Genomic DNA, 1,089,945 nt, shown 5'->3' with positions numbered 1-1,089,945 from the left:
GCCGTGTGTCAGATATGTGTTCAATGTGACACAGTAGTGGCGTACACGTCTAACGTAATGGATGGCAATGGTGTACAACATAATTTTATGATCATTAACTCTAAAGTATGTACTATAGATTAGTCGGTGTGTTATTGAGTTAATGGTTTATAAATTAAAACGGTATGGTATAGTAATTTTGATTATATATAATGATAAAGTAATTACATTTTTTCTTTATGTGAAATTTATGTTTCAGTACTGAAATTTATGGCAAATTTTATTAAAAATTATATTATTTAAAAATAAATGTTTTGAGATGAAACTTTAAATTTTTGGTTTAATTTCTTAACCAAGATCGCCATTTTGTATTTAATTTAGTAGACAAACCTTAACGAAATTTTTATGTTTAAATACAATGAAATCACAAAACATACGTTTCTTGTTGTATGTATTTTCGCAAAGTGAATGATAAATATTGCTGTAAAAAAATAAACATTAATAGTTAAAAAAAATACATTTACATAAGTTAATTTGTATGTCATATTTATTATTTGTTTGCATAAAAGGGCACATTAGCATTATTAAAAAAAAATATTTGCCATAAACGATAATCAATTCTGTTCGGTACATACATATACATATATTGTATATATAATACATATTTATAAACTATATATAATAAAGTTATTTGTTGAGAGTTGTCATAAGTTGAACTACAGAAATATAATAAAAATTTTGTCTACAATCGAAATCGCAATTTCCTTTCAGGCTCCCGAAAAAACATAAGCACGTTGTAGTGTATGCGATTTTTGCTGACAAGCGGAAGACGAAGAAGACAAGGAGGCCCCTTTCCCTCGATCTCGGCTATGGTCGAAAAAGTCACCAAATACCATAGGGCTGATCTCCGTGGGGTCCCAAATCCTACATATATCACGACCGAAATCGGCAAGGGTCGGTTTGTTATGAAAACGCTGACAAAACATATATTCCCGAGCGTTTATTTGAAAAGGACATCAGCCCATGTGTGTACCAGTGACCGACGCTAGCCGGTAATCCTTTTCGCCGCTTTCATCCCATTGCATCGTATCCTTGTTTTGAATTTACCACAAATGGATGGCCGACATATTCTCTATATATTTTCACATTTACACGTATTTATGAGGTGTAATTTTGAAGTAGATTAAAAGTTATTTTATATTTAAATTAAAATTATAAATTTAATGTGAAAAAAAGTGTTTCGTAAAATATAAAATATGAGGTCTAGTGAAATGTTTTGAAAAAAATACGAACTGTGAATTTTAAATTTTTATAACTCACTTTTAATAAGGTTAGGTTATAAATTGGTTAGTTTTTCACTATTTTTTGCCATATTCTAACCGTTAGAGTATGACAAATGATTTTATTGTTAATTTTTACTATTAATCTGGTATTGTCAAATTATTTTTATTTTTAATGTATGTATAAAAATATTTGAGGTTAAGGTAAAAATATTATAAAATAAAATAAAGTGGAAGAGCTCCATTCCACATTTTTTTTAACACCTAATCACCTAAAACAACATTGTATTTGACAAGCTTGTATAGGTGGATGCGTAAAAAATCTTATCTAAATTTATTTATAACAAATTTGTTAAAAATTGCATCTACATGTGTTGTGTAATAATATATTTCTTATGATATTGCATCTTGTTATTTTAAATTAATCTTATAAGATTTAATAATTTATAAATGACGATTATATAACCTTAATTTCAAAATAATTTAATACGCAAATTTTTAATAAATAATAAAGTATATTTTCCGACTATTTCACGTTTATTTATTTGTACTATCGTTATTGCATTTATATGTAAATTTTACTGGGAAGAGTCGGAAGCTACTTTTCGAATTCGTTTTCATTATCCGTTTTAGTTACATAATTCACAGACGCGACACTGGAGAGTTTAAAACTGGTTCGATTTTTCGTACTCCATTCGAACATATTGAACGAACCAATAAAATTGGCAAAGTGTAATATTTCACCGGATGTGTGTGCGCAAAAACGGCCTGAGTTTTTAAATGTGACCCGAAAAAAATATGACAAATATATGTAGGTATGTACATATATATGATAAATCATTACCTAAAGTTAATTTAAATTTTATGATACATTGTGTAAATGTTAAAATATATAAAATTTATCTTATACTTATATTTTATTTTACAGTATTAATAAGAAAGAGTCATTACATTTATCTTTTAATAGCTTTGGTTCTTTAATTGAATCGTACTTTTTATAGTATATTCAAATTTTGAAGTCGTCTAGACTTGTACTTAATTCTACGACATTTCATAAGCTACTATTAAATCATAAGCTTATTTTATTTTATTACGATATGTTTTTTTGCTGGGATATACTTGTATTATACAAGACAATTTTTATTATTATATAGTCTTATAGTACCATAAATACGTATATTATCGTTTGAAATGAAAATAATATTATAGCTAGATAAAGCAGTTATAAAAGTCTCGTTACCGAGTGATTTATTGAAGATAAAAAGGCATAAATTTTAATATTGGCGTAATAGAAAACGGTCATAAAATGTAATATATACTACATACTTAATATTCATATCATACATTATCTATATCATTAAACTGTTGATAAACATACACATGTGCGTTTGGTATCATTAGATCATTATGCGTGCTCGTCGGGAAAGTTGTTAATGGCAAGTCCCAGTTGAGAAAATGCGACGATTTGGGTACAAACCGCGGGGTCATCGCGAAATAATTAGTATAATAAAATACCCTAAGGCCACGGACCCTTTTCAAACTCAATTTTGGACGTATTTTTACATGGCGGAGCGTTCATAGAGTGTCTGTAATAAAGTGGGGCCATAAAGGAGAATTAAGTAAGGACTGTGTGCCATTTAAAACTTGATTCATAGACAGTTGCCACTGCACAATCCCGGGCTGGATAACATTAGCATATGTGTGTAATATTTTGTGAAGATTTTTCGATAATAACTTTTGAAAGATGCTTATTGGAATATTTTTATTTGTAATGTTTTTTAAGTATATTATGGTTCAAAAAACGGTTCATTTTCGACTATCTGAGCTAATGCTAAAAAATATAAGGCCAATAAAAAAGGCCAATAAAGACCAATAATGATGATGCTAGATATCTTAGCGATTTAAAAATCACGCAAATGCATTAAATGTATCGTATATAATGAGTAGCTCTAAAAAAAATTATAATGAGTATCCAACGAAATATTTTTATGACATCGTATTTATTAAATAAACCTCGTATAAATAAAGTATGATATATGATGATTCGTTTTAAAATACTAATGAAAAAATAGATTGTTAATTTAATTTAAAATTATTTTTATATGCACTCTTTTTATAGTATACACAGTAAAAATACTCTAACCAAAGTTAAATAATCTAACCAATTAATGCGAGCAATTTTAACTATTCTACTCGCGTATATTGAAAAAAGTACTTTTATATATGTATATACACAGACTGTTCCGCGATTTGCATGCAAACGTGATTTGCAAAAATCGCAGCGGACTAAAAAAATTCGTAATTGAATTTCGCGTATTTCATAAATTGACATTATTAACGTGTAACTGTCAATTTCAAATACGAATCAAATTGTTTCACGAAACACACGCGTGATTGGTTTTAAAAATTTAACCAACATATTTTTCTGCTCAATCTACAGGATGTACCTAAATTGAATGCATTGTGTGTGATTTTTAATTGTTTTTATACAATAAAAATAAAACAATGCAACCGCGTCCCAGCACTACAGATTGATGGAATTTATAGGATAACAATTTTCCATACAATGCTCACAATACGGTTCAAAAAGCTTTGACGAATGCATTAATAACACCATGTTTTAAAACGCATAATGGCGATAAAATTTAATTACAGTAAATAATTACATATTTTTGGTAATTCGTTTAAACCTAAATTATAGCATATTGCGTGCTCAACTGGGTCAATTATATTAAATATAAAAGTTGAAATTTGTTAAATAAACATATTTTTGATATTCGAGCGAGTTTATTTCAGCCGACTCATTGAGAGCTTTCGGGGAAATTCCTTAAGAGTTTATTAGCTTTTAAGGGAGTGAACCAACAAACTTGACTGACGTAATTCAATGAGGAATTAGATTCGAAATAAAGTCAGGCGAAAAAAACGTAAAGTCCACAATTCTAATGAATGTTCAAACAGTGGGATTTCTTTGACCCAGTAAAAGCTCGCTTCGAATAGTAAACACCATAAGGTTCGATTCACACGCTTTTAAATTTCAATACATACACACTCAGACATCACAATCGATATGTATTCATACATAATGTATGTGTATCTACAGCCAATTTGATTCAATACATTACCTGTGGATTGATATCGTTGGACTAAATGGTAAATTATCCATGTCGTGATAATTTAACCTAATTCGTGTAAGTATGCTTCATTGAGAAAACATAGAGACGGTATGCTAATATATGAGCTTTGATGATCAATTGCATATATTACAACTATTGTATCGACGTAAGTTATGATTAATTACAGATGAACAGCCAGGTACTCAAGATCTTTAAACATCAATGTATTTAGACGCTTTTAGGTCGATTCATGTTTTTAATTGCAGGTCTTAACTTTTAATTTATTGTGTAATTATAAATGAAAAATTTAATGATTGAGATTTGACTGCTAATAAATTCTGGGAGACGTTAATTGCATTTAATTATATTTGTAAGCAGCATTAAAACTTGTTTTTGGAACGGTTGATGTATATTTAATTGTTCCAATAAAATTAAATTTGTCTATTGATTGATGTTAAATTGCTTTATATTCACATTAATTCACAATAGTATATTGTTTTAATTGCCATTCAAACAAAAGGCATATGCTAATCATAGCATAGATAATTATTATAATATAGTTTAGCTTTGCTAAATAATATTCTTAGGGTTAATTAATTCAACATTTATTTGCTTCCCATTTATATAAACATATGTATGAATATATGAAAATAATATCTTTATCAGCATTAATAAATAAATTATGGCTAGTTTATTAAAAAATAATTTAACTTTATATTTAAAATAAATTCATGTATATGTATATACATATTTATATATAATCTTAATAAATTATTATCACAGATTCGCTTTATCTAGATTTTCCTAATCTCATGGATGAATATATATTAATTAAAATCGAGTTTGATTGTGAGTATAAGGAAATGAAAATTCTTAAATAATGGGCTACTTCAGCTTATAGAGAATATCTATCATAAAACAAAAAACATGGAAAGCTTAGGTAGCGTCTTATATTAAAAACAGATTTTTTCTAAAGCTTGCTAGCACGTCCATAAATACCGCTGAAAAAAGTATTTTTGAATAAAAATATTACTGTTATTACACTCCTTGGTTACCAATAGATTAAGTGGCCATCTGAACCGCTTATTTTAGGCGTGAAAACATTAAAGGTATGTGTCCAAGAAGCGATGCAATTGGCTCGCAAACATTCTCATCTGCAATCCGCCAGAGCTGTCTTGAACCAGAATTGTAAAATATGTGACATTTGCTCACAAAGAAGCGGTAAAATACGCAGATAAGAAATGCTACGCAGTCACATCAGCAAAGATCAGCCAAAAACCGCATCCACACTAGAAAAATCAGCAGATCATCCAGAGAACATCGCGAGAAGACAACACGACAATCACAGCCGACAATAATAGAATTCGACACGCTCTGATTTTTTCATTTATACTGTCTGATATTCACAGTTATCTATATATGTAGTGATTTATGTATGCTTATAAAATAAACTAGCTTTTACGGCGTCTATTTGGCCCTTTCGCTTCAACCTCGAAATATTGTTACTGGGTTATTTGTAATTGTATATTATAAAATATAATTCAAGTGTAAAAACAGATTTTGTAGGTAATCTAAAATAATAGAATTTCTAAGATAGTTGTAAAAACTTACTGGATTTAATTTAAAAAAATTAAAAAGTATTTTTAATCTAAACAAAATTTAATTTAAATAATTTTATTTTTTATGTTGTATTTAATTTATTATTTTTGCTATAACTAATAATAAGTTATTGGCATACATAAATAAATATTTATATACATATTAAATCTTTCGTTGTAACCTGACAGGATGAATCAGTGAATAACTGAGTAAGTCAATCAGGCATAGAGAATACCAACAAATATTAACCACCGGACTAAAATACTGTAAATTAGTGACATATAAAATATAACTAGTTATAAATAAATATGTATATATTAATTAACATTTAGTACAAGGCATGTTTCAGCTGAAATCGATTTTTATTATTAGCGCATTTTTATAAATAGAAATTCAAGTCTGCTGCGTGGACCCGAGCCCATTGCCTCTGGGCTATCATTTTAGACCTTACAGCCTGCGCTATTCCGGCCCTTATATAAAGCTTGAGACACATTTATCATTAAATTTAAAGTAAAAAATGCCTTTCTGTTGTTTGATATACTTGCAACAAAACAAAAATATGAAAAAAGTGTTGCACTTTTTACATTAAAAAGTATGATTGGATTCACAAATTTATTTTTACAAATATCACAGATAAAACAAACAATGCGAGACACGAGGCATAAATAAATACACGTCAATGCAGCCAGAAAGCACAAAACGTTGGTTGGGTAAAAATTATTTCATCCCATTCCAACGGGTGTACCTGTTCGAGCATCGCTGTCCGGACAGAGAGCGAAACGATCCCCCGGCCCACGTGTGGAGTGTACACCTATAAAAATAGTACGTGACCGAATTATAATTTATACACGATCCATATCATTGGCCGGCTCTAAAATTATTGCCATTTCGAACGAGTTCCGCACCGGATGCACACGGAATTAACGTTTCGAAAGCGGAACCTGGACCATCGCCGTAAGTCAAACTGAGCAGAAATCAGATTTATGGCACGGACTCCATCCACAATGAGGGATTAAATATTAGCGTCCTGATTTTGATATATTAACTGCAGCAGCGTTGTGATCTCCGCTTGCTAGGGATAAACGTGTGACTAGGCCTAAATTTCCGATTGTCATCTGAATTTCCGGCATTCTGAGTTCTGTACAGCTTGCTTATGGCTTTGAATGAGTTTTTAATTCTAATATAATAGTGCCTTAAACTAAGATTTAATATAAATTTATTAACTTGTATTTAAAAACATTACTTACATTTTTCATAGGAATAAAAAAATATAATTATTTTCAAAGCATGTCAAAAGAAAACTATTTATTAAGAAAAACGCAAGAACCTAAATTAGAATCATGGTACTTACTATCTATCCTTACTCTTATAGCAACATAATTGAATTTTACAAAAAAGTCGATAGGTTATTTTTCGACAATTCTTCCGGCTACCTTAAAACATATTGAGGTATACCTCTTTCTTAGCCACTGACGTCTTTGGAGATTTTATTTTTATTTCTGTTTTTTTTTGTATCTTGCCTTAAACAATAAGATATAATGATTAATATTTTTTTGATGACACATCACGTGATTAATTAATTATTTTTTATTATTTTTTTTCTTTAATAGAATTTCTAAGACTAATAAAATAAGCTTATTATTTGACATAATTATTGAATCCGATAATATTAAATAAATTAAAAATCTTATAATGGATAAAAAAATATTGTTAATTTTGTGAAATATTAAATTATTGGTTCTACTAATTTTAAATTTAATTTCAAATTGAATTAGTCTGATGCTTAAGTGTATTAGACCCAACACTTATTCTTACAAGATTGTTCTAAACACTGCACGTACTTAAAACAATCTTCAAATTGTATTGATATAAACATTAGGTTTTTATTGATTTTTTGACAACCTTGTGTTTTTATATACATATGTATTAACTAGCTCGATAGACGAGTGCCATATGTCGCTGACTATTGACCTGATAGACTATGGTTCGATTCCCATATGAACGTTTTTTAATTCCAGAGGTCAGAATTAGTAATTAATATATAATAATAATTTAAATCAATCGTCACAGATTAAGCTAACATAGATCTTCTTAATCTCACGGACGAATATCGTGATATTTACTTAAAATGGAGCCAGGTAGTATAAATGAGCTAGGTAGTATTGAAAAAAATCATCCATGCCTATATATTTTTGAACTTCTTTTAATTGTTTCTTGAAGAAGCTGAAACACAATATGATATAACGCATTTTTTAATCGCATTAATTTTTCGATCTCAGATACATTCATCAGTATTATTGTAAACTTAGCAAACTCAATATTTTATTTTCTTTTGGTATAAAATAATAAAAATGTATGTATTTTATGTAGATAATTGAGATCATTTTCTTGTAACATAACATATTGATATTGATTTATTTAGTGTTTATACTACGTATCTTGAATGTAAATCAACTTTTTTTATATATAAGTTAAAGCAAAAAAATATGTATATTTATTGTATAATTATATGCATACGGTACAATAATTTTACATTTTCATTGTTTTTAATTATATTTTATTCACACGTTTAACAGTTTATCCCATATGCTGTTCAAGCACGTGACCAAATGCCCTAACAAAGTTGCACAATGTATGGGTCGCCAAGTATGCACAAACATATTCACTATAGTATGTATAATAGTATAAAACATACTACTTTGTATAATATAACCATATAACCTGTGCAATATATGGCACGTGTCATATACAGTTTTTATTGGATTATGGCCTCATAAATATGAACTAAAACAATGAAAAAGGCTTATCAAAGGTTGACATAATTGTTCAGCAATAAAAACATACATAAATTGCTCTTTAAATGAAAAGAAAATGGCAACTACATAATAAATGGCTTTTTGAAAACTTACAATGATTTAATGCAATTCATAAGCATGAATAAATAAATATTTACGTATAATAAACTTACTTTTCTTTTTGAAACGTGTGTTTGATTCACAGTTATTTATTATTTTAATTTGTGTCAATTCAAAGTTTATAGTGTCAAAGATAGTTGGTCGTGTCTTGTACGAATTCGAGGAAATTATGAATTGAATTAAGCTCGTCATGAGTTATTGTCATATAAATCGTTCAGATAGGCATTGCTTTTGATTATAATAATACATATTTTATCGTAATAAAATATTATATAGAAAATTTGTATCTTTGAAGACGTTTATGCGGCATTAACGTGACAAGTCTCACTAAACTTGAGAAGGCTTCGGGCGTTATCCTTGACAAAACTTTATTCGAGCCATTTTCGAAGCTTGAAAAGACACTAATAAATTGATAGGAAATACGACTGTGCCTTTAGAAACACAAGCAGCGCAATCCGTGTGTAATATATCACTGGCCTTGTAGTGTATCTTTAGATTAGTAATTTTATAAATATTTTAAAGATAACTAATATATAATTTTATTATTTTTAATTATTAATAATAAATATGTCTGCCTGTCTTATTTTATTAAATTAATTTACAAATTTATTTACAGCCTTTTATATTAATAAATTTCAAGCAATTTAACCACGATTTTATGTGCTTATATATTTTATTTGAAAATAAATGGAATTTTAATAAACGATAATTAAACTTTTATGAAAAAAATATATATGTATAATACATTCAAATTTATAATAAAGAGGGCTTTTCGTTTGCGAAAAAGCATTCAGAGAAACAAGTCTATGGGATTTTATTCCTTTGCCAACTTTTTGCGGAACCGAGAAATTTTGTCGAAAAACAAGTACGTGATCGGAAATTATATAAAAAAGGAGATCGAACACTTAAGTTACAAATTGAAAGGGAAGAAACTCGGCAGCACTTTAAAATATGCTAATATTCCCGTTACGGGACTGTTTTATGAATATAGGGCCTTGGTTGAGCACTTGGCAGCGTAGGTTTCTTTCTCGTTTAGGTTCGTGTTTTAATAGGCGTGTTCTCGGAATATTAAGACTTTTTTATTATAAATAAATTTTACATCTTTCAATCTCATACCATAATCAATTACTTTCAGGCAATTTATTTTATTTAATGAAAACAGAACTCAATATTTTAAATACAGGATGTGGCAGACATTTAAAAAAAAAAAAAAAAAAAAATATTTTCTACACAGCAAATTAATAGCAGACATCTTTATAAAAACAGGTATTATATTATATTTATTTATTAGAAGGTAAATCATAACAGGTGAATAGATAAATGTCACTTCACTGTTTTATAGACAGACTTGATTGATCTTATTCATCAAGTGCCATATAAGATATGTTATTATTTTAATAGGCACTCTTTTAGGAGAGCAGCAAAAAAATATTCATAAATCTTCCGCTCCATCTCGCGTCTTTCAATCTTCCGACATCATCCAGTTTATTATCTTTAGGCATACTACATAGATTTACCGGGCAATTTGTTTTGTTTCATCAGTACCGAGCCCCGGCGTATTGGATTATAGTCTATATACGTTTTTTCTTCGTCTTTTCGCTGAAATCCTCGGGTAAAGCGCCGAAATTACTTTGTGACTGGAGGCCGTGTGTATTCCCGTAGGGTGAAAAGGCAGAGCTTTCCGTCTCGCTTTAGCCTTTTAGATATATTTTTTTAAAAAAGAATAAGATTGGCTGTTTCGGAAAACGCTTGAGACGTGTTTTAGAAAGTTTTAGCCGCGCGGCGTTCGTTGTCACTTACCGGTTATCGAAGACTGTCGCTTATTTTACACGTATAACTTACAATATTTTATTCATAATATATCACCGGCAAACTACACTCACGATCCTCTTGAAACGTGATATGGCTAAACAAAAACCTAGGCGTTTAAAAATAAAACAACAACAACTTTAGTTTGTATTGGTAACATATATTAAACGTATTTTTTGTTGAATTATTAAAAATAGTTACAAATATAAAGCGTTATTTAAACACCACACCAAACAACATAAATTATTTAGTTTTCTGTCAGGAATGAAAAAAATATTTAGTGTATATGTTATAGTGAATGTGTATTACCATTAAAGTTATTTAAGTGAAATTATATTTGAATACATTATCACGGGTAGATACAATTTAAGCGTAGAAATTAGTACTTCGTTATAGGGATACTACGTTATAGGGGACTAGGAACCCATACAAAATTTAAGATTAGGTTCTTTCAACTGTATTTTGTGAATTTTACAAAATCAGCCAATTAAACTTTTTTCTTATTTTTATGTATTAAATAGTATTTATTCCTTACTTACAATACCTTAAACCAAATTATTGATTATAAATAATATTTAATTGTTTTAATATTATTTTTAATCTTTGAAGCAACGGTTTTTCCAAAATCGTATCAGTCATATTCAACGTCTTCGCGTCCCTCTTGGAAAAAAATCGACAATTCTTACATAAGCTTTTAAAAAATGTAAGCTACTTTATTTTATTTTATTCTATTTGTAATGCAAATTATTTTTATTCTCATTTTTTAAATAGTTCAGCGTAAAAAATACGTCTTAATTAATTGTACGTGTAATAGTATTACCGTGAAAAAAATATTTTAGCACAATTTGTATAAGTTGCATGTGTATGATATTTATTAATTATTATGCGTATTTAAAGCAAGTGTTATATAAAACTATATTAAGAAAGTCATTCTTGTACATGTACTGTTATTTATAGATATAAACATATAGAAGATACTTGAATGTTTGTTTACGTAATATAATCGTGAAAATGTGTTAAACATTGTTGGTTAAATGATGAAGGGAATCGATTCGGTACGGTTACAATTCCCGGTGGTACAATTTTGACTCGATTGTCTTCAGTAATCGGGTCAATTGGTTTTGTGCAAAGCTAAATTACGAAAAAAATTACACATCAATGCCGGGTGGGGAATTGCCAGATAATTGCGCTTTCGCAAATTTATCTTATGGATTATACAATTTATTACTCTAGAAACCGCCAGACTAAGTTTAAATGTGAATTGTTTTGTTCAAATAGCATTTTAAAAATAAATATAAAGCGAGAGAGAAATATCCTGAAAGTAAATGTTAATATTATTTTGTCAAAAAGAGATTTTTGGAATTTATTTATTAAAAATCTGATAATAATGATTAAACAGATTTCTTTAATTTATCATGATGGCCTTCACACAAAATAATTTAATAATATCAGGATATTATTATCGAGGGAATTTGTAACTGTCAAAAGGTTATTTACCGTAAAACGACGCTGACGAAACCCGTATTGCTGATCAACTAAGGCATGCACAGTATGGATTGACTTTTTAAGCTGTGCTTACTTAGCGGTTAATTTTTATATAAAAAAGTATTTTTTTAGATTTTCTATTTTTACCTATATAAGAAGTCAACAAGTGTAAAAGTTGTCTCATGAATTTAAACGAGATAAAAGTGGTGTTTAAGACGACGAAATTCTAAAAACTCTTATAATAATTTTTTTTTTTGCTCTTGATTAGTTAAATATACAGAATCAAATAGTTAATTTTACTTTTAGTTATCTTAAAGTTATCATAAACTTTCCAGGCTCACCAAATGCTTAAAATCAGTGTTAAGCAAGAAGTTTTTAAAAGATAATAAAAATCAATCCCAAAATAAATGCTTTCTAAGTATTTTCGTTTACTTATTTGTTTAATCTATTATACGCAATATTCAAAATTAAAAAACATTAACTTAATAATCTTACTGAGAACGCCGCCTTCTTTCATTATTCAATTAAACCAAACTGAAATCGCCATCCGGTTATTAAAGCGGTTCATTTTGCATTTTTACATCAAATCCACAACGAGCCGTTAACCGCTCGCGATCTGAACCAAGCTCAACAAATGCGCCGTTAATTAACAACATTAACTTTTATCTGCGTATTTCCATATTTTCACAGCCAAACCACCCCCTGCTCGGAACAGACTTTCCGGGTGAATCGGACCCGGGGTCTCGCGGACCCCCACCGAACACAACAGTTTTAGTTCGCGGAATAAGCAAATAAACGAAGGGGGTCGAGATTAAAGCGCCGCGGGTCTATACACCCCGGGACTGGTTAACTTTGAACCAACTACCCCCGGCGTCGGGGCAGTAAAAAGCGATTCCAACTTGCCTGCGCTGATATCAATTAACATTTACGAGTGTTGCTTATGCTCATAACTCGATAATGAAATCTGGCCGTCTTAACGTATTAATGGACGGGCGGGCAGAAGAGCAGCGGACCGTTTTTAGAGCTTAAACATAAATAAACTTTAATAATGATACTAGTATACTTAATTAACCTTTTTTTATAAATTATACACCCTTTCTTTTTCTTATAAGACAGCTTTTATATCGCATTTATTTATAACGACCTTTTTTAATTACGAGTATTTTTTTTAGTTATTAGGGCATATTATTAAATAGCTATTATTAAAAAATATAATTAAAAAAAGTTGTAGCTGATTGTTGTCAAACTTGGGACCTTAGTTTCACGCTTATTATTGGCATAAATACGGCAGTTACAAATTCTAAATATTTTTTGTATGCAGATGATTTTAAATGATTAAGATTCATTTAATCCGTTGCAGATTATTTCTCTTTACTAACGGGTTTTTATGCCCTATAAAGATGGGGCTTCGTCAACTGTCTGCTTTTTAGTTTAAGAAAGTGCAATATTGTCAGTTTGTCGATTTCGTTTGCTATCAGATAATTCCTATGACTACAGTGAGAGTGTTTTGGCTACAAAAACTTTTACTAAATATCTCGGAATTCTCTTATGTAAGCAAGTAAGGGTTCTCTATACACAAATACGACGTCTGCAAAAAATCTTTGCAGATTTTTGGTTTTGTTTTGAAGAACGTGTTTTCCTTTAACGATCTGTTAGTTATTTGAGTCTTTAGATCACGTCGGGGTCACCACTTTAGGGGGCGTAGCCCTAGGGGTTGACCTCGCGGCCAATGAGACTCTTCGGTGAATCCTGTTAGATTGCTTATTAAGTTATAATTACATTTTGACTATGGATGATTACTGCGTGACGTTTCTCGCGATGAAGGTGAACGTGGTTTTGTGGCTGCGTGCGGCGAGTGTCAGGTGTGATATTCAAATCTGTCAGTGAGGGCGCGTAGCTAGTTCCTCCGGATGGCTGCTGGTAGATCTTGGCTCTCTGGTCGTCTGTGTCGCTGGTTCTGCTGTCTGTGCCGTCTCTTGTGTCGTGCCTCAGCCGTCTCGTATCTCGGACCGTCTGCTTTCTCTTCGTCGGAGTCCGGGCTTATATTCTTTAGGGGAATGCATGCTAGCTGGCCAATTGCAATTTTGCATTGATCTCCTAGTCAATCGCTGCAGTGGCTTCTTAGAATTCGAGAAATCTGACGTGTATTTCCGAAAGCGAGTTTTTTGCTTGGCTCCAGACTTTCAAATTCTTCGGAAAGGGTTTGCATTGCGTCCGTACTGTTTTGTCACAAAAGGGATTCTCAACGACCCGTGTTGTGTGTGGTCAAAAGAAATCTCTCTTGTGCCATGATGCTTGTCTCACTGTTAATGAATGAACGTTTTTGGTCACGGTCAATAACAATGAGACAATCGCCCTTTTAAATGTGCCTATATGTGTGGCCGCCACAAGTCCTTTATAACACTTTAGTTCAGAGCATTCTTAATTTGTAATAAAAAATTAAATACCCCGATTCAAACTTAAAAATTAAGGAAATATTCTTGAAATAACTATTACATTTAGTTATTATTTGTTCTTGTATCACAGCGCCATTTTTTTAAAAGCATTGGGATACGATTTGCAAAGTTCTAACAAAATTTTTGCTAAGCATTTCTTAAAATTACTGAAGGATTCTGTTGACAATAAACAATAAATAAGGATTTCCAATTTTGGATTCTAGATCGTGTTCAAGATTCACAATCGCGTCCTCTTGTGATGCTTGTTAGAGCTAGAACGTTCGCACTAGCAAACTTGTCTATAGCTGTCGGCATCTGGCTCCTAAATGTTGATATTTTTAATGTCAGCTTTGAAGAGCTGGTCCGATTCGTATTATTTTATTTTAATATTTTGTAATTTATTTATTTTTTCTTACAAAGTATTATTTTTTCTATTGTAACAATTCAATAGAAAAAAAATTTACCATCGTGACGCATTGGGGTAATTGAAATAATTTTACAAATAAAATAATTCAAATAATAGTTTATATATACAATATACCATAAACGGTGTATAAATACAATTTTTGTAATTAATTTGCTATGAAAAAACACCCTTATATTTTTCGTAGGCAAAGATCGTTGTCTTATTTGAATCAAATGCTTTAAAGTATTGTATTATGCAATATTTAAGGTGATACAATTAAATTATTTTGCTACCAGCAAACTTTATTAGCGATATATCATTTTTATACTCTATGACACACAAATACAGCACCAGTGCTTGTAAATGTAAATAAATTAAAACACTTTTCGAAATATAAGTCTCACTTATTGTAAAATTAATATAAATCAACCACACGAAAAAAATACTTTGAGGGAAAACTTTAAATTAATATTGCAGATAAGATAAAGTTTTTTTATATTTATTAAATTTAGACAAATTAAATTAAAAAATCGACTAATTTATAGAAAACGAAATATTTAGATGCTTCTTGTATAGAGACACTCCTATTAAATAAAAATATTTTAATAAATAATATTAAAAAACATATAAGTATTATTGCAAAAAGTTTTATATTAAAAAAAATATAAAAGCAGTATTTTATCGATATTTAATCGCTTATATACACATAGTAGGATTAAATTGAAACTTTTAACTAAAACTAAATAGCAGTGCCACGGTTGGTTGGTTTCAACCAACAAATCGCGGCGTATTGTCTCGTGTGGATAATTATAATGTATATTCAGTTTCGGTGTTTTTGCCCCCTAATGCCGCGATTACAGCAGTTCCCCATAATATTGTATCCAACTATCTACACTGATACAGCAGCTTGGTTAAGCGAATGAACGCGCGGATTAACAAACATAGTTCAAGTATGGTTTTGTTGCCGTCGTTAATATACCGACAAAATAATACAATGTTAGTGATAAATGCACCCACCAGTGGGTTTGTTAAATTAAATTAATAGATTAAACAAAAATTATATCTACCTATACATTTATATATTGCATATTTTGTAAGTGATGCTTTGGATGATTAATGTAATACAATAACATACTTGATTCAAAAATGTTTTTTAATATTAGTCCATTAAATGATTTTAAAATTCTGACGTAGACATGGTTGGAAAACTTTCAATAGAAGTGGCTTTAATCATATGCAGGTGAATATTTTTTATATAATCTTATTTGTTTTGTTGAAATTTATATATTATTTGATTTTTATTTATTTCAGAATTTTGAATGACCGTTATTTATATACTGCTTTTTTGATTTTTAATATATTGTGCAGGATCATCAAAAGTGGCAAGAAACTGAGGACGTAATTCTACTGAATCTATAAATAAATCTGACTGTAAATTAACCACAAAAACATAAACCTGATAATTGTATAGCAAGATCCATTAAAAGGCAAAGATTTATTTAAATTACTTACAACTTGTTGAAAATTTGATTGAAAAATTCTACTTCATTTTAATTGTTTTGACGAATATTTATAAGTATAATAAAACAAATATTATAACTTAAAATTACATTTATTATTATAAAAAGCTTTAACGCTGTATGCATATTAAATCTCTACGCGTTTTCAACGACAATGATAGATTAATACCATCGATACATTTCGCGATACAGATAGATAGTAGGTACGTTGAATCCCCAGAATATAAAACATATTCTTTATACTTACAGACCGCGTGTAAAAATAAATAGACTTCGTGTTAAACGGTATTTAATTTTACATACAATCATTCTATAAATATACTGCGTTGCTATTATTGATCAAGATTGAATAGAACAGATTATGCCACTATTAGTTTGGGCCACGTTTACAATTTTACCTTGTATTTTCCTCAATTCTTCATAACCCATTCATTCAATTAAACCTGTATGTATTACGTGGGTACATAAATCTTGGACAATTTTTCCGTTCGCGTGGGCGCCATGGTGTTAAAGAGTCACTCGGGCCGGCTTGCGGGTGGGTGCTTAAAAGTTTGCCAATGGCCGTTAACACGCTAGCGGCGCGATGGCGTGAGGCCCGGCCGTTAACGGGTTATTCGCGGATTAAGGGGGCGCGATTTGAATAACACAGTTTCGGGCGCTTGTTTAACGCCAGGGAATACCGATGCCCATTAATGCCGATATTAACGACTGTTACCGCTTATAACCGACCGCCGAGTTGCAGATGGATTTTGTGAACTCAAAACCCTTTGATCGACCGCGGAACGCCCACCATTAAATTGTTTTCGCATTGAAAATACGATTTAAATAATTGTATTTTTGTCCATTAATAAAGATTTTTATATTATATTTCAAGTAAGTAATTTTATATCAGGTGTAATGGATTCGTCGTTTTTTTATATATTTATATTTTGGGTGAACGAAAAAGTAACGTTTATATTTACTTTGTTTACTGTTTTAATATGTTTACTCAAACAGGTCTTGGACAGAAAGCTCACATGACAAAAATATATTTTTACTCAAAGAAAACAACTTGTAATTCAACTTTAAAAAAATCAAAAATAGTTATTCAATGGCAAGCAGTAAAACCTACTTCAAAGCCTTGGTTCGCTGTAAAAAAAGTTATTTTGTGTAAGTAGTAGTGTTTCAATTAAATTGTGAATTACGAAACTATTAAAGCTGGCTAAACAATAACAGAAGGCTGAATCGTTTGCACGAGAAAAAAATTTAAAGGTCCGCACTTATCAACACTAGTCAAATATTTCTACAGCATGACAGTGCGCGTCTCTATGTGGCAAAATTTATGCTAGATAAAATCAAGGAAGTTGGCTTAAAGATTTTTATCGTTTTATCATCCACCTCATTTTTTAGACCTTGCTCCTCTTGACTACTTTTAATTTTAATTAATGTAACACTTCCTAGAAAGATGTCAAAAAAGGGCAATCGAAATATTTTAAAATCAAAATCATTTTATGCAAATGGAATTAAAAAATGACTCGAATTATATATTTAGAAGAAAATTAAAATTATTATATAAAATATCGTTTTTAAATGGTTACATTAAAAACTAAATTCATTACGGGATTACCTAATTTATAAAATTTAATTTTGTTAGCAGAATTTTGTGATAAAAATAGGCAACACCCACACTTAATGCTATCGATGTAACATATTCAAACATGATACGAGTATATATGGTTAATTTTTATCTTAAAAATGCTAACACTTATATTAATTAACTTTTAAACCATTATAAATAAGATTCATACAACTAAGATCCACCTTATATTATAAATACCGATGTTAAATTATTCCAGGTTAATTACTCCCGCGACCCAAACGTTGAAAATGGGATATCAATTCCATGAAACGAACTCTCCCATGCCTTAAAATTCATACACAATTGTGTATACCCATGTATTCGGAGGCACGCTTATTTAACAATTAGAAGGGTATAGTTTGCCGGTTGTCACCCGGGTCGGACGCTAATTGCGAGTCCATTGGACCGTCTCTAACAGTCTCCCCAGCGGTCTACCGCGGCTCTTTGTCGCCCATTGTGTGTTTATCTCTAATTACATAGAACGTGAACAAATAGCCATACGGAAAATCCATCTTTGGCCACGGACATATGTGCCATGCTCCTCGCACACTTTGTATGTGGCTTTTATATTAAGCCACTTATGGTGCTCGGGCACGCTTTTTAATTCGTCTGCGTCTGCCTGGTATGGTGATAAATTATATGGCATTAGAGGATATGTTAAATAGTATGTAATATATTTATAAAAATATAAAATAGTATAAATTTTAATCTGGAATAACTTGTTGATATTTGTCACACTACTGCTAGAAATCTTTGCTAAAAATTAATCATGCTTCAGTTATTATTACGTATTACATTACAACATCTTTTAAGGTTTCGTGAATTTACAGTTTATCTTAATGCTTTTAAGTTTTTCCGGTGTTATGAATTGATTTATAAAATCTAAACTTGTACTTTAATTATGTAAAAATATTTAAATATAAAAAAATGTGAAATTTCAAATAAATGTAAAGCGCATATTTCCTTTTATATAACAAATTAAATCATAAAATTATAAAAAAATAAATTGTACACGTACAGACATATATTATTGCATAATTATAACCGTTGAATGTAAAATTATGTAAATGAGACGTGACCTTTATCAAGATCAACAACCTTGACGTGAAATTAAGTACAGCTTATTCAGTTACTGTAAACGACGTCAGAATAATATGGCAGATTAAAAATACATCTCGCACATTTTTTGTAGATAAATGGTGTTAAAGTGACGTTAGATTACTGTTATATCGATAACAATATAAAGTTAAGCTTTTTGTAAACTAAATTCAATACAAAAAAAAAATAGAATGGTTCGGAGATTTTTCTATTTTCCAAATACAAGCGGATTTTTTTATAATTTACTAGTTATTGTTTCTTAAAAAAATATTATTTAAAATTATTTTTGTAGCACAAAATAATCACGATTATTTGTCTTTGTAATTTATACTCTAATTTATGAAACACTATGTTTATGCTTTAATAAAAATAAATTACAGCATTTTTATTTTTATTTTATCATAACATAACTTCTTCTGAAGAAAACTCGGTATTTAAAACCATAATTTAAATTATTGCTGCCCTAACTAATATTTCAGATATTTTTCCAACTATTAGTTAAAAACCAGTGAATTTATTATTATAAATTTAAAAAGCAAATTAAAAAATAATGTAATTTAATTTTGTAATGTTTATTTAAATAAATAAAAACTGATATATGAAAAAAGTATATTTAATACATAAAAATGTAAATACAGTGCAAGTGAAATGAGTTAAAAAATTCTACGTATAATATAATATTGTGTTATATGTATTTTAATGTGAGTATTTTATAATTACTCTTGCTGTGGTTGTTCTTCAGAACTATCTGGCTTTTCAAACTTCTGCATCTCTTCTGGAGTAAACCTATATTTTCCATGACTGTTGGGTATTTCTCCCGGGCTGAATTTGTACATTCCATGACTGTTAGGCAACATTTGTCCTCCAAATCCAGGAATCATATCAGCACCTGGTGCTTTTGGAATATTGCCTGGCACAGCTGGCACGTTGGGGGTTGCCGGAAGACCTCCTGGCATTTGGGGTATAGCCGGAGCTCCTGGCAACTGTGGCAAAGCTACAAAAACAATTTCAGTCGAATTATTTATGGGCTGACGCAATCAAATTCTAATAGATTTCAAAACTATGTAAAATGTTTGGAAAGTAAGGATAAGAACCACCTAACGTTGCAAAGCTTATAAGACATTAAAAACAGCAACTCTGTGCTTGTAGTATGTGTTTAAAATGGACGTGTTCAATATTAATTTTATTAAATGTTTATACCAATGGCATTATAAACAAGCATACGTTAAAGCATAATTTACTGAATTTAGAACAGAAATGAGTTAAGAAACATGTATATTAAAGACTTAGTGAAATGGCATAAATTGTTAATAGTATCAGTATTAAAAAATTTTTTTTTGTGAAATTTCTAGAAAAAATAAATATTATTAATTTTTATTTAATATTTAATTATATATAAAGTTCTTTGAATGTCGAAACTATACTATATAAAAACTAATCAACAATATTTATTCTTAGTTTCTGTAATGTGTGATGGTACTGCTGATTTACAAAGAAACCAAGAGACGTGTAGCAGCATATCAACAATTTTATTATTACCTAAATTTTTTCTTCATTAAAACATGAGAGAAATTAAATTGGTAAAATACTAAGACAGCGATGATACTTCTTCTGAAGATTTTAATAAAAAAACAAGCATTATGTTTTGATAGAATTAGAATATCAAATATGACTTTGATGTTGAAAAAAGAAAATAAATGGGACTAAGTATATATATTCTTTTTACTAAAAAATTGTGTACTATAAAAATATTTGGATTTCAAAAAATGCAGAAAATGATTTTGCGAATAAAAATAATCCATAAAAATATCCAAATATCGATTGAATGTTAAATAGTGAGTTTATTAAAAATGCTTTAATATTAATAACAGCGTTACAACCTGTTAAAATAACTTTTTTTTTAAATTTAAAAAAAATATATATAATGACTTACACTATACGAATAAGCAATAGTAAAAAAAATGTATAGCATATTATTTGAGAGCAAACAAAAAAAAATAATTTAAAAAACAGAAAGACTCATTTGTATATAAATAATACTTACCTTAAAATAAAAAGATACAATAAATAAAGATAGTAATTTACAAAACATAAATACACACTGAAATAAAATAAAAAACTTACTAATATAGGTTAAAAATACACTAATTTGTATAAAAAAATACGTCAAAATGTAAAAAAAGATTGAATTAGAAAAATGCTTTAGAAAATATAAGTATATATATATATGTACTTGATTAAAAATATAAAAACAACTACATTAAATTAAATAAATTATAATCTTATTTTTCTAAAAATTATAAGTAGAAAAATTATATGCAATATAATTAAGTCATTTAATTGTAGATTGAATTTTATTTATATAATAAAAATAGAATCATATTAATGTTTAATTAAAGATATGTATATCTAATAGAATAATGAAACAATACAAGAAAGTTAAAATGTTAAACCTTAAATACGAAACTGTTATTTTGGCAATAAAATATATTATTATCCTAATAGATTGAAAATTATTTCTAACCATCACAATAATACAGAGCGAAGCAAGCAATGGTGACGAACAATAAAACTTTAGCCATTATATATAAATCTGAATTATCGCACTTGAACTACTGCCTTATACAATTTTTATTTAGTACTAAAACTATGATGTGGCTTGACATATATTTATATGACTGCTAAATGGATCCTCGTTTATCTTTTAACCATAAAACATCTGATGGGGTTTATAATTTTTTTTATATAATAAATGTTTATTATTTATAATTCAAAATATATATTTTTTTATGGTATCCTTAAAATTATATTTATTAAATATTAACTATTTTATTTTACAGATGAATTGAAATTGCACTAAAAATGCAATATGCATTTTTATGGTTAATATGATTGACTCATGCAGTAATTAGACAAACACAAGTTGTATTTTACAACGCAATAACCATGATATTGTAAATGTACCTAATTATATGTTTTACACCAGCAACGTTTTTAATATAATTGCTCTTTGTTTATTGTTATCAATCGTTTGACGCATAAATGCTTTTATCTAAAGTGAAGCGTTGTAAGAGTTTCCCACGGATTGAAAACACGATTCTCTTTATAGCAAAAATAACAATATAATATAATATTTTGTCGTATTGGTTAAATTTCTCTGGTTCTGATTGCGAAGTAAGGAACTGCAGTTTCATATTTAACTTTATAATTGGATTGAAACCGCTGACTTAAATTGGCAGTCTGAGGCTTTGGTCGTCGCATCGTGGCGATGGAAATCCATTATTATTATTTTTTTAAATATAAAAAAATAAATCCGCCTTAAGAAATGTTGGTGGTTTTTATAATCGATTTATTGGTTTTATCGATTTTATGATGTTTAATTATAAGCCTCTAATTACTTTAGCATTGAGAGTTTTCCGTGATTCTCGCGCTGTGCAATTAAATGGTAATGTAGATGCAAATGCGCATATGTTAATCTGCGATAATAAAGAAAAAAAATGTACTCTAAAAAAATATATTTCAATTCATGTTTTCACGTGACATGATGATAATATAAAAAAATATATTGTTGAATTATTATAATTTTAAATACTTTAAAGCCGTTAATGTGCGGCAATTAATTAAAAAAATGTAATTTATTATTACGTATACATAAATCTGAATCCATAGGTTTAAAATTAATGTAAACATATTCATAGTTACATATATATTAGCATATATAATACATAATACTTGTGGGTAGTGCTGAGTTTAATTGTCAAAATAAAGATTAAAATTTATTATTTTATTTATTGATTTTATTCAAATAATTTCGATAGTATCTTTTTCATATCATTTGCATTTTTTTCGTAAAGGATGTTGCATCGATCAAAATATGTATCCTTAATGTTTCACCGACATTCAGGACTATCTTAATTTTTCGGTAATTTTTTTATAAACCATCTTTGCCATTTACGGATATCTAATCACTACTGTTCTTTCTTTTATAAACCATCTTTGCCATTTACGGATATCTAATCACTAAATCTTTTTAACGGGAATAGTTGGTATTTTTTTATAATAAATTTATATCATATGAAATTGCGTATAAATTATTTACTTGGTAAGAATTCTGCTAATGTAAATTTTAGGGCCCAATTTTTTTTAAATTTTGAAATGTAGAGTTTAGATATGCACCAATACAAATATAATAAATTACAACAATAGTTACTTAAATTAAAAAAATACATTGATTCCGGAATTACTGAATATGCTCTAATAAAAATAAAAATATTAAAATAAGTTATTTATTTTATTTTCATTATATAATTTAATATCATAGTACAAAATATAATAAAAACAGCTTTTAGATAAATTCTTTAATGTAAAAATATTTAAAGCTATTCTTTTTCTATGATTTTTTAATTAAATTTTGGTTTTATATAAAACATTTCAACTTATTTGTAGTAGTTTATTTGAATATCTGTAATAATCTTTTCAGAACTAAAACTATATAGCAATCACATGTTTCATTTGAATCTCATTATTTGGGTAATATAGAAAAGCAATAAAATAAAATTATTACAATTATATCGGAATACAATATTAATAATAATCCCATTTATATAATAACTATTTAATTATAACGTTGTATAACAAAAAAGTGTGTTCTAAGCACGATGAATTGCATAATTACTCTAATGTCAGATGATATTATATATCATGGATTGTTATAGATAATATAAGATAACTACGGATGTCTAATAATAAGCATAAAACCAATGTTTTACATTATTCTTATTTTATTTTTAGCGATTTAATTAAGAATTAAAAACATTAAAAAGTCCAAAATCTAGACGGCTTTATTCAATGTTGAAAGAATTGTTAATACAATCATTATAGTTAGGATTTATATATTGATAATAGATGTAAAGTAAAGTAAATTTAAATAATATTTGACAAGGCAAATAATTAGACAAATTATGGTCCGCCTGGTTTAAAGTTATAACGTAAAAAAAATATTAAAGGAATTTAAATACTAATCTAACAATAGTTTTATATTGCTTATTCTTATTTTGCTCTTCTTATTCGTTTCGATCGTTTCTAGGAGATGCGAATTAGTGATTATATTAAATAATTATTTTTCCTATTGTTCATTAGAGGTGAAGATCAAAGATTTTTATTAACTCATAATATATTATACACCGATAATAATTTAATGTTTTTAATTTTTCTGGAAAGATTGAATAATTAAAAAGATGTTGTGTGGAAGCAGTCTCTTAATTTTTATAGTAGTTCTGAGTGACACACTTTTTTAAAGCCAGTGTTAAGTCCAAAAATACAGCTGAGCATTATTTATTATATTCAAAGTCTTCATTGGTATATTTTGTCAGCCTATGCACTTGATTTATACATTAATAATAAATACAAATTCATGATTTATTAAGAGATAAAGTTTGTTTATCACAGCTTTGATTAAGTAATTTTCTAATATTTTTGTCATAACTAGTAAGTTTAAGTATTTTATCGGTCTGTAAAAAACCACATCGTCTACATTTTTTTCTGATTTTTTTAGAACTATAATTTGAGCATTTTTTATATGATTAAAAAGTAGTTTAATTTATTTACTGTGCTTTGTAGAGTGGCTGAGTACAATATTGTAAACAAATAAAAATTCGTAAAACAACTTTACGATCGAAAGTAAACATCAGTTTAATAGAACAGCTAACTTAATGCTTATTTAATATTTAAAGTTTATAGGTTATTTAGGTAATTGTACTTTAATATTTTTTTCACGTACAATGCAAGTTATATTTATAAACTTATATTTATAACTATGGTTTTGTATTGTTTATTTTACATTGTTATAGTTTATTTTTATCTTAAATAAGTTTAGTTTTTTATGATTTTTTGAACTGATTCTGTTATTTTCCAATCAAGCCAGGATATTAAAAAATGCCTAATTTGTCCCAAATACTAACCAACTGTAACATTAAATCTTTGAAAGCGTAATTATATGGACGAGGGAGGCCTAATAACGAATGTTAACACGGTCGTTAGAGCCGACGTCCACTATTAATCTCCAAATGCTCACTTTGGGGGGTTGGCGTTAATTATGATGGTGAAAAATGCGACCAGGCCAGTCAACACGTGGACCCTTAATAAATTTTTAATTTGGATTTAAAAAGGTCCGCGTGTAAAACGCGCACTGTAAACTCATACATTTAACGCTAAGGAGGTTTTAAAGCCAGTCACGTGGAGCTCGCGAATGCGTTTGACGTGCGGTTATATATTTATATATGCGCAAACATTAACGAGTTAATTGAAGATCCTTTTATCATGATTGTTAATAATGTCGATTATTTTTGTATCAAATATAACAATATAATCAATATGTTACAGGGACTGTTGTATATATTAGAGATAAACAAACTTTGGAGGAATGTAAAATATCGAGTAAAAAATACTCAGTGAAGAAACTTATTTTCTATTCTTAGTAAAAAAAAATATTTTTATAAAAGTTTTTTTTTTACAAAAAAATGTATTACAACCAACATTACCATTTACAATACAATATAAGCCCATAATTATTAAAGCGGTGTAAGTCAAGAAATCAAATAAAATAAAAAATGTAGAGAAAATAATGAATCGTCTGTTAATGAGTGGATTTACAAAAAATAAACTTTCATTCTCATTGTAAAAATATATGCCAAAAGTAAATTTAAGTACGTTCGGTTAACCTTGAATTTTCATGTTTCCTTATAAGCTACATGCAACATTTATGTGCCAAAGAATTATACATCTAGCAGAATGTTTAAATTTGGAAACATTGTACTGCGTATTAAAAAAATATTTTTTAATTAATTCAAACGCCTTTCAAAATCTTGAAAGAAAAGATACATGACTCACTCCAATTTAATAATTATGGGCTCACTTATAGTAGGTATACATGTAGTTAGTGAAGCTAGTAATTTGTACATACATATGAGCGCAAATGTAGTTAAACTTTAATTACAGAAAAAACAGGGTCATTTCTTTAGTATGTTATTTGCCTTAGCTGCCTTTTACAATAAAACGAATTTAAAAAAATAAATTGAATAATTCATTTATAAATTGCTTTTCCTTGAAAAAAATAGCGGCGTTTAATTTGGCGTTAAACTGAAAAATGTTTTAGTAATGAATTGTTTTTTCTTATAATAAAAGTATGCCTTAATTTAATACGTAGCGCTTAAGACAAGAATTTGATTTTACTAATAAACGGTTTTACTGTAAAAAAATGGCAAAGGCAATTGATAACAAAGATTGCGTATAAATTTTGTAATAAAGTGAATTTAGTCACTGAGAAAATTTTCTATACTTTGACTGACAATTGCTAATATATTTTACTCTAAACTAATATTAAAGCGATTACATCTTTCGCGAAAGACGAGAACAAGTTCTCAATTTTCTTTGTCAGTAGAGTCTGTTTTATTATACATTTACCCAATTTTTCTCGGCTTTCATTGCTCTTTATACATTTTGATTTTTGTTTTGGAATATCAAATAAATGTAATTAAAATTATTAAGGGAAAAGCATACACATATTATGTAGTAATTATTTTGCCCAATTAGTAAAAAAAAATATTTATTCAACATAAAAAACTATTTATCTTAACACGTACAAAAAAATAATTATTACCTAGATTTTTATAAATTGTCAAATCTTATGAATTAACTTTATGCACATCTCTATTTATTATTATAATCCTAGTTTTTAACTTATAAAAATATACGAAAAATAATTAATAATGTTTTTTAATATCCAGTCATTTGTACCTTTTAGGCATATTTTAACAATTAAATATTTTTTATTATTCTAGTCTCATCGCTCTATTTTTTGTGTAATCGAATATTATAAGTGTTTTATTGGACTATGCAATATCTTTATAATCTTATATATACAAATCCAGGAAATATTTTACATGTTTTTGACTAATCACAGTATAGTTTGCTTTTCTTTGATGTTGTTGACATACCTTAAAGTCAAAGCACGTTATAAACTACCTGTATTACAAAATTCAAGGTTAAACGCAATTAATAAGAAACATTGTACATAATGTTGTATACTTTATTGTAGTTACACTTACATATTTGATTGTACATAGTATATGTAATTTAAAAAAGTGTTTTTTACGATTAATTGCATAACGATTCCCATTGAAATTTTATATCCAAGTTACAACCACACAAGTTGCGTGTTAACCACTCGTTCTATCCGAGAGTTTTTTAAACGTATTTACGAGCACTACGCCAACAGCACACCTCTGAACTATGGTCAATTTTCCTCTCGATCGACCTTTATTTCGGCCATTCGGGGGCCCGTTTTGGTTTTACCGGGTAAGCCCCGGAATACTGCCGTCTCCTGCCCGGATCCTCCGGCGACATAATGGCGGACCTCATGCGGAATAAACAATTCGGATATGATCGAAATGTTAAATCAGTCGAGTTTTATTTACGAGCGGCCAGTACCTACTACCGATACGGGCCAATCCCGCGGGATTAGTTTTGATGCATGAACGGCGGGGTCAGGATCCAGCGCGATGGGGGCGCCGAGGGCCGAGCCCCCCGGGGGCGCAGTAAAAAGATACGCGGGTCCCTTTTATAACTGGGAGGGTCCCGCTAAAAGCCGCTTTTTTGGCCTCGGCAGCGAAACGACGCCCGTTAAACCGAATTGCCCGGGAATAACAATAGCCGTAAAATCGGGAGTACTCGCAAAATATGATTCGTTTTTATTATTCCGTTAACGAAAATTTGATGGCTCAATTTATTCCAGTATACTATATATAATGTACGATAAATCGTACGGATCGGTGGCGTCCGAAAGTTTGTATTTTGATAAAATGTAACCCTTGACTACTATCGGACGAAGAAAATTTTAAAAGAAAAGTTGAAACGTAGTTTGTTTGGGACACTTCTTTATTTATTTTTTACCAATATAAACTATAGCTTGCAATGTATGAATCTATACTCAAGTTCATTGATTTTACTGTTATATATTATATGGCTAGAGCTTGATTCTTTTTACTCAAACTGTATCATAGAATCATAAAAAAAATCGTCTAAGAAGAAGAAAATATTAAATGTCGGCCTATCGGTAAATTGAGAACTAAAAAAAAAACGTTTGAAATTTTTTTTAAGATATCAAATAAAACAGGGTTGCAGTGTCATCTCTTAATATTTAATTTAGTAATTGCAGGCTGTAAACAACATCTGTGATATTTTCAACTTATATTAAAAATTAAAATTTGCATATTTCATATTGCGTTATTTTCAAGGCTATTTAAATAACCGTTGAATTATTTTAAAGCTATGAATCGTGACCGCCAACTGATTTATTTACATTTTTAATACATTTTTTTTATTCTTTAAAAGTAAGTTTAAAATGGTAAATCAGTCCCAATTAAGTGAGCCAATCAGACGCAATAAATATATAAGTAAGTAATAAGCACTAAACTAATATTTTGAAAATCAGAGCCATATATATAAATAAACATTAACTATGATGTGTAATAGACGAGGCTGGTTCTTAATTTAAAAAAATTATAAATATAATTTTAAGTCCACTGCAGGGTCCCGAGCCCATTACTTTTGGGTTACTAGTCCAGGCCATACATACCTTGTTTTGCTTGCCAGACACTATAAAACTGACACATTATGTTTACAACTATTGTGAATTAAAAGGTACACTGATATAAAAAAATATTTTAAAAAAGGGAAGCAAATTGTAAATCTATAAACAGTAAAAAAAACTCTTGATAGAAATAGACATCGAATGAACTAATTCTGACGAAGCCTTCGATAAAGTTTATCCTGTGTTTTGTTAACCTATGGCGTGATTGTTAAAATACTTTTGCAAAAATTTCAAAAATGACTTACGTATAAATAAAATAAAATTCATTCAGTAAAATGACATATCTTTCACAAATAAATGCGTATTATTCAAATTAATAATGCAATACTTGTTGTCATGAAAATTTGAAACAAGATGTAAAAAAACAAATTTTTAAGCGCTCCCTGATAAATATAATTTACTAAAAAGTTTGTAATATTCAACTATTGCTTTTTATTTTACTTTGTTAATGCTTTATATTTTAGATGAAAAAATATTAAATAAATAATGTTTTTTGTTGTAATAAAAAAACATTAAGAATTGTTTTCATCGGATTATTATACACAAAATTTTGTTTTTAAATTCATGATACAAGCAAAAATCAAACTTTGTTTACCATATTCTCTAATGAATTAAACATATCACTAGCCTTTATTATTTATTTTACTTTTAATACAAATACTAGTGTAAACACCTTAAATTGAGTGTTAGATTAGTGTGCGGACCGTTCCCGGACGCTCCGTAGTGTTCCGCCGCCCTAGTGTTGGAGACAAGCCGATCTCGTGAGCTGCTGATGCCGGAAGTGCTAATCCAGTGCCAGCATACCAACGGAGATCGCTCATCCTGTGGAGACAGCGAGGGAGACAGAGGTAAGTCCCTATTTCATAACCCCAAAAGTGACAGCTCGCACCGCGCATCGGCGCCTGCGCAACGGTGCCCGCTACACACGATACCAATTTTGCGCCTCGGCCACCCGGGAGCCACCCGCGCCCCACCACACGATTACAACTTCGTGCCGCACAACACGATACCAACGTCGCGCCCTTGCTAACTGAAATCGCGGAGGAAAAATGACAGTTTGCGTCGCGATTGAACGGTATAATGGCTTACGCCGCGAAATCTTGAAACAGCGGCGCACATAAGGCCGAATTATCAGAAGTGCTTATGAGGAGACTACTTAATAAATATCTATCAAAAAAATACCTATTACTTTTGAGAGCAAGTAGAGGTTTTCTCTACACGTTTACGACGCGACTTTCACTTTAGTTTACATACCTTTAAAATCTGGATATAATTTTAAAACCTAAAATAACCAAATACTCAATCCCTATCGAAAAAGAAATGTATTTTTAAATACTTTGATAAGAAGATATTTAGTTATTATTCACTCTTGAATTTTAGCATCGTTCTTTTAGGAGCGTTGGGAGACGATTCACTGAGTTTAGGCATTTTAAGTATTTCTCCAAACAACTGAAGGGTTCTGTTGAAAAACAAACTCTTCTCGAGAAATTTTAGTTGTGTGTTCCGGAATGTCTTCGATAATTATGATCTAGTCCTTTTCTGATGACCGTTTAAACTAGGACATCCACAATAGCCGACTCGTATGTAACTGTAGACATTCAGCATAATACGCTGGCATTGAACATTGGTATATTTAATGTCAGCTACGAAGAGTTGGTCTTAAATTTTGCTAATAATTGATGTATTATTTTAAAAAATGTTTTTTTACATAGCAATACCTAGTATTTTTTCATTTGATCGTATTAAAATGCACAAAGACTAAGTCCTTATACATAAATGTGTAATTTAACCAGACAAACACAAATACAATCATTTTAGAACGCTTAATATAATATTTGTGAATATAACTTTGTCTTGAACTTATGGTTCGACTCAATATAATATATAACATACATATATGCTTTAGATGTAGCGTTATCTGATGCCGATATCCGGATAGAGAATAAAATGGTTTTCGATGCACACAGCAATTTTCAATTATGTACTTTGGAAAGATTTTACGACGCTATATATAGAATAGCGTACGTATGTTGAATTAATTTGTTTTTGTTTCTCCTCTCGTCTCCTTTTTCATATACATATAGATATAAATACATATAGAACAACAACATTTATATAAATAAAAACTGCTTTTAAACAATACATATTTTCTACATATATTATCAATGAATCATATTTATAGATTATCGTTATCGTCATATAAAGCGACTGACCTATTTTACTTTTTAACAATAAATATTCAATAGAGGTTTATATTAGACAATAGCAAAACTAATATGTTTATAATCGCATCAATTAAAAAAATATAAATGTTACTGTTTTTAATAATAATTACGTACGTAGTATTCAATTTCATTAGCTTATTTGTTAGATAAATTTAATTTTCTATGTGAAAAAAAATACAATAGATTATATATCTTAATAAAAAAATCGTGATTTAAAAATAACTTTTCTTATAATGAGTTTTACTATTTATTCAGAATATTTAACGCGTACCTATTATCTTGGTATTTTTCCAACACAAAAAAATAATAAATATCATACACAGTTTATAAAAGAAATTTCGTTACCAAATAATTGCGTTAATAATTGTAAATATTGCAAAAATCACCTAATAGCACATTGCCGCGACACTAATCTTCCATAAGTACAGACAAAAAATACTCTTTGTTTGGAATGGCGCGCGCTAGACAAAATATTATTTGGCCCTTTAGTTACCAATCATCTAAAAAGCCGTCTGAACTGTTTATATTTATGCGTAAATACATTTCGAGAGTGTGTACATGAAGCAATACCATTGTTTATCTGCGATTTGCCAGACCTGTTTCAAATGAGCATTATAAAAGCCAGAGAGACTCTGGGGAGACGAGGCAGGAGACTGCATTGAAATGAGATCTGTGATACGTTTGGAGAGCATCACGAGAGCACACCATGACGAATCATAGCTGTTCCACAGATATTACAGCTGAAAATAATTCAACTTTCTTTCACTTCCAAAGACCTGCCATTTAACCTTTATCGCCTGATAGCGACATCTACATATATTTATATTTAAGCTTATTTATATGTTTATTTAGCTGAAAAGTCACACCTCTTTGATCTCAAAACTCGAAATGATAATTTTCATCTTTATAAACAAGCGTTCTTCCAATATTTAAAATAGTTAATTTTTTTTCCTAATTCGAGTATTTATTATTTAATAATTAATTTATTTATTAATTATCATACTTAATTTTAAAAACCTCGATGCAATTTTATGAACAAACAAGCCGCATTTGTCGGAGCTGCATTTTGGTCTGTGTCGCGGTAAAGCTGGCTGTACAGTATAGTCCCGAGGCATAATTTTGCCAACGCCAACGCCAAGCGGCGATTAAGATAAACAAAAACGAATGAAAACAATAAAAATAATATACACTGGTGTATGAAAGAGCGGGAGTGGGAGAGAGAGGGCTTTCGCAAAATTCTTTTCAATTAAACGCGCTTTTGCGGCCTGCAATTTTTGTCCCATTCGCGCAGAGTTATGGTCTCTTTATTTTTCGATTACAATACGAACGCATAAAACGGAGCAAAGATACATTTTTCGACCATTTTGAATTTTCACGGTGCCACTGTTTCGTTTTACAGCCCTGCCATTCGACTTTTAGAACGCAGGGGAGGCAATGAATATGGTAATAAATTAATTAATTTTGACGACGAATACTTTAATATGAATAATAAATATTTATATTAAAATATGTTAATTCACGTAACCTCTTTTAAACAATATTTTATAAGCAAAATCAGGAGTAGTAAAATGTAACAAGTATCGATTTGGTGAGACTTTTGGATTTAAAAAGCTCATTGATTAACTTTTCTTAACAAGCTGTGGTTGTTTTAAATTTTTTTAGTACTAAAGCGTTTGTGCTTAGTTTTTTTAGTGTTATATTTTTATAAAATGCTTTATAATTATTTGCATATTTTTAATGTAAAAATCCATTAAGCAAAATATTTTTTGTTTGAGCACTGTTTATTTTACAGTGTCATGTATAAAAAAATAAGTAATAAATTTCTATTGCAGCGTTATTCACTTTTCAAAAAAAAAATTAAATTAAAAAAATATTTTTAATAACACATATTATTATAATTAAAATTAATAAATATAGATATATTTTTAAACAGCTTAAATATATTCGAATAAATATAAGTGCTAGATACCTAATTTTGATAAATTCACAATTTTAATTGTACATTACATGGTTGATTAAGTTGGATAGCATTAGTATTACAAAATGTAGTTACAAATGCTGAAATTATATTATGAAATCCGATTGCATTTGCTAAAGTTAGTGAATTATAACGTAGTTGAATCAAAGTGCAATTAGTTTACATGATGTAAATTACTACGCGAAATAGTAATTAAATTTTACATATATTATTAGATACTAAATTATGAATAGTCACTGATGTTAATTATTAAATGAGAAAATGCACCTTTCTAGTAAGTACAGTCAAAAGGGAATAGGAAGCTGGGATGATTCAGTTTATATAGTATTTCTAGTTGAGTAATATATTATTATGCAAAGACAGGTGTACTTTTAAATAAAATCGTACGAACGCAAGTTTCATTTTAAATTTATGATTAAAATATTTTCTTACGCGTGTACATATTTTATTTTACGAGACGTAAACACGTAAATATTTTACAGTTTATCGACCGTGAAATATCATATTTTTACACGCCAACGTGGGATTCGCGTCTGATACAAATTGAATATCGTTAAATTCCACGAAAAGCTCACAAATAAATTACAAAATTAATTGGACAGTGTCACGTATACGAAACGATATCATATTTCTACAATTTTTATTTTTTACAACATTGTTATTTCTTTGCTTTCCGAGATTTTTATTTTTTTGCGGTGAAAAGTAACTAACGCAATAAATCTGTCCAGTGACCTTAAGTAACTTCATAATGTAACACAATTATTAAGTTAAATATCTTAAGCATACATACCTAAATTTACATTTTAAACAAAAAAAAATACGTATAAAATACCAAAGGTCTCTGTATACGTTTAGATTGGTATCAAGGTTCCTGGGGTGACCCTTTATTCGTTAAAATGTCATATTTTCTTTGTCCTTGTTGTCATTTTTTATTATCTGTGAAACCGTTGGATTTATTCATTTAAAAAATTAACATATACTTTATATAAGCAGCAAAATTCGTTAATAACGAAGTTTAATTTGTATCAATTGTATCATAATGGTTAAACAGTTAATAAGTTTGAATTAACATAATCTACTGTAAAAAGCGAAAAATACATACATAATATCATATTTGAATTAAATTAGTTTTTATAATATCTTTTAGTATTTTTAATAGTTTTTATTTAAAATATTATTTTAAGAATCTTTCGAATTCAAAGAAAATGTATCTTAATCGTAGGCATTTTTTAGTGAATTTTGCTTTTACTTTTTAAACAAGGACCAAAAATCATTATTTTTATTTCCTTCTTTTATTCAACATCATTAATTTTAAATTTAATCTTTTATTAGATTTATAATTCAGATTACCTTACTATTTTGCCACATGAATATAAATAACATATTATTGTATAAATAACAACATAAACTAATGCAAAAATTAAACTTATATACATAATATACTATTTGATTTAAATTAGTTTTTATAATTTTTTTTTTTTTATAGTCTTCGTAAAAAAATAATATTTCAAAAAACTACTTTGATTTAAGGAAAACGTATCTTAATCGTAGGCATTTTTGTCAATTTTGTAATTGATTTTCGATTATTATTAAACGAGGACAAAAAACAAAATTTACATAATATATTTTAAAATAAATCTTTTTTTTTTATTTCTAATTTAGATTACTTTACTATTTTGACACAAGAAGGTAATATTATATTAGTTAAGTTGCAGTTTATTTCAGTTCTTGCTTATAATTATAATAAATTTAAAATTATTACCTTATTTATTTTAAACAAAATTTGATTTTGTAAAATCCTGAGGAAATATTTTTAATATTTTTTTCTTAATATGTGCGAAAATATTTTTATTTAAAACTTATATAAAAAACAATAGATAATAATACATTTTTTAATAGTTAATAAATTTTATTAATATTTATAATAATCAAATTTTTTACCTAAATGATATTATAATCTGACCTAAATGTTATTAATTTGTATAAGTCTTAACAATGAAATTCAAAAATTAAATTAAAATTGAAAATTATAATGGAAAACAATAACACTTAAACGACAATGGTTTAGCTTAACAAATAATATTTTAAATAAATTGAGCATCAAAAACTGCACAATAGCCACTAAAACTTTTTTATACTATACGATGATTTGTAGCATTCTTAAATACAGCTGTGATGTCTGGATTCCAAGTAAAACTGATACTCGGTCTTTCACACATAACTTATTAATTAAACTTAGGTTTTAAACTATTTTCAAACGATTTATTTTTATTGATTTAAGCTTTGAAATGTTTTGTCATGGGATAAAAAATGGTACAAGTGCTACTATTACGGCTGTTTATAAGCAAACTAAGAATATCAGTCATTTATGACGCGTTTGTTCCCAACTAAGTTTCTATAAATCATACACTACTATGCCTCAGATTTTGAAATAATAATTATATTCTTATAACTATAAACTAGTACATTTCTTTTGCTGCCGAACCTCAAACAAGTTCACGAGCTTTTCTACTGACTGCTAAGTCAAGGGAAAGGTTTCGCTGGTTATTAAAAAAATATTACATAAATCACAGAGTGGAAAAGCTCGTCGTCCACCCCTCCGGCAGCAAAGTGTTGCCATGCATTGTTTCGGGGTGGGGTGTAGTTAAATTGAATTTTTTTTTGAAAAAATGTAAATTCGCATTAAAGTGAAATTAAATTTTCTTTCGGGGGTTTTCCGCCCGAGCGGAATTATTCATGAATTATTCACGAGATACCTCTGAGACACCTGTGACGTGTGTTTTAACATAATATATACAAATTGTGGCGGAAAACGTGTCATTACGCCCTGAGGGCCCGACGTCAACCTTTACTTGTGAGATTCCAATTAGGCGAATTCCCCATGGGGCGGTTAATAAAAGTCTGGCCGATGTCGCATTACTTTGACCCACAGGGACCCTGAAGGAGTTTCATTATTAAAATTCAATTTTTAAGGCAACGAATCATTTTTACTATAGGGAATTACAAATGTTATTATTTATCAAAACATATCGAAATACAGGCCAGTTTACTTAATTATATCTGTGAGTGATCAAAAAGTAGACTGTCGAATTTTTAAATTTTACATCCTTTGAAAGCCAACAAATCTTTGTATGTATTTGGAAACATAGAAGAGGATTTATCATATTGTTAATCTAATAAATATGAAAGTATTTTTATAATTGATCATTAAGTGTCAGTTTTAGCTTGTAAATTTTCAAGCAAACGGTAACTAATCGAACCGTCACTATTGTCTAACGTTTAAAACGTAAATATTTTCTATTTTCTAAAGTGATATATTCTATACCTAACATATGTAAATAAATACCTGTTAAATACCTAAAATAATTTTCGTATGCGTCGTTTCACGGTCACTTACCTCTTGTGCCATTCGAAGGCGGTGACAAAATCCCTCGATTCTAAACTCAGCATAGTTTAAAATCGAGGGAATCAACTTTCAACAGAGACTACTTTGAGTAGTCCATGTTGATTTTCAAAAAGTATTCGACAGTTTATCATGAGCTATTTCTTCGAAAATAAAACAACTTTGTTTTTTTGAACGATCATATAGCAACGTCACACAGAGATGATCACATTCAAAAGGGTCATTGTCTCAAACCCTAAACTTGCGTTAATGACTGTGACCAAAAACGATTATTTATTAACAATGGAGACAAACAACATAATAGTGTAAATGATTTGCGGGACCACACAAAACACGAGTACACAGTAAATATTCTCCGTAAAATCCCTTTGTGGTGAAATGGTCACGGATATCCTATCATCCGTGACATTTCCTAAAATGCAATACGACCTTGGACGAGTGAACGTCACTTTCTAAAGGCGTAGACTTATTTCGCCGTTCTATGAAGCGACTGCAGCGATTGACTGGAAGATCTCTGCACATATGCGATTGGCCAATAAGCCTTATAGCCCTGGATATATACGCCCGGACTCCGATGAGGGGAGCCAGACAGTCAGAGAGTAAGACAGTCGGAGGGTGAGATAGTCACCACTCAAAGAGACCAGCAGACGCGTCTCTACCGACAGCCGCGAAGAGACGACCTGGAACTCCCGAACTCAAATATTTTAGGTGTGCATAATTACTATTTTTTCAAATGTTTATTTTTGTTTGTATAATCGGGCACGGTAAAATTTGTAACCAAATATTAGAAAAATATTTTTTTTACTATTATTGCTGATTTTTTTTCTGTACAAACCAACTCATAAATATATTTTCATTCCTATCGTTACTTCTTAAGCGTAAAAATTTGATTGTAAATGGTCTTGAGTTATTTGCAGCGATTCAGAAACAAATAGCACATAGGCGTGGTCAGTTAGTGGCGTGCAAGTCAGAAATGACCGTTTAACTGTTATAATTTAACCGTTTCTATATTTCACCCTAGTATTATTTATTACGTGTGTGCGTTTCGTTTTCAGGGATTTATCATAAAGGCCATAGCGTCCGAGTGAAATTTAAATTGACATTTTCATTGTGAAATATCGTGTCACAAAAAGGTCGAGCGGAATTCACCTTTTCAATGTTTCATGAACTTTTAAACGGCGCCAGTGCTTTCACGCTTTTTCACATTATTTTTATCCGATGTATAGTAAATTGTTTTAGAATTTATAGTGAGTTGTAAGCTGTATGTATGTTTGTGTGGAATGTGTCAGAAAATTTCAAACTTGAAACTGTGAGCAAAGTTTTAAACTTACTGCCTGCAGCTGACTCGGTGCAGGTTAATAACAAAATGTTTGTAAAATATAATTTAATGTCACCTGCACGAAAGTGTATGTATCTAAGATAAAATTTAGTTTAATCCCCGATACATTGTAATATATACTTTCGGTATATAAACCTAAATAATATAAAATGTTGATATACATAAAATATAAATTTAGACAAACTTTGTTCTTAAAGTGAATTAAAATATATATATAATTCATGAATTAAGGGTCAGATAAATATTATAAAAATAAAGGTTAAATCAAAATAGTATTATACTTAACATATGTATTTTTACAATTTCAATATATTTTTGTTTTTGTTTGTCTGCTGCCAAATGATTAATTTGCAACTTATAATTAGAGTTTTTCAATTACTAAAGTGCTGCAACAAAATATTTACATTTAATTTAATACTATTTTTATCAATGAAACTACGTAACTACATTAATTTATTTATTAAACATATATGTAAGTTTATTAAAGTACATCTAGAGCTATATGTTTTATGAAAAAACATATAAAAGTTTAAATTTGTTCAAGTCACTAAATTTAAAGAATAAATAGTTAATTCTTAGGCGTAATATTTTTATAGTTTTTTTTAGTATGATTATGGTGTGTTTTTAATTGTCCTTTTTAATATTGCCATTTCATAGTTTAAAGGGTTAAATACGAAAGTGTGGTTTATATTATTTTTATTGCTTTGTAAATACTTGGAGCTCATAAACATATTTATTACTAGTGCAATTTCACACTGGTCAAGGGTGTTTTATTAGTAGTATAATAAATAGTTTTATTTTTTTTGGCGACGCAATTGTTTTGTTAAATGATATTCTTAAAGCTGCACTGGTAAATATAAATTTGGATTTGACTTTTTAAATAAATATAAACTAGCACTCTATTTTATGCAACTGTAATATGTCTTGATTTATGAATAGTATAGCTTATATTAATTCCTTTTAAAAAACATATTTAAATTCTAAAGAGACCTTGTAGTTTAATTGCAATTAGTGTAGGGCGGTAATAACTTGCTGTGTCTTTCTAATTATATTTGAAAGCTTGACTAATGGGATTTTTGTATTTTTTTATGGAGAATATGAAAAGACATAAAATTTATCTAAGCCATTGAAATTTTATCGGTCACTAGGTTAATAGGTGAACCTGCTAGTAGACATAATTTATTCTCCTTGTTTTTAGCAGCATAAAATAATCTTATACCTTATGGCCATTATATTATATATGGATTCATTTTTTTAAATATTCAAATATAATAATTTCAAATATTTAGAGAACTCATCAATTATTAATTTATATTTGTAATACAGTATCTTAATTTTTTTAATTTTTGATAAATATTTTACTTTTAAAACAGATTAACAACGCAGATAATTAACCTTTTTTTGATGAGCTGCTTCTTTTTTCTTTACGAACATTATTTTATTTCATTATTATGTTAATAATGACGCATTGAAAAAGCTTTTTAATTGAAGGATTATAAAAAAAAATCGTTTAGAATAATTGCTTTTGAGAAATAAACGTGTTTCTGGTTTAAGAAAAAAGATCCTAAATGATGCAGTTAAAAAATACGTAGCATTTATAAAAAGCAAGTTTATTTATTAGTATTTATCAAGCTTTAAAGAAATCTTACCATAACAAGGGCGGAGCCCTGATGATAGATCAACTAAAGATGCCAAATAACAGTGAATTACTTAAGACATAATTGCTATCACAATTTTTAATAGGAAAATATAAAAAAATATTATGTAAGAACAGAATTTCTTATATATTAAAAAATAATAAATTAAATTAAACATTATTGTCTATCATTCATTCTTTTATTTTTTTTTAAATTCAAATAATTTTTTTTAGTGAGTGTTTTATTATATTATTCAAATGATTACATAAACATTGTAACGGTCAAGGATGCATTTAAATAGGTTCCGCTACTTGCTTCCTGGAAGCAATGACTGTATTGGGTTACAACTTTTTTTGTTTACGTTACTCTATAGCGACTGCTTATAATTTCGTTTATTTAAATGTGACAAATAAATATGCATTTTTTACTTATGAGTGCTTGACAAATATTTTTTTACTTTTAAACATATCCCTTTATTATTACTGTCAAACCAACATAGCTTAAACTATCTCGGAAAATAAATTTTAGCGTCATATCGCTAGTCATTATTATCAACATTTAAGTGTAGTAATCATAAATAAATACAATAAATAATCTCCAATAAGTTATCATAAATATTAATACATAATTAAATTATTTTCTGGCAGCACTATTTTTTCAATTAATTTTTAGGCGCATTTTGCCGGAAATTGCGCGATCAAATGTACAAATTGCCTCTGTCGTACTCATGTACACGTTCGATGAATTTACTAAAGAAATGTTTTGAAGTAGGGAGGTATAAAAATGTGCGAATTTTTTGTTTTTGAAAATAATTAATTCGGCTACAAAAACGAGTAATTGCGCCTGACCGGGTCACGACCTCATCCTTGCGCGCTCTTTTCTGACAAATGACAGGGTGGCGTGCTCGTCGTCGGTCACGATCACTATGACTATGCTATGTGCTAATGCTGGCTAAAAAATATAAATACGAAGTTTTTTTAAGCTTGGATTCTGTGGTTATTATAACAAACTAAGATACTTAAGATTTTAGTACTAGTAAGTATTCAAACATAGCTTATAAAGATGCCTGTTTATATAGTAGGCGAATTACTGTAAACAATCTGTAATAATTACACAGAAAGCTTACGAAAAAAAAGAATACCAGCGTAGTGGTCGCTTAAATATTTTTCATGAGAATAAAAATATTTATACTTATTAAAAAATTATATTTTTTTATTTATAAATATGTAATTATTGTGTCAGTGTCAGGTGGCGGTGCTGAGTGCGAAAGAGTCAATGCATATTATGCAGATATTTTTTTTATTAAAATATTTTCAAGTGATGTGACTTTTATTTTTAAATTAAAATATTTTCTGCCAAACCTAATAAATGTTTTTTTTTTATTATTTTGGTATTTAATTTTCTTTTTGCATTCGTGGTTTTGTTAGTTTTACAGTGCTTATATTATTTATCGTCTGTATATTGTGTTATTATATATTATATAAGATATTAAATAATGAATGTAACATAATCCCGAATTTATCGTACACTTATTTTAGATGTTAATGATGTAATGTTTTTAATGATGAATTTGTAAACGAATTAATTTTCACAAATTTTGGATACATATCAAATTCGACATTGCGGCACGCGCCGACAGTTTTGTAATATATTACGCTTAATCTCCCCATAGCATTCTACACACGACTTAGCATTTCGGAATAATGTCATATACGGCATGTCTGTGGCTTTGCGGGGGAAATGATTCAATTTTATTATGTAAATTAATTTTGAAATTTGTTAAAGTTAATTAATTTCAATTGGCACGAGAACCAGCCTCCGTACGGTCTTGATAAAATTTTAATCGGGATGTTTATTCATTAACTTAGATACGGTGTGTTGCTCATTTAATTTTCTCTTGAAAATTTTCAAGGCTTAGATTTAATAAATTAATGTTTAATAAATATTAACCAGATATGCATAACTTAGGTTACTTAAACTTTCAGCAAGCAAATTGAAAACCACTAGATAATAATTCATTCAAGATATTTATATTATCATAAAGTAAATGAAAAATAACGTCACAATAAAAAAAAAACAGATACAAATTTGATCTAAGATATATTTAAATTATTTTTGTCGTGATATTTTTGATTTAATATAAAATTACAGGTTGTAATACAAGATCGGATGATAACTAAATATTCTCTTGGTGTGGCACTTTCCGACAGATGGTAAACCGAATCCTACATTCATAGAAAAACTTGTAACGACCGTATTTTTATCTATAATTAATAACATGAAGAGCAGAGAGCTCAGGTTAATCCCTCGAGAAACCTTCGAAGGGATAAATATTATAACTGTCTAATAGAGTAGCTGACTTGTGTCAATCACTAAAAGTTTACCACAACAAAATATGATAGTATCGCATCTAAATATTAAGCATATTCAGAGGCGCCCAAAACCAAAGGTCAGATGTAAAAATACGTTTAAAAATGTATTTTAAGGTTCAGTTCACTCTTGTTTTGGAATTATTAAACGCTTGACCCACTATCTCGGATCCATTCCAAAACATTCCAGGTTCTGTATTTATATAACCGAGTATGTATTATACGTGTTTGAGTGCGACCAGAGCCGCGCCTCTGTATGTATATATATATATATATATATATTTCACACAAATTACACACGGGCGTCATAGTTTACGGGGCACATGTGATCCCTTTGAATTATGCATTTCATAAGGCTTTCATTTAAAAATGGCCTTACTCCCCCCAACACACACACACACACACACACAATATGCTAGCGTGCCAGTCGTTTTGACCCTTTTGTCTTCTGCCACTGTGAATTTTCATTTTACAACCCTTTCTGAACGTACATTACGCACACGGCAGTTGAAAAATATATACGTTATGTATATATGTGGACATTAAAAAAAATCACGCGACATAGCGTTAGCCAAAGTCGTAAAAAGCGCGGATGAAGGAAAGCATCGGTTCAAAGGTTATTAATTCCGCATAGGTTTAATAAGCCCTTAAATAGCTACGGGTGCAATAAAAACTAATATGGCAATTTATGCAGCAGCTACTATTTTACTGTTTAACTAATATTATTTGTTTGAATACATTATAAATGAGGGATATTTTAAAAGTAAAGATACAAGGTACCGAATTAGGTTACAGTTAAAACAATGTAGTGCTTAGTTTATTTTAAATGATCGAGGGTCTATAGTTTTTGGTAGTGCGCTCTCAGGTGCTTTATAAGGTTTAAATGTTTCGGCCTATTAGCAACTACAACTCTTGAGCTAAATCTGACTTTCTACTTGAGTTGTCACGAGTAACAGCAGCAGTCAGGTAAACCAGTGCCTCAGCATCACTAATCAATTTATAGAGATGGGTAAAATATATCAAATATAAGAAAAATGTGAATATTACTCTAATATTTTAATGAAAATTAAGAGAAGACGCACATAAAAGCATTTAGCAAGCAAAATCACTAAATAGTGCAATAACTGTATTTGCGAAAAATAATAATGCTAAAAAAATAAAAAAGGCACGTCTTCCTAGTCTCTTGTTTACCAAAAACGTTTTATACGTTTTTTAAAAATTAAAAAATCAACAAAAACTCAAAATATGAAAACTGATAATCGCCAACCCCTAAGAGTTACAAATAGAGATTTTAATCTAAATATTCGAATACCGAATATATTCGCCCGTTTTTAAGAAGTTATACTTTGTATTAGTATTTTTTCATATCTATAGTAAAATATCAACTAATAGTCGACAAACAAAATAATGACAAAAAATTACTTTAAATTTGCCGAAACTCTTGTTATATCATGAGTCATTATTATGCAGCTGTGGACTTGTTCAATAACTGGTATTGAATTTTTTATCTCTTTTAAATCAATACGAATTAGTCTCTATAAAGTAATTTCGAGAGCAGGAATAATTAATATAAGGCAATAGAAATCAAAACTGCGTATTTAAGATTGTGCAAATATATTTAGGACGCTCTTTAAGTCGAGCAACTTGTACGAAACGTATATTATCGGCCATCAAATGTCGGCTATAAATTTTTTGGTATGATGCATTTCTCTATATTTTTGATTATGATCATCTTTCTATACTTCTAGTAGTTTAAAAAGACTTAAGCGGAATACTTAAGACTTTAAAAGTTCACGGTCAACCAAACTTCCTATTAAGGACGTCTAAAATAAAATCAATAATAATAACCTTGCTCTCCCGAGATTCTAAAATAAAACTGAGTAGTTAAAAAGTAACTAGCCAAACCTTTTAATATGGCCTAGGTAAGTAAGTCCCCCAAAAACAGGTCTCTCGGCAAGAATACCTCCAAGATATCCATAGCCCTCGTTAGTCCCACTCTTATCTTTAATTACAGCTGCAACCCTTTTTGGCATACCATAAAGCGTCCGCCACAATATTTGACTTTGGGCACCACAAAATCAGCTAGATATCCTTCTTCGACTTTTCTACGCACAGAAACCGTGAGCGTTGGAATTTTAAAAAAGAGCAGGAGTGACATATATGACATTGGAATCAAGATCCCTGTACCTATGTTTATATTATATTAAGCACTAAAATCTAGATTATAAAATTCAATAAGGTGGAGTTTTTTTGTTAATCCAAAAATATATTTTTTCAGAAATATGTAGTATACATTTTTACTTTTTTAATATTCCTCCTATATATACCTGTTTATTTTTTTCGCTGATTTAAAAAATATATTTATAAGTAAAGTTATAAATTAATAAACTTTATCGGTGATTGACCGTATGCGTAACTTATCGGTCGCGATTTAGTATGCTTTCACGTGATTTAAAACGTAGAGTATTAAACGAACAATACGTGACATAAAACGTATATTTTCATCACGCGTGAGTATTAAACAAAAAAATATGTATACATTAAAAATGAAATCGCAACGAAAAGCAAAATAATAAAAAAAATCTCCTTTATTAGACACGCTATATTTCATGTTTTATGTATAATTTTACGTTCTCAAAAATTATTTTGATGGGACATAAATTCAAGAACGAATTTTGTACCTTTCGCACGCGGCAGCCGAGAAACGTTCTTGTACGAGAACGAACTGACGCCATTTTCACTATTCTTCATAAGCGCCAACGATAAGCTTAACTTTTTCGCGGCTAACCCGATATTGGATTTGGTCGATGGGTTAAATTCGAGTTATACCTTTAGAAAACACGAAATCATGGATTTTGACGGATATTTTACGGTTGCTGGATCGAATCCTTTCAATTGATACGTAGATTTTTCCACGTACAGTGAAACGGAGCACTTTGAGCGACTTTAAAAAATGTGTCTTATATGTATGTTAATTTCAGAAATTTAATTAAATCTGTATTTAAGACTCACATAAATATAATTTTAATAAACGTTGATTATTATAAAGAACAAAAAAAGTGCATTTTTAAAGTGTGATTCATTAATACACAGAGGGAAGGTAAAATTGAGTGTAGTAAGAGTAATTTAGGGAGTAAGTCTGTAAAAGAGAAAAGGGAATAGATAAGTTTTTTATATTTAATAAACAATAGTTTTATTACACATCTAAAAAGAAAAGATTCAAGAAGATTTAAAATGAATGCAATTTTAAATAGGTTAGTAACACTGACTATTTTAATAAGGTATGTGCGGAATATAATATATTTTTTAAACCCTAGTTAAATTAACGTTGTTCTTGCAGTGTATTTTTATTATAGACTTTGATTTGCCGTTTTATTTAATATTTATATATGTAATAATATCATCAAAGTAATGTCATGCTCAATATACGACATAACATGCACCGAAAATATCATCGTTGAAGTAGGGTCACTTATATTGAGCGGCAGATGTCAAAAAACGGATCCAGAACGACCCCGACTCCCGGATGAATATAAAACGGGTCACATGAGCTTTCATTGAATCTTTTATCGCCCCTTGGCCGTTCAATCTTTGGCCGTTCGATTTTTAATGGCATCCTTTTCCCCTAGGAGGTGCTAGAGTCCCTCACCTGAGCTCTTCGCATACAAGAAGGCACCATCTGCAATTGCTCTCCCATTACCTGCTTATTTGGTAGAAATGCAATTGCTCCAAATGCTGCTGCAGCTCCCTCTTTCTGCGACGGAATGTAATTCCAATGTATTTCCTTCTTCTTTTGCTTCTCATACGTCATTCTGATTGGAAAACTTCCGTCGGGTGCATCGTTGCATTCCGGCTTTATATGGCGTTCATTTTTCACCTGTTTCCAATTCCAGGCGCACCTTGACAATTCGATCTTGTTTTGCAGCTCTTCAAAAGCTGCAAACGTATGAGGCACTAAAGGATTGTGTTGATGCAGTGCTAAGCACATGTGTGCTACGTTAGATTATATATATATATATACATATAGAAAAGTATACTTGATCAGAATGTGAATTTATTTGATTGTGATTAATGTTTGCTTTTGTAAATATTCAGCAGAATATTACCGTTTTCTTATCTATGGTCGCGTGTACTTGTAATTTATTACAATTAATTGTTTAATTATTGATATATATATATATATTGATAAAAATATAGAAATTAAAGTATTCAACGTCTCATAAACATATTTTATATATTATATTTAAAATTTTTGACTTTGAAATAACATTTAGTGTAATTGGGTGGGGCTCATTTATTTTAGATGTGCACTATATTTTTTTAATATCAATGGTATAATTCATATTTGTTTAATGCTGTATAATTATTATCATAAGGGTTAGTTTGTATTAAAAAAAAATTTAATACAAAAGTGTATTAAAAATGATTTGACCAGTTCATTTTCTTCAATTTTTTACCGTAATCGGTTAATATTTTTTGCGATTTTAATCTATACATTGTCATGATTTAGCGACCCCAGAGAGTCGCTATCTTAAATAAAAAAGGTTTAGCCCTTAAATAACTATAATATAAAGTAGTTGAGAAACTCCAATATATATGTTTATAAGACACTTATAAAAGCTTAGTATATTTATATACATACATACTTTATTTGGTGTATCTACTTCAAGTTTATACATTTATTTAATTAGAATGTATTTTGGATGTAATCTCTGGGTAATACTCTTAATGAGCAAAGCTTTATGGTTTACTTAAGGGTTTTAATAGTGTTTTTATGTTCGAATTACGCAGTACGTAAACGCAACAGCGAATAGTTTTATTATACGCCTTTGGTAGTGTTTTTACGTCTGATGAAGTGTATCCTATATGTGTTATACATAAGTCTTTGGATGTTTTTTATGTCTTTATATATACATTTGCATGGTAAAGCAATGAAAAATCGTAACTCATGTCAAATAAAGACCCTTTCATAATGCGAACGCTTAAATTCCGTAAGGGTTTCTATTTAAAAATTAAATACCCTTTTAGACCTATACGAGTGTTCTGGGGTTGCTTAACAATGAATTTTAAATGAAAATAACTAAAAAAATGTATAAATGCATATGCAATGGAGTATAAAAAACATGTAAGTGGGCTTTATAGGCATTAAAAAAGCGTAAACATTTTTTTTATTTATTATGTTAATGAATAATATAACAGGTAAAAATAAAATACTTGTACAATAAGATTATATTTTTATTTATAAATTATTATCTTAAAATTTCACTATTTCTTTGAAATATTTTCAATAAAAGAGCCTTTTATATATAAGTTTTGAAGCTAGGTTTTTATTAGCATACTATTTAACAATTGTTTTATTACAAAAAACTTTAATTTTTAAGTGATTAAGTATCTCACCTAAGTTATTACCTTAATATAAATATGTTAATTTACATTTTTTAATTGCGCTTTTTTAATATTCTATTATTATATTTTAATTTATTAGGAATATTTAATTTTTATATTTCTATTATTATTGTATGTTTATTTTCATACTAGCCTCGACACTGATTAATAATATTTATATACAAAATTGATGTATTCATCCGAGAAAGTTTACTTAAATAAAAATGTATTTTTGTTACATATTCAATTTGGATGTAACATAAATACATTTTACTCATACAAAAGTAACATGCAAATCAGTGCCATCCTTATTTTTAAGAATTTTTATCTGAGGTACAAATTTGGTCAATTTTAATCATAATTTTTCCCGATTTGTGAAATTTAACGAATCATTTACAGCGTTAAAACCGCATTCAACTAATATGATGATGAGAATTGCAACAGTAATATTATTGCTAAATTGTTCATAATTAGGGACTACGTCTTAATCTCGATACAAAGCCACGCCATTGTATTTTTTATGTAAAAATTGTTTTTGATACTGTATGGCCACTTTAATTACATCCACAAACACATAATGTAACTAAAATCTCAATACGCGATATTAAAATCAAATTTTTAAGTCAGTTTGCAATATTAAAAAAATATTCTCGACAAATCCAATTTTTAACAGGAAATATTTAACACATATCAATGATTTGCGCATTGCCCCTCAATACGTTCAAATTTCGTTGAGAAACACTGGGCTAGTTAATTATAATTTCTAAATACATTTTACGTGTGAATGAACCAAAAAAAATCCATTACAAATTTATGAGTGGTATACGCGAGGTTAAAAGTTGGCAAGCTCCTATTTATAAAAGCTCCGGAATAAGAAATTATTTTAGTAAAAGCTCAAAACTTTTTTTAGGGAATCCTCGCGCGGGATTATTATAAAGTTTTCCTTGCTCACGCCCTACTGCCCTCTATTAAAAGCGATCTGCGTACAAGGGCGGCTCGTGTATTGGGAAATGAAATAATGAAAATTTGGTCGTCGGCCACAATGATGTAGCGAAATGTTGCGTGTTCGATTCGGTGGAATAATTGTGTGTATTTATTTATATTGAGCAAAACACGTGCACGTTATAACAATTTGAATACATTACAACGTAATAATCGAGCAATTATGCTCGGTCGTAAAAAATAAAATATTTATTATGGGAGTCATTGTCGTTTTTATATCTCAATCTCGTGCGTTTTCAAATCGCCCCCCCCCCAAATTAATAAAAAAAAGAACGTATTCATTTTGATTATCAAGTATTATATTATTTTTTTCTTGATTTAAAAAAAACTATTTATACTATTCTATTATTATAAAGGCCTTAATTTTCAATTGAAATTATATTTATTTATCTATATGCAATTATGCAAATATACAATTCTGTTTAATAAATATCGATAGCTTTACGTTATAATTAGCAAGCTCTGTAACTGTCAACAAACAACTTTTGAATCAGATTAAAATTAGTAGAATTGTGAAAAATAATGTATCTTTATTCTTCTTGTGCAGCTCGAGCTATTGAAACATGCTCCGAAAATATTGAATCATATTTACTTAACATTTTAATAAATCTAAGAAAATGAACGTTAAATTAACATTCAATGCATGCATCAGATTAAAAAGTATTGTGTCGTTATTTTTTCATTTAAAATTAGTTCTTTTAAATGTTTTTTTTTATAACACGTTATCTTTATGTGTAAGATAATTTTCGTAAGATAGTATAAATTATTTTGATCGTTTAAGCTTTGAGAACCCCAGGAGACGCATGATGGGATCTAGTTTGCGTTTTATTACATTATTTACTTATGTTGTGGCAGACGATAAATGGCGAGATGTTTTTCCGAGCGGTGGTGGACAAGCTGGCGCAGGGATGATGTCTGTGGGAGATTCTCAAAAGTCTAGTAGGTGGCGTGGCAGCGAGTGTACAGCAGAAGTTGCTCCCTCTCTGCTACGGTGGTGCTCGTAAGGAGGAGTTTCATTAAGGATGTGAGCGCCCATGACGGTATGTTGTCCATGGGCGGCGGGCATCTTCTGGTCATTTCGAGTAGCTGCTTGTGACTGCCTTCTTCTCATCGTAGTCCAAGCTTAAGTATCTAGAGCTGCAAAGCTTGTTGGTCAATCATAATCATTTAGACTTAATCGTTTCTTAGAACAGCGAAACAGTTATACGCCTTTAGAAAGTGACATTCACTTGACGGGCATTGTCAAAGGTCGGTACTAAAAGTCAGAAATTGTAAAGCCATAGATAAATAGGAAGTCTGGTGTATTGATTTAACCTGTCAGAGCAGCGTCTAAAACCGTTTGGAAGTAGCTAACAAATGCATTCGCTATCTTCCCGTAACTTTTATAATCAAATTCAATAAAATTTAGTCTATCTAATCTGTGTTTCGTTGTTCACCCGATTTTGACAAGGCTATAAAAAGTTTAAGAATCGTTCACTGTTCATTTTTAACATTTATAAAGATGTTTACATGTCTTATCTGGTCTTTGCTGTAATATGTATTTTTATTTATTTATTATTGCCTTCAGAGAGTATTACACTACTTCTCTTCCTATACGCCAAGATGCTACACAATCCAAGCACTAGTTAAGACATTGCATTTCCCACCAGATTTGGCTATGGCAGAAAATAAAAATCTAATAACGTCATAAAGGGTGTTTCCTTTCTTCCCAAGGTGCTACCGCAAACGTCCCTCAGCATTCGGTGAAAGCTGCCGTGGAGCTTTTATGCCGCAAGATGATGAAAAAAAACCGACGGCCAATTTCTTTATTGGCCATGCGTGATTTTTATATAAAACGGATAAACGCTGGGCCCGTCCATTCAATAAGGCCCATCTTCGGGGCCTAAAGGGTCTGTCAACAATAAAAGGGACACTTCGCTGAGCTCTTTACGAAAGAAGATTATATCCTAGTCGGGATATACGAGGTGCAACACGTTTCTTGAATGGGATCTATGTTGTTGTTGGTGGCGTAAGGCTAAACAAGTAGAGGGTTTACGTAATATTTTTCATATTTACTGTGAATAATGCTTAGAAATCTTATTTACAATAAATGTTACATACAATACTTTAAGGCAAGTTTACTTATGATTTTTTAAATATTAAATTTAAATTTTATACAATATTTATTTTAATATACTATATATTTACTTTTTTTAAATATTTTATTTTATACACATACATTTAAAATAAGATTAAAAACACACCTCCCTGAAACTTTTATTTGATTATGATTTGATATTAAGATGTAATATCTACTTAATATTTTTTTTGATGAGGTCTAGTTTCCTAAATCATCAAATCTCTTACAAAAAGTTAAATTAAATTTATGTGGTTTATTAGGCTTTAAAATTTAATTATTTATGTTGTATGTATTTAAACAAAATACACATTTTAACAAAAACATAATTATATTGTAATTAAGGAGCGCAGTATCCGAGTTGTGCAGGCTTTCTGGTGATACAAATAATTTAATTAGAAAAAATAATGTATTGAATAGGTATATAAATTCCGATAAATTTGATAACCTTAACTAACAATAAAAATATAAATGAAAAATATATAAAAATAAATAAAATTAAATTTAAAAAAAATAAAAATATATTAATAAAAAAAATATTTAACATAAATTATAAACCTTGCTAAAATTAAAATTTTGAATAAAAGTAATACATAAATGTAGGTGCAGTGTATACGTCAAATAAAACAACATAAAATAAACATACTGTCTGATAGAATGTAATATATAAGTTATTCCCACGTTTTTAAATTGATTGGTGAATTTTAATACTGTTTTACATAAAATACGACAATATATCTCATTTAATTATTATTATTTACGTCAAATTATTTAGTAGAAATTAATTTGATTTATTGGTTAATGATTAATACATAAAAATTCATTTTTAATTGAATACAATAATTTTTATATATTATATATAAAAACATTCGAACATACTAAAATTATTTAGTTTGTCATTATTATAGCAATAAAAAAAAATGATGTGTGGGATAAAAATAAATAAATACACAGAAGGTGTGTACTTATTAAACGCCGCTTTAAACGCTCAACCGCTAGAATAGTGAAGGTTCGTAACGACGAGGCGTTATAGTACTTTTGGAATTCGAAAGCTTTCTCAACTCTCAACTGTCGCCTTTGTGAATATGTATACCTGTTTAAAGGGTATGAACAAAACCAGAAAGGCCCTGAAATCCCTCGACTGGAATAATGCCTCCGCTGCTTATCTCTGTACACTTCGCACTGATGGAGGACAGAGAAAACTGCCTGGGGCAAAACTAAGATAACTCAAAGTTTCTAAACAAGGCATGAGTATTACATTGCTAACACATCATGCGTATATGTTTTAAACGCGTTACGAAATATACATACAGAAAAATATATACCTACAAAATATATTATACCCGCATATGGAAATATTTTATCATACCCATGCCATCTTTTTTCACAAAAAATAATTAGCGTTTATTATAGCTTGTTATTTTTCATTTATCCGTTATACTTCGTAAGGCTAAAAATATATTTGTAATAAATTTTAATATTTGCATATTACTTTTATATTTTTATTATACATATAATCAAAAAAATATAAAACCAATATACATTGCATGTTCTGCAAACTTCGTCAAAGTTTAGTCCGTTCATTAACGTCATTTTTTCATCGCTCTCCTTTGATTGGAATTTTTTTTCAACAAAATCCTCTTAAGTAATTCGCGTTTTTTTAATATTAAGCTAGCATAAAAAGCGTGGCCCTCTTTTACGTCCCACGTAAAATTTGATGTAAGTCTTTTAACGATCCAAAAATATTATTCGTACATCGAGGCCCTCCAGGGAGTTTCCTTTTTAGCGCGCTAAGGGATCGATAAAAAAATGATTTTTTCACAAAAAAAAACATAATAAAAAATTACAGGAGTCTTTCGCATACAAATTCAACATAGGACATAAATTTGAACACTTGTTAAAGAACCGCATTTCCCACCAGATTTGGCTACGAGGAAATGAAAATCTAATAAAGGCATAAAGAGTATCTTAAATTATAATATATTTAATTATTAAAACATAATATGTAAAAGTCATCATCAAAATAGCGTTTGATTTTACTTGCATATATAATTTGTAAACGTGTGATTTTCCTAATCGATAGCCCTTAGAAATTAACACATATAATTCTGTAAGAATTTTTTACTTAAAACGAAAAGTCAAAATAAAATAAAAATATACATATGCAAACAACCCACAGTTTTTCAAAATATCAATATTATGACCTTCAGATAAGGAGGTTTATTTTGTTAGGATGAAGTTTTTTATTTTTGTAATTATTTAAATTGTTATTAAGCAATTTAATTTTTTTCCGTGGGTGCGTCCGTAGTCTCAAGGCGTTATCAGTGCGGGTTGACAAAAAAAATATAGCATTTCGATAAATTATTGTCATATTACCCATTCCATCTTTGCTTAGTAAAATATTTAGAAAAAATGGTCTAGCATCGCCTTCAGTGTGTTTAATCTAGTTCAATTTTTGTGCAACTTCAAAATATACTTTTATAAAATGTTATATCATACGGGAAAAATTTTTTTAAAATCTTCACAATTTTTCTAATGTCGTTTATCGTTTCATGGATATTTGCGCAAGTTTTACGTTTATGATTTCATCGAAATCATCTGCATCTTCATCATATTCCTCCATTTATTAACTATTTATTTAAGATATAGCACTTTTAACACTTTAAAAAAGTCCGTGGTAACAGCATAGTTGCTGATCGGAAATAGTTCATCAAATTTTATTATCACAGCAGTACCATCAATAATGAAAGCTTTTACATTGATTTCAAATGAAGATAATTTTTTACTCGCTAACTTCAAAATATATTCTGCATTGCAACTTTTTTGTTTCTGTATCATTCCAAGACTTTTCGTCTTCTTGAAATAATAAATTTGCACATACATGTATCTTCTATTGTTTTTACCTGTACATACATTAAACTTTATATTTTTGATTTTTAGATCACTAATTTTGTTTATCACTTTTTGTTTTTATGTTATTGTAAAAGTCCATCAATAGTTTCATAAAATCTGTAGAATTTCAGGATAGTTTACTTACAGATAATGCTTGTTTAATTTATGGAGACTGACCGATTTTTTCGAATGTCAGTCGATAAATTTTCTTGAAAAATGAGAACTCTCGATTTGGCAATTTTCTTGAGAAATTCTCGAGAAGATTCACTAAAATAATTTATACGCGAGATCATATCAATCCATTATCTCTAGAATAGATAATAACAACAAGACCGTATTAAATTTAAGTATAAATCTATAATGCCTAACAATATTTCAAAATTAATAAATTATTTTTTTAGTATCTCTAGATTCCTAGTTAATTAAGTAAATATGAAAAGTCATTAGCCTTAAAATTTATATAGTTTTTTTATATATTTATTTTTCAGTTTGTAAAGGTTTGTGTATTTTTTCTTGATTTATCATATTTTACAGTTGGTATTATTTCCTATAATTAGCAATTCGTACTTAATTTTACGTATATGTTTGTTTTTATTCTTAATACTGTAAAAAACAATAATTGTACATATACATATATTTTTCGATATTTTATGGGTCGATTTTGAACTTCTGTCTGATTTTTAATCAAAGTTTAATATGTTTTACTGTCAGTTGAGGGTTTAAACCCACTTCGTACCTAGCCGTGTTCTTTGCCTCATTTCGCTGCCGACTAATTATGTTCAAACTAAATACGAGTTTAATATGCACGAACCGGGAAATGCGTGTTTTCCTCACGTGAACAGATTTAATAAGTGCCCTCTGCGCTACGTACACTTTCTTACCAACGTTTCATCTTTGAGGCTTTCTTATAATTAAAAAATCTAATTTAACGCAACTAATAATTTTTTTATAAGCATGCAATAAAAACATAAGTGATAATAAAGTACTGACTTTCCACGCTAAAACTCAAATAGACACCAATATAAATAAAATCAAGTAATAGCTTATATTTTTACTGTATTTTTTGTTATTTTCCTGTATATATTTTATTAAAAAGATTGCTAATAATATTATAATTAATAATAACACAATTTATTATTATTATTATTTATTTATACACTTTATAAAATTAAAACGTTTCAAGGTTGTACGACGTACCTAGCTTTTGCAATATGTTGTGCGGTTGTGAATAATACGTGTACTATATTTACACATGAAAAATTGTATATGTGCAAAATATTTTATACCATATATAAATAGAAAGCCCAGGAAAAAGTGTCACGGTCTTTTATTCGTGCAAGGATAAAACCAACACAGCCACGGCTTATTTTTATTTATTGACGCCATTTAGCGTCGTCCGGTGATGTATCGATTGTGGACGGCGTCCGACGCTGCAGGCCTGATCTTTTAAAACGGCCGATTAAATTTTATTGGCGAATTTATTTTATTGCCACATTGCGTGTATTGGGGTTTACAGTGTAAATTTATCGCTAACCTCACTCTAGGTGATAATACAGTTCGAGGGACAATTAAGATCACAGTTTCCATGAGATTTTTCAGAATTCGAGCTTAATACCATTTTATTTCTTTTATAGTTTTTTGCTGTGTTTATAAAAAAATGGTTATGTACTTGTAAAAATAGTTTTTTGTTCATTGCTTAATGTTTTAACACATCCTAAAAGCCTTTTATGAAAATTGAACGAACTTATGTATAATTTTTTATGGCTTAAAAATATCAAACTACCACAAAAAAAGCAAATAGAAGTATATTAAAGCGTAAATAATATTTCTAAAAAATATAACAAATTGGCTTGTCATTAAAAATTGGATTACTCAAAACTGTTTGGGAACGTACGGTTTTTCAATTTTTTCTGGAACTACTTACAGGTCGGAATAGTGTAGTCCGTAATATCTAGACTGATATACTCATAGGTCGCGAGTTCGAGCCACGACAGCAGACTCTATTTTTTATTTATAAAAGGATACGCTAATAATAAAAACTGTTCTCACCTTCAAAGTGACAAAAATTGATTTTGAAATAAAATACATATAATAATTTATAATTATTTTGAAAAAATCTGATAGGTAATACTTGTATGTATTTATTATGTCTGATTGACTTACCTAGTAAGTACAGATTTATCAAATTGCATCGCATTGGGCTTACATATATTAGGTTAAAACGGATGATTGACAAAACACTGTTTTTAAGGAAGTTTAATAAAACTTTTATAAAAAATATAAATCGTCTCCATATCACACGTGTTTCCGAGAAGCGCCAAACTGTTAATTTTGTGAGCACAAAGAGCAGGAAAGACAGTGAATTTTTTTTTTGCTCTGATAGCAGTGTTTTTTTGACCCTTAGCTTGTCGGGCTCAACATTAAATAGCTATTAGCATAAGAGGATTAAGTAATCGCTTATAAGAAATGTGATATTTTATAATATTAAAAAAAAATATATTTAGTTAAACTATAATTTATATTTCAAAATGATTTCGCTTAATTTTAATAGCTTTGTATTAATTGAAGGTAATATTACGTAGTTTACAAACTAAAAATAAATATTTTTTTGTTGTAAAATTTCTATGAAAAACTACTTTATAAAAAGTAGATAATCGTATTATAACTAGCACAGTCTCTTAGCCAAAACATATTAATAGTGAGTCAAACATAAATGAGAACTTTAAATATTGTTATTTAGTCGTTTTATTTTTTTAACTAAAATAATATTTTATGTATCATAATCATTTAATACATAGTATTAGGTAGATTAAAAATTATATAGTGCGACAAGATATGTTTAATAATATGTCTAAGTTCTGGCATTGTATATGCTTGAATTATTTATATTTATTTTGATATGTACTAAAATGCCTATAAGTTTGAACAGCATTTTAATATCATGTAAAATGAAAATTAAATATGTACTGCAGTGTCTATCAAATCGTTTTCAGGGCTAACTGTAACGAGCAAGCGCATACGCGAAACTTTGTCGAAAAAGCTCGAACGAGACAAAATTATGAGAGAGAGAAAGCTCCGATAGTTTGCAGCGATCGGATAATTGCAATTTGACCCAAATACTTCCGCCGGAAAACAATTTGCCTTTCATACATTCCCCAATTTTTCATTTACATCCGTTTTTGAACTGTAACTTTTTATTACAATATTTTTTAGGTAAAATCGATAGTTTGAATATTCAATTAATATTGCATATTCATTAAGAATAGTTACTCTTGAACTAATAAATAAGTGTTGAACATTACTTATTATTTAAAATATAACAGTTTTATGATATAATATATAAATAAAGGGTTTACACATTTTTTTTTAAATATGTTCAGTTAATATATTTACCAAAAAATAATGATAAAATCAAAAACACTATAAAAACATGTTGTAGTCTATACGTTAAAAATAGGAATACAAAGAAATTTTATACTTCATATCTTTGCAATGGTTGTTGTAAATCAATCGTTACATTTTCATAAATTAAAATCAACTTTATAGATAGTCTTCTGAATTTAATGAGTTATCAAAATGGGTCATGTTTTATGTTCTTAAAAATGTAATAATATACATTTGGTCATCGACAAAGAGATAAATAAATAGAAGCAGTCGAGTATAGTCTATTGAGACTATATTAAACTGAGTTTACGTAATACGAACCCACACGAGAAAAATCCGCAAGATTCGCTGTATTGTTTTTCGTTTGGCAAACAAACAAAAAAGTAAATTCGTTTAGCTTTCGCGCTTCGCCGCGAGCAAAAACCTACGTAGTTATGCAAGGATTTATTGCATATCTATATACATGAGGCACTATACTCTCTCACTTAGAGGTTAAGTATATTCAGATAGAAATAAAAAGTAGTCCCATACGATTTCCATAAGGTTTTCTCCCGAAGGAAAGCCGCTAACAGTCCCTAGACTCGGTGATAAATTCCCTAGGCGTCCCCGCGAGATAAAAGTATTAAAATTCAAATAGTCTAGACTATGACTCTTGGATAACTGCCATCCGAATGCAGAAAATGGAACAACGGCCCCGGCTGAACCGGCGAATCGGACACTTTTCGAAATTTTACTACGAAACCACCGGAAATTCCTTCCAATATTTAATGCAACTGCTCTAATTTATCGTCCGAGTCGGACCGAGCCAAATTGTTTCTTAGGAAAACTTTACGTCTTCAAGAAAAAAAATAATAAACATTTTTCCATTGAAAATTTTCACTTCCGCGAAAAAGAGGCTACGCTGAGAACAATTGCTATTCAGTGTAATTCCCCACTTTCGAGCTGAAACTATAGCGCGTTGTATAATTTAATTGAAGTTTAAACGCTTAACTTCTCCAAAAGTCGCAGAGATTTTCGTATTCGCTTATAATTTGATTTAAAATATCTGTGCAATATCTTTTGCAAGACGAAATCGTTCGGTGCAATTTTGCAAAATATATAGGGTATATAAAATTGTGCTGTAATTGAATTTAACTTAGCATAAAGATCAGAAACTATTATATTTCTTAAATATTGCATACGTATAAGCAAAAAAAAAAATCTTAAAATAATATATTGAAGTCAATACTAGACGTAGCTCTGGTTGGAGCAAGGGAAACTCTTATTCCTTATACAATTTTGTATATATTGTAATAATTTGGTAAAAATTTGACAAAAAATATACTTCTGAAAAAAACTAACCTAACTTAACTCACCTATAAGTACCCTATAATTATTATACAATAAAAAATGATACCAAAAATAATATATATAAACACCCTATAATTAATATTTGTACTCATATTCATAATTTTTTTTTTACTATAATTTTGTATGATAATTAATTTATTTAATGTTATTTTAATATATGAATATCTTCATAGACTTAATTACTCAAAGAACTAATTTACAATACTTGCTTTTCTTGTACACGCATATACATATAATATTTTTGATATGATATTAACAAAGAACTCATAAACATCCAAACTGGAAACATAAAAAAATTAGTACCTCTCAAAGCGGATATCCATATTTTTAAAAAAACCGTAACTGCTCCCTTGGAGTAATTTTCAAGTTCATAGTTCAAAGTAAAGCAGGCTCTCTGCGGAAAAGAAGGGTGTACTTCTTTATATTGGCGTCGTTTGCGGCGTCTGAGGGCCCAAGTTGGATTGAACGCCCTTTTTTTAGTTAAGGGCGGTTAAATCGGCGCGTGAAAAGTCTCATTTTCCCGCGGGGGTTGCGAAGAATTTTCGCATTAACCAGACGCTTAGCAAAACACAAACGCGCGCACGCCTATAGCGGTGGCGACCAGAACCTCTGGAAGATGCTATCTGCCCCGAGCTGTGATTTATTGCCGTGTTTAGTGGCAGTAACCCCGGCCGGACGAGGGTATTTCCCGTGGGGGGTGAACGCCAAGGACACCCATTGTGACCTGGGTGCATACGTTCGGGTTGACTGAAATGGAAAATAATCTGGAATTCCGGGAGAAATTTTCTTTTGGAATGTTGAAAATGTGGATATTTTTTTTAATTTTTGCACTATGATTCAAGTGCAGGGGAGATGAGATTAGTAATTCATTTTTTCAATTAAAAAATACAATATTGAGACGATGTTTACGCTTTGTAAAATTTAAAACAGTTGTTCCAAATAGGTTATTAAAAATCGGTAAACAAATTAATGTATTTTATACTACACGCAATTTTCGATGTTGGTAATAATTGTGCTTTACAAATAAATATTTTACGGGGCTACATTAAATTTGGTAAGATATTAGCTAATTGTAGAATTAAACAAAAAAATAAATTACCCAAAGAATCATCATCATTATTGGCCCGACAAAACTAGATAAGTCTTCTCTTTAAAGATTATAAACTAACTTTAAAATAACTTTATACGATACAAATATTAAGTAAGACCATATTCATCAGAATTACTAGTCCAAAAACCCAAGACGGGGCTTCGCCTCCTCCAATAATGTTTTCCATCTCCTCCGGTTCTGCGCCAGATTTATCCAGTTGTTAGCTCCAGCTGCACTGGCATCTTTTATCATATCGTCCAACCACCATAACTTTTATTTTCTGGCCGATCTTTGGTTATCAGACTTGTTATCCTGCAATTGCCAGCAGACTTGTTATTCAGTAAAGTCCATTCGTACAAAGTGACCTGCCCACCGAAGACAGCCTCTCATTGAAAGTGACTATAAAGTTGGTCCTGATACGCCAATCATTTCCTTCTCTCATCGTGCCCTATATCTTTTATAGCTTTTTTCTCTCGAATATGTCAGGTAGTCGTTCGTCGGCCCAATTAATTACCCAACTCTCTGAGCCATTTGTCAGCACAGATGTAATCAATGTTTTGTTCATGGGTAACTTCGTGCGACGAGATATTGTTCGCGATTTGATCTGATTTATTAGACTGAAATAATATTTATTTGCTGACACTATTCGTTTTTTGATTTCCTCACTGATATAGTTTCTTAATGTAACCATACTTTCTAGGTACATAAAACTGTTGACACACTTGAAATAAAAATAGCAGGATGCTGTCCCTGTTGAGTCATAACATGCATGTTGTTTGTGCTTCTATTAGTGCTTCTATTAACTTATAATAAATTGTGAAGACTTATTATATATTTATTATACTGCTCGATATGTTGACTTTCGCATCTCTGGATACTTTTTATGGTGCAATGTTAAATTTGGTACATGGCAGTGCATCACCTTGAAGCAGACTATTGCATGCAAATAAGCTCCTTGAGACGTTCAGTTTCTCTATGGATGTTTTAATAATCTTTTCTTTATATTCCGAGTCAAATGCAGTTTTAAAATCAATAAATATATTGTGCGTCTCGATGTTAAAATCTCTGGTCTTTTATAGAATTTGCCGAATTGAAAAAAATTGGTCTATTGTTATTCAATTTAGTCATTAAAAAGGTTTAAAATTACAAAAATAGCAATAAATATTGACTAAGTAAAACTTACGTTCCTTAAAAAAATAACAAATATTACCAATGGATAATATCAAAAACTATGATTTAGTAGATAATTTAGGAAAATGATGAAAAATCCTTATATAGTTATAGTTTAAGGAATATTATTGTGGTCTGAGATCTAGTAAGCATTTACTATTTTTAACCAAAAAAAATGGTGATGTCAAATAATATAATAAAATAAAAAAAGTACATATAAAACAATTTATATTATAGTTTTATGGAGAAAAACATGTTTTATTCTATTTTTTCTATAAAATATTACCTTTTGCAAACCACACTGTAGATTTGCGTTTCTATAAAAATTACAATAACAACTTTGTCATAAATGTTAAAATTTGTGTCAAAACTAAGCATTTAGATGCCACATAATAGTTCACAAAAAACTTTACAAATAAGCTTAATAAGTTAAAATCGATGCTCACTGTTTTTGGTTTGCATGGTGACAGGTAATTGGAAGTGGTAAATGAAAACTACACTGCTAAACCTTTCTAACCCTAAATGAGAATAGCACCATAAAAAAGTTAATGTTGTTTTCGTAGTGGGATATCAAAGGTGTAGTTTTCTATAAAGTTTTATAGTCGAACGAGCCAATGAAAGTCGATAAGTGCTGGCAATAATTGGATAATTTGTATTAGTCATTGATTGAAAAACGGCAGCTTTTATTGAACAAAAGTAACATTAATTTCTTGGCATTTATCACACAAGAAATGACTGACCTATAATAGAAAGGGTTACAATATCCTCTATATTTTTTAGACTAAATAGTAGCGAATAAAGTTTATTTTGATCGCTAGAAAATTAGTTTAACAGTATATATTTTATTTTATAAAAAAACTAAAAACACTTTTGGATAAGTTGTTTTCTATAAAACTTTAAAGAAATGTAGAGGTATTATAAATTATTTCATTAATATATGACAGATAAATACATACAAAATAATGTTAAATATATTTTGTTATTAAGCGTATAGTTATATTATCTATGGTTAAAAAATCGCATTATTAAATTACTATATAATATTTAATTTTAATTCATTAACAATATGTATACACATATATGACGTTTAATTATATTATCATACTTCCAAGCGAGTTGTAAGAGCAAATTTTGACCATGTAACCGCTGATTTCGCAGATTTATCTACTTCAATCTAGCAAATGTTTTGTCGCCGTCAAACTTTGAACTTTTCATTGTAATATGTTTTAGCTCTGGTGCCCTATGTCTTGCTCGTTGTCTCGTATACCCACGAGACTATTTTCAGTCGCCTTTCGTTGAGATTGACGATCATTCTAACGCTAAAGGCGAGATCGATACCATGCACCCGACACTAAAACTGTACACTACATTTTACACAAACTACAATTTACTTAAAATAAATATGTCTCAACAAAGACATCTAAGATAAACGATTTCATTTACAAAAGAGTTTCTGCATTGAAAATATAATCAACTGTTGTGACTGCTACTGTAAAATGACTACGATTTATATTGTTTTAAAAATCTTTTATTAAGAAATTTAATTTGATCGTTATATAATCTACAATATAATATAAGTACATAAAAACATGTACACACGATAAACTTCTTTAGTTTGTCCCCTGCCAACCGCTGCGTTGCAAAAAGCATTTTTTTAGTTGAAAAGTTGACGGCGAAAGTTTTGCTAAACTTTCCACCTTGGCCATTATTTAATCTCGATAGTATCGAAGTTGCAAAAGTAGCCCCTCTATGCGGGCGCGATCGCTTTTTTATTTTTTTGCCCCCTTTTGTTTCTTTAGTCTCGTACAGACGTTCCCTTACGAAAAATAAGAGTTAGGGTTGTCGCGAGTAGAGTTCCAAGCATCTTCTTTTGTACAAAACAACTTCTCTAATGGAGAGCCAAGGGGAAAAAACACAGAAAAAGTAAGTATCTAGAATAATAATGTTTTGATATCAACCGAAGAAAGAAAATTAAATGGGTTTGATTATGTTGTCCGATTATACAAAAGTAAGAAATTGCGAAGTAGTATATGTGAATCAGTTAAAATAATATTTATATTTAATTTATCAAATATTATTTTACGATTTCTTAGAACGATTTGATTTGTCTTTCGGTGAAATATTCTTAAGCTATTTCAGCGATCAACATTTTTTAAATATTTAGATTTACTGACTTTGTAGCTTATAAATAATTTTAAATAGAAAAAGAGTTATAAGCCTAAAATACATGTTTATTATATGTATAAAGTATTAAAATTATGAATATAATTGAAATAAATGAACCAAAAAAAATATAACGTCTGGAAAAACTGAATAATAGCAGAACACTAGATGACGGAAATTATTGTCTTCAAATGAAAAAAGGAGAATAAACTAACTACTAAGCATCCCTACTAAGAATCATATACAAAGTATTCTCAAACATCATATTTAGAAGGCTAGAAAGATATGCTAATGAATTAGTACGAGAATATTATTGTGGATTCTGAGCCAACAGGTCTACCATAGATCATATCCATACAATGAGACAGACACTGAAAAAAACCCACGAATATAATATAACATTGTACTACCTATTCATAGACCTTAAGCAGGCCTTCGATAGCATTCATATAAAATATGTTATATGTTCCGAAAATACTAGGTATATCGTTTGGTTTAAACAACACAAAACTGCTCTAAAGACGATAGTTAATATACATGATAAATATACAAAAAAATGAAATAAAATCAGGTGTCACAAAAGAGGATGCATTCCACACTCATCTTGAACCTGGTGATGGAAGTCATAATTATAAATCGAAGTATAAATGGATATATTGATTATGTTACATGTGTTTGCATATGCTGATGATGCGATTATAACAAGTAAATGTAAACGGAGCATTATGAGACATTGCGAAACAATAAAATATTTTTCACATCAATATAAGTTGAAGGTAAAATTCATGATTAGTCAACAAGAGACTTTTTTCAAAATATAAGCGCGTCTACTTGTTTATTTTTTACGTTCTATATCGACCGCCAGATCGTAAAACTTAACGATGACATTTCGTTAATGCGCTATCGTGAAGTGTGTCAGGGCGCTGGCTTGTTTTTATCGATAATTACACTCGTATCTACGTGACCACACATTAAGGCAATGTCACGTTTTGACAGTGTTTTGTTACGTTGTTATTACTCGCATTTTTTCACTCTGAAAAAAAATAGAAAGAACCGAAACAATGGTGGAGGGCAGGATACCACACCATTACATACGTGTATCCTGCCCGCTCGGATGTCATCGTTGCCGAGCGCATTTTTCAGTCACAAAAGCTCTGATATTAAATTTCTTTGGCAATTAATTTCAATTCTGAAACGTCGTGTCATACGATGTATTGCGGGCAGTCGACTAATATTGCAACGTGTCTCTTGTCGTTTTATTTTTGTAATTGTTCACAATAGTATCAGTGACATTAGTATTATTTAATGGTTGATGCTCCCAGAATTAATTAAAAATATTTATTATGGTTTGAGTTATTACTATTCTGAATTAACCTAATTGCATATTATATTTTACGTATCTAATAAATTCTTACCCGTCGTCTTTTTTATATAAAAGAAACCATAATAAATTATTAACTTATTAGGATTTCCTTTATTACAAAAAAAAAAAGGTTAACAAAAATCAGCATAGTTCTGTTATAATTTTTAAAATAAAAAACGTACCATTTATAAATTATATGATTTTTAAACCTTTAAAAAGCTATCGCTTTATTTAATAACAAAACTTCAATTTTATGGTGAAGGTGGTTGGTGGTTGGAGGCGTAAATAAAATTTAAAATATCTAAAAATTATTCTATATGTAGCAAATGACTGTAATTTCATAAAAAAAAGCCATTGTCATTGACAAATTAGCTAGGAATAAAATGTATACTAAGGTCCTTTATTGTCAAAATGAAACATAGGCCTTATATCAGATTCTGAACTTTTATGAAAATGCCATATATGTAAACAAAACAATCAATAGAATTAAGCTAGATATTCGAAATCATTATGAATCTAAAAAACCATTATATAAATTCAATGTAAAATAATAATACATTTAATTTTTAATGTACTAAACTAGGAAAAGACTTGTACTCTCATAAGTTTTTTTGGTTTTGGTAATACCTAATAAAACTTGAACCACAGTGAAATATGTTTCCTAAAATTTGCGTCTAATTTTTCTGTTTTAACCATAGCTCGAAATTACAGCGAAATGTACAAATACTTCTTCTCTCTATAATTTTAAATTCAAATTATAAAAAGACCAAATAAACAAATATATTATAACGTAAATGGATTTTTAATGTTTTTATTTTTAAATATATTTTATTATTTGATTTATTTATAAGGTAGTAAAGAAGAGTTGACATTGACAACTCGATTGCCAATCGTTCGTCTCAAGCCGCGACCGTTACTATACGTCAGTACACAAAGTGTCAGGGTCTCTCTAACCCTCGACGATGCATCCAGATTGTATCGCCGTAATTAGTTTTTAGCTTGATACAATTGCCTGGATATCGGGTCACGCTCGTTTATGGCCCGCTTGAGCAAACATCCACATTAGGATGGATGTAGGATGGAATGGCTGCTCGATGGTGTGGGGTAGTAGGTAAACAAGGAAGACAAACGCAATTAGCAACCCTGTATACTCACCCCGCCCATTGAAACACACCCACCAACACCACCTACCCAACACAATGTGTGTATGTATATGTATGCATTCATATAAATATATTGTATATTACGTGATGTTCGTATTAAGCAGTAGTGTGTAGTTAAAACGCAACTTAATTAGATAATTAGGTTTGAATATGTAACACGTGATTCCCTTTAACGTGGCATAGCTTAATTAAGAACTATGGGAAAAAATCCATTATAAAAGCTGTGATATTTTTCAGATATGACAGTAGTTTTAAATATGTATATACATTTATATAAGATATAATTAAATATCATAAAAATATAAATACAATATTTTACCATAAGAAAGACACAAGAATAAGTCCGAAAAATATTTTTCGAACACTTTATTTTTATAACAATACACACATATATATACATATACATTAATATTTTTTAACATTTAATACGCAATTAAATATTTATCTTAAAATGTAAATATTTAAAAACTGCTAAATTATTTTAAATTTACATAGAGTGCATAAAAATACATTAAATTAGTTTTGGTTTAATACAAAATATTGCCGTAAAAATAAAATCTTTGATGCAAAATTGCGTAGTCTTAAAGAAAAATCTAAAGAAACTCTAGAATGCTTTTAATTTATTGCGGCGTATTTATATAATATATTAGTAATTTTTAATATAGGTATGTACTATGTATGTATAAATATTGTGATAAGTACTGAATTTTTTTGTTTTAATAAAAACTATTATTTATAGTCGTCTAATTTAAAACATAATCGACAGCTTGCTAAGTGAAACATATTTAGCAAAAATACGGCAAGTTTATCATAGCACATTGTTTACAAAACAGTGTCGTTAAAATTTTAATCCTAAAATGGATTAACGCAGTTGCTTACCGTCAAGCAATACTTAGCAATTAGAAATATCCTATTAACAATAACACGCCATCTGATATTATAAAATACATCCACATTCGAAAAGTTTATGAATATTTAGGATTAGATAAATAATTTTTAAATATAATCAACATATACTATATAAATTATATATTTAATTAAAAATAAATATAAAAAACTTATTATCAAATTTTATTATTGGTATGTTGTTTTTAAACAGATATTTATTATCGCACATATATACAAATGGGTTGGAATTTTTTAATATCCAAGCTTCTGGATCTTACCCATCTCTTCTTTAATACTATTTCAAGATAATCCATCGATAACCAACGTTCGAAACGGATAAGGGACATTACGCGAAGAAGTAAACTAATTACGACAATACAATCCGGGATGCATCGGACTGGGGTTAAAGCAACCCCTGCACTCCGACAACCGTGCATAATGGCACAAGCTTGAGACAACCGATCCGGAATCGGGTCATTACCGGTTGGATGTCAATGGTTGGTTGCGAGTACTACGTCTGAGGATCCATTAGAAGCTCGATCACGATGTTGCGCATACAAATGTCGTAACTTGGACGTGCAACAATGGATGCGCAATCGTAGTAACTATATAATGGCTATTCATTCACAACCGTTATAAACACACGTTTAATTGTGTAATAACAATCGAAACAACGGCAAGCAACGTTGATGTTTGCTGTAAAACGTCGAATTTTGGTTTGGGGTTTATGTATATACATATGCGTGATTGTTGTATAAAAGGCGCTTAACCGTTATTGGTTTGTTTGCAGTAGTTAAAAGCTCCGCTTTATTTCTAATTAATACAACGAAATAGTTATTAAATCATACATATCTATTTCATTAATATAGAGCATAATGTGTCGAATGCTTTTTCGAATTCGAACAGAAGTGTATCACTGTTTTTTTTTACTGATTTATATATTAGAAACATTCAAGAATGTTAAATAAATGTATTTATTATGTTATCTAATAAATAAATTAAATATTAATTTGTCATTGACATGCTTACTTTCTTAGTATCTAAACATTTTTGTCACTTATTTATATAAAGTTCGTCAATCGCCAATCAAAATGACTTTAAATAATTTGGCTCAAACAATATAAATTATATCATAATGGAATGAGGTTCATTATTAATTATTCTCCATACAAAGTATGACATTGTATATTTGTACATTGTATAAATATAAATGCACATGTGAAATATAATTGTATGTTTACTTACGGTGGGGATTTAAACTGCGTCATAAGACAGTCAAGTTCAGTATCAAATAGTTATGTTAACAACAAGAGGGTGTTGCCGGAGCGGAATACTATGGGTGTTAAGCTTATTTTCTCTACATTACATTAGAGCGTGTGTGTGGAAATATTTCCTCTGCCAAAACCCGTGGGTGGTGGTGGTGGGCTTTAACTACCCACATATCTCGGCGCTATTATTATTGTTGTAGAAGATCATTTAAATGGTTTCGTTAATCTACGCGTGCCTTTAGGAGATACCGAGGAATTCTGTTTATCTATAACGTTATGTTAAAACAGATAGAGAAAGAGGGGAGGAGAAACGCTTCCAGTTTACGCAATCAAATACTAAGCGTTCAATTTAACATTACCATAAATTTCAGAATATTGTTTTCTAATTTTTAAAATTATGGGAGAGTAAAATCTGCGGCCTTCGTAGCCGAGATTGTATCTACTCTAGCCGACCGTCAAATGAGTTTTCCTTAACGGTTCGGTGGTTATCCAACACCCCTCACTCATACACCCTGGTTAAGTGTGTATCGATTGCCAATAAAGGTTAAGTGTGTGTGCTAACCAATTTAAAACGCGCTTATTAAAATCATATTTTTGTAATGTCGGTTATATAAAAAAATCAGAAAATTCTTATATATTAATATTTAATATAGAATTTCCGAAATGAGGGTGTTTGTAATCATTTTAAATATACAGGTTGATCCTAATATATTCTGCTGAACATGTTTAATATGTACATTTTTTCAAAATAATTCTATGGCTACCACTACTAAGTATTATTCAGTAAAAAAAATACAATAAACATTTAATTTATTAGTTGTTAGTAAAAAAGTTTGTCAAAAGTTTTAATTCTTTGAATCTAAGCTCCCATATAGTTTTCGACAAAAAAATAATATTTTACTAAAAAAGCACTTTTTCAATTAAAAAATATTTTTTAGTTTTTGATAATTTCACACAACTTTACAAGCTCAAAAAACAACTTAGAAAAACAATAAGAAAACATTTATAGCTTATAATAATAATAAGTTAAAACGATAAAAATCAATTTATTGCTAGATTTTAATATTTAATGTAACAGATTTTAGTTAAACTTAATGCAATGCGACACCTCAGTCAAAAGTATTCTCCTAGATTTTTCTTTTCAGGTCGGAATACCGGCCCGTAGGGTAAAGATGATAGATATCGAGGCCGGTAAATGAGCCGTATAGATTTCAGACAAATATGTGCAACATTTTCAGGCCGGTTTAGCAGCCTATGCAAATGGTTAAGCAGGAATAAACATTTTCAAGGAGTTTTATTAAAAATATTGAATTTTAATAAATGAATTCTGGACAATAAATACTTAATTTGATGAATATTTTGCAAACAAAAACTACAACCAGGAAAATCCCAAAAAAAATAATTATGGATACTAATTTAGTGGGAAAGTAACTTTCATTAGTTTCTTATTTTTTTTGTGTGTACTTCTATAGACATTGAGATGCTTATATTTGAGTTTAAGTCCTTCTTTTAAAGCAACTTCAAACTGAAAAACATAGAAATGCATACTTAATGTGAAAAATATTTCGGATTTTTAATAATTCAGGATTTTTTTCGGACAATTATTAATTACAGAGTATCTTACATATATAGACACATCTTATTGATCACAATTTATAAGTTACCATAATTACCACTCGAACAACAGAAAGATAAATCTTCCACACTAGGTAATTATCAAACCCAAAGACTTCAGACTTCAGTAGCACCAAAACCATTAGACTCTGTATCTATTACTATTGCTCTTATAACTCTATAGTTACCGATAAATAATACTCGACGCATTTCCACGGTATAATACATATTTATTTAATGCACAAATTTATTAAATCTAAGAATAAAATTTTGATTTAAATAATATACAATTTTAATTGAATAAAAATTATGATATTAAATGCGAATTAAATATAGAAAACAGACCAAAAGATAAGGGCAATGATTCACTAAATCTTAATTTATTGTATATATGTATAAACAAAAAATGCGACTTCTACGTTTATCGTAAACATGTATTTAACTATTATGTTTATCTTCTACATTTAAAACAGCACAACTATTTTTACTCAACATTTCGCTGTAAAGAATATTTTTTTAATGTTTTATTTATTGATATTATATTATTTTTTTTAAATTAGTAATGATATTTAAAATAAATATCAAATAACTCATGGTTTTATAATTTGATACAGTTCCATTTATTTTATTACGTTTAAAAATATGTAATTTACTAAATATAAGTGTAAAGGGTAATTCAATTTTTAATAATTTATCATACTTAGTCCGCATACTTTTGGATGTATTCGTATATATTAATCTTTAGAGAATTACCGCATTAAGGGTGCTTTATATGTATTCTGAATGTATATTAATGGTGATGAGTTGACGTCAAAAACGCAAACTTCTGAATGGTTTGTCATTATGAGATGGCAACTATGTGAGTAATGATGAAAGATTTGGTCGACTAATAAGTTTCGCAAGCGACGAAAAAACTTTCGGCAGCCTTTCAGAAAGTATTTCGATGAACAGCTATCAAGTCTTTAATATATAACTTATCATTATTTTCAGGCGAAACTTTTTTAAACTAAGACGAACTTTTAATAATAACCATGCTTCGTTTTTATCATTATTTTAAAATCGCTTTAACTATAAATAAAAGATCAAAGCAAAAATAAGTATACGGTATCATTTTTTATTGCTATTTACGTATAAAGTATTAAATATGTATACTATATTTATATTGAGATTCTGTGTTGCTTTTAAAAGGAAAGCAATTTCAGTTATAAGGCATTGCTCTTGTATAATAATTGCAATTTTTTCGCCGCCGTCTCAACTTTAAAGATTTTTTGAAAAATGTTAGTAGATCTCATGAAGATAGTGTAGTTTTTAGCGAAAACACGCCGAACAAAAGACAAACACATTGCAAAGGAATAGCACTATAATTTTAAAAGTAAAAATACGTTTTATGTTTACTTTTATGAATTGAAATTAAATTTAATTGTTCCTGTTAAAAAAAAGATTTGGAAAAGGCTAATGGTATTGTTTGAAATTGTATAATGTAATTTCGTCGCTTAAGCAAAAAACAAGGATTAAAAGTAACTGCATTATTTTATTATATTTTTTTCTGTTATTGCTTTTCTTTGTTAAGTTGTTAGGATTGTCGTCGAAGCTTGGCTCACTCCACTTAGTCTATTCGCGAGATATTTTTGTGGTGAATGCCACTAGTTTAAATATGCATGATGCAAAACACCATACAAGCTTTACTCAGCCGCGCCAGGATTACACTAAAGATGACTTATTATCCAACGGCTGAGCACTTCTGCCCTCAGGTAGCAGATGGGATTTCACTTGAAACAGTAAAGCAGATGAGTTTATAATAAAAACTAATTTATTATTATTTTAATGCCTTATTTATTCAAGAGACTTTTAATTTTAAATAAAACTATATAAGGGTTAATAACATTTTGTATTTACAATACATTACTATTTTTGAACGAAAGAAATTAATTTCTAGCCCGCTAAAGTCGCATGAATATTATACGAGAGATATAAGCAAAGCAAAAGCAAGCTTTTTATGCGGGCGAGCTTTTGACTTTTAGGCACTTTTTAAAGGAGGCCAAAAATTCGGGCTACTTAACAAAAAGTAGGTTCGCGCCCTCCGGCGTACCATATTTCACTCAGAACTTAAAAATTACCAAAAAAATAATCTTACCAGCCCGTTAATAATTCTGGCTCGCCATTGGGGACAAAATCTGAATGCGTGTAAGGCTTTTATTACATTATTTTTAAATAATATATAATTTACACATAAATAAATATATTTATTTATTTTATGCACATATATAAATATATATATATTTATTTAGTTTAGGCATATAAAAATTTATTCCACGCCTTATTTATGGGTTTAACAACCATTAAACTAAATATATATCTATAATTACATCTTACATATTCTAAGTGAAATGAAATTTGAAAACAAACATATTATAAATAAAACTGATTTCATTTATAGTATTTATTTTAATAATAATGAAAATATATTAAATTAAGGTTTTTCTTAAACAAGATATCTAATTAACCGTATCGATTTTCAAGCCGATGTCACTGAATGTGGAATCCATACTGTAATTGAAATTTTTAGTCTCAATATAAAATATTTTTTTTATTTAATATGTTATTTCAATATGTGATTCAGTGTATGTCAGTTCAATATATTATTTAGTATATTAAAAATGTAATCTACGAATTTATAAGGTTTTTAAATTATTTAGTGCAAAATAACTGAATATTGCTTTAAAATTATGCTTTTATCAACATATGTTAGGAATTAATTTTAAATTCATTCTAATAATTACAGATGTAAATAGATTTTTTTCACCCTATGAAAAGTTCTATAATATAGTAATTAAATAGTTTTTACTATAGATTATTTTTTGTGATAAAGTGTTTGACGTTTCCATGAGTTAACTACTTGTTATTTTCAAATAAGAACTATAAATAACACACATACCCTTAAAAAATTTAGTACACAAGTTTATGTATTTTATGTAATTCGTCTTCAAAGATAAAAAGTATCAGACTCTTAGATTTGTCAGGCACTCACTCACTATAATATTATTTTGTGTATAGTTTTGATTAATAAAAATTAGGGTTTTATTTCGTTTAACTAAAATAAATTTTCATTATTATTTTCTTAATGTTACTAAATCTCTTAAAATAACAGTAGATAGAACTGAGGTAAATAAAATATGTATATGAGTTTTTTGCAGTACAAAGTTTTGTTTTTGTATTTTTAGTAGAACATACTATCTTAAAATACACGTTTTAGGTATTATGAGATAAATTCTATTAAACAATTCTGCGTAAAAGAAAACCGAAACCATTACACCTTAATGGCTTACAAAATCTCTTAAGCTTTGACATTCGAGTCACTACTAATTTAAATCCTATTTTCTGGATAAGAAAATCTTTTTAATATCACACGCTATTATCATTATTTTTCTCTTCGCTTTCTAATTCTTCCTCTTTGTTTTTTTGACTCAAATTACACTTTGATTGCATTCAAATCACGTTCTCGTGGTTGATCGGATCAGTGCGTAACTCTGACCCGCGGCACGAGGGATTCATATTAAACGTCTACCTTTTAAGTCCTGGAGCCTTTGTGCATGAAACATAATAAACAATGACCTCTCCTATAGCGACTAAGGTCAAGAACAGTATTCGACTTTTGCAAAAAAAAACTTTTTCTATATTTTTAAAAACTTTTTTCTAAATACAGCATTGTAAATTGCAACAAGAAAGCGGAAAAAATATTTTTGGTGTTTCCTTTTTTTATGTTATCTCCTTTGTCAATGGTATTTTATTGATATTATGTGTCGCCGCACCCTGCAGGGATAAAATAACGGAAATACAAAGAAGGTCAGGGGTTGGAAATGGGACGTGGAGTACCCTTAAAATGATCGTAAATATTTAGTGATCGTGTGTGTGTTTTTATATGCTCTTTCTATTTTATACGCAAATGGATAAAATTGATTTTTTTGTATACGTTTGTGTATATATATTAATTAAATCCATTAATTCGTGCATAATTAAAAAATCAAAACAATGCATATAATAAAAATTTGCTTATAACATATTTAGCTCACAAAGTGTACAAATAATATTCCGATAGTAAAGATCAGTGAAGGTTCGCGTAATTTGTCAGACTTTAACAAGCTTCAGCTACTTTTTCCGGCATTCATACTTAAAAGCACTGGCTTTATAAATATTTTTGAAGTTGAATTACATCATGGTTCCCAACTTTAAGGTTTTGTGGCCAAAAGGGTGTGACTTTGCAGCAAACTTATTTTATAAACATATACATATAAATTACTTATAATATAAGTTAAAATGGCAGGTCTTATAAGTCGGTTGTGATTTCGGTAGAGCAGAGGAATTGTGCAGGTGGTTGAAACCCTCACACTAAAAATAATATATATATATTACAGCTGACTTCAAATACTTCAACGTACAATACTAACGTATCGAAAAACATAGGTTAATAGGTAAACTAGGTATAAGATACAAATTTAAAAAATAGAAAAATATGTAAAATTTCGACATAATTTTTTTTTATTTCTTTAGTGTGTTATGGATGGCTATTTATTAGAATATTTATAACACCCTTTATTAATTTCAAAAAATGCTTGGCAATGTAAAACTCTACTAAAACATAAAAATCATAACCATAAGCTGCTGAAAAGACACTAATACACAATATGGATAATACCGAACTTCTCTATGTAGTAGTATCTCAGAAAATTTCTGAGTAATAGAAATAATAGTAATTGAATACTGCGGAGTTTTAAATATGTCTAACACAACATACATTTGGAACTTTGTATTTTTAACTTTATAAATAACTTTGTATATTATATGTATAAACCAGATTACACATAATTTTGGTCATTGAGAAATTTACTTTATCACAAACAATTCAAATTCATATAATTTTATCCATTCATAATAATATAAATATAAGGCAAAATAATTATCAAATTACAATTAAATGTGAGTAATTTTACTGAAAATAAATATTAAAAATAATTTTGAATTCCTTCCTTCTACGTTATCTTTCATCTCAAGACTTAAAAGGTCCCCACGTTAAAGAATTCCAATCTGTAAAAGGGCGTAAAAAGATTTTGCACCGTCTACGGCAAGACGCAACCGCCTTCTACTATTTCGGCAACAGGAGTGTAAGGAATACGTGAACACTTGAAAATTTATTCACAAAGAGCAAAAAGGTTTCACATAAAGAGACTCGAACACATGCCTTATGAATAACGGGCACAAAAGGCAGGTTTCCATTCATAAGATATAAGATACTGAATACGTCCAGATATAAAAAACGGGCCTCCACTCAACATATATTTCTTATTAAAATCAAACCTCGTTTCACTGACGAAACGCTTCCGCTACGCCGACGAAACATTTGATATCATCAAAATCAAATGTTTCACGCTACATTAAGTCGAATGGATACTACCTATATTATATGTGTATTATATACATGGTGAGACTTAAATCTATAAAAAATAAAAATAAAATAAACTATATTTAAAAAAATCTTTTATTGTGTTCGTTTGTGTCTGTTATTTGTATTTATGATAAATTAAAAAGAAAATATATGTTATAATATACGCGACAGTCCTTGATTAATGTGCTGTATTACAATAATTATAATGTGGATAACCTCCCAAATATTTTTTTTAAATTGTATCAGGTATTGGTTTGTTCTAATTACTAATGAAAGTATAAACTTGGTTTTAAACAAATTAAAAACAAAATAACAATTTAATTTAGTGAATACAAATAGACGTTGCATATACGGATTTTGAGAAGGCCTTTAACAAGGTTTGTCATGGATTATTAGTAAAAACTTTGTTGGAGCTTGCTCGGATGACTTAATTCGATTATTCTCAAGTTATTTGAACGATCGTATAAAGTTTGTAATTTATAGCAGCCGTTTGTCGAAAGAATATTTCACCTATTCGGGGGTTCTTCAAAGATCCAACCTGGGCTCTTCCCGTTATTTATTAATGACATGAATACGCTAGTTACAAATTCAAGTGGTCCTCGGTATGCAAATTATTTAAGATTGTATAAACGCATTCGATATGTTGCGGACTCTATACAGAATGATTTAGATTCTCTTTGGAGATTGGCTTCCGTCAATCGCCAGACCTTTAGTTTCGAAAACTGTCATACAGTGTCAATTTCTCAAGTCCGTTTAGCATTAGATTATTCTTACGATCTATGTGGAAATGTTTTAGCTAGGGAAACTTTCATAAAAGATCTCAGAATCACTTTTAAGAGCATGTAGAAGTTTACTCTACTCGCAAACGCATTTTATGCTATAAGGAACGCATTTTTTTTTTGACGATCCGTCAGCTATTTGCATCCTCTATACTACTTTAGTTTGTAGCATTCTTAAATCAAGATCTATAATTTAGAATCCCCGAATAACATTATACTTCCTCCTTATGTTAAAAGTTTAAAAGACGTTCTTAAGATTTTATAAGAGGATTTTTAGTTATTGTATGTTCTTCTATACCAGCTAAAGATTGCAACAATACCAGAATTTCAAATACCGATATACCGACAGATAAAACAATCAATACTGGTATTGACATAATTATTTTTTAAGTTTGTAATGAAAAAGTCAAACTAAATGCTTCATTGCTATGTTTATGCTATATTGTTGAATGTTCATGCATGCTTACGAGTTTTTCTAAAAATTCAAAGATTCAAGAATTGCAACATTTTTTTAATATCGAATGCAAATGTAGTAACTATTGTTGTATTCATATTTTTTCTAAGCTCCAAATCATAATCTAGCACACCTTGAATTTAGAGTAAGTTTTAAATATTATTCTTTAAAGAAGAATTTCATATTTGTACATATCTAAAAATATTACGATAAACCACAATAACCAACTAATATCCAGAAATAGTGACTTAGCAAAAGCAAATTTTAATTTAAATATTTTATTAAAATGCCTTTACACATATTAAATTTAGTAAAAGAAAATACTATTTTTGTTATAAAAAAACTCACAAATATTAAGGTTAAATTATACTCTATATATAACACAATTTCTGTGTATAATTGGATTTCATAATTTCCACATACGTAGAAGAGATACTTCAAAGGTGATTTTCTCTGGTATTCCACCTCTGTTTAAACAATAGGTGCATTATAAAGGGTTCTCAAGGACCTTGTGTCGGAAACGCTACACAGGGATTACTTTCGAAACTAACCGGATATTGAGTGAGTGCTCTTGACATTCTGCGGCTTCGACTCCTGGTGAGGGCTTTTGAAAGCTCTCCTCTTCGATACCATACAAAAAGAGCGAGCGCGAATTTTTTCACTCTCCGACAAAGTTTGCGCATACACGACAAACATTCCATGACCGAGACATGAAATAGAAATGACGAGAAATTCAATATCCGCTTCGGTGGTATACATATGCTCGATGTTAAATCTCTGACCGCACGATATTTCATGTGAGTCTATGCTTTAACGTCAGATTCAGTCGAACGCTTTCAAAACATGAAAAGTACACATAATATAAAAATATTAATTAGATTGCGGCATCAAAGCAATAAAATTTCTAAGAATGCAAACGATTAGACGTAACTTTCCCGAACGAAGGGGGGCCTTTTTACATCCGTTTTAAATACAATTTCCGAGTTTTCCCTCTCTTGAATGTTTTTTTTTCTTATGACCCTACTTAAAAAGGGAGAAACCCTTGTTTACGCCACGAGGAATATATTTTCGGAGGTGTTTTTCCGCGTTGGGAAAGCATTTAATCATATTATTTTTATCACAGAATAGAAGCTGTAGGACAAAGTCTTACGCTCATAATATAAAGAAACAATTCGAGCAAATAGGCACAGTTAAAAATTTAATCAGTATTGCTGCCGTTACTTTAATAAAGCCATACTTTCAAAGAAACGTTTCGGATTAAATTAAAGCACACCTCAGGTTGAGATTTGTTTGAGTATACGTTTATTACTCATATTTTCATGTATGTATTCAAATGCAAATATACGTACAAATATAGAGGATCATGGTAACAGATCCGAGCAGTCGGTTATTAAATATTTCCCCAGAATACATCCATTCCCAAAAGTCATTTTCATGTAGTCTAAAGGGAATGCTTCGTTGGCTTTGAGCTTGAATGACTCTTCCGGGAGATATCAGTCATACCTGCGTCCAACTTTGGTCTTGTATGTGTATACACAGACGTAAAATACGCTCTCTTTTTGTTTGTAAATGGGTAAATGGACAAGTTATTTTCTCCCTTGCGTTGACACTAGATTTGTTTTAGCAAACAGCGTGTTTATGCATAGTAATATACGAGACACCAACTGGACATAGTTTTTCATGTTTATAAATAAAAAAATGATGTTTTATTAATTTATTCCATAAATATATGTAGATATATGTATTTATAACAGTTTAAGAGTAATGAGATATCCACATTAAAACCATTACTTAGTTATAAATAATACAATATATAGTAGTTAGCATATATTTAACCAACTAAATAATAGTAAAATATATATATGATATATTTTAAGGTACAAAAATTTCATATTTAGAGATGAAAATCATTAACGTACTGCTTAAAATGAATTTGTGGCAAGTATTCCGACAGTAAAATTTAAATTATAATAAGCATTTAATATAGTAATTGTCTCAATTTTATTATTTAAAAATAATTAAAGCATTTTTCTTTTTAGTACATATTTAAAGTTTTTTGAATAGTACAAAGCGCATTTTCAAACTTAAAAACAATTGGAAAAATCTAGTTTAAGCTAAGTGCAGGGATAAGTTGAAATTGAAAATATATCGAAGATACGAAGCGGTAATTTATTTTGAACGGGTTAAAGCTGAAATGTGGCTACGGTTTTCTATACACCCCCAGGTCAGAATTGTATGCTAGAAAATTTTATCGAATAAAAAGGCAATCGAAGTTTGTCTGCGCCGCTTTTCACTGCGCCGTTTATACTAGCGATTCTCAAATATTTTCATTTTGCAAACTACCTTGCGATATTGCATCCGTTCGCGTTCATCTTCCAATATGTGCTGAGATTACAATTTTGAAGAAATATATTATGTATAAACAACGTGTGAGATTGCAATACAAAAGCTTAGATATTATTTGTAAGGTTTGCTTTAAAATATAATACGAATATGTTTTCAATGAAGCCCATTGATCGGTCAAAAAGTTATATTGAAACGTTACAGAGACGCACCGACCACATAAACATATAAAATAAATCGCTTAACTTTTTCGCAAACAAGTGTGCGAAACTATTTCTTGTGGAAATAGTGTAAAAGTTCATAGCATGCGTTTGACAGCTTAAGCCAGAGGTAGAAGTTTTTTATATATACATTTATCGAGTTGCGAAATAGTATTTACCGGTCGAAAAAAGCAATTAAAACGCCTGAATAATTCACTTTATATGTTAGATAAAGTATAAACGTATTTATTTATATATACGTGTATATACAAACAACTTTAAATTTTATTTAAATAGTAATATAAATGTTCTAAATACGATATTTTTCAATATACATGCCACGTTCGTAATGTTTGACGAATTATTTTAAAATATAAAATACTAACTTTTCTATTTTTTTGCTTGCTTAAGACATAAGCCTTTTATATATGTTTTAAAAAAAATTATAACATATTATATAAATTTAAATGGATTTTTCTACACAAAATAACATTTTGTGAAAATAGGATCTAATTTATTTACAGCTTTAAATTTTTTGTAGTTTGTAAATTTCACGTAATATTTAATTTTATTAAAATAAAATGAAATTGCGATTTTTCGTAAATCTTTTTTTTAGTAAAAATGTACTTATTCTAAAACTACTTAAACTTAAATTAAATATTTAATATCATTTTATAAAATAATATCTGCATTAAAACAATATTCCTTCTTTATTTATTAGATATTTATATTTTACGAATCGAGTTAATAAATAATTTAATATAGTAAAAGTTTGTATAAGAACGTTCCAAATATCAAATGTCGACATCATCTGTTGAGTGCTTCATTTTCTTTTATATTCTTTCATCAAGCGAAAATGACAGATGCGCCCTTAGTTTTCATATTCTGAAATTCAATTAGGGAATTTATCTGTGAAAGGGTTTCAGGTGTAATTTTAGTATGATAAAATTACATTTTGAATAAAGCATTGCAAGAGCTTAAAATGTTTTTGAATAAGGAAATATGAATATGAAAGTAATGGATAATGTAACATATTCTAAATTAGATCAACTTAGGAAACATCGATATGTTATAATTTTAAAATGTATAACAATTGCATTTGCGAAACACTATCAACGTACTACGAAAGTATCTTTGCCTTATTTAATTACTAGACCCTCATTTAATTCGGCGACTCTGGCGACCCCGTGTTTAATCAGACCAAATCGAATTTTCACGTCGTCCCTTCTTAGCTTCGCCGTAGCAAGGGTCAGAATTGACCCCAGACCAATTTTCGCCCCTAACCAACTGCGAGGTTCTCCGTGTGTGAAAAGTTGCCGTCGTCGACAGAAGCTAAAAAGGGTAGTATTTAAAATTAGAAGTTCAAGTTTTTTGTACATGTGTACAAACTTTATTTATTTTTTTCTAACCTTATTAAAAGAATATATTTTATTATTTGAACCTCACTCAATTTTATTTAAAAAAATAGTTAGTAGACATTAAATAAATTTCCACTATATTTTTGTGAATTTATTTAAATGAATGGCAAATTAAAACATTAGGAAAATTAATTTGATATATAAATATATGTACACCATAATATATATAGATATTTGTATTGTTTATAATACATTAAATTTGATCAAAACCGATTATTTGTTTTAGGATATACCAAAATGTCATAAACAGATCGACTCAAGTTCATAAGTTTAAACTGTTTTGGACGTCTTAGATTTTAGGACGTTAGACTTTAATATTGAAGCTTTTGCTTGTTCTTGCATGGCAAAGTTTCTGTTCTACCATGACACGATAACGATGCTGTTTAACGGTGTGTTTTTGAATACGTACATCTTGTAGTTACAAGAATTAGGTGTATAGCAACAGCTCATAATAAAACTATACTATTACTTTCTGCCTTTCAGCTATTACGGCTTCTTATGAATATAATAGCAAAACCGGTGTTTATTTTAGTTGGTAAGATAATTATATCTAGGTTTACCATATTTATGAAACTCTAAAACAGGATCGCTAAAAGAAGGTTATTTCGGAAATCCCGATAAAACCAGGACCAATGTGTGAAACCGGGACAATATCCGGGACATTAGAAAAAAGAGCAGATTCATTGTTATGCTATTGTTATTCATTGACTAGTGAAAAAATAAGAGCAAAAGGTATTTTAATACCTGCTTATTTACTAACAATATTGCAAGAAGTAATTACTAAAAATAATTAATTTAACAAATTCTTAAATGTGGCCTAGTAATTTTTATTATTTATCACAAAGTTTGATCAAATTTTTTGATCCATAGTCCTGATCTAAGACCTAATGATCCGAACCTATCATATAAATTAAATTTTATAACAACCTCAACTGTATCGGAAAAGACACATTGAAATTCTTAACATTCATTGTCCGGGTCCGAAACGACACGAGTCCAATTTTCGCCTCTGGCCATCAGCGTACCGGTGGGGTTTCCTGCGTCCAGGTGAAAAGTTGCCGTCGTCGACAGAAACCCTTAGCGCGAAAAGGGCCATATTTAAAATTACGCCAACGCTTCGTCGGCTCCTGCATTTTTCACGTTATGTACCTATACGGTTTTGTGCGAAAACATATGGGGTCCGGCTCGCCGTGAAATATGGGTGCATATTATTTACTTTATACTGGCACTAGCCCGTATCGCATTTCGGGCACACGATGGGCGCTTTTATATGCAAAGCGCGCCGGACGTAAAGTGATACACGTATTAGGCCCCGTGATAGAAAATTATTATGCTCATATGGAAAATGTGTATAAATAACGCTTTTTACCCCTTTGGTGTTTGTTATTGTTGGCGTACGTGATGAAATTTACTATTAGAACTCGCTGCGCAAAAATTAAAAGAAGTTTTAACATTTTTAAGACGCAAACATTGTAAAATACGAGAATAACTCGCCCTTCAAAAGTGTAATTGTAGTATCAATATATAATAAATAAAAAAATAATTAATCTAAACACTGCTCAGCAAATATTGTGACAAATATATAAAATAATTTGATTTATTTATCAAATAGCTATAACATTTCATTTAAGTTTAAGTTCCGCATTGTTAATTCCTACACAAAAAAAAATTCACGTACGCACATATTGTATACTTTTAATGTGTAAAATTTCGTTATAAAAATTTCAGTATTTTTCACACACAATTTTGCATTAAAATATTTTATAACGTCATAAACAAACGTTTCGTGAATACAAAAGCGGTTTTTTGACGTTGTCAAAACGGTACTCTATGACACGTGTCAAACGTTCAAAATTTGAACTTTTCAGTTGACTATATATGTTTGTTTGTTAAATATAACTGCTACATTTTTGGTAATAAATTATACCAATGTGTACATTTAATAGAAAGAGCTCGACAATCTCTTATTTTTGATCAAAGTAGATAGATAGCTATATCGAATCTTTAATGCATCTTATAATTGTATACACGTCATTAAGCATTGAAGTTTATTGTTGGATAATAATAAATTGTTTATTTATTAACATGCATTTTAAAATTTGCATGAATAATGAAATAAGCCTTTTAAAGCCACGTGCAATTAATAACGATTTAGCCTCGTGAATGTTCTGATGCTACTAATTTATTGAAGTTATGCAGTTGAAATATTTTATCATACCGTGTGTTTTTTTATAATATAAACATTATTTAAATGCATAAATATTAAATTCATTAAACATTATCATATGCTGTCGCATATCACTAAATATTGGTGATTCCCTTTATAAAATAATTTGAATCAGTTTTAAAACAGTAGACAGGTGTATGTGTAATGTTAAAGTAAGACAATAAATACAATGAATTTATTTAAAATCGTTTTATAAATTTATATTTATTTCCAAGAGAAAATAATAACTCATAGTGTACCACAGAGGTCTAAATTAGTACCATTGTTGTTTTTAAAACAATATATAATAATAATATGAAAATAACGATATAATAAAGACAACCCTTTAATTATGTGTATGGGTAATACTACTAAAGAAGTAGTCTACAACTATAAAAAACGAATGTAAATGTATGATTATCAATAAAAAAAATATAATATAATTTACTACATAACGTCTTGCTCCAAATTTCTAGGTCAATGAAACTTATATGATTTTAATATGAGTGTGTATAGTTAGACTTAGTTACCAGGTTTTCAAACATATTTAATTTTTATTTTTACATTAAAATTTATATCTAAATACCTATAATAAATCTCCCTCTAATACAAAATAAACTCGACTATTCGTTAACTTAAGTTAATATATTTCCTATATTAAAATTGATTATAACAGTGCAAACCTACCCTGAATGTTAAGCTGAAAATTTACCAAAACTGTGTAATATTATATAACACACTCAATAAAGCTCAGTTAAATCCTTAATTATTATTTAAGTGTTAAAAGATTGAACTAAAAGCATTGATCCGAGAATGAAAATAGTATATTATATAATGATGATTTTTCTAGATATGAAACATTAAAAATAGATATTGAAATTGTTTCCTTATAATATATAGCTTATCCTTCTTTGCTCGCTTCTAATAACGTTACACTGCACATTATAAAACTTTTAATTTTTACAAAGTTTCATCAAGTTGGTAATAATTCTTCGCAAGTAGAACACAGCGCACAGTGTCACTCACAGAACAAATTAAAATTAATTTCCTTTACCTAAAATTACGTATAAAGTTTGAACTAACTCAACCGCAATTATATGCATGATATACATTCATGCATGTTATATGCAAAGGATATTAAAAAATAAATATATAAGGACAGTAGTGTACAATTCAGTTGAAAGCACTGCTGTTTCCACTAGGATCCGCGTGACGTGATAGATTAATATATTGATTATTAATTTATAACCTTGTGCTTAAATTCTTTAGGTTTGTTAAAGCAAAATAGTGACGTAAATGTATAATAACAATTTTGTTTTTCATACTTCTTGGTATCACAGAAATCAAAATTAATACATTTTTATATCTCGGACATTCCTGAGTTTTTTATTTATTAATCGATAATAACAATGTATGTCAGAAATTTTTTTTTATCAGTGTTAAAATTTAATTTAATGGGAGTTTATTTTTTAATTATATGAAAAATTGGAGCATTAGTTATTCGCACAAATTATGTTATTTCTAAAAAATCTCTAAAAAGAATGTCTTTGTTATATTTATAGTTTCACATAAAAAAACCCATGTGACTGTCTAAAAAAATTTTTTTATTTGTTTTAGGTTATGACTAATAATTAACAATTTATTATATTTAACTTTTTCAGATATTATTGTAGCTGTTTTTAAATATTCAACGTTAATTTTCATTAAACTTTAAAAAAAATCTTTGAATATCATTATTATCTTTTGCTAATTTATTACATAATCTATCAAGTCTTTACAAAAATCAAAGATCAATTTAATCTTCACAATAAAACAAAAACCACTTTAATTTTATAAACCATTTATAAAGCATCAGTTTCATTAAATTCTAACTTGTCCAAACATTGATAAGTATATTTTATTTAGTGATTTTTAATAAATTACAGTATCTACACCTAACTATTACAGTATTTTAATTTATTTGATTATTTCTAAAATTAAATAAAATAATTAACTGTTGCTTCCAAACAAAGTGTAATTTCTTAAAATCGTTTAATATCGCAACATTCAATATCAGTTTATTTTTTACATCCTGTCATCATTCTTAGCAATTAAGTTTTGTTTCTAAACTTATGAAGATTTTCTCAAACAATTTTGCACATCATTTTATTTTAATTTACTAAAGAATTACATAAATAAATTCCTACATAAAAGACTAATATGCTAAAGATCTTTCAATAGATATCAACAAAACTCGCCAATACTGATTGTTAAACTTTATGAACAATGTCTCTAATTGTCAAAATATATATTTTTATAAAATGTATTATGATGGCCGACATGTGGCACACAGAAACTGGGATTTTAGTGAACCCAGCGGTGAGCCGGCGAGATGACGTGAGATGAATTCTAATAAGTCATACAATCGGTCGAATTTCATTCCCTATCTCTAGAGGGCTTAAACTCCGCAAAGGCTACAGTCAATAGGAGGTGGATGTCAATTCATAAGAGAATATACGCCCTTATTTGTTAGCATCGTTGTGATTATTTTTTTATTAAATAAAACCCTTCTCCCTAATTAGGGGCAGTTATTTTTAAAGAGACATTTTTTTAACACATATTAAACGATATTAAAAAAATTAACGAAGCTGTCTTTTAATGATCTATATATAAGGCAATAAAACAATCTAAAAATGTAATTATTTAAATGTTTTTTTTGTAATCTGTAACTTCACAATTCGAATAACCTTCGTATTTATGCATACCAGTTTATCTATACGTAGAAAACAAAGTAGAACGAGTATAATATATTTTCTTTTTTCAACAACTTTTGTGTGGTGTCTCGCCTATTAATTCTAAATTTATGATCGAAATCAATTTTCAACACGTATAATGGCGTGTCTGGGTGTAATATATGTGCGGCGACCGGATCCGGATAGAGATCCGGATAAAGACTTTCGATAGCTGGTGGCCGAGGAGACATTTCCACAGTGTGGTGGTTAGATATTGCGGCGAACAAACACGGATTCGCGATTAATACTGCCGGATTGCGTGCTATATACACAGGAACCATAAATAAACCATCCTTTTAAGAGGCGGCTCGTTACGACGGAAGAAAACTCAACTATTACCCACTTTCTTGCAAGGTGGAACGGCGTGGTGGAGCGTGCGTGTTTTCGGCACTGCTTTTCTGATTGAATACCGAAATCACTTTTGATAGTCGGGTGCAAATTTATAAGTGATTATCTATGATGCAACCTAATTTTCGATAATGTTGTATTTTATGAAAATAAAACGCTCAACCCTTTCACATTTAAGAACGAGTGAGAGTTTGGCAGCTATCATTTGTTGTTCTTATATATTTGTGGGTAAAAGGGTAGCGCTCTTAGAGGCTGTAGGTGCTCCAACCAAGATAGTCTTTTTATTCCTGTTTCTCTTCTGTTATCGTCTTTTAAAATGTGCGATTAAAGAACACTGTATGTCCATAAGACCCTTGTTTTTTTTTGTTGCTTGAAAAGTATTTGTCTGGAGGCAGTTCCTTTTGCTGCGATGATCGTGTTCGGGAGTCTCAAGTCGTATCTTTGCGTCTGTTATCTGTCCATCTGTCTGTCTGCTAGTCTCTTCGAGTGTCTGCCAGAGTCTGCCAAGTGACTGCTGGAGTCTTCATTGACGATCAGCCTTATATATTCAGGGCTGCAAGCTTGCTGACCAATCACAATTATTCATCGATCATCCAGCCAATCGTTGAACTCGCTTCTTAGAACAACGAAATAATATACGCCTTTAGAAAGTGACATTTGCTAATCTCTAAGGTCGAATTGCGCAACTGTAATTTTGTGGCCTTAAGGTGCTATTTGTCTTCTGGTGATATATTGTTTCCCGTGACTGTTTCGTATCAAAGAAATATTCATACAATGCACCGGATAATCCTTGCGTGTTATTTTTGGGCCTTTTCATTTTAAGTTACAGTAATTAACGCGAGTTTTAATAATACGGTTTCCAACAAAATTATCTGCTGAATGCTTAACAACAAATTTTCATCACGATAAAAATATTTTTGTCGTAAAAGAAAAGTTAATTTTGCTGAATATTTTGTTAAAAAATTTGTTCTATGATTATTTTTTAAGTCTTTATAAGAGAAAGCTATATTTTAAAAACGGTTTACTTATTATTGCGAAAATAAAAACTGCGGACCAGAAGACGAACAGATAAAATTGCAAACACGAAAATCCCAAACTTTTAATTTATTTTAAAAATATTTTTTCTTTATGAGATAAATGTGTTAATTGAAATATTTAAATATCTAATAAAACTACATATAACTTAAACAATTAGATTCCATATAGTTAAATATAACGCAATAAAAACGATTTAAATATAAATAATTTTGATATAATAAAAAAAATCTATGCAATGTATCTGATAATACACAAGGTAGCATAAAAATAAAATATTGTATGTTAGGTAAAATACGTAGATATTTCCATTTGTTAGAAACCGCAAAATATAAAAAAAACGTGTAGTTTTTTACTACCTATTTTTCCATTCCAGTAAGCTAATGCATATTCACAATCTAAAATATAAATAGAACAGAAATAATATAAAATAGCGATAACCATATTATATTTTGCTATTTTATATACCCAATTGTAATCAATTAATTTAAAGTATTTTCAAATTTCTGTTGCAAACGCATTGACAAAAGATATTAGTGACAATCTATTTAAAAAAAACTTTAAGGAGTGTGAACGTTACACGTTTGAGAGAAAAGTACTTTATAGGATATGTGTCTCTAAAATGAGGCAGAAATATGCGCATTAGTAAGTTACGTTATCAAATGTAACGTACCAATATAAACACTGTACAACAGACCTTATAGTATTACACTAAATGTCGAATGACGTTTCTAGAGATATAACAGGAACCAAAATCTTTAGAGCTATGCGCTAAATAGGTTAAGACAAAAAAACCATGGATTTATTTTAATTCCATTCGGCGAAGTTGATTAGGCTTCTTTTTTTTAAGTAAAAATGTAGTTTTTGAACGGCAAATCTAATTTAAAATCTGGCTTAGACCCTTTATCTAAAAAGGTTGCAGACTCTGCGCTTAAGGATTTGCATTGTACGCAATTGAGATTATGAAATAAAACTAAACAGCTGTGTGCTATGTTTTATTAAAATATGAAAAAAAATGTTCATCTCTCGTGACTTGAGAGACAGATCTAAACAAATTCTTCCAAACAAAATTCAGTCTACATAATTATGGTGGAGTGCGTATCCGTTTACCAAGAACTTAACCGATGTCGGGTGAGCCACTAACGTAATAAATAATTGTTGGAAAGGCGTTTCAGACATACGACGTGTAAGTGGAAACTTGATTGTTGGTAAACAGCCACAGTTGAAGCGGATACAAAGGTGGATGTGGATTTGCGCTGCCCGCCCACCGTTTGTCTCCCGTTCAAAGAAAGGGTGGAATCGGTCACCTGGGACGCATTTACAATGTGTTACCTTTCCTGCGGATAAATTATGGTGGTGTATGAACAATCGACCGCCTCCACCTGTGTGTGCTCCCATGGCGAATTTTAAAAAACAAACAACTACGTACGTAATGGCCGCTTGTTTATTTATTTATTTATTCGTAGGAAACGGCAGGCGTGGCGCTCTCGTTTACATCTCATTTCGATCCACGGATAAATCTTTATGTAAACGCTCGCATGCATATAAACACGTGTGGATATTTTGCCTAATATATAGCCTTAGAAAAAATAAATAAAAAGCTTATATTGCATGGCCTTCTGTCAGTCTTTGATTAGATTAAATGATAAAATAAATATTTTTGTTGTATGCCTAACTAAAAAGGGGATAATCTGTATAGATTTTTTTGAAAAGATTTTTTGATCCAGTTTATCGAAATATATTTACTTAAGGTATTATTTTTTAATATAGCTAGCCAAAATTAAAAATTGTGTAATAATATCAATTTAAACTAGATTCTTAAAAAAAAAATCTGGTAAAAATAAAAATGCTGACATTTTAGCTTAAGATTTCATTTAAAACATAAATCTGTAATTATTTTTATTATTATTGTTATTTTGAACAGTAATTAATAATAAAAAGTCTAAATATAAATAAACAAAAGTTTTTAAATCTCAACAGTGACATAATAAAAGCAAAAACGTAATATTTAAGACTATTTAAGGATAAAGCATATCGTGACAAAGTATAAAGTGTTTGTATATTGCATCATGAATATATTTATGGTAATTCATCAGATGATATTATTATATGATTTATTCATTTAAGCAGTTGTGCCATTTCCATTTATAAGATTAAACTTATATTGTTTTCAAAAAGTTTCTAATTAAGGAATCGAAAGACAAAACTTTATATAGAAACAGAATTGAATATGTCGTGTCTGAGTTGCGACTTAAAGTTTGGATGCAACGCGCTTTTGTATAATAAAGCTGTGCAAAGTTGATGGCGGTTAAACTTTGTTACTGTTGAACAATTAAGCACACATATAAATATAAAACTCATTATTTACTTATTTAAATTGAATTTTGTATAGAAAAACGTATAGTATTTGTTAGCATATATTTATAAAACATTTTGTGCAATACCAAATTTATTTTAAATATATATAAATAAATATACTTAGTTACAGATTCATACTTCTGTATTTTTTATAATTTATTCCAATAACAACTTTTAATGCTTTATTAAAAATATTAAATAAAAGTATTTTAACTATTTTTTATCATTTAAATAATATTTAAATAAATAAAACAAAACTTTAACAAAGTAAAGGTCTTAAGTATACAATAGATGTTTCATAACTATCTGTTCAAATTTAAATTTTTTTTTTTTTTTTAGACATAACTATTCTGGTTACTTTTTGTCATTATAAAAACGATTGTAGTTTTACAATATTTATTAAATTATGTATGTTTTTTTAAAAGCTACGTTTCATTAATATTTCAAAGTCAACCAAAGTTAAACTTTAAATGCAACTCTACCATATACATATGTATGCACAATATAAATATACATAAATGTACTTTTTATATAAAATTGTATAAATATTCTAGGACCCTTTAGTATTTGCTAGCATTGAATATTTAAAGAAAAAATAGTCCTTAATGTAGTGCCCCGTATAGATAATTTTTTTTGTATATTTTACTTTGAGAAAACGACTTTTTATTCATGTATGTATTTACATATAAATTGTCATTTTCTTTAATCAGAATATTTAGCTTTAAGATAATTTTAATAACAAAGTGGTTTTCAAACCGCGAAATATTAGGTTTTAGAAGCGAAGGAAATTGCATTGAACGTGGCCATAAAAACGAGGCAAAAAAAGGATGAAACAATACATAGTTTTTAATGAATTTTATTGATAGCAATTCATTGAGTTAGTACCAAATCGTTTGATGTAAAGCGCAGTGAAATATGGCCGGGAAATAATGCTTTGTTTGTGACATTGCTTAAACTCACAGTAAATTTTAAGAATTCTAAAACTATAAATAAGATAAATAAATCTGCAAAGCAAGCTAAAGTTAGCTCAGAGGAAATTTTGAATATCAATAAACTTAAAAAATAAAAAGTCCTGGAATAGACAGATTAGATAACAAAATAATTAAAAACCTTTCTGGAAATTGCATTTATAACGCTTGCTTGTCTTTTAGATATTTTCCAAACACTTAGAAAACCAATATTTCAGTCTAGAGCTAATAATTTATTATAGTTATCCATTGCAGTAATTAAAAAAAATTAATAGTTATAAAAATATAAACAAACAATTCACAGACAACACATCAACGTAACAGTTTGAAGAAGCATATATGCGCTACTTTTTGTACAAAAAAATACAAAAAGCTTTCGAGACGGTATTTCCTTTCGTATTTTTCTACCATTCACTTTAACATATTGAGAGTAGATTTTCAACGCTTCTTAATTTTAAAACCAAAATAGGAAACAAATTGACTGTCGAGAATGACATGATATTGGCAATAGCGACAACTCAACCGCAAATTTTGAGGCTAATTAAAAAGTTATAATCTCAACCTTTGCACTAAATATGTTAAATTAATATGTTCAAGTATAAAGTCAATAAAACTTTATCCAATTAAAATTACCTATATAGCATGGTTATGAATCACTTGGTTTCTATAAAATAGGGTCGCGACTCGAAAGAAACCAGTGGCTTAAAACACATATTAATGGTTCTATTTATTCAACTAAAATTATCACTTAAACCATAGATTTGTTTCATATTTGTTTTTCTACTTAAATTGTAAAAGGTTTTTTGTTATTATAATATACTTAAAATATAACGAATAACGTTTTATCTATTCCTATTTTTTAACATACTGTAGCTAATAAAATAATTGCAAACATGCAAAGGTTATAAGCAAGGTTACGTATTGTTTATAATGGAATATTTGTAAAATTAAATATATTACTAAAAAAACACGTTTTATGAGAAAAAAGTTTATGTGTTTTATGTACATAAAACAACAATATTATTACAACGTCCGAGTAAGAGGTATATTAAAATATGTTTGAAACACTATGATAATAATACATAAATCACTGCTTTAAGCAATAAATTTGTTTTAAGCTATTTTTATTAAATTACAGAAAAACCTACGCAATAACCAATTATATGGAAAAGACATTTCACACGCTATAAATTTAAAAACACTAAAGATAATAGTGCGATTGTTATTAAAGCGATTACTTTCATACACGTTTGCAAATTAAACGTATTCGTCGGCAGGGAGCTCCTTTTGTGCCGAGGGCCATTATTCTTCTTCGTGCCGCATTATCTTTGGCACGAAATCTGAAATTTCCAAAAAGCAAAAACCAAAGAAAAGCTCATTTCTGTTCGTGTACCTCGCGTGAAGATAATTCAACTTAACGTGGGGGGGGGGGCATTTCTGGGTGGTCCGATGGAGGTCTTCAGCAATAATTCATTTAGATTTCTTACAAATTGCAGCAGCAACCGACCCCTTCCTTTTAATGCACGACCAAACTTATAACTCGTTCTTATCCGTTTGACAATGCTTTATTGCGGAACGCTTACGGATTTCGTGTCGGTGTGTTGCTGTTTTTTATTTTATATTTTTTTCTTCCTGATCCGAACGAACAAGTTTTTCAATCTTATAAGTAATTGAAAAAAAGTCGTATTTTATAACGCCAATATTACTGTAGACCACCACTGCCACTCTTGTTTTAATAGTATTATTTTATAGTAAAATAATAATTAAAAATTACCTTAAATCAATTATGCTGAATTATATACATAATATATTAGGTACAAAAAACTTAGTGAAAAGCAGAATTTATATTTCATGAACTAAATGTATTAGGTTCACAATTAAAAAAAATAATACGAATCAAATCAAGCAAAAAATATTGATTTACCTAAACGGAGTTTTTCGGATTCTAGACTGAGAACTTAGCTATAAATCAGGTAGCATATGCTCATACCTAAACTATACGCCATACAAATTATGTTAAAATTTCCACTATTCCAGTAAAAGGATAAACTAGTGACCATATATTGTAATTATTAGGAATTTAGTGCATCGCTGTTAAATATCTTGTCTCGGCCTTCTACCAGGCGCAATATTATGCATTCGATGTAAGAAGAGTCATCTTATCCTATTGCGATGCAATGCAATGGGATAAAACGAAACCTTTTTGGGGCATGTGAAATGTATGAACCATAATCATTTATTTTAAATAAAAATAAATATTTTATGTTATATTTCTTGGACAAAAAGACATTTTGGGGGCAAACTGTCTGGCTGGGTAGACATAAAACCAATCCAATCAAAATAAATCAAAACACCTCGGCTGATAGTATATCAATGAGCAAAGTTTTTCAAACTAAAATTTTTTATGTTATTGCAAAATTGAAAAGTAAAATCGTTACGATATATGAAGATAAATTAAATAACACAGTAATCAAAGAACTTCCAAAAATATTTTTCATTAACTTACAAACATTTTTATCGAGTGCTTATTTTTAGAAAAAATCACCATTTGAAAAACCGCACAGATTCACAGACTAAGAAACCAGAGGAAAAAAGCTACAACTCAGATAAATTACCGCCGTTTTAGTTGATTGTAAAATATTTGAAAAAAATAATAATATTGCACTTAAATGAATGTCTGAGGAATAATATTATGAACGAATAAATATGTATTTATCATTCCAAATATTTTGTGCAAATTATAAATGGTTACCATGGTTACAAACCAATTATTTATAATTAAATCATATGTGTCTTTAAATGCTTCTATACATTTTTGTATAAACGATTTATGAAAAATATCCGTTTGTAATATAATATAATTTGCACTCACCAAATTTTTCAGCATCCTTTTTCTGCTTACAACTGTCACGGACACAATTATTTTTATCATTACACTTTTAAACCACACTTTATCACTATTAATATTTATTTTTATTATTTACACTATTCACATTTTTTGATACGTATAAAAACACTCGTCAATATGAAGAGGAATTGCACAACTTCTGCACATGTATGCTGTATCTTTCCTTATTCCATGCAGAGCAAACACCACATTTTCTTCTCACATATTTCTCTCCACATTTTATTTTAATTGGCTAATGGTTTTTTAGCTTATCCGAAAGCCTTTCTGATGGATCGACAGCACGGGCACGGCAAGATGTGGTAGAATCTTGTGATCGATAGATTTCACTGAAAAAGAAAATCTTTGAATTTAATTTGGCTGTTACGATTCAAATTTTGATATACACTGAATGAATAAAACAATGCGCAATGAAATAAATGAAAAAAACAATTGAATAAACATTTTTTTTAAATATTGAAATAAATAAAAAAAAACAATGGAATAAACATGTTTGGCGATGATTCAAATTTGTTTCCGAAACTATTATTTCGAATAAATCATCGACAATAAATAAATTGGCCACTTCTTCGATGCTTTAATTATAATTGGGAAAACTTGTTTACCTGTAATACCTTCGAAATCTTGATTATCGCTTGTTGGATCAAATTCACTCCAGTCTTCTGGGATAATATCACTATCACTGAATGAAAGTAAATTCATAACACGCGGTCTATGTTTACGTATACTTGAATTATAATCAATTTCTCACATATCACTATATTCACAATCACTGGGGGCGTTGAACAACGCGTCTTAGAAATTTTCCAAAAAGGTTTCATCTCTTTCGTTCATTTTAAGGTGAATAAATATATATTTTTTTCAATTAAAATCACACTCACAAAAGTTCACTGAGAGAACAATTTTTGAGATACGTTTCAATCGATAGTTTAGAAGAGACTAAATATACTGCATTCCTTGGATTATAAAATACATTTTTTTATTTGTGTGGAATTCCTGAATTCGGGGTGCGTCATATACTCTAATTAATTAATTTTCAAAAGGTATGTCTATATATATTTATGCAAAAAATCATTAAGAAGCTTCATTAAATTTCAATAAAATATCTTTACAAGTTATAGGGAATTAAGTAAAAAATATAATTGTTTGTTATTATTCTGCCATCTCGCCCGGCCACCGAGAAAAGTTTGGCAAAAAAAATCCTTGATTTGTGTTATGAGTTTTACAAAACAACCATTACACCATACATTCTTAAACAGTATTGTAAACCCTAGGAGCGGTTATTGCAATATGTTTATTGTTATCGAAATCCACCTAAAAAAATATAGAAATCCAATTTTCTACGTAAAAATTCAGACTTTGTCTCACAAGCAAATCTCTGTATCGACTCTAAACAAGTCCATAAATACTTTAAACCGAAAATTTACTAGATTCAATTATGAAAGTGTCAAAGAATTCTACGTAACGTGGCTAACCTAAGCCACAAATCAATAAATCGAAATAAGCAACAACGCTACAACCATGAAAGTGGTTCTGAGCGAATTGCTTTTTATATTCTGCACAAAACGCAAGCGGATTTGGGGCGTGCACATTCGGCTAAATTGCACCGATGCAATTGCAATTCCCGCGCGGAGAATTCATAAGGAAACTTGCACCGTTAACTGGATAACTGATCGGAAAATTCAACAAATGATCCCAGCGGATATTTATCGCGTTGTATGTTATGTGGAATTGTAAAATTGCGGTTAAGATTTATAGCTATTAGCAAGCTAGTACATTATATGATTTAATATAATAGCAACCTTTAAAATTTTGATTTGTTGTATGAATCGGTACTTCTAACCAGTTATAGTTATAACTGATTTTACCAAAACATAGTAGAGCATACAAATAAGTTTTAAGAATCTAAAATATTATTTCAACAATTTAAGTTTTTAAAAGTATTTTTAAATTATACAGTAAAGCTTTTTTAAGTCATGATTTTTATCAAAGCTTGAAAGAATTTTTTATTTAGACTAATAATCGTCCTGGTAAACTCTGTCTATAACATACACCCATTTTTCAGGAAGCTAGGGTTCGTCTTCCAGGTGTCTTTTATGAGCAAAATTATTGCGATCCCTTCCTGACGATGACAAAAATAACGTATAACAATACAATTATCAATATTTTTGCTTGGTGAAAAAAGTTTTTTAAAAATATTCGTTGTAGGCATTTTGATTATTTTATAACATTTATAACTAGTTGACAATTAATATTAAATAAAAATTAATTATAACTTTTTAGCAGCGGCCTTTATAAAAATAAATGTCCAATTTCAGATGTGGTCAGCAAATAAAAACTGTACACAAATTCAATGTGAGCTATTTTTACTCACTAATTTGTGCATTGTTATTCACCGACAAAGTCATTCCCAAATATATACCTAAAGATAATATTTATTACTTGTGTTTTATATGCATATGGCAACCTTGATCGCGTATTAATTTTTTTTTTCATTATCTAAAGTCTCATTTTTTTCTAAATCCGTTGAGAAGTAACATTATAAAACATAATAGTAGTGACATATAATAAAATAAATGACTCACGTAGCTTCAAACATTTTCTTTCTATAGTCCATTACGTTACATTTGTGATAATTATTTTTTATGAAAGATTCCTAGTTCAACAGAATTTGGGTTTATGTGGTCACGCCCCAATCAACTGGTATCATATTTTTTTAGCATTTGGTCAATTTGTTAAAAAAATACGATCCATTGTTACGAAAATGTATGAAAATCAATCTGAAAAATAATTTTGCAAAATCATATATGCGGAGTCATTAGTTCTAAGTAGGATTATAATAATAAGAATACTACTTGATATATAAAGGGATTGTCGTATTCATCAACTGAACCATTAATCTATTTAATTGGAAGGAAGGATTAACGTATATCATCATAAAACGGACTAGTTCCACTCGCGATAAAAGCATTTTTTACCGTCAAGAAAAAAAATAAAAAAATACACTTAATAAATTATTTGATTATTACAAGTATTACAATACCATAATTTTGTTACTAGTGTAGTAATTTGCTTCATAACAGTTTCACATTTTCATTGATATATTGAAATACATCATAATCTGATAAAACTATTTATTTTATAATTCTACACTACAATTATGATATTTTACTTATAATAAAAAAATAATTTAAAAAAAGTAACCTAAAGCTATGTATGTACAATAGTAATTAAAATAGACCATTTAGGCAAGACAATAGAAAAAAATAATTGAAGTTAAGCAAAGGATTAATTTTATTACATAACACTACTGTTTTATAAAGATCTTTTTGAACGGTTTTAGACAAAAATTACGTTTTCTATAATGGAAAATAGTAATCAAGACGAACCCTTTTTTTACAAAGTATAAATATTAATTCATTAGATTTATTTCAAGTTGATTGCTACATTGAATTCAGTAGTTTAAAATTCAACAATCCAAATGATTACTTTATTTTTTTAAGAAAATATTAAACATATTTTTTTGTCCGGAATAATCGGTGTCCGCAAAAATCTGTTTTCAAAATTTAAAATTCGTGTCCGGAATAACATTGTCTGGAAAAATCATAAATGCACAATCCGAGCAGAATAAATGTTAAAAAGTCTGATTTAAATTTAAAAAGATGGTTTATTAATAATAAACCTCAACCAGCAGTGCTACAAGCCAGATTTTGATTGGCTAGCATACAAAATAATTTTACGCCGGCCGATAAGCAATATTTGACATTTAAATTCTGCTATATATGACAACGTCTTAATCGTAGTTCTTTGCGCAAAGTAATTGACAATTTGGGTTGTCTTTCTAAAAATTACTCGTTTGTTATATTCTAAATATAAATATTTAAATATAACATGACCTCAAGAGTCAATTAGGTCACCGAGTAGTTAAACTACCACAACAAGTACACGTATGTATTAAAAATATGGTTTTCTTACTATAATTAATAATAAATCCAATAAGGTTTTTAATTAATAAAAAGTCGTAAATACGTTATATTTTTTTTAATATGGTTATATTATATTTAAATGAAAATATAAATTTACTAAAAAACATACCTTAAATACAGTAATACACAACAAGAGACCACTTGTAAAATACAAATAAATAACGCTACTGGAAACTCGGTTTACGGAGCACATTACCCGGGGGCACAGACTCTTAAGAACACGCTATATATAGGTTTTTGTCGGCAGGGTTTGTTCTGGTGTTGCTTGTGTATGATGCTATAAACACTGCGATTTCTGAGGGCACCGTTGGTCTCATCTAAGGGTGTCTTAAATGTAGTCTCGATCAGTCAAAGTTAAAAGCTTAATGTAAAAGTCCAATGCTAAAAGCTTGGCAAAAGACCTAAGCCCCCATCATCAGACTTTTGTTTCAAGAAAGCTGCGCGCCGTATGCTTTTATCAACAACTTAAGATACAGGCATTCCTGGCGACTAGCATAGGAAAAGGGTTTTTTTAGAAACCACCAGAAACGTGTAAATAATTAAAAAATATTTTAATAATATAATAACTTTCTATGTTGCTCAAATGTTTATAAAATCAGTTTTAAAGTATTTATAAAACCATTGGAAAGCAATTTAAAATTTATGTGGTATAAAAAAATGTCGCTATTGTACTTTCGGGTTACATTCTTATTTCCACAACGACATTGAAATACAAAAAGGGCCATTCAATACCTGTTGATGTTTTGTTATTCTCGTTTTGTGTGAAAGTCAACTTTGAGTTATTGTTAACATTCTCTTAACCCATTTTTAGGGCTGAAACCTTAACCAAACAACGTTATTTGTCATTTGCTTTGAATCATTGATTATTTACAAAACTAATATATAATATAACAAAACATATTGCGTCAGAGTCTGCGCCGCCTTTCAAAAGCTGCATGTTTCTAATATATTTCTTAAAATACATAGCGCTTTTAAAGTTACTATATGATAAATTTATGTAATATTTAGTATGTGTATTTCATTTAAAGTTTTAGAAGCAGAAGTAAATGTTTAAAACGCATTTTATATAATTCAGAATAAAATATAAGTATTTTTAATTTTTTTTGTTTGAAAATAAATTAATTTTCGATTTTTGTTTAATTTTTCTATTTTACAGGTAAAGTAATTAAATAATACATTAAATAAAATTGATTTTTAATAGTTTATAAGATCTGATCCTTTAATATATTTTTAGCGTTTGTTTATATTTTTAGTATCTTTGGAGCATTACTGTGACATTTTTTTTCTGTATATTATAGTTACTTTCTGGGATGTATTATTTTACCATATTTAAATTTAAAAAAGTGTTTGTAATTGGCAGCCCAATTTATCGTTATATTATAATTTAAAATTAAATTCTAAAACAAAGGTCACATCTAATAATAAAAAATATATACTTTCACAATATAATAAAACTTCTAGAAATACATATTCTTGTAAAAAAAAATCCCCTATTACCTTTTGCTTATTATGTATTACCGTATTTTATAAGCCAAGTCACTCGAAAGCCGGATGATTCATATAACATATAATATTTTTACTCGTCCCTGCTTAAAAGCACTTGTTTAAGTCTTGTCAACGACGATAACAAGAACGTAAAGAGCCCGTGATGGATGAGAATGTGAAATATGACCGCTGGGGTCATTACGACCTAGTGCCGTGAGTGAAATGTCAAAATAATTTATCGTCCTTTTATGTGATCGAGTTCAAAATGTTACCAAGTAGCATATAACATTTGTATGTTTATATTATAATAATACTTCCGGAGTGATACAATAATAAAAATCGCACAATATTGTTCAATACCGAGTGATTTCCTTGCGGGTTCGGAAAAGTTAGGCGCGAAAACTCGTTCTAAAACGAGTTTTCCGATAAAAAACGCGAGACGTCAATACGATTTTGATTTTATAGTCGACAACAATTTTCGCATGAGAAAACATATATGTATATAGTTGCAGAAACTGTTTTCAATTCCCGTCAGATGTTAGTAAAATATTTGTGTACAAAGAAGTTATATCGACGATGCTGAATATATGTACAGTCCGGTTTAGAAATCTATAATTATTTATTATTAATTATTAATAAAATGGATCAGTTGTACCCATAAGTAAAAAATAGTAGTTTAAACTCTTGCATTAACATATATTATGAAACATAAAGTTATTTAATATGGTAATAGTTGAGTTTATAAGAAAATATAAAATGTATTTTTTTTATATACAAATAAATTTTGATAAAAAAATCATTGATACTTTGTCATAATATATTAACAATATCTTGTAATGAAGAAAGGTTTTTTTTCAATCCCTACGCGTGATCAAGTATTTTTTGCTCCAGCTTTAAAGAGATAAGACAAATCTGCAAAATATTATTGATTAAATATAATGTTCAAGTAAAGTAAAATACAATTATGCGTATACTCTTATAAATATTTCGCTAGTTTATATAAATAAAATAATACACAAATACTATTCAAGAAGTGTTAAATGTATGAGAAGCTATTTTATTTAATACTGTTACTAATTAATTTTTATTGACTAGCTACTATTATTATATTCATAGTTTATCTGTTTTTATGTTCATATATGTTCATATATATATATAAATATGTATTTTTTGAAACTCAATTTTGATTTAAACCGATCTCTTCTATATGTGCATATATAGGTAGGCTTATATTTAAATTTATTTAAAAATAAATATATGTATATATTTTTTCTTAACACACAAAACAATGGCGCCAGCTGAAGTATGACACTACATCAATCATATCCCTCCAGCTAAACAACAATGGAGGCATTTTAGTCCTTTCTCCTCTTAATGCAAAGTTGCTCTTAGTATTTGTCATTAAGTCACGAACAATGGGTATTTCGAGTCGTTTTATGACTTGATTAAAACTTATTTATAATTAATTTACGCTTCGTATTAGAGCTGAGCATTTGCTTTTGCACTACCGCATCTACAAAGGAGAATTGTACTAACAAACAAGCACTACATAAGCCGCTAAGTAATATGATGTTTAGCTTTTAAAAGCTCTAGTTCTAGAGAAATGCGAAACTAGTACAGGTACTCGTAAAAGAGGAAGAGAGAGAGGGTCAAAGGCCAACCTCTAATAATTTAATGGTAGACACGCTTGATACGGCCGCCGAAAAGCTCTCTCCTAATCAAAGTCAAACCGAATACCACTTAAAAGTTTAGCGAGATTCGGATTTAATGCCTAGACGAAAGCCTGTTTCCGCCTTCGACGGCTTTGGATCTGTCTAGTCTTTTTAACGGTGACACCCAGGCGAAAACTAGATGGTATTAGGTGCGCAAATAGGTTAAACCGGTATACGACGTTAAGTATATAACACGATTATGAAAATAGGCTGCAGACAAGAAGGGCAAACTGCTGGGGTGAAGATAAATACAGTTTAATTCGATTTAGGTCCATAAAAGTATTTTTAAATTAAACCTGAAAATTTACTGAATTTAAGTGAAACGCAGGAAAACAATTTATTAAATTTGCTTAATATTATCAAACACACAATGACTTGCCGCTATTGGGCACCAATGACCGATATTTTAAGAAGCGCTAATTTAATAAATATTATAGGTAAAATAACTAAAATATTCAATTAAAATAATAAATAAACATTTATAAAATAGCAAAACCTAATGTATAAGTCGGTCACTAATAAAAATCTAAGTTTGAATTACATATGAAAATTAGTGTTTTTTGATTATTAGATTTTGTGATAATTATAATATTGAAATTTTGATCGATCACACCAGCTTGGGTTTCTTGGATTTTCTTTATCTCACGTATAAATATTGTAATGAATAATTCAAATAAAATTGAGCTAGGTCATTAATATTTTTTTAAGTAAATACCTATTCACTAGCATTGGTATTTTTTTCCTTGTATTTACATATTTACAATTAGGTGCTAATTTAAATCTGTATTTAGCATTTTTTTGTAACACATAGATGCATGTTGCACAATTTTGATTAAATCTATTTTTACTTGGTTATAAAAGTTAGCGATACACAATTATTAAATATTTGTCTTTATATAGTATTATTATAATTTAAAAAATGATACAGTAAATATATGGAGATTGTGCCAAAACACAGAAATTGAAAAATCTAGAAAAACCTTATTTGTATGAATCGATCGAAATTAAAATTGTATATTAATCAGATATTTCGATTTCCTAAATACAATAGAAATTATAGTTTATACGTAAATACAGCATTTAATATTTATCACTGATCTATCGTGCTGCTTTTTTTTTTCGAATACTTATGTTCTTATCACATAATATTAAGATTCGTTTATAATGCATACAGCTATATTCATATTTTATTATTGACATTAAACTAAGCTAAATTTATAACTAACCTTTTTTTAAACATAGCATATATTATAAACTATGAATACGGTACGAATAATCTACCTATATTACATTCAAATACAGTATTTTATTATTGACAATATTTAATATATATATATATAATAGAGTAGTTTGGCATTGATAAATCCAGATTAAATTTTTGTCATAAGTTTGTTTTCAACTCATAAAACTATTAATCTCAAAATTTAACTCGGATTTATAGGTGCAAACAAAGTTTGGAATAGATCTCGTAACTAAACTATTATTTTGCAGTTTTCAAGCGCCCAAACATCGTCCATTTTCATGACATTATTAATGTAGGATGAATACTTTATAGCTTTAAGAAGAAATAACCATTGAAAACGTTCGGTTAATTTATACTATTTCTATTCACTCTTCATTGATTTTTCAGTAATTTAATATTACTTACATCTTATATATATTTATTGAGCCAACCTGTAAAATCACACCAAAAACAAACACAGCTAGAGCAATGATATAATTAAAATATTCATGCATGATGCACCCTTGCATATAAAGCACATACACGAATACATCTCATACATACGTCATAGAATAGCGCCTTCTCGCGGATCGTCACACTCCCAGATAATAATATATTCACAAGTAAACATCAGGTGTTTTCACCTAAGACAGTGCTTTTCAATTCGCGGCCCGCTGCACTTTGTGAAATGAAATCGTTCACCAGAATTCAGTGCCCCGTAAATAAAATTATAAATGGATTTCCGCTATATGCTTTAAGGGGTGTGTGTACGCTTGCACTCCTGGGGGATGAAGTAGCACGGCTGAGAGTACCAGACGCGAGTTTCACCCACCCCTAAGCGTATGAATGTGTTTGTATGTGTGTGTGTGTGTGTAAACCGCAGCCTACTAGGTAATAAAGTAGTATTCCTGTGAGACTACATCTGGTTGCTGGTGTTGGGTAGGCAGTTGTGGTACACTTCTCGCAGTTCTCAGAACTCATTTCAGCCCCTTCTTATATTTTCATGAAGTCTTTCATTCGCCGCCAGTAAAACTCGTCTAACACTACGTGTCGTTCATCATATAATAATGCGATGATAATTCCGAGGCCGCAAACTTCGCACATTGCACTTTGAGCGACGGGCGTGGAAGATGGTGAAATTAGACCGAGACACTTCTGAAGTTGTAGTTTTTTTTTTTTTTTTGCTAAATAAATACGCCTTTTTGATGCGTCGAAAAATCCACATACATGCTTGGTACATAAAATATTTTTCAATGAATATATAGGTAGGCTTGGTACGTAATAAAATAAAAAAATCAAATGCGAATTATTTACAAAAAGTAATATAATTAAATAAGATAATACTTGGTCGTAAAAGTATTGTTTAAATATATAAGATCTTTAGACTCGTATACTCAAAGATTATTTTTTTAAGTAAAATTTAAAAAAAAAAAAAAGAATAAATAGAATGTTTTAATTGATCATTTTAAAAGTTCGAAGAATGTACTTCTCAACTGTATTTTTACTTAAAACGTTAAAAACTGCAAAACAGGCTTCCGTAACTACGTAAACAACTACGTAATTCAATAAAATATTACTGCAGCGGCTTAATCTGTGTGTAATTGCCACCCGTCACCACCCCGTCGCCAATATTTATTTATTAAAAATTTACTTATTTAAAAAAAAAATATTTGAAAAAAAATTCAAATTTATTTAATTAAAATTAATAAAATTTAATTTATTTGAAATTTTATTATTTAAAATTTTTTTATTCAAAATTTATTTAATAAAAGTTTGAAATTAAAATTTAATTTATGTATTTAAAATTCATTTGATAAAAATTAATTTAAAATTTTATTTACTTTATATTATAATATTTATTCATTTGAAATTTTATAGGAGCTCAGATTTGTTATTACCAAAAATTTAGTGGAACTTGGGTAACACTTGCGTGACTGTTTTTATTTCGCCTGGCATCCCTCGCCCCGTTCACGCGCGTCGCGGGCTCCCGTAACCATGTAAACAACTTTGTAATTCAATAAAATATTATTGCAGCAGCTCAATCTGTGTGTAACTGCCACCCATCACAACCTCGTCGTTAATATTTATTTATTTAAAATTTACCTATTCAAAATTATTTTATTTGAAAAAACCAATTCAAATTTATTTATTAAAATTTAATTTATATAATTTTTTTTTAAATTTATTTATCCTAAACTTATTTAAAAAAATTTAAAAATTCAAATTTAATTTATTATTATTTAATTTAATATATGTATTTAAAATTCATTTGATAAAAATTCATTTAAAATTTTATAAACTTAGTATATTAAAATTTATTTATTTAAAATTTTATAGAAGCGTAGATTTGTTATGGCCCAAAATTAAGAGGTACTTAGGTAACACTTGACTTAGGTAACACGTGACTTTTTATTTCGCCTGGCATCCCTCGACCGGTTCGCGCTCGTCGCGGGCTCCCGTAACCATGTAAACAACTTAAACAACGACAATAGAATATTACTTTATCGATAAAACTTGCAATTTGCGAAAAATGGCAAATGTTTTAATGCAAAGTTGTGTATTAGATTGGGTCCTATAAAAAGTTTACAAAAAGTATTTATCTCAATTTAATATTTCGGAAGTTATTTGAGTCGTTAACTTCTGCCTAGAAGGTTTTAACTGGATCGATAAAACTTGTAATTTGCAAATAATGGCAAATGTTTTAATGCAAAATTGTGTATTAGATTGGGTTCTATAAAAAGTTTAAAGGAAATATATATCTCAATTTATTATTTCGGTAGTTATTTGAGACGTTAACTTCTGCCTAAGAGGTTTTAACTAGATCGATAAAACTTGCAATTTGCAAAAAGTGGCAAATGTTTTAATGCAAAGTTGTGTATTAGATTGGGTTCTATAAAAAGTTCAAGGTAAGTATTTATCTCAATTTATTATTTCGAAAGTTATTTGAGACGTTAACTTTTGCCTAGGAGGTTTAAACTGGATCGATAAAATTTGCAATTTGCGAATAATGGCAAATGTTTTATTGCAAAGTTGTGTAATAGATTGGGTTCTATAAAAAGTTCAAAGAAAGTATTTATCTCAATTTATTATTTCGGAAGTTATTTGGGACGTTAACTTCTGCCTAAGAGGTTTTAACTAGATCGATAAAGCTTGCAATTTGCAAAAAGTGGCAAATGTTTTAATGCAAAGTTGTGTATTAGATTGGGTTCTATAAAAAGTTCAAAAAAAGTATTTATCTCAATTTAATATTTTGGAAGTTATTTGAGACGTTAACTTTTGCCTAGGAGGTTTTAACTGGATCGATAAAACTTGCAATTTGCAAATAATATCAAATGTTTTAATACAAAGTTGTGTATTAGATTGGGTTCTATAAAAAGTTCTAAAAAAGTATTTATCTCAATTTAATATTTCGGAAGTTATTTGAGACGTTAACTTTTGCCTAGGAGGTTTTAACTAGATCGATATAACTTGCAATTTGCGAAAAATGGCAAATGTTTTAATGCAAAGTTGTGTATTTGATTGGGTTCTATAAAAAGTTCTAAGAAAGTATTTTTCTTAATTTAATATTTCGGAAGTTATTTGAGACGTTAACTTCTGCCTAGGAGGTTTTAACTAGATCGATAAAACTTGCAATTTGCAAAAAATGGCAAATGTTTTAATGCAAAGTAGTGTATTAGATTAGGTTCTATAAAAAGTTCTAAGAAAGTATTTTTCTCAATTTAATATTTTGGAAGTTATTTGAGACGTTAACTTTTGCCTAGGAGGTTTTAACTGGATCGATAAAACTTGCAATTTGCAAATAATGGCAAATGTTTTAATACAAAGTTGTGTATTAGATTGGGTTCTATAAAAAGTTAAAAAAAATATTTATCTCAATTTAATATTTCGGAAGTTATTTGAGACGTTAACTTTTGCCTAGGAGGTTTTAACTAGATCGATATAACTTGCAATTTGCGAAAAATGGCAAATGTTTTAATGCAAAGTTGTGTATTTGATTGGGTTCTATTAAAAGTTCTAAGAAAGTATTTTTCTTAATTTAATATTTCGGAAGTTATTTGAGACGTTAACTTCTGCCTAGTAGGTTTTAACTAGATCGATAAAACTTGCAATTTGCGAAAAATGGCAAATGTTTTAATGCAAAGTTGTGTATTTGATTGGGTTCTATAAAAAGTTCAAGGAAAGTATTTATCTCAATTTAATATTTCGAAAGTTATTTGAGACGTTAACTTTTGCCTAAGAGGTTTTAACTGGATCGATAAAACTTGCAATTTGAAAATAATGGCAAATGTTTTAATACAAAGTTGTGTATTAGATTGGGTTCTATAAAAAGTTCAAAAAAAGTATTTATCTCAATTTAATATTTCGGAAGTTATTTGAGACGTTAACTTCTGCCTAGGAGGTTTTAACTAGATCGATAAAACTTGCAATTTGCGAAAAATGGCAAATGTTTTAATGCAAAGTTGTGTATTAGATTGGGTCCTATAAAAAGTTTAAAGAAAGTATTAATCTCAATTTAATATTTCGGAAGTTATTTGAGTCGTTAACTTTTGCCTAGGAGGTTTTAACTGGATCGATTATACTTGCAATTTGCGAAAAATGGCAAATGTTTTAACGCAAAGTTGTATATTAGGTTTACTTCTATAAAAAGTTTAAATAACGTATTTATCTTATTATAATATTTTGGAAGTTATTTGAGACGTTAACTTCTGCCTAGGAGGTTTTAACTAGATCGATAAAACTTGCAATTTGCGAAAAATGGCAAATGTTTTAATGCAAAGTTGTGTATTTGATTGGGTTCTATAAAAAGTTCAAGGAAAGTATTTATCTCAATTTAATATTTCGAAAGTTATTTGAGACGTTAACTTTTGCCTAAGAGGTTTTAACTGGATCGATAAAACTTGCAATTTGAAAATAATGGCAAATGTTTTAATACAAAGTTGTGTATTAGATTGGGTTCTATAAAAAGTTCAAAAAAAGTATTTATCTCAATTTAATATTTCGGAAGTTATTTGAGACGTTAACTTCTGCCTAGGAGGTTTTAACTAGATCGATAAAACTTGCAATTTGCGAAAAATGGCAAATGTTTTAATGCAAAGTTGTGTATTAGATTGGGTCCTATAAAAAGTTTAAAGAAAGTATTAATCTCAATTTAATATTTCGGAAGTTATTTGAGTCGTTAACTTTTGCCTAGGAGGTTTTAACTGGATCGATTATACTTGCAATTTGCGAAAAATGGCAAATGTTTTAACGCAAAGTTGTATATTAGGTTTACTTCTATAAAAAGTTTAAATAACGTATTTATCTTATTATAATATTTCGGAAGTTATTTGAGACGTTAACTTCTGCCTAGGAGGTTTTAACTAGATCGATAAAACTTGCAATTTGCAAAAAATGCCAATTTTTTAAATGCAAAGTAGTGTATTAGATTGGGTTCTATAAAAAGTGCAAAGTAAGTATTTATCTCAATTTAATATTTTGGAAGTTATTTGAGACGTTAATTTTTGCCTAGGAGGTTTTACCTAAATCGATAAAACTTGAAATTTGCGAATAATGGCAAATGTTTTAATGCAAAGTTGTGTATTAGATTAGGTTCTATAAAAAGTTCTAAGAAAGTATTTTTCTCAATTTAATATTTTGGAAGTTATTTGAGACGTTAACTTCTGCCTAGGAGGTTTTAACTAGATCGATAAAACTTGCAATTTGCGAAAAATGGCAAATGTTTTAATGCAAAGTTGTGTATTTGATTGGGTTCTATAAAAAGTTCAAAGAAAGTATTAGTCTCAATTTAATATTTCGGAAGTTATTTGAGACGTTAGCTTCTGCCTAGAAGTTTTTAACTGGATTGATAAAACTTGCAATTTGCAAAAAATTGCAAATGTTTTAATGCAAAGTTGTGTATTAGATTACGTTCTATAAAAAGTTAAAAGTAAGTATTTATCTCTATTTAATATTTCGGAGGTAATTTAAGTCGTTAACTTCTGCCTAGGAGGTTTCAACTGGATCGATAAAACTTGCAATTTGCAAAAAATTGCAAAATATTTAATGCAAAGTTGTGTATTAGATTGGGTTCTATAAAAAGTTCAAAGTAAGTATTTATCTCAATTTAATATTTTGGAAGTTATTTGAGACGTTTACTTTTGCCTAGGAGGTTTTAACTGGATCGATAAAACTTGCAATTTGCGAAAAATGGCTAATGTTTTAATGCAAAGTTGTGTATTAGATTAGGTTCTATAAAAAGTTTAAAGAAAGTATTTATCTTAATTTTATATTTTGGAAGTTATTTGAGACGTTTACTTTTGCCTAGGAGGTTTTAACTGGATCGATAAAACTTGCAATTTGCGAAAAATGGCAAATGTTTTAATGCAAAGTTGTGTATTAGATTAGGTTCTATAAAAGTTCAAAAAAAGTATTTATCCTAATTTAATATTACGGAAGTTATTTGAGACGTTAACTTTTGCCTAGGAGGTTTTTACTAGATCGATAAAACTTGCAATTTGCGAATACTGGCAAATGTTTTATTGCAGATTTGTGTATTAGATTAGGTTCTATAAAAAGTTAAAAGAAAGTATTTCTCTTAATTGAATATTTCGAAAGTTATTTGAGACGTTAACTTTTGCCTAGGAGGTTTTAACTGGATCGATTATACTTGCAATTTGCGAAAAATGGCAAATGTTTTAACGCAAAGTTATATATTAGGTTTGGTTCTATAAAAAGTTTAAATTACGTATTTATCTTATTATAATATTTTGGAAGTTATTTGAGACGTTAACTTTTGCCTAGGAGGTTTTATCTAGATCGATAAAACTTGCAATTTGCAAAAAATGGCAAATGTTTTAATGAAAAGTAGTGTATTAGATTGGGTTCTATAAAAAGTGCAAAGTAAGTATTTATCTCAATTTAATATTTTGGAAGTTATTTGAGACGTTAACTTTTGCCTAGGAGGTTTTAACTAAATCGATAAAACTTGCAATTTGCGAATAATGGCAAATGTTTTAATGCAAAGTTGTGTATTAGATTAGGTTCTATAAAAAGTTTAAAGAAAGTATTTATCTTAATTTAATATTTCGAAAGTTATTTGAGACGTTAACTTTTGCCTAGGAGGTTTTAACTGGATCGATAAAACTTGCAATTTGCGAAAAATGGCAAATCTTTTAATGCAAAGTTGTGTATTTTATTGGGTTCTATAAAAAGTTTCAAGAAAGTATTAGTCTCAATTAAATATTTCGGAAGTTATTTGAGACGTTAGCTTCTGCCTAAAAGGTTTTAACTGGATCGATAAAACTTGCAATTTGCAAAAAATTGCAAATGTTTAAGTGCAAAGTTGTGTATTAGATTACGTTCTATAAAAAAGTAAAAGTGAGTATTTATCTCTATTTATTATTTCGGAGGTAATTTGAGTCGTTAACTTCTGCCTAGGAGGTTTCAACTGGATCGATAAAACTTGCAATTTGCGAAAAATTGCAAATTATTTAATGCAAAGTTGTGTATTAGATTGGGTTCTATAAAAAGTTCAAAGTAAGTATTTATCTCAATTTAATATTTTGGAAGTTATTTGAGACGTTTACTTTTGCCTAGGAGGTTTTAACTGGATCGATAAAACTTGCAATTTGCGAAAAATGGCTAATGTTTTAATGCAAAGTTGTGTATTAGATTAGGTTCTATAAAAAGTTTAAAGAAAGTATTTATCTTAATTTAATATTTCGGAAGTTATTTGAGACGTTAACTTGTGCCTAGGAGGTTTTAACTAGATCGATAAAACTTGCAATTTGCGAAAAATGGCAAATGTTTTAATACAAAGTTGTGTATTTTATTGGGTTCTATAAAAAGTTTAAAGAAAGTATTAGTCTCAATTAAATATTTCGGAAGTTATTTGAGACGTTAGCTTCTGCCTAGAAGGTTTTAACTGGATCGATAAAACTTGCAATTTGCAAAAAATTGCAAATGTTTTAATGCAAAGTTGTGTATTAGATTACGTTCTATAAAAAGTTAAAAGTAAGTATTTATCTCTATTTATTTTTTCGGAGGTAATTTGAGTCGTTAACTTCTGCCTAGGAGGTTTCAACTGGATCGATAAAACTTGCAATTTGCGAAAAATTGCAAATTAATTAATGCAAAGTTGTGTATTAGATTGGGTTTTATAAAAAGTTCAAAGTAAGTATTTATCTCAATGTAATATTTTGGAAGTTTTTTGAGACGTTTACTTTAGCCTAGGAGGAATTTAATAATTAAATAAATTAATATTTAAATCAAAAAATATTTTAATTTTTTTAAAAATTCAAATATTGAATTAATATTAATAATTAAGTAAATGAATTATTAATAACTAGTTAAATTGTAAATAAAGTAAAAAAAAAAAATAAATGTATATAAAAATACTGCTATCGTGAGTTTGCGGGCTTCCATTTTGTGCTTTCCTGTTCGGGCTTGCCGGGCCGGGCGAGTGACACGGCTACGTCGGTGACACGTGAACGCCGCAACTGGCCGAGTCGCTCACGACAGACTCACGCGGAAATTTTAAAACTGCGATCGTGATTTTTCGGGCTCTAGATTTGTGCTTTCCTGTTCGGGCCGGCCGGATGTTCGGTGCGCGCGTGACACGGGTACAGCGGTAACACGCGAGGCGCCGCAACTGGCCGAGGCGCTCAAGACCGACTCACGCAGAATTTTTAAAACGTTAAAATGTCACAACATGTGGTCCGATATGCCGTCTCTAAGCAAGTGCCGCCCGGGGCGGACCGCCCCCCTCGCTCCCCTCGCCCCCCATTGCTCCAGCACTGATTACACACTGCTAGCTATAACTAGTTTTGCATCCTAAATTACATTTTCTAGGGCAATGTTGAACAGATTGCACGCTAGAGCATCGCCCTGTCGTAGGCTGTTGAGTGTTCGCAAAGGTTTTGATAGATCATTTTGTACTCTCACTTGGCATTGACGTTTCTCATTGTGTCTTTTACCAAGGAGATCAATTTTTTGGTACACCCTACTGTGTACTCCTTAGATTAGTTCACGCGTAATAAATATCGCCGAAAAAACTACAATTTCTCAAATACTCACAATCGCAAAAAAAGTATCGTGTCAAAAATAATTTAAGACGTTTTTAAAATATATTCTGAGCTCATGTTATGAGTTATTAAAATATTATTAGGAGGGGGGGGGAGGTGCAAATTTAATAATATCCAGTGAAATAAATAAATTTTATATAATTAAATTTTTTATTTAATTATATAAAACTTATTTATTTCACTGAATCGCTAAGGAAGTATTAACAGGACCGATAAAATTTGTAATTTGTATAAAATTGCAAATGTTTGAATGCAAAGTTGTGTATTACATTGAGTTCTATAAAAAGTTTTAAGAAAGTATTTATCTAACTTTAATTTTACGGAAGTTATTTGAGACGTTAACTTCTGCCTAGGAGGTTTTAACTGGATCGATAAAACTTGCAATTTGTATAAAATGGCAAATGTTTCAATTCAAAGTTGTATATTAGATTGCGTTTTATAAAAAGCTCTAGGAAAGTGTTTCTTTAACTCTATGTTCACGAAAGTTATTTGAGTTGTTAAAAATTGCATAGAAGGTTTTAACTGGATCGATAAAATTTGCAATTTTTATTAAATGGCAAATGTTTGAATGTTGTGTATTAGATTTAGTTTAAGTAATGGTTTTTTTACATCTATTTTATAAGCGACGTTACTTTTTGCATAAGAAAGTTTAACTACTTTTTGTTTACAGCACTTTTTAAAAAATGTAAAAAAATATTTGGCACATTTTTCTTTTTTCTAAGTAGCGTTATAAAAAAAATATTTTTTTTTGTTGTATATAAATAAAAACATTCCTTAAAATAAAATTCTAGCAAAAAAGTTATGATAAATTTTACGAGAAATTAATTGAAATAACTCGGGCATGATCGGGAAGGGGTTATAAATTGGGTAAGAATGTATCACTTTTTAATTAGCACGGCGCAACGCGCAAAAATCACTAGTTTTATACCTGGCGCATATTAGACAGTAAACCCAAATCTAACCTAAATACTAGAATTTCTCGAGGTGGGGTTAAATCAAGTGTTTTTTTAAATGTTGAGCTGTTCTATTTAACAAATTCCAGAAACTTTTAATAGTGACAGTTGTATTTAAACTTGTAAACCGTGTTTGACTGTATAGATAAATTTGTCATAGTTGTACAAAAAAAAAATATTTATTTAAATCTGTATTATGTAAAACAAGTCATCATTATCCCTTGCTCCAAAATAAATTTCGTTCTGTTGTTTTATAATTTCAACGGTATAATTTTCATCCGCATCACAAGTTCCAACTTTAACGCCACAGGACACCTATCCTTTGTCCAGCTCCGTCGATAATTATCGTCCGACGGGAGAGCCAAGTCTATTTGGGGCGGGCGAATGCAAACGACTTCGCCCCCGAGTCATGAGTCATAAACTCGTAACTGGCGAAAACTTTGTTCAACTCTGAGGTCGCCGTTTATATTTATGCACATACATACCCATCAAGCCAGATTTCCTTCTAGATCCACAGTCGAACGACTCGTCCTCTCATTATTAGGCTCCTGGTCGAAACGTTGAAACTTTACGAGGGTTTGCGGTCGAAACCCGGATTGGCTTATTAGCCGACGATTCAAAGCACCTTTTTAATCAGGACACGCGTCTAGGTCACTTAATTACAAACATGTGTGTTACAATTGAATAAACAGTTATACGTGTGAAGGATCTAAAACTAGTATTAATTGGGCGTGGCCAAGACATCGAAATTAAAGACATTTAAGGTCCAACAAAGATACTAAATGAGGGTTGAAACATCAAAAACACAGCACTAGAAAAACAATAATCATTCATTATAAATACATTTTAATGCACTCTTTAACTTCAGATTTAATAAAAAAATATTATATTATCATTATTATTATAAATTGAAAGTTTTGCAAAAATATCCAAATATCATTTTTAATTATATGCACATCACCTTATCTATAATAGTTTTATAAATTTTTATCATGTTGTGTAAATTTAAAAACAAACCTGTGGCTTTCTTTTAGTTCTTAATTTAAATGACATATAAGTTAAGAAGGTTTCATAAGGTCATTTGACGAGTTTCATAACATACCACACATAGTGCACAGGTAGGGAAGATTATTTACTTTAGAGATTATAGCGAAACTAAAATGAAGTGTTTTTTATTGTATTGCCTACAAATGTCAATCTTTCTTTTTTTGTAGTTAAAGACTCACAGTTCTATGAATCAACTTATTTCATTTTTATGTTTCTTCTAAGTTTGATCTATTCGTTTTTGGAATTTTTTTGGTGTCTTCACTACTCTTCTCCTTACTTTTAGTATTGTTAAAAAAGGTTAAACGTTTTTTCTGTTTGTATTTTTTATTATTTCCATTCTAAATATTTTAAATGCAATCATAAAGAAAATAGTTATGAAATAAAACAAGACTGTATTAAAAAACGATATGCTTAGCCACATTCAGGTGCACGGGCTATAAAGATTTCCTTTAAATTTTCATCATAACATTGCAGACTACCGGTTGAGAAACACTGCCCTACACAATATTTCTGAGCTAAAACTCGAGAAGAATTTAAGAAAAAAACTATTTATTAGAATCCTATTTGAAACATTGCGCCATGAAATAAAAAATATGCGCTTAAGAAGTGTCTGCAAAAAAGTGGAAGTCACTTTCATAATGTCGTATCAATTTTTTTTCTGTACTTCTAGAAAGTTCTACAAAATTTGCATGTATTATAATTATTTGTTTTTTTATTATTTTTATATAGAGAAAGAGAGCTGAAATCTTGCCGTCAGTCCTAAAAAGTTTTTCCAACCATTATATTAACAGTATACTTTGTTTTTTTTTGAACTGTAGGTACATAGACTTATTTGACAAGAGACAATATTGCGGCTCATTGCATCGCTTTTGCTGTTGTATGTGAAAATCTCGTTTGGGTCGTATATGACGGTGGTTGTAGTCGTATTAATCTGTGTTTTCATCTCGGTGTTTTCAGCCAGTGTTGGGCTGAAAGTGACACGTTAAGCTCTCATTATAACTGGATTACCGATGCTAATATCACAGCCGCTTTTCGGGCAGGTTAAATCCAACGAAATGGAACAATAAAGAATGTATATTTTATGTCAACGGTGAGTTTGATGGAATATGTCATAAATGCTGAAAATGAAAAACTATTATAAATATTAAAAATGATGCATATAGCTTTGTCAAAAGAAATAAAGCTTTCAATAAATAGGCATTTTTTAAATATTCAGCTTAGGTTTAATTTATCTACGTATACATTTTTTCTGTGGCTCTTTTAGTATGATTATGCAAAGCACTTCAAAACTATAGCATCATAGACATAAAACCATATCTGATTTATATTATCATAAAAAGCGATGTCTGGTTGAATTTGAAAAAAATATTTTAAACACCGTCGACTATAAATGATGAAAAACTTACAAAACTGCAAATCTCGGTCAACTTAACAGCTCCGCAAAAAATCAATTGAAACTAAATATTTGCGCTGATTTACAATTGAAACAAATTGCTACTAAAATCTAGTTAACTGATTAAGCAAATGACAAGATCTGCTTCTGTTGCTAACGGTTTTATCAAATAAATTATTAGTTATAACCAGTGCTGTCTAGATAATCCAAAATCTAGGTAATCAATCTGCACTATATTTATTTAATAACTAATTCTAAGCTTCCAGACACGATATAAATAGAAAAATATAAAGAGCTACATGATATTCAAGCTCAAGTATTTAAAGTCCATAGGCAAAGACTCGTCTATCAAGCTTATTATTATTATTTAAAATAAATTGGCGCAAAAATGCCTATTATGAACTACGTCGCCAAGTAAATCCTTGTCTATAACTACTGTAAAAATTGACTTCAAGAAAATTTAAAAGCTACTGTCTGTATAACTCAGTTAACTAAACAGGATTGCAAAAAAATATCTAAACATCTTAAAATAATTGGCTTAGTATCAACTATCATTTTCGTAAATATATAAACATAATAAATTTGAATAACATAACTTATAAATAAGTTATGTACCATGTTAAAAATATTATAAAGAAATTAATAAAAAGTAGTATGAATTGCAACATATTCATTTTAAATCATTTTATTTTAGTGATTTAGTAACCTTATATAATGTTTATCTACTATAATTCCTAAAATTATAATATGTAAAAAAACACTTTTTCACGCATATTTAACATATTATAGTAAGTCATAAAATGTTAATTTATTAAGCTATTTAAAAATATATTAATTTAATTGAAGTAAACGTAAAATTAGCAAAAATTTAAGTTTATTTTACAATAAAGTTTCTGCAATAATTGCTGTATAAAGTATATGTATTTATTATTGTAGAGTATTATTTGCAAATGCACAAATCAGTAACAGATAAATAGTAAATTAACGTAGTAAGACAACTGGAAATTCTTGTTATGTTATGTGTAAAATTAATCAGGGAAAAAAGGCAAGAAAAAAATACAATTTACCTTATTGATTTTTTTAACTAATCTTAAACTATTTATGCATACTAATAATTTAATTTATTACACTATCTGAAAAACATCTAAAATTTATCCAAATAAATAACCTGAAAAAAAAGACAGCTTTTTTATAAATTATTGTTTCATTTGCCAATTATCTTCGCTTAGTAATATATTTAAAATAAATCTCTTATCCTACTTAAAAAAAATTTTTTTGAATTAAATTTAATAACTTACAATTTATAAAAAATACAACATTAGACACTGTTTTTCACGACAGCTTAACATATATATATATCTAAATATAAAGCTCCTGATTATCCTTTTTAGGCGCAATATTTTAAATAATTAATTTATGTAACCATGTAAAGGTATTTTTATTTTTTTACGTTTTTTTTATTACAATAATTCTTTTTTAATATTTTTAAATTCCTGTAAAATTTTAATTTTAAAATATGTATATTTAACATTCCTGATAAGATTATATACTAATATATATATGTTTTATTAAATATGAGAAACGCATAAACATTTTTATACACAAAGGTTATGTTTACAACAAAGGTTGATGGAAATCACTTGTTTAAATTACCAATTTCAATCTCGAGTGTACCAACTCACACAGAGGGTTATGTGTCACGATTCAAATAAAGCACTCTGCTAGCATCTTCGATGGTGGAAATAGCGGTTTCGGTAAAAACGGCAGGCATGCGGAGAAATAATGGCGTCATTACTTTTATGGTACAATTTATTTCCACGATTTGGTAGCGGCAGGTGGGCCAGGTATCACGGCACACTTTTTGCTCCACTTGCACCCCAAAAACAACAACAAAAACAAAAAATAAATAAATAGTACATACACACAAAACAGGGCACGTGATCCGAACATTTGATGATGATGATTGCTAACATTAACCTAATGAACCGTTTCGTCTTCCCCTTTGCCCGCAAGGAGTAGGAATTAAAAGGTCGAAAAATATGACAGAGGAGAAAATGTTACCCGGTGCCCCTTTTTAGTAGACCCTTGTACGTAGTAGGCTTTATCGTCGAACGGTTTGCCTTTACTCTTTCTAATTCCAGCGTAATTTCATTTGCATATTAAAAAGATTTTTTAACTCCCTTGTGTATTGTAAAAGTATAAAATAAACGTAATCACTCGCAATGTTGTAATGTAATGAGCATAATTGCAATGTTTCTATTGTAAAATAAAACAGATCAAAACAATACCTTACATACATTACCATCTGATTTGTGTTTAGTGCATTATTATTTTACATGTTCGTTTTGGACACTTTATGAAACCATTATTACATTTTCATAATTTTATGTTACTTTCTATATTTTCCGAGCAATCTGTATAGGTGCATGTATATACTCTAAAATCTGATTGGGAGTTGTCCCTTGTACATATTGAGTAAACAAGTTTTATAAGATGTATTCTGCTATACCAGCGCTTACGTCAATATAATATGTTATATAAATATTTCCTCTGGTACTTTAAGCGCTTACAGGTAAATTTTATCACAAATATAACTTAAGATAACCCTTGTCTTCTCTCTGCTTACGGACGAATATTGACACAATCTGTCCTTCCTCATCTACAAAAACAATATTTTTCAAACGTGCTTCGCAGATACAAGCTTTTCCTATCGAACCATAGTTTTCAAATTATAACTTTTTAATGGGTGATTTTTTTGCACAACGACAATATAATTTAATAAATTTATAAAGTTTCATAAAAGAACGTGTACCTACGTTGTGTTTAAGGCATTAACTATGCAAAAGTCAAGTTTCCGTACCAACTCTAACGCTGCACGTAACGGTACAATTACGGAAATAAACATAACCCAATTTCGAAAGATGATTATATTAAGCCAAATTGTATAAGGTTTGGATTGTGTATTAAGGGAGTTGCGTATACGTAAACGTATAATGTTAAGCATAAATATTAGCTGGTTTTAAATACATACTACATATAACCCTGACAAAAATAATGAGGCACTATAAAAAATATATCTTAATAATCTGAGAAAAAGCAAATACAAATTATGCAATGGTATATAATTTGTTTGTAGAAAATTTTGATTACTAAGCTTAACTTTAATTGTATTTTCAGCCCTATATACAATATAAACTTTTGACTAGTTTGTTTACTAGTGACTTTTGTCTTATTTTAAATGGTCCAGATGTGATGTTGTTGAAATGATTTTGCCACTATCTTATTATTGTTTATGACTTATGAGTCTTTTATTTCACAAATCAGTTTAAAGTATACCTTTTAATACTTTTAGAGACACGTAACGAAACACGTCATATTTTTGAAAATTATTGTCATATATTCACTGAGTTGTTTAAACAAAGTTTCTTATCTGATAAAATAATATAGACTCTATTTAACTATTTTTCGTATTAGTATTTACCATTATAATATTAAAAAAAGTTACAGACCTTTTACATTTTTAAAGAGTATAAGAAATCAACAAAACTTTCGCAAGAGAAAGATGAGTGAGTTTATCCCCTTTTGTCTCATACGGATTTGCTTGTACGCGTGCGAGCGAAATACATAATTGCGTGTGACAAAGCGAGAGAGCTAGGGCAAAGTATCTCATGCTCTGACTCGCTCTGGCGCACGCATCAGACAGCGTTTCAACGTGCGTCAGTATTAGTTTGCATGTTGTCAGAAGAGTTACGTCAAAGCGCAGAATCTTCCTGCGCTTCTCAATTATTTTTTGGCTTAACAAGTATATTTAATATTTTTAATTGTTTATATAAACTACCTTTTTTTTAAATAGTATTTACAGCGATGGCTGACAGATATAATGATTCTGATGAATCAGATCTCTAATTTGAAGGTGTAGAATTTTTCTTAGATAGCGAAGACGTAATTGAATTCTTCAAATTTGAATCAGACAAATATTTTTTCTTTTTTATAATGTAAGTATGATATAAAGATTTTTTTATGATAAAAAATATGACAAATATATATATTATTTTCAAGGAAATTTTTTTATGTATCAAAGTCAGAGCATGTTTGGAGCTAAGGTCCTTTATCTTCGCCTTTAAATAAATCACCTAGTAGTATTAGTAATAGTGGATGAAGACGTACATGTAACTTTTGTTCTGGTAATAAAATTACACGTGTATCGTGCATTGTTTGTCACAGAGCTGTGTGTCAAATGTATATTTTAATTATCTTTTACTAATACTAAATAGGTTGTTAAGTTTTGCACATACATAAAAGACTAAATGTTGTTTTAATTACAGTAGATGGATGAAGTTTTATACACATTCATTACTTGAAAGATCCAGTGCTAGTTTACACATTTCTTACATAGAATCCAAACATCAAAATGAAATTAAGATGTACAAACTTCAACGACTTATTCCGCGTAATGTGTGCAATTTTCCAAAATTAGAGGTCATATCCGAAAATTGCGGCACCATTGTCATCTCTTCGCCCCCGGTAATGGTCCATTGCCGCTAATGATCTGTCACACGCACACTTTTCACCCGACCGCGATCACACTTTTGGAATATTTTTTTTCGGGTTTTTTTCACAAAACCAAACATATAGAAAATGTGCGTTAAACCGAGAGGTGCAAAATTGACCGCGCTTGTTAGGGTCAAACCGTGTCGTAAACGTGACACATTACCTGAGACAAACAAAACTTGTATGCCAGACACATAAAACATAAGCCCCAATGTTCGTACGTGAATACGGTGGAACAATGCCGTGAAACAATTTGTTTTTGACGATAAATATGATAATGTATGTCGGACGGGTCGGACGGTTTGTCGTAAAATTATTGAAACAAACTTTATTAAAATCAACTTGATTTATGATAATAGTAACCGTTTCTTAGTATGTTTAATAATAAATATTATACATCCTATTAAAATTACCGAAATTAAACAAAAAATAAAGAAGAATACTGCATTTATTATATGAGAATTTTTTTAGTAATTAATTAATCTATTTTATTGCAAAATATATAAATTAATTACTAATTAATAATATATTTTTTTTATTCTGTATATGTCTTTATTATTTTGTGTATAAAAAATATTATATAATTTTAGTTATTTCAGCTTATTGCTAACGATACGAAGTTTTAATCAATTATCATTATTATTATTATTATATCTTTGCTTGGAAATAGAACAGTCGTTTCGCTCTTTTTACTTTACAAATACCCAACAGTTTCCCTGGCTGCACGAAGAGTCGGAGCCGCAGACAGAGCACGCTCCAGTAAACGCGGCACTTACAGTACAAACGTTGAATACTGAATCAGTCCTAGAAGCAAGGGAAACGGGGCAAATAAGTGCTGGGCCGAAATACAAAATTAATTAGCCGGAACCCTGTCAAAAGTGGCCCCTTTCGGCGGGTAATTGGATTCACAATTCGGATGAATGACGGATAATCGATCGTACGGATTCGATTTTATGTTCTACTGTCAAACGGAAGCTTTGGATCGAGTCGGAAATGTGTCATGTGAATATACAGTGTCGGGGTTTAACGTCATGTACACGTGTGGTATTACTGGATAAGTAATGCGGGTTCATAATGTCGAAATTGAGTTAGCTGAGGTCTCTTGTTTAAAAGTAGTTTGAGTATTATTGTATGAGTACGGCTTTCTACACGAGTATTTCTGTATCGCAAGTAATATACGTTATTAGAATATCTCACAAAGAATGTATTGAGACACATAATTGTAAATTTATTATAATAAACAAGTATCATATAGTAAATTGAATAAGAATACATATATTATTTTGATTTTTGATAACTATAGACATATTTTAAAAGGGATAATGTAAATTAATTCAACCGCCACTGTCTACAAAAATACCTTCATTCACAAACATAGCAATTTTGCAACTCTTGCTTTAGATTTTTTTTATCAATACACAAAACTATAATGAATAATAAATTCAAAATAAATACGACTATAAAAAATTGTTATTATTTGCCATACAACTTTAGGAAAATGTTTGAAAGATGTAACACGTGATTTAAAATATTACTATTTACCATATCGCTCTATAATTTTACATTAAAAAACTGCAATTTTCTCTTTGAGTAATCAGTGAGCATTAAAAAACTTTATAACTTTCATTGAAAGTTTAATGAGTTAGTTTCGAATAAAATTTTTTTTCTCCAACTTTAATGACAAAAAAAATCCTCGTAACAAAAAAATACAGAGACACGTAACGACTTTGTTGCTACCGAGTGTATTTGTAAAAAATAAATAGAATATAGAAAAAACATAGACAGTGTATCGAAGCAATTGAAGAGCTGATAGTACTATTAGAAGTTAGGATAACAGCTTTTGTTCCAATACAAACGGGCAAAACAACCTTTTTTCAGTAGGACTAGTAATCCATGTTATAATCTTACAAAATAAATTATTGTAAATAATAATATAAATTAAACGGATAGTTCTACAAAAATATTAAGTGTTACGATAAACAATGACTACAATTTAATTGCCAAGCTGTAATAAAAAACATGGCAAACTGCTGGTTGTGTATCACTTAAATACAAATACATAAATACAATATATCTATCAGTGACGTTGCGTATATAAAGACTGTAAAAGCACAACCTTTTCAGTTTTTTTTTATTTATTGATAATATTTTAAATATGTTGACTCTAATTGATTAACCAAGTGTATAAAACAAATCAATTCTCGTTACGTATTACATTATGATGTTTCGTGAATTTAACACTGTGGTTTTTACTTGCTTCTGCTACTTGGTATGAAAGTGTTTGATTATAAAAACATCTTTAAAATTATTATTACAGTATTTAATTTGCGTTTTAGCTTATACTATGCACTATTAGAGTGTCACTAGGTGTGATAAAAATAACGATAATTCATTAAAATGTTTTTATTTATTTGCAGTAATAATATTGTCCCTTTCAATATCGCCCCCTTCAAATTTAATACACACATGTTAGCGTATGTATATGTATAAACAATGTACATTTAATAAAAACAATGTTTGTTGAATATAATTTTTCTATACATTAAACATGCTCGCTGCTAGCAGTGATTTCACAAAGAGAAGCTAACTTAAACGGTTTCTGCGAGCTAACGAGCTGACTTGGGTGCACTAACATGATAAAATGGCGAAAAGTGCGCCAGAAAAAAAATCGTACGTTGCTCTTCTAATTTGCTATGCTCGCCAGACCATGAACCAGGTGACTTGATAATGTGCTTGAACACTTTTGAAAAAAATGCTCACGCCGAATAACCGTATATTCGTGAAATTTGATGGAGTCAAAGGTAAAGTTCATTTGAAAATAATGTAATAGGTATTCAAATAAATTGAAATTATTTAACCCAATAATAGCTATTGAAATATATATCATAATAAAAGTTTAAGCTAAATTATTGAAATAATAAAATAAGTTTAAAAAAAATAATTGTTTGATAAAATATGATTATTTATGTAGACATAAAACGTATAAATAGCGTAGTTCTTGAGCTCTTGATTGCAAACTTAAAAGACACGGGCTCGAGCCATGGCAGCAGACACCAATTTTTATTTATAAAAATGCACTATAATTATATCCAGCCCCAGCTGCAAAGTATTATTTATTGTAATACGCGTATTAATTTATAATTAATTATATAAATGTCATTGATTTTTTAACTGATAAATTTAGCTAGTTGGTACATATTTACTTCGCTGAAACGCATTGTGCTTACTCTTGTTAAGTTACAGCTGAAGATTAAAAATTAAAAAAATAAATTGCAAATTTTTATTATTTTGTTAATTTTTTTATAAATAGAACTTTGAATAACATATGTTTAATATTGATTTAAGACATATTTTGATAGTGCTGTATTTTAAAAAAATGCGTGTTTTTTCACTTGTGAGATCTTAGAATTCACGCTTTAGTTGTAGCAATAACATGCTTGAAATGTGTGTTTAAAATAGACGTTTCTAGGCAAAGCTCATTCCGTGGCAAAAAAAACTGTCGTGAAATTTACTGCAAACTCGCTTATGTTTAAAGCAATTGCGTTATAAACATGTCAAATGGTTTCTTGAATTTAAATAAGAAGTCTCCATTACTGTTTTTATTGAACAGTTCTGGTATGCGCACGCTGGGTGTCAAAAAACACGAAATCTCTAGACTTTTTTGTTGCTGCAATTATAAAATATATTTTTACTCTTATCAAATGCATTGAGATGTTAAAGAAAAACGGTATAAAATATTAATGATTTGAACTTTGTAAATAAATAACAGTCAGTTGTCATAATTTTGGAATAATACTAACTTACCTTTTTTTTGAATATTCATAATTTTAAATATCAATTGTTTTGAGGGATAGATGGAATGTTTTAAGAGACAGCTACCGGTCTTGTGCTAGGTATATTGCTTTTATTTAAACGTATAAAAACATACTTTCTCATTACGTGTTAAAAGCGCAATAAACATCATGCCAATTTAATGTCAATAAGCGCATTTCGTAAACACCGCGATGTTCAGAGATCTGAGAGATTAGATAAAATAACGGGGGACTTAACACATGCAATAACAATAGTATTATTATTATTTCTAGATTTCCACCATTTCAAAATTTAACTGGTATGTTATTATTTTAATAAAAAAGAGAACGGAAATAAATAAACTTCATTTTAACCCGAAATTTTTTTAGGCTTTATGTTTTTTTTTACTGTGTCGTCAACAATAAAATCAGTATAGTTAATATAATTATAATTAGTTTAAATATTAAAACTATCTTGTTTAGTAATATTTTATTTAACTGAATAAATGTCTTAGGATGCTTTTAACAATACACTCTTATACTATACTGTAATATTGATTTGAACATCTTTAAAGATGTTTTTTAGGTTTGTGTTTTAAATCATTTATTTGGTATATTGTCTTATTTTATGATGCCGTTTATTAGTTCTTACTAGTATAATAAAACGTAATAGAGAAATATTACGCTTTGAAACACAATAGAAGCACTTAAAATAGATATATGGCGGAAGCGAAGATCCGCAGAATTTATTGTAATAAATAATAAAAGCCATCTCGTCTTCAATGTTACTATACAATAACATTCTGTAGTATCTCTAAAGGTTAATGATTCTTATTTTCTGTGTATTTTAACTTTAACAGTAACTCAGTATGATGAAATATATTATATTTCCTAGTATGCTATTTGTTAAGAGGGAAGGATTTTAGAATAACAAACAAATATTTGCATATTGTGCATCATACTTTATTTGAAAATGTTGTGATAAAATTATAAAATTAATACACTACAGCATTCACTTACATTTAATTACGGAAAATATCTTTGTTGCACAAATTCTTTTTAGCGTGCAAAATGAGTTAAAATGATACGGAAAACGTGCACCTGGTTGCAGATTGCGCTATTTTTCATTGCTGAACTGCGCCGAGATAAAGCTTTACCAAGAACAAAGGAAGATATATAATATAAACAGGGCCGTTAACGCTCAAGATGCAGGCGATTCTGCGGCAACGGGGCGTCAACTAGAGAGGAGCACATAATAAGAAAATGCTAAAAAAAAAAAAAAAATGTATTTATTACACATTTCTGTAGTGGATTATTTCACACAAAAGCGTTAGCCCAAGTCAAAACTACCCCGTATATATCCACGTATAAACGAAGCCATACCCCCATCATGTGCGGGATAAATCCCCGGTGGAACGATATCTAACGACATTCCTCCGAGGTAACTTCTATCAAGCCTAGAAGACTAGGTTGTTTTGGGAATTTGTGGAACATCACATTATTTCATGATATGTGTACAAGTCTATGTTGGATTCTTTAATAGTTTTTCCTCAGCTTTTGGTTGGTTGTATTACATATAATAAATTATATTAAATAAGGGAATTGCTTACACATCGTAAAATGGAACTCCATGATAGTTCAAAGAAAGGCAGAGACAATAAACCTTACCACTTCAATCCTCAAATTGATTCAGTCCTCTCTAAGTCGCCATGATTTAACTTTACGATAAATGCAGAGTTACGATAAAAACGATCCATTACGTTTATAAATATGTCTATTTCAAAAAAACTTTATTGGATTAATTTCTGCTTATGTATGTATCTATGTATGGCAAGTAATTTATTTATGTATATACAAATATACTATGTAAATTCAGGTGGCAGTATCAGGTGTCAGTGACAAATAAATTAGAGTCGTAGACTCAAAGCTATAAAAATATAGTCGTTTTTTGTCTGTTTCTTAAGAAAAACTTGCGAATATTGCGATTACGCCGAGTGGTTGATTATCTAATCGGCGATTGAAATGTGGTAAAGGAAGCAAAATAAACGCCAATTGCGTTAGTGTTTAGCTTCAACTGCAAACACTTTATGAAAGATTGAGTATAATACAAGATATCCGTCTGATAATTACAAAGGTTAAATTAAACAACTTTTATTTATTGCAAGACTATGAGTGTTTTATATAGACGAGTTTTAAATCTTATAAAGTGGTTAAGATAATTTTTGTAATAATTGTTCGCTATAAACTGATTTCAAAAGTTTTTGTGGTTATTGTGCATATCTAGGTGCTCTAAAGTGGCAAGATTTAATGTTTTATTAAGCTAAACAATCGTCGTTTTACGTCGTTTCTTATATGAAGGCAAAATACTCATTATCTACGTTGTGAAGTTAATAGTTTTGAATGCTTTATACTAATAAATAACCTGCCAATTAAATAAAGTTAAGAGTTCAAAATAATATATTTTCCTATTTAAATTTTTACTAAGCAAAAAAATTAAAAAATATATATTTTTAAATTTATGTGATACTAAACTATGTCAATTTTTTGTTACTTTAATATTATATGAAACTATCAACATATTTCTAAAAAAACGTTAGAAATAAAAAAAAAGGTCACGAACCCGAAATATAAAAAGGATGAAATTTCACGTATTAGAATTACACAACAAAAATACTACACACCCAATAAATTTGCCACTTCAGTAATGAGAAAATGAAAAACTAAAAATATTTCAGACTAACTTAGTTCTGATAAAATTAACATATGTATTATATATGAAATTCTACTGATAAAGGTTAAAAATCTTGATATTTTGAATCAAATGCTACTCAATTTGATAAAAAGTTACTTTATTTGATAATTTGATAATAAATTCTGAGTTTGGAAAAAAATACACGTGGAAAAAATTACACACGCAATAAATTCCACAATAAAACTATATAGCAAAATTTAAACAAAATAAAAATTACACATCCAATAAATTTTACATTATCCAGTAATATTTAACCCTTTTAGAGTCAACCAAAAATGTGTACTTCTGGTGAAGTGTATACAATCAAAATGACTTAGAAAAAATTAAACTATTTTACAATTAAATTAGTATATTACATTAGTTGCATTTTATAAACTTTCTTATAATTGTTAAAAATAACCTAAAATATAGAAAAAATACAAAGGAGTTTCAAATAAATGTAAAATTAATTCTTAGTAAATTCAACCGAATATATAGATATTTCTTATTATTCATAACGGCTTAGTACAAGAAATTAAATTTAAACATAAAAATGTGATCCATACAAATGCTAATGCTAATTTGATTGTTTTTTTACGTATAATTTTTCTTGTATAATTTTGTGTAATTTTATCACATGTATTTTTTATGTGTAATTATTTTCAAGTATAATTTTTGCTGTGCTTTTTATCACATGGGTTTTTTCTGTGTAATTTATTCCTTAGACTAGAAATTAGAATCATTAACGTATTATAATATAATATATCTTAAAAATATAAATTTTCATCAACAATGGTAATATCATTTACAAGCGACTTAAATTTTTTCTTTGAGGTTCATAAACGTTTATTTTATAACTTGCGTTTATACAGACCAATAACCTTTTAGCCAATAAACCATGTTATAAGAAATCATATGTTTCTTAGTATTATAGTAAAACTCTGATTTATTAAATAATTTATTATTAATATTATTTCATACAGAAACAACTTGCTCTCTGTTTAGATATGTATGCACATTTTCTGCACAGTATGTGCTTATATAATATTTCTTGTGTTGTATATTTTACTCGTACAATTCGTGCAATTCGTTTGTCTGCTTCGAAATTATTAGATTAAAATATTGTACACAATGTATCAAGTTGATACGTGAGTCTGAGAGGAGGACTTACAACGAAACAGGATGACAAGTGTTTGTCATAAGTTACCTAGCGTAAAGACAACCGCAAGAAACGAGACATATTGCAACTCGAGATTCATATATGCCAGAGCTGCTCCTATTTTGGGGGCTGAAAACAAACATGTTATTCTAAGAACCCAATTCATTTTGACGCTGACAATTTATCTGGATTTCGTAAATTTCCATAACGGAGAGTTATGTTTTAATTAAAACTGACAATTGATCAACATCACTGCCCATTATATTTTATAATAATTAATATTAGTATAATGGTTAATAATTTGACATACCGATGGCTTAAAGTGTAAAATTTATAAATTTTTGACAATTTTACAGAAGAAACAAAAAAAAAAAACAGATACTAATACTATCTTAAGTGCGTGGTTTAATTTTTGTAGTGTATATTTGGAGATTTTTTGAGCATGTGTATGTTGCTTAAGGATACAAGATTACATTGTTAAGTCATTTTCACCCAAAAATGGAGTTAGCAAAATTGCACTTTATGTTATCGATATGGTATTCATGTTATTTCAATAATAAAATAATAGTTTAATGTAATAAATATAAGGTATTACAGATCAATTTAATGTAATTGGCTCACGATTTATTACATAAAAATATTACAAATATTTTTTAAAATTTAATTTTATATTACAATAGTCAATCCTGAACCTATTAATTAAAATTATTTATTTTAAATTAATCAAGAACATTGAAACCGCAAACAGTTTACACAAATGTGTCCCGATGATCAGAAAACAATAGTAATATTACTATAAAAAAAATTAAAATCGTAAAATTAATAATAAGATCTAAATTAGGTCTTCATAGCTGGCATTATGCAGATGTATGTGAAAAACATGTTAAGGAGCCGGATGGTGATAGCTATAGGTCGGCTAGTCTTGGCTCTAACGGTGTCAAAAGAGGACGCGATCGTGATTCTCACAAAACTTTAAAAAATAGTTTGATTGCTGACAGCACACTAGAGTAGATTAAGGAAATGTTTAGCGACATACAACTTTCTGCGAGAACTTGCGAATCGTTTCCCAATGCTTTCAAATGAAAGTCACTGATTCTACTCGTAAATTGCGTCATTGTTCAAGATAACATTTTCGTAAATATATCAAAAAATCAGAGCCTAGTACTTAATAACTTAAACTACAGATTGCACTGTTTTAAAATCATATAATTGCTAAAGGTTAGACGTTAAGTTGATTATTTAAAAAAATAGTAAGAATAACTAAAACAGGTTTTTTGATCTTTAAAAGCAATTAAAATAAATATGAATTTTATTGTACAACAAAAAATAAATTACCAAAAAAAAAAAATTGTTGTCACTTATAACTTTTTCAGGCCCATAAAAATAAAGTGCAGAATATATTCTGATATTAATATTTTTCAGCCTTAAGGTAATTATTAATTACGTCAATTTAATCACATTAACTTTATGATTTGCTTTTTAAATCGTTTAAATAATATTGTATTACCAATACTAACTAATTATTCTAATTAAAATACAACAGCACTTCACTTAAATTTAGCGAAAAACCCTAAATTAATTGTAAATAAATATTTACACATATAATAAATAAATATTAAAGAAAATGGTTTCTTTGCTTTGAGATGAATGTAATATTTTCATATTGTAATAAATTTAGCTTCCTTTCGTAAGAAAACTGATTATTAGCTTAAACTATGTATATTAAAAGCTTATTACTACTTATGGTTAAAAAACTTATATTTAAACAATTATATATGATATATGATGTAAGCCTTAACAAATATTATTCTCTTTATATATAAGTATATAAAACTGGTACAGTAAAAAGGTTTGTAGATGTGTATTACTTGTTTTTTTCTTAGCAATTAATAATTATAAAATCTTTTTAAATAAGTTGTTAACGTCCGACGTAAATATAATGATTATTAATAGCAATATTGCTGTTTTAGAGGCATCTGTATAAATTTAAAATACGCTTTATATGTATAGAACTAAAATAATTCATTTAGTCAAGTGTTGAACCGCTGCGGAAAATTATTTAATATTTTTCCAAAAACAAAAAACATATTTTATTTATTATTTAAACACAAAGATGGCACTGTACGAATTATATATTTTATCCAAATATTTACATTATTTTATTATTCGTCCCCGTCTTAACATATTTTATTCTATGCTAAAATTTATCACAAAATTTTATCACTTATATCTATTACAAAATTATTAAAATAGCAAACACACAATAATAAATCGACATTATAAATATTTATTACTAGCTGGAACTGACGCCAATGAAATATGCCGAAAACGCGTAACGGTGATACACTGACCGGTTTATCCAAAGGAATTTGCATTCATGGTTATGTTTTTTTATTCTGAAATTTATGGCACGAATAATTCGTCTAACGACACCGAGTTTAAGAATTTTTGAATCGTATTCCCGAATGCTTCTTTTAATATGTTGGCTATCGGCGGTCCTACTTCAGCGACAACATCCTTCCAAGATTCGTTGAGTATTCTTTGTGTGCTATCTCCTATAATACATAAATAAATCGTGAGACATCATCATCAAAATTTAGTAATATATTTAATAACTTGTAATAAAATATTTACCTAAAATTTTATCACCATTAAACAAATTTTCAAAAATAAACGATGCCTTGCCAATTTCATATTTCAACATTTGCGTATTTTGGATCATCTTCATATGCTCTTTTCCATTTTTGTCTTTCGCTATATCAAAATCAAACGTGTAGCTTAATTTTAAATCGCCTGCAACATAAAACGCATATGATATATTAAGCATTCAATGTCAACAACATACTTGCATAGTTTCGAGAATCTGTTACAATGACGAAATCCATCAATGTCGACTTGTGCGATAAATTAGTAATCGAATCATCTTTGGTTGTCACTAACTATAAAAATAAAATATGACTTACGTAGATCAACATGACAACGTCCGTTTCCATTAAGTGGAATGATGAGTATTCTTCCACTCATGTTATACATGGAGTCGATAACCAAATCGCCTACTGCTTTTCCTATTATTTTTCGTTTATTCAAGTCCACTCTAAAAGCAAGAAAAAAATCAACATACAAACACATAAATAAATAATCGCCGTGCGTCATCGGTTAATCGATTAAAAAATGTGCCAAAAGCTAATTAATAAAACATGTTGTGGTTTTTTGTATACTTATCCATATTCATATTCCACTTGAATAAAATAATATTGCTTTTTAAAATAATATTTTCCATTGAATTTCTCAAAAAATTTTCATTTAAGCGAAAACGAATTTATTTTTATAAATATTGAAAATAAACATTTTAATAATTTCTTAGAATATGTACATTCACATAATATAATTCAATATCAAGTATCAAAAATATCGATACAATGTATTTTTGTAACATACATATAATATAATTATCATGACCTAAAAACAAATCATTTATATGCAAAACCTATTGTCTATTGGTCTATTAATAAACTACATAATTAAAATAATGGTAACCAAACCAAGAAAATTGTTCAAAGAATATTTTCAGTCATTATTATAAAAGCATAATGGAATTAATGGTAATTTACTAGCTTCATAATAATAATTTTAATAAATTCGCAAGGAGGTGTTAGTAAACTTTTTTATAAATACAAATCATATACAGTAAACTAAATGTCTTCATATATTTTTATAGGTACAAACTAAGTTAATATCTTAGTTATTAGGTCTAAATCTGTTGAAAATCTTTTTGTGAAAGTATGTGAAATAAATTGTTAAATTATTTTTTTATAATAATAATTCTTACAGAAATAATAAAAACGATGACTTAATCTTTTGTAAATAGAGCTATTGACTTTATATGGTTATTTTCAATCGTATCTTATTTTTACTCATTTCAAATAAACATATTTTTTTCTATACAAAATAGTAGAGATATAAAACTATAATAAATGGCTCTTTTAAAATTATTTCATATTTTGGTGATATATTGTAAGATATTAATACTCTTTTTTTTGCATAGTAGGTACAAAGTGATTTCATAGAAATATTATTTTATGATAAAAATCCAAAATATAACTAAATTAACATTATTATGTACAATACATACATATAAAAAAACATCGTAGAAAATGAATTAGATAATTTTGTCAACAGTAAGTATTGGGTAATTCCGAGATAAATATATATTTTTTAAATTAAAGTATTAACAGTCAGTCGTACTTTGGTCGTTAATACCTAAATATTATTTCTTATATGTGTATTGGTGCACATCTGGAATCCAAATTCCAAAATTTACAAAAAAAGATGGCATTTTTTTTACCAAGTAAACAATCTATGCAAAATTACATGTTATATGAATATATTTAAAAAAAATTCTAACTAAGGCCACTTAAAACATTTGTGAAGTAGTAAGTGATTTCATTATCAAGTGGTAAGTGATTCAAAATGCAGACGATATGAAAAAGAGGCTGTTTAATATTTTGCATCAAAGCCAACATTTTATGTTAAAGTAATTAAAAAATGTGAAAAAATTTTATATTTTTAGAAAGAAATTATATTTTGGATTATTATAATTAAATAATTTTGAAATAAAAATATTATTAAATAAATATAATTTATAAATGGAAATATTATTTAATAAATATATTTATATTTATTGTAGTTGGTATAATGGCATTTGTATATTTACGTGCTAAATACTTTAATAATATTTTAAGTATTTTTTATGATACTTATTAAATTTGCAATTTAAGTACATACAAATTATTCATATTATTAAAAGTAATATATAAACTCTTGATTCATTAAAAAAAAAATACAAAAAGCTACATAATAAATCATTTTTGCAAGCTCATGGACACCAACATATTTTTTCAGCAGAAAATTATTTATTATTTAATAACATTTTTGCAAATTGTTTATATTTTATTGCTATTTCAAAATTTAACTTTATCATCTAAGATACTGAAATACAAACGAGCAATATTTTTTTAATACTATAAAATTATATTTCTACTCACTTGAATTTCTTCAAATCCAAATTACGCAATCCTGATAGTTTAGCATCTGATAATACAACACTAATTCCACCACCTTTAGAACCAAGAGCTCTCAATTCTTTGACGTATAGTGGCTCTAAAGGAGGTATTCCTTTTTCTTTATTTCCAGCAGTGAATTTTTTCATTGATGCTCGCGCTGTTTTATATGCGCATTCATTAAATTTAGGGTCAGACAGGGAGCATGGTGCTATATAGCCTAATATAACTAAAAAGTAAAAAGTATGTTATATAAAATATTATTTTAATACTTATCTACGGCTTTAAAGGTTAATTATATTTTTACTTACGTGAAGCTCCTTCGCATATATTTCCACACATTAACACTAAAACTGTGCAAAAAATCGATGCTGCGTATATATTCATGTTTATTGATTAATTTTTTACTGCCACTAAACTATGTTTATTATTTTAAACTACCAGTCGGTCAACCTCGGAACACAAGAGCAGTCTATCTAACACACCTGATCAAAATAATAATTTATTGATACTGTTAAGACAAACGAGCTAATGCTCGCGAGGCGTCCAGTCGGAGAATAGCCAGTACCAACTAAGATGCTGGTCTTTTAAAGTTTTTTCGAAAACGTTTCTGAACTGGATTCTATGTTGTCACTGTTAAGTTCAAGATTTACTCAAGGTTAACTGCAAAAAAACGAAGACGTTTCATGCCTTTTAATACGTGAGCTGATTACTTGAGCTCTTTTATTTTTTTTATGCTTCCTTATATTTAGATTGTTTTTTTTTTGTATTATTATTGTAATAACCAAACTAGTACGTCCTCTTAACAATATTCAATGCGAACGATTTCTGAAGGTTGTAATCAACTTTTTGTTACGTTAACGTTTTTTCGGATAATTATATTCGACGGTAAATATACAAATTTCATTAGTAATACACGATCGCCGTTAAAACGTACATTGTTATTCTAATGCTTTATTAAAAACATTAAATTCAATGATGCTTATTTTTTTAGGTTAATATAAATACATAGGTTATATGAATAAATCGTTAATTTTTTTTTGATATTTTAATAGACATTCTAAATATATTTTTTCATTTAAAATATGAATTTTAGTTAGCAAGATTTATTTTGAACCACTCTCTATATTATTAAAACCAATTATTGTCATTTTTATATTGATTAGGACAGAACTATTATAAATAAAATACATTATCTATTTTAAAGTGGGACAGAAAAGACATTACATATAACATTAATGGATTGCTAAGTATTATTCGTTTAAAGCCATAAGCAAAAACTATTAATGTTTTGAGTTATTTTGTAGTTTTAACTGCGTCAATAAACTACATTTTTTAAACTTACTTCAAAATATTTTTAAAATGAGTATAATATTAACACTAATAAAATATTCATTGTAAAATATAAAAGTATAAATTAGTATGCTTTACTTGAGATTAAAAACTGAATAACATATGTTTAAAAAATCACCTGAATGAGTTTTTAAATAATATTAAAGAAATATTATTAAAATAGCATGTCAAATATAGTCATAGTAAATTTTAAATTATTGGAAATTCCACATCACTTAGATTATTTCATCACGTTTATTTGAATATACATACATTTGATGATTGACATTTTTTTATACCTACTTTTATTTTTTGCATATTTATTATGCATAATAAACGTCATAAATTATATATCAAAACAATCATTAGCCTATCAGTAAAAAAATATTTTGTTATCGGATAGCTCAATAAAAGTCGAATAATAAAATTATGCAAAAAATGTATTAGTTTATAAAGCATGTAAAAAAAATTATACTTATATTTTTTTCTTTCTTATTTACTTTCAACTTCTTATGAGATTAAAGAGGGATCTGAATATTTTTTTAATGATCAAGTTTTTAGGAGTCTTGCATTCCTCCGACCATCAATGTTCCTCAATCTATTTTATATAATGGTTTGATGTTATCCTAAAAACGTAAATACGTTGTTCAATTAATTTATTTAAAAATGTAACAACCTGTAGATTTACAAAAATCTGATTTGAGACCATGAGCAAGATATTCATTATCTCGATGGTGTTTTCAATTTGTGTGCTAAGGTCACGGCTAATTGAATAGGTAAATGGATCCACTTTATGACGATATTGAATTGTTGTCCCTGCCTTAATTATGGCTTATCGATCGTATGTGCTCGTAAACAAAATCGAACAAGATACGTGACACGGGTCCAAATGTGTCCCAATTCCGAAAATGGGCTCGTTGGAAACCCCAAATCCTATTCGAGGGACCTTTGCATATTCCATACGCGTTATGCTGTGGCTATACCCTGTCATGGGGAATTTAGCCTCGACGGAGCTCCAAACAAATCTATTGTTTATAGTAAATGGATATATATTATATTGTTTTAATATCTGATTCTCGCATATTTATAAAACAATAAGTCAATTAATTCACTGGATTGTATTTATTTTTTAAGATGATTGCTAATTTTTATTTTTTTATAAATTATGTGCCTAATATGAGAGCCTTTTACACATACGTATAAAATATACTGCATAATTACAGCGTTTTATATATGTAATTATAATTATAATATAATGTTTAAAATATTTAAAAAATAAATTGAATATATAATACATATGCCTATCCTGGTATTTATTATAAGTAAAGCAACATGTATGTATATTGGCTTATAAGATTTTTGATAATTGTATTATATTAGATTTTTTGCGTATTGTAATAATAATGTGTATTTTTTTACCATCGTTACACCTTGGTGTAACTATTCATATGACAATAGTCTTATTTAGATTTAAATAAATTAATATAAAGCAGAGCATAATGAATTTCTAGGTAAATATTTCTAAAGTTGTTAGTTAGCACGGCGCCACGTTTAAATTTAATAATGACGAAAAATTTGTTTTTTAAACCTAAACCTAACTTAATTGAAAAGCGGTATAATGGTTAATTTGTTAGGGTTAGGTTTGGGTTTGAACAGCCTGAGAAACACAGTGTGAAGTAACAACCGTGCCAACTAACAAATACCAATATTTCTATGCAACAAATTTTCAAACAATCACTTTTTATTTAATTGCTTTTTCTGAAACATAAACTATTGTTATAATATTTTTTTACTACCAATATTTCAAGTATTGTATTCCTTTTTATGCAAATACATATTAGAAAACAATTTTTTTTTCGTTAAAGATCAGCTTGTTAATTTAACTACCTTTTTGAATGTATGTTTTTAACTTTTTGTATCTTAATGATTAAAAATTAAATTTTACTATTTTATTGAAAAATATAAATACACTTATATCAATAAAAATATAAATACTAAACAGGTGAAAACTTCTTAATTCATAAAATTCAATTTACATACAGTTCTTGCCTATACAAAATTTCATCATATATAAAAAAGAGCTACAGATTTAATATGCATTACCTGTATTAAATATTGTAGCCACAAATGATTTTTATTCAGGCATTGTGTATATAACAAAAAACTAAAAAAAATGTAATAATATATAAAATTTGCATTAAATATTTTCCTGATTGTAAGACAGGATAATTATGGGTCGTCTGTTTTTCCTATTTTATGTTTCCTGTTCCTTGGAAAATCTTGATTAATCTTATAATAGGTCAGCAATGTGAATTTTCCCTAATAGAATTTTAATGCTATTTAAAACTATGGTAATCGTCAGTTTGTTATAAATCTAAATAAATTAATTAATAAAACAATTCCCACTAGAGAATGCAGTTGTGTAGGTGACTTAATATGAATATATTGCGGTATTAGTTATTTTTATGTTTCGATATAAAAAATCTTTTTACTACCAATTAGTTATATATCATATAAATAATAAAAACTATTTAAGAATGATTTTTTAATGTATGTATGTATGTTAAGTTTAAAAAAGCAAAATTTGCTAAGAGTTTTCTAATAATTGTATAATTAATAATAAGTAATAAAATAATAATTATAAAAATAAATATGTATTTACAGATATATAAAAGTAATAAATAGTATAAATTTAATTAAAAAACTACAAAGCTTGAAAGTTACATAAGAAAAATAATATACAGGAAATTTAGTGCAGGAAAAGCTATCGATACAAATAATATATCAATACAGTTGTATAAGATATGACATGTCTAATGTATATGCATGTATTCATATTAATGTTTCATACAATATAAGACGTTTATGTATATTAAAGAAGTACAAAAAAATACCTTGTTATTTTCCTCAACCAAATTCACGAAATACAAAATAATAAAGTCATAAAAGCGTCGCAATTTCTTAAATAAAATGTAGCTAATTTTACAATGCGATAAATATTTGATTAATTTTCCTGTTGACTAATTAAATTATATTTTTAGTAAGTGAAAAAAATTAAAAAGTGTAACTAGTTATTGTAAAAAATCAAACCAGTAGACGTTAACGATGTACGTTAAACGAGTTTTTTGTAAATAAAAAATGAAATAATGCATATGTAAGATCGATTATCTGTTAGTTTTTATAATGTATTATATAATATATATTTGTATACATGCATGCTATTGATGCGCCGCATATCAGCGGTAAGTACATACATAAAATATGTTATTTTCTTAATAAAAAAAATGAACAATATTATTTAATTTTAATTTTAAAACACGAATTACGAAATGTTGTAAGACTGTGACAGATTCGACAATTTATTAACCGCATGGTTTCGAGCATGTTAATCAGTGACAGCTATCTAATTCAGCTCTAATTACAATGCTGTTAAGCTTCATGAAAAAATCATACAAATATAAATAATATAGGATGGTAATTTAAAATATTAATTAAAATTAACTATAAAAAAATATTAATGTATGAAATAATGGTAAATTATGTTTACTTATTTTAATTAGCAACTACATCATATTATATAATACTCATTTTATATTTTTAATTAATTAAAACTTATCTATTAAGTTACCTTTTATTAATGTTGTCACCTCTCTGTGTTTACGATCTTAGCAACTGTGTTTTTAGTTGTTTTATTTGTATTAGTCGTATCATTTTTATTTTAGTTTATTTAAATAAACATTTAAACAGAAAAACTACGGCTAAATCTATAAATTATCCTAATAAATATTTTATGCATATAAAATCATACATTAAAGGTCAAAGCTATGTTGTTTTAATAAATTATGAACACTTGATACCACGTAAAAATGCATGTTTGCTTGGACCGTTCCTACTCATGCTTTATACTAATAACATTACTATTTAAAAAATATTGCCTCATCGATATAAACTGACCACACAGCCGTTAATTAACCTAGTACTCACAGTTTATATTAATTAAAATGAAGTAAAAAATATATTTCATTAAATAAATAATTAAAATAAACTAAAATAAAACTGAAACATTAATTTGTACAACACGCGGACAACCTTTTCTTATTAAACATATTAAAAGTCAACAAGGAAACTGCTTTAGGTGATGGGCGAGCATGAAATATCTGGATTTACATCTAGAAGACTAAATTCACTGAATGTTGCAGAACTTTGCTCTAAAAAGCTTGCTGCGATTGCGGCTCTAAAATCAATATTTAACAGAAGAAGCGCAATAATTTTTTTTTTTAAATATTTTTTTTTATAAATAAAAAAAATTATTTACTGCCCTGACTCGAACCCACTGCCTCTAGTAAAATATCCAGTCTGTATAAATTAATATTCAGATTACTTGGATGAAATACATATATTTTAGTAAATAAGTTTAATAATATTTTTATTTTACTGTTCTGTAAAATTGATTATGACACTATGATTTTTTATACTACACATATATAAAATTAAGCCAAAAACATATAGCTACTTTTATAAACTAAAATCCGGAGAACATTCATTTAAATTTTAATTAAATATAACATCTTTTTTACATTTATATTTTTTCCATTATTTTGAAAAGCTTCATGATTTTGCTCATTTGTGATATTTTATAGTTTTGTTGATAGTTGAATAATATTTTCAATATAAGATAAAGTATTAAAAAAATGCTGGTATGAATCACATATATTTTAATTATTCATGATTTATACTTACTGGTAATTAGGGGTGAAAGATATTACAATTAATATAAAGCAACACATATACCTACATACATATTTTTCATTTGCATCATTTTTTATTTGATCTTGTTACATATCGATTCTTTCTATTTTATTTAACTGCAAAATGTACTGCTTTCGCAAATAAATTTATGTTACATATGCATAATTATAAAATACTACTACTATTTTAATTTACCATTACTTTTAATAAGTAAATAATTATTATTAAGTGATATAATTGGGCTTAAAAAGATTTTCTTCTTTAGATCGGAAGCCTTGCTAGTTACATGCCAAGGTTGGAAGGGAGCGGATATATGATTGAAGTGAATGTAAAAAAGTTGTGTTTAAATATTGAAAATTGTTTTTGGAACTAATTGTAGATTATTGTTGTTAAAATTAGAATAGGCTTCATAGTCGTTAGTGGAGAGAATAGCGATGTTTGATAAATGAGGTTTTCAATAAGATCGAACTAATGTATTATTTATGAATATAAATCTACGAATTGCGTCTGGAAGTTCTAAAATGTCAGCACTTCCAAATAATTTGTAGTATGTCGTGTTCTTGCTATTAAACATTAATCTTATGCGAACATAAAATAATCGTTAGTAACAATTTAAGAGCTATTTTGAATCAGTGTATATATAAATTAATAGTACCATAGTTAACATATGTTTTCTAATTCTGGGAGGATGGGCGAAGAAGTGCTTTAAATCTGAACCATAAGCATCAAATTTAAATCAAATCGAACTAATAAGTATGTATTTGATTTGCCACGAGGATATTACGTTATAAACATAATGTATATATAATAAAGCTACGGATATAATACGCTGTACACATAATAAAACAATAAGTCTAAGGAGATGATCCAGCATTTTTCCGTTTTGTTTTCAACGATTCTTTTTCTCGTTCCACTTCTTTTTGTACTTGGTTTTCTTCAGTATCAAATATTTTAAAAATTATGACAATTTAGCTTAGATCTATATGACTTTGGGAAGTTCTTCCGGGTCTGGTTCGGTTCCCGATTTAATTTTGATATGATGTTAAGTCAGCTTCGCTGCTCCTATAAAGCACATGTTTGAATTGATTCTAAAAACGTCATTATTTCCTGATCTTTAAATAGCACAAAAGTCACCCATATTCAAAAAAACGTTCGCTAACCATAAACTAGTCATAGTGTTACAAATCTGGCATATTTCTCCAATCGATGGTCTTAATTTTAATAAATAAATTTGCAGCGTTTCCGATGATCCATTGTAGTTCAACTTCAACACCTTTGGTTTTTATGACGTTGTGCGTCTGAATCGTGATTGAATCATCCTATAAATTTTTCAACGCCCTCTGTGAAACAGAAAAAAGCTTCTCTTAGATAATCTAAGAAGACAAATCATCTACATACCTTATTCGAGCTTCAACTATGGTCCAGTTTAATATATAGTGCAGTTTGGAACAAGTCTGATGTTTTTCTAAATAATTGGTTATTATTTTCGTGATTTTTAAAAAGATAGTTTAACAATTTTTATTCACATAATATGAATAATAAAATAGTTACGTAATGATCGATGATCGATGATCGGATCACAATAAGAATAAATTAAGCAATTCATACTTTATATTTTTTATATTTGATGAGATGCTTAAATAAAATATTAGTAGTATATGCGAGTTAGGATTAATATTATAATATATTTATTATATACGTAACCTATAACATAATTATTAATTATTTAATTATATTAGTCGTAGCTTTGAAAGGAAGTTTGGTTTACTTGTATATGATAATTCAAGCTTAGTCAAGAGTATTGACCAGTATTAAAACGCGCCACATCATTATATTTGCATAATGCTAATGATTATCACAAAAATTGACCATGTACTTGAAATGTATTATCGTTTCCTGATTCAGATGAACGATGTTGCTGTGTTTGTACAGTACACGATTTATTAAATATACTCACCTGTAATAAAATATAATCGTTTTTTTGGTTTTACACACTCAGAAGGCCGTTTTTTTAATACATATAATTTAATTGTAGTTCTGAAAGTAAACGCTTATATATTATTTTACCTCTAAATTTTAATATAAGAGTATAATACGCCGTATAAAACAGGAATAATAAGTTCTTTTAGCGTTTATTGTCTTATCTAATTAAATCGATAGTTTCTTAGAAAATCCATTAAAATAAACAATAAAAATCGACGTTTCAATTGACGTGTTTATATTTGTACAGCACTTCAATTGAAGATGATATACCTGAAAATATACGTCAATTTGTTTAACATACAGGGTAGCCAAAAATTGGCTTTAAATATTATACTAATAATGCAATTTAATTTTTGTGATTCATCAACGAAACCGTTTGTTTCCTTTCATTTTATTGATATTATTATTTTGTGTACGAGGTTTGTAAATAAATACTGTGGACCTTTTAATGGATATATGTTTGACCTTAAAACTCTTTATTAATTAAGGCTTATATACACTCACTATAACCTATTTTTATCTATGGTTTTTAATAGGTACAAGTTTAATAGATTAAGTAAAGATAAAAATCAGAAATTATTTCTAACGCTTTTTATAACACGTCTATACACTATTTAGTATCTCGATTTTATCGTCAGGTTATAGCCTAATCTTTTAGTAACCTTTTTAGGAAAATTAAACTTTTTTTGACAGTTTTTTTGAATAGCTATGCTAAATGCCTATAATACGTTTTTTTGTAAATTAAAATTAAAATTTATTAATGACAACAAAATGATCTTTCATCCATTTCTTCGTCACAATCGTTTCTTTTCTTTATTGGGAATTGACATGGCCTTTTTAAATACATACTCTCATCACGTGAAACTAATCGAGTAAAATATCACCTGCAATATAACTAACCTTGTATCTTTACTAACTGGAGATAGTACATATGTATATTTACAAAATGCAATGTTATTTTTAGGCCACCTGTATATTAAATACATTTTCAAGTCATGCGTTCTTCATGGACCCCAAGGTTTTCTGGTTGCATCTTGTTTTTTTTGCTACTGGTCCTGCAGATCGTTTTGAAGGTTACTTGAACCGGCTGTTTTGTTTGGTAAATGTACAGAAAATGCGTCAAAAAATAAAACCAATAGGATTCACGCACTTGAACTCGCTTTACATAGGTAGTTCCAGTAGAGTGATTGTTACGGAAGACGTTGGTCTTAACCTTTCCTGCATGCTAGCGTAATAAATTAAATTTTATTGTAGGATGAATAAATTATTAACATTTATTCTAATGAGAAATATATGTAAATACTTTTTGATGATGCGATGTTGGTTTATCCAATAGTCAGTTAATATGAATGCAAACAAAACTGGATAGGCTTAATAAAATGTGCGAATTTTTTTTACGAAACGGAATGACTAATTTGTTTTTGTTATTTTATGTCAACATATCTTAAATAAAATACTGTACAATAATATTTTTATAAGAAAAAATTAATTAAATTTATATGTATAAATTTTTTGTAAAAAATCATATTTACATTAATTTTGGAGCTGATTTTATGTAATATATTATTTTTAAAATATTTTTTATTTTATATTTACAATTCTTTTTGTTATACTAAAAGTAATTATTTTTGTGATATTTTTATCCTGTATAATATTATTTCCACATATAAGTGTGCTTGTTTGCTACCGATATTTAATTATTATAATATGAATATTGTATAATATTATATATAATATTAATACAAATTTGAGCTTATTTATTATTATTTATTTTATACTAAATAAAAACAAATCTATACCAAGTATGCTAAATTCAAAAAAATGTTATAATTACTTACATCAACTTAGGAACAATTGTATACTATTTTTAATATCACCTGACAATTTATTAAAAATAAATAAGTTGATTTATAATGTATTTTTTAACAAAAAATAATGATTTCAAAAAGCATTATAAGGTTAGGTTTTATTATAAATTATTTGTACCTAAAAATAATAATGGTTTATTTAGTAGCTCAACGAAAATTTTTACAAAATCCAATCAAAGCTTGATTTTTATTACAATAAAGTGTCGCAAGATTTTTTTGCCGTGCAGCAAGAAGTTCTATACAATTTCCTTAATAAAAAATCGTCAACACAAATAATGATCTGTATTGACAATTTTTTATAAAAAAATAGTCTAGAATTTCTCGCTTCAAGGCAAAACACTTACAACATTTTATTTTATTCAAAATCAAATTTAAACTTAATTTTGTAAAATTACTGTTAATACAATTTTTTTGTTAGTTGTCGCTCTCAGTAAAACACAATTAAATATATACATATAATTTTATATTTTTTTTATAATAACTTTATATTAGAAAACGGGAATTGCGTGATTAGAACTACACAGTTTTTTCATTTGCTATATGGATCATTTTTGTATTGTGGAATTTTTTATTAAAAAAAAGTAAATGAGGGACAACATTGTTGAACCCAGAACTGTCCTGCGTATTCCAAGATTACTTTTTATTTTAAATTAGGCATTTTTAAATCAAATGCGCCAATTTTATTTTTGCAACTGCACTACAATAACCTATTTATACAAGTTTACACGGACGAGATTTTTTCCTCATATATCAATTATAAGCAAAAATAATTTAATGTATCAAATAAAATATATTTTATACCATCCAAGTTAATTAAATATTATTTATTTTTTGCAATTTTCATTGTTTTCCTTAAGATAAAATAGGATCAATATCAGGCGCGTACGGTGAGATACATTCCCTTTTGACGAGAGTGAGTGAGAAGAAGTGGGCGTGCGGAACGCATGTAACGTACGCCCTATCTCTCACATCACTCATGTCACTTAATACGCGAGCGAGCGAAAGGGAATGTATTATATCGTACATGCCTGGTCAATATATCATTGATTATATATCTAATAAAGATATCAGTTATTTTGCAAAGAGCTTAGGCCGCAAACACATACCTTCTTTCAAAATAAAATTTTTACTTGTATAAAAAAATCATGATATTGATCTGCGAGATACAAAATTTTGAGTTTAGTAGTCCGTGATTTCTGAATGATTGGCGACCGCTGCTCTAACACACGGTGTTTTACTGCGAGCGAGAGAGCAGTTTTGTTCTAACACTCGATGAGGTCGGTGCGAGCGAAAGAGAACTTGTGCAAGTAAGCATATGACAAATGACGCAATGCAGTGTTTTGTTACCTACAGCTTGGCTGTAAAAAAATACGCATTAGCGTGGAGCTACGGAGTAAAAAACATCGTTACACCAAATTTTACATGTTTTGTTTTACTCTAATGACAGCCCAAATAGCGAATCAAGCATAGCTTCAGTATGTACACAGCGCCTCGATTAGACCAGTGTATATGTAGTTACTCATTGGCAAAACTTATGGAAGTATGGAAATAGCCGGTAAGAAGCTTTATGTACCCTCAGGCACAGTTAAGACAGCTAGTCTCTGAATCGCGCTTAAAGTGATGCTCAAAGAATGACAGGAGAAATAAAACTTCACACAAACGGAATTTTCTTTTAATTTTTAATCTTATGTTTATGACACCTGATTTATTACGGAGCTTTTATTTTATTTTTTGAGACCACAACTACCATTACTCCAAGCACCTCTAATATTTGCTCTGAAGCTAGGTATGTTTTGATTTAATTTGTTTTTATTTTGTAAACCAGACCATTTTAGAGCTAATAAAATACCTAGTGTATGATCAATAAATAAATAATTACTTGTTTAAGGTATTCGTATTAATAATTTATTTACCATGAAGAGTTGAAGCAAGCGGAACGCGACTAACCGCTGCTTCCCATTACTTTTTTGATTTTTTTATCCGTCTCTAAAAAAATACTTTTTCTAGAAGACCATTGATGAATTTAAGGCGAATTTTGCCAACCATAGTTGGTACCTCGATTTGTAACTCAGGCATTTACATATGTATTTGCTTATGAACGAAAATTATTGCGGCTTTTACAACTACATTTACAGTGTGATTTTAACAAGGCTGCTGCTTAGTACTCTCGTTGACATCACTTTATTGTTTATAAATAAAATTTTCAACCCCAAATAATAAATTAATGTTCTTGCTGCTAATAATCATCACCAAAACACTTTTTACAAAATTCTATATTATAGCATATGACACATCTGTGGCCGTTGTTTAATAAGATGCTGCCTTATATACATATGTTTTATGTTTATTATGAAATACCTATTTTCACAAGAGTTATCATAACTTTTCCTTTTGCAATACATATTACAAAATGACAGGAAAATCTAATTGTTAATTAAATATTGAATTATGATAAGGAAAATCTGGTACGAATTCCGGAATCAGTTCAAACGTACACACTATCCAGTCTAATTTCTATGGCATAACATTAAAATATAATTTTAGCCTTTGTAATATATTGCAATTATTTATATTCATAATTAAATTTATAATTAATTACAGTATTATGTCAGAATTTAAAAATAATTAATTTTGCTAATGAAGTAAAAAATCAAAATAACTATAAATAAAAAATAAACCTTATTTAAAAAAATAAAAATTTATCTAAAATCATGTTTTGCGTTTACATATAGATGGAGCTATCTTATCTTTGTTTTAATTTTTTGAACATTGTAATTATTCACAATTTTAATACTGTGTATTATGAATATAAATAATATAAAATATTTGATTTTTATATAATAATAAGAAGCAAAAAAATACTGTATTCTTTATTACATTTTAATAACTGTTTACCACGTTAATATCGTTCTTAAATGCATAAAAATATTTGACTGGTTTTTATAGTATAATTAACTTAACGAGCCGTTAGATTTGGCTTTAATCTTTCCGATTTGTATTTATGTATGTATGTGCATATGTTATCTTATATCATGTGTGTAAAAATAAAATATATTATTTGTATTAAATAATATATGGACATCTGTTGAGATCATAAATATTTATATTTTGGTTTGAGTCCGTACTAAATTAATAAAAAAAGAATATTCCTATCATTTGATATATTAATTTATTTTCATATAGTTATTTGCTTACATCTAATGTAAATTAACAGACATCACATCTTCTCTCTAACCACAATAAACCTAGTTTAGTCCAGGATATAAATCACTTAACCTATTCATTACAATATGCGTCCAAGTGTGCTTGATATATTCACAAATTGTATTTTTACTATTTCATATACATAAATAACGAAGGGAAATAATTAAATATTATTATTATACGTTAATCACAGATAAATTGTGTGTTCATTCAACAATACTAGTAATTTTATTACATAAATTGACATTTTGAACGATTTTTTTATGAATTATAACTACGAACAATGGGATTAACACAAATACTTAACTTATCCATTTGAGCAGTAATTAATATTTTGTCAAATTAGGTAAACTTCTTTGTACAAAGGCGAGTCAAAAAAAAAAGCCTAAAAAGTGCTAAGTAAGAATTATGCTGATTTTGTAATGCATATATTAATGACTTCAAGATTTTTTGCAGCTAACAGCATTGACCTGATAAATAGCGTCATATCGTTTGAGAGCAGTAAATAGGTACGAAACCTATTTAAAATTCATCAGCAAAGTTTGTAACAACTCACTTTGATTTGATATATTTACTGCTTAAACTATTTCTAGATCACCAAAGAGGTGATGGGAGAAATGATTAATGAATTCGTGATGCATGTAAGGCTTTGTAGCGACTAAAAAAATGTTTTAAGTGCAATTAGGATTTTTATCCGAGTCGCCTTCGTAGTATTATTTTGGATAAGTATATTGTGCGTTTATATCACATATTAAAAATAAATCACTTTGAATGATATTATCATTGGTTTTGCGTAAGATCCATTTCGCTCGAACTCTGCGAGCTCTCTCTGATCACTTCCAACTCCCTGACTGCAGGCGCAGGACCTTTGAAGTAGCTTTTTTGTGTGTCAAATTCATTCTCGTACTCAAAATTGTTATCTTGATTCGCCGAATTAACCCCATAGCACACATAGCTCTCATTTTTCTCGCAATCACCATTACATTTGATCATCTTATCTATATCTTCGTTTGATCCCGCTTTTTGACAGCTAAGTATTCGGTCAAAGTTTTGCTCGAGAACGCCTAAATCTTTACTATAAAACGGCTTATTGTCGTTATGACATGTTTGCTTGTCGCGCTTCGCATCGTCGAACCTCCACTTGAAGTTCTTATTAAAGTTCCTCTCCAAACTGTTCGTTTTGTAATATGCAGCTCTGTTCTCCAAGTCTCATGAATCGTTAAAGTGTCCATTGCATTTGCTAAAACTTATCTCGTCCAAGCTCAAGTTCGATCGCGCCTCCCCCAACTTTAATTCAGAATGATTCTCGAACAGTCTAAGGTCCGGACTTTTATATCTGTAATCAACAGGGTGTCCATAAACGTCTATTCTAAAATCAGAACCAGCGTTATAATGTCTGAAATCTGCCTGTTGAAAACACTCATAGTGTCTAGGATATTCGTGAATGGATTTGATTGATCCGGAATGATAATTTTTCAATGATCCGTTGCACTTCAACGACGAATCTCTCTTGGGACAGTGATAAACTTTTTGAAGTGCGTGAAGACTCGTCGATGAGACAGTCCGTTCGAGTATTTCACCCCAGTATTTTTCAGACAGGCCTTCCAAATCTGGTTTATGCGGTGGAGCCGGTGGTTCAGACGACAGTGAATTACAGCATCCCGATGATTTTTCCAGCGGCGGGTTTGAGTCGGATCTTCTACAGCAAAACTGAAAAAATAATGTACATAAATTAATTTACACGTACACATACGTAAATTCAGATGAAAGTTTCTAAAATTTTAATTTTCAGTAAAATCACATTACAAAGGCCATTAACGCCGGACATAGCGAGTTTGAAACTCTCAAAATTTTATTATACAATCAAAGTACAACATAAACTTCTAGATATAGGTTTTAATGTAGTATTTACTTAGACAACCTATTTAAATAGCTTTGAGCTTTTAAATATAGAAAAAAATTAAAGTGATATTTAATAAATATATAATATATTAATTTATTCATGTGATTTTTTTTAGTAATAAGTCTACAAATATAATAAAAAAAAACGTTGAACATTTATAATAACTTGATAATTAAAATGTAATTAGTTCAAACTCCACGTGAATCCCGACGTTATTTAATTTTGTATCGTGTATTTATAATTTCCGTCAGATAAGGTTAACTGCGTAATCCACGAAAGCAATTAATAAAATTAGAGGTAAATCAACCATCTGAATAAAAATTATATACATGATATTAAATTTAAGTACTTTAATTTAACTAACTTTTAAAAACTCAAAAAAATTATATTTATTTATTTTAATTAGTTTAAGACCATTGTAACCAAAGAGATTAACCCAATGCATCACGATTTCAATTTACAAAATATATATTACTATATTACAAGAAATAATAATAATAGAACTTAAATATATATATATATATATATATATATATATATATATATATATATATATATATATATATATATATATATATATATATATATATATATATATATATATATTACAAGAAATAATATTAATAGAACAATAACATTTTTATCGTGGTAAATATCAGAATTATATTATAATTTATAGTTTTACAATAATTAAATTTACTAAAAAATTCAGAAATTAATTAATACAGTGATACATACCCCTGATGATAATAATTCTGAACTAATTCTTCGAAAATGATTGTTCAATAGCCAATAAAGAAACGGATTCCAGAAGCTATTACTAAGTGCCAGCCAAGTTACTAAGAAGTCAAGCAACGGTGGTACCTGAAAAATTAATATAGTAATATTATAAAGTTGCAGTAACGTTTCTGAAAATGTATTTGTTTTGCTTAAAAACTGACATCAAGGTTCTTACAACGTGTATGTTTGTTTGTGTGAATTTTTAGTGTAGTTATATTTTCACTAGTATAAATATTATTTGACTAACTAGGACCGTTAATTTTTTTTATTTCACTAAAAATATATTATTAAAAGAAATATGGTATTTTTCTTATTGAAAGCAAGACATTTTAAAATTATTTAAGTTGTAGTTTGCTAACAGCTAGTGTTCTTATAAAAATTGATTTCAATGTAGTATATTAGAGATGAAAGGTCTAAAATATTTTTTAATTTCTATAATATATGTTAACATTTATGTATACTAATAAACTTAAAAAAAGTATAATACATAGGTTTGTGAACTCTGATATGACAAGCATACTACTGTTATCTCGTTATTTGGAAACCTTGTTTGTGTGAACTCATTTATAAGTTTAATCTGACATTTGCATTTAAAAATAGGGTTGGCGCTGTAACATAAAACTGTAGATTACATCAACCACTCTCGCCTGAGTAGCATTTCATAATTAAAACACTAGATTTAATACATCTGAATTCACACACATATTTTTTCTACAATGCCATCAACGGAAATTAAACAATACAATTTGTAAGGGACATAAGAATAAATTGAACTGATATTGAAGCTAGGCAAAAATTTTGCGCTAAAAATTTTGGACGGCTTCCAAAAATAATACAAAGCAAAATGAGGAGAAAATAAAAAAGGATAAAGTACAATGTTAAGCATAAGATTTGGTAAATTATTTATGACTCCAGGACTTTGTGCCATAAAAATTCTATCAGTGATATATGTAATTTAGTAGCTGTAAAAAAATTGACCAATTGGTTGAATTGATTTTCTACGAATGCTTTAATATATTATCGTGTATATTTTATTAGGATAATTTAATACCTTACAACCGGTACACGCTGCTACCACTTCTTGGATAGTGGCTGGTGTGACTACTACAATAAACCCTAACGACATGGCGGCCATGGTCCTAGATGCATTTGTGCTCAGCATCCTCTCTTGGGCATCCATCTATAAAAAAGAACAATGGATAAATAAATTTCTAACAAGAAACCAAAGCACTCGATCGGAAAACTTTAATAAACTTTAAAAACTTCGCTCGCTTTCGTTCCTCTCCATTTCTCTCCGATTATTATTAGGTAAATTTTATTGCGCGGAATCTTTCAGCTCGGTAACGACACGTTGAACTTGCGCTTATCTTTGAGAAATATTTTTTGTTTCTCTTACAAATCATTGATAAATTAAGCGCAAGAGATTCCATCAAAACGCTTTCGCACTAAGATTAATGGTTCGCCTTTTTTGCTCTCCCCCTTGAACACGTTGCGTATATTGTTTTGAGATTATACTATACATCATACTCTATAAGTATATGCATTCTCTCTTTGAGTTTCATCATGTTAGAAAATGAAATTATGGCCTCGGTTATTATAGGAACTCCGCTCACGAGCTCCCTGCTTACATTCAATTTACTTACTTATTACATCCTTCTTGATGTTTAAAAATATGCTACATTGGATTTGCAAATTTTATTCTTACAATTTTTGACGTTCGAATAATAAAACCTACTCCTATATAATATAATTAATTGTTGTTAAATATCCTAATTAATACAATTATTTCAATACTATACAAGGTAGCAATTTTACCATGAATAAAGTTTAATAAAAAATGTAAGTTTGCGGCAGAGGAACTAAATATTTTTAGAATAATTTTTTTTAGTTAATGAAGGAAATAGAGAAAGAATTCCCAGTAATCATCTGAGTAATCACAGTATTCGAAATAAATAAATATTATCTAAAGTAAAATAAATATAATTCAAAATTCTCATTGATGGCCCGACAAGTTTATTAAACAAAAATGCTAAAATCGTCTTAGTGTTTAACAAAGCTTTTGTTATAACAACAATTAGATTCATCTGCCTCGTTTATATTCACTTGAAGGAATAGGAATAGTAATCAGAGTCTGTATCGAATGCAACATATGTGTATGTCTTTTCGAAAACGTATTCACGAAATCTACGAATTATTTCCATTCATTAAGTTGCAGTTTCTAATTTCCACTTCAGTATTAAAACATATTCAAGCCAAATGTTTTTAAAAATAGTTTCAGAACGCCATTATAGTGTGTTTTATGATGATAAAAAACACTGGTTAAACTTATTGTTAATTAACAATGACAGGCATATGTATAGTAACCGTTTTATCAAATAGTATGAGCTTTAAATAAAAATGTATAACGTCTTATTTAGATATTTGGTTGTATTACACAGAAATAAACATTAAAAATATTATCGTTATACATTTATTCATATTTTATAATTAGTTATTATTAAATTTATATAAGGTATATATATATAATAATTTATTTGCATGGTGATAGACATGTCGCATGTATATAGCGTAATTTATTTATAAAAATAAGTTCATATATAAACAATATATTATGTGCTTTAGTTGCATCATCTTGCTATCTTGAATTATAGAAGTATTTTAATGTAATAGTGATTGATTACTTCAACTTATATTTTTTTTCGAATAAATAAATATTTTAATTGCATTCTGTTAAATTAAATTTAATTACAATTTTATTGAAATTCGACATATTTTAATTATTAAAATATTTGAGCGAAAGGTAATATTTGCGTTTTTATTTGATTTTGGTTAAGACCGATAACGTTCAAAGAAATGTAATTTTAATTTAAAAGCTAGAAATTTTACTCATTAAAAATATTTTTCTTCGCATTAATTCTTAAGATCAAATTCATGTGAATGCATAATTTTTTGTAGGTTTATTGTAGTAATATACTATTTCTCTTCGAAAATTGGAAAAAAAAAATTAATTAATCAAGATTAGCAAATTCTGTTACGGATAAAATATTTTTTAGTAATTAAATAATAATTTATTATTAATTACTAAATAAAAATGCACAGAATATAATCTTTTTACTTATTTTTTATTATTATTTAATGTTTATTATAAATAAATCATCAGCAATAATTTTGTCGTATTACCATTTATAATAAATATTTTTACATATAGTATATTACCATATTTTATTTTATTTTAATTAATTCTAGATAGCAGTTTTTATAATATTTTAAAGCAATATTATAAACAATAAGAGTAAATGAATATAATTTAATATATTTAAAAATTATTAATTAGCTTATTAAACTTTGTCGGTAATCAAATTTAATAGCAACATTAATCAACCGATCCAAATAGGCCATCCTTGATATTTATGTGTTTAGTAATTCGAATGTCACAATTTAACTACCGTTTTGGTTATGTAATACGTTTAGAATTGTAATCTCGTAATGAACACGATTCCGGATGACCGTTATTGGTATGCCCATTAAACATTGGCCAGGAAGTGACTTTTCCAACGTCTGGTTAACAGCAAATGGGTGCACATCCTATCCGTGCCCTTAGGGCCAACGAACCGAATTATTGATAATACGCTTTCGATTAAATCCTTCCGAGAGTTGATGCTCCTATACAATTATATTGTTTTTATGCTATTTTTTTCATCAATTGAAAGAAATCGATACTTAGATATAGCAAAAGTACAGAGATCAGTTTAAAATATATACTCATGTGAAATGACCGTTTTTTATTCGATATCTAGACCCAAATTTGAGACCGTTTACTTTTTGTCGTCGTCGCGGGACTCGTACAAAACGAGAATGGATTGTTTTAGAAAATTGTCTGGAAGAAAAAACAGGATAGAGTTTCACAAATTGAGTTTATAACGTATGGTCTAACAATAAATTAACCCCACAGCTCTATAATTTATATAAGCACACATCATTGTGCTTTATTGCGCGAAAGAGAAGAAAAACTAATTTTCTGAGTTCTGAAAGCGAAATTGAAAAATGGTACTTGTTCAACTTTTATTTTATTATAATTAACCCCGCATTATATTATTTTTCGTATAAACTCGAGAAAACTTTTCACTATAAATTTTCTCAAATATCTACAAAAGCATTGTTTTATTATCAAGTTAAAAATTAACTATAATAGTTTCTTATTGCGATCATAATTGTTTTTCATGGATGTTTATTGCTAAATAAATTACATACAAGTTTCTTGGATACCTCAAAGTTGGTCGTAAAGGGTTTTAACTTTTGCTTGAGTGGTTGCTTACTTCAACGTTGCTATTCGTTACGTACGAAAACTTTGCAACGAAATTAAGTCCGAATTGTAGTGTCTTGTATTGTCACTTGGGTCGATTATTATGATTTATCTCACTCAAATTGTTCCATAAATAAGTTTAGTAGAACTTTTGATGAAAGTTAATAACATATTTCAGTTAAAAAGTGGTTTTTAAACACAATACTGATTTTACAGTAAACTTAGACAATATTTAATAATAGCGCAGAGATCTTGAACCTTAAATAAAAAGTTCTAAAAATCTATTAATAATAAATGAAGCGAAAAGTAAAATAATTATGACATATATTTCCATAACGTGCCATTTTCATATATTTATTTATTTAGAATATAACCTTGTATATATCTTTCCAATTTATTTATAAATTATTATAAGCAATTTAAATGAAAAAAAAACACTATATGTCATTATATCATTTTAATATCAATGCTGAGGCAACTAAAGCTATAAAACATAATTTATATACATAAAAAAACCGACTTATATCATATTATTTAAATTAAAAACATTTATTGATAGTTATCGTGTAAAAATCCCTAGCAGAAATATGAATAAAAAAATGATAAAAACACTTAGAAATGGTCTCTTTTTTTTAAATTGATCCACCTGGCCAAATTTGTGTCACACACTATACTATAGTATATTATAAATCTAGAAAAATATTTTCTTATAAAACAGATGGATACATTTTAATATTCACCCTGTGGAAGGTCTAAACCTCCTGCACATTTTCTTATAATTTAAAGCTCATTTTAACAATCACTTCAAACAACGAAACGCCACACATACCTAGTATTTTTTACAACAATGAAAGAGAGATCTAGTGACCAAATAAATGATTGCGTTAATAATTTTCAATATCTCGATCTAAAAATTGTTAAATGAAATTAATTTATCATTTAATTAATGAACGATAGTTATTTCTATTATAACAATCAATAAGTTATTGTTAACAAGTTATAAGACATGGTCGATAAAATGCGTTTGATACCCGTCTTTTTCAATTTAAGATCAATGAAAAAAAAAAACAGAAAAGTTCATTGATGAGTAATATGAAGAAAGTTTTTTAATATATATTACCATAATAAATCGCTTTATTTTAGTTTTTATATGGCCTATTTTTCACAACTTGGGCTTAAGTGTCATACAATGATATTTTAATGTAAGTAAAGCATATCTCATTATATTAGATTAGACAGTTATTAGGCGTTTTAGTCGGTTTGAGAAATTCACTGTTATATTCTGAAGTTTCTTTTTATTTAACCACACTACTGTTTTAGCCATTTAGGCACATAAAATTGAATATAACACCGTACTTTAATGTATTAAAAATCACCTAGTTCTTCTGCCGTACTTATGATGATTAAATTTCAAATACCTTTAGGCTGTACCTAACCTGCTCGAACCAACCAAACATCCAAGATTACCTTTTTGTAAATACGTTCGCAGCTTTGAACGTCATTTTATGTATATTTATACTCGACGAGATAAGCTTTTATGGCGCGTCGAAAAATTGTCGTGAAGAGCTTTAGCCGCGACTTTCGCGAGATAATGATACATAAGGGTCTCTGGTTTTCCGGCGTCATGTTCAAATTAAAGATAACGCTCATTTATTGCGCAATAAAGCCTATGTTGTATTATAGTGGATGTAGGGTGAAAAATACTGCCTAACCCATTGATAACCCCAAGACGACAGCTTTACCGCAAGCTTCGACTAATATCTGCAGCCGATCCGCACGAAAATTAAACCGCAAAGAGTAATTGCGAAATTATAGTAGTGCTACAAAGCAATCTGAAAGCTCGACGTTTGCACTGTAAAGGAATTCTTGCTTGTGTGAATGTATATTATTTGATAATAAAACACGCCTGGATCTTAACCGCGTGCCGTTTAAGCATATTGCTATAGCGCGTTCAGTGCGCCAAACATACTTATTATCTAATAGAATATGTAGCATTTAATATAATTTTGAAGTAGTTAAATATATTGTAACATACTTAATAACATATATATTTATATATGTGATATCAATATATTAGGTATACTGTGAAATAAAAATATTAGGTAATACCGAAATGAATTCATTTTTCACAAGTTTTAACAGTGCTTTACTAAATTTGTTAAAAATATGTCCTGGCTTCAGAAATGAGAGCAAATCCAACTCAAGCTATCTATCAGCTGGCCGAGAAACAAAACCACTTCGATTTAACAGTATACAGATACATAGGTGTAAGACAATTGAGAAAACTTAGAGCCAAGGTGTATGAGTTTTACTAAAATTAAGCTCATAACCACATAGCCCAAGAGCTAATGGATATTGAATCTTAATAACTTTTTCTTGATCATTTGATAAGCAGAGATGTAAAATTCGTGTTGTATGAGAAAAATCGTAGTAAAAAACAGTGGTTGTCTAAATGTCAACTTACAAAACATCCCTCGAAGCCCGCGCTCAACTGTAAAAAGTTTTTTGTGTCTATGGTGGAATTGCATAACTTTCAAACCTAGTCAAATAATAACAGAAAGCTTGTGTTGTTTGCACGAAGAAGTAAAAAAAGACCTGCACTTGTTAACACAAATCGAATAGTTCAACAAAACAACAATGCGCGTCTCTGTGGTGAAATTGACTTGATAAATCAAGAAACTTGACTAAAAGATTTTATCTCATTCACCACATTATTATTCCGACTACCATTTATTTTGATCGATGCATTACTTCCAAAACGGAAAAAATGCAGACGATGTTAAAAGGGGGCTATCAGAATATTTTGAATCATAGCCTTCAATATTTTATGGTAATGGATAAAAAAATGACCGAGAGGTGAGGCAGGTTGTATCCTTAAAAGAAAATCATATTTTAAAATATTAAAATAAAAATAATTATTTATAAGTTTTTTTTTCGTTTCATTATAAAACTATATTACGGGATTACCTATAGTAGCACCGAACATGAATATGTATCACAAGAAGGTAAAATAAAACTTATTATGTACATAATGAATTGAATTCTATAAGTTATATTTTTACCTATAAGTTATTAAATTAGAATTATTAGGACTGTACTGCAAAAGTAAACTTATTATTTAATTTATATTTTAGCGACGGTGATAGTGACGGATGGCAATTAGACACAGATTGAGTTTTATTGTAGATTTATAAAGTTTACATGGTTATTTGTAAATATACGGGACTCGAACGCGAGACGCGCGCGAACGGGCCGGGAGTTGCCAGGCGAGTCCCACCGTCACGCCAATGTCACTCAAGTGCCGCCAAGTTTTGGCCATAACAAATCTAGGCTCCCACAATTTTTTATAATTTTTAATTTTTCTTCCTTGATAACTTTAGATAAATATGATAAATAATAACAGGCCACTTTTATTATGCTTTTTAATGCAAACTCATGTGTAATGTACATTGAAATGATAAAAAAATTAAATTATTATAAATTAAATTTAATTATATTTAAAATATTACTAAATAAAATGTTTTACCACTATAATACTATTTTAGTAAAATTTTAAGACATTATATACATATATTAAATAAAATCTGCTGAATTAAAAGTAGTTTATACAAAAATAATAATATTTTTAAATTTTTTATATAAGTGTATGTATCATTTGAACAAATACAAAAATTTTTGATTATATTTTTGTATAAATTTGAGGATTAAGTTAATAAATTTTCACATTTTAAATATTTATACAACACTAATTGTAATTGATCACAATTTAAAAAGTAAACTTTTTAATAAAAAAATAGTTGCATAGCACTGTAAAATTCATGTTAAATCATTATTTTAACTAAATGATAATCATAGCCATAAATTATTTATTTTATTTTTCCATATATTTTACAATAATAATAATCGAGACAAAAAATATCTTTAAATAAGTAGCAACATAAAACCTACCTAGTAAATGTCTACAACATATTTTTTAAATTATTTTTTAGATATTGCATTGATTGCATTGATCATAAGAAAGTACTTGTCACATATACGCGTTAAAAGCGCAATAAACAACATTTCTGCTACGACTCACCTACAAGGGAATTTGGACGTGTTACTCAAAAATTCTAAAAAATATTAGTTTTTTAATGCAATCACAACGGCCGTTTGTTGTTTTTATAAACATAAAAAAATAATATATTTCAACAAGTCCTACTTGGAAAAAAACGGTATTGATACTTTACAGTACTTTATTGAACTCCAACAGACAAGCAATGATATTTATAAGAATAATCACGGCAACAAATAAATCTTATTTTGCTTCTAAATCGTCACAATTTGTGCACGCGCCGAGAAGAGCCTAAACAAAAGAACCACCTCCATCTTGACAAATCGTATATAAACGTATACATAGCGTACATCATTTCCTTTCATTCGGAATTCACTTCTAACAAAAACCTTTATCAAGTACTTAAACCAGTTTTCTCTGAACACGCCTCAAGCGGAGTTACGCTAATCATCGACCGAGATCGGGAAAGTAATTGCTTCTCTCTTTACGTCAATCTTGGTCCAGCTACGACATATATTATTTTAAAGCAATCATACTAGGATCGTTAGACCATATACCTGACATTTATTAATGCAGATTTGGCACACCCGAATTATACATTTTAGAGATTAACTAAGTTGCCAAATGTACTGATTTTTTAATCTATTGTTATGTAGTAAAACACGCCAAAATATGTGATATGATTTTAAATGTTTTAAAACATACAGACAATTGACAAAATTGACAAAAATAATCTTTGGAATCCCAAAAAAACAGCTGCTTTCACTTACACAGCTTACAAAAAACCTTGAATTTAATAAAGTTTACAATTATTTAAATAAACGCGTTACGTACAAAACTTTTTTATAATTCCCAATATTTGTATTGCTTTCCCAAGAAATTAAAAAAATGTTTTTTTTGTAGCACAAGTGCATTTTTCTTTTATCTTTCATAATTCAAATGAATTTAAGATACTTTGTTTCAAGAAAAAATCAATTATTGTACACATGTAAAAAGCAAGAAGTCTGCTCTCATGAGAAACCTCAATAGTAGAAGAGACAAGTTTTGTCGAGTTGCTAATTTAAAATATTTGGTTCACCTTCTTACTCTTAATTTAATAATATACACTAATTTATGAAAGGTATTTAAAGCTGAACATTTTAAAGAAGTCATAAAAAATGATGTCATTTAGGCAACAGGTGATAAAACACAAAATATCTCTATACTGCTAGATACACTCAAAAATATCTCTATACTGCTAGATACAACAAAAAATATTTAAGAGCAATCTGTGTATCAGGATAAAAATGCAATATAGAAAATATTAAAAAAAATATATGAAAAATCATTGTTGTACATTTTTAATAATAATTTAATATAGTAAATAGAAATAAATTTCATTATAATTTAATAATTATTTTAATAATTTTACGAATAGTATCTGTAGATATTTTATATATATATATATACAATGCAAATAAGTCGAATAAATAAACGCAAACACGATTGAATCATCCAAATCCAATTTGCCATTCAGTTCGGTCGCGCTTGTTGAAAAAAAAATATTTTGAAATCCAATCGAATTTTTTCACTGGTGCGAAACACTTTTACACTTGGGATTAGGAGAAAATCGAATATGGACTATGTGGTAATTTTTATGTGGGAGACACGTGCCAAATTCCAAGGTGATATCCAATCTACGAAAATCATTTCACCGCATCCTGTATTCTCACATTCATGAACGTCGATTTAGATTTTCTCCGAAACGGGTGCGAAAGAGGCGAGTATTTTTACATCACACTTACGCATACATATGTGCTTTTTTTGTTGTTCGATAGTAGCTTTATACTTTTAGATCCCTCTTTTGGAATAAACAATGTGCGAAAGGGCCGGGTAGTAAATCAGTGACCTTTTAAATGTTTGTAAACACGGAGCATTATAATACAGGGTCTATGCGTGCGTCTAACTAACTAAACTGGGTATTGTTCGAAGTAGCTCAGAATTATATTGTTCCGACGTGAAATAGCTTAAAAATATTTTTTTTAATTCAACAATGGAAAAAATACGCTCGTCGTCGATTTACACCATTACAATAAAGGCTGGAAATTGCTGATGTCACAAAAAAGACGGTAAAAACTTAAGCTAGCGCTCCCGCGAGGGTTTCGTTTCGATAGTTATTGATTTTTGAATCTGTCTATTGGACAGATTTCCCATGAGGACTTCGGTAAAAAAAGAAATCTAATTCTGACGGATTAATACTTTCGTGAGATTGAATTATGCTATTAAAAGTTTCAAATTAAATAATATTAAAAAGTATTTAATACCATTGAAGACGAATTGAAATCTTGTCAAATGATTGTTAATGAAAAAAATTAATCTTTACATATACCGAAACAGTTACAAAAAACTTTTATTTAAATTTTTGTTTTTAACTTTTTATTGCAAACTTAGAGGCGTGAGCTTAATGAGATAAATCTATAGCAATTGGATGAATCAATCAGATACAATAAATACATACAAGTATTAAACACCAGACTTTTTAGTCTGGGAATCGATGACATCTATATTATTAATATGTATATACAAATTTATATGTAGTAAATTTATCTGACTAGAAGCAAGCATAATAGTAGATATAGTAGAATACTATAATGTAGACTACTTAGTTTATGAGATACATTTAATTATCAATTAACCTGTATAATTTTCTTTTTACTAATGAAAAATAAATTATTTTTTTTATTATTTATTTTAACAGGTTGAAAAACACAATTTATATGTTAATATTTAGTGTCCTTTATCATACATATTAATAAAAAAACAATAGTATATCTCATTAATATACTTTTAAAAATATGTTTGATATATGTATAAAGCCTTTAAATACAAATTAACAGGTGAAATTTATTTATTGCCAAAATAGACATACAATCATTTTCAGTAGAATTTTCCGATGAAACCAACGACTACTTTTTTATTTGAGATATCGCAAGACCGCAACGGATGGTCAGCGTGCACATTTCCTTGTATAAACTATGAACACCCTGTCCCGGATTATCTTTATGATTTATAGACCGGAACAAGAAAAAGGTTTTATTTTTGTATGCGACCTCTTTTTGGACACCATTCGACTGTCCTGATTCGTGGGCCAGTGGCCACAACCGTAATAAACATTCTATACTCCACATACAAGCTTTCACACATATTTATGTATGTATGTACCTGACGTAAGATATGATCGGTTCATTATTGTTTATAAATATAATGGAATCTATAAAGCGTTTCTTTCACAAACAATGGGGCGCGGCGGAGAACAAATAGTTGACAATATAAATTGCTTAAGTCAAGTGGTTGTTCGGCGGCTCACAACTGGGGCCTTCATTGTTGCGGTTTGATTTATTATGAGAGTGTTTTGATCCAGCTTTTGGGAATTGCCTTGGCCTTTTTGCCAAGCTCCTATATAGAATTTCTGTAATTAAGACATAGAAATACATTGGGTCTGTTCACTGTAACGAAATAATCGGTCCAGGGCTTGGTTGTTGAGCTGTAAATACATTTTAGTGAAATCTGATGTGCCATTATTGCTATTATTATTATAATCGGATGGTTACCCTACTGCAAGAATCCAACAATAAAGCTTTATATATACTTTTAATTTATTGTTTAAAGATTTTTTTATCATATATTTTTATATTATGTAAAGGCGAGTAAAGCCTCAAGTCCTGATTTAATTCAAGCTTGTGTGCGGTAAGAATTACAAAATCTGGTTGCATATCCAATGTTGTTTATTTAAACTTTCGTTTAAAACAAATCTTTTCTTAGATATAAAAAAAGTTTAAGAAATGATTCATATAAATAAATACATATACTATATAATAATAAATAAACATAAACTAGTATTGATTTTATTAGCCTTCGATATTATTAAACCCAAATATTTTTTACTTAAGTGTAAATCAGGAGCTAACTTTGTAACGAAAAATTTTATTACATGAAATTAAAGTGTGGCATTTTTTAATTAAAAAAATCAGGTAATATCTTATCTCTATTATCAAGGAAAATATATTAGCTCAAAATAATAATATCAAGACAGATATAAATTGAATTTTAGGACCTCTAATTTTCTTTGTAAAATAAATTCAACCCAGTAGTGTTTTCGATTTCAAGTTTTGATATTTTCAACACATAGAACAACATTTTGTAATTATTTTTACCTCTTGATCTAATCAAGTAAGACCTTTTACATAAGCACGAATGTTTGAAACACGTGACCTTATGGAGAAACCCTTGATCATGGTCATTGAGAGCAATGATTCCTAATGATGCTGCAGCACGACACAACAATACTATCATTTGCTACGATCAAGATTTAGCAATGAGCTCTTTTACTGATGTTATTAAAAGTTAGCTATAAAGTCAGTAAGAATAGCAGTAGGAAATGTATTTTGTTAATCGATTTGTCTATTTCGATATAAATTACTGTAATATTCATGCAATTTTAATCATGATTATTTGCAAATTGTTCAGTTAAAAGTTTGTTGAATTTTGGCTTTCTTTAGAAAGCAGCGATAAAAATACATATATAAATAATGCATTGATCGGGGAAAAGAATTGGTATTCTTAAATGTGCACCTTTTTCGGTTTTAAGTATTAAATGGGTAAAAAATCTAGTCATTGCTAGTGTCATAAATATGATTTATTTGTATAATAAATCATATTTATTGCATTTCAACCTTTTTATAAAAAAGGACGCTTGTAAAGTATGCGTATAGTATATTGTAGTATGCGTATTCGGACCAATGAAATTAATTTGTTAAATGCTGCTCGCTAACTGTGATTTCTAAACAAAAAAATATAGTACTATTTTTTCATATTTATGAACGGTTAGATTGTGTTCAGCTATTATTAACCATATACTTACAGCTATACGTGTTATGGTTTTAAAAAAAGTAAATAAACAGTACGCATCACAGTGCTTTGCATTTAACTTACTGTCATATTTAAGAAAGTACAATTTTAAAGAAAAATAAAGTTGATTGCAGATATCAAATAAGGTGGTAATCGTCGAAATTAAATATTCTTTGAATATATTGTTGATTATTAAATGGTCTCTAATATACTTTTTCCAAGAGATCTCTTTTTACTAAATTATAAAAAATGGACAGCCAAATAGATAGTATATTGCTTTAATGCATATGGTTCCATAGATTTTTTTAATTTAGTTTTGATATTATTTTATATTTTATATTCTTGCATATATACTCACAAAATTTATAAATTAAAATCTACGATGCATGTCAATAGTTGTCAAGAATGATTTTTAAAGTGTATTACGACGAGGATGTATTAGTCGACTAAGAATAAAAAATCAGCAAAGTGAATGTATCATTTTGACGAGATTTTTTTCTCCGTTCACGCGACGCCAAAGGGTATTTATAGGGCAAAAAATCTATAGCCAAACGCGATAGCTTTAGACAGAAAACCTTCGGAAAATAAAAAAAAGCTTCAAAAGAAGAGAGGAGTGATCTCTTATCTTTTTTTAAGACGCTGTACTGAGTACCAATTCATGGCTTAATAACGCAATCCTCTCCGTCGATTGGTACGTCGATAATGTAAACAAACACCACTCGGTTTTGTTGTTGCAAAGAAAGGACGATGAAGTTACGTAGATTTTCTTTGCTATCATAATGAGACACAGCGATTTTATCGTAAAAAGAGAACAGTATAAAAGGAGCGATAGCCAAAGATAAAAATACACGAAGAGAAATATTACAGTCTATTAATTTCGGCCCGCATAAACTTTCACGCAGATACACACGCAAATTCAAGTACAATACAAATTACAGATATTACACGAGAGCGTTTCATAACATATACATATGTACATACATATACTAGTATATGATAAGAATAATAAATTCCAGTTTAATATTTATATATATATATATATATATATATATATATATATATATATATATATATATATATATATATATATATATATATATATATATATATATATATATATATATATATATATATATATATATATATATATATATATATATATATATATATATATATATATATATATATATATATATATATATCCCTTTGTTTACTCAAAACTCGAAGCAATAGAAATTGAAATCGAAATAGAAAAAAATATATATATATCCCTTTGTTTCGCATTCAACCACATATATATATATATATATATATATATATATATATATATATATATATATATATATATATATATATATATATATATATATATATATCCCTTTGTTTACTCAAAACTCGAAGCAATAGAAATTGAAATCGATAAAAATATCGAATTAAATAAATGAGATAGCATAATGCTTTCAAAGTCCTGGCTTTCGGATTTGAAATCAATAAAAGCGACATAATCACATAAAATTATCACCGATCTAATCACTAAATAATTAAATAATCACATTAACACAGTTACAGACGACAATTAATGAACGTCATTATTCCTGACCCACCGCAAGTCCGTTAATATATGACAAGGTCAATGATGAGAGCGACAGTCGCTAAAAATTCGTGACCATGGCAGGAGTATCACTGTCGAAATATCTAACAGTAAGTTCTAATCGCTATAAATCTCTAAATTTAAATAAAATGTGTATATGCATGTCTGCATAATTATAAAAATAATAGCTTTGATACAACTGCTTTTTATTAAACATTAAAAAAAAAAAATCAGTTGCTATAAAATAGAGCAGACTCACATGATAAAAAGGGAAATTCAGTACTGAATGTTTTTATATATACCCCATGTATATATTCATTTTTATAAAACACCATTTGATATACAACATAAACTCTGAGGAAGATATTCTCAATGTACTCCTTTAATCTAGGGAATTTCTGTATCGTGTGACATAATTGATTAACATATTATACATTACGTTATAGTCTCTGGTTATGGCGTTCTTGACACACGGCAAATTGGTTGTAACTTGCTCAGACTCGCTTGGCTCCGTAGTTTTCATTCGTAGTTTGTTGACGTGAAATCCTGAGCCGTAGCAATACATCAGCGCCATTGTTGTGGGAAAATAATAAGCACAACAGGATAATATTCTGGAAATATATATAACACAAAAATATATTATTAGTATAAATAAATTCACATCACATGAGCACAATGAATAATATATTATTTCAGATAAAATGTATTTTACAAACAGTGTGATAAAACATAATACGTAAATAAATTATCTTTTATGGGCCAAAAAACCTGGCGTAACATTTCAATGATTTTTTTTATTATATAAAAAAACAAATAGCTTAAAAACAGTCTTAAATTATCTTATCTGTTATTGAGCTGCAAAATATTTGCTTAAAATAAATTTCAAAGTGAATATAACGTAGCTGGTAAATAAGCTTGACACGAGTGTGAAAAGACATATTTACGCTGAAATAAATCTAAATTTGAATGGTGTTATTGCTATAAAAAAATTAACGTTTAATTTTTAAGTCAAAGAACAATTAAAATGGACGCAAAAACTGTGTGTCGAAATATTCTGATACATAGATTTATGTCTTGAGCAAATACTTGCTCTGCGTTGGACGCTTATCAGTTACGAAGAATACATAAACAATGATACTGTAGTTATGTGCAAGATATAAAGCCTAAAGAACAATAACATGTAATGAAAGCCAGAAAGATATTATTTTAAAAATGTATATATATTTTATAAAAGAAACAACCTGGATTTTAAAGATGTTCTTTTAGTATTGATATTTTAAATATTAAAATAGTTTTTACAAATACATTGGGGTATTTTTTTTTTTGCTAAAAACTGATCTTAATTTTTTTTTTTTATGAATTTAAAATTTGGTATGTATGAAAGATAGATAGATCTAGTTTAAAATTGTAAATAAAACAGTTAAAATACCACACTAAGTGCATCGCAAAATGTTGACAAGTATTAAAAAGTTACCTATAAGCGATTCTGGTATGAAACGGGTCACAGGCGAGCAGTCCCGAAGAATTGAAGTAGTGTCCACCTCTAGGCAGTACCAGAACCGCAAACAAGGCTACCGATAGCACCCAAGTTACACTTATCACCAAAACACAACCCTGAAACAACAAAAAAAGTAGGTATACTCAGGGGAAATTCAATCGTTAATTGCTCCCACTAGAGAACTTCAACCAATGCTCCGGAATGACAGGATTCTTTTATTACGCATCAGGATATACAAGGTGCTCCTGAAACATTTTTACTTAACAATTTAACCATCTATACAAAGCCTAGAGCTTAACACAGAAGAGCACACTAACATTTTGCATTTGAAATGTGCCAACATTAAAGGCATATTTAATTAAGAGATTACGCGGCGTTAAACGTTAGAGAGCCGCCGCTGTTCCCCCGACGCTCTGGCCTAATGAACGAAATTACATTACGTTGAACATTTTCCGATTTCCTCATCGCCACCGTCAAAGACCGTAAAACCTCTTTCTAAATTGTACTACCGTTACTATAGGATAAGTAAAAAGTAAAAGTTTTTTTAATTCTGATATCCATAAAAAGCTTACATTCATATAAACACCTTTTATCCATCCCTCTTAAAAATTAAATGAAACGATAAACTCTTGTTGCTTCTGTATTTGTTTTGGGTTATTGCTTAATATCTTAAAATTTTATTTTAATAATTTATTACAATGCTTTAAAGTTAAAATTTTTTAAATGTATGTGAAAGTTAATTTTGGAAAATGTTTTTATTATTATTGTGTATTAATAATAATAATAAAATACAATAAAACTAATTTTAAAATATATTTTTACAGCAATATCAATTTTTTCTTTGTAGCCTTTACGTGAGAGTATCAGTCTTATGATTATTTATCAGTACCATTTTTTTACTACATAAAATATGCATCTATCCTAAAATCGGTGCGAACAATAGTGAGCATCAAGTTTTTTTGCTGTTTTTTTGTGGTTGGTTGCTTTATTTGCTGGCGTAATTCTCAACTCATTATTTATTTAGGTATATTTTGAGTAAACCTAATGTGTTTTGTAAAATCAGAAATATTTATAAAATTAAAATCACGATAAGAAAGAAACCAGATAAAATAAAATGTCAGGTATCATGTTTCGTATATTTAAAAAAAAAAATTTAATTTAATAAGCTTAAGCTGAACATTAGGTTATTTTTATATGTATTTCATATTAAAAAATCTTATTTAAGTATTATTAAAATATAGTTTTACGCTGATCTTAATTAGACTTAAAGAGTAACTATGATAGTTACTCCTTAGGAACCTGCTGATAAACTACTCTCTGTGTCGTTTTACTGTCACTAAAAATTAGTGCCTTTTGAAGGCAATGTAGGCAAATCCCTTGATTCTAAATTCAGATCGATGTAGTCAATACCGACTTTTCAAAAACATTCGAAAAAGTTTGTCATGAGCTACTTCTTCAAAAGTTAAACAGCTTTAATTTCTCAAACGGTTTCGTTAGCTATGTTCGAGTAGCTTAAGTCGCTGTAAATTGTTTAATTTAGTTTTGGTCGATGCTTGTTGTATTAAAAGATATTTATAGTTTTTAAGAAAGCTTGTGAAACCATAGACAGATATATCATTTTAAGAAAATACAACATTAAATAGTTTTAAAATATTTAAATAATTATTTTAAAGTACTATACAAATTTTATATTGAATTAAAATACACAGGAATATTAATTGAATTAAAATTAATGTAAATTAATGTTATGTACATCTGTTTGGAGTCATTAAATTATTGTTATCAATAATTTGCCAATAACTTAAATAATGTGGTTTAATGGTAATATATTGCAACTAAAAGAAAATCAAACTTAACTATATATGATTTTTTTTAAATAAATGGTAAATATAAATATATTTATAGTGGTATCAAAAAAAAATATAAAAAATAGGTTAATTGTAAATACATTACATTAAAAAAATTACATTCAATACTAATGACCCATTTAAGGCGATATTACACAATAGTCTTAAATAAAAATAAATTTACTAGTTGTAAAATTATGATTGAAAATTTTGTTTGGGAATATTAGTTTGTCCTTTTAATTTAATATTTAATATAGATCTCCAAATGTGTATTTTTATTATTTTTATATTCGATTTGTTGAATTTTTATGCAAATTAAATTTTATTAAATAAATTAAATATTTATTAAGCACACGTTCACATACATTGACTCGCAAATCCTTTATTTGTGTGAAAGCTTCAACTTCGATCGGTAAATGCTAATTCGAATCTGCTTCTAACTGTGCAAGATTTTATCTTATTCTCTACGTTGAAACGTTTCTTCGTCACTATACACAGTCGCGGTATATAGCTGCATACATTAAGCAACGTCGAATAATGGCCGAATTAACCCCCAGTCCCTCGATCAAACCCCTTTGGCGCTCGGCCATCGAAATTAAGCCGATACTCTTATGCCTGCAGACTTTCTTGAGATATTAACTACTATTAAGACCACAACGCCCCCCTAAAACCCACACCCGGAAAGCACTGAAAGGTTGGGTTATTGTTTGATTTGACGGCGAACGTTCTATCTGCGAAGATTCAATTAAATGGGATTGCTGCGGCTCAAAAAGCATTTCACTACAGCTATTAAGTTTTACAGTAGATTAAAATAAATTTGATTATGTTAGAAATATAATACTTGAGAATAGAGGCATATTTTTTTATAACATTATAACATTTTATAAAGTAAACTACCTCTGAAAGTGAAATTCCTTTTAATCTTGATATAAACTTGTGTTATTTAATATTATTATTTTTCTATTGAAAGTAACAATATAAGTTGAGTTAACCTTCTTAAACGACTTTTTATAGTATATCTAATTTTTTTTACCATTGCAAACAATTTTTTTTAATTTAAACCACATTTTTTTAAAAAGCGTTGTATAATCTATACAGTACTTTAATCTTCAAATATCAACAAATTAATCTAAGGTTTTTTAAAGCGTCATCTTTATATCCATATCACATATGAAAAAGATACGTTTTTTATATACGGTATTATTCCCGTATATTTATTTTTATTAAGGAAAATTTTATTTTTCAGAGGCAGAGTCTGCTTTACAGATATAAATATGTGACATCAAAATTATATGTTATAAATTTCATGTGCTTAATATGATATTGAATTATGCTAGTGTGCGTATCTATGTGACATATTTTTTTCATTTTCTCTATTTCTGATAGGATTCACTGAACTGGCAAAACTGGCGTGGCTTTGTACGCGACTCATAATAAATAGATTTGACGCTTGTGTAAATATCCATTTTTTCGCCTTTATTTCAGCGTCGGATATTACATTTTTTGAGTAAATATAATATTATTTATGGATTTTATGTGATGTGCGAGTCTAAGACATGTTACGAAGCACGCAAAATATAAAATTTAATGCACGAGAAACCTAATAATAAAATGTATTTACAATAATATATTAATTTAATATATTTGCAAACAACGATAAAATGTACTGTTGCAATCATTACTGATGACACTGCTAAAATTATATTTTATTTAAAAAATATTTAAATAATATTGTTGTGAATCTGGAAATTAAAATATATCCAAAAATCTTAAAAAGACATGTTTTACTGAATGAAAGCAATTTTACACGCAGATAATGCATGATTTTTAATGATTTACATACACTTACATATACAAAAGATTGATGAAATTAAAGCACGTTTAGGCTATTTACAGTAATAGCAAAACTATAAAATACTGATATTAATATAAATGGATAAGTATAAACTTATTATTAGAAAAGCAGGCAGTTTTAAAATAAAATAAATATTTAATCGTTTCAGCTTTTCTTCACAAATGGGAAAACTTATTTATAATATGTTCAACGGTTCTATTTTTGTTCTAACTTATACCAAAATTCGCTTCTTTAACCCATTATCTAAAACAAAGCACGTCTACTTTTTTTATGTTATATCTTTCCAATCGAACTTATAAGAGTTTAAGCAATTTAATTCGGCAATTTCACCGACCGGCGGCATCGCCTCCGGAAAATCGTGCGTTTTTCCACGAAGCCTTTGTGTTGAATTTTAAGCTTCTTTCACATCTGAAGTTTCACTTTATGGCCATCGAACAAGCCAGCTTTACGGCCTTTTGAAGAGTGCCAAGAAACTTTCGCTGATGAACGATCTCCTCACGGGCCAATCCCATTTTCCGGCCCACGGAACGCCAAACGGATGAGCCGCAAGCCGTTATTGGTAAATTCTGATGTGACAATGTGTATTTTAACCTATCTAAACCGCCACCTTTTTGCGGAACATCCACTTTTTCTTTATCTATCTGTGTGCGTAAGTTTTTTTGTAGTATTGATCAAAAGGCTTCTGCGGGTACGACAATGCTCGAGTGATGTTTGAAATGTAATATGCGACTCGAATAATAATGACGCGTATCATAAGATAGGCTGTCTGAACATGTTTGGTTCGGCGAAAGAAAAAAGATTAGCTTTCATCCCTTCGAAAATGTCTGGAGAGTGTTTTTTTTGATATTAATATCCACTGCTCCAAAGGTGAGAGCCTTTCTCATTTTTTCTCACGATTGAAATATCTGATTTTCATAACCATATAAAAAATAATAAAATTCGTAGTTTATATGTATATTATATACATATTAATGTATATATTTAAACAGTGTTTATTACTTTAAAATCAAAAAATTACAAAAGAAACTTATTTTAATTTATGTATTTTTACAGTATGTTTATATTTATTTTAGTTCCCTATTAAACGCACATTAATAAATATTTTATTCATACCTAAATGCAATATAAAAACAAATATTCTAATATAAAACAAAGCTTTGCATTTTTTCGTGTTTTCATATTTGATATTAATTTTAAATTCCTATTATTTTGTAAAATAGATAGTGAGTCAATATATAAATTATATTACGTACAAAAATACCTTTGCTTCAAAATCTTAATTTATATGCAAAATTAGCATGGGTTCCTAATTAATTTTTGTATAAAAATTAATGTTGTTTTACATATTAGCATTTAACAAACTGTATAACAGTGAACGCCAAAGCTTCCAATTTTTACACACACAGAACAGTCACAAGAAGAAAGTCATATACGTTGCACGAAAATACGATATATATATATATATATATATATATATATATATATATATATATATATATATATATATATATATATATATATATATCAGAGCTTCTGAATCTGAATCGCCTTTTCTTAAAAATGTTGATAACCGAAAACAACAAAAAAATTATGTTGTATGTCAAAAATCGTCGTAGAAGACAGTGCCCATTCAAATGTCAAGTAACAGAACCTACTTTAAAGCCCAGACTAATAATTTTATGTTTGTATGCTGCGTTTGCAATGTTATTGTGCATTACGAAACTCTTAAGTCTAGCAAGCTCTAATTTTTATCAGATAGATCGTTGTGCACCAAAAAGGTAAAAAGGCGTTGTACAAGTCCATTGTATAGTTTTACATCACGACAATGCGCATCTACATGTGGCAAAATTGCCTCTCGATAACATCAAGAAACTTGAGTGAAGGTTTTATTTTATTTACTTTATTCTTCAGACTATGCTCTATCAGATTATTTTGATCGACACAATACTCACTAAATGAATAAAAATGAAACTCATACGATATGGTAGGAGGGGTATCAGAATATTTTGCATTAAAGCCTCCAATATTTAATGATAATGAAATTGAATAATTGACACAGAGATTGAAGCAGTTTATATCTTTATAATAAATGTACAATTTAATTTTATAAAGTAAAAATAAACATTTAAAATTGATTTTTAGCTTAAATATAAACGAAATTCATATCATGATTACCAAATATAAGTATTTTATCAATGCAAAATTATCATGTTGTACAATATTATAAACAAAACATATCTTATGCACACACTATAATAACACAAACATGATAAGTGTCCCTCAACCCATTTACTTTGATAGTATTAACTAAGATATCTAACTAATATTTACATATTATGTATGTATATACATACACTATGCAATATGTTTATATTAAAAATTATGGAAATAATATTTTCGTTAACATTTAATATTTATTAACCAAATTAGTTTCATCAAAATCAAACCTCCTGAGCAGAAGTTCAAGACAGAAGTAATAGTTGTGAGAGTTTTAGGTGTAGTATATAATAATAATAAACTGACTTTTACTGAACATATTAAATACCTATAATATGTTTGCACTTCCCATATTACCCTTAGTGTTTTTTTTTCATTTTTTTAACGCATCTATGAGATCTGAATAAGTGATAATTATATAAGTATAATTTCGATCGAGTAGAAAATAAAGTTAATTGTTTTAATACTTATATCTAATTTACATAAATTGAGCAACATGGTTAATACCCACTAGAAACACACGTTAACAAATATTATTTTGTACTACCATAAAAAATTCACATTCCTGAGAGTATATCAACTTGAAATTCAATAATTTAAGAGACTTTGTTATATATATGTATTATATATGTTTTTCACTGAAAGTATTGTTTTATCGTTTCACTGATTTTATCATACTACACAAAAAATCTTCCATATACACTGGAATTGCCTTTAAATTTCAAATGGAATTACCTACATTATATATAGCATTATATTTGGCTAAGTCCACCGCATCACACCCTCGACACCGCCGACTCCAATTTTTACACTTTAATATGCAATAAAATTGCACTTTATTGATGGCGCATGGCCGTTATACATCGACACCCGCCCACTCTCCAACTTTGAAATCTTAGCCCAAAGCTATGGCCCGAAGCCAGTGGCCGTAAGTCTCGGCCTTAACGGCGGACTTAAATCACGCAGCGTAATAATAGCTTTTAGCCGTGGATATGAGGTGATGGTGGTAGCTTCGATCGCAAGTTCTTCAGGGGGCCGTTACGTTTACCACGCATTATGCGACTATCATAAATTATGGGATTACACCAAAACCCAGACTCAGGCCTTGGATTGCAGGCTTAATCCGAAGACTAGGGCGTCTACGAGTGCAACCGACCCGTGAACCATTAGGTAGTTTGCTCTAAAGGACAATTAAGGTTAATTGGGTGCAACGGAGGCTTAGTGCATGGGGATGCATTTTGGAACATATTAGGGTTGAATTTTAAATTAAAAATATTTATTTAAATATTCACAAGCAAAGGAGGACAATTAAAAAAATATTATAAATCCAAAACGACAACCGAACATTGAGTGACAAAACTTAAGTGACGGCAACGCCATGAACATAAAAAAGGAGGATCCATCTAACGATGTAGACATTTATCAGAAACAGAAGAAAATATTACTAACAAAAATAAGATGGAAATGATGTTGTGAGGATTTCAACCACCTGCGCAATTTGTTCTGATTTAGAAGTCATACAAACTTTTAGTTTAAATAAATTAAACGACAACATCAAACGGAAGACAACTACTGAAAGCTATGGAAACTTGCAACCTCACTTCCCTTTCTACTGGACAACCGACATATTGGCCGTACCTTATCAAAGGATTCTCAGAATAGTATCATGAAGCGGAATCTTCATTAAACTTATCATAAGATTCTTTGATTATAATTACTGGGTGTATAAAAGTAATGAGTAAGACGAAAACACGATATTTTTACAATAAGAGAACAAATTGAACAGCATTTAAGGAACCATTGAACGACTTGATATCATTTCATATATCATTAAAAATATAAAAAGATATAAAACTTTCAATCAAACACCTTATCGAAAATATACATAAAGCAGTCCTGCAGGCAACTCGCGAACTCAGTGATCATACATAAATAAAAAAATATAATAAAACTAATGATAATCGAAAAAAAAAATTTGGTAAATAATGGCAGATCACAAAAGCTTCGTGGGACAAACAAAAACGTAATCGAGCCATTAAACAAATCAAAATAACTTCTAAAGGATAAGCAAATTTTTCTATGGAAAAAAATTTTCTGCGACGAAAGTAACAGACTACTCCGGAAAGCGAAAAATACAAAGAAACCTCAAATATATCATAAACAGTGAGGACAATTGGACATAAATCATGGTCAATAAAGATAAGGACCGAAGATATTTAAGCATATTTAGTGAGACAGGGGCCCTGAAAGTCTCAAAGCTCTACCTTTTAAATTATATACGATATGAAAAACTCAGCCATTTCATTACAAAATCTGAGTCTGATTTTTATTACTAGTATAGTATGAAAATAATCAAAGCAGTGTTTTTTTTTTTTAAATTTTTGTATTTTTGCCTTTTTTGTTAACATAAAATGTTCTTACATATATTTCATAAAAATAAATTACATCCATTTACAATTTTAACACTGCTAAGAATTGTTTGCCGCAAAGTTAACTTCTAAAAAATAAAAATCTATGCGTAACCCATTTATAATAATTATAATTCACAGCAAAACTTAATATTTTAGAAAGAATTTATTAAACGCAATATTTTTACAAATAGTGGGATGTCAAACTATTTTTAAACGTCAAATCAAAATTGGATAACATTAACCAATTTTCCTTCAATGTTAAAGTTATCATAGCCTACACCTCAAGCTTCATTAATTAATCAGATTATATTAATTTTATTTATTACTTCACATAACTATTCTAATATAATCGTCCTTTATAAATAGCCTCTCTTTTAAAATAATCAAAAACTTGGTCAAAAGTTTATAAAAAAGTGCGAGCTTTGATAAAATAAATACAATTATTATAGCACGTATTTGACAGTTTGAATGTCATTTATATTACATTAAAAAGCTTTTAAAATAATATTACATTTTTTAAATAAATATTTTATAGTAAGAAAAGATAACTAAGGAAGCTGCTTAGCATTACTTATATTGCTAATATCTTAAACACTCTTTAAATCAACAAGAATAATTATTTTTTGTGTGTCTTACAAATGTTAAGACGATTTTGTCCTAGGCAAGCTCTGTACTCTGTATGATACATTAACGATATTTCTAAACTAAGATGAGATATCTTGCCATCTGCTTTTGTTTAAGGGTTGTAGGATTATTTTATTTAGATATTCTAAGATTACTTGATTCAAGTGCTCTATCATACAGTGTTTAAATTTATTAAATAATATTTTCTTACCATAAAAAAATATTTGTGGGTGGAGAAATCGAACCGGAAGAGGAAGCGTCGGAAGACAGCCAACCAGTTTTATTATGTGACAGATTTTATAGTATCAGCCATAATACGCCCACAAGCCTTATAAATAGCAAAACCGGGAATCACAAAACTATACATGCTTTACGAATACGAGAATAAAACTTAATGCATAATTTTAAATATAAATAAGATTATTACAACTTTGTTGCTTTGTATGTGTGGGTAATTAATGGGCAAAGATTATCATGTAGAAAAATATTTTAAAAACGATTTTTTACTATATAACAATATAAATTGGTTGAAAATGATTTTTAAGTATCATTAGAAAGCAATTAATAAAAGATTATCAGGTAATTATTTGATACAAAAATATGCAGTTTCTATTTTATTTTCTGTTTTTTTTTTACCTGGATAATTCTTTTTATATTTATAAATAAATATATCCTTATTAAATACTAATAACGGTTTATAAATTACATGCATTACAAATTAAGTTTTTGAGAGTAAGTATCTAGTGAAAAGCATTGCCTCAAAATAATTAAATATAAAGTTGGGTTTAAAATATGTATTAATTATTTTAAGCTTAAAGTGTGAATTGATATTCTTAGTAATGTGATACAAGTTTACGTTAAATACAATAAAATAACAAACATCCTAATAGAATAAAATCTTTCTTAGATATTAGCAGGACTATATATATGCCGAGGCACACGAAGGTTTAACCTAAATGTTATATAGTTCCCTTTATCTTTCCTTGTAACCTGACAGGAGTAAGCCCAATGCATTACGACGGGGTAAAAATGCTCTAATTAGATAAGTCACTTACAAGTACCACTAGACTTTTTGATTTTGGAATCGGTTATGAACAAATATAATTACTTATAATTTATTATGTGTACTAATATAATAATAAATTGATGTCACTTTGCAGCTAAGACCGGTTTTTAATATTTGCGCATTTTTTTAAAAAAAACAATGAAATCAGCTGCCGTGACTTGAACCCGTGGCCTCTATGTAACTTGTCTAGACTTTTCTATGCTATCCTGATCTTAATATTTAAAATCATAGCTTAATGAGTATTTTATAATACCTTATTAAAAAAAGGTGAACTACAAGTTTCAAAAGAGATAATCGAAATAATTTAAATGAAAATTCACGAGAATATATATTAATAATAAGAGAAAATTTTTATCTTTTTCAATTATAAATAAATATACCTATGAATCTTGTATACTTCAACCGTGAATATAAGAATTAGCTTTGTTTACATATATTTCGTTAAATAAATTATATTGGTATCATATAAGTATACTTTTAGTTCTAATTATTCTTCTTTTAATTAATTATTAAATATTTTTATTTATAATAAATTATTGTATAAGTTAATAGATTGCTCATAAATAATAGAAGAAATAAATTGTTTTAAAATATGCTAGAAAATTAATTTTTAATACAAATGAAAACATTTAAAAAATAATCACTTGAAGATGAACCGACAACCGAAAACCGTAAGAACCGATATTTATTTTTTAATTGAATCGGAACGAAAAAAATGACAATTCGATGCCCTGTTTTTTTACGACATATTGTTTAAATATGTATGTATAATAAAGAATTTTATATATATATTATTATTACAAAGGTGTGAATTTTCAATTGAGTTAAAAGAACAACGTTAGCACATAAAACATAACAAAATAAACACCGGTCTAGACGTACAAATCAAAAGCGAGAGTCACACGAAGTAAATAAATTGCTTTTACCTACAATTCACCTTCGATATAATATTTAAAATAAATATTGCTTATTTGTACTAAAAAAATAATATTTATATATAAACATACTTTATGAATTGCATACGATTATATGCAGTAAGGCGTTTATAATGGATATAGTCCGAAATATTCCCACAGGGTAAATCAATTTGCACAATCCCAAAGGGATGTAAGTTTGCATTGATCCTCTTAACCTGAGAGCATTTAGCATCCGGTGCGGTACCACTATGAGGCGTGCTTCAAATACTGCTAGGTATGACCTTATTGAAAAGCTTAAACTATATTTTAGAAAAACAGTTTTTTTCTATTTTAATATCTAAGTAAGTTTACTATTAAATACATATAAATTAGTGGTCAATATTTTCTCGCAGAATATTCAATTAGTGAATGAAAAAAATATTTTTTCCAAAGTAAAATTTATTTTGCTTTTGTCACAGCAATATTAGACTTGCAGTGGTATTTAGGTGTATAGTGACCATAGCTTTATAAAGAAAACAAAAAAATATGTTAAAAGCATCTGTTATTACTGATAAACTTTTTAATTAATGTTGAAAAGTGTACAGAACTCTTTACTTTGGGTGCCATAAACGAGAGCAGGCACAAGACTTCTACGTTGTTTGAATCGATAAACTCGTTCCTAGTACACTATATGTATTGAGGTCCATTGAGACATTGTTGATAAACAAATAAATGTATTAAAAATAATTCTGTATCTTTACGTTGCAAATATTTATCGTATAAGTGTGCATGTATCTTAGATATTTTAATTAATGAATAAATGTGGAAGTAATCAAGCGGCTAGCTGTAAGGGTTGGAAATCTAATATGAACGGCAGTGTAACGAAGTAAATTTCCTTCGTTAACGATACACGTGCATACAGATTTCAGCACAAGGATTTATCTTGTGCGTTTACATTTCATTTTCACTCGGTAGGCAGTTTGTGAGAATATTTTGTGTGAATTTTATTTATGCACGTCGTAGATCAAGCGTATTTTTCTCTCGCGCTTTCATGCGCAATAAATTACGAGCTTTAAGCTTTCAATGGTCAAGCATTTAAAAGTAATACAATCAGGGTGATTCAATTTGGAAAATAATGATTTATTTTACGATCACAGCGATATTAAATCGTTCCCTTTACAAACACTTCGTATCGTATTTCAGGATTATTTTATTTTATATATAAAAATCATATGGCTGCTTATAAACCGTCGTAAAATTTCAGTTTTATATTTGTAGATTTTAATAAAAGTTGTGCTCATTATCCTTAGTTGTAAGTTTGATGTAAGTTGAATAAGTAAATAATTATTTAAATTACATCAACATGTACATGTGGCATTAGACACATAGATTTTTTTGGTGGTAGTTAGTACAATTTATGTGAGAAAATAAAGATGTTTTAGTTTTCGCCTAGAGAGGTATATAAATCGTACTGATTTACAGATGCCAGTATGAGACGGCGATGTACAATAGAATGATAAAATATCGCAGTAATCAAGTTATTAAAATTGCGAGTCTTTTTGAGTCTTTTCGAGTCATTTTTCGCGTGCTCTCAGAGACTCAAATTTTATACGTTTCCTTGGCCAAAACTTGAACGGAAAAAAATACTTTTAGACCAATGACCGTACTATTAACCTCAACTTTTACAAGCTTTTTACTAAAGTAAAAATTGTCTTACAGGTGGATATTTGTAGATGATCTTTATGACCGCTTTCGATAATAATAAAAGTAAATAATTTTTGTTAATTAAATAAAATAAAATTGGACAAGCTGTGACAAATAAAATTCTAGTTAGCGATTTAAGTTATATTGTATAATTTATTTATTTATTTATATTAAATTACCATCGTAAGAGGTTACACCAATGCGTCACGATTGTCGAAAACAATAATTGTATGTATTATTTAATACAAAAAAATATATTAACATAATACACATAAAATAAAATGAAAAATCGTAAAATATAAAAATTAAATAAAACGTACTGGACCAGTTCCTTGTAGCTAACACGCATTAAGGAGCCGGATAGCTACAGCCATAGGCGAGTCGGCAAGTGCGAACGTCCTAGCACCATCGGCCATTAAGAGAGGACGCTCATGTTATAGATTATATTTTTATAGAGCACAGATTCACCCTAATAGCCATTTTAAGTTTCTGAGAATAGATTCACCAAAACAGTTGATTGAGAAGATATATTTACGGTAATTCATTTATCCCTAAAATTTTATATTTTAGTTTTATGCTTACATTAAGCAGTAATAATTTATAAGTTGCATTGCCTTCGCAATGATAAATCATAAATAAAAAGACTACCATTTAATGTGACAGTAATTAACGTAATAAATTAATGTTATTTTTGTGGTAAAACCTTATATTTTTATATTTTATTGTAACCTGGCAAACGTACTCCCAATGCATTACAATCACATACCATATATTCCAATTATTTTGTATTGATTAAAATATATCGGGAATTTTCAAGAAAATCGAGAAGTGAAAATCATAAAAGAGAAATAAACAACATCAAGGAACAAAAACGCCTATAACATATATATTAATAATAGTGAATTTATATAGAAGAGTATGAGGATTTTATGGTATACATTTTAATATTCTAGATATTTTCAGAAACACCGTATAAAGGCTTAAAAACGGTTAAAGTACGGTCTCTTTCCTTATTTTACTATACATATTTTAAAATGTACTTGCTCTTATATATTCTTTGCCATTACCAAATTTGTATTTAAAACTAACACAAATATTATACAAGCACTATATCTATGCGAATGTTTCTTTACTTGGATTTTCTAGTTAAGGTTCCTTTTATATATTATCCTTAATGGTTTCCTGTTAACGTTGTTGGCTAGAATTTATTAGCTTAAGGGTAACTCTTTTACATATTATCTAATTAATGGTAACAGTTTCATTCATCTATTGTTTTATTTTATCTTACTACAAATATTATAATTAGAGTATTTAATTCCTATAAAAGTATATATTATAAGCGGATTATTTATTAATAAAACAACATTAAGGCTTTAAGTATCATTACAAATTCTTAGCATTACTTAATTTGTAAGAATGACTTAGCTACTAAATCAGAAAATATGAAAAAAGAATAATACTTTATTGGTAAATAATAAGACTAATTGACAATGCTCGTCATTGGGGGGTTGCGCAAAATTAATTACGACATGAGGCGAATAATTATATCGACTATGAACCAATTTTCCGTTCATGAATATATCCAAAAACGGCGTACCAAGGATTAAAGTGTCTTTATAACTAAATTTGGGTTTGACGCGTAAGGATTATGAGGTTTTTGCACTGAGTGTTAAGTTGGTTTGTAACAGTGTTTATGCTGTTATGCTTCGCATCATAAAACACGGCTGAGATGGTGGTGTTAATATTCCCACCAAAGTTTATAGGCTTGGGGGTTTTATTCAAGCTTGTGATGATGTAAATAAATTATATGTATTACCAAAAAACTATAACTAAAGGTATATAAGTTAGTTTATAATAATGGTATAATGCCAAATTAGATGTGTCGCGATGGTACTATGTTCCTAGCGACAAGCGACTAAGACGATCGTTTTGTTATTTAATTTTATAAATATTTTAATTAAGAAAAATAAATTTAGTTTGTACTATGCAATTCAACGCAAATATAAGATTACCTATTGACAAATATCTATTAATATTTGTATGTGAATATATTTTTCGAGAAATAGAGCGTAGAGAATTACGATCGGATTATTACGACCCTAACCCGCAAAATATGTGTATCGTCAATTGACCCATGAAGGGTGACCATGACACTCAGAAATTCCGGGTCCTTCCAATAAATATATATTTTACGAGTCTTGCTCTCTGGCCTAAGAGTTCAGTCAGGTCAGCGCTTTCAACCGATTGGTTTGTCGGTTTTAGATTTATCTTCAAACACTTGTTTCTTATCTTTGCAATAAATAAATCACGCTAAACTTGTTTGATAATCTTCTCGGTATTTGAGACACTTTCTTCAAGTATTACCAAAAGAAAAAAAAGTCGAAAGCTGACTTTTACGAACTTTTTTTGCGGATTTAGTCAAGAATAAGTGGACAAAGTAAAAAGGGGGTCAATTAAAACTTTTTGCAGATTAAAATAGTGAAATCGGATTTTAACTTATAAGTAGCTTAAAGCTCGTCGGATTAAGTAGAATTGTTCGTTTTATTTTATAAATGTTAACCTTTATGTTTATATACATGCGAATGATTTGCCAAAGTTACCTCGTGATATTACACCCGACATTAAAGATGATAAATCACCATCACTGACCATCGCACACAAATTGCTCATCCTAAACGAGCTTCATCTCTAAAACTCTTCGTATATAATGTTATAAATTACCTTCATACATAGCGATACACTGCGTTTCATATTTTTTATTTATAATGAGTAATTTCGCAAATTTCGTCTCCGTTTTGACGCGCGGAAATTGGCATAGGTCGACCCGAAATAGTATATAATGAATATAAATTGCTTAATTAGGATTAACTGTTTTTTATAGGGGAGTTACAAAGAACGCCTATTTCCATTCAAAGGTCGTTTGTCTCCTTTTTAGGCTTTTGGGTCTGCCTTTCGCGAAACGCTTAATGTCCGTGAAATTATCTGGGTCTGGTTTGGGTTCAATGTTTTCGGTTTTTTCGCTCTGCAATTTGGCTTAATTATTTTTTTCAAGTTCAATGATCTTATAAGGGGTAATTTAATTACGTGCATTGTATATCCATCTCTTGCGTTTCTGTTCCTTTTGTGTAAGTAAGGTCTGGTAACAGATGCTAAATGAAAGATACTGTCGAACGTAATTTTTATTAAATTAAAAAAAAAAATATTAATTAATTTAAGAAGGTCTATGACAGACAATCATAAAATTATATTTTCCAAGTTGAAATGATTAATTAATTATTTATATACCTATACTAACATAGAAATAAAATAAAATATATTTGATTTTCCAAATCATTTTTATATAATATAATAATAACACTGCATTATCTTTTACAAAAATGCTTAAAATAAAATAATTTAATTAATATCAAATATATATATAATTCAGAAAATATTGTAAATTTGTTTTTAAATTTTATTCGACTTCCAATTAGTGTCGTTATTTATTTTTTAGGAAGACCGAAATTGTGGAAAATCCTACGTCGTGATAATTTTCGTGACAAAGGCAGTAAAACTAGGTACTGCTAATGAACCAAATATATCTTTAAGTGACGAAAAATACGTTTAACATTAAAAGTCAGCAATACTGTCCTAAATTTTACTTTAATTGAAAAGAAATATTTTTTATAATGGCATAGGGACTCATGGTCTACTTTTTTTGTAATTCTGTTAGCTTTGTAATTTCTTGCACATAATTAAAACAAACTAACTTTTTTTGATATAGATTTTAAAACATGATCGTATTTGCAAGCTCTAAGAGCTAATAAAAAGAAAATGTTAACATTCTTTATGTATTTTCCATTTTATAATTTTTTTTTAAATAAAAGAAATTTTTATTTCCACAAATATTTACGGCGGATATATTTTCTAAACTCGAACTGCAGATCTAACCACGTTTTTCGAATCTTGCTGCGATTTTTTAATTGAGTAATTAATAATCTCTTATAATACCTTCAATTAAAAAGAAATAATCTAGATGCTAAAAGGTAAATTCCAAGAAAATAAACTAACAAAATTCTCCAAATTTGTTTTTCTGGTAACAAATATAAAATTTGACATCAATTATGTGAAAAGACATTCTGAGAAAAAGTACATGAAACACAATTTATGTCAGTATTAACAGACGACATTTGCAATTAATTTTAAAAGATTGAAAGTAACGAGCTTCGAACCCTTGTTTGATGAAATGTTATCCCGAAAAAAGCAATTACTAGAAACACGTATTTTAAGAAATTTTTAAGGAATGCCAAAATTCATAATATATTAAAAATAATTAAATATATAGTATAACTAAACTTTAGAAAAAGTGTATTTTTTATTTTTTTAAGCTCACTTAAATTTTGCTTTTTGGCCCGCTAAGAGAGTATCGATCAGAAACTTGACGAAAAAATTGCTGACCCCTGATTTAGGGTACTCTGTAGCCCACAGCAACTTCAAAATGTACTTTATTTAATATATTGCTATGAATTGTAAATCAACGCTTCTAGCAAAGAGTAATTAGAAAATGAATACAGACCCATACTACTTTTCATAAGGATATCTGAAATTTCCTTTATAAATCCTCTTCAACAAAAAGTACTTCACTTCGCTCTAGTTCCAAACAATAAAGTTAATATGGAAAAAGCTACTAACTAGCGTATCTCACAGGATGCGAATCATATGCTCTGCATAACTATGGCGAGTATCGAAAACTTTGGCGAAGTGTATACAAAATCTATATCCCTGCTCAAACGTCACTCCCAAGTCATCAACAAAGGTATTTTTACTTGAAACACGTCTGCCTAAACTGTAAAATAATTCCGTCGGGCAAATGAATTTGCATAATTTAGGAAAGTGACACTTTAATTAAATCTACTTTTAAAGCACCAGAATATGACTCACTCGTTTATTGTGTCTTTAAAATATTTTTCTAAAATAATATTATTGCCGATTTTCAGACATTAATATGAATTATTCTCGGCAAGTTGCATAGCTTTCCAATCAGAATTTTTTACTTAATTATTTTAAATCTATTTATATTTTTTTAATATGAATATTAATAATTAATAAATAAATAAAGTGAGCAATGTGTGATTTATTTAATAGCACTTCATGGCGTTTAATATTGGACACAATTTACGATCCTCTGCAAGATTAATGGTTCACGGTGACAGAAGTGAAAGAGTCAACCAAAAGAGGGTTAGATGTTTTCATTTGGAATGAAAGTATTCTACGACGCTTTATTATTGACTCATTTATTATTCACTCTGCGGTAAAATTATTACAACCATAAATAAAGTGATAAATGTATGTTTTATCTACGTTATATGATTGTATTATGCAAAAGGGTGAATGTGTGTATTTTCGAAGGTTTTCCATCCGTCACGATCGCAAATAAAGTAGATATAAGCTCCCTCCGGGATGGTCTTAGGTTTTACGCCATTTTGTGATGTAAAAACCGGCTTGGGACTTAGAAGCGGTTGTCTATTTACTATGAGCGGAAATTTTCTATAAAATGATCCTTTTCAACTTTTCGGTTAATACATCAGGCTGACAGTTGGGCGCTGTGAAAAATATTCCCAGAGGAGCCCGTTGACACTGAAACATTATACTTGTGTGTTTCGGCGTAAACTAAAACCACGAAATATTTTGCGTACATTAAGTTGAACCGCATCATAACTGATTAATTAACGTTTTTCGCTTTGAAATTCCGTACACGCCGCGGCAGTGTCGTTTTTATTTAGTAATGAAGCGTGTTACACAGAGAAAATTATTAACTGGTCCGTTCGCTGTCTAATTAACTTGTTATTATTATAATAGACGTATTAATTAAAATTAATGATGCTATAATTCTAATGTTTAATTACGAAAATGTAATTAATTAAAATCTGGAAAATCTAAATATAATTTAAAGGTATAATGTTCATTGATTTTTTGTTAAAAGTGTCTATAATATGTATATTGAGGTATATAATTCAGAACCATACCAGAAATTACAGGGACGTCAAACAATTTAAAACAGTATTTTAAGCTTTGCAATTTGTAAAAGTGTGTATAACTTAAGCACACTACATAATACTGCAAGGATATTAATCTAGCATAATTGTATTGAAACATATGATGATTTTCAGTACGTATTTATATATAATAAATAAATAATTAAAAATTGCTGTGATAAAAAAAATGGAATTTATCTAGATGCAATTAATCAGCTTTGTCATAATCACGTGTTGCATTCAGCAGACACATACTGCTTTTATAAAAAAAAGAGTTACACAAGTTCAAGAAGAAGAAAGTAAATAAAATAAGATGATGAAAATATTTGATAAAAATATTTTGCTCCTTACCCAAAATATTTTTTAAAGTCGACTACGTAGTATTTATGCAAAATAATCTACGGTTTTTTTTATGCAAACTAGAATAATAATAAAAATGTTTAACAAATCACTATTCAAATATTCACTCTTATAAAAAAATATCATAATGGACGTAAAAACTAGATAAAATTATATAGTTACAATGATGAAACTAATTATAATAATAAAACATTTGGACAATATCTAAGTACAGTTTTTGATAAAGTACTTGCTATTTTCCAAAAAATAATCGATATTATTTTACAAAAAAAAGCTGGAGTTATAATTAAATAAAACTAATGCAGCTTTTTTTTATTAAAAATGGGATGACATGGGAACAGAAATTAGTAAACATATATTACGGATGCTAAAATAAGATGACTAAACGCATATGAAACAAAACTAAACTAATTATGTATTTTTAATAACAATTTTAAATAATTATTAAAAAAACACAGCTATATTTTGTGTGCAAAATATTTAAAAAAATCACCAAAAATTCTGAAATTTCTAGAAAGGGTTTTTCAAATAGTTGGTGTAATAAAAACTTAACTACAAAGCAATTTTAGATTTAGATTATTCTTTTTTTATATTGTATCTGTATATTTTTATTTCTAAAAACTATAGGATTAAATATTCAAGTATGATATAAGAATATTTCAATACCTTTGATATTCGAATAGTTTGTTATGTTTTTCACGAATAATTGGAATCTTTAATAGATAGGTGTGGTCGTTTATGTTTAACACAATAAAATTATTTTAATGCTAGAAAGTCAGGTTTATCATTTCGTCAAAACCTTAAATTTTGTCGTCTTTTTACATACATACATATGTAAGCAGCAGTACAGAAAAATCCGGTTAATAAATTACAAACGAAGTCAAGAGGGGCCGACGGCGCCTCGACGCTCTCTGGAAGTCTTTTAGTGGCGATGCAGCAATAAAAATGGCAAGAAAAAACTGCTAGAAAAACGAGTAATGGTTGGAAAACCGGCGACCGAAAATATTAATTTATGAACGACCGCCATGAAGATGGAGTGCTTCGGTCGAAAACATTCGACTGAGTTTCCTCAAGGGTTGCGAGATGATGATTATTTCGCTCCAAAAAATTAACAAACAGCTCCCAGTGATACTTTTGTTCAAGCACACTAATATTTTCTGGTGGAAAACACTCGAAAACACTGACGAAGCGCTTGAAAAATTGAATAATACAGTTGGATATGTATTTAAGCAACCTGTATATTAAAGGTTCTGTCTTAAGATATCTTGATCGAGACTTACATTTAAATATTTAATAAAATAAATATTTATTAAAAAAAATACGGAAGCTAATATTTAAATACAATTAGATTCCACTTTAATAAAATTGCTATTAAAAAACCATTTCATAGAGATACTACGAAAAGTCTGAAGGATTAATAATGAAAAAATTGAAAATATTTTATTAACAGCTTAATTTATCCATAGTTTGTTAATAACTTATATTATAATACGAAAACTAGTATAACAAAATATAACGTGTCTTTTTTGTTACAAAGAAATTGTTATTTATTTTGACTTTAAAAGTCAGATAAATAAATGGGTTCAATATTATAAAAATGATTTTCACACGTATAAGATTTTAGGCTATTGAATTCCAATAAAATTCCCTCTCATGTATTTTTATGTTTTTCCTTTATCCTACAAGATAAAGGAGCACAAGCATTTAGGATGCGTTAAGTACTCATAATTTCACTGTACGCTACATAAACCTACTATTACTATGAAAGCGATTGTTCGTCGCGCTCCAAATACGTAGAAGATTCCCATTTCCTATATAAATATGGCCTACTCCGTTTTCAGAATGCCTACACAAGGTCAATGTGTTAAGCCAGTATTTACACGCATAATTCATCGATATTTTTCACCATCGCGTCATGGCCAAGCTTTTATTTATTTCTCTTAGTCGACGTATTGTATTATAACTATTTATGCATACAACGATTTTTATATTCAAATACGTGGCAATATATTTGAAGTTTTTTTGGTGATTGTTAATGGTTTATAGGGTGATTTAAAATATTATATCAGTTAATAAATTTCTGAGTATTTTTTTAATATTCTATTCAATGATATTGGAGTTCAATTCTGACAATATATAAACATATTGGAGTTTATAATCGACTTTTATTATTAGTAACTTCTAAATGCATAATAACTTACGTGATAACAGTGTAATAAAGAATCTATCTATCTATCATAGTATCACTACATATACGAAGCTTACATAATTTTATTTTATTTATCTAAGAGTCGATAATTGTATAAGTAATTGTATTAAAAAATATATGTAGGTGATTATTAGCATATATATATATATATAAACAAAAATAGAATTGTCAGTAAAATAGTTTAAATTAAATTTGTAAGAAGTAATTCGATTCGATTTGCACCCGCGTGAGTTGACTTGCAAATATTTCAAAACAAAAGTCAAATGTTCAAAACTTTTGTGTCAGTTATCTTCAATTACGTTTTCTACGCTTTTCCACAACGTTTCAGTAAACACAAAATTGCACGTGCTTTCGTTCTTTAATTTTACATTATTGAGTATACAATTTACGTACGGCACAAACGGCTCAATTTGTCGTGAGAAATGTAATTTGAATATTTCTGGCATATGATTGATGTAAATATGTTTATTGAATTTCGATAATAAAAAAAGTTATCACCACGATTTGCACATAATGAAAAATTTAAACGAAAGTTTAAGAATAAAATATTTTAATTTGTCATAAACTTAAATAAAAAAATTACCATATGGGTTATTTTTTGTTATTTTTCTTTTAATATCAAACAAGTTATTAGATCTTTGATTTTAATCCAATACTCAAACTCTATTGAAAAAATTAAAAATAAATTTTCTTGGACCATCTTTATATAACAAATATACGGCTAATTACTTTTTATGGGGCTGTAAACAAATTTCATAGCTATAAATATTAACGTAAACATTTAATTATTTAATTAAAATACCTGCAAAAACACAAAAGGATCTCATCCTATTTTTACAACTCTTTATTTTCTATATTTAATAAATTTACCTAAATAATTATGAAATTTAATTATTAAACTGTCAGAAAGTAAAATGGTTAATTAAAAATGTGAAAATATTAAGGTTAAGTATTTTGCTTAACTTTTATTTACAATTAGGTTTTATTTTAAAATTAAAGTATTTGTGAAAAAAAGATTAACATATAAATGTGTTTATTTAGCTTGTGAGATTCAAATATATATACCACATATTTACATCATATAAAAATGAACAAATAAAATACCAATATAGTAAACAGAAAAATCTAGAGCACAAAATTTGTTGCGTCTTTTATATTTTATTTTATCCTAAATAATTTACTAATAAATGCATCAAGCATTAGAAGATATTTTTAAGATAATTTTTTTTAGAAAAAGATGTAATAATCATATTTAATATGATAAGTAAATTTTAATTAAAACAATCAGAAATAAAATTGTTGCAAAGATTAGAGATATCAAAAATATTTAGAAAAAATACATTATGGTAATACAAAAATTTAAAATGATACATTATATGGCATTAAACCAACTAATTTACTAATTTTATACAAGTGAAACAAATTATCTTATAAATGTAATCAATATTTATGAAATGTTAGTAATATGTTATTTTACAATCGACCATGTAGCATTTACTTCGTCAGTTAACTATTTAGAATCATTCTTAAACTACCGATATTTTCTTATATAAATTGTTTTAAATTATTATTTAAAGTAAAGCACATATATTTACGTATATGTTTTTTACGATGTTGTTACTATGTAATATTCAGAGAACCAATATTTAATACAATCATAAATTCATGTATATGTAAGTCACTTACTAATATTGTTATTGTTATAAATTTAGAATGGAATAATAAATAAATAGTATTATGGGACTAAGTGTGCTTACACTTTACTTTAATTTAATTGAATTTATTTATTAATATTTTACTTATTACATTTGTGACCCTTTTTGTCAAGTTTTTATAATATTTCTGGAGTTCATTCTATTTGGTTTAGAATATAGATTGTCAAATATTTATTACTTGTATATACTATTAGTTAATGTAAGGGTCAGTATGAGATATTACCTTTTTACTGGAATGTCGATGGTACCTAGCTGGATGCAGGAGACAGATGTAGCGATCAATCGCCATGCATACGAGAATCACTGCGCTTTGTTGGCTGAGAGCACCTCGCAGAAGAGCCTGCAAATTGACAACACACATATATTATATATGCACATAACAGTTTATATACCTGAAGACGAATGAAAATCAATTTAAAGCAACAAATAGTAGTGTCAAGAAGAGAAATCATTTCCGATTAGACCCAAAAGAAGCATCTGACCAAGATATACTTTTATCAACAACATTAATTTTATACACACACACAGTATATAGATGATATCTAAGCCCATTCAAAATAAGTGAACAGTGCTTTCATAATTTTCGGCTTATAACTGGACCGTTTGTCACGGACTGCACGGAAACTTTCGTCCGATATTCACGCAGACCAATAAAGCTGTCATATTTCTAGAATTATTGTTTCGGCCTCGCGAAAGCATTAAAATCTTCTCCTATGTACACTCAGTTTGGAAAATGTGTGTATGTAAACGTCCGACTGTTTTCCGGCTTAAAATAATGGTGCAATTTATCAGAAGATCTTTTTTCTTTTGTGTAAGACGGAAAAGCGTACCGCAAAATTCGTGGAAAAAATGTGAAATATACTCACATAAGAAAAGCGTATTAATTGATTTATCATCCCCTGATCCACCTATTTGTCAAACTTGTATCTGAACTTCGTATAGTGATGTTAGTTTGTAAACAGTTTGATATTACATTTTATTATGCATTGAAACGTTCTCTGAGATTTCTCTTTGGTTAATTTCAATCCTTTTAGGTATAAAGCAGAAATTCAAAGGGTAGAAACCCTCTAAAATATAAGTTCTCCGGATGCCATGGATTGTCAGACACACTAATGAGATAAGTCTGTTGAACCTCAAATACGAAAAGCTCGTTTTCTATCATTAAATTCAGGTCATAATAATTGACCGAATGACGTCTTTTTTATGTAGATTTTAAATTAAAAAATATAAATCACGAAAACAAGCATAGTATAGGTGTATGCAAATATAAAACATCAAGTAAAAATCTTGATTCTCCATATTTAAAAAAAGTTAACATACATACACTTTATAACACTATTTACTTTGTGTAAAAATAAACACTTTTAATATATTTTTGTATTTAACATTTCTGTTTATGTAACTATATTTATAAACCAGCTAAAAATGCTTAGCAATCGATACGTCATGATTTTAATATACGGAACAAAAACCGGGAAATTTCATAAAAGTAAAAATACATTTATATTTTCAGACTCGACAAATTTATTAAATAAATACGAGGGATATACAGAAGGTAAATATTCAAAGCTCATAAAGTATTGACTTTTTTAATAATTAAAACATCCTTTCGTTTATTTTTAAGATATTCAATATGAGCAGCTTAAGAATTTATTTCCAATGGTATATATTGCAGGATAATATAAGTATATAAATCTCGCAGTCTAATATACATATATTTGTAGCCCCCAAAATGTTGATAACCGTTTCATAGATATATATTTTTTGAGATTGTTCAATAGCTTTTTGAACAAGTTATTTAGTAACAACTGAGATCAGTTTATATTTTTTTTATAATGGACCTTTTTTCGCCACTAAGTTTATTTTCTTTTCAATAGTAACTTTTACTTTAGAATATTAAAAATTGCTTATGTGACTTAAGCTCGTTACTTCATAAAGAACTTAGCAAAAATAGTTACGTTAAAAATTGAACAAAATATTCGTTTTTAATTTTACTTGCATTGTATTTTTATTCTAAAATATCCCTCGTACTTTAGGTTTTTATTTAAATGGTGTTATTGCTTTGATGCGCAATCAATTAATTAATCAGATTTAATTATCAGAAACAGCTCTACTAATTATCACATAGAAAAACCACATTGAACAATACTAACTGTTTTTTAATCATAGCCCATCTTTACATTTCAATATGTTTATTTTTTAAAGCAGAAGTAATCTCTATAACTATTTAATTGCCAAGAGTTCTAAATATCTGCATATTTAATAATTAAAAATGTATGTTTGTAAACAAGCGTCATTTTCTTTGAGCAAATACCGTTTCTTTTAGATTTTTTCAATTATAAATTAAGATTTAGTAATGATAATTTGGAGCTCTGCAAATTTTGTAAAATTTAATTTCAAAAACTCCTGAGAATAGTACTATAGCTATGCAGAATCATCAATTACCACAAAACTCTTAAAAACTTTATTTTTATGTGCTTGTGAACACGCTTAAAAAATACTAGTGACCTTTCACCCAAAAATATTTTTTGTGAGTATCCTTTGTAATTATCAAACAGTCACCCACAAATGCCTAATATAACATAAGAGCTAAATAATAAAGCGATTGATTAAAAATTAGCATTCTCTATTTATTCAAGTCTTCTTAAAGGACAAGTAATTTTTTTAATATTTGCTTATATTAGAAAATTATTATAAATCACTATGCGAACTCTTAAACATGAAACTGATATATTACGAGAGACAAGTAGCTCTTCCGGCGTCTAACTGGCTGCAAAAGTCACACTACTAGACATCGAATCCCAAAGGCCAATATATCGAATGTCGACAACAAAGGGTTAAATCATATTTATTTTTCGCCATATTTAGGACTGTGCTTTAACTAAATATGTCTCTTAAATATATTTTTAGTAATAAAATGGAGTTTTTAATTATAGTAACAAAAAATATCTCAGTGTTGTACAGTCATCGGCTCTATAACTACCAAAATAGCACAAACTACAGTATACAAAGTACAAACTGATTATTTTAAATGATATCAGAGAAGATTTTTACCTCTACTTTGACTATTATTAGTAATTATTTAATACAGTTTTCAACCTTTTCGTTAGCGAAAGTTAAAATATCTTGACTCTGTAGCAAAACTTTAAATGTTTATTCCCTATTGTATTTATGTATGTATCATATTGTATAAGACTTCTTGAATCCTAACAAATCGTTAATAAATATAAATATTTGTTTCACATACTGTCAGTATTTTTTTTAGATTTATCGGCCATAAGTTAAGCTAAACTTTAATTAAATGTATTTGATATTAAAACGCGTAGTGATTTTTTTTATAAATTTTATGACATATTGAACATCATCATAGAGGTCAGGAAGTGTCCTTAATGAATTGTTTTAATTTGTATTAGGCTAAAATTAAATGAAAAACAAGAAGATTATTAGCATTTAGTATCTATGGTTTATTATTTAAAAAACTCCTTACTTGAAACTTTTTGATGCATTTATAAATATGGTATCTTAATTTTTACATAATTCTTTGTCTCTTACTTTAATATTTGTTAAATACAGATATTTTGAATATATACTAATGATTACTGGATACTTTTAAAGCGTCCAATGTAATTAAATATCTTATTAAGAGCATATCTTATTTATTTATATATTTTTATAAATAAATACATAACAATATTTTCATCTTGGTAACCCTTATATACTTTACGAATTCGTACTGAAAAATGTATATGCACAATTAATTGAATATTCAAAATGTACTAAAATTTCTTGGTTCCTTTGTCGCACCTGTACCTATCCTTTACGTGCGTACGATCAAGAGGTGACAGAAACAATTTCATATGTACATATGTAATATTCTCTGGCGTCTAAGAGCTTATAAATAACTTCTAGTCTTAAAACGAACGTCCCTTTTATTCGTGCTACATTTCAAAATTAAGATTAACTGTAAAAATTCTAACAGTACAACATGCCTGCAAACGCAATCTACCACGAATAACATTATTCTGTTATTGTATGACAGCCAAGATGGCATCGGGCCAACAGGCGCAGTTCAAGGCTCGAAATTTGGGTAACCCGAAAGCACACATGTATATATCTATGTATGCACATACATGCGTGGGTAAATGTCACACGCCGCACAGTAGGATAAAATCGACTAGAAAGTTAGATAAAATAATGAATTTAATTTTTATATTTAAAACCACATCCATAAAAATAATATATACTCATAAATAAATAATAATCATTAAAAATCAGAAAAAAATATTATTCAAGTACGATTTTTTTTTTTAATTTAATTTTATATTAATATTATATATATTATATTATATATAAAATATAAAAAATCACATTTTTCTCAATAAATTAAAAAGAACATTGAATTATCATGATATTATAAGAACAAATCTATAATATTAAATTATTGAATTTAAATAATAAAATTTAAAACTATCACCCTATAATTAAATTTGTAATGTTTTTATTAAAAATAGTTTATAATAGTGTTTTTTATCAAGTAAAATTTTATGCAATCTCACTATGCGTCGCGGCCGAAACGAAGGGAAGGGAGCGAACAATATCGAAAGCTCGGAAAAATCTGTTAAAATATTGCCGCAGTGGAAAATTCAAGCTTTTATTGGCGAAACTTTGCTAAGGGATGACAAAACGCCTGTTAAGCCGAATCCGGTTATAATTTATTGAGCAATATCGGACGCAATCGTGCGCTCACATATTAATGCGTCGACAATAATGGACACTCGATTTATGCGAGAGGATTTGCATCGATCTTTTAGAATTATTTTGGTAAAAGGTACGCTTTTATGGTTTGGTGACGTGCCATTGTAGGGCGTAAATGGCTTTCACTACTCCCAAAATGGAGACCCAAACGTTTTCAATGCTTGGAAGTAATCATTCGAGGAGACAAGAAATCAGAGAAAAACTGCTTGGGTACATTCGATGCTAGATAATCCTATATAATTTACTGAGATTGCTACCGTAGTATTTACCTAGTTTTTAATGGTAACACGCATTGTCCTCAATTCGTTTGTCAAACTACAAATAGTATGCAGTACAACAATACTGTGGCCACAATAACTAAATAATCTTATGTATAATGTGTATGTCATAGATCGAGGAAAATCAGTTCACAGTCAAACTTGATTATCTTATAGCACAACAATAAGAGACCGCTCGCAGCGAAAATTATACAGAAAAAAAATAAAGAACTGGTTCTGGAACATTTACCAGATCCGCCTAATTCTCCTAGCATATCACCGTCAGATTATCGTTTATCTGTAATACACTTGCTTTGAAATAAAGTTTCAATTTAAAATATGATGTCAGAAAACATTTAAATTCCATTTTTAAATCAAAACCGCAAAAATTTTACAGAAGAAGCACCAAAAAAATACAGATCCTTGATTCTGGTGAGTCAATTGCTTAGATTAAAATACGTGTAATATTAATTATTTCGCAGTCCAAATGAATATTCATATTTTTTGCTTTTACACATAATTAATACATTCTAAACATTTAATAAGTACAGTTTTTTAAGATATTTTTTTAGCTGGAATTATTTGTAAAAAATATATTGTCAAGTGGTCTAGTTTTTTTTTTAGTTGATGAAAATTTTTCACAATATATGCAATCAAGTCTTTTTTTAAATCAAATATCTATGGATTTCAAAGCTTATAAAATGCAATTTTTGTAGCCAAAAAGTTTGCATAACACTGCTTTAACATAGTATATTGCAGTTTTTACTATAAGATTTTTTTATGATAATATGTGTTCTTACTGCCTAACTAAATCAACTGCGTAATTGCTTTCTGTTTTAAATATATTCTTACATACACAAGCATATTATTAAAAAGCTTTACCTTTGCGTTTGACAGTGTTAAATATTATTGGAATAAAACTCCGAAATTTATTATGCTATTTTAAAAATAATCTTTTTTTTTTGCATGTGTATTTTATGTAGCAATAAATATCTTTAAGATTATTCTAAATGATATGATCGATTATAAGAATATTATTTTCGTTACTATTGAACTATATTCACAAAAAAAAAATTAAAAAAATTAAATTTTAATACAAAAGTAACCCGCTATTTTTTATTTTAAAAACATAGTAATTTAAAATATGTAACAAATATTATTTATTATTTTTTCATTCAATAAAAATAGATTAAATAGCAAATTAACCAGCACGATAGACGAGTTGTATATATCGCTGATTATTGATCTAAAAGATCTGGGTTTAAATCTCATATGTTCCTTCATGTTTTTAATTTCTAGGTGTCCGGGAGATAAATTGTTTACTTAGATGTTCCTTATCTCATGAATAAATATCATGATAATTTATTAAATTCTCTAATAAAAGGCAGAATATTTTAAATGTAAAAAATATTAAAAACTTGCAAAAAAAATCGACTGAATTAAAATTTTATACAGTAGCTATTTAATAGGTAACTAATAATTTAACGTCATTTTATTGTTAATTACATTACATTTGTATTGCTCAAATTTTAACCGGCAAAGGCAAATGACGCTTATCCAGCTAATTCCGTTTTGGCATATCCCCATTAACATCCTATTCACAAACTGAAGCGGGAGTCGATACGACCCAATCAACAACAAACCTATCGGAGCAATTAATATTGAATAAATGACCACCAGATCGAAACTAATTTGTTTTAATCGCCTTTCAATTTTTCCATGTTAAATATAAACTTGAATTATTGTGTTTTTAATTATATAAGTAATAAATTATCAGTTCCAATTACGAAAGCTCGCCGTATCACTGCAATGAATTATTACCGGCTACAATAAGATTATTTAACACGGCGTATAATTTAATTCTTTTGTGTGCGACCGAATAAAGAAATTTTAATTTACTGTTAATTTAACGGTACGCAAGCTTATAATTGCAGCGAATACGGACAATACAAAAATATTGAAAAGCTTTTTGGTAATTAAAAAAAAGAAAACCCGCATACGAATGTGTGTAGCGAACAAAGAAAAAGCGTCACGTTTTTAAGAATGAATTAGGGGTGGCCCTTTCCCCTATTTACAATGCAAAAATAGAGTATACTACCATTCTTGCTAAAGAAAAACATGTTCCATTAAATATGAAAGAAAAAATAAATAACGTCTATTTTGTATCGTATATATTCGATGGGTAAAATTTTTATCGATGAATGTCTATCATGACGTACACGCCATGACGTTGATGGTCTATTGTGGGCAGTAACGGTCTTATAAAGTTTGTATAATGTTGGCAAAACCCACTAGATAAGAAACTATATTTGAATAGATTCAGTTCTGTATAGTGAGTTCGAAGCATCATAATCCGCTTTTTTACGCTTCGCAGCACATGATCGTAAGAGAAAAGGGTCTTTCAATATGCGGTAGTAATTCACAGACTGGTTAAATTTTACCGGTTGTTAAATATTGTTATTTGAAAAAGTTGTTCATTTTATTCCGATTTAATTTTTTTAAGATAACTATTAAAACTATGTCTCTATATTTTAGTAATATAATATATATAATATATATATATGTTATGAAAAGAGCAATTTTATCGAACTTTCCCAGTTTCACAAAATTTTCGAGATTATCTTTTTTTAGCACTCACTAGCATACTGCATTCTAATTTAGCACATCTCAGCATTCCAAATTTTCCGATATGACATTTTTTTAGCTGTCCCGATTTAGAGTATCGTGAATATGGTAAGCCTAGTTATAACCAATAATCACTTCAAAGATATTTTAAAAAAATATTAAAATCGAATAAAAGATCTAGTAATACTATAAATGTTCTAACGTATATGTATGTGGTGTATACCTGCCAAAATCTTTATAGACCATAGAAATGCGTCACACATTTAAGAAAAATTAAATTGTTTTAGATTAAATACGTGACACTTTCTGATGAGAGTAAAATATATTTATTCTAATCATATAGGGTGCACTATGTTCATCGTCAATATGGTGAAAGTCATTTGGCAACTCTGTAAAATACAGAGTCGATATAAAAAGCACCCTCAAAGTAATTTAAGGGTGCTTCCTCTATTTCAGAATGGAAAGTATCCACTTTATCTACGAAAAAGTAAAAGTAGTGGATTATAAAATTGTGCTATAATTTTCACACTCTTATGAGAGCAAAATATTTTTATGTGGTGCACCGCGTTTATAGTTAAAATGGCAAAAAATGTACTAAGGCAACTGTGAAAAATACAGAGTCGATTTAAAAATCACCCCCAAAGGGTTTTGATGGTGCTTCATATATTTCGGAATAGAAAGTATCCACTTTATCGATGGGAAAGTGGTGGCGGTGGATTATAAAATCGTCTTTTTTTTATCCCTTCTAAAATAAATTGCAGGACAATTTTATAATCCACCGCTTCGATTTTACTGTCGATAATGTGGATACCTTCCACTCCGGAATATAAAATGCACTTGAAGAAAAGCACATTTATACTCCAACTTCGTTATTTTACCTATTTTTAATTTTTAATTTCTTTTGCCTCAATAAATTTGTTTAAATAGCAAATATGAGAGCAAAAAACTAAAAAAATACTTTATTAAAATGCTTCAGAATATAAGCAAAAAAGTTGATCTTGATCCTAAAATAAATTAATAAAATATTTAGGGTCATAATAAGAAAAATTAACGCATAACCTAACGAGCAAACAAAAACTTATATAGATGATCGAAAGAGTAAGAATTTTTTCACAAACTGATTGAATAGTTTATTCATTTTTGGGTTTTGAAGGGGGAGCAGGAAAATGCTACTTTTTTTACGTAATGGTGTTTTAGATTTCAATAATAAATTATAAACTTTTAATTAATCACTGACTCAATTTTTTTTACTACATTTTAATTTAATTTTCAACGTGTACTTATAATTTAAATATTATATATTACAGTGAATGTGTATTACCAGTGAAAATATATTTTCACAGACATTTAAATGACATCATATCGTATTACATTCTCACTGCATTACATTAACAAAACAGTGTTTCAATAAAAAAAAATATTCCTTTTAAAATATAATTTTTTTAAATTACAATATTTTACATATAACTAAATCTCATCATGTATGATACTTTAGCATACAAAAATGACGTAATAAAATGGATTTTCTACATCCGCTTCTAAGGAAATCGTATTGTGGAAATGTCAATGTGGTGGTTGAAATAAGATCTTATGAAGGCGAGCTTTCCATGGTCAGACGACGACGCCTATCCGGATTGCATTCTAAAGCACATGGGATGAATAGAAAACTGATAATTCAATAATGTTCAAAGGGAACAGGTGAAAACTTCGCTTTGGCGAGGGATTGAACAGAGAATCGAATTTAAATTTTTATCGGAAACTGCAAACACATGCATGGGTGTAAGAATAAAATAATGGGGAACAAACTGTTTTTAAAAAGCTCTATTCAACGTAGACAATATCCAGTAAACCTTAACTAATAAATTATACTGCACTGATATGTTTTAAAATGCTTCTTACTGCTTAACTTATGTACAATTATTAATGGTAAAAATAAGTGTCTGATTTTACAATAAATATTCGTATCCAAGAAATAATGTTTTTATAAACGTTTGACATGAAAACCGTTTGTAACATAACTCAGATACACTCAAACTTCAACATTTTACGATAGAGTACAGCATTTTTACTTCCAGGTCGAAATCTCAGCACATGACGACATCGAATCAAGACGCACTATGTCGCAAGCCGTAAATAAATATGGCGCTGTAAATTTTTACGAGAGAAGAGAGAGAGAGAGAGAAAAATGGCAGCATGGAAGCCGCGGATTCTCGGCACTCCATTCTCGATGGAATATCTACGAATTATCATCAGCGACGAACTGTCGATCAGGAATTTCATAGAGGAAATTTCTTCGCAAGGCGATAGATCACGGCCAGATAAAATGGTCGTTAAGCCGCAGACGCCCCGGGCGCGTCATTAAGGGGCGCCCGAGTTCTCTCGGATGAGCGGCTCCGTCGGAAAAGTGGCGCAAAACGGTATAAAACAACGGAATTTTCGACACATTTCTCTTTCTGCCAGATGAGGATTTTGGAATCGGGTGGAATTTCAATTAGAGATATGTTTTCCCGATTGATTGCGGTGGTATTGACATATCAGAGCTATATGAGATTTTATTGGCGTGACAATGACTATAGAAGAGGCTTGAGATTTGAATACAAATATTGGTAACCCCGAAATAAATGTCGTTTTTCTTAAACTTAAGTTTTAACAGTCAATCTTGAATATTTCGTTAATACATAAATACGTATTTTATTAATATCTGTGTTGGTACACATCTGAACTCCAATTTTTTTTTAAATAAAATATTGGAGTCCAGATAGAGTCTCAACATGTGATATGTGATGAATTGAAAATGCCAACTACGGTCACTAATAACATTTTTGAAGTTGTGAGTGATTCATTTGATATCCGCAAATAGCAAAGATGGCTTAAAAATGTTGAACGGGAAATTAAAATACAATCCTGGATGTGGAAGGTTAGCAAAGATACACGATAATGTCCTGGATGTTGCCGCAATTTTACGGTTAATTTATTAAGTCGTTTATTTTATGCAAAATGAAAAAAATCCCAACTTGTTTATGTTGATGCAAATAACATTTTCAGATTTTAAGGGTAAAAAAGTAAGATGATTAGCCGCCGGATAAGCTAGTAACTAAGCCGCTATTCGAACGTAAAGTAAAAAATAAGTCAAAGACCATCAATTGTCAATAATAATCTGCTTAACAATTTAAGTTTTGAATTGTTCTTAGTCATTAAATGTTTGATGATTTAATGAGTAATGTAAATTATGACTTGACTGCATAAGATAATTTTTCGATAGCCTATTATTTGGTGTATTTTATAAGTACACCAAATAATAGGCTATTAAAAACATTAAAAAGAGCTAGGACGTGAGATTTGAAGACATTCGAGTTAAAAAAACTATATCTATCTAAAATTGAATAATAAATAATAAAAATCAATCACAAGAAAATGTTGTCTAGGTGAAGTTATAAAACATTAGCAATTATCACAAAATTATTTTCAATAAATTCAACGAAAAGTAAATATAGATATATAATAAATAAAATTGATTTACTAAATCAATTTTGATTCAATTAGTAACAATAATGTGTTTTAAAATTAGCCTTTAATTTAAAACATTTCTGTAAACAGTCTTGGTATTTTCGTCATTAAATATAAATTTACTTAAAAAATATAAGCCATTAAATAAACAAGAAAGGTCCTAAAATCGATACCTAATTTAAAAAAGCACGTGCCAATTTGTTTTGTGCAAAATAAAGTCGTAAATCCAATTATGATTTAAATATACTTAATGGAAAAAGCGTCTTGAGATTATTTATCAAGAAAATCTAATATATTATAATAACATTAAATAAAATTTTCTTTTAAACAGAAATTTAAATATATACGTATATAAATATATTTCATTTAATATTAATAATTCGCTAATATATTATTATGCACTGTATAAAATATGTTATAATTCAGTCTTTCGTTGTAACATAACATTAGCCTAATTTGGTACAACGTGGTAAACACAATCAACAAGACACCACACTGAATTCAGTTTGTATTGTAATTACTATATACGTACTATTATTATTATAACTTACAATAAACAAATCGTTAAGTAGATAATTATATAATATTCACTAATTCTGATTTCTTAAGTATTATAAAAAAAAATTGGTATTGCTTCAAACTACTGGTGTTAATAATAATTATAATTGTATTTATTTTCTATTTGTTGTTTTCAAGCTTTTGCTCTATAAATGTTATAGATATTCATCGTTTAACATTTCTTATACTTTAACAAAATATTTATTATGTAATTTTATATTGTGAATAACTATATAGTATAAAGTATTAAAGAATAAAGAATAAGATATAATTTAGTATAAAAAATATTTATCATAATGCATCACGATAGCTATTTTTTTTGTCACGGTAGTTTAATAATCTAAATTGATTAAAATGTTATTCACTGGTATCTGTTATAAGACCTATTTTATTGCGTTTATAAGCTAAAAATCGTTTTTGTAATCATATTTTTTAATAGAACGCATATTATTATGTTCATATATTTTTCGCTATAAATCTAAATCTAATTTGGCAAAATCGTTGCGTTAAAAATAATAATATAAATGTTTAATTTTTAATTAACTAACTATAAATTAAGATTCATCTTATAACAAACTGTTTTATACAGCGTTTTCAGACTTTTTAACAGCCAATAGACTTTTTATCAATATTTTACGAATAACCCCAATATTATATGTTGCATACAAATATTTATTCTTCCCATTATTTTTTTATATAGCTCTTTATATATTTTGTAGAAGATTGTGGCATACTCTGACTTTTAAGGAATTATTCAAAGACGTATATCGAATTATATGTCAAAATGTAGAATCAATATTTCATTGTAATAATGTATAACCAATGAATAGCTAAATTGAATCATAAAATAAGGTTTCATTTTGCAATTACATTATTTTCGGGTTTTGGTCATGATTAAAAGAAGGGAACAAAGCAACTTTTTTTCCGGCACAATAACGCTTCAAACTAGTGAATATTAAACCATAATATTTCGCAACGACCAATTTCGCAAAACAGCCGCACATGGCATACACTCCGTTGGGTATTGTGTGTGTGTCTAGTATGAAAGTCAACCGCGCCACGCGCGAAAGCTTTCATTTAGAGCTTTCGCTTTACGGCGTATTTAATTAAATCAATTCACCAGTTTCACCACGATATAAAGCATACCCAGCTAATATAAATAAAAAAGGACGAACGAACCCCAAAAAAATTTTATTATCAATGAAAAAAAATTAAATTATTTTAAGAGTTTTTACATAAAAATATCCAGAATTTAATATAAATATTCTCTATAGTTATTCTTAGATAGGCATAACATAACCCTGGTTAAAGCTCATGTCCTTATCTCAATTCGCGCAGTGAACTTAATCAAATCCCGACTATGTAATAGTCGTAGCTGTTAATAATATTTAAGCAACTATAATATTTTCCAAGACTACATCCATACGTATGCAGCGGATTATCTGGTTTGTAGAGGAAATAATAACCTAGGGATATAATAATATCGAGTATGGTAAACTAACTCAATAAAAACGACAATAGTACATCGATAAAAGAGGCACTTTGAGCAGCAGAATCAAGGGAGAACTTAAAATAGTTGTTAGCAGAATAAGAATAAAGTTAGATCATGAATATAGTTTATCAATTTTTTGCTTAAAAGTAATAACACGTCAAGTGGCAAGCTATCTTTTTTTAATCAATTTGCGTCTTTAGCAAAATTAAGTTAATTTTCTACAATTTATAAAAAATAGTAATTAATTTAAAAAAATGATTTCATTTCCAGAAAGATACGTATATTAAAAATTCTGTTAAATGATATATGAGTTGTATATCTCTTGACTATTGACCTGAAATATGTACCTGGGCTCAAATTCCAAATAGTATTAAGTATTTTTTTTAATATCTATAGTGTCTGGAAGATCAAAATTAGTAATCAATATGTAATTAAAATTCTGATCGATCATAATATTATTTTGATAATAAGTATCACGGATGAATATCGCGATGATTAATTAAAATCAGACAAGGTCATACATACCAATTATAGAAAGCTCTCTAATATTGTCCTACTACAGCTCATAAAAAAATATATTCATAAGCAAATTTTGCCGGGCACTGACGCAAACTATGGCACAATAGCATTCACCGGTGAGCACTGTGCCAGTTTGCGTGTTAGTAAGAAGTCCTGTCGACAAGTACCACACCATTGCATTTTGTTATTGTTACATATTAAAGTGCAATAATAAATTTAATATTACATAATAATGGTGTTATAATAAGGTAAATATTAAATTTAACAATTCTTAAAAAATCTATTTGTATTAAATTTAAAAGAGCAATTTTTTTATGCTTTTCGATTTTAAATATTTTTTTTCATCCAACATTTATATTGTATAATAATTAATATACATTTTAAAGTCATTATGAAGATGAGGCTAATAAAGATTTAATTGTTTTTACTTCGGAAGCCCAATATTTTCTTGAGATATTTTAAAAATGCTGCAGCATAATAATTAAAAATTTTATTGCATAGTTGTTGTATGTTATAAGTTGTATAGCTAAGCATATAAGAGATAGATTTTATATTCATATGTATGACATACACATATAGTGTGAGCAAAAAATTATGCTATAGAGAATAAATCATAATAAATTAGATATGCTAAAACTGTGTATTTAAATATTAATTTTCTACTAACGTTTCATGCAAATTACCTACAAACGAGCTATATTTACTTTTGAAAAAGCCTAAAAAATATATACATATCGCTTAAACTAAATCTGGAAAAACATTCATACAAAAAATATGATTCGAAACCTCTTTTACTGATTGCTCAAATCCATTTTGTATATTACAAAAACTGAATAGCGTTGAAATTTTTGAGACGTTATTGTTACGATAAAAATAAACGAAAATATACTTTTCATTGATACGCATTTACAAAAATAGATTTTATTTCCTAATTAATAGTTTTTTTGAAATTGTAGCTATATTTGTACCATCTATTAAATTTTATAACTATCACTTTTATATAATAATTTTAAACAGATTTATTCTATGTATAGTGTCACGTAATTTTAATAAAACTACAAAAAAAAACAGGTTAATGTTTAGCTGTTCAAGTTACAAATACAATCAGCTTTTTATGGCGTATATAAGTTGTTGCAATATTTTTTTAAAGTTAGTTTATTAAGAATTAGTTATGTGATCATCCATAAACTGTACATATAAATTATGTTAACGCTACATTTATTGATAGACAGACATGAAGGCTTTTTCTATATATGTTTTAATATTCTCTAGCAGAGAATCTGGATGCTGCTTTTAAAGCATCCTGTTAACTATATTACACATGAGGTATCGAAAATTTTTTTCAATGGAAAAGATTCAATAAAAAAAAGCAAATCATAAATTTACTGATGTTAGGCCAAACTAATATGTTTGGTTATTAATTTATTTTATCTAATTTATTTTGTAGACTGAAACTTCGAGGTAACTTTTTGACTTTAAATCATGTCTAGAGATCGATCTAAGTTCCAAGATCCAGATAAACAAGTTTTTCTTTAAAAATATCTGTAAGAAAGGAATGCCTTTGCTTTTTATTCTTAAGTTAGATCTGTTTGATTTTATAAATCTCCAAAAAAATGTAGCTATATTTTTATTTAAATAAATTTATTAAACCAATATGAATCATAAAGAAAAATATAAAAAACTAAAAGTTGTTAAAAAATAAATTGACACTACTTCATATGCATTATAGGGTCCTGAAATATCCCAGGATAAAAGCCAGTTACATTTCAAAATTTTTGGATAAGCATGTGTCTAATATAGAAATCCTTAGTTGCCACTTTCACGAAAGCAAAATTATTTAAACCTAATCAAAGTATAGCAGATGATAGTGACTTTAGACTTATCAGCTTAATAAATCACGTTACAAAATATTTGCTAAAAATTATACGAAAAATAATTCACACACTTTGCGAAGGACACTACTAGCATGGAACGATTTTAAGTTAAGAAAATCTTAGGTACGTTAAAAACTTAAGAATTTGTATTGTTATCAATCAACAGTAATAAGCACAGAAACAAGGGCACTCAGACAGGGATGTGTTATTTCTCCTACTCTTTTTAATTTATACTCTGAAGCCATGTTCAAGGAAACGCTCTAGGGATAAAATGGAATAAAAATCGGCCAGTAGACAAATAACAATATTCGTTATGCTAGTAACACGGCAATATTTGCTAAAACCGTTGACGACCTTCCAAGATACCTGGATAGTGTACATAAATAATGTATGTATATAAAAGGACTTAGGAATATACATTGATAAAACAAAATGTATGATTAAAAGCAAGCTTCTCATGGGTCTGGTAAACTTATGCGTAGATAAAATTGATAGGATAAACATTTTAAATACCTAAGTAGTTGGGTTAATGACGAAATGGACGCCGACGAATAACTGTTATTAATTAATATATTAATTATAATTATGAATTATTTTTTTTAATTTAAATCTAGTCTCACTAACAATTACGTACTTCTTCAAACCAGATTTAAATTATTAACGTGCTTTATCTGGTCAGTGCTTTTATACAAATGCGAGACCTGAGCTTAAAAAAATAATAATAAAATCGATAGAAATGTGGTTTTGTGGACATATGCCAAAAATTTCATGGACTAAGAGTCTCCACATGATAAGGCGCGATCGTGAACTCCATTTAACCATCAAATGCAGTAAGATGGAGTACCTCAAACACATGATTGAAGGTCCGAAATCTTTTATAAGCTCCTTCATACCTCAATATTAGGAAAAATAATTAAATCTAAATAATGGTACTGAACAAAAAAAGATGTCAAGTTTACGTCCATGGTCGGAAATGACAGGCAAATAAATGTTTTGTGCAGCCAAAGACCGAGAGTTGTATTTGTGACTTATCAACAAGGTGTTCGCTAACGTCTGAATTTGGACCTAACACCAGAAAAAAATAAGTAATAAAACAATAATATTTGCGGCATGTCTATTTGTCCCAAATTCACCTCACACATTCATTGAACGCGTGTTAAAAGTCTGAAAATAAATTCAATCCCGCACACACATGTGCGGTGAATAGAATACTTTTATAACACGTTAGAGGGATGAAAAATCGATTATCGGGGGGTATTTGTTCCCGTTTGCGGCTGCAGATGGCTTACCAAGCTTTGCGCTTAAAATTTAAGACTAGGGACAGTCAGCGTTTTTTTGTGTGATACCCATGAATATATATTTTAATGACGATCATAAAAAGGACGAACGTACGACTCGCGAACGCTTCTCGCCAATAAAAACACACACCCACACATGCAGTAGATGGACCGAAAGCAAAACTTTCAATGCTTATCGGGACAATTTGCGAAAAAGTTTCACAATCGCGTTACGACGCTAGATATGAATCGAATGGTTCGCAATATAGATGAAGGTGGAAAATAAGGGTGTTAAATAAATTGTTTGCAGTTCAAGTTCAAAGTAAATCACTGTCATATCGCTATTCAATGTGTCGTTAAATCCTTCGCAGAAAACTACGTGCTGAAATTAAATAAAATTGAAACACGCTTGAAACTGATATTTAATTTTCACGGCACAGATTCGCGTAGTACTACGCGACTTACATAAATTTGGCTAATTCAATCCTTTGCTTTAGCTTAATTATTTTGGACACTCTTCTTGAGTTAAAACGTGTATTTGTTTAGCTAGATACGAGAGCGTTAGTAATCTAGATACGGATACAGTTTCAATTAAAAATAATTAATTTAATTAGTCAAAAATAAATGTTCTAAAAGAAAAGTAATTTTAAAATAAACAGAAATACTAAGTGATACGTTAAGAAAAAATCCTTTTAGACTTTACGCTTTTCCCTTTCACAACCTGAATTTTTTTCGTTACAAAGTTTTAACGACACCCTGAAATAAAACAGTGACAAAAAACTGCCTTTTTGCATAATACATCATAATATAGTCACGTACAATTAAGACGAAAATTTACAATAAACCTGATATTGTAATAAATTGAATTTGTGAGCAATTTTTAAAATTTCAAATACCTATTATATAATATTATGCGAATAACTAATTTATTTGTATTATGTACTTAAAAAATGTTAATGAACACAGTTGATATAATTTAAGACTTCGAAAGCCATAAAATTAGTTGAATGATTTATATATTTATTAGTAGTTTAATAAAATAAATCACATACACTTAGTGTAGTGCTAATTCTGAGACCAGTTTATAACTAACTACAATATGTTTGAATACTTTATATATTTCCCAGGTCCCTCATTTGAAGTATTGCATATTCATTAGATATGTATATGTTTCTGTTTACCATTTTTATACAATGCGCACCAAATTTTGAATCACGATCGTAATATGTAAATCTTCCAATGGTATAAAACAAACCCTTGACGTCCCGACAGACATCCATCAATTTTATGTATGACGTTCGTATATCACGATCCTATTGACAGGGGATTATCCACACCGTCAATGTGATCCGGCGACACAAAAATACGACTTTATACCTAAAGGCAAACTGTTTCATCTCCCACGTAAGAGGTTGATGACTCAATAAACTTATGAAGGATTTTGTTATAAATAAAATTAGTTCGTAAAAATATTTAAATGATAAATAAGAATCATTTTGTTTCCTATATCAAATATTTGTAACTATGAAAATGTATCAAAAGTATTTATATTACATAATCAAACTAGGAACTAGGCGTAATGATAAAAGGGTATGAATATCCCTTTCAGTTAGAAGTCGTTGATTAAATATCATGAAATTGTGTACATGTTAAGCTGTTTCTTTGATCATGATATTCAAAACAAAAACCCTTGTCATAAAATACTTAAAATGTCTAAAATGATATTAAAATATTTATTCAATTTATCTTATATAAACAATTAACAAGGATACTTAATCTTTTTTAATTAACTGCGAAGATTTGCTTTTATGAAAAAAAGTTAAATGTTACTAATTCATGTATTTATTAAAAATCTGTTTATATATGTGACAAAAAGTATTTTTTTTAATACGATATTTGCAGGTAAATAAATTATCCTATTGGATTCATATTTAATAATATAAAAACTTATGATTTTTTTTATAAACTAATTTATTTATTTTAACTAATTGACAATTTTCAATCAATTATTTGCTATATCGGTCAGTATGTCAGATATTCGTCTGGTGTCAGATCTACAGTCACGTATATTGTTTGTGTCGCAGGATTGTATGGTATGAATACCTTTTTCAAATGAGCTCCAAATGTATCGGCCATTTTATTATCACTTTTAGGGCATTTGTTGTTTCCGTTTCTGATTGGAGTATTTTTTTAGTTGCTTTAACTTCTTCGGGGCTTTCCACAGCGTATAATCTTTGGTTTTTAAGACCGACAGATTTTTCAAGTAATTTTAAATAAAATAATTTATTAAGTTATCTAATAAAGCCTTTAATTCTTTAACGGCTATATTTTTTTTGTCGCTTGGTAATCTTGAATGTTGCCACTTTTTGCGTAGCTTACGTTTTTTTATTATTTTTTGTGTTAATATTATGGGGTGGTTTTCTCTTTTTTCATTTGTATTTAGATTAGCTGTGTTTTAAATTGTCTTTGTTCAATGTTCAACTGCTTGTTCTACTTCTTCATTGCTTTTTAAGTGGATGTTCAATTCCATAATTTGGTCTAAGCTTTTCTGAATAAATCCCAATCAGTTTTAAAATTACATTCGTCTGTAATTTTTTAGTATCAACAATTGATTTGATGATGTTTGAAACATGATTCAGCTAGAATTCGATTTACATATTTTTCTTTGTCAATGTAAAAGTCAATCAAGTTTATGATTAATCGACAATATAATATGATACTAACATAGTTTTTTTGTATTGAAGTATTGAATTAAAAATTGTGCCGGCCTAAACAACGTTACAGCATCGAAAACGGTGCCAATTAACAGTTTCGGAGTAGAGTTGTAACGGTGGCAAACGACCCAGTTTATAGGTGTAATTCGAGCGTTTATGAGGCGGCTAATTATCAGAAAATTCGATCGCGGAAATTTAATTCGAAATATTTGCGGGGTTGTTATGCGGTGGTGTATCTGTGGATGTGTATTGTGTGAATGTTGAGAGCGGCAATAACGTTATTACGTAGAGGATACAGAATCTGGGACATCGGAGACGCATCCTCCCGTTTTGCATCCTGATTTACAACCGCGATAAGAAGCGAAGAACGAGAAAATTCGCCTTAAAACGATTTCCTGTTTTAGTGTTTTTCCTACGTCAAGAGCAATCGCCGGGAGGACGAGATGTAAATTTTTTGTTCCGGTTTGTAAATAAAAAATAAGAGAGAAGCATACCTAGTTTATATATTTTTAATAAATATAATTAACTTTAATGTTTCAATGTCGTAAAATATAACTTTGTTACGTTTAGTTTATTTTAAATTTATATTTTTTGTAACTAACTGAACGTTTAGTTAAGACTAGTTTGAAAAATCAAATTTTCGGTTTATGTTTTCTTTTTACCTCTACCTAAATATGTCTAACTTAAACCTCATTTAGTATGGTATATTATTATGAACATTTAAACTAAATTGACAAGTGGCATTTCTCTTTATTGTATTATATTAGTCAAACTGTATATACCTATTAAGATTAATAAAACTGCGATAAATTGTTTACCATTTTTTTTGTTCAACTTAAAAATGTCACAAAAACGCTTAACGTCATATTGCAAAATTTACAGATTTTTATTTATTAAATTATTTTCATAACAAATCTGACTATAATGATGTTTCTCTAATGCGTCATATTGACTATTTTACAAACAATTTTAATTTAACATTACCATAAAATACGTACCAATAATATACATCAACCTTTACATATCTATACACACTTTTTATACTACATATAGAAAAGTTAAAATCATATAATTCTACTAGCACCTGCCAGATCATTAATATTATCACTGGCAAAAATATATATCTACTGGTGAAAATCTATTCCGATATGATTTTACTAAAATGACATAATTTAAAAAATATTTTTGTGATAGTTTTTTCTACATTTTATTTTAAGAATAACCAGATAAAGCTGAATGTATTGTTTTTTTATTTTACATCTAGTTTTATTTTCCAGTGATAATAAAATCAATAAAATATTAAATTTATATAATTCAACTAGTATTGTTGTTGATTTTTCGTTATTTCTTTTATCGCTTCTTCCTTGGGTATTCGATTTGAATTTTCAGATCAAATAAATAAATTTACTGTTACTAATTTCTATTCATTGAATAATAATAATAATATTTTTTAAACGTTTAAAAAGCAATTAAGTCAACTATAATTTGCAAACAAATTTAAACACAAACGGAGCCGCGTCAAAAAATTACAATCTGTTCCTTTGAATGATAATGTTAATTGTGAAATTACTACCTAGAAAGTGTTAACACTATAGGTAATTTTATTAATTGCCCATTAAAATATGTCAATCAAACATAAGTACTTCACAAACAAACCATCAAAAAAGATCTTCATTATAAAGCACTCAAAAGTAAGATATAAATATTCACAACGATAAACTATATTTTATAATAGTTTGCTACCGTATTATAACCGTTAGTTTTAATAAAACAATAAGCAACATTTTACTCATCGAATAGTTTATATTCTTTGGTATTGTTTGTGTATAATAAAAAGTAACCACAATGGTTTTGTTTATAGAGAGCTACTGAAAAGGGCAAAGTTTGACAATACGGCCTGTGCTTATTTTACATTACATGTGAAAGATTTAACATTTGATCACCAAAGAGACTTAAAGCAGACACAAAAAATACTCACTTCTACACACATTCATGTATTTCAAGAAGCAGCTACTATTTTTTAATCTATATTTTTGATTAAGCTGACTCTTTTATATTTTACGCTGCCACCCGATACTGACAATAAAATTACATATGTATATTAGTATTCATAATAAAATGTCCAATACAAATATATAATCTTGTCACTAGTTGAACGAGTCACATTACATAATTTGTTAACTTCAGTGCTATGAGTTGTGTGGAACACACTATTTACCTAAAAATACCTAATGATGTTTTTTTTTTAATTAAGTCGATTATTAAATATATACAGAAAATTTATACGCAAGCAAAATTTTTTTTTTTTTTTTAATAACCCAACAACTAATATTTAATTTTAATATGTAGTGAGCGTTTATGTACAAAAACAATTCTGCTACAGTTTAACTCTAAGTTTGAACGGAATTGAGTAAATCCTTTTCAAAAAATCCATTAAAGTCTCCAGATCCTATCGTTCCATACTTTTAAGAACAATGAAGGTAAAAATAAATTTAATTTATAATAATCAATTTGGTAAAATATTTACAATTATTTATTAATTTTAATTGAATGACATTATTTTTTAAGAAAAATTAAAGAAATTAAACATTTATTTAAAAGAGTTTCATATATTATCAAGCTTACTTTTCTCATAACCTTTAACATACTAGTATTAAAGTAAATTTTCCTCCCAAGTGTATTCAGCTAACGAAGCATAAGTGTATATGTCTGATATTAATCAATTAGCATAATAAAATAGTTCTATATAAATATATTTATATACGAATGATATAAGATACCATACACACAACTAATTAAAATTATGTTACAGTAAATTAATGTTACATTCGTTGTTCAAAAACATTTATGTTATGTTATTATAATATATTTGTATTTTTAGCCAATGGATAATTAAAAAACATAAGCTATTTAACAGTGTTATAATAAAAAAATATTAAAAATCAGAGTGTACCTTATATCAATTTTTAATAATTTTTAATTAGAGCTATTACATATAATAGTTTAATAAATTTACAAGATAATGCTACACATACATATGCTTAAAGAATTGACCTAAATAATTCTGAATAAATGATTACCTCTACTAATAAGAGTAACATCCTGTTGTTTATTGTAAAAGCAAACCCTTGTTATAATGTTTCACTAGTGAAACTACTTGTTTGATCGCCCATTAAAATATTTATAAAAAAAAAAAATACTTTATAATAAAATGAATGACTACATAAACAAATTTTGTGTATAAAATCATAAAATATCAAAGCTAAAAACAACAAGCATATAAATCAAGTATCTATTTTAATGACGACAAAAAACAAGTATTTATCGTGTCGCTTTCGGTAACAAGCGTCTCGCCATAGAAACAAGAACAAAATGGAAACGGTTCCAGTCTTATTGTGCGATTTTCTTCGAATATTTTTAAGAGAACATCTTTGTCCCCTTCTCGGGGACTGTAAACCAAAAACTCGGAATAAGTTGCCAAAGTCGGCAGGGCGATACGAGAACACAGTATGTAGATTTCTCTTTATGTGGACACGTAAATAAAACGCCTGAATTATCCCAACGGCTACGCGAAATTTTGCGGAGAAGAAAGAAAAACTTTTTTTCTCATACACGTGTGAAAAATATCTACATTTTTATATACAAATAATATTTTTTAAATAAAGCAACAATTCAATGTCAAAGAATTATATTTTTTAAGTTGCTAAATAATAAAATCTACATAATATTTAAAATTCTTACTAAATTAAAAAAAATATATTGAATTTATTACTTAAAATAAGGCGAGCTTATGCTAAAATAGTAAGTACAATTATTTATTTTTTCATAAACTATGATTGCGAAAAGCCCTTAAAAGTAAATATAGTAATGTATTATTTTTAATTAGGCTCACAGTCCAAGTATACATCAAGGTATCGCTCGATTTCTCTTCAATACTATTGCCTTGTTCACTATAAAGAGACTTATTTATCAAATGTTTTGCTTAATTTTTCATACTAGTTAATAAATTTTTTTTATTATATATATTAGAACAGTATAAGTAAAAGATATTTATATATATTTTTTCTCATTCTTTACCTCGGAAATGTTCCAAATCTAATCGAAATAATTTGCTCACGTTATTTCAATTTTAATTCACAGTTACCCGCGATATGTTCTCAGTGGCCATTGCCGTGAGAAACACTTGTCGAAAGCACGTCGTGATCATTGTGACCAATGAACCTTAGCAAAGCTGCAGCAAGGCTCAGTCATGTAAGGCTATATGTTCAAACTTCCATTAATATAAATATAAATATACGTTAGGACCATTAAGTTAAAAGCATTTATTTCAAAAACGCAATAACTATGAAAATAAGATTTGCTGCATATACGCGTTAAAAGCGCAATAAACAAAAATGGGATATGTACGTGACGATATACAATTACAATAGCTTAGAATCCCCGAATAAAGTAACATCAGCCGTTTGCTGCCTTTGCACACATATAAATTAATCATATTATCAGGTGCCGACAGATAGCTGTAAAATGTGCTAAATGTGTTTTTCAATCTCCACCTGTTCAAAATTTAGCGATCATTCTATGATTTTTATAAGAAAAACAGCGGAAATATAATATTTCTCAATCAAGTGGCAGAGCAAAGAAACCTTCTTTATCTTAACCAAGCGCATATAATTCACTTCCAACAGAAACGTTGATCAAAAAACACACAAGAGCTTATCCAAAGTCACACGAAGCGGAGCTGCGCTTAGCATTGACCGAGAAAGCAGCCGCTTTTTTATATGTATTTTTTAGTAAACGTTTATTTTTATTAGTAAAAATATTTTTACTAAATGTTTCAGTAAAACCATTTTAAAATACATTTTTACTAGTAGATATATGTTTATATTTATACCAGTGAAAATATAATTTAATTGATAGGTGCTAATTATACTATATGTTGCTCTTTAATGTAAATGAAACTAAAGTTAACAGTTGCGAAACGTCTATTTGCTGTTCAAATCCATTCAAATAATCGAATTAAGCTAACCCAACTTTATCTGTTGAAAGTTTGAAAACAGTATTTTTAGAACTCACATTGTATCAAGTTAAATTTGATTAATTCGTTTAGGTTAGGTTTGGGTTTGCACAGTAAATGAACGTTTGTGTTATAGTTATGTATATTTTTCAGTAAAGTATATTTTCACTAGTATAACAAATAATTTATTTATAATTTCATCCAGCAAAATTAGTAAAACTGTACAAATTTCAATTAAAGACTACTATTTAGGTCGCTTTTATTAGATATTTTTTGCCTGTCAAATGAGATTATATAGCAGCATATATTTATGGCTAAAATATATGTCTACCAGTGAAAACATATTTCGATATGCTTTTACTGAAATTCTAATGAAAATATACTATGACTGGTAATACACATTTTCTACGAAAGTAAAAAGGTTAAATGTTTAAAAGATAACTATTAGTATATATGATAAAATAAAACGGGAGCTTTTTAAACGATCCTCGTATATGGAAAAATATTCGGAAAGAAACTCGTTATTGTTCCGATCGTGCATACGTTCGAGCCATTCGCGAGAAGTCATCCGGATTGAGAATGCCCCGAGAAAATTTTTCTTTCAATAACGGCGCAAAAATGTATTTTCAATTCGTGCAGAGCAAATAGAAAACTTGAGTTTTTCATTTTCGCGCAATACGTAGGTATAAGTAATGTATTTTTATGCGCGCACATAGTTTTCGACTGCGACTCGCGTGTGGGAAATGAACTCAAATTTCTGAAACTATCATTGGAATCGTTCGAATCCGAGCCAAAATTTTTATCTAATACGTATGAACGTTTGCCAAAACTTTTTCAATATGAGATGGCATCGATAATAAAGTAGATGTCTCGAATTTATGCACGAAGTTGAGCGTTTTTGTGTGATATGAAAGATGCGATAATTATAATACGACTTAATTGAAACGATTACTTTAGTACCATCATCATTTACCATGTTTTTTTCTATCGCGTATTAATATCTATATATTTATTAAAATATTTAGAAAAATCCAATTAGCTTTATAAAAAGCTAGTACATAAACTTATTTAAATTACAAAATACTTAAAAATAAACAAATATAAGCTTAGTAAAGAATTATAAAATATATGCAATATATAAAATAATTTTCTGAATTTTAGAAGAGCGGATAAATATTTTTAACAATATGTAAAAATCTTATATAGCAACTATTACATTTATAAAAAAGATAAAAAATATGCATTAGGCCTTAACTGCTTATCTTCTACATAAATTATCACAACGAGAATAATGTTATAATACATCATTAACGCGCAATTTAAAAATTCTAAATTTTGCATGGACCCACTAAAAAAGAGGTTAAGTGCGATTAACTGCTCTCAAATTTCGCGACCCAGAACTAAATGACGTGTATAAACGTTATGTATTATGTAAATTAACGATATCCCCTTAGTTTATTTTATTTTTTCGCCTGGAAAAATACGACATAAAAAGAAATGCCCACAAATATACTATTTATCTTTGTACATTACATTTTATATATACACACGTATTTATAATATATAAATTTTTAACGCTGATTTTCAATTTTACTTCGCCAAGTGATTGAATAAAGCGATTTGTGACTCGTCAAATTTAATTACTAAAGTTCACGCAGTTTGATTTTTAATATATTGGTAAACTTCAAATAAACCTTCAATCAACGCGCGTATATAAATTTGATTGAACAACAGACACTCTTGAAATTAATAGAATAATTTATTTATTTATATGTATGTACGTGTATAACTATTGTTCAATGATAATATAAATTATTATAACAATATATAATATAATCTATATAAACCGTCTTTGAATTAGGCTAATACAATAATTCAATCAAAATAGACTTTTATTTAAATACTGTATTGTTGTAGTTTTAACGATCTGCATAATTATTTTAGAGGTTATTCTAATGACTATGTTTAACTAATGAAAATATAAACCAACTCGTATCAAAACTGAGACTTGACAATAAAAATAAATATTGGGATTAAAAAACTGCGTTAATAATTATTGATTATTTTAATTAAAATAACGACAGTCAAAAAACAATACAGAGTATTATTTAAAAACACAAAAAAGAACAAATACAGCAACAGTTCTACATATCTGAAATTCAACAGATTCAACAGTGAAATATAAGTGTCAGTAAAATTTAAGTTTCAAACTGCATCTTTCAGTGCATGTATTAATAATATATTAGGAGCTCTAACTTGCCTTGAGGCGTAACTGGTTCATAAGATTTAATATTTAAATTAAAACATAAAGGTTATGAAATTATTATATTTTACTTAATTGTATTTAATTTAAATTTAATTTACCTTATATGCTTAGTATCAAAAATATAATATTTAATATTAAGCAATTTATAATTTAACATGACAAACAAGTACAGTATAAAGTAATAAAATTTACTTAAAACACTTTTGATATAATTCTACACTCTATCAAATATAACTATATATGATTATATAATGTATATAGTTATACACATAAATATGTTACGCTTTCGCATTATTTTTTCACCACATATAATTTTTTTCGCACACAAAAACGATAATGGTAACGCGTTTAATGGCACGAAAATTTTTACTGCTGTATTTTCTCTCGTGAAATTTTCGCTAAAGCCTTGTTTTGCAGTGCCAACTGTTACATTAAAGTAACTTTTTCGATTTTCTTTCGATTCGCTTTAATTAGCGTTATTTTATTCATACCAAGAGCGCTTCTTTACTATGAATAATCATATTATGATTTTTATAATAATTTTGAGTCGTGTTTATAATGTACAAAATTTTCGACAAAATCTGTTTATTACGTTATGGGATGAAACTCAATTACGAAATCAAATCTTGAAATCTTCATTGCAAAAAAGCTTTCAAATTGGTTTTATTAAACGCAAAGCGTGTTTTTAGGCCTTTACATTAATAATCAAATTTGTTCAATTCGCAATATAATTTATGCTTTATTTCTAGAATAGGACGCTCGTAATATATTGCACATACAAAGATATAAGCTTAGAAGTAATAAAAATGTATTAGGCACATTATTATGATAAAATATAAATTAAATATATAACTCGAGCATAAATAAAAAAAATATACAACAGCATTTTATAACATGAAAGAACTGGTTTTGTATTTGCCTGGACATGTAAGATCATAAGTAATATTATCATATTAAAACCACAAAAATCAGTGTATTTTTGATTATTAAATATTTTACAGTTTTAATTTGTTTTTCATTTATATTATTAGGTATTATTGGTACAATATTAATATAAATAAAAAGTTTTTTACGCCTAGTATTATATTTTTTTGTCGTCGTTTTTATAGTTTTTTTTTTACTTGTTAACCTAATTATTGTGATGTTCATTGATAATAGTAGAAAAGCTAAGATATGTTAACAGATAACACAAGAAACCCATATACTGATTATTTTGATTAAATGTAAAAACTGAATAAATTTATTAAGAGTATGTACTTTAAAATATGTTATGGTAAAATTACTATTTTGCATAGAATCGAAATCTTAAACAAAGCTTATGCCTGCACTACACTCTCTGGAAGTAGGCCAAGGTTGGCCAAGGACGAATAATATAGTGGGTTACTTCGGTCGAGCTCGGTTCTGCCCGCTCTAAAATCTCTCGGAAGTTGTCCGAGGCTACCGAGAACGGGAGGTAAAGTGGAGGTAATTCAGTCGACTTGGCCAGCTTCGAGCGCTTCCGAACATTGTCGGCAAACGGACCGAAATCAGAGCTGCTCTTTAGAACGCGAGCGGTGAGATATTTTCCCTTTCGCTCTCTTGCGTGTTAAATGACAAGAGTGAGAGAGATAATGATATGGTTTTTCGCAAACTGAGATAGAACGAGTAACTCGGTTCAATTTCAGTATGCGCGTAGGCGTCCTATGATTAACACGCACATCGAGCACTGCATCGTGGTCACGTGGTCAAGTTATAATACCACATGCTTATCGGGGACTTCAACAGACTCTTACTGATATCTTTGAATATTTTAGGGCACCAAAAGGGATTAATTATATTTTTGATAGTATATTCTTCTAACATATATTGTTATTGTATTTTTTTCATAAGAAATTAAATAATTAAAAAATAATAAGTGGTACTTGATTTTGTTAAAAAAAATCGTTTCAAATATTCTTATGTATTTTCCTAGATAGATTTATATAAATGTCACACCATAACGAATTCTTATTTAGAATTGATGGCGACAAATTCTAAGATAGTCACAGATGTGGTGTTCGTATTCTGAAGTATCATTTTTATGCCCTATGGCATTTTGCAAAAGCCGACAAATATTTTGCGTAAATTGAATATTTACGACCGAAAATTTTTCACTGATATTGTATTGGTGAGTGCCCACACAAATTCTTATGATTATCAGTAGCGTAATTTAAATAATATGACAATTTAAAAATTGTGATTATTTGGCACATTTTTCGATCGCGCACAAATATGCCAGCTGTACATGACAGCAGCCGCCGTGCAGACGTCATTCACGCCCGCCGTCCGGACGGCAGGGTGGCCGCTACTCGGAAGTCGGCAACCTCGGCTGACTTCAGTTGAACTTCGGTTCGGACAACTTCTAGAGAGTGTAGTGCAAGCATTAAAAGATATTTTTATGTATTTTTTTATCAAGATTGACTTGACCTTCAGAACAATTTACTCAAACGAATCATTGTGCCAGCTCTCTTTTTCAGCATCAAATACACGCAGTTTTTCCCATTATATATTATAAATATTTATTAAAATTTAGTATAAAATCAATCATTCATCAAACGATTTATTAAATTTTAATATTTTACAAATAATTTAATTAATAGATATTTAAGCAAAAATAATTATTTAAATATCCATAAATATAAAATGATCAGATTTTACTTGTAAAAAATTGTGAATAAATGTTAAACAAATATTCTACAGTCGTATCGTTAAATATACTTTTTGATATCAAACTGACTTAATAAACATTTTTTTTCTAAAAAAAAACTAAATTCGTAATACGTTATATTTTAAAATCAAAAATTAATTTACATAAAATACAAAAGACTCGTAGCTTAAGAATCACCACTGAAAAACTGTGAAAATAAGTGGATCAAAGATAACTAGTACAAAAATATTTACTGTAAATAAATCAGTATCAAACGAAGAACTTGCTAAAGAAATACTTTCTTAAGAAAATGGATATATGCACAACCGTTAGGAAAGCTTAAAAAATAATTAAGAATTAAATAAATTTGAACAAAGCTCCTAACTATAAATTTATCAAGAGACGCGAATTTAAAAAGCTGCTATGAAAAGCGAACCTCTTAAATAATACATATTATAAACACAGCCTTTCGTCTTAAGTTTGCAGAAGTGATCAAACTCTTGAATCCAGACAAACTTCTTGAAGTTTAACATCTTACAGACTAATTTCACTGCTATTAGTGTGTTCAAAGCTGTTTGAAAAACTTATCTTTAAAGTACTTAAAGAGAAAAAGATAATTTCCAGTCACCAGTTTTGGTTCTGTCTGAATCACTAGACTATTAAAAATGTACATAAGCTAACGAGCATGATTGAAATAGCAATAAAGAATAGAAAAATCTGCTTCACCATATTTTTAAGTGTTTTGCAGGTGTTTTACAGATTGTGGCATAATGGATATATGAAGACTCGTATATGTATATAAAATTTAATCAAATGTCACTTAGTAAATTAGCTAGAAATTCTATAAATTCCAACTAGCTATTTGTAGTAATATTTATAAATGAAATAAGCAATATTATAGGCAGCTTAGATTATATTTTTCTTATGTAACATAAAATATGTTCATTACAAATATTAAATTTATATTTCTTTGAAAATTTAGTTCACATAATACAGCACATTTTTTTTAATCGATAAACTTTTTCGTATAATTTGATAAAATCAGCTTAATGCCAAAAAAATAATAAGTAAAATAAATGTGTTATTAAAGCAACATATTAAATAATATATTACCTAAACTCAACGTTAACTTCTTAAATTTTAAGCCGAGGGATCAATATCCAGTTTACCGACAAACCAAATAAGGATAAACGGCGAGAGAGCCACCATTGCGAGTTACAACAAGAATAAAAAAAAACAAATAGAAAATCCTTACAGTTTCGCTTCATGACCTTTCGCCTCCCCTTATCCTGACTCATACCATAGCAACGACCGATTTAAAAAATATCAAGATATGTGTATTTTCAGATAATTTTCAATAATTCCCTCTCGCAGTTTTCGCTTTTTGCCGAAGCATCAAAAAATAAATTGTGCGCTTATCCGAAGTGACAAGGGGCGAATTTATTGGGGAAGTTTTGTTCATCACACCCTCCAAACACGCGGAGCATACGTTTAAACGTCTATGATATATGAGAAATTGCCGAAACTCGACGGTGTAGCTCGTAAAAAGTTTTATCGGTCAACACCACAAGTGGACCCGACAACGCTCCATTATGTTCGAATCTAGTACTGCTTGTTTATATTTTAATTATCCGACATAAAATAAATATGGGCCTGTTAACAACGAATGTGTTACTGCGAAACATATTATGATACTAAAATTATCTATATAATTTTAATGTACAAATTCGAAAAGATAAGATACAAGAATCGTCGTTTTTACACACTTGCAGCAGGTATAAAAATGCCATTAAAAATCGATTAATTATATAAATGATGATAGTACACAAAACTGATTTATGAAATCTATTGATTAATACTATGTTAAAAGTTAAATAATATGGTGTTTTAAATGAATGTATATTTTATTTTAAAGATATCTTACCATATTTTATTTAAATATATATTTGTTTTGATATGCATACAATAGTCTGACAAAAGATCAAGTTCAAGTCATAACAAGCCAAAAACATATTGCTAAATATTTAATGTTTTCTAGGAAGCAACATTGTGGAAAACATCAATCATATTGTATTTTATGTAGTTTCTGTCAAATCGAGGATGAAAAGAAACATATATTTTATAGAGCAACATGTAACACGTAAACAAATATTTTACAATTTACACAGATAATCGATTTTGATGTAGTTGCCTCACGCTTCTACATGGCATGAAAATTTATGTTTTTACTTTTTAATAAATTACTGACACTAAGCCTTCATTGCCACTAAGATGCAATCACTAAATTTATATGTTAAATTACACACTTAAATAAAAATTACTTAAGATTTTTTCCTTAGATTTTGTTCATTGATTATTTTCTTAGTATATGTCAACATTTTTTTTATTGTTTATAATATACTGTAATACATAATAAATTTATTTAGATCTGGGAATTATATTTATAAAGAACCAATTTTATTTAAATCATAATTTTTGTTATTGTATTAAAGTATAAGTTACAATAAGTCGTTAAATTTATATATAAATCAGGTTAATAAATTTAGCTAGAAAAAAATAATCTTTGCGAAAAAATGTATGTAGCCATATGTTACACTATACAACATTTGAACTTAAATAAAAAAATTCAGATGCAGAAAAAAAGTCTCTAAGTAAAGAGAATATATTGTGTATGGTTTCAACCTCTTGCACAATATGATACGAGTTAGATGTCGCTCTAATGACCATTCAAAGAAACCAAAAGAAAGATTAAAAGTCAGGCCACACAACGTATATTTATGCAACAATAAAAGATAGATAATATAACTGAATATTTGCGTTAATAATTGGAAATATATCACCTAATAACATATACGTTACGAGACGTACTGCTGAAAAAAGCTACTCTTTGTTTGGAAAAGATGCGTGCTTAACAATACATTTTACGTTGCGCACACTATTATTGATTTTTTACTAATTGCTCACCGATCCCCTAAGTGGCTATCTGGACCGTTTATGCAATGTAATTGGCTCGCAAACATCTTTATTCGTGATTCGCCTAAACTAGCTTAAACCAATATTATAAAAGCTGTGAGCTGAGAGCATCACGAGAACACAATACGACATTTCACAGCTGCTTCACCGTTATCACAGCCGACAACAATACAATTTGACACGCCACCAAAGACTCTCTGACTTCCAAGACCTGCCATTTGAACTCACGTATTTCAACTGTACGATAATAATTATAATATGTAAAACAACTGTAAATTTTATCAATATGTAGTTTAAAAAATCAGACGTTAAAATTCACTATTACATACTAAACATCAGTCTATTTGTAATTTAATTAAACCATCTCAATGGCGTCTTACGCGAATCATGTCTAACTTAAAGCAGAATAGTATCACGTAAATTTATCATTTGTATGTGTCTGTTTTGCGGGAGACGAACACTAAGGCAAGTGTCAAACGTGCCTGCTGTACATATTATTACTTTGTGCACCCGTACATTAGCGTGGGAAACGTACGTTTTTGAGTCAGAGACATTAGAGTTACTTTGGCATATTCATAAAGAAAGTGTCTTCTATAATTTAAGCGCAAATGGAGTTCTTAAACAATTTCACTTATGCATTTTAATGCACGCTTTTCGCCTTTAACATTTTACACTATACACTACGATGCGAAAAATGTATATTTATCTAGACGGTAAAAGGATAAGAAATACGTGTTTGGAGAGGGAACACTTTCATACATATGTGTGTATATAAAAGAGGTATCTTACCTGTATCTGACAAAAAATCTCTCCATAGGGCCAGCACTTGTAAAGGGCGGGCAAGAAAGCGACAGGTGCGACCAAGACACCAATAAAGAGATCGTTCAGGGCCAGCGATGTCAACAGGTAACGTGGCTAAAAAAACGTATTTTTTAGAAATTATTTACATTTATATATATATGATGTAGCCACAGTGTGATACAAAGCAAATAGACACATTTAAATTCGTATTAAAGGAGCTGCTAAATAACAAATTCTATAGGATTAAACAGTATGTATAATAAATATAACTAAATAGGGTTTTAAGATATAACTAATTTCATATATTTAAAGTTCTGGATTGTAACTGAAAAATTACTCCATTTATTTGTAAAAAAATATATAAGGGTTACCAATTAGCTAAGACCTTTACCAAAAAAGGCATCTGGATATCTGTGAAGCAAAGGAAAGCACAAATTCACTCATCAGGGACGTTTTAAAACTACCAACAACCAACTTTTTCAAGGCTTCTATACAGTTTTATATATTGAATGTAACATATAATAATCAATTCTGTATGTACCATTCTGATCGACGACCTTATTCCTCATATTTTTAAGATTCTTTCTTTAAGAACTCCCTGGATTTGTTCAGTTTTGACAGGAATTTAAATCTGGTTATTTTACACTAGTAAGATTATACTGAAAAGCACGACAAAAATGCACGTTTGAAGGTGTTCTTAACTATTGTAAAATGATGAATGCACAAAAACATCCATGCAAAAAAAAACTATGCAACACTGTTATCGAGTCTCCATGGAAATTTAGTCATGGATTATCATAAGAGATAACAATTTCCTCTCTATTAGAAAACTCTCACGTCTTGTCCTCGACTCTTTTATTTTAGTTAATTGTGAGTAGTATTTAGAGGAATTGATGGTTTTGTTCAGTGGCAGCATCTCACTAGATACATAACAGCTTCCTTCAGGTGTAATTCAACAATTATCATTTAACGTGTTTATTATCACAACAAAATTATACTAAAATGAACTCTGTATGAATTTTATAAAATTATTGATAATTTGAGTCATTATATTTTTTTGCAACAGTTTTTAAATCAAGTACAATTTATATTGTATTAATTTTTATACATTTTGTATAATCTAGTTGTTCGCAAAGATCAGTTTAACTTTGAATTTCAGTATTCGTAGTTTGACTAGGTTTTACGTAAAATCAAATGCAGCTGCTTTATCCGTATTTTAAGTCTCGGTTAAAACTCGGCGTAGCTCTACGTAGAATGAGTTCGAATAACTCGTATATCCAAAGTCTTTGTGACATAAAAATTTATTGCATAAGCAAAGTATATATAAAATCACATTATTTTCACTCTTATATACTGTGTTAAAAAATAGATAGACTCTTTTGCTCTTGAGTTACCTTTCTTATAAGTCACGGTTTTTAAACAGCTAGAGTTTTTATAGTACTTTTACTGAGGAACTTTTGTACTATCGTTTGAAAATATGTATGCTTTTTTAAAAGCTTTTAATAAAAATAGGAAGTATTTGAATAACATAAAAATGCTTACGATTTTTAAACCACTTAAATCGGCCTCATATTTCGTTAGTAATCTAAGAACTACAATAATATTGATATAAGAAGAAGCGCCATTAAATTTGCCTGTTAATAAAATCTTGTTTTTTTAATAATCCAAAGTAGATTTTAATCTTTATCTTGTTGTAATTTAGAAAAATATTGATTCAATTTGATTTTCACTGACAATTCTCAAAAAGTAATGAATATATATTTTTGTTATTTTTAGCATATTTACTAAAGTATGGTCTCGGGCTTTAAATCGAAGCTTTTTTCAAATGGTAATGCAATGAGTTATACTATATTACAAACGGTTTACTAGATCTCGCATAAAAAATCTTAACTAAACACAGATAGCTTTATTCGTATAATAAAAATAAAAATGTGAAGCTTTTTGAGTAAAAAAAATTCATGGGTCCTTATTTTTTTTATATTATTTTTGACTACAAAAATACACATGTTCTATTTTTTTTAATGGAGGGGTGAAGCAAGAGGCACTGTGAGATGCTTATGGTATATATTTAAATGTGTCTCTCAGCTTTACATCACACTGTAACACTTAATAAAAAACAACAAAGCAACCTGCATTACCTGGCTTCCGATGTATCTTGAGTACCTCCTGCTGTTTAATACGCAGATGACTAACAGGTTAGCGCCAATGATTCCCACAGACATAAACAGTATGACAATGGCCCTGACCACGTCGCCGAACGTCAAGGCGGACAGGAAGTCGGCACTAGTGAACCTTGGGTGCGAACAAGAGCTGTTCCAGAGCGGTGGCGCCGTCAGCCAAGTAGTTTTGGCGTCAAACATGTTACCGGAAATCGAAGGAGACATCGATGCGCGGTAATCACCATTTGAGACCTTACATTCGACAACGTGGAATGTCGAACAAGGCGAAGCAAACCACTGTTAACACTGTCACATTTTGTCCCCGGAGGTCAGATCCGATTTGATGCATGCCTGAAAAAAATAAAAGTTTTTTCATAAAATTATATTTTAGTATTTTATTTAATGATTAGATAAATTTTTACTTTCACAAATTTAATATGTTTAATAAAACATTATAAATAATACACATTGGATCGGTTATATTAAATCACAGAACCATATAATATGCCTTTCTAAGTGAACAGAAAAAAATATAAAGATATTTATGTTCAAAGGTAATTGGTTATTATCCCAGTTTATCTTTGGAGCACTCGAATATGACTTATTAACTTCCAGTAGAATATGTAATTATTTATCTCTACAATACAAGGTAGATGTGTATGTATCACTTCTTTTAATACTTGCTGAACTTTAGTGCTTTGACCGAAACGTCTCGCATACTGTGTTGACATAAATTTGCGAAATCTAACATATGTAAATTCGTATTTAACAAAAGTAATCTTATTACTTAATATTTTTTTCAGAGATAAACATATATTTTATTTAAAAAAATATAAAAAGTATTTTACCTGTTTTTGCTTTATTCATTAATAACAAAATAATTGTATATACTTAATGAATGATATATATTATAGTTATAAGGCATTGCCATTTGGCTGTCAAGCTTGCAAATATTATATGTGGTTTATAGTTTTGCTATACTCTGGTGTATCAGAAAACAATTGGAATAAAGTAAAATCTTATTCAATCGAAACCCAGGGGACATTCGGGAAATAAATCGAAAGAAGTTTTATAAAATGTATGCAACAGCTTTCTTTAATATTTGTAAGATATATATAAATGTTTATTTTAAATACAAAATACCATACTGAAACATAAAAATGACACAGCACTGTCACGAAACTGAAAGAACATCTAGATAAAACCACACTATAATTATTGTATAATAAATATCTAATAATGTCTAACTGATGTCCAATATGTGCGATAAATATAAATAATTTTACTAGCAAAATTTGTATATTTCTATTTTACATTGTTGCTTATAATAATTTTCGTTTTATCATTACATGAATAGAGGTGCATGTTAAAAAGAATCTACAATATTAACATTGTCTTTATGAATCTAATCATGTCTGTAATACTAATAAACAGCACTTAAGACAGTACTATCTATACAATGATTTGTTGTTGAAAAACTGACTGAAATATGGTTTAATCTTGAATTATTAATTTTGAAATATGGTTTAAATATGGATTTTTTTTAAAAGTAGCGCACAATTAAAGCTAAAGTATTTTTTTAATAATTTTTACATCTGATAAAATCATAACTAAAACTAAATAAATTTTCATATATTTATTAGCCCACTGGTTATTTTTTTAAAAAGCTTCAGTTTAATTAACGAAAAATTAAAAAATTATAAACAGAATTCTGGGAGAAAATTACATACCAGTTTAGCTTATTAGATAAAATAATTGTTACATCAATAAAATTTTGATATAGCAAACACCACTAAACTTCACCGTAATTCTATGGCAGTCATAAATCAAAATGACGACGTAGATTACTCCATTGAACATCTCGAGAGAAGAAATCCGATAAAGATTGAACCATTCTTATTAGTTATCGCCCCATTAGTTCTTTATCGTTATTTAGTAAAATATCAAAAATGTAATATTTATGATATTTAAAATAATCTTTGGGTAATAAAATTATTTACTAACAGTTCGGCTTCCGCGAAAATCACTCGATAACACATCAATTTAATGGTTTGACAGTGCATATATATAATACACTAAAAACAGTACATATCTTTTAATGTTTGATATAAAAAAATGTATGACTATATAAGTACAAAACTCTCGACCACCTGCTATGCTTAAATTGCACGTAATGTTGTTTCACTTAATAATGAACGCTCGACACCGCGTAAAATTCTAGCAGGGTTTCTTCACAAAAGTTTGCATGAGCCGTCTTTCTTTATTTTGTATACTAAAACATTATCGCAAAAATAAAAATACGCGTTTAACTATGTACGATGATGATACAAAAATATTTTAAAATCCTAATTAAATATTTTAAGAAGTAGAAAATTAAAATCAATCGAATTAAATCAGAAACAATTATTTTCAAAAAACGCAGACAAACTCTGCCACCACCTCTTTAAAATAAACAAGGCAGTTACGTAAAATAGAAAACAAGCGTTAAATACAGGCTTTAACATGGACTTTGAGCTTGAATTTATCAAATATATTTTAGAACTATTACCTAGAGAGCAAATAGGGCTAATATTATGAGCAAAAATTATTAGAAAGACCATGCACAATTTTAAATATTTTTTCTTATTATTAAAATTGATATGTCTTCTAATAATATTTTTTTTAATATTGTGTTATTTAGCTAAAATATATGATGTTATTCTTGTACCATAAATATCTCTTTTAGTTAAAAAAACATTTCGAAAAGATAAAATAATATCGTGAAAAATTTCACTAACAACTTAAAACACAATCAAACAAAACAAAGGCAGCATGGAACATACGAAATCAGTTAATTCAACGGGTCTTGTTGGTGTTTTGAGTTATCTCTTGTTTACGTTGGGTTTTCTCAGAGATGGTCTCGAATCTTGGAATAACAATTTGACTTGAATTCTGATATCGAAACACGAACGTCGGGAGAGACGCAAACTTTATCTCCCATACTCAAAAGTTAAGGGGATAGAATACTGTGGTATGTACATATATTTATCTATCCATCACAAACCTTGACCATGGAAAAGTTTTACAGACAGACTAATACGAAATTGTCAAAATTAAGATCTTCCACATCTCTGATTTTTGCGTTTTCGCCAAAGACATCAAACACAGTACCGTGAGTAATTTCATTATCTGCGATCAAAAGGCTCACGAGCTGGAACTGACTTTTTAAATTTATTACACGAGGTACTTAAGTGCGTTTTTTATTAAGAGAAAGAAAAATTGTCGTTTTTCATCATCATATTTTTTCCATTCGCGAATATAAGTTTTAAGATTTTATGAATGGTCTCTACATTTCAATCTTAATATATAATTAATATCAAGCTAAGTGAAAATTCAGTCGCTTCTTTTCTGATACCACGTAATCTATTTAAATGGTTAATGAATTTTATTATCTACTTAAAAAAGTATTACACTAATATTTTTTATATTTTTCAATAGCAATTTATCTTTTATTAAATTTAATTAAATTATATTTCAAATATAATACGATCCAGCTAAAACAATTTGACCTAAATATCGAAGAATATATAGTGGCAATAAATATAGATTAAAATAAAACATTCTATACAGATTCATATGGAAACTTTAGTTCACCTTTTTTTAATATTATCGGATGGGTAGATTAAAAAGAAAATTTAGAATCTCGTGCTCCATTAAAATCAATACTAAGCACTTATTTTAATGGTTATGTATCATATGTATATGTACATAAATTATTTAAATTCATGTTAAATAGACATTATGTATTATATAATATAATTATATATACAAGTTGTTTGTTCACAATTAAAAAAATAATTTATATTTTTTAGCAGTAAACAGACATATGAAAAATCAAGTAAATAATACCTAATAAATATAAGGTATTAACTAAGTTTTTATACAAGTAATAAAAATAATATTATTTGTATAATAAATTTTATGCATGTGCTTTTTTATGGCATAGTATATATACTTTAAGGATTTTCATACTATTATTAGTAAGAACTAATATAAACTATACAAAATAGAGCGATAAAAAAATTACAAGTCAAGAAAAAATTCTACTTTAATTGTCTAAAGTAAGCATGAAATATCAAATTTAATCAAAAAATAAATTTCATGTACTATATATACTTAACAAATTTGTATGAAATAAATAACTTAATACAATCTATAGTGGTTTACATTATTACTTTATTAATTACAGATTTAATATAAATATATCAAAATTTTAGTATTTTTTAAAAGAATATTCATATAAGTGTATTGTAAAATTATATTTTTAAACATTGTTTTTTTTTTAACACTTAAAAGGTTTTTTCTTAAATATTTTTTTTATAAATATAGTATATATTAAATATTCATATAAATTTATACATATGTATAATATACGTAAATGATATTTGTAAAAGCGATTTTTAATTTGATTATAACTTCATTAGTTAAAAATTAAACAATCTAATGCAAGCGTATTTAATATTTAACTAGAAACTAATTTTAAACTGATAACTACCTTTGAAATAAAAAAAAAATCAACTATAAAATGATATAATAATAGTTTAACCTAAGATATATGGTTAAATTTAATTTTAATTGTCAATGTTGCAACATGTAAAAAAATGCAAAATCGAAAATCTTTATTTCTCGATATTTTTTGGTATTTTTTTGTTGAGAATTAATTTGTAAGCATATTTTAAATGCTTACAAAAATGAAATATTTTACATAAAAGTATTATTTTAGTAGAAATCTGAATTTTATTTATAATAAAATTATTTTAGAAATAAAGTGTTATAGTATATATCAACGTTGCAGAGGTAAGATTTTTTAGTTGTGAAAAAGCATTTTTTGGGCCAATTTTATATAATAGGATTTTACTCAAAATCGAGAAAATATAATATTTTTTAATAATTGTTATAGTATTATGCTTTGAACACATCAGAGATAATTAAATAGTGTTTATATTAAACGAACTAATAATTTGTAAAACTTAAAACAATATAATTATTTAGGCTGATAATACGGTAGACCATATATGTATGTAATTAATCACTAACATAAAAATATAGGATCACACGGAAAATTAGCTAAATATATTACAAAAATATGCAATTATGATATTTCATTAGCAGTAATAATATATTATTTGCATTTTGTGGATATTTGTTTATTGTTATGTAAATCACGAAAATATTTTTGTTCGTAAAAAAACAATAGAACGCTTACCTATTTTCACGTTTTTTTCTTTGTTAAATACTAGAAATTCGCTTGATGATATTCTTAGCAGCTTATAGGTAATATATATATATAGACTTAAACAGTTATATTTAATTATAGAACTACAATTTTTTAAACCTTACTTAAACAATGAAACTTTTCAAAACAATAAATAATAGGAGTAGTATACATGTTATAAAAATCATATAAAAACAGATGACAATTAAATTACTCAATTGTTTTTTTTTAAATTAAAAAAATAATATTAAACTGATATTAAACTTATTAAAAACATTAAACAAATAATAAGCGAATACAAATTGCCAAAACTGTATTAATTAGTTTATTATTAATATTATCTCAAACATAATAAGACAATAGGTCTTTAAAATTATTGAATTAAATAAAACGTATCGGTTGGTTTAAATATTTATATAATAATATCTATTTATAAATAAATTATGTAGCTAATATATACAACAATAAAATAATTGATAATTAAATATACACAAACTAATCTTTGTGACAAACATCTTGTTGTATAAAATTTAAAATATTATCGTCAAGTTTATCTGTTTTGAAATAATATAAATTACTAAGGTAGCTTTAAAATATGTACTTTAATTAGTTGAGGCGCTTCAAAAAGATGAGAATATTAAATATTCTCTTTGAATGAATATACTTATTATTTTAATATGATACCAAACTTTGGTTCAAATAAACGTGTTTTTTTTTTGTATTTGTAAAGTGCTTAATTTAAAAAATGAGCTTTAAAATCGATAAATTTAAATAATTTATTGCTGAAAATTCAGTTTAATTTATTAAAATATAATATTTAACGATTTTTTGCCATAAATAGGTGCCCACTATACATTACCAAAGTACAAAATGGCGTGCACATTTTTTTGTTATAATTTGATACACATTATATTTGTTAGTTTAATGGAAAAGCTCTCAATTTTAATAATTTATAATAAGAAATTGAAAAAATATGGATAGAGCAAAAATAAATCTTTGGTCTCGATTCTAATGATTTTAAGACTCAATATTACATCATATATATATAGAACAGTATTTATTTTCAACAAAAACATTTTTATGAAACATTTAGTCTTAAAATATGTATGTTTTTTAAACGTATGTGCATCAGTAGGTGCAATTTGAAATTATTTACTGTTAGTAATAACAGCATGACCCAAAACGTTTTTAAAGCAACGGAGGTATTTTCTCACGTAATGGGTTTCTTTCATATTCAGGTCAAAACTCATTCGTAACTACTTCCTGGGACCTCTATATACCTGACACACATACATTCATACGTAAAAAATACATAAACACGTACACAGATATTATACGTAATATACACGATTTCCAGAAACTCGAAAGCACGCTTATGCGTATGTTAAATGACACTTTTTAAATTTGATTTTCTTCAAAGTTTTAATTAACAATTTTTAGGTAACGTCACTTGCAGAATGCCTCAAAAAATTATGTACTTGAGAAGGATACGGCATCAGTTGTCAGGTGTAATTCAACAGAAACTTGAGTAATAATGCGCGCAAACTTTATCCGCCATAGCTCAAGTTGTTAATTAAATTTTGCATCGTGAAATGTATGCGATTTTAAAATTTAATAAATTTCTGTGGTTTATTTTTGACTCTTGCCATTAATTATTTTCAGAAGATACTTTTCGGCTCAGACCGTAAATACTTGCAACAAGAAGCGGATTCTTTGATTTCAGCGCTAATAATTAATCTGTCCAGAGTGCCTGCAGAAGCAAACCAAATGTGTATTATATGAGTATTTTATAATACGTATATAAATTCTCGCCTGTGGCCTGGGGCAAATTGCTTTTCTGCGAGCTTCGAGATCCTAACAATTAATAAAATCCAATATTTCTCTTCATAAGCTATATCTCAAAGGATGTTTACTTTTACCGAACGTGCTCTCATATTGCGTACGTGGATGACACAGCATCTTCGCTTTGTACGTGAAAACGCGACCGTAATGGGTTATGAAAATAAATTCTCACGTAGTTGTTATTTAGAACTGTTATAATCATTTCTACCTCTTGCCTATGAATTTAAAACTTATAGCTTTTCAATTTAACGCGCATTACTTAGTATTATGTTAATAGTATTTTTCTAAAAAAGATATCACATCACATGTTTTTATTTTTGTGTTGATTATATATAGTCAATCGTACAAAACTATTAGACAAATAATTAAATACTTTTTTACTGATTTATTAAATAAATAAAATGACCTTTAAATTTTACTTGAATTTATATGTATTTAGTGCATTAAAAAAATATCAAGTGAACAATTGTAATTTTAAGTTATTCTTAAGATTTCCTTATATTGTTCCATAGAAAAAATATATGCCATATTTAATATAGTTCAGATGCAAATATATTGCAATAAAAAATAATATGTCATAAAAATATTTGTCGATATATACCAATCGAGTAGCAAACTTTGAAAATAGGATCGTGGACTAGAATTGCGTATAAAGTAACCCCATTCGAATTTAAGTAATAATGAAGTAAAAGTTAATATATTTAATTTACTATTAATAATTTATTTTTTGCGGTTTAATTTATTGGGACATCTAAATAAACCACCAAAAATATTATGTAGATGTAATATAATATTTAACAAATAGTTTAATCACTAAAAATATTGGGGCTCAAATGTACCCCGCTTAGGGGCGGAGAGGCTAAAAGGCATATTATACAGTGAATCACATTATGTTAGAATCATAAAGCTTAATTTCTAATTGAATAATAAAATATAAACCAATATTCTCTTCAAATATAATTTTAGCAAAGAAGTAGTTGTCTTTTTGGTGATTTTTTTTAAGGTCCATTTCGAGTAAATTATTTTCATTTTAATATTAAGTTTTTATTGAAAAGTTTAAATGTTTATAAATGTAATAATCTTTAGGGTAAATGTCAAGTAAATATAAAAAAAATAATTAATAAATATATAATAAAGTATCTCGCATTAGATTTTTTTATTTTATTTTTTTATTTATTTTTTATTGCATGGTTTCGATTTATACAATATCATTTAGAATCCAGTTAGCGTGAATTTGTTGCCGGAAACTTGCTTCTGGATTAACATTTCTCATGGTGTACGCCACATTGTGCTTTAGTTTGAACTGGTATAAAAAAAGTATACATACTGTTCTATGGACACTCTCATTAAATAAAGCTCATTATAAATAAATTAAACAGGATCCACAAATTTTTATTTTGCTGCTAATGCATAAAGATTGAAAATGATTAAGAGTCATTTAAATTTAAAATATGAGATACTAAACATGAATATGATCTATATCTCACATTTTATATGGTCATAATACAATAATTATAGTATAAACATATTTTTTAAAGACATCTGATATTTGATAATTCTACTTAAAAAAACTTACCTCGACTGAAAGCTTCTAAATTAATTAAAAGCAGCTTTAAAATAAGATTTGATGAACAATGGATAAAACAATAGTTTATCTTTATGCTATTATTTGATCATATAATAGCAAGCTTTTAATCGATTCAATATGTATAGTGCAAATATTCATATACACATACACTATGTTTAATATTGTTACATATTATCCTACACTTATCTAAACAAAAATCTTAAAATATAGATACCCTGCTAACTACTTTTAGTAAAAACCCTACAACCAACTTATGGATATAAATGTTTATTTTTAAAAGAAAAATTATGTATAGATCGTCCTTCTTTATTGCCTATGCAAAATTTACACGCCCCTTATCTAAACGTTTTTTTTTTATGCTTCCATGTAAAACAAATTCTGTTTTGAATCCCTTGTTATTTTTCGATGACGCTTTGACATTGAGTTAGGTTATATTAGTTAGTAAATTAAAATAGAAATTTACAAAATAAACACATGACTCCATCTACGAATTTTGCTTTGAAATATTTACATTGCTAATAAGGACAGTATTTGATAAGCAAATATTTTAATTATTTAATAATATATAAATATACAATAATAAATTATATTGTGAATAGTATTATTAATTTTTTCAAATTAATTTTAATTAAACAATTAAACAGTTGTGAATATATTTAAATTCTCATTCTTTAAAGTGCATAAAATGGACAACTAAAAAAAAATTATTTTATATATAATTGAAATAAAATTAATATTTTATAAATTTTTGTTATTATGTGTAGATTTGTATAGTAAAAAATACTTAGTCAATATTTCATATACATATGTTTAAAAAATATGTTAATTAATGTTATCAAACATCCCAGCAATAATTAAAGATTTTCATCGATTAAACTGACACGGGTCTACCGTCCATTAACCCTTTCGGTCAAGAAATAACTACAATATTATACAAGTAATCCAATATCCAAAGTATCAAAACGGCAGTGTGTACTTTACGGCGCGTTATTTATCTTCGATAATAGAGTTTTGAATATATTACGAATATTGGAACAATTTATGGGCGTGTAATATTAGTCATTTTCATAAATGGCTGCTTTTTAACGCGATATTTTATTTATATGGTAAGTTTAAAAGGATAATATATGATACATCAATCACACCATGACAGTTTATTAAAAGGTCTCATAAGTCCCTTTAAGCGTACCATACTTGATATATACAGCAGATAAAATGAGTTACTTAGTTAAGGTTATGAATAAAATATGATACAATTTTTATTGAAAAAAAACAAAAATATTTTTCGTCTTTTAAAAATAGATACTGTCAATGTAGTTAAAAATTTTAGTATGTAAATAATATTATTATGTGTTCCTTAAAATAATGTTTCAAACTTATATTTATGTTGAAAATTCATATATGCTTTAAATTCGTAACCTTTAAACTTATAAGTGCTACTGAATATTTTAATAAAATTATTAATCTGAGCTCAAAAATAATTCATTACTGTCTAGTAACCATATTTCATGTTTCCATTCATAACGAAACATTATATTGAAACACAAGCCGACTCAAAGACTTGAGTTTGCGTCGCACAACACTAATTGCGTTAGAATTTGAAGAGTTTGTACACAAATACACAAAAAATAAGATGAAAAACTAAACCAGCGTTGCTCTTTCCACTATAACCACAAGCGTTTTCGAATTAGAGATGCGAAATTAAATACTCCGTCATTCGTAGTTAAATGTTATTCAAAAAGTTTGTCGTCGTAAAAAGATATGGCAATCGCGTTAACAGCTTTCCACGGCCTCTCTTCTGTTTTTTTTTTTTTGTAACATCCTTGCAATCAAAGGGCCCCATTTTCGCAAGTGCCAAGGGGGCGGGTAGCTTTTTTTTATGTGTATTTAAAAAAAGAAAATATTTTCACCTTTACAACCCGAACCAACTGCGATTATCGTGTAATTTGTTCGGACGAAGTTTGCAAAAAGAACCCTTATTCGGAGCACCGTCGTAATTTTGGGGGTTGAGAGAGAAAGCCTGGCCCAAGGGTAAACTGTGATATGAATATAAATTAAAAACATTGCTGAATATTAAAAATAAAATTTTACTACCCATAAATTGCGTGTGTGGGACGTTATAATACTTTACAAGCCAAACGAACATTAAGCAGTTAAACCGATTTTATTGATAGGAAAAATATAGATTGACCATATAATAATATACTGTTACATATTCTGGTATACAACAAATAAATATCTCTAGATATATGCAATTTAACTAAAAAAAAAAAAAAAATATATAATACAATGTACAAAAGTATAATATTTCAATACAATGCAAGTAAAAAAGTTTTTGCGTCCTACATTTTTTTTAAAATATTACAAATATATTTATTATTTAAAAAAAATATTACATTAGGACCACATTAACAAAAATAAAATATTAAAAACAAAATATTGTATATTTTAAACGCAATTCTGAGAAAAGTATGAAATTTATAAAATTGTTCAAAATATATGAGTAAAAATTTATTTTTTAATGTCAGTAAATAGAATATTCTCAGACTTTAGTTATTCAGGGGTAGATTGAAAACTAAACAAGTTAATGTTGTTATAAGCGAACTTGTAAAAAAGTTAGATAAAGATTTCGTTTTCAACGAAAATAAGCAACCAAGTTTTATGCTACCTTAGGACCCAAGAAAATAACAAAATTAAAGCAAGAAATATGATCAAATATTTAAAAACGATTTGCAAATACGTCAAAAGTTATTGCATGTTATTACATGCTATATTTTAATTCATAAAGAAAATAAAAAAGCTAGAAGTCAAATACTGGGACACGTATACATTTAAATACAAACTATTATACATAATTTAATTAATAGTTCGTGCCTAAAAATATTTTTTTAATGTTTTTTTCAGTGTTTTTTAAGTGTATGTGTGAAAGACCTTTGTTCAAATTAAAGTTTTAATAGACTTAGGCGATTTTTTGATTTACACGAAAACTTTTGAAATTAATTAATCACGTCGATGATTTACTGTACTTATTAATTTAAAGAAAAACCGTGATGTAAATTCAAAGAAAAAAAGAGGGAACCTTAATTTTGCTGAAATATAAACGTGCTTAAAAGCGTTTAGGTTAAAAAATTTATCTGATAATATTTTAAAATGACTTAAGTTTCATTCACAGTTTTTTTTTAATATGCATTTATCTGTGGACAATACATTTATTAAAACTGCTTTTTAGAATAAAAATTGCAATTTTTTTGATATTTCTATGCTAATATTAGCTTTTTTTATGATAAGTATAAAAATGTGTATTAAATATTTATTTTATAGTTTTATTTTAACATCTAATAATACACATATTCATGCTGATTATTTGTATTAATGTGCTTATTACATAATTTTCTCATGAAAAAAAAAATATACATAGATACAAATTCAAGTGAAGTGATAAGTGAACGTAGTCACGTCTACAAAAGATTAATAATTTTCTAAACTTTGAATCTGTAAAATATACAAAATAATTATAAAGTTGGCATTTTGTATTAGTTAAAAAAAATATTTTGCTGGTAATATTTATAAAAGATAATATTACAAAGAAGAAAATTTGTATGAAGCAGCGAAATAACCAAATCTCGAAAATTTCATGCAGTAATTTTTAAAAGATATATCTAGATGTATATTTAAAAAAATTACTGCATGAAATTTCTCTAATTGAAGTAATTTATTAATAAAAAAATGTTATAAAAAGGTTATATATTTTTAATTTATAATAAAATATGATATGCATAAATGATATATTAATAAGATGATGTTTGATGGACATAAAAGACGATAATTCAAAAAAGCTAAAAAAAAATTTGTACAGGTATATTTTTAAATTAATAACCCAATACACTTTTATAGTTTTTATTGTACATATGTACAAATTAATTCATAGATTTTAAAATAAAAATATATTATTAAGATTTGAGTAACTTTACAAAACCTAATGTGCAGGTCCCTTAAAATTTATTAAAATAATATTCTATATTTATCTAGAAGTTTTCTCAAATCTGCAAATTATGGAGTTATTTTAACACTTTGCAGTGCTGTTTTTACAACTGTCACTTCTTTATGAGTACTTGTTATTTTGCACATATAATATTTTCATAGCATTTGTATGAGATTAGTGAAAGATACTCTTTTAAATTTTTTTTTACAAATATTATAAACCAATAAATTTAGAAAATAGTTCACATAAAAACAAAATTAGTAGTTAATAATAATTTTTTATATGTATAAGAATAGTTATCTTGTTAGCAAAAAATATTTGATACGATATTATTTTATCATATACATATAGTAATAAAATTAAGTTATTATAATACATATATAACTACGAGGTAATGCTCATACTTGTGAAATATAGTCCATTCAAAACCTTTGACCGCAACTATGATAGATAATAAGTAACCGCACGATTTATCAATCCATTTCATATTCGAATACCATAAATGAAGATAGCATTCTAACTCAAAAAACTCTAATTATTTTTACCACATTTTATAATAAACTTGAATAAATGCTTTTAACTAATATTTTTTGTCATATTTAAAACTTTATTTTTTGCTTCTTAACTACGCGAGTTATGCTTTAAATGAAACTGCATTACTACATTGTTTTAAAATATATGAACTATCATAACCACGACAATAAAAGCTCTCATTATCGCGGCGAGCTTTCGACTCATTTAGCACACCGCAACAACTAAGAGCAAGCAGCGTACTCGCATTATATTAAAACTAATTCAATGGTTTAATGGTTTTTAAACCTCGTGTTAAATTTATAAATGCATTTCGACGGTCATTAAGACGCCGACGCCGCGGCGCTGGCAATTTGTTTTAATTAATGCACATACGTAAGTGGCGTCGATTTACGGCTCAGGTTGTAAAAGCCGTTAACTTGGCGTCAGTCGGTTAAAGTTAACCGGCATCAGCCGGCGCGGCGTTAAGACAACAAAATGCTGATGGTTATAACCAAGAACGATCCACTTAATGGCTCTATCTTGTTACCTAGTGCCGTTTAACAATTTTGTTGCACATGCAGGTCAAACTTACGAAATTTCCACGCTGTAGTGCATACTAAATTTTGCGATAAGTAATTGTAATATGTGGTGTACACTAATTGGTGTAAAAATATTAATGTAAAAAAATTGTTATAGTCTTATAGTTATATTACTCAGCTTCATTCACATTTTTTTTTCAGTTAGATCGTGATTTTATACAGATTTTAAGTATCATGTTGAATATCTTATCATGACATGAATAAGCAAAACGATATAGTTTTTTCACTACGTAAGTCCTTGATGATAATACTTTAACGTATTTTTCGATAACCTTAACGTTTACACTAACATAATATCAAAAGCAGATTTTATTGAAAATATTGCGACGTAACATTGAAACTTTTTTTGAGCTTTTCATCGGGTTGAGTTATGGTTTAGAAAGAAGCACGAAGCGACTTCTTTCAGGGTATAAAACTGTATACACAGAAGCTCTTAGTGAGATTTATGTTACGTCCTTTTCACTTTATCGGACAATATCGAGATATAATAATAAAACCATGGCCGATTGGCTAAGTTGGATTTGTCCTAGAAAAAATACATAAATTTGTTTTAATGTCTCCAATGAAAATTTCGCATTGTGCGTCATAGAAATTTATGCAAGCGAGCGGTTTGCTGTTAATTACGACTGGTTAAATCAACATTTATTTTTTCTCCTATGATGTCAATGATACGAAGTTGTACGACGACAATAAAAGGGAAAATTCATTAAAACTGATACTATTGTAGATAGATCAAGATTTTTTATTAGTATTTAATACGTTTTAAATAGGCGCCTTATAAATCAATAATGAAATAATATATTGTAAAATATATTTCGTACAGCTCAATAATAAATTAAGCTTTCATAATACATGATGTTTTTACAGGCGTTATATTCTTTAAAAATTATTAATTCTTACAAATATATAATATATGCAGTTAGTATATAAATATACTTCTATTACTTATATTGAACCCATAATACTACAAAATAATTACTATTAGATCACGTTTTAAACCACCTTCTATGCATACACTTTATTAGAAAGTAAGAGTAAAATTATTTTATTTAATTTATTAGAACTGAAAAATACATAAAATATAAACATTTTATTTATAAGCTTCACCCTGTATTTGTGAAATTACTCGGTTCTCGGTGAAAAATGTTTCACGAAGCTCGTAATCAACGCTTACACGTGAAAGAATCTCCGTGACAAATCGTTGCTATATAACAGACCAGGAATTAGAACGAAGGGACAGTAGTTTTCCTGATATTTAAAAAATCGTAAAAGGTGCATATAAACTTTTAATTTCCACCCTTAGCAGAAAAATTAGTCTCTCCTCCAAATCCTTTCCTTAACATAAAAAATATTTTTTTTATCATTTGGATAATTATATTTTTTATATTTTTTATTTGTCTATATTTTATTTATTAGTGCAAAATTAACTAATAAAAACTTTTAAAATCAAATACTGTATAATACTTTATTCTAGTTAAACATTAGAAGTAAGTAAGAATATTTTTTTTAATTTTATTCAATAATATAAATTAAATACAGTTGTTGTCAAATGTCTCTTATAGCTTATTGCTAAGTCTGAGAAAGAGAAATTAATGAAATTGTCCAAAGTATATTATTCTTTTAAAGTATACATAATATTGACATTTACAGTCTAAACCTACTAAAAACTAATACAAAATACGCTTCAAGTTTTCCTTGATTGTCATTCAATGTTGAAAATGCATAAAATAAAAAAGCCTAAGATCATGTACTCTTGTACCGACTAATTTTTTGTTACTTAGATATTTAACTATAAAAGTAATTTCTTTTTAGGCGACTAAATAATTGGAGACAAACAGTTACCTTCTTTGAGGTACAATTTAAAAAGCACTTTACAATCAAGCATACATTTTATCAATTCAGTAATCACATTAGTTTTCGGCTCCACCTTAAGAATAATTTCAGAATATGAATAAAAACGTACGATTATTACAAAGACTATTTAAAGAATGATTATATAATGCGAGCCACATAATATATTTTTTCGACAAATTTCAAAGATTTAAGGAGTTTTTATGTTAATTGCTTACTTTTAAAAGTCTGCGTGTCTTTTGTGCAATTTTTTATAATCTGACGATTTTAAATCAATATTTATAAGCGAATTATTGTCGTATAATCATTTCCAATTTCTATGTTTTTTATTGTATATAAAAAACATTTATTTTAATACGATAATTAAACTTACATAATAATATAGTAATTTATTACAGTTTTTATTTTCCTCTTTAATGCATTTTTGTGCTTTATTTTTAAGCTCTGTATTAAACTGGGTTTTCAGATTTATTCGTGTCTTATTCATACAGGTTATCTAACAGGGTGATCTGTACTACCTCTAAAGATAAGCTTCATAATCGTAATTCTCGGAAGCGAGTCCGTCGTCTACGACACGATTGATATTCAGTTCACAGTAATTAAATAAGTTAGTCAGGGATGGGTCCTCGACCCATATTCGACCTCACGGGTCCTCGCGTAGACTTTTTTCCATTCCACGGTACCCCTAATGGAATTAAGCGTGTGTGTTCTTGCCTAGGGGCGCAAAATTTGAAGCGTGGTCTCCTACAACTTATGCAAATTCGGCCGCACGCAATTTGCATTTATCATTACGCCCCTGTCGTCGTTTTTTCATCGCCAATGAATCGCTGATTCGCACTCTAGGATGGGTACTAATGGCCCGCAATATATATCAGTTGAATTTTGCAAAGTGCCATTAAGTACGCGTCCAGATTCGGCCAGCCGCAAAACGTTTCAACCATTTTCTCTTTGCTCACTACTTGCAATATAATTAATTTTAATTTGCGTTAAATATCTGACTAGCCGCAGGAGAACGGGGAGGGGGAATAAAAATTAAATTAGCATTCTTTGATAGCAAACGACCCGACCGCGAGACCCCTACGCCCTATTAATTTTAAGGGGAAAAGTCATAAAGGGGCTTTAAACGTCACACTATATTACAATTCAACTATGACCCCCTACCGATATTTAACTAAATTTAGGATAATTTGTGATAAACAGCTGGACCTTCAACGCTCCGTTAATAAGATTTATTTTTATTACAATTGAAACTATTCAACCAAGATTTAAATTAAGTGAAAATTGAGGACAGAGGCAAAAAATAACGATAAAGATATAGACTAAAAACCATCAATCGTGCTTAGATAAATGTAAGGCGTTGCTCATTAGTTATTTTTATCGTTAAATTACAAGTGAAATATTTAATTTTTTTTTATAAATAATAAAAAAGTATATTTACAACTAATATAAAAAAGGTAAAAATTATTTTTTTATCCAAATATTACTAAAAAGTATACTTTGCAGATATTTTCTTTAATAGATTAAATTTCACCAACAGGAAAAATTTATAGCGTAACTCTGTGAAAAGCTCCCATATATTTTTGTAATCTGCTGATTTTCTCTAGAGTGATTTATTGTAATACGATTATTAATTTAGTTCTAATTTTACCAAAACAAAAATAAGACTGATTAAAGTAGTTCGGAAAATCGGAAAACTATTTGTTGCCATTCTAACACTTTTGATGTCTATTAAAAACCTCCATGAGAGCATTTAATTTATTTTTAAATATCTGACAAGGACATATCCTTTTGTATGCAACGGTATAAAAAAATTGCGCCTGTAAAAAACTCAATTTAATTTTCAGTAAAAAAGAGGCTTTATGAAAATTTTCGATAAATAATCTGATTAAAATGATAATTTTCGTTTTGTAGTTTTCCTCGAGACAATCTCAAGTAATAATGCTAGAAAAATACACTTGATTCAACCTTTATGCTAGTATGGCAAATGTAATATTTTATATATAATACAAAGATATTAGCAATAGAAATGGAATAAGAAAAGTAGGTACATAAAAACAAAACATTATATATAAAAACGATAAGAAAATTATACAAAATCCTGGAAAAACAGAGTGTTATTAAAATTAAGTTTCACTTTATTTCACTTTAAAAAGAATAAGGATAAGGACAAATAAAATATTATTAAAAATGCAGTTTTATATCGACGCGTTGGACTACTATTTTAAAAAAATAAAATAACATTGATAAAGAAGTAAAAAGCAATTACTGTTATGCCTTTGTAAAATATATATATATATATATATATATATATATATATATATATATATATATATATATATATATTTATATATATATATATATATATATATACTTATATTTTGCTACGAATATAAAATTACTTAAATTTTTATTCAAGTAGAAAAAGTCAAATATTTCGTATTAAAGTTGTTACAAATACAAATTTATAAATATTTTTTTTATTGCAGTATTATATAGTATTTTTTTTACTAAACTTGTATTGTGTATTTTTATAGCTAATTAAAAATTGAGGGCTATTTTTCAGTTGTTGTTAAAATATGTAAATTTCTCTAAGCCCTGAAAAGCACTGAAAAGCTTACTTTTTAAATTTGTATTTATATGTTTGCGCTTATTCTAAATACTTTATTAGTTTTTGTTTGGTTAATATAGTTTTTTTATTACAATGAAACGAGAATATGTATAGAACTATAAGCATCAACTTTAATTTTTGTCATATAAATAAAAAATTTATTGATTTTAATATAAACTATTCATGCTATTAAAACCAAAATAATTTTTAACCAATGCATGTAGTTAGTTTATTTAATATTTGTTGAAAAAAAGAACAAACTAAAGCACATTAAATATTATACCTAAAAAAATAAACATAAATTAAAACACCTCATTTAATATATGTTATGAAATATATAGGATATATAAATTATATATAAATCTTTAGATACTTGACCAAAGTTACTACCTTAGTTTATAATAAGGAAATATAAAAATATATTGGTTTTTATTTGATGAAAAATTTGGTATAAACCTTTATTTTACAAACGTTTTAATTTTTATTTTTTATTATATTATATTAAAAAATCACTATACACATAAATCTTTTATGTATATTTTATCTAAAATTATTTAATTAAACAGATTTATCATAAAAAAAATTATATTGCAGATATCCAAAAAACAGCACCTTATAATATATTTGGAAAACTAATAATATAATGTATATAAAATTAACATATAATTTTACATATATGCAAATTACAACACCTTGTCTTGTGAATATTCGTAAAGGTAAATCCGATATTTAAATATTTGTGAGATTTAAAAACACGAAAAATTATTTTTTTATATACATATGTATATGGGTAGAATTTTTATTAATTTAATTTAAATTATAATATGTTATACTTTTATTTTATTATATATAGAAAAAACAGCAAATATCTATAAAAATAATAAAAGTGAATAAAATATTGGATATACTTTGATTATTTTTTTATTATACGCCTAGTAGTTATCGTTGCAAATAAATTGTGGCTTTAATAAAATAATATATTGATAAATTATAATATAAAAAATATTTGCGAGCATGGCAAAAGTTGTAGTGGGTATATTTCTTATTTCATCAAAAAAATATAAATATAAATAGCTCGTTAGATAATAATATTATGGTAATTAATACAAAGAAAACATTATATTTTACACCCCAAAACAAATTAAAGCCCAGCGACAATTATTTAAAACTTGTTTAAAATTTAATCAACGCCTAGTAAAACTCTTCGCTGAGTACTTTTAAAAGCTCGTTTGCTTCAAAATACAAATCTTTCTGCCTTCGAAGCCGTATTATAATATATTCATTAGACAAGAAAACTTTTGGAGCGTGGAGCGTGCAGTGTCAAATATCGGAACGTTCCCACGCACACGCTAGATTTCGCCAAAGTGACTATTAATAAAATTGCTTTTAGCAAAAGTGGTGTCCGATAGCCAAAAAACGCCGAAATAACACCCCCGTAGTAGAAGGGGCTGGCGGTAAGTTCGGCTAACCGATAACTCGTGAGAAAGTATTCATTTTGTTTGCCTTTGCTTTCCCATTCTCGCAGGCGTATTTGTCGGCCAAGACTTTTTCCGCACTACCCCTTTGGGATTCTATTCCCAAGCTCTTACTTAATTTATTCCCGGCACAGCTTCGCTGAGGCTTGACGTGACGAAAGCTTAGGAATGGGTATCGTGGTCAATCCGATTTTATCCGAGCATGTAAGCCATTTGAGAAAAATAAGCTGTTATAGATCGAATGTTCGGAGTCAAATGGCGATTCAAATCATGATTAATGACATATCCCAATAATAAATCATAATATTATACGTGTTTATCTAATTTTAAAAATAAGAGTAATTTCAAAACATATTTACAATAATAATAAAGTTGAATATTTATCAATTCTACATCTAGCCTTCAAAAACAAGATTATATAGCCTGTAAAATTGAGACTAACAAATTAGGAGATAATAAATTTTTAATTATTATTAAATACATTATTAAAAGAAACATTTTTTTATTATAACACATTGTAATGTTACAGACAATTTAAAAAATAGTAATTTGTTATAATTTTAAACATTTTAGTGTATTCTACTGTAAAACTAATATTCTTAATTTTTGCTTTAGTGGTATCTAAATCTTATTTATTTAGTGGTCCGCATGTGTAAAAGTATTGAGAAACACTGTTTTAGGAATAATTATGGTTTATATAAATAAAAAAACAACATTTTAAAACAGGCGAAGAAAATTTATAAATCAAAACTTTCTCCGTTTTTTTTTTAATTATTATATCACTATTAAAAAAAATTAGTATATTAATAGGTAAATTTTAGGTTTTTTAACATATTAATTAAAATATTTGCTAACATTTCTTTAAATTTAGATGTTAATATTTGAAATAATTATCCAAATAGTTTAAGGAATTAAAACATTTAATATGTAAAATAATACAAAAGATCCATAATTTTCTTAGCTGTGTAATTAATTAAAAATTGGCATTTTTTTTAATAAATACTACCAAAAGATATACCGTTTTGTTTCTTCAATATAAGTTTCCCTTCGTTTGCAGCCCATTGTTTCAAAAAGTTACCAACTTGTATGCAATATTTTTAAAATTTATATTATAGATATATCTATGTTTAAAATTGTAAATACCTTTTAATTTTAATGAAATTTTTAGTACTCTTTTGTAAGTTCTTTAGTTATTTTCGATCTACAAGAACAAAATTAAAAAAGGTATTTTAAAAGTCATAAACATTTATTTTTTAAATCTTTTAATTTGTAGCTCATTAAATAACTTATTTCTGGCTTAAATATAATGTGTTGGTAATGTAAAATGTACCAAAATATATTATGTTTAAGGATTTTATAAGCTAGATGTTATATTTAATAAGCACAAGAATTAGCAATATCATTTAATTTGTGTCTTAATAACTCTTATAAATATATGTTTTTGTATAATTATTTTATTATTTCGAAAAATTTAAGCCAAAAACTAATGGTGCATATAATTCAAAAGAATTTGTGTCTCTTTGAAAGCAATATATACATATTATAGGGAATACAAATTACTCATTAAGGGATGCTTTACCGAATATTATAACTAACTTGTCGTGGTTAGAAGATTTTCTCCACATAGAACCCAAAGTTATTTCTATATTTGTGCATATATACATATATACATAAATGCTTACGATAATACATATACTATATGTTATATAGTAATAAATTTATATGTATATTGGGTAAATATCATTAGCCTAAAATGTATATTATTTTATCACAATAGCGGTAATTAATCATAAAGCAATAATAATTGAGGAAAACCAATTTAAATCTAATAAGCTTGTGTGTTATTAATTTAAATTTATATTTGAGTTACTGTCAACACAATTAAATAGTTCGTTTGATATATTGTATTGTGTTTCTATTAATAATATAGTAAAATATTTTTTAATATATTATATTAAAACTGTATAATGTGCACAAATAAAACCTGCATAAAAATTAATAACGTTCAATTCACAATATAAAATGTTAATTAAAACTGAATCATATTTATATATATTCGGAAAAATTGAAATATGAACTTGATTGGAAATGAAATAGTTACAGAAATAAATAATTAAAAAATGCTATTTCGTGTATTTTTTATGTATTCGTTTATCTTTTATGATTACAATAAAATATTTATACAAAAAGAAAACAAATAAAAAATTTTACGCGAAACACAAGAAATATTACGATTTATACCCAATGCCAAAGCATTTTTTTCTATATTATACAATCGCAATTATTTTTGGCTCAACTATAAAAATATTGATACTAATAAACTTAGTGTAATACAAACAAGCTTATAACATATAAAATGTAAGTCTTTTATTATAAAAAATACGATTTATATTTGTCATGTTTTTCTTCTATATATAAATATAAAGCTTAAAAGCTTTTATCCTATTAAAAAGTACCACAATTACTCGTTATTAAATTTACTTTTATGTCTATGTTATTTTAAAATATAATGCAGTATTTAAAATGATCTGTTGAAGCATCCTAAATTTTTTTGTGGTGTATTTTAGTATTCAAAATTAAAATGGTATTTGTTAAAAATGTAATACATATATGGTGATAATATCACAATAAAGTAACACTTTTTAAAATTTCCAATAAAAATTAAGATTGTCAAATAACATTTTTTTAATTATTTTTTTAAGATCAAATCAGATGCTATAAAATGCAGCACCTGTATATTACACATCGCAAAATAAAGTGTCTTTGAAAGTATGTCAATAGCACGCTTTAGATTTCGAAACGCCATTTGTGTCATACAAAATATAAAAATACTTATTCAAAAGAATAAACCTAGTAAATATATTTTGCATATTTGACCTTGAATCATGCAATGGTGACGTTTCCTCCGATCGGTCCCGCGGAACGTTGTGTTATTCGGTCGGCGAGAAAGCTCCGTGAAAGCTCTCTGCGAAAGCTCTCCCGTTTCGGCGTCCGACTGCGCCGGGTCGAGACGGCTTACTGAGCACCGAGACGCCCTCTCGGCTGAGGTCCGTTGGACCCTCGTGATTACGGAGTCTGTGTGTTTTAAGCTGTATTGCGGTTGTGCTATATCGCCTCGTGATCCACATCTAGCCCCGATTGCAAACAATCACTATTTAAATACACCTCACGTGAATACTCACGTGATTAAACGCGTTAAACACTTTCCTGATACAGTCTTAAATTACAATGAACTTAATTTAATTTTGAACTGATAATATTGTATTGACAATAACTGCATTACTGAATTCATTACTCTATGTTGTGTGGCACATACCCTTTAACTGGTAATTCGTGATAGTCCTCACAATATTCAACAAAGCACTTAACGCATTAGTAAGTTCACTGCAATATGTTTTGTGGCACATATGTATTCTCATTCTTTTTACTTGAGTAGAGATCATCTCAATTATAAAAGTATTGTTTTAGAGTATTTCGTACATATGAATACTCATTAAATTACTATATATACAAAGATAAACACAGTAATGGAGTAGTAAGTATCTTATAATAAATCTCTACATCTTGCAATATTAAACAAAGCTGCTAATATATGTAGCAGCAAGCGCATCACGTATCTTACTGCACTGGGTTGTGTGGCACATAGATTTCAGTTGGCGAAAGTATTTAGAATTAAATCTGTAAATATATATTTAAAATAATAAATACATATATTTTACTAAATTATTTTATAGCTCAATATATAATAAGAAAATAAATAAAACTACCCTTTTTAACGGTTAGTTTTCTGCCAGTTATGTGAAAAAGTTTAACAAACAAATTATTAAGAGTGACGAATCGTTACCAAAATAATCATATCAATAAACTGCAGTTGTGGTTATTAACTATAATTAAATAATTTTAGTAAAATACTCAGAAAAAATAAATAAAAAAATCATAAGCATTGAATTATTGACTTTTACATAATTTATATAATCACCTCAACCGTCTTAAATCCATGGTTTAAATAAAAAAATATTTATGCATGTAAAATTAAAACAGAACAGATAATATAGTGTTTTAACTTCTTGGTCTAACAATTGCCATACATCAACATTAACTACCACTTCTGAAAAAATCGAGAAAGTTATCTCAAATTTATGGAATTAATTTAACAGCTCTATAGCTACTAATACAGACGCGTTACTTAAATACTAATTTTTATTTAATACTGACATATATGTTATTAGCGTTTCAGTTTATTAATTTTAATAAATTTTAAATATAAAAATGAAATACAATTTTTTTTCTAAATATATATTCATGCTTAAATTTATATACACACAATGTTACAATTATTTTGTATATTAACAGAATTGCTTTCTATTTTTTTTATTAAAAAAAATTGATCTTGATCCTAAATTTATTTTCCTAAATGTCTCCAATTAGGTGTTTACTTATAAAATTACCTTCTACTATTTTCAACAGGATAACTTACGTACTTGCCAACAAATCAAATAGAAAAACCTAATCTCTTAAACTTTTGCATAGTAAAATAAATATACCAGAGCTACATAGATTCTGCAATAAATGTCATGATATACAGTTAAGTTATAGAACAAAACAACTCCATAAAACAACAAAAACCAACTGGGATGACTTCAGAAAAACAATAAACGAAATAATAAGTTTATTCCTAAAAATAAAGTATATGAGTATGAGCTACTTGTATCATAGTTTTGAAGAAAATGAATTGTTTCAATTCATTTAAAAGTCAGTCTGGTTAAAATACATGCTCGCGTGTGGTATTTGCGGTTTACCCAAGACGGTATATTGTATGTGCTTTACCTTATGACTCGTAATGGATTGATCGTTTCAGAATGGGTGGAGCTTTGGTCGTGACAAAGGTGGTATAATTTATGTCCTCTGTCAGTGCCGTAGAGATATCCGTCCATTTCAGCTTATACCCACTAAAGGCTATCGCTTTGACGAAAACGTTTGTCTCGCTCATCTTCGTCTATCCACTGACATACACACACAAAGTATTAATCGAGCTGACAAGACAGACGTGTGTTTTCGGACATTTGTCATGGTTAGGTGTGTCGGCATGAATTTCAAGTAGAAGAAAAACTGCTAAACATATTTTTTTTTATTATATAATAAAAAAAATACGCGCTGCACGTTTCACCCCACCCCTGCGAAGCAAATTATTATTTTCGAAATTAATACCACGTTATTGGAAATTTAATAATTTCGTTTCAAGCGAAATTACCTAATATACTAAACATACAAAAATGTAATTTGATTTACATTAAATTGCTTGTGGTTTAAAATCATGCATTATTTTTTGTAAAACTACAACTTTTTAATTTCAAAAAGCTATTATTTTTAATGTATAACACTAATAAAATACGAATACATAAAATATTTAAAATTTAAATACATTGATTATAAAAATACTATAATAATCTGGCTTGCTAATTTTTTATTTAAAGTAGCTATTTTGCTATAATTTTTTAGAATTTACAAAGAGTACGTAAACAATATTGTTTGTATTAATATAAATATTTAAAAATTATTTATTTTACAGTTCCATATGCTTTGTGGTTTAAGATTTATAAATTTATTTTTAATTTAATTATTTGGAACAAATAAATCAATGTTTTTAAATTGATAATTTGGGTGATTATTCGATAAATAATATTTTGTAATATATAATATATGTATATAATTAGATTCTTAATGATTTTGATTTAGATGAAAGACATTAGTTTGATTTTCGTCGCTATATGTATATATTATTTGTGTCGATAAATTTCACAGTTTTATGTTCGAATTCGTAAGATACATGCCTGACTCGTTTCTAAGTTTTATCGTTCATTTTTAGAATGTTCCTGTATTTCTGCATCCATGTCCGGCTAACGGAAGTTCAGCGGAATCTTTCAGACAGACTTCCTTTGATTCAAAACTTTTGCGCGTCGTAAAAGTTTTTTATGCGTTTTGCAAGTTTATTATATGGTTTTTATGGTTCGATAAGCACTTTTACTTTCAAGAGCTATCGCAGAAAAAAGTAATACATTTCAAAAGAAAAATACATAACGGTTCAATGTATCACTTTCAGTTTATAGTAACACTGTCAACAAAATAATGAATTATGTATAATACTTAAAAGTAAAGTTACCGGTATATTAAAATTTAAAATTACTTGGAATATGAAGATGGTACACTTTGTTCTATAAATAAATATTTTAATTCGTAGAATTTATTAATAACTTACACGTCTTATTTTGATTGAGCTTTTACAAAGCTCTAAGTGTTAATAATTTTTTTATAAATAGCATACATATTCAATTTTTTAATGGTTATATTGCTTAGCAGTTCATTATTAACATCACTACATTTTGCAATTGTCGATTTATATTGTTGTTTATTTATAAAAAAAATTGTTAATTATATACAATATAATGAACGGTTAAGTCGCTTAAACTAAACATTAATAATATATAAAAATAATTTCATCATTATCGCGCCTTTCACAATGACCTTCCAGCGGCGTTTAATAGCATCGTTATATCAAAGGGCCTTTTGCAAGCTGTTTTTTTCATATTCAAATTTAACCTGATAATTTCTTTACTGAAAATCAGTTTTCAAGCGAAAAGCTCTTTATGAAAATCGTTCCGCGCGAAATATTTTTATAAAACGGCACTCTATTTTAAGTTGAAAACGTGTCCTGTCTGCGCCGTTGGTAGTTTGCTGAACTGTATTCTATTGTGTTCGAGCAATTGTCTAGTATCCGGAACGATTTTCAGCGCGAAAATGGAGTTTTAATATTAAATGAACTTCATTTATACATTCGACGTTCTTAAATATTTATCGCGTTAAACGATTAAGGCAATATGTGAAGGATGTGACATTAAACTAGATATGCTTATAAATAGAATAACGTGTGTGTTGAGGTTCACAAAAGGGTTTGATAGTGATCTATTGCTGTATAAAATATGACACCCTCTAAAAGCTCACATTAGATAAAATAATAAAAAAACTTTGATAGAATCCATTAAAACTTCGTAGATAACGTATTTTTATATTTTGTTTTATGTCTTTTATCTGATTTGATATATTTTTTTTATACATTAGACAGAAAAATATACAGCTAAACACTTTAACGATTATTTATATAACTCACTGATCAAGATTAGTTACCTAGTTATAAAGATTAATACGGGTAATGAAAAAATATGAATAGCAACATAGCATACTCTCGATTATACGGAATAATGCTGAGAAGATCATAGATAATTTTAAAACATGGATGAACCTTATTTACAATTTTTAATTACTTATTGAATATATTTACCAAACAGATTATTATTATTTTCATTAATTAATAAAATCTGTGACTCTTGTTTACTTTTGAAAATCTCTTAATAGCTTTTGAATCTCAATTCGATTTTTTCTAAAAGCTACTATATCATTAAGGTCAATGTAGTCCAGTAAAATTTGGGTACAGTTTAAATGAGCAATATATCAAATAATTGTTTATGTATTATATATTATATTGTAAATAAACATTTCATTAAATAAATATTACTTATGCATAATTAAATCCATAGCCTACATATGATTTTGTTTACAAGTTTATAAGTTATGTTTACTACATTCAAATAAACTTTATATTAATTGAATTAAACGCCGTAACAGTAAATAATAAATGATAAATTACGTATATTCACCAGACTCAAGTTATAATATAAATAAAACAGATCACGTAATATTTAAAGCGCCGTGTTTTAACATGTCGTAAAATACGCAGGGACCATCGTCTCGAGAAACGTCATTATAATCCTAATTTGATAAATCGTCTCAGAGCAAACAGAAGTTTCCAAAATTTTTGACGAAAACAAATTATGCAGAAAAAATTATAACAAAATTGGGTCCTTGGCGCGACACTGATATGAATAATTCATAAAACGCGACGCGACTCTAGACAGATTTTAAACAATGAAAGTGAAATTTTCTCGTAAACTTTAACTAGGATAAATATACTATTCTTCGTTGTCCTTTTTTATTGACTAAACTTGTGACCTAGAAAAAAATATTTAATATTATTTTAAATGTCGTCATGAATTCGTCTTTTAACTGTATCATTTTTTATTCTTATAACTATTAAAATATTCAGTAAATCTGTGGAACTGAAATATTTTCTTTATACTTAACATGATCAACTTTTGGAATTTTGAATAATAAATTATAAAGTATTAAAATATTTTAATAATACTCGAATATTTTATCATACAGCTTTTAGGAAAGAAAAAACGTATACAACCTAAATTTCGGATACAGTACAAAAAACAATAAAAATATTTCAAGAACATTTTTTATGTTAAAAATACATATTATAAAAATAATAAGACATTGAATGTTTAAAATTATAAATTACTCCGAAGTTTAGTTTTTATAATACCAGCTGTTGAAATAACTCTTTCTACTGCCATCAATATAGGTTTTATCGTAAGTAATGTTTTATATAAAATGTCTAATCTCTCCGCTCGTTTCTGAAACGAATTAACTTATTTAAAATTGGTTTTGATTTTATAATTTGAGCTTGTGGGTTTTTCTTCAATTTGTAAAATTAAAATTTGGAATTTCTATTCAATTTATTAAAGTTGTCTCGTGTAAATTAAAATTTTAATGAAATAAGTAATTTTGAAATAAACTTGTAGCTGCACATTTTTAAGTGCAATATTTTGCACGAAAAAGACAGCTGCAGTTTTTGCTTAAAAAAAATAGCTTCAGTGACATTTTTATTTTGTATATAAATTATTAATGGTATCATTATTTTATTTCACAGTTTAACCTACTTTTAATAAGTATTTCTTATTATTTTTTTTGATTCCATATTACCCAATTTTTTAAATAAAAAAATTGTATCAACATAAACTGTATCTAGAGTAAATTCCTTTAGTGTTATATAAACAAAGTTGGCTATTTGGATAAAACTCTTTATCATTATAATCATAGAAGTCCACCTTGTTTTTCATGTCCACCAATAATTAAATATTTCACTTATCCTTTTTAATATTATTGTATTGTATAAGTGATTTTTTCGCTAGTGTAAATATATGTGTCGTGTATAATAATACACGTAAACAAAGGAAATATATTTAAATATAATTATTAAAAATAAAAATAGAGTTGGCACGATGATTTTTAAATCTCCGCTAATGTATTCTTTTGTTGTCGACCAATGAAAAATAAGCATTCATATATAAAACAAGATGGCCGACAGTAACGTGGCAACAGTTTAAAATAATTATTATTTAGTAATAAAATTTTGCTACGCGACAATAATCGTCATGTGCGTTGTTTGATTCGATTGAATAAAAATATTCGGATTGAAAATTAACTGGGTATGTTATAACTATGAAAATAAAATATATACATAATGTGTGTAAGGATTATAATATTACATTGATTAAACTAGATAAACAATCAAAAAACAAGCTCCGTGAAAAAATCTTCAAATTTTGAATTTCTGTCGACGGGCTCCGAGGCCGAAAAGTGAGTTTTTCCTTTTATAATACATAAACATTATCATTGCTCTCGATTTAATTACTATATACGTTAGATTTTAAACGTGAACATGTAATATATACTGAGTACGTATGATGATTAACCCTTAAATGCATGATTTTTCCAAATTCAAAAATAAAAATATTTTTATTCTATAATTAAGCTGAAAATGATGGCAAAAATAATTTTAAAAATATTTAGGCTGATTTGTAGATTATATTTATAAAAAAAATGTTTGTTGTAAATGTGCAAAATTATGCAGAATGCGATCAAAATACATGAAAATTTAAAACATACCAAAATATTTCAAATATTACTAGTGCAAGTTCTTAAAGCATTTTACTTCTTATTAAAATATAATACCACACCACATTTTTCACACATTGTTTCACATGTGAAATTCCATTGCATTTTTTCATTTTGCATATGTTCCTCTTGGTCAATATGGGCCAATGTCTACAACTGCATGTTATGTTTATTTTATGCAACTATTACAAAAAATAGAAATCAAAAATAAATTATTAATGGTAGACTAACCATTTTGGAGTATATAAATTAATTTTATTTCGTTTTATATCTACCAGCACCAATGAAAACAAATTTCAAATTCCTAAAAATGTGACACATCTGCACCCAACGATTTTTTTTTTAAAATGGCATATCACGCGTACAGAGACATCTGTCGGAATAATTTGAAAACACAATGGCTCGGTGTTTATTACATATATGTAATGCTTGCACTACACTCTCTTGAAGTTGTCCGAACCGAAGTTCAACTGAAGTCGGCCGAGGTCGCTAACTTTCGAGAAGCGGCCATACTGCCACAAATTTCATATGCCGTCCGGACGGCGGTCGTGAACGATGTCCGCGCGGCATATTTGCACGCGATCGAAAAATGTGCTAAATAATCGCAATTTTTAAATTGTCATATTATTAAAATTACGCTACTGATAATTATAAAAGTTTGTGTGGGCACTCACCAATACAATATCAGTGACTATCCTAGAATTTGTCGCCATCGATTCTAAATAAGAATTCGTTATGGTGTGACATTTATATAAACCGATCTAGGAAAATACATAAGGATATTCGAAATTATTTTTTTTAACAAAATCAAGTACCACTAATTATTTTTTAATAATTTAATTTTATATGAAAAAAAAATATAATAACGATATTTGTTAAAAGAATATACTATCAAAAATATGAAAATTCTCTTTTCGTGCCCTAAAATATTCAAAGATGTCAATAAGAGTCTGTTGAAGTCTGTTGCATACTGAAATTGAACCGAGTTACTCGTTCTATCTTAGTTTGCGAAAAACCATATTATTATCTCTCTCACTCTCGTCACTTAATACGCGAGAGAGCGAAAGGACAAGTATCTCACCGCTAGCGCTCGAAAGAGCAGCTCCGACTTCGGATCCTTTGACTTCTGTCCGTTTGCCGACAATGTTCGGAAGCGCTCGAAGCTGGTCAAGTCGACTGAATTATCCCCACTTCACCTCCCGTTCTCGGTAACCTCGGACAACTTCTGAGAGATTTTAGAGCGGGCAGAACCGAACTCAACCGAAGTAACTCACTATATTCTCCGTCCTTGGCCAACTTCGGCGAACTTCCAGAGAGTGTAGTGCAGGCTTAACACTATGCAATAGAGTTATTTTAATAAACGTTAACTAAGTTATAAGCGCTTAAATAAATTATTGCAGATTTGCAACACCATGCATTTAAGGTTAATGTCGATCAAACCTTATAATTGCTAATAAAACCTATTTTTTATCTATTGATATTTGGGGATACTATATTTTTCACGACCATCACGTGACAATGATTGTGATGCAATCGGTTATTTAGCTAAAGAAGTTTGGTTACAGCAAAATAAATAAAACCATTATTGCAGAAAAAAAATCACCTAGATCGTTCCGTTCCGAGCGACGACTCGCAATATACACATGTGTAGTTTCTTGGATGTTATCTAATAGACGACATTTCATAACTATGTGATTGCATAACTGGAATAATTGATAATTATTAATTATATAATTGTTTAGATTTTACGGACCACCCATTAGCAAATCCGTCCCAAGACGTTAATCGCTCATAAACTACTCTTTTGTACGTAAAGAATGTCTGATGTGTCTATCTTGAAAAATCAGCCTTTGTCATCTACCCCTTTATTATTGCATTCCAAAGTGGCGGACTTGCAGTTTCATTTTAGAGCATCGCATATTGGTCCCATTAACGTAAACGTATTACGTTTATGGGACCAAAATGCGATGCATTTGTTCCACCAACATCCACATCTGTGATTCGCCAGAGATGCGACAACAAAACGGACAGACCCTCTAGGAGTCTAGTCTTCGTAACGCAGTTCTGCAAATTTTTCTGATGTTTTGACCAATCAAAGGCGAAGCCCTAGTGGGGAGCACTTTGTTAAATTGTGTTATTTTCAGGCCCGTTAGAGACGCATTGGATTTTCTGTTTCTATGAAAGGGTTTAACTTGTCAAGGGTGTATCATTTTTCGTCGAAAGAAACTGTTTTATTTCTTTAATCAAAGTGTTTGAAAACATAATTAGCACGCTTAGATGACTCGTTGAAATTTTTGGAACCTTTAGTATTCCATTATTTACTCCCGTCTGTGTGACACATGTCGGCCGCCAAGTGTTTGTATGGCCGCTGTTAATTTTTTGAGAACTTTTATAAAACATATTTACACTTTTGGGTCCCACTGTATAAAACACACGCACAAAATATAAGGATATTAAATGTTATATGTATAATAACAGTAGACAGTATGGCATGCGAAAACAATTTCTCCGCTCGCTGCTTATAATTTCTTTAGACGGTGATAACGCTTCGATAAAACGAGAAAGTCGAATTTACTATACACACGAATCTGCGGCTTGGAACAATGAGCAAGTTTCCTTTTTTTTCCTCCACCTTCTCTTCCACTTCCGTTAAATTTCCGCACGAGTTTTGTTCGATTCATTTCGAGCGTACACGAGCCGAGCAACGTATTAAAATAAAATGTAATGTTTAAATTTCCGTAATTTACTGACAATCCTTTCATGTGTGCAATTTTTTGTGTGTTTTATAACGCGAATAATGCGCTCGACGGGAGATGAATGAAGATAATACGTTTAATGTTGATCCTTAGAATTTTTTGACATTTTTTAATCTCGGCCCTGAGATAATATTTTTTAGGATTACGCTTTGTTATTGGTATATGCACACTACCACTGAAAATTCCTTGCGTAACTAACAGGGCCAGCGAATACTTTTTTAAGAAGATTAAAATTTAACTATGCAATGTTGCAGATTTTAAACACACTGACAGTTTTAACCTAGTTACTGACTTTATCAAACAAGTCGACGCAAAGTTTTCCAGGATGTGACTCGCGTTGAAACGAACGAATTTTGCGAATCTATGTGAGCTTACACATTTGAGAGCTTATTAAATCACCAAACTGATTTTGATGATTTTATGATTTAATTTAAAAAAATTAAAAGTAACAAATTATTTACTTTTTAAAATAACAAAGTTTTTTTTAAATTATAGAAATACATATTTTTTTAATTAAATTAGGGGAAAATTAAAAACATAAGTTAACAAAGACGTAAAAACCGAACGAAATATTTTTAATATACAATATCTTTTCATGACAAAAAATATATATTTGTGCTGAATAATAATTATTAGTGTCTATCGAAACAAGATCATATATTACATATTTTTATTTTATAAATATAATATGATATATTTACTTACATATTTAACTTAAAATATTTGTATGTTTTGCCTTTTATTTAATTGCATTCTTGCCGTAGTGCTTACTCAATAAACCACTTTTTAAAGTTGCTAATGGGCATTGGACAATCCGTCAATGTTCGGCGAGCTTTAGAGTGTCCTAGAGAGTCGCGATCGCTTCCCTAATTTTGGCCGGTCGCGCCAAGGACCTCAACGTTTAAGAATGCTCTTTCTGTATTCAGCTTATAAACGAGCTTGTTAAACACACGGATATTTTAGTCGATAGCTATAAAGATCTGAAAAAATTTACATGTAGTAGTACTCAACTATTTTAGATGTGCATTATAATTGTATTTTTTTAATATTTTATTGTATTATGCCCATCAAACCGCATTAGAAAACCTGTTAGGTCATGATTGTCGGATTTGTAAAACAAAATAAAAAAATTAGGTTAAATAAAAACATTCAATTTATATACACAAATATAAATAAAATCATATTAAAATATTATAATTATGTATTTATTTGACCGATTATTATCAATATTACATATTTATAATATTATAAATATATCTTGTTATATGATTATGATATGACATAATACAATTTTATACTTAAGCTTTTTACTAACACAATATATTAAAATGTGTCACGATATTGAATTTAAACAATTACTTAATAGCACAATACATATTTTAATAAATTAAAAATCGTAGTAATAAATTATAAATATAATTTACTGCAGTAATAAGTTACAATTTTCAAGTTTAAATACTACCATAAATAAAAAAAAGTTAATTGAGTAAAGGTCAATTAGTTTAAATCAGTGGTCAGCCATCTTTTTGTAATGGATTATATCGTAAAAATTTTAAGTTTACTTTACCTGAAATCAAAATATGTGTTCTGCAAAGTATCCTATTTAAGTATACTATTTTTAAATTTAGTCTTAAGGTAAATTTGTTAATAAATCCCATTATATCTTCAGCAAAGTATATTCCCAAAGCCATTTAGTATTCGATATTATTAGCTTAGGACGGGTGTTTCATTTAAAATTTCAATTGCTCCTTTGAGTTTACAAATCACGATAAGATTTTACCATGATTGAGCCATCGAACTGCTGTATATTCGCCTCTTATTTCTAATAAAAAAGTCACGTAACTAAAGAAGTTCACGAGAGGAAATAAAATGTACCGATGATACAACTAGTTCAAAAACACTTAATATTATTATTATTATTTATTATTATTATTATTTATTTTATTAATTTATTTAGCTTAATAGCTAATCTTTACATCTAACAAATTTAGTAAACATATATAAAAATATATAAAAAATACATAACAGAAAGAAAAAATAAAAATATACAATAATAAAGTCTTAATATTATAATTTATTTCTATATGTACGAAGGTGTTTTTTTATTCCATTTATGAAACCCGTTATATTTTTGCTGTTTCGGATTTCTCTTAGAAGACTATTATATAAATCAAAACCTCCGTACATAATTCCCCTAGCCGTACTCGTTTTCTTATACTTAATTATCTTTAAATTTTCTTTATTTCTAGTATTATATTTATGTACATCTTTATTTCTTATTAAATACTTATTAAAATATTTTGGTAACATATTATTTTCTAACTTATATATAAATACTAAAACATTCATACTCAATATTTCTTGAACATTCAACCATTCTAATCTATCAATCATACTTTTACAATTGGTTAATCTATTTTTATTTAAGATTACTCTCATTGCCCTATTTTGTAATTTTTGCAACATTTGTTTATCTAATTTATTTAACATATTTAATAGTGTTGCACAATAATTAAAATGGGGCAATATTATACTATTGTAAATTATTTTTTTTGTATTTATACTTAATATATTTCTTAATCTAGATAATAAACCTATAGATATAGACTGAGATGTTTACCATAATTTACCTACTGTGAATATTACAATAAATAATCAAACGCCTTTAACACCAGGGCTGTGGAGTCATTAAAAAAAAACACGACTCCGACTCCGACTCCGATTCCGATATTTACCAACAACACGACTCCACTCCGACTCCGACTCCGACTTCGACTCCGACTCAAAAAAGTTTAATTTTATCAGGTATTTTTGGTGTTTTTCTCTACGTTTAATATTCATACGCTATACACATTCATTATTACGCAATTAAAAATTCATAAATTTCATAATTTAAAAAAATGCTCGGAGTCGCTCATTTTTCACGACTCCGACTCCAACTCCGGCCAAAACACCACGACTCCACGACTCCAACTCCGACTCCGACTCCGATTCCACAGCCCTGTTTAACACTTTAAGTTTTTACAAGCCTCATATTCTTAAAGTAAGCCTTAACCATGTATATTTTTACCACCATCATATGTGGCACATTTCAGCCAATTTCGCTTAAGAATATACTAACGCTTTTTAAAAAAAAATATTTTTATTATGGTAGAATTTTGATCTTTTCCAGATAGTAGTGAAGTAGTCAAATAATAAGCACATATATTTTCAGTATATATATTTGTACTATATTACTAACTTTTGGTATAATACAATGCATATACTACAATATATTAAAACTACGGTAGTAAAGCAGTGGACATTTATATAGTTAAAATTAAACTTTTTTGATTATAAACATAAATGTAGATAAATAACAAGTGGAGATAAAGAAATTTGTAACACAATAATGTGTTAAGATATATATATCTAAACACATTTATAATGCTTTACAAATCTTTGGCAATTATTAAACGAGCTGAAAGCATCCATAAACGCTGCTTTTGAAGCAGTACAACGGACGACATTTGTTTGAATGCCAGCTTCCATTATTGTATTCTTAAAATATTTCTGATTTATTAAGAAAATTAAAATAAAACAATTTTTTAATTTATATTTAAGAGCTTTTAACAAATATAAAAATTCATAATGAATATAATAATTTAAAATAAATTGAATTATTATATCGCCTTAAGTAAATTTTCTAGCATAAAAAATATTTTTTTAGTAGCAATACATACATTTTATTATTTTTGCTCAGCATACAAAAAATCCAATAATTTCAGGTAAATCCCACGTGCGTTTCAAGGGTGAGCATTCAGTATAATATGTATATTGGGGCTAGATACACTGCGTAACATATACAAAACACTACACGCCGTAAGCGTGTAGCACTTTTTTACATGCAAATTTATTGTGCGCCATTTTCTCGAAAGTTTTTTCACCCTTCTTCGCCAGGAAGTTTGCGAAGGAATATGAGTTTGCATTGATCTTGTGCGTGTATACGTCTTAAATGGAATATAAAATGGACCCGCGTATCGGCAAAACATTGAACACAGTCTATACACGCCGTAATTTACACGTAAACATCTTGAAGCGTGTTTGACTTGCGAACGTGGAATATTAGACGTTCTCTGGGCGAAAGCAAATATTTCGGGTTCCGGATTCGTGACTTTGATTGTGGTCGACAAAGCAAATGGACTTTTCCCGAGAGGAAGGTATCCCCCTTATTCTGGAATAGGGTACACACGTGATATCGACTAATTTCGCGTCTCTTGTGCTAGAATTGAATCCCCTCTAATGAAACTATGGGATATCTGTGCCATTTTAATTTAAATCTAGATGTGAAATGCTTATTAAAACAAACACTACCTATAATCAACACAAAGTCAATTTAACCCATGTGCAGAATAGCAAGTCGGAAAGCTTGTTAATTAAACACATTAAAATATACGAGGGACATTTGCAAATTAAATGTATAAAACTAGTGAAAAATTAAATCGATTTTATACTCTGCAACACTACTGTTACATTTAAGTTTTGCATGACGTTGTTTAATGTGTGATTCAAAAAGCAATATTGATTTCCAATCCCGCAAAGTGCGAAGTTTATACAGTGATCGGTTTCTTTCGGAAAAGACATCGATAACTTTATCTTTAACTTGTTTTCTATAAGAAAAATTATTGTAAATTAAGAGCAGACGTCCATATGAAAGAATTTAAATCCATCTGTTACTACTAAGATTTATTTGATCTATTTATAGTATATATTCATAAAATGACCGATAAACTTGACCGAAATAAAATGCCTCGAGAAACACTTTCTAATTTTATCAATAATAAATCATAAATAAGTTCGAGGATACAACACTATTTCTTGACATATACTATACTTTTATAATTTTGTCAAGTGACAATTTCTCTTTCGATGCGTGTGATGGTCTGTATCCTTCTTGTCTTGAATCTCTTATTCATCTGTTAATGTGACAAATTTAAAAAAAATTTATACCCTTGATCAAACTAATGTCTGGTGAATCAGAGATGTAGAAATTGGTTAGCCAATTGCATCGCTTGCATATTCGACCGACGAAATATGTTTACGCCTTGAATTTTAAATACAAGGAAAACTTTCTAAATCAGTAATTTTAGAGGTAGATTACATTCGCGGTTTTTACGCAGAATTGATGTATTGTATGCTGCATCCTTTACGCACAAAAGGGTAGTTGTTATGGTGCGTAACGAGTGATTATGCGCTAACAGAGAGGTGAAATTACTGATAATTATGGTATCTCTTAGCACATTTGTTGCAATTTATTGTAAGTTACGCAATTGTGGAATTAAGTATTCTCTTATTGTTATTAGATATTTGGTCAAAACGCTTTGCTATTTTCTTTTCATGGGTTCAAAATTATCGTATAATGCATCTCTAAGCATTAACTGCTCGGCTGAGTAGATCTCTCACAAATTTTAGTAACAAATTTAATAAATATGATTCTAAATAGTTGAAAAATAATTTGGTCTTTACAAAAATGGTATGATTTTTCAATTTTATTAAAATGATATATTTTTAATTTTGATAAAATATAAAAAAAATGTGTTTGCTGTTATTATATTTTAGATAAATTAGACATTTGGGTTTTTTACAGTTGCGTCGCATTTTTCTATACTATCAGACTCAACTTTATGAGATTCTATTTTAAACAATCGGTTAACCAAAAATGGTAAATTTGAATTATTACTACTTACTACAAAAAATATACAACGTTTTAAATTAATTTTTTAAATATTTTAAAAATCAGTTTAATTTTTACTACTCTTAATTTTTATATTTTAATAGAGATTTTCATACAGTTTAAAAGTCATACCTTGTTTTATTTTATTTGATTTTATGTAAACTAATTTTTTTTTATCATCCTGAAAAGAACACTTTCTACTAGTGCTAAGTTAGTTTTATTTTGTATTTAGTTGTGTAACAGCCTTAAATTACAAAATAATAACAACTAATAATGAAATTAATTTACTTCTAATAAAGGGAAAGGAAGTAGTGCCACTCCAGCGACAAAAAACATACATATGTTTAACTCTTTGCCTGCTACGGGGCTTTTCAAAATTATATCAAGTTACATATGCATTAGCTTATACTACACAAAAGTTAAATTGAATATGTAAAAAATCCTAATACTTTCATACGAGCAGTTCCTAAAATTAATTTGCTTGTCAACAACGATCGTCGTTAAAATTTAATTCAAAGAACAAAAACCGATATATCGCTGTGAACCATTCAAAGGGCTAAAAAAAACACGTAACTGTTCTCAAATCATTTTCTTTATCATCTAATTTAAGTCTCACTCCTATTCTAACTTAGTCTTGTCAACATATTGATTGGAATTTTAATCGCAATAATCCATTTTCGAATAAATATTTCTTTATAATTTTTTGTTATAAACTTTGTTGATTTAAATTATTTACAAAGCTACCGATTTTAATGGTTATTATGGAATTAAAATTAAATATGGATAAATTGGAAACCTTCTAATAATAAAAATGTTTAAAAAATCCGTCGAGTGTTAAAATGATAAAGTAGGTTCCTGCTTAAATAGTTAATATAAACGATGACAGATGGTCGTAGATAAATGAGTTCTCAACATTGTTGTATATAAAAAAGTTTGTTCTCGTGTCCCGCTTTTAACCGATAAGCGTCGCGAAACGAAGATTTTTATCTTCTGCATTTGTTATGTACACGACAAATTTGTGGTAAAAACCAAACGTTGTTTTTGGTTTCGGGAATTTTACCTCCGAAGATAGGCCCCGCGCTAGATATATCCATAAAAGTTTATTTCAAACATTTCAAAAGCGGGGCAGATGCAAATATTTTCAGCGGATGTTCTCAGGAAAATCCGCTGAAAAAATAATTATTTCCAAATTAAGGGGTAAGCTCAGCGATAGGATGCTATAGCATAATTTATTTTAAAAATTCAATTTAGAGCCATTCTTATATCACATTTTATTATGTAATGAGATGATGATTAAAAAACGACTGTATTGAATTGAGATCATAAGTATTATTTTTCACTAAATGTGATAAAAAATAATTTACTTGAAAAGAAAAGTTTTGAAAATTCCTTTATACTGAACGGACCGAGCTCTCATCAATTACTATTTATTTAAATCTTTGTATTATTTTAATGTTATTGCTAAAAAAATAATTATGTGAAAGTATTTAAAATATCGATAGTTTATATATTTCTTTTTAAACCTTTTAGGGATAGAAATTAACTATTTTCGCAATAATATATTAGTAAATTGTACAATATGCAGTTTGACTTTAAAATTAAATTGATTTTTCTAAGACATATTGAACATGTCGTTTTTTTATGTTATAAAGTATAATACTATGGTGCATAAGCGGATTTAACTGATTAAAGAGTCTGACACATTCAAAGATTCCTTTTTAACCGATAAACCTTTGTGATAAAACAATAACATTCCAGCCGTATATAAAAGTTTAATATGAGACCCAGAAATATCTGCTCATCGCCTTATATTAATTCCCTTGGCTAAATTAAAAATACAATTTAGGAGGTAGGAGAGAAGAAAATATTCGTGCTGAAATTTCGGGATTAGACAATAATACTCTATTAATTCAGAATACCACAAAAAGGGTTAAATTAACCTGCTAAAGAGCTCTTACGATAGAATTAGGTTGTTAATCAGGAGCATCAAATTATTTTTCATGTTTTTTGTAATAAAAACAATTTTTTTCTCAAAACATCGTGTTTTTTATGTTTGTTACTGCTATACATAAAAAGTATGTAAATAACAATAATAAATAAACCTTAATGAACAACTCAATTATTATTAAAAATTATACTATATAGATATTTTTTACTGTATATATTTAATATATACAGATTATGAAAAACGGCTATAAATTAAATAATTATTTTATTCCTAATCAACGAGTTGCTTAATCTAAGGGTTTCCAATACTAAAAAAATATTTTTGTAACTATTGTATTGATCGGCAACAATTAGTTAAAAAATTATATATTTATTAAATATTTTATTAATATAAATATTTATTGTTTCTTAACTTCTATATCATATGCTTATCAATAAGAATAACCCAGTTTACTCTAGCGTTTTTAGATGCTTGACAAAATTTTAGTAAATACTTGACCTTTTTGCTTTTAAGAAATACAATATATTCTAAAAATCTAGATTTTCTTAAAATCCTTGTCAAATTGTATAAGGATTTATAGTATTCCTATAAAATAACAGTTTAATAACCAATGATTTAAGGAGGCAAAGGTTTATTGACATTTTTCTATAAAAAACTGATTGAACTAGTTTCCGTATAATTATAAATTAAAAAAATCTATTAAACTATAATATATTTTCTTTTAATGAAAGAAGCTTGACTTCTGAACAAAGTATTTTCAGAAATACGCGTCTTTCATATTATATACAGAAAGGTTAGAAGCTTCCAAATTGGACATTGATTTTTAAAATATTATCTGTTTCTTATTATATTTAATATTATTATTCGATATTTAAATAATAATATTATAGTATACGTTTGTACAAATCATAATTATATTGTATTATAGTTATAAGTTATCTTTTTTATCTACCGCATTGGCGCAAGCTATTTGTCTTCGCATATATTGCTGAAATAAATAAATATATCCCATCCCTTAAAAACCTTTTTGAAATCTTTTGAATTATAAAATATAACTTTTTTTATCTTGTTTACTTTGATCGCACAAAATATTTACGTGTCTTGTTTGTATTATTTATCGGGAATGAAATAAGATATCAATATCAATTTGTCGCGTGTGTTTCAGCTCCACTTGGAAGTGGAATATTTATTTTTATGTACATACATATATATGTACATACCCTCGCAAGGGTTAGGTAAATAGGATGATTTTTGGATACAACTTTAACGCCTCGGGGCCACAGAAACCCGACAATTTGTCTTTCTGTTTTACCTTCGCTTCCGTTTTCATGTTATGATTACCCTTCGTGTGTTACCCAATCGCACTTTTTGCATCAAATCTCAAATTTCTGCAAACAATGGTGTATAATATTATATTATGTATACGGACCGCATGTCAATACAAAACGATCGATTGTGCAAAATCACAAAAGACAACCTTGAAATTAAGGTACCAAACAACTAACTACTAAAGTACGATATTTGGATAGATTACAAGTTCATCAATGAAACGCTGTAACCGCCCACTTGGTGGGTGATGAATGGTGGATCTTTTGTTAGCTGACATAATGAAGACGGTTCGTATCGTATAACAACACATTAGAACTTAATTGAAATCTGGATTCTTATTCATTGGAACAATGTTTGCATAGCGGTCCAGATCGCTGATTTTCAATCCTATTTAACAATATTATCTGGAAATTATTTTAGTCTAGACCAGGGGTCGGCAAAGTGCGGCTCCGGAGCCGCATGCGGCTCTTTGGCTCCTTGAGTGCGGCTCTGGCACAAATATCCACGGGCCCGGGCGCTAATTCTGGTCGAGTGTCCTTATGTCCTGATCTTCTGCTTCATATCATTCTGCTATTGCCAGAAATTGAAGCATTTCTCCTTGAGAAGGGTGTTCACTATCCAGAACTTACAGACAATCAGGATCCAAGACTTTCATTTCATGGTAGACGTTACGTCTCATCTAAATCAGCTTAACCGTAAACTACAGGGGAAAGGAAACACAATTTTTTGGATGCTAAAAGAAGTCATTTCATTCGAAAACAAATTATCCCTTTTTGCTCAAGATTTTGAAAGGGAAACATTGTTTCACTTTCCGAGCCTGCTGAAGCGTCGCCAAGAAAATAATTCCTCTATTGACAAACACCATTTCAAAACAACAATTTTAAATACGAGGGAAGCATTTCTCAGCAGGTTTCAGATGTTTAAAAACAGCAAAGCGACCTTAGCATTCGTCAAAAATCCTCTTAATGTTACAATAACTGAGTTGAAATTTTCTCCTTTTGGCATTGACATTGGTAACTTTGAAATATAATCGCAGGATTTAAAAAGCAAGGAAATATGGAGCTCTAAATTTCAACGTCTTTGTATTGATTTGGAAATATTGGAGAAGAACGAATGTGATCTTAGTTCACAACACAAGTGGTCTGCTTTGAAAGACCTGGAGAATGAAAACATGATCATTTTCAACGTCTGGAATAGTATTCCTGACTCTTACGATCAGCTGAAAAAACTTGCGTTTGCTGTTCTTTCCCTTTTTGGTTCTACATATTCATGCGAACAATCCTTTTCAAGCATGAACTTCATCAAGAGTAAGCTGAGAAGTCTTCTTACTGACGAAAACCTGGAATCATGCCTAAAATTAAAAACAACAACATATAAACCTGACATACTGAAACTTTCCAAGGAGATCCAAGGACCTTGTTCGCATTAAGTGTTTGTCAGTCATTGTCATGATTTAAATTTATGAATACCTTACTTTCATATTATTGTTTATCAACTAAAATTATAATAAAGGTTTACTAAATTAAAAAACAGATTTGGCTCTCATAACTTATTTAAATCATTGTAATGTACATATTTGGCTCTTCGGCCAATAAGTTTGCCGACCACTGGTCTAGACTATTGTTTTCAAACTGAAGGTTTAGTATCTAGATTGAAAAATCACAATCTATTTCAACTTATTTTGTTAAATTTCTCACAATAAAAAACACACAAAACCACTATTGAGAAACGATATGTAAAATTGACGCTAATTGATAAAGCAGAAACATACCGATTAATTTATTGTTTATACTTTAAAAATCTGGCATAACGATCTTTAAATTTAAACTTTGTAAGCTATTGCCTCAATTTCACATTTCGGACCGATGTTTTTAAGATTCAAAGTGCCTTTTCGAGCTTCAGGTAAAAATACTTATATTCCAATCTACCGGTCACGCAAAGCTATTTGTATTAATTATGATTAACTTTACAACAATTTTTATTTCCGAATTCTTGTAGAATCAGTGGACTCATAAAAATTGACTAAACTCTGGATGTCGTACTTTGTATCTAGATGGGAAGTGGGAAGCGGCTGCTCCCTAAGGCTTGACCGATGCTTGGCTTTTGTGTCTCAAATCGGGAGTACCTATAAGTATTTATCTTGAGTTCTAAATAACATTTTCTGACGGAAATGTATTCTGAGTGAGAGTGATGTACAATATGTATGCGCTTATATACGCTAGTCAATATGGAGGAGGTTCTTTTGATCTGCCGATTCTCAACGTCTAAGAGCAATGACAAGGATTTGGGGTCGACTCACATTAATTATACTTGCAGTTCTTTTTTCTATACAAATATTTTTACAAGTCGGGTTAAATAGTGTAATTATTGTTTTTTTTTTAAATATATGATTAAATATTTTAAAATCTAAAAAAAAACCACTGAAAGCCGACATTTTTAATACAGACTGAACTTTTTTTCAAAGTAATAAAAAATAATTTAAGGTCTGTCTAAAGCTTATGTTCTCAAAGTAGGCAATATCACCCAATATAATATTCTAACTCATTGCCTTTAATCAGAAAAATATCCTGAATTATGGAAATGCATTAAAATATATCATATAATATGACTTTTTCCGACGTACAAAAATATTTTAATATATTAAATATCGTACAGTAAATTGCAAAAAATTATATATAAAAACTTTTTAACAATCAAACAAACGTAACATGTTTTTATCTTTGCAAATATTATTTATACAAAAAATTTAAGTTGGATACATCATCACACACTTGATGCAAGTCTTTTTAAAATAATTTATTAATTTTTTAATAAATAAATTAAAATACGTTTTTATACAATTTATAATTTAAATGTGCTTTAATGGTTTTTAATATTTATATATCATATTTTTTTAAATGTCTTTGCCTGTATAAAATAATAATTCATATTTATTTTTCTTGTCAAAAAATTCAATATAATGTATTTTATTTTCAATTTTTCAATTTAATTTTTTTTTTCTTCATCTAACATGTAAAAAAATATAAAAGTTCTTAAATATAATATATATATTTTTTGTGCATTTCACTTACTAATTCTGCTTATTTTACCATGAATACTATATTCATAAGCAATGAAACTATATTTTTTTTATATAATTTTAAACAAATATTTACATTTTTATTTTTTTAAATAAAATTTCGCAACATAATTAACATCCTAATTTTTCAAGGACGGTTAAAACCGTTTTTTAATTTGTAAAAAACCGACGGTTTTTTGGAAGCCCTAGTTTAAGACGTCACACTGTGCGCTGGGCGGCATACTTAAATGAAGATTAACTACTAAGCCAAATGAAAAAATATACATATATCTATATACATCGGACTATAACTCTGTCTGGTTTAATATACGCAAAAAATAATATTATTATTATATTTAGAAATATGACACAGACTTTTTATAAATGAATGTCGATACATTATTTTCATCTACAGCATAACTGTTTTATATTATATCATTCTTTTTAAATGCATTTATTTTATTGCTCCAATCTGTGTTATATATGGTACATAAAACTACCCATAATAATAAAAATATCTTGAATTATTTTTTATATTAGATATATATATTTAGCTAATGCTGAAAACGTCGATGGTATCTATTATTTCCGTATATTACCAAGACATACTCCATAAGAATTTCACGAAAACCCTTAACCGCCTACCAGAAAAATTCAATCACCCTCCGGGATAGTTGAGAAGGACTAATCTAGCCAAAAGAGGGGGCGATCGATTTATATTACGAAATTACTGAAATAAAATGTATTCGTACAGTCGTCTTACAAGTAATTCAATGCCAACCAAAATAATAACAATACCGAGCCTAAGCTTGATGAAAAAAAAATAGTGGGCCGCATAAAAAGGCGCAAAATGTTTTTATCTGCAATTCTATGTTGTTATCTCAGTGAGATCGGGGCAAAGTTAGCCCGTGAAAAATAGGCTCATAACAGAAAAACAAGAATCTGACCTCGCCCTTTCCCATTGTTTGGTAGATCAATGCGAATACTTAAATGAATATTTTAACCACTGAGCACTCCCTTTCTTTCTTCTTTTCTCTCGTTTTCCACATAGTTCGCTAACAATGAAGCCTTAGTTTTCGGCGTGAAAATTGATATCTCTGTAAAGTGATATATAATTTTCGCAATAATAAACACGCGTTTGCATTTCAAAAAAAAAAGCAAAGCACTCGAGCATTATAAAGCTTCTTGATTCATATGATATACAGTGTGTCAAGTAATGTATAAGTATTTATTTAATAAAATTAAGACTATTGTTACATACATATAGACATACGCATACATACATATAATTAAAAACATGAAAAAAAGACAAACAAAAATAACCTCAACAGGTGTGGATTGTCCTATAATTTAAAAATAGCTTCATAAACAAACAGTAGTAAATAATTATATAAGCATATTTTTACACAATGCTGCATGTACTATATGTTGTTTAGAAAATACAAAAATATATTTATTGCAGAATTTTTAATCTTAATTGCGTTAAAAATTAACGTACACATATGTCAAAATTAATTTCAAACCACATTTGATAGATTTCTTATTACATCGTAGATAATATTTTTTGTTTTGTTTTTTACATTATATTTAAAAAATACAGTAAATGTATCACTTTTTAGTAAAGCGGATTACGAATGTCCATTTTCAATGCAATCCCAAATTTACGATTATATTTTCCCAAGGCGACGGATACTTGAAATTTTCATGATTTATGCCGAGTACCTTGTGACTTAAGCTGTTAAAATGTCTTACACGGTGGTGTCTCATTTTAACAAAGAATTTTTTTTTTCTTATATGGTTAAAACGCTTTATTACAAGTCAACCTGGACTTTTTAATGCTGTATTAACATGATTTAATCTATTCAATTGTAAATAGAACAGTGGTCTAATCAATGAAGCCATGAAGTATTAAATAATATGGATAACTTTCTCAAAAAATATACATTAAAAAAATTGCATAATAGTATTTACAAAAATATATTTTTTTGTTATCTTATTTATGTACACACATATACATTTATAATATTATAAGACTGTAATTATTGACTTTTAGCATAATTGGATATTTTTATAGATCGTGGTAAAATGTTACATCAGCGATTTAATTATTTAATTATTATATTATACATAGGTATGCGTTAATACTAAAAACACTTTCATATTATAAATAAAATACTTTTGCCAACTTAGTTTATTAAAAAACATATTGAAACTCAATTCAACTTAAAAGAATAAATATAAAATTAACTTAAACATATTCACATTTATATTTAGTTATTCAATTTCTGTGAATTTTTTTTATCAAGTTGTGAAAAAAAATAATGCAAATATCTAAAATTTACATTTGACCGTAAAAATGTAGTAAAATTTTTTCTTTGACAATTAATCTATACAGCAAATTAGTTTTTACCTTTGAGAAATTATAAGTATAGAACATAATGTCGAGCGCAACATTAAACTTTAAAATAATATAATATACTGCATTTTAAAGTATTTTATAAGCATTTTCAAAAAAGCAGAAAAACAAGGCATATTTCTAAAAAATAGTATAGGTATTTTTAACCAGTTCTTTTCATATATATTACTTTAGAAGAAAAGTAATTAATGCTTGCGATATTTTTGGTCCTGTCGGATGTGTTCATAGAAACGTGACCTAGAAACGTTTTACGTGTTTGGCACTCGCGACTAAAATACGTTATTTTTCACAAAAGTTCAACAACAATTGAAGCCTTTTTTCATAACGCGTCGCCTAGAATGGATAAAAGTAATGCCTTTCACTTTTTTACTTGGCACACTGTAGGTACATTTTCATTTTCATTACAATACGTATTCAAATTGCGGAATGAATTTTAATAAAGTGTTCTTAGCCATTTTTGCAATAGAATTTCACTCTGGTTTAATTCAAGGCACATTCTAACCATCTGCACGTGAATATAACCAACGATCCGATGCATTTCCTTTCTCCATTAGCCGCTAAGATACGGAACGATACAGATTGCCTTTTCCATCTGCCCTACGATAAATTGCGGCATATACTTCAACTACATATAATAAATTCCCCAAAGAGCCATATGTGTGCTTCGAAAGCTACCGTCGAGAAATTAACTCGTCGATTTCATATAGAGTTTTGATATTTACTGAAAATTCACAGTAGCGATTGAGGTTCAAATTTTCAACCCATTGAATTTATGCACTTGGCTTATATTTCTGCTCGTGAGCGAAACATCGTCGGCCATGGCGTTTCTTGTTCCTTTTGTCGTGTTGGAATAATATCAAGTTTTGCTGGAATGTGATAAATCTTGTGCAGGATTAATTGTACTTAGCAACGACCGCTTAATATAAATAGCAACATACAAAATAATATAAGTATATTAGAGTATATATATTCTATAAAAATGATATCTTTAATTTTATATAATGAAAATTCGTTGATAAATATCATTTAATTTAAGATTTATCTTGACCCTATTGAATAAGTTAAATTTAAGCAATTAAAAAAATAGTCGTAAAACTTGCTATTGATATATTTTTATTATCTCAAACACAGCTGCAACTGTGATTTTTAGTTATTTCACCCTTTTTTTATTAAAATACACTGAAATCTACAAATTACTCTTTTAATTATTCAAGTTTTTCATGGTTTAGCGATGTCAAACTCTATTTTCTTATGTAATATCCATTTTCATTTATATACGACCTTGTTTTAGCTGTAATAAAATATTTTAAACATACAGAGAAACCTAGCTTTAACTATCGAATATTAGAGATATATTAAAAATAAATGTTTTTGTAGAAACCACATATCCAAAGTAGATGTTTTTATCGCAGAGATCATCAAGCAATTTACTTGTGTTGTCAGTTATTATTTGCTGTAAAGCTTCTTACAAAAATTTGGCAATAATAACACCTTGATCGCCAACGCGTTGCGCGTGTTTTCGTAGTTGCCGGTGACTCACTAATTTTTGGAATTTTACAGTCGTGAATTCGTTGAGTTGAAATACGATCATATATCTATCGCAATTTGGTTTAATAATTTAAAATCATATTTATTATATACTTTATTTACTTTATATCATTTTAGCGACAAATATCAAATTTTACAACGTTAACGACGAACGAAAATCGATATATGATGCGGTTACGAGACGAACCGATGTAGATACAGCCTGACTAGATTTATGACACGTACAGAAAGGAGGCCAACCACCATGTAATAAATTTGGTCTATGTCTACACTGAATGTGTGTGCTGCCTGCCTCTCAAATCTGAAGCTTACTCACGAGTCGTATGATTTATTAATAAACGATACATGTGCACAAATATGTTTTTTTCAATCGAGAGAAGGATCTTCTACGATATGAAAATTTCAAATTGAAAGGATTTAAAGTGCTTTGAAACTTGTTCACAAACTGTGGTAATAAATTTACAATAAGTCATGAAGGAAGCTTGTAATTGAATACCATACAACGCAATACAATTTTATTCCTTTAGTGAAAGCTTAAAAATAAAAGTGATTGTAAAATCACAGATGGCAATATACAATTTTTTGCATCCTGAATATTGTATAATATTATGGTTTAATAAAAAGTAATATTTTTACAAGACGTGCCCCGAAAAATATATCTATCGAAAACCGGTTCAAACATCTCATTTTTATTTCAAGTCACATTTAAAATCTAATCTTTCGATCTTCATCCTTATACATAAAATATTACGAAATCCCATCATTCTGCTGCCGAAGACGCTATTTATACGCGAACATGTCGTATACCAGCAGCCCTCACCTTAGAGACTTATTAAGTAATAAATCTGGCGAAAGTCTCGGAATACTTTTGACCGGGTTCTCGTGCACCGTGTCGGGATATAAAATTGGGAAACTGGGAAATGCACATGGAAGTTCGTTGACTGCTGAAACTGCACTTGTTCACTTTATGGTCTTTGTCGCTAAGGAAAATCTTTTAGAATAAACATCTTAGGATATAAATAAGCCGTGTATCTCTTATCTCGGCTGCTCATATATAAATAAACACAGATGTATATTCATAAATGTGCATTAGGATAAATGTTCGTCGCATTACACTTCGCTGAAACTCGAATACAAAGAGCTAGATGTGTAATGTGTAATGTCATGTCACTTGAGAACAAATTTGTGCACGGTGTGAAAATACGCCATAAACAAGATCGTGTTAATATATCAAGAAAGTATCTTAGATGTACATTTATCATATTATAAATATATTACATTATATTTATGAGTATTAATAAAGACTTATACTCAGGTTTTATTTTATACTATTATTTTTTCATGTAATAAATCGTTAGTATGTTTCTAATATATTTTATTTAATAAATATATTATATATCACTAACAAATATGCTGTATAAAGTAAAATACATTAAATAATACAGAAAAAAATAGTTAATCATACAGTGAGAATGTGAATTGAATAAAAAAAATAATTAAACATAAGCTTATCTTACCTATTATTCAATATATTTATTCTATTGAAATTTGCAAGCTATTATGATCTCGCGTTATAGCTATTGTTAGAAGTCTTTAGAGCAATTATAAACATTTTTATCGCTTATAAAACTGAAGTTTCAGTTGCTTCCTTTTATTTCAAATATGAGTTCTTTAAGTCAAACCTCTGTCAATGTGAATCCCTAGATATTTTACACGGATTGATGTTATTCATTCAATAAAAAAGACTGGAGGACAAGTGTCCCTGTTTCACGTAAATGTTTTCATTAGCTTTGATCTTTGATTGTTGTATCGGTTGCAATAGTTTTTACTCTTGTGTTCTTCGCAGTTGGTATATTCGCTGCAAATAACATATACAGTACTGGTCCCAGAACACTTCCTTATGGCACACCTGAAAAAATCGGGTACAAGTCCGCGATAACTTGAATGTGGCGATCGCTCAGATACGATTTAAGTATTTCAAATAAGTCATGAGGAAGTTGTTGCTTACTTTTATAGATTAACCCCGGATGTCGCACTTTGTCAAATGCTTATGAAATATCCAAAAACACAGCACTATATTATTTTTGATTAGAAATGATTTTTCTTTTAGCAATTATAGGTTGCATTCTTTTAACATTATATTTTTTTTATATTTTTGACATTATCAGTAGCAACCTTATTGGTCTATATTATGTGACGACATCTGTCTCTTTTTCATGTTTTAGTAGTATAATTATTTGTGCTACCTTCCATTGGATTGAGAAGTAGTTAACTCTTTGGGTTTGTTAATTTGTTAGCATACACCTGGAAGTGAGTTAATTTTACGTATTTTTTCATAATTATTTTTGTTATTTATTTATTAATATTGCGTTAATAGTATATAATAAAAAATCAATGTTCCTCAACGTTTTATTTTTAAGGTTTAATTTAATTTTTTTTTGTTATAGTATGTTTTATTAATTTATTTTAACACTTTTCTATTATTAAATTTCGGAAATTTATGTGGATTTTTTTCACTCACTACAGAGGCTTTAATTTTTTTTTAATAAAATTATTATAAAATATTTTAATATATTTGTACTTTTTAATTTATTAGTAATAATTTCTTTAGAAATCATTTACAATAATTTATGTTTATAAAAATACTATACAATTATGTATTTCATTCATTAATTCTTCAGTAAATATAAAACAATTATATTATGTGTAAATATATAAATATCTGTGATGACCAAAACATTGAAAGATCGACCGCCGTACATGTACGGCGATACTCTTCAAATTGATAAGCCTGATTTTTGCATAATATTAAATGGTCATAATCCTAATAACCTTTGATGGTAGTTTCTTCATAATTATTTTATTTATCAAGTCAAGTCTTTTTAATGTTCAGTTTATTATTACTAATAGATTAAACCCTTTTAAGAGTGAGGTTTCTAATTGGCAAGTCTAGTTGAAGATGTGAGTTTAGGTAGTCCTCTATTTCTTCGCACCGAGGTTTGATGGTTTATTTTATATTATCAACGAATGCTTTAGCTTTTTTCTTGTTTTTACTAGCCCATTTTCCATTAACTATTTAAGGCTTTTTTTATCATATTTGTAACTTTCCAGAAAAAATAGTTCAAATAGTCAACTATTACTGGCGGTAAACCCTTATAAACATTCTTGCAGTGATTAATTTTTGTCTGTTCTTTAACAATGAATTTTAGTTTTTTATTGCGGCCAATTTCTATCTTTTATTTTGGCTTTAACTTTGAAGTTTTTGTTTGGGGTTGCCTTCCATGCTGCATCTTGAACATTTTTATTAAAATACGCTATTGCTTCCACCAATGGTTCTGATTTTTAACGGAATCATCTTTTAAATCATCTGACTAAACATTACCTAGTTTAATATTATACAGGGTTGGAACATTTTTTTTTGAACAGAATTGTAGAATGAAATGTAATTTCTTTTACAATTAAATCAGATTTTTTTGTGATCCGAAATCCAGGATGTAGGCTTCCCTGTTATTGGTTTCATGTTGTTTTCTTGGAGCGATAGGTATCATTGTCGGCCTTAAGGGATTTGTGTTTGTAATTATGAATCCCATCAGGGATGTTTGGCGTTGAAATCATATTAATATAATAGCTATAAAATATTATTTTTTTTAAATTTAAGCAATATATTATTGCTATATATAATAAATAAAACCTGGAGCAAGTTTGTTAGCATAAGTTGATAAATTCGTATTTTTTTAGTCGAAATAGGATTAACTCTAAAAAGAAAAGCAACGGTAACCAAAAAATGTGAAATATTGTAGCTTTTGAATTATTTTACATAGGCTCACTTTTTATTTTAATTCAAGGAGCTAAAATGTATATTTGTTTAAAACCCTAAGCTGCGAACATTGATAAGTTGATATTCTTAAAATAAAAATTGTATTGTTGTATAACGCACTGCCATTTTAAATTCAACAAAAATTTTACGCGATATCTAGAGATCATTATTTAGTGAAACGTTATACCGATTTTAAAGCTTTTTCAATATTTAATATACATTATTAAAATAAAAAATTAAATTTATGAATCATGAATTATAAACCATTGATACAACACTGTAAAAATATTTAGATAAAAGTTTTTTTTAGTAATCAAGAAATCATAATATAGACTCTTGTTCACTCGTATATGTTTACCAGAATATAATATTTCATTATCAGAACTCGGTAACAAAATTTCTCATTAGGTATATTATATATATACAATCATATTTAGTTTGTTATGGACATTTACTATATATATTATATTATATAAACAAAGAGCTATTTCTATCGCAATATGATTTTTCAACTTCACTAAACTAATATATATAAACATATTTAAAATAATATTAAAATTTTATTAACTTAAACATATTTTATATGGCTATTAAATGATAAATAAGCGGCGTTAAAAATGTCAAAAAAATAGCATCGAACAAAGCTAAAGAGTTTACTAAAAAAATGTTTAATTATTTTATGTGAAAATATTTAATAATTTAATATTTATTTAATGTTAAATAAAAACTATATATCGTAAGTTTACCACCAGTTAATTCATAAAATCTTTTAAACCGATTTCCGCAAACGCATGAACCGGACGTTATGCCAAGTATTAAAGTGCACTTTCAGCCAAACTTGTTTATAAAATTGTTCAAAAGCGGCGAGAGGCTTTGAAAGATTTTCTTTACCAGTCGCCAAAGCTTTGTGGATTAAACTTACTCAACTTGCATTTAATAAAAATCGACTAGGCAAGAAAAACTTGTTCGTTACCCTGAAATACAGATCGTACATTTTGGCCGTTGTGTAGACAGTTTGAGAAATGTCTCGTTCCAAAAGGATAAACATGGAAAATTATATTTTATTGTTTTTTCAAACTCAATTTAATATTAATAAGCTCTTCTTCTTAAAATATCTAATTATAAATTAAATTAAAATTCGGTTCTTTATAACAAATATATACATAAAAAATTAATATAATAATACTATCAATATAAAATCATAATAATCAGTATCTTACATTGATGACAATATTTTTTACTATTTTATACAGTTAAGATTATCTACGACATGTAAAAAAAAGCTTATTTAAAATATGTACCCTTTAGATTGAGATTTAAAGCGATTAACTATATAATATCAAGCTGTAGCTAAATACAGATTTAGGTAAAGATTTTAAGTTATTTTTATACGCATACAAATAATGAAAAGCCATAATAGGTAGAGAACATTTACGCATAATTGTATCCAGTCACAAGTGGGAGGGTAGCTCATTACTCCCCAATAACACCCCTTCATTGTTTTCCGTATTAATGTTTGAAATAATTTAATGTCACTTCGGCTGTGTAAGCCTGGCGCGGGTTCTTAACACAGCCATGCCCAATTATGTTTTATTTACTTTAACAAGTCTAAAGTAATCCCCCTTCTAATGCAAATTAAATTATTCACTCAACCGAAATTCCGTTGATAAAATATAATAGCAAAACTTTTATAGTTTTAATTACATATTCATTTTTCAGTATTATTTCCGTTACATTGTGTATTGGTATCCGCGTAACTGAGATTCGAAACAATGCAGTTTTAGTCAAAGTTATCTTATTACTCTGTGCTTGAATAATAATTTATTTGAGGCAATATATATAAATAAACATTTTTGTGTACGTTTATCATTTACATAGATCATTAACTATTCTAGAATAATTTTATTTATCATCCTAACTACACCATATATTATAACAAAATAAATTTTGGTTTATAATCACAATATGAAATATTATTTTTAATATACATTAATTTGTATAAATGATTCTCTATATTAATCTATTCAAAATAAGCTCAATTTATTACTATTTAATTTTTAATGGGTCGATCCGAACTATTTTATTAATAAATAAATATACAAAATTTTATAAAATTATTTTCTCACATCTTTTGCGATATCAGATGACATTAAACATACAATAATAACTTTTACTGTTTTACAAATAATATTATTGTTCGTGTATTTAATATACCTTGTAGAGAGTTTTTTACAATAAAGTTTTTAGGCATTTAATATTATTTAAAAAAATATTTGGCAATCGGTTTTTATGTAACGAACCGTTACATCAATTCATAATTTATTTATCTATTATTTTCTACACTTACGTTTGTCGCTAACTCGTATCTATCGAGTGCTTGTTAATGAAACATTTCGCGCAATATTCGCGAGATAATTAGATTCAGACGCGTCTCATCTAATTAGAAGTAGTTTTTCTTCAATTGAAACAGCGTCTAATGATTTTCGCGAAAGCGAGGAGTAATTTCGTCCTGCTTCAGCTTTAAGGCCACTAAGTGGGAAAACACTCTCAATCCCACTGCGGCACTTACCGTTTTAAGTTCTGAGAATGAAATAACACAATTGCAGTTGAAACTGGTTAATGGAGACGCTAATTGAGGCTTTGCAGACAATAAACGGCACCTTGAGCTTAACAGGGAGATCGAAAGGGAACTTGAAATAATTTCACATATAGACAATTTTAAATAATATTCTATATAAACCTTAAAATAAATATTATTGCTTATATGATTTTTCTGGTAAATTTGAATGGCTCTTAAAACAATCGGTCTGATTTTTGGAAGTTTATTTATATATTAAACGGTAGAAACGAACACGACTCAATATTTTATCGGACCCTGTAAAACAATGCTGCGTGCAAATAACGTGCAGATTTATTGCTGTAATAATTATGTCCTGCTAGGAAATAATCGCTGCAACTTTTGATGAATGGGTTTTTGTCCGTTGACCTCAATATCTTTCTCGTGCGTATTATATATTATATGATATGTTTAATATACGTATGCATATGTATGAGAATGTCTATAAATTTAAATAAAATAAGCAGAGCTAGTTCACTGCTTCAAAGATTTACATGTCACACATTAAGTTAGTCGTGAGTGAAATAATAAATATTTTATACGAATCATCACATTAACTTGATCAAAAAAGAAGACGTGTGCTAAGATTGTATTATATATATTATATATTATACATACATATATGTTTATTTCACCTATAATTATCTTGTGAGCCGTCAGGCGTAATCGCAAAGATCAATAAATTGTGCAAATGATATTAAAAAAATATATATATACTGTAAAAGTTTAATCTAAAACTAACTGCAATTTATCTAAAGGCGATCAGAAACACATTTATTTTATGTTAAGTTTTAATTTTTTATTTTGCCATAATATATCGATTTTAATATAAATATATAAAATAGATTTCAGACGCATTCACTTACAATAAGTGAATCGTTCAAACCAGGTCAATGTTACGGTTCAGCTTCCGGGTTGTTTTTCTCTATAAACCACATACATTATCTCTAATCCAATAAGCCGAATTAAACTATTATATGTTTACCCCTTTTGCGTGTCCACCTCACACGGAAAGCAATCGTAGAAATTGGCCCGTTTGACTTTTAGGCCGCAAGTGCGTGAACTCTCGGTAGCATTATTCCGTCCCAGGGGGCATCTGTGTCCACAAGTTTAGTCCGGGAAAATAATTTTTCTCCGGCCTCCCCGAAGAGTAGAACTTTTCCACTCCCGTGGGTCGAACGTAATTCGATTTCTGTTTTACAAACATCTCCTCCGAGTCGGCCATCGTCACCTTCGCGAGACGATGGAAAATTTCACAAAAGTTTTTCACGCTGTCAATGAAACGTCGCCGATATAATTGAGTTTGTTCCGATCTAATGGAAAAGTGGCGATATTATTAGGAATAATTTTAAAAATTAGTATATGCATCTATATCCCTAAACTAATTTGACTGCGTAGTGAAATTTTTTTGGTTATATAATATATTCCCCATTTTCGGAAAAAAAGTATGACCGCATGAACAACAATTTTTGGAACCCCTTAAAATGGCGTGCAACGTCTGATTGATATATTTTAGCAGGTAGTTTTAACCGTAATTTTGAAAACATAAACAAAGAAATTATTCTTTTTTTATTGCTCATTTTTTTTTAATCAGGCGCGTGTGATGAAATATCCTCACAAAGTAACGGGTACCCAAATAGCGCGTCCCCAATTTACCGTGTTATTGGGGGTCTACTGTATATATGTATGTATATAAAACATTATATATTTACATACGTATGAACGTTTGTTTTTCAATTGAATATATTTTTTGCTTACATTTATTGAACCTAAAGCTCATTAGTAGGACCAAATATATTTATAGATTCTTTGATGGTGTGTACTATGGATTCTGATTCTCGGCACTTCTTAGAATCCCTGTAATCGACTTTCACCTTAATTAATTCCGTGAACTGCCGTGATGTTTCAACATTTTCTTACAATCTCAGATTAAAAAATATTTTAAGATATTGAATTTTTTAGTGTATTTTGAAATATTTATAAAAAAAGATATGCCTTAATAATTATATAAAAAATATATTGCTAAATTTTGGAAACTCTAATATGTATATAATTATTCTACATGACCATTCATAATATGTGGATACTCATAATGCAGTAAAACATTAGCGTTAAATCAATACATCGTTCTTATTATTAAAAAATTATTAAATTAAGCAATTTTATTATGTTTTTTATAATACCTTTTATTAGTAACATAGTTGGGCTATTACAAAAAAATTATTATACCAATAAGCTGCTTATTTCATTTTTATATTTTTTTAATTTTAATTTTATTAATTCCTAGCAATCATTTCTATTGATAAAGTCGTATTAATTTTAGAGTTTTTTAATAGAAAATTTCTAACACAATGACATTAATATAAAAATTTGGTTACAAAAGCAAATTGCTTATAATATGTATATCTTATACAAAAAAGTAGATTTACTAATTGAACCTCTGAATATTATATTTATTATTTTTAATACAAAGTAGTAAAAAATCATTTTAATTTTTAAAATAAACGTGTACATAATGTGACATGTTTTTTATAAATATATATGTATGTAACATCTAAAACCCATATATGATAAATGAAATGCATTGAATTCGATAAAATGTTTGCTTGTTTTTATGGTTTGGTAAAAGAATATATTCTGATACTTGCAATATATGTAATATTGCAAGTATCAGGATATATTTTTTACCCAAAAAACAAACACAAGCAAACATTTTCTCGAATTCGATGCATTTGATTTATCATATGTGGGTTTAATATGTATGTATGTATATCCAGAAAATCCAATGTCTGATTTTTCATATAAACTTACTCGGGATGCCTTCCGAGAAAATGATCAGATATCGCCGTCCTTTCATAGTATATCATCGGTATCGACCTTGGGCAAAGATAAAGTACGAGAGGATACGTCTTCGGATGGAAATATTTTTTTTGGTCCACGGTCCTGGCGCAGCTCGGCGGCCATAAGGTATTCCCCAGACGCTTATGTGATATAACGATAGAGAATAAGTGCCGGAGCAACTGACCAACGGCCGTAATAAATTTGATTCGTTCTCTGTTATCGGGACAGAAATATATTAGATGGCAAAATAAACTCGCCGCCGCCCAGTTTCGAGAGTGCCTCTCCGTAATAGGCACTGTTAAACCTTATTATCTTCAGCGTTATTAGGCGATTTTCAGAAATGAACGCGCTTATTTGCAAAGGTCAAAAAAGTCGGTCGCAGATACTGGCGCACGCACAAAAGATAATTTCCACGATGTTGCTATTATATTTTGACGACAATTATGCACAAAATATAGGACGAACGCTTTGTGTATTTTTTGACTTGTTTTGAATATAGGTTAGCGTGAAAGTCGTGCGAAAATTTTGCTACAGGATTTTTAGCAGTTCAACGAAGGAAAATACATTTCCGCTACGTATGAATGCTTTCTCCCTATTATTATTACTAGGGCCGGCCCTTGGTGATTCAGAGCCTCAAGCAAGGTTTAAATTTCTCCCACACACCCTCCATTAACGAATAAATTGTATCCTATATCATAAGACTTATCGCCAAAGACTTTAATGCGTTTGGTGAGCCTAAGATGATCGATTATGCTTACTTACAAAAAATGTGTTAAGACACTTTACATTATTTATAAAATTTATTATTTTTTAAATAATAATAATAATAAAAAAACTAACAACCTTAAATTTCGTAGTGTCAGAAATAATAATGACAACTGTGTTTTCACTTAGTTCTGTATCATCTACGTGACATCTTCCTAGTATAAACACATTTGCATGTTAATTTTGTCGTTCCCATAAACACACATGGTAAACACAACGTGACTGTGACTAAGAAAATTTACGGTGACTTCACAAGGCTACTAGGGTAAGCAAGACACTGACAATCCAGAAAACTTTACGTCGCAATTAGAATAAAAAGGCGCCCCCAGTATAAATAACCAAGAGCTATACTGTCAACTGATTTTGTGCTCGTCCTTTATGTTTGTCCATTCTTAAAATAACTTTTGTGCTTAACTATATATTAGGCAGTTTGAAGTAATAAGAAATAGTATGCTTATTAAGATGTGCCCCCTTCTTGTAATAGTTGTTTTATCTGAAATCTTAAAAATATTGTTGAGAGCCGTTTATACGTGCAAGTCATGTCGAAAATCTATGCATAAATCATTCAATTTTTAGGGGGTGTAGCCCTAGGGGTGGTTGACCTCGCGGCCAATGAGACTCTTTGGTGAATCCTATTAGATTGTTTATTAAGTTATAATTACAATTTTGACCATGGACGATTACGGCGTGACGTTTCTCGCGATAAATGTGTTCGTGGTGCAGGTGGTGATGGCCGTAGATGATGCTCAGGGTTCTTAGGCTGCGTGCAGCGAGTGTGGGTGTGATCTTTAGGTATGTCGGTCTGTCTGTCGGTTGGTTCCTTCGGATGGCTGCTGGTAGATCTTGGCTATCTGGTCGTCTGCATCGCTGACTCTGCTTTCTGGTGACGTCTCTTGTCTCGTGCCTCAACCGTCTCGTATCTCGGACCGTCTGCCCTCTCCTCGTTGGAGTCCGGGCTTAAATCCTTTAGAGGGGTACACGCTAGCTGGCCAATCGCGATTGTGCAATCGCTGCAGTGGCTTCTTAGAATTCGAGAAATCGGATGTGTATTTCCGAAAGCGAGTTTTTTGCTTGGCTCCAGATTTTCGAACTTTTTGCATTGTGGTAATTGATTGCGTCCGTACCGTTTTGTCACAAAAGAAATTCTCATAACGACCCGTGTTGTGTGTGGTCAAAAGAAATCCCTCTTGTGCCATGATGTTTGTCTCATTGTTAATGAGTGAACGTTTTTGGTCACAGTCATTAACAATGAGACAATCGCTCCTCTAAATGTGCCTATATGTGTGGTCGCCTCAAATTCATCTAACACTAATATACGTTTTAGACCAAAAAGACGATGAATGTTAAACAGATGAGTATTCTAATGAAAAGGATGACGACAACTATGAACAAGATAATTAGGAAAGTACAGAAATTTTAATAAAAAAAAATGTTTAAAGCCAAGCCTCAATAATGCTTTAAATTCAACTCGTAAATTCACAAAATTATTTCGTAAAATTCACTGAAAAATGCATTTTGTTACTTACTGTTACCAACCTTCTGTGTGTTACTAAAACAGCGGCAATATTTATTGATGCTGGAATACGAGTATAGACTTTATATGCGGATTTTCAAAAGGCATTTGCCAAGGTTTGTCATTGGTTATCAGTTAAAAAAATGTCGGACCTTGAATTCTTAAATTATTTAATTTTATTCTCAAGTTATATGAGCGATCGTAAAAAGGTCGTAACCTCTGGTGACTGATTTTCAAAAGAATATTTCACACCTTCAGAGGTTACTCAAGGATTTTATTTTTTAATAATAATATAACTACAGCAGTAACAAATTCAAGTATTCTTATAGGCTATAGTATACAAAGAATTAAAAATATGGCAAAATATATTTTTTTTAATTAAATAAACTCTTATATATTTTTTACATCACCTACGCCTTATACTATACTACAAGCTTTCACCTATTTTTTGTCATAGAATGATATATTACTAGCGAAGCGATGCTATCTAACCTCTGATCTATATACCACATTATACATATAAGCAAAGCCAATTTGCCAGATGTGTCGATTCTAATTCAATTTACAATCTGATTACGAATAATACGTCGTATCGTATAATATCTATGAGTTTGTATTATATGTATACATGTAACACGTGTATACAGGTGTGTGCATTAAGTGTGTCAAAGTGCACCAGGACATTCGTTGCAATGGTTAACCTACTTTAATCGTTGATGATGGCGATGAGCTTAAAGCTCTCAAACGCTCCGCAAGCCAAGTCGTAGGGTAAACAGTGACTGTGTCGAGTGTGTGATAGAGGTGAGCTTTGGCTCGTACATCGCCATACATAGCACGCTCGGCAATTATGAGCTTTAGAATTGCAGCGTTTGTAAAAATTGTGCCACCATATAGTTTTAGTGTATTTTTCAATCTATTCAACACCTCGATGTAAACGATAAAAAAATATTTTAAAATAAACTTTCTTCTTTAAAATAAAAAACTTTTTTTGGTACATGTATTTTAAAAAAAATAACGTACAAGTAGGCAGTGAATTAATTCAACGCGATACTCAAACTACAATAAAAGGCATTTTATATGAAAAATAATGTTCGGATTCAACAGTGATATATATTTAAAACATACCGTTCTATGGCTTAAAAATATCATGATTCGAATAAATAATGTTTTGTATTTAATTTACGATATTAGTTTTCCAGTAGTTATTTAAAAGTCTAACAACTTTTGCAGCACATCCCATATAGCTATTTTTACAAATTAATAATTGGACATTTGAGATGTGCTAATACATCATTCTCAGAAAATCAATTAGGTGCGTCGCTTTATCCAAACACAATTACTGTTATTAGCTTTCATAAAAGCTTCAGATAATTAAATAAGACGCGTTGATGTCTTTTTCTTAGAATATAAACAGCTACGCATGTAATCATTCTAATTGTTAAAGCAGAAATGTCCTAATCTCAGAAGAGAAAATAAAGTATGCAATCTTGAACGCCCTTCGAAATAAAAGGATCGCCTAATTATTATAACTAAGAAACCCTTAAACACTGCAGATAATTGTCTCTAAGAGAGTTAGTTCGTGATCACTTAACGACACTCTTCTACAGAATTCATTGTGAATTTTCTAGGAGTTAAGTATCCTTTTCTATGGGATGGAAGAAAAGCTTTTCACCCAGTGATTACGCATTCTAATTATAAACAATTAATGAATATGTAATATATGAATAACTTTTATAGTTAAATGTTATTAGTTATAATATTTTTATTCAATACATGCAGTATAAAAATTTTGAAGCGATCTAAGACAATAAGGCGAAATAGGAAGGTAGATCATAATGGTTGGATAACAAGAACAGTAAAAGATCAATAGATACAGCCAAGTCTTATACTAAGATATGAATCTACATAGTCCTAGAATGATTAACATATAAATTATCTTATTATCTACTATATCACATTTCTTTATTTATTCAGTAAAATTCTGATTTTTATATAGCAGTTTATGTTTTAATCTTTATGCTACGTTTACAGTATGTGTTTTTTTTTCAATTTTGAAAGCACGGAATTATTTGTTGTGTCTATGAGGTCCACATCTGATACAGTAGTAGCGCAGGTATACTCGGCATTCACGTTATTAATGGGATTTTATCGCCGCGGGGCATAAAAATAATTACTCCGTTTGATAGAGGGTGGATAGTCGACAACACTCTCACAAGGGATGCTCGCCCTCTTTTTGCCCGTTAGCGATGTGTGACATACACAACTTTGAGGCAAAGAGATGAGCCAACACCACCAGTTCCTCTTTCGAGCCCCAAAGAGACGATTAACAAAAAATATGTTTGCATACCAAAGTAATAATAGATGTTTTTTAGTTCGATTTAACGGAAAATGTTTTTAGCATATTTTCTCTAGTAATTTGTACTCTTAACCTAAAAAACATATTTTAAAATATGTATTTATCAAAAAATTTAATTTCAAAATATATAACACAAACTGTTTTGCACTAAAATTCTATATAAAAATATTATTTTAATCTGAAAATAATATAATATGTTTATACAAAAAATCTTGAATCACTGGAATTCATTGAGTTTATTATTAAAAAGCCTGGATTTTTGCGATTCTCAAAAGTGTCCCAAGCTAGAATGTAGAACAAATAATGTTTTTTCTCTGTATATTCATACTTTAATATTTGTAATACTATTGTTTTATAATATTTAAGTGGCATGATAGCTTAATTCTAAGCAAATCTTTTTTTTCTGTTAAGAATACAAATGCCAAAAAATATATAATGCTGCATTTTAAAAATATTATTTACTATATGTACATAAAATACTTTTTATGGTTTCAATTATAATGATTATTTTCTTTAATTTTTATATATTTGAGGCAAAAAGTAGCAAACGATATCTGTACGTCCACATATATTTTTTTTAATAAATATCCCTGATTTTTTTTTTTACAAAAATTATTGTCGTAAGTTTTTCGGTTAGTTATCAGTTTTCTATAATTTTTTTATATATTACTCCTAAGCAAATATTTTATCCTACAACGATCAGTGTTATTTTTATTATTAATTGAATAATCGCTGTCAAAAGACATTTCTGTTTTTGATAAGAAAAGTAGCTAGAAAAAGTTTTTCTCCTTGAGGAATTTAATATATTTTAATAAATGCAAATTTTACTTAATAAATATAAAGGACATTAAAATTTTATTTATTTGTTATTAAACTTCTATTTTAAGCACTTTTTCAAATATTTTTCAATATATTATTTAAAGCAGGGCTCGCAACCTATGACCCGCGGGTCACCAAGTGACCCGTTTGATGATTTGAAGTGACCCATTTCAGTTCTGCAAATATCATTTTTTTAACGTGTTACGATGTCAGGACTAGAACACATATACGGTTGTTAGGACCAAAAATATTCACTGACCCGAATAGTATTTTTAATAGTCACATTTTAATTATTTTTACCCGCAGCCAAAAAAAGTTGCCGAGGCCTGATTTAAAGAGTTATTTACATCACTGTTACTTAGGTTTGTACCAGCAAATTTTAATTAAGCATAGCCTAACAATTGCTTTTATTAATTTATTTTTTATATACTTTGATTCAAACTATTTCAGAATGCTAGATTTTTTCCAAATATATTTATATAGATACAGGTAATTCCATAAGTCTTTGCATTTTTCAAGGTAAAAAGTAATAAAATAAAACATATATTACTTTCAATCAATTATATATTTTATATTCTCTTCTACAAATATTCTTCACACGTCGATCAAATTATTATACCTGATTTTTGGAAACAATAAATTCTTAAATGTCGAAGTTTTTTGTAAGATACCATTTCCTCCTAAAGACTGTTGCAAATTATTGTTTATTAACAAAAAGGTATACATTTTTGCAAAAATAATAAATTAAAGCTTAGACTATTGGAACAATTTGTATGTTTTTAAAAATCTAAACTTAAAAATTTTAATGAAAAATCGCTTTTCTGTGTTTACAACTAATTTTCTTTAACAGTAAAGCTAAACTAGTTGATATTTTGCAACCATAGGTAATAGCATTGATCAGGTTTTAAAATACCGTTTTTGGTTGCTTCTAGTTGTTTTTAAAAAATCATAACCTTTCATACTATATAATATTTGCTGTATGACGTTTTTTATTATTGCTCTGTATAGCTATTAAGTAAGTAAGAAAATATTTAATATTTTTAAGCTCTTATAAACAATAATAAAAAATATATTCTTCACAAAATTTATTTTTACATTAATTTATATGTTTGCATTGTTAAAGATTATTATACTTATTAACATATATATTATAAATTTTCTTTAACGCAAAACAATTAAAAATACTTGTCTCTTCTAATAATATACATATTATAGTTATATGATAGTTGGAATAATGATATTTAGTTTAAAAGCACTTAATCCTTCGTCCAACTTGAACATTAAGTGGGAGAATAATAATAATATAAACTCTCTGGATTGATGGTGTAAATTATATTTCGTTTAATTAATATTGCTTTATGGAAATGTCGAAGTTCTTGATCAGTTTATAGAAGCAATAACAAACGATTCTCGAAATTGTGAATCTCAATACTTGCGACCTTGATATGTTTAATGTAACGGATTAATACGATACATATATATCTATATATATTACCTAATTATTACAATAAAAATAATTTCATTAAAAAAAATTATAGTTTAGGCACTATATAAGTTATGGTGTCCTATCAAATTCTAATTATATTCTAATCACACAACTTATGACTTGAAACACCGCAAGTTTTGGTTGATATTCACCTTACTTTCAACCAACCTGGCACTTAAATGCAATATCAAGTTTAGAGAGTTGATAAACTGGTAAACCAATACTGAACGTGGTGGTCTAATTAATTGTAAATTTCATATGTAATATAAATATTTTTTTATATTTAAATTAAAATAAAAAAATAGATTCCTTTGAGAGCTCTAGAAATAATTCGTTTAATTTATTGTACATCTTGCGTATTTAATTTAACTTTTTTTAATATAATATTTTTGTATGAAACTAGATACTTGTGTTTAAAGCATACTATTATAAACAATACATGTTTTCGGTTCATAACCAATCCAATGTTTACAGTTTTATTTTTATCTAAAATATAATAAAAATACAAAATAAAACGTTGGTGGTTTTAGTTTCAGAAGAAAAAATAAAAAAAACTCTATATAATTTAATGTAATAAAAAACAGTCAATTGAGTGCAAATTCAGGTATAGTTCTTATCTGAAACAACTAAAAATTAGCTTTTAAATCAATATGTTAATTTTTTTTATCGTAGTCCGATTTATTAGATTAGTGAATGTTTTTAATGTTTTTAATAAAATTGAATGAATTTTTGTAGCTTTTAGTAATATGTTTACTTTTCAAGTATAAATTAATAATAAAGTTTAATTTATTTGGCAATCAAAATACTCAGATACAGTTACTCGTAATTAATTTCCAATTTCTCTTAGTTATAAAATATCCGCTTCTTGACTCTTAACGGCTTGGTCGAAAATGTACGGAATTATATTGTAAAAAATGAGAAAAAGCTCAAGACTCTGACCATCGAATAAATCCACCACAAGGTGGAGACAACCAGCTTAACGAGTATCCGCTGGGGGCAAAAGAAATTCATTTTCACCGGATCGTCTTATTTCTCACTGTTCGTTTTAAAATTCGAACTGAAAAAAAATATTTTACACAATCTCAGTCGACGAACGTTTTTTGTTAAATTCCTTTATGATAATTGCGGAGCGAGATCGTGAAACGATCGTACGATAATCGTCTTGTACATTACAATAATGGAGTAACTTGCGATTTTTAAAGCTTCTTTAAAATGAAATGTTAATAAAATATTGCCTTACACAATTGATTTTTTTCTTAATATTAAAAAAATATTTTATATGAACCGTATATTCCAGTTACGTTATTTAAAATATTAGTTAAATTATAAGCTTGTATAGGGGTTTCTACATAATTGCCTTGTGGAGTTACAATCGAACAAGATTGCTTTTTCAACCAAAACATAACATTAAAGAATTTTAAGAGCGACTAATAAATAGTCACGCAGACTTTCCAAAGCTGTTAGGGTTAATTAATGTAACAAAAACTGCTTAACTGCCTTTATTTATTCACGATTTTGATCACATTTATATAAAATACTTGGCATTGTCTTATAAACGAATAATTTAATCATCATATAAATAATCAAATAGCTACCCGAAAGACAGACACATATAATTTAAAAATATTATCGTGTAGTACAATAATAATTCGTATAAAAATAAAAAATAAAATAAAATCACAAAGCGGTATCAACATTTGTCATTGCCACCTAATATATTTGCATATATAGAAATTTTGATAAAATGTTTTATAAATAAATTATAAAATATTTTGTTTTATTTTTTGTATTTAAGCTTTAAGAAAATAAATTTAAAGTAAATTCTATCAGAAACATAAAAAAATTTTAAGCAGAATATATTCTGAATCTCAGGAAAAATAACAAAAAAATTAAGACAAATGACCGTTACCCAAACATACAAGATTTTTTACACCAAGCAGGTAGCGAAACCTAAAAATTATGTTCAACATACAAATACCAGATGCAATATATTATTATAATATTAAAACAGATGTTTTAATTACGTTTTTAATCATTTATGATTATATAACCTTAAATGCTGGAACTGCATTTGAGATTTTGTAAGATGGCTTGGTTTACTCGGCCGAGTGCTCACTCTTAAGTAACTGAGTAGCCAATAAATTATATACTTTATTATACAAACATACAATAGTTTTACAAAGGAAAACATATCTTTATCTTCGAGTTATTAATAACTGTATATTTAATATGATGTTGTAATGTATTATACTCATTAAAAGCGGTGTTAAAAATATACAAAAAATAATTTAGTATGTCACAAGAGCAGGAAATGAGTCTTAAGTGTCACGAATGTGGCCGGTGGCATTTTTGTCGACGTGGCGACCAGATTAAGGCTGTACCGTATTTTCTTATCGGCGGAGCCGAAGAAATTCTCACGTAAAAATAACAGGGATATACGCCAGAGGGTGCGGTGCCAAAGGGTGGATTTGTTTGAATTTTAGAGTCACGGGGTCGCGGCCGATCGCATACGAAAGTTTCCAATTACGACGGTGCAACTGTTACGTTTTGGCGTAGTCGTAAACTAGAACTTTACTACACTCTAAACATATACATATCATACATGTTTGAGTATCATACATACATGTTTTGTTTCTATAATAAAATTGTATTTGTATTATATTCGAAAGCTGGCTATTAAAAATATCTGGTCATATGGAGTGATATTAATAGTACGTTAACAAGATTAAAAAATATTTTTTTCATAAAACTATAATGTAATTTGTTATTCTTTATTTTTCTGTATTTGCAAAAAAATAGTATTTTTATTATTTTAATATTTAAATACAATCGATTTGCCTTAAATTTCAAAGTAGTATTTATGCAAAACTATTTTCACGTACTTTAAACAACATTACATAAAAAAACTAATTTTCTTACTTGCTTTGATTTAATTGAGTCAGACTTGACCTTTAACTTTTTTATTTCGCTATTTTTTTAACATTTAAAAAATGCTTATATAACATTTAAAACATATATTATGATATAATTAAATACCAGCATATGGAAATAAGAAAAAAACGCTTTCTACGAACCGAATAAAACCTTTTTTAATAAATCTATGAGCAAAAGAAATTTGTTTGCTACTTAGAATGCCAGTTAAAACAACATTAAATTGTAAATATATATATATATATATATATATATATATATATATATATATATATATATATATATATATATATATATATATATATTTATATATATATATATATATATATATATATATATATATATATATATATATAAATATATATTTATTTTTTTAAAGAGTGCCACACAATGGAAAAATATTTTTAAACAATTATAATGAAATAAATAATGTGTAAAATAAAACCCATAGTGTTTTTTCTATTGCAAAAATAAATTTGTTGTCTCTGGAGTATCGATATTAAGAACATTTAGTAGTACAGAAAAATGATTTAATATCTCTATATAAACGGAAAAAGGTATAGTAGTTGTATAATATTTCCCAACTTCAGGATATTCCAAATGTAATTTATTATAAGGTGTGTCTACATTTTTATGAAATTAATGCCTAGAAAACATCTGTTAAAATGCGTAATCTTGAGTATAATTTCAGTATTATACAAAATCTCTTAGCCTATTTAAAATATATAGTAAGTTATATCCTTCAGTGAATACAAATAACTACATGATTTTAATAAATTACTGTGTATAGATTATGACAGCTTTTTTCACTTTATTTTATTACCAGTTAATATAAGCCAATTTAAATATTCACTATTAATTTATTCAGTAATTAAATTGATACACTGTATATATTAAAAAATACATTTTGCTTAACTCACCTTTTATTATATGCAAACTAATACTAGTTATAGTTGTATAAATTCCATGTGACTTTAGTTTGCCAGCTTTTATCTCAGAATTAAATTACCACACAGTATATATTTAAAAACATATAGATTTACGATATTCCATACGTTTTTTTATAATAAGGTGTATCTACGTTTTCACGGAAATAATATAACTATTCAGGCATATTCGGAAATACGAACCGTGAGAAACTTGTACTAAATACGGAACCCGACAAACACTTGTTAACGAGTGATGATGATAAAGAACCCAAAAGTAATCCGTGATTTAACAGTAGAGTGACTTATCCTCTCCAGATCGAGTATCGCCTTTATTGGAAAATACTGAAGGATAAAATATTTCGGTTTGCAAAAATGCTACTGCTATATTTTCACCTGCCCATTTATTATATAACACAGCTTTAATATTACACACATCAGTACATTATTTCTTCATCATCATTAAAAAATAATGCTACTTAATATTTCAATCAAAATTATTTTTGTATATTTTTTAATAATTTCAATAAATATTGGTCTTATGTATTATAATATTTTTGTAAATATAATTAGATTAGAAAAAAAAAAAATTATATATAAATAATAAGTTTTTATAATTTTTAAATGTGACACATTATTAATTTATAATATTAAGTACCTAACCTAAATTATTACCTTTATCTTAAACGCTTTTTAGTTTCTTAAAATTATTATCTTAGTCTAGTTTAATAAGGCCATTATTTATATAACACGTATATTATTATTTATATAACAAACATATTAATTGTATATATAAAACTATACGTAGCACGTATATTATATATACAATTAATATGTTTGTAAATTAATTTATATTAATGAAATAAACATATTAAAAAATCAATTAAAATCATAAGAAATCCTGTGTTTGGCACTATAGAATGAGCAAAATACTTAACGAAGCGACGATGACTATAGCTCACATATTAATGGCGGCGTCGAAAAAAGCTAACAAGACCGTTTGAAAAACCGAAGTTGCTTAACTTTCGATCGAAGTATCGCATAACAAACTTTGTCAAATGCTTTGGGACTTAATCTAAGGACTAAAGCATTCTCTCATATTTTTTTTCATACTTATTAAGAATAAAGTATATATTTGAAGTGTGTAAAATATAAATTAAATCTGAATGATTTATACAATAATCACATTAGTGAAAACACGTATTAACATATGGTTATTAATTATTAGGAAATCTAGCATTTTCTTATTAAAATTTAATTTGTATGTAACATACACAATATTAAAATAATATTTCAGCTAAATACGTTCATTTAGGAATAAAGTAAAATATGGTAATATAAATAAGCATTTTATGTAATTTATGAACTGTCTTGCTAAACAAGCAGCCTCAAATAAAAATTACTCTCGATCTATCTTTAGCTTAGGAAATACCTAATGAGATCTCGCATAATAAATTATATTCGAAAGCCTATTTCGCTAGCAAAGTGAAGGATCTTTATTTTGTCATTTGAGCGGAAGCTTGATTTGTGCAAATTATTTTCACAGCAGACTTTCAACCTTAATTCGTTCGCTTGTGTTTGTCGCCATTTGAATAATAAACACTTTTCCGGTTCATTCTCCAGCTGAAAATTCGGCCACTGCTTCAATTAAATTTATCAATTTGGATAAAAGTTATAAAAGCGAGTCTTTTAGATGTATTCAATATTTGATTATCTAAATATAGAATTTTCAGTTATAAAAATCGATTTAATACATATGTATATGGAGACTAGCAATGAAATTTCATTAAGACACTGTCCCAGCCGCAGAAATTTGTGGGCACATCCCGAGATTATTTTCAGGTCTTGGTGCCTGCAATCGTTTTATTGCCTGTTAATTAAGAGACCGGCTGAATGGTTTGAGGCTTTTCGCTTCGGTCTCATTTAACGATTTTCCAAGTATTATTGTTCAAGGCTGATTAAAAACTGCATCATCTGAATCTTTACAAATTATTATATTTTATTATATTAGGCCCTTAAAAATAAATATGGTTATTGTTTAATACAATAAGACCAATATTACGGATTATTGCTTTATTTTTAGTAAAACAATGAATAAAATAAATCAATAAAACATGTTTATCATTCTGAAGAGATTAACGAACTCTGAACTTATTTTTAATAAATTAAATATTTTTACATAGAGTTTTAATACTAATACGTTAATTTCCATTCATTAAACGTTTAATAAATAGATTTTTTAATAATTTAGCATTATAGATTATGTATCTCCTATTAAGAACTTTATATATAACTTCTTGTAACGTTAACTTAGTCTTGTTGCATATAGTAATACATAGTAATGTAATCTTAGCCCTAACTTCAATATAATATAGTATAAGAAATTATAAAAACAGTAATATAAAATATGTTTTCAGTACCTTATATAAGTGTTAATCATATAATATTATAATATTTAATTTAAAAATTAATTGGAACCAAACTTATTAGTACCTCATTTTTCTTTTGTAATACGAAAGAAAGTACATACTTACTTTATGTCTTATTATAATTTGCATATTTTGTGTTTTCTCTTTTTGTAGAATAACTTTCTATTTGAATTTAACAAATTTTATGACACTTAATATTCATACTGTAGAATAAAATAAATAGTGCACTGAAGAAATTTTAATTAAAAAAAAGTTAAGCGAATACATTATTGTAAACGCTTTTAAATAATATATTATAGTTGAGTTGAATAGTTTTAATATAAAGCAAATGTTAAAAATATATTTTACTTGTACCAAATTATTATATAAATATATTTTAATAAAAATAATAAAATTGTATAATAAATAGAACAATTACCAATGTTGTCATAATGATATTGCTCAAATACGTCAGATTTTTTTTAAATAATAATTTCATTCAAGATTTGTAATAATTAATTAACTCTCATGATAATCTAGATTAAGAAATTTAATTACGCTTTTGTAATTAATATAATTTAATCTCTTCAACGATGAAAGAAAATTTAATTATATTAAAATAATACTGAACCGAAATAAGAACTTGATAAATTTGATGTGTTTTGATTTTATTATAACATAATATACTTTGTAGAATAGCTTAAGCGAAGCCATATAAGATGCGAAACCTATGCGTATTTAAAAACCGCAAAGTAATTACAATTTTATATTATTATGATTTAATATACATAATAATCAATAGTATACTATAAATAAAGGATATTTAGAAAGTGAATAAGTTAGGTTATTTCAATTAAAAGAAATTTTATTTTCGGTTAGGGCACATAACACTGCATTTTTGGTAGGGTCTGCATGACGTGTCAGTTTATTAATCCTCAATCTTGTTAAATTTTGTACTGGCAAAGTGTTTTAAATTACTGTGTTTAATTATAAACACGTTATTATTTTTTGTATATGAAAGACTACATATCAAATTCATCCTTTATATACACCATGGTAAAAAAATCAAAGTGGCGTTCCTGATGAAGAAATGCGTTGTAGATTATTTAATGTTGCTAATGAACTTATTTAAAAATGAAATTCAACAATGTCATTTAACAATGTCAAAAAACAACAACGAATACCTAAGTATTACACTAGACAGAAAATACAATATAATAGATGAAAACTTCTATAATATTGGAATCAGACTTTAAAGAAAGTTTTTTTTTAACAATGTAGTTCCCATCGAATACGTTTGATAGTTATTTTAAGTAAAAAATGTCGAGTTTTTTGAGTGGAATAAAGAAACATCTTTTAGCTTTTAACAACCCAAATTATAATTTTACATGTTTGTTTTTGGAATGCTTTAATTTTTTTTGTATATAACATATAGCTTATAGTATATCGAATCGAATATCCTTTGTACAAATATAATAATTTATTATTCTGTATATGTAACGTGATCTTAGAGAGACGGTTGTATTTTGTATTATGTAACTAATACAAACAACAATGATCTCCCTTAAGTTTAATGTGTTATAATACATTTCCAGTACATTAACGGATTTATACAGTTCCTTCACCCGCATATAGGGAGAGTACATATGTACACACACACATAATAACCCCGTGCTCAATTACTAATCCAACTAGCGTTCCGTAGCTAAGTAGTGAAACCTGAAAGCCAATTCAACGACCAGTGTTCGACGCTGTCAGTCCTAAGTGAGACCGATCGACCGAGAGCTGCCTTTTTATATATTTTATTCTAAACACGGACAATTAAATTTGTTAAAAAAATTAAATTCGGACAAATTTATCTTTCCGGTCGAGACATGAGAAATTGTGGGTGTCCCGCGGCGCGCGCGAATGCTCCACAATAGAAGAGAGGACATAAAACGGGTCCCCAGTGTGGCGAGAAGCCAGTGCAAATGTTACAATAAAAAACGCGAAGCGTCTAGCTGTGTGACCCGAAAGTTGAAATAAGGAGTTATGTCTTTGTTTTGGTTGTTTAACATTTTTTTATTGTTCACGCACTGCGCCGATTCTGCGCTTCCGCCGCATGAAGATTTTCAAGAGATAAATGCCAGTATTTTATCGGAGGAAGCTGAAAATGTTTCAGCCGGCGGTAATGGAAGCCTTTTGAGACACGCTGCGGACTCTCTCGGAAGACAATTAGTAGACATTACGGCCAAGGCATCTGCTGGCAGCCCGATGAAAAATGGCGCGCTGCAACGCGACGAGAAAATAAAAATCACAAAAGGAAGCTCAGTTTTTAATGGAAATATTAACTTTGAGAAAGACGTCGTTTCCAATAGAGCGGCTTCTGAAACTCTAATTGATAACACAACGCCGTGGCATGACCCTCCAGCTTTACTGGTATCGAACGATTGCGAAGAAATGAAAAATCACATAAAAGAGCGACTAGAGCGACACGAGGACAAAGACATGGAACTCAAAGAAAAAGATTCGAGTTTATACAAAAAAGTTACAGCTTTAGAATCAGACAAGTTTTTAAAACAAATTAAAGAAATATCACACAACAACGACAAATCTAGGCGAGCTGTTAATGAGAGATTAAATCTTAATTATGATTACAAAGACGTTGAAAGAGTAACAGATACAATTATTGATTTTAATATTTTAGACGGGGACAATAACAGATTGCAAATATTCAATGATAATTTTGCATTAGGCAAAAAGTCGTTGCTAAACTCAATTTTTATTGATAATCTAAATTTGGAGAAAGACATTACTAACAAAGCTACTTCTGATAGCACAGCACCATGGCATGAGCCTCCATCTTTGCTGGTATCTGACGATTGCGAAGAAATGAAAATCGATATAAAAGAGCCAATAGAGAGACACGAGGGCAAGGACATGGAGTTGAAAGAAAAAGATGCGAGTTTATACAGGAAAGTTATTGGTTTAGAATCAGACAAGTTTTTGCAACATGGTAAAGCCATATCCCATATACACAGCAATGACAAAGCGAGAAGAGCGGTGAAGGAGAGATTAAAACTAAATTATGATTACAAAGAGGCAGAAGGAGAAACGACAACAAGCGTTAATTTTGAGTTATTGGAGAGGAAGGTAAACAATAACAAAATGCACATATCTAATGAGCGTTTTGAAACAACACAAACGGAAGACGTCAAATATTCGCCGGACAAAGAAGAGGAGGTGGGTGAGAAAGACGAAAAATCTTACGCTTGGAAAGGCAGGCAGAGATCGAAAGATTCGACAATCAGATTCGGAGCTGGACCGCCTCGAGAGAAGTACATTGTTCCCTCGCTAAAAATCTCCGAGGGGACATTCATCTTCAGATTTTTATCCGGGTTCTTTGGCTTTCTGCACCCGTTCAATTTTCCCACCGGTGAGATTAAAAAAGTGGACACCCGATTGGCTTTACTAAGTCGGGTTTTTTTTATAATATTTTGTGAAAGTTTATGAAGGACATATGCATATGACAGTAAATATATGTGTTTATTTTTAAATTACAGAACTTCTAAGAGATGTCTTATGGAATACTGTGTCAGTGCCACAACTCATTCTGCAGGTTTCATTACGCTTTTAAACAGACATTCTTGCACAAAGCTTTGTTGTATAATACATGCAATATTGTGTATTTCTTAGTAAAATGTTGTGTTCGTGAAAGGTTGAACGCTAAAAAGTACCATTGCATATTTAATATTATTAATAAAAATATTTTATTAAATAAATTTAGTATCTTAAGTAAATATTTGTATTAAAATAATTTTATATAATGAATTCATTTTAATATTTATTTTGTAACATGACAGACCTTAGCCTTAAGCATTACTAGCGCCTATAGAAATACTTCAATGTCTGGTAATCCAAGACATGTGATTTTTATTAACTGTGAATTTTATAAGGTGTTTTTTTTATTAATATGTTTTTAAAGCGTGCAATCTCAGTGCCACTAACACATTTTTAAATATACATAATTTTTTACTATCGCTTTGATAAAAAAATTCACTAAGCCCTTATTTTAAATCAGTCTTTGTATTTGAGGTGGATATTTTTATTTTGGCTCATCTTATTTAACAATCTAAAACATGGGTGGCCAGACTTTTTGCAACAAGAGTCCTAGTTACTTACCTGAAAATATTAGGAGCCGCACCTAAAGTTCTTTGTATTTTTTCCAAATCATAATGTATTTATTTTGCCAATTTTCACAGATTTATTATAATTTTATTTTATTTATTTTTTGCTAGGTTTATGAATTTGTAATGTTAAAAAAAATATTATAATATGATAAATAATTGTTATATATAACAAGCGAGCATTTGGTGAACTCGCACGTGACAAGTGCAGGTGTATTAAACTGTAAAAACTTGTACAAAGAATATGTACAATGAAATTTTCAGGATTATGCTTACTAATACCGGAATTCAGTACCAAATTATTGATTACGTATATGAACGTATACAAAAAAAATAAGAAAGTTCAAGTAGAATGCGAAACGAAATTAAAAACATATTAATTAGCGAAAGCTTTTTAATACACAACATTATTAAAAAGCTCAAAAGCCAATAATCAAAATAATTAATTCAGCGAATCTCTTATACATTTTTCGCTGTATTAATATTATTTTTGTGTTTATTTTTCTACATCCGCTTAAACGTTATTTTATATTTTTGACTAGAACCTCGCTTTGTGCACACTTTTTAATTAACTAACCCCAATCTTACGTGTATTGTGTACTATATGTTGTGTATGTAAATACGAGCTATTCCGCGTAATAAACACGCACACGCATTCCAGTCGATACGCGTCGAAGTGGGTTTCATCATCGCCATAATATTGGGTCTGATGGCGTCTTTAGCAGTTCCAGCGTACGGATTCTGCGTATCTGTGCTGATGTTGTTCGGGAAGAAGAGGTCGAAATTCGATCAAGACACCCCAAGTCCTGGAGCCATGGAGGAGGAGGACTGTGGAGACGCCTGCGAACGCAGAATCCTAATGGTGCTGATGCAAATGTTGCTATTGATCTCCGTGTGAGTAACATGGAAACCGATTTTTATCTATAAATATTAGGAACGGGTTCTCGATACTCTTCTTACTTCCCTTTTCGATAAACTCATGATGTTATTATATCGAATATAGTAGCCACTTTGTGATGAACACAGATCGGTTTACATACATAATATCAACATAAAACTTGTAACTTATGCAAACCATGTACATATTTAGCAATATTTTTAATAAAAAAATAGACACAAATGTTGCTACAAAATTGATTTAAATATGATCATGACTTTTTCACAATAATTAGTAATATATAATGTTTATTCCATAACGATTTGCGGCGTTATTATTATCAAGAGCCAGCTTGTAAAGAAGTAGCCAACTTATAGCCATTTTTATTTTCACAATATGTAATATTTTATTAAAATAATGAATATAATAAAGTTAGACGAATAAACTAAAATATACAGAAAGAAAAACTATAATTTTATCCTAACCTTAGCAAATGAATAAAAGCATTAAAATATGTGCATGTTCTACATCTATTCATATTTAGTTTGTTTTTATCGTAGTCTTTGATACTTGAAATGAGTAAGTAAAGTAGTTACTCGAGTTGCTTTTTCTTGTGTAAAAATAAAACAAAGTTCTCGAGTCGTTATTATTTAATTGAGTTGAGTTCTTAGTATTTAATTGGCTGCTTAGCTTGATCTTGTCGGACAATCAAAGGAATCAGTTGCTTTCCTAAGTATTTTAAGAGTCGTCTCGGTCGATTCGGCGTAGCTTCATTTAATTTTGCGTTTATTTTAAGTCAAAAGTATTAGTTTTAGATGAAATGGCGAAAGTATGTGATATAGTGTAGCAGTTTTATGGCTTATATAATAAATTTAAAAACCCTTTCAGCCAATGTAGGCGATTAAGAGTGAAATCAGACTCTTTTTAATTTTCTTATAGCGATATAAATTCTTTGTTAAGCGACAATAATTTATTTATAAACGCTAATAAAAACAATGTCACCATTATATAAAATACGTGTATTTTTTCAAATAAAATGCATGTTTTTTGGCAAGTCTAAGGTTTGTTAATATACTTTTGGTCATTACTCCAACTTCGTGCAAAATATAATTTCTGAGAAAATCTATAGGACACAATTTAATTAATTTATTAAAAGATGCTTAAAAATCAATTAGTATTGTCAGTATTTAAATCATTTTAAATTTATTATTTATTTATTTTTTCGATTAAATTAAGACCATCGTGGCCTAACAGGTTACCCCAATGCGCCACGATGGTCGAAAGCAAATTATAAATTTATAAAACATAAAAAAACGTATATATATGAATAAATATAACAATACTTAAACATAACAAAAAAAATTATAAAATATTAAAATTAAAAGATATAAACCGGATCAGATCCTCGTAGCTAACATTAAATAAATCAATTTTCAATGCCAGCGTATTAAGGAGCCGTATGGCCACAGCCATAGGCGAGTCGGCAAGTGCGGATGTCCTAGCCCTAACTGCCATCAAAAGAGGTCTCGATCGTGATTCTCGAAAATGTTCCGGAACCCAAAACTGGAATTCCTCGAGAATAGCTGGATTGTCGACAGCACCTTTTAGTAGTTTGAAAAAATGCTTAGCGACATACAGCTTTCTGCGAGAATTCAGCGAATCATATCCCAACGCTCCTAAAAGAAAGGCGCTGGGATATAAGAACGGATAATAACCAAATGTCCTTTTGTAAAGGTATCTTAAATACCTTTTTTGAATTTTTTTTACTAAAAAAACTTATATTACATTCTACTTTCCCTTTTATTACCATTTACTCTCAGAAATGTTTTTTTAATTATTAAATATATGTATGTCAAATTCACAAAAATGAACCGCTGAATCTTAATCAGATTCGCAAACTCAAAAATAAATATTTGCCACTACTGCTAGTTTTTTTTTTGTTTATTTATGATATTGCAGTTGACATGTACTAATTATTTATGTTTTAAAGATAATTAAGATTTAATGTTTAGATTGGATTTATAAAATCGGTAAATTGATTGCATTGATATCGTTTTTAGGAAAATATATTTACATCGTTAATAGATAAAATGTAAGAAGTTCGTGATAATTAAAAAAAACTTATGTTGATTCCATTTTCTTTTTTTCTGACAATTACAATAATTTAATTTAGGAACATTTTTATTTAATTAAAAAATGTTTATGTTTTTAAGCAAATATCAATAACTTCCTTGGGCGAATATGTGAGGAGAACAATTAAAATTGAAAACTATATTGTTAAACTTCGCCTAATAATGTACAGCCCCTCAACGAAACAAGAGACTTCCGGGTCAACTTTTATAAGCGAAGCCATTGTGGTCCCTTAGCAATGAGTATTTTTTCTAGCCGTGTGTTTCATAACTAATAAATTACTAAAAGTACTTAATTTAGTATATATCGACCACAGTAATTAATGCTATTTTTTTTAATAGTGTCATAAATGACTTTGTGTTGTTGTTTGGCAAAACACCTTCGTTTGATTGTTAATTATTTTTAGTCAATTGTTAAGGTATTTTCTACACAGTGAAGAGTAAGTGTACAAATCTTAACTTAAAAATTATAAATGAGCATTACTGAACACGTTAAAAATAGTGAAAACTGATTTAATCAGACAAAAATAAATTACTATTATTTTTTTATTCTGAAAAATATTTACGGTTATTTTAATAAATTTATTTTCGATTCATCCTAAATTATATATTTTTATTTAAAATATTTAAAATAATATTTTAATTCTGCACAGTTTCGGAATCGGCGTAATGGTAATTGGTAACGAGTTTGCTAACAATGGAGCAGGATTAACTGGAAACGGTCTGAGGGCCGCGGGTCGTGATCTATCTGCCTACATCCATGCCACTCATAGAGATCTGGTTCACGTGCTTTTAGATTCAGCTGATCAGACTATAGCAGCTGCCGACCAAGACCTTGATCGTAAATTAATTTAATTAATATTATAGTATTATTTCAAGAAATAATATTATATATAAATATTTTTTCTATTAATTTATTTTAATATTGTGGCATTTTAGGTGTTGACTTTTTACTTGGTGAACCAATTCAAAAAGCCATTGCTGTCGAAACTGGAATCGATGTTGCTTTTGATGCTCTTGCTGATATTGCTGCAGGTATGTTTATCATTTATATTGAACTAAAACTAATATTCCTTTTTACAACGAATACTTTTGAAAGTACATCAAAATATGTTTCTTAAAAAATAAAAATAAATAAGATATGTTCTAAAGATACTAATAATCAATTTAATATTTTAATGATTGTGTATTCTTCTAATTTAAAATTAAATAAAATTAAAATATTTTTGTATAGGTTATTGTGAAATTTATATTGTTTAATTACATTAACAATTCACAGTACAGCAAAAAACGTTCATTTAACAATATCACAACAACTTTAAATTAACAAAAGTTTTATAACCAGCTGAAATACCATGCTCGTACGTACAACTCTATTATGTTTGATAAAGCGTCTCGTTTAATTACTAATAATAAATTCATATCCATTCGTTTTTCGAGCTACGACGTTGCTCGGTCCTCCGCCAGCTATTTTCAAGTTTTGTTCGCAGTCCAAATTGTATTATAAAGTCATCAAGAAAGTTTGGCGAACTTGGCTTTATTCGGCGCGTCTTTTTCAGGGGCGTGACGAAAACGAGATTGTCTGCAAAAACGCCGAAATTTTGATTTCTTTTTTAGAAACCTTTTAAAATAAAATTGTGTTTATATTATGTTTTATTTCAGTTAGTGCAGAAATCAGTACGAAAGTCTTGGCACTGGGGAGTGATGGTTCTAGAGCGGTATCCATGGCAATGTCGGCCAAGGAAAGATTGAGGGAATTAAGAAGACAATTGGATGCTGCAAGAGATAATTGTGCTAAGGCTGACAGACCTCTTTGCGACACAATCGATACGAATGGCTTGGATCTGGTTATCAAATTCGAAATGGTATTATTTATATTTTTTTATGTAATATATAATTCCAAACCTTGCAACGAATAATGAAAATTCTCATTCTCTACTTTAATTTAAAATATGAAAAAATTATTATAATACGTGATTTTTTTCATAATACTACATTATTTTTATTATTTGGTCAATATATTAGTCGAGTTTAATTTTAAAAATAAATAATTTTAATGGTTAATAATTTCAAAGTTTATTTTATCCCAAAGCGAAATACTTTTGTCACAACCAGCGATAAATTTTACTATTTTTCTTAAAACTAGCTAGTTTATTTTATTAAAATGTCGTTCTAGGGTCTCAAAGGCTAATAATGAATTTTATTAAAACGCTGTGTTATATTTTGCCACACAGAAATAAATTATATGTGGTTTTTCATTAAAAGTTTTATTTATATAAATAAAATTCTGTCGTTCATTGAGCCGTTACCCCTTGGCTACCAACCCTTTGGGACCGCAACTTCAACCATAGTTATTTACATTTAAATATCTACAAATTCAATAATATTTTTTACTAAAATAGAAGTTTTACATACAAGAGGATATTGAAAATTAAATTGTACGAAGTACTAGATACATATTTTTTATCTTCATATGTGAAATTTCATAAATGTCTCTGCAAAGTTTTACGTTACTCCGTCAGTTAGTGAATTTAAAAGAATATGAAGTAAAATTATTATCAACTTTTTTAAGAACATCATATAAAGCATAATTGTACAGATTTCAACGTATAAATATATACATATATACCCTTTTTATATGAATTTGTATCACAAAACAATAACATATAGATATAGTACACACTTAAGGAACACTTGTCTTTATAGTGTGAAAATTAAAAAAGCATTTAAGATAATCGCAGTTGAAAGTTAAGATCTGCTACCATTAAAGAAAATATAAATATAATTTATGATTTGGTATTAAAATTTAATACAACCCTGAATGAAAGTCGAAATATAATTTACTAAAATTTACTCGGAGAGTCCTTTAACATTTATTAATAATATAAAAAATAGCTTTTAGTAATCATTTAAACATTAACTGAATGCTTAATACAATATTATTATTGAATAAAGTAAGTTAGGTTAGTAAGATTTTACTATGCAGACTTCGATGTATATTCATATATTATCATTTATACAAGATTATATACTATGTTTGTATTGTAACAGTGACATTGCCTTTAGCATACACAATTCAATATTATATAATTTATATCTTACCGTAGCACGTCTTACCTTTGTTAGTTAAATCAATCCTTATATGAATTCAAACTTACTTATATGCTGCCGCATAAAAAGATCAGTATAAAATAAATTATTAGGTAGTATATTTTAATTTATCCTATACATAATTATTACATAATTTTTCCGTCCATCCATCTGCATGGCAACATATTATATCATACTACAAAATATTAATCCAATAAAAATATAAGCTTTTGTAAAAATCACGTACCTTGTTGCTAAGACCGTTTTTTTTATTTCAGCGGGTGTGTAATTATCTAGAATTATTATTTTAATAAAACATTGTAATAAATTATAATTAAAATAAATACAATTTTTAATAATTTAATTAAAATACCCAAGCGTTTATTTTAACGGTGGAATGGTAGTTTTTTACTTAGCTTTTATTGTATTAATCAAATTTTAAATGGGTGTGGGTGAATTATATTTTTTTTTGTTAAGCTGTATATAAATATACATATAAATTAAATTCATAAATATATTGGCAAATTCTAGAACTAATTTGTGCTTTAATAGTGACATAAAATATATAATATTTAAGAAAGACACATGCAGTAAAACCTTGGATTGTAAATAACTTACTTTAGGAGTGTTTCGAAATACTGGATTTTATTTTATTAAATCTCAATCTCTTGCAAAAAAATCAGTGCATATTGCGTAATTTTCTCCCATAGTTGACGGTTTTTTATGGAAAATAAATAAAAATATACCTTATGGAAAATAATTTGCCTTCTAAGTCATGGTTATGGATAATTTTTCTGCTCACTTTTCAGACCTTAAGAATGACTTACTGGAAGAATTCGAGTTCATTATCCAGCCCATTGATCAGCAAGTCATTTTGAATTTCAAAAAGCTTTACACCAAATCACTATTTCAGCGATGATATACAAACATATCGAAAAAGTCAATATTACTCTCAAAGACTTTGATATATGTGTATTGAAATACGAGTACGTTTTCCAAACGAATTATACTCATTAGTTGATACATGTTTTTCTTTTCTTAATTTTTATTGTCGTAGTATATATTATAAATAATAAGATATTAAGATAAACAATTACAAAGTAGTGGACAATGACACAATTTTTCCAATATAACAAACATTTTTTTTATTTTACCTATAGCATTGACTATAATTGTGCAAAAAAAAATCTATTTTTGTGATCAATATTTAAAACCAAAAAATATTGATTGTTATTTTTACATAAATTGTAAAGTTAAAAAGTTAATTACTATATTACAATTTCAATTTCAATTTATTTTTTATTAAAGTGTCACATAAGGTCCTAAATAATAGTGATACTATATTTTTTGTTTATAACATTTGCACCCTGCGTCACTGTTTGCATTGCTAAATCTATCGTTTTTTCACCCTCGTCCTCCTACGTGACTAACATTTCCATTATTCCCCGCAGTTAGGCTTTTGAGGTTTACGCGTCGCAATTTTACACCGGTTTGCCCCCTAAAACAGTAGTAACAAACTGGCGGCACGCGCGCCGCTTCTCTGCCGCTACATTGAGCAATCCTTTCGTTTTCGAGGGCCCATTGCGAATACAACACGCAATGAGCTGTAAGTCGAACCAATAAATTGTCCCTGAGACGATAGGAGAACAGCGAATTTGGCGATTTCGTACAGTGCCCAAACGAAGGGCCAAAGAATTGGGTAGAGCTTAATAATTAAACCTCTAACTTTCTACGTGGGTGTTATATGTATGTATGTACATATGTATGTGTATATGTATGCAGGTCTGCCAATATGGAGGGAGAGGGGACAAATTCCTGGGGCCCGTTCTGTTTTAGATGCCCAACTCTTATTAAGGATATATTTAAAAAAACAAATTTTTTTTTTAATGTTTATTACTAATATTATAAATATCTGTACATAATTCTACACAAATAGATATATTTATTAAATTCTACATATGTTTTAATGCTTACATCGTTTTAAATAAGTCTGTTTTTTAACTCGTACCTATTAATATTTACTCAAGAAATTATATTACGACATTAAAAAATATATAAAATGCCCGGATTCATTAAGCGGCCCTGTATATATGTGTATACTATGCATATGTATGTGAAAAATACATATATTATACACAAAATAACGCGGTAGCTTTTTGAAAATGTTTTAGGAACAATATTTAAGAGACACTTTAAAAGGTACATAATAAAATATTTCAAGCCTAAAACGCATTAATCCTTTCAAAAATAATTTATAATAATAACTGTTGCATAATAATAATTGAATGATTATTATGCAACAGTTTTGAGTCACGTTCAAGTATAGTTTTTATGTGCATTGTTATATATAAGTCCTCGTAGCCTTGTTTAAATTCTGGATATTGAAACTGAACCTGGTTGACGTGAAGAGGGAAGCAGATGTGTTTCCGATCTTTTTTGTCTATAATACTTGACGTTTCCCTACTTGGTTTAAAATATCGATAAACTTCCGTGTGTCCAAATGAAGTTTTAAATGTTTTAACGGAAGCGAGCTCCGGATAGAAGTGTAAGTTTGACGCTGTTTATTTGTTTATTTACAAGTTTTTTTTTCGCCGCAACGGGCAATTATGAAGGTTTGGACGTGTTATTGAAATTGTTATCACCCGTCTATTTTCTTACTGCACTTTTTATTTATTTATTTAAATTAAATTTAGACCATCGTGACTTAGCAGGTTACCAAAATGTGTCACGATGATCAATAAACAATATATCAATTTAGACAGAGGAGGCAAAAAACATTTCTCCTAAAGGGAATTTTGCCTCTGGGAGGAATTTTTTTGGAAACCTGATTTGCTGTCCATGGGTAATATACATACACAAAAACACGTGCAGAATCTTATAACAGCCGTTGTTATACATTTGAGCAACCCTCTCATTGTTACACATGGTATACATAACAAAAATTGTTTTGTAAAAACAAATGGATAAGTTTATGGTGCTTTTAACGCGTCAGAAGTTTTTCCTATGGTCCATTTCAATACCTCTTAACGGTCATGTTGATGAACGCTTAAAGACACATCAATGGAGTATATTTAGGAGCACAATTTTTTTAAATAAAAAGTAAATCGTTTCTAGAAAATCTTTTAAGTTTAATAGAGTCAGATTAAAATGCCAAAATATTTTTGAATGCCATCAAGATATTTTTTACAAATCAATGGTCGTGTTCTATTTTGCTTTTCAACATTAATAAAAAATGAAGAGTCACTTAGCAGTGTAGGGGAATATTTCGTATGTTTTCTGTGTAACCAAAAAAAATTTACAACGAGCCGAGATGATTAAATATTTTATTTTACGACGGTTTTTGCCACGAATTGACAACCCTTGATTTAAATTAAATTTATAATTAATACTAATAATTTGTGATTGAAGCTCAAGTAAATATTAATTGTGTGTGTGTGTAAGCGTGTTTTTTTGCCACAAAGTATATACCTATTGTATATAGGAAACCTACCCAGATGGAAAGCAATAAAGGATTCTCGGAAGGATAATCAACACCGAAATTAATATTGACAAATATATTAAAATTGTATGAGAAAGCAAATATCTGAATTTGAGTTCGGTTAAGTTTTAGCAAATATAAATTGTTTTAAAACATTGTTTTGGCACAATTGCAAAATTATTAAAGCTACAGAAATCAAAAAAACATGTATATATAATATTATATAAAATATATATGGAAGGTGTAAAGATTTAAATTATTATTAAGTATTTATTTATTCTTTAATATTGATATTGTAGTATTTAAAGTAGTTTCTATTAGATATAATTAACTTATGCCGGTTTTTTTTTTAATCTGCAGAAAAAAAATTGCTAAAATTCTCAATATCCTATTTAATTGCAAAACATTATTATTTTCTGTATTATTTTAACGATAAATAGCTGCAAGTGCAAATTTTTTACAAATATAATATTTGCGTCCTCACAATGTTGTCGTTTTTGGCCAAAAATTAGTAGTGAAGGGTGTATAATCGTTGTGTAAAAACCCAAAAGTTTTTAATGTACACTTCTAATCATTTTTTGGATAACCTTACGTAAATAATAATGTTTTAATGTATGTTGTTGTCTAAGACTTGTTCATTGTCAGCTTAAGTTAATGAAATAACACGACTACACAATTTATACATTCTATGTATCTTATATCCGTTTTAAAAGAATCGGTAAAACTTTTTCCGAATCATTCAGAATTTAACAGTACATCTAAACACATATGCTAGATATGTTACGGGACAGCGGAATAAATATCAACCCTAAAATCTATCTAAAAGTGTAGCATGAGTAATTAATTAAAATCTGTAAAATATTGCAATTATTAGCCTAAAATATATTTTTATTCTTTCATGAATTAAAATAATATTATAAGATTAAGTCTTCACGTTTATACTAATTTTCAATGAATTCACTTGCCAACTCAATAACGATAGCTTCATTCGAAAACTATATAATAAGTTTACAAGCAACGTCTTTAAACATAACGAAATTTTAAGGATGAATAAGAGAATTGCATCCACTCAAAATAATCAGAAACTTAAATAGCTCCGCTAATTTTTGCATAGCGCTCGCTAAGCGTCGTACTAAAACGCTTCCCGACAATATAGACAACAAATTCACTTGCAATTACATTACGTAAGGGCCTAAAGCCTTCGTTCACACTAATCTCATCTGCTTTCTACAATATCTACGGCATCGTAGCGCCGAAGCACTACGTAAAACCCGTCGCCGCGCTCCGTCTAATAACCTATGAGGGGTAAATTGAACCAAGTGCCGCTAGGGTTAAGACTACATTTTCTTGGCTTCGTATATCTTAAGCCGCAGCTTATTAGCATGCAGACAAGTCGGTCAACGACTTTAACTTAAATTCATTTCTTGTGTATGCTTTTCAGGTATCCGAGCAGCGTCTGGGACCTTTGATTGGAGCCTTGGGCGCCCAGAATTTAAGCAATGCCACTGAATTCGGCAGACTGCAGTTCAACGATATACCGAAAGCCGTTGCTAATCAAAGTAAAGCCATCATTAACGGTTAGTTTAATTTAAATAATATCATTAAGTTATTTATAACATTGATAATAGCCAAATGGATGCATAAATTAACTACTCATTTTTTTAATTACTATCTTTCGAAATCATTCTTGCTCAATAATGAATTTTATTAGGATTTTAGAGAGAAATATAATTTTTCAATTTAAATGAATTATGTGTAATTATGAATATATATTTCATAACTTTTAATTTAGTCAAAATATTAATCAAAAGTTTTTATCTTACATATTTTATTTTATTGCTGTATCTATATATTAATTTATCTATAATTTACATTATAAAAATCTATTTAAACATCATAGTAATAAAATAATAATAATGTTCAATCTAAATTATATATTAATTATTTTCTTTCTGAATATATACACCACAAGAAAATCAATAAAATCGACGTAAAATAATATAAATGGTCAATGACAAAAACATTTCGCAAGATTTATGATAAACGGAAAAACGGATTATAAAGTACGTTGTAAAAACCCGAAGCATATTTTTTTATGTATATTACATATAATATAAAACGTATTGTATCTCTGAAAAAAATATTTTAGCACTATTTCAAACACCATTAAATATTTTCCCTCCATTATCTTTCATACATAAATTCACTCTCATAACCACCAGCCGGCATGTCAACGTTCCTGTGACCCCATTTGCTTGACCTGACCTTTTTCTCTCTTTTTAAAGTCATCTATCATACATACCGTTCGCATAACGGAACGTGACTATATATTCAATACTTAAAAATACCAATCTTAAAACATATTAATATTACCTCTTTTGAAAAAGCAAAATATAATTTAATATTATTTAATATATTTGTATACAACTTCGATAGATGTCAGAGAAGCTCTGTTGGATAAAAGAGCAGAGATGCTGCGAGCTGAGAGATCGTTAGCGAAAGTCGTGAGACATCTATCGTCAGCTGTCTCAAGTACTACGAGACATATCAACCAAGTGATACGAACAATCGACGCCATTGAGTTCTGGCGCTGGTTTTTCTTTTTAAGTCGGTGATTTTTATATTGGGAAAATATTACATATTTTCATGTATTATATATTTTATTTTTTTAGTTGCTATAATATTGATGTCGATCGTTATCGTATTGATCTCAATCGCTTTATTTTTTGGATGCTGCGGTGCAGAATCTTACAGCAGTTGCTTATTAAAATCGTAGGTTCAGAATTTAATATTCAAATTAATTTATTACATTATTATTTTACTGTTTTTACAGGTCAGTTATAATAATGTGTTTATTGGCAATACCTATGTGGTTTTTGGTCATTGTTATATTCGCTGTGGGTGGACACGGAGAGGTATTAAATGTTACTAAAGCTTATGGCATATTTATATTGCACACAAAACATAATTCCACTTTCTTTGACTTTTAGGTATTTTTGTGTAGGCCTTTATATGAAGAACCAGATTTCAACATTTTAGGAAAACTTATTGACAATCCCGGTATGTTATACAAAGAAAATAATGGATTATTTAAACAAATTTTAAGCGACTTGGATGATATACACATAGATCAGTCATTCAGAAACATTTTAAGGTACGTATCATTTAAATCTATTTGTTTATATTATACTTATAAATCGATAAATAATTTTAGCATCTACAATTTATCAGAATATTTTTAATATAAGTATCAGTTAAATAAATATATTAAACCTATCCATAACAAAAAAAATATTTGATTTTATATATAGGGAGTGCAAAGAAAATCGACCAGCTTATCCTGTGTTTCATTTGAGCAACGTTTTGAACTTGAATGCTGAGACAGCTTATTTCAATTGGTCCAGATTAGAGTCTGCAAAAGACAAGCTGAAAAATCGTAACTTTTCGCTCAACCTGGCTACTCCCAACGTCCAAACTTCACTAAATGATATTATGAGTCAGACCAGCGTCAATATCACCGATTATAGGTTTAGATATTGCTATTTGAAATTACTAATCGACTCGCTGAGTGCTTCATCTAACGTCTAAACTCATTACTCGCAGGATGCAATTAAACGGACCAATTACCGGTAAAGATCTCACGTCCCTGGCTGACCAGCTGGAGAGTATAGCGAATCAAAACAGCGACCTTTCTACTTCGTCTCGGATAGAGACCTTAGGTAATGCCACGGCGAAACGGGCTATTACTAATAAATCATTACTGTTAATCTTTTTTTAGCTTCTAGAACGAGAAGGGTCGTCATAAACAACATTCAGCCTCTGGAACAATTGAGAACGGAACTTGTATATAAACTGACTGAGCTTGAACTGCAGCTTCAACCTTTCCAGCGACAGATGAATCAGTCTCTGAGTCATCTGAAGACCATACAGTATTATATAGACAATCAAGGGGGCGTGATTGCAGAAAAGGTTGGGTGATGTTACGTAAGCAACACGAATTGAATTACATTGTTGGTATTGGCTTGTTTATTAGAAGACGCAAGACTATGTCAAGAGACTCACTGGCTATTTGGAACAATATCGCGGACATGTTTTGGATCAGGTGGAAAAGCACGTGGGACTTTGTAGGCCTATTTGGGATGTGTTTGATGCTGGAAGAACGTTGGTGTGTCGTCATTACATAGACTCGCTGGTAAGATGGACATTATGAATATATAAAAAAAAACTCGATACGATAGGAACATTTTTTATAATAATGTTACACGCTGATTTTAAATGTCATTGCTTTTTCGTGGCTGTTGATATTTATTTTTAAGAAATAGACTTTCTTTACTAAAATAAGCAAAATACTACAGCGAGTAAATTATGGAAACAAGCACAGAAGTTCATAATACCGTAGGCTTTGACACATTTGAATAATATTTTGCAACTTCAAATTAATGAACTAATATAAACTAACCACATATCATCGTCGCGTTACAATTAGTTGTACAATACAAGGTTATAAAAACGCTAAAACAGAAACTATCTCTACCAACACAAATTATAAAATAATTTGTGTACGTGATTTTCCTAAAAATAAACAAATAAATCAAGAATATTTTGTATGAAATAGAGAAACAGTAAAGACGTTGATCTCCTCCCCTTTCCACGTCGCATATACCTTATAATACTAATATAGGATTTCACGTATTTCCAACAAAACTTCCGCTCAAAAAGTTACTTAAAATAAGCACCTTAAACCTCCAAGGTTTTAACTTAATCTTCTGTCTGATTTAGAAACTTAGCATATCATTAATTTACTATACCAATTATACGGCTAAATTTAAACAGTGGTTGTTTACTTGAAAATAATTTTTAATTTCATCCATTGAAATAAATCCGTTGTTTTTTGTGTGGCAAATATATTTTTAATGCTGCTCCAAATAGCCATTTAAAATAACAACAGCTAATTTGTACGTTTGTGATGATAGGGACAGATAGCATAACCCTGGTGTCAATTTTCAGGATCGTAAAAACTAGAAATCGTAACATTCATCAGGATTTTGCTATATTTTCTCGACCTTGTGCGAGCATGTGATTCATTATTACAAATGCGTTTTATGCTTACTCTCAGCGACAGAGAAATTTGTTTTGTCAATTAGACTTATACTGCACTTTTTCAGTTTGTGCAAATGAAATCGCTGAGGAATGCGCACTTGTTAATGCAAACGACCCAATCTCTCCAGCAACATATTCTGTCGATCTTATATCTACCTTTTGATACAATTTTTACGATGATACAAAGCTGCATAGCTGTTGTGTAATTAAACTTGTATATGCCAGAGGTAACGTAGAGAGGGAAGCGGCTGGCTTGTCAATATTCTTTGTATCTGGCGATAATTGACGCAGCTTTTATAGTTTTTAACTACTTTTCATGCGATTACGTTGAGGGAGTTTAGGTGGAAGTTTCTGATGCAGTGTTGGCGGAAGCGAATTCCGAATAGAATTGTATATTTAGGTGTTATGTATCTGCTTTATATACTTAGCAAGCCTGTGGGAGATTTCCTACTCACACATTTTTCGCTACAATGGCTAATGAATAAATTTGGGGGTGTTACTTTATTTGTTAATATTTAAATTTATTTTCTCGTTAGAACCTTTTTTGTTTTTGTGTTTAAGTATGCGATGCGGCAATCTGGGAACTTGTGATTTTGCACCCCTATGATAATTTTTTAATTCTTTGATAATTAATAAAAATATTTTTAGAATTTATAAAGAATAAATTATTGAATTGTATACATTTAGGTAATTTCTTAGTTTATGACTAACACTTAAACTATAGATAATGACAATAGTCGTACAAAGTTCTCTGTGGGTCGTATATACTGGTATTGGCTTGTGCCGCTTTTAACGCGTAAAAGTTTACAATTAGCAATTAATTCCACTATAATCATTCATAAAATTAATATTTTTTCTTACAAACATGAATTTAAATAATATTTAAATCAGTTTGCTATTTTAAACATACATTTAGTTTTTACAAATTAAAAAACAATTAAATACACAAATATTAATTTATATATTCCTGTATTTGGTTGAGTGTACTTATCATACGTGTAAGTAATACCATTTGTGACAAACCAATTATATATACGACTTGCCATTTAAAACAATGCAATTAAATTAAACTGTGCGTCGTTGGGTGTAGGTGGGGTTAAACATACAAAAACCCTAATAAATGTACACTATAATAATAATACTAGAAGTAATATAAGCACTACGTGCCATTTTTTTATTATTTTTAAGAATATTTTTATAGTTAAATAGAAAAAAAATTAACTACTTGCACAATTAATGCTCGTTTATATATGTTTCAGAACGGATATTGGCTTGGTTTAAGTGTATCACTATTTCTCTGGATAGGAATGGCACCATTGGCACTCAAATTAAGACGCTCTTTTAAAAGAGCCTGCTTACGTAAAAGTGGACTTTTATTAAGAACAATTTCACATCAGTAAGTCTAAATATAACTTAAAAAGATAATATTACATAATATAGTGAGTCTTATTTATGGTTTCAACAGAAATTCCTCGGAAAACGCGGTAATTTCGGAACAGAGCGCCTGGTCGACACCTGGGTATGTTATTATATAAATTATATATTTTAATAATAAATATTTATAATTTTTATAATTTTTGATTGCAGTGAACCTCCGCAAGATAATTGGTGATTTTTTTTTTATTAAATAGACGTAGATTTTTACTAACATTTAGAGTAATAAAATTGTTATTAAAATATGTTTTTTAATGAACGCAATTACATATTTTGGTTGAATAAATGAGTTCACTGGTGAACATATAAAAAATACTTAAAAGTCAATAACAATCCTTGAATTGTGCATTGGGCAATATCCATGTGTGTGAACCATTCGCTGTCTATTGAAACAGTTCAAAACGGTTCAAACTATTTTCCATTAATTCTTACAAGCTTTTAATGAATCACTTCTTTAAAAAAAAGTCAATTTCTTTGAAGGTTTATTTTTTACGCTCTATTATACCCGAAACTGGACCTGATTCTGCCTGTTTTCGTTGCCCAACTTTGCAGATAATTAACGCAAAAGAAAAGAGGCATTACCTGTCGCACGTAATAAATTTAACCGATGATGTCACATTGACCGATGATCCTAATTGTTTTTTTTTTAAATGACCACCTGATCTAGGCCGTTAAAAGAAACAACGAAGCAATGACCGGCAAATCGTGACTTATGTCTGCATGGAGAGAGACAGTCGATAGATTTACAGCGTCCGTCGATCTTTTAAAAGATCTGTATATAATAGGTCTGATGTAAATATTATTACATAGTTCTCGGGGATAATTTTCAAACTATAAATTGTATCAAACGATCGACATTTCGCTAAGGTATCGCGTGCATGCAAAAAAGACCTTCAGATAAAAGTCAGATATATGCAAAACGGTTCAATTTAAACTGATTGTAAATGAGATAACGTATACATACATTATGTGCCGAGATTATCGATCAACCATAAATTAAACATGTGCACAAAATTGGAATTGAAAGTGAACGTATGACCATAATATTTCCTATCACACTAATTTTTACGAACATATTTATTTTACAGACATATTTAGATCAAAATTATCCGACCATTAATTCATTACCAAAGTTAATATTAAAAGTTAATTGAGCATAAAGATGATTTATATTAAAGTTACTTTTCTAGCATGAAATAAGATAATACTAATAACAAATTACTATTACTGAAACTTTTTTTAGTGATAAAGCAAATGATAATAACAAAGTTTATCCAACCATTAAAAAGTATGTCTATACATTTTATAATAAGTAATAAATATTTACTCTATAAAAAGTTTTTTTCAGAAATTTGATTAAATTTTAAAAGTTGATAATCACTAAAATTTTTAAGGTCCAAGAAAGCGATTATTTATAAACCTTAAAATTGGTAATATCAATAATTTATAATAATATTAACATACACTACTTTTTAAAAATCTAATCAGCCAAGTTAATCGATAAGTAATATTGAAACCCAGTTTCTTTACTTTATTAGATAATTTTATATGATTAACCTAATCAATTTATCAACGTTTCTAAAATCAGCGTTTAAAATTTACGGAATTTTTGTTATTCAATGCCGTAATTAAAAAAAACGTAAATTATCTAACAACGTTGACCTACCAAATATAAACCAATCTGATTAGGATTTTTTTGTGAATAGAAGATTGTAAACAAAATTTAATTACATACGTTTTATTTGCCAGGCAATATTACATGAGAAATAAGACGTAGATTAAACTAATAATATAATTATTTGAAAATATAATACAGGACCTACAAACTTTTTAGTTATCAAATATCATAAATCAGGGTCAGAAGCTTTTTAGTTATCAAATATCATAAATCAGGGTCAGAAAAATACTTAATATTATAATATACTAATTTCAGCAATGCTTTTACTGCTAAATGCATTTTTCAAAACCTATTGTGCTATTATTAAACTTTTTGAATAACCTCTATACGTTTTCATCATAGTATATTTGATACAAATGAATTTATCAATACCGATCACAAATACTATAATATGGTTTTATGTCTTCCTCGTGTGATTAAATGGAATTTCCAAGAAATGCATAATAGTATCTAAACTTACGGAAACGAATATTTGTATAATGGCACAAAAGTTATTATTATTAATAACACTTAATATTGAATGCCAAAAATATGAAATTCAAACCTTCAACTGTCGCCATTATAATCTCAGTATCAAAAGATCACGGTTAAGCATAACAAAGAGTTATTGTACCATTTGTGGCCTTACTCAGTTTTTGCACAAAATAGTTTCCTACGTTCATGTTTTAAACTTTATGATTAATTACAATTTCTCATCACTAACGATTGTCTTAATTGGTACAATTACGATATGGACAACAGGTTTTCAATCTGTTTTGTAGGCCGAGCCTCTTTAATTCTATCAAACTTGTTTATTAAATGTCAACTTTGATCGAATGTGTATCATATTCTATTCGCAGATTAACCACTCGTGACACAATATTATTAAAAGTCAACAGTTGTGCAACCCAATTTTCGGCATATATGCAAATGTCACTTATTTATTTATGACTTGAGAAAAAACTTATAGATCATGTGTAATTACTCGCTTAACTAGTTTGAGGTTTTTCATGTGAATCGCCCTTAAAATTGACCTTCGCCTTTGTGAGTATAAAATATCACGCAAAAGCAACAGAGATTTTGTGTTGCACAATGAGAAAAGATCAACCTGTGTTTGCTTTGTAGTTAAAATGTTGCGTATAGATCAAATCACGAGATTTAATGCCAAAAGGTTAATGAAAATTACCAGTCGAAGATCGTTGTCTACGATACGTTATTTATTACGTTTAGGTTATAATTTTTTAAAATCACATTTTTGAACGTTTTGTATCACAATAAAAAATCACAGATTGCAAAAATATATTATACGCTCGTGAGCGAAGCATTAGTTTTCATTTTGATGAACAATATAAGATTATGAAATATTATATGGTATGCATTACCATTCTAATGCAGTTTGCTGATCTAATCTAAAACTATAAAATACCAAAAATAACTTACATAATAATTATAGATGTGCCATTAATTTAATAAATATATACATATTTGAATGTCTTTTGTAGTAAACTATTTTAAAATATTTATTAAAAAATAACATTACTTGATAAATATGAAAGTTAGAATAAATAATATTTATTTATTAAGCGCTTCCGCATTTTTTTTAATTAAAAAAATATATTGGTTAATTCACTGCTTTGACATTATAGCTAATTTAGTTCAAATTTTAAAAATCTGAATAAACAAACTAATTAAGTACTTAATCATAATTATCACAATTAAAAATTAATAAATAATATCTATTCAAGAAAAAAAAATGTAATATTACATTATTTAGGAAAAAAAATTGATACGTAAAAAACTAATAATATAAATATATTTAATAATAATATAATAATATGGAAAAGTGATGCAATATTTTTAGGATATACACGCTTTTTAATATAAAAACCATAGATTTATTTACTTAAAAATTTAGTTATTTTCAATATTATTTTTACATCAAGTTTTTTTGCTAATTTTTATATTATTTAATTATGTAACAAAAACCTTTGTTTTTAGTGGTAAATAATTTACGAATCATAAATAAATTCGTTTGTTGAATATATTGCTTAAAAAGTTCAGAGAATAAATAAGTACATATATATCATTATATAAAGTAAATAAAAAATATTTTGCATATATTATTTCCTTTGCCCTTTATAACGTATACATATGTTTTTATATGATTGAGTAAATAAAAAGGAAATATTTTTATTATATTTCCTAATTATGAATTCAAGATACTTATTTTTATTTTTAAAAAATATTATAGATACATTATAAGTTATTAATATATATCACTAAAAACCCCTAAATATATTAAAAATGCAGTTTATTATCTAAATAAAAATATTCAAGATGCAGCATGGAGAACACATCTCATATTTTGTAAAACAAAAAAAAAATAATCCGCCTAAAAATATAATTAAAACAATATCTTCCACTTAAAAAAAATTACAAAACCTAATTAAATAAATCAACATTAAAACTAAAAAACGAGGCAATTCAAGAATGTCTAAAAAGTCATACTGCTACATACAGTATCGACAAAAAGATAAGGTAAATCGATTAAAAAACTCTTAAAAATTCTCTTCCTTAATCAGACTTATTAACGAAAAATGAGTGAGAGACGATAGTTAAAAAGCTTTTGGCGTTCACTTACTTAATACATTTAAATCATTTCTCAAGATAGACGCCTGTTAAAATGATTAGAATAGTACTTATGTAATTTATAATTTTTTAATGCAGATGAGAAGACAGTTTATAAAATATTATTAAAATAAACAAACAACATAATAGAAAAATACATGAATGCCAAGAAGACACCGGGTTATCAGATTAATGACAATCCTATCTATCCTTATGAAAGGTTGCTCAATTTATAATTGTACTGAAACCAGAAGAATAATTTGTCTCCTACAGACCTATAACTATCTTACCAGTTATGTTAAAAATATTATAAAAATAATAATAAAAATAATCAAACCGGCAATAGAGAAACAATATATCTTACCAAATCATTGATTCAACTTTAGGAACAATTATTTTACAATAGAGCAAGTGCATAGGTTGTCAAAATAAATCAATGAAGACATATTTTAAATACTGCTCAGATATAAACATTAGCTTTTGACAAGGTGTGGCTTACAGGACTACTCTATAAAATTTAGAGACTGCTTTCATACAATATCTTCCTAATATTTGGACTGCTGCGGTATTTGTAATACACAATAAATCTCAGACGAACTCAAAAAGAATTACTACATTTACGGACGACACTGTAATAATGGACCAAAAATAGCATCGAAGAGACTGCAAGCTCATCGTTCAAAAGTCCAAGTTTGACTTTTTAAATGACGAATCAGATTATTTTACGGTATCCTTTAACGGAAAATGAATACCACATGGAAATTATCTCGACGAAAAACTGATATTAAAAACTTACATTTAGAAGAATTGAAAACATCTTTTCAGCGCCACAGGACCAAATTCAAGCGTCATCATTATGAAACTCGGAATTTGGGGGTAACCTTCATATCTAATATTAATATTCTTGAGATTTTCCAAATATATTTTTCAGGTTGATTACCGGTGCTTATATATTTTTTAACTGCAACTGTCAGTGTAAAAGAAACGATTGAAAAGCTAAGTAAACACGTTTTAAACAGATTAAAAACTTACATCAATATACCAGCAAGTAATCTACTTAAAGATAATAATATAATTAAGCGTAGACTTAAGCGTGTAAATATATTAAAACTAATTATCATAAACACTACCATGACAACCAACAAAAGTACTAAAATTTAACATTTAATAAGAAAGACAAATGACTATAATTTACATAATTTAAATATTTATTTAAAAGCCATTAATGGAAGACTTATATAGTAATATTAATAAAGAAAAGTAGAATATAAATTATTTTAGAAAAATATTTGCGCTTTATAATACAGTAATATTTTTTTAATGATTGTTAGAAAAATATATTAATTTTTATTAATTTATAGCTACAAATTTGGGATAATTAATATTATTAAATAATTTTTTGATACATATCATTTAAAGTATATAAATATTACTTATTTTTAAAATTTATATTAGCATAATTTTATTGTCCAAAGCATAATTGTTGAAAAGCGACAAATTTTACGGAAAGTAAAAAATCGTTTAACTTAACGCATAATCATATAAAAGTCTAAAAATGTGTTTTTATTGACAGTGATTTTTAACAAAAAAAAATAACATTAAAAATTGCGCATTTAAAAGTAGCCCGTATATAAATAAAGCACTGTAATAAACAAAATAATATAATAGGTTTTTCGCTTAACATATAAAAACGGAATAAAATTCTTTAAAATATTAAAAATATTATTAAAAAAATATTTTAAAATAGTTTTGTTGTAAATTCAAGTAGCACATTGCGATTTTATCAGTTAATTCGCGCAATTTACATGTATCAACGCTTGAGGCGTGCGTTAAAGCTCATACGTGAGTTTCTCCACTAATTGTTTTTTTTTTGTAGTATTAAATATATTTACTATTATTATTTACAACTATTTTATATAACACAAGGTTTAAAGTATTTTTTAATTATTTTTATAACACGTGAATAAGTTGCGTATGTAGGTCACGCAGATTCAAAGAACGCGCTGATTTTCGACGAATCGCACGCTAATCGAGGGTCAAATTTTACAAGATATGACTAATGTAGCAACTTGATAATTAAATTACTATTAACATTTCTTATGTTGTGTATATTTATTTTTTATATTACGTGGATTTTTCGCGAGCAAAAATTACGACGACCGCTGCACTGCGCACATTGCACAATATAATGTTAGCGTTGGCCAAATTTAGAGCAAAGCTTTTACGTACCGATACACAATAAATATAAAATAAATAAGAGTTTCTCGCGAAAACAGGTTCTTCGTTTGTGATCTCCTTAAGCGCTCTTATTGTTTATCAGTAAAGACCGGTTGGTCGTTGAAAGTAAAAGTGATACACATACTATTGTATATTTTTATAAATAAAAAAATAAAAATGGATAAAAAGTAACCATAATAATTGATATTTAAAAATTATTTCAATTTGATTCCCACGATATTTTTTTTGCAATAGTTCAATGCTACCACTGTATTTATTACGAAACGATTAAACTGATAAAAAACAACGTATTTATTATTTATTAAATATAATTCATCTTGAGAAAAAAATCATGACATTAAATAACACGATAGGGCTTTTTGAAGAATATGCTAAAATTGAGGTTGAGAAAAAAATTGTTACACACATTGTATTATAATAGGTCAATGTGAATATTATAATTAAAAAAAATAAACCACACACCGACCTTAACTTTATATTATCTAGTTAAAATGTAGCTTCTCAATGATCCAATAATATAAAAATATTTTATACACCTAACTTAAATTTAAATGTCAAAAGGTTATATTTAAATTAACCTAATATTCGATCCATTAAAAAACCACTAATCATTATATATAGCATATGCAATGTCGGTGACTTTCCTATGCTTTTAAATCATGTATCATAAAATGCATTAAGGCATTGCCGAATCATATAATAAAAAAACCCGTTTGGTTCTGAATGAATGCACTATTATATAACGATCAAATTAAATAGGACAATTGCCGGAGCAAGGTTAACCACTAATTATACTATTTGTATTTATATTTAATGATATTTTCACACAATAAATATAAAAGTTTGACTATATACGAACAAATCGCCGTATGATTGTTTCATTAACAGCGATCAAACTGTGAAAAGGTAATTACCATTGAGACTTTTCTCATGATGCGAGTTTTGCAACAACCGCGGGCGTTAACCGTTCAATGTTATATATAATACATATTGAATGCGAGCAATTATTGGACAAATAATATGACTGCGTCCTTAACTATTATGTCCAGTGCCACGAAATTGCATAGTTATATCAATTATTTATGGATGAATTTGTCTATAAACGTATTTAATGTTATTTATATATTATTTATTTTAATATATGTAATACCACTGATTTTAAATGACATTTATATTATAATAACCATAAATCTAAGTTAAATTGAATGTAATTATCTCTAGAACAAGTCGGGCAAACTTAACATATGTATGCCTTATTCTTTCTGCGGTAAAATTATGAAAATTCAATGAAAGTCTGGGCGCGGCTTTAGCCTACATCGCGTATAAGAGTATGAGTACAATTACAAAAGTATCGCCAAAGGCATTTGACAAATAAATTACTTGCGCATTTTCCTTAAACTTCAAGCTAAATTAATTACATGTCATTCGTAAGCTACCGCTGGTCTTCGAAAAATCAATTCTATAAGAATATACTTCACAATTTTACCACAAAAAATAGGTAAATTTAATTTTTTATGTTGATATAAGTATACATACCGTTCTTTAAAAAAGTATTTTTTAATAATATGTATTATTTGATTAAGATACTTATTAATATCATAATTGTCCGTAAAGTCCAAACCGATCACCCAAAAACCGTGGGATCGAGTCATGGCAGCAGACTCGAATTTTTATTTTTAAAAATGCACTCAAGTCGTATCAAAGATCTAGTTAGAATGATTATTTTAGCTGAACTAGAATGTACATTCGATAAAAAGTGACTGCGTTACTCGGTCTTTTGAGGTTTGTTTCGGTAGATTCAGCGTAACTCTGTTTGGTATGATTAGCTAAGATCTCGTTATCCATATCTTAATCAAAGTGGTAGTTTTGGATTAAGTGTCTGATATAATTGATTAACAAAAATAATTCAGTGTTCTAATTAATATACCCTCGAGAAAATGAAAGAAGTCTAACGTCCCTAATACTTTGATCAATGTCAATGATTTATAGTGAGACCAGACCCTCTGTTTTTTTATAATACAGAACTAATCAGACTAAAATTGTTGTTTAAAGCATATTGCCAGAAAAATAAATCCTAATGCTTTTTTTTATTATTTTATAATTAAAATAAAATCAATATAACAAATGTATTTATTTTTTGTAAAAAAATTGTTTTGCTTAAACTTTATTTAATATTTTCAAAATATTTGGTTTAAATTTGTTGAAAAATATATAAGAGTACTATACTATAATTAATTTTTAAAAATATGTTTTATTCTTAAGGAGCAAAAATATTTTTCACTAAAAATTTATATAAAAATAATTCATTTAATTCTATAAAATATTATAAATATAAATTTCGTTATTTTATTTTTAATGAAAATATTATGTTTTTGAGTAATTTTTTTTATTATCTTCCTTAACTGTAAAAAAATTTTTTTAAATCAATAACATTTTTTAAGGGTCAGTCTTTGAACTGCTTGTGTAGTCTTGTTCTCTATAAAAATATGTTCCTCATTTATTGTTTGTTTAGAGCACTTTATTAACATTCTTTAAGCAAATTTTATTTTATGCACGATCGTTACCCTAATAGGATTTTCGTTTTCCTATTAGGATTACACGCAGCGTTTACCTAATAGGATTTTCGTAAAACCCTGGATTTCCGTAAAATAAAATTCAGGATTCTTCGAATATTTTTAATCGAGATATTTTGCACTATTATTTATTGATTAAAATTAAATCAAGACCATCGTGACATAAATGGTTAATAATAATATAAATGGGGTAATCTTTTATGTCTCTATGGTCTTGAGATATTAAGAATAATCTGCTGGTGAACGAAATCGAGAAAATAAAACAATATGGCACTTTCTTCCACTAAAGGGCAGATGGTTAACGGAAGCTAATCGCCATAGCGAATCTAAATCATCATGTAAAGAGAAAGAATTCACAAAAGATCAAATGCATTTATACAATTTTAAATAACGGATATTAGTATTTTTTTATTAAAAACATATAGCATACTGAATACAAATTGAATTTTTAAGTGCCGTATTTATTTCAATAATATATAACGTGAAGAGCACAGGGCCTAGATTGAATCTTTGAGGAACACCCAAAGGGGTGAAATATTCTTTCGACAATTGGCCGCCATAGGTTTTAAACTTTCTACGACTGCTCGAAAATTATCGAGTTAAATTATCTAAGCATCCGAGGTCTGATATTTTTTTAATAATTACCGATGACAAACTTTGTCAAATACTGAACTAAGATCCGTATATACGACGTCTATATAATTGAATTCCCGCATTGTGAGATTTTGTCACCGTTTTTGTGAAAGACACAGGTAAGTAACAGTTCAACGTGTAGGATGAACTCCATGCTGTTGGTCCAACAAAACTTGCAGAAAGAGATGGAAGACATATCTATGAATATGTTTACTATATATTTTTAATAAAATAATTCTGATATCCGATATAAAATAATTCCAATAAAATATTTGTAGTATTATAACTAAAAAAACTCTGTTTGATATATATAGCTATATTTTTTAATTTAACTAATTAAAAATACACTATATATATTATATATAATTCGTGATAATAAAAACATTAAGTTAATATTACACATATATGATTTTATTTCCTTGGTTCTATTCTTCAAATTAAACATAGATCGATTACTAATAAAAATACCACGGTCTTCAAAGTTTCGGAACCATGTTTTTAGTTTTTATTATTTTTCCTAAAAATGTCATCGGTCCAAAGAAAAAAAAACCACACACAGTGCAGTTATTTGTATATGTGATCAATCAAATAGTTCAAAGATAAAAAGACCACACACAATGCACATATTTATATATGTGATAGGTTTTTTTATATCATATATCACGCTAAAATATTTTTACAAAATATAAAATTGTTCTATGACTCAATTTGCTGTTAAAACACTTCTATCATTTTTTTTAAATTTAATTTAAAATAAATAAATTAAATCAATTTTTTTTTAATGTAGAATAGATTCTGGAACAGGATAGGATAGTTCATTAATTATTTGCCAAAAAAATCATATTGATATTATAAATACCAAATATTTGTTTCTACACTCCTCTACGTAGGAGCAACGTATATCTTATTATAATATCTAAACGATTATTTCTCAACCTAGAGACGTATCAATTTGCTTCGTTCGGTTGTGCAAATGTGACAACGCCTTTGTGTAATTGACAGTTTCGTGAGATCGCTACAAAGTGCATAGACGAAAGGGCAGGCAAGATAAAAATTATATTACGACGGACTGGAGGCAAATGTTAATGCAAGTTAATAACCCGACACGTTCAACAAGCAACTCCAGTCGGACAATTTATGCCCGAGAAATATTAGACACGAAATGAAAGTAAAACCAAAGAATTTAGCGTATGAAAAATCTCGATCGAGTTTTCGCGCTTGACCGACCGCTTAGGTCTCTCGAAAAAAATCCATATATATTATTCACGATGATCGATCAAAAATTAGTTGCATAATCTTTTTTTTTTGTGTTATTTTTTGCATATTAAATAGTATAAGTTTCTAATTCAATTGAGTTACGTGTTAAATGGTAATGAATTAAATTCATTAAGGATGTACTATGTACAGATTTATTTAATTATTTTGTAAATAACCATATATAATAATATATGTATATACAATACATATATAACATATTGATTTTATAATAATCCCTTATTATTTTATGATATTTTTATCTTATTTAAAAAAATTGGGTGTTTCAAAATTTAAAGTATTAAAAATTTGTAATGCATTATTTATTATTTTTATAAGCAATAAAAAACCATTTTACTTAATTTTCATTTAACTTCTATTTTATATATATTTAAGGGTTTAGATCTAACCTCGCTATCATCTTGCATCTTACGCCTTAAACATTAGTCTTAATTCGACAAATATGGTATTACTCTTTAGTAACCAAATCAATACTTACTATCAATTATACTTAAACTTTAACTTAACCAAATATTAAACGGTTTAATTTCCTTAAAATTTATTTTTTAAATATTAAGTTAAATAGTAATAATCTTAAAATGATAAACTAAATTATTTTTGCTACTAAATATTTCATTATTCTTCTTATATGATTATTAATTATACTTTCATCTTATTATTTAATCGACAAATTATGTTTGTAATTTATTCCTGAAATACAATTTTTAAATTTTTTCAACAGTAAATTTATTTCAGCAAAGTCTTGTAATTGTTGCAATTATTAATTAAAATAAATTATATGTATATTTGTTTTTATAAAACGCTTAACAAACTATGCTATTTATTCATAATCTGTACTAAAATTATTGAGTTGCTTACATTCTTTCAATTTTACTACTGCTATTATCGACGCTATAAATGCAAAATTAATTGAGCACATATTTTTATACAAGAACTTGTTTGATTATTTAATTGAAGTCTATGTACAGATATTTTTTAATATATACTGATAGCTATTAAAGTACTGCTTTAAATATAACAAATCAATCAATGTTCAAAGTTCATTTAGCATTAGAATCGTGACTCAGTTGTGCATTTTTTGTCTAAACCTGGATCTAATTAAATTCTTATTGATCCATCGATATTTAACACTCGGCAACATGACGCAAGCATGTTTAGATCATACTTAATTAGCTGCATTCATTGACACTAGGCATGAAGAAGGGTCATGTTGAGCAAAAACTTGACCTGTTTTCATTTGTCGCTTTGCTGTAGAATAAATCTATCTTGATTTTTTTTCTGCCGTTATAGTTAGAAAAGTGGCACGAATGTGTAGTAACGTAATGAAAATACAAGTGATTCGTATGAATTTATAGTAAGAAATACGCCCGTACGGGAAAGATCTCTTTTGCGAAATCTCAGACACCACACCCGTGGCTATAACATCTGTCTGTACACTTGGGAAATCGCCGATTTTATTTCTGGTCAACACATAATCAATTCTAGCGATTATTCAAAGCTCGCTTGGTGACTATGTATAATGTATGTATGCTAGTAACCAATTCGCTGTAACGTATGACAAGTCGCTGTAACAATTTCTAAAAAGATATAAGTCACAGTTACATAAAACGTTTAAATAGTTATAAATATATTAAATGTAACATAATACGTTGCTCAATAATTTACTTTTTTTATTGTTTACTGTTCATTGCGTGTGAATTAATTGGGCGTAGTATAAAAAAATCAACATAGATCATCATCATCGATCAAAAAGCCATTTGGATCATAGTTGTTAATCTTATATGGTAGAAATGCAATATAATCAAGGTTGTACAATCGCTTCCATTTGCGAAAAAGATTTGATGAATTTATTTTTAATTTTTTAAGATATAACATACAAAAAATGGACGTTTGAACTAAATTAAATTTGATGTATTCGATATGTATTAGTCAATGACCTTAATACAATTAGCATCATGTGTATTTTTTGCTTAAAAATTATTTACATCAACAAATAGCATATTAGAGAAAAAATAACACAAATTATATTTAAACATAATTAAGTAAGTTAAATATAATAAAAACATATTTATAACACTTTGTGCTTACTTTTATATAATGTTAAAAAATTTAAAAGGTTATTCTAAATATACTGTACATCAAGAGTAGAAGGATGTGATGTTTATGATGAATCTTAAAAAATATTAGATGGGAATTTTACGACCATTGAACTTTATAAACAATGTCAAGAAGTATCCATAACTATTATTTATAAAATAGAAAATTCTGCGCACGTTGGGTGCTAAAAAGAAACCAGACATTATACTTCTATGAGTTGTGAATTAGGAAACTCATTAATCAACAATTGCATTAAGGTGAATTGTGAATGAGTTAAAAAAAAGTATTTTAATAGTACTATAAGTCAATCAAAATTTTTTTCATTTTTTTTTACTATATTACAGCATTGGGGTAACCTGTTATTACTAAATAAATGTTAATTAATAAATAATAAAACTTTTTTATGTTAGACTATATTAATGGTCTACTATGTTATTTTTCTAAAATTTTAAAATAATACATTACCATTTTTGTAATTCAAAATATTTGTTTATGTCTAAAAATAGTAATAACCTATGTATTACATTTAAGATTTATTTTCACTAGAACAGATATTGAATCGAAAGCTTAAAAAATAAATGTGACAATTTTAATATGCGCAAAAAAATTAATTACTCTGATATATTTATAAATATATCGGTGCAACTGCTATATTTATATAAAATCAATTACACAGATTCATCTTTGTACACAGTTAACTTAAAAATTAATAACAGTAGGTAAAATATAATATATGTTTATCCAAATACAATTATGAAACATATATAGTTTGCCACAATATTATATCGATACATACGAATAATCTAAACAATTTTCTTAATTATTTAACATTGCAAAAATGTACTATATTGTAAAAAATTACAAAAATAGGAAAATATATTATTTGGATATTTGTTAATATGCAGATTGGCTTTTAAATTTATTTATGACACAAATCCGTAAATAACACATAAAATTAATCGCAAGTGAAGTACATTTTTTATGTTTTTTTTTTTTTTTTTTTAAATAGATTATATATTATGGTCGAACTAAAATCAGCATTTATATAGTACATGCGGTAAGATTACTAATATCTGCTTTCCTGTGAAGTATACATGTCAAATTTTTGGACACTGTTTTCTACACACGCTCTGATAATGTATAACGAGTGTACATCACCGGAACGTGCGGATTATTTTTTTTGCATTGAAAGGCAAGGGTTAAAGGTCAACTCAACAATACATGTTTTGAGATAAACGACTAAATGGATTTTGAATTTTTGTTAAATATTAAGTGCAAATAAACTAAAATTTTACCATTCTTCTTACAACATTCTTCATTGTGTATATTTTTATATACAACCTGAGATGTTTTAGAAAGTCTAAAAATAATCCTTAAAACTAAAAATTATATAGTATACAATTACATATTTTTTTACTTATATACAAATATTTATAAACATAAACACATATAAAAGAAAATAATATATAACATAAAAAACACTAGACTTTAGAGTTTTGCCATTCGAAGCATATTATATTAAAAAAATAACTATAATACTCATTTCGTTTATTTATAAAATAAAACCACAATTTCAGAGCACATACGTTAAGGTTATTAAGGGGTAACTCAACAACTACATATATGTTTTGAAATAAACCAGCGAGTTGTTTATGCATGTTTAAGAATATTAAGGGCTGAATAAACTACGGCAATGTCGGGTTATTAAATGGTAGGGTAATTACATATTATATTCCTTAATTTTATAAAACTTATATAATTAAGAATGTTACAGTGTGAATAATATTATCATGAAATCAGAAAATCACATTGCTTAGTTTAATCTTAATATTCGTATTATATTATATTATAAATATAAAAATAATTAAATTACCATATTTTGTATTGAGTGTAGATATATTTTTAATCAAAAGGTGTTTGTTTTATTTAATAACAACAATATTATTCTCTATAAAGGAAGTATTTTTTTTTCCTATATTTTTGCCAACCCTGTCTGTCATCCATAGGCGTAATATGTCCCAGTTAGCGGGGCGTTCGGCTACAATATGTTATTATTTATTCACAGAGATATTACGTGCAGTTGCGCCACACCTGAGGTACCCGTTCTGACCAAGTGGGGGCAACATAACCAAGACCTTCGCCCGGGCGGGCCTTTTCGGCATCGAAAGAGAAAGTGCATATTGTTGCTATCTGTTTTAATATTGGACTACATGATGATTAAAAAATAATGTTTAATTTTTATTTTTCTCCCAATGCTTCATCACACTATAGTTTAACTAAATTCAAGCTAGATTTTTACAATCAATATCGTCTTTATTTGTATTCAACGTGCTCAAATTATTGGAGAATTGATTGCTTTTAGCTCTACTTTTTTAATGTAGCATTACATTTTTGTCTTGTAAATCTAATAGTTATTTGTATGTATTGTTAATGCTTTATCACCACATCTACAAAGTTGATTTATGTTAAGTAGAGTCTGTTATGAATTTAATATTCATAATAAATAACTTTTTATTTCAATACGATGGAGCATTGCGTGCTTTTTATATGATTTTGACTCTCAATAAGGATCTAGAATTTAAACTAGATTTAGAAACGCCTACATTAAATTTAATCATTCAAGTAATTTAACACAAAATGCGTTCTCGAGACAAATTTAATCATTAACTTGTTTATAATTGGATAGTTGATTGGCGATTTACTTCTGTGTATACTTTATTTTTAAATAATTTTATTTACATAAGTTAATATTTTTTTAACATTATATCTATCTCTCAGTAGCGTGTTGTCATTAGACTAGAAGGACTATACTAAAACATAATCTAACAAATTTATTTGATACATTAAAATATAAATTTTTCAAAAAAGCGATAGAAAGATTGCCCTCGCATTTAAATAAATGATTTTGGAAATTTACATAATTACTTTAAATTTAATAAATTGTAACATTATCAGTTTATTCAATCGTACTATTTATTCATGGTATGGTATAGGTTAATCAATTTTTTTATTGATTTTTTAATAAAAAATGCTTGTTCCAATATTTTTTCACAATTTTTCTTTGTCTGGTAGTTACCCCGTCACCCCGTTATAACGCATTGGACTTATGTCTGTCAGGTTATAACGGAAGATTTAAAATAAATAAATGTATGGTTGAAATAGATAAATATATAATATAAAAACATAATGTAAATGATAAATTCATCATATTTTATTTGCTGACTGTATTTTTTTATGTAGTATATATATTTTTTCCATACCATGTTTTCAAAATCACGGCACACCACTGCTATATTAAATACATAAATACAATTATATTTGTGAAATATTGATATTGAAGTAAATATTGCTTTTATTATTGGTTTTTTATAAGCCTAACATAATTGAAATTATTATAGAAAGTTTAAAGCATTATTTTTGTGTAGCTATTCTTTCGAACCATCCTATAGTTGAGACGCGCGCCCAAACTTGCTCTAGAAATTCGCCAATTCACAGCCTCCCAAAAGCCCCCATTCCTCTTTCATCCGCCCCTGATTGACCAAACCGGCTCGATATAAAAGGCCTGCAATTCGGATCAAAAATCATCATTCGCCTTTGATCTTCAATCAAACAACAATGGCATTCAAGGTACACCGCGCTTAGATAACCATTTCAAATGCCAAACTCTCACAATTATCTCAAGCTAGAGATCCGCATTTATAGTGTTTTGTGTAAAAATAATTAATCATTATATAAATTTCAGCTTTTCGTTCTGTGCGCCGTTTTGGCTACGGCCAACGCTGGCTACTTGGCTGCTGCTCCAGAAGTAGCTCACTACTCCACAGCTCACACTTATGCTGCTCCAGTGCAGACATATGCCGCTCCAGCCGTGCATACCTATGCTCCAGGACCAGTAGTAACCAAAACCATAGCCGCCCCAGTATACGCCAAGACCTATGCTGCTCCAGCTGTAGCCCACTACTCTTCAGCTCCTTCAGTGTCTTACTCTTCAATCTCCCAATCATCTCCAGTCGTAGCTAAAGCCGTCCACGCTTACGCTGCTCCAGCTGTCCACACCTATGCCGCCCCAGCTGTCCAGACTTATGCTGCTCCAGCTGTCCATACCTATGCTGCCCCAGCTGTCCACTCTTATGCTTCCCCAGCCGTCCACTCATACGCCGCTCCAGCCTTGGCTTACGCTCCTCATCATGATCATCATGCCATCGGAGCTTCTCACGAGAGCACCTACCGTTCCTTGGATGGAAACTCAGCCGTTTCCACTTACTCCAAAGCCGTAGACAGCGCATACTCCAGCGTACGCAAATACGATCAACGCATCACCAACGACGCTAAATTAGCTATTGCCGCTCCAGTCGTAGCTACCTATGCCCATGCTGCTCCAGTAGCCCATACCTACGCTCACGCTGCTCCAGTAGCCACCTACGCTCACGCCGCTCCAGTAGCTACCTACGCTCACGCCGCTCCAGTAGCCACCTACGCCCACGCCGCTCCAGTAGCCACCTACGCCCACGCTGCTCCAGTAGCCCATACCTACTCCCATTCCGCTCCAGTAGCCACATATGCCCATGCTGCTCCAGTAGCCACATACGCTCATGCTGCTCCAGTAGCCACCTATGCCCATGCCGCCCCAGTAGTCAAGGCTGCAGTGCATTATTCCCCAGCTTCCGCTGTATCCCATGTCAGCTACTCCTCCGTCGGAGCCACCTATGGATGGTAAATAATCTGATTTTCCTTAAATTATTAATTTTCCACCATGAAGCTCCAATCGTGAAAAAGTTTAGCACAGGACATTAGTATGAATGCGTTTTAAACAGTTTAACAGTGATCTGTTATGTATGTATATATATTTTTATGTATTTAATATTTATTACTAATTTTAAATAAATAAAAATATGTAAATAATAATATTTTTTATTTATTCTCTTTAACAATCGTCTGTTTGACCCATACATTTATTATTTAGACCAAGTAAATAAAATACACAGCTAAAGTATATATTGTATACTGTTCTTTAAAAGAGTTGGTTAAACAATAATATAAAATATAGGATATAATAACAATATCAATAAAACAACATTGAATATATTAATTTTTAATCAATAATTCAGCTAAGTAATTTAAACATGAAATTCACTTATATTTTATTAAAGTTAAAAAACAGTGAAATTTTAAAAAGCTTTAAATAAAATAAAGAAGATACTAATTTACTTTTAAATTTTGCTTTACTGTCATGAATAATATAATAATATATCATAAAACCATTAAAACAGATATACGATTATAAATATATATTACAAATATTTCAATTATCTTCATACATTATTAACAATCTAAAATAATACATTCACAATAAGTTTACAGTTCTATTTATTTAATCACACTCACATAGGTGTCTCTAAATATGTGTTATCATTTAATTCATTATTAAATTAGTCTAATTGTTATATTATTTATTAATGATGTAATTTTTAAATATTTTATTTCACATTATATTTCAACGGACATTAAAATGATTTTACTTAATAAAGGAAAAGTTTCCAATTTCGATACAAAAATCGTTAATATTACAATTTTTCTTAGCAGTCGACTATCTGTGAAATGTAAGAAAATGTATTGCATTTGATTAAAGATTTAACAGATTTAACTTAGCAATAGTGCTATTTTGGCAATTGCAACAAATATAACAATCCTAGTTTATCATTTTTATCAAAACTGCGTATTGACTTGAGTTTACTTAAGTAATAAAAATGCTTAAATATATTATTATAAAACATTTTGCATCCTTAATTCACAAGATCGCCCAGTTATAAATTTTTCTCATGATGGCTTTTGTTTTAAAAAAAATTGTTTAAAAAATTATATCTTAGTCTCTTAAAAATGTTAAGCAGTGTTATCAATTATTTGTTCAATTTATTAGTAGTCACAAAACTCTTGTATGAAAGCTTTAAAAAAAAAATCTGTTCGGTTATCTACATATTTAAAGTATTTTATATAATTTTAATATTCCTATTCTTCTTAAAGTACCTAATTCAAATCAACATAATGATTATCATTTGGTTCTTAATCGTTTTCCTAATTTTAATCGAGATTTTCATTTATTGAATAGGACATATATAACAAACAACAAAATTAGCTTCAAAAAGATGTAATGTACAAGTAATAAATACTAATTGATTTTTGTTGTGATGCAAACACAAAAATAACGGTGTTTTAGCAGCCTGCCCCATACATAGTATAAGATTCCACAGGTGGAGAAATGATATCCTTGGGTTGATTCGCTCTCGTATTTGTTGTTGCTGTTTGTTCTCGGTCTCGGTCTGGTTGTTTATCGGTTCGAATCGTGTGATCGTCTGCTCTAGATGCGGGTTACTGTCTTTGATCCTTTCAACTCGAATTGTTTAATCTTTTGTATCTATCAAATCACAGATACTGATGTTGGTTGACCAATTGCATCGCTTATATATTCGATCAAGAAGATATATTCACGCTTATAATAAGTGAAACTGCAAGATGAACACATTTTGAGGTCGTTAATTCAAGGGTTAAATTACAATAGCGGTTTTTACGCCGGTTAGACGTATTGTCTATTGCATTATTACGCACAAAAGGGAACGGGCGAGCTAATATGGTGTCTATTTAATTACACAATTGCAGTATTGAGTATTCTCTTATCGTTATCAAGCAATACGTCAAAACGCGTTGTTATTTACTTTGAATAAGTTAAAAATTGCCGTTTGAATGACTTAGGTGGACCTCTTAATAAGTTATTTTTTTTATTATTTTTGTTTAAAATACTTAATGACATATTTATTCATCTTAAATTAATCCGTATGGGTAATAAAATAATAACTTACTGAACAAAAAATATTTATTACCGATAATTGTGAAAGATAGACACTTACAATTAACATCAAAGAAGTAAACATAAATTTATTAAATATCATCAGGTGTGCTTTAGAACAGCGTTCTTCGACTGATACTGTATTTGTTATATACGATAGTTCTTTCTTAGACAAACTCAACTAGAATTGCTACATTTGCCGACGACACTACAAAAATGGCAACTTGAAACTGCAAGATCATCTTTCAAAAGTCCAAGCTTGGCGCTCTAAATGGCGAATTAGAGCTAATAAATCTAAATCAATGCATGTTACGTTTTTGCTGAGAGATACTTCTCCTTCGATATTCCTTAATAGGAAATTTATGCCACAAGGGAACTTCAGAAAATATCATTGAGTTCATCTCGACAGAAAAACTTATATTTGGAACAAAATGAAACATTTGTATCTTCTACTTCACAGGACAAAATTTTGGTTTATCATTGGAAAAAAGGATAATATATAACTTTATCATTAAACCGGCATAGTATTATGGAGCTCAGATTTGAGGTGTGACCTCCGTATCGTGTATCAATATTCTTGAGAGATTCCAGAATAAATTTCTTAGGATGATGACCGGTTCTCTTATGTGTGTGCCTTACAATTATATGGTAAGTGATTGCTAGTGTGTTAGTGTAAAAGAAACAATTAAGATTATACCACCACATATTGGCAAATAATTTGCTAAAAAACAAGATTAAAATTATTAAATAAATTTAATTAACATGAGCAATATCATAACATGAGCAATATCATGAGAAAAGTACTACCAATTAACCCATTATATAATATTATTAGTTGCTGTAAAAAAGGAGACAGAAGGAAATTTACGTATTATAAAAGATTTGCTTTAAATAAACAGATTGCATTTTATTAAAAAAATAAAAAATATTGCTTATACTAATTTTAATGACCGTAATAATTCCATAAGTGTTTTATTTACTTTAGTTCTATTTTAATTTCAATTTTCATTAGAGCATGTAAAATTTATTCATTAATTTTGGGGGAACTGGTAGATGAGAACTTTTCCTATTTAATGATATTTCAAACTAATTATTACATTAAAAATAGATAATAACATTTGTGGTCCAAATATTTCTTACCCATCTTTAATAATTATAATATTTACTATTATTGTTATATACTTAATCAATAAAATAAGCTATTACAGTAATATAACATATACATAGAGGTAACTGTTTTGACACATATAAAGACGTTTAGTGACATAATAATAAAAATACTTTGCAATTTAAAACTATACTATTTTTTAAACACATAATTGCACCCATTGCTATTTGTTTTTTTATGAATTATAACATCCTGTTGCATATGAAAAGTATTCACCGCTATGCCACACAAACAAGATGTGTGTTATCTGAAAAGAGCCCAGGGCGTGCAAAACTGAGATAGACAGATAGATGGAGGATAATGACTTCCAATAAGAATTTCACGCAACACAATTCCACATATATGGCAAAGGTGTCGTAATCGAAAGGACACTAACTGCATTGCGAACACACAATCGTTTGAAATTTCCCAATGGATTAAATATTGATTGTCGCACAATGGCACATTAATGACGAATCATCAAGCAGAGTTAAATCAACGAAATCGCACCATACATTTTGTAAATGTAGATATTGTACACTCGTGAATGTGTGGCATTGTCAACCGTTGTCACAGGCGACGTGTGGCTAATGACCGAAGATGATTTATTACCATAGACCATATAATTATTTTTTGTTTAGTATAAATGGAAAAAAACTTAAATTATGCAGATTTGGTAAATGACACAGAAGTTCACAAAATATATTATTTTAAATATAAAGGCTTTCTTTGATATTATTCAATAAAAGTAATAGTGAGTGCCTTAAAAATTATTACTTTGATATAGCAACAAAAAATATACAATCTGAATATTATATAGCAGGATTATATTATTGGTACATTCTATTTCATCCGATGAAGTATTTATTTGAAAGTGAGAGTTGTTATTTCAATGTAAATATGTAGATATTGAAAATAGTATATAACCAATTTAATGATAGTATTGCAGAATAGTCATTGTTAAAATTATATAGTACATTTTTATACGAAGCTTTGGTTGTGACCTAATTTTTTTGCGGTTTTTAAAACGATGAGACGCGACCTCGAAATTCGATCTCAAAAATTAAAAGTGTCCGCTAAAATGGTATATTAATTGCAAGTGCGCTTTTTTAACAAAAAAGTAAAAGTTTTGTACAGGTGTCGACACCTTATAGTCAGAAGGGCTCAATTATGTCGATTAATATGTTTAATGATATTAATATATATTTAATAAACTATATTGGTTTTAAGATAAATATATCAAAACCAATCTACTCCCAAAGTGAAACCAAGCAAAACATAATACTAGTTAATGTATGTATAAATAAAAGTTGCCTTAGAAAAACTTTTAATTTTACAGTATTTAAAAGAAATTACTTAAATTAATTTTACTATTTTACATATTTTATAAATGATGAGTACAGAACCTTAATTTTAAAAATAGTAATACTATTGTATTCGGTGAAAAATAAAGAGTGTAAGAATTAAAAGCCGCCCTTAAAAGACAATAACAAAATTAATTATTATTTTATGATTTTTTAACAAATCCACCATATTCTTCAGACCTTGCTCCGACTCTTACTTATTCAAGTTAAAATTTAATTAACGAATAAATAAATTTAGTAGTATTTTTAAATGCTTTTTTACTCTTACGTCACAGCTCCATACAACATAATATTATTTTTTAATCTTATCTCACTATTCCATATTTTTTTTTACACAACTGATAAATATACCCATTGTCTTTTTTTCTGTAATTATCGACACTATAATTTGATTGTTTTTTAATAGACCATACATCGCTACAATTTAGTTGGTCTTCAAACATCAATTACACATTTCTTCTTCAACAAAAGCGATTGTTTTAAAGTAAGCACATTTTATTGATTTAGTAAAGCTCAATATATTATATAAAAGAAAAGTTTTATAAACCTTAATGTCGGATGATTTAGGTGTTATGAATATTGCCTTCCTTTTTCATCGTTTTACTGCCGAATATATTTTTTTGAGTATCGTTTATATCGTTAAAATATGTATATGATTTAACACACAAATAGTGCTCTCTAAAAATAATTTCCTATTTACAATTAATACAATTGACTTAAAAAAATACCTAATTCACAGCCTTGAGATGTATTATTGTAATATTAGACTGTTTAAGCTTCTAGAACGTTTTCTCGTTACTTTTAATAAATCCGTTTACAACCTTCAATTTTACAACTTGATATATTGAACTAGAATAAATACAATATTTTATATCAGGGAAGGCTAATAAACAGTGAAATCCATAAACGTAATAAAAATCGTACACTGTTTACTCAATAGCGAAACTTAAAATGTGTTTTCTTCCATATGTTAAAAAAACAGGATTAATTAAGCCAAAAAATAATTGTTAATAGCAAGCAAAGACAAAACATCTATAATATATAATATAAGTACATAAATATGTTAATAATAATTTTTACCTCACATATAAAAGCGAAAGTATGTAACCAAAATTTATAAAAAAAATATAGTTTATTCTTAACATACAACATAAATTTTCCGCTATTTTATTGTCATTTTTTATGCAAAAAATATCGTATTTACAATAAATAACGCAGCATGGAAATTTTCTATAAAAACCAAAATATGTGATGACAATCACATATTTTTCTGTTCATGTAGCACATATCAGTTGCCACGGAGGAAATGAATTACTTTTATCTATTCAATTTAACTTTATCTTAAGCTGATGATTGACATTTACACGATAGTAATTTTCACTAGCGTTAATAATTAAATCTTATCATAAACACTTGAAATGTAAATTAAATGATAATAACGCTTTACAAATTGACATTGCTTGTCTGATATTTCCCATACATTATCTTCATTGCTTAAATACTTGCCAAATACATTTACATGTATTTAGTTCGATTTTTGTAAAATGTTTAATAATTTATTGACCAATGGCAAGTAGACGCAGAGTGTTTGTTATGAATAAGATCAGCGCATGAGGCGCCGCCGGCCATTGTAATCCCGTCGTGGTGCTGCCATTTTAGTGTTTCCAGAATGCATAAACCGGCTCTTATATTAAAAATAATGTAATTTAAAATAATAAATATGTGAATTTAATTTTTTTATAAAATATCTCCTATTTCCAGATTTCACTTTCAGCTTACTTGAATCTGTTGGTTATTACACCATTGAGCTAGCGCGTGTAAAGCTTCAATGATTGACTTACAACAATAGTATATAATATAATTTTAGTTTTTTTTTCTTCAAAATGCTTAGTTTACTCAATTCGCAAAAAGTTTAAGAACCCTGCCTGTCATTATTAACGAGAGCGTCTCATACGGCAAACAGCTTGGCTACTTCCTACGTGTGTTGCCAAGTCCATATGGTCCAGATCATTCTTTGCCCCCTTCCCCCCGTCACACAGCCGACATGTGAATGTTTGCAATGGACCACGAGGAGAGGGTAAAAAACACGTCCTCCTAGCGCGCTAGTTAGCCCTGTGAAATAGTATAAAAGCTTTGCGCCACGCTTGAGCTGCATCATTGTACCGTGATATACAAAATCGGAAAAATGGCATCAAAGGTAAATAGGCAAACGCGATTGTGCGGTGTGTGTTGTTCGGTGGGGCGTTCACAATTTTTCGGTTTGACAGACCGTGGATTCTGGTTCTAGTGGATTTTTTTCAATAGATTAAAAATAAATTTGCAATATAAAGATATTTTTTATTTAAAAATATATGCTTTACATAAAAAAAATAGTGTGGTGCATTTAAAAGTAGCCTCATATGTTGCAATTTTCTTGGTTAAAGAATTAAATGATTAGTGCATCTATAAAAAATATTGACTTATCTTGTATCTTCTTTATGATATTAAACTTTTTTTAGTAATTGATATTGTTTGCTGTTTTAATGTGCCATAAATCTGTGCCATAGATAATTGTAAAATAAAATAACGAAACAAATTAAAAACATGCATATAAGATTCAATACCTATTCATAAAACTGTTATAAATATAATTTGAAATATTATTGCAATTTCTTATATCTAGCTCTTTTAAATGTATCTGTATTTCTTGTTAAATATTAATAAATATAAAACGGTAGTAAAGTTTTATTCATAAACATTATCTTAAAAATTTCTTTATCACCCAAACAAATTATATAATACTAAATTGCTAATGGAAAGTGTGAATGCAATTTTTCAGTTTATGTAAAACGCTTTAATTATATTTACTATTTTATTTAATGAAATAATTATTATATTGAAAAATCAGTATATATAATTTAACTGTTGGAGAAAAAGTTGGTGATTCCATATAAACACTTTATACAAAACTGCAAGTAAAGTTACTTTTTAAAATAATAAGTAAAAATACATAGTCTAATAAAAATAAGGGTTATTTTTTAATATTTATAAACATACAACATTAAAAATATCGTACTGAATAATTCAGAAAAATATTTTTTTATTGCAATGTCTATTTTCCGTGTAAAATCGTGTTCCTTCTGTTTTAAGCTTCATTAACGAATAATTAATTTTCTTTACAATATTTGGTGTTTAATGTTTGAGTTTGTTTTTTACGGTTTTAGCCCTTTATTCCGGAAGTGAAATTATAGTATTTTTACAATATAATGACGATAAAAATACTATAATATTTATATTTCCATGTTTGCTTAATAGAGTCAGTACTTACTAAGTTTTGCTTAAAATATTTTTTTAATTTATTTAGAAGAATTATAACAATTATCGTAAGCTTAATTGGTTATATTTTCAGTTATGATTAAAAATTATTTATTACTGCCATTTTTCTACAAAAATCTTAAAAAATATGCATCTTACGAAAGTTGTTTTTAAAAATATCATTGTAAAATGTCTAAAAATAACCAATATTTTAATAAAAATAATATAAAGGCTAAAGAAATAAATATATACTATTTATATAATATTTTACCTGTAAAGATGAAAATTAATTAGTCAGAAAATTTACACTTATGTCTATTGATAAAATAATTTTATTATAAATTTAATGTAAAATCAAAAAAGAATCAATTTTTGATTCTTTCTTGATTTAATAAATTTAATTTAACTTTAATATAATTAAAGATTAAGTTAATATATAAAACATTCTCCTTTCATTAGAAAATGAAAAAGTATTATTGAAATCTTGTTAAAATATTCTAAAATGCTTTAAATTAAGTTAATTATACATAAAGCATGCTGCTGAATTTTGTTTATATCGTAGAATTATTAAAACCTTAACTAAATATAATGCCAACTCCAAAGACAATAAGTAAATATTATATAAAATATTTTTTTTTAATATAATATTGAATATTATTTATACTTGAACAACACATACAATATAGTTAAAATTATATTTTGTAATGTTTTCAGCTCATCGTTCTCTTCGCTGCCTTGGCTACAGCCCAAGCTGGATTAATAGCTGGACCGGCTTATGGTTCGTACGCAGCGACTGCTTACGCACCAGCTGCTCATTACGCGCAAGCTGCCCATTACGCGCCAGCTGCCCATTACGCGCAAGCTGCCCATTACGCGCCAGCAGCCCATTACGCGCAAGCTGCCCATTACGCACCAGCAGCCCACTACGCGACTTCCCACTATGCTGCACCAGCCGTGTCAGTAGCTGCCGCTCCCCTTGTTCACAAAGCCATCGCCGCTCCAGTCTATTCCTCATACTCTTCCTACCCATCTCACGCGTACGCAGCTCCAGCTCTCTCCTCGTACGCATCCCCTTACTACGCGAAGACAGCCATCGCTGCCCCAGTCTCTTATGCCGCTGCTCCAGTGATCGCTAAGTCTTATGCCGCTCCAGCTGTATACAGCCACTCTGCCTACGCAGCTCCAGTTGTCAAGAGCTACGCTTCTCCAATCTACTCCAGCTACGCTGCTCCAGCCATCCACGCCGGCCCAGCTCTCTCTTATGCCGCACCAGCCATAGCATCTTATGCCCATGCTGCTCCAATCACCAAATCTTTAGCTTATTCTCCAGCCGCCGTAGTGTCTCACGCTTCCTACTCAGGACTCGGCGCCAACTATGCTTGGTAATTCATACCCCGCATAACATCTAATTAAAAAAAATCAACAATACTGAAACCATGATGACGTTATCAGTCATCTTGAGTGCTGTTTTGTAAATATAAACATTTTTATGTAAATGAGAAATTATTGTAATAAATTTTTATATAAGAAGTTATCGCCTATTTATTCACTTACGTCGATTATATGTGCACATGTCAAATTAGCCATAATTCAAAACACGTACAATCTCATTACACGTTCCAGCGATCCAAATGTGGTAACGTTACGTGTTCATTGATATTCCATTGACACCTTAAATAAAGCATTTGCTACGATTCGCTTCAGCGTATTCATGTGTTTTAAGCATTTCTAATAGGGCATTGTGGCATGCAAGGAGAAAAATTCAGGCCAAGCCGGCAATTTTTCAGCAAATTAAGAGATACAAGGTCTGCTTCTGAAAAGTGTGAGAAAAAGATAAGTAATCGATGTATCGTATGAGACATAATATATCACAAGTTGCGAAATAATTCACGTGTGCATATTTGTTTTAAAATAATGCGCGTCTGAATTGTAACTGGTCTGAAGAAGTACAGTCCTACAAAACCGGTCGTTTATAAGACGGATTTGGCACGGTAACACTATTTACGAGATGCCCTCGCATATTATTGCTCAATTATTGTCCTAAAGGACTTTTACTTTCGTCTAATTAAAATAAACGCACTGGAAAAATAAAAGCAACGATAAACAGTACTTGTCAAGTACATATAACGAGCATTGCGAAGACAAAATATGGATAGAGTACTTCTTCACTCATAGATGCCATAACAGGAAACTGGTTGTTATAATTTATATATTATATAAAAGTATTAGTGTATAGTAGTTAGAATGAGATAAACATAAATAAAAATTTTATTTTTTTTCAATCAAAGTCGAAAGCAGAATTCCATTCCATTTTTTACTAAAAATGATACCACAATGGCCACATTCACTGGTGATTCATATTTACATTCATCACACTACGAATCTATTGTAGCATCAAAATATCTGCAGAAGAGCGTAAGTTATATTTATGATAGCAATTATACTATATTATTACGATTAATATTCACTACTAAGAGAGGAAGCTGCACATGTGTTAAAAGAAGAGAAACTAAGATAAGTATCTAAACAGCTGGGATCGCATTAAGTAACTGTTGCTATACATATTTAAAACCTATATGAAATTATGAAATAAAAATCTTGGGTATAGCTTATATCTCCAACAACTAAATAATCCAAATATTGCCCCACGATTCGTGGCAGATAATTAATAAAAATATATAGAAAATAGTTTGGAAAATTAAGGAAGAACATTCACTGAAAATCAATTATAAAATCATAGGGATCAAAAATGAGGTTTAAATTAATACAACGTGTATCATAAACAGCAATAAAAAATAGGATAAACAGAACTATCTGTTTCTAAGGATATTATATTTTAGTTACAGTTTCTTTACAAATGCTTCTACGTTATTTTGCTTTACTAGAACCAGGTTATTTACTTTATATATTTATGCATTGCTAAAGATTTCATTATTCAGTATTTATTTGCATTTATTTTTTGTTCTTAAATTAGTACTATTTTTAAAATAATAATATAAACAATTACTCTTCTTATAATATAATGATTGCAATATAAAACTAAGTAGTATTGTAATAAATTGAAATATAAATACAAAAACACTTATTTTTACTTATTCTCAAACTTGTCGTGACCATCCGTAAACGCTGAGTTTGAAAGACTTGTTAAAAAATCATAGAAGTAATTGATTTTTGTCTCAAATTTACTATAAATAAAAGCATAATATATATGACAATTAAGCAATCACCTATGTGTGATATTTTTGTTTGCGCAATAATCCAGTCACCCATTCAACATCTCTTCAATAAATAGAATCAGTAGATAGAATATCCATCTCATGCATTTTGATTTCATTCTGAACAGCAACTTATCTTGGTCAACATATTATTTTAACTGAATTTTCACAACTATTATTTAGTATTTTTTATTATAGTATTTATTTTAGTATTTTTCCACTGTGTTAATTAAGAAAAACAATTTTACATAAGAATCAATTTATCTTTTTAGTTAGGGAAAATAAATAAGAAATTAGTGAACAGTATAATTGATTTAAATTCGTAATTAGTTTCAGGAAAACATACACAAGTTACGGTTTTATATAACATATTTAAATGAATTTTCATCAGTGCTTCAAACCAATTAAAAATTTATTAAATTTTTAGCAGTGTTTCAAACCAATAAAAATTTATTAAAATTTTTTTATCTAAGTTATAAACCAAAATATATTTATACACGTACACTATTTTCGTATGAATTCAATAGATGTAGCTAATTATAACACACATTTTACACGAATTTATTAAATAAAATAATATGTTTATAAGTGTAATTTGAGCTCTTGAATTTATTTATAAAATATAGCAAATACACCGCTGCAACTTTACTGAAATCTGTTTATAATATGTAGCAAATACATTTTTGATGTATGATATTTATAATTGTTTTAAGATTTCAATTCCAAAGGAATCAAACCCGATCTTAATAGATACAAACAGTACAATAATATTATATTGATTTTTTTATTCACATTAGAATTGATGTAGACATACATTGGTGTGAAATCAAGTTCACATTGATAAATGTTATAAATTCACCAAATAAGGAACAGGAAATAAATAAAAGATTGTTTACAATACATAATATTTATTTATTTATTCAGGCACAAGCATGCATGCCCTACAAATAAAAATGTAATCATCGACATGAACATTTCAATACATACGTATCATTCATGCAGTCACACAAAATTATCTAATATATACAATTGATTTTAGAAAGTTTTTGAGCAATGTATGATAAAAAATAAGAAAGACAAAAGTATGAAAATATCACAAATAATGATTTTCTTCCGACAGTAAAGCTTAAGAGTATCAAGTAGGACAAAATATATTTTGTTTTAAATAATTAGAGCAAACAGACATATAGTCTATACTTATATTTCATTTGAAAATATCATCTTAATAAAATCATATTATTATTTACAATTTTAATTTATAAAATAGCATAAATATATTACTTACATATAGGAAAATCATAATTTAATTAAGTCGCACATACGATTTTGAAATAAAACCATATCATTGAAGGTACAATGCACTTTGAAATTCACAATCGATATTTACAATCCTTGACTGTCTCGAACTATACACAATACAAAGACTTTAACGAAAACGATAGCACTTAATACTACGATCTTAATTCAATGGATGCACAAAAACGCATTTAACAAAATAACTGACATTAATTTTCAATGATAAAAACTAAATCCAATAAAACGAGGATTGTTATGATAAAAAATATTTATAGAGTTCAAATTTTAGGTTAATGAAACAATTAATATAATAGTTACATTATTGTAGATCAAATTTAATAAATCTGATCACAAATCGTTTACAACGTATTAATTAAATAGTTTAACCTATTACTATCTGTAATTTGCAGACAGCTCAACGACACAAGCGATGCCCAAATTAGTAAAAATAAAATTGATAATCAATAGATAACAATCCTTAACAATCTTTTCAGAATATTCAAGAACTATACATAATCGAGTTTTAAAAATATTTTTATATTTTATACGACATGTCAATCGTATTAATTTTTAAAATATCTAAAAAAAATATGTAAAAAATGCATCAAATATAATTTTCTTCAGGTCCTAACAGTTTGTTCAATAAATAGATTTTTGTCTATATTTTTTATTTTATTTTTTTGAAGAGTTTTTCATTTAACATTAGCTAAACAAACTTAACCGTTCAAACCTAACCTTATCGTATGGAATTCATGTTTGTTTAAAACCTATTTATCGACCTGCGCTTCAAATCAATAATACGGGTCAAATATTGAGTTCAATTTCAACATCATCATTATCATCATCGCTAACAGGTAAAAGTTCACCATTATTTAATTACGTTCAATATAATATTTACACGAACGGGGAAAATACTGCACAACAATAAGTAAATTAGTAAAACATATTTATCATTCACATAGAGGTCGGCGACAAGAAGTTCATCTCTCGAAGTTCGGATGCTTTTGGCCGGTAAACTTGAGGCTTTTGATTTGTAGATTCCTGTCCGTTAGCAAACTGTTGAGATATTTTTGAGGCATCTGCGGTCAAGTTTTCAACTGAAGCGACAAGTGAACCTTAATAAAAAAAATTGTTAAGAAAACTCATAGATTGATCAATAGAAAATGAAAACAGAACTAAACTTACTTTGGCCTTCTTCGTTGATAGTTTCGCGCTGCTGACCAAGTAGACCAGCTAAAATCCAAGAGCGTGAACCTAAGTCTGCAGGTAATTCAAACGGACTTGTAAAGAATCTAAAGAAATAAAAAAATCAACATTTGTAGTTACATAAAAACAATAAACATTTTATGTTTTGTAGCAGGGCCAAGATAATTGTAAGAATGTGGTTAAGATAAACACTTTTTTAATAAATGATTACGCAGAAAAAAACAGAGCATGATCTGATTTTTAAAGCGCTGGAAAAAAAACGTCAAAATAATTCAGAATCGGCTGTCGCCGATATTCACAATATTAATTCATCTGTTCTTTAGACTTAAGATATATTACGGAGTAAAAGCTTATATTCACTGGGAACATTAAAAGAAAAAGTTAAACAACAGAAATCATCAAATCTGTTGTCGGAAGAGTTAAAGAAACCAGATGAGGAGTGATGGTCTTTAAGGGAACGATAAGAAAAAAATATACTTTATATAAAAATATCATTTGCCTCCACTGCATCATATTCTGAATATAGAAATAACTACACAAAAATTATTCAAAATGTATTACATACCTATTAATTGGATTTCGACTCTTCCTCTTCGAACCAGGACTGCCAGGTGGTGAGTTAAGAGGAGTCGCCGGTAGACTCTTGCTACCCCTTCTCATTGTATTATTATATCCTGCACCTGGCGATAGAAGATTATTATCCACTTCGGAATCCTTGGTCATTTGTATGATTTCAGTCTCTCCTACAGGTCCCAGAGACGTAATCCTCGAGCTGCCCGAGCGTCCTGAGATTATTTGTTGAGCAACGCGGACTATCGAAGAACCGCATGCGGCACCTTCGCCTTTAAATCCGTCGTCGGTTCCGGCCGGTTTTGGCTTCACAGTGGGAGGGCCTGAAATAATATCACAATAAGTCACCGTCATACATAAAGATGTAAAAGATATGGGGTTCTTTTAAACTTACATTTACTGAGAGCGCCTATTGGTACTCCGTTGATGAACTGCTGACACGGCTGGGTATGCTTGGACCAGTCGACACCATCTTTCTTGGCAGCTGCTGAGACAGTTTGGGCTATCTGTCCAGCGTTGCTGGATGTGTTTTGTTGCTTGTTGCCGCCCAAGATCGAATTGGGATATCTTATAAGGAAGAAGGAATCGTCGTGAGCTGGTGGCGATGCAAATTGAGTATCAAAGTCACTGTAAAGAAAAAAAATATAAATTAATCAATGTAAATTTTGGCAAAATAAATTTCACATTTCAAATTTTTTTCGTATATAATGGATGCAAAATTACACAATTCTTTTAAAGGAAAAAATAAGTATTAAATATTTTTTTTGAAACGGATACAATTGGCATTTAGAGTTTATGTATATTATATATAAGAATATAATAAAACTGATTAAAACAGTCTGAAACTGTAACAGGATTATAAAAATAAATATTTACAATTTAAATAAGTAGTAGTAAAATATTTTTTGCAGTATATTATACGTGTAGTTACGATGCATTTGACCTTACAACATTATTGTAGACTCATGCATGATTAATAATGAATCTTTTCTGAATATATTGATATTTTTATAAACATACAATTTCTAAAACAGTGTTTATATAAAATGTATCTCAACATTCATTAATTTTTATTGTTGTAGTACAATAAACTTAATTCCTCATACATTCATATCGCTTTCGTATCCATGAACAAACATACATTATTCATACAAATTTCGTATATCAAAATTCAAAAGTCAACATACAATAGAGCACACATTCACGTATGCCCGCTATAAAAACGATACTTACAAAGCAGACGCGTATCCCATTTTAAATTTTTCTAGTTTACAACTAAGTTATCACAGTTTACTATCACAAAAAAATCACTATATAACTCCCACCGACAAACGGCAGACCGCTAAATGAAGGGCAAATCAGAAAAATCTATATTCGAGCACAAATACAAGAACATTCCTACACAACAACGTAGAGAAACTGGCTGATGAAACGAACGTAGATTACTTATATAAACTACGGCGCGACTGTAGCGCCACCACACGACGAAACGGTCAACTGATATTTTTAAAACTAGTCGGTGATGCAAATGCACTCGACGTTTCGCGATCGTTAGTACATTTACATTTGACATTGGTACAACAACGGTACAAAATTAATTTTCGTGGTACTGAACATCATGTATTATTTTTTTGGGATAAAATATAATAAAATCATCGAAGTTATTAACCGTAGAGATGGCAGGAGTAATATGAAAAATTCTATACATAGTGTATACAAGCAGATATTTTTATAAGATTTAAAATTGATCAATAGCAGTTTTCAAAAAGACGTAGATACATATATTTAAGTACTTTGATATGCATGGGATTTTTTATAGATTTATCGCACTTTGTATTTTCCATGAACTGGTTCTATCTAAAATTCTAGAATATTTTCTATTTACGCGCATTGTATACGTTGAAAAATCATTAAAGCAGATTAAATCAAACAAAACAGTAATATTGGGGTCTGGTGGACTAATAAGTGCATTGAATAATGCCACTTTGCTCCGACCATTCCAACACCAGTGGCGTAGCTATGGTGGGGCGGAGGGGGCGGGTCGCCGGGCGGCACTTGCTTGGGGGCGGCATATTCGCGATGGAATCGTCTAGTGTTGTTCTTAACTCTGAATAGACAAAAAATTTAAGTAAATCTACGAATAGCAAGAGCTTAACAATAATCAATTTATTATTCTAAGAAATGCTGATTTTATGACCCTGCAAAAAAATGTATGGGGGGGGGGGCAGCAATTTCAAGTATTGCCCCGGGCGGCACATACCCTAGCTACGCCACTGTCCAACACATATGCTATAAAAATCTATAAGCACTAGCGAATGTGTCACTCTTGTTCAAAAATGCAATGACTTAGCGTGCGTCGTCCCCAAGCAATGCGAATAATTAAGACAGAATAACGTAATTCGTACATGGAATCTGATTTTGAATTACAAAAATACGCTATTATTAAAAATTCATCACCGATCACCAGATTTTAGTTTGTCTGGTGCGTCACAATACTTACTAGTAAATGTTGATTTTAACACCAAAAAATACATTTTGTATATTTATTGTAAATTTTCCATTACATCATTACAGACGTTAGCCCAATGCGTTACAACCGTGTAAACGCAATCAACGACCATAAAATAAGTAGCATGACATCAGACTGAAATCAAAGTCTGTAAATCCGAGACATTTATTTAACTATTATTACAGCTTTAAATCAATATATTTCAGAATGAACGACCTAGTTCAACTTTATTTAAATTCATACGCAATATTAGAAAAATCTAGGAAAACCTAATCCATGATTTTATATCAGAATCGGATATAATTATATAATAATCACTAATTTCGATCTTTCATAAAACACAGAAATTGAAAAACATTCCATATGGGAGCAAACCCAAGTCTTTCAGTTATTAGTCACCGACTTACACCACTACTCTATCGTGCTGGTTATACAATAAATTCAGAAATATGTTCAAAACCGCTTTTTATTAATTAAAATGTTTTATTTCAAAAAGATATTAAATTTCTATTTAAAAAAAAATATAAGTTTATAATTTGATAAATTAAAATACAACTCTTAAAACAAATTTGAGCATAATTTAACCTAAACCTCATCTAAATTAATTAATATCGAAAGACGGCAAAAATATTTCATTACGCAACCAACCAATTGGTTTTATTCGATATTTAAAATAAGTACTATTAAGCAAAGTAAATTGGCAGTTTACAACAATCGGCCTAAAGATTATTACATTTTCTTCATGTGATTGATCAGTAACCGGTAAGAATTAGTGCACAGGGCGGTTTTTATTTGTAATTTTTGAGGTACAGTTGACGAGATTAATATCTTATCGCCCCATTATACATGATGAACCAATTCATTTCCTATGTTAGCAGCACTGTAAATCAGACAGCTGTAAAACAGAAAATACATGTGTATGTATATCTGTCACAAGAACTCCTCTGAAGCGGAGAACAATAAGGACGTGACATTTGCACATATCATTCTGGCTGTATAAGATATATGATTATTTCTCATATGTTTTTTACTACTAAATTTTTGGCATAATTTATACTTATTACATTAATATTATCTAAATTTTAAAATGTTTTAAGATGGGATTAATAATATCAGATTTAAAGCGATATTTTTAGACCATTGTTATTATCGTTCAATCGGGTTTTCCCTCTTTACCTTAATGACTCAAAGCAAACATTGCGATAATTCCGTTAATAAACTATAATAAGCTCCAAATCTGAACAAACAGTAACAAACGTAAGTAAATGAAATTACCGCAATTTGCCCAAACGCTTTTATCTTTTTTAAAGGCACAGCGAGATAAGGAGTAATCAACAATCAGGCGTGTCGAATATACGTATCCAATCGCGGATTGATTACGATAATGATTCTCGGAAAAGAGTTAATACGTCACTAGGGAAAAACTGTTTACGCCTCCCATGATGTTCTGCCTAAAGTTACGCAAATTCACAAGGCCGAAAAACGCGTGTGCCAGAACTATCGTCATAGATAGCGACGTGCTGTGGGTACGACCAACACCACCTAGATAGAAGGCCGGACAGCAGCGCGCGTGACGTCATTGGGTGTAGGGATACTCGGCGCGGCAAACGTACTAGAGAATCTACGCGCTTTTACGATTTCGGTATTTTTAATAGCCTTTTTAGAATAAAAATAATTCTTAAATTTAATAAAATCAAGGTTTCATTTATGATTTTTATTACTAGTTTTGAAAATTATCAGAACATTTTTTAAAAATAGGTCAATAAAAAAAATATAATTAAAACAAAGTACATTTAAGGAATGTCCGAAAATTCTAGTTTATTTGTATGTTAATGAAAAAACTTTTTCACTGTTTATTTGATAAGAGTTTACATATTCAATTACATAAAACATATAACAAATTTTAGTACATGGTCTTAACATAAATTTCATTCTTATAGTTCAAGATAATTTGTTTATAAATATAACTTTTCTCCATTTCACTTATAAAACTTGAATTTTATTTGACATATAACAGCTTTCTCTCGAATCGCTACTTCAATCTATTGTTGTTTTGATCTGGAAAAGTGAATACATTAAGTCAATCATTGCCATATTTATACATACAAATTAATATTTGAATACATATCTTTTTTGCAGCTCAGCTGATCTCTTTTAAAGTAAGTTGACATATGTCTAATTAAAATTAATTGGTATGATACAAAACAAAACCCAACATATTTACAAAATAAAAAAATCTTAAAACTAACTACCCGAGGTGAGTGTTTCTAATTTTCTCCTTTTCTTTCCATCAGAATTAATCGATATTATGTTATTTTTCTTTTTCATATAATTGTTTAAAAATATATTTGTAGATGTTTTTATTAATAGCCTTAAAATATTAAAATCGGTATGCTTCAATGATGGACAATAAAATTCCGATAGAAAGAAATCATGTTCTTCGACTGTATTTAACGTTAAACATATTACTAATTCCCTCTGAGCTTTACATTTTAAAAACTTATTTTCATGATTAGTGCTAATTAATTTGTTTATTGTAATGTAATTTAGCATAATTACATTTACTAAATCAGAGTGCGGATACAATAAACCGCCTCTATCAACATTTTTAATAAAATTGAAATTTTCTTCTAAATTAGCAAAATTTAAATGTTTGTCTAAAACTAAAAACTTTTTACAAATATCACACTTAACTCTTTTTAGTACTACTCTTGCACAATAGCCTGCTAAATATGTAAATATAGGTAACTGTGGTTGAATCATATTAAAATCCTCTTCAGTATAAATTAAATCGAAGTCTGTTGTTTCTGACATAAAATTAGTTGATTCTACGTTAGGTTCATTATCAATTTCTATACTATTTTCTAAATTAATATTTCCAAATTTTTCAGACGTTAACGTTAATGGCAATAAATTTTGGATTCTAATTTTGGATTCAACTTCAAACACTTGTCTTATTGTAATTAAATATTGAGAACCTGCCATCGTCCTATATTTACCAAAACGGGCTTCAAGATTGTCTGTCTGAATTTTGCCTGGAAGCAAATACTTGAAATTTAATTCTGCCTTGCAATATTCACTTAATTGTAAAAGCCCGTGTGTCGTGTGGGAAATTGCATCGTGCGTTTCTCTGGTTAGTTTATTACATTTTACATTTAATCCTTTCCAAAAATCTAACCATATTAGAAATTTTTCTAAAAATTTTGAATTTTCTTCGGCAGGTACGAGAGGATTTTGAAGAGGATTTCTAAATCTGTCACCTTTGTGCAGTGTTTTTACATTTACTATTTCCCACCAAGTTTTTATTAATCTAATAAATTCAGCAGTAGATCGGTGGTTAGATAAATTATGCTGCTGACCTATTTCTAACAGTCCCTGTATAACATTGTCGTTAAATATATTTAATACTAATTTTACATTTTGTTTTTCAAAGCAACTAGGTGAGAGAGATTTTAAATTTAATGTGTGAGCATATTTGACAAGTTGATTATTTTCCATTTGATACAATTTTTTCACATTTAAAAAGGAAGCTACAGATAAAGTATCATCGTTTACATTTTCAAAAGATGGAAACTTAATCGACTGATCGGTATCTTTCTGATTAATCCAATTATTTCGTATACATTTCAATACGTGAACAGAATCTAAAATATAAAACAAAGGTGCATTATCTTTGCAAGGATGTTTGTAAACTATACTGACTTGAGGAGGTGAAGCAAAATAAGAGATCGCTTTACGATTTATAGAATTATTGTCACTTACGACACAGACTACATTAAATCCTATATTCTGTAGACCGACTACAATTCTCTTAATGAAGTTAAATAATTCCATTGCTTTCATCGTTTTTACAGGTAAAATATGCACAACTTCTTTAAACGAAGAAAGCAAACTTTGTAACATAAATACATGAGCAGATTTAGCTGCTTCTTCAGTGTTATAAGCCATACCTACAATATTTCCCCCTTTATAATCAAAATATGGCTTAATATAAATTTCGTCAATCATTAAACTAACAACTTTATCACTATCTTTTAAAAAATGAAACTTTTGTTTAATATAAGTTAAAAAATTTGCCTCATTTTGTTCAATCTGAGGATCGGTATTATATTTTAAACAAATTTTATGAACTGTAGTCGGATGAGGTAAAATCATATAATCAAAGCTTCTGATGTATCTATATGCGTGGGGAGATATTGAGAACAAAATGCTACAAAATATTACAAAATCAGGTGAATATCTATAACGATTTTTTTTACAATTGAAAAGTTTTACTTGCTCACTTAAAAAATCGATATATTTCCTCTTATCTTCATCTATTAATGTACGAGTCGATGCTAACGTATCGAGGATCAATTGAATATTGTCATCGACGGAACTCTCGTTTACATTTTGGTGAGAAGATTTAAAAGTATTTAATGTTTCAATTACATCATTAATATTTTGAAACGCTAATGGGATTTGTTTATTATTTAAGCGAGTTAGTTGGGTTTTGTTTTTATATAATGTTAATTTTAAGTCTTGGCTAAATACGGCAGAGAGCGTAATGACGGGGGCTGGAACGTCTTCTATTAAAATAAATTTTACCAGGCCGTTTTTCTTGACTATGGTCCACTCCTCGTCGACATTATGGCTATCTAGACAAACAATAAATTGATTAAAATTGGAAAATACTCTATTACTATCATATTTAGCTTTGGAACGATAGCTGTTGGCAATTGCAGCTTCTATATTGGAATTGTCGATACGCGTGCGTCTCTCTTCTGCACTCTCTCTGGTCGAAGTAGAAGCCGAAGCAGATAGATAATCTGGACAATTGGGTAGCTTCGTCGGAACTGCTGATTCTTTCAATGCTTTTTTGTCCAAGGGAACGCTCAGATGACGTCCGGTTCTTTCGTCATAATATTCACTATTTCGTCTGAAATCCGTTTCGGTAAAGTGGCGCTCGCATACCTATGTTATGTTATGATCCATTATATTGTAGGTTAGGTGTGTGTATCGATCAACATGCAAAATATAAACAAGCACTTATATGTGTAAAAACAATACGTACCCTAGAATGTCGAGTAGGAGCAAAATGTGCTCGATGAATCGCCCGGATCCATTTGTTTTTAGTCGCTTCATCTCGAGGAAATTTGTAGACGCTGACTTTGGGGCCGTTCTTGTAGTTTCCGTTGCAATTTGGGACACAACACGTATAAACCATGGTTGCAAATACACCAAATAACACTGAATAACACACGACGACACGGATAAATGGTTAACTGCGATATTTAACCGATTTTTGGTAAATAAACACGCGCACGTGAATCTGACGCGTCGCGCGCCAACGGACGGTTTAGTTCTGGCCGCCGCCGACCGTCGCGCTCTATACCGTTGGACCGTGACGTCACGGCTATGGGAAAATCCTACGCGACGGCCTTATAATACAGAATGGTGTTGGTACGACCCACTTTTCGCATTGGCGCGAAATTCGAACGTCAGTGACGTCAGCGCTCATGGCCAATAGTCATCGGTGATAGTGACGAAACTGTATGGCTGCGGCCAATGGCGAAGCCGAATGGCGACGGGCCCCCGATTGGAATGAAGACCGGTTGAGTTTTTTAATGGCGAATGGCACGGTGCATGCGAAGAGATTGAGATACGCGACCGGTCGTGCGACCGCAAGAGGTCCGGAATGCCAGGAACGCTCATGTACAAAGAGAAGAAGAATTGGGGTTATCCACCGCGAAAGGTTCTCAAGACAAATTTCGAAAAAATCTAATATTTAAAGAAAGATGTTTTAAGAAATAAGATAAATTATAAATTAACACAACTGTAGAACAATATAATTTTTCTCAAAACCAATAGGACCTTACCAACAGTCATTAAACATAAGATTTTCTTCGACCAATTTCTCCTTTCCGATTTCTACCGAACAATTCGCCCTTTCTCAAGACTAATATTAAAAAAACATTGAGTGAATTTTTGACATAGTGTCAAAACGATCCGTGTTTAAAGCAAGACATTCGTAGTAAATAACCATATATTTATTTTATGATTTTGTATTATTTATATTTTTTCATTTACAGTCTCATTTACTTGTTTTTTCCTATTTTTTTATGTTCATGTGAATTATAATTTCTACAAAAGATTTACGTATCCTTTTTTGTACGAGCTCAAACTGAAACACAACGCGGCGCAGGCCACGAGAAACGTCAATTTGGGATTTGACGAAGGTACTGTTAATTAAAGAAATGTATAGCGTTAGTTGGAAAAATTTCGTACCGTGCGATATTAACCTTATTAATAGGACCTCCGTCTGCTGTGGATGAAAAAAGATTGAGTAACAGTATTAAGGCTAATCTACAAGCAACTGTTGGGACACTTGCAGAAGACGTACATGTTTTTTCTTGTAACCGTTTCACTACATCTAGATGTCATAAGGTAAAAAAATGACAAATGAGTACCGCATGAACTGACCGAAAGGCAAATATAGCAACGTTTCGAAGTCTGTTCTTTATTATCATTAATTGTTCGTTTCCTAAGCCATGCGAAAATATTACAGCGGAATCATACTGTGGGTAAATTAATACCATGAATAGAAAATTAACGATACACATCCGATGTTGGTAAACTGGCTTTAAACGATATTGCTTCATGATACTTTACTAATTACTGTTGCAAAATAAAACTAATAAGAAATTCTTGCATCAATTTCCATATTCCCCTGACCTTTCCCATACAGATTGTCACGTCATTAACCATTTATTTTCGAAGTACGAAAATCAATAATCAGAATGATATTGTAAATAATGCCTTTAACGACTACACAACCTCTAAAAATAAATACTAACAAGGCATTCGTTTGTGGGCAAAATACAATTTTAGTAAATGGAACATATTTTAATCGATAAATGTATTTAAAAATATATAGCATTTTATATATCATTAAAAACATCGGCCAATTCACATAAAACAACAATATATAAAGGATGTTTTTTTCGAATTGGCAACACTTTTTCTAACGACAGCCAATTTGACAGCTGACAGCTGCTTTGTACTCGATTCGGTTTGCCATTTTACCATGAATAGACTTACGTCAGAACAACGCTTGCAAATTGTGAAAATTTATTTCGAAAATCGTGGTTTAGTTCGCGAAACTTACCGTGCGCTACGTCTATTTTACGGTCGACATAAACGTCCATCCAAGCAAGTAATTCGAATAACCATCGATTGTTTTTGGACCACGCATACTCTAATTGATAATACGCATCCGCAGAGACGTCGTACAGTGCAAACCGAAGAAGTTGTTTCTACTGGTGAACGTAGTATTGAGGGGTGCACAGCAATTGGCACTGTATCCATCCACTTTATGAAAAATTTACGGAAAGATCTTTACAAGATCCAGTTCGTTTAAAAATTGAAGCAGCTTGACTATCGTATGCGTCGTACGTTCGGTGAATTTGCTGAAAACGAGATTGCTCTTGATCCTCATCTTCACAACAAATTTTTGTTTAGCGATAAGGCTCATGGGCTCCGTGATATGTGAAGTCGCTAGTCTACCGATAAAGCAGAGACGATTGACGACATGGAAGCCAACATTCGCCGCGTTATTTCCGATATACGGCCCCAGCAGCTCGAAAAATTGGTCGAAATTTGGACTTTATTCGAGCCATCCGTTGTTTTAAGCACTAATGGCATAAACTTATCTTTCCAATAAAGCCATTTCATTTAATTTCAACGTTCTCCATTAAAAAAACATCTTTTATATTAAGACCCTAAGCCAAAAACATGTTAACTAAGTAAAGCCATATAATTTACGAAAATTGTACAGATATTGATATAAATATATAAATTATACAGACAGCGAATGCGGTTGATATTGTAATTGTAACGAAAGCAATTCAAACCATAACGGTATCTGGCCCAAGACTTATCACAATGGCATTCTTCGTACAAGTTTGGCTTCATTGTTTTTAAAACACGTATTACTCTTACATATATTAAATGAAATTAATTAGTAACGAGAAGGCTGCTTGTCAGAATATACGATGTATTGAATTCGTCGTATTTTGAACATCAATTGATTTCTGGGAAAATGTATCACGCATCATACCTAAACGACGGAATGATAGTCATAATGATATCCGTGAGGGCCGTGCGTCACAATTTTTTGTATTAAATTTTGGTTAAACTACAGTAAGATACATTAAAAAATCTAACAATGTTCTAAAAAAAAGTATGTAAAACATAGTACATACTTTTAAATCGTTGGTAAGTTTAATGTGTATATTTTTATTTCGCTTTTCCCGATAATATACCATTTTTAATAGTTGTAACTAACGATCTACAATTATTGTATTGTTTGTAAATATAGCAGAATAAGATGTATAATTAATTAAAATAAACAATAAATATAAAACGTCAATTTAAAAAAAAATATACCCGATTTTCATAGCTGACTTTGAACAGATCAAGATACAATGCCAGCATATTAAGAAGCTGGATGACTACTGCCATTTATGTATAACATGAATCTCAGAAAAAATATTTACATGAATTTATCAGGCAGTTTACAAAATAATTTATTAGAACGTAGAATAGTAAAAAAACCCCACTTAATTAACAAATCGCCTAACAGAAGTACGTGAAATGTATTTTAGTGATCAAATCAAACAATTGTGTAATGTGCTTATAATTATAAAAAAATACACATCAGAATGCGATTCATAATTAGACAGTAATGAAATCTAATTTAATTATAGATGTACACATAATATTACAAAAGCTTAGATTTACTTATGTATGCATGTAACAATCTCAAACAAGTCATTGCGTTCTTAAACCTGCGCGCGTCAGAGCGTTTTCCAGTGTTTCTATCAATCACTGTGTATCTCATATATTACTTTTCATATTATAAATCTGCCTGTTTTTAATGCATATATTACTTTCAATATTATTTTTTGTTAGTTAGGTCATTTGAACTGCTATGTTATATTACATCAACATATATATGGTTAAACCTTTGTTGTTGTTTTTCAATTTTGCAACGATGGAAATTATTATTTTTCCTAATGTTAGGCATTTACAATTTCCCTTTTTATTTTATACTAATGTTATATATTTGTGGGTACTCGATGAAAATCGATATTTAGGGGGGGTCGTCAGACGGACGACTGACCGTATGGTTTGAAGGTGAATGCTGACGAACAAAGGACATTCCCCTATTTATATAATTATGCTAATTAGATGTAAGAAAAGGGGTTTTTGCATCTTCTCAGTCCATAAACTGACTAGCTGGATCAAAACTCGTATGAGGGTTCGTTGATCTTACGAAAACAAAGAGTTATATAACAATATATAACACGAAACAAGATAATAATTGATAATATTCGTTAAACAAATACATATTTATTTGATTGTTAAATGTAACCGACTGTAGTTACTGAAAATACAAATGTAACGGTAGTACATTTATTATACATTATACAGTTGTGTACTTTTCGTACATACTGCTTTGAAACAAGATGGTAGATATGTATACGTTGGAAATTTAACGAAGGTTAACTCAAGTCTTTTGATATCCATATGCTGCTTTTATTTGTATATTTTAAGTTATATGAAGCAATAAATGAGCATATGTTTGTAAATGACTTGCATGACTTCCTAGAACAAATTCTAATTAAACTAAGCAGTAAAATCAAGGCTATCGAATTGTTTCGTTCGCCGAATACCTTGTATCTAAAATCTTATTTTGAAAAAATAACCATTTTGAGTTAAACTTAAGCCAGATGCATCTGTTTTCAGCAGCTTCGATTAAAGCCATGACATTAGTGATATGTGAGGGACAACTCAACAATTCGTTGATACGAAATCAACGTAAAATATACGATCCTTTTTTTCAAGTTTATCATATGCTTATTACATAAACAATAATAATAAAAAAAATGAAAATATGATATGACCGAAGACTCATGATTCAGAACCATATACAAATATATATTACATAACGTTAGTTAATTATGATAAACTTGTTTTGTCTGTAATACTATTCTAATGAATAGTTAAAATCGCAGTATATGGTATTGGTTGAAAATAAATGATAATCAAAAACGAGAAATCAACCAACCATACAAAATTCGACCGGTCACTTTGAAAGAGACACTCCAAGGTTGACAACAGCTTGCAGAATGCTAATCTTAGCTTTTGAAAAAAAAACACAAAGCATCAGTTTACCATCCGATGCATACGCAAATCCCTGTTCGCAGCTCCTTCTCACAGCGAGAGTAACGATCTCTCTCCAGAAGGAAAACTGGTTCCGGACACACCTCCAGTCTTCGAGGTCGTCTAGAGGTTTTTGGCGGTTACAAATTGGCTGTTTTGCACAAGGAAGCAATTATTGCAAGAAAAAGGCACGGCGACCGACCTTCGCTCCGTGCAATTATTGCCAAAAAAACACTTTGATATGATGTAATAAAAACATGACGTATACGGGAGAGAAAGAGAGAGACGCCAACGAACTCTTGGTTTCAAAGGTGAAAGGACGGTGATTCATTGGGTACTGCTGGAGAACGCGATATAATAAGAAGAAGCTCCAGAACATCTTAGAAGGTATGCACTATTGCTGACGCAACCACTTGTTACGTCAGCTAAGTATCTACATATCTCTTATATTAATAAGACAACGTATGAAGAGACTTGGTTTAAATCAAATTAATTATATTTTTGATAAATATTCTTATGATTTATCAGCTTGAACGTACTATCATATACATACATATAATCTGGATGGAGTGTGTGAGAGAGCACTGACGTCCTGATTGCAACGGATTATGAATAAGGGACGCAATTGCAACTCTAAACGGTACTCTACAGCCCGCGGATCAAAATCGTCGAGCATGCACGGATTGTCGACACCACCCTTCAGAAACTTAAAAAAATTATTCTTAAAAAAATGTTTTTTGCCTTTTTTTTGTTAAAAAATAAATTTGTATAAATATTTTTAAATATTTAACAACCACTGCACAAAATTGGTGGATCTGTGACAGATCTGTGTAAGAAATATAAAAAACTTAAAGTAGCAACAATTGTTATGGTCAATTATCTCTAGAATTCGGGTAGAAATTCTTACGTAACTGAAGCCTCTGTAATCAAAGTACGTCGATCTGTTTTGTACGTCCTTTATAACAATTCATCAATAATTTAAAGATATCTACAGTAATAAACTGTAATATTACAATTACATATATTTTTTATGTATCAAAATTTCTCGAGAACTTTCGAGATCATCGAGAAAGAAACCAGAATGCCTACAATGAAGCCATATTAGAAAAATTTAAACGCTTTACACTAAATCATTATCAAGTTTTCAACAAACGTTTATTACCACCTAAGCTATTAGGGAATAGCACCGAGCAATCAGATCTAAAAAATGCAAAAATGTGACACTTAGCAATGTTGAATGTTAGCAGGTTGTTGATCGAACACCCTCACAACGACTCTGTGTATGTATAACTTCATCATCAAATTGTTGTTCATGACAATGACAGAATGTCGTGAATTTAAAGTAGGAAGAAAAAATAAGTGAAGGGCCATTCATTTTCACTGATGAACTCACTCACAAAAAAAATAGTAAATTATAGATCAATAACTACAAATAAACTTCACATAAGAATTGTTCAGGATTTATTAAATTAAATCGCAAAATAAAAATTATTTCGATATGAAAAATTGTATATTATAAAAAATATATCATTTTATTGTATTTTTGGTTATCGTTGACTTAAACAATGAAAGAAATAGCCCTTATTTTTTAACGAATTAAATATGGAAAATATAATTCATGTAGTTTTTAATCACCTACTAAGAAATATAGTATTATTACGTGGATCATAATAAGTATTTAACATTTTGAAAGTTAAAACATAATGAATATGTTATATGTATTTTTCAATAAATTATATATTTTATAATACTTGCAAATATAGTCACAAACAGACAAACATGTTATGTTGTGGTCAATGTTTATTTATTTAATATATCATTTGCACATTTCTCTGTAAATCAGTTGCACATTATAAAAAGCAATACCACATTTTTCTTTGAAAAATGTTCTAATCATATCTTAAATTCTAATGCTAATAAAAATGATATTTATATTAATATTATTTAAGTGATATTTTTTAAGCGTTCTTGTTCCAGTTTATTTAACTGTATTTAATAACATACTCTCGTTTAAGGGTTTATTGTATTATGACAGATAATATTAGTTTTAGAAAAGTATGATCCGAACAAGAATTATAATATTTAATTTTAGTTCATTAAATCAGACTCGAGCTTCATTAATTGCTAATACATTAACCATTATTGTTGATATTAGAAAAATACATAAACATTAGTAAAACCATACCATACATATGAACATAAACAAATATTAAATAAATGCACATGCCAAAAGGTCAACATTTGATAACAGCGCTGCTTGAAAGTTTTTGAACAATTTTCGCAATGATAGAAATTGAAACTTACTTCATCGACACATATGTCCAACGACAAACCATCACCGTTGATGTCGGAATAAAACTGAGCTACTATTAGGATATTAACGCACAAATCGATATTGGAGGGTTGTTGGCGTAATATGATTTTATTTTAAGGTCAGCCGACCTAGACCATTTAAAAGCGGTGACCTTCACAGTGAACCTGCGGTAAAGTCGATACCTTTGCGCAAAGGAAAAAAAACAATCACGTCTTCCTACGTAAATATTATAATAATAATGTTAAAAAATCGTCTTGTGTGTTAGCGTTTTTTTTGGCGTTCTGCCATTCGCATGGACAATGTGAAAAATAAGTTGTTTTTTTATTCTTGGAATTCGACGTCAACGCACGAGCCCCCTATTCAAAATCACGCGCACTTTTTTTTTAGACTTAGTTATTTTTGCTTGTTGAGCACAGCGAGATTCTGGTGCTTGGCCTCATTGGATACTGTTTTATCTTTGAAGATTAATCGAAAATGTTATAGCGCATGAGTGTTGGCGCTTGTGGAATTTTAATTCGACGATGAAAGAAAGTGTCAACATGTGCGACCATCCAGATAAAATTCGATATGTAAACATATTTATTTAACAGTATTTTTAAAAATAGATTAGATAAAACAAGAAATGATAAATTAAATTGCGACCCTTAGATCAACATCCTAATACAAGGGAGGGATTCAAATTCACATTCTTCATTTCTGACGGACATTATATTTTGGAATTGATTCGTAATACATTCAGATTAATTTATTTTAAAATAGTAATCATGTAACTGCTGAGAGCATGAAAGTTTCAATGTCGGGCATCCTCTATTTGGGCACCCAACGCGCGCAGAATTTATCAGTAAAATGATAGCAATAAAAAACGGTAGTGTTGTCAACCAGGTAAAAACAAATTAGTTATATCTTTGATTTCCTAATAACATTAACATGTATGATGGTATAGAGCAGCGAACGCCAGTGTCCAAATATTATCTATCGATTTATTTGTGCGTTTGAAAACAGTATTTATACATATTACGATTACTGCCAATAAAAAGATTACTAATATAATTTTTACTAATGAATATAAATGTAAGTATCAACTAGTTCTTGTATATTTTTAATATGTATTTGCTTCATTATAATATTTTTTAATACGATGACAAAAAACAAGTTTTTTGCGTCACACTATGGTAAAATAATTTGCACCTGATGTGACGTACTACTTTTTAACATATTTTTGTTGTGTGTTCTTAGTAGTGTATTTTTAAATTGAATTTGTGGAATTTTAAATGCTATTATACAATATATTTTATACAAAATAAGGAGAAGAAAAAAATATTCATGAGTTAAAAATCAAATCTTAATTTATAATAATTTTTTGTTTTCTATTTTATTTTCTGAAACTGATTTATTATTTAAAGTTTGCATACTATTAAAGCGATTCCCAAACAAATATGGTAACGATACCTTCTTATATTTTGTACAGCATAACTTTTTAAATTATATAGATATCAATGTCTCCTTCCGAAACTATCTGACACGGTTTACGAGCTCAAGTAAATCGATATGCACAAAATCTTTTATTAAAAAACAGATAAACTACGCTACACTGTAGTTTCTAGTTTCCACAAAAATATTTAGACAAATTACCACCTCGAACTATTGTTACTTATACGTTATATAATATCGCATGAGGCATTTTTTTTAAACCACTATTAGTCACTATAGAAGTCACCATAAAGACCACTTAAACAACGAAAATAGAAATATTCCAAGTTACGAAATTCTAGACTGTGGCGACCACACAAATAGGTCCACATACAATTGTCCCATTGTTAAAGACCGTGACCAAAAACGATCATTCATTAACAATGAGACAAATATCATGGCACAAGAGGGATTTCTTTTGACCACACAACACGAATCGTTAAGAGAATTCCTTTTGTGACAAAACGGTACGGATGCAATCAATCACCACATTGCAAACCCTTTCCGAAGAATTCGAAAATCTGGACAAGCAAAAAACTCGCTTTCGAAAATGCAACATCCGATTTCTCGAGTTCTACGAAGCGACTGCAGCGATTGGCTAGGAGATCGATGCACAATCACGATTGGCCAGCAAGCGTGCAACCCCTAAAGGGGGGAGGGGAGGGCAGACGGTTTGAGGCAAGAGACCGCCGGAGACAGCAGAGCCAGCGACGCATCGGTCGGAGACAGCAGAGAGACGCAGACGAAACACCCAGCCAGAGAGAGATCTACCAGCAGCCATCCGGAGGAACCAGACACGCGCCCTCACCGACAGACCAGAAGATCACTCCTGGAACTCCCGAACCACTCGCCGCACGCAGCTACAAGAGCCCTGAGACATCACCACCTGCGCCACCTTCATCGCGAAAACCATCACGCCGTTAATCGTCTATAGTCGAATGTAAATATAACTTAATAAAAAGTCCATCTAAATTCACACATGAGTCTCATTGGCCGCGAGATCAACCACCCCTAGGGCAACGCCCCCTAAAAAAACACACCGAGATAGGTTTCGTTACACCTAATAGCACAAAACCACCCATTATCACCATCGAAGAAACTACCCTTTCATCGAAGAATGCATTAGACCCTGCGAATATTACAATATGGGCCATGTTTTATTTTAAGACGCGAACACATTTAAGAGGTGTGTTCAAGCGATGCAACTGGTTCATGAACATCTTCATCTGCGATTCGCAAGAGCTGTCTCGGACGTTCAATATAAAATGTGCCACTTGGTCACATCGGAGGAGATTGCAGCGACACGGAGAGCTACATGCAGACTTTGCAAAGGCTGCTCGACGCGAGAGACATTTGGATGCAAAGTCACACTCTTTCAGTCTCAAAATATGATATAATAATAAAACAGCTCTTGGTAATTGCGTTAAAAAAATATTATAATCGTAAGAATTCAGGTATGTAATCGGAAATAACCATAATGTAAGTTTCCAAAGAAATGCAATCAATATGATTATATCTAGATACCCTTCACAAATCAATCAAAACAACAGGAAACACGTCGTCAAAATTAAGAGACGTTTATCTATTGATCCCCAAATCTCATGACGATAAAATATCGCAACATTGACGTCACAGGCCATTGCACGGATCGTGCGAATCACGTGCAATAAGTAGCTCTGAAATTGTCCAAAAATAAAGCATGCAAAAGAAAATGTATATGCACATCTAAGATAAGATTGTACGGAGGAGGAAAGGTCGTTTGTGGTGAATTTTAGAAACACAAACTAATCTTCTCAGTAATTTTAAAAACTATTGCGCAAATCAGTAGGAAGAGGAAAATAACAAAAAAATAACGAATCTTAGATAAGTCTGAAAAAATTGTCATAATTGGATTTTCCGAATCACCCACGCCTTCCTATTGAATGGATAGTTGATTAGATTAGATAACGATCCAAGAGAATACTATAAAAAACCGAGCACGTACACGTTTCACCAAATTATCTCGCACTATCGATTGCTATAAGTTTGTACTACATACACCAAACAAACACTATGCCTCACACTGAGCCATAATATGCTCGCCTAATTGAGCTCCCGTGACTCACAATAGCGTTAGAGGAACATTGTAGAACAACACTCACTTGACACGCATGCAAATACGTAGATAGGATAAAGGAAAGTTCGAACGGAAACCTTGATGTCACAACAGTGTATATTATGGACAGGATTACAGATGGAATATTTAAGCCAGTCTAGATAATTTACTTTCACATGCTATTCGATTATCAAAATTGAGGAGCAAAGCAAAAATTATCGTCATCTTAGCTATTATTTCAAGAGCCAAAAAAATAAGATTATATTAAATTGTGAGATAATTTCCATGCACGTGTATCGCGCACATATAATCAAATAATTTGGATTGATTGCCAATTGCCAAGAGAGCTTCACGATCAATTGGGCTAAGCTCCAAATTACATTATAAATTATATGCACCTACTTAATTAGACATTTGATTTGTTGCATAAAATTAAACGTCGAGATTGAAAAATAACTTTTTATTAGCGAGCGGAGAAAGACTGTAGCAATGCGCACAAGATGCAAATGCATTTCGACATTTATATTTTTAATCATCATATACACAATTAAAATCTGGTATCCGTCTAGTTTCTTAGTAGTTGCTGATTGTGTTTATAACGTTGTAACGAAATAAACAAACTATGAAGCCGACACTACCGAAGTCATAATAAACAGTCTAGCAGCCTTTCCACTTCAATCATCCAATTTGGTTTAGCCCAGCAGTCACCAGGAGTTAACTCGAGCTTAAATATTAGACGCGAATACGCACCTTTTTACCTTAAACAAACACGCATTTAAATCGCACATTACATCAATTAAAACTACATGGAAAATTGGCGTATATCTGTAATATTGACATTAAATAATGTAAGCCAGTGGAATAATGAGCGTCTCGCAATTCCATGACGTGCGTTGATCAATCATTACGGTGAAATCTGCACAATGGCGGCAATGAACTAGTACAAGGAATAATGGGACCGCAACATGAGCAGCTAGCTAATCATTCCTACGTTTTTGTAACCGCGCACATGTGCTTGAGCACATGTACGTGCACAAAATACATGTTTTTCGAATCCATTATCATATTAATCGTACGGTCGTCCAATGAAAATGAGAAAAACACCGACGTATGAAGACGGGCCTCTAAAAACAAACACGTAGGCGATGATAACGAAAGCCACTTGAAAAAACAAACCGTTGATTGAGGAGACAACGGCAAAAAGTCACCTGTGCAATCGGGCGATCGCACGTATTTGACGACAAAAACTGTAAGAAGGCGTCGCTGTAAAAGTCGGAAAAGTCTAGAAGAGTAAAATTAATTGACCGCTTGAGGCTTCGAGGCGAAGATGAAAGTGAATCCATATAAGTGTGATTGATTTTTATGTCTATAAAATAATTGAGGCTATTGTGTTACAATCGATCACTTTCTTGTGCGCAAATAGACAATTTGATACATTTAACGAATATTGATTTAATAAAAGAAAACATATAATAAAAAGCGTCATAGTCACAATCAATTTACTAGAAAACGATCGTAAAAAATACGATATAAATGTATAGGTTTTATTGCATACGATTTTTATGGCATTATAAAATTGTTTGAAGTAGATGACACGTGTAGATGAATAAACGAGGGCGTTCAAATCTACTTATGCAAGATCGATAGGTGAAGAAAATTTGAATTAGTTGGATTTTTATAAAATGACAATCGTAATGGGCTGTATATATAATATATAATAAAAAAATAATAGTTTTGGCAACAATTCTGAAATGGAACATTAAGTCTGCAAAGACAAAACATTTCAAATGAGGCATAGATATACGTGAGAGCATAACTATAATTGTAATATTAAGCAACTGTCTCCAAAGGTGACTTATTTTAGCGAATATATTAGCGCCTACACACACAATAATTAAGATATATCTACAAATAAAAATGACAGACGTGGCGTACTTTTTTGGTTTCTAGCCACTGAAAAAGTTGGCAAACACTTACCATGCAAAATAAAATATTGTAAAAAAAAACACCAAACGTATAAGGAATATAAGCACCTGTACAAATTTAAAATATAACCTAGAGACAATAATTACCGTGTGAAAGAACATATTGTACATATGTTTTATATTCTTAAATATTACAAAACTAATGTTTCTAATTAATGAATTGAAATGTCAATAATTTTGTTTCTAAACCGTTGATAAAATAGTATGTACCAAACTTAATTTTTATACTTTATTAATTTATAAAACATTCCCATCTAACCGCAAATGTATGACTCGTGTTATATATTTGATATAAAACTGATTTAGTCAAGTAAAAAAACAATAAATAATATAATTTTATTAATTTATATAATACACTGTTCAAATCAAAATTTAAGACTAGGCTAGGGTGTTCTAGTCAATATATAGTGGTTACTAATCTATAACATATAACGATAAAACGAGCAAGGCTCGCGGGATATGAAGCCTACCATTGTAACAGCATTACGTGATAAGCATATTTTTTGGGACGTAAAAATGATAAAACTTGCATGAAACAAATATACTTCCTTTAACCCTTTAGATGCTGTGGTGTTTATAAAATTCAACCCAATCACATATTCATCATTCACTGACGCACCAATGCAGTAACTTTTATTTATTCACGAAATTCCGCATGAATAAAATATAACTCATTCTGCGGTTACAAATATATATAATACATTGGAAGTATGAATATATTAAGTATACATTTAGAAAAAGATAATAAGTACACTTAAAATATATTTCATTAAATTTTCAAAGAACCAGAAAGAGAAATACAAAGCATGGTAAAAGGAAAACAAAAATTACAATAGTATAATATGTTTTGCATATTTATTATTGACTTAATTTTTGTTGAATAAAGTTACATAAATTCATTAAAAAAAAATTTTTCTTTACAATTATTCCTAGTTAAGTTTGGTAAAATGTTAAAGGTTTTAAATGCATTATATGTTACAGAATTTGTGGCAAACATCACAAAAAATGCTTGAGGGATATGTTAACTATCAGCTGATCTGTATTCTGAATTTCAATTTAGTATTTATAATCGTTTTTCTCTGTAGGGTTTTTAAATTTATTTGTACATCCTCAAACGCAAGACATAAATGTTAGATGATTCTAGTCTTATATAGTAATATATAATATTTTGAAATCTTTATACAAATTTCGACATTGTTAATTTTTTTTAATACATAATCAATGAGTATAAAAATTTAATTTTGTATCTAAAAGTAGACCTAAGTATTTTAAAAGTAACAAGTTTCCCAATTTACCATTTAGGGCATTATGACGTCAACAACGATTGTCGTTGCTTTTTCTATTATCGCGAACAACGATACATCATTTACATACAGTTTAGCAGCCAAAGCTATTCTAACCCTTTTATTGCCAGAGGCCCCTCCATGCATATGCGAAAAGTGTAATTATCAGATTTAATCTAATGATAATGATACAACTGTTTAATTTTCGTCAAACAATATAGCCTGCCTATTTTATTTTATTCAAGTTTATTTAAGAAATATACATAGGTACAATAGCATACAGACACATTAAATGCACAATACTGGTTCATAACCATTTCCATTGTTTATAATTGGTTAAGTTATAAAATAACATAAAAATAATAATAAATTATTCGTAAGTATACTAAATTTAAGAAAAAATACATAATACCTTTTACAAATAACCTGCCTAAAATCAATCCCGTTATCTAAGAGAAAAAAATACTAATAAATGAGATTTATTGGAGTGGCGTGAATAAAAGCAGGTAGCAAAATGCACCAAGATTGACCAATGTAGAGGGCATGTTATGAAAAACATAAGTGTGTGAGTTTTAATAGGCAAAAATATATTTTTTTTCTAATTTTGATAAAATATATTAAAAATAAATGGTTTGAAAATATTTTATGCAATTTAGAATTTTTGTATTATTTTATATAACATTTTTAAAATAATAAAAAAATATTGTAGTATTCTAAATTGCATTAAGTTTATTTATTTCGTTCTAACAATCCACATAGGTCACAATAAAAGCACATATTAAAATATTTTAAAAATAAGAATTGCAAAAATATTATTATTGTATTTATATACACATGTTATATTTAATTGAAGAAAAAAAACAGGCGAATCTAACAGAGCCAACATCAAAAATGTGATTTAATCTAAGTAAATGAGAGCTTTTAAGAAATAGCTTAAATAAAATCTACCTTTTGGGTGACGGGCGGCATTTAAACACAGATTAGGCCGCTGTAGAATTATTAAGTTATTGAACATTATGAATGAAAACGGCGGATAAGGCGCCGCAGGTCGTCGTACCCTCGCGTGATCGTGAGAAGAAAAGTGTGGCTCTTGTCGCCGCCAAGTCAGTGTTGCCAGTGGCGCCTAATTTGTGGCAAAATAAATTAGCCCCCGCATATCATTGAATTTCTCATTTTAAATAAACATTTATGTAAATAAACTGACGCAGCTTTTTAAGGTTTTGTGAAAAAATCATAAATTTTTTACAGTATACAACAATATATAATTTTAAGTTAGCTACCACAAAATTCATATTACTTATTTCTGAAATTACGACATAACCATCCACTTATCTGATTTAAATTAAAAAAAATGTCTTTGACAAAACATTTCTTGATACTTTTGTATACCGCATAAAGGCTTTGAATATTTTGTCACCTTGTGAATTCTACGTAATATTTAGCACTCAAGACTATTATTTTCTAGCACTTAGCAACGACCGCCTTAGTAACTAAAATTTGCACAACAACACAAGAAACGAGTTTTACCACGACCATAAATTACATAATAGAAACATGTATTTCAATTACAAAATTTTTAATTACTTTTCAAAGAAGCATCAATTCCTAAACGTGATTTTTTTCTCAGCGGTCACGTTGAAGGTAAAACACCTACGTGACAAAAGACGTTTTAAGCGGTATTTTTATGGCTATAAATTAGCACAAGTCACGGTTGATCGAACGAGTGCTGAGCAAACTTGAGATTGGGATAATCAACGTGACAAAATGTCTTACTTAAACCATATACGTAAGTTTAAGTCGAGATAATGCATTTGAATAATGAAGAGTTTATTGAGGTTTATCATTGACACGATGATAATACACCAATACTGTTTATTTATTTCGAATATTTCATCACGCCTTTTGTTCGATAAGGAACCAAACAATGGACAAAAAATATACCATAATTGGTCCATAAATATATTGGCCCCCTCAAGATAAGGTCATGGGGTTCAAGTCTCTTGGGGGTCTTGACATTAGATAACACCGACGAACGACAGAGTGAGCAATTTCCAATTTGTATTGCAAATTATAATTTATTCTAATTAGACATGTAAAAATACTTCAATATCAGGTATCACGCTGACAATGTATGTTACTATAAACATTAGCAAATTGGAAAATGATGATGAAATATAAATGAGATGTTTACAAACTATTTACCTTCACATTTCAATGATTGTTTTACGAGTTATAATTAAAGGTAAACTGATAAAAAAAATATTAAATCATTTTATTTGATTATCATACATTTTTATATGTACAATACAATTTGCATATATGCAATTGTCACACTAAAAAGCAAATTTTCTAGCTATATGTAAACTAGTGCATTCAAGTAAACAATGACTAACTAATTATCGAGCTAATGTGCAGTTTAAAAAGTTTCTAATTTTACATTAAAATGTAACTAATATTACCATCGGTTCACTTCTCGATATAAATAGATTACATATTTACTCTGAAGCTAAATTTAAAACTGTATTTGCCTTTCGTTCATAATAATATATTTAGCACAATTATGCGAAAACGCAAACACATCGTAATAAAAACAAATATGTATGTAAAGTGACCCTTGAAGATTAACAAAAAAAAAACATTTTTCGAATGTAGAAATTCAAAAAGTGACGCAACGAATTAATCACTTAAATTTGACGTCAATGTGGGTCAAAGTTAACAGCACGAATATTTTCTCTAAATTGTAGATATATAAGAACAAATCAAAATTTTTACATAAGATCCTATAGAATATATTATCTATATATATATTAGTCCTCTCGAATTCCAATATGTATATGTAACTATTATTGTAAAATAATGATTAAATATTTTTATCACTATAAAATGTGTCAATTTAAACTGCAAATAGTGATTTAAAGCTGGAGCGCTACTAAAGTTCCGAGACCCATTTATGTCAAGGAAAATAAGTTACATTCGACGACCTAATAACCCCATGTGGTAATTATTACATGAAACATTTTATCTCTGAGAAATTGTAACATATTTCCTATTGCGTCAGCACAATAACAACAGCGAACAATACGAACTTTATTATCACAGCTGTCGAAAATTTAAAAAAATCATATTTTACAACATAATATAGAATGTAAACTACGATGTCCTTTTATACGAAAAGGAAATCTAATAACTTGATTTTATATATTTTTAATATAGTTTATTAGCTTTAAATATATTATTTTATAATCTGGTTCCAACTCCTCGTAGCTATCGGCGAAAACATCATTGTATTTGGAAAGCTAGATTTGTTTAATGCAAAGCAAAAGCTGCAAAGCTTGCTGACCAATCACAATCCACCCAATCATTGCACTAGCTTCTTAGCTGAACGAAATATGTATACGCCTTTAGAAAGTGACATTTGCTTGATGGACATCTCCGAGATCGAGTTGTACAACGGTAATATTGTGGCCTTACGGTGCTTTTTGTCTTCTGGTGATATATTGTTTCCCGTGACCATTTCTCAACAAAGAAATATTACGTCAAGGCACCGGAGAATCCTGGCGTGTTATTTATGTGATCCTTTTTTCAAGTCTTAACGAGGGCTTTTGTGTGGTCCCATTATTTACATTACTGTTTTCGACAGTGGTCTACTGTCGATCGACCACTTCCACAATTTTTTTTTTTTTTTGAAAGAGCAAAACCAAGATTTGAACAAATAACCTTATAAACAGTCATAATGTGAACTAGGATACTCGTCGGAACAAGACTGTTTAAAAAAGATAAGAAAACATGATCAACTTTTCTGGGAAAAAAAATCGTTTACCAAGCGTTTTTGGGTACTTGAATGAAAATTCCTTCCTTTCGCCAGACGCCAGGGATTAAAACAGTTTCAAGTTACGCCAGACAGTTGATCTTGGGTCGTCAAGCATAGCAAAAAGAACATTGTACTTAATTTTTCTTCACCTACCGCCATGTTTTTTTTAAGCCCTTGACTTGTCGGACCACCATTCGCCAAGCTCTCGTCCTTTTCGGCCGCCACCAATGAAGACACCTCCTTAATAAATACATTCTACAGAGAAAACCTCCAACGGCACCCTCCCACGAGACTGCAACCTTTCGAACTGCCTCCAAGGAGTGAGGCCCAGCCAACAGCCCAGTCCAGCGACATATATATATATTAATGTTTTTTCATATTGCAATGTAAATTTGGCAACACAAGATCTAGATCTATTTATATTTGATTTTTGCGGTTTGCATTGATGTTTTTTTTTCGTGATATTAATATTTTTATTATTATTATTTATATAAAATTAAACCAACTTTATGAGACAGGGGAGAAGGCAATATTTATTGTTCCGCCAATGGTTCAGTCTCTAAACTTTTCTGTATGAGTACCGCGAATTGACAGTAAAAACCTATGCAATTCTCATCATAATGTGACGTATTGTGCACATGACAAGCGCGTCACAACCAAACAAATCGTTTAATGGCTACCGAACCGAAATCGGTTGTAAATATTTTCGCAAAAAAAAAAGAAATGCTATACGTGCTTTTTAGCACGAATTTGGCAATATTTATTAAGACGATATGATAATATAATAAAAATATATATAATATTTTTTAGATATCAGAGACGTAAATATTGTTTTAAAAAGTCACACCATCATGAATTAATAACAAATTACAACAACGTGACGCTATGAAAATTATGTTTGACGATTATTTAAGTAATGTTTATTTACTGTGTTCATCAGCCCCAAGCAAATATGTGTCATCAGCAGAGCGTTAATAATTTAACATAAATACTTCTGATCAATATAAACATGTAAATGAGCATGGAAAATATTTTGTAAAAATCAATTAGTGTCATGAGCAAAACATTATTTGTGGCCGCATTGAAAAACAATAACTGATCGACCTAAATCATTCATTGTGTAACTACTAAATTATCTGTAAGGATATATTTGTATAACCTAATAAAATATTACGAAACCGGCATTATTAAATAAAAGTAGTCTGTTAAGCCCATTAATCAGATTTTACACAAAGGGAAGTATCTCACCTTTATATATGACAACACATTAAATCTGAATTAAATCCAACGAAAGCCAAACAACACGCAACCATCAAGGTTAATTAAGTTATCAATTTGTTCAAGTTCATGACTACATGTTTATATCCTCTGATAACTGATTTAGATATTTAATAAATTAAATCCACTGAGTACTAGGTCATAACTAGTTTATGCCGCTGTCTTTCGATAAAAACCAGACAAAGTGTCTAGACAAAACAATTTTCGTCAATTGCGAAACGGTACTCAGGTGATCAGAATGTCGATTTCTAGTAATACTAACGTCACTTTTTAGTACTATTCAAACGATTCAAATGTCCTTTAACAAAACTAACGTCCCAATTAGGATAACTAGAATCTAGGTCGAGAGTGAATGAAACTGATGCAACTAGATAAGCTGTTGCTAGATAGCAAACGGTTGCGACAGAGCTTAGAAGGTGTATAAATCCAAGTTTTATCTGAGGGCAAGTTCATTTAAATGCCTTTGATTAAACATGATAGTAGATTGTTGTTTTTAAATAATAATAAAATGGGGTTCATCATGTATAAACATATTAGGAATAATTAGAAGTGTTCGATGCACTTTACTCTCACATAAATATTGATGTACGAAAAGATAACATAACTGACCTGTGTTTTCAAAATATAACACCATGTGCATATTTGCATACGATGCGCTTGTGAACAAATATTTGACGTCAATGTCAACACCTAAATTAGGACTGCAGCATGCAATTACTGAAATATTATTGTTAAATCACACATAATGTTTTATCTGAGATTATTACAATCAACCGTTATATCCTCTCACAAATCATAACAAGTATGATTTACTTTGACTACGATGGTACAGAATTGAAATTTATAATTCACTGACTTGATGTTCTTACACCAACCATTCCTCAAATTTCATCTGATATAAATACATTTCCTCGTTATGCATTTGCAACGACATTTAATCATAGAGGCAATTCTTTAAAAAATATATTTAGATCTGCTAAAAGCTGATTTCTATCACGGGTATCTAAATGTTAGACTCTTGGGTCTTTCATCAAAAATACTATAGCAATTATGCACGTTGCAATTATTACAACAGGTAATAAGAATTGTGTAGCCAATCTTAAAGAATACGACGAAACGTCTATATAGACATCGCGTTTGTTTACATAACATAGGGTAAACCGGCATATAATTAACCTAATAATCAGTGTGATATACAATAATATAATATATTACAAGCCTAGACGGTTACATTAATATATATGCAGTTTAGTAGATTAGCCTCTAAATTAGTTAGTTATAAGTAAAACGCTTTAGGTCAAAAAATAAGTTTTTCGACCAACAAGCGCGCAGTCGGAATCGGCACTAATTATTTCAGACCGCCTAATAAATGTTTAAGCGACGCTTTTGAATTAATTTCGCTGCATTCGAAAGCCGGCCTAGTATATACTAAATATATTTATTATAATGTATATAATTCTTGCACACTGTTATGTCAGAGTGACAATATGCTCGAAATGAATTCATCGAAGGGCACTCATACTAAGCGTACTAAAATTGAACGATCCCAAAATCTCTCCCAGTCCGACAAAGTGAATAAAAACGGATACATAGCGCCTAAATTTACACTACTATTCAGATACATCAATAATTTCCAACTTGGGCACATCTGAACTAAAAACCAAGTGGAGGCGATGTCGACTATTATAAACGATGAAGACAAAGTAAGCAACCGCTTCCCTTTTCACGTCTACCCCGGTCATTAATTAGTTTTAAGCTAACAATTATTTAATAACTACTAATGCAAATACTTCCATCATACCATTATCTCACAAAAATAAAACAACCTTAGTGAATAATTACCTCAAAATGATATTTAAACGATCGCGGAAGAGAACAGTGTGTCTTATTTTCACGACACAGGGAACACTTGTTAGACTAATGACTTTTGATTGCAAAATTACGAATTAAGACAAGCAAACTTTAATATTTTATTATGAAAAATGATGACCATGTCTGCAAATCAATTCGAAGGTACTCGAACTCACGAGTTTCCTCTTCGTTTTTAGACTCGCCTAACATGTTATATTGAGCTTTAAATTGAAGCACGTGATGAAGTGATTATACTGCGAATCTGGGTAACCCATTTAGCTGTCACTTTCTTAGCCAGACCGAACCTAATCGTTCAAAACAGCTTAACTAATCGATGACATTGAGTATAAAACATAAAGGTTGGGTTATTCTTAGAAGGCTTCTCGACTCACGTTAAATACGCACGTGATACCAGGAAAGAAAGTAATACCATATTATGTTTTTGGTTAAAGAGTTGCGTATGGTAGCCGTGTCCTTTGTCGGTCAATGTCACTTTAAGTGCGATCACGAAGGTGAACAATGACCAGTATCAATTAGCGGATGTCATTCTGCAGTATGCAAGGCCACTTCCTATCGTTCACGTGAAATATTAAGTCAAATTAATCTACGTAGGAGTTTATATTGCTCATGGTTGTACTTACTATATTATAGCATATTTCGCAATTGATAATAATAATTGTCTTTGAGGTCGTAAAAAGTGCAAACGCGGTAATACATCCAAGGTGAATATTCTCGTGAAGTTGGTTTACGACATCAAAATTTTATATGAAATATCCGTAACTGGAGTCGTTCCAAGAACCGTTTCGATTGAGGAAAAGTCTTTATAATTATTCTTTCATACGTAAAATTCAATTGAAGCTAGTTTTTTAAACAATTCATTAATTTTAACAAAGCGCAGTAATTAGTCAGAGTTGACTAGCTGCCTCTTAATAAATTGCAATTGCAATTTATATTTTAGAAAATTTCACGCTTCATGAGCAAATTGATTTCGTTAAGATACCCAAAAAAATTTGGTGCATGTCCTTGGGTATTTTTTAGGTTAAGCATCATTACATTTTAGTGAAATTTAAGTATTATATGTACGGGAAAAATTCAAATTTTTATCGTGAGAAAATATCAAAAAATTCATATATGTATATGCGATTAAAAGTAAAAGTCAAATGTATGCCGCGAGGCTAAAAAGTTTGTCGACCCCTACTAGTGTAGAATTTAGTAACAAGGTTAAAACAGAGTTAATTTTTTTTGTTTAGAAATCACTCCACTGAGTTAATTTGTGACAGGATTTTCATTTATTTTATCAATATTTTTTATTTATATAATACACTTATCCCTCGTTTTACGAGGTTAAAAAACATATTTTTTTAAATACTCCAAATCTTACATATTTGGTTTCACGACAATGTATTTATACTGGCTTGCTTCCACTTGACCTACATCTGGAGCCTCTCCCACTGCCCATGCAGTGTGCCCTGAGTTGCCTTTCGAAGTGTCACTGAAGTATTTTCTAGTTTACTTTATTAATTAAAAAAAGTAAACGTTAATCAAATTCGATCGTTTTATTACAAATGTCGAACTATTTTTCGATTTATGCGATATTTTCTAAAACGTTTCTACCGCGTAAAAAAATAAACGGAAAGCAAACTCAAGACACAATCAATACTAAAGTATTAAAATTAAACCTAACCGATAAAACTGTAGCTATTTCCAAAATTACGGCTGAATCATGGTGTAAAGTACTGTTATGAAAACGACATATATCGTAAAAAATATCAGATGATATGTATTTTATTGGTCGGGACCACCCATAACCGTTGTGTCAAAGTTAGTTGATATAAGGACTGTGTGACGTACGTCATTTAAAAAAGTATTATTTTAAAAAATAATGCAATATCATGTTTTTATATTTAAAATATTAATTTAAAAAAAAAATTAAAACAAATACTCTTTCCACTAAAAAATCTTTCATTATTTTTAGTTCTATTAATTGTATACCATAAAAAAATGTTTATTTTAATACAACTCTTAAAGTTGGAGCTGGTAAATTTTGAAGCGACTCCACGGCCCTGGTTGTTAGATGTAAAGAGTGGTATAAACTGATACATTTGTGTCTGACGAACAGACAAAAAAATGCACGGATATCTTTTAATAATGGCGATACAATTTCATAAAAATCGTTGGACCCCACTTTAACAATAAAAACAAAATTGATGACAAGCAAACTGTACAATTGTAGCGATATTTTTATGAAGGGAATATCTGACAACCTCAAACGTTTTTATTATATTTCTTCAATAAAATAAGATTCAATGTATATACGTACATATATGCAATATCTAATTATATATTTTCTCTCCTGAAGTATTTTTTGATAACATAAAAAGAACCCACAGAGTACGTATTAACTACAGTTTAACACATTCGAACTACCTACATAAAAGTATCTATACAAAAGTATTTGATATTATTCTAGCTGGGTTTTGCTTTTTAAAAAAATGTGCTTAAAGCTCAATCTAATGAATTAATTTTTGACGAAAATGTGAATTAACATTAACAGGTAAAAACTTAAAACAAAATCGAATGTCATATTTTTTGTCAGTCAATGATGCATTAAAGCGTTAATTTACATTGAAAAATATATTTTTATTCATACTAAAAAATGACCGCAAAATTAAATTGCGCATAGATTCTTCTCATTCATTTTCGAATCAAATATACGTTTAAATTTCACCTGCGAGAGTTTGTAAGCAAAATTGGAGCACCGAATCGTGGCTATCTGACACACATTCACACACGTGAATGAAAACTATTTATAAACCGACTGATTCATACATTATATATGCAAAAAAATCACACAATAGTAACACCGCTAAAATTAGCAACGCGTCTTATCGACAATTCAAATGCAAATTCTTCATAGGAAGTTGAAAAGCTTTGAACAACGCGACTGACGTCTGAAACATTTAAGATGTTTTCTAATTAATAACAAAAAACCCGTGACTTCGACTCATTCACTTTTTTTGGGAGAATTCTGGAAATTTACCAAACATTTGAAAGCCGCCACTAGCTGGTCTAAAATAGAACAACATATTCAATATCTGCTCTATTATACATTTTCAATTTTGAGACAATCCTCTGGCAGAGTTGAACACAATAAGCTGACGCCTTGGTAACGACACTTGGCAGCCAGCGAAACCATAAAAAGCTCCATAAAACAAAGCTTTTATATCCGCTGATACATTTTAAGCACAACCACTTCTCATACATACTATACAGTATACACTAAACTAGAAAGACACTGAAACACTTCACTAAAACACTCACAGGTCCGCATACTCACACAAAAACTCTCCTGATCCGATCGAACACCCTCATTATGGACTATTATAGACTGATGGATAGACCGATCGATCCGATGCTTAGCACTAAAATTAACAACTGGCCAAACTGTGCCGATGCACTGTGACCGTTGTGCAAACCCAGCAGCGACAGGGTGTTCCTCGTGTGTCTGATTTATTAATAAATCGCTTTCTCGCAGCGTTAGCAACGCGCGCCCGCTCTCTTTGTGCTTTCGAACAGCAGTGACTATAAATACGAATAAAACGACCGCTATATATATAAACTCGCGAAAACGCATTTTATTATAAAAAAATCGAATATGTAGATTAAGCGGTGTAAATATCAAAAAACGAGAAAAAATGGATGAAAGCAAGCGGCACGAGGGCAATAGGAGCGATAAGCTTGAGACAATATGGAATTAACTTGATTTTTACGATTTAATAAAGATAACCGCGAAATTTACGATTCAATTACATGTTTGAAGATGGATTAACATTTTCCACATATTCAACATAAGCTAGTGTAATTATAATTTCGCTAAAAACTATTCGTCGTATTTTTACCTAAAATTTAACATCTAGAAATAATATCAGGCATGGATTTTTTTTAATCAGTGAAAAAAAATAATATAAAATCAAAACACATCAAATATTGTTCAATTTATAGTGTGCCTGGTATATCGGAATTAGTGTAAATTATAATTATAATTATTTTCCATTGTCTCAGATTAATTCCTTTAACTTCAACTCAAACAGAATATTACATACGTACAAGCAAAAATGATAATAAAATTCATATACTTCATCACTTATTTATATTAAGTTAGACATACTCTCCAATACGATCAGCTAATGCGTGACATGTTATATCACTTCAACAGTACCACTTCCACGTCCCGCAGACCAGTCGCAAACCGATCATCGTAGTCAAATACTACGTAAATAATTTGGCAGAGAAGCTTATTGAACTGACACATAAATTTGACTTTGAGTCAAAAAAATTTTGGAATTCAATAAACATCGCTATAAATTGCTAACTTCACTGCTATATGTTGTGCGGCTTCTACCCTTCAACTAGCGACACATACACATATTACAATATAATATATAACAATATTTTCGTTTAATAAAATATAAATACTACTATTTAAGAAGTTGTAGATAATTTAAATAATGAATTATGTATAATAGAAATATGTTTAAAATAAATGAGAATTAAAACAACTGCATGTTTATTAATATTAATATAAAAATAATTATAGATTACTCTATTATAAAAATAATTGATAATATACAATATTTAGAAATAGATAAAAAAATTAATTTTAAAAATTAAAAAAAAAATTACAAAGGTGTGAATATGTATAATATAATTCCTAGGACAATCCGCAAAAATAAAAAATATTGCGAGTTTCTTTAATGGAATAAAGAAACACCGTTATGTTTTGTATGTATGTTTAGATTAAATTTGTTTAGTGTATAAACAAATAGCTACATTAGCTAAATAAATTATTCAAAAAAATATAATAAATATTGAATATTGAAACTACTCTTTGTTTTAAAAGGATGCGTTCTGTACAATACATTCTACACTTCGCACATTACTATCGTTTTTCAACGCTTTGATTACCAATCGCCAAAGGGGCTATCTGGTACGTTTCTCCAATTGACTCACAAACATTCACATATGCGATTCAACAGTGCTGTCTCGAACCAGCATTATAAAAGATGTGACACTTTATCACGTTGACGCCACGGAGTCACAGTAGCAGAAACGTACCAAAAGACTGCATCTACACGACAGCGTATCTTTCAAAGAGCATCACGAGAACACATAATAACAATACAACTCGTCACGAATACTCCCTGACTTTACTCCACCGCTGATAGTGGCATCTACATTTCTCTATGTATGTAGTAATTTATATATGTTTATAAAACAAAATTGTTACCAGTTTTTTCGGCATCTATTTAGTTACAAAGTCAGCCTTAAAACCTGATCCTGCGCCATTAGTCTCAATTTAGAGGTCACCATAACGACCACTTGAAAAACGAAAAGAGAAATTTCCCACAATGCACAATTATCACAGCTATTATAAGTTAAAAATCACACATCACACAACTGTGTAAGAGAAGACGCGCGCCAGAGACAATACGTTCGACCCTGTGTCTATTACTATTGTTCATAGATTTAGATTATTTTGTATTTGCAACTTACACGGAAATGTTTCAGTTACAATTAGCATTATAAAACCATTTTAACCTCATATATGTAACATATGTATATATTGAGATTTAAAATAATGTGAAATTAAATAAAAATAAATTATAGAAGTGCTTAGCGATCTCGCTGAACATATTTCTACAAACACCGTACCATATTATTATTTTAATAAAATGAATAAAATTAGTATTACATTTTAATGTAGCAGGTTGTCGTAGTATTAAGTATCTAGATCAAGTATCTTAACAATTTATTGATATTTTAACTAATTAATACAATTATTAAATTCGTCAATGATCAGAAGTAAATCTATGATTAGTATCGACACAAAACACGGCATGTTGAGTATAATGTTTACATCGATATTTAATCTGCATACTGGTTATCTACTAAGTAACTAGCATTCACATAATTCACTGTTCTGAAATGCGCAATAATCGTATTTATCAAAATTAGATACTGCGCATTTTTATGTATTCTAACAAAGGAATTGCGTAGAATTTATAAATGGTCTAATTGGCCACATATTTAGAAGCTATCTATAGAAGTATAAGGCATATAATTGAATGTACAGGAGACATAGAAATAGCTTTTAAAGTAATTAATAATGTGGATTTTATCATAGCTAATAAATTTAGAGTAGAAAAGAAGAAAAAATTGATTAAATTAAGTAAACTGTTAAATTCTTTAACTACGTTCGTACTTTCGGAAAGAGGTAGTGGCGTTTCAAGAGTGACCGAATCAGAGGGATAATATGCATTTGCACATAGCAACTCCAATATGATATCATCGATAAACTTATCTAACCAAACTACCGCAAATCGCTTAAAACAGATAATTTCTCAGAACTCAAACTTAAACACTCATTTCCTCTTGGCTGCGCAGCAATAACCGTTCTTTAAAAATGTTTATAAACACCGACTCGTTTAGCAAACAGCGATCCGGAGCACCCACATACGCAGATATATTTGCAAAACGGATAAGGAATCGCAAAAAATGTTACGAAAAATATTTGATCAGCTTCGAGGTTAACGCGCTTCGCGATCACCCTGTAGATGGCAAGGAGTGTGTTCAGAACAACGGCCGTTAGATATGCGAGTTTATTATCCGAATGTCATATGGAACACGTTCACCCCGCTTAAGGTCAAGAAAGGAGGTGTGTCTTTATTTTTATTTGTAGTGGATTAAGTTCACTGAAATACATGAAATAAAAAAAACAACATACGGATAAAATTTGGTATATGAACTTATTACTGACAATATAATACAATGTAACAGGGTTTCGAATCGGAACTGAACCGAAAATCGAAAAAACCGTTATTTTTGTCGGAACGAAAACCAGAGCTGAACCGAAAAAATGTCGGTTTATTTCAGATCGGTCTATGTTCAAATACGTAGTCACAAAAAATGGAAGCTGTGCAACATTTTAAATATATTTAAAACAAATTATAATTTTTAGAAAAAATAATTTCAATCACAAATGAACAAGCACAATCATCTAGTGAAACATCTGATGAAAAGGTAGATGATTTAGAAGAGAGAGGAGCATCCAAGTTTTCATAAGATGTAGAAATGTCTAGGGTTAGAATCTGGAATTGTTGATAAAAATATTTTTTTCAAAGCAGTATTCATCAAAATAGTTTTAAGCCAGGAATTTTGGCATATAAAGTTAATTTGTAATTTCATAAAGCAAATGCAAAAATCTTGCGAAAAAAATAACTTTAAACTTGAAAGTTGGTCTTCAACATATTTGTACTCATTAATAAATGGTTTCGCGAAAATTTAGCACCAAGGTATTGTTACTGGTATACAAGTTAATGTCGAATATACTGATTTTGAAAAAGCCTTCGACATGTGTTTTTAAAATAAATTGTCGGAGCTTGGTTGTTAAAGTGATCTTATTTGATTATTTGATATTTGAGCGACCGCAGATACTTCGTTACCTTTGGCGGCCCATTGTCAAAAAAACCAACAGAATATTCCTACGACCTTGGTGGGAATATTCTGTCTAGAGAAACTTTTACTAAAGATTTCTAAATAACTTTTGAGAACAAGTAGAAGTTATTTTCTCTAAGCAACGCCCAAATTACGTCTACGAATGTTTTTCCAAGATGTTTAGTTATGAGTAACGCGTTTTTATGACACTTTAGTAAGGTTTTACTTTGTTAATGGGCCAAAACTTCTACACCTTACGCACATACTGAGGGAGAGCTAAACTACATTTTTAGCAAATAGCCAACAAAGAAAAACTCTATGTTTTAAAAGAATATAAGATAAGAGAATCGTGTTGGTGTAAAATAACTATAGAACGGTTTTGTGTGCACTCTAATGTTACCATTTTTTTTTTAGGAACGGAAATCAACAGTCGACACACGATATTTCCGAAATACTTATAAATATCAGGCGACAGTTCTCTATATGGACCGATGATCTGAAAAACACCACCAGATCATTATTCTGGATGAGACTAAGAACAAAACAAGTAGCACATATTGGGTGAAACTTTAACAACCCAACAGTGAAGAATTTAGAGTAGATGATCTTATATAAACCGCTTGTTTTGTTAAGCAAAAACATTAAAAAAAGTTTATTCAAGTAAATTTCCGATTTAGTTCTATACTCTACATATTGACACAAAACTTCACTTTTGTTCTACTTGCCCCCAACTCACTTTCTATTACGCTGTTACAAATCTGATGCAACATCGCAATATTGTCACTTCACTTTCTTCGTCACAAGTGTTGCCAGTGCAACCATAACCTTATTACAATTTTACTCGGAGACTGACCTGATATTATTTAAGACGAAACCATCTGGAATCCGCCGAGACCTCGAGACGTGTAAAGTCTGACTGGGAGTCTGAGCAGTCACAAGACCAGAAGATCCAAAATAGAACGGCCGCATTACCGACGACGGGAGAAAAGGCGGAAAGGCCGCTTTACTACTCATGTAAGAATTGGTCTTCCGAATAAATCCGGAAGCATTTCCGCGCGATTCGATTGATGATCTGGCGCATGATTAGCATTTGGAGAGTGGCGTTGAGTAATTACTGTCTATTGATATAGTTACGCAAGCGACCCCCATTCGTGTTGATCTCTTGATAGATAAGAAGTAAAATGCATACTGACAATGTACAAATACTGACGTAAGATTTTATTTTTGGATGTGATTGAAGGTTAATGTAGTATTTGAATATGATAATACAACCAGTACATCGATTAATGCATTTTTAATTTCAACACTTGATTTAAATTTTAAGGAAAAAATATTTTTTTAGTTTTAAGGAAAAATCTTATTTTTATTGGAAATACCAGTGAAAGTCAATAGCTTCCTAATATTATATTAAGTAAATATTTAAAAAATGGAATACAATATACTAAATGTATAAGTGTATTAAACTAGATTAATACTTACACTTTTTAATTTTAAGAGATTCAAGAAAACGCCTAATCATCATTACAATCAAGGTAACTAACGATTAAAAATACATACTTGCGTGCAAGTGTTCTAATAAAAGTAACACAAAAAATAATTAAAAGCGCACATATAAATGCATCATACATATGGGGTGACAAGTGTGACATTTTGAAGGTGACTGCCAAAGACAAAGCACTATCTATACTAATAAAAAGTAATATTAATCATAAAAATGTATTATAAAATTATTCATTAAAATAAAACAGTAAACGTTACATCAAATTTAGAATACATACTTTCTAAAAGTGTCTTATAAAACTATTAGATTAAAGATTTGTTATGATCAGTGTAAATAAACGCAATTGTGTATCTAAGCAGACGGAATCATTAACAGTTACAAAGCAACTAAAAACCGTGAACAAAAGCGAGTGTCAGTGCATATCTCCGCCGAATAGGTGTCAAGCGCAGAATCCCCGGATTACACATTCCATAGAATGACAACATTGCCAATTTTTACCGATTTTGTATATACCATTATAAAGATGCACGCCAACGAGTTTAAAAGGATATGCATTAGAAAATAACAAAGAGACTGGTCCAGCACCAAATCGTCAAAATTAATTGTCAAATGACCCCAAGGACTGGAAGGAACGTTTGACTTTCTCCTATTTCCTCAAAGCCAGAACACAACACACAGTGAGAAACCTACTTCTGCTACTTCATTCAGTACTACCACTTTTGACTAGAGATCAGCATAACTTGCACCTAGCGGAGCTACGCCTAATCGACCAAGAGTAATAAAAACAGCCACTTTCCACTTAAACCGACCGTCTGACCAGATCACCGGATTTCAAATCAACCAGATTCAACCTGATCTTCGATACTTGAAGACTGTGTGACGAAGTACTACTTCAAAAATATACACGAATATACTATTTATTGTGATTTACATAAACATAAATAATGTATATAAAAAATTGTAATTATAAAAATAAAATCTTAAACCATCAGATTCCGCACAAAGAAAAACTGTTTGGACTGGATTTTTTTCTTTCCATACAAAAAAACACAAATAATTCTGAATATCAATATAACAAACACCCAGATCCATGCATAAACGCATTAAGTTCAACTATTTGAATGTTGAATAAACTTGCATTTTAATATTTGATGTATTATATATAGACGCTATATTTTAATGCGGCATTTTGAAGGTGACTTAAAGACAAAGCACAATGTTGAATTAATAAAAAAATATTTTTAAATTGGTTTTAAAGTTGGCTAAATTTTATTTATTTATTTATTATTTATTGTACATAGATGTCAACATATATTTAAGTAAAATTAAAAAAATATTAAAATTTTACATTATTTTACATACATGTGTATATAACATTAACATACTGTTACATTAAAAAACAACAATATTATTCTCTAACTTCATAATCGATTAAGGAGAGTATAAAAAGTTTGATATAACGAACTAATGCAGGTGAGGGGGTGTCTGTTAAAGCCGAAAGCCCGTTATATAAAAGTAGGTTTTCCGAATGTTTTTTAGTAAAAAAATGAACGGCACAATACAATGTCAATGAAGTTTTTATCATTGGATTGAAATATTATGTGATTTTAAACAATAATGAAGTTTTTTTTAAAAAGAACTTTATTTCATAGAAAAATTTTCTATTATATTAAAATAAATCAACATTGAAAATACACTTTATTTGTATGTAGATGTAAATTTAGAGGTATGACGTGATTATCATGCGCAGAACATTGTTTATAAGTGGTGACACTTGGATTTAAACATGTACATATAACATTAACAGGATGTTTTTAACAATTTTCACATTTAACTGGATATTTTGTCCGTTATATTCAGTCTGTTTTATCGAGGTTTTACTGTACTGCTCGAAAATATTGTTGTATTTTATCAAATTTAACAGTATGTTACTATATATACATACATAGATCTGCTATAAATATGAAATTTAAAAGAAATATTAATGAGTAAAAAATACAAAAATAATTAATAAACAATTTAAGTTAACCATATCATATTTTAATCCACTAACATTCGAGCGTTTTAATTACTATCTAGGTGTTTAATTGGCTATGTGAAAACAATATAAAATATCTAAAAATGCACTTGATTAAAAATCAATATGAACTATCAAATATAGATGACATCTAGTGATAAAAAAGTTAGCTAGAAGAAAATATATATCTGATTCCCAGATTTTTCATTGTGTTGTTATAATACTCACAAATAGATATTGGTTATAATAGAATAATAATAGATTCTACATAATTTTCCAGTAGAACACCAACCAAAAACACAAATGAAATCATAATATTCAGAGCATCCAAGAATTTGAGCAGCAACTAAACTTGTAATAGCCAAACAGACTTTCAGAATCCACCAGTTTTAGTCACAGTAACCAAAACTATTAATACTATTGTTCAAATTGTCTGAATAAGTTACACCACTCAGGATCAAAACCCAAAAGATTTACAATAATAATAATAAAATTGTATTATTCCAGTAATCAGTGTTCTTAGGTTTACAAATATTTTCACCTTCTGGATAGAAATAAACATAAATGATCTGATGTATATGTATGATTCTGACATTAAATAAAATTTTAATTTTTATAGCAATGTGTATTATCAGTTGATTACTGTTAATATATTATTAATTTCCTTGGATTTTTCAATAGGTACTATGCTAGTTATAACAACAACATGTTAAACAAATATTTGATAACCCCAGCAGAGATAAACCTTAATCTTGTTGCTTGGTAAATTATTAAATTATTTAACAATACACCGAGATTAAGATTGCGGTGACATTAGTTGATCTTTCTGTATTTTTTATTGTTTTTCAAAAAAACTTGTACATGTATATGCATATGACGTCTATAATCAACATAATTTTTTTTCGTTTTTATTGTTAATTTACATTTTAATTGAAGTTTGTAATGTAATATTAAACATTTTTAAACAGCCTTAGCAACTTTTTTTACAGAAACATATAGTTAAATTGATTTGATTTATGTTGCCATGCTGTAAGTGTAAGCGAACATATATAATATAAATGTATGGAAGGTGTGATCCTGTGATTGTGAGTGAATACAAAATTGTATAAGTTGTTATGCTATAAATCTCGTGATTAACCTTTTCTTGTTGAGCATTACTGGTTTCTTTGTTTGGTTCTTGTTATTTCAAATAGATTAATAAAAAAATTGCAATCAATAAATCAGAATGTGAATAATATATATGTATAAATGTATGAGCTTGTGGAAAAAACATGTTGCGAGGTGTGTCCTCTCACTAGCCAATCGGAGGCTCGTTCTGAGGTCAAAAATACGTCGATAAGAGAATGTGTTTGGTATGCCACACTTTCTATCTTCGGACGAGACAGTCAACATTTAAAAAACGGCACACGTCCAAAACGCGACGATTCAAAGAAAACAGTGAAATCAGTAATACATAACTAATAAAATGGAGAAATCAGTGAAGTTATTCTATGCTTGCATAACAAACAAGGTCACCGAGACCTCAGCCTTAAAAACGCTTGTATGTAATGAACACAAGAATGATAAACACGTGTTTTTATGTGTTGCAATCTTAAAAAACAAGTCAATCTACAATATTATCTAATACTTATAAATAAGAGGGATATTTATAGTTTAAAGAATTTTGTTGCTATATAATCGATAAGTTGTTTGCTAGATATACCTCTAAAAAATTTTAAAGTAATGAAAAGCAATTAATTCACTAAGAAAATCATGTTAACTTGATGAAAAATGGGTTCAAGACATATGAAAGGTGAAATAGGCGTTCAAGACGCAGTGCTCAACCAAACGTTGCAAGTATTGCTGCTATAGAAAACTAGTGATGGATAATAGTTATGGGACAATTTTTGAGATTGATAATGAGTTGTATATTAGTTCCGAAAAAATTCTAGTTTATTCTAGCTTGGGAGTAAATCAAGTGCCACGATTTTTAGGACCAGATCAATAAATTTTTAAACATTGTTTTGACTTACTCGCACTATAGATGGCACATAGCAATAATTTTAGCATCTTCAATCCCGAAACAAAAAGTCAATTAAAGGAAAAGTAGGAAATAGAAGTGTGGTAAACAATTACCATCCAGTCGCTTAAGTCACCATAATGTTATATGGGTAATAATTTAAAGACATTCCTTCACAACCAATTGACAAAATACAATTTGAACCGAAATTCTCAAGCCAAAATGGAAAAATGATCCCAGTATCAATAAGTCACAGACTATGCCACTATGAAATTAAGATCTTACACCTACAGGGAAGCCAAAATCGTAAAAACAATGATGAGATTGTGTCGTATTATCGACAAAAATTTACTATTTAAGGGGCTGGATTTCCATTACAAAATCAGTTTATTCACTGCTGAGGCAAAAGCAACCAACTTGTCCTTGGATTCGAGAGCTATGAGCTACTTCATGTATTACATTCAGAAAATACGAAGAACTACGACTGGTTAGCCTACGAGTTATTTATCTTCATGCAAACATCCAGTCTTGACCTTATGGATCACAAAGTTGCTCACATGGACCTAATAACAATCAACTATGGCCAATTCAGCGATTGGCAATTAATTCATACGTTAGGCATTTATAAACTTTCAGCAATAAAAACAAATACACGTTTTACACTACATTTTAAGCAGGGATGTCATTTAGGAGGAGGGAACCCTAATCTAATGATATTTTTAAAATAATTATAGTTTTAAAACTTTCATTAGGTAAAGTCCAAAATACAAACTATGTCAACTCATCTCTCAGGGGGAAATAAGCGGAAGAAGTAATACAAACAGATCTCGCATATTGCTCCATAGTCTGTCTGCACTTGGATATTACACTATGTTTTACAAATATGATAGCTATCCTTACCGATATTACTACGGACTTCTAATATGAAAGTATCAGTCAAAGTATATTCAAACTGAATTTTGGTTAATAGGGGGACGCAAAAACAATTATCACTTCTCAGAAGTTGAAAATTCACGTCAAAAGCAATAAAATCGCAATGGGCCCACTGCGACGGCGCCGACACGATTTTATTGCTTTTGACATGGATTTTTGACTTCTGAGAAGGAATAATTTATTTTTTATGCTCTCTAATTGGGCAAAATTTGGTTTAGATGTGCTTTATTCGATTCTCACTTATTAAAAATCGTAATATTATTACAAAAAGACTGGATATAAACACTAGATAGCTAGACGTTCCTACTGCGATGTCGACAGCACAATTTTATTGCTTTTGACGTGAATTTTTAACTTCTGAGAAGGGATAGTTGTTTTTTCGCACTCTCCTATTGGTCAAAATTCGGTTTAGATGCGCTTCATTCGATTCCCACTTATAAGTCGTAATATTATAAAAAGACTTAAATAACCAAACGTTTCCACTGCAATGGCACGATTTTATTGCTTTTGACACGAATTTTAAACTGCGACCCCCTTGAATTTAACCAGAAAGATGCATATCATTTAATGAAATATTATGAATCATAATAAAATGAAAATATTATAAAAACGACTACTGACTGGCCAACTTTTACCTCCCGCCATGGAAAAAGCAGAAATGACGTCCCTGCTTTTAAGTACTTTAATTTGGTTCATGGTATTTTAAAGAGAGAATTATTGTAGTGACTTTCAAAACGAGCTTTAATAAACGCTAATTACTATTCTGATCCGTTTAGTAGACTACTATGACAATTTTTATCAATAAAGCTACCAGGGAACCTGCACTTTCGACTCCAATAAGAGCATGAAAATACAAAACTACGTACTGACTAACATGTGAAGTCTTGTAAAATCTGCAATAAAAATTATTCCCAAATCCTTCTTATTCCCTTGATTTATAGGTATGAAAAGCTTTATTCTCCTTGGAAAGTCTTAATGTGGATTACATTGAAAAATGTAGTATTCATTATGAAGAAATATAAGTAAAGACAAATACATAATATAAACAAAAAAAAACATACACATTAGAAATAGTAGCAAAGTAAAGCGTAATTGTACTTACCCAGTCAGAGATTCGTTAGCTTTGTTCTTCATCCATTGAGGTATAGATACTCCAGATGATGGGATCCCTTCTGGTTCGGCCATTTTTTATTAGGTAGAGCTTGTTCAATGACAATTTGCCTCTATCCGAAGTAACGTACGAAATGTGCAAGATCCGTGCGACTTTTGTGCGAAATAAAAATATCAAAACGTTTCGAAACACTTGGCACGATTACAGCAGGAGACACCGGTAAATATAAATAAAATATTCCCGCGTTCGACGACGCTCGCACAGGCAAACAATGATTTCGGTGATTGAGTCGTGCGTTCTTAGATAAGCGTAGTTTCCAATTTAAGATTGATGTTGATTGTAGTCGATATTGATAAGGTGTTGTATTGCATGCGTTTGCAAAATAAAAATATTCTTCTAAACAGTGCAAGCGAATGACATCAGAATGAGTTACGTAGCTGCCCTACTATATAACTCATCTGTAAAAGAAAAACGAAAAGAAAGATGTAAAAGTCTGATAGTTACACAAGGAATGTTGAGTGACAAATGTTAAATTTATAAAAACAATATAAAAATACAGCAAGCAAATATAAGTATTATTAAGTTAAACATTTACAGTGCGTACACAATATTCCTATTATAATTTAATGAACAATTTAAAACAATACAAACAACATGAAGTTTAAGTCACTTATATGAGCGAACTCTAAAAATGCACAGTTTAATTTAATCGACAAGGTTATTAAAGTTTTTAGAATATAAAGGATTTTTGAATGGTTAGAGTGTAAGAAACTATTCATTTTATGCTAATTTTACCATTTTTTTTACTATTGATTATTTTTTTATATCTAATTGGCACAGTGTGCGATTTATTTCCCATTATTCACAATGATTAAATTTTATTACAATGATTTAATAATCTGATTTCAAATCTATTATTAGATTTTTCTTATGGCATGAAGGTTTTTTATGGTCGACGATTTTAAAAAATGACAAAATTTTAATGACGCAACAATTAATAATAAACTGACTTGAAAGAAAAGAAAATGTATATTTGTATGTATTTTAAAAAGTTGTAATAAAATTATAAAAAATTAATGCACTAAAAGTGTAAATATATACAAAAATTAATTTAAAAATAATATATATAAAACAGATAATATAATTCAACCATAAAGCAATAATATAATATTATCAACTGTAATAACATTGATTACATTATTATATAATATATTGTTTATTATTACATCATTACCTACGAAGGTTTGAATAAACGCCTCTATGGTCAAATATTTTGCATTTTAATTGTATACTAAATTATTTTCATAAGAAGCATAAAAATAATTAACACTTCTTGATAAATAAAGTAATTGTGATAAAAAGAGATAACCTTTTCATCATGTTCACCAAAAAACTATGAGTTATATGTAAGAAAAATAAGATTTTTTACTTCATGTAGTTAATTTTGATAATTCTGGTGTATAATTTCTTATATTCAAGTTAAATGATACACATTTAGTTAAACATAAACGCTTTATTTGTACAAGTGGCAATAATTACTGATCATAAATGTAGTTTTATATTTATAAAAAAAATTACTTAAAATCATAACCACAGCGTTAAAATTAAGCATACTGCTGATAATTTATAATTAATTATATATGTAATTGCGTTAGTATTCAAAAGAAAGCTGACTAGATTTCGGATTTTCGAAAAATCTAACCTAAAAGTTCATGCCCTCTAAATAATTGAATCTAGAAGAAAATTATAGAATACGTATTATATTGTAACGTACCTTTCCATATATGTATATTACGATATAAAATGACGTCAAAATTATATTTAGGAAGGTTTAAAGGTAACCAAAACGTCACTAAACGTAAAAAGCTGGCAGATGCGCGAACACAAGACTGACACCCAAGCGAGGAACTGTCAAATCGTGACCTTGTTTTGGCCTAAAAGCATTTTTGGCCACACATTTCTTATATTTCTTAAGTAAGAAAGCATAAATGCGATAATGCAGTATTTTTATAATAAAAAAATTCAATTCACAGTAAAAAAAACAAAGCTAATTCTTTTATTTTGATATCCCAAGTAAAGGTTCAGGCACTTCCCCCTTATCCATTCGCAATCTAACTAATTTGAAAATATGACTTTATTTTAATGTTTGTTTATTTGAACACACATGTTTTACAATCTTGATATACATATATGTATTAGCAACAAATTAAATGGTCAAAAATTAAATCAACTTTGGGTCATGATAAAAATCAAATCTTTGTCTGAATTTTAATAACAGCCTGCTCATAATTACATTATTTAAGAACAGAATAAATATCAAATGGTTAAAATAAAAGTAGCATACAGGCAGAATAAGAATATAGATTGATAATGTGAATTAAAAAAATAATATTACACTTATAAACATAAATAAATTATTAATTTTAGAAATATCTAATAAAATATCTCGCTTGTAGCAAAACTGTTAGACAGGTTAGGTCTGAGTGAGCGAGCGTAGGGCAAAACATTAAGCACCCCATTAATAATTATCAGTGAATCTTCAACGACTCTATGTATGTAATTACATATAAAACGCGGTAGTATTCAAAGTGACGATAGAAGCATAAACATCGTTGTACTGATATTTGCCAATGTTATGAGCCCAAAGAAAGAAGTTGGCCCTAAAACACCTTGATAATTAGCATCTGTCAACATAAAACTAAGCTTGAGGTTGAAAATATAATATAAATACTAGCTATTCTTTATAAATACCAATGAACTGTAATAAATACTGAACTAAATAAACACTGACAGAAAAATGATTATCTGTCAAAATAAGTCGTATAGAAAAAACCTAGACTTGCTCTTAAAATATGACTATGAGAATTAATTAACATTAATTGAAATTATTAATTAAGTTAAAACAGCGAAAAATTTATCAAATTAGGAGAAAAAATGAAATGAAAGAAAGAATTAAATATCGAATTGATTTCAAGAACATATAGAACAATTCCTTAATTAAGTGATAAAAAATGTGCTGAACTATTTATGACAAAACAAATTGGAAAATGGTTTACTAATTTGTTTGTAGTTCTTCATATCTTTTTGACCTCACTGATAATAACAGTGGTAAATCGAATTGCGGATTTCCATTAGCTAAGAGAGATTCATAGGACTGGCCATAGTTTCAGTAGAAAAATAGACGATTTACCAGCTACAAATTTGAAATCTTATTATAGACTTTGCTAAAATAAAAGCAAGGAACTTGCCATTGGATCAAGAGAAAACATTTATTACACAATTGAATTTAGAAGTGAGGAATTTAAAAATGAAATAACATATCATGAACAGTGTTTGGTGCGTTTTATTTAATAATGTTCAATACAAGTTATTTTATATCTAATTTATTAATTCTTCTAGTGTGGATGACAGAGGGAGAAAATAATAATAGTTAGAGAGAGTGTCCGCATTTTATAACACCAAAGGTTGCATGGTAAAAATAATTATTTTATTTGTATGTGTGTTATAATTATATTTAAATAATAATTATTTATGTTTTTAAGATTGTGGTGAAATGTCGTGTAATATAATGTTATGTGGTGAAATATCTGGGTTCGAACATTTTAGAGCTTTTATTTTATAATAATTATTATTACTTACTATAGTTTTAAATCACTATTTTTCACCCATTTTCACATGTGCACTGATTATTTATCATTGGAGTGCCGCGGAAAATATTTTTCACTGTAAGAGAAGGGTGTTATTTAGAAACTGAAAAAATGAATATTTTTTGCCTATTTTATTTATATTTAAAAAAATAAATGTGAAGCATGAATATAAAAATAATTATTTTTTCCTAGAAGTGCTTACCAACATAATATTTATATGTGTTTTATCAATAAATTTAATTAGTGGTGTAGCGTGAATGGAACGTCGTTTCAGTAGATTTTTGCACAATCGGAACGCGTTATGGTACGATTCATTAGAAAATAAGTTATTTTTTTGAGTCTAATTTATTGGTTTTCAATTACATAACCTAACTAAATAGTCTTCGGGTTCACATAAACCCTAATATCATTGATCACCCTAAAGAAAAATAGCGTTTCGTTACTGTTTTTAGCACTAAACCACTGAGTATAATTATTATACTAACTTAATACATACTTGCAAAATAAATCGTTAAGTTTATTGTTCGGTATTACCCCACACATTGTAAATATATAAACTAACAATACTTTATTTTATTTAGTTCATTATATATTATATTTTTTAGTGTCTTTTTTTAAAATTAATGAAAAAAATAGAATAAATATGTGTTAAATTGTAATGGACACTTTTTCTGCTGTTAAGGTCAATTTTACCTATTGCGTTTGACGTTTAATATCCATCCTTCCGAAATGGACAGTTCTAGAGAAATGGAACTACAGAAATTAGAATGGGTTCAATTAAAGGCTGAAATGGATTTAATAAGTGGGGAAACATTTCGTGATAAAATTGCGAGAAAAACAAAAGAAAATCCATTTGTGCCCATAGGTTAGTTTATAAATATAGATTTTTTTTATTGATAACTTTCATGTACTTGATAGATTGATGAATAACCTTTAAGTTTTGAACACAGTTAAATTGATATTTATTATGTATTAGTTGATAATTAATAAGTATGATTTTTGTTTAGGTCTAATACATTAATGTATACTAAATAATACTTTTGTTCTATTGCAATTTGACCTTAAAAACTCACTTTAGTGACAATTTCTCCATATGTTAATGTATTAAACTTTTATTTTTGTTAGTTTTTTAGAATTACGATTTTAAAATATATAAATTAATTTAATTTTTTTCTTAAACATTTCAGGATGTTTTGCTACCGCTGGAGTGCTGGGAATAGGATTGTATGCAATGAATACTGGAAATACGCAACTTTCCCAAAGAATGATGAGAACTCGCGTAGCATTCCAAGGATTTACATTTGCTACTTTGATCGTCGGAATACTTTATGGAATTAAAAGTGGATAGATGTAATATAAATTTTTATTTCTTAAGTTTAGTAATAGATTTAGTAAACCTACGTATGTTAATAAATAAAGTTTGTTTTGATATATATTTTTTCAAAATTATTTGCTATATATGACACAAGTTAATAAACGATTGTATTGCAAAATCTTATTTTATTGCTGCCCTGCTTAGGTATTTTATTATTATATTATGTAATAAATGATCAGAATTTTATTTTGAGTGTCTAGTGCTTGCCAAGATATATTTTTTTAAGTGTCACATGCGATTCGCAATATAAAATATAAATAGAATTTACCACGTCGTCATAATAATGTATTTTTTTATATTACTTTGGTTACAATTTTCATTATAATATATTACTATTTAAGTGATGAGTAAAATTATTTCTACAAAAGTATAATTATCTTGCCATTACTATTTTAGTCATATCTCATTGCCATTGAGCCGGACATTTACTTGTAAACTTGCAAAGGCTTCCTTATGAAAAATTGCATTAACAAAGAATTGAATTTGAAGAGTTTCAATATATTAAAACAAATTTAGTTGAAGATGATTTTCATTTATTTATTATGCAAATTTTAACCTTCAAATGATCTTTCTGCAATATTAAGACCATAAAGCAAGAACATGGTAACTGATTAACATAATTTCGAAACATTTACAAATTGCCCTGTATTTTTATAATTTGTAACAAAATTTGATAATAAAGATTGTAAAAAATATGTATTTCTATCTTAGATTATATTTTTCTTGGTTTATGATAAAATACTAGTTAATGTCAATAATACGGTTGAATCATTATTTAAGGTATTCTGTAAGTATGTAAAAACATTGCAGTTTTTCATATTTAATTTTATTAAAAATGGTCAACAATATTTTTATGACATATGTACATAGAGTAAAGAATATCATATAAACATTCTTTACTCTATGCGTATGTATATAACATTTACTCATTCGTTTTTTTCGTAAAATAATACATAATTAAATACTGTATTCATTTTTCAAACTTAAGAGTTTAGAACTTGTTAATTATTGTATTTAGTTCAACATATTCTTGCCTCCCATATTAAAAGTACAGTTAATATGTTCTTTACTTACTGATGCTACATTTACTAATGCAAGTATAATGTTTTGAAACGGCGAAATTACTTAGTCTAGTGGATATTATAACTCATTTTCGACAAACATGTCTGTTAATCTGTTCTTTCCTTGGTGCTTCCACAATTTAGGTTAATATTATTCAATGTTATGTTATAAGTAACAAAATTCACTTATTCCCATTTTATATTCTATAAGTATGCAAGTCTTGCAAGTGTAAATGTTTATGTTATTTTTTCTTTTCATAAATTTAAGTAATTTAATAGAAATTGTTAACATTACAATATAAAATTTTGATTTAATAACTGATTATTGATATTTTTTTGTAATACAATTAATTGAGTAAATCTTTAAAGGATTATATCATGTTTAAAAATGTGGAATATAAAATAGTACATTTAATAAATTAGCATTTTTATAACATACAAATGATATAATCAATGAGTGATACGCATTATCAACACCGTAACCTAAGAGTTGATATTTTAAACTATTACATAACTTTAAAATGATCTATAATTATTCAGATGGAAAGGTCAATATATAAATAGCCTTGTATAAAAATATAAATCATATTTTATAATATCTTACCTTTTTATTGATAAATATAAAAATAAACTATTTTTCCAGTTAAGATAATATTATTTATGTTACAATTGAACTTCAAAATAGAATCATTTTTAGATAGGATAAAAATGGTAAAAGGTAATTTTGTAAATGAAAATGTGTAAAATCTTAATTAGATTTGAAAGAAGTTATTAATTATTATTTTTCTCAAAATAAAATTGTTATCATTTTAATTATAAAAATCATTACAAATATAGATTTTCTATTTTAAAAATAACCTGTGGAGTATTATTTAATACTAATATTCAAACAGTGTTTCATTAGATTTATTTATGTATTTTTAAAATTAAATTCAAAGATATTATGTATATAGTATAATGATAATTCTGTATGTAACTCTTTTAAAACAGACACAAAATATAATTTTTCTTTCAATCTTGCTTTTTATATGAATAAAATGGTATAATTTCAAGTGTTATATTATTATATTATTCTAATGCAGACTATAACTGATATACTGAATTTTAAAAAGTATGATTCACTTTGTTAAAAGCTTTATTTAGTATCACTATGAAATTATTTTCGATATTTATAGAAGTCTTTGTTATCAATACCTCACAATATTGACAATTCTTTAGCATTATTAATATGATAGAAATATTGATTCTGTGACATAATATCAGTGTAGTGTTCATAGCCATAGAATCGCGAGGTGACGCTATGTTCACAAATTATGATGACTCAGTTTTTTATGTTGTATTACACATGTTTCATATTAGTATCATTATGTGCTTATTGTGTCTATTTTCATTTTACTTCAAATTTAGAGATTGGTTGAATCTGTACTTTAATGTTTTAATGCTATTTATTTGATCTTGTTGCATTCATATAAATCAACTATAAACATTTTTACAATTAGGAATGTAGAAAAAAGTGCTTAACAATGCCACCAGTTAGTTACTTTATCCGCAACTATACCTGGCTTGTCTTTTTTACAGAACAAAAACATCAATAATACAGATGATTGGTTTACATTCATAATGAAGGTTTTAAAATTGACGTAAAATACGTATTGAAGTTCACCAAGGAATTACTTTTAAAAAGATAGCAGGTAATGCTAGTATATAACTTGATTTTGTACAGACCGGCATGATTGAGTTATCATATGTCATTCTAATCAAATTGTACGTCTTAAATTTGAATCCAATATGAACCCTCCACATAAAAATGTATCATTAACATAATTACAATCCTGATTGATAAGAGTTTTTATAGCTTAAAATGTAGCAATGAGTGTTTGCATAAAAAATATTAAAATATTTTTATAATAAAGATTCACTGCATTGCCGCAAGATGTCATATAATATAATTCCAGTGAACCAATACTTACCATGTTCAATTCTTTATTCCTATTTTTGTAGAAGACAACTGGAAAATTACTAAATTATTATTTTATCACCTAAAAAACACCATTTATTTGCGTTTATTATTTACTTTTAAAAGCAATACACCTCGCAAAGTATATAGTTTTCATCAATGCACAGTAAGATTTTAATCATAAACGGTTACGTGCAGCTCTTTACTTATTTCGGACAAACGATATTAAACAAATCGAATAAACCAATTCAAGTTAAAATAGTGAGTGCATACTGGATACATACATCCTTCTTGGAATATATAAAGACATACTAGTTAGTCAAAAAGGTCGTTCACACCGATATTTCGTGATTTGCTAATAGCCAGAATACTTGTATTAAAAACTTTATAATGCTGCTGAGAAATTTTGATTTAGACGAAGTGTAAAATGAAATGCGGTTGGTTAAATAAGCATTTAACACATGTGATTAAAGCATTAATTCTGACCGAGATGTTTAACAGAATACATGTGTTTATTACTGAAATACAACTTGTAAATATGATAATAAATCAATTAATCATAACAGTCGATCAATGTAACAGGAATGATTTCTCTTGTGGTCAATTTGATGTCGAAATATTAGGAGTGGAGCATATACAACTACGTGCGATAACAGCTGGAGATAAATAAATAAAACACATCAGCAAGTGTTGAAGGATTCGATGTAACTGGGAGTAAGAAATTAGTTATACATGATACGTAGATAGGTATTTGATTAACTCCACCTTCTCTTCTGGTTTTGAAACCCCAGTTAACCAGTAGACTACTTGAAGCAGTATTACCCCCTTGTTCAGTAGTCTTGACCGGAGTATTTAATTGGTCTCCTCCGTCGAGCATAAGTCACAAAAGTGGGCACGAGCTGAGCACGCGGGCACGTGCCGTGTCCGCTTTGCACGACCTCCCAAGCGTCACCGTCGTGCCCGAGCGCGCCCGACCCCTTCAAAACAGAATCATATACCACGAATGTGTCTTGTGCGTCGTTGGACAGACAATTATCCGCCATCACCGGAAACGTGAAAGTTTCATCTAGGTAACGAGCCTTATTATTGCGACACAGACCAAAAGTTTACAGAAGATAAAATAAAATAAAGTATCACAAGTCTTGTTTTTTGGAACATAAAAACATGAACATGAGTTAACAAATCGTAGAGAATAACTGTTGATAAATGAGGAGTCGTGTAACGAATTATTATATGAGCTTAACGCAATTATAAAGAAATTTGGAAAATAAAGATACAATGTCCAGATAATATGTTTTAGAAAATCCCCTTATTTATTTGTTAGCATAGTCTTACAGAATTTACTGTTTCATACACAATAGTGTTAGACACTTCTCGCTTTGTCCATAAAATTCATCAGTCGTTTCATGTGTGCTAAACAGTTCATCAGTGACAAGAATAGAGTCGATAAATTTTTTTCCTGTTTTTTATTCTTGATACTATTTTGATATTTTTTCTATTTTCGAATTTCGCACAAAGAAGCGAATCGTGCACAATCTTTGCATTTTTGGCGCCTACGTGGCTGTTAAAGAAATCTCAATATTTTTTTAAATCTTGAGCAGAAATCTCAAGAATTTTTCTTGAAAAATAATCATGATTTTTCATGACTCGAGAAATTTAAAGAATTTACAATAAATGTTTTTATGTTAGAATTTAAATTGATGTGAATATTTTTAAATGGATTTTAATCGCTGCAATTAATAAACATGGTAATTGTAATATGCAAAATTTACAGCTGTAATCAGAGCATGTAGTGAAAAAAGGGACAGGGATTTTTAAAAAACGCTTAAAATATATAATTTGGATGTGAGTTTTATGACCGGCTATTAGAAAACTGCGATAAAACATTGAGCATACAAATATCAACGACTTTAGGGTGATTATATATTTTAGTCGCAATTGTAATAATAAATCATATAAGAACTAAGAATTACATAAAAATGTAATTTTTGTTTTAAAAAATGAAAACATTAATGTTTAAAGAAAATTACAACCGTCGAGAATGACATTGAAAATGCCAAATCAAGAATTCAAATTTCTCGGCAATTTTTATTTTTTTTTAGTAAAAATTAAATTTGTACAAATATTTTAAAATATTTTATAACCACTACGTCTCTGCATAAGAAAGGATAGGTCCCTGCCAGATGTTTGAAAATATGCATGCTTTTTTTGAAGCGTTTAATTACATTACGATTTTTAAACTACCAATCAGTCTTATCTTCGATTTGATAATCTAAGATTTACTTTAGTAATCGAATAAAAAAACTGCTTCGCGTGGGAATCAGCAGATTATAAAAATATAGAGAACGTTTCACAGAGTTACACTATAAAATTTGCCTATCGGCAAATTTATTTTTTGTTTCGGCTCACAGTGCCCTCGTACTCTTTAATTAATGCGCGTGTCATAAGAAACTTCCAAACATCTCAGAGACTTCATTTTCTATGACTTTGTTTTCTATATGCTGATAAAATCTTTTCCCGGTTGAAATTGGACACCCAAATCCGTGAAACGGATCAGTGGACGAATTAAGTACTTGACTGGATTATAAATTGAGATGACTATTTTAAGCACACACTGCAAATAACCGTGTTAAATATTTGTATAAAGTTAGAACATGTTAAAATGTGTATAAAAAGTCGACTCAAAATGTATTTGATGTATGTATATTTTTTTGTTTTGAATAACATGATCTAGAATTCATATTTAAATCACTAATGCAGAAAGTGTATATAAAATACTCATTAGCAAGTTAAATCACTTAAAAACTAACTATGCGTTTGTTGCTGTGTTTCATATTATATTATTTTAACAAAGCAGTAGCATACAATAAAATAATAACAAAGAATATATTTGCACCTAATAAAATATTTTTTATCTGTTCATATTTATTTTTAATATAAATCAATCCAAAATATACTTTTATTCGTATTTTTGTTTCTATCCCGACTATCAGTGGATTATAACTTTTTTTTTACCTAATCATGCTTCTAAATATTTAATATATCAAAAGTAAATCACGTTTATCAAGATTTAGATTACAAAAAATGCAAATGTTTTTCCTAGTTGTACAAAGGTAAAAATATGGTGCTTTTATGGTTTAAAAAGCGTATTTCCTGTAGTTTAATCGTTTTGTGCAGGACCGAGCATATCTTGCACTATAAATCTATATAGTGTGATATTTTTTGCGTAAGCCACCTCGTAAGGTTCTGGTCAATTGTCATCATAATTGAAAACGGGTTTTACTTCAAATGGTTCCGATTAAGTGATTTTAACAGCGCTGGCATCAATTATGACAGCGGTTGAAATTTACATAAGTACATTTATGGCATATTATATAATTACTTTGAATCCTAGATGAGTTTTTAATTAATTACAGTACTCAAAATAAACATATTGTTTGTGAGGAAATCATTAAAAATATATTATCAATGGAAAGTTAATTACTTTCCATTTGACTGTTGACTTGTCATAGTAAAATAAATACAAGCCAAACTACTTTTTAATGTTACCAAGTATTTTTTTAGGTAGTGTTGTATAATACTGTTGCTGTAAGATATGCAATATTATTGTTACATATATTTATTAAGTATGTTCTTATCTTATGATATATTACTAATCTTAAACTCAATTAAAAGTTTTTGGCACAATTTTATTAACTTATGTGTTGATTTTAAATATGTCACATCACAATAACCAAAAAAATATGCATACAATTTAACACGAACTTTAATAGCTTCAATTAAATCAAATAAGTACTATCTTACATATATAGTTTATTATCAAATGTCTCATTAAAGTTATTTTTAAATGGTATTAGTATTTAATTTAATTATTTAGGTACATTTTTTCTTTCGCTAATAGCTTAAAAATATATAAATATATTTTTTTGTATGTATTCTGGTTGTACACATTTATGCAAAAAAATCTTTTTAGATATAGTTACTTAATGGATTGTTTGTGCCGTGGCTCTTCCTCGTGAAATCTAGAGAAACTCTTGGCGATTTAAGGTGATTAAATCAAATCTGACGATAGAAGTGACAAAGATGTGACTGAGTTCAGGGTTAGGTTCTTGTGTATTTTTAAGTTAGAGTCCGGTAAGAAGCACTTTACTGTGATAGTGTTCTGGCATATATATTATCATAAAAATGGGAGAAGATCAACAATTTTGCCATCAAGCTCAAGCGTTAATTTAATAATTTAAGATAAATATTAGAAAAGTTCGTATGAATATATAAATATGTACCTGCAAGAAAACATAATGTTAGAGACAATTTTTTAAATCAAGACATGAATTTATGCATAAACTTATTTTAACTAGTATTCATTGATTCAGTCAAGATTAAATAAAGCTGATTAAATTTAAATAACTTTCACAATTATTCATAATTTCTCAAAAAGCGACATATTTTGTCCTAGTTAGCTAATAATTAATTGCGTACGAGCTGCTCGCATTTCAATGCATTATTCATAATTTCATCAAGAAAGCGATAAGCGGCGAATTTTCTTTCTTACATTATATGTTTTTTTTTTACATTTTAATTGCTTTCAGTCATCGTCCTGTCACGGTACAAGAGTCAAATGCGCGCCTTTCGCAATTCGAGGCTGTTCAAAAGTTAAATATGTTTGAGCTATGGTATTATATATTTTAGTTTATTTTGTATTTGCGCCAGAAACTCTAAAAAACAAACAACAACCCGACACGCAATCTCACAATCAGCCGCGTTTAGTCGGAAAATTGTGCGACCCGACAGCACGCATGTATACATATATATTTTTTTTGGAAAATAAATAGTTCCTCGTTCACAATTCGACATCGAAATTGTTCTCATGAAAATATAAGTATCGATCGCGGCAATTCTCACGCGAGCGATAATCGGCGGTTCTTGTTTCAGGTTTCGATAATGTAAAAGTTTAATAGGTTTTTGCTGGTGATTCGAAAAACGATGTCGAAAAACATCATCAAGGGAATAGTGTATTACAATGACAAAATCTTAAGTAGAAACAAATACTAGCAGACCGTAGGAAGACAACTACTACGCTAGGAAAAGAGTAAATATTGTGTACGAAAGGGAAACTTATAATATTACATTTTTTTTTGATATATATGAATAATAAATCTAAGTTTACAATAAAAGAACGTACTTTTTTATATGCTGTACAAGCTTATACAAATATACATATATGTATATGTATGTATATACATATATGCCATTATAAGTGGCATTCAAATAAAGGGTTAGGTTTCGTCAAATATGCACATAAAAACCGTTTGAATTTACCACGAAAAATTGGGTTAAACTTCAAATATTCCATGATTAATGAATCTATAATATAATTAAACGTCTAATATTTTATTTTTATTACAAATCTTACCATCATAAATGGAAAGGTTTACCCAATGCGTCATGATGGAAATTATAAAAACAATAATAAACATTTGAAAAATGAAATAAAAAAATAGTTTTGGTGCAAACTAAAATATATAAGCACTATCCCACATTTTTTTCCAGCTCCTCATAGTTATCGCCGCAAACATTATTGTGTTTAGCAAACTCGTAGAGAAGTTGGATGGCTCGTGCAAGCGCTGACATCTTGGATGCAACGGGCAAGAATATAAAAACGGGATAAACGCTGGCTATAAACAGTGATTGTTAATATATCTGTAAATAATATTATTTTGAGCCATAAATTAAAAATGAATCAAATAGGAGCAAGGATTGTCTTCATTACGATCGGAAGCTGAATATGTTTCGTCATATACGAAATAAAAATACTTCGCGAAAGCATCAGCGATATCTTTATAGTCTTTAAAAGTTTTTCCATCGCGATGCATCTATGATACGGTAATTCAAATGTCAGAAAATGTACAGAATATGAGATTTTGTATTTTTTTCATGATATTAATATATTTATAAGTGTAACAATGCCAGTTACTTACTGAAAACAATACACGAATAAGAAGATTTGTGCTTTTAATTATTTGGGATATTTTTTAAGTATAATATATGTGTTGGTTATTTTTATATATCCTCTCATATAAACGTACTTTGAAAAATACATATTAAACATTTTTTAAATTTTAACTGAAACAATTTCTAAAGGCTTTGTGTAATCTTTGAAGTGCTTCAACCCTTTTCAAAAATGCTCACTTGCATCCGTCCTGAAGGATGGCAGGCTGAAATTGATTCTTTTGTGCTCCTATTATTAATCCCTCTGGCTTTTTATGTCAGTGAAACAATCATAGGAATAATGTAAGTACCGCATGTATTCATTGCTGTAACAACATTTATCAGTTTACCTCTTTGTAATATGTTTTAACATATAGCGTGATTATTTTAATACGGTTGTGTTATAAGAAGTTAATTATAATTAAATTTACTTAATAAGGCCGGTGTAGTAAATATTTTATTTTATTAAATAATGATTATATTTATATTCCATTTCAAAGATAATTTTGATAAGAAAACTTGAAAACATAATCTTATGTTACAACAATATACATATGTATATTACATATTTATTTATTTCAGGTTTATTGTGCTGGTTATTTTAAGAAAAAAATCAAAAATACACAAATTACCTATTGGAACATTAGACATATGTTTTCTGATAATGGAGAAAGTATGAGGTTTAATGACGTATATTTAACTTTTAAAAATTAGAATACTAGATAGCATCATGTAGATTAATTAAAACTATTTTAATGGTTAAACGAGAAGTTATCGCTTAAATGTTTATTGCTTTTAATCATAGTTTTCGTTGCTCTGTTTCGATAAATAATGTATAAGTTATTTTGTTTTCATAGTTTGTTCCTCATCCATTACATACTTTAAATGTTATCTTTAGAACATCACACATATACACTAAGGGTGCTTTCAAATGACACATCTCGAACAGTTGTTTGTAAATTTTTTTAGCGATCGACAAAATATAAGGTACATTTTTAGTACAGCTATATTTTTAAATTTGTTTAATTACTGGTTGGTTGGAATATTTTTTTAATATAAAACCAAAATAAATGACGTAAAATACAGTATATTTCCAATAAATATTTAAGATTGGTAAGAAAAACGAGAATAAGTCGTAGTACAGAGATCTTTTCAAGGAAGTATGCGGATTTTTTAAAGTACACAATTTATATTTGTAACAATACAACATTATCGGCGTAGCATTCACCTCAGTCGTAGTTAAAGTGTTCTCGTAGCACTCTACGTTTCTACGGCGCTCACCCCGCACACGCAATCGTAGCGAATTGCGCGCGCACCCAAAACCATCGTCCCTCTTCACCCTTCAACCCCAATTGGCAGCCTCTACAAATCACGAAAATACATACACACACAAACCATCATCTGCAACCGAAGCGCAAGGGCGAAAACCTTCGACTCTTCGATCACGACGGCCACGACCACTCCTTCGCCGACGACGGGCCTCCGCCCCTAGAACATGGTCTGAAAAAGACTTCCAGGCCATACGAGTCACGTCACCGCAAGCATAACCACAAAAAAAGTGACAGCTAAAACCATGGTGAGACCTTCAATCGGACCATCATAAACAATCGGACAGTGAATATCAACAGACCAGTGTCAATAACTCGCATATATGTATACACACAAGAGCGAATAGCTTGAAATGTCAAAGTGATACTAAATGTGACCGTGAACTATACAAATTGAACTAAAACATATCAATGTGACATTTAATTATAATAATCTTATCAATACATATCAAAAGGGTCGTAAGACTCAGCCTTAATTAAGTATCAATTAAAACATATCATACACTTAAGTATCTATAATATTAATAAAATATATTTAGATTATAAAATTTAAAAATAAGGTATAATATTATCTTATATAAAAAACAAAAGACTATTGCGTTTTGTTATCACGAATAACATAACCTCAAAATAGGCGGAGTGATATACTCGTACGTCCCGGAGCGAGGAGTGGAAGTGAGCTGAAAATTTCACATAAAATTGAATCTGACTATTAACGGCTCAATATTGTTCAAAAATAAAATTAAAAGTACATATCGTATAATATAAATGTGATTTAATCGATAAACATAAGCAACAAATACATATTAAATTTGTGATTATATATAAAAAATAATTTATTTAAACTACATAATAATATTTAAATATAAAAATATCGAACTTTTATTATAAAAATATACAAAATATACAAGCTGATTATTTACATTGAATATTTAATGAACTGTTCGTGTATGTGAATCGATTTTGCCGCAACAACGTTGGGTGAGTGTTTTATTTTAATTATATATTACTCTACTAGGTGTTAACAAAAGCTAGTACGATATTTTAGGGATAGAAAGTATTGATCAAAATAAAAAAAAAATTAAGCTTATATTTTTGTATGTTTTAAGAGTTAGCCACACCTTAAATTTGAACCATCTTTTACGATATATGTTCTATGACGTATTATTTGTTAGAAAGTTCTGTATATTTTAAATAATGAGATTTACTATTTTCTTGTAGTATCTAGATTTCAGGAAATATATCAATAATGTAATTTTTTTGTGATATATTTTTAAAAGTGATGTATTAATTAAAATTGATATACAATTTTGCAAAAGTATTTATTATTTCTTTAAATTTATATTTTACACTTATCAGATATAATGTAGTCGTTTTCTTTAGTGAAAAATTGCTTCTACGACCTTGTGGTACAAATTTATAGTAAACGTAACCGTTATGATCTAATAAAAATATTGACATTCGACCGGACTTGACGTGCTTTTTTTGGTCCTATTACTTATGGCACTTCCATTAAAATTATTTGATCTTTGTTTTAATGCTATAACCAAACGTATGGTTCGTCACCTATTATGGCGTTAAAGCTATTCTTTATTTTATACGATTTAATTAAACAATTGATCCGCAATATCTGTTTCTGTTGAAAGTTAAATAGTTTTAGATTAAATTTGGCTGCTACTCGATTTATGTCGAAAATATAAGTTAAAACTATAAACAGAGGTATTAATTTTTTTAATAAATACCTTGTTCAGCATTTTTTTAGCACAATCTTTATTTAAGGGTCGCGTCAAAACGGCGCAGGACAAAATAGCGCCGACAAAACAGCGTAACGCATATATAAGAAATATAAATATAAAAACATTTTGCATATAAAATCGTGTGATATTAACTCTTATAAAACTGTAATTTAATTACATTTTATATATTAAAAACAATGTAGAAGGATAAGTGAAAATGGGAATGTGCATTAATAAAAAAAATCTTCTTGGGAACGGTTTATATTTTATCAATTTTTTGTGTACATTATTCATGTTTTTATTGTTTTATATTTTTGTTTCCAGGTTGCTATTTTTTTATATATATATGTATGCGTTGCGCTGCTATTTTTGGAGTGTTTTGTACTTCTGCGTTTCGTTACTAAGCAGTTTATTTAATATCTTTGACGTTTTCAAAACTTAATTAAAAACATTTGTATAATTTATAAACCCTTAATTTAGCCAAAAACATTTTTTTTTCATTTGCCTTACTTCAACTGCTTTTCTTCCATTTTGAATGTAGTATTCAGGTATTCTCAAAACAAATAAATTGCCAAGCGTGATAAAATGCGAAATAAATACTTAGCTGCCAAACACAAACTACGCGTCTGTATGGGCTTAGCATTTTCATATGCATCACATACAATAATGAAAAAAAAGCTCGACCAAAAAGAAATAGCCTACAAAATCTATTCTATGATCACAATTTAACTAATTTTATGCTAGATTTTTTAGAACAGTTTTTAGGTATTGTAATATAGAATACAATATATCACTTATGATTTTACATATATATTTACGTAGTCGCGATCGCATCCCTTATTCTTGCCGTCGCAGCCAGGACATCAGCGCTTGAGAACGCTCTTCCTGCACGGGCCATCCAGTTTGTTTTTTCTAAGTACTCAACGATCTTGCCAAATATAATGATGTTATCGGCGATAACTATGAGGAGTCAGTGAATTAATGTAGGATGGCGCAAATTAATTTTATACGTGCATCATCATAACTGTTTTTTATTTATTTTTATTATAAATATTTAATAGTATATCTATTGTATTCATAATGACGATTATAACCTGTAAAGTGATGATTGTCATATTTTTTTTAATAAGAAAACAATATTAAAATGAAATACTAAGCAGAGGCCTATTTTTTGCTTTTTTAGCTAGAATTAATAAATAATATTTGTAAGCGTTTGAGAAGCACTGCTTTGGTAAACCACATTTAAAAAATCAATCGCACATTTCGCACCGCAATCGACAGCCAAATCCAAACACACCCACACCCACAGGTGATAACGAATCTTGGGTATTGAGTGATAAGGCATAATATAATGACGCGTGCGTGTCGCAATTTCCACCTGTACGCAGGTGAGTTCAAAGGCTGGTTTGGGGCGAGGCGGGGCAGGGGAGGGTCGGTGGAGGGGTTGTTACAGCACCGTTGCCATAGCAACGCGGTGACGCCAGTTACACCCCCTAGTCTGAGAAGGGGTAGAACCAGGTGGAAAATTCGAGGACGCAAACCTGCCGAACCATGGGAATGTAGTAATATAACTATTGTTTTATCGTGAAGCATTTGCTATCGCTATTTAACATTAGCGCAGAGCATATGATGTATCGATTTATTGTATTATTCAAGGGTAGTATAATTTAATAATTATTACCCGAGTTAGTATGCTTACAGCAACCAATCTTCTGTACTTTATAAAATGGGAAATTCACTAAATTATAAAATTTAAAATCTTTTCCAATCCAAAATTCATACTCTAATATTATCAATTGTATAGAAGCTTGTATCCTTACGTATTTTTTTAAAATACACATGAAAAAGACAATTTATTATATTATTAATTATAATTCCTATGCTCATACATAGGAATTAAAATGGCATTTAATTTCTATATTCATATAAAAACAAGCAATGCTTGTAATGATTTTTGCATTAACTAACAATTTTGTGACAGAGGTCCTATGAAATATAATTAAAGTTTATCAATAATTTTATATGCATATATAAAGATACAGTATTCGACACCATATTTTGGTAATGAACATAGCTTGCTACTATTTCTTTGGCTGTATCTGTTTTATATTATTTTTTACATCGAAAGATTTTAGTATCAATTTTTCTTCCAATTTAGTAGAACTGGATTTTTATTTTTTTATACTATTACTGACTTTATTAAAAAAAGTAACGCTATAGTATACAATTGATACTTTTAGACTACTATAGTTTTACACATTTTGTTCTAATTATTTTTATTATTTAAGAATTTATAACAAAATAATTCACAAATATTTAAAACTTAAATAAGTATTTATCCTTTCACTCTGTATATATACTACAATATATACTATAATATTTGTAACCGTTATGCGTGCTAAGAATTGAGTCCAACGTCCTTCAAATGATATTGGCGTGGCAGCAGTCTATTCCACATTTTCCCTATGACTTTTATTGCCTTTTCTACGAATGTGTACATACACACATTTTTCTTAACCATATAATGTACGTACATATTAATTCAATTGTAGTGGCACACGCGTATAGGAATAGATAAATAAAAAATTACAACGTAAAACTTATTCTCTTTCAGTCGGAAGTCGAAAATTTAACAATAATTGTGAACGAACTCCGTAATGCGAATTTAACCGCTGTTGGTTGCGTTGTGAAAATATCATAAATACAACACGATTACACCAGTCATTAATCAATCTTTGTGCTTTCGTCGAAAATTTAACCGTTTTTGGTAAATTCAGCAAATACATTATGAATCGCTGTTTCGCGTCGGGTTAATCGCGTCGTCACGCACCTGAACGTTTATGTCATTCATTTTATTTGGTTGTTAGGTAAAAGTAGAATAACTATAATTTTTGGTTAAAAAAATACAGCATGATCCAATATTCGTGCATAGATTTTATTTGATCAATGGACTACATCTAAAATGGGTTAAATATATACATAACACGAGAAAGAATGAGTATAGGTTTTTTCTGTATTTTATTTTTAATTTTGTCGATCTTTCTTATTGATTTCTTCTTATAGAAATTGGTGTAGGTACACAATCAAGTTATTTTAGTCCATTTTTGGTAAATTCTGTTCATAGAAATCAAACATAGTATAAATTAATTAATAAATAAATAAAAACATTGTTTATAAATTATTATAAAAAAAGTTTTTACTTCATCTTAAAAATTCAAAAATATTTTTATTTTTGCAGTACCTAAGTAGTAGTCCACTTCATCGCATTTTTGAGTATTCGACTAAGAGGAAAGATGTGTATTATATGTATATTTAGAAAGTTAAGTTCATTAAAGTTTTGCTGTTTTTATTAAATAACCACAACTACAATAAATGTGAGTCAGCAGGGGAAATACTTTGAGATAAATATGATTAAGTTATCAAAGATTATTAGATTTTTTAATTTCTGGCTTTCTTGGCGGACATTTTCACTTGAATACAAATTCTGAGGGATTCTCTTAATGTATTGATTTCGACTTTTGATGTAGTAGGGGTAAAACTTTCCAGCTAAAATAGACGCCAGAAAACCTTCTACAGTTTATTTTATCGGAATTTATAAATTACTATATATGTATATAAATTTAGATGCCACTATCAGGTAATAGAGTCGAAATGGCAGGTCTGTGAAATTAAAAAGTCGTCACCAAATTGTAGAGTTGAAATATTGTTGGCTGTGTTTTTGTGACGATGCTGGATAGTCCGCTGTTGTGTTTCGTGCGTTCTCTCCGAGGCGTATCTCCTATTGCGTCTCTCACCGCATCTTTCTAAATCTGCCCGTCTGATCTTCTGTGGCCACGTGTCACATATTTTATATTGCTGGTTTGAGACAGCTTTGGCGAATCGCAGATGAGGATCTTGGCGGGCCAATATCATTTCTTATCAAACACCCACGAAATATATCCATGCCTTAAAAATAATACGAGCCAGATGACCGTTTTGGTAACTGTTAACAAATTGGTAGAATAATAATAGTATTCTGCGCAGGTTAGATGGTCTATACCGCATCCTTTCCAAACAAAAAGTAATTTTATATTACTTATGAGTAATTAATTAAGAAATTATCGTCTTAGGACGGATGTTCTAATATGTGGTCCGCATAATAATTTTATTATTTATGCAATTTTTATTATATCCTAATATCTCTCTTTTCGTTGTTGTCTTTATTTTTAAGACGTGTTAATTTCTCTCTTCGTTGTTAAAAATTTAATGCATAGTTGACACTGTTAAATTTACAATTATATGGTTTTTCTGTTAAAATAATTTAATGTATGTTATTCCAGTTTTTAATATTTTTTTGATAATGAATTCATGTCTATTAAATCAAGCTAATTTTTTTCGTGTCAAACTCTTAACTTGTTAGAAAAACATTACGTTTTTATAAAATTTGATTGACAAACTAAAACAAATAAACCATTTTTGTTTACAGTTAAGATTTATTTTTGATTGACTTTTGAAATTTTTATTGTAATAGCTCATTTTATATTTGCATTTAATGCATTAAATTAAAAGTCATCACACAAATATATTATTAACATACATTACATTGAAATTTAATTTTATAAATCGCAAATATTTGTATAAATAAATGATTAGCAATATATTAAATTAGTGAACAATATCAAATTATGTTAGAAAAAGCACTTATTTAAAAAATACCTTTAAGTAACGATTGCTAATTTTAAGAAAAAACAAAATAATATACTAAAAGATAACGTCATATTCGACTAGAATAGAGACAACCGGGAATAAATATCTTTTAAATATATTTCTTAATATAATTGCGACTTATAAAAATCGCTCATTAATAAAATTGTATACCAAACATTGACTTAAAAATCTCGTAAAAATAAGACATTGCCACTAGTCTTCTCATAAATTATTCCTCGAGAATTTTTCGAGAAAAATTATAAATCGGGAATTTTATTTTCTCAAGAAATTTGCATATTTTTTGAGTATTGTCTTAGAGATTTTTTCAAGTTAAAATTTCCGTTTGTAAAGATCCATTCTTGTCCTTCGATTATCTGCGTTTATTATAAATAATTGTTATTCTCAATAATCTTCCAGTTCTCTGCCCATAAATAATACAAAGATATCTCTAATAATATACAATATTATTATAATCACATATTTTTTTTAAATTCTTGAGAAAATCGAGAAGTGAAATTAAGCATTCTTATTTAAAAAAGATAAAATGTTTTACGAGAAAATAATTTATTTTCAACATAAAACATTTTAAAGTGCATAATCATTGAACATATTTTTAGAATAAATAATAATATTTTTTATCTAAAAGGTTTGGGTATTATAGTAACGATCTGCTATTAAAATAAACATATAAAGTCTAGACGCCTATTGTTGGATATTGAAAGGTCTTCAGGATATCTAATCAATTTGATTTTAGTTTTGATTCATATTTTTCACAATACTTAACAAAACGCGAGCTTCAAAGCACCCTATACAATAAAACGTGTAATTTATAACTCCTTTCTTATTCAGCATGCCATTTTTCATGCGAATATAAATAAGAACTCGCTTATATAATCGCCTGATACATACTAGGTTGCTATATAAAACCCTATGATTTAATTCGATTTGAAACCTTCGAAATATTCAGCGGCACTTACACGCAACGTATTTTTTTGATATAATATAATATATGCGAGTTTTATTATAGCAGAAACGAGAAATTCACGTAACAATAAATAATAAGGTTGCGTGAATATGACAAATCGCTTTTTTGACCTTTTATTGGTAAAGTTTTACAACGAGTGTAGCATTGTTGTACAACCGCGTGTTTTCTGATTTTTTCATCGGTTCTAAAACAAAATTTTGAATGTTGTAAAAAATACATTAACATTGTGTTAAAGAACACCATAAAACATTTCTAACTATATGCGGTATCATCGCAAACGAGTTTTGTTAGTAATGTATGCACATGTGCATATTTAAGCGCTCATTGTAACTGAACCAGTTATAAATAATATAACATAGGAACGAACAAGTGGTGTATATGCATATTCATTATTTTGCGATATGTTATTAAATTTTGCATTTCCCTTCAATTATTTTAATATAATTTGTACTTGTTCCTACAATGACATGCATTTAAAATAATAATAAATATGTTATAGATTATAGCTGCATACTAGAAAACTTTGAAAAAGCTTAATTTCAAACAATGTGAATAAGCATATGATCAAATATTAGAATATAATTAAATATATTATTATCTGTAAAAATAAAAATGATTAAAAAAACATACAGTTGCATCGGAACACAACTGTAAAATTTTCTCATCAGAAAATGAGGGGTTCGTAAATGGTTAGATTTTGAAGATATTTTTTGTAAATATATTAGTAATTGCCAAAAATTAGGTTCTTTGATTTAATCCTAATAAATATTTTTATTTAACAATATTTTTTTCAACCATAGAAAAATTAAAATAGTTCAATACAAACAAAAAAATTCTTTCTTATCAAAGAAATATTTTTTATGTTACACATTAATTATGAATCTCAAAAGCAATATTCTATTTATCTTTATCTCTTGAAAATAACTATAATTTTCAAAATTGATTAATTAAATAGGATATTCTTATAAATATTTTAAAGGTAATAAAATAATTAAAAAGCAGTACTAGGATTAATAAAAATATTCTGGAAATATAATAATGTCTTTGTTAACTTCTTTAAATACTTAAACATTTTTTTGCTTATTTAAAATATAACAATAAAAGTAAACTACATGGTTGGATTTTTTAAACACAATGGAATGAAAGTGTTTGTAGAAATGTAGTAAAATTTTATTCGAAATATTATAGATAAGTTCTTTATTTTTCCAGCAACAATATTAACATATTTTCATTTAATTTTACCGGTAATAAAATTTCAAGTTATGTTAATGCGTTATTAGTTAAAGGTTCATTTTAAAATATTAAAAAATATATTTACAGATTGATGAGAAAATTTTAATATAAAATCGATTTTTACGTTAAATATAATATAGAAATTAAAATATAAACCTATAAGTAATTTTTTAGGTGGATTATTTTTTAAATTTTTTTTTGTTGAAAATCAGTATTAAAATAAATTCAACTACTACTCATTACCCATAAGAGATAGAAACAAAATCCTTGATAGCTTTTAGCACAATATCCTTATTTTTTCAATATTTTCATCGGTGGTTGATCTGCTAAATCGTTCTCTAAATCTCTTGACACAAAATTATTACTAGATCATTACTTATTATTATCACAAATTCACTGCACACTTTTTTTAACGCCAAATTTAATACAAAGTTTTTGTTCCGTCATTTTTAAAATAAATAAATCACCAAGCGTGACAAAAATGGTTTCCAATTCTTGCCTGTCAATCACAAACTACATGTACTACATAAACGTAAAAATAAACTCAACTGAAATTCACATATATAATGATTTTATATTACTATCGTGTGTCATAAACTGTGGTCAATCAGTAGCGTGATAGACCAGTGGAAATAGTATAAGTCGGTGACTAATATTTTTAAGATATTGCTTCAAATTCCATTAAGCCCTAGTGTTTTTTATCCTGTAAAAAAATCAAAATTAGTTCATTGCTAATTCTGATTTTTAAAAATTAGTGAATACATATTTTTTTACAGAAATATGATTTTGTTTAATTATTACAGATTAGGTTTTCCTAGATTTTTCCGATCTCACGGATTACACTTTTATCGTATTAAATAATTAAAATAAAATTTAGCTAGTTCATAGTAAATAATAGACAATGCTTTTTTACGTACCAATCTAATTTAAGTGTATGTTTTTAATGACAAAAATCTCCTTTTAAAAATACAGTTTATTTTTATTTAGTTTTTTTAGCAAGGTTACGATTGCTCTATTAGCTTATAATGATCTTTTAGTAAAATATTTAAGAAAAAATCATAAGAATAAAATTATTAAATAATGGTTTGGCTTCCGCGAAAATCATTTGATAACACATTAATCCTATCTTTTGATATACCATATATACGATAATAATTTATATAAAAAATATTATTAAATATTTTATTGTAATCTTTTGTACAGGCGTAAGCCCAATGCGTTATAATGGGACAAGCATAGACATAATGAATACATACAAGTAAATATTAACCTCCAGACTAAAAGTCTTGGAATTATTATTATTTAAAATATTTATTATTAGTCTGAGATGTTACTAACTGCCCTATTTCGTCCTTAATGGTATATTAATTATATATGATTATAATATAAATAAAAACAATATCCTGTAATGTTATTTCATAATAAACATCTACAAATCCGAATAGTTATCGCCCCATCAGCTTATTACCGTCATCAAGTATTAGAAAAAATAATTTTTATTAAGATAATCTTTAAGAAATAAAATTATTAACGAACAATCCGAAAAAATCACTCAAATTAGTAACATATATTGCACATGATGGTATGTTTTTAAATGATTAAAACAAACCTCTTATATTTATTAAAAAAAAAATGTAAACAATTAATTTCTGATAATTGGATAGTATAGCACCGAAATATTCATTAACAAGATATTTTTACAAGTTTCTGAAATGGAATAATTCTCCGGCAATTTAGTTTAATGGTTCCTCAAATCCTATTATAATAAATGAATGGTCTATTAGCGCAGTCGCGATGGGCCATAAACCTAATAGTTCATTTTTATTCAAATCGACGGTTACGTTTTATTATTGCGCGTACAGCAGTTCAGCCTTGCCATAAATAAGCTCACTTCCACGGGGAAGGATTCGAGTCGACTTTCGGCGTACCCTGTACAAGCCGGATAATAGAATTACCCGATGGCACGCGAATATTCGACGAAATATGGCCACAATTCGACGTTTCTCGTAATTACTTATAAGAAAATTCGTTTCTCCTGGCCTAATCGACGTCAATTATATGGTCGTTTACGATATCGACGCTTGCTATACATACTATATATTATTATTATGTAATTATGTAACATAGGAATTAAAAAAGGCAGTACTTAAAAGAATTCAATATAAGCTATAATTCGATGTTACTTCGGCTTCTTATAAATTATTGGAGTTTAAGGGGTAATAAAAAATGTTTCCTAAATCGTTTTATAATACGAAGTTGTCGTACATAGTACAACATGATATTTTTTATTGTTATTAATCTTTTATATTTCGATTAGTCTCGTAAAACTTTTATAAAGCCAATCTGAACATTTTAAAATTTGCGTTTTTAATGTCTATCCATCAAACGTATTCCAGGAATGTTAAAAAAATGCGCTTGATTTATTATTTTTTAGCGAGAAAAATAATAAACGTATACAGAAGCTTTTTGATATTTCTGAAGAAAATTTACAAGGTATATAGTTTTTTTTTATTGAAAGTACGCTAAAAAGCCATTAGCTTTAATGGGTAACTTGAAAAACTAAAATACATTTTTATTATTATGTACGAGTTACACTTTCGCTGTATTTTTCATGAAACATAAAAACGCAATACGTTTTCCATGACATACATATTGCGGTGTAGCTTATTCGTGTCAATTATTCGACTGATGTTAGAAAGAAAGGTTTATTGATATTAAGTTACCATAGAGACTGTTTATAGGTATACAAATACATATTTACAATATATTAATTGCCACTTAAATTAGATAAATATGCTTTAAAAGAACAGGTATTGTTTGTTAATTATTTGTACTTACATAGGTTTTATTATAAAAAATACTTATATAAATATTATGAAAATAATAAAAACACTATTGATTTAATCACGAAATTCATTGAATTTCTATCTATTAAACTGTGTATTTATGTTATTTGACGGAGAATTTTTAATAATTTTTTTGGCAATGGTTCGCATATGAGACGATAGAAAATATTCAGTTTAAGTATCAGGAAAGGATAATATATTCTTTATTTTGTAGATCATCAGTAAGAATTAAAAAACTTTATTTTAGATCATTATATTTAAACCATTAAATAATGTTAAATAGTAATCTCAATATTTTGAAGTAAATTGTTTTAAATTATAATGTTATAATAGTTTACTGCACTTAGATGGTTATTAAGAATCATGACCTGATTAATAAATATTACTAATCATATTTAAAAAACTTTAATCACAAATAGCATGGGTGCTTATTTTATTAGAAAATTGGGACGCTAAAGCTTTAACTCTTTGTGTATATTTCCTGGGAGTCAATGAAAATAAAAAAATAATATTATAATAATTCATAGTCTTAACAATAGTCTTGTGTTCATTGTGTTTTACGTTACAACGCTGGTATAGTAAATAAACAATTATAGTTTAAAATGATCACAGAAACAATCAATATTCTCTCAAGAAAATTCACAGTAAATCTTTCATATATAACCTCTTAAAGACAATTTTCAAACACGTTCTTTCAACGGCTATCTCATTACTCTTTTAAAGCTAATAAATATTATTTTTATGGTTAAATAAAATTTTGTTTTAATATTATTTTATACAAAATATAATATTTTAACATTATTTTATAAATAAATTCTCAATTTCAATATTTCGTAATAAGATCAAGCAAAAATCTTATAATGAAAATGAATACTAAAATGTACATGAAAAATTGGCAAATATATTCAAAATGAAAATAATCCAATTTCTTACAATATTTTTTGTAATAATGTAGATTCACTTTTTACATTGAATTTGTTAAAGTAATTTTTGCCATTGGCAAAGGTTATAATATTGTTCATTGAATTTAAAATGTATTCCAAAACCAAGATTCAATCTATTGCAAGAAATTGCAAAATGAAAGTAAGTGTATCACACTCTTAGGATTACTAGTTTGTACCAAAATGGAACACAATTTTAACGACCGATAAGAGACGTCACCCAAGATGAAACGTTCTCTTCGACGAACGTGTTTCAATGATGTTGAACCGTGTTGAAGTGCGGTCTTGTGTTGTAGTTGAGTGCACACGTGTAAATGATACGTGTAACATAAACCGATAGCTCTTTTGCAATAAAAGTGCAATAGTGTAATTTCCGTTACTACTATCGCGCATTTCTAGCAATGCATTTTTTGTAAAACATACACATATTGATGTTCTAAATAGTATCACATATAAAATATATAGATTAGTTGGTGTTGTAAAATATATAAACTACACTTTAATTCCTTGCTAGAGCTTTGGTGGTAACAGCTGATGGTCTGAAAAATGAGTTGTACGTGATATGCAATTCAATTTGTGTGCAAGCACGACAAGAATAATTTAAAGATATTGCCAAGTTTTGGCAAAGAAAATAAGGAAGCTGTGCAAGTGTACGGATAATGTTATTAAATGTGAATTTATTATAAAAGCTCCTTATTTTGTAATAAGTACAAATTCATGAAACTTCTGTCGTTGTTTCGTTTAAAATAATAAGTTTTAAGTCGATGTTACGTCCGGGTAATACTTTGTAATATACTATTATATATAAGATCGAAAAGATCAAGTGTATAATATACTATATACAAGAGCAAAAATAAAAATAATAAATAATAGTATTATTAAAATAAAAAATAGAATTCAAAACTTAAGTTAATTTTTTTCTGGAATTATATTAATCGATTGGCACAATTAAAAGTTCAATTTAGTAATTATATCTAGTTTTAAAAATACGCTAAATAATAATAATTTTATCGTGACTTTTCTCGATATGTAAAATATATTTTGCTTGTAAAAAAAGTAATTATGTTACGACTATCAAAAAATTTAATTTACTTATGAAGTGAAAAATCAGTTTTTAATATTTAATTTCTAAAAATTGCTTTCACTATATTGTAAATAAATCTGATGCTTTTTTAGTTGTGAATATAATAATACAGTCTATTATTGTAGATATCTTTATATTATTGATGAATAGGGAACTAGGTGATGTGTTATGATGGTCGCGGATAATCGAAGGACCAGAACGGATCGATCTGTTTCGATTAATGAAAGAGCGTCGAGTTACAAAGAAATTTTTTCCTTCTATATTTGTACATAAATCGTAAAGAAAATTGGCAATTTTTCATATTTTGAACAATAAAAAATTAAAAACCTCTTTAGATTATTAAAAATCGAGATTTAAGTTTGCTGACAGGCATATTTTAATGTAACTTTGTGGAAAGCCCCCATACATATTTGCAATCGGCCGATTCCGACGCGATGCGTTTTATTCCTAATTAAATATAAACGTTATTTTTAATTAATTATAAAATACCTCAGACCTCTTTTAGAAGCTTCCAAGAAAGCATGCATATTTTCAAACTTCTCGCACGGAGTAATCATTTAAAAAAAAATCAGCGGTTGTAAAACATTTAAAAAATATGCATACAAACTCAATTTTTACCAAAAAAGGCTTTATGAAAATTATCCAGAAATCACAAAATTTCTTGAGAAATGATTATTCTTGATTTGGAATTTTATTGAGGCACTCACGAGAGGAAACATTAATTGTAGTACTTCATTTTTTTATAATTGCTTGGAATGACAGTAGAGTGAAATTTCATACTTGAAGTAATCAATAAGTTATTTAAGTTGTATTGAAATATTAAAAAGGACAAGTGTACAATGTAAAAATATAAAAACTTTAACTCTTTGAAATCCATTGTCCACACATATTGGATATTAGTGTTTTACTGGCAGCTTCTATGTCCATAACAAATAAATAATAATTTTCTTTATAATTTATTAAAATAAGTTATTATTAAAACAATTATTATTATTAATAAACTGTTATAATCAAATAAGATTATTATAAGCACATTTCTTGAATTATTATCAATTAAATTCCATTCATTTATAAAAATTAAATTTCAATAAAAAATAAGATATTGCAATTAAAAAAATATTTTAGTATTAAATAAATAATATAACATTATATAAAAAATTAAATTCTATGTTTTTTAAATTAATATATTACTATTATTATTATGAACATATAATTTAATTTCTAAAGTTAATTCTGCCATAAAATAATTGCATATAATATAGAAAAAATAGTATTTTTTTTATTTAATGCTCATTGAATTATTTCATTCATATTTATTCAAAATGGCTTGGGCTTGTGGCAACACTTATTAAAAAAACTTTAGACTACAAAGGGTTAAGAAATGTGTAATATTCTTTATAGTTTTTGCGTTGCATATAAATTATAGGGAGAAGAAATACATCTAAGTATATCAAAGGAAACTCAAGGTGCCCATTATATTATATATACATACATATACACTCTGGTGCAAACATGATAAAACACAAGAGTTACACATCTTTGTAATGTTGTTTAATATTCTGAGAGTGTAAATGGGAATTAAGTCTTGAGGCGAAATGTAATATTTCCTCACACTTCGCCATTACATTAATGCAAAAGTTTTATGTATAAGATGAAGCATATAACTCGGTTTCACCAACACAAATAAGTAAAACTCAAAAATTTCCACGTACATTTTTTAATTTTGGTAGCCATAAATTCATCGACCTATATAAATCTTGAAACTTTAATGTCGGCAAGTACAAGCTCTGAGATTTTTTAAATTAATGGTTGGATTTAATCGTGTTCAGATAATAACGCGTATAATTAAAATTAGCCACCTTAATTTATTTATAGAGTAATTTATGAATTCAGTTTGTTTGCCGAACGTTCTGATAAATCCCGCGGGAACAATGGCAAAAATGCCCCACGGGTAAAAAGTAAACATTTGCCTCGGTAATAATAATTTGCTAGGGTACAAATCCACCGGAAGCGGCGGTCAACGCGCACGGCTCGGTCACTTCCGGTCAGACCGGAACATCCTCCCTCGAAAAGCTCTCGGTGAAAGCTTTCAGATACGGCTGTAACGCGATAAGTTAACGTTACGGTTTTCATTTTATTGAATCGAACGTATACTATGCTTATTTTTACTTATCTCCATTATACCAATGGAACTTTTAGCAACATACTGTGTTATGTAAGCATATTTTTTTTCAAATAATAATATTTAAATATATGTTATGTTATTATTGCTAGACACATATATTATATTAAGGACGGAATCGTGTAGTCTATTACGTCTCAGACTAGTAATTTTGAAGTTGCGGGTTCAAGCTCCGGCAGTGGCACTCGAATTTTTATTCATAAAAAATGCGCTATTATTAAAAAAATCGGCACCAGCTGCAGTGATATCTATTAATTATAAATTGTAAAGCACATAATAATTTATAGTTAATAATATAGATGTCACCCGTCATTCACTTATTCATAGATTTCATACTACTCCTTTGCTTATTGATTGTGTTTACACAGTCGTATCACATTGGATTAAAATGTGCCATGTTGCAAGGGATGGCTTAGAAAGTAATTAAAATGTTCTTTATTAATACAGATGTGTATATTCATAATTCTACACTTCCACCATGAACTAATATATTTTCTGATTGAGAGTATGTTTTTTCACTATTTAATAGAATACAACATAATATTACTTATTATTATTCGAACATATGATTGTATTGTGATATTTCAATTAAATTTTATTTTATTATTATATATTTACTGATCAAAATATTTAGTAAATATGATATACGCGATTCAAAGCAAATATATTTCAGAAAAGTATAAGCTCTGAATTTTATGTGAAGCAGATAATAAAATTTGATTTATCTCAAGTATTTATGTAAATACCTTTGCCATTTTAATACACGTGTATTATATCGTGTGACATGTTGTATAGAATCTGGGGTACAAGAAGGACGACGTTTCAAGGGCTAAGGGTTGGAGTTCAAGTGGCATCTTCACCTTTCCTTAAGTCCCTATCTGTAACTGAAGAACGCGCTCAAATTCTCCCTCAAAACTTTCTTCCCTTTGGCATAAAATCAGGTACACAAAATATTTTTCTTCTTATATAAGCTGAATCTTAAAAATAATTATGCAATATCTATTGAATTGCATACCTTTGCATATTGTCGAAAGGCAACGACCGACAGAACTAAATCAGGAAAATGTCGTTTTGGATCAGCGACTTTCAAACTTTCACACGATTTTTATAATAAAGTAATTCGAAACGCTTTTTATTCAATTCAAATAAATTTGCCGACATTTTTTTGATGGATGTGAAATGTTTTTGATATCCAGATGTATAATAATTAGTAATTTACGATGCGCTTCAATTATATTAATGTGAATACTACACTTACAAGATTAGGTTTCCAAATACAGATTAGCGATCGTTCATAGTATTTGGCTTTAATGCTCCATTTCCTATAGAAAGTTGTTTAAAATGATTTATTTTAGAAGACGTAAAAAATTAACAGAGCACTGCCGCACCGTGACGGTGTCGTTAGCAATTGACATTTTAATGTATAAAGTACAGTTATATTTTTGTACTTTCCAAAATTAAAATAGAACATTATTAATACACTTTTATAGAAAAAGCATGAATTCATTTATGGAAAATAAAATATCACTTTGATGAGAAAATACATATTTTAACATTTATATTGCTATTTATTTTTTGAAATTAATTGCTTTTAGAATGATTGTATTTTAAATGAAGTATTCATAAAGGTACATACAAATGTATATCAAATTAAGCTCTTCATTAATACTTAATGTAAATGTAATATTTATTATTACTTTTAGTACAGATATTTTTTATGAATATTTTTAGGGCTGACTTTATATTGTTGAGATTTAAAAAATAATAGTATCGTTTTTATTTTTGACTTTAATACATAAATATAACGGTATTTTCATATTACCAAATTTTTAAAAAATAATAAAAAAAATTGTAAGCGTTTTGCTACACTTCTTGTTGCGATTTGGAAATCGATTTCTTAATTTTGTCTTGATTCGCAAAAGAGAACTGAATTAAGAAATTATTAAACAGTCCTAAAAACATATCTAGTTAGTTTGATTTGTCCATAGATAATAATAATTTTTTTAGCTCTTCAGCACTATGCATCTTTATTAGTATTAGTATTGAAGTTATAGTTCTGTGGTTTAGTCTTAACTGCAATTCTGTTGTTACGCAGTGTTCTATCCAGGGCTGTGGAGTCGGAGTTGGAGTCGTGGAGTCGTGGTGTTTTGGCCGGAGTTGGAGTCGGAGTCGGAGTCGTGAAAAATGAGCGACTCCGAGCATTTTTTAAATTATGAAATTTAAGAATTTTTAATTGCGTAATAATGAATGTGTATAGCGTATGAATATTACACGTGTAGAGAAACACCAAAAATACCTGATAAAATTAAACTTTTTTGAGTCGGAGTCGAAGTCGGAGTCGGAGTCGGAGTGGAGTCGTGTTGTTGGTAAATATCGGAATCGGAGTCGGAGTCGGAGTCGTGTTTTTTTTAACGACTCCACAGCCCTGGTTCTATCTCATTTAAATTAGGAGAGTGGTGGCAAATATATCATTTATTTAAGTCATCGGTCTTTTGACCAAACCAGATATTAAAGCAAATATCACATATATTTTGCCGCACAATAATTGTAAATCTTATGGCATAAACCATCTCTTTAAGTAAAGAAAGTTTTGAAAGCTTGTTTCTTTTAGTTTAAACGAGAAAAAGGTAACTTTTCTTAATGTAACTTATCCGTAACCTTTAATATGTTTATCTCTTTCCATTCAAAAAACTTCAGACTATACATATGATATATAGGCCAAATAAGCTTGCATTTGTATATATAGATATAAAATCCACATTTTTTCAGAAAAAATGTGGATGTTAACGCTTGTAATTTTGTAATTGTATATTTATAACAACAAACCACTTGTGCTAACTTTTTAATGTTTGGATTGCTGATCGATCAGCAATTCAAAACATCCAATTGTATTCTTAAAATTTGGAGGCAATGATTTTAATGGTAATATAGAACCAATGTTTTTGATACCTAAATCATGTCTTTCATCAATTACATTTTTTGTAGTTGGGGATGTTTTAAGACTTTCACAAAAAAAATAAATGTAGTCGAGGATAGATGTACTTGTGTCTATTCTAGCTGGATTCAATTTGTGCATTTAGTTCATCCATTCCCTTGTTGTTAAGCCCCCTGAAATGCCGTCGAACTGTAACTAAAACCAGCTATTTATTAATTTTTACGCAAAAGCTATTAAACAATAATGAATTAATTAAGTCATGTATGACTATTGAAGTTATATCAGACTTGCGTTACGAACAGTTGCGAGAAGTGTTGAGCACATTGTGAGTAACATCAATAGGCAATTTAATAACAAAGATCAATAGGCAATTTAATAACAAAGATTTTTTTTTAAATTTCGCTTATTGGTGTTCTTAAACTTTTCATCTTTAAACGCATTTGGTACAGCTAGGATTTTTAAAGACGCGCTATATCATATTAAAACAAGTACGAAATAGCGAAAATTTTGTATAATTAAAGGGTTAGGTAAAAATAGTAATAGTAAGTAACCAATTTTAAAAAATTATGCAAACTGGTTTATATTATTATATGAACTAAATACATGTCAGTAGTTTGTATCACATTAAATTGAAAATACAAATTATAAACTTATGAATATTTTGTAATAGCGACGCTCCTATATGGTTGTCGCAGCAGTAATGTGGTAAAAATATGTGCAAAACTGGTTTAAAAAAATATGAGGCTTGTGAAAATGCAGGGGTCTTAAAACTGCTGAATTTGTATTATTTACCAGCAGATACTTTGTGGGAAATTATTTCAATCTAACTGTCGTCAGTTCTGTGACTTTTTATGATTTTTTTCTTAATATTTTTAGTAAAACTTGTTATTAGATACACATATTTTGAGCAATTTATGATAAATGTGAAGATTTTCAATATATTTAATTAGATTAAATATGCAAATAGATGTCTAAAATATTTCTGATACAGCCCTTTACAAAAAAATTTGTACATCCCTGTTCCTGCTTATTTAATGTACCGATATGTTATATATCTGAATATTGTTGTAGTTTCATAAAAAAAAATTTCGTATATATAATATTAAATTTTTTTTTGTAAGCAGCTATTTCTCTAAATTTTGTTATTTAAATTGCGTCTTATTAAATATGTGTTGATATATATACAAAAGTCTATTTCTGTAACACAATTATTATTTCTCGTTATTCTGAAACAAAGTACCAAGTAAAAAAACATATATAGCGTTATCCGACTTTATTTGTCGACTAACGTCGGTGAGCCTTAATTTTTTTTCTTGTCGGTAAATTTTATGTGATTTTTCTATTGTTACTCTTATTATTTTCTGACTATTAATGGATGTTAAGAAACACGCTACTCAATCAAGATTTCTATCTTTATAGAACTATGCTTATTTTATCACACTATAATAAATTAAATTGTTAATAATTGTCCATTATGTATCGATTTTGCTGGTGCTTATTTAGCTCAGATTGTTTTTTTATTTATAGATCATAAATTTGCTTTAATTAATTTATTGTAGAAAAATGTGTATATAAATTTAATTTGGTTTACACAGTTTGAGAGTGTCCGCTGACGCATCGATAATTTGTGAAACGTAATGAAAATTGGACGCACCTTCTTCCGGTGTCGAATACAACCGTCGCCTGACTGAATACAAATACCTTGCAATTATTTTTTTGTAAGATTTCACGTAACGCGTGTAAGTAGTCGACGGCGACAAACGCTATTTTTCAACATGAATAATTCTCAATTAACACGTGAAATTGTGTGCAATTTGTTTAATTTCGCTATTATTCAAGCGGTTATCGGCTCCGTGCATCGGCACCGAGCAATTATTGGCTATTTCGGCGCACGAACCCGCGACCTTTGCTTTCGTTTTTAATCATATCACCGATCGACCTACGCACCAACCCACCCTTTCTGCATAATAAAATAATAACTAACCAAACAGAGAACATACAAGCTCGGAGCTATTGATTTTTTCGTCGTATTACACACACCAAACTTGGATTGAATTCGTGGCGTGGATATTCTGTTCACATCGTATAATATTAAATTATCGCTTAAAAGATTGAATAATCAAGAGTTTATCAAGATCCTATATTCTAGAGTTATAATTCTTGTTCGAAAATACATTTTTAGTTAATAAAAAAGTCATTGAAATATTATTTTATTACTCTTTTTTTACGAGTTCATTCGTATACGTTACAATGGGCAGGTTTCACTTTATTACGCACTATAAAATATAGTCGATCGTTTTGATTAGGTCGCCGATAAGACATACCTAATGCACAAACATAATTTACTAAAACGCAAATATTCATATGTATATCTACTGCGTAAAACCATTTAGAACCACAAAGTAAATATCAATTTATTTTTATACATTAATATTTAATATGTATATTAATCACCTAAAAACGCTTACATCGCAATAAGCTGTGCCCAATTTTAATGTTTCTGATTATTATTAATAATTACAAAAAATATTGATAAATCCTTGCTAAGTAAAATACTAAAATAAAATTAGAAACAAATTAAATATACAAATAAAAATGTGATGGATTTGTTATCGTATTATATAACTATTTAAAAGCACAGCACAGATCAGTGAAATATGTCAATAATTACTACTTAAAAGACATAGGTTCTGAGTATTTTTTAATTTCTAAAAATATTTCTGATAGATGAATAAAATTATTTTTTTATATAAATTAACTAAATGCAACTTACAGAGAACATTAAATTTGTATATATATGTTACAGTAAATGTGTATTACCAGTGAAAAAATATTTTTACTGGCATTTCAGTGAGCTCATATCGGATTATACTTTCAACTGTGGTCTTCAGTTGTGAATGACCTAATGAAAGTTCTAAAACTAACTACAGTTTTTTGATCTTTTATTGGGTTAATTTGTTCAAGTTAAAAATACACATTCACTAAAACAACAAACGTGTAAACATAATATTGTATAAAATAAATATAAAACACGTATTCTTTTGTGAATAAATACAACGCAGAATAACAATATAAATAAATGTGTTTTAGATTTTTTTTCAACAAATACAATAACAATTTAAAGTCAATTAAGTTACGAAATCATAAAAATGAAATAAGTGATTCAATGTGTTACAAAAATAATACTTTACAAGGTCATTCACCATACCAATTATTTTATAGGTATCATGCTTTAAATCATCGTGTATAGTTAAACCTATTTTAAAAATAAATTTACGCGAAAGTCTAATTATTATCTTAAAACAAATTATATGTGACTAACATTGTTAGAATCATGTATTTATTACTAACTGTTCTCGGAAGCAAATTGAGTAAAAACAATACCTATCGGTACCAATTTAATGAATACATTATTGGTTTTATTTCAACTTCCTGTCAACTTCCGCAACTTTGTTATTGAATATTCTTAGTTGTACAATTAGCTAATGAATTTCTTGTTTTGATTATATATTATTTTAATTTTCACCAATACTAATTTATTAGGTTATTAGATACATTGAGTTACAGCGAAACACATACTATATAAGTACAGAAAAGTGAATTAAAAATGGACAAAAAACAGCTTTATATAAATACAAAAACAATTCATATAGTCACATTTACTAATTAATTAATTGCTCACTGACTTGCTGTATTTTTGTTTTTGTAATAGGCATATACTTTGTCATCTGCATAAGGATCTTTAGCCCCAACCGTTCAGACACCGTATGAAGATCACTTAATGCTTCTAATATGGCTTATTTTGAGCGTTAAATTATATCAATAACATCGGCGTTGACAAGATTTGTTGTATATAGTCCCATCTCTACAGATTTTTATGTCAAGTATTATTAAAAATGACATGCTCTTTATGAGCTCCATTTATTAAGAATTATGTATACTTTCGATTATCTGGGTTAGTGTCAGGAAGAAGGGCAAAAATAATCCAAACTGTCAAATTTTATTTGATTATAAAATAGTATAATATATTTACAATGAAGATCATAATTTTTTTTATTAAATAAAAAAAACTGTAATTCTTGTTTGCTTTTGCGAATCTTTTAGTTATTTTAGAATACAGTACAAACTTTTCTAATGCAGGCACTACACTCTATGGAAGTTGACCAATGTTGGCCAAGGACGGAGAATATAGTGGGTTACTTCGGTCGAGTTCTGCCCGCTCTAAGATCTCTCGGAACCGTGAACAAGAGGTAAAGTGGGGGTAATTCAGTCGACTTGGCCAACTTCGAGCACTTCCTCACATCGTCGGCAGTATTTTCCGAGTCAAAGGGACCGAAGTCGGAGCTGCTCTTTCAAGCGCGAGCGGTGAGATACTTCCCCTTTTGCTCTCTCGCGTGTTAAGTGACGAGAGTGAGAGAAATAATCAGATGGTGTTTCGCAAACTAAGATAGAATGAGTAACTCGGTTCAAATTCAGTATGCGCGTAGGCGTCCTATGGTTAACACGCATGTCGAGCGCTGCATCTTGGTCACGTGGTCAAGTTATAATACCACATGCTTATCGGGGACTTATTGATATCTTTGAATATTTTAGGGCACCAAAAGAGATTAGTTATGTTTTTGACAGTATATTCTTCTAACAGATATCGTTATTATATTTTTTTTTAATATAAAATTAAATAATTAGAACATAATTAGTGGTACTTGATTTTATTAAAGAAAATCGTTTCGAATATATTTATGTATTTTCCTAGATCGGTATATATAAATATCACACCATAACGAATTCTTATTTAGAATCGATGGCAACAAATTCTAGGATAGTTACAGATGTGGTGTTTGTATTCTGAAGTAGCATTTTTATGCCTTATGGCATTTTGCAAAAGCCGACAAAGATTTTGCGTAAATTGAATATTAACGACTGAAAAGTTTTCATTGATATTGTATTAGTGAGTGCCCACACAAACTTTTATAATTATCAGTAGCGTAATTTTAATAATATGACAGTTTAAAAATTACGATTATTTGGCGCTTTTTTGATCGCGCGCAAATATGCTGGCTGTACGTGACAGAAGCCGCCGTCCGGACGGCATATGAAATTTGCGACAGTGTGGTCGCAGATCTCGGCCGATTTCAGTTGTAACTTCGGTTCGGACAACTTATTTGCCTTTTAAGTAAAGATTATTGCACCATTTATCGGTAAATCAATTATTTTATATTTATTTTCACAAAGAGATACTGACGTGTAAAGAGAAAAAAAGTTGACCTACTAATTAGTCGCTGGCGTTTAAAGGGTTAATTTGGATGTGAAAAAGCATTATCAACAAACAACACTGCTTTATGTGGCAACTCCCTACTATTAAAAAATCTTTTAGTTAAAGAACATGTTTGGGTTTTAAGTAATCTTCGAATATCTCTCTATGCATTCACGCTCTTTTTGATTATATTATATTTACTAATCAACAGTAAAATGACTTAATTTAGTTTCTTAAAATGGTCTAGGTTCTTTGCCTTTCCAATCGTCATAAATTATTACAAAACATGATTGTGATTTTTTAATTTAAAATTAATTTTTGTGTTTAATTATTAAAAAAAAAAAAAAAAATTTTAGCACGGATAATCCACAAACCGGATAGTACGCATCTGGATAATCAAGACTACTCTGTATAAGGAATATTTACTCAGTGGATAGTTTCGTCACACGCTTTGCACGCATATCACGAAATCGACTTACGCCTAAGTTCGTTAGCCGGAACAATAGCCTCTTTTTCGCCTTGAAACATTGCCATTTTCGCAAATGAGCCGCTCTTTCGGCACGTGGGAAGACCGATTGTGCCATGCATTTTTTCCCTATATTCCATATCGAACGGTTCGTATTAATTTTCTATGTGGGCAACTCTAACTCTCTGCGAATCACCCACACACGCGCGGCCGAATGCAATTTCCATCTCATGACTCACGATAGCTTGTTTTTACTTGTTTGCATTGAAACGGCACAATAACTCACTCGCTGGGCGAGTATATTCGTCAACAAACTGCCACCAGATGAGAGTTAATCCCAAATGCACAAATACAATATTATTTATATAAGATTAGTCCCGCAGTGGCGACTTTTGAAATATTTACAAGCACAAGTCTTAACGAATGCGGAAAGTGCCATGTGTTAATGACTTTATGACTCTTTTAATACGTCCGATCGATTCTTTTTCTTCTAAATAATTCATCATAACTACTCCGGTGACCTCGCGAAGCCTTTACGCTTGGCGCTGTCGCAGCAAATAACCGTGTGTAAATTAAAAGCGACCTGTGTTTTTCATAATATATGTCATTTCGTATTCATAAAGGCACGAATGTGCCTATTCACATCGTACAAGAGCCAAAGAAAAAGTAAGATATTTAGAATAATAACGCTTTTTTCGTGAAGAGGAAAAAATACGGTATAAATTATACCGCAATTGCTCGATTGTATGTGGCGTATTCATAAATTAACATATATACATGACGGTTTAAAAAACTTAAAAACATCCTTAAGCACTTATTACTCTTTTTTTTATTCATTTAACAGTTAGAATGCTTAATTTTCTTATACGAATTGTATACAAGTACAGTGTACTCTCGATTATCAGGGTGCGGAATATTCGGTTTGCAAATCATCAATGCTTGAAATGAATTAATTTTTTTTTAATTAATTTATTTTTAATATTAAATCATTCAAAGATCTTACTACAGTCATCTCATACTTTTTTTGATAATTGAAAAAGCAGTATAACCTAGATCATTTAAGATAGTAAAATAAAATCTTCCTGTTGATTATTAAAACCAAAAATCAGCATGAATGGATAGAGGTATCTTCGAAGATTGGTTTAAATGCAAATGAATTCCTAATTTAAAAGATTTTTTTTTAAATAAAAGGTTACTGCACAAATCAGTATCGTTTTTAGATAATCTCATCCGAATAAAAATATATCAAAAACAAACAACGGTCTTATAGTTGCACATTTTTTACCGTACAAGTTTAATTCTACTCATGGACCAAGGTGTTATATCATCAATGAAATGACTACGGCGCTGGTCTTCTCGAGACCCTTGCCGAGGAAGATGGGGCCTTGATCAATTTCTGTAAAAAATGAGGACATTGAATGCTATACATGGATGTTTAATTGTTAAATATATTTTATTTTTAAATCCAACTACTTTATACTTTTTTCTATTTTTAAGTATTTTTTTTTGTAATTGTAAGAAAAGTGTATCATTGCAATGTAAATTCCTAATATAATTATAAAATATTAAGAAAACATAATATTAACATCTGTTATATGTATCTAAAACTATATTTTATATATATTTACGTATTCTAAAACATACATATTTGTTTGTGTATATTGATCATCTATGATTAGAATTTTTTTGCTTAAAATTTTCGCTGTGCACAATAATTACTAATAAATTTTATTGTAATATATTCTACGTATTTCAAAACCAAATAAAAATTACTATATACTTATAAAAACTAAGGTAACAGATTTTCTATGTTTCCTTAGTTTTAGTCCAGATAATTTAGAGTATACTGTAGTATCAATGTTATATAAATTTTGACACTATCATATTTAATCAATATTACATATTTAATATGCTGATTATGACACTGATATTTTATTAATATTTTTTAGTGATTAAGCTTTCAATAATAAAAAAAATCATCTCACAAGTGTATTTTATCATCATGCATCATTTAATAGAACCATAAGATTTATTTTGTACAAGTAAATTTCAAGAGAAAGAACACAATGACATACTTTTAAAAATCAATAATAGTTCTAGCTATTAAATATTACAAAGAGGCGCTCGACTGTTTATTGATTAGATGATATGGCAAATTTTAAGTGAGATACGGAAACAAGTATTGCTAAATTTAAATCCGTTAACTTCACAATTAAAATTCTGTAAATGTAAAAGTGAAAAGTTCAAATGCCAAGGCATGAAAATAACGATCGTGTAAAAGCTTTTTAATATTAAAAAAAGTTTAATTAAATGTAACTTTGTTGGTTTTGAATTTGTAATTATATATGAATTCAGTACACATAATAAAACTTTGCTTATCAATCCAATCAGTGTTTCTAAAATTTGGTAATATTATTAATTAGGTGTACATATATTTTTAAAATATGAGTAAGCAATATTATATTTGCTCAATTGTTAAGAAATTCTTTTAATACATTTCTGACTTCATCCACGTTAGCCAATTAATGTAACATATATTGGTTTGTGGAATATGGTGGATAACACAATAATTTATTTATTTAATTTAAATTTAATTTTTTTATTATAAATCTGACTAGTTTCTTAATACGTCAATATAGTCATTATACAAACAATTATGGGGCACACCTAAAATATATGAGTATCATCCCATATATTTTTTCAAAATCCTCATAATTATTGCTGAAAACATCATTATGTTTGATAAGCTCATTTAAAAGCTGGATGGGTTCATACAAGAAAAGAGTTTTTTAAGCGCTGATGTCCAGTCTTGATTGCCACTCTTTTGGGTTAAAGCACAGCTTAAAGTCGCCCAGAAGGTTTGTCGACACCACCACAATTTTAATAAGTGTTCTATTGAGTTGACGCTACGCCGAAAATGCAATGAATTGTATCTTAACTCTCCAAGCAAAAAATCACTACGATACAAATAGGGATATGATCCATAGAAAATCTCTATCTTTAGAAAAAATTGAATCCTCTTCAACAACAACAATAACAAGCTTTAACAAAGATTTTAGACATAAGAGGTATATTCAAGGACGCTACAAACTAGCGCATCGTATAGAACGCGAATCACCAATAAATTATTAAAGTGACACGCGCTCCGTATAACAAAGCCGAGCATCTTTGAGGCCTTATCGCAAATTTTGGCGATGTTCATTGCTTTATTTTTTTCTTTCAACAATAAGTTCTTTACTTCTGAAGTATTAACTAATATTTTTTCAAATACCAATGAGTGAAATGAGTAATTTTGAGTCACTTACGGAGTGCTTCTTGAAATATGGTTTCTGCATGCCACCGCTCTGTATTAAAATATTTTCGGTTTGATCTCTCAATGCCTATTACTGTTGATTGATTATAACACATTGTTAAGGTAAATTACATCTCTTATCATTTAGCGCAATACAACTCGGGCCCTCTATAATATATTTATAGAGGGCCTAAGTTCACACTTTTTAGTATCATTTTATATCAAGTTCATGTTGTATTATTTTTTACTTTAAAATGATGTGATACAACCGCAGTATTACTTAAAATTAAGAAATAATTTTATTAAATTATATTAGTAAAACTATTTAATTTACAATTACTTTGGTTTTTGACAATTAAAAAATTACAATTTTAGTGTATTAATTTAATATTTTCTAACAGATTTCATATTATTAAATCACATAATAAAACCTACATTTTTTTATAAAATTAGAGATTAACGTATTAATTTTTATTACATATTAACACGATCGCCTTTTAATTAATTCCGTTTGGAAGTAGTTTCCCCCAAAATTTACTATTTAATTAAACTAATTTACGCCAGAATATTATAGGCTACTCACGGCTATAAAATGAAATTTATAACGTGTTATTTAATTTGTATTGCCCGCCAAACGTGTAATTAATACGTTTAACATACATTTTGTATTGTAACATGAAGTTGTATACATTCAACTGTATTTATAGATGTGTTGTATAGAAAAGTCATCTACGGACTATTTATTCACTCTTCACAATTAATCTTCGCAATGTAAATATTATTCTAGCTTATCCAGGAATATGTGCTGGCGCAATTTACACGTTGTACTTGTGAGTGAAAGAGAGACAATGATGAAACTATTCACGTTCACCAAAAAGACAGGGATGGAAGCACTTTATTCGTCACAGTGTGACGTTGACTTTGACACACGAATACATACGCGTTTTTTTATACACCGTTATGACACCTGCTGAAATCCAACAGCTTCTCAACATTGTTTCAAAATAGTAAGAATCATAAAATAATACACTATTTAATTGCATTCATTGAAAAGGTTGACTGACTATTAATTGAGATTTCAAAACAACAATAGAATAAAACACAGTCTTTAATTTAACAATATCTGATAATTCTGTTTCTTCAAAGTGTGTTCTCAAATTTCATTTAATTAAACCATCCCATCTCAAATACAAATATTAACAACCAGACCAAAATCGGTAGCATATATATGTATATGATGTAATAATAAAATTTAAACTATTATGTATTATAATTTATAATTGATAGTTGTCACTTTGCAGCTGGACTAGTTCTTAATAATAGCGTATTTTTTAAATAATCTGCTGCGGGGATTGGAACCTGTAATTTTTGCTCTATTATTTCAGGCCTTTTAATCTACGCTATTCCGGTGGTATTAATATTTAAGTTTGAGTATATTTCGATTTATAAACTTATGCAATAGATTTTATTTTTTTAGCAGTTATTTTTGTCTATTGTTTACGTTTTCATGATCTCAATGTTACCACACCTAAACGCTAATTTCGAATTCAACGTACCATTTATGCGAACTTGAGCAAACCGCGCACCTAAATTACATAGCTCTCAGAGGAATACCTATTTTAATTAATTAGTTAAATTAATTAGTGTACACTACGTAATATAACAAAATATAATTTTATATTAATATTAATCAGTCGAAAAAAATATCATTTGAAAGCCAATATTGTATTTCATAAATAGGTACAACCTTTAAATTAAAATTTTCACGGTTATTTTATTCGTAAATAAATTTGGTTTTACTTATAATATCTAATAAAAATTTGTTTATTTGTTATAATATCTTTGGTCATAAAAATATCTCGCTTACTTTCTTAGCACCCACCGCGCGCAGAGTTTTAATAATATTTGTAAACACATAGTTCAAAACCTTGCACTTTATTTTCTTATATGCTTTAAAACAGGCATAATAAAATCACTTTGGAAGCACAGCGTTTTTGTATTTAGGACCTGTTAAACTTTTTTATTACTAAATTGTTTTTTATATTATTTAGAGTTCAATATATAATTATTTTTTATCCTTAAGCAACAATATGTAACATCATATTTATAAAATGTTTTACGGGGCGAACGCAGTTCAACGTTTGAGAAGCTGCGGATTCACCAAAGGTAATCTACGTACACTCTTAAAGGTGTGCTACAGTGCCCCACATGCTCACTTACTCCTGAAAGAGACAAGCGTATCTCTAAAAGCGAGAAAGAATATTTATAGGAAAAGGAAACGCCAGAACATACGCTCTACCTTTGATGAATCCGCGCATGCTTGCATAGAATATTCCCATAGCATATATTGCGCAACGTCACATTGCGCAATATTTAACCTTCACATTTGGTTTTGATTCGAATATGAAATTATATCATCTCACAGCTGTATATTATACATAAGTTTGTAATTATACGGTTATATTACGGTCTTAAATCAAAGTCAATACTTACGATTGATGTACCGAAAAAATATACATATTATAAAAATCTATAAGACAGAAATATTACATATGTATGTGTTAAAAAAATAATAAAAAAAAGTTGGTCATTAAAAAAACACGTATGTTGCTAAATATCATTTTTAAAAAAAATATTATTTAGTTCGCAATAGATACATCTTTTTTATAAAGATTCGTTACGAATTTTCTTTATTGTAATTCTAACATTGTAACATGCCATACGCTAGCCTTATTAGTTACAATAGGGTGACAATTAACACACACGAGTGAGTATTCTGATCTATTTAATTAGTCGTAAATAATAAAATGCAAAAAGGGTTGGTGTATATTATTAGATTTTTTATAAATAAAAATAGAATTGTGCTGTGTGTGTTAAACCCACGTTTCACATTTTGAACTACATTATTTTTGCCTTAATATAAACACATTTCGTATATATAAAAATTCTTGAAAATCAATGTTGTCTTAAAATACGTTTTTTAAATATTGTTTATATCACTGTGTCGCCTTAATACAATGTAGTAGTCACATTGTAATTGAATACAAGTAGTAGTGTTTTATCCAAAGTTTATATAGTCTTTATATATTACTATTAAAGTCGGAATAGCGTAGTCCGCGAGATTTTAGACTAGTAACCCACGAGCCATGGGTTCGAGCCACGGCAACAGACTCGATTTTTTATTTATAAAAATGCGCTTTTAATAACAATACTATTACCCTCAAAAGGCGACATCTATTGATTTCAAATTATATTATTAATTGTAAAGATATATGTCACAAATTCACCAATGGTTAATACTTACTTATATGTATTTATTAAATCAGTGAGTACATATTTACCCCGTTGTAACGCATTGGGATTACGCCTGTCGGGTTACAACAAAAGATTAAAAAAACAGCCGTCTAATGTCATCAACGCATTAATTGCATATAAATTAATATTGATTTTAATTAATCATCATCGAGTTTTGATATTATTATAAGTAATAGTATTTTTCTACCTTTACCGTAATCTCATTGTATACATTTTTAACAATATTTTATATAAAATTGCGTAACACTGGGATTTTAAACATATACTATCTAAGAATAGAAGTGAGAATGGGCATATAATGGCTGTTGTATTTTTTTGCTACACTAAGTTTAGTTTGGCTGAGTATTAAATATAATCGGGTCAAATGGAATAGCGTAGTACTGAATGAGATTTAAATATATAATTATTTGTAATTTATATTTTTACATATAATAATACATACAAGAGCAAAATTATAACATAATAGTTCTGTTACTATCCAGTAGGCGCAGCATTCGAAAAGCGCAAGCTCTCTGGTTAAGCTAGAACGCCCTTTCACTGGATAAGCGGTGGCGTAAATTTTTAGGGGCGGTAATGGGGTGAAATCCTGGCCGTAGGTTTGACTCCTATGTCCTCAAGAGTGTCTCAACTGTGACTTTTGCTTGGCTTGTCCCTTGAGAACGGATTTCAATTACTTTAACCAGAACGATAGATGAGTGGTATAAGTCGCTGACGCTTGACCTAACGTACCTATGTTCGAATCCAACGTGGACCTTGTTTTTTTTTTTAATTTCTATCGTGTCTGTTATGAAAAATTAATATTTTGTTTAATCGTCGCAGATTAAGTTTACCTAGATTTTCCTAATCTCATGAATGAATATTGTTATGATTTAATAAAATCAAGTTATTTCGTACATGTTAGGTATTAAAAATCATATATAACATGCATTCATATGCAAAAAAACGAGTCATCTCTTATCTTACTCTTGCCCATTTAACATAAGACATTTAATTTAGAGCATTGTTTTTATTATTAAAAAAATATTATTGTTCGCTCTCGATGTGAAGTGTTAAATACTAGTGAAGGTTGTATATTTGCGCTATTTTTATATTCAGTGGGTTTTATTTTGTTGTACAGAATACAAAAAGGGTTCTGTGATTATATTTGAAAACGCTGGTTAAAGCACTTTAGTGCCTATTCTATTGATTTAAAAGCCTTTGAATATAGTTTACACATTTTTCGTATTTATAAAAGTCGTTCAAAACTAGCTACTCACATAACTTCAGTATAGATCGATTTGATTACCACGATATACCGATATAATAATTGTACATAATAAATAACTGCGCGTATTGCGCAATATCTCGCCTTACCGCAACGAGCGCTCGGACGTAGTGTCCATACACCTCTCTCGGTCTTTCTCGTTATTTTTGATACATTCACCGTCTCTGTCTTTACCGGAACTTTACCGGAGAACCTCCTCCGAATTATCGCCATCCCTTTCATACGCGCAGTGTTCGGCGCGGATGTATCGCTGTCCCTTTCCAGCACGAACCTGTGTACGGCCAGCATGTATCAGAGCGTGTCAGTCTAGCAAAGACCGTGCTAGAGGGTGGATGCTTCCGTTGCGCACCTCAATTCCGTTCCCCCCCTTTATATCGCGGCGGTGTATTTTATTAACAAAAACCTTCTGTGCAACGAAGAGTGGTGTTACCAGCAAAACACAGTGCCCACCTATATGACGTTGAAAAACGCATGTTGAATATTATAACGATAAAATAAAACAGCAAAAAACAAATGTGTAAATAGCATATTATACATAAAAAATAATTTTTAATAATTAGAAATAATTAAGAACACTGTTTCCGAGAACTGCACTGTTGTTAGCTAGGTAAATATTTTTGAATTAATACTTTTTTTGGTTGGGTGTATGTGTTATTTTTTTGTTATTGTTGTGTTGTTCCGAAATTTATGCGCGTTGACTCTCGGAAGAGATTTATGTGCGCCAGTTTCCATGCGAGTTTTCCGGCTTTCCTCGGTCGCGGGAAAGCGTGTACGAACGAAAGCTCACCATAGTGAAAGTTGTTGTGTTTGCGTCGCCGAGAGCTTTTCCGACCGCGGATATTCGCGTTAGCTTGTTTGTTTTCGCAGGAAAAATAATTTGTAATTGGAAATTCGACTCATTGTCTTTGTACTCTTAGTATCGCAATTTTCATAAAATATCTTGATTTTTTTCAATATTTCAATAAGAAGAAAAAAACAAATGAAAAATAATGCTATAAATATAAGCGTTACAATGTTAAATTTGTATCACTTAAGTTCTCTTTAATTTAAACTTGAGCTTTACCTTTGACATACAATAGCCTAAAAAACTAAATACGAAAGCATGCATTTTTAAAGTTTTTAAATTCTGTGTTATATATGAATAAGCAATTTATTATACATTTAAAAAGACACATAAATGATTTTTAAATTATTAACAGCTTTTGTTTCATTAATATTTTTATATTATTAACAGTATTCAAATGTTTACCAATCAGAATAAAATGTTCGCCAAATAATTGATACTGCGAATAGATTTTAGAATTTTGCTAAAATGTCCTATTTTAATTATTAATAAATCTTTTTCTAAAATTTTATCATATTTTATACATTCTTACTGCTATATTTTTTGCTATTAATATTTATATCGAGATGTTTTGCAAAGGAAATGATTATTTTTTAATAAAATTTATGGCATATTCCATAATTTTGTATCCATTTAAAACATTTTAAAATCGTGTATTTTAATTAAGTAAAAATGCTATTACATTTTTAGCGACTCGTCATTTTCGTTTTTACGTCGTTGTTTTAAATATAATTCTATTCATAAAACACTTTCTGAATGATAAAAATTAAAATACAGTGTATTATTGAAAACTTTATATGTATATTATTTAAAACTTTATATTTTTATGTAAAAAATCATATATAGTTACGATATATTTAAAGTAATAATACATTACTGTACATTATATTTCATAGTTAAATTTTTGTGAAGTAAAAATTGTAGTACAATAGTTTTTTTTTTGCTTAGTAATTTTATTAACATTGCCTTCTTAAATGTTATTATTTTTCATAAATATGTCTTTAAAAGTGTATAGAACGATTTTATTTATATTTACGACAACTTATTCTAAAAGAATATATAAATAAACTAAATATTGTCTAATTAAACATACTTTATCTTTTTATCGTATTAGATCAAGTTTTATTTTAATGTATTTATTAGTGTAGTATTTTTTAAATTAAATACATTTTGTCATTACATTAAGAATGCACTAAGTGTAAAATTATATTTTTATTTTGGTGGTTTTTTTTGTGGGTTGTAATACATTTTTTTTTAATATTAACATTGTCTTATTAAATTCTTACAATACTTATCTTTTCTAAGAGACATTTTAAAGCATTTTATTTATGTTATAGTTTAAATTTATTTAAGATAAAAAAATGTGTCACTATGTATTTATGAGTATTCAACAATTTAATATTATTTACGACAATATATCTTACACTAAGAAATGTATAGTTAAACATACTTTATTTCTACATAGTGTTAGATACATTTAAAGTATTTTTTCTGGAATGCTTATTTTTTTTATTTAATGTAATATTTTTTAGATTAATATGTTGCCTCATTAAATTTTATAATTATCTTTTACTATAGTAGATTTTTTGTTGTCTGTGGTAATACAATATATTTCTTATTAAATTCTGACAATGTTTATCTTATCCCTGAAACGTTTTATAACATTTTATTTATGCTATGGTTTAAATTTGATTTAAAGATTGAAAATATATATTAAATGGTCGTTTTTTGTATTAAATAAAGCTTAAGTAAAATTTGTAATACATTACATTCTTTTTCGGTAATATTAAATGTTTTAATTTATAACATTGTATTTTTAAATGTTAATATGTTCGATAAATACATACTTTAAATGAGTATAGAACAATTTATTACTATTCTAATCTAATTCGAAGTCTAAGCTAAAGAAATGTATTTACTTCTATGGTGAATCTAACAATATAATTGTTCAAATTAATGTAGCTTTTTACGTACTATATGTACATATATTAAAATAAACTGTAAAATGTATTATTCAGTTTATCTTTATTTAAATTTAAAACTCATTAGTGTATTACTATATTGTATAAGCTACGCAGATGCTTAAGTAATTTGACATTAATGTCATACATAATAATTCATATTTTTGTAAAAATATTTATAATATCATATATTTGATATAAAAACTAATTTTAATTTGCTATTGACCTAATGATGTACATATATAGTAATTATGTTTTTTTGCATCAGTCATTAAATCAATTTATAATAATTGGCAAAAATATGTTTTTTTTTTCCATTTGCCATTTTGCGATTAAGTCGTAATTATATTTCGATCTAAACTATATGATGCGTTTTATATTATGAATTTAAAATCGTGTCGTCCGCACCGTATTGCCAAATCGCCATTTATATTTTGCAAATGTGCGCAATAATTGGTACTGCAAATCCGGAGAGTCAGATCATATCAAAATAATCTGTGAATTTATGAACCGAAATGTAGCGTGTTCCGCGAACCGTACCAAAAATAGGCCGTTAATGATCCCAAAACAATGTTGCGATTAAAAATAGTATAGGAAATGCATAATACAAAATGCATAATGGTTTAATGGCATACTTTGCTTTTTTAGATTTTCCGGTCATTAGAATAATATTGATAAGTATTTTAAATATTTGTTTCTTAAAAGGTAAGTGTTTTTACCAAAATTTACTTTTTTAATTAAGTGAACTTGTTAAGTACCTGTTAGTTCAGCATCTATTTTTGTTTGTTTTTTTTCAATCAATTTTACGTTTAATAATAATATATTAAAAAATGTTGAATCTTAGTTAATGTTTAAAATTAAAAGTAATAAAGTCATATTTACTTTCTAGCAAACGTATATTGTAGTTATTAAAACGAAATCGACTGAAGAAACGAACTTTGTTTAGTATGTGACAATTCACCTTGCTCGCAAATTTTTCGATCGCCAACGTTTTTTTCATCGTGATATGTGTTTATATATATATGTTATTTTCATAGCTATGCAATATGCATAAACTACCAATACATTGGTTTTTATTAAAAAATCATAGGTAATACATATTCACACGTATTTCATTTGCGATGCAATTTGCGGCATTGGATAATGATTGCTTTTTAGGTAAATTGCATACACAGGCGCTCGCAATTTCATCTTCCACGTCCCGGACTGAAATGCATTTTAAATTAGAGGAGGTAAAAGCAAATGCCTGTGTGTATCTAAATGGATATATTTGAAAGCTCATACCTACCTGTGCGTACCCCGCGGAGCGGCGACAGATTTGAATCGTGTTTCGCAAATCCAATTTGTGCGATACAGTGATCAACGATAATCATTTCGTTATAATATCACTGGTCAAACGTGAGACTTAATTCCAGTCAGTCACGCAGGATTAATATTATATTTGTTTCTGGATGCGCTTCGTGTAGTTCGTTTACTGTGATTTAGCGGATTTTTTGCTAAACTTATGGAACTGCGATTTGCACTTACTTTTAAGATTTACCTTTTTTTAAATGAACAAGCTATATTTAATTGAGCAAAGGATTTTAAAGAAATAAAATGACAACTAAATATTTTTTTAAGGAATATACCTGGATTCATTTCTAGCTTATCTAAAAAGTAAATTTACAAAGGCTGGAAAATAGTTTTAAAGCATTTATTTATGTTTTAATATAAACACTTTCATTGCAGTTTTCTAGCCTGGAAACGAGTTTCTAGGTTAAAACTTTATATAAAATATGCATTTTTCTAGAAAACGTTGTTTTGGGTTTTGATGTCAAATGGTGTGACTTATTCAGTTTGATATACAGATTCATTGCACACGTATATATTTTACCGATATAACGATGTTAATATCGGACGACGGTTCAGTGAAGAAAAGTTCAGATTGATTCAAAGGAGTTGTATCAGAAGGTTAAAGCGATCTAAATGAGTCTCACCGCAGTAGTAACGAGTCTCTCTGGTCTCTGATCTCTGCTGGTAAGCCTATGGCGCAAATCTGAATCGATCGCTCTCTGTCCTGAGTAGTAATGCGATTAAGTTTTTCATACAATCTTTAATTAAAGATTATCTTCCATGTGTTTTTTTATAACCGAAAATAATTAATGCAAATAATTAAACGCGTTTTTCAAAGATTATCAATTAATTTTAGGTAGCGCAGTAAATATGAAAAAGGGTTTCGGTTCATCATTGTTAGTTTCGTCGCTCTTTAAATTCATGTGTGGGGTTTTCCAAATATATGTTGATTATTTTTGTGTTTTTGATTAATAAATTACAATAGTTCGATTATCGCTTTTTATTAAGCAATTATATAAATGTTAAGAATTGCCACTGTTATTTTAAACAACTAAAGCCTAGTTATCTCTATAGGTAAATACATGTAAAAAGTGGTATCAACTAAATAAATAATTATACTGTGGGGTACTGGGATATAGAACTTCAGTATATAATTTATTCTGTTTATATAATCAAAATACCCTGTTGATATTTAAACGAGTACGAGTTGGTCAAATTTATGTGTTTTTATGAAACAGCATAATTTTCAAAAAAATTTGCTTTTTAATTTATTTTTCATGTGTAATAAAGGTAGAAAAATTGGTTAGACACTATTAAATATAAAAGCTTTTGCTTTCTGTTTTAATTAAAATTGTTTTTAATAGTATTTTTTATTTTAATTATGGCAATTTTTTTTTACAAAAAGTTATATCTCTGCTAAAAATATAAATATATTTTTAGAAAAACCCGAAGTGCAAAATAAATTTAAAAAATATTTTTTTAATTTAGGTTATCAACTTATATATTTAAAAAAAATATTTTTTGGAATCAGTTAAACGATATTGTGCAATAGCATTAACTTATTATAAATATATAATCAATGATTAAATATTATATATTGTTTTTTAATTTCAATTATGACTACGCATATTTTTTCCGAAATTTTTGCTGCAGCTTCTTCCTATCATATTAGACATTTTTCTATAAATATTTTAGCCTTATTTTATTCAATATAATATGGCTTTATTTTGCACAGATTTGATGTATTGTACTACTAATACAATTTATGACGAGCTACTTAATTAAATTAATTCCGTCCTGATGATTTACATTGTTTTGAAAAAAACAGTAGATGATTAGGTATTTTAAATAAAAAAGTTATATTGTATTTAAGGAAAAATACGATAAATAAAGTTGCGTTCTAAAATGTATAAATGTACCTATCATCATCAATTAGATTTTATAGTAATATATCAATATTCTATTTCGATCTCGTAGAACAATTAATATCGCTATGTTTTTAGTGCAAAATTTCATCAGATTATAAAACTGTGCTTTGATTTAAACAGATCCAGATAGCAATGCGCAATGATAAAAAAATTGAATCCCACATCAAGTCCGTTAACGTTAACATACACATACGCATACACAGTATATCTTTGATAGATGTGTTTTCGAGATCTGTCAGATCAAGAGGTGATTGTGTATCGCACACATCTCCTAGTTATGCTACATAGCAGCAATCTGACGACTGACGGTAAGCAGGCTTTTTAAGTGTATTTAAAGATTGTAGAGTTTAACGACGAATGCTGCGAACCGAGAGCAATTGGGCGACGCGACTTCAAAGATTTTCTATGATTAGAACTTTGGTGCGCTTGAATCGAAATTGTGCCATAATGTATATGACCACGATTTGCTAAAATTATACGATAAATGACAATTGATTCTGACGTGAATCCTCTTTTTGTGAATAAAAATATATTATTTTCTGTGCAGTGAATAAAAGATACTGCAGTGGCATAAAATGTTTTAAACGACAGGTGTACTATATTTGTGTGTGTGTGTATTCATAATTTTATGTACGCATTCTTTGTTTGATTGCAGAGGCGATTATATTAAATTCTATGCCGTATATAATTATCAAAGGGAATGGAACAATAGAATTTTATTATGGTCACAGTTTGGCACGCAAAGTTGGTAGTGTTCACCATTATGGAACTAATTTGGTGTATGAAAAATAAATTATTTAATTTCACTATGCATATAGTGAAATTTTTTGACGAACAGCTTCAAGTAATTGAAAACAACATCGTGTTTAATTAACTCCTATAGTATAAAAACCATGACAACTGTTTTTTTCTTGGTGTGCACTTAATATTAAAAAATACCATTACCCATCCCCTCTTATTCTATTACTGAATACATAATACCAAATTATGATGGTTTATAATGTTCAGAGCGGCTTTTAAATATTTTTTAATAATTTTATATTACTTTTTTTATCAACTTCTCTACAAATACAAGTTGTAAACAATTAACTAAATATATAATTTGATAATTTTAATTTTAAGAAAGAACTCAGGTTATGTGCTTAATATTATATTATAAAACTGATATTTTCTAAGTAAAAATCATATGCAAAATAAAGATATTGTATTTTTTCTTGTTAATTTGATTTGAAACAAGTTTTTTCTCTATCGTAGTTATTTTTGCTTTGATAAATATAGTCTAAATTGCATGTTTTTAAAGAAACATTTTCTTTGTTTTGATAAATCAACATAAAAGTTAGACAAAATATTTCTGTGTAATTATACAGTCAGAAATTCTCGGAAATAGTGTTCGTCATCCTCTTTCATGTTGTGTCTTGTTCACATAAAATCTGGATGCGTTCTGCGCTGAGAATTCGGTCAAAATCTGTTTTTGCAATATTGTTTACATTTGTTAAATCATTACACAGTTTCGATGGCTTGAGAGAGTAAATCACTTGTTTAATTATTGTACAAGGTGTCCCATGAATAAATTCACTTTTGTCCTAATTTATTTTTCTTGATTTTTTCAACATTTAATTCGATCCAGATGGATAATGAAAATATGTTAATTATATAAAATACAGTTTGTTCAATGATTATTAATACAAATGAAATTTAATAATAAAAAAATATGACGACGATTTTTATCAATAGTATTGGTTACAGAAACATTATCTAAATAACTTTTCACCACATTTAATAAAACATAAGTGCTCAGTATAAATGCATATCTAAATTTTCATTAGCATAAAAATTTTAAAGTATAATACTAAGGTTAAGACATTTTTTAAATGCTATTTTTTTTACAACGTTACAATACATACTGGAAAATCTAATATAGTTTAAAACAGATCAAAACCCTCAGATCCCAGGAGAGAAACACACGTGCTCTGTTTATTTGAGGGTTGTTTGAAATATTTACTTTTCATATTTTTTATTTAGATTAAAAAAATGAATTTCTTTATGGGGCATTTGGTATTGTTTTAGAGAACTAATGCACATATAGTTAAACACATATTCAATAATTTTCCTCGTTAACTGATAAATAACTACACCACTCAGTCACGGAACAAATCGATCTTTAATAGCATAATTTCAACGCACAAAACGACCTTGTTAAGTTGTTAAATGTTGAGTTGAATAGCACGAAATATGGTATCCAAATACATATATATCCAAATGAGCGTCTAATGTAATTGAAACTTGAGGCTTTCGAGGACCTAGTTTGCGCCGCCGAAATTTTCAATTTTAAATCTCTCCCCTTTGGAGGGAGAGCGAGAGAGAAAGTAGACATTGTCTGCCTCGGAGGCGTCTTAAATTATCATTTCCAAAGTGGCTCAGATTGAGAGTATTCTCTACCCTCTCTCTGTGTGTATAAAATTGAGTTTGGGATTAGCGTAAGAACGGCGCAAACGTTGAATAATTGACACATAATCTGAACGGGTTTAGCGGATATCTCGTGCCGATAACGAGATTTTGTACGATTGTGTACAAAAAATATCGAAAAACAAAATACACAGTTGGTGAGCGTTTGTTATTATACTGTGTGTATGTTTCATTTCATGAAAGCAATCAACGTTTTCAGTATTTTCTGAATGGGGGTCGCCCGAGTAATGTGTGCCAAAGGGCTTAGTAATTTGTGTTAAAACGCGTTTCAGGCAATTTCGGCAAGCTTGAACGTGGGCGTTTAAAATTTTGACCGCTTTAATAAATTAGGATAAAGTGCTAAAGTATTATTTTAGCGTTTAATTTTCATCCACAGAGCAAATAAGAGGATCGCTTAATTTGTATGATACATTTTTTCCCATTATAGTGCCTCGAAATCGAGTCTAGGTTTTAAACCGTTAAATAAAACAGTTTTACTACACAGTAATAATTTTAATGTGTTTCTCAATGTATTAAACAGTTTAATGGCTAATTAACCAATAAACTCATTTCTTGCTTAATGTTTATTTTTTTAATGCAAATAATAAAATATAGATAACCTTTTATTAATTCATTTAAGCTGAGATAATCATTTTATTTATGGTTTTTTATTTTTATTTGACAACACAGCAATTTAAAATTTCTTCATAAAAAGACCGTGACCCTAAACTAGTTTCAGACAATGAGATAATTGAAGTGAGCAAGAAACATGGAATTCAAGGTTTCTTGTATGTATGTAAAGAACAAGTAAAAAACGCTCGCGTTTGAGTTTGGAAATATTTATAAATTCCTATTGTATCTAGAAGTCTGTTAAATATCAACAGATTTATAATGAATTTATATATTATAATCCTAAATTAGATTTACAAAAATTTTAAACTAATTATGTTTTTATTAAACGCTTTTAAATGCCCAAATATCAAACTTACTTTAATGGCCTAATAATACCACTTTTCTCTCACATTTTAATGCATATGCTATAAAATTTTCACGCCGTTAAAATAAACATTACTTTTACAAAAGCCCCGTAAGATAATTGCACAAATTCGTTATTCGATCAATAAAAATATGTAGTGTAACCATGCTTTATTAAACCTGTGAAATTATTGATTATCAAGATAGTTAATAAGCAATTAAAACTTTTAATATTAAATATATAAATTATGACCAACATGCTGTATTAGTAGTTTAAGATTTATACTTAAAAAACATGTGTTCGAATCGCATATGGATCTTAGTGTTTCCAAATTTCTATCGCTACTAATAAATAATTATTATGGAATTGTAATTTCCATTAATCATAACATTATGTTTTTTTTAGATTTTCTCACTGATAGTTACTAATAAAAAATCAAGCTAGGTTGTGCATAGTCACATATATTAATTGCTGTGTTAATAGTAAATAATAAATATTAAAGTATCTATTACTGGTTTACAAAGTAGTTATTGTTTGTGTACTGAATATTAAAAAAAATACTCATTTATAAGGACGTCAAGAATAAGGCTAGTCTTGTAAAATTATTTCCTTATAAATAATGTTGATAACGTTTATATTACAATTTTTTTAACCCAATCACAATAAAAATTACATAATTTACATATATAAAATACTGCTACTGTTTTCCTTAGTATTTATTTATTAACTCTAATGCATATGCTCAAAAATATAAAAAAAAACAATATAGAAAAATTGTAAATTTTCACCATTTGGTTCAAAAATACTCAAAAAAGGTAGATAAATATTTGACTGCTAAAATTTTGTCACTGTGGCTACTGCAGGTAGCCACATAGTTTTCTTTTTGTTTTATTAAGTTTCCTCTAGTGAAGTAAAGCAATTCGTAATAATTCGTTTAAAAATTGTTAAAAAAAAAAACTTTTTCTTTTTCTAATACGTTGAATTTCACGATTTTGTTAATATTTTTCCTTTAACTTGATTTTCCTTCACAAAAAAATCTACAATTTGAGGATAAAAAATGATTGAAATAATGGTAAATTAGTTAAATAATTTTAAAATATTAAATTCACCGTTAAATAATTAGAAAAAAATAATTATAAAATTCAGAGAAGTTAAACGTTTCTTTTTAATAAAACAATGATATTTAAATATCATTAATTTTCTTTTCATAAATTGTTACTTTGACTTTGACCGATTTGCTTTTTAATTGATATTGGCTAACTAAAATATCATAAGCATATGCTATGTTTCATTTTTACGATTTTTTAAGGTATAAAAAGTTATTTACTTAGTAGAAATAAAATTATAAAATTTATTTGAGTGTAAAAACGTTATTTATATATTTAATAAATTTTATTATAAAAATTTTCACTTCAGCTTACACTGAATACTAAGCAAATTTTTATTTGCTTTATTCATAATTAATAATGGCAAACTTAAATTCATTATAAACATATGCAATGCGCAGTTTTAATGATTTCTTCAAATGTAAAAGGTAATTTTATTGATGAAAAATATTATAATTGTACAAACAATATTTAGATATATTCGATTATAATTTTAATAAGTCTTAAAAAAACTTTTATTTGCACTTTTAATTGCTGACTTAAATACATCGTAAGCATATGTTTATTTTTATGATTTTTAAAGGTATAAATCGTTATTTTTATCGTAAAAAAATCATTAGTATTATATTCATTGTGTTGTAAACGATCATTGTTACAGTCGTATATTACTCTTAAGTTTATTTTAATACATGTGTACGTAATGCATTGTATTATTTAATTTCGACACAGTAAAATATATAGTGTCATCTAATATTTAATTTTATCACCTATTTTGATTGTGGTGAATAATTAAAAAAAAAAAACAGTTTATGCCAATTTTTATTATTATATTTTATAGCATATTAAAATATCCCTTTTATTTAAACGTTGCCAGACCAATGACACTCTTAGAATTACACACTTACTAACTAAAAAACCTTTTTATAAAATTACTCTTCAAATATATACTTGTACACAATATGATCGTGAAATTACTCTTTATGCTTTTTTATTGTAGTGCTCGTGCGAGTGTTGCAATCGAGATTTTCCCCGTCATTACGTTTTCACGTGAATTTCTATATAGTACGTCCATACTTACGCGTTCAATTACGTATGCGCGTAGATTTTTTTCTAAAATACACATACGCCTAACTGCATTCCCTCGTCGGGTCCATTGTCCGCTCGGAGACTTCTTCGCGTGTGTACTATGTGTTTTTTTTGCTGGATTCACACAATAACCATCCGTATGGCGATAATAAAAATGTACAAAATGTACATCAAATAGTAAGAGTCACGTCCCACATTGGGCTCGTTTGCTCTCCTCCGCGACCCATTGTTGGGCTATACACTTTTTAGTCGTTTGTTGTATTTTAATAGTCGCCTATACGTGAGCTTGGCAAACGTACTACGATAAACGGTAAATTTTCCGTAAGAAAAAACATATGTTGCAGTAAAAAAACTTTCATTTCTATGAACTTTCATATTAATTATTTTAATAAAATAATATATACAAACATATATATACCAGCACGGTATACAAGCGGGGAAAGTCTCTGAATATTTACCAGAAAGACCTGGGTTCAAATCCCATATGTACCTTTAAAGAATATCAATGCCATATATTGCCTTACTTGAATGTAGTAAAAGTAAATTTTCATATATTAGTATTTTTTGTTATAAACTTGTGTTTTTGTTTAAGTGAGCTTAATATAAATCATATTTTTATATTCTATATTAGTATGTTACATTTTATTATATTTGCGTATAGATTTTTTTTTAATTACGTAAAAAGAATCATAGTTTATAATAAACAAAGATTACATAAATTATTTAAAAAGATTTAAGTTGCACAAAGAATAATATGGTACATGACGTACATGTATATTTATATATATATTTATATATTTATACATGTATATTAATATAAAAAAATTATGAACGATTTCAATGTGGATGTATTACAATGAACTAGTGTGATTGAAAGTTTTATTGTTCGATACTTAATAAAATGCCTAATAATAGCTTATATATATATTCTTTTTCGTTGAGTTTTTTTCATTTTTTGATCACAATAATTGCCACCAGATATTAGCAGTTTTAACATCGTTTGCTTTGTTTATATATTTAAATAAAAAGCAATATGTCAAAACCAGTTCGTCCTATATTTATCCGACTCATTTCCAGTCCTTACAATTTATTTTTAAATAAAACGTATATTATTATTTATTTGATAAAAGGAATTTTTTTTCTATACATATTTTTCATTTAAGACATAGATTGTTTAATTAATATATTTTTAACTTTTCTCTTTATTTTTCAAAATTAAATATAAGTGACTTTAAAACAAAGTATAATATAAATAATATTAAGAAAAAAGCAAAGCTTTAGATTATAATAATCACCATGCCACAAATAAAAATATTATGCATAGTCTTTCTGAAAGCTAGAGATACATAAGAGCATCGAATATTCATTGCTCGTAAAAATTCATGGAAATTTAGCCTAAATTAAATTATAGGTAACTTGTGCATTTCTAAACGACGTTTCGAAAAGACTGACTTTGCAATTCTTTAACTATATACTATGTTGAAGCGTATATTTTAATTAAAAAAGCATATCGCGATGTACAGAAAAAAAAATGTAATATAGCAAAAGATAATAAATGTGGAACAGATATGAAAACATGAATCACTTGCAGTTTTTGTTTGTCGAAACTGAAACTATATACACATGTATACTTGATACAATAGGGGCGAAAGTCAAACGACGTAATGGATTTGTAGAGCGATTCCTATTGTGTTGTCGACGAACGAAAGTTTGATCTGAGGAAGCTGTTTTTATTACGGCAATAAAAGAAACGTCGTTCTTACGGTAAACTTTTACGTATGTACGACGGGTAAAGTAGAGTGCTTTGTGCTCGGACGAATAATATCCAATTAGCCGAATTTAATTGAATGGATATACAATACGAGGATAACACGTCGCTTTCACGAATACAAAGTAATATTTGTGTAGTATATGACACATATATGATATAAAAAATAATTATTTATTATTTTTTAATAACACTTTTGCCAAACAAATATATATTAAACCGTTTGGTACAGCAATATTAAAAGCTGCCACTATCAGTTAAATATTTCAAGTGAAAATATTTATGTTTTTTTTTTTTTTATATTAAAGCTTTTTGTGTATATTAATTTAAACAGTTTATTGTGAGTTTCTACAATTAAAATGAACTAATTTCGGTACAATTTGAGATGTGTTTTTTAGCACAAACATAAACCTCAAAAAAATGCGTTTGATTTCTAAAGTAAAATCGTATATGTTTATTTAAATGAACATGATTAGTATAGATATTAGTACAGTAAAGATTCTAAGAATCAGTGACTTTGCGTCGCTAAGAGTTAAATATTGACAATTCAAGGACTGAACCAAATCTGACGATCGAAGTGGAAGGGCGTCTTGAGCTGACTAGGCTAGGTTCATACAGAGTCGACTTTCTTGATTTGGCGTAGTAGCGAGCTTATGTATTTTAAAGCCGAAAGTAATTTTTTTGCAATGACTTTATGTGCTTAAATATAAAATACATTAAAAATAATACGAGTTATATTAGCAATGCTTACAATAATAACACAATTAAAATATTTGTATTACTACTAATCTTGTTTGTTTTTATCGTTTCAGATGTCATACGAAAGGATTCGTTTTGAACTGCTATTGGAAAGGGTGTATTGATAGTAAATATATCTGTACATAGAATCGAATACGTAATCAGTGCTAACCGATTAGCGTTCGATGTAATAATTGCTTTCGTGCTAACAATAGTAGATCGAATGCTCAGCCGTCTAAAACTTACAAATCCTAGGTTTAAATAGTTAGGAATTACCACGTACAATAGCACGCGATCTTTCGTTTTTGAGCAAAAAATATTTTAAACTCAACTCGTTATACGCACCGTATTGATTGCTTTTATTTTCTACGCATAATATATATACTTAACATTTGTACTATTTGAAAGATTGATATATACATATATTTTTAAAATATTTTGAAACATCTACCGTCCCAGGTTCAATTCGGATACGCCATACAGCCTGGTTTATTTTGTATCGCGTATACTATAAGGGGAGACTGAGCGGTGGTAGTTAATTGATCGAACAAAATAATTAATACCTTTACGCATCAGCGTGCGCGCGCGCATATTACTGCGAGTTAAGAATTCGCACAATATTTTTGATCGTTATTTGTCTAGGCCGGGCTTGGGCTTAGTCGGGGTTAGTGCTAGGAAGTAGGGAAGTAAACAAAGTGTTTGGTGCCCGCGCTTGGAACGTGGGTGCCCGAGGCCAGCCGTGGACAACTCAACAACTGGGAACAAGAGGGCGCAGCTAGCGGCGGTGCGTCCCGCTGCCAAGAGACAAAAACTGTCTCCGGGACCTGTCCCAGGATCAGCTCCCGCCCTCGCCCACGCCCTCGCCCCAGAATCTAACATGGAACTTCAGCTGTGCCAGAGCATGGACTCCGTCAACACAGCCACGACTGAGGAAGAGGTAAGATACATCTTAACCATAATGTATTTTAGAATTTGTGTGTTAAATAAGGGTTAGGGTCTCACATTAGTTTACAAAATTTGGTTGCATATAGGCGAGTAAACAGTCTTGGTACTCAGCGGGAAAAAATTAATTGACTCTCAGTGGACTTGCATAATCTCATAAGTTTTTCTTCAAATGATGATACAGGTCTCATAAATCACTACAGTACACCCATACCTCGCTTTACGGCCTAGATACGTTCCACGAAACTTGGCCGCAAAGCGGAAAGCCGTATAACGAATCAATTATTCTAATACAAATTCATACAAATTCAATGGGATCAGTTCCAAATTTGTTAAATATGTAACATGGTTTATCATTTAAAATGCATTTTATCTTTTTATTTCATTTAAATGAAAAATACATACATAACAAGTACATACATTTGTATATAAAATAAACACAGACTCCAAAAACCAACAACAATTCATAAACAAAAATGAAACAACTTCATGTTACATAAAATATGTGTATGTATACATACATAATTTTTTTTTAAAATGGCTTTTATCTGAAGACGATGAATAAATGGTAACCTGCAGATCACTGTCGTCATCATTTTTCGCTGGTAAGGATGGGCCTGGCTTAAAAAAATTGTCCAACGTTGTTTGTCTTGCCGTCTTGTCCATTTCGTTCTTCAGTGATTTATAACAGCTAATGGCTGAGTTAATTCCTCGAGAAACTTTAGCGCTACGTTCGACGTCAGGATCGTTTTCAAGGAGGATGTTTATTCCTTGTTCGAAATATGAAAAAGCTTTTGACAATTTTTTTGATGTTAGCAGTTTGAATAGAACAGGCTCTGTCTCTTCATCAAATGCCTGTTCTGCTTGCAACTGAATGAGTTCCTTATATGAAAGGGGTTCCCTATCAGCTTCAAGTAGATCAAGCACATTACGTTCGTTCAAACCTTCAAAGCCGAGATCATGTGCTAGATCCAAATGTTTTGCCTAATTTCAGGAGCGCAATTAACTTCTGCATCAGTACTTTTTACATATTCTGGCCATATTTTTCCCCAAACATGGTTCATTATTGTTAATTTTAATTCCTTCCATGATTCACTGATGCTGTCAACAGCATCCTTGATGTTATACTTTTTCCAAAATGTTTTAATTGAAGATTTACCATCGGTTTCCCTTATAAGTTGTCGGAAAGTTCGGCGTAGGTAATATGCTTTATAATTGGCTTTTGCACCCTGATCCATTGGTTGGATCAGAGCTGTTGTATTTTTCGGAAGGTACTCAATCATGACTTCTTCAGATAGTTCGGATAAATTAGTAGGATGATATAAAATTAGCAAAGCCTTGTTGCTTATGTTATTGTCTCGCAAATATTTTTTCACTTCTGTGCAAAAGTGATTTTTGAACCAATCCTCTAAAGTAGCTTTAGTCATCCAAGCTTTCTTGTTGGATCTCCATATGACGGATAATTGATTTTTATTTAGTCCTTTAAGAGACCTTGGATTTTCGGACAAATATATTAAAAGTGGTTTTAGCTTAAAATCACCCGCGTCATTTGCACCAAGTAGCAAAGTTAATCGTTCTTTAGACACCTTATAACCAGGCGCAGATTTTTCGGTTTTTGAAATGTACGTGCAATCAGGCATTCGCTTCCAATAAAGCCCTATTTCGTCTACGTTAAACACTTGTTCAGGCTTATGATCACCTCTTTCAATAATTCCCTTTAACATGTTGGGATATTCCTTAGATGCGGCCTCATTGTCGCTAGCTGCTTGACCTTTCATTTTAAAATTATGCAAATTAAATCTATTTTTAAATTTTTAAAAAAATAGACATCGAAAAAAAGTTTTTTTGCCGTTATAGCGAAACATTTTAGGCCGTAAATCGAAAACGTGCCTTAATTGAAGAGGGCCGTTATAGCGAAAGGCCGTATAAAGAGCGGCCGTATAGCGAGGTATGGGTGTATTTAATCGACTGCTGTACTCATCATCTTTACATCACCAAAGTTTTCGATAAGGTTTCAAAGATCCTTACAATACGCTAGTTCGTAGCTAGGGTTTGCAATACAGTTAGTACCGAGTTTTTACGTTAAGAACAGTATTAAATTAAAAATTATTTTTATTATTTAAAAAAAATATAAATACAAGCTTGGACTTAATAATGGGGCACCCCAATAAATGTGGTATATACTAAAAAATAGTGACAGTATAAATAAAAAACTGTCGTTTAAAGTGTTTATTTTAAGACTATTTTAAATATTTAGTAGGCTTACCCTTAGCTTTAATTACAGCAGCAACACTTTTTGGCGTACTGCCAACGGACGAAAACAATTTTCTTCATTCCATCTTAATTTTTTTTAGTGTGGTCTGCTTGGAAATATTTTACAGTAGGAATCCATTAAAGGAAGTATTCATACTTCCATGCAACCCCAGACCATAACGCTTCCGTCAACATATTTGACTATAGGTACATATCCGACTCTTCTACGCACATGTACTACACCAGGGATCGCAAAAAATATGATTATTTTAAAAAATAATTACTTCAGAAGTTTTTGAATAAATATTTTTTTTATTATTTTTTTTTATATTAAACAATTCAAGTTTAAAATAACGTTAACGTTGGATTCATCGGACCATTTCGCCCAATATTCAGATGTCCAATCTCGGTAGGTTCAAGCCCACTCCAACCTTCGAGTATTATTTATTGTTGAAGTTATTTATGAACCGTTAAATGTGATATATAGTTAAAATTTATTATGGATCTGTTACACGTGCTAAATCTTATTGCTTAGTATTTAAAAAAATAAAAATATATCAACATGTTATATAATCATCTATCGGCTATATACATATAAACAATATAATGATAATATGATTTACATATACTGTTGTATGCAATTCATTAATTTAGTTAAAATAATTCAATAAATTAAACCAATTAATAGAAGTTGATACTCGAATTAGCTGTGTTATTAAAATAAATATTATTATTTATTTAACAGATTTCATCAGATATAAGCAATATTTGAAAGCAATGGACTTGTCTAAATAGTTTACTTCTGTTCTTATTACTGAGTGGTTTGATGATATATTCACTTTATTGGTAGCTATAACTTATACAGTTCAACTTGAGAATATTTTTTTTTATAAACAAATTTGAATATCTTGCTTTTAAATGATACACGATAATTGATTAATGGCTTTTAAACAATAAACTTAACGTAAACATAACGGATCATGTTACTTCCAGTAATGAGCATTGAATGCCATAAATGCCCTTTCATTACTAATTATTCTGATAGTAGTATGCATTGTTTACGAGTGAATCACTCTGAAGAATTCCACGTATGATTCAATAATCATGCATTAAACATTAGAGTAGTATAGATAAATTATTAAAATTAAAACCTTATATTTGATGCAATTCGTATTTTTTTCTATTAATTAGGATATTTATTTTTTCTCTCAATAATATTTGATACATGTTTTGAATTAGGTATTAAAGTAAAAGAGCCTAATATCAGTCAAACACTCGATTGTGTATATTGCTCATTGCTGGCATGGAAAGAAACAATCTATATAGGATTCGATATTGGAAGTGTAATTGAGTAGAGTTCAAAGGACACCTATAACGTTAAATGATTTCACTTTGAAAGGACACTCGACGACAAGGAGTCGAAGCGTCTCTATCCAATTTCATTTTTGCTTTTCATTTAATTTTACTCAGACTTTATTTCTAAATTCCTGTGCGAATAATTCCTTTGTGAAATAAATATATATTAAATTATATTTTATTGCCGTAAAATAAAGGCAATAAAAAAGAGAAACTACAATTTTATCTTTATCGTCGATCCGTTCGCTTATTTGCCTCCGTTTGTTTTATCCGACTGTTTCAAGACTTTTCCTCTTACATATGGGTAGGAGATAAAAAACCGCACACGGGTACCATTGTTTGTCCTTGCATTCCCGGATATCCTGATTCCGAGTCCCTACACCCCGTCCTGTGGCGTATCCCGAACCCCCTTGTCCAGAATCACGTAATTTTCCGGTCAGCTGGCGTAGGTTTCCACCAGGGACATTTTCTTCCACGCGATGCTGGAATGTAGCCAATAAAATATCAATATATTATCTTTTACGCCGAGGATCGCCCAGCCATAAATCGGACACCGTGTGTGATAAAAATGCTCTTAATAGTGACTGGAATGGGGAAATTGGTTTAAAAGTACACAAAAAGCTGCTAAAAATTTAATTTTAACCATTATAATACTACTCCTTAATTGTTATATTATCTCGGTTTGTTGCTAAGAATGTGCCATATGCTTAGGAACAATAAGAGTCATATTTAGATTTCTATTAACGTGTTAAATCATTTGTGCAATGGATCTGTTTCATAAAGCTTTAGTCAACTCGTGGCGACTCGAAGTAATGGCCTGATTGAAGCATATCTAACGATCGAAATCGAGAGGCTGCTTATTTTATTTACTTTTAATTGTGGATTTATTGTGAGTTATATTATTGGCAAACTTGCGGCTAAACTTCAATAAAGTTCAATTAATATTTTTAAATTTAAGCGGAGCTAGAATAACTGTTTTTATTTTATAAAATTGTTTTGTGCTTACATTACTTTGAAATGACGTAAAACCTGCAACGGTGTGATTTGTAGGACTTCACTACCTTTTTGAAATAACGGGTTTTACTTGAAATCTGGTCTGATTTTACAAAACTGTCGTTTATATTAAAACAACGTGTTCCCTTGTTATCTTAAATATGCCAGGCCACATAAATATTATTTTAAAGTTTTTTTTTGTATTGGAAAGAAATTTTTAGCGTTATTCTATTGAAGACCTATTTTTTGTTAAAAATGTATTAAATATAATTAAATATTATTTTATTAGTTAGGTTTGTTGATTTTAGGTAGATATAGTATTCGAATTGTAAATATATTTGTGATTAATTCATTAATATTAATATTGAATAAGTGCAGTGCAAAATCTCTTATCGATAGTAGTTAAATACAATATGTGAACGTTAGCTTTAATAAGGTCATTCCGCGTTATCTTATCGTTAATATTATTATTAGATCACGAACACATTTTCATATAACCAATTTATTTTATGCACTCTTGTATATCGTATGGCACGCGTTATACTAAATTTTCTTCACGTTTCGATTTTGCATTCATACTCGTACGTGATACGTTTCACGTTTAAGAAGGAAAAAAAATATATAACGCCCGCTTTACGCGATATAAACCTGTTATTTCCTTTTTAGATTTTATTTATCCTTCGTTCGCATTTACATGGCTGGTAAAAGAATCGATAACGTATTTACGTCCAGACTGATAAAACCCCAAAATTTCCATGCAATAATACAAATCGGATCGCTGTACCCAGATTTCGGCGCGTGTATGCTTAGGACTTGTTTGTTTTAACGGCTCGGTTAAATATCTGTAACTGATAATGTTTACTGAGCGAAATGTGTGCGTGATACTTCTTTTGTGAACTCCGGTTGAATTTTCTTTTAATTAATGTAATGTAATGAAATAAGGAAAATATTCATAATTTAAAAATAATATCAAACAAGTCCGCAAAGTTGGAAAGGGCGAAATAAACATGGAAATGTTTGAATAGGGCACTTGGGGAAAATGTTTGCGCTTGAAAATTTTTCCAAACCCCCTTTTGTGCATATAAAATATTAACAGCCGTAAAGTCAACAGAGCGTTTTTCAAATCAATCATTCTCCAAATGTTGTTAGGTCCGCCACGCCCGATTCTGGTTCCAGTCGTCCTCAAACTTGGGCGCCCATCCCTCGCAAACAGTCTAGATTGATAGCTGAGCGTCAGTCACGTCTAATTAATGGTCACCCCCAACGGGTTCATTTGAATAATCGCTAATTTCTTTTATGTTAAAAAATCGCGATTAAAAGTTTTTTATTTGGTGGCAAATTAGCCGAATTTTGTGACAGTAAATGTAATGGAAATTTCATATATACATACATATAATGGAAATAAAATAAGCACTCGAAGTGTATACAATATAAATTATATAATATGTGTACATTTATTTCAGCATTATTAATTATAGTTACAACTTCTCCACTACATTTATTTTTTCTCCTTAGTTGAATATATAGTTATAATTTTTTTATAGACTGAAAAAACGTTGACGTAAATAATTAAATAGCGTCAAATAAAAACACGTGAAAAACTAAACTAGACCAATGCATTTAATAAAGTACACAAACAGATCATTTATTAATTATTAAAAAACATAAAACATGTTATATTATTAAATAACATAGATTAAAAATTCATGCGTAAAAGATTAGAACATTCAAAAAGATTTTTTAATATTATGGCCAAGGATATTTTCGGGTTGTAAGGCGAAAGGTGTGTGACTTTGTAGCCTAATAGTCGCTGGAAAGCTAAAAACAGTTTATTTTATAAACATATACGCTGCTATCAGGCGGTGAAGTTGAAATGGCAGGTCTTAGAAGTCAGTATCTTCCTTGGAGTGTCGAGTTGTATTATTGTCGGCTGTGATTTTTATGTAGCAGCTAGGATGTACGCTGAGTAGAATGCCTTGTCTAGTGCGCGTCCTTTTACACTGAGAGTAGTTTTTTTCTCGAGATTAGGTGACAAAATGTCCATATTTTACAGCAGCTATTAAGTTACGAGATCACTTTTACATTATGTTGTAAATATATTGTGTGTGTCTCCATTTTTCGTTTGTTCAAATGTGGTCGTTACAAATTATGCAGATGGTTTAAAACACTACAATATTTTAATCAATTATATAATAATTTACCTTAAATACTTCACTATTACATATGCTAATTTTAGTTAATATAGTTTAAGCACCCATACTTATATTATGTAGTCAAAACTATTTATGTTTTCTATTATATTCAAATTACTTACAGTATAAACGTGTGTGGCCCGCCTAAACAAAACTAAGCTATTGATTTTTTCCGTCCGAATATCGCAGTTTCGTGTTGCTTATGAAAACACACTTTCTAGTCAATATATGTATATACATATATACATAAAATACAATACCCAGAAAATCGGTACGAAAGCTTGTGTTTTTATTTACGTGTACCGTAAAATATTATAGAAGTAAACGACATGTCAGGGGTGCTAGTACGTATCAACTAATCCGTCGAATTTACTGTCAATAAATTTTTCATCGCGCCGGATATCCGCTGGTAGACAAAAAAAGAACTTCCTGTCGAGCCGACGATAAATTAGAGCCTGTCAAAGTTTGCGAAAGTAAAAAAGACACCAGACTCGATTGAAACAGCCGCATAATGTACCTAGATTCTTTTGCCGGATTTTGTGGGGCCTTTTTAATTGAGATTTTTTCCTTGGGAAATTAGTGATTATTCAAATGAGTCCATTTGGGGGAGGGTGACCATTAATTAGATTAGACTGTGCTAAGCCACCAGTCTATTGAGGGAAGTTTGATAGCTTTTTTATGAGTTGGTCAGTCCATAAAATCTGCGTATTTACATATTATATTCTGATGTTATGAAATGACAGTTAATCATTAGATATTGTTAAGCATTAACGTAAATATAGGCTTTTTAATAACTTGTATTGATAACAGTACAAACCACACACATTTTTGAGTAGTAAATATGTCATTTCTTCAAAAAATAATAAATAGAGTATGTCGTAAAATGATTTTAAAGCAGACATATTCAGGACGAGTTGTTAAAAATAATAATTTAAGACATGTTTTTGTAAAAGATAAGGTGTTTTTTTATAAGCGTTTCAGTGCAATTATATCCGAATACATTTTTACAAGTAGATATATTTTTTAATAGCGAAAATATAATTTAACTGATAGGCGCTAGGAAAATTATATAATTTTAAAACCATCGATGGTTTTTGAACTCATAAGATTAATTAATTTAGGTTCAGATTATTTTATTTTAAATATTTAAGTATTTTGTAAAACTTTGTGATGTCACAATGTAAAACTCTGATTATGTGAAAAACGTACTATAATACCAGTTTGTAAAAAAATATAATTTTAATGATAATGAGCTGTAATTTGTAAATCTATTGTTTGATACATATCAATTGTAACATATATAGCAAATAGGTCAGTAATGGTCACACAAATATGTGATATTAAATGTTCTCCCTTAAAAGCTCATAATTTTATAAAATAAAACATCTTGCTCTAATATCACTATCATCAATTACTTTAAAAAGTGGTTTCTACATAAACCATCAGTTAAGTATTAGTTTCAGTTCGATTTTCGCGTACCAGGTTTTGTCTTTGGTATACATATATATACTAACATGTACAAGAAACAAGTTAGAACATTGAAATTGAAATAAGAAAATACTGGTGATTAATTTGGTTCTTTATTTATTTTTAATTAACTTCTTTGTTAAAAATGAAGTTACGAAGCCAGAAGCTTAGCCCTAGAGAAAACCATCTTGCATCCGTAGTTTAGGAATTAAATATGTAAATTTCAAACTGTGGGACTGTACCCGAACTTATGTTTTGCTTGACTTCCTACCTGAGCTGTCGTTATTGACACTTGCGGTATCACTATATTTGTTAAAGGTATGATAGAATAGGCAACGGTTGTATGTGCCTTCGAGAGCAGCGGCGTTCGAAGGCACAAAAGCTTAGCTTGCACCTCAAGAAGTTCTCCACCTTAAGTGATACAAAAAGGCAAGTCCTGGCAATTGTTTCCTTGAGAAATCAATTAAACCAAAACGTATAATAAAGGCTAGGAAAGCTCTATGACCGGTCACGAGCTGTGTTCCGAAATCCCGTCAAAATTCTGCTCGTCTCGTTTTGGTACCATCTCTCCTTTGTTTGACCTGCACGTGGGTTCACTGATCCGGGGGAGAATATATGTCCTTTCCGGTTATATCTGAGATGAAAGACTACAGACATATGAATGTAGGTCATAACAGTTTAGTATAGACTAAGCCGTGATGTCAATAGGTTCGTCACCAGTGAGCATTAGTAGTGCCATCCTTGTGTAGATCGAAACAATGCCATACGTTTGATAATCTGGGGTTTTTATAGGATGTTCTATGTTACGGAATAGTATTGTAAGAATGTTAGTAATGTAAAGAATACTTTAAATTGTTTGAAATGCTTGTGTGATTTAGGGTTATTTTAAAAACGAAATATTTAACTATAGATGTAACGTGTTTAAACGATAGTCTCTACTCAAAAACTACAACAAACAATAAATTAACATAAATCTATTATAGCACCTTAACTATAATTATTTATTTTTGCTGTCGGTCGTAAACTTTGATAAATTACTGCATTTTTTATCATGTAGCTCGGTAGCAAAATTATCAGGGCGGGTACCGTGAAAAAAAACGGTAAACCGTAATTATCAAAACACCTGTTAAAACAACATTTGCATAACGTTGATTCATTCGAAAAAAATAATATAGGGTAGAGAATTCTGCCTTTTGCTTTGAATAATGCCTTATTTTTTGGTGAAAGCAAAATGAAAAAAATACTATTTTCGGGAATTACACGACGAAGCAGCCTCGGGTTATATTCCAGGGATTTCCATGAAAACGAATCTGAAAAGTCCAAGTTTCACGGTAAACACTGAGCAAAATAGCTATGAATACGAAATAGCTGTCGTTTGGTCTGTTTACATACGCTACCAGCATAAACCGGTTAAGTGAGAGGGCGGAAAGAGCGCTGTTTGTTTGTGCCGACCAAGGGCTGATCAGAGATAGTCAACATTTGGCAGTGAACGCGAAATACGTAGGCGTCAATCCATATAGTGTACCTCGTAGGAGGTCTTGCTATTAATTCACGATTTGATTAAATTTGTATCGATCGATATTTTAGAGCAATATCCGACGGTTTAGAGTCACTGCAAGCGTGTTGATATAAGGGCAAGTTGACGAGCGGTGAATTATCGGGCATACATTAACGCGTCTCGATAGGGGCTTAATCGATGCGGTGATTCTCCTATTATTTAGATTTGAGGTTGAAAGCTCACCTTAAACTTTATATTAAAAATTACGGTTTACAATTTAGCAATATTTTACCAGTAGTAAGTGTTACCTTCATTAGTAGGCATAGTCTTGAAATCATTTTTATGCAATAATTACTCGTGGTTCCAACACTGCTATAATTCGTTTTTTATTTAAACCAGATTTTTATTTATTTTATTTTATTAATTTATTTAGCTTAATATCTAATCTTTACATCTAACAAATTTAGTAAACATATATAAAAATATATAAAAAATACATAACAGAAAGAAAAAATAAAAATATACAATAATAAAGACTTAATATTATAATTTATTTCTATATGTACGAAGGTGTTTTTTTATTCCATTTATGAAACCCGTTATATTTTTGCTGTTTCGGATTTCTCTTGGAAGACTATTATATAAATCAAAACCTCCGTACATAATTCCCCTAGCCGTACTCGTTTTCTTATACTTAATTATCTTTAAATTTTCTCTATTTCTAGTATTATATTTATGTACATCTTTATTTCTTATTAAATACTTATTAAAATATTCTGGTAACATATTATTTTCTAACTTATATATAAATACTAAAACATTCATACTCAATATTTCTTGAACATTAAACCATTCTAATCTATCAATCATACTTTTACAATTAGTTAATCTATTTTTATTTAAGATTTCTCTCATTGCCCTATTTTGTAATTTTTGCAACATTTGTTTGTCTAATTTATTTAACATATTTAATAGTGTTGCACAATAATTAAAATGGGGCAATATTATACTATTGTAAATTTTTTTTTTGTATTTATACTTAATATATTTCTTAATCTAGATAATAAACCTATTTTTCTACTAATTTTTTTTTGATATGTAATTACAATGTTCTTTAAAATTTAATTTTGTATCAACAATTACTCCTAAATATTTTATATTATTCACTATTTCTATACTAGAGTTATTTATTACTATTTTGGTACTATTATCTAACACATTTTTATAATTAATAAACATACATTTAGTTTTATTCTCATTTAATTTAAGTACATTATTCTTTAACCATATTTCTAATATCGTCCTTTTTTCTTTGTGACCAAGTGTCACCTTTTTCATAATACTGGTTCAAGATAGCTTTGGCGAATTGCATATAAGGATGCATTGCTTCTTTGCCACACTTCGAAATGTACTTACGTCTAAAGAGAAACGGCCTAGATTGCTCGATAAGTCAGTGAATCTAGCGACAATATTAAGGTATCCTTTACAAGTAAACAGTAGTATTTCGGTGTTACTTATGGGTGATAAACCATTTAGGATGGATGTGAAATATTTATAAATAATAACACGATTACTTGGTCACGAGATCTTTCACAGATTGATCTCGTTTTTCGGTTGTTAGAGTGACTTTTAAAACTGTACAGGTGGTTTAAACCCCCACTCCAATAGTACATCAAATTTTTAATTGTATTTATAGCTCAAATAACCATTTAATTATTAGTCCTACCATCTGTTTGTCTTTTCCAATTTTCTTATATGTATATTACATTGATACGCAAAATTAGATTATTATTTGCCGCTGTCCGTCACGTGTGTGCAAACGTGTGCGTACCGCTTAACCGTGTATCAAGGCCAGAGCTTACCGTAGTCGCAGCATTTCGCCTAATTACTGTTAAACAGTGACGACAAACGATGCGGAATTTGCGCGAAACAATGGGCGCTGATAGTCGTCGTTAAACGGCGCGTTATACGAGAAAACGAGACGGCAAAGTCGTAAAATATTTAACGACCCGACGATCAAAGGAAGAGAGAGAGCGCCGCGCCGCGCCGCGAGGAAAATAGAAAATGTGTGATCTCGTTTCAATTATTTTGGAATCGACCAATTATCGGCAGTGTGGAATGCGCGATTTACGAGCGACGTCTGTGAAATTTCGCTGAAGAAATAAGCACCCGTTCCCTAGTAGCGTCGGTTGTCGTGCGCAATTTAGAGCTCTCGTTACGTCGTGTTGCGGGATAACCTTCGCGATTGATTGTGCACAGATGTAATCTCCGCGACTCTGCGGACCATGAATAATAATCCGTCATTATCGATGAATGATTGAAACTGAAAACTCTCAAAGTCGATGCGATGCGTCATATTTGATTGCAGTCCTCGTTCTCACGAGTCGTCAATTGTTTGATTATTTATTTTTTGTAGTGTGCCTGGAGGAAGCTAGAAACAATAATATATGTGCGGTTCATTCGAAATGATACATTTGAAGTATCATAGATTGAGAATCACTGCAGCTCTGCGGTCACTATCATGTCCTGGCCTTCATGTCAGCGGTGTTCATTTTTTGGTCAAAGTTTTCTTACTTTGTTATTTTTTAATATATGTATTGTGCAACAAGTAAGATTCTGGACGTCGATCTGGACCAGGAGATGCAAAATGCCAGGAGATGGTCTTAAGTCAGAATTCTTTAAGCGTCAATATAAGTTGATAGGCTCTTAAAGATATGACGCCTTGAACTCAAAGGTTCAAGTATAAAATATGTATCTTAGAATGTCTTATATGAGTTCTTAGACGTGTCTGAAGGAAAATCATGAGAAAAACTTATTATTGATTGCCTTCCCGTATTTATATCCATGGCCCTTTCATGTATTGATTTTGCTCTCCGCATTTTCAATTACAGAAGAATAGCGAGTTTTTTTAATAAACTAGCGTTGGCTGCTGGAGCACATAAAAAAATATCGTTTCAAGGGCAATTCTGAATGCATGCGTTATCCTTTTTTTTCAAAGGTTTCCCACTTTGTTGTCGCACTTAATTTTATCACAAGCTGAATCAGCTTTTTATGATTTAATAGCATGAGTTAATTCCTCCAACTGTAAATCAAAGAATGACTCAATTAATGAATCCGACAATTACATATATTATATAATAAAATAGTTTAGCACACACTTTATAACTCCAACAATCACATTTTTTTCTATATTATGGTCACTTTTTGCTTCATAACGGTAATGAATTAAAGTAGCGGTTTTCACTTTCGCCCAAAAATATGTACTAAAGAAACTCTAATTTGATACCACCACGCGAATAAGGCGTAGTAAATTATTCTAGTATGTCTATGAATAACAGTGTACCAATATTCTGTTCTATTTTTAATATACACGATTCAAAAATTACAATTGCATTATACATTAATGAGAGAAGGATTAACTTTTAATTCGCATCCAAAGATATGATCTTTATCACTTTTTTTTATGTATTCCTAAATAAATACAGTGTCAAAATTTCTTAAGTAAAAAGTTGATAAAAAACTTGAAACTTAGTTGATTTTAGAAATTATGTGTTTGTTTGAAAATTATGTTCAAAATAAAAGGGTTATGTTTGGTATATGATAAGCAAACCATAATTAAGTAATAAAAATATAAGAGTTATAGTGATACAAAATAATGATAAACTAGGTTTATTTAATGACTAAAAAATATATTTATTGCATTCTAAACATTGATAAGAAATAAAAATAAATAAAAAATACTACAATGTGAAGTTATTAGTAAAAAACAGCAGCTGTAAAATTACCAAAAAACAATAATATAATCGACAAAAAAATCTTATATACACAAAAAATCAGCTTGCATTGTTTTTTGATATCAATAAAAATATTTTGAATAAAAATTGTACTTATGAAGTATTTAAACTAGAATTTTCAAATACTAAAATATTTTCAAATATATTCGTAAAGTTATGAAGAATTGAAAAATGTAGTTTAATATTGAATACAAGTTCATACACACATAATTATGTGTTATAAAAAAATAATAAAGAATATAATAACTATATTTCTTATACAAGTACAAGGTCATTAAGTGTCTTAAGCTATAAATTAAAAGAAAGCCCAAATTATTTCATATGTAATTAAAATATATGAATCAAAAAGTCTTGAATTTAAAAAAAACATTATTTATATTGCCTTAAAAAAAATATCAGCTATTGCGAAAGTAAGTAATTTTGGTAAAAACCCAGGTATTAAATCTATATAAAAATATTATATTAATGCTTAGACAAAGTGTTACATGGGTTTGTTGGCATTTTTCCTTCCGTCAGAAAAAAATAATTGGAATATTATATACGTATGAAATAAATTCCAATCTAGAATATTCACTTCTAAAACTCACACCCCTTAATTAAATTTTATCATACGTAGCCCACGCGTTTCTCCCCCATATACAATATTTTTTATTTAACTTCCAAATCACGAAACACACGCCAACTGCAGTGGTACTACGTAAAAAGCTTATACAGCCGAATACACTATGCTTACGGTTGCAACTACCACGCTTGTCGCTGAATTTCACCTGGATCGACCAGTGGCAATTCATATTTTTTAACATTATATCGAAAAGCTACCGTCTGCTGTTTATTTTGCTGCCAAATAATAATGAAAAGCAAACTCAAAATCAGCGCTTTTGCCCCTAATGGACACACATAGTGGAGTAGACTTGGATACTTTTGACAAACAGTCGTTTGCTTTTTATTTTAATATTTGTTTGTATTTTTTTTGTGTACAAAACGGTTTTAATTACCCGTTTAAAATCACGTGGACTCATTATTGGCAAATAAATAAATGGTTAAATGAAAAAAACTGTCGTTTTATGTTTATTTAAACGAATTTATAATTAGATATGGTGTTTTACCAGTGTAATGCAGAGTAAATAAATAAAATAAACTCTGGATAATGCTGAGGAGAAAAAGCACCGATAATCCAAATTTTTTTTTTAAATATATTTAATATATTTATAATAAAGATTTTAATTATTTTATTTAATAAGAAAATCTGTGATTTTAATTTGCTTTTAAGAATGTCTCAATAATTTTAGAATATTAGTACTATTTTCTTTAGGGCTATTATGTCGTTATATTTAAATCCTTCTTGGTTTTTATACATAGTTCAGTTTTATTATAAGTCAGTGCCGTCTTGTAATAAAACTGAATTGTTAATATATTCTTCATTTGTATTCTCACTATCACTTTCTACTCCTTCTGTTTGACTGAAAATATAAAATATATCTGCATCATATAAGCATTGAAAACCTGAATCATTTTAATCGCGATCAAATTTTTCATCTATGATTGCCCGATCATCATTTTCAGAGTATTTAAAATTTTTAATGAATCGGCTTATTCCAGATGTATGTCTTTCCTTACTCTGTTAATATATTTATACGTTAATAAAGACTTTCTCAGTCTTATTAATATGTATATTTCTACTTTAGAAAGAATCATTCTCTATGATCCAACAAGTTAAATTAAAATACATAAAGTAGAGTTTCTCTATAAAGCCACCGAATATAATATACCATCTTGAATTGGCTTTTGCAATTGGCAAATTTAACTGTTTATTTCTCTCGAGGATAGGATCTCAATGGGAAAGTTTATGCAAACAAACCGCCAACTTCTAAAAGAGGACACAATCACGCAAATAATCTCAATATCTGTCTCAAATTGCCAATACGAATTGACCGAAGATTAATCCAAGCTATCCGAGATTAATACTAACGTTATTGGAAATAGACTGTTTTTTTATTATTAAAATATACTCAACTGTAAATCGCATTAATTAAGCGTAGCTAGAACGTTATCGTCATCGCCGTTAGTAATAATTGAGTTAAACTCGACCGGGCGTTCATGATTGGTTGATTCCTGCTCGTTATATGAGTTAATTATAAAATGTTTGCTCGAAATTTCGAGTCATTCACTACAATTTTACATAAATTCGAAATATTTCATGCTGATAAATTACATCATGCTTTAACTGATATTTTAATTTTTAACTGTGATTAAACGACGCGGTTAAAGCGCTGCAAGTGACGTGTTAAATCGCATGCGAACTTTCATCATCATTAGTCTAAAAATATGACTTTAATAAGTCAATTAACGCTGGAAACCGTTTAGAAATTAATTGAATATGCCTTGTCGCTTAATATTAATCGCACAATAAGACATAATTCACAGTAATACGAATAAGTGTAAATGACGTTTATTACATACTATACAAGTATTAAACATTCATGTGAAAATTGTCGTTTAATTATATTATAATTATTGAAAAATATATATATTTAAAAATACTGTACGACGCAAATAGCATTTATATTAAAAATATTTTTTTTTATTAAATTTATATAAAATATAAAAAAATACAATAAAATCTTGTATAACGTTGCGCAATGATCTTATGATTATGACTAATAAAGATGTAACGATCTCTATAGTATATAATTAACCATGTTCCATAGATATCATAATTACGAATCAAGCGGAAAATCAGTACATTTATAATAAAAAATTGTGTCGTGAAATATAAAACTAGCTTTATGTATTGATTTCATACATAATTTTAATTTAAAAAAAATTAATTTTCATAATTTACGTACATACAAACTATTTGTATTTTTATTTAAAAAATATGCAGCGAAAATAATAGCCCTAATTAAGCATTTCTGCCCTTTTCCTTGTTATACGATGCTTTCGAACATAACCTTTTGAAGCAATGAAAAATGTGTAGTAAACCGTGATAGAAACTTACGTACCTACTATAATTATTTGTTTGATTATAACCATACTAAGCTTTTTTAAACTACTAAATTATTATAGATAAATTGATTAAATTACTTAAATATAAGTAGAACAATTCAAAGAAAAAAAGACAGGATAAAAATGTGGAAAATGTAACAATGCATTTTTTTTATAGCCATAGTGCTAGTTGACTTAAATGTTAAAAAGCATATGACAAAAAATAATATTTGATATTTAGTATTAATTATAATAATATTTCACTATTCTACTACTTTGTCCCTTTGTACTTATATGATTAATTTCCTAATATGGAAAAATATTTTCACAAAATAATAGATTTTTTTTTATAAATAACATATTATATTTATTATTTTTTTATTCACTAAGAAAAAATAATATTGCTATTAAAATAAATAGGCATTCTGTCATACTTAAGTCAAACTATATTACATTATATATAAAATAGCTCTACAAGCTAACAGGTATTTTATTAAAACGACACACATTATTCTTGTTAATAAAAATAAATATTTCTCTATTCTACCTATTACATTATATATTATTTAATTTGTTTCTAATGTATGTTTTAAGGGTCTTCGCTGTAGGGATTAAGAAAATACTTTTACAAACTTCAGTATGTCCTATTAAAAAAACATTTTATTATATCCACTGAGAAAAAATAAATATTTTAGTTAAAATATATACATATATATTTTATTACACTTAAGTTCAACAATTATGTATTGTGTATAAAATAGCTATACAAATTAGCAGTTATTTAATACAACACGATTTTAGTTAGCGCTTATTCTCGATAATAAAAATAAATATTTCTCTATACTACTTATCATATTAAATATTCTTTAATTTGTTCCTGATAATTGTATGTTTCAAAGGTTTTCAACGTGAGGATAATTAAAATATATTGCTATAAGTTGAAATAGATAACTATTTATATATATCCTTTAATTTGTTTAGCCACCTAAAGAAAAAACAACTCTAATGAATTTAACATATATCTACAATATAATTGCCAGTTATTTTATAAACATATTGTTAGTTATCTTACTAAATAACATTGTACTAGGATTTCCTTAATGTGTTTTTTTATAAAAGCAACAAATTTAATTATTGTTTTCTACTTTTTGATCAACTGTGCTAAAGCTACTTTGCCTTTATAGACTATTTAGCTTTATATTTGCCTTTCTCTATTCTCACCATACAGGACCTTTATTAAGTTATGACACTTATCATTCTTTTAAAAAATATCTTAAGACCATTTGACTGAAAGTTATTGACATTAGTATATAAAATGCGACCCAATGAGTTGTATCTAGGATCGACTTATAAAAAGTTCTCATGGTACCTATTTTTTTTTAAAGTGATTTTATAAAAAAAAAATCTTAAAAGCTTTAGATTGTTCAGTGTATTTTTTAGATATACGTATGTACTAGAACAAAATTAACCTAAGTGTTTTTTTTTATTCTATCATCGCTATGAGATCAGAATTATTGCTCATTATAAAACTGTAATATTGATTGCTCATAAGCGGATAAATATTTTTAATTAAATCGAGCTGGGTCTGTTTGTTTGTAAGCTGTAATTTATACCACTAATCTTCAGACTAATTACAGTTTCATATCTTACTACTAATTTAGTAGTTGTTGATTGTGTTTACATGGTAGTAAATGCCTTGTGCTGTTTACAGGATAGTAAATGCATCAAGCATTGGGCTAACGCCTGACATATTACATCAAAATATTTATAAACAAAAATAATAAATATAATATAATATGTAAAACTCTTACTAATCACATTTACATCATTTACATCGTCGTCTTCAAAGAAGATTTAGAATGGTAAAGAATTACCCTTGATTTCTAAGTACCCCATACTCTGCAGTTTTGATTTTACAAACACCTTTTTTATAATTGAAATCTATCGAAGCTATGCAAATTAAATAAAACTTGAAATATTTATTTAAGTAATCCAGGAAAGGGGAATTATAGGGTTTGCAATATTTAACATTGAAATGAAAACTACCCCTGCTGGTCAGCGCTCTTATTAATTTTCCGCCGCTGGTTTGCGCCCGGGCGTTAAATGGCCGAATCGATGATTCGTCCGATGCGCTTAATTGCATTTCGCTACGGTTAAATAAAGCGAGGATCGGTTTTTGTTTATTGTCGCATACAAAAATGTGTCCTGCGGTCGTTCATTTCGGATTTCGCGGAACGAAATGATCGCTTACGGTCAATCGGACGCGTTGCGTTTGTGCAAACCATAAATTAATACCACCATCGTTCACTATCGCAATTTCAATGTGAATGAGCAAAAATACGTTTAAACCACTGTTATAACGACGTACACATATAATGTGGTAAATATAAATAATTAAACATTTTCGGAAAATGTATAGCATTAATCACAATATTTATTACCCTGTTTCTACTTCTTTTAAAAAAAGATCATATGCAAGATCTTTTTCTCAAATCTGCGAATTTGCAACCTAAATATTTACATTACTTAACTCGTTCAATTTATTAATATATTATACAAAACACACCGATACAAAACGCCAAATTTAAGATTGATTACATTTTTTTTTACACTTTAAAAATTTATATCAGATGTTTTCAACTTTCGTCCCAAATCCTATCTAAGGCAATTTTATGATATTTTTGTGTTTTAAAGTTTATAAATTTTAACCACCCAGAGGTGCAAATTCTTTCGTTAGCCGTATCTAAAATTCAGATTGGAATCAAATCGATTCAATTACTTGCTGCCTGAAGATGATTGGCCGAATCCAATTAGGGTTTCACGGGAAACATGCATACTTATAAAGTACCGTCGTCATTATAAATTTATTGTAGAGCAAATAAATAAATAAATAGGACACTGCTATGTATTTGTAAATATTTTCTAAAAACTCTTATTTGTGATCTTAAGCAGTCAAATTAATATTGGTAATTTATTACGATATTTTCAAATTTATTTACTTTATCTATCATTTGAGGCAAACGCATGTCTAAAATATATATAAATATCTGTTTTAAAATTAGGATCTTTTTTATTAAGTTAATTTTTTATGAATAAGATGTTAAGAACTGTACAATAAAAACTATTTCAAATACCTACAGGCAAAAAGCTTGAATATCAGCAAAGGCTAATTATTATATACATCACTGTAATCACTACATATTTTGTCCTTTATAAAGTGATGAATCTCTGATTTCAATAAAACTTTTAACGAAGGTATTTAAAAATATTTAGAAGTGGTTTCACTGTATGGAAAGATTTTTTGTTACATATTCTGTTTTATAATTAGTATAGATTTTTTAATCGTAAACATCTTTTTGATTTAAATTTTGAAACCATTTTGCTACAATTTGACTGTTTCAATAAATTGCAAAAGCATTTAAAATTACGTTGCAAGAGTAGACTCGCTTGAATTTTACTATATAAACGCAAGTAACTTATTAAACTATACAGTGCATCTATCGATCGCTTGTCTATGCTATATAGCATATTATAGACTATGTGGTTTTATCTCTATATATTTTTTATTATTAAAATTACCCTTTTTGGCAATGATGGCCAACTGCCGCGAGCCGATCCGACCGAGTCGAAGCGAAATTAAAAAAGTGCTTCCCCCAGTGCGAGCAAGAGAGACCCATACACCTGCGACATTATCGGAAACAAAGAGAAAGAGACGGAGCCATGCCAAACACCTGCCCGACACCTGGCTCACAGTGAACGCAGATAACGATATCATGCGACTGTGTTATTATTAAACTTGTACGTATGGCCGTATAGTAGTAGGCTCCGGTATAATATCGAAGGGAAAAAACAGGCAGCGGATTAGACTTCAAACAATAATCGACAATATTTATGCACGACCAGAGGCTTTCAAATAGTTTTGTTGTTGAAGTGAAGATTTGTCAGAGCTAATGCTAGCTATATTATCGTGTTATTTTCTCTTTGCAAACAATAAAGATCGAGCGTGGATTTGTTTGTTTCAAGATAACCGAGATCCGTGTTATTTGGGTGTCGATTCTGGTGAAAATCCGCGTTGTGTTTGTTCTACGTGTTTGTGTGTAATATAATATACAGCGAGCATAGCAAACCCTTTTTGACAAGTGTGCAAATTATATGCAGAGTCCTTTATATTCAAATTTACACATATGTCTTTATTTTTTTAAATAATTTACACGCGCAAAATAAACATAAAAATATTAGACATTATTTTATTAAAATATCAAGAAACGCTTTGCCGCCATTGCGAACAGTAACATTAGTAATACAATTTATTCTTAAAATACACATTTAAACATATAGCAAAAAAATAAATATAATTATAATTGCAACATATACATATTATTAAATATTTTATTAAATCCAATTAAAATGCAAAATACATATTTGTGTTAATCAAAAAAGTCCTAATATTTTTTTACAATATATTATTCTATACATTTTATGTTTAGATATGATTTAATTTTGCTTCGAGCGCGTTCGTTGAATACTAAAATTTAATTATTGTTATCGAATTACCTTTGATACAGTATTATACAATTATATGCAAACGGTTGGTTTGGTTTGCTTAATTTAAAACTGAAAGCAATTATTGAACACAATTTAAAATTGATTATATAATACATTGAAATAATATAAAGCAAATATTGAATTGTAAACACAAACACAAACTGATATTTATATTCTACGATAATGAGAGATTCGCGTTTCTAGACAAATCTTTTACTAGAAATACTACTTTATCCAATGTTAGGGTGCACTTTTCTCATCGATTTTCTCTACTCGGTACCGTGCAAAATTCAATTTTAACGAATGAATAGGTTTTCCGGCAATAAATTCGGTCCAATCAGTGCGGATGTGGGTGGGTGCATTAACAAATCAGCACCCATACGTATGTATGTAACTCTATAGCGAATGTCCACTTAGTTTATAACGATCTTTTAGATAAGAGTTAGATAATTTATTATATATAATATAAGAGAGATGCACTTTGCAACCTTATTTTTTGTACCTAATTATTTAAACAGTAATTGTAAATATTTATAAAATTATATTATAGAGCTTCTTCTTTGTTATCATGTTGAACGTATTGTGTGCGTTTATTACACGTATACTTCACTTATAATTCACAGTAACTTTTTATCAATAATTATTAGTTTCTGCGAATTTTATTTGTTTGAAACTTATGTTGTGATTTTTAATTTAAAGTGTTTTTTTAATGTAGTTTTTCTTTCACTTTATAATGAGGTAAGGTACATTCTCGATTATCCGAGCTAATGCTGGGGAGGAAGTGCACATATAATAAAAAACTGATAATTTAAACTATACATTTATATTTGGTTTAAAAATAAGTATATTTACAATTCAGATAACCATTTTTTTATTTATTAATTAAATCTGTGATTATTTTAAGAATTTCTCAAAAATTTTTAAATATCATTTCGTTTTTTTTTAAACTTATTTTATAGTTATATTCGACTCACATTTAGTCGATGTAGTCTAGTAAAGTTTCAACATACGTTAGTGCCGTCTTGTGATCCAATACATTTATTTTCACGTTAGTGGTAATCTTTTTCTATAACAAAATAAGTGTTAGTGACTTTACTTTTGATCAAGAATGTGTTATTCCATAAAAGCATCCATTCTTTATCCATTTTGTTTTTATTTTTAGTTTAATAGTTATACAAATAATTTTAATGAATTTTTATTTTAACAGGTAGTGGTTTTATCTATTTTTGAATATTTAATAAATTAATTTACACAGTTTACCTTTATTTTAAATACTTATAGTTGCTTATATATAAAAAACTTTTTTCTTAAAGATCTGTTTATGGCAGTATCTCTAGGAAAAAACTTTATTTTCCACAGAATTTTATATAAAACCTTATAATGTAAACATATATTTATATGTATTTTAGAATATCTACTTAATGTATTTCTCTTAATCTATTTAAAACTCTAGCTTTAAAAAAATATTTTTAATTTATTCTATTGAGAAGTTTTAGGTATGTCGAATTAAACATATAAGCACTACATTTTATTGAATAATTCTATTCTACATTAAGGTATCGTCAAACTAACACATCTTTCTAATATATTATACATATTTTTTCGTAGTTTTCTTTTATTTGAAAACATTTCGTTTATTTTTTATTTGCTTATTTATTTACACCTACATAATATAAGGTAACCCCGAAATTAATGTCGTTTTTTTTATTTAAGCAAAAAATCATTTGTAAATGTTTATTTTAATTTTAATACTGCATACAATTTTATTTTAAAGATTTAATCTTCTCCCAACTCTCAGTCAATTTTTAAATTCCATTAAAAAAAAAATATTTCTATGGCCCCCTTTTCATATTGCCTGAAGTATTGCATCGATCAAAATGAATACTATGCACTATTTAATTGAACTGGCTTAGTTTCTTGGCCAAATGATGGATAGTTTAAGTAGGAATTGCTTCCATTTCTGCAGCCAAAATATGATCCTCTATCTTTACTGGTCTTCCACATCCAGGATTATTTTTGACATCTTTGATATTTATAAATATCTAATAAATCGCCTACTACTTTACTAATGTTTTTAGAGGCTGTAGTTGCCAATTTTTTAAAGAAATTAATTTAACATGCAATTTTGTATTAATTGTTTACATGGGAAAAATTCTGCCATCGTAAATTTTTGGGCGTAATTTTTTTTAATAACGGAATATGGAGTCCAGATGTGCATCAACGGCCAAAACAATACTGACTCTTAAAACTTAAATTTAAAAAAACGTAATTAATTTCATGATTATATAACATATAATTTAACAATATTTTACCCATAACACTTGATTAAACTCCTCATTGCCACTGTCAAGTTAAACAAAATTCTTAACTTTTGCTTCACTGTATGATTAATTAAAAAAAATTTTACTCTTCTTTTTATGTATATGACACTTAACCTATGTAAATATTGTGAATTAATTTAAAAATAATAAAAACTAGGGTTACTTTTAGATGCGCCTTCCGTTACCTACCGTCCAATCTCGTATTTATTCATTTTTGTTTTGTCCCCAAAATCCATTAGGCGTACCGAAAGTCGATTAAATTTTTCGCCGAATCATCGTTACGCTTTTGTGTCGTCGATTTTGGCCGCCGCTGACAACGGGGACACCCTGTATGTGTGTTTATTTTTGCAGCCGAACAACACCTTTTATCGCAGCGTTTTATCGAGCGATTCGACGTTGTTTATCGCCATAGTTACGGTTCGACGCAACACGAAGGCGATTCGGGCCGAGTTCTGGGTTGTTTGTAGACACTTACGAAAATGTGTGTATGTGTGTCATGCAAGTTTTCAGTTTTCAGCACCTAAAAGTGTGAAAGGAATAAAGTGCACCAAGTCTTCGAAACGCTCTCCGATTCGCCTTTTGTGCCGCTTCCAATACAATGATTATAATTCCTCAGACGACCTGGACTTTGCTTCCACTTTTAATTGAGTTTCGATGTTTTGATAATTGATATTTTCGAGCCGATTTAGCGCGGCCTCGCAAACTTCGACAAATCTAAAATATAATATCAGGCGTCTGGGGGATAATTGAGTTTGCAAGTATTGCCGGCTGAAATGGAAAAACATTGACAGAATTATTTATTTTATACGTGATTGGCGAGGTGTGAAATTGGAGTGATGATAGAAGTTTATTTGATGAAGTTTTATATCGTACTTATCTATATATTCATTTTCGTAATCGTCTTGTTACGAATTCACCGCAAAAGAACGTTTTAATATGGGGCCTAGAAAAGTTCTACATATACTGACCTAATTTTAACATATTTTAATAATGTTTTTCGATACTACATTTTTTCGTTCATAAGAGCAGTAGTTTTAAACTTGAAAAAATCCGTAAAATATTTTTTTTTTGAATCAGTATTATAATTTATAAATATAAGGTCGTAGATTAAATAAGAAATAAATATTTATTAAATAGAAAACGAAAATTAAAAATATAAAATATCAATTCTAAAGATTGTCTTAAGGTTGTAAATAAGGGATTTTATACCAGGATATTATATTTTAGTTTATTATCTAATTTAAACAGCACTATTTTTTTAAGTACATCAGTAAAATAGTTTTACTAAAAAACAATTTTATTCTAAATTTTAAAGTCTGTAATAGTATATTCTCTTTATATACAATATATAATACACACATTTTTACGTTTGGTTAGTTTTGTTTTGTCATCCGATAGCTCCATTTTCAATTTTGATCCTGTCATTTTTACGCATCAAAATTTATATCCATATATTTCACCGTTTTCATATATTATATTTTTATAAAACCAATAAATATAAATAGTTTTTTATATATATATATTTATATACAGTATTTGTATCAGAAAATACGATTTAATCCAAACTTTATCTGAGAGACTTTGAGAGTTAAGAAATTTAATTGGAAACATTTTCAAAGAAGCAGAAACACGTTTTAATCGCTCACAAGTATAAATAAACTCTCCGAAACTGGAAGAAGATTATGGCGATGTGCGTGTATGATTTGTTCAAGTTTATTTCGTTTTTTTTCGATACATGTTCCAAACAATACGAAGCCCTAGAAGGATTACTCCGTACTTTGTCGGTTCATGATAAACAGGATACGTCACGTTCGATGACCCATGGTGGAATTAAACTTTCGGTTTTTGGACATTATTAAATTTAAAAATATATGATTATTTTTATTTATTTTTAGTAAAGTTTTATTAATTACTAATAATAAAATATGTTCATCCAATCAAAATAAACTGTTATTTAGAGACAAGTTATATTAAATAATATTTATCATAACTCTATATATAATATTATATAACTAGTTTAAATTGCTCAAACATGCATTGTAAATATATTGATAGATAGATTCAACTACATTAAAATTGATTTATTTGTTATTTAGTATTCAGCAACGCACTAGCTAATTATTTTGCTAATTAAATCGCCCAAACATGATTTCGACGCAAAATCGTCAAATATGCTACAAATTTGCACGATAAACATTCACAAAATGTACGTTTATGTACCTAGGTATAGTGTTTAAGTTAAATTCATTAAATTAATTTCAACCGTTATGCGTTCACTGCGCCTATTTTCGGAAAATCCGCATACATGCACTATAATGTGTATGTGGTCAGTAGATAATGCTACTACAATTCATGAACTACACATATATCAGATCTATTCACAGTACATATGTATGTGTATGTGGTACCTTTTCACGTGGCAACTTGGTCGTAATTGAAATTGGGAACGTGTTTGGCTTCCTCGGTATAATGCCAGAAATACGTGCTCACCTGTGTGAATCTATTATTAAATTATTATTCCATGATAAATTAAGAGTCGTTAGATTTTAAATTGAAATAATACTCAAGAGTCGCATAAATCTGACTTAATTTATTTTGTTATTGTTGCAGGTAAGAGCTTGATTTATACGAGGTTTAATATTGTGACGTCTCTTCTTGAAAATACATCAAATGGTAAGTGAGTTAAAATGGAAACAACAATAATAATGCTATGTTTACATTATTTTATAATATTGAATTTTTATATAAACACGATACAAATGTTCTGTTGTTGGACGTTGATGTGATACTCTTCGTGACCTGTTTTTTATATATGTTTAATAGTATACACGAACTTCAATTATTTCATCGTTAACGTTGAAAAATATCATCGTGGGCGATTGAATTTTAAAACACTAAATATATTGTACAATTGCAGACAATTGTATATATCTTCTGACTATTATCTATTGCTCAGTTCTACAAACCTTGGCTTCCGCAAAAGTTTTGAAAGGGTTCCACGTTTATGGGACAGACTATTGAGACGAAATTCAACAATTTTTATTTGCAAATCACAACAATTACTTTGGATATAAATAAGCTTTGCAATGAAAAAAACACGCCTAGTCTAGTCATTATTATCACTTTGTATTATTTTTTACTTATATTCAAAAAATGTTTCTTTTCCAGGGGTAGTATACCTTTACGATTGTTCGTGATAGGTAAAATGAGAAGCATTGTATTAAATTTTTAACAAAATCTAGGGTTCCTTAAATAATATTATAAGCAAAGGCTGTGGAAGGTTGAAGACCCATGCTCTATTGCATTTAAAACAAGTCAACTTGTAAATTAAATATTAATTAAATTCCTAACTTTTCTGATCGAGTTGTGAATATCGTGTCTAGTGCTTAGTCTAATAATGACGAAGTATATGGTTTACTTTTAAAACATCCATTAGGTCATCGCACAATAAATATAATGCTTTGTCATCTAATTCGATAACAAAAAAAACAACACTCCACTCTGCTCTAAAATCACGACATTCGAAGTCCACTCTTATTTTTTGTATTTGACAGTTGCATAATGAATATCCACTAATAATAAAACGAGAATGAAATATCAAACAATGTTGAATCATAACTACTTAGCTTGCTAGTTGTTTCGTTATGTTACACTTTAAAATTTAAAAGAAAGTGGGCCCGATTTATCCCGCAGAACCTTTCATAGAATTTTTTTTGTATTCTACAAAAATTGTTGATATTAAAATATGACTTTATTGTAAAAAATAATACAAACAATAGACTTATTATATCATGTGCTTTATATTCTATTTTTATTAAAAATCTATTATTTTTATTGATATTGTCATGCTTACAGAGGTCCCTTTTAAATATATCACATTTATTAAAATTTGCAGAACATTTGTAGAATACACTCTTGACGTCATTTATTCATATTCTATATGATCGCAAAAGTCGCTCTTTTATTTGTGAGAACTATATGTTCTAAGTACAGCATCACGACGGTGACATTTTTGGCTAAAAAATTACAAAAATCAAAAATCTATTAGTTGTTATTTACAGTTGTAGTGGTTTTATTATTATTGACTCAGTTCTTATTGACTGTAAAAATTTAAGAATACTATACAGTTTGAATCGAAAAAAAATCATTAATGAGAACTTTAACATTTTATCGAACTTGACGTGCTTTCTTTAGACTTGGATCCTCAGGACGCTTCCATTAAGACGATTAGAGTTTTGTTTTAATGTCATAACCATACACATGATTCGTCACTTTTTATAACGCGTTAAAGCAATTATTTATCAATTACTGAAAATTGTCTTATCTGTGCTATTTTTGTTAAAATTAGCTATTATTGAATTTCAATTATTTTTTTAAACCATATGAAATATTTACTTCTTCGGAGATTACTAATCAGAATATATTAAAAATTATCCTATTTTTATCAGTAGTGATATGCTAGATCCATCATGTCTCCTATTATTTGCGGAATATTTAATTGTATTTTATTTCATTTATAAACTCAAATACTTTAAAGTCGCAGCATATTAAAAAATTACTAAGCGTGACAATGCGACGTCAATTACTAACTACGTGTTAAAGCTGACAATTAACGTGCGCAAGCCTAACAGCTAAATCTAAAACTTGTCGTTATATATCGTAAAACTTCTTATTAAAAGATTTTATTTAGCTTACTTATATAATATAATACATAAAAATCATACAATATATACCTAAATAAAATAAAATATATTATCTATGGTTTTTTAGATTTATCTCATGTTCTTTAATAGAAAGTAAAAAAAAATATTTTTGAGTCGCTACTTTATGTCTTGCCATTTTACAGATGTGCGAATTTCATAGCACATAAGCAAATTGCCATTATTAAGTCATTCACATTCAAAAATCTAGTTAGCCGATTTACACTTGAAGCTTTCGATTTGGTGATTAATGTATCTATGTACATATAATTTTATACTATTTTTTATTTACAAAGCAGATTAGCTTCGAGAGTCTCGCCTCATTGAGAAACCATCTAAAAACAAACCGCCAGCTTCCGAGATTAACTCTCGCCGTATTATTTTAATAGTAGCAAACACCGTGATGTATGCACAGTTCCATTAGAAAATCGCAGCATGCGAAATGCGCGCGAATAATGGAATAAATAATAGACCCCTGCCTTGATGAGAAACGTAGTAGTGGTACCTAGTACCACAATATCATATAGCTATTTTTTCTCCCTCATGAATATTCCGCGAAAGCGCCATGGCGCAAAAATAATTTCATTTAGTTTGCAAAAATAAAAACGGCAATCTCGTTTTTCACGGTTAAAAGGCAAACACCGGCGCAAACTGCATAGCATTATATTAACGGTGCAATATTGCATACACTCCAGAGCTAGCCAAGAAGCGATTATTCGCCCGTAGACATTTATAAACAGGGATAACGATATTTTCCTTGCTGCGAGGATACGCTGTAACAATTTATTCGCAGCAAAAGCCAAAACGGTGTTTTGTCACCGTGATAGACTATGAACTAAACGAGGAGTTTTTGAAAGAATAATGGATAACTGTATGATGGATATTTATTATAATTTCTTAAGTTTTTTATGAGTAACTGGGACTTATTTGAAGCCCGTGAAATATTCAAGATTTGGTGTTACCAGACTCTCTCGATTCATTTTTAAGGCTCTATTCTTTAACTTCAAAGCCAAACTTTACTAATATAAATTAAGTGCATATGCAACCTAATTTTTCCTTCCACTCGAAGTCTATTTTTTTTTAAAATAATTTATCCATTACTTAGATTACATCAGTAGCTTTTGTGGTAGTGTTATATGTAATATAAGCAGTGCTAAAAGTTGCTGCATTAAAATTCATCATCACTTCACCAATCATAATCTAGAGTTTCTATATGATTTACTTAAAACATTGGCTTAATAATCCTTTTTTCTAGAATGCTTTACGTCAATTAATAATGATGTTTTCTCAGTGTTTCGCCAATTGTGTGATTTTGTTATTTGCGATTATATAATACTAAGTAAATGCATAAGGATAAGATTCTGTTGATTTTAAAACTCAAATTTTCTTAATATTAAAATCAAGATTTAGTTTGCTTTAATATTTTCAGCGACTGTTTAGAATTCTCTTGATGTTACTGTAGCTGCCCTAATTATTTTTAAATAAAAAATACACTAAGATTCTGTGATTCAATCTTTGCAAGAAAACAGAAGAGTCATAGTTTAAAATAATTTCATTCTACTATGTTGTCTTTTAAAAACTTGTGACTTTCTCTCTTATAATGGCTTATACCATAAATTAAATGTCCTTGGTATACATATGCTAATACATTTTAAATTGTTTTATATTAATTTATTTTCTGTACATAGTCATAATATGTAGATGTGTACATACATATGTATGTATGAATGTATGTGAATTAAATCCGAAAATGCAGAATACATATTCTTAGATCTCCTTACTGCGAATAATTCATTTAGTAGAAATGATTACTTGGTATCTCTTTTATGAATTCAATCTTGAATTAAATAATTAGTAATTAAAACTAATTAAACTATTATATATTATTTCATTATAGATTCTTGAAATGGTTCTAGTTAATTCCTTGTAAAACACACTCTGATGTATACAATTTATATATAAATAGGTACATCATTATAAAATATATCTAATTAGCAACATTGCGCTATCGTTGATGATATTTGTGCTGTTCATATGTACAGTAAATTTTCTGTAACGATTGCGCAATGTGCATCGTTAAACCTCGAAATAACGACATCAAACAAAGCTTTGATATATGCTTGATGACGGATTAATTACATCTGCCTTTGGACGCACGACGGTGCAGAAATGATTTATACCCGAGCACACCAGATAAGATCTCGAGACTTGGGGTTCAGTTCTGCTTTTTGGATTCAGAGCTCGGTAGAAGATTATTTAGAGATTGACACGGATCAACAATGGCGAGATGCCTACGACGAGATAGCATTCACGGCGACAACTGTTTCTGTGTCAAGGAGAATGGAAGGCATTTTTTTGCACTTACATTCTTAAAATACAAAAGTGTCTATTGTATCTCTTTGAGGAAATACGATTGTTAGTTCAAGTGTCAATCTATGTTCTATTTTAGAACCTTAGCGGCCTTCTTTGTTGAGATTTTTAAGTCGTGGAGATGAAGCTGCTATGCTGCATTGCGTGAATGCGCATTATAACTGTGGTTGCGCTATTATGCGGTTTTCTTACGCCAAGGTTATATTTATATTCTTTTATACATAAAATTTATACTTTGTACATTTACAATTCCATTTCATTCTAGTTGATATTTATTTGAAGTATAAATGAGAATTTTTATGGAAATGCGTCGGTGATATTGTGCATACATGTAAGAAAACGCGTGGGTCGCTTGATGAGAGATCTATAGAGCATATTATAATACTCAAATGCTATCCCCGAGGCGCTAACATTGTTCAAACTAATCTGTGTTCGGCGTTAAATCATCAACACAAAAACTCCATTATTATTACGGTTATTATTATATATGTATATTTTTTGGATAACGAGAAAAACATTCCATTGTAAGTGAAAGTTATTCGTGGTCCATTGATCATTGTTTTGCTCGAATTTTTTTCGGACAGCTCAGATTTTTATCGTATTTAATGTTTGACGGAAAAGGTATGAACAATACTTTAATTATGCCTTCTGGCTAAAAACCATTTTCATATTGCAATTGCTCGTAAATTGTGTGTGACGTTTATATTACTCACTTATTTTTTTATATTGCTATGCATACGTGGCGTTGCGTTGGCAATATCGCGCACTCCTTTAATTAATATCAATTTAATATTATTTTGATATCATACTTTTTTAGCAAAATACTAAAAAAACACTTTATTTGTATTTTTATAATGATTTATTATAATATATTTATTTTAAGCAATATGAAGAAAAACTAAAAAAAAATTCTATTACTATTTTGTATATATCATCGACTTTATAGCAAAAAAATGTGAATAATATTTTTTAAAACTGGTGCTTTATCTACACCTGTTTAAAATACACGTATTTTGTGAAAATAGTAATAGAAAAAGATTTTCAGCTTTTCTTCATATTGCTTAAAATAAATACATTATTATAAATCGTTAAAAAAATACAAATAAAATGTTTTTTCAGTATTTTGCTAAAAAAATATGTGATATAAAAAGAATATTAAAATGTTGTACAGAATTAAAATAACATAAGCAAAAGAATTCTTCCTGAGATTTAGATATATTAATATATTACAAGAATTAGCCCAATGTGTCATAGTGTATTTATGAATCAAATTATAGTATTTATAAATATATTTAAAGGTTAAATTATTATTATTTATATTTTGTAACATTTACACATTAATAAACAGTTCTTAAAAAAAATCATAAATAATACTGTTACACAAACATATCATGATTTTTCCACAAAGAAAAACATTCTAGAGAGATAAGCCCAATATAATTTCTCGGTATGAGTTTTATATGTATATCTTAGTAATTCATGTATAGAGATAAATAACTCTTACCGAAATATAGTATATATTATATGTATATATTATATTATAGATATATCAAATATTATAATACAATGTCAAGGGATTCACTAATGTTTTTCTTAATAAGAGTTATTTACTAAAACAATTTATTTTACCGAAATTCTATATATTTAATTGTCAAAACACTTATGAGTGGCATAAAAAATAATGATAGTATGAATAGCTTAGTATATAAAAATATATATTGTACATAGAGATAAGATAAGAAAGGAAGCTGTATATGGATATACCGTTTCGTTATTTACACTCTCTTAAAAAGCAATTATGACTAATCCACTTACGGCATAGCTGTATACAACGCATGTTTTAATCGTCTGGAATTAATGCATAATTGCATGAGCACCACCGGATCGTGCAGCTCTAATTAAAAGAATAGATTAGATCTAGTTCACAGTGTACGCAGAGAACACACGCATGCATATGTAATTTAAATTAATTTAAGAAATTATAAGAGATATCAGAAAGTAAGGATGTAAAGCAAGTATTTTTTACTTAGTTGGTAACACTGCTGGTTCCATTTACTCTGTGTAGTAGGAACTGATTTTGTTAAAGCAATAAGAAGTGACGTTCGTGATAAAGATAGGAGTGAATCAGTTATGTAGAAATAGTAGGAATATCTATGGAAAATCACTAATGTCTAAACACTTCTTGAAGAATTATTGCTAATAGGAACCATTGATATTTAAGTCGAAAAGGCCACAATCAATCTTCTCCATTCTCAATACTGGAGCGCATTTGCGAATATTGAACTGTGGAATGCCAGCCGATCGTTCGTCCATGCTCAATTCAACATTCCTCGTTGATGAGTTTTACACGTTGAGCGATGTTACTTGCATAAAACAATATGGCCGATTGTTTGTCGTTGACTGGAAGTATTCCTCTTATCTGGACCGAATTCGCTTCGGGGGTTTTTCCGATCCTTCGGGGATTCGCAGCCCTTTTTCGCAAATTTTCCCCGACCCCTTTGAATAAACGCCAGAAACTGCTGTTGTACCGAGAGCGGTTCGGCGCATCAAGATCTGTGGAGATTTCGCTAAAAAAATATAATAAAAAAGAGAGGAAAAACAACGCCACTGATCTTTTTGTGTGTTGTTTGTGACGTAAATACAAACATGCTGGGAAAAACATGCTTTATTAAAAATGTTTCATACCTTTTCAGGTATATGATACAACCCTTTGTATACGAAATAGGGTTACCGTGTTATTTTATAAAAAAAATATAAATACAAAGAATAAGGGTTGCACTTTGCATTATTACTTTTCTTTGTGTATTCGAATGTCTTATAATAATATTATTATAGGAATCTAATCTGGTAGATGATATTTAGATAGTATAAAAATAACATACGTCATTGATAATTACAGTACAGTATTAATTTTTATTTGGTTTAAAAATATGTATATTTATACAGATTATCATTATTAATTACAAATAATAGTTTATTTTAGTTAATAGCAATTAATTATAAGACTTAATTAACCACATTAACATATAAAAATAACTGCTTAACCGCTTAGATGTTTTTTCATAACAATGCTTTATTAAATAAACATTTTCATTGTCATTCATATTAGGTGAATGATTCATACTTCACTTTCAACTTCTATGACAGACAACTGAAAAATAATAAAGAGAACGTCGTCGCTTATGCTTCTGTGACGAAATCCTACCATCCGCGTCGTTTTCTATTCCGCTACACATTGTGCCTATTTTAGCGCACACTGTATCCGAAACAAAGCATTTTTTATTTGTTTTCTGAGAGCTGGCAACACTTATTTCGTCATTAAGGCGACGCCATACACGACGATTTCCTCTTCTGCGCCGTTGTGTACTTTTTTACAATCTGTTTGTGCTGCGATGCGATTAGATATCTACGCCTTATTAGTAAACTTTGTTTTGTGTACGCCTCGCTTTTTGTGCTTTTCCGCTCGGAATTATTACGAGTTGGAAAAATACCATATACCACTAATATCTATATATACGAGATATAAGAAATAACACTAAAAACATTTTGCTGAAATATCGCAATGGCGAAAATTCCCTTTTTGCTATTACATTCCATTAGGCCTAATCCACAAATTTATGGCGGTGGTATATGTAATCCATTATCAATTTAACCCGTATAATTCGATCTATGGTTATTTCTGACGTGTTAATTGAGATAAAACCATATAAATATTTTGTGTTACAGGCAATTTTGATTGTCGATCTGTATTATTATGACGGTGCGAAAGTATTGTTCAAATAATATTCAATTACAAATCAAAATTATTTTTTGCGTACGAATTACTTATAAATACTTTATAAATATAATCTTAAACAAATAAAATTATTTCAATAAATAAAAAATATCTTTAAATGAATTTTTTGATAATTTTCATAATGATGTAATTTTCATTGTTTTAAAAATATTTTTACTTATTATTATAAACTGTACTTAATTCTGTATTTAATTGTCTCAAAGTTATATTTGTATTTGTATCATTATTTTTTTCAATTAGGTTATCTATTTTTTTATTTTTATACCATCGACTTCGTAACTTTAGATTTAACAAAATATTTAAAAGGCAATATATTGCAATTTTTTATTTTAATATGAGAGACTATAATGCAATTTATATGGTGAAGTGAATGTATTTTTTTAGTAATCGTTTCACGAAAATTACATATGAATACATTTTTACTAATAGATATATTTCTACTAGCAAAAATATATTATGTGCTAATGAAATTATATGCTGCTCTAAAATGTCAATGAAACTAAATTTAAAAGTTGTGAAACGTCTTTTATACTCAAACCTAATGAAACTTTAAAAACTATATTAATTTTTAAAATTTTCATGAGGCAATGTTGGATTTAGCTAGTTCGTTGTGACTTTGATGCCAGTGAGACGCTTAGTGGAATGTAGTTAGAGCTTATTACAGTATATTTACATATGTATGTACGTTGAGACAGACAATAAATAGCGAGATGTTTTTTCTGAGTGGCGGTGGAGAAGCTGGCGAAGGGATGATGTCCATGGGAGGTCAAACTCTAGTAGGTAGCGTGGCAAGTTGATATTGTATGGAGTTTTTCTCGGGATGTGAGCGCCCATGACAGTATGTTGTCCGCGTTTGCTGGTCTCTTCGAGTGTCTGCCTGAGTCTGTGACTTCTCCTCATAGGAGTCCAGGCTCAGGTATCCAGGGCTGAAAAGCTTGTTGACTAATCACAATTATGCAGCGATCATCCAGCTAATCAATGCATTCCTTTCTTAATACGGCAAAATAGGTATATGCCTTTAGAAAGCGACATTCGCTTGATGGGCATTGTCCAAGGTCGTATTGCATTTTAATTGAAATCTTGTGAATCCGATGATTTATTTTATCTCTGACTGTTTTAAAACAAAGAACACAACTCGTGCTATTTATGCGATTTTTTCTGGTCGTAACGAGGTCTGTGTGGTCCATCCTTTACGCTATTGTATTGTTTCCTTGTTGATGGATGATCAAATGTTATTTGTGTGTGGTCACCACATATCATTAAATGGACGTTTCGCAACTGTTACAGCGAATGTGTATTTTTCAGTAAAATATTTTTACTAGTAAAAATATAATTTCAGTAACACTGCCAGTTAAAATGTATCAAACAATTGATTTATGATCTCACTACTTTATATCAGTGAAACTGTATTTATTCGGTACCTTAAACGGTTATTTCAGACGGTACAGTTCGCAACATTTTAGCTTAAACTTATTTTTTAAGATGAAATTCGCTTGTGGTGTAGATTGTTTCAACAAAAATCAGTTAAACCATCGCTTTTGTTAACGCTGGTCAAACGACAATTTATATCAATTTATAATTTTACTAGCATACGATTAGTCAGATAAATTATACCGGTGAAAATGTATTTCGATATAATTTCGCCAAAATGCCAATAAAAATATATTTTTACTTTTTATATAAAGTGTGTTTTGGTATTTTTATTGCAATTTAAAAAAATATTATTTTGACTGTTAAAAAAATGTGCATTAATGGTTAAATTTTCTTTACATGTTAAGCTTTACTAATTGAAATAATAATATACTTTTTCTCATACATATTATAATGCAAATGTTCTAGAATATGTTTAATAAATTTAATTTACAAAAAATATATTAGTTGCTATTTTTAGTGGGCTACATATTATATAAAATAATCTTGATCTCAAGTTCTTGTACCACATTTTATTAAAATTAATTTTAATGCTTGTCGTTTAATGATCTTTCTGAATCGATAGCTAAAAGTTTATAATGATTATCGTGACTAAAAAATCATTGTTAGTCGTTACTAAAATAATTGTTCTTAAATATGTTCTTAAAATAGCTGTGTTCAGTTAGACTTTGTTTAGTGTTTTCATGAGGTTATGATCTATTAACAACTATAAATTTGATCTAGTCAGACTTTAGCTTTAGTATGTTGCGGGGATGAAGGCTAGGCTTGACCTCCTACCTGGGCTGTTGCGAGTGATATCCGTTGCAAAAATAATGGCAGTACTTATTTCTAATCTGCACATGAAATTATGTGCAATCCATGTCCATGAAGTTATGAGCAAGCAAAAATAAATAGTGAATTTAAATGCAGGAAAAATTTTCGTTTATTGTGAAAAACGAAGCATAGGTCCTTATTGTAGATAAAACGATTTTCGGTCCGGATTTTTTTATTTATCCCATAGATATGTAGTTACACGTTGATAAAATAAAATACACAAACTCAAAAGTATACATAGTTAGTAGTAATGGCAACGCTACCTTTTTTGTAGAGATTCGCGTTAAAGAGCTCCTCAGACCTGACACAATAACGTTGTGTTTGCTTCAAATAGCTGTGCCAATCCTAATATTGTCAAATGGTAAATAACTGAATAATTGCTGCGATTAAACTTTATAAATCAGGTATATTAGTGAACAAAGATAGCATAAAATGAAATGGACAGATACATTAATGGTTCACAGGCTCATAAAATGTTTAAAGATAATATCAAATATTTTCTTGATTTCTGAGCGTTTCTTTTATATAAAGATGTATTCAACGCGACTCTGAAGGTGTACTCCATCAGCGATACATAACGAGCGGCACGCGTTCGCACGTTTACTACGCACCTTGCATAATTATGAGGACTTATTTGAAAAAGATCCGCAGTTTCGTCATACTTGTCGGTCACTTTCTTGGAAGTACTTTTTGCAAGTTGGCAATAGACATGTCTGGTAGATTGACCGCAGTTTGGGTCCGAATGGCATTTCGGCGAAAGCTAATCGATAGTTAGAAGGCTCTAAATCGTAGCAGTAGTACTTCAAGTAGTAGTACTAACGACTGACAAACGAACATGTGTAACGGTTGAGTGATGTGATTTTAACGAGGATCGAGGAGGTTTAGGTGGGTTAATAACTTTCGGTATTAACGTCTCACCAGACGACAGTTAACGTCGCACCGTATAACTGCTAGATTATAGATTAACTGTGATGTGCTATAATATACAGGACGCTTCTGAAGTAAATCATTTTTTGGAGAATGGGAATTAATCTTGTTCATATATTGGTAAAATCTTCTCAAGAAAGAGGGAAATAAGTACGTTGTTTCTGATTCGATCTCGAGTCAATGATTACGTTAAGCATGGTTAATAATGTATTGTATAGCCTTGTACCACCAACGCACGTAATCAACTAAATCGTACACATATCATTGAAGATTCTTCGAAGTACCGAGCAATTAGCACGCGGCCTTTGTTCCAAGCATGCCACAGTTTCTTCACATCATCAGGCGCGAGTAGTTTTTGAGCGCCATCATTAATGTAATAACGATACCCGTCCTGTGTGGAGGCTGCGGGTCCATTGTCGGCAAGAAAGTCATTTGTAGCGAGAAAATGACCCCAGCGCACGGTTCATTAGATCTCTTGGTTAGTCTGACCAAGAAGAGATGAACCGATTTCTTTGTTTGCCAATCAATAGGCGGTCGACGACCCATCCGAGTTTGGTTCCGTTGCGCCGTTGCGGAAGACACGCTCGTGAGTCTCGACGCTTTAGGTTGTTTACCCCGTTACTGCTGCTTACAACAGTGCGTTTCTCAAATGTCTATGGGAACGCAGAGAGCCAATAAGACACGGACGGGCCGTTTTGTGGATCGGTAATTTGGAGCGGTAATCCGTAGCAAAGCTGGCCGCCGAGGCGAGGAGAAAGTAACAGAACCGACTGACAGAAGTTGGTCTAGATTGAATAAAGAATATTAAAACAAATCAAAATGGAGTCGTTTTGAGGTTTTCTGATACACTTGATGATCTTATTAGAGCACTGAGTGGTACAAATCGAATGGTCTTTAGATGATAACCGTGTCGGTTTCGACTTCAAATTTGATCACTATTTTATTTACAGTTGAATAAAACAATTATTTAATACAATTCAGTTTGATAAACAAAGAAAATTAATTTTTCTTAAAATCGTAATTAAGATAATTTAACTTAAATAAATAAATATCCTTATGTAGATAAGCTATTATTATTGCAAAATATTAATAAAATACACATCTCTGGTTAGCCATATTAAAACATAGCCAAACAAGATTGATTTATTTTGTATGAATTTTAGTAAAATTTTTTACATGTCAAGTAAAAAATTTAGTATTTTAATATACATGTGTATATTGAAAGTAATTAAAATTTTTATTTAAATATACTTATTGAAACGTACCAAACGTTTTTCTTTGAAATATAAATATTTATGATGATCATAAATCAGGTTAACAAAGTGAAAAAATAATACAACAGCACTATTCTAATTCTGATATTTTATAAAAAGGCAATAATAACGAGTAAGGGTTGGCAAAATATATTTGTCAATAAACATGAATAAGTAATTGGCACTTAAAATGCTTTTATATTAAATTACTTATTTTTTTAACTAAAATCAGTCTTAGTTTAATACATGTGTGATACATACATATAAATGTTATATTATATTACTCTATGATCTTGACACATATTTATCTTATGACATAAAATTAATTATCAAAATAAAGTAAAAGTTACGTATATATTTTTGTGCAAATCAAGAATAGAATTTTGGAGTATTTTTCTTAATTTTCTTTTTTATAATCATTAGTCTACGATGAGCAGCATCAATTATGTATAATTTGAGCTAACATTGTTTGTGCACAGTCGACCTTTTCAATTAACAGCGACCATTGTTCCTGTAAATGTTTAAAATTGAATTAGGTTTTGGCCCGAGTGACCATTAAACATATATCGTCAATTGCGAAAGCTTTATGCGCAACATCTACATACAAATAAACTTGCTAATTACACATTGTCGCAGTTAAAAACAATTAGAACGCATTTGACGAGTTCAATTTGCACTCTAATACATATTTTTAACACGAACACGTGATATTGTGAATTGAGTAATAATTGTTGATATGTGAGTCTGAATTAGGTTTACAACTCTCTTCAGTTTAAAATTGTTGCCTTTTGCGGCTTGTTTGTCGTTTTTCTTTCTGGTTTACGACGTGTTCTCTCTTTACCACTTTGTCGAACTGTTTCTGTATACACAATGCGGTTTTAGTCGGAGGTCCGTGGGAATCTGACCCACCAGGAGCTTTGTCCCAATGGCCCACTGCACCAAACGCGACCAATTAAAACACTGAAAGAAAAAAGACACACGTGTGTGTTTTGCATACATCACCATAAATTTTTAAACAAAATAGAAACTCACGTTTTACTCTTCCTACTTTTACTTTTTTTATTTGTAATTTTTCACCATTGTTCAGGTTAAAAAAAAATGTTTATTTAAGTAACGTTATGAAAGTTTAAGGTTATTTTTTATGTTTCTCTATAATTTAACGTACGGTATTTTAACACAAACGGACGTTCCATATTTCTACTTATTTATGTATCATAGGTGCGTTAGAGTAACTGTATGTGATGCATATATTTTATTTTGTATTATATTATAATTATAAACATATTAAACATCTAGAATCAATATTATTTATGTTCATAGTTTTTTAACCAAATATATTTTTAATTTAAAAAATAAACAAATAATGAATATTTTATTTGTACTTTATTATTTATTATTTATTTTATTTTATTAATTTATTTAGCTTAATAGCTAATCTTTACATCTAACAAATTTAGTAAACATATATAAAAATATATAAAAAATACATAACAGAACGAAAAAATAAAAATATACAATAATAAAGACTTAATATTATAATTTATTTCTATATGTACGAAGGTGTTTTTTTATTCCATTTATGAAACCCGTTATATTTTTGCTGTTTCGGATTTCTCTTGGAAGACTATTATATAAATCAAAACCTCCGTACATAATTCCCCTAGCCGTACTCGTTTTCTTATACTTAATTATCTTTAAATTTTCTCTATTTCTAGTATTATATTTATGTACATCTTTATTTCTTATTAAATACTTATTAAAATATTCTGGTAACATATTATTTTCTAACTTATATATAAATACTAAAACATTCATACTCAATATTTCTTGAACATTCAACCATTCTAATCTATCAATCATACTTTTACAATTAGTTAATCTATTTTTATTTAAGATTACTCTCATTGACTTTAACGTTAACAAATTTATTGATTAGATTTGCCAGATTATAGATGTTAAATAATTCCTAGTATAATTTAACTTGAAAACAGTAAGTGTAAAAAATATTCAAAGAACAACATTGATATGCTTATATAAAAAGTTGGTAGAATATCAAGCAAAGTTGCAGTTTAAATGTCTTATATTAGTGTTGATGCTTTAAAATTAAAGCTTTGAATATTAAATTTGTGCTTGAGTGTATTTAAATCTTTGTTATCCTATTTTTTTAAAAAACAACAATGTTTATAGATTTTTGAGTCAAGTCATAGATGAAAAAGTCACATGTTTATTAATTGCTAAAGAAGTTAATTTATTGAGGACTAATTAGTTCATATACAATTTCTAAGAATCTATCGCTTTATAATTTTTTTTACTTCCAGGAAATAATTATTTTTTGTGTTTTAATTTTGCTGCATAGATTATTAATACATTTTTTGCCTTATTTGTTTCATCTATACTTCTAAGGTTAGTCTTACAGCTTTCTCATTTACAAAAGTTTTTAATCCTTCTCTGTTTCCAATCTTTGTCATACTTGATTAAATTTTAATCAGTTTAATTTGAGAACCGTAGTTAAACTATTGGATATGTATAATGCCAATTTTAATTTTACTGCAATTTTGATGTGAAAATACAATATTTAACGAAAGTAAAACCAAATCGGATCTACACGCCCGTCGCAACATATAATATCTGTAATGTTATTGTTATGACCGGTAATTCCCACAACCTCACAGTCAAGTGCCGAGCTAATTGTTGCTCGGTTACAACACGCTTTGTTTAAACAATGCACGAACAAAGTGCATTGAGAACTGTTGTTATGCAACAGTACGTTTTTCTGCCACACTCTCAACTGGGTCAACCGAGAATATTGTTAGCGCAATCGTATCGCGCGGCCGATAATGTCGCTGATGACAGGTGAAAAAGCGATAAGGACCGGTATGTGTTAATTTGTGTAATAAGAGTAACTGGTATGTTATATGCAGCTTCCACAATATGCAGCTTCCAGTTTATATATTGAATGGATGACTAGGCGAAACCCATTAACACTGACGACCTTAACGACAATCGATTTGTGTATTACGGCATTTGAAGTCATTTGCATAATCTATGCACTTCATTAATAATATTGATCTGCTTAGTAATCGTATGCTAATTATATTAATGTTATTGGGCTTATGTATGTATGTATGTACGAAAAGGTCTAAGAACTGTTTAATTTTATTTATAACAATTGAGCACATGGTATTAGAGATAGTTTATTAGAGATAGTTTAATTTAGCCTTATTGAAACATTTGGACTTGAAAGTAGAGATAATCAGTTTTTAAAATACACTATATTTATAAAAGAGTTACTTGTTTTTAAATATATTTTAAAAAAGAGTACCAAAAAAAATGTTTTCAGCTAGCAAACTTTTATCTAATTTGTAGTTTGCTGAGTTGATAGTAGCTATATTCAATTCTGAAGACACTGCATAAATAGTGTTTTTAATGTCCTCTTTATCTACGTATACAGGAAAAAGTCGCATTTCAGGCTGCTTTTATCTTTTAACGTAACTAAAAAATATATTATATATTTAGTGTAAAATATGAAGGGAAAAAATACATTAAAAAGTATTTTCAAGTCAAAAATACAGTAATTTCAATTAATTTATTTTATCTCATCTCTGGTACCACAAAACAATTTAGGCATTTAATCCAAAATTGCATACAATTTAACGTGAAGAGTGATAATGTAACAAAACACGTAATATGACACGAAAGTACGTAGTTTAACGCAGTATATGCCGAACAACAACCGGTCTAGTTTTACCGATGAAACGTTATTGTCAAACTCAATTTTCAAAGCGGTTATTCCATAATAGGCTTTCAAGCATTATTTAGTGCTCAATTTGTAATTTTTCAACCAGCGTAATTAAGGGTTTTAGCGACGAATGTGTTTAAAAATACCACTAAAATAATAAAAATATAGTAGTGGTTCATTGTTCGAGATTAAAATCACTTTAAAATAATTTTTAGCTTTTAACTATGTATACACATTACAAATCAGTTTATAAATATATTTTTAAAGTAATAAGTGTTAAGGTTTTACTTATTTAAAATAAATATGGCATTTAAATACAAAAAAACTTGATTGAACAAAGCGTTGATGAGTATTTTTTTAATAGAACTGTAGATTCTTAAGTTTCGTTTAAATATATTTATGCTGTAAATGTTTCAGACATGAAAATATTACTAAAACAATACGGCAAATTACTGTATGAATTTTAATGTGAAGCTAATTATGTAAAAATATTATTTTTTATTTATTTAAAAAAATAGAGATGAGTTTGAATGAACGATTACTGACATCAAATATTCCTAATTTTCCCTTATTTTGACTGTTTAAAGAGGTATTTTATATTACCTTTTATTTTTATCTTCACAAAGATAATATTTTTATTAAACGATTCTTAAAAGCTTTGATATCTCTTGTTTTGTTTTTATTATGATTTTTTTGCGTTTTGCAACTCTTTAAGCAAGCACGTCAAAGTCATCACGAAAAAAATATTTTATAGACTCTGCTTGACCTGATTAAGTAGCAAAAGTAGATGGAATGCTAGAACTGATAACTACCTGAAATCTACTACCATTATCTTGTTTCATTAAGCATTAAAATAGTACTCCATAAAATTATTTATTAGATGGTACATGAAAACAAAAAATAAAAATAAACACACTTTTTTATAGTTTTTATAGTCTAAATTGTCTATGAAATTTCAATATCATTATTTTATTTCATATACTTAAATGCTTAAAATCCTTAGTAAATGTAAGGGTATCTGTTGAGTTGTAAATTACAATTAATTGTTAAATTCGTAATAAAACTGTACTTGCGACTTGCAAAACAAGTTTACTCGTTACGCTGACGTTATACAAGCGCATGAAAAAAATAGTTTGCCTTGCGTTAAGTTTATAGACTCTTCTTGACCTGATTAAGTAGTAAAAGTAGATGAAATTTTAAAACTGATAATTGTCTGAAATCTACCTACCATTATCTTGTTCAGTTATGCATTAAAATATTATAGTACTCCATAAAATTATTTTAAGATGGTACATGAAAACATAATAATATTGTAAGAAGGAACGAAAGACCCCTCTCATATTCCCAAAAAAGTATAATACAAAAGCGCGTATATAACGTACACACAAAACATATTTTTAGAATATAATTTTAGGGTCTTCAATATGGAACTTTCAAAAGTTAATCTTGACATTCATACTATTTCACTTTTGACTTGGTACACACAAGAGTTCAGTCGCAATTTTTTTTCGCTAATAGTAAGACAAGACCGTAACTTATAGTAAATGTTTTATAAATTACAGCAATTGTCACTTATTGCTATTATTTATTCAATCCATCAATAGTTTCAGATTAATGAAAATATTTTAATTGAGTTTATCACAAGCAATAAATGTTCTTTTACTCTTCATCGTAAACGTTTATTCTTCCTGTTTTGGCAGTCTAGTTAACTCTAGCACAAGTGTGAATCAATCGTATTGAATCACTATCCGTTTTTTATTTATCATGATGTAAGCTTCATAATGTATTTCCCTGTATATTGTATTTGTACAACCACAATATACAATCTGGAATTTAAAAAATAATAATCGTTCAAAGGACAGTTACCCGTGGCAAAGGGGAGAATCGAGTCCCCGATTTCAAAGGGCGAAGTGGAGGAAGAAGAGCGCGAAATAAAGAAACTGAAAACGCGCGCAAAAGTGCACACTTGTGTTGTAAAAGGGATTTGTGAAGCTGGAATTTTCATATAATTTTATTTATGACTCTACACGGGAAATTATTTCGCCCCGGGCTACATAGGTGAACGGGATTTTCCCCGACTGAGTTAGTACTTCTGAGGCTTCCGCGTGTGTACTTTCCACGCACCCGGGTTCTGCATTTAATGAAAACAAACGACCTCAGTGTTGCCCTATTCAATTTTTTATATCATTATCGGATTAATAATTAATAAGTAAGCTTTCGAATCGAACCGTAGAACGAGAGAGAGAGGGGGATAAATGGTTTCCGTGTGAAAGAGAACGTAATTGACGATATTCAAAAGGGTTGATGAATAAGCGATTGTTGCGTAATGAAATTTCGTTATTATAGCGGTGATTAAAATATTATTTATTCAGTTAATGTGTTCTGCAATGCGATAATGTTGATAATGCGATTTTGTAATTAATATATCGTGTGAATTCGTATTTTTATAAATGGCGGCGAAAATGCGCCAAAAAAAATATTGCAGCAATATTATTTTTTGGTAATTCATTCCTAATTTAATTACCTTGACTTAATTATAACATACTCTTAATTATTTTATATGCAAGTCAAACTATTTCACTAATAGTATTTTTTTGATTACGTGACTTTAAATTTGCAAAAAGTTTATTAAATTGATACATAGTACAAAAATGTAAGTGTAATAATATAAACAATACCAATATGTATATGGTTTCAGTTCTTTTGTAGTTCATCGGAATATGTGTCTTTCTACAATAGATATAAAACATAGTGTTTTTCACAATACAATATAAATTTCCTGATTATCATATAAAAAGCAAACTTTTTTACTGATTGTTATTCTTAGATCACATTTTACTTTGCATTAAAGTTAATAAATAGATACAAATATTAGAACAACAATTTAAAAAAAATAATATTACAAATACATAAGTAGTTTTAGTTATGTTGATTTTAAAGAGTATTGTAAATCAGAGCTTTGTTTAACTATGTGTGCAACTTCTAAGATTATGTTTTTAACTTTATATTTTAATTAGAGTATTGAACTTTGTGTGTTTGTAGATAAAATATTTTTTTAAGGCTTAAAAGTTTTTTTTCATAAATCTATCAATTGTCTTGCTTAGTAAATTTACAATAATTTTCTGATTATCAAATAAAAAGTAAACTTTTTACTAATTATTCGTAGACCACATAACTTTTACTTTTCATAAAAGTTAATATACAGTCAAATTTATTAGTATTTTTTTTAACAATATACTATATAATACAAATATATAAGTGGTTTCAATTATGTCGCTTTTTTAGACTATTGTAAGTCATTGCTTTATTATTCAGTTAATTTGCTGAAATTTTCACAGCTAAACTATGTGTATAACCTTCAGATAATGCTTTAAATTTATATTTTATTAGAATAAATATCTTTGAAGCCATAATACATTTGTATTTTGAAGTTTGAAAGTGTTTTTTCCAAACTAATCAATAAAATCTTGCTTAGATCTAAAAGATTTTTTTTTAATAATTATAATTTATAGAATACGTGATTTTCACTTCACATAAAATCTTATATATACATAAATAAAATAATAAATACAACAATTAGACAACAGATACATATAATACAAATATAAAAGTGGTTTTAGTTATGTTGCTATTGTATAAAATTGTAGATCAATGCTTATTTCTTTAGGCAATCAGCTTAAATTTAAAATACGTGTCTTTATACCAAAAATACATGATTTAAAAGTGCTTTTACAAACCAATCAATAAAGTCTTTCTTAGTAAAGCTACAATACAACTTTTCTGAGTATATTATAGTAAATTTTTAGTATTTGTTATTCTTAGGCCACGTCATGTTCACATTCCATAATATCTGAGTGAAAATCTGATACATACTTAATAACTTGTTATCATCTTTATATGATTGACTATTTTAAAAATTATTTATAGGATTCATTTTATTCGTTATTTATACTAAGCATTTATTTTTGTATGATACAAACACATTTTCAAACATATATTTGAACTAAATATAACTCTTTGAAGAGTAAGGTAAACGTTATATTAGTATAATAAAACTGTATCGTGTTTATAAAAATAATAAATTTTCTACTTCACAAAGTTATATGAATATTTTATATTTATCATATATTTTTATACTAATTACTTATTTTTTTTGTTTCAGGTAAACATCAATCTTCATATTCCTTATTCCCGATTAAAAATAATATATCTGCATATGACAATATTACGTAACGGTGAGTCTTATTCATGAATCACTTAAATTATACAATAAATAATAAAAATCGTATTTAGTCAATACCAAGAATTCAACACTTGATATAAAAATCGTATTGCTCGTTTTGACGTCTTTCGTTTTTTTAAGCTATTAAGGAAATATAATTTTTTTTTTATATATTATAATAAGGGTCTAAAACTCTCTTTTCATGATCTCAATTGATAAAATATACACGAGGGGCACTTTCGAAGGGCCAACTCGCGGTGAATTGTAAATAACCTGCCGATTCGCTTTTGCGCCCTAATTAATCGCCCGATTTGTTTTTTAATTTCTTTTTAAATCAATATTTTTTTAGAAATGTATTCATAAAGCATTTTTAATGATACCTATTTAATGCCATATATTTTTTACAATATTAAATACAACTGGGGAATTATTTATATTTTGAGAGTAATTGCCCTTAAAATTCAACATGTATGTATAATATATTATATATTTTAAAAATCAATAGTTATTTAAACCTTTTTATTAAATAAATAATGTAAGGTAGTAAAAATCAGTATTTAAGTTTGTTTATTTGATTGAATTACAATGAGGAAAAAGTAAATAAAATAAGAGTAAATAGGGGAAAATTAGGTTTCGTTTTCCCTCGAATGGGTTGAATTGCACATATCCTATTGCAGAGGTGCCAGTGTGTGGTCTTTGTGCACAAAAAGAGTGCAATGCGAATAACATTTGCAACGAGTGATGCTCGTTCATGCGATCAAATCGTTCGTACGAGCGAGTCCAAAGGTATCACCATGGTACATAGAATGGTCCAGAAAATTTGTATCAATTTATTTTATGAGGTTTTTTAAGCATAGTTTAAAAAATAAATGTATATGATATTATATTATATGGAATAGCTTATATATAAAAAGTTCATAACAATAAACTATCTGCAATACATTTACAATGTTTGTATTATATATACAAAACATTAGTTAAAAGCATTTGCCGAAAAATTTGTACCATGGTACGTAACTAATTTATCAAGCATTGAAAATTAATAAGCTTAAAAGCAGCTTTCACGCTTTTTTATAATGATAAAAATATATTTTAATTTCAATACCGTTTACATACATATACATTTATTTTATTAGTTAATTTTCATTAGAAAATATAATTGGAATGAATAAAATATACAATATGTGTAATAAATCAAAGAAAACGTTTCCATTATTGGTTTTTATGCTATTCCATTACTATTCACTATTGTTGTTGATTATTAAAAAGGCTATAGTATTGCATAACTTTAATAGTCGCGTTTATATTGTGCCTCACGCGTGCGTGGTATAATTTAATGTTCGTGAATAGAATACATGTTTTAATTGTCGTTTTTCATTTACTTCAAGCGCGCAATTACAAGAAAACGTATTAATATGAAAGCACTGTTTTATTAACTGTTTTTTAATATATTTATTCACATAAATCATTTTTATAAAAATAAAAATTAAATTATGTACGTTTTTGTACTACATTTTTTTGTTAAATTGCTTAAAAAATTGCCAGTTCACTTACATTTTAAGGATGAATCACAAGTGACCTTGCGACATATAATTTATTTTAAAAGAATTTATAAAAATACCAACTCATAAAAACTGTTCTTGAGACTCATTTTTTTTTGTCGTGGCGAAGGTAAGGCGGATTGAAAATTGAAGCCACTTAAAATAAATAGGTCTTCATTGCTTTGAAAAACACTCGTGTTTCATAACATAGTATTCATAGCAAAACTTTGAGGGTTATGTTATGATGTTGTGATAATGAATTTAATTTGAACAGTATCGTTTTCATTGTTATTTTAGAAAATCAATTCAGTAAAATGAACATACTTTAACTGACATGTATTAAATATTTCTTTCACATTTTATGAAGGTAATAATTTATATATAATATTTTAATTACGTTTTATAAAAATTACCTTTAAAAAAATGGTGAAAAAGATGTTACCTAATTTATACAATATCATCAAAAAACCAATTAGATAATAATGTGAAAAATCTCAATTTTTGGGGTACACCTTCTCGTGGGAAACGTAGACAAATTTTAGGGCGTAAGTTGCGTCTCAAATATGAAATACTATATTTAAATTCATATAAGGCAAAAAAAAATTTTAAATATTGTAATTTTTAAGTTTACAGTCAAAGTTAACAGTTAACGTCGTAAGGCAGTTTATTGTTCTGCAATACATCCATCGAAATGTGTCGTAGAACCTCGCAATCACGAAAATCGAGTAGCTCTAGTTTTTTTTTTGCTTTTCGTCTACCACCTGAGTCGTTTTGGCGATTCTTCAAAGTCGCAATTCGTTGAATTGACTTATTACGCTAGAAAATATTGTAATATGAAGTCTTCTTAAAATAGCGCGCATTTCTATTAATAAAATTATCTGCTGTAAGTTTCTGATTTTTGAATGTCACACCAAGATCATTAGTAAAGGAAGGGCTTTCTATTATTTATCCATCGAGATGGTAGGAGTATTCCGTCGGAATTAAGAACTTTGTGTGTCATTTCATGACACTAAAAAGCATCCGCTTGTCAAAGGCACGCTTAATTAAAAAAATTAAGATCCTTTCGCAGGTCAAGGGAATCCGAAATTGACTGCAATGTCTAGAAATCTTTAAGTCATCCATATAATAAAAAAAATTATTCATTGCTGTCTCTATGTAATTAATTAGGCATAAAAACAGCAATGTACCTATGTTAAATCCTTGCAATACTCGAGTAGAGGTATTATAGTATTAGGGCGGAATAGCGTAGTCCATAATGTCTCAGACTTGCGGGTTCGAGCCCCATTAAAAAAATGCGCTATTATTAAAAAAGAATCCGGCCCCAAAAATATTGATTATAAATTGTAAAGCACATCATAATTTATAATTAATAATATAGATGCTAACGATTCCCAGACTTTCAGTCTGATGGATCAGATATAATAAATACTTACTTGTAGATATTTATTATATCTGATTTACTTACTCAGTTGGTATAGATTTGACCGTTGTAACGCATTGGGCTTACGCCTGTTAGGTTAGGTTGTAATAAAAATGAATAAATAAATGCGTAAATCATAATTTTGTTACCCTTAACAATTTACAAAACTTTATTAGGGAAACCCGAAACAGAAATTTTTATATGAATAAATTATGATCGACTTTATCAAACGCCTTTTCAAAATCTGTGTATAAAACGTCCATTTGTACACCATAGTCCAATGATTTATAAACAAAGATATAAAAATATTGACAGTGGATCGAGATTAGCGGATACCATGTTACTGTTTAAGCAGCATACAACTGCAATGATTAAAATATTCATGTAATACAGTTTTAAATACTGTTGCATGTGCTGAAAGCATCGCTATTGGCCAGTGATTATGCACGATTTTTTTATGATTATGCTGACCTTAGACATTTGCAATGATGAGGATTTAAAAATTAAATTAAATATAAACCAAAAAGGGTTCATAAATGTGTTCAAAACTTGAGAATTTAGTCTGGGATGTAATTCGATTCTGAAGAAAAAATAAACTTCAGTTTGCTTAGTCCATAGTTCAGATCAACCAAATATATTTTTGGTTGACAACATAGATAACCATGAACGCTGTGTATCTTTGTAATTAGAAATAAAATAATGCAAACCTATATTTAATTTATTGTAAAAAAAGTTATAAGTTACTTAAAACAAATAATTCATATTTTTTTATGAAACGCCTTATTTGTGTAAGATGCACTTTGTGTGTGTAGCTATGCGATTAGAATTCGAGTGGCGCAAGGGTTAAATAACGCAACATACGTTCAGAGGCAAAGTTCAAATCCCATAATCGTTCATATATTCGCCGTTCACGTACTGGCACGCGGCACTGAACTTGCATTAATGCACTATTTGTAACGGCTCCGCGTGCACAAGCCAAATGCCGCGAACCGAAATCACCCTGCATTCGAAATAACCCTTATGGTGAACAATTTTATATATTGCATCCTCCTCCAGTACATCGTAGTTATGTTCGTTGCTTTTCATCGAACAAATTTTTATATGAAAATAAATTTTATTACCTATATACATATATACTGCACTTTTCGCTGACATGCCATAAGATGTAGATTAACATCTTACATACCGAGGTAGACCTTGGCCGCATCAAAAACTCTTGTTTGCGCTCAACATGTTTATGAATAATAAATATAAATTTCATTATATGTATAATAATTTTAACCCTTATCCACATAGCTCAAAAGCATATTTTACTATTATAATATATATATAATGTGTGAACAAAGGCCATATAATCAATTGCACATTAATTGTGCATAATAGCTGCGTGTCACTCGACTGTCAATGGCGGTTTTGAAATTGGTATCGAATGCACACCTACCCGTCGGCATTTGTGCTGAATAAGTAATGCTCGGTATTAGTGCTTGGATCAAGCGGGTTAATGCAGTGCTGCGTTTGGATTAGGGCACTGTGGCATGCAAAATGCTACACAGAAGTGCAAGCACTTCGTGCTTTGCTAAATTTACTGAATGCCAAATATACCGGTCTATGTTTATCACGCCCCCGCTACCGAGATATTGTATTATGAATATTTGTAGATAAATACTAAGTCAGCTGTTAATATGTTAAGGGTTAATATTGCAGCATAGTCATATTGTTCATAATCAGGTTGATTGTTACAAACTAAACCCATATGTTTTCAATGTCTATTTACAAGTAATACAAGGGATATTCGTGGAAAAACTGATTTTAAAACCAAGTTTGGTAAAAATATTAGTGGCAAAGGACAAACGTAAAAATGTGACTCCTAGCTTACCACCTAAGAAGGACTCCGCTCCGTGTAGGCAACTCGGAAGGCTCTGTCTCAGTTGAAAGGCTTTACAGAATGATGCCCTAAATAAAACGGAGTCTTTGATGGGGTCGCCCGGCCAAGTACAATAACTTGGCCAACTGTTACTATTTTGTAATAATATTTCGAACCAACTTATTTCTTGCTATCGATTTTTTAATAAGAAAAAATGGTGTATTTCTTTTTCCATGAAAAGAGACTTGTATACAATATTAAAATTTTTTGTCGTATCTAAATGATTTTATACTCATAATTCGGGATAAAATATTGTTTTTAATACGATATTTCAGGCGTGCTGTATTTATATTAATTAATCAATACAATATTGCAAATTTTTGCCATAAAGATATTCTATTTAACTAAACTAATATTAAATTTATTATTATATAGCACAAAACACAGATATTAAAAATAACTAATAAAATTTGAAGCATATCGTTGAATTTATATATAAAAATATTTTTCTAGACTTTCTGTTTTAACAAGATTTTTAAAAACCATACCAAATTAAATTTGTTTAATTCATTTTACTATAAAATAATGTAAAGTATTTTCAAACTTATTTTAATCTTAATTTTGGGCCCTAAATTTGAATTTAAAAAATGTATTAAAATAATGTTTTTTGCGTGAAACCTACATCTATTTATATGAAGTATTTATCTATTACATTTAATTTATTTTTATTTTGTTGTTGTCACTTAAATTTTTATTGTATACAGAAAAAGTTAGAATTACGAGTAGCTAGATTTTACCATACGAGCAAATTTTGTTAATTAATTTTTACTTGATAAACGAGCGATGTTTTGCAATACGAGCAGTACGTATTGCGTAATTTTCTTTCCAATAAGATCGATGATTCTTCTTGACACTCGATTATTCTTCTTGCAGTGGAGACATACCTTTTGGAAAATAATTTGCTACTCAAACTTTTTTTATTTGTGGATAATTCTTTAGACCTTGTGGTTGACTTACTGGAGTAATTCTGATCGATTTTATTTTTCTCAACACCATTCCATTACTCTAGCCCATTTTGAACTTGAACCAAATCTCTATTTCAGCGATGCTTTGAAGTGACCGAAGGTACAAATTTTATATCCAAAGACCTTCAGAAAAATATTTTTAACATTGTGAGTTACCTCAATTAATCGACAAAATATATTAAATATTGCAAAATTTTGTGAAAAAGCACCGCCAAACGTAGCAGTACGATCCATGAATTTGTTAATGACAGTACAATGTCACATTTTTGCTAAATCCTCAAAAATATACAAAAGCAAATGTAAAAATAAAAATATTAAATTAAGCTATTATTGATAGACAGCAGTGATTCCAAACTGAATTATCAATAAATTAAATTATTATATAGTTAATATAAATAATAAAAAATATAAAAATATAGCTGTATTATGTATTGATCAATTTTATATAAATATTTGTGAGTTTTGGAACAAATCAAGTTTCCATTACTTGTGGGGAATTTTGCTTTGATATACGAGCACCTTTTAGTACGAATTATGCTTGTAAACTGAGGTTGCACTGTATTTAAATTGTCTAGGAGATCGGAATTAATGATTATGATATATGTATTTATTATTTTTACCTATCATCACAGATGAATATCGTGATGAATAATTAAAATTTAGCTAAATCGTATATATTACGTGTTAGCAATTCTTTAATGATAAGCTAATTTTGATCATTAAAAAACTGTTGCTAACAAAGCATGAACGCTTGAGCTCATAATGTCAAACCGTTTTAGCATCAATCTTTCCAACTTTTTCCACAAACAGATATTTCTAAAATCTTACAACGTCATAACACACATTGCGTCGAAAGTTGTAAAAATTCACGAATCGATTTATTGCAAACGGCATAAATCCGCAAAATATGTATATGGGAAACACGAAACTTTATTCAAAATGTTTCCCCTGTTTGTAAAAGAATTCGCGTTCAGAAGGCAGACGACTTTATATTTACGAACATCTGAGCATTCGTAACGTGAGTAATGTTTTCTGATGCACTCTTTTCGATTCGCTGCTCCTCCGCCGGCGTTATTCGATACCTCGCCGAAAGAAATACCTGTAAGAAATGCACACATACAGAAAACACGCCGATGCCATTAAATATACTTTGGCAGTTGTGTATATATGTGTACGATATGGTGCTGGTGGTGATACGGAAGCGTTTGATTAGAATAACAGAGATGGGGCAGAGAGATAAGCGCAGTTACATTCACCGTTAGCCATTAGTCTAATTGAAAACGGCTCTGGAAGATAATTACGGTCGTAACGCTGCATAATTTCACAGGAATCGCGAATCTGAATACGAATTACAGTCACATTTTTAACTGTCGATGTATGCACGATTCGTTGCTTTTCTAATATTTTTTATTTTGCTATCTATTAATAAAAATATAAATATTTACTATTTTATGGACCAGCTACAAAAAAGTGCAGTTTTAATAAAATTTCATCAGATAAGGAATAGAAGTTCGATTAATTAATTAACAAATATTTGCCCTTTTTAATGTTGACAATAATTGATTTACAATTAATACCAGCTGTGTCAAAAGTGAAGCTGAAATTGGGTTTCAATCTCAATCATTACATTGCTTTATTTTGAACATTTATTTTTTTATTTTTTTAAGCGGTAACTATTTTCTTGAATAATATGTATAAAGACATATTAAAACACTGAATTGAGAGCAGTTTCTTCGAACACATTTTCCAAATTTATTAACACTGCAATTAGTGTTTTAATTAAGTAATCAGAGATTACTTTAAATGTCCGAAGCTTATTGTATTACATAAGTTGTTATTATTTTCATTACCCTTTGCCAAAATTCATATAAAATGTAGCACACATTCTGAATCTAAAGCTGCAATTGAATATTCTAGCACATAGCGAAATCAATTTTTTATGTCGAACACGACACAAAAACATAATTTACGAATGCTTTACGATATCGATTGCAGATCATTTGACTGCCACTTTCGTAGCGAATCCGATCAATGCTCAGAAGCAATCAAGCGGAGCGCATTGAATTACAAGAATTTACTGAGTTTCATTTTTTATGTATTAGATTTATAACAGTGTGTCTATTCCGAACGCCAAAATAGATACACTGTAATAAATCTTATTAAATTCCGGTATTCAGAAAATGTTATCTTTTATCGATTTCCTTGCGCCGCTCTGAATCATAAATACCGAATCGTTTAATTAAAAATGTATTTTTATCATTTCTTTTTATCGACGCGGCTTTGTATAAGAATGATATTTTTTATCTGCTGTATTTTGGCGACTGTGAAAAATTAATTGCGATTCGATTCACCATAGAAATGAACTGTCAAATGTCATCGCAAATCTCGCTCGAAAATTGCTGCTGTTGCACAAAGCGCTGTCTCTCAAACGCGTGTTATATAATGAATTAATCAATAGATATTTGTTCATAAAAATATATTGTACTTTGAACTGATTATTATATAAGAATGCGTCATTTTGTTCGCACTTGAGTTCAACGACTGGTAGATAGCGTTATTGAATTATTTTGCATTCGTAAGTCACGTTTTATGTTCAACCATCATGAATTATTGTTTGTATTAAAAGATACACGCTACTTTCAAATGCATATTTCATAATTTTATTTATTAAAAAGATCACAGTGCTTAAATCAAATTCATAGTATCTAATTACTATTGGTTTCAAGATCAAAAATATATTTTTTAAATCAGCTAATTTAGTGTTTGTCCCAATGTAATTAATAAAATGCACCGTCTTTATTTTGATCAGTAATTTTTTTTTATTAAAATTAGTTTCAGAATCGAAAAAAACATTGTCTGTACATATTTTTTCGAAGCAAAAATAAATATTAATACAATATTACAGCTTAGAACAGAATCAAGAGAACGAAAAAATTAGGCTACATAATTACTTTCACTTTTGAACGATTTCTATGTGCTATAAAATTTTATTTAAAATAAATTAAATAACTCTTTTAAGAGGAATATTCACAAGCAGTGACATCGAAAAATAATGATTTTTTTTAATATATGGTTTTAGAAAATAGTTAGCTTTTGACTGTTGAATATAAAACATTTATTTTAAAGTCTTTGTGCTATGGCCTTAGTCAATCTTTGTTTAACCCTTTCTATGCTACAGATAAATATAATACTTGGCCATTGTTGTGGCATGTTTTTTAAAATCATGTTTTATCAAAAATATTACAATTTGGCATTAAAATTATTAAAAATATCTACTCATAATATTAACTAAGATTTTTTATCGTTTGTGTTTGTTTATCTCCCATTTCATCCGAAACTACTGTCACTTATTACATATGTTAGGCGACTTAATTTAAAACATTGAAAATAATTAAAAAAAACACTATTTTTCAATAAATGTGTTGTTCTTATTTTGCCCGATATTCATATTTCAAGTAATCTAATTTTTAATTACAAAAATACTATATATGGATAATGTAGTGTGCATTCTTAGAGAAATTATCTCCTTATACTCGCAATTAAAAAAAAATTTCAGTAACATAAAAACTCATTACTGAATGTATATATAATGATAAATTAAATCAGATAAAAAAACACTGCAAATAAAAATATCAGTAAAACTGTGATAGTATAAGTGTATATAGTAAACTTTTAATTCGATTGAATGAGAAGAGATCAAAAAAATATTTTCCAACATTACAACACACTGCTAAATCTGAAATTCTGGTTTGGAAGCTTTATTTCACATCCTATATTCAACAGACTTGGCATCTTTCAATTACCACTCGTTTCTTTTAATGAAGCAATTTTTCAAGGCAAAATATTAAATTAACTAGAATAAGTGAAAGCAGATCTTTTTAATTGTGTTATCTCTTAATCTAAAAGTTAATATAGTAATTAAAAGGTGGAAGAAGGTTATTGATAAAAACGTCATTACCTCGGGATATATATACAATATACATATATGTATATAAAAATAAACTGTTAATTATAAGTTCATTATACTTAACAGGCAAAACATAATAATTTGAAGTGTCTTTGGTAAATCAAGATAATAACATTTTCTCTACTGTGATGTACACTGGGTGTACATGTCAGCTTACTGTATGAATATATTTTATATGTTTATATTAAAGGTATTTTTCCGCGATACACAAACATATTAAATTAGATAATTTTTATATATATGTAATATGGGTAAAAAATCAAATATTTTTTCAAAAAAAATAATATCAATTCAGCAATACAATCAAATGCATGACTCAAATTTTTTAATTTGCACGGGAGTTATGTTCGCCTGCAGAGGTTTTCAATATGATTTTTGTAAATAAATATTAGTTACGTTTAATTTCAATGTCTTATGCATTTACTCGTTTACCTCACTTATATTACAATAATTGTTACGACTTGCTTCGTATTGATTATTTTGTAAGATTATGCGTAATTTTATAATTTTGTAACACTTATAGGACACGTACATTGAACATTGTACATCACCGGATCTGGTGCTCCGGTGATGTACAATGTACAATTCAAAAAATACGAATATTTTTACGAAATAATGAAGAGGATTTTTTACTATTAAAATAAAGTTGGGCACACATTATTATATAGTATTTAAACTTTAAAGCAAATTGCGTTAGTCTCTTAAGATATTTTTTTCCCGAAAAATATCTGATCACTTTTGTATGTTTGGCGTGCCGGCAAGCAATATTTCATCAATTAACTAATTGGGATTAAAATAAAAAATGTTATACAAATACATGTTAAATTATTTATACTAAAATACCGGTATATGAGTATTAGAAACTCGATCGTAAAACCAGAATACTTGTATTGAATGCTGTAGTATTATTTTACATTTAATTAAAGTAAGAGTTTTTTTTATGTATACATATATTTTTTCAAAAAATCAATACTAGTGCTAATACCGGTATTTTTTCTATATTTATATTTTAAAAATACTGAAATACAGGTATTGCAAATATGTTTAGGTATTGAAAGCCTCTGTAGCGAAGGGGTAATTCGAGAGGTGATGTCAATGTCCCGTTCGTTCGGACTCTGGTTCCGGGCACAATAGAGCACCGCCGGCTTCTGGCCACCGGTTCTGGTCGGATGTCGGAGTTGTCAGTGTATCACGCATGACTGCGGCACCGTGACGACCACTTCCTGTCAGTGGCCACGGTCACGTCACGCACTGCCCGCTCCGACGCTCGCGCCACCTGCGGCAACTGCAAAAATCATTAAGCACCGCTGCTGCCACTGCATTCGAACACTCGATAAACACCTGCGGAATGAGACTGAAGAATTCTCACAGCCTAGTGTAGCCAAATTAAATATATATTTTTTATTGTCTATGAGTAAGTTTAATTTATAGTTATGATATGAAGCTTTGAGAATATAAAGAGCACACTTAAAAAATACATGCTGCAAGATAATCAACCACAAAGTTTAATAATGATTTTAAAATCGATTCAATTAGTTATTTTAAAATCGATTTTATACTATGCTGATAATATATATTTGAGAAATATTAATATCCAATAATAAATGCGACTTTGTTGAGTTCGCCTTTAATATTCTGCACGCATCATATGATATTGGGTTGAATTTGGGTTATCCCTTTGCTTTCATTATTGAATTATTTGTTCAAATTAATATTGATTTAATTTAAATTTAGAATTCAGGAGATAATAATCCTTATTTTAAAATCGAATTTATGGTAACTCTAGCGTTGAATCGATTGCGTAAAATGTATTAGCTATAACACCTGCTTTTTGCATAACACAAGGACATAAGTACTGCATGTGCGGGCGTACAGTTTAACGCCATTATAAAGACGTTGCGTAATGATTCAAAGTTGTAAAATCTGTTAGAGAAACATTTGATTTTAGCAGTCGGAGCTGCAAGTTATTATCGAACAGTTTTACAGACTGTTGAGCGCCTAATCGAATGTATGATTCTCCGTCTCCGGAGCTATCAGTTTGCCAATCTTTATATTTTAGGGGCGAAAGTTTCTCGAGTCGAAATTATCGCCCCAGTTGGAAAGCTCGTTTTGAGATGTCAAACTAATTAAAGTATTTAATGTGATTAATTATTTTAATACATGCAGATGTGATCAGTCTGATAACAGTGGGTGGTCCTTGGTTATTGTTTATTACATTTACAATTTTATTGAATGTGGTTTATCATTGTTTATCTATCTATATTGCATTGACTGTTGCGGTCAGAAAATATGTCTTCTGTAATAATTTATAAAATATAACACAATCGCATGTGTTGAGTAATATATAATTAAATCTGTACTACAATACGTTCATTATTACGATATGGATTACATTCTATAAAATATTGTATCGTTCACGTTCAACAATGGTATAATTTTGGGCATTGTTTACGATAAAATATTATTCGGAGCACGTCTATGCATTGATTATAGAATAGTAATTTGTTTCGAAAATTATGCGTGAGCATACAAGGGTGTTTTAAATTGATATTTAAATATAAGCTAAATTAATTCTTCTATGGTGACAGATATGTTAAAATAAAATATTGAGTCTATTCATAAAATTTTGTATGAAAACATAGCTTTATTGGGACAAAAAGTGGACTATTAACCTTTTTTAGTTTATGCACTTTATTTAAAGATATCAACAAAAATGTGATCCCTGATTTATCAAAAGATTCTTTAGGCGCCTTATTTTTTTTAAACGTTATAAATATTAATATCAAACATATTTTGTTAGTATTGAATAGATATATCTCGTATTTACAATGAATTAAATACCCGTATCAATTAATAATAGTCGTTCTTTGATATTCAATAACTATATAATGCATACGTAGCTTATCTTTTATATCCAATAGATTAAATGCAGGGCCGCCGAGAGCGAACCTGGACCCTGGAAAAGCAATGACTCCGTTCCTCATGACAAAAATGGCAATTAATATATTTTTTAACATCGTGATTTAATTTATTGAATAAATAATAATAGGGACAAGTTAACTCTTTCTATGCTACAAATAAATATAAAAATTAGCCACAGTTGCGACATATTTTTTGAAATATTTTAATTAGGCATTAAAAATATATACTATATCTAGTCGAGTTTTGTTTGCTGCTCAGTGTTGCCATATAGAGAATTTCCAGTCCAGATCAAAAGCAATAAAATCGTGCCACAGCAGTGAAAACGCTCGATTATCAAGTGCTTATATTTAGAATTTTTAAAACAATATTACGAGTGAGAATCGAATAAAGTACATCTAAACCAAATTTTGCCCAATAGGAGAGCGCAAAAAACAATTATCCCTTCACAGAAGTCAAAAATCCACGTCAAAAGCAATAAAATCGTGTCGTCGCTGTCGCAGTGGAAACGCTCGTTACCGAGCGTTCCCACTGCGACAGCGCCGACACGATTTCATTGCTTTTGACGTGAATTTTTGTCTTCTGAGAAGTGATAATTGTTTTTTGCGCTCTCCTATTGATCAAAATTCGCTTTGAAAATACTTTAATCAGTCCACTTAAATTAGAAGTGCATAGTAACATTGGTAAAGATTGCTATCATATTTTTAAAAACATGATAGCTATTAGTAAATGATATTACGTAGTGTAATATCAAATGCAAACAAACTATGGAGCAATATGTGAAATCTGTACTTATTCTTTCGCTTATTTTTACCTGAGAGATGAAAAGACTTGACCTAAAAAACCGTTAAATTGAGCTTTATAGACATTTTAGAGCAGCATATTAGCGCATATCAGTTAAATTATATTTTCGCTGGTAAAAATATATATCAACTTGTGAAAATGTATTTTGACTTTACTAGTAAAAATATAAGTTTACCAAAAAATAAATATTCACTGTAACATTTATACATCGGATGTATATATTAATACATATAGAGAAGTTGATATCATATAATTGTACTGACACCTGTCAGATAATTTATATTTTCACTGGTAAAAATAAATATCTACTGGTGAAAATGTATTCTGATATGATTTTACTGAAATGACATATTTAAAAAAATATTTTCAGGACGGATTTTCTGGATTTTTTTTAGGAATAACCACATGAAAAGAAATGGATTATTTATGTATTTTATTGCATTAAATCCAATTGTCAAATTACTGATAAAACATACTATAAAAACGTTAAATTTTTGATGTTAATTTTTCGTTATTTCTTTGCTTCTTCCTTAGGTATTCGATCTGAATATTCAGATCTAATACCTAAATTTACTACTACTAATTTACATGCGATGAATATTTCCTCTCATGTCTAATATTTTTTAAGCGTTCAAAAAGTAATAAAATCAAAAATAATTTGAAAACAAAATTTAACACAAACGGAGCCGCTTAAAAAACTACAAAATGTCCCTATGAATAATAATGTTTATTGTGAAAGTGCTTGCTTTTGAAGGCAATGTTCCGTTCCTTTTATTTCTTGTTTGTATAAAAAAAGGCTCAAGGAGCTTATACCTAAAATACATCAGTATATACATCTCAAACAACTGTAGTTTAGTTCAGATTTATTATTTAAGGTTGGTTTTTAATGTCCCCTCCCTTCCCCCCCTCTCAGAAGATCTGATTATATGTAATGCAGGGCTTAGATATGCGTGCATTTGTGACTATACTTTCACCATGTACCATAGAAACACTTTTTTCTCATATTTTATATTTAATGCAATATTAATGCTAATTTTCAGATATTTTCACAAAACTTTAGCCATGATGTTTTTAGTTGATGGCGATACCATTACTTTTATGGAGGTGCTTCACTCCTGTGACGCCATTCAATCCATTTTATTTTACTTCTAAAATAGAGGTTTTGCGTAAAAGACGAGAGTTTTATAATATATACTATTTGATCTATACTTGATTTTTTTACGTAAGAATTACAAAACATTAAAACGATTCAAAACATACTGACACAAATCTTGACTTAAAAATATACTTACATAGTATCTTATATTTGATTGTGCTTAGTGTTTTGGTATAGACTTAAAAGTATATTGGTCAAATAAATAATTATATAATTGTAAACCTTATAGAAATACCGTTTAATTTTTAATAAATATGAGTTCATACACTCATAATTCTATGTTACATTCTATAAAAAAATAAGTAAAAAACATTAGGCAATTTTTTTAAATAAAAGAGTATGGTGTGTATATTTGTGAAATGAACTATTTGGTTTAGTCTTTAGCTCAGCTCACTCACTCGTTTTTTTCAGCCGCAAAATGTTGTCATATTAATGTCTTCTTTAATCATTGGAAACAAAAAAAGTTACAGAGGGCATATATTGTCGCTTCGGCATCACGACAGTGTCGCTTTTGACCAAAAAATCACGAATTATTAGTAAATTGTGAATATGGTGCAAAAAGTGTTTTTGTCCACAATTGTCGTCATTTTCTTTAAATTGTATGATCAAAACTGCAAACATTTTATTGACCGTACGTCCATGTAGTGAATTTTTATTATTCTCAATAAAAAACATATTATATTACATAATAAATTTTGCTACAAATGTAACGATAAAAAATATAATCGATCTTTTCTTACATTTGTGTATGGGTTGGATAAACAAAAATTTACTATTATAAACAGTATTTTGATTTAAGTTTAACCTTTTTAATTTGGAAGTGCCATTTTTTTTCATTACGTAAAACGGTTTCAGATTACTCTGCAAATTTAATCCGATCTCAGACAATGCTAAGTGTTGTCAGGCGTTTTTCCTGTTTTATTTTTCTCTTTATTTTTCCCCCGGAACCACGGAGACCGTATCCAAACTAGTTGAGTCGGTATTAAATTGTTGGGGTTTTGTTTCGGAAAACGAAATTGGATAGGCGGAATGACCGGACCCTGGTTTGTGTAGACTCGGTTTCGGTAATGGATAGCTTGTTGAAGGCTTAACCCGGACGGTTTAGCAGGGGCCTTTGATAACTTTGATGAAAACCCGTAGGCCGTACCGTCGCGGCTGGTTAACGCGGCGACCTTCGAAAAAGGACAAGTGACACACATATCATAGTTAAGGGATAAGCACACCGTGCCGTGAAATGTAAATCTTGATATTAATTAGAAGTTTGGTGAAGCGTGATCGAAGGAAATGCCAGTTCATTAATGATATAGACTGGTGTGAATTGATTTTAAGTAATTAAGCTTTTCATTAATAAAACTTTATTATAGAGTATAGTTTAAAAGTCTACGTTTTGTATATTATATATAAATAATTTGTGTACTGAGTTAATTATACATTTTCAGAGTAATTGGAAATTAATTAATAACTTATTAATTAAAATGAAGCTTAATTACAATTTAGTTCATTAAATTAAACATATTTATACTAAAATTATTTATATCCTTGTCGATGTTTGCATAAACAGAGATAATATTCCCTATTGCATTAAAAGTCTATTATTACTGCAGAATAAAATGTTTATTTTTAATTGTAAACTTTAGTTATTTAGTTATGTAATTGTAATATATTTCTATGTAAAACATATTATTTATAGAATAACTGAATCACAGATTTCATTATGCGCATTCTTATATTGTACTTTTTTGTAATTATTTTTTAATAGTTACTATCTTAATGAACCTATCAACATCTAATCTAATAGCTTAGTAAACGCACATAGATCGTTAAATGCTTATTAAAACAATTTTGTAAAATGAGTATCATTAATGATAATAAATCCAATAAGAACGCCACTTCATATTTTTTTATTAATGTAACATGTCCTTTCTAAGCCGAAGAAACATAATTAATGAACTTGTATCTTTTTTTACATATATATATTTTAATTCAAAGGCTTGCTTAATTCATGATTGGTTACACGCTGAAACGCTCTTAGCTACCGCCTGTCGTGTTATAACGACAAATTAAATAATATGTCGTATTTAGATGGCAGCATTGTAATTTAAAATACAGAATTAATCGTATTTTTATATGAAATGTATTATATCATTTCTGCAACCAAATAGTTTTTAGAGTTTGAAGTTGAACTGCATTCTCTTTGTAAAACAAAAAGATATTGTAGTTAAATTTAGTATTTGGTTTTAATTTATTACTCTGGCTTCACAAATGTATATAGGTGGTGTAAAATGAGTTTCAAACAAACTATATGGTCAGGTGATTCTAAAAAGTTTAAACTTCATAGTAGCTATGTTTGGAACATTTAATTGAGTAATTTAATCCGAGTGAAAATGTTGTTACGTGAATATTTAAAAAGTTTCTTTCTCACACAATAGACCCATTGAATAATATAATAAAATAATTAACGCTCAAAGTCCTCCAACTTTCAAAAGTAATAGTAATTAAAAGCTATGTTTAATCAGAGCACGGTAAACATAAATCTTTGAAACGATGTCGTCTCGGTATAAAGAGCTTTGCAGCCGGCTGAATAAGGGAAAAGTCGCACTCGTCGGAAAAGAACAGAATGAAAAAAAAGTTTTCCATAAAAAAAGCATTGTGATCACGACGTTCATTGAATTTTATTTTCCGGAACGATATGGCGTCGGTGAAATATTCTATACGAGCGAAATTCCACGCCAGGAAACAGAGATTTGTTTTCGAAGCTCGCAGTAGAAAAAAAAAGACATTCGTCATAGTGTAACTATTATTCAGTAGTTAATTAATGGTTAACATAATGCGCAATTTTGTATTAAATTTATGACAACGGCAACCGCGTGCAACGATTTATAGTATGAGGTTAAAATTTAACTGAATTTATAACGCGTTTAAACCATTGTGTGCTTTAAATTATTACAAATGATCTATAATGGAGTATTCTTTGTGGTCATTACAGTATTATTTTTGTTCTTTTGTTGGCGATTGTTCTTTTTCTATAACACTTGCAGCAGATACTCTCAAGTAAAACATCTCAGACGCAGAACAACTTTGAGGTAAATTGAAAACCGCTCCAATGCAATTATTATAGTGCACTCAAAGTTGTTTCTAGCTTTTAACATGTAAGTTGAAGTAAAGTTGGAAAGTACATTATCTTGGCCAATTTAAAAATATACACCATAAGGGCAGTGACACTTCTTCATGTCTTCGCCATTCGTGCTATTAAAAATATTTTATATTCAGCAGTTAAAAATCATGTTTTTAATAACATTTTAAACATTGATATAAACGACAAATTTAAACTTCTATAATAATTATTTAATAATTAATTAACCATTCGATAATGTCTTATCTTCTAGAAATTTAATTAAATCTCGTTTTTTTACTGTTAAAATTTATTTAATTTAGATCAAAGTTTAATTAAACCTATTAAAGCTTACCGAGAAACCTAATTAGTGCGATGAAAAAAATCGTAATAACTCTTAAAAGAAAGTTAATTGAAAGGTGTCTCGCCTTTTTTTAATCGATAGGCTTTCTATTGAATCTTCAGATTTTTCTTTTGAAATCTTGTCACCCTTGCGGATGGCAAAGGAGGTCGCCGTCCAATTTCGTAGAAAATCCTTCCCAAGGGAAAATCGTAGCATAGCCATAGCGCCTGTTTCATTGTTCGGTGATTGATCACTTTGCTTATTGTAACGGGTAGCCGGAAAACTGCGGAAAATGCCTTCCATTGTGAGGAAAATCGTTAGCCGATGGAAAATTATTAATGCCGCGCTGATGGATTATCAGTTTCGCTGCGTTTCGGGAAAGCGCGAAAATGTCAACGGTGAAACAATTCTCAAGAGTCGATATGAAAAATGGGCCGCAAACTTTTTAGTCGCACAATGCCATTCCGTTAATGCGTTATGTATTATAAAATGCATAAATATAAGTTATTAAATTATTTGCGCGGCGAGGAGAAGTTTTTCGCTCTCATGAATTTAAAACGAATTCATAAAGGAATGTCAGAAACTATGACCAAAGTTGAAACAATTTTAAAATATGAATTGTTTTCGTTACGGTCTAATTACTCTCGCCGGAGTTATGTTCGAATATGTATTTGTTTCGTTTTTCTTTCTTTCGTAGTGTTTTAACAATGCAAAATATTTGTTTTAATGACCGTAAAATATTTTTATGTTTATTTTTATTTACATTCATAAGGACAAAGTATGAATATATTTTTCATGCAGATTATATCGTTACAATGGTAACGTTATATTTAATACTATATTAAATTTAGCTTAAGTTAAATGCTTGCAAAATTAAATGAAAATATGCTTATAAAAATATGCTTCATAAAAATAGTAAATGTGCAAACCGTATAATCTTGTACACAAAAATAGATAATGTATATATTTCTATTTCAATAAATTATTTACTATTAGAAAAAAATATTTTTAATGCTTACCAAACTTCATGCCAAAAATTTGTTTTAAAGTGATAACTAGATATTAACTTCTCGGTATTTTAAGAAATTATTTGACGGTAGATAAATGTTTTTTTTCTCCCAAATAGAACCTATGTTACTTTACCCATTACATTTTTTGAAATATACTAAATTTTATAAATAAAAATACAGGCTTCATTATACAATTCAATCAGTCATTAAATTAGTAACACAAATTTACTTTTTCGATTATTATTTGGTATCTCACAAGTATTTTTGATATTATTATTGTTTTTTTGGAACAGTAGTTAGGGGCTAGATAAAAAAATTGTTAGGACACTTCTTAATATTAAATATAAGAAACATTTTTACGCTAATATTCAATTTATTGAAAGCAGAGTTTTCAATCAATTTTTTGTATTTCAGACAAAGTGAATAATACCGCAATTTATCGTACAAAAAAACTATTTTAAATCAACGCATATAAACGGAGTAGCAAATTTATTATATACATTAATTAGATTTATAATTTTTGTGGCAAAAAATATTCTCAGTAATTTATCGTAAAAAATACAAGAATGGCTGTAACAAAAAATATATACATGCAAGCAAAAACATTTATAATAATCAAATACATTTAAACATCACAAAATTATGTAGTAATTTATTACCAAACGATTTTTAATGTTAAGTATATAATATATAAAAAATACAAAGATATTAGGAATATGCGTTTTTGATATATTTATTAGGCTGTATATGTTAATACACATAAGGAAAAAAATGTTGTAAAGTTTATCTTTAAAACTGCGCATATAAAGAAAACATATAATATATTACTTTTAATATATAACTTGTATTTAAAGACTAAAAATACTAATACGTATGTTTTTTATTGTTTCAGGTAAGCTGAACTTTTATGCAGTTTGCTATTTTAAAATTTGATATTAAACAAGTGGTTTATAATGTGACTTAAAAATTATATTTTACAGATATTTGAACAAAATATTTAGTAAAATTATCTAATTTAATACAAATCTTATACTTACACTTATATCTATCTTGTAGCGCTTATCAATATCTTAATTACTGAGTTATGTATATTAATAGTTCCGATCAATCATTACAAATGAGGTTTCTTAGATTTTCACTAATAAATTTCGCATTAAATGATTTAAATAAATTCAAAGTAGGTTGTACATAGTTCATGATTATTATAATATATATCACTACTTTACGGACTATATACTCTAAGGTGTAGATCGCGTTGATTTTTTTGACCCCTTTGTAACGCATTAGGCTAACGCTTGTCAAATTACAACGTTTTTGTTCTTATTGTTTTTTGTGCTTTTTATAATGCAAATTACTTAAAGATTCGGTTTCAACACATTCATTATCACTAGCGTGCGTCTGAATAGGAATTATCGTTAATTGTAACATTCTGAGAATATGTAATACATAAATTCACATAACAATGACAATTATGTAATTGTAAGGAAAAAAAAACGTTTCGTTCCGACAAAATATAGTCACATTATATACAATTTGTATAATAGTAAGTTGTTATATAAAATACCAATAACAAATTTGAAGATGGTGTCATTATGTTGCATGTAAGTTATTTTATATACAATATTTTTATTAACAAATGTCATAGCTTTAAAATATTGCATACAAACCATTCTATTATTAGCAAAAAATATAAACAATTGTAAACCATGTTTATTGAAATTGTCCATATTTCTTAGTTTATATATAAATGTTTCTGACACATGATAAAAAAATTAATGTTTATTTTATGGCAAAATCTAAGTAATTATTTTTATGTACATATAGAGCATTCGTTGTGTTTTTTATCTTTAATTCGAAAACATAATTAAAAGTTATTGTAAATATTTTTTTTTTAATTAAATAAAAAAAATATGATACTTAAATCAATAATATTGTTATTATCTGCGAAATCTTTCAAAAGTTTAGTGGTATTTAGTGGTAAGTAACTTGAATACCGACCCAAAACTTGTTATTTGATCTAGTCAATCTCAGGTTCAACGTAGCCATATTCTTGGTATCAGATCCACTGTAATATATAATGAAAAGTGGAAATTTAGGTCAAGTAGAACCCGAATCTCTAATTTTAGCACATTAACCTGTGTATTTTAATTCCCCAAAACTCAACGCAATCATAGATATTTGAGTATCCTATGTATGTATGTACATTTATAATGTTCCATAATATTCCATATTCATCGGCACGCTTCAAACGCACCGTGGCATGCGTAAAATCCCAAAAAGTCCGATATTGGAAATATGCTTTATTCAAAAATATCAATAAACCCCGACAGACAGACACACGGATGGGAGGGGAGTTGGAAAATTTACATATTTTTTTCGGTCCGAATTTTCCGAACGGCCGTTAAACGAAAAACGGTAACGGCCCGATTTCGTTAAGACTTTCGCCCTCTCCTCGCGTGACATTTTTTCCGGATTATTCCGGTGTCAGATGGTTTTCGGTTGAGGGGTAAATTTTCCAAAAGCGGGGAGAGAGAGATAGAGAATGCACGACCGGTGAATATTTATGATTCGTATTGTCATGTAAATAGGGAACGGATTATACATTCAAGTTTTGTTATGTGTGTTTATATAAAACCTTTTTTATTATTTTTTCCAGAAGCGAACCTTCGCTCGGTTCGTTATCTCTTGGGGTTTGTGAAAAACGATAAAGTTAAAATAACGTTTATTTTATAACTGTTTTTTTAATTGTATAAACACTAATCAGAGTGAGTTAGGTTGTCGTATTAAATAAATTAAATGTTATAGAATTTAATTAAATTAAAATTATTTTATTATTAAAGTACGATTAATATACGTATTTGCTTTCATTCAAACATATTAATTAACACAAACGGTCGATTTAAAAGCATTGATTATCGTAATATATCGATAACTTTGATTGAACACAGGTCGTTCGTATACAATAAATAAAAACATCTAAACGTTTATATTTGCTGTTTGTTCCGTTAACCCAGTAGGAATTTTAAACCTCATAAATCATGAAACGCGAATTGAATATTTGTACGAATGTTTCGACGTTACTTTGAACACTGAATAAATAAATAATGATGCCAATTTAACCTGACCGACCGTTCTAACCGACGATTCGCGTCGGTATATCATATCATAATAATTTTATTTTTATGAATGTAAAAAAATATGGTTTGACGTATCATACATATTATGTTTCTTTCTGTACGCGTGCTGGATATTTCCATAATGTTTGGTTATTTACATGATGTTTTTTCTTCATCGAAAATGCTATATATTTCTATGGCAATGGCCTCTTATAGCTCAAAATAAATCCTACTTATTTTATATGTTATCTTGAGATAGTGATTTTGTGAAAAAAAATATTTATCTGGATGTACAGTGTTTTCTTTTCGCACAATATTGAAATTTTGTTTTTGATACATCAAACAAAAATAATGAGAAAAATCTTGCCTGAACCTGCAGAATTGTATCCTATATCGAAATATGTGGGAATTGTTTTTGTACTCTATATGATATTTATATATAATATAGACTATTTTTGTTGTATTTTATAGATAAAACATACATGTATTATACATTGTTATTAAATTATGTTAAATTAGAATATTAGAAAAAAGTGTTTTTTTAACTAAAGCATAGACATATTTTTTTAAATATACAAATTTAAAAAAATATTTTCAGTAATAAGCATTTAAAAAATATGGACTCTTTGTGTTAAGAAAAAAATTTTAAGACTCAAAACACCCATTAATATTTTTTATAGATAATATTACAAAATTCCAGTTATCAAAATAACTATTAAATTATATTTTAAAATTATTTCTTTGTTAATTATGTACATATCTGCTATTTTTAGCAATAACCTTGCTTGATCTTTCTAATAGTTTAATTACTTTTTTTTAAATAAATCTTGGGTTTGTATGTAAAAATGATTTAAGTAGTTCTACCAAAAGTTTTAACCAAATTAATTTAGAAAATAATTTTTCAAAACTGTATTTAAAATATTATTTGTTATAGCAAATATTACAAAAATCCAGATATACCATTAATAATTTTTCATAAAGTTTGTATAAAAAAATTTAAAATATATGCTAAATGCACTTAGACTTCCGATACAAGTCTTAATAGTTATTGTCGAACCATTATGTAAATATTTGGTCTGACATTGTCGTAGTATAAGACATTTATATTTGTATCTGTTAGCCAACTCTTATTTTTTTCTATTAATTGATTCTTTAAGTGAGCAATATGTAATGAAATTAATAGTTTGATGGCACCAACTTGTTGAAAATTATGCTCTGTCCATCAATACAGTCTGTGATTATTTTAACTATAAATATATATAATATGTGCCTTAAAAAGTTCAACAGGCCCGATCAAACGATTAGGAATAAGAGAAGGTACACAGTCGGAAATGTATTTTTTTATTTTTTATAACAATGTTTATTATTGTTTGTATAGTAGCCATCATGACGTATTTGATAAACCTGTCAAGTTATGATGATCAGATTTGTAATAAAAAAAAATATAAATTAAAATTCAGATACTGTAAAAAAGTATTCTTTAGAACTTAATATTAGCCGAGTTATAACAATTGTTATTTTTTAAATAATAATATACAATGATAAGCAAAATAGGCTGATATTAAAGGGTTACGTTACATATTGAAATATAAATTCGATCCATTGATTTTTGTCGCTCAATTGATGCGGAACCGAAGTATCGAGCGTCTTGGCTATCCTAAGTTAACAGTAATTTTTATTTCTTGACAGATCTCAAATATTATAAAATGTCGAATACGATCAATCAGTCTACAATCAATCGATCCACGTCTATAGTAAAAGTAGCAAAATTTACATTGATTAAATTATGTGTATATTTACAAATACATATTAAAACTTAAATAGATATATATTGCATATTTTATTAACATAATAATAATGGTTCGAGCTTTAATAGATAATTAAAATTTATTGAAAAAATAATTATAAAACTGTAAATAAATTATGACAAATTCTTTATAAATTGCGTATTGCTTATAATAATTAATATACAGATGATTAAGACCACCTGTTTTATATTTATTTACAAAAAGGTTATCAACTTGATAATTTACATTTGGAAAAAATTCATTCTTATAAAAAAATATCTTTATACATTATCTAAATATCGATGCATTATGTTTATGTAGTACTAGTTTTTATATATTCTATTATAAGTTTTGCTACATTTTTTGTGTTGATGTATATTTTTATTGAATAACTTTTTGATGAAAATATTTCAGTTTTTATTTTAATTTATACAGAAAAAACTATCTAGTTTCTCACTAAGATTTTTTGTCTCTTCCCGCCGCTTGCGGTTTTCAATAAGCAAGCGTCTCCACAAAAACTACAACCACAACCTAAAAAAACCCATCAAAGAATTCAATATAAAGTTTTTCGAAGACGATAATGCTCTCTGCGTCCACGGGATTTGAAAACTTTGAGTGTTGTTGCGTCGCATCGTAGTGTTTACGCCACTTTGCCGGCGTCCAAATGAAGGCATTCAAATAATGTAACTTTGTTAGAGCGCCGATTCGATCCCGCGGGCCGCCGGCTGCGGCCCTAGTTAGTATTCCGAGAATGAAACCAGGACCTGGTGTTAGCAACACGCGACTACTGCAAAGCCTCCGTGGGCCGCATGGCGATACCAGCCGTCTTGGTACTCTCTCTCCCTCTTTGTAGTATCCGGAAAGAGCAAAAGTTGAATTTTGGGGTTGGGGTAGGGTAGTGATGGGGGTGGGACACGTACCGGCTGCGACGAAACCAATTAAGAAATAGCCATGAAATTTAAATACTTTTGTTTGGAGAAGTTTTTTATACAAAAATCGCTGCTAAAGTGACGATTTCTTATTATTTAAATACAGATTTGTATTTAATATATAAGATAAATCAATTTATTATAATTTAATATACTGTATTTCTCAATGTACATTAACGCATTTTATTAGCTTTAAGCTATAAGATTTTCAAAACAAGTGGCCTTATATTTACTACCCAAATTTCGTGCTTTTTTATATTTTATTTTAAGAGCAAATTCGTAATTTATCGTATACAATTTTTATGACAATAATGTATTAATTAATTTATACTATACAATTTGTAAAATCCTATATGTATACTTTCGTTTTTTGCTAGATCAAGCTTCAGTATAATTCATGACTAATCTTAAAGTTTAACTTGTTTTTGAATTAGTTATTACTATAAAATAAACTATGCAAATAATTATTAATTTAGAACATTTATTCTGTGTGAAAATGGTTACGTCTTTGACTGAGATAACGAGATTTTCATTCGTATATGGAATGATAAATATTTAATTTAAAATACACAAACATACATTATGTATTAAATATAAAATGCGCTTGCAAAGCAGCCGTATATCCCGATTTTTAAACCCTCATCCTGCAATTCCTGGAATCGCTGGCACGAAGCCAGGAGTTCCGATTTTTAAAAAATATTATCCCCTCGTAAAATCCTCGTGACATCAGTGAAAAAAGTTGATTCACGTCTTTCGGAGGTACTTTTAAATGCACCGCGTGAATATATGTATGTACATACACATATGCATATGAGGAAAAATGAACTATTTGACATGATATTTATTAAAGATTCTGTGATTTGTTAATTTTTAAATATTTTATAAAAATAGTATCTACTCTTTTTTATAGATATTTTAGTCTCTTTGTATACGTCGATAACTATTTTATAACTTTTGATTTAAAAATGGAATTCTTATTAATGATTATTAAATGTTCTGTTATAAGGTTCAAAGTTCAAAGTAGATTTGCGATGTCATTCTATAAAATATAAATTTTGTATGAAGTGTGCCAAGGCGCAAAATTTCTTACACTTTTGATAGTTTTTCTGTAAATGCAACATTAAACTTTAAGCTAATTTTTTATTGAATTTAAGACATACACAAATTCGTTGTTGACTATACCGTTATGAGCGTATAAAACGGAAAGAAGAACTTTGATATTTGATGGATCTTGACATGCTTTTTTGTTCATCTAGTTTCCATTAAGACAATTGCACCCATTTTTATATGTCACAACTTAACGCCCATGATCTTTTATGACGCGTAAGATATATTATGTATCACCGGTGACTTCATTTAATTTTATGATGCTTATTTTGTTAAAAATTCGAAAGTTTTGAAGCAAATCAAATGTTTCTACGATTTTTAGTAATACTATTGTTAACAAAACTAGGGTTTGTAATGTAAAACTAGGGTTTGCATTTTAACAATATAGCTAAAGATATATTTTAGTATTAGATAGATATAGATTTAAGTGGTAATATCGATTTCATAGGATTCTTTTGTAAATCCGAAACAGTTTATCTTAAAAACACTTGGATATGACTCATTGCTTATTTAAAAATATATATTTGTGATTATGCATATTTTTTAATGTATTAACTGGCATCGCACATCACGCATTATCCTTTTATATTTTTCTAAAATTAGTTTTTCTTCCGATTTACAAATTTGTTTTTAACAGACATGTACCTATAGAGATTATGGCAATCAAATAATTAACTCCCTATTTAAAATTACTGGTTTTTCTTATTATGGTTTTTTAATTCAGTACGTTTGAATGGTATGTTTTTTAATATCATTAAGTCAATTAAAAAATAAAAAGCTTTATAAATATTTTCTGAAGCTTTGTATATTTTCTTTTCGAAGCTCCCTCGTGTAATGACAGATGTGCTACTAACTCTCATAACCTGTTTCGTGTTACCCATACAAAAATTTACCATTAAAAAATCAGGATGTAAGGGATTGCATATGGTCAATCATGATCATTATCACCCTTCCGCCCTTTATGCATAAAAAACGTACGCATTAATTAAAACATGCAAATTATTCGAATCATACATAATTACGACCGGTCTCATAATCATCCCGGTAATGTAGTCGCATTTAACCCTCTCGCATGCTCACCCACATATTTTTTTACCGCGTATCCTCTTGGAGGTATCACTCGTACCATTCGACCACCCCACCCTCACACGACCATTAGTCCATACCCACCCCCGCCTCAAAATGTGTCATTTTAATTCATTAGACCGACGGTTGAATGCGTTGCGGAAAACGCGGTCTCGCTGGTCCGAGCTCGTGGAGGCCAACGCAGGGTTAGTGGCCTTCCATGTGGGGGTGGTAAAAATTACCCTTGTTTGTAAGGTGAAATTCGGCCGAAATTGGAAAAAGGGCGGGCGGGATTTGGCTTTGTGAAGGGGTTGTAATTTATCACTCCCGCGGGGGGCGTAGCGAGAAACGCCACCCCCGAAACCGTTCGACCCACCCACACCCCTCGACACACCGCCAGAATGTGTCTTAACGAATTACCGTCGATTCTTTGAACGCTGTCGATACACAAATGTGCGCGTCGTGTTTACACGGGCGCCCCTAACGATTGATTGTCGCTAGGGCTTATAAAGTAGCGCTGGGTGGATGTTTGTTTATTCAAATAAGGGTGTCAAATTTTGTGTTTGCTTTGGGTTGAGGAATTAATCGATATGTGGTGATAGTTATTTTTTAAATTTAATTGTTTTATAACACTGAATGATTTAAAAATATTATCAACACGAATTGTCTATCATAAAATTCGAAAGCACATCCAAGCTGTGTATTAAATGCATAAACGATGAATGAAAGATCCCTTCATAGTCCAGGATCCAGAAAATGCGCCGCTGTGGGGTGAATTAACGTCGTCGTTAATATTTACGTCTAATTTAACACGGGTTCGAAAGGAAAAGGTCCCTAAAGGTTGCGATAGGTCGCCCGCCCTTATGAAAATTGACCTTTTTTGCCAGCTCTCTCATAGGTCTAATTGCGATTTGATTGCAAGCCATCCCTGTGGGATGTGCGCGTGTAGTGAAACTATTTGAAGATAAAAGTAGGCAATATAAGTGCTATAATTATATTACAATAATTTAAATGTATAATGCGGTACTATCTAATGATCCTTAATGCTTAAAGTAAATCTTTAATATATGTAAATATTTATAAGTATGAAGCGCAAAGGTTATTATTTAAGTTAATTTTGTAGCATAAGTATTAAATGGGCAACAAAGTATGTGTATACTACTAAATAGGTAACACATTTGTTTCATCCCTATGTAAGTAACTGATACGATTTTTAGTTTTTGATAAGATAAATACAGTTCAATACTCATCTTTATTATGATTCGTATATCTAAAAGCATGTAAAAATGTAAAAAAATAGTAAAAAACCCATACATGAGCATTATTTTATTTAACAAAATGTACAATTTTTAAAGAATAAAATATAAATATATATATATATAAAATAGTAACATTATAAATACAATTATTTTTTAATAATACTTGTGTCTTTATAATTGTATTTTTAAAATACACTTTGCTACAAAGATAATATAACTTAATATATTATTTTTGTAGCAAATAAAAATACCTTTTTTTACATTTTGCTTTTTAATAAATGTAAAAAATCACTATTTTAATACTTGTTCTGATAGTATATTGCTAGCTGTTATATATCGTTGATATTCAATGTTTCAAACTATGATTTATAAAACTAATTTTCCTAATATTAAGAATCAGTAAATTAATGTTAAGATAAAGGTCCTTTGCCTCTATTTATTTTTGATTGATTCGATAAAAAATATATTTATTCCCATGTCAAAAGAAACTTTTCTGAATATTTTTTTTATCAAAATGCAATCTGTCTTTTTGGACAATAAAAAATTCTTATAAAATATATATAATCATTTCTTTTTTCTTCCAGCAATTCGGCACTTGGGGAAGAAAAAAATATAAATAACATGTAGGAAGTCTCCACTGGAGGCTTTCTTTAAATAATTTTCATAAAATTATAGTATATTTAATTAAGTTAAATTATAGTTTATCTCTATCTTATTATCAATAATTTTATTACTGGTCATGATATTGCTTATGTTAATTAAATCTATTTGCTAACTTTACAATGTTTACACGGTTAAAACATTGACTTTTAGCAGATTACTTGCTATTTTAATTGTTTATTTTTACTTTGACACAGTTGTAGTCACCGAATATATAATTGTGATAAACAAAACGAAAGCACAGGTACTTAAGGAATTTATTTTGAAATCTCTCAAGAATATTGATATTAGATATCATACCCGAAATCTGAGATCCATAAGATGATATAGTTATATAATATCATTTTGTTTTCCAATGATAAGCCTAAATTTTGAAGCCTGCAAATTTGAAGTGGCAAATGTTTAAATTTTACTTTTTTAGACCTTTTTTTATCAAGATAAATTTGTCTGATAAAACTGTCTATGTTTTCGACATTTCTTTTTAAAATATAATTTTTCATTGAATAAATTTATATCTTAATTTTAAGTAATTTTATTTTAAATTCGATTTGAAAAAGTTAAAGTATTTTATAAATTAAAAAAAAATTCAGCACTCTCAGTATAAAAACTCATTTCGTCAATATTAAATATTTGGATTATCATCATATTTAATAATTAAGAAATACGGCTTTTAACGGTTATTTTCCATAAAAATTTTTATAGTAATGATTGGATTAAACTATATGAGTATACACATATTAATTTTATTTATTTATTTAATTTTAATTATTTTAACATTTTTATAATATATTTTTTTTAATATTTATATGATATTTTTATATAATTATTTTTTATTGACTATCTCGTGTTTTATATATAATATAAAAAAATATTATTATAATTTATGTATAATATATACATAAATATATATTTTTAGCAGGTGAAAAATATATATATTTACGGATTAACTGCTTTATTTTTACTGTCTCTCAACGACGTGTCAAAAAAAATAGACTTTACATCAAATGGTGATTATGACGAGTAGCACGCTTTATTATATTGCATGATATTTATTTAGTCGAACGAAATTTTGTTTTATATGTAAAGAAGACGTTAATTAGCACACCTCGTATTGAAAATATTCATGTTTAATTTGAGGGATATAAATGTATACATACTGACATATACATATATACATATGTATGTATATTCTATATACAAAATACATATTATTTCCCTATTTCACCATTATTGCTACAGGTTTTTTTTGCCAAACACACAATCAAGTGCTTAGATATATTAATAAATATTTTTTACGATACTTTTTTCGCAAAATTTAAGGCTTTTATTGATATTTAGGATATCACTAAAAATCGCGTTGTCACTGTTTGAAGTCTAAATATTTCTAAAAATAATGTGAAAAGTGGACGAATTAATATCTAGTATAGTTTATTTGAATTAAAATATGTTTAATAATATTATTATTATTGTTAATTATTTTTTTTTACATGTGTATATATTATATATACAATATGTAAAATTATTTGCTGATATATAATTAATCTTTATTTTACTCTTGTATGAATCCAATTTGCGTATGGTGTAAGTACTTTATACTTTTCTGATTGAGTACTTCGTAAACCTTCATTAGGGGAAATCTAGCGAGACGTGAAAAGTCAAGTGTAAGAGAAAATACTAAAGTTTTTTTTATAAAAATAAGGCGCGACACCATGCATAAATTTAAATGTTGTGTGCATATATAAAAAAGTGTTTACACGGATCGGGCATAATTCGGGACAAAAAGTTTACGGCGAGCTTTAACCCTCCCTAAGACATAAAACACTTTATATCCTCAATGCGACATATGGCGAGCGCAGTATAAAAAGGGACAGGACACGTTTAGCAAAGGTGCACGCATACGAAAGATATTCAGATGTTGAGGGTGTGCTCTATTATGTCACAAGACACTCTTCGTTCTGATTAAAGTTTAAATTTTCTCAATAATTGAGAATGTACAGTTGGAGAATCGTCGCTCCACTTGCATTATGTTTATTCGAGGTATCAAACAGTGCGAAATGGGGATGTGTCTTTGGGGGATTACCGACCCCTGAACAATCTCTCTCGCAGAATTTAATGACTGTACTGGAAAAAATGGAAAAATAAAAAAAAGCGCGGGGGAGTGCCCAAGAGTGGTGCACGAATAAAGTTACGACCACTTAAGTCGGGAATAACAACTTATTATTGCGAATCTGGTACTCTCTCTCTCTTTACAATTAAACTGAGAGTTGTTGTTCTGATAACTTTATAAGCAGCTATCAGTACAGTTTAAGTTTAAAAGTCGAATCGAGATGAAAGCTCATAAATGGTAAATCGCCATATAATCACTTCGTAATGTGAATAAGCAATTTGGAGTGGAATTTAAAACTGCGATAAACTGATTTATAAAATAATATTGAACAAATTTATGTATATGATCTAAATTAATAAATGTTTTAAATAAATAGGACCTACCAGTTAATATAATAACTTATTGTTATATCGTTAAAATTATACTTAACATTTGTTTAGTTTGATTTGAAATTAAGTAAATATAAAATATATAACAAACACTCGGCCTAGTACTCACTCGATCTATACGAATATTGCAGTACTCGGCCGAGTAATCTAATGATCTCTGTCACCAACAATATTTCCACTGCATACTGCATTTATATATTATTTTATAAATAAGTCTATACTGCATATTGGGAAAAACAAACTGAACGAATCTCTTTTCAGTCGTTCCGGATCATAAACTGCTTTTCTAAAAGCTCGCTTTATACGCTAATCGATACACAATGCGTATTTTTACCCGACTGGGTCGCAGGTATCACGTCCTTAAATGCCCACCTGCCGTACCCTTATTAGCGGCACGTGCCACCTGCAATTTATGTATATGGACCCTCATGGACAGATGTTACGTCAAATTTGTGCTTGTTCGTTCACTCCTTTTTTGTCTCATCGCAGCGATGCGATCGATTAAAAATCAGTGGTTTACAAACTTTTAAATAATATTTTTTTTTTACATTGTTCCTATGTCGTGTTTTAAAAGTATCATGAGGCAATCTTAATTGTTGTAAGGCAGTCTAAATTAAATATTTATAGAGAGGTCTCACTTCTCACGACAAAATTATAATATTAACACGCGAGTGGTGCGTTATTATAGAAATCGTTTCAGTTTCGCTACGAACATGAGAAAGTGTCAAAGGATTTAGTCCTAGTGCGGATCGCGCTCATTATGCTAAGTATAAAGGAAGGGCCACGACATCAAAGGGACGCTGTGCGAGAATTCTTTTTTTAATACGAATAAGGCGGCACACTCGGTCGACCGGCATCTCTGGAGGACTCGACAAAAGGCCCAAAGGGAGTGTGACAATTCTAAAGGTCGACTGGTGGCCGGCAGTGGCAGCCCTGAAAAGGGAGAGTGTGCTCGCAGCCCTGATAATGGCTTCGAACGCCCAAATATGCGGATGAAAGAAAACGCTCCGAGCTTTCCTGGAGAATACTTTAAGGGTGTTTGTGTATATATGTGTGCGCAATCGCCGCCGCGCGGCTTTTATATGTGAAAAGTTTTTATATTGGAATATTTATGTATGTACAAAGCGTGGCCCGCCTTTGGTGAACTTGTAATCTAATGTGGGCGAGCAGCTGACGAGTAACAAAAAAGTTTACTGGGTGTATGTGTGCTACATAACGTTAAAATCTTAAAAAATAAACAGATTAAATATTGCCCAGATTCAGCCAGACAAACGCTTCTTATATTTCTGATTAATATATATTTTTTCTTGATATTTATTTGTATGTCTTTTACAAAAAGTAATTAGCTTTATTTGAAAACACCCTGTCAAACGATATTCCAGAGATCTTTTAAAGAAAGCCACCTCACCGTAAGCAATTGAAATATTTTAAAAATATTTTTTATGCGTTTAAAATAATCTTTTAAGAATAGTTTGACGAAGCATATAGTCTCAAATTTTTATTTCTAAAAGTGCACTATTATTAATAAAAAAATACGGCCCAGGTACAGTGACGTTTATTAATTATAAATTGTATAGCACATAATAATTTATAATTAATAATATAGATATCATTATAATTCCCAGACATTCAGTCTGATGGTAAATACTTACTTGTAGGTAGAGTCTCCAATTCGAGTAATCGAGTACTCGATACTCGAGTATTTTTGTCTATTTTTCAAGTACTTGATAATCGAGTATTTTGAAAATTACTCGATTAATACTCGAAATTAAATTTTTTTTAAATATTTCAGAAACAAAAATAACTTTAACTCGGTCCGATAAAGGTTAACGTCTTGCTTTTATTTGGCGTTTATGCCCGAAGTCCCGAGTTAGAGCGGTTACTATCAGGTATAATTTTTTCATAGTTCCATAGTTGCATAGTTCCGGTCGTCGGCTATGTTAGTGGGTACGACGGAGAAATTTCTTTTGTGTTTTCTGTTCGACAGTCCCGACTTATCTAATTTATGGCAATGAACAATATGAAATATCAACAAAAATTTTTTTAGGTTTTATGACTATGCAGTTGTAGCGTAAAGTGCTGTCAATTGTTTATACTGATCCCTCAGCTTAAAATATAAATTAAAACAATTGTGTGTTTTAAAGGCATTTAAAGTAGTCAGTTCTTTGCGAACCGTTTAGCTCTAGAGTGAAAGAGATTCACCCAAATACATCTTCGAAGGATATAGATTTAAATTCTTCGCAATAATCAGAAGGAGTAGAATATTTTATATTGTTAAGAAAAAAAATCTATTCAAGAAGAATTAAAAAATACTATTTTGTCAATAGTCGAAGGAAATAAGAGAAAAGCAGAGAAGGGAATGAAAGAAGAGAACATAAAAAGAGAGTTCAAAAAATTTTACATCTATAAAAAGCGAACAGATATAAATTAGAAGCCTTATCCAACGCGTTAATGACAATAAGACCAACATCAACAGCAACGGAAAGGATTTTTTCCATAACGGGAATAATAAAACCAAAGGTTAGCAGTAATATTAAATTCGAGACACTTTTTGCATTATTGTTTTTAAAAAGTATGTTCGTGAAGTTAAAATAATTGTAAAAATAAACATACTAAGTATTTTATTTATTTATTTATATGTGCAAAATTTGAATAATAGCTATTTTGGTACATTTGGTAAATACTTGAAAGTACTCGAGTACTCGAGTATTTTAAAATTTTAATATTCGATACTCGAGTAGTTGATGGTTCGAGTAATTGGAGACTCTACTTGTAGGTATTGATTATGTCTGATTGACTTACTCAGTTATTACAGATTTGACCGTTGTAAGGCATTGGGCTTACACCTGTCAGGTTGCAACGGAAGATGTAATAAAAATAAATATTTTTTTGGCCTTAACAATTTACAAAAGTGGTTTACTTTAATAACGATTTCTAGTCGCGTTCAATCTCTGCAATATATTTTGCAACATATTTTTTACAATAATCATAACACATTTTTCATCTCGTTAAAATTAGCGTATGCGTTAGAGCTCCTATAAACTTTTATTCATTTTGATAAAAAGTTTTACAGATATAGTACCATATAGACGCAAACTTTAAAATACAAATTGCCTCAATCACCTTTCGCGCCCTTGATAAGTCTAAATATAAATAAAATGTAATTCTATCTATTGTACTTACTAATTGTGCTTATTTCTTGTTTTTCACGTCCGATCAGTGTTATTTAAAATAGCTTATTATTTCATTATGCACATTACCTATATAAATAGACTTGTTATGAATAATTATAAGCAATTAAAACACACATTAAAAGAATCTGTTTAAACAAGCTCAAGAGTCATTATCATAATTAATATTGAACAAACGTGAAAAATATTTATGTACTCGTGGCTACATGTATACCAAAAACAATTCTGCGATAATTGATTTCTCAAACACATAACCTTAAAAGATTTTCTTTGGTATAATTTAGTTAAAGAAAAATACTGTTATGTAACTTATCACTGCTAAGTTTATACATAAATAATTTGTTAATGGCAAAAATTTGTTCTTATATAAAATTAATTATTATTGCATTTTTCTATAAATTTAATACCATTAAAATAATATCTACTATATATGAATAATTTTATATGTACTTAAATTAACTAAAAATTATACTTTATTAATATCTACTTATTGTCAATATTTACCCTTTAGTTATTAAGTATATAATAATATTATATATCTATCCTAATCACACTTATATCTTTCTCAATATAATTAATTCGGTTTCATTTGTATTTAACTTCAGATTATATTTTTTTTATTATTGATCCAATATCCAATTTCTAGTTCATTACTTAAATATTTTTTTGTAAAATATATTATTTGTCCATATAGTCTCTTGTAGTTCTTAAATAATCTTTAACTGATTGAGTACGTTTTATACATGACAGTTTTCATGAATATGTATGTGTCATCTAATTTGATTGGTTCTCTTTTCATATCGTGTACTTGTCAGAATCCTGATTCTATTGGTTTCAAAAATTTAAGTATGTTTTAAAAATATTTTTTCGCTTGCAGTATATTTATAGCAATTATTCACTGTATATTTTGGTTCTAATAATACAGTTAGTATTATTTATTTTTATATTTTGTGTTACTGTCTCTTTAAAACGTAGATAAATATTCTACATAGGTATATAAGATTTAATTTATTATTATGCATCAATTATTGTATTTATTGTATCAAATACTTATTATTTCTTTGCAAAAAACTCGGAAAATTCAAGTAAATCTAAGGCTCTTCTATTCCCTTTGCGTTATATTCTATAATATAACCCAAAACGAACTTGATACGCAACGGTCCATTGTAACAAGCAAAGGGGTCACCTTTGTCATTTTCATGGCATCCGACTTTTTCGTAGGATATTGCTTTGCTCCCGGTGGAAGCTCGCTCCGGCAATCAGGAGCACCTGTCGCGAAACGCTTCTCCAACTTTCTCCTTTCCACTCGGCTCAGAGTCCCACGAAAGAACGGGCAAAACTTTTCATCCCCGGCGGTCATAAGCGAGTTCGGTTCGTTTGTATCCAACGGACCAAGGAGGGGGACGAATGTTTATGAAAAAGTTCCACTAAATGATATTACCGTTGCTTGCGCAAATCGTATAAATTAAGTATATTACGCCGGCAGGCTCGGGATTATGCTATTTTATGTGGTCTTGTTGTAGCTGCTTTTTTGCGGGAAGCAATTCGAAAAGGGCCCTTGACATTTTTCATCCGCTGTTTTTACCCCTCGTTATATGAGCGAATTCGTAAAGAAGCTACAAAACATATTTTACTTTTGCCGCAATATATTATATACTAAAGCTGGTTGTTGTTAATGGAATATATAATCTAAAAATAACTCCCGTGTTGGTACAAGTTCTAAGAATCAAATAAACTGCGAGGCCCGAATGTTTCTAATAATAAATAATGAGAATTTAAAAACTCTCTTTTTATTAATACTGCTTATATAATACAATGATTAGATGATCACTGATTCTAAAAATAGCCATTGTCTTTTTTTACTTAATCAAGCATCTGTTTTCCAGCTTTAAGCTGCTCAAAAAGTACATAGAAAGAATTCACAAAAAAATAATAGTTGTATAGTAAACTATGAAAAAATATTATAAACACTTTTGAAAGTTTCGCTGTTATATCTATATATATATATACATAACAGTTTTATAAGAAACAATCCGCAATTTTTTTCTTGAAATCTTTTCTTTTGCTCTATACGTAGAATAATAAAAATGCTTATAGTTTTTATGCAGATGAAATTTCGCAACTGCTTATAAGATCGCTGTTGAATATTTTGAAGATACTGTAACGATCATATCCTCAATTTATTAATAATTGTCATAATTGAGTTTACTAATATTGTATTATTTTTTGTTACAGGTAAGCTCACATTCAATGTTGCGATATTCTAAATTTTTTATCGGTAAGTTGAAATCTCTTGGGTATATTAATTAAGACCATTTATATAGGAATTCCGAAACCATTGAAATGAAAGAATTTCACGTTTTTTTTATTTATTTTTTGTTTAAAATCGTAAAAGTTTTTTTCTGGTTATATTTTATAAATATTAAATAATATATATATTGTTTTAACTTAACAACAGCGCAAAAGTTTTCACGTTAACTCGTACAAAGTTGGAACGCTTTCCGCGGCATTAACTCGGTTGAAATTCATTACCTCGAATGAAATGAGTCGAGAGTGAGAGAAAGCGAGAGAGGGATATATATAGAGGGAAAGGCTTTCTCTCAAGGCTCAGAAGTCAATGTTGTGCATTAAGTTAAGTCAACAAGACTGCCGAGATTTGCAACCTTCGCTTCCGCACAAGATGCGTACGTTCTGAGAAGGAAGGGATTGTGCTCCTTTGTTCCACGGGAGTTATTAACTCCCTCTTGCTACATTATTATCCGACGTTTTTAGACTTTACGATAGCTAGGTGTTGCTTGCGATAAAATTCTCGAGAGCAAAGAACTCTAGTTAAGTCAAGTTGCTCGATAGTCGCTAGAATTATGGCGACTCACATTCAAATTTAGATAGCAGTATTTAAATGAAATTTTCCTACAATATTATGAAATGAAATTTGTAATTTTGTAAGTTATAAAGGCAAATTAATTTAAAATATTTATGTTTTTAATGTGATTGTGCGAATATTGCATTCAATGATGCATTTTCTTTTTTGAGCAATCTGTTTTTTTCCGTTTGTTCAATTATGCCACGCTCTTGCAGAAAGCTAAATCCGTGGCTTGGGATTATTTCTTGTTTCTGTAATAAGAGATTTATTTTACGTAGCTGTAGCTTCTTAAATATTTTTGATAAAATAGGCAAAAGACTAATTGACCTATTATATTTCATGTCACCTGGGTTCTCTCCTGATTTTGGAATAAGTATAACTTTTACAATCTTTCACTGTGTTGGAAAATATTATATTCTTATTATTGAGTTGAAAATGTTTCTAATTATTTTTATACTCTTTTCCGGTAGTTCATTAAGCACCTTTCAATTAATTAAATCATGCCTAGAAGCACTTTTTTGAGACTAATGTCATCATCAACTATGGAATTAACATATTTTATATGTTTATTTTCTTGCTGTGGTGCTTCAAGAAATAAAGATGATGAAAATTAATTATGTCTTGAATGTAAGGAGGAAATATGTATATTTTTAAAAATAGGTTAAATACATTTGTAAAGTGATCAGAGAATACGTTAACTTTTTCTTTATTACTTCCTGCCAATTTTTTAAGTAGTTTATATGCAGTTATATTTGTTTTATTTTTGTGTTGATTTCCAGAGAAAATTACTTGTGGCTTTAATTGCAGTTCATTTTTAGGATTAAACTTGCATTTATTACATTTTTATGTCACTTAAGATTTTTTCTCTTTCGTTGCTTTATTATGTTTATTTTTAATGTTTGATTCTCTTATTAGTTTCCACGTTCTTATTAGTCTTCTTTACTCTGCATTTTTTATTTAACTGGTAGAGGTGCGTTTTCTGGTTTGTTCTGCTTTCTTAGGGGTGTTACACTACGAGTTGAGTTTTATAAGGCTAAGCTGCTTGATCTCAATTTTCCTCTGTTATGTGTATTTTTTTTTCTACCAGGTCCCTAGATTAGTTACAGTTTGTTTATTTTTTCTTTTAAGGAGATTCTGTTAAAATATGCGTTACCAAAGAATATGACGAGAAATCCATGAAGAAGTGGCGTAGCTAGGGGGGTGACTGTCCAGGGCGGTACTTGCTTGGGGGCGGCATTTTCGCGATGGAAATATGTTTTTCATTGTTTGTTCGAGTCGAGCACGTGCTAAAATAATAAAATACTTGATGACCATTAACATATTTCATTAGGCTTGACAACTGTTTTGCACATTTTTTTATATGCATATATTATGTGAATGTTATGTAGAGTAGCTAAAAAAAAGCAATTTCCATTTTTAAGATATGCATTAACTTACAAATGCTTAGGAAAGTTAGATTTTATATTATATAATTATATAGGGGGGGGGGATTAGGAATTTCACCGAGTGGCAAAAACCCAAGGAGTCCTTCTTATTTACATATATAAACATAATCCAAAATGTAAGCACATTAACATTTAAACGCATTTTCTTTAAAATAAAATATACAACAGTATTTAAACAATTTCGAATCATCTGCATATTGAAAAAAAATTGAATTTGTAACCGCCGTATTTATGTAATTAGTAAATAGCGTGAAGAACAAAGGGTTTAAGTTGGACTCTTAAGGAGCCCCTGATAATGTTTGTCATGGACTTTTTATTTATAAAATAAATAACTTCAGTTTCTCTGACGGTCTTGTTAGCGTGCTTGAGTGACTGATATCAGTGTGTAAGTTATGATAATCATTTTTAGGTTACTGAATTAGGTTAATTTGTGTCATCCGTTTTTTGTATTTGATAAAATATGGGCAAATATTTTTTTTAAATATTTATTGTATGCTGATAACCAGAAATGTTTTAAAAAAAGTATATTAAAAAAAAGAGCAGTATTACTAAGTGTAAAATTCCAACACTTTTTTGCTTAACAAAATACCCTTATATGTAGTCTTTTAACTAGAAATATATTTTCTAAAGAATTGGAAGTACTGCACGAACATAGATGGAGATTTAGTTTGAACAATCGCCAAAGATTACACGTCGAGGATGCTTTGTTATACGGAGCATTTGTCACTTCGCCAATGCATTGGCGATTTATGTGTGGTTATAGCTTAGAATTATTCTATCAAATAAAAGTACTTTTTCTTGCTATAGAAGATTTAAAAGATATCACTTATATATCTCTACAAGAGACAGTACGGACCGTATCTGTATTCGTATCCTATTGCTGTTTTTGCTATGAGCGTTTGAATAGCAATGGTGTCACAATCCATCGATGCTTTGTTTTAGTAGTATCTGTACACTGATACATTTTTATTTAACTCTGATTTAGAACTATTGTAATTCAATCCTTACTAAATTTTCTTATAAAAAAATACAGAAATAGTATTGATTAAGATATTAAAATAAGCTCTCTCGATGCTTTCAAATCATCAATAATTCACTGCACAATTAGAGCGCATATTAAAAACGACACTAAAACAATAATCACCCGGGACGTGTAAAACCTTTTTCACGTATTAGCTCCCGTTGTGTGAGGGCGTCGGCGAGCGGGAGGAGGTGGTTTCAGTCGTAAAAGTTCTCAGTTAGTTGTTTTTATTATGGTTATTTCACGGAGAGGGCGGGCGTGTTCGTTTGGCAGGCCCGTTAAAATTATGAATTCCGGCCCCATATTGTCACGGGCGCGCCGTTTTCCGGCACATTGTACCCACTGTTATGACGAGAGTACGGAAAAAATCGAGAGTGAGTACTACAAGTTACTCCCGCGTGCCGTACCGGTGCCGAAGGAGAGCATGGGAAAAACTTTGCGCACGCGCGGGTGGGGGCTCGCGGCAATAACGGCAGCCTACCCTAATTACGGGCGATAAAAACTAATTGCCGACGCTGGCGACGTGAAAATTGGCATAAATTGGAGTTTCGACGGTGACACTAGCCTCTCGCTCTCTCTCGCTCCAGATCCTGAGCGAATGCGACCGCTTAATCCTGAATAAATAAATGCTGCTCCGAGTGCTCCGAAGCTTGGCGTTATAAAAGCGCGCACTAATTAATTTAAATGTCGAGAAAACATCGCCGAGATGTGTAAAGTGATTAATGTGGTATTATGTTGAATTTAAACATTTAGTGTGTTTTAAATACATTAGAAACTGACCGTAGAAATTATTTATATTATTATTGTTATTTTACTGCTGAGGCACTTTTACACAGCCCTATAACGGCGCAACATTCAACACTTATTAATATGTTTTGATTGTTACACATTAAAAAGAAAAATCAGTAAAATCTATTTTTTATAAATTTAATTTAAAAAAAAATACAAACAGCAATATTAATTTTAACGATTCAGAAGCTTGCAATATTATTTAGCAATTTTGAACTAAAGAAAAGGAAATAACAAAGCGTTTTAGAAAAACTCTCAATACCAAAATACTTAATACAGCAATTGCGTAACTTGCAATTGCAACAATTTCAAATGGAAATATATGCATTATGTGTTTATATACGATTGGTCAAAAAGAAAGAGGTTGCTTTCCCATTTTCGACACGTACATAATTTTCGATTATTTTGCAGTGGGATTAAATTTATTGTCTCTATTATAAGAACGTTTGCGTAACCGCGGGGATTTAGCAACACTGCACTTATCATTTTGCATTCCACCTGCTATTGGCATTGTTAATACCTCACATTTTTTTTGTTTGTAAAGGCATTAAGCGAGCCTTTTTAATGGTCTATTTAAAAATGTTAATATGTTAAAATATCCAATCTTTCTGTCACCATCAAATATACACTCGAAGGTGAGCCCAAAACATTTTTATTTTTTTGAGATTTTAACTCATATATGTAAAAAATGCATTTCTACTGACAATGCGTTTTTGTTCTTTTATAAGTTGTTTCTATCAAATTGGTTCTACCATTTTAATAGTAAAAAATGTATAGTAAAGGTCAAATACTTATATTTCGGTATATATACATACAAAACATATAACCGTACGCATGTCTACATTGCTTGTTGCCATTTTTAATCTTTCGTTGTAACCTGACAGGCGTAAGCCCAATACGTTACAACGGGAAAATCTGTAGTAAATGAGTATAAACAATAAATGTTACTGTGCATCTAGGGCAATTCGAGATCGCTGCCATGGTTCGAACCCGAGACCTCTGCATTATCAGTCTAGATCTTTCGGACTACACTTTAATAGTAGCAAATTAACAGGATTTAGAAAAACCACTAACAAGGCTAATATTAACATACGGTTTTTCGTTGTTAAGTAATACAATTTTTTCTAAGCTTATAATATTCAAAAAAATATAGAAGTTATATTATCAGCTTGTATAGTGGATCAAAAAAATAAATTTAAAACATTGTCATATATATAAAAAAAAAATATTAAAAATAAGTTGCGAGAAAACTTCACCCACTAATCTTCAAAATCTGTAATTAAAACAAAATAAATCTTGAATTTTGTTTTGAGATTTATATAGTGGATCAAAAAAATCAGTGCATAAGTTTGTTGTTCATATAATAAAAAGTATAAAAATAAATTGCGTGATAAAATTCACCCAGTAATTTCTAGAATCTGTGATTACAACAAAATAAATCTTAAATTTCGTCTTGAAATTGATTTTTTTAAGATAATTACTTATGTATTTAATACCATTCTTTAACTGGTTCATATTATTAGTTTGATTATATTGCTATAATTTTCTCTTATAAACTGTAAAACTGTTATAAACCAGTAACTTACACTATATTAGAAATTACGCATACTTTATATTTTTTTGGTATTTTGATTAACGTTTTAAACTTGTTACATTTTTAATACAATATTCAATTTAAAGAAAAGATCGTAAAATTAAATATATAAATCAATAACCTATGATTTTTTAATTACATTAATATAAATAGTAGGGTGATGTAATCATTTAAAGAAATTATATTCAAGTTGCCATTCCACTAAAAAATAATTTAATATTTATTAATGAATTATGAATTCTTGAAACAAACTATATATTTTAAATATATTTAAAATTATAAAAAAATAGGTTTCATATTAAAGCAGCAACTAAATACTTTATTCCTAGTTTGTTTTGTATCTATATTGTTATATCTAGTATCCTAAGTTTAAATTGGTTTACTATATAATTGCCAACTTTACAGGAAAAAAAATCGATGTACTTTATTTAATTTTTTTAAATATAAATAACAGTATAATTCTATTCATAAATTATCTAAGTGAAATTTTTTTTAAGTTATTTTTAGTTATGTTTTACGAATATAAGAACCCCGTTTTTATATTAGTAAAACTATTATTTAAAAGACACTATTTAAAGAATAAAATGCATTAAATAAAGTTTAGGCATTTTAATTTTCCTACTAAAAATATCAACGTATTTATTTATTTTTAATTACCTTTTTCTCATAAAGTAAAATTAAATTCAAAACATTATTAAATAAATTGAGGAATTCCAAATATTAAAATCGTAGCAATCTATAAAAGGTTACTATATATACATCTGTATGTCATTTTAAATAATACTTTAGTGGATTTTAAATATAACTGTATATATTAAATAAAATTTTGTAAATGTCAAAGGTAACATTTGAGTCCAGTAAACGTGTTCTTTGCTTTCATCTTACAATAGATCGTAAAACGTTTTCATTAGATTTTTAATACGGTTTTATGTCAATATAGTATTACTGTTAAGCTGTAAAATATTATTTTTGATATTAATGTATTGACAGTATAATTGTTATTAATATATATTATTATTTTTTGAACATATTTTAAATCTTGTCTTATGAAGTTTATATTCGTATTATAATTCAAAAAATATATGATATTCACTTATTGAAACGTTCCAAAAGTCATTGTTGCTTTTCCTGACACTCGTGACGTCACGATATAAATGTTGTGTAGCTGTTCTTTATATAGATGATGTGTTAGATGTTGAAAATTTTACATGCGAATGATATCGTTCAATTTATACCTGTAGCTTTACTTTCTGAATATCTAATTTTATTACGTGCGATGACGCGTTAGCAGTTCACAATCGCATGCTTTAGTTTCCGGCAGACTCGCTTGATAAAGTGAACCACGCCTTAGTCATACAAAAGCAACACGAAAGCGAAAAATCGAAGAGGCGTGCCGCAAAAAGGGCGCAAAAAGTGCTATCTCTTTGGCGAAGAAGACTGAACGAGCCAGGGTCAAAGTTTGAGACGTCCGACAATAATTTCGCGGCAAAGACGACCCGGGGCACTAACACTTAAGGGTGAAAAGCCATCTCCTTACGCCCCGGTCCATGCATAGTATAGCAAGGTGCGAGGCCCCTCCGCGATCGTAAACGTGCATAATTGATCGCATTAAAGGACTCCAGGGCCGGACTGTGCGCGCGTATCAGTAAATCTGCGGTTCCAAGACTGCGGCGCGAGTGAATTATGCATCGGTACCCGCCCGCGTTATGCTCAGCGTCCGTATGAATTTGCATGAGATCAGCCGCTTATGACTGTTGCGGCCCTGGACGGACGTAAACACTATGATGATTTATTCATTGGGATATCTTTAATGGGCCGTACGTAGCGGAGCGGGGAAATTTACGGCCAGATTGAGAATAAAGCGATGGTCTGGGCGTTAAATTAAAGACGAGCGGTGGTTTGAACCTTCAATGCGGAAGTTCTATTAATATCGAATCAAGGTGCGTGTTATATGGATGCTAATTAATTAGTGCAAAACGCCAATTGAATATAATGGCTCACAATTATTTACTACTTGTCTTATTTCATAGACATTGTTGATTTTTTTTGTACTACTACTCTGAAATCAGTAAAAATACAAAAATGAATTTATTTATTTATTGTAAATATATATGAGAACCATTAAGAAGACATAAAAAATAAATTGTAACTTAAAACGGGATTGCACGTATTAAAGTTTGAGGTAGATTTGATACCAGCAGAATTATTTAAAAAAATATAAGCAGAAAAACTGAAATATATTCATGGAATTCCATAATAAAATATACTCTTCTGAAAAAATACCTGACGGCTAGTCTCGATTGCTGTTTATTCCCTTACCAAAGAAAAAACATATGGCACTCGCCAAGAATTATGTCAAAAAGCATACAAGGAAGAATCCACACACGTTGCGAAAGAACACGGAACAATTTGGATTTAGGAAAAGCTGCACTGAGATGTTACGAAGTTCGTAAACTTGCTTACATATGTTTTATAAATTTTGAGAAAGCATTCGACCACGTGAAACATGTTCATCTTATAGAGGTCTAGATAGATGACATGGATATAAGACTTCTCAAAAATCTGTATTGGAATCAAACAGCAGTAATAAGTATTGAGGAAGATCATTACAAAGAAGTGTTTTTCCTACTCTTTTCAATAAATTATATTCAAAAAGACACTCCAGGGACAAAAAAAATAAAAATCGGCGGTAAGACAATTAACAATATGTATTATGCTGATGACACAGCAATATTTCTTGAGACCGTTGACGACCTTTATAGATCCATGAGTAGTGTACATAATTAATGTATAAAAACATTGACAAAATTAATGGTTAAAAGATAGTTCGCTGTGGACTTGCTAAGCTTATTAATAAACGGAAATAAAATAAGAAGACACTTTAAATACCTAGTTAGTTGGGTAAATGGCAAAATGGACACTAACGAAGAGATGAAAGCTTGAGTCGAAATTTCTAGAAGCTAGTTTGTAAAATTTAATGCTGGTCTCACAAACAAGCATCTTTAGACCATAATTAAATTCAGTCAGTCCTATTTTACGGATGTGAAACATAGCTTTTAATAAGATACATAATTAATAAGCTGAAGCATTTAAAATGTACCATGAACTAAGATAGATAGAATTTTCTTCATGATAGAATACAATCGAGAATTTCTTTTAATCGTTAGTGTACTTCTGACACATTATCTAAAGCCCAAAATATGAGCTTGAAAAAAACATTTAAGGATAAAAATTACTCAGAAGATAGATGTCTAGGATAAAATCGCCAAATTCTGGATTTCCACATGATATCATATTAATAATATTGTATCACATAACCCAATATATTACAACAGTATGTAAGTAGTGGGACAGCAGACTGCCATCAGAATCTATAAATGAGTGAAATCTTATATATTTTATTAACTATTATTACAACATACAATCAATAGATTACATTGCACTACGTACTTCGATTTATTTTAATATTAAAATTAACCTAAAAATTATAACATTGCAATATTACTAGTCTGGTATAACATTTAAAGTGATATATTAGTGATATTTATATTTATAATTTAAACTATTAGTGCAACTAAATATAATATATTATTAAATTATTCAATACGAAAATTATCTGCAAGATTATAAATATATAAAAAAAACTATCATTACATAAAAGTTATCAGCAATTTCGATCTCCCAGTTGAAGTATAAATAAAAAAGCACTAGTGTCTATATAGGATTCTGACCCAGGCCTTTTGTGTATTACTTAAAAAACTTTTATAGTAAAGAGTTTTAAAAATTAATTGCATAAAAAAATACAAAAATGTTAATTTTTGCAATCTACTAACTCACTAAAAAAATAAGCATATTAATAAAAAATACATTAATTTAAATTATATGTATAAACATAAATCAGGCAATTTTCTTGAAAGAAAATAGTAACTAAGAAACATATAATATTTGCGCCAAACGAGTAAAAGATTTTTAATTTTCACATTACGTGTATAATTTTATTCCGACATTTTCATTACAGAAAATAGCAGCTTAAAGTTAAATGCACACTACGTTAAGTTACACTGTTTTATATTATAAATCTAGTCTATTTTAATTAAAGTAAAAACTACATTTGTAGTTCTGATTAAAAAAAATATTTTACGAATGTTGATAGCTATTTTTATATTATTACAAATATACTTTAATTTAATATTATAAATATTAATAAATGTTCATGTTGATTGTCGTATATTTTTATAAGCTATGTCACTAAGTAGACCGTTAACATTTTTTCTAATTATCAAGTAAACCTCTGTCTTCAAAAGTATACCCACCCCATCTCAAGTGATTTTCAATTTTCACAACGATGAATTGTGAAGGTTTTCTTTAACATGCCAGATTTATTTATTAAGCATGCCGGAGAGTTAACGCATAGGTCCCAGATGGATCTTGCTCTGAAATGTTGATTTTTTCGATTTGATAAATAGCCCCAGCGTGTTTACATTATTCCCGGGCAAATCACGTTTTGATTTTTCCGTCGTGTAATTTAAACAGCGCGTTCTCTTGTACATCTCCCTTATGAATATAAAGCAGTTCGGGGCAAATTGCGTTGTTAAAAGGCGAATTTTCCGCGTTGCTTAGCGAATTTTAATTTTAGCGCAAGTGTATGCTTTGCATAAACCGATGAATAAAACCGTGCCGGTTGTTTCGTGTCTGATATTGTGCGTCTATTGCGGCTTTTTCACGGCACGATGGTAATTTCAGTATCTCTAGAGCGCTTCAGAAAGTAGCTCTATAATAATTAGTATAGCTGGAAAACAGTTTAAAAGTTTTATTTTTATTTTTTTCAAATATACCCAGGAGATTTAAAAAAAAAATAATAAAAAATAAAACATACTCTCATGAAATCTATTATTAAAAAAAAAAAAATTGAAGAATTATTATCTAGTAATCTTAACAGCAAACACCATCGTATAGTAGCTGCATCAATTGATGACCATCTTAGCTTAGTACATTATTAAATTTTGTTTCACTCGTTCCACTGTCTTTCACAAAACAGTGACAAAATCTCTTGATGCAGGAATACAAGTAGATGTCGTTTAAAATAATTAAAAAAGCATTATTCAGAGTTGTTATTAGGTTATTAATAAAAATCATCCAATCATCTAACTTGATTATACTGGAAATATTGAAGCGAAGATAGAAAAAATATGTCACGTTATATCTAACTATCGTTTCTTCTCGTTAATCGTTAACGACATAAATACAGCAGTTAAAAATTCTCATGTATCCCGAAAATTTGTTTATGCATTTCATATGTTGCCTCTTTCTATCTACAGAGTAGTTTAGATTCTTTATGGAAATCTGTCTTTTAGTGTCAAAAAATGTCATACAATTTTTCCTGATTCTCAGTAAAAATATTCCTACGATCTCTGTGAGAACGTTCTACAATATATAGAAAAAAGTGAAGATTCTCTCTACACGTAAATGACTTATGCAGAAAACTTATAAGATGAAAAACGCGTTTTACTTTAACTATCCATCATATATTCGTATCCTCTATGATACTTAGTTCGCAGCATTTTAATGGTTATTATTAAAATAATTGTCAGACCTTGGTTTATCGGATGATTTAACATGGTTGTTCTCAATTTATTTGAGTGATCATAGACTGTTCTTTTATAACCTATGAAGCTGATTGTCAAAATATTTCTTTGATGATTCCTCAAGGGTACAACCTGGGCCCTCTGCTCTTTACGTCATTTATAAATGACATGAATACAGCAGTTACAAACTTTTTTTTCTGTGTGCAGATTATTTAAAATTGTTTAAATGCATTCAATTTTTTGCGGACTCTTACGAACTATTTACAGAGTGATTGAGATTCTCTATGGAGATGGATTTTTGTGAACCGTCTGCCTCTTAGTGTCGGAATATATCATTTTCTCGATCACCATATTATTCCTACGATCTCGGTGGATACATATTGTCTAGAGAAACTTTCACCAAAGATCTCAGAATCACTTTTAAGAGCAAGTAGACGACGTCCGCGATAAATATGACTTTAGCAGCATTCTTGAATCGGTATTTACGATTTTAAATATCCAAATAATACTTCATATAACAGGTTCTTGAGATACCTATACAAAAGGATGTTTTGTTATCCGTTTTTGTATCACAGCGGTTTTTTTTATGAGCATTGGAATACGATTCACTGAGTTCTCGCTAAAAGTTGTACGTCGCTAAGCGCTTACTAATAAAGGGTTTTGTTGACAATCAAGTTATCATCGAGTAATTTCAGAATCATGATCGCATCCTCTTCTAGTGCCTGAGCGAACCGATTCGCCTATGCCTGTGGCCATCCAGCCCCTTAATACGCCGGCATTGCGCATTCATATATTTAATATCAGTGACAAGCAGCTTGTCCGGTTGATATTATTTCATTATATATAAGTTAATTTAGATTTTATAAATATTTTTAATTAAAATTTTGTAGATCTTTGGACCGCAATGTTACCGGTCCTTTTAATGTATGCTGCAATAAAAGTACAAATCTAATATAAGATCAATAGCTAAATATTTATTTTGTAGCAATATTCATGTTTGCCTCGATCACCCTATATAATGTTATACAAAGTTATTCTTTGATAACAAAATTATTAAAATGTGTATACGTTTTTTTATGATACCGTTCAGAAATAAACATATTCCCTCGACTGAAAAATACGTATAATAGATATATAAACAGTGGATTCTTTTCGCTTCTAAGGAAGCACTTTGCGTATAAATATATAATACATATTGTCAGATCGCTGCAAATTGTAACAAAAGAAAGAACGACGTTGCGACGCCATAGGAAATTTTCTTAAGCAGGGCGCAGAAGAACTCTGCGCAAGCTTATGACGAACTTTGCGAAAAGCTCTTCAAAGTACGTAATGTCGAAGTTCACGTCAATAATAAGAGCTGTGTTTACATATCGCTCCTTAATAAACTAATGGAAAAGTTGTGTTTGGACTTGGACTTCTGTATTAACTTAAAACTTATATTTTGATTGAGAAATCAAAATTATGTGTAGATATAACAGTAAGACAGAAGATCTAAGTTGAGTCGACGAGCTAACTGTAAAACCTCAAATTATTTATTTAATTTTAGAATTTCTGTTAGAGAAGTTTTTGCTTTATTAAATTAGGTAATGTTCTTTTTAAAATTAATTTATTTACTACGATGTTTTTGCTTTAATTTGGACCTCAACAACAATATTTTTATCATCAAGCTTATTTTGCTGAAATATATATTATTTTAAGTCACAAATCCGACACGATATTATATGTACTAATTTTTTACAATTATTTGTTGTCACCCCCAATTAATTTGAGATTAGAAAAAAATATATTGCACGTTGGTATGTATATAGTAAATTTTTCTTTTATGAACATGATCATTTTTTGTCACTAGTTTGTACGATAAAACGTCTTGTAAGCCATCTCATTGATAATGTATTGCATATTCAAGTTGAAATAACTGTGGATATAGTATATATTCATGTTTATGCATTATATAATACCAGCTAAGATTTTTAATAAAATAATTAATTAAACGCTCAGCTTCAGATTTACCCGTCGAAAAAATCTTTCCAGTGCACGTTCGCGAGTCTGGGGAGTGGCGCGGAGTAAAAACACTAGAGGAATCGCTCTGGCGTGCATAAATTATACATGCACAAAGCCCGAGCACTGTAATTAGACAGACTAACTTATGTTAAATTCAGTAGGAATGCTCTCGAGTCTATCGCGCCGCCAGACGGGCCGACTCGTATAATATAAGCTAAGCACTCCGCTTAGAGTCCTGACAAGGTGACACGTTGTCAGAGTCACTGTGGTGGGATTACAATTAGCTCTCCAAGAACACGTACACACCAACCCCCCAAAAAGTGCATCAAAATTTAATATTTAGTAATACCACACCTACAGTGATCTATTTGCCATTTGTGAGAAGTGACTATGACAATACTAAAGGGCGAAGGCAAGTGATTGTGTAGGTCTGACTAGAACTTACAATACTAATATTTCAATACTATTTACCATTTTAATTAATATAATGAAATTGTGGTTTTTGAATTAGTATGTCAATCTGATATGTCTGATATATATGAAAAGGATAATTAAATTGTTTGTTCTATGATGTTTACAGGCAAGTCAAAGATGCAAAAAGTATGAATAGTAATAACAAACATGGTAATATCTACCATAATTAATGAGTTTTAAAATATATATATACGATTATATTCAATGAAAGCATAATATTTTATATATATATTTATATATATATATATATATATATATATATATATATATATATATATATATATATATATATATATATATATATATATATATATATATATATATATATATATATATATATATATATATATATATATATATATATATATATATATATATATATATATATATATATATATATATATATATATATATATATATATATATATATATATATATATATATGTATATATATATATATATATATTTATAGTTCATATTTAATTATTTTAATTTTTAAGTACTTTTTAAAAAAAATCGTATTTAAGTTAAGTTAAAATTCCCCAAGTCACATTATTTTATGTAAACTACATCCGATGAAAATACAAGAATTTTCTTTGAAAAATTTAAATCGGAATCTGTCAAAAATCTAACGTTTAATGTAATCATATTTGCTTTTACTAAAAAAAGTTTTCGCCTGCGGCACATTTTTCTAAATGAAATAGCACTCAGGATATGGAACCTAAGCAATAAAAAAAACATGGACGATTTTTAACTTGCAATTTTATATATAAATTTATAAAGTTTTGATCCACCTTGAAAAAAGTTGAAAATATCAAAAAATATGTAAAATAATAAATTAAGCATTTTATTTGTAACCACCTTACTTATAAGTAATTCGCACAGCAGTGCTATGCATTTTTTATAAAATTAAAAAAGTTCAATTTTTATGAAAGTATTATTAACTTATAGTTATTTCTAATTAAAAATATTTTACATTTAATTAATTGATTCTTTGTACAAATTGGTTAAATAAATTAATTTCGATAAAAAGCGAGAAAATAAATATTAATATATTCATACACCATTTTTTATTCAATATTCGAATAGTGGATGAACTCTTTTGTGTTTTGCATCTTAAAAGTGTTATGTACTTATATGTGCTTGATTCACCTAGGAGAGGTTTTATGCTTGCAAACTTTACGCTGAAACTGACAATTACAAAAATTGATGGGTGTAATTAGATTAGTTATTTTTCGTCTGTTTACTAACTGAAATATTTTTGTGTTATTTGAATGTTAAAGTTGGCGATTCAGAAACTAATTTATCATTGTATTATACATTCCAATGTGTAGTAAATTTAATGAACTTATATATTTAATGTATGCTTTTGAGTTTCCAACCGACACGTGTAAGTAGTTGTGGGTCGTAAAGACTAACCATATTTGATTTATGGCGCTTTTAGCACTTTTTTTGTTTCATTATATAATGTGGATGGTTGAAAAGGCATTGAACGCATAGGTGACTATTTATTCATAGAGCCTTTTTGCCATTAAGCGAGTACTCGAATTCATGGATTATTCGAATAGTGTAACGTTAAAATTTACTTCCATTGATTAAACATGTCTATCGGAATTTTTACCGTAAATCGAAAGTAGCCGTAATTGACCGCCGACTCTGGGCATCCGCCCAACTCCCTAGCTTCACACACAGGTCCGCAACAATCGTCACAATTCGTATTTTTCGCCTGCGCTCTTTTGGCAAGATCCGAGCAATTATGGGCGACGATCAAAGCGATGCGAGGGGAGTGGGCGATTTGGCCGGACGCCCACTGGGCGAATCGTTTTCTCTCCTCTCTTCTCTATGGACGTTTTATGTCTGAATTAAGAGTTTCCGGCGGGTGGGAAAATCCCGCCCGGGGCATTCGATCCACTCAGGTGCAAATTTAAACCGGCCCGTATACATCTCTCACTCTCTCTCTCTGCTAAAGGACGTAAAGTTAGATAAGTGGGCCATAAAACTGTCTCGACGGCCGGTGCGACTCTGGTGCGATTCCTTCGAAAGATACGACCGAAAGCGATATGAAAATTTATTTAGCAATAATTCGGCCAGATGTTCGGATCGAGATTAACTTATCTTGAATGCATAATATAATATGATTCATTGAAATCCATAAATAAAATTGTACTTATTATTTTTGAGTTTAAAATAAGTCACTGATATTTCTAACGTAAAACTTATTATATAATAAGTCATCCTATATAACATTATATAATTTCCTAGAAACTTTTAGCTCTTAACATTTATGCTATAATAACGACATTATATTTGCTTAAGTTAAAGCTTTTAAAACCTGTGTGATATAATATAATATAAATAAGCAGGCTTTGCTAGCTTTAAATTTTGAATAGTAAAGTTCTCCTTATATATGCCTTACCATAATAGAAAATTTATAATTGGAAATTATGGTATCTATATTTAATTTTTCATCATAATAAACGATAGTAGCTATTTATGTTCTGAAGTACATAATTCATTGAAGTTTGTAATCTTGTCATATGATGCTTGTATATATTTTAATTAATTTGTATATGCTAGGTCCTGCGCATATATTTAAAAAATATTTTTTTACAGAACAATGCAAGTTTGCTTAAACAAATATACAGCACGCTATATTTCATAAGCCTTTAATGCTTCACTTGCGATTTCATCCCGTCTGGAAAATGAATTGTCTCTGTCTAACTTTTTACGACCTGTGGAGCGACACAATCCAATAATTTCTCGTAGCTTTAATCCCTCTAACGTCCCATCTCATCTCGTTCTGCTGATAGTTTCAATCTCGAGATTGAGATTGCATTCTATAGTGAAAAATCTTGATTCATCTCGCATAGAACCATCCACGTTGAAAGCGTTTCGATTCATTAGAATAGTGTCGTGCTCAATTTCGCGCACGTCCAACTGGCCGTGCCGTGTCTTCATTCATCACTCGCGAATATCTTCCATGGAAAATGTCCGAGTTGATCCAAATGCGTTTAAATTTATGACTAGCAGATCCGTCTTCGCAGCAAAGCTAGGATATTTTCGTATTGGATGGACCCGATCTCGGTATCATCTCTGTCGGAAACGAGCGCTGCCAAAACGAGATCCTTCATATCCTGTTGGCGCTTTAAATTCCGGATTTGTCTAATGATGTTGAACGTTTAATTTGCGTGAGCACACTCTATCATTAAGACATATTTAGAATTTGCAACTAAGACATATTGCATACTTTTGCTGTTATATATATTATTATCGATAAGAGAAAGAAAAAATTCAAAGCACTTTCCTCGTATATAATTATTTTTAAGGATCAGAGCTAATCATCATAATGACTAATAATTCATATTATTCTAAATTTATTTTAATATAACGTAATTAATGTATTAAGAAAATACACATAAAACATTTCATAATTAAGTCACATTACATTCATAATATTTTCACGTTACTCCAATTGTTATTAACGTCTCTTTTTTGATTTTGATCTTTTTGCTAATTTATTCTGAATTTTTCAATTTTTGGCATAATATATCCTTTTTTTAACAACATATGTTCATTATGTTTAATTTATAAGCTTATTAACAGTAATATATACTATGTACAAATCAATAATATTGACTAATTAACATGTATTTATTGAGTAACATATGTAATATAAATAAAAAAAATTTTTTTATCTAACTTAAATACATTAAAATATTTCTTAGAGTGAATTATTATTTTATTAATAAATCGTCTATACTCTTATGGCATTAATTTTAATTATGTAAATTATTATCATCAATTAATGCAGTCGCAGAGCTTTTCCCACTCATATTTTTAAAAGCTAACCGCTTTGCAGACCTCATGTTTCTTACGCAAAATAAATGGCCGGCATTGTATTTGATATATAACAGCGTCAAACTTAATATAAGAAAATATATACTGCTTAATTTATTTTTTAGATATCAAACGAAGCTGAACTCATAAGTATTAACTGCTTTTTAGGCGTCGTTATATATTTAATTGTGTCAAACTATAATAATAAAAATATATATATTTTTATAGCAACCATATTTCTTCGTCATTGATTTCTGCACTTTTTATATTGCACTTTCTCGATGACACAATAAGTCTTGGCCATCGAGCGTATGACAAATCGTTTAATCTCTTAAATTCGCTCACATTCAATAATGACAAACGGAATAAGACTCTTTCCCCCCCCCGTATCGTATCTTAACACAATTCTCCATCTCTCGTTCTCGGTCTGCTTCGGGAAAAATCCGGGACGAACCCTCCTTACGCGTGTTTGTACATTAGCGCCGTAATACGGACGGGAGGAGAATAGGGTTTTATTTCATTCGAAGAAGGAGAAAAAATTCGTTACACGAAATGGACGGACCATATCGGCGCGGTGTTAAAATCTTGACATGATTTATAACAATGTGCAAGCTTTCCCATTTGTTTGCTTTGTATCAACGGCAAGTAAAATCGGGATACTTAGAATTATAAATTGGGTGTAGAATAATCTAATCGTGTATTTTTAACGTTTTAGTTTCAGTTTCATTCGATCTCCAGAATACCTTATTCCAAATTATCTAGTCATGCAAAATGTATTAAATTATCATGTATTGTGGTATTCACATTTTACGTCTTTAGTACTATTTTTTGTTAAAGATAATTATGTACACGACATAATAACATCCATCCAAAGTGCGATCGTCTTGTCTAGCACAAGACCGTAAAAGGTAAACGCTACATAAATATTCATAGCTTCTTTTATGTTTAGAATAGAGTTTGTCTTTTAGCAGAATACGTACTATGCATATACATGAATACATATATGTAAAGTACGTACAATATAAAAAACAGTTATTGACGTTTTGTCGAAATTTCACTAGAAAACCCGCGCCCGGCCTTCGCATTCAACGCTGGCTTAAGCGAATATCCAAAACCGCTGTGTGCATTGTGATTATGTATACAATTTTTGTATCCGAAAGAGGTCGTGCGCAAAATCCCTTAAAATACATAAAGGGAATACGTGGAAAAAGTAAATTATGTCGTCGTTACCGCACAACAAGCGCAACGCGGCACCGTTCTGGGGTTATCCGGGATTACGCGCTAATTTTCATATTTTTAATCCGAAACCCCATTTCTATCCAGTTATATTGTATATGTGTGTGTACGTTTGAGTGTTAGACACCGCGAAGCCAAATCTGGCTTTCGAGCAAACGACAACAATGAAAACAAATTTCCTCCTCTCGATGGTGAAAAGACATCGGAGAGTCTAGGGCCGTGCCCTCCTTCGCTTTGAACCCCCGCCGCCCAGCAGCGCCAAATGTAAAATCTTTAAGTAATATTAAATTTTAACGAGAAAACGGATGAGGGTCTTAGGGGGATTCGAAGAAAATTTGTACCGCCGGCGAAATTCGATACGTTACAATTTTAAGGTGAGGCCCCACGGACCGTTACGATGAAAACAACGAATACAAATATTCTCAGAACAAAATTATTAAGAATATATCATAATTCAGGCAAATTTGTTAAATATGCAATACTATAGAGCTAACAAGGTTCAACTCTAATAAATATTTCTGAGTGTTTTTTTTTTTTTAATAATTTGCTTATGATGAGTAAGAATCTGATTCTCTGCATTTTTAGATTCGAGTGAATCAAGACTTTCACTTTAATGAATAAATTTTAGTAAACCTAATTACAGGATTTTTAAATTGCTTAACTTTTATTCTATGTTAATGAGAAACAGCTTTGGTAAAATGAAACTGATAAAGAAATTAGTGGAAAGCTATTTGTTGTCACTGACGAACTTATTCAAAGAATTTATTTATTGAAATATTTTTAATGGCTTTGAAGATTGGCGAAATTTATAAACAATATTAAAAACTCATTAAAACTGTAATATATTAAAGTGTGTTCATAGTGCAAGTTCAAAACTTCGCAAGATCACAAAATATATTTAATTTCATAATATGTTAAAAATATGTAAATTAGAACTATGATTTTCTGTACTTTTTAAAATCGTGTAAATCGAGATTTTTACTTAAAAAAATAAATTAAGTAAATCCAATAGCAGTATTTTTAAGGCAAATATTGTTAAGACTGCATTCATTTTATCTTTTGTATAAATGAGAAACTGCTTAGTTCTTTGAAATTACTTTAAACATACATATGTTAAATGGTTTTGCAAAATTTAAATCAAGAGGAAGTGATGTTCATATTATAGAAATTAGTGGAAAACTATTTGTTATCGCTGATCAACTTATTCAAAGAATTGAATAGTTTTAATCATTTATGGACCTTTAATGATTGATGAAATGTATGAACAATATCAATAAATAACTGACACTGTTACATATTAAAATGTAAAGAAAAAGATTGTTTGCTAAAAACTAGATTTTTACTTTCATCTGAAAAGATATCAATTTTTTTTAACATTTTTATTTTGATATTTCTCTACAATCGTAGATTGGTTTAATTCATAGCATTAATTATTTGTCCAATGATTTTTTGAATTCAGTTCAAATGTAAACTTAAACTAAGTAGGTAATCATTTACTCTCTTAAAAAAAAAATAATAATTTATTTAACATAGTTCTTCAGTAAAAAAGTTTACTTATCATATATTTTTTTAAATATTTCTTCGAAATTTAATTTGCATTCGTTTTCTAATTACCAATGCAACATTTATTCATAAAAATATTAATAGTCTTTAAAATTAAAATAAAATTAAATTTGGTGTTATCTATCATTAATCATACAACAAATAATCATTCATTACTCTCTTCCAAAATATCATAACTATGTATTTGCTAAGTTTATGTTAAAACTACATTAAATATAGATTTTCTTTGAATTGTATTTTTAACCATAATTATTAATATTGGCAACTTAATAAATTAACCTCAATCTATACTTTTTTAAATATAGCAACGATAACTAGTTGAATTAAATTATGCTAATTTTGACATATTTGTGGTAAAAGTTACATTGTGTGTTGATTTAGCCTTTTTTGCTATATTTTTTAAAATAAAGCAAACATGTAACCTAATCGTTAAAAATAGTAATATAAAAAGCAAATATTGTAAATTTAATTTGCCATAAAATTGCCAGATATATAAAAAATATTCTCTGAGATTTAAAATTTTGTTATAGTATCTCTTTCAAGATATTTTATGCTTAAGTTCTTACTGATAACAACAATTAATAATACATTTTTCTTTTAACTTTTAAATACCGTTAAAATATGTGGTAAAAAATCAAAAACTCCTCTTTACAACACACATTATATGGCTGCAAGTTAAAGACTATTTTAAAACAGTTAGCTTTTCAATAATTTTGAAGTGATTGACTTTAAATTTTAATATAAGATATATACATTTATGTATGTGTGGCTAAATAAACATTTCCTCAGCTATAAAGTAATGCCTTTTATATCATATATATAACACTCTTTATCATGCCATTAATACTAATATTTTTTTGTATATTTATTTCAGGTAAGCTGAACTATGATTCTGATGAATGCTTAACTGTTATGTTATATACATTAACATACAATAGACAGTGTTTTTTCTTTATAAGTAAGTGAAATTTATATTTTTAATCAACAATGTATTATAAGTAAAATAATGTATTCATAGTAAAATTAAATACCAATGATACTAATTTTATCATGAACTTTAAATGTTCTTAAAAATATTTTATTATCGAGTAACAGATAATATTTTTAATAAAAGGAAAAATGTCGACCGGGCTTTTAATATTATATATACGTATATAATACATATTACATTAAAAGGGTACGTGATTTTTTGTGCTATTTTTATAACTAATACTAAACATGATTTTAAAGTATATACCATTACGCAATATTTTATGATGCAATACACAACCACGTCTTACAAAAAAGAATATCTGCCACTGATGTATTCTTTCACCTTCGTTATTATTATAAGCCACTAAGAAAAAAATACGTTTATAAATATATAATATGTTAATGTATAAATAAACGCAGTTATGATACCGCTACTATTTAATTAGCCAACTAAGTAACTGCAAGTTTTTAAATATATTACCTACTATCCTAAAATGTGACTGTTATATCGCTGAAGATCTCTTGATATTTTTTATTATATCGTGCAATTCCCTTCAAAAAGTTAACCGTAGAAATCTATAATGAAAGTTTCAACAATTTTAAATTATTATTTACTCTAAAAGTGCTTTCAAAATTATGAAAACGATATAACTCAACCGAGATTAATGAACGTTATTTTATGCAATACAAAACTTTTAACTATTAAATTTAACCTAAAAATATACGGATCATGTATAATAAATACGATATTTTAACTTAAAAATATGTTTTAAGCATTAAACTTAATTAAACATATTTTACTTTTTATGAACTAAGATTTTAATTATAACTACTGAACGTAAAAAAAAAGAAAGATACGAATTATTTCTACGCGAATTGAAAAGCAGCATGCTTATAGATATATATATAATATATAACGTAGGATAATATAATAGTCGACGGCAATATAGGAGCGGCGTTATTTATGGACAATAGGGAAAGGGTCCTAAAAATATCACTTTTTCCTTGGGAACAAATGCCCAACGTGTCCCGAGTCAATACACATTTTCCGGGGTTCGTTTTCACAGCCTCACAGTCGGCTTAGCGCACAGAAAAGAAAGAAGGAATGAAACAAGGACCTTATTTTTTTAGTTACCTTTTAACAGTTAGCTTTTTCTTTTCCAGCTAAGAGTAGTATTATATATACATTTTGTTTCCCTTATTATTATTATGTATTTTTGCACGCTGTGTCCCTTTACGCATTATTCTCTATACTATTTAATTAAAATATATTATATATTAAAAATATATATACTATTAAATTAAAATATATATATAAAATATAATAATATATATACAAAAGTGTATATATTAATAATTTATACATACATACATATATCAAGCTTTTACTGTTTGAATGAAAATTATTTTTGCTCTATCGTACATGTTGTATACGGTTCGAAGAACAGTAGTAGCAAAGCCCTTTTTGACTAGGGGAAAATGGAAGAGAGAGTGGTGGCAACCGGGCACCACCTGTAAACTTCATTCCCCATCTTACACACCCCCAAACCCTCCTTCACCGAAAGCTTCGGATAAATGCCTCGGCTAATTTGTTTCTCTCACCTTCTTAGGCAAAACAATTTCAAAGGGTTTCTGCTTTGATGTATCTACCTCAGCGGCAGCAGTTTTTGCCTTTTAAATTATTCGCAACTAGGATATAATAATTATTATTTCGCGCATCAATTAATTACTGGTATATACTTTATTATTCTGTACGTGTATTGTTTTGTATGCTTATTGGAGTTTCGCAAAATAATTAATTAAAGTCGAACAAGACGCCGATGGCGCATAATCCCTATTAGCGTCTTTCAGTCAGGCAGAGTGACGTAATTCTCAACCCCTTTCACTTGGTGGTATTTTATAACCCTTCAACCCTCGTTGTTGCCACCTGATGGTGACCCGGATGACCCAAAACAGAATTTTGCGGGGTGGACAGAACATCGTTTCACTGTGCGACCTTTATCAATATTAATTTAATAAGTGCAAGTATTAATAGGTAATGACATCTTCAAAGGGATTTGGATTTAATTTTATTTACAACAAAGTAGCTGTATGTTTATTCTGTTTTATCATTTTATGCCCCTAATGCGACTCTTACTTATACTTGATAGGAATATTTGCCACAAATATTTATAATAACTTTATATAGCATATAATAATAAATTACTATTTATTAAATAGATTATAAAATAATTCGTTTGTTTATCTTTTGTAATATAATATATTATTATTATTATTATTTTATTAATTTATTTAGCTTAATAGCTAATCTTTACATCTAAAAAATTTAGTAAACATATATAAAAATATATAAAAAATACACACCAATAAGAAAAAATAAGAATATTCAATAATAAAGTCTTAATATTATAATTTATTTCTATATGTACGAAGGTGTTTTTTTATTCCATTTATGAAACCCGTTATATTTTTGCTGTTTCGGATTTCTCTTGAAAGACTATTATATAAATCAAAACCTCCGTACATAATTCCCCTAGCCGTACTCGTTTTCTTATACTTAATTATCTTTAAATTTTCTTTATTTCTAGTATTATATTTATGTACATCTTTATTTCCTATTAAATACTTATTAAAATATTTTGGTAACATATTATTTTCTAACTTATATATAAATATTAAAACATTTATACTCAATATTTCTTGAACATTCAACCATTCTAATCTATCAATCATACTTTTACAATTAGTTAATCGATTTTTATTTAAGATTACTCTCATTGCCCTATTTTGTAATTTTTGCAACATTTGTTTATCTAATTTATTTAACATATTTAATAGTGTTGCACAATAATTAAAATGGGGCAATATTATACTATTGTAAATTATTTTTTTTGTATTTATACTTAATATATTTCTTAATCTAGATAATAAACCTATTTTTCTACTAATTTTTTTTAATATGTAATTACAATGTTCTTTAAAATTTAATTTTGTATCAACAATTACTCCTAAATATTTTATATTATCCACTATTTCTATACTAGAGTTATTTATTACTATTTTGGTACTATTATCTAACACATTTTTATAATTAATAAACATACATTTAGTTTTATTCTCATTTAATTTAAGTACATTATTCTTTAACCATATTTCTAATATACTTAATTCATTATTTAAATTATTTACAATTTCTTTAATGTTATCACCTATGCAATACATTAATGTGTCATCCGCAAATAGATGAATTTTACATTTTTTCACGTTATTAACTATATCATTAATATACAAAACAAATAACAATGGTCCCAATTTAGACCCTTGTGGTACTCCATAAGACACTAATTTCTCTTCAGAATATACATTATTTATTTTAACTTTTTGTTTTATTTTATATAAGTAATTATTAAACCATCTTAAAACTATATCACTTATACCTATACTCTCCAATTTCTTTAACATTATTTTTCTGTCTATTGTTTCGAAGGCTCTCTATATTTACCAAAGAAGAGTTATTAAACAAGCAATACTAAGGATAGCTACTGATATAAAAATTCTGAATCTTTAGAAAAATTTTATTACAGTGTAATTTAAAAATATCACCTTGGTATATTTAAAATACGTGTTTTAAAATCATAAGTGTTTTAAAAATATGGTTATTATGATTGCCTTATTATACACGAGTCGCATGAGATGAGGGCGTTCATATGTGTTTGTAAAACATAAGTGGCAAACTACATTGTGTTTCAAATGTGAATTTCCATAAAAAATGATTATTAGCACATTTATTAAATTGTAGTTATGTAGTTCTTATTTTGTCAAACAATTCAAGAAATATTATAACAATATATATAAAAAATTATTTAAATATGATTTAGACATTTATTTTTGGATTTACTTATATTAGCCTTAAAATCCCCATTAATTTAATAAACTTGTCAATGAATTTATTGATTTTCGTTTCTTTATTGTTTATTTATGTATTTTTTTAATATCTTTAATGTTATTAAAATAATGTTTTTTGTTTTATTATTTCTAGTACGAATATAACATCAAAAAAATTGTTGCACAACAATAATAACAAATTATTAATTGTATATTACTTTAACAATCTTTACCATTTTATGCAATATAAATAAATAATAATACGTATTACGTATTCATGTAAAAAAATATGTTTCTCTCGAAGATTTGTTATGCTTTCAAGCCTTTTAAGGATCAAAACATTTATTTATTTTATTACGATATATTTTATGAACATAAATTAAATTAAGTTGCACATACAGAACCAAACTTTAAACAACGCGTTGACTGTTGAAAATTAATAGACTAATAAATAAATAAATAAGTGGTTGTTTTAAAGACATGCCAATAAATCTAAACCGCTTTCATTTATTGAATTGGACCAATCCTTATAACATACTTACATTACTTTTAATTTAATTAAATTTCTTTATATTAATAATTTTTTTTTTTATTTGTACACATTTGTCATGGAGTACTGAATATTTTAATATTATATTTAATTAATTAAATAATTCTGTTTCACGATCGCACTATTCCCAGCTCCTACCCCACATCGTGCACTACCCTCGCAGTCTCTTTCTGGGGCTGTAGTGGCATCATTAGACACACAGTCTCCAACCAGCTCTTTTCCTAATTGGAGGGACGTATTTTCCCTTTGGGCCTGAAACACTTGACAGACCACTTTCGTTGCTCCGGTCTCGCTGGCTCACTTCAGATCTTCCCTAACCCACTACGCCTCCGTTTCACCTTCGCTCCTTTTACAACCCGTATAATATTTTCCCCGTCACTTTAAATGTTTATCATAAATTAATTATCGAACCGACGGGCACGTTCTGAGGTCTCAGTGTTGTATTATATAATAACAACATCTCCTTTGCGGCTTGTCACGCCATCTTCTCCGCGAACGTGCTGCATTCTGATTATCTGGTACGAGACCGCTATCCGTCGGATTAGACCTGGTGTTATCTTACAGCAATCACGCATGATGGGTTAACCACACATGATATGCAGTAATTCGATACTGCCAAGGCCGCAATGTTATATATTACGGACTTTTTTCGCAAATTAGCATACCTTCACGCAACGCGCCAAGGCCGAGTAATTGGCGAACGAGCGGATAAAAAATCGTTCAAATATGCTCGAAATATATGATATCAATGGCTTTAAGAGTAAATAATTTACCTATAGATTAGAGTGTAAATGATTTAATAATGCCACTTTGTTCTAATACTCAAAAAATTATAATGTCACATTTTCATTGATACTGAAAATTTCAATTTCTAAATAATAGTACAATTTTTTCAAGGTAATAAAAATAACCTTACTTTATTTGCCTATAAGAGCTTACAACAATGATAAGTAAGATAAATTAACAGGATCTTACTGTTACTTTATTATAATAAATTTTTTGATCTTCCTTGGAAGTTAAGCTTCTGATAATAATTAGCACCTATAGCGATCGGTATTCTATTTTAGACAACTTTGTCGACCCTATATGTTAGACGATTTACTCTCTAACTGTAGTAGTAACTCAATAATCTGACCAGGGAATATATTTCACTGTTAAAAAAATGGGATTAAATTTACCGTTTATATTTCATATGCATTGAAGAAAGAAACTTATAAAAAAAATATACAAGACCTACGATAATTATAAAATTAAAATGTAACAAATGTAATATATAATATGCCAAATAAAATATTCCAGATTTTAGTTTAGCTAATTAAAAAACTTACATAATATCGATTTTTTTTATAAAATTAGTATATGATTTGCTAAAGCAATATTTTAATCATAGAAAACATTTGCATCTGATTTGGATCGCAACTTTTCTTTAACATCTTGCTTGCCGATCCTTCGCAGAAAAGTACTAAAGAATATGTCTTACAGATCTTCAAAATTTGGTTCAAAATTAAATGGATTCCTAATATGAAAGATTTCTTAAAAATAAAGGGTTGCCACAGAAATTGTTTCTTCTTATCCAAATGAAAATATATCAAAACCAAAGAATGGTCTTATGGTTGCAATTTTTTTACCGCCTAGTATTATATAAGTTTAATTCAACCCATGAATAAGGTGTTAAATCATCAATTAAACAGCTTTACTGTGCTGGTCTTTTTAAAACTCTTGCTGAAAAAGATGATGGCTTGATTAATTTCTGAACAAATATGATGACATTAAATAGCAAAATATTTATTTGATCGAGGTTTGAATGAACTGGGTTTTCAATGTTTCAGTCATGCTGATATTGTTTCTATTGTCACTCAAAAAAAGAGGAAGGGAGAGATAGCAATAATACTAGTAAATAAGATATTAACAATTAAAGTCATAAGATGGCACCGACTTTTATTGAACCTAACTGAAATACATCGATTCAATATAACGATATAATAACTCTTAGCTGATACTTTCAGCTGATATTCTATAATTATTGGAAAATTTTCAATAGCTAACAAGAATCACAGACTTTTTTTTCAATTATTCCTACCATTTTGTTCGCCAGCATTTATACTTCACCATTAAAATTAAGCACTGACTTATCTGTTATAGTTTACATAAAATAAAAATTGCAACCTTAGCTTAATATTATTTCTTAAATAATATACAGAGATTATTGTAAGGCTAGATGTAAATTTTATTTAACTTGACTAACTAACGATCACGTTTTGTGAGATTAGGATAACGTAAGACCTAATGTCAATCCTAATGTCAGACCTAATCAGAACACTACGCCATTTAGCCTGCTAAGCGATTTCAGTATATATTTTTATATTTAAAATTACGTAAATAAATCAAATCGGTCACCATGCTCCTGCGATTTATTTTTGGGAAGATCAAAGTATAATATTTTACGCCCCATTATGTAGGCACGGCTACCGCGCAGGCGAGGCAGCTAGAGGTTAAAATTTTGATTTATTCTAGTACGCCCCTGGACTGCGAATACATCACGGCGATGACGTCACGTGAAAAATACGCAAAACGCGGAAACGTGACACGTTTTCCTCGTAAAATATGCCTGGGGGCCGAATTCAACCCTCGCATGATGTTTTTTTCTCATTCCGGTAATGAAAGGGGTCGTTGTCGTTATTACTTTTTTTGTTTTCAAGATAATTGCAAGTCGCGTGTAAGTGTGGGTGTGAGTGTGTAAAGTGCGTTCCTTTACGTAATATTTTGAGTTATGTCCCTAGCGAAAAATAAGTGTCACGTGGAAAATAAACGAGAAACGGAGAGCTGTTGACTTTATCCGTACTTTGCCTTAAGAGGAAGGAAGGGATTCGAATTGAACAATTCTCTGACGATTCGATCAATCACTCCCTTTCCTATTTGCCAATTTTACGATTGATTCAATCTTCAAATAGAGGCTCGCTTTCTTCCCGCAGAAAATTGTACCTACATCGAATTCGCAGATAGCGGTGTATATATACATACATAATTTTAAAATTGTGTTCCTATTCTAAATAAAATAGCAAGTGACGATACAAGACATATTTTCCCAAAGCACTCTGGTATAATATGCATATGTTAATAATCCTCAATAATATATTTCATTGGTATTGGATTTCATAGTCGGTTTAAATAAAATGAATATATTTTCATGGGGTGTAGCTTTTCGTTCTCTGAATTCTTTATACATTTATACACTACTAAATTTACTCTACAGACAAAATTTTGCTCAGCAATGTCTCTGCCTTTTTTTATAAGTGTATCATATTATTAGTTCCTCAATAAATATTCTTGCTAAAATTGAATACTTTAACGAGATTCAAATATTAGCATTTTAAGATCTTATTTATCACAGTACTGTATTTTTAAATCTTGAATTCCACTTTCTAATATTATTCCAGTTCACTTAACTTTCATGTAGAGTGCTATTTATTGCATTGATGCTATCAAACATGATTATTGATAAAACCATTTTACGACGCCTAAGGTATTACAAAAGCTTCTTTAATAATAAAAGATTAATGCTCAGTAAAGTAATACTTTAAACATAAACTAACATAGGTGTATGTTTCGCAATTTAGAGCTAGTAGTATTTATTTAAAAATGCTGTATATTTTAATGTTTATATTTTCAATTACAATAGATCGATATTTTAAATATGTGGGCAATAAACCGGCGTACAAGTCAATCTCGATTTATTTCCCGAGGGGATGAAACGTGCACCAAAGTACGGCCTTACTGGGCCGGAAGGCTCTATTTTTGGGCAATAAAAATAATGGCAAGCTGTTAGGGGCATTATTTAAGGAGCGGCCACCGAAGCAGGCAGTTCATTATTCTCCACCGTCGAAGATTTGTGACTACGATTGCGTACAATACACACTACACAGACTATTGTGAGCGAAACAGTAAAACGGTGCCATTAACGACATTACACGTAATTACAATAATTATTGTTAGTTAAGAGCTCGAAAATGCGATGTTACTCGTATTATTGCGCAATACATCTCTATATTATAAACGTAACTCAGGGGCTTAGGCGTAATCAACAATAACAAACATATTCAAGGCTTGAAGCGAATCTCGGGCTTAAGACATTAATGTCCCTCGAGGGTACGTTATTGTTCCGGACTGTGTTTGTCTACGGTACTAATCCAAATAAATATGCTATGGTTAATCGATTATCGGTGTACGGTGAGCACCGATGTAGGTTAATCATGGTAAGACATTATTATGATAAGCTTAATTTGCTTATGATCTGTAAGGGCCATGTTAGATCATAATCCTAAACCAATTAAGATTATTTAATATTATTTTTTTAGTTTGATTATCAAATACACTTACATTTTAATTTATATTATGACACATAAATACACATTTATACCCCTCATAGGTGTCATAGATGTATTTTTCTGATCTTTATTTTTAGTACACATTTACTTTACTAAATTTATTGTGTGTAAAGACTATTTTCTTTTACGATGTTCATATAAAGTTACTGACCTTTTTCAATTTAATATCAAGAATTCTTAAACTTATATAACATCGCAAATACAGATCTATAAATTTAACTAAAACAATCAAAAGCTTTCGCGATGTTATATTTAATATCGCCACTTTGTTCCCATAATTTCTATACATATGCTTTAAAAATCTTACAACTATAAAATAACAAGTTGGCGTTAAAAAAATTATTTGTAAAAACCATATTGGTCCTATATCTGAAATTAGCAAATATATACTAAAACGATTTTTATTAAGATCAAAGATAATTTTTTCTAAGTACTTTCATATTTGTAAATTAAAATACTATACATTCAACATATTTTAAATCAGTAGCTTATACAATACATTTACTTTTTAAATTAAAAAATATCTCAAATATATTTTGGATTTTAATGAAGAAGAGGTGTGACTTTGACATTTCTCTATATATGTTTATAAATTATTTTTATAAAATAATTTATAAGCATGTATAGAGAAATGTAGATGCCGCTATATGGCGATAAAGTCGAAAAGACTTCACTGGCATGTCAAATTGTATTATTGTCAGCTGTAATTTTGGTTGAAAAGCTGAGATTTTTCGTGATGTGCTACCTATGTGACCAAGTGTCAGATATTTTAATAATGAATATAAATTTTTGACACACCTGACGAATCGCAGATGAGGATGTTTGCAGGGCAACTGCATCGCTTCTTAAACACATATATGAAATGTGTTTACACATTAAAAGAAAAATGGTCTAGATGGCCATTCCAGCGATCGGTAACCAACGAGTGAAAGATCAATATTTTTAAAGGTAATACCGAAATAAATCCAAATATTTTATTTATTGAAGTCCCAATGACTTACAAAACGTGAACTACAAAAATGACCATGCCTAAAAAATTAACATGTTTTTCTAATTATCACAGTCAATTTTACCTAGCTGTTGATTGACCCTTATTATTAAAAGATTATCTTAGCAGTAAGATTTATTTGAAATTACAAAAAAAAAACTAATTCATTATCAAATAAAAAAGTCACAATTTTCTACAGAACATAATCACCTGTACCATATCATAGTAAGCATTGAAATGATTAGTGATATACTCAGAATATTTAATACATCGAATCAATAATTGCCAAGGTGTTGAAATGTTTGGGGTTGAGGTATGGTGTCAGTGTAATAATAATGATAAAAATTATAACGAATTGGACAGATTGTTGAAATCCTCACATAGCTATTTATTTGTGTTGATTTATGAATAACCAACATATTTTTCTGACCGTAAATATAAAGAGTAATGATGCTATTTAACCTAACGCAAAGTCGATATAATATTTTTGAATAACCCTACTTCAATTATAATCGAATTATTTTGTATCGAGTACATCTTGATTGGCCAAGCATTTCTATATAACAGCATATACAAAAACACAATGGAAAAACCCAAAAAAGAGGATTTTGAATTAAATTGCGGGATTAACGTTTATTTTAAATACAAAATAAACTCTAGCACACAGCCAACCGGATGTTTTTTAATTAAAAATATTTTTTATAACGCCACTTAAATCCCATAACCGCAGCTCAGATTAAGACGACCAAAAAACACAATAATATGAAATGATTATCGTCGATTCGCATCCCCCTTTAAACGCACGCGGCTTGCTTGGACCACCCTTTTTTGAAGCTCTTCTAAATCTGAAGTTGACTTTAATCTCAGTCCTCTTTTGTATTATGAATCCATTTTAAATCTCATTAATTGTGATACCTCAGCTATTGTATTGTACACGCGCTGGCGCACTGTGCGAAACTCAATTTCGCAGATACTTCACGCCGAGCTTCGCAACCATATTTTGCGAATTCGGTTTCCTTGATATAATCCAATTAAAAGCTCCCCAGACGTTGCTTTCTGTATTAAGTGAACGTACGTATAAATATTGTATAAATACACACATATCTAATTTCACGGATTTTATTAGCTCAAATTGTACGTGTAACGCGTCTGTGTTTGTTTTGCGTTTATTGTGTACGCAGCATGTGTTTGGTCAGTGATTGTAAATTTGATTTACCACAGTAAAATATTTACGTTGCTTAATCTAAGCTTATTTATTATTAATCTTTGAAATATTACTTAGATGTTAAATAAAATAAAATACTCTTTTGCTTCCATTGATAGTTATCATTTTATTTCAAACATTTTGTAATGAGTCTAAATATTTAGATATTTAATGATATTAACTAAAACATTGTCTGAACCATTAAGTTAGTAATCAATGAAGATGCAAAGATAAAATTTGCACAAAAAAAAAATATTATAATAATTCATTAAAGTTTTTTATTAATTTTATATACCCCAATTTTTATTAATTTTATATACCCACATATTGATGTTTTATTACAATATTTTATTATTTACTTATATTTACATATTTTATATAGAATATATGTATAATTTTATCTTTTTCCCTCAATATGGCCCGCCAATATAATTCGTGTAGGGCAAACATTCATCAATATGTAATTTAATCGAACCGAGTCTATACAACCCCAGCCAACATAATACACAGCGCCCCCTTTTTTACACTTCCTTACATTTTGTATGGCTATCGGGTCGACCCAAAAGTGTTTTCGCAGGGGTCGAGCTATTTGTGTAAAACTTTTTTTAATACAAAAACCCAAGCATCGGAGAAAATTTTGTACCTGCGCGAGATTTCATAGAACGCAGTTAACGCCGGACCCTCGAATGACTTTCATATTGCGAACTAAGGAAAAACTCGATGACTTTCAATATATACATGAGACTCGTAAATAAAATAATTTTGTTAATATCAAAATACACGTTTTATGCAATACTTAAATTTAAAAAAGTGTTTAATAATGGAATTGCAACCGAGTTTTAATTGGAACTGTGTTAGTTTGTGTTGTGTTCGTGACGTGTTTATTTTGATAAAAAAATGACCCGAGCTATTCATGCAATGCATTAAAAAAAACATTTTTGTTTATTATTATGTAACTTTGCTTCGAGCGTGATTCATAATTATATTTTTAATAAATTAAATTAACAGATGTGTATTTAAAATGAATTTGTGCTTAACAAATCAAAATACTCCATCGCTTTTAACAAATTTAAATAACATAATTGTGGATTTTTTTGTGTAGTACATTAACGCTGGTCTTTATTTTTATTTATTTATATATCGCTGCATTAGCTACATTCCAATTCTGTCTTGATTTGCTATGAATAAACCAAATGCAGAACACTAATAAGTAGCCATCATTAAGATATGCTTTAAACCTCTTTTTCATCCATTCATTGTAGAGACTTTTTTTGATGAGTCATCCTTTATCTCGGCACACTATTATGATTACGTTTTCTGATTATTTGTTGCCGCTATTATTATATATAAATAGATTTACCAATTGTTAGCATACGATTAAGGAATTGATCGTTTCTATATTGAGTGAAAGAAGCGTAGGACAAAATTCGTAACAGTGTTATTTTGAAGTGGTTTCAAATAATTATATTAAGGCCTAACTTATTAACAATTTAAATTTTTGTGCTTTGTTCAGATTGCATCTTCAACTCGTCCAACAAAAATCCATCTTCAACTCGTCCCTAGAATATTTTTTTAAGTCAAAATTGCACTGTACGTTTATTAGTAGTCCCCGCAACAAAGCATCCAAAGAAATTGCTCTTATTTATTTATTTTTTATCTGCACTTTGATATTCTTATTTAAAGCAAAATTAATAATAAAACCTAATTGATGTTTTTGCAATGTACGTACCAAAGATTTCACTTTATATTGGTAACAAAATAATCAAAAAGAAAACATATCAATATAATAGAAACCACAAATATTTTTCTATGAAAATATTAAAGTTTTAATGTACTTAACGATGTTTTATATCATAAATATATTGCATTCAATGATGGTAATATAAAATTAAAATAGACTTTGCGGTTTTATTTTCTTACTAATATTATACAACATTATACTTTAACCACAAAGATGTATTATAATAATATATAGAATAAATTTTCTGTGTTAATATATGCATAACTACTGCAGACTTAAAGTAGTTTTTTGTATTTATTTATTATTCCACTGTAAAAGGGCAAGCTTTGTATTCGGTATATCGACGCTAATTTTTGGCACACCCCGTAAAACGCGTTAGTGTCGAACAACAGAGCGGTGCCGTAAAAAAGGAAGCGAAAATAATAGAAAATAAAAATCACGAAGCGAGGGGATGATAAATTATATTTTTTTAGACTGGCGGCTGCAATCACGCATGCCGTCCGAGTAACGACCTAGCCAGCTCATACTAATGTCATATTGTTCGTAATTAATACTGATGCTTGGCCATCCTGTAGGGACGATTTTTAGCCCCCCTGACACCACCCTGTAAATGTGTACTGGGGAGCATAAATTTTTTTAATGGCTAACGTCGTGTAAAATAACCTCTCATTGATGGCAAATTATTAAATTTATACTGCGGGTTAATTTACCATTACAATTTATATTTTATTATCTTATAACTCTGTGTCATATAATAAAATATAATAATACATTATGTGAAACATTTAGTAAAATGAAAATATGATTTAGTATTAGTATTAATTTATCATTGTATACTGCATATATTAAAGCCCTAAAAAAATATTTATTCAAATACTTAAAATAATATAATACAAAAAATGTATCTATTAAAGTATCTCAACAGTATATATGACTAATTCAGATTATACGTAAAATTTATACATATATTTATAGTCAATATTTAAACGGGAATTATTTGCGCAAAATGGCGAAGCTCAATCAAAATCAATATTTCATGACATCTGTCTTTCTTTTGTTTTAGGTTAACATAAATATTACGAATTATTAACTATTTTTCAAATTTCATTTGCTGATCGAAATCAATTGTTTTTTTTAGTACTCAATTGTTTTTTCAGTTAATATTTTCCCATTGTGAAAGTGTGATCAAAAAAAGAGTGTTTTTAAACAAATAGTGTGATGTGATTGTTCAGTTCTTTGTGCATCAAAATGAAAACGTAAAGTTTCAGAAAGGTGCAATTACGTTAGCTGCAAAATAATTTAAGTGCAACAAAGTGACCAGATCAAGAATTTGGAAACGTGCTTCTGCATATAATTATCAAGGTGAATATTATGCTAATGTTGATTCTTTGAAAAAACAAAACTGTGGACGTAAATGCAAACGTTATTTTCTTTTGCTATTGTTATTATGGGACGAATTAAATTCATCAACTACTTCTATTATTATAGGACAGAGGGAGTAACTTATAAATATAAACATAACTTGAAACGGTCCGTAAAAGTACAGTTAGTCAAATATATTATATTGAATGTTAAAAAATAAAATATCTATATTAATTTAAATAATTATATATATCTTAGATAATTATTAGTATTTATTATAATAATATTATTATATCCTTCTGGGATTTCATTTTATTGACTCACATTTTAATATGTTAAGCACCATTAAGGATGCATCTAATTTTTTAAGCATTTTATATAAATTATTAGAAATGTTGACTATATAATACTTAAAATCTAAATTATTTTTAAATAAAATATCATGAAATTATGTCAAAGTATGCTTTTAATTATTTTTTTTATAGAATATGCCAAAATATGATATTTGGCAGTATACACTGATAATTTCGCTTGATTTTGCTATTAAAAAATCATTAGGGTAAACAGAATCTGCGTTATCTACTTTTATGTTTATACGATTAATTATCGACAATTTTCTGGATCGTTACAAAAGTAAACCCAAGATCAATCAACTAGTTGATTAAGATTAATTGGTTCACTTTGTCAAAGCTTACATTTATGAGTCTTTAATTATTTAGAATCGTTGTATTTGCTTTTTTTTAACTTTAAGTTATACACACTTATCTAGTTATTTTGATTTTTATTTATGGTATTGCATCTTCGCATTTTATTGGTCGTTCAAATATTATATACTAATATATATCTAGTTTATATTATAAATACCTTTTGCCCTTAATACAAATCAGATATCGCTTAATAAAATAATTAAATGTGACTTAAGTGGAAAACTTTCTCAAAAATATGTGTATGATATTTACAGTATAATTATGTTCACATTAAGATTTTATTTGACTGCGTAAATAACTTTATCGTATATTTTTTTATTACGTAACGTAAATCATATTTAATTCGTTCCCATTAAGCTTAATTAACGGCCAATCGCTTAATTACATCGAAGCCCAACTTCCCATTGTAAATTTTTATTTGAGATTAATTTCCTGATATGAAGTTTATCAACATCGATAAAAATCGAATATATACATAACTATTAATATAGTAATGGAAAACCTAATCCTAAAATCGCGTGAATACTTTAAAATTCCAACTGGAAACAATTAAATTTTCGGTTGAGTTCACGTTAAAAATAAAATTTCCACGAATCGTTATATTTATATACTACATAAAAATTAAGTCCACACGAAATTTATGTAAAAATTTTATTAAATGGATTTCTTTCTGTGTATAATAAATGAAAAAAATACACATACATACAAACACACCAACGATGTTCTATGGGGCTATTAATCTTTATTTCAGAGATCGATCACCATCATGTCCCCCGCAAGATGCGTCTATTACTCAATCTAAAATCCCATTCTAACGTCCCTCGGTGTGTTTCTCTCCTTTTCGCACAGTTTTCACGGCTTTTCTCTCGAAAGAAAAATATCGCCAGAAAAAGAAAGAATTAGCGTTAACGCATTTTGTAAAGCAAATACGAATGGGGGCTTAGTGTTTTTTTTCGTCTGCTTTAAATGAGTGCCAAAAGTTTTCGCCGCATTGAAATATGTTTTCCATTAAAGAATTATTAGAGTTTTTTTTGTTTTTGTTCGCGCACAATAAAAGTGTCCCGTAAGTAAGATGTATACTTTTACCAGTTTCTATATTACAATAACAATTCTTCCTTATAAAAGTGCTACCGCTGGTTTAAACGCGGAAGGTTCGGAACCATATATCTTGAAACCGTTTCCTGTTTGTCTTTATTATAGGTTTAAATATACTGTTTAATATTTATTAATCTTCTATTGCTTAGTCTTATGTATGTATTACTTTATTTCACAAATACAAGTTTTATTTTTGTTGGTATTATATAATTATGATTATTTTTAAAATCTATAATATGTTAAATTCACGCAAATTATAAATTTTGCGATAATGTGAATTATACACTAAAGTAAAACTTTTTTTTTTATACAAATACAATAATTTTATTTAAGTTTTAGTCAAACAGAGAAAGCTTCAATCGTCCAAAGAAGTCAAGTTTGCTATATATCTCTGCCATAATTTCTTCATCAAGGCAATTGAATATTCTTATAACTGCTACATAATATACAGTGAACTAAAAAAAGGCAAAACTGTATTATATATTCGGTAGACTTTTTTTAGCTTTGTTCCAAATTGAATGGTGTTTTTATTTTTATCTGATCTTTTCTTGGTTTTTGGACTGAATAACTGATTTTAATAAAAATTATATTCTTAACGACTATTAAAAAAACACTATTTTAGTTTGAGGTTAGTTGTTTTGAAGTCTTTTTAAGGGTCATTTCGAATTAGTTATATAATGTTTACTATGATTATTATAAAAATAAAAAAATCCCATAAATATTGATTAAAAAGTAATCTTTTTGAATATTTTTTTATATTAACTGTGATTGATTGTAGACTCGAAACCTAAACCTATTTAATAATAAAAAAAATATATATTTTATTAAATTATTACTACTATATATGTAAATATAATTATTTATTATAGTATTATATGTAGAATAAAAAATCGTCTAAATTATAACTAAGCAAAATACCTCATTAGTTTTAATTTTTTAATTATAGATTTCTTTACTTGTTAAAAATGAATCGTAAGTACAAAAATTTCACTACTTTGATTATTTTTGGTAATTATAGCAAACATTTATATGTCGTATTTACTCTTTGAGTAGTGAGTTAATTTATACACACTTGTTAATTTGTTAGTTTACACCTGGAAGTTAATTTTACATATTTTTACATAATTATTTATTTATTATTATTTTATATTTCATTCATAGTAAATTCTATTGCTCTTTATTGCTAGATTTATTTTACAACTTTTTTGTATTATTATGTTTTAATAATTTTTTTTAACGCTTTTCTATTATTAAATTACGTTAATTTATTTTATATTTTTTTAATATAAAATTCGGCTTTTGTGTATTTTTTTTTATATTAATTCATAGGCTCTCAATATTTTTTATAAAATTAATATTATATATTTTTGCTATGATAATTTATTTCGTACTTTCTAATTCATTGATATTATTTTCGATAAAAAATATTTGCAATACATCAAATTTAAAAAAAATATTATACAAATATGAGCTTAATACTTTTTTATTCAGTTATATATGTAAATATATAACTATCTTGGGACATCAAAACAGTGAAAGATCGACCGCTGTACATGTACGGCGATACTGCTCAAAGGGTTAATAATCACCCAGTTTACCAGTTCGTTAAATTAACTGTAAAAATGTATTTATATTATTATATATTACATGAATATTTTTATTTATCAAAGTTTCTTGAGAAAATCAGGAAGTGAAAATGTCAATTCTTATTCCTTGATAAATAAAAAAATAAATCAGCTATAATTCTAATTAATAAAATTTTTTATCAACAACAATTATTTCCGGTGACATAGCTACATTAAAAAATGTTTTTTACATATATTGAATAAACATTTTTTCGTTACTTTTAGTTTTGTTTTTTGCGATATTTCATTCTTTCGAGTTTACATGTAAATTTCAATGGTTTTAGCTCTATATTAGATGAAATAGAAAATACATAAAAATCAATCAACCAAAATTGATGTTGAGAACCATTTAAAAAATCATAAAATAGAATAGTTTATCTATTCACATTATTTACTATTAAAGCTTTTCAGGTGACAATGCATTTATTTATGAAATTGCATTAATTAAATTCTACTCAAAAAATAGCTTTTATAATTACTGTGCTGTGTTGTAAATTTGACGGCGCAGTACTAATATTTTTGAAACATAATATATGGAATAAAATTTATATCGTTAAATTATTTTCGGAAGCAATTCAATAAAAATAATACCCATATATTTTAGTATAACAATAATACAATAGGTTTAATATGAAAAACTCATACAAATACCATATAAACAAATCGTAGAATATGAGTTTTCAAAATACGCTGAGGTGAATTGATTAAATTACCGTAATATTTACCTTAATATATAAAAGCATCTAGTTCTTTAATGTGTGTTTGCCTCTGTTCGCTCATCATAATTAAATAAAATACAATATCATATACAACGTGCGATTGTATAGTGGCGCATTCGTGTGCGCTCATGTTCATCTGGTACGCATTTTCGTGTCGGTTTTCCGGACGATTGCTCGTCAAAAATTTTTCATTAGCCGGACATGGTTCCGCGGCCGCAGACAATGAAGAAACAAATTGGTTCCGGCCGATTCCGGTCGTTGTTCGGGCCTATCGACAACGTATGTAGTACGTTGTTCACGTTTGAATATTAACTAGTTGTAATTAATTAAAAGCACGACGCCGCTCTTGGCCCACATGCAAATTTCAATCGCCGGTCATATTTTCTGAATCGAGCTTTAAATTAGCACGAGCTTCGATAAAATTGGGGTTGAAAACAATACTGCTTTATTAATTTAATTTTTTTATATATGTATTATACATATACAATATTAAAAACATAGGTTATATATGTGTCACTTAAAAATATCTCAACAAATAAGTGCCCAGTGACATATGTCAAACTTTTTATTGCAACATCTTTCTAATAAACAGCTATAAAATTTAGAGTAAATTAATATTGTTGTTCATTAAAAAAATATTTTTTAAATGTCTAGAGAAATTAAATTATAACCTATTGCTTTAAGGCTTTTTACAATTTTTTGATACAAACAAATTATTTTCTAAAAAAAAATTCGTTAATAATTATTTCTCAAAATAATACATGTAAAATACTATGCTTATTTTTTGGACAACCTTATTGTGGACAACAAAATTTATTACCAAATATAATAAAATCTTAAATGAAAAGCGGTTATTTAAAATATGTGGAATCGATATTCTGGAATGAATTAGAAACACAGAATTATCGTTGAAAAAGTTAAGGTATACATATAGTTTAAAAAATACTTTAAAACTATTTTTAAATAAGGTCATAAAACTTTTTAAACGACTTATATAAATGTAAAAAACCTCAAGATACGACATGAAAATATAAGCGTTTAAATTTTAGTTTTAATTAGACATACATAGTTTAATATTCATAAAAATGATATTTTTAATATCTTATAAATCATAGTATTTTCCTAAGAGAGGTGCAAAAGTAGTTGTATCAGCATGAAACTCATATGTTTAAATTTACATTAATTAGAACGACTAATTTTAATTGACTGAGGTTAATTCAACGAAATAAGTAAAACTGATAATAGCTGCAATATATAATTTATTTAATAGATTTTTTTGATAAGAGATCATATTTATTGTTCATGATTTATTATTATATAATAAAGAACATGTGTTACGCAATTTATTTTTTTATTTTATATTGTAAATTATATTAAAAAATGTAATTTATATATTGCTTATGATGCAAATTGTTTTTACATGTTGTGCTTTTAATTTGTTTCAGGTAAGCTACAAAAAAATCCCCGTATTTTTTATTGCCGTAAGATCTTAGGACAACATTGCGGTACGTGAGAAGCTTTTATTAAATTTATTTTTTTATACATATTGTTTTTTGATAAAAAAAAGTAAAACAAATATTTACTGTGTTTTGAGATAAAATTAAATGTTTACCAACGGTGTCGCTTTTTGTGTGCGCCCATCGAAAAAAAGCTTTATTTGTTCGCGTTTATCGCGAAAGCTCAAGTGGGAGCTTTCAGCATGCAATAAGGAAATACAATTATTCAGTGCTTATAGAACAAACGGAAGAAACCCTTTGTTAAACGAGAGAAAGGTTTAATTTGGAAACTATATAATTTACTTTACATTTTATGCTTTATTTTTACCCTTAATGCGAAACATTTTTTTGATTTATTACACAAAATTACATAGTCGAATAGACCATAATTTCCCATATCGATTTTCTATAATTTTTATATTCGAAAAAGTTACGATATAATTATTTCGACGCACGCCGAAAAGTGGTTTAACATTTTAATCGCCCTGTAGATCGCTACACGGCATGCGAATTCTTCGCTGAACTTTGAACTATGATAAGCGTAAGAGTTTAACGTTGTTGAGGTGAAGTTATATTATATTTATGTACGTAGAATTCGCATTGATATTTTGATATATACTACATTTTTATTATATGTACGTTTAGCAATAATGTTTGCTGCATTTTTGTACACATACGAAATAATGTCACTAGCCACAATGGCGTGATCTGATGATAATATTTTTACTGCTATATTTTTTTTCTACCTCAATTTAGTATTTTTCCCAAATGACCGCAATCGCTCCCAACACGGAAAGTTGCGTGCCGGTACGAAAAATATTGTCATGCTATTACGCGAACGAGCGAAGAAAAATCGCGTATACTTATATATAAAATATAAATATGTAATATGGAATATAATAATATTTGTTATATAACCGACCTTAACCATGCTTAGCCATTATAAAATCATTAAAAAAATATTGCATTTATAAATATAAATAATAAAGAATTGTGTTAAAAAATGTATACTAACTATAACGTAACGTTTCCAACTTTATTTAGTCTCAAAGGTCCTTAAAACTATTAGGACCTTGTTTAGGATAGTTTACATATGAAACGGTATAAGTTTTCAAGTATAAAGAGACACAATGAAAGTTCAGAGTTGGCAACAAACATATAATTCACCCTTGCAAATAGTTAACTACTACAATTGTGATATAATAATCACCAATTTATTTTACGGATAATTTTTCTTTTTAAAAATATATTTTTTGTATAATTTCATACACTGAATTTTGTCTTCATATACTTAAAAAAATAATTTAGTTCATTTACCTTTACAATTCTATTTTTTTATAATTAAAATATATTTTTAGTATAGGTATCTTGATATTGGGTAATACATATATATTTATCATTCTGGCGACTTTCTTAAAACTACCAAACCGACTTATAAGCAATGAAAGAACCGGTATTTTTTAAAAACTATTTAAGATATGTTATTATAGTTTAGCCTGTGCTTTGTAAATGAGTCATATTTTTTTCATATTTCACAGTACCGTAATATATTATATATCGATCTCATAGAGGCACTAAAAACAGCTATAAATAAATTATTAAATATCAAATTGGTGTTGCTAGTCCTTTATCTGTATATTCGACCTCTAAAAATTATAGATATTATCATATCAGAAGTTAGACTAAAACTATATAATATGATACAGGGATCTAATATTTTTGTAATACAGATATTTTTTTTATTTCTTATCTATGATATATGGTAGCAAATATTATTATTATAAATTTTTGTTCTAGTGATAAATTGATAGATCTCTTTATTTTTTTTATTTTCTCTTACAATAAATTAAACAAAGAGATTATGACTTATTATATCAGTTTAATACTGCTGAGTTGGTAAACAGCTTAATATATTATTGATTTATAGATCCCAATATATTTTATGTAAAAGTTATATCTAGCATGTATGTACATAGTGTAATAAAACATTACCAATAATTCCAATATATCGCGTGTTATTCGTTTTCAGATGAGTATCTTACATTTTTTTATAACGTTGATGTAACTATTATTGATTCGTACATCAGCTCGTACCATGTTTAAAGTGTAGTTTGTATTTAACAATCAAGTATTCTAGACACATTTTGTCATGCTTGATATTTTGAAAACGACAACAATTTTTTTATTAAATTTTGGGTTACAAATAAAACAGTGAGGTTTTGCAAATATTGATAAAAGCTTTTAGTAAAGTTGCTATATAAGTGTTTCACCGTGTTTATGAATACATAAGTTCACAAGAGGGTTGCAGGGGATGATCATTTACAGATTAGAATAAAAAAAATGTTTTTTTTCAAGTTACCATTGAATCACTATTGTTGGTTCATGCAAATCAATTTTAAATAATAATCTGTCTAATTAATTTCTAAACTGTTGAATTTTTAACAAGCATAATTAATTAAATACTAAGCAGTTTAATAAGGACGCTGATTATATATTTATAAGCGTCTTGTTATGACATCGAAACAAAGAAATTAAAGATTCTATGGAGCCAAGATAAAAAAACACGCCAAGTTTAATCGAATGTCAAGGTTCTCTTACATTTTTCTTTAGCTCAAAATTCTTTAGTATTTTATTATTTTATTTTGCAATTATATACTGATATTTAAAACAACAGTGACACGTTTTATCAATTCTTATACTTTTTACAAAATATTCACCCAGATAGCAAATATAAATATGTTTATCCTGAAATTAAACATCATCCACCATCCGTAGCTAATTTACCCGTCGTCGTCTTTGTCTCTCTACTTTTCCTGAGTAGTGAAAAAGGGGGAAATCCCTCTCGCGTTTTTTTCACGCGCTACTTGCACTCGTAGCAATAAATTCCGTGTCATTTGCGGATCGCGCCGCCAGGGGCGCCACCACTACAGCCGTCTAATGGCGACGCCTTCCGGTCGATTTCCCGGAAACGCCATCAGCTCCTCACGCCCGTGAAAACTGCGCCTCTAAATGGACGCGTATTAATCCTAGCCTTGTTTTGCGTCATTTCGTAAGACGAACAGGTGTCGTAAAGCGGGATTAGCGCGGTCTCTCGCCACCACGGTTTTCCGGACGCGTGCTTTATAATATTTTGCTTAATTAATTAAACTTTAAGTTTTTAGATTGACGGAAAGATGGCAGGTAGTGAAAGCTTCAAGCGCACACAATCTAAAAATACTTGAGAATTCCTAGAAAACCCTTGTCAATTGTGTTTACAAACAAATGTATATTTGAGCACCAATCTATAATACAAATATATACAGATATTCAAAATATATTGGTAAATCATTTTATTTTAATATTAAAAATTACATAAGAACACTCCTTATTTATTTATAAACAAATTTATAATATACCTTAATAGTTTTAGTGAGCCTGTCATTAAGATAGTTGCATTAATAGAATATTTTGGCAGTGATAACGTCGGTAACCGTTTCATAAATAAAAGTTCAAGACATCGATGCCAGTAGAAATGTCACTGAAAAAATATCACAGTAGTTCCCAGACGAAGTGTTGAGTCCTTAGAGAAAATTATGAGGATAAATCATTATTGATTGCCCGCGTATTTATATATGTCCGTATTTACAATTATGGTCTCTTCCACAGATTTTTTGCTGTCCAACGGTCAATTAGAAAAATATGTTTTTTTACTTAAATTAATTTTTATTGGCCGATAAATAAAATTACTAAGGGCATTTTGAGAGTTAGCCTAAATGCACGGGTTATACTTCTCAATGTGGCGGTTATTTAAATATTTTATGCTTTATAACTTGCACCTTGTGACTTAAGCTGTCAATTTCCACGGCTGTGTCGCATTTCAGCAAACAACCCCATTCTTTTATTACCGATTAAAACGCTTTATCTCAAGCCGAACTGGTCTTTTTTATGACTTAAGAGGATAAGTTCATAGAAGAGTGATTCAATTGATGATTCCGTCACACTAATTTACACACTTTGATTATAGTCAGGTGTTTTACTACTTACTTAGTAGTTGGTAATTGTGTTTACTCCGTTGTAACGCATAAGTCTAGCTCCTGTTATGTTGCAACTAGAGATACACAAAATAAATAAAATAAAATGGTTTATTCAAAACGCTTTATTTATAATGTTCTTTGTTTCATATTTCACAGTCATTATTATTATTTAATTTAAAGCTAATAAATAAAAATATATCCGTCGAAAGAATTTGTAGTATACCTTATCTTTGTAGCAAAACTGTGTAAATTTTTTGTATTGCAACATTTTATTGCGATTTCTACGAGCTCCTGTATATAAAAATTCACTAGAAGCACTTATGTATCCTGCCCGTTTTTATACATATTTATTTGTGCACAACAAATAATGAAAGCGTATCACGTCTTGAGGTCCTAGAAAAGGGATCTAAAACTACAAGGGATCGCAATTACAGAATTTTGCCCCTACGTGCTGCCGTTCTAGTCGACTTGCCTTCCGGAAAATTTGTAAAATTTTAATCTCATATAAAAACTTTGCCCTCCTTCGAATGTTTATCGATAGTTTTGCAATAAAGTCATGGAGCAACTTTTAAAGTCTCTTCTTTAGCGACTTGCGTGCGAAAAGCGTGTTTTAAGTTGAGCTCGTGTCACAAAAAATAAAAATGTAAAATTCCAACTTCAACTTTATCAATCTAGCAGAGAATGGTTCTTTAAAGTAAATTAAATTATTTTATTGACTATTTACGTTCATTATTGAGCACGATCACGCATTTACTGTCGCTGGTCTTTAATATACAATATTTTATAAATAACATTAATAATTTTAATGATTTCTATACTGATGTTATTACTTTAAGAGAAAAAATCCAGCTTGTGTATAAAATATTACATTTCACATCAAATAAAAACATGATTTATGACGTAAAATTGTTACGAGCGAACCATGTATTATGTATTACAAAATATAAAAAACAGTACCCCCTTTTTCGACGCGAAATAAAGCCTTGTATGCAAAACTCCCAAAGGTCCATGAGGCTCTATTAAAAAGCCATAAATACCGCCTCAAATCGCGCGAAAAACAATATGTTTCAATCCCTCGCGAAAATTCACTGGTCCGGACTAAACTTTGAGTAGGGGTACTTTCATGATATATTATATTATAATATTACACACATAAAACGTTCTATATATTGACGAAGTTTTTTTTTTAATTATGGTAAATATAATATCAAAGGTGTGCGCATTTGGAACCCGACTCTCTCTATAAATTTGAGCTATCAAAAACAGATCCGGAACTAGTCTTCGTGGGGCTGCCGTTCTACCCTCTCCCAGCCGAGCGAAACAGGATTAAAATATTCCAAGATGGGGTAAGATAAAAAGGGAAGATAAAACGTTTAATTCAAGTTGGGCCGTTTAAAGGGTTTCGTCATCGTTGGCCAGACCTAAGACTTGCGAGATTCTGCTTCAAAGTGTCAGCTAGGATTATGCAAGTAAAACTATTTGTATACATAATATAATTTTATAATATAATGGATGGAATTGTTGATACATAGAAATATATATATTATATCAAGATATATTGAACTAATCTGTATTGAACGACGAATTATATTGTTGAAGAAACGTATATTGTATCTATGTGACATATACTTTTGTTATGAATACATCCGACGACCAGGGACTAACGATATTGAATTTGAACAGTATACGAGTGCACAAGACGAAAAATCCAAACTCTGCAATATGACAAAAATCAAAAATCCCGAATGGCTCGTAAAATTTTTATCTATCCAGAGGCAGGTGTACCGTTTCGAGAGGCAGAGCCTCTTCAGACGACCCGCAGCGAGTGGGCATATTTTTAAATGGAGGAAGGTTTTCATTATTCCTGCGCCGCATTTTTATTATAGTTCCGGTCATTACTCTTGTATCAAACAATAAAGTCGGACACATCTTATTACGGAGCTTTCAGTTTACGACCTTGCTGTGGTGTTCTTATAATAATTTTTAATATACTTCTCTCGTTTAATGGAGACATTCGGTCTATGTCTAGACGCTCTGGACAGGATCAATTTTACGAGTTTGGGCAAAACATATTATATGATGTGGAAGAAAATGGGTTTGCCAGTTTACTTGATATAAATATATCGCAGTAAAAACATTTGATTTAAACTAACATAATATGGAACATAAACTCTCTGATCTATTTAATTTAAGAAAATTCGTACTGAAAATATGTATTAGAAACTCTTGAATAATTCAGCGTTAATTTAATCCAAAATAATTAAACGTATTACTGTAATAGCTGTGAATTTATCACGAAGTCGGGTTATTATCAAAATATATACACCCTTGGCAAAAATTAATTTGTACAGTACGGTAAAAATAAGCGTTGCGTGTTTACGACACTCTTTCCCCCAAAAGCCTTCCGACCGCCATGTTGTTTGCGTTTTTTTGTGTGTATATATTTTTTATTGGCCCGTTGTGCCCTATGGCTTGTGTCCACGAAAAGGGTTTTTTTGACATTTCACATTGGCCGAAATAAAGGTTATAATAAGTTTGCCTTATGAAAATGTTCTCGGCACTAAAGAGCGACTTTTAAGGCACACCACACTCGGCATAGTAATTTATTTTAAATTATTTCGTCATATGTCAAGACAGAGGTTATAAATTACTTATTATGTAGCGAAGAAAACCAAGTTTCCTAAACACGTCACCGCAGATGATATATCATCCGTGTTATATAATTTATGACCCTTTGTGACATTTATTAACCGCTCATTCGCGGTTCGAATTACACTTAAGTGTTTGTTAGGTGTGCATAAGAAACTAAATTGTTAAATTAGATTAGGTCTTTCATTAAGTTTAGAACTTGTGGAATTATATAGCGCAAGAACAAGAGAGGGATTTTTTATATACAGATGTATATTTACTTATCGGAACAAATCGATCGTTACTCGAATTAATCTACTCTCTTATTTGTTAAGCTAGACAATGTTTAATACTGTTGGCTATCAAATATACAAATATAATGAAAAATTTCACTAAAATCGTGAGGAAGATCTGAAAATAAATATAGTTAACATACAATTTTCAATTGTTACTTTAATAGAAAAATAAGCAAAAAAAAGTATAGCATCAAAACTTCTAAAACAGAAAATATCTATATTGTGACTGCTTTTAAAACTACATATATATTTTGACAAGTTATTACAGTTAATTTTATGAAATTGGGACCCTATTCTTATTTTTTATGTAAATTATGTAGATTATATAATAGCATCAAAAAATAAAAATCTATATTTTAATGGTTGTATTTAATTATATGTTAAATTCAACTGCATTTTTAGAATTTGTATAACCTTTTACGCAAGGATATAATTATAAATGTATTTTTTTAATAAACGTAAAGACTAAAATGCTTAGAAGCCATTATTTAATAAAAATTATTAAAATATTAAACACAAATTATACAACTTAATTATGTGTGTAATTTTTCATATAAATTAATCTTAATTTTGTGGTGAAAAAAAATATTTTTTTATTGATTTGTCTATAATTTACTAATAATTCTAACTAATTTATCTGTAAATTTTTAAGTCAGAAAAAAATTTAAGTTCGCATAGCTTTTTGTAAGCATATTATTTTTTTAAATAAGAAATAATATTTATAATAATTTCTTGTTAATAAAATATAATGTTAAATTTAATTTGCATTAAAAATTAATTATTATAATATTTAAAGAATTTCGGGGCGAACAGTTTATTTTTATTTTTTCATTGGTATAAATTTATTTTAGCTTACTGTTTTAATGAAATCTTATCTAAACAAATTTACTTGTAAATATTTAAAATATTTACTAGTAAAAGTATAATTTAAATGATAGATGCTAGTGAAATTATATGATGCTAAAATTCAATACTACCCTAATGATAACTAAAAAAATAATGTTAGTTTTAGAACATTCGTTAGGTCAAGTTGGTTTAGTTAATTTGCTTAAGTTAGGTTTGAGTTTTAACAGCAAATGAACGTTTTAAAACTGTTACATTAAATGTAAATTATTAGGTGTTATTTTATTAAAAATACAATTTCAACCCTTTGCTTTTAATAGTAATTCATTAAATTTCGAATTGCTACTTTAAATTTAAAGCACGATCTCTTGTGATAATTAGAATACAGTTTTTTTGAAAAGTTTATTTTTTATATAATTGGATATTTTTTTACAAAATAACAGAAATATTATAACAGAAATTATTTATTAAATATAAATTTGAGTTAATTTTTTTAATGGGTGATTCTTGCTGCTTGGCTTGGCTATGAAGCCGATATGCTTTTGACGTAATTACACGTATTTATATATATTAGAGAGATAAACGTCAGCGTAGAAATGGCGCATCAGAGGATGGGCGGGTAAGACAGTAAAATGGATATTTCGGTCGTAAAGGTGTCGACATCATATTTCCAGGGGCATCTGGGACAAAACTGAGATTGGACGTAAACCTAAAAAAAAGTAATAATCCGCTCGGCCCGTCGTAATATTTTATGATTACGGTCAAACGAAGAATCGTAGGGGTGTAATAGAATCGATCATTATATCGCGACCGAGCGTCCAGAGCTCTTTTGGCTTTTTACCGATTTTCTTCGTCCACAGTAACGGTCCAATAAATCGTTTGTTGCGATCTCAACGCGCCCCGGGAATGCTCTAAGGGTTGTCGATTTTCTGCGGTGAAACCTTATAAATATATCGGTATATAAAACTGACCCGAAAGTTTTTTAATAATTGAAAATCCTAGCTACCAAAAAAATAAAAGTTTATTTAAATACGCTAATCAGTTAGTGAGAGATTCGATAAAAAAATCAGTATGTGTATATATTATTACTGTTAAATAGATTCCTACAAATCAAAACATAACTTAAATTACTTTTAAATACAAGCTGATTTTCATCTTTATTTATATAATATTTTAAAACACACATTGTTAAATTACTTTAAAAAATATCATATTGTGGCATGTTAGTTGACCCATATGTAGTGATATCATATTACATAAATCCAAAGATTTATATCCTCATTGTATAATATCATATGTCAATGCTAACCTTCGTAATTGCTATCTATTAGAGATAAGATTTAGGTAAACGCACCAATTGTGACAGGGTGTCACTCGCCATTAATCAATAATGTATATATATATATATATATAAATTTATAGATATTATATAGTTATCCCATTCATTAGTATCCTATACGTAGCATTAAATCTAAACCTAGACACAAAAGTTTCTGTCTTATTAAGGCAAATCTTCACTTTTAATAGTTAATGTGCGCCAACGGAAACTATTCTCATCCCCTTTTGCTCTCAGTGCCTAGTAACTAAGACGCTTTTAAAAGGATAAATACCACCAGCTCTTACCTGTCTTTCAGTAATTGATGTAGAGTTGGACGAAGTTCAGCGACGACTATGCGAAATAGTCGGAGCCACTGTCTCGTTGAGTTTTATAAGTAATTATTAAGTAACGACTTTAGTACAGAGAGGTATTTTTAGGTCTTCGTTTGAACACGTAAACGTTTTATTGCAAATTCAAACCGTTAATGTAATTTATGCGCAGTTTCGCGTCACATTTGCAACGATTAGTCTGTATAACATCGAGTGATTTATTCAATGGGACGCGCTTTTAGTTTGATAAACTATTTATATGAAGTGTTTACGACGGTTATTATTCAGGATAGCGTATAAATATCCTGTTCGTGTGTCTTATTATTGCTATAAAATTAGCATAGAATGCTCTATCGTGTGTAAATTTAATACTAATGTTTATTTTGACTGCAATGCGATACACTTTGTATATATTGTAATGTAAACTTTGAAAGAAATTCTAGCGGAAATTCGACCAGAGATAGGTGGAACCCCAGGGCTTACTATTTTATTTGTCGGTCGAAGTTTTCGAATAGTTCAATTGACCTGGAAAATTAAAAAAAGACATTTTCCGGCAGCAGACGCCGCCGAGGGCAAAAGAGGGGACTTTTCTTATGTTGTATGTAGTGAAGTATAGATAGGAAAATCTTTTTTATTTTCTTTACAAAGAAATTCCTTATTTTTTTACAGTGGTATAAACTTTATTTATTTGAACATGCTATATTATTATATTGATATTGAATTATTAATATATACCTTAATGTTCGAATATCTACAAGTATAACAATTATTATTAAAAATTTTAAGATTACAGTTTATTCAATTTTAATTTCTATTATTCTCAAATAAAAAATAAGTTTAGCTTTAAAACAGTCTATTTTATAATTTAAATTTTTTAATAATACAATATGTACGCTCAAAAAGTTTAGTAATATTAAATGAATATAGTAAGTGATCAAAGTATAAATTCTTAATGTGATACCAGAATAAAATAAAATATTAAATTTGCCTTCTTAGGAAAGCTAAATATGATATTTTACGAAACGATAATTTTTAGTCTCATTTTTATTAAAAGTTTTTAATATAGAATTGTTAAAACTTATAATAGTTAAGCTATTTGACATTAGGCAATAATAAATTTTGTTTTATTAATAAATCATTTACAAAGCCAATCAAAAGGTAAAACGTTTTATTATTAATCAAAATTAAAATATCATTTTGAAATACCGAAAATAATATATTAAGGAAAAGATATAATTTTTATTAATTATCACAAAAATTGTTTTCAATAATGTTATTTAATACAACATTTTATTTATTTTAACTGACTATATTTTAATATTTTTATTCGAAATTCAGAATTGTCTGTATTATTAATATTATTTTAGAGCAGTAATATGCGTCGACATTTTAAGCAAAAACTGTTATTTTAATTTTCAATGCTATTAATTTTCTTGTATCAAGGCTACTTAGAAGTAATGACGTATTTATTAATAAAACTTAGGTATCATTTTCCAGTATTTTCGATTTTTTTTATTTAATATAATTTGTATCCTTTGATATCACTTTTCTAAATATTAGTACTGTTATTTTTGTAATAATTTTCTAGTTTTAAAATAAAATAATCAAAAGAGCTGATTTCCCTTATTTTATTTAATTAAAAAAAAGTTTTATTATAAGAAACAAGTAGTAGTCGAAAAGGGTCAAGTCCGATGTATATAGAGATTGCAGTTAAACTAACCAAACAAGATGCAGATTTTATTCTGAGTCAATTTTGCAGTGTATCTTTATGTATTTTAATTCAATGCAACACTCAATTAAGTTTTCTATACAATTCTGCCAACACTGTTGTACCTTGTTTTAACACTTTGCAAATTCATATTTTTTTTGGAATCTCACCACACACAATAAAAAGCATTTTTAGGGTGTAATCAGGATTTAGAATTTCCCTATCAGTATAAGATAACCCCTATGTTTCTTTGTCACGTTGAAATAATGGACCTAATTTTCGTTCCCAATAATTTGATTTTATAGAAATGGCTGTATTTTTTATTTTTCGCAAATTTCGCGTTGTATTGAAGGGATCAGATAATTTATGGAAAACCTAAAGTTCCAGTTTTTGTTCATATTATTTTAATTTTTTTGGATAGTAGACCACGTAGTACCGACTTTGTTTGATTCGGACCGTATAATTATTTCATCCTTCAAGCTGTATGATATACTTTATGGCTCCCCCATAAAATCAAAAACTCTAGAGTATTTTTTTCCCCATTTTTTACATTTTTTGACCTTTAATATGTAGCCATAAATTACAAAAATATGTTTTGTAATAGCTGTTGCATTTATTTTTATATAAAATTCATACAATATGCATCTCCATTATTTTTTTTCGAATGACGAATTTCTCACATATTCCCCGATCAGGTGAAAGAGTATTTTTGTCATTAAACAAAGATCAACAAAGGTTACAACACAAAAAATTAAATATATAATCAGAAATTAACTATTTTCAAAAACTGTTTAAAAAACATCAATTTTTTTAGGTACCCTTAATATATAATAATAAATTATTCTATAGCTTATGTATTTATAAATTTATTTTAATCTTAAGTACAATAAATCATAAATTATAAAAAAAAATATTGATGGCTGTAAGCTTAGCATAAATAGATTAAATCCAAATTATTTAGATCATCTGTTTTTTTACAAGTACAAGTTTTATAATCTTTATACTTAAACTTTTATTTGTGATATTTTAGTAACAATGGTATTTATTAAGTTTTCTTAAGACGCTTTTTTCTTATGTAGTCAAATTGGAAAATCTAGACTAAATACATATGTTGGTATTAGTATATTTTTAAGGATTCCTCTTACTGATTAGTTAGTAGACTCGTGAGTTATATTAGAGTAGCGTTTATGACTTTGAGGTTAATAATGCGTTGTTATGTTGAATAATACATTCGATTTATTACACGAGTGTATACAGCATAATACGCGTTTTGAGAAGGTTCTTCTTCGTTCACAAAAGCTCGCGTTTAATGGGTCGGAAAACTCGGCGGAAAGAAGTTGACGATACCGCCATTTGCGTCTTTTCCTTGTAAATTTAAATATGTAAACATAAAAAGGCTTCCCGGGACGACTCGTTAAATCAAACGACTCTTACATAATAATTTAATGAGCCGTCCAACACAAAGGATCCTCGTTTCCGATTCTTGTTCGCTTTGTTATTTAAAGACTCGCACGGGTGTCAACAGTGTGACCGAGGCCTTTTAATCATTCAACGGTAGCAATTATTTTATTAGGCGAAATTAAAGCAAATATAACTTTAAATTAATGTGTACTTTTGTTACAGTTAAAGTGATTATTTCGTCGAGCTGGATTTACAGGTGAAATTTAACGTTATCATTAAATGTTTGTGGGATGTTGTAAACTAAACGCTGAACAGCGTCGTTTTAAATCATGACATTAAGTATTTTAATTATTTGGATTTGAATAAATTGTAAGCAGAAATATTATATTTATATGTCAAATAAACGAACGGTGCTAAATAAAAAAATATATTTGTTATACATAGTTTATAATAGCTCACCTTTATTTTTTTATGGACGCGAAACGTTATCCTTTCAATATTTTTTTATTTACGTAAAAGTGGCAGCATTATATTAGTGTAATTTTTAATTATAAAATCAGAAGTCGGCGCGTTATTTTGGTGCAAAATTCAAGGGTTGTTTGCTTACAAATATTCAAACGGCGCAAAAGTTTAAGATACCTTGCGATTTAAGCTAAAAATTAGTTTTCTAGACTATACCGTTACAATTTTAAATAAATAGTAAGGATTATCTTTACATATGCTCAAACTTTTTTTTTGGCTTTTCATGCCGATTCAATTGATATGATTAAACCTTTTATTCAATTTAAAAAAAAAAACACATATAATTCGTTACAAGCAATAGTGTCGTTATTAATAATTTAATCAGATTTTTTTTACGCTATTGTTTTTATTTAAAATTAACAGTTTTAGATTCGAAGATTCGTGATTCGAAGATTACTAAGCACAGTGTATTTTTATAGAGGATCAATGTGTTATACTACCCTATTATCTTGTAATTTTTAATGTCTACAAGCCCTTTTCTAAAATATTTGTATTATTCATAAACCATTCGTTTAGACATAGCATTCTCTGTAATACTTTATCTAACATTTGCACTACTTTCCTTCATATTATTCTATATGTAACACAAAATTTAAGTTAAATTCCTTGTTTTGTCATCTACAAAATTTAAAAATTTCTGAGCGTGACAAAAAGTGACAACCAATTAAGTCGCATTGATCTTATGTAACTTTAATTTATCTTGAGTTATTTTATTTTGCATAATAGTTCGAAACAGTGCTTAAAAAATTAATTTTACAAGGTCTTTATTTTCATAATTCATATACATGTTTTTAAAAAAATAAAAATCTTAATATACAATATTAAATACCTAAACTTAGTTATTTCATTAATTACGAAATCAAGTCAATAATATTTAGATAATCTATGTTTAAATTTACAATGTTATTACATTTATTTATAGAGGAAAAGTTGACAAAAACAAAAAAAATTAATACAAATAAAAGGTAAAATTCAGGTTTACCCAAATTAATTTATTATGATTATAATTTTTGAGCATGTTTTTGCACAGCTGTATTTGCTGAAACAAAAAACTAAAACCTGCAATAAAAGAAAGTAAATGTCTTCTTAATGATAATTAAAATAAAACTGTATACTTTTTTGAGATTTAAAACATTTAACATAGCTCTATGATTTTTTAAATTAAAAATATAGTTTTGACGCTTCTTATTGTTAATATATAAAATATATGCATTAAACTGTAGTTATTATTCACAGTACATCCTTTGCTACTTGTTTTAAAAACGCCAACAATTAAAGAACATTGCTAGTTTACACTAGAAATACAACAATACATGATGCCACTAATACCGTGTGAATATGTTTAATGATTTAATAAACCTTGTACAAATGATTTATATGGAAACTTTTGATTCTTAAACAATATACGAATTTGAACAACAAATATGTAATAAAATATAAAACTGTGGCTACATTATTAAGGTTTAAAACTTCATCCTGTCTTCACTGGCCCATTTTGTATTAACAAGTTTCGCCTTAAAGGTTATACCACCGTTGTACGTATTTGAGCAAAATTAAAAGTTACTCTGCAATTTTATCAAGAAATTATGTCAAAAAATAAACACGGCCCTCCACGATATTAAACAAGCGCCGCAGCACATTGTATAATTAATAATGATCGTTCGGACCGTTCCTTTTTTTGTTAACTTTTTCGGGTACCGGCAGAAACTCCGCGGAGAAGATTCTCGCTGAATGATTAAAGAGTCAAGCACCGTGTACTACAAACAATGTCGAAGCGTTCGCGACGAGGGATGGAAGGACTAAAAGTGGATTGTTTGAGTACGACTCGTAGCGGGGATCCCTAATGATATTCATATTTAAACAATTTCCACTTCCCACTACGGCGAGCTTTCGCAGCGTTAAACTTTTCCGGGCCTGATTCGACACGTAGCCCGGACGGAAGGCGCCGTCGGACGCTAACCGGACCCCCGGCCATGCCGCGCCACGGTTGGGTTAAATTAACTGGCGGTTTTGTTGAAAATACAACCGTCTCGTTATCGTTTAATGTCTTACCTTTTCATTACAATGGTCTCATCAGTAGGTCAAAACAAATTTTTTTGACAACTTTTATATAAAATAATTTCTCCAGTGTTTATTGTTTCTTGTATAATTCCTTATAAAAAGACATTTTAGTCGTTATTTGTTTCTTTAATACTTTCAACAAGATAAAAGACAGTTTAATCTAAAATTTATTTAAAGAATTTGGCTTTGCGAGTTTAGTGATCATTAAGCGCTTTTTCTTAGTTCATTAGTGACGATTTATGGATGACATTATTGGCTATATTTTTGGCTGCACCTTTATGGTACATCTTTTTGTTAAAAAATCAACTTCATTACACCGTATTTCGACATAAACAAAAATAGTAGTTGTCAGTTTTTCCAATAATACAGAATAAAGTGTTGATTTAGAAATGGATACGGTCATATTAAACAAACATCTCAAACATTACAATGTTATAACTTTTTATTTAGTACTTATTTACGTATGTAAAGCACAGAAAAGTGGCGCGTTTATTATTAGTGATTTGTTTAATAATATATATATTAAGTGTATGGTATTTATATATGGATATATTTTTAATGAGCTGAATTAGGTTTTAGGAGTTTGAGACTAAAAGAATGTGATTCTGCAACAAAAAAAAAAAACGCCGGAAAAACCGGTAGTTTATTTTTATTATATACAGTTTACCACAGTAGAGAAATAGTGTCGATTTGTATTCCGTAGACTGAGTGCTGGTGAAGAAGCTGGGATTGTCGTCCACTGTACGATCTGCTAATTTTTCTCGTGTCAATGCAGATCTCTCATGGTTTGCCTAAATTGCCATCCGTCAGTCTTTAACCTTCTTATCTCGAATCGTTTGATATCTGTAAGCGTGCTGTTTTTATTAAATAATTTGGATATGATATTTAAAGCCTAGTTATAAAATGTGTTTTATAAATTACAAACTATTTTTTCATTCCAGATTACTGCCCCGTATACTTTTGAGAGGCAGTGGCAAAGTTTATTTACGTTTCGTAAATATAATTGATTCTGTTTTATTATCAATGATTTTAATTTTACCCTTTTTGATTATTACGTCTTGGTCATAAACACAAACAAATTTTATTATCATGCAATTTGACGAAATCTTTTTGCCTTCTATTTATATAAAGATAATAATGCAAAGCTTGTAGTGTGATTTTCAGTGAACTTTGTATAATGTATATATACTGATCAATCAAGATTTATATATAAACATTAAATGTTTGTTTCATCAGCGAATGGCGTGCTTTTATTTATATGTGGTATTTGGAAAATCACTCGAAATTTATATAAATTTCGAGATTGAACTCTAGCAAATGAGGGCATGGATAGTTGACCACAGAGCAACTCAAGCTTTAAGGTTGTTTGCCCTACTATGCTGCTATTAAAGTTAGATTCACCTAAAGCATCCTTAGCAGTTTTTTATGAAAGCATTGAGCACATTACTGGCATATTTTAATGATTCCAATTCGAACTGCCATAATAACATAAGTAAATTGAGTTTTATAATATTTATAGAATATAATATAACTGTAAATATAAAATATATAAATACATACAAGTTCATTATTGGGAATTAATAATCATTTCAAGTAGAAATTTGCAATTTAAAAGCGTTTATACAGATTGTATTACATAACCTTCTGCGAAGTCGCAAACCAAATATAAACGTAGAAATTATTGTTTATATTTAAATACATAACTTAATATTTTATTCGTAATATGTAATATATTATTTTTTTCTTTACGAAATCATATTTACGATGTTTAAGTAGCTTATATAAATAATATGAGCAGCAAAATTTTGAATAAAATTTATTTTGACTTTAAATATAAAGGATATTAAATTTATTATAACACAAATTAAATTTATTTTTACACAAATTAATTATGTCACTATTACTATATATACATATATAATAATAAATATACATAAGTAACCGTCTAGATGTTTATTCGTATTTAATTATTAGTATAGTCACAATATTAGTGTTACCTGTCTTTGTGCATGTGTGCGTCCCAGATAATGACGAACACTTGTTCACTTTTGCCATACAAACAGCCCGGGGTGTGCGCCCACTCAAATTGTGGATGTTTTTCCCGGGCGATGCGAAAGAGGGTTTTCCAACCCCAACCCCTAGCCCCCACCAGCGTCGCTTTTGTCGGCTTACATCTTGACAATCGACGCTCGTTCGGGCTCACGGATAACGGGAAAAACGGAAAACAGCCGTACTTGTTCCCGTTTCGGTGACGACCAAGATTTACGAGGCGAACTTTGCACGTTTGCACCGGCAGCCGATGTATGTACGTGTGTCAGACGTGAGCTTACACGGTCTCCAAGTTCTGGGTACGCTTAACCTCCACGTCAATCAATTGGGATATTAACGCTTTTTTGAAAATGGTATGCATTATGAGTTTTTCGTAATATGTTATGCATTGTGACAGTTATTATTCTTATTATTAAATTTTAGATTTAATATGAAGCTTTGATAATATTATGATCAGACATAATATTCTTAATAATTACGATTTAACACAAGGCATTAAATATCAATTGCAATGCACATTAATTGTAACAGATCTTGTCTTAATTTAATTAAGATTAATTTGATCAACGTACAATGTCAGGGTATTTATAGGTTAACGCAGGATTTATGTATCCTGCGTCATGCTTTTTTTTCCTAAAAAAAATACTGGAATACCAGAAAGTTTACCTCTAAATTGTAATGAAAGATAGTTTACCATTTTAATATAATGTAAAATAAAAAATAAATTATATTTTACTTCACTTTTTTGTGTCATTACGTCATCGCCTTTTTGGGACACATGAATTATTTTTTAATTCTATATATAAAACATAATTATTTATTCATCTAAAAAATTATATTTTATGTGGCACTCCTTGAATTGAAATAAATTTTAGGGTCAAAACTGTTTGGATAGGTAAACATAAAAGATAACCAATCAAACGAAATCGAAACATCCGCGGTTAATGGCATATCAATTTTCCTACCTGAAATTCTGTATATTATGGCAAAATTAAAAATTAAGAACGTTGTGGTATATGCAAATAAATAAGATAACACGGTAATTTTTACCGGGTGCTTGTCATTTTAGTATTTCCTTGTCCTCACCACTTGGAAAACCACAATTATTTTTCTGATTAAGAAACTAAGGAAAAAATCTACAATACCAAAAAATTATCGCCTCTTCAGTTTATTGCTGTCATTAAGACAAATATTTAAAAAAAAATATGATTGTGCCTGAACAAATATCTGGGGGGGGGGGGGGAATCATGAACCAGTAAATATTTATTTTCATCCTTAATATTTCATGTAAATTAAAAATGGGTGCAATGGTTACAAACCAATATGTTATAATTTAATAATATGTATGTTTAAATGCTTCTATATTTTTTGTATAAACAATTTATACAAAAATCTATTAAATAATATAATTTGCGCTCACTAAATTTTTCGGCATCTTTTTTCAGCGTATAACTTTCACGAACTCATATATTTCATATTTACACTTTTAAACCACTATTTATATTTATTGTTATTTTTTTTGTATTTCCGCTTATTTTTATTTATTTAAAAAAAAAGTTTTGAGTGATACGTATGAGGGGCGGTTGATTTTTTTATCAAAACTAATTTTATTTCTCAGCATAATCTCTTTAGCTCTATACATCTGATTCAACGATTCTCTCTTTGCCCTCAAAATAGGCTTCTGTTTCAGCGATGACCTCCTCATTCAACCCGAATCTCTTACCACCGAGTCATTTCTTCAAGTTTTGGAATCAATAATAGTCGTATATGAAGAGGAATTTCACAATTTCTGCACATGTATGCTGCATCTTTCCTTATTCCATGTAAAGAACAAACACGACATTTTCTTCTCACATATTTCTCCACACTTTTTATTTGTATTGACTGAATATTTTTCAGCTTATCCGACAGCACAGGCACAACAAGGTGTGGTTGAGAACGGCAAAATTGATAGACTCCACTAAATTCTGCATCCATTCTTTAGCCCTAATCTAAAGAAAATTATTGAATGTAATTTTGCTCTTACGATTTAATTTTTTTATAGACCCAGAACGAATTAAGCAATGCATTATTTATTCATTTTCCATTTCATTGTTTTATTCGAAATATTAGGTAACCTGCTATATAGGTATTGATCGGTGCGATCAACACCTTTTATATATACATATATTATACATAAGGGCTCGTTGTTTTTTTTTATTTTCCCCGGTGTCTATCATCTGGCTGTTATAAAAAGTAGGTATCATTCTGACACATTTTTTCTTATTTGTTTTCCAAATTTGGATAAGCGTTTCACCTTATCTGGCATGTTTCATCTGCATGGGTCTTAATTTTATATTTTGAGGGATTCTGGGAAATTCTTATTTTTCCGGATTTCATATTTCCAATAAATATTTTTCGAATAAAACGCTGTTATGAAAATTGTCGGCATTATCTAGATATGGGTTAAATACAATAATCACTATGTTTACTAATATTTCTGTATTTCTTATGTATAATTTGTAATTACAAATATAACCGGTATCTGGCTCGCAAAACAAATCAATATTCCATTTTTGGTTATTTTCATAAGACTGAAAACCTGAAAAATAAATTTACTTAACCATAGAATCACTCCCTTATCCAGGGAAAGGTTTTTCTTTGTCTTGTAAACATTATTGAGTCAGTAGTGCAAACGACCTAGCTCTTTCGGGCGTTCGACCAGGACGTAATTGTGATTTAAAGACAATCTGAAACCCAGGACTGGAATTCCTTATAAATATTTAGATTTTCAACATCACTTTTAAGTAGTTAATAATCTACAATAGTTGAATTTTTGTATGCATTATTTAGTTCTTATAGCAAAAAATATTTTGATTATTCATAAAATAACTCAGGAATAATCGAGTTAGATTATCTGAGTAAACCAGATCCGATATTTTTTTTACTAATAATCTAAGACAAACACTCACGTCTTATATACTTAAATCAGTATATAAGACGTTTACTTGTATTTCCGTACCAAAATATTTTGCTAGTGTTATGGTGAAAGACTAGAACGGGTGATACGAAAACCATGCTTTTTGTCCAACAAAACTTGTCAAAAATTATTGAAGACGTAACTACGGATAATTATTTTGAATAACTTAGCAGGACCTGACAATACTGTGACTAGTCTATAGTTTTTGATGCACAATTTATCACCCTATTTGTATAAAATATACAACATTTGTGCATTTCTTTAAATCAGGAAATGATAACGTCACAAAAATCAGATAAAAATAGGCTTTAGAGAAGCAGCAAGATCGACTAACAAAACCTTCTTAAAATAAATACAGCAACCAAATCAATTCAAAAAGATCTCTTACTTTTAAAAGTAAATATAGATATTTTTATATATAAATTATATATAATTTTATAACTATAAGATACAAAATATATTACGTACTAAGATCACTAATTTCTCTATCAGGATTAACAGAACAAGAAAATGTGCGAAACCTCTTGCTACCCAAGAAATGTACTTATCTATCGTTGTTCATTTTTATTATATATAAGTTTCGATATTGGAATTATTAAAGGGAGGTGTGATCGATCGCGTTTGACAGTTTAACCGATAGCTGTCGTTCACCCTGTACTGCCATAATATTCATTAACGTCCGATCGAATAAGTTGAGTCCCCAGGTGGATCCCCGCTGTGCTTCGTTGCCTCAGAGTGTCCAGTGACAACCCTGATTGAGATTGATCGTCAGGATTAGCGTGGACACCACGGGCTGTCTGTATCCGATTGAGTCTATAAATCCACGATGGGTATCCGGCGCAGCTTCGTTAATATTCAATACGAACTCGGTTATTAAAAAATACTATTATGATAAAAATGTTATGATTTTTATCAAACGATTGTTTTCCTTATCATCAATAATCTATTTACTGCGCGAAAATTCATTATTGTTTAAATCGAACAACAGTAAGTAATATAGAAGTTTCCTCCTGCCAATTCTTAGTACCTCTATATATATATTATAATCATATACTAGCTATAGTTTATTTTCTTATAAAATGTACTCATACATATATGTTTTTGTTTTTACGAGATTCAGAATTAACCCATTCAGGCGTGTACCAATTGAATTTTTGGTGTAAACACAAATCTTGTGTATTGATTTGCGCGTTGCCCCGTATCTTGAGTTGGTATACGCTATGCTCCACGGTATGGTAAACAGTCCCGTCGTCATTGCATATTCAGGGCGGGCCGCCCACATAGAGTATTCCGCCTAGAGAATCGGTTATGGCCCGGGGCGGTAAATCGACTGGGACCCGCGGGTCAGGCCGGCGGTTGACTTTGGACCCTTTGCCAAGCACTCCCCTCCATTCCGAAATACACCACTAGGTATAAAACGTAGGTATGTACCTACGAGTATTATGTAAAATATTTTCGATGCTTTTCACGCGTCGAAAAACGTGGGAGCTGTGTTGCGCGCGTGTGTTTGTGTTTGTGTATGTGTGGTTAATGAATATGAAAATTTTGCATGTTGCCACCAAACCGGGTAGCACATACGGAATTTTTGATTCGTAGCAAATACGCGGGTCAAATTTATTATACAGCGTGTTCAGCGGTGGTGAGGGTAAATATGGCGTGGATTAATAATGAATAGAGTTTTGGCAAACCTTTAACATATTTCATGTAAATACGTTTATGACAACGAAAGATTATTGTGGTTTGAATGCATCTCTTTTTCTATTTTAATTTGAAAAATAATTCTCATTATTTCAAAGCTCTTGAATAATGAATTACAATAGAACTCCAAATAACGTGCTACATGGGTGCGTGTAGTTGGGGGACTAGAATATACTCTTACAATTTTTTGCAAAACGTATGTACGAATCAGCTGCGTGTGGATATCGAGATATCCTCCTTTTAGTTCGCTCACACATAAAGTAACGGTCACTCTCCAATTTACCGTGTTATTGGGGGTCAATTATCCGTGAGAGCAATAGTCCCTGAGTGCGATTTTCCGCGAAAGCCACGAAACCGTCCTGGCTGTGATGGGAAAGAATAAGGGACGCGATTGCGATTCTCAAAGACACCCTAAAGCTTGCAGTCAAAAGTCGCCGAGCATTCACAGATTGTCGACACTGTCCCTTTGCAACTTAATTTCATCAAACTTCTTAAATAAAGTTATTAAATATAAATCAATTAACATTTATCTTTGTCTAGCACATCTGTTTTGCAAAATAAATTAGCTTACAAATATTTTTCGGCTGATTGCCGTTTTGTAATTCTTTTTAGGTACTGTAGAAAATTAGGCAATTTATTTTTATTGATATGAAAAAATAAGTAGCTTAAATATTTACATAAAGTTATATATAAAAATAAAGTGCTTATTTGTGTTGTTTTTAATTAATTGTTTTATTGAAAAATACATAAAAGCTTTTTACACCCTGTGTATATTAAAATATTTACATTTTCAGTAAAACTACCAAACTGAAATTACTGTTATTATAAGACAAATTAAAATTAATATTCAATTAATGTAAATTAGTTTCCTAACAATAACTTTATGTTGTTCAAAGTTTTACAAATGATCTTCTTAATATTTTCCCTTATCAAGGATACAGTTTTATATAAACAATATGTTTATTATTAAATATGCGAATGAGAATCTGTGAAACTAACCTTAAAAATCAGTTGTCTAACTAAAACTTATATTAAAGATAGTATAAATTGATAATTCAATGCCAATAGTTGATGTATTGATAGTTTCATAATTAGGTTTTGTAAAAATAAGACAAGTCAATCAAATTTATTTTAATTCAAGCTTTTACATACATTAACAATAAATATAGACATTTTTAAAACTAAAATTAAAAGTAAAATAATTTATTATTTTAGTTACTAATATATAGATAGTTACTGAATTTTTTTCTAAAAGTTATGCCTTTTACAAGTTTATTTAAACATTTTGCAACTATCAAAGCAATATGATAGCGATCGAAATTTCTAACGTTTGAAATATTCATAGAATGCAAGCACACTACAACACTTTTTATTAAATGTTATTGCTATTTTGTTACATATTTTTTGAGTTTATGAATTAAACTACTTCTCTATTCGCAATTGGAGGAATGAACTCATCCTATTTAATCACAAAAATGCTAATTTGGCTAATTAATAAAGCGTTTTAACTATGTAAAAAATGTATTATCGTTAAAATGGGAAACCACCGTGAGAAAACATCTGCCAGCTTAAATCACAAAGTAGCTTTAAATTTGACAAGATGTAAATATACGTCCTCTTGAGAAAAATAAATAGTTTTCCCTCAAAACAGCCACTCGTAATTTGTTTATTTGCCAACGGCAATTTGTTTCAAAAATATTTTCCACCTTTCTGTAAAAATAATAGTCTTCCGTGGATAGGGTCATGGATATAAAAACATAAATGCAAGCAAAAAAGAATCGCTTCCTCTCAGACATTTCGTCTGAGGACTTCCTCTCATACTTCGTTTAAGAACTCTTCTGAGATTTTTTCGACTGGCATTCACGCTTGAACATTTACTTTGGGTTCTCAAGATATTTGATCTTCAAGAGCTTTCTATCTTGGACTCAACTTTAGACCAGCGAAGATGATAGATATCACCGCTTCTCTCTTCGCACCCACTGGTACAGCTCGACGTCCGGAATCTAGAGTTTAATTCGCACTAGAAACGTCTAAAGCTTACAGACGCACCCACAACCATATGAAAAAGACTTTAAACTCTCTTTCACTTTATTTCAATAAAATAAAAAAGCAGTTATATATTTTAGAAATATTTGCGTCTTCTGTATATACTGTGTATTTATTTACAAGCAAAAATTCCATTATAGATTTATATTCACTTTTTTGTGACAGATCAGCGAAGAAAGTTTACCGTTTTATTGTGATAGTTTATTTCAGATATAAGTATATGCTATTTTAGAGATAAAATATTGAAATAAAATATATGTTAAAACTTTAAAAGCAATAAGGCATTATTAAGAATATTTTATCCATTGGTTAAAAAAAACACGTTATTAAATTAATCATTTTTACCGTGCAATACTGATGAAGCCCTTTTTATTCTTAATTACTTCTTAATGCAACTAAAGTTACGTAAATCTCATAAATAAGCAGCGTCTTAACTATTCGAGTCAGTACATTTCTAAAGGTCTATGAGAGGCTAAGATGTTTTACTTTGATTTTGCCATTGATTTGAAAGACCCAACCTTTGTTAATAATAAATCATCTTAGGAGCTTTGGAAATGCCCATACATACACTTAAGTAATTTCGACACCTCGTGAAATTGTTGAATAGTTGAACGTATAAACTATTCCATTAAGTTAACCCTCCTCAATCTCCTTACCTGCTTCGATTCAATCTCAACTTGTACGTTACACGAAATGTCTCTTTTTCTCTCCTTTTCCTATTTTAAAATGTACCTCACATACGAACACATTTCACGGCTAACTTTGCAATAGATAACCGCTACACTGTCCAAGAATTGAAAGAGGCATCTCCGAATCTCCCCGGGGAGGAAGGGCACAAATCTATGGATATACGTACGTTTCTCTCGCGGGGGTACGTCAATCCTACCTCAAGGGGTTGCCTCCTAATTTCACGGTAGCGTAACATCTTCCCTGGAACAACTTTTGCGTTCGTAATGCCGCTCCACACACAAATCCCACTTCATCCGCGTGATCAATGCCTAAATCCCACATCTGCCTATGAAATTTTGACGCGCGTGTTGGTATCAGATATCGCGTCGATTGGATCCGATCAAAGTTAACCAACTAGGCACCGGTGGTCGATCGATACGAAGCAAATGATAGGCAGAATGGTTGCGAGTGCTTTTGACGCAGACAATTTTGAGATTATATCAGTGGAGATTTGCATGAATCTTGTTATATTATTTAAATTTCAGAGACGTCCCTTTCAATTCAGACTAATGCGCTTTCAATTTAATTCATCAAGAACTTTTGGTTTATTTTTTTAATCGTATGAAAAGCTTATTGAATCAGAATAAGTAATTGAAATTTTGGTTGTTATAAATACGAATATATTGCTAGAAAATTCAATGATAAAATAGAGAATAAGGATTTTTATTATTAATTAAAACACATGTGAGAGTAGAGTTAACATGTTATTAATTTGCTGGCTCGATATTTTAAGCTTTTATAATATACATTAAACACATAAAATTTATGTTTACATGACCTTTTCCTAAGATCATTTTATGTATGGTTTAAATATATTCATAATATTTTAACACTACACATATTTACCCGTACAAACTTTCGCATGAAACTAGTTAATAAATAGTCTGTACATCGATATCTGACCCTAGTCAATTAATAATCTATGCTTTCCTAAACAATACGGACAATGTTCGATCTTGAACATCGGTACTACCTGGCACCGATGTTCCTAGACTCTGGCCCGCATTCTAAGTGATCGTAAACCATTCAAGTGCAGACTCGCTCCCCAGAGACCCCACAATATCCACTTGAACGAGGGAGCTTACGATCTCAGAATGCAATTCGGTGACGTATTCAATATATGTGCATGCATCTATTTTGAAAAAATATGAATTAAAAAATACCTAAATTTTGACCATCGACCGTGACCCAAAAACCCCATTTATCCCTGGAGAGTGACTATCCTTAATGTCTGTGCTTATTTTGATGAATAAATTACGTGTTTAATTAGTTTAATTAAATTGTTACCGGCTCACGTGATGGTCATATTTTCACTTCATGATCGACTCGATAGTATCTCACTTATATTTTCTACATAAATAAGTATTTTACTATATACGACAACTTCTTAAAAATAAAATGTTCATCTGGATTATAAATAAGTAGATAATCCTTATCTTACATAAATGTAATGAACGCTGTAGTATTGTGTATATAAGAAGTAAATACGTTTTTCAATTGCATGTATGTAAATTTACTGCAAACACGAATCGTTTATTCAACATCTAATGACCTAACATACAAATTGTGCGATAAAACGTTCTAAAGATACAACTATAACATTATTATAAGATACCAACACGCAGATGATATACGCCATTAAATCCAGTATCGTTTAATTGTATCAATTATTTAAAGCAGTTGCACAAACACGACTCACTTGTATAATAAATATTCTTGTAACGATTACGACCTTCCATCAACGATCCAATGATGAATAACGCTTCCCACCCACCAGATTGCATCAGAGATCTTAGAATAATTTATACTGCATATTACAAATTTTATTTATTTATCATTAAATCGATGTTCACCATTCATATTCATGTTCACATGAGTGTCTAGTAGCCGGCGTGAGTAACTCAAATATTTAACCTCCGTATTAGTCGAATTTGAACTCCGACACTTTGAATTGGGTTCATTCCAATTACACTGTAAAATCTAATTGGTTCAAATTCTCACTCGTCTGTACCACACGTATGTATGGTTGTATTTTTTCAGTGATATCACACGTTAGTAATTGAGCTCGCCTACGCTTCCTAGTCATGATCCTGAACGCCCACATAAAACCAATGGTTCTTATACAATCTATAAATAAAAATCGTATTGTATTGAATTTGATATTGTAATATAATTTATATGAAAGTTCATCCTAGCAGAAGGGAATTATTATGATTTATATTACGGCCTTGACTCTTCACCTTTATATTTATGTAGATTGTTTTGTTTGAATTGTGTACTAAATTATGTTTTTTTATTGTTTCAGGTGAGTCACGCTATATTGAATTAATTAATAATTGTTATGAATCATTTGGTGTTGATTGGCGATAAGGTAACAAGCTTTTAATTAATATTGAATAGGAAGCTGTTCTTAATTTTATTTATGATAAAATTAATATAAATATAGAAAAACGGTGTTAGGTTTTTTGCAAGTTGACTTTTTAGTACGTGCATAATTTATCATTTCCATTATCTATAGTCTTACTTCTTGCTGACTCTGCTCTATTTAAAAATACTGTAACTGTAACTATTAAAAAGATAGCGATTTGATTTATTACTTCTTTATTTAAAATTATATTTATAAGGAATTAATTTCCGGCTTTAATTGCGTCAATTCATTACCGATGAGCTTTTCCGCCGCCGCGCCGAGATTTATTAATGACACCCGGTCGGAAAATTGAAAATTCCTCCCTTGTGACAACACTCACCCGCACACCCACATGCCACGTAAAATCGAAACCGGCTTCAATTGACACGTTAAGCCACCCTGTACAAATTGCCGGCGCATTATTCCGATTGGCGAACATAGCGCAAATTTGAAGCGCATCAGCCCGAGTGTTTTCCGCTAAGGCAGACTATCAAAAGACACGGACGTTCCCTCATTTGTTTGCGAGAGCTGGGGAGGAATCCCTGGATGCAGTCGGGAACTCGTCTTTTTATGTGGGGCCATACATCAAATGCAGAAGGGAGGTTACTACAGTCAGGTACTGCGACAATGCTCCGTAATCAGCAAATGGTTTTTTGATGTCTCATTTTTGTGAGTGTACTTCAAAACTTGGTCTTGAAAATGGTTGTGATTATACAGAGTTTCACTGTGGAGTGGCCGATCCTGCAGCTTCTGAATAATTGAGAGTCGTCGCAATTAAGTTAATTTAGTTTAGAGTAATTGAGTAATGGGAATAATTCAAAGTACTACTAAACACTGTTAGATCTTTGCTTAGCTTCTCTTTACGTTTTCTTTATTAAAACGAGAAATGACCAAAGATACACTATTCTATTTCAAGCTCTCTTATCATTAGTTTCTGAAATATTTGGAGCATTTAACTTCATCGCCACATTATTAAATATGGTGTTGAAAGAATTTAAGCCAAATATATTATTATTTAAAAGCTCTAAATAATAATCAAAATGTCTAAAGAGAATATCTCTTATATACTTGCTCTGAAAATAGATTAAAATATGAAATTTACGTGTTATATATTAAACATATCCTTGAAAACAGTAACTTAAATTACTTATCTGTAATTTACCACAGACTATTTTATATGTAATATAATATTAGTGTGTTGCTGATTATTCTAGCTTAAAACAAAATGACAACTCACAAACAGAAAAACTTAAAAAAAAATAAGCGATGAAGCGCTTAACTCTGTGTCTTTCCTGTCTTGTCATAAAAATGATCTCTTTTTCATCATAGTGTTACTAAGCATTTTGGTTTCTCGATGTTTTTTTATTATTTTTGGAGAAATAATAATACTCATTTTCACTTCTTGATTTTTTCAAGAATTCTTTTTATGAAGTTTCGATATATAAAAAAACAGTCGATTTGCTTTCATACTTTATTTTAAACAAATCGACTTTAAAGCCATTTTCATGCTTCGCGTCAATCAACCATTCAATACCACAAATGATACTGCAGTATCCCATTAATATCACTCGTTTCAACCTGTCTAAGTAACTTTTTCTAGTATTCAAATCTATTATATATATATCTTGCCCATAAAACTTCCCGATAAGCACGAGCCATAATTACTTTACCACCGTCGGGGCGCGTTAAAAAGCAATTTTTATCCTGTTTATCAAATTACTCCAATTATCCGGATGATAAATCCGGACCCAGCACAGGGCCTTCTATATAGAGACCCGAATGAACTGAGGGGCCATTGTTACCCCAGTGCACAATTACCCTAGCCGAGTATGTTGCCAAATGCGTTTACGTTGGCCGAACAAAGTTCCAGGACCGAGTCTTATGGTAATTATAGTTTCAAAGTGGCGCCTTGTCACCGCTAGTACACGGGCAATACGTGTACTAATTAATATACATACATACGTAGCCCTAAACAATGCTTTATTGTCTGTGTTTAAATATCCATTGTGGCATATTTGCCCCTGCGTTATTATTTATTGCTGCTACTGGGCATAGTTTTAGATGAAAATTTGACAAATAGTCAAACTGTATTAAACAGACATAACTTATGCCTTTCTATTAGTTGGAACATTTTTGTCGCTAGATATCAATCTTAGCTATAATATCTTAAAATTAAAGTATATAAAATAACATAACATAACATAACAAATTTTTTGAGCTTATGTTATACAATAATACAAATATTTTTGATTAATGAACATATACAAATGTATTTATATAGCTTTAATTTAATATATATATATAATGTATAAACTTTATGCAAGGACAATATTGATTGATTACTCACGAGCACTATTCGTTTTTTGCAATGACTAGCTATATAATTATAGTTTGTCATGATTACCTTACGTATCTAATTGCTAATAGAATTGATTAAGATTAATGAGATTAGAACACTACTTCTGCAATTATTTTGTGATGTAGTTTTTCTAAAGAAAAAATCAATTATTATATATCATAACTAAACATCATCCGCGGTAATCTTATGTCACAATAAAAACAATAATTTTAGTAAAAAATCATTTATATATTTTTTTCTGCGAATAAGAAACAATTTCGCAGTATCGCAAGTAATTATTCTTTAGTAGGCTTACTGTTTAAAACATTATTTTATAAATCATACTTAAGTGTATAATGTATAATAACCAAAACGATAGATTAGGATATGAATTATGTAACAAAGCGCAATACAATAAAGAAGTAATATTATAATATGATAAGTATATAATTATTATATAATATGACTTTTTTAAATTAAAACAGCAACGTGATATCAAAATAAATTTCGTAGTCAGCTTACTGTTAAACTGTACTATCTTTAGTATTGACTTTAATAAGTTAAAATTAGGGCGTTCTTCTGGGACTAATTCTGTTGCCGATTTTTATATATTTAGTGGTTGCCTTTCTGCTCTTTATAAATGTATTTTGCATCTTATTCTTAAAACGTCATTATTTCCTGATCTTTGGAAATGCACAAAAGTCACCTATATGCATAATAATTGTGTAGATAGAACTATCGACCAGTTGCAGTTTTATCAGCTCCTGCTGAATTATTTAAAATACATATCGATATATTTTTATTATATAATATAAAACATTTGTATGTAATTTTTATATATAAAAAGTTTTTTCTTATAATGTATTGTTTTTTGGGGTAATCTGTAAAGTCATGATGGTCTAAATTTAATTTAAACGAGTAAATATTATTATTTTACTATTTCTCTTTTTAATTAATTATATTATTATTTATAAATAACTTCAGCTGATAAATAAATTAATTTAGATATCTAAAAACAATTAAATGATATTTTACCAATAATATATTTATTCAAAGTGTGTGACTTCATATTATCAATTGTACCGAATATCATAAAATAATTGTAAATAACACTTCAACAGTTGAAGCACTGTATAAATACATCTTTATCGCCTACTTATATTTCATTTTAATTATTAAAGGTTTATTAAAAATTTCTGTAAGAATGGGGTGTTTCTAACTTTTTTAAATATTTAATCTCTTAAGAGCTAGTTGGTAAAAAGTATTTTTATTTTCTTGAGATAAGTAAGATTATCTTAATATAATTTCGACTCCTTAGCGGGTAAAATCTGAAACATTTATTTATATAATATTTTCAAGACGTCGAAACATTTATTGTACGAAAGAAAGCTATCGCTCTTCAAATTATATCGTTTTCTTCTTCCATTGACTTTCCTTTCAAGATAATAAAATATTTTTTGCCTCAATGAAAACCCAGCTGTTCGTTTTCGCCTCGCTCCGACTAGAACACAAGGATGTATCATTATATTGTTCCAGTAAATATATAGACGTAGCACATGTTGCAATCACGTACGTGCACACCGCGTTGAATGTGTATGAAAAGAGCATTCGTGAAAATACAATTTTTCCTCGAAGGAGATCACAGTGTAAAATTTATCCGCCACAAATACATACTTGTGTACAAAACGCTGCACGTCACGAAAAATCGAGAAATTCACCCTGACGGCGGCGTCTTGGGAAAACTTTTCTGCTAAGACACAAAACGGTATGGCACATCACCAGAAATGCGGTTTTGCGCATTGCGTCTTCTTTTGTCATTTTTCACGCGATACTGTATAACAAAGTTTCCGCGAAGCGCAGTTTGCACGTTAACCAGTTAAGTTTAACCACGCGGCCTAATTAAAAACGCATATTAGCGCGATGCGAAATAATCAAAGTAGCGGCCTAACAAAGCTGGGTTTATATAAAATGCAGCGTCGAGCCGAGGCTTACTTTAATCTCTTTTCGTACACAAGGAGTCGAAAAGATCCTCCACTAATTTGCTTAATATTTTGCAGGCGAGCAAAACAAACCGAATATCCCTCTTTATAACTTTTTAATATTTTTATTACATACAAGTACGTGGCAATTAAATTTATGGTTTACGTTCATGACTACAGTTGATTTATTTATAGTAAATGCTATATATTTATTACAACATTTTAAAAACAGTCGCTATAAGCATACAAAGATACTGTACTGTTATTTTTTCATTGAAATCTTTTACGTCCTGATCGTTTCTCTTTGAGAACGGTTTTCACTTAAGGAGAAAAAATATCTGCTTTTGTTATCAAGTGAGGTGGATAAAGTGAATGATAATCGCAACAACGCCGTTTTTAATAAGATATTATTTCACAATCAGTTGTTAAAGAAAAAACATTTTCTCAATTTGTCTAATCGTTGTAATCATTTTTAGGTTAACAATGTATATTTCAATTTATCTTAATTTATACAAATAATTATTTTAAATTTTCCCATTTTCTTCATATTACCTATAAAAATAAAAACAGCCATATTTTTAAATAACTTATGCTTGACAATGGAATGGCTTGATTGATCTGGATGTAGACTACCATGTTTGTATATAAACTCATTACCAATTAACTATTTATTTAACTTTCAATTTTAGCGTCGTGACACAATTTATATTTTTATTTTGTTAATCATTGCAGTTATGCATTCCGTCTCTAATTTAGTCGCTTTCAGGCAAAATGGATAATAATAAATGAATATTTTATATAATTTATATTATGTGAGTTGTCCTATTTTTTTTTTATATATATATAAAAACGCCTTGAATTATTTTTACTAATTTATTCAGACTTTGCAGTTTTATTGCTTTATTGTTAATTAGCTCAATACTTTGAAATAGGGCTTATGAAATTTATATTACTTATATGTTTTTTTATACTCTTTTCTTTATTATAAACGTAATTTCTTTATGCATTTAATTGCTACATTTCCACTATTTATTTCGTTATATCAAAAAAAGAATCCATGTTTTAGGTTGCGTTACAATTATTTCTCTCCTTTAGGGAAGCCGCTGCCCTTACTCCCTCATGAACATATATTTTTCTGTAAGGTTGGAGCTGAGAGACAGTTATTGTTATTCAACGGTTAATTCAATTGCATAGTTGTGCAATTTAACGGACCTCTTATTTAGCCTATTTAAGAGGTCCGATCACCTTTTCGACGCGATAGCCCGATTAGTTTAGGATCGCAGTTCATCAGTGGATGAAGCTCTCGGCCTAATGAAATTACAAATCGAGGGTTGGCACCTAAGACAGAGCTTCTGTTAATAACAGAAACAAGTTGGCTAAGATTTCTACCAGAACTTTTTGAATTAATTTTATTTAAGATGTGAAAATAATTAAATTATTTTTCCATCTTGAATAGAATTGCTGAAAATGTATCATTACCAGAATTCACTCACTCTGATTATGTACATTAATTTAAATAATAAATTTTGCCCCTCTCGATGGGAGAAAATTTCATTTCTGCGCGACTGTATTGTAGTAACACACTGACTGCGCTTCTCAAACATCGGGCGTGTCGCGTGTCTTACAAACCCAAAAACAAGACATCGTCGGTCTGGTGCGACGCATTAATTAATAGTCAAACCGGGGACCGACTTAATAAATCAAAACACTCTAGAAAGGCTCGTCGTTCCGGCCCTGGATGACAAATTTATTCCAGTACCCGCTTTAATTATTCGCAAATTATGCAGGCAGCGTACTGTCTTAATTGGCGATCATCCGAAGTCCTTCGGAAGAGCAACAGTCTGCAGGTAATAGCTACTTATCGCGTGACATAAACAATCTCGATTCTGATTCAACGCAAAAACAGTAATGAGTTGTATTATTCAAACATCACTGTAATAGCAGAGTTTAAGGAGAAACGAGGCGTGTGTATTTTTATCAGAGCAATCTCACCGTCTGCGGAATTTCCTTATTAAATACATTGAGTCGTTTGTAGCATATTTTACTCGTGCTTGTACTAAATTATTTTGCACGTGGCCATGTACTCCAGACGTCTTTAAAATTTACTATGTGTTTATATTTTTGTATGTATATTTTGTTGTATCTTATATACTATTTATAATGAATAAGGCTACTAGTTCTGCAGCAATTTATTTCATATTATATTTTTTTATTTACACCTCTGATGAAAATTAGTAACTGAGCTGTATGCCTCTCACGGACCTAAATTAGGGACCCCTGTCCTATACGATGTACGTCGATAGTAGCTAATGAACTTTTCATGTTTATTGTTACAAGCTCTATTCATATACAGATGCCACGCTATTGATAGCAAACATATTAAATTCCAATCTGCGTGAACACATATCGCAATTTTAGATCGGTATCGCGCCCTAGATTGACTTTATACATTCACGGTGACTAATCGCCTATTAACCCCTTACTCTACCGCTATTAAAACGCAAATGAATATTTAATGACAATATGAAAATAATTTACTTTGATGAATGGCATCATCATCGAAACACACCAATTTATGATTCATAATACACTATATTAAAGGCTTAAAAAATCTTTTTGTCAATATAAATGAGTCATTTTTATGAGTTTTTATTTTATAGCGTCTTAAATAAATTAATAACCCTTAACATCTGACGCTGATGGGGTATATATTTATTTTATCGTCATAGAACCTTCAATATTCAATGATAAATGAATATGAATCGACGTAGCCCAAAGTATTCAACGTCTCTCGAGAGTCTCGTGATGGATTATCCGGATATATACAAAAATCTCACAACACAGCGAGCACTTTAACCTGTAATTTCTCAGTAAAACTAAAGTGGTTCACTTTAGTTTATTTTCGGTAGCATTTTTATAAGTTTATTTCGTAACATGCAAAATGTTACAACCACTACGGAGGGCAGACTCGTCTCGGGATTTATTCGGGGTGGCGCTTGTTAACCCATTTCTTGTCGAGAGATTCATTACGCGGAAGATATGACGGCGAGTGAGGCTAAGTATGATTAATTGAAGAAATTCATGGCTGAAATTCGACCGTGGGTGCTTCGGGCGAAGAAGTGAACTTCGCCCAAGACTTTGACGGAGGCGAAGGGCAAAATTGTAATTAATGTACGATTTTTTTGGCTCTCGTCACAGGGAGATGGGGTAATGCGGCGAGACGCGGGTTATAATATATTTTTATATGTATATATGAGGGGGAAAGTATAGACTAATAATATAAAAATAGGAGGGAAAATAATGTACACAAAAAAAATAATACTTAGCTATATTAAAGAAGTAGAAATATTATAGTTAGAATAATTTTTAGTATATCATTACAATTTCTACTAAACATTAAATTTTATAGGTACTTCTTTTAATAATGTGAAAATATTTTTTATTAATTTCAATACTTATAGCTTGAGATCTGCTACAGATCCACACTATATTTTTATAAAAATATAACAAACGACTTAATAATATAATAGCTAGGTAACTAATGCGAGCTTCTAGCAATATATATTACGTACAGATAAGGAAAATGAAAGACATCTCTTAAAATAAACATACATATTGTATTTTCTAACATGCTCTTTGAGTTTTTCGTTTCTCAAGATGATTATTTTTACTATATAACGCCAGCGGGTGTTTTGACCTATTCCCTTAAAAATAAAGCATTGTAGATGTATACAACTAAAATATAATATAATAAAACCATGCAATACATTTTCTTAGACTTAGGTTTTTATGTATTTATTTTATTTATATAAAAGTTAATTTGTTATAAATCATCATTATTGTACAACGATGTGTTTGATTCCGCGTTTTGCACATATTTTATGTTTAAGTAGCCTTTTCTGCGTCAAAAAAATTCTTGTATTCTGGGCATTATACATGAGCTGATGTGAAAAGGGAAGCAGCTGCTTTTTTAGTTTTTACAGTCTTTGTCGTTAATCATTTTATCTCTTCTCGCACGGTAATTGAAAAAAAATATTATTTATCTAGTAGTACTTTTTTATTATTATTATGATAAAAAAGTATTATTTTGAAAAATTTCTTATTTCTAGTGGTATTTTTACTATAATTAAAAATACATTAGCTATGATCTTTATATATATATCACTAACTAAATATTAATCGGCAGCTCCTCTCGGTTCAAGTTCGTACAAGTCCTCGTGTGTCCAAATTAAAGGTACCCAAGTGAAAGCTAGTAAGGTCTTGTCAAAAACAAGTCTCAAACGATAGTCGTGGATTTGGGTGCTTTGTATTCGATTTTATACGCATGTCCAGCCTGAAGGATGTTTAAAGCTTACCTACTTTTTGTTACCACGACCAATCACGAGGAACTAGGAGTGTAATTTGATTAGCTAGTACACTTATTGGCCGTTGTGTTCGAGTTTAAACATGATACGACCTGTCGTCTGAACAGGTTTGAAATGGACGGTAAATCTTTTAAAAGTGTGAGATATGAAAATTTTGCAATCCAATTTTCGTGGATCCCGAAGTACTGTCAATTATGATACAATAATAACACCTGCAAAAAATCTTGAATGGCTATTATAATGCCTTTAGTTAATTTCTTCTATTGTCTCATACGGTTCGTAGTGGCTGGCTTAAACAAATGTTAAATTGATCTTAATGCGTGAAATGTTTTTTCTTACAGTACGTCAATTTAAATTTATACATGAAATACTTTAAAATCTGCTCTGCTTTGGATTTTCCCAAGTACGCTGATTAACTAAAATTTAATCACTGTGGACCCCACAATTTTATTAAAAATATATTAAACAATTAATATGTATATCAAACGATCTTGTAACCTGGAATTATTTTGCAGAAAAATAATTAAAATATAATAAAAAATGTTCATAAACACTAAAATTTAAAATATATAAAAATTTCTCCGCGGACCATCAGTTGTCAGTGGAGCACCGGTTGACGACCACTGTCATAAGTGACACTTTTCTTATAACAAAGCCGAGCATTTTAAAAATCTCTTTTTTAAGAAACTCTCCTTGTTCCCAAAAATGACTTACTTCGAGATCTTAAGCCGAAGTTTCTTTACGTTTTCATTAAGATCGTAAGAATAATCTGATCTGACCCAATATGTTACTTTCCAATACTAAATGCCAAATGGTTGACGGAAGCCAATCATCTTAGAGAACCAAAATTAATAATCTTTATTAATTAATTAACCACAATTTTCAATCATATGCACACAGAAAAAAAACTGGAATTTATAACTGCTGTATTTATGTCATTAATAAAAAATATTAACACTTGAAAGGCATTACGTATCAATTAAAAAACAATATAATGTAAATTCTACGATAAAAACCATTGTTTATCGCCGTTTTTAGTTAAATATTAATATCCTAGGCTTATCAAATATCAAATAGACATTCGTGACGATGATTTTTTATTTAAGTATATGTTTTTTAACACTATTATACATATACTTTTTTTTATTTTCCAGTCTAATTTAATATATATTTATATAATATAAAAAAATAGTCGCTGAAGTCATTAAGGGTGTATTTCAAATCAGTACTTCATGAAATATTCATAGAAAAGTCTATAATCCGGATTAAACTCTAAATACTATTCTACTTCCAGCAAATCAAAAGTGCTTTGTTTAGAAACTAATTTAAATATTAAATGCCACGTTTAATAGTTAGAAAAGATACTTTTATATATTTTTGTGTTGAACATTTTCTTGATATAAAAAGAGATTACCTACTCTTTATAGCATATCTTTGTCTTCCCTTAAATTTCCAAATATAGTAAAAACATACGCATGTCATGAAAATTCGCAGGAACCTTCAAAATGAACTGCCATATATATAAAGTATTTTTTGTGTTTAATTGCCGTGTATATAGAGGAATAATATATGACCATCATTTCTATGACGTTTCCCACATTCAAACGCCATATATCACTTTCACACGTCAACGCGGCAGAATGATCGAGCGTCTTATTCCAGTGCTTTCAAAACGGGTTCAATAAATATAATTTTTACTTTGTTAATTGTAATTTCAAAAGCTACGCTATACGTTTTAATTAGATATACTGAGTCATAGGCAAGGTGTTGCATGTCCCAGCTATGTACATATTCGAACCGTACGACATACAAAAGCATAAAAAGTTTCGCGTTTTCGACGGTGAGATAATTAATCGTTCCCTTCCATGCGACCTTTATGACCCGACATTACAACACCATTATTACACACACACACACATAGTAAAAATACAAAACACATATACTAATACGTGTCCAATGGAGATTTTCTCTTTTTTATATGTCATTTTTCATATTTTTACACGCTCCGCGGCACGCAATGCGGCTCGCGCTTAAAAGCTCCCGAACGAAAAAAAGCTTATTTATTCATTTACAGCGGGAGAGCTTTTCTTATAATCATCGCCACCCCGCTAGGAAAAAACTCGTATTCAAATTTTCATTAATATGGCGCCGAACATAATGGGAATTGGGATGAGACGTGAATCGTTGAACGTTTCGCATGAATTCGTTATAATCCGACGCGAAATTCGCAATAGCTCCACTTGCGATATAGTGTATTGTTTAAATTGCGTATAAAGTGGAACCATTGAATTAGTTTGCATTGAGATGATATTAAATATAAATGTATGCCGTCAATTGTGAATTATAATTGATGAAGCGTGGCATTGACTACGGTATTAAATATTTAATAACTCATAAATATTACTATATAACGCTTTCTCAGTTGAATTTTGAACGCAAAGGCAACAGTGGCATAAATTACATCACGCCATTTTCTTTGATGAAAAGCATTTTCTGAAATGATAATGTAAACAATCATACAAACGTTTATTACAACACTTCTTAAAAAAATATTTCTAAGAATTTTTTTGAGATTTATTAAAATATATACATATAACTCGTCACACAAAAAAATCTAAATATTATTTTATTTTATTATTTAAAAAATCGATGAAATGAAATTTTATTATACTTATTTTGGATAATCTTGTTTAAATAATGCCACTTTGCTCATATTATTTAAATACATATTGTATTGATATATGCTATAAATATAATATATCTTTAAAATCAAAAGAAAATTTTACTAAAAGCAAGACTTTAAAATGTGAAACGCTTTTATTTTAAATGTACATAAATATATACTCTAAAATGGCAAAATATATCCTAAACGGTAAACAGTAGCAACGTGACTATTGCACATATCACTATTCATTAAACGCGATTTTACGGAGCACATTATCCAGGGCACAAACCTTCGGTGACACGGCTTCTAGGTCAGAGGCATTATCCTCAAATATACGAAATGGCGTTTTAATCAAGGTTCATGGCTTCCCTCTAAGAAGAGACTTACCAGGTGGAAGTAGCTCTGAAAGCTGCAGACTTGTGGAAGGCACCGTTAAATGCCCTCTCCCGAGCATCTCAGATTTGTTAAGATGGACTCTTAAGTACTTTGCTTTGAGGATGTATCTTTGGGGACTGTAGACCGATCAAAATTGATAGCTTAGTGCTAGACCATTTTCAATGGGAACTGCCGGCCAATGACGAAATCTTAAACAAGCCAATGGTTAAATAAACCATAGAAAAATAAAGCTTATGTACGCTGTTCTCTCTGTTTTGATTGACTATCCAAGATCGACAGTCTTGCGTAGCGTTACAATATTTCTTAAAATCAGTTATTTCAATTTAAGCAATCAATCAACTTTGTCAATCAAAATTTATTAGTATTTTTATATATTTATATTATTATTTATTTTTACTATATTCGTAACACACGTCACTCGTCGTTACTTTCACGCGCTTATTAACTCGCGTTTGATGTGAAAACAATGTGAATTATGTCACATGGGTACATAAACACGCACACAATACATGTACGTATTAAACTTAATACACAGGGCACATGCCATAATTCACATCGTCGCTCAAAAGGTGGGCCGCGATAAAACCATGCGTGACCCAACCTGGATCGAGTTTCATATCGGAGGACATGGAAATGTTTTTCCGTGCCCTTTGCCTAGGTAAAAATATACACGGTAATAATTACGGTTATAAATTCGCGCAATAAATTCGACAATAAACATATACACAGCGCACAGGGTGGGACTCGGCTTCATAATTACGACACGAAAAAAATTCACACGGTGGTTGTTGCGTAACGTTTCGATACGGGAAAAATAATGTGGCAAAACACTATAGCCCCATAACGCACAACAGGATGTATGTGTGTAATTATTATGTGAATATTGCGCAATCACATGCAATGTTGTGTGTTGTCCGGGAAAAAAGTCATTATATTATTCGTGGGGTTAAGGTAATAATTTGGGTTTTATCGAAAGGGATGTGGAAAGGCGTATAAGCAATGGCATATCGTGTGTGAATATTATTTTATAAATAATAAAAAATAAAATTATAACTAAAGAATATTTATTTATTTATATTGAAATACCTATATATATTATATTTCTGAATGCTATGTATATAATTATCTACTAGACTAGTGAGATACTAATTTCATAACCATTTTAATGTACCATTTGGTCAAGCAATGTTCTCCTTGCCGCAATTCCAACATTTCACATTATCGCAGACCTTCCAATCCTGACAATAAATTTAGGGTTCACAACTTAAGTAGAAATGAAATGCTCTCCGGCTGAAACGCTACTACCATATTACAGCATAAAATAGAAATCCTCATACAAAATATAAATACTCTCGATAGAAAAGAAAGAAAGAGACAGCGAAAGAGAGACCATAAATTGTTAAGTTAGAAAGTCGGATCGATTACCGAGCCGCCGCTTCGTCGTCGAGGCGAAAGTGTGCCATTATTTAATAATTAATAAGCACCCTTTGAGCCACCCTGTCATTTGCATTTTCCTAATGGGCGCCTCGCTTAGGACTATTAAGAAAATGACCCGTATATTATATAAAACTCGGCGCGAAGAGAGGAAAAACTTGGTGCGCGAAGGACTTAACGGTGGCGCTTTTGGCACATCCGCGTTTCGATTATTAATAAGGGTGAGCAAACGAGAAGAAAATGCATCTTACAGGGGCTGTGGTGGAAAGTGGAGGAATGTTTGTGGGAAAAAATATGGTAAGTCTTGGGAGATTTATGGCCGGAATCTAGGCGGCGATTACTCATCGCTTGTGCTCAGTCGTTAAATTCGGCTCTAAATGGCGCTTCTTGGTCATAATATCGAGCACTGAGGGCAATGTACGTTTAAGCATAGCCATTAGGTTACTTAACGTTTTATTAAGACTAATCCTTAGTGTGATAGGTTTAGATTTTTTGTATAATTAGCCCAACCGTAAATCTGGACAAACGTGTGATAGTAAAACATGTTTAAGAGACAATAATAAAATAGTATATTTAAAAAACGGTACATGTATAAAAAAAATATAAGATTTCTATTTTTGCAAATTATTTTACTTTGGTTCAATATTGTTAAAATCACAACATTTATATATTTTTATTTATTTTTTAAATATATTGTTAAACTATATAGCTTTAGTTGTTTTTTCGGATATGAATAGATATTTATATATTATTAAAAGTTTTTATTAAAAAAGTTAAACCGACCTTGGTTGTTTAGAAAACCGAGAGACTCGGCTTATTGGGCAGATATAAATAAGAATATAATGTAACTAAATAGAATTTTACATGTAAAGTACATAATAGTATTTATTTGTATGTATAATATCATATATGATTAGTATATATTGTTTCAGTACTAACTATTTTTTTATCTTTGTTACAGGTAAGCCGAATGTTAATTCATGTAAAGCATAGCTTAGATATTTATAAGAATAAACCCTATTTTTTTTAAAAGCGTTATTAATATAAATAAATTTACAAACATACCAATTTAATATACTATACATGTTACCGGTTAATTACGCTTTTTTATGTTTACAATTTGCTAGTGGCTATAATTTGCTAAAAAAATAAGTTTGTGGTTATAATTTAGGGAAAAAACATATAATTTTATCTAAAGTAAAATGAAACAATAAATTTGGTGATAATTTAAGTATATTTTACTAATGAACGGGAACTATTATTATGTGGTGTTGAGCCTCTAAAGCATTTTGTGCCAGAATTTAAATCTTAGCTTTTTTTGCCGTAGTTATTGATTCACGAGATAAGCGGGTTAATGTGGTTACGCGAAATATTTTTGTAATATTTTCTGATATAAAAATAACAGAGTGTTTTAAATGTTAGTTTATGCAGGTTTATATGCATTTTTTAAGATGATTTTAAAATGGTGTATTATATATACATATGTATAATATTTTTAAAGCTTTATTTTAAATGACTCAAAATTTATAAAAATAGTATCACTGGTGTTGCTTCACACCATACAGGCATGTGTTAAAATAGATCTAAATGATTTATTACTTAAAAAAAAATGTTTAGTAACCGTACTTTTTCTAATCAATATTGGTCTAAGGGCTGCAATGGTGGCAAGTCCTTTAGAGCGAAGTTTTAAAATATGTTTATTAAATTCAAGGTTGGAATTCAGCTGTAAGACTATTATTTAACGCTTGTTTTTCATTTTACGTTACTACGCTGTTCATTTTAAAGAGGTGGTCGCAAAGTTTTTCTTCTTTTTTTATTTAAATATAATTTATTTTTTATATTTTCATTTTCTACCTTTTGAAATATTTATTCAGGAATTTAATTTTTTTTTGTAATTTATTCGCAATAGGTTTTAGACCGTTAGTAAATGTTAAAATATATGTATCGTTAGCGTATATTTTTTTTTGTGATATCGTTTGTATACAAAATAAAAAGAAACGGCCTGAGTACACTTCCCTGAGAAACTCAGCTAGAATTTCATGCGGTATCGAGTGTTTATTATTAAGTGAAACATTATAGCTTTGTATAGTTTATAAATTAAGCTGTCATGTTACGCTGTGTTGAAAGCTTTTTTTATAGCTAACATTAAAAGTCCCGTACTTTTTTCATATTAACATTAGCGCATATATACTTCGTCAAACTATTAATTTGATGTTTTTGTTGTTGTTAATTTTATTCCCTAGAGATTATTTTAAACGCATAAGGAGTATTTTAAAAATATTCTACTAAATGACATAATATTATATAAATAAGCCACATAAGCTTTCAAATAAGCTGTCTATAAAAATTGAATTGCATTAGAGATATATAATAATTATTAACATTCAAATTAAAGCGCTTAAAATGATATTTATAATTCTATATGCATTTTAATTTAGTATCGTAACATTTATATGCAATATAATTGTATTTAATGTATATTGGAGTTAAAGTTAATTTAATTTTCGCGCACAGAAATTTCAGGTACACGCACTCACATTCCTGTCAGAGCAATTAGCGATGTATGTGCTTCACCCCTGGGGGTTAAAAATGAACGAATAACGCTCCCGAAAACTTTTTTTTATAATTCATCCCGCTTACGCCAAATGGAGACATATTTTGGCGGAAAAATGGTGCGAATAAATCGCAGAGTCCCCTGCGGGGGTGAAAATATTGATCCCACTCGGTGGGTTGATTTATGGGAGCTTATTCACGGGTGCAACCGGTGCGAGCGCTTTTGGCTCACTATCTCGTGGGGGCGGCGAAAGTGGCTTTGGCCGACGGGCATAAAATATAAGTAATGACTGGATGGATTACGCGAGAGTGATAGTTTTGATTTCGATAAGCTGTTGTGATTCAAAGGTCATGTGATTTTTTAGATCAACCTTAATAATGTCTCATTTCTAGTAAGTTGGAATAATACCACTGTACCAATCCAAAAATAAAATATATATAAAATGCACTTTATATATGTGTTTTTATATGTAAAGCAGCTGCAATTTTATTGATGATTTATATGGCATTATTTTATCATGTTCTGAGTATACATAGCGTATGTGCTGTAGTTCGCTAAACATTTCCAAAAACTAAGCTACTAACAGTAGGGTGAGCTGAGCTTATTAAAAGACACCTTGAACTTATACGCCATATGTTAAACCCACTGAACAAGAATGACAATTTAAGTATACTTATGTGCTTACTATTTTATATATACATATTTTTCGAATACCTTATACCATTTTATCAGCAAATTTTAAGTTAACCAAAGCGCAAAAGACTTTAACGTATGCAAAGGATAAATCTTCTAGATAAAATACATATAACGTCCGACGTAACAGCCCCTGCTTCAGTTCAAAGCATTCGTTCATCTCCGATACATTTTTCGTTCTCAGAGGCACGGGATGCTTCTTTAGTCCAAAGGCTTTCCCTTTTTAAAATAAAATCTTTACATTCCGACCTTTGTTATTCCGGCGCGGTCTTTTGTTTTGCTGTCGCTCTCTCCATCCCTCAAAGCGGTTTTCTTTCTATTCCTAGAAGCAAAAAAAATATTTCCACCGATAAGATCTTCTCGAAAATGTGCGTCGCTGTCTGTCGCCGCCGATGATGCGAAAACTTTTAGTTCGCACTCGAGCAAAAATTTTATAGTGAGCTCAATAAGACCAATTGAGCTTAGCACACAGTCTGCCGTCAGCTTTGGCGAAACCACTTAACACAAGTGCGCGAGAACAGGGGTAAAAAAAGGGTAAAAGCTCTCAAACATATTGGAAACTTCCCCGTGACGTCTGCTATTTGTTTTAAAAACCTACTACAGGATATCGGAACGTGATGTGCTTCTAATATGAAGCTGTAAGGGGTCAGAGCAGCTAACGCGATTACCTTTTGAGCGCTGTCAATTTTGAACACGTTTCAAGTATTATATTGAAATTTATATTGTTTGCGAAGTCTGTTTTGAATTCAGCGCAGAAAATCAAGTATAATTATAAGTTTCGTAAGCAAATGCGACGCTCTAAGTGTAAAGTTTACTTGAGCAGTAAAAGCTGGCTGCATTGCGGTCATGTTGAACACCGGTGCCCATGTATATTGCCAGACCCAGTTTTCCCGTTTAATAGGGGGCAACCCCTAGGGAATGGCTATGAGGTCTCACATCAAATAATTAGGACCTCTGGAACCAGGCACCTGCCTCAACTTGTTAAATACTTGCGTTAGACCTTAGAGTAGTGATGTCTTACCGCAGACTTTTAGGTCCGAATTAATGCCTGAATAGTATATTAAAAAAATGCTAAGCTACCTATCCAACATGTCCTCTTTTTAATGATAAATATATATTCTACACAAAAATATAATTAAGGAATTACTTTTCACAAAGATTTTGCCATCCCTATTCAGTCTTAGTCCTTTGATGTCAAAGAAGGTCATTAAATTTTTATTTTAGTTAAAATAATTTAACATACATTATCGTTTCATAAAATAATTAAATATACATAAATATGTATATATTATTATTAAAATCACTGATATACATTATTCAAGCATTTTCGTCTTTTAATGCTTTTTAAGTAATTAAGTGTGTTTTAGTTAATTTTTCAATACACTAACAAATTTAAGATTCTGGAAAAAAATATTACATAAAAAAATAATTATTTTTGGTATCTAAGAAATTCTTACTCAGTTCAGTTTTTAATTAAATCAATATAAAATATATTACATAGTTGTTTTGCAACACAATCATTTTTGCTAGGATCCGCGTGACGCAGCAATGTTTAGCAAACCATGTGTCTAAAATACACGCAAAGTACGATGTTCGTGCAAAGATACGTTCTACTTTAATATACTGATACCCAACTTCTTTATATGATTCGGAATTTATGAACAGGCAGAATAGTGTTGTTAATTTAAATCTGAAAAAAGTAGCGTTTTTGATAAGAAGTGAAGGATATATTGTCACCAATTAACTTATTTAAGAAAAACAGTTTTCATCATCATTTAAGTATCAATGCTCTTTACATACAATATTAATAATTAAGTATCTTAATATGTTACTTATTAAAAACATAAAATTCATATATGAGTGTGAAAAAATAGAACAGATACAATAGTTCTTTGGCGTTAAAATGTAACTCTTTCACAGATTGCTTTATAAATATTTTCAAGAATATTTAATATCAAATAAATAAAACTCAAAGTGAATTATCATTGATGCTAAAATATACAGGAATATTGTATATCACAAGAAATATGCCTATTATATTATAATAATTTAAAATGTTATATTCCTTGAATTCACATCTCTAAAAGCATTTAACGCATTATTGCGGCTTTTCGTGGAAAATCCAACTTTACCAACACAATGACACGTTCCCAGCTCTAAAATTAAATTGTGCAACATTTCACTGGTTTAATCCGCGTCAGACGTGCATGAAAAGCTTTAAAAATTATCCCGTCCTGGGGACATCCCGGCGATTAAGTCTAGTTTCCCGGGATTCGCCCCTAACGAACTCGCCTCGTCTTCACGCTCCGTTAATCTTCAGGTTGCTCTTCTCTTCCATCCGACGACGACGACACGACGGACCAATCATCGTTACTTCTAAATCGCCGGCTTGTTGATTGAGTAATGTCTGCAGAGCTTGCAAATTTATCCCTTTGACCATTTAACGGCGCATTCTATCTACTTTCATCTTGTGTGATAGTAAATTTCACTCTTAACATCCACATACTTGTAAAGTTGCTAAAAATATCCAATCACTAAACATCTACAGCTAATTGAAAATATTTATTAAACATTGCTTAAACACAATAGTTTGCAATTTACATCACTATAAACAGTATTAAATTAATTAAAAAAATAGTTTTGTCTTAAAAAAAAAAAAATTGTGTAACGTAGTAATTATAATGAATAAACTACTTTTAATATTTTTTTAGTTTTTTTCAGTTCTTTCAATGTACTGAACGTCACATTTTCTTGTCTCTAATCACGACAGAATTTTTTATAAGACGTCAATGTCATAAACAGAAATAAGTTTACGATAAAGGTTGGTACACTTTGCTGCCAATAAAACTATCAGACTAGCATAAAATATGAGCTTCATTCTTAATTTCCGAAAATCGCTCATATTACGTTATTAACGTTAAGCATCAAAGCTCTTTAAATCTACCCTCTTCAAAAGATCTAAAATTCGATTTTGCTCATATTTATGTAATGAAATCTATTAGCCAATATTTTTTTTAATCGCGGCTTTAAAATATTGTAAGTTTTAAGTGTTTTTTCTAGAAAAACACTTATTTTCCATATTATTTAATCTCACACTCAAAGTTTTGTTAATGATTGCGAATTAATACATACATGAATATGTTAATATTGAGATCCCTAATCTAGAGTCTCACGACACACTAGAAAATCATCAAAAAAATCTAAATTGTCGTGTGTCACGGTGCAAAACGTCTAGGAGTGGCAGCTATGTATTATTCCGTCGAAAGGTATTGTCCTCGTGTGATGACGGAAGAGTGTTCCGGCATAATAGTGCCAGAACGGTGGTCGACCGTGTCGTGCACATCCTCAAAGGCTGCACCCAGATTGGGGCCGTGACATAATCGCTTTTTTGTTCATTCACATCCTGTCGGTCACCGGTGACCGGCCATTGCCGTTACAATATGACTATGAGAGGCGCACGGTACATTGGCTCACGATTGACCCGATAATGAATTATTTATCTGCATATAGATAGCAGGAAACGGATAGGTGATGTGGAGGAAAAAACACAAAATATGCGCAATAGGTGTTTTTACATGAATGAAAACAATGATACATAGCTTAGGAAACGATAAATATGTATGTTCTATTTCTAGTATTAGTTGAATATAATGTTTTTAGATTCAAAGCTATGATTAATTTGGTAACGAAATGTAAATAAAATTTATATGTAAGATATATAGTAAGAAAATATATTTTTAGATTTAAAAAATACTGAACCTCTGCAATTTCATGGTATCTTAAAGTATTAAATTGAAATGATCCCAATTAAATTTTCCATTATATTGCCCAGTAATAAAACTAAGTGCGGCCATCAGTAATGGATCCAATAATTGCCGCTTTGAGGAATTGAAGACCCCGTGTCTAACTAACGACCATTGTCATTACACGCCTCATTAAGCGACCGTGCTCTATTGTCATTCTTTGTATGTGTAATTGTGTGTATGTGTGTATATTCACTCTTATTTTCCTGCAAACCGGACGCTTTAAATTGGATTCGTTCGCGTTGCTCCCATGATAATAATTGACAACATTGTTACGAGCTACGTAAAACTACCGGAAAAAGTTCATTATCGATACGCGCTTTGTACATTATTTTTATATTCGAACGTGTTAATGCAAGTGCATTATATAAAAGGAAATTTAGTTATGCGTTGTGCTTTATTTATAGCAGCAAACACGGGATTCTCGGCGATGTCGGAGTTCAATAGATGCTTTTGAACTACTGCAAGTACGGTTAAAAGGATATTTTTCTGCTTTTAACTTTGAACAACTTATTTGAAAACAAAAATGAACGTATGCATTACGAACCTGCCTTTTCTGTTTGATAATACAAAAAGAAGAAAATCATACTTGTTTTGCTACACTTATGCATATTTATCCAGTCAATCTTGTAGCGACTGGTTTTCGTGAAAGCTTCGAAAAGACGATGAATTATTTATCAAATCAATATTTAAAAAAACATATTTTATGTAACGCAATCTTAAGGATAAAAAGGTATAAAAACTACAACAAATTCGTTTATCATTTCTTGCGTGGCTCAAAGTTTCGTTTTCATAATAATTGTTATGAAAGTCAGTTTTGCGAATTCGGAACACGTCTTGCGTAGAACCGTATAAATTAAAGCGAAATTATAAAACTTGCTATGTCGAACACTATACACGCATTTCAAATCGTTAAAGTTACTAATTAGCGACTTTCGCTTTAAAACTTAGAATTATATTTCGAAGTGTATGAGTTGTTTATATGTATTTAAATTTACTTATATTTATATACACTGTAAATGCCACATCAATATGTTTCATAAGCAAATGAAACCAATAATAAGGTACACAATAGGTTCTATCCACTTCTTATACAGCATAATTTTATCTTATTTTTCAATTAGGAAACTTTTTTTTTAATTAACTGAAACTTCTCAAAGATGTAAATTTTATCCTGTAAGTTCCGGATTAGCCACCAGCATCATCAGGATCATAAACCCGGCCACGAGAGCAAAGAGGTTGTAGACCTACCCTTCCACTCACCCCACCCACAGACATTCTGGTGCCACAAAGCAGCCAGGATCTATCCCATCCCTTGCATACGTAATACGTACAGTGTTTCGAGTCCACTGCGACAGTGTTGAATTTTTAACGCAGCCATTTTATATACGGCGTCCCGCCGAGACACTAGTGCTTCTCTTCCGTCCGCCGGGGCTTTGTGCCAAGCCAAATAAAAGTGTGCATGCAAGATTTTGATGAAAGACCTACCCTCCGACGAGGCTCTGACCCCTGTCGGTCTCGGCAATCGCCCTCTATTATTTAAAACGCGTTCATTTTGAATGACTCGTCTGCCCCGCAAAGCCGGCGCGATTTGTATCGCAAGGTGTAACGCAAGCGAAACATTTTTATGGGGTTGAGCTTTTCGTTTAATAAGGGATATCGATATAGAAATAGGGTAGCAAAATAATTATATTAATTCGAATGATTAGTTATGTATGCTATACACTAATATAATATATCATCAAAATAACAGCTGGCAAGGAAATACGTAGTAGTAACAAATATAATAAAAACTTTTTTTTATGTTTTGATTTATTTATCTTCATCTATCGTTGCTTATTTAAATTAAACATATTTTTTTAACTATCAGATCCACTTTTTAGTCAAAAGAATAGAATGCTAGTTTAACGATCTTTAGTCCGTATTACAACCAAGTCACTGAATTGCTTTAAACATTTATTTTTCTGTTCTTTTGAAAGACGAGAGAAATGAGAAACTTGTTTGGTTCTATTACAGTCAAATATATATATTAACACCCATAAACTAATATTTTTTTTAAGGATATTTACATTTATGTAAATCTCAACTAAGAAAATTTGAGCTTTATAATTTCCAATGTGTTTTTTAATCATAAAACATATGTACTTTAAATGTTTGTAAAAAATGTATCAATTGAATCAAACATTGAAACTAATCTTGACTTTTTATTATATGTTTATTTAAATCATCAATATGATATGTTTTCACAAACTCAAAAGACTAATGTAAATATAAATATAGGACATGATAATATACTTCCCAAGATAGTTAAATAAATAAAAATATAATAAAGTAAAGGGCCAAAAGTCTCTTAATAATACGATAATGAAACAAAGTTGTTTTGCTTAATTTGAATTAAAATAGAACAATAAAAATGTATCTATTAAAAACAACCCTTACCTTTTTCAAAAATCAAGATGAAATAAATTTTTGGTATCTTAGTAAGACGCTGAAAAATGTTTAATAGCAGTTTATTGAACAAAATATTTTATATATCCAAAAGAAGTAAATATCCGTATGATGCTTGGAAAAATGAAAGATCCAATCGCATTAGTTTTAGCTCTAACTCTAAAATCGTATCTCCTAAGTTGAACCTGGTCTTAAAATAGCCGAATGAAAATTAAGTTTTTAGTGAATTTTGCTACTGCTTGTGCAGTTCTAGGTGTTATGTTTTTTATAAGCTAAGGCAATTCGTTTGCATATTTCAAAAGGTTTATTTTAATGTCACTGACTATAGACTTGAAAGACCTGGTTTATAATATGATTTGGACTTTGGTCTATTTAAATTTTAAGCATGTATATCAGAGAGATTAGAATTAGGACTGGATCTCACGGATGAATATCATGAAAATGTAATAAAATCGAGCTAGGTTATACATATTTTTTAATTAAAAAAACTTTAGCTCATAAATGATATTATAGCAATTTAACAAAAAAAAATATTCTTTAATCATGGAAAGTAAAGCACAGTAAATTTATATAACATGCTTAGCTCAAAATACTTCCGTTATCAATTAAAACACTGCTATAAATATACTGAAAATTACAGTTATAAATAATTATCCCATTTAAAGACAAACTTTCATGATATTATTTTTTTTTTCTTCTGATAATAAAACATTGATACGTCTACAAATATTTTCATGCAAATATTGGGTTGATGTAAAAGTTTTGACGTTTTTTACGACAGTAACGTTTTTTTTCTTTAATAAATAACATCTATATTTTCAAACTATTTCATTATACAAAGGAAACTATTTTTAGTTTTGACATGGCCAAAGAATAGTAAAGCGTAATATTATTTTAATTTTTACCGATTAAGTGCACAAACTATTTAAGATTTGACTGACATTTTTAAAAATTCTAATTCAAAGATTTTTTATTGGTTTGTCAACGTTTCTTAAAATGCAAAAAAGTATACGTTGTGAATAGTCGGGTTGCAATGATATTTTATACTTTAAGGTTTAGAATATTATTGTGAGCAATTGACAAAAATAGACACTGTTCTTTAAAATAATAAACTTAATTAAGTAAATAGAAATAGGGTAGATTTTCACCATAACTTATATGCCATGATGACTCAACACAAGCCAAATTAATTGAATTGTGATGGTATTAAGCACCCGCCATACTCTCCAGACCTTGCTCATTTTAATTATTATATGTTCAGGGTTTTACATTTATTATAATCTTTTAAAGATAATGAAAAAAAAAGCAGAAGGACAAAATAAAAAAGCTTTCAATTTATTTTTCGCATCATAGTCACGGGGCTTTTATTTTAATATTATAATAAAGCTTGTTGTTAAATGGAAAAAAAAGGTAGAGCTACAAGAAGAAAGAAAATATTTCTTATAAAATTATTTAACCCAATATTTTGTTCGTACCTTTAACTTTTTTAGTAAAAGCATTTGCGTAATTGCTTTTATTTTTTAAGCATATATCATAGAATATCTTATTTTATTTACGTATTACTCTAAGCCAGACGATATTTCACGTAATATTTATTGACAAAGTTCAGATTCTATAAATATCTTATATTCATTTTTCAATGCTACACGGTGAGAGCGGTGCTAAGAATATAAGATTCATTTTTTCCAAAAGTTCACACTGAACCTCAATTGCTTGCTCTCGGTCCTTTGGTAACATTGGCGATCCTCACGAGGATTGCGTACGAATCGGTCCGTTCTTACTCGTTATTCGGTTCGGTCTTATTTCTGTTTCCTTTGCCCCCAATTCGTTGCCGTTACCCAGAGCCGGCTCGTTCCGCTCATACGTTACGGGCCGGGCACTTTACGGCCGGGCCCCGTCCGTAAACACGGATAATACATATGTAAAGCAAACTGGAAGCGTGTTCCCCGCAAGTGTTCCGAAATTGTGTGCGCCTCAGACACCTAGGTATACAGGATAGGCGTGTGTATCCACTCCCGAGCATCCCAGCGGACGCTGCCAACCCTCATATCGTATTTTCCTCAAGATACTGCTGCCTTTCAACTGCCTCTGCGTGAGCGCACAGAACCCCGTATCTCTATCGTTATTCCGTGGCCCCTTCGTTCTTCGGGGGTATGACTCGGTATTCCCAAAACGTGCATTATTTAGGTTGTAAAAATTGGACGCACTCGCAATTGCGTTATACAAATTTGAATTCTGACGATTGGATATAAGAATTGTACTCGGGTGGTTCTATGCTAACATATATAATACATAACTCTGATTGATATTATTACGCTATTGTATCCCGACAATCCAACTTCATACAAACCCTTAAAAAAATATTCTTAAATTCAATGACAGCAAAAATATGTTATGTACTGTAGGGATTCAACCAAAGTTGAACAGATTATTGGGTTTTAATTAACCGATATACCAATGACTAGACGACCTTTGAAGGTTTTCGATGACAAGTTCAAAGTTATAATTAATGTTGACCCACGTTAAAACTGGGGTGAGGCATCTACTCATCGTCAATTGCCGGCTGTAAATCTGATTGATCGTATTTCAACGTCTATTTTTTAGTGTAGGGCAGAAATACATATACAGTATACTTGTGATTATTCAGACTAGCAGTGGTATTGTTTGTTTTTTTGTTGAGTCGATTTTGTAACCAGTTATCTTCAGATTGAAGTACGGTACAGATATGTTTTCGTGTTTTTAAATTAAAAAAATATTTGCTCATGCTTTTACACCTAATTTTGTTCCTCCTTACCGAATCTTGATTAATTTTAATTTGCCTGAGAGATGGAAAAATATTCGGAAAAATATGGAAATTATATTATGTAAAAAATATTACAATGAACTTTAGGGATTCTAACCCTGAAGGGTGTGACTTCACAACCAGTAAGACACAGGTGGAAACTAGTGAGAATTTTATAGATTATATTACATATTGCGACAGACTATAATGGGCGAGATCGTTATTCTCGAGCGGTGGTGGAGAAGCTGGCAGAGGGATGATGCCGGTGAAAGAATCTTAGAGTTCTAATTGGTGTGAGAACTTCAGTATAGTAGAGGTTGATCCCTCTTTGCTGCGGTGCTTATATGGTGGAGTCCTTCTCATGATGTTTTCCGGTGTCTGCCTTGTCCTAATAGGAGGCTAGCCTCATATATTTAGGTTTGCAAAGCTTTGAAATTGACCAATCACAATCATGCAGCGATCATCCAGCCAATCGTTGCACTCGCTTCTTAGAACAATGAAATATGTATGCTCCTATAGAAAGTGATTTGCTTGATGGACATCTCTAAGTTCGAATTGTGCAACAGGAATGTTATGCACTTACAGTGATATATTGTTTCCCGTGACCGCTTCTTAACAAAGAAATATTATTTTAATGCACCGGATAATCCCTACGTGCTGTTTATAGGAAGCCCTTTAGTTATAGTCGTATCGCAGGCCTTTGTGTGATCCCACTATTGTCTATTGATCATTGCTCACAGATTTTAACGCGAGTTGCAAGTATAGGATCCCCCACAAAACTAGTCAAAATACTACCTGATGTTTTATAAATAAAAAAATAAAGCGACATTACATACGGGTAACCCTAACATATTTATAGTACAGATTATCATTTTTTATTTATTAAGCCTTGTTTGTTTTTGAAAATCTCTGAATAATTTTAGAATATCAGTACGATTTTTTCTAAGAGCTATATTCGAATTCCCTTTATTCGATTTATTTTGTGTCCGGCACAAAAACAAAAAATTACAACAAATTTGTCAATATTGTACTCTCCTTCGGTATTTACGATTTTTTGCTAACGTTTTTCGATAAAAACCATCTAGTCTTGACTCAAAGAATTCGTATAAAATCTTGTTTCGCTCTGGGCGTTGCTTGTTGCCCATGACTTACCAATTTTTTCCGTTGCTTCATATTCACATAAAGCACCATTTTTCATCACTAGTAATGATGCGATAAAAAACCTCTGCTTGAGGCCATGCGTACAAGATGACGCACAAGCAAACCAGCAGAAATTGTCCAACGTTGATTTTTTTGGTTTTCTCTCAAAGCATATCGGACTTTTAAACTTTTTTTAATGATTGAAGATCGTAACATTTAACACTGCAATGATGACTAAAGTGTTATTAAAATGAAATATAATCATTCTAAAATAATACTAATAAAAGTGTATGTTATCAAATGTATATTCTAGCATTAAAAAATGTAATTTATTATTAAAACCATTCAACTCCATGTGCATATATTAAACCCCAAGCAACAAACTTTGGGTTATTATTGTTTTCGCTTCTGTCTATTGACATTTGCACTGGCAACGTTGAACTTCCACAAGTCGTTACTATCGGACTCTCAGCCAACAAACCACCCCACGAACAACAGCAGTAACAGTAACAACATCGTGGGATTTTTATGTAAAACTCTTGGTTTGTGTATCGCTTCCGAATAAAATACGGACCGCATTTACATACACACGTCCGAATTTAGAGCCGGCATCCGGCGATACAAACAAAATATTGATCATATGCAAATTCGTGTCCGGTCGGCGTGTACATCCGCTGACACGCCATTGTATAATTACATAATTCGCTCCTGATCATCATATCATGACTACATTGTTGATGTTGTGCAATGAAACATTATCTATGTGTTTGTGTGTGGGCGACACACAGGTGAACTTTGCATATTTAATGCATAGTTGTGAGGTAAAATTATGTAAGTTAGCACGCAAAATTTAAACAGTATGAATAAAAAGTAGCTTTTGAATCGCAAATACTGTGACAATAAATAAAATGTTCAGCTAATTTTTTTTTTTCATTCTCTAGCTAAAATGACCAATTTAAAATATTTGCAACTTACATATTGAAAAATTTGATTTCTGTGTATTCTGAACCTCTTATAAACAATCGTTTATTCAGTAGAAATTCAAGCTTTTAATAGAATGTATTGGGTTATACTGCACCAAATAAAAAAATAGCTGTAAAATTTATACGTGATTATACAGTTTAAGAAGCACATTTCTTTTCTACACTTATTGTTTCAAAGGAACAGCGATTAAAATTCTCTCGAACAAGATACACAATAGTTTACGAAAATTCAACTGTAGTACACAATATTTCATTATAATATACCAGAAACATTACCAAAGAAGACCAAATTACTTTTATCTACAAAAAAGAAAATTGCTTTTATTTTCTATGATGCAAAGTGAATACTTTTAAAAGAGTTAAACAATGAATAGCGAATATTATGAAAACCTTTTAGTCAAACTGAACCAAAAATAACTGTAAGAAAAAAACAGTTTTGTAAACAAAAAGATGACGAATACAAATGTTTTTTTCATATTAAAAAAAATAACAAATTCAAGTACGATTTGCTGCACCAAATTTCAATATTTGCGAGCTTTTATCTGTTTTCAAACAAAATCTTTTCTGGTAAGTATTATAGTGTTATCTAAGCTATTACTTATTTTTTTATTAAAAAAGGCACGAGTATTGTATTAAAAAAAGTTTATATATCATTGCCTATGTTTAAAATAAGCCATTAACCACTTTCTATCTCTAGCAAACTATACTAAAACAATATTGCTCTTTTTATCTTATTATATCATTAAGAAACGATGAAGACAATAAATAAACATATTCTGATATGCTACTATATAAGTATGTTTTTAAAAACCAATATCATTCCAAATTAATAACTGCAATATGAAATCATTGACTGATTTGATAGCTTTTGATAAATAAAAGTCAAATATTTATATGATTCTTTAATGCTCAGCATCTTGTCATAATTCATATATGGTAAATATTTCTATTTTCTTAAAACGCATTTCATTTTAAGCGCGTTTTTTTAATGCTATTTGTTTAATACTACATTTTTCTTACATCAATAGATAATCCTTGACTCTTTGAATAAGATTTATCTATACAGTTTAGTTGAATAATGAGTTGTGAGTTACACTAACAAAAAAGCAAGGCCACGAGCGCAAATGTGTTTTTTTTCTTATTACCATATCTTTTTTAACGTATATCTATAAACTGAATTAGTTAACTGTGCTAACCAAATAATCTCTAACATATGTAAATGAAAGTTTATCTTTAATTAAATACAATTAATGACTACTGAATAAATAGCTGGACACCAGACCAAAATCAGTATTTTTTTTTTATTAAAAACAATGATTACGATTGATTTTATTTTAATTATTTATTACGACATTCACGCGAAGATAATAAAAATCTATGAAAATCGAAATTGTAATTAATTAATATTTACTAATTCTTATCATTCAAGCGCGATATGAATTGAAACCCACATATACCAATATTCTTTATTTTTAACAGAAGCAACTAAATTAAACTGCTTTAGTAATAAGTAATATTTTTTTAAACGCAATTTGTCTTGAATTAATAATATAATTTAGAATGTAAATTAGATCGTTATTTTCCAATTTACGGCTATAAAAGAGATTATTATATAAAGAGTGATTATTCAGAAGCAAATATTATTTTCAAATTAGCAAATTTTTAACTTCATTATATTTTATGACATTGATAATAATTAGAATTACATAGTAAATAAAATAACATGGTTAGCATAATTATTTATTTATAAAAAAAATATGCTTAACTTTTGTAAAAAAGTTGAGTGGCACTCAAATTGATAATCAAGTGAATTTTGCTTAATCATTTTAAAAAAAATCTTTTAGTACTTCATTGATTTATAAATGTTACTTTAAACCATTGAATTATTATTATGTATTTTATACAGATTATTTCAGTAGATTTATTTTATAATTCCTTAAAGACACGGAAATGTTTAAATAATTATTATATCAGTAATATATGTTTTAGACTTATTTGTGAATATGATGTAAAAATATACTATATTGTAATATTTTATAAATATTGTAGGAATACTTTTTCCAAATCAGTTGTTGCTGTTTGTATTTTATAATTTTAACAATTTAAATGCTTATATTATATTAAATCAGATATTTTAAAATATTAATACTTAGTAAATCAGACAGATTTTATAATGTATTTGCTTTTAAAGTTCCAACTTATTAAATTTATTTGAACGAAATACATATTAAAATATTTATATTTTTACCTGGCTACAATATTGAGAGAGCGATATTATAATTAATTAATTTAAAAAAATATGCGTACATACGTGTTTACATAAATATATATGATATCACCTGTTGACTCGAGTGTGTGACTCGTTTATTCGCGTGTATATCGTATGATCAAATCGGTTGGAAATATTCCAATTTCTGTAATGCGATCGAATGCCTCGGGCGAATGTGTCTTGTTCAGAATTCCACCAACTTGACTGATACCTCTTTGAGTTTGAAAACATAAGAAACCCCTATTAAGCCCTACAGCAAAATATATAGATTTACAGAATACTTCTAAATATTTATTGTATCTTAACTTATTTTTTTTTTGAATTGTTACAGGTGAGCTTTTATGATTTTCCACGGAAAAAATCACCAAGAGATGTCTGCCGAGCGAAGGTAAACCACGTTTAAGTTTACGCTTCGTGGGCGCTTTGTAAAAATTTAATATAACTTCCACACGTGACACGTACATAGTTTAGGGAAAGGTATCGCGAGCTTGGTCATATCATATTATATTTTTGCATGTGCTTTCCGCGTTTGCTTCTGATGGATGTGGCGGATGCTAAATTGAATTTTCTCACGAAACTTATATATCGCATCTACCCGAACGTAATATAAACCACACTTATGATGAAGATTGATGTCAACGTGCCAGAGCATATGTGTACCTGTACGAATTTGTATGAATAAACACCGCACGCTTATAGTAATTATTTACGAAATTAACGCGCTGGTGTTACGCGTATCTACCTGCGTGTATTAATAATATTATAACTGGTAATTTAATTTATTAATTACTGAACGCAGACGTCGCCACTCCTGTTTTATCAGGCTATACAGTGTGATTCAAAATTTGCATTTTAAACAAAGATAAAATAAATCTTTCACAATAAAATCACCGGTCCATTCTTTACATGTTTATGTTTAAATCATGTTTAACATAAACACTTGAAACATGAACTTACTTTCGAGCTGACCATCTTGTATTTAGACCAGAACGAACCCGTCCAATATTAATTTAATCTCCAATTTTGCTTATATACAACACGTTTAAGCTAAGAAAGCGTTAAACCAGATGCAACATCGTTACAACTACTATAATCCTTTGTCCTTAACACGTTCGTATCTAGATCTCTCGTCTGGCCGTTCCGTGCAAAACGAGGAGAAGTTAGTGCCCTATTAGACCGGCGTTACAATGTTCCGAACGTATACATTACGTATTATAATCTGACATAAATTTCGCGTGCCGTTTGCCGAATGAATGTTAATACAACCTTTTTCGTTTTTCTGCCGTTTTTGCGATATTATTTTGATATGTGTCGGAAATGCTCAAAGCGAAATTCAATTGTAGGCTCCAAACACGTTTTGTCGATTTTTCTGACCATCCTAGTACGTTTTAACGCTTGCTGCCCAAACTGGGGTCCATTGCGACCCCAATTTTAATCAAAGTTTTAATAAAAATCAATTAGATGTACATTTTAATATGTTTTTCTTAATAAGCTGCAAAAATAATATATTTCATAATTAACTTTCGAATATCCTAATTCATATTTTTTTTTCTATTTAGTAGATACGATCATTTAAGAAATAGAAATACACATATATAATAAGATGATAATCTAAGTAATAAACATACGATGCTACAATTTTAGACATTTTTGAATTGATATGTATTTTATAAATGATGATAAAAAAAACTTTTTAATTTTCCTTAATAGAATAATGTTTTAAATTGTATTATTTAATGTATTTTAATTGATATATTAATTAGTAAACTTAAAAAATTAATTCTTAAAATAATAAACATAGTGTTTATTTAATTTCTATAGTTCCAAATAGAACTCCGTTCGATACAGATTAAATTTTTTTCTAATCTTACGGATGAATGTTGTATTTAATAATTTAAATTTAGCTAGATCATACATGTTGAGTATATAAAAATATTTATGTATGAGCTACTTCAGCCCATAAATAATGTCATCTAAAAATACATGTGTCTGTCTGTCAGCAGAACCTCTTCCAAACGTTGAACAGCAGCGACGTGACATTTGCAAATGTCATTCTAACTGCCAATTCTATGTCAACTGTGATATTTTTAGCTTTAAAATTTTAACTTTCACTATTATTAATTGTTTGTTGACTATATTTTGTGGATGTTACATAAGGTACGATCCGTTGTGATATACCAATATTAAAGTAATTATACAAAATATTTTTAAAATGCGAATATTTTATGTAAATATTATTAAATGATAAAATAATTAGTTTAAATCGATCCGGGCGAAACTGTTATATAAAAATGATCGGTAAATGTATTGAAACAATTTTATATATTAAAAGACTAAATTTCATGTATTTTAATGACAATAAGAATATTTGTAAAAATATTTATGCCTTATCTTATATTTTTATACAAATTTGTGATACACGTTTGATACGCAAAAGCTTCAAATGCAAAAATAGTTGCTAAAAGTAAGTGGGTTAGCACATTTTTACAATAAATAATATGTTTAGCAACCGGAAAAAAATATTTTTTTAATTGTATTTACTTGAAATAGCACACGATACCTTCTACTTGCATACTTTATTAAATGCAAGTTATTCAAAATAAAATATAACACACCTTTTTACAATAATCTTGAAAAAATGCGTATCAACCTTCAATTACGAACAAATAAAGAACACCAAAAAATATTTGGCGAAACTAAACTAACACACCAATTTTACGTATTAATATAAATTTAAATATAAGCACAAAATACCAGAGTAAATATTATTTTAAAGGCAAACTTCAATGAAATGTAATTTATTGATCTATTTTCCTATATTTTTCGCCTAAATTGTAAAAGCTTTATAAGTCTTTTCTTTAAATAATAACCATCAATGTTGTTTTACATTTTTTATCAAATTATTGCTTATAACAAATTTTTGAACATGAGAATGGTTATAAACCAGTGACATGTAGTAACATATTTCTTTTAGTTTCAATACGTTTTTAACTAATGTTTAGTGTTATATTTTTTTCTATAGTTCTAATAATTGTTTTTATATCTTAATTGCAGAATTTTTGGAGTAGCGTTTTATAAAAATATTTAGATACCAAATCCTTTTACATTACGTGTAACGTAATTTGTACATCACATACATTTAAAAATCTAGTTCTCATGAGAGTATTTGCTTTTAACTTTTAAGCTTTTATTTATATAAAAATGAATAACGTATATGACACTTTCTTTGAAAATTAAACTTTTTTTAAATAAAAATAATGTTAAAAAAAATAACACTTTTTATCAGAACAATCATTAGAACAATAGAAAAAAATATCAAACTAAAAAAAAGAATAAAGATCATTCTTATCGTATATCTTATTCTTATCTAATTTCTTTAAAAAATATAACTATCAAACAGTGGAGGTTAAAAGTATACATATTTAAATTTATAATACTAGTTAGACGTTGTTTAAACGTATATAATTGAGTTATGCTCTTTAGGCTATTAACATGTTATTGATTAATAGAATAAAATTATTTTGTGAAATATTTATTTTCTTATATAAATTTGGTATTGGGGTAAAAATGAAGTTTAGCAAATCTCATAAAATATATACTATCATATTGGCATAGTTTTGTCAACAAGATAAAAGTAAATTTTATATGATATTTTGATTAGTAGCATACGTGCAATAAACATTTTTTAATATAAAATATATTCATGTGAAAACCTAATACTTTAATTGCTGTATTATTTTTCCTACTTTATGATCATGAATATGCAAATTTATAAAGTTACTTTAATATTTAATAAACTCGTTTCCTAAAGATGCAATAGTATTTCATGTTTAAAAAATAAGCATTCGCTGCGCTCGGGGCGACCGAACCCCTCAGGGCGCTTAGACGGTTAGCATGTTTATTGATCGAAACCCCGACGCCGCTGTGTCTACGTGAATTTATCGAACGGATCGGTCCCGTGTCGGTCGCGGAAAATTGAATTGAATGTTTTAATAGCAATCGGACACAATGGACCTTTCCGGTCGAAACAATTATTTTAGTTTCCGTGTCACGCGAACTGAAAACAGACCCCAGGCTACCGTGAATAATAACAGTGCTGTCTAAGTCTAGGTACTGGGAAAAGTATACAGTACTCATGTACACTCCATATGCTGCTGCTTATTAACTATCTATAATATCTACCTGAGCTTAACATAAATTATAAGCTTCATTTAACCATCTGGATATGCAGCAACAGCTTGTGTCTATTACCGAATATCGGTTAACTGATATTGACTCGGTGCTATTGGAATACCCGAACGCCATCTTGTTTCTATTATCGGGGTTGAAGTTAAATGTTGAATTAGGTCAGGCCATTACTCTATTTATATATGTACTGATATGTAACAACTGTTCAAAATAACCATAATACACCTATGGGACGAATAATAAAATTAGCTTCTTTGCTTATCCATGATTGTTAAAAATTTTAATATATTAATTAAAACAGATTCTTCAGTTAACTTTAAAAAATACTGTATTATTAACGTTTATTACAATAATAATATATATTTTATAATTAAATACTGCTTTTTAGGCATTTGACATTTTTTATAATAATTTTCAGAAAGAATTAAATGAATAAAAAATATAAAAAAACACATTTTAAAAGTAATATAGAACGTTTTTTCTTAATTAATTTTATATCAAGCTTTTTGTTGTTTACTTATAAGATAATTCTTTTTGGTAACTCTACGATAAATGACATATGCTATTTGTTAATTAACTGTTTAAACATTAAACTCTTTTTTTCTTGTTAATTCGTCTTTTATAGTTAATATGGACCTTAGTGCCGCAAGATTTAAACTACGGTAGTTTAATAAATTTAAGCTTTAGGTCTTATTTAGGTAATAAAAAATAGGAGTATAAATAAAACGTTAGTGGCTATAATTTAAAACGGTAAATTTAAAAAATCTTTTACAATTTAAGTCAAAAAATAGAAACAAGAGATCTAGAGCTAAAGATCTGGAACTATTGATATGTGTTCTTTAGCCTCTTATGCAATATGTGCTTTGTCATTTTGCACTTATATTTAAAATAAATTTTGTTTTTTCATCAGATTACTTGGTTAGTAGAATTAGGTAATATATTTTATATTTTTTTTAATATAAAAATGGCAATGTTCTTAGATTGTTTGTATTTAAAAGTTGTATTAAATATTTTTTTAGCTTTATTTAAGAGGACCTACAATTAGAAAAAAATGTATCACTGGTGTTACTCCACATCGGACTAGCATATTATAATATGTTATTTTTAAAATATTTATATTAATAAACTAGAGTTTTCACTATTTACTTTATTAGAAACCTATAGCTACTAATATTTAAGTATATACTTCTAAATAAAAATGTACTCAGGCACTTCATGTTTGTTTATAAATTTAAGTTTAGTCTTGTTGTAGTTTTTGATTCTGAAGATTTATGGGGTTAATATGGCCTTGTATAATATTTTTTAAATATTATTCGATACGATTGTATAAAAATGACAATGTTCTTGAATTTTCGGTAATAAAAATTCTTCTACCGTTTTATTTTAAATGACCTGTAGTTAAAACAAAAGTCGAACCATATATGAATAATAAAAGTATATACAATCATTCTAAAAATCTTTGACTATAAAATTCTTGAAACATTTCTACTTTATCTCAAAGAATTGAATATGTTTAATAAAAAATATATTTTAAGCTATTATATGATACTCACTTTTCATAAAAAAAATTCTTGTATATATAATTTATATAATGCATTTATATATGTTTGTATAAATAATTCTCAATACAGGTGAAAATATACATACATATAACATTAATAAATAATTATTTTAGTTGTTTCACAAAAGTGTGTTTAAAAAAAGTATAGTGATCTTATTACATATAGTTTCATTATAAAATTCTTCATGATTAAACGAATAAGCATCGAAATATGGATGATAGTAATACTGTATCGCAAATAGCTATTGACCTTAATACACCCAAGTATACTACTACCATATAAAGCTCCCATCCAATAAGTAATGTCGCAGTAACAATATTTTATCGCGCGATTCATTTTGTAAGCCTCACGCGTATACCAGGCTTATTCGTCTCGAGGGCTTAAGAGCTAAGGGTCCCACTTGACTGGACCTGAATTTTAGTATACCTTTATGGTTTTCTGCAAATATTTATATTATGTATAAAGTATATTGCTATTTTTTATTTTTTTACAACATCATCATCTTTATTTTTTATGCAGAATAAAGACACGTTTATGGTTGACTTCAGTATATATTTTTTAATATTATATTATACTGTAACATAAATTTATTTTCGATAAATCTGGCCGATTCCAATTTTACACGTGTCTTAAATTACATATATGTGTTGGAGGAATTTTTCTTTGGTTTTTCTCCCCATTTCATCTTACCAACGGTCACGTACTTGAGGTGTACGTGTTGTTCATACTTAATTTCGTACGTCATTGATATGTGTGTAACGAAAAACGTGTCGCGATTTTTCCATACTAGGAAAATTAATGGTTTGCCATTTTTTACCCAACTTTACAATTTTCTTTTCGTGTCGCCGCCATTTGTGCCGCTGGCGCTTGGATGCGACGACGAGTTAAATTTAACTATATTATTTTTGTGACAGTTAAACCTAAAATGATAAAATTCTTTCCACAACCCATTGTCCTTGTTTTAAATTATTTAAAATATCTTATTCTATTTGACTTTTTTCAATCATTATTCAACAATTTGTATGGCAATGAAATTGATTAAATATATTTTGTGCTATAAGTATACTCATGTCTAAATTAACGCCTTAATTTAACTCAATAAACCAAAAATATTCCATTTTATATATACTATTATGAGTATATAATTCAGATATAAGGGTATAATTGTATGAGATTACAGCCTCTTCTTTATACATACATATCTATGTATTCTACCTACTTTTTATTTTTTTTAAATAATACTGAATCACTTATACTAATACCATATAGATTTGTGTAACAACAGTTATTTTTTATGCATAATTTTTATAAAATGAATGGATGATTATTATATAGCACACGTTAATAATTAACGGATACGCCGTAACCGAAATTCTCGTTTTAATTGGGCGCTACCCCCCAGGGGCGGCATTATTGCCCGAATTTATGCCCCCCGTAGGTGAGCCCCGGCGCCTTATATAAAGTTTCAACTTTAGCCAACTTCGGTGTCGGCTATAAATAAATAAAGACTTGACGGTGAATATGGCGAAAGAGAGAGCGAGAGAGGGAGAGAGAGGTGTCTTCGGACTAAACTGCTTTGTAATTTCCATTATTTTATTTATGACGCTCAGACACCCTGATACTGTTATGATATCACGTACGGGGCTCCGGTGACTGCTCCGAGGGTGTACTATATGGCTTAATGTGATTACCCGTTCGTATGGCACGTATTCGTTACTGTTGCTTAATTGTCGCATCCGAGAGACGTGGATTCATTGAATAAGCCACGCGACACGAAAACGGTGTCGGTATTCACGGATGGCGTATTAGATTAGCCAATTTGTTTTGGTTAGTTGGCAAAAATCCGAAACGGGATGTTCTTTTTGAAGGCGGAGGGGTGCGTGACTAATGTTGCTGTCGCACAAAGAAGTTGCTCGTAATGACTATCAAGAGTGAAAGTAAATACTTACTTAGGTGTGGCGTCTGAGCTTAATCATCCTATCGGTTCAAATCCGTAAAAGCAAAGTCTGACTCAAGCTTTCAACTTAGTACCGGACTTCTGAATAAATATTTAAAATTTTAAAATTTTTGATTACAGCCTATTTATTGTCCGGTGCTTTTTGTTATATTAACCTCACAGTATTAAAAAAATATCTTTAAACCACTGTTGCTTATTTTATTTAAAAACAACATAGACACTATACTTTTTAGCATCGTAAAGTCTTACATCGTCTCTTTTTTGTTATTATATAATTAAAAACGAACAGGCCAGAAAGATTTCTACTAAAGATTTCGGAATTATATTCAAGTAAAAGTGGAAATTCTCAGTCTTCTAAGTCTTCTAAGACACTTAACTTTTGTTTATAAGAAACGCCTTTCATTTTGATAATCCATCCCTTTAGTCCGTAGCAATTTCAAAACAAGATCCATAATTTGCAGCAAATCCTACAAGGCCAAATATTGTATTATGATAAAAAAATATATTACTAAGAATAACTTAATATAAATATATGTATATTGAGATCAGTTATTATATTTTATCTTTGTCTCACTGTGTCCTTGTTGGTAGTAATACATTCCTTAGCATTATTTTAAATTACTTAAATGTGCTGTTTACAATCCATTTTTTCTCAAGAATTTTCAGTTTTACGCAGCAAAAATATTTTGGTATTGAAGTAAAGCCAGTGACATTAGTTTAATTATGAATAAAATATCTTTATAATGCAAAAATTTATTAAGTAGATTCTGGCGAATCTTAGACAAGATAAATATATTAAATATGGCATATTAAATTTGAAGAGCTTAAAAATATTATATATACATTAAATCATTATTGGAACTTCATGTTATTTTTATAAGTAATATTTTTACCATATCAATTCTGTTAGATATGTCGATAAACTATATATATTTTATTTAATGTTAAGAAATTGTTTAGCAATTAAAAATATTGTCTCACAAATTAAGTCATTTTTTAAATAACAAATAAAATTCAATTTTAAGCTCTCAATAATTTAATTACGCTTTATAAAGTTTTGGGTATTAAAATAGGTTTTACTAAACTATAAAATTTAATTATTTTACACATACTCTCATATTTTAGCAGAAACTCGGAATTAATTAACTTTTCAAAACTGTGCAACTTTATTTAACTCTCTCTGTTCAATTTTGTATTAACAGAATTAATCTCATAGGTAGTAAATCGCTTTTTTACTTGCAGTTGCCCTTTGGTTTTCATTTATAAATATTTTTTTGTGATTTTAAATTAAAAATTATTTACTATTTCATATGAATCGAACCAACACTCCCTAGTCATTTATTAAGTCATGTTTCAATATGAATTCTTAGATCATAATATAATTAGATTATCTGAGTCAGAAAAGAGTCGACGAGCGTTGTTCCACAATGGGATAGAAATAGGGGCGAGGTCGAGAGTAAAGTACACGCACAGTAAAACACTTAACAGTTAACGACTAAGTAACTCGCGCTCAACAGTTTTTTGAGTGCAAGTTACTTAGACCAACATGTATATATTTTGACTTTTAACTCTAATTGCAACCAATTTCTAGAATTATTAAAATTCAAGGCGGATTAAATATCAGTTCAATGTGAATCAAAATATATTTAAAATCATTGTTTTTTGATTAGCTATGTTCCTAAAGAAATTCCATATTAAACAGTTGCTCTAGGAATGGAAAATATTTTATTTGTTAATTGTTTGTTTAACTATTGTTACTTTTGTAGTTTAATTTATTTGTTTTCTTGAACCAACGATATTTGACGTTTCATACAATTTTTTTTAGAGCAAACGCATTTCCGACTAAATATTGTTTGTATTATTTTGAAAGTTTAGAAAAGCCATCTATTTTTAAATTAATTTTTAAGTAATCTAATAACCGCAATGAGAATTAATCATATAGAATAAAAAGTTTAGTTTTTATGATTATCTGTTTTATAAAATAATATTTCGATCAATCTCAAATGAATCACTCTATTTTAAATAACTTCAAGTTCAGGAGACAGTACTTTTATATCCGTCTTATTTTACTTTACTTAAGTTTATGTTGAATTTCCATGTTTTACATAAGACAATTTTTTTACTATCCCTTAAACGTGAATATTTTCGGCGGACTTTTTCTTCTACATTAATTAAGGGTTCATTGAAAAACATTTTTATGTCATATCAAAAAATGTCGCTCAGTAATGTACAAAATATTAAGTAGCTTGTTTGGAATACCATTAATGCCATGTCTGTAATCTAAAGTCATCCGCCTCTTATTCATCACGGATGCACCCCGGCTAGACTGCGGACGCGCAAGATTTCTTGGCGTGTCTGTGCCGTGACGTGTGCATGTTTACCTATACACCTGTCCGTAATAGGGCCCGTTTGAAAACGTAGCCACAGCGTAATGGGGCCCATTTAATAATTCAGCGCTCATTCCGTATGAAAATTAGTCAGGGCCCCGTCGAGGCTCCCAGAGGGACCGGCTGTAAATTCACCGGCGCTATTTTCATATTCATCCACATCAAACGGCCGAGTGGCTGATGCAAATTGGTGCATACGAGATGAATCTTACGCGGAGTAAAGATTACCCTGCACAGAGGGTCGAGCGCTTTGGGGGTGGGGGAGGCGCGAATTTCGAATTTACCAAGGCCCTTATCGCGCTTTTGAAGGCTCGCCTTAATTTAGTTTTACAGCCTGCGTGACGAACTTCGTTGTACGTTTAATTAGACTCTCTTGGCGCAAGGCAACGTTTTAGTGCGGTTCGCCTTATTTAATTCTGGGCGACGCGTTAAAAGTAACTGCAGCGTAAGTCTTTGAGGGATGAAATTTAAAAATTACCAGTTTGTATGTATGTATATATATATATATATATATATATATATATATATATATATATATATATATATATATATATATATATATATATATATATATATATATATATATATATATATATATATATATATATATATATATATATATATATATATATATATATATATTATATATACATTTATAGGGTGGTTCATAAAAAGACGAACGAATTCCAAAATGCTTATAGCCTAAAAAAGTGACACAATGTAATAAGGCTTCGGTGATATTTTTAAAGCTATTGCAGAAATCGATGCTGCTGCCAAATCGATGTGGTAGTAGATACAGGTCGATGGTTATGTGGCGTCTTCTTTTGTACCGATGTTGAACTTCATGTGTCAATATAGAGAAGCGTTCGAGTTCACTGGTTCATACAGGACGCGCTCTTTAACGTCGGCGTATCAATATTACCTCAGCGCAAAGGTAGTGTAAGTCGAAGGCCCAATGTCGGTATAATTACATTGACATCGACAAAATAGAATGGTCTATATGCAGTGTGCAGTCATAGAACTATACCTAAAAATAAACTGTTTAGGTCGGTCGACAAAGAATTATGTTATGGAGTCATAGTTGGTTGATGAAATATCGCGTAAATTTAAAACGCTTTAAACAATCTATATATAATAAATTTCACTTACATTATGGCATCTGCATTTTATTTGCATGGTAATTGTAAGCGTTTTATTGTCAAATTTATAAATTGATTATTTTGGCCATTGATGATTTTTGCCATTTTTTTTATCTTCGTAGTGGTGTTTTATCGTTAGTCAAAAATGTAATATTAAAATAAGGCTAAGGATACAAACAAAATCATTGGAGCAGTTTTCTTGGATTTCAAGAGAGCCTTCGAAACAATAGACAGAAAAATAATGTTAAAGAAATTGGAGAGTATAGGTATAAGTGATATAGTTTTAAGATGGTTTAATAATTACTTATATAAAAGAAAACAAAAAGTTAAAATAAATAATGTATATTCTGAAGAGAAATTAGTGTCTTATGGAGTACCACAAGGGTCTAAATTGGGACCATTGTTATTTGTTTTGTATATTAATGATATAGTTAATAACGTGAAAAAATGTAAAATTCATCTATTTGCGGATGACACATTAATGTATTGCATAGGTGATAACATTAAAGAAATTGTAAATAATTTAAATAATGAATTAAGTATATTAGAAATATGGTTAAAGAATAATGTACTTAAATTAAATGAGAATAAAACTAAATGTATGTTTATTAATTATAAAAATGTGTTAGATAATAGTACCAAAATAGTAATAAATAACTCTAGTATAGAAATAGTGGATAATATAAAATATTTAGGAGTAATTGTTGATACAAAATTAAATTTTAAAGAACACTGTAATTACATATTAAAAAAAATTAGTAGAAAAATAGGTTTATTATCTAGATTAAGAAATATATTAAGTATAAATACAAAAAAAATAATTTATAATAGTATAATATTGCCCCATTTTAATTATTGTGCAACACTATTAAACATGTTAAATAAATTAGATAAACAAATGTTGCAAAAATTACAAAATAGGGCAATGAGAGTAATTTTAAATAAAAATAGATTAACTAATTGTAAAAGTATGATTGATAGATTAGAATGGTTGAATGTTCAAGAAATATTGAGTATGAATGTTTTAGTATTTATATATAAGTTAGAAAATAATATATTACCAAAATATTTTAATAAGTATTTAATAAGAAATAAAGAGGTACATAAATATAATACTAGAAATAGAGAAAATTTAAAGAAAATGAAGTATAAGAAAACGAGTACGGCTAGGGGAATTATGTACGGAGGTTTTGATTTATATAATAGTCTTCCAAGAGAAATCCGAAACAGCAAAAATATAACGGGTTTCATAAATGGAATAAAAAAACACCTTCGTACATATAGAAATAAATTATAATATTAAGACTTTATTATTGTATATTTTTATTTTTTCTTTCTGTTATGTATTTTTTATATATTTTTATATATGTTTACTAAATTTGTTAGATGTAAAGATTAGCTATTAAGCTAAATAAATTAATAAAATAAAATAAAATAAAATAAAAATAAATATCTTTAACATTGTATATTAGTGCTGCTTAATTGACCCTAAAAATGATTTAATAGAAAAACATTGGATAGTTTTCAAAATATTGCTGACGATTTCCGTTTTGTTTTAGAAAAATATTTTTCTGTCGCTGTCATCTTCTTATACTGAGCATTAAAAAAACTGAGCCTTTAAATTTAAAATACGGCTTTGAGAAGTTAAAGACGGTTTTTTTGGTGCTGATTTGGTTCCCAATTTCATTTTGAATGGTTGCGAAGCTCCTTTTAATATTCTTAGACATATTTTTTTCTGATCTCTGAAAATAATACTCATACAAAAAATGACAAATAGTGCATAAAGAACTTTAGACCAGTCGCAGTGTTATCATCTCAATCTAAATTATTTTAAAAAATTATCCATAGATACGCCTTCAATCACTTTCGACAAGTTTCATTAGATTGACAGCGTTGGTTTTATTCTGCCCGTATCACTGTCATTAACTTCGTCTTTTAAAACCGCTTAATGATTAAATTTTTTCGCAGAAAACAGGACTAAAAATATATATTATATATTAATACTGTTTTTTTCTTGCAACATCCTCCGAATTATAATATCTATAGAAATTGGAAAACATGACTAAAAAGTATATTTATATCCTTATTTTAAAAACCGAATTTTGAACCAAAATATATGTAATAAACTAAACAAATGTATAAAATTAAAATGGAATTATTAATTATTATTAAATGCAATGTATGTGTGTGTGTGTTTACACATAATATGTACATGTGTAAAAAATATATTTTTCTTTAAAGAATCAGTTTAAAGTAACGTCTAAATAGCATAGCTCACATTTGTTTAAATAAGCTTAGTAGAAACTCAATATAATGAAAAAAATGTTTGAAAATGACGAAGTACATAATAAATTTTAATTCTCTGTTAGCGAGTGTACTCGGTCATGGGAAGCTTCGTCCATATCGTAAATCAAAGTTAATACTAAAACTTGCGAGTTAACTCGTCCATGGGGAAATTGAATCACATATTTTTAGCGTATACTTGTTCGTTATTAAAATAGTGACAAAAACTCTCAATGCGGGAATACGAGTAAACATCGTACATACGTATTTAAAAAAAAACCTTCGACAAGGCTTATCATTGGTTATTAGTAAATAAATTGTCGGACCTTGATTGTTCAAATGATTTATATGGCGGTGTTCTTTGTAAGCTAATCATCATTTTTTATTAGACAGTCTAGATAGTGGGTACTGCCCCAAAAAGCCACGCGTGCTTATAAATCTTAAATGTAATAATGGCCTCTCTTATTTATTCACGCTTTTTTACATATTATATAAATTAATTGAATTAAATGGTAATTATGCAAATTTACTAAGTCGCACCCGATAGTTGCAACAAAAGCGTACACCAAAATGTACTAATCGAAAATTTCCGCTCACATAAATATTTTTATCGTCAAAGAGCTTTTATCTTAGCGGCGATTACGCCGTTGCTACTTCAGTGTCTTCCTTTTAAAATGTCTAATTAATTTAAGCAGATTACGGCATGAAAAGCTCTAACGTGCCAAAAACGTTACTGTACCTTTTTTTGCGCTGTGAAAGCGCAGTATAATAATACTTGCTCTGAATTAACATATTAATTTTTAAAAGGCGATATTCGCGATTAAACTGCACCTTAAAAAAGTTTAGTTTAACTGCTTCAACAGCGACATTTGCATCGAAACTTTGCCGATAAACTTTTGCCGGAGATAAAATATTTATTTTTTACTTCATAGCATTAAATCGGTTAATTGGCGCCGTTCGTCAAATAAGTTTTCTTCGTTTTCCTTCCAGCTCCATTGAATAATACAACAGGGAAGAATCTATCATATCGGAAAACACAATGTAATAGAAATTTTGACAGCTCATTTTTATCTCGCAGTCCTCTTCCTCTTTCTCCGCAGAGGGAAAAGACGGGTTATCTTGTTTCGGGAAACTTGGGGGCAGGCCACCTACCCGCCGTGTCGCTGTTCTCCTTTTTCAGGGGCGTAAAACAAAGAACATAAATCAAACCTAATGGATCCATAGTCCGGCAAGTTGAAACGTACGAAAAGGTTGGCTCGAATCAATTTTCGTATCTTCATATTTATGTTGTTTGTTTTTTTGCGCTCTATCGCAACGGAAAAGCGATACACTATAAATTTAATATAAAATTATAGAACGCAGTAGTGGCAGTCGATCGAATCTAATCAAAATTTTATCCATCGTGCTTCGCCTTTGAAGTACAAGAAATTGCCGCGATAAACGCAAACGTATACTTTTCAACTGAAACAAAATGCATTCGGAATATCTGTTTTAAAATTTTAATGCTAGTTTGTATCGATCCTTAAAAGCATATTTGATTTGTGGCAATAAAAGTTTTACGCTTGCACGAAAGCTCGGTGCTAGCACACAAGATTAATAACTTAACAAATATCAGGTTTTAGGAAACTAAATAAAAGAACTATAAATTAACATTTTTATTACATGTTTTTTATTTTTTGTGTCAGTATGGAAGATGACAACATTGAGAAGCATTTTTTTGCCTCTTCTATATGTTGAGTTTCATTTCGAATGCTTTTATGAAACACTGTAGTGAATAATTAGGTTTTACTTTTAAAACGCGTATCTCGCCTAAACTCATTTAAATGAGCAATTAGTCGCTAAAAAATCTAATCTGTGAAGTATATTTCATTTCAAGCGCAATTTTTTTATAGATTCTATAAACAATTTGATATTAATTTCAATTAAATTTTTGGAATGTGAATTGTGAACATTTAGACTTTGAGGGACTCTTGGAATTGGCAATAGTTTAATTTCTTGGCCCATAAAAAATTACAGCTTTGGTGATAATTTGGATTACACTATTAATTAATGAAGCTTTGTAATACGACTAGGCATTCTGGTTTTATTTCTAGAAAAATGAGAATTAATATTTTTACTTTTGATTAATAATAATATAGATGTAATATATAGTATATATTTTTATTATTGATGATCAAAGAACTGAATGATCGTCGAAGAGAATAAAGTTCAATAGGATGATTTGTTATAATGGACGCAAATAACCAAAGGACGAAACAGATCGATCTACTTTGATTGATTATAGAGCGTCGTATTTATGCCGAATCTTAAAATAAATTGTTATTAACAGCTGTTTCTACTTAGCATTTTATATATTTTTAATAAAATGTAGATAAAAAAAATTAAAAAATTAGATTTAAGTTCGCCGATAGGCAAATTTTAGATCATTTCTTCCTATCTGATTATCAATGTAGTTCCTAAATAACTTAAGCAAAGATAAATACGATTAAAATAGTTGAGAAAATTGTTAACATCATTTAAATACTTGAGATTTACAATGCTTTTTGGAAAACATTTACAAATATTTTCAAACATATGACATATATATTATAATTCAGTGCTTGTAAAATATTTCTACAAATTTTATTTTTAACTAAAAATTCTATTTGCAAATTGTCGAAAAATGAGAATTTTTGAATTACAAATTCTTGAGAAGAAGCACTTTTTGGTTATCAATATAGTATCTATTTTGCCCAAAAGTTCACGCTTTTAAAAAGGCTACAGGAATGACTCACCGTATTAGTTTAATAAATAGTACAATTTATTTCACACGCTTGAAACGCGTTTTTTCTCATTAGTTGTAAAAAGCATATATTATTAAAATATTTATTATTATTTTCTGGCATGATTAAAATTTCACAAAAATTTATTAAATATGAATACAGCTGAAATAATACCTTTTATATAAAAAAAATTGATTTCGATTCAAAAAAACGTTATCCGCAACCAAGCAGAAAAAATATACAGTTCATTTTTCTTAGAATCACGTTGTTATTAAAAACTGTGGAATATATTTTCTGATAATTCATAAAATTTTAAGTGATTTAAAATCATCAAAATATAATATATCACTATAGAAAGCTTTATACATAAACTATTATAAACATTTGTGATATTTCCTAGAAATAAATATTATAAAATAAAATAAAGGTATACACGTTTATTTCTGACAACTCAAAATTTCTATATACATTAAAACTATAAACCATATATGTACATGAAAAAAAATTCAGCGGCTACATACATTTTTTATTATATACGCATAGGATATAGTACATGCGTGTATAATACCAGTCGGTTCGCCTGTGTTTCTACTTTGATGAAAACAAACAAAAAACACTGTATTTTCTCGTGACAGGTATATTTATGACATGTTTGTTGAATTCGAACATTCGCATTTGTGAGACAACAACGGAAAAGTTTTTCCCCTCTATTGTCAAAAAGCTGACCGGGCAACGGCCCTTTGGTATCGGAAAAGTTGACACGACCCTATAAACCAATTGATTAAACTTCTCTTATAAAATACATGTTTTATTTGTAAAAAATCTGGGAACAACGAAAGCTGACACATGCAATGTTTGTTGTTATCAACAATTTTATAGAACATGCATAGACATGTGTATAGCGGTATGCATCTATACATATAATATTTAAGCTTAGTCCGCGCAAAAAATAGTTGCCCGATATCTTCCATCCATCGTCAGGTCAGTCTCATCCATTACCATCGCTTCGGGACGCCCTCACCCTTCGGTTTTGAAACCTTCTTCATCCCTCATCCCTGGGGCGACCCTAGAATTGACGTGGGCATAAAACTTTAAGTGGTATACGGCCGCTATATAAATACGCGGTCTAACATCGAGAGGCTTGAACTTACACACAATTTGAACACGTACACATAAGTCATTGTCAGCTATTTTTTTGTTGGGCAAATATTATTTCATACCTTATGGGATTAAGGTGATAACATATTAAATTAAATAAGTACGTATTTTCAAATACGGCACTATTATGACTATTATGAAATTTAATTAGCATATAAATATCTATTGATTAAAAATGAAGCAAAACAATAAATTTAAAAACATTAAATAAAATAAAATACGGCATTAAATAAAATACGGCTCACGAGCCAAATCCGGCCCTAGCATTTTTTAACCCAGTCCCTGAGTTGGGAATAGATTTAACATTTTCATATACTTAAAAATGTATGCGCTATAAAAAAAACGTTAAACCGTAAACTTGAGGAGTTGCGAGATGTCTATGCGGTGCACCTATTTCTTCGCATTTTTCTGTGACGTTGCGCTGGTATAATTTGAATGTAAATAAACTTTTTAATAGCGGTACTCATTTTTTAGGAACCATTGGTTTCACAAATACTAATAAGTTGTTGCTGTTTATTAAAGTGATTAATGATTTAATAAAGTAACTTAAGAATTAGCTTTTATAAATAATCTGCGTAGAGAAACTGCAAACAAAAATATTTTTAGTAAAGTTGAGAATCTATTTAAATATGTCACATTTTATGTTGGTAAAATTATGTGTAGATCAGGTTTAGGTTCAGTTTGATAAAATATGCAGCTTGTGAAAATGCAAGGTGTTCAAAGCCTTGGATTATTTATCAGGGGGTACTTTGTGGGAAATATCTAAATATATCATTTGTTGTTGAACCAGTTGTATCAGCGGTGAACTTAACTATTGTCAGTATCGTGATTTTTTTATTAGAAAGTGAAGTTGAATATCCTGATTTGCTTTACCTTGCAGCAGTTAAATGGCTCAGAAAGGTTTTATTAATATTTTTGCCCCAATTGGCCGTTTATAAAAAATATTTGCTGACCACTGGCTTAGACAGTTATGTATGTTTAATTGCTAGTATTTTATGCTGGATAAATATTTATCAACGCATAGGGAAAACATTTAGTATATATTATATATCATCTCTATAGATTTTTGTGCGCAATAAGTGCTGGTCAGCATCGTCTATCGATCTTCCGCTACGGTGGTCACACGCGACGTGATCTTTTTCCTATGCCCTATCCCCTTCCTCCTATGTCCCGCACCCTGCACGTATATTCACTGGTGTGTGTATATATTTATATATATATATATAATACATACCTTCTCTCATCCCCGGACGATGGCTATTCCCATTTACTTGCACCGAACTCGCCCAGGCCGTAGCCGGAGCTAAGACGAGAGTGTTGTGCCACAGTTTGCAAACTTACATATCCCGGGCTCTCCCTGGAGGGAAAGAATCGTCCCGAAGTTTGCCGGTCGAAAAACGATTAACTGGTTTACCGCTATCGATGTCGGGTTCGGGGATGGGTTTTCGGAGTGTCCGATCTTGATTGGCGCACCCCCTCGATCATAAACCCCTTGGTTTTATATCAGTCTATTATTCGGCATCGGAAAGATGCGAGAGAGATATTAATGCGCGTTAAAATGGACAAAGGGTATTATTATGTTTTATATAAATATATATAAATATTTCGACAGCTATATTCTCGTCATGATCACGTTCTGCGATTTACACTCTCTTTCTCGATTTGATGTCATATTATCAGGTCCAAATCTCTTGTCAACTTTTCGACTGTTAATGTTACGGGTTCATCATCTTACAATATGATATATAAAATATAGATGACTGCCTAGCAGACTGATTGGAATAAGTGACTATGATGGGGAGATATAGTTACTTTGCCCGACTATATATGGACGACCATTGATGTTCTTCAACTTCGTTGGTTAAAGCGTTTATTATAAGAACATACATACACCATTCAACACTTAACCATGGATTAAATCCACACAGAACCAGTACTTTTGACTTATAGGTCTGACAATGTGCCGGGATTGACAGGCCAGAGGGCCGGTCGAAGGTCCGGCAAAGGGGCCTGTCACCGTGAACGAACGCGATTAGTGGCGAGGTACGGACTGATTGAGTGATTCAGAGGTCACCGTTGAGTTGCTCCAATCGTACGTGAATCTAAATAGATTTGACTGGACGGTTAACCCGAGTGACACTTAACGAACCACACACACACTAGGGGGTTAGCAAAAGGGGGTGGGTTGCCGCAATGACGAGTTTTAAACCATGGCGAACGGCGAACTATAATGGCGTTGCGGTTCACTGGTGCACGCTTTCTGCCAGGATTGGATCGCAATTAGGCTCATTTGTTCAATTGCTGAATTAATTTAGTACCTCTGCCTTTCAAATTGATTTATTTATTAGATTATTCTAAAATAAAAATTACATAACCACATGTGAAATTTTAACGGGTATATGTATAACTTAATTTTTTGTTATTGCGTTAAGATATATTCTTCGTTAGTAATTTTTTGGTAAATAATTATTACTGACTTTATAATCAACAAAAATGCGTATTTTAAATTCACCCAATTAAATTAATATTTTTAGACCAACATCTAAAAAATATGTATTCGTTTTTGTTACAATATTGTATGATCGATTTCATTTTATCAAGCTAGTGAGATTTTTAAATACTTGTTCTTTCTTTAATATTTATTTCAATCTCTACCAACGATTCTACCGATAATGCTAATTTATATAAATCAACTTTTTTTTGTTATTATTATAATATAAAGTTAATAAAAACTTCAGCAAAGAGCATCGTAGCATCTCTTTGACTTAATGCTTCAATAGCAATTTTCAGTGGAATAAAAACAATTTCAATATTTTTTAAAATATCATTATTCAATTTTATTCCCCATTCTTACATAATTTACCATTATGAACTTAAGGCTCTTTAATTTTATGAATTATTTTATCATCAGAACAATCTTATCCACCTCACGCAGACATTTATTTAAGTGACTATTTTTTTTATGTAATATATGTATTTTCCGTTATTCTTAAGCTTGTAGAAATGTTTATATAACAAAATCAAATTAAGTATTAGTCATAGAGTTTTACATTAAATGTGTAATGCCGATATTGCTATTAGTTTGCTATGTGATATTTAGTTTTAATTTAGGCAATTTAGAGACAGAGTTAAAAGCTTTTAAATTAGGTTTTGAATACACTTTAAAAAATGTGTTTTGAAAGTTTCTACTAAATCTATACTTATTAGTTGTAATTGAAATGTACCTACTTACTTTATTTTATATCTAAAAAGCGTTATGTTAACCAGTGAATTCTTAGTAAAAATGTGCTGTATATGAAATGTCATATAACAATTATAATAAATATTTGTATTGATACGGGTATTTACTAGCACTAGAGTTGTTCCTATATACCTTATTTTCTTGGCTTTCTTTAAGTGTTAATTAAGCAACTTCTACGTATACATACAATTTAATTTAATTTTGCAATTATTTATAAACCTAATTCTTCTGCATCTTAGAAGGAAAGAAGCAAACTAGTTAATCTTAAAATGAACTAAAAACTGATTGACTATATATGTATGATTTATATTGTCTTATATATAGAATTAACAAAATAAATTTTCCTTTACCTGTGAAAAAATAAAGAACATTTCATCTAAATGTATTATATGAATCTAAATGAGATTAACTTCAAAGTCTTAAATTTTAATACAATCGTACATTTTTCAATAGTACTTGAACATATTTTATTATCATACTCCCCCACAATAAAAAGCTGGCACTGACAATGGCAATATCGGAACCGCTGAAGTATCCTCGATCAATTTTTGGTTTCGAATAAGCATTGCGCGAGTGTGTGTACCCACATACAAGTACGTCTGTAAACATTTGACCCCCAGCTTTTACCTGTCGTTTGGATTATCTCCCCGCATATGGTGTTGGCAGTTTATTATACTTCCCTTTGTCGCCGTATCGATTTGCCTCGCGGCTAGATATTAACTACATAGCTGATAACTCAGCAGTATTCCCATGAAACATACGCGTGTTAAATTTACTGGTTGGTTCTGAGAAAAACTTATAAATTTGTTATCAGCCGACCACCACTTAGGGCTGTGTAACAATCGGTTCCACTTTCCACAACGACCAGATCTCATTACCGACTCCGGCTTGATACCAGGATACGGTAATGGATACGTTTGAACTTTTCAAATGCCGTTCCGCTGATAGAAAAACCCATCTCTGCATTAATACGTAATGATACCGTCCGCCATAAATGCATCCACTACGGTAAACGTTCTACTGCCACTACCGTTACCCGTTTGCGGGAATACTAAAGCAGGCTATCCAACAGGGACAAGATGGGGGGTGGTTTTGGATGTGTACAGTTTCCATATAAAATATCTAAAGTGTCGTAAAATAATTTTATATGTAAGTGAATTTTAGCCATTAGAAAATATTTTTTTTGTATTATTTTATTATTCATAATTAAATAAAAAATCAAAATATAAAAATAATAAGAATCATGAAATTGACTCTATATATATGTATATGTGTAAATTTTACATTGCAACATAAACCTTTTTTTAAAAGACAACTAAAATAATATACAAAAGAGCTTAAAACTAAATATTATATATATTTTCTATTTCAATTTAAGCTTTCGCAGAGTTTTATTTGGTGAACAAATATTTTTTTAATTTTATACTTATGTTTTTACAAAAACAAAATCAAGATTTTATTATTATTATACATAATATTTGTTGTAATAACAACGTTGAAGGCAAGTAAAATGTAGCTTTAAAATACGGAACATGCTACATGCTTTGCTCAATATTATTACAGTAAACTAATAACAGAAGCAGACACATCGTTACAATAACAAACACGATCCGAAAATTTTGTATAATTTTTAAATTTAAAATAAAATAAATTCTACTTTAAAAGTATAAGCTCACTGCAATTTTTAAGAATTTTTCGCTTTTAAATATTTTCTATGATATTATATATGTTTCTTATTTTATTGAAAATAATAATGGTGCATTTGTATGTATCACTAATATATTATTCTTTACTACTGTGTAATAATGTAAATATTTATGTTGTAATATATAATAATGTATTATAACAAAAGTCTTAATTTACTCTAAAAAATCATATAATAGAATAACATAATAATTTACATTTATTTAAAGTTTAATAAATAATTTTAAAAAAAAAAATATTTCTACGACTCTACTTAAAAAATATTTTTATAATATAAAGCTCAAAACTTGCTACTATTTTTTTAATTATTTAAATACCTATATGTATTTTTTATTTAACTTCGAGCTTTTATTTAAAATGTTTAAAAATACTTGGATCAAAAATTTCGGAAATACCTCATATCGTCATTAACGTAATGATTTATTACCTAAATTCCAAAAAAAACGGGTTATTAGTCTAGACTTGTTGTAATTTATTTATTAATATTTTATATTGCATTTATAAAAAAATATAAAAAAATCAGTATTCCTCAAAGTTTAATTGTTTTGGTTTATTAAACCACTTTTTTGTATTAGTATGTGTTATTAATTAAATTTAACACTTTTCCATAATTAAATTTCGTTAATTTATTTTACATATTTTTTCATATATTATTCGGCTTTTGTGAATTTTTTACATCAATTCAGAGGCTCTCAATATTTTATGTAAAATCAATATGAAATATTATTTGTTATGTTCATTTATTTCGTACCATTTTCTATAAAAAAATGGTAGTATTTTTTATAAAAATCATTCATATTTTTTAATACAATGTTTTTTTTATTATTTCTTCAGTTTTATATGGTAATTTGTGGTACTTCAAGACAAAAATATAGACTGCCGTACATGTACGGCGATACCTCTCAAAAGGTTAACAAATATATTTTCAGAAATAAAATTATTTTCTTAAATACTGTTAAAATAGCAATTATTATTATTATTATCATATAACGCCACCGTCTTAGATATTTTATTAATAAAATGTGTTTATGTGCTTATTTTTATTTTAATTGCGATAACCGATGTAATCGATAATCGAACAATATAAAGGGAGATATATCATTGAATAAATTAGATCCAATTTGAGTTCAGAAATAACAACATATGGATACCTAAATGTATTATTTTCTTACCACTGATTATCAATGAGCGACAAAATTTTAATCCTTTAATAAGTAATGTCCGTTTTAATTTTTTTTTGTAGTACAAAATCACCCTCGAATGCAAATATTTAATTGTATGATCAAGCTCAAAACACGATAAAAAATTAACAAATTATATATTTTTTTAATATATTTCTTCCTTAATTAAAGCTCTCACAAACAGCAATATCAAATTATAGAATCAAAACGAAATATATACTATGTATAATATTTAGGAATTTGCTTTATATTTAAATAAAATATTGCAAGCCTATTTAAATATAGCGCCAATATACAAATTTACTACCTTAATATAAACTTATTACTCTAGCGGAATATATACATCACAATAATAACCTAAATAATATTTTTTATACATATAATTTTATAATATAATTAATAATCATTTTTATTCAATTTTATACCTATTTTTCTATTATTTAGATAATAATATAATTAATTATTGTTTTACGCAATTGATATCAAAAATACAATTACAAATAAGTTTTATTCGCCCGAGTAAAATGTTTAAAAACAAGAAATTGAAAAACGCCACTTTTTTATAGAAGCAATAATTACAATTGAATTCAGCTTATTAATATATAATACATTTTTCTTTGATGAAAAATTCTAAATAAAAAAATTTACAATAAAATTAATTTTCTTATGTATAAGAGAAACAAATAAAACAGACATAGCTGTAAATGATTTAATTCGCTATAAATAACTTTAGTAATATTTATCATTGCTTTATTATAGGATACTCAAAAGTAGGAAGCTGAAAACTCTACTATATCAAAAATTTTCAGACGCATAACTCAAGCAAAACGTATAGAGATACGTACTCTCGTTCGTATTGTGCGATATAAGATAAGGTTTCTTTTTATGAATTTATATCTGCGCTGGGTATTATGCGTCAGTTTATATGGTTTAAAAAGTATTCTCGCAAGATGGATCGTAGATTCTTTGTATCTTACGCACCGTACTAAAGATAAATATAATTTTTCTTTGCACAATGAGCCGTATCTTTGTTCGGGCATTGTCAAGGAGGGCGGAAAAAATGAAAGCAAGCGAAAACGTTTCATTTTCATTTTTTCTTCTACTTCTTCGTCTCCTTAATTATTATAAGCTTCGCATAATGGGGGAGGGCCTCCGTTTCGCTTTGTCAGTCACCTGCTGTGTTATTCTAGCTGAACTTTTCGCTTCTTTTATGAATAATTTCAGACAATTTCCGAGGATGGGAAACGCAGAGTAATTATCGGGTCATTGTTGTCATTTTTCTACATAATCTTCGCAAAACGGACCTTCCGTTTTGCCAGCGTCAAAAGGCGAATCTTTTTAAATATAAAAATATTATATACATACCTTTCGTATTTATTATATATTCTGTATATATATACAGCAAAGCGAAGCAATTCTTTGGTACTTTAAAAATTACAGTTAGTAATTTAAATTATATTTTTTATTAATTATGTAGAACATTGATCGATATCTAATATGCATTTCCTTATGTACGTGCACAAGGAAAATTATAGTCTAGCTAAAAATATATGTGGAACGAAACATCTGCCGATCTTCCCAACGCTTCTTGTATAGAAATATTTTATGTGAGAGACATGTCGTTTTCGTGTCTCATTTATGTATTTGATTCGAATTGGCAGCACGCCTATCAACTTTAATAATACTATATAATATCCAACTATAATATTCATAGACTAGCCTATAATTTATATAAAATATAGCACTATATAGTAATTGCAGATAATTAATATGTATTTTTTTTTTGCTTTCAGGTATGTACCTGTATCGATTAATCTATTCTTCGAGTTGAACCAAATACAAAAACCTTTTGATGAAACATTGATATTATTGAACAGGTAAAGGATTTACAATATATTTAGGTTTTGCAAAAGTATTTTTAACTTTTAAAATTGATGTGATTACAATTAAACTGACATATATAATACTTTTAACGAGTAAAAATACCAGACTAGTATTTCTTTACTCAGTAGATAATATTTTCGTTTCGCTAGATTTTGCATTATGTAACAAAGTTTTCAGGCCTCTGCCAAAGCATTATGTTTTTAGTATATGCTTAAATTTCTAATCTCACTGCAAAACTTACTTCCAACTAGTTTTTGTTGAAAGGTCAATCTAAAAATAAAATATTTTCAGAACTTTGTATCTTTACCTTTCGAATATCCTTCATAGTAGTGCAGTTTATATTTACATTTAGATATTTTGCACCCGCATCGTACTTTGACTATCCATCCATAAATGGTAATTTTATCTATAATTCATATAAATTTAATAGAAATGTATATGAATACGTTATATTAAAAACTTGAATATATATTTACATATATAAAATTTAACATATATTGGGTTATAAAAATACTAATATATATGTACATTTAACATAATTGAGAGCCTTCTCATAAAGCTATTTTCAAGTGACTGTAGATAAAAAATATTATAATAAGGAGTTAAAACGATTACTTTGATGTTTTATGTAATAGCAATTTTAGTGACTCATTTTTATATATACTTAGCCCTTGACTTAAATGGTACTCGTTTTACGCGGTTAAGAAAAAATCAAACATAGTACATTTTACCCGTTTAACACAAATGCATTGGTTAATACTTCTTGCACATGCTTTACTTCTGGAACCTCTTCCACTGCACATGCACTTTGTTCTGAGTTGCTTTTTGGAATGCACGCGTGTCGCTGAAAATGTTTCTTGTTCACTTTTTCATTTAAAAAAAAGTTAAAAAATACATTTGATTACTTTTTAATCGTTTGATAACGAACTTTGTTTTATGTCCTGAAACTACTGCGTAAATCGATAGATAAACTATGCTATGTTTATCGAATCAATATCAGACATAATTTTATAATGGTTTTTATTTAAACTCGATTCAGAAATCACAGTCAGTGGATATATTATGGTAATATTTATTAATAAGAAAAATATATCTCCCACATTATTGTGTATTTTAGTATCTTTACTTCTGGAACCTCTTCCACTGCACATGCACTTTGTTCTGAGTTGCTTTTTGGAATGCACGCGTGTCGCTGAAAATGTTTCTTGTTCACTTTTTCATTTAAAAAAAAGTTAAAAAGTACATTTGATTACTTTTTAATCGTTTGATAACGAACTTTGTTTTATGTCCTGAAACTACTGCGTAAATCGATAGATAAACTATGCTATGTTTATCGAATCAATATCAGACATAATTTTATAATGGTTTCTACTTAAACTCGATTCAGAAATCACAGTCAGTGGATATATTATGTTAATATTTATTAATAAGAAAAATATATCTCCCACATTATTGTGTATTTTAGTATTTAATTTGTTAAAGTGAATGAACAGGCCTAATTGACCAGCTAGACTTGCATACTAACACTGGTACAGTCCATTTTAGGACTGGCGATGGATCCGAGAGACGTTTTAATGGATAAAGCCCGTTGCTGTCAATCGAGAAACGGCACCGATATGATGAATTAATAATGGCGTCGTGACGCCGAAAATTCAACCCTGAGTGCACGGTGTCAGCTAATGTCACCTGCAGCAACATGGCCGCCAAACGGTGATGCAACATGCAAATAATTCAATTAAGCCTACACATTGTTGTTCATTGTAGGCATATGTACATACTGAATACACTCTCGTACAGACAATGCGAAGTCAATTATCAACGCAATTATAAATGGACGGCTTTCGACATATGATGCAATGCAAACGAAAGGGTACAAATTTAGTTTGATGAAATTTTAACATTAATATAGTTAAATGTACATTCACTAAAGCGCCATATCTAGCTAGTGTTCCATAAAAAAATTGTTTTGAAATATAATAACAATATTGGAAGACAGTCAATAGTATTAGATGTTTTTGGTATGTTAGGTTAGCAACTATAAGAAAAGCTTATCGAAAATGCCAATGTTTTTAAGTTAAATATCACGTCAGTCGATATAGAAAAAATGTTGGGAATCAAATTTGTTGACTCGAGAACATTTGGTTGTAATGTTTTGCCACACAACTTAGTACTTTGCCTCAGGTACATGGTTACCTAGCGAGTCCACATTTCCTTACCGATATTAATATGCACTCTTAATATAATATGGCTGATCAAAGTATATTCAAACCGAATTTTGATCAATAGGAGAGCGCAAAAACAATTATCACTTCTCAGAAGTCAAAAATTCACGTCAAAAGCAATAAAATCGTGTCGGAGCTGTCACAGTGGGAACGCTCGGTAACGAGCGTTCCCACTGCGACGGCGAAGGCACGATTTTATTGCTTTTGACGTGGATTTTTGACTTCTGAGAAGGGATGATTGTTTTTTGCACTCTCTTATTGGGCGAAATTTGGTTTAGATGCACTTTATTTGATTCTCACTCGTAATATTGTTATAAAAAATTTCAATAATCGAGCGTTAAAAATTATGAGTAGATATTTTTAATGTCTTATTAAAAGCATTTAGCATAAAATATGCTTTCAGAAAATAGTGGCTAATTTTTATATTTATTTGTAGCATAGAAAGGGTTAACTCGTACCTTTTATTATGTATTCAAAAAGTTATATTACAATGTTAAAAAATATATATAAACCCATTTTTGTCATGAGGCCCGGAATCATTGTTTTTCCAGTGCCCGGGCTCTCTCTCGGTGACACTGATTGGGACTCCTGTAGTACACCGTAAAATATAATGTTATCTTTTGAATTAGGATAATTAACTTTAACTTTTTTTTCCTTTTTAATATATACTATATAACCATCGATTATAAGTCGCATGTTTTATTAAATTTCTACGCACGGTCTCTATTTTTAGTCTCCAAATTTAGTAATGCGTCTTTGAATTGATTGTCTTACAATATAAGGTGTTTTAAAAATATCTGCTTCTTAGAAACAAACTTCAAAGTCAATAATGAAGTACTCGTTTGGGAAATGGTGTATCACTAATATCTTTGATGGCTCAGAAGACGACAGGAGCGATAAGAGACCCTTAGACGAAATGCTATTTATATAAAGCATCTGAGAAAGTATTAGACGATGCAATTATAGACAAAAGTACATAAATAATATGTTTTTATTACCATTCTATTTTTAACTTCAGATATTGCTATTTTCATATAATAATTGCCATTTAAAAATAAGGGCGCATCTAATAATCTATGGAATGCGTTATATGTATAATAAGTCTTTTATGTATATTTTTAGTTTATAATAAACGAAATTATCATTTTTTTAATAACTGCCATAAAAACTCTAATAATTTTGTTTTTAATAACAATGAGGCTCTAAAATTAAAATGAATGGATTTAAATTTTAGTATTTTCACCATTAAAATCTAAAGACTTATTTATTTTTTATTTACAAGCTGTCAATGCTATTGCGGCAATAAATAATTTTTAATGATTTTTATTGTAGTAATACATTTTATTTACTGATTTTTTTTTATAGAATCTACATTTTTTCTGATTGATTTTAATGCGGTTGAAGTATATTTTTAATTATTTACATTTTATTAAAAAGCAAAACTTAAAAAAAATCTCTCAATAAATTTTATGTTTAAAATACACAATTAACTACATCTAAAATATTTAATAACGTTGCTTTTTTAGCTAGTATGTAAAATTAAATAAAAGTTTTACACAACAAAGCTATAATAAAAATTCTGAATAGGAAAATAATTACAGAAATCCCTTAAAAATTGGAATAGTTGGTTGGTTGTTATTATTTATATTTTAATCAGATAAAACACTTTTAATATTAATTAAATGAAAAATAGTACTGTGTGTTAATATTAAAAAAGCAAAATGTGTAGAGATATATAATGAATCAGAAAATAATCTTATATATAATAATCAAAATATAACTTCACCTAATATTATTTATCTTATCATATATGTAGTTCTATATATAAATGTTGTGTTATTAGTTTATAACACATATTAAATAAATACTATGTTCATACGTGACGCATTGTTATGTAAAGATTATATTTACTTTCAATTTTCGTTACACCTATTTTTATAAACCGTCATATATATTCATATATAGTTGATTTTAGGAAATTATTAAATGCATGGCACTAGTATTTTAATAATATGTTTGTAGAAGTACATTGAAGTGAGATTGATGTTTTGTCTACAAAGTTTTAGTTGTAAAGAAACAATCTGAAATAAGAGATTTTTCACTCTGTCTATTATTTAACAAATGAGCTTGAAAGCGTATGTACACCCGTTAAATTCCAAAAATTAGCCCATAAGTTACCATATGTGCAAAATGTGAAAAGAAAAGTTTTGACGCGGATGTAATAAAACACGTCAAACAAAAACAACTCACCTCCGCTCGCATTCATAAACACAGAACACATAACGAAGCCAAAAAGTTGCCAAAACCTCACTTGCACATTTAACTTTTGACATATTTTAAAAATATATTTCATGCGATTTGAGAGTTCGACGCCGGAGTTATTGTTCGCCGACATGCTAATGGAAAATAACGGTATTAGCTCAAGGGGTTTTCGCTACCCGTCGCTCTGTATCGGATCGGAATCGCGTGTGAATATTTCAGTGCTTTAAAAATTCGCCTTGTCTGAGTGCATCGTCTCGTTTATTGCTATTTTCGACTATGTGCAATTAAAATTGCACTCAGCCGGAGTCTGGTTCACAATTAGCTCGATCCAGGTGAGCTGTGACGTGTCGCAGACTGCTTATTAAGTATTCAACCCCTTGCCGCCCCCTCACTGAACCCACCAAGAACACGTCAAAGCAATTATTCAAATCCTGATGATGGAAAAATAGAAGAGACGAGAATATAATATGCAGTCGGTCGGTTTTATTTCCGTCTCAAATGTGCATTCTTATTTCTTGGTAATTGTTTATTCTGCAGCAGCAAAAGGCACTTGTGTCTTTTCTTTCTACGACGCGACATTCTGCTGACACTTGTGTTTCGGACCAACAATGCATTTTTCATTATACCGCATACACTCGTCTGGTTTCAAGGGTTAAATTATGCATTTCATTGCGCGATTGTGTTGCTGTCTTGACTAGTAATGTGATAAATATATAACGGGAACATATAGTTTCAGAATAATCCGGCTTAAGAATAATTGAGGTATCGTAGTATAAAAATAAAAGCCTTGCTATGTGTTCTCAAAAGAGCAAATAATATACTATAGATAAATTCATAGTGTGCAATATATATAGAATAGTATAGATTTTCATTAAAATAAAGGATTAATTTCCAAAATTCAACTACTATTTATTAAAACATTTTTTTTCTTAAATCTTCATACTTGTTCTAATTGTCTCTTTAAAAATCTTGAACTCTTTATTCTATGTTTTTTTACAACATATTTAAAAACTTTTGAGATTGATGTCTTTACCGTTTGACCAAATAACTACAATTAAATCATTGTACAGTATACAGTGTTCGAAAGTTCGTGATGCATATTTTTTACAGTAAATTCAAATAGGTGCTCTATGGCGTCTGTTTTTCTTTTATCTACCCCCTATATGTATTTAAAATTATAATCTTTTAAACATTGGTATACACTTCACGTGATTCCAATGCTGCTGCGATTGCTAAATTTAAGTTTAAATTTTATTGTTTAACTCAAGTTACACAATAAGAGTAAAAAAAAATATTCTATAAAAACCCCCAGAGTCCCCAGCATTTTTTTCTCTCGTGTGTCAATCTTTTTGAGGAAAAAATCAAATCGGTGTGACATTTTCCTTTTCGCTATATTATTTTTTACTCTACATATTTATGTAAGCATACATTACTTGCATATTCTAAAGATTTCATCTCGACATGACACATGGTTTTGACATTCGTTATCTATGAAAGAAAACCCACCGACTAGTATATTTCACGTTTTATTCAAAATAATCATCCGCTACAGGAAGAAAGAAAGAAGTACCATTCAGAGTTTGCTTTCAATTCATTAAGAACAACAAGCGCCAAGTTTGCTCCTTTGACAAAACAATGGGATAACAAATGGAAAATTTTAGAGTGCCGCAAAAGCTTTGATATGTATATGTTTTAAAAATAAGCGGCGTTAAATGTGTACATGCAATTAAATTGCAATATATTTGGGCTTTAGTTTTTCATTTATGTAATTTACTACGTTGCATAAAATATGTCTTACTATCTTTGCTTTTGATAAAACTATTATATACTGCTTTAGTTTTGGCCCAAGTTTACGTGATTCAATCTGTTCCCCAGACATAAATTATATTCGCTAAATAAAGAATTAAAAATGGAATACAAACACAGCTAATGCTAGAAATGCCTGTGTACATACTTGTGTATGTACCCGCAAACGAGAGGAAAGAGCTTTAAAGCTTGCACATAATAATGAATTGGTAAAACGAAGGCTGCGCCATTAATAACGGTACAGATGTTGCTCCGCAGCGCCACTTTCAGCTTAATGTAGTCAAATGAATGTCGGACTGGAATTATTCACTTCATACCCCGTAAGTGTATCATTTCGGCGTGGGGTTTATCCGGCGAGTGGCAAATTCGTTCCCGGCGGTGTCACTTGACGGCTGCTTAAACAACAACAACCCGACCGGAGTTAACGAGCGGAACAAAGTTTGCGAACGACTGACACGCAGAAAGGTCGGTGATGAAAAACTTTTTTTGGTCAGGGTATGTTTTCATCATTCGAGGATATTTTGGGACGGCCGTGACTGACGAGTTGCTGAATTATGAATTTTCTGTGTTTTTGCGTTAGCTACTACCATATAAACAGACTGGATTGCATCTACAATTTTTTAATCATATAACCCTAAAAAATTCCTAAAATATGATATTTTTAACTTTTGTTTATTAGTTCATGAATAGTAGTTTTTTACTTAGTATATAATATTTATTTAACATAAATGCTTGAACTTCATTTAATTCGAATTGTCGCTACAATGTGTTTCAGCACAGTAAAACCTTGCGCTTTAAAGCACATCATTACTATGACTGAAGCCTGTTATATTTTATTCACATAAATAGCATGAATATAAACAGTGTACTTTGTTTTAAATTTACTTATGTTATGCTGTAGTTCGTCTATAGCTGAGGAAATTAAAATCCTCTTTGCATGTTGTCTATTTGTATTTATTATTTTAGTTCGTCGAAAAAGGTTCGGCAGCTAAGTTAAATTATCGTTCTGCGATGTTGACATTTGGCATCAAATGGCAAATGTCGGCCGGTGAAAAGTTACTTTGCACGCCAGCCAAATAAATCTTACGTGTTATATTTATTGATTAATTTACATCTATATGATATGTCATTTCATATAATGCCTTATTCAGTGGTTTTAAATTATCGTTATATACATTAGCTTTGCATGCTAGCCAATCCCTCTGTACTCTAACGCACGCCAGCCAATCAAAATAAGTTTTTATCAATATTTCAATTTAATAATATTCGCATCACTTATTTTTGTATTTGATTTCATAACTCCGTTTACTTACAATAAATAGCTTTTTGTAAGGTTGCTTTTTATTCAGAACGACGCTCATTTTATAATTTGTCGCTTTATAAAACGTGATATATTTTTGTGTACTTTTGTGTAAACTTTATTCAGTGGTGTTAAAACATTTATTTTACTGTTAAAAATCGATCGAAAACTATCTACAAATTAACTTTGTGTCATTAGTAAAACGTTTATCTTTACGGTTTTTCTTCCATATAATGCAATATATGTTTTACCTTATTTAATAGTGTTAAACCGTTGTTAAATATTGGCCGGAAAGAAATTACTTCGCACGCCAGCCAATCGAAATATGTCTTGATATTATTTTAAATAATAATTGCGACACTTAATACCTGATTTCTTAGCTCTATTTTTTTTAATTAATAGTTTTTGTTATGAGTATATTTTCACATAGAACAACACTTGTTTTATTTGTCGCTCTATAAAACGCGATATATTTTTGTGTACTTTACCCTTTTCTCAGTGGTGTTAAACCGTTTTATGAGAAATTACTTCGCACGCTAGCCGATCAAAACATGTCCTTAAGTTTTATCAGTATTTTAATTTCAATAATAATCGGGTCACTTTGTAATTGATTTTTTAGCTCTATTTTCTTACAATAAATATTTTTTTATTGAGAATAACACCCATTTTATAGTTTGTCGCTTTATAACACGTTATTTATTTTATTTAGTGGTGTTAAACTATTCGTTTGATGGTAAAATATCGGCCGGCGAGAACTTTCTTTGCACGCTAGCCGATCGAAATCTGACTTTGTGATTTGTACCTATTTAAAGATTTATTTAAATGGTGTGTTGTTTTATATAACGCAATAAATTTTGCCTTATTAGTAGTATTACATCGTTTTTAAATGTCAGCTAAAGAATAGTTAAGGCGTGAACCAATCGGTCGAAATCTTGCTTGAGTTTGATTTTTCTGGTGGATTCTTGATTAATTTGTGTTAAGTAAAGTATATATTTTTACAGTTTATCGTTTCATAGAACAAAACATACATATATTGCCTTATTTAAAAGTTTTCAATTATTGTTATATGTAGGTTAAAGAGAAGTTATGTCGTACACCAGCTGAGCAAAATTTGTGTTTTTTGGGTTGATTTTTGTAATTTATTTAAGCATGAATTCTTGCTTTAGAAAAATAAATAAATTAATAGCGCAAACCTCTAGAATCATTTCAAATACAAGTCATGTTGATGCACAAATGAAGCTAAACCTTATTTCAAAAAAAAAAACAATGTACATTTTACCAAAATTGTAGAAATCGTTCTTTAAACTTCTATGTTTTTTACCTAGATATATAAACTTTTAAGTACATATATCAATGGAATATATCAAAAAAGATCGTTTATTTTTTTAGTTAAGAACATTTTATTGTATTACGATTCATAATTTAACTGTATGACGTTTGTCCCAATTTTAATATATTTTTAATGTCATATTCTGACTTAAGTTTGTAGACTCGATCTAAAAAAAATAATCTACATGATATATCATAATAAATTATGTCATTATTACAGCTATATTTTTAATATCAGGCTACTTTTCTTACTGCGATCAATCTAGATGCTATAATTAATCGATATTACAAATTATATGCTTAACTACTTTTTTTAAATTGAAATGAGAAATAATATTTATTTATAAATATTAAATTACAATAAAAGCTCGTCCATTTTTTACTAAATTCTATTTTAAATCTACTTTGCATTGTATTTCAATGATTATTTTTATACACGTGACGCGCAAAAGTGCAACGTTAGTTTTCTATGAAACCATTCGGACAATTATATAAAACTGACACGACTTTGCTTTTAGCAGTGGACTGAATTAGCGACATGCCACTCAAATTTGTGACAGCTATACGAACACGAATGAATAATTTTACCGTCAATTATAAGTTGATAATTTTTCAAACAGTCACGGAAATTTAAAAATTAAAGGGGTTGAAATATTTATGCATATCTATCTATTTAGGATAATTGCACAAATTCAATTAATATAATGGTGCAATTTATAGTTATCATAAAATACTTTATTTGAGTCATATTTTGCAGTGTGCTTAAAATAACCGTGCAATGATTATTTTATAATTCGTATCTTCTGTGTAAATTGAATTTCTAAAATTCATAATAAAATTATCTTTGTAATTTAAAAACAATGCATTGCGAATATAAAATAGTATAAGGTCATTCATCGTCACTGATGAACTTATTGTCAAATAAAATCTTAAACTTTTCTTTATAAAATTATATCGCGAGACTTGATGAAAATAAAAACACGACCTTTCTTTTAAAATAAGTGTTTGGTTATATACTGTAGCCAACTTTTATTACTTATTTGATAAAGGCCTACTATAAAACGAGTCAAAAAAATTGATCCACTCTGTACTACCAAGTTCAGAGTTAACGACGCAATAAAAATGCAAATTGTGGCATTCGGTTAAGTTGTTACATCCACTGTCAGCTCTGTTACTACAATAGTCGAACCAAGGCACAACACAAGAGCGAATTAGCCCCGTTACAATATATTACACATATGATTCAGCCGAAACGTCTGAAAACTACCCGCTGAGTCGTGTTCCTCGCAACCCTCGCAGGTTTCCAGGGGGCGGATGGGGACTGAGCTGTGTAGGGGTGAAAAAGGGCCATAAAAGATGCGCCGACGGGCGTCTAGCTGGCGCCAGCTACTCTACACCCCCACCTCCTCCCCTTTGCTCCCTGCTTCCATAGTGTGTATATCTCTTGCAATGTTATTGCACTTGCACAGCGTTCAAATCGTGTGGAGAAAAGGGCTTAAGCGACAGGGGAAATCCTGGCTGGATGATATGTGGCTATATAATGCAATTTCATAGCGCATACTTGCTCTCTTCATTGTTTATGTTCAGAACGTAGAAATATAACATATAGAGAAGCGTATTCAATGCCTAACTATATTGTATATTTTTATAAAATGACTGTGATACAAATAAAAATGTGTATTATAACACATCACCAGCTGTGAGGTGTGGTGCTTTGATGCTTATCATACGGGACGCCAACTTAGAGCTCGTCTGAACTCGTGGGTGTATCTACCTCACCATTAAATTAATTTTCCTGGTAAATTTATTTATATCTAGCTATAAACATATGTATATCAATTACTTTAAGTGTAATTTGGTTAGGGAAAAAGTACATAATAATTTTGATTATTAGATCCTGAAATCAATCTCAATTGTAACAATATATATTTTTATTGTTGAGTTAAGAGTTATTATATATATATATATATATATATATATATATATATATATATATATATATATATATATATATATATATATATATATATATATATATATATATATATATATATATATATATATTCTAAAAATTTTCCATAAAAGAAAATAATGATTGACAATGAAATTGTATATTCTAAAAATAAAGCGATATAAACATTTGCAAGTGAACAATTTGACTTCATTTGTTAAGGCAAAGGTTGAAATAAAAAGTCCCAAGGTGTCGGAAAACGTATACTACGACTTTCTGAATATAAAGTAGCTTTGGGATACTAAACTGCCTAATAACAACAGCTCTGCCTATTCACATACCCATCGAGGTGAAAATGAGCTTCGTCTGACATCACAACTTGTCCCTCGAGTATTTTTTCCTTTCTCTAGTTGTCCAAAGAGTCATTTTATATACAAATATCCAACCTTTGCCTATGCTTATAGCTACATACATATATACAAAATGTTATTAATGTGTTATGCTTGCTAATATGAAGGGATATTGCCTTAATTAAAATTTATCAAACTAGCTATGTGTTCGCATATAAAATTAATATGCATTGTCACGCCATAGGCGTAAACATTATAATAACAATGTATTATTATGTTTTAGGGTCACATAGTAAAACATGACCTGCGATATGTTATAATGTGTGAGCATGTAGATCTTGTTAAAATTCATATAAAGCCTACAAATATTTCAGATTATAGTAAGAATACAATTTTATATTAAACTTCCTTATAAAATTATTTTAGCACACAGTTTAAATTCTTTTGAATTGAATGCTTCAAATTTAAGCGAAACTATTGTATAATACGTTAGATGAAACCCTCAGTTTTTACAATAAAAACTGATGGTTCCACCTGAAGTATAATTTTGATTTCTTATTTTTAAAATTATTTTACTACTAATAACTAAAGTTTAAAAACCATGAAAACTTCCCCAAACATATGTTTACGTTTAATACTGTAGGAACATTCGTGCAGCATCCTTTATGCGTACGTAGAAAAGCGCATTTAGCTTAAACTCGCTTTGAAAGCTTCAGCTCGATGTTCTACATCTATGTATCATTATTTTGTACTTAGTTATAGTTCTTTTGAACTTGTTTATGATATTATAACGGAATCGCGGCTTAATCCACTTACAGCAAAACGAAATTGAACGCCGTTAAAGCCCCGAAAACGGCGTAACGATTCGTAACGGCGAAGACGAAACGAACCGAATCGCTAAATCGGAACAATAACATTACAAGAACGCCGTTTCTGTTTGAAATATCTAAAAAGAAAAACCCATAAGAAAAACAACGAGCGGCGAGTGCAAGTTTGATGAATAAAGCTCGGCTGCGGGAATAAAGCTTCGAAACTTCGAAGCACTCTTACGACGGAGGAGGGTCGGAAAAAGGGCCGAAGAGAAATACCTCCCTTTTGGGAAGATATTATAAATGAAATATTCATACAAGGGAAACATGCACAAACATATATAGGGTAAGCTTGGGGAAAACGTACGTGCATGTCTAATTTTTTAGATGACTTCATACTATAGTTTTGTATTCAGCGCCTAGTCTAAATTAAAAATAAATTGTAATAATAAAATAAATAATATTACTATTAAAACTTTCTGTACTGTTTACATTTTTTATTTAAAATAAAACCCTTGTCATGCAATATTTTTTGTGATAGTTCAAAATTAATTGTACTACTTTAAAACTTATTAGTAGGTATTCTTTATATCTGATTGATTCGCCAATTCGGTTTTTATATAAAAACGCTGTTTTTTCATGGTATCAAAAATTGTAAATTAAGTAAAATCTCCCATTCCCACAAAAAAATACGGATATATTTGTTAAGCTTAAACTACATTTTCATTTTTTATTATTATATTGATGCAAGTGCAAAATACATTAGAATATATAAAAATCAAAATATTTTTTGCTAAATATATTTTTTAAATCTAATAAGAGGTGGGTCTCATCCAAGATCCTCGATTCAGGTTCTGTATTCTGTTTAGTTTTTAATGTCAACAATATGTGTGCTTCGCCCGTGTTTTCCCTATTTACACACACGTGTGTTTGAACGTCGATAATATGTTGTATGTGCACGTAAAAAATCCATAATCACAAAAGAAAATTTTGAAAGAGCACAAAAATCGTAACTTGGAACTGCCTGCCTACGCCCGAGGGGTAGGATAAATTTAAGTTAAAACTTAAAGGATAAGCTCCTTCGGCGCTTACTTAGCTCCACGCGACAGAAGCGCCAACTTATCCATAGAAATAACGCCGGGGGATAAACATATTCGTGGAAAGTTTTGTACGTGTTTAGACTGTTGTTCAACTATCGAATCCAAACGCGTGTAACGAGTTAATGTATGTACAATATTTACTCCAATGTGGGTAATAACTTGGACGTTGTTGCGCTGACGTTACATCATAAAATATATGCGAAAATATTAGATAAATAAAGTATAGTGTAACTGTAGTATCATAACAGGATGCGTTTTAAAATTAAAGCATACACTTAAAACCCTATCCCAGAGAGGATCGTTATTCTACGTCTGTGTCTAATAATGTCCGGCGAAGCTTCATTATATCCGCAAGTACTTTGAAGTTTAAAGTGTACTTTGGGATGACGTCCTTAGCTCAACTTCCGTTGTTGTCCTCATTGATGAGCTTTTCTATTATAAAAATATCGTGAAATGTTTTCTCAATTTTAACTATAAAGTGTACTTGGCCTTTCTGAAGTGGCTCCGTATTTTTTTTTTTTTTTTGTTGAACAGACTACGTGAAATAATTTCTCGCTGAGTTTCGCTCGATCGAACAATTTTATCTCAATCCAGTTCGCATAATTTACGACGCAGTAACGCCGTAACTACCGAAGCGACAGTTACCTCTGAAACTAACGGTTTGTTGAACCTCCCGTTCGTGTAAACAAGCCACTAAATCTGGAACATTATTATCGAGAAAAATGTGACTTTAAAAATTTCGGGTAAGATATTAGATTTTTTTATTATTTTATAAAAGCTAAGTCTGAATCAACTTGTATCGAAAAATCCATTATACATTAATCTCTTAATTTACATGTATGTATATTAATAATTCGTATTTTTACAACTCATGTAACATAATATTACAATTTTTATTGATATGTATATATAATATATACAATTTTCCTGTATCGTACAATACATGCTAAAATCATAACATAGTATATTTTAAAATTTATTTTTATAATAATATCACGTTACAATTTGATACATTTTATAAAAGTAATTACAAAATGAAACCTTGAATAATATACGGGATATTGATCAAAATTAACATAATATACTGATTAAAATTTTGCTAAAAAAATATATAATAGATAATTGCCTTTTCTATGAGGTAATAAAAATTGCAAATGAAGAAGTTAAAGACTATTGATTTAAGTACTAAATGTTATAATCATTAGCTGTGTTTTATAGCAGATTTTCTTTAGGCATGAGATATTTTTTTAACAATCGAGTAAAATGCAATAATAGGCAACTATATGTTTATTCTTTTATAAATATAAAACTCATATTTATTACACTGTTTAATCACTGAAATAATGCAAATGTATCATATATACACCTATTTTTTTCATTACATATTAGATATTTTTTTTGAGTAGTTGATTTTTAATTTCAATGTCTAAAATGTACTACATATTTTAATTTTTCACTACTATTCATCATTATGAAAATCTAGGTTAACCTCATCTGTGATTATCAATCGGAAATATAATTATATAATAATTACTCATTTCGATCTCCCAGACACGATATAAATTCAAAAACACTAGGATTTAAATGGGATTCGAACGCAGGTCTTTTATGTCAATAATCAGGGACTCACACCAATATTTATTAAATTAAAATTTTAGATTTAACCAGTTAATATTTTTCTAAAAACTATGAAATAATTAAATATTTATACTTTTCAACAACAAATCAAAAATGTTATAATTATAGACTTATAGACAATAATCTGCACCCAGGTGATTACTGCAATGACACTTGTAAATCTCTAGAAATAGTGACTCTAAATTACTGTTTTATTAATATGTTTTTTTTATATAGTATATAAATCACTTAAGTTCAAACACATTATCGTATTTTGTAAGTAAATGCTATAAACTAGTTTTTTGATTACTAGTCTGAGTTTGGTGTGAATTATCTGTATTTCAACTTTAACTTAAATTTAGGATATAATATTATGTAAAAATATGTCAAACTAATATTTATATTTTATTGTTACAGGTAATGCATTCTCAATTGATTGATCCAAATTCAATGATAAATTTTGAGGTAACATTTTTAAATATTTTTATACTATAAAAATATGAACTCAAAAAATATTTTAACAAATGGTGAATAAGTTTCACTGTTATATTTAAATTAAAATACCCTTTGTATATATACAGCGTTTGCCATAATAATTCGTGCCCCAATAAATTTATTATATCTTAAAAGATCGTTAAAATATAAATGAAAAACTGATAGTGTTTATTTTAAGCCTTTTTTAATATTTAGTAGACCCACCCTTTTTAGCATAATGGCTTTAATTTAATTTTTCGCAACGCAATTTTAGATTTTCAATCGTGTTTGGCAAGCTTTCCTTTTATTTTTCCCCAGAAAAGCTCTATATAATTTAGGTATAGTCAGATTTTTTATCGCAAATATCCCCTGCTTTATCGCGAAATATGGCACGAAGCGTTGTCTTGCTGGAATCGGATGGTAGCTTGGGTCTGTGCTTGTAAATATTTTCCTGTAAGAATCCACTAAAGTGAAAGTAAAGTACCATCATTGTAATATAAATGTTACTATTCATACTACCCTTGCTGCTACCATGCAGCCCCAGATCATACGCTTCCGCCATAATATTTTACTTTGGGTACTACGCAATCAGCTATATATTTAACGCACGTGTTCTACGTCAGGAGTCCCAAAAACTTTAAAAATTGTTTTAAAAAAGTATGATTATTTTAAAAAATTATCACTTAAAAAAATTAAAAATAAATTAAATTTTTAATATTTTTTATATTAACCAATATTAGTTTAAAATTGCCTCAAATTTGGATTCATCGGACCTAATGACATTTTCCCAAACTTCAGATATCTAATCTCGGTGTTTTCGGGACCACTCTAACCTTTGAGTTTTATTTATTTCTGAAAGCCACAGTTTGAGTCAGGTTTTATAACCACTGAGTTCCACATCGTTGAGCCTTTTTCTCACCGTCTGTGAATAAATAGATAGCTATTTTTTTGCAAAGACTTAAGCAGCCAGCTCTGAAGACTTTTTTCAACTATTTTTAAAGGAGTCTCGAACCAAGATTCGATCTACCTGGACAGCTGTCTTTCGTTTTCTTTCAGTTCTTGGCTTTGATTTGTAAGGACCACATTCGTTGCACTATTTCAAAACATTTTGGACTGTTTTACGTATAATAAAGTATGTTACGTAAAGAACTGTTGTTAGCTTTGCAATCAAGAGTAGCATTTACCATAAAAGCTTACAACATATATTTGAGCTACTGGATGTCAACATATCCTTGAGCTGCCAAATGGATAATTTTCAAACTAAACTTTACGAGATTCGCTGCTTAGACATATGTTATATTCCGGCTACAGGATGTACAAGTTTGTCTTAAGCGCTCTGCTTCACAGATTTAATATTTTTTGGCGTACGTATAAAATAAATTTAATTTAATAATTGACCATATGTATAAAGTGAGAATTATAAACTTACCAAACAAAAAACCCTAAACATAAATAAATGAGACAAGCTATACAAATGGGCTAGGCTCAGGAATTTCACAGTTCATTTAACCGCTGTAAATAAAAACGGGTTCAGCGGCGGACAAAATCATTATTTTGTCGGTGGCTTATCAACGGACACTAGTGGGCGTTTTCCCGGTCATTAAGGTGAACAGATCACTCCCGCGGGATGGTGTGAGCATTACCTTAACACTGAAATTAAATTAACTTTATTAGTCTGCAGACCCAGCCTCGGGTTTGCCGCCTGAAACCACAACATGCCTAATTGGCCCGTGATACGGCTTTAGTCCACACTATTTCCTGTTTTTTTTTGTCGTAGGGTCGCACTAATTTCATTGAATATACAAGAGTTTCAATTATTTTCAAAGTGCTATATTCAATAGAATGGAAAACATATTTTCCGGAACGTATTTTGCCCAACGATCCGTTCCAACGGTGCAACGATCTGCATCGAAACGGTTATTGTTGTGACACCTGAACCTAGAGCGCATGAATATTATCTAGGTAATAGCATTATATCGTAGTTGAATTTACTTTGTAAATCAAACTATTTTTTTAATATACAATATCTTTCACAGCACTGTATTATAACGTCTTATCGACAATCCTTTTTTTACTTCCTACTGAACCCCAGTCTCCCTAGATAGTTGATATGTATTTATTTTTTAATTTAAATCGATTACATTGCAGTATTAGAAATCACTTTGAAGAACGCTTCTTTAAACACAAAAAAAACACCACACGTCTCAATAACGACGTCGTAAGTTTCTTTCAGCCATAAAAACGTTACAAGGCGCAATAAACCGCCACCGTTTATTGTTACAGTTTTGTTTTTCCGGCGTTTGGTTGACACCCAAGGAAATAATAAGCGCCATCAATCAAGATAAGCGCCGTTCATATCCGGTGCGCGATAAAGATCTTCCTCTTTCTCCTCCACCGTAGGAGCGATTCTTCTCTCTCGCCTTTTTATCACCTGCGATTTGCTCCCTGGAATTCCCGCTCGCGTTCCGCGGATGCCTCTTATTTCGATTTGATTGTGCGAATGTCTACAATTGTCGGATCGTTATCGTCAACCATCCAAACTCTCCCTATCCACTTCATCAGGTTTACACGACGAATTTATTTGACGTTATTGCCTTAGCAATCCCCATTTTCAACGTCTGTTATTTTACCCTCTTATTTCAATCTCTTTGAACGTTTTCAAGGAAACGAATCAATCCAAAGCTTTGTATTTGGTGACGTAGCATGTGCAAGAGAAAACAATCAACATAATAATTCAATTAATTCGTCAACATTGATTACACGGTTTCCTGATTATAATTACAAATTGCATCAAGTATTGATTGATCAAGAGAGTTAAATATTTATTTTCATACCTCTTTGATCCTGTTGTGTTTACTCTGCTCGTGAAATATATACATATAAACATGAATTTAACTTTTTAAAGATAATGAATAATTAAAGAATATCTTTATCTGTATCAATAAATTATTATATGAAAGTTTAGTAGCTTAAATAAGATAAGTAAAAGAAATGATTTTTTATTACTTATGCTATTTTAAATAATTTGACTCAATATGTGACTTTTTTAATGCTTTAATATATTTTAAATAAATGTATTATTAAGGATCAATGCCTTAATCACATACATATTTTTATTTTTGGCTATGAATATTCACTTAAATTTAAATTACATGGGAATGCAACTAGATCTTTCCAATCTAGTCAATCAAATGTTGCATTTATTAGTACTGTAAAGGACAAAGAAATTCATTTAAAAAAAACATATTTACCAAATATGTTACATACCTTCGTTCAAATTAATCATCTGCATTATAAAGCTACTAACTTAACAAAAAGCAATAAAATTGTTTTTCCACTATTGATAAAGCTATTGCTCCCTGCATACTATATTCTGTCTATAGAATTTTAGACAATATATTGCTCCACATTCTAGCTACATGATTGCAGATATTAATAGAAATATTATTTAACAGCAACTAAAATTATTATTCATATACTTTTCGATGCTATATAGTGAGCTTATCGAGATGCTACTTATCCTTTATCGACATTTTCAAAGCTACTTACAGTTTAATGTATGATTTTTCATACTGTATTTTTGTAGGCTAAATATTCATACCTATAAGGGCGTTATCAATATTGTTTATAATCCAGTCGCTGGATTATAAAGAGGCGCAAAAATATTTCGGGAATCTTCGTTATTTACTAGCACCATAGATTGTATTTTTTTGTATTAATTTTAACAGGTGAGTGTTAGTTGTCTCATCTTGCCAAGCTTTTGGGTAAACATGGTAGTCGGCCGATAAGCTCCAACCACCCCGTGCTTCGAAACCGACAAAACTAAGCTAAGCACGCCCGCATCCCCTCCGTTTGTTTGAACTCTGAAATTAGCTGTCGATATTCCATTAAAGTGTACTTATGCTAGGTATGAACGTATAAGTAAAATACATATTGCATAAACAAACTATACCAACTTTTAAATATAAACCAGCACGATCGCTCAGTTGTGAAAGTTAAAGATTTATACCTTAAAGACCTGGGATCGAATCTCATATGAACTCCAATGTTTATTAATTGTAGCGTATCTGTGAGATTGGAATTAGTGATTGGTATATCAATCTTCTACATCTATCTTTAAAAGATATACTCTTCATATAAATATTTTAGTAGGTGACTTATCAGTAGATAGAATATACCTTACAGATTGATCGTATTGCAGTATTTTAGAATTTTTGAAAATGGTGCAGATCGTTTTCAGTCCAAGCACTAGTTGAACCGCCTGAATAAGACATGACTGCGTCGGATGGGATAGAGTTGCGTCGGAAAATCTCAGGGCAAAGTGAACGATCTATGAAAGTCTAACTAGATATGAATGTATATGGCATCTAAAATGGCGGTCTGTTTAAAAAATCGAAAAGTTTTGTATGGCTTTTGTACGTAGCGTTTGATATGCATACTCACTTGATCTCACGGCGTATAGCATACGTAAAGTAATCTCGTGAGAGTCGAACGCTGGTCCCGGGGCGCACGTCTCCAGAATGTGGGGTAAAAGCGATTTGAACGTGCCGGGGAACGTGCTGCGAAAGTAATAGGAAAGCATTTTAGGTGTAACAGATATAAATGGAAAGATGAGATCAGCCCGTGATGTCTACAAGGGCTTAGTGCTTTGCGATCAAGGCGGCTCTGTCCTGAGAAATAGGGGATCTATATGGATCAACTTCGGCACATCTATTATGCATAAACCTTGTTGTTGCTCTCTCTTCACCCCCCCCCCCTCTTCTCCTACCTTTCACACACACCCTTCGACTCTTACTTTTCGATTCTTTTAACAATGAAACTACATTTGCGCCTTTTCGTGTGTACTATGTTTGAAGAGTGAGAAGGTGATCGACAAATATCTTCCTGGAAGAATTGTACAGATGAAAAATATTTTCTATAAAAAAAAATTTTTTGTTAAGTATCTGAGATACATATTATCCAATGTTGGGTGTTTCCAGTACTCTTTCATTAAAATAAATAGATGTTCTAATTTTCTCTCATAATACACAAAATTGCCAAATATATTTTTTAATAATAATTTATTTATTGTAATTCTTTTACTGCAACATTAAACAAAATGTGTTAAAACGTAGTGAATCAATAACCACTAATAAGTAGTGAGACTGTAAGTCTGTAAGCAGTGATATATATTTTTAATAATTATAAACAATAAATGTCACTAAGCACACCCAGATTCATTTTATTTTTAATTATTATCATGATAATCATCCACGAGATTAGGAAAATCTAATCCGTGGTCATCAAAAGAAATTTTATTTATTTAATATTCTCTTTTTTATATCTTTCAGATACAATTGAAATTAAAGAAAAAAAAACACTAGGGCTCGCCTACTTATTGCTAATATATATTTTTTAATATTCTCTTGTAACCTTTCGTTACATGGGAGTAAATTAGTATCAGCTTGGTAAGTTATTCATACATAGCAAATAGCTACAAGTTCGAGTAAAATTTGAGTTTTTGCCGAGAACCGAACTTATGACCTCTATGTTATTAGTTAAGAACATTATCGCAAGTTTTAAAATATTTAGATCTATCTAAACTAATGGGTCTAATCACCATTCGTCAAGGTTTGTTTAAATAAATTTTCAAGAGCAAGATAGCTTTTAATTGTTTAATCCCTTAAAGGTATATTCTGGAGTCGTATTGTAGGTGTCGTTTATTCATCGAGCTTATTCCTTTTTTCTAAGCACCATCAAATGACTCTCATAAGACTCTAATGATAATTTTAAAATATAAGGCATATTATAAATTATTTACTTTCAAAGCCTAATGAAAAGTAAAATGCAACACGTGCCACCAAAAATAATTGCGATGTTTGATGATAGCAAAAATGGTTTCCAAAATTTAGATCTGAAGCTTATTAACAACTTATAAAAATATATTGTAGTGACATGGAACTATTGACAATAATATGCTAAAAGAAAAATTTGAGACTAACTCCAGTCAAAATAGTAATTAGATAAAATACGTTGGGTGTATGTTACATGATTTGTATATAACACATCAATTTGAGAAACTCAATACGTATATTCATAAACCCTTCAGCCCTGAATTTTTTAATTTTACTTTCTTAAATCATTATAAATATTATTATGTTAAGATAGTTCTTAGTAGTTTTTTTTTTATATCATAGTATATTTATTTTAGTGGTTTTTGAAAAATGATGTAAGGTTAGAATTAATATTGTAAAGTATACACAATATTTAAATAAATTATTAAGAACTGTGTGCTTCTAAAAATATAGTTCTTATACATCTTGTTAGGTTTTTCTATTAAATTTTGGACATTTTTTGTTCTCCACAATTAGAGACTATAAGTAAAATCTTCATGTAAATATTCGTTATTCGAATATCTGTTCGTCTCTTTGTTTATATTTCTAATAGAGTGCTTAAAAAAAATATTTTTAAAAACACTTTCTAAGTCTTTATTATTACAACAACCCAGATAGTCAGTTTTTTCTTCTATATCCTAATTTTGACCTTTTCAGTTTTGTCTAATTTGTATTCTTCTAGTAAAAACAAAATAATTTTCAATTGCTGAAATTGCATAAATTACTCATATAATCGAGATAAAATTATATAGCTGTGGAGTTTTTTATCAGCTGGCATTGATTTTTTTATATCTTTTAAATCAATACGAATAACATTTTATATTTAAAAAATAGTAATATTTTTGAGATTATACTTAATTCTTTTATTTTCTTGAATTTTGTTTTATACTGATTTATTTCTTAATGAATATTAAATTATTATAATTAAAACAATGAAACGAAACGATAGTGTAGATTTTTTAGATTTTTTATCTTGAAATCTAAAAAAACTATTTTTAGTTTGAAAAATTGTAACAATGTGACAAGGCTCAAATAATACATATTCAAAAAAGTTAAAAGATCGGAATAGCGCAGTCTTTAAAATCTAAACTGGTAACCCAGAGGTCGCAGGTTCGAGCCACGAACCGACTCAAATTTTTATTGATAAAAATGCGCTATTGACAACCAACCTCAGCTACAAGATAACACTATTAATTCTAAATTAAAATACACATATTTTTTAGTATTATTTTTATATGTAGATATCACCAATTTCTAGATTGGAAAAAGTGTGGTGTTTAATACTTGTAGGTATTCATTATGTCTGATTGACTTGCCCAATTGGTACAGATTTACGACTGTCATGTTACAACGGAAGATATACGTTGTTTCCAGGAATGTTTTAAAATTGCCCCTCGTATCGATTCTAAAAATCGGTTTAAGATATCGAAATTTTAGTTCTTCTCTTCTAAATTTAAATAAATTTATGATGTCTAAGTCCATGTACTCAAATTGAATTTACAGTTGTAGTCAATTTGTGTAAGTATATATTCAGCATTTAAAACATAACTGCTTCTGATTTATAATGCAATAAATCTTAAATGCAAAATCAATATTAAACAAATATTTTTTACAGTTACAATTTTGTTTACCTTGGACTACTTAGACTAATAAGCATACTAATGTTTATCTGATTCAGTTTTATGTGAAATAATTACATAACAATAATGTGTTTAAAATACTCTATTAAATATAAATATACTCTTTGATAAAATCAAAATATCATGAATAGCCTCAAAAAAATCCTAATTATTCACTCTTTAGTACTTAATTATACTTAATGAACAAGAACGTTTTTTAGTACTTTTATTTAATGAATAAATTTATGATTTAATTTCTCATTGACCGCTTACAGCTTATCACGCAGATGCTTTGCGCCGATAAATTTCACACAAATTTAACACTATACATTTTTACATCGCGTGCTCGGGAGCCGACCATAAAACCGGCTGCATATTCCGAACACGCATGCAAACCGGAGCTATTTTAACCGGTAATAAGGATATAAGGGTGGCCGGCGCCATTAGACATTCATGAGGCGACGTTCACCCTTTAAGCCACATTTATAATGGCCAAAGTACATAAGTACACACGCTGCGCTGTGCTGTCCGTACGTTACACATGTGCGGCCTTCGTCGCTGCCGCTTCCTGAATTTATGATAGAGAAAAAAGAAATCGACCAGATCGATTCTGGGTCATTTATCTGGCAAAGGGTCAGGGGCGTCTTTGGAAACTGATCACGTTCGATCGGAGCATTTATAAACCTTTTGCGGGGATGAGTTGGGTGGTGGAATAACGATGCGATCTTGTTATGGTCGGGAAAGAAAAAAATTAAGCAGAAGCGGAGTTTTCACCAGGAAATCCCCATTAGACCGGAATAATGGCTAGCCAACAGGATTCGCACTCCATTAGTGGCACTCGACCATACAATGCAAAAGGGATTTGCGCAAGTGCGTGAAACTTTGTGTTAAGAATAAGCGAGAAAAAATATATATTTTTTGGACTTTTTTCTTAAAAAAATATGTTTAACCTAACAATCAATTGTTACTACTTTATTATTGATGGAAAACCATTCTTGAATATATGTAAGATATTCTATATGAGCTGAGGTATACCTAGCTCGATTTTAAATCATTCATCACGAGATTCATCTGTGATATTAGGAAAGTCTATGTAAACCTAATCTGTGATGATAATTAAAAAAGACATGATAGTAATTAAAAAAATACCAAAGTCTATATAGGATTCAAACCCAGGTCTTTAAGATTAATAGTCAGCGACTTATACAACTTGTCTGTCGTGCTGTTTGAGTTCGAATTGTTTATTTTAAAAACTACGCAATCAATGGTTTGCTTTGTAGTTACATACATGTTTTGTAATAACTATATTTGTTATTTTGTGTACATTTATAAAATCTATCCAGTATATTTACTTTACTGCAAAATTAACATTCTTGAGCTTTAAGCCAATGAAATGTATAGCAATTGTAATATGAAATTAGAAAAATTTATGTGCTTTGATAATATTACAATAATAAATATTCTTACATTTTATAATTCGAGGCACGATAAAAAGAAGTATATTTTGGCTAAAGAATCTCCGGCACTGGTTTGAAAAAGATTACTATCTCTACATTCATTGTATAGTTGACAGTTGTAAAATTAATAAATTTAGCCAGAACGATTCCCAACGTTTGATTTCTTAAAATATAAAAAAGTTTAATCGAAAGTTAATTCAAAACATGAGACAGTAAATTTCAGAATTAATTCTTAGTGTATGGATGCTGTTGATTTATTTTTAAATTTGCCAAATAATATATAAACTATTTCCTTAAATAAAGCAGAACAATATAACTAAAATTTGATAGAGTATTTGTATGTTTCTAATTTACATAAACATATTTTTTTGTAAAAAATTATATTTACGAGATTAAAGACTAGTTTTGCTAATGATATACCGCTTAAAAGGTGTAACTCATTGAAATGAACTATTTATCTATTATTTAATTCCAATAGGAACGTCTGTGCCGCAATATTATTAGTCAATGAATACTTCTATAAATTATTAACAAATATTGCTCGTGACGAATGTCCGGTTGAGCAATACAATGTCAACTCAGCTTTAAAATAGCTTTTGTATGTTCTCATTAAATTTTTAATTATTTTTCTAACTTATATCTCTAAAAAGCGTTCAAATTTTCGACATTACGCTCTTCAAAATCATCCCAAAAATCTGATACAACGCCTCCGCACAATTTTCTCCCCTTAATGTAGCGATAATTAAATTGATACGAGAAATTCGTTTGGGTGTATTAATTTCGCTCGAACGACAAAAAATCCATAGACCAAAAACCCTCCCACCTCCACACTCACCCCATTACGAGCAGGTACGACGTCAAAAAAATATGCAGGTGAAATTGGAAGAGTTGTTTTTGTAAGGGCAGGGTGGGTCGGGTGCAGCTAGTGCGTGCGGCACGCCAATAATCTCGATTTCCCGGTAAACTACTTTTGCCACCCCTCGGAGAATGCTTATTTTACCCTCGGTGCTCCTTTTTTTAATTTAACGTGGTTTTTATCGCTACTCTCGTACCGAAGTGAATCAGAGGCTAGCTCGAATCAAAATTAAATTGATGCAGTTAATTATGATATCGACGATAAATTTCGAGGTAATTAAAAAATAACGCATTGTAATAGACATATGACATGCAACGTGATTTTTTATAACATATCGAAGGATATCATAAAATCAAATTTAACCATGGTGACGCACCATTATTAAGTAGAAAGTTATTATAATGTATTTTACACCCCAGTGATTACCACATTTTTTCTTACTTCAAGAGGCAATTTAAGAATTAATTGCAATTGAAGACTACGTTATGTGTTTTAATTAACTTACTTTCCTATTTGGGTAGAGCCTATTTTCTATCACTGTACCTTGGATTTTTTTAACTTAATAAATATGATTTAAAGTGCTTATAGGATACCCAAGTTTATTACGAATATCTTAACTTCATATGAACTTATATCGTATTACTTAACTGTTATATTGACACTGTTCTTAAAATCATGAGCATTGAATCTATTGTAACAATTGGTTCTTTAATATAATGTAGGTATCTAATAATAGTGAAAAATCATATAATAAGAGAGATATTTGTCAAATAAGATACAATGCTAGTTGTACAGACAGCTGTTCCTTATTTGTTTGTGGCAAAAAATAACTATTCATTCCTAAATTGTTCGTGTTTATTGCAATAAACTCCTGAAAGAATCGTTTTTATAGAAGTTTATTAAATATTAGATTTACATGACGTTCTTAGGTTGGATAAATGCGTTTATATTCTTTGAAAACATAATGGGGTTTGTTTAAATAAAATGCTTTTACCATATTGTATCTATGTGCCCTCACCTAAATACACAGTTACCCCTAGTATCTTCCGTACTGTCTAATGAATATAAATAAAGAGCTAATGAGAGATACAAGAACGCTATATTTCTCAGAAAGTCAAAGAGAATTCGCTCAAAGAGAACATTGGCTATCTAAAAATAAACGTATACAAAAAATGCGAAAAATGAGTTCGACTGCTAGTCTACGAGAGCTTATGTGTACATTTAACAAAAAGTACGCCAAATCGTTTATTTATCGCAATAATTTCGCAAAAAGCAGCTTACGTATTAAATTTCACACATATACAATACCGTTTCTCGCATGAATACGAAATGAGCTACGTGGGATATGTTAAAAACATTCGGATAGACTTTTTCGCGGGGAGAATGCACGCATGGATTAATGCCAAAGAAGAGCAGGAGGTAGAAAAATGAGAGCGAAAAAAGGATAGAAAAAATGAAATAAAAGAGAAAGACGGACTTTGCGAATTTATGATTCATAAATAAAGGGAAGACAAGCGTTTTTATGACGTTGAATGGCGGATGTACGAAAGCTTGAATGGTCCTTTGAAAATTTATATTTTTGACGCTCCATGCGTCCGCAGGGTAAAATTCTAGATTTTTTCATAAGTATGGATGTATTTAAATTCGTTCAGATTGCATTGAAAGACCATATCGGGACGGAGGCATGTCTATCGAGCCGTAATTGATATGAGGGGAATGGCCGTGGAAAGTAATCACCGAATGAAAATCTAAAAGGAAAAAAGGTCGGAGTCTATTATAGGATGACTAAGACATTTTTACATGTATTTATTAAAATGTAAATATAAATTAAGTTGATAATATTATATGAGTTACATATAAATTGTCAATAATAATTTAAAATAACTAAACAGAACCATGTGTTATTTATCTTACATATAAGTGCAGATAATACGTTCTTGTTTTTAGCTCCCAATATATTTGTAGAAGATAAGCATTTATTTTAAAGTACTAAATAAATGTATTGAATATACTAGAGTAGAATACATAGAAAACATTCCCGTGATAAATGGATAAGATGTGAAATTGACGGCCGGATAAGGGCTATATACGTTGCATCCTCGATATTCTTGCATTATTTATTACAATGGGAATAGATTGAACCAAGGAGAAGCACAAATCTCATATATACTATATATATATTACATGTAATGGAATTTGAATAAATATTTCAAGACGGATGGTGCTCAAGAAAAATATAATATCAAAGTGCTTAAAAATATAATAAACATGCCCGTTCGCGGAAACTTGACCGAGTTCGAGAGGGCGCAGAGACGAAAGGGGCTATTTTATGGTCTATAAAATTTAGGTTTCGTAAAGTTCGCCATTTTGTTCAAACAGAACAACCACGATGATGCAAACCGGTGCTGCGGAATTAAGAACCACATAAAAATTACACCGGCAAAATTCAACCCTCAAAAATGACTGCCGTTAAGTTTTTTTATGATATTTCAAAAAGTGTATACTCTTTATAATATGTATTTGTTGCAATCCAGTTTTCAATACAACATATAAAATTGAATACATATTACTATTATAAAAAATATAATTAATTATTAACTAAAATTAACATATTATTTACTTATAATACGAGGAAATGTCCGAGGGCTTAGATTCTCTAAGCAATTTATTATACTTAATAATAAAATATCTGTACAAAATCTCTCTTTCGATAATTATTCTTGGTTTTCAAATCTCAATACTTATTTTAATAATTGATTTCATGAGAGTTCTCTATTAATTTTAATAAATTAAATAAATAAATATGTACTTATATTATATATGTTGCACAATTCGACCTCTGAGATGTCCATCAAGCAAATGATACTTTCTAAAGACGTATACATATTTCGTTTTTAAAGAAGCGAGGGCAACAATTGGCTGGAAGATCGCTGCATGATTATGATTGATCAGCAAGCTTTGCAGCTCTGAATACATAAGGCTGGTTTCTAAGGCAGACACTCGAAAAGACTAGCAGACGTCCGTCCGACCGTGGACACTCACATCCTGAGAGGACTCCACCATACGAGCACCACAGCAAAGAGGAATCAACCTCCGCTATACTGTCGCTGCCACACCAATCATAACTCTGAGGATCTTCCACGGACATCATCCCTGCGCCAGCTTCTCCACCGCTGCTTGGAGAAACATCTCGCCCATCATAGTCTATCGCAATGTCTAATACATAGTATCTAATAAAATTCTCACTTGTTTCCACCTGCGTCTTACTGGCTACGAAATCACATTCCAAAGGGTTATAATCCCGAAAGGATGACAGAAAACTGCAATTAAATGATGATTTGTTACATTAGACGCAACTAATTAGATAAAAACGTGTTGATCTACTTGGATTGATTACTGAGCGTTGAGTTAGGAATGAACTTCGGACACCCGAATCGTAGAGAGCATTGTTAATAACAGCTGTTGCTAGTATACATTTATCATATTCTGAACAAGGAAAAGATAAAAAAATATTTGAATTAAATAGAGATGTAGATTCACCGACAGGCAAATTTCATGTCGTAATTCTATAGAGGGCCCCCATACATTTTTGCAATCTGCCGATTCTCACGACTCTGGCTGTTAATGTAGTTAGAGTGATTGAAAAAATTATAAACAATTTTTTTCCATTCAAATATAATACTCCCGACTTCTATTAAAAGCTTTCAAGAAAGCATGTATATTTTTAATTATCTGGCACGTACTCACCTTTTCTTATGCTTAAAAATATTTCTTCAAATTATTTTTTTAGCAAATTAAGGCTCTACAAATATTCTCGAGATATTTATTGATTTTTTCAAAACTACTGTCTAACATAAAAATAACTTTATTGGTATAAAAACCGTTATGCTATGATCTTCTAATTTTATTGGTTTCTCTTTATCTCCTGTTACTTTCAGAGGAATTTATATGGAAATTTTATCACGTACATTAGATAGTAAATAAGAACATTATATTTAAATTCTATTTTTTATTTTGATTAAATATAAATACGAAATAAATTAACAGTATTCGCTTAGTACCTTATTTCAATTCACTGGTTGATGGTATTTATTATGTACTTGAAACTGATTAGCTTTGAGTAAAAAATATTTTTAATATGTTTAATGAAGCGTTTAGATAAAGCGTCTCCCGTTTTGTGCGTACACCCTATCTATGTAATACATGTGTTTGGTCCAAAATTTTCCATCGGGTACCTACATGTGTGAAAAAGCTCATCTTACCTGTCCGTCGCCTTTGTACAGTAGGGACACAAATAGGGGTTGGATATGAATACGCTCAGCCATCATAAAGGTGAACACTCCGGCGTCAAAGGCCGCCGTCATTATCTCCCGATGAGAGCGGGCGTGTGGTGGTGCCCTTACTTCCCGTGTCGAGTGTCCTTTGGCCCTCGCATACGCCATAAGGATATTCTCTTCCTATGAGGGGGACGAGTGGGTGAGCAGGCGAGAGAAAGGGCGCGCCCTTTCGCACCGACAAATTTTTATGACCGTAAATATATATTTGGATAGCCTTATGTGAATATGCTTTATCGCGTTTTATCGTTGACGGTTATTTTTTACCCTCTCACTGTCATATACTGTGTAACAGAAAGCGACAGAAAAAACTAAAGGGCAATAATACTAGTTAACTAAACATAAATTAAAAAACGCATAATATCACTTTGATTTAAATAATATATACCAAATTAGACTTTTATACAGCTAGACAATCCAGACATCTTCCAATGCATTCCAAATTTCAATTATGTTTTTTGTCTCTTTGCTGGTAAGCAACAAGCAAGCTTCTCGCGAGAGTGCTCGGAGAGGAAGACGCCTCAAGCAAATTTGAGCCCCGGGCGCCGGTGGAAAACAATCAGCGTCGGCCGACGTCACAATGGCCCTTTTGTAGCGTCCACATTGTACCCTGTATAATGGAAATCGCCCCGTAGGTGTACCACCCTGCATTGTACCATACTTAGGTATAGTACACGTGCACACACTATCAGGTATGCTGGCGTGTGTTTCCCTATTAAATTTCGACAATTGATGGCGGACCTGCTTGCTCCATTGTGCCCGGGATGATTTAAAGAAGTCCCAAGGTCTTAATTGCTCCCGTGGGAATGCTACATCAATTTTAATCTCGAAACACACCCTTTGACTACGTTTAAGTATGATATACGCGTTGCAGATCCGATAAATTGCTGAAAAAGGTATCGTTAATCTTTGGGACTCGTATAGTAATTTGTAACGATTAAAATGGACTTTTAGTGCTTAATACGATATATGCATCAAGTTTTATATATGTTGCTATTCTTAAATTTATTTTTAAGCAATTGGCGAATCAATTACAGTTCTTATGAATTTGCTCCATAAAGAATATATTTATTTGTCTTGTGGTCTGTCTCTCTTTAAAGTAAATTTCTGTACTGTATCTACAATTCTACTAACTGTAGTTAATATTTACCACTCCAAATAATAGCGAGGAATATTATTTTTATTTTTTATCACTAACAAAAAGATTGTTTTTAACACTTAATACCAAGGATTATCTAAGAATTCATAGTAGAATTTATATAAATAAACATATTAGTTTAAGAGAGCTTTATCAACATTTTTAATGCACGCTCTAATCAATTTATTTTTTTTAAAAACCACAATATTATATATGAATAACAATTTTAACAAGAACTACAGTTGCTTAAATAATAACTATTAAAAAAATAAGTTATATATTGTAGTAAATTATTAAAGGCACAAAAAATTAAACCCTTTTCCAAATATAATTATTATTTTTGAGCCTCTTTATTTCTAACTGATGTTTGATAAAATTCTACTAGCACATTCTTTCAGTTTTAAAATCGTTATTAAATAAATAAATCTTGTAAGCGGGTTATATAATACCGTATGCTTAATTCGTGTCAATCAATAGTTTTTCAAAATAATTCTACTACTAAAAACTGTAAGTTTTCCAGCAAAATATTTAAGGAAATTTTTAACTTATTTTCTAAGTTATAAACCGTCTCCATAATATAAATTGCAAATACAAGGAATATTTTAATAGCAAAAATTCTAAGGTTAGAGAGAAAAAAGAATTAAGGCAATGGATCTAATTTTTATCAGCATCTCAATTTAAATGCACACTTATTACGCCTTTCTTTTAGATTTATATTTATAAAATCTGAACCAGATGAAAATTTAAGATCCAATAAATATTAGCATTCAAGTCCATATGATATGTCTCAAGCATTTTATTTTGCGATATACATAGTACCTTGGATTATTTTGTGCCTAAAATAAATTCATTTTTTTAAATGAGAATGTGCCTCATCATGTCTTTGTGTTGTCATGGTAATGTAAGGAAACTGACATAAAAATCTTTCTGTTGATTAATATAAGCAAAAAGGAACATAAAAGGGGATTTTTTTTAAAAAATTTAAATTTAAATGGGATCCTGAATTAGGAGATATTTTTTGGCTTAAAAAGTAAAGGGTTTCCCCGAAAAGCAGTATTACTAAAATATAATACTTTTTCTTGTCCAAATAAAAGCAATTTGAAAATGAATATGGTCTTATTGTTACAATTTTTTCCGCCTAATGTTAAAAGTTTAATTTCCCCTATGGACCGAGGTTTATAATTTATTAAACGTTTATCATTTATTTCGTCTTCTTGAAACTTTTGTCAATTTCTAGAAAAAAATTACGACATTGGTTGCTATACACGGAATAGCACAATATTGGTCCAAAGTAAATCCGGTAAACTTCGATCAAGGGAAAACTTATTTTTAACGTTGAAATATATGAAATATATATATATATATATATAAATAAGCAGATTAAATAAAAATTTAAAATGCTTCACGAATGTTAATCGGGATAACATCGATGAATTTTAAAAGCAGTATCTCCATTAGCATACAATAGAGCAATCACTAAATTGCCACCACCATTCTAAGCACAATGTTGCTGCGAGACCTGGAAAACAGTAAAAAAATCTCTACTATTTTTACTAGCCTTGTATCTTTACTTTACCAATATTCTTCGTACAACGTTTTCACTACAGTGAAATCTCCTAGGAGAGTGAAAGCTCCTTCAATCGAACGGCTTTGAAAAAAGAAGCCCGTGTGTGAAAAACACACAGCTACATATGGAATTGTCTAAGCGCAAAGCGAAACAAAGTCAATTTAATTTTTATGAATTTCGTGCGCTGAACAGTACAAAACAGTCGACAATAACAGTAAAAAAACGCCTCGAGGGCACGAGGAGAGGCGTGCAAGCTCGTACGTGTGCATCCTAAATTTCAGAGCTTTTCGTCGTAAAAAAAGCTCCGATAAATCTATCGCGGCGACACGCGAGCCCCACACACTCGAACGTTGGCGTGTTAAATGCGGGAAGAAAAAATAAAGTAACACACACAAAAAATGTGATTATATTATATTATTCCCATTTCATTTCTCGTCGCGAGCTTTCGTGCAAGCTTCGTAAAGGGCATCGCCGATTGGGAACGATAGAAAATGTTTTATACATTCGTGTGCCGTTTTATTGCGGATATTTTATGCAAAGTTTTATTGCCATTTTTTATTTTGGTAAAGCTCGTTGTGTATTGTTAGTGTTTCGAAAACTTACAGTTTTATGCGTACTATTAAAAAACGCTCGAATTTTCGTATCGTGGTTTATGGGTTAATATCGGCGATTGGTAGCTAGAGTTATATTATAAAAATGGTTTTAATATAGAAAATTTATTGAATCGTAAATATTTAATTTTATCGTTACGTGGTTCTAGCAGTCAATGTTTTTAATTGTCAGCTTTCACCTAAAACTTTTTATGAAATTATGCTGATTTATTATTTTTAATACTTTTAATTATCTATTAAATCAGCTGTTAAATTAGCTTTTTTATTGTATAATAAAAATACACATGCTCTAAATCACAATTTAACAAGGCCCTCTATTTTTTTTACTTCATTAATATAAAAATTTTCAATATGCTTTTACAACCCTTAAAATATTTTTATTCGTATGATCACGGTTTAATAACAAGAAATAATAATCCCTAGCGTTTCATAAACACGCCGAGCTTGTTTGAAAGCCGCCTGATCGAAACATTCAGAGAGCTTTCACTCTCGGACCTTTTGATGCAATACGAGAGGGAGCGTGTTGTATACCCAGTTTCACACCGCAATACGACCAATCCGGGTGAACTTTTCTAGATATAATATTTAATATCGAAATAGCACTATTCCCCTTCTACAGTAGGTCTCACCTGGTGGCCGTTATTTACCGCTTGCTGCGGGAAACTTTCGCTTCTCGAAGCTTTCGGCGCGCGTCGTAAAGTCGACACTAGTTTCTTCCACTGGAAAAGGTATCTCTCTGTCTCTCTTTCTCAAATTTGCGACTATAAGGAGATGTTTGTCGAGATTCTGCCTTTGAATCTGCGCTTGGCGTTTTAAATTCAGGCAAAAGTCGAACGCCGCATTCCCGACTCGCCTTTATTCGATACATACACAGCGGCTGGGTATTCTTCCTTTTTAGACGTCGTTAGGTTCAATTCTCTGCACAATAAAGCCACTGAATAAGGTTTCAATAAATTATTACTACAATCCTTATGTTATATTCATTTCTCTAATATTTTTATTAGAAATATATACATTTATATAAATCAATGGTTTCAAAACGTGTTATCTAGTTTCTAGTCAATCCTCGCATAATTTGATTAAATTTTATTGGCATTTTTTTATTGTATAAAGATATTTATTTATTAAAATCATAAATTTCTATTTATCTAAACAAAAATACCAATGTTAAGCAAAAACAGCACTGGATTTACTGTATAAACGTTTTTATTAGGCATTTTCATGCATTATTTTAATATACATCTAGTAAAATCATATAGATATGTTTGCTTTCCAGAACTTTTTGCAGTACTAAAAATCGAAATAAAATAATATTCAACAGCCTTTTCACGATTATTTCATTTGCTGTTTCATTTATTTATCTTTATTTTGGTCAAATCAATTGTTCTCTAGACCTTTTTTCTGTGGCGTCTATTTTGTAAATGTTGTAGAGCTACTGAAATTTTGCATGTTATTTACCGGCTACCCATTTTAGTCATTGTGATTTATTCTGATCTTTGATGGACCCAAATATATTTTCATAAGATCCTTCGCTCGAAAGACTTTCAATAAATATTTTTTTATGTTACTTCAATCTAAAGGGAATTACATATTTATTTTTTATTCATATATGTACATAAAAAATTAATACTTTGATGATATTTATTTTTATACCAAAAGTCTCACGTTTCCGTAAACGAAAATAGTGATTTATGAAAACGATCTATATTCGGTATGCCTAATCTATTCATTTTAATAACTAGAATACTTTTCTTCACTATATTTTTTTTTTTCGTAGAGTAGTTGTTACTTGAATTATAATGCTTATATGTTTCTTGTTAAAAAGTTTACTAGTAATTTAAAAATCACTGTTTAGCAAAAAAAAATATTGTAGAGGATCTAAAAAAGTCATTAAATCTGAATGTCGTATAAAGGTTAATGAAATTTGGAGCCCGTTATGTTTATTTTTTCTATAATCGAGATATTGAACTTAGTGCTTAAACATTGCATTTTATCTCAATAATAGATTTCATCCATTAACATAAAAAAATTAATTTAACTTAAAACTTTAATTGATTTTTTTTAATATAATGCTTATTTATTTGAGACCAATAAATTTTGGTCGTATAATTAATTAATATAATCCCAATTGTGTTGTTATGATTATATAGATTTATTGGATCAGTAATTTTGTTAGATTTTGCTGAATAATTTAATTAAGCAGTCAGGAGGCTTAATAATGCTACGATTGTGAAACGTACAGTTATTATATTAATTTTCTGTTAATTATTTATCAGTATTAGTTATTTTAAATTTATAGTTTGTTTTTAAATTATATTATTACCCATATTTTAACAAAATGCTCTTATTTTAATTTATAACAGTATTGTTATCTTAAAGGACTGAAATAAAATGGATTTAGTTAGTTGGGAATTAAACTCAAAATTACAATCCCATATTTTGACAGCAATATTACGATTTTGGAGTATTAAAAAGTTTATTTATTTATATTTTATATATCTTTATTACAACATTTATTAATATGTCAATAATGGGAAACGCAATTAAAATTACGAAGTATAATAAAATGGTTTCTATTATCATTAAAGAGCTCTTGTTTTTCTATTAAATATTTTCCGTTCCTTAAATTATGTAATTATGAAAATATTTTATATAAGTTTAATTGAGTTCTGCACGAATAAATTTATTTTCTGCAAACACTCATTATTCCCGCATATCCCAAGTGCAGGTATATCAAATATTTGAAATTTATTAAGTGGCGAACTCGATGGTTCCAGACAAAAAAATCAATAATAAAAAACTTAATTAATTATGCTTTCGGTTTCTAACGATTTATTCTTGTAAAAACTGACAAACATCCAATTTGTAAATTTTTACTTCGTATTATTATACCGAATTATTTCTAGAGTTTGTACTAGTTATTAAAACTCAAACTATCTTTTGGGATTTAGGGCCGAAGAAATGTGACTTTGAAGGCAAAATAGACGCCGGAAAATCTGGTATCAGTATATTTTTATTATGTACAATTTAGTATCGATTTATATTCCGTAGTCTTTCCGTAGTCGTCTTGATGTTCTTTGAAGAATCCGTTGATGTCTCTCGTCTCAAATCGTCTCTGACCAATGTTACAAAGTGTCTGATATTTCATACTCTTGATTTGAAACAACTCTGGCGAATCACAGATGAATATATTGGTGGCCAATTGCATCGCAATCAACGGAATATGCTCACACTTTGAAGTGAAAGTGCAAGTGATTTTTACTCAGGATCGGATCTTTGGCTATTGCTCATTCTATACGCACAAAGAAGTAGTTATCCGGTGCTTACAAGTGCGCTAATTACTTGGTGATCCATGATAACTTCCAACTCTTATGCTATTGTTTAACATTGAATTATTTCTTCTACAGTTATAGCTTTTGTTAAAATGAGTTGTAATGTTATTTTTGTTAATTTTAAATTGTCGTTTAAATGACAGCTGGTTTTACCCCCCACATATAAGTTAAATTGTATTGAAATAATAATAAAAAAAATTTAAAAGAGATTTTTAGAGACTGAATTGAAGTTTGTGTATTCTATTGATACATAGACAACTGTTCTAAAACACAATTTTTACCTTAATAAAACTGAACGCATAACCTATTTCAAATTTACCACTTATCTTATCTACACAATAAGCATAACATAAAGCAGCCAACTGCATCTGTTCACGTTTCATCCAACTCGTTGAAACCCATATCTACATCTGATTATAAATTACCCCTACAGTTTACCTTATCGCCTTAACACTCATAGGTAGACGGCACACTTTTCGACTTTAACCCGCCATTATCGCTGAAAATAACTTTTTAGCGATTATAATTTGTACTCTTCACCGGCATTAATCGCTATCACATTCGAGCATTTCACCTGCCTTGATATCGGCGCCCGCATTATAAGTTGGGCCATAATTTAAACCGCGCCATTACAAGTTTCCACAACTAATGACAAACTTTCGTATTACCCACACACACACATATGGCTATCTACGCATGCACGTATGTACGTGATAACGCCGCCCAAGTTAATTTTAATTGTTTAATTACACGCCCGCGTTATGTTTACAATTGCTGTTTGTTTGTCTGCACAGTATGTACGCAGTACTCAGATACGTATGCCCAAAGTTTGCCGAGAAATAAACGAGACCCAACCTCCCGTCTCAACCCGGCTCATTGCTTCCCAGGTGCTAGGTTCGGTTACCCGACGACGAACAATAGCCCAAGTCTAATGGGTGATGTACGAGCTTACCCCGGGATACGACGACACAACTTGATACGCAAACAATCAAGTCTGCCCGGTATCAATTTTAATGGAGTCGAGTTGAGTAAACTCGTGTGTGGGCGATGCGTGAGATAATTTGGAGTAGTAAGCGAGAATTAGGCGTCAGATAGCCCGTTGAATGTCAACGGGATGCTTGTAAATGTATACCCATGCTATTATTCTAAACTTGATCTACATGGAATCTGTTTCTTGTTGAATTATTTTGCATAACTGCATAACAAACTATTTTCCTTTCAAACTAATTATCATTCTCATGCCTCGTGACTCTTATTCTGCATAAACATGATGGAGTATGAAAGAATTTGTATTAAGAGTCTAAGTTAATCAATATATACAATCATGTCGCATTGGAGTAACCTGTCAAGTTATATTGACCCTAAATCTGTCCCATCTCAAAATGGTTTTTAGTTTAAGCTACGTTTACATTACCCTAATTTATTCGAATATTACAGTCTAAAAAGATCTTGCTTCCGCTGCTGAATCAAAACAGATAATTGGACGTTTATCAAAAGGCTTTTGGCAATACATTCTGTCGCGTTGTGTGCACTACGTTTGTATCACGTGAAAACGTAATTTGGAAGTTAGCGCCGCGGGGCTTATCTTAAATTTGTTTGAAATTGTAACGCCCGTATAAAAACATGAGCTTTAAAGTCACGCACAATCTTCCACCCCTCGGCCCGTGGCGAGAAAGTAAAAGTTGCGCATTAACTTTTATGACTTACCGACGAGGGAAGCGCTATCTTTAATGGAGGAAGAAGTAGAAGAAAAAAGAGCGACAAAGGCGGATTACTCGCGCAGATATCGGACGGGTAAATGAATCACGGGACTTAACCGCTCAAAACGAGACGCGGGTTTAAGTATGCTCAACTAGCGTTTTGTCGCTTGAGAACAAATATTAATTATGCGAATAAATATAAAGCGGTGAAGTGTTTCGCAATTGGCCTCGCTCGTTTTTCACGTCTGCGCGTGTAACAAAGGGCGGATAAGATAGGGCTTTAACCGATCCGTATTTGTCGTCCTCGGCCCGTGATTCCAAAATGTTGAGATTAACCATGTGCTTATCGCTCTACTTTTTTAAGCAATATACTGAACACGCAGCTATATGCTTTAAAACCTATTTTTATCTCGAGATTTGCCTTGCTATTTTCATATTTAACTAACATGGCCATATCTCTTAGTTCATTTGAGCATTCAGATTTTTTATTATATGCAGATGACTTGAAAATTTACAAGAAAATGCATTCGATTTCTGATTCCCTCGACCAACAGGAGGATCTCAACTCTATATGGAAATGGGCTTGCTATAACTAATTGCCTTTCAGTGTAAAGAAATGTCACACAATATTATTTTCAAGGTCGTTAACGCCGGCAAAATATTCATACCATCTAGGCGGATATTTTCTGGAAAGGTTTTCTTCAACTAAGGATTTAGGAGTGACTTTCGAAGAACGTTGGAAATTTAGCCAGCACATTGCAGAGACTCATAGCAAATCCTTAAAAATGCTCGGTTTTATCTTGAGAAATGCGCGTTACTTCAGGAATACTTTAGTATTGCGCACTCTTTATGATACTCTAGTCCGCAGCATACTAGAAACTAGCTCCATCATTTGGATCCCAGGCGTAATGAATCAATGTAATGAATTGAAGCTGGAAAAAGTACAACGTAAATTTCTTCGATATTTATACTTGAAGGAATACGGGTATTATCCGTTCTTGTTTCCCAGTGCTTTTATTTTGGGAGCCCTGGGATACGTTTCTTTGTCGACTCGCAGAAGTGTTTATGTAATTAAACACTTCTGAAAATTGCTCAAGGGCATCGTAGACAATCCTTCAGTGCTCGAGCAGCTTCAAATGTGGGCTCCTGAAGGTGGTTATAGTTCTCGGTTGCGTCCACTATTCTTGCCTGTAAAGTCTAGAACTGGAGCACTTGCCAACTCTTCTCTAGCCAAGGCTATTCATCTGCTCAATTCTGTCCATAGAAATATTAACATTTTCTATTGCACATATGGAGTTTTGGTTCAGTTCGTATGGGACAATGCACACCTGTTGAGTTGATTTGTGTCTGTTGTTTTGTCTTGTTTATATTTGTATGTTTTATGATGTATTTGTACTTTTGACTATCGTGACGCATTGGGTTTGCCTGTCAGGTCATGATGGTTATAATTTTAATAAATAAATAAATAAATTTGAATGTGGACTCTGCATCATACGTTCTACATTTTATAATATTAAAAATTTACAATATGAATTTTTAAATTATGTTCAGGCCAATCCAAAATCTTTTCAAGCAAAAAAAGACTGTTCTTTGAAATGTTTAAAAATTTACTTTCGATTTTCGCTCGTGAATATGCTTCCTACTCGCTATATTTCCATGCAACTTCAGAGCATAAAACTCACAACCTAATTTATTATCTGACTGAATATTATACATAATTATAGTTCTTTTACTAATCAACGATGAATATATACACCGCATAAAAGTGCTTATTGTTGTGTCCGTACAATGCATCAACAAAAAAAACATTTTAACAAAGACATGCGACGCAAGTATGTAAAAATCATGTAGATGTTATTGTTGCTCTACAAAAAGATCAACGCTTTTCGACACTATTCGTTAAGTCAGCTATACAGTTGCAACTCTTAAAACATAAGTCCAAACCTTCAGAAAAACATATTCAAAGTTCTAATGCATTTTCCCAACATTTTCCCAACTCGCAACAGTCAACAAACAATACGCTATTCAACGTAGTACTACGGCACAAGCAAATCACAAATTTATAGAATATTGTACACGTTTGTTAATTTAATAAACGTGTATGTTCACATTGTTATATTTACTACATATTTTTTACTCATATCATGCAATATATTAAAAACATTTTAATATTTTGAGGCTGTAATTGTAGAGAGTGACACCAAAATAATGGTTGTATCTATTTGTACCATTGAAGATCGCGCGAAGCTTTAAAACACACCAATCGATCCCGCCTAATCTTAACCCTCAAACGACCTCATTTATTACACAATTAATAAGCGATAACATCCATATTGTATTATGAAGCTACCGCGCGATAATTACTCGCATCCGATAAATAACCTCTTTCCCGTACCAGGCATTATCTTACTAAGCCTTTGCCATGAGAGTAAGTGTCTTTCGGCTATAGCACCACCTGTTTGGAAGTTCAGGTGTTGGTCGTTATTTATGGCGTCGGCAGATGTCTCTCGTGGCGCCCTTACCTGTAAATCATCGCCGCTATTAATTCAATACCGGTAAGCCCGGAGTCGTCTCGGGTAGCGCCCGTGATTCGTACGCGATCGGCCTAAATTTATTCGTTGAATATTAAATAAAGGGCCGCATAATAATTCATGGGCGTGTCAAATCTGGAAATTCGATTTTAATCTAAAATCTGCAATACAAGGATTTTATAATTGCGAATTATGCACGCATATCTATGAGTGCTTTAATATTTTTTGATATTTGAGCATAGTATAAAAATTATATCACAAAATTTGTACTGGCACAACAATCCTCGTTTAGCATGCTAAGAAGCTGAATGGCTCATGCAAGAGGAGCGTTCCTAAGTGCTGATGTTCTGACCGCGATGGTCAAGAATAAGGGACGCAATCGTGACTTTCTAAGGCACTCTAACCATAAATTGCCTAGCATTGACGGATTATCAGCACTATTCCCTGGCAATTTTAAAAAGTGCTTTATTGGAAAAACGCTATGTTGAGAATGCAATGAATTGTATATGTATAAGTTCACTTTCTTGTTGCGATATCTGCGATTTTTTTCTGAATTCTCTCCTACAACAAAAAGTAGTTCGTTTCTCAGAAATTTCAAAAAAAAGAGCCATGTTTGAAGATGTTACTAACTAGCGTGTCGTAAAATGTGAATCGCCAATCGCATAAAAAACTGAGTATCCTCAACGCCTTATCGTAATCTTTGACGATATGCATTCAAAATCTCTCTCCCTGCTCGAACATCACTCCCAAGTCATCAAACTCTGCTTAAAACACATGTCTAAACTATAATAAAATTCAAATTCAAATAAAAATGTAACAACATGACACTTGGCGTTGTTAAAAGGTAGTTGGCTGTCAATCAACTGCCTCCACAGCGACTCATTACATAATTACTGACAGTTAAGTTGTTTCAGAATGGCAAAATACCGATGGCAAAAAGGCAAAAAATTACACAACAAACACGATGAAGTGTTTACTGTTTTAATAACAGTTTAACATTTTTTCACTTACCTATATTTGTTTTCAATTATCTCTCACCTACGACTGTTAATATTTGATTTATAAATGTAGTGTTCTACTGTGTAGTTTGGTGTACAAACATATATAACGCGACAAACAAATACTTGCGCATTCTCGATTTCAATTAGCAGTGTCGAATATCACATTAGGCGTCCGAGTTAGACATCGCAAACGAGACCCTAAAGAGCGTCGACGTTATTGCACCGGAGTCCGTTTCGTTCACACCTAGGTATATGCAAATTGTGTGTTGTATAATCACATGAACCGAACGACGAAATAAACCGATACATAATTAACAGGCGGCCTGCATGCGGTGCCTGTGCGCCAAATTCTCGCACCGGAACGTTATTAAACCGAAGTACCTCTAAGAGGAATTCGCGTGTTTTGATACTTAATATGGTGATTGTGGTGCAGCAGAAATTTATTTGGAAATTTAATCAGTTATTGAGAGTTTCATGTTCCGATCTAATTAAATCCATGATTAAAAAGGACAGATTGAATTAAGAGCTGCAAAGTTAAAGTTCAAAGAAAATAATATGTTAATATGAATATTATTATTATTACTTCAACTACGATACTCATCACTCCTATGAGTTCGGAAGGGTCACAAGAGTCCAATACTGTGCCTGCTGCTGTTAAAATTCGTGTAGTTATATCCTAGGCTAGGTGTCAGTGTGTTTATTTTTACATGGCAAAGTTAATTTGCTATACATTATTATTGTGTAATAATTTAAAAAAGATCTAGTCGTTTCCGAAACGTGAAAAGGGAAGCGGCTTCTTTCTCTTTATTTTTAATCTCGATGGTCAGTTGCTCTACTTGCTTTCGAATTTGGATGAACTTTTGTGTGTTTGAGAGCTCATCATATTAGCTTAGAATTCGTGGGCTGCTGTAATGGAAATTAAAATAGTATGTATGTATGTATTGAAAAAACACGAATAAAAATATTTAAAATACATACAAAATTAAAAAAAAGGACAATATTTTCCATGCAGTATTCAACCCTTTCGGTTATTTGCTATTTATAAATATATTGTGCTCTTCAATCGCCTTTAAATGATAAATTATTTTGTCATTGTGTATTTTTTTACAGCCCTAAACGGAAGGGTGTCAACTAATAAATTGCGAGTCTTTTCTTATAATAATTCAAGTTGCGACACAATGCAGCTTTGACAGGTAAAAAGATTAACAAGACGTTCAGAGAAAGGACGGCTGTCCAGAGAACAATTCTATTATGGTTTAAAAAAAATCTGTTTTGGCAATTTGAATTTTCAAAATGAAGCTCGGGTTAAATCAAAAACCGTTATTAACGAAGAGTAATTAAATACTATGGTGGAAGCTAATCCTTAAACAAAAATTTATACTCTCGTGTGTGATATATAAGTTACTGTAATGACTGTTTCTCGCCACATCGCTGAGATAGGAAAGGTCAAAAAGTGGGTGCCGCATGAATTGACCGACACACGACGGCCAGAAACTGAAACATTTGGAGGTGTGTTCTTCATAAATGATTTGAAACAAAAAAAAATTCAAACGAATCATTACCTGTGATTCTATATGATAACACAAAATGATCTGGACGATGATTGAATACAGATGATTCTCCAGAACACGCACTGTTTTTCGGATCACTAAAATAGTGTTTTTTTATTATTATTTTAAACCAGAAAAATCATTTACATTTATATGAATTAAAAATTAAAAACGAAACAGCGAATTTAAATAAACAAATATGAACCAATTATACTTCACGACAACGCTCAATCATATACATAACAAATCACCATTAGCAAATTATGAAATTCTGCCGCATCCCCCGTGTTTACCTGATCTCTCGCGGACAGATTTTTACCTTTTCCCCCACTTGGAATTATATTTAAGGGATAAAACATTCTGAACCCAGACGCAATTAATTAAGGGGTTCGAATATTTATAGAGTAAAAAATCAAGATTTTTAAAAAATAGTATTTTTAACTTGGTTTATTAATAGAATGAGACCTAAAAATGAGTGGAGCTTGTTTTGATTAAATAAATTTGCAAATCGCATTTTTAATTACACCTGCAAATTCAGTAACTTAATGTGGTACAACCTAAACATTAAAAACAAAAAAATAATATACATTTTTTAATCAAAAATAAATTTATGTAATAATAATAATAAATATTTGCCTATAATTAAATTTAATTTTTCGTTTTGCTTAGCTTAAAAATCTATTTACTACCCTATAATTTTTAAACATGTTTTTCGATACCTTGTCCCATAGAATTCCTCAAAAATATTTTTATTTTTTTTGAGAGCGAAAAAACATATTTTGGATTCAGTAATCGTCATAGGTGTACCTTTTATTATTTATAAAAGTTTATATACCTTTGTAAAAGTATTAAGAATACCAGAATTATATTTTTTGTATGCCCTAATAATTTTTAAATTCTGGCCGTTCATATAATGCATATAATTCTGTTTGTAAACGCTCTTTTTTAATATAGGATACGCTTCCATGGTTTCTTCTAATTCCATAGGAAGAAATATATCAAATTATCGTAATCGATGCAAAATTAAACAATTTTGCTACAATATAATTATATTCCTTGGAAGATTTTGCCCTTTTGGTCGCAGAAAAATATTCTTCATTAACTAAAGGAAGATCGTTTTTCATTTCATCGACAATTTCGAAAAATTTTTTCACTGCTTCTTAAATAACTGATGAATTAGAATTGTGGTTTTGTAGTTTACAATATAAAATATCAATATTAGGCATAACTTTTTCAACCAAAAGTTTTAATTATCATCATTCAAAGTAGGAGGAAGTCCTACAGCTCCTTGTACAGTCGCTGAATTTTGTTTACTCGAAGGAATTCAAAACACTATTAAAATTATCTTATTTTCAAAAAGTGCATTCACAGCTCTGCTATTAAAATTCCATCGAGTATTTGACCCTCGTGGAATTCGTTTGAAAATCCCGTCAAGGTCTGCTATGCACGTATTGTTGGGCTTATTGCTGCACATTTTGTTAGGCTTGCAATGCTTTGAGTGTGATTCTTGACTGGAAAAAAATTGCACCTGCGTATTTTGTGATGCAGATTTTTCAATCATTAAATTTAGTTGGTGAGCATAACAGTGTATGAAACACGCTTTTTTGTACAATTTTTTAATAATCGTTTTTACACCGCCTTTTTCTCTACTCATTACGGTGGCACCGTGATGTGTTTGTTTGATTAATTTATCGTGATCATCATCTTACACAATTTTTAATTGCTCTTAATGCATACTACTACACCTTCAGTGTCTTATGATAATTGATTGAAAAAAATTTAGAATAGTTCCTACACTTTTCTTTCTAATTCATAACAATAAATAATAACTTTTTAAGTATGTTCAGAAACATCATTTGTATCATCTGCCATAAAGCGAGATATTTGTCTATTTTTTTTATTACAGATTTCTTCTTTACGTACACTTAAAATTTTGTTTGTTTATTTATTGGCTATAAGCTTCACTTAATTGTTTAAATGTTAAACTGTTCCCAAGATAATATTACATACACACCTAGGTCTTTTTTCGTGTTTTTCGTTTTTATTATTTAAATGTTTTAAATTGGTCTATGTTACATCATTTCCGAATAATAGACTTAGAAAACAGTGCGTTTTTTTTGTACAACCAACTGGTTGTCATGCTGGTTTTAAATTTAAAGTTAAATTTACGTTCATGAGTTTGTCAGTCATCTCTATCTTACGAGAAGCTATTTCCGAAGGATGTTCACAATAATAAATTCCTTGCGTAAGTCGGCTTCCAAATTAAATTTAAATCAAATTGAAGGGTCAGTATCGATACAATTTATATTCCTCTTTTCGATGACGTCACGCACCAGCTGTATGGCCTAATAATATTAATTTTACAGTTTTATTAGTTGTTGAGTGTTCCTGGTTATCTTGCTTTCAATTGATGTCTACATAACTCATTCATACGATAATAATTTATTACAGATTAGAACTAATATTAATTCATGTAATTCACTAATGGGGTGTTGTTTTCGTTCACAGATTATACTCGACGCGTAAGCACTTGTTTCAATTACCTGCTTTACTAAAGGGGTGCTTCTTAGTAGCTCTCTGTCGTAATAAATATGATCATGTTATATACGGTATTAGTGAAATACGCGCATAATAGTGAATATGTTTGTTATTACACAATCAATAGAAACGCGATACGCGTGTGGTATTTGAAATTAATATCGTATGTACAAAAGCTTGTTTTGCGGAAAGTATTTGTTAAAAAAAAAGCAATTTTGCCATCACAAAGGAAAAAAATTACATACAAACAACATGATTTACTTCCATGCGCGAGCGAAATTCTGTGATTTGTAGCGATTGCAATAACGAATCTCTAGTTAATACATCACCTAGTGTGTGTTGGTTATACTTACGCACACATCCACGTACAGATTATAGTATAGACAAGGCACGTATTTGATGTTTTATGTGTGTGTGTGTGTGTTCAGTTCAATTCGACGGCGCCGTGTCTCGGTTTAAACAGCAGCGGTTGTCTCGTGTTTAAGCGCGCCGTTTGCATTCGACGAATTTAATAAGGGGAGACACTTTGGCTGGTTTATGTGGAACAAATATTGTGTCTTGCCAGGGTGGATTCCCTAATATCGGTCTGTACATACTTTCGCCACTCTCGGAAACGATACAATTTAAGACAGGGCGCGAGCTTCGTCGCAATGCTGACGAGAGAGAGAGAAGCGATATTTAACTAAACGCCAAAGACGTTAACTGTAGAGCGGAATTTAATCAAATCGACTTTGAAACGAGACACGAGATGACGAATTTAATTTAATATTAGTTGAATTCAATGCTTAGAGTAATACGGCTTAAAGCGATTATTTAATCACCATGTGGCGGTCCATCGAGGTGTGACCATTTATTCAGATTGATCCAATAAAGTAAACCACGTTGAATTAATACAAAATATGTCATGTTTATTTAAAGTAATCTTGTGCTTTATTATATATTGAAATAAGTAATAAAACAACACTTTTAACATATAAAATTTACTGATACTTTATTAAAGTCTTTTCGCGTACATCGTCCACATTAAAAAAATGTTACTTTTTTTCTGCAAAAAAACGTGCTTTTGATTTAAATAAATAGCAACATAAACCGCTAGCGTTTGAAATCATGCCCACGCATAATCTGAATAACGCCACCGCTAATGTTATTCATAACCGATCGAATTGGCGTCGGTAACGACCGCTGCTATGGCGTCGTGACGCAAAAAGCGGTAATGCATGCACACCGTTTATTAAAACAAAACCTGGGCTAGGGGTGGTGGTTGTTACACGAAATTTACTGGGGCAAATATTGGGGTACGTGACTACGGGCTTGTTTAGCCCGGCGCGGCGCCAGATGCCAGCTCCTATCTTCCTCTTCCTCACACTTTACTTTCTCGCTCTCTTTACGTAGCAGAGGTGATATTTTCTTACTATGCGAATGTTGTATTCATGAAGTATCGCCACGGGAGATGCTCCCTACCTAATGGCCGAATAAGTATGGCTGAAGGTTATTAAAAAGGTAGGCAGAGGTGTGAGATATGACGTCACAAAGCTCATTAGAGTGAAACGTAACGTCACTTTAGTGCACCTATTCAGTAATCTATTCGGAGAGTAAAATCATAAAGCTGGTACTATTAGAACCCATGAGACACAGCAAAGCTTATTAGACAACAGTCACAGTAACTATGTTCTTTCAATATCACAATATAAAAAAGTTTATAAAAAGGTTTAAGGATTTTGAGGCCGAATGGCCGTGATTTTGCAGTCAAAATAGACGCCAAAAATCCTGCATATATTTATTACCACATACACATGGAAATATAGCTACCGTTATTTGATGGTGGAGGCAAAATAAAGGCTTTTGAAAGGCGATTGATAATAATATGTACTCTGAAGTGACGCTTTGGTGCGTCTCTGGTCTTATAATCCTTTGTCTGCATATATTTTCTCTTCTATCCGTCTGTCTCTACGTTCTAACCAAGCATCTTAAATTTTAAATTACTTGTTTGAGACCACGCTGGCGAATAGCAGATAAAGATGTTGGCGGTTCAGTTGCATCGCTTATTAGACACACTCACGAAATATGTTGTATGATCATTCCAGCGTTCGTTAACAAAGTGGTATAAATACACAATAGTATTTTGTGCAAGATAAAACACACTGTCAATCGCGCATCTTTTTTAAACAAAGAGTAGTATTTTTAATTGTTATTAATTAACGCCTCAGGAGGAATATGCTAATAGGTGGTCCGTAAAATTTTAGCAATTACACCGGTTTTAGTAATTTTGACTCATTGTCATTTATTATTTAAAATCGCGCGAAAACAGTTTTTAAAATATCTATTGGGATTTTAGAACGGCCCTTTTATATCCGTTGTTGCTACTTTGATTGTGCAATAACATCCATTGTTTTTTATTCTAATTATTTTTGCCTCTGATTTGTCGGTGCTTATACAAAATCTTCATTGCTACTCTAATGTAATTAATTTAATTATTAAATAAATAAATAAAAAACACCTATGTATTCTGATCGAACGTTAGTTACGTTTATGTTAAAAAAAAACAGTAAAATATATTTTAAAGTACTCAGTTAAATGAAATAGTAACACTAACCAAATATTTATTCCCGATTGCTTTTCTGTATCAACTATAAATATAAAATCACATTCAAGCTCCAACTAATCGCTTCAATTATCGCTCGCTTAATTGAAAAGCAAACTCTCGATATTGCCTCTAGTGCAGTTCGAAGAAGTTATTCATCGAGCTATTCGCGTATATGCTGACCACTCCCGAAAAGTGATGAATGGACCCTTAATAAATCCACTTCTCTGATATAACTCGAAATGTGCGACGCTCCCTCGAGTATTCCTCAAAGTCTGCGAATGCGTACATATTTACAAAGTGAAAAATCACCCCCACCTGAAGACGTAGAAGAAAAAATCTGCGGAAAGAAGTGATTTATTTCATTTTCGCACCGCCATTACCTTTTGACTCGCAAGAAAAAAAGGTTATGATCGAATTTCTTCAAAGCACACCACGCCTCCGACCCCAAACCTAAGAGAGCAAAAAAGAGAGCGCCCCTGGCGCGTCATTATTAACCGCGGGCCTGTATTCAAGAAGAACGCAATATAAGAATGCCGAAACGCCGGTTTCCGTGAATATTTCGCAAATTTATTTTCAGTACAAGCGTAGCGGAACGCCTCGCCTACGAATGCTTGATTAAATTCTACAGGTGAACGCTATTCAAGGCATTTCCAAAATGATAACGGCAAAGAGTAATTAACAATAACAGAATGTAAACGTTTAAGATTTATAGTTTTCTTGAATTATTTCTTGACAGCAAAATATATACAATTATTTTATCAAATAACCCAATAGGATGAATTTAATTTAGAGCACTTTATGTGACACATTATTAAATTATTTTTAGAATCTCTTTCTTCTGGTGTCATATCCGATTTCATATGTGGGCGAACACATTGCTGATAAGATTCAAGGTCATTGGCTGCATAAAATAATATCCATCCATATACGTATGTTTCGCAACCAAGACATTTTCTTTCCTCTGATCCGCTTTTCAAATTATAAAGGTATGAAGAAGCTCGTATTTCAGACCTCAGATCAAAAATAGATAAAATTTATAAGTTTTTACCATTTTGTAATAGAGTAATTAGATTAAACTATCTTTGCTATTTTCATTAGTTAAAGTTTTCATAATCACTTCTGAGGGTTTTGCTCTATGTTTCCATTTTGTTTTCGAGGAATCATTTTCGAAAAGAATTTCAACAAGAATTTACGGACATGACGTTCTTTTAAGCTAAATTTACTCTCCGATTTTATTTTGAAAGGTTGCTAAATTAGTCTCTCTGCCATATTAAATCGTATTTTAGATCTGGATCTCAAGACGCTATCACTTCATTATTTTTTATTAATGCACAAAATTCAGCTGACAAATTGTTTAGCTCGTTATTCGAAATATTTATGCATAGTAACGTCTTCAATCACTTTTAGCAAGTTTTGTTAGATCAACAGAATCGTTTTCATCCGACCAGTTCCACTGTCACCAACTTTCTTTATTTTAGCACAACAATGAAAAAAATGTTGCGGGAATATAAGTAGATGTTAAAAATACTGATATTAAAAAGTCATGAGTAATTAGTAAAATAATTTTGACATTTATAAATATCAAAAAAATCGATGGTAACGTTTTGTCTAGAAAAAGTACTACTAAAGATTTTAGAATCAGTTTTGAAAGCATGAGAAAGATTTTTCTATACATAAACGACGACTACGAAAAATCTTTCTTTCGAGGAACGCCTTTCACTATAGATAAAGGTTATATTTAGAAGAATTGTATATACACCAGTATTGTTTAAGGTACTATATACAATAAGGAGTAATAATTAGCTCTCCAATAAGCATATTTATCCGACTTCTTATCAGATATTGTCAATATATATTCCCAACTTGGTTCACACAGTTAGTGGTCGATTATTCTACAAATGACCACGTAAAACGTCTCCCATTTGCATAATGTGGAAACTTTATTTGAAATACTGCAATATAAGGATGTTTGTGTGCGTTTATGTGTAGCAATTTAGTAAGACGCCCTTTTTAGGCGCCTAGCCGTCCCGCCGTCGGATGTTCATCCATCCGCCTGTAATAAATTGCTGCGGAACGGGAGGAAACCACCCTTATTGCAGTCTGCATCTAGGATGCACCCCTGTACGGCGTTTCGAATAATGTGCGGTCTCCCTCAGAGACGTTACGCCTCTAACTTGTTACTATCATATCCTGTGTAGGATATTTCAGTGAACCTAGTTGGATAAGTTATTTTGCTTAAAAGTAACCAAGTTTTATTTGATGAGATAATATATCAAATCTTTCTAAGCAGTTAAAAGTAAAATTTGTTTGTTTTAAAAAGCAAATATAATTTAATGTATAATAATTTCGTTTAATCGTTAGTGTACATAAAAAAACATTAACATAAAATAAATTCGCAAAATAGATATTGGAATAATGAATGATGTGATTGTAATATTGTGTTTGTTTGCTTTCGCAAAGTACTTTGTAGAAATGTTTATTCACATAAATATTTTTACTGTGAATCACTTAGTGAATTAAATCTTAGTAGCCATAAGTTAAACATACTTGGATATTCCAAATGTATTTTATATACCTACTAATGAATATTTATAATATATGTTACGTGTCATTTATTACTGCTATAAGTCTATATTTATTATATATTAAAATCATCTTGTAACTGTTGTTTTTATGTAATTTATAATAAATTGAATAAACAGCAATACCCAAGTGGATGATTCTCTGAATAGTTCAAGATATAACATATTATTAGAATATCAAAAAAACCTGAAATCAATCGATCAAATGGTTCACTTTATCAAAAGTTTTTTTGAAGTATATATATAAACATATGTAAAGTTTGTATATTTGTAATTATTCTAATGTATGTATTTATTATTGTTACAGGTAATGCATCATCAACAATTCGAACCGTATCCAAAGATTAACATGATCAATTCTGAGGTAAACTATTCTATAATATTTTATATTTATTTGGTTGTTTACGTAATTTATACCCCACACTAGGAGCGTCTGAATAAAGAATGTACACAAACATAAAAAGTTGGAATTGAGTTGTTCAAAACAGTTTAATTTGTTCGGACGTCTCTGTTATGTTAATTGCCATGATTCGCCCCCCGGAAAGTTGTCTCGGAAAGGTGACTCGCGTTGGGGCGTATTATGGTTTTAAAAACCGATCACAGGATCGGTCTGGAAGTTTGCGAGCGTGTTTCAGAGATTTTGACGAAATATTTAGACGTCGGCGGTACGTCAAACTTGGAGATGGATTTTATCAGGAAATTTCCATAACAAAACGGCAAAATAACACGGTTCGCTGATCGGGTGGTTCACCTCTCGCGTATTTGCCTTGGAAATTTTGTCACGCGATATAAACATAATATAATATAAAGGGTGGCTTCATAAAATATAAATGTATTTTTTTAAATCTTGAGTCTATAAAGCTCTTGCGCTGAAAAAAATATTTTATACATCATATAATAGGACCTTAACAATGTTGTTATGGCGCTTTACTTAAAAATCTTTTACTGTTTTTTTTAACTTTTATTAATTACTTTATTTATATTGCATTCACAAAATAATATAAATCTTTATATGAGATTGTGTTAAAATTTCTTTATACTTTAACTTAAATACGTATTTAGCGTAACGCGTAAAAAATGAAGCGCATCGGCATTTAGTAAAATATATTCGACAAAAATAAATAAAACATTTAATTGAGATTAGAGCGAAAAGCATTATTTTACTCGCCTCTTTGCTCAGATAGCAAATTAGCCTTTTATACAGACGTTCATCCGAGTGAAACGGAATTGCTTGAAGTTAGAGCGCGATACGAGAAGAATGTATCGGGTTTAAAAGTAATTCGCACGGTGGCAAAACTTGTCCCCCGCCGTCTTCCTTCTCGAGGATTTACTTTTATTAAGACAAAAGAAAGCAAACAGTTCCGCTGATAAAGCTCGCTACTGGAAAAAGCTCCCGGGCCGTCGTTATTTATTTCCCCCCGTTGCTTTTCGGCGACGAAGCGGCCAAGGGCTCGCTGAGGGTAGTTTCTCGGGGGTTGTTAGCCACGTCCGTCAAGGGCGGCCGTTTCGTTTTTAAGCGTCCGGACGCTGCCTGCACCCCTAATGCGCTAAACGCCACCAAGTAGAAGTTAATGTGGCCAAATTTACGACGGGGTCCCTCTTTCGAATTAATTAATTGCTGGAGGCGACCACGATTCCTTATCTCATGTTTGTCCGAGGAAACGAATTGGATCGTTACCATAAACTGCGTACCAGAAAAGAGACGGTGGATCACTATCGTACACAATATACAATAAATGGTTTTAACACTTAATATTCCTATCGTGATGATAGCAATATTAGAATCTGAATATCACTATTTTTAACAGCATGATTTTCGTCCTAACTGTTCCAATATTAACTAACATTCTGTTTTTCACTAAAACGGTGACAAAATATCTCGATGAAATCCAAATAAACATCGTATATAGAGATTTTGAAAAGGCCTTCGACAAAGTCTTCATGAGTTAATGAAAAAATTTAAAAAGACCGCAGTTGCTCGGTTATTCTAGAACTATTTGGGTATATAACCTATGGCGGCCGATTGTCAAAATAATATTTCACCCCTTCGGATGTTCTTCAAAGATCCAACCTAGGCTTTTGTACTTTACGTTATTCATTAATGACATAATTAGGGCAGTTACAAATTAAGTTTTCTTCTGTATGCTGATGATTTACAATTGTTTAAATGCTTCTCTATGGGAATGGGCTTTAATCAACCGTTTGCTCTTTAGTGTCGGAAAGTGCCATATTGTGTATTTTTCTCAATCTCGTTCGTTATCAGATTATTCTTACGATCTCAGTGCGAGCATTTTTGATTAGAGAAACTTTTACTAAAGATCTCTGAATCATTTTTGAGAGCAAGTAGAGATTTTCTCTACACGGAAACGACGTCTTCAGTACCTTTTCCACTTAGACGATCCATTAGTTATTCGTGTCATCTGTGACATCTTAGTTTACAGCATTCTTGAATCGGAACCTATAATTTAGAATCTCTAGTTAACTAAATACTTTTTTTAACCGTAACAGATAAAAAAAGGTTTTGAGATGTCTATAAAAAAATATTTAGTTTCTATCCGTTTTTGTACCCCAGCGCAGAAGCGTTGGAATATGATTTACTGAGTTCTCGCAGAAAATCTCGGTTATATTGACAATCAAATTATTCTCGAAAAAAATTTTGAGGTCCGTAACGTCATTGAAAATCACGATCGCGTCCTTTTCTTGTGAATACCCATTTTAAAATGAAATCATTCAAAACTGATTCGTATATATATTATATATAAGAATCTTGAGTTGTATAAAATTCTGGTTTCAAAAATGTCAAGATTTTTATCTTAATGAACGAATATCTGCAGATTTATTTTAAATAAAAGAATCCACATACATTTGTGCAATTTTTTTTATCCACAAAATAAATAATTGTTTTTCTTACTATAAACTAACAATAGGTTTTTTTGCAAAAGCTCTTACTGCAACTTTTTTAATTTACATTAATTACAAAAATTAAATTTATATTAATTATTTCATAGCGTATTCTTTGGTTTTTGCTTCTTAAAGGATTGCTACCAAAATATCGATATATTACATATTAATAAAAATTAATGTTACAATATTAGCACATTAAAAATGTATCTGACTTTTAATAGATGATCTGAACTTTTTGTCAAAGTAGCAAAATCCAAAATATCAGATTTAATCACTTACAATGTTAAATCTATAACAAATAGCTTATTACAATCAATGTGAAAGCCAATCAAAATGCTTCTAGTTCTTAAGTATTTTGAATATAACGCTACAAACTTATTCTTTAGGTTTGATGGAATTTGTTGCTGAGAGAATTGGGTTCACAAAAACTTTAGAATACAAATGTTTATATTTTTTTCGATTTAAGGAACGATCTTTACTCCTAGCAACTTTTCGCTTTAAGCGACTTCAATACCCAATTTTCTATGGCAATTAAAAGGTCACAGTTGCTTAATAAGAATATAATTGGCTCAAATATGATTCTTTTATAGTCAACTTTATGTCGCAGTGTCTCAAAGAACACCTATAAAAATAATTATGGTATTTAATGCTAATGAGACTGAACTATAATAGAACATATTTAAGTAAAGCTGTAAAACTTCTAGTATATTTTTTTGCTGTGCTTGCAGCAAAAGCAGCAGTGGATTGGGTGACATTTTATTATACATATACCAGTGGTATAAGTTTATTACTATAATATCTAAAAACCTGGATTAAAATTCCACATATCTGATCTGAGAAATCAGAATTGGTAATTATTAAATAATTATTGTTTAGATCGAACGCATTATTTTCTTAATTTTACGAATAATGTTTTTTATGAATAATTAAAATAAAATTGAGCTTGGTCGTGCATTTCCTAACTAGCAATATTAACCTTTAAAATAAGCTGCATGGAAAACTTTCAAGGATTAAGAAACGTTTTTTAAGCTAACCAACAACACAACAATATTAAAGGTTTCTTCTTAAATTCTTTTTTGGTGGAAGAGGTTTTTTGTTTTCAGAAACAATAAAAAAAAAATTCTTGAAGAAATTATCATTACCTGCAATGAAAAACTAATTCATCACTTATTAAGTTTTACTTATTAAAATTCTAGAATATAATGAAAATTATACATATTCTATCAAATACTCTGATACCATCTTACTACAAAACAAAACTATATATTAGTAAGATATACGTTATATTGTATATAACAAAATAAAAAAACTCACTACTTACCGAACAACCCTAGCAAAAATCGGCTTACAATCTCCGAGTGAAACAAACCATACGACGTCCCATAAAAACGTCTGATTTATGTAACCATGCTTGATTTCCTTAACAGTAAATGTAATAACGGAATCATCCGTTTTATACCAAAAATAAAAATAATAAAAAATTTTAGTATACAATTACCTAGTACGAATCTCAAAAATTACATCTCAATTTCACGATACGTCACAATAGCATAATTTTCACACATTTTCTTGTGCAAATAAGCTGCATTTATTTATTAACAGCAAAATTTATCTCCCAAGCAACGTCCGGTGGGAGCAGCCCTTGCGAAATATTAATTAATGGCTTGTCGTTTATTTACCGCTTTCCCCCAGGGGTCGTTACAAAGACTTTTGCATTAAAATTTGACTCGTTAAACTTTATTAAGAAATCTATAATATTTAATGACGATGGCCAAGGTGCTATAGAAAGCTTCGACAAAAAAAGATGTTAGCTTCCCAGAGGATACTATTTTTATATAAAAAAGGGATAGTTTGTTGAGGGGAAAATATTATATTTAATATATAATAAATATTGTTATGCTACGATCAGATATTCACTCTAAATACGGTCCGTGTTTTAATTTAAGCCATATTTTTGCTTCGCCGCCTCCAATTAATTTAAATTGTAATTTATTACTGAAATAAACACCGTGCCTTGTTTCTGCTTATCGAGTTTATTCGTGCTTTGAATCAGATCGTTGATACACTACAAACAAACAATTTATTTCCAGCTTCCGCCTACCTGAGTACTTCCGATATCATACGCTATTCACTTGCATAGTCTTTCGTGTAATTTGTTTACCAACGCGACAAACGACGGGATATCATATGCGAAAGCTCTCTAATCTAAGTTGTATTGTAATAATTTGCTCAGGCTTTATCTCGCAAGAGTGTATGTAGTCTTACCAGAAGTCTGTTTTTGTTCGCCAACGCGTATTACGTAAAGCTAGCTTGTTTTCATAACAGGGTCGTATTCATTGTTTTTTGTCTGACCTTCTGGGACGCAAATTGGAGAACAATACCCCTTCCTCCTCAATCCAGAACCGATGTCATTTTATGAAAAACTATTCAATGAAAACACATTTTCAATGCCGACTTATAATATTCGAATAGTAAACTTTCCATTATATTATTTTAATATGGATTAAACGTTTTCGCTAAGGAAACTGTTTTTTAGTGTAATTTTTTCTTATCTAAAAGCATTTTTTATTAATAATAGTTTTATACATCTATTTTAGACAAAAACATTAGACTCGTAACTAAATATTTGCAAAATATAAATACTGCTTAGCAACGTTTTTAGTTATGTACAATTATTAAAACTTTAAAATACACTTTTTTATAATATCTATTCAATATTGATATTATATCTGAGTTAAATATAAAGATGAAAAAGCTGCTATATGCCATTCAAATCTGAGGTACAGTTTTCTTTGGCCATATTTTATATTCACACTAACAATTGTGAAAAATAATTTAATTTAGCGATGGTCAATGAACTGATAGGGACAAACCTTGGGTTATGAAGTGAATCACTGATGAATTATGTATCCAAAGTTCACTTAAAAAAATAATGTCTAGAAAGAGAACAAATAAAAGGTGCAATTTAAATTGTATATACATACTTACATATATACAGTGTTACGGCTCTACGTTTTAAAGGAATCAATGGTTCTCAGATTGAGTATTGTACTAAATCCGCTTAAATGGAGTTTTGCAGTATTTGTTCAGCATCAAAACAAGCAAAAGTAAATTAGGCATTTTGTTAAGTAATTTGAAAACACGACGTCCTCCGCGTTATTAGTCCAGCTTCGCCTTGGGCGGGGAGATATCAGATTTCGGCAATAATTAATTCCGAAGCCCGACAAAATCCCGTCTGCCCTGCGACTTCGGCCCAAAGGGCGGTCCCTCCTCGAAGCCCTCCAAAACTGGGGCTTTCTCGCTTTCCGGGGAGACTCTCACTCACCGTAGAGTGCCCTAAACACGGGACAATTTCGACCAAATTGCCCCCTTTGCTCCTCAGCACTTTCTCTTTGTTGTAATTCAAACGGCATTATGTAATGGTATATGCTCCACTGGTGTCATGTTTTCATACATTGAAATGCACACAAACATTGCCTTACTAAGCCGCCGTATGTATTTTCTATAAATGAAAAGTAAATACATAAATTACAATGAGCAACAGATTTGATCTTTTTTATATTCTTAAATAGACTGTCAATATATTTTTAGCTAATTTAACAAATATTTTCTTTAAGTGTTTTTAATTTTATGTTCAAGCTCTAGATTATACTTATATTTTAATTTATAATGAATTAATAATAATCTCACAATTGACAATAAATAAAACAGATGTTTCTTTTTTTACACTTGACCAGTTATTTAATTGTAATTAAACCTTTTTTTTAAACACTCAATAATTTATAATTAGCATTGCTATACAAATTTCTGTAGTCATCTTTCCTTTCAAATGCATATCAGTGACAATTAATATGAAGATATACACACGAAGTGTTGACGAAAGTCTCATAAAATTATGCCCCAACACTTGGTGTGTATTTTGCTAAATATTTGATGTATTTATTATTATTTTAGAGAATAAAAATTCACTTTAAAAAAAGTTTTTAATTTAATTTAGTTAACAGTTTATTAAAATAAATATTATGAATTGAACTTAAGAGTTTTTATAGTTATATAATTGCCTGATTTATACGTAAAATTAGGCGCTAAATTTTTAGTAGTTATTTTCTTTGGACACATTTAATATTTGTTGTAGTCTATGATGTTATTTCACAGTGGATCAATAACTTTAAAGTTAAAACTGCTAGTATTTTTTTTCACTTAATAATGAACTTTCGGTACTACAAAAAAAAACGGATTTAATCAGTAATAAAATAATAATAAAGCAAAGTCTTGGCATTGCTTTTATATTATTTCCATATTTTTAAAACAACGTAAAAATTATATTGCTTTGATATTTCTGTGGCATCATCTTAAATTAAACTTATTTTAATGACTGAGAATTTATTACCCTATCAAACTATATAATTTTTCTTTACAATCATTGGTTTTTCTGTATTTTCAAATGGATGTTTTATTGTGTCCCTTGCACCACAATAACAATTTTAAGGTTTTAACTCATTTTTGATTTATAGATTCGAACATAAGCAACAAACAATTGTAATACAATATTGCTCATAATATTAGTCTTAAATCATACTTTTATAGTGCAAAAATATTGACGCGGTGATGTACACTCAGTATACATATGAAAATATGTAATTTTCAGTTATTTTATATATTACAAAATAATCATTTAAATAATGGTTAAAGTAGTAATTATTGACATGCTCCATTCTTGGCTTTGTTTAAAAAATTATATTAAGACTTAATACATTTATTATATAATATTAAAAATGTATTATTTGATAAAAAATATCTATTTAATAACGAAAATATAATTTTACTAATACAAATTATATTTAAAAAAAAGATTTTAATTTATTTTTCTAATTACTATACAAATAATGGTTCGTCACAGAAATTACATGAAATGTTTACAAATAACACATGTATTGACCATTATTGTTATATATTTTGATAATTTTATAGGTAATTATATTTTTTAATATAAATTTTTCCCTCATGACCTTACAAATAACGATTATACAACGGTATATAATTAAGCACTTAGGATAAAAATAAAACAACAGTTATGGTGTACATTTAAATGCACCATCCAACATATTTTTTCACAGCACCTCTGAAAACATCATTGTTTTTGCCAATCTTGTTGAATATCTGCATGCTATATAAATATTCTTAAGCGCTAGTGACTTGGTCGTGACGTTTAAGAATAAGGGAAGCGATCGCGACTCTCCAAGACACTCTAAAGCTCGCAGCTGAATATCGACGAGCATTGTCGGATTGCCGATCGCGTCCTTCATCAACTTTAAAATGTGTTTTATTGAGTGACACAAAAATATGTAAAAAAATTATTGATCAAAATGGCATACACATAAACAATTTGGTGATCATTGTTTTAAGTTCATCTAATATATTTGTGAGACGATGGCATGAGCTTTCGGAATAAGTAAAACGTTTTATTTTCAAGCGAGTCATTTATTTATTTATTTTCAATAAATTTAGCGTTCATTCATCCAACGCGTGTTTCTGATTAAACAATTTCTAAATTAAATAATTACCAAGTGTCACTAAACTTTTCTGTCGGCAATTTTCTCACTTTAAAACGTGATTAAATCACGTCAAAACTGAACCGACCGATTTGCCCCAACATCAAAACGCTTGCGGTCGCGAAAGGGTTACATACAGTTTGCGTCCCTGCACTCCCACGGGGTAATTCGTTACACATCCACACACAAAACAATACGACCGCGTAATAGGTTTTCCCTTTTCCACCCCTACGGGGCAGACCGCACCGATCCGCCCCGCGTCATCTCACCCCGCTTCCATTTCCTTGTTAGTTATACTCGTGTCCTCGCCGCTACAGGATTACGCTGATGTCATTAAGCTTTTATGGCCCAAAAACCCATTTGAACCTTATTCCGGAGCCGGTTAAAAATGGACCCATTCCAGAAATCATATGCGCGCAACGCTAACGTTTCGCGCTTTTGTGTGGCTGCTGTTGTTTAATCATTTTTTTTACGAGCTGTAGAATATAATTGCGTGACACTTTTGCGTTCGCGTTCTCGTTTTCTGCTTTTCGGTATGAGTTGTATGATTTTCTTGGGTTTTTCCATTAGCGCCGTGGAAATTGATAATTGAAGGTTGCGTGTGTTGCATTATTAATGAACGTTTCATATTACGGTGTAGTTGAAAGCAAAATTAGCGCACGATTCAAAGTGTATTACATTGTTTAAAAACCAATGGTTTTATCATTAATCTTTATAAAATCACTATGATCTTTTTTAAGTACATATTACGTAATCCCAAAATTAATGTCATTTTTTAATGGATTAAGAATTCACTTTTAAGTTTTTTATTTTAATGACTTAAAATATTTTTAATTCCATTAGCATATAATGTTGAAAGTTTTGATATCTATTATATTTACCATTAAAATCCGATAATTGATAGTAATATTCCATTCCAAGTACCTGCTCAATTTACCTCATAAATTACTTTGTATTAAATACACACATAGTTCAAGAAGTGAAAGACCAATATACAATTTCTTTTCGAAGCGAATCTCGCCTGCTTTAGCATAAGGGTATTACACAATACGACACGCGAAAACGGAATAAGTCTGAATGGAAGTTTGCTTTATATCCTTGTAGTGCACACATAGTGCTCATACTAGAATATTACAGTGAATAAAAACTTGCACACAGGGATAGGGTGCATTGTTTGAGGGTTGATCTCGTTGCGAAGACAGGAACAGTAATGCAAGGCAAACACAGAAACCGCGGCCCGAGGCTCCCGTCTGCTCTCCAACGGGAATTTCTGTACCCGTAGCTTAAGACTTATACAGGGTGTACCAGCATGTATTCTGTGAATTACGTGAATTACGCTTATTAACGAAAGGAAGAACGGATTTGAACTTTGAGAATGTTGTCCATTAGTTACTTTGATAAATCTCAAACTTGAATATGTAACTGCACTTCAAGTATTTATTTTAAATATTGAGAAATAAAATAGACATTATGTATAATAACATTTTACATGTAGATATTTGCAATGTATTTAAAAAGTTCAAGTGAAAAATATTGCTAAGAGTTATTCTATTTTTAGCTGTATTATTATTAAATATATATTTTTTAATTATGTTGCTAATCTATACGTAACTATTAGATTGATTATGACAGACTATGATGTAGAGTAAATATTAAATTTATTTTAAGCTTCATTATATGTAATTTAAAAAAAAACATTACAAAATGGTTAGATATATTTTTACAAAATAAACATTGCTATTTTGTAAAAATATTCTTTAAAAAATATATTTTCTTTGACAGTAGGCAGAAATAAAACAATAATAGCCTATTTTGACAAACTCTGATAAATTCGCCCAAAAATCGATCAACGCATTTTTTTTACTTAAATCAGTTACTTATTAAATCAAATAGGTTTTTACAATCACTTATACTACAACCTGTTTATTTAGCTGTCACAGAAAATAGAATTCGAACCGAGGAATCTTCTTTACTATTTTTCAAAAAAAATCAATACAAATGTTTTTTAATCATTTAAGTGTTTTATAAATACCCAAAATACTTTATAATCTACTTTTCAATTTAATTTCAAAGTCAAACATTTAGATAAGACCAAAGTTATTATTTTAGACTAGAAATCAAAAATTGGGTTTTTTCTCAAAAATTACAACTTTTATTTATTGTATTAAAAATTGCAATACTCTTTCTTGGTAATGTTAATTTTATTTCACTTTGTAATAAAATTAAATATAAATTTGATACGCAAAATATGTTAAAAATTTAATATTTTTTTTCCTAAATTATTTTGTGCCTTTAAGATGAATAATAACTCACATCAAAGTTTATTAATCCTCATTAGTGCTTTTTTTCTGAATAGCGATCTCATTTTAGTATGTATTATTTTCACTACCTATTTTACCGCAAAAAATCAAATATTCTGGATTGAAGTAAACAAGATTTTACATTATTTATCTTTTAACTACATCATCTTTTAAGTTTGTAGATTTTTTGTTACTAGTGCTTGCCTACTTACTTTATCTTTCATATGATTGTTCGAGTACCGTCCGTACAAATATCAATACACTTTTTCAATGCATCTATTTTTTGTGTATTTTAGACATGAGATAAAGTGCAATATAGTAAGATGCTTATATTGCATTTTCATTTTCAGTTTAAACAATTTAAATCATTTTAAGTTTATACTTTTCCTGTGAGTCACGTTGTCTCATTAAAAAATGCATGTCTTTTTCTTTTTGATCAGCTGAAGCCAAAGGGTTGTTTAAAAATATCTTATGACAAAAAAACACACGTTTCTAGAAGAGCTTTTAAATTACTAATAAATAAAAATCAAAAATTTAAGTTAATTTCAACTTTTACAGTATTTCTGTTTTGGTCTCTTTATATGTAAGACTTGTTCTTTAATATTATAATTTGAAGAAATCATATGTATATATTTCTATTTTAATTTAAGATCCAGCAGTTAATTTACCACATCTTCCTACTATACCTGTTCCTATCTTTATCTAAAAAAATCAAGATAAATTTTAAATAATATTTTAATTCTATAATCAGAAAAATGATTTTTGCAAAATGTGATTTTTATTTGATTTAAACCATTACAAATAAAGGTATGCTAAATGCTTATTATTTTGCTCTCTGACTTAAATTTGTATACAAATTTATCAGCGCGGCCAACCGGCTTGATAATCTTGGCAACTGTGGACAAACTAATGACAGTCTTATATCTTATGTTTCTTGTTTTGTTGGCAAATAAACTAGCTAATGTATGAGTTGCAATGTTGTTGACTATATTGGATTATTTTTTATTTAATTTGCGTAGCACAATTTGCAGAAAAGTCTATATACACATACACAAATTATCTCATTGTATTGCATAAACACAGTCCTAAAAACAGCAATATAAAACCCCGGAAGCTTATCGGCACCTTTAACGCGCACCTTTTATATACACCGAGCGGTTACTTTATTGACCTCGTTAAAAAGCTCATTATGCGCTTTAATATCGCGAATCATAAAAAAACTCCCCTCCTTTAATATGATTTTTTTGATAATTCAAGCTTGATTTATTATAATTAATTTATTGTTTAAAACAACTAAATTAATCTATCTATCTCACAATATAGTATTAAAATACAATTCTAAATCAATTCACTCAGTGGAATTTATTCCCGAGTGTCCACTGACTTGAGGGTGTGAGGGTCGCGGGGAGGGTTTAGGGGGTATAAATTACTTGATTCGTGTTTAACACCCGACTTGAATGTGTCTATCCGTACTTTCGCCTCTCCCTAATTCCGATCGAATTTCTTCCCGGTGTCTGCTTCTCTCGCTCGCACAATTCTACAGACGATCGGTGTTTAACAACGCGACAAATGAGAGCTTCTGGCGACCAGAACGAGACGGAAATATGTCCTAGGAAGTGAGTGTCAAAAGACTCAAGGGGGGAGGGTCAAACTTCCTTCGGACGTTTAGGTGATTTTTTCTTCCCATCATGTGCCTATTTGCTGCATGGAAGTGGATATCCTGTGTGGTTGACGCATTTTTTTTTTGTATGGATGCTCTTATATAGTTTGACCACATTTGTATTTAAATTCGATATTGAATTTCTTGTTTATTTTTGGGGGTGTAGAAAAGCGTCTTCAAAAAATTTCAACCAAGGGAGTGATTCGGATTGGTCACGAAAGTAATGAAGTTTGCTATCCCAACTAGTCTCTGAGGAACTCTCAATGTAAGTGGTAAAGTTTGACTCATATTGAGTCTCGTCAGATCAATTTTAGAATTTAATAAATTATTATTAGTATACCGAGCTACGTATGAATATCGTACAAATCTGTATTTGAGACGTCTTGCGATTTTATCTAATTAAAATATGTATATATCATAATTTCATTTTACGATTATAACATATACACATCAATAATTCACTATTTTATAAATACGAAGTAACTGGTAAATAACGAAATATATTTTCAAGTTGTTCATCTCTAAAAATAACATTATATCATTTTAAATGTTCGCATCCCCTAATAAAATCTAACATTAAAAATAATTTAAATAGTATAACAATTAATTATATATTTTATTGTAAATGTTTACAGACGGCAAAGCAAATTATATTAAAGACACGACAACCCCCATTTCTTCGACTATTTTACGCCGCGTCAGCTTTAATGCCTACTCACCCCCATCGTGTGCCACATCAATAGCGTGATGTATCGAAGTAGCGTGATCCGAAACAGTTTAATACTAAAATGAATAGCGCCATATCGAAATGACTTTTGACGACCATGTCGTAATAACGCAAACTATTTTTTATCGTCGCATGTTCCTCTATTCGGCGTTGTGAACGCTTTGTTAATATAACGATATAAATGTTTGCTACCCCTGACAACGACACGAGAATAATTAAGGTGGCACTGGAAGATTGCCTATTGTGCAATGAATTGCTTAATTTGACACCGAACCTTATGCCAAGATTCTTCCGTTACGACTTTTATGTAATATAAAGGTAGTCAGATAGATCCCTAGTGGTCTTATTGAATTTCCTAAACCCTTTTGCTACCATTTCGTTTAACTGGCGTTTCAATAAAGTTCCTCGGCATTCTTGTGTTTGGAATTGAATCACTTTTCTAATTGTAACAAACTTTAGAATGCCTACTACGTTTTTTTAAACATACTATTTATAGATGCATTAGTCATATTTCTACTTCTAAAAGAATATCACTAATAAATTTAATTTATTCCTTTCAGTAAACACCTATGTTGCGTATGTTTGTCTTCTTTTTGTTCGTTTTATTTTCGTACTTCAAGCCAAATTTTCGATTGAATACGAAATGAAATTTAATGCAGATAACGTTTTTCTCATACGTATGCTTTCATTCGTGCGTCATTTTTGTGTGTCAGCATCAAAAATTACATTTACATTATTCATGTATTTTTTCGCAGATCTTGTTTACTTGAAAATGTTCAAATTTTTTTTATTGAATTTAATTCCAGTTGCTAACTAAACGTTAAAATTAATATTAATAACTTTTCACTGTTTTGTATTAAGGCTTATGATAATTCAATTAAAATATAAGTTCACGTGATATATAAAATAATACAAAAGATATTTAAAAATGACTGGACATTATAAAAAACGTATGTATTTTGTGAAATTTTAAACATTTTGACGACTACAATAATCGTGATTATACGGTATATTATGCTATAAAAATAATAATATGATGTTAAATTAAGATAATTAACTATATTATTAACATGTTTAGAGTATAATTTTGTTTTATAAAACCTTATCATTAATATATAATTTTATATTTTAAGTATCATTGTTATGTGCAAAGCAGACTTAATGATTTATATAGAAAATCTCAAAGGGTTTTTTAAATGACATTTTTTTAAAAGAACACTTTTGAAGTTCTTACTATCAATGTATAATTTACTTAATAATGTAGCACTGTTATTTGCATAGCAGCCATTAAAATAGTTAACTTATAAGCTACATAATATAGCACTGGTGCTATAAAAAAATGAAATCAAAATATATATAATATATATATAGAAAAGCTTAACAATATATGTTTTAAGAACGCTATTTAAGTCTTGACTATTAATATATAATTTTATCGTCAAAGTAGCATTGTTATATGCATAACATCCATTAAAAAAATTACGAAAAAAAGTGAATGTTTAAGAAACATAATATACCAATGGTTTTATAAGAAAATTTAAATATATATATATAGAAAAGTTCCAGAAGAGCTGTTTAACTTATGATTTTCTTAAAAACCTAGCTAAAGTCCTTACTATAAATATATACGTAGGTTTATAAATAAAGTAGCATTTTATTATAAATAGCAGCCATTAAAAAAAGTACAAAAAAGATATCTAATCAATATCAACTTTTAAGATATCTAATATACCACTGGTCCTACAAAAATATTAGTGTAAAAAATATATTTAAAAGTTTTTTTTTGAGCCTACACTAAGTACTTACTATGAATATATAATTTTATCGTTATAGTAGCAATGTATTATGCACAGAATCTGTTTAAAAAAGTTACCACAAATTGGTGAATTTTAAAATACATAATATACCACTGTTGCTACAGAAAAATAAATAGTAGTTTTAAACATTTTCTATTTATAGCTATTTTATATTTTTAATAAAAAATAGACATTTTTAAAATCCTTCCAACTGCAAACGCTATCCTCATATATAAAAAATAATCGTTTTTATAGTACAATATTTTTACTGTGTACTTTCACAATAATTACATTTTCATTACATTATAACTTTTAATATTACTTCTTTAAGATGTTACGCGTCGCTCATTAATCAGCAATTATATCATTGTTCCACGCACGCGTTGAGAGAATTCGGAGAATTTATAGACACCCAAGAACTCTGAGAGGGGCAAAGTCTTGAAAAACTTTTTTTACTACCCCCTATAAATTACCGCCCAAACGAACCTCCCTCGTTCGCATTCCTTCACAACTCCGCAACTCAGTCTATCACTGTATCGTTACTGCGAATAGTTAACGAAAACCCTCCGAAACAATTGATCAGTTCAATTATTCTCCGGACCGCAACTAATCGCCACTGTCCGGTCATAGTTTGCCCCATAGTGTAGCCGTAGTGGAAAAACCGACCGCCATTGTCGCCCATAACGGTTAACCGCCAAGTTTCTCCAGATCGCACACACACACTCTCTCTATGGGTTAGATTTAACTGGCGGTTAGATTCTAGCTCGGCGGTCTAACCCGCACCCGACAACCGGCCGGTTAAACTTTGCTCATTTGTCTTTTGATTTCAGCTGGTGCTTGCGAGATGAGCACGTCACGCGACTGACGTTTTCTGGTTTTCGCTGGTTCATAATATAAAACCACAATTAGCTGTAACTAAATATATTTGACTGTCTATATATTATACAAAATACATACGAATACAAATATCGTCCGCTGAGATTTTGATTGAAAGTAAAACAATATTTTTTACTTTGCCAAGCCTATAAAAAATTGTAGAACAGTCGCTCGATGTGACAGGGATTGGTTTGAGAAGTTAGTGTTTCTCTCATGTTTAATTTTTTGTTGCAAGGTGACAATCAGATAATTTAAAATATGTATATGTGCTAATGCAAACAAGATGCGATATCGTTAGAAATATAATTTAATTATAATCCTTTAATTATAAATAAACTGCATATTGATATACATATTAGTAGTATGTTTTATAATTTTGCAAGGCTTTGAATGCTCTTATATAAACTATTGTCTTAATTTTGTTAGTAGATAAAAAATAAGATAATCAAACAATTAAAATTATCATACAATAGAAAACTAAGCGTTTTTGAAAATGTAAATGCATTGGTAAAATGTATAAGACTACGATGCTTAAAATGTTGTATATTTCTACATTCACTATTATTCAGCGATTGCTAAAAATTTTCAAATTAAATTTCCGCTGAATGATGATTGAGGTTGTCTTAATTGCTGAGTAGATGTGCTATTATTATAATTAATGTTTCTTAAAGTAACGTATTCTTTACTTTAATTCTAACATTTATAATTTTAAGTGCACAAATTAATATTAATATATTTCATCCTCTTCTTTGAATGCTTTTTGAATGAATTTTCTACATTGCAATATGTCAAAGCAGGCCTTTTGCTATGCGGTTTTTAACTAGAATATGTTTGAATAAGTTTATAAGCCATTGATATTACATTACATAAAATTTAAGATGATAAGCTTTATCTTTGTAAGTAAAGTGACTTGATCAATTTCATTGCAAGACAGTCCAAAAGTGCTTCTCTCCTGTACGGTAGACAAACAATCCCACTAACGGCAAGACAATGCAGTGTAATAAATATGGTGAAAATTAAATTAAAGCCTAATGTAGGCCAGGTTTAGTGCCAGAGGGGCAACATTGTGCTCACCGGCGGCGCCAGAGCTAAAGGGGTGTGGGGTCGTCCAAAGAGCTTCCCGAAAATTTACTTAGGCGTGATAAAACGGGACATTTAAAAGGGTAAAAGTTTAATGTTGGCTTCGGGGGGTAGGGGTGGTGTGCGGGCGACGTTGGTTTGCTAGTAGGGGTTGTCTGTGTTGGTCTTAAATTTTGGCGCTAAACGAGGTGGCAAGAGTTACCTACTTGGCTTTCTGGCACACTTGTCGCTTGCTTCTTGTCCTTTGTAAATTTTAAATATAAATTTAAAGAGGCAGAAACTTATATGATGGCCTTTAGGATAGGAATTGTTGGGTTTTGGCGCCAAAAGGGTGTGACTTTGCAGCCAAAATAGACTTCTGAAAAGCTTATAACAGTTTATTTTATAAACATATATAAACTACCACATATATAGAGATATGTATATGCCGCTATCAGGCGGTAGAGTTAAAATGGCAGATCTTAGAAATCAATGAGTTTTTGCTGGCGTGTCGAGTTGTATTGTTGTGGGTTGTGATTTTGGTAAAGCAGCTGGGATCTATTGTAATGTATTGACGATGTGTCTCATGATGATTCTGGATGTCCTTGCTTTATAATGGCACTAAATCATTTTATTGTGAGATGTATTGAGCTTAAGAGAGATTATGTGCAGAAATAAAAAATATTTTACTATATTAAAAAAACTTTTAAAATTATAATATAATCAAAAATATATTTGTTTTGTATTTTCTATTGTATAGTATTTATTTTACTCTTATACATCGCACAAATGCATTGAAAATCACTATATGTAAAAAGGGTGTGAATGTCACATCAAATTTTATGAAAAAATTAATATAATATTAAGTAATGCTTTTGTATAATTAGAATTACTGTAGCTGACTTACAATCACCTACCTTTCAGCCGTGTTCAGTACATTTTTTAGCTATCCTTACAATAAATAATTTTAGAAAGATTGTTTCTGCTCTCAATATCTTTATGCTGAAAGTCGCAATATATTATATTTTCGACCTTAGCATGGACTTAAGTGTCGGATGTGACACATTTTAATCGATTTTAATTTAGATTGTACATTATTTACGTTTCTCAACTCCACTAAAAATATTTTCGACTATAGTTTTTCCACGCAGACTATTCATAAAAAATATTTTTTCAGTCACTTTGAACAAAGCGTTGACTCCTTGAACTATCTGTGAGGCCAGTGGTTCTTAAAGTGTACACTGCGATTGGGTGCCTTTATTTTAAAATATTCATTATTCAATTAAATTTGGTCTAAACCAGTAACACACTTACTAGTGAACTATTTGCATAAGCCTGTAAAAATTGTTACTCACTGTAACTATTTTTACCTAACCCTTTCATTACACCAAATATGCAAAATACACTTGTTGTATTTTGATATAGGGCGCCATGAAAAAAAATAATTGGCTATTGATGTTACTCACAATGTGCTCAATCTCGCAGAAAGGCTAAAAAAAATTATGGCATATTTCTGTTACACAATATTTATAAGATAAATAAATAAATATAGAGTCTTCTTTGTGATCAATCTATTGTAGATGTTTTAATTATATTAACCCGAAAATAACCTCGTAATAACAATCTTAACAAAGTGGCATAGTACAATATTATATTATATAAATAAACATTCGATCATTATGTTCCATATTATATTTAGCTACGTTATAGTGACAAATTATTTTTCCATATTTACTGCTTGACTTGAATTATCCTTCTTATCTCTTTGCTTCCAAAATTTTAATTGAACCGCAAATTAACGATCCCTATCGTCGTGTGCGTTACCCGAAAACGCTAACGTGTTTACTGCGGCGCGCTAATAAATTCTCGTTCCGCTTTTTAATCCCGAGCAATTTTCCGATTAAAAGGGGACATCGTAATTCATATCTCCAGAGGAAGTGTGTCGTCATTAAGGAAATGGCCTCGACGAGCTTCTCTCGCTTATTTCGTTAACGAAATCGTAAGTAAATTCCCGGCGCTCGTTACGTAAGCGAAATAACATTGCGGATTTCTCGATTCGTCAAACTTATATACCTACTACTAACAACAACGCAATTCCAAGGGGTATCTGCGTATCTGCGTCTATTTGACTAAATTCTAAATTTACTACAAATTATGCGAGCGCACGAACTCTACGCCCGTTTCGCAAATACGGCGTGATGCTTTTTTTCCTTTCGTGTTCCAAGGCTCCGCTTTAATTTAAATAAGTGGAGTTCGTCCACGTCGTACATTTTCTCGATTGCTTAATAGTGTACACTTTTAAGAAATAATTGTGCTTTGTTCTGTATAATATTTTTTATTTTTATTCGTATTTTTTTTGTTTCAGGTGAGTTCCGCCACTCTGTTCTATGCAATGTACCAAATGCCACCGACTTGGGTAAGATACAGATTTTTATTTGGGATGAATATAACAATTGATTAAGTAAACATATTTTTAATTAATTAGCAGCTATAAAAAAGGTGCAATTTTAATATAAATATTATGAACTTGCTAAGTTAATTGCTCACTATGGTATAATTGAAACAAAACTTCCCATTAGCGTGAAGAGCAAGTTAGAATTACCTCATGAAGTTTCCCTTAATTATAGTAAGACTTTCAGTACGTTTACTCTAATATTAAATCAACATTTAACATAAAGGCGACTCGTGCGACTTAAGCTCATAATCCGATATTGTGTCTCGCAATACGTTTTTCAACTTCATCGATTTTCCACCACACGCGTGCGTTCGAGCTTTCACTTTCCGTGTTATGGTATCATAACTTTCTGAAGTCACTCCGGGGCATAATCATAATCTTTAACCTGTCGAAATTTCGTGGACGAATAATTTTAATCTGGGGGGATCGATCTAATAGTCGGTCGTAAACGCTACATTATTTCGTGAGGGAGTAAAAACGACCCCACCGGTCCGCTTTCGTCGTTCGCCTTTCGCTCCACCATCAACTTGCCATTACTTGCCATAAATAACGGGCAACGCAAACACGCAATACCGACATTTTCACTCGCTCACGTTATTAAAAATGTACGAGTGTACCAACAATGCCCGGGCCCAACCCTAGAAACCTAACTGAAAAATTTTCCGATGAAATAAAATTATTTCATCCCGGCGCGACTGCCTTTGCGTCTAACTTTGCTCGACTTTTTACCGTATTTTGCCGAAAGATAAGCGATCTGCCCGCGGAGGGGAAATGAAAACGAAAAACCGTATTTTCGATACCGAAGCACGCCATTCGATCGGCTGCTAGAAATATATATTTTATAAATTACGAGCGAACGTTAAGCCGGCAAATATGCTTAAGCTAAGTTTGTCGACGTAAAAATATTATTATTTCACGATAATGGCAATTTATTGACACTTGGGGTGCTAAAGTGTAAATCGAAAAATTACCAGCTACGTGATTTTCTATATTTAATTTATTTAAAAATGGTTTGTGATTTTCTGTTATAAGTAAATACATCATAGTGTCGCGTAGAAGTAACAGGAAATCACTCTGTAATAAAACAATTCCATATTATATTATATTCAACGGTTAGATCAAAACTAAGAATTCGCAATAAAACATGATTCTCTGGACTTTTAACTTAAAAATTCCACCCTTTCATACTATATAATACATAATAAATTGCAGCCTTATAGAACAAGCTTTTTTCTTCAAATGATCTTTAGGGTACCTACGATGTATTAGGAATTACTTATTTTAATACATAGCTACACCTTAACATAAGATAATCTTTATGAGCTGAAGCTCATTATTAGAGTATTTTCAATACCTTATATATACGACCTAGCTTAATTTTAATTAATCATAACGATATTCATCCGTTAGATCAGGTAAATTTTATCTGTAATAATCAATCGGAAATATAATTACATAATAGAAATTAAAAATTACGAAGGAACATATGGAATTTGAACCCAAGTCTTTAAGGTCAATAGTCAGCGACTTATATCACTCGTCTATCGTGTTAGGCAATTATGATATTATTATTTAACTTACAAAAACATTCTTCACCAGTGTAATCATTCAAGCATGCTTTTAAATTAAAAATCTATATTTATTTATTTTATTTGGCAACTCAAATCAGCTCGAGCTCTTTATTTATCACTAGTAAAACTTAAAAAAATTAATTATCGTCTTCTAGTAAAATTAATTTTTCACTTACACAACAAGATGGAGAAAGCATTTTTATATTCGTTTGCTCGACTTGACATTTAATTATCTGGTTGTTCATCTTTATGTATAATATTTTACTTATAAGACTTGATGTTATTTATATGCTTATTAGCTTAGTTTTTTACATTATAAAATAATGAGCTCGACTTTTAAAATTGTAAAATCTGAAAAAAATATATAAATAATAAAGTATTTTGTGTTATAAGAAATAGCACAAAATACCTTAACATTAATTAATCAAAGTAAGCTTAGTTAAAAAATATTTTTTATGTAGCTATTACAAAATCTACAACTCAGATTTTATCATTGTTTTGTCATCTGTGTCTAATGTAGACTCTCTCTAATAATACTTTTTTTTCACTACTAAATAACAGTGCAATCTTGTAATGAATTTCTTTAAAAGTATATATAAAACCAATTAAAGTCACTATTGTTGAGTACAATTATAATTCCAAAATCTTATACATTTAATTTTATATTGTATCGTATACATACACAATTCAGGATATTTTTGATAATTATTCTGGCAATCACAAAATTTAAAATCTGTGTACTACATTTTTCTATAATAATAACAGTTATATTAAAACAAGACAAATCGAATTTTTTTGCTGCGAGTTTATAAATAACTATTTATAATGGATTGAACATCATAATGGTTTACTACAATTACAATTACAACATCTGAAACTCGACTGCATATTTATTTAACCCTTTGGGTAGTGAGTTAAATTATACATATTTGTTAATTTGTTAGTATAAACTAGGAGTGAGTTAATTTTACATATTTTTCTATTATTATATCCGTTGTCGATTATTTAATATTATTTTATATTGCATTTCTAGTAAATTATAGAAAAAAATCAGTGTCTCACAACGTTTTATTGCTTCGATTTATTTTACTACTTTTTGTAGTAGTATGTTTTAATGATTTACTTTAACACTTTTTTATTATTAAATTTCGTTAATTTATTTTACATTAATCGACTTTTTTGATTTTTTATAACAATGTAGCTTGCAATATATTTTATAAATTTGATATTAAATATATTTTGTCATGGTAATTTATTTTGTATACTTAATTTATTGGTATTATTTTCTATAAAAATAATTTACGTTAATTCAAATATAAAAAATAATATATAATTATAATGTTTTTTATTTATTATTTTTGCGGTTATATTAAATATATAACTATCTGGGGTACCTTAAGAAGATCGATACTCAAAAGAATACAGAATTTTTATAATGAAAATAATATCAATACAAAATGCAACTTTTTTAAATACTATTAAAAATGAATTGAATTTCATAGTTGTTTGGTATAAAAATAATTACAAAACTCTTATTTTAACTACATATTTATCGACAGTATATTATCTTTTTAATGCAGGATCTTTATATTAATAATAATAATTACGATACAAGAAATTATTAGAATATTTTAATGCGTCTGTATAAAATGTATTGAATCTCACTAAATCTGCATATCTTATAATATTTCAGTATCTTTATATTTCAGGCTTATATTAATAATATCAAATATAAGTGAAACTCCTAAATGCGATTTTTAATATGCATAATTATTTAGTAAAATAACAATTACAAAATCTAAAACTCGACTGCATATTTATCAATATTGTAATATATGTGTAATGCAGGATCTTTATTATAATGATAATAATATATTGCTATTATTATCATTATATTATAGTATCTGTCTTGTATTGACAAGATAATAGTGCTTTTTAAAAAGAGATTGAAAATCGATTGTATGTCATAATTGTTTATTAAAAATACAATTTCAAAACCTAGTTTAGCATAATAATTTGTGTTTTCTGAAACACAGTCTTCTTAACCATTTATTTACATACAACTGATACATATAATATTATAAATAAAAAAATTGTATAATACAACAAATCATACTTAAATTTTTAATAATTTTCAATAAACATTTATAACGTAAATTTTAAATTACCTTACGGAACATATTGCATGGAATCATGAAAAAAAATTCACTGATATATTGTTTAAATAAAAGTTCATGCTAATTGGAAATCATTTGCTAAATTTATAATCTAGAAAGATAATTAGAAACGCTGTTTTCTAAGCTATAGTAAATTAGAACATCTAGCAAATCTTGTGTCTACAGAAGTTAAAAAATTATATTATCCTACGTTTTTAATAAATTTATCTAGAAAAAATTGCACTATAATTATTTATAAGCAAAGTCAGTAAACCATAGGACAATAAAAAATATAAATTGAAGGTTATAAAAAGTTGTAATTTTATAATTCTTCTTATTTAAATTTCTTAAATGTTTAAAAACTAGACTTCTTATTAAATTATCATAGAAAAATTAAGGTAGATATGATTGTACATATTGATAAAGCGTCATAAATTATATTAAAAATAATGCTGAATCGACGCAGCGTATGCTGCGATAATTGTTAAGGGCGCTCGCCCCTTATACATACATATACTATATACAGTGGTATTAATCCATTCCAATGAATTAGCAGAAAGCGCTTTCCCCTCTTGCGCACAAAGAAGAAAATTAAAAAAGGCCCCTTGAACAATTTATACGTATTAATACATAATACGACGCGTTTCTCGCAAACGTTTCACGTGAAGCCATGAACCGCTTTGATTAGTATCGCACTAATGCGTTTACGGTTAATAAAATATTCACATGGCACTAAATTTGATAGTTACACGACGTTTGTGGGCGCGGTTGATTTTCGTAGCGGCTTCCTAAATATAAGGCTGTGTTTACACGACGAGCTTTCCAATCTAAACGAGCTTGCAAAGTTGTGTCTGTAAATTATTGTAACCAGCCAAAGACACGGCTCGATAAGGCTCGTCTTGTTAACGAGTCGATGAACGTTGTTTGTTTTGAGGGTTATTATTTCATAAATGGTTTTAAGTTGTTTTCTTATATAACATCCCAAAAATGTCTCCATTGATCACAAAGCTAAACTAAATATATTGTATTAAGTTCTAATAGTTATCCGTTTTAATCTACGTTTATCATATAATATACTAAATCCGTTGAGTTTTTAACTGAATTCAATATGGTTGTATTTTTAATATGAAAAAATAAAAATTATAAGTTAATATTTACGATATGCTTTTTAACGCAAAATAAGTAATTTCTTTAAACAAAATTGTTGAATCTTACATGGCTAATTATTTAATATATACATGTAGACAAACTTAATAGTTTTAACACTATAACCAAACATATATTTCTTCAGGTATGATATATATTTTAATTAGGCTTACGTCGTTCAATTATTAAATTCTTATAACGAATCAGTATCATATTATGAATATAATAAATATTTAACATACATAAGTTTTAATATAAACAATATAACCAAGACGCGTATTCTAAAGTTATTCTTTAATGAAACATCATTAAAGATATTTAATTATTGCTGATAAAATACAAGCAAACTTAATATATCTATATTTAGAAATATACTACCTATTTTTTCAAACAACAATATTATCGAGCTATAATTATTGAGGTTTAAATTTGATAATGTATAATGAACGACTTATATTTTACTCACTTTTATTTTTTTAAATATAGTATAAATAACGTTCAGGTAATTAAAGTACGATAATATTTAGCTATACCCCTATGTATTTTGCTTTTAATTTGTTGATTCTGTATTAGCTTACCATAATTATGAAGCTCTAAACCGGAACAGCTAAAAAACGCAAAAAGACATTTTTGTTCAATAATGTCTGAGGTGATCTTTTGCGTACTCTTTCTCTGAAATTCCGGACCAATTTGACATCCAACTGGATCTGGAATCGCATCAAAGCTAAGAACTGTTAGCTGTTAAAGACGATTTAGAGAAACTCTCTCAGATATCTAAGATAAAAACGCTAGGATATAATTAGTTCTTCTTCACAAAAAAAATTCTCGATTCTTCCTATTTTTTTTAGAATTTTCATAGAGCCTTTATATTTTAAAAATCAAAGGTTTGTACAAATATTTTTATTTTTTCACAACCACTGTATTTTTAAAACTGCTGCATAAGAAGGGTTGTTCCGTGCCAGATGTTTAAAAATATGCCTGCTTTCTTAGAAGCTTTTAATAGAGGTCGGAAGTTTTTGAATGGCAAAAAACTGGTAATCCAAGAATTATATTAATAATCAAATAAAAAGAGGCCTCCACAGAGTTACGCCATAAAATTTGCCTGTCGGCGTACTTTTTATCTTTATCTTGCTCGAAATATACAAAATGTAAAGTAGCAACAGTTGTCGACGCTCAACATCGACGCTCTGTAATCAATCGAAGTAGATCGATCTGTCCTGATCCTTCGATTATTTGCGCTCATTATAACAAATCAACATTCTATTGAAGTTCGTTCGCTTCAACGATCATTCAGTTCCAGGTACATAAATAATATAATTATACATATATACAATTTTTTATTTAATAAAATTGCTAGAGAAAATATATTTTTTTATTTCTTGAGTAATGAAAAACATCGAGAAACTAGAATGCTAGCCATAATTCACTGTCTTCTCGGCGTAGCATGAATAATGTCATGATTGCAGCCCTAATTCTTGACTAGCGCGGCCGGAACGTCGCCCCGCAATAATAGGCCATATAGCTTCTCAGATACAATAATATTTTTGCGACTCAAACAATTCATCTGTAGATTTGCTTCACTTTTTATTAAAATAACTTTAGGTGAAAAAAATATTCTTTTTCATAAACCATAAAGAATTTTAGATATGCTTGCATATGCTCGTATCTTACACATGCCTTTACTTGCCATTTAATAAATAACAGTATAAATTAATCGTAATATTTTTATTTTTTAACATGCTATATATTAAATATATAAATAAATATCCATTTAATTTTTTTATTTTATACAGCATCTCCTTAAACATTATAAATTATAATACAAATTACAGACAATTTAGCTTTTAATTTATAGTTTTTAAATTAAAAATCCCTTTGATATTTTTGAAAGGATGATAGTATAAAAAAATAATCATAGTGAGTAGAAAATTTTTACTCATTTCTAGGTATTTTTTAGAGGCACCGTTTTTATTACACAATTTAAACATGGCCTAAAGTAAACAATACTACCCCCTTAAGGGTTAAACACATTTTTTTATAACGGCGTATAATATTAATATACACGAATACGAATATATAAAATACACACACCTACACGCAAAGAGGAATAGAGACGGAAAAGGCGCTCACTTTGGGGAATATTTAATAAAGGCAGCGCGAGCTCGCGGGTCGTTCGAAATTTCCAAATTGAAATTTAATAAATCAACATTTTGCACCCGCACCACAGCGGGCCGCAATTTGCGAACCAAAATGGGGGGGGGCTCTCGGCGAATTTATTGTGTCAATAAATTTGGCCAGATTTCCTCTCTCTCTCTCTCTCGATGGTGTTCTGGGGACAAAAGGAAATTACCACCGATAAAGGTCTAGTAGCTCATCGCCTATGCGCCGATCGATGAGCTTTTTAAAGCGTTTCGGTCCGGCTAATGTGAACATTATCCGGATAATCTTGTAACCGCGATTGCCACTTGCCAATAGTGTGCTACATGTGCAATTATTGTAAGCGACTAATGGGTTAGAGATGTTTTGAAGCACTTTTCGCGCAATTTTAACCGTTAATTTAATAGACTATTAGATTATTATTAAATTTCATTTATTTTAAAGCAATTGTTTTTATGAGTCAAATTACTCTTAAATAAAAATGCTACATTAGTTTACTTAAAATACTTGAATTATAAATTGTAATTAAAAAAAATACAATTATGTATTGATTCATTTAATAGTGCAGTTTCGATAATTGTAAAATTATGTAATACCTTAAATTTTTAAATCATTTGCAAATCTATGTTAAAAGCAGCATAATATATGTATTACTTATTGCTAATAATTCCAAATAGTATTCTATGTCTTGCATTGTTAACATATTGAGAGTGTAATACATAAACTTATTTCCTTATTTTAAATCACCCGAAGAAAAACCATTTAAAAATTTGGCAGTGTATCTTAAATACAGATATGAGACATTCAGAACATGAGAGGGCCAACTCAACAAAATGTCACTTGTTTATTAATATAAAATAATACTCCTTAAACATCTTAAATATTAGTAAAAAATCGTACCTAAATATAATAAAATATAACCTTGCTAGGATTATAGAGGGCAAAAAGTGATTTCTCATACTTTCAAAACATTCAATAATGCGTAATTATTTTTATATTGAGTTAACCCTTAATATTTCAAAGGGCCTAAAGACATTACATTCATTTATTAAGTTCAATCTAAATATACTATCCTTACATGTAAACAATGATTTACATTAATAACTGTTAGATTAAAAGTGAATTAGTTTTGTTGTATAAAATGTAAATAATAAACTTCGTTTTTATCGATGGTAAGTTTAATCTCATTAAGTCAGAAGAGTAAAGTTTTTAAATTAGAGCATTGTGTTGGCGCCGTTGCAGTGTGAACGCTCGGTTACGAGCGTTCCCACTGCAACGCAACGTTCACACTGCTAATATTAAATATATTATACTAGTCAGCTTATTTTAATTGATATTTAGTTCATTTTTTCTTAGTCAAGAGTCCTATAATTTCCAAATTAGATTAAAAAACTATATTAGAAATCTGTCTTAATAACATTACAATCAAATAGCATAGTGTTGCCATAACAAATCAAATAAATCTCAAAAGAATAATACTAGTTACACTTTTTTTTTAATTATTTAAGATAAAGTTATAAATTTAACTTATGTACAATAATCATTTTTATACTAGTCTAATAAAAAATTAAAAATATTTTTACACTAGAAAATACAATAAAAATATATCTTTATTTTACATATAGTTTTCAGTATTTTTACTTTATTTAATATTAAGTACAATGCTTAATTTATAATTATAAAACAGATATATTTAGTTACTTTTATTTATAGAGAAAAAGTTAGTTAAACCCCTCTACGAAAATCGATACTACTCAATTTTAATATAAATATATAATAAAATGTCATAGCACATATTTTTTCAGATGTAGAAGCACGCATCTTAATAATGCTAGGCTCAAGATGAATATTTTTGTATTAGTATTTAATTCTTTGTTTCTTTTTTTACTTAAATAGGTAAAGTTTTTTATTATTATTTTAAATTGCAAAGACAAACGTTTTCCATTATATTAATTAAAATAACACAATTGTAACATGAAAGTTGCTTGAAAAACAAGTAACAATTTTATCTAAAAATAAATTCATAAATTTAATTTGTATGTTGAAAGAAAAGTTTTATTATACAAGGCCCTAAAATAAACGTTACGCTACCACTTATGATATGTCTATTGGCGATCAAATATTTAGATTTTTATCAGTGAAAATAACTGTGCAGTCATATATCAAAATATTGATGTATTCCTAAACTATTTAATGTTTAAGTGTAACAAAAAAATCTTTGCTGATTTTATTTAAGCATTCTTTCATATGCTCTGAATCGAATGAAAATTATAAATCAAATTATTATTTGTGTTACTATTTACATTTGAAATATTACAATACATTACCATTATATCAATATGAAGTAGAAAACGCTATATAATATCACTTTGAAAGTTTACTTAGTCTGTTTGCTCTTGGCTAGAAAAACTTATCCCGTAAAAATGGCTCTTCCGTAAAACGCAGCCAGCCGCCAAATGAAAGCCAATTACGAAATTGAAAAATTACATAACGGCGATAGGAGGACAGGAGGTCCTTTTAACGTTATACGCTCAAGGTAAATACGCTCTGAAGCTTTTCTCGGAAAATACGAAAAAATATAAAAAGTGTACCGTAAAAATGCGTACGCACTTTAATCAAGATTATGTATAATATATAAAATAACTTGTTCTTCTACAGGGTTAAGTTAAGAAATCATGTGATTATTATAAAACACAAATAAAGATTATAAATAATCAACTTTAGTTTTCTACATATCTTGAAATATCGCCATATTAGTTTTGTAACATAAAACTGTGCTGCGCATCTTATCGAATAAACTACACGTCTAAGTATTTGTCATAACATAAACGTTTGTAGTTTATAAATGTTATAAGAGCGTATAAGCATCACATAGATAAAAATAAATTTAATATTTCTGATCTTTTATTTTATTTGAGGCGTAATTAGTATGAGTATACAAGCTTAAATATAAAATATTTAATTGTTTCACGGTACACTTCATATTTAATATTAATAATAATATAATTGCTTTAATACTAAGTACTTTGTGCTTCGTTTACAAAATTAAAAATATTCGTCATCCCTGTTTATATTAATTATGAGATTAAAAGGAGAGGACAATCGCGAGGGAAAGCCCTCGTCGTCGCCGGATGACGTTTGTCCCTCATTCATCCGGAAGAAGGGTCACTCCCAAGCTTGACGAAGGTAAAAGAGAATAAGCCCATTTATATCCGGTCGGCATTGACCCGTCGTTGCTTTTTCACGGGTCTCTTCAGCGCATGAAAATTTTCGTTCTAATTATAAGATGAAAATGGAAAATAATTTTTATTATATCACAATGATAAAGCGATAAAAAATTCCTGGCCCATTGTTCCTATGTTTGTGGTATTGTAATTTTTGGTCTAGTTTAATTGTGAAAACATAATGCTGAATCATTAATCATGAGAAGCCTTTGAAATAAAGTTTAGGGTGTGTGGTTGAAAGTTTGTGTGTGATAATGGGATCATATTATAATGCTATTGACGCGTATATTTTTATAGATGTTGAATTAAAATAAAATGTTTTCCATTACTTTATTACGTTAAAGTTTTTTAATAAAATTGAGTAATCGCTTTATATTTTTTTTTGTGTGTTTGGCAATTATAGGGTTAAAATCATCGGAACATAACTATAAACGCTATCTGTATAACTGTATTATTCCAATATCTTCTTTAAAAGTTTTTATAAATCTCTTATATCTCTCTACTATTTTATTTATAATAACTTGTTTATATAAAAACTGCTTATTTTTATTTATAAAACAGTCGACAGTATAACAAAAAAAATTGTAAAATATATAAAAAGTATTTTAGAATTTGCAAAATCATATTATAATTTTAAATTTATAATCAATTTATGTCTATGTTAACAAAGGGTTAAAATAGATGTTGAAAATGTCCTCCCTCGTCTGAAATACAAGAGGGAACCCTTTTCATCGAGCCCTGGCCACTTATATTAGAAACTTCAGCTTCGATTTTAGCTTTTAATCTCGCGAAAGGTTCGCTTCTTTATGACTTATGACACTCAATCTCATGATTTAATATTCGTTTCCATCAATCAATAAATTATAGTATTTTTTTATTATTTTTATTTAAAAATTATCTCTTACAAAAAAATATTTAGTAATACATGACGTAACATCTCGTTTGCCTTTGTAAGTCTCGGTAGGAATTTAAGGCATCATAGGAATGCGACTAATTCGAGTCCTAAAGTTGACCAACCAGTACGCTCTCCTAGGGAGCTGAGTGGTTACGACTTACGCTCAATACTGAAATGCTTCAGGATTTAAATAATTAAATGCAATTTAATTTATTATATTGTAAAACCATATTATACTAAATGCTTGTCAAAAACATTTTTAATACATCATGCGTTATCGCATACAATACACAATGGCGAGCCATACAGCTTTATCTTTATTGACGTATATAGCTTTTAAGCAACGTTATTAATCACAAAGACGATGCATGAAGCAATTAATCATGTTTGTATGCTTTTCGCTGTTCGAGCTCACATGTACATAAATATGTGTTTGTATTGTTTTTATGTTATCGTGAAAGGAGTGGCAATTATTCGATTAAAGCGGACAGGAAATTTTACACGTAGATAACCTTATTAGGTTAAAATTTTCAAAATGGCTGCAGTGTTGGTTTTCAACACGGAATTAAAATTGCGAAGTGGCACGTGAGAGAGATGGTGTGTTTGGAACTATACCCATGATGCTCGTAACGCCCTAACTACCTTTGTTTTTCCACCAAACGCCACTCGACAATAGGCTACATTTTGGTTGTGATAAAAATATTAGTTATTTATACAGCTGTTCCACGTCTGAATGTGTAACAAAGGATTTTAACCGTGCTGTTTTTTTTTTCTTGGCATATGATTCTTGAGCTATTTGTATATTTCAATATTAGCTTAAAACTGACATACATACATATGTATATAAAAAGGTCGAGTTTTAGTATCATTCTGTAATAAAAACAATAAAATTGATAAACGTACTTATTTTATATTAATAAGGTGTTAAATATATTATAGATGAAATCAACAAATACATGTTTCGAAACCACATACTTATTTTAAGATCTAACTAAACCCATGTGTTTTATTATTATCGTATAGAATATAACGCATTCTATGTTTGCACGTTAGCAATTTTTGCCTAATAAATTTTGATCAATGTTTAAAGATCTATACCATAGTGTAAACCTAGTACAAGCTTTTATTAAAATATTTCGCAATTGAATATTTATCAAATTACTCGTCGTGATATTATAATTGTTTTTATGAAACAATAAAAAAAATATATTTCATTGAGTTCGCTTTATATTGTATATAAATAATCAAATGTTAATAATAAAAATAAATTTCATTTTAGCTAATTTCTAGTGACAACTTAGTAACAATACACAGATAAGACGCTGCAGAATATTTGTTGATGGTTTTGTTACATATTTAAACAGTTTTGCCAGCGTATCGCGTAGCTCCAGTGTGCCCAACTAAATCAGACCCTACACTGCTTTTAAATTAGTCTGTCATTGAGCGCTTTCAAATAAGAATTTGCTAATACTATTAATAATAATTATACAATTTTAATATTATAATTGTTTTAATTCATATGGAAAACAATGGCAAAGACAAAGATTAAGGAAACAGTATTTTAGGTATATTATATTTTTGTTATACCAAAAAAATAAAAAAAAAGGAGATAACTTTTAATATAGAAAATATGGCTATAAAATATTATATAAATATTGATAAGGATTTAAATAACAACCTTTTAAAATATATATGATACCATACATTTTCTGTCAAAATCAGACCCCTGGTAAATAATTAATTAATTACTATATTAAGAAAAAAATATTTAAAACGACTTTGATTAATAGTTCTTTAAATCAAAATAATTCTAAAAATGGTTCTAGTTTGTGATTTTTATAATATATTAAGGGTGTAAATAATTTTTAATGATGTACATATAGTGTGGCTAATTATTATATTATAGTTAAATTAAAAAATCTGTTTTAATAAAAAAAAACGAAGACGTAATATGCATAAAAATACAAAACCACACGCAGAAAAGCTCACTCAAAAAAATCAGAAAGCCAAAATTATAAGTTTCTTAAAAAATTTTAAAATTCCATCAATATTACATTGCTAAGCTTTGCTTAAAAACATATTATTTGAAGATATATTTTCTTTAATAAAAAATCATCAAAATTACGCAAGAGTAAAATTATTTTTGTATATATTTCTATTTATTAAAATCTTTATTTTGCTCATATTTTGAAGCATTTTTATTAGTATTAAAATAAAAATATTCCAAATAAATATTTATATATTTAGTCAGAGAATGCAAAATATTTTTTTCTAATGCTGCTTCTTTTTATTATAGCAGTTTCCGTGCTGTTATACTACAAATTATTAGATATGAGTTATAAACAAAAATTACTTATAAAAATTCAGTTATAACTCTGGTTGATTTAAAAATGTATTATTAAATTAGACGATAACGCAGAAATATTTTACGCTTTTAATTATGTTTTTCTTTATCGATTGATAACGACATTAAAATATTCAATGACATAATGAAGCAAATAACTTGATGTTATGAGTAGTAAATTTACTTTGAAAATTAAATCAGTGGATTATTCGAACTATTGTAAATATGTTTAGATTAATTAAATTATAGCAACTATTGCTACAAAAAAAACAAATCTGATCAAGAAAGACTTTATGCCGAAGCTTAGATAAAGCGTAGTTCGTCAGGTCTAGACTAGTAACCCATAAGACTAAATAGCGTAGTTCGTAAGGTCTAGACTTGTAACCCAGATGCCGCGGGTTCTAGCGATGGCAGCAGACTCGGGCAGAAATTATATTACACATCATAATAATGTCACTAATTACCAAGCTTTTATTATGGTGGTTAATATTAATATGTAGTTTTTTTATATCTGATTGACTTGCCCACTTGATACAGATCTCATCCCATTGTAACGCATTGGGCTTAAGCCTGTCATATTACTACGGAAGAATAAAAAATAAAATATAAGTCGATGTAATATTTGATTCTTATTTGCTAGTCATAAACTGCGAGGTATTTTTAAAATGATTTTTTTTAATCTAGGCAATAATTAAAGCTAAAAAAAAACTGGCTTAGAATTTCAGAAAAGTCTTTTTTATTACAATGAGATTAATTTTTATATGGATTTCTAATTTTTTGTTAAATATTATGATATTATTGTAACGATACCCAAAATATATAAAAAATCTTTGTTTTCTTCTCCCTTCATTCACAAATCAAGCATAGAAAATATCAGATAAGCACTAACTTTAGTTTGTTTATGAAAAACTTGTTGACCTTATGATTTTATTAGCTATTCTATATTATAATATAATATAATATATATCTCAAATTATTTATATTTTTAAAAAAAATGCATAACTATCACCTTGTCCTGTTTATTATAGTAGTGCAGCGTGTTTCAATGAAATTCATTATGAACCTCGACAACTTGTTGCTCGCCATGATTTACCACAGTTTATATTATTAATTTAGTACTAAAACATTATACACGTGGAGTAATAAATCGCGCTCGAACAAGCGCCCTTTCTTGGGTATGCAAATTTTAATTATTTTCAATAGAGCAATTGTTGTAGCAGAGGCCGTGCAGTATAATAATAGATCCAGATAGGTATCTCGCTTCCATTCTCTCAAACAGAATGGCTCGGTTGTGTTTGTAAGATTGGGTACTACTCAAATTGCCTTTGGATGGGGGGAATTTCCTTCAACAAGCACACATACATACTATTATATAATACATATAGGCAGGAATTCATTTTAAACCGCTCCTCGCCTTGGCACAGTAGATAAAATTTCTATATCTGAATGAGAGCGAAGGGGCGAGTTTTATTGTCGGGTGGAGAAAATTCTTTGCTGAATCGGACCGATTGAGACAATATGTCGAATCCGTATATTATATTTTCTCGGTGGATATTAAGTATTTTTTTCTCTCCGCCGCACCTCGTCGAAGTCATATTTCACGAGCGGCGGTACTCTTCGGCGTGAACTCTCTTTTTATCTTCTCGTAAAGTTGTAATCCCGAACAGAATGATCCTTTTATATATTTCGCTCGTAAGCTTCCCGCCCACTCGCTCTTTCCTAGTTCCACCCGCCCTAACGCCCCTTAAGCGCCCACTTATGTGGAAGCCAGAAGAACGCGCGAGATTCGGCCGTGTTCCCGTGCTTTATATCAGACTTTCACCAGATTCCTGAAACGCCACATTGTACCAACACATAAGGCGTATTTTCACTTTGCTTACACCTTATTATGAGTGCACAAAATTATTTATTACATTACTACATTTATTTTTTATAATAAAAATACAACTGTAGCTTTTTTAAATATTGCGTAATTACGATTAATTGCAAATGCATTTGTTGCTGTATTAAAATATAGTTTTAGAAGAAACTGTCATTTGCCTAAAAAGCTGCTATTAAAATAAAATTTTATTTGATTTGCAAGAATTAAATCAGACTAATATCAGTGAATTAATTAATCGTAAATACAATAGCGGTACATTCAAGTCGAATACGAATGAGTATATGCGAAACAGAATTTGCATTGTGACTTGATTAAAAAGCTGTAAATTGAAATGTCACTTAAAAGTTACAAAGCATTACTTCAGTAAAAAAAGACTAAGCTGAGCCCGTCAACACCGGGTATGAACACATGAATATTGAGCGCAATAATACTAAATCTTTGTATTGCTTTATGAAGCATTTGTGGTATATTATATTTTACTATATTTAAGATTTTTTAACATAACATAAATGTAATGAATAAATACGTCCATGTCCATATTTTATTAAAATTCTGTATACCTTTTATATATTCACGTATATATGTCCAAACGCAATACTTAATATTAAGGTTATAACCATAAAATGTACGTAGTAGTAGAAGCAAAACTCGCATGCTACGGTAAATGTTTTACGATGCGTCGCAAAGCGTCGGTTTCCACCGCAAAACTATGAAAACCAATCGTAAACGTGGCGCCCCTCACAACACACAGCACACGCGTGATGCACCCCACACCAGCACATAACAGTTTACCATTATGAAAAAAGTTCTGAGCGGCTGCCGCGTATTCGTCTAAGTTTCTCGCCACCCGCTATGAGTTTGACTCAAAGTTGACTAACTGTTCGCTTATCAGCGATTCAAGGCGCATTGCTCAAGGTTTAAGCTGCCGACGCTCATCAAGAAGTTAAAAATTAAACACCAAAACTTTCCTGCTAATACCTACTGTGAAATAATATGTTGTGTGCGCAATATTTAAGATTGTATCGATATTGATACAAATAATAAATAAGCAATTGTAGGACACACAATTGAAATAATGGCATAATAGCTCAAAATTATGAGTGCAAAATGCGAAATCATGAGCGCCAAAAATCATCGGGGGAATAGATGTGGTGCGTACAACAGTTAGCATCGAAGCTTAATGATTTAAATTTTGTGATGTTACCGTTTAATAACCTGAACAATAATATATTTGCCACAAAGCTAAGATAGCTATATTTGTATGTGGAGTTATATTAATATTTATTGCTCTCTTATTTGTTGTTATATAATTTTAAACCAGATTTTATATTATTATAGAATTTAGCTCTGACGATTGTCGCACTGTGCTTAAAATTGCGCTATACGTTCTTAATAATGCGCTTTGCGCTCAAAATCTTGCTTTTTGCTACTGTAACTACTATTACATCATGATCTAAATAGTGAAGTGTAGCCGTTTTAATAAATTATGAATCTTAAATAGTTAAGACTTATTATTAGATTGGAACTTAATAACTGAACAAAAAATTTTTGCCATAAAACTATATTTGTTGTTATTTTTTTTTCTTATTGTTATATTTTTTATTATAGAATCTAGGTCTGATGACAACTGTTTCGCGCTATACGATCATAATATCGCGCAATGCACTCAACATCTTGTTTTTTGTTAAGACTAAAAACTCATGATAAGATAATTTTATTATTAAACTTGAGTGTTTTAATGAATCGATTGCGAGGAAATAATCATATAATCGTCTGACGTCGTGTTCCGTACATTTTCAAATATTATTATTATATTTTGTAGCATAGTTCTGCATTCATTTTATTTATATGATTTATTACAAACTATGAATTAAATTGCTTAAAAATGTTCACCTAATAAATAACTTTTACATATGAAATTATGTGCCAATTTTAAATTAGTAGATTGGAGATTTTATCCTTTATTAATTATTGTACTGAATATTATTTTTAATAAATAAAATCACCGATAACTAAAATATTACACGTACTAAAAAAACAGATTTTAAAAAATATAAAAAAATCTAATCTTTGTTACAACACATGCTTTTTAATGTCTAGGTATATTAAACTGAAATATCTTATTAAAATGGCCCACTGTTATCACTTCTAACTTATTTAATGCTTAAAGTGTACTAATGCTGATATTTTTATTGTTTTAGGTAATGCAACATCAACCGATCGATCCATATTCAAATAATAACAAGATCATAAACAACACTGAGGTAAATCATTGAAATATTAACATATTGATGATGTAACTATATTATAAGATATTTATTAAGTCAAATATTTTAGTCGTGTTTTTTCTACGGATTTTTTACGTCGGCTCTCGTACAAATAAATCACCGGTCCTTATCAATTGTCCCCATTTGAAGCTGATATATTACCGGTACCCTTTCTCAACCGCAGAAGGACTCCTGCGAAGGCAGACGCGAAAGTTTGGAGTCAAAAGCTTATTAATTACTTGGCGCCCCCGCTGTTATTATTGAAGCTTTGCAAACAATGAGACTCCGGCGAATAAAGCGCTCGCAATCGATTTCCCATTAAGTACAGATTTCCAAATTTCCGCTATTGTCGTAGTATATACCGGACAAACGTTCATAAAATCGAGCCTATTCTCTCCGTATTATATTTCACGAGAAGAGCTTGTTTCGACGATTCTAAATTATCGGATATAGCTGAAATACAATAAAATATGTGTCCAAAATCGTAATCCCAATTCCTTAATATTGTTAGTAATGAACAATTTAATTGTATTCTTAACATATATCAAATGCCTATACATAAAAACGTTTTTGTAGCTCTTCTATAAAATTTGTATTTGAAACATTCCTTGCTTTTATTGAACTGAAATATCATTATTTTATTTTTATTTTAGGTGACATAAAAGTTGTGATATGGTAAAAAAATATTTGCTGCGGTATGAGCCGGTGCATTGTTGTGGTGATGCAGCAGACGTTTTATCGATTAATTGATTTTAAATGGATATCAAAGTATTTCTTGCGTGTATATGCATATAGTACGTTTAATCGCGGTAATGGTGTCTGGCGCGATTCGGGTCAGATATAAACGATTTTTAACGTCACGTCACACGGAAGGCGTGACATGATAGATCGCTGCAGAATTCTGCAAAAATTGCATCGCGCCGGAAGTCTAGCGAAAAAAAGCGCTTCCGGGGCAGGGGTCGTACCTTCATCGAATTACACGATTCGCCGACCGGTGTTGCCAGGCGTGCGCTTCGAGCGACGCTCTCGTGTGATCGATGCCGTTTTATTTTGCAGGTTCACGTGATAAATTTCTATTAGGGATAAATTGTTTTCAACCTGTGTATTTCTGTCATATTTTTTTTTATTTATTCAACACGCCTTTAATCAAATAAAATTCGGTAATAATACATATTTAGAATATCGAAGGCATTCTTTACTCGATTGCAGAAACTTCTCGTGGATTTTCCCTACTTCTCTATTAGTAGAAGTTGAAAGCTTTAGCTCAAATTATAGTTATTGTTAAATATTTATTATTAAAAATTCACGGTTTATTATTAAAAAAATTGTCGAACTCTTTTGCTCGGATGATTTAACTCGGTTATTCATGAAAATTTATAGCCTATGGCGGCCGATTGTCGAAAGAATATTTCACCCCTTCAGGGCCTCCTCAAGGATTCAACCTGGGCTTTTTGCTCTATATGTTATTTATTAATGGCATAAATATGGCAGTTAAAAACTCAATTTTTCTTCTGTACGCAAATGATTTAAAATTGTATAAATGCATTCGATCTGTTGCGGACTTCTCTTTACAGAGTGCCATACTGTGTCATATTTTGATCCCATTCGCCATCAGTCTATTCCTACTATCTTGGTGGGAACATTTTGACTAGAGAAACTTCCACTGAAGATTTCAGAATCACTTTTGAAAGCAAGTGGAGGTTCTCTCTTCACATACATGACGTCGGTAATAAATTTTCTAATATGCTCGGCTTAGTTATAAGAAGCGCCTTTCACTTTGAGAATCCGTCAGTTATTCGCATCCTCAATGACACCTTAGTTCGTAGCATTTTTGAATCGGGAGCTATAATTTAGAATCCCCGATTAACCAAATATTATTTTTTAGTAGAAAGATTTAAAAAGGGTTTTTAAAATATTTATAAAAATACATTATCCGTTCTTATATCCCAGCGCCTTTCTTTAAGAATCGTTGGGATACGATTCGCTAATTCAAATTAATTAGGGGGATGTCGACAATCCAGCTATTCTCTAAGAATTCCAGTTTTGGGTTCCAGAACGTCCTCTTTTGATGGCTAGGACGTCTGCAATTGCCGACTCGCCTATGATTGTGGCCATCCGGCTCCTTACTACGCTGTCATTGCTCAATGACCTGTTTAATGCCAGCTACGAGGAGCTGGTCCAGCTCGATATTTTACGATTTTTTTGTTTGCTTTTTTATGTTTTATTTTAATTATATATATTTTTTGTGTATTCAAATAATACAATTATTGCTTTCGACCATCATGACGCATTGGGTAAACCTCTTAATTTAATTTAAATAAATAAATTTATGCCACTGGAGCGTAAAGTTAATTTTACAAGTAAGAAATAAAACAACAAAACATACAGCAGAGTTTCAATTCTGAGTAATGCAATTCAGCCCACAATGATCTTTAATACAGCACTGTTTCGTTATTTTGCACCTATTTATTTGGCCTAAGATACTCTAGCACAGCATTTTAAAATCATGGATTAAATTGCACTTGAATTCCTGCAGTATTGCAGCTTATTGATTTTCTGTAGAATTTGTCTTTTATTCTTTATTTTTAATCCGAGAGATTCACTCTATACTTACGTGTAGAAAAAACAGCTAGCTTCTTCAGCCCCTTCTCTAGCTATTACTACTACATGTAATACATATTTTAAAATCTTCTCCGCCTTTAAAAGCCTATAAATTTCTCAATATATCAGTTAGTGCAGTGCACTATGCTGTTTAATAAAGAAATACTATCTTGCACATAATCACAATATAATGGCGAGTTTATGGTTATAAATATAGAAAATACCGTGTACAAATTATGCAATATATCGCCGGCATGGTATTTCGGTCTGAAACGCTTCAGTTAATTGAGCCTTCTAGACTCCTGTGAACATCAAAGGCTCACGGTACATAAAGCTTCTTAATAGATGCTAAGCAGCGAAAGAGGAAAAGGGGCTGTGGAGGTTTTCAATGGATTCTTTTAATATATATAAATGTTCAACTATACATGAATAATGCAGGTATATAATTTGTAATACTATCATACATTTTCAATGGGATATTTTCAGTTGCAGCTGAAAATAAAAAAAACGTGTTTATAAATAAGAGAGGACGCTGAGAGGGAGCGTTTTAACAAATATCCTAAGACTTTCCGTGAAATATGCTGACGACGTCTGTAAGCCAGCGTCTTTGCCGGGAATGGAAATAAAAGCGAGAGAAAAACTTGAACAATTTTTCAGCAGAACTGTCACCGCTTCAAAGTTTTCACGGTTCCGGTTACAAGGCGACTTTTCCACTAGGGGAGACTTTGCGAGTCTGACGCTCGCGATTGAGTACAAATCGCTCAAACGAAATCGATCCGACTAGGAAATGTTTATTGAATGTCAAGTGACACCTTCTATATTTATACAAAAATAAAAGTTCTACACAAAAAGTAGAGATACTATTATTTTTAACTACTTTCACTTCTATTATTTGTATTGTCACCTTAAAATACTATCAAAAACTTTTAAAATTGCCACTCAATAAACAATCATTAACCGTTTGCTTTTATTAAAACTGTTTTTAAAAAAACCCTAATAAAACTTTAAAATATTTAAAAAAATATACGTAGATATCATATTAACAATATGTTATTTACAAATTTGTTTAAATATGTTTTGCTTTCACTCTGATATATTTTAAATACAAGGCTTTCAGTAAACCCTTATATATTCTCTCAATATTTTAACATGTTAAATTAACCGCAATTTTAATTCAAATTTAATTATCTAATCTGCGGTTGACACAGTGATACTTATTTTGGTTAACCACATTTTGCGTGAGGAAACCAAATCAAAATGGAACCTCGAAATAATTTTCTTCGTTATTAAGAAATAATTATGTTGTTAAATAACAATTACGCTTTTAAACGACGCTTCTTCGAATATGCGAATTCGGGAGTTACTGTTCTTTACGTGAAAAAAATGGTTGTTAAATTATAATAGTGATAATTTTTTATTTATATCAGTATAGTTTGAGCCGCAAAATATAAGTTAAAAAATCTTATTTAATAGCAATTGCATTTTATTTTTAATTGTTATAATATTGAATATTTCGAAACTGCTGTTTGGGTCATGTACCATTTTTTTTTATTCTGATTTTGCTTAGTTTATTATGCACTGCATTTCCTAAAAACACATTGTATGTGGTTAAAATAATGTATATTTTATTTAAAATGTGCAATTTTTTTAATCTTATCAGCATTTACGTCTTTTCTCTTAAATCGTGATTAAAAACTAATGTTATTTTCTGAGGAACATTATATTAAAGAACACTTTAATTTAAGGAAGAATGTATTTTTATTATGTATATTTATTTAAATGCTCTATGCTACACAACTAATATCAGTGAAGTCAAAATTGTATCAAGACTGAAAGAGAAATTTTCAAATTTTCGCTTGAAACTAAATGTTTTGTCAGTCTTCGTGGATCGTTATGCAATAAACCTTTCAGCTTTTAAGAAACAAATAAAAATGATGGTGTAGATAATTATAATTAAATTATATCAATTAAATTCGATACATATAATTGCTTTTTAAATTGTGAACTACATACAATAGTTTGTCACAATATTTATAAAAGCTTTAAAGTCCATATTGCTTATAATTCATTTAAAATTTATATTCTCGTCTATTGAAAAATTTCAATACATTTCCTTACAGCATTACGCTGAAAGCCGATAAAATTTTAATATTCATAAAAGGTACCATGTTGACGAATAATACCCGAAGGAGTTACCAGTGTAGACGTCTTGCGTGTATTTCGTCCCAAATTGCCAAGGCTTATACCTATTACATTTTCTCAAAGTTTATTATTTGATATTCTATTCTCTTTTACGGCCCCGTATTTTACAGCGAACGTATAAAACAATTTTTACGCATCCGAAAAAAGTACACGTAGTACGTTGCGTAATTCCTTTCGAACCGTAACGGTGATTATTCGATACTGTGAACTTAATGATCCGTGTGTTTGTATGCTATGCATGTACATTGTGTGTCAGAAACACGTGGCCTGTGTTTGTACTGATAGATACGTTTACGCTCACGTTTTTGTAGTATCTACGGTTCAAACTCCGGTTTATTGGATGGGTAAGCAGTCTGAAAAAGCCCGGGAGCTTTTTTCGGAGCCGAGTGTTTTAATTAAAACGTTTGATTTGGTCGAATGCGTATCTTTTTGGCCGACGAACGAGGTAATTGCTTTTTTTCGCGTTAGAAAATAATACCGGGTGATTGAGAGCTTTACCTTTACTGTATTCTTTAAGAAAAAATAAACAAACTTCTGCTACTTCAAATAATTCAGCAAATCATCGCCGCTAGATCCTCAATAAGTCAAGGGTTGCCAAATTAGAAAACATATAAATGATTTTAGTTAATATATATAATAGATATGTGTATTCAGAAACACACTGTATGTGTATATATGTGCATACATACATAAAACAATCTCCCATTTTCAATTAAGCTAGTCCACGACGACAATAGGAACTTTTCCTCAAACTGTGTATAGTTTGCAAACGAAGTCGTCCGCGAGAACAATAATGATCTGAGTAATTTTCATATACTTTTTTTTCTCTCTTTTTGTTACATTCGCTCGTCCTTTTTCAAATATGTTGTCGTCGAAAGGTGGAAAATGTATAAATCACATTTTTTCTTTCCTCTCGGTTGTTTGTTTTCGCATCGCGAATAAAAAATCCGATTATTTCTTTTGTTGCTATTTTATGTGCTTATTTTTTTTTCCGGAAGCCTTCAATACAATGCAAAGCGTAAAAATATGTAATCGTTACGTGAATACAATAGTATCGCCCTTTGACATCAATACTCCATCATAAATAATATTGAGAGGAAACGGTATATATAATTATATTACCTAGCAGTTAAATAATAAATATATAAATCTTTACTCAATGTCAACAATATATATACATATACATTTAAGAAAATTAATTAATATATTATTCATCAAGAGCCCATAAAAATTATATTATCACCTGCAAAATTATTTGAAATTGTTTTGCATAAATACATTTTTAATCATTGCAGGTGTATGCTTCTCGACCAACAACATGGTTTCCGTAAATCTCGATCCACTGTCACTAATCTAATGGTTTTGTCTAACTATGTTTCAAAATCATTGGACTCTGGTGTACAAGTGGACGTCGTATACACAGATTTTGAAAAATCATTTGATAAAGTTAACCATGCTTTACTTGTAAAAAAGTTATCTAATTTCGGGTTTTCTGAAGATCTCATAAATCTATTCTCAAATTACTTGACCAATAGATATCAGTTCGTCAAGTATAATAACTCCTTTTCAGAACGATATAAGACCCCTACTGGAGTACCTCAAGGATCCAATTTGGGTCCATTGTTGTTTTTATTGTTCATTAATGACATAGAAACAGCAATAGAGCTTTCAGATTTTTTATTATATGCAGATGATTTGAAAATTTACAAGAAAATGTATTCGATTTCTGATTCCCTCGACCTACAAGAGGATCTCAACTCTATGTTGAAATGGGCTTGCTATAACCAATTGCCTTTCAGTGTAAAGAAATGTCACACAATTTCATTTTCAAGGTCATTAACGCCGGCAAAATATTCATACCATCGAGGCGGATATTTTCTGGAAAGGTTTTCTTCAACTAAGGATTTAGGAGTGACTTTCGAAGAACGTTGGAAATTTAGCCAGCACATTGCAGAGACTCATAGCAAATCCTTAAAAATGCTCGGTTTTATCTTGAGAAATGCGCGTTACTTCAGGAATACTTTAGTATTGCGCACTCTTTATGATACTCTAGTCCGCAGCATACTAGAAACTAGCTCCATCATTTGGATCCCAGGCGTAATGAATCAATGTAATGGATTGAAGCTGGAAAAAGTACAACGTAAATTTCTTCGATATTTATACTTGAAGGAATACGGGTATTATCCGTTCTTGTTTCCCAGTGCTTTTATTTTGGGAGCCCTGGGATACGTTTCTTTGTCGACTCGCAGAAGTGTTTATGTAATTAAACACTTCTGGAAATTGCTCAAGGGCATCGTAGACAATCCTTCAGTGCTCGAGCAGCTTCAAATGTGGGCTCCTGAAGGTGGTTATAGTTCTCGGTCGCGTCCACTATTCTTGCCTGTTAAGTCTAGAACTGGAGCACTTGCCAACTCTTCTCTGGCCAAGGCTATTTATCTGCTCAATTCTGTCCATAGTAATATTGAAATTTTCTCTTGCACATATGGAGTTTTGGTTCAGTTCGTATCGGACAATGCACACCTGTTGAGGTGATTTGTGTCTGTTGTTTTGTCTTGTTTATATTTGTATGTATTATGATGTATTAGTACTTTTGACTATCGTGACGCATTGGGTTTGCCTGTCAGGTCACGATGGTTATAATTTTAATAAATAAATAAATAAATATTGAGTACTACTGAAGAGGATAATTGTGAATATTTTTTAATTAAAGATATGTATTATTTCTAAAACTTTTTTTTTTAAATATACAGTGAAATAACTAATTGTGAGTAACTTTGTTGAGTGTTTTGCAATTATTTATTTTATTTTTTATTTTATTAATTTATTTAGCTTAATAGCTAATCTTTACATCTAACAAATTTAGTAAACATATATAAAAATATATAAAAAATACATAACAGAAAGAAAAAATATACAATAATAAAGACTTAATATTATAATATTTTATTTCTATATGTACGAAGGTGTTTTTTTATTCCATTTATAAAACCCGTTATATTTTTGCTGTTTCGGATTTCTCTTGGAAGACTATTATATAAATTAAAACCTCCGTACATAATTCCCCTAGCCGTACTCGTTTTCTTATACTTAATTATCTTTAAATTTTCTCTATTTCTAGTATTATATTTATGTACATCTTTATTTCTTATTAAATACTTATTAAAATAGTGTGGTAACATATTATTTTCTAACTTATATATAAATACTAAAACATTCATACTCAATATTTCTTGAACATTCAACCATTCTAATCTATCAATCATACTTTTACAATTAGTTAATCTATGTTTATTTAAGATTACTCTCATTGCCCTATTTTGTAATTTTTGCAACATTTGTTTATCTAATTTATTCAACATATTTAATAGTGTTGCACAATAATTAAAATGGGGCAATATTATACTATTGTAAATTAATTTTTTTGTATTTATACTTAATATATTTCTTAATCTAGATAATAAACCTATTTTTCTACTAATTTTTTTTAATATGTAATTACAATGTTCTTTAAAGTTTAATTTTGTATCAACAATTACTCCTAAATATTTTATATTATCCACTATTTCTATATTAGAGTTATTTATTACTATTTTGGTACTATCATCTAACACATTTTTATAATTAATAAACATACATTTAGTTTTATTCTCATTTAATTTAAGTACATTATTCTTTAACCATATCTCTAACACACCTAATTCATCATTCAAATTACTCACAACTTCTTCAATGTTATCACCCATGCAATAGATCAATGTGTCATCCGCAAATAGATGAACTTTACATTTTCTTACGTTATTAACTATATCATTTATATATAAAACAAACAACAATGGTCCCAATTTAGACCCTTGTGGTACTCCATAATACACTAACCTCTCTTCAGAACATACATTATTTATCTTAACTTTTTGTTTTCTTTTATATAAGTAATTATTAAACCATCTCAAAACTATATCACTTATACCTATACTCTCCAATTTCTTCAACATTATTTCTCTGTCTATTGTTTCGAAGGCTCTCTTGAAATCCAAGAAAACTGCTCCAATGATTTTGTTTGTATCCTTAGCCAACAGCCAATCATTTATCACTACTTGTAATGCAGTTTCAGTGGAATGCTTTTCTCTGAATCCCGATTGTTGTTCACATATTATGTTTTGAGAAGTAATAAATTCCTTTAATTGTTTGATTACTACTTCTTCTATTATTTTTTCTATACACGGTAGCATGTTGATTGGTCTCATTTCTTCAACTTTTTTACTATTTTTTATTTTAGGTATAGGTACAATAGTAGCAATCTTTAAATTTTCAGGCATTTCTCCTAATGAGAGTGCTTTATTTATTAAATAATTTAATTTAGTTCCTATTATTTCCCATGTTTCTTTAATTATATTTATATCTAGTTCATCAGTACTAGTTCCTTTTTTAAATTTACATATTATGTTATGAATTTCATCTAATGATACTGATTTAAATTTACTAAATTTTACAATTAATGTTTTATTATTATATTGTACTAAATTACTAATCCTTGGTATTGAATTTACAATTTCTTCTATGCTCTCAATGTAATATGTATTCATCTTTTCTGCCATTATATAAGGATCTTGATATATATTTCCATTAATTTCCATTTTTATTATGTCGTTTTTCTGAGTTGGATTAATTAATTGTTTTATTGATTTCCACATCTTATTTGGATCATTTTGTATTTCATCTATCAATTTTTCATACCATTTCTTTTTAGCCATTCTTAATACTTTGACTGCCATATTTCTACATTGTGTGTATGTTTTCCATTTTTCATTAAAGACTTTATATTCTATTTGTTCTGTTTTTAATATTTGAAAAATTTTGTATGACTCATCTCTTTTCTTTATAGCATTTTTAACATCATCATTAAACCACGGTTTTGGGTTGTAACGATATTCCTTTTTAAAATTATATTGACTTTTTGTTTTACAATCTACTATATTCTTATAAATTTTGTTCCATATCCTATTAACATCCATATTATCTACATTCCAGTCACATTTTTGTAATTCTAATCTTAATTTATTAAAATTAATTTTTTTAATTATATCAATTTTTTTTGTTTTTTTAAACTTAAGTTCATTATGTTTTTCTATATAAATATATACAATTGAATGGTCAGTTATTCTTGGAGTTGATTTTACTTCACAATAAATTTTTTTGTTGTTGGTAAATACTAAATCTATTAATGTGCTCGATCTATTATTAGTCCTTGTATTTTCTTTGACACATTGTCTTAAACCAAATATATTTGATATTTTTTCTAATTTTGCTGTGTAAAAATCTTCACATTTGTTCCAATTAAAATTCCAATCTCCAATTAAAACAGTATCCAAAATTTGATCAAAACTCCATTCTGCAATATTATTTATAAATTCTATGAATATATTCGGATTACTATTTGGAGATCTGTATGCTATACATAATATTATGGGAATTTTTTCAATAAAAATCTTAACTGTGATAGACCAGTATGTCTTATCTTGATTATTTTTAAATATAGTATTGAATTTTATATCATTTCTAATATACAGTATAACACCTCCTGTATGTCTGGAATTAGAATCACATCTAATTATATTATAATTGCCAATATTTAGTTCAAATTCTTCAATGTCATTTGTGATATGGGTTTCAGTTAACCCTAAAAATATTGGATATTCCTTTTCAGTAATTAATTCTATTTCCTCTTTATGTTTTAAATAACCTTGTGCATTGATTAATATCCCAGTTACTGATTCTTGTTTCCCATATGAACTTGATTTTTTTAATTGCTATACTATATTATATTGTATTTTATTATAGTAATTTTGCTCGTATCTTTTATAAATTGAACAATTTCTATCCATGGAGTTGTGTTCCACATTCAAATTAAGATTTAGTAATTTATTTGCTCTACAGCAATTCACACAGTTTTCTTTTTTGTTGCATTGATTTATTAAATGTTCTTCCGAACCACATTTTATACAATTTTTTTTATTTTTACATTCACTGGCTTTGTGATTATAACCATAACAGTTATAACAACGGTATATGAATATGTCTTCATATACTTTACACCTATCCCATTCAATATTTAATTTGCCTACATCCATTATATTTTTAAATGTCGTAACATCTACTTCAATAATAGCATCATACTTATTAAATTTGTTTTTTTTAATATGTTTTACTTCTAAATAACATTTGTTTTCTTCTACACATGTGTTTTGTTTCATTATACACTTTTTTAGTTGATCATATTTTAATTCTTCAGAAATTCCAATTATTTTTATTTTTGGTTTCTTTAAATTTCCTACTTTTATATTATATTTATCTCCTAGTTTTTTTACTGCATCTGTCGTAATTTTCGATGCATCTTCTTTACTATCACATGTAATTATTATACCTCCTTTGCTTATTGGTCTTATATTTTGTATTCCAACTTCTAATTCTGTTGGTTTAATTAAATTTTTGCAATCCTTTTTTGTCTGCTCTATATTTTGCAAATTTTTAGGTATAATTATCGCAATATCTTTTCCTTTTTTTACGATTTCCGAATAATGTTTCTTTTGCATTTTATTTTTAATAATATTGTTATTTAAATTTAGTTTATCCTTTATATTATAAACATCTTTTCTAACTTCATTTAATAACTCAATTATTGAGTTATTATTTTCATTTTTATTATTTACATCGTCCCTATTAGTTTTTAACCCTTTGCGCTCGTAAGTCGACTATGTGTCGACATCGTATTTCAAGCGTTGTACTCGAACGTCGACAATATGTCGACAAAACTTTGAATGCATTTATTGGCTTTGTGTTCAAGCAAATTTTGAAAATTTAAATTTATTAATAGTAAAAAGACTTCTGTTAAACACATTTCAGTAATATTGAATTTTTAACTTATGCAAATAACTCAATAATCTTAAATTTACAAGTGTAAGTTTATTGTAAAATTTTTCATCGGAACATGGTCAAAGCGCGCGCTGTTAGGACGGCATCGCGCTAGACTTGACAGATTTAGGTTGTCAATTAATGCTTTAAAACTGATTTTTTCCTTCTAAGGGCATCTATATTTTTATGATATGGGATGAAACGGGATCATATGCTCTAATTGTGCATAATTATTACTTTATATTGTGTGTCTGTTATGAAATAAAAATAAAATTTTTAAGACGGAAAAAAGAGCGAGATGCCGTTATGCTAGCAGAGCTCGCTTACTCGCTCGCACTAGTAAAATGAGCGATTGACAACTATCGACCTGGGTACTCAACTCAAACGATAATATTAGTCTCGACACATTTAATATATTTTCGAGCTAGTAAATAGCTAAATTATGTAAAACAGAATTAGTAATCTGTGTTTTAATTATTTATAAATACATATATTGATTTTCTTTTAAAAATTATCCATATAATTACGAATGACGATATAATATTGAATTTTTAAGGACGTGACGATGAATTCGATATTAACCGTGATATTATTACTGTGACAGTAATAGTATGCGTTTATGCTAAGACTATTTTTACCAATTTTAAATCTGGTACAAGTATTTAAAGTTTCAAGTTTTAGGATAATCTTTTAATGTAATAATTTTTTATGATCAATTTATTTATATTTTTAAGAACTGTTTTAATAAATTCAAAACTTAAAAATTCAAAAATAAAGCCACGAGGCCAAACTACGCTGGTTCGCTCTAGGTGTAAAAACGCCTGCCAATCCAAAACAGATCCCCACAAAAAAACAATGTAATATTTATCATTTCTGCCTCAAATGGGCAAATACATACGAAAAACTTGTAGAATATTTGTCTAAATATAAAATTTGATCATTTTCACAAAATATAATAAAACTTTACCATCCCCACCTATTTTTTTTATGTACGAAAAAATTGGGTGGGGCCTGGCCCCAATTGCATTTATATTATCACCACAGCTGATATTTTTGAGCGCCATTTCGAAATTTGTTAATATGTGGGGGCACCTATTCATGCCATATTTTTAAAAATATTATGGTTCAAATAATTGATTTACAGCCTTAAATTATACTTAAAATCCATTTTATTAGGCTCAAATGCTTACGGCACCTTTAAATGTCTAATGAGTACTGGCGATTTTCTTGATGACACCTATAGAAGTCATCCGCGGTGAAAGGGTTAAAAGTCTTGTAAAACATATTTTTTTCAGTGAGTTTTAGGATTGTATTACACTTATATAAATTTATCCATATTTAACACTCTAAAGGTGGATGACTCAAATATGCGTCATTGAAAAACTATTGGTAAAAGTCGTTTATGCACAACATAATCAACACTTACACGTTTAATTGGATAAGATTTAAAACACAGTTTGTAAATTAGTGATATCTATTATATATTGTTAACTATAATTACAGCTTACAATCAATAGATGTCGCTTAGCAGTTAGGGCTTAATTTTAATAATAGCGCATTCTTAATATTAAAATGTTTAGTTTGCTGCGGGACCTGAACCGATAGTCTCTAGGATATCAGTTCAACGCCTTAAGGACTACGACATTCCGGTTATACAAGACAATCTAAATATAAAGTTGTAAAATCGCCATGACGCGTTTTGAATGTCTCTCTGTAAAACATATGACTGAAGAATATAGACAAGGTTATTTTGCTCGTGTAACACCATAGACCAGGGGTCGGCAAACCTTTTTTGTGAAGGACCAGATTGTAAATATTTTAAGCTCAGCGGGCCAGGAAGCAAAATTAAAATGAGCTTTATCATTTCTCTCAAATATTCAAATGTATTGCAAAAGGCGTTACGTGGGCACTGAAGATGCTGTCAAATTTAAAGTGCATAACGTCACGGTGAAATACAAAGCAATAGGAGCACCTTATAAGGTGATACCTAGCTAGCTCCTTAACTCGACGGTTGGCCGCTCTATTATAGCACATACTTTGATTTTTTTATACGTCAAATCTAACAATTACTTGCAGCCCGGATTAAAATAAGCAGAGGGCTGGATTTGGCCGTAATTTTCTGACCTCTGCCATAGACAGTGAATATATTAAAAAATATCTAATTTAATTTGGCCTTCTTTTTCGTATTTTAAATATTCCTATCCTAAGTGCATGTAAACGCAGGACAAATACCCCCTGGATAAATATATCTCCCATCAAAACTCCCCTGGACATTAACCCCCTGTACAAATAATCCCCTGTGCAAATAACCCCCTAACAAATAGCCCCTGAAAATTAACCCCCCGTGTAAATAACCCCCCTGACGATTAACCCCCGCCACGTATAGAGATAAGTATTTTATATAAGTTGTTATTATTTATAATAAATGGTCATTATTTTAATAAAATAATGTTTAATACGAATAATCAGTATCAATACTAATTTATTCCATTCAGCAAAATACAGAATTTTTAAAATATCAATAAAACTAACACATTTACGAAGAAAATATACGTATTGTATATTTTGTACCGGTGACCGGTGCGAGCAAAATTGTTATAAAGAGTTTAAAAAAAAAATAAAAAATATTATTAGGCTAGATACATATGTATGTATAATAAAGCTAAACTTTGGTAATGGCGTCAGTATAGGTTTTATTAAATATAATAGAGCGTCACGAGACTTGTTAAGTAATATCTGTATTATCTTTATACGTGGCGGGGGTTAATTGTCAGGGGGGTTATTTGCATGGTGGGTTAATTGTCAGGGGGTATTTGCACGAGGGGTCAATGTCCAGGGGGGTTTTGACGGGGGGTTATTGTCCAAGAAATATATTTCCAGGCGGTTAGTGTCCTAGAACCATATTTACTAATCTACATTCTCCTTTATATATGGACCTTCGCTTTACTTTATTCGGAATCTCATTATCGGCAACTTAGCGTCAAAAGTGTTAAATTTTGCTTTTAAAAATCATTGGTTATATCGTCAAAATGTATCCTTTTGCTTAAAACATATGTGCTGATGTGCATATTGTTTGTGTTTTATTTATTGTAAGGTGCATAACAATTTTTCGTATTAAATGTGTTTTTAAACGTTATTATATGTTGATATATGTTTTATTTAACTAACAGTATATTTTTTTATTTTTTATAATACGTTTATTGTAATCTGATTTTCTAAAAAGTCTAAAACTTGTTAATGGGAATATATTAACTATTTACCGAGAAGAAAAACTAAAAACTAAGGTTTTACTAAGAAAAAAAAACTACAAGTAAAAAACTTGTGCTCTTTGTAATTTTAATCTTGATTAAATTTTATTTTAACCATTATTTTTTTGTATGAACGCAAATTGTTGATCGATGTTATGAGCGCTAAACGCTATAGAACGAGCGCGATGCGCAAGATAATAAGCGCATTGCGCAAGATAATAAACGATGGGTGCAAAAAAAATACAAACAGTCCAATATTTTAATTATTTAGAATTCATATGACATCTAGCTATTTACAAATTTCTTAATGGTTATAAACCCCTGCCGCTACATCACTCAGCTGTTTTTTTAAATAATTCATTTATTTGTTTTACCGCGCATTTGATTGCGATGGACGAAAAATCATCTAAAAACATCATTACATTTACCTTCCTATACTATGTATACCTAATACTATGTCATTTATTTTTTGTGAATAGTAAGTACAATTCTTCGTGAACACATTTTAATAAATTATTCTTTTCTAAGTTTCATGGTTAACGTTTTACAAATTATTTAAAAAAGTACAATAAAAAAAGTTATTTTCCGATTAAAGTATTTAAATTATAATATATTTTTAATATTTAATTAATTTTTTTTAACTAAAATACTGACAAACTATCAATCTTTCGCTGTATTAATTTTAATTTGTAAAAAGATTAATCAAAACATGTTTTATTTCATTTTTACTTCCAAAAATTAAACATAAAAAAAGTCTCGAAATTAAATACGAGCTGGCGCTACCCCAACCAAAAAAAAAATACGAGTGCAAAGGGTTAATACATCTAATAAATGTTTATACATTATATCAAATGTATTAGTTATAATGGTTTTTTTTTCTTTTGATAATATATTACCATTTGATAATAATACATTTAATTTTGTTTTTAATTCATCCATTTCTTTTATTCTATTTTCTGGCGTAATTACGCCCGCTATATTCACGCCGCTATCGGCCATTTTTTTATGTAACAATACTAATTATTTCTATCTTATACTATTTATATATTATATTAATCAATCTATTTATACTATTTATTCAATTGTGCTACTTACGCGCAAATATCTGCCGGTTTTCACCTCCAAAGGGGTTGGTTACCACAATCTTGGCTAATTGCACGGCAGACACATGCACATACGATGAACACAAACAACTATGAACTACGAACAAAAATTTTTAATCATTGAGTTGATAAACGAGCGATGTTTATCAATACGAGCAATACGTATTGCGGCACTTTCTTCCCAATTGAGCCGAGGATTTTTCTTGACACTCAATGATTCTTCTTTCTATCTTGTATATAGAAGAATAATTGATAAATTAAATTTTTTTATAATGAATTTGGATCAGGCGCGTACGGTGAGATTGTATTTCGTATTTGTATTTCAAAACACTGGTATAATAAATTAAACATATCCATAAAAATAATAATGAAAGCATAAATCAATTAGGTTTAAAAAAAAAAGAATACAAAATACATGTATTATATATTTATCAGGCGCATATGATGAGTTACGTTCCCTTTCGCTCGCTCGCGTGTTAAGTAACGAGTGTGAGTGAGAGATAATGGCGTGCGTTACATGCGTTCCGCACGCCTCTATCTCTCACTCACTCTCTTCACTTAATAAATGAGCGAGCGAAAGGAAATGTATATCATCGTACGCGCCTGATAAATATTCGTGTATTTTGTATTAATTATTTGTATATTAATATTTTTGACTTTAAAAACGAATTGCTTTAAGCTTTTTTATGGTGATATATGCTTTCAAATACAAGAACGTTTTTTTAATGTATTATAATTGTAAACCAATGTTTCACTGTACATACGTATGGTATTCTTAAATAAAGATGCAAGCTTATTTAAATATTTTTAACACGTTTTATTAGTTGACTCCTAATACATTTAAAACACTTCTTCATTTATATTTCAAAATTCTGATCTTGAACCTTCGATGATCTTAGAAATAAATATATTGTATTTGACTTTATATAAATCTAGCTTGATCTCTTGCTAATCATACTTCTTTTCATTTAAAAAAGATGGATTTTTTTTATGAACTTAGTTTCCTCTTACTCTTGTTTTTTCATAACAGAAACAAGCTTCACATATAATAGACCGCTCAATAGATTAAAAAATTACAATTACGTACATAATAAACAGCTTAATAAACTAACCCTTTAACACAAATTATTGGCTAATTTATTTTTATAGACTTGCATCTTTCATTTCGGTTTATACAAAATCGTTATTTTCTTGACTTTATTTTAAGTTTTATATCTAATGACACATATATAAGCAAACAACACCAAAGTATAAAATATGAATCACCTACTCCCTAACATTTGCACCATAACACTCGACGGAACAAATCTGATCATTACACATAATGTCGGTTTACCCAACACAGCGGGTCTTATGACCTGTTGTAATGATCACAAATCGCAAGTAACAAATCATAAAGTACATACACACACAAATGGCACACCCACCCTCTCTTCTCAATACATATACCATTTGTCAAGCTCAAAACTATTCGGCAAACCCGTGCCAATACGCTTTAAAGTTGTCCAACGATAGTCTTTGATGGTTTTCGTGTGTCGGCCGAACAAAGGGCCGACAGTCTCTCTAACATCTCTCTTTCATTAGACATTCTTTTCCGACCACGCGAGCATTCCTTTCCCTAGCCGAGTACCCCTAGGGCCAGTTGGAAGAGGAGCAGTCGCTCCGGCCCCTGTGAACAGAATTTATGGCCGAGCGCCGTTTCATATTATTTAATCACGAAGACCCACAAAGAATTGCGAGGCTAGGTAATAAAGATTGCTACTGTGTTGCTCACCTTTTGTGTATGTATTGTACACAAGTGTAATATTAAAATTGTTATATTTATTACGCCAGGAAATTTAATAACGTATTAATTTATACGAACATTTCTGTGGAATTATTATATACATTTATACAAGTCCTCATTTGAATAATTATAGAAGAATTGTTTTAATATGAAACAATATGGTTTTTCTTAGTATATAACATTTAGAAACTTTGTTCTTGATATTGCTATATCAATATTGCGGCACTCATCTATCCAGATTTTTTACATTATCATTTTAATTTTAAAAAAATTCTGACTTTACGATACGTCAAAGACTAATTTTTAATATTAAAATTACAAGAAAATAACTCTCAAACCATCGACTTACTGTGCGTTTATTAGCCATATCATTTTTAATTATAAAATGATTTTTTTCACTTATATATTTATATTCACAAAAAATGAGACTTTGACAATAAAAAAAAACAAGAATTTTTAAAGTGAATTTTCTTAGAAAAATCCACTCTTGGCTCTCTTTTGCTTAATTTTACTCATTTTTTAATTTACTTTCTGTATGTACTTATAATTTTTTTTTAAAAGTGCAAAGATGAAAATTGTGTAAATAAAAAGCTAAAATTATTCTGTATTTCTGTGATATCCATCAAGGGAGTGCACTTTTCAATTAGGTTTCTTTTAATAAATTTCGTGAAGTACTATGAACCCACTCATCTATCGCTCTTTTTACTTTTTAAGGACTAAAAATGTTTGCTTTTTAGTACCAGATACATTTTTCTAAATAAATATTATTTCATAGGAATTGAATCAATATATAATTGGAATGTGGTTAAAATTCTAATGATTTATCTTCCGTACTTTAATTAAATTTTAATTATATGAAACTTCTGATCTGATTCTAGCTGAAACTTGATTTTTTTTTACAAAAAAGTTTTAAGGCTCATTCTACCATTTTAAATGCGTTCAAGACTTCTTATATTTTTTTAATCCATTGATATACGATATCATTCGAATCGTGCATAGCTTAAAAATTACCACAAGTCTATATGGATATATATATAAATATAAATATATCAACAGTAACCATATTAGGACTTATTCAAACGCTTCTTGACATTTGTAAACATCCCTTATATATACATTTTGAAGTTTAATCTTAGTGCTTATATTATTTAAAATGTGCTGCCTAAACATTTGTGTGCTAATTTTTAATTAGTTGTTAAAAAATTTGCTATACATACTTGTTGTTTGCATAATTGTACCAGTGGTACCACGGTTGATGTAAAAGCGGCTCCTTCCTCGGTTTTTCCAGTCTCGGTTGATGCAGAGCATAACTCCGCTTGGTGCGAGTTTAGATGAGTTGAAAATAACTGGTAGATGTTTCAGATTAAAGATTGTGTTGTACGCTATGTACATTTGGATGTGGAAAAATATTGTTATTGTATGTTACCTTTTGTATAACGGTCGATTTGGGGCATGGGGTACTCGTAATCCTTGGCATATTTCATTTCCTTTTTCTGCATTTTCCAATATAATATAGTATTTGTTTAGGTAATTCGTCCAAATTTCCGATCGTCACGTGCGTCGATGTAACTAATAAGTTGCAAATACTAATAAAATAAGATGAATTATGCTTTTAACAAGTATTTGTAAGAAGTCGCACGTGTTTGAATAAGTAGATTCAGAAAAAAAATGTTGACCTAGAAATTTCCAGCTTTAAAAAATCATTTTTCTGGAGTGATTTTTTTTATCTGGACTACAATTTCTTCATATTATGATACTACTAAACGAAGTGTACAATTTAACCATTACTTAGTTTGCGGCTATAATATCCGTAATATTATCTAAACTCATAGCATTAACTCGGAAATCTCGCTTCAGCCCGTACCCACTTTGAAGATTCTGGAAGCCGATCTCTCGGCCCCTAAACTATTTCTCATATATTTCCTTCTTTCCTGCACCTCTCCCTTTCTCTCACTACACCCTTCTTCCTCTGATAAACATACACACATATATCAGTCTCTCTCGACGCGGCACCTGCATCATCACGTTGGCGCTCAGATTCACGTGAGCTGCGAATTTTCCGCGCCACGAAACGCTATTATCGTAATTTGATAAGGCTACACCCCTGGCGCCGGTACGCCTCCCTGCCTTGCACTCTCGTGTTTGACACGCGTACACCCACACGTTTACATATACTGAATAAATATCGTTATTTTTTGCACTTAGCCTTCGCTTTTTAACTATTGGGAAAGCAATTCTAGTATTTGAGCATCAAAAACCGTTCAAAGACCTGATTTCTTTATCGTATGTATGTTATAACTGCATTTAACCGTTATTTTATTATTGCAATTAATAAATTAATCGCAATGAATTAGCCTCTATAACTATATCGAAACGGATCATTTTTCACGTCTACTTTTTGCTACAGCAGATATTTATTATATTAATTATAATCCGACTGACTTATAGATACACTCAACTATTTAATCATACCGCCGGGTATAAATACAATTACCAAATTATCGCACAAACAGAAAGCTTTCTGTGGTCGGGGATGGGTAAATAACTTTCAAAGGATACATCGTTAAAGGGGTGTGCGTAACTTTTGGTACCACATAACTAAATGTACCAAAGTGTCGCCGCAATCACGGATAGTTAGTTTTGCGACAATGTTTTGCTATTAAAATTTGACTAGTCCAAATTTAACAGGATTTATGTTTATTGCGAATAAAATGTTAATAATTAACATTAAGTATTAAAATACAAATGGTTCTTTTTGATCTCTTTTTCGAAATATTTTAAAAGAGTTTCGTTTGCGAGTGACACCACAAGCGGACATTAGACTTTGAAATATGCAATTTTCCGCACATGCACGAAAGCGTCCTGAAAAAATATTTTTTATTATGTATGCATAAAAACATTTCAAAGCATCGCTACGGTCAAACATTTCGTATGAACTGACAGACTATTGGTAAACAAAGAAGGCTTTGCTTTTCAGAACCGAAACGCTTACGCTTTGAAGCATTAATGCGAATAATTATGAATTTAGTAGACATATGTATATATAATACATACATTTATATATATTTTTTATTTTAAAATCCAATATTGTAAATTTTACAATAATTTTTCATTTACGCAATACTTAAAAATAATACAAATTACATTTTTTTAATTGAGCTTTAAATTTGTATATTTATAAAATCGCTTCAAAAAAATTGTGCAACAATATGTTCATATAATTAGTGCCAACATGTTTGCTAAAGACCTTTTACAGCCAGTTTAGTAGTTTCAGGCTTCTGCTTTATTTAGTACGACGCAGAATGAGAGAGCCGACCTCCTACCTGTGCTGTTGCGAGTAACACTTACCGTCGGGTAAATCATCGCGAAACTATTGCTGGTCTTTAATATTACAGATTAATTTAAGTAAGCGAATAATAATTTATAAAAAATTGGCTTTTATTTAAAAAAAACAGCCCCAGCTGCAGTGAGATCTACTAGTTATAAATTATATTGCATATTATAATTTATAATTATTAATATAGATATCACAGATACCCAGACTTTCAGTCTGGTGGTTAATACTTACTTGTAAGTATTTATAATATCTGATTGACTTACTCAGTTGGTACAAATTCACCCCATTGTAACGCATTGGGCTTACGCCTGTTAGGTTCCAACGAAAGATTTAATTCAAATAATAATATAAACTATTCATGACCTAACTTGATTTATTGCCATACTACTACATAACATTATTAAAATCTAGAAAAGCTGAATCTGTTATGATCGATCAGAATTATAATTATCTAATACTTATCTAAAAACACTAGGATTTATATGGTATTTTAAGCCAAATCTTTTAGATATTAGTTACCAACTTTCACCACTGGATTTAAATTTGTAAAAGGTTTTATGTACTTTTCCTTAAATTTAGTATATTGACAAAAAAATAATATAAATGTAGTACTAACATAAAGAGGTTTACATGTATAGTTTGTATTAATTATTTTTATAACTATATAAACATCTATTAACGACGACGACGAGCAACGGTACAACGTTTTCTGATCGGATAAATAAATATCTATTTCGGTTTACGTAAACAAAATAATCTCAGCTTACGAAACATAGATGATTTATGTAGCAACAGCTGTTTTTAACATTTTTTCTATAATAGAAAAATTGTCAACAACAGCTACTGCTACTTTACATTTTTTAAATTTCAAACAATATTTAGATAAAAACCATTTTATATTATATATTATTAAAAAAAACGAAATTTAAGTTTGCTGAATTTTATGACATAATGTTGTAGGAAGCCCTCATACATTTTTACAATCTGACGATTCCCACGCAGTGCTGTTTTTTTATCTGATTATTAGTGTAGTTTTTAGCCTACCAAAGCAAAGATAAGGCCGAATAAATCGTATCTAATCTTTTGCCATTTAACTATTTCCGATTTTTCTCGAGTTTTTACATTTCTAATTTATTTTCATTTCATTTTAGCTTAATGTCCGCAAGTAAATGATTTTTTGTAATCTTCAGTTATTTTTTATTTTGACACTGATGTTGTCATCTTTCTTTGATCAAGATAGATAAAATAAATATGATCATAACTTTTTGTTTATCCATAAATGATTTACCCCAGAGATGTCTGTTTTGACATATTGAACTCACATCAGAGTTTTATCATATTATATTATCTACATTAGTATAACCTAAACTTGGAGTTTGAATTAGAAAATCGTTGGATCGTTAAATGTCAGACATTACTCAGTGGAGAAATTAGCTGAAAAATTACAACGGGTTCCAAAAGTGAGACATTAGTGTTCGTCGGGAATTTCTCCAGCCTCCATATCTCACCGTCCTCCTGCCTCTGCTCTCACTTTCTCTGTCTATCGTCTCTTTCTTTCCCCTTTTTTCTTTCTTATTCGCCGTACATTTTTCGCAAGTGGAATAAGTGAGTGCGGACCGGAGGGTATCGGTTGCCAGTTTTCCGCACAATTAACTTGTCAACTCGCACGACTTGGTGCGACATTGCTCGAAACCATCCCGATTTATATCTACTACCTTGCCGGTATGGTGGTGGAAATCTCTCGAATGTAAAACGTCGTTTTGGAATGAATTATTTCTCAGAGACGGCGTTACTACACCCATGGAACGTAACGCCAACTTTAGTGTTAAATTAATAGCACCCGATAGTCGTAACTGCAACTTACATTCTTTATCAGTTACACATTCACTGTCTATCAGTCGTCGTATACACAACCATGTTATTCAGAAAGTTCTGGTTATTTCGAATAAGTGTTACTCTAAACATATTAGTAATAATCTGTTTAGTATATCAAAATATCGCTATTAAATACATATCAGATTTATATATTAAAAATGAAACATTTAAGAATTTAAACTTTTTTAATAATAAAGATCAGGAGCTAAACATTTATTCTAATAGTGAAACTGTGCAACAATATAATCAGATGACTACTTCTTATAAAACTGAACCAGCAACATACGATGACACAATACTGACCGAGAAAACACTACAACAACTTAAATTGCAACTTAAATGCAAAAATCGAAACTTTGATTATGGAATTAAACAATATGGAGCATATTGGGCTTTACAAAACTTTGTCAAAGCCGAACATGGAGATATCGACTGTCATTCAGCTGTAACTTTAGCTGTACATGCTGATTTCACATACCTAGATAGTCTTATTCCAGTGTTAGAGCGATGGAAAAATCCAGTGAGTATTGCTTTACATGCACCAGGAACGGATTTTGAACCTACTATAGACTCAATCAGATACCTCAGGGACTGTTCAAATAACAATCTTATTAAAAAGTATACAACGTATCATGTATTCTTCCCAAACACTCACATCCCTACTGAAATACCGAACGCAAATCGTCTATTAAGCATACCATTCAACTGCTCAGATCCAATACCCTATAACGTCTCATCTAATAGCACTTATAAATTCAAAAATGATTTAGTTTATCCGTTGAATCATGGAAGAAACATTGCTAGGGAGTGCGCCTTAACGTACTTTTTCTTGGTAGCAGATTTGGAACTGTATCCAAGTCCTATGCTTCCTAACCGTTTCTTGAACATGATCGCTAGAAATGAGCCTCCACTGAACCGCACAAATCACAGAATCTTTGCACTCAGCGTATTTGAAGTGGAAGAAAAGCAAAAAGTGCCTTTAAATAAAACGAAGCTTATAAAGATGCTAAAAATAGGCACTGCAATCCCATTTCACAAATACGTATGTCCTCTGTGTCATTCTCTTCCAAAAACAAAGGAATGGATGGAAGCTCCAGAAACGGATAAAATGCAAGTATTCCATGTAGGGAAACGATTAAAGCCGTACGAAAATTGGGAGCCTGTTCACATCGGAACGCACAAAGATATTTTGTATGACGATAGATTAAGCTGGGAGACGAAACGCGACAAAATGCCGCAAGCTTATGTGATGTGTTTGCTGGATTACGATATAATGATTTTAAATAACGCTTTTTTAGTGCACAAACCTGGTATTAAAATATATAAAAATGATCCAAGACGAAATCGTTATACCTACGCAGCCAATTCGTTTATTGACAACGTTATGAAGGTCGAGTTGCTGAGGTTGTACGGTGACAGGAAAGGCTGTAAAATATAAGTTAATAATAAATTATTATTTTAAATGTTTTTTTATTTGTATTACAAAACGTGATGCACGATATATATTAAATATTTATTGCTGTTCTATTTAGTATGGAGGAAATGTATACACATTATTAAAAATTTATTTTTAAAGCAACAGCGAAATGGTCATTCTGAAAGAAAGTTAGATAAAAGTGGAAACCAATTCCCAAGTGGAAATAGTAATAGGTTTATATGTCGACGTTTGGCCACAGATAACGGTCTACGACAAAGATCCAGCTTCAAATCAAATCCTCCTGGAAAACTAGGCACTTAAAACTAGCTGTTGGTCTAAATGTACTCGAAAGGTAATATTTTTCTTATGAATTTGAGTAAGGTGATGTAATTTAACTTAATATATTTGACTTAAAAGCCTAATTCAGAAACATTGAAACATAAATTGTATTTTATTCAAACGAATGATATTAAAAACCAATTAAATAAAATTTCTAAGCTTTACTTATGATTGCATATCAAATCGCTGCAGCTCAATAATCTAAATTTTTTACATTTTTTTCGATTTTTTAATCTCCTCTCGAATCTTCAAAGCGTTTCCGTGTCACTGTTTTGTTTCATTTTTCTCAGTGCTGAAATGTTTGCCCATTATAGGAGTGTTTTAAAACGGCGGAAACATAAAAGCGCCTCTACCTGTCGCGCTTTTGGGGCGAAAGACGTGGAGAAACGTGTAATAAGGAAATGAAAACGACTCCAATATCAGATGCCTGTTTACATTGCTCGGGTGTAAAAATGAATTCGACAGGGTGTCCTCTCTCTTTTTCTGTATGGCTTTGGGGAACTGTCTGTTGCTTCATTTTTTCACACCCCTCGAAAGATACACAGAGGACTTTTACAAACATAAGGTGGTTTCATATGAAATGGCCGATTTTTTAGTTAAAATGATTTATTTTGTAACTACAATTTTATCAATCAATATATGCTATATTTAAGAAATGATATTTTTCCATCAAATCCATTTTTTTTAATATTTTCAAATGTATTTTAGTCCTCAAAAGCTTTTATAATATCACAAATTTTATAAAATTTCATTGTAAATAAATCGGTCTGTATGTTTAAAAATATGATAATATGTAAGGAAAAAGTCAGCGACTATTAAGTATTGTATTATCATGAAGTCTGTAAATGTTTTATAGTTAATTTTTTATGCATAGCTTAAATTTCCATACAATTCGATTCTGCAGTAATAGTTTCGCCTGGTTTGAGAAACAATCGATGAATATTCCCTTCAGAACACTACTATACTTTTGTGTGAAAAATCGATTTCAAATCATATTATGGAGCTTCTTTTATGTCTAACAATTTTCTTGATCCCTTCTTGTTATCGTATAGAATCTATTTTTGATTTCAGGTAATAATTTTCTTTAACAATAGTTTCCTTTTGCTTCTGAGAACCATCAAAGAACATTTGTCTTTTGGTGACTTCGTAATGTAAATTATTTCTCCTTTCCCACAGCATGCATATGCCCTAAAATGGTTACATGACATATGTTTGCCATGAGCAAACATATGTCATGTAACGGGTTGCGGGTATCTGAACAGTTGTTGATTAACTTTAAAATGTTTCTCATTTTTTGTCACCAACAGCAAATAAATGTCTTTTACGAGGCTCATTTTCAATGATAATATTGCTAGTAAGGAAATGCATATGATAGATCAACTCTATTTTAATTTAATATCACGATTTAAAGAATCTGAAATACCTAATCTACTAAATTTAAATTAATTACTAATTTCAATCTTCCAGACACGTTAGAAATTGGTTAACGCTATATTTCGTATGGATTTGGCACTCCGACCTTAATAAATTTTAAAACCTTAAACCTTATAAAAATAAAATTTAGATAACTATAGATGAATTTAAAATGTACCATTTGACACTTTTATTAGCGCTAAATGTTTATGTATTAAAATAATGAGTATTAAATATAATATACAAATATTTGTTTATTTGTCATTCTCAAATATAAATCGGCATAAAAAACACTGATTCATTAAAGTATCTGAATATTAAATACAGGTTTTCATTCTTTGTTAGTTTAAAAACCAAGGCTATGTTTACCAATTTTGTTTTCATGCCTCAAAAAGTTGTATCACATCACCACGTTTTATACAATATCGTTAACCAATTAATTCCCAGCCATACCAGTATAATTTTCGAAACCATTCTGCCGCCGGAAATAAAAATACATTTTGCCTACACAATAACAAAAAACTGGCTGCACTTTTTTGGAACAGCAAAAAATGACTCTCTGGAGCAGATTACATTTCGACGCCTGGCCGCAAAAACGGCGTCGTTGCCGCAGAAATTAATTGAACGCCTGCGGGTTCGTTAATATGGCTCTTTTTTTCATGCTGTGATGTATCGACCAAACGAAATAATAATAACACAAAGAGGGGGCGCAGCCCTATCTCCCAATTCGCAGAGTGCGTTGCGCCGATTGCGCGAAAAACGACGTCGTTTCCCAGCCGGCCAGATAATGGCGGAAGAAACGCGCAAGGTACGTCCAAAACGAGCTCTCCTTTTCCGCTTTTCCTTGTTTTATCTTAATTTGATAGCTCCACTACGTACGTACGTATACAGCTATGAACGTATACCTCCGGCCGCACATAACGTATACCGGTATATATAAATCGAATGTGTTTCTCGCATGCGAATATTGAAACTTGCGAAATTCCGTATCTCTTATCTTATTATTAATTGTGCACATGTGGAAATTATGCCTTTAATAATTGTGGTACATTTGTATATTTTGAATATGGAGAAAATTATTACTCTGTGTGGGCCGATTTACTTAGCCGACAAAAAGACGACCAGTGGGGCTTCGTCCGCTGATCTCATTCATAACATTCATAACGATACTTCAGTAAACTTCTACTGCAGCGGCCCAATCTGTCTTTGCCACCAGTACGGCAAACCTCTTTCTCGAAACTGCTTGGAGAAGAAGTCGCTGGTCGTTGTGCTCCCAGAAATGTCTAAAATATGGAATATTTTGTATAATTTTTTAGGCATTAAATTTACTTTAAATAATATTTTAATATAATTTTTTTAATTAAAAATCTTGACAAGAATTCCGGCACCATTTTGCTTTATAAAAGCCCAAGTTTTAAATATCAAATCATTTATTATTGATATTTAATTTACATATTTATTCATAAATTCTTAAAGAAACTAAGCATCCATTTTCTTAAGTTTAATATGGTACTAAAATACATGCTCATATCTTTAGATTGGATGCAGTATCTTACCTTGCTTATTCAAGCGGTTTTGGTTTCAATCGCCACCTTTAAGTATTTGTGAAAGATCTTGATCAAAAGCGTGCGATCTTTGTGAGAAGTGCGAAACAAAAGAGAAGTGCTCTGCAGCGAGCAATTAAGGATGGTAATTTAATTGGTAGGCAAGATTTAACTTATGCAAAACGAAGTCTAAGATAAACACGCTGGGGCGGTAGCGATCGGCTGGTAGCTGTGACAGCTTCCGAACTCTGCTGCGGGGAGCTTCATTAAACTAATTTGCATTTAATGACATAATCTTCTTAGGAATGTTGCCGAACTAACATTCACCTCGTTTCTTCTTCCGCCGCCGGGGTACATTAACCCTACCTGGAAAAGTGCCTTTCGTTAATTGCGAACGAAGCTTGGAGCGGTTGGTTATGTACACACGCGTAGACATTAACAACCGCGTTATTTATTTATTCAAATCCAATATAAGTAAAATTTTGATGAAGAGTTACTCTTTAGTTTGTTTTTGATAATATATTAATTATCTGATCCTTCTGTATAAATTGTATTGGGATTATTCAACTTAAAAACAATGAGAAATAATATAGCTTTATATATACTGACTCGATCCTTGTACTAAAAAGACACGCGCGCCTTTTCAGTACATCGTTAGATTTTTTCCGAAAGCATAAATCGCCTTTGTAAAAAATATTTAATTAACGTTTATTAAAATCTCAATGAGAGCGGCGTTGAATAGACACAAAGGAAACGCGGGGGAAAAGTTTTCCTTAAGAATGTGAAAAATATCCGAAAGCGGACGAGCCAACTTTTCGACGTAGATAATGTGTATATTTTTTATTTCTAACTTTATTATTTATTTTCAAAGTGATTTAATATTAAGAGAACGTTTTATTTACACTGCTTCTCGTTATAATACATATATATATTTAATACTAAGATTATTTTGCGAGAATAAATCTTATTTTTAACCGTGAAACAGTACGTCCGGAGCTAACTAAGAAGATAACCGTTGGAACTCGGAGAGGCGGTTAATTGATCGATCGCCATTTTCCGCTCGTTTTCCCGTTGAAAATATTACCTTCAAGTCCGCTTTTTAAAAACATTAATAATGGTTAACACAGCATGATATTTTCAATTTTAAATAATAATTTTCTGTATAGGAAACCTATATTTATTATATTACGAGCGCTTGTTAATATTATGTAATTTAGAAATATCGTAAAATGAAACTAAAAAAATACTTTTAAATGTTTATTTTATTGCCAGATATAAATTCAGAATTTTTTATCGGTCCTTTAAATAACATTCTAGGACTATTTAGCTAGCCGCTTTGCAGGCTTTAATTATTTGAAGCAATGTCGCTGGTGCTTATTGTGTACACCAAAACCGATCTTACTACATTTTTATATTAACGGGTGTTTTTAAAATGTTTGTATGAACCATAGTCCTTTTTAATGGCAGTATTCTAAAAAACATAAAATAGCGTCACATTTTTAGTCTTTTCTTGCGGCTGTTGTGTTAATTTTAAAACTCAGTACAATATCCAGTTAAACATGATCGATTTAAATATGAGATAAAATAAAGGTAATGCGAAAATTTGTATTACAAGATAAATAGTTGAATGTTTTATATGTAAGAGTGTTTAGAAATAAAAAGATTTCAGCCCTAAAAAAGCAGCAGGGTCTTAAATTACAGCATTACCCGAGTGTTTATTTCGCAGCAAATCAGTATCGCCGTCAAAAAGCGATCGGCTCTCAATCAGTCGAAAGTGGGCGATAAAATCTCGCGTTTATTATTGAAGAAGATCCTTCTTTTCTATATATATATATATATATATATATATATACATATATAGCTAAATATAGGGGTGCAAAAAATCCAGACCAGCTGAAACTTGGCCAGGGAAACGAGACCGCGATTTAAAATTCCCGTCACGCAGGCTCTCAGTCTCCGTTCCGTGGCCCTTACGTAACCCCTAGTCCGCCCCTAATGCGAAAACATTACGGGTCCTGCGAAAATACGGTCGCGAACGGGTCATGACGGGGCTCGTGGGCCGTGACTCAACTAATTACGTTAAGTTTTTTTTTGCTACTACTTTTACTTGTATACGTTTATTCATTCATTTTATTTCGGACGCGTCTTATTTTTTTCGACATAGTATACCTTTGCTTATATGTTGTATTATCTGAGATGAGTGCTTTGGTAATTATATTAATGATACAATTTATTGAATAAAAGTTTACTTGATTAAAATAAAATAAAAATCGTTATATTATTTCCGAAATTTTCTGTAATTTTTTTCTCGAAACGATTGATAATAATTGTAAATATTACTGAAATAACCAAGTAATATTATGGTTATACTCATGACGTGTTAACAATCATATCTGATAATAATATGATCACTTCTTTAACATATTAATATATGTATAATCTGCTCTTAGACGTCAAAATTTTCCTTTCATTACAGCGTAGCTTGAAATAATTACTTTCATATTGGTTTTAATAATTATTCAAATTTATGACAGATGACGGATGTTATAAAGTTTGTACAGACAGAAGCATTCCACTTCCATTGTGCTACTTTATACACAGATATGTATTACTATTAAACCTACAAAATTATGGAATGTATATAGAATTTATTTTTTAAATGTGTAATAAAGTTTTTTTAAAACTTTGATAATAATACACGTAAACTTGAGCATTGTTTATTAGAAAAGTTAATGCCTTATATTTTTTTGTGTTAAACAAAAATCTATATGACCTTATTTAAAAATAATATTAAAAACTTACATATAATATATAAGCAATAAAAAATAATACCTTTATAATTTATTTAAAAAAAATGCATTTTAACACTACTGTTTTCACCCACTTGCCTTTTAATTTCATTCCCTTATTAAAATCACTTAATTGTGTGCGTTTTTTTAAATATTCTTCGCAAGTAAATATTCTGAACCCTTTAAACAACAGTGACTTTTAGTGAGTCACCTGTTATTTTTATTCACGTGTCTGCATCTCTTTTTTTAAATAAATATAAAACACTAGATTAACTGTATAATGAAGTTAGTATAATACAATATTTTTAATAAAAAATATTTTTTAAATAATTCGTTAACTTGTTTTAAATTTATTTTCTTAAAAAAATAGTCAGAAAATGACGCACCGGTGAGTCGCTGGTGTTCAACCCTTTAATTTTGATTTTCATAAAAAGTCACGTAATTAGTCAAATATACAGAAAAAATAAATTTAAAGATTTACTTAAGATGTTTATATTCATTCTATGCTGCATCTATATTCACCTTTAAGATTAATTTTTTTATTGAACGTAGGATAAATCCGAATTTTGCACTTAAGAGCCGTACACAGTGATTAGGATTAATCCGCACCTAGCACATAAAGAGTTAAGTTCATGATCTTCCTCGCTTATTCTTGTAATTTTAAATTAAAAATGAACAAAACATCGTGAAAAATGTTTTAAAATGCTAAGTAATGATTACAAAATGTATTCACGAATTAAATTTTATAAATATTTTAGTTGCTGCATATTTATATAATTATCTACAACTAAAACTCAGATAATTCTCGAACTTTCGATAATAATATTTGGTTTTAGTAAATTGTAAAAGAAAAAAGTGATTTTTTAAACTAAATTCTATCTCACGGTGTAAAAGCAATATCATCTATACATATAGGCCAAACATTGTCGTGACGTCACAAACGTCAGGACAAGGTCTACTGACATTTAATGTAGTGTTTTGACAAAAATCATATAACAAATGAAATTCAAAATTACTCATATACGTGCATATATTTTTCATAATATCAAAACAATCTGTTTTCTTCATCTAATTTAATTAACAAATTTAAATCCATGGATAATCGAAAAATTTTAATAAGTAATTTTATGATCAGAAATGTACGAATAATCGAGTACTGTATTATGTATTATTATATGTATCTTACTTATAAATTTTAATATTAATTTCATAAGAAAAATGTTGATTTTTGATAATATTGAACATATTTTTTTTTATTTATTTTTTTTTTTTATGGGACAATGCACACCTGTTGAAGTGATTTGTGTCTGTTATTTTATCTTGTTTTTTATGTTTTTACTTATATGCTTTGAGTGTGTGTGTAATTATACGTATATGAAATTGTATGTATGCATACTATATATTTATATGTATTATGATATATTTATACTTTTGACTATCGTGACGCATTAGGTTTACCTGTCAGGTCACGATGGTTATAATTTTAATAAATAAATAAATAAATTTATCTAATTTGCAACAATGCCGTTTTAGCTAGAGTCCACGTGACGTAACAAAGTTATCACAGCATTAATCGCAGCAACATTGGTATTTTTGTATGTATTTGAAATGGCAGTGTGAATTCTTAACACCACCAAGCATGGGACTCATTTCATTTCCGCAAAATAAAATTCAGTTTTGTGGATTTATAGCTACCGATAAATTATTTTAAAAAGTGCCAGGCTCGTTCCAGGTTTAATATTTTTACGTCTATATAATCCTTTGATTGGTGAGCTTTTTGGGTTTGCTTTTTAAATATTGGACAAAATGTTATTTTTAATTGAAGCATACACCATTCAGTTTATTAAAAATGTATCTAATTATTTATTAAATGTTGACATCGGAAACAGATATTATATATTGAATTTCGTCAGCTAAATGGTTAAGTACCTGAATTAACTATTAAATGGTTTTCTACAAATCGAACTTAATAATGTAAGAAATAAGAGATTTGTATGGAACAGCTACATCTAGCAGTTCCGTACAAAACTGAATGGTCTGAATATTATAGAAATCAGGACGATCGTTTAACGTCAAGAAAAATCGCATTAAAAACATTCGGAATGCGAAGCTTGTTGAGCCGTGAACGTACGCCATAACCTGAGTCTTTCCGTAAATACCTTTCCAGTAGACCGCCATATAAATTACCCTCCCGACAATAAAAGCACGAAGCATTGTCCCGTAAAGCTTTCCACCAGCCAGCGAGAGGCGGCGGGACTCCCGCTCCGTCCCGTCCCGTCCCGGCCCGCCATTGTGGCAACTTGTAAGGAAGGAAATCGTTTCACATATTGTTCGGTCGGTGCACAAACTAAAACAAACACGTCTGTGTTTGGCCCCACAATGAGCCTCCGGCACATCCATTAACACTCACCGGGCATCATTTGTCTGATAAGCGTAATGCGTGAAAATTTTCACTGAAATATAATTTTTATCTTCACAATGTTTGTGTCAAGCGACCTACCATCTTAAATTATTTTACTATTGGAAAGTCAACATTTATTTTATTTTACTGTGCAAATAACCAATCAATCTACCTTTTCCGACGACGATTTTTCAATCGCTGTACCTTCATACATAGCACATTTTGGATTCAAAATTCGATCTTACAGTTTGCGCAATTAGCGGTTAGTTTGCTTTTCATTAGCGGCACATAATGGCGGCAATTGGGTCGTTTAATATTGACATTACAATTTGAAATTGTTACCCGAAGCGAACGAGTTTTCTGACCGCAACCCTTCCATTGAAAACGCCTATTTATGGGGCGCAAAGCCTCTGTGTAAAATAACCGACCCTGTGTATTACTCCACTTGAACTTGTACAAATATGGACACACATACATTCGTGTGCGTGCATAAACTATTGAAAGCACCTATATGCATATTTTATAATACGTTAGACGCAAGAAAGTGATATGTAACCTTTTCTGCTAGACATAGTAGCTCTAAGAATCTATCCATTCAATTATCGATTATCCCTTAGATACTATATCAATTATCATATTATTTATTAATGTTTTTTATTTTTTGTTACAGGTAATGCATCATCATCAACCGATCGATCCTAATTCAAAGATTAACGCGATTAACACCGAGGTAAATTATTATATAGTATAAAAAATATGTGACATGCATTAATCAGGCTTTTCTCCTTGCTGCCGCGCTTGTAAAAGCCTCTGACAATTTTTCCATTATGTCAGGGGTCGCCATTCATTCGCGGAGCTCTATACGCCTTAGTAAAAATTTAGTAGGCTATATCATTAATCTTGCAGGCGTTTCTTTCGTTAGACTCTTACTTATATGATTTTCTTTATCCAAAGCATAGACCATACTTAAAAACGCGTGTATTTTAAAATATAATTTTGGTTATATAGGATGTTAATATTTCAACCATATTTATGACTACTAGATTTTGTGATCAGAACTTTTAAACAGAGCTTTTGTCGGTTTTTGGTTTAGCTCCGAGTGATTTTGGTCGGTTTTTTTATTTTGGTTCGAATTGGCAACATTTTTTCTAGCCACAGCTGACAGCTGATTTGTGCTCAGTTTGGTTCGCCATTTCACTTTGAATAGCAACGCCAGAACAACGCTTGCAAATTGTGAAAATTTATTTCGAAAATCGTGGTACAGTTCGCGAAACTTACCGTGCGCTACGTCCATTTTACGGTCGACATAAACGTCCATCCGAGCAAGTAATTCTAGTAACCATGAATCGTTTTCGCACCACGCTTACACTAATTGATAAAACACATCCGCATGGACGTCGTACAGGGCGCACCGAAGAAATTGAGAAGGACCCGAATGAATCGATTTGCAATCGTGTACAGAAATTGGAGCTGTATCCATTCACTTTATGGAAGATTTTGCGTAAATATTTACGAGCTTACAACATCCATCTCGTGCAAGAATTGAAGCCGCTTGACCGTCGTGTGCGCTGTACGTTTGGTGAATGGAGCGAAAACGAGATTGCTCTTGTTCCTTATTTTCGCCACAAAATTTTGTTCAGTGATACGGCTCATTTTTGGTTGAATGGCTACGTAAAAAATTTACAAGTCATATTGAGACGCCGTTATATCCACAAAAAGTCACTGCTAGGTGTGCTTTATGAGCTGGTGGAAACATTAGTCCATATTTCTTCACAAAGAATGTTACAGTCAATGGAGAGCGCTATAGATCTATGATTACTGACTTTTTTGTTACGCAATTAAATAGCATTAATGTGGAAGAGCTTTGCTTTCAACAAGACGGAGCAACATGCTACACAGCGCGCGCCACAATCAATTTGTTGAAGGAAACATTTGATGAGCACATAATTTCGCGTAATGGACCAGTGAATTGGCCTCCAAGATCGTGTGATTTAACACCTTTGGATTATTTTCTGTAGGGATGTGTGAAGGCGCTAGTCTACGCTAATAAACCAAAAATGATAGACCACTTGTAAGCCAACATTCGCCGCGTTATTTCTGATATACGATATATAAAAGTGAACGAAAATTGGACTATGTATTCGAGCCAGCTGCTGCGCCCATATATAACACTATTGACATAAAATTATCTTTCCAATAAAGCTAATACAGGATTTTTATGTTTTTTAAACTGCTTTTAAACCCTACAAAAATATTGTAACATAAAAAATAATATTGTTACAATAAGATAAACATTACCAACAACTATTAAGTAAGTAGTGAGACACCAGGTAGAAATCAAAGTCAGTCAAATAATGACTTCTATATTTTTAAGAATTAGTTATCCTCAAAAGATTCTTATTTTAATGGTTCAAAATATAATTTTCTTTTAAAAATATATTTTTCTTCTACCTCTTGGGTATTGTTTCAATTCCATTACCATGAAATATTAAGGGCTTTGATTTAAAATATTCCGATAGCTCCCTTTTTATATTGTCTGCATTTTTAAATTTAGAAAATCATCCAGGAAATAGTCGCTCAGTATCGTTTAAATTGCTAGCGGAGCCCCGCAGGCAAATTTCGTAGGTCCACGTCGTGCGTTTTACATCGAAAGTACCCCTATTAGCATAATTGCGTTTACGATTCAACAAAGCGTTCACGATTTTGTTCTTCGTCCAATTGAATTTGACTAATTTGAGTCACGTACCCAAGTCCAGCCCTGTGCGAAATCAATGTGAGACAGAGATAAGAGAGAGGGCCCACCCGCTGATTGCAATTTAATTTCCAGCCGCTCCGTGAAAATGGCGGTGGTCTCCCGCCAGACGTCATCCGCCGACACAGATCCACCCCCGGAATCTCACCCCTTAATACCACACACCCCTTGGCTTGATTAAACCGTCCGACATCCCGCTCTTCCGATGAGGATTTATTTCCGCGCCAAGATCTTTATCTTAACAACGTTTATTGCTTATTGATGAGAGCGTCTGCGTTTCTCTCTCTGGCGAGAAACTTTGTTTTGAGATAATCTATCATGATTATAATTGTAATAATAGATATAGATAATGCAATGAAACGCATTCATGCCTTTACATAATATACTGAAAATACACTTCAAACAATATAATATATATATATGGCTAAAAGCATTTGAATGAAAATCACGATTTTCATAATTCAGTGCTCTATTATAACGTTAAACACTATGAATTTTATTATGAAAGAGGCACACCATTAATAATCCATCATCACTGTCGGAAATTGATGTATGCGCTCGAAATGCATTAAGCATGAACGACACCATTATTCATTCTCTGAAGGTAATTTTGGTAAACCCAATTTTCACCATATATACATATTATATATATAGAAGGATTGCGTCATCACGTTTGATTAATTGTTAAAAAACAGCACTTATTGCTGGCATTAAGAAAACCTAATTTTATAATTGATAAACTTAGTGATCTAATATGCTTAGCCATTTTGATTTATTTAATAATTTATTTAACGACTTACACAATTTACTTAAACTAAAATAAGTAAAAATAAACAATTGCTTCTATAAATTATTTTAATATTATTCTGAGTAAAGTATTTTCATTTATTAAAACATTTAACCGCCCGAATTGATTTTTATGTCAATGATTAATTTACGGGAATCTGGAATTTATACGGTATCTGTAATTAGTGTTTTATTAAGTATTAAAAAAAATATTAAAACAACTTTTTCTCTTTGATTTTTTAATAAATTTTAAATGAATAATTAAAATAATTATAGCTGATTAATTCTAGGAAATTCTTATGTATATAATTAATATATCTAAGAGGAACAGAAAGTTTTCAATATCAAAATACCTGTAGAGGAATGCCTAATTATATTATAATCTATGTAGAATATTACAGTAATATGATATTTTTATTAGTTTTAATCTACGTATTTTTCATTTTAGCGAAATTATATTACGGTACGATAAGCAAGGAATAATATCGTCTAACATATAAAATTTCGCAATCCACTTTATAGTGATTAAAAATGTGCTTTTTGACAACAAAAAAATATAATCAGGTTTTTATTAAAGGTCAGAATATTATAACCTTAACATTGTATTTGTACAGAGTTAAAAAAACACTGTTTTTTATTTATTTGTTTCACATAGAATTGCGTCTGAGAGCATAACGCTTTGATTAAGATTTATGACTGGGCAACAAAATGATACGGAGAGAAATGGCCGAGGGTCTTCTCGCTTGCGCCTTTTTCGTACTATCTATAAAATTCTCATGTCCAAGAGCTATTTTTTATTGATACCCTCGCCATTTTCGTGTAACAGCTTGACTGGACTATTGGAGGTGAAAGAAGGGCGAAGAGATTCGAGTCACGTCCTAGGTATAGGCACACCACGGGGTAGCCTTCGACCGCGGAAACCTCCACCGAAAACTAATTCCCAAATACACTTAGTGAGAACTTATTGAAGCAATGTCTTCTCATACTACTTAACGTGCACATCACACATAAGTTTAGAGAAAAAATCAGTCTGAAACAATCCATTGTATTTTATCTTAAATTATTACGAGATTGTTCTCATTTTTTGAAATTATAGAGACTGTAAAATTTAACCATAACGCTAAAGACACTCTAACCGCACTATGGGTTAACTGAGTAATTTTAAAAATTGCAGTGACGCCGTTCCATGCTGAAGAACCAAGTGCTTAGTTATTTTTCTACGGCGCTTTGCGAAGAATTCAGTTCAAAGTTGAGCAAACTAAAATTGCGTTATTACCACATAATTTAAGCATTATTTAAAGTGTTTAACTTGCTTTCAGGACATCGCATAACTCTTATAAAATACATATAGTATATGATTTTATTTTTATTGTATATATTGACAATATATTTAAAGCGATTTTTATTGTTTGTATTCCAATGATTAATATAAATAAAAGCTATTTATTTATTTTTTAAATCTGACAAAATGGCACTACATTCTAACGGAAAAGCATATTTTATATACATTTCTTAATGTGTCGTTCAATTGCGAATATGAAACATTGACATCTCATACCCAGCATAACGGCCTGATAAGTGTCAAGCTGTCAATTTCTCAGCGAATCGCGAAACTTTGACGGGCGCAGAGCATTTTCGCGATTGAAACCAAAAGTGGAGTTTGACATTTTATATGGGGGAAATAAAGGAGAAACAACAACAGCGACCCAACGTCACAAAGCACCGATGGCCTTTTGTGTAAAAATGTCACAATGGTCGTAACGTGTGCGCCTAGTTTCGGAATTCGGATTGGCGGAACGTCGAATTTTCCGATTCGGAGCAAAAAATTGCAAAAAATAAAATCACCCGGGCAAAGACTCACTTTGACTTTGAAGTTTCGTTCCTGTTACACGTCAACAGCCGAACGAAAGAATCGCTCCAAGCATTCCAATAATCTGATCAAAAGAGTGTCTGACGCGAACGTATGCATTACAAACCGGCGCGATAAAACGTTACATGTGAACGGTCAGATTTTTTGCGGGCGTATGTGTTTGTATTATATTTCATCGCGGTAATCTAATAACTGGGACAACCCTCGCAAAACCGGAAGGGTTGATCATCAGTCATTTTGACACAGGGCAATAATGACTAGTCATACGTATTTGTTTTCTTATCACTAGCAATCTGGGTCTTGTTTGATTATAATGTAATTTAAAATGATATTAGCATTGTTATGTGTCTTTACAACAAAGCGTTTGATAAGAACGCCGATGGGGGAGATAATTTGCAAAGGATTTATTAGGGTTATATTTTAAAGTCGTCGATTAATCATGAGTTGGAAATCGTTTGGCGATGAACAAACATTAGGATATCCAATTTAAGGACAATTATCGTTGCTCGGGAGATTTTTTACTCAGACTGTGCGAAAAGTATCCCTTCCAAGTTCAACAATCAGCGTTAATCAACCCGAGCAAACTTCCACCGAACGAACGAGGAGGGAAAGAATTAGAATGAAATATGGTGGACGGCGTGCTTCTGAAGGGCTCCCTTTAATTAACAACTTGAATACGTGCACTCGATTTTTGTAATAAATACACAGACACTGGCAAAACCGATTATCAGCGGAAATAGTCATGAATTAAAATAAAGTTAAAGTTAAAAATATATCACAGGCAAATTGCTTTATAACTATAAATTTAGCACAAGATTGAAAAAGTAACAGAGAAAGTTTGTTCAGACCGTTTCTCTTTATCTCGTATACGAACTATATCCTAAAATTAAAAAATACACGTTTATCTATAATATACCAATCCAAAATAAATCAAAATAATCAATTATATTTACGAAACATAGATAAACTTTGCCACCGCCTATTCAACATGAACAGTAATGTAGAATAGATTTTTTTTAATATCTAAGATGCAAGATTAAATTTAATTAACACATTTTGCAATTTTGCTCTAACGGACTTGCCGCCATTGCGGCTCTTAGATCAATATTTAATAGAAAGAGTGCGCTTAGCAAAAAAAATAAAATCCCAAAATACAAACAATAAATCAGTCCTATCTCGCGTAACAACAGTAACATTTTTTTTTCTAAATTGCAAATATACCTTATTATACTAATTTTTTTTTTATAATATCCTTTACCAACAATCACTTTAATACTATAAAATATTTCGCATAACCACACAAACCCAGTAATCTCGTATATCGGAGATTACGATAAAAAAAAACCTTGAATTTAAATATAAGTTAAAAGTAACTGAGCTATTTAATCTGTGTTTGTCGGTAATTTTCAAAATCTGGTCAAATCTCGTTATCAAATTTAGCAAAGATTTAAATATGTACGAGCTCGAATGTGGAATGCAAAGCTTTAATGTCAAATCCTCAACACTAACACAGAGCATTAAAACTGCAACTCTATTTGACATTCTATAAGCTCTTCATGACTGCAAATTAATTCATTTATATGCAAATATTAGTCTTAGTGTATTTATATTACTTTATGTGTATAATTAAGTCAAAAAATAAATATAAAGTATTATTATGATTTTTTTCATAAAATGTAAATAAATATAATTGTTATGATGATCAATGAATTTGCTGATATGAAAACTGAAAAAGTGTACTTAATTATTATTTATTTTTTAAATATTCTTATGTAGATTTTATATGCACAAAATAATTTTAAACTATTGCTAAATTAAAAATAAATGTTTGCATAACGAATTTTAGTTTTATTTTGCTGAGCTTTAGTATTTTTGCCCCAGAACACGCGAGTATGTTACTATAACGCGTGTTATGAACCTCTTTTTTGAAACCAAGCACAATTAGAATGAATCAAATATCTTTAAATGCCGGAAATTTTCATGTTAATCGTCATGTCTTGTAGAAAATTTATAAATACACTATAATTTATAAAATGTGATAGATTGTCTCTATTAATATTGATTTCCATTTACATTTTAATACAAAACTAAATAGCATATCTTTGCATTTGATGATAGAGTTTTTCCATTTTAACTTTTATCATATATCAAATGTTAATCTAAATATGCGACATGCGAAAAACTTCATTCAATTTATTTTGTAAAAGTGCCAAATACAATACTTTTCCAAGAAAATAAAACTTGATCCAAAAGTTGATGCAAGTCTCATGCTCCGACGAGAATCAACATCAATCCCGGACTGACAGAGCAACTTAGTTCATCCACTCAACTTACGGAAGAAGTACAAAGTTTTCGTTCACAGCACAACTTCCTGTTAACCTCCAACCTTCCTTTTGCTTGCATCTCAGCAGTCAAACCACCCTAACCCCATTATTTGCTTGTAAATTTCAAAAAACTTATTCTGAACGATGAATTCAAATGAAAATTTAACCGCCGAATTGTTTATTTGATATGACAACGGTTTCCTTGGGCCAACGTCTAAGTTCAGACCTCGTGTCAATGTAATATTTCCCCCTCGACGGCTAGCCGCCAAGGGTGGTTTTCTCTCCCCTTCTCGGCCGCGATAATTCCACCGCCAACTTCTCTTCTACCCTCGACCACCAAATGGTGGACCTTCAACCAATATTATTGACTCGGAAACTTTACGATGAAACATTATTTCCTACACAAGCCCATAAAAATAACATCCAATAATAAAACCGCACACGTACGCCTATTGGATGTGTGTGCTTTTCGCATTGAAACACAAAAAATTATACCCGGCGCCGACAAGTGTCTCGTTTTTTTTTGTATATACTATTGTGGCTACATCTATTTCCTTTTAAATCTTGATAACACTGTACATACACAATTGTACATTATAATACATAATTTATATGTGAATATCATATAATTCAATCTTTGTTGCAAAACATTAAAAACAATTCATCTCTAGCAAAATTATGCAGAAGGCATAAAATCCAGAAGTTATGAGAAAAATTGTATATAGACAAATGATATGATATATAGCGTTGATATAACAACGAAATATATCATTTTTATCAGACACTGTATACAACACAATGCTTTACATGGACCGAGCATACTGACTCGAAACCTGCAAAGTGGTTAACTTATATCAAACCTGAGAAAAGCACGACTGCGTTGACTAGACAGAATAAAGTGCCTCAATCAATACAAAATTTATCAGCAATTTTATTTTCAATATATTTTTTATTTTTCTCTTTAAAAAACTAATATCACATCGATTATTTCGAAGAATTTCGAAGATTCACAATTTTTGTATCAAGTTAAATCATTTTGATAGCAAATCTTTATACTTTGGTTCTATATTTTTATAAAACTCACAGAATAAATCATTATTATTTGGGTATATTAAGCCTGAATACTAAAACGCTTTTGTTCTTGATTTCTCGCTTAACTTTATTTTCCCAAAAATTTTATAAAAATATCAATCTACTTTTTCACATGATTCACTAAAATACCAGTTAAAATATAACTTTACTAGTAATACACATTCACTGTAACATATAATACATGTATATAGCACATGTTTTTTTTATTATTATTATTCAGCAAAATATTCATACTTTTGGGTATAAGCACGTATCATAAATTACATCATAATATTCACGTGTTTGCTCGCCTGTCTCATTTTTGTCCCTAATTACCCTACCGCCATCCTGCGCGGCACCTACACACCACTAGAGGGGCGTTAAAGGCGATAATGAAGAAAAAGTTTTAAAAACCCTGTGTCGCCTGTTTAATAACGAGGAAAATCTCTCATTAAAAACAAATTTGCACGGGAAAGTCGAGCGCGAGACACTAAAACACCGCGAATGAATCCCAGGGCTAATGTATCGGGGGGTCGGAGACGGTTCGCGGTCCCCTCGCACCGAATTAAACCTCCCTGCTCGTGTGGATATGTAATTACGTATGTACTATATTTTGTATATACGTACTATACACGTACATATTTTAATCTTAATTATATTCCTGGAATCTTCCATGTAGATGAATCTTTTGTTCTGATCTGGCGTAAAGTTGAGTTATGTATGTTGTATGTATGATTTAATAATACTTATATATTTCGAAACATATATTGAATTTAATTGACTAACTCTATGATACTAAAAATTGCATTGTATTTACCTTTTAGTGTTACTTTCAGTAACAATGGAGTTTTAATTTGCTGTTATCAGATTATAACCAAACACGTCGCATCCTTTATATATAAATACTAATTATTTAATTAATTAAATAATATACTTTATATATCACTGAAACTTTTTACAACTAATTTTTGAATATTAAAAGTAACATATAAAATAAGTGCCATCCAGCATTCGACTGAATTTATGTATTTGAAAGTTTTAAGGGGTCTCCAATAGTAGTAAAGCCCTTTAGTTGCCTTGTAGTTCCAATCCAAAACCCTTCTATAAGGCGTTTGGAATGGATCTTTCCTTCAGTTCTAAAGAATCTTTAATAGTAGCTGAAAACATTGAAGCTTTAGTGATGTTTTTATTTTTATTTTTCTCTGAGCAAACATTTTTTTGCTACTTCAATATCGTTAATGCAACTCTATTAGTTTTTGTGCCACTCTACATTTAAGTTTTAATGAGACATGATAGTTTTATAGTGAACATTTATTTTACATTATGTTACATTCTTTGTTCTGTGGTTACCATACAGTTGTTTTCGCCACTGTTTTATTTTTTAATTCTTAAATGTGTAAGTTTATTACATAAATTTAATACAACAAACAATTACTGTGTAGTTAATTTAAATTACGATAAATTTAAAAATACTTACTAATTGCGAAAGTTAATTGATGGTGAAGAAGTATTTTAATATTATATTTTAATGTATATTAATTCATGTTTTATATGTAATGTGTTGATAATATATATGAGGAGGGGGATCAACTTGGTTTTTAACTTGGATATGCCAAAAGGTGATCATTGAAATCTTATCAATTTTTCAACACTGAGTTTTCTCTTTTATTGTTAAACCTTTTGTCGAGGCGAGTTGGTATTTCCTTTTCATAATGTTAAAAATGGTCGTTTTAATGAACTTTAAGTTAACGGTGCAGCTGATTGGAACCCCCACAAAAGATTAAAAAATATAAATTATATTTTAAGCCACGGATATACTATTCCTATAAAGCGCAGTATTAAAACATATGACCAGCACGATAAGTCGATGACTGATACCTAAAATGAAAATGAACCTTAGATTTTTATTTTCTATTTTTCTGGGTATCGGAATTTTCTAATACCATCGTGATTAATATGCTTCTTAAAATCAAACATTGATTGTAAGTTATTATAATTGTTAATAATTGATAAAATAGGTGGTACTTAATAGGCTTTGATGTTAATCTGATGTCTAGTTACTTACTTGTAGGTGTTGATTATGTTTACCCATTATAACGCCTGTAAAAAACTTTTTGCTAGTTTTCTAGCTATTAGCTAACTCTTTAATCAAAATTCCAAAGAAGTGTGTTAATTAAAATAACATCTAAACTAAAACTCTGCTACCGAAAACATTTAATTAACAAAAAAATTCTGTCAGATTATTAACATACAAGCGCTCTATTTTTATAAAAATTCAATAAAACGCTCCCGGCAAATATGGCATGCTTCATAAAATTCCAGATTTCCTCGAATACTTCACCCCTCAGATGAATTCCATACTTGCATACCCTAATAAAATATCGGCTTTCACCACCTCGGAGAAGAGAGAGAATATGCCAGGCAGCCGATTGACATTTTAGACAATATTCCCCACACCTACACCGTCGAAAGGTCCCCACTTCACTTGGATGTTTAAGTTGTTTAATCTAAAACCCTTGTCGCCGTTCCGCGGCAAGCTATATTTATGTATAAGAAGAAGCGCGGAAGGTCTCACTCTACTTCTTACGAGACCACTCGCCTTTTGACGACCCCTGCTTACTTTTATGATGATTACATTGACATCTTTATGACTGAGTCACCAAACTGCAGTTTTTTCCGGTTAATTAATCAAGGATCAGAGTCTCTTTCACTCGAAGCTAATAACAATTTAACTCTTGGAAAACTCTTTTGTTATATTACATTTCCCGTAAGATACTAAATAATTGATATAAAGAGGTGCAAAGCCAACAATATATATTTATAATCGCGTGCTATTGCGCATAAAAAGGTGTTATTTTTTTACACATATTATATATATATCCGACTACGAAAAGCGGCTTATGTTACATAAAAAGGTGAGCCTTCATTCAATGAGCTCCAGTTATTTTTTATTCATGGATTGTACGCCGTAAGGTGCCATTTATTTATATGGTATTGTAAAATATTTAACCGTTTTCGTTGTAGAGGAAGAATACTTGTTTTTTGTTCGTCTTTCAAATAAAAATTTACGATTATGGCAGAAAAGTTTTAGGTAAATTGTTTTGCGCATAGTGCGGAAGTTTCTTGATTAAATTGAGTAATTTGCGAAAAAAGCTTTTTAACAACAGAATCTAATAATATTTTTAAATATAAATAAATATACATTTACAATATTAAAGGCGTAAAACTAATACATGTGTACATGCAAATTAAAGTTCATATACATTTGTATTTTTATTGCAAACATATATGTATATAATAATATCCTGTTGAATGTGTGAGGGGTGTTTAAATATAGTGAAGTATTTTTATTCGTGTTTGCGTCCGAAAGATCCAGTCGTCTCTGAAGCGGATTAATCTCTAGAATCCGGACGTCGTGCTGAGCCAGGGTTGGCGTGAAGAGGGAAGCGGCTATTGATGGCCGGTAGCTTCACTTGGTACGAGTCCAAATTAGAGAGCCCAATTGAAGTTCTTTATGATGTTGTGGAAAGCGAGTCTCAAACCAAAGTTGTGCTTCGTTTTTATACACATGGTTAGCTTGAGGGAGGCTTAGTGCTCACACACTTTTTGGTTTTGTGACTAATTATGATAATCAGGGGTGTAATTAGATAAGCCTGTTTTTTAACTGAATTTTTTTATTGCATTTGACAGTTTGAGCAGATCATATAAACAGATTTTGAATAAGCGAATCTGATAAAGATCTGAAAACGTTGCGACAAAGTGCTGTCCTTTGATATATGAAAATTTTGAAAATATACAAAAAGTTTTGAATGGCTATTGTGATGCTACAATTTTAATTCAACTATTGTCACATACGGTCTGCACCGGTCGTCATGAAAAATGCCTTAGCGGATCTTCAAGTTATGTCGCTTTTAATGCATAGAAAGTTTTGATTCACACGATCATTTTAAAGAAAGCTTTATGTAAAGTGACGAGAGTGAGTGAGAGATAAGGTCGTGCGTTACATGCGTTTTGCACGCCTATTTCTATTCACTCACTCTCGGTACTTAACGAGCGAGCGAGTGAAAGAGAATGTATCTCACCGTACGTGCCTATTCTTTATCTATATTTTGTTTGAAACATACATTTTTGCAATCTAGCGATGGCCACGTGAAGCCATTTCTTCTTATCTGAGTATTAATGTAGTTCTTAGATAAACAAAGCAAATATGAGGCTGTTTAAAGTAGTTGAGAAAATCGTAAACAATTTTTTGCCATTCAAATTCTTCCGACCTCAAAACATCCATATGTTCAAACTTATAGCACGAATCCATCCTTTCTAATGCAGTGATATAAAAAAATTTAGCGTTTTTAATATTCGTATAAATTATATTTTTAACAAAAAAAGGCCCAATAGAAATTCTTGAGAAATTTGCCGATATTTCGAGAATGAAAATTCGGATACCTAATGAGAGACCAATTAACATCTTATGTTGCTTTACTTTTGATATAATTTCACGTGACTATAATTGTCAACTTTACAGAAATGACATAAATTTTACAATAAATAAATAATTTTGATCTTCTAAATGTATTGGTTATAAGGAAGTTTTTATGTTCATTTATTTTTTAGACAAGTCCTTAAACAATAAAATTTATTTTGCCACAATTCTACGATTGTTTGCTATCGAATCTGAATTTCGAGAGGTTGAACGACGTATGATAAATCAAATGCTGCTTTCCTTTTGATATAATTTCACGTAACTCCAAATCGAATTTGACATCTGTGAATTTGCTACCATGAATGTGATGCATTGGAGTCAACGAATAGGATCTTAAACTAGATGAAATATTTCATTGTGCGCATAAAAGTCTTATGTATACCTATGAAACCATTCTTAAGCCACGTTTAGGACCGCGTTTTTACGATACAGCAACACTTGAAGGCTTCGAGCTTTATAGTTTTCCTCGACTGCTTTGCAGATGTCTGAAACTTTCAAAACGCGGCAAGATGTTGCAGCATGATTTATGCTAGCAATTTTTCATACTGCAGCAATTCAAATTTTTTTTATGCTTTCTAGCACGGCTTTAGAGATATTGGTTTTAAAATGAACTACAAATATAGCACAGTCGTTTTAATTATAATAAAATTAGAAGTAATACAACCCTTTGTAATAAATCAATTAATAATTAGATGTATAATGGTTTAGTCCGCGTTTAATTTTAATACACGTGTATTAACCTTCACCCCAAAAAGTTTTTATTCCCTGGACAGTTTTCAAAATATGACAACTGACGCAACACTGTTCGGACATTGAACGTTTGAATTTTATCTCTAGGGGTGGTATGGGGGTGGTGTATACCCGGTCGAGAAAAACGATGAATTGCTAAAATGTCCGTCTGCAACGTCGTCGGGTGTAGCAGTAGATATTCGGAAACACCTTCTCGCCCTTGTCGCTGCAGATTGTTCGAGCATCATCCCCTGATTTGCATTTAGATAGAATTATAATTGGCCAAGTTTCGGGCAACAACTTTGTGCGGCACTCAACTTTTGACCGTTTCGTCGAGAGCCACTCCCGCACTGTTATTGAAAATTTAAACTCGGTCGTTCAAAACCAACCGTCCGCACAGAATATATCTATAGTACCTAGGTATAAAAACGAAATGCGATATTGGTACAATAAAATACTTTTCGGTGTAATACCATGACGCCGTCAAAAAAAATAAAACTGTTATTTTTTCTATATCGAATACATTTTTATAAAGACGCTGGAAAAACACAAATTTATCAAAAGATAATATTTTATATCCCCCACTTGATAATATAAAACCATTACGATAGGTTATGTGTATAAGTCGTCAATAAATAATACCTAAAATCGTTCTAAGCACAAATGAAATTTAGTAGGTTTTGTTCAGTTCTATCGTATTTAAGAGATAATCACAGATTAGGTTTTTCTAGATTTTTCTAATATCACTTATGAATATCTAGATAAATAATTTCGGCTTTTTTCTAATGAAATCTATTTATTTTAAGCTGTAATTATATTTTATAATAAATAACTGTTTTACAGACTTTGATTTCAGTATTGTAAGTATTGATTTGATTTGCCCCATTGTATCACATTGGACGAAACTCTTTATATTATAGCATAATATATTTTAAATATTTACACACTACTTCCTAAAATCTTTTACAAAATACATATTATTTTATCACACGTGGTGAATAAAGTATAGCAATATAATCCCCATATTTTTTATCAGAAAAATTGACTGATATTAAAAAAATACTTAAAAAACGGCCTGCAATTATTGCTTCAGAGTTTTTTCCGTTTGCTCACAAATTGGATATAACGATCAGTAATTTTAATAAATTCTCAGTAAAGTATAGTTATATTTTTACTTATTGTTGACATTTTTACAGTTGCGTTGCTAGACGCTATGAATTAAAAAACATTATAAAATATTGTATATCAAAATCACATATAATTCTATAGTCAATCTGAACTTTACTTTAAAAACCTACTAATTGTTTATGACAAAGTTACTGACTATTTATTATTGTTGACTTACTATATATTAATGAAATAATTGACTAAACAATCTTTTAAAACTTACCTTCTAAATTCATACTATAAAAACAGTAAAAGGTGACAGAAAAAGTAAGCATCATATTACTAACATATATTAAAAACCTTAACAAGTTTCCTAATAAAGTTACAAAATTATAAAAAAATCTCAAAACATCACTCTAAGAACATAATAAAAAATTGATATATTTCAGCTTAAAATTAACTCAATATCATACATACTATAAAAACTATAAAAGGTGGCAGAAAAAGTAAGCACCATAACACTAAAATATCTTAGAAACCTCAACAAGTTTCCTTATAAAGTTACAAAATTTAAAAAAATGTTCAAAACATCGCTCCAAAAATATAAAAAAGTTTCTTAAAAAAATGTCAGCTTAAAATTACCTAATAAAACTTATTTTGTATCGCCATTGAAACTGTAACAGCTATGTATAAAATCATTAAAACGAATCACTGAATGGTTTCAAAAATCTTAGCAAACGTTCTAAAAGTTTTTAAATTTAAAACTAGCAAAAGATCATAGAAAGCTTTAAAAGCTTCCTAAAAACATTTTATGTATGTATTTTTTAATAACAAAATAATCCTGGAATATGCGCATTCAATCGATCTCATTATTTAAATAAAATTCTGAGCTTACGCATGTAATGTTTTATAATTTTTTTGAACCACTCTGTATTTTACTTCATAAGCTAACAATCTACAGCTCGCCAAAACGTTAAACAACAGAGGCCAACGTTATTTTGTACTTAGAATACTTATACCGAAGCAAATCTCGCATTGTCTCCATTATTTACAACTTTTTACAAACTTTGCGAATTTTTGTCCAAATATTTGGAGAGACGCTCAATCGAGAAGCGAAAAGTTGCGAAAGTTGAAGTAAAATATTTAAAGAAGATATAAAATGGTCGTAACCTTACTGCTGCTGCTGCTCCAACGTTGATTTAATTACGAAAACTTTCCTGACAATTTCCCGAAAATATTTTTACTCACAGTTGATTGATGGGCTTCGGGTTACAACCTTAATTTTAATTTAAAATATTCTTATATTAATCATATTAAAAAACTATGAAATTTTGACTAGTAATATAAATCATAAAATATTAAATCGTTCGGAACTTTACGATCAGATTGTGACGGTATCGACTTTTAAAGATCTTTTGGGCCGCTTTAGGCATAACATTCTTACGTAACACACCACGTAAAATAAGGAAAAGTCTCAGATATTGATTGCGCGTCTGGCAAGGGGCTTTCTTTCACTCTTTTTTTGTCTTTCGCGCTTTTCTTTCATGCCGAACAAAGCTGGTATAGATTAGCGACTTTGTTACATTCGTAAGGGTGTCAGATACCATTAGGGGCCGTTTATAAGGGCTTTGCGAACGAGACTAGACGTTAAAAATTAACGTCAATCGCTGAACATAGGAGACAAAGGGCACCAAGTAGAGTTAACGTAATATGATCCGAACTAACTAAAGAGTAGCTTTTTACTTATGAATTCTTGAGGATTAAACTTTGTTGTTAGATTAAAAAACGACCAACAGATGACTTCACAGTCTGAAACTTTGCTCATTCCGACGTTGTGTTGTACAAAGGAGCACTTAAATACATCCTGAGCATCTGCTCCTTATTGCCAAACTATGGCTTGGAAATTACACGACACGGCGGAAAAAGGAATACAAGAAAGTTACCAAGGGTGGAGATGCAAGTATTTGATTTTGTACAAGAAATTCTTTTAATGAAGTCATAAGAAATAGAGGGCGCTTTGAACTTTCAATATTGCTAAAATACCTTTTAAATATAAGTAGTAATTACAAATTATTTTTTTAGATGCATTTAGAATTACTTAAAAATTATATGTATCCTTAAAATACTGAAGTTTCACAGTCTATATAAAAACCATCCCTTTGCTTTTGTATCCACTAATCATTAACTTCGAATATTTTTGTGTCTTACTTGCGAATCGATGACGCATAATTTATTTTTACTTATTGCGCAGCATTCAGTGCCTATTCAATGTATAATTCAGTTGCATATATAAGGGTAAATTTATATTCTTATAACTAATCATGTTTTTTATTTATTTCCAGGTTCGAACACTCTTCGTAAGTGGACTGCCTATGGATGCTAAACCACGGGAGCTATATCTTCTATTTCGAGCTTATGAAGTGAGTAACACAATCAATGAAATTTATTACATACATGAATACATAAATGAGCTTAATAGCGTATAAAAAACATTTATCATCGTGCATATAAACCGAACCCTTTTATGGCATGTCATCCACGTAGTACGTATTTTCGCGTAAAGAAAGGCGTAGATATAGCTGAAACGGTACCACCCAGGACAAAACTGGTTATTTTTGACAATACTCGTACTATACAGTGTCTGGAACGGTTCCAATGCCAAACTCACGCCATCTACACATTTACACTTGATGTTTTATAACAATGTATCGTATACGACTACTGTAGTCAATGTTATTACAAATTACTTATTTATATGGTTATGTAAAAAGCGATGGATCGTTCCTACTGAAGCTCTGTGTCGTTTTGAAGCTTGGTGACACAGTATGACGACCTGACTAAAGAACCTGCTTTTTAAGAAAAGCAGGCTCTTTTTTTCATGCCTAAAGGTACTGAAATGTGCATGTCAATTTGGCGTAAGCTTCACTGGTGCTGAGTTCAGGACTGAACTCTCGTATGTTTCTTGACCAATCATTGGTGACTTTGGTGGTGCTTGGAATCCCGTTCTATTCAAAAGCTTCTGCATAAAACATGCAACGACAGGATTTGTAGGTTTTGCTACCTACTCATATAAAAGAAAACAAAGCTGCGAAACGATTGATTATTTCAAAATGACGCATTCCTTCGTGCCAAATATACCTTGCCATAGTAATTTAATTTAATTAAATATTATTTTACAAAATTCATTAACATGTATTTGCCTAATGGATATATTTATTTATTTTTCAGGGATACGAAGGATCTTTGTTAAAAGTTACAAGCAAGAATGGAAAAACAGCATCGGTAATGTATTTGCTAATATATTCTTCACACAATTTAGCTCATGATTATTATACGTATAATTTATAGCAAATGTATATTTATTTACAATAAATATTTTCAGCCCGTTGGGTTCGTTACATTTCACACTCGTGCCGGAGCAGAAGCTGCAAAGCAGGATTTGCAGGTACGTACTACAATTAAACGTTAAGATAACATTAAATTTAAAATCATAAAAAAATCAGGATATTCTCTATTAATATTTATATTTCATATAAAAATGGCAAAAATTGTATAAAAACATTAATGTTTTAATATCAATAAAAAAAGCAAAGATAATCAATAATTTCAATGCTTAATATTTATTGTATTGATGATACTAACCTCACGTTTTTCAACTGCCAATAGCACTGTATTTAAACTTGAAAGAACCATAAATCTGTTGAGCTTCATGGTTCTTTGTCATCGTCAACATTGCTGAGTACGCTTTGATCAATTATAAGCAATTACTTTAAAAAAATACACACTCGCGGTGTTGAAAGTTGGCGTGATAATATATCTACATCTATTATATTTATTTTAGCAGCAAACCTTTGATTTTCACAAATACGCTTTCGATACCTCTACAGTGCTTAATTTTGCATATCTGTTGCCTTTCTACCATAGACATTAATATTTATATATATACAAATAAATAGTTCTTGCCTTAAAATAGAGGTATATTATAAAGACTTTAAGCTGCTATTGATATTTTGAGCAAAAATAATAATAAAAACCCTTATGTATAATCTCAACCTATCTTTTCACATGAACATGTATCTTTAATTATCTATTAAAAATGCGTGGTTCATATGAAAGATTTGCATGATGTGGTTATTTATTAAGATTTGACTTCACATCCCCAGCACTGTGTTTAATCACACACATATTATGCTGTGGCAAGTATCGATGTAATTATTGTATTAAGATTTCCTATTTCAGAATCATCTAAATCGTTAAGTTACATAATATATAAAGAGTGATTCGTGATAATTGCTATAAAAATGAATGTGAATACCTCTGTTGCTTAATTGTTTAAAGATTAGTTTTAGTGTTTCAATTTCAAATGTACAATGTGAACTTCAATCTATCCATTTGAGTAGCTTATTATCTCTTACAATATCTCCATAAATCTGGATCAGTGAGGCTTGTTAAACTTGAAAAGTTGCATAATGTTCCGTGAAATTTATTGCAGAACTCAAATATAATTGGTTAGTTTTCTGAATTGAAATAACTTGCTGAAAAGCTTGGCTTCTTTTTAACTGCTGTTCAGTGATCAGCCCATTGATCTATTGTATCTTTTGTTTTCTACAGTCAGCCTGTTGTAACATTGCTCAATAATCACAATAACGGAGATGTTCACATGTCTATTTACATCAATATTTGAGAATCATCCTTTATGTATTACAATCTAAGATCTTCCGTTTTAGTTTTAAATTAAATTGCTTTTAAATTTATACATATATACTTATTGATTTCTGGAAGATCTGTATTACTGTATATTGAAATTTTGATGTGACAAGCTTTAGAGAGCAACAAAGTTCTTATCGTACCGCTTTTGCGGCGGTCAAATGTTCACAGCAAGGTGTCAGGTTTGATCCTGATATGCCACAAACAATACGACTGGAGTTTGCCAAAAGCAACACCAAGGTCAGCAAACCGAAGCCGGCGATTGCTACAGCCGCGCCCGCCGCACATCCTGCATTGATGCACCCACTCACTGGACGTAAGTACCCTTGCCCTATCCACTTCGACGTACAAGAAAACTGAATCACAATACCCTAAACAATATTCACAAAGCATATCAATCACATATTCTTACGTTTTCTTATATGTCGAATAAAAAAAGATGCAATAATATTCAACAACTTATGATTAAATCTCATGAAACAGTATCCTCTCTTATTGTTCACCAGTGAATATAGTATGTTTTTTTTACTATGGTTATATTATTGCATCACATTTCCTAGTGTATATCCATTAATATAGTTTAAATATACCACCGTCGCAAATAAATTCAATTAAACCCCAAAAAATAAATCAAATAAGTTAAATCGGAGTCAATTTTGTATGAATTAAGTTATAACAACACTAATTATCAATACAATTTGCTATATGAAATCATAATGTGGATTAACAAAGAGGTTACTTTTGTAAATGAATGTATTTATTCATTAAATTTATTTATTTTCTCACAACTAATGCAAGGTTTTGTACCTTTGACGTGCTACATTATATTTGCCTTGTTCACAATATCACAATATGTATGTCAAGAATCATAAAATATGTCAAAAAGAATTTCTTGGCGTATTTTGTGTCCCTATCTACTGATTAAGTTTATAGTGGCACTATATAAATATTCTGTGCCAACCCGTAGGCGAGTATCGCCATATAGATTAATTATTATATTTTAAAAATCCAGCATATACTAAATCACATTATTCTTACAATTTGTATATCTACATAATGACATTTATTCACAGGCTGCCATAATTCAGAGCAAAACATTTATTCTATAATACTACAGACAAAAATAAAATATTTTTGCTTGTTATTACTTTCTAAGCTGAGTCCTTAGTGTGCCAGTAACATGGTTTTCGTCCGCATCGTTCCACGGGCACCAACTTATACCTCTTAAAGGCAGTGACAAAATCCTTCGATTCTACAATGCAGGTTGCCATAGTCTATACAGACTTTCAGTTGCCATAGTCTATACTGAATTTCTGAAATATGTACAAGAGGGAATACAGATAGTATCTGTATTTGTATCTTAATGCCTTTTTTCTAAGAGCATTGAGATAAAATGAAGCACTTTTTAAATTTGCTGAGGAGCAGTGTAGACAATCCATCGATGCTTTTGAGCTGCGGGTTCCAGAATACCCTAGAGAGTCCTGATTGCATCCTTTATTCTAACCGTCATAGCCTGGACATCAGCGCTCAATAGCACTCCCATTACAAAAGCAATCCAACTTGCCAATAATTTATGTAGGATTGTACACATCTCTTTTAGGTGTGCGCCACTATATGTTTGAGCTGACGTATATGCATATAAAATGTTTGAACGATTTTTTACAAAAGCATTGTGACACATTAGTTATTCTTTTAAGTCATATGATGGTCAAATTTGTAATAAATAAATAAATTTGCCTAACTTAGTAGTTCTACTTGTAGAAATTAAAAATGGTTTCATAGCAAATTGTATTGAAAAATAATAACCGATGCAACGTCCCGCGCTATTTATGTGCACATTTAAATGTTCTACAAGACAATTATTTTTGTGATACTAACAAACTTATATTTAACATTGTTCTAACTATAAAATTATATATTATACAAAGATGTATCATCCAAACACTTCTAAATCGTCCCATCATATATTATTTACCCTAACGTACAACATTGCAAAATACACACTTGTAAATTTCATCCAGCCTCCTACAATATATAAATCAGCACAAACCACATCAATGAGCATAGTTTTTCCGCTAAAATCACCATTATGTATACACTGTCACATTATGTACAAGCTTCAAAGAAGATAAATATTATATGATTACACGTGTTATTCACAATAGCTTTTTCTTACAAGCGCTGATACGTCAAAACTAATGTGAATATATATTTTAATAATTATTAATATATGTATGTACATATTATAAAAATATTTTATTTTATTTATATTTAATCATAAATACAAAAAAATAAAGTAGTTTGTGAAAAATAATAAGTTTAATTTCTGGTAAGTTAAATTATTATTAAAACAGTGTGTATTTATATGTAAATACAATAACCCAAAACTTTTAACCGACTAAAGCATTTAACAGATCAAAATACATTTACACAAAATTTATTTTATATAGGTACTCAAAACCGTTACACATATATTTAAAAAATGCATGCAATAATCATTTACAAATTTTTCTTGTAAAATATTTTACTAAACTATATTTTCAGACCAAATGTTTGATTAAATTAATATTTTCCATTACATAATTTCAATATCTAGCTAACAATTCACGAGTATAAATAATATATATTTGATAATACCACTTGCACAAGAGCTTTTTGTTATATCGTCCGCACAATGATAAATTTGTCTGAAAGTAATGATATACATAAAACAGCATGCAAAAGAAGCTAATTAATTATTTTGCTTCTTATTAAAATTTAACATTCTCTGTGTATAAAGCATGACTGATGAAGTTCTTTATTGCTGTTGTTCTTTATGGATTTAATTAAATATGATATTAATTTGGTCTGAATGTGACAGTTATTATGACACATCTTTGTTTAGACGTTGAAGAGGAAACAATTAATATTTGGGTTTTTTGTGTAAAACATTATCGAGATATAGTCTTGTATCCTTTAAGCTTAAGATTGATGAAGTACTATAATGAAATTCTGCTAGTTTAATCCAAAATAAGACATGAACACAGAATTAGTATTTTGATCAAATATCTATTCTAAAAAATTACCAAATTTATATAGTTTAGATAACATTATATAAAAATATCATTTTACTTTATAATATTTATTTCTTAGAAGTAAAATTAATAAGATTTTTTATACATTAGAAGTGCACACATAATATATATGGAGATGTCTCTTTTTATGGTACTGAAGAATACTGATCACTTTAGATGTGATGAAACAACTTTATTACATCTGAACATAGTATTGCAATAAACTGTTGATAGTAATTTAATCAAAACCATTTAATTAAAATATTATAGTTTTTCGTTAATATTAAATTAACAATTCCTTTTATTTATTTCCTTAGTATTTAGATCTATACTATGCACTGAGCAAAGTTTGCAACACTGTCAACAACATTACGTTGAATCAGGTATTTTATAATCAAATCTGTATATTTTTATATTTGTATGCATTTAAAAGCGATAGTGAAAAAGCTCTATACTTTATTTTATATCTCCCAGAAAACTTATTAGCGTTCAAGTGCATAAATAGATACTACATAGTTAATAACTTATATTTCAAAATTTGGTTAAACTATTTGTTAACGAATATAACTTTGTACCCATTATACAATCAATCTAGCAGAATTTTATTACATGTCTACTTATCATTTATTGAATATAATTTTACCTTTGCAATGCTAATGTTTCCGTTTCTTTCTTCAGAGCTAGCGAGTCCGTTTTTCCCGGGTGCTGCCGAACTATGGCCGCATCCGTTGTACAGCGCTGACCAGATACCGGGGCTACAGCACGCGGCCCTAGTGCATCCGGCCCTGCACCCGCAGCTGCCGCCTGTGCGTTCTTACCTCTGACTAGCTGCCGATCGACCACACCACCATGTAAGCTAATAACCATAATACACCACACAATTAATCATACTGGCTTAACTTTACATTGAACATTACATCTGGCATGGAGAATTAAACGATAACATTTAATGTTTATGTAACTCTAATCTGCCTCTAACAATCTTCTTGATGTAACTAAATGGCATGTATATATTCAATGTAGTGACGGTGTAAAAATTGTTTCATCTTGTTTTTCTGCTCACTGTTCATAGAAGATTATAACTTAATCTTCCATATACATTAGATACATATCAATATTAAAATCTTGCAATGATCTTCAATGTGTCATAGGAATGAAGACGAAACACATTTACTGCTATGAATGTATTTTATAATATCATATATGCAATATAAACTTAAATAATAAAATCAGTTATATGGCATTTAAATCAATTTTAGCCCTAAGTCTTCTTTGTTGTTTTCTTATATAAATTATGTATTTTATTTATTTTTAACAGAGTGGACACAAAAATTGACACCGTATTACATTACAAACTTTACAATATGATTTAAATATCTGATTTTAATAATAATAATAAAACAATGTTTTTTTTATTCAGATTCCATGTATCTTAACACATGTTCTCTTTCATTCAAAAATAAGCTTCGTTTATTAAAAAGACATTTTATTGATTAAAACCTAATTTACTTCTTAAAAACAAACAGTGATGTACTTCTTCACTTGTGCTACATATTAGTTTTCTTTTTTATCTATTGAAAACACACATTATAATGGTACGGTTACACTTCGTTCCAGCCCGCAAATAAATGACAACATTTTTTTATGTCGACATTCAAATTGGAGTGTAATGACCGAAAAACGCTTTTCTAATTAAAGCTATTACAATATAAGTGATTTATATATACAAATCACTACATAATTTAAATATGAATCTATGTATTATGTGGTTTTCAACTCACAACTGCAACTTATGGAGCTCAAAAATTGAGTGATGTATTTACATTCCTCCTTGTAGTTGATGTTAAAGTATATACTTTCCAAATATGAGCTTCTTTTTAATATGTATATGGCACACCTTATCAAACGCCTGCTAAACATAAAGAAATGCAGTGGTTTTCCAATTATCTAAGCAATTCTTTGAACTTGCTTAACAGTGGCATGTTGCTGTCCCTTAACCAAATTTCTAAGAATTAATTTCAGACTATTTGAAGTCAATTTTTTAAAGATATTGATAGCACAATAATGCGTCTATAATGAACATACATTGACTAGAAATCAAATAAATTTAAATTCACAGATTTATGATTTTCTTTACATTTTTTAATCGTTTAGATCTATATCTTATAATCGTTTACGAGAAATGCGTATGCTGTGTAATGTTTATACAATAAAATTAAATGTACTTACTTTTTATTTATTGGATTATGAGATACATTGTTAACAATAAGTACATTTTTGTGTCCGCTCTGTAAATCATAACCTTCGTCGTTCAATGTGATAATTCTAAATTTATTTATATATTATTTATTGATAAGATGTTTATGTACATTTCTTTTATATACAAAATAGTAATAACGAACAACACAATAAGCTTATTTTTTATTATGCTTTGGTTCAGCCCCCCCTGTCGGTGGGGTCGTGCCTGCTGCCAGCACCAGCGCTGGGCTCGCCTGCAGGTGTAGGTGCACCAATGCCGCCTGTACCTTCAGCTGCGCCCTGCTCTACACTCTTTGTAGCAAACTTGGGCCAGTTCGTGTCAGAGCATGAGCTCAAGGAAATATTCAGTAGGTCAGTTGAAACCCTACACAAAATATCACTATTGCACACAAACTTCTTCATAGTATGCTTATAATACATTATAACCAAATATATAAAAATGCTTAATTAAACTTATATACATACATACATTATTTTATATTATATAAATATTAATACAACTCACACAAATAAATAATATAATCAATAAGATAGGATAAATTTCTTTATAAGTGTGTAAAATTTGAGACTGTCGAGAAATCCGACGTATTTCGACTTAAATATGTTTATAATTATAGTTATTTATGTTATGAGTAGTGCACTAAAACAGTGGTATTGTTCCGCACATAATTATACTTTAATCTAATGAATATGGCAAGAGAGTTCCTTTATATTAAACAATTGCCTTTTGCACGATTTATATTAAATTATCCGTCATGAGAAAATATTTTGATTACTCTCCATTTATATATCCTAATTAATGATGATTTTATATTTATGTTTTTTTAAAACACTCATGGATAAATTTTAAAACTAGCCAAGTCAATTAAAATATGATTTTTAATGATTTTTTGAGCTAATGTATTCATCGGCTTCCGGCTCAATTGTAATTTTGATTTTTAAAATACATATAATCTAAATTCAATTGAACTTAGCAGTAGAACTTTCGATACTGTCTTGTTTTATATTCATATTTAATTAATACAATAGAAATACATATATTAAAATGTGTATGCTGAATCACTTAAATTTAGATGAAACCGCTATATAACTGAACTACAAAATGCTCGATTTGTTTTAATATGATGTTATTTATATATTCCCAAAAACAAGATACAATACTAACACTGACATTTTAGTTAATAAAATGTGTAATTTTATAAATATGATTTTTTAACCAATACGAGTATTAATAATAATTCTAATCAAAAACTCTGCTGCAATTTGTGAAGTTATGGATAAAATATTAATATAAATTCTCTTTATTGTGAACTGATTGAATTTAACATATAGCTTCATACATGTCTCGTTATGGACATATCTGTATTTTTACTATTATCATACTTATAACAGATCCATTTGACTTACCGTTGCTTCCAAAAGTTAAATTTAAATACATATCTAGATACTTTCTTGCCATAATGTATACCTACGATATTGCACGAGTCACTTTAATACATGTGACGTAAACAATGATATATTTTAATTTTTAAACATAAATTTTTATACAAATTTTGAAATGCCACTCCAATAAATATGTTTATCTTAATTAGTAAGGCATGAATGTTGCTACAAAATATAATATGAATATCTCCGTTACCTTTAAATACATTTTGGTTTAGTATTTTAGAAGAAAAAAAAGAGCAATGCTCAATTGAAGAAGCTTCACAGCTTTTAGTTAACATCTAATAGTCCAAGCACCAAAATCCATTGCTGCAGTGATTGATAACAAAAAATTCATCTCTTTATCGAAGGACGCTTTGAATACTACTTTTCATATAAGATTCAATCATCTACTAAAATCCAGAAGATTTATGAGTATATTAAAAAATCATAGAGCATTTTTGGGCACCAAGGCTTGTGCGTAAAGAAAAATTTAACTTCTACCTTTTATTTTTTTATTAAAATGTAAAAGCAAAATGGAGATTTAATTTTGTAGAAATATTCGTGGCACATCCTTACAAAATAAAAATAATACTACAATTCCTATTGCCAGTATGATCAACCATATTCCGTTTGTTTCACCCCCTTCGTATGAGCTTTATACCCTAGTCACTGTGCTGCACTGCACTATGTATTACATCTCTTCGGTCTCACGTGTTTCGTTCGTTTCCGTTTATTTTTATTGTAAACACCACTTTTTCACATAAGGAATGTTGCACGACACATCACAATCACTTATTGTTGTTTTGCACGGTGGCGGGCTGCAGTTGCGCGGGGTTCTCACGCCTGCGCATGCTCGCAAAGCAGCCGGGGGGGGCGCAGGCGCCTGTGGCCTTCATCGAGTTCCAAGACGTTCAGAGTGCGGCCAACGCTATGGCAAGCCTTCAGGGGACATTCCTCCTCAGCTCTGATCGCGGGGCTATAAGAATCGAATACGCAAAGTCTAAAATGGCAGCCACCGAAAGCGCGGCTTACCATAACGGCTGGCACAACATCGCATCCCTAGAAGTATGAACATCTTAATGTTTTTGCATGTTGCAAAAGGAAATGTGTGATTAATACAATGATCGATACAATGCAAGTTTTCCTTTTGCAACATATATTAACATAGTACTTTTATACTGAATGCTTATTTATTTTGTGTAATAAACAATATGTCGCACATATATGTATGTATATCCTATATTGCTTGTATTATCAACATTTCAATTGGTGTATGTATTAGTATTACGTGTAAAGTCAATAACGGTTGATTATATAATTCACTACAACCAAAATTGTTATATTAATAATATAACAAAAATGGTAAAGGTTCTCTTATAAAGAAATTTACTAATCGAGATACTAATTATTTATTTTATTCATTTAAAAATATTGTATAGTTCTTAGTCTATTATAATAAGTGATTTATGTTACAGTTTCAAGCAAAGTAATTTAGATTATAGTATAGAATTATTTTGGCATCGGCTTTATGTATAAATTATGCAGAAATATCATATATTTTTATCAAATACTATATGATGAGTATAAAACCAAAAGTAGCATTCTCCATTTATGTAGCATAGAATGCCATGACAATTTAAATTCTACTCCAACTCAACAAAAATGTTGGGTAGAGATTAATTTCCCGTAGAAATTGTTTCGGGTATTTAACTAGTGGTGTAACGCTGATTATTTAACTACTGTGAATTTTCTGAAAATTATAAAATCACTTCTCATTTTGATCTTGATTGTTAATAAACTATTTCATATGTAATAGTTTGATCAAAATTAACTGGTGGGCCATTTTCATAGTTCCACTCTGATTTACCTGACCATGGCTGTCACTCGCGACAGCCCAGGTAGGAGATTGGGCCGAGCTTCAGAGTGCACAGTGCATTGAAGCGAAAGCTTGACTAGGTAAGGGTCATAGCTGCTAATGGGCCGTAACCCCTGAGACTACTGAACTAGGTCTGGCTAACAAAAGTCTTAGATTTTGGTAGTTCATTTTTTTTGTCTTTTCTGATATTTCATTGAATACATTTTTATGCTAACCAAACAGAAATAATAAGTGTTTAATAAGCTAAATCTCTTAATACCGAATTAGATGCCTTCTTACTTTGAAAACCTCAGCAAAACTTGCTTTCGCAGTGACCATAAATAAATCTCAGGGACAATCCTTTAAGTTGCTTGGGCAAATTTAAGACATCTTTTTCTTTCCATGCATGCTCTAAAATACACTCCCAATGATTTACAATAAAAATAATATTTATATTAGTTACTATCATTGTAGCTTTTTACATCAAATACAAAAAGGCCATGCAACGATAAGTGTTTTTGCTTTAATGATATTAAAAACATCATATTATTATAGTTTTATTATTGAAAAAGTCAATATTTCAAGAGTTATGTGTGAATTGCTTATAATTTATCTAATTTTATCAAATACATTTGAAGTGAAATTAAATATCTCTTATTGTGTGTAATATTAGGTAAACTACTTTTTTGTATCTCTCATATTATTGTAACATAAATCACTAATATAATAACAAAGAATCTGTATATTAACAATATTTCATCAATACATAAAAAATAAAAAGATAACTTTTACTCAACGTTCCTTAAATATTAAATTATATATATATATATATATATATATATTTATAATCAAAATTAAATATTGATATTTTAGGAACTTCATTATAATGCAATAATCAAATACATTTTGATATTACACATTTATATTATTATTATTATTTTATATATTTACTATTTCTTCAAAAATTGTACTAACATTGCTATTTCGTTTTAGGGACCCAAAATCGGAGAAGAGAGTGAACAACATTAATTCTTATGTACAGCTTACTACCTGACAAGCCGGCTCCATATAGAGCAGAAGATTATCATCATCAACCTTGTCATTTTGTATGTTATGTATTAAGTTAATGTTATGTTGTTATTTATTTAAAAATCAATTTTTAAAATTTGTAGTTGAACTGAATCAAAAGTCAAAACGTCGATTAATTAAATTGAATACGATGAAGATGAAAAAAATAATAATATAAAATAATGTTACATATTAATTTTTTTACAACTCGACGTTTGCGGCTTTATTTATTGTAATGTTATTATAAATAATTATTCTGACATAAGCTATAAACCAAAGGTGCCCTTCAAAAATTACTTTTAAGGAATAAAAGTATTATTACAATGTTGTTTGTAAATTACTTTACATTATTTTTTTATTACTTATTAAATTAATTTCGGCCCGTCAACATTCCTTATATGTAAAGTTGTTAAAAAAAATTAATATATATTATACCTTTATATATTTATATTTTACGAAAGTAATTTTATATCTGTGTCAATTATGATCGTTTACAATTAATTTACAATTTACAATTATGCACGTCAATTTTTATTCATCAATTACATTCTAATTTACTTTTTCTAGCGAATAAGAAAAATTCTTTCCTACAACATTTTACTATTCAAATTTACACAACAATCTTTCCGATAGGAGCAAGGCTGAAGTCAGGTGCCTGCGTTATTTCTTTTTTATCTTCCCATTATTTCACTTTAACTTTTCTAAAAACTAATGACTAAAAGATTGCCTTACAATAAGAAAAATTATGGGCGAACGTACATATACAGAGCCATGCCCTTAGTGCTCTCGTTTTTTGGGTTTTTAATTAGATATTACACCTAATTTAATTAAAAACATGTGGGGGCGCCAATTACGCTGTATGCCTAGGGCTTCAAAGATCTTAAGCATGGCTCTGTATACTTACAAAAAATATATATACATATATATTCATATTAATAATTTCATTATTGCATCCTTCAAGAAAAGGTATATAAAAAAACATGCTTGTCGAGCTTTTGAGAATTAATTATAATGTTATTATCATAATCTGTAGAATAATTATATTTAGAAGTGTAATACTAGCTGGCAATTAATTAATTTTAATTTCTGGTTTTCTTACATTGTTTTTATCATGCTTATATATAAAAAAAAGATATTTATATAATTTATGTATAAATAATATATTTTCGTTTTGTGTAGTCTAGTGTTTAAAAAAAGGGAAATCGTGTAACCTGTAATTGTTTTATTTAGAAAAAGTAGAGAGAACCTAAATAGCAATAAACCAAAAATTAAATCATATAGTAAAAAAAAGATTTAATGTAACTATTTAATGTAAAACTGTATGATTTTGATTATATGTAAAGGTTTTATATAGATTTTCTTTTCGTCATACAAAGGACTGGATGTTATTGTCTGAAAAAGGACTTTAATTGCATAGGACATTTGTTAATTCACACACACACAATTATTTTAATAAATATAGGGTTATCGAGCCACAATATGTTGGTTTTAAAGTTATTGCCTAATATACGGTAGCCCTGTGTATATTTATATATATATACATATTCAAAGCCTTTATAACAATTAATACCTTATCATGTTACCAAATTGATTAAAAGTATGAAACTTAACTTATAATTTGTAACAAGGTAATTTAATTTAAGAATGTTGAATCAATTATAACATTCGATTTGATTTTAACAAAAATTTTATAATATGAACTATTTTTATCCCTAATCTCAATATGAATTGTTTCAATTATAATATTTAGCTTATGTGTGTGGTTTGATGTGATATGATAGTATGCAATATATAAATGTATCATAATTTTTTAAACATGTACGAAGCATATTACATACATGTTTTTTGGCTATTCATTGATGACATATATACATATATGAAAAATATACGTTAGCGTATTTTCGTTTTCAACGAATTCGTAATTTTTTTATAATTAAACTTTGTTAACAAGTATATATTTATAAAAATATACATCTTAATATTATTCTTTATTATGTAATTGTTACTAAGACAGGTGAAACTTGTTAGAGTTGATCTCTTTATACGTGGGCGCAACGCTGCTTGATCCAATCGTTCGTTTTAATAGTTTGACTCAAATACAAAGAGAATCCGCTATAGACAATCATTGCTGATCAATTTTTATTAAAAAAAAACAGTTTGTTTCTGGTTACTTATCAAAGTAAAGCGCAGCGGTGTGCCCACAAATGATTCCGTCCAAATGTGTGTGTAGATTGTTTGTTAGTGAGCGACTCACCGCGGCTGCAAAAGCGGCAACTTACGGGGACTACATTAAACATATCAGCTTAATATTAATCAAAAAACTAATAACCTAATTAATTAAAAAAATGTTTCATCTATAAAATATATGAATACCTTATAGCTAGTGTTTTACGATAGTTCTAGATAATCAATTTTTAGTAACATTAATATATATATATATATATAAAAAATGTAATATTATTGAACGGTAAACCTGATTAATGCTAATCTTACTATTTTTGCATGCAACATCTACTATATCTTTGATAAAGTAACTTATGATTGTTCTAATGTTTTCAGATGATATACCGTTGTTTTTTTTTAATTGATAAAAATAATTAGAATGAATATATTGTGATTTTAATGTCAATGTCATTTTGTGACTATTGTATGTTGATAACATATTTTTATTGCAAGTATTTTGATTTGAGTTAATAATAATTGATTATTTATACAAAATCTTCTTCTCAATATCGCTTGAATAGTTTAATATAATTTTCTAGTAAGAACATATTTTTCATATTAAAAGTAAAGTGTGTTATTTGCGCCCTTTATACGAACGGCTGCAGATTTTTTATCCATTCAAGGATGCATCAAAACAAATATGTATAATGTGATAAAAAAAAGTAATCGGTGGTGAAACAAAACTAGCCAGTTGAACGCCTTCTTGCATTAGGTTAGAATTAATATAAAGTATATCATACAAACACCACATATCTAAACATATCAGATCTGTGCCCCTTATAATCTTAAATTGAACGATAAGAATTCTATAATTATTAATTATTAATGATAATATTAAAAAAAATAAAAAATGAAACTTATGGATATTGCGTCTTGTTTTTAAACAATTACGTTGTATAATGTTGAAAAAAAATTGCTTAATATTATAATATATTAACGAAGTTAACTATTCGACGATGTGGTAACGTAGCATGTAATGAATCCTAAATCGTACCATGATAAAAATGGACTCTTCCCGGTCAGTGAAGTAATTAACAAATTTATAAAACTAATTTTCTAGTAATATTATAGTTTTTTTACATATTACTTAAAGGAAAAGTAAAAGATTTACTTAAGCTACCTAACGAATTGCCCTTTTATGGTAAAATGTCTTATAAAAAAAATGTTAGACTTGAATAATGAATAAAAAGTGATATTAGTTAAATTGTTGATATCCATCGGTGTTGTCTGTTCTGGAAATTCACGTACATAATTATGTAAAATCGAACATGTGACAATTTTTGATTTATTACATACAAAGCGTAAGGGAAAAAATATATTATATTGATACGTTAATTGAATGTGTCAATAATTGTGAATTTTTACCCTTTATATAACCTGTTTTGTGAAACGCGAGGGTGTTATTATTTAAATTGAGATAAAAATTGAAAAAAAAACATATGTTAATAATGACAAAGATCATAGCCTTAATGTAGATATGTTTACATGCTAACAACAACATAAGCAAATGCTTATTTCAAACCAAATAGTTATTTAAATTTAATAAAAAAAAAGTAGGTTAGTGTAAGCAAAATAAACAATGACTATACAAACTATGGTCAATTCTAACTTTATGTTTCACAATAACAACGATGAATTCACTGAAATCTTTGTTTTATATGTTCGACTCGATGTGCGTATAAATTTTACGAAATGTTCTATTCTTATATAGCTTATTTTGAAAGTTCTACGCTTCGTCATGAATCAATCTTGTCGTTGTTTATTTTGCATGCTAACGTTAGCTGTTAATGTAATAATAATTACTATAAAATTGATGTATTCTCATGTTGGATCCGAAATTAGAGGAACATGTTTATTAAAATTATAGTACAACATGAACGATGAAAAAATAACGCAATTATTAATAAAGCAAATTTTAAATGCATCACGGGTAATACTATCATGATTACGTTTATCAGTTGTTATATATATGTATGAATATATTTATAAATAATATTATATTTGGGCAAAGAAATCATGTGTATATACACACGCTCACGCAAATTAAAAACATACATTTCTTGAATACATATAAAGCAATATGTATGTATAGCAACAAAACTAGTCAAATGACTGTAATATTATCTGAATAGTACCCTGAAATTAATGTTTGTAGACTTGTTATAGCCCGGATGTTTGTACAGATGATGCATTCCTCAGCGTTTGTATTACCTGGATTGTACTTAAAACTTAATTTTTAATAGTACTATTATTAGCTATAATGTGTATAGGGTCCAAAGATTGGGAATAAACATGTATAAAATTAATGGTATTTTGATTTGACTAATCCTTTTAATTCCTATTTCCTTTTTGATATATTGATACAGATAGTTTAATGGTAAGTAAAAAGTATAAGAGTGTAATGATAACGGGATCATCATTGGAATGGTTAAAATTAATGAAATAAAATTAAAGCGTGCAGACAAAATTATTCCACTTTCTAACAGATCAATTAAAGAAAATTACTGCAAAGTTGCTGTATACTGCTACTTTTTCAAGGAATAACCGTAAACAAAAAGTTTGACGATCATCTTAAGGAATACCACAGTATTTAACGCTTACTCAGACTACAGTAAAAACATAAAAGCAATAGAGCAGCATCTGAACAACAAAAGACCGCCATCATCGTTGAAAAAGATATTGATCTGATGGATATTTTAATAGGACGAATCTAATCACATCGGCAAGAAATCTACTGAAAGAAAATTGGCAAGGAGTCGTTGGTTGAGTTGAGTTGTTTGTGGAAGAGATGATAATTATCATCTCTTCCACCTACAAATGAAGCAGCTTGTCAGCATATCCATCGGATCTACTTCTAGATCCAAACTTAGTTAAGATAGATTTGGATTTTACAGAACGAGATCCGGAAATTGCAGTTGGGCGACCAGTAGAAGAGGACAACGACGAAAATGAGGAATCTTGAGACGCATGCCGACTAGTGATGATATTCAGAGGTGGACTTAGTAGCTTCTGATACCATTCACTAGGAGGCTGTTCAAACAATTACATCGGTACAACATGGATTAGACCTATCCTGTCTAAATAAAAACACACCTTGCATTTTACCTCAAAGGCGGTGTGGACACGAATGTATTATTTGATTATTTATTATTTATAAATCATATTTATTACTTACAATGTATTTAAAATATTTTTTTGATTTAAAATTTCTCATTTTTAATCGCCTCAAAACTGCCACTTTTTTAACAAATACAAGAAAAAGTAATTTAAAGAAAAGATATTTTTTTAATTCATTAAAATTATTTTATTAAATATCCTCATCTTCTAACAAAGGTGTAATGTAAAACTCAATAAACATATGACGGTGTTCTTCTTTATCGAGCATGTGTTGGATAATTAATAGGCCACGTGAATCAATTTTTAAAGCAACCTAAAAGTTAATTTAACATAATTAAAATAACCACAACTTAAAAAATATACATACATTTTATTATCACTACAACCTTAGTAGCCAACGCCAAGGATTTTAAAGTCAATCTAATTTGAGAAAATTTATATTTAAATTTAGCATTCTCCAAACAAGAAAACGTAACGACCACTTCGGAAGTTCTAGGAATTTCCACACTCGATCTATCCTGGAAATAAATATTTTAATTAGCAACTCAAACTTCGTTTGATTCTCTAAGATATGACATAACAAATACCAAGTGTCCATAGGTGGATATACATATATGGGGATACTCCGATGTTATTTTAAACTCGACGACTTCGGAAGATTTATCAAAATCGCCAATTATGTTCATGAAGTGTAAACTTTTGAGAACGACCATAGCGCATTCGGTTACATCGTCGTCGCCTTTAAAATACATGAGTTCGTCAGTCTCTTGTGTCTTTATTTCGCAGTCGGTAATAAACTCATCGTTGCCAGTCCGATCTTTAGATTTATTCTCCAATCTTAAAAATATTAGAATAAAAAATACATAAAATTATTAGTTAACATAATAAGATTAGGCAACTAACAATAATATCAAAGGAGATCCTTCAGATTTATAATACATCTTCAAACTAGACTCTTCATCGGAGCCAAATATGTTTAAACATTCCGTCAAAATTGTTAAATTTATCTTGAATTCAATGTCTCGAGCAACACGAAATTCCCAAAAATTATCTGAAGGTACATAAACTGTTGCTTGCACACACTTGCTTTGTTCAACAGTCACTTTTAATCCCTGACCCGACGCTTGAAAAGTGGCTGACTAAATTTTTAAAATCACACATTAATAAAATATAATAATATATAAAGAAACCGAAAAGAAAACCATTCTTTTTACTAGATTCTGAAAATATACTTTGGGAATCATTTTTTAACACAGAAGGCAGACAATCATCTTAAAGAACAAACTCGTATTACATAATGTAATGCTAAAGGAAAACTCAATTTTTGCACGAGCAAATGATAGTTTGAAGAGTTTAAAAAGTCTCTTGGTTATCTCAAATCAAAATGAGAATTATGAACGATGAAATTTTTACTAATATTTAAGGAGATAATTAATGTTTAATGTTGATAAAACTGAACTATATCTACAAGAACATATTTATGTATTGTTAAAAATATTTATCTAGAAAAAAATGCCTACATACACATTTTTTAATTTCTATCGTTTCTGGAAGGTCGGAATTGGTGATGATTATATAATTATAATTCTGATCAATCATCACAGATTGGATTTTTCCAGATTTTCCAAATCTTACGAATGAATGATCGAAATAGACATCTATTGTTATATAATTAATAAAATATATGTCGCTGATTTAGAATTTGATTTCATTTTTTTTCAGACGATTTTTTTGAATATATATTACTTATAAAAAAATTGTAATTTCTGAGTAATTTTGTCATAAATTTATACTTAATACAGTGTTTCACAATAATTCTGCGAATGTCCTATTTGTTTTATCGCCACTGTATATGAGCACTAATATGCAAATGGTTTTCTTTTTGGTTCCGCTAATTATTTTATAAATAAAATATATACCTCTTGAAAGTTTACAGCTTTTAACACTGAATATAAAGTCTTAACATTTTCGAAAAAGGCTGTAAAATCGTAATTTGTCGTTTTATTTATATTTTCCATGTCTAATCTTCTTCGGTGAAGAACATAGATCGAAACAACGCAGTAAACTGATTCTCTGTAATGACTTGTTTCGTAAAATTGCCAGTGATCTTCGCTAAACGCACAGCTAACACGTGCTTACAAGTCAATTGTGTTTTAGTTTGAAGTACATGAAACTCAAAAGATGAACACTCGCAATAATTCACATCTAGCATCAATCTATACGTGTGTTTAGAAGAATGGCCTTTAACTTCGGCTATACTCCTTGAACCGTTTTCTTCAACGTATACGTTTATCGAGTCGCCGTTCTTGCCGTATATTTCAACAGCGCGTTCGAATACAATTCCAAAAATAGAATGCAAAGTTAAAATACTTTCATCTGAAACTAAAAATACCACTTTTTATGAGTTAATCATTATAAATATAACCTAGAAATGAAAGAATTGCAACTGGCTTCGCCGACTTTTACGTCTTCTTGCACTGAATCCAGAATTTCAGCAACTATTCGTGACAAATTGCTTACACTAACACAGTTCATACTAACAAAAATAAATCAAAATTAAGAATGTTTCATAAATACACCGAGTGACATTTGGACGAGCTAAAAGTTTTTAAACGATAATGTTACCACCATAAATAATCACGAAGCGGGGTAATATAAAAAATAAGCATTGTGTAACCCAGAGGTCCCTAAACTTGCCATGTTTTTCGGTTTTGGGTGGACCCCCTGCTTGCTTGATATTGATTTTTTGCAAATTCATCAACTTTAAATGTGTTTTTGACAAATGGTATCGTTCTACTCACTTTGAAAGATTTTTACTATCTGTGTATGTGGATTATTCTATTCATTGAAAGCCAAAAATAAAGTCACCCACATTTACATCTCATGGATCCCCAATTTTATTTTTCACTGACATTGACCCCTTGCAGGTCGTTGTCGACCCCTAGGGGTCGATATAGACTACTTTGAGAATCACGGTGGTATATCATTATGTGCAGGTTTTTACATGTTCAAAATGTATTGCGACCACAAAGCGAATGCCTACATCTTACAACTTACACAATTTTATAAACATATATAACACATTTTTTACTTCATATGTACTTTTATAAATAATGCATATGTCTTTATTTTATAAGATTATAATGTAAATAGATAGGTACTGTCAGTGGTTGTTGAGATCCACTTCAGTGGACCCCCAAATTTTTTTTCGCTGACGTAGACCCCTTGCAGATTATCATAGACCCCTGTGGGTCGATATAGACCACTTTGAGAATCACTGGTGTAACCTTTCCTTATCTGTGATGTGTAAGTAATTTAAATATCTATATAAATATAATAAATACATGGTAAAAAATTTAATTATTTATTTGTACTATATTTACGAATTGAATAAAATAATAATAATCACTCATTGGCGCAGCAAAATTACTTTGTCGAAAATTCGGGATAAATTCACTGATACAATCAAACATGTGTACTACATATTCTAAGATGCATTTTTGCAAACGTATACAACAGTCGCATGCAGCACGCTTTGCATTTCACTAGATGAGCAGCAAGAGAGGACTCAGTCGTGTTAAGAACTCTCTCACTCACTCTCGTCACTTAGCACGCAACCGATCGAAAGGAAATATAACTCATCGACCAGTAGCTATCGGATTTTCATAAAATCTATCTATTTGTCTGTTTATACTGTTCAGCTAGTGAATATTTTTATTTTCAGCAATACCTCAACTATGAACAATTAAATCGATATTTATTAATATTCTGGGCTTAAATCACTAATATTTGCATGCGTATTGACTACACAGCACAGTAACCCACTAATTTATTCAACACAACAAGGAAAAGGTTAAACAAATAATTCGAAATGCTTTTTTGATATTATCTTACCAAATAAAATTTTTAAATTATCGTAATTTATTTTACCGCACGGTGAAAATTTCGAGGGTTTTATTTATTTTTCAAATATTGCAAATAATACTTTAAATAAACATGTATTAGCTAATCTTTTAAGTATTGTTCTGCTTAGATTGTTCGCATTACGTGTATAAATTATTATTTTATTAATAATTTGTTATGGCCAAATTTAGGAAGTTATGGCCGCATATCAATGACTAATCTATGTTTAATAATTTATTATATTCCCCTACCCCTGTCACAATTCCAATGAGCCCTCCCCCCCCCTAAACCTTTGACATGATTTATGGAAACAACCTGAATTAAAAATAATAGTGATTTACACTAGCCATGTAAAACTAGAATTAATTGTGTTGTGGCCAAATATTTGTTGATAGTTTTGACAGTACCATGACGATCGTTTGTGCGCTTACCGTTACTTATTATATCTATCCAGTGTTTAAAAACATATATTTATAATGGATAATAAACGTATTAAATTACACTTGAAGCAGCCAAATCCATTGTTTGAAAAATGGCTGGAAGAATTATACGTCAATGCCGAAGGAACGCAAGGAAGGTCAACATACGAAGAAGCGTTAATGTCGCTCCGAAGATATCCTCTAGTCTTGAAGTCTGGAGGTGAGTGTGCCATTCTCAAGGGTTTCGGCAAGAAGATATGTACTTATTTAGACAGCAAATTGACTGAACACAACATTATTCATGATATACCTAGCCCACCCCGTAAAGTAGCTAAAAGAAGCAGATCGCCTAAAAAATCACATAGAAAGTTAAGCAAAACACAAAGATACAAACCACCGACTAAATCTCTGGCATACTCTATATTAGTCGCTTTGTATAGAACGTTGAAAAAAATCAATTTCAAATCACATTTGAACGAAAGTGAACTTACGCGTGAATCGGAACATTATTTCAATCAATCAATATGCGGCAACGATTTCAATTCTGAATTGACGTCCTTAATTAACATACAGTACGTTAAAGTATTAGATATTGTTGGTGAAAAACAGTATTCGTTGACTGAAGATGGACGCAACATCGCTTTTGAGTTACTCCAAGATGTCGTGGAAGATTTAACGGACGAAACCCATGTACAAAATGTAATACATAATATAAAGAAGCATGAGCATGTTGTGATTAATCTAAGTCAAGACTCCGATGATGAATTACCAAATATAGTTATAAATAAGTCTGATGATAATTTACGGAATGAATCTGATGACAGATTGCCAGTTATTAATTGTAACAAAGTTTTTGGTGCTAAAGAATCCGATGATGAATTACCTAATGTTAATTGGCATCCAATTACAAATGATGATGGTGAATTTCCAAAAGTTTCGCTGCTTGAACAGGAAGATGAGACGGAGTCGTGTATATTTTTCTCAGGTTGCTTTGATGTCCTGTTATTGGTTGACAAAAAAGAAACAACTGGGTAATAATATAAATGTTTATATATTTACTAAGGATGTTTACATCGTTTTAGGAATTAACCTACAATTTTCTTTAAAATAAACACCACATTTATCAATGTATTTCCTATTAAGAATTTTTAAACCCTCTGAAAAACTTTTTCATTAGCACATTTATAAATGTGAGTACTGCTTAAACAACAGAATAAAATTTCTAGTACTTTGTAGACATCACTTGTGTTATCCCAATATACACTATTTTATTCTCTGTCTAACTTTTAATAATTAATATGTTTTTTTTTTAGAAATGGCAAGAAGGACGAAGCTGCGATTAAAGAACTCGAAAGACACAAAATGATCAAATATGAATTGCGCGATTTAAAAGTGGGAGATTTTCTATGGGTAGCTCGAAATAAACTTACAAAGGATGAGTTAGTTTTGCCTTACATCGTGGAAAGAAAACGTATCGACGATTTGGGAAAAAGCATAAAAGATGGAAGATTTCACGAGCAAAAGTTTCGATTGAAGCAAAGTGGCATCAAAAACGTGATCTACTTATTGGAGTTTTGCGAAGACATCAAACACACAGGTTTGCCTGTTTCCACATTGAAACAAGCCATTGCAAATACTAGGATCCAAGACGGGTTCGATGTACATTACACTGATTCGTTACCCAACTCGATAAAATTCCTCGCAATGATGACGAAAAATTTAGAAGATCAGTATAATGTAAGAAATTATAATATATCAAATCGAAATTAAAATTTAATAAATATATTATAATATTTTATTTATTGTTTCAGAATAAATCACTCATAAAAGGCAAGGCGAGAGGTACTCATATATCATTAGTCTCATTCCAAGAGTTTAACGCAATGTCGGTAAAAACTAAAACGGCGACAGTTTCTGACATGCTCATAAAACATTTGCTACAATTGAAAGGTGTATCCGTCGAAAAGGCTTTAGCAATTTCTTCATTGTATACTACTCCACTAAACTTGATGAAAACTTACGATGGCATAGATAGAGCAAGCTGTGAAAAGTTACTTTGTAAAATAAATCACAATAACAAAGTGCACTCAATTGGTATCAATGTCAGCAAATCGATTCATCGATATTTTACATCCGATATGCTTTGCTGACCTTCTAAAATTTATTTATATCAGTTTCTTTTATTGTGAAATATATTTTTTATAAATTGCCTTACATAATTGTATATACTACATAATCTTGTACAAACTATTTTTTAATTCAATGCAATAAATAATTTAATAAAATTGATTTTATAAGAATTGTATTATTCAAATATAGTTAATTTTATAAGGTCCACACCAGTTTCCCCTTATAAAGCAACATAATGACCCAAACTACCGAAAAAAAATTTAAAATATTCGGATAAATTACACAAATTTTGAGGACGTCTGGTCACCTTATTTAGTACATATTTGAATATCATGAAAGTGATCAATTCTCAGAAAATATTTATCTATTTGCTCTTTATATCGCTTAAAGCAGGGGAACCAAAAAATATTTTTGAGCAACCTCCCTTCCAAAATTAGCAGATGTATAACTTTATCACCGATTTGTGCTCCCTTTACGCGCTTTAGTTATTAGCGACGGGAGGGGGGGAAGTGACGATTGGCAATTAGACACAGATAGACGATTTGAAGTTACATGTTTATAAGTGAATGAGTGCCTGGGGCTCACACCGGCATGCGAGTCAGAAAGCATCGACACGAGAAGAGTGTCCATTACGTCAGTATTACTAGAGTGCCCCTAAGTTTTGGCCATAATAAACCTAAATAAATACATATATAAATAGGCCCCCTACCACTCTCGCCTTAGCAATTTATAACTGCGAAATTTAATTAGGACGAGAGAAGGGGGGGCTTGGCATTGCTGCTCTACACATGATAAGGTCGGTGGAGCTGGTTTGAAAAAAGAAAAATAATTAAATGCTGGCGGCACAAAGATAACAAAGTCGTGACGTGTGTGGCGGCGCAGGCTCTGCTTTTAGGTTTCCAGGGGCGCATGTAGGGCTCCATGAGACGCGAGGGTGCAGCCAGGGCCGGCCCTTGGTTATTTGGCTCCCCAGGCCAAAACTAAATTTGCGTATTTCCCCCCCCCCTCACCTATTAATACTTCAATAAATCATTACAAGAGCGCAAAAATATATTTCAAATGAAAGTAATTTAATATTATATTTAATACCAAACTCTTTTTTGCGATTGTGGGTATTTAAGAATTTGTAGTTTATTTTTCGTCGCGATTTTTTACGCGTGAAATAATCTAAAGAGTACACAGTAGTGTATACAAAAAAAATAATATCAGATTATATTATTTAACAAGTTTGTTTGATAATTTAAAGTGAATATTGCGCCTTTTATTGGTATCACGGCGCCCCACAAGATCTAGCGCCCCAGGCGACCGCCTGTACTGCCTGCCCCTCGGGCCGGCCCTGGGTGCAGCCTCCAACGGCGCGTGGTGTGCTTCGCTCCAAGCGGCGTGGAACCAGTGTAGACCCAGGCGGCGCGCAGGGCTCCAAGGGGCGCGAGCAGAACGCGCATGTAGGGCCCCGGACATGCGTTAGGGGCTCCAAGTCGCGGGGGCACAGCCCTACGGATGCGTGTCGGGTAACACGTGGTTCGGCTAAGCTTCGGTTTGCGGCGGCGCCGCCACGTTGGAGGTGCCGGGTACTTCCTGGGTCACGTGGTCGGTGGTAGTCGATGGGGGCACCTGGTCCCAGGAGGGGGGGCGCAGGCCTATCATCTCGGTGGTCCGCCGGCTCGAATCCGGATCCAGGAAAGCTCCGGCGGGATGGCGGCAAGCGGCTCTGCAGCGGCGTGTCTGTCGGCCATTTTGAACTAACTCCATGAATACTCAGGTATCATCTCAGCGGTCAACAGTTTCGCGACGGGTCGCAATTAGACACAGATTGAGCCGCTGCAGCAGTATTTTATTGACGATTTAAATTACATTGCTGTTTATTTATATACAAATAAAACTCCAGCGTCAACAAGACAAGAGAGTCCGTTACGTTAGTGCTACCAGAGTGCCGCCAAGTTTTGGGCATAATAAACCTAAATAAATAGGCCCCATACAGTTTGAATTATATGTTTTATTAATTAGGCAGCTTCCATAATTTGTCACAGGTTTTCACAACCACCCCCCCTCCCCCAACCCCTATGTCACAAAATTCCTGTTTGTTTCACGGTGTCACAATTCCGCTCACCCCTCCCCCCCTAATTTAGCACAAACATGATGGACACACATAAAACAATAGCACACCATTTTATGATTCTAGTGGAAGCGCTCTCACGCAAATACTTAAGGTTGTAAAGCAGAAACAGCCTTTATAAAACACCAGTCTAATATGCTCGCTTTAACTATGTACGTGGAAAGGTTTCCCAAGAAGTTTGGAAGTTACTACACCTAACACCCGGTACGATAAATCACCATTAGTGAGTAATGCAATCGAGTCAAGACATATTCAAAGAAGGTTATGGATTAAGAACCATTTTCGTTCACTTGATGTGAATAAAAAAATATTAAGGAAATGTTACTAAATTAAATTACGCGGTTAAAAAAATAATTTAAATGGACATCAAAGGGATATCATAGATGACCCCTTTGCACTTTCGACGGCTCTAGCTAGGAGTCTTCCATCTTCCGTCGAATTTGACTAATTAAATTCGGTTAGCAGTGTTGCATAACAGACCTGAGTATAAATTATTAATAGCCTCATGGTGCTTAAAATAGATAATGCAAATTTATTTTTTACTATTAAAATTTCACACTAAACAATTAATAAATTAATGACATACTTTATAACTTATTTTATTGCCGAAACATTTCAATGTTAATACAAAGGGTCATTACAATCACAATATAAATGAAAATAATTATACATTTATTAACATTTTACAATATCTACATTAGATACAATTGAATAATTTGCAGTTTTCACATATACAATAATAGCATATATCGATACAAAATTAAATATGAAGAAAAAAACAAATAATGCACTTAATTTGCAAACGTTTCAATATAAAAACAATAGTATCTATTGAACATAAATATTTGAGATTTTAACCCTGAGTAGATAGTGGCATCGTTAATTACAAAAACAAAACATATATAGTATGACTTATGCCACTTTTGAACAAAAATGAGAGAGTACACAGTAAGAGCACTTTTATACATACAAATATTTATTATAGATCCTTGTATATTGTTGTAATAAATGTTTCTTTGAATTCGTCTGTGCAATGGCCATAGTTTCACATAAGCATATATCGGTCGAAAGATTATGTGCATCTGCTTAACGTTACGTAGACATAAAAGTGCAAATATACGCTCATTGTGAAATCCTAAATTTAAAACAGCGACGAGGCGCAACCGTCTCGGTGATATGTGACAAAACGACGCCCTGTCAGCAAGCTATATAATGTATTTCGTTGGATTCGTGTACAGTATATGGCACGGCGGTTTGCCGAGTTACTTTACCGCTAATGTATACACGTTATTAAAATATATATTTGACGAAGTACGTTATACAATACCTACGTTAAAATAAGCAACGGTAGTTGTATCAGTCCTTCGATCCATATATGTTTTTATTTTCATACGTCTCGAGATTCACAAACACTCATCGTATATAAAGGAATGGGTCACATTTTAAAGAACGACATTTACCCTGGTCGATTTGTGACAATGTAACTAAACTGACAAAATTAAACATATGGTATGAGATTGATGTCTAAGAAATTAAATTTTATTGTGTTATTAAAATAAAATGGTAAGTTATCTTTGGACCGTATCCTTTAAACTCCATCCTAAGCACCATTTTTTTTTATATAAATTTTAATATTACACGTTTTTGACTCAAGACATTTTATAGTATTAGACAAACGAACATATTCAGAATACGTAAAAAAAATAAAAACAAATGTTTAAACCTTACATATAATAGATTAATATAAAAGTAAATTTCAATTACTTTTCGCATAAGCGAACAGTACACGTGAAAATTGTCTAAAATCTCTCAAGTTAATTATACATTACCTTTTTACGCTTTGATCGACAAATACGCATATAAATTATTATGTTACAAGAGAAACCACGCCGAATGGAAATCAACAAAAAAAAAAGACATGTTATATAATCTTAGAAGACAAAATAAGACATGAGACGTTGACGCCCAATAATATATGATGTTATATACACTTCGTCATGTTATCTTAAAATAATAAAAATCTGTTATTTACCACAAAATAATACTTATCTGTGGTTTGATTCAGTTTTTTCTGCCACAATAGCAAGAAATAATGACGACTTATACAAAAAGCTAATTAATGTACTGATTTGCTGCACTTGTTAATAAGAGTTTGTCTTCAATACCACAAAAGCAAATGAGCTATATGCACAAGTGCACAACTTAAATTTTTACATTAAAATAATTTGGTTACTGTTTGACTAGTCATATGCCAAATTCAAATTAAATATAAAAAAAAACAATTATGATCACTTGAATCACTATCAAAGCAAAGTGAATGATTTTGAACACAATAACATGACATCACATTGTATATATCATCATATTATTTACAAAAGATAAAATAAAAATAAAAAAGAGATATGGCGCGATCTCACATATTTATATTAAACAATTTTCAATAACTAGTCTACGTGTCGTAACCTTTGGTTGTTTTAGTGACATAAAAAATAAAATAAATCACTCAATGCAAAATCACCTGTGCGATTCGCAACATTGGCGAAAACTGAACTGCGAATCGATGCGCCTGTGAAAATATTACTTTGTTTTAAATTATTTTTTTCGAAAATGTAGCTGCATTATCACAGTTCACTTTATTCGTACTGAATAAAACTTTTAAGTAATTTGAATTTAGTTTTAATGGACAGTTTGACGTTCACAGCAGCAGACGTACAAAACTAGATAATGTATTGCGGCGTAGTGTCTTGAAGTTACAGCGTGCGATAGTTTCTCTCGCTTCTCGCTACGTAGTACTTCCATCCGACGAAGCCGATGGCGACCAAGCCTAGGGATAGCACGATACCTCCGATGAAACTTGGACCGTCAAAACTGTTGAAATACAAATTAAATAAATACAATGCTATCACAATGAATAGTAAATGGCTCATTTGCAGACTTTTATTTTTTGACATTCGATAAAATCAGCAATTGTTGCAACATATAGCAGATAAATTGCCTCGTGTAGGGTAATCATTACTATGATATTAGTTTTTAATAATTTTTCCTTATGTGATTGACATACAAGGAAAAACACTATAATGATAAGCAAACAGCAAATTGTAATACATGAGGATAAATGCAATAACCACATGACTTTTCACAAGGCTTCTCTCAAGACTTTGTTTAAATGTCAAGGACAAAAAAATAAACCAATCTAAATCTACTTAACCTTTTAAATGCCGCAAACTATTACTATGGCCGTACACTACAGGCTGGAAATTTTCTAGCAAAAACAAAATCTATTGAAAGTTTTTTTGAAAATGTATCGATAGTATAGTATGCCGACATATAAAATAAAATAAATATACAATGTCATTTACTCAGAAACACAATATTTTTTTCCTTCCATGCCAGGGTTGTCACATTACAAAATAAAAAAATAAAATGATAAAAAAATATTGTGAATATATAAAAAAAAAAATTTAAAGTTCATTTAATACAAACGGATATAACAAAGCTATTATATTATATCTCTCGCTCAGTCTCGTCACTTAGCATGCGAGGGGGCGAAAGGGAAAAGACAGATATATATAAAATAGGTAAAAGCAAATTTAATGTAGATGAATAAAAAAAATCATGTGAGTTGTCACATTACTTTTAGAAAAAAAATATATAATTAAAAAACATTGTATAAGTAAATTAAATACAGGCATATAAAAACCAGGGTTGTCACATAGCTCATACAAAATGAAATTATAATAAAATGGCAATTTTTTTATAAAATAACGTCAAATACACACAAAGCGTGTGTACTTAACGTTACAATTGATATTGATTATTCTCATAATAGAAAAAGTCCACGTGGCACAACCCTGAACAGATACTCTCATTGAACGTTAAACAAAGTTTGGTTTAGATCTCTGTAATATCAATAATATTTGCAATTTATTGCCGGACTTTTTTTTTTATTTTCTTAAGATGTGTCACTATGTGTTAAAACATTTAATGTCACACAAGGCACCTGATATTAGCTAGTAAAATGAGTACACTCTCTCATTTTGTATGGCCGACCTCATGAGCCCATACATAAAGAGTGTGGGTCAACACGCTTTAGGCGCAGAAAGGGTTAAAACAATTTTAAAGTAGCAATTATTTAATATAAATAATTACTCGGACTAATAAATGATAACTTATCTAGCAAGACAAACTAATACTGGTATCACTTTGTATTACTGTCTTGTGACGTTTAATTTAAATCAACAAAATAATTATAAAATGAATCATCACAACTCATTTCTATTTCAACTGTTGTTGGACGTTATTATAATTATTTGTAGCAAAAAAAGCATAATAAATCGAGTTTTAAAAACTGAGATCAGCGAGCCGATGTCGGAATAGTTGCATCCTCCTTATCAGCTAAATTTCATCAGATTGAATGAATCTAGAACGGTAATAACACTTAAATCGCAGCAATTGTTCCAATTGTTATGGCTCTTCTTACTGATTTTAGGAAATTAAAATGATAACATAAGAGAAAAAGTAATAACAAGATAAGATAAATAAAAATACACAAATTACTTATTTGAAATCATTAAGTGTTGAGGGGTTAAGACTATACATTTAACTAAAAAGCTGAAACTAATGATAATTAAATTTATATCTATGATGTCTGGTCCTGCTGTAGTCACCAATTGTCACAAAAAATAACAAGGCCATCCCGTTAATTCTCGTTCTAAGATAAATTGCTGCAAAAAGTAAAAAGAAGATCATTATGGAAGTTTTTGTTCATTTAGGGATGCTGCTGGAGCTAAAAAATGTCACTTGAGACATTTTTTGTTGGAGAAGTTGTGTAATATTTTTCGGCATGATTTGGCAATGTCGTTTAATTAATTATTCAACGCTACAGCATAGCTTCGATCTTTCAAATAAGAGCTTATTATGTATTATATATAAAATAATCGAGGGCTTTATATTTAAATAATTTATAGGTTAAGGCATAGCATTTGGCGAAAATGAAATGGATGAACTTTGGCTATTTTACAGATAATAGGGTAACAACTGAATGATAAGCAGGCATTAAATAATTTAGATACAAAGTAAATTAAATTTAAATGAAGGTTTATTTTATCAAAACAATCTAATCTAGCGTAGTTTTTCTTTATTTTTATACATAAATTAGAATTTAGTATATAATCTAATTTGTAAATTGTATTTGCAAGAGAATATAACTGTGTCAGTATATAGAACGTCAAAATTTATCAGTTTTTAATTTGTATACGAAATTTTCAGTGAAGAAACTATTGCTCACTTGGCAACTGGTAACAAATAGATCGCTCACAAGACACTTTTCATAGTTGATAATTATGACAGACAATTTCCTATATAATAATAATAATTAAATACATTGCATTGATTTGCTTTTATTTATATTTTAAACGATCAGCTATTATAAATAAGCAGCTTGCATATCGTTTTCATAATTAAAATGATATAAGTTAAAAAAATAGTGTCAATTGATAGATTATTATTTTTTTACAAGTTTATGCGACACGTCGTTTAATTTTTAAAATTGAAATGCGGAACTGACAAGGCATAAATGATAGCAATAAAAAAATAATGAAGAATTCGAGAATCGTATTGCACGTTGGCCATAAATCATATTTTACGAGCGATTATTGTTTTTAGATATTTTTGATAATATACGTCAGTATCAGTTGCAGAGTCTTGAGCTGGAAGATGGAAGAAATCACCCTGATTCTCCACAATAAGATTATTAGGTGAAGAGTATATACCTGTTTTTGCGAGGAACCGGTGGCGTAACAGTGGTTGTAGTAGTGACGTCGGGCACAACAGTGCTAGTAGCTGGAGTTGGGGCAGGAGTGGGAGCAGGAGTCGAAGGAGTGGGAGCAGGAGTGGTAGTGGGAGTGGTAGTGGGAGCGGTAGTGGAAGCAGGAGTAGTAGAAGCAGGAGTAGTAGTAGTGGTGGTGATGGTGGTAGGTTCAACCGTTGTAGATTTAGTGGTAATTGGGGTTGGGGTGGTTGGTTTGTCGGAGGTGGTGCTGTTATCCGTGGTTGTAATTGGAGGTTGAGGCTCAACTGATACATTCGACGTAGTAGTGATTTCCGTAGGTTTGCCCGCTGCAAAGAAAAAACACCATTATGACAAGTCGCACGCGAGGCGAGAAGCGAGAAGCGAGAAACGAGAAACGAGGGCGGAGACTCACCGACGAACGCGAACTGCACGCAGAGCACGGCGAGGGCGAGCGCGGCGACGTACTTCATGGCTGCTGACGAAAGATGAAACACGACCCACACCACCGCTGACGCAGCTAGCAGTGTTGTCATACGTTAACGCGCAATAAGTGTCGGGGAACTTTTTGGTCCTAACGCCACAAATTTCGACGTCTATTTTAAGTTAGGTTACATGATTGACGGTTTCCAATGATGACGCTACGTCAATCGCTATGACCCATTCGGTTTGTTGCGTCATAGAAAGTTCTATCTCTAAAAACCCGGGACGGTTGATAACACTGCTTTTAGTACCTACCGATCTGTCAAGATGTTTTCGAACACAGATATGGCATTTCTACTCAGAAAAAAATTAAAAAGAATCAGACGTTGGTATAAATGGAGATACCGCTTCACTCATGAGCATTTGTAAATAATTCTACAAGAAACTGATTCCGATAATTAAAAAAAAAATCTTTGAATGGGCCAACAATCATTTGACACATTATTAGAGATGATCCGGCCAAATATTGAAAAACAGGACAGCGATATGCATCAGGCTCTCTTTAACAATAAAATACTTCGTAATTAGTGTGGTGTGATGGCAGCCCCGATGTGGGGGAAGAAGGGTAGTAGCAACACTGGGTGCAGGAGGGACGCACGTGGACGGGGCGCGGGAGCATGGGGAAGGACACGCGCACCGCAGCACAATTAGTATGAGTTCGCTTCTCGTACCTTGGAAATGATAATAATGGAAACATGTGAGGCTATATTCCAAAAATTAAAAGAGAAGATTCATAAACAATTAGCTATATTAGCCAAATAAATAATTAAATTAATGTACTCCTTTAGTTTTTGGAATATAGCCTCACGTTTCTATTATTATTATTTTCAAGGTACGTGAAGCAAATTCATACCAAGTATTTTATTGTTATAGAGAACCATAGTCCTTGAATCTTGGTCCAATCGAAAAAAATATTTATAATCATCGGGCTCAGTTTCTTGTAGAATTGTTCGCAAATGCTCATCAATGAAGCGGTACCTCGATATGTACCAACGTCTAATTCTTTTCATTTTTTCTGAGTAGAAACTGGAAGAGTAATTGCAAGCAACGTTATGTCTGCTTTTGAAATCATCTTGACAGATCGGTAGGTACTAAAAGCAGGATTATCAACCGTCCCGGATTTCTCGGGATTGTATCAGAAAATTTTGACAGATTCGTTATAACTTCCTTCGACGGCGCAACAAACCGAATGAGTCATAGCGATTGACGTAGCGTCAATTGCTTCATCATTCGAAACCTTCAATTACATAACGATTGATAATCGCGATTGATAGTCTCCTTGACCCTTAATAAAACGAGTTCGGCCAAGTGAATATTGTACGGAGGTGTGAATTTGTGTAATAATATTCCTAGGACAATCAAAAAAAAAAAATGTAGCGGATTTTCTTAATGAAGTAAAGAAACACCTTTTGCGCATTAAGAAATATATTACAATATTAAAGTTCAGTGTATAAGCAATTAACTAAATAAAATCAATTTTAACATTTCCATTAGGTACGAGGAGCAACAGCAAGCATAAACTTTAAGTATTCATAGCAATTACTAAGTATATAGAGAGCCGTTGACTAGCAGGAATAGCCTGACGCATATTGTATTAAATTATTGTTGGTCCATTCAGATTTTATTTTATAATCAACGGGCTCATTTTTTTGTAGAATTTAGTAATACTAGTATTTTTTTTAAACCGTTTTTGTTGTCATTTATATGCATAATAAATAATTAATAATGATTATATGAGATAAAAAGGGAAATTAAGTTAACGTTAAAATATAGCGATGAAATGACTCATAATAACGAGCGAGTGACTCGTAATAACGAACACTCGATCTGGATTGTGCTCCATGCGAGCGTCACTACTGTCAACAGCGAACCTTAAAAATGGGGTCTCTCGAGATCCCCATTTATGGCTCCGATGAGGTACCGATCGCAAAAATACATGACTTTAACCTTCCGTGATATCCGGATAAGTATAGATAAGTTAATTTGTAATATTTTAGGTCGTCGACTTGGACCTGGAGCAACTTCCAGCCGGCGATGAAGTCATCGGCATTTTACGTAAAGAACGATCCCAATTGCATACTTGGATCAATGCAGCCGTGAGTTTAATTATATTCAGTTGCGCTTCGTTTTAAATTGTCCATTTTAAACATGCTTCCATTTTCAGCTTGCTTATTATAAGCAAAAGAAGATCGAAGACTTTCTCAAGATATTGGAAGTATCTTGCAATGACGCTATCATCGACTATAGAGACTATGAAAAAGATCAGATGCGAGCTTTGGACATGCTCGCCGCTTATTACGTCCAAGAAGCCAATAAAGAGAAAAACAAGGACAAGAAAAAGGAATTGTTTACAAAAGCCACTAGCATATATACGACGGGTGATAAGATCATCATGTACGATCAGGTAATGGTTTATATAATACTTATTGTCTTACGTCATGTTTTGCAGTCGTGTTATAAACGGTGAAAAATATATTTTATCTTTTCAATTACTAACTACTTTCTTAAGTCTAAACTTAAACTTTCTACTATTAATGTGAAATTATCAAATGTGTGGATAAAATCAACTTTTAAAGCTAATCAACAAGGTGACTATTCTCTAGTTTTCATATGACTGATGAACTCATATATTTGAGTGGGTGAGAAAAACTGTTATTACTTATTGCAATATAAAATGTTTACAGTAAAAGAGCTTTAATAATTTCACTAATATTGCTTTTTTTATGAATAATTAAAAAATGCCACTCAAATATATAAAGAATTTTTTTTTCACTTTGAATTTTATTTGACACATTGGTCTCATAGCATATTAGTACATGTAATCTCATTATTATAACATATTCCTTACTACTAGATAGGATATAGTAAGATATATGTATATGATGGAATTTTGGTATATTCCTTTTGATATACCAAAATTCCATCATATATAAATATCTTAGAAACACAAAAATATATAAGTTAATATTTCTATTTAGAAGGTATATCATTGTATGCATATTACAGTCATACTTAAACATGAACACTTCTATTCCAGTATAAAGAAAAAATAGAGTTAGAAAACAAAAAATGTGTTTTTTTTCAGAACCATCTTCTCGGTAGAGCTTATTTCTGCCTTCTTGAAGGCGACAAAATGGAGCAAGCTGATGCACATTTCAATTTCGTCTTGAATTCATCTCCCAATAACATACCATCGTTACTCGGAAAGGCTTGTATAGCTTTTAGTAAAAAGGATTATAGAGGAGCTTTGGCGTTTTACAAAAAGGCGTTGAGAACAAATCCAAATTGTCCAGCAGCACTCAGATTAGGCATGGGACATTGTTTCATAAAATTGGGAAATCAAGACAAAGCAAGGTTCATAATTGCATTATATAAAATGTGATGTAAAGTATATTCAATTAAACTTTCTAGCTTTTATTTATTTTAGGATGGCTTTCGAGCGAGCTCTTGCAATGGATAACACGTGTGTAGGAGCACTAGTCGGTCTTTCCATAATGAAACTTAACCTCCAAGATCCGGAATCTAATAAGATGGCCGTGATTATGTTATCTAAAGCCTACTCTATAGATCCTAAAAATCCCATGGTGGCAAACCATTTAGCGAATCATTTCTTCTTCAAAAAGGTAAGTTGTTTAAAAATTACACTAATAAAAGACAAGGTGTGAAAGTTGCCACAAAAATGTGATTAGCACGGAATTAAGATTGCACGAAAATAAACCTGTGATTTCCATTTTAGTTATATTTACATACCAGGGGCAGGCGGTGAGATACTTTCCCTCTCGATCGCTCGCGTGTTAAGTGACAAGAGTGAATAGAAAGAGATAGGGGCATGCTCTTGTCTCTCACTCACTCTCGTCACTTAACACACGAGCGATCGAGAGGGAAAGTAACTCATCGCCCACGCCTGTTACATACATACATATGTAGATAAGAAGGCGATTCTTTAGAAATAGTACAAAATCATTTATTTCATGTTTAATACTAGGTCTACTGGTACAAATCTGTCAATTTGACGAGTTTCACTAAAAATAGGTATATAGTGACCAGATTTTCAAAAATAAACAGTTTCCAAAAATAAAAAAATAGTGTTAACATATTTGCATTGCTCAAATATAAAAAGACAAAAAAAAATACTGTGATACAGAATATAAATCAGAAACCCGTCAATTTGACGGGTGCCGTTAATCTATAGTATATTTATTTTCAACAGTCAGTGCGCAATAACATCGTTTAACGCGTAATCAAAATGTGTTCTTAAATTTTTGCCCTGTGATTGGTCATTCTCAATGAATCGATTGATCTTACGGTGAACGACCAATCACAGGGCATAAATTTAAGAGCATGTTATGATTACGCGTTTAACGATCTTATTATTTATTGTCTATCATTGTCCTCAGATTTTGCTTTGTGATTTTTATCATATAAAGATTTGGAATTTGAAATAGCATGTATCATTAGGTATAATATTTCGTGTTCCCAATCATTTTTCTCGATTTTTTTATTTTACGTTTCTAAATTTGATTACATTATGACTTATCCCGATGGTATGTATCATTAGGAATAATATTTCGAAATTATCATAAAAATTATATTTATTTTATTAGGAAAATAAATGAAAAAGAAAAAAAATTGCTAATATTATTTTACTCATACTTTTTAGTAAATGTAATTTCGATCAATCATTTTTTAATTTTGCCAGTAGATATATTTATCAATGATATTTTAATATCATTCGTTTTTGGTGAGAAAAATACGTGTAATGGACGTATATTACATACACAATCTAAATCTCTTTTATGTTTCTTGGAATTGATACCATTAAAATCACAGATGTTCTTTAAAGATTCCTGGCCCAAAATGGAAGTAAATGTTGTGCTCAAAATTTTGTAAATGAATTTATAAAAAATGCATATTTATTTTGTCAAAGCTGGTGTTCTTTCACGTACTTGTAAATATTATAAATGTAAAAATATTATAAAATAATAATAATTTTATGTAATATTATCTTCAATAGGTTTCTAATAAGGACGATTTGTTAATATATTATTTGGATTATTATTATATTATTGAAATGACTCGAACGCATCACAAAAACAAGCAACATATGTTTCACAATTCAATTTATGTTTCATGTGTGACAAATTGCTTGTAGGCACACAAAAGAAATTAACATGTATAAATTGTAGAATTTATTTTAGATGCATTGATTTTAAAAGATTTTCAAAACTATTTTTTATTATTGATGTTTAATATATACTTGTGTTTATATTTCTATACATTATCCACATAAAAATTACAATAAATGTTGAGAACAACTAAATTACTTTATCAATTAAGTAACGTTTACTCTATATACATATATACTAATATATATGTGAATAAAATAATCATAAGTTGATAAAAGTGAGACGTAAATATTGGAGGGACCGAAAAGTAATCAAAATTTTTGTTTGCTTGCAGAAAACATTTATTTACAAGATCATAATAAATATTGTTTAAAAAAAAATTCCGTCATTATCAATGACCTTTTGACAATGTGTAGGCAAATTTTCAATTCCCTTTTTGTAGAACTTTTGGTTTTTCATTAAAAACCATTTCTAAAAAAAATTTTACCTCGGCAACATTTAAATTTTTTTTCCGTAAGAAATGTTCTATTGACCTAAATAGATGGTAATCAGACTGCGAGATCTGGTGAATATGGAGGATGTGGCAAAACTTCCAACTCAAGCTCCCCTTTTTTTCTTGAGTCAATTCTTGGCTTATTATTGAGCAAAACAGATCGTTTCTTTAACAGGTAATGTTTCAATCGTTCTAGTTGTTCACAATAACCAATCGCTGTATCGGGTTCTCCAGGTCAAAGCAATTCGCTGTGTATCACTCCAGAGAAATCCTAAGCAAAAAAGCCAAGATTATAATCAATTGCAACAGCCGCTGTGTGTTTAGAATGTGGATATTTCACTAAAACTATTAAACTTTTAAACAATCCTATGTAATCCACCAGTTAAGAAAATTGCAAATTTGTTTCTTCTTAAAACCTTAACCATATTTACATGACCAGTATGCAATAAACTTTGTCATTTAATAAAATCGTTTGTAACAAAAAGAACAAAACAGATTAATTTATTTAATCGTTGTGGTAAAAAGGTTTTATCTCAGCAAAAGACTGCGTGTAATAATTGTGTCACATTGAGTCATAAAGCATGAGGAAATTGCCTATAATAAAAAACTGCTATAAATAAATACAATGCATCACTGCATTATAATAAGTAAAAAATGTTTTGTCAAAGTATAATCTTATTTGTACAGCGTAATTAAATTAATTAATATATACATTATTTTAAGGACTATGCGAAAGTGCAACATTTGGCTTTACACGCCTTCCACAACACTGAAAATGAAGCGATGCGTGCCGAGAGCTGTTATCATTTAGCAAGGTCGTTTCATGCGAATCGTGATTACGTTCAAGCTTTCCAATATTACTATCAAGCTACTCAGTCTGCTTCTCCGCTGTTTGTTCTGCCTCATTTTGGATTAGGACAAATGTACATATACAGAGGCGATTCAGAAAATGCAGCGCAATGCTTCGAAAAGGTACTGAAAGTCCAACCCAACAATTACGAAACAATGAAAATCTTAGGATCTCTGTACGCGTCTTCAAATTCACAATCGAAACGAGACATTGCCCGCGCCCACTTGAAAAAAGTTACAGAAATGTATCCGGATGATGTTGAAGCATGGATAGAATTGGCGCAAATTTTAGAACAAACTGATCTACAGGTAGTAAATTATATTAGTTAACTTCTGAACGTGTTTTATTATATGTTTTATTTCGATTTTATAGGGCTCTTTGGCTGCTTATGCTACTGCTACTAAGATCTTAAAAGAGAAAGTTCAAACCGATATACCCGCTGAGATATTGAATAACGTCGGAGCACTTTACTACAGAATTGATAATTATCAAGAAGCTAAAAAGTATTTGGAACAGTCTCTAGAGAGGTCTAAAGCAGAGGCTGAACATGACGCTCAGTATTACAACTCGATAGCTGTAACGACTACTTATAATCTTGCTAGGTTGAACGAAGCTTTGTTTCAATTTGACAAAGCTGAAAAGTTATACAAGGACATTCTAAAGGAGCATCCTAATTATGTCGATTGCTATTTAAGGTAAGAATTTTTGTTATTGTAAATATTGTTCGGGTGTTAATTATTTAAAAATCTAATGCAGGTTGGGTTGCATGGCAAGAGACAAAGGGCAAATTCATGAAGCCAGCGATTGGTTCAAAGAGGCTTTGCAGCTGAACAAGGAGCATCCAACAGCTTGGTCGCTTCTGGGAAATCTTCATTTAGCTATCATGCAGTGGGGTGCCGGTCAAAAGAAGTTTGAAAGGGTTCTGAAGAACCCTTCAACGCCAAACGATACATACGCTCTTATTGCATTAGGTATAATTTTATTCAAACATGAAGTGATTTTTAAAATATCTGTTTAAATACTTATTATATTATTTAGTAATAAATAATAAATTATAGGAATTACTTCCACCATTTTGAACTGGCACTCTCATATAGATTTCACATAATTAGACTTTTTCGTGTTGCTGTATTTTTATAGGTAACGTATGGCTACAAACATTGCATCAACCGACAAAAGACAAAGAGAGAGAAAGACGCCATCAAGATAGAGCTCTAGCTATGTACAAGCAAGTTGTGCGTAACGATCCCCGTAATATTTGGGCGACGAATGGAATAGGTGCCGTTTTGGCATACAAAGGATGTATAAACGAAGCTAGAGATATTTTCGCTCAAGTCAGAGAAGCAACTGCTGATTTTTGTGACGTCTGGATGAACATTGCTCATATATATGTTGAGCAAAAACAATATATCAGCGCCATACAAATGGTTAGTTTTATCGTCATCAAGTTCTTTAAGTATGTATTATTATTATTTATTATAATTTTTATTGCAGTACGAAAATTGCTTGAAGAAGTTTTATAAACACTATCATGTAGAAGGATTGATATATCTAGCTAGAGCTTTAAGCGCTGCTGGTAGATTGCGAGAGGCAAAGATAGCTTTATCGAGAGCTAGACGCGTAGCTCCACACGACGGAGCTTTACTATATAATACAGCTTTGATCCTGAGAAGATTAGCAACTCACGTGTTGCGAGACGATCGCAGTCCATTGCCAACTGTCCTCGGAGCTGTTCACGAATTAGGATTGAGTCAGAAGTACTTCACTTATTTATCAACTTCCGATGGCGGCGGCGATAGGGTTCGGTACGACACACAATTAGCAGCTTTGGAAGCGCGTCAATGCCAAGATTTGCTATTCCAAGCCGATCATCACGTCGGAAGAGCTAGACGAGCCGACGAAGAAGAGAAATCATTGCGTCGTAAACAAGAAATGGAGAAGGAAGCGTTTAAAAAGAAACAGGTTAATATATTGCTCTTATGCAAATTATTTGAAAGAATTTTATCAATCTTAATTTATTAACTAACTTTACAGGAAGAAGAGCGTAAAAAACGCGAGGAAGAAATGGCTAAGAATACTGTTGAGATGTTTCAAAAACGTCGCGAATACCAAGAAAAAACTAAGAATGCTTTGGTTATCGACATGCCTAATGAATCTAAGTCAGGTAGAAAAGGCGGTAGAGGACGGAGAGATGACTATGTATCTGATTCTGGTGGAAGTGGAGACGAAGGCGGTGCTCCTAGGGAATCTGGGTCAGTTAATATAATTTATTTTTATTAATTTGCTACTAGTTATTATAAATTAAAAGGTTTTCTTAAGACATTGAATACTGCGACTTATTTGCGATAATTAGCACAAAAACATTTTTTGTAACATTTTTGAAACAAATTTTGTATTGGCAATGTTAAATCTAAAGGGAATAAATTTAAAATCTTGGAGTCAATAACCTACCACAAACAGGTCGAGATTGTATCAGGGCCAAATATTAACAAAAATTCAGAAGATAAGTTAGGGGTTGATGAATGTGTGTATGAAGGCCGATAGATGGTGGCGGAATGTAAGTAATAATTAATAAGAAAAGAAGATAACGATTTTTTAACTATTTTAGTTAATATGATATTTTCTATGAACATACTTTTTTTTATAAAATACAACAATATTTTCGAGCAGAATCAAATTAATATAAAGTTTGAAATATCTATGTTGTTATTAGGTAGTAATATAGAAAGCTTGTACCGTGGGTACTGGAATTTTTATTTTTTGTAAAGTCTGTGTTTACAGTGAGTTCTGGAATATTCCATGCGACAAAATTGCAATATTATTAGTGACATATGTTAAGGAGCAAAAATACTAAAATATTTAATAAAAAAACATGTCAGCTCACATAAAAGCAGTGGAATCCAATATACTGTTTTAGGAAGTACCATTGATTATTTATATAAGGATTATTTATAAAAAATTATAATAAAAATATAAATTTGCTTTTATAAAATAATGTTTTTGGAGTACATCTTTACATATACAGATTCTGCAGTAAGTGGTGAATAAAAATAATAAATTAAAGGCGCTAGAAATATTTTAAGGAAGCAGAGTTCACAATCTCTTTGTCTTCTTTGACAATAAATCTATTTTTATGATATATTCTAATAAAATACTCAATTTTTTAATATAGCGGTGATAAGGGAAAGAAAAGGAAGCAAGAATCAGGTGATAAAAAAGGAAGAGGACGCAAACGAAAAGAACGTAAAGGAGGATCAGGATCTGACAGCGACAAACCCAAGACTAAAAGAATTAAAAAGAAGGTAATGCATCAAAATTTTATGATTCATTTAGTGATAGTAATATTATTAAAAAATATTAGGGCAAAGAGAGTAAGAAGCATAGTGCAGATACAGGCTTTTCTGCTAAACAAAAAGCCAAGTTCATCTCCAAAGCCACCATATCTACCAGTGAGTCTGAAGATAGTGGCAAAGAAGGACCAAGCAGGAAGAGAATCGTTCAAAGATCTGACAGTGAAAGGTAATTTAATTTATATCAAACCTTCAATGTTGCATATGTAATAAATAATTATTTTATTTATAGCTCAAAGAGTAAATCTAGATCGCGTTCTAGATCACGAAGTAAATCAGCATCTAGGAGTAGATCTCGCTCTGGATCCAGAAGAAAATCTCGGTCCAAATCCAAGAGTAAATCTAGATCTCGTAGTAGATCCGGAAGTGGATCTCGATCTAGAAGCGGATCCAGGTCTAAATCGAGGAGTAAATCGAAGAGCCGTTCCAGATCTAGGAGCGTTTCTAGATCCAAAAGTCGATCCCGATCAAAATCTCGCTCTAAAAGTAGATCAGGTTCGAGTTCAAGGTGTGTGCTGTTTTTTTTTTATATATATACATATCTATTTTGAATTGTATAGTAAACTAATTGTGTTTTAGGAGTGTATCTAGATCTAGAAGCAGATCTAAGTCAAAACACGGTTCTAGGTCAAGATCAAACAGTGGATCTGATTCAAATAAATCTGGCGCTTCCAGACCTGATACGCCGATATCTAGAAAATCTGTTTCGGCTAGTGAAGATGAAGGTAATATTTTTATAACAGATCAAATTGTTTTACGTGTATAAATAATAATAATTTTTATTTCAATTCAGGTTAAAATTTTCAAGAATCGTGGGATTTGGTTTTTATGGTTTGTTTGTTTTCTTATATGTATAAGTATCAGTGACTTGTATATTAAATGTATGTAATTAAATATAGAGTATCTTATTTTATTTGCTCGAAGGAGAAAAAAATATATTTTAATTAAATATAAACTCCAATGATTTGTTCTTAGTGAAGAATAAAATGTGCATTTATAATATTTACATATATTTTATTAACTATAAAAACACTTTACACATCATTTTCCATCAATAGCTATGAATAGATAGTATAATATAAAATAAAAAAATTGAGGTAACTTTTGATTTGGTTTGATAATTATTATGATAAAATATTTGACTAAAGAAGTAGATAATATTAAATATTTATATAAAAAAACATTAATAAAATACAAAGATGTCAGAATTATTTTTTAATTTAATGAATCCTGTGTGTGAATTATATAAATAAAATCAGTCTGAAATATAATTTTTCATTAATAGTAAACATTTATATAAACACATATAAAATTGTTTAATTTTGTAACAGATTTAACTTGCCGTTTTATTGCTATTTTTTTGCTATTATATTATATAACACAACCATGATTAATAATAACTTAATATATGCTTCAATTCCGTAACAGATTTAGTTATAACAAACTTTAGGAAGAAAATTCCCTTCTAATCAAATTATTACGAAACACGTATCTATGCTAAAATATATATTTATATACAAATGAATTATTTTTATATATTGAGTGATACTTGAAACTGTCCTTGGTCGTTTGAAAAGTGATGGACAAGTTGTACGTAAAATATCTGAAAGCTTTAATAATCACCATATATAAAGCTACAAATGCAGAGAAACCGTTACATGATTAGCTTGTAAATTCAATCTAATGGTGTTTAAATCATTAAAATTAAAACACATCCACGCATTACTATGCTTAAATTAGTAGTCAAATCAAATTGATATTTTTATTATGAATATCTAAATGTTGTACTACCGACTATGTCAATAACACATTTTAACAACTACAAATAGCTGACAATTAATATTTCCAACAAAAATAGTCAATTAAAAATGTCCATCTTATCATTAATGTATATAGATAAGCAAAAAATGAGATATTATTATTTGTGTGCATCCCTGTTTATAGATTTTTAATTGACAAAGACAACCATGGTAATACAGGTGGCGTGTATAAAAGTAGCCCAATGTGTATACGATAAAGAAAGCCGCTTCCAACTACGCCATCTGATTTTATTAATTTATAATAAACCTTAGTCTGACGATTGTTGACTATAAATATAATTTACTAGAATTAGGTTATTCAATGGCAGTTATTGAGCTGAGTTTAAACTAACGAAACGAATCATGCCAGTTCAAAATACAGTTTTAAGGATATTCAGTTCATTTTTTAAAACCTTGTCGTAAATTGCACACGAGTACATGGCTATTTATAGCTTAAGTTATTCTACAATCTATTTAGAATGATAAATGTTAATTACATCACATTTTTTTGTAAGAATAAAATTAAAATATTTCAGTCGCTACTATATATATTAAAATTAATTCCAAACAGGACGCCTACTTTGCAATTTTACAACTTACAGCCTAATCAATAAGTTAATATAATATGTAATGGCAAATTAAATCAAAGTTATGTATCAATCACTATCTAATCTAAATATTGTGTCGCCAACATATATGATAAAAAGGAAATAATGTCGCATGAGCAGTTTTTCATTGAGCATTATAAAGGCTACGTAGTTTTATTAATATTTTGCTATATATATAAAAAATGTAACATACAAACTTTGTCACAGATGTAATATATTAGTCTATATTGGTATATATATGTAAATTTTAATAGTTTATTTAATAAAAATGAGCTATGACCATAAATATGCTTTGTCAACATGCTCCGCCGCCGTTTAGATTAATATTAGCCGGCAATCCAAGAAACGACGTGAAAGTTGTATCTCTGCTGAGAGGCGGTTCTAAATTTTCCAATGGCAAGCAATCTAGCACAGGTACAATGTATTCTCTGAAAAATATAATAAAGTGTTCAGTCTATATATTTATCAATATAGAAGTTAATAATTAATGACTTGATGTAATGGTAAAGTTTAATATGAACAATCTTGTTAAATTATGACTAAAGAAGATATAAAACTTCTTTCTTCATCTTGTTATTGTGCCTATCCACTTAGCAATAGTTATATATTCTGTATGTAAAATGTTATAGTGAATTTCAAATATGTAAGAATCGATTGTATTCCTAGTACTTTTACTGAGATAAAATACACAAAAATAATATTTAGTTTTAATTGTATTTTAATGATACATATTGTATTACTGTAATTTTAAAACTAATAATCCATATAAAACAATTACTCTTTACGAAGTGATTTTATTAAGTTTATGGGGATACATAATTGAACAAATGTGCTTATTAAAAGCTTAACAAAAATACGAGGGAAATAATCTTATTCGAAACACCTGAGAATTTAGAGTGACTAAATTTACAATGGCTATACTAAAACCATTAGCGTTACTTACTGTAACTGTTCGTACATTTTTTTTATAATATAATTATCTTCGACACATACCTAAAAGCAATACGCATTTTCTCACGTGACAAATAGTATTGTTATACGTGCTCTTCATCAACATCAGAAAGCGACCACAATGGTTTTGTTTATCAAGGGTCAGCCAGAGATATTCTCTTGCTTCCTAAGGAAGAGGTGGGGAGAGTTCTTTGGAGAGGTTTAGATTAGCTTATTCATAATTTTGTCATTCATAAAAGCTGCTAAGAAACGGATAAGCTACGATCAGAGACTACAACTACTATGTCACTGTAAGGACTAATTGCACTGATCTCGACTGCCTGCTACAACTCTTTTGAATCAACCTGAGCAACAGTGAACACCTTATGAATAACTTTTCCAAAGAAAAAATCTATAAATTTACCTTTCATAAATGCGAACAATTTGTTTTATGGAACAAAATATTTATTTTAATGCACATATCTCTTAAAATAATTCCTTGTTAAATCGCACCCCTTTATATCTGTGCAATAAAACTATAAAGGGCTCTTCTTGTCTAACTGGCTAAATAACCACTCAACATCAAAACACCAAAATATGAAATTAGTGTTTTGCAATACTTTGTTATGACTACACAATGTTAATGTTATTTTGTCACAGTGAAATATTTCATAACTATTTTACTTCTAGAACCCAATATTCAGTTTAAAATTAAACTAATATATAGTAACAAACTTTTGTCAAAAAATAACAATGAGAAATGAATAGTGTTGGATTTGAAATCAGCTCATTTTTTTCGTATCTTTGTTTTAGTGTTAGCAATATGAGAAACACCTAAATCAATGTATGAAGTAAAAATTGTTTTATTTTTTATGTAATATATATTTATATAAAATAATTTAATATAGACTGATTTTATAAAACACAACAATATAATTCTCATAGGTAATTAATATAAAAAATGTTTTGAATTAATAATTTAAGGTATAGCTCATAAAATTGAATATAAACTGTAGTTATAGTATACTAATTTACCTTGAGATGTTATCTTGATCTACAATAGTTTCATTAATAATTTCTCGCTCCTCAACAATCTGCTCTTCTTCCACTGTAGGATTCCATTTTCTAGCACTATACAATATTATTCCAACCATGGCCAAAAAGTATGATAAGAAATATAATCCGTGAAACTGAAAGAAACGACATGTTTAGTTAATTTATCTTAAAATCGTCAAAATATATTATGCATACCTTAAATTGAAATAATAGTATTCCAGCAATTAAAGTATAATAATCCGCTGATATAAAAGAAAGGTGTAATGCCACAGCTCCGGCGTCTTTCAACATGATCGCCATCAGCATTTGAAACAGCAATTGTACTACGGTGAAGCTGCTGAACTGCATCAACATTTCTAAATTGAACCAGTGGAACTTATATATGTCTTCAAGCTCGAGCATGAAAATCTGAAAGCCGGCTACGATTGAGCCGAAGAAACCGACCATCGCTATGTATTCAACGCAGGAATGCTTCTTTATGATAATTTCTTGAACCACTGTCACAATGGCAAATAGCAAAGATCCACCGAGACAAAGCATATCGCCGACCAACTGGTTTCGACCTAAAAAACATTGATAATATTATATAATAATCACAATCAAAGTTGCTCTACTTAATTTATTTAATTTACTCACCATCAATGGGCGCTCCCTCAACGTCGGCCCACACAATACAGCCGACGGCCATAAGACCAGCTGTGGCTCCTCCGACGTGTATAAGGCCCAACCTTTGCCCGCCTAGGGCGCCACCCAAAAGGGCGACACCTACGCCGCTGCAGTCGAGCAATTGTCAACTGATTATAGAAGTGTATCTTTGGGACATGACCAGTAAAAAGCTGGCTTCTACGTCAAGTATCGCGCAGACTATATACATCCACGGTCGTTTCCAAAACGGCCCTTTCAAACTCTTGCAAGCCATCACTGGTATAAATATTAGTGCTAACGCTATGTACGGAGCCAACAGTTGAGTCGTCGCTGGAAACTGCCATATTGCGCTCTGTAGCAGGGTGCATAAAACGCATTTCAGACTTAAGAGCAGCGATAATATCTGGCCGATGATGATCGTCTTCCATACGTGCCTGAAAAATAATTTAAATCCATTAAATAGTCAAGCAATAATTGGATGATAAGATGTTCAACAAATAATTACTCAAAATGAGTGAAGTTTTTCATAACATAAACAAGTCAAGTTCAAAGTTGACAATTATTCTTATCAGGTTTTTTTAATTCAAGCTATTTGCTTAATAACAAGAATGTGTGTACATGGATATTTAACCGTTATTCTAAAGTACATGTTATCAAGTACTAAACTTTAGTTTCTACAATCTTAAAGCAATGGAAGAAATATTACTTTATTATAAAATAGTTTTGTTACAGATATGAGTTTTAGATAAAAATGGTAAAATTAAATAGGACACTTGAGAAAATCTGGGAAAATACTAAAATATAAATCAAAATGGGTAAATTGTGAATTTACTTGTACAATTATAGTAAAAGAAGTATTCCTATATTCACCATATTTTGTACGTTTTGTAGGAGTTAACAAGGTTAATTACAATGAAAGCTTATTTTTTTAAATCAACTATAAATTTATTAATAATCAAATAAAGCTGTAAAAACTATAAAGTATAAAAAGCGTGGATATTTATTAAATTTAATTCCTTCACAAATATTTACGAGATATTATTTTTTCAGTGTAAACATACAGTTTTAATAAGCCTTCCTAATCATCAAGCACACACTTCGGTTAATAGTATAGATTGTGATATATGCGTTTGTTTCCCGGGTATCGAGGTAATTAGGGTGGTAGGGTTAAGGGTTGTTCTAATATGCAACATAGAAGCTGAACGACGAAAGCTGAGGTGTCCCGAATGGAAAACCGATTATAAATATACGAATGGGGCTTCAGAGAGTGTAAAATTACCAGTGTGCGAGCTGCGGAAGCCCCCGTTGCAGGCGCGCCTCCATGCCTTGGCGCGCCCCCGCGCGCATGCGCCCCTTCACAAAACAAACCCCCTTGGCTTGCCTAATATTCCGTTTTCATAATCGCATCGCCGCTAATTAAACACGCAGTTCGTTCGATAATCCATCGCGTCTTTCATTTCGGACCTCTGATACCAGCACTTTTTCGTCTCTGAGAGATTATTGCGGAAGAGGGTTAAAGGGCGATAACTATATGCGGTGCGATAACATGTTGAAGTTAGAATTGGTGTAACCATAACGATTGTAGAGGGTTAAAATATAGTTGCAAACACCTAAAATTGTACCATCGAAATTCTGATGATTAAAGGGAAATCGCTTAGTATTATTTTCTAATATTTTTCTATGATTTTAATTAATTATAATTCCAATTTATAATAATGTATTATAAACTTAGGTCAGAATAGCACAGTCCGTAACACTGAATTTGCAGGTTCGAGCCCTAGCGGCAGCAGACTCGAATTTTTATTTATAAAAATGCGCTATTATTAAAATCAGTCCCAGCTGCAAAGTGACATTTATTGATTATAAATTATATTGCACATAACAATTTATAATTAATAATATATGTCACAGATTCCCAGACCTTAAGTCTGGTGGCTAATAATATTTGTAGATATTTATTATTTCTGATTGACTTATCCAGTTAGTACAGATTTACCTGTAACGCATTGGGCTTCACACCTGTCAGATTGCAACGAAAGATGTAAAAATAATGTTTTTTCAAGCTTGTTTTCTAACCAAAGTAATATGTTCATTGAGCACTGAACATATTATTTTGGCAATCGTTGTTTCAGCAGGTATAAAATGGCACATGACTCAATGAAAATATCAGAAAGTCGCGTTATTTATTGAATAATTAAAGAGATAATACATTAATGTCATTTTAGCGTTTTTTGTTGTTATCATTTCCAATAATTAATAAAATAATAATTATTATTTTGTCCTATAAAAATCTTTGTTGGGGGGGGGGGGGGGCTATTTAGATATTTATTTTGTTATTCATTATGGCCAAAACTTGGTGGCACTCCGGTAACACTGACGTGCTGGCGGCGGAGGGCAGTACATTCTTTTGGTCGACATCGACGGGTAGACAACGGTCGGTGTTGTCTAGTTCACCGTTTATTCGTAAACAACTAAATAACATGTAAACTATGTATATATACTCTCAATAAAATACTACTGCAGTGTCTTAATCTGTGTGTAATTGCCACCCGCCACAATCTATCCATCAAATCATCTTTAAATTTCCTCTATATCAGCACTGTCGAGCTTTTCTTAGTCCGTTGGCCATTTTGCTTTTGAAAACATTTCGGGGAGCAAAAAATCTTGATGTTGGGAGATAAATAAAGGTCACCTTGAACATTTTAGTCCATTTACAAATGCTGGTGGGAGCTAAAAAAGCCCATTTTAAAAACATGAATTGGTTCATGGGCCGCAAGTTTTACAGCACTGCTTTACATACATTTTAGATTTCAAATCTTCTTCTTCGGCGAAAATTTCTTATAATTTGGCAGAGGTATTTTAACCAAAAATTTTACTTCACTTAACCATTTATCTGTGATTCAATACGATACGTTGGTTCGTAATGTTAATAATGTCCGATATTTCAGCAAAGAGTACTACTTCGTGTAAGAGTCGTACTTGCATTTTTATCATAGTACATTTTAGTCTGCAACTTCAGAAACTAAATCGTACCTAAATTTGGGCAAGGTTTTATGTATTTTTATTTACATTAATTTGTTAGTAAATTTACTAGTTTTTGTTTGCTTTGGCAAATTTGTTAGTGAATCTGGCACCGGAGTAGACGATGCATTGCAAACATCTACCATCACATTTTTCTCAATTTGTTTTATTTTTTGTGTTCAAAACATGCATATAGTTATTAAACGCAAGAACGCATGACGGAAAGCGCGCGCGTGTATGAGATCCTCGTGAAGTCGCATAAGAGTGTGGAACGAAATCGAAGGTATTGATGTGGAAGACGCGTGGTTTCAACAACTTGCCACACCTCAGGTGCCACTTTGGATGCTTTTCGTGAAATTTTCCTAGGTCGTATTATTTTACGTTTTGGTGCCGTCATCTGGACGCCAAGATCATGCGATTTAATGCTGTTGGGGTTACGCTAAGAACCGTATCTACGTCGATAAACCTTAAACGTTGGAATACCTAAAAACTAACATCCACCAAGTTATGGTAAATATTAAAAAAAATTAAAGATTTAGATATTAAGCAATAACTAAATATTTTTAATATTTGAAAATATATTTCCATAGCTGCACAAATATAACGGTGCTACGGCCAAAAATCAAATACGCGCATCACCCTGCTAATCTGTCATTGGCCGGCTGATTCAGCCGGCGTCGGTTGCTTCTTTTGATTTCAACAAAAATGTTCCGCTCTTTGTGCTTGCTGTTCTCGCTGCTGGCTTTGGCCACCTGCGACAGTTTTCAGCTTGGCAGGTATCATATTTTTTAATTATTTCAACGCAACAATGTAGTCGACAATTTTCTAAGGATTCCTAAATGCGTCATTTCAATCGCCAACTAATCGTTGACCCCTCATTTCAGAGTGCCGTTATACAAAGTCAACTCTGCGAGACGCACCCTACAGGAGGTCGGAACGGAGGTCAAACAAATCAGGCTGAGGTATTCCAACGGCTACGCAGAACCCATCCCTGAACCTTTGTCGAACTACCTTGATGTGAGTTTTTTTTTACCATTTTCATTTTGAATTGATTCTACCACACTTCACATGGGTCGAAAGATAATATAAGTAAAAATTGTAAAACATGCTCGCAGTTATAATATACTTAATATTTAAATACTGTAATTATTATTTCAGGGATAATTACGTTTTTATCTAAGATATATTGGTAAATTTTTGCAAAAAAAGCATTTAACGCCTTAATTGTGAAACATAATTATTATTATTCATATTTTAATACACTTGTTTGTCATATACGTGTTTGAGTTTTTATTTATATTTTTATTGTTGAGTGAGTGACTTAAGGTCATGATAAACACGATATAAAAAGGTCAATATGTTCATAAATGTTTATTTCTATTTCAGGCTCAATATTATGGAGCAATCTCAATTGGTACACCTCCTCAAAGTTTTAAGGTCGTGTTCGATACTGGATCGTCGAACTTGTGGATTCCGTCAAAGAAGTGTCATTATACAAATATAGCTTGTTGTACGTATTTAATGAATTTGTGCCACAATGTTCTCTAATTCCAACAAATCATTTTCTTGGAAGACAGTCGCAAGTATTTTTGAGTTGTGATGTGTTTTTAGCTTGACAATCAATTAAACAAATCCCTTATTTTGAGTTTGTTATTGCAAGTGATGATAAAAAGATTTGACTGCAGAAAAAATATAGTTAGGAAAGACTCGCAATTCAAAAACAATCATTGTGAGATTTTTATATGAAGCAACGGAAATAGTTTTGTTGTCTTTCTTTCAATGTATGGTGTCACTTAATATTATATTTTTTAACCTGATATTAGATTAATGCAATCTTTATTTTGAGTTCGTAGCTGCATGAATGATATAGTTTGTAAGATCGTTAAACAAATGTAAGACAAATTAAAAATACTCATTTTTTATATGAAACAACAAGAAATCAATATGTTATTCATATTAATAATATCTTCATGCAAGTAATTTACTTTAAATATCAACCAACTTCTAAATGTATGTTAGCATTGACAACATTTTTTTTTTCTAACGCTTGATGCATATTATCTTTTATATATTATATATAGCTATCACTAAATTTGTCTTCTGAGTTTAGTTTATAATGTAGTTTTATACTGAAAAAATGGAACTAGGGATTATATTATTATTATTATATCATTGTCTATTTAAGCAATAAAACTTTGAATTTCGACTGCTGATTTGATACATGTTTTTCAATTTTGCAGTGTTACACAACAAATACGATAGTACAAAGTCTTCTACGTTCGTGAAGAATGGAACTGATTTTGCAATTCAATATGGTTCGGGCAGTCTATCTGGATTCCTATCGACCGATGTCGTCGACGTCAGTTTTTGATTATTTTAAACATCCGCTCCCTTCATTGCTTCTTACAATATGTATTTTTGCAGGTCGGAGGTCTTAAAGTTCCGGACCAAACGTTCGCCGAAGCCATGAGCGAACCAGGATTGGCTTTCGTTGCCGCCAAATTTGATGGCATTTTAGGAATGGCATACAATACTATATCTGTCGACGGAGTGCCGCCATTGTTTTACAATCTTATGAAACAGGGTGTCATGCATGCAAACGTGTTTTCGTTCTATTTGAGCAGGTGCTTTTTATTATTTATAAAATAAATAAATTTAAACGCATTTTAACACCGACTCGCTTTCAGAGATCCAAGTGCTCCAGTTGGAGGTGAAATTATCTTCGGAGGCTCAGATCCTAAATATTACAAAGGAGATTTCACTTACGTCGATGTCGACAAACAAGCGTATTGGCAATTCAAGATGGATGGAGTTACAGTTGGAGATAAAAAATTCTGCTCTGGAGTACGTATGGATTAATTAAAAAAAAATATATATGATCTAAACATACATTTTTTGAAGGGATGTGAAGCCATCGCCGATACTGGAACTTCTCTCATCGCTGGTCCCGTTAAAGAGATTGAATCAATTAACAAAGCGATAGGTGCTACTCCAATCATGGCCGGAGAATATATGGTCGATTGCAATCTCATCCCTAAACTGCCAGAAATAACATTTACAGTCGGTGGTAAAGATTTCACTTTGACGGGAATGGATTACGTGTTGAGGGTAAGTGATTGTTTTTTTATTGGAATTGATCTTAGAATTGAAGGTTGTTTTATTTTATAGGTGGCTCAATTCGGTAAGACTGTGTGCCTTTCTGGATTTATGGGAATTGATATTCCGCCGCCGAATGGCCCAATTTGGATTCTCGGTGATGTTTTTATTGGAAAATATTATACTGAATTCGATATGGATAACAATAGGATAGGTTTCGCTGAAGCCGTTTAAGTCTTTTATGATTTTTACTACAAACCTAATAAACCAAAAATAAAAGTAACCTGATCATTTTAATTCTGTAGCACTTTATGGTAATATAATTAATCAATAATGTGTACCATGGATTGTATTTCCTATTCTTTTAAGTTTTCATGAACAAAATAAATAAATTGTATAATTATTATTCTTGTTATTTATCAAACGATAATTTCCTATCAAGATTAAATTTTAAGATGTGTCAGTATAAAAGTAAAATAAAAGGACTATAATAAAAATGTCTATTACATTCCATGTTTATTAATAACTATTACAATCATAATAAACATTAAGATCTGAGGCTCTGCGACAAACGTACGATTTGCACAAAACTATCTTTCTCAAGTTATAAATATTTATGACTAAATTGTAAAAATTGATGCACGTAGCATGCTTTCTTTTGATTCTGAGCAGAAATAAGATAAAAATATATAAATTAAATTTTCTCTTTAACTAAATTAAATAATTACACTTCTCATTATATACAAAATTATAACAATAATCCAGAAAGTTTAAATTATTTACCATATACATACATGTGTTCGTACATAAAATTATGTAGATACATTCGACTGAATGTATGAAAAAGTTGCATCAGCGGAAATACTCTAGTTCATCGAAAAACAACCACACAAATTTCACAATGTAACATATCCGCACTAGCAATAAATTACGCATTAAAAACATTTTCACACATACGCTATTTTACTGTTAATAATTTTTTCCTAAACTTTTTCACGTACGCCTCTATCAGTGCGTGTATTTTAGCGGGATTTATTTCGCCGCTGCGATTGTGACATATCTGCAAATATATGGAACGGTTATTAAACGTTTCAAAGCTAAACGCAGAATAGATCGAATAAGGAAATTATAATTACTTTTGGAACAGCCCTCCTTAGAATCTCTTTGTATTCCTCTTTGCTGATGTGCTTTCTGGCGTAATGCGGTTTAAGTACCACTTTTACTTCTTCGACGACTCGTTCTTGTCGATTGAGTTTTTTCAAATACTGCAAAAATGCAATGTAAAATGCATAACAGAAAAATGCATGCGAAAACAATATTATAAAACAATGAAAATATATGTCTGAATCATTTACATTTATGGCCCGTTATTCTAATTTTAACTGAAGTATCAAACTGCATATTTGAAACAATGTAAAATAAATACATAGGGAGGCACTATATTTAAGACCGCTAACTCAACGAATGACTGATAGAACTTGATTCAATCATTTCCATTAATAATTATATGTATTAATTTTATATTGTCTTAGCATTACTCAACAAACACTAAATAAGTGTTCAACTGTATATATAAAATGCTTTTGGGAGAAATATAGAATAGAAATAATTGGGCATTAGAAAGAAGAGCTAATTTTCGTATATGAATATGACCCATCATTGTTGCGAAATTTCATTAACTATTTTCATTTCCATCTCACATCAATGGTCTCAAAAGTGGGGTATGCAAAGTGTCAATTACGCAATCGTAAACATAAAATAAACGGAATTGATCAGATACTCGTAAAAGAGTTGACAGCAAAATTTGATTTATTTTATCAATATATGTATATATTCAAGGGTATGCATTATTTTTTTTGTCTTAGGGGTATTACTGTCTTATATAACATACATGTGAATTTTGTATAAAGGAATGGAAGTGTCATTGATTCTTCGATTCCATTAAAATATAAGAAAACCAGAGAATTAGCAGACAAAAGCATTCAAATTCAAGGCAAATAAAGGTGCCACAAATAAATATTAACACTGGATTTACGGAATCCGTCAAATTGACTGGTTTCAGTATTTTTTCTGGTTTTTATATTTGAGCAATGAAAATATAACACTACTTTTATTTTGGGAAACTTATTTTTGAAGATTTGCTTACTATATACTTATTTTTAAATACACACAACAAATTGACGGGTATATACCCATAAGTATAGTGTTCAAAGTTTTTCTTGATATCAGTACATAAAATTATAGGATAGGATATAAATGCAAACGTGACAGGACTTATAGCTTTGTTTAAATTATAGAAAATTAATAAAGTATAAGAAAACAACAGTTTGAAATAGTAGTGACACAATTTACAAAGCAAGCATTATTCTTCGAATATGAATGCTTACTTTGGCCTTCACCTGCATTTCAACTGCTGAACTGGGTAATTCCTCTAATATTTTTAAACTGACCTCATCTACTTTGTAGTTGCTGCTGGACATTTCTGCAATAAAAAAATAATTTCCAACCGTAAATACACATTCAGATCTTGTCGTTAAGCAAATAGAAAAATAAATACTTTTAGGTTTCTTGATTTGTTGCACTGTGACCTTTGTTTTGCCTTTTGTAGCAGGTTTCATGTTGAATATATTTTCGAACGGATCGTACTTTGCGGTTACTTTTTGCGGTTGATAACCGACCACTGGCGGAACAGCGGCGGTATGTTTTCCATTGTCAGCCGGTGGTTCGAACAGGTCGCCGAAATCGCTGGATCCGGGAGAATAAGGCGAATCCATATCCATCTCTACGTTTATCACCTCGCTGCCGTTCTGACCTGGCTTGTTTTGATTCTTGGGTGGCATCTTTTGAGCTCTCGGTTGAGGAAGCGGCTTTATGGTCGGCAGCGGTAATTTGGTAATGATGTTCTTCGATAGAATCGGTTTGATTGGAGTCGATTTGATAGGAGACGGTTTGTTCATGAACATCTTGGGCGGTTGGGTTTTTAAAGGGCTCGATTTCGTTGGCGATGGCAACGTTATCTTCTGAGGGAGTGCAGGAGCATTTCTTTGCGGCGACGCCCCCATCGTGTACACTCCGATTCTAGGCACAGGATTGAGATAGACGGGCGTCGAAGTCACCACTGTAGGTGTTACTGTAGAATAAATCAGTTTCGGCGAACTCGGCTTTACAACAGCCGCAAAAGTCGATTGTGATACTTTGTTTATGCCTAACACCGCATTGATCTTATCCGGAGACTGAAGCGCTGCCGGGACCATGGGTGGAAATATATCGTTATCGGTCGATTTAATATTGTCAAATAATTGATCACCGAATATCTGTTGCATTGAAGTCATAGGCGAATTCGCTCTAGTCGATTTGAGCAACGCCATGACTTTTTCTGTCGGACTGAGCGGCTTGGCTTGGATAACATCATCGGCGGACAAATTTGACTTTTGTGCTGCTTCGAGTGACATGCTCGGTATATTGTTTATTTCTTCTAGTCGGTTTTCTATGAGTTTTTCAATTTCTAGAGCGGGTTCAGGAGAAGCTACTCTTTCAGGTGTAGGTGTGCCAGATTTAGTAGGTTCGAATGGATCATAAGCATCCGGACTGCTGGGGGGTGAGTTCGGAGGATCCGGAGGGGTATTAGGTCCTTTATGTATCGTTTCGTTTGATCTATTCTGTTGTTCTTCTGTTGCAGCGGCTTCTGGATTTTCGGCAGTCTCGTCCTCTTCTTCATGCAACGGATTAACAGCTCTCAGTTGAGTATTAGATTTACTAACTATGGTAAATTTGATAGACGGTTCCGGTGGCGTTTTCGGCCCAGCGGGTACTACGTAAGTAGCTTCCCTGCTCGGACTGCTAGGTAAAGATTGAATCTCAGCTTGCGGGAATTCAGTTTCCACCAATTTGTTGGTATTGTTTTCCTGTCTTACGCTTATAACTTCCTCTTCTTTTTCTTCAGTATCACTATCGCTTAGGACGATCACAGCCTTAGGTGAAGGAGTTAACTCTTTGAACGGAGATTTGTCCAAATCAATTATTGCTACAGGTTTCTTATTTTCTATTTCTCTTGTTCGTTTTTCTTTCTCCAAACGCCTCTTCTTTATCTTCTCTCTGTTCTTATCTTTTTTCTGTTTGGCGGCAGTTTCCGCTTTGCGCTTTTTCTTCTTAGGCATAATCTCCGTTGTCATCATGGATGGAATATGGTTGGTATCTTTGTTCTTATTGAAACTGAGACTGACTAAAATATTATTTCCTGAGGTAAAGACTTCTTTCGACGGTCCGAGATCTTTGGATTGATGTTTTAATACTCTATCAGATGCTTTATTTCGCTTATTCGATTTTTTCTTCTTGTCTTTTTTCTTAGTTTTTTCTTTTGTAGTCAATATGACTCTTAGGTTTCTTGGCTCTGGTGATTTCTCCATTGGTGGCGGAGTCCATCCGGGGGACACATGCGCTGGACTCATAGACTGAGATCCGGAAGTCCAATCTTGGAACAGTGGCGATTTTTCAGGCACCTGCCATTGAGGATGGTGTAAGCGTTCTCTCGACATTGATCTCGAAAGACGTATCGGACTGTAACTTTGCAATCGCTTCCTTTTCAACTTATGTTTTATCGGTGATTTAGATTTGTGAATACTGCTGTTGCTTCTGTTACGCTTTGTTTTACGCACCTTCTTTAGTTTCGGAGATCTAGACCGGTTCCTAGATATCGATCTCCTCGATAGACGTCTTCTTATGGGTGACTTATTTCTTTGGACCATTCTTGGACTAACTCTTCGACTACGAGAAACAGATCTTTTGAATCGTTTGTTTCTTGTTCTAGATATTGATCTTCTTGTATGTAAAGATTTTGACCGTCTTATTCTCGGTGAAATTGATCGTCTCATTCTCGGTGAGATAGATCGTCTTATTCTTGGCGAGATAGAACGTCTATGCCGCAGTAAAGGCGATCGGTTCCTGGGAGATGCAGATCTCCTTCTCGGTGAAATTGATTTTCTCACTTTTGGCGAAACAGATCTTCGTTTCGGCGAGGGTGATCTCTTATTTCTCGGTGATGGTGATCTCTTATTTCTCGGTGAAGGTGATCTCTTATTGCGCAGAGAAGGTGATTTGCGATTGTTCGATAAAGACCTCCGACCTCTCGATATAGATCTTTTGCGTCTCGAGTCATCAGATCTCTTCGTTGCTTGTTTTTGTGGAGATTTGGGAGGAATGCTTTTTGAACGAGATCTGTTCGTTCTCGACAAAGAACGTCTCTTTGTGATTGATAAAGACCGTTTTTTCGAAATTGACGGAGATCGCCTTTTCGAGACTGAAGGAGAACGTTTTTTCGACGCTGATGGGGAACGCCTTTTCGAGACTGATCTATGACTGCGAGACGGAGATCTCGATGCAGTTCTTCTCTTTGATAATGAACTTCTATACCTGCCGGGTGAATTTGCCCGCGAATCAGGACTGTTCGGTCTCGATTTATCACGACCAAAAGCATCTTTCAATCGTCTACTTCTGTCTGAAATTATATTTCGTACGTCATAACGCTCCATGTCCTTCCTCTTCTCTCTTTTTTTATCTTTGAGTTTTCTTTCTTTATTCTCTTTATCGGTAGATTTACTTCGTCGTCTGTCTCTGCCCTTTTTATTTTTATCTTCACGATCTCTGTAATTCCGTTCTTTGCCGCTTTTTGTAAGTTTTTTGAACGACATATCTTCTTCCTTCTTACTTTTGCTTTTTACGCTTTTCTCCTTATCATCCTTATCGATTTTCTTTTCTTTTCTCTTTTTCTTCTTGTCGTCATCGCTGATTTTTTCTTCAGTCTTTTCCAACAACTCTTTAACTTTTGCTTTGATTTTCTGCTTATTTTTTTCAATTATTTCACCTTCTTCGCATTCTCCAGGTTGTTCGCGAGCTTCGCGAATTAGTATTTCTGTATTTCCTCTATCAGAGTTTAACGAATGATTGTTATGTTCCGAAAATAGCTCATTTCCTTCATCCTCAGATATTAGCTCAGTGTCTAATCCTTCGATGCCACTGTTAGCCTTTTCGTCTTCTATAGAAGTATCTTTAGATTTGTTAGATTTATTTTCGTCAAGACAAGGCGTGTAGCTTCTTTCGTCTTCAGCATCACTAATGGATTCTGTGAATTTATCAGATTCCCTTTGCAATGCAATATCATGCTGTGGTAACTTAACTCTTTCGATTTGATTAGTGATATAGGCGTCGTCAATTTTAATATCGTTTTCTGAAGTCGAAGAACACTGCGGTACATCGTCATTTTTAATTTCCTTATTTTCGCTATCCATTATACGTTTCTTTATTCCCAAGTTGGATGATAGATTTATTTTTATAACATTTCTTTTGGGTATGAATTTTGATTTTACAACCAGCTGCGGTTTGGACAGAGAAATTTCGCTTTCAATAATAGTTTTGATTTCTTCGTCGTTTTGTATCGTTTGATCAATATCTTCCTTAGCTTCGAATGAACTCGATGGCTCGTTAATAATTTCGTCAATATTTGAGTTTATATCATTTTCTACGTCATCTTCTTGTACTAAATCTTCATGGTCGTCATTGATCTGTTGTTTAATCTCATTTTCGATTGATTCTTTCTTATTTTTGACAATATCCATGCTAGTAGACGAATAAATAGAAAAATTTGGACATTCACTATCGCTCTCGTTTTCGTCTTTGTCACTAGAAAGCTTTAAAAAGTCGCGATGTTCGATTAAAACTTGTTGAACGGCATCATCTAAAATTTCGGACGAAACTTCAACTTGTCGCTCAGTCTCTTGGACGGCTGCAGGACTGAAAGTTTCGGATTCGTACGGCGTTGTTGGACGCGGTGGACTTACAATAGTTATTTTATGTTGTACGTTGACAGGTTTCGACGATCCATCTTCTGAACTGGAATCGTCGATAGTAGGTTCAGTGGGATCATATTTATCACCATCGGTAGTTATTTTCGAATCGTCGTTTTCGTCATCTGATAGTGTTGGTTTCTGAAATCGTATGATCGAAGGTTGAGGTGGAACATTTCCTTGAGACGATTCATTAGTAACTTCATAGTTGCCGAACTGCCTGTTACTGGAAAAACTATCCGAGCTGACAGCATCCGCGTTAAAATTAGAATCTGAATTATTTTCAACGGCAGTGGACACGTGAGAGTTGTTTTCGTCAGTTTCAGGATAATTTTCTGAAGGATGTTGTTCATTATACGGCTGTGACATATCTGAATAGTTCTGAGGTTGCCATTGAGGGACTCCTCGTGGACGTTGCGAAACTTGAGGGGAAAATCTTTGAAAGCCTCCTCTTCCGCGATTGTTAGCATTCAGTCTCTGTTGTGGAGATCGATCGCGAAAATTAGAAAACTCTCGTTGATTTCTCGCATTGTTATTAGGCCACGTGTTTCCTGGGCTGTAATACGAATTGCTTTGAGAAGAGAAACTCTCATTGTTGTAGTTGTTGTTTTCGCGGTAGTTTCCTGGTCCGGCTGATTGATAATTTCCACTGTTGTTGTATGCACGACTGTTTCTATTTTGATTTCCACCACCTTGATAATCATTACGTCCACCTCTCCAATTGCCTCCTCCTCTTCCTGTTCCCCCATAAGCGGGCGTCTCTTTCGCTAAAGAACTCGAATCAGATGCGAGGACATTGACTTTCTCTTGTTTTTCTATTATTACATTATCTTTGCGTTCAATATGTTTAGGGGTTTCTATGATTAATGATCCGTCTCCTTTTACACTGAGTGACGTGCTCTTGGAATGCAATAAGGTCTGAGATTCCATAATGCTCGATAGTAAATCTGGGGGTGACGACGCATAGGTTGGTGAAGTTATAGCAATAGCCTTACGTCGCGCCTGTAATTAAAAATACAATTAATATTCCAATTTATGTATATAATTCAGTATGCAAGCTTTTAGTATAAGTAACCTGTCTATGAGCGTCTATAATAGCAGATGTGCGAAATCTAGGAGCAACTGCGACAGCTGCTCTTCCACCGCCCATCGAATAGCCGTAATCCTCATCGTCAGAAACAAAATCCAGTTCATTACCATCGCTGAACAGTTTCAACTGCGGCACGACTATATTGGAGAGACCGGGTTCTCGAGAAGACATCGAAGAACCGATAATAGTTTTGAAAAGTTCTTTCAGACGCCCTTTAACCGAGGAGCGTACTAACGTTCTACGTGCAGCAGTACGAGTTCTCCCTTTTGCCTAAAAATAAATTTAATTATTTATTAAAATTATTAAAATATACAATTAAATGTTATTTTATTCTTGGATTTCCAACCTTTTTTTTTCTTCGTTTTTTTGTAACGCGTTTAGTTTTGCTCGGAAATTTCTCCCCATCGCGAATTTCATATTCGATCACGGTATTCTTAGTCCTTCGCTTTCTTCTACGCGCGGCTGCCCGTTTTTTCCTCGCGACTCTGCCACCAGCAGACTGCCTAGCGCCTCTCGTGGAGGTGGGTCGATTGCCGTTCGGTTGCGTAGACGTAGAAGGCGCAGTCGAGCTACTGCCGGCAGCAGATGCGCTACTGCCTGGATTCGACTGTTGTCCTTGAGGCACACTATTCGACGCTCGAGAGTGAGCCGAAAAAATAATACCAATTCGTTGGGTTGTGCACATTGGACAGAACCAATCTTCCACGGGAATCTGAAACGAACGAAGGATATATTAAAAGTCCAAGATAATAATGCAATATGGTCTGGTACCTCATGGAGCGGAGGATTTAAGCATTCCATATGATAACCGAGATCGCACATATCGCAAAGTAACATAGTCTCCTCCGAATCTGAGAGCTGGCAGATCTTAAAAACAAAATGATTATTTTATAGAAATAATCAGTCTTGGACTTTTTGTTTTGTAAATCTTCAGAAACTTACTTCGCATATTGTGACACGCTCTTCAATTTCAAACTCTACGATGGAGAACCTGTCATCGTCGGACGACCTGCGGCGAGGTTTGACTGCCACAGTTTTGATTACTTTGCCGCCCACTTTCTTCCTGACTTGGACGGAGACAAACTCCTTCCTGTCGACTGGACAAGTGTTGACATGGCTCGACCATTCCAAAAGGCAGTCAGCGCAGAAGGAGTGTGCGCATGCGTCGGGGGTTCCGATCTCCCTCTTGGACAGCTTCAAGAGACATATGGGACATTTGTCCGATTCTCCGTCAGAACTGTCCGATTGCCAGTCTTGAGCAGTTGAGATTTTGAGCTCCGGAGTCGGCTGTTTGGCCGCTTCTTCGTCTGTCGTCCATCCGGATTCGTCTGATTCGAGGCGCCTGCATCTACGCGAAGTCGAGGGGAGTCCAACGATGCTATCGCTACCGTCATCGTTATCTTCCGAAGAAGTTCCAGAAGATGTACTAATCTGTTCGAGCTGCAATGAGAAGAAATTACATGTTTATTTTTTTTAATAAAAATCTTATTTGCAAAAAAGAACTGATAAAATCACTCAAAATGAAAACTCATATAGATGTAATGTATACAAATGTTTCGAATTTCTTCTTTAAAAAATACTTTGAGAGTCAGCAACAATTAATTGTAGATGACTTTCTTCTTACTTTTAATACTGTTATTAGCGAGAGAAAAAACAATCAGTACTGGTATTGTTATTTTAATTAATCGACTGAGAAAATAATCCAACCACCGCTCGCATGATTCACCATGTTTATTGATTAGCAAAACTAAGGCATTCGAATACCCTGGTAACTATTGTTTTAAATATATTAAATATTTTAATTAAAATATAAATAAATTAAAAATATTTTCAATAATACAAGTGCCAAATCTTAATTCTTTTGAAACAATAAATCTAGGACATCATCATCTTTGATAAAATATCGTCTTTGAACGACTGCTTCTGAAGGTCTCCCAAATTTTTATATCAGGGCCAAGAGCAAAACTCGCTAATTTATTCCAATAAAATATATCACTGTGGCGACCATTATTTTTGTCAGTTACGATTATCCGAAAGAACCTCATAGAAAGAAGTGCATAGAAAATTGTAAATCTGTTTGTTCAAAATGCGACTTTTTTTATTTTATTTTAATTATTGCACATTTAACACATTGTTGTCAGGTGATTTCGGGCATTGTCTTAAGCCTGGCGCGGGCCATTTTTTAGCAGCCGCGGAATTAATCGGAAACGAAGAATTTCCGCGTTTTTTTTCGGAAACTCGCCATAACTTTTATACTATACAATATAAAATTATGAAATTTTAAACCCAGACTTACCATAAACAGTACTATCAAATGAAGAAGAAACATGGAGGTTGACAGTTTTATATTCACTGGAAACTTGCGTTTATTTTGCACATAAAAGTACTATAAAAATGTATGTAATAAAAAATCGAATTAAACACTAAATAAAACTAAAATATGGCACAATCTGTTTTTATGAATAGTTTTTCAACGTATGATATCTCTAAAAACACGTAGCTCTGTGTAGAGGTATGTCAAAAGATACATAGCTACACTTTTGGTCCAATTATCAATAATCAGATAAATTATCCACACAAAATTCATCGTCAGATTTATTTTTATCGGGTGAAAACATTTCGGGGTGTAAAACTATTTTTAGACAACCGAACGACCGAACATTTACGCGTAACTGTAATGATGTCTTTTTTTTATAACAAGTCACAGATGTCGCAATGACTGTTGCTTGTTATCTACCCCAGGTCAAGTTTCATTGGAATTTGTTTTGTTTTCTCACTCCCAACCATCCCTTCTTTTACATCAGGTAGAAAGTAATTCCTCGAAGTATCTTGAATAGAATTGAACATAATAGAAGATATTTGGGATAACAGGAATTGTTTATAGTTCGTTATTTAATTTTTTGTACGGAATAAAAATTCAATATCAAAATTAGTACAATACATTTGGTGGAAATGTAATAAATGCGACGACGAATAAAATAATGTCTTTACTAAATATCAAAGCAGTGACATCTAGCTGCTGACAACAAAAAAAAATGCAGTTCAAATTACACGGATAAACACGTGAGCCGACTTCTAGCAACAGACTACAAAAAACGGATTTTTACGGGTCCCGCAATCCAGCAGCAGTTCCGCAAAAACGGAAAAATCCGTGTCCCGACAACAATGTGTTAATATTCATTTTAGAATATCGCAATTATATTTATTTTTTATTTCCACTTAAAAGTTACATTAATTAAATTTGAGTTAAAAATGTTTATGTCAATATTATTGAATAAAATAAAATAAACGAACCTTTTAGTCTTAGACAATTTGGCCTAACATGAGAATTTTTGTTTTTAAAAACATTGATTTGTATTTTTTTAAATAAATTAAGTGTGCATTTTAAGAATTTGAAACTTTTTTGTGAACTCTCAATGATGTAAGGTAATAAAAAGCAATAATATTTAGTTGTTAAAACTATAATTATATTTTTCATATTTATTTACTTAAAAGATAAATTATAAGCTTGATGTAAAAATAATATCTGTCAATTATTATCGACTAGTACAACTAATTAGTAACAAAAAAGAATTGCATTATTTTCCAATTAAAAAAAAACAAATTTTGGGCATATTTTTCAAATAAGTTTTTTATTTAAATATAATTACTGAGACTTAGTTATTGGTAATATTTAACACCTATGTTTAGTGACGCATATTCCGTGTACTATTTGGGTAAAAATATGTGAATATAAATGTGTAAATAGTAGAAAGAATTTGGTGTATGCAATAACTGCTTTTGTTTTCACTTAGCCAGCCATCCCTATCATAAAAAGGGGCTGGCAGCTTATTGCTTCTGTTTTGTCTTAATTAATTTTAATTCTCCATTTCATAAAATATTTTTTTAAGTTTTCAAAGGATTTTTGTAGTTTAACTGTAATAGCATTAGTATGTAGGTTAAAGAGAAACGGCCTAAGTATACTTCCCTGAGGTGCACCAGCTGATATTTTACGCGAAATGTATTATTTGGCAAAACAACATAGCTTCGACTCTTCAGGTATGACTGTAAAATGTGGATGATATAATTGGCACTTCCGTATTTTAAAAGTTTATACATTAATCCGTCATGCCATACGGTATCATATGCCATTTCTATATCTAGCAATAAAAAAACAGAACTTTTTTCATATTAAAATTGCCAGATATGTGCTCTGTCAGTCTGTTAAGTCGATGCGTAGTCGAATGATGTTCGCGGAAAGTAAATTGTTGATGAATGAGTTTGTTTTTAAGAGATTTCTCTAATCGCGATATGATTTTTTCGAATAATTTGCTAAAAAGTGCTTTTGCTGATTATACAAGGCACACAAGCCCTCAAGCTCCTTAACCCTTTGACCGCGGATGACACTTATAGATGTCATCACCAAAGGTGTCATGGACCTTTGAGCTTTGCAATATGTTTTTTTGGTATAATTTAAGGTTGGAAAACAGTTGAATTTATTGAAATAATTTGTGGCATAAATAGGTGCTCCTCACACATTAGCAAAGTGCGAAATAACGTTAAAAAACACCAATCACAGGCGAAGGGTTTATTTTAACTTAAATCTTAACATCTATTAGAATATGTAGTCTGCTTGAAATCAGACACCCAAATTGGTTACTTCTGTGCGATGAAGCACATTGTTACAATTCTTATGTACATATGTATAGTTACTAAAGAGACCTAGAACAAGTTTGTACATTGTTTTGACCCATCTTTGCAAAGTCAAACATTGTTAAATTCGCCTCAAATATCTTTCATGCAATCCCGATATTTAGGTTCCACCGCAATTGAGGGATAAAAGTTTAGTGCACCAAATTTCAAAAGTATAAAAAAGCAATCGACAGGAAGGAGTATTGTGTTTCACTATGGCGCCAGGTCGGCTGGGATCTTTTAATTCGGACTAACGTTCATTTAACTTGCCTTGCTCAACTCCCCTAATGGTGAAAAATTAGCAAAACCACTTTGATAAATAATCGATTAAGCTTATTTCTATAGATGTAGGTATCTATATCATGGATATTTTAAAATTAAATGTCAGCACTCATCGGAGTGGCGCGTCAAGTCGTCACGAATACACTTTGACAGTTACAGGTATACGTTAAGCATGAATCACACTAGAAGTTGTAAGCAAACGCTGAATATCGGCAATGCGCTGTCGCGCTGATTGCGTCGTTACATTACAGTAGCCAGGCATTCTCCGCTAGCCGCGCGATCAAAATAAGGCGCACAGCCGACATGGGGCGGAGCGTCCGTTAGCGTAGCGTTTATTATGATCGACTAACCCGGTACCGCTTCCGGCGGGGCGGCTCGACTGAAGAGCCGGACGAGAGCGTGGGCGAGTCCGGCGGCGAGATCACCTGGGGTCGGGCGCGGGGGCGCACGCTCCGCCACCTCGCGGGCGGCCCCGACGCGTCGGACTCGGACTCCGAGCTCATGTCCGCCGCCTAGCCGCCATCTTGTAACTATCCGAGCTACCCCCCTCGCCCCTTCACCGCCGCCCTCCGTCTTTCCAGATTCGACCAGCGACGCCAGACGAGGGACGCGTTCTCTTCTCGACCAAATGTACAATTTAAAAAAAATATTACTATAATTTTAATCTTATTTATTTTATTTTAATAATATGATTTTTTAATTTCAATTATTTTAGGCATTTATGTGTATTAAAAATAACACTACTTTTTATTTACCCGAAGACCACAGAAAATTATGGAAATTAATCATCATGGTGTTTTCCAAACTGTTCAAACCCAAACCTAACCTAAACAATTCAACCATTATTTAAGGTGACCAGATTTTGAAAATATCAAGAGAAGATACTAAAAATAAAAAGGTTATCTCGGATATTATTGTTCGAGGAGCATAAAGAAAGACAGATTGCTACGGAAGTTAAAAAAAGGCATTTCGAAAACTTTATCCAAAAACGAAAAAGGACAAAATTTTTGAGGTGGACAATACTTCTCAAAGAAGGACAATACCTCCTCAAAGGAATACTTTTGGTCACCTAACATTATATTCGTTTTAGTTTGGTTTGAGTTTGAACAAAAAATATATGGGTTAAATTTAATTCTGAAGTAAAATAATTTTTATTTTGATTTCGTTTATCTCTCGAGATTTATTATCATTTGTGGTAAATATTTGAAAAATATTTTTTTATGAGGTAAAAAAGTGGGAGCTTAATGTATATTTACATGCGTTTTTAAATATTGGTATATTATAATTGTTCTATTTTAATAGTTAATGTATCTATAAATTGATACTGACGGTGAATAAAGAGGATTTTAACTATGGATTTTGACAACGGGCCATTTTCAATTCCAAGTTTAGAAACAGAAAATAAATATTTTTAAATGTATTCCAAAAAATAAAATTGATAGGCAATAACTTAAACGATAAGCTACTACCTTTAGTATTCTTCAATAAATGCAATTTTTTCAATATTGATTAATTTTTGCATTTCTTTACTTAGAGAAAAAAACATTAGTAATTTTCTTTACTTTGACTTATTTGTATTTTAAAATTGCTTAAAAATAAATAAATTATTTTGCCAACAGGAGGTGACGGGTAGCAATTAGACATAGATTGAGCCGCTGCAGTAGTATTTTATTAGATATATTTATAATAGTTACATGCTATTTATATAAATGCTAAGTGGATGGTGCGCGGGCCCGTATCGGCCATGCGAGCCCGCCGAGTCGCCAAGAGAAAGTGTATCCATCACACTTCACACCAGTGTTACCAGAGTACTGCTGAGTTTCAGCCATAATAAAACCTAGATACAAAAATATAATAATGCCCCCTACACACTTTTTTATTTAAAAAAATAGTTTTAAAAGTAAACGGTAGCTCAAAATGTTATTTAATAAAATATTTTTTTATATTATCTTAGGTTTCGCAAATAAATAGTTTATTTTAAAATGTATTAAAAACATTTAATTTTACACGAATGCTCTTCATACGGTTTTTAATATTTAATAATAGCTGAGCTACGATTTGTTAATTACAGCTAAAAATACAATAAAAAATAAATAGTCAAAACAAATTATATTTTTCATTGTTAAGATGTGTTCGATATGCTTAATATATATAAAAGGTTCACATAGAAGAAAGATTTGACTCAAATAGAAACAGCATTAATATAGAAAGAACAAAAATTAAGCAGCTTATTTTTAAATTATTCTGGTGATGAATGCAAAATTAAAGAGCAACAAACGTTGGACATTTTTTACATTAAGTTCTTTCGCAACAGCATTTTATGAGATTCTAGCAGATTATGTAATGTTGAACATTTAATTGTACTAAATTAAGTTTCAAAACGTATGGGTGTATTTTGCATTGCACTATTTGAAAATTGCGTTTTATAAAACCTCACATTAAATATATAAATATATGAAATAGAAAAAGTAAGTGCCTTAAATTACTGAATGCATATTAAATTATATTAAAACACTACTTTTAATATTTTTACTATGATTTTTATCGATTGATGATATATTGTGCAAAGGACGCTTCTTTTTATTTCTGCCTTCTGGCAACTCAAAGTTCTTCTCGCCGGCAACACCGTTCGCCATCTTTCTTTTTAACCGGAGGCTCTCCAGCTCAGCGCCGCCATGGGTCGCATGCACGCTCCGGGGTAATTATAATGCGCTAACGACTCTATCGAGTGGATTTTGGTTCGCGTTTCGTAGATTTGACGTCCACTTAGTGTCGCGCAAACGATGACAGGTCGCCACGTGCTCGGCTCGGGGGCGCCATGGCGAACGGACGAAAAAGCATTGGCAATTAAATTTTACTTTGACCTTGAAGTCGTATATCGTCGACGTCACACTTGAGCTAGGCGGATTGACCTGGCATCTTACATATTTAGGTTATGTTTTTTAGAAACGTCTCGGCGTCAGATTCAGTTTTGTGAAGGTTTCAGGTTATGTTGTCAGAAGCGATTAAATTTCGGCAATGAAATTTTGATTTACAATTTATATGGAATTAATTCATTTTTAGATAAAATTGATTTTTGCAATGTATGGAATTGATATATAATATGATCTTGATAATTTCAGTAAGGGTATTTCCCAGTCGGCTCTTCCATATCGCCGCAGTGTACCGACATGGTTGAAGTTAAACCCTGTTGATGTCACCAACGAGATTATCAAGTTGGGAAAGAAAGGATTGACTCCTTCTCAAATTGGTACTATTCTCTCTATAATCAATTATTCATAAGTCTGTTTTGTATACATATAACAATGGAACGTCTTAACTTTCAGGTGTGATCTTGAGGGATTCACATGGAGTCGCTCAAGTTAGATTTGTGACCGGTAAGAAAATCTTGAGAATAATGAAAGCCAGCGGCCAGGCCCCCGACTTGCCCGAAGATCTGTACCACTTGATCAAGAAGGCCGTCGCCATCAGGAAGCATTTGGAGCGCAACCGCAAGGACAAGGACAACAAGTTCAGATTAATTTTAGTTGAATCCAGAATTCACAGGTTGGCTCGTTATTACAAAACCAAGACTGTGCTGCCGCCTAACTGGAAGTACGAGTCGAGCACTGCGTCTGCGTTGGTCGCTTAAGATAATGAAATCCAATAAATATTTTTAACTATTTCAAACATTTTTTATTTCAATATCCATTTAAATTATTGTTTTAAGAACTTGATAAAGTAGATTCCTTACAAAAATTTATATCATGGAATATTGTTTACAATTTGATACAAATGAATTTACAGTCAAATAATTTCTACTAAGAAAAGAAGATGTATAGAAAAAATGTATTTAATTTAATATTATTTGTTTACAATGTTTAATCCTATTAATAATTGTAAACCACTGGTTCAATTCAGGAAAGAAGGAAAGCAATTTTGTTGGCAAAGTCAAATGTGTTTTAAAATAGGGAAAAAACTCATGAAATCGTAAAAGTAATGGGATATTATATAGGAAAGAAAAAATACAGTTCAATACTTAACAGTGAGCTAACCACAGTGAGCTCCATCAAAAAAAAGTTTTTCTAAAAGTTGTCTTAGATGTGTATCCCATGATGGTTCAATTATAGACTGAATCCGGCAATTATGTTTCTGATTCAACGCTTACTGTAAAAGGGTTCCTTATTCATATTTGTTGCTGTTGATTAGGGGAAAATATTCCTAGCAGATGTTCCTTAGAGCAACTAAAATCTCAGGGCATGAAACTTGTTTAATACTCTGTTATTCTATTAGCTTTAAATATCAGCTTCCACACAATTTTTTTTTTAAGTATAATCTTGCTTTCTAAATACAGTTACATTGTAACCTTGTAATGATATTCTAATTATTAAAAAAAAATATTACATGTAATTATGAGGCCAAATAAGAATTGGATGACAAAGTAGAAAAAATATAGAGTATAAATTACAACAAAAAAGCTTTAATCTTATTAAATTTGAGATTTGAGTGTATTCATAAAAATAGTATTTCCTTAATTAATCCAATAGATCAAATATAGTAATATTTAAGTTAAAAAAAAATGTACATAGGAGCTATTTCGGTTTCGGGATTGGTGGCCGAGTGGGGTGATTGATACACAGTTTATTGGACATAAATATTGTATGTATAATACAAAACACGGGTGTCAGTATCAGGCGGCAGTGTCGTAGAATGAGGAATAGTCTCTGGTTCCTCATGGTCAGCTGAGTTAAATCGGTGAGTGTGTGTTCACTGAGAGTAAGTTCTTGTCAAAAATGATTTATTTATTTCTTTAAATTAAATGAACAGCGTATTAAGCTATAGCCGATTCTGATAGTGGAGACGTCCTGAATCTAACAGGCATCAGAAAAGGATGCGATCAGAAGCAAAAACTGTAATTCTGCGAGACAACTTTATGTGATAGCTCTGCGAATCGTATCACAACTTCCAAGGTGGCCATTTATGGTCAACTATTCAATAATTACTAAGGATACGTACATAACGAACAAAGTATTGTTCTAAGGCATGTGTTTCAAAGATTATAAAATAGGTTTGAAGGCCCATTTATGTATAGGTTTTATTATGGCCAAAACACTGACGTAACGTAGGTACATTTTCTTGGTGACTTTGGCGAGCTTACGCGGGCACGTCCACTGTTCATCCATTATTATGTATAAAACTGTAACATCATATGCGGTCTCGTCCAATGTTCATCCATTTTTATGTATTAAACATGTAACATCATATACCTTTAATAAAATACTACTGCAGCGGTTCAATCTGTGTTTAATTGTCACCCGTCACCATCCGTCGCCAAAAAGGATTTTATGTTGTGGTAAATCTGCTTGGCTGATGTACAAAATTCTTTAGTGTTCCAAAATTTCGATTTAACTTGTTTTGTTTAGTCAAATTTTTGCTGTTGTAGCTTTCTTTTGAAATCCACAATAGTATTGTTCTTGTAATATTTACATAAGTTTGAATAAAACAAAAAAAAAACATTCCAGTATAATGTACCGTTGGAAGTTTTAACAGATATATGGGTATTTAAATAAATAAATTACTCATCTGCATCAATCAGTACTAATTAAGAACAGGAATATAATAATTAGCCTCAAGTTCAAGTTACATTTTGTAGTTGGTTTACTTAATTTTTTCAATTGTGCACAACAATACAAAGTACTATATAATATTGTTGGTCTGGTAAGTTTTTTCAGTTGCACGAAATATTTGTTTTTTTAATGGCTATAATGTTTTATTACAAATTATGCAATTATTAAAAAAATACTTTTAAATCATATAGAACTTTTCATGGATTTTTTTTATTAATAATTTTTTTTTGGTAAGGTAAAAAATCAGTAAATTTAAAAAAAAAATACAATCTATTTTGAATTAAATTATACAGAAATGAGACATTTCAAATTAATAACTTTCAGTTTTTGTATTAATAACATAATAAATTTAATAAATAAAATTAGGCTCGATAAATCCGATGCCAGCATATGGTTACATTGGATCAATTCTTTATTCTATATGGCCATGCGAAGGTATTATGGAATGAGGAAATTATATAGCTTGATTTCAGAGCAGTTATACAATTATTTTTGTCACAGTTATATTAACTTCGATTCTTAGCGATTTGTAATATTTTACGTGATCAAACCAGGCGTGTATTCTTAAGTATATAATTTGTTGGAATTAAAAAAATATTTGAAAGCTAACATTATTAAGTCCGAGTACTTTGAAAAATTACTATATGAAAAATGGTTCTATTATGTTTTAATTTTGTGTAGGTATTATATAATATAACTACAGGTTGATCCAACTTGAGTTTCCTTTGTTACCAGCACTGTAAATCAGACAGCTGTCAATAATCACGCGTGCTCAAAGTGTCGAATCTTAGTTTGCAACAACATATTTATAAAATGGATAGCTTTACGACTGCTCAACGCGTTAAAATTGTTCAATTATTCTACATAAATAACAATTCTGAATTTTACGGAAAGATTATGGTCAATTTCATCGCCCTAATGAGTGAGCAATTCGCAACGTAAAAAAAATTTAGGGCCTGTGCATTATTGGGGCGCCCGTTTAGTCGAAAATATTGCTGCTGTAAGTGAAAATGTGGCCGAAGACCCAGAATTGTCGATTCTTCGGCGTTCGTAGCTTTTGGGATTTCCTTATGGGGCGAGGAAAATCCTCATGTGATTCACAAGAGAGCATTACATATCCAAAAAGTGACTGTTTGGTGCTCATTGTGGTCAGGCGGCATCATTGGGCTTTACTTTTTGAAAACGATGAAGGTCGGACTGTAACAGTTTGTATGTGTTTTTTTTTAAAAGTTCGGAAACTGAAGTTGGATTATCTATTACATACTTAACAGGCTAGGCTTTTATTGCTATTATTAAAAGTGTGGCAGTAAAGTACGAGTAGAGTAGGAAGATCTGGAATGGCGTGAGTACTGTGACAATAACAATCACACGCGATTAACGTATTTTACTTGAGAAATCCATGTACACGCTGTGTTGAAGGATTTGTATCGAAGGTAACTATAAATAAAATTCATTAAAAAAAATCACTGTACACTTTTTCTTGATATTGATGGAAAATATAACTCAAGTTTTAATTTGATTTCCCTTTCGAACAAAAATATAACGAAGGAAAAATATATACATTATTTTATTTATAGACATTAAAACTGTTGCTAAACATATTCTAGAAAACGTTGAAGTAATAAATATAGGTTTTAGTAAAATATAAAAATTTTAATATAAGCGATAAATTTTCACTTGAATTAAAATTAATGCAAGACGTTTGCAGACCATTGCATTTATTTGTATATGCAAGTGCTTTTATTTATTTGAGTCATGTCCGTTAAAATATTAGTTATTGTCAAGAGATGTTTTGCCCAAGCCGAGCGGTAACCTATTGCCGTTTGTCCTTGTACTACTGGTTCTCGTACTGCGCGGATGCGGTGGTGAGCCTACGTATAATTAAAAGTAGAATGAAATACAAATAGAATAATCAAAAGTGTATCATTTATGGTCCTTCGAGCTCCGGTAAGAAGACCTTTCCATGTTAAGGTCGTACGGGTAAGAAAGAAAACCGCTCACTTCTTCTCGAAGGGATTTAATAAAATGATAATAAAATAAGTATCAAACAAATGATAAATTTAAAGTATTATTTTCATCATTATACTTTTGCGCTCTACTACGTTTTTGTTCTGCGTTCTTTTGTAGATATACAGAGATTTTAAATAGTGCAGCATCAATAGTGTTGTCAAGCACTGTTATTATAGCTTTACCAGCAAAATTATATCAACTGCTACTTTTCATCAATATATCGCTACACCCCTGAGTCAAATATATCATTCCTCATTGTGGTAACGGTTAGGAAATATGGTCCGGTGCATAGTCGTGCCCGGCACGGTATGGTTGTTCAATTTATTCGCGAATTCTAGGTCATGGTGGAATGATGAGTCGCATATTTTGCCAAAAAACGTTTTATTGTTAAAATAACCCGCCCACAGATCAATATGTGCAAATACGAACGGTTTAGATTTTTAACCCAAATTTTATTCATACACGTTTATATGGAAATCTTTAGAAGTACTGGTATTCATGAATATGTGAAAATATGTCCATCTTACGATCACCTTTGAGTAAACAATGGTTTCGCTCAATTATAGCAGTAAAAACTGCTCGTAGACTAAACAATGCTCTTGACGTGGGTACTACATAGGCGTTCTTTAGTTGATAATGACCACTGTAGACTGAATACGTTAGTTTAATCAGAACCACGCACATTACTTTGAGAGTCTGCATACAAATCGATAGAAATCATGATAAATGGTTGCCGCATGAATTTAATGAAAAGCATAAATCCATTATGAAGTTTTCTCGGCGCTCCTTTTACACAGAAACAATATATTTTGTGCTGTAATGTGCGTCGGAAAAGGGATGACTGATAACAACAAAAAGCGGCCTGTACTATCTATACTTAACAACATAATATACACGTGTCTATCTGTCTGTCTGTAAAAAGAGCTCCTCCCAAACGGTAAACAGTAGCGAAGTTACATTTGCACGTGTCATTCTGGTTGCTATTTCTAGGTTAACTGTTCTATTTTCATTTTAACAACGACGTGCTGATCGCATACGTGAAGATAAGAGACTAAAATATTTGTTTTATTGATATTTTCTATATGTTGTGCAATATCAAAAATACAATGAAAATAATTAAATTTTATTTTTAAATAAATTAATTTTATGCAGATATACTTTTTCTAATGACAATATTGAAACATTTTCAGAATTGTTTTGAGGCAAAAATCAACTAAATTGTTATTGAATCACGTTTGCTGTAATCCGCCACTATATTAGAAACGCACGACCCCGCTTTGTGCGCCGGCGCTACAACATGCACTTTAGTTACATTGATTCCACCACCAAAATTTACTCATCGTACTTTTGTTATTCCAATTTTCGCTGTCATAAGCAGTATTTACACTACAGTCAACTTTTATTCTAGATCACTCCTCGAGCGGAATGCGATTTTTTTATATCGAGTAGTGATTTGTATATAGATTTAATATGCTAAATTTAGCTTTGAGTAGACTAATTATGTACTATGTAGCGTGTTATAATATAATAACTAGTAAAAATGTTGATTTTTAAAATAAAATCAAATAATGAAAAATTAATGATACAGATAAAATTTAGTTGTTTTATATTTGTAGCTAAAATTTACTGAATAAATTATTTTTCTGTATTAAGTAATACGGTATTTCCTTGTAAATATGTTAGTGATTTCTTAGATTTTTATTTTCATATGTATTATAAATATGTATGTATGTACATATATATTATAAATAAGTTTTTAAGCTATATTTTTTTACAGTTTAACGTCGAGAAGTTATGTAATTAGCTAAATTGTAAAAATTGTGCAAGTTAGCTTGTCTTTTTATGGTTGTGTCCTTACACTTTTAAATAATGTAAGTATGTATGTGTCAGTGATGAATTAGTGTCAACATTTGTTTTTATGTGTATTTTTATATATGTATATGTACAAAGGTAGTATTATTTTTTTTAAATATAATGTTGTGCTACTATGCGGATATTATACAGTCGTGTTTGCGTTTTATGGCATCAAAACAGAGTTTGCGTGGTCGCAATTTTTTCCATTCAGTCGACGAAAGCTCTGAAACTGAAAGGAACTCGCTCATTGTGTATAGTTTACTATATTTAAGCTTTCAAAACGCGAAACTTAACTCAATTTCATCTATATATAAAAATCGTATATTGTGTGATATTGAATTAAATTAAATCGAAATGCTGTCATTCAACACCACTCGTCGATTTGAGCAACAGCAAGTAAGATTTTTTTTATTGTGTATTTACAACTTTCGCATAAATTCTCATTGCAGATTTTCACTCATATATAATATTTGTTTTCCATGTGCAAACTTTTGCCTTTTAATGAAATGAGCTTATGTATTTATAATTAAAGTATGTTTATTGACTTTGGCACATACCATATTTATTTTATTAAAAAATCACTTATGTACTTAAGAGATTGTTTGTTTATTAAACTATATATATTGGATAACCATATGCGTAAAATTACTTATCATCCTTTCATCTTTCTCATTATTCAAGCGAATCTGCACAATTTTCCAGCATAAAACCAAAACACTGGAAACTATTCGTATTCCAATTATTCATTAAATTTAATTAATATTATAATTAAAAGTATGAGTAATTAACTGATGCATAATCACTTTTCTTTATATCATATATTGAGTTATGTATAGTGTTTCTTGTTAACTTTCGTATGAGAAAAAAAGCTAAAGATATAAGATTTTCTTGTATTTAAAGAAGATGCATATTTAAAAATAAATATTACTAAATATTTTCAATATGCAATTAAATATTTTTTGTAGAATACTTTTCATTCAGAAAAATAGACTTATAGTTATAAGAAATATATAATTTTGCTATCGTAGTAGTATTAAATATTTACATAAAAAATAAATTAAATAACTTTATTATAATATATATCTATAGATCTTTATAGTGGATAAGTCAATGCTGAACAATTTAAAGGTCAGGAAATGAAAATCACATACGAAATCAATGCGATTACTATTATGTTTTTTTAGCGAATCCAAAAAATTATCTTTCAATGTTTATTTTTATTTTAATGACTCAAAATATTATTTTCTTTTCAAAATATATAACTTAAATTACATTAAATGTTGGGAGGCTTTGATTCGAAATATTCCGATAGCCTCATTTTCACATCGTCTGTATTTTTTTTTACATCTAGGAAGTGTTGTATCAATCGAAATAAATGGTAGTCCGAAGGAGAAAGGTCAGGAGAAGAAGGCGGATGAGATAACACGTTCCTTGATTTTATCGACAGTCAATTTCGACTCATGAGGACGTGCATCGTTGTGTTGTAGACTTATGTTGAAAAGTGCAGGCCTTTTTTATTTCATCGTATAAACGATCCAGCTGATCATAATATAAACTTAGTGTTATGGTTTGGCCAGCTTTAAGAATTTCGCAACGCACACTCCCTTTGCAATCCCATCATACACACAAAATAACTTGTTTTACTGGGAGCTCGGGCTCTTTTACATTTACCAATATCTAATGCATCATCTACTATTTAACAAATAATTTTAGTAGCCATATTTGCCGATTTTTGAAGAAATTCATATAACATACAATTTGTATAAACTGTTCACGTTGTAAAAACTCTGCCATCGTAAATTTTGGTGCCCATTTTTTTAATATAAGAATATTGAATTCAGCTGTGCTTCAACACAGATAATATTGTAACAAAATACGAGCTTAAATATCAACAGTCAAAGCACGACTGACTGGTAGTACCTAAATTAAAAAAAATAACATTCGTTTCAGGATTACCTAATATTATAATTAAAATTATGATAAATCAGTTATAGTAGTTAGATATAGTAATTAGGTATAGATTTTATAATATCTAACATTAAGATGATTAACCAAAATCGCACCAGAACATCATCAGAATTTTTTTTATTATGAAAGTTTATAAAACGTTTATGGTATTGGTCCGTATAATTGAAAATTCAAGTTTAAAAAAATATATACATACATATATGTCAAATGGCTGTCTAGTGTGAATTTTTTTATGGATTCTATGCACTATCTAAACAGCTTGCATCATACATATTACATATGCATATGTACGTTTTCACTTTTACTTGCTTCAGATTTATTCTGAAAATTATTTAAAATAAATTTAAATAGATTCTGTAAAATCAAAAAATATGATTTTTCCTTGTATTGTATAAAGTTAAATATAGATTTTATATAATATAATATAGCATGTTTATTACAGAAGATCAAATAAAAAAATATGCAAATTACATCACAAAAAACATCCACTATATTATGTAAAACATCAGTTATTATATTTTCTCGAAAGATATATAGACACGATGAAAAATTTGATATCGTCGCGTGTTTAGAATTAATTGAATGTTTAATAATAACTTGCGTATATTATATTTTCAGTTAATGGATTCCTTGAGAAATTATAATCCATGGGGAAGAAGTGGTGGAGGAGCACCAACTGATGAGTTTCGTCGTCGAGATCTTCCCAGCAGGAACATCTTTCCACATCATCCTGTGAATATTTAATTCTTCAAATCATGAAATTTACACATGTTACTGAATAATCATATTTATAGCCAATTTGGAGAGATACGAAAGATAGAATACCTCATTCAATTCGCCCGAGGCTCCGACAAACTTCAAGTCATCAGAATGCACAAATGTTACAACAGAAGCCTCCTAAAGAGCCTCCAGGTGAAAAAAAATCATTAAAAATGAAACTCTCATTGTAACATATTGTGTATTACAATAATGCTGGAAATTCTTTCCAGATATTTCCAAGTTTCGCGAAAGCGTCCGAGATCGTTACGAAAGCAAATTTCCAAAAGTAACGAATAAGGTGAGAATGTTGCGTAAGATTTGCGATTTCTTTACAACGGCTTATTAATATTCTGAAATAGGTTTTATCATAAATTGGCAAATTGATTTAAAAATAATTTTTGGTTAGATTAAGGTTATTATGTTGTTAAAATGTTATCCATTGATGATATGCAATAAAGATTAGAAAGATCACTGTTAAAATGATTAATCTTTAGATCATATCAAGATAATTTACGTAAGAATAGAAAATATTTTTATAAACTGCCTATAGATTATTTTATACATTTTATTATAGAAGACTATAAAATAAAGTTAATGTAATATTTGTAATATATATTAATATATATATTTTTAAATATTGTATGACATGTACGTAAATTATTATTTTTTCACGACCCTTTTATTATTCACTGAGGATATTAAATTAAATGTGTTTTCTACGCCGTTTTTTGATAGGTTAAGAAAATATAAAGGCGCAAATTGTTATGTCAGGACCATCCGTGATTGTTGCGATGAAAGTATCGCTAGGACTTGCTATAAGCGTGTAAGACAAATTACTTTATTTAGGCTTTCTAAGAACGAAGTTTTTTCTCAACGGCTTTATAAATACCATGGAATATCTAAAGAGCTCGAAAAATATCCGCAAATAAAGCCGAATGGTCAGTGCCAAATACAAAGTAATGTCACTTAGTCATCTCCACCACAGGTATCCTTAAAGTACATCATTGCCGATCTTACCGAGTTTCAAACTGCAATTACGCCTAACATTGCAGCCAATAAAATATAATCGAATTTTGAAAAGGTCGTACACTTAATTCTCAAGTAGTATATATGTTCGAGCAAGACACTTTCACCACTTCGCTTCCGACTTGAAATAAACAAACATTGAGCCGAACTCACACCAAGCAGAGCTACGCCCTTTAAATGACAGAGAAAAACAGCTGCCGTTTACTTCGACCTGGTGTAACTAAGCAATCACGTGTATTCCAAGAGTTCAACCCGATCTACTAGATGACTTCAAAAATACAATTGTATTATGAATTTCATTATTGTTCTGATTTAAAAAAATAATTTGCACGTATAAAAACAGGTTGAAAAAACAGGGCGAAAAGAGCATTTACATACTGCGTTATTGTCAGCATTTTTTTGTATTAATTCATAAATTGTATTAAAAATAATTTATGGTACTGTTGATTTACACACGTATATATTTTTAAGTTAAAATTACAAATATTCCTTGATTATTTTTAAGTTAGAACGGATAAAATGCGGCTGTATCATTTGTGCAATAAATATATATTATGATATACAATAGAACTGCATCTCGACAATCAAGTTAAACTCTTGACAATTCAAGGCGATTGCTTGGTTGAACCTAATCTAATTATTTTTCTGGGATACTTTGAACTTATTCTTTACGGTGAAAAAAATCCGTGCGCTACGGTGATGTACATTTAGTGTACATGTCAAAACGTGTGAAAAATTATAAAAATATAAATATCATTATGGAACAATCATTAAAATAATAGCATAATTATTAATTTTTAGAGATTAAGTAAGAATTTACATTAGCATTTGTTGTTTTGTTATGATTTTAGGTTTGGAGCAGTAATCCTTGGGAAGGAAGAGGACCTTGGGGAGGTCGAGGTCCTGGTGGATTTCCTTGGAGACCGGCTGGAGATGTTGGGAAGAATTTCCACTATTCCATGGTCTATCTTTTATCATACAAATATTCAATAATAAGTAAATAGTTATGAATATTTTTTTATATGCAGGGCTGGACTACAGAAGACACTTTCCACTTTCCAACAATATGCACCATGAACAAGAACTGCCAATGTCGAAAATGTTATACGTACAACAAAGAAAACGTAGTTGAGGAACTACTCAAAAACAGTCCACAAAAAATTCCTGATATAAATAGAAATTCTATTGATATTTTGAAGAATGGTTGTGTGGAGAAGAAGTTAAGTTTTGACGATGGATATAAGCACTGGAAGGCTGGCGGCACTCCGAATAGGAAGTTGCTTCAGATGACTGGAGGAATTGAGTTGGTCCCTCTGATGAGGGGTAGAGCTTGGACTATTAAGTAGCTTATGATATAAATGGAGGTATCGTAAGGTGTATGATAAGTTATAACATGAGATAAAATTGCATTGCAGACCTAAACCGATTGATGGAGATTATATGAATAGAGTAGGAATGCGATCTCAGGGGTTATTCCAGAGGTGAGAATATATACTATTTATTAATGGGTCAAGTGCGAATGTTGCTACAAAATAAATGTGAATTATTTATCTGTATGTTATAAGCATTTAAAAAGCAGGTATTTCTAACGATTTTTGAGCGAAAAGTCTTAAATAAGTTTTTATAATTAACTTATGAAGATGGTGTTGCATCGCCTCAAGTGAGACTGATATCTCACCCGCATTGACGACTTAAAACCTGCAAAGCGGTTATCTTTTAATTAGACGGGGCCATTGAATTGCGTTGATTGTACTATAATGAAGATAATCTTGAGTGAAACCATGTCTATAAAATAGTCTGATAATCTAAATTAATAATATTTATACAATAATAATATTTATTGTATTTATACTTAATTTACAAGTCACTTGATTCCAGAAGAGCTGTCAATGTAATTCGATGTATGATAAGATTGGTAAAATAAAAAGTCATTTTACGAAATACAGTTTATATTTGGCTCCTAAAGTCACTATTTATGGTAATATTGTTAGCAAGATGTGTACCAGTTAGAAGTAATAAAAAAAAGCAACGGAGATAATCACATTTCTTTATATAGCAATATTCGTTCTTCACCTTTAAATTCAATATAAATTTATTTTATTAAATTTTAGAGAGCATTATTAGAAAACCATGCATACATGGACGTGTGCACGTATTAATGAAATACTATTTTTTAGAATAGGTCACAGTAATGGAAGCTCGGAAATTTTTCTAACAAGAAATATAGGCTGACTTTCGAGACGGTAAATGTAGCATGATGAATGGCAATTACGAATGATTTTTAACAACATGAGATTATATATGTAGTGTAGTGTGTGTATAGCGAAAAATATTATGTATATTAATCGTCATATACGTCGGCGACTGTCACAGTATCTAGATTAGTGGATCAGTTTAAAAGAAGACCTGCCTTTTCGGCATGAAAAGAAATGATTAATTTGTTATGCAATTCGTTGTCGAGCAATAAAGTATTGAATAGTATTGTATGTTGTTTTATTTTCTTCCTATTTATATTATTTATTATCTTTTCTTTGAATGACAAATTGGAATTCTTCATTACATCAGGTGTAAATGACACAATTTTACTATGTAACATACGAAGAATATATTGAAAGTAAGATGGAAAGATCAGAAATAATTTATTTTAGACTAATAACATATTTAATTAAAATGTAGTTTTAATAAGTTAAAAATTATATTAATAACATATTGTCTCTTATATTAACTATATGATTACTAATCAAATTTTGATTAAACTTTATTTATCAATTAACTTAAAAATATATACAGACTTAACTCAATCTATCCGACAATCAATGTACATTTAAATAATTTATTGTAAATCTTCCGTTACAATATGACATGCATTAGACCAATTAATACAATTAGCAACTATTAAATAAGTAGTGAGACACCAGACTGAAATCAAAGTATGTAAATCAGTGACAGATATGTTATTAATTTAAACTATTAATACAGTTAACAATTAGTATATGTAACAATGCACGACCTAGCTTGATTTTGTGTGTATGAGATTAAGAAAATCTGTGATGATTTTTAGGAATTATTATTATATAAGAGTCACTTATCTTCTAAACACAATTAAAATTTAAAAATACTAGGGACCATATAAGCTTAGAATACAGGTATATAGTGCTGTTTATATAATTTTACGAATAACCACAAAACATGCCTATATGTTTGCACAATGCCTATTTAATTGTGTTACATATTGAATAATATTACATCTAGAGCTAATTATTGTTAAAATGTATCATAAAAACAACACTGTTATAACTTTTTTCTTTTCCTAGTAATTGCATTACAACAAAGCAATTTTTTAAATTTATAATCATCTACCTAGGTACTAAGAATGTACATATGATTTTTTATTAATGATCACAAAACAATACCAATAAGCAATTACGTGGTGAAATTTTCCGGATCATATCTTTGAGTGTTAAAAAGGCCACGAGCAATGGTAAATATTTGCTTAAATTTGTGTCGTATAGCTGTCTGGATATGTAAATTTGAGACAATCGAAAGATGATGCTTGCTTGGTGTAAAATATTTTCACTTTTTACAACTTTCCCTCGGGTATGTACGTATTATATGTTTAATACACACACAGTCGTATGTTTACTATAAAATATGCCCGATTACGTCATATCACAGACAAAATATAATTGGGGGCAAAACAATTGTACAAAACGCTCTAGGTAATATATTGCATATTAATTTCGATCAAGATCAGCTCGAGAGTTAAAGTGATTTATTGCTCGTCAAGAGTTACCAAATAATAGTTTTTACTTATTAATTTTCATTGTAACTGCGTCTCGTAACAATGATAAATAAGCGCGATAGATATTATGAAATATATTTATTGAATAAATTTAATTGACTTTCTTTAATTTAAGTTGACTATGATATCCACTTGAATAAGTTTCATGTGCTCTTTTAAATGTACATTAGCGTTGATCGAAAGCGACTAAAAAATGTAAAGCCAGTGAATGAAGAACAGGTTTTCTGCACTTTTCTATGAGAGCCAAATATACAATTTATGACAAAGATGTGTTAAAATACAAGTTAACATGTGTAGTTTTGTACGTGTTTTTTTTACTATCGAAAATTACTTCAGAAGGAGGACAATGTGAATATGTGTAAGAATCAGGTAAGACATGAATTAATTTACATACAATCTTATTTTACGCATAAGATATGCAAACAAATTATAGGTTATTTTTAATATGGTTTTATGGATGAAGCGCAATTCAAGTTGTCGGGAAATTATTCACGAAGAACTTGTTCTCAATAAATTATAATTATATGGTCTCATTAAATTTATTTATTTATTTGTGTGCCCGGACTTTTTAAAAACGACTACATTATTTATATTTATTATTTAATCGGATATTAATTACACGTTGTAATCTAAATAAATAAAATAGTCTAGTTCCGCCCGAATCATCGCATTGGACAGAGAATCGAGGACAGGAAAGAATTTATTTACTTAAGAGAATATAAGGCAGAACACTGCCGCACGGAATCATTTCCATTACTCGAATCGGAAACTTCATCCAAAACTATCACTTCGTTTTTGGCTTGGAATAAACTAGACAACCCTTAATTCAAAAACAATTTACCGTATTATCTAGAATATAGACCTGGACTTATATATTTTTTAAATTTAATCGGGTAGTATTTAAGTTCAGCTTTTTTTTTACTTATGGAATGTTAAATAATGATCACAATGAAAATAATTATGCGAAAGCGGATAAGTATACAATTCAGCATCTTTTTGTGAATTAATAATAATATTATAAACTATGAAAATATGGTTTCAATTCACGGTACAAAGAGATATATTTCATCAAAAATGAACATAATTATACTACAAATGGACACTATACAATCAGGCGCGTACCGTGAAAAACTTTTTCTTTCGCTCGCTCGCGTTTTAAGTGACGAGAGTGAGTGAGAGACGAGGGCGTACGTTCCGCATGCCCTTATCTCTCACTTACTCTCGTCACTTAAAACGCGAACGAGCGAGAGAGCGAAAGGAAAATATCTTACCGTATGCATCTGCTATACATTTGTTATAATAAATCACTATCCTCTTTTAAATGCCTCATCCACCGTAATCAAATACATTTCAAGGCATGACTATATTTTTATGCATGACAAAACTCGGTTTGTATCTGAAACCTGACTAATGTTTGGAGTTGTTTTTTTTTAAATAAGATACGGTTTAAAATAAGTTTGTACTTGAGTTGATCCGAAAGGGGCAGGTTTTCTGGTGACTCGGCATTTGGGAGTTACTGTCACTGTGAGACTCTCGGCTTTCTGTAGAGCGTAAACGCAGTAGGTTCTTGAAAGCTAAGAGTTTTGTGTAAGATCTTGGAAGCTCTACCAGCCAATGGTTGAGCTCTGTACCTGGGCCAGCTCCTTAGCCCGTCTTAAAAGCGGTCTGATGTGCTTGCTCTTTGGATCATCTGGAAAACATTTTTTTATAGATTTAGATCAACGGAATGATTATTAAAGAGTAATTCTAATCTAACTAGTTTACCGCGCCATTTTTCGTCTGTGTAACACATTGGCCACTGTAAAATCATTCATAAAAATATTTTAATAAATTTAAGAAAACCTAACCTGTGATGTATTGAATTATAATTATATGATAATCACAAATTCCGGTCTTCCAGACGAGATATAAGTTAAAAGATGCGAACTTAGTATTTTGTATTAAGTATTAGTTATCCTTGTTGGTTATCACATAGTATATGTGACCATGAAATCTGAAAATATTATAAAAAAAATAGATTAGGGTATGAAAAAATAATATTATAAATGTTAAAATATTGTTAGCTATTTTTAATAAAATATGAACTTTTCTAAATTATTTGTCTGCAACATTAAGAAATTTAGGAAAACCTAATCTGCGATGATCAATCGGAATTATATCGTGTTAGTTATCATATATCGTGCTCTTGTATTGAAATTAAATTTCATAGATTTGGAAAAGCAGAATTTCTATTGAAGAGTTAAGTTGCCCCAACATAAAAATTCCGTTATTATTTCGTCTGTGGCACACATTAGCCGCCATAATATCATGCATTAAAATATTGTTAGCCGCGTCTAAAAAATATGATATTTTTATATTGTTGTATAAAAATCTTTTTATGCTATTTTTTTTTTATTTTGGTTCAAATTCCTAATAAAAAATATGTTTATGTTTAATAAAACAGATAATATTAAAAATTAGTAAAATAAATTAAAGCAATAAAACTTTGAGAATCACTGTTGTTTTTATAATTAACTATAAATGCAATATAAAATAATAATAAATAGTTAGCAATAGAAATACGTAAAAATAACTCACTCCCAGATGTATACTAACAAAATAAAAAATGTGTATAAATTAACTCACTGCTCAAAGGGTTAAGATCTTCTAATTTCCATGAACTACAAATTTTAAAAATCGCAGAAAACACATCAAAATAAATAACATATAAAATCGCTAATTTTATGTTTATATGGTCATTAGATTTATGTTCCACTTTATAAAAATAGAAAGGTAATATTTTTCTTAAGAATATGATTTGTATACATACATTCATATGTAAATTTGAACGATTATCAAATAATTTACTGTCAGATTGTTAGTTATCAATATTTTTATATAAATATTTTGACATGTTTTCACTACACTTATAATACCTAAGTATTTAATTTTGTATAAATAAAATAACTTACTATTACACTATGTACTCTATTTATGAAGTATTTGAAAATATTTATTTTGTTTTTACGTATTTTTTTGTTTATTAACCAATACTCATTTATTTTATTTTACTATTTAAAAAATATAAATTTAATTTGCTTAAGACCTACCATTTGAATTTTAAAAATATTGGAAAGTTTCAAGGGAAGAAATATCACAGGTGGTCTTTCCGCGTCGTAAATCTTTGAATTACACCCCCGAGGTGTTTTATGTCTTCGCTGATAGTTTCCAATCTTTATATCCATCACTATCATCTCCCTCCAGGGTCATCTCGTCTTCTTCAGAATCACCAGAAGAAGAAGCAGCCAGTGTTGTCTCAGCTGTCGGTTCAACCGCGCGCTCTCAACATCGCACCTTTCACTTCACTCCAGAACATAATATTTTTAGTCGCCACAAAATCTAACAAACAAACGAATTTTACAAATAAATAAACATTATATTGTAATAAAAACAGAAGAAGACGCGTGTGTAGTGCTTTGGATTAGTTGAAAAAGCTCCTAACGGATCGGACGCCGATAAAATGTTGAAGGTTAGTTATGATTATTACTTAACTGTGACATCTAACACCGCGGTTAAAATTCGAATCACCATACAATCAAATATTGAACGGCCATTTTTAACCATTGATTTAAATTTAAGTAACGGTTTTCCGAAAAAAATTGCTACTGTTTTCATACACGTTTAATTTTTACGGATGTGTTATTTATGAGGAGAAATTTTTGACAATGACGAAATTATTACGTATTCCGAGCGAAAATTTTCTCATGATGAGTAAAAATATTATATTATTTACACGCATGATTTTGGTGTGAGCTGTATTGGTGTATAGTTGTGTGCTTCTCATTGTCTTTCTATTGTTAGTTTAGTAAGAAAAAAAATGCTATATTTTCGGTATATCTATTTTTATATAAACAACTTTTTATATAAAATAATCCATGTATATAATAGATACATTTTACTAATGTGATCTTATTAGATTGAAGTGCATTTAATATGAATGTAACGTATAATTTTCGGTCTTCTTTGATCTTTTGTCGTATCTTCAATAGCTTTCGTTTGCATTTTAATTTTTATCTATTCAATGCTCAACTTTCTAGCTTTAGCTTTAGAACCTATTTTTTATTTTGATTTTTTAAGTGATACATTAAATGATCTGCATTAGCTATTTATTATTATTATTTATTAAAATTAAAATATTCTAACGAGCACATAACTGTGTTTAAATAAAAAAAAATCAACTAAATTTCATTTATATAATCAAAATGCGTTCATTGAAAATGAACGTGTAATAGTTGCTCTATATAATAATAATTACAATATGTAATTAATCGATGAAAAATTGTGATATCATTTTCCTGATAGGAAACAGAATAGACGTCGTGTGAACTGCATTTTTTGCGATGCGAAATCTCATTTTGATTTTTCCCAGTGCATTGTAATTGAATTACTGTCATAACATTACAGTTCCTGATTACTGTTCTAGATTTTGGAAAATCCTTGACAGTTTTATTAAATTATTTTTTTATTCGCGATTTAATTTCGATTTACATTTTATTATAATTAAACATCTACATACTTAATGACGTAGTTTCAAAGATTGAAACCTTAATATCATAACAGTGTTTATAACATGTATTGTATTATTTCTGGGAATGAAATTTTTATACTAGTCATAGCTTAGGTTTCTCTTAATTTTATGATATTGTTTTACAGCATATCTAAAAGAGTTTATCTCGCAAGTCTTCATATGGATTATTTAATTTAGTATTTCATCAGCAGTTTTTCAGTGATATTCGAGAGCTATATTTTTTCAGACCAGAGATTAAAATTTCTATTATTTTGATTGTAAATCTTTCCTTGTAACCTAATGGGCATTAGCTAAATGCATTACAAAGGTGTAAACATAATCAAAATCTACATGTAAGTAGTGAGGCAGTAGATTAAAATTAGTCTATAAATGAGTGACATATATGTTATAAATACAGCCTATGTTTACAGTTCACAATCAATATATGTCACTATGCTCAATCTAGCTTGATGTTTTATTTTAATTATCATGATATTTATACGTGAGATTAAGAAAATATAGGAAAACCTAATCTGCGATTATCGATCGAAATTATAATTATAAAATAATCAGTAATTCTGATCTCTTAGACACTTCACGGTTTATATGGGAATTAAACCGAGGTCGTTTTGGTATTAGTCACCAATATTTTACACCTGATTTTTTAATAGTTACATCATTTAAAAATACAAAATTAGCAAATGAGCACTAGTTGTCAAGAATAGTAACATTAAAAATTTCTTGTTCTAATATTGAACATTGTACTTCTTTCACTAATATCATGTCCGTATATGTACAAGTATTTGTTTTCTTACTATGGCTTCATTGAGTTAACGAAACATTTTCATTTAAACGCAAATTTTTGTAAAAAGTATTGTTTTACTCTTTTTAAAATAATTGTTTAGTCATTTGTAAAGTTTCTAACAAAGATAAATATGATTAACGGAACGAATCCCAATACAGAAAAACGATACATTGAGGATGTTGAGTAATGCAGTGGTAAATCGGACGTATAAAAAAACAGTCTCAGTGATTTATCACATAATAAATATCAGGTGCGCCAAAAAGGTTTTGGATGGAAATTAATTATTGCCAAAATAATGAAAGTCACACGTGAAACGGAAATTTGCAAACGACAAGATTAATCATTGCATACAGAGACGATTAGTCTTTAGAAAAAATAAATAAATAGAGTCGTTAACAAGTGTGACGAATAAAGAAAATGCATAAAATTGGGGCAGTCATTTTTTTTGTGAATGAAATTGGCATTTGATAATGAGTCGCAATGTATAGAAAAATGTATGCTATGATCGCAATAGGTATGTTTAGTTATAAAAGTAGCTATTTATGTCAAATTTGTTGTAGTATTTGCTTTTCTTAGCGGAGAATTGTAGACGATGCTTTTGCTGAATCAATGTATTGTTTTCAGATGTATTTTTATTGCTTAGTCCTGCTATATAAAAAAGTAAAAATTGAATTATTATTTCTAGTCAATGTGTCAGTTTGAACAAGAGCTTAATTTTTGGGTAGTTTGTTTTCGATTTGGAGGACTATTTGCTGTCAAAGATATTTATAGTATTTCTTATACATATTAGATATTATTCTTTAACTAAATATACAATTTTATTAAGTTAAAAAATTGGTTGATCATTATTTTCATTAATTTCAATTGTTAATTATACATGTTTAACCGTTTATGAATAATATAGAAAAACACTAGTTTGATTATTGGTAATTAACAATGCTTATTTTTTTTTTCATGATTTTTATTTTTCGATTTTACGAATATAATGTTTTTTATTTTATAATCTAAACATTATTCATCGGAAATGAATTCCAAGAAAGTATATAGCAAATATTGTGTTTGAATGGATTTATTTTGCTAACGGAACATGTAAATCAAATGCTTGGTTTATTATGGTTTTTTGCATGAAATTGGTGGTTAGGTTCTACATAATAATATATGTACGTTTTGATTATACTACATCAAACGCATTCTTATCGATCGATTATCATTACTACATCTTTCATGCAGTAGTAAATAATTGGTTAGGTTAGTTCTAAGCTGATTTTTTTATGTTTAACAATATAGTTGCTTTTTACATAATTATAGATATTATATAAAAAAAAGTGTCATTGCTATATGTGTTTTACCTCACCCATAGTATTAAAAAGCTCAAACACTTATCATTGCACTGTTATTTGTCTTGTTTTGGGATTCTTGATATACCAATATCCATGAATTTTCATCTTGAATCATTATTATTAATATTTTAATTCATAAACATATAATTAAAATATTTGCAGTTAATCGCTGGTCAAAATATTGTTGAGAAATACAGACATGTGCCTTTTAATTATTTTACTAGTAAAAAAACAAACAGACAAGCCATTGGTTCTTTTTTAATATTCTTTATTATTAATGGGTAAAGTTTCTTTTGAACCTCAGCAACACCATTCAAAAGCTGCATTAAGAATTATTGTTCATCATTGCAGTTTTTATGGTTTTTGCCTCGATTAATCTATTCACTATCTGGGATTCTTAATGTACCAAAATCTAATTTTTATTCATTGTAAATCCTTATAGTTTTATATTTTAATTCATAAAACATACGAAGTTATCTGCCGGTCGAAATATTGTTGACAAATACAGACATATTTGTTTTACTAATCTATATTTACTGTATTGCCGACGGATAAAGTTGCTTTCAAACCTCAGTAACATCATTCAGAAGTTGCATTAAAAAATATTATACCCGGGTGAAATAATTCCTGGGTATTCCTGAGATTATTAATGTATACATGAGAATTTTTATTCTCAGTCATTATTAATTTATATTTTAATTCATAAGATTTTTTAAAAATTCGCATCTGAGCTTTACTGTCCCGTAATACTATTCACTATTTAGGTATTTCTGTGATTCTTAATGTACCAAAATCTGGATTTTTTTATATTTTAATTCATAAAATTCGCAGTTAATCGTCTGTCAAAATATTGTTGACCAAATCAGACATATATTTGATTTTATTTCTATACTTGTCAAAGACTAAACAATACATTGTTCCTTTTTTATTATGTTACCGACAAATTAAATTTATTTCAAAAGCTGCATTGTCCACTATCCATAGTAAAATGTATGCATATAGTTTTAAACTTTTTATGAGTGTGGTTAATGAAAATAATAATAATAATAAGGATCGGGAATTATATAATGAGTAGAAATAAAACGATTTTAAATTGTAGAGATAAGTAAATTTAATTAAGTCATTCAATAATCCTTTTCACATTTTCGTTGTGTTCTGTGTTTTTGTGATACTTTTAACAACAAAAGTAATTGATTAATTGAGTTCAACATTTTCTTTAATTGTATCATTAAAAGGAATAAATAATTAATTTTAAGCCCACAAAGTATTGTCATATAATAGGTTCTTTCTCTATAGTTTAATTGTCATTTATTTTTAATCCAAATAAGTTTCATTGAAGTTTTTTTTAATGGTATCACATTTTTAACCAGATATACTACACATGTCTTGGGTATTGAAAAAGTGTGAGTATTTAGAAATGCTAACTGTTAAGAAATAAACATAAAGCTCTAAAAGTGTTACTAGATTGGGTGCGATTAATCATATAAGCACCGATTTTTACTATATATTATTTATGCTAAAGGTGTTCACTTTTAACATATGAATACAATTATCATTATGTTCCCAATTAATATTTTCCAAGATTTAATATTTTATTCGTCATTCACGTTTTACCATTTCCGTGTTGTCTAAATTTAATGAAAAATCGTGATTTTTCTTTTCATTAATAATATCGTATTACTCACGATTACAACTTTGGATCAATCATTTATACTTCAATTACTTTTAAGCCATCTAAAAATACTTCACTATATTATTATTACATTACACATTATTTTCATAGAACTTTCATTCAATAAATCCGTGCGAGACGGACGTGTCTAATTGCCTACATTTTACCTCTCGCCTACGTTTATATCATCTTCCTCTTGTGTCTATGTAGTAGCAGCTCCATGTCATAATATTTTACGATTTTTAACATTAATGGGCGTAGTACTGTTTTCGTGGTTCAATTAAAAAAAGAATATAAAAGGTCACCGACCTTCGACACAAGTTCAATTCTGGTTCTTCCTTCAAACGTGAAGTTCATTCATATAAATAGCAAAAAAAGCAAATAAAAATACCAGAAAAGTTTGTCCTTGCAAAAACTTTTCAGGTTTGTGGCACGTTCAAATAGTAGCGCGACTTTTGTGCCACATGAATTAATAATTGAAAGCTCTAAAAAACGGTACTCATTTTTTACTCGCATTCTTTAAAATTTTACACAGACTCGAGAGAAAATTAATGATAAACTAAATTGGAACTGAAAAAATAAATTGGATCTTTACATATAACAATATTTATAATTTATGAATAAAAATTGACAAAGAAAAAAACATATAATTATAAAAAGAAAGTTGAGGTAAAATAACGCGTTTTAATATTTTAATTGCCATTGTAAATAGTTAAAGTGTTGATAGTAATTAAATATCATAACCTCTCGAACCAACGATCTTTGTTAATTAATGATGCGATCTAGTGAACATTTTTTTATTTGCTTCGTTTCAACTGCATGCAAAAATGGTATATGAAAGTTATTCGTATGTGGTTTAATTGCGTTTTTATTACACATTTTAATTTTGCATTGTATTAAAAAAAACAATAAGTGTGTTAAAATATTAATATGGGATAAATTTGCATTGAAATTTGATATTTCGCAATAAATAATTACTATATGTTTTTGATTACTATATGAAATTTAGGTTAATCTTTAATTATTAACATATAATCTATTAAACAGCAGGGTATATTTTATATGTAAATCTATTGTTAGGCAATCTAAAGGTTGTAGGTTCGAATCCAAATGATTTGGGAAAAAATGCAATTGTTAAAATAAATTTAATACAATGCTATTTCCATTACACATTGATTTAAATGTATATTGCCTCAATTATTTATATTCTATATTTTAATTTAAAAGACATATAGTGACACAAACCATTTTTTTAATATAAATCCTCACTCTCAAATAATAATTATATAATGTAATATAAATAGATCAAGTATTATCTAATTTTGGTTATGATAAAAATATGATATGAAATTGAACAACCTTTTACGATCTATAATTTTACGCTTTGATCTTACCATAAGCTAGCAAAATATAGTATCCATACCAATCCATTATTAAATTCGCTCTTTTGTATGTTTCATACTGTAACAATTCGTGAAGTGTGCACATACTGAAAGCGCATTCGTAATTTATTATAACCTTTCGTTGCCAAATTATCACTGTGTTCTATTAAACGTTTCAAATTGAAGTTTAATTGTTAATGGCGAATGAAAGGAATTATTATTAATGGTCACTTGACAGGTATGTAATGTTCGTAACTGGTATTATTAATGATTCAATTGTGCCAAATCTCATTGTTAGCTTTGAAATATATCGACTGTTTAAAAAGTTCCTGAATTCTTAAGTGTGTCGATTTGAAAATTACTACCGAGCGAGCTTTATCATTGCGTAATTTTATATACGTAAATATGGAAAACTATCTGTGTAAGAATCAAATATATTATTAGTTATTAAAAATCATTTTTATTTTTATTAGATGAAAATGTTTAAGTTTACAAAGTTTCGCCAAAAATGTTTTACAACATCATCTGGTAATAATTTTTCTTGAGCAGCACTTGTTATTTTATCGTGTCATATTCTAAAAAGAGACGCTTAGTCATTGCGAATTTCCCTTTATTGAAACTGAGGTCATCATCTGGAGGTAAAGTTTTGATCTTACCTCTTCCAAAAAAATTCTGACTAAAATAAATCAGAGAACAGCAACACTTACTTGATTGACACATGAGGATCTCTGCTACATTTCTGCCCAAAAATCTTAATGGAACGTAGATTTTAATTCTTCAAATTTAGTAGTTTTTTCAAAGCAAAAAAATACAGGTTCATCCATCATGACATTGCCGCAAAAAATAAAAGTCCACCAACTTTATAACCAACTTGAATATAATGCAGGATTTTAAAATGATTTTACACATTCTGTTTATGAGCATATTATACAATTGCAAAGTTATGCGAAAATTCAACCATTGTCCCATATTTCACGACTTGTTAAATGCGGAACCATGGCCACGAGACACGCTTGATTATCCGTAAATAAAAGATGTCCACTTTCTACTTATCTCACGTGTGATATGTGAAAAACTAAGGTTGTTCAGATGAACGTATGCATTTTTCACTAAGTCAATATACACACATAAAAACAATTTTACTACAAGATAAAGTAAGTTTCCAATCAGTAATTTCTATATTTTACCTATTATTTAATGTAATGGAAAATCTTCGTATTCTGAATTTCACTTTCAGTTTCTAACACGTTATTTTAAGTGAGTCATCGTTTAAGCATGTGTTATATGCACATATACTGTTTATATTTATGTATATTCGATATAATACATTACTAGCGGTTTATATATTTACATTATTCATGATTGAGATTTAACGCAAATAAATTTGTAATTGTTATGTATATAATACAAATATACATATGTGAATCGGATGGTAGTTCTTCCAAAAGAGTACATTGTTATAACCGTACTAAACGTGTCATCAAAGAATAGAGTAATACAATTTTATTCCTTAATCAAGTGTTTCATAGCTTTGTATGGGAGTAAGAATTTAAGTGTTGCGTGCTTTTAGAGTTAGGGAGGGTCTTTTGCCATCTTTGTTCTCGACCGTCTGATCAATGCGATAGGTTGGGACTGAAACAGAATATTTGTTATTGTCTAATAAATATCTAGATCGATTATGTGTAGTATGATGCTTAAAAATCGGTAGAATGGTCAAAGTAGTATTTTTTATAAAAGGTTTATTTTAATAATAATAATTATTTTATACATATACCATTATTTTCATATTTACAATTTCTTATTATTTATATTCATATACAATTTACAATCTACTTAAAAAAACATGTATGAATACGAAATAATTTATAGTCAATATTACAACAAAGTTTGATGGTTATCATACACGTTTTAAAAGCACTTTAATAAATATATTAGATGTAATTATTTAATTTTTAGATTTTCAGGAGTATGTAGTTAATTCTAAATGACAATAGTACTATAAATACTTTTAGATAAAAATCATAGCACAAGAATGAACAATTAGCTAATTTTATAATAGTACTTAATTGCTATTTAACAACATATTTTTGATGTTAGGTACAATATTCAAAATCAGGTTTCTAAATCTTTTCCGAATAATATATACAAATAAAATTGATTCAATTGCAGTATCTTGCTGTGGTAAAATAAAACATATTGAATGACCTGGCCAATCGTAAACCAAACTTTCATGATTACTAAATTTTATGCCACATTCATAAACGATATAAAATATATTTATTTAATATAAGATTCGAAGAAATGTTGGCAAAAAATGTTCCTAGACCGACTAGACTTATATTAGCAAACAAACAAACATAACATAAATATAACTGTATCAACCATTCACATTACGATTTTGTTTTATCAGATTAGAGTTTAATAGAATAGTGGAAAAATTCTCACTTTTCAGTTAAGAATACGTGACAAATGCTATAAAAATGTCTAGTGTTCGCGTTAGTGTGAACGATCAGTTATTTAGCACCGTTCTAATGTCATTTCTTAATTAAATCGTTACACGCTTCTTTCAACAATCAGATAAAAATCACACAAGCAGCTTTGGACAATTTCCCGCGACCTCACGTTCTAAAATGAAAGGGTTAATACTTGGCGCAGTAGAATCACGACCTTAATGCACGTGACACTCTACTCTATGTTCAACATTAAATTGTACACCATTCAAAAGAAAGCTACAGGCTAGTTACACATAATACCTACAATACATATATTGCGCGCATACATTACAAAAATATGCCGCTTTCACTTTTTCGTTGCGATCGTTCTTATAAAAAATCTTTTTGTATGGGCTACTCCATTGTTGTTGACTGCTTGAGCGCAAGCGATTCGCACCCGAAGATGGGTCCAAAAATTAATTAATGTCGCGTCGCGGCACTCGACGGGTTAACAAATAGCTGGCGAAAGTTAAGATTCGACTTCTGTTTAAACCGCACACTTGTGTGTGTATATCAAACCTATTCAATTGAGGTGCTTTATTGTCGAGAAAAACCGCATAGTTAAACTTTCTTCCACGTTGCGTAAAACCATTTTTTTCTAACCCATCGATTTTATTGAGGACCATTACAAAATTTATGTTTGGATTGCGCAACTAAAGCACAAGAAGCGTTATTATAGCTGACGAAGAACTATTAAACAAATCGGTTAGATCTGCGGTGAAAATATGGACAATATAAACATGCGTCCGATTTACAATGTATATGAACTTTCGGCGTCGTTTGATATGAAAAGTTAATTAACATCATTAGTGTTAAGAAATTTATATTGTGGTAATACATCAAAACACTCGTTATTCACATTCATATGCATATTATGTTATGTTAGAAAAGTCTGGGATCTAGATTGTATTGATTTAGATGTAAATTCTTGAGATTTTTTTTTAAAATTTTGCGATAGAAGAGCACAATAATATTCTCATTTCTCCTTGTAGTAAAATTATTCCGTGTCCTTGTGAACTATCGGTTACATTAAAGCGTTCCAGACTTTCCAAAATTATTAAAAATTATTCATAAATATTCGGCAACTTTATGCGGGATTTCCAAATAATTTATCAAATCTTTTATGGATGAGAAAGTTTTAGATAACTTTATATAAGATATTGCCAATATTACCCGTTAATATTTTTAGTAAATTTTTGCAAATTATGCTGTGATATGAATATATAGAAACGCACCGGTGTGTATAGATAAAAATCAATTATTAAATATGTAGATAAGGATTACATATATGCAATTCAAAAATTTTAGAATAGAGCGTTCCAAGCCTTCTAAACTTATTGACGATTAATTATACTCGTCAGGTTTATTTATTACAGTTTTTATTTATATCAAATATTTATTTCAAATACCTATGAGAGTTGGCTGTAAAGCTTATTTCTTATTAGGGGTATTAAAAAAATATATAAAAACATAATTAATGAACACAAAATTATTTAAATAAAAAATATATTTTTACAAATTACAGCTTAGTTAAATTGTTAAAGTTTGTAAACTTTATTATTAATAAAGACTTATTTGCTGTTTTTTTGTTGTAAATATATGATAATTTCTTTAAGCTAAAGCTTATTTTTATTGATTTTTTTGTACCTTGTATGTAAAACTAAACTCGATTTTATTTATCATTACGATATTCATCCGTGAGATTCCCAGATCAATATAATAATTTGATCTTCCAGACACGATGCAAATTGAAAAACACTTAGTTTAATATGGGATTCAAACTTAGGTTTTTCGGGTATTATTCATCATTAGTTGGTTATTATTTTATTTTTTATGCTTATAAAGGTTAAAAAATATTGTTAATTTGTAAAAAATGTAAGAGTTTTACCACGGTTTTAAATTAATATATTGGAACAAATATTGCAATATACTTATTGGAGTATTTTTTCTCACTTTTTCTTCAAAACTTGTTAATATTTTTTGTATTTCTAAATATAAATATCCATTAATACGCTTTGATATTATTTATAAGATTGCTTTTAATAATTGTTTTAAACTTAAATCTATTTATTTTATTAAATATTAAATATATTTATTATTAAATATATTATTAAATAAATATTAAATATATTTATGTTATTATTCTGCCTTTCATTATTAAGTCAATTGATTTTTTTTTCATATGTATTTTACATATTATTGAAATAATTAACGTTTTTATTAAAATACAGCAGTGTTAAATATCCTTGCTACGTTTTATTACACTCAAACAAATTGTAAGGCTTGGAAGGCTCAGTTACACTCTCACAATCAAGGGTGGATTGTGTGACTATATACATATTTTTTAAATTTAATTACAATTTACATTGTTCCTTCTTTATGCAATTAATAGGATCGCTTATGTTATAACACAACTAAGCTTAATTTCCTCGATACTCTTATTTAATGTAAAAATCAAAAATATATAAAATAGCTGACATATAATTCACTTTTATAAATACATTATATGGGAGTGAGCGATTATTTTTGTTAAGGAAAATATATGCTAAAGTAAAATGTTATTCTTTTAATATTTTAATCAATGAAATATAGAAACAGCTATGTTATTAATGTTTAGGTCAATATTTTTTGCACAAAACACTCTTTGTTGTTGTTGAAATTAAAAATAAAATTCGCATTTGTAAAATTTAAAATGTCAAACCAAATCTATAAAAAATATTTTTTGTAATTTTATCTTACAACCAAAGATTTTTTAAGGTCTAGTATTTTTCTATGTCACATTCTTAGAACAATGTCTTTATGACAGGTTTATCCTTTACTGTTATTTTAATTTTGATTTTTGATATATGAACAGGAAATAATATGATGGATAAAAAGTATGTTTCAACATTTTTTTATCGATTGCTCTTCCGGTATTTCAAAATATTATAAATGAACATCTATAATCGATGTTGATTGATTTTGAACTTTGATAGCAATCCATTATATAATAACATATAATTAAAAATATATTAATATTTTTAATTAAATTTTATATAATTTTGTCCGGTTAAGCAATTATTTATTTTTATTTTTTTATTAATAGTAGATGCTCTAACTGTAAGCTTTTATGTTTAAATATTGAAATAATTTATTTGTTTATTTACATTCATGGTGTCAACGATCTTGCAAAAAAAAAAAACATCACGGTCAAGATTCCGCTATTGATTACTATTGACATTAAAATAACTCGTTAACCGTGTCATTGCCATAGTATCACGTTAACCCATTAAAGTATTCGTATGGTGGTATTTTTTTCACATTATTTTAATCGGTAATAACTATTTTTGATTCAGTGCCTACACACGCGAGAATCGTGCGAAAACGAAACGGCATTGTTGAGGAAATTGCTTCGTCTCGGTTTTTGCTTTAGTATACTTAGTCTATAGAACCGAAATCTTGATTGACTTTCATGACGATTAGCTGCCTCACTGCTGTCTTTTGTTCCACGTGGAACAAAAGCCAACAATAGATCGGCGACTTTCGATAATCTGCGCGATGTGTGTGCATTTTTTCTATTAGACATTTTGACACCAGCTAGAGTTTTGCTTTTCTTTTGCAATTGACGCATTTTAACTACTTGTTGACGTATTTTTAATTGTCCTCGCTAACTGTATATTTTCTAGGTGAATTTGCGCTCTTGAATGTTTTAAACATCAATTAACCTAAAATGGCATGACAGTTCAATGGCTAAGATTTGACAATGAATCAGTTGTTTAGAATTGGAGTAAGCCATTTTTTAGACAGCATTCAATTGTCATTTATTATATTGCTGAATAAAACAGTGTCTTTTAATTAAATCGATTAATAAAGAAACACTATAGTACTTCTTGAATATATCATGATTTTATTTAAAGTAGTTTGTTTTCAGTATTTTTTATCATTAAATATTTGTAAAAAGATTGTGTTGCTGAAATATAATATGCAGAAAATAAAGAACCACATAACGGTTTTATATTTTAAATATCGTACGAACCATTAATGCTTTGAAGAAAAACCTTATATACTATTTATTTTTATTGATGCTTAGGATGTTTCTTAGGTTGTTCATATTTTTAAGTAATAATTTTATCTTCAACTTATGACTGTATCATATTTAAGAAATTTAAAAAAATATTCCTTTCTAGAAACAAAACGTATTTATAAATTTAAATTTTGAACTTTAAATCTTGACGGCACAGAAACTTTTTAAACTCATGGTTTAAAAATGTAGTTTTGGGATTAAAACAAATGAGTATTTTATTTTATTTGCATTTCTTTTTGAAAAAAACTTTTGTTTTATATTCTCCCCCCCCCTTATTTATAAAGATAGATTCACTAAAAATTAACATTTATAAATATTTAAAATTATTTTTGGCATTTATTAACAGCCTAATCAATCAATATAATTTTACTTCCACACTAGTTACTTATGCAAATTGTATTTCAAAACAATTTATATATTCAATTCTAAACGCATCTCATCGTACTGTTTTTTTTTCAGTATTATTTACGACTTCTGATATTATTGTTGTTCGTAACAAGGCTAAACCATTTACTCACACATTTCATAAACTTTTTAATTAACCTATTTTCTTAATGCGAATACACACATTTTATTTATTTTTCACATGAAATAAGCGCCTGTTATTATTTATTAAGTTCATTTTAATTTTTATTAATTACTCATTGTGTTGTGGTTAGCGTTTAACTCTAAATGCACGCAGTGAAGACTTAACACGCTGTATAAATAATATATACAACGTTCGTATCGATCCATGAATCTCGGCGGCTTTTCGGTTATTTTATATGAGAAAGTTTATTGTGCGTGTTTCAAATGTTGGGAAACGCAGCAATAAAACTTAAAGGTTTATGTATATATACAAAATATTATAACAATATAGCTCAATGTTTATATGTATGCACTAAAACGAATTTAGCATACCGCATTAACTACCGTCACGACTCGAGATTAAAGAAGGGAAATTGGATTGGATATTGGTGCGAATAAATCAGAATGAAGCACTAAAGGCAAGAAGGCAAGAAGGAAAAAGCTCTCGGGTCAATTATGATCGCTCGCGAATTGATCGAGCTACCCGAAAGGTCACGAAAGGTCGCCGATGATTGGTTGCCAGGTGACACACTTTACTAGGCTTTGTGACGTTTTGATAGAGCGATTATTTACCTTCTACAAAAATAGCCAATGTTTTTTTTTTGCATTTGGCATTTATAAAATGAAATTAGAAAAAGTTATTTTTTCAATCAATCACAATATACATACCTATTTATTTTTAATTTTGGAAAGTAAATAAATATTTCTTAAGCTTTTTTTTTTGAGAATGACACATTAAGTACATATTTTTATTCATTTTTAAATCTAATGAAAGATAATAGAAAACTACAATATAGTTAAGCATCTTCTATCTACTATATTTTACAAAGCAATAATAAATTATTGATAATACCCTTGCAGCTATTCCAAAGTCTCTTTCGAAATCTTGCAGCCATTAAAGGGCCACGATAAGGCCGCATCCGAGTCGTGTTCAATTACGATTCGATGTGTAGCAATTATAAAACACTTATTTAACGCGTTCGATAATCGTATGTAATTTTTCCACGATACCATCGACACGTCGTGTGTTTCTGTGACTATTCTGTGGTAATTTTTAATTTGTTGTTCGTGTGTGATCTTATTTCATAATGGGTTAAAACGATCAGATTTACGATTCTCATGGCGGCGGTTAAGTTTTTATCTGGGATAATCATCGATGCGTATTGGTAATTTGGGTATAATAAAAATGATGTATTTGATATTGTTAAGACTGGATTTAATGGTTTGTTGACTCGAAATTTATCACATTGAACACGTGGTTGTAACCTTTAATATAAAATGCATTATTATACTATTATTATGTACAATGAAATCTATAATATAGGATTGCATTGTATCACCAATTTGGGTGTTTTCACTCACAGCTATTTACTTTTTTATGGTTGCCAAATAAATCTCTTTTGATTGTAAAAATTCAAAAGAGATTTCTTAGATACCTTTACTACCCAATCATATTTCCCACGAATTTTTTGCAAAACCTGCTGGAATACAAATATGTAGAGTTGCAATGGTGTGTATACATGGGAAAGCACCTCATCACGCTGCTGGCAGCAAATGTTTATAAATTGCAAATGTTTATAATTTATTGTTTATAAATACTTAGTATAATGCCAAATGTTTATCAGTTAAACAATTAAATTACACAATTGCCAGTAAAAGTTAATATCAGAAGTGTGGCGATGTTTAAAAGGGTCTTATTCTCAAATCTTGCGTAAATTGACTGTGACCAAAATAATCATCCATCAATTTTACAAAATAGGAGACTATACAAAAGCCCTCGTTACGACCAGAAAAAATAACACGCAAGTGTTCTTACTGTAAATATTCTCCGTCATTGAGAGAGTACTTCTTTGCTGCGAAATGTATTCATTTTGATAATATAATTATATTTTTTTGTCAAATATATTTCTTCAAATTTTGCGATTCTAAAACGATTTTAAATGGCAAATCATGATAGTCAGATTTGTAATGAATTATAAAGCAAAAAACTCATGCTGTTAATATTTAACACCTCCTATTCATTCTTGCATGTGCATCAATTAAAGTTCAGTTTTACGTCGCCCGTTCCAGTATTTAATAAAACAGGTTAAACATTTCGTAACTTCACGTAGAACGTGACGCTTTGAAAGATATGGGCATCTTCGAAATAGAAAGCGTCTAAAAAAATACTCGATAATAACAGAGCGTTTATCGATTGCGGTCCGGACCCTCCCTTGTGATTACCTCAAAACAAACTGCTCTTAATGGTAGACGTAATTGCAGCCACGAATTACGTCAATATTTTGACTATGACCGAATTGATTATGGGCCCTGATCTTCAGACTAGCATTGACCTTAAAATTTACTGTTTCGCTCCTCGTGAACAGTTCATAAAGTGTTCAACTGAATTTTATTATCTGTGCTCAACACAAGTGGATAGTTCATACAATCGTTTATTTATCTAAAGTTAGTGTCATTGAAAATTGAAAATCGGGCAATAGTAAATTATTGTCCTATTAATTATTAAATAATTTATTAGGTATGAATCGCAAGGTCTCAGGGTCATGAAATTTAGCGTGCTTATATTAAGGATATATTTGTTTAAATATAGGTCCAGATAGTTTTCTATGCGATCTGCTCATGCTTTTTAAAATTCTATGAAAGTACATAACAAAATAAAGGATATCCGACTTTGTCTAAACTCCATTTTAGGAAATATTATCTTATATATAATTGTTCTAAGCCGTCGCTGTCGCTTCCGGACGCGCATAACTTTAAATGAAACATTCTCCGTTCAATTCTCTAGTAAATATAACTACATGCAGTCAATGCTGTTTTCGCTAGGGTTTGCTTGTTGTGCTACAGTTTATTTTATTATGTGTGAGGTTCATTTAAAGATCTGTTTCTTCTGAAGTTAAGAAAAAAATGTAATTCATAATTTATGAAAAGGCAACAAAAGTAAAAAATTGTCATGAATTTAATCATCTGAATATGTCACTAAACTTGTTTAATGATCTATGAATTTTATATATGATGTAAATGTTTATATTTTATTATACATTTCTAATTATAACATGACGAACGTAAGTCCAATGCATTACAACGGGGTCAACACAATCAACATATGAAAACACCAGATTGAAATTAGTCTTTAAATTAGTGACATCTATTTAATAGTAATCATCTACATATATAAATATATGTCATTTTGCGCGATATTTATCTGTGAGATTAGGAAAATTTAGGAAAACCTAATTTGCGATAATCGATTCAAACTTTATCATTGCTAGCTAAAAGATAAATTTTGCGCGTTTCGTGTGGCAGAAAAGGAGTGATTCTCAGACTTTCAGTCTAACGTTGTTATAAGAGCAACTGCAAGATGAGTAATTTAATACAAATAATACAAAAATAACTTATTCAAAATATTTAAAAAAAAAAAGTCTAGTATAAACTATCACAATAATGTACAATTAGTATAATAGTTATGTTTTTGAGTATACTATTTTTATTCATATTTATATAAGTAGATGGAACGTTGGCGAAAACCGATTGACAATTTAGTTACTGCTATTATGAATATGGCTTATTTTCTATTTAATTTTTTTACCATAATTTGTAAATAGTTATTTTCTGTAATTTATTTTTGAGGTTATGCTTTTTGTTAAAATGGTAGGTTAATTGTTTATTAATTTAAATATTATGTATTAATATGAAATTTCGAGTATCTGATTAACATCTGTGCTTTAAGTGTCATGTGTCTATAAATTACAGAAGTAGGATTTCGGGCTATTTTTTGTTTGACACTTCATTATATCTTCTTAAACGTAAAAATATTTTCGTTTATAAATCTGTATGGAAAATAGGCGTATGTTTAATATTAACACAATATGATTTTAGTTAGATGATATTTTAACTGTTTTAGGTATAAAAGATAATATAATATTTTTTTAATATATATTTAAAAATATATCTTTTTCACAACCGTTATTTTAATAAAATGATACGCAAAATATATTTTAAAATACATTCATATAAAAAAGTGACTCAGATTTTAATTAATTTAATGATTTGCAACATAACTTTTACATTTATAATTGCACATTTAAGAGGCATATGGCAATCGATTATACTTTTTGAAATATAATACTACACCAATAGTCACGTATTAATAATGACTTCTCACGAGAAACATGTATATCAAATTGGTTATGACAAATTGAGAAAGAGTTAAAGAGACATGTGAGAAAAAACTTTCATTGACATGTTAACCGATATTTCATGTTGAATTTATCGATTGATACTTTACTTTTAATGTCTGACAATAAAAAAGCGGAATTCTTCATTCACTGAAGTCACCCATCATAATTCTTGAATGGTTTAGCATACATTCATACATAAATGAATAAACAAAATTTATATCATAGAGCAGATGTGCGGTGAGAGTCAATTTCTATAGAAGATGCTTTATGGTTGCGTAATGAACAGGTTGCGGTTGTGATCGCATACTGAACGTCCACAAGATTCTTATCTATGAGAACATGAATGCTTCCAAATATTTAACGTTTATTGATTGTTTTGGTATTTAAACGATCGTGTTACAAACAAATCGTTTTAGATAGCGCTCAATGTTGGATCGAGGAAATCATTTTAATTATGGTTCACCTTGCCTCACCTTAATTAATATACATAAAAAAACATTTGAAGCGGAATGTTAAGTTGTGATTGAAAATATAAGGTATTTTATATATGATATGCTTTTAAACTATTTAGATTCAACCTGTTCAACATCGCAAGGACAGGTGATATTTAAGTCTCTTGAATCTCACCTGTTCAGGTTCACATACTTGACCATAATTTTTTTTAACAACCGTTATGAGAGGAGAAAATTGAGTTGCATAAAAGAAGAGGCGAAATCGAAAGATGAGCATTCTTACGTCCCTTGACCGATTTTTTCTCATTTCACTTTCACGTCCTTAATTTTATTCAAGTACCTCAGATTTTTTAAGATGCATGTTTGATAATGGCGATCGTCCTTGTTTGTTCCTAAAGTTGCATCGTTAGTATTGTGTTTTGCTTAACAATAGAGGCAGATTGCCATTATGCATTGTTGTGTCCATTCAATGCACGTTTTATATAGTCAATCTATGAAAAATAAGGTTTTTGTTTGATCAAAATCATTTGATTGTGCAACAATATTTTTTATATAATCTTGTGATCGTTGATAATATTATATTAAATTAACTGTTTTATGTATTATTTTGGATTTAAAACTTCCATCGGCTTATTCAATTAGTAAATATATATATGCATATACATTTAGGTATTCATAAAGATTTACTGTTACAGTAAGTTTTCGAAGGTTTTCTTGTTGATGTTGAAAAGTCGAACAAAACTTAAATTCGAGCAATTTACAATCTTATATGGCGAGTTTAAAGAATATACTTATTACAATTTGTAATTAAATGTATGTAGTATCTGCCTTTCCATTTTTCATGAATTAATATATTGCATGCAATAACATCATTCACTGCTTTGGATATTTTTACAAATCGTTGTTGACTAAATTGAAATATTAAGCCATCGTATTATTTCAATTTCTTCAGTTGCTCATTTTCTAACCGTCTTCTGAAAATAAGTCTTATTTTTTATGGCATTTTTTTATAAGAACATTAGAAGCTCATCTCTCTTAAAAACAATATTCTCTTTTATCAAATTTAAATTTATCTCTTTAACCATTTTCTTTTATTCAGTTTGCATAGGTGTACTATCTCTATCTATCTAGAAAGTGAGCCTACTTCATCCGTTACTTATCATAGATATTATAATTTCACTCTAGGCTTCTCTTATATTTTTAACAGCCTCAAACACGTTTTATAATTACATGTAAATCTCTAATTGCTATTTTTAAATTTGTGTATTACTCCGTAAACTTAAATAATAAAAACTGTATTTGGAAGAAGGAACATTATTTGTTTATTTTCATTATAGGCAAATTGCTGAATAACTTATGCATTAACAGCTAGGTTATTATATTTGCAATATTTGCTATTTCGTCATCATTTCATCTCTTGTATGAAATGATGACGAAACAATTCTAAAAAAATCTTTAGTCATTCATGCTATTTGATTAAATTTCCATATAACAGATAGCAGCATTTCGGAAATATTATTTAACGAACTAGTGTTTTGCTGTGGTGAATTAAAAGTGGTTTGCTTTAACAATGATTTTTCTAGTTAGGATAAGTATGACCAATTTGGCTAGCTTTGTTATTGTATCGGAACTTTACATACTATTTAATTTGAACACATGCACAATGGAAACAAAGGGCAGCGAAATTAAAACGCAAAAATAGTTTTAACAACCCTTAAGTTTTCTTTAATATCACTTATTGAAAATATTCATTAATCATTATACACGATGTGGGTTTAAATTGCATACTGACCCTTATAATTTATTTATTTTTCTATATGATCTGTATTAGCTCATTATTAGAAAATTTTCAAAACTAGATATGTACAGCCTAGCTCGAGTTTAATTATTTAAATCAAATATAATTATATAATAACTCCCAGACACGATAGAAATTTAACCCTTTAAACGCCAGTGATTTTTTAGTGAATCACCTCTTATTTCTCTTCACGCGACAGTGCTTTTTTCTAAAAAAATATACAATTCTAGGTTTATTGATAAATTAATCTAATATAATAATTTTCAATATTAAAAAAATTTCGTTACTAAAAAAAATAATCAACAAGTGACTCACCGGTGGGTCACTTGTTGGTTTAAGTGGTTAAAAACACCAAGGCCCGTATGGGATTCGAGCTCAGGTCTTTCAGGTAAATTGTCAGAGACTTATACCATTCGTTTATCGCCTATCAATTTATTTCATGGCAAAAAGATCAAAATTAGTAATTATTATATAAATATATTTTCGACAGATAATCACAGATTAGGTTTCTCTATTTTTTTCTAACTTTGCATAGGAATACTTAAAATAAAACCAAGCTAGGTCGTGCATAGTGACATACATTGATTGTTAGTTGTAAACATAGTTTATAATCAATAAAATGACTTACAGGCTTTTTTTGATCTGGTATTTCATGACTTAATTAGTGTTTATTGGTTGTGTTTACCTGGTTGTAGCGCATTGGGTTAACGGCTGCCATGTTCTAACGAAAGATTTACAATAAATAAATAAAACTATCAGAAATAAACTGCTACCACAAATAGCATTTTCAGTAATTTATAATTTTTTTAAAATCTAGACCGATTGACATTATTTGTTATCTGGTAATTTATTAAATATTATTATATTAGAGTAAGTGGACGTTCCATTAAAAATACATATTTACTTACTACAAATACTTTTTCTAACCCATTCTCAATTCTGTCTAAAACCAGAGATTAAAATGGCTTAATTTAAGTTGACAATATGCATTTTGCTCTTTAGTCTGCAACTTAAATATACATATTTTAAAAACATTATACATTCGTTTTATAACAAATTTGTGACATACATGCAAATTGAGGACAGAATTGAATTATTTAGTGTACTGTTGTAAAACAGTGATAGACTAAAGTTGTCAATTTTATGTAATAATTGCTGTTATACATAAATTTATACCAACTGGGTATGTCAATACCGACAAATAAATATTAAAACCAGCAGTCGGTGACTAATATACGAATAATATTTTTAGTCTGTTGCCGTAGTTCGAACCATTGGCTTCTTGGTTATCAGTGAAGACCGTACGAATTACGCTATTCCGCCCTTATATAGTATAAATATAAATTCACTAACTCAGATACTTAAAATGTATCAAACATTGATTTATAATTTCACTCAAGTATCAGTAAAATTCTATTTTTCCACAAATATGATCAGTGATTAACATAATTATGTCATCACATAGTTCGACAAAATATTAAATATATTCATTAAAAAGTTTTAAAATATATTCATTAAATGTTTTAAAACTATCATTAGATCAAGTTGGGTTTGGTTAATTTGTTAAGGTTTGGTTATGATTTGAATAGCAAATGGACGTTTCGCAACTGTCAAATTGTATTTCATAGACATTTTAGAGCAGTATATAATTTCAATAAAACATTTTATGTGCTTTTTGTATGCGGATATGCTATATTTATAAATTCAGCGGCTTAGTAAAAATATGAATATTTTCTATTTTATTTTTAGAATCTGAATAAATTTATGTATTTAATTATTACGTTTATGTTAAGTGTATAGTGACGCAATTTATTGGTTAAAATATATTTCATTTACATAAAATAGTGCTTGTTACATAATTCTAAATACTTCTAATGGCATTCCTCGGATAATTTGATCTGAATCTTTACACGAAAATCGTCGCCATCAATCACCTTGATGGATCTGAAATTTATTTGATTTTGAGCTGTAGTTTCAATCTTCGTTTTTAAGTGTCCCCCTGAATTAATTTCCTATAAGCAGACGTCTCAGTTTCTATCTGCCGGCGGCGAAGAGATGTTCCTGCATCAGGTGAAAGTGGCTCGGACGAGAAGTACGGTGCGCGTATGTAAACACACACACAGCGTTTCTTGTGGACCATAAAGACCACAGATCGGAGTGGTGACCCCTACGCTAAGGTCAACAGCCGCAAAAAGCGGACACCGCCCAAAGAATTGATTTCCGCGGGTCAATGTAGACGACCTTCGATACGGCATACAATGCTTGCTTAGGCAATGGCTCAATAAGTGCAGCTAGTCGACTTTCTTCTGAAGAATTTGGCCAAATTTTTGCAAATCATCTGAGCTAATGGATTCTTGATGGTTTGATGGATTTTTAATAAAATAATTTAAATTAAAAATTTTAGTAATTGTAATAAGAAATTTCATGGGCTAAATACATTTTATATTATTAATTTCGATTTTCCATAACGAGAGATTTATAGATATTTTAACCCGCGACATTTAAATCGATGTTCAATGGTTTATATAATTGATTATATGTTTCTGTGTAGCATGGTAAAACGGAACTAGAGTTGCCAAAGCAAAAAGCTATATATTTTACCATCGTTGGAAGTACGAGTTATTCATTAAAAGAAAGTATAGATTTTTCATTGAAGTGTTAATACAAAATTTATGTACATATATACAACTATACAAACAGATTTAAGTGTTGCCTAAATGTTTAAGTATGCTAAATTATGCTAATAAACAATTACTGCTATCGTTATTGGAAAAAATCAAAACAAAAGTTATGGACTTTCTCGGCGCTTTGTTAATACTAGTCAGACATTATTATTTATTATTTTATCAAAATATAAAGTTTGAGAATCTCTTATTATTATTTATATTATTAGTTTTAATGAATCATATTTTATTATTTTTTAAATAAATAGTTATTACCTTTTAATTACTGATTATTTATTAAAGCTACTGAATGTATAATTTAATTACTGATCTAAATTAAACAAAATTACCTATTAAATAAATACAGGCCCTTATAAAAAAGCAGAAAAATAAATGGTTAGTTTTTTAAAAAATAAATTATTAAGAATTACCGCCGTTAACCGATTGTTGTTACTTTTGTTTTTGATTGTTAACCGATTAAATGGCGATATGTAGAAAAGCTGGCGGTGGGATTATGTTAGTGGACGATCCTCAGAATTCTGATTAATGTGGCAGCGATAGTATATTCTCCGAGAGGTAGTGGAGATGCTGGCGGCAGGATTTGTGAGTCCATGATCATATGTAGTCCGCGGGCGTCTGCTGGTCTGCCCTCTCCTTATCGAAGTCTAGGCTTAAGTATCCTAGCCTGAAATGTTTGCTGATCAATCGCAAGTATGCAGCGATCATCCAGCCAATCGCTGCAGTTGCTTCTTAGAACAGCGGAATAGGTATACGCTTTTAGAAAGCAACATTCGCTTGATGGGCATTATCCGAGGTGCATTGCATTGAACGGGAAACGACAAAAAATATTCTCTCAATAACGGAGAATATTTACAAAGCTCGTGCTATTTATGGGATTTTTTCTGGTCATAACGAGTGCTGTGTGGTCCAAATCTTTTATGCTATTGTCTTGTTTCTTTGTTGATGGATGATAATTTTAAGAGACCCTTTAAACTGTGTGTGGTCGCCACAAATTAACTAATTTTTATTGTATTTATGATTAAATTATTGCTTTTGCAAAATATTATGTGTGCTTTTTGCAGTAAAATATTTTGTATTCAATTTTCACGGAGCTATTTAAAATGCATAAGGTCTAGAAACGCATATTTAAATACAAATATTTGGTTAAAATAAAATTAGCCATTTAATTTAAAAACATAATTAAATTAATTTGTGACAAATTAATTTAACTACTGACCGATTTTACACTGAAAATTTAATAAAACTACTGACTAAAAGCAAACAAAAACACAGTAAAAACAGGCTTTTTTGAAATTATGTTAAATTACTTGATAATTAAACATTACTAAATGAGTTCAACACTGTTCAACAATTTTGCCACAAAGATGAAGTAATTCCATTCCTAAATTCATCATAGTTTTCTCTTATAACGATTTTGTCTATTTGTTTTTTATAAAACATTTTTGCTTTTAAATCATTAAGTATTTCGCTTAATAACAATAGTTCTTTTTTCATAGGTTTAAGAGTTTTAAGTTCTGTATATTAATTATTAATTTTTCTAGTAGAAAAGTAAACTTTCCGATTTAAAAGTCGCTACAAAAGTTGTGCTTTTTATGCTTTATGATAGTATCGTGTTATGTTTCATATAACATCACTGTCTCTTTTACTTAATCTATCGTATAAACACTTTAAAATTATTTACGTAGTATTTTTAGGATTACTTGAAATTTGATTAAAATAATTAATTAATTTTTCCATAAATGATAGAATAAGAATAACGCGTTTATAAATATATACATACATAACCACATAATAATATATTCAGGCTTATGCAGGCAATAAATAGCAACCACAACAAACAAACAATAAAAATAGCTAAACTAGAGAGTAAGAAAAAATCCATAAGGTGATTTAATGTGGTTTTAAGACTTAACTTATAGAATATAAATGCTTTAGAATTTAGCAACGTGTTTTAAAAATGTAGCAATGCAAACCACAAGGGGCAGAGCGTTTTTACAATAAAGCCTCCAGCGTAGGAACTAATCATTGCAAATCAATTTCAAGGCAATTATTATTTATTAATATAATGCCTATATTTAACTCTTAATTGATATATTATTATATATGTATTTATACCGTTAATTTAAAAAGTTTTAAATAGTTGATTGATTTTCCGACAGTCATAATATCATCACTACATAAACACCTACAAAAAATCTGATAAATTTCAATACGTTCAAAACGATGACAGTTAAAACGTTGCTTAGATAAAAATGATTAATAGCGATAATTTCCATTTATACGCTACACATCGTATACTTTGCTATCACAAACTATGATTTTTACGTCGATAAATTACATCCGAAAAAAATGGATGTACACATTCAGACTGAAATATATATGCATACAAAACAAACATGCAATTATCACCAGTACGAGGTAACTGGTGTTTATACAGTAAATAGGATATCGTTTAAACAATAAATTTTTGCTTTCGCGCTGATGACGATCGCGTGACATGATTGAAAAAATATAGACAATTGTCTGATGGTGGTATTAGATATGGAGAATATAATATATTGGAAACTTCCTGATGTGCTTTGACCTGATGATGTCAACCGAGTACAAACTAAACTTCTTATACGTGTAATTGCAAAATAATTACAATCTGCTGGTTTGGACACGCTATTACTATTTACAGTATTATTTTCAAGCACCCATATAATACATGTTTATATAATAACAATAAAAAGCAAATAAGAAATCCATCACTTAAGCGTAATTTGTTAGTAATAACTAGCCATTGAACTTGCGGTCAAAACTTTTATTACCCATAAAACAATAACAGGAAAAACTGTTAAAATACAAAGAGCAACTTCTTTTTTAATATTATGAATCTTTCGTAAAAATACGAATATCTCATCTTTCGATTACATCTTGTTTTCGTTATGAAACTTGACATTTCGTTACTTTGCCGAAAGCGAATAACATTTACATGTCCTTATATGTTTCGGCTCAATTATAATACCAACGTGGGTCAAAGGCGAAAGACAATTGAAGGATATTGTAATGGGTATTTTTTGCTAACTTCAATCAACTGCTGTATGTTAACAAATATGGCTTTACCACATATATGTAGCATCAACAATAAGAAAAGCGATACATTATGGATCAAAAGTTACGAAACTTATCTTTCCAATTTTGCTTATTAATAAATAATTTACATTAATCAGGACGAAATCATATTAATAATATTCTTTCTATGCAACTGAATAATACATTTATTATATCATATACATATCTTTATAATGTAATATAACATTTCACACATTTTGACATTTTTAGTGTATCTATTGCAAACACGAACTTTTCAGTTTCATATTTAAATTTTGTCGATTTTAAGTTTAAAAACTATTTATTTCTTTCTAAATATTTATTTTGTCCCATTTAAAGTAGTTTATATCGGGAGTAATATATTTATGTCAGCGTTTCTTCTAATTTGTAGAACATTTGTGAAATAGTATTTATTTAATTTTATTTGAGGGAACATCAATTTTTTTTTGGTAAAATATTGTGTGGTTGGGTGCACTCTGAACAACAAGACAATACTTTTTCTTTTCTGTACAAACTGGTAGTAAGAAGTTGTATAAAACTATTCACTTTAATCAAAGAAATCAGTAAGGGAACATGGAAATTTGATCAAACTTGACGTGCTTTTTTTACTATTAAAGCTTCCATTTTGAATTTTGAATCTATGTTTTGAAGCCATGTTTCTGGATTTGTTTTAAATAAATTTAACAATTACTAAATTATTTATTTACGTTATTGTTTTTGTTAAAAATCGTTTTGGGACCAATTTTGCTGATACTTGTTTCATGATACATTTTTAGCCATCTCCTTAATAGTCATTCAACAATTGGTACGATCTTCCGGTTTTTTATTTATAAGGTAAAATTTAAAGCAAACTCTTTGTAGTGTGATTTTTAAAGTGACAAAATGCGGGGTAATACTTGGTTGTAAAACACAAACTACGCATCTAAAAGAACCAATAATTGACATGCGAATTTCAGTAAAACTAACGTAAAAAAATGTACCAAAAACGGATTGCGTTATTTTTTAATCACACTTTTTTCGGTAGCCAAGTTAGTACTGTAATCGAAATATTAAATTGTAAGTAAAGCATTTGCCAAATTCATCAGAATTCATCGAAAAAATAACGTGACGTTATCGTTTTTATTCATATCAATATTTAGTAGAAGTAAATTAATAATCTTGCACAGATTTATGAATCAGAAAAACAATGGCAGGAACAGTAAATCCACAATTATTTGCGAATCATATTAGATTTTTTGACACTGGGTCTTTAAATTTACATTGCATATTTTAATATATATTAAATCAATTGATTAAAAAATAATAGATTTAATTCCAATTAATGTGATTTTTTTGATCATATATTCAGTAGATTAAGTATCATAGAAAATTGAACAAAAAAATAAATTAGAAGTTTATTAGGACAGATGCTTTTAATAATACGCAAAATATTTATTTTTAAATATTCTTTATAATTCACATTTATTAACTAATAATAACACTTTTTTACAGAGAAGTCAAACTACTTTTATGAAATATCAAACAAGTAAATTTAGTTCGCGTTTTATTATCTTATTGTCAAAAGTTCTCAATGACTCACTCATAAAATGTTTTTTATAAATATTTTTTAGTGTGAGCTTTTATGTGTACATTCTACTGGTAATGCCCATCATGTATTTATTGTCAATAAAAATGTTTATACACGTATCATAACGCACTTTCCCCGACGAAAATAAATAATCAACGCCCATGTACATCCGCGCTCGTTTCGCAATACCGTTTGATCATTTTTTCCCTCGGCCGCGAAAAGGTTACCGACTTCTGAAAATAAAAGCAGAAAGCTTTCACTGAGCTGGTTTATTCAATACACACATAACTGGCATTCAATAATTGTAGGCACCTATGTGTATATACTGTTTTTTTTCATGCTTTCACGAAAATTGTACTGTATCATCTGTAGATACTATCTCACGGTTCTGTGACGGTTCAAGCAGAAATTTTATTGTTAGCACTATTTTGATTGTGTTATATACGGTAAAATAAACCGGACAGAGACATCAATAATAAAATTAGTAACCCTTATATAGCATGTGAATAATATTTTTGTTAATTATTATATGATTCCATAGAATCAGGAACGTTTTAATTACATTAAAGTTTCTGTCTTAGTATAATTAAATATAAATAATTTAATTTTCTTAATGATAAAAGTTTTGACATCGTTTCAGCGTTGGGTAAAAAGCACATGCAACGAAAACATGTCTCAACTTTAAACCCTTGTATCTTTAAAAAAAATTTTGTAGAATTGTAAATACTACATTATTGGATTGCTATCTAAATTCCCAAATATAATAATATTTTAACATATTACCAGAAATAATTGTATAATGTTTTTAATGTATTGACTTGTTTTAAACGGATAAAACAGCATCCAAATAAAAATAGTAATGTAAAACGTTATTATGAATAATTCTGAAAATGAACGTATTTTTAATACTTTTATTATTTCTTTAATTTATATTTGTTGTTGAAGAAATGACGTAGTACAAAATATGTTGAAAATAAAACTTATATGTACATACATAATGCAGATAATTTATATATTTGTAAATTATAAAAATACATTTATGAATAAATTCCCAATGTTATACATAAAATAGTATCAGATTTATTGTAATTTTTTTATAGTTAAATAGCTGATATAAATTGTTTTTGCTGATAATTACTATAAAAATTGACAAAAGTTAAGAAACGTCTAAAAGCAATCGAGAGGAATGTTAAAGTATGTTAAATCATCCACATGAACAGCTGGAGACGACGTTTATCAAAATAATTAATAATTTCTATAGTTGGTTTAAAATATAAATTGCTTCTTAATTTTGGTTTCATTGTCATTGAAAGCGAATCTGTAAAATGCCAATAAATAATTTAAAAAAGAAGCAGATAAATCTAGAATATCTTACTATTATTTCACATTAATAAATTAAAATAACCCACACAGTTTACTGTCCTTCCTCTTAATTTGAAAATATACACTTAAAGTTATAGATATTGACTTTTTACTGATTGCTTTATTGAATTTATGATACTTTCACATATTTATTATCAAAGTTACTACCTACTCTTAAATATTTCTGCATTATTATATCGACATTAATACTGACATATTTTTTATTTTACCTAAAAAAATATGCAAAATATATTAGAATAGCGAAAATCATAATAATTAACAATACATTAATATTGTACATGAGACTTTAATTGTAGTAATTATGAACTATTAGAAAATATAATCTTTGTAGTATATTGCAATTACCTGAAAAGCTTTCATATTATGCAGCTTGCATAAGTTTATTTTTAAAATTGCTAAATAGGGGCCCTACAGATCAATCAAAATCATAATTTATGACAGTTAAATTATGGTTTACGGCAATTCTAAGCCAACACAACTACTTCTCTAGAAATATAGACCTTTAAAATACACGAACAGTGGATGCACAGTAGAAATTACCCGAAAAGGGCACAAAGATCATTAGCTTGCCTTTTAAACAACTCTAAGATTTAATCTCACGATAATTAGTAGTTTTAATTGAATTTATTACTAATATATATAATTAGCTGTCTTCATCACATAAAAAGTATAATTAGTCAAGAATACACATATTGATTGTGCACGCATAAAATTTTCAATATCATTTTTCAACATATTCACCAAAATCGTGATCAAACAATTTGTCTTTTGAATTCCTACACGTCATGAATCACATTAATCATATACTGTACTTCTTACGTATAGCAAATTATCGCATTGTTAATGTACTCGTAGGTCACAAAAGGGTAATGTAAACAAGACTGCGTAAGATATTTTTTTCAAGTTCGTCTCGCAATAAATATTGTAGGTATTTGCACATACACATACATATACTCTGATTTCTTCTCTTGGGTAGAAATCATCAACCTTTGACATTATGTGGATACTTTAACGAGTTTCATTTACACGAAATGGGTGTAGCCGCGAGACTATTTTTATTGTATGAGATCACATTATATTGTTGTGTTGTACCTAATGGAGGTTTTGTATTGGAGCAATTAAGTGCGTAATTAAAGTAGAGTTTCATTATAATTGGATCGAGAGGAGATCTCAGAGTATCTAGGTAATAGGCATGATTGTTATTATGTATTAAATAAACGTCGAGTATTTTTTTAATTTGCTATGAAAAGCGACAATTTGAGTGTTTTTTAATTGTGGGGTAATTTGACTTCATTATTTTATTATGCATTTTATTATTCATCATTTTTAGCTCTTGAATATTTAAAATATCTGTGAAGAAAGTTTATTTATGCTATTGTCTTACAGAAGCATTGGCAAGATGAGACCAAAGTTCATATGTTATTAACTAATAAGCCAAGGACCTTTAAAGGCTAATAATGACGATTTACACCATAGATAATTACCATGTCAAACATGTTAAGAGTATAACAAACAAACAATCATTATATAGTGATAATTTTAAAGTACCACATATGGATTCCTTATAAGTTACAGTAACTTGATAATGGAAGTGAAAGGATTGGTAGTATTACTTATTAAGTATATGTAAACTTATTCTGCAAAGCAGATGCTTAAACTTTCTGACTACATCTAGTGGGACAGACGAAGATGCTAAAAAAGGTTCTATTAGTAATATTTGATACATAAATAAAATAACATTTTGCTGCTAGATTTACTCTAGACGATTTCACTCAAGTTTATATATTGAACTTGATAGAGATTATCTGCAGCAGGACTTTTTGTAACTAAGCTATGTAATTTTTGATTCTTAGTATTTTTAAAATATGAATTTGTCACAAATAGTATTTTGTATTGAAATATTTCAGTAATATATTATTTTATAACTTATATGAAAATATAAAAAATATCGATTCTTATTGCAATAATAATATTCTCTACATGAAGAAATATTAAAAATATATTTCATTAAAAAATATAAATTTTAAGATTATGCGAATTAGAAAATTATCACGATATTCTGCAACTTTTGTTGTATTATTTTATCTGCTCCGTTGAGTATGCAAATACATACATTTAATACATGTAAAATGTAAAATCATTGTTTCCTGTTCTTGAAGTCAGGGGGTTATTCTTGTTAAGTAGGTCTTAGGGGTCTCCGAATTGGGTTTGTCTTGGGTTCCGGGCGTTGAGTTGAACCAGGAGGTGCAAAGAGAGAAGCGGCCGCTTCTTAGTTGTATTCCAAGTTCTTGAAGATATGATGTCTTGAATTTCGAAGTGTATATCTAAGTGTGAATGGCAGTGGAATAAGTATCTGTGAAAGTCTCAAATAAGTTCTTAGACGAAGTTTTCGTATTTATATCCATAATAAATTTCATGGGAAATATTTTTGTCCATCCCGAACGTGAAACGATTAATTACAAAAAGTGACGAGTTTTTTAAAACAAATTGCCATTGGCCACTAAAGCAGATTACAAACGGCCGTTTTACGGTCAATCCCGAATGCGCTCGTTATCTTTATTACAAATATTTTAATCCTTTATGATTTATGCCGCGTACTTTGCAACCCAAGCAGTAAAAAAATCGCACAGTGTGGTCTCATTTTAACGAAAAAACTCATTTAAAAAAAAAAAATGAGCCGTTTTATTACTAATAGCACAATCCCTTTGATTGTAATTCATTTGAAGCTCGACAGTTGCATATTGTTTAGATGGTTAAATATAAAATTGTTCTATTGTGAATATATTTTTTGTATTTTTTATATTAAATATTTTTTTAATTATATACCGAAAAAATAAATTGTTATTATACTATCGACTAGTTAAGCATTATGTATCGAGTAGTTAAACGTTATGTTTTTACTTCTGGCATAAATTAATTTATATACTAGTTTATGAAAAAAATGCATAATATTTTTAGTCATGTGCATTAATTAGCAATGGCGTCTTAAAAAAAATATTTAAAAAATATAGTTTGTGAAATATCAATATTTACTTAATGGTCTGGAGAATTGTAAGTTGAAGCAAGAGATTACAATACCGGTAATACCGGTATTGGGTCGAAATTCGAACTTCGATAATATCGGTATTACATTTTTTTCTTAAATCCGTACATTTTATTTTTTGAAAACGATGTATCCATGGCTTAAAACTACGAAAGCGACAATGCCTATATTGATTGAAACAGAAGCAGATAAAAAAATATTGTTAATTATAGAGGATTAACCTAAGTAGTATCAAAGTAGAATAATATTATGCAGTATTTACGTATTTTTAATCCTATAACATTTTAACTTAAATTTATGTTACTTTTAACATGAGTAGAAATGAATTAGTATATATACATATATAAATAAGCATAAATCTTTCTTTATAAAAATAAATGGAGCAACAAAGTTTTCGAACACAAAAACATTACTCATAAAAATTTATATTTATTAAAAAAATATATGGTTATAAAACTAGATTTGCAAAATATTTGTGTATTAATAAAATATTTTTTTATTGATTAAAATTTAGTACAACTTCTTAAAATTTGTAGACTTAAAACTTTTTATTTTCAAAGAAATTGAAAATCAATTTCTTCAAAGGTAATAAATATCTATTTAGGTATGAGTTATATTTAGTATTATTAGTAAGAAATAATAGATAAAAGAAAAACCTTGCTCATTTTGACTTTCACTTATTCAGATCATAATAAAATTTTACGAATATGTTTAAAATTAATGTACTTATGGAAAGCAATAATTGCATTATTATTGGTAAAAGTTTGGGCATGTTGGAAAATTTCGACTTTCTTAAATACGATTTTCTCTAGAAAAAAATACACGCGACAAAAACTCATTCAAGTAAAAAAAGTCAATTTTTCACATATCGGTAGTACTGTTTCATAACACTCACGTGATAATGTAATAACGATCTCACGATCTGATGAGACCGAATCGATCTTTTTTCTACAATTCCGTTTCGCACTTCAATACAGCGGAAATGCAAATCGAATTTCCCATAGCAGTCGCAATGAGTAAACTCAATATCAATAAGCATTCGACTATGATAATTGCGAGTTATATTTCCATTTATTACAACGCAAACGAGATTTGTGAGAACATCAGTCGTAATGTAATTATAACTTTAATATATTTTTGTCACTTCCTATTGTAGCATTGTATTAGGCAAGCGGTTACATTGACGTAGAAGACTGGCTTATTTTTCGGTACCATTTATGTAATTGTTATTAAGCAATTGCGACATCATTATGTTTTACTTGTGGAAAATATGCGATCTCACGACGCAGTTATCTTTTAAATGATACTCGAAGCTGTCATTTTGAGATTAGTATTTTCATAGGACAATACTTTCTTAAAGCATAATATTGTATTGATTCGTTTTCAACTTAGATTATAATAAACATCTTCTTATGATGAATGCATATAAAAGATATTTCCATTACAAATTCAACATAACTGTTGCGTTGCACTTATTTAGAATAAAGCACACGCGATAAACGAAAAGATATTATCATGATATGTATTATTTGTTTCAAGATTGGTTGAATAGCCGGCGATTTCGCGCGATTATGTCTAAATTTGGCGATGAAACTTTTACGAAACGAGCTTATAAGATGATTGTTTGAATAAGGCGGTTATTTAAATGGAACGATGGTAGATAATAACAATGAAAAAATGCACAATAATTGCACATGTATGTTTTTCATTAACAATGCATAATTAATCACTTATTATTATATTAAAATAAATTTTGGTTTTAAAAAATTAATATTGAATAGTAATTATCTGACAGATATTTTAAAATCATTCAAATGCATTGTTATATAATTCTATTGAAAAAAACTGAATGCCTTATTCACAGTGAATATTTTACTTCCTTCCAGTGATCTTATCTAACGTTGTTAGGCAATCAAATCAGCATTGGTAATATGTATGTGGTTTAAATATAAAAAATATATTATATATACATATTATAATTTCAATTTAATTTTATGATAACTAAATTTCTCATCTGTATAATTAATTACTAAAATATGGTTGCCAATAGTGAGATTTTATAATAAAATGACATTTTATCATAAGATTTTATAATAAAATGTCATTTTATAAACAGTGCTATAAGGAAAAATTTTGTATGTTAAGTTAAGTCAGTAGTGTGATAATAATATTGAGATTTCTGAAATCATAATAAGGAACATTATAATATACAAATTTACTGTTTGTGAGCTTAATTAGGTTGCTATGATAGTACGCCATTATTTTGGCTCTTAATTTTTATTGTTAATTTAAAGTAATTAATAGCTTTTCGGAAAAAAATTTAAATATCTGTATAAATACGATAAAACTAACACGAACCAACAACAAGATTATGTTGTAAACTATCAGCTTCATCAAAAATGGCTATAAACTATTTTTCCTGCAGCTAAATTTCTTATCTTACTTGAACTTATAAACCCAAAAAATATTAAGCAACACAGACTATCACAAACTACTTCTAATAATTATAATTTATATACGTGTTAAAATTAAAAATATTGACAATTTCCAGATATTTATTACAGAAATTTAAAAATACTCTTTTTCTAAAGTAATAATATGCATACACAGGGCATTGAGAATATTAACGGTTTATTGTATATAAAAAGCTTAATTTTAATAGTTGCTATTTTATTTATACCCATTTCATGATTTCTTGAACTATCTAATATAAAAAAATCATGAAATTACTAGCTGTATTATTAGGCTCATTTTTATTTATCCTGTTCTTTCAAATTTATTTCAATACTTGGCTCTGTACAATTTTTTGGTCTTTTAATTTTACGTATTGCAGTAGCACGTAATAGGTTGTCAGCACGCCACTGTTCAATTTCATATAATCGTTCATTAACATGTCGTTGTTTAGCTCAACTTGCAACATAAAAGTTGTAAGTTAAAAATAGCACAGTCGACATAGGAACGGCATTCAAAATGAAATATGCAAATGTCAGGTTGCTATATTATAGTTCTTGTAACAGACAGAAACATATATTTTCTGTTTTATTGTATAAATATAGCATAATGATACGAGTTTATAAATGAAGTTTTTAGAGTGCTGTGCGTAATTTTTTTTAAATACAGTATATAGATGTTCAGAAATCACAGTCGATAGACAACTTTTTACATAAGTATTTCATTGACTAGCTTTAAGCTATTTCATTGTTTTATACGGGTGTCTTTCTAAAATCGAAAACTAAAAATATATGTACTAATAAGAAGTTGTGTATTTTTATAGTTAAAAAGATATTTCTTAGCTAGGTTAAGGTAATATTTTTTTACTATATTAAGTGGTTTTGCTGATGCATGCATATTTAACGTATTGCTTTTTTAATAAAATGTACACTTTTACGAGAATAAGAATAAAAGGTTTTCTAATAACATATTTTCACTACACGCATACTTTTATTCTTAAGCCTTCGTATAAGAAATGATACTATATTAACATATAAATTATATCAATAATTTTATTTTTTATAAAATTCAAAATATAAAAAAAAGTAGTGACGTTTAAATAGATTGCATATACTTACGTGTGAAAATCTTCTTCCCCCTTTAACTGACTGTGATTTCTGAATTAAGTATAGTTTCTCCTGTCGGGTATACTTTTTAGGCAGCTAGTTTTTGATTTGGAGCAGTTCAAAGTTTCACATAAATGTATTTTTTTTGTTAAAAATAAATTTGTACAAATATTTTCAAATGTTTTACATTGGCTGCATTTTGTTTGCCGCTGCATAGGAAAAGGCGAGTCCATGCCAGACGTTTTTGAGTATTTTTAAAAAGAACTGTGACCGGGAATTGGTTAATATATGTGTTGATTATAACTTTTACTATATAAATACGTCTGTTTTTTGGATATTCTGCAAATTCTTTCTCTATAGAGGCTTAATCCTATCTTCTTAGACTCATGTCTATCATAATGTATATTTTTATCAATTCACCGCACTATATATTGGGGTATTTTTTATTAATGTGTTTGGGATAAACCATAGAGCGTCAATATACTTTTTTAAATAAATAGTTCAAGTTAAATTTATACATAAAAAGTTCATTGTTAACTGAAACTTTTAGTTAATAATTGACTCAAATTAACTAGTAGCTTAGTTCATATGAGATTTTTTTTGAACACATAAAATATGTTGTATTTTTAATTTATATGTAATTTTTATTAGCGTGTTGTTGTGGAATTTTATTTAGTGTGTTGTTTAAACACAATATACGGATTTTTTAATGTAAATGTCACAGATTTTTGCTCATTTTCTTTTAAAAAAAATCGATTTCTTGTGATAAAAATGTATTGTAACAGTAAAGTTCGCAAAATAATTTTTGCTGTCATTTCTGCTTTATATATCAAGTATAAAATTAGTTTCAAGTCTGAAACACCACATAATGTTTTAGACAGACTTTTTAATATACTTAGCTAATACAACTGGGAAGTATATGTATTTTAGATATGCTTTAAATATAAAATGGATATAATACATAGCTGACATTTATTGTTATTACGTCCCAGAAAATCGATGGTTTTTATAGAAATAATAAAAATTAGAATATTCAAGATAAAAAATACTCATATATATAAGGAAGTTGAATCGGAACTCACGTCTCAAACCTTATATGTTTTTTCATGCGTTATTGTTTTTATCGTGCTTCCTCTTCTTAATTCACAAAATTGGCACATCACGAGCTCCAATTAGTATCACGATTTTTTTGCAACACCATCAAGCATCAAACCATATCCGCACGCGTATAAATTCAGTGGGCGTTAAGGATGTTATCCTAAAAATAAATCACAAGGCAGGAGTCGGAGTAGAGGCGGATCATTCAAATGCGTGTCAATTGTCATCGTCATGTTTAGAAAGTGCTATAATAATAATTGCTGATTATTTGTACATAGCTTGGGGACATGTCGGGTCGAAAGCGGTAGGGTCATTGAGAGATGATGACCCACATTTGTACACATAACGATAATTTTTATATTAGGTATTATTTTTTGCGCAAAACTTTGATGCGTGTGATTGCGCGGTTAATTGAAATGTCATGTTACGTATGCAAATATAATAAAACAATATCTGTCATAATCGTAAAGTTTACGGCTGGGTTGTGGTTTGACAGGAAATAGGTGTTGCGTATGTGTTTTAAAAACCAGCGGAGGATAAAAAAGGTTAAGATATGAAAAGCACGCGTAAGAGTATTTTCAGTCAGTTGGTTGTCAGCATTTTTTTGCGAATTCATAATATCAGAGTTGCGAAAATCTAACGAGCTTTGACCGCTTTTGAAATTTCCCAGCCTTTGTGCGTTTGACTGTGAAACAACTTCCTTATTACGTGATAAACTCGTTAATAACCTCTCAACCGGTGAAAAATTGCGTATGCAAATTCCATTGGTGCACATATACTACATTAAAATGTTTATTTTTTATAAAACTTCCTCAGGCCATTGTTGTGAAGAAGATGTCTAAGAAAAAACTTTACTTAATGGGTATGTAATGAACCGTCATTAAGTTCGGTTTGAAGATCAATATTTTTTTCTGTCGGCTAAAAGGCCACGAGCGACAAATCAGCGCTTTTAAAAGTATATCTAAAAATACGTATATTTCTTTGGATCATGGTAATATAAAATTATCTTTATACTTAAATTTACCATAGTAAAAATACTCAGTTACCTATCCGAATATTTAAAATTTTAACTGAACGCTTAAAAAGTGTAATTGAGTTAAATAGAGTAACAACATAAATGCATACGATTTTTTGTGACGTCACAAGTGTAAGGGAAAGTTTTGTTAGAGCTGTTTTTGCTCAGGACCTTATCTAGATGGTCAAATGAAGGTCTTTGTAGAGGCTTAAACGCTTAAGTTTATGATTTAGTAATTAAGGAAAAGTTAGTCATGTAGCCTAAACTAAGCATTCTGGTTTCTCAAAGTTTTTCATTTATTAAAAAATACAATCTCTTATTTTCACTTGAAATTTTTTTGAATATATTAAAAAATATATGATAAAGTATAGTATTATAGATGATCGTTAAAGAGAACAAACTTCAATATAATGATGATTTGTTTTGATCGAAGAACCAGAACTTATCGATCTACTTTGATTGATCACAGAGCGTAGAGCTACAAAATAATTTTTGGCTTCCGTATTTATACCCAACTTTTAGAGAAAATGGTCAATAACAGCTGTACTTTACATTTTTCATATTTTATTTTATTTATTTATTTTTCATAAAGCGAGATTTAAATTCATCGATAGGAAAATTCTAGGGCATAACTCTGTGGAAAGCTCTCATACATTTCTAAAATTTCTGATTCCCACACGGAGCGGTTTTTTTTTATCTAATTAATAATGTAGTTCATAGATTAACAAAGCAAAGAGAAAGCCTATAATAATAGTCATTAAATTTGTAACCATTTTTTTGTAATTCAAATACTTCCGACTTGTAATAAACGCTTCCAAGAAAGAACGTATATTTTCAAACATCTGGCACGGACTTTTCCCTTCTTATGCAGTAATTTAAAAAAAGCAGCGGTTGCAAAACATTTAAAAATATTCGTAAAAATATTTTTTTTACCGAAAATTGGTCTGAAAACATTTAATTAAATAAATTGGAATTACCAGTTTTCTTTAAAAATTATCGAGAAATAATTTTCGAGGCGAGATTCAGGGAGGTATTTTTTTTGGTGTGATTTTCACTGGTTTGCTTCAATGAGACGCAATTAGAGTCTGTTCACATAACGTTTCATTATACAAAATACAATATTGTTATGAAGAAGTTGACTAGTTAGTAATCGTAAGTGTTGAATCGTTTGTTTCGAAATCATTTATCTAGTGACGAGAGATTTGCAAAGATATTTAAACCAACGTTGAAACGAAAATTCCGTCAAGTTAAGTCAAAGGTAAACCATTAGCTTGTTGGGTTTGCTTTAAAAATACCGCATTATTTTTGTGGATGTAGAGGCGAAGCCCTAGCGGTAGCCTGGCGTGTTTGTCAAAGACCAAACGTGAGTGACTCGATTGTCGAAATCCATATATTGTTTTTGATGCTAGGTATAGGCTTTTGCTTTAAAATATCTGCCATCAGGATAAGAAAAGCTTATCTGATTAATCGTGATATTTTTGATGGTGCAAATAATGTAAGTCAGCATCTGATTTTGTGACGTAGTTTTATGTTTTTATTTAAATTAAATTAATAACATTGTGCCGTAATAAGTTACCCCAATGCATCACGATGGGAAATTTGGGATTTTGGGTGGCAGTGAAATACTCGTGTCACGCCACAAACAAATTAAATTAATTTGTGATTTTTACTTACGATTTGAAGCACATAGTTGTTGAAAAATTATAAAGATCATTATCATTATCATTATTCCTCTGCCTTGGTTAGTTTTAAGCTACGCAGCGCCGGTTACTGATGTCAATTTATACCATGTCTCATTAATCAAAGCTCATCTGACACTCAAAAGGCAAATAAAATTTAAATAAAAAGGGCGTGGTTGCATATATAATACATATCTAAAGCGGTTAATGCATTCACAATGATTTATTGCAACAATCTTACACAAAATAAGGATCACGATTAAGATATATATAATATTTTTTCTCATTTAGTATTTAGCACTTTATTTCAGTATCTATAATAAGTCATTTTTTATGTCTTACCTTTTCCAATTTCTATTTTTTTAAATGTTTTAATCATACGATTAAGATTCACTTAACTCAAAATTTATGGATAGAGTGGAAAATAAAATATCTAAAATTATAACTCTTAAACTTCAAAGGAACAAAATCACGCTCTTTAATTTTATGTTCACCATTGATATTTAACGTTCACATAAATCTGTCCGTTTTTGATTATGATATCCAATTTATTAATAATATTTATTGTGAATCTTCGATTTCTGATTAAGATTCAAGCTATTATTACTGCTGAATTTAGAAAGTTTGCCGAAAACGCAACAATGTGAAAATGCGTACTTCCATACGCCATAAATTATTATTATACACTTTTTTTCGTCTCATCGTTGTCAATGTTGAAACACGTGATTAATCGATACAAAGCTGTGGGTGAGACCATAGAAGAGCTATGGGCGTTTTCTACTATGACCCACTGGGTCATCTTAGTGTTGATTTTTTACCTTCGCTAACTATGCTCATTATCGAATATCGATAATTTTTTTTTACGCTTCTTACTATTGCTACATGGCTAAAATATTATAATTAACAGTTGAGTAATACGAGTTCGCACGGATGCTAATCTGCGTAGATAAACACTCATATAATGATGTATTATTAGTAACATTTTCCGGTGAAAATGGATTGTTACAAATTCCGTAGTTTTGAGCGAAAATTATACGCTTGAATATTTTAATATTTTGAATTTATAATGTAGAACTAGTTTAATTATATGTATCAGTATTGAATGAAATATTTTGTGGGAAAATTAATTGAAACTAAAATGAATAAAATTATAGGTATTCTGTTATAATTACTGTCGATTTAACAGCAATTTTAATGTAATTTATCATACAAAGAAAAGTCATGTTATATGCATGTAATATTTTATTAAGATAATTATATGGTGGGTTGCAAATTAGATGTTGCTAATTTTTTAATAGAAAAAATTATATTTAAAATTGTATTTATTATTAAAATAATATACAATAGTCATAAGTAATGTAAATTATTTTTTTACTCATGATTATTCATGTATAAAGAAATCAATTATAGCAAAGAACAATGAGCTTTTTTAAGTCAACTTTAAAAAAACTTTACAAAAATATAAACATTTTCCTCATACATTAGTACATGAATATAATTAATTATATCTACCGGAAATTTCATATTACATTTCAACTTAATACTATTTTTATAAACATAATGATACTACTGTAAATAAGTAGTGCTTACAATTACAATTAATTACGAATACAATTTGTCATTAGGTAACTTAAAATATAAAATATGATACATGTGTAAAAATATCTTTCTTATCTTTTTGCTCATAAATAATATTTTTGTATGAAGTTGTTTTTATTTTTTACAATATATTAATCAAAATACTTTATATTTTTTATTTATTTTACAACAATCCATTATATTTTGAATTAATATTATTTATGCATTAAAATATCACATTACACTTAAATCATAATGTTTCACATTTTTTTTGATAATGTAGTCATAATAGTATTAACTTTTATTAGCAATAGTTATATATAAATAACACTATATATAAATTAAAAGCATTATTTGTTTACGTATTTATAGTTTTTTATTGTAATATTATCCATAATTAAAAATTATCTCAGCCTCAAAAAGAGTATACATATAATTAAAAACATTTTTAACCCAAACACTTGAAAAATTTCAATATAAATATGATTCATATTGAATGAATATTTTCTATATTTACAAATTGTAATTAATTTGTGGGTATAGAACAATTAAATATTAGATTTTTTAGACTTAATAAAAATACTTTATTTTTTCTTAGTGATTATATTTAAAGTTTTACATGCTTTTTAATATGTAAAGAAAATTTTTTATTATAATTTTCCCTATAAATAAGAAATATGTTAAAATATTTTTTTAATATATTTCATAATAAAAAAATGAAATAATAACTAAGGTTAGGTATCTAATATGTTTTTAAAATCATACAATATAAAAAAAATAAAAATATTGTATTTTTTATATATCTGAAAAAACTACTAAAAATGTTTTTATGTTTCTGCTTAATAGGTTCTAAATTTTTTCTATTTACATACTCAAAAATATTTTTTTCCAACATCTTCTGAATACACATTGAATCTTATTATATTTGCGTTTATAGTGCCCTTTACCCCTCTTTTAAAGATTTATTAAATAAATCCACAATTTTCTCTTTTATATATGCCACATGATTAATAGTGATTTTCTATCATGTTTATATCATCAGTGCTGTAATGGTAATAAAATACACTTTAATGTCTATTATGTATGTCATACAATAAATATAATGTATTTTTAATAGAAATACATTGAATGTCAAAAATAATAACGTACAATCAATAAATTACGAGTATCCGCTTTGAATTGTTCTTTTTTATATGGAGAGATATCGACGCGCTGATTCGCAACCCACAATTTGTATCGTAGTTCATTGCCTTTGCGAATTAAAGCAACAATAAATTTCATTCATAACTTAAAAAAACAACAATAAAACTACACTTGTCGAATTGAATATAAAAAAAAGATTCGCTTCGATCATTCGCAGATTCATCACAGTCTTTCATCATAATATATGCAGAGAAGAAATTCATCATTGAATTCACAATGAGCATTCGTTTGCGGGCCGTCGCTAAATAATTCAAAACATCATCCGAGACTAATTCTTTGTGATTAAAGAAAGTACCAGGACCGTACGTTTGTAAAACGAGTCTTTGACATGTGAAAATTTCAACGTCAATGATGAAATTGAAAACTCTTGTGGAAAATCATGTCGAGGGTCGCACGAGACGAGTGTTGAATTATTGAAGTTTTTTTGAGAATCAAAGGAGAATGATTATGAAACACTTTCGAAACTCTGTGCAAAATTGCAGCTAGCTTCTTTAGAAATGCTTAAGGTGTGTTTATGTTTGGTTTTGTGTATTTATGTGCGAATTTTATATTAGTTGCCACATGTCGATGTGGTCAATTGTTTAAAAAATAGACTATTGCATTTTATTTTTCATAATATGTAATATTTTAAATACATATTTTTCCAAATTTAATTTGAAATGAAAATGATTACGATAAACAGTGCCTTATAATAAAGTGATCGGGAAATATTTTGATATTTAATTTCTATAGATAGTCACGGAACACGTTCATTAAATAATCGTGATTTTTTATTCATAAAGCATTCCGATGAGCTCTAATTTTTTCATTTTGTATAGCATACATGTGCGACTTGGCTCGATTTAGTTTATCAGTCGTGTTCATCTGTGAATTTAGAAAAGCACGATAGAAAAGAAAAAATTCGGGGTTAGTGGGATTTGAACCCTCGACTTTTAATTAATAAACAGTTACTATCGAACTTATTTTTCATTAAACACTAACATATTAATTTAGCAGATTTTTTTTGCTGTTCATTGGCAATATAGTTTTAAAAGTGGAATCTGCCACACTTGTAAAAAGCACGAAAGTGGAGCAGTGCAGTCTATATTTTTTTGTATAGTGCTGGTAGAAACTCGTTTAAATTTATAGATAAATAAAAGTTCAGTGTGGTGATGCATGTCTGTAAGTGTACGTTAGTAAGTATACGAGTAGGCTATAAGGTATTTAAATAGCCTAAGTTTTGTATCAGACTATGCTACACTAATTTACAAATTATTATCCCAGTCGTACAAGTTTTGATTTAATATTTTAAATATACGATTTGGAGCGTTTGTGTCGTAATTTTCTAGATTATTTTCAATCTGGACTTAGACTGAATTGTAACTGTACTTCCATTAAAACATTTTTCTTTGGGTGCGAGCCTGACACTTTATTCAATTATTTGCAGATGAATATAATGATTTTTTGTGTATGCAGCTCTGGAATTTGTTAAACAATTGCTTCGGATGCCTTTGTTAAAAGACATTTTTTATACAATATTTTTGTTACCATAGTGCATTGTAATGCACAAAAGCACTTTGGCGTCTTTATTTCATTAACTTTATTAATCAGCACGATAGACGAGTAGTATAAGTCGCTGATTATTAACTTGAAAGACCTGTGTTCTAATCGCATATGGACCTTAGAGTTTTTCAATTTCAGTGATTATTATAAAATTATAATTTCGACTGATCCCTACAGATAATGTATACATAGATTTTCCTATTCTCATTGATGAACATTTATATGGTAAATTTAAATTGAGATATGTTATACGAGTACATATTAGGTATTGAAATTTTTCTAATAATCATAGAGAATAACTTGTATGTATTAATAAAAAAAATTATGCCGCCGGGCTTTTTAAAATCATGCACGATTACGTTTTTGAAAATTGTTATTGAATACTTATTTTCTCGTCAAAGGGCTAGTTTTTTTTAAGATCTCATCAGGTCAAACACACTGAGTAGAAACATTAGAGTCCAATGCTGCATGAAGGCAAAAAGTTAAGTACGAACAGTCATTTTTACACCTTTGGATTAAAAAAGAGGTTAAGATCCAATGAAGATTTTTTCTAGAGGTATTCGTATACTTTCTAAGCGCTACGTAAAAATGTTAACCTTTTGTACTTTTTTGTTCAATAAATTACCATAAAAATATATTTAAAGTTTTCATTTGACTAACGAACATATTATATACATATAAATGAAACAGTGAATGTGTATTATTAGTGAAGTTATATTTTTACTGACATTTCAGTGAAATTATATCTAATTCATTTTCAAAAAAATATATATTTCTAATAGCGAAAATATAATTTAACTGATAGACGCTAGTGAAATTATACGCCGCTCTTAAATGTCTATGAAATTCAATTTGACTGTTGCAAAATGTCAAATTGCCAAACCCAAACCTAACATTAACTAAATAATACAAGTTCTAAGACCAACCAGAGTTTTAAAACTTTTTATGGGTTAGGTTTGAGTTTGAGTTATTGAGTTATTTATTTAGAGAAATTTATTTTTAATATTGTTTAGTAAGTTTTAGAACAGGGGGGAAATCTGAATGTTGTGGGATGCCAAATTATGCTAAATTCAAGCATTTAAAATTAAAATTCATTATGATATTACATTGTGAAGTATATAAAAAGTGGGCGTGCGGAACGCATGTAACGCACGCTCTTATCTCTCACTCACTCTCATTAGTTCAGACGCGAGCGAGCGAAAGGGAATGTATCTTACCGTACGCGCTAGATTAAATAGTAGCGTTGTCGATCAAGTGACGTGGATCTTCCGTAGGGGGTAGGGAACATACGCAGCTAGTGTTTCCTCTCGATAATTTCTCGAGAAAAATGTTAAATAAAGATTTCTTATTTCTGGAGAAATCAGCAATTTTATAGAGCATTTTTATTATACAAAATTAAATTTGTACGAATATTTAAAAAATATTATAACCACTGCCCTTTTTATAACACTTCATAAGTAACGGCGGGTTCATGCGAAGACCAACATTTTTTTTGCAATTTTCTATTACTCTAACCGGCCGGCGGATTATTTTTGTTTTGGTGGTCTAAGAACCCGCTCCGATAAGAAATCGATAATTCAAAAAAGTTTTTTTATATTGTTTTTATAAAGTAGCAACAGCTGTTATTGCCAATTGTCACTTGATTATTATTAACAGTCGATGGGGTACTAAATTTTTTGCTAAAACGATAGCCAATTTAGCTTATAATATTTAAAACCTAATGAATATTATTGGTTTATTTCTTAATATCGTCTAGAAATGTTTGCAAACTTTCTCAATATTCTTTTCTTAAAATATATATTACAGTTTAAAATTGATTGGTTCTGCTTAACAATTTTAATTTTGACCACGATTGTCAATCTTTATAATCGAGTTTAACCACGAACATATGTAATGACTTTATTATGTCACATCGAACGCGTTTTACTCAAAACTTTATAACGTGAGAACCATTGTTAAGCAACAACTGCTTATTAGGTGTGAAACTCCGCAAAAATCGCATCCGGCCAATCGGTCCTGTTCATTCATTGAATCTCATATCAGACTACTGACTCCCGAGATGACGAAACCACACAACCCACATAGTGAAAATCTTATATCAAATTGATGATTGCCCATCGCACATAATATAATGACCGCTCCCCGGGCGCCTCGTGTGAAATGCTAAGAAGTTTCAATCGTTTTTTTTTCGTACGGTGTTACCTAAACGGCATATTATCACGTGAATTACTCCTAATGACATATTACGTGATATGATGAAGCATGCGTGTGCGATGTTCCCAATTCAAAACTTCGATTCGGTGCTTTATTATGTATTATGAAAATTTTTGAAAATGGTGTTGTCTATATTTATGCGTGAGCATGTGTCCATCATTATGATGTTCTTCAGTTGATTGTAATATTGTAATGTACGATATTAAAGTGCCATATGGTATTTATATGGATGGTTAGGTTTGTAATGATTCAAGAAAAGCTCAATAATTTTCAGACATGTTGTAGAAATATATCCTTATTAAAATACAACCGTTTCTCATGCGAAACTTTTCCCTATATCAATCTCACTTAATATAAATTTAATTATCAATTTCACTTATTATTATTAATCAAACTATCATTCAAGTCAATAAATTTTATATATGTAATTTAAATAAGTTAGTCATATTATAAATGCCAATAATAATATTAAATACGATTATCATCTTCCGAAAATATAATTGAGTAGCTTTCTACCATCACACAACTGCCATCGTTACAATGTCAACAATATAATTCCTCATGAGAGTATCAGCTTTCAAATCTTCTTCTCACGAATTATCAGCTTCTCGATTGGAATGTCTATACTATGATACACTAAAAAAACACGTACTAGCACAAAAATATTTTTAGATTAATGCCTAGACATGCACAAAACTTTTTAACGGGCCTTTTTGACCATAACTGCAAACAGTCACGGAAGCGAAATAAATCAATGCAATTTTTGGTGTCTAGCACAAAATATCAAACATTCGCATATCACGTCCGTGTGTAAATTATGCTATTTCTAGGGTCACGTATAAAAATATATAAAAATCAAATAAAAAATAAGTAGGCATGATTTCACCGAACATTTTTTTATAAATCAATATTTTTAAAGAATTTCCCATAAATAATTTATGACAATAAAACGTACACGCAGCGTGTAATTTAGTATGTATTTTTCTCTCATTGTTTATTGGATATTAACAGCGTAACATGCATCTGGAAATACACACAAAGGTCTTGGGTTCGATTCCGGCTCTTTGGTATCGTGATCTATGACCGCTTTCACTCTCTGTCACTACCGAGAGCTTCTCGAGTGAAATTCTTAACACGTGACGCTATTACGGATTCTAATGACTAATTTATCTTAAACTACATTAATTTTTGTGTCAATCAAATAATTTCTAATGCTATTTTCTTTTTTATTTCCAGTTTTGCGCAGCCCTGTTGATGTTTATTTGCGTGGTGTGGGCAAATTCCGAATCAGAAGGCAGAAACGAAATCGATCACGAAAAGCTAATTCGCTTCAATCCTGCTCTGAGGCGTGCTTTATTAAGAGCATTAGAAGATCTTGAAAACGAGTCGGAAGACTTCGAAGAGGAAAGTTCGACGGATACGTCACTGGCTGAAAAAGATGAAATTTTAGAAGCCGGGGACGAGACAAGCCCCGAAAAGCGCAAAAATTTCAGCGTCGATCAAATTCCAGCTGTTCAATACCACTCGTTCGTAGTCGACGGTCAAAAAGCTTTCAAAGTCAAAAACAGCAAAGACTATGAGATCGAGAAGAAGAAACAGGAAGCTAAAAAAGCGTTAGATCCTTTGGATAACGAAGACATCGAAGTAAAAGAAACTTCAAACTTGAACGCGATTACTCAAACGAGGAGCATCCAGAGCAACATAGCAGCTGAAAACTTCATCAGTAAAGATTCTGGTAAATCAGAGCCCAATAAGAAGCCTGCGATAACCACAACTACAACTACCACTACCACCACTCCAAAGCCGAGCCACAACGAAGATGGTGAGAATATCGAAGAATTAGAAAATCACGAGGTCCAAGTGTATCAAGCGCCATTGGTGGCGGCGTTCACTGTTCATCAAGATGCTCTCGGTTTACCTAAGAAAGTCGTACCAATATTTAAAGAAGCTGTAAGAAGACCGATTCTACCCACGCTTCCAGTGACTACGATGCAATTGAATCCGATTAAAACGCAATCGAATAACATCGATCAAAGTGTAGTTCAACAACAGTTTCCTAACGTTCAAACTTCTAATTTCCAACAATTGACATTACAACAGCAATTAGAAGCTAAACAAAGGTTTTTAGAAGAGCAACTTCAAAAATTGCAATTGCAGCAAAGGCACCATGAAGAGATTTTACATCAACAGCAATTGATTCAACAGCAGCAGTTGCAGCAGCGCCAACAACAAGAACGTTATATCGAAGAGCAGAATTTCAGACAGGCTCAAATCAATAATTTAAGACAGCAACCCAAGAATGTCTTCCAGACATCATCAGTCTCATTCTTGCCAAGTATTACCATAGACTCACCGCCTAGTTTAGAACAAGCTTTGCCTCAGAAAGAAGCAGTCGATTTCTTGGTCCATTTACGTTCAGGGCAAAGAATACCATTTCCTCTACAGCAAACCGCTCCTATAGTTCCGAATGCAAACTTACAAGTACCTCACGAAAAGCAGTACCAAAATTTTATAGATAAAAATCAAAACAGTGGAACTGTGCGTGTTTTCAGACAAGACTCGGGCACCGGAAACTTTGGCTTAAACACAAACGACATCTTCTCTAGGAACAATCGCTTCAACGCAAATTTCAACAAGAGATTTCCAGTGTTTCCGAATCAGAACAGGTTTAAGCACAATGACGAACTAAAGAGTTTATTATACCAATCCGGTTTAACGCACGGCGGTAGGTCTCAGGAAGATTTGAGCATCATATCCAAAGTTTTGTCGCTCAATCACGGTTTGCCACCAAATTTCGTTTTCGACAACAGAAATCTCCACATAGACGAATCCAGAAGACTAGAGACGAAAATTCAACCAAATGGAAATAGCTAAAGTTGAATACGTTCACATATTTTTAACACATCATTGATGTTTAATTAGTAATAAAAAAATATTTGCCATCGACATCTCATCAAACTGTGTTAAAATATATATTGTATAATAGTCATTTTAAATTCGTTTAGATGATTAGTGTCTTTATATGATCTATACATATTTTAACCTCATTATTGTAAATACTTTATAATTATAAACTTTATTCAATACAAAATGGTACATTCTCAAAGACTGCACAATATTTTATTAAATCTGTATATAAGTGCACAAATAAAATATACATATAATTATGTATTATTATTTTTGTTTTATGTTAATAATTAGCAATTATATTTATAACAAAATGAAATGTAATTATGTATAAGTATAATTTGTCCGATTTTTTTTATAATTTATATTATTATAATATTATTAAATAAATAAATTTATTATATATATAATTTTTGTATTATTCCAAATTTTAAGTATTACATATTTACTAATAAAGAAATAGATTATTCGTTTAAAAAGTGACGTGATTTGCTCCCTTTTAGATGTTTACTTTCTTTTTGTGTTTCCATGAGATAAATTGCATTAATTTTGTGTTTTCTAAAACAATTAAATACGGTTATAACGCAAAAGGTAATGGATGTTTGTAGAAGAAAAAATATTAAGTTGATAGATGTCATTTGTTAAAATGGATTTAATAAGCGTTGAATATAATAGAAAGTCGTATGCGATTAAATAAATACACATGTAATAAAAACGACATCTTTAAACTCAAGGATTATTCAATGTTGTAATATTTAATGTAATTAAACTAAATACTTTGAATTAAAAAATAAACGAAGTGATAAAAAATAATAAAAATAGTTAATAAGACAGTTTCACTAAATAAATTATTATTTTGAGTATAAATAATATAAGAAATACCCAGATTTATGACAAATGCAATTATTGCTAGTTTAATAATATCATTTGATTGATAGTATTAAAGACTTTTCATAAATCATATATTAAAATAGTGATAAATTTCATATGTCTGATTTCATAAAATACAACAATATATTGATTTTATGAAAGACAATAATAAATCAATTACATGTTAAAAAGCACTTAAAGGTTCAATGAGTTATTAAAAAAATATAAGCAGGGATATCAGTTCCACCTCAAATCATTCAGACTAGTCAGGGGGTCGCTGGAAAGTAGAATCGTTGATCTCCTCCTCTTTTCCTGGTCGCATATAAGCCAGAATACTGCCGTTAGAAAATTACTTCCATCAGAACGTCACTATGAATTGCTAAAATATGCAAAATTAGTTTTGAACTTAAATCCAGTTGAGATTACATCTAATAGACACAGACGATAACTTCGGAGTTCAGAGAAAAGCAGCCGCTTTTACGTTGATCGTCCGATCTGCTCTAGCCAAGCAGTCACGTTGAAAATCCAAGAATTCAAATTGATCTTCGAGACGAATTGAAGACTTTATGCCGCATCATCACGGCACAAATTGCATAGTTACATTTAAGCAATATTTAATAATCATTCAGATTTTGGGTTTTAAATCTAATATAATAAATTACAGACACGGATTGTGTCGCTGCAGTATTAGTTTATTGGTATATAGGTAGTTAAATGCTGTATTACTTTCTTTTATATGTTGCTTTGTGTATTTTATTACTCCAAACTTTGCGGGAAAGCCAAAATTGTAAGCTCCTCCGTGGGGTGAGCGTCCCACATTCCATTTTATAACATTTGGTTACTTTAAAAAAGGGTGATTTCAACAAGTGCAAGTCTTTTATAATTTAGTCAATTTGGTATATTTATTTAGTATTGTTTTATCGATAAATCAAATTATATTAAATTTTTTAAGCCCTTGAGATTTAATTTAATTATGATTTAAATATTTTACTTTTTGATATTAGTTGTTTAACCAGATTTAAAAGAATATAATATGAAATAAAATCATACACTTTGAGTTCACTCTTAATATTTAAAACGTATTTTTATTAAATTAAAAAATATGTAATTTAAAAAAATAATGCTCAAAATATGTTGCTTATAACCAGTGATTTAAAAAATAGTGTCATGTTGTTGAAAATATTAATTTATATAAATTTATTTTTCAACAGGTAAAAATGTTATTAATATATTATTTTCTCATAAAAAAAATTTTGAACAATAATTAATATAAAATAAATAAATTTTAGCGAAAATATTTAAAAATAATAATTAATCGTATAAACTAAATTGATACATTTTTGTTTCTGGCAGCACCGACATTTGTAGCAAAACTGACAATTGACAGTTATGGTGATGAGTAAGGTACACGAACCTGGTTCTTTGGAGCAGCAAGCACTAGAAAGAAAGGAAAGGCTCAAGGCCCTTAAACAAGGAGCGAATAAAGCAGAGTCCACATCTGAAGATGCTTCATCTCAACCGCTCCCCAAGTAAGTTCAACAAACATAACCTCAAACATTCAATACAATGTTATTCGTACGACGGCAAAGTCACTATTGTGCTATACGTAAATATCATAATCCACAGTTATATCACCTGATAAGCTACGAATGCTCTGGAAAATATCTTTATGTCAGGTTCGATGATTATTCTAGATAAGATATTTTTGGACAGAAAATTTTCTAAAAAGATTAAAATGTCTTAGACCCTTATTTTATCACTTTATTTTAAATTTCATTAAATTTAGATCAATAGTTGCTGAATAATTAAAAAAATAATTATTACAATATTGAATTCTGAGGTTGAACAATCCAAATGTTTACCTATTTTTTTTTAGATAATTTTAAAAATAATTTTTGTATGAAATAATATATGTTTGGAATAATCAGTGTCTGTAAAAATCTTGTCCGAAATTTTCTGTCCGCAAAAATCCGATCACCCCATATGTCGTATATACACAATTGGAGGTTACTTACTATCCAGCGCTCACTTATCTGATTTTGCATTTGATAAGGTTTTTCACATGCTTTTTATTCGGAAACCAAGCAGCTTTGGTTTTCCTAATGCTCTCATCAGTTTTTCGTAAGTTATCTCTTCAATTACCGTTAAGTTACAATACTTTTCGTTCTGATTATTTTATTTCTCCTTCAGGAGTGTCGCTGGGATGCATCTTAAGGCCTCTACTCTTCAATCATATTAAAGTGGCAATAAAGAACTGTAATCTCTTGCTATACACTGATGATATCAAAATGTTTCATGGTATTCGCACAAACGCTGATTCTCTTTCTTTACCCTGTCCCTATTGTTTTGGGGATGTTCGGTTACTAATCGCCTACCCTTCACTGTGTATAAATGTCACATGGTCACATCGAAATCTGATTTCCAGAATGAAATTCATTTTAGTTGATGATTTAAAGTGTAACGTTTGAGAGTAGATGGAGAATCAGCACCCACGTGGCTAACGCGGAGCGTTTATCACTTTTAATTTATTATTTTGCTACTTTGGTGCAAATATAGAATCCCATTAAAGCAAAGTACTCCTTATTTAATTAACACATTTGTATTCATTCACATTTTGAACTTCGCTCATGAAAAAAAATGCCATATGACTGATATAAAGTCATTTTTATTATATTAAGTTATAGAGTAATTTATGTTTATGTAATAGGCCCAAATTCCGAAGTTACAAACCTAAAGATGAAACTTTAAAAGAAGCTGTGTTACCGGATGCCCCTATCGGTGATGTCGAATCTGAAATAAAAGACCAATTGGAAGCTGCCAATTCTAAAGTAAGTTGTATTTTATTGTTATCTTCTCGATTAAATATATTTATAGATAAGTAATATATATTTGTTTATTTCAGGTTGTTATAGAGGAATTAGACATAACAAACTTAGCGCCACGTAAACCGGATTGGGATTTGAAGAGAGATATTGCGAAAAAGATGGATAAGCTAGAGAAACGCACGCAAAAGGCGATTGCGGAATTGATTTGGGAGAAATTAAAACAAGGACAGACTGATGACATAAACGTCATGGTCACTTTATCGACGCAGGGAAGTAAAATAATTTGATCTATTTGAGAATAACATTTATTTTTAATGGGAACATTCGTTTATGTACAAATAAATAATCATAAGTTTTGTAAGATTATACTAGTAAATTAAATTATAAATATTTCCGTAAACGCATTTTTTTTTATTTATTTATATAATAATAATCTCATTCTTGTTGTTTTATTACATATGATAAAAAAAAAATATTATATCAAATGTGAAATACAAATACAAACATGAAGTGCATATTTAACTAGTGACATCTACTTGTAATATTAAAAATCTATTGAAAAATGATTGAATATATAGAAATAGTGAGATAATAATTTCCTTTAAATAATTTTATGTATATTTAAATAATTTTATTTTATATTAGATCATATTACTAATTTGATTCAAATTATTTTTGGTTACATCTATAAAAATAATTTTAAAATGTGCATTAATTACTGTATATATAATACAAACAATTCTATATGCTATGTGCGGAATATCTAATATACTAATTTAACAATAAAATATCTAACTGTTTAAGAAGTTGATAAAAAAAATAATTAAATTTTGCTTTTATGTTATTATCCAAGATTATGTTTTTTAATATATAAAAGTACATATTGTGTAATGATAAGGACTAGAAATTATTAGAAAATAATGAGCGATTTATGCTATTTTTATAAATAGTACAACAGATTATTATTTTACTAATTAAATATAAGGTATTACTTATTATATTTTAATTAATAGTTTGAATGACTAAAATAATTAAAATAATATTATTAGGCTGTCATATTGTTTCTTTTTTATGATACAATATTTAGCCTTAATTCTCTACTATGATTTTGGCATAATATACTATGCAATTTGACTCACATTTGGATTCAACACTTTCAGTTATAATCCTCGTTTACATAATTCGTATCACATTCAATACACATTTACGCTACTACATATACTATCGATAATATTGAAATCATTAGAAATGTTATCGCATAAGATGGTGCAATACAACTACAATTGTTCCTGTTTCTCTTTTTCTTGTTTTCATTTTGTATCAGTGGTTTTTGTGATACAAAATCTATCGAATTGCCAAAGTATCCTCCGTTTTCAGTGTTGTAAAATACTGTTCTATCTCCGATGGGTTGCAAAGGTCTGAAATTGTGAGTTATCTTTCCATGATCGGATCGCAACTCTCTAAAACTGTTTATCTGCAATTAAATTTTATTTTTATTATATGGTTATTATGTATTTATATTTGATTTTATTATATAAACCTGGTCATGTGATAGTCTTATTGGTTGTTCGTAATCAATCCAAGTTACAACTTCAGAGCACGGTGGAGTCGTAAGAGATCCACTGTACGTGAAGTAATGTTTTAGATCATAAGGCAAAAGCGAGATTAGACTGAGAGGTCCTGGTATAACGGCCGTTGTTTGGGGTTCTGTTACATTAGCTAAAGCATTTGTCAGGTAGTCATACGCAGGATGGCCATGACGATCCAACTGAAACTCAATATATTTTATAATAATTGCATAGAAAAATATGATTATAAAATATATTTTAAAACCTCATAAAAGAAAGCTAAAACAGCAAGTCCATCTTCATGTTCCAAAGCACCTTTCGGATCACCGTATTCTTTTTTATAAAACACAACATGCAGTTCCATTGGAAAGCTGAAAATGAAATAAATTACACATTAAACATGCTATTCATTATCTGATATGCATGCATATTATCGTGAAATTGATCTTGTTTTATGTTGCAGATATGACCATTTTAATTATACACTATGGCGTTATGGTGTTTGTGTATAATATTAAATCTGATATAATGTGTATTTCCTATTTTATTTTATACCTTCTACTATTTATTTTATCCTCGCTTCCCATAGAATCGTTCATTCCCCAATGGAAATGCATTTGACTGAATATATATTCTCCGCTCAATGGGCCGTTAGATATCTTTGGAGGTTCGTGCGGTGGTTCTACTTTGATCATAACTGTAAATAATAAAAGATATCATTAATAATATGTAGATATTTATATTAGAGCGCAAGGAATATGATTATAGTTTAGTTTTTTTTTTAAATTAAACTTTCATTTCATCGCGAGAAGAAAAAAAAAAAGATAAGAGAATTTATTTTGTATGAGTTCAAGATGCGTGATAAAGTAGTGCAAACTGATCGAAAAAATGTGGAACATATGGTAGAATGGTGATTCCAAAAATTTTTGATGAAGATAAGAACCTTGACAATGAAGTAAGTCGTGAGCGTCCTTCAGTTGATAACGATTAATTAAATTAAAACTACGCACAACAATGCAAGAGCTAGCAAGTTATATGTAAGTAATCTAACAGATCTAGACTACTTAATACAGCTAGGACAATCAAAAGAGCTTGACAAATTATTGTATGAAAATCATAAAATCGCCATTGCGAAGTTTGTTCTTGCAGCAACACATTTCTCGATTGTATTGTAACGTGCGACAGAACATATTTTTAGTCTGTAAGCACTCGTTAGTATGACTGTTGTCAACGTATATAGATAATCACGCATTTTTGTCATTAGTATAAATATAATACAATAAAGACAAACGGCTCTAGCAAAATTCCCTGAGGAACTCCAGCTGGAATGTTACGTGGTAAGTAATGTTTAGTATTTAAAAATATAACGTGGCTTTCATCTCTCAATCATGAGCGAGTATCATATTATATATTATTAGATACCTCGCAGTCTGTTACACAATTTGCTTTTTGTTATATTTAGTTAAAGTTTAAAGCCCTGACTCACATATGTGTGTTGTTGCAAAGGGCAGTAGTACTATCAGTGTTTCGTTTACTTGTTTTTTTACGTGTTTTTTTTTATTTCCACCAGAATGTACACAAAGACTCTGTGCTTTTGTTAAAACTGTAGCGAAATGACCCGTCACTTTGTTTTTCAATGAGGTTATTATTATTGACAAAGTCATTTACTTTAAAATTAGATGACATTCTTACTCAATGATATTTAAAGATATCTTCAGAAATATATAGATTAACTTCTAATATTAGTATATTTAAATGTGTATTGCTATTTTTTTAGCAGCACAAGTAAAATTAATTAAATTATTTGTATTTAATATTTTATACACGTATGTATGTACATATGTACATATTATACATCAGCGTAAACACGCACTGCTATATGAACATATATACTATCTAACACACACATATTATTATTAAAAATGTACACAAATATTAAAAAATAAAATAAAAAAATTTTAGCACGACCAAAATATAATTATAAAAGGGAGCGTTCTCGAGCGCTAGTGTTTTGTATGTAACAGTGAAGAATAAAAGACGCTTTATTCATATGCTTAGGACGCAGTAGATTTCTCTATGAATCTTCTCCAATAATAAAAATGATCTCGTTTGTCATATTTAAGGACGCTGCGAACTGAAGTATTTTACAGAGTGCGAATCACCAATATATTGTTAAAGTGACACGAGCTCCGTATAACAAAGCAGAGCATCTTCGACGCCTTATATTTTAGCGAAGCGCATACTAAATCTTTCTTTCTGCTTAAATTTCACTCCGAATTTATTATTTTTTTATTTATGTGCTATATTTTCATTTAATTATATTTGTGCCATCATTTATTTTTTTATTTTTTAGATTAAATTAAGACCATCGTGACCTAACAGGTTACCTCAATGCGCCATGATGGTCGCAGTCGCAGTGGAAACGCTCGGTAACGAGCGTTCCCATTGCGACGGCGACGGCACGATTTTATTGCTTTTGACGTAGATTTTTGACTTCTTAGAAGGGATAATTGTTTTTTGAGCTCTCATATTGGTCAAAATTCGGTTTCTATGTGCTTTATTCATATAAGTTGTAATATTCTTACAAACAGTATTAATATTCCATTGCTGATTGTTTTTCTTTTGACGTGGATTCAAAACAGGGATCCCCATAAATTTGGTTAAAAAATCTCTGGAAAAATCTGAAATGACGGGAACAGATTGCTTCAACTCTTTTCTTAATCTCTAATGAAACTTCTCCCTGCTTTAAATTCACTAAGTTAAATGTCATTCAATTTTAGTAGAAACAGTTACTGCTTTCTATTAGAAGACCGACTACTAAAATCTTCTAATGGTTCGACGTTACCCGCCCATGAGCTGGAACGAAGTGCTGCTCTAATTTTAAAGTCCATCCAAATTTTAATTTGATTAAATATTTCAAATTCACCATGAATACATATTTTAGAAAGTCTACATATATCTGATTAAAATTGAATTGAGTAAAAATGTTTTAGAACTCACACAACTATGAAGTTATCTAACATAGACAAAAGCTCAAGTACATATATTTATAACGATTAGGGCTGGACATTTCGTCAATGGAACAACTTAAGATCATCCTTGTATTTGATTTTTTTCAATGATCCAAGGTGAATTCTATTCATTCCACGCTCCGAATCTGAGGTCATTGAATCGAAATTTCGACCAAAACATTCCTGATATTTTATATAGTCACGTAATTTTTTTTGCTGTTCCAAAAAATTACCCATTGCGCCATGACATGGCGGATTAGTTCTCGTAAGACTTTCCATTGTTTGACTGAAGCGCTGGTACGTTTTCCATAAATGATTCAGACGAAACCGAGTGTGGATAAAGAATGGATAAGTGTGCAATTGTTAGAGCGCTGTTAGCATTCGATCGAAAGCATTTCCTAGTCATTTGTCGATAATTTCGTTACGGAAGGCATTTTGAACTACCGATTTAACTGATATTGCAAAACAGATTGGAATTCGCTGCAACTGCATCAGAAATATTTGCTCATTTATTATTGTAAGCCTCATTTAATTCTCTGGTTATTCTGTAATTCATCAGACATACGAGGTACGTCTAATAAATATCAGATATAAACAAGACTGATTCTATTTTCTCGCATTAGTCGAAGTTTATGTTTTTTATGATTTGGATGATTTTTTTTTTGCTTTTTCAGTCATTAAAAGTTTCATTGTATGAGTTATAGATGCGTTTTTGTAACACATGACTAATACGCTATTAAAATTATTTCAGAGTTTGAAATAAATTAAAAAAAATTACAATATTAGAAACTAGTCTAGAAGTTGGTAATGATTGAGCACAGATTAAAAAATAATTGATTTATTGATTCTGCAGCTTTTTATATCCTCTATTTTATTTTTGTAATCAAGAAGCATAATCTCCAAGATTTATTTACATATGTATGTATGATATATACCCTTAAGAAATTAATTTTCAGGTTCATTAACTCTTTTGACTCGGTTGTTTGCCTCCACAAGCCATCCTGCTGCCTACAAATATTACAAGCCCATTTCAATTTCGTTCTGTATACTTTACGCGCTAATTCGATTGTCTTCGATTATGACAGTATCCGGTACATGTTATTTAAATATTATGCCTAACATAGGCAGGGGGGTTACAAAATTTTACTTGAAAAATAAATATTAATTTAAACTGTAATAATTTTTCATATATTAATTAAAATTATAAAACTATTCTCACTGCGCAACCAATTTAAACTCAGAGATTTTTAAATAAAATTTTATAACAAATAATGAAATAATATTACTGTCGGGACTACTCTTGATCGACACTTTAATTCCGAAACAAATAAAGTTTTACTGGTATCATAAATTCTTTAAACACCCATGAACATAGCTATTTTCATGGCTGTTAATACGTACAGCCTGTTGATATTATGCTTGGCACATGTCCAGGTTTTAGATCACGCTATGACAGGAAACACGCGCTGATTATAAACTTGATTCCATAAGTAGCTAGTTTGATTTTAAAGCTAATAAACACCTTGCTTAAAATATACTATCTTTATTTTTGCTTTTCTCTTAAGCTGAGAGCTATCAATACTGATTTTTCTGCACTATTAAATTTTAAACCATGTAAAATATAAAGTAGGGTATAAAATTATATTTTAACCAAAATATCATGAATATGAATTAGTATTTATTCTATTATTTTATTTTCGCTTTTATTGTAAATTTGTGATTTTTGATTTATTAAAAATAAAAAAGTATGATACAATAAACAAAAATTACAAGCTATATAAAAAATATATTTTTTTTTTAAAGTATGATCTAAAATATGTATGTTTCATTAGTTAATGTTGGTCTAATTATTGTAAACAATTTTTTTGTTGCGTTCAGGTTTGACACTCGTATTGTTAATTATACCACGAGTTTTATTTCCATAAAAAAATTAGTCAAACTTTATTGACTCATCGCCCAATTTTTAATAACAAAATTTTTTATCGCCCACCTTTACTAAATTCTATTTCTTTCTCATTTAATAATAAATTGTAAACGTAGCAATGCCCATTTTTTTAAATGTGCAATTTCAGAATTTCAAATAGCAAGTATTAAAGTTATAAAATTATTTAATAAAATAAAATAAAAAGTATTTTCTTTTACCTAAGATTTTTACAAATATTATTGATTAATACCAAGAAAAATAAATATTTTTTTGGTATATAAAAAAATATTTTTTGCTATTTTTACGGTGCTACTTAAAAAAATAAAAATACTATTTATAAATAAAATTTGATATTTAAATTAATATTTATTACTTGTAATAAATATTTGCTATTTATAAAATAATAAATGCCGCTCATAAAAAAGGATTAAAATATCCTAAAACGCCAAAAAGCAATACAATTGCTCCACAAACATCCAGAGATGTCTCGAACCAGAATTAAAAAAAGTGACACTTTGTCACAAAGGAGAAGATGCGTCGGAAACACGGTGAGAGACACATCACGACAGATCCTCGCTGCTCCGCGCAATCACAGCTGACAATAATTCAACTTGACACTCCAGCGAAGACTATGTGACTTTCAGCATAAGGCATTTCAACTCCACCACTTAATAACGGCATCGTTATTTTTCTATATATATGTGTGGTAATTTAAAACAAATTGTTATTAGTTTTTGATATAAAATAAACTGTCACACCCCTTTGGCCTTATAACCCGAAAGATCACCTATACTCAAATAGTTTTGCACAATTGGTGTACTACTTTTTATAATGTGTATCATGTGTATCGGCAAATGATATTTTTCGATTAGAAAATCCACTAAATAGTCTTGATTACAAAATAATTTTACATCCTCCTTTCTAAAAATAATATATAAATGCAATGACCTGGTAAGCAAAAATGTTTAAAATAACCTAGTTGTATGAGATTTACTAAGCAAATAATGATTTTACATTTTCATTGATTAATATTGATATTTCGGTACTTGAAAAAAATGTTGAAATACTGAGATAAAGGTATTGAAAGCACTATTCACGATCTCTTTGGTTGGAATTATATATAGTAATTTTAACCATTAAACATGTAATAATTTATCTAGACGTAAGCTTCACGTATTTTTTTCTAGAACGCATGTAAAGAGAACTAAATAGTCGTGATAGTATTTGTTGAGCCAGTTAAAAAACATTAGCATAGCTGTAAACAGCGGTGGTTCAAAAATAACTAATTTTGAAATGCTGCTTCTGTTATTATTTTACTAGCAAGAAAAAGCATTTCAAACCCTTGCTACTATTATAGTGTAAATCCGTTATTGTAAAAAATTACATATGTATATTGTAGAAATGTTTTAAAAGGAAATGCGCGAAACCACACATTTCGCGCTCTTAATTTCTCCGGGGATTTACAGGTATCACAGAAGTAATCACCTGGATGCAGATCTTTAAACTTATAGTATAATTATTATCCTAAGATATGTTTAAGTTGCTTGTATTTAAATGGTAAGTCGTTCAAATTATATTTACCATAATTCAGTAAGATATGTGTTGGTATTCTATTATTTTTTAAATTTTCACTCACTTTAGTGAACATTAATGGCATTTTTTTGTAAATGTGTTTACTTAAGTTTATGTACTTTTTAAAGCTTCATTGATACAAGTTCATGAAACATATACGAGGTGAAACCTTTACTCTCAATTTATCATCAAGTTTTCTAATTTTCGGTGGGTTTGATTCAACATTCTTAAGGTCAATTAGTAAGTCAACATTCAATTAAAATTGCATTGTGACACTAGGTTATTGTAAGGCCCAATTTACTCACGCAAGGCGCCCACACGTCAATCATCGGTTGGGAATGCGCTTTGTGCCGATTTCGATTGTACTGGATAAAAATGTGTGAAATCACTGCATTGCCAGACAATTGCGTGCAAACTAACCGAATGATAAAAAATTAACATGGAGCGATAGCATCAAAAGTGACATCACGCGGTGGCTTCGAATCGATTATTCGTCAAAATGTAATACGATACTTCTTGGAAATCATGCAATTGACATAAGCGTATAATGTAACAAGATAGCACAATTTTATAACAATATATGTATATACTGGTATAGCTACGCAGAAAATAAAATAAATAGTCTTAAGCTGTTACAAAATATGTGAAGCAGTCATAAAATATAACTCTCGCATGTGATGTATTCATTATTATACAAAAATAAAGAAGAGACGTCAAAATGTATCGAAAACAATAGCGTTTATTTGCTTTTGTATTATATTTCTATGGCAATAGCGTATTTGCAATTGAAATGAAAAAAAAATCAGTTTTCGGATCGCAAACAAGTTCGTATATTCAACTCATGTTATCAGCTTCTCTTATTTCTCAATATTATGCTCTCAAGAAAATCAAACGTTATATCATTTTAATTATCTTAAATCTACCGTTGAAATTTTTGATTTTATTAATGGATCAACACGATAGACCTGAAAGACCAGGGCTCGAATCCTATATTAACTCTAGTATTTTTAAATTTCTATCGTATCTGGGAGATCGGAATCAGTGATTATTATATACATAATGACAATTCCGATATTAATTTTTTTCAGATTTCCTAATCTCATGGATGAATATCGTGATGAATAATTAAAATTGATTCGAGCTTATTCGCGATTGTAAGTTGTAGAAATATTTTATAATTTATAAAAAATATGTCACTGGTATACAGACTTTGATTTCAGTTTGGTGTCTCTCTACTTACTTATTAGGCTTGTTGCAACAAAATAATTTTAATAAAAAAAATTATGGATTAATTTTCATATATAATGAAGAAATAAAAATCTTTAAATTATATTCGTGTACAACGAAAGTAAATCTTAAGCCAGTGGCAAGAAGTATCATAAAAATTATTAAAAAAATAAAACTTCAGAAAGTTTTATTTTGTGTCAATAAAATTATTTTCAATAAAAAAATAAAAAAGAATCAACATATAGTCTACAAAACTTCATCAATACTACACATGGGGTGAAAATATATTTACTTACATTATGTTTTAACTATTTTAACATATTGTGAAAAATTAGGAAATTTTTCTAATAAATAGCTATTACTTTAAATAAAATATCGATGCTTATTAACTTTGATAATTAACTAATATTTTCTGTGGGTAAGAAAATTTGTTATTTTTTTTATTTTCTAAAGAAAATATAATTTTTTAATTTATTTACAAAATTATTTTGAAGTTGAATAAATAATAAAATAAAGTTTTCCTAGATTTTTGCAACCTTCCGGATAAATTATGTGATAAATAAATAAAATAAAAATCGAGCTAGATCATGGACCATGAAACAATTATCATAAGCTATAATAATAATAATTTAAAACCAATCAAATATATGTCACTAATTTACAATTTAATTTAGTATATTAGTGTTTTCTTATTTGTTGTTAAATTATTACAAATAAATTATTATTTATATAAGTAATTCAATTTAAAATTCATAATGTTTTATTTCTTAAAATGTATATTATGATAATATTATATTTATTAAAAAGCAAACCCATAAATAATTACCAAACATTGAATATTATATTTGTCAAAGAGTAAATAAAAATACTGACCCAATAAATAAATAGTTATTTATAAAAAAATAATTGTATTCAATTTAATTTAATATGTATGAAGCATGCATAAATAAGTGAAACCAATAATTGATTAACAATAGTTAAAAATAATACTATATAGCATTTTTTCCATTATTGAATTTAGTATTATATTATCTTCATTAATAAATTTAGTTTTCCACGAAAACGTATTTGATTTAAAAATACTAATGCATTGACAAAATAATAAAAATCATTTCTAATTTCGTGAACAATAGCGACGTGACATTTGCTAATGTCGTTTTGGTTGCTATTTCTTGGTCAACTCTACTATTTTTAACTTTAAAGTTAAAAATTAAAAGTTGAGTTATACGACGCTATGATCGATTATGTGCTATACTGCAATACGAGCCAATGAATCCGGTAAAGAAACTGAGCAGCGACGTGCTGACGACCGATTACGTGCTAATGTAATACGCGAAGACAATACAATATAGGCAAGTATTTAAATAAATTTATATTACAGTATGAATAAAATTAATAATAATAAATTAAAAATGGGTTTGAATCTCTTCCAAGGAAAACTGTGCAATAACACAACATTATGTTCAAATACTAATAAGAAAAAAACATTATATCGTTTATTTAAGTCAACTCTTTTTATCAAAAATGAACAAAAATATTGATTCAATAAATATTGACCAATAATAATTATTTTAAATTTTTTTGCAAGAGTATAGAATACAGCATTCATTCTAATCTTTAAGTTATATAAAACTGGTTGTTTACATTTACATGGTAGTAGTATTAACTTGTTAGAATGTCTTTAAATGGTTTGATATTTTATTTACATGCTGTTTTTATCTCTAACATATTTTATAAATATTTTTTGGAATTATTTTGCTTTCATTATTATACCATTATTTTAGTTATTTATTATTAATATTAATTATTTTTATTGTATAATAATATCTATTAACTTTATTTTGTATAGAATCAAGGCTGTTTTTTAAGCTTTTTATACTACTAATTACTCTTAAACTTGTAGCATATGGTTTACAATATTTTTTCCAAAATTACACAGAAACCGGAAAACACAAAGAGCATTCAAATTTAAAATAGTTTATTGAATCCATATGTATGGAAATTACGGTCATTCAAGTGGAAAGGTATGTATTATATTATACGGGATAAATTAGCTTTAAAAATAAAATAATGAGATGAAAAATAACAAGCATGATAATATAAATCTCGTTAGTGAACTAAATAATTTCATTACATACATTTTAATTAATAATAACAAATAATTCTTCGAGGTTCAACCAACTTTTTTTCTCGAAAGTGAAAATTTATGTTGTTTATATTGATTTTTTGTGTGTATTATAAAGAGTTATTATAACTCATGGTATAAAAAATAAAGATTTGCTCTATTTTAAATTGTATTGTATGCTTTATTGGTGGAGCAAAGTGCAACAATAAAAAATGAAAATTATTTTGTAATTAAATTCTTGAACTAAAGTTTTTACTATTTTATTTAATGACTTAATTTATCTCTCAAATTAATTGGTCCTTTTTTAATGAAGTCGTAGTGTAGGAGTATAAATGGTTGTTATTCAATCAAATTCTCCAATTAGTATGACTTATTTTAACAATCTTAATTAAGATCTTAATCTGGGTTTTATATTAAAAATTAAGCATACCAGTATGTCCATTGTTGCTCACTAGCAATCCTTCAATTTCTTCTTCGAATCCATCCATCTGCAAAGTCGGTAGATTCACCTCTTTGACCATCAGTAAATTAATATCAATAGGACTCTGATGTTTTCCAAAACAAGTGCCAAACTGCTCCCCCCAGTGCTGAGGACCTAAAATCGCATATATAAATAAAAATTAATATAAAGATAAAGATTACCGCTAATCAGCGGATTCTCAAAGAGTCATATGTTTCAAATCAAATCATGATTATGCATGCATTTTGCCAATTTGATAACTGCAAAATGCAGGAAATCATTACGAATGGATAGAAAATTGCATAGAACGCTAACAATAAAGCACTAATGATTGATTTCAATCATATCTCTGAGAATTCATTGTAAGACATGTGATGAATATTTAATGTAATGGATTGAAAATAATCACCGTTATGACCCTCGTAGCCGAAATCTTGAGCTAGCACCAAAGCACCTGTAAAGACACGAAAAATATAGTTAGTTACATAATACTTTGAGCTTAACAATGATTTATAAATTAATATATAACGTGTATCATTGAGTAACTGAAAGCTAAGTGAATTATATAATATTATGTCATACGAATAAGAGCTTTGATTGACAAGTTAATGTATACAAATATATACATATATATATATCAAATGCAGCAATCCGGTTTATGAAGCTGATGATTAAATTTAATTAAAATCGCATAAATTATAATTTAATTTATTATTTAAAATTTTGTACATGTGTACATATATGTACACATATATTGCATTATTTTAATAACAATATATAATATAATATCAATAAAAGCCTGGGCGGTTATTTATTTCGGAATCGATTACATATATTGCAAGCAATTATTTAGTACTTGAACCATTTATAATGGTCTACATATACATATATGTTTAAAATTGCTTATAACCGTGTTAAAAAGTTTTTTCATAATATAAATTTTAAAATTAATTTTTAGAGCAGATTCTGCTGGTGGCTTGTTGGTCATCATGATAGATTAGCTCATACAACATTAGATGCCAAAATGCTAATATATGTATTATATAATATCACATTTCTTACTAGTTATTTCAAGATATTTAAACAATGTTTATTTCATGCATTCTTATTTTTGCATTTTTGCAACATTTAAGAAATAAGACAGTCTTAACCAAAAATTGAACTTTAAAAAGCGTGCCAAAAAAACGATTTGTCAGCTTAACTGCTGTGCCATCGTTTTTAATTGTCGCACACTCGTTTTATATTATTACACCAATATGCATAAGTACATATGCATTCAAATACTTTTTGTACGAAAATAAACAATAAACAATAGAGGTATTGCGCCATTCATTGAGATGGTTCACTTTGTTACGTGAGTTTAAAATTTATCATTTTAATTATAAAAAATAAGATGATCAACGTTGAACTGGAAAAGTATTATTAAGACGTTTGTCTTAAGATTAATCCGAATAACCTTTGATGGTTGTGTGAATTGCCGTTGAAATGACCGTGAAAAACGATTTAACAAATTTGTCGACAATTTATTGTTCACCTTCTTATTATGTGATTTTTTTGCGTTTGTTGTACTGAAAAATATACACATTTTCATATATAATCGTTTATTTTATATAAATATGTGAAGTCCCATTAAAACTGGCAATCCACGATATTACGTAAAGCTTTCAAACATATAATTTGTATAATAAAGTCCGGACTTACCGCAGCAGAATCGAATTATTACCGTTTAAAATGTATGCTTTTTAATTTATAATTATACACAAATAATAAAATATATTTGGGATTTGCTAAAAAAATATTTATTTCGTCAGCTTTATACAAGCGCGCGTGCCGTTCGGATATTTGGGCGGATTAGTAGCACAAATTACAATTGATCAGTGACAGCGTTTATTTAGATTATGACCCTTAGGGAAAGATTATACTTATGAAATAAGAATTAACATAGTCTGTTTTCGCCCCGTAAAATCGCATTGGCCAGAACATCGAGAATAAAAAAGAGCGAAGTACCACACATATCTTAAAAATGTATATAGCGTACTCACGACACTTTCATTAGATTACATTTATATTACATTACTTCACTTGAGACATACGACAGTAAAGAGAACCGAACTCGCACAAAACGAAGCTAAGTAGAACGAGGAAGCCGCTTCCCACTTTAAATCAAACTGTTCAAGATCCGATATAAAAATTATATAATACAGTGGATTTTTTATTCATATGGATGTTCATAAAAACAACGACACTTAAAAAGGAATGTGAAAAAAATAGACTAGTAATATAGTGCTAAAATTTCCTTTTCAGCGCAATTATTGTATCTGTATATTAAATAATTATAGTAATTGTAAAAATATATTTTGACCGTTTTTTTGACTTGCAACTTTGAAATATACAAGAGCTCAGTCCTGGGTTTGTTACCAGTAGAACCCACGCTAAATCGACACAGCATGAGTCTAAATTGTCAGACCGACACTATAAAAAAAAAACAGTTTTTCCACCTCGATCGTCAGATCTGGTCCAAGAGTCTAAGAGTTAATTTAAGCTTCAAAGTGTCTTGTATTTAATAGTCAATTAAGTCATCAGGTTTTTATTTATCAAAGCATATTTTAACATCATAATCTCATTTTTGCTACAAAAAAGAGCCACAAAACGAACGGAAATCGATCTCCAAAAGGCAGGAAACGAGTGAAAAGCCACAATGGCATTGACACTGACACAGGCAATGACAACTGCATGCGATGCCACGCTCGTTTCAGACAAAAGCTAATTGAAAAAAGGCACGCGGACGCACAGTTGGCGACGCCTGACGTCACGCTCTCGATTCGCGATGAAACATCAAAAGAACAACACCACAATGGGAAATTAAACTGAGTCATCGAAAATCGATTTGGACTATTAAAAATATTTCATGTCCATTGTGTTTTTTTTTTCAGATTTTTCTCAGTGTGTAGAAAGCTATAAAAGCGTATTTTAAACGGTGTGCAATAAATTTGATACTTTAGTGGAAAATTGTAAACATAAATTAGGCGATATGATTGTAAAAACATATATATAATATGATGCAATATAAATTAGTACGTTATTACACGACATGTTTTTACAGTTAATTGTTCATAAATATGTAGGTAATTTATTCAATCATTTTTAAAAATAATTGTGCGATATTTTAGTGCAAATTACAATAAACATTTAACGTTTAAGGTTATAGACAAAACTTTAAAAGTTAAAGATATTTATTTTTTAGGATCAAGAAAAAACTTTAACACGCGGAAAACGTGATAGTTTTACTGATACATCTACGATTGAAGAAGAAAAGTATTCGTATACTGTGCTTTCCTTAAAATCTAATAATTTATGTCACGTATGAACAGACATTTTACTTTTTGATATTGTTCCTTATTTCAGGAATACAGATTTCAAAGACCCAAAATCATCAATGTTAGTAAGAACTTCTTTCACTTTTATTTTATGTGTTATGTTCTAAATAAGTAATTATTTTTTCTCATATATTTTGACTTTGGTTAAGTATTATTTCCTAGTCTATAAAATAAACAAGGCGTTCCGTTAAAATTTTAGGATTTACGTTATAAGTGTTCCACCAATATTTTGCACTATAAAAACACTATTTTAGAGCTATAGGTATGTTCTTGTACCATCTATGGATTTGTATGTAAGGTTTGTGTTTATAATGTATATAAAATAAATTAACAGTTAATTTATGTGACAGGAATGTTTTGACAAGCAATTAACAAATAGCGTTGAAAAGCCGAAGTAAAAACAAAGAACAGTTAAATTAATTAAAAATAAACAACTTAAACCAGTTTCAACTACTTAAAGTACACAAAATTCACCATAAACTAAATATATTGTCACTCACGTGTTATTAAAGTAAATATTTGACAAGTTTAGGCATTTTAATTATCGATAAATATCGACGTAGGACATCTGTTTTTTTTACCAAAATATAATATATTTGTTTGCCTTCAATGGCATAATATAATATAATATATACATGTACATAAACATTACACCCGATCAAAATGTTTGACATACAATAAAATTGCTTTTTCATATGATAATGTGTTAAATTGATCAATTTAGAAAACGTACCACGTGTATTATTTTTCGTAAATTGTTGAATCACGTTATCGACATTTTATAATATTTTAATATACATATTATTGTATTTTTTATACAATAATTATGTGATGTTGTTTTATCCATAGTTTTAACCGTGCGAAGGTAACAGTATGTCTTCCTTGCATGTAGGTTAAAGTAAAGGTAAAAATTATGTATCATTATAGTATAATGTTATAGTATGAATTATTTATGCATTATTGAAACATTTTTTAAGGTAGCCTATTGATTGGTTAAGTTCTAGTTACTTCTGTATTTATTAAATACATTTATTTGCCGAAATATCAAAGAACAATGACATCACTATTTTAAATGTACTATTCTCCGTCACTCCTAGATTGCTATTGATAAATATAGGAAAATTGCTGTCATCACAATTTTTTTAAATGACACTTGGAAAACTGTCGCTTGTTCAAACATTTGATTGCTTACTATTTTTACAAAAAAGTGCTTTTCTATATTTATACAATTAATGCATTATATTTATACAAGTAATGTAAAAATAGCAATACATATTACAAGTTTATTAAAGTTATTAAATTCCTATTTTTTTATTTATGAAACGCTCATTAAATTCGGATTGTATAATTAAATTATATGTTCCTTTAGTCAAATACAATCGTCTACCGTAAGATTTTTCATACAAATGTGCAAATTTAACGCTTCGTAATTTTTACTTTCAATTAATTTTAAAAAGTCATCAATTATTATTTTATTTAGATTTATAAATAAAATATACATGTATAACATTTCTTACTTTTCAATTTAAAAAGAAAATTAGTATGAAAATTGAAAGTATATGTATTTCTTTTTTTGAAAAACAAACATCAAGCAAATGTTTGTTTCAAACCTTTAAACAAGATCTATGCGGGTGCGACAACTTTGACCCTAATTGTATTGCTACTACTGAGAAATTAAAAAAAAATACATTGACTTAATGACTTCTTAATTCGACATGTCCTGGCCTACGCATCAACAGGTTAATTATTGTTAAGACAAAATTTTCGTTTTGTTATTATTTAATACGTTGTGCAACAATTGAGAAATATTCTCCGTGGGTGCGTGCAAATGTAGTATCCGAAGGGGGTTCACTCTGGATTTTAGACGTCGAGGTGGACCAGGGGATGCGAAGAGAGAAGCGGCGGATTCTGTGATCTCCGCTGGTCTGCCTCATCTCGGTTTTAATCTAAGCTGGAGGATTTTCAAAGTTCGGATACAGTGAACTCCGAAATAGAAGTTGAAGTGTGAATGTTATTAGAAGCAATCTCCGAGAAAGTCTCAGAGGAGTTTATCTGAGGGGGTAACCCATTTTTTAGACGGTTAAAACGCTTTATCATATGCCAGACTGGCCCCTCTTTATTAATTAATCCTTCCAATTGTAAATAAAAGAGTGGTTTAATTTATGAACCTGGCAGTCAAATAAAAACGCTTCTGTTTTTTGAGCAAGTGGCATGGTAGTGTGTTTAAAACAGTAATCTAACCGATGAACAAGAAAAATTAAGTTCATCGTATAGAAAAGAGCGAAAGACAAAAAAATAGAAAATATTCGTTTTGACAAACGTTTAATAATGTGTGTGATAAGTGTTATTTATGAAACGATCATAAAGTATTAATCCATCAGAAACTATGCGCTTGTTGGGTGCCGAAAAATAGAGTAGGAGTGAAAAAATTATGCTTAAAAATAATTAAAGGATGTTTTATAGTACTATCACAAAATAAAATGCTTAAGAATTATTTTCCAGAATATGTAACCTAACTTTTCGAATATCCCTCGTATATTAAAGCTGTAAATTAACTATAAGCCGTATTTATCTGATTCGAAACTTTTGTATAAACATAATACTGTAGTTGATGAGTGTGCATTTGCACATATGACAATTCTCTAATCCCTACAATCCTATTTAACTGCCATTCCATTTAATATCTGTCCATAAAACCGATTAGCTAATTAAAGCAACGCCGTCATACTGATTCAATCGCTTTAATGTTATTGTTTTATATTTTTCATTATTTATTTTAGCAATAATTGCCATATAATATAATAATTTATGTGACCTCAGAACTTCATCTATTGTCATTATGGTAATAGTGGTATTTTTTACGTTTGGAATGTTGAAAAAAACTGTAAATCATGCGATAATCAAATCTATCCGGCAAACTAATACTACACAGAAGTATCGTTCAAAACATTCTGTCCTGATAACTTTCAACAATGAAACGTTTGAGAACAATCGCTTTGGTTCTTCCGGCGATCGTCCATGAAATATATATCGATCGGTGCATTGTACGGCGACTTGCAGCGGATGCATTTTTTTAAATCTATCTATATGTATATATTATGTTTATGGTAGAGAACAGAATAAGAAATTAAGGAAGTTTGGTACATTGTACGACCTTGGAAGACTTGTTTTACAGACCCCGACCTCAGGCGGGCTGGAAAAATAAGTTTTTTTTTATAAATTTGCGTCATTCGTGTCAATTCACTAAAATGCAAAATAGTCCACCTTAGGAAAAATAGTATAAAATAAAGTTTATAAATAAAAAATAAAGGTTTGCGTTTATGGAAAATTTTTGATTGATCAATCGAATAGTATACCAATTATAATAATTTAATAATAAAAAGTCTGTAATGTTCAACTACTTTTGAGTAATTGAACACTCACCGCTTCTCTTGTTGACTCATAGAAACGTCTCACATTTCACACAAACGATAACTTTCAATGTAGATTAACATAGCATACTCGTAAGAGTAAATAACGTAAACCAATTCTTTATCTGCATTTGGTAGATCATTTTTGCATTAAATGTATTTTTTCACAAAAATTAATGGAAGCTAAGTAACTAGTCATAAATGAGAATTCATTAGAAGTCTCGTGTACTTTTTAAAATTCACTCAAAATTTGTATAGAATAAAAATATTGATATATACGACAAGAATGTATAAAATTACATAATGAAAATGATCATTAGAATTTGTCTCGTATCTTCTTTATAAAACAATCATTAGCTATTTCCTCTTTAGTCTAAGTAATGCCCTGAACTTCGTTAATCTAATCTAATACAATAAGTCAGAATTTTAAATAAACTACAAAATGTATATTAAAATTACATTTTATTAGAAATTTTAAGTTCAAGTGAAATAACATACTAAATTACATTTTAGTAAAAAATAATATGATACTATGCATTAAAAGTCTCGTGTGCTATTTAAAATGTTTAAAAACGGTTGAAATTGTTAGCTGCACTTTTTTTATCAGGGTCAAATATATAATTTACGACAAGAACGTGTTAAACTACGTAATAAATATGTTATTGCCTTCAATTTGTTTAGTCATTTGATTTTGAAAAATATACTAACAGCATTTGAAATAATAATGATAAAAATATCGTTAGTTATTTCTAATAAAGGTACATAAATAGTATTTTCAATTTAAGTAATAATTGTTTAAATTTCTTAAACTGCATTAAAAAGACTGCAACTATTGGGCTACATTACAGAATGATCAAGCTGTATTTTTTTAGATCACTTAAAAATGTGTATTCTGAATAAAAAACAAATTTGAAGTAAAGTTTAAGAACATTCTAAAGAGCGTTTTTGTTAAAACTAAGATTGAACCATTTTGACTATCATTGAAAATCCTTAATAATAATGTCTTATTTGAACCATTAAATTTAAAAATATATTGTAAAAAATCAGAACGAAGCAAAAATAATATTTAAAACCTAAAAAGTTGAGGGTCCGGTATTCGCACACTTGCTAGCTTCGGTACCTCACGATAGTAAGGTACCGACAGCTAGTTGTTAATAAATACTTCAATTGCACTGCAAGGTTACAATAAAAAAATATAATATAACAATCGATTTTATGATATCAATATTGATTAAGTTTTAAAAGTCAGTTGTTCAACCTTTTATATTGATTTTAAAGATATTTATGCTATATTTATTAATAAGAAATTGCTTGATAATATATTTGTGTACACAATAGCTCAATATTAAATATTTCGTGATAATAAGACAATTATGCAGTCATTACAAAATATAATTTACAGTTGAATATTGTTAATCTTATAAGTTTTCAAATAATAATTAACATATAATCACGTTTCATATTGTTTTTAAATAAAAAACGTGATTCACTGGTAGCAATAAATAATTTACTATATAAAGTAATTATTTTTTATAAATATTATTAAACAAATATTTAACTAAAACGATAAATAAATATCGCAAAATTTTACCACATTATATATTATAACGACTATTTGTAGCAATTTTGTGGTTGGCAAGTTATACAGCGTCACAAATATATCGACGATAAAGGAATTTTTGACACGTATATTTAAGCCAGTTACATAAATTTACAACCAATTATTAATAATGAAATAATGAACGTAACCACAGAATTATTCAGCTATAACATTTTAGGCAAAAAAAATACTTTAATATTTAATTGGTTCATATTGTTTTTATAATATATTAAATATATTTTTTCGTTTAGTTTCTATCATTGATTGTTTTAGCGATTGATTTTAATATTGTGGTATATCCTTTATTCAACATAATATTGAACATAATATTAATCTCTAGTCAATTGTGTTTTATTCACTGTCATGGCGAATAGAAGTCAAATTCATAATAAAAGCAAAATGAAACAAAAATAAGAATCGTTAAGAATTAAAGGTATTTTGTGAATTAACGTATGAATCCTGTGAACCACGAAAATTTTCGAATTGATTTTTGTCAAGATCAAATTTTAAATGTAAAAAGATACACCTACTCTTGTCACGTGCGGGATAACTGAATGCTTATAGATGTAATAAATAATGATAACAACATTAAATATTAGAAAATAAATAAAGAGAAAAATACATTAAATATTAAAATTTAATCATATGAACCGGACCAGCTCCTCGTATCTGACATTAGGGGATTCGGGGAATTCAAATTATAGATCCCGATTCAAGTACATATATTACGAACTAAAGTGTCATAGAAGACTGACGGATCGTCAATGTCAAATGCGTTCCTCATAACAAAGTCAAGCATCTTGGAACATATTTTTCAGACGTCGTTTACGTGTACAGAGAATCTCCACTTGTTCTCAAAAGTGATACCGGTATCTTTAGTGGAAGTTTCTGTAGCCAAAATGTTTCCAGAGAGATCGTAAGAATAATCTGATGGCAAACGGGGATAAAAAAATACACAGTATGAGACTTTCAGACACTAAAAGGCCGACGGTTGACGGAAGCCCATCTCCATAGAGAAGCAAAATCACTCTGTAGAGAAAAGCAGTCTGTATCATATCGAATGCATTTAAACAATTTTAAATCATCTGCATACAGAAGAAATCTTATATTTGTAACTGCCTTATTTATGGCAGTAATAAATATTGCGAAGAACATAGGGCTCAAATTGGACCCTTGAGGAGCTCCCGAAGAGGTGAAATATTCTTTCGACAATCGACCGCCATAAATTACAAACTTTCTACGATCGCTCAAATAATTCGAAAATAACCGAGTTAAATCATCCGATATTTTTTTTAATAATAATCCATGATAATAAATTTTATTTGTTATTAATATCCAATTTTAATAATATAATTTAATACATAGTATACATATATAAATTAATATATTTTAAGACTTCTACTTTCGGGATCGTCAAATTGAAATTACAAAATCTAGGGATTTCAATTTTTTATCTGTGCTCCTATTACATGGATCACATGGATCCATTTGGATTAAGGTAATTTAAGTAGATACTTGGATAACTGGTTATTCTTTATAATTTAAGACATCTCCTAAATGAAAAAAAATCAAGTATTGCTAGTTTTGAAAACTATTTATTGAAAGGATTGTACCTGAATAATAAATATTTAAATTACGGTTCGAAAAAAATATCAAAGAAAAATAAAAACCCAGATATTAGGTTTTTTTTTAAAAATGTGTTGCCTTAGGAATTCTCTGCAAATTACATTATGTAAAAAAGTGTTCCATTTGTAATTTTATATTGATGCAGATTTTGAGAGTGTATATTTTTTATGTTATGACTAGTATATACATATATTGTAATATTTTAATAATTTAATTTTGTATTATTATTAAAAAAATTCATTTCACTTTTTTGATGATGCTTTAAGTCGATCGTAATCTGGATTGTAGTATACGGTAAAACAATCTTCAAGGTGTGCAAAGTTTGTTACCTTTTCTTCGAATAGTTGCGTTTGCCTCATTAACTTAACAAAGGCGACTTATAACAGTCGAAAGACCAAAACCGTTCTGCATTACCAAGATTTTGCTGTACAAACACACACTTCATTTCTATAAATACACACGCAAGCTAATTGAGACTTCTCTTCCTATATTCCGATTTCCGATTCGAGACGTATATGCATAATGTAATATATTAATTTTTGAGTCGCGTAACATGTCCATTATGCGCCTAGACGAAGCGTGAAAGTTCTCTGACATTCTTCAAAAAAATTCTGCGATTCGCCGAAAGAATAGATACTGTGTATTGTGTCTGAAATTTGAGACAGTGCGATTTCAATGTGACTTATGTTATGTATTTCCAATTGACTTCCTACTTATCGGTTGAAGTAGCACTGATACGCGATACTTTTACCGTAATATATTAAATCGGGTGTAATTATCAATACTTAACCGAAGGAGAGACACGTGGGGTTTAAGCATATTTATAAATATTTACAAACATGCAACTGGAATGTAATATAAATAATTTATTTCATTTGACAGTGCAACAATGTGTGGTTGATTGATTGGTCACATTTTTTACTTATGTACATTGTATAGTTGAAGCTGTGTTTGTTTTCGAGAGGATAGATGAAAGAGATTTTTTTACCGAAACATATATTTACATACTGTTTAAATAATAGATACTCACCGGTACACACCAGGAACGTTATTACAACGGGGGAGAACATTCTTGTTGAGTAGAAAAGTAGCTCTTGCAGTAATGTTTATTTAGTTTATTTATTATAAGAAAGTTTGAAAAACACTGAATACTTCAACGTTCATTAGCAATGTCTTTTTTATTGTTTAGGTGCACCATTAAAAAAACTGAGTACAGTAAAATTTGTGTGTGTGACTTTCTATTTTGTGTATAGTATACAACTATCTTTTTAAAATATTTTAATATTATTTCACTTGTTGTTTCTGTGTAATAAACATAATATAATACACGATTTAAATATTGTTTATGACTAATTATACCAAACAAAAATGCACTTTTGCAACTAAAATATTATTTTAAATTTTATTGCCAAATTTAATTAGACGGTAATTAATTTAATACATCATATTCATAGATTAAAAGTTAATAATATTAATAGCAATCATAAAATATGGTTTTATTATTATGCATTAGGATATATATATTTTTTATGAATAAAGATTATATTTATTTATTTTTACTGTTCGATTGATGGAGAAAATTAATGTTGTTAGGTGCAAATTTATTTTTAACACAAACGTCACACGCGTCACTGTGGCGGTCGATTTGAACCGACTGTTCAATGTTTTGTCGCACATTCGCTTTTATACTCCACTTGTGACAGAATGAAAATCCAACGGAAAACTCAATAGGCATTGATTCGCTTCATAATGCGATTAGGCTCGATTCATCAATAAGCACTCCATAATATTATATTTGATAAGTTTCCTTGAAAGTCTGAATGAATAGTATAATCGACTACTTAAAAAGAACTTCATTATCCTTAGATAGCAACTTATGAACAAATATTTACACAGGTAACAAATATTTATATTTAAATAAAATACACAAACTATTACTTTTTTTACGTAATAAACGATTTTGTTATACGATTATGTGTACTTTCATATAAAGCTGTTTTAATTTTGGCCAAAATATAAAAAAAACAAACAGACAATAAAATAACATGTATTCATCTATTGGGTTAAATATATAATACATGAATCAAAGAAATATTACGGTAAGCTAATTAGCAATTGAGAAATTTCTTCAGCCCTTAGGATATGAAAGTTTGGTTTCAAAATGTTGATTACAAAATTAATAATACAAAGAATTTATAACATGAAATTAAAATGTCTAAAATAAAATGAAAGTATCTAAAAAGACTACCAAACAGCTTATTTGAAAAATTCACTTTGAAATCGGAGATAATGTTGCTAATATAAATAACGTTACGCATATTGCTTACTTCACTGCTATGTACTGTGTGACACAAAAGCATCACAAATAAAAATTCTTTTAATGGTAGATCGTACATAAATTCATTAGACACGAAATTGATTACTCACTCTCTCTTCTCTCTCTGGTCTTGTTTATATCTCAATAAATTATATTTGTTTATTTAGCTGAGTAGCGAGAAAATTTTACTTTTTACCCATAAAGCGTATTTATTTAATTAAAATTACACACTATTCGAAAAATCGCTGTAAAGTATCGTCGCTGTTTTAAGAAATTTACCATGTAGCTATTTTGTCAAATAAGTTTATTAAATTGAAACATACTTTACATTAAGACAAAAGTTCATCTTAATATCTAAGATAATGCTGCTGATATAGTAGCGTTATATAATATGTATAGCTGATTTCACTGCTATGCACTGTGTGGCACTTAAGCATCATCGAGCGATATAAAATGATTCTTTCCTTCAATAAAATAATGAGCTGATTATTAAAAAGTGCATGTAAGATGTAGATTTTAAATCAGTTAGAAAGCAAATACATATTGATTTATGTAAAATAGGCAAAATATCTTTCTAATCACATTAAAAAATTATATAATATTATATAGTACCGAGTAAAACGAAATCGATTTTTTACTTTGTATTATTATTGACAAAATTAGCTTTAATAGTATTGTCAGCGTAGTGTGTAGCTTCAGGGTAGCCAGCTTTATTGGCTCCCAGAATTATTAGACATACATTTTATTAAAAAAACTAAGATTAAACAGCTATAGTTACCGGATATAACAAAAATACAGTTACATTGACTGTATATGTAGTTTTTGATTTATGGTAATATTTTTATTAATCACGAAGTTATTAGAAACATTTATTTATAAACATATTTGGCTGAACATAGCGATAAATGTAATAAGATAGTATTATTTATTGTAAGATTGCTCTTAAGATACAATACCAATTAGACATATGTATATATAATACATTATAAGTAATATGTTTTTATCACCTTATCTTTTTACATAATCAGAAAGAGGTAAATGAGCAGCAAATTTATAATGTTTTTTATACATTACGCAAACTTTTTATTTGACATTTTTTAGTATAGCAATATATCAATAACGTTGCTTTTTATGTTATTCTTTAATTATTGCATTATATTTTATGTAATAAGGCGTGCAGAAAGAAACGCGTTTTTTTTATCAGATCAGGAACTTATTTTGTGGATAATGTAAAGAAATTTACCATTAACGCCCCCCTGCACAACATAATATAATGGAACGATTGTTGTGCTTCTTTATTTACATTAAAAAATAACTGCAAGTTATTGCAAATCGTTGCAAAGATTTTTTATTGCTTTTAAAGCAACGTGTAACTTAGCAGTGTTATTATGTATTATTTTTTGTGTATAACTGCACAACGAACGATTCCCAGCCAAAATGTAGGTTATGGTAAATAGACGATTGGGGTCAATGATTCCGTTTTGGACAACAATAAGTTATCTTTATTTTATTGCGGTATGTATTTTAAAATGCATACGTGTTTATTTGGTTTTTTTAGACTTTCCACAATAATCAGGAAAAGTTATGTTCTTGGAAGTTCATTGCTTGTGGTTAGGAAACGCGGTTAAATTTATTTATCTCGTCTATTTTAACACCCAACATACTTTTTTAATCGGGAAATCCCTGTTAAAATAAACATTTTCCAACTTTTTTCATGTAATGTAAAGTACACGGAGAAGAGAAAAAGAGACTGAAAAAAGTTATATTATGCTAGCCTTATTACTCACTGTCAATCTGTCTATTTATATATGATCGCGATTCCATATGTGGTTCTAAAATGTATATACAACTTGTGCAAATATTGGTAAATATACGTGTTTATTCTCGTAGTCTTTGTCAAGTAGATTTCAAGTTGTCTAGAAGATCTCGTTAAACTTTCTGATCTGATGCCATGTGGAAGCGACTGCTTTCGCAGTTTTCTCAGAGTTGTCCGGGCTGATAATCAGCGTAGCAATGTTTGGTGAAATTTCTGCTGAATTTCTCGTAAGTCAGAAGTGAAGCTGCAGTTCTGTATAAAATTCCTGAGGAAAGTGAGTACGCTGCATTCCAGCTTATAGAGGTTTCCTTTTAGAGGTATGGAGCTTTCGCCCTTCCCTTTCTTGGTCGTCTGGCTAATGCGATGATTTGGGAGTGGAAACAAATTTGTTACTGTCTAATAGTATTAATATATAATAGTTAGCATATCAAATTAAAAAATCAAAAGATTTGGCAGCAGTGTAATTTCTATGAAATGATAATCTCGGTCTCAAGTATCTGTAGCAGGGACATCATTTCAGCTTTTTCCAGGGGAGAGGAGTCAAAATATGGGCAGTTAGTTGTGCTTTTGTTTAATATTTCGATTTCATTAATATTCATAGTACTTCATTAAATTACTTACATTTTCTGGCCAAATTCAAGGAGGGGCATATGTTCCTACCTGCCCCCCTCTAAATGACGTCTCTGTTTAGAATTCACGTCAAAAGCAATAAAATCGTGCCGTCGCAGTGCAAACGCTCGGTTATCTAGCGTTCATATTAAGACTTATAACAATAATACGATTTATTATAAACGAGAATTGAATTAGTCATATCTAAACCTAATTTCGACCAATAGGAGAGCACGAAAAACAATTATTTCTTCTCAGAAGTCAAAAATCCACGTCAAAAGCAATAAAATCGTGCGGTCGCACTGTAATTTCACTAGCGCCTATCAGTTAAATTATATTTTCGTTAGTAGAAATCTGTATCTGCTGGTGAAAATGTATTTGGATTTCACTAGTGAAAATATATCTTCACCGAAAAAAACAAATTCATTGTAACATTTATATATCGCATGTAAATAAATAATATTAAGTATGTAAATGTATATATTACTACGTATGGAAAAGTTAAAATCATATAATTTTACTACCACTGGTAAAATGCATGATCTGCATGTGAAAATGTATTCCGATATGATTTTACTGAAATAAAATATTTAAAAAAGTGTTTTTAAAATAGTATTCTGAAAACTAAAATTAATGATTTATTACAACTGAACGAAAGAGTAAAAAAATATCACTTTCTACGAAATGACAAACAATAAAAATTAACACCAACAGCGAATACTGGGTTTCAATTACTGATTTTTGCATTCTGAGAATCACGAATAAGAGTCTTGAATGCAAAGGAGCTTCCGAAACAGCTGACGCTTCGAGTCATCGTATATATGTATCATTTAAAAACTGCAATTGTACAATAAAAACGATAACAAACTTGGATTTTATTTTATGGATAAGTGTAACTTAATACAAAGGGAAATATTTTTTAACTCATAATTTATCGAATGAGACATATACAAAAACCCAATTTTTTACATAGTCTCGATTGCATTCACCACAAGTTTTCGAGCGTTTAGAAACTCTAGAAAAACACTTTTTATCTTCTTTTGCTACAAACAACGCCATTTGTAACTTTCTAATCCATTTGTACACTTTCTGGGTTACACACATGCATCACCATGCTGAACTTTCGTTGGGTTATGACAACTCGAAATGACGAGTGACAGCACTGTCCCACTTTGGTGTAAACTTCAAGTATGGCGGACATTTTAAGTATTGCTGTAAACTGTGCCACCACCTTTCCAAAATGGACAGGGCAGTAACGTAAAACGGAAAACAAGCGTTAAATACCTGTGCTTTCACCTGAACTCTTAAGTTTAATAAAAATAATTTGGAACTTTTCTCTAAAAGGGTTGCCGTCATTGCGGCCCTTAGACCGATATTTAATATAGATAGCATTTCAACTATAAAAAATATTTCTTTCATCTATAATTAATTAATTAGACTCATTTAAACATACTATGTTTGCCCGGTGTGGAGTAACACCAGTAATACTATTTTTTTCTAAATTACAAGTCATTCAAAATAAAGCTATAAAAACAATATGCAATACACCTTTTTATACTAATCTTAAAAAAAACATTAGCCTTCAAAAAAAACAATTAAAAAACACTCATTGTCATATCAAAAAATATTATAAAAATATCTTATGTATTGAGATCGCAGATCACTCTGCGTAGAGTGATCTGCGATCTCAATACAAACAAATATAAATATTATATTATCGTGAATTTACAATCTTCTACTCATAACATTTAACATAAAAAAGTTTTTTTTATTTCACACTTTTTTTAGCTTTAACTCAATTAACTAAAGGATAACAACAATTCACTTAGATATACTTTAACCAATAAAGGAAATTTAGAAGCACGAGCGTAAATTGGATTACACTGAAAATTTTCAACACCTCGATAATAAACAATAATAAGTATCTAATATTTTATGTAATGAAAATCAAAGACAAACGCTAATGCTCATATAAAGTATTTTATTATACAAAGACGTAAATAAATAAAATTTTCATTTTCAATTGATTATATTAAACATAATTATGAAATTCCATTTGCTAACTGCATCCGAGCTCTTCTAAGTGCTTTTCTATTAAGGAAACGTAGCCTAAACATAACAGCGGCACACGATATTATTCCTAGTAAGAACGTCCAGCCCATAAATTTCCAATAGGCTCGTTCTTCCAAATAAGCAACTCTATCACAGCTAGAAAGGCAAAAATATATTTAAGTACATAATGATTAAAAACAAATCATTATAAAAATTATATTAAAATACCTTCTAGTAACAATTTCTCCACTTTTACATTTCAGCAATTCTTTATAATGAGTATGAATACAAACGCCTATACTTTTACTGCGAATTTCGAACGCTATAATTAAACATTAATTAATGTGAATTTATACACATAATTGATTAAACACCTAATTTAAATATTCACCTGTACAAGGATGACATTCTGAAACAACGGTGTATTCTTGATGCTGCCAACATGTGGAATTGTTCTCCGTCGGGAACTGTTTACCTTTTGACGATGCATTAGAATGCATACCTTCGGATGCAAAATGTGATTCTAATATTAAAACGATTATTGTGAGCCTAAAATTGATAAATATAATCTTATACATAAATATTTGTTTACAAATAAAAAATTTTATAAGCCATATTTTGTACTCACGCTCCTAAGGCGGTGGTGCCCAGAAGCATACATTTTTTGGGGCAAGTTTCTATCATTTTTAAACGTAAAAACACACAGAAATTGCCTTATAAAAGAATATCGTATTTATTGAGTCATTCGCCCCATATTTACAGTACTGTCATCTGTCAAAGCTGTTTTCTTAAGTTTAGATTTGGCCATAACACAAGTATTTTTGTTCAATAAATTTAAACTATCTAAAAAAAAATAGTATCAAAAATATTATTATCTAATAATATTGATATATAAAATATAATTAAATACACAAATAATATTTATTATTTAAATAAAATAGTAGATAAGAAACAGTTGGGCTATATTATTTTTCATAAATGATTGCAACCCATACCACGTAATGGCAAGCTTAAACTCAATTTTTTTTATAGAGCCATTCCATGATGCATAACGTATAAAAACACACATCTGCTAAAATATGCTACTGAGTATTTAATAAAAATATCGACTTAAAAAAATACATTTTTATTTTAAAATTACAATGAGGTATACCATTACACTTCGTAAAAAGAAATATACATATTTTTAACAATTTAATATCGATTACCCACTAATAAAACTAATGATAATTACTTTTTCTTCATTGAATAAAAAGCAATAACAAAGTTTAATCTTAAAATATGAATGAATTGTTTTGAGATTTGTTACTACAGAAAGAAAATATAAAAAATAATAAATAAGACAAGAAAAATCAAAAACATTACAGATCAATAAATTTATGTCATATAATAGTTATATCTAAATTAAATTAAAACACACATAAGTTAACATACACGATAAAAGGAAAATCATAAATATCAACAATCACACAAAAATTCGAAAAATAATATCAATACATATTGCAGATCAATAAAGATCATAGTTAGAATTAATCAAAGATAAAATTAATACATTTTCCTCAAAATAAAAATCAGTAAAATGTACATATAAAAAAGATCTATGCTTCATTTGAATTACGCAATTATAGTCAGTCTTAATTAATTTAATATTGTAAATAAAAACATATTGGTCTATCATCATCCAATCATTGATGATTTGCATAAATTTATACCACAAGAACGATTATTTTATACTATTAAGTAATAGTATAAAATATTTTAAATACTATGAAACCTGAGAAACGTTTAACAGTAGTTCTCTAGTTTTGGCATTATCGCATTCCGCAAAAAGCAACGGAGTACTACTCTCCAGTTGCTGCATTACATTATCCAGATCTTCATCAGCATTTATAGTAATAACTTTACATTTAATTTTGCCTGGAGAATTGAACCATTCTTCGTATGATGCGTGTATCTATAAAATGTATTATTTAAAACTCGTTTTGTAAACACATTAAAATTATATGTAGTATACATATAATACGTACCTCTTTTAAATATTTTAATGGTACCATTGATTCTTCGTTTCTTCCTCTTTTGACCATTCTATGCCATACAATTTCAGGCGTGCTTTTTAGATATACTGAATAAAAAAACATTAATAACAGTTTAAAGAGCAAGTATTATGATATAAAATACACACCTATCAAATCGAGATCAATATCCATATGCTCTTCGAGGAATTCATACCAAGATTTCAATACTTCAAACTCGCACTCTGTTATATATTTATTTTTACGAGCATTTTCAACGAAACAATGTCGATTATTTTGAACAGATCTGTAAATTGTTATATAGAAAAACGTTTTTAAAGTATTATTTGTATATATAAAAGTTTTACTTACCTTTCATACATCTTAATTTTAATCTGCTCCGATAACGGAGGACTTGTTTGTATTTGGAGACGAGTTAATTGGACGTAATGTTGAAACGTAAAATTCCATTTTGATAAATCTTTGTATAAACAGCCGAGGAGGTTATGACCTGATACGTTTCTCCACTGCTCAATTGGTTCCTTGATAACAATAATATAAAACAAACAAGCGCCTAACTGATAAGAGAATAAATGAACAAATATTTACCGGATGAGTCTCAATGTTGTTGAATTTAGCGAAATAATTTAAACATGTTGATTTTCCAGAACCAATATTTCCTTCAATCGAAACTCGAAAAGGTTTTCCTCTAATGAGTTTCGCCATTATTATGAAACTGGAATAATGAAACATTTATTCTATTATTAGCTTAAGCCTAAATAAAACTAGTAGGTTAACCTTAAATGCGGTTTTGCTTTAGTAGTATATACTTTTTGACTATAACTTGTAAGTTAATTCAATGTATCGTGTCTGTTTATTCAATATTTTATAATCAAACAAATAAAAATAGCGCAAAATTTAATAAATCACATTTTGTAGAAATATATATATATAGAATTGTTAAATTATGAAAACAGATTATTGTGCTAGAAATACATTAGTAAATAACTAATAATTACCTATTAATTATAAAAATGAGACAAGCGTCACTTTTCCCGCGACCATCGCCTCATATGGTCTCGCTTAAGTTGCCATTCGAAAAAAATGAAACGTCATGCTTTTAATTATTAAAGAAAATATTAATAAAAAAATTAAACCTGATTTTAAATGATTCAAATTTAATTATAGGTAAATGGTTAATCAATTACTTCTTATTTTACCTCTAGTGGGGAAATATCGACACAGCAAGAATTGCCGCGCAGACCCGAGCAATTGTATAATAAACACATACAAGGAGCATGTTATTTTACCACTATTGTGTACTCATCTAAACCAATTGATTTAAACTAACGTGTACGTGAATGGTCAAAGCCAGAGGTTGGAAATCAGTAACCCACGCAGGCGTTTTTGGCGACCCGCAAAATGTTGATCATATTTTAAAAGAGAATTATTGTTGATTTTTAAAAATATTTGATTTTACATTATTAATTATAAACTAAAAATGTGGGAGTTGGGGTATAATTTTCGTATATAAAGCTTTTTAGAAATATTATTAAAAAAAACGAATTTATATACTCTGAAACTTTTTATGACGCCATACAAGCAGCTAAACATTTTAAAAATACACTAAAACTCACACCACATATATTCTTGCATTATTTGCTTGTCAGAAAAACGATTCGCCAGTCGAAAAATTGAAAAAAATTTTATGTTGTTAAGGAAATCAAATCTGTCATACAACTGAATTATTTTAAAACTAATATTGAAATACTTTTTCATTATTTTTGGTTTTAGTTTATTCTCATTTCACATTAAATATTATTGTGTTACATATATGGTCTGATTTGTACTGAGGTCTGAATTCAATTTTTTTGTAGGTTGGAGCTGACTGACTGTCAAACGTTAACATTTCCGAACGCCTTAATACGGCGTTCGCGAGCGTATACAACATACGAAATCGACGTCAACTACCATTTTTGTTTAGTTCTAATATGGGGTGTGGGAGCTGGGATGAAGTTCCAGAACCCGGACTACTCGAAGGGGCCGTGACGGGTCGATTCCAGAGAAAATCATGATAATAATATATTTAAAAAAAATTGGTGGTGTGTGACTGGTTCCTCGACAGAGTTATGACTGAAATTCTAAGAATTCATTAGACACATAGTTATATACAGGCCTGACGAGAGGGGTAAGACCAGCCGATATAAATAACCGGGGTCCATAAAGTGAAAAAATTGATCGATATATTTTATTTAAAACAAAAACCAAGAGCATGGAAATTGAAATCATAAAAAACAATAATTAAATTGCACAACATCATTGATGTTGACTATGTTGATTAAGTCGATTACATACAAGTTCAGATTTTCAGTATAAATTGTACAGTATAACATCATTTCTTCATTGACTCATGAACTGAGATGTACACTCAGTCTTCAACTCACTAACTAAAAGCTAAACCTTTGGGTAAATTAATGCGAGGATCTAAAATTAGTTTTAACATATTATTCTCATCGACCGACCTAGAGAGCTAATCCGGTCTTAACCAAATAAATCAATATGTGTGTAACGATGTAAAATAAATTTTAAAAGGCGACATAAAATAATAAATTATATTATTTCACTGGTTTTTACATGTATACAAAACTGAATTAAAAGTTAATTGTTTTGTCTTTTGATTGTTACTAAAAATCGGGGGCGCCAGTCCGTCACAAGTCCTCTGAGACGCACGAGCAAACTACGGGTTAAGTGTGACTAAAAAATATTACGTAATATTAACGCTGGCATCAAGTAAAAAAATGTGATCTCAAGTGAAAATTATTCATGTGAAATTGTAGTTATTTTTCATGACAACTCGTATGTATAAATTAAAAATAATTTTTCATGTAATGTTTTTTCTTTGAAGGAATGCAGTGGTGCAATGCATATGGACGAGTCGTCATTGCATACATAAACAAAATTAATTGTTGTAATTCATTAAACATTTTTTCAGGTATATTTATAAATGTTTTATAATTAAAAAATAAATTTTAGTTTATTAGTATTCAGAATCATGCATAAAATCATATTTATGTCAGAAAATATTATGACGTAATTGTTACTGTACGATTGGCAGAACTGCGGGCGGGTCACGTCACTGTTAGGTTGGCAGCGCGGCGATCAGGTGTTGTTTGTTGTTGTTTTGCGACGAATACCCAAAATATGGACACTTTCGCCTTCGGCGACGAGAGGTTCGTTAAAACCCCACATTTACTACACAATATCTAGGTATATATACTCTTAAAACCACCTACTTTGCTCTATTTCTAATTTTTAGACTCGTTCATCTGGACTTGAAAGGTGCGCCGCCCAAAGTGTCCTACTTAGAAAAGGTGAGACGAATCGACCTCGTTTATAGCTTTGAACACTCAAATACAATATATACTAGATTAATCGACATCTGTGACACAAAACATATTTGTATGTAAACAGTGTAAACAATTTACATTGATCTTTTATGTCACATTATATTTGCGTGTAATTTAACAGGGAATTCTTTTAAGAGATATGTACATTTAAATAAATACTTTTTTAAATACAATTAATTGTTTGTGCATTTATGTGAAGTAAATCTTCGGAAAAGAATTCGCTGCTGAGAGTTATTCATGGGGCTTTCACTGTTCTGACCAATGCTCACTCGCTACCGCTCACTTACACCTAATCTGTAACAGTAATGCACAAATAATTCTTTTTATGGAATAATTATTTTATTTATTGCTCATTTAAATTATTCTAATTATTTTTTTAAAACAGTAAACAAATTTTACACTTTATTTTCTTTCATATTTCCAAAATAATTAAAATAAAATAAAAATTCAAACTGGTATGTACATACTTACATATATATTTAATGTTTGTTATCGCCATATTATTGTGACATAGTAGTCACATCGTAGTCCTATCGAAAATCGACTCTTGACTCGGCTAAAACAGATGGGACGGTCGGTCAAAACAAAAGTGGCTGCTTTTCTCAGGCTTTTAAGGGTTGTCTCGGTCGATTCAGCATAGCTCTGCTTGGTGTTAGCTTAGCCGAACTCTCATTATTCTAAGTCATCAAATTTTTTTGAAGCAATCTTCCATATAATGATATGATTTTCGATTAAAATTTAATGAAATCTTCTATTTGTTTTTCTTTACATAACGTTTTGTTTTACATAATATAGGTATTTACTATTTAGGAATAGTATCTATTTAATAAGCCACGCTTAGTGCACATCGTGACTATTTTTTTATCCTTCCATGCAAATACTATATTATTGTTCATTCATCTATATATTATAACTTCTCTCATTTTTTAAATTTAAATATAAAACAAGCTATAAATAAATAATATGAAGGGCAGGGGGTCCTGGCTGGACTCTTGAGAAACCCCTGGAGCGGAATCTCTCTAAAAGGCTGTTCAAAACACATTTTTTATGCACTTAAAAATTATCTAATTGTCTTAAATTCAATGTTAAAATGTAGGTTTTACAATAAATGCCATCTATTGCAATGTTACGTGCACCTCAAAACTCTTCTATTACAAATAACCTCTTGAATCAAATGCTCCATGGTTCATGTTCACAAGTGTTTTTATGAACGTTTTTATTGCAAACATTTTATTACACTATAGCAAATATAGAAAAAAGTGATATGATCAAACTCAACTGGACGAAAAAAAATTTGATATCTATAAAAGTGGAAGGTTTTAATCGTTCAAAAGTAAATGTGAATTTTAAATTTTCTTCATTTTTGGTTATATCGAGAAGTCAGTTTAATCTATAAACCCTTAAATGTTTACCCTGCCTGTACTCTCAGCATAATTGCCAACTAAGTGCATAACAAAACATTTGCAATCTAAGAAAAAAACTTCAGCATGAGGAAAATTTTCTCAGCTCTCATAATTTCTCCTTATTCACTCACGACATGCCTTTTAACTTTAAAAGATACAATTAAAGATACAATTTTTAGTAAGATTTGCTTTCCTAGTAACCTTAAATAAATCTCAAAGACAATTCTTAAAAGTTGCTGGGGGTAATTTTGGAATCACCATGATTTTACAATGAGTTGCTCTAGAGTAGGCAATCTCAAGAGAATATTAATTTTTACCCCATACAACAAAACAAAAATGTTGCTTATAATGAAGCATTACCATAGTAATTCGAATAATGTACTGATATACAATATAAACAATATCTCTAATAATTAAAAACATTATATGTATTTTTAAATCTTGGTTTCCAATCAACACTGGTTATTTTTGTTAGTATTTTTATAATACAATCTTCTGAATACATGTAGTGGTTAATTTCAATTATTATGACTATATTTTCAACATCATGTTTTCATATTGTGATAAATCATATTTAGTATCATTGTCATCCTCATCTTTATATTAATTTCTATTAATTTGTCAATTTTTCCAGTTATTTCCAAAACTAAGAGATTGGGGCGCAACTGGTATCCTAATAGAATGGGAAGATACATTTCCATATACGAATGAACTGCGGCCATTGGGAGGATTGTCAGAAAGCGCAGCAGCAATCAATGCCCCTTATTCTTTTGTCGAAGCCAGGCAAATCATAAACATCGCTACAGAATGTGGACTATCTGTGGTAATTGCTTGAGAATATTAGTGTATAATTTAGGTAATTAAATTATGACTCAACAATAACCGTAATTGGTTAATGAATATCACTAACTGCAACACTGTAAAAGTTGTTTTAGTAAATATGTATTATAATACTAAAATAAGTTATATGTTTATTTAGATTCCGTTAGTACAAACAATTGGGCATATGGAATTCGTTTTAAAATACCCTGAATGGAGTCACTTGCGAGAAGTTGAACATTTTCCCAGCTCCATGTGTCCGTCTCATCGCGATGCTTTGCCGCTTGTGAAGAGTATGCTACAGCAAGTGCTGACGTTGCATCATCCGGCTGAGTTGAAGTACATTCATATCGGAGCTGATGAGGTACTATTGGTTTTCTGCAAATTGATCTTCATTTTAATAATATTTTGGGTAATTTATTTTAGGTTTGGCATATCGGCATATGTCGAAGTTGTTCTTTAAGGGCTAACGAAAGCAAATATGGAAAAGCTGTTTTATTCCTTGAGCATGTCGCGTCTGTTGCACGCTATTTGAAAGAGACGCATCCTCATCTCAAGGTTATCATGTGGGACGATATGTTGAGAAACATAGATGAGACTACTTTACACGGTAAACTTATTTCTGTTTTGGATTATTATATATAATTTTCATCATCATTGATAATCTTTTACAAAGTTTTTCTTTCATTGCCCGACAAGCAGTGAAACGTATTGTGCAATGCTGCATTCAACATGCTCATGTAGTAACCACTTTCTGAGCTTCTAGATTTTTTTTATCTAATGTCAAATTTTTCTGTAAAATGCTTGCATTAGCAATGAAGCAAATTTTTAATAACTAAATTATTTCAAGCTTTATATTCCATAATATAAAATATATAAAATAAACCTTATTGCCAAAATGAAATTATGGACTATACCATCTAATTGGGGGTCCACAAAAACCTGAATACATTTAAGACAACATCGGACCCAATAATTATTGCCTTCACTCACATATCTTTATTTTATAGAGTTTGAAATGGGACGACTTGTGGAGCCTATGGTATGGCACTATAATGCTAGAGAACATTTTCAATTGGGAGCACCTTTATGGGATAAGTATAGCAACGTCTTTCAGAAAGTTTGGGCTGCTTCCTCTTTCAAAGGAGCTACTGGAAGTTCTCAAGTACGTTCTTAAATAATAAAATATAATTAATATAAGAAACACCCAGATCTGGATGAATCGCTTATTATTTTGTTGCGTAATTATACTCTATTGACAGTTTTAAAGTAGGTTTAATTTATATACTAGTTATTTTATTATATTACAGACGTGTTTTAGATTATTAAACTCAAACAATATTTTAATGTTTGTGCCACATTTTCCAGCTTAATTCTGCGAATGTGTTATTTGGAATATAAACTCATTGCTGAAACAATGAAGTTGAAAAAACAAAGATTATCCCCGGTATTTCAGATACCCATTATTTCATTATTTTAAAAAGAAAAACTGGAAAAAGTGAGCATAAAACCATGGTGTTTTTGCTCCTTTTTGTGAATGTTGTGTCAATAATTGTTCTTTAATCCTTTGATTTTGATAGGGAATCTATTTAGATCCTAGTGTGACTGCCAAAAAAGACAATTCATATAAATATATAATTTATCAGGCGGCGGTGGTGTCGAATGAAGCGCACCGAAATGTAATAGCATGCAAAGCTAATGCAATGCAACTGAATAGCAGGTAGTCATGAGAGCGTTTCCCAGAACGCTCGTGAGAAATACTACTGAGACTCTAACAAATATTGTAGTACTACGGAGGGTGGATCCCGCTCATCTGGCCGTCAAAAGCTGGATGCCGCCCATTAGGTTGGACTCGTAGGACCCTACGGATAAATGTAGTAACTCAGGTAGTTCCTCTTGCTGCGATGATCGTGTTCGAATCTCTTAGGCCAGGCATGGCGAACCTTTTTGGGTTCGCGTGCCAAAAATCTTTAAATATTATTCCTCGATTGTGTGGCGTGCCTAAGGAGTAAAAAAATTACCAAGATAGAAAAAATAAATAATTAATTATTTTTTTAAAACGATTGTCGTTTATCTTAGAAAACATTTGATAATTAATAAAATGAAATAAATTAATAATTCACAGGTTATTTAATCAATATTTTAATTTTTTAAATTTCAAATTAAAAAATATTTTTGAACTTAGAAATCGTTCGCGTGCAATCCAAATTCTCAAACGTGCCACCTCGGGCACGCGTGCCCTAGGTTCGCCATGCCGGTATCTTCGCGTCGGTGGGGGCGAGTCTGCCAGACAGGGCAAATCTTATGTATTCAGGGCTGCAAAGCTTGATGACTAATTAAAATCATGCAGCGATCATCCAGCCAATCGTTGCACTCGTTTCTTAGAACAACGAAATATATATACGCCTTTAGAAAGTGACATTTACTTGATGGATATCTCCGAGGTCGAATTGTGCAAAAGGAATGTGACTTTACAGTGCTTTTTGTCTTCCAGTGATATATTGTTTCCCGTGACCATTCCGTAACAAAGAAATATTTATTCAATGCACTGGAGAATACTTGCATGTTATTTATGAGAAATCCTTTTTTTTCTAGTCGTAACGATGGCCTTTGTGTGATCCCACTATTGTCTAGTTTATTCATATTTGTGAATGATCATTTTTGGTTACAGATTTTAACGCGAGTTTTAAGAATAGTATCCCCCACAAAAACATTAAACGTTTAAAACCTTTTGTTTAGACCATTAGCTTAAATATTTTTATACAGGCATTGGACGAAATGAAAAAAGCAGTTCTTGTTTACTTCCAGAAAGGCTGCTTGAAACGCATCAATTACCCCGATTTAAAAATCCGTCATTACATATTCTGGAGACAAATATAGCTTCAGAATGTAGCACGCTAATAATCATTAAGTTAAATGCGTTGTGAATATTAAAACCCGATTAGAACCATAATCATTGTCATACATCAAAAACCGTTCATTCTTGTGCATCATTTTGTATCCATTTGGAAATACCAAATTTGTTTGATTAGGAAGTGCGTGAATCGTGTTATCGCATGGTAAAATGTACACGGTGAAACAGACATGGTAAAATGACCTTGAATCTTGGTGGAGGAAAGGGCGTTCCCAAAACCCAAACTTCATAAATTTGGATGACTTTGGAAGAAATTTCCATTGATCACCCCTCATCACTTTTTTCCTGGAAGCGGCTTGGCGTAGCACATGTAATTTTTCACACTGACTAGGTCACGTATTTGACAGCATCATGTGTCAACTCTAACGGCAATCAGTATTTCTTTATATATGCACAATATAGTAATAAAAACCATTATATATATATTTTAAAAAAACTTTTTCAAAAAAAAAAAACCTCAAAAGTATAAAAAATATTTTTTTTTGAAAATACAAGTAGTGGCTACTTTCACCTGGAATTTAATAGTGTCAGCCTGAAGGTCTAGTCTCGTACTGGGTCGTCTGTGTCTCCATTGGTGGCGAGTACAGGACCTAAAATGATCAGTAGGAAGTAAGAACAGATTTTTCTATGGCAGTGTTCCGGCTTATTGCCGGAGAAATGAAAGGAGATCAATGAATCTACTCTGGATGATTTGACCGTTATTGAAATTTCTGTTATAAGTTTTTGTATTGCGTAAAACTAACAATGATGAGATTTGCTGCCTGCTTAGAGTTTTGTCTGTTTGTGAAATGGTTGGTTATCTAAATATAAATGTTTTATAAGGGTTAATCAAACAGGAAGGAAATTTTAGTATCATATCGCTGGTTTATTATCCTCAAAATTCTTTAAGGAAGCTGTAATACAAAAATATGTCATATGAGTAAATTATTTAAACGTGTCTTTCTATAATAAAATAATTTATAATTTTATAATACAATAAAAGTTTTGAGCTGTTCATAAGTTTTATTATATATTAATGGTAATTAGAATAGTAATACATTTTTGATACAAGTTATTACACATTTATCAAAAATTTATAAATCTATTACAGTCATTGCCAGTCATCAAACATCACGTAAGTAACCACGAGGCTTGGTTAAGAGAGATAGAATTGCACGGCAGCAAAATTCAGAAATTTATGGGAATTGCCTTCACGGGTTGGTCAAGGTACATAATTTTAATAGCATGCATGTTTATGACTGTTTGTAAAATTTAATTATGTATGCTTTACAGATACGATCATTACGCTACTTTATGTGAGTTGTTACCGCCAAGTTTGCCTAGCTTGATAGCCTGTATGAGGATATGGTTAAGTGCTGGATGTTACAACGGAAATGGTTCACCCTTGTATGGAAGATCTTTGTTTCCGCAAGATACTGAGTTTCCAGGATGGCAGATATTAGGCGGTGTTACGGCTTTTCTAAACATACGGGAGAGATATAGGCATTTGGCATTTGGAGAACAGTGAGTGCTTTAAAAGTGAAGATTAAGATTGATTCATTTACTTACTTAAACTTTTTTTAAGGGTACAAACATGGTTGAACCCATGGCAAGTTCAAAATAGATATACCAACCCGATGCAGATTAAAAGTCTAATACCAGCTATAAATGAGTGAGTGTAGTATTTTATTTTTTAGCGATTGGTGTTATTATTAATTAAATTTTAGGTTGTTGACTGAGGTACATTCTTTGGAGATGTACATGAAGAACCAATTGGAGCAGATATATTATGCACCAACGTTAGACGAATGGCTCGGTACGAACATTGTACCGATGAAATCTCATCTTAATCAATTGAAACGTGATACAGAATTTCAACTTAATCTAGGATGCTGCATAAAGGGTATTAAAAATATAAAATAAAAATATATTAATCTTTTTTATTATAGTTTAATTTAAGATGTATGTATTAATATCTACTTACCAAAACTAAATATAAAATTATCAAGAAGTCAAAAAAAAATTATAAAATATGAATTTATAAAAAAATATTATACGATTGAAATAAAATAATAATGATATTGTAGTGAGATGAAAATTGATCCTATTTTTAAAGTAATTGATTTGTGAAACGTGATGTTAAAAAGCTTTCCCTTTTGTTTGTAACTATATGTTGTACCTAATTAGTGATATGATTATTAATACAAGTCTAATATGTAAATCTTCCACTTAATATTGTGCAGTCTTTAATTTATCTAGATTAAAACCATTTTAGATTAAAAAAAAACTAAAATGGGTACAAATTAACTCAGATATTTTATAACTTATAGATTAGTATTTGTAAGTTGCATTTAATAAAATAATAATTCAATATTCAATTTTAATTATATTATCTAATTTTAGATATTCAAAGCTTATAACTCTTAATAAAAAATAGCTGGTTTGTGGAATTGTATCTTGAAGGTCCATTTTTTTTATAGAATTTTTATAGTATACATTTTAATGTAGTGTATGCATTAGAATTTACATGCATAGTTAATGTAACTTTTCTACTTGCAATTTTTGTAGAACATGTGCGTATTTCATAGTTTTACTTAATACAATCAACTTCCATCCAAAGTAATATGTATTTTATTGATATTTTTAAAACTTTGCACATTACGATAGTAGGTTTTCTGTACCTTTGTACGTAGTATAAAATAATAATTGAAAAAAAAATAAAAAAAATGTTGATGTATTTTGAACGTTACTGTGATAATAAATATATATGAAAACCTATTCAGTATTTTATTTTAATTGATTCCAAAAAATCACATTGTCCTGTATTTTATTTTACAGAACTGTCATTATTTCTTGGGTGCTATTTAACAGGGAATTATTTTTAAAATATGTGCTTTTAAATGAATACTTTGCTCCATAAAATGAATTGTTTGTGCGTTAATGTAAGGTAAATCTTCGTATCTTTTCTTTGGAAAAGGATTCGATGCAGAGAGTTATTCATAAGGTGTTCACTGTTATGACCAACAGTAATGCATAAACAATTATTTTGTATATTGCTCATTTAAATTGTCTTATTTTTTTAAGGGGTGTTACTCATTGAAAATCTTCAACGAATAAAATATCAATATAGTGATCTATGTCTTATTCCAGCAAGTATACGAGTAGACTACAAAGTTATGAGACAGCATGAGTTACCACTCTTCTGGGCATCAGTCCTTTGCATTAGTAGTAAAATCAACGAGTAACAACTGGGTTATGGATCAGCACACCACATCGTTCATGATGCAGCGTCTGCAAAGTGAGTACCGCTTCAGATATATAGTTGAAGAACGACTGCTAGAACTGCGCTTTAAAGTAGATGGTGATAGATTTATAAGAATATTGTTATTGAAGATGAAACCAAGGCTTACTATCAAAGAGCATAGTTTGAAAAGTGACCGTTAGGTACGAATCAAGCATGCCAAAATGCCTACCACACTTTCAACATACATAAAGGTGGAGCAGCGTTGAAGTCGTCAAGTGGTAAAACGTATTAAAATTCATACAAATAAAAGCTTAGTGTGGTGTTGCATGTCTGTCACACTAGCAAATGTACTAATGCATAAATTTCGCATCCAACCATCCGCGGGAAAGAATATACTGATTCTTTTAGTAGAAATTCGTATTCGACCTCCAATCGAATTAAAACGACTTGAACTTCGGAATATACGCGTTTATAGAATAATGATAATGCAATGTTCCAATATCTGGACTCAAAGTGTCATGAACATTACATTTTGTTTTTTAATTCAGCCGCAACTCCGCAAGGAATTAAAAAGCGAAAGAAAAATTAGAGGCAACGGGAGGGAAGAGGTTTATGTCCACGAATAGATAAAGCAGGCGATTTTTCAATATTGCTTAAAACCCCCGACTGTCACATCTTTACCACAGAAGCTATTTAACTTTACAATCATTGCTTCCCAAGCCAAACCTAAACAAAGTTTTGGGTCTAAATCTTCAAACTTGTTAAGCATCCCACATAACCTTAATGTTGTAAATTTGACTGTTATAACCTTAACCTGTACGCGGTGTTCTTGTGTGGAAAATTAGTGTTTATAGTAAAAGTTGAACGACGTTAATATAGAGTAACGGTTAATGCGTCCAGGGCCAAACCCGTGGGGGGTTTTGGGAATATTGGAAAACAAAACTTGTCCGCGACAACACATAAATCTGGACCGGGGCTTGGGCCGTTCAAAGTTTTAATTAAAACCCCGTCCCGGTTGAAAACTTCATTATAGGCTAGTGAAGGCTTTTCGTTTGCTAGGGGAAGGAATAGGGTTTGGCACGGTCACGTGACCGCCAATTGAGAACTCTTCGCTCTAAATGGCGCAAATCAGCCAAACTTTATTCAATTGTGTTAACAAACAATATTCATATTATGGTTATCATAGTAGTGTGAATCTTGTGAGTTTATATTCGCCTAAGAATTCCATAACATCGGTTGATGCGTTCGAAGTACATCTTATCAGATTTCTCTGCATATTTGTTTGGATATGCACAAAACAGTAACACCTGAAGTGTTTTGGGAAAAGAAATTGAAAAATTGTTGTACTGTATTCTGTTTATGTTTTTCACTCATCCTTATTTAAAAAATTGCAATTTGTTGATTGAATAAATATATGTAACTATAGATTAGAGAATAAATAAATAATAAGAATCCGCGTCCGTTTATATCACTTGACAATATTAGACTGAAAATTGAAACAGAGTTCATTTAACACTTAATCGACGGGACATTTTCTGCCGCGTGATTTTCGCGAAACACAGAATTACAACAATCAAATTTTATCAGTGGCTTACTTCTTGCATGAACAATTAATTTGAATACTAAATTTTGGTAATCTGCGGTATACTGCTTTGCTTCGCGCTTAAATTAAAATCCGGTGACATTTTACGATCTCCATGTATAAATTATACAACAAAATAACTATACTTCCATACGAGAAAAAATACATGGTCGAAAAAGTAAATGTATCCATTCCCAATCGGCTGTAGTCACCAAATGGCAAAACGAGGGTTTGTAAGCATTTTTGGCTATATGTATATTTTTGGCATTCTTGCAATATTCGTCCGCTCACGATATATGGTATATTTTTTTTTTACGAAATATTTTTTAAATGTACTTGAAAAGTAGATTTGTTTGTATATTAAGATTTATTGAAGGTTGTTAGCGCGCTCTTTATATTAATTATCGGTCCAAGGGCCACAATGGCAACAAGCCTTTTAGAGCGAAGTTTAAAAATGTGTTTATTAAAAAGTCTAGGTGTGGGTAAAAGTATTTAACGCTAGATTTACATTCTATGTCACTGCCTGTTCACTTTACAAGGGACCCTTGTTGAAATAACCGAACTTCCAAGTTCAAACACAGCATCGAGATCGCCACGGGTTAGCTTACATCATTGGAAACTATACCCTACGATTATTGTTATTCTATTTTTATGTTAAATTTGTAAAGTTAGTATTTATACGCGCGTATTTTATTTATTTTATTTACAAATGTCGCGACAGATCTCTCCGGAAACAAAACAAGAAATGTAATTGTGCGGTAAATGTTTGGTTTCAGTGATTACAATGGTTTACATTTTTTACTTACTAATCAAAAGTTTTAGTTCTTCAGTTTTATATTATATTTACGGGAATTTAACGTCAATATTTTGATTTGTATATATAATATATGAGTTAGAAGCCTCAATACTATTGCAGAATACTAAAACTGTAACTCGATATTCTACAGGCTCTTCTTGACTTAAGTCATATACGAATATTAATGTTGCCCTTCCCGTTTCTAATGTTTCGCGTGAGAGAAAATTTAGCAATTTAAAATTAATTAATAATTACTGAAGCTCGACTATCAGATAACAACGATTATGCAGTCGTTTCATAATTTAGATTCAATTAAATATCGTTAATAATATTAATTATGATGATGTAAGTAGTTAATTTGCTGAAATGAAAACCAGGAATGTGTAATTATTACTATATTATATATTATTGCTATTTTACATGTTTTTTATTTTAATTGCTCTCGATATACAATGCTTTATCATATAATTGTAATTAAAAGCTAAGGAAGTTGTTCATAAAAAGTTTCCGGAACTTGGTATTATACTCTCGTGATTTATAAATTTGTTTTAATAATTAAAATATATATTATATTTAAGGAGCTATTTTCTTATCGTAGGTTTAAACCATAATTTTTACTACTACTTACCTTCCTAGTAATTAGTAGTAATAATGTTGCGCTCGCTGAGAGGAGAGTGTGCGACTAACGAATTAAGCTAATGCGGGTAGGGAAGCAGGTGTCATAGTTCCAGATTACGAATCCAGATTTTCTTTCTCGGACTGTTTTAATTAGTCTGAGAGCTGTTCGTGCAAATGAAATACTTATAGATTAAGCTGCTACCTCAGCTGAAAACGCGGAGCGCAAATTGCCAACACGGGAAAACTATTTAATAAAACAAATTATTCAAGTGTGGACCATTCGGGTAATCAATCGGAGTGCGAATAAAATATTACCAAATTCTATTTTTGGGAGAAATATTACAATAATGCCAGTGTGCTCTTACTATTCTGATGTATACGCAATGCAAATCAATATTAGTATTTCATTTCTTAAATGGATCAAATGTCTTCACTCTTGCACCACCTCCCATTTCAGAACAGAATAATTGTATAAATGCAACATAAATACAATTTGTTTTAAAATATATACTGGCTTGCCATTGCCGGATTAGACAATCAATGCGTCAATTTTGTCAGGTATTATATAATTTTACAATTTATTTTATAATGTTTAGTGATTAAGTAACTTCTATTCGATCCAATTAAGCTAATGTATTTCGTGTTTTATAATTTAAACACAAAGAGATTATAATAATTTAACCGCTGTGAAAATGTGCTGAAAACGAAATCCTTGCTAATCCGCAAAAGCCTTAATGACAGCAACGCCGAAACGTTGCAAATGGCGCTATCATCCGCTTTTGCAAACACATTAATTAATGGTCTGCCATTATTGACAAGCGAACGCAAATCCTACAGAGGGATAACGCCGAGCAAGCGTCATTAATGGACGTTTGAGCAATTTTCGGGCGTTATACGTTAAGTTAACAAATGTCAAAGCACTAGTTTATCCATTCATTATATGACGACCTGTGCTAGTTACATGAAACATATCAGAGAAATTGGAAATGGTTTTGCATAGTACGTCATTAAATTTTGGTAATGTAGTTGGCGAAGAAGATCTAGACTGATCCAAGCATCAAAACGACTAAGGTTATCTTAGGTTGATTTTTAATATTTTGTCCTACTCTATTTCAATACATACTGCAATAAGCTAATAAATCATTTGATATTTATTAATACAGATACAAAAACTATGCCAACGATAAATGAAATATCGTATAATTTTTTTTTGAAAATTGAGTAAAAAAACCGAACTAAATATTCGCAAACTTTAGCTAATATAATGATATTAAACACTTCGCCTAAATTACCAAACAACAAAGACTTTTTTTAATATATGATATTTCAGCGCTCGAGACCCTTGAAATTTAAAGAATGCGTCAGATGAGATTAATTGTGTCAGGTTCATTATTTAAATTACTCTAAAAATCAAATGTAAAACTTTGCTATTCTGAAAGCTAATAGTAAAAATGACGCACTAAGCGTAATAAACATGATCTCTGACGTATTAAGTCATAAACACCGGCAGGTCGCAGCATAAAGCAAAGTTTTAACGCTCGATGCAGACCGTACGTGACAATAGATAGATGCATAAAATAAATAATATTTTGCCTTTATTATTTAATTTTTTATAAACTCAACATACATTTATTTTATCATTTCAGGTATACTTATATTGGGGGTTTTTCTTTAAAACTCGACACTCATGCTTACAAAGCACGACGAATATGCATTCGATAAAACTAATTTGTAAATGGTGACTCAGGAAGGTTTTTGCTCGTTCGAGTAGTAAACCAAATGATTAGAGAACTCAGCAGGTGTAAAATATGCATATTGTTAACAGTGCATTGAAAAGTCCATTCGAAATGTTATGACCATAGTGTTGAAGCACGTCTATTTATTACAACCTCTGTCGTTACTCGCTCCATTCTGCTTAACGGTCTACAGTTTTAACGATGCAATATACTAACGTTATACATATAATATTTAAAATTAAACACTACACTATGGTGGTATTAAATAGCTCATAACTATTATAAATTTCATCTGTTTCCAGGGGTAACATTTTAAAGGGTCGTAGCGTAGCCACCGTTCTTTCTGGAGCTACTTACACATAAACTGTCGTACTGTCTACATACACGTGCACAAAATCTCTGTTGTGTCAAGTGAACATTATTAATTCTCATTTTATAACGTACCCCCCTTACCCACCCACCCATCCAGGCATTAAATGCGGCACCGTTAGCACTAAAACTGCGAGCGGCCGCGCGTCCATAAAAACTCAAATTTACCAAAATGGCGAAACGCTGGTTTAAATTAATGAATTACCCTAAGCACTCGCCGTTTAAGAACTGGAAATACCGTTCCGGTAAATTTGCGCCGCGACTCCCGGAACGGACTCCAGGGTCCTCCGGGTTTTGCATTATTTATGTTGGACTAGTGTCACGGTTTGTGAGCTTCGTCACTTTGCGGCGATTGTATGCCAAGTGTACTAAGGTGTTTTATATGTCGAATAACTAGAAATTAAATATTCAGATATATGAAAACATAAATGGACAATCTTAAACCAAAAAGTGTGGCATCATAAAAACATTATTGTAACGATTTAATTATAAAAAAAACTGAGAGAAAAGTTGCCAAAGAAACCTTAATTAAATTCGCGGATCCACTATTTGAAAACACCATGAACATAAGTAAAAGAAAAAAAGACATTCAAGATATAGAACGCCTCACCACCAGCAATCAATCGCTAGCAGTTAACCGCCACGTAAATTGATCACATTAACAATTTATAGCCTAAAAATGCTCGCTGGTATATATAAAATCTAGAAGCAATGAAATGTGTTTATACAAACTTATTCATTGGTTGATTGACGGTGTGGCAAGTCTAAAAAAATAAATTTGTAAATCATGACTTATTTTGGAATATTTTAATTATATATTATTTCAAAATATCTATGCAGCTCAAATTGACCGTTTGAATTAAAATTTGCTGTTCAAACCCAAACATAACCTACACGAATTAATCTAATGAAAGGTTCTGAGGCAAAAGGGACGTGACTTTGCAGCCAAAATATACGCCGAAAAAGCGTATTAAACTAAGTAAAATTTACAAAAGTAGAGAAATAGCGTCGCTGTATTCCATCGATTGAGTGCTGGAATCGCCGTAACGTTCTTTGGACGATTTTTCTGGTATTAACATATGGTCGCGTGTCTCTTGGTTTGCCTCGGATGTTATCTGCAGTCTGAGCTCGTCTCTGATTGTCTGCAGTCTCACCGTTCATTAAATTGGTTGATCGTATCTCGATGTGCAAAGTATATATTTTGATTCGATACAGCTTTAGCGAATCATAGATGCGGATGTTGGTGGTCCAATTGCATCTCTTGATTTAAAATATGTTCACCCATTCAAGAAACCAAACAAAAAGAAACCGATATCGGTTTTATCGCGAAAATTTTATATTTTCCAGTAATATGCTTAACCCTTTTGGTTTGCATATAAAAGATCAAAAGCAGAGCAGCAAAAATGTGCATATATTTAGCATAAATATTTTTTATTAGTGATTGAAACTGATTCTCCATACAAAAATATTTTCAAATTATTATATAATACAATGAAAATGATAATTTAGATTAAAATATGTGCCATATTAATATAATTACTAATATTATTGTAATTTATTTAATCTTTACCGGATAAAAACTTTTTTATTATTGAATCCACTAAAGGATCAATTTTGTTTAATCGCAAATATTAAGCTTTTTACCTATTATTTAAATTTCATTTATTTAAGGTATACGATATTTAAGATGTTTCGACCATTATTCGAAAAAAAACACGCAAAAATGCAATGAAAATAGAACGACTGTTTTGCTCTATCCTTGTAAATAGTATTTAGTTAATTGTTCACTATTGTAATTCACACAACAGCAATGGCTCTCAACATATTTTCAATCGCAAGAACAAGAAATGTACATTATAAATACTTACATATTTAAATATAAATATATATACTAGATATTTGGTTATCGAAGCAGTCATCATATGAAGATATGAATTTGAATTATGTGTTTAAACAATTCCTTTGTTTTTTTCACGAGTTTTTTTATTACATAATATAGAAATCTACTATATCGGAATAGTACTTATTTGATAGTTCTAGACGCCTAGTCCACATCCTGACTTTTTTTGTCCTTCCGTGCAAATACTATAATATTATTGTTACAATTTCTCCCTCGTGTATTTTTTTATTGCTTGTGTTAGACCGAATTTTACTAGTTGAATATCATTCAGAGTAATTCAGTTCGAGTTTCGTATATTGGCAGCACAGTAAATCCGACAGCTGTCAAAGTGTTAAGTGTGCAAAGTGTTAAGTGTGCAAAGTGTTAAGTGTGTAAAGTGTTAAGTGTGCAAAGTGTTAAGCGTGCTAAGTGTTAAATGCAGAGACGACGTTTCAACTTCATTCAGGAGGAGGCGAAAGTTGGTTAGTCAGTGTTCGTTTATTTATTATTTCGACTTCGTTTTTTTGCGCACTTATATTGATCATAATTTGATTTAAATATAGTTTAACCAATACTCTCATATCAGTCCGTAACAATATCGGTAAGGATAGCTATCATATTTTTAAAACATATTGTAATATCCAAGTGCAAATGAACTATGGAGCAATATGCGAGATGCGACATCTGTCTCTACTTCTTCCTCCGCTTATTTTAATTTGAGAGAAATATTTTGGATTTGCTCTTATTACCGTTTTAAAACTATAATTAGTTTTAGAACTTTCATTAGATTAGGTTTGGGTTTGAACAGAAAATGGACGTTTCGCAACTGTCAAATAGAGCTTCATAGAAATTTTGAAGCAGCATATAATTTCACTAGCGCTTAAATTACACTTTCGTTGGTAGAGATATGTATCTGGAAAATGTATTTGCTGTAAAATGTATGTGAAAATGTATTTGGACTTCATCAGTGAAAATATAACTTCACTAAAAAATACACGTTCACTGTAACTTTTATACATATCATAAAAATAAATTATGATAAGTACGTAAATGTATATATTACTAAGTATGGGAAAGTTGAAATCATATAATTTCACTAGCAGCTGTCAAATAAATTATATTTTACACTGATAAAAAATATATATCTACAGGTGAAAATGTATTCCGGTCTAATTTGACTAAAATGACATGTTTAAAAAAATATTTTTAGAATAGATTCGAGGCTGTTTTTAAAAAATTTTTTTTAGGATTAATCGGATAATTTTTCGGTTTATAATTAGTGGTCGTTTTTTAATTTTTTTGATTTCATAAAGACATCCATTTTTTGGGCCAAATTAAAGGGAAGGGGGGGGGTAGCTGGCCGTTGGAGTACTTAAAAACCAACATCTGCCACTTAATTGATATTATTTTTTATAATAAAATACAGAAATTGTTAGATTATTAAAAAAAATCCTTAGAAATCCTTAGTGTTTTTTCAAAGTTCGAAAACTGAACTTGGGTCACCTTTATGTATGATATCCTTTAGCATGAATTTGTATATATTACTATGTATAAAAAGTTGAAATCGTATAATTTGATTAGCACCTGCCAGATAAATTATATTTTTACTGGTAAGCATATATATTTACCGGTAAAAATGTGTTCCGATATAATTTCACTGAAATGACATATTTTAAAAAATATTTTTGGCGGCTGGCATAGACAGGTCAAAAAATTGTCTCCAAAATCCATCAATGGATTAACAGATTTAATAACGATTTTAGTAATTTGACAATTCCAGGTAAAATGGTTAGGTATTACTAAATCTTTTTACGGTAATATAGTGATAGAAGTATCTCTAAGTAATAAATAAAATAAAATACTGGAAATTTTATCTTCAAGTCATTTAAAATGGCTTTAGAAAGTAGAAAATATATTGGGCGTGGCATATATGTCTTTGGACTGCAATGTTAAAACCATTTTGGGTATGACATACATGCTTTTGGACTTTCAAAGGTTATTTTTTTTATTAAAAAAAATATTTTCAATCACAAATGAAATATATTTATAAAAAATACATATTTTTGGTTCTGCTTTTGATATTTTAGATGCACACCAAAAGGGTTAAACATGATAATAGAGAATGTAAAATTATTGTTCCTGTAATTTTTTCATATGTATTTTTTTGTCCTGACACCCTGCACATGTAGTTAGAATCCGTTTAATTATAGTTTCTTGTCAGGGATTATATTGTATGTACAATATTTAATAAAAAGCTTTATCGTAATAGTAATCAACAATTAATTTTTTTTCTGAAAAATTGCAAGATATTATTTTTTAGTAATCTGCAGGATTTTATTACTCATTACTAATGTTGTAATACTTTTATTTTTTATATAAGTATTAATACACTTGAGACTGCTCATTATCGTTGCGACAAAATAAACGCATCGACTAGATTTATTTTCGTCGACGTAAACAAACGATATTGCATATCTGAGTGGACGTTCATTAAATGGTATCCATTACAACTTTCAAATCACTTGAATTAAAACCGTGAGCTTTAATTAAACACAGAGGATCACACATTCAAACGATACTAAATTCAGCATCCCAGAATCACGAATGACTACGTTTCTAGTTTGTCTTGATTTTTTAATTTTTATTTTAAAAATTATGTTTTCTATTAGTTGAAATAGCTCATTTTGTATTAATCATCATGTGAGATTAGAAAAATCTAGAAAAACCTAATTAGTGAATTATAGATATCAATAAATCTATAGTATTAATCTCCCGGACACGATAAAAATAATAAAAAATACAAAGGTTCATATAGGATTCCAACGTAGGTCTTTCGGGTTTTAGTCACCGACTATAAACTGGTATATTCTGATGGTTATATATATAATCTACTCTACTCTACTCCGTTATTGCGTATAACGGTTGACAGTAGATTCAAAACTATAAAAATTAAAAAGTCTAATAAAATATAAATTAAACAATTAAAAAGAGTTCATTCTAATTTATCTACATTAGTAAAAAAATCGAGAAGTTAGATTACCCCTTTAATTATCAAAAGTGTATAAGATAGAACACTGTCGCAATGAATCATTTTCTTTTCACTTTTTTTAAAGTATTTTAGTCAGCAACTTTCTTTTACCACTTCATTCAGAACCACCAATTTGCTTTTGACTTGAAATAAACAAGAGTTAAGTCTGGCTAAAGTGATTACTTAAATCTCAAAAATGCAACATGATCTTTGCTATGATTTGCAGACATTACACGACCTGTGTTAATTTTTCTAAAATATAGTTGTTCATTAGTATGTTGCCGCAAAAGGATATATATATATATATATATATATATATATATATATATATATATATATATATATATATATATATATATATATATATATATATATATATATATATATATATATATATATATTGTAGTTATCATTGCGATTGTCAGATATTTTTGCTGCTTTTATCAAAAACTTTACTTAAATAATTCTTTTTAAGAACGAAAGTAATAGTTTTGGATATGTAATAAGTAGAGTCTCCAATTACTCGAACCATCAACTACTCGAGTATCGAATATTAAAATTTTAAAATACTCGAGTACTCGAGTACTTTCGAGTATTTACCAAATGTACCAAAATAGCTATTATTCAAATTCGTGCACATATAAATAAATAAATAAAATACTAAGTATGTTAATTTTTACAATCATTTTAACTTCACGAACATACTTTTTAAAAACAATAATGCAAAAAGTGTCTCGAAATTAATATTACTGCTAAACTTTGGTTTTATTATTCCCGTTATGGAAAAAACCCTTTCCGTTGCTGTTGATGTTGGTCTTATTGTCATTTACGCGTTGGATAAGGCTTCTAATTTATATCTGTTCGCTTTTTATAGTTATAACATTTTTTGAACTCTCTTTTTATGTTCTCTTCTTTCATTCCCTTCTCTGCTTTTCTCTTATTTCCTTCGACTATTGACAAAATAGCATTTTGTAATTCTTCTTGAATAGATTTTTTTCTTAACAATATACAATATTCTACTCCTTCTGATTAATGCGAAGAATTTAAATCTATATCCTTCGAAGATGTATTTGGGTGAATCCCTTTCACTCTAGAGCTAAACGGTTCGCAAAGAACTGACTTTACTTTAAATGCCTTTAAAACACACAATTGTTTTGATTTATATTTTAAGCTGAGGGATCAGTCAGATCAACACTTTACGCTACAACTGCATAGTCATAAAACCTAAAAAAAATTTTTGTTGATATTTCATATTGTTCATTGCCATAAATTAGATAAGTCGGGACTGTCGAACAGAAAACACAAAAGAAATTTCTCCATCGTACCCACTAACATAGCCGACGACCGGAACTATGCAACTATGGAACTATGAAAAAATTATACCTGATATTAACTGCTCTAACTCGGGACTTCGGGCATAAACGCCAAATAAAAGCAAGACGTTAACCTTTACCGGACCGAGTTAAAGTTATTTTTGTTTCTGAAATATTTCAAATTTTTTTAATTTCGAGTATTAATCGAGTAATTTGAAAAATACTCGATTATCAAGTACTTGAAAAATAGACAAAAATACTCGAGTATCGAGTACTCGATTACTCGAATTGGAGACTCTAGTAATAAGTCAATATGTACCTTAATAATTGCTTTAGAAAAAAAAATGACTTTTACAAGTAACGAAAGTTTCTTTCTTATTTGCAAGTAAATGCTTAAATCCTGCCTTATAGTTTGTGCTTGCGTAATAGTCTTTTGATATATTGGGAGCGAAGGGATGGTACCGTTATCTGAAGGTCACAAAGACCCTTGATGGATACTTACCAACCGCGCTGGGGTCACGCATATATCGAGAGTGGTCGTAAATCGCGATTTTCGCCAGGTATCAACATGAATAAACGAAGGCCCCCTACGGTGGTCTAATGGTCGAATTTAGCTTGCGAAGTTCTCGACTTGCGCCGCATAATGGGGCCCATTGATATGCATATTGCAGGGGTGGGCGCCTCTTCTGTATTTCATGTTTATCGAGTGAGGGGGGGCCTACGGCAGTCATTGAAAAGACATCGATTTGGAGCCCCATCCTGGCTTATGTGGCATAATGAGGGCCACTTGACGACGTTCGGGGCCTCTAGCATGCATTATTCATGAGGTTTCCGCTTCTCGTCTTAACTGCATCGTAAATGGATGGGAGCGTTTCACTTGCAACGAAGCGTGGAAATTGACTGGTGTTCGGATAGTACAGCATGTGGTTTACTTTGCTTATTAATAAACTAGCTCAGGATAGTTATCGATTCAAGCACAAGTATTAAACATAGTAAATAACTGACTTTTAGTGGCTGTTATCGATTATGTATGTATTTGTAGGGAGAGCAAGTAACCTAATTATATTATTAATATATATTATAAATAGCAATGGTCCTAATTTGAGCCCCTGTGGTACACCGTGCGATATTATTTTCTCTTAATAATAAGCATAATTTATTTTAACTGTATACATTATCTTTTTTATAAATAATTAAAAAACTATTTTACTTATAATTTTTTCGTATCTTTGGCCAACAATCATTTATCACTAATGCAGTATCTGTGGAATGTTTTTCTCTGAATCCAGATTGTTGTTCACACTGAATGTTTTGTGAAATAATTAAATCCTTTAATTGGTCTCATTTCCTTAATGCTTTTACTATTATTTTATTTTAGGTGTAGGTATAATAGTAGCAAATTGCAAATTATCAGGTATTTCTTCTTCCGAGAATGCTTTATTTACTAAATAATGTTACTAAGTTTCTAGAATTTCCAATGTATTTTTTAAATATATTTACATCTGATTCATCAGTACTGTTTCTTTTTTTAATTTACAAATTATGTTTTGAATTTCATGCAAAGATACTGATTTAATATCTTCATATTTTACAATACATGTTTTCTTATTGTATTGTACTAATTAATTGACTTAATTGTACAGCAAAGCTAAAAAGCAAACAGGTTTTTCAGTATCAAACTGGCTTTAAAAGTTATATCACTCATCATTAAAATGTGAAACATTTTTGGTATATTTTAAATTTTAACTAGCTTTAAGATAAAAAAACATTTACTCAACTTATTTGTCGCTTAGAGATAATTTATATTTATATATTAATTTAAGGCGTTGTAATACAACTTAGAGCCGTGTAAAAAATATTTAGATTAATAAGCAATGCTTGTCATTAAATAACTATTTTTTAGCATTCACAGGCTTCGTACCGTTGGCAATGATAATTTTAATAAAACCTTGTAATATATGTAATTGATACATTTAAGAAATAAACTAACGTAAAACATCTATATTTATTAATTATAATAATTAGGTTTAGTATAAATTGACTAGGAAATATTAGCGTCTGGTACTTTAACCGATATTTTTAAATTAAACTTCAATCAAATCTCTATATCGATCTACTATTGAACTGGAAAAATATAAATATACTATCTTAACTATATGTTTTGTGTTGATATCTTAAAGCAAAAGTATACGAAACAAAAGCCAGCTGCTAAAGTTTTTAACTACCCCATCTATATAAAGACCAGCAAACACATTTGAAATTTCATGACGTCATTAGTCAGGTGAACAGGATTTAACAAAATGTGATAATTATAAGTATAATAGTTTGTTTTATTGGGATCGAAAAACGATTGCCATTTAAACAATGTATTTTTAACAAATATTATACGCTAAGTAAATTAATTTTAAAGCAAGTAATTTTTATCTGATATCATATTCACATTATTAATTATTTGGGTTTTTTATTCGATACCCAAGGATATTTGATATAAAATCTACCATTTATTTAATCACATGCACTCTTAAGTCCACTGATTAAGGAGATTCACAAACTCTCACCACTAGTAATCATTTTAAAACGATCGCACCGGGCCTATTAAGATTCGCATCGTTACAGTTTATAGTTCAACCCCTAATTGGAATCGCGCAGGTCTTTGGGATCCTATGTACTTATATTTTAATTAGCAGTGCCTCAAATGGACATGTGTTTATAGTTTTGGGCCATGGTCCTAATAATATAGTAAGATTTTCATGTCAACATTACAAACAGGGGTCCGTAGGATCATTTTGCTCTTCTTTTAATACAAAATTAATAAGGGTTAAACAATAAAATCGTTGGACATAGGGAAACTAGGCGAATGCTCAGTTTGGTTAATCTTTTAGAATCAGTGCGAATCAGTTCGATCATTTACTTGTTCACTTGTGTGTTTGGGTCCATGGGACCCTGTCTATCTAATTACGTAAGTTAGCTCTATGCAATTTAAACTAATCTTTACTGTCTAACTTTTGATCTAATTTGAATTGAATAGCTGAAATTGAAGCATTTGATTCTCAATTTTATGAAATAGTGCTTAATTGATATAAAGAAAGCAAATAATATTATGCTGTTAATAGCGCACATGAGTCTAATAGTGAACATGGAGTTAAAGAACGATCGGAAGCAGATCGAAAAACGGTGCAATTTTGCAAGAAATGCAAGAAGCCCGTATGTCACAAGTGAACTATGTGAAAAATATGTGTGGAAAATGCGTTTCTGTTTATTATATTTTGAATAATAAATTTAATGTAAAATTTTAAAGACCTTTTACCGAAAGCATCGAAATTTGGCTTTTTAAAAAAACATATTAATATCAATTTTAAGCATTCTTGCAAAAAAATTAAAAATTAAATTGAAAATTTTTATTCAATATGTCAACATAAATAATTTTGCTTAAAAAATACAATAATATGTATTTAAAACTAATTAAAAAAATACGCAGTCATTTACATAATATTTCTACTTATTTTTAGTTTACAAATGTTTATGAAAAATATGATCGTAGAGATTTTAATATGAATATATATTAATATATAGATACATGCTAAATATATTGTTTATCGAATTAAATTCTTACCGATTTACGTGTCTGCTTGGGTAGAGCAAATGTGGTGGTCCTCGCAGTAAAAGCGGATGATTTTGTATTATCTTTAAAGATGTTGTCTGTGTCGATTCGGTGTAAGCTCCTCTGGATTCAAGTTCATGTTGAATCTTGTATCGGTAGCATAAGTGGAAGTATAATTCTTAAAGCAGAGTTTTAGCTTATAAACGATCGGGGAAAAAGGAGGAAATCAACGATCTTACTGTGATATTTTAAGGCAGAACTCAAATCTTTGCTCTTTTATTTTAAAAATACTAAAAAATATTTTATTACATGGTTTTAATCAAGGTTTGCTTAACGCTTTGTTTATAATCCATCTAATTGTCTAAGATTTGCAAGAATTATATTGTAGTATTTTATAAAATCAGAAATTATATTTTATGCTGAAGTCTAGATTAATTATACAAGGTTGTAGAAGACGGTCGGAATCTTTGCAGTGGCAGTCCTTGCCGTGATGATGTTGTAAAAGTAACAGAGTTATTTCTAAAGTCCTTCTTACTGCTTCTTCAAATGAGTCTCTCTGCTCTCTGATCTGCTCGTAAAGCTCTTGATCTCCGATCTCGCTTAACTGCCCTTGGCAATTTTAATTTACGATCTGAGAGAGTGATTGTTGAGCCTTTTAAATTTGTTTTAATAGATTAGAAGAACACTGTCAAACTTTGTTTTGACACCAATCTCCTCGAATACATTTTGTATAATATATAGTATGACTTCCGAGTGGCAATTTATAAGCAAAACCACTGTGGTCAGTGGCAAAGAAAACCACGTAATAATACTATTGTTTCGAATGTATTGGCAATATTTTTTTTAATGTCAAAGGATGGATTTTTTTTCATACATTTTTTTACATACATTGTACCACAGAATTTTTAATTTACTTTTCGGATATCTCATGTATGTATAAGGTATTTTAGTGATACTATAATACTACTATTTTAAAAGAATTATAATATTTTATTTATTATTAATAAGTAACATTTCAAAGACGTTCTAGAATCCATTAAAAATGACTCACTAAATTTGTCTATTTATCATTCTGGCTTTTAGAAGTATTAAATTAAAAATAAATGGAATGCCATTAAATTATATTTTTAATAAAAAAATATCTTTACGAGTACACAATAAATTTGTTTTAGTACTTACTATATCACGCGGCGTAGAGCTCAAGTGGCACAACGAAGCAGCGAGTGTTTTTTGTCACGTAATTGAATTTCTTTAATGGAACGTGTGACTTTTTTTCATTTATGTAACGACCTGGGAGACGATTCCAAAACGTCCCGCATTCAAGAATTACAGTGCGCGAAGCTTTCAGTACTACATATTGAATATGAATTATAAGTCACGTTAGGCGAAACGCTCGTGCATGCAATATTAACGTGATTTTATGCTCTGTGCATAGTCGAAGGATGAAAAAAGTCTCTTTGTGATATTTCCACGTCGAATTGTTACGTAAAAATAAAGGATTCCATTTTCTTAAAAGGGTTTTTGACGTGAGCGCCTTGCAAATATGTCTGGGGCGAGGCAAACTTTCTTCTCGAAAGACTTGCAATCCGCTCGCTCTCTTCGACGCCGGAGGATTGTAAAGCTTCAAAGAATTATTCATCAAATACTCTGTTAGCAAGTAGGTATCGAAAAAATAAAATTGTTTAGACAACACGTCCGCGCGATGAAAAGTTTCAGTACCCGGCAGCATCTTGTATTTTTAAAGTGGTGCTTTTAATATGAAATTGCCATCTGTATATTATATATTATATTCAATTAAATTTATATCACATTGAAAACTGATAAAATAAGTTTATCGACTATCTTAAAAGTATTCAATATTCACTATCTGGTAATTACATTAAAAATTCAACCCAGATTTTATGAAATGCAATCGTTGTAGTTCATAGAGCGAAAATGAAAATTGTATTTTTATACACAAATGTGTATTACATATTTAAATAGTGTAAGCGATACGCTTAGCCGGCGTATAGAGTAATTTCACGCCGGCCGACTTGCTAACTCTACTCTACGACGTTCACCAACGCCCTATCTATTTTTTTTAATAAATAAACATACATATACACAACAGCTTGAAATTTAGCGTCTCAATTATTCCACTCATCGGTAAAGTACTATAAAACTCGTAATATATATAAATATTATAGCATAAACTTAATTCTGCAAAAGGTCGCTAAATTATGTACACATTTTTTTGTGTTGTAAGTATGTAATGAACAAGTGGAATTTGAAAGTTATCCACAAATCCGATCTTTAGTGATGTGTCAGAAATTTTGTAAGCCTTCCATCCCCGCTGAAGTTTGTCGAAGTGTGTTGAGGTGGCGCAAACATCGCCACCCCGAGTGGTGCCAGTCAACCCTTACAGGGTATGTGCATTAGCACGGGTCATCTACTTCGGCTGGCGAGTAGGTCTCCAAACTATATGTCTCGCATTTAAAATACATTAAATCCGAACGTCTTTTTCAAAAGTTTCGAAAGTGTGTAATATGTGGATGCACTCAAAGACTTCAATTCGCAATTCTATACCCTACCCTACGATCGAATCAAAATGTACGCTGAAATTAAAAAAGAAACGCTCTTCAAGATGTTTTCGAGAGCGAATGGTCGTTCATATGTAATGTGGCTTTTAGGAGAAACGCTTTTCTGAAGTTTCAGTTTAACAAGACTCGTGAGCACCATCTTGTGTATTGCTTCTCGGATGAAATTTATGGTTTGCGATTTATCTGTGAGTGGAAATAAGGTTTTAAGAAATAGTTTCAAGGCATTTTTCAAATTTAATTTCAGTGTAATAAGAAAAAACTTTCGTTGATTATTTTTATAAGATAGCTTTTATTATAAGCAAATATTACAAAAGCTGTATTTATATTTATGAATACATAGCAATTTCGAAAGCTTTTTTAGAATCCATTTGCAATATGAAGCATGGAGCGTCAATCAAAAACGTCAAAGTGCATTTGAATATTTTATTAGTTTTCCTGTTCAATTTTTGATTTATATTTTAATTAATTAAAATATTTTTAATTTCAATTCAAGTAATAAAATAACAATAGTTGAAAAAGCAACAAAAAAATTATCATACCGATACTGCACTATATATATAGGTATATTATGTATAATACATATACCTTATATAAAGGTAATATATATTTTAATAACTGAATTAATTTTTCGTTAATTTCATTATAATATTTGATTTATCCATATGAAATAAATATCTCACATCATTTTCAAGATGAAAATACTATTCTTCCATTTCGCTTATTGGATTGTGAATTGTGAATCTCTATTTACAGTCAGAAAGTATTTTGACACATTTCGTTACGGCATCCTCAAATATTTGCCGTTTAACAAAAAAATTAAAATGCAAGTAGCAAAAATTTAAATGCAAAAAATAATATATAATAGTTAGTCATTCTCGCTTATTATCTACCGATTGATATTTAGTCTTGCTTTTACGTTAATTCACGCCACAGTCAAATTTTATTAGATAGGATCAAACGAGAGAATAAAGTAAACGTTTTCCTCTTGATTTAAGGGATATATTGTAAATAAATTAGGACATCAGACAATCGTTTTGAATACAGTTGTAAAGTTCAAGATCATTTAAGTAAAAAAATTGGATCTTATAAATTTTATGAATGTGTGTATTATATATAGTGGCCTCGAGCTCCTCGAAAGGCAAATCCTAGAGATCTTAGAGTATTTATTGTATATGCTTTTTATATACTAGTGGAATCTGTTCCTCTTGAAATAGGACCCTTAAATTGGTTGCCACTTTTGTGCGATGAAGCACATTATTATACAATTTATAATCTATTAGAAGAAGACCATGCATATAGGTTTTTAACATAAAATTAAAGTTTTTACAATCCTCCAATAAATCTATTTTAAGGTTCTCGACAAAAAAGTAAATATTTTTAATTATAAATACCTTTATTGATATTATATAAACATAATAAATAATTACACATATTCATTGGCCAACCACAGGTCTATTATCTTGGCCCTTTTCTTTTTTAACATTCATTCATTTTCTTTTTAAACATTTAACGAATTTGCGCTTGAAATGTCCGGGTAGAAACGAATGAAAGGTGGTAATGTTTATGCCAACTTGACAACTTCTGTCACAAATGGGCGCGGTCAGGGCTTATCAAATTCCTGACACAATGTTCCCTGCGGATTTATTAACTTCATCGCCCTTACGTATCCATTTCGTCTCGTTTGTGTTTACGCGCGAGCGAATTCGGACAAAAACGCCCTTTATCCTAAACGGAGCAGCTTTAGATGAAAGGTTTCGATACGGATAAAGCTTTCATGTCTGAATATGTATTTCCATTATGAACTCACGTACACGTGTATGTATATTACGGTTCGAACGTATTTAAACAATGCCATGGAAAGGTACTACGTTTCGGCATTTACTTTAATTCGCGGCGCGGAAAGAGATGTCGGAGTTGTGCTGAAATTTGAGTCGTCAGCTTCGGATCAAGTTTAAAGATATAGCATAATCTTGTGGTTCTGTATAATGTGACGTCAGTATTTAACCTTTGAAGTCAGTAATCCTATATGCATACATAAAAGGAAACTGGAAATCTTAGTATCCATTTATTTTTTCTTATTGTATTGTTGCTTTGGGTCTTAGATGTGGGTCTTTGTGGGTATTCTATTAGCCTTCTTTTATACACATTTTTAGGGATCTTCCTTATGTTTTTTTGGTAATCAGACAGCTTTATTGATGCTACCGGGTGACCATAGTACGCTTGACACATAAATATGTATTAATCCAATGAAAGTAAAACTTATTATGTGGTAAATCAACTGAAATTCAACGAGAAATTATTGACAAAGCATATGAACTATACCATATGATAGATATCATATTGATTTTCTAGTTATAAAAAACTGTGTTAATAAAATAACCTGACTCTTTTCTTTAAATGAATACATTACGATCGGTTAATGTGTCTGTTTTTATCTACTTATTGGGTTTTAAGGCCGAAGGGTGTGACTTTGCGGCCAAATATACGCCAAAAAGCTGGTAATAGTTTATTTTAAAAACAAATATAAATTTTCATATGTATAGAGAAATATAGATGCCACTATCAGGCTGGGTGGAATGGAAATGTTGCAGAGTCATGCATTTAAAATTTGAGTGTACTTAAAAAAAAATCAGTTTTGAGGATATGTTTGGGAAATTTATTAGACTGTAAGAAAATACTTGTCGCAAATATTTTTAAAAAGCAAATATAAAATTTACAAAGCATTAAAAAAGCAATTACAGTGGCAAACTATGAACGTCTGTTTTGAGATCAATCCCAAATGCGTGTGTTATTTTTTACTAAGTCGATGGATATTTTTTCTGAATAATGACAAGTACTTTCTGTTGTTTGTTGTTAAAATAGGACACCATGGTGGCTTCCTATTTTTACGAAAAATACCATTTTTTCTTACAGTTGAAATGCTTTATTACAAATCAAACTGGCCTCTTTATAATTTTATAGCATAAGTTAATCCCTCCAATTGATAATCTATAACTAGTTTAATAGATGAACCCGAAATTCTATTGTTAGTCATCATTTAAAAACTTTCAAGGTTGAGAATCATTTCTTGTCACTTTCGGTTAGTGAAAACCAATATTTTACAGTTAAAAATGTTTTGTTTTGATAGAAATTTTGATGCAAGAAAGTTTGCTCTTTATGGAAAAAAGAATATTGAATTGTAATATTTATATTTAAGTAGGCATTTTTGTCTTTACTTCAGACGTTGAATTATGTTTAATTACAACTATTGAAGCTCGTCAAGCCAACACCATTCATGTCAGGAATCAGGAATCAGGCAGCCAAGTAGCCTTTCTATTTTGATCGTCAGAATTTGGCCTAGCTCAGCTATATACTTCTGAGCAACCAGGAATTATTTTGATTTTTAAAACTACATACACAGTTTACTAAACTTATACAGTTAGTCAAACATTTGTAATTAGATAAAATAATATAATTTCAATAGCAATACATTTGTATATTGGTATAGCAAAAGTTTAGGTTTTTTGTCCTGCTCTAAATTTACATTTCATTTTCTGTAGCATTTTTTTTATTCTAAAGAAACGTTAAAAAGGAGAGTCTTTCCAACCTAGCAAATGGTAATTTTTAAAACAAATGTTGACAATCGAATAAAATTTACTCCTACATTTCTAAAAGATTTATGTCTCTTGGGTGTATACAACATATGATAGAAGACGGCTGTGTAAGGTTAATATACCACAAAATCAATATCTAATGACGGCAATAGCTCAAAAATAAACACGAAAAACGCGTATGGGATTTTCGCAAGCGACAAGTGAGTGCAAATTGCCCAAAGAGCCAAAGACATGTAAACGCGCCGACAGTTGACGATCGCTGGGCGTACGTACACATTTCCCTTGGTCGATTTGCGCGTCTAGTGTTTGCTTAGGCGGGCTGAAACGTCTCAGGCGAAAGGTTGACACGCTCCGGTAATGGGTTGGGGGCAAAGTGGCGGGAATCCGTGTTAAGTAAGACGGATCAATGGATAAGAATAATATTGTAGGGCTAAAAGGAGACCGGAGGATAAAGAGCCAAAGACGTGTCTGCCGGAAGAGGTGCAAAGGTGAGAGGCAAAGACTCAAAACGACCGTGAATTAAATCCAATTTGTCTCATGTTCTCCTATAGCATGGTGTGGCATAGAGACGTGCCGTATCAAGTGAGATGAGGTAAATTTGTAAAAGACGAGAGAAAGTAGAAAAGAGGATGGATAAAATATGTAGGTCAAAAGGTTTTAGAAAATTGTCGCCACAATTTTATTGTGATACATACATTGACGGACGGAAAAACAGTTTGATATGCAATCAGGTTTAAGATTAATAGATTAGAAAAACCACTGTCAAAATTGACATAGTGTGCATTTTACATACATAACATAAAACATTCTTTACTACTTTTGGCAGCTGCCTGGTTGCTAAAGACTAAAAAATTGTCAAAATACTAAAACAAGTATTGATGCAAAGTATACTGAGTACGGTGGATAAAAAACTATTTCAAAGACTAAATCAGGGGTCTTCAACCGTTTAGACCTTCTGGGTTGCATCACCTGACAAAAAATTGGCAAGGACTGCGTATACAATTAAATAAATATATTTAACTATAGTGTAACGCATTACTAACGGGTCTGTCAATTGAACCACTTTTCTATTCACAACTGGAGGTATTAACTCATGATATTTACCCATAAAAAAATGGCAATTTGGCAACTAATGAAGCGTTTTAACCGTCTAAGAATAAATTGGTTTTTATGCTCAAATGGTACACCACCGTGAGAATTTTTTTAAAAACACTGCAAAACACCCACCAGTCAAAAATCTATTAAAATAATAATATTCATAATGTTTTTTTATAACTTGAAGCTCATGAGGTTCAGCTAAGCTCGCACCAAGTGCAGCTACGCGAATGACCTCATCTACGACAAGAACGACTTTAAAAAGACCAAGGAAGCAGACTTTTCCCACTTCTTTATTATTAAATATTTTCTCTTTTGGATTTAATATACACCCATTTCATTATTTAATAGTTTGATAGAGGTTATAAAAATATGAAAATAGAATTATTAAAATATTTTTTCTCTTTTTTTAATACACAATGTTACGGGGAATCACATTTCAAACGGATTTACTTAAATAGAGTAGTATTTGACCCTCTGAGACCCACACGCATGTCATCTGCGTAATTCCATTTCAAGCGCGCAGCATCAGATAAAAAAAATCATCTCGAAATATTCGTCGAGCTAAACACTGATGTGACAAAACAGCTTGCTCCTTAAACGAAAACTGTAAAACGGGCGCATATTCAAATTAAACGACGCATACAAAGTGGGATAGTCATCTAGAATGGCGTGTTCCCCGTCCAAGTTTAGTGTCTCTCGTGTTCGAAGGTGCTTAGGGGGGCGGTCTTGGGAGAGTGTCTTAAAACGACGTAGGTGTGCGGTCTTTAGCGGAACAACCCCCGGGATCTGGGTAACTACCGCTACGTCGAGGGGGTTTTAGTTGACCGTTTCAGTTTCGCAAGGGGACTTGATACGGCGCACATGTCGGAACATGCTGTAATTCCACGGTAATTACTCCTTATCAGTGGACCTTCTTTCAAATCTGCGAACCCATCTTTGCCCCGGGCGCTGGGGTGGGCTGTAGATAGCGGAGACACAATGGCGTAGGCCCAGGGAGTTTCTCAAACTTTTTTTCGTCTTGGAACAATTTTTCTCCTAGCGAGATAAGTTATCATAGCAGTAACTTTTTAACGTAACATGATTCTACGTAAAGGGTGACTTACAAGAATTTATATAAAAGTAAATCAGTGTTTATTTTATTGTATTTAAAAAAAAAATATTTTAGATTAATACAAGTTTTACATAATACTAGAACATCATTCCTTGTTATTGCTTAGAAGTATATTGTATTATTTTAGTACAGAGAAATAAACATATTAAACGTTCTAGACTAGTATTTCTGAGGTTGCGGCTCCCAGCAGCGGCACTCGAATTTTATTTATAAAAAAATCCCTTTCATGAAAACCGGCTTTAGCTGCAGTGAAATCTATTGATTATACATTATATTACACATAAGAATTTATATTTAATAATATAGACGTCACTGATTCCCAGACTTTCAGTCTGGTGGTTAATACTTACTTGTAGGTATTAACTGTCTAATTTACGTATCCCGTTGTAACGTATTGGGCTTATGTCTGTCGGGTTACAACGGAAGCTTAAAATAAATAAATAAATATCTGGTAACTATTAAACTCAAAGGTGGGCTATTTGTTGTGTAGGCGCATACTTTGAATTTTTCTTCTTCAATTAAATCGTTATAAAAGATATTTATTATTTGGTATTTGATATTTTATCATTTATTTTTAATTATTTTTCGGGTATTATATATTTATCTTACTTGTATTTGTGTATTGTATAATACAATGTATTGTTTTTACACCGTGACACATTGGGGTAACCTGTAGGATAACAATTGTCTTAATTTAATTTTAATAAATAATATGGAAATATTTTTTACCATGCTTTCTTTTTGGAATATTAACATATTCATGTGGATACTAACCTACAGAAAACCATTGAATGAATCATAAAAAACAATGTTTTTTGTGCACGGCGAAAAAAAACGGCGTTAGAATATTTTTGCATTATGCCATGCAAAAATATTCTATCGACAAATAAAAAAATCTCTTTTAAAGTAAAATAGTAGTAGTGTAAAAAAAGAAAATAAAAAATATTAAAATAACTGATTTAGCTAGAGACCTAAAGCTAATTAAATAGCGACTCACCGGTGAGTCACTTGTTGATTATTTTTTTAAAACAAGCAAATTAATTATTTTTATTTTTTTTCACTATTAAAAATGATTGTACCTGCTTTATTTATCAGTAGAACAATTATTTTAAATTTATATTCAGAAAGAGATACTGACGCGTGAAGATAAATAACAGGCGACTCACTAAAAAGTCGCTGGCGTTTAAAGGGTTAAAGCAAGAGATGTTTGGGAATTTCACGTTAAAATTTCAATTAAAGTTTGACTTTTACGTTTTCACCAATCATATAGATTATTATTTTAACAATATTTTTATACTCGTATAATATTTTTGATATAGTTATAGAATTTTTTTTTAATAATTTGTATGAGATATCTACTATAGAGTTTTTAAAAATAAGAATAGGAAGGTGTCTTACTTATGACTTTTATTTATTTTTTAATATGGGTTAAAATTTTTTTCTTACTCCACACCTAGCAAGCATATGTTATTATTTGTCTAAATAGATATAGTATAATTTTTATTTTATAGACGATGTGCTTTTTCTGTTAAATTTTGAGTACCACGATATAAAATTATTATATAATATTGTTGTTTCTTATATACCCAAATATTGTGTTTATATCTATATAGTCTTTCAATAAAAATACAAGGACAGAGAGTTGAACATATAAACTTATTGTACACTAGTTTTTGTTACTTTTTTTATGATTTGAAATACTACAGCTATTGCAGGGATGGTGTTTAAGTCTATTAGTGTATTTTTCTTGATAACTTGATATTTTTTTTAAGATAATTCATATTTTATTATCCTACAACACCCTAATTTTTTTGTGATAAATTTCTCAAACTTATTGGATTATTTAACAAATACATACCAATATTAATTATAAAATAAATCACGAATAGTAATTTGGTATTCTCTGATTTATTTATGTCTAAATTTAAATATATAATTAAAAAATATAGTAAACCAGAGCTTGCCCTATTTGAGAGCCGCTGTCTACTATACATACCATTAAGATTATGGCCGAATCCGAGTACAAACCGTGAATACATATTAGGCCCCCTTGTCCAAACGAATGGCTCGTTGGCTTATTCAATTTATCATAGCAAATATATAGATACTAGTACCTGACGTGACTTTCAATAATATCGAACACGAAACGTTTGATTTATCTTTCGCCTTTGTGTTCAAGTTTAATGCTGCGTTCACACCAATGAAAATCAAAACGGCCAAATTAAATTTTGACAAAATATTGCCTTTTATGTTTTCATATACATAAATATTTATGAACAATGTTTATGTAAGAAAATCTCTGTGTTTTCAAGAAATTTATGATGTGCTTCAAGCGTTGTATAATTAATAATTCACTAATAGTTAGGACTTGAGAGTGACGTTTGAGCTAAGATGGAAATTAAATATACACATTGGCAATGTAGGAGATACTCTAGATAATAATCTAGGATTTGATTTAATAAGCAAACATATTCATATAAAGAAATAAGTATAAATCATATTGGAAATGATTCCCGAAAAAAATCTCATTGTCAATAAGTGTAAATACTGCCACGATCGCATATAGAATTAATTGACCATAACTTTTATATCATAACCCCATATAATTTATTATCTCGTTCTATTTCGACTGCTTATTCCATATTATATATAAATCCTTTTTTATTACACGCTGGTGATATTTTCTTCGAAATGGGTTAATCTCATTCATTCATTATAATACGTGTAATATATTATATTATTTTAATAGGATCGATCTTTCCATTAAACATACATCATTTACAATCACGTGATATATTTCCATTATTGAATAGCGTTAAGTCGATATTATATTGCCATTTGTTCATGCAAGAATAATTAACTAAAATTGTAGGTATATAATTATAATAAATATTTAATTTAGTCTTTAAAACTATTACTGCGTGACGTAATTGTAGCAATATAAAAATGCGCAGATGAGAAGAAGTGTTTGTTGTTATATTAATTGTGCAAATTCTGGAACAGATTCATCTGAAACGAATCCAAAAGACCTGTGGCATTTTTTAAACATTCCCAGTTTTCTAGAATCGATTATTTAAGCATATTAAATTCAATGAATAAGTGTCGAGTAGAGATGTTACATCGGTTTGTGCAAGTCCTACGCATTTTCGTCGTATGTATGGGTACGTGTGCGTGTGTGAGTCTATATAAACACATGTGTATGGCACTATTTCATACACCAGATAATTCGAACATTGCTACCTTTACTTATGTCATATTATTTAGGATACGATCAGAAGTGTTTGTTTACGGATTTATTTTGCTTATATATATTTACAATTATAACTATATTGTTTTTAAAAAATACAAATGTATGTTTCAATTGAAACGAGCATTTAAAAGATTTTTCTCAAAATTAAGTACTCCATGGAATGGGTTAATCATTGCGTCAAAATTTATTTATTTTATTACATTTTGTTTGTATAATATAATAATATAACACTTGTGATATCGTAACACATATATACAGAAATATATTATATTTCAATATGAAAGTTATAGAAACACCGTCTAGTTTTACGAGCGTAGGATGTGACGTGTGAAAGGTTTTATTGATGTCTAGTAACATTTTTGTTAGACTGTACTGATTTAGCAGATCTAGATTTATTATAGCATATTTTAAATAACTTACAATAAATATTGAGTATCACTGATATTGTATTAACGCGAAATACTGCTGCCTTTGTTGTTATATAATATATATTTATATTATATTCAGTTCTACGGAAGCTCAGAACTCCTCAGGGATTACTAAGCATTAACTAGAAATATCAAACGATGTTTCCTTCCCTTAAAAACGTGTGCAAAAACAATGCTACAAAATATAATAATATCGATAAATCATTCCAAGTACAAACAAGCGACGGTACAGTGTGATTCTAAATAAAGTGAAAATATTAAAAACTATTGCCATTTTTTTATTGTAGCGAACTATAAATTAAACTGTGACGCCTTCCATCTACGTAAAAAAGATGCTGGTCACTTTTCTAAGCACACTGTAATCTATATCTGAAAGGTAATAAACTATGATTTATATTTGTTCCGTGGTTTTAATTTTATCTTAACGAAAAAAAATCCTGACCATATATTTTCGAATCATACTGTTTTATATAACAAAGGAGAACATTTTAAAGTGACAGATTAACGTTGTGTAATTTATCAAACGATAAGAGAATATTATTATTCTTGCGTCGCAATTAGCATACATTAAGGGCGCAATGGTGTTCAGGGACTCCATTGACGTTTCCAGTTCTACCCAATTATTGTACCAAGGGCCAGGGACTAATACGACTTTTATGGAAATGTCACATTCGTATAATAAAATCGCGACACATACGACAGCCGCAAACGCTAATAAAGCCCTTTGTTTCGACGTTTTAATACGCACATGTCGCCCCTTTTTTGCACAACTCTGCTCTTACGATGGGCATAAAAGGCACAACCGGAAGACTATTACTTCATATATGTAAAAATAATATAACTTCAATATCAAATTATATTATTAATTTTACATATATAAATATATATGTTTATGAAAATGGCTTTACATATATAATGTATAGAAATATTTATTAAGTGTTATTGTTAAGTTATTAAATTATATATAATTATTATTACTATTTTTTAATATATAACAAGATGCCAAAAATAAGCCCCAAAAATAACAAGCAATTTATAAGATATAAGATCTAAAAATCTACAAAAATATTGCGTGTTCAGAAACTAGCAATTAAATATGCACTGGTTGTACAATATTCAACCCTTTTCACGCTATGCCTACCATATAATGAGTAGCCGAGTTGGATATAATTAATAAGATGGTAAAATTTTGATTAAAGTTGGGAACTTATATGACAATTTATGCATTTTTTGTTTTTCAAACAATAAACAGCTTTTAAACAATTTTCCTTACATTCAGGTACTTTTAAAAATACTTTGTATGGCAATCATTTATTGTGTTGTCTACGAGTACTAATAAAAATCAATAGGACGACCAAAAGATTTTGTCTCATTTATTTATTCACAAAAAAAATATTTTTAAAAAAATTGATCGACCGCTTCAGGAAGCATTCTAAATTTTTTTACCAAGGGTCAGAGCACTACTTAACATTTAATTCTAGTAAAATATGTTTATATATTATGTATTCTATTTTGTCAGTTACAATTATCTAAAAGGTTGTTTAAAATGCGACATATTTTTTTTCTTAAAACTAATTTACGTTATTAATAATTGTGATATATAAATTAATATTTTAATTATTGCACATTTAATATTTATTTTAGAATATCTCAATAATATTTTTTTTCGTTTATCAATTTATTTCTACTCATGTTAAAAGTAACGTATTACTATTATTTATTATGGGGAAGTATTTTGAAATACAAGCACATTTAAAAAACGAATTATACTTGTGAACTGAGGTTTTACTATACTAATTAAAAAATAATGTTTGAATTAAAAATATTAAATATATATATTATTTTTATACAGTTTTCAGTATTATTTCTGGCTTTTGGTTTACAGTATAATAAAACGCGATTTAGAAAACATTTCGCAAACGATAATAAAGTCAGTTTTTTGACATTTTAATACACATTTCACCAAAATTTACCCTCGCCGTCAGTAAGGTCACCAAAACGATGGGCATAAAATATTTTTAAGACCAGCCGAAATACTTTTATCCCAATACTTTTTTACTGGCGTGACCATAAATCATTGTTTTCTACACAGCATTCGGTAGGGATTACGCGCCCTTAATAATAAAGAACGAATCCAGCGGTAAAATTATATTACACACAGGGTCGTAATAAGGGGTGGTTTTATAGCCGAAATATAAATTTGCATAGACAAACGCCATTTCACCTGTCTGTGTGTGTGATTGTAAGTTATCTAAACAATTCGGCCAGGTGACGACGCTATTAGGGCGTATTTTAGCGACAGTTAAAGGTAAAGGTTTAATAGATTTGGGGTGGTTAAAATATAACGACACGACAGATTTACGGGAGTGATGCTTAATGGGGTTCGGCGAATTATTGTAAAGACCGATAAATAATAGGTTTATGGTATGTAAAGGGTATTTGAATTGAGATTTCGTTATTAATAACGCATTTTCTATTAATAGGGGATTATGAATAAATAACCTTTTAATTCTTTATAATAACATTAATTGATTAACAAATTGCAAAAATATTTATTATTATGAATTAATTTGCTCGCGACCCAAAAATATAAAATCGTTCTATAAAAAATTAAGTAAAGTAATCTTCTGAACTTACGTCATATATAGTTTTACAGCTACAAAAGTTAATAAAAATCTATACTATACAAAAGTTATATAATTAGTTTTTGACTGTTCGATTAATACACATTATACAGTTTAGTAATAAATAAATTATTCTAGTAATATAAATACACCTCAATTAATATTAAATTAACATAAATAAAGTAATTTAATAGTTTTAGTACAAGAAAAATTATTATCTAGCAGTAAAGTTTAATTAGATAAAACTTATTTAAAAAAAATATTGTATTTTACGTTTTGTTAAGCTCCTGTTAATCAATCTTTATTAGAATAGCTTTCATTTAAAATTTCAAGTACATTTTTTTCAGTTTATAGCCATCAGTTAATTTTTAGACTATTATTGTGACCACTCATTTTGGTTCAATAAAAATACCTAAAATCTCAGCTAGCGTGAATACTCATTTCTTAAAGTACAATAGCTTAGTATCAACATCTAAACAAAGCTATAAAATAAGAACGACTACATATTCTGTTTTATTTAGTAGCAATAAGCAAAATTTAAATCGTAAATATGATAGCTAAGTTTCGATAAAAGATAGCATAAAATAAAATAAATATACTTAGCTAACTTTTAGTCTATTTTGTTGTGAGACAGATACTTATTATATTGTAAATATTTTATATAGACTGTTATTATTTTTTTGTGTTTATTATATTTATCATATAATGATACTATTGAAAAATTGCTTCGGTTATTCTTTTTGATTTTGAGAGAAATAAAATAGAGGTAACATTTAAAGTTCCGTACCTAAGGGGCGACAATTTTTATGTGATGGGTTTGGGTATAAAGGTTAAGCCAGCTTATCTTTCATGTAAGCAAAATGAAATGGACGAATCTTGTTTTACTTTTAAATGTATACTTAAAATTATTATTAGAATACCATAAAGTTTCTTTCCGACAACTCAAAAAGCAAAGTCTAATATAAAATTGCATGTTTGGGTACGTTAATCAAGTTGACGCGCGAGTTCACAATTAGTGTGAGCTGGCCCGTTACAAATGCCCAACTAAGCTCGCCGAGATACTAACTACAGTATCCTGTGTCTGATAAGATGCTGCTGCAACAGACAAGCCAGGATTGCACGACTAAGCTCCGAGAAAACGAACCAGAACCGTCAGTTATTGCATTTTGGTTGTTGGTACGGAAAGGGATCGGGCCATGTGAATTTTCCTAGAAACGATTTTTTTAATCTTGTTTTAACGCATTATCTGGTTTATTATTTTTCACATAAGCTTAGAGTCTGATTATAGATTAGGTTATGATTTTGAACCATTTTAGGCGATAATAAAATTTTGGTTTATACTGGGCTAATGGCGTAATTTTCAATCATTTCTTTTTTTTTGAGATAAATGTAGACACATACTCATACCTTATGTGTTATTTCTGTCAGTTAATATAAAGCTTTGTCGTGCAAAAACATTTTTCTTTAGCTTCACGCAATGTCGCATCTCTTCTAAGTTTTTGGATTTACTTGACGATGTGCTAATTTTATTATGAAATATACGTTTAATTTTCTGATTATTCGTTCTTTGACTTTAGAAGTATATGCTTTCAATATTTTTATATAGTAATTCATTCATCGATAATTATAGTATATCTAAGCACTATTGTTGCATTTGTGGTATTGAGTATTATCTTATTGTTATTAAACCTTTTGTCAAAACGCGTTGTAATTTCCTTTTTATAAATTTGGGATTGTTTAAATGACATTAGCGTTTAATGCGCAGCTATTTGTTTCTCACAAAATCATTAGAAATAAGGAATTTTCAACTCAGTAAGCGAGCAATTTTAAGCGTTGCGTTTATTCTTACTTGATTAGAAATCATATAAATTTCTTATACTATGACACCATTATAAAAAATGCTAATATTCTTTCTCTAGCAAGCTATTTCATTTCTATCCACAAGCTTTTTTCACTCTTATTTTAATAATAATAATTTATAATATACTTTTCGTTTGCGTTAGCGAAATTATTTTTTACTCCCCCTCTTACTTAAGCAAGAAAAATGAAACAATTCCTGGCAATGTTCTTTGTGTTGGGTTTTTGTGCGATTTTAAATCTAATTACGTGTTAGCGTCGAGGCGCCCAATAAATTATGGCAGTGAACGTAACGACGCCCGTTCATTATGGCAGCGTAAGCTTTCCTTAACCTTTGCCTTTGAGCTAATTGAAAATAGTGCACAGTAGTCGCTAATTGACGACTTCGCATAATTACAGCTCGGCGCTTCTAAGCGCCGAAGATTGATTCGGCGATGTCTTGTTAAATAGAAAACGATTTGTAAACAGCAATTAATCTTGTATATCACAGAATTTATTCAAAAACTTATCGTCCTTTAGTTTTATAAAATAAATTAGTTTAATATTGTATAAACTGTAGTCTTTCTCTAAATTTGCTTACTATTTGATGTAACGTAAACAAAGAGAGTCTTTAAATAAGATTTGAGTGATCAAGGAATTGTTTCTTGAGGTATTCTTCAAGTAGAATTACAAGGCCTTTGTGTAAAAATTGAAATACAACTACACATACATATAATAGCAATGTTAAAATTATTGTATCTGCTGACAGTTTGAAAATCACTATGTACTAATGAATCATTGATTTGATGTCATATAAATCTATTATATTTATTATTTACTGTCTAATAACTAATGGGGTAGGTAGATTTCTCAAAGTTTTTGTGTATTTTGCAAATTTGAGTAAAGTTTAAATATATGTATTTAGATTCTACATAAGCTATTTTTGTGTACTTTAGTTACTAATAAATTAAAATTAAATGTATTATTTATGGTATAGTTATAGTGTAGCGTAGTTGTTACAGTTAAATTTTCCATATAAAATGAACGTACTCGTTGCAATTCGTCGAATTGAACTCTTCCCAATTTGCCAGGCCTTGATTTGCTCGCAATCAGCAAGAGAATTGCAAATTGAAAAGACAAACGTTGATTGTATTATGTACGGCCAGAATTGAACCGGATACCGAGTCTGGCAAAAAACGACTACATATACTTGCATATATCTAACAACCTATTATGTAATATAAAATGTATATGTACCTAATTTATTTTATTATTTATATATTATAGTCTAAAATTATTTTTTACCATACACATTTAACTTTATTACGTTTATATATGACATAAAATAGTTGTACGTATGCCTATGAATTTAGTTTGTTTTATTTATTATCATAAATATAGAAAATAAAAATAAAACTAAAGCAATATTACAGGAACAAAAGGTATTGGAAAACAAACTCTGATATAAATGCATTAGCGCCGCTTCGAGTCGGAAATTTATACTTTGTTTCAGCTGAAACATATTTCTCGGGTCCGTAAGAAGTGAAGTTGAGAAATACACTGTTTACTCGTTAGTGTGCTTCGTCTAATAGATTCTCGGGATTGGTTCTATTTGTTCATAGAGTGAACATAATGGAAACTGCGGAACGATCGTGTCAGTTTGCTTATTGACCGATTTGTGATCATAATTCTGCCATAAATGGCGATAAAAATTCATAAAAATAACCCCTTTATATATAAAAAAGACGATTAAATAAAATATTAATGCAATTTTATAATAAGTAAAAAGACATCTATAAAATTTAATGTCAGTAATGACATATGCTAAAAAAATGTTATTATCTAAAGAGGATTTAATACTATGTTTTATATGTAATGTATTAGGTAATATAAAGGTATAGCAATTGTATGTACATCAAAGTAAATTCAATCTTGAAGCAAGTTGAAAAACATCCATTTTATTATGTGTATGTTATATGTTTAACATATATAATGTAAAACCTGAATACCCTTTGCTCTCATGTTTGCTTTTATAACGTTGTAACGTTATATTATGTGTAATTTAATCTAAAATAAATTTAAAAAAGTAATGAGTATTTTATGTTAATAAACATATTTACAGTTTTTTTTCAAAGGACCTGATATTTTTTTTCTTATTTAATTTAACACTTACTTCTAAATAAAAGTATTGTATTTTGCTCAAGCTGAGTTTTGGCTTTTAGATTATGAAAAACTATGACTCCTATTTAAATAATTCTGCTGAAAAACTTATTTATTAAAATATTTTTTTTATAGCAGTGAATAGTAAAGTTATTCAGTAAATAAGAAATATTTTTTTAGATATTCATTTGATCATAAAAAAGTACGATATTTTATTTTTTCAGGATAAAATAACACCAAAGCATTTAAGGACAAATAAGATAGTCTATTTCTAGTTTTTGTGATAAATATTCCTGCCGTAGAACTTATTAAATAATTTATTGATGAATTTATCGAAAGTCTTAAACTTAAATTAAATCTTAAACTCCTTTTGAAATTTGTATAATTTATTTCTAACGGTTGTAATGTTCTGGTGGTGCAATAATGCACTGTTTTTTTACGATTATCATCTCAGTAACATAGCAATTGATCTTCTTAAATTGATATGTTACTAAGATCGTAATCAGCGTTTTCTTCCTCGATTACTTTAATATCCGTACTTTTTACACTAAAAAAAGCCGTTCCAATGATTCTTCACCATATTTTAAATATACATTTTTCGAACAAATTAAAAAGTTGACAATTTGATCGGGATTTCATAAAAAATGTAACAAACCTAATGAGACTCTTTTTTTGACTTAAGAGTTGTAAGCATTTTATGCGATAAATTGTGCTAATTTAAAATATTTTTTTAAAAGAAAATTACCAATTCAATTTTTAAAATTTTTGAGCACGGACAGCGAACAGAAACATCTGTGGTTTTTCACATCACACACGATCGGATTTGTCCGCCGAACATCCGCCTCGAACAGATCCGTGCGTGTGTGGCTACCTAATAAAGTGGCAGCTCAGTGACTCAGAGCTGCAACTATCAGTTTTATAGGAGCAAGTACTTCATAAATATTTTCCAGTATAAGAAAGTTCGATTCATTGCAACTATGACCAACTTAAAGAGCAATTAAAGATTTTCAAATGCAATTCCGTAATTTAAAAAAAATCTTTCGAGCATGGGAATTAAGGAATAACATATCTTGTCTTTATCTCGAGGTATAAATTGAGCTCGACATCAAATTCATTCAACTTATTCGAAATTATTTGATTTATTTTCGAGTCTCATTTAGAGTCTTATTAAAGCATTATTTTCAAAGTCACTTTTCTAAATATATTGTTCATCATCGTTGTCCTCTTTATCAGAATATTCATGTTTGACATTCATCCTCAATCCGGTATAAAACGTTTATAAAGGCTAGATGAATTGCATATAGGCTATTGATTTTTGACAGGACTCTGACATACCAATTTTTTATTACACAAGCTCCATAAGTTGTAACTGTCACAATTTCGATTTTAAAAATAATTTAGAATTCTTCTAAACGGTTCTTAACAATTTTTAGGATTTCAGAAAAATCGCATCTTTCTGATATGAATACTAGTTTTAATATAAAAAATTGTTTTCACCATAAACGATGATTGTAAAATATATTCTTTTGCGTAAATTAAACTATAAAAGAACAGAGTAAAAGCTCTTCTCTGGCAATCGTATTATTTTTGTTATAATAAGTGTTAAACAATAAGTGTCCAAAACTTAAAACTGCTAGCAATATACGTGTTTTTCTAGGCTCACCAAATACATTGTGGTTCTAAATGTATTATTAGTTAATTTATACTATGTAAAATTTTATACAGTTATCAATTTAAAATCTATGTAATACATTTTATTATATATATTCGAAACATAAATGTTCAATTAAGTAAAACTAAGACGGCATTTAATAAAGAACAAAGCGCAATGAATGGCGAGTAATTATTTTTTCCTTTTTTGCGAGCTCCCGAGCGAACACTGTCCGCGAAGTGTTTATTAACATTTTTAATTATTTTCCCTTCTGGTTCGTCGTTTTTTAAGGGTTTTTGAGACGTAGAGCAAAAAATGACAGCGGGGAATGTTTTCAACCTCCACCGCACCCCTGTTCTTGTTTTCGTATTGTTTTAATTAACACGGATGTTAATTACAGTTGCAGGAGCAAAGGTAAAAATATGATGAACTTATCCTTTTTGTTTTAAAACTAAATTTTATTATTTACTATGTGTACCTAGTATCGAAGTCATTTTCGCTATATGCTCGCGTCTCTGTAATGTGTTTGTGTAGTTGCCTATAGTGATCGAAAGCAATAAAGATGGTTCAATGGATTGTTGGATAGACAGGCAGCTATTGCATTGAAATGAGAATTTCAAATGCGAGTCAATGCAATCGAAGTGCCTTTGTAAACACAACGATTTTATTGCATTTCGATACATAACAAATATATTGAACCTTTTCACTCGAAGCGGACTATTCACTTTATTTGCATCCTGCTGCGTTTTTACATAATATAAATTAGGTTAAATGATATAACATTGCAATTCAAATCAAAATAAAAAATAGGTGCCGCAATCTAGACTCTAGAGTCTATAGTTTTTGATGCACACTTTACTACTCTTTTTAGAATTTATTAATAAATTAAAAAATAATTAAAAATTAATTTATTTACATTAATAATTAAAAAGGAAAATCTACAGCAATCTCAGTCTGATTTAAAAAATTTTTTACAGTTGAAACATTTATACTAAGTCGCTACACTTCGTAAAATCTGATTTGCGTCATACGTGTACTTCACTGAATCGCGTGTCTACAGTAACACTGTACTGCCTGTACCAGATAATAATATATAATATAATAAAAAAGTGTTCCGACATCAAAGAGCCGCGTGCGCGTATGTATTCATTAATTAAATTACCCAGCGAGCGGCCAAACGGTACGGCTTTCATTATTAAAATATACTCTCTAAGCCTGGAGGGGTTTAAATAAAAATGTAAAACGGGTGACGTCACAGTCACTTGACCTCCGCACAATACGTGGGGCAGAAAAGGGGTAAGAGCTGTGCCGGAAAAAAGTATTTTTGGCCACCGTGTTGAGCGATGCGGCTTTACGGTTAATTAAACTAATGTTATAGCTAAAATATTATACAAAGTTGCTATAAAATAGATTCGTAACATATTACAAATATAGATTTTAATTCTTTCATGTTTTGAGGTCAAAGGAATGTAACTTTGCACCAAAAATATACGCTGGACAATATATATAAATATATATATATTTATAAAAAATTACATTCACTTATGTACTTTCTCGTTCTTTTTAGAGCCAATCCAGGTATTAGGAAATTTTTCTTATTATTATGTACAGTTATTTATTAATATATATTTTCTTTCAAATGCTCTCAATTATTCTGCTCTACCCTACAGACGTTCAAGAAAGGAGAAATCTCTCTTTATATTATAAGTACATTCCTCCTTTGGTTTTCATTTAAGCAAATATTTAAGTTAAAACGTACACCGTCTCTCTTAATGCAAATCAAACATAATTCGTTGTTCTCAGACGCAATTGAATGAAAGCCCAAGACCGAAACGAACTTGTGCAATTCTAACCGTCCGGTGCGGCGTTTCGCTAAATTCGATGTTGCCACAATGAAATATTTAAATCAGAGTTATCATTTCGTTTAATTTGAAATTTTTCATCCAAAAGCCGAACAAGAAGAAAAATCTGACTCTTTTTAATTTAGCAGGAGCGCAAAATTATCGCAAAGGGCAGCCGTCACGTTTTTTAATTAAATTAATTTCACTGTCGGTTTATTTTGCTTTCTGTCTGGCAGGAATCAAATCAGTTTTAATCTAAATTTTCTACCAGGTCGCCGCTAGCGTGCGTCTGTCGAGATTTCCTCAGGGAAGCTCAGTTTCTTTTTAAAATTTCTCGCTCGTACGCCATTAATCTGAAGGCACCGTAGCCGTGAAACGGTGTATGATGCATCGCGGGGGTAAAGCTTGCGAAGAGAATTGTAAATTATATTAATATATGTGTATGTACACATCTTATATATACGTAGTAAAATAAATAATAAAAACAACGTCATGACATATGCTTTTAATAAAATAATATAATATATACATACATATTATTTACTAGCATCGCAATATATTTTTTGGACCCCAGGAAGCCATACTCCCGTTTTAGTAAATGACAAAAATTAATAAAAAACAATAACTTAATTGCAAAAATATTACATGTTTATTTTTACATATTTGTACGAGGAAGCAAAAAAAAGTTAATGTTAAATTTATTTGTAAAAAACTTTAGGTATTTTATAAAAACATTATCGTGATGGATTTTAGACACTTTATAGTATCTTTAAAATAAATAAAATTTATGTTAAAAATTCCTAGATATTTATATTTGGTAAACCGCAAATTTGTTAAACAATCTTAAAGTAAACAAACTGATGTACATAGGTAAATTAATTTTAGAGCACATACATCTTAAAATCCCAATTTTACCTTTAAACAGGTTGAAATGAAAAATAATAGATTATTATTCAAAATATTCGTCTTAAAAATTCATTTGTGTATAATTCACATTGCTTTACATTTTGGTTATTTTTGTCTAAATGCTGTTTTTTTTATATTGTACAATATTTTGCTCTTCCGTGTTTCTTCCAAAGTTTAATTACTTTACACGTATGTACCGCCTTTGTCTGCGTATTACGAGTAACTGAATTAATAAAATTAAATACACATGTATCTAATTTAATCGATTTTTCCCCACTTCTTATCAATAAAAATAATTTGCGTTAGGCTAGGTTTAGGTACATTATATCGTAGCCTAAACTATCGGTAAAACAAATCAGTAACTTAACTTAACATAGCCTAACTAGTTTTTTTATATAATTTTCTAAATTGTGAAATTAATAAAAAAAAATATTTTTAAGTTTTTAAAAACTATTGATTTTTATTATTTTAAAAAGCTATTGTAAAATATTTTTTTTTGCTTATAGTTGAAGATCAAAATGACACTTTATTTAAGCTATTTTGATTACTATACTACACATTTAAAAATATTTGTTCTAACATATTTTTCACGCGCTTATAAATAAAAATATTTTACGTTAAGCTAGGTTTGAGTACATTATACTGTAGCTTAACCTAACATAGAATTAAAAATTCCAAAAAGTAACCTAACATACCCTGATTAGTTTTTGTTACAATATTTTTTTAATATAAAATTTTTTTGAATGATTTTATATTTATAAACTTGTTCAAAATTAATAAATGTAAATAAATGTATTGATCAATAGCATTGTTTTAAAGTGTTAAATTTATAGTACTTTAACCTAACAATGGTAAACTTATTTAAAAATCTAAGTTTCATTGAAAATTATTTTTTGTTGTTTCAAATTAAATAAATGGTTTGATATTTTAAGTTTGTTAAAAATGGCTGACAAGCATTAAATTTACTTAATATTTTCATTGTTTTAAATATTTGTTTAATTTTGTGAAAATATTTTTCTGTTTGTGGAACTCACTTCATTGCCTTGCATTACTTATACCGCTTTTATTACCGATTCTAAGAGTAACTTATTTTTAAAAGTATATATACAACAACATAACTTTGTAATTTTTTTTTTACAAATTTAATAATAAATACATTTTGTGTTAGGCTAGATTAGGGTTCATTATATCGTAGCATAACCTAACATAGCCTAACAAATTTAAAAACCTAACATAACATAGCCTAACTAGTATTTTTACCTATATTTTTTTTTATTTATAGAACTAATAAATATTTTCATATTTTTGTTTGGTAAAAAAAATTTTTTTTCATATTTTTTATTTTTTCTAGTCTCCTCGCATACATTAAAGATTACTTGTTTTGCACTTCTTGTACCGCATATTTTTACTTATTTTTTGTGTTACTTAATTTATAAAATTAAGTACACAAGTAACTAACTTTACACTTTTTTTATACATATTTATTTCATTGTAATAATTTTAATTAAGTTTACATGTATCAATAAACATACTTTAAAAGTTAGGTAAGATTAGGGTTTATTATATCGTAGCTTTATCAATTATAACCTTTAGGTAGAAACAGCTGCAGGGTGCATTTTAAATTATATTTATCAATAAAAATATATTTAGTTAAGCTTGGTTGCGTAACATTATATACATTATATCGTAAGTAAACATCTCGCTAGATTGATGCTGAACCAAATATAAACGACGAAATTTTACAACAAAGTTGTTGTCTTCATTCTTCTGCACCGGTCTGACTCAATAAAGGTGAAAAGAACGAGCTGTCTTGTTTGAATACAAAAAATAAGCGTTCTGAAAGTAAAATCAAGGTATCACACGGTGTCAGAAAAGTTAGCTTTAGATGCCATTTTACCCGTCAACTTGCTTGCACTGAAAAGACAGGTAACATACAACAAGAAGGCATAGGGAAAAGCTAAAGAGCTGACTATGGAAATAGCAGGAGTAGTGAGACGCTTCTAAAATGAACCGGTGGACTCACCGCCTCATCACAAACTTGCAGACATGGAAAAAAATATATTGTAGCATGGTGAATCAAAACTTTACCTGACACTCATAAACAACGAATGCTTCAGATAGACAAGAAAAAGACAATAAAAACCTATATAGGATAGACAAGATAAACCATGTATGCCAACAATGTGGAACAGCAGTTGACAACGGTACTTATACTTTGAATGCACAGAACGGGAGCAAGAGAGAACCACACTGAAAGAAGCACTCCTTTATAATATAGAAGTTTTGTCAGATAGCATGGTTTCATGCTGAGGAACAAAGAGACTTAGTCAACTTGTCAACTTTTCGTATGTGCAATGAAGAAGAAGAAAAAAGCGTAGCAAAGAGAGAGACTATTACACCTCTTTAGTACTGAGCAATAAAAGGGTTAAATTGCATAAATTACTAAGGCGCTAAAAGAGCACAAGACTTTATCGAATCCATAAATGCGATAAAGCAGTTACCCCGAGGAGGTAAAAAGAGCAGTGGAGATTTTAGTGGGTAAAAGTCTCACGCTACCAATAGCATAAAAATATGCGGGCGGTGCCTTTTAAAGGTTTTCCCCATTGGGAAAAAATCTATCGTTGCTTAGCCTAACATAGCCTAACTAATTTAAAAATTCAAATTTAACATAGTCTACATTATATTAAAATAAATAAATTATTTTAAGGTCTGTTACAAAAATGCTGAATTTCCAAGTTAATTAAAATGTTATTTGCATTGTTCTAAATGTTTGCTTATATTTGTCAAAGTGACATTTCATATTTTTTTTTGGTTTTCGTACATAGCTTAGAACTTGTTAACCTTGCACCTGCTATTCTGCCCTTGTGACTGCTTTTAAATGTAATTTAATTAATAAAGTTAGATAAACATGTACCTAAAATTATATTTTTTTCGACATATATATCAGTAAAAATATTTTAAGTTGTGCTAGGCAAGGATATCTTGTTTTTTGCTTTTTAGTTTTTATTATCGTTAAATTATTTTTAATCGTAGATTTAAAAATACCAAAAACATACAAATAGCTATAAAGATTATTCACACAGTTATTTTATTGTGAACAACTTGAATTATCTTACTTTTTACTAATTTAACACTAAGATTTCTAGGGATCATTATAATATTCTGCCCTTTTTTTAAGTAAAAATAGATAAATTTATGAAAATCATATAGTTCATTATTATATAAGAATACAAATTTATATTGTAAAATACGTTTAATATTTAAAAGATATTTACGAATATATGTATTGTTCTTCATAATATGTAGACTATATGTTTTTAAAAAATTGAAAATTGCGTAGACTCAATATACGAGTCTCAAAAGTAATACGAGTACTTTTTCACACGCCTGAAAATTTGGAAACAATGACCGTCTGTGTACTGTTACACTAAAAGCGAAACGTCGAGATGAAATATGATGCACTCAGAGCTTTCACAAAACACTCGGTGAAAAGTGAGTAATGCTATACGTTATTCAATTGTTTTCTTTTGCCGTATAAAGGACATAGGCCGTAGACCCAAGGCGAAGAATTTCAAAGCCAGGGTGGGCTCGAATTTGGAATTTCACAAAATTCATTCCGCGAAAATGGCAGTGTATTATGTTAATGCGCGGTTATAATTCACCGTCTGTTCGCGGGATCACTTTGGGGATTTTATTTACTTCCAAGACCGCCATTTTGGGACTTAATATCAAACGACTATAATATGGAAATTTCATTATGCGCGTTATACGTCCGTGGTTTACGTTTGCGTCATTGTTATTTCACCTTAAAGTTATTTTAACTTAACAAAACTACAGTGAAACTGAAATGTTAATATTTCAAATATACCAAAGTAATTTTAAATCCACTTGAAATATATAAACTATAGTTATAATAAAATATTGTTGTGTTAAAAATATCCCATGCTTTTAACCTATTGTAAAAAAATTATGGTCTAACAAAATAAATGCCTGTTTTAAGAATCGTTACAAACTATTCCATGGAATCGTAGTGCCTAGACCCTAGAGCATGTGCAATTTTATTCTAAAGCTCTCTCATCTCTTACTGGAAAATGTTGTGTAAATTTAATTTTTATATTTTTGGTAGATAAATATTTAAATTTTCTGAATAGGGTCTTTAGTAAGTACACTTAATATTAATTATGTTTAGTACTTAATCTTGCCTTTAGATAAGTTTAAACCAATAAATTTGAACTAGCTGACTCTATTAACATAAAAACAAATATGTGTTAAATTATTATAGTGTATAAAATATATATTATTGGATTAGTCGATGGTTTTCAGTCGATTTAATACATTAGGGTTTGTTCTGAAATGCTTTCGCCCCGTCACTATTTTCTTTGATTAATTGAATATTTCCGTCTACCTGCCATCAAAAGCAACTGTCCGTTCAGAAGCTGGCATTCATTGGTGCAAATACAATCCCACATCAATTGTATATTACATTTTGAAGACCTACTATTTCGAGTACGAATCGTTCGGCAAAGATAGAATTCCAAGAATTTGAGATGAAACCGATATCACATAATACAATTTAATTTAGAATATGTTTTCCGCTTTGAAAGAAACTACATATTTTTATTTTCGAAGGTATACACAAACATTGAATAGAAGAGTGATTAGGTTATACGGAAAAATACGAATAACCTATCTATACAGAGTATTTTTTATAATTTTCTTGAACTGTGGAATGATTATATAATTTAATTATTAAATTAGAGCTGAATCCATAAATAAATGTGGACTTATACGAAAAGCAAAGCAGTATGTGAAAAGTATGTAAAAAAGGTATCTGTCAATTTTGTTTTAAACTGACTGTTTTTAAGATACAATGAGCACGATGGACGAGTGGTATATGTCGCTGGCTATTTACCTTAAAGACCTAGATTCTAATTTTCTGGTGTTTTTTTAATTTCTATCGTATCTTTGAGATCGAAATAATTATTTTTTACAGAAATTCATGTATGAGATTTTCACAATCTCATACATGAATAATTGAAATCAACTAGGTCGCACATATTAGGTATTGAAAACGGATTTATTATTTTGAACTAAATATGGACCATTGCGACATAAAAAGTTACCCCATTGCGTCACTAATTAAGGTCAAAAAACAATTTATGTATAGTATTATTACAATACACAAAAAATACAAAATTAAAAAATCATAAAATATAAAAATTAAATGATATAAACTGGACCAGCTCCTTGTATCTGACATTAAACATATGTATGCGCAATGCCAGAATATTGAGGAGCTGGATGGCGACAGCTATTTGAGAGTCCGCTAGTGCAGAGTAGGGTTTTTAATTATTCGTAGTTTTCAACTATTTGAATATTTAATAAAAAATGGATGAAATTTTTTTTTATCGATTTTTACCAATATTTTTTTTTTTTAACCAATTACAGCTAAATTTCCATTGGTTCTTAAATTGCTAGTTCAGTACAGAGAAAAAAAGCTTAATGGATATATTTTTATATTGATTTTTCATAATATCTTATTTTTATTATTACTAAGTAATTATATACAATATTTTAAAATGTAGTTTTGTTATTTTTTATAATATTGCATTGTTAAAAACTAACATCAATACTTTTTTCACAAATAAGTAATTGGTTTTAATAATATAAATATATATTTAAATTTTTATTAGCATCCCTAAATATGTGAATTTTTTCATGGGTTATTCGAGTGAAATTTAAGATTACATTGATAAGATGTATTACATAATATTAACATATTATGTTAATGGTGTTCCTTTTGGAATATTCTACAAAGAATGCATTAAGCGAAGGAGCAAAAAACATTGTTGGTGATTATCGTTACGTGAAATTGCGTTTCTTTTCATATTGAAATAAAATTACATTGTTGATGGTCAATAACGATAACTTATAACGACAAAGGCTTTTTTGCAATGTTTTAAAATTATTAATGTTATAATTTAGCATGCCGGAATCGCAAAATTTAATTTATTGCAGTTCCGGTAATAAAGTAAGAAAATGTCTTAGCGTCATTATCATTACGCAGCTCTTTTATAACTATACGGTTTTGGTGATCGTAAATCACTGTATAAATAGGATATTTCAAATTTATTTAATATCTTTAGTGTTAAACTCTTATAGATAATAAATGCATAACTAAAATAAAATTACAATAATAATTCTAATTAAATGATGATGAAAAAGAAGAATTTTACTTACAGTCGAATATAAACTTTTTATTTTTCGTCTGGTTTTGTTCGTCTCCTAATTTAACTTTCGAAAGTAGATTACATTTTACGATTGTTCCACAACTAATCACAGGTATGAAAATACACATTACGTCTACGTAATTTAACTTTTGCCCCCTCAAGGTCAAACAAAGTTTCAAGGTCTCGTTCAAGATTGGATACGACACAGTGTCCAACTTTTGCACTTTTTCATCATTTTTTCGCTTTTCTCCCCGAAGATACACTATAAATAACGTTTATGACGTATTATTTTTTCCGTTATCAAAAAATATAAACCATCGTATAAGTTCACCCGCAGAGAAAAGGTTAAATTCTAACTTTATCCGACACAATAGACATAAAGTATATATGTGTGTACATATAGACATCGCGTGTGCGTATATCGACTTTTGGGCTTTCTTCGCAATTCTCCGCGTTTTGGCTTTGTTTATTCTACATGAAAAACTTTGTATTGACCGAAAAAAGTTTGGCTCTCCCAGCAGAGTCGATATTTATACGCAAAAACAATGATAAGGTAGGGCTGCATCTAACAATTGCAGTAAATTTAAAATGCTGGCTTAGACTTTTTCAATAATTAATATAATAATACATAAATTACTCTGTCTGATTGTTTAGATAAATGTAATATATATTAAATCTCACTGACATTTTTATCACAGAGATTATTGTTATATTATATTTTTGTTATTGTTATATTATATTTTTTTTAATATACTTTTTTTAATTCTTAATCAGTTATTACAAATGGTTTGTAGAAATAGTGTTAAGAAATTTAAAAACGTCGTTTTTTTCGGTTCTGTGAGCTTCGCTATACTGAGATTTCACTGTATATTGTCGGAAAGGTAAGAAAATATTATCTCTTGATAATCAATTATGAGAGTTTTAGGTGCTGTAAAAATAAATGTTCGATTTTTTTTGCGTTTTTCGATTACATTTTTGTTTGGTTTTGGTAAACAGCCAGTTATACTCAAAATAACACATCTGTGCTAGCAACAATTAATTGTAATTTAAACAGCGTTATTTGAACCGAAAGAGAAATTCATATCGCTTTTATATTATCTTTGAAATATTTTTAACCACACTTTCAAATGGATATGTAGTTTCTATAACATGTTGCACTTTCACCATTTAATTGTCTCAATATTAATCAAATTAGCTACTGTGCGTCATGTCTGATTTTCAGCTTTAAAAAACCCGCAAAAACTATTTGTATCACGATTAATAATATATGTTGTTTTAGGTTATTTTATATTAAGTGGCTGATTTTTATTTATTCAAAATTTAGTTCTATTTAAAATATATTTTTTTTATAAAAATAGTCTTCGATAAACGAATAAGTAATTAATGAATTCGTTAAAGAAGTAATTAAGCCGCTAAGGAATTCTTTAATTTCATAATAATTTTTGTATCTGCAAAAATAGGTTAATATATTTTAAAAAGTAATAATTTGTAAGGGAAAGGTCAGGAGAATATGAAAGATGAGGCAATTTTAATTAATTTTATTTTGAAACAGCAATTAGTGGTTTATGGGGTCTCGTTTTATTGTGAAGCAATATACTTCCACGTCTGTTTTTTAACAACGGATGTTTTAAAGTTATTTTTATATGCATAATTTCTATGCAATATAATTTCGCTCTTATAGTCATGCCTAGTTTAAAAAACAAACGATAAATAATAATAGTTTTAATAAAAAAAAAATAAGCTTTAAATTGTTGAGGCTTTTATATTTTGGTCAGTATGTGCGGTACCCATTTGCCATTTTTTTACGATTTTTAAGACATGTAGATGTCATAAAACTGTCGCAGGAGACGCTCTTAAAAATCTTTGTTTGTTTATTAGATTTGACGATGATACTGAATCTTTCGTTATCAAGAGATTGGATAGTTTTCAAGGTTCATTTTGTCAATACGATTTTTTTAATCAAAGCCTTATAGTACTTTGACTAACAGTACCTTCACTAATTCGCCTATTGATTATAATAGTATCTTGTTTCTCGTAAAATTTGAATATTTTCCATTAACAATTAAGAAATAACTGAATATTTAACTGTGAGTTCTGTAAGCATTACTCTAGGTTGATATATAAATTTGGGTGCATATTTAGGTTATTAATTATTTTTTAATATTAATTGTTTTGGAAACCCTAGAGAAAGTTATTTAGGTGGGAACGAACGCTTTAGGGGACGCGGCGACGAACAACCCCCTTATTGAATGTTTCACGTAATTCGCGAAACAATAAAAGCGCGGGCGGGTGTGATGCAAAAGAGATAATCAAAAAGAGAGGCAAATGAAACTTTTCGCCCGGTCATAAAGGAACAACGGCGGGCCACCTTCGCTCGGAACACTCTTCCGAGCGGCAATAAAACCAAACTAAATTAAACTTGGTCGGAAACAGAAGCGTGGCTCTGTTAGCGAAAAGAAGAAGAGCTGCAAAAAAAGTAGAAGAAGAATAGGAGGGAGCGCTTTTCCACTTTTTCAATTAGCTATGAAACGGTCCGTGGTGGGATTCAAGAGAAAAGGGAAAACAACAACTGGCTGACTCACCCCATCGAAAAGGATTCGTTCATTCGTCAATTAGTATTGATAACGCGGGGTGGGTTGTTGGCGAAACCGATCCGGTGTTGCTAAGTTTTTCTCTGGAGTATTAACTGTTATTTCTTTGCGGAGTTGTTCGACTTGGGAGGCTATAGTTTGGAAGGCGACGCTGAATATAAAGTAGGTATGTGTTCAGTGATTGTTTATGGTTCTTTTTTATGGGATTTATGCCAGTTTCTATTATTCGACACATACAAGGTATGTTTTAGCCTTGTTTCTTTAATAAATATTCATACAACTAATTTTTTAAAGTCTAAACTAATTTTTTCCCCTATTTTACAATTTTTTTTATAGAATAACTAATAAAGTCATTCCTTATTTGATTGGTAAAAGATTATGGATTTTGCAAATATTTAATTAATGACATCAATGTCTGGTTTTTTCGATTATATAATTTATTTTTAATTGTCCGTTGAAATTTCGAACTTAGCACAGAATTAATATTTTCCAATTGTTTTACGAAAATATTTAAGTCCCCTTCGGCTGTCAATATTTGTAAAACAATTTTTAATAACAGCTGTAATTTATTCTTATCAAAGCGGGTTCTTAGATCACCAATGCAATGATAAAACCGACGGCCGGTTAGATTATTAGAAAATCGTAAAAAATTGTTGCTCATTCAAATACTTTCGATCTTTCAAGAAAGTATGCATATTTAGAAACATCTGGCATGAACACATTCGGAAAGATTTTTAATCTGAGCTTATTATTTTATTACTTAAGCAAAAATATGGCGAGTTTAAGTGTCAAGAACGATTCACTATTTACCTTGTAAATATCTTACCTTCTAATAGTTTATTAAAAAAAATATATATACAATATATTATTTATTAAAACACCTCGTTGTTCAAATTCTAAAGAGTCAAAGTTCTCATCTCGACGGGTTGCACTTTTGTCAGTGTTAAATTCGTTTATACAATTTTCACTGTCCGTTTTATAGCCAGAGCTAACATTTCGCGGCAAAGGCGGGAGCAAACACCTGCACAGGTGCAATATTCATAATGAAACGTACAAAAATAACAAGGCGATAGCTGGATGTAGCAGTTAAAGAAAGAGCCGACTCCATTGCACACCTTTGAATGTTTAACGCGGCCGGCTGTAAAACGAATTTATCTGCGGCACGTTGATTCTGACCGAGCCGAGATGAATTCGTAAAAGTGGTTCGCATTCGGAAGAGCTATTCAAATATGCATCGATTCTGGACAGCCATGTCAATGGTTTTGTGTTTGGACGTAGAAAGAATGTCATCGGTGACATTCGATGTTTCGTGGCGCAGATCGAAAATCAGAAATAAATATGTTAAATTCATGTGTGATTTAAATAAGAGAAAAAATCTTGTTTAACGATGATTCAAACAGTAGTGTTTTCGGTAGAATTAGTGAATGGCAAATTCACAGCAACGTTGCATATTGAGCGTATTTTTGAAATGGCCATGTCAATTTCCTACCATACAAACTATGAGAATTATTTAGTAATCTAATTTTTGTGTGTCAAACTTTCTATAGAATTTTATATTCTGATTTTTTATTATTTATGGAAATGAAATATTGTCGTTAGCTCAAACTGCAGGCTGGTTTTTATTGATTCCACATTAATTTAAAGCTATTAAAGGGCAATATTTATTTTTTATTTTCTTTTCAAATACAGATCTTTTAAAAGATTTTGTATTGTCATAATTGTTTTATTCATCATTTTAAATATTTTTGTCAATGCATGCCTTTCAATTCCACATAGAAAGAGCACACAAAGGAGGAATAACAGAGAATTAATAAAATATCAGAGAATTTGTCCGCCGGGTGTGAGAAGTGCAATTGGTAGCATTGTGCTCTCGGCGCATCTTGCTTTATTTATATCCGAACAACGGTACTATGCTGAAAATGCATCCATATAGCTATATGTAGAATACACACATAAAATAAATATATATGACGTTGTTGAACGAAACATAAAGCAAATTTTTCACGAGAAATAGTAGCTCGGGGCGATGTTCGGAACATATTGCATATTTTACCGTCGAACCGAACCGAAATTGAGATATTTTCTCTATAACGCAATAAAATCCATCCCCCCGTAAACGCATTAAGCCGACGATACCGTCAGAGTGCAACGAGGTCGAAAATTACGTTGTGTACAATGTGAATTTTAGAGCTTTTGCATGACTAAATAGGTTAATTGATACTGCCAGTAGAAGTTTAGAAGAGCTATAACTATAAATCAAAACATATTTGGGTAGTGTTACGTCTACAATGGGATATGTAATATTCATGCAATTATATTTATAAAAAAAAGGAAAAAAGATCTCAAATAACGAATCTGAACTAAAGCTGTTTGAGATGTATGTGCTGATGTATTTCAAGTATAAGTTTCTTCAGCTTCTTTTTTAAATACAAAAAAAAACTGCTAAGGACAAAATGTTTCATAAATTTCACTGATTTCGATCAGTGTATTTATATTTCGGTTAGTGAAAATATAAGTATTCTATTCATTAACATATTTATTTCCAATATTTATGGTATCAAATATGATGTTTTAATATTTTTATATAACTTATGAAATGTATCGATATACATATGTTGAAAGCAAACTTTCTCTTTTAACTTTTTTTGACATAAAACATAAGATCAAAACGACTGAAATATCTTTTTGATTATCTTTAGTGATTTATTGTGTATATATTACGAAGAACTCATAGTTTTTTCTTATTTTTTATGGTAATAATTAGATTTGCCAGAGGGAATTCGCGCGGACTGTAAGTTTGTCGAACGCAAAAATAAGACGTTTTTACATCGGAACTTTACTCGCGAAACTTTGGTTTTTCCGAGAAATATATATATTATGCGCTAGCGATAAGCCAAATATTTTCTAGAACGCTGAACAAACTTTAGATAGTTATGAATTATATACATGCCAAATTTATTCAGTTGATATGCAAAGTTGGCGGACGAAAAAATGTGTATACAGAAATGTGCTTTTTTCGGAGCCCTCCCAGAGGAGACTATCAAAGAAAACTTGACAGACAATAATAAGAAAAAAATATATTTATTGGAAAGTTCGCCTTAAAATCGAACGAAAAATAAAGTTTTATACCTTTAAAAGTATTTCTAAGTGAGCAAACGAAATTTTAGGTTTAATGAAAGAAATAAAAACAATTTGTAATGTAAAGTGTAGGATGAAATATTTATGTTGCGAAGCCTCATTCGAGGAATACTTGTATATTTTATTTAAGATCATCAAGTTATGCGTATTAACAACATATGCATGATTGTATTTACATAAATATTTTAGCATATAAAAGGATTTTTTATTATATGTTTATTTACATTTTTCAGTTTGTCATGTATGACATGGATTTAAATATGCATCTCAAAAATCAGTATTATATTATTTCTGCCATTATAGTAGTACAGTGAAAAATATATTTTGATTCCAAACATAATGGATATAAAGTCGCAATTTATTTTCATGGAAAAATACATTTACGCAGATGGCTAAGGAACAATAAAATGTTAGAAAAGCGAGTCATGCAATCGCCAGTATAATTGTAAAGAAGAATAAACCATTATCCGATGGTGACTTTATTAAGGAATTCATTATTGTAGCTATTGATATTGTATGTCCGAGTATTAAAAACTAATTACAAAATATAAGTTTATCTCGACCGACATAAACACATGGAATTGAATGTATTGATGATGATGTAAATAAGCAACTGTAATTAATATTACAATCGATAACATTGTATTCAATCGCTCTACATGAATGTACTAATCAAAAGGATACAGTGAAACTAATAATTTACATTAATGTACATGCTCTTGCATGAACCCCTGATTTTGAATCAATTGAGTCTATGAAGGACCAGACAACTGGGAATTAAATTTTTGAACAAATAAATAATTGCATAATCGAATATAAATTACCATGGAAAAATCACGTAAGGGGACTACTAATGGAGCACTAAGTTTTCCGGCAAAAAAGCAGGAGTTCTAAAGTGATTAGTGAGAAATGAAGCAAATAATTACAATTCATTGTATTTTATATCAGAAAAGTTGAACACCTCACATATTGTATGGTTATATTAGTTGATCTCGATTCCGAATATTTAGATATCCTTTACGACAGGCAAATTCATTAGTCAAGTTTAGGAAAAGTTCTTTGTCGGATATAGGAATTGAAAAGTGATATAAAAATGTATCAGATTTTCCCGAACTTAAAATCTGGCTTTGCAACTTTACCTTTACTTGAATGTTCTTAATGAGAGGTTTCAAAGAAAAAATAAATATGCATTAAATTTACTAAAGAACGGAAAGGCATTTTAGTTAAAACTCAATAGTTTATTTAAGAAACTATTGTTTAATTCAAATATCATTATTAAAGAAATTTTCTAGAAGATTTTCTGATTTTAGCAAAATATAAAATTAGTTTTCGATGGTTTATTATAAATTTTCCGTAAACTTTGAAAGCAAACCGAGTAAATTTATACTTAAAATTAGAGACCTGCAAGATATACATCGTAATAAAGAAATATGTTCATTTTATAAATCATTGAGCTCGAATAGCTATAATAATTATAAAAAAATTGCCCAAATAATGTGTTATTTTTAGATCGACGAACATTTTCGAAAAATAATTTTTAATATTAAATTGTAACAAAAACTCGTTAGAAACGTGTATTAGTGAATAACATTTAAAAGCAGTGTTTAGAATTTTAACAACAAAATTCACCCCAGACATGTTAACAAATTTTACTTTAGTCATTAAAGTATAAAAATTGTATGTTTTAAATTTCATTCACCTCGACAAATTTTGTTTTATGTAGGATTCGTGTAGTAATAAAAATTAAATACTTAGAAAATTATTCCTAATTAAAAAAAAGTTTTATTATAAATCCAATGTACGTGTACATATATGAATTTAAATATTTTTATTGCATATACTTGCAAACTTATAATACAATTTTCTAACGATTACTTTTACCTTTGCATTGTATTTTTGTATTTTTAACTAATTGTATTTTTCTCGTTGTATGTACGAAAAACATGGAATACTTCTTATTAGGTAATTCTAGTATTTTTTTGTAATGTTGATAGTATTCTTTCAATTGTAATCTGCTTTATTTACAATTGTATGTTTCTTATAACAATTAGTATGTATATTGTTTATTTTTATCCACTTTTTATGTTTTCCACAATATGCTCTAAAAAAAATAATATTCTTTAAAATTTATTTCTAATATTTTTTTAATTTATTGAAAAATTAAACTTATTAGAAATTCAATAATAATTATGTTTATATATTTAAATATAATTCTCTCAATTGCATTTTTATCTTATTTAGAATTATTATGTTTTAAATGAGAAGGATTTATATGTTGTAGGGGCCTATCTATCTATTTATTTATTTATTCATTGGTTATAGTTAAAACTTGGCGGCACTCTGGTAAAACTGACGTGACTGCGGCGGATGATAGCGCATTTTTTTGATGAACCTCGATGGAAAGACAATGACCGGTGGTGCTTTGTTCACCGCTCACTCGCATATATTTTAATAACAAACATGTCAACTAAATTATAAACTTTAAATAAAAATACTACGGCTCAATTTTTGTATATGTAGCTCTTGTCATAATCCATCCGCCTAAATGTATTTTGTAAAAAAAAATATTTATCTTGTTATACACTTTGTTAAATATCTGATATTTCACAATTTTTATTTAATTTTGTTTTGCACAATAAATACCCGTTTTGGTTTTTAAATATAACTCTTAAATTTTATAAAATAAATGTGCTCATTAAAAAACTACCACAAATGGCAATTTTGAATGTGGCCCACGGATATATTTTTATTTCCACCCCTTTGTTAAAGGAATAAATATAGCTTATATTGTAGTCTCATATATTTAGTTTCATTTTTAACTATTTATTATAGTAACGTTATAAAGTAAAAGTGTATTTTTACGAGATAGCAATGACTTTAGCCTTGTATTTGTAGTTGAACCCAAGAAAAATTACTCTTTTAACCCATACGAAATTAAATAAACATATATAAATAACAATCTAAATGCCCATTAAATAACTGGATTGTTGAGAAAAAGTTTGACTCTAGTTAGACTTAACAACACAAATTCAGCAAGAAGGATATGGATTACAATCGAAAAATTCCAGCTGTTAAAGAAAGTAGAGAGAGATCGAAAACTTTGTTTGAAGTAGGCAGTATTTAATGATTATGCTAAAATAAGAAATGTAGAATTTAATTGATTTTTTTACAAAACACTCGAATTCACTTATTTAACGTAATTGAATCGCTTGGCCGAGTTAGTGTGTCACAAAAGATTCGAATTCTTCCAGCGACTGATCTAATTAACGAAAAGTTTCCTACGATAAAAGCGCTTCTGTCGTTATCCCCCTATCAATTCGTTATTCTCTTTTCGCCTTGCTCCTTTTTGCGATTCGTGCAAAGGTCCCGTGCCAAATTTCAAGGGTCGCATGATTTAAAAATAATTTCGGTCGCCTCTCGTAATTTTCTTCCGGTTCCGTGTCCACGGATACGGAATATGGAAAGTCACGATTCCTATCTCCCATCCTATCCTAGCGCTATGGAATAGGAGTTATCAAGGTATGTGTGCGTGAAAGAAGAACGGCTGTACCGAAGAGAGTTTAAGGATAATACGAAAACGAAATAAATAAAGGAAACCCGGAACAACGTGTGTGAATTTTTTTATTGAGCAAAAATAAGGCTTAATGCTTTTATTTTTCACTTTGAAATTTACTGAAAAAAATAGTGAAGCGTGTATATTTCCTTACACATAAAACACACCAAAAATCTTGTATTCTTTTTAATGAAGCGTATTAAGAAGAAAGTGAAAAACAGAATTAATGCCTTTGGGATGTTTTGACAAATCTGTCAAATTTTGAAAAATTTTAATTGAGCATTATTTAAAAAAAATATGCTTGAAGATTATTCTTCCGTTATTTAGAAAAACTGCCAGAAGATGATGAAAGAAGAAGGTTCAGAGCAAGTTTAATTATTTATTAAAATTTAATTAAAACCATCAAAGAGCACTCTAGGCAACCACATGGGTCCACAGGTTGAAAATGGGAAAAAACTCTTAAGAGTCAGCTATTGTTGCGATGCAGTAGCTTCGGGCAAGGAGCACCGCTTTATAAAATGTCAATTTTATAGGAGAAGACAACTCAAAAATTAAATCTGTGGAGATAGGCCTCATAAGTTTTGGAAGGTTACTTGAAAATGTAACACCGAGATCAGAATTATTATAAGTGCATTAGGGAGATTATATTGTTGTTAAATAATTTAGATTTATTAAATATGTATTTAAATTAAAAATAAAAGTAAATTATATACACACCACAACGACGACATTCACTTCAAAAACACAAAAATCGAGAGTGATTTTTATGATTTTATAGCGCCTCTCAAACGCCAGCCATCCATCACCCGGGAAAAGCGAAGAGGCAATTAATATAATTGGAATGAGTTTTTCCCCGAAAGCCATCGAAATAAATCAGAAACATCTGGCATCGCCTAGCCTCCAAAAAGGCAAAATTCGTTCGGTTAAATTTTTATTTTTACCCGAAAAAATCAATTCATAACACAATGATCTTTTGAAGAGTTAATAGCTGACGTCATTCAAAAGCTCTTGACGGGTGACCCCCCGTTGTTTGCGTCGTTGGAAAAGCGGAAATTATAGGAAAATTTGCTGTACACAATAATGTGAGTTAAAAAATATATACGTATGTGTACAAAGAGTGTCAGAACACGCAATCAGCCGCCATTACACAGCGATTATGTCACGCTCCGACATGCGTAACGGTCGGCGTATAACCAGTTATGATTTAATGCAATTTGTTCAGCTCAGCGAGCTACAAAACAGAACATACTTAATAGCCTTTGTGAACTTTTTCGATTTATTTTCGATATGCCAGCTATGTGTGCTAATAATATACAAGGGGCAAAAAACCAAACGATATTTTAAAAGCTATCTCGTAAACTCTTAATAACATTCATGCCTTTTTAGGCTTAACTCTTATTACGAGCATGAATAATAATATTATTTATTAAAATAAAAATTGGTACAGTAAGCTGTAAATATTATTTTTTTTTTTTTTTTTTTTTTTTTTTTTTTTTTTTTTTTTTTTATTAATTTATTTAGCTTAATAGCTAATCTTTACATCTAACAAATTTAGTAAACATATATAAAAATATATAAAAAATACATAACAGAAAGAAAAAATATACAATAATAAAGACTTAATATTATAATATTTTATTTCTATATGTACGAAGGTGTTTTTTTATTCCATTTATAAAACCCGTTATATTTTTGCTGTTTCGGATTTCTCTTGGAAGACTATTATATAAATTAAAACCTCCGTACATAATTCCCCTAGCCGTACTCGTTTTCTTATACTTTATTATTTTTAAATTTTCTCTATTTCTAGTATTATATTTATGTACATCTTTATTTCTTATTAAATACTTATTAAAATAGTGTGGTAACATATTATTTTCTAACTTATATATAAATACTAAAACATTCATACTCAATATTTCTTGAACATTCAACCATTCTAATCTATCAATCATACTTTTACAATTAGTTAATCTATTTTTATTTAAGATTACTCTCATTGCCCTATTTTGTAATTTTTGCAACATTTGTTTATCTAATTTATTCAACATATTTAAAAGTGTTGCACAATAATTAAAATGGGGCAATATTATACTATTGTAAATTAATTTTTTTGTATTTATACTTAATATATTTCTTAATCTAGATAATAAACCTATTTTTCTACTAATTTTTTTTAATATGTAATTACAATGTTCTTTAAAGTTTAATTTTGTATCAACAATTACTCCTAAATATTTTATATTATCCACTATTTCTATATTAGAGTTATTTATTACTATTTTGGTACTATCATCTAACACATTTTTATAATTAATAAACATACATTTAGTTTTATTCTCATTTAATTTAAGTACATTATTCTTTAACCATATCTCTAACACACCTAATTCATCATTCAAATTACTCACAACTTCTTCAATGTTATCACCCATGCAATAGATCAATGTGTCATCCGCAAATAGATGAACTTTACATTTTCTTACGTTATTAACTATATCATTTATATATAAAACAAACAACAATGGTCCCAATTTAGACCCTTGTGGTACTCCATAATACACTAACCTCTCTTCAGAACATACATTATTTATCTTAACTTTTTGTTTTCTTTTATATAAGTAATTATTAAACCATCTCAAAACTATATCACTTATACCTATACTCTCCAATTTCTTCAACATTATTTCTCTGTCTATTGTTTCGAAGGCTCTCTTGAAATCCAAGAAAACTGCTCCAATGATTTTGTTTGTATCCTTAGCCAACAGCCAATCATTTATCACTACTTGTAATGCAGTTTCAGTGGAATGCTTTTCTCTGAATCCCGATTGTTGTTCACATATTATGTTTTGAGAAGTAATAAATTCCTTTAATTGTTTGATTACTACTTCTTCTATTATTTTTTCTATACACGGTAGCATGTTGATTGGTCTCATTTCTTCAACTTTTTTACTATTTTTTATTTTAGGTATAGGTACAATAGTAGCAATCTTTAAATTTCCAGGCATTTCTCCTAATGAGAGTGCTTTATTTATTAAATAATTTAATTTAGTTCCTATTATTTCCCATGTTTCTTTAATTATATTTATATCTAGTTCATCAGTACTAGTTCCTTTTTTAAATTTACATATTATGTTATGAATTTCATCTAATGATACTGATTTAAATTTACTAAATTTTACAATTAATGTTTTATTATTATATTGTACTAAATTAATAATCCTTGGTATTGAATTTACAATTTCTTCTATGCTCTCAATGTAATATGTATTCATCTTTTCTGCCATTATATAATGATCTTGATATATATTTCCATTAATTTCCATCTTTATTATGTCGTTTTTCTGAGTTGGATTAATTAATTGTTTTATTGATTTCCACATCTTATTTGGATCATTTTGTATTTCATCTATCAATTTTTCATACCATTTCTTTTTAGCCATTCTTAATACTTTGACTGCCATATTTCTACATTGTGTGTATGTTTTCCATTTTTCATTAAAGACTTTATATTCTATTTGTTCTGTTTTTAATATTTGAAAAATTTTGTATGACTCATCTCTTTTCTTTATAGCATTTTTAACATCATCATTAAACCACGGTTTTGGGTTGTAACGATATTCCTTTTTAAAATTATATTGACTTTTTGTTTTACAATCTACTATATTCTTATAAATTTTGTTCCATATCCTATTAACATCCATATTATCTACATTCCAGTCACATTTTTGTAATTCTAATCTTAATTTATTAAAATTAATTTTTTTAATTATATCAATTTTTTTTGTTTTTTTAAACTTAAGTTCATTATGTTTTTCTATATAAATATATACAATTGAATGGTCAGTTATTCTTGGAGTTGATTTTACTTCACAATAAATTTTTTTGTTGTTGGTAAATACTAAATCTATTAATGTGCTCGATCTGTTATTAGTCCTTGTATTTTCTTTGACGCATTGTCTTAAACCAAATATATTTGATATTTTTTCTAATTTTGCTGTGTAAAAATCTTCACATTTGTTCCAATTAAAATTCCAATCTCCAATTAAAACAGTATCCAAAATTTGATCAAAACTCCATTCTGCAATATTATTTATAAATTCTATGAATATATTCGGATTACTATTTGGAGATCTGTATGCTATACATAATATTATGGGAATTTTTTCAATAAAAATCTTAACTGTGATAGACCAGTATGTCTTATCTTGATTATTTTTAAATATAGTATTGAATTTTATATCATTTCTAATATACAGTATAACACCTCCTGTATGTCTGGAATTAGAATCACATCTAATTATATTATAATTGCCAATATTTAGTTCAAATTCTTCAATGTCATTTGTGATATGGGTTTCAGTTAACCCTAAAAATATTGGATATTCCTTTTCAGTAATTAATTCTATTTCCTCTTTATGTTTTAAATAACCTTGTGCATTGATTAATATCCCAGTTACTGATTCTTGTTTCCCATATGAACTTGATTTTTTTAATTGCTATACTATATTATATTGTATTTTATTATAGTAATTTTGCTCGTATCTTTTATAAATTGAACAATTTCTATCCATGGAGTTGTGTTCCACATTCAAATTAAGATTTAGTAATTTATTTGCTCTACAGCAATTCACACAGTTTTCTTTTTTGTTGCATTGATTTATTAAATGTTCTTCCGAACCACATTTTATACAATTTTTTTTATTTTTACATTCACTGGCTTTGTGATTATAACCATAACAGTTATAACAACGGTATATGAATATGTCTTCATATACTTTACACCTATCCCATTCAATATTTAATTTGCCTACATCCATTATATTTTTAAATGTCGTAACATCTACTTCAATAATAGCATCATACTTATTAAATTTGTTTTTTTTAATATGTTTTACTTCTAAATAACATTTGTTTTCTTCTACACATGTGTTTTGTTTCATTATACACTTTTTTAGTTGATCATATTTTAATTCTTCAGAAATTCCAATTATTTTTATTTTTGGTTTCTTTAAATTTCCTACTTTTATATTATATTTATCTCCTAGTTTTTTTACTGCATCTGTCGTAATTTTCGATGCATCTTCTTTACTATCACATGTAATTATTATACCTCCTTTGCTTATTGGTCTTATATTTTGTATTCCAACTTCTAATTCTGTTGGTTTAATTAAATTTTTGCAATCCTTTTTTGTCTGCTCTATATTTTGCAAATTTTTAGGTATAATTATCGCAATATCTTTTCCTTTTTTTACGATTTCCGAATAATGTTTCTTTTGCATTTTATTTTTAATAATGTTGTTATTTAAATTTAGTTTATCCTTTATATTATAAACATCTTTTCTAACTTCATTTAATAACTCAAATATTGAGTTATTATTTTCATTTTTATTATTTACATCGTCCCTATTAGTTTTTAACACATCTAATAAATGTTTATACATAATATCAAATGTATTAGTTATAATGGTTTTTTTTTCTTTTGATAGTATATTACCATTTGATAATAATACATTTAATTTTGTTTTTAATTCATCCATTTCTTTTATTCTGTTTTCTGGCGTAATTACGCCCGCTATATTCACGCCGCTATCGGCCATTTTTTTTATGTAACAATACTAATTATTTCTATCTTATACTATTTATATATTATATTAATCAATCTATTTATACTATTTATTAAATTGTGCTACTTACGCGCAAATATCTGCCGGTTTTCACCTCCAAAGGGGTTGGTTACCACAATCTTGGCTAATTGCACGGCAGACACATGCACATACGATGAACACAAACACACAACTGATTATTATTATTACAGTAAAAAATATTTATAAAAAGCAATATGAATTACGCTTTAATTTTAATTTATTAACCCAAAATTAATTTTGACTTTTTTGCTAAATTTTCTTTATAAGTGGTCATAAGAATGTGTGTTCTATTTAATTAAAAAAATATTTATTTTAAAATAAATAACGATAGAATGCAGTCGCATTTTTTATTCAAAGGAGATCTTGGTAAACGTCAATGTTGAGCCGTGCCTTACGCTGATGTCAATGTCGGCTGGCGGATATTCACTTCATACGTCAACCGATTGATATATGGCTTGAAGTTGTAACTCCGCTAGTTTATTTTTAAATACTGATTTAGGGAATTGCTGGTTATTAATTTTGGGTACCAATATCTTATATATGAGCGCGAGCAAAGAGATCAATAAATTTAACACGATTCATAAAAAAGGCGATATTTAAAATATTAAGAATCAATAAACGGTTGCTATGCTCTTTGTGTCAGCTTATTTATTTTGAATTATTTTTCACATATATACTTAAAAATCTTAGTGAACCAACAGCATGGTTTTCGTCCCACACAATCGGTCACCACACTTTTATTCTTCTAGACGATAATGATTAAATTAATTAATTCTAGTGTTGGCGAAGTGGATGCGATCTGCATAGATTTAAAAAAAGCATTTGATAAGATTTGTCATAGTATTTTTTTGTTTTAAATCTAAAGCCTAAGATTTTCTCCTAACATTATTTAGTTATTCAAAAGTAATTTAAAAGTCAAATAAGTATCTTACTGATTCTGGAGCTATGCAGAGTTTTAACCTAAAACCATTGTTGTTTATACTATTTATAAACATTGCTCTTATAAACTCTAACTTATTGTTAGTGATTTTTTTATAAGCAAGATTATAAAGTGATTGGTGAGATTTTCACTAAAGATCCAGTAATTACGTTTGAGAGGGAGTAGACCATTTCTTTACGTATAAATAATATTACTGCAAAGTCTTCTAAACTTCTTGGCTTTAATATAAAAAACGCGTTCACTTCATAAATCTATCGGCCATTCGCATCCTTAATAATGTATTGATTATTAGTATTGTTAAACCCAGATCTATAATTTAAAATCGCTGCAAGGAAATATTCTCTTATAATTAAAAATGCTTAGAAAATATTTCTAAGTTACTACATATATGTTTAGGTATTATCCCAGCGCTTATTATTCAGATGCTTTGGATTATGATTAGCCGTTTTTTTGTACACATACTTACAATGCTAAAAGGTGCTATTGACAATTCTTTAATTTTATATTTCCCAGCTTTGTGTTACGGAATATTCTTGAGCAACGCATTCAAGGAAACTCTTTATGCTAATTTCGGCAAGACATCCGCACTTGACAATTCGTTCATGGCAGTAGTTATCCAGCTTCTTAATACACTGTCACTGTACATTAATTAGTTTAACGTCTGATTTTTTTGATATTTTTATAAATTTAATATTGAATATTTTAATAATTTTAATTTAAATATACTTGTTATTTTTAATTATATATTTTATAGCGTTTTTATGTCAAGATTATCAATAATCGTACAATGAAATTAACAACTAACTTTATGGATAATTTTTGTATACTATATAGTCTTACATATATTTTTGGTGTAAGTCTGGTTTAGTTAACTTTTTAGAGTTTAACTTAAGCTACATAAAATAAACTTGCAGTTTCAAGAATTTTCTGATATACTATTGCCTAATATTTTAAACGCGATTGTTATTCATAAACCATCTAAGTTATGCTAACTTACAATGTAGGCAAAAGTAAACAGCGCACCTTTTCACCCCTATAACAACTGTTTCTGTTATCGTGTCAGTAATCAAACGCACGACACTACCAAATTATCTCATACAAATATACCGAATCGAGCCTAACCCCTCTGGCCCGTTCGCATTATATTAATAATCGAAATCAAGCTTCACTATCACATGCCAGCTATATGCTTGTAAAATTAATGTTTAACGCGGTCGGTATCCCTAGGCAGTTTGATCAATATACGGATATATTATAGGGATGCGAAATTCTCTTCACACACACACATACACTTGCCAAAGACTATGTAAGAGTATATATTACTCTTTCACTTCCCATATTTCAAGGATCCGGGTATCAAGATTGACAAGACCCTTTTCCATCTATCCAGGTCGTTCGCAGTAACCACAACTTCTCTCCCACGTCATCTTGAAGTGTTTATACTCCATTTTCGGAACATTGTTTTCTGCCATGTTCTACGCCCGGACAACGAAATGTCACCAAGAGAAAATTTTATAAATTGCAATTCAAAATAGAAGATAAATAAATTTCGTGTTACAGTTTATTATGTTTCAATGGTTCAGTGAATACTTGCTGCCAGCGCTTTTAACGTTGTATGAAATTTTGTACAGCAAAATATTTCTAATAGTTTTATATAAAAACTTGAGCTCTATATTTATAAAATAATAAAGATTGCATGCTGGTATAAAAAACATACTTGTTTTATTAGTACTTACGTTTTTAATATTAAAAATAGTGAAAGTGACTTGCTTATAACATTGGGTACGATATTTACGAAATAAAAACTATTTGTGAATTATTTAATTTAGGTACATATCTTATTAAACATTAGAGTTAAATTTATTATACAAAATTATGTTGGCTTTCTTGTTATAAAGTTTAGATATTATTTAAAAAAAATGCAATGAATGTTGCTAGAAATAAAGGTCAGTAAAGCAACTTAAAGACTCATACTGGTTACAAGGTTTGCCTTTTATTAAATTAAATAAATTTAAAACTTCACGATCGAAATATATATGTTACATTTATGTAACACGATAGACGATTGGTATAAGTTTCTGACTCTGACCTGAAAGACCTGGGTTCGAATCCCATATGGACCTTAGTGTTTTTAAATTACTATCGTATTAGAGATTATTATATAAGTATTGTTCTGATCGATTATCACAGATTTGGTTTACCTAGATTTTACAAGTACAAATGAAATTCAGGATTACCAACTTCACGATACTGTTTTTTTATCACTGTTTCGGACTAAATTTTATTTAATTCAATGAAAATCACTTTTTTGTTAATAAAAAAAAATGTAGTACAAAACATTAAAAAAACATTTTTACATTTTGTAATTTTTTAAATCAGTTTAAATAGGTTTTAATATATATATATATATATATATATATATATATATATTTATATATATATATATATATATATATATATATATATATATATATATATATATATATATATATATATATATATATATATATATACATATATATATATACATATATATATACATATATATATATACATATATATATATATATATATATATATATATATATATATATATATATAGATATATATATATATATATATATATATATATATATATATATATATATATATATATATATATATATATATATATATATATATATATATATATATATATATATATATATATATATATATATATATATATATATATATATATATATATATATATATATATATATATATATATATATATATATATATATATATATATATATATATATATATATATATATATTAAAACCTATTTAAACTGATTTAAAAAATTACAAAATGTAAAAATGTTTTTTTAATGTTTTGTACTACATTTTTTTTTATTAACAAAAAAGTGATTTTCATTGAATTAAATAAAATTTAGTCCGATACAGTGATAAAAAAACAGTATCGTGAAGTTGGTAATCCTGAATTTCATTTGTACTTGTCAAAGCAATTATTTAAAATATTTTTAGCAAAAATGTTGTCAATGTTTGGTGGTACATATTGTGTACGTAAATATTTTTTTTAACACTTTACTAAATTACCATTTAAAATCAGTAATAAATTATTACATCGAAAAACTACACTCGATATTAAGCAAATAATTGCTGGCAAATAGTACAATATAATAATATTTTTTTATGTATTTTTCTGATTTAAAATTTTGATCTTTCTTTGATGAAAAATTAATGTTAATTTTAATGTATTGTTAAAAATTTAAAAATCTTGCATTAGAATAAACGTGAAACATATTTTTTCTTGTTGAAATTTTCTAAAGTGAATTTGGCGACCCCTCTTTATATATAACTTTTGTCACCACTGAATAATGATATGTAAAGGAAATTACTTTTTTTATGTAAATCAGCGAAGTAGTAGCTTCTCGTATTAATTAACAATTACCAATTTTAGTTGGCAAAACCAAAAAAAAGTTACATGTACTTGTATTGCTTTAAATATACCATTAAAATTTATTTTAATTATAACAAAATCAGAAAAATAAAATTTTATTTACAAAGAGATTATTCTTAGCTCTGGTTTTTATTTTAGTTTTAACGCCACATACCAGTGATTTTCTCTGAGCGCAATTAGCTTTACGATATATTTTTGCTCGTCAAGCAATCAAATAATCGCTAGAGTGCTATAAAGTGTCCCACCGGAATTGCGCAACTTCTACTGCAAGTGGAAATCACAAATAAATGATGCCTCGCTTATTAAGATAAAGTGTGAGGCTATTCCCTTGATGAACTCGGTTAAATAACTCGGCTTTCGCTCAAAGCAGTGGCCTTCAACCTCTACAAATTTTTGTTTATGATGTTTCAATCTGTTTAATCGTCATCGTTGATGAACTAGTTTTTCATTGTAAACATTGTTTTAGTTGGGGCCTTAAAATCTATATAATTTATGCATTGTCAGATTTACCTGCCTTGTCTACAATTAAAGGGATTAGCTTATGCTATTAAATCATAAAAAAGCTGATTTGACACGTTCTAGCTGACTAAAAAATAGCTTAAGCGGAAAAATAGATTTCTTAGTTAAAAAGGAACACCACAGCGAGAGACCTTTTAACAGATTAAGTCACATAGTACATGCTAAAAATAAAAAAAAGCTTTAAAAGCACTTCGATTGTAACCAAAAAGAGGCCATCTCAACCTCAGATCATCAAAAATCGCAAAAACCGCTGCTTCTCTTTTTGCATACCGTGGCCGAAAAAAGCCTCTGGCTTTCCAAATCTAATAAATCTTGTAGTATAGTGATTGAATTTAAAAATAAATAAAAGTGCTCTAAATTTATTTCATTATTAAATGATTTAATATTATATGCAGAACTTTGTATCGTAACTTTCCCGTGACCCGTTTTAAAATATATTTGTAAATTGGGTCAATAGTTGACGATCTAAATATACGTTATATTAGTTTTGACCTGAATCATTCATATACATAAATAGCATGTAATTAAAAATATATTTAGATTTTTATAATTCGCCTATAATTTTTTTATTTATAAATTATTTTATTTTTAATGAAAACTGTATATTTTTGAGGCATCTCACAAAGTATTTAAGTAACACATAATCAAAAACCTAAGTTTAAAAAATAATCACTTTTATTTTTTAAAATATGAAAAAATACTTTACTTTGATAACTATAATAAATGTTTTATTTTATAAAGAGGTTCATTATTTTGACATTGTAACCTGATAAGTGAATCCAAGGGTTTTAATTATAATAAATACATACATACACACCCGTTCTCATTGCTTTTTTTTCAATCACATCCAAATGCTCAATCGACACTCGAAATAGTGTTCCCACGACAGGACCCTTACAACCAACCGCCAAAGGACGAGAAGACATCACAGCCTCCGGCGGCGTTCGCCTGTGACGTTCAGACTTAATGGAAAACTCGGGCGAGCGTTAAACTAGAAAAATAAATAGTGAACGATTTTCGCCCCAGCCCCGATACGTTTCACTCAATAATTTATGCCGTTAACCCTGGCGAGCGCGGGTTTTTTATGCCCCGCCGTTAACATTCAATATTTGTCTTACCGTGCTTAATGTTCGACGTCTCGAAAGCGCCCCGGAGAGATTAATACCGGTTTTCTAGGTAGCGTAGCTACTACTATGTGTTTTTTCTCACCCAAAATGATGTTTTTCTGGAATCGAAGCGTGCGGGCTTCGCCACTCAGTTGGCCCTCTTGGGTCTTATATTTGTATAGCTTGTAAATCAAACTGTCATGTTAAAAACAGAATTAAAAAGCAATGGCAAAAAAATAGATCACCCCAGCTTAAAACTTTATTAAATAAATTAACCAGTGATATCCGCGTAAAAATCCAAATAATTAAAAATGATTCATGGTCGCGTAAACTGAAAAAACTAAATCCAGCAGATAACTCATTATGGAAAATCGCTAAATCAATTAAAAATAAATATTCAGACATTCCGCCGCTAAAAAATGGAGACGACATAGTAACCTCGAACATACAAAAAACTGAGGTATTAGCTAATGCATTCTCTACATCCTATGTGCTAACGCAAAATTATACGCATCTAAAAACCCAGAGTAAAGTTGATCGTTCAATTCAAAGACTTGATAAAACTAGAATAGATAAGAAAACTATTAACGAAATTACCCCGTTCGAAATTTATAACATTGCAAAATCACTTAAAAATAATAAAGCTCCGGGAATTGACCGATTAGATAACATCTTAATAAAAAACTTTCCATTTAAATGCTTTCATTTCCTAACTAACATATTTAACTTTTGCTTATCTATTGGGTATTTTCCAGGTATTTGGAAAGTTGCAAAAATAATTCCGATAAAAAAACCCGGTAAAGCTGATAGCATCCCATTAAATTACCGACCGATTAGCTTACTACCGTCCCTAAGTAAATTATTTGAAAAGATTATCTTATCACGTTTAAAAGAGTGTCTAAATAGTAAAATCATTGACGAACAATTTGGCTTCCGCGAAGGACACTCAACAACGCATCAACTTAATAGACTCACGGAGCACATTTCTGCGAATTTTAACAGGAAAAAAAGCACAGGATTTTTAATGTTAGACGTAGAGAAGGCATTTGATACTGTGTGGCATGAAGGGCTAGTATACAAACTAGATAAGTACAAAACCCCACACTATCTGATACAAATTATCCGATCATACCTCCAAGATCGAAGCTATGTCGTCTCCTTAAATAACGATAATTCGACACCGCGTAAAATACCAGCCGGGGTTCCTCAGGGGAGCATACTTGGGCCGTATCTTTATATAATATATACAAACGATATTCCAATTTTAAAAAACACCAGTCTCTCTATTTACGCGGACGATACGGCCGTTTTAACTAGTTCATATGGTCTTAAACCAATAGCAACAAAACTACAAAAATCTTTGCATAACTTAAATAAACATTTAAAAAAGTGGAAAATAAAAATAAACGATGATAAAACTGAGGCAATCATTTTTACGATGCGCCGGCAACCGTTGCCTCCGCCTTTAAAAACCGAGCAGGGCAAAAACATTGAATGGAAAACGAGTGTTAGGTATCTGGGTCTTCACTTAGATTCTAAATTAAAATATACAAAGCATATAAAAGAAGTACGGTCTAAAGGGCTTGCCGCCATTTCAGCTCTGAGACCCATTTTTAACAGAAAAAGCGCGTTGACGATTAAAAACAAAATTTTATTATATAAACAATTAATACGACCGATATTAACATACGCTTGCCCAGTGTGGAGTAATACGTGTAAAAATAATTTTAATAAGTTACAAGTAATTCAAAATAAAGCTGTAAAAATAATTTATAACACCCCATATTATACTAATTTAAAGAAACTCCACACTCGATATTCTATACCTACAATTAAAAATCACATTATTACTAATACGATAAATTATTACAAAAATATCTCGCGTGAACATAATAATAAATTAATTGCAAAAATTGGTAACTATGACAAAGTCACACTAAATTTCAAGTATAAACATAAAATGCCTAAGCACATAATGCTTTGATAGCAAATCTGTAACCACGACTTCAATAGCCCCAGTTCGTAAGTGTTATTTTTAATTATGTATCTTACATTTTATTTATTTTATTTTCTTTTTCTTATTGTATAAAGGTTTTAGTATTTTCTCCTTAAATTTTACTTTTTAAATATTGCATATTGTTGCCTCTATTTTTATTTATACTATTGTAATTTCGCTTGTAAACATGATAATGGCTAAAAGCCAGAAACATGTAATTTATAACTTGTATAAAACTAAATTATTTTTGAAATAAACATTAAAAAAAAAAAAAAAAAAAAAAAAACTGTCATGTTACATATCAAAGACTCTTTCTCTATCTAGCATTAAGAGAACTGCTCTATTTTCTACATTAAAATAAGGATAAAGTTGCTCAGTAAATATGCTTTAATGTTTCATAGAACAATTAGATATCCGTTGATAATTATTTTTAAGAATGATATTAATGTGTGACGTAGACATATGGGTAGTCTTGTAAGAAATACTATTTAAAACCTCTATTCAAAGGATTATCTTAAAAAATACCTTGATTTTGGGCCCGACCGGTCCTTTTCGAGTGGAGTCTTGAAATGGCAGGGGAGTTCGGCCAAGGACGAAGATTTGTCAAATGGCGATCCACTGCTATGCTGGCCTGTCAAATGACTTCTAACGGGGCATCAGTAAAAACCAAATGCAAATGTTTTTTGTATTTCTTAAAAAGGCAGTTTAATATTGGTTCAGAAAAACGTGGTTATCTTCTTTGGGGTGGTGTGGTTATATTGTTTCTCTCTGTCTCTGTTGTCTTCCATATTTTATTTTGCTGATTCGAGACAGTTTTCTAAATTGCAAATGAGGATGTTGGCCAGCCAATTGCATCGCTTCTTAGACATACCCACAAAATATATCAGATAGTCATACTGGCGATCGTTAACAATGAGGATAGATCACAAAACTATTTGCTCCAGGTAAAATGCATTGTCTATCGTAAAAAAATAGTTTTACTCGGTACTGATGGGTGCTTACGTCTCGGAACATATGTGCTAACAGATGGTTCATGAAATATTAACAATTAATAACGTACTAATCTGATTCTCAGAAAAATTGTCGAGATCTCTTTCTATTTCAAGCCTTTACTTTCAAGACGAATTATTATTTCTTTATATTTGTACAAAATTGTTTAAATTGTCTCTAAATTATTTGTGCAGGTGGTTGAACCCCCCCATAGCTATACTAGAAAAATGTTGTACCTAAAAATGTATTGTACAAGACTAAAAATTTGCACTTTTTTGTCGTAAAGGGCTGACAATCTTATTTTAGTTTTTAATTTGACGCTTATTTTTTTAAAGCCAATTATTGTGTCAAATCAAAATTTTTAAAAACAATGAATTTGGAAAAAAAATTTGTGACTATATATATATCTAAAAATGAATAACTTTTAGACACGAACTATTGAAGCAACTAAATTCAATTTGTAGTGTTGCTAATACATATACAAGTTGTCCTATTTTGTGGTACAAATATTGTTTTAAAGACATTTATGATATTTTACAAAATTAAAGAAAAGCAATAGTGAGACATAAATACATGTGAGAATACGTTAAAAGCACAAATGGTCAAATAGACATTTATTATTTTATTCATTTGAGTTGAAATAAACATATTAATTATTTCTTAATAATTAAACAATCATAAAAGTTAAATATTTCAAAACGTCAATTCTCTGAATATTTGACTGTAGCTTCGAAGTATTTATATAATACAAGACAAACAAAAAGTTTCAGCTTTCGGTTCGTTCAAGCGTATAAGACTGTATATATTTGCGCTTTTTTCAGATTCAAAAACATTTCTTCTGCTCCTCGGATTATCTCCGATGATTTTTTGCACTAAATCTTATTATTGGTTATCGCGGCTTTCGACACGCCGCAAACACCCTAATAAATTCTCGATGCAAACAGAAACAAAACCATAAACGGGTTATTCCCTTATCATCTTATGATAGCAATAAAGCAAAAAACAAAAAAATACAACTGGATTTTCTGTCGGAAAAAATAAATATAAAATAAAACTGAATGGCCTTTCTATTATTTTTTTCTCTCCTGGCACAAGAAAATTTATACCGCTGTTAGTTTTTATTCGGGCTCTAATTCTTGGCCGTTTCGGTTCGCATGTGCGTAATTAGTTTGATGGTTAAAAGCCGGTGTATTTACAGGGCTGGTTTTTGCGTGGAAATAATACGCTTGGGCATTTTTTTGTAAGAAAAATATAATAATATACTCGTATACTACTTTCATATATTACTTTTTTATAAATATTTCGATAAGAGCCATTCTAAAAACAGCAGCAATTTTAATATACTTTTTTTTTTTTTTTTGATAGTCATCTTGTTCCATTCATAATTTGCTATTTTTATTTTACCTATTTAAGTCGCTATTTTCAATTAAATATTTATTAAATTATATTTGAATATTCAAGACTTCTCTAATATCATCTAACTTATAAATAACTCTTTCTCTAATTTATCTATTCTAACATTCATCCCACCTTAGTATATTTATTACACTTTAAAATTACTTTTGCGCTAATCTGCAACACTAGCTATATATTTAATTGCTAAGTCTGCACAATTAAGCTATAAATGTACATATTTATGAATAATATTTATGTACAATATAAGCAATGAACGCATCAGCTGTTCATTACTAATTGGTTTACAACTTTGTATTGTTTTATACGTATGTTTTAAACACAGCAGTTACATATAGGAAACTTACATTTGTTTACTAATATTTAGTTGCTGAGTATATTTGCTAGGTTAAACTTTCTAAAGCCACACAAGCAATGGAAGAGATCGGAAAGACCGCCTGCTCTCGAAGAAAATCGGTCATTAAGAGCGGGCGTTAAATTTTTGATTATTTTCTGTCATCGTATTTATTACACAAGTTGCCAAAAATAAACTAATAATGATTTTAAAGCGTTCTTTTCACTTACACTAAGCGCGTTGCTGAGTCAACGTTCAAAGTAATGAATTTTGATGAAAAACTCTCAAAATACTCACGACATACTCGGAGGACGGTAGTACACAGAAAAACGACATTTAAATATATTATTATTAACCGTCAATGATTTATGATTTTGCTATCAACTGCACATAATAAATGATTAGATTAGTTGATTAATATTTATTAGCAATTGAGAACTAACAAAAATATTTATTCTATACTTTTGAAATTATGAAAAAAAAAAAAATCATAAATCAAAAATTATATTAATGATTTTATTCAAAATTTTATGATGCTTTCAAGTTTATAATCCGCGGGAGTTAACAATAATCGGAAATTCATTAAGTATCTGTTAATCCTTTGATTCATAGTAGAAACACATTTTTGCTGCCAACAATATATTAGGACGGGTGAGCCCTTTAGGGTGTTTTTACGATAAGCAAATACATATATTAATATTATACTACGCTCACAGACAAAAGCAAAACAAGAGTGGTTCTAAATTATTACTTTGCTATTTTTCTTATCTAACTTTGGTTTCATCACATAATTGAATCTTGTCTGTGGACTTTATAATTTATGTATTATGAATAAAATTAAATCTTTTTTAAATACAACTTTATAAAAATTACATTAGTTTAACATGCGATGTAATATAAGTTATCAAATTGTTTATCCGTTATTTTAATACTATCTTAAAACCGTTAAATTTAATTATCATAATAATTTTGTAACAAACAATATTTATATACGCCGCTGTAATTAAGTTTGAAGTACTAATTTTAATCAGAAGTTTAATTTGATGGTTTAAGTTTTAGAAACCCTCCCTCTTTTTTTACTTATATATTTTATTGAACCTTTACTTTTTGTTTCTTAAGAACAATTCTAAATGAATCTGCATTTTGTAAATAAAATTGATTTAAATTAAGGATCAAGAAATAGTATATAATATTTACACATATTAATTTTTGCTATCAACATTCAAATAAAATTATTGTAAGCAATTCTCTTTGATTTCTATTAAAGTAAATTTTAAAGTCTTGTTTACACAATTATACACTCATACATTTTTAACCTTATAACTTTTAAATCTATTATTTAAAGGAAGCATATTTAATAGGATGTAATTGAAATCATAAAATCACATTTATAATTTTTTTAGTGTATACAGACATTACTGAATTTCATGAAATATATACATGTATATTATTGTTTTAATGAATAAATCATATTTGTATATACAATATATACATACAAACGTTGTTGATAACAATTACATATACATAGGTATTTGATTAGTTAAGTAACATTAAATCTAGTAATATTTTTCTGTTGCAAACAAATTTTCTTCAAAAATTCGAAGTTCTATGAAATATGAAACACTAGCTGCATTGATATTTTCAAAATATTACTTTTATAAAAAGTAACAACAATGATATAATACATATTATCAAAATATCCGAGAACTGGGTCATGAATTTGAGCGGGTATTTGGATGCCCTAAAGTGGAGGTTATCTTTACACGTTAACAACGTCTGTGATGAATCTTCCAAGATGCTGGGCTTTGTTATGAGGAACACATTTCACTTTGACAATCCGTCAGTAATTCGTATATTCTTTGACACTTAAGTTCGCAGCATTCTTGAATTCAGATATATAATTTGGAATCTCCGAGTAACCAAATACTCATTTTTAATTGAAAAAGTTCAGAAAAGATTCTTTATTTTATTTTTTGTATGTATTATAATAATATAATATATTGTTTATTTTTTTAACATTGTGATAAATTAATAATTGATTACGTGCTTATTATTATTTTTAGTAGCAAATAAATTTTTATTTTTAAAATCGATCGATGGTGCTAATCACATTTAAGAAGCCAATGTCTCGATCACTAGTGCCACTTGGGCCTGCATATATGAACGTGTAGTCCCCCACAATACATACATTTCCTTACGCGGTTAAACCACGAGTGTAATTTCGTTAACCGTAACACATTCGCCCGTGTGTCGGATAAAGCAATAATAATTTAGCGAGTTTGCATACGATTCTCTCGCGTCTGACGTGGCGAGCTTTAATCGAACTTGAACAAAACCGAAATCAGTTAATTGGAACAGAAATTACGAGAGCCTCCATTATTAATAACATACACGTTTGAGTAATTAATAATATTATCTTTATAATTATTATTACGCGCGCACGCTGTAAATTTAACTTGAGCATAAAGCTCTACGCTCCGCCGCGAAGCTTGCGCTAAATATATTGTACTAGATATATATGGTGTTCATTATATAGAAAATATGCTTGCGTGTTTCGTTGAAACGACTTAGTAGCACATATCATAGTCTTAATAATGACATTAAGAATGTCTTATGTACGACCATCATTCAAATACGCACGAGAAAATCTAAAGCTTTAAATGTTAAAGAGGAGCTTAAAGTTTATTTATTTAATATTTACATTTACATCATTGTCATTTGAATAATCCGAATAATTTAAAAATAAACGATCTTTTACAAAATAAATAGTAGACGTCGGATTTGTGAATATTTTAAATAAATACGCCAGGGGAAATAAAGGATAAGTCGGATATTTTATAAATTTAGAATAAAATGGGAAAATCAGATAATAGCTTTTAATAGTACGATAAAGCTAAAACATTTAGGATTTATATATTTTTTATGCTTGCGTTTAAACCGTTTTAGCATTCGAACTAAAGACGCAATTTTCAAAAAGCCATGTAATATAGTTGAATACCCTGAAGTTTTTTCTTCGTTGTTAGCTTTGCCATTGTATTAGAAAACAATCCTTAAAGATTGGCTTTAGATCTTTGACGTACATAAATCATCACATCTGCTAATCTATAATTAGTTAACACTTGATTAATTACTGTCTATTAATCTAGATACAATATATGTCGTTATCATTAATGCCTTTAAATAACTAAGAAATTACATGTTTTTCAAAACACACAGCCCTTGGCTTTTTTTTATTTATTTTCATAATACTTTTCTTGATTTTCTTAGTCTTTCAGCTTTTTGCCTTGCACATGAGCAATATTACCAATTTTTGCTTTTCTTTATTAATGTGCGTCTGAAAATCTAATTTGATAAGAATTATTTACCATGCAAAAGTTGCAATTCAAATTCATATTAACCAAATTCCCAACATCTTTACTAGAGTTTTCCCCTTTGTGTAGAATTCTCAACTTAATTACGAAGAATTTGAATTTTAATAAATATCAGTATGTATTCTAATTACAATAAATTGTAATTTGAATAAATATGAGTTTATAACCAAATTACTAAGAAATTTTCCTTAAATAAATATAACCATTCCTAGTAAATATATAGAAACCCACAAAAGCTATAAAAGCGCCCCGTAATCGATGTCACTTCTCATAGGCATTGTCGAAGATCCATGTGGGTCCTTTGTCGTTGTCTGAAAAGTATTGAAAAATTGTTGATCTCTAGTAGCTTATAAAACGTCTACTTTTTCATGGCGTCCGATGTTGATACGATGAGGGCACAAACCATGCTCGTGAGGTCATAAATCTTCTCCAGTGTCTTCATGATACCCATCTATGCGCGCTCAGAGGCAATAACCAAACTCTCGACTCTTCAAATATGACGATGCTTGCAAATGTGACCCTTTTATATTTTCCAAGAATATAAATATATTATTAAATATATATGTAAAAATAAAATTGTGTTATTTACGTACGTGATATCACATTACAATACATCGGCGAAACGAAGCCTTACTCTGTCATAATTAAGAGAGACAGTGGTATTGGAAGGTTGGTTTGATGGTGTATAAATTAATTTATATTCAGAGAAATGCGCGAATAATTCAATATCAGCGGTACGAGTTGGGATTAAACGAACGAATACCTGGAATTTTAATTTTGATAGAATTAAATAATATATTGCTAAATATATAAATTAACAATTTATTTTTGGTTATAACACGATCAAATATGTAGAAAATAAATTATGAAAATATTTTAATTTGACTTTTATATAATTTTACATAAAAGATCAGGGTCTTAAAAAGGCACAAATGCTTTAGATATATTAAAAACATTGCATAATGCTTAGGTTGTATTTATGTAAATCAAGGCTTTTCTGCGATTCTAAAAATATTGTATTTTTTTATTTGGTTTTTACCTTTAAAAAAGTGAGTGAAGGTAAACGAATTGAATATTAAGAGTATTCCATTCAACCCTCGGTATCCCATACAGACGAATGGGCCGTTTTAGAATTCAATAAGGTCATTCCAAGTCGGGTCACATTCAGCAAAAAGGCGCCTTTCTCGCTCTTTTTTTCATAGTTTTCAAATCAGACGTCAAAAGGGAAGAAGACGGATAAATGTAAGAAATCCAGAAGACTTAGCGTCGAAATTTATTTTCGTCTATTAGGGGTGCGCTGAATTATTTAGAGGGCAGCGGAGAAAAAATCGCAAACCAACTCTTGACTGAGTTGGATAACGCGAACTTTCAACCCTCGTGGGCATAAATTTTATTAATCTATTTAAGCTCACACACCCACACGCATAAAGCTCGGGCTTGACGCGCGATCTTTTATGTTAAAAACGTATAAAAATGATTTATTACGAGCGAATTTATTTTTTTCAGCTTTAAAGCTCGCGCTAAACAGCACTCCTGATCAATCAAATATTTCATCACGAATTGAAAACGAAGCCCTTTTTCACAAAGGGTTCGTTTCTGCTATTGAATTTGTATTTTTTTGATCTTATTTCTTTGATTCGAAAACAATGAGCTTTTACAGTGATTTATATATTTAATAAAGTACTTCGCTAAAAGCTTATTTAAAAAAGTATATATAACATACACTTATAATACATATCTAAAAATAATTTGGGTATTTTAGCTTTAAGTACTATTCCCAGCATAAAACCATCTAAATTTTAACATTTGATTTTTTTTAAAATATTCAATTAAGTAGTTAAAAATATAGTACTTGTTATTCATAGTTAAATCTATGTAAAACACAAATGTATTTCGTGACTAGTCCATAGTAAAATATTATTTCCAACATATAAAAAAATTATTTTTATTAATTCTGTAACATACTTTAAATAAAATTAGCATAATTTTGATCTTAACTAGACTAAGCAAAACCACACTTGTCATATTATTTTTTTATATTTAGCGATTAAAGTATAAAATATATGTACAAATTAATATCTACTACGTGATAAATCCACTGTAAATTTTAATTTTTGTGAATTTTTCTAGAAATATTAATTTAAAATATATTTGAACAAGCTCAACTAATTTTATTTTATCTAATTATTGATAGTATAAAATCTAAGAAAATTATAAAATCCAATATAAAATATTATTTATTAACTTAACTATACATTATTAATATTTCTGTAGCATCCAATAACTCCCAAATGAGTAAATCTATTTATATTTAAAACTCTTCTCAATTTGCAGTTTTAATATTTTTTTATCTGCATAATTTATTTATTTATATATTTTATTCCATTTCTTTATTTACACTTGACATTTTGTTTAACTTTTTATATGTTTAGGTACATTGTTATTCAACAATCTTTATATTGAATATATGTTAAATTTCATTCGTTTATACGATGACTATTTTTATTAAATTTCATATTTCCATTTATTTTTCTTTCTTTTAACCGGTACGTTAATTGTACTTGTTAAAAATAGTAACAATTACATTTAACGTACAATGTCTATTAAAATGGTAAAGTATTTTGAAACTGTTTTATTATGACCAGCAAACGTTTGTATCTAACCGAAGAGAAATTCTTGAACGTCTAGTGTGAATTGAACAATACATAATAGTGATAACAAATAGTATTAATTATATTGCTTTTTCTTTATTTAAAAAAAATTAAAGTAATATTCGAGAAAATATACATATTATTTAAATTATGTTTAGTAAAGATAGATAAAATATGATTTTATTGACTGCTTTAAACAATTGTTGAATTCTATGAAAACAGACTTTAATTTGTACAATTAATTCTGATACGCAATAGTATTACTATTTTTTTAATAAAATTAGTATTTTTATTATCAGTTTAAAGTTTCATAATTTTATCGTTTTTGTATATAAAAATAATTAGCAAATAAATTTAAAAATGTTTTTCAATTGCATCTATGTTATTTATGTAGAAGTGTGTTTTTTGTATTAATATTAACTAAATACAAAAGCAAAACTACATTATGTATAATAACATAATAACGTTAGAACAGATTTTTGGTTTAAAATGATATACTAATATCTAATTAATGAAAAAATCAAATTAATGTTTTTTATATGCATTGCTCATGAAAAATTTAATTCTATTGATTAACTGCTTGAAAGTAGTGTAAAATTTTTAATAAAAATACATTGTTTAATATATATATTTTTTTATTAATTGTACAATAACATATATTTTAGTATTTAATAATTTATACATTATTTAAAAAAACTGTTATTATCAAATTGAAGATTGTGTTCTGCAAAGCAATTAAAATCACAAAAATTTTAGGATAGCTAAAGTATTTTTTCAGAAGCTTTTTTTGTTAATAGTGTATTTCATTATAGTTTACAATATTTTTATAATAGTATATCTTAATTAAATTAATATATATAGTTAGTATTATCATTGTAGTTATATTTTACATAAGTATCACGCTGTGTAGTAGATTATTTAATAGTGTATAATATTTAAAATAGTATTTAAGTATTGATTGCATATTCTAATAAATAATTACAGTATTTCGATTGTATGTACATTTATATTAATGCTCTTGAGAGCTCTTTTAATTAAGGCTCGAATTAAAAACTTTTTCTAATTAAGAAAAATCTGACGCTCACTTGAATGAAAAGAAAAATGTAAAACCTTAATTGGCTCAGGGATCAATACTAGAATCTAGACAAGCAGGGCTTTTTTTTTACTTTTTGGGTATTAATTGCAACTTGAGTTTATATATTTTTTTTTTTTGAGTTTAGAAGTGTTTATTTAAATAAAATCCATTCAAGTTCTATCTTCTTAAAAGTTAAACGTAGACTCGACGAATGGTAATCTAATTCTCAAACCACTATCGGTTGGTTATTGTGATTCGGTACGAAAGTTTCCTCAATTTTAAATCGTTTTAGAATTTTGCTGAAAAGTTTAGAAAGACGCTCTATTCTATTTCAAATAATGCATTTTTGATATCTTTTACATTTTTCCGTGTACCGGAAAGTCTTGCTTGTACTTTCTATATGAAGCAAAACTGATTTTAAATTGCATTAATATTATTTTACTTATTAATTTATATTGATCATACACTTAAAATAAAAAAATGAAAGATTAAAATAGCAATAAATATAATGGTATTAAACATTAAAAGCGACATTAATAATAAATGTTATAAAATGTCTGACATAAAATAATATGCGGTACCTGACTTATTTAAGTTAGTCAGTAAGTAAGTTGTAGTTTCCAAATAGTCTCGAAAATGGGGTTAAACATTTGGGATTTATTTTAATATACGACAAATGTGATATCAGTAATGCGTTTAGTGGTACCAATAACATTGCAAGGTAAATTTTCGACGTAATACCACAATTAGGTTAATCAGTTCATCAAGATTCTCTGCTAAGTAAGCTCAATATTAGTTTAAGTGATTAGAGAAATAAAAAAAATCAATATTTGAACAGTAACTACACAGGTTTACATTTACTGCAATACTTTATCCCAAACACTAATGAAAAACAATAAAAACCTAACCCTTCAGGTTATTCATCGCGCCTCGCTAATGCGAAAACATTTCACAATCGGACTGCCAATCCAAAATAAACTCGAAGGGTCGATTTAGCGTCGAATATCTCCCCCCCCCCCGCCCAAGCGAAAAAAAGGGTTTAGCATAAACGTTGAACAGGCAAGGGTCATGATTGATGGGCCGTTGTGATGTTGTATGAACAAAAGGGCTGGCGCCTTTGAACGGCGTTTTAATTATTATCAATTAATTCGGTGCGGTGCCGCGTCGGCGCTGCGATCGCCCTAATGGCTTACTTAGCCAAAATGGCCGCGAGTAATTGATTGTGCCACGGCCGAGTGGAGAGGAGGGGGTTAAAACATTGCACGGCCTATGATGTATCAATCTTCTTAATAGCAATTTATTATTATGTCACCGGGTGTCGCGGCCCCTGCTCAAGACCGATGAACGCTCTAAATCAATAAGACTTATTTGTAGTACACACACATTCAGTGTAGTTGGCTCACTTTACTTTATTGCGATGCTCTAGCGATAGATGACCGCCATTTTGGTTGAAAAATGAGGCGGAAAATATTAAAGAATCGAATTTGATGGATAAATTGCGACTTATTTAAGCGACAATAATCCCCAACCATGGGACGATGTACGTCGTCGTCGGACGCGACGACGACGTACATCGCGAATTAAATAAATATTTATTTATTTAAATTATTCATTAATTTTACGTGATTTAAATAAATATTTATTTATTTAAATAGCAAATATTAAAAAAAAAATTAAAATATTATTTTCAAAACAAATATGCGTGAAAAAAAAAATATTTTTTTAAAATAAATACAATATATAGACCATAAAAATTTAGTTCAAGTTTAAGGATAATAGATAACCTTTTGCAAATAAGATTAGCAATAAAATATATAACTAATAAAACTTTAAGTTGGTACAGCTATATATATATATTTAAAAATACTGGGTCAAATATATCAGCAAACTAAAACTACTATTGTTTGAGTTTGAATGTCCTAAATCAAGGTGTGCCTTAGTATTTTGTAAATATAATTAAATTTAAGTCCCTTTTTGTCGTAGTCACCGATTCTAAATATTAGTGGATTAGTATGGTCTCGCGAAATGTTTTTATAATATTTATTTATTATATCTACATTATGGTTTTTTAGCAATTTTTTGTTTTGTGTAATGTTTTTTCTTATAGAAAAGCCAAATTCAGTATATTCATTCAGATCAAATTATGTAGTATTTTTTAATAAAAAGATAATACTTCTTTTTGCTGACAGTGACTTCAACTTGAGATGATTCCATTTTTGTTTATATATATATATATGTACCAATCATCAAATTGTCCTATGCTTCTGAAAAATTAAAAACAATAATACTTTTATCAAGAGTTGAACATTGGACACATTATAATTACTATATAATTTATAACGGGCTATATACATATGTTTTTAATGACACAACCATATTTTGACTGACTGATGACGTATGGTTTTAAATATTAAAATAATAATATGTAATAATCTTCGTTTCCAAGTCTCTTAAATTTGATAGTGTGGATCTGTTCTTATATTACGCTCAGTTGTTTTTCAAGACGAAACATATACAATATTAGGAAAAATAGTATTGATAACAGCTCCAATAGAATGTCACTGTGGATTGTTTTATTTTCTATATCGTCACAATACGTGTATTAAAATATATGTAGATTACTTTGATAAAATAAGTATAAAAAATCCAGTTTTCACTGAAAAAATCCAGTTGGTTTTGATTTCATAAAAATAAAAAGATTTGTATATGATAGTTTTGAAAAATATTCATGTACACCTAAACAAAAATTCTAACCTTTATGTTTATTTTAAAATTCATTCTACGAACGGCAATGTTTCTCTATAACTGGAATTTAAAACAATATCGAACGTTCGAGCAAAATGAAATATCTCTTTTAATATAGGGTATTATGGGCATGGTACGAAACGAATATTTCGAGGGCCGGATTTTCTCCAATTACTTTCGCAATAAATTTCGCAAATAAAAGTGTACGATACCTTAGTATTTACACGAACATAGGTACATATACATGTATATTATAATTAATATTACACGCACGTTTCATCGTATAAATTGATATTTGTTTGCGCATAGGCGCGAACGATTGCGCGTTCGGCGACGTTGTTAAAATTAATTAATTTGTTATACAAGGGTTTACTTTTGAATTGTACGATTTAATTAACTAAATTCGAAGCGCAAACATACGCGATGTGTGTCGTTTCGAAGTAAATTAGTATTTTTGTCCAATTAATTATTACCCAATACATTTAACTTGAGAGTGGAAATATTATATTTAAATTTCAATTAAAATGTACACAAATGTTACTTTTGAAGTACCCAACTATTTTATAAAGTTGTCATTGAAATATTTTAATTATTTTAAATAATAACTAATAACACCTGTTTAAACTTATCTTCTTAAATAAATGAAAAATTCTTTTGACATGTTACAGGTACTACTCACTTAACGAATGAATTATGTTTCAAATACTAGGTCGTTAAGCAAATTGGTCGATAAGCCTTAATTTTATTTATTCTAAATAGGGATAAACAAAACGAAGTACACAATTTAAAATACAACCAGTAAGAAGTATAACTGTAACATTAAATATTTTATTAATAAACTTTGATCGACTTACGTAAAACTGCAATTTTCCTCTGTTAAAATTGAAAAAGTGTCGGTGGAAATAACACTAAATATTTTCTTCCCAAACATTTGGGTATTATTTGAGCGGTATAAACCTTACTTATAATTAAAAAATTTGATTTTATTTAAAAAAATACGATGTTACTTACGCATCAACACGATGACCTATGAAAAATGCGTATTTGTAAAATTTATTGATACGCGGCTTATAACAAATATCAATAAAGCTGAATATCCTGATTGATGTGTTTGTTATTTTCTTCATCGTGAATATAAATTCATTCCCATGAATCAATCTTAACCGAAACATTCAGAATAAAATATATTAGGGATTAACATAATTTTAAGAATTGCGTTCTATTCGATTTAAAAAAATTTTTTTTTTTCAATTGTGGAACAATTTTCTCTTTCTTAGATAAAATTAAATTAAAAATAATCTGTCATATATTTTCTTACCAAGCATATGTTGACATGTGTTGATAATAATAATTATAAATTATTATGTGTTATATAATTTATAACCAATAGATGTCACTGGAGCTCGGGCCGTTTTTTTATAAATAAAATAACGCATTTTTTATAAATAAAAATTCCGTTGCCGGGGCTCGAGCCCGCAACCTCAGAGTTACTAGTCCAAACTATTTTGTCCTTAAATGCGTTTAAGTAATCAAAAGGGTCGCTAAACTCATCAGTTAAAATATAAAGCATTGTATTAGTTCAAACTTTCAGAACATCCCAAAATAAACTTCGAATTGTATGAAACATATGCAAAGCTTATTAGCAAATTAAAATGTATACAAGCTTTCGTAAATCTCTAATATACTCGTATGCAATGTTAATGTCATTTAATACTTTAAGCTTTATAAGCTTTACCCACACTGTTATCGCTACTGACCAACACTTCAAATCAGGTGATAGAAAGAGAACTGAATTTAAATGCTCTCTTATTCTAACGTATGGTCGAGACCTGTGAAAATTGATTAGATAAATAAAATACGAGATGGTTAATATATAGTCATCACTACACACATACATAAAAAATAGTAACTTTGAGCTGCAAACGTAATGTAGAATTTGAGCAAACGCGATTTTTGAAGGCATATTTAATATATTATGCGGTATTAATGAGAATTAGAATTAGCCACAGACTTTCAAATATTTTTAAAGACTACTCTAGAAAATATTGCATCTTATAATCAAACCATAAACAATGGTAATTTGTGTCAATATTTTAAAGTTATTTTTCACGCCTAAATAAAATATTTGTCCTTATTAAAACGCGTGTAAAAAATATATTTTAATAAAACATGATTCTCTAGGGGCTGAATTTATAATTTAAAACCGTAGGTTTTTTTCAATATTAAATTAAGAATCATACATATTTTTTTATATTAATATAAGGGTTCATTTTTAATTTGTCCCCAGCAGATGCCCGAATCACTGCCGAGAGAGATGGTGAAAGAGAGGTCGCAATTATTTTTCAAGGGTTTATTCAGATGAGGTTGTACCACTTGTGCTCCAGCAGCTAGTTTCGCATTAAAATTTCACCGCCGCAGCAATACCTTCTGAGTGAATTAAAATATTCGAGTGGGTCCTCCCTGGAGTTGACCTCAAAAATTCATGAATATATGCGTAAAAATTCATACCTGAGGCGTTAAATTTTTATCACGGAGCAAAACTGTGTGACCCGAATAGTTTTGGCTTTCGATGATTAAAATTTAACAATGCGCGTAATGCGATATAAAATTCATATTCCATATTATATGTATGTTGTAGGTGGCACAAGGTAGTACGTAGTGGATGGAGGTCAGCGAGGAATACCAAAAAAAAGGTCTACGAAAAGGGAGTCGCGTGACCCCAATGCGAAATTGAACGCCGGTCGGCACGAACGCTAATAAACGTATACCAGAAATGTGTGTATATTACACTGTACATATTTGCGGTTAAAGTACTTTTTTATGGGTCGGATTTCGCCCACAGTAATCGTAAGATTTAAATCACACAAAGTAAATACGCCACACGGCAATACCGTATCGGACACAGGGGACTTGAAGAATAAATTGGCATTTTAATAATTGATCGGTGATTTCCATTTTTCGGGTAAATCCAGGTCATACAGATTATGTATTATTCTTAAGCAGGTACTTTGCTCGTGTTCAAGCTTTGATAGTATCAGTCAAATATTTTTTTTATTACTACTTAAAAACATTATAATACTAAGCCAGGACAATATTTGTTTTTCTTAATACGAATTGATGTTTACTAGAATAATATTTGTTTGTTACAAATTGAACAGATGGACAAAATTGTTGTTTTACATTAGAGTTAACATAGATAACTATAAGAGCTCAATCTTCATGGCACGGTTTTGCGTTGTTTAGACAAGTCCGAGTCCAGTAGCTGTTTGTGGTCTTGGAGTGTTCTTGAATTAGCTCGTAGCTGATCTTTGGTGACTATAAGTTCTGGATCTGAAGATTGAAGCTAAAGTAGTTTCTGCCACTGCCTGAAAGCAATTACTAATTAAGAGTGCTGGTCCTCAAGTAACTTTCAAAATATCCGCAAGCAGGGAAACTTATGTTATTGGTCCATTCGAGTCAATCAATATTACTCTATCTGCGCGGTTTTGAATTAAAGTGGTTCGCTGATAACCTGCATTATTTCGTATGCCTCGATAATATGTTGCTATAATGCAGATTACGCTATAATATGTATCTAAAGTGTAATACTTTATGCACTTGTTGCGTTTTTTTGTTTCTTATGTATGGCATTTTAAAAAATATTTAATGAATATATAGTTACTTTATTTTCTGTTTATATTATACATGACCAAATTTATATTATTTGTCATTAAGTAATATGTGATTTTTTCTTGTTCGTGTTATTGGACTATTATTTTCACTGAGCACTAGCATTTTATTTGATAACATTATGTTATAATATTTTTAGCTTTGATTTTGTTATTATTTTTAAATATTAAAACTGGTATATATAATTTAAATAAATCAATTTACTGAACTTTTGTCCTTGGCCGGCAACCCCCATTTTATATTTTTTTAAGACAATGATCCCTTTTGAGGCTGTCTGGAACTGTAACTTTAACGTTGCATCTACAGAACGAGTCATTCAGGAGTCTGCGCACAGCAGAATGCACTAAAAAATAGCGCGTCGTCGAGGGTCTGTCCCCCTGGATATTGTATTTTGTAAGCCGTATCTCCTGCGGAGTATTTTACTTCACTAGTACTAGTGGCATAACATCTCAAATGTAATATAGCTATAAAATGTCAAATAACAAAGTGTTTCCTTAGATAAAAAAATAGTTAAATTACTCACAGATGGTATTTTTTAAAATTTTAATATTTTAATTTTAATTTGAATATTAAATCTTGAATAAAATTTCTTGAAGGAAATTTATATTGATGTCTTAATGAAAAATTGATAGGGAAATGTTGCACGGATAAGTGTGATTTGGTTTTATTTTTGATAAGTTATAAACAGCTTCGATCAAACTAAACAACTATAGGATAATTTTTTGTCAACTATATTTGTTTGCATTAAGATTTGGTCAATAAAAGAAAAGCCACGATTTATGAATAAAAAAGAGGTTGTATTTTACTCTAAAAATAGCACATTTATAGTTTTTATCATTTTAAAAAACATTGAATGTATTTATTTCATTTTGATAACTAATGGGCTAAATAAAAAATAAGTGCTTAAGACTAACTTCAACCATTTTTGTATAGAGAGTAAATATTTAAACATTGCCCAAGACAAATGTTTAACATTTATAGAAATATAAAAATATTTTCTTAAAACATATAAGATATTTTAAAAAACGAACCGTTCGATAAGCATTTGCAAAATATACTTAACTTTTTTTTTTTCTTTAAATAAATTTTAATGAATAAATTTATCAAAGTTAAAAATAAAATTAAATACGTAATTGCATTTACGATTTTAATTATAAAGGAAGTATATATTATTCAATAATATATTAATTCATATTTTATTTCACAGCGCAACCTCATTAGTTGCACTCCTTTGAATGCACTTTTTGGTTCAATTCTATAGCTACCCACATTACAAAAAGGGGTGGCAATGGCGTGAATGCGAGTGTACAATGGCCATGAATACTCAAAACTTGTATGGAATCATAAGTACTTGTTCATGGTACAAAGGCGACTGTGTCGCCATTAACCGAACACTGGGCATTCGTACAAATTGCATACCGTCTTTATTATACTATTACGTTATAATCTACATTTAATTAACTCATGAAACACAATAATGAAATGACTTTATATATAGTCTTATTTTATATTCTTTTGATCAGTCGAATTTGATTATATAAAGAAAAATTGATAAATAAAAATCGGTTTTGATAAAAAAAAAATCGCACAAGGGTTTTATGCGTAATATTCATGCATATTACATCGCACAGACTTGAAGAAAATCTATCGCAAAAAGATTAAGCATGTCCCGAAGGATACTGAAACCAATGAATATTTTATGTCGAATCCGATTTTGGCAATTGCCAAAATTTAGTTACACGCCGTATATGTTTAGACATGAATATATAGAACGAATATATTATTAAAATATATTCTACGTAAAAAATAACGTAGTAAGATATTTTTTACGTATCTATAAATATGTATGCATCTAAAAGATGAAAAATATCTACATTAGATGTAATACATCAAAGGCAAAGTAAATTATAGTGTATGATGGGAATAAGGATTTCAGACGCGATATGCATATTTTATTTTAGTAATAAAGTATCTCCACTTTTTACAAATCCAATTTCACGTTGTTTATATATTAAAAAAGTTATCATGTTGAAGCTTTTAATAACAACGAAATTTTTTTTCCCATTATATGGTATGTATGATCTTTTTTTAAGTTAATTTTATTCAGCTCATGAAAAATTTGGATGGCTCAAATATTAATTTGGCCTTTATTAGGCAATAAAAATAAATATTTCAGCCCATTTCGCACAAAATAAATAAAAAATAATATATATGTAATATCACAGTAACTGGTTGTCAACTCTTATATATGATTGTGTTAGTTCAGCGTGCGTGTATTTTGGATAAAAAGTGGAAGCTGTGACGTTCACTGGTGTAAATGGAATATTGATTGATTTGGTTTCGTTAGCTCTGATTCGTCATTTAAAGAGCCAATCTTAGACGTTTGAGAGATGATCTTGCAGTATATCATGTTTTTGGGTCAGTGTCAAAAGCCATTATTGTAGTGTCGTCGGTAGATGTAGCAATTTTTGTTGATTTCGTCTGAGGAATATCTATTGTGTTTAATACATGCAGATTTGACTAAAGAACTCTGCCCTGAAGCACATCTAATTGTGCTTACTTCTCTAATCTTAATTTAAAAAGGTAGGATTTGATTCTAAAGATTTTTTTATGAAAGCAGTCTCTTAATTTTGTATGTAAGTCATTTAATTTACACTTTGTCAAAAGCCTGAGTTATATCTAAGAATACGGCTGAGCAATATTTTTTATTTTTAAAGTCAAAAATCATAATATGTATAACAACTAAACTTTATTTTCTTTACACATAATAAAACATATTTTTAAGCACTCATATATAAAAAAAATATTACTTTACTATAAAATAGTTAGTAGTACCAAAAATGGAAGTTGATTATTTTTTCATGGATTTGAAACAGCATCTATATCATTTGTTATGGATTTTACTATTAGTGTTTTAACTTATCCCTTGAATTTGAACGTTTAATATATTTTTTATTGATTCGATTTTAGTTAATAACTATAAATTATATTTTAAAGTTAAGATTTCAACATAATAAATTACTTTTGAAATCTTATTTCACTGAAATATTCACACTGCTGTATTACGTTATTTTATTCGTGCCGTTTTAATTTGGATGATATATAGCTCACTTTACTTAGCTACGTGATCCAATATGCAATTCTTTTATAATGTAATATATGTAAAAATGTATACTGGGTCCTTATATGTATGTATTATTTCACATTCTGAGCTGGCAAGCAAACAAGGCTAGTACTTGTGCCTTATTACGGCATCCTTATGAAACCCACACACAATGCAAAGTATTCCTCTCGACGAGCAGAAGCTGAAAGGCATGACAACGATAAGAAGAGACAATCACCACAGACTCCTGGTTTTTCCACGCTTTCGAGTGCCGTTCTTCTGACGCTTTTGTCGATCTACATACATACATATATACCGCAAGAAAGATTCCCAAGTACTCAAAACACCAATTAAGCTTTTGCATACGGAGCAAGGTTATATTATTTTTAATTCAATTAAATTTAATACTATACAAGGTAAATGGTTTCTCAGATGTACGCTTCAAAGGTCAAGGTTAACGGTCTAGACAAGACATAATTAATAAAATGAGATTAATCGTTTAGCTGTTAATATTGTAAACTTACTGGACGTGTATTTTTATATGTATAATATAATCTCATCATAAATCAACTCTGTTTTGTAATAAAAGACAAATGAAATATTTTTTTTAATGTTTAATATACAATAAATATATTGTTTGACTTATATGTATGAATTAAATTATTATTTGATTTAAATACATGAATATTATTTGATAAATATACATTCTTTTTTTTATTAAAATAATTCAAATGAACATTTTATATTTTTTAAATTATTTTTATCGTTTAATTTTTTTAATATCATGACTTTGCTTATAGTTTACCTTTTGTTATAAGTACTTTTCTCAGTTTTAAATTACAATAAAACATACATAATCAATGGTCGTTGTTAGATTTATACCAAATGGCATTTATATACGTTCGTTCCCCTAGGAGGCATTCAAAAAATCCAAATAAAACCCCTTAAAAGCAGCAGTTGAGAATTTTGAATAACTGTTCATGCAATGAACACTCGTTATGAATGGCACGTTCTCATTGTGAGGGAGGCATGTGAACCATTCCTAATATGAAGTCGTGTGTTGAAAAAATCGAATAATAGAAAACGGGCATGTGACATCAGACGAAAGGCATTTTTTAGGTCATTAATTTCTTCCGCTCGGTTGGGTTTGTTTGTGCATATAAGAATATTCAAGTGATGTATTGAAACTAAGTTAATGTGAATTTATATATAATACACGCGTATACAATATTGCATCATCTATAAAGAATCATGGAAAATATCTGCAAGTTGATTTTATATGTTCACAGTTCGTTAGGTATCTTCCCTTTTACTTGCGGAAATTAAGTCAGATCACGTATGAATCAATTTTTTTTACAAGGCTCAATCAAGTCGAGGATTTTATCATAATTTATTTCATCATGTCAGAGAACGGTAAAATAAATTCAGGCATTAGGACGTGATCACTTTTACCAGGTATATACATATAACTGTGCAAAAGTAATCTTTCATGTCATAGTTGAATGGCATATACTGTCTAAAGCCTTCTCTATATCCGAAGAAACACCGATCAAGCTTGATCGACACGCAAATTAAGAACAGACATCAACGGGATATATTCCATGTCGTAATTTAAGCCCGTCTGACACGTTCGACATTCATTTAACCCTTTGGTAATGCGACGTCACATTTAATCTAACAATATAAAGATGTAGAACTAACTATACACAGAGTAAAAAATAAATTCAAATTAATATTTTATTTAGTGATTTATTTTTTTATGTCGTACTAATTAAATCTATTTTATATAAGAACAACATTTTACATGATCTATATAATAATAAATATGCAGAATTAAAATGTAAGCAATATTATTTATATCTTTTGTTTGTGTCACAGTCAGTTAAACTTGATATTTATTAGTTAAAGCAAAACAAATAACATCCCATGGTAACTGTTGTTAAGTGTGAAACGCAGCTCGGAGACTAACGAAGTGTCGAGTTAAATGTCATATAAAAAGGCTCTCGGATTTCGAAATGTGTCCCGTTTTGTGCCGATGTTGAAACGTAAGCACAAGCTTTTGAAACTGACTCAACTAATGAGAGAGGTGGAGGCGAACAAAAAAAGCTTTTCCAGCTTTCGCTCTGAATACTAATTGTCAACGAGCTTAACCGACACTCGTGCTGATCGCAGTGATATTCGTTAATGGGGTAAAAAGTGTGATACTGCCGCTTTCTTTATTGTATTTATATTAAGGTGTTTTATATTATAGGATTTTCCAACGAATGTACTATACATAAAAGAGCGACACACAGCTTCGTTGTGGCGTTATCCTGGTTCGCTTTTGCAGATGAAAGAGTCACGTTCTTTCTGCGGAATATGAAGTGTATATATTATTAAATAAGAGTCTTTAGGTTTCATCCCATGGCTGATTGAAATTCGCTCGGTAGCGTTGAACGCGAATAGCGAAAGAACGGGAGTTACTTGATTATTTATTTAATATATATGCGACCGAGACGTAATATCCAGTTAGCTAGTTTTATAAATTGAAGTAATTCACTTTGCCGAGACTTTGTAGGGCTTTATACGATTCTCGGTATTTGATATGTATGAAACGTTTTCCGAAGAATCTTGTTAATAAAAATTCTGTAAAATACGACGGCGACCTAAATAAAAACCTTACGTTTTTCACAATTTATTAAGCAAAAGTCAAATATACGTAGTCTCAATAACGTTTATTAGAAAATCACCATAGCAATCGCCACTCAAATGAGAACCATATAAATATTTTTTAGAATAGCAATATGCAGTGCTGTTTTTAAACGAAAAAGATACTAAAAATCACTTCTTCTCAAGCTTTTTATTAAAATAATTGTATTCAAATACCATTTAAATTGAACTTAAAGCAGATTATAATATGCTACGAAGTGCATAAATAAAATAAACTTTATCATATATTTTTCATTACTTTAAATAAGTTAAATCTTAAGTTAAACAAATAATTATAAAACGTTATATATTTGAATAAAAGTTTTTAGTGATTTCTAACGTTTTGTCTAATTTTTTTAGTGTTGGTGTCTATGACCGAATGAAATCTGAGAAACCACAGGTTAACGCATTTTGAAGAATCGAAAAGTGGCAAAGGTGGTCCGATGAATTTGATAAACAAAAGTGCCGAAACTGTATTGTCTTGAACAAAGCTCCTATTGTGGTAATTATTTGATTATTTTAAGAAAGTCGCGTTCACATTCACTTATGTATTCGAAAAATCCACGAATCATTTCTTTCGTTTAGTGGTAGTCTGACTGACATGTTTCTAATTTCCATCTTTCCAAATGTCAACACGACATCAATATCTTCAAGCCAATAAACTCAACAATTTTGCTATCTAGCATTTTTTTTATTTACTTTGAACGTAGAATAAAATGTTTTTGAGTCAATAAAATATAAATATTTTTTTGAAAATATTCGTGATGTAAAATGCATAGCAGCTGCAGCTGTAGCATATATATATAATAGGGTTCAAAAGCACTTTAGTAGAGGCATTTGCTCCTTCATAAATTTTGCCAGAAAAATGCATGTCATTAAATGAAATACTATGAATTTTATTAAAATCAAAAGATCACTGACTAACCAACTTTTTTCCACCTCCCCCTGAAAAAAGCTAAAGTGTCGTTCTTACTTCCAAACAAAAAAATCTCAGGTTATGCCTCAAAGAAAATCTAAGAAATCTATCGCAAAAATATTTTTTAGAATATGTCATTTTCGTGAAATCATATCGGAATACATTTTCACCGATAGATATGTATTTTTACAAGTAAGAATGTAATTTATTTGGCAAATGTTACTTTTCCATACACAATACTATGTAGTACATACTTATCATTATTTACTTGGATACGATGTATAAATTATTGTATTTTTCAGTGAAGTTATATTTTCACTAGTGAAGTCCAAATACATTTTCAATAGTAGATATATATTTTTTTAGCAAAAATATAATTTAGCTAATAGGCAGTAGTGAAATTAAATGCTAATGTATATGTCTCTAAAACATAATTTGACAGTTGCAAAACGTTCATTTGCTGTTCAAACCCAAACTTAACCTACAGGAATTAACCAAATTCAATTTGACCTAGTGAAAGGTTAGGTTAGTTGGGTAATTAGGTCAAGTCCAAAATACAAACATAGCCAACATAATTCTCAAGGGATATAAGCGGAAGAAAAAGTACAGTCACACATCGCATCTCACATATCACATATGTTTTAAAAATATGATAGTTATCCTTACCGATATTTCTATGGAAATAATATGAAAGGACTGATTAAAGTATATTCAAACCGAATTTCGGTCAATAAAAGGACGGAAAAATAATTATCACTTCTCAGAAGTCAAAAATTTACGTCAAAAGCAATAAAATCGTGTCGGTGCCGTCGTAGTGGGAACGCTTTTGACGTAGATTTTTGACTTCTGAGAAGAAATAATTGTTTTTTTGCGCTCTCCTATTAGTCAAAATTTGGTTTAGATATGCTTAATTCGATTCTCACTTATCGTAATAAACAGTTTTATTATGCCACTACGATGGTACGATTTTATTGTTTTTGATGTGAATTCTAAACAGGAATGTCATTTGGGAATGGGATAGGTAGGGACATTTGCCCCCCCTCATGGAATTTGGCCAGATTGGATTTTTACCTCCCCCTAGAAAAAGCTGAAATTACGTTCCTGTCCAAAATTATGTTTTATTTCTTGAAAAAATTGAAATAGTGAATTTATTTTTTGATTTTCAATGTAAAGGTTATTTTTCTTAACCATTTCATTTCGATATTACAATATGTTCGTTTTTTATAGTAGAATTATTCATCGTTTCTTCAGAATGATGCACACGATATTCGAAATTATGCTATACAGACAAAACTGAACGAAAACTAGATTTAATTCTCAAAACTTTTCCAATTTTCAATAGCTCAACGCCTAGTGATTCTGCACATAAATACATCTCTATTATTTTTGGCGACGCATGGTATAAAACATAATGTTTAGCAATAAATGATTAATCTATCGATTTTAAAAATTGTATTTACAACATTACTTACTGATAATTCTTATCTGTGATCAGCACATTGCCAAACTATAATTAAGGGAAATTTCTGTCAGGATTTTTTCACTCCACTTTTACGTCCTAGCAGCGCTACTGAAATAAAATATTATTTTAAATAATCTTATGCCTTCTAATTTTCTTGTTATGGACACTTTTTCAGTGGGACCGGCGGTTGAGAATAGCTTATTTTATTGTTAAACTAACTTTTACACTAAAAAATAATAACGTCACATATTTTTATCCTTACGTTTATCTTTTGTGGTAAAAATATTTCTTTTACATTGTGTGTTATGTGGTTTAATTTCTTATTGACGATGAGATGTCTCTTTTAGTTGTTCAAGTGATCGTTATGGTGACCACTAAATTGTGATTATTAGCGCAGGTGCTTTAAAACCTATACATATTATTTATAAATTTTTATTTACATCTAAAGTCTCAGCTCAGTTATTTGTGTTTCTGTCAATTTTTGCATATAAAAAATATTTTTAATATACTTTAAAGCTAAATGATGGTTCCAAAGACTTGAAATTAATTATTTTTCTGCTAAAACAGGTGTATATTTCAAATTACTGTAAAGATACTCAATGGTGTATTTATAAAACTTAAAACAATATTTATGAAGATGCTAAAGCAGTTGTATTTAAATATTATTAAGTATTAAAAAATATATGTATCAAAAGTTCTAATCTTAGTTTTTTATGGTCTAGAAGAGTTAAATTTTAATTTTTAATATATAATATACTCATATTTAATTAATTTATGTTCATACATATATATTTATGTATATAGAATTTTCAAAGTACTAAACTAAATTAAGTTATTTCGGTAGATATTAAATAAATCAATTATTATACTTTTCCGTTTCAATAGGAAATGAATTAAATTTTGGAAGGAATTGACACATAAGATAAAGATTTAATACCATTTCTAATAATAAATTATAAGTTATAACTTAATAACTGTGATTTCTTTGCAAACAGAGAATTAATCCAGTTACCACCATTCGACTAGTAGAACAATAGGATTGAAATGAGGGGAAAAAATTCGAACGTAATTTAGTCGACAGTCGGTAATTAACGATCGAGCATTTCAATTTGTAGCCTAGTGGGAAAAACTTAATGGAATTTCTCGAAAGACAAGTAAAAGAAACTAAGAACAAGATTAACATCGCGTGGCCCGAGGCCTTTGTCCGCGTTCTTCGTTACGTTGATCTTACCGTTAACTCTTTTAACTTAATTTTCCCACCAGCTTTTTCATTGCGGTTTTTCCGTTGCGAATAGCTCGACTTTGTATCTCGCTTTGTTTTCCGCGAAATTTTCCAGTTGATACGTTCGAGCCAAATTATACTGCACAGCAATTTTGCACTGTTTTTACACAAAGAAAAGATAACTTAATTTGCATTTTATGTAAAGCTACAAAATAGTTAAATTAAAATACGCTATGTTTGAAATTTTTTCATTAAAGATCATGACACTCAATTCTCAGTAGAAAAAGCTTAATTGACAATATGAAAATTTTTTAATGTAAGGTTAACAATTATCTCGTGTACAAATATAGTATGAGAGTCAATCTTGGAAATATTTCTTACAACATAATCTACATGTTTAATTTTTTTTATAAATAAAATTAGAATTTGCGTGCCCTATCAGGGTCATGCGTGCCCTATCATTAAAATTGTCAAAATATATTATACAAAAAAACACAATAAGTGAGAAAAAAATATATTTTTGTATAAGGATCGTTTTTCGCTAGTTCATCCGACCGATCACTCGCAACCGCCCAAGTAGGAGGTAATGCCTAGCCGCTGAAGCAAAATCCTGAATAGATATGGGTCGTTGTTGCTAAATGAAATATAATAAATTTTAAACGCCCATGAAATATTTATGTATGAATACACAGTGCACGTTAATATCATATACAGTATCGGATAGCCGTGCTTAATTTTGACTGTAAACCATCGGAGTTATTATAGCTCGGGGTGCCGTTAAAATCTTTTACTGAGCTTTTTAGAGGCCAACTTGCGAATATTATATGGCAAAGTCAAATAAGAACAATAAATGGCAACGCGCTCGAGAGTCGCCCAATAAATATCCGACATTCGTACTTAAAACTTCGCCGACGAAGATTATCCGCAAATAGCACCGTGTTTATGGCCCGCAATTCGTTTCTGCTTAATATTGTGCTCGATGGTCGAAATTGGCCATCAATATTACATTATTGTAATGCGTTATAAGCCAATTTTTAGACGGTGATAAAATTTTTGATTCGAGTGTTGAATTTTAATGACGGGCGTTAAAATTTACAATATAATTTTATGTGCGATCGCAAAATTTGGATTATAACTTTGTTGAAAGACGTTGAAAATTTAAAGCATTGGTAAAATTCCTTCAAAGAGACTAAAATTATAATATTTAAATTACTGTTAAATTGATTTAAAAATATAATTACATTATTGCTATGTCAAACTGATCACTTACACAACTATAATTTTGTATGGAAAATATTTATTTAAATTGAAAAATCAACTAAAATTGCTATTTTCCATTAAAAAATTAGCCTAATAAAATGTTGCAGTTCTGGCCAAAATTAAAACCAGTTCACTATAACAGTCAGTTTGGCGCACTCCTGAATATACCTTGATTGTATGATCAAAAAACAGATCTTTAGCTAAGATTTACCACACATATTTTGTCTTCTCAAATACTGCAAAATTTATGACGACTTTATATACATCTACGAAAAATCAGAAAAAGGGTAAAAAACGTATCTTCCGGTCACGTGACTTCCGCCGTAACCCAATCGAGCGTAACGTTTCTCCGCGAGATATCTCGAGAGCGATTTATCTGCAATTTCAAGCAAACGATTCAATATATATAAAATACACAAGTATCTTAAAATACGTCTATTAATGAGATCCAGTGACACTGATGCCGCTATTTATCCGAGCTGTAATTGAACCAATTTATTTCTTCCATTTCTGAGAGTATTCTCGTTTCGAAAATTATTGCACAGGACACACCCATGAATCGTAAACCAAAACCGAATCCTGGTATTTGTGGCTTTCCTTTGTAACTAGTCTCGTTATTAGCATACAACATTTCTCTACCCACGTCGGCGCTTACGATTTATGGTGTTTAATGAATATTCTTCGCTACTGCACTATGTACATAGATACAATAATACCTACGTATGTTTAAATAAATACATTCAGAAGAATTTAATCCACGCCTTATGATAATTTAATTCGTTTTGAATTAAAAAAATATTTATCACTTGCGGTTTCCTTCATGCTACATTTGTGATACAGGCTGAAGTTTCAAGGCTTATCGTGTGTAGCCTAACATGATTATAACGAAGGTATTTCTTTTCTAGAAACTTGTTCTTTCCCCTTTTCTCTCCAGGCAGTCGGAATAATGACGTTATTAATGTATCCTTCAAACTTCCGGGGGTTTCACCTAAAAATAGACAGCTTTATACGATCTCGATCGCGTGGGTATACCTATCTACATATATAGCTATATTGTTCTGGTAACATCCGATGAATTTCTAATAATTTAATTGTAATCTAATAATACAATTTGTGCGTAACTTATACCTGTATGTAGTAAGTATTAAAATAAATATTGTATATTAATTCTATTGACAATAAAACGTTATTTATATTGATATACTTTACTACAGATATAACATATACGATTTAAGAGTTTTTTTAGTGACGAAGATTTTATAAGTAATAATATTTATTTAATTTTTAATAAAATTTTGAGATCTTTAGCAAAAAAGTAAAAAAAAATTATATATCTTTTCAGAAACTGGATCATTAATTATAAACTAATATTTCTTAATATTGTTATTGATTTAAGATTATTTTGTACAATACCAGCAGGGACGTCATTTGGGGGGTAGGTGAGGTAATTTCCCCTCTTGAATTTGACCAGAAAAATGCATTTTGTTTATTTAAATACTATGTATCTTATTAAAATAAAAATAATAAAAAAATAAAATGACGTCCCTGATTCTGAGCCAAAAATTTTCAGGTTATCTCTTAAAGAAAACGGTCTCAAATCTATCCCGAAAATATTTTGCAAAATATGTCATTTCAGTAAAAAAATATGTATATTGGAATATATTTTCACCGGCATATATATATTTTTAACAGTGAAAACATAATTTATTTATTAGGTGTTCGTAAAATTATATGATTTCAACTTTTTCATACGCAGTAATAAATATATACATTTACATACGTATCATTTTTATTTACTTGCGAAGTGTAAATTTTATAGTGAATATATATTTTTAGTATTAAAGTCCATATATATTTTCATCACTAGAAATATATTTCTACGAGGGAAAATATATTTTAATTGATATATGGCAATATGCTCCTCTAAACTGTCTATAAAAGTCTATTTACTGTTCTAACCCAAACCATACGATATATAAATGTTACAATGAATGTATATTTTTAGTGAAGTTATATTTTCATTTTTCACTAGTGAAGTCCAAATACATTTTTACTAGTAGATATGTATTTTTACTAGAGAAAATATAGTTCAACTATTAGGTGCTAGTATAATTTTAATCTGCTCAAACATGTCTAAAAAAATAAATATAATATAAAACAGTTGCGAATGGTCCATATTCTGTTGAAATCCAAACCTAACCTAATGAAAGCTCTAAAATTAATTATAGTTTTAGAACTTTCATTAGGTTAAGTCAACAATACAAAGCCAATTCATCTATCAGGGGAAAATAAACAGAAGAATAAGTACATACAGAGGTCACAACTCACAAATTGCTCCATAGTTTATCTGCACTTGTATATTACACTATGTATTAAAATATGATAGCTATCGTTACTAATATTAATATCTACTTTTGATATAAGATGGCTAATCAAAGTATATTCAAACCGAATTTTGGTCAATAGGAGGGCGCAAAAACAAATATTACTTCTCAGAAGTAAAAAATTCACGGCAAAAGCAATAAAATAGTATCGGCGTCGTCGCAGTGGGAACGCTCGAGCGTTTCCATAGTTTCAATTGTCCTCTTAGGTACTACATGTGCAATGACTTTGTAGCGTCTTTTTTACGCAAAGTTTTTTTTTGTTCGTTATTTTAACACATTTTTCATCGGACCAATCCGATGGGTGTATCTCTCCGACAGCTTTTTCCCTTGCTTGATTTATTGCATTTTGCTATTGGATCCACTGTAGGTTTATTCTGGCATTTGCCTTTTATTTGAGTTATCATTTTTATTAACTGGTGAATATCAAAAGATATATTAGTAGAAAAAATATCTGTCAATTCCTTAAGATATATTGTATTTTATTTGCTGAGCGATGACAACATTTTTCGAAAGGGTGACTTCTTTTATTGTCTTTTTTATTTACTGCGAATTTTTAAATTAAACAACAGACTAATTTTTTTATTCAAGGTCAAGCACATATAACGAATAAAACGCTCTAGATTATATTTTTCTTATAAATTAGTATTTGCATTGATGTTTTTATTTTTATGCTATGTGATTATTTTATAATATTATTAATTTGTCGGGTTTAGTTTTTTAAATTTATTATATCATTTTTTTTATTTTAAAGCAGATCCCTGATTTATAGTTATCAGTGTCTTGATTTAATTTACTTAAAATATTATACGATGATGAGAAGTTATTAAGAGACAATAGCATTTTATTAAACAAATAAAATAATGGCCCGCAAACCATCGCTTTGCTTACCACTGCTTTATTTGATATATTATGTATTTTAAATCACATTTTCTCATCCAATTACTTTAGAATGACAGACACGCACGATCGGAAAATTCTTATAAATCCACTTATCTAATTCATGTCAAAAATCAGTGGAATTTGGTTGGATAGTAGTCGGCTGACACGCCGAAAAATGATTTTCATAAGTCCACCCTCTCAAAATTCCGACCGTGTGTAGGAAAAAAGTATGATATATATTCACTGCGCGGCTTATAAAGAACATTATTAAAACATATTTCAAATCTCCACACCAGGTCGGCCATTTTATGTAAATCACACAAAAGATTCAAGACACACACATACTCTCCCCTATTCCCCTTTCTACACTCACCCTTATACCGTTTACCCAATATTTTTTCTTCTTCATATAAGTTAAATGCTATGTTCTATCTCTTTGTAAATGTATTCAATTTTTTACTCGGAATTGATATACGCGTTTCGTCTTTTTGTGTTTCTCTACTGATATATGCAGGTTTTGCGGTGATTTCTATTGTATTATATATTTAGAAACGTACTTCATATTACAATATTAAAATTAAATTGGACTGAAATATCAGAAAATATAAATTAGGAATTAAGTTGAATTTAGTTATTTAAATAAAGATCTTGTATTTTTTAGATACGGATTTATGAACCTCGAATTTTGATAAAAAATTGTTTTTAACAGAAAAAGTACGAATAAATTGAATATATAATTATTATAAATTACCTAATCAAATAGCTATTTAAGTGTAATTGTTATTATCAACTTATGTATGTATAATATATATTATATAATCATTAAAACAATAGTATATATTTTATGAAATTTAATATTGGCTGCAAATACTGAAACATTCTATAAATTAAATGAAATCCAATTAAATATTTCTTCTTCGAATAAGATATTTAAGAGATAAAAGATTTAAGATTAATTGATGTATAACTATTTAAACAAAACTTTGGAATTTACTATAATTTTAATCAGAAGGAATTGCTTACAATATTTAAATGTTTATAATAATAAAATGAAATCATGCTATTTATTTTCTTAATGTAATGTTTCTTCAAGAGGTTCATTTAAAGTTAATATTTTTGTTTAATGTTCAAGCAAAAGCGTTGAACTAGTTATCTTTGACAGATTCGTCTTAATAGTTTTTAGTAGAGGTGCTTAAACTATGGGTCTTTTGACAGCTTATGTTGAATTTAATATTCAATTTTAAGGTTTGAGTACCCTAGGGGTGTGAATTTGTAGTCAGTGTGAGGCAAAGTGAAATCTAATTAGAGTTTTATTAAATTATATTACAATTTTTATTTATTTATTTTATTTTATTAATTTATTTAGCTTAATAGCTAATCTTAACATCTAACAAATTTGGTAAACATATATAAAAATATATAAAAAATACATAACAGAAAGAAAAAATAAAAATATACAATAATAAGTCTTAATATTATAATTTATTTCTATATGTACGAAGGTGTTTTTTTATTCCATTTATGAAACCCGTTATATTTTTGCTCCGTACATAATTCCCTTAGCCGTACTCGTTTTCTTATACTTAATTATCTTTAAATTTTCTCTATTTCTAGTATTATATTTATGTACATCTTTATTTATTATAAAATTCTTATTAAAATATTCTGGTAACATATTCTTTTCTAACTTATATATAAATACTAAAACATTCATACTCAATATTTCTTGAACATTCAACCATTCTAATCTATCAATCATACTTTTACAATTAGTTAATCTATTTTTATTTAAGATTACTCTCATTGCCCTATTTTGTAATTTTTGCAACATTTGTTTATCTAATTTATTTAACATATTTAATAGTGTTGCACAATAATTAAAATGGGGCAATATTATACTATTGTAAATTTTTTTTTTTGTATTTATACTTAATATATTTCTTAATCTAGATAATAAACCTATTTTTCTACTAATTTTTTTTAATATGTAATTACAATGTTTTTTAAAATTTAATTTTGTATCAACAATTACTCCTAAATATTTTATATTATCCACTATTTCTATACTAGAGTTATTTATTACTATTTTGGTACTATTATCTAACACATTTTTATAATTAATAAACATACATTCACTTTTATTCTCATTTAATTTAAGTACATTATTCTTTAACCATATTTCTAATATACTTAATTCATTATTTAAATTATTTACAATTTCTTTAATGTTATCACCTATGCAATACATTAATGTGTCATCCGCAAATAAATGAATTTTACATTTTTTCACGTTATTAACTATATCATTAATATACAAAACAAATAACAATGGTCCCAATTTAGTCCCTTGTGGTACTCCATAAGACACTAATTTCTCTTCAGAATATACATTATTTATTTTAACTTTTTGTTTTCTTTTATATAAGTAATTATTAAACCATCTTAAAACTATATCACTTATACCTATACTCTCCAATTTCTTTAACATTATTTTTCTGTCTATTGTTTCGAAGGCTCTCTTGAAATCCAAGAAAACTGCTTCAATGATTTTGTTTGTATTCTTAGCCAACAGCCAATCATTTATCACTATTGCGACAGACGATAAAAGGCAAGATGTTTTCCTCGAGTGGTGGTGGAGAAGCTGGCGCAGGGATGATGCCTCTGCTACGGTGGTGCTCGTATGGAGGAGTCTCTTTCAAGATGTGAGCGTCCATGACAGTATTTTGTCGGCGGGCGCACGGGCGTCTGCTGGTCTTTTCGAGTGTCAGCCGGTGTTTGCAAGTGACTGATTGTGTCTACCATCTCCTCATCGGAGTCAAGCTGCAAACTTTGCTGACTAAACATAATCATGCAGCAATCATCATAGATGTACTCGCTTATTAGAACAGCGAAATAGGTATACGCCTTTAAAAAACGACATTTGCTTGATGGGCATTTTTCAAGGTCGTATACTGCAATGGGAATCTTGCGGATCCCCTGATTTATTATATCCGTGACCGTTTCGCAACAAAAATTATTTTTCAATGCACCAGAGAATCCTTGCACGAAATTCTTTAATTCTAGTCGTCACGAGAGTCGTAACGAGAACTTTGGTGTGGTCCCAATCTTTTATGCTCTTGTCTTATTACCTTGTTGATGGATGATCATTTTGGTCACAGTGAATTAACGCGGGTTTTAAGAATAAGACCTTCCAAAAAAAGGATATGTTGCTTGATGGAAAGCTTACTAAAAAATATATTTATCGATTTTGTATTTTTTTTAATCAACAAAACCAAAAGAAGAAATTTAAGAATTTTAAAATTTAAAAATTTATCGAACAAATATAATAAGCAAGTATAAGGGAATTTAAAAGAATAACTACAAAATGTAATTAACTAGTTAGTAAAATACGAATCAAACAATATTTTATTTGGCAATAATGTTTTCATGCACATCAGTTCCTTTCATTTCTGATACGTCTGACAGAACATCGTCGAAGGCGAGAGCTCAGGTAATTGCCAATTTATACACCGTGTCCCTTTTCGACGCCATTTCCTCAAACACCAATCCCCAACCTTGCCACCATAGCCATCAACCCACTTTCCAGCCACACAATCTGACGAGATTTACCGCGGCGAAGACGTTCCGGGGATTTTTGGCGTGTGCGGATTATCCTTTGCGTTCCACTCCCCTAGCTGGCTAGGAATAGGGCTTTGACGCCAATCGAAGGCGTCAAAAGTCTGACGCCTGTCGGGCCGAATACATATTTTTTCATTAAACGACGGGGATTCGAAGAGGCGCAAAAAGATCTGCATCAATCATTGGGGTTTAAGACTACCACCGCCCCCACTCGAAGCGCGGATTAAGGGATGATATCCTCACCCCCTGCGCTTCGCCTAGTGTCATTTACCTAACAACGCATCCATTTTTGGATATTTGGATACGTCTCTCCTTTGCTTATATCGAAATTTTATTCACGCCCGTGACACGCACTGAGTAATGCGAGTAATATAAAACTTTACGCTCGAGTATGAGCGTGTCAAATGCGAGCTGTAAAAGTGAGCGCCAGCAAAAAAGCTTTTACTACTAAGTCGGCTCGAGTGCTGTGCTATTTTTTGTAACTACGAAATGGTTAAATTTTTTGGTTCTTGTTAATGTTACGTGGGTGAAAGCGTGATGATGTAAAACGCCAGTAATCTAAGCCAACGTATAACGTAGGTCGACAAAAACATATTTATATACATAAAGTATTTAGTTTCTATTATGAATTTATATTTATAAAATACATGGAGTATAAAACATAGTTTGATAAATAGAATTGTAATAAATGAATACTTTTGAATACTACCTGAATACTTTTACTATGATATTTTATTAGCATAAAATTTAGTAGTACATACACAGTTAGTTAATATACGTATAGCTCAGATAAATGAGACCCCATCCAAATTTTATTTTCAGAGAATATCAACATGAAGTTATGATTTTTCCAACCCTTTATGACTTTTACGCCGCCTGTATATTTAGAAATTAATATTTTGCTCACATTTGAAGGCTGAATCGCTTCGACTAATTATTCAAACATCCAACAAAGAATACCGCAATTACTCTTGCTTCCATTTAATAATATGGTATACGCTTTCGGGAAATTTTGCAAGACAATGTTTAGCTTTCTCGCTCATGTACACACATGCGAACATTTATTATATTCTGCCGCCATTGTTAAAGCGGTTATTCGTCCAACACCCAAGACGTGCTTCAGTCAAAGCGGCCTATTTGGTTTTTGTTGCTGATTCATTATTCATGTTTATAACTTATTATTGTCTAGGCTACACATGTATTGTGTATGTAGAAACTTTGGATGGCAATCTACACAAGAGAGGGAGATGCCATTGTTTAACCAATTTTAGCTGTCCTTTGTCATAATGCATGTTACCGACTTCAACATCGCTTCGTTTTATATCAAATAATGCCTCAAAAGGAGAACTCGCAACTAGCGACGGAAGATTAAATTTGCTTTAATGCTTGTAGCAAATGCAACAACTCTAATTCTATCAATATAAATGTTAAATTACCGCTATTTGATTGCTTTAGTATCATGGTTCTTATGATAATAAAATATGCTATCATTATAATTCACACAACTTATGTTATTATTTAGTTTCATGAGAAAATAAATTATAATTTTGTTTGAATACTAAGCTTATTATCTTTAAGTTTAAATATACAAAAATAACTCTCGGATGATGGTAATACTTGACGGAATGAGACAGGAATAACGAGCATACTAATTATGTTATTGCTATAAGCAACGTGAAAAATATTATTTATATTATTTTCAATGGATACGATGCTACATATTGTAGTATATGTGTAAAGTACATAATGAATAATTCATCTCACAGTTTAACGTCAAAAAAACATGGTCCTGTAATTAATTGCATTAGACTGCGTGAAAAGTCCAACGAAACCACAATAAAACGTAGAGGAACAATACGAGGTTTTATATTATGCCCCTCTACATTTTTACACTCCATTCATGCAAAAATGCCTAGCATACATTTTATTATAGAAATTTGGCACAACTGGTACGCGTTTTTATTTTCATGCCTTGTAGCGGTTCACGCATATAATGCGATAATAACAATTTACACAAATGTACTGTATATACATACAGATGGATTATTTATAATTTTATAAGCGCTATTTTTTATTTAAAAATACAAAATTTCTGTATATTTTTTTCAGCTACTATAGAGAGCTGGAAAAAAAATATACGGGACAGTGCTAATCTATTTTTTTAAATGTTTATTTTTGTTTGCATAATGGGTGTAGTGACGCATTGGAAAATCAAGTCATGATGGTCAGATTTGTTATAAAAAAATATAAATTAAAAACGTGTTTTTGAAGAATTTCTGAATACTAAAACAAATTATAGACGAATTGTCTATATATTAATTTATATATAATATAATATATCGGTCTATTTACTTGCACTTTTTGACCAATAAGATTAATAATTATGCATGTTATTTAAAATATTTTTCTTGAAAATCTATAAGTAAAATTGTATAAAATAAGATACGTATTTGATAATGCCACTGAAGTTACAAATTTAATATTACCGCATCTCTTATATAAGAACGGTCTGCTTTGCCTTTCTCAATAATTCACGTATACTGAAAGCTTTGAACCTAAATATAACGATTCAATATTCAATGAAAATTTCCGTTAGAGACAGATAATAGATCCATTAGTAAAAATTGGCAGGTTTATAAGTGGAAACGTTCGAGAGAAACCCTCAACTCTTTTATAACATTCAATAGCTAAGTATATATTGGATGTAAATCTAATTATGTCACATTATACGATCTACATATTTGATTTGATTTTATTATCTCGGTAAACTACTCTTAAAAATTATATATAAGTGATCCTCATATAATACGTATGTGTTTTTATTGATTTTAAAAAACACGTGTATTTGCGTAATCATATTCAGTGTTATTAATGTTTCTAAAAAAAGGCGCTGGGATACATGAACGAATAAAACCCAATTATCCTTATAAAGGTATCTCAAGAATATTTTCTTAACTTTCTTGATAAAGAATTTCAAATTATTGATCCCGATTCAAGAATGCTGCAAACTAAAGTGTCATAGAAAACTGATGGATTGTTAAAGTGTGCGTTCCTCATAACAAAGCCGAGTATCTTGAAAGCCTTATCACAGACGTCGTTTGCGTGTAAGGAGTACTTCCACTTGCTCTTAAAAGTGATACCGAGATCTTTAGTGGAAGTTTCTATAGCCAAAATGTTTTCACCAAGATTGTAGGAATAAACTAATGGCAAATGGGATCGAGAATATTACACAATATGGCACTTTTCAACACTAAAGAGCAGATGATTGATAAAAGAACATATACATAGAAAATTTAAATCATTTTAAATAGGTCCGCGATAGATCAAATGCATTTATACAATTTTAAATCAAATACAGATAAATATATATAAACACTAAAATAATAACATATGCTTGCTGGGTGTGGAGTAACATGTATTTTAAATAATTTTTTTTGAAATGAAGTAAGAAAAATACTATATAGCACACCCATCTTTACAAACTGTTATTGTAGATTTTTATTATCATAAATTAAAAACATTGTAATTTAAATTATAAATTACGGTATTTTTATAGGTTTATTCTTTCTTGTTATATTTTTATTTTTTTCTTAGATTGAAAAATATTTATAAACTAAAACATTGTACTTTATTTTTAAGCATGAATTCTTAATTTTGTAATAAACATTTATATAAAAAAGCAATTTCATAGAATTTTAATGTCACATAAATCAACTTATATGTAATATTAATTTGTGTGCTAAAAAATAAGTACATCTTGATATTGTATAAAGAAATTCACATTTATTTTTGTGGAAATATTCATGCATCACTTTAATGTACATAATATAAAAGCTGTGTTACATAAAATATTTTCATTATTAAATTTTATGAATTTTCTGCGGTTAAAATATTTTTACGAGATAATGGAACAGACGTGACATTCATTGTGTTTTTTGCCTCATATATGAATGTCCGAAAGGATTTTGCGATCTTGGACTTTTCACTATTTATTTTATTTTTCCCCAGCTTTCCAGCTAGTGTCCAGTGAATAAGCCCCGCGCATTAAAACGTGAAATTTCAACTGAAAGGATTTTTTTTGCATTCAACCATTTGTTTGGTTAAGTTTACATAGGGAATAATGGTGCTGTCAACTGGCAGACCGGATAAGTCCCTCTGGGCTGTCAAAATTTTTAAAATAACCATTTAGTTTTACGGACCAGTGGCTTAATGGGCGAACGCGCTGAATCAAATGAGAAAACAAGACATTAAAAAATTTAAAACGAAATTATAATAAATATATGTGTACTATTAAGACGCATTAATAAAAAAGGAAATGGCTGGGAAAGATGTTAGTATTTTATTATGAAATTAAATTGTTTTTTTTACTATCTATGTACATGAATTTATGAGTATGTTTTTTTATAAAATACTATTTTTATTAGGGCAGTTATATATTTACAATTTTGAGCAGAAATAATTACCTCTAAAATGTATATATTTACCATAATCGAATTATAGCACGGTTGAAAATTAATATATTGGTCATATGATCACGTTAACATATTAGAATAGCATGTTCATAGATGCATAAAAGTTCTATAACTATAAGGACGGAATAGTTACAAAACAGATTGTTTGTTAAATTATGAAAGTATGTTAATAAAATATTAGAAAAAAAAAGAAGTAATTACTAGACCTCTAATGAAAATTTTAATAACTGCATAATACACTTGTCATAAAAAAATACAATGGTAATTTCTCATGGGGTTTCTTATGACATATAAATTATTTTAAAAGCCAGCCATTTTTATTCATTAAACTAGCAAGCGAAGTGTGTTAGTTTGTAAGACTTCGTACCATGCAATCAGTCGCTGCTGGTATTATATAGTATACGAAGACAGAGGTCGTTTTTCGCATTCGTACATTTATAGAAATGTGGTACGCGGAAAATGCAAAAAAACAAGAAAAACGACCCTCGAGTAGAGACAATCAAGCAAATCTCTACTTCCCCTGCTTATTTTCCTTTTCGCCGTCTCGCTTTTTCTCTCACCGGAGTTTCACTACCAGTACACGAGCGGCGCAGTCTTTTGCGCCAATTTCACCGAGGCCATAGAGATCCATCCCTTTTTGTCAGGCAATGTCGTTGATGTCAAATGCCTCTAATGAGTCGTGATCTGTTGGATTCCATTTCAATGGTTTTGCTCGGCTCCGACTAAATTATATTCGAGTGAGTTTTCAATTTTTTTATGCCTTCCTTTTTCCCATTTTTTCGCCTCCCTAACTCCAGACTTCAAACATAATAATGTTAAGCCCATTTATACGTGTGCATGTAGCGTCGAATCTCAGTGTGTGTTTATGGTATATAAATAGACGTATGTGTATTTATATGTGATATATTAGATCATTTGTTATGTGACAACGAATCATACGAAAGGGTCCGATTCGGAATGAAAGTGGTCATCTGCGATAATTGACCATTAGTTCAGGCTTTGGTTGCCGAGGGCTCAAGGGTGAAAATAACCACTATTGAGACAACAAAAAACGGTCGTGTGAATTATTACGTACAATTTATCTTAAAGTTAAATAGAATTTCAAATGTCAGCACTCCACTCTACTTACTTAGGTAGGAAGCTCAAGCATCTATCAGGGCCAATTTAATGACGCTCACTACTTATCTATATTATTTTCTGCGCGCTTATCATTTAAGTATTATTTCATTCATAAAATTCATAAAATTAAAATTATTTAAAAATAATTATCTTCACATTAAAAAATATTCTTCGCCTAATAACATATTTAAATAAAACTGACTTATTGCGCCGATAAGAAATTTTTTAGTTAAAATTTAAACAAACACTTTAGTTTTTTCAAAATGCATTCAACGACTCTTTATTAATAAGGAATTGAAAGGGAAATTGATATTTGCAAAAGTTATGTTCAGTGGTTTTCATATAAGAAGGAAACAATATTTTCAATATATTATTTTGTACTATATCAGATATTGCGTTTCATGAAAATCCTGAATCCTAGGGCGGGTTTCGCTTGGGGAGTGAAACGTTGCAAATCCTGGCGATGAAATAACCTCGCTCAATTTAATTAACACCTGGATGGATGGCTCGAAATAGCTCTGCTGAAAGCTCGAAATATTTTATATTACATATTCGCACGCTGATGTGCGCTATTTGCCTTTCTCACTCTCTCAGAATCACGTATTATAATATTCACGTGAAACCTTTGTGAACCACCTAAAGCCCTTGATACTTTGAATAACTGGTATGCACCAGTTGTTATAGAGCGAATTTAGGATAAACCAACTTTTGAGATTTTTAGAACATTTAGTATCCAATGTATCTATAATATTTAATATATATTTTTAAGCATATAGCTTATTGCCTAATGTCATTTAAATTATTTACAAAGATTTTAATTTTATTAATATTTTTTCTAATCATTAAAACAACACACACTTACTCGTAAATAGGTAATATTTTCGCAGACTTAATTTATATATTGGAAGCTGTCGACAGACTAACGACAGTCGACTGTTAAATTGGTCAGAATCGGGCAGCCAAACAAAAACGATTTTTCATGTGCATGAATTGCAAAAAGAGTTCTTCTTTATCACTCGCAGGTAGAACATCTTAATTTAAGTAACACAGCGTTACATAATTAAGTAAGATAAGAGAAGTGCCGATTGAAGAAGAAGCTTATAAATATGGTCTGCCGTTCCATCTCGGTATTGCCAGTCGTTGCTTTATGTTTGACTGAAGTATAGATGTTTCAAAACGAAATCTCATAATTTAAATAATAAAAAATAACGGACATTAACATTACAAACTTTCTCTAGTTCAACGAGCTATATATGCATTTAGGATTTTGTCATAGGACACAAACGTTGTGTAGTAACTAGGTAGAATTTTTGTTATTTACTAGGCTACATTAAGCCATCCATCCAGGTGTTAATTAAGCAAAGCTACGTTCGCAGGGTTTCCAACGTTGGGATTAAGGCATCAGCGTCGCGACACAGCAGCGGACAAACTTCGACGATAAAGATAAAGTCGGAAGCGATTCCGGCGGGTTAAGACTAACGACTTTATAAAGGGCCTTTATAAGCGTTCACCTCGTCGTCGTCGTCGTCGCGACAGGAGCCGCCCCGGGATTTTCGCAATTAAATCCCGACGTTGATATCCGCGAACAGGGTTCGGCGGATAGCCTAGCCGAGCGTTAATAATTTTCAATTGCCCTCGTTGTTCAAGTATCGCAACTTGTCGACATGAAGCGAAGTTATTGCAAAATAATTAAACAATAATGAGACCCTATGCTAAAAATAGGCTTGGCAACGAAGACCGTTTCATGTTTTAAAAAATCATAGAAAAACATATTTTTAGTACCATAACTAGCTTTTCATGTGCTATGTGCCAGATATCCTTTGTAGGCTTGTCTCACATAAAAAAGAAAAAATGGAAAGAATAAGACATATTCAAAGAGCACATCAATATTTGGATATGACTAAATTAATCCTTTTCATGCTATGAACATCAAATAGAGGAAAGCCGACTTGGGTCACCAGCGCGAAGCACATCATATAATGGGGTCGTAAAACCGCATGTTTTTTAATAAAACTAAAAAGAAACAGTAGTTTATATAAGTTAGACTTAAAATAAGTTAGACTTTCAAGTAAATGCTCTCATTATTATTTAATTAAAATTTTTAGTAGAATAAAAAAATATAAATGCAGAGTAAAACATTAATTTGTCATTAAAATTTTTTTGCCACGATAAAAATGCAAAAAAAATGTTTTAACCACTTTATTAGTGACTATTCAGCTAAGGTTGACAACCAGTTTGATTTGCCATATTGTCTTAAAATAACGGCTGTGAAAATAATAAAAAATCATGGTTGTTGAAAAATAAAAAAAAATGTGGACCAAAAATATTATATTAAAAAACTTTAAAAAAAAATAAAATTACGAAAATCGAAACACGATCTTTTTAAAAAAAAAAGATTAATGCAAATCTGATAAAAACTAAGACAGTAATTGTGGTAAAAATCACTATATCCCAAACTAGTTGTAGCATTCCATAAAATAAAAATATGGCAGGTTTGAAAAAACCGACATGATGCTCTCTAGTGTAAATTGTTATATTGTAAATTTTTAATCGGTTCTTAAACACGTTTTTTTTTTAAATATAAGAAAATTTTCGAATTACCAAATTTTAGGCTCAGAAAATAAGACAGACGTGTAACATTGATTTTATTTGTACGAATAATGAACAGATTTACTAATATTAATGTGAAAATGTTACATTAGTTTGTGCTAGCCCTACGCATTTTATAAGTGCGTATAAGTACGTGCGCGTATGCGAGTCTATATTCACATAGGTTTAGGCGCTATTGGATATACCAAATAATTAAAATTTTGTTTGTTTCATATATATTGTAGATTAAGGTTTTATATATACACGATATGTAAGTTTAAAGGTATTTTTTTAGCAAATTAAGAACTAAAAAATACGTAAATACAATTTTAGTATTTTCTTTTAAAAATATATTAGAGTTTCTCTAATAGATCGTTTTGTTCTTTAATTAAAATTATTTTATATATACTTATTTAGTAAATATTATAATAATATGAAGTCTCATACGTACTATTGAAATGCTTATAAAATATATTTATTTTTAATTTATCATATTTAGGTATGGAATTGACAGTCGTGAAAAACTTTCGATTCCCCACAGTGTCTGATTGATTTATTCAAGTTTTTCACGGCAATACATCAATGTCGCTATTTAAAATTGATGAATCGTATTTCAAAGAAAAGTCTAATCAAAATCCGAATATATACGAAATTATCATGATTTATTATCCTTCAGATTGTCAAACATATATATCATGTATTTAAAAATTTACGGCTCATTTTACCCATTTGTGTATTTTAATTATTTAAAGCAAGTATATAGCAAACCATAAATAATACTCCATTTGGCATTTAATAGGGCAAATATAAAATGCTTATTTAGAAGCATCATCATGATTATGCTGGTTACGTTGAGCAGAAAATTGACCTAAGATTTCATCAGAAGCTTTTTCGTCTGAACGCTTTGTAATTATAATTTGGGGTGAAATATTGTGTTTTTAAAAAAAAATATCGGTTTGAACTTAAAATGTTAATAAATGTATTAATAATTATTAATAGATAATCCTCTTTTAACGGATTAAAAACATTTAATTCAGAACAATGAATGGTTTTCAAAGCTTTTTGTTAAATAAAAGTTTTTTGGTACTCAACGTAGCCTAATTTATATGTTAATTTTAATAACAAATAAAATGGTTTTAAAATATAACTATTAAATCACACCTAAATTCTGATTAATAAATTACTAATAAAGTATAATTTTGAGAATATTTTTTTAATGAAATAAGAAGTACTTTAGGTACTTAATAAATAAAAATGCACAATATTGCTTTACTCTTCTCTTATATTATAGTTTGAACACATATTTATTAGGTTTATATTCATTCAAATTACATTATAATGGCAATAAATGATTTCAAGCACTTCGTTGCATTATTCATGATATATTGGTACACAAAATACGTTCGTTACAATTATGGCGTCGAGCTTTGCCTTAATTGAATATCTTTGCGCTTTTGGCAAACGCTCTGAATTTATTCCACAGAAGTTCGCATTTATAACCCGCATATATACACACATACACTGTGAATAACGAATGTAATTCGACATTCGTCTACTAACAACGTATTGTTAAACGCAATATCGCGAAAGTTAATTCCGCGAATTTCGTGCGCGATTACGATCTGTCTACGTTTTTCCTCCTCTTCTTCTTCCTCCCCTTTGCTATCTTCGCATTTCACCCTCGTTTTTTCTCCCCTACGCCGATTTTGCTTCTTCTTCCTTTTCTAACTTGGCCGTACCCTCTTCGTGAATTGCACTGTCAGAAATTTCACCGTCACTCAACATTAGAGAACACGTTCAACTTTACCGGCGGTCTTCTTTGTCCCGAATCCAATTTAGTATTCAATATATTATACATCGCTCTCCAGTTGCACGACAAAAGTGACGCGAGAGGATGAGATAAAAAGTGGAAAACGACTCGTTGGAATTTAACTCGTAGTAAATATTCATAAACATATAAAACATAAAAGACTGTTAAAATGTTATTTAGTATTTTTTTAAATAATATCTACTTGGATTCAAAAAATATGGAGTATGGCGTATTTATCGAAAATGCTTTATAATCATTTTTATTTGCCTTCATAATTAATAAAACAGTGAAGTTTAAACTGTAAGCTATTTAAATATTAAAACATTTTTATAGCTATTTTAAAAATAATATATATAAAAAATAAATTATTGATATTGTTTTTTACTGTGATGTTGACTAAGAATACATGTGATAGTGTTAGGTAAATATCTCTTTAAATATTATTAAATTAAATATTATGGTATTTTAGATATTTCAATGTGATACACTTACATAATAAATAAATAAATAAATACCATATACAATACATATAGGTTTTTGTAGAAAATGATAAAAATAAATAATCTGGTAACAAAATCGGGTAGCAATTTACTAGGGTTTTGGTTTACATGGAAGTGAAAAAAAAACTTTTTCATACAACGTAACTGAAGTTACTTTATATTTTATCTTCACAAAAAAATGTACAAGATGACATTGTTAAATCATTTTTAACCAAAAGTGAAGTTAGAAGGCCATCGATATGTGTTTTCAAATTTGTGTACTGTAAATGATCTGAGGTAATAAAAATCAATAATATTTAATTGTTACAACAGTAAAAATACATATTTTGTATATATATACTTGAAAAAAAAATGTATAATTAAAGTTTTTAAAAAAAAAAAACGTTTAAAAGATACTTATTTTAAATATATCCTCTAGTAAATCTATCTTTTTAAAAAATAACATTGAATTATTTTCGAACGTAAAATAATTTTTTCAAATACTTTTTTTAAATATACATACTTATTGTTAATATCTAATACTAATGTTTATGCACCATATTTCGTGCACTACAATGTAAAAATAGTGTAAATAATTGCGTGTATGCAATATCTGCTTTTTAGTTTTTACTTCGCCAGCCATCCCTATCATTAAAAATAGTGCGCTCATTTCTTTGTAATGTAACAGAATTACTTGGAACTGCTGGGTACTGTTACATTTTTCTGAGATAAATCAAATATATTTATTTTATGTTAACACATCGCGCATATAAATACAATAATACTTAAATATCTAACATGTTAAATTATTGAAATATTGGCAGGTGGGAGTCTATACCATGAGAGACAATAGTTTTCGGCGCTCTTGGTATAAAAGGGATAATATTATTCTACTTAGGTTAATTTCCTACAATGCGCATCATTTTATTCTACACTTTTGCTTTCAAAAAATATAAGTATCGTTGTATTCGTAGTTCTAAGCCATTGAGATATCGTTTTAACCAAATAAAATGATTTAAAAAATAAAATAAAAATATTTAAGGTACTACCGTGTTTAATTATGTAATACCGGTAGTACTGAACGTTAATTTTTGCCCCAATACCGGTATTACTAGTATCGGTACTACCGGTAATGCAATATCTATAAAGAAATGAAAACTAGTTTCCATTAATTGGTTGAAAGTTAAATATAGTATAGTAATTCAATACAAAGAAATAAGATTTGTCAACTAATATTTTTATTGAATTCACTTAAAGATGTGTTTGTAATTGTTGTTGAGGTTCAATTGTATATTAAGGTTGAAACATTTAGTAAATATTGATTATATATGTATATATATATATATTAGCTTATAGCTGTAATAACTATTAAATATTTTTTTAGGTTATATTAATTTTTAAACGTATAAAATTCATAAATAAAGAGGTTTCAGAGCACTGCCATAGAATATTTTGTAACATACAAATTATCAAAGTATTGCAGACTTCCTCCCAAGCTATAAACATATAAAATATAATCCTAGCGGCGAGCAGCCGATACCGAAATTTGCATTTAACGAGCGCACTAAATTTCATAAGTCACTTTGCCTGCAGTGTGTTTGCATAGTCGAAAATCCCTTCGTATCGAGATTAGGGTGGTTTTCTGAGAGAAGCTCTTAGGTAAGAATGTAGTGCATGCGCGAATATTGCGCCAAAGCTCCAGATTAACATTGTGTCATGCTTTGTTATGAGTCTACCGAAGTCTTCCGAAAATCCGGCAAACGAGGGGATTGCATCAGCTTTCGGATCGTCGAGTACCTTTAGGTTGCTTCCTCGAATCTGTTGTGGGCAAACAATACGCTATACTGGTATATAATTCCATCAGAACACACACGGTACAGACATATATAAAGTTTCGGGCAACAAGTATGTTAAGTATTCAAAGTCAAGTCGAATTCAGAACCTCGACAGGTGTCGTCTGGCTTTTGCACATGAAATGGAACGCTCTGGGAGTTCTGTGTCCAAATTGTCAGTCAGTGTCTGCAATTTCAATTGGTATGTTTCAATCAGAATTTATGCTATGCAAACGTGACTGTATATTTTTTGGTTGAATATTATTAAATATAAATATCATTTTTTTGTGTCTGACTTATTAAAATACGCAAAAAGAGTAGGTATGTATTATAAATAGGCAATTTAGATTCTCTTAGAAAAAAATAAGTAATATATGCCAAAATTATATAAAAATATAAACAAACAAACAATCAGATTCAATTGTATGATTTTCACTTAAAAACTGCGATCAAATTGTCACAAATTTTGAGATAGCGCGGCTATCCTTTATTTATCATTGTATTTTATTTATCAATTTATACTAA

The 1,089,945-nt window shown here is 29.4% G+C and overlaps 24 protein-coding genes and 3 long non-coding RNA genes across 53 annotated transcripts; 14 read left to right on the top strand and 13 right to left on the bottom strand.

The window, feature by feature from the left end:
- Positions 1 to 19,909: 19,909 nt before the first annotated feature.
- Positions 19,910 to 21,877, bottom strand: LOC148227147 (uncharacterized). Its single transcript, XM_088202907.1, has 2 exons — positions 21,782 to 21,877; positions 19,910 to 20,251 (listed from the first exon to the last, which is right to left on the bottom strand). The coding sequence occupies exons 1-2, from the start codon at positions 21,837 to 21,839 to the stop codon at positions 19,974 to 19,976; spliced, it is 336 nt and encodes a 111-aa protein (XP_088059033.1). The 5' UTR covers positions 21,840 to 21,877; the 3' UTR covers positions 19,910 to 19,973.
- Positions 21,878 to 127,136: 105,259 nt separating this feature from the next.
- Positions 127,137 to 130,641, bottom strand: LOC148227146 (circadian clock-controlled protein daywake-like). The gene is made up of 5 exons (XM_088202541.1): positions 130,394 to 130,641; positions 130,068 to 130,311; positions 127,986 to 128,116; positions 127,657 to 127,815; positions 127,137 to 127,577 (listed from the first exon to the last, which is right to left on the bottom strand). The coding sequence occupies exons 1-5, from the start codon at positions 130,467 to 130,469 to the stop codon at positions 127,426 to 127,428; spliced, it is 762 nt and encodes a 253-aa protein (XP_088058667.1). The 5' UTR covers positions 130,470 to 130,641; the 3' UTR covers positions 127,137 to 127,425.
- Positions 130,642 to 143,164: 12,523 nt separating this feature from the next.
- On the bottom strand, positions 143,165 to 220,959 carry LOC148227145 (trace amine-associated receptor 8b). Of its 2 annotated transcripts, none has more exons than XM_088201808.1 (8): positions 220,579 to 220,959; positions 218,438 to 218,563; positions 185,376 to 185,492; positions 162,211 to 162,350; positions 161,176 to 161,347; positions 146,953 to 147,081; positions 145,860 to 145,985; positions 143,165 to 144,928 (listed from the first exon to the last, which is right to left on the bottom strand). In XM_088201808.1, the coding sequence occupies exons 1-8, from the start codon at positions 220,831 to 220,833 to the stop codon at positions 144,428 to 144,430; spliced, it is 1,566 nt and encodes a 521-aa protein (XP_088057934.1). In that variant the 5' UTR covers positions 220,834 to 220,959; the 3' UTR covers positions 143,165 to 144,427. The 2 variants fall into 2 exon arrangements, with proteins under 2 accessions (XP_088057934.1, XP_088057935.1); XM_088201809.1 differs by having other exon boundaries at positions 220,588 to 220,920.
- Positions 220,960 to 293,367: 72,408 nt separating this feature from the next.
- Positions 293,368 to 311,942, top strand: prom (prominin). Its single transcript, XM_088202021.1, has 18 exons — positions 293,368 to 294,840; positions 294,968 to 295,023; positions 296,253 to 296,485; positions 299,251 to 299,438; positions 299,537 to 299,632; positions 300,260 to 300,462; positions 306,607 to 306,742; positions 307,602 to 307,772; positions 307,838 to 307,937; positions 307,999 to 308,080; positions 308,156 to 308,319; positions 308,477 to 308,692; positions 308,769 to 308,884; positions 308,944 to 309,134; positions 309,199 to 309,357; positions 311,525 to 311,661; positions 311,731 to 311,784; positions 311,853 to 311,942. Exons 1-18 carry the CDS (start codon positions 293,457 to 293,459, stop codon positions 311,875 to 311,877), a joined length of 3,711 nt encoding a protein of 1,236 aa, XP_088058147.1. The 5' UTR covers positions 293,368 to 293,456; the 3' UTR covers positions 311,878 to 311,942.
- A 16,392-nt stretch (positions 311,943 to 328,334) lies between these two features.
- LOC148227143 (uncharacterized) lies at positions 328,335 to 338,970 on the top strand. The gene is made up of 5 exons (XM_088201921.1): positions 328,335 to 328,427; positions 328,543 to 329,513; positions 331,748 to 331,781; positions 336,302 to 336,349; positions 338,161 to 338,970. Exons 1-5 carry the CDS (start codon positions 328,416 to 328,418, stop codon positions 338,830 to 338,832), a joined length of 1,737 nt encoding a protein of 578 aa, XP_088058047.1. The 5' UTR covers positions 328,335 to 328,415; the 3' UTR covers positions 338,833 to 338,970.
- Positions 338,971 to 341,552: 2,582 nt separating this feature from the next.
- On the bottom strand, positions 341,553 to 389,510 carry LOC148227141 (uncharacterized). 4 transcript variants are annotated; one of them, XM_088201252.1, is made up of 6 exons: positions 389,365 to 389,510; positions 387,582 to 388,048; positions 344,128 to 344,360; positions 343,729 to 344,056; positions 343,143 to 343,249; positions 341,553 to 343,072 (listed from the first exon to the last, which is right to left on the bottom strand). In XM_088201252.1, the coding sequence occupies exons 2-6, from the start codon at positions 387,662 to 387,664 to the stop codon at positions 342,912 to 342,914; spliced, it is 912 nt and encodes a 303-aa protein (XP_088057378.1). In that variant the 5' UTR covers positions 387,665 to 388,048; positions 389,365 to 389,510; the 3' UTR covers positions 341,553 to 342,911. The 4 variants fall into 4 exon arrangements, with proteins under 4 accessions (XP_088057378.1, XP_088057377.1, XP_088057379.1 ...); XM_088201251.1 differs by lacking the exons at positions 387,582 to 388,048; positions 389,365 to 389,510 and adding an exon at positions 380,883 to 381,219; XM_088201253.1 differs by lacking the exons at positions 387,582 to 388,048; positions 389,365 to 389,510 and adding an exon at positions 375,873 to 376,115.
- On the bottom strand, positions 350,755 to 351,588 carry LOC148227142 (uncharacterized). The gene is made up of 2 exons (XR_015811894.1): positions 351,296 to 351,588; positions 350,755 to 351,195 (listed from the first exon to the last, which is right to left on the bottom strand). It is a non-coding gene; the product is annotated as an uncharacterized LOC148227142 (long non-coding RNA).
- Positions 389,511 to 391,918: 2,408 nt separating the features above from the next.
- LOC148227140 (HIG1 domain family member 2A, mitochondrial) lies at positions 391,919 to 392,730 on the top strand. The gene is made up of 2 exons (XM_088201762.1): positions 391,919 to 392,102; positions 392,425 to 392,730. Exons 1-2 carry the CDS (start codon positions 391,967 to 391,969, stop codon positions 392,583 to 392,585), a joined length of 297 nt encoding a protein of 98 aa, XP_088057888.1. The 5' UTR covers positions 391,919 to 391,966; the 3' UTR covers positions 392,586 to 392,730.
- A 42,737-nt stretch (positions 392,731 to 435,467) lies between these two features.
- cpo (RNA-binding protein) lies at positions 435,468 to 807,391 on the top strand. Of its 15 annotated transcripts, XM_088202524.1 has the most exons (13): positions 435,468 to 435,772; positions 449,424 to 450,286; positions 707,956 to 708,012; positions 744,554 to 744,616; positions 778,254 to 778,313; positions 795,045 to 795,122; positions 795,931 to 795,984; positions 796,085 to 796,147; positions 797,581 to 797,725; positions 801,141 to 801,313; positions 802,903 to 803,072; positions 804,971 to 805,211; positions 806,995 to 807,391. In XM_088202524.1, exons 2-10 carry the CDS (start codon positions 450,227 to 450,229, stop codon positions 801,284 to 801,286), a joined length of 726 nt encoding a protein of 241 aa, XP_088058650.1. In that variant the 5' UTR covers positions 435,468 to 435,772; positions 449,424 to 450,226; the 3' UTR covers positions 801,287 to 801,313; positions 802,903 to 803,072; positions 804,971 to 805,211; positions 806,995 to 807,391. The 15 variants fall into 15 exon arrangements, with proteins under 15 accessions (XP_088058650.1, XP_088058653.1, XP_088058649.1 ...); XM_088202527.1 differs by lacking the exons at positions 707,956 to 708,012; positions 804,971 to 805,211 and adding an exon at positions 726,888 to 726,938 and having other exon boundaries at positions 806,995 to 807,347; XM_088202523.1 differs by lacking the exon at positions 804,971 to 805,211 and having other exon boundaries at positions 806,995 to 807,347.
- A 5,181-nt stretch (positions 807,392 to 812,572) lies between these two features.
- Positions 812,573 to 814,464, bottom strand: Rad1 (Radiation insensitive 1). Its single transcript, XM_088202335.1, has 5 exons — positions 814,329 to 814,464; positions 813,313 to 813,548; positions 812,997 to 813,246; positions 812,796 to 812,927; positions 812,573 to 812,722 (listed from the first exon to the last, which is right to left on the bottom strand). Exons 1-5 carry the CDS (start codon positions 814,425 to 814,427, stop codon positions 812,600 to 812,602), a joined length of 840 nt encoding a protein of 279 aa, XP_088058461.1. The 5' UTR covers positions 814,428 to 814,464; the 3' UTR covers positions 812,573 to 812,599.
- On the bottom strand, positions 814,430 to 814,997 carry Sws1 (SWIM domain containing Srs2 interacting protein 1). Its single transcript, XM_088202336.1, has 2 exons — positions 814,857 to 814,997; positions 814,430 to 814,791 (listed from the first exon to the last, which is right to left on the bottom strand). Exons 1-2 carry the CDS (start codon positions 814,942 to 814,944, stop codon positions 814,430 to 814,432), a joined length of 450 nt encoding a protein of 149 aa, XP_088058462.1. The 5' UTR covers positions 814,945 to 814,997.
- Positions 814,998 to 816,501: 1,504 nt separating this feature from the next.
- mus81 (mus81 structure-specific endonuclease subunit) lies at positions 816,502 to 819,025 on the top strand. Its single transcript, XM_088201163.1, has 3 exons — positions 816,502 to 817,762; positions 818,045 to 818,468; positions 818,543 to 819,025. The coding sequence occupies exons 1-3, from the start codon at positions 816,789 to 816,791 to the stop codon at positions 818,879 to 818,881; spliced, it is 1,737 nt and encodes a 578-aa protein (XP_088057289.1). The 5' UTR covers positions 816,502 to 816,788; the 3' UTR covers positions 818,882 to 819,025.
- A 2,535-nt stretch (positions 819,026 to 821,560) lies between these two features.
- On the bottom strand, positions 821,561 to 827,293 carry LOC148227135 (uncharacterized). Its single transcript, XM_088201166.1, has 3 exons — positions 827,181 to 827,293; positions 826,749 to 827,094; positions 821,561 to 823,845 (listed from the first exon to the last, which is right to left on the bottom strand). Exons 1-3 carry the CDS (start codon positions 827,236 to 827,238, stop codon positions 823,728 to 823,730), a joined length of 522 nt encoding a protein of 173 aa, XP_088057292.1. The 5' UTR covers positions 827,239 to 827,293; the 3' UTR covers positions 821,561 to 823,727.
- Positions 827,294 to 829,068: 1,775 nt separating this feature from the next.
- Positions 829,069 to 838,069, top strand: Ctr9 (RNA polymerase-associated protein Ctr9). The gene is made up of 16 exons (XM_088201162.1): positions 829,069 to 829,165; positions 829,246 to 829,344; positions 829,413 to 829,652; positions 830,334 to 830,602; positions 830,676 to 830,871; positions 833,591 to 834,025; positions 834,090 to 834,412; positions 834,474 to 834,688; positions 834,858 to 835,144; positions 835,212 to 835,679; positions 835,752 to 835,969; positions 836,890 to 837,019; positions 837,079 to 837,236; positions 837,300 to 837,575; positions 837,647 to 837,792; positions 837,861 to 838,069. Exons 1-16 carry the CDS (start codon positions 829,127 to 829,129, stop codon positions 837,863 to 837,865), a joined length of 3,504 nt encoding a protein of 1,167 aa, XP_088057288.1. The 5' UTR covers positions 829,069 to 829,126; the 3' UTR covers positions 837,866 to 838,069.
- A 1,661-nt stretch (positions 838,070 to 839,730) lies between these two features.
- Positions 839,731 to 842,539, bottom strand: LOC148227133 (solute carrier family 35 member F1-like). Its single transcript, XM_088201165.1, has 4 exons — positions 842,097 to 842,539; positions 841,656 to 842,023; positions 841,440 to 841,594; positions 839,731 to 839,902 (listed from the first exon to the last, which is right to left on the bottom strand). Exons 1-4 carry the CDS (start codon positions 842,146 to 842,148, stop codon positions 839,770 to 839,772), a joined length of 708 nt encoding a protein of 235 aa, XP_088057291.1. The 5' UTR covers positions 842,149 to 842,539; the 3' UTR covers positions 839,731 to 839,769.
- A 3,240-nt stretch (positions 842,540 to 845,779) lies between these two features.
- cathD (cathepsin D) lies at positions 845,780 to 848,625 on the top strand. Its single transcript, XM_088201164.1, has 8 exons — positions 845,780 to 845,902; positions 846,011 to 846,143; positions 846,513 to 846,636; positions 847,367 to 847,485; positions 847,551 to 847,750; positions 847,814 to 847,970; positions 848,028 to 848,234; positions 848,295 to 848,625. Exons 1-8 carry the CDS (start codon positions 845,832 to 845,834, stop codon positions 848,454 to 848,456), a joined length of 1,173 nt encoding a protein of 390 aa, XP_088057290.1. The 5' UTR covers positions 845,780 to 845,831; the 3' UTR covers positions 848,457 to 848,625.
- An 88-nt stretch (positions 848,626 to 848,713) lies between these two features.
- Positions 848,714 to 861,683, bottom strand: LOC148227130 (uncharacterized). Of its 3 annotated transcripts, none has more exons than XM_088201159.1 (9): positions 861,455 to 861,683; positions 857,094 to 857,591; positions 856,923 to 857,018; positions 856,498 to 856,863; positions 856,137 to 856,421; positions 850,780 to 856,063; positions 850,610 to 850,704; positions 849,359 to 849,487; positions 848,714 to 849,282 (listed from the first exon to the last, which is right to left on the bottom strand). In XM_088201159.1, the coding sequence occupies exons 1-9, from the start codon at positions 861,605 to 861,607 to the stop codon at positions 849,181 to 849,183; spliced, it is 7,008 nt and encodes a 2,335-aa protein (XP_088057285.1). In that variant the 5' UTR covers positions 861,608 to 861,683; the 3' UTR covers positions 848,714 to 849,180. The 3 variants fall into 3 exon arrangements, with proteins under 3 accessions (XP_088057285.1, XP_088057286.1, XP_088057287.1); XM_088201160.1 differs by having other exon boundaries at positions 850,622 to 850,704; XM_088201161.1 differs by having other exon boundaries at positions 850,673 to 850,704.
- On the top strand, positions 856,499 to 857,879 carry LOC148227131 (uncharacterized). Its single transcript, XR_015811870.1, has 2 exons — positions 856,499 to 857,738; positions 857,813 to 857,879. It is a non-coding gene; the product is annotated as an uncharacterized LOC148227131 (long non-coding RNA).
- Positions 861,684 to 863,711: 2,028 nt separating the features above from the next.
- Positions 863,712 to 864,773, top strand: RpS13 (ribosomal protein S13). The gene is made up of 3 exons (XM_088201533.1): positions 863,712 to 863,802; positions 864,227 to 864,354; positions 864,431 to 864,773. The coding sequence occupies exons 1-3, from the start codon at positions 863,780 to 863,782 to the stop codon at positions 864,733 to 864,735; spliced, it is 456 nt and encodes a 151-aa protein (XP_088057659.1). The 5' UTR covers positions 863,712 to 863,779; the 3' UTR covers positions 864,736 to 864,773.
- Positions 864,774 to 870,783: 6,010 nt separating this feature from the next.
- Positions 870,784 to 876,808, top strand: LOC148227128 (uncharacterized). 2 transcript variants are annotated; one of them, XM_088202399.1, is made up of 8 exons: positions 870,784 to 870,970; positions 873,161 to 873,274; positions 873,337 to 873,454; positions 873,532 to 873,599; positions 875,179 to 875,289; positions 875,356 to 875,669; positions 875,743 to 875,808; positions 876,505 to 876,808. In XM_088202399.1, exons 1-8 carry the CDS (start codon positions 870,929 to 870,931, stop codon positions 876,557 to 876,559), a joined length of 888 nt encoding a protein of 295 aa, XP_088058525.1. In that variant the 5' UTR covers positions 870,784 to 870,928; the 3' UTR covers positions 876,560 to 876,808. The 2 variants fall into 2 exon arrangements, with proteins under 2 accessions (XP_088058525.1, XP_088058526.1); XM_088202400.1 differs by having other exon boundaries at positions 876,439 to 876,808.
- Positions 876,809 to 881,415: 4,607 nt separating this feature from the next.
- LOC148227127 (uncharacterized) lies at positions 881,416 to 930,241 on the top strand. The gene is made up of 2 exons (XM_088201994.1): positions 881,416 to 881,637; positions 928,317 to 930,241. Exons 1-2 carry the CDS (start codon positions 881,629 to 881,631, stop codon positions 929,952 to 929,954), a joined length of 1,647 nt encoding a protein of 548 aa, XP_088058120.1. The 5' UTR covers positions 881,416 to 881,628; the 3' UTR covers positions 929,955 to 930,241.
- Positions 930,242 to 932,191: 1,950 nt separating this feature from the next.
- Positions 932,192 to 934,082, top strand: LOC148227126 (coiled-coil domain-containing protein 12). The gene is made up of 3 exons (XM_088203050.1): positions 932,192 to 932,386; positions 933,565 to 933,685; positions 933,760 to 934,082. Exons 1-3 carry the CDS (start codon positions 932,247 to 932,249, stop codon positions 933,967 to 933,969), a joined length of 471 nt encoding a protein of 156 aa, XP_088059176.1. The 5' UTR covers positions 932,192 to 932,246; the 3' UTR covers positions 933,970 to 934,082.
- Positions 933,972 to 957,242, bottom strand: LOC148227125 (carbonic anhydrase 7-like). 5 transcript variants are annotated; one of them, XM_088203046.1, is made up of 8 exons: positions 957,143 to 957,242; positions 956,613 to 956,884; positions 945,979 to 946,023; positions 945,540 to 945,704; positions 935,806 to 935,947; positions 935,516 to 935,621; positions 935,223 to 935,450; positions 933,972 to 935,156 (listed from the first exon to the last, which is right to left on the bottom strand). In XM_088203046.1, the coding sequence occupies exons 2-8, from the start codon at positions 956,650 to 956,652 to the stop codon at positions 934,887 to 934,889; spliced, it is 996 nt and encodes a 331-aa protein (XP_088059172.1). In that variant the 5' UTR covers positions 956,653 to 956,884; positions 957,143 to 957,242; the 3' UTR covers positions 933,972 to 934,886. The 5 variants fall into 5 exon arrangements, with proteins under 5 accessions (XP_088059172.1, XP_088059170.1, XP_088059174.1 ...); XM_088203044.1 differs by having other exon boundaries at positions 934,752 to 935,156; positions 935,223 to 935,456; positions 957,143 to 957,240; XM_088203048.1 differs by having other exon boundaries at positions 934,752 to 935,156; positions 956,613 to 956,788; positions 957,143 to 957,240.
- A 5,043-nt stretch (positions 957,243 to 962,285) lies between these two features.
- On the bottom strand, positions 962,286 to 963,187 carry JTBR (jumping translocation breakpoint protein JTBR). The gene is made up of 4 exons (XM_088201717.1): positions 963,005 to 963,187; positions 962,768 to 962,925; positions 962,605 to 962,698; positions 962,286 to 962,532 (listed from the first exon to the last, which is right to left on the bottom strand). Exons 1-4 carry the CDS (start codon positions 963,058 to 963,060, stop codon positions 962,367 to 962,369), a joined length of 474 nt encoding a protein of 157 aa, XP_088057843.1. The 5' UTR covers positions 963,061 to 963,187; the 3' UTR covers positions 962,286 to 962,366.
- Positions 963,188 to 963,737: 550 nt separating this feature from the next.
- On the bottom strand, positions 963,738 to 965,543 carry LOC148227123 (deoxynucleoside kinase-like). Its single transcript, XM_088203049.1, has 6 exons — positions 965,408 to 965,543; positions 964,998 to 965,124; positions 964,761 to 964,930; positions 964,559 to 964,695; positions 964,404 to 964,498; positions 963,738 to 964,330 (listed from the first exon to the last, which is right to left on the bottom strand). The coding sequence occupies exons 2-6, from the start codon at positions 965,112 to 965,114 to the stop codon at positions 964,142 to 964,144; spliced, it is 708 nt and encodes a 235-aa protein (XP_088059175.1). The 5' UTR covers positions 965,115 to 965,124; positions 965,408 to 965,543; the 3' UTR covers positions 963,738 to 964,141.
- A 1,960-nt stretch (positions 965,544 to 967,503) lies between these two features.
- LOC148227121 (hexosaminidase D-like) lies at positions 967,504 to 974,836 on the top strand. Of its 2 annotated transcripts, none has more exons than XM_088203042.1 (10): positions 967,504 to 967,618; positions 967,705 to 967,759; positions 969,833 to 970,021; positions 970,178 to 970,381; positions 970,444 to 970,627; positions 971,028 to 971,182; positions 974,022 to 974,137; positions 974,204 to 974,434; positions 974,496 to 974,582; positions 974,638 to 974,836. In XM_088203042.1, exons 1-10 carry the CDS (start codon positions 967,590 to 967,592, stop codon positions 974,831 to 974,833), a joined length of 1,446 nt encoding a protein of 481 aa, XP_088059168.1. In that variant the 5' UTR covers positions 967,504 to 967,589; the 3' UTR covers positions 974,834 to 974,836. The 2 variants fall into 2 exon arrangements, with proteins under 2 accessions (XP_088059168.1, XP_088059169.1); XM_088203043.1 differs by having other exon boundaries at positions 967,524 to 967,618; positions 969,833 to 970,054.
- LOC148227122 (uncharacterized) lies at positions 971,734 to 972,056 on the top strand. The gene is made up of 2 exons (XR_015812140.1): positions 971,734 to 971,871; positions 971,908 to 972,056. It is a non-coding gene; the product is annotated as an uncharacterized LOC148227122 (long non-coding RNA).
- Positions 974,837 to 1,089,945: the final 115,109 nt, after the last annotated feature.

The sequence above is a fragment of the Plectrocnemia conspersa genome, unplaced genomic scaffold, assembly GCF_051122295.1.
Source record: "Plectrocnemia conspersa isolate PC_06_02 unplaced genomic scaffold, ASM5112229v1 ptg000013l, whole genome shotgun sequence".
Lineage (NCBI taxonomy): Eukaryota > Metazoa > Arthropoda > Insecta > Trichoptera > Polycentropodidae > Plectrocnemia > Plectrocnemia conspersa.
Note: the sequence above shows the minus strand (reverse complement) of the source record. Positions and strands in the feature narration are given on the sequence as shown.

What these genes read in the sequence shown, in the direction of transcription:
- LOC148227128 (XM_088202399.1), top strand. Translation starts at nt 870,929, where the DNA reads ATGCTGTCATTCAACACCACTCGTCGATTTGAGCAACAGCAA. An exon ending in GTCGATTTGAGCAACAGCAA is followed by an intron (nt 870,971 to 873,160) that starts GTAAGATTTTTT and finishes TTATATTTTCAG; the next exon opens with TTAATGGATTCCTTGAGAAA. An exon ending in GGTAGAGCTTGGACTATTAA is followed by an intron (nt 875,670 to 875,742) that starts GTAGCTTATGAT and finishes ATTGCATTGCAG; the next exon opens with ACCTAAACCGATTGATGGAG.
- LOC148227133 (XM_088201165.1), bottom strand. Translation starts at nt 842,148, where the DNA reads ATGGCCGTCGGCTGTATTGTGTGGGCCGACGTTGAGGGAGCGCCCATT. An exon ending in TACTATTATTTCAATTTAAG is followed by an intron (nt 841,595 to 841,655) that starts GTATGCATAATA and finishes CGTTTCTTTCAG; the next exon opens with TTTCACGGATTATATTTCTT. An exon ending in GATCAAGATAACATCTCAAG is followed by an intron (nt 839,903 to 841,439) that starts GTAAATTAGTAT and finishes TATATTTTTCAG; the next exon opens with AGAATACATTGTACCTGTGC.
- prom (XM_088202021.1), top strand. Translation starts at nt 293,457, where the DNA reads ATGTCTTTGTTTTGGTTGTTTAACATTTTTTTATTGTTCACGCACTGC. An exon ending in GTCTCGGATAGAGACCTTAG is followed by an intron (nt 308,885 to 308,943) that starts GTAATGCCACGG and finishes ATCTTTTTTTAG; the next exon opens with CTTCTAGAACGAGAAGGGTC. An exon ending in GGGGCGTGATTGCAGAAAAG is followed by an intron (nt 309,135 to 309,198) that starts GTTGGGTGATGT and finishes CTTGTTTATTAG; the next exon opens with AAGACGCAAGACTATGTCAA.
- LOC148227123 (XM_088203049.1), bottom strand. Translation starts at nt 965,114, where the DNA reads ATGGCGAAACTCATTAGAGGAAAACCTTTTCGAGTTTCGATTGAAGGA. An exon ending in ACAACATTGAGACTCATCCG is followed by an intron (nt 964,931 to 964,997) that starts GTAAATATTTGT and finishes ATTGTTATCAAG; the next exon opens with GAACCAATTGAGCAGTGGAG. An exon ending in TATTGATCTCGATTTGATAG is followed by an intron (nt 964,499 to 964,558) that starts GTGTGTATTTTA and finishes TTTTTTATTCAG; the next exon opens with TATATCTAAAAAGCACGCCT.
- LOC148227121 (XM_088203042.1), top strand. Translation starts at nt 967,590, where the DNA reads ATGGACACTTTCGCCTTCGGCGACGAGAG. An exon ending in GAGCTACTGGAAGTTCTCAA is followed by an intron (nt 971,183 to 974,021) that starts GTACGTTCTTAA and finishes AATCTATTACAG; the next exon opens with TCATTGCCAGTCATCAAACA. An exon ending in CATTTGGCATTTGGAGAACA is followed by an intron (nt 974,435 to 974,495) that starts GTGAGTGCTTTA and finishes ACTTTTTTTAAG; the next exon opens with GGTACAAACATGGTTGAACC.
- Sws1 (XM_088202336.1), bottom strand. Translation starts at nt 814,944, where the DNA reads ATGAACTGTGTTAGTGTAAGCAATTTGTCACGAATAGTTGCTGAAATT. An exon ending in CGTAAAAGTCGGCGAAGCCA is followed by an intron (nt 814,792 to 814,856) that starts GTTGCAATTCTT and finishes TGGTATTTTTAG; the next exon opens with TTTCAGATGAAAGTATTTTA.
- RpS13 (XM_088201533.1), top strand. Translation starts at nt 863,780, where the DNA reads ATGGGTCGCATGCACGCTCCGGG. An exon ending in GGTCGCATGCACGCTCCGGG is followed by an intron (nt 863,803 to 864,226) that starts GTAATTATAATG and finishes TGATAATTTCAG; the next exon opens with TAAGGGTATTTCCCAGTCGG. An exon ending in ATTGACTCCTTCTCAAATTG is followed by an intron (nt 864,355 to 864,430) that starts GTACTATTCTCT and finishes CTTAACTTTCAG; the next exon opens with GTGTGATCTTGAGGGATTCA.
- LOC148227143 (XM_088201921.1), top strand. An exon ending in GTCGGAGCCACCTATGGATG is followed by an intron (nt 329,514 to 331,747) that starts GTAAATAATCTG and finishes AAATATCATCAG; the next exon opens with GTGTGCTTTAGAACAGCGTT. An exon ending in AGCGTTCTTCGACTGATACT is followed by an intron (nt 331,782 to 336,301) that starts GTATTTGTTATA and finishes GCCACGCTTGAG; the next exon opens with CTGCATCATTGTACCGTGAT.
- LOC148227130 (XM_088201159.1), bottom strand. Translation starts at nt 861,607, where the DNA reads ATGAGCTCGGAGTCCGAGTCCGACGCGTCGGGGCCGCCCGCGAGGTGG. An exon ending in AGCGTGTCACAATATGCGAA is followed by an intron (nt 857,019 to 857,093) that starts GTAAGTTTCTGA and finishes TTTGTTTTTAAG; the next exon opens with ATCTGCCAGCTCTCAGATTC. An exon ending in AAATGCAGGTGAAGGCCAAA is followed by an intron (nt 849,488 to 850,609) that starts GTAAGCATTCAT and finishes GCATTTTTGCAG; the next exon opens with TATTTGAAAAAACTCAATCG.
- LOC148227147 (XM_088202907.1), bottom strand. Translation starts at nt 21,839, where the DNA reads ATGGCTAAAGTTTTATTGTTCGTCACCATTGCTTGCTTCGCTCTGTAT. An exon ending in CGCTCTGTATTATTGTGATG is followed by an intron (nt 20,252 to 21,781) that starts GTTAGAAATAAT and finishes TTGTTTTTGTAG; the next exon opens with CTTTGCCACAGTTGCCAGGA.
- cpo (XM_088202524.1), top strand. Translation starts at nt 450,227, where the DNA reads ATGGAACTTCAGCTGTGCCAGAGCATGGACTCCGTCAACACAGCCACG. An exon ending in TTAACATGATCAATTCTGAG is followed by an intron (nt 708,013 to 744,553) that starts GTAAACTATTCT and finishes TTATTGTTTTAG; the next exon opens with GTAATGCAACATCAACCGAT. An exon ending in TTCTATTTCGAGCTTATGAA is followed by an intron (nt 795,123 to 795,930) that starts GTGAGTAACACA and finishes TTTATTTTTCAG; the next exon opens with GGATACGAAGGATCTTTGTT.
- LOC148227140 (XM_088201762.1), top strand. Translation starts at nt 391,967, where the DNA reads ATGGACAGTTCTAGAGAAATGGAACTACAGAAATTAGAATGGGTTCAA. An exon ending in AAATCCATTTGTGCCCATAG is followed by an intron (nt 392,103 to 392,424) that starts GTTAGTTTATAA and finishes TAAACATTTCAG; the next exon opens with GATGTTTTGCTACCGCTGGA.
- LOC148227135 (XM_088201166.1), bottom strand. Translation starts at nt 827,238, where the DNA reads ATGAAGTACGTCGCCGCGCTCGCCCTCGCCGTGCTCTGCGTGCAGTTC. An exon ending in CGTGCAGTTCGCGTTCGTCG is followed by an intron (nt 827,095 to 827,180) that starts GTGAGTCTCCGC and finishes TTTTCTTTGCAG; the next exon opens with CGGGCAAACCTACGGAAATC. An exon ending in CCGGTTCCTCGCAAAAACAG is followed by an intron (nt 823,846 to 826,748) that starts GTATATACTCTT and finishes GTATTTCAACAG; the next exon opens with TTTTGACGGTCCAAGTTTCA.
- mus81 (XM_088201163.1), top strand. Translation starts at nt 816,789, where the DNA reads ATGGATAATAAACGTATTAAATTACACTTGAAGCAGCCAAATCCATTG. An exon ending in GACAAAAAAGAAACAACTGG is followed by an intron (nt 817,763 to 818,044) that starts GTAATAATATAA and finishes TTTTTTTTTTAG; the next exon opens with AAATGGCAAGAAGGACGAAG. An exon ending in ATTTAGAAGATCAGTATAAT is followed by an intron (nt 818,469 to 818,542) that starts GTAAGAAATTAT and finishes TTATTGTTTCAG; the next exon opens with AATAAATCACTCATAAAAGG.
- JTBR (XM_088201717.1), bottom strand. Translation starts at nt 963,060, where the DNA reads ATGATAGAAACTTGCCCCAAAAAATGTATGCTTCTGGGCACCACCGCC. An exon ending in GGCACCACCGCCTTAGGAGC is followed by an intron (nt 962,926 to 963,004) that starts GTGAGTACAAAA and finishes TATCAATTTTAG; the next exon opens with GCTCACAATAATCGTTTTAA. An exon ending in GGAGAAATTGTTACTAGAAG is followed by an intron (nt 962,533 to 962,604) that starts GTATTTTAATAT and finishes TTGCCTTTCTAG; the next exon opens with CTGTGATAGAGTTGCTTATT.
- LOC148227125 (XM_088203044.1), bottom strand. Translation starts at nt 956,652, where the DNA reads ATGTTCTCCCCCGTTGTAATAACGTTCCTGGTGTGTACCG. An exon ending in AACGTTCCTGGTGTGTACCG is followed by an intron (nt 946,024 to 956,612) that starts GTGAGTATCTAT and finishes GTGTCTTTACAG; the next exon opens with GTGCTTTGGTGCTAGCTCAA. An exon ending in TTTTAGCTTTCTTTTATGAG is followed by an intron (nt 935,457 to 935,515) that starts GTTTTAAAATAT and finishes AAATATATTGAG; the next exon opens with TTTCAGTTGGATCGTCATGG.
- LOC148227146 (XM_088202541.1), bottom strand. Translation starts at nt 130,469, where the DNA reads ATGAATATATACGCAGCATCGATTTTTTGCACAGTTTTAGTGTTAATG. An exon ending in ACGTTGTCATGTTGATCTAC is followed by an intron (nt 127,816 to 127,985) that starts GTAAGTCATATT and finishes TTTATGTTGCAG; the next exon opens with GCGATTTAAAATTAAGCTAC. An exon ending in TAATGGTGATAAAATTTTAG is followed by an intron (nt 127,578 to 127,656) that starts GTAAATATTTTA and finishes TATGTATTATAG; the next exon opens with GAGATAGCACACAAAGAATA.
- cathD (XM_088201164.1), top strand. Translation starts at nt 845,832, where the DNA reads ATGTTCCGCTCTTTGTGCTTGCTGTTCTCGCTGCTGGCTTTGGCCACC. An exon ending in GACAGTTTTCAGCTTGGCAG is followed by an intron (nt 845,903 to 846,010) that starts GTATCATATTTT and finishes CCCTCATTTCAG; the next exon opens with AGTGCCGTTATACAAAGTCA. An exon ending in CTTTGTCGAACTACCTTGAT is followed by an intron (nt 846,144 to 846,512) that starts GTGAGTTTTTTT and finishes TTTCTATTTCAG; the next exon opens with GCTCAATATTATGGAGCAAT.
- LOC148227141 (XM_088201251.1), bottom strand. Translation starts at nt 381,043, where the DNA reads ATGAGTAGTAAAGCGGCCTTTCCGCCTTTTCTCCCGTCGTCGGTAATG. An exon ending in TTCGTCTTAAATAATATCAG is followed by an intron (nt 344,361 to 380,882) that starts GTCAGTCTCCGA and finishes TTTTCTTTACAG; the next exon opens with TGACTTTGATACTCAATTTG. An exon ending in AGTCGAAATCCAATTAATAG is followed by an intron (nt 343,250 to 343,728) that starts GTATGTAATACA and finishes TTATTTCTTTAG; the next exon opens with ATTCTTTACAAGTCCGTTTG.
- LOC148227145 (XM_088201808.1), bottom strand. Translation starts at nt 220,833, where the DNA reads ATGTCTCCTTCGATTTCCGGTAACATGTTTGACGCCAAAACTACTTGG. An exon ending in CATACCAGAATCGCTTATAG is followed by an intron (nt 161,348 to 162,210) that starts GTAACTTTTTAA and finishes ATATATTTCCAG; the next exon opens with AATATTATCCTGTTGTGCTT. An exon ending in CCATAACCAGAGACTATAAC is followed by an intron (nt 147,082 to 161,175) that starts GTAATGTATAAT and finishes TCTTTTTTATAG; the next exon opens with ATGGATGCCCAAGAGAGGAT.
- Rad1 (XM_088202335.1), bottom strand. Translation starts at nt 814,427, where the DNA reads ATGGAAAATATAAATAAAACGACAAATTACGATTTTACAGCCTTTTTC. An exon ending in AAGCTGTAAACTTTCAAGAG is followed by an intron (nt 813,549 to 814,328) that starts GTATATATTTTA and finishes TTAAAAATTTAG; the next exon opens with TCAGCCACTTTTCAAGCGTC. An exon ending in GGATCTCCTTTGATATTATT is followed by an intron (nt 813,247 to 813,312) that starts GTTAGTTGCCTA and finishes AATATTTTTAAG; the next exon opens with ATTGGAGAATAAATCTAAAG.
- LOC148227126 (XM_088203050.1), top strand. Translation starts at nt 932,247, where the DNA reads ATGGTGATGAGTAAGGTACACGAACCTGGTTCTTTGGAGCAGCAAGCA. An exon ending in TCATCTCAACCGCTCCCCAA is followed by an intron (nt 932,387 to 933,564) that starts GTAAGTTCAACA and finishes TTTATGTAATAG; the next exon opens with GCCCAAATTCCGAAGTTACA. An exon ending in TGGAAGCTGCCAATTCTAAA is followed by an intron (nt 933,686 to 933,759) that starts GTAAGTTGTATT and finishes TGTTTATTTCAG; the next exon opens with GTTGTTATAGAGGAATTAGA.
- Ctr9 (XM_088201162.1), top strand. Translation starts at nt 829,127, where the DNA reads ATGGGGTCTCTCGAGATCCCCATTTATGGCTCCGATGAG. An exon ending in ATACTTGGATCAATGCAGCC is followed by an intron (nt 829,345 to 829,412) that starts GTGAGTTTAATT and finishes TTCCATTTTCAG; the next exon opens with CTTGCTTATTATAAGCAAAA. An exon ending in TAGAACAAACTGATCTACAG is followed by an intron (nt 834,026 to 834,089) that starts GTAGTAAATTAT and finishes TCGATTTTATAG; the next exon opens with GGCTCTTTGGCTGCTTATGC.